Raw genomic sequence first — 904126 nt, 5'->3', positions numbered from 1 at the left:
TCTCCGAGTCCACTTCGGACTTTACCCTTGCCTTCCCTGAGCTCACTTCGAGCTCACTTCTTCTTTGCCGTTGAGTCCCCTTCGGACTCTAACATCATTTGAACGCTCCCTCTTGGCTTCCCGGCCTTTCTTCTTCTTTCGCCTCTCTTTCCCTCGTCGATCCGATGGCTGAGCCTGCTGCACCCCCTGCAGACCTCAACGCGTATCTGGCGCGCATGGAGGAGCGTATGAAACGCCCTCATGACCCAGAACGCTGCTCTCCATCGTCAGATCCAAGATCTGCAAGCTCCCGCCGCCGCTCCCCGCCAGGTTCTACCAGGTCAACAAGCCCAAGGAGTTCCTAGGTTCCCGCGATGAAACGACGGCCTTCCTCGCCCAGTGCCACCTGGTTTTCCTCGCGATCCTGCCTTCTTCGCGCCCGAGCGCCAGAAGGTCCTGTACGCCACCTCCTTCCTCCGCGGTGAAGCCTTCAAGTGGTACGAGGCCGCCTTCTACATGGCCAACCGCTTCCCGGCTTCCTTCGCGGATTTTGAAGTTGCCCTCAAGTCGACCTTCGGTGAGGACACGGCCTCCCTCGCAAGATAAGGCCTTGAACGACCTCAAGCGCTTGGTCCAGCTCAAGTCCTGCCAAGCCTTCGCCACCCGCTTCGTCCAGCTCGCCGCCCGCGTCCAGACTGATGAACCCACCAGATGCACTTCTTCAAGGAGGGTTTGAAGTCTGAGGTCAAGTTCCACCTCATCGGTCTCCGCCCCGCTCCCGCTTCCCTGCCTGAGTTGATCAAGGCAGCGGTCGAGTACGACGATGCCCTCCATCGTCTCAAGATCTCCTCCCGTTCCCAACCTCCTCCTCCTTCTTCTCGCTCTGCTCCCCATCACCACCATTCTCCCGCGCATGTTTCTTCTTCCTCCTCTTCTGCACCCACTCCCATGGACCTTGACTCTGTCTCGGTCCGCCCTGCTAAGCTCTCCGACGTCGAGAAAAAGCGACGTCGTGAGCAGGGTCTCTGCCTGTACTGCGGGGAAAAGTCTTGTCCCGGCAGTCGCGATGTTCAGCAGTGCCCGGTTCTGGTCAAACGGAACTCGGGAAATGCCCACAGCCGAGCAGCACCTCGCAAGTAAGCGAGGTGGTCTGTTCGGCGATACGAACATCTTCCCCCTCTGACTCGTCATTATCGGACGATAAGCTTCTTCTTCCGGCCACCCTTGTCGTCATGAGTCTTTCTGGCCCGGTCTCCATCTCCCTTTCTGTCTTTATTGATGATGGATGCACCGCTCTTGCCCTCATTGATCCTGCCTTTGCGGATCTCCATAAACTCTCTCTTATCCCTCTTTCTACTCCCTACTCCGTTTCCCTTGCTGATGGTTCTTCGGCCGGTTTCATTCGTTTCCAAACCGTTCCTGTGACGTTGACCATTGGTTCCCACACCGAGTCGATTTCTTTTCTTGTGACTCGACTCTCCACCACTCCCATCACTCTTGGTCTTCCCTGGATGCGCTTGCATAATCCAGTTGTCAATTGGAAGTCCCTCTCCCTTTCGTTCTCCGATCCCTCTTGCCTTGCTGATGGACACATCCTCGCGGATGTCTCTGCTTCCTCCTTGGACACTTCGTCCCCTTCCGGCTATTCGCCTCCCCCTTCGGGCACTTCGCCTTTGACTCCTCCCTCCGGTCCTTCCCTTACACCGGTTCCCTCCTTTGGCACTTCGCCTTCCCTTTCTTCCCGCCTTGACTCTGCTTCGCTTTCTGAAGAGCCAACGGCTTTATCTTCGCCCGACATTGAGCTCGTTAATGCGGCGAGTCTTCTCCGTCTTGCACGGGAAGACAAGCTCGACATTTTCGCTGCCCAAATGGATATCCGTCCTCCTTCGCCGGAGACGTATCCTACGGTGTCGATAAGGTCCGTGCTCACGACGAAGGTGTATGCCGAGTCTGGCACCCCTGTTGACTCTCGAGGTGTCCCGCTCAAATACAATGAGTTTGGCGACGTTTTCAGCCTCAAGTCTGACCCTCCTTCTTCCTTGCCTCCTCACCGTCCGTATGACTTGTCTATTGAGTTTGTACGGACCGAGGATGGAAAGGAACCTCGTTTGCCAAAGCCGGGGAAAGTCTATCCTTTGTCCCCGGCCGAGGAATCTGCTCTTTCGGAGTATCTGACCAACGCCCTCGCACGTGGTTGGATCTCCAAATCCTCTTCTCCCGTTGGTGCTCCCTGCTTCTTCGTGAAGAAGCCCAATGGTGGTCTTCGCCTTTGCGTCGACTACCGGGGCCTCAATGCCATCACGAAGAAGAACCGCTACCCTCTTCCCCTCTTCCAGGATCTTCTGGATAAACTTTCTTCTGCCCGCGTCTTCTCACACCTTGACCTTCCTGATGCTTACCACTTGGTTCGTGTCAAGAAGGGCGATGAGTGGAAGACTGCTTTTGTTTGCAAATCTGGCTCTTACGAGTACAATGTTATCCCCTTTGGTCTTTCGAATGCCCCCGCTGCTTTTCAGTTTTTTATGAACGACATCTTCTCGGACCTCCTTGGTGTCTGTGTTGTCATTTATCTTGACGACATCCTGATCTTCTCAAAAGATCCCCTTGTGATGATCATGCACGTTGGGAACACGTGTGGACTGCTGCGCGTGATGCACCGTGAGTCATGTTTGTTTGTCTTGGCGTGTATTCCCTGATTGGCTGGCGCCGATGACTCTTACTTCGCCTCCGACTGCGCTGTGCTTCGCCCCTCTCGCTGGATGCTCCGCCTCCCTCGCACCCCCTTCTCGTCCCTCGTTTGTCGCTCCACCCTTCTCGCCCACTTTCGCCCTTCGGTTTCCCTCTTGGCTATAAAGCCCCTCCTTTCTTGCACCCATTTTGTATCTTCAGTTCGAACAACACTTGTTGTTATCTGATAAGTCGTAATATAGCTTATCGTTGTTCGCCAAGCACCTGGTCGTCCAGTGTCGTTGCTTGTCGTGGTCCTCACATATTGTTCGAACTCCCTCTCTCTGTCTGACCACCTGCTTGGCTGAGGCTTCGTTGCTGCCCTCATCCTTCTATTCTCTGTTGTCTTCCCTGCACTCTCCCCCCCGCCCCCATATCCCACATGGACCAACTCCAGGCCCAAATCGTTGCCCTCCAGGAGGAACTGGTCCTCCTCCGGACCACACACTCTTCCGCCGCCCCGCAGCTCCCGCACATGCCGACCCCGGACAAGTTCGACGGCACCAGGTCAAAGTTCCGCCCCTTCGTCAACCAGTGCCGCCTGCTCATGATGCTCCAGGCATCCAGGTTCCCGTCCGAGCAAGTCAAGGTGGGTTACGTCTTGAGTTTGCTCACTGGTCCGGCCCTCCAGTGGGCGACTCCCTTGATCGAATCGAACGATCAAATCCTGCACTCGTTCGACTCGTTCATGGAACGCTTTCGCCAAGCGTTTGACGATCCCGACCGCACCCACACTGCCGAGCTGCTCCTTTCCTCCATGGCACAGGGCAACCGCTCGTGCATGGATTATGCCTCAGAGTTCCTCCGCGTTGCCGCCGACCTTCCCTGGAACGACGAAGCCAAGATCTCCGCCTTCCGCCGTGGCCTGTCGAGGGAGATCAAGCAGCGCCTCTCCTTCATCGACCCTCTCCCTCTCCGCTTGGTCCCGTTCGTCGAGCGTTGCCTCAAGATCGATGCACGCATCATCGAGCTCAACAACGAGCTCCGAAACACTGGCCCTGTTTCCTTCGGCACCCAGGCCTTCAACTCCCGCACCCCGTCCTTCCAGCCGCCCGCCCAGGAGCCTCCGGTTCTCTACTCCGAGCCGATGCAGATCGACGCCGCCGTCGTCAGCCGCCTGACCCCCGAGGAGAAGAACCGCCGCTTCCAGGAGCGCCTCTGCTTCCGCTGTGGCAAGCCCGGCCACGTCGCCAAGTCCTGCCCCCTCAAGTCCGGCTCCCGTGCTCCCGCCTCTGGTTCCCGCTTCCCCGGCTCCCGTCCTCAGGCTCCCGGCTCCCGTCCCCGTTCGAAGGTTGTCCGAACCATCGTCTACGATGATGGTGAGGAGGAACACTTCGAGTCGGGAAACGACCAGGCCCAGATCTAAGTGGAGGCTTAGATCTGGAGCCGTCTCCCCTTCCTCCAGAAGCAAGCGTCGATGGTAAGGAGCATGAGGTAAGTGTCGAACGCATGGCTATGTGTGGAATGATCAATGTAGTCGGTGGTGGATCGCACTCTGTCAAACCCGCCTCTTCTAAGGGCACATCTGGCTCCCAGATGTCTTTGACAGAGCTCCCGATCTCCACACCACCTGCGAACTTGGTCATCTGCTCGAACCATGCTGCCGACACTGATCTCTGCTCCGAGCCTTCTTCGTGCGTCTCGTCGATTTCTTCGTCTTCTCCCGTTTTTTCCGCTTCTCTTGTTCTCCCTTCTGGTCGCTCCCTCTCTTGCCAACTTCTCGTCGATTCTGGTGCCTCCGGCAACTTCATCGACGAGAGCTTTGTTGACCGCTTCTCGGTCCCCCTCGTTTCCAAATCCACTCCCCTCCCTGTCCAAGGTGTCGATGGCCAGCCACTTTCTTCCGGCCCCATCACTTTTGAGACGGAACCCCTCAAGATTGTTCTTGGGGACTACACTCAACACCTTTCCTTTGATGTCATTAAGTCTCCCCACCAACCTGTTATCCTTGGCTATCCCTGGCTGCAGTCCATCGAACCCAGGTTCCACTGGGCTCGTGGACTCCTTTGCCTTCCCCGTCCTGCAAACCACATCCTCAAGGTTGTGGATGCCTCTTCCCTCCCTTCCGTTTCTTCCGTTTCTCCTTCTCCCCTTCCTCTTGTTGGCGACACACCCAATGTTTTCCCTCGTGCCTCTACCGACACCACTGTGGTGCTCGCTTCTTCGCCTCGCACCGTTTGTACTCGCGAAGATGATCAGAATAAAGTGATCGCTCAACGTTATTCTGATTGTGTTCCGAGTGAGGTGCCCTGTTCCTGTGCTGCTCGTCCTGGTCCCTCCGGTCTCGTCTCCGTCCGTCCTGGTCTCCCCGGTCCCGTTGCTCCCAGCCCCGCTCCTGTCCGTGTCCAAGCGATCAGGTACAAGTCGTTGGAGCAGTCCGTCCTCGACACACAGTCTAGCCCCGACCCCCTGACTGTGTTCCAAGTCCTCGTCCTTCCTGCCACCGATCCGGATCCGACGCCCCTCTCGACGTCGATCCCAGAGGAGTACAAGTCGTTTGGCTCAGTCTTCTCGAAGCAGGAAGCCGACTCGTTGCCCCCGCACCGGACGTACGACTGCCCGATCGACCTGGAGCCCGGCAAGACCCCCAAGTTCGGACCACTCTACTCCCTGTCAGAGCCCGAACTCAAGGCCCTTCGTGAATACCTCGACGACAACCTCGTCAAAGGGTTCATCCGTCCTTCGTCCTCTCCCGCCGGTTCCCCGATCCTCTTCGTCAAGAAGAAGGACGGCTCTCTGCGTCTCTGCGTGGACTATCGCGCATTGAACACGATCACGGTCAAGAATCGTTATCCCTTACCGTTGATCAACGAGATGCTGGACCGAGTCCGGGACGCGAAGGTGTTCACGAAGCTGGACCTCCGCGGGGCCTACAACCTGCTGCGTATCCGCGCAGGCGACGAGTGGAAGACGGCCTTCCGCACTCGTTACGGCCAGTTCGAGTACTTGGTGATGCCCTTTGGACTCACCAATGCTCCGGCCACCTTCCAGCACTTCATCAACGATGTCCTTCGTGAGGAGCTGGACAACTTTGCGATTGCCTACCTTGACGACATCTTGATTTACAGCGCTGACCCCACTCAGCATGCAAATCACGTCAAGCAGGTCCTGGCCAAGCTCCAGGCTGCAAAGTTGTACTGCAAGCTGGAGAAGTGCGAGTTCTCCAAGGACAAGGTCTCGTTCCTCGGCTACGTCATCTCGCCCAAGGGTATCGAGATGGAACGAGCAAAGCTCTCCGCCATTGTCGACTGGCCCGTCCCCCGCAATGTCTCCGACCTTCGCTCCTTCATTGGGTTCTCGAACTTTTACCGTCGCTTCATTGACGGATATGCCAAGATCGCCGGTCCGCTCACGCTCCTGTTCAAGAAGTCCCAGGTCTTCCGCTGGTCCCCCGACGCCCACAAGGCTTTCCAGTCCCTCAAGGAAGCCTTCGTCTCCGAGCCCGTCCTTGCGCACCCCGACCCATCCAAGCCCTTTGTCGTGGAGTCTGATGCCTCAGACTTTGCGATCGGATGCGTCCTGTCCCAGCGCGGCTCCGATGGCCACCTGCACCCGTGCTCCTTTCACTCCCGCACGCTCATGGATGCTGAACGCAACTACAGCATCTATGAGAAGGAGCTCTTGGCCATCAAGGAGGCATTCGAGGTCTGGCGACACTACCTCGAAGGCGCCCAACACCCAGTCCAAGTCCTTACCGACCACAAGAACTTGGAATACCTGGCGTCGGCCCGCATCCTCAACCAGCGACACGCCCGGTGGTCGCAGTTCCTGTCTCGGTTCGACCTCCGGATTCAATACCTCCCCGGTCCAAAGAACGGCAAGGCCGACGCTCTCTCCCGCCGCCCGGACTACGTCCCTCCGTCCGCACCTGTGTCCAAGGAGCCTCCCCCGTTGCTGCCACCTTCGGCGTTCGCCTGTGCCGTCCGTCGCTCCTCGGATGCAAGTTCCACTCGCCCTGTGGACTTGCTCAAGCTCATTGCCGAGGAGCAACCAAAGGACCCGTCCCTGGACCAGCTCCGCAACGATCCCAAGTATGTCCTGAAGGATGATCTCCTCACCTTCATGGACAAGATCGTTGTGCCAGAGTCGTGTCGAGTCCCCGTCCTCAAGTCATGCCACGACCCTGTCGCTGTTGGACATCCTGGCATTCGGCGGACCCGAGCACTGATCTCGAGGCAGTTCTGGTGGCCCTCGATCCGCAAGGATGTCCAGGCTTATGTCTCGACGTGCGACACTTGTGCACGCTCGAAAGTCCCTCGACATAAGCCGTTTGGATACTTGCAGCCCCTCCCGACGGCATCGCGACCCTGGTCTCTGGTGACGATGGACTTTATCACCGACCTCCCCGAGTCCAACGGCAAGACTTGCATCTTTGTCGTCGTCGATAGCCTGACCAAGATGGCCCACTTCCTTCCCTGTCGGTCCCTCCCAAGTGCCGAGGAAACAGCGTCGCTGTTCCTCGACAACATCTTCCGCCTCCACGGTCTCCCGGACAACATCGTCTCGGACCGAGGAAGCCAGTTCACCTCGCGGTTCTGGCAGGCCCTGTGCTCGGAACTCGGCATCAAGACCAGTCTGTCCACGGCGTTCCATCCCCAAACCGATGGACAGACTGAGCGGGTCAACCAAGTCATCAACCAGCATCTCCGCTGCTACACCTCGTACCAGCAGGATGACTGGGCGATGCTGCTCCCGCTCGCCGAGTTCTCATACAACAACCTCGAGCACACCTCGACCAAGGCCTCCCCGTTCCTGGCGACTTACGGCTTCAACCCTCGATTCGAGTCTCCGGTCCTTCCTTCCAGTCTCGATGTCCCCTCCGCGACCGACCGAGTCGAACACCTTCAGCACAACTTGGCGTTGCTGAAGGAGAACCTCGAGAAGGCCAAGGCGGACTACAAGCGCTTTGCGGATGCCCACAAGTCCGACGCTCCCAAGTTCGCTCCTGGCGATCAAGTCTGGGTCCTAACACGCAACATCAAGACCACCCGTCCAAGCAAGAAGTTGGACTACCAGCGCATCGGACCCTACAAGATCGTCGAAGCCATCGGTTCCCTCGCCTTCCGCCTCGACCTTCCCAAGGATCTCAAGATCCATCCGGTGTTCCATGTCTCCCTCCTCGAGCCCCACAAGTCGAACACCCTCCCCGGCCGCATCCAAGACCCTCCTCCGCCAGTCCGCGTCGACGACCACTTGGAGTATGAAGTTCAGGAGATCCTCGACTCCAAGCTGGTCCGCGGTAAGTTGAGCTATTTCGTTGATTGGAAGGGCTACTCGACTGATCATCGCAGCTGGGAGCCCGCCAACTACGTTAACGCTCCCGACAAGATAGCCGACTTCCACCGCCGGTACCCCGACAAGCCTGGACTTATTGTTCGTAGGAGTGGCCGTAGTTTGGGGAGGGGATGATGTGATGATCATGCACGTTGGGAACACGTGTGGACTGCTGCGCGTGATGCACCGTGAGTCATGTTTGTTTGTCTTGGCGTGTATTCCCTGATTGGCTGGCGCCGATGACTCTTACTTCGCCTCCGACTGCGCTGTGCTTCGCCCCTCTCGCTGGATGCTCCGCCTCCCTCGCACCCCCTTCTCGTCCCTCGTTTGTCGCTCCACCCTTCTCGCCCACTTTCGCCCTTCGGTTTCCCTCTTGGCTATAAAGCCCCTCCTTTCTTGCACCCATTTTGTATCTTCAGTTCGAACAACACTTGTTGTTATCTGATAAGTCGTAATATAGCTTATCGTTGTTCGCCAAGCACCTGGTCGTCCAGTGTCGTTGCTTGTCGTGGTCCTCACACCCCTGGAGCATGAGGAGCATGTTAAGCTTGTTCTTTCTCGCCTTCGTGAACACTCTCTTAAGGTCAATCCGGCCAAGTGTTCTTTTGACCTTTCTGAAGTTGACTTTCTCGGCATGATCATTTCTGCCGATGGCATTAAAATGGACCCTGCCAAGGTCGAGGCCGTTTCCCTTTGGCCTGTTCCCTCTTCTGCTCGCGACATCCAAGTTTTTATTGGTTTCGCAAACTTTTACCGCCGCTTCGTCAAGGACTTTTCCGCACTTGCTCGTCCTTTGACTTCACTCACCACCAAATCCTCCACCTTCTCTTGGTCTCCCGAGGCCCAAGAGGCTTTTGATTCTCTTAAACGTTCATTCACTTCCGCACCTATTCTTCGTTACTTTGATTTCTCCAAACCCGCTGTCATCGAGCCCGATGCTTCTGACTTTGCTCTGGGTGCCGTCCTTTCCCAGTTTGACCCTGACGGCGCTCTTCACCCCGTTGCTTTTCACTCTCGGCAATTCCGTCCCGCCGAGGTGAATTATGACACCCACGACAAAGAGCTCCTTGCTATTGTCGATTCCTTTACTGCCTGGCGTCATTACTTGATGGCTGCCGACCCCGATCATCCCACTCTTGTTTTCTCTGATCACCAGAACCTCACCCGGTTCACTTCCGCTTCCCAACTTTCTCGCCGCCAGTTCCGGTGGGCCCAATTCCTTTCTGATTTTGCTTTTCGCATTTACCACCGCCCTGGTCGCCTCAACACCAAAGCCGATGCTCTCAGTCGCCGTTCTGACTTTGAGATAAAGCCTGGTGACTCCCTCCACTCCACCAACTTCCTTCAGCTGTTCGAGTCTATTTCTCTCGACAGCATCACCGTTATCGGCTCGAACCCCGATTTTCTTTCCGAGATTCGAGCTGCCACCCTTTCTTGTTCCCTTCTTTCTGACTTCAACGCCAAACGTCTTGATGGCGATTACTCCTTCCGTGACGGTCTCCTTTACTTTAAAGACCTGATCGTTGTCCCTTCCCCCGAGCTCCAGCTCAAAGTGTTTGAGCAACGTCACTGCTCCGCTGCCGCTGGTCACTTTGGTCTTGCCAAGACCGTTGAGCTCATCTCCCGGGACTTTCACTGGCCCCGGCTTCGTAAGTCTGTGCGTCGCTTCATTGCTAATTGTGAAGCGTGCCAGCGAGCCAAGCCGTCCCGTCACTCCCCTTATGGTTTACTTCACCCTCTCCCCGTTCCTTCCGAACGTTGGTGGGACCTGTCGATGGACTTCATCACGGATCTCCCACCTTCGAACGGCTTTGACTCCATCTTCGTGGTTAAGGACCGCCTGTCCAAACAAGCACACTTTGTGCCCACCACGAAGACGGTTACAGGCGAGCAAACCGCCGAACTCTTCCTCTCCCACATCTTCCGCTTGCATGGTTGTCCCCGGTCTATTGTTTCGGACCGAGGAACTCAGTTTACTTCGGCCTTCTGGAGGCGCTTCAATGAGCTTCTGAAGACGAAGATTTCCCTTTCTTCTGCCTTCCACCCCGAGACCGACGGTTCGACCGAGGTTCTCAACCAGGTCATCGAGCAGTATTTGCGTATCCATTGCAATTACCTGCAAGACGACTGGACCCTTCACCTTCCCCTTGCCGAGTTCACTTACAACAACTCGGAAAACACCTCCACTGGCATGACTCCCTTCTTTGCAGTCCATGGCCATCACCCCATTTTTGATCCCTCCATCATCCGTGATCCTTCTGTTGTGCCCTCTGCCGAAGAACGTGTCGACCGACTTCAGACCGTTCTCGAGGATCTCAAGGCCAACCTCCGGGTTGCCCAAGAGTCCTACACTTTGCAGGCCAACAAATCCCGTCTCCCCACTCCCGACATCTCCGTTGGCGACCTCGTTTTTCTTGATCGTCGCCACATCCGCACCCTTCGTCCCTCCAACAAGCTTGATCAGAAAAAGCTTGGCCCCTTTAAAGTTCTTCGCCGCATCAACCCCGTTGCCTTTGAACTTAAACTCCCTTCCACACTCAAAGTCCACCCCGTCTTTCATGTATCCCTCCTTGAACCCCGAACGAAGGACATTGTTCCCGAGTTCACCCAACCCGAACCTCCACCCATTCTTGTTGACTCCCAGGAAGAGTTTGAGGTCGAGACTGTTCTCGATTCTCGGCTCTTCCGTGGTCGCTTACAGTACTTGGTTCAGTGGAAGGACTATTCCGAGACTGACCGGTCTTGGGAGCCCGCTGCCAATGTTTCCCACGCCACTGATCTTGTTGCTGACTTCCACCTTCGCTATCCCTCAAAGCCGAAGGCGACGCCCGGAGTTCGTCGCTAAGGAAGGGGATGATGTTAGGGATAGCTTCTGCTTGTTCTCCACTTTGACTGCACACTTGGCTGTTCTTTTGCCTTTCTGTTTGTTTGTGTGTAGCTTTGCAGTTCCCCTCCAATTTTCCGCCTTTTGCCTGCCATTTCCGCTCCTTCCGCACTTCCGTTTCCCCGCGCTGCTCCGCTTCCTTTGTCTTCTTCGCACGCGCCGGTTTGTTTGTGCACGCGCCTTGCTGCGATTGGTTGCAATTCGGCTGCCGGTCATGTGTCCCACCACCGGTGACTCATGACCTGCCTGACCGCCCCGATCTCTTGTTCATCTCGCATGCATTTGCCCCAACCTTATACTTGACCAATCCGCTTCTTGGACGTTGAGTCACATTGCTTCGCCTTTGCACGTTTCTCCTGCCAGGTGCTTCGCTTTTGCTTGCGCCTCCCTCGCTTTGGTTCTCTGCCTGTCTCGGTGGTCCTTCTCGGCCCTCGTTCGTGCATCGCCCCCTTCGCCCTGCTCGATCGCCCACTTTTCCCTCCCTTGGCCGCCCTTCGCTGCCAAGTCCGGACTTGTCTATAAATAGCCTGACCCCCGCGATGTGTAGTCGAACCTCAGCGTTCAAAATAGGACTAAATAAAGTGCCTTCTACTTTATTCTCTGAGTGTTCCTCACGTCTCATTTCGAGACTAGTCTTATCTTGAACGGATCTTTGCTTCCCTCGCTCCCTCTCCGAGTCCACTTCGGACTTTACCCTTGCCTTCCCTGAGCTCACTTCGAGCTCACTTCTTCTTTTGCCGTTGAGTCCCCTTCGGACTCTAACAGCTACCCTCTTCCCCTCTTCCAGGATCTTCTGGATAAACTTTCTTCTGCCCGCGTCTTCTCACACCTTGACCTTCCTGATGCTTACCACTTGGTTCGTGTCAAGAAGGGCGATGAGTGGAAGACTGCTTTTGTTTGCAAATCTGGCTCTTACGAGTACAATGTTATCCCCTTTGGTCTTTCGAATGCCCCCGCTGCTTTTCAGTTTTTTATGAACGACATCTTCTCGGACCTCCTTGGTGTCTGTGTTGTCATTTATCTTGACGACATCCTGATCTTCTCAAAAGATCCCCTGGAGCATGAGGAGCATGTTAAGCTTGTTCTTTCTCGCCTTCGTGAACACTCTCTTAAGGTCAATCCGGCCAAGTGTTCTTTTGACCTTTCTGAAGTTGACTTTCTCGGCATGATCATTTCTGCCGATGGCATTAAAATGGACCCTGCCAAGGTCGAGGCCGTTTCCCTTTGGCCTGTTCCCTCTTCTGCTCGCGACATCCAAGTTTTTATTGGTTTCGCAAACTTTTACCGCCGCTTCGTCAAGGACTTTTCCGCACTTGCTCGTCCTTTGACTTCACTCACCACCAAATCCTCCACCTTCTCTTGGTCTCCCGAGGCCCAAGAGGCTTTTGATTCTCTTAAACGTTCATTCACTTCCGCACCTATTCTTCGTTACTTTGATTTCTCCAAACCCGCTGTCATCGAGCCCGATGCTTCTGACTTTGCTCTGGGTGCCGTCCTTTCCCAGTTTGACCCTGACGGCGCTCTTCACCCCGTTGCTTTTCACTCTCGGCAATTCCGTCCCGCCGAGGTGAATTATGACACCCACGACAAAGAGCTCCTTGCTATTGTCGATTCCTTTACTGCCTGGCGTCATTACTTGATGGCTGCCGACCCCGATCATCCCACTCTTGTTTTCTCTGATCACCAGAACCTCACCCGGTTCACTTCCGCTTCCCAACTTTCTCGCCGCCAGTTCCGGTGGGCCCAATTCCTTTCTGATTTTGCTTTTCGCATTTACCACCGCCCTGGTCGCCTCAACACCAAAGCCGATGCTCTCAGTCGCCGTTCTGACTTTGAGATAAAGCCTGGTGACTCCCTCCACTCCACCAACTTCCTTCAGCTGTTCGAGTCTATTTCTCTCGACAGCATCACCGTTATCGGCTCGAACCCCGATTTTCTTTCCGAGATTCGAGCTGCCACCCTTTCTTGTTCCCTTCTTTCTGACTTCAACGCCAAACGTCTTGATGGCGATTACTCCTTCCGTGACGGTCTCCTTTACTTTAAAGACCTGATCGTTGTCCCTTCCCCCGAGCTCCAGCTCAAAGTGTTTGAGCAACGTCACTGCTCCGCTGCCGCTGGTCACTTTGGTCTTGCCAAGACCGTTGAGCTCATCTCCCGGGACTTTCACTGGCCCCGGCTTCGTAAGTCTGTGCGTCGCTTCATTGCTAATTGTGAAGCGTGCCAGCGAGCCAAGCCGTCCCGTCACTCCCCTTATGGTTTACTTCACCCTCTCCCCGTTCCTTCCGAACGTTGGTGGGACCTGTCGATGGACTTCATCACGGATCTCCCACCTTCGAACGGCTTTGACTCCATCTTCGTGGTTAAGGACCGCCTGTCCAAACAAGCACACTTTGTGCCCACCACGAAGACGGTTACAGGCGAGCAAACCGCCGAACTCTTCCTCTCCCACATCTTCCGCTTGCATGGTTGTCCCCGGTCTATTGTTTCGGACCGAGGAACTCAGTTTACTTCGGCCTTCTGGAGGCGCTTCAATGAGCTTCTGAAGACGAAGATTTCCCTTTCTTCTGCCTTCCACCCCGAGACCGACGGTTCGACCGAGGTTCTCAACCAGGTCATCGAGCAGTATTTGCGTATCCATTGCAATTACCTGCAAGACGACTGGACCCTTCACCTTCCCCTTGCCGAGTTCACTTACAACAACTCGGAAAACACCTCCACTGGCATGACTCCCTTCTTTGCAGTCCATGGCCATCACCCCATTTTTGATCCCTCCATCATCCGTGATCCTTCTGTTGTGCCCTCTGCCGAAGAACGTGTCGACCGACTTCAGACCGTTCTCGAGGATCTCAAGGCCAACCTCCGGGTTGCCCAAGAGTCCTACACTTTGCAGGCCAACAAATCCCGTCTCCCCACTCCCGACATCTCCGTTGACGACCTCGTTTTTCTTGATCGTCGCCACATCCGCACCCTTCGTCCCTCCAACAAGCTTGATCAGAAAAAGCTTGGCCCCTTTAAAGTTCTTCGCCGCATCAACCCCGTTGCCTTTGAACTTAAACTCCCTTCCACACTCAAAGTCCACCCCGTCTTTCATGTATCCCTCCTTGAACCCCGAACGAAGGACATTGTTCCCGAGTTCACCCAACCCGAACCTCCACCCATTCTTGTTGACTCCCAGGAAGAGTTTGAGGTCGAGACTGTTCTCGATTCTCGGCTCTTCCGTGGTCGCTTACAGTACTTGGTTCAGTGGAAGGGCTATTCCGAGACTGACCGGTCTTGGGAGCCCGCTGCCAATGTGTTAGGGATAGCTCCTGCTTGTTCTCCACTTTGACTGCACACTTGGCTATTCTTTTGCCTTTCTGTTTGTTTGTGTGTAGCCTTGCAGTTCCCCTCCGATTTTCCGCCTTTTGCCTGTCTTTTCCGCTCCTTCCGCACTTCCGTTTTCCCGCGCTGCTCCGCTTCCTTTGTCTTCTTCGCACGCGCCGGTTTGTTTGTGCACGCGCCTTGCTGCGATTGGTTGCAATTCGGCTGCCGGTCATGTGTCCCCCCACCGGTGACTCATGACCTGCCTGACCGCCCCGATCTCTTGTTCATCTCGCATGCATTTGCCCCAACCTTATACTTGACCAATCCGCTTCTTGGACGTTGAGTCACATTGCTTCGCCTTTGCACGTTTCTCCTGCCAGGTGCTTCGCTTTTGCTTGCGCCTCTCTCGCTTTGGTTCTCTGCCTGTCTCGGTGGTCCTTCTCGGCCCTCGTTCGTGCATCGCCCCCTTCGCCCTGCTCGATCGCCCACTTTTCCCTCCCTTGGCCGCCCTTCGCTGCCAAGTCCGGACTTGTCTATAAATAGCCTGACCCCCGCGATGTGTAGTCGAACCTTAGCGTTCAAAATAGGACTAAATAAAGTGCCTTCTACTTTATTCTCTGAGTGTTCCTCACGTCTCATTTCGAGACAAGTCTTATCTTGAACGGATCTTTGCTTCCCTCGCTCCCTCTCCGAGTCCACTTCGGACTCTACCCTTGCTTTCCCTGAGCTCACTTCGAGCTCACTTCTTCTTTTGCCGTTGAGTCCCCTTTGGACTCTAACATCATTTTGAACGCTCCCTCTTGGCTTCCCGGCCTTTCTTCTTCTTTCGCCTCTCTTTCCCTCGTCGATCCGATGGCTGAGCCTGCTGCACCCCCTGCAGATCTCAATGCGTATCTGGCGCGCATGGAGGAGCGTATGAACGCCCTCATGACCCAGAACGCTGCTCTCCATCGTCAGATCCAAGATCTGCAAGCTCCCGCCGCCGCTCCCCGCCAGGTCTACCAGGTGAACAAGCCCAAGGAGTTCCTAGGTTCCCGCGACGAGACGACGGCCTTCCTCGCCCAGTGCCACCTCGTCTTCCTCGCCGATCCTGCCTTCTTCGCGCCCGAGCGCCAGAAGGTCCTTTATGCCACCTCCTTCCTCCGCGGTGAAGCTTTCAAGTGGTACGAGGCCGCCTTTATATGGCCAACCGCTTCCCGGCTTCCTTCGCGGATTTTGAAGTTGCCCTCAAGTCGACCTTCGGTGAGGACACGGCCTCCTCGCAAGATAAGGCCTTGAACGACCTCAAAGCGCTTGGTCCAGCTCAAGTCCTGCCAAGCCTTCGCCACCCGCTTCGTCCAGCTCGCCGCCCGCGTCCAGACTGACTGAACCCACCAAGATGCACTTCTTCAAGGAGGGTTTGAAGTCTGAGGTCAAGTTCCACCTCATCGGTCTCCGCCCCGCTCCCGCTTCCTTGCCCTGAGTTGATCAAGGCAGCGGTCGAGTACGACGATGCCCTCCATCGTCTCAAGGTCTCCTCCCGTTCCCAACCTCCTCCTCCTTCTTCTCGCTCTGCTCCCCATCACCACCATTCTCCCGCGCATGTTTCTTCTTCCTCCTCTTCTGCACCCACTCCCATGGACCTTGACTCTGTCTCGGTCCGCCCTGCTAAGCTCTCCGACGTCGAGAAAAAGCGACGTCGTGAGCAGGGTCTCTGCTTGTACTGCGGGGAAAAGTCTTGTCCCGGCAGTCGCGATGTTCAGCAGTGCCCGGTTCTGGTCAAACGGAACTCGGGAAATGCTCACAGCCGAGCAGCACCTCGCAAGTAAGCGAGGTGGTCTGTTCGGCGATACGAACATCTTCCCCCTCTGACTCGTCACTATCGGACGATAAGCTTCTTCTTCCGGCCACTCTTATCGTCATGAGTCTTTCTGGCCCGGTCTCCATCTCCCTTTCTGTTTTTATTGATGATGGATGTTCCGCTCTTGCCCTCATTGATCCTGCCTTTGCCGATCTCCATAAACTCTCTCTTATCCCTCTTTCTACTCCTTACTCCGTTTCCCTTGCTGATGGTTCTTCGGCCGGTTTCATTCGTTTCCAAACCGCGCCTTTGACTCTGACCATTGGTTCCCACACCGAGTCGATTTCTTTTCTTGTGACTCGACTCTCCACCACTCCCATCACTCTTGGTCTTCCCTGGATGCGCTTGCATAATCCAGTTGTTAATTGGAAGTCCCTCTCCCTTTCATTCTCCGATCCCTCTTGCCTTGCTGATGGACACATCCTCGCGGATGTCTCTGCTTCTTCCTTGGACACTCCGTCCGCTTCCGGCTCCTCGCCTCCCCCTTCGGGCACTTCGCCTTTGACTCCTCCTCCCTCCGGTCCTTCCCTTACACCGGTTCCCTCCTTTGGCACTTCGCCTTCCCTTTCTTCCCGCCTTGACTCTGCTTCGCTTTCTGAAGAGCCAACGGCTTTATCTTCACCCGACATTGAGCTCGTTAATGCGGCGAGTCTTCTCCGTCTTGCACGGGAAGACAAGCTCGACATTTTCGCTGCCCAAATGGATATCCGTCCTCCTTCGCCGGAGACGTATCCTACGGTGTCGATAAGGTCCGTGCTCACGACGAAGGTGTATGCCGAGTCTGGCACCCCTGTTGACTCTCGAGGCGTCCCACTCAAATACAATGAGTTTGGCGACGTTTTCAGCCTCAAGTCTGACCCTCCTTCTTCCTTGCCTCCTCATCGTCCGTATGACTTGTCCATTGAGTTTGTACGGACCGAGGATGGAAAGGAACCTCGTTTGCCAAAGCCGGGGAAAGTCTATCCTTTGTCCCCGGCCGAGGAATCTGCTCTTTCGGAGTATCTGACCAACGCCCTCGCACGTGGTTGGATCTCCAAATCCTCTTCTCCCGTTGGTGCTCCCTGCTTCTTCGTGAAGAAGCCCAATGGTGGTCTTCGCCTTTGCGTCGACTACCGAGGCCTCAATGCCATCACGAAGAAGAACCGTTACCCACTTCCCCTCTTCCAGGATCTTCTGGATAAACTTTCTTCTGCCCGCGTCTTCTCACACCTCGACCTTCCTGATGCTTACCACTTGGTTCGTGTCAAGAAGGGCGATGAGTGGAAGACTGCTTTTGTTTGCAAATCTGGCTCATTTGAGTACAATGTTATCCCCTTTGGTCTTTCGAATGCCCCCGCTGCTTTTCAGTTTTTTATGAACGACATCTTCTCGGACCTCCTTGGTGTCTGTGTTGTCATTTATCTTGACGACATCCTGATCTTCTCAAAAGATCCCCAGGAGCATGAGGAGCATGTTAAGCTTGTTCTCTCTCGCCTTCGTGAACACTCCCTTAAGGTCAATCCGGCCAAGTGTTCTTTTGACCTTTCTGAAGTTGACTTTCTCGGCATGATCATTTCTGCCGATGGCATCAAAATGGACCCTGCCAAGGTCGAGGCCGTTTCCCTTTGGCCTGTTCCCTCTTCTGCTCGCGATATCCAAGTCTTTATTGGTTTCGCAAACTTTTACCGCCGCTTCGTCAAGGACTTTTCCGCACTTGCTCGTCCTTTGACTTCCCTCACTACCAAATCCTCCACCTTCTCTTGGTCTCCCGAGGCCCAAGAGGCTTTTGATTCTCTTAAACTTTCCTTCACTTCCGCACCTATTCTTCGATACTTTGATTTCTCTAAACCCGCTGTCATCGAGCCCGATGCTTCTGACTTTGCTTTGGGTGCCGTCCTTTCTCAGTTTGACCCTGACGGCGCTCTTCACCCCGTTGCTTTTCACTCTCGGCAATTCCGTCCCGCCGAGGTGAATTATGACACTCACGACAAAGAGCTCCTCGCCATTGTCGATTCCTTTACCGCCTGGCGTCATTACTTGATGGCTGCCGACCCTGATATTCCCACTCTTGTTTTCTCTGATCATCAGAACCTTACCCGGTTCACTGCCGCTTCTCAACTTTCTCGCCGCCAGTTCCGGTGGGCCCAATTCCTTTCTGACTTTGCTTTTCGCATTTACCACCGCCCTGGTCGTCTCAACACCAAAGCCGATGCTCTCAGTCGCCGTTCTGACTTTGAGATAAAGCCTGGTGACTCCCTCCACTCCACCAACTTCCTTCAGCTGTTCGAGTCTATTTCTCTCGACAGCATCACTGTTATCGGCTCGAATCCCGACTTTCTTTCCGAGATTCGAGCTGCCACCCTTTCTTGTTCCCTCCTTTCTGACTTCAACGCCAAACGTCTTGATGGCGATTACTCCTTCCGTGACGGTCTCCTTTACTTTAAAGACCTGATCGTTGTCCCTTCCCCCGAGCTCCAGCTCAAAGTGTTTGAGCAACGTCACTGCTCCGCTGCCGCTGGTCACTTTGGTCTTGCCAAGACCGTTGAGCTCATCTCCCGGGACTTTCACTGGCCCCGGCTTCGTAAGTCTGTGCGTCGCTTCATTGCTAATTGTGAAGCGTGCCAGCGAGCCAAGCCGTCCCGTCACTCCCCTTATGGTTTACTTCATCCCTCTCCCCGTTCCTTCCGAACGTTGGTGGGACCTGTCGATGGACTTCATCACGGATCTCCCACCTTCGAACGGCTTTGACTCGATCTTCGTGGTTAAGGACCGCCTGTCCAAACAAGCACACTTTGTGCCCACCACGAAGACGGTTACAGGCGAGCAAACCGCCGAACTCTTCCTCTCCCACATCTTCCGCTTGCATGGTTGTCCCCGGTCTATTGTTTCGGACCGAGGAACTCAGTTTACTTCGGCCTTCTGGAGGCGCTTCAATGAGCTTCTGAAGACGAAGATTTCCCTTTCTTCTGCCTTCCACCCCGAGACCGACGGTTCGACCGAGGTTCTCAACCAGGTCATCGAGCAGTATTTGCGTATCCATTGCAATTACCTGCAAGACGACTGGACCCTTCACCTTCCCCTTGCCGAGTTCACTTACAACAACTCGGAAAACACCTCCACTGGCATGACTCCCTTCTTTGCAGTCCATGGCCATCACCCCATTTTTCGATCCCTCTATCATTCCGTGATCCCTCTGTTGTGCCCTCTGCCGAAGAACGTGTCGACCGACTTCAGACCGTTCTCGAGGATCTCAAGGCCAACCTCCGGGTTGCCCAAGAGTCCTACACTGTGCAGGCCAACAAATCCCGTCTCCCCACTCCCGACATCTCCGTTGGCGACCTCGTTTTTCTTGATCGTCGCCACATCCGCACCCTTCGTCCCTCCAACAAGCTTGATCAGAAAAAGCTTGGCCCCTTTAAAGTTCTTCGCCGCATCAACCCCGTTGCCTTTGAGCTTAAACTCCCTTCCACACTCAAAGTTCACCCCGTTTTCATGTATCCCTCCTTGAACCCCGAACGAAGGACATTGTTCCCGAGTTCACCCAACCCGAACCACCTCCCATTCTTGTTGACTCCCAGGAAGAGTTTGAGGTCGAGACTGTTCTCGATTCTCGGCTCTTCCGTGGTCGCTTACAGTACTTGGTTCAGTGGAAGGGCTATTCCGAGACTGACCGGTCTTGGGAGCCCGCTGCCAATGTTTCCCACGCCACTGATCTTGTTGCTGACTTCCACCTTCGCTATCCCTCAAAGCCGAAGGCGACGTCCGGAGTTCGTCGCTAAGGAAGGGGATGATGTTAGGGATAGCTCCTGCTTGTTCTCCACTTTGACTGCACACTTGGCTATTCTTTTGCCTTTCTGTTTGTTTGTGTGTAGCCTTGCAGTTCCCCTCCGATTTTCCGCCTTTTGCCTGTCTTTTCCGCTCCTTCCGCACTTCCGTTTTCCCGCGCTGCTCCGCTTCCTTTGTCTTCTTCGCACGCGCCGGTTTGTTTGTGCACGCGCCTTGCTGCGATTGGTTGCAATTCGGCTGCCGGTCATGTGTCCCCCCACCGGTGACTCATGACCTGCCTGACCGCCCCGATCTCTTGTTCATCTCGCATGCATTTGCCCCAACCTTATACTTGACCAATCCGCTTCTTGGACGTTGAGTCACATTGCTTCGCCTTTGCACGTTTCTCCTGCCAGGTGCTTCGCTTTTGCTTGTGTTAGAGTCCAAAGGGGACTCAACGGCAAAAGAAGAAGTGAGCTCGAAGTGAGCTCAGGGAAAGCAAGGGTAGAGTCCGAAGTGGACTCGGAGAGGGAGCGAGGGAAGCAAAGATCCGTTCAAGATAAGACTAGTCTCGAAATGAGACGTGAGGAACACTCAGAGAATAAAGTAGAAGGCACTTTATTTAGTCCTATTTTGAACGCTAAGGTTCGACTACACATCGCGGGGGTCAGGCTATTTATAGACAAGTCCGGACTTGGCAGCGAAGGGCGGCCAAGGGAGGGAAAAGTGGGCGATCGAGCAGGGCGAAGGGGGCGATGCACGAACGAGGGCCGAGAAGGACCACCGAGACAGGCAGAGAACCAAAGCGAGAGAGGCGCAAGCAAAAGCGAAGCACCTGGCAGGAGAAACGTGCAAAGGCGAAGCAATGTGACTCAACGTCCAAGAAGCGGATTGGTCAAGTATAAGGTTGGGGCAAATGCATGCGAGATGAACAAGAGATCGGGGCGGTCAGGCAGGTCATGAGTCACCGGTGGGGGGACACATGACCGGCAGCCGAATTGCAACCAATCGCAGCAAGGCGCGTGCACAAACAAACCGGCGCGTGCGAAGAAGACAAAGGAAGCGGAGCAGCGCGGGGAAAACGGAAGTGCGGAAGGAGCGGAAAAGACAGGCAAAAGGCGGAAAATCGGAGGGGAACTGCAAGGCTACACACAAACAAACAGAAAGGCAAAAGAATAGCCAAGTGTGCAGTCAAAGTGGAGAACAAGCAGGAGCTATCCCTAACATCATCCCCTTCCTTAGCGACGAACTCCGGACGTCGCCTTCGGCTTTGAGGGATAGCGAAGGTGGAAGTCAGCAACAAGATCAGTGGCGTGGGAAACATTGGCAGCGGGCTCCCAAGACCGGTCAGTCTCGGAATAGCCCTTCCACTGAACCAAGTACTGTAAGCGACCACGGAAGAGCCGAGAATCGAGAACAGTCTCGACCTCAAACTCTTCCTGGGAGTCAACAAGAATGGGTGGAGGTTCGGGTTGGGTGAACTCGGGAACAATGTCCTTCGTTCGGGGTTCAAGGAGGGATACATGAAAGACGGGGTGGACTTTGAGTGTGGAAGGGAGTTTAAGCTTCAAAGGCAACGGGGTTGATGCGGCGAAGAACTTTAAAGGGGCCAAGCTTTTTCTGGATCAAGCTTGTTGGAGGGACGAAGGGTGCGGAATGTGGCGACGATCCAGAAAAACGAGGTCGCCAACGGAGATGTCGGGAGTGGGGAGACGGGATTTGTTGGCCTGCACAGTGTAGGACTCTTGGGCAACCCGGAGGTTGGCCTTGAGATCCTCGAGAACGGTCTGAAGTCGGTCGACACGTTCTTCGGCAGAGGGCACAACAGAGGGATCACGAATGATAGAGGGATCGAAAATGGGGTGATGGCCATGGACTGCAAAGAAGGGAGTCATGCCAGTGGAGGTGTTTTCCGAGTTGTTGTAAGTGAACTCGGCAAGGGGAAGGTGAAGGGTCCAGTCGTCTTGCAGGTAATTGCAATGGATACGCAAATACTGCTCGATGACCTGGTTGAGAACCTCGGTCGAACCGTCGGTCTCGGGGTGGAAGGCAGAAGAAAGGGAAATCTTCGTCTTCAGAAGCTCATTGAAGCGCCTCCAGAAGGCCGAAGTAAACTGAGTTCCTCGGTCCGAAACAATAGACCGGGGACAACCATGCAAGCGGAAGATGTGGGAGAGGAAGAGTTCGGCGGTTTGCTCGCCTGTAACCGTCTTCGTGGTGGGCACAAAGTGTGCTTGTTTGGACAGGCGGTCCTTAACCACGAAGATCGAGTCAAAACCGTTCGAAGGTGGGAGATCCGTGATGAAGTCCATCGACAGGTCCCACCAACGTTCGGAAGGAACGGGGAGAGGATGAAGTAAACCATAAGGGGAGTGACGGGACGGCTTGGCTCGCTGGCACGCTTCACAATTAGCAATGAAGCGACGCACAGACTTACGAAGCCGGGGCCAGTGAAAGTCCCGGGAGACGAGCTCAACGGTCTTGGCAAGACCAAAGTGACCAGCGGCAGCGGAGCAGTGACGTTGCTCAAACACTTTGAGCTGGAGCTCGGGGGAAGGGACAACGATCAGGTCTTTAAAGTAAAGGAGACCGTCACGGAAGGAGTAATCGCCATCAAGACGTTTGGCGTTAAAGTCAGAAAGGAGGGAACAAGAAAGGGTGGCAGCTCGAATCTCGGAAAGAAAGTCGGGATTCGAGCCGATAACAGTGATGCTGTCGAGAGAAATAGACTCGAACAGCTGAAGGAAGTTGGTGGAGTGGAGGGAGTCACCAGGCTTTATCTCAAAGTCAGAACGGCGACTGAGAGCATCGGCTTTGGTGTTGAGACGACCAGGGCGGTGGTAAATGCGAAAAGCAAAGTCAGAAAGGAATTGGGCCCACCGGAACTGGCGGCGAGAAAGTTGAGAAGCGGCAGTGAACCGGGTAAGGTTCTGATGATCAGAGAAAACAAGAGTGGGAATATCAGGGTCGGCAGCCATCAAGTAATGACGCCAGGCGGTAAAGGAATCGACAATGGCGAGGAGCTCTTTGTCGTGAGTGTCATAATTCACCTCGGCGGGACGGAATTGCCGAGAGTGAAAAGCAACGGGGTGAAGAGCGCCGTCAGGGTCAAACTGAGAAAGGACGGCACCCAAAGCAAAGTCAGAAGCATCGGGCTCGATGACAGCGGGTTTAGAGAAATCAAAGTATCGAAGAATAGGTGCGGAAGTGAAGGAAAGTTTAAGAGAATCAAAAGCCTCTTGGGCCTCGGGAGACCAAGAGAAGGTGGAGGATTTGGTAGTGAGGGAAGTCAAAGGACGAGCAAGTGCGGAAAAGTCCTTGACGAAGCGGCGGTAAAAGTTTGCGAAACCAATAAAGACTTGGATATCGCGAGCAGAAGAGGGAACAGGCCAAAGGGAAACGGCCTCGACCTTGGCAGGGTCCATTTTGATGCCATCGGCAGAAATGATCATGCCGAGAAAGTCAACTTCAGAAAGGTCAAAAGAACACTTGGCCGGATTGACCTTAAGGGAGTGTTCACGAAGGCGAGAGAGAACAAGCTTAACATGCTCCTCATGCTCCTGGGGATCTTTTGAGAAGATCAGGATGTCGTCAAGATAAATGACAACACAGACACCAAGGAGGTCCGAGAAGATGTCGTTCATAAAAAACTGAAAAGCAGCGGGGGCATTCGAAAGACCAAAGGGGATAACATTGTACTCAAATGAGCCAGATTTGCAAACAAAAGCAGTCTTCCACTCATCGCCCTTCTTGACACGAACCAAGTGGTAAGCATCAGGAAGGTCGAGGTGTGAGAAGACGCGGGCAGAAGAAAGTTTATCCAGAAGATCCTGGAAGAGGGGAAGTGGGTAACGGTTCTTCTTCGTGATGGCATTGAGGCCTCGGTAGTCGACGCAAAGGCGAAGACCACCATTGGGCTTCTTCACGAAGAAGCAGGGAGCACCAACGGGAGAAGAGGATTTGGAGATCCAACCACGTGCGAGGGCGTTGGTCAGATACTCCGAAAGAGCAGATTCCTCGGCCGGGGACAAAGGATAGACTTTCCCCGGCTTTGGCAAACGAGGTTCCTTTCCATCCTCGGTCCGTACAAACTCAATGGACAAGTCATACGGACGATGAGGAGGCAAGGAAGAAGGAGGGTCAGACTTGAGGCTGAAAACGTCGCCAAACTCATTGTATTTGAGTGGGACGCCTCGAGAGTCAACAGGGGTGCCAGACTCGGCATACACCTTCGTCGTGAGCACGGACCTTATCGACACCGTAGGATACGTCTCCGGCGAAGGAGGACGGATATCCATTTGGGCAGCGAAAATGTCGAGCTTGTCTTCCCGTGCAAGACGGAGAAGACTCGCCGCATTAACGAGCTCAATGTCGGGTGAAGATAAAGCCGTTGGCTCTTCAGAAAGCGAAGCAGAGTCAAGGCGGGAAGAAAGGGAAGGCGAAGTGCCAAAGGAGGGAACCGGTGTAAGGGAAGGACCGGAGGGAGGAGGAGTCAAAGGCGAAGTGCCCGAAGGGGGAGGCGAGGAGCCGGAAGCGGACGGAGTGTCCAAGGAAGAAGCAGAGACATCCGCGAGGATGTGTCCATCAGCAAGGCAAGAGGGATCGGAGAATGAAAGGGAGAGGGACTTCCAATTAACAACTGGATTATGCAAGCGCATCCAGGGAAGACCAAGAGTGATGGGAGTGGTGGAGAGTCGAGTCACAAGAAAAGAAATCGACTCGGTGTGGGAACCAATGGTCAGAGTCAAAGGCGCGGTTTGGAAACGAATGAAACCGGCCGAAGAACCATCAGCAAGGGAAACGGAGTAAGGAGTAGAAAGAGGGATAAGAGAGAGTTTATGGAGATCGGCAAAGGCAGGATCAATGAGGGCAAGAGCGGAACATCCATCATCAATAAAAACAGAAAGGGAGATGGAGACCGGGCCAGAAAGACTCATGACGATAAGAGTGGCCGGAAGAAGAAGCTTATCGTCCGATAGTGACGAGTCAGAGGGGGAAGATGTTCGTATCGCCGAACAGACCACCTCGCTTACTTGCGAGGTGCTGCTCGGCTGTGAGCATTTCCCGAGTTCCGTTTGACCAGAACCGGGCACTGCTGAACATCGCGACTGCCGGGACAAGACTTTTCCCCGCAGTACAAGCAGAGACCCTGCTCACGACGTCGCTTTTTCTCGACGTCGGAGAGCTTAGCAGGGCGGACCGAGACAGAGTCAAGGTCCATGGGAGTGGGTGCAGAAGAGGAGGAAGAAGAAACATGCGCGGGAGAATGGTGGTGATGGGGAGCAGAGCGAGAAGAAGGAGGAGGAGGTTGGGAACGGGAGGAGACCTTGAGACGATGGAGGGCATCGTCGTACTCGACCGCTGCCTTGATCAACTCGGGCAAGGAAGCGGGAGCGGGGCGGAGACCGATGAGGTGGAACTTGACCTCAGACTTCAAACCCTCCTTGAAGAAGTGCATCTTGGTGGGTTCGTCAGTCTGGACGCGGGCGGCGAGCTGGACGAAGCGGGTGGCGAAGGCTTGGCAGGACTTGAGCTGGACCAAGCGTTTGAGGTCGTTCAAGGCCTTATCTTGCGAGGAGGCCGTGTCCTCACCGAAGGTCGACTTGAGGGCAACTTCAAAATCCGCGAAGGAAGCCGGGAAGCGGTTGGCCATATAAAAGGCGGCCTCGTACCATTTGAAAGCTTCGCCGCGGAGGAAGGAGGTGGCATAAAGGACCTTCTGGCGCTCGGGCGCAAAGAAGGCAGGATCGGCGAGGAAGACGAGGTGGCACTGGGCGAGGAAGGCCGTCGTCTCGTCGCGGGAACCTAGGAACTCCTTGGGCTTGTTCACCTGGTAGACCTGGCGGGGAGCGGCGGCGGGAGCTTGCAGATCTTGGATCTGACGATGGAGAGCAGCGTTCTGGGTCATGAGGGCGTTCATACGCTCCTCCATGCGCGCCAGGTACGCATTGAGATCTGCCGGGGGTGCAGCAGGCTCAGCCATCGGATCGACGAGGGAAAGAGAGGCGAAAGAAGAAGAAAGGCCGGGAAGCCAAGAGGGAGCGTTCAAAATGATGTTAGAGTCCAAAGGGGACTCAACGGCAAAAGAAGAAGTGAGCTCGAAGTGAGCTCAGGGAAAGCAAGGGTAGAGTCCGAAGTGGACTCGGAGAGGGAGCGAGGGAAGCAAAGATCCGTTCAAGATAAGACTTGTCTCGAAATGAGACGTGAGGAACACTCAGAGAATAAAGTAGAAGGCACTTTATTTAGTCCTATTTTGAACGCTAAGGTTCGACTACACATCGCGGGGGTCAGGCTATTTATAGACAAGTCCGGACTTGGCAGCGAAGGGCGGCCAAGGGAGGGAAAAGTGGGCGATCGAGCAGGGCGAAGGGGGCGATGCACGAACGAGGGCCGAGAAGGACCACCGAGACAGGCAGAGAACCAAAGCGAGAGAGGCGCAAGCAAAAGCGAAGCACCTGGCAGGAGAAACGTGCAAAGGCGAAGCAATGTGACTCAACGTCCAAGAAGCGGATTGGTCAAGTATAAGGTTGGGGCAAATGCATGCGAGATGAACAAGAGATCGGGGCGGTCAGGCAGGTCATGAGTCACCGGTGGGGGGACACATGACCGGCAGCCGAATTGCAACCAATCGCAGCAAGGCGCGTGCACAAACAAACCGGCGCGTGCGAAGAAGACAAAGGAAGCGGAGCAGCGCGGGAAAACGGAAGTGCGGAAGGAGCGGAAAAGACAGGCAAAAGGCGGAAAATCGGAGGGGAACTGCAAGGCTACACACAAACAAACAGAAAGGCAAAAGAATAGCCAAGTGTGCAGTCAAAGTGGAGAACAAGCAGGAGCTATCCCTAACAGCTTGCGCCTCTCTCGCTTTGGTTCTCTGCCTGTCTCGGTGGTCCTTCTCGGCCCTCGTTCGTGCATCGCCCCCTTCGCCCTGCTCGATCGCCCACTTTTCCCTCCCTTGGCCGCCCTTCGCTGCCAAGTCCGGACTTGTCTATAAATAGCCTGACCCCCGCGATGTGTAGTCGAACCTTAGCGTTCAAAATAGGACTAAATAAAGTGCCTTCTACTTTATTCTCTGAGTGTTCCTCACGTCTCATTTCGAGACAAGTCTTATCTTGAACGGATCTTTGCTTCCCTCGCTCCCTCTCCGAGTCCACTTCGGACTCTACCCTTGCTTTCCCTGAGCTCACTTCGAGCTCACTTCTTCTTTTGCCGTTGAGTCCCCTTTGGACTCTAACACAATGTTTCCCACGCCACTGATCTTGTTGCTGACTTCCACCTTCGCTATCCCTCAAAGCCGAAGGCGACGCCCGGAGTTCGTCGCTAAGGAAGGGGATGATGTTAGGGATAGCTTCTGCTTGTTCTCCACTTTGACTGCACACTTGGCTGTTCTTTTGCCTTTCTGTTTGTTTGTGTGTAGCTTTGCAGTTCCCCTCCAATTTTCCGCCTTTTGCCTGCCATTTCCGCTCCTTCCGCACTTCCGTTTCCCCGCGCTGCTCCGCTTCCTTTGTCTTCTTCGCACGCGCCGGTTTGTTTGTGCACGCGCCTTGCTGCGATTGGTTGCAATTCGGCTGCCGGTCATGTGTCCCACCACCGGTGACTCATGACCTGCCTGACCGCCCCGATCTCTTGTTCATCTCGCATGCATTTGCCCCAACCTTATACTTGACCAATCCGCTTCTTGGACGTTGAGTCACATTGCTTCGCCTTTGCACGTTTCTCCTGCCAGGTGCTTCGCTTTTGCTTGCGCCTCCCTCGCTTTGGTTCTCTGCCTGTCTCGGTGGTCCTTCTCGGCCCTCGTTCGTGCATCGCCCCCTTCGCCCTGCTCGATCGCCCACTTTTCCCTCCCTTGGCCGCCCTTCGCTGCCAAGTCCGGACTTGTCTATAAATAGCCTGACCCCCGCGATGTGTAGTCGAACCTCAGCGTTCAAAATAGGACTAAATAAAGTGCCTTCTACTTTATTCTCTGAGTGTTCCTCACGTCTCATTTCGAGACTAGTCTTATCTTGAACGGATCTTTGCTTCCCTCGCTCCCTCTCCGAGTCCACTTCGGACTTTACCCTTGCCTTCCCTGAGCTCACTTCGAGCTCACTTCTTCTTTTGCCGTTGAGTCCCCTTCGGACTCTAACAGGTTTCCTCCTCTTTTGCTCTTCACCCTCGGCCGCCAAGCAAACCTCCCTCTTCGGACCTCTTAGCTCCGCACTTTTACTTAGAATAGCCGACCAACAGGCGATTATCGACATGAACAATTTTCTTATTTTTGGCTTGGGATTTGGTTTTAACCAGCGCCGATGTTTTGCTGCGACCAAGAAATCTGATTTTATCGTCAGGTGCCGCAACCATAAGTTGCACGGGCACCGCCTTTTATGCTTTGTACATTTTTTATTTAGAATTGCACACCCGGAGGAGTTCACCCTCCACCCCTCCGTTTTCCAGGCTCGTCTCCCAATCTTGGAAAACCCCGATCCTGAGGCCCGTGTCGAAGCTACCGAGGATCCTGTCCCGGCTCCCATCCAGGTCCTGCTCACCCCCCCAGCCACTCCGCGCCGCCAAGCTGAGGACCAGGCTGTCGCCAGAGCCCCCGAACATCCAGACACCCCTTCCAACGCCCTGGTTCCCGCTCCCGTCGAGGCCCCGCCTACCCCTCCGGCAACTCCGCCCCACCAAGCCGAGGACCAGGCTGTCGCCAGAGCCCCCAAACCCGCTGTCCCCGAGCCGGCCATCCCAGAGCCCGACGAAGAAGGGGACGATATCTTGGAGCCTCTCCTTTAGCTCCCATCAACTTGTGGCCCAAGCAATATGCCTCCCCTCCCAAGGTCCTCTTGAGAAAGACCCTGGATGGCCACAATTTGGTTTGAAACTTCATCCTCTTCATTTTTGAACAGGAGTGATAAATTTAGGTTGATTTCTTTCAGGCTTGTGTTTTCTTGTCAATGCACTTCCACTGTAGAGGTTGTTTCGTCTGAATAAATTATACGCAGAGCCTGTGTCTTCAGTTTCACCCCTCCATGGTCTCACCCAATCAGAGAGCGAGAGAGAAAAAAATGCGCCACATGGCAGTTAAATTAATGAATTAATTGACGGTTCGGCCAGAGGGCCAAGGACACTCCATCTTGCCTCTCGGTGTTCCAGATCATTTCTGGATGGTATTCGCTTCGGAGGCGACGTCTATCGACTCAGTTTGCCTTAGCTCCCTCAACTTGTGATTCGACTTGGCATCCGTAGCCACCTTAGAATCGCCATGTCTCAGAACCAACGAATCAATCCTATCGCTCCTTGCCTTTTTGTGCTTGACAGCGGCCAAACTTGCCCAGGTCGTCGACTCGTCGACTCGCAATATTGCAACGTCCACTCCAAAGCCGGGAACTCTGATTGTCCCTATCCAACCACCAAATCCGGAGGAACTGCGACCTGCAGTAAGCCCTGTGTTCCTGGATATGACGGCTGTGTGTTCCACAGAGTCTATCCGCTCGACCCTCGCGATCCACGCTGCTGGGCCATGAAGAAAAACACCCAGTACAAGGAGCGCTGCCAAGTCATTCCTCGGATCGAAGGCAGTTATTTCTGCCAGCGTCATCACGATGCACTCAGCTACAAACTCCACCCAGATGCACCCCCTACGATTCCTGGACCCGATGGTCCTGTGCGCAAGCCCGCCGACAAGTTTCGCCCCTTCGGTGGACCTATCACTCCCGCTCGACCGTTGATGAGACCTACACCCTCAACCTATCCTAGAGTGTCAACCAGTGCACACAACACGCCTTCTCAGCGAAACGGCGCCGACCGGTTCCAAAGTCAAAATTCATACAGCAGTATTGCCGCCCAAGGCAATGTTAAAAAGGAGGAAACCAGTCTCGATGACGATGCTGCCGATGATGCCGATGCTGCTGATGATTCGGTCATGGACGAACTCATCTCTATTTTCAGGGATAGCATGAAATTGGCCAAGACCAAGGCACCATTCGATGCCGAGCGCTTTCAAACGGCCTTTGCGGTCACCATCCACGAGGAGACCCTCAAAGCCAATCTCCGCAAGAGCCGCAAGTCGCTCGGGAACTAAGCGAATATTCCAGACAGCATCTATAATCGAGTGTAGGTGTGATTCCATGGATTCAATAAACCAGATTGCTGCCCAAAGTCCAATTGTGGTGTCGACTCATGGATGGTGTGCTGTGTCAGCGCCAGACACCACCCAGACCTGCCCAGAGAGTGTCCATGCGCAGCAGCTGTACACCTGATGTGCACGTGTCGACCCATCCTCATGGTCAGCGCGCCCCGTGCTGGTGGCTCAACTCCGCCGGGTCCACAAGCCCACCTCCCGCCCGCCCAACAAGCCCGCCCACCTTCCACCGCTATCTCGGCCCTTTGTTCTTCTGCCTGCCTGCCTGTCCGTCAGCTCAAACGACCCTTTGTCTTCCACCTGTACAAGAAAATGACCTCTGGTACCGCCAGTCAGCACCGGCTCCTCGGAGCGGACACAAGCTTGCCCGTCCTGGACCCCAGGCAAAATCCCTTTCACCACGACTCAGACATCTTCACGATCGTTTGTTGGAACAATACCTTCCAGCTCTCCCTCGCCCTGGAGGACGTCGATGCCCTCCTCCTCGTTTGCAAGCAAGCCGAGCGTCTTGCCAGCTCCCGGATTCTCCGTGTCCGTCGGTGGTTCATGCGAAACGGGCTCACGTTCATGAGCCAATCGATCTTTGGCCACAACATCTGTGCAGACGTTTACGCTGTCGTCCGCCACTACTCCGATCAAGCTGCCGACGATCTTTCCTGGCTCAACGCTCAAGCAGACCAAGGAAACGCCTCCGCTTCCTACCTTCTGGCTCGCCTTTTCATCGAGACGATTGACCCAATGTCGCCTCCTGGATGGGGTAACAAAGTGGAGCGTGCAATCTTCCGAAGACTGGTGCAAGCGACCGATGCTGGCCATATTATGGCCCAATTCCACCTGGCCAAGTGCTACCAGGGGAACCATGGAGTCGGCCGGGACGACACCAAGGCCATCGCCATCTATAGGAAGCTTGCCGCAGCCGGTCTGGTTCAAGCTCAAGTTGCCCTCGGAAGCTGCTACGAGCAGGGTGAGGGTGTCGACTTCAATCTCGATACAGCGATCGACTGGTACTTCAAGGCGGATGTACCCATATATGGCTACCACAGCTACCGTCCTGTCTTCTTCCGTGGCTGGCTTTACTTCCTCGGCCAAAGGGTAGGGCAGAGTGACACCGACGCTTTTGGGTGCTGGGAGCAAGTTCGCCAGCATTCCAATCTTCGAGCCCATGTAGCCATCGCCACCTTCATGGTTGGATGGTTTCGCTACCTTGGTCGATCCGTTCCTCAGGACAAGCCCAGGGGCGTCAAGATGATCCGCGAAAGTGGCCTCGCTCTTGGCGAAGACGAATGCTTCGTGGATCCCTGTCGCTTTAACTATCAAGCACCCAACACAACACGTCGAACGCTCTACTGGCTCTGTGAAATGGGAGCAAGTCACGATTGGCTTTGTCTGCATCTCAAGGCCATATGTCTGCTCTATGGGTATGGTGTCACCACGGACCCTCAGAGAGCAGTGCAAATCTTGCAAGGGCTCGCTAATGATGGTCACAGTGACAGCCAGAACCTACTCGGCCGGTGCTACTCCTCCGGAACTGGTGTTGCTGCCAGCCAACAGCAAGCATTCGAGTGGTTCCTGAGGTCCGCTGCCCTGGGCAACTCCTACGCCGAGCACCAAGTCGGACTATGCTACCTATGGGGCAACTGGGCGGACCGAGACCATGTCGAAGCATTCCAATGGTTCCGTAAGTCAGCCTGGCAGGGAAATCGTTACGGTCAGTATCGTTTTGGCATCTGCTACTGGTATGGCCAAGGTGTCGCAAGAGATCAAGACGAAGCCACCAATTGGTTCCTCGAGTCCGCTGTGCAGGGACACGAAGAGGCCAGGAAGCGAATCAATTGAAGTCAGTGAACGAAGTATTCAGTATATCCCATCTCTGTGGTGCTCGTGGTTGGAGTCAGTCAAATGTATTCATGACTGTGCAAACAAAACAATACATCCACCCATTTAGCCACGCTCAGTCTTGACCTTGGTGCCCTTGGAGGCCTTGGGTGCGGGAGTGAAGGCGCGACGCTCTCTGGGGGACCGTTCACCCATGACACCAGCAATAATCTTTGGGGTGGAGAGAAGCCAGTTGAGAACATTGACGCGATTGAGAGCCAGAAAGACAGGACTGGGTGCTGCGGGTCCGAGGCTCACCTTGCTAACGGCATCCGTATCAATGGCCTCACCTCTGTCTGAGACAGACATGAGGGCACTCACGATCCTGGCGAGTTCCTCGGCCTTCTTGACATCGGCGGCCTTCTGCTCAGGGGAGACAAAGGCGGGTTCATCATGGTCCTCGGCATCCCAAAAGGCTTCGGGGGTGCGGGTAATGCGCTTCACGGGAGCGCGACGAGGAGTCGATGGTCCGGGCTCGTCGTCCGAGTCCGAGTCGTAATACGCAGGCTTGTGATCGACCTGCATTACATCCAAGTAGGAGCGAGTGGGATAACGATCATGCCACTCGCAAACGTCTCGGCCATGCAAAGACTTGCAGGAACAGCGGATCTTCAAGTCGGATTTCTTGGTCATGTGGGTGCAGCGACCCACATAGTCCGCTTCGGGGAAGCGGCGGTGATGGAAGCAACCATCGTACCCCTCCATACAGGATTTCGAACACTGTATGGTGTATCCCGACATGCCCGTGGCATAGGGACAGCGGTGATTGTAGCCGACCTTGGTGCAATGGACATTGCACTTGAGCCCGGTCTGGACAGCGCGGCCGGGGCAGCGAGTGCCATCAACGAGGACCTCGGTGCAGCGGAGGGAGCGCAGAGGGGCAGTGGGGGAGGCGGAAGGTGTAGACATGTCTATATCTGGATGAAAGGTGGGTGTGTCAGTAACTGTGAGCATTGAAGCATCCCGCAATGTGCGTGGGAGAGCACGAACCTGGTGTAAATCGTAGAGCGTAGTCGCTTGTAGAGAAGTAGGTCGTAGTCGAGTAGAGACTGGTGGGGGATGAGAACTTGGAGGTGGGAGACGATGGGCTATTTATCACCGCCAGCCAAATACCCCCATGCGCCTCGGAGCAAGTGGTCTCCACCCAAATCAAATCACATCAATGAGAAAACCCAACGACAAGGAAAAAAAGCAAGTACTCTCTCGAGTGGTGTGGTGGACGACAAGCCCGGGACACTCCAAGGAGCCGCATGCATCATGCGGGCTACCCCAAACGACATGGGATGTGTTTGTCGTCGCCAGAGAACAAGGTCCGCAGAAAATCATACTGCGCCGCATTCTCTCGATTGGTGCATTGGACGACAAGCCCGGGACACTCGAATGAGCCGCATGATGCATGTGGACTGCCCCAAACGACATGGGATGTGCTTGTCATCGCCAGAGAACAAGATCCGCAGATAATCATACTGCGCCGCATCCTCCCGAGTGGTGTGGTGGGTGTCAAGCCCGGGACACTCGAAGGAGTCGCATGCATCATGCTGACCACACCAAACGGATCAAATGAAGGTGATTGGCATTCAGGATGTCAAAGCCTATCTTTTTTTCGCATCATACGATCCTCGCTGGGGCGCCCATCAAGGAGAATGCCTTGCTATCGATTTTGAAACAAACCCCAGCTAATCGACATGTCCCATGTGCACGCAGGCAGCGGATGCACCCCCCGATGATAAAAGGGAGGCCGTTCCCTCCGTCTCCGACGCAACCACACCTCGCATCACCGCTCTATCCCACGATTTACACACTACTCCCTACTATTACTACACTATATATTCACTATGAAGCACACTCTCTCTTCCACCGCTCTCGCCTCCATGGTCGACACTCCCGAGATTTCCGGCAAGCGTCTCTGTCTCCCCCAAGACCACCAAGGCCACCAAGTCTCGCCTCTGGTCCAAGCCTCCATTGTGGTGTCCAACGATTCCTTCCTCTGGCGTCTGGATGTCTCTACCCTGCTCCGACTCAAGCAGACCTGCAAGACGATCGACTCATTCATTCGAGGCTCCAAGTTGGTCCAATTCCGACTTTGGCTCGACATGAATGGGATGGATATCTACCATAGCCACGGAGACTACCTCGCCAATCGATATGGTGAGTTTGACGTACAGAAAGCGATTCTGGACCAAGACGCCAAGCGCCTCTTCCGGAGCTACCCTTCCCCGTCCCCGAGCTTCTACGACGACCGCTGGCTCTTGAAGATTATGGACGCACCCGAGGACACCACGATGTACACCAAGGCCGAGCGAGCAACTGCCTCTGCCGTCTTTGCCCGCATTTTGATGAACCGCTGCATTGGATCGGAGGGTAAATATCGAATTACCCGCAACAAATTGAAGACTTATTACGATGCCGTCGAAAATGCCGCCAAACTCGGGGACACTGTCGCGGTGTATATGCTGGGCATCGGATATCTGAGTCGATACGGCCTCTCGGTTATATACTCGGACAATGTTGTCGAGGAGAAGGCGATTCCCAGACTCGAGAATGCGAGTGCCGCCGGGTATCCGTTTGCCACCGCCATTCTCGCTACGATCTACCGACGCAAGTGGCTCTACCATCGAGGCAATCGAAAGGAAATGAAGTTCTGGAGGCTCCTATTCAACGCCCAGTGGACACAGAGTGCTGAACACTGGGCGTCCGTCCGCAGGTTCTACAGAAGGGAGGTCGTCACTCACACATCCGTCATCAGCATTCCCCAAGCCATCGTCGACCTCATCGCCCACAACGTCAAGTGCTTCAGGGATCACCCGGATTTCAAGCCTCTGAGTGGCAGGGAGAGCCGACGTTTGTACAAATGGTACCGGGCGAACGACTTTTACGAGGCCGAATTTGAAAAAGACGAATACTCCATGTCGGATGATGAATTGGCGGATTTCTGCAGTGAATCGATGGACATTGACGATGATGGTGATGTTTTTGTGCTGGATGATTCTGTTTCCATTCCCTCCGAGCTCAATGGTGCGATCTTTGACTTGACTTCTGACTCTGAGGATGAATTGATTGAATAAAGACACTGCTTTGATCCGTGTACATGTACTCTGGGTGATGGGACATGGAGTCTTTGTGTTTGGCGGTCCTTGTGGGACGAGTGACAGGTCGAATCCTTGCCAGCAACCACGTGAACCGGCTGGATCCGATTCGATCCGCGGTTCGGACAGGCTCGGTGATCTTCGTCTCGGGTTGGATGCGGATTCCCCCCTGCCTCCCCAGCTCCAGCGACAATCTCCCATCTCCCATCCAGCCAATATGGCGAGCCCTCCTGAGCGCCGAGTGACCCGCTCGCAGACCCGTCGAGCCCTCGCCTTAGCCGGTGCGGGTACAAGCCCCGCGAACCTCAACCCTGTCCAGCCGGTTCATCGGGGCCTTGTCCCCGACATCTTCACCATCATATGCTGCAACGACTCTTTCCAGTTCTCCCTTCCACTCACAGTTATCGGGAATCTGCGACTGGTATGCAAGCAGGCAAACTTCATTTTGGACACCAAAGTGAACCGATTCCGGCTCTGGCTTGAGAAGCACCGCCCTGCTCGATCGCCCACTTTTCCATCCCTTGGCTGCCCATCGCTGCCTAGTCCGGGCTTGCCTGTAAATAGCCTGACCCCCGCGATGTGTAGTCGAACCTCAGCGTTCAAAATAGGACTAAATAAAGTGCCTTCTACGTTATTCTCTGAGTGTTCCTCACGTCTCATTTCGAGACAAGTCTTATCTTGAACGGATCTTTGCTTCCCTCGCTCCCTCTCCGAGCCCAAGTCGGCCTTTGATGCCCGGCCATTCTATCCAATCGGGTTCGCGCGCAGCTTGTGCCATGCCTGTGGCACCGCCTGTCAGCGCAGCAGGCTCGTGCTGTGCGGCTCGATAGCTTATCGCCATCCACAGACATTTACCGTTGTATCCGACTTGACGAGGTGTTTTACATTTTGCTTTGTCGATGGCGTCCGTCCTTCCCCTTTCGCATCGCGCGACTCTGGCCGAGTTTGGGGGCTCGGGTCCCCAATCCACCCGGGGATGGGGAGTATAAAGCATCCACCCAACCCCCGGTCCTCCCTTTTCCCCCATCGCCCTGATCTCATCCACGATGCTCCAAAGGATCATCGTCATATCAGCCCTCGTTGGACTGCTGTCCCTCTGGTGGTTGCACCAGAAGAAACAAGCACCAGGTCAGTGTCGTTGATTGCTGAATCGATTCTGAACAATAATGGTCGTGGATTGGAGATAAACCAGGACGACTTCTCGGTAAAATGGCGATGTCGGGAATCGAACCCCCGTCATCGGAGTGATCGTGGATCGAGCCACGGATCCAGTGTGGTTCGAATTGGATTGGTTTGTCATGTGATCTGACTTTCATTCATTCGATCCAAAGATGACACCCCCCAAGTTAACACCAAGGAACCCGGCGACATTCAATCCAAAACCGCTAGGACCTCTAATGAAGACGAAGAGACCGAATTGACAGAGGAGTCTAAAGAATTTGATGAATTCCTTAAGAAATATGGCCTCAATGAGCAAAGAGATTGCTTCATCGAAAACGGATTGAATTCTATCGAATTAGTAAGCTTGATCTCGGCTCCAATCCTCGGTACTTTGACCCGCATTGCTAACGTGTGCACCATAGCTCCTCACCTTAGATGGCAAAGAGATGAAGGATATTGGCTTGAAGATTGGTCATATCAAAACCCTCAAGAATGCGCAGGAAAGGCATCGTCAAGCTCTTGCCTCCCCCTCCAGTTCCAATCCGGCACCAGCATCCACTTCCACTATCCAGCAAACAAATGTTACTGAAGACAAAGAAGCCACTCCCCAACCCAAATCGGATATCAAAGTGGAGGGTGATGAAACGCCCCTGGACAACATTCTGACATCTCCACCACCAGATTACCAAACCAGTGTCAACGATATCATTCAGACAGAGCCTATCCAAGCAACTGCCTCAGACGAGGAGCCACTACGCAATACTTCGAATACGTTCCATAAATTCCTTGAGGACAACGGACTCACTAAATTCAAAGGCCGTTTTGAGGAACGCGATTACGACACCGTCGATGTGGTAGGTATCCTTTACCATCCATAGAATCAACCAAGTGCGTTACTGACCCTTGCACTCCACAGCTCCTTGCTCTCGATGATATCCAGATTGCCAAGGTCGGCCTGAATGATGGTGCCATCATGAAACTCAAAATTGCACAACAAAAGCATGGTTCACCCAGACTCGATAAACCAAAGGAGCCAACAAAACCTTCCAAACCCACTATTGTTCCGCCCAAACGTCTCCTGGATCCAAGCGAGTACACTCCGGCAGAACCGACCCAGAATTGGAAGTGCAAAACACACTATGTGAAGCACGACGTCTTCATCAGGTAAGCGGTGATTCGTTCGCAACCACGTCATTTCACCCAGCTAACATGTGCCCCCACAGTTACCGAGTCCGTAGTGACGCCAGCAATGCGACTGCCCTGCATGGAACCCTCGCTGTCACTCCGCGAGGCCAAATGGCACTTCATCCCTATCTCGACAGTCTCTGTCTCTGTGACGGCATGCCCTGGGAACAAGGTTTCATCAATGGTCTCTACCAATCGGACGTGATTGTCCTAGTTCTCTCCGAGGCTGGACTCGATCAAACCTACAACGCGCACAATGAGAAAGACAATCAATTTCTCGAGGTACGTATCTTCACTTCTCCCTCTTTACCCTCAAACTCGCAGTCTCACATCCATTGTGTCTATAGATCCAGCACGCTCTCAAGAGAATGAAGGATGGCGAGAAGAGTGGCAACCCCGTTACCATCCAGCCAATTTTCATGTGGTATTCAAAAGAGATCGATGGCGAGACATTCCAGAAGAAGTACTTCCCGCCCATCAAAGAGCTCCCTGACTACCCTCCGATCCACGAGAAGAGCCCGTTGTTCGATGGGAAGCCAATGTCGATCCGTGAAACTTTTGCCGAGCTGATGAAGCTACAGGCTCTTGATGCCTCGGACGGAAACGCACTGCGGAGGTAAGCGTATCACTGTTGTATATCATGTTATCGATACAATCTCACACTCTTGATATTCGACAGACTAGTGCCCAATATTCACGAGCTCATAACAAAGACTTCCACTGCCGCCAAGGAGGGCGACGTGTACACACAAGGCGGCAGTGTCGTCCTCACCGCCGAACAAGACTCGCTCCTGCGATCCCTCCTCGATCCCGTCGACTCGACCCAGGACCAGCACGACCTTGAGGATCTGTATGTCGAGGGTACCCGCCAGTGGCTGTTCGACCAAGTCACTCACTGGGTCAACGAAGACACCAAAGACACTGTCCTGTGGGTGAATGCCGTTGCTGGTGTGGGCAAGTCTGTTGCCGCAGCCAAGCTGGCCAGCTTCCTCCGGGGCAAGAACCAGCTGGTGTCGGCGCTGTTCCTCAAGTACAACGACACCCGCAAGAGCGATCCGCGGGCCGTGCTGAGCACGATCGCATACGGCCTGTGCCAGTGGTATGCCCCGATTGGCCGCAAGCTGCTCGATGCTGGCCACTCCAAGGACAGTCTCGACAAGATGCCCATCCCCGAGTTGTTCAAGGCTGTGATTGCCGATCCACTCGAGGCCATCGGCAAATACAGACCCAAGGGATCGGTGATGATCCTGGTGGATGCACTCGACGAGTGCTCTCCACGCGACCAGCTGCTCAGTCTGCTTGCCTGGCGGTTCGTCGAGCTGAACAAGACCCGTCCGTGGCTCAAGCTGCTGCTGACATCTCGTCCCGAGGACGACATCAAGGCAGCATTCCATGGAGTGAATGCCAAAACAATCGAGCCCTCGAGCGATGAGAATATCGCCGACTTGAGGGTATTCATCAGACACCGACTCACCAACGAGCACAAGGGACTCACCGAGGTCGATAGAGATCAGGCCATCGAGATCATCCTCCACAACCCGGCTCAGTCGAATGAACATGGAAAGCCAGCTGATACCAAGGATTCGGCTGACGATGACAAATCCAAGACATTCGTGTGGATCAACCTGATCCTTAACACGCTCAAGGAGCAGGCCAAGAGCGAAGCCATCACACTCACCAAGATCAGGGAGCTCAATGACAGTGCCACTGATGTCAAGCAGCTCTACGGGATCACATTCACCAAGATCCACTCCGGGTCGAGCCGTAAGGGCGAACTGATCACCGTGATCTCGGCTATCGCCACATCGCAGACCATCCTCACGCCCAATATGATTTCCGGGGTCTTCTTCCGCAACGTGGCCGAGGGATATGCACTCCGCATAGTTCACGAATGCCTGAGGAGTCTCAACTTGGTTCTCGCTCCTGGTGCCAACGGATCCACCGACGATGGCGAGGTCAAGTTCAACCACAAGTCGGTGGCGGACTATCTCCTCGGCGACGAGTCCAAGAATGAGCCATGGCATGTGTCGAGCTCGTTCCACACGGTGTTTGCCAAGGGATGTCTCGGTGTGATCCTCTCGCACGAGCCAGTGGTCAACATCTGCGAGATCTTCGACTTTCACGACAAGATCCCAGACCTCGAGGACAGGGTTAACAAAACCATCACACCGTCGCTGCGATACAGCGTCGCCCACTGGGTCACCCATCTGATTGAGGGTACCAAGGTCAATGGTGTTGAGTTGGATGGTCCCTTTGAGACACAATCCTTCGAAGAATTGGCCCCGTCTCTCACCCAATTCATGTCGACCCATGTGTTCCACTGGCTCGAGTGTGGGTCACTCACACATCGTATTCAGGAGATTGCCGAGCAACTGGCTGTGCTGCGAGGAGTGATCGCCAAGGCACCCAGCACCATCGTCGACGACACCACGAAGGAACTGGTCAAGGACACGTATCGATTCATCCGCGAATTTGCCGACCCGATCATCAAGAGTGCACCACAGGTGTACAACTCGGGATATGCATTCACACCGAAGGAGACGGCGATCTACAAGACATATGCTGACCAACTCGAGGACAAGATCCCGTTCCTGGTCACTTGCGGTCCAGCACCCACCTGGGATCCGTGTGTGATGACACTTACGGAGCATAGAGACTATGTGAACTCTGTGGCGATCTCGCCCGATGGCAAGTGGATCGCCTCTGGTTCTGGATCACATGATTCCAAAGACAACACCGTCAAGGTGTGGGATGCCACCACAGGCCAGCTGAAGCACACCCTCGAGGGACACACAAATACTGTGTTCTCCGTGGCGATCTCACCCGATGGCAAGTGGATTGTCTCTGGGTCCGGGTCAATTATTGGCTCTGGTGACAACAATACCATCAAGGTGTGGGATGCCACCACAGGCCAGGTGAAGCACACTCTCGAGGGACACACAAGAAGTGTGAACTCTGTGGCGATCTCACCCGATGGCAAGTGGATTGTCTCTGGCTCTGAGGACAAGACCATCAAGGTGTGGGATTCCACGACTGGCCAGTTGAAGCACACTCTCGAGGGACACACAAGAAGTGTGAACTCTGTGGCGATCTCACCCGATGGCAAGTGGATTGTCTCTGGCTCTGAGGACAAGACCATCAAGGTGTGGGATGCCACCACAGGCCAGGTGAAGCACACCCTCGAGGGGCACACAGGCAGTGTGAGATCCGTGGCGATCTCACCCGATGGCAAGTGGATTGTCTCTGGCTCTGAGGACACGACCATCAAGGTGTGGGATGCCACGACTGGCCAGTTGAAGCACACCCTCGAGGGGCACACAAGAAGTGTGAACTCTGTGGCGATCTCACCCGATAGCAAGTGGATCGTCTCTGGCTCTGGGGACGAGACCATCAAGGTGTGGGATGCCACCACAGGCCAGGTGAAGCACACCCTCGAGGGGCACACAGGCAGTGTGAGATCCGTGGCGATCTCACCCGATAGCAAGTGGATCGTCTCTGGCTCTGGGGACGAGACCATCAAGGTGTGGGATGCCACCACAGGCCAGGTGAAGCACACCCTCGAGGGGCACACAAGAAGTGTGAACTCTGTGGCGATCTCACCCGATAGCAAGTGGATTGTATCTGGTTCTATGGACAAGACCATCAAGGTGTGGGATGCCACCACCGGCCAGTTAAAGCACACCCTCGAGGGACACACACTCTATGTGTACTCTGTGGCGATCTCACCCGATGGCAAGTGGATTGCCTCTGGCTCTGAGGACAAGACCATCAAGGTGTGGGATGCCACCACAGGCCAGGTGAAGCACACCCTCGAGGGACACACAGACTATGTGTTCTCTGTGGCGATCTCGCCCGATGGCAACTCAATTCTGTCTCGCGACGTGGGTGGCAATCAAATCCTCTGGGTCCGTCGCGGTGACGAGTGGGTTCGCTCCGACGAAGATCCCTCCAACTTTACCGCCGCATCCAACCCACATGCATCGTCCCAGTGGACCGAAATCGACCGACGCAGCGCTCCCCAATGGATCCGCCATGGCATCCACATCACCAAGGTCCCACACTCCCTCTTTGATAATTGGAGGGAACGTGTCTTCACTCCATCCGACGGGGTTGCTATTTTGTCCCTTGAAACACCCTACCGTCCAGTCATCATCCTGGTAAGTCCAGCCACTTGTCACCACTCCTCCAGTCCCTCAACTAACACTCCTACCACCACAGCCAATCTACCTCAACACCCGAGAGATCCGAGCCGAGGTTGCCAGATACATCGAAGCTCGACCAGCCATCACTGCCGCTTTCGAAGTGGCAAGAACAGCAGTCGATGAGTAAGCTTGAGTCACCGAAGAACAAGCCAAACCGAAGGGTCTGTTCAAGTGGTTCCGCAAGTAGTGTGGGAAGAACGCAAGTGCAATTGGAATGTATTGCATGCGAAATATTGAATACATGGTGTCCGTATGCCGTGTGAATTTGGGCATAGGTCCGCCTCTGCCGCCGCCAAATTTGCGTTCAAACCCGACCACAATGGTCGTTGAAGCGAAGACCAATGAACCAGTCTCGCGTGTGGCCGGAGCCACGGTGGTTCCAGACAAAGCTGGAGGTCTCAACTGGCGAACCAGTTGGTGATGGGCGGCGGCAGAGGGCTTATCAAATCATATCAAATCAACAGAGTCATGTTCCAGGAGTGGTTCCCATTTGAGTCGGGAGAGTATCGAGCTTGGTGGTCTTGGTGTCGCGAGCGAGGCTCGAGTGGATCAATAGAGACAGGAATGGTCTCGGATGTGCCATGGATGGGCAGGAGTGTCTTGAGGCGTCGATGGTGACGTGCGACGCGTAGTAATCGCGGAATGCGATGGATAGGATGGTTTGTGCCGGAAGATAGCAGGCAATATAGGTAATATAGGCAATGTAGGCAATGATAGTATAGGCCGTAGAAGAGGCAGTATGAAGTAGGCAGTGGGCAATGGGCCAGAGGACGAAGGCCAGGAGGAGCATGATTGTGATTGTCATTTTTGGTTTCTGCGAATGGAACGTGCAGACTGGAGGTGCCGAGTCATGTTAGCCATCGCACAGCATGACACACGGACATGCATGGAGTATCATCACGGAAGGAAATGCACTTACGTTACGGTCTTGAGATTTGCTGCTGCCCAACTGCCTGGGGAGCAAACAGCACCATCAGAACGAGCCGAATTTATGGGCCAGGATTCCCGCCAAAACCCAGCCCGCCAAAACCCAGCCCGCCAAAGCCAACCCGCCAATACCCGCCAGCACGAATCACTCCTATAGGATGTGCTCATCCCGCCATGGGGCCAGGGCCAGCCCCCACATGACGTCGATACCCCGGACCATCATTTTACAGCCAATCCAATAAAAAACGGGACACCCAGGTTTTGACCATTGATCGATTATTTTGTTACCCAAAACCATCGCGCGCTGACCATGACCATTCGCCACACATCCGACTTTCGCACCGCCGCATTGCGATGCTACGCCCTCATCCATAGCCTGCGTAAGGTCGCCTCCATATTCAGTGTATCCAAGAGCACCATCCATCGATGGCACCGAGGATGCAAGCTGGATGACCCATCCCGGGTCCCGGCTCGCAGATCCACTTTCTTCGAGCAGGCATGTCCAGTCATTCGCACCCTGATTGAACAGGACCCGTTCCAGACTGGTCCTGTGTTGCGATGCAAGCTCGAGTCCATCCTCCAGAGGAAAGTGTCGCTCTCACTCTGCCACACTGCCATCCACCGAGCAGGTCTCTCACACAAGAGGGCAACACACCTCTACAAGTCCAAGCGACTGGATGAGCGAGTGGCACAGTTCAGGGACCAGGGTCCGCTCCATCGACCCCGACGGCGATTTGTTTTTGTCGACGAGACAGGGATCAGGAGATCCATTTTCCCTCTCTACGGATACTCACCGAAGGGTGCTTCCCAGACGACTCTGTGATTGTGATGGACAATGTCAGCATGCACAAGACAAGGGCTGTCCTGGACTGCATCGAGCACCGAGGATGGTCAGTGATCTTCACCCCACCTGCCTCGCCCGACTTCAATCCCATCGAGAACTTCTTTGGGATTGTGAAGCATCAGTACAGGAAGGCAGCAGCGCTGAATGCGTCCGAGGGGTTCAGAGTCGGGATGGTGACCCTGTTTGAGTCTGCCGTTCGGAGGGTGCTTCCAGATGTCTTCCCACGGCTGATTGAGCGCGCGATGTGTTTCTGGGCGTGAATCATACCATCGAAAAAGTGCGTCAAAATCACCCTTGGTTTTTTCTTGCCTATGGGTAGAACCAGCGGGGTGTCGAAATCGCGACAGATGGCTCCCCGCAAGAAAAAATCCCCGCCTGACCCAAATCCAGATCCTGGACAACCCAGTGACGCACCTGCTGCCAAAAAACCCGTCATCAAATCATGTCGTGCCTGTGGATTGACCAACCACGTCAAGCCATTCACCAAGAAATGCAAGGCCCGAACCGAGTTGGGCCCCCCTTCTGACTCGGCGTCTGCCTTTGGCGCCGTTTGCCAAGCACCCCCTCCAGACGAGTCCAGTGAAGACATCGCCGTTCCGGCCCTCGTGGTCGAGACGCCTGCACCAAAAGTCCCTGTATGTACCACATGTGGGGAAGAGGGTCATGCCAGAAGCAGCAGCTCGTTGTGTTCAAAAAAGAACCCCCTTTGGAGCTCTACCGAGCCCGACTGTGGTCCAAACGAGTATGCCAAGGCCGAGTACTCGATCATCAAGTGCACTCTTGACGCCATCATCAAGAACGGCGCCTTGCACGACAAGATCGAGGAGACTGTCCGGGCCATGACCCATGTGCAGTACGAAGCATCTCGGCTCCTGGAGCTGCATCTCAGGCGATGCTTGGACGAGGGCATCACCATCCCCACTGTGTCGTCGAGTGACCCTTCGTTCGTTCGAAAGTGTTTCAACATGGTGCATACCGGAGCTACAGATGTCAAGAATGGCACGATCCAAGAAGACAAGCACCTCCTCGACACCTATGAGCTGTATCGAAGTACATGGAGTGGATCGTGTGCCCTACCTCCTGTAATCCTCCCAAAGGGCACTGGTTCACAGGTCCTTGGTTTGGCTGACAAGGCCTATGCCGTCAACTGTGAGACCCATATTCTCGATCGGTATTGGTCCCTTCTACGCCGATTCTGCAATCTGGTCCTGGTTGCTCCCAAGGGTGTGAAACGGCACACACACGTCGACAACTGTGTCAAGTTGATGGAGAATCCCCTCTCCAAGACACTCCTCGGTGATCTGAGAAAATCCTTCGCCCACCATGCCGACCAGTTGTATGAGCTTCGGTACGAAAGCCAGCAGGACCTGTATCAAGTCGTACCAGTATTGGCCAGTGAAGTCTCTCGGCTGACCCACCGAAAGGAGACACTGTTCGTGGCGACCATTCGAAACAGAATCATCCCCAGGCTCGTGAGGGATACCGATGATCTGAAAGGAGAGCGCGGACGACTGAACGAGGAGATGTGTCGCGCTATCGAACGCAGGCAGTTGGATCAACACAACGCACTCCAGACCCAGCACGAGGAGGTGGACAAGAAGATCGCTGTGAACATGAAGCGGATCAAGCGCCTCACCGACCGGCTTGCCCAGACGAAGAAGCGACACAATGTCCCTCGAGCACAGTGCACCTTGGTCCCGCTCTGCGATGCCCGAGCCAAGTATGTCAAGCTCGACACCAAAGCACTGTGGGAAATCCTTGGATACCAGACTGGCACTGGACTCAAGTGGGACGACCTGAAGACCAAGGTCAATGGCACCACAAGGCAAGAGACCTTCTGGCAGACCAACTTCAAGCTGGATCCGAGACTCTTTGGTGCCAGGAAGGAGGGAAAGCAGCTCTTTGGTTGCGAGATCACCACCGATGGAGTCGGGTGCTCGATTACCACACTCAGGTACAAGATTCTGAAGAAGAAGGATCCTGATGCCAAACCAGAAACCACAGACAAGGACGATAAGACACCCAAGCTCACTCTCGAGAAGAAGATCCAGGCCAGAGTCGGTCCCATTGACGACTCTCGGACCACATGGATCGGGATCGACCCTGGTGTGGGATCGATCTTCACCGCTGTCATTCGAGCTCCCGGTCAACCATCCATCCAGGAGCAAGACGGTGTCAAGGTGACCAAGGCACAGCGCGCCAACGAGAAGATCGTGTCGTTCTCCAACAAGGAGTACCAGCATCGAACTGGCACCACCCAAGCGACCAAGTGGATCCAGAGCACCCACAAGATCCTTGGTCTGCAGCAATGGATGAGCACCACACCAAGTCCCAAGATCCCTGGGTTGGCTTCCTTCTTGCGATACATTCGCCATGTGTTCGATGGAGACATGCTGGACAAACAGCTGTACTTCAACCTGACCCGGCGACGGCGATTCAAGCGACTCGATCTCCACAGCAAGCGACAGCGCACCGTCCACGAGATGTGCAAGCGAGTCATTGACCAGGCACCAAGGGAGACCGAAGTGGTGATTGCCTTTGGGAATGCATCCTGGAAACAGGGGAAGGGATATGCTTCCAGTCCCAGGAGACTCAGGTTCGCCAAGTACTTTGAGCAGTTCCACCACCACCAGAGAGGCCCACCAGACCGATCCGTCTCCAAGATCCATGTGTGCTCGGTGAACGAGTTCAACACATCCCAGGTGTGCTCACATTGTCGGGAAGCCAAGCGACTCGAGAAGGTCGAGCATCTTGATGTCGAGAAACCACACTTTGTCCGGAGCTGTGCAAGCTGCCATACGCTGTGGGATCGAGACATCAATGCAGCCAGGAATATGATCTCGGTATGCCAGTCGATCATCGCCACAGGAGATCGACCGGGTGTATTCAAGACTGTGCTTCCGGACCCACCCAAAACAAAGAGATTGCCAACCAGGACGGGAAACAATCGCACGACCTGCCCACTGGGGTCTACGGATCAGCAGACCTGTGTCGCTGATGCCAGGAAGTGACTGTCCCGTTTCTTTCTGGTTTGACTGTACAGTACGACCAATATGCTATTCCTCAAGCGTCAACATGAACCCACAACGACCATGTAGACGCGACCTGAAAGCCTCACGCACCACCATGTTCGACCAAGCAGAAAGATCTGCCATCGACGAGTGCCCACGATGATAGCGCAGCACCAAACAACACCACGAACCACAATACCCACCATCCCAGAACATACACACCGATAACACCATTCTCACAACCCCAACGGACACCACACAAACAGACATGAAACACAACTGCGCACGGATACCACGGAACCATCAACAAACCACAATAACAACGATATATCAATATTCCACATTCGACGACATCCCACACCAAATTCCAACGAACCCAACAGATACGGTATCTACCACACTGTGCCCCCGATAACACAAGTCACACGGACCACACAAACCCAAGCCACACGCAAGCAGACGACAGAAATATAAAAGAGGACGAATTCCCCCCAAACCCGATGGACGTCCAAACCCAATGACTACCACGACTACCACGACGATCACAACTATCACGACTACCACTACTATCACGACTACCACTACTATCACAGCAACCACAGCAACCACAGCAACCACGACTACCACAACACCACAACTATCACGACTATCACGACTACCACGACTACCACGACAACCACAACCACACTTAACCTAAACCTAACCTAACCTAACCTAAACCCTCACAATAAAACACCATATACCACAAATATCACAACTACCACCACTAACACCACTACCACATCCACCCCAACTACCCCAACCCTACCGTCCTCCCCTACCACCACCCCCGCCAACCACATCATCTACCCCTACCCCGCCGTACCCCTACGACTACCCCGTCTTCCGTTAGGTTACGCTAACCCTACCGTCCTCCACAGCCCCCACCCCACGTCTACCCCTACCCTAACGCCTATACCGTTTTTCCCCATCTACATCATCTCTCAAAAACGGTATAGTCACCGATATACCCCTATACTACTTCACGGACTGCACCCTGCCATCCGAGAACAACCCGCTGATGATGTGGCGGCCCGGTGACGACATGAACCAGCGCCGCCCTGCAAAGGCCCTGTCGTCAACGAGGCAGTCGATGCCATTCTCAACAACTACCCAAACTGGGAGGATCTCTTGAGCGTTTCAAAACTAAATAGGACACTCGTTTTGAGACAGGACTGATGTTATTTCTGGAACCTGAATACCCACCCACTCATCGCTTGTCACGACCAAACGCAGTACCATCGATTTCCGCATCGCTGCACTGCGATGCTACTCGCTGCTCCGCAGAGTACCAAGGTCGCCACCATCTTCAATGTGTCCAAGAACAGCATGATCACTGTGTGCAGGTCGATTGTGGTGACCGGAGAGCGACTGGAGGTCTTCACTCGGAGGCTGCCAAAGTGATCTGTTCCGTTTCTTATGGCTGAGCTTTATGCATGCCATCGCATACTACGCTGGCATGTGGGATGGTGAGCGTGTCCCGTTTCCCCCTGAATACAGTAGCGGTTGGCTCATTCGAGCCACTTCAAGGCCACGGCATATTGATTCGAGATGTTGCCCAATGGGCTCAATCAAAGCATCTTGTGTATGATTGGAAGATCAACAACGACCCCAGCCGACCCAATCCTCCGAAACGCCCTGTGATGTTGCGTCATCCAAACGAGTATCCGCCCGTTTTCGCTCATCACTCCGAGAAAAGGGCTTTCTCCGACCCAAGCGAGCACCATCAAGTGGTATCGACATTCACCGTTGTCGCCTATCTCTTCTCACTTGAACTCGACGCTGTCCATCGTATCGCTCCAATATGGCAAGCCAAGCCTTCGTTCCCACGGACCCTGAAGTCCCTGTCCCTCCCCCTCTCTCCACCATCGAGGCCTCTTCGGTCGACCTTCATGCCAGCGACTCGGCCACTCTCAACAGGGACAGTTGCTCCTCGTCCAGGTCCAGTCGTTCTGCCAAGTTCAAGTTTGATGGCATCTACTCCTCAGCCACTCGCCTCCCTGACTCACTCGTCTCTCGCGCCAAGCAAGGTGATCCCTCTGCTTGTTTCGATGCTGCCAAGTTGGTCTCAGAGGGTCTCCCGATCGACCATAATGAGTGGAAGCTCGCCGCTCAGTTGTTCAAGGCCGCCGCCGAACGGGGCAACCTCGAAGCGTCCTTCCAGATGGCCTGGGTCGCATTCCTGGGCGAAGGAATGGTCAAGAACGACCGCCGCGCCCTTTGGTTCTGGCAGGAAGTCAGCAGCAAGTCCACCGACCCGGTTCTCAAGCCCATCGCCACCCACATGGTCGGGTGGATGCACTATCTTGGCCGGGGCACACCCCTCGACAAACAGAATGGAATCAAGACCATCCGCGACAACCAGTCGGATGACTTCAAGCTCGGGGAGGACGAGTGCCTTGTCAAGTGGTGGAACAATGTCAAGTCGGAATCACCCACAGCCCACAAGTTCTTCGAACTGTGCCAGTCGGGATCTGATCGAGACTGGCTCTGCAGCCACTTGATGGCTGTGTGTCTGTTTCATGGATTCGGAACCACCCAGGACCAGACGAGAGCAGCGAGAACCTTCGAGCAACTCGCCAACGACGGCCATAGTGACAGCCAGGTGTGGATCGGAATGAGTTACGATTACGGCGATGGAGTATCTCGGGACTTGGTGAGGGCGTTTGAGTGGTACAGCAAGTCGACCAAACAAGACAACTCATATGGACAGTGGAGGGTTGGTCGATGCTACTACTATGGGCGCGGGGTTGCCAAGGACAGAAGAAAGGCATTCGAGTGGTTCAGCAAGTCGGCTGAACAGGGAAATCGGTACGGACAGTGTTGGGTTGGTTGGTGTCGCAATGAAGGTGACGGCGTTCCCAAGGACATTGATTCTGCCATCTTTTGGTGGCAACAGTCCGCCGACCAGGGAAACAGAGATGCCATCACCACCCTCAAGTATCTCGGCAAGTGGCCCTGATTATCGATTGTCATTCCCAACTGCCATATCATCATCACCGAGCCTATGGCCAGAGCAGCCGAGCAAACTGCACCAACACCCACCCCAGACAGCGCGATACCAAAGAGTGAGCTCGCAAAGTGATTCCGATGTTGTGGCAATGGCCGAGTGATGTTGTATTTGGCAACCAATACACCCAATACATTCAATACATCCAATATACAAGAGTGCTGTCCCACATCCGTTGCTCATATTGATTTACAGAACCATCGAATGACTCGAAAACGCCATTATCAACATTCACTCATCGATACCCGCTCTGCAGCCATAGATGATGAGCACGACCCAGACCATCCCTCGCCTCATCGTTAGGAAGAAAGCAGGCAGCAAGCCACCAGCCACCAGCCTTCCCCGACACCAAGACCATCTTCCCTCGATCCGACATGACCCACGACCAGATCAGTTCCTCTCGGCACATAAACCTCCCCCCTTCCAACCACATACATGGCGCGGGCCGTCGCACCACATCGCATCGTATCGCCAGCAGGGCTTGACCACTCCATCATCGTCGACAGAGCCAACCAGTCTCTCGAATACTCTCTCGCATTGGCGAGCAATTGATCATTCACCCACCAGAGTCGCCGTGATCAGATGACCCTACCCTCCATCCATCCCGTGGCCAGCGCTGAAGATGTTCGATTATATTTGTTACTATAGTCAACTTTATTCAAGAAGACAAATCATCAGGTTCAACAGGTTGGTACCCCCGGCACGTTGAGTACACAGGCAAGCCTATTTACTCCTGTTGCAGCCTAGTGCTGCCTCAGCTGCCCACAAGGTCAGAGACCAAGCGGGTCAACACATTTTCAAGCAGTTCCCACAAGGGAACAGCAGGATCGAAGGGAGGTCAGGGTGGTGGAGTGGCAAATGCTGGCACTATACTACGCTGTGATGAGGGTGCAGGGGGAGACTGCAAGGGTGGGACTACACTGAGTGTGGGAGTGGGTGCTAGTGCAGGGTGTGCACCAAGTGCGAATGCTCGGAAGGCAGTGCGGGGAGCGGATACATGAGCAACAAGTGATCCAAGTGCGGGAGGGTTGCGACTGCGAGGGGGAGTGCGATCGAAACTGAGCAGGTCCAGCAGCTTGCCTACCTGCTGTGGTCCTCGATGGTCCCGAATCCATGAAATAGACACACAGCAATGAAATATCTGCACAACCAGTCTCGGTCCGATTCCAGCTGGCAGAGGTTGAAGAACTTGCGAGATGCGGGTGAATCAGAGCTGGCAGTCGTCCCGTATTCATTTGCCAGACACTCGTCTTCTCCAAACCTGATGTCATCCGCTCTGCTGTCTCGGATGAGGGGAGTCGAACGAAGCCTGGGCGAGCAGCAACGCTATCCACAACCCCAAACCACACCCCGAGTGCAAGATCATGGTGGCCCTCACCATCGTTCTGCAAGATGCGATTCATGAGATGGCAGGACGAGATGCAAGGCCAATGTCGGTATCGGCAGCTCCCACACTGCACTCCACAACGGTCCAGAAGCTTACCATCGCAATGCAGTTGATGGAGAAGCATGACTGCGGGTGCGTCGACCGACAGAGCATCGAGGTGGTTCGACAGAACAAGACACGATATCCACAATCAGAGCTGCTCACCAAAGAAACCACTCACCAACGGCCTGACGATGTCAGCTTGAGTGAACTGTCCAACAGCCGAGTGCTGGAACAGCAGGCTTGCCGAGCAGGGCAACAGCACAGCATCGAGGAGACAACCAGCCAGATCCACCGCCCAAGCACAGAGTCACATCGGCAGACTCAGCAGCCCAGTGAACACAACAGCACTCACGATGCAATCTGGCAGAACGGCCACACCAAGGCCGTCTCCTGGCTTGCCAACCCGACAGGGGGAAAGCGTCTGTCCTTTCCTTTCGGCTTTCCCTTCCCTCTGCTTTCGCCCTCTGGCTCTCCCTCACTCTCTGGACCTCATCTGCACGTCTTTGGAACCAAACGTCTCTTGACTCCCTCACCCAACCCCGCCATGCTCAGAGCAATCTCTTGTTGCTTTGGGGGACTCGCCGTCCCATCCAGCGACCGAGATGTCTCGTCGCAGACCCCTGTCTCCCAGCAGCCAACCTTCCCTTCTCCGCTCGATCCCTTTGGCCCCTGGCTCCATCCCGTCGAGTGTCTTGTCAACACTGCCCGCGACGAACCCGATTCCCTCCTGATCAACACCTACGAGAGCGGCGCCTCGGAGCGACTCAGCTATCTCCGTGTGTGGAAGCAGGCGTACTCGGTCGCCCAGGCTCTCAAGGCTCTTCCCGGCTGGGACGACGACGACCACGAGGTCATCGGCACCTTCTGCGAGGCCGAAGCCAGCTGGGTGATCGACTCGCTCGCCGTGTGGATGCTGGGCAAGTGAGTGTCGCTGGTCTGGTGGGATGTTGTGATGTTGTGGTGTTGTGATGTTGTGATGTTGTGATGTTGTGATGTTGTGATGTTGTGATGTTGTGATGTTGTGATGTTGTGATGTTGTGATGTTGTGATGTTGTGATGTTGTCGCTTGTTCGAGGCGATATTCACAACCCACATCACATGCCCAACCCTTGCTCCGTTCCATGACAAGGGTCGAGTCTCACCTGTCTCTTGTTGCCATCCAGGAAAACACTCAACTTTGCCCTCAACCTGCCTCCTGCAGCCCGCAAGGCCCTGTGCGAGAGGCATGTCCCTGTCCTGTTGTCGTGAGGATGAGCAGGCTGGTCCGAGGTTTGAATCGGGCCAGCTATGCCCGATCCCGATCTGACACTCGCTTCACCACCAACTGACAGACATGCGACCAAGTACATTCTCCACCACCACACCAAACCCGGCCGCACCGAGGGTGTGACGCTGATCGATGCCGCCACCTTCCCGGTGCTGGACAGCATTCCGTCCCCGTCTCTCGATGTCTGTGGGCCGCTTGATGAGTTTGTGACCATCCAATGCACCTCCGGAACAACAGGTACACCTGCCAGGCTGAGTGGATGTCACAGCAGGAAGGCTGAGGATGATGTTGTGTCGACGACGCATTTCCGATCCGTGACGCTGATCCATCTTGTCTCGGGGCCGATCCCACAGGCATCCCCAAGTCGTGAGTCTTCCTGAGACAGTTGATCACATATTGCAATGTTTGAACTCTCGCCTCTGGATCCCAGTGGAGGAGCCTCAGCACCCGACCTGATCCCATTTGGGTTTCGCATCCATCGATGCAGCTTCAAGTTCTCGCACACCGGAGGAATCGCAATTCGAAATTCCATCCGTCTTGCCGGAATCAGGACTGGGATCTGTCAGGTGAGATGGCCGACCTTTGCAGCCCAGATGGCTCGACACTCGGCCTTGTAACCAATGATATCGCTGTGGCCGTCAGACGCCATCGTTTGTGGCAACAATGACCTTGCTGCTCGGCACGCTCAATCTGAAGGGCTCGTTATGGATGCCTGAGCCAACACACAACACTGTCGACAAGGTCAAGAGTATCATACGGACACTGGATGATGGCGTGTGGTACCTCTACCTGGTAAGCTGTCAACCTGCCTCGGAGGAGTCGTTCACGATATGGATGCTGACGAACGATATTGTGCTGTCACTCTCATCGGTCAGACTCCCTCGTTCATGAAGATGATCATCAGCATGGCCCAGTCCGGTCGCTCGGATGTGGAGTGGGCGGCCGCCAAAATCATCGGCCTCGGCTCCGAGCTCGTTCCGTCAAGTGTTGTCCAGAGTGCGAGACAGGTTTTCCCCAATGCTGAACTTCAGCTTGCTTATGCATCCAGTGAGGTAAGTGCAGAGCCAAATCTGGGTTGACATGACTTTCCGGAACAAAGGCTGTTTCTCACTCCATCTCGATCATCAGTCGCTGCTTGTGGGTGGTCTCTCAGTGGCATTCCTTCCAGCCAACAGCGATGTTCCTGATAAGCTGGTCTACAAGCTCGTCAAACCCGGTGTGCGCTGTCTCCTCTTTGACGAGGAGGGCAACATTGTCGACCAGAAGGTCTCGAAGACTGGTGTGCTCGTCTTTGCCGTCGACAAGGACCATCCCATCAAGAACCACCCCAACTTTGTCAATGCCGATCCAAACAACAAACTCTCACCCTTCGGCTTCCTTGAGGATGGCTCGCCCCGTGTCTGCACCATGGACTGGGTCGAGATGGTTGGCGAGAACCAGTTCACTGTGGTTGGAAGGTGAGTCAATGGCTGGGTGTTGCATCTCTCATTGATGGCGAGTGCACATCCGGTACCCTGAGGACACATCCCACTCCTGTATCCCGGATACTCACGCCATCCACTCCCTCACTCCACACCATCACTCCAGATTCGACCAGAAGATCAAGGTCAACGGCGTCTATGTCGACCTCAACGCCCTCGAGGAGCTGGCCAACGAAAACATGTCCAAGGTCATCTCGGACTGTGCCTTCATCCAGACCTCCGAGAAGAAGATCGTGATGCTCTTTGTCCGCAGAAGCGGCTCTCAGGTCAACCCCACTCCTGCCGAGCTTCTGCAGCTGACCGAGGACATGTTTGCGCTGACGAACGTCGCCAAGTTCCCGATCCACAACTGCTTCGAGCTCGACGAGTTCCCCTTCAACGACTCGGGCAAGCGCGACCTCAAGAAGCTCAGGCGCATCGCCGAGAATGTCGATCAGTTCGGCAAGTCGGTCGAGTACCCTCGTTTGAAACTCGCCAACACTCCCCTGTCCCGCACTGCCGCCAAGATCTCCACACTTGGAAGCCAGATCATCGACAACCCCGCCCTCGACGGCCGCAACTACTACATCGGCGGCGTCGGCTTTGACTCGCTGAGTGTCGGCCGTCTGGCCCTCGCCATCAAGGACGAGTTCAATGTCGAGATCTCGCCGCTGATCTTGCTGTCGAACGGAATGACACCGACTGATGTCGCCCAGTTGGTTGTCGACATCCTCGACGACAGACCGATGATTCCGCCGACAGTTGATCTGGCTGCTGAGGCCGCCAAGCTCGACGATGCGAGTGTGACGGCCGAGGGTCTCCCTCCGTTTGTCTATCCCAAGGACCCTCGCGGCATCGTCCTGACCGGTGCCACTGGCTTCCTCGGTGCCTTCCTGGTCTTTGAGCTGGCACACAAGTTCCCTCGGGCCAAGATCAACTGCCTGGTCCGAGCCCCGACCGAGCAGGCCGCCATCGACCGCATCATCAACACGGCTCAGAAGTTGGTCCTCGATCCGAGCCAGAGAGCCTTCCTTGACCACAACCTCAAGTCTCGACTCGTTGGACTGTGCGGCAACCTGTCGCAGGACAAGTGGGGACTCTCGGACGAGCGATGGAAGGAGATCAGCGAGGAGACCGACATGATTGTCCACAATGGCGCCGAGGTCCACTGGCTGTTTGACTATGACAGACTCAGGGGACCCAACGTCCTCGGCACGGCGACGGCCCTGAGACTGGCCACAACCCACCACCTGAAGCCGCTGCACTACATCTCGACCATCGGCACGATCCCGATGGCCAAGAAGGCAGACAAGCCGCTCGAGGAGAAGATCTACTCGGCCTGGAACATCTCTGGCGGGTATGGCCAGACCAAGTGGGTCTCTGAGCAGCTGGTCAACAAGGCACGATCGAGGGGAGTACCTGCGACGATCATTCGCCCAGCCGTCATTGCCGGCGACAGCCAGTACGGAGGTGAGTCGAATGTGATGTGGTGTGGTGTGGTGTGGTGTGGTGTGGTGTGGTGTGGTGTGGTGTGGTGTGGTGCAGATGTCTCAATCGTCACATGGACTGGCCATGAATCGATGGTCTCGATTGTCAAGTGCCACTCATCCACCAACTGACATCAACTGACGCCTTCACACCCTCCATCGCTCCAGTGTCCAACTCTGATGACTACATCTGGCGATATGTCAAGGGATGCATTCAGCTCGGTGTTGCTCCCTCGCACGCCACTCTCGTCACGATGACCATGGATCCCGTCGACCATGTCGCCAAGGTGGTTGCCGAGATTGCCGGCTCGGAGGAGGCCCTGTCCAAGTTTGTGTTCCACATCAGCGACTCGGAGCACAGGTGAGGAGTGTGTGATGTGGTGTGAAGTGCGATGTGGTGTGCGATGTGGTGTGGATGGTGGATTCCGACTCTGATTACTCACTCACCCACTCACTCACTCACTCACTCACCACAGTGTCCTCTCCGAGACCCGGCTGTTTGAGATTGTCAGGAACCATGGCTGGCCGATCCTGTTCGAGACCCGCGAGCAGTTCAAAGAGGCATTCCACTCCCATCCCGCCGTCGAGAGCAACGCCCTGTTCCCGCTCATGCACATCATGATGGACATGTCCTTCACGATCGACAACGCCAACACCCGCTCGATCTACCCGACTCCCTGTCCCTCGCTGGAGGAGGTCGTCGAGAAGTGTCTCAGCTATCTGCACCACGTTCGCTTCTTGGGCGATCCCCTGGACCCGTCTTCGTCCTTCAAGATCAAGTATCCCGAGACCAGCGTGGTCACCCGCACTGGCCGCAACTGATGTCCGATGCGCCACGGCAATGTGCTGATCCCAGTGCCATCAAACAGCACCATGAAGTCGAGCGAGTGAGTCTCGAGGCTGTCGTGAGATTGCTGTCCCCCAACACGAGCGCCATCAGGCACATGTGTCTGTGGTGAGGATGAGATCCTGGATGCCTCATTGGGCGAGCGCGGGAGGCAGACACGGCCAAGCAGCCGCTCTGGGACGGAGCAGCATGTGTGTCCATAGGAACGGCGTTTATTACAGTTTCGGAGGCGATTACGGAGGAGGATTAGGGGGGGAGAGAAGCAGGGCCGGGGAGACAAGCAGGGCCATGAAGACGCTCATCGGCAGATCGCTGCCACGAGCCATGGCCACCAGCAGGTCGCTGCCACAGGCCATGCCCATCCACATGCCCATCTACATGCTCATATGCATGCTCATATGCATGCTCGTCAGTGGAACGGCACGGCGCCTGCTGCCGCTTGGTTTACTTGAGGGTCACGTTCCACTTGTGCTCAACACAAGAGACATACTGGTCGTCGATCAGGGCGTTGAAGGCCGTCTGGTAGTTGACCAGCTTGCAGGTGAAGGGCGAGTCGGCCTTGTCCCAGTAGATGAACAGCGCGGCCGAGCTCTGGCCGCTGAAGAGACCCATGCCGGCACACTTGAGGTTGTCGTGGCTGATGTCGATGCCGAGGTCGGCGGTAAAGTTGCGGTAGTAGTTGATGCGGTTCTGGGCGGCGGCCTTGGTGGGCGAGTCCTGGCACTCGCTGTTGATGATCTGGATGGTGGTGGGGAAGTCGTTGCCGAGCTGGCGCGAGATGTCGTCGGCGTTGGGCACCCAGGTGCCGTCAACGACAAACAGCATCGAGGGCTTGGGCGGCTGCGGGTAGACAAAGAAGAACACGGCCGAGGCCAGGTTGAGCCAGGAGGTGGCCACACGATCGGGGTCGTTGAGCAGCACGGTCGGGTCGCCGTTGAACATGATCTGGCTGAAGGGCGCATAGTTGAAGAAGTAGGTCAGCTGCTTGGCGCCGCGGCCAAAGTAGTTCATGAACGAGCCGTCGGGGTTCTTGCCGCAGGTCCAGATGTAGTTCCAGACAGGGTCGACGCAGCCGTTGTTGTAGCTGCAGCCGGGACTCTCGGGACAGCCGTTCTCGCGCACGGCGACGAGGGCCTGCAGCCACTCGGCGATGCCGTACTGCTGGACGCTGTGGCCGCCGGTCTCCTGGGCAAAGTGCGAGAACATGGCCGCCAGCGAGCGCTTGCAGATGGCGTTGGCGTCGCGGCCGTCCGAGTAGTCGCCGCAGAAGGCCGTGAACTTTGCGACGGCCTGGAGGAACCCGGTGTAGGTGTACAGCGGGTTGGCGACCGAGAAGTAGTAGTTCCACTTGCTCTGGGGGATGATCTGCTCGACGCGCTTGACGTTGGGCGGGTTGGAGGCCTTGCCGGGAGCGACCTGCTCGACGACCGAGTTGTCGAGGGTGGCGATCGAGCGCTTGATCTTCTGGAACAGGTCCGAGCTGGTCTGGGAGGCCTCGAAGGCGCGGGCCTGGGCGAGGGTGGGAACGCCGTCGCGGCCAGGGCCGTCGGGCATGCCGTTTGGATCGCACGGGCCGAGCGAGACCCAGTTGTTTGACTTTGTGGGCTCGTCGCCGGCGTTGGCATAGAAGCTGTTCTTGAAGTCGACGTTGTTGTAGCTGACGATGGAGCCGCCCTGGTAGGTCCAGACGGCAACCCAGGCCTGGTGGCAGGTCGGGAGGGTGCCGGTCGGGGCGGGGCCGGCCGAGCTCGTCGTCGTCGTTGTGCGAGCCGGGGTGGTCGTGGTCGTGGTGGTCGAGGTTGCGGCCTTGGTGGTGGTTGAAGTGCGAGCCGGAGTGGTGGTGGTGGTGGTCGTGGTTCGAGCGGGAGTGGTGGTGGTCGTTGTAGTGGTGGTGTGAGCAGGGGTGGTGGTAGTGGTGGTGGTTTTCTTCGTGGTGGTTGTCTTGGTTGTCTTGGTGGGCTTTGTCTTGGTGGTCTTGGTCTTCTTGGTCTTGGTCGTCTTGGTATTCTTGGTCTTGGTTGTCTTGGTCTTGGTTGTCTTGGTCGTTTTTGCAGCAGCGGCGACCAGATCCCCGCTGGATGCAAGCTCCCATCCGGTGCCATGGCTGTCGGGCGAAACAACGCAGTAGCTGGTGGCGCAGTGCCAGGAGCTGCCGGCATATTCGACGCAGTCGCCAGAGACATAGGAGCCGGCAGCGCTCCACTCCTGGCAAGTGGCCGAAGGAGAGGTGCGGGCAGCGACGCCGGCACAGGCCAGCGCGGAGAGGGCAAGCAAGCGGTGGGCCAAGGCGATTTTCATGGCGACAGCGGTTGCGAGGATGGCGAGAGGAAGCAACAGTGCTGCCCCTACGAATGTTGCGCTCGGGGGCAAGCCTTTATATCGCTGCACCAGCCGCCCTCGTGTGGGAAATCGGCCGTCCAGGAGCTGTCTTGTGTCGGGCCCACCCGCCCCCACCGCCAGGCACGCGGATCGCTCTTGCGTTTTCGCGGACGCACAGGACCTCACAGGGATATCCATGGCCGGCGATCGCTTGTTGCCCAGGCCGATCTGGAGTACAGACGAGTATGCCCTGCTGTGCGAGCGTGGGCACTTTGCTGTGCCTGCCTTGTACATCGCGGACTTCCCCTATTGGAGACGCGGCTCTTCTGGCCGGTGCTTGTCAACAGCCGCCCGCTGCTCCTTGCTCTCGACACGCACAGCGGCCTCCTGCGAGCAAGCCGGGTTCCATGAGCCCAAGAAGCACTCCACCGCCAACAAGCGCTTTCCTCTTGTGCCCAAACATAGCTGCACTTGTCCTGGCAAGCAAAGTGCGGGCCGCTCTCCTTGCAAGGAGTGCAAATTTGACCGGTGCCCCGCCAGCCAGACGAACGCTTTGGCTTGGACCTGCCCCAATGCTCCATGTCCCTCACTCGGCCAGTCTTCCGTTCAGCCAGCCCTTCCCGTCCTGGCACACATGGATGAATTGCTCGAAATAGATCGAGTTGCTTGAATCGCCGTCGCCGGGTCAGGCTGGAGTACAGCTGTTTATCCAGCATGTCTCCATCGGACACATGGCGAATGTATTGCAAGAAAGCCATCCCGGGAATCTTGGGACTTGGTCGCCTGGGTGTCGTCCTTGATTCAAATCACAGAATGGTCATGGCCAGCGCGCGATGGTCTAGGACAACAAATTTTTGATCAATGGTCAAATCAAGGGTTTCCCGTTTTTTATTGGATCGGATTTTTTCGACGTGGTTTACGGCCATTGTGGAATCTGGCACTGTCAACGGATCTCTCCTCTCGACAGCGTCGTCGCTCGTGCTGCCCCTCCGATCGGCAGTGATTATCGGTGGGATGGCCTTCATTTGCGTTCGTTACGGAACAGGCTCTCGGGAAGGTCGTCGACATCCAGCTGGTCGTGCCATGGCAGACGCAGATCCTTGAAGAGCTGCTCTGGGGTCAACTCGGGCCAAAGCGTCGCAATGCGGTCCTGGATGCCCGCGGCAAAAATGTCGTTGCCCTTGGCATTGAAGTGAAGCCCATCGTGCAAAACCGACTTGGCGACGACGGGGTCGTACCGGCCTTCGGGGCCAAAGAAGAGCTTCCAAGTGTCCAGCGTGGGCACACCCGTCGCTTGGCCAACCTGCAGACTGGCTGTGTGGTATTTGAAGGTTATGTCGGCAGTGCGGTCCAGTGGGCGGCCCTTCGCGACGCAGTTGACCTCCCAGTCGTCGGCAAAGACAGGCGGGGGCGTCACCAGCAGAATCCGGGCTTCGGGGTGGTGGGCCCGCACGATGCGGATCATGCTGGTGAGATTGTCGCTGTATTGCTGGAGAGGCACATGCTGGCGGTGGGTGGCAGGGAATGCTGCATCGTTGGCCCCGAGGAATAGCACAACCAGCAGGATCTTGTTTCTGCCCTGGCTGGGGAGGGTGGTTTCGAGGATCGAGGGCAGTATCGGGAGGCACCACTCGGTGTTGTAGCCTGGATGGCAGAAAGTAGGTTGTGTTGGTCGCCAGCAAGAGATACACCATCAGCCGGATCTCAAGATGCGTCGGATTGCGCAAGTGGGCGATGGGGAGAGTAGGATGTTGGAATCGTAGAGCAAGCGCACGCCTGCTCGTATTCTAGATGAACGAAGGATCCACAGGATCTTCCTGCGAGATTTGCCAGCGAGCCAAAGATAACGCAGTTAAGGACTCCCGGAATCCATACCCGAGAACCCGCGGTTGACGATATCGACCAGACGGATGTATTTGTGGGCCAAGGAGGCAACCCAGCCGTGGTTCGAGGGATCATAGTTCCACTGGGTGATCGAGTCTCCAAAGAGCAGGAACTGGTCGAGTCCGAGACCGCGGATGGCCGAGCCGTCAGGGTTGCTCATGGCGGCTGGGATGCGATGGACGAGATGAAGGCGAGATGGGAGGCCAAGCCTGGGCTTGCATTTGGAGGGGGCGGTATCTCGACAGCGACCACCAGACGCGACTCTGGTCAGCCTGGCGACGATTCCGATCCTGGAAGCTCTCGAGATATGTGTGTATTCAGGCTCCAGAAAATGGCGACGGGCCATTCCAAAACAGATTGTCACCAATTACATGGCATTACAAACCGAAACGAAGACGGCTGCGCCCTGTTGCTGGCTGCCAGGTCGTTCATGTGATGGCCAAGGGGGGGGGCAGGCCTCGGACAGGTCGAACAAGCGAAAGTGAATACATCAGGGGCACGTCGGCATCATCGTCGCGGGTCAAGGCCCAGAGCCAATTTGTGAAGGTTCCAAAAAAAAAAATCATGAGGAAGCAAGAAAAAATAGTGATAAAGAAAGCAGAGCCACCAAATTCTTCACGACGATCGATTTGAGGGGCCATCAACATCGAGAGGAGACTCGGCCACTGCATCTGTGGGGCCGACATTGTCGGCAGCACACCCTGACAGCGACGTCAGCACCGCCAGAGCCTCTTCTTCCTCCTTGGACGAGATATACGAGGTGAGCGTCGGTGCCGCCTGCAGCGTGCCAACACTTGCTCCGGATACTGGGGGACTCGGTGCCCAGACCGGCTTTGCTGGCAGAGACGAGTCTGATCTCGAAAGCACAACGGTGGATGCGGTGGATGCATCCGACTCAGTGTCCTCGCCAGAATCGTTTGCCACCGAGGACCTGGGTGCTCTGTCAAGGCCAGATGTCTTTGTTCGCTTCGCCTTGAACGACTCCATATCCGACAGATCCACAGAGTCACAGGAGCTGGCCGAGTCCAGGGCCAGGCCGGGCGGCCCGCGATCCGAGTCGTACGATGATGCAGCAGCGAGGGCAGATATCAAGCTCGGCGGCGAAGAGCTCGACGATGACGATGAAACGCACGAAAGCAGAGAGTCGGAAAGGGTGAGTTGGGGCACCAGGTTAGAGGGCTCGTGATGGTCGGATGGCAGGCCGCTTCGCTTTTCGGAGCTGCCAACGGGTACGGCACGACGGCTCTGTGGGGTCTTTGTGGCTCGAACACGGGGCCGGGTCGGCGAGTTGAAGAGTGACTGGGACAAATCGACGAGAGCAATCGCCGCCAGGTCGTCGTCTTGGACACTCGCCGGCATCTGGGCAGCGGGACGGGTCGGTGTCGATGGCGAAAGGTGAGAGTGAGCTCTGCGAGCTGACGGAGCCGGCGGCTTCAGAGGAGAGTGATGAGCCTGAGACATGGGGCGCCTGCTCGGGGACATGGCCGTGAGCTCTGCGGGCGAATCAGGGACGGCGATCTTTGATGCTGAGGAGGATGGGGAGCTGTAAGTGTGGAACTTGAACTTTTGGAACACGGGTGTCGCCTTGGTTCCCGAGCGCTTCTGGGGCGACTCGACTTCAGGTGAGCCGATCAAATAGGCCTGTAATGGATTTGATGGACTCGGCAGATTGGATGGATTGGACGGGCTGGACGCTATGCTGGCGGGAAGGGGCAGCGGATTCGACACCCGGATCGGCGAGCTGAGCTCCAAGGGCCTCGCGTGGTACGGCGGCGGGGAGACGGGCGGCTGGGAACATTGCTTCTTCTTCAAGCTTTGGCGCTTGTTCTGGAACCAAACTTGCACCGCACGGGTGGTCATGCCGGTCTCCTTGGCAAGCTTCTCGCGCATGGCGGCATTCGGAAGTTGATTGGATTCAAAGTACGACTCAAGAACATGCAGTTCGTCCTGGGTGGTACGTCTGCGGCGCTTCTTGCCGATGATGGAGGAGTCGTCAGGATTGAAATGGTGTGGCTGGGAGTTGATCCAGTTGAGTCTTTTGTAGGTGAACGACGGGGTTAGCGGTGGTCCAGACATGTGTGAAGACGAGCCCGAATTCTCAGGGGCAAACGACGATGCCAGGGGGACAGGGAGCAAGGGCGCAAGTGTCGGTGGTGATGTCGCCGCGGTGCCAGAGTGCGGGCTTGATGGTGGGTATCCGGGTGCTGATACCGCAGCAGAGTCGTTGGTTTCCATCTGGGCGGTCGGCGGTGGTTTGCTGGTTTCGGCAGGTGGTTGTGGCCTGCAGTGGTCGGAAACGAGGGGTGACAAGTCAGTACAGATTGAGCAGGTTGCTGCACGAGCCAGAGCAAAGAAACCCCGCGATCGGCGACCTCGAGAGACATTGCATTTGTCGCGTCCGACACGAGTCGGCAAGCGAGACCGCAGGCCACTTGCCTTGGTATCGGACAGGCGGAGAGATGATCTATAGGCTTCTAGTGCAGCTTTCAGTTGGCCCAGGTTGCGAGCCAAGGTCTATGCAATAGCTCCAGACACGCTTTGGTGAGCTGACAGAGCGACAGCGGACGGGGATCTGGATATGAACTTTGGGACGTGTCCAAGAAGGTCGAAGCGAATGCGTGCCAGAGGGCTGTCTTCCGAAGAAATGGGCGTGCCGGTATCTGGGCTCGATTGGGCTGTGGTGACGGCAACTAGAACGCCACGAGAATCCGGGCAACACGACAGATAATCACAAAGTGCGCAGATGTCGGTACACGCCGTTGACGCCGCCGAACGCTTGAGGGGCGAACAGAAACGAGCGGACAGAGTTATCCGCCTTTGGCGTGATTGTTTGGTGCTTTGTACTGCTCGAATGGTACAGCAGACCGGAGCAGTAGATGCGGCTGCAGTCGAGACAGACAGACACGACCTCGGAGCGAGAGAGACGGTCTCGAGTGCAACACTGTCGAGAGACGCACGCTGCAACGCAAAGGCGGCGTGGCGACCAAGCTGGGCTCTGGGAAGGAGCGAGGGCAATGGCGCTGATGGCAGTCCGAGCGACTGGGTGGGTCACCGGAGGATTCTGGAAGAGCTCTGGAAGGACTCTGAGGGCTCTGTGTCCTGGGAGCGAGACGCCCGAGGCAGGACGCAGGACGAGCGAGGGGAAGGGCCGGCAAAGACAAAAGCGAAGAGGTGCAATCGATTAGGCGATCTTTGGAAGGTGATTTTGCTGGATTGGGCGTGGTGGATCCCGCCGGGGGGAGGGAGAATCGATAATACCGCATTCGGACATCGCCGTCACACACGCCCACATTTGGATAGATGAATGAACGCGTGGCGCAAGGCGGGCCAGCCACACTGCGGTTTGCTGCTGCGCACATCCGTCCCGGCAGTATCTCAGCGGCTGCGCACATTGCGCGAGCTGAGAAATGCGCGGCGTCGTGCCAATGGAGCTCATTAGTCAGCAGCGCAGCTCTCTGCCGGCGCCGATTGGGCAGCGGGTGTCGCATTCGCCTTGTGCGATGCTGCCATTTGTGGGACACCCCAGCCGAGCCAACAGCCAGCCTATAGCCAGTCGATGGCTGGCCAGCAGTCGCGCCGCACCTGGTATATAAGGCTTCTTTCGCCCGTTTCCTGCATCGTCTCTGTGCCGTTCCAAGCCGCCGCCCATCAAACCGCCCATCAAACCGCAACATCTCCAGTCGCATCCTCTATCGCCATGGCTCCCAAGATCATCTCCTCCAAGGCCGAGTTCGACGCCACCATCAGCCTCCCCGTCGCCGTCGGTACGGTCTCTGCTGGCGTCTGCTTCTGCTTCTGCTTCTGCTTTTGCTCTGCTGCAGCGCTATCGATGCAGCCAGTCCATCCTCGCTGATACAATCCGCCTGGCGGCTCGCCGGTGGCAAGCACTGATCCGATATCGCATCTCATGGTCGCCTTGGCTTGTTCACTTCCCCCCCCCGGATGCATGTTTGCACCATCGTCGGTGGGCTCCGGGGTGCTTTGTTGCCACCACCCGGGATATGCTGCCTGCTCCCCAATCATGTCTGGTGATTCTCTCCCGGCTGGCTCCCCTGACATTTCCGTCTTGCCACCCCGGACGTTCTTGATGCAACAGTTGGTGAGTCATCTGGACCGTCATATCGGCCGAGAATCGTGGAAACATGCCTCGCCAGTGACTTGCACTGCCTTCGTTCACCGGAGCCGCTCTCGCTCGTCCGCTTGCTCATCACCGCTCTCTCGCCCAACGTGCAGACTTTTACGCCACCTGGTGCGGTCCCTGCAAGGTCATGTACGTATTATCTGGATTGGGGCCCCTCTGTCTCCTTGGAGTTCCAGCGCATTTCCGTCTCTGCTCTCCTCAGCGTGGTGTGTGGGATACTGACGCTGAAGGCAGCGGTTTGAGCCAGCTGGCCCCTCTGTGGGCTAGGCCATTTCCAACGAGTCCGACCTGACCACACTGTGCCCTCTCTCAATAGCGCCCCCTCGTTCGCCAAGTGGTCTGATATCTACACCAACGTCGTCTTTGCCAAGGTCGATGTCGATGAGCTCCCCGACGTTGCTGAGCAGGCCAAGATCCGTGCCATGCCCACCTTCCAGGTGTGTTTGCAAAGCGATCTGTTCACCGCCTGTGGCCAATTCCATCTGTGCGGGCAGGCTGGGACTCGCATCGCAGAGCGATGATGCTGAAGGATGAAGCGCAGCGCTTTGGCTATATATCTCCTCGCAATTCATCCGATCGTGCGCTGACCACGCCCCTGCCTCCCCTCCCTCCCAGATCTACAAGAACGGCCAGCTCGAGACCGAGATTGTTGGCGCCAAGGCTGCCGATCTCGAGACCGCCATCTCCAAGGCCAACCAGTAAATACCTCCCTTGGGTCGCTGCCCAAGTAGTCGTGTATTGAGAGAGATGACATCGACGGCCAGCGTTTCCACGCAGCTTGCTGGGCTACAAGTTCCTCGGTGTGTCTCTGATATTGTCCTGCATGTATAGTTACGTTGAATAAACCTCTCGTTCACGAGATTATCGGCATCGGTCTCCAGGAACTGGAACGGGCGATGTGCGGGGTGTTGTGGCTGACTGCTGGGCTTCAGCGCAGACCTGATGTCCGAGCGCATCACCGCCAGCACAGATCGCCACGGCAGAGCCCCCGCACATGTACATATTGGGCAGTCAGATTGAAAACTAATTTCCAGATCACCGGCCGGGCGTGCGTGCGAGCGGGCTCCGAGCAGGCATAGCGATGCCACCGGGCAACGGCTGGTTCAACCCCCGGAGCGCATCGAGGAGCTGTGGAGGAGTCAGCACAGCGGATGGCTTGTCAGTCTTGCATCGGCGCACTGCCAGTGCGGAAGAGTGGCGTCCTGGCCAAATAGAGCGGGGGATCGAGACCTACCTGCTTTCCAGCTGCTCGACTCTGACTGTTCTCTGGGGGGGAGTCGAGCCATGACCTTGGCGGATCGCAACCCGCGAGCCAGACGCTCGCCGCCGCGATAAATGGCCTCAACTGGGCTGGTTATCATCATCACGCTGCCATACGATCCGTGATCTCAGGATGGGAGCGAGAGCAGCAGGCCGTCGATTGCTTGATCAAGGCCAGGGGCTCAGATTTGGCTAAGGGTCTCCGTCCTCTCCCAAAGGCAGAGAGCGTCGCAATCTGTCTCTGGGATCAGGAGCCTGCTGTGGATCGATCTCGTCCCAACGAGCATTCCGAAGGACCAGGAAGGAGGCGAGGGTTTTGGGGCCTGGTCGGCTCTGGTCACGGGGACACACGCTGTCCACGTGTGTGGACGCGTCACACAGAGCAAACCAAGCACGGCCTGTCAACCAATCCCAAGACAGTGGTGCCGGGGCCGCGGGATCCCGACATTAACGCACGGCTGCGAGATGCAGGGTACAAAGGGGGGGGGGCATGGATACCCTCCGGTTGCACGCCTCTGGCCACGACACCAGGAAGATGCAATCCAAGCCAAGAAAGCGCGACGATGCCCCGATCTTGCTTGTGAAATGGATGACCCCGAAATGGGGGCGATACCTTTGGGCGGGCTCGGTTCCTTGACTCTCCACAGCTACCCTGGGCTCCAAATTTGTGACGGCGGCCCCTATTTGATTTACCATTTGCGATGATGTGGCGAAATTTACTGATACCCTTGCGGCTGGACCAATCGCTGCTGGAGCAACTCTGGCGGCGAAGGTCGGCTCCATCGACGCCACCACCGGTGGCAGACGTGCACTTCACATTTCTGTATCATCACATCCTATCCAGCACGCTTGCGTGTTCAGCATGCATTTCTTTTTTTGGAGCACCTGGGCTGAATATAGACAGGGCCTCACCAATCGCACCGAGGAGCTGACCGTGGGCCTTTCCTGGCTCACATCATGACTGAACTACCATTGACGATGCGCTTGCTAGCTTCCTGGCTGGGGCAATCCTCCCTCGCATTGTCCCGTCTTGATACCCTCGCCACCTTCGTAAACTTTGCCATTCCTTGATAAATACCCATCCCCTCCCGAGCTTGTATCAGGTCTGGCAGCGGCATTACCGAGCCGACATCGCATCGAACAACCAGCTGTGTGGCTGAATCTCTCCGCCCTCTTCGCATTGTCAAGCCAACACCGCTTACTCCAAAGTACTCAACTCTCCCGCCCCAAGTCACCTCCTTGACCGGAGTGATATCGTACCCTTGATCTCCTTGGACTTCCTGGCTCACCTCCGTTACCACTCCGCATCCTCAACTTGGATTCCTCAGACTTCATGAGTCAAAGAAAGAAAGACATCCCCATCCAGCCCAAGAGAGCCATTGTTGCTTTCGGTAATCCCGGAACGGGAAAGTCAGCAGTCCTCAATTCGATGGTTGGCAAAACCGTGTTTCAGTCTGGGGTTGCATACAACGGTACCAGTCTAACTCAGCATCGCCAGATTCATCAACATGGCGATGTCTTGGTTATCGATACTCCCGGACTCCAAGAGGCTGGAGAGAATAAATACAAGAAGAATCTCGATGAATTTTCGGCGGCAATCTCGACGGGACTTCCAACGAGACTGATAGGGTTTGTCAACACAATCTCCGGACGGGTTGTAGAGTCAGATTTAGCTGCCGTCTTGACGGTGTTTTCCGCTGTCAAGAAGAAATTCCCAAAGCGAGCAAACGAGGATTGGATCATCATAAATCGAGTCCCCGCTGGCAAGGATCATGTCCTGGAAAAGGTTATTAATATCGTCATGCAAGCCTGTTTCAATCAAAATCTTGGAGTTTATATTGGATTCATAAACCACTCGGCGCATGGATACGATCAAGACAATGTCCTCTTTGAACTCAACGAAAATCAAAAGAAACTTATGGATTTCGAAGAAAAATTGGAGCTTGTCATTCCTAAGGGAGTAAATCTGCAATTCGACGAAGGTGTTTATAAGAAGATTTTGTTATTGGTTGCTTGTCTTGTTGTTGCTGTGGTGTTACTTCCTGAGATAGGTGCATTTGCAGCCACAGCAGGAATGATCTCTGTTTTGAATTTATCATCCGGTTAAAGGCGAATCGTGCGAATCTCGGCCATCCATAGTGCCATTGGTGGCGTTATCAAAGGTTCACTGCGGTCACTGCCCTTGTTTCAATTTACGCTTTGGTGAAATTGCCACTGCGTTCTCAAAACTATTTTCCCCGTCGTCAATTTAACAACTCACTTGTCCATACGGTAGTGGCAATAAGGGGTGGAAGGGCAGCTCTTCAAAATACTAATGCCCGAGCGAGTATACTCGGCTCATATGCTTGCTGTGCTCGGATGAAGGGGAGCGGATCTTGTGAGTCGGGCATGAGCATGTGCGTTTCCATCACCCAGAACTCAGTACCCAATCAACTCTTCCCCAAACCAATATTCCTCCCTCCCACTTGGCGCACAGTGCTATAGGTCATCGGACTGACTGTATTCGGAGACTGATTGTCGCAATGTACACAGTCCAATTCTATTGGTGCCCTACGACTGAGCAAGTCCTGGGACACAATGCTGTTGGAGGTGTCCGCTAGATGTATCCATTCATGTGTTCCGGCAGATGAGCTCTATAGTCCAAGACTCGCGGAATACATTTGATGCCCACGGGATGGGAAAACGTGGGCTGCGAAGGGCGATGAGCTGAGGCGTGGCATGTGTTTCCGCGAGGCGAGTCGAGGACATGCGGATCCGGGAGACGAGACAGGTTTGCAAACGGCAGTTGGGGACCGGGCTCGGCCGCCTCGGACTTTGAGATGCGGCTAGGGTCGGTTTCGATGATGCAGTCAACCACGTTGATGCAGCAGTTGTGGTGGGTCAGGGTGCTCATGTAGTCGAGGTTTCGGAACATCAGCGACGACAGCAGGATCCGCAGGAGCCGTCCGTGCACTTAGTCAACGGGAGATCCGAAGCGGTAGACGTGGACGAGATCGGCGTCAGTATCAGGAGCGACCCAACGGTCGAGACTGGCTGCATCCTGGGCAGCGGGCGATCTGCTCTGTCCAGGCCACTCACCAACCACCACGATATTTTGTTCGGGCCTGTTCTTCAACAGGGCGTATACCGCAGGCATGCACCTCGCCTCAACCTGGATGGGTGATTCTCCGCCTGGGGCGCTTGCTACGTTTCGAGAGAGGGCGAGTGAGTGAGTGAGTGAGTGAGTGAGTGAGTGAGTGAGTGAGTGAGTGAAGTAAATTTCGGTCGTCGATATCCGGAACAAGGCAGCCAATCCAATCCAAAAAAAAAACACATCGTCGAAGCGACGTCCCTACCATTGTAGTCGCCCTGGTCCCAGCTCTTGACGAGCTCGTCCAGTTCCGAAGTGCGTGTGCCTTCCCAGACGCCCCAACTGATCTCCTTCAGAGCCGGCTCGATCTAGTGATGTGGGCAGCGACAAGAGCGACAAGAGCGTCAATGCCGAGCCAGAGTGGGCAGGGCCGGGGTCCCATCGGCGCTGCTATACACCGAGCGGCGCTTCAGAGTCAAATGCCACAATGTTTGTCTCTATCCGAGATAACGAGGTCATCTTCCACTGATCGATAGGGGAAGGGGTCGTTCATTCGTACCGTCAGCGGGATCTCCTTGGGATAGAGCTTCTGCGAAACCTCGGCCGTTTGAATGGCACGCTGCAGGCATGTACAGATCCATCAGCAACAAAAGCACAGAAACAGAGCCGACTCTTGCCGATGGAGATCCTGTATAATCCCGGCGACTGGGTCGCTGGCATTGCAGATCTCACCCATATGGCCTGCTCTCCAGCCTCGGGAGTCGTGCACTCACCTTCAGATCGCTGCTGACAAAATAGTCCACCTCGAGGTCCTTGAAGACCTGGGCCATGCAGCGGGCCTGTTCTCGCCCAGTGTCGTTCAGCTCGTAGTTGGAGCCCTGGCCTTGGAGCCCGCCCGCGGCGTTCATGGCGGTCTCGCCGTGCCGACAAAAGTAGAGTCGCTTCACGATGCTGGTTGGCGTTGGCGGCTCGGTCCGGGGCGGAAACGGAGACGCTGGGGCGGACGGAGGCGACGACATTGCAAGGAGGGCAGCTTTTGTGGTGGTGGTTGAGGTTGCGAGGTAAGATGCAGCGAAACGACCGGGGCGAGGGCTTCAGGCGAAAGGCGGACAGATACACGTTCCTGGTCGTTGGAGGCGACGATCAAGCTGATTCGAGATTCGATGGGCCAGTCCCAACGACGACTCCAGGAAGGAGAGCGGGAGCAGAGAGAAGGTGAAGCCGATATGGAAGGGGCAGGCTGCGACCTCGTGTGTTTGGCCAGGCAGAGGATTGCTGGCTCGGGTTTCGGCGATGGCTTGCGATCCAGGACCGGATTGCGGGGCCAGCGGTGCTGATCTTGAGCAATGAGCGGGGGCGCAACAAAGAAACGAGCGATAAGAGGCCAAGGGCCGCACGTTTCGGCCCTGGAATCTTGATCTGGATCTGGATCTGGCGGGCTTTGCGGGCTTTGCGGGCTCGGTTGATCTCGGCGAGCCGACGGTGCATAGACTCAGTGTGCTGTGCACTGCCGGTACTTGCCCATGCATACTTTGCGGCAGTCGATGGACATGCGGAAACCATGGACACTCCAACGGAAGCAAACTTGGCAACGGCGACGATATGATGATTCCACGAGACACGCCTCAATGAGATATCTCCCCTCCCCCACGATGAACGCTGCCCGCTCACCGCAGCTTCCCTCTCCAGATGTGCTATCTGGATGTCTGGTTGACCATTGACTAATTTGCCATGTTCTCGACATTCTCCATCCATCCGCCCGCCATATCAGAAACATGCAAGCCCACAAGTCAAGACAGCATCGAATCGGATCAGATCGGATCGGTTCGGCAAAACAGGGCGGGACAAAGGTGCCAGAGAGTCCAGCGGATCCAGTCGAGAGCGTGAGCGAGTGCCATAGACATTGGGGTGGCGAGCGCATGCAGGAGCCAACACGGCCGAGGGCCGCTGGACCCCGCTCGCTCTCGGCTGTTTCCTAGACGGGGCATTTTCCTCGGTTGCCAAACTCGCCATTCCGTCCGTCCGGGTAGGTCGGGCGGACCCAGAAGACGACCTCGGTGCCCGGCTCAAAGCCGCTGATGGCCACCAATGGGCCATATATAGCCATGTACTCGGTCTGCTTCTCCTCGACCATGACGGACCACCGGTCAACCTTGGCTCCGCTGAAGGGGTTGCCCCAGCGCGCCCAGAGCTCTCCGGGCTTGCGGCCGGGGCCGTCCAGGCAAACGGGCGTCTCGACAGTCGGAAGCTCGAGCATGTCGGGCTCCTCCCAGTTGCGCAGGTAGTTGTTGAAGCGCATCAGACGTGACTCCTTGACGGCATCGTCAATCAGGCCGATCACCTCGTTGATTTCGACAATGGTGTCGGCGTAGATGCGATAGAGCCACCGCGGGTTGGTGCAGCACTTGTGCGGCGGAATCGTCGTGCTCTCTTCGATCTCGCGCTGCTCTTCCTCGCTCAGGTGCTTGATGCCACCAAAGAGGGCGTGTCGGTCGGGATGGCTGATGGTGTTGTTCTTGTGTTTGTTCTGGTATCAAAGAAGCGTCAGCCGACTAGTCAGCCACGTCGACAAAGGTTCTGTCTGGCCAAAAACCAGAACTCGCTCATGCCACATATTCGGAAAACACCCACGCATGCCACATTCGCGCAACACTCGCCCGCACAGCACAGCATAACGCACGGCATAGCGTACACGCAGAGCCTTACCTCCCAAGCACGGTACGAAACGAGCATCCCCGGAAGATGAGCCATGGTGCGGTAGGGTGTGTAGTTCTCGGACGGAACTCCATACGGGAACAGCTCGATCATGATGGCGCCGCGCTTGCAGAACATGCCCATGATCAGCAGCGATCCGTGCATGCCCAGGACGACACGGGCGCGGCGCATGAACGCGACCTGCTCTTCAAAGCCGTGGTCTTCGTTGCGGACAAAGACCACCTCGAGGCCGTACCGCTCGTGGAGCCGCTCGGCAAGGTCGTCCTCGTTGACGATCAGGCGGTTGCCCCGTCGAGAGAGAATCACGATGATATCGGTGCTGATGGGGTCCATGTTGGGGTCCAAGGTCGGGTCGTAGTTCTCGGGAACGCCGGGAATGAGCGTGCCCGGGTGGAAGCTTGTGGGGACCGGTGGCAGCGCCGAGGACGTGGTGTCAGAGTCGGTGGCGTTGCCGCTGGCTTCGACGGAGAGGTTGGCGGCACGCCGCTGCTCCTCCAGCTCCTGCAGCCGCTTCTCTTCAATCTCGCGCTTCAGGGTGAGCTCCTGCCGCTTTTTCTCCTCGAGCTTCTCGCGAGCCTCGCTGATGGAAAGCATCTGCTGGTAGTCTTCCTCTGGGTCGAGGGGGAGCTTCATGCGGCGAGCGTACCATTCGGAAATCTCGCGGATGTGCATGCCGTTGACATGCTTGTCCTTGATCGGGCCCTGGGGCTCCGTGAAGCCGTACTGATACCAGTTGACGAGCTTACGGTTGCCAACGACAGCATCGCGGAAGCAAGTGATGACGTCGGGCTCCTGGTCGAGGTAGTTGCGATAGCGGATGGGTCGGCTCGAGAGATAGCGCAGAGGCTGCTCGGTGTTGGTGGCGAGGAAGCCGTCATCGACAAGGATACGGTGGGTGTCGAGTGAGAAGGGCATGTCCAGCGCGGCCGAGCCCTGGCCAACGTACTGCTTGATCAAAAAGTAGAGGCCCAAGGTGTCGTCGTGCAAGTTGTGCATGATGTTCTCGGGGTGCAGGCGCATCGTGATGAAATGGAGGTCTTCCTCGTAGCGGATGGGGATATTGCGGAACTTTGGAGAGAAGGGATTGACCTCTTCGTAGTTGAAGAAGATGGCGGTGTGGCTGGTGACGGTGGTCATCTCGAGGAGAGCCGTGGTGTGATGGTTCTCTGGGACGCCGTGCAGGACCGTGCGGTTGGTCTTGAAGATGAACCAGCGCTCGTATTGCGGAGCATAGCACAGATTGCGGAACTTGCACACGCTAGCAACCGGGCGTGAAAGAATAGGTACAGCGGCGACGGACCCCCGACATGCGGGCATGAAGTAGCGACAGTTGCGTCAGCGACAACATCTACCATGCGCGCACGGTGCTGAAGGGGAGACGTTGTGGTTCAGCAGACAGAGAAGCCAAGAGCGGTGGTGCTTACCGCTCAGCCCGATTGGAACCCTCGCACCAGACCGAGGACGACGGAACAGTTCGCCAGATGTAGATGGGGGTATTGTCCTTTTCGTCGATCTTGTAACGGTGAGCGCGCTTCTTGGGACGGCCGTTGTCTGAAGCACGGGCAAAACAGCAGCGAAACGGCGTCAGGCAACCAGAATAGCAGAGGACGATGCATTTTGATTCAAAATAGCATCAGATGGTGGAATCAGAGCAAGTAGTTGCAAAAGAACGAAATCGGATCCAAGGGAGACACGAGGGGGTGAGCCGTAACGAATGTGCTGCATGACGTTGCAGCGATATCATGACATGTCAAAGTCATGGGAGATGGGGGACTGGAAGCAAGTGAGTAGAGACTTTGGTCCATCACCTCAACCTTGCACACACGATTGCATGGCGGCAGCATACCAAGCAGCTCCTCGGAGGGCTCCTGTCGCGGATCGTACTCGGTGTCGGGACCGTTGGGCCTGGGACGTCTCGGGGGTTCGTCGTAGGAATGATCGACCTTGTTACCCTTTGTCTCAGTCTCGCTGGGGCTCGAGCTTGGGCTCGGGCTTGAGTCCGAGCTCGAGGGAAGCGATGCCGTTGCCACCTTGGGGTTGGAGGTGACGGGGGAGCCGGCATTGCCTTCGAGATGGGGCGGCTCCTCGTTGTCCTTGAGCCGCTCGATCTTGATGGCCTCTTTCTTGGGCTCGCCAATGTCGATGAACTCGGGATTGACTTGGGAGTGGTTCGAAAGCTCTGGGGGCTGCACAAAGCCATCCTCGCTCGCTGGCAGCTGGCCGCCGTGGTGCTCGAGGTAGTTGATGATTTCGCGCTGTTCGTAGAGCTTGCGCTTCATATCTGGGTCGCAAGGGACAGCAAGACAGGGCGATCCGACATGACAGTGATGCACAAGCGTTGGATATGGTGATGCAGGGGGGAGAGATTGGGGCAGGGGAGCGAGACAGGAAGGATTAGATACGTCGCGTTCGTTCCAGCCAGCCCGATCGTGCGTGCCGATGATGCCTCCCAATCGACAGGAACGGCACTCCGGTCCAATAACGAGGGTGCGATCCACGAGCGAGAGCCAGACATCGATGCAGAGCATCAGAAGCAGGGGCAGGGCGAGTAGGGGCAGGGGCAGGGGCAGAACGGGGGGGGATGGGGAGCCATTTGCTTCTTACCATTGAGCATTGTGGCAACTTCGGGCGAGAGATCCGACAGATTGAGCGCATGGAACTTTGCCTCGAGCTGATGCAGATCGACGGGCTTTTTGACGAATTCCGAGGGGGCCGTCGATTTGGAGTCGGACCAGCTGCCGACAAAGTAGGCCATGCCCAGCAGGTAGATGGCGAAAAAGAGCACGGCCGAGCCGACGAGGAATCGGACCAGGCTCCAGCGGAACGAGAACCCCAGCAGGCTGATGCGCTGCTGCGAGGCGTGCCGCTTGGAGGTGCCGGCGGTGACGGGTGTCGGCATGGGTCGTTGATCGCTGGTTCGACGGCGAATGGCGAATGGGACCTTGCGGGGCGAGCCGGAAGAGTCCATCTGGGCTTGAAACGGGATGCGGCAGAAATGCGACAGAGGACGAACGAGGAGGACGATCGCAGGGAGGAGGGAGGGAGGGACGGCTTGGCTTGGCCGACGACAGTACAGCCAGGGATGGCAACGGAGACGACGGGAGCGAGTGATGCAAGATGGGGCAGCACCGGCAGGGGGAGGCTGGGAGACGGGTACTGCAATCGACGAATGCAATCGACGAATGCGATCGACGGATGCGATCGACGGTGTGAAGGAAACCGCACCGACACGGCGACGACGACTATGGGAAGTTCTGCGGACGCGACGGGCAACGGAGGGTCGCACGGCGGCTGCACAGCGCGCGCGTGGATGTGGATGCATTTGGAGTGTGCACTTGGAGCTGTTGGAGTGTGTACTTGGAGTGTGTACTTGGAGTGTGTACTTGGGATGTGTACTTGGAGTGGATAGTTGGAGTGTGTACTTGGAATCTTCGCAGTAACGGCATGTTTATCGACTGACGACGCTCCCCAACTCTGCCCACAAACAGCATTCAAACAACCCACAACGCACAACCCAATGCAGCCCCGTTCTGATGGGCGTTCTGGCTGGAAGATCGTCACGTGACACGCTCCTCTGCACTGTCTGTGTGCGTCGCGTGCTGCTGCGGCCGTGTCCAAATCAGGCAGGCGCCGCGCGTCGGGCTGCCTTGTGCGAAACCGTGCATGGCTGGTGGGAAATCGTTCCAGCCAGACCAGGGTGGCACGACACCGAGGCCAACGGTCGATACGGGAAGGGCAGGAGGGCAGGAGGGCAGGAGGGCAGGTGGATGAATAGATGGATGGGTGGATGAATAGATGGATGAGTAGATGGATGGACGGGTGTGTATTCGCATCCAGAACAAAAGGTGCTGTAAAACTAGGATGTTCCAATTCATTAATTAACTATAGGCCGCATGCTTGCGGATGCGATTCTCATGGCAATTATTTGGTGCTTTTGGGATGCTCGTGAAGGTGTCGGGGAAGGAATCAAAAGGAGGGGAGGAGGGGGAGGGGAGAAGAAAGAACGGTGCGGGTATGTTGAGGAGGGCAGACAGATGGGCGGCGGGCGGATGGAGCCAACTTTGAGCAGGGAAGTAGAGCGGACTCGCACATTCTTCCATCCAGGCCTTCTTCTCGTCTCCCTTGGCTGCGTAATAATAGGTGGGGTCGCGACTCTATAGATGCTTGGTTGTCGCGCATTTTTCTTCGATATTCGGATAAGGCGGAGGGAGAGAGGAGAGGAGAGGGGAGGAGGGGAGGAGGGGAGCCGACTCGTGCCATGACTTGGGTTGTTGCAATGCGGGTCGCGGCTGGAAATGGCGCATCGTCCGAGTGAGGGGATCTGCCGGGCAGCTCCCTAACGCAGTCTGAAGATCTGGCCGCTTCCAAAGCAGTGCGGACAGAGGCGGCAATCGGGGCATCTGGATGGAGCAGGCGACGCAGTTAGAACCAACATCGCAACTCACCCGGCCCACCACAACCACTTGTCCGGCCCACATCCCAACGCACCCCCGCCCACGCCGCACGAGACACTGCTTGGCACACATACGCATTGTCGTGCTCGGTCGAGTGTTCGCCTGGACCAATGTGGTGGAATCCCAGGGCGCCACAGGTCACGCAGGGCACCGTCTGCGGGTTGAGTGAGAATCGCAGCGACGAGAAGGCGTTCTTGATCGGGTTCGAAATCTTGCTCTGCAGTGTCCGGAACTTGGACGCGCTGTTGACCCGCGGCGAGGAGCTCGACTGGGACCGGTGCACGCCGAGCTGGCCCTTGCGGCTGGTATGCGTGTGGTGGTGCTGTTGCTGCTGCTGTTGTTGTTGCTGCTGCTGCTGCTTGAAGGTCTCGTCAAAGTCGATGCTGGCCGTGGGCGACTTTGTCGACTCGGCATCCGAGTTGCTGCCGTTCATGCTCGACTGCTGGCTGGAGGGGTAGTGCGGCTTTACGATCCGGCGGATCATGTCGACGCTCGAGCGGATGCTGGTGTTGGAGAGCTGGTCGTGGCGGTCAAACTGGTCCGAAACCTTGGCATGCACCGACGGGGGAGGCGATAGCTTGGACAGCCTGGGCGACGGAGTCCAGGCCACCGAGATGTGCGAGCTGCCGCGATGGGGATCGCTTGCTCCAAACGGCTCCTGGGAGCAGCTGTCCTCGTGCTCGCCGGCCTCGTTGCTCGGGTAGTGGAAGTGCTGGAGCGGATGCGGCGAGTGCGGGATTGAGTGCGGGTGGCTGCCGGGGGTGCTGTGCGGTGTGTACCGGTACCGCTCGCTCGCGTGGCTCGAGATCGAGCTCCGGATGGTCGTCCGCTTGGGCGACACCCACACGGTATAGGTCTCATGGCCGGGATGTGCCTCGGCGTCCTCGGCGTCCTCGGACTGGATCGGGTCGTCGTGCTCCGCAGTCTCGGGCAGATTCTCGCGCAACACGCTGACGTTTGGGTGCGCACTGAGTTGCTCGCGGACAGCAGCAAAGTCGACAATGGCGGCGGGTCGCAGCTTTTGTTTGAGCAGGGTGCCGTTGGGCGTGGTAGTTCCGCTGCCACAGGGCGAGATCGAGTCGTCCTCGTGGGCTGGTACGGGCCAGTCGTGCTCGGCCAAGGCAGATCTGTGGCCGGCGCTCGGCGGCGGCGAGTCCAGCGGCAGACGTTCCGACAGGGCAGGCGAGTTGGGGACAGACACAAAGATGGCCTTGCCCTTGGAGAGATTGTAGGAGGACTTTGGTTTGGCCAGGGTGCGTGTTTGGGTTGGCGGGGGAGTGGGTGAGGGAGACTCGAATGGGCTTGAGATGGCTCGCGAACGGTTGAACAGGATGCCCTTGCCATGGCATTCTGCGATTGCGGCGGCAACAGAGAGTCGATGTGAGACCGAGCGTAAGTGGGTGAGGGATCGCCGTCGAGATGCAAATAGATGGGGGATACAGACAGACGAGAGATCGAGGATGAGGGAAACCAGCAGACGAGGGCGGACGCCTCCATGGGACAGGAGGCCCATATGGAATCAACAGGGACCAGTATCGTCGATGTGCGGGGGCTACCTGCACCTCCAGAATCCCCTCCCCCCGAGTCCACACTTACGTTCGCAGTTGGCACAGAATGTGCAGCGAATGGTTTTGGCGTTGCTGTCGTGCTTCATCTTGGAGGTGTGGACGAAGCCACGGCCCTCACAGCGGCCACAGGCGTTGGTTGGCAGAGGAGCAGCGGCCGAGGCATCGTGGACACCGGCGCCGGAGGCGACTTCGGTGCTGAGCTTGGACGGGGTTCGTCGATGGCCAAAGCCAAAGTCGCCAAAGCCTGTCATGGCGAGCAGAGCGGTTATAAGGCCGAGCACGCAGAGTTGGGCAAATCAGGACAGCTGAAAGCCGATGTGGTAGGAGCGAGCCAAACGCTGCGGGATAGCCGAGCAACGACGACAATCAAGGGCAGGATGCGGCGGAAAACAAAATGGGGCTGGGAAGCGGGGCACACTCGAGCAAAAACCCCAAGGGCGATGACGTCCTAAGCGAAACAGCAGGCACGGAAGGGCACAAGCGGAAACAAGTGGGAAGGCGCAACAGCAGGCCAAGTGGAGGGATGGGATGGATGCGGGTTGACGAGAGATGGCGCCGTCTGGCTGCGACCAACACGGCCGGACGTAGCGACTCAGGGGAGCGAGCAGGAGGATGAGAGAAAGCGGGCGGAAGGAGCCTTACCGTCGCGGTTGCGTCGAGAGGACGGATTCCTGCGGAGGAGATTCGAGAGGAACGAGGACGACTCCTGGTAGGAGGAGCCCAGGAAGGTGGAGTAGGCTCCGTCTTGCTCGTCTGGCGGTCGTTGGTGGATTCAGTCCGGCACAGGCGAGGGAAAAGCACAAGCAAGCGTGAGTGGAGGCAAAGTGGAATGGACTGGGATGGACTGGGATGGATTGGATTGGGATCGAGGAGAGTGGAGGGTGGGTAGGCAGCGATGCATGGGACCGAGCTGGCCGGTGCGGGACGATTGTGTGTCTGGGAGGATGAGGACAGTTTTTTGGGGGAAGCCATGGTGCGATATAGCGGGACCCACCTATGCTGTTCATTGCGAGCGATATCAGGGGAGTGGGTCGATGGACGAGGGGAGACACCAGCAGAGAGGGGGAGACAGACGACCAAGACAGACGACCAAGACCGACGACCAGGATGGGATCGACAAAAGCGACAGAGACGCAGAGGAGACGCAGAGGAGACGCAGAGGAGGGAAAAAAAAGTGGATGGGGACGGCGGTGCGAACGGGCGGCGAGGCCCAGGCGCACGACGACCACGGCCGTTGGACAGACGAGGAGCGCACAGGGAGCAAGGGTGGAGGAGTGGCTGCATTAGCGGGCGTGTGGGTTGGCAGAGTGTGTTGATGGTGCTGACATGATATAATTACATGATGTAATGACATGATGTAATGACATGATATAATGACATGATGTAATGACATGGTGTAATGCCATGGTGTATTCTCACGATGCAATGGTATGATGTAATGTCGTGCTGATGTATATCTCTGCGAACCATGCACTCGACCTGCTCAACACATCGCATTTGCCATTCAACGCCGCTCAATCGCACACAACTCAACTGCACAGCACAGCACAGTCCCACACGCCAGCACAGTCCCACACAGCACAGCACAGCACGTTACAGCGCGACGTCGCACAAGACCCGCGATCGCCGTCCCCGTGCGACCCCGAAGCAGGCCCACAAGGCCGCGGCCGCGACACGCACGCCGGCGCACAGGGCTGTGTCGGCCATGGGCGTGAGCGGCTGCCCCTGCCCGTGCCGATCCACATCCGCACAATCTGGGTCAGCGCCGCGTGCGTGCGCATCCACTTCCCTGGGGCGAGGAGCATGCCGGCCAGGGCCTCGCCGCAATCACAAATCTCTGTTGACCAACGCATCGCTCCATGCAACGCAGCCATGCAACGCAGCCATGCGGCCAGGCTCTAGATGTGGCCGTGCTCGCGGAGGTATGCTTCGCCCATCACCCAGGTCTGCACGCTGGGCAGCATCATGTCGCCGCGCATCACAATATCTCGCACTTCGTCCAAGGGGACGTCGTAGATCACTTGCATGAACTCTGCAGACCGAGAATGATCGGATCAGCAAACGACCTGGAGCCATGATGCTCCACACATGCATTCCCCGCACATGCATTCCCCGCACATGCATTCCCCACACACATGCATTCCCAGGCCCTGCGGCTCGATGCAATCTCCATCTATCGGTCCATCCGATTGATTCCTTCATTCACCCATCCCTGCAATCGCTCATACCTTCTGCGTCCCGCGGGCTGGGAGTGTCGTCGATCTGCGGGTTCAGCACGAGATAGGGAATGAATCGGTTCCGGCACCACTTGAGCTGCGAGCCGGATCGTCAACGAGTCAGTGCTCCGATTCTATCCATTCCCCAGCATGAATCTTTTGCAGGCGCTGCACCCGTTCGTTGCTTTGGACCCAGTTGGTCTGCGTCATGACCACATCGGTCAGTCTGCGGCTATTGTACCTCCGAGATACCTCCGTGGCCTTCGGGTAGCAGGGCGATCCACTCTCCGCCTTTCAGACGGGCTTCCTCCGAGAGCTCGGCCTGAGCCGTCTCTAGCAAGCTATCCGTGGCAGAGCAATCAGCAAGTGTATCCTTCAAAGCATCCATTCATTGCGGGTCAGCGGTCGATCGTAGCGGCCGCGCCAGTCTGCTCCAGCTTACTCTTTGTGCTTCTTGGGATCAAACCCACCGGCGGCAAAAGTGTATTTCTGCGATTCCCGTCCAGTTTACGGTAAAGAGCAGGCGTCAGCAGGGAGCATTCAAGCCGGTCCACAGCTTGATACAGCGATTGCATGCCGTACCAGTTGGTTGACGCCTTGGGCATACTCGATCACCAATGTCGTCGTTTTCTGAGTCAAATCGAGACAAGGGATGCACGGTTGTTCAGGATTCCATTGCAAGAGAGAGAGCATCGCCCCGTTCGCGGATATAGACGTCATGGAATAAGCGTCATGGAATATGGTCGCTGCCTCGGCGATGGCGTCCTGTGCTGCTTGTGTTCCAAGCCGACCGCTTACCTTCTCAGTGTTGAACGGAAAAGTCACCGAGAAACATGGCTGGATCTGGATGTTGTGGCCAGCAATGTCCCTATGTGCAAGAGACGGCGAGTGGCTCCAAATGTGAGCAGAAGACAAACCCGCGGGTCGGGCCGATCGACTGCTATGGCGAAGATGATGGATGCAGCTCTTGCATCGAGTGAGCCATCAACAGGCCCGGCAAACGAGCAGGACGGCGAATATCAGCCAAAGGGCAGGACCAGAATGTACCAGTCGATGATCCGGCCGTCGGGATATTCCACCTGGCGATTCCATATGCAGAGATACCGCTTGTAGACTCGCTCCTCGCCAACGACGGGCAGCTCCTCGCGTGCCTCGAGCATGGCTTTCTTGTCGATCATGGAGAGCAGCGACATGGCAGTGTTGGGGGGGGGTCGAGAGACGATAAGGGGAGCGGGATGAGGATTGCAGGGCGGCGGTGGCGGATCAATGCCGAGCAATGACCAGGGTTGCTCTGGATATCGGGGGTGCAAGCGAGGGGAAGGCGGGCAGCCGCTCCCGCCAAAGAGGACAGAGCCAGTCCGCCGGGGCTCTCAATCAGCGAAGAATCCACCAAATAACCCGTCGTTGCTGCCTCAAGCATATCGCCATCATGGGCCCCTCTCCAGGGCCGAGATCCAGCAGGAACGATCAGCACACACGGATATCGAGGGAACAGGTATGTGTCTGCCCACCGTCCCTGCATGCGACATCCATCGCACCATCATCACCCACTCCGCGTGGGATTCGTGATCTGCGACGAGTCCGGAATTACCTCCACGATGCCTCCCCATGCATCGACGATCAGGCGGGCCGGATCGCTTTGTGGCTGAACCCCCTGCACAACTTGACAAGTCGTCGCAGCAACAGCCAACCCAGACAATCACACGGCATGTCCGAACCTCGGGCGCTCCCACAGCGTTCTGCCATGTACACCCGCCAGTACTGTTGTCCCAGGATCGGCTGTCCACAAGATGATCGACGGCGCTTCCATTCCGACAGCCCGAGGCAGACACCACAAAAACCCTCTCCAAGGGCTCGCCGTTGCTTCCTCACACCACTCTTTCTCTCGCTCTCGGCATCGACCCTGGCTGCGTCTCGGGGCCACCCAAAGACCAAAGACCAAGCAGCGTCTGCCGAGTCGCATCCAAGTTATCAAAGGGTCTGATCTCCATTGACTTTCATTGAACTCCATCGAACTCCGTTGATCTCCATTGATCGGACAACAGCCGTGCTTGCTTTTGTCTTCCTGTCATCCAACAAAGCCAATATCTGCACTGAACAAACTGCTCCAGCCAGATTCGCATCCGCCCGAGCTTGCCTCTTCTCTCAAACGGACTGCCCAAGTCACTCTAGCCAGTAATGAACCCAGCCTGGGATCCTGCCTCCGCTATGGCGCCTCCGGATCTCTCAAGCTCTCTCCTCCTTCTCCCGACCGAGGTGATGTTCCGGATCCTCGGATACCTCCATCCGAGGGAACTCTGCCGGGCCGGTCGCTCTTCGCGACGACTCTACGACCTGGCATTCGACCATCGCATCTGGAGGGTAGCCACCGGATTTCAGAGGAGCGGCTATGACTTTTCAGCACCATCCTTCGCGATGCACACTTCTGCCTTGGGTCATCCAAAAGTCCAACCGTCCGCTCGGAGGCACAGTGCTCGAAGGGATATCACACTCACTCATGGAGATGCATCCGATCTCTCCGGACCCAAGCCTATAAGCAACATCTCCTCGCATCGGAGCTCGCTACCGGATTGCCGGTCTTGGACACCACCAAACTACCTTCGCATCTACCGCAACTGGACGATGGCCCAGCCGCGAATCACCGCCTCGTTTCTCACCCTCTCGGAGAGCGGAATCACCAGTCTTGCGCTCTCCCAGACGACGCTCGCTGTTGCATCCGAGTCGCCTTTCATCGAGATCTGGGACTTGGGCAGAGCCGGGGCCGACCCAGGCTCGCGCCAGCCCATTCCAACCCATCTCATACACAATGCTCACCTAGGCGGCGTCAATTCCATCGTTCACTTGAACTCGCAGAAGGGGCCATCAGACCTGCGCACCAAGAGCAGCGCCAGTCCGTACAGCGTTGTGTCTGCGGGCCGAGACAAGTGCATCAGACTGTGGGATATGCGTGCGTCGCTGCGGCAGCCAGTGTTCGAGGTTAGTGTGACATTATCGATTGAATTGCATCCATGAATGCGGAAGACATGTTTGATCGGCACTTGTGCATGGAGGCGACGGCCCCGCCATTCCTCCATTGACCCACCCGCCCCATTCCGTCGCTCAAAACGCTGATATTTGCACATCGATACTGTTACATGTTCATGCGCTGTGGCTCCGATCCGCTGTCCGACGATCAGATCTCGGAGGCGCACCAGGACGAAATCTTTGCTTTGCAGTCCACCGACAACTACCTCGTCAGCGCCGGGGCAGACGAGATTGTTCAAGTCTTTGATCTGAGGCGGCTCCACACTGGCATCAACGCCTCTTTCCCGCTGCACTCGCTCGAAGGCCATACCAACAGCATATACGATCTGCATTTCATCAACCACACCCTCGTCACGGTCGGCGGCGATGGCACTGCAATGCTCTGGGATCTTGTTCGCGGAGCGGCCGAGTGCTGGATCTGGGCCAGCAGCCACGAGCTCTACAGCGTCCAGCTCTCCGAGTCCATCCGCCACAAACCATCGGTCGTGCGGTTTCTCACTGGCTCGGAAAACGGAACTGTCCGGCACTGGACTGTCAATCGCCAGTCCCAGGCCAGCAGCCGCGGGTTGCAGTCAAATCCCTCATCAGCATTGGACTCGGTTGGGCCGTCGCTTGATGGGTCGCTCGAGTCGGTGCCCGTCGTTCCGACTCTGTCCTTGCCCTGGAGTATCCCAGACCTTCTCACGGGCGACGAGTTCGAGCAGGAGTGGGATCTCGAAACGATAAGCGCCATGGTCTGGGACGAAGATGCCCGCCGAGTGATTGCCGGTGGATGGGATGCCACTCTGCGGTTGCTCGACTTGGGAAATATGACCTCCAGCACCGCTTCAAGCCGACCGCAGACCCGCAACGAGTGGTCGAGCGAGTGTTCGGGCGACACCGTTTGGATTCGCTCGCCATCAAATGCTCTGAGCGAAGCCGACCTTGCGGCGGATGAAGGCGGGCAACAAGACTCGGAGGAGGCCAAGGCTGCGACCACGCCGCTGATTCCTTCAGCCCGCAGCTGCGTGCCGATCGAGAAGCGCCTCTTTCTCGATGGCTGTCGCAGCCGGGGCATCAAGATCCACCACGGGCCGATTTCGTGTCTGCAGACGGATGCCAGCCGAGTGGTCACAGGCTCGTTGGACTGCACCGTAAAGGTGTGGTCGTTCGACCACAGCGACTGAGCGCCAGAATGTGGCAGTCCTCTGGATCAGGCGGTCGGTTGGTGCTTGACACATCGGTTTGGTTTGGTTTGGTTTGCTACCTTGGACTGATCCTGGACAATACATGGCTCTGAGAGCGTGTGCAGAGGATCATGGCGAGATGCCCAAGAGCGGAGCGCCAAACACGAGTGGTCAAAATGGATTCCCCAAAAACATAGCGTCGATCGTTCCCGAGTTCAAGCGCTTCTTCAGGTGGTGCTGCCTGGGTTCCCCCTTCAACACTTTCTGTAAGCTCCTCCTGGCGCAGTGGTACCTCTCGGGTATGGGCACCAGTGTGGATGAGGTCTTGGCCGCTGGCATCAACCGAGTCCTCGTCGAGGAGGGCTGCGAGTGCGCCTTGGTACAGCTGGGCAACTGCTACTACTCGGGCCAAGGCGTCACCAGGAACTCCAAAGCCGCGTTCAAGCTCTACGAACGGGCCGCCAAGCTGGGCAATGCCGAGGGCCAGTATTCCCTCGGCTACTGCTTCCTGCACGGCACCGGCGTGTCGAGCGACCGGATGCTTGCTCTCTCCTGGGTCAAGAAGGCAGCGGCGCAGTCACATCCCGATGCCATGATCATGCTCCAGGAGATGCTCAATGACCGTCTTCTGGAGTAGTGACCCAGCCTGGTCCGCTCCCGGACCCGCGGCGCACCCAGATGCTGTCTTGGTTCCACGAGTTCTCTAGTATGCACACCGATAGCTTCTGTAAATGGCCACGGATATTTGATAGCGGCCGCGAGCATATCCATACGAAAGTTTCGACTGCTGGTGACAAATCCATCGTCTGCTTGTTCTACATCCACGCCATGCCCCTCCGCTACTTTGAGGTGTGTGAGATCAGTCGTGGCTATTGGATCAGGGGAGGGGCGCCGTGTATGAAAGCGTGTTCGCATCCACATCTGCATCCACATCCACATCCGCATCCACACGGCAAGCAGAGCATGTGAAATATCTTCCCGCATATACCAAGCGGCAGGTTTATGGCTCTGTGACTGTTCGTATCATTGGACGCTGCAACTGCGATTGTCTCGATGCTGGGTGACTGGTCCTGGTCTTGGTTCAGCTGCCGCTTCGGCACCACCAACTTTTGAGCGCTCATGGTCGCTCATCATCCCCAGAAACAGTCTGGCCTCTTCTTGGAAAGTTGGATCGCCGCCCTTGGCTGCCTTGTCAAACCACAGTCGTGCCTCATCCCAGTCGGGCTGGAGCGACTTTGTCGGGTCCTTCTGGTCGACGCTCCCTTCGAGATAGAGGCGTCCGAGGTTCATCTGGGACTGCTGGAAGCCCTGGGTAGCGGCCATCTTCCAATACTCCATCGCGCGCCAGAGATCTCGCTCGACTCCGATCTCGGGCTGGCCACTAAAGTAGATTGCTCCGAGATTATGCTGGCTCGCCGACAGACCTAGCGGTGCATCGCAGTGGTTCGATCAGAAAAATGGAGCCAGATTCGCGCAAGAGTAGCAGCATCTGTCGGCTCACCTGCGTGTGCTGCGGATTGGAAGCACTCGAAGGACTTTTGGGCATCGACTGCGGTTCCGAGTCCGCTCTGGTAGTGGATTCCGAGTAGATAGGTGGCCTCGACAACACCTTCAATTGCGGCCGTATGGTTCAGTTTGATTCGACTTGGTGAGTAACAGTACAACATTGACACCGAGCTTCCGGGGAGATCGAGAGTGGCACGGATCAAGAAAGAAGGAAAGAAAGAGTGCGTCTGGCGTAGACTCACCCAACTCGGATCCCTTCTTCAGACACTCGAATGCCTTGGACTGGTCGACCGGCACGGATCCGTGGCCGCTGCGATACAGATGACCTGCCGTCGCACATCAGTCACCATCGCCGGGATCCACCACTTCAGCGGACAGGTCGGATGTCGTGCCTGCATCTGAATCGCTGCTTACCAAGCTGCACGTAGGCCGTGGGATACCCGTTATCGGCCGATTTTTGGATCCATTCCAGTCCGCTGGCGCTGTCGCCGCGCTTGAAGGCCGACTCGCCCATCAGATACTGCGAGACGGCATGTCCTCGCTCCGCAAGGGATTGGATCTGCTCCATCGCCCTGGAGAGATCTCGCTTCTGGCCTTGGTATCCAGTCGACAGCAGCTGGGCACATCGGAACTCGCCTTCCATCTCACCCAGCTCTCCGATGCGCTGATACAGATGGAATCCTAACGGCTGGCCCTCTGGCACCGACCGATTGTGAATTGAGTTGAGTATCCAGCGCGGATAGTCGCAGAGGAATTCGGATAGACACTCGTCGGTCAGTTTGTTCTCATCCAAGTCGGCTCGGGTATGTAACTACTGGCAAAACGTCCCGGATCCTACCTTTCGAGTGGTTGGACAGCAGCTTGGCAAGAAACAGGGCATCCTTGATTTCTCCTGGGTGATCAGCGAGGATGAGCCGTCAGCAATCGAAGGCTCCCGACTGGCTGGCCCGGTATTTCCAGTTCGATATGTTGGACTGACGCACATTGCCATTCTCGCAGCTCAGTTGGCCGCATGGACGCACACCAAAGGCGGGAGGCGCACTTGGACCCAAGACTTGCCTTTGCTGACTGTCTCCACGAGGATCGACTGCGATGCTCCCTTGCCGGCGATCGAATCGACCAGATCGGCCTTGACTTGCGCGGCGATGGTGCGTTGCTGCTTGGCTGTCAGGGAAGTGTACTTTTCCGATCGCATGCGTTCCAGGAGTGAGTCCGACGGGAGAACAACTGTGCCCAGGAAAGGAAAGCATGAGTGTGATATCGAAAATGCGTGGCGATTCGCCCTGTTGCAGCATCATGGGACCAGAACGGGGAAAGCAGACAAGCGAGAGCAATGCAAGTCTGGGGACAGGACCAATCTGCCAGCGCTGGAATCATAGAGTCCATGTTTGGGCAAGGGGGTGGACATGGATCTGAATATAGATATGGATGATCGAGCATCTCGTTCGGTTTGGAGATACAATCCCCCCCCTCCCATTCGATTCGAGTGCATGTCCGCTCGAGTGCAGCCGGGATCGCACCTTTGAGGTTGATGGTCTGTGGGTTGAATGAGCTACGAACAACACGGCAGGGTCGGGATGGTCAGCCTCCGCAGCTCGATCGACGAAATGCACCACCAGGACGACGACGGCGTCGCAGCGTCCCGCTCAAATAGGTGTCCGTTGACACTTCCAGCACTGCTAAGGACGCAAGAGCGAGACTTACTCTGCGTCGTTGTCAATCGATTCGGCCTCGGGAGCCTCGCTGCTGGCAACAGGGATCTGGAACACGCCGCCCATCGACGAGTTTAAGTCGGCATGGCTTGCAGACTGATCCTTCTCGGGTGCACCGGTGCTCTGCGGTGATGCACTCGGGCCCGAGTACGGTCTCGCGGCGATCCTCCCGTCGATAGTGAGTCCGCCAAGGCGGTGTGCCGTTGCCAGGCTGAGTGGATCGTGGGCAGCGATGTGTCGGTCGAGAGCCACAGCCCTGGGGAAGCGGGACCCGCCAACCCTGGCTGCTACCCGGGATAGTTGCATTGTGCGAGAGAAGCAAGGGGAGTTGCGCCGTGAGTCGCTTGGAAGATAGTCGAAGCTGTGGTTGGGCAGCGATGAAGCCAGATGTGGGGAAGAACCAGAATCCGGGGCTCTGCTCGCTCCTGCGGGGTCTTTGGAGGCATGTCACCGAATCGTTGGCTTGGCACAACGGACGCTTCGACATTGCTGGGATTTGTTGCGGATGCACACACATGCATTCCTTGGCTGGCAACCGGGACCGAGCTGGCAAAGCTTTTTGGCACACACACCTCGAGGGGGGGGGAGTGATCAGAGCGCGAAGGACAACAATATGTTCTGCTTCAAAGATACATTATATTTCAGCTGACGGCGGTGCGATGCTTGTCAGAGTCTCTCGCGAGTCCATTTTGCTCATTAGAGGTTGGGAAGAAAAAGAGTGCCCGGCTATCTGAAGAGCGAGCGGATGGTCTGCCACGAGACGACGCCAATGTAGGAGACCAGGGCCGGCTTCAGCAGCACGATCCACCAGAAGATATTGAAAAAGGTCGACGGGCGGTGCTTGATCAACAGAGCCTCGACCTGGTGGCGGGTGTCGTCGAGCGAGCCCGAGTTGTCGATGACGATGCCGGCCCTTTCGCGCTTGATCTCGATCGACATTTGCGAGGCAATCCGTCGCTCGGCGGCCTCCGAGTCCAAGCTGTTGCGGGCCATGAGCCGTGTCTTCTGAGTCTGCACTGGGCTGGATAGAGCACAGGTCAGTCAGCTGCAGCTGTTGGTGGTTGACATTGGTGGCCGCAGACAATGGCTTCCAGTGAGAGCTTAACAGTCGATGATGGACTGAGGAGCCAGACGACAGTGATGTCTTGCCACACTTTGCCATGGCAGCCAAGCAAGACAGCCGACCAGCCAAGTGCAGGGCTCAAGGGCACAACATGCAGTCACAGAATGCAGCTGCATAATAGACCCGCAACATGCAGCCGCACAATAGACCCTCAGCAGTGCCCAGGACCGACGGTGTGATGCCCTACCAGTAGGCCACGATGACGCAGTGGACATATCGGTCCAGGTGGCTCTCAAACAGCAGCGGGGTATCCAGGATCGCGACCGACTTGAGACACAGGAACGACCACAGCGTCTGGCGAAGCATCTCGAGACGGATGTGTGGATGGGTGGCGCCGTTCAGGAGCTTGCGGGCGCTGTCGTTTCCAAAGATGATGGCCCCAAGCTTCTCGCGGTCAATCTCGCCCTCGGGGGTGAGGATGGAACTTCCAAAGATGCGGACAATCTCCCGGTACGCCGGCCGGCCCTTGACGACGACATCGCGGGCGATCTTGTCGGCGTCGATGATGGCCACGCCGCCTTGCGCAGTGAGGAAGCCCGAGACGGTCGACTTGCCCGATGCGATTCCGCCCGTCAGCCCGAGCAGCAGCATGGTTGCGATGCGGGTTGGATGAGCACAGGGCAGGGACGCCCCGGCGAGCCAAAGCCCCAGCGGGCCAACACGGGCCGGCCGAACACATGACTGTGGCTGCGCACATGACCCCGTGGCTGCGCACATCTACCCGCTTTTGGCATTTGCAATCCGTCGCGGCCGATATCTGGCTCGGCCTTGCCTCTCCTCTCTTCCCCCCGATCCACCGTCCCGTCGCCGTCTGATCCGCCGCCGCCGCCGCCTACGCCATGCTGACCTCCGAGCCCACCATGCGTCCTCTCCTTGTCAAGAAGCTCTCCAAGAACGCCCAGCTGCCCAAGCGCGGCTCGCCTGGCGCGGCCGGCTACGACCTCTACAGGTGCGCACATGTCCCGCCGGTCGTCGACGGGGCTGTCTCCCGATCCTGATCCGACCACGGTGCCAGCCTAGCTGTGTCGCCGTTGATCGTCGTCGCTGTTCGTTGCTGCCTCGATGGCTTCTCACCGCATCTGTGCCTGGCTTCGTCGCCCATCAGTGCTGCCTCGATGTCGATCCCTCCCCGCAGCCGTGCTGTTGTCCCGACCGACATTGCCATCGCCCTGCCTCCCGGCACCTATGGCCGTGTCGCTCCCCGTAGCGGCCTTGCCGTCAAGCACTTTATCGACGTTGGCGCTGGCGTCGTCGACTCGGACTACCGCGGCACCCTCGGCATCGTGCTCTTCAACTTTGGCGAGCAAGAGTTCAAAATCGAGCAAGGCGATCGCATTGCCCAGCTGATTCTGGAAAAGATCGAGATTGCTGATGTTCAGGAAGTCGAGGCAAGTATTCTGCAGCCAAAGCGCTGCACTTTCATTTCCTGCGCAAGTTCTGCAGTCGGCACAGATCGAGAGCGGTTCATTGGACGTCGGCGCGTTCCAGCCTCGACCCGCCAGTAGCGTCCCTGTGATCTAACACCCTGGCTGATTCGGGCTTCAGGAACTCGACGACACCGAGCGCGGCGAGGGTGGCTTTGGCTCAACCGGTGTCAAGAAGCTGAAGGAGAGCGACGTCTGAGCGCAGCAGCTTCAAACGGCTTCTGGGCAATGCTTGAGACCAGCCTGATTGTCTCTTGTCTCCTTTGGCTTCGCCCATGCTTCCATTACCCTTTCAACCCCTGGTTGCACTCTTCCATTCTCATCTTGCATATCTGCACATCTCCCCGCTCCAATAAAGTACCTCGCAGCTCACGGCTCACTTGGGCATGATTCCATGTCGCGTGTTTGTGGCATCGGCACAATGGGCTCCTCCTTCTCTTCCCTGAGACATTACAGGCACTCGCCCACAGACGGGCTCTCGCTTCTCAGCACCAGCAGAGGCGGACAGACGCATCCTCGCCAGGGTCGGCGAGGCGGGAGCGGTTTCATGAGTGCTCTGTCCGACATGGCAAGTCACGTGTCGCATTACCTAATCGCCCTGGGAAAAAAAAGCGAAAACGAAAATGCAGCCGCGACGAGCGCCAGACCAGCAGCATTTGCAGATCAGACAGGCAAACAGACACACGATCGGCCGGTGCGATCTGTAAGTAGTGCGCATCGGGACGCTCTGTCGGCTGTGCATGCTCTGCGGGCTCTGCATCAGAGCCACAGGATCGGCTCGATTGCGATGGCCGGATGTCGCCTTTGGTCGGACGCATGCGATACTAGCTCCTGCTGACACCCAAGTTCGCTCATGCCGCTGTCTGTCGTCGATATGCTGGTGTGTGCTCCAGAAGACACGTCTGTGCTCCACAAATCCATCGTCCAGTATGAGAGCGCCGCCGAAAACCGTCAAGCTCAATCCGCTACGCATCATCCACTTTGCCAACCGATCGCTGGCGGCAAAGGCACCCGGCTCGGCCGAGTCGGCCCAGCCCAAGTGGATGTCGGCTGTCAAAATGTTCCCGCCCTCGGCGTCGTTTGTGCTCAAGACCGTGATTCCGTCCGAGGTCGGCCAGTTTGTCGACCAAGAGGAGGTGCAGAGGACCAGACTGAGCCAGGTCAACTCGGTCAGCCTGGTGCATCGCAGCAAACCCAAGAAGCCACAGTATGCCGACAAGCCGCCCGTTATTGTATATCCGGAAGATCGTCTTCGCGAGGACTTTTACAAGCATCATCCCTTTGAGCTGTCAAAGCCCTTCAACCTGGTCGAGGACACCCAGGCACTTGGATTCGATCGCTGGGAGACCATCAATCCCGATGCCATCGAGTTTTCGGCCGACAAGTAGGTGCCCGATGCGCATGGATACCCGGACTCGGCGCCAAGATGTTTCTGGGCATGTGGGATAGCGCCGATCCCCGGGATCGATATGTCGGGACCGAGATGCTTTTGCCGGAATCGGGTTGCGAATCGCCGGCAAACGGCTCTGTTATTGAACTGCACGGCGATATCCACCTGTTTTCGGCCATATGCTGATTTCCGACTCTCAATCGCCACCGGCGAGCTCGCCCTTCTCCGCTGGGACTGACTTCTCCTGGCCCGGTCCTCTGTACTCGTCTAACCCTCGTCCAATCCTCGCATCCATCATCCCTCAGCATCTTCAAGCGTGCGCAATACCTGATGCAAAACCAAAAGCTCAAGGAGGAAGAGGCATATTTCACAGCAGTCAGCGAGTTCTACCGCGTTCGCCGCATGCAGGATACGGCCGAGGCCAGCGCACGCAAAGAAGAGATTGCCAAGCAGATTCAAAAGATCGAGGCGGAGGAGCGTGCCAAGGCAGAGGCAGAGGCCACCCGTGCTGCCGCAGAGAGCCCGAACGGCCTTCCGCCCAGCACTCCTGGCTCAACGGCGCAGCGATACAACCTGAGTCTGCGCAACAGCGACAGAAGCACAGCCAAGACCCTCAGCCACTACCGAAACTCCCGGGACTCGCTGAAGGCCCAAGTTCTGGAGCAGACCGAGTCCGATCTGGCCAAGCGCAAGATCACCCATCCCCACACAACCAAGTTTATGGAGTGGGAAGCCCAGCACGTCGCGCTGTCGGCCAAGTTTGCCGAGAAGCAAGCCGAGCTGTAAGTATAGCTTGTGTCATCGAGCGAGCACGAAGAGGGGAGGGAAATCGGTGGCTGGCTGGTTGGCTGGCTGGCTATCCGATCCGATATGTGCAGCATCGCCTGGCCGGGGCAAAGTGATCTGGATGTGTAGCCCTGTGCTGACTGCATGCAACCTTTCTTTCCAGGCGACGACTCCGCGAGGAAGCCAACCGACAGCTCTCCCAGTTTGACCAGAAGAACCAGACCAAGGCTCAGTGAGCCGAACTGGTTTGCACGCACAGGGGCCCAATACACATTTACATCACCTGCGTCGGATATCTAGAGCTGTGGTGGCGACGGGACGGCGGCTGGCTTGGTGCCATTGGCTGTGTATCCGACGCATCCGATGTATCTGATGCGACTGATATGGTTGATATGGCTGATGCGACTGATGTATCTGATGTATCCGATGTATCTGATGCGACTGATGTATCTGATGTAGTCGCCTGGTCGGTCTCCACTTGTCCCTCCACATCGCCAGTTTCCGTGGCTGTCGCTGGGGACGGTCAAAGTCCCACACGCCACATATCCAACGCCCACCAGCCAAGAGCTTGGCGTTTGTCCATGGCCTCCACCCGTTTGTCAATCCGATCGATCGACCAGATCTGCGCTCGTTCCGCCAACAACCACCTCCCTGCTCGCCCACCAACTGCAGCCACGACCGTCCCGCTTTCCAGATGCCGCACGCCCTCGGCTCTCAGCCACAGTCCTCGGAGCTCTCGGCTCTGGCAACACCCAAGCCGCTCCAACCCCAGGACATTGGTCGGTTCTCGATCGACATCTCGTCCAATCGCCTTCGTACCCTCGATGAGGACGAGCTCGACGACTCTCCCGTCTCGACCTCCAAGCCATCATCCGGTCCGGCCAGATACAAGGAGCTGCGGCTGGATGATGGTCCGTCAGCCAGCGCCAGCAACACCGGCAACAGCATCGCAGCGGTCTCGACAAGCACATCGATTACACCGGGTCCAACCATGGCATCGTCGTCCCAATACCAGCCTGTCGGTCGGTCGATGATCGATCGCAGCCCAGCCGAGGGCCATGACGACGGCACCACGACCGATTCGGCGATCGAGCAGGACTGGCCGACGAGCGCTGTTCTGGGGGGTCTCTGCGGGGCCTGCGTCGTGCAGTAGCTGCTGTTGCTGGATCGGACCAGCCAGCGAACTCGCCAGCCGCATTTCATGTTCATTGCATTTCACGCCTATCGCATCCCGTTGCTCCTGTCCAGAATCGGTCTGCAATAGCAGCCCCGATCTCATTGCTGCATTATTGTCATTTTCTTTGCATTTTGCATTTTTTGCATCGCAAATACAACACCAAGGTTTGGCCAAGGTTGCAATCCTCCTCCTGCGTCCCGCAGACCATTGCCCGCCACCCCGGGTCCCTCCGTCGCGGCCATCCGCCGTCGTTCTTGCCGCCGTTCCCCACCACCACCACCGACCGAGGCGTGCCTCTGTATGGATCGCGACCTATATAAACACGGCCTCTGCGCCAGGCCGCCCTGCATCCTCGTTCGTCTCGCTCTGCCTGTCCTGATCCGAGAATGAAAGTCAACCTGGAGCCTCTTCCCCACCACGGCCCGCACACCAAGAAAGTGTGCCAGGGCGTCATCTCGTTTGCCCTGTTCGTGGTCCTCTTCATCGTCCTGGGCTGTAAGTCGTCTGCCTCTGCCGCAATGTCGCTGCCAGTGCATGCCACTCGTTCCCCCACCGCCGAATCCTCCCACCGCCGAATCCTGCATCGAGGCATCTTGACAAACCGGAGCGCCAGCTCTCCAAGCCCGTACCTGGCTAACAACCGCTTCGGTGCCCATCTACAGATATCAAGTACTGGTACTTTGATCCCTACAGCCCCTTCGCTCCCCGCCGAGTCGAGTGCCCCAGCTCTCCCATCGTTCGTCAGATCAAGGGCCAGGCAAGTTCGCTGGTTCTGCCTGTGGCAGCTCTCGCCGCATATCTCTGGAGCTTTGTTTCCGCTCCCCCCCGGCCCCATCTCGACTTACCCTTCTCCTCGATTTCTCTTTTCACAGCAAACACTTGCCGTCCAGGAGTCTGACTGGGTCGCCGGACGAGAAACCGAGGTCCGCGATGCTTGGAGGGCTTACCTGCAGCGTGTTGGTCTCAAGGACTTTGACGTCGAAGCCTTCCTCGCTGCCAACGAGCGTCTACCCCGCATCGGCCTTGCCATGAGCGGCGGCGGCAACCGGTGAGCCGCAATCTGCATCTGTGCAATAAGGCATTCCTGGTCAGCCAAGCTCGACTCTCAGTGCCCACTGCGCTAACCCGTGCATACCCGCGACTTCTCCCCAGTGCTATGCTTGTCGGCGCTGGTGTCATCTCATCGCTGGATGAGCGTAACCCCGAGGCCGTCTCGTCAAAGACCGGCGGTATCCTTCAGATGTCGACCTATGTCTCGGCTCTTTCGGGTAGGTATCTGGCCCGTGCGTCTCGCCTTCGGCAGCGCCCACTGAGGTGGCTTTCGTTCTTCTGCCGCAGCGGCTCTCCTGTAACAGGCGCCGGTGCTTGCTTCGCGATCAGTACTCATGCGTCCCGGCTCTCCCGTTGCCAGGCGGCTCCTTCCTCGTCGGCTCCATGTTCACGACCAACTTCCCCACCGTCAGCTGGCTCTTCGATAACGTCTGGAAGATCGATGTTGATGTCGCCACCCCCGCCTCGATCGATGCCATCTCCGACATTGGCATCTACGCCGAGTTCATAAAGGATGTTGCTGACAAGACCCGCGCCGGCTTCAAGACCTCTATCACCGACTACTGGAGTCGCCTCGTTGCGTATGTATCGTCTCTTGGTGGCATCGTCGCTCTGTGGCGGCCACCTGTCCCTGTCTCTGTCTCTGTCATTGGACTGCCCCTGCCAGTGCGACTGACGCTTTCTTGTGCATTCTGTCGCCTATGCAGTGTTCACACCACCAACCACTCCAACTATGGTGTTTCGCAGACCTTCTCGGGCCTGGCCGATTCGTCGTCGTTCAAGAACCACCAGACCCCCTTCCCCATCGTGGTCTGGGACCAGCGCCGCTACTACGACAACGACGTGTCTGAGTACTCCAACATTGTACGTCCTGCTGCTTCAGCTCGGGTGTCTGTCGTCCGCCCGGTGGCCCTGCTTTGCCTTGGCCACTTCCAACGCCTCGGGTGGGCTGCCTCAGTCCAGGGCCGCTCTGGTGGCGCAACCCCTGTCAACCCAGACTAATCCAACTCTTCCTCGTCCCGTGTGGCATCTGGTTATGTCTTACCGACTGCTGTCCTCACCATATGGTCGCACACGTCCATGTCTCCAGTGGGAAACCAGCTTCTTCGAGACCGGCAGCTTCAGCCCCGCTGTCAACTCCTTCATCGATACCACCTACCTTGGCACCTCTATGGACAACGGCAAGCCCGTCTCGAACAAGCAGTGCGTCGTCGGCTTTGACCACTTTGCCTTCCATCTCGGCATTTCCTCGTCGATCTTCAACCAGGCTCTCAACGACATCAACAAGGCCTCCAACGGCTCGTTCCTCTCGCAGGTCATCACCTACCTCTCGGATGCCAACGTCGACAGTGCTCTGGTCCCTAACCCCTTCTACAAGCTCGCTGGCGTTGAGAACGAGACTTCCAGCATCCAAGAGGTTGAGCTGGTTGATGGTGGCGAGGACGGACAAAACGTGCCTCTGTGGCCCCTCATCCAGCCCGCTCGCGAGATCGATGTGGTCTTTGCGGTCGATAGCACCGTCAGCTACTACGAGGGCGGCTGGCCCAACGGCTCGTCCATCATCTCCACCGCCGAATACGCCAAGCGAAGCAACATTCCCTTCCCCCCGGTCCCGCTGCACGCCGAGGAGTACCAGGACCAGGGTCTGATCGACCGTACCACGTTCTTTGGCTGCTACCTCAACGAGGCGGACAAGCCCAAGACCGGCTCGCTCCCTCCTCTCCTGGTCTACGTCCCCAACCGCTTCGGCACCTTCCCCTCGAACGCCTCGACCTTCAAGCGTGCCTACGAGCGCGATCTTGCCAAGAGCTACATCGGCAACGGCTTCTCGCTCCTTGCCGATAAGGAGACCCAGGGCACCGTTGCCTCCGAGGTCGACGACTGGTCTGCCTGCCTTGCCTGTGCTCTCATTCACCGCGCCGGCAACTCTCAGCCGACCGAGCAGTGCCAGAGCTGCCTCAAGGCCGCCTGCTGGGAGCCCAGCAACCCCCCGGCCCCGGTTGCCCAGGACCGCCTCAAGCACGTCTCGGACTTTGCTCCCGAGCGCCAGACCAAGACCCCGGCTGCAGACCAGCCCGCCGAGGACAAGCCCAAGAGCCATTCTGCTCTCCCTTCCTTCTGGGCAACGGTGCTGCTCATCACTGTCTTTGTGATCACCATCACGGCCTTCAAGTACGGTCTCTGGATGAGAAGCGGCTCTGTCGAGGACCGCCAGCCTCTCCTGCGACGCAGCTAAACGGCTCTCCACCGACACGGCGTTGTAGCCGCGACGGATGGATGGATGGATGGATGGATGGATGGATGGATGTGCCTCCTGGTCTCTTGACACCCGTTGCTCACATTTCAAGTAATCAAGTTTGGGTGCGGGCCAGGCTCGGCCAAGTCTCTCGTTCGAGGCCGCAGCCAGCTTGCATTTTTCCGTCTCTCTGTCGGCTCTGCTCTACTCTGCTTTGTCATGTCCACTCAATCTCTCCGTTCGCTTGCTCATCGTATCCCTCCGTCCATTGATTGTCATGTCCTCTCCCTCTCCCTCCCAACAACCAACCCACTCACCCACAAGCGGGATACTACTGCGTTTGACTGGCCAGGCTTTTCCTTCCTCATTGTTCGTGGATTGCATGGTGCACCCGATTAGCCTTCCCCTGGCACCCGGCGGGATCTGTGTTTTCCCGTCGTCAGTCAAATACAATATCAAAGTGCCACATTGACTTTTCGACCCTGGATTTGGGCTGCATGACCAGACTGCCCGAGCATCGGAGGCAGATGCCGCTCGTCGTTTGGGGCTGGGCTGTGCACCGCGGGCAACTCAAGTCGATGCGGCTCCGAACCGGCTCTCTCCACCACTGCAGCAGTCGCTCATGACAGGCCCCAACAAGAGCCAGCCCCACCAGCAAGGCCATCGGCCTGGCGCCGATCCCACCCGGACTGGTGGGAGGGGCAAGGCGGCAAACCGGATGTTCTTTCGAGAGGGGTCAAAAGGGAGCTTGCAGCGCTTGCTTCCCGCCCGCAGCCCGCCCGCCGCTCTGCATCAGCATGCCCTTCACCGTCACCACCACCGTCCGCACCCAGCTCGGCCTCATCGAGGGCCTCGTCGAGAATGGCATGTACGTCTGGCGCGGCATTCGGTTCGGCAAACCCCCTGTCGGCCCCCTTCGCTTCCGAAACCCGGTGCCGGTGGATCCATGGCCCGGGGTGCTGAGGGCTCACTCGTTCGAGGCCGCTCCAGCCCAGCCCAAGCCGCCGTTCATGCCAGAGTGGCTCCCGGTGCCGCCCATTTCCAAGCCGCCGCCGCGGGAAGACTGCCTGTTCCTCAACATCTGGAATGCCTCCAATCCAGAGACGTCGCCGCTCAAGCCTGTGATGGTGTTCATCTACGGCGGCGCCTTTGTCATCGGCTGCGGCTCGCAGGACCTCTACCATGGCGAGCACCTGGCCACGAATGGCGACGTTGTCGTCGTGACGCTCAACTACCGGCTGGGTGCCCTGGGCTTCCTCTTCCTGGGCGACACGGCCGAGGGCTTCGACTCGAACCTGGGCCTCAAGGACCAGGTCCTGGCCCTGCAGTGGGTCCAGGCCAACATCCGAGCCTTTGGCGGCGACCCCGACAACGTCACGATCTTTGGGCAGTCGGCCGGAGGCATATCCGTGACGACGCTGCTTGCGGTGCCTGCCGCCCGAGGGCTCTTCCACAAGGCCATCGCCCAGAGCCCAGCCCCGACCGCCGTCCGCCAGTCCCGGAGCGATGCAGTTCAAGCATCGCGCGACTTTGTCAGGGAGCACCTTGGCCTGGAGCCCGAGCAATACGCCGAGCTGCGCGAGATTCCTGCCGAGAAGCTGGCGGCGCTTTCTGTCCCCAAGAACCACAAGTTCGGCTTCCTGCCCGTGGTCGACGGCGACTGGCTGCCGCACCATCCGCTCGATGCCATCCAGGCCGGCTTTGCCAAGGACATCCCGCTGCTCATCGGCTACAACCACAGCGAGGGTGAGTTTTTCCAGCTGCAGCGCAAGCCCATCATCCCGATCCACAAGGACGACCTCGATGCATTCTTCAGCTCGCAGATCCACATGCAAGAGTCCGAGCTCCTACTCTTTACCGAGCAGCTGACGCAGGACTACATCGAGCGCTTCCCCGCCAAGACGGCGCATGTCCGGCTCGGCGGCGACCTGATGTTCACCATCCCGACGATCCAGTTTGCCTCGGCCCAGGCCCAGCACGCCGCCGTCTTCATGTATCGCTGCGACCACCGATCCAAGCTCGTCGAGCTCCTCGGCGGCAACGCCACCCACACCACCGAGCTGCCTCTGGTCTTTGGGACGCTGCGCTCGGGGCTGGGCAAGATGCTCTTTTCGATGAACTGGTTCGACTCCCGGCTCGCCGAGCTGTCGCTTCGGATGCAGCGGGCCTGGACCAGCTTTGCTCGTTCGGGCAATCCTTGCGTCGAGGGATGGGTGCCTTACACCACCACCACCCGCGCGAGCTACATCTGGGACCAGACCGAGCGGGTCGAGAACGACGCCGACGCCGAAATCCGCCAGGCCTGGGGCGATTTCCGACCCGAGCTCTGAGAGGCTGCCAGCGCAGCGGCTGTAACTCGGACTGGAGCTGCAGGAATGCCAATGGGCGGCATGTTTGTGCTGTCGTGAGGTGCGGCGTGTAGAATACTCGTGCTGTATTGGTGTAGTACTCGTGGCAAAGCATCGCAGAGCAAAGTATATCATAGTGTTGCGTTGCGCAGGATAGTAAAACATGTCATAGGATGGCATTGTGTTGCATAGTACAACATGTCATAGGATGGCACCGGATGGCACTCTGGATGCCCTGGTTTTGGTTTGTCAACGCCGTCAAATGGACGCAGCGCCCAAGATACATTGGCCGCAAATGAAATGAAATGAGATAAAATGAAATCCAGCCCGATCGAATCAAAATAATAAAAAAGGTAAATCAAAAAAAAGAAACGAAAAAGATAGATTACTGACGAGTGTCGGTTCGTGGGCCCGGAGGATAGAACTATAGACCCGGAGGAGGGCGGCAGTGGTATGGGTCTCATCTAGGGCTGGAGATGGAAAGCAAAAGCCAGCGCGAGGGCCCGCGATAGCCAGGCCTGTCCGAGTGGATCTGCTTTCCCAGTCTTTGGATGCATTTGGGGGAGGGGATTCCGGAAAGCGGCGGTGGGGCTGGCGTGTCAGCACCACCCCGCCCAGAAGGCAGCTGGACGAGGATGCGCGTCGGGAATATGTGGTTCGGGTTGCTTCCCGCCTTCATCGGCTTATCCTCTTCGCTGCAGCTCGAGCTCTCTCATTCGGATGTTGAGGATCTTTTCTTCGTTCTCGAGCTCTTTGAGTCGCACGTATTGCTGGAATGTGATTCGGCCGCTGTTCCAGAGTTGATCCGGCGAGAGAACGACCGAGCTCGCTGCAACTTGCTGGGCCGAGTTGCCAGCGACCGGAGCCATTCTAGATTCCTCGGTGCCGAGCGCGAGCGCGCCTGAGGCAGCGAGGTCCGACAGTGTCGGCGTCAGCAGATTGGGGTTTCGCATGGCGTTGAAGATGTCGTCGGGGCCTTCAAGCTCATACCGCGCCTTGGTGTCGGTGCTGAGTTGGGAGGCCGGGAAGGCGCCGAGACGAGCTTGCTGCTGCTGCGACAGGGTTCTCATGAGCATCGCGAGCTTGTCGTCCGAGATCTGGACGAGCGACTGCAGAGGGAAGACGCCGATTCGGTTCGAGACCAAGTTCTTGCCCGATGCCCAGCCGTCATCGAAGCTCTCCCTGTGAAGCAAAAAAACATCAGAGAACCAGTCAGAACGATGGCGCTTGTTGCTTCGTGCCAGCGACGAGGTGTCTTTCCAAAGCATTTGGAGGGCCGTACTTACTCCAGAGAGATAATATCACCGGTGCTAAGATCGATTTCGTCCTCGCGAGTTGCCTGGAAGGCGACCATGGTGACAAAGTACTGCCCAGCCTGGGCGTGGGCAAAGCTCTCTTCGTAGGTCGGCGGGATATCTGCTCGGGTTGGGGAGACCACGGCGGGGGGCTGGAAGAGCCCGGTGGTGGGAAGCTGAGGCAGGGTTTGGTCCGAATGGGTGCGAATAATGTCGGATCCGCCAAGGAGAGCGCTCGGGGGAGTCGCCCGGATCGAGGGGGACGCTGCCGACGAGCTCGTTGGCTGGGAGTACATGTCGCCGCGAGAGCTGCCGGGAACGTTCGCGGCCTGGTAGACCTTGGTGGGAACAGCGATGGCGCTTTGAGAGGACGACAGGGCGCTGCTGTGGGACGGAAGACTCCGATTCACGCTCCGGTCCGATCCCGATCCCGACGGGGTTCGATCTGCCAGCTCGTAGTCCTCGGCCGGCTTGGGAGTGATGGCAGGCTCCGGGTTCGAGGTGGATGATCGAGGAATCGACGGTTGGATCCTGTCGCTTCCGGCCAATCCGCGGCCGAGCGACTGGTCCTGCAGCTGCTGGAAGGGATGAGTGGTGGTGTTCTGGATGCCCTTGCGTTTTCGCCGATATGCCCATAGCCCGACCACAAGGCCGATCAGAACCAGGGCCGTAAATGTGACCCCGAGAATCAGCGGGAGCATGCTACTTCCGGAGCTGGTCGAGTCGCTGGGGCTGGAGGCCGAGTTTGTGTTTGATGGCGAGGCACCAGAGCCACCTGCCAAGGTCTTGGACGGCGTTGCGGAAGCATCCAGTGAGCTGGTGCCGGCCAGAGTTGATGCCGAGGATGCTGCCGAAGTTGTGGCAGACACGGACAGGGAAGATGTGGTCGTAGGTGCAACAGTTGACTGCGATGTTTGAGGTGGATTCTGAGCCGAGGTCGATGCAGGCGGAGGAGGCGGGGGAGGAGGAGGCGGAGGCGGCGGCGGAGGAGGAGGAGGAGGAGGTGGTGGTGGTGGTGGTGGTGGTGGAGGAGGAGGAGGAGGAGGGGGATCAGGGACGACCTGGAGGAATATCAGGGGTAAGCGAGCTGTGCTTCGTAGCCTCGATGGAAAGGAGCAAGTGCAAGACGCCGTGGACAGGCCATGATGACATGGGCGTCCTGGCGGGACAACGGACGCACCTGATAGAAGCTGTGGGCATAGCCGTTGGTGCAGGAGCCGCACTGGAGGCCGTCGCCGCTGCAGGTCTGGTCGCAGCCCGAATACGACTGCGGCAGGGAGCTGATGCACATGCAGTACACACTAGTGTCGGACGACGGCTGCCCGTTGGAGCACGGCTTGACGGAGATGCCGAAATACGTTGTTTGCGAGGCACATACGTTGTAGCACGATTGGACGGTGTTGCCAGCGGAGGCCCAGCGGGAGTCGCTAGGAGTCCAATACCCGCACTCGACGTACTTGTAGGCCGCATCGACCGAGCCAAGCAGACTGAGGCAGACGCAGGCCAAGGCGGCGAGGCCCGATGCTTTCCTGGGTCCGGCGATCATGGAGACGGCTGGCGCGGCGCCGGGAAGCGACGATGCTGGAAGGGGCGAACCAAGGACGGGCACGACGACGCAGGAGCCGCGGCGGGAATGGGGACGAGCGGGAGCGGGAACGGGAGCGGCAAAGGGACTGGCAAGAGCCGAGGGGCCAAGGGCGGGGGGGCCAGTATCGAGCTTGGGCCCAGGAGAGCAGGCGGCAGCAGACGGGGGCACAGGACAGAAGGAGAGCAGGAGAAAGTGCAATGCTATAAATATTTCCCCCACGACAGGCGCGGATTGTGCCTCGAGTGTGCTGGAGGGCGGCTGGGGAGGGTGGGTTGCTGGGTGGGTGGTCGCGGGTCGCACGGCGCGGCGGGAGCAAGAACGCAAAGGCGATCCCAGTTTGGATTGCAATTGGAATTGGAATTGGAATTACAATAGGAGTTGCAATTGGAATTGCCATTGCAGTTGGAACTGGAATTACAATTGGAATTGGAGTATCGAGTCGATGTTGTCAATTCCACCGCCAGTCCAAATGCCGCACTCGGTGGATTGACGGGCGACAAGCGTGCACCCCAATTGGGTCTTTGAACTGCGACTTTGAACTGCCGTTTTGGATCGAGTCTCGGTGTTGCGACATGTCCCCGCCTTGGCTGTCGCGACGCGCCGGGTTGCACAAGAGCGCGCGCACTCTGTGTCACTGCAGCGGGTGTCACGGTCGTCGCACAAGCGTCGCCGCGCCCAGCGCCGATCCGTCCTGGCATGGCGCGCACGTGTCGCTGCGCACCCATGTCCCTCAGCCTCATGTCGTTGTTCCTGAAACCGTCCTTGGTCTCCCTGATCATATCGCCCTCGGATCTCCCTGTTTCTCCTGATATTCTCCCTCGATCAATGGCCCAGCAGCCAAGAATCGTCCTGCTCCTCCGCGGCATCAACGTCGGCGGCCACAACATGATCAAGATGGACGTCCTGCGCAGAGAGCTCGAGGGCATCGGCTGCCTTGGTGTCCAGACCTTTCTGCAGACCGGCAACATCCTGCTCGATGCCGGCGCGCTCGTCCCCAGCGGTGATCTCTCCGAGACGGCCATCCGCGAGCACATCCAAGTAAAGTTCCACACCAAAGGCCCGCCCATCGAGACCTTCTACCGGACCCAGCAGCAGTGGATAGCGATCGTCGATGCCAATCCGTTCCCCAAGGAGGCTGCCCGCGAGCCTAGCAAGTTCTTTGTCGCCTTTCTGCAGTCGCCCGTGCCTGCCGCCGACGTTGCCGCCCTCCAGCAAGCCTTTCCGGATAAGCGGGATGGACTCTTCTCTGTCCAAGGCACCGAGGTCTATCTGTATCTTCCGCAGGGCCTGTGGCGCTCCAAGTTGAAGAGCACCTCGCTCGAGCGCATCCTGAACCAGTACAACACCTGCCGCAACTGGAACACCGTCACCAGGATCGCCTCGCTCCTCTCGACCAATCCCGACGACAAGGACGAGGAGGACTCGTCGCCATCTGCATCCGATGATCGTGATCTTTCCGCCCAAGATGTGGATGCCTCTCCCGATATCGAAGATCCGAGCAGCAAGACCACCGATCCCGTCCGCCGAGGTCGATCCGCCTCAAGGCGCAAGACCAGCGCCTCCGGCTCGGGTTCTGCAGGCAGCCCAGCCGATGCAAAGCCCACCAGATCCACCAGATCCACCAAGCGCAAAACGACACCCGCAGTGGCCTCTCCAGACGATCCTCCGCCCCGTCCCAAGCGTACCCGGGCACGCTAGACGACCCATGTCATCGATGGAGCGTGTGGATGCCAGTGTATGGTGCAGGGAGATGACAAAGGCTGAGCGGCCGACAATGCTGTCGCAAGGTGCATCGCCTTTCTGCAGCAAGGTCTCAATCGTCCGACTCTTCTCCGCTTGATGCGGCGCTGTAGAACATACATCCGAACGGGTCAATACGATAGATACCCCGCACTCCCCGGCTCGCTTTGCGGAGGCGCTCGCTCGTGAACAGCTCTGTGACTCGAAAAAAAAAAAACGAATACACAGCAAGCAGGAACATACCGTCCAGCGTCCTTGTCGGAGCGCAGATCCCTGACGATATCCATCATTTCGTGTGCGTCCTCGGCATCGTTGTCGCGCTCCGTGGCGCTGGCTCCTGCAACTTCGATCTCGATAAGATGGGCCGTAAATCTGTGATTCATCCAAACCGGAAAGGCAGGGGCGAGGGATAAGTAACAAACGCTATGATGAGCAACAAGTACTCCTGTGAAGCCGCCAAAGAGCCCTCGCCACTCTGAGAAGGCGGGCGTACTTCTTGAGCGCATTCAGGGCCACGCTGTCCTTGACGATCTACAGAGTCCGGCCAGACACCGAGTGAATATTTGTGAGAAAAAGTCTGGTCTGGGTGGCACGCACGATCGTTGGCTGAAAGATGCGCAGGTCCTGGCGTTGCAACATCACTCACGCCACTCACCTCCTTGAGCTTCGCCACCTCGACGCGCAGGCGATTCAGCTTGACTTTCGAGATATCCGAGGGGATGTAAAACTTGCCGAGGATTTGGCAGTAGACCTTCAGCGCTGGAATACCACGGCGAGTCAGCAAGAGGGTGGGATCGAGAAGACGATCCGCGGCACACTGATGGCGCCACAGTACGTTGTTGCGCAAGCGAAAGAACATATCGCGCTGCTGTTGTCTGAATCCGAGGCAGAGACGATGCTGGTCCAGATAGATTCACGCACCCGAAGGCTCGACTTCCTCTTCGTAGCAGCCGTTTGTGATAACATCGAGTGCAATGTCGGCATGCAGCTCGCGGTTGACGTCCGGGGTTTGTCTGAGATTCAAGATGGATTCGATCGCCGCCAAGGAAGAAGCAGTCAAGGAAGGTGCATGTGCAACGATGTCAATAATCCACATGCGCCTCGGAATCGCGTGGCTCGGGAGATGTATTTGCTTGCTATGATGGCTGGTCTAATGGCATCGTGGGATAGTCAAATGCAGAGCGTTGGACTTACTTGGCGAGGTTGCGTACGTCGGTCCACTCGATCATTCGATGGGCAATCTGCAGCGGCGGGATCATCATGTCTTTGTTGCCCTGATGCACAGGGATCATGGTCTTGAGGATGGGGAAGAACGCCTGGATGAACAGCATGCGTGCACCGAGACACAGAAAGCATTGTCCAGTAAGTATTCCTCACGCGAGCGGCCGAGAGTCCGGCATCCGCGCTCGAGTTACGGCTGTGGCCACATGCCAGGCGCTTCGTAACAGTCGTTGCAATGTGACCGGCATACCTCCGAGACAATCTTTTGGTTGTCGTGATTCGAGTGCGAGAATACCGGGAAGAAATACGATAGGCACTGCTTGAGGCGATTCATGGACGCGGTGAGTGGATGGAAGTAGAGCACCACAAGAGCCTGGAGGAGCTGTCGATATAGAAGCAAGCACAGGAACCGGTGTCTCCAGTTAATGGCGTCTCCAGTCTACCGGCGAAGCAACCATCGCACCAGACGCAAGTCACATATGCCGATATCCGCCTCCGGTTCGTGTGACGGCTGGACAGCCAAAGAACCGTCACGACTCATGTGCGGCGACTGACTGCTTACTTCGGGGCTCTTTGTGCATTTGAGCATCATCAACTTGGCGACGCCTTCAACAGCAAGGGTCAAGACATCCGGGTCTTCAGACTCCATCGCATCCTGGAAGACTTGAAGAACCTGTTTGCGCTCGAGTATCAGTGGACATACATTCCTGTCTTGGAAGAGATAGGCATTCTGCAAGCGGCGGGCATTTTTGCAAGCACCGGGCATTTTGCAAACAAGCGACAACCGCTCTTACATCGCTCGTCAAGAACTTGGTGTGCCCGTGGCGGAGAATCAAGTCAAATAGAATCTAGACAGCCGGGGGCGGGGTGTTTTAAAAGTATTTTAGAATCGGAGGTGTCGAATCGACCGAATATGCGAGGCCATAGGCATATCGAGACTGTGAGTGCCCGAAGAGCAAACCAGGCACAACCCATACCTTCATGGCTGCGAGCTTGATGTCCTTGGATACGGTGTTGTAGGCGTGGATGAACAGCGCCACATTCTCTTGTGCCAGTGACTGCGGTGATAAAAGTGGCTGAATACTCACTGCAGCACACGCTGGCATACTTCAGGGCGATACAGCCTGGGCACAAAGCCTGCCACGGGGACCCACTGCACGCCGTGTAGACTCCTACCTCGTCAAAGATACAAAACAGACCAAGGCAGTAGAGCCCCGCTTCCCACAACGCAAAGTTGCCACTCTGGATGCCAGGCAAGACAAAGTTCTTGAGAAGGCCATTCATCGATTCTGTTTGCGGGAAGCCCTGCGTCATGCACGAGATGGTGAGTCTAAGCACCGGTGACTTTTGGACTGAAACCAGAAGCAGGCGACGGGCCGAGATCTGACTGTGACTTTGAAGGCGACAGCAGGCTGAGGCACGACTTACCGATTGGAGACACTCCATCATACATCTGATGATGTCGAGGCACTTGTGAATGATGACATAGTCTTCAAAGGTGTATGTGCGCCTTTTTCCATCCAGATCGCTAATCGAGCTGCCCGGCTCCTGGGATGAGTCCTGAGGTTCAGCGGGTGAGTGGCGGCACAGGCACATCCAGAGATGATAAATACAGATGAACGACACGGCGTCACGGTCGCTGTGAACGATTTGATTGGTGATGGCATCAACCATTCAACCATCTGACACCCCGCTCGTTCAGTTCGGTCGTTTACCTGAGAATCCTCATACTTTTCGTCAATTTGGTCATAGATTTGATAGAGCAGCTCGATGATTAGCCGGGTAAAATCGGTTTCATCGATAGAGAGGTGCTGGATGGTCTTGATGATGGTCAGGAAGCAATCTCGCTCGAGATCCGACATTGATATCAACTCGCCTGGGAGGAGGGTGGAACGAGTTCGTTCGTGTGAGGGGTGGAATCGCATTTGCCAGACATCCATGTACAGCCAGCGTATGCTCAATGTGGCGCGCACGACCGGCGAGGCCCGCTCGACTTGCAGCCGGATGCATACAGAAGCAGTTTTGGAGGTTCCGTCGACCGACTTCGTCGCTAAAGTCGTGATGCTCGGCAATGACGAGGAGCTGGGAGATGATAAACTCTTGCTCAGCACGGGATTCGTCGTCAGTATCTTGACTGACAGCCTTGAAGTGCTTCTTGATCATCTCCACCACCGCAGTCAGTGAAGGGCGAATGGTGTCGAGCTCGTTTTCGAGCTGGGAGGAAGGCACGGCGGTGAAAGGGTCAATCGTGTGCCACACGGGGCAGTTGCGGGTGCAGCAACAGCGGCATTTGATGGTGTACTCAAAGCCAAGATCCTTCGACAAGTCAGCAGTCTAGCAACTGCGACAAGCCAAAAGTCTATAGAACCTTCCGGTGCTGCTGCTTACATCGTTCTCTGTGCAGAAGGTAATGCAATGTCGCAAGAAAAACGCTCGCTCGACCGAGAGGTTGTCCCAAAGCGACTCTGGCGATCACCAAAAGAAATCAAAGCGAGGGAGGGCTGTCATGTTAGCACACGGACGAGTCTACCGTCTTGCGCTCCTGGTCTTTGACTGTGCTGTGCCTATTCGACTCCCCCCCCCATAACACCACAAGCACGCTCGACGGCGCTGATCGATCGATCGATCGAAACGGTACCTTGGTACGACTTGAGCCAATTGTCCTTGTGGACTTTGAAGAACGTCGTGAGCGCAGCGGGTGCGCTTGAATCGGGATCCATGACGTCTATTTGGGAGAGGAACTGGGCAGAAGGAGGACGAAAGGACGGATAGCCGATTGCAACGCGGCGGAATGGAGCGAATGCAAAGGTCAAAATGTCAGAATCACTGACCGCAAACAAAGGGCTACTCACTGGTGCCCACTCCTGGGTTACATGACATGGACATGCAGCGCTCGGTGCGGCGAAGTTGGCCTGAAAGACAGAGACATACCTCAAACAGGCGCTGTTCTTGGCCCTGGAGCCATACATTTGCAAACAGATTCTCGCAGTCTGCCTTGACACTCTCATCGCTGAGGATGTTCGAGGAACGTGCCATTGTGGGGTATACGAGGAATCGTCGTGAGGGACCCAGCGGTAACAACGACCAACAAAAAGAGTCAATGGCAAGGCGCCGACTGGTTGTTCACCGTGATCAAGAGCAAGTATCAAACAGCAAGAGCTGCTTCTGTGGCTGCGTGGGCCGTTCGCTTGCAGCTGCTCCTGAGGATCTTGCACTCACCGGTCAAACAGCCCCGAGGCAAGCAGGGTGTCCCATTGAGCATGCGTCAGCATCGCCAGGTGATCGGGATCCTCGGCAAGTCGCTGGAGCAAGGCCTTTCGAACCGTCGTCTCTTGATCGCGGATACGCTCGAGCAGATGCGACAATGTGGTCGTGTCCAGGTCGATTTTGATCAAGGCCGTCCGGCGCACGTCCCTGTTGTGATCGCAGTGTTGGTTGCATGAGCTGGCGATGCCTGGGTTCGCATGAGTCCCTCGACAATGAGACCCAGGTGTCCGACTGCGGCGTCCTCGCGATCGTTGCTGCTGAGGATGTCCATTATCGCACTCGATCTCATCCCATCCAATCGAGATCCATGACTTTCCTCTTCACTTCTTCTTCGACTCCCCTCTCCTCCTAAGAAACGAGCGAGATGCACGTACCCAGACGGATCGGAGGAGAGCACCTGCAAAAGCTGCTCTCGGATAAGCTGCTCCTCTTCTTCGTCCCCAGAGCCCTGGAGAAGGGAGACGGCATTGAGTGCTTGGATGCGAACGTTTGTATCGCGGTCCACAGTTCTCTGGAGCAGATTGTTTCTCATCGGAACATAGACATCGTCGCTGCAGGAAGGCATGGATTCAGAATGTCGACAAATGAGTGAGGTGGGAGAGGGGAGCGCTTGATGCGGACACAAAATGGAGCGCTGATGGGCTTGGAATCGACGAAACGGAGGTGGCTCTGCTAGCCACCAACGGCAATTCAGATGGATCTGCTCGCAGCTGTTAACTATGGAAGAGCGGGACAATGCAGCGCACTTACTCGAGCTCACTGAGGTGACCGAGCAGCACAGACAGGATCTGACAGACACGGAAGCGAACGACTCGGTCGCGGGCAATGAGGCCCGGGTACAGTTTGTTGATACAGAACTCGGCAACCTTTGATCGGATCTCGGCCATTTTTTCGTCTGGATGTCGGTCGTGATGAATCCGGGCGTTATTTGATCGAATGCGGATGAGAGCGAGTAGATGTGAGACAATGATTTGGGATCGACGATCCCAAACGGAAACTGGACGAGCTGTTTGCGTTGTATCCGGCGTCCCCGATGGCAGCATAGTCTCCATCGAAGCGGTTGTGGATGACTCTGCCAGTGCGATCGATCGATCGATGCCGGTTGGGAAGGGGAGAGGGAGAAAGGTCGCTCATACCGCTGTCGTCTCCTTCCTGCATAAAGGTCTCAAAGAACTTGACAAAGCGATCTCCCTGTGGATGGCCCTTCTTCATGAGCAGCACCAGGCGCATGGCGTTCCAGAGGGACTCGAGAGCAGCCGGCACCGACGTGGATGGCTTCAGCAGCAGCTTCTTGAGCCGAACGGCGTTCTTCCGATGCGTGGCCGTGGACGAGACCGAGTCCTGCAGGAGCACATTGATGCTCGAGGCTTCCCTTGAAGGCTCTGTCGCTGTGACCATGGCAGCAATAGATGGTTGATGGTCGATGGTCGATGGTTGATGGTCGATGGTTGATGGTCGATGGTTGATGGTCGATGGTTGATGGTCGATGGTTGATGGTCGATGGTTGATGGTCGATGGTCGATGTAGTGTTGCTGAGTTCGAGCCCCGGTGACTTGGCCTGGTCGATGGTCGATGTAGTGTTGCTGAGTTCGAGCCCCGGTGACTTGGCCTGGTCGTTGGCGGTGTTGGGATGGTGCTGGCGGGTGGGATGGGGATTGTGGGCGTGAGGGGTGCGAGTCTGGTCCAATTTTTCCCATTTCGAGCGAACACGTGACAAAGTCGATCTCAGGCCGCAGTTCCTCGCCATGGCCGCTCACACTATCAATTTTTTCCGGCCCCTCGCGGCTGCTCATCTCGAATATGAATACACGCTGGAGACCAAGATGCAGCAAAAGTTGGAATCCGGCCATGGTCGGTTGACGGCATTTGGTATCACCTTGAGCCGATTGACGGTGGTGGTGAGCAATTGGTGTGGAGGAATGACCAATTGTATCATTGTTGGAAGCTCCACTCCGATTGCGGACAAGAACCACCACCATCTGAATCTCTCTGGTTGGAAACCTAGTCAAGCGTGGCTGTGTGTCAGCGAGATGACATGATCGTTTGGCTATCAGGCAAGACTCACCTTGACAAGATGTCTTCCCACGATTGATTGAGCGAGCGATGCGTTTCTGGATCTGAATCGAGGACGCCACTGTGAGCATCTCTGCCAGCCCAAAATGCGCTGGTTTTGAGGAGATTCCTTCTTCCCCAAGGGCAGAGCTGTCACGAACCGCGTTCCCACGCCCGGTGGATGGTTTCATGGGCGCCCCAACCCGTGTCCTGTTTCTTTGATGTGCAATGTTGGGTAAGGCACTGACATGAAACCTCCCGGCGGGCGAGGGAAACGTTCGGATCTAATTTCCCCCCGTCGCAGATAACCAATCTCCCTTGTAGTGGAAGAAAAATCTGCGGCGAACAAGGACGGCGTTTAGAGATATAAACGAGGTGCTGTGGCCTCAGAACCAGCACCTCACCTTGCCTCTTGTATCCTGCCCTTAGCCTATTGAATACACTCCCCTTCGTCCTACGACCGTCCGTTCGACTACCATCAGCTGTCTGGTGCCAAAGTCCAGCTCCGTTCCTGACAAGAACCAACCATCGCTGCTATTTTCTCGCCAGATGGCTCCCAAGAGAAAGACACCCCCCGATCCCGACCCGGGATCACCCAATGACTCTCCTGTGGCCAAGAAGCCCACTATCAAATCGTGTCCCTCCTGTGGCCTGACCAACCATGTTAGGCCCTTCACCAAGAAGTGTGCAGCCAGAGTCGACAGCAGCCCTGCCTCGGTCGCTGAAATGGTCAGCCAAGCACCCAAGGTCCCTGTATGTGCCACGTGCAAGCAAGAGGGTCATGCCAGAAGCAACACCCCAAAGTGCCGTTTCTATAACCCACTCTGGAGCTCTACCTTGCCTGGCTGTGGCCCAAACGAGCAAGTCAAGGCCGAGTACTCGATCATCAAGTGCACTCTCGATGCCATCATCAAGAACGACACCTTGCACGACAAGATCGAGGAGACTGTCCGGGCCATGACACACGTGCAGTACGAAGCATCTCGTCTCCTGGAGCTGCATCTCAGGCGGTGCTTGGACGAGGGCATCACCCTCCCCACTGTGTCGTCGAGTGAACCCGCGTTCGTTCGAAAATGCTTCAACATGGTGCAGACAGGAACAGTGAGTGTCAGGACGAACACCCCAGAAGATGACAGGCACATCATCGACACCTATGAGATGTATCGAAGTACATGGAGCGAATCGTGTATCCTGCCTCCAGTGTCCCTCCCAAAGGGTACTGGGTCACAGGTCCTTGGTTTGGCTGTCAAGACCTATGCTGTCAACTGCGAGACACACGTTCTTGATCGGTATTGGTCTCTCCTCCGTCGATTCTGCAATTTGGTCCTGGTTGCTCCCAAGGGTGTGAAACGGCACACACACGTCGATGAGTGCATGAAGCTGATGGAGAATCCCCTCTCCAAGACACTCCTCGGTGATCTGAGAAAATCCTTCGCCCACCATGCCGACCAGTTGTATGAGTTTCGGTACGAAAGCCACCAGGACCTGTACAAAGTCGTACCAATTCTGGCCAGTGAGGTCTCTCGCCTGACCCACCTGAAGGAGGCCCTCTTCATGGTGGTCTTTCAGAAGATGATCATTCCCAGGCTCGCGAGGGTGACCGATGATCTGAAAGGAGAGCGTGGGCGACTGAACGAAGAAATGTGTCAACCCATCCACCACATCGGGGCTGACAGACTCAAAGATCTCCATACCCAGCACGAGGAGGTGTGCAAGCAGATCGCTGTCAACACGAAGCGGATCAAGCGCCTCACCGATCGACTTGCCCAGACGAAGAAACGACACAATGTCCCTCGAGCACAGTGCACCTTGGTCCCGCTCTGCGATGCCCGAGCCAAGTATGTCAAGCTCGACACCACAGCACTGTGGGAGATCCTTGGATACCAGACTGGCACTGGTCTCAAGTGGGACGACCTGAAGACCAAGGTCAATGGCACCACAAAGCAAGAGATCTTCTGGCAGACCAACTTCAAGCTGGATCCGAGACTCTTTGGTGCCAGGAAGGAGGGGAAGCAGCTCTTTGGTTGCGAGATCACCACCGATGGGGTCGGGTGCTCGATCACCACACTCAGATACAAGATCCTGAAGAAGGATCCTGATGCCAAGCCAGAATCCGTGGACAAGGACGATAAGACACCCAAGCTCACTCCCGAGAAGAAGACCCAGACCAGGGTCGGTCCCATCGACGACTCTCGGACCACTTGGATCGGGATCGACCCTGGTGTGGGATCGATCTTCACCGCTGTCATTCGGGCACCCGGTCAACCATCCATCCAGGAGCAAGACGGTGTCAAGGTGACCAAGGCACAGCGTGCCAACGAGAAGATCGTGTCGTTCTCCAACAAGGAGTACCAGCATCGATGTGGCACCACCCAGGCGACCAAGTGGATCCAGAGCACCCATAAGATCCTTGGTCTGCAGCAATGGATGAGCACCACACCGAGCCCCAAGATCCCTGGAGTGCCTTCTTTCTTGCGATACATTCGCCATGTGTTCGATGGAGACATGCTGGACAAACAGCTGTACTTCAGCCTGACCCGGCGACGGCGGTTCAAGCGACTCGATCTCCACAGCAAGCGACAGCGCACTGTCCACGAGATGTGCAAGCAAGTCATCGACCAGGCACCAAGGGAGACCGAAGTGGTGATTGCCTTTGGGAATGCATCCTGGAAACAGGGGAAGGGATACCCATCCAGTCCCAGGAGACTCAGGTTCGCCAAGTACTTTGAGCAATTCCACCACCACCAGAGACGACCACCAGACCCATCCGTCTCCAAGATCCGTGTGTGCTCGGTGAACGAGTTCAACACGTCCCAGGTGTGCTCACATTGCCGGGAATTCAAGCGACTTGAGTCACCCGAGTATCTTGATGTCGAGAAGTCACATTATGTACGGAGCTGTGCAAGCTGCCATACACTGTGGGATCGAGACATCAATGCCTCAAGGAACATGATCTCGGTATGCCAGTCGATCATCGCCACAGGAGATCGACCGGGTCTATTCAAGACTGTGCTCCCGAAACCAACCAAAACCACTCGATTGCCAACGAAGTCAGGAGTGCAATGCCATGGCCTACCCGCTGGGCCGACAGTCAGTCAGCGGGGTTCAGGCCTCTGAAGCCAGAAAGTGACTGTCCCGTTTCTTTCTGGATAGACTGTAAGTATCTCGCACTGTTCCTTGAGTATTTCGACAGTGGATGCCGGGTCGCCCATATTCTGGGCAGTCCACTTCGGGGTTGCCATCCCTCTTGGGATGGTCGATGGGAGGTGTTTGACTCTCTTGTGCAAAGTGTGTGTGTGTGTGTGTGTGTGTGTGTGTGTGTGCACTGTGTGTGTGTGTGACGGCGAGAGGCTTCTCGCCTTCCCTCGGGGGTCTCTCGCCAGAGACTGCTCTTCTCGCCGACCGAGGTGGCTCCGAGAGCGCGTTTTTTCGTTCTCGCTCATTTTTTTAACAAGAAATTTTTTCATAGTGTCACGAATGAAGCACCTCGATTCCAAAATACACCGCAAGCCAACAGTCCAACTCTGGCAGCTGCAGCATCCGCGGCCAGGATCTTGCTCATCGGAGACCGCGCCCGGGTTTGTTCATGGAATGGATATATTTTTGGGGAGGACTGGTAGGTTTCCTTTGATGTCGGGTGATTGTCTTTGGATGACGGCCGCGTCAAGTTCATACACATCATGAGGCCCCCCATTTGTAGGGGCTGGGCGAGCCATTCCGTCAGATGCACGACATCGAAACAAAACAGGAGCAAGACCGACTCGAGGGAGGAGACAAAAACGACAAACATGGACGAAACGGAAGACACACGACAAGAGAACAGAGCTTGAATAGAGCAGGACACAGAGCGTCGCCATGAGATGGCAGACGAGAGAAGCAAAGGCGAGCCTGTGTGTCTGGCCGGAGGGTCAGCGATCGCAGGTCGGGGAGTTGGTAAAACACAGTCAGCATCACAACGGAAACAATCAGCATCACAACTGACACACCAGTGCAGGACTGGCATGGGATGGATGTGCAAGGGTTGGATGGGCATAGTGGCAGGAGCACAAGAGGACGCATATGGAGAAACGAGGCGGGAGTGGAGCCGAAAAGGACTGAGAACAAGATGTAAAGAAAGAGGAAGAGGGGGGTAGCGGGCGCGACGGGAGGAGAAGGCAATCGCGAGAGCAGATGAAGAGTCTAATCGAGTCAGCCGATGCAAGTCAGGGGAAAATGTGACGCAAAAAACCAAGCAGCAGCACCAACGACAAGGGTGAAGGCGGGCCTGGGATGAGGAAAGGCGATCGCCGCAGTGGGCGGGTAGAGAACCGAGGCGGATGAGACCAAAAAGGTTTGTCAAATCAGCGGAGAGGCGGTGGAAAGCAATAGAATATAGCGAGGGTTGTGTCCATAGGAAGGCGTGGGGCGAGATGGCGGCGAAGAGAGTTGGAGGGAGTGGTTTCGAGGAGGATCGTTGTGTGAGAGGAGGACCAGGTCTGGCGTCAGGAAACGATGAAGGGAGGGGGGGAAGACTTTGGGCGAGCGAGGAGTGTGGGCTGGGGAGGACTGGTATTGTCGGCGAGGCCTGGGATCGTGGGGTTGGAGGGGAGGGGAGAAAGCCCCGGATTTGGCACGAGCATCTTGAAGAACCGACTCACGCTTGCATTGCGGCGCAAAAGCTGTTTTGGACATGGGCCAGCAGGGTTGTGGGCATCCAGGGGCCCATGCCGACTTGGAACGGAACATGGCTAAAGTACGCCTCCATGATTGCCGAGCAGAAGAATCGCAGCTCGAAAGGAATCTTGGCGAGATGGCGACCTTCCCACTGGGAAATGTCGATGCCCTGAGGATCTTGGACCAAGGTGGGCGACGGATGCCCCAATTCCTGGAGCGGGGTGCTGGGAGGCGAGAGAGGAACGATGTAGGGTGATGGAGCCCCACAGTCAAAGTAGTGGAATCGGTTGATGCGACTGATAACGTCAATGACCGGGGCATTGTCCTCAGTGATTTCGACATTGGGGAAAGGGTAGAGTCCCTGAGTGAACTCGACACGCTCGGCGACACGATTGCACAAAAGACGGGCCTGTGCATGAAAGAGGAAGTGTGGGGGCCACAGTTAGCGAAACGGTGGAATGGCGGGCTGCATTTGGGTCAGCCAACAGCCAACAGCCAACAGCCAACAGCCAACAGCCAACAGCCAACAGCCAACAGCCAACAGCCAACAGCCAACAGCCAACAGCCAACAGCCAACAGCCAACAGCCAACAGCCAACAGCCAACAGCCAACAGCCGGCGACTTACGCAGTGAACGTAGATCAAGAGGTACTTGATAGGGTCGCGATCGAGCAGCTTCGTATTTGCGTTGTGGTGATTGATCAGGAAAAACACATGGTAGAATTCGCTGACGGCAGCATGGCACTGCTTGTAGGCCGCAGACTCGGTCGAGCACTGGTCCGTCCACAGCTCTGCAAGGCACATGGGTTCATAGCGGGCTTAGTACTTGACGGGAGTGCACGGTTGCCGGTTGTTTGCTAGCAGTCGAGGCCGCCACTCCGTCTTTTCCTTCGAGAGGAGAGCGCGCACCTCCACGCCTGCTTTTCCCCTCCCAAGGCCCGACCTATCCATCTTCCGTGCATGCATATCTCGCGCCATCAGGGCAGTCAGAGCGGGCGTATCCACTTTGCCGCAGCCCGGCTCAGCCCAGCGCAGTCGGTCCAGCTAAAGGAGACTCACCAAAGATGATTCGAGGGAAGAGGGTAACAGCCACGGTGCCGTGATAAAACAGGGAGATTTGGACCGACTCGATCCAAGACATGTCACCAAACCTGTAGTCGTGGATCGTGCTTTCGTGAAACATGTGGAGCTCAGGAGGGAGCTGCTTCCACCAGGCAGTCAAGCTGTTGACATAGGGTTGATATTCGTTCATGTACTTTGCTGCCATAAGCGATTTGTAGTCATCCTGATAGTGTATTCCGGGAATGCCGTAGTTGAAGAGCCGCAGGTACTGCATGTTGTAGTGGTGGCGGCGGAAGAAGTAGAGGACATTGTCCGCAAAGCTGATGGCGCGAGGAACAGGATCGCTGGGGAGGGTGTAAACGACCTGTTCGTCGACAGATGCGTTGAGGGCGGGCTGGAAGTGGCTTTCGTTCCAAGCGGCTTCGCTTCGAGGCGGCTGAATCATCTGGCGCAGGGCCGACTGAACAACTTCGGCGCTCAAGGGTGAATACCCGCGCAGGGAGATCGAGTGCCCATCAAAGTTGATGATGGTGCACATCGAATGGTATACGATGCGCTGCATGGTTTCGGCGGCGAGTGGGTCGCCGCGGGCAATCGTCTGGGCCATATACTTTGTGTAGCGCAGGACGGTGTAGAGCAGGCGGATGGCCATGTTGCCTGTGGTCGGAGCGCATGGACGGGAGACAGGAGATGCGGCAGGGTAGAGCGAGGGAGGGCGGATTTAGTACGGCGAAGAGAACCAAGTACATCAATGGGGCAGCAGGGCGAACATGTCCAGACACAACCGGAAGACAGCATGTAGCACAACGAACTACATACCATCGCGATTGCCTGGAACCACACAAACCGAGGAGAGAAAGCATTGGACAGGGCTGTCAGCGGGTGCCAAAACATGTGCAAACGAGAGCTGTGCGCCGATGGACAACGAGAACAAGCAACGCGACGTGCACAAGAATGGCCAGCAGAGACAGATTGAACCGCAGAACACTCTGCACTGGGGGGAGGCTGAGAGCTTACGGAGGGAGGTGTGCACGCAGATGAGCATAGCTTGCAGCATATCGATCGAGACCTCGTCGATGCCTTCCATAATGAGCTCGCAGGCCCTTCGATAATAGGCCCTGGCATGCACGGGTGACAAGGCGGAAGTGTTGGGGCGATAAGTTTGCAGCGAGTGGCCGAGAATGGACATCTTGAGAACATCGGAGAGCCTGTTCCAGTTCATGAAGGTCGAGTTTCTATGGATGAACGAGCGGACGCCGCGGAAGCAAAAGTTCTGCGGATTGCAGGAGAGAAAAAGAAGCGCCACATCAGATCAGGGATACTGGTCAATGGTTCAGGGCGGTGTGGGCGTGCTCAGAGAGAGGAGCGGCAAGGCAAAGCCGCTGGTCCGCCACCGGCTCATGACAGATCCCGCCAAGGACCAAGCCGAGGAAAGGAGGCGACCAGAGCTTCAACAGCGAGGGGGGGGGAAAGCATGGTGTGCGTTCTTACATCAAAGTAGCTGCAAACTGTCTGCTGAATGACCTCGCCGGAGATCTGGAGGGGATGGCCGAACTGGAGGGGATACGGCATCACTGCGAGCTGACCGTTGCCAAGGTCGCCATGGTCGAGAGGCTGGTTGGGGTCGTTGTCGGCTGGGTCGGTGACGGGGAGCAAGTTGAGATCGCTGCCCAGGAGGTCATACGACTCGATCTGGCTCGAGTCTGCCGAGCTCGAATCTACCGAGCCGTTTCCAGAGAGGGGAGAGCCGCTGGGGGACGGGGTGGGGAATGCGACCGACCCAGCAGCAGCAACGGGAGTGCGAAGGGAGGCAGCAAACTCGGCAGCAGAGGTAGAAGCAGAAGCGAGAGTGGCAGGGGCCAGAGGGAGGGAATCAGAGGCAGAGGAGGCAGCAGAGGCAGCAGAAGTAGCGTCGGCATCAGGGAGGATAATGTCGGGAGAGGCAGCCCGCCTGGGAGAGCGCTTTCGGCGAACGGGCGGTTCCTGGATCGCAGAGACATGCTCGATGCAGCGTTTTTCGAGAAGGAAGGCAGTAAAGTCGCCCATCTCGAGCGGGAAAGTGGCATGGCGCCGAACGAGAGCCAGGACGAGGCCCACAAAGTCTCCCATGGTCAGGAAGGCGACCTGGGAGAGGCAGTAGTAGCGCACAAACTTGAGCTTGTTGTGGATCTCGTCGTTGACCATGACTCGCCACTTGGACAGCTCTCTGTCCTTCTTGGCGTCGTCGAGCATCTGGCAGGCCTCGGTGGTGAGCCTGTACCCGGCATGGTACAAGATCAGGGCAATGTCGAGCAGGTACTCGATGCGCTCAGGGAAGGTGTAAGCGTTTGCACGGAACTGGCGGGACATGATCCTGCGGCCGGCCTCATCGAAGCGGATAATGTTGGGACGGTGGTCAATCTCGGAGACCGAGAGGCTGAGATCCGTGAGCTTCTGGAGCTCATCCTTTTGGTAAATCAGAAAGTTGACAGCATGGGTCGTGGGGGAGGAGTGTCTGGATGGGGGAGCGAGGGTGGAGGGATTGGAGACGGATTCTTGAGACATCTCGCCGGTGGCAGAGGGCCAGGCGGGGTGAGTGGGGGAGGGAGGAAGTGCAGACAGGCCGAACAAGCAAGAGGAGAGAGAGGGAGTAGCCGCGGAGAAAGACGGATACGGCCGGGGGCTGGATGGACGGCGGTGGGACTTGGAGGTTGGGCGAGAGATGGATGGTGGTGGGATGGCGCTGGCTGACGGAGAGCAACGAAGGCGGCGATGGAACCAGAGGGAGGACGGCGGCGAGTCTTGCGGGGACCCGCGAGGGACCAGCGAGGCGCCAGGAGAGCAAGCGGGGGGCCGAGACCCTTCCCCTTGTTGCTGGCCGCGGGCTGGCGGTGGCTCGGTCCTGCCGACAAGGGCAGCGCAGCGCGGGCGGGTGGTTGGGCAAGGCCAGGGGGGAAAGGCCCACAGGCGACGGCTTGGTCGGCAGAACTCTGCGCGGGCGTGTTGCACACGGTGGGCTGCGCTTGTCTCTGTGCGCTGAATGGTTGCATTGGGGCGCTGAATGGTTGCGTTGGGGCGCTTCATCGGAGGCAAGGGCTTCATATGGACACAACACCTGAGGCGGGAGACAGGCCCAGCGCGGTGCAAGGACAAGCGAGTGGCAATTGCAAGGCAGCAACGCAAAAGTCAAATGTTTGGCAAATGGCCATGTCCACTATTCATCGTATGGAACAAAATGTGGTTCAGGAGACTGGGGTGTTCCGTTTTGCGTTGAAATCGCTGTATTTTCAGAGTGCCCGACGCTTGTGGGCCAAACACCGGTAGAGACGGGGGCGAGACGGGTTGGGGAGGAAAATTTGTACATATTCAACAAACGGTGGGGGGAAACAGGGCGCATGTCTGGCGGGCGCACAGGCCACAGAGCAGGGGAAGCAAGAGCGACCAAGCAGCCAACAACGGGTGGTGTTGAGCCGGGAGCCCATCGCCAGGACAGCGTTGCGCCGCAGGAACAGGGAGAGTCCAACCAAAAACAGGTGCGGTTCGCATGGAACAGAAGGGGGACTGCGGCACAGCAGGACCCAGCCCAGACCCAGACCCAGACCCAGGACCAGGACCAGCAGAGCCAGTGGGCGACAAGAGAACAGGAATAAAAGTAAAAAGATAAAGACAAGCGGGGCGCCGCGCGCCCGACAGCCGCGGCTATTCGTCGTCCTCGACCATGTCGATCGAAAACCACCATCCGTCCGACGACACCTTGCCGGTTCCTGCCCAGAAGAATGAGACTTCGTTGATGCCTTCGACCATCTTGAGGCTGCAAGGGACGTCGCGCCCGACCCACTCGGCCAGCTGTCCGGCCGATTCCGTCGGCTTCTGTGCTCGCGTGCCCAAGCTCACTCGCTCGCTGTTGACGATGATCTCGCGCAGCAGCACCGGCCAAGTGTGCGCCTGTGCCTCGTCCGACTCGTCCCAGCACCGGATACGGATCGTCCTTGACGGCGGCTGCTCTTTCTGCAGCACCTCGCGCGACACCGGGAACTGCACCGAGCTCGATGCCGTGAACGGCCCAAAGATCTTGTGCACGATTCGCATCGATCGCTGCATGGGCGCTGTAGGGACCTGGCCTTCTTCCTTGGGAGACGACCGGTTCGGCTGGCCCGCGCCGCGTCCTCCAGGGCCGGAGCTCTCGCCGCGTATCAACGGAATACACGGTCGTGGATGCGTTGGCCTCGAGATCAACGGAGGAATGAAGCGCGGAGGCCCCGGCTGGATCGGTGCTGTGGGGATGCTCTGGGAGTTGCGGCGTGGCCGGCCCGATGCCGGAGCCAACAACCCAGATTGGGATAGCGAGTTCCGCCGCGGCCGTATCGGTTCGTTGAGAGCGAGGTCGTTCTTGACGGCCTCGGCCAGAGCCGAGATTGAGATCGAGGGCACCGTGTCCTTTTCCTCATCGAGCTCGTCCGCGTCGGCTGAGTCGCCCAGGCTTGCAGCGCCCGTCGAGTTTGCCGAGCCCTTCGAATCGGCCGAGCCTGTCGAGTGGTTGGAGCCTGTGGAGCCCATGGAGCCCATGGAGCCCATGGAGCCCGTCGATCGAGCGTGCCGGCTCGGTCGAATAGGGTCGCTTGCGTAAGTCGTGCTAGCATCGTACCCTGGACCGGCAGCTCCTTTGGCATCGGAAAAGTACTGAATATCGCCAGAGTAGCCCGCTGCAGCCACGGCCTCACGGGGCTGGGTATCTTGGGTCGCAGCATAGCCCCACAGGTCATCGCGGCTAGCTTTCCGAGACTGAGGAGGATTCGGTTTGCGCCAGGGCACATCGGATTTTGGGAGGTGGTCTGGGGTGGCAGTGTCCGGAACAAAGGCATACCGGGGCATTGGTATCGGACCGAGCTGAGCATCCGGTGGGCTGGCCCATGCCACGGTCTGAGGGCCGCCCTCACCACCGGGTGGTAGCCGATCCCGAGACACATGCTCCGGCGGACGGAACAGCGGCGCATACGGCGACGGTGACCGGGCAGCCTCCCCCATCGTGGCGGAAGCGTAGTCGTACTTGGACGGCATGGGCGATTTTGAGGCCGGAGAGTAGTTGTGGCGAATCTGGGGCGACTGGACACGTTTGGGCGTCGGGAAGGTCGCTGTCGGGGAGGTCGGGTCCGAGTAGCCCTTCATAAATGGCGCCCCAGGACCAGCTCGCCTGCCTTGGAGCGGGTATACCGGCTCGGCCAGGGACTCGTACGAAGAGTAGTAGGGCGAGGGCACGGCAAGGGTCGGCGACTGAAGCGAGGCACTCAGAGTCTCAATATCTTGTGACGCTGTGTAGACATTGCACATAATCGATATGGAGCCGACAAAGCGGATGCAGAGTTCAGTCAGTACATCCACCGCGACTGGGCATCAAGTGGATTACCACGATCTACGAACGAGACGCCGGCCGAAGATACAACAAAACGACAACTCCTCTGTCGCAGAGCTGGATCTGGATCTGGATCTGGCATTAGCACAGCCGAGGCATCTACGTCTTGCTCCACATCCCGCTCTATGCCTGCTCTCTGGCATTACCGAGCATGTCCCACGGATCGTCGCCGTCCGAGTCGTCGTCGAAGGTATGGGTGGTTGGATTTGAGCTCCGAGAGTCGTATGAGACATCTGTACTTGGGGTCATGTAGCTCTGGAGGACCGGGCTCGGCAGGGTGGGGTTCTGAGGATAGACTTGGTGGGAAGTTTGGATGTGCAGATTGGGCCCGCCTTTGCGCTTGGGCGGCTGCGAATAGACGGTCGGCGATCGGGGCGAAAAGCCGGGTGAGTTTGGCGACGTGTGAATCGGGATGGGGCGGGGCGGATTTGGCCCCGGAGACGGGTATCCATTGTATGATTCCAGATGCTCAGCAGGCTTGTAGTACGAGCCTAGCCGGGGAGACGAAGCGAACGGCTTGACGGCCATGGTGGCAGGATGGAGGGCATCTTGCGGACGTTGCTTCTGCGTCAAATCGGGCCGACATACGGGAAGGGCCATGGATATGGGGGGTAAAGACACAGGGAGAGAATCGGGTGGTGGACGGTGATCAGATGAGCCAGATGAGCCAGATGAGCCAGATGAGCCAGATGAGCCAGATGAGCCAGATGAGCCAGATGAGCCAGATGAGCCAGATGAGCCAGATGAGCCAGATGAGCCAGATGAGCCAGATGAGCCAGATGAGCCAGATGAGCCAAATGAGCCGTTGGAGAAGCGTTGACAGGCATTTGATAACAAGTCGAATGGAAGGCGGCGTCAGTGATTACCGCACGTCAACACCGACAAATTGCACGAAAGCGGCGACCACGAGACCACAGAGATGCATCAGTCCAGGCCCAAGGCGAACAGATCAAGGGCATGATGGGCGGATGCTGCTGATTTACCAGCACGGACCGTCAATCCAGACGGGAGACACAGCCGCCAGAGTCGTCAGGATCGGGAATCGCCATGCAGTCTCGTGGGACAATAAGGTGGAGGGGGGGAGGGAGGGAGGGAGGGAGGACAGGAAGCACACCGCAGCGACGATCCGTATCGCCCTATCCATACATTGTATATCGCCCGTTGGTATGCTGCATGGAAGGCGTCTTGCTGGCTCTGATGCTTGGAGTACGGCGACATGCCCGAAAGCCCATTCTGCGGCTGTCCAAGGGCGTGGTCGCTGTGGAAGCTTGCATCGATACGCTGCTGGTAGCCGTGGATATGCTGGGACGGTGGCGACGGGTTTCGGATTGGGTAAGATGGTGGCTGCTGTTGCTGTTGCTGTTGTTGCTGAAGTTGCTGTTGCTGCTGCTGCTGCTGCTGCTGCTGCAGGCTCCGGGTCGCTGACAGAGCCGGTGGGGTCGGATAGGCCCACAGCGGCGACGAAGACATTGCGGGGCCGGGCTGCTTCGATGCGGAGAGACGAGCAGGTGGGGCAGCGAGGGAATACGAGTGCGATTCCCCGGCTGGCCGTTTCGATGTCGTTCTGGCCCCGAGGCGATGGTTTGGGAAGAATGAAAAGGAGGATCCGAGACCGAGCCCAGACCAAGGCCAGCGAGCACGGCCCAGCGAGAGCAGCCGAGAGTAGCCGAGAGCAGGCGAGGACGCGGGTGCGGTCTTGTCGCCCTCGTCTCGCCTGCTCTCGCCCTCGTTCTCGTCGCTCCCCAGATGGGCCTGCTGATCTCCTCGCTGGAGCGGCCGCGTGCCGCTCGCGGGCGTTCGCGTCAGCGCCAGGATCCGCGCAAGCGACGGCACTGTGCAACGCACACCTGGCGTTGGTGCGACGCGCCGGCCAGCCAGGTGATTGGCCCACTGGCGAACGTGCCTGGGCGCGTGGCGCACGTGACTTGGCCGGAGTGATGGCAGATGTTCCCTGTGCGGTGCTCCCTGTGCGGTGCTCCATGTGCGGTGCAAGCGGCATCTGCATATCGTGCATCGCCTGCATCGAGTGCCACGATCCCTTGGCCCCAACGCAGATGTATTGTCGCCTTTGTCGTCCGTGCTACTTCCACTCGGCATTGCGGCTGCAGCCGATGCCCCTTTACATTCCCAAATTGCCCTCGATATACAGACTCTCCGAGTAATAGCCCGCCACAACAGTGCGATCCGCAAATCGCCGGCCTGCCAGGGCGCTCACCGCAACTGCGGCCATTTCTTTCGTCACATAGTGGATGAATACCTGCGGGTGAACAAGAGTCGACGGGGGAGGGGATGAAAGCGCAAAGACGCCGTCAGCAGTCCAGACCCAGAGAACGGAATCCAGCGCCCCTCAGACACCGCCCACACCCCATAGACTCCACGCGACTTCTGCAATCGGTTTTACCTTTCCGAGTCCAGGCACCACCTGGCCTTGGACTGGTCTGGGAATCTTGATCGAGCTGATAACGCCAAACTTTGAGCACTCGCCACGGATGTCGTCAATGATATCTGTCATCGCGGAATCAAGTGGAATGCGGCTCAGTCTCGGTTCGCAGAAGCATGTACAGATACACAACTGCGATCGCAGAAAGGTTGGGGCAAACATGCGCCATTCCACACGACTGCATCCGTTCCGTGTGCCGTGGCTGCTGACCTTCGTATTCATTGTTATCGCGGAGCTCCTCCTCCGTCACCATGTTCATCAGCGCCACGACGTTGGTGGGGTCAACCTGACCGCCGCTGCTGAGCAGAAGGCTTGATGGGAGTAGCGACGAGGCGAACGATCCGCCCAGCGACCCCATGCCGGGGCCGCCGCCGGCGCCCTTGCTCGACCCGACACTGGCGCGCTGGACAACAAGCTTCTTGTCGTCCAGCTCCATGCCGTTCAATCCCTGACAGGCGATATCGGTGATGGTCGGATCGGCATACTCGCAAAACGCAAAACCCTGCGAAAGGAAGCGGGTCGCGGATGAGCACAGGTCGTAGCGACCGCGATGTGGGTCCGGGGTCGTACTGTCGAGCGCACATACCTTGGACATGCTGGTTGCGTTGTCCTTGACGAGATTGAAGGCTCGGAGCTCGCCAAACGACTTCAATAGCTCCATCACCTGCTCGTCGTTGAGGTAGATGGGCAGTCCGCCAATGAAGATCTTGTCGGCGCTGTCGGGTACGTTGGTCGACACGATGCCTGGAACGGAAAGGCACCGGTGAGAACAGGCCGCCGCAAAGCACAGCTGTAACAGCCCGCAAAGTACTGCTGTGATCGTCGGTCGAGCGCTCTGCGGTTGCCATCAGCACCTGAGCCTACCTGGCAAATGCATGGGGAGGCCGTTTTCGGAAGTTCCTGGGGGAGGCTGGTAGTCCTTCGGGCGGCGAATCTTGAGCGACTGGCCCGAGAAGGTGATGCCATCGAAAGACATGGCTGCAGTGGCCTCTTCGGGAGAGCGGAACTATCGAGAGAATCGGGTGGAGGAAGGGGGGGGATGAGCAAGTGACTCTGTTAACAAGCAGTCCTCACCGACATGGCGTTCGCAGCAGCTACAACGATACCCCATGGAGGTAGAATCGAGCTGTATGTCATATAGCCACCAGCTTCAACATCGAACCGGGACACAACATGACCGGCCAAACACACGAAACGGCGCGGCCGCCAAGGACAGATTGCGCCAAAGGATTGGAGATGCCAACGACACCGGGCCAATCAAAAACCTACCTCGACAAAGGCATAGTTCTTGTCGTGGTTGATTTGGGCAGCAATCACTGGGTTACCCGAAGACGTTGTCATGTTGAGCTGGGTCATGGTGGTGTTGAAAAATTCGACAAGCACGTGCTATGATCGGGTACGAAGCAGCATGCTGTGTTATACATCGTGCCGCAAGCAGTCTCTGTGCCTATTCCGAGGGAACTGGCCAACACGCTGGCTGGGCGACGGGGATGCCCGGCATGGTCCACGGATGGTACCTCACTGATGCCAAATGGAATGTTGCCGCAGTACAGGCGCCGCGATTGACGAGCCATTCCAGCGTTTTGCGCGGCTGGGCCAGCGCCACCCTGGCTGATTCTGCCGAGGGGCTGGCCGGGCTGCGAGGAGTCTGGGAAACTGTTGGAGTTGTAAGGCGAGAACGGCTCCTGTGCAGCGCCTCCGTAAGAGGCTGGTGCACTGCCGAGCTTGGAGCCCGTCTGGCCAGGCAATGGGAAGTGGCCTATAGGAGCACGGCATCGGTAGCGTCAGTACCATTCACAGACCAGGGCTCCTATCCCGGCCGTCACAGGGCGATCGTCCAAGCAGGCCGTCCCGTAGCTATGGGCAATGGGCAATGGGCAATGGGCAATGGGCTGCTTGCGCTCCGACAGCGTACCTGTGGCTTTGATCTGAGCAGCCGTCATGCCCTCATATCCAGGCGGGGGAATGTCCCAGTTGTTGAGCTTGCGGACCTTGAGATGCAAGGGCGTGAGAGAACGCTCGCGGCGGCTTCCGCGGGGACTTGCAGACGATCGTCTTGAGCGCCGTTCTCCGCTGCTGCGACGCTTTCGCTCCGGAGACCGACTGCGGGATCGAGAGCTTCGGCGCTCGCGACGCCGTTCACGGTCTCGCCTCTCAGGGCGATCTCGACTTTCATCGCCTTCTCGTCGTCGCTCTTCGCGATCGGAATCTCGGTGACGACGGTCCGATCGATCTCTGTCGCGATCCCGCTCACGGTCTCGATCACGATCACGATCACGGTCCCGATCGCGATCCCGTTCACGATCTCGATCCCGATCCCGTTCGCGGTCTCGGTCCCGCTCACGGTCACGGTCCGAGCGATGGGAACGCTCTCGGTCGTATTCCTTGCGTTCGTGTCGGTCATAGTCGCGCTCAAACTCTCCTTCGAATTCCTGGGGGCCTGCAAAAGCGGGATCAGAAAAGTCTGGTAAATGAAATGGCCGACGCTGCCATGCAAAACGATCGGCGTTGGCTCAGGCCAAAGCGAGTTGATTAGTACTGTCGGCACCAGCGGCTGAGGCACCAAAACCAAGGGAGTGAGGCGAAGATGGAGGGGGATGATGAGTGAAGGAGAATGACCGACTCGGGCTTGAGCTTGTGGGTCAATCAGCCTCGCCCATCGCTAGAACGGGGTATTAAAGAATGGGCTACCGTCGTCAAGGAGAGGCTCCCGACATTTTGAAACGTGACCCACTTGGGCGAGAAAAGTGCTGAGAGCCAAACAGAGAGGAAGGCAAGGAAGCAAGGGCAGCAGGAGAAGGTCGGTGCGCCATCGACGCAGAGACGGGAGAAAGGAGGTCCGATCATGATTTGCGATGATCAACATGAATCATCACCTCTCCGGAATCATGAGCGGAGGAATCAACGTGGAGCTTTGGGCGAAACGGTGGCAGAGCTTTAGAATGCTTTCCTTTTCAAAGCACGGGCCCGATGGAAAGCACGGGCAGGCAACCCAGCGGACACATCGAGGCAGCGCACGGCTAAGCAAGCGGACCAGGCCGATCACCCAAGCGAGGGCAGGGAGGTGTACACAGGTGGGTGGGGGAGTATCCAGACGAAATCTCACAGATGTACAAGAAGCGAATGGATTGGACGACGGATCGGTCACTTAAGCAAACAAGTAGCTGGATCTAACCTCCTCCTTCGCTTCGTCCGTTCTCGGCGGGGAATGCTTCTGAGGACTGCATGCGCACGTCGTCCATCATTTCCGGCTGTGGCTGGTCGTATGGAGCGTATGTCTCTTCTACATCCCCGATCGAACGCAGTTGCATCGCCGGTGGTTCGGCAGAATGCCGATATGGATGTGGGCGATGTGTTAGGAAGGATGCTGCTGGGCAGATCGGCAGCTGACGATCGGGCGGCGGGGTCGGGGTCAAGCACACAGGCCGTTTGCGGCGACTTGCCCGCATGCAGACATACCCATTTCGGCAGGGCGGCTTCTGGTGATCGGGGCTGCGGTTGATGCGGCGGTTGATCCAGTCGGCGGGCGATCCTGCGGCTGATCCTGCGGTATGCCGGGGCAGAGGACGAGGAGGCTCGATCAAAGCGAGTCGCGGCCCTGAAAGCGCAACCGAAAAACAAAACCAGGCCGGGGCGGATCGAGTGCGGCTCGGGCTGGATCGAGTGCGGCTCGGGCTGGATCGAGTGCATCCATGGCAGCCACAGCGTGGCTGGCTGCGGACGCCCTTGCTGGCCAGGGCGCCGTCGCACAAGCGCACTGCCGCAGGGCACGCCCCCGGGCGCGCCTGGGGCGGCTTGCGGTGGCGCGCGACAAGCAGCGACAAACAGCGACGCACAGCGACAGCAGTGCCCGGCGTCGTGCATGTGTCACCCCGGTGTTCCCCGGCGCCGTCCCAAAGCGTCTGTCTCGTTCTGCTTTGGGTTCCTGTGCGTCCTTTCGGTCCTTTGGCCATCCACCGCCTCGTCTGCAGCCTCCTCCTCGTTCCCGCTTCTGCCTGGATCTGACCCTGGCCAGGCCACACCTGGAGGAACGCTGCCACTGTCGCCATCTCCTCGGCTCCGTCCCTGCTGGATCTGCGGCTGCAACACACACCCCATCCCTCGATATCTCCCCCCACTCTATCCACCCCTCGCATCCGTATCCGAGCTGCTGTTCCCCACAGGATCCCAGCCTCCACACTCCCCGCTCCTCACCGCCGATCAAGCTGCCTGAGACCATGAGCATCTCGTCCTCGGCAGCCCAGCCCAGCTCGGCTTACTACGCCGCCCGGAGAAGGTCGATCGGAACACCCGTCATCCGTCCCCTCGAGCTTCCCCAGCGAAACACCCAGACACCCCCACCGGCACCGTCCTCGCCAACCTCCCAGACATCGACCTCGCTGCTCGACAGCACAAAGTCCGAGAGCAAGCTCCTCTCCGAAATCAATGTCAAGAATAAAATCATCCATGACCTCAAGGTCAAGGAGAACTGGCTCAGCACAGAGCTCACCACCTTCCGCAAGACCCAGCAGCACCGAAACGGCCCGGAACAGAGCCACGACGTGGACTACGACGAGGACCAGGCCATCGTCGTCAACGGCGAGCTGGACGCCGATCAGTCCAAGAACATCGAGGATCTTTTGTCCAAGAAGAGCCTGTCGAAGCGAGAGATCGACGAGGGCCGTGTTCTTCTCTTCCAGACGTTGCTCCACTTCAAGAAGGAGCTCGTCAAGGCCAAGCAAGCTGTTGAGCAGGTCAGTGTCTTCCTGGGGTTTCCGAGTTGGCCCTTCAACAGCCCCGGTGCCCCACTCTTTTCCATAAACCTGACTCGGCGCTGCCGTGAGTCCGGCGAGCAAGGAATCCCCGGGATTCATGGCGACGGGGTGCCAACGATTCCCCTCTGGCTGTTTGCGACAACAACGGACTGTGCTCGCGTGCAGTCAGAGTGCCGCGTGACTCTGCTGGCCTCCATGTTCTCAATATTAACGAACCGAACGTTGCTCTTCCGCTCGCCGTCTGGGATTCACTTTGCAATACCCTCCGACTGGACTCGTGGATCTACGAATCGGCGGGGGATGTCCCTGGATCCCTTGGATACAACCCGCAACCCGCAACATGCCTACAGAGCCAAGCCCTCCACCGCGAAGCCGAGCAACAGAAATCCATCGCCGAAGAGAGCGCAAAGTATCTCGCATCGCTCCTCGAGGCCCGTGATCAGGGCGAGGATGTCGTCATCTCCATCGAGCGTCGCCGTGTCTTGGAGCTCGAGCAAAAGTTTTCGCAGAGCCAGACCGACATATCGTCGCTGCAGTCCAAGATCGCCCTGTGGGTCCGTGCCTCGAAGCGCAACCAAGAAGCCCGAGTCCAGGCTGAGGCTTGCCATCGAACTCTGGAGATCGAGATAAGCGCCTTGCGCTCCGAACTGACCCGGCTAAAGGACTCGGAGGAGCGCGCCCAGCAGCGCATCGACGAGATGGTGGCCTCTGGATCCGTCAACTACGACGTCATGGACCTTCGCGCGCAGATCGCTGACCTCGAAGGCCAGCTGGCCGCCCGCGACGAGCGCATCAGCACCAACGAATCCATTCTTGAAAACGCCCAGAACCGCATCATCGAGTTTGAGCAAACCATGGAGGACGCTGTGCGAACCGTCGACGAGCTCGAGGCCGAAAACTCCAATCTCCGATCGGAGTTGCTCAACCGCGAGGCCCAGCTCGAGCTGCTCAACCTCCAACTCAACCGCATGCAGGAGGAGGCCCAGAATCTGGCCAACTCCCACGCCGAGATCGTCACTCGCTCGCGCTCGCGTGGCCCTGTTGATGACGACGCCGCTACCGCCTCCGGCATCGACAATCATCCCTTCACCTTTGCTCAGATCGAGGCTCTCGACAACGCCAGACAGGCGGCCGAGAAGCAGCTGAGCTTCGTCCAGAAAAAACTGGAGGACACCGAGATCGAGCTCTCTCGCCTCGCCGAAGACCACCGCCTCCTGCTGCTGCGCTCGCCCAACTCGGACACTGCGGCCGAAATCATCCATCTCCGCGAAAAGTCCGACCTGCTTGCCGCCGAGCTGCAGAATGTCAGCGCGCAGCACGAGTCGTACTTGCAGACGATCCAGGAAGAGACCGACAAGGCCGCTGCTGCCCGTGAGCGCGAAATCAAGGACCTCAAGCACGCCTACGACTCGGAGATTGCCGGCTTGACCGGTGAGCTGGAGGGCCGCAAGATTGTGCACGACAAGGACGTGCGCGAGCTGAGCCAGTCCATCAGCGAGCTCAAGGCCACGCATGAACAGCAGCTCGCCGAGCTGACGGAGCGCTACGAGGACCAGATTCGAACCCTGAAGGCCGATAGCGAGCAGCTCGCTCGGGTCAACCAGGAGCATGTCAGCAACATGGAGCAGCTTCAAAGTCTTCACCAGAGCGAGCTCGAGGCCCTGACCCGCAAATGCCAGGAGGGCATCAAGATTGCCAAGGATTCGGCGCTCGGCCAAGTCGACAGCATCAACGCGCGCAAGGAATTGGAGGCCCTCAAGATCCAGCACGCCAAGGAAATTGCCCAGCTGCGGGAAGACGTCAACAACTCGACCGGCGCCAGCGTCGATGCCATTGCCCATCTGTCGGCGACCCTCGAGGGTGTCATCGAGGAGCGAGACAACGAAATCATCCGCCTCAACGCCGAGCTGGAGAGCTTGGCCGCCGACCACGCCCGCCAGCTCCAAGACAGCAAGTTTGAGATCGAGGAGAACATCAAGCGCCACAACACCATCCTCACGGAGCTGACAAAGTCCCTCGAGGCCAGCGAGACGCAGCATGCTCTCGCCATCTCATCGCTCCACTCCGAGTATGGCACCAAGTGCAAAGAGTACGAGGAGCAGCTCGATGCTCTGCTCAAGAACCCGGACTCTGCTCGCTCGGTAAACAACATCGAAGACTCGCTCGTCGCGCGGATCGAGAGCTTGTCGCTTGTTCTGGAGTCGAAAGATGCCCAGATCAAGGCCCTTCAGTTCGAGATCGAGGCCCTCTCTTCTGGCAAAGCTGGAGACGGGGCCGCCGTCGCCGATTCGATCCAAAGCCAACTCCGCAACATCGAGAATCTGACCCAGATTGTCGAGAATGGCACGGGAAGCAAGGCGGACTCGGACGAGGGCTCGGCCCGGATTGCTTTGCTTACGACCCAGGCTCAGGAAGCCGGCGCCCGTGCCGCTGCCCTCGAGTCCGAGCTGGAAAAGGTCCGCAGCGCCAACCCCGAGGCGGCAGAGATTGCCAGCCTGGAAAAGACGCTGCTGGATCTCCAGCAAAAATACGAGCTTGCCGTGCTCGAACGCAACAACGCTCTCGACTCGGCCCAGACCGCAGCCCTGCAGATGGAGGAACTCCGCGACGATGTCAATATCCTCGAGAACAGCTTGAATGTTGCCAACGAGAAGACCAAGTTGCTCGAGAACACCGTCTCGGCGCGCACCAGGGAGCTCGAGGAGGCCCAGGGACAACTGCAGCGCCTCCGGTCTGACGGCCGCACAGACGAGCAGCCGCCCGAGCTTCTGAACCAGTTGCATGAGACCAAAGACATGCTTCAGTCGATCATCATCCAGCTACAAACCAAGAACGAAGAGCTGGAGACCAAGAACCAGCTGATTGAGCAGCTCAAGGAAGAGCTGGAGCAGCTCCAGAAAGCGGCTGGTGCTCATGGAGCGTCCAGCGCTGAAGAAGCCCTCAAGCTCACACAACAGCATCTGAATGACACCTTTGAGCAACTCGACAGGGTCCAGCAGGAGAGGGAGAGACTGCAGAGCGACAACGAACTGCTGCAGACCAAGATGATTCAGCTGCAGGTGGGCATCTGGACAGCGATGTGGAGACGGCAAGGCTGGGTGGGGCGCCCCGACGACGAGATCGGTAGCTGCCATCGGACGCATTGGTGCCCCCGATAGCCTCGTCAGCTGTGGTCGTGCTCTCACACACTCTCTCCCTTCTCTCCCGATTCCGCATACAGAACCAGCTGATGGATCTCAGCTCGACATGATCAGCTCGTACATAACCATCCTTCCCTTGGAGGCCTGGTCCAGTCCTCAAAGCCATGCTTGAGGCGGCGTTGCTGGGGCAAGCAAACTGCGTCAACGGGAACCAGACCAAACAAGACCAAGTCATAGGGAACTGGATATTCCGAATGCGTATTTATGAGCCTTGCGGCCTCGAGGACAATGATTATTCCTTCCTTCCTTCCTTCGTTCATTCATTCGTTCCTTCCTCCCTTCTATCTCTCCTTCTTTCTGGATCTTGAATAACACCTATGGTCATTCACATCGCGGAAACGGAGCAAGGGGATGCTTCCCCGAACACCTGGTCACCATCATGAATGGCCCCAATCGTTGCCCCAAGTCAATCGAGGGCCTCTGGAAGCGGTCTGCTCAGATACAGCTCGCTGTCGATTCGGCCCGGAGAGAGACTGAGATCGTGACCCTGTGATCCCAGTGCCCGGTCGGTGGTCATCACTTCACGAACAATATTTCTGAGCCTTTGGACGGACGGTTCTCACGAGCAGTCCAACCGGATGAACGTCCAAAACGAGCCTCGAGCTCGTCCACGCTTCCTGACACGCCGTTTCGCGATGTGTATAGCGCTGCGGACAGCAGGCTGTGAGAGTGCAGCCTCCGAGACGATCGGCCGATATCGTGACGGACCCAGATGACCCAGGGTGATCAGCAGCTGTGCTCGGATGTTCCGGAAGCCTGTGTGTGTGTATGAGGGGCTTTCGTTGAACAGCCAAAGCGATTGCTATTGCGCCCGTGCAACCAGCCACCAGGACACCTTGGCCCTGGCATTTAGAGGATTTGAAATGTGGGCTATCGCATTCACCAATCCGCTGCGATCCAGGGCCCGGCGGCGGGTCAATTCTGACCGCAACCAGAGACGACTCCAGATCAAGCTTTCCAGATCGCGGATGGGAACACTTCTGGCAAAGGTGATAGAGACGACAAACAAGCTGCGGAGAGCCTTCGCTATGGCCGTTGCGCAGATAAAGCGCATTCGCTCAATAGTACCCTCGAACTAGGTGGGCATCTTCGGAACATATGTGAAGACGGTGGTGTTGTCTAGCCATGGTGTATTCTCGCCGACATTGTGCTCACACAACCCATTTTGATGCAGAAGGCTATCCAGGACAAGAGGTTGATTCCACCTGAACAAAATCTGCAGCCGCATTTTCCAGTGGACATCCCATCTATGCAAGATACATACATTGATACCACAATACACATGATTGCCCTCATCTCGATGCCGAGTTGGTCAGGCGAGATGTGTGTCGGTTTCATTCGCCAAGCGAGCGGGCAGTCGCTGGAACTTGATCCAGAAATCCAGCCAATGCGTTCGCCATGGTATATTGGCGCGCAGAATCAGCTCCAGGCGCCATTCCATTGCACTCGATACCTCCTCAAATCGGCGCCTCGCTGTCTGCTCTCTACATCATCCGTCCGCTAGTCCCAGCATTATCTGCACAATCGCTGTCGTTGTGTCAATACCAAGATGGGATGCGTGCTCAGCCTGCCGTTTCTTTCGAGCTTGCTTCGACAGACTCCAAAGTACTCGTCCCCATCCAAGATCGTCACCACATCGAACCCAATTGCATCTAACGCGCCGTCCGCTCGGCCAAGATTTGATCCCAAAGAGTTCACCTTCTCCAAGATCACGGGGGGTCAGGTTCACATGAAGCTACCCGGAAGCATCCCGAGCGGAATGCCGTTCTCGATCGAGGATTGTGAGGTCTGTGCCGGCTTGGCCAGTACCTGCTTGCGGGCTGCCTGGGCTGGGAAGTGGCCCTGGTCTGCTTGCTCGTGTTGATTACTCCATGACATGTGATGATTCTGGCCTGTTTCTGCCCTTCGTGGCTTGCCAATATGCTGTGCTCAAGCCACTGGCTTTACTTTTTCTGCAGAACTCGAGCCTCTGCATCTTTGACTGCACGGCCCAAGTGACAGTCGATGCTTGCATCTCGTGCTTCATCTTCATCGGGCCGTGTGAGGGAAGCATCTTCATTCGCGAATGCAAGGACTGTGTCATTGTCGCTGCCGGACAGCAATTCAGGTATGCGACTTGTCCTCATGTTCAGGCCCTAACGTGTCGTGAGGTTCGCTGCCGCCGGTCGCCCTGATGCCATTTCGCTCCTGCTCGTTTGCCCCAGAATGCGGGACTGCGATGGCGTCTTTGTTTCTCTCTATGCCGCCACCCAGCCCATCATTGAAACATCCAGAGACATCCAAGTGTCCTGCTTTTGGTACTTTTATGAGGAGCTGGCGTCCCAGTTCGACAGAGCCGGCCTCAGCGTGTTGGCGAACGAGTGGTTCAACATATACGACTTCAACGATGCCAAGGGCGTCAACTGGACAGCGGTATCTGTGGTGAGTCGAGTCCCGAGTTTCGGGCCACACATTACTCATGGTACACTCTCTCCCAGCGCCGCGCCATAGAGAAGCAGCGCAAAATGCCTCTGGTCGATTCACCATTTCCTGTCGCGGCCGCCGCATGGCTTTCGGCAAATGCCTGACCCCTCGCCGTGTGCATAATACCTTTCCAGTACAACCATGCCGATGCAATCAAAACCTTCACGCATCCGCTTTGGGCTGGCTCCAAATTGGACAAGTGGCATGTCCCGTGCACACTGGGCCCGCTCCCTCGATCATCAGAGGAGGTATGCACTTGCGGCTCTGCTGTGATATCGCATGCTCAATCGTGATTGCTGGTCAGTCAACGGGGTCTCCACCAACATCTCGATCCGTCGTGGTTTCCCACTTGGGCTCGCTTTACCACTTGGGCTCACCCGGGTCTGCATCCAAATAGAGCTTCATCATTCTATCGTTTCTGTCTGTTCGCGAGCTCCTCGAGCTCATCCACAAAATCCCGGGATCGGTATATCCATCTGCGCTCCGGCTGCCCAGCACCGCATCGTCCAAGCTGCTTCCACTGCCGCGACACTGTCCTGATGTTCCTCTGCCCAATGCCACAGCTCCAGTTTGCCCAAATCAGGAAGCTCGAATACAATCCGAAGGAGGCCGAGCGCCTCTTTCTCACCCCCGAGATTCACCGAATCGCCAAGGCTCAAGGCAGGTGCATCTCTGTTGAGCAAACGGCTCAAAGCCTGCGTTGCTCGCATCCACATCCGCACTTTGAATAACTTGGGGCGATGCGTGGTCGAACTGACCGCAATACTGACCACAATTTAACATCAAACCACAGCGTCCGTCACCGCCATCGAAATCAACGGAAGCGGGGCATGCGATTGGCTGCTGCGAGAGTCGGGTATCTCGCAGTCGAACCCACTTGTGTTCTTTCGGATCACCGAAGAGGCTGTCAGGGGCGATCGTGTGCTATTCTTTGGCGACGGAGCTCAGTAACACCAGCGGAGAGCGTTCATTGATGCAGGATCCTCGTCGTGGGAAGCACTGCTGCATGTCGCTGCAAGCAAGTTTGTCTTGATTGGAATACACATGGACTCCACTGGTGATAGGACTGCTCAGAACGGCTGAGGAACCTCAGAAGACGGGGCTGGGTGCATGCCCTTGCCCTCCGTCTACAGAATCAATGGCAACTGCGGATGATGGATGTGCGTGTATTCCATTCAAAATGAAACCAGAGCGTCCAATATCATTTCGTCAGCGCGGCAATCACAACTGGCTTCGAAATACACACATCTCTGACAATGTGCAAGGATGGGGTGTAACAGAAACTAAGTGCACATGGAGGCCGCTTGGTGTCACGGCTCGGTTTTGTGCTTCTTGGCAGGGCTATCGACGTTCATGTCGTCTCGCCCTCGCTTCAGGTCGCTGTCTCCGGCTATCCGCGGCGCTGTTGAGGCAGTCTCTCGACCATGGACTCCGTTTTCCAACGCAGTGCCTTCCCTCGTATCCAGTGGCGTACTATCCATCGCTGCATCATTGGCGATGGCGATGGCGATGGCGCCGTCGCTCGCGGCAGTGGATGATCTCGATGCAAAGTGCTTTTCATAGACTCGTGTCTCTCTTGAATGGACGCGCGCCGCACCAAACATCGACAACGGAATCGGGGTGTCGAAATCGTAGGTCGGATGGGATGCAAAGGTTTTGCTCGGCGGCTCGGCGGCGCCCGACGTCGCATCGGAGCCGTGATAGCGATCGAGCCACTCCCAGGGCTTGAAGTGCTGGATGTGGTTGTGCAGTGAAAAGTACATGATCTGCTGCGGGGGCTGGGGGCATCGCGGATCGAGGTTGGTCAAGAAGATGTCGCCGAATTGCTTGCTGGAAACTTGGTACGGCAAGATGCGGCCGATGCGGTCCGAGAAGACGGGAGGGAACTGATACACTGACGGTATTTGCTGCAGGCAGTGTCGAGGGATTAGAACATGTTCGCTTGGGCCACCCAGCAGCTGCAGAACGCGGACAGGCGACTTGGCTGGATCGGAGGGCCTCAGTCGGAAACGGCTTACCTTCTGTATACTCTTCAGTGCGTCCATCACCTGGTTCTTGGCTTCTCTGGACTTGACATCATCGATCAGGCACGACATTACGTCCAAAGTGAAGCTGAAGAGATATTCGCTATGACCATGGTCATGAACGAACGGTGTTGCCATGATCTTGACCAGATATTCCACGAGGTCGGGGACCGATGTTTCTTTGGGAGCGTTGGCGAGGACCAAGGACAGCGCTTGCAGGAGCCGGAGCCGGAGCTGGAAGCTACTCAGGTCGATAGTGGAAAAGCAGTCCCGGAGTGAGCATCTCGCGGGGCTGATCAATCGACGCCGGGTCGGTGGACCAAACACATGAGAAAGTGGTACGGGTCGGGGGTCGCCTGAAAAGGAGTCCAGTGGACACATACCTCTTGCGCATGAACCCAAGTTCCACAGCATTACTTTCCGATGGTTGCGGCGCCATGGCGCTCTGTGGGACAGCAGCTTGCCCTATTGATGACTTTCAGCGCAGATCGAGGCAGTAAGCCTATGTAAGTGAAGCTGCACCGTGAGCCATTCGCTAAGCAGGGCATCGCCTACCTTGGCATAGTCGTAGAACCATCGTATCTGCGTATGGAGCGTGCTTGCGAGGGGTATCCATGGTTTGATAACGTCGACCGGTACGGGATTGGTTTTGGACGTGGAGGTGCTCGGAGTCGGCACCACACTTTGTGTGTCATGTTGCACCACGATTCGCACAAGTGATATGGCAGCTTGCAGCGCCGACAGTGACGACTGTGTCTTTGAGGAAACAAGCGCCTCGATCGAATTGCTTGCTTGTGCCAAAGTATCACTCCCCAAGGGCACCATCATTCCTGCGACGATCTTCTGCGACAGGGGCCGCACAAAGTCAAGGGGCATGCTCTGAAGCAAGCGGCGCACAAGGACTGGCGTTGTCGCATCAATGCTGAGGAAGAAGGCTTTGGCAAAGTTGGTGACGATAGAGTCGCCGAACTGCTCAGCGCTCAATCCACCCAGGAGTTGAGCGGCATCTTGATCACTCTCTGCCCAGGCAGCCTTCTGGCAGCCGTCAAGGAAGCAGAGCATTGCTAGGATCACCTGGCGCTCTTGGCCAAAGCTCCGTTGGCTGAGCTGCGCGATCGAAGCAGCAAAGATCGGTACCAGGTCGTCCAGAGTATGCGGGAGGCGCTGCTGGTCAAGGGCTGTCAGGCTGTTCATCTGGAGCAGCGACAGGTGGCGCCATAGCACACTCTTGCATGCAAGCAGGTGTGCCAGGCGCGGAACCTCGGCTGGCGCTGATGTGGGTGTGGCGACAGGCTTCTCCGAAGGCGGCGTAGGCGCCACAATCGATCCTTTCTTTTTGCGCTCCCCGGTCTTGGAATGGCCCTGTCCGGTCTTGGTGGGCACGGGCGTGCTTGGTCCTGCCGACGGTGTCTTGCCAGGGTTGCTTGGCTCCGGAGCGCTCGGCAGGAGATCCGTCTGAAGCAGGACCGCGATCATATTCTCATAGGACCACTCCAAGTTGCTGTGGATGGCACGCTTGAACCAGCACGAGTCGTTCGTCAGCATCTTGAGCGTGATCGAGATTTGTTCGATCACAGGCAGGCTTTCACTGGAGGGTGTGCGCTCGGACTCGAAGTGAGATGCGATCTTCGCGAGCAAATGGAAGATCTTGACGACGCAGCACAGACCCTCTGTCGAGCGGAGCTCGCAGTGTCGAATCGTGTGGAGAGCGTGGAGGTCCTGTCAGTGCAAGGATGCAGGCCAGACAAACCGTTGTCGTTAGATTCGCAGCCCTTGTGATCGCATGGATCCGAGTGCACGTTGGTCGACGCGGAATCGAAGAACATACCTGCTGCGTCAAAAAGAGTCGCTCGTTGACGTTTGCAACCGAATCAACAACCAGTATACATCGCGTCAACAGCACCACATTCGAGAGCAGGTTGAGATCCACAGCGATACCAAGCTATATACGAGCGAGCACCAGGACAGAGGATCAGCAACCGGGACATGCGCAACAGCCCACAAGCCGCCCGGTGAACCAAGCCGATGGCCCCGATGTCTGACTCTTACCAACAAGTGGCTTGATATGCATCGGAACAGCGGCTCGCAGAGTCTCTTGAGAAGAGACAGAGGCGAGCAGCACCGCCGGCACACAAGCAGCACAAGCAGCGTGATAAACCAGGAAGCAGGCCCGCCTCCGGCGTCCAGGAGCTCGCCGTGCTTGACACTGCCATGTGTGGCCGACCCCGCCGGTGGCTTGCGGAACTCGCCCGTGACCGGAGCGCTCGAAGTGCTCAAAAGAGGAGTGAGGTAATGCTCTTTCAAATAGTCGATGATGACATCATCGAGGAACAGCGATGTTTCGTTCAGCTGCCGGAGCACCTCGACGTGCACTTCGAGCTTGCGCCGAAAGTCGAAGACGCTGCCGGAGATCGAATATCGCTGATTAGCGAGGGCTCTGCAGCCGGCAGATGTACAGCAACAAATCATATCCCAGACAGCCCGTTCCATGTCGTCGCCCACACCTGCTGTCTCGCATGGATCTGGCAGATGGCTGTGTGCAAATCGCCACATGCCGATTGCTCCGTAAGGCCAAACTGTTTCTCTCAAATGGTCGCTCGGATATGCACACCTTCAGCAGCCACCGAGGCTCATGTCGCTGCCCGAACGTCAAGCCTAATGCACTCGCCAGTCCCGTCTCGAGCTTCATACCTCTTCTTGATCGGATAGGACTTTCGCAATAGATCCAGGTCATAGAGAAAGATGCGGCGCACGGCCTCAGGGTTGTTGTGGAAGCTGTGGTACAGCTCCGATGCCTTCTCGTGAATAGACGACGGGGTATCCACCAAGTCACGAACGGCCTTGAACTCCATAGGGATCTTCTCAGCATGGTGGGTGGTTCCAGGCAGCTCCAGAGCGGCCAGCTTAGATTGTGCCGGATCCAATCGCAGACCTGTGTAATCGGCCAGCTGCAGATAGTCGAGATAAAACTGCAGATACTGGCTCCCCTACAAAGCAAGAGACAGCCGAGGTGAGTTGGCTTGTACCGCATCTCCAAGACTGCCTTTGGTCTGGCACGGCTGGGCTCACAGATAGTGCCAAAGCAGGCATGTCTGAGGCGCCACAATATTGCTACCTTGTGGCTCTGGTATTTTTTCGTCAGCCCCTCGGTGATGTCGTCGATCCGGCCAAAGCACAGATACTCGAATTCGTGCCGCCGCAGGGCATCTATCACCAATGGGTACATGCCCTTGTCGGTGCTTTTCTGGAGCATCCACAGCGAGACCTATGGCAAAGCGATGGGGAACCAGCGACGCAATCGATAGTTCGTCAGTGCTACATGTCACCGGTGGGATACGAGGATCCTGTCACGAGCGGCCATTCCTCTGCCAAAGGGACAGAATGCTGCCCGTCGATAAATCCAGAGTAAAGTACCTCAAGAATTCCAAGCGGGTCAGAGAGAATCTCGAGCAAATTAACGACGGCGCAGAACTGGCGGACGTTGAGCAGTGAGCTCCCGGGTGTCGTCAAGTTCCGCCAGTTCGTCACATCGATTCTGTATACGGAAGCAAGTCAGTTGTACGGGATGGAAATCCACCATCACATGCGCATGTCGGAGACCTTGCACCCGACTGGTTCGCGGAAACAGTGCGCTTACTGGACATCCTTGACTTTGTAGTCCAAACACGATTCCACAATCCACCGTGCGAGTCGGGCTTTGTCGGACCAGGATAAATCCTGACCGAGCACGGCGGTAATCTTGGTAGTGTCGATCTTCCGAGACCGGATATACTCGTCGGTGGTATCCCAGCGCGGGTTCTCGCGACTGATATCCAGCGCTCTATTCTTGAACATGGGCTGGAGCAGATCCATTACCAAAGTCTGGGCTAGCTCGTATTGGCTTTGTGGCTGTGATAGATGGACGACAACACCAGTGAGTGTGCGTTACGGCATCACTTGCGACATGGCAACAACTGTCTCAGCTTACCGACTGGGCTTCGTTGTGTCTCACAAGGTTATCGCAAAGGATGCTGTAGTGCGGACTCAGGTCCAGCGGACAAAGTTCTTTGAGCAGCATCGCCCGCCAAAGGGAGCGAGACTGCGTGGTTCACGATGTTGGTAGGATCCGGCGCATGGAGCAGCAATAGAGACGCGATCGTGAGACAGTGCGGAGTGGCAGGAACCCTGGCTGTGAATCAGTGTAGAGGTCGAGCACGTACATCTCCAGCCTCACGGTACTCCAGATCTCCGCGGGCGACAAGGCGTTCCAAGAATTGTGTGTAGGAGAACAGGTTCGTGTGGACCAGCACAGAAAATAGCGACGCAATGCAGCGGGACACTGTGGTTTGGGAAGTACGAGCCATAGCGAGGTGAGCATCATATCCGGCCGCAATATGAACACACACCCCCGATCGCGAGTTCGTGACTGTGCGCAAGCATCGGCGATACTCGTTCATATATAGGTAGCATGAGACAAGAGCGCTCGCTCGCTCAGCGCTGCTTGTCGCTCAAGAGAGCATGCTTCAATGTAGTAGTGCCAGGGACGCCCCTTACCTGTTTTGTCCGGCACCTGAACTGCAGCTTTGTCGAGGTAGTTCAACAAAATATCTTGGAGGGTGCCCTTGGTGAGAGCGGCCATGTGTCCCTCCGCACTGGCCAGAGCTTTGGAGAGCATCCACATCACAAAATAACACTGCTGTCGCGTCGCCAACGGCCTTGGCTCCTCAGTAAGCAAAGATCCGGCGTCGATTTCAAAGCCCTTGTAAAAGGGCGTGTGCACAGCCCAGTCGCAGAGAGCGTGAACATGTCGGCAGAGCAATCGGAGCACGGCCGCAGGTTCGGACGGCGGCGATTCGGGTAAGAGCGACGCCGGTTGCTGTACGTTTGAGCTTGTCTCCCGACTCAACTCCAGTTCTATATACTTGTGCCACGTGCGATAGATGGATTCGTTGACCTGCAGCTCTAGTATCGGCGGAGCGAGATGGTTGTATTGAACCTGCAAGATCCAGGTGGGATCAGTTCACCCAGCCAGACAAAGTGCGCAGCTCGAAGCCTCGACTCGGCCGGGCAACAACACTCATCGTGCAAGCGCTCACCTGAACCTTTGAGAGATAGTCAGCAAAGTTTTCGCTGTCCCATGAGTCGAGCAGATCCCGATTGCGGCACTCGATGCTGAGCTGCTGCTGCCTCAGATGCTGCGCCATTCCCCTATTCTTATCCGAGCTCTGTGCCAATGTTGGCGCAAGTGCGTCAGTGCGTCACTGCGTCAGTGCGTAGGTTCTGAAAGCCGGAAACTCGGGATCCAATCAAAGGAAAAAGACCTGTGTGGCATCGAAATTGACACACACAAAACCGCCACGGCACCCACCAGCACCGATCGAACTTCGGCGCCCAGCGCGTGCTTGAATACCCTTTCGTGGGCAAGCCAGTGTTGCGGAGATATGACAGAATCAGGCGCCTTGAGAATTGTCGCGCAGAGGAGGTTGAGGACGGCGTTGCGCTGCTCCACTGCAAGGGCGGGCGACGCCGAGCTCAGACCAAGCTGGGAGCAGCACAGATGGGTCAGAACAAGACTCGTCTGGCGCAAGGGAGGATGCCAAAGATAGCAGATGGCTTACTCGGCCCAGTTTGTTGACACACGATTCAATCAAAATCCTTGTAAGCGTGCGTGTCCGGCAGATATCGTCGAGTAGCGCCTTGAGGATATCGACCAAAAAGTGGGTCTGCAAGCGACGCTGGGTGTTAGGGAGGCATTCTCGCCGCATGGGTGGGTAAAAAACAGTCCCGTTGTGCCCAGCCGGAGCAGCATCGCCGACCGTACCTGATCAGACTTGGGCTCCGCGAAGCTGCTGGTGAGTCTCAGAAGAAGCGTCTTTTGGTCGATCAGTCCCTCGTAGTTCTGATACAGCAGGAATCGCATGCTGTTTGGCGAAACGAAGGCGATGGTTATGAATATCGACACCGAGTCAGTAGAGGAATTAACACGCTCTCGCGATGCTGACCCCTACTCGTGCAGGCGCCGTATCGACTCAGGTCGGCTCTGGCAATGCATCCGGAGATGGAGAGTGCTCATCTGAAGAGCGACACAGCCGCGTGGGCTGTGCGGCGAGGGCCGTTGGCATTCACCTGTATCGCCATGTGGCGACGAGACTGCGGGCCGCGGTGGCGATCTGTGAGTTTCCTCGGGCAGAGCCTGACGAGCTGCTGATCTTGGCCAGCAGTCCGTCTTGATACTGCCACATCCGTCCGGTCCACCATCGGCAACCTTCTTCTCCTGAGCTTCCGGATGGAAGGCGACTCATCTGCGGATCGAATATAGAGTCAAGCAGACCTTGCGTGGGTCAGTATGGGGACACGCCAACCAAGAGAGCCATCGAGCCGGTCGACTTCGAAACCGTCCATCACAATCCGTGACCTCGAGGATGCCCAACCTAGCGAGTCGCCTCGGCGGCGGAGATACAAGCTCTGTGTAGGTACAGCCCCGACGAAAGCAGACCCACCTGCTCGACGAGACAGAATGCCTTGCAGTATAGAACTGCTCTGAGGATCGGAACCTGCTTCTGGATGACAAAGTCGATGAGGCGATCCGCTCGGACACTGTCCAGGACAGGGAGGGAGGGAGCCGTTAAGGAAATTAGCGTCCGTCCGACGCCGATCGCCAACTGTGTGGAGCCGCAAGGACCGTTTGCATGTTTCTCTGCGGCATTGGATCGAGGCGGCCGAGGCTTTCTTCGAGTCCAGATGAGCAAATAAGGACACATACTCCATATTTGGGTTCTTGACAATCTCCAGCAGCGTCTGGCCGTCGGATGCTTTGTGCAGGCTAGCATAGAGACTCCGCTTAACCTCTTCGATCTTGTATTTGAGGTTTCTGTCGGATGGCGTCGAGAGAGCTCCCGGTCAGGAATAGGCGAAGGACAGGATTGCGGCTCGCCTGGAAGACAGGGCCACGACACAACTGGCCCGCATCGCGAAGGCAAGGCCCAACGACTCGCTCGACTATGGAAAGGAGCCTTTGCGCATCCTGCCGCTCGACATCGCAGCGGCTCGCCCAAGAGCCAGTCCAGTCACCTTGGAATGAGCGACAGCTTTTGCTTGTGTGCCTGCACCTCAGCCACGAAGCCACTGAGGGTCTGCAGGATGCGCTTCTCATGGAACTTGTCGTATGTGAGATCTTGAAGCGAAAAGGTTTCCTTCTGCAGCAAAACAGGAGCACCGTCCACCGACGTGCCAAAAATGTGAGAGACATGCCAATGCCGCATAGGAGCGGAATGCCTGTGGCCAGCAGAGACGGGAGGATCTCGATGCCGATCGCACCGGGTATGGATGGCGATGCCGCTCACCTGGACGATGGCTCGGTCTTTGAATCCCTCCTTTGCGTTCGACTCGGTCAGCAGATCCTCGTCCTGGTGCGGCCGCTGGGGATAGACGTCGGCATAGCCTGGACGGTGTGGCAATGGCGTTTGGGAGAAAGGTCCGATGGTGAAACATGGTTATGACCGGGTCAGAGAACACAACAGATCGAGGCACACCGCCAAAGGCACTTCCGGATCGACGGAGAAGCAGGGCAGAGCAGACACGACGACCTTTACGCCCCACCGGCGGGCGTCCACGTCAAGAGGTCATGAGAAGCACTGGAGCAGTGCGCAAAACACAGCAAGAAGACCCAAGACTGACCCAGCGTTGGATTGAGCAACATGTCCTGAGGAGGGGCAAGGGCGTACTTGGCAAGGCCCGAGGACGCAGCAAAGGACGAGGGCTGCATGTCGAAGCGATCTTCCCGCAACGAAGGGATCGGGAGGGGGGCGCACTCTGCGGTGAGGGGGGGAGGGCAGGGACTGGCGATGGCCGGGGCGAGCCGATGGCGGTGCAGACAACCTGCTCTCGAGGTTGATCCAGAAGGACGTTGAGTGGTTGTCGGGCTCTGGCGAGGAGCAGCCAAAGCGACACGGCGAGGGCCGAGACGCTCCTCGGTCGCCTCGCTGGGATCTCGGTCGGCCGGTTCCCACATCACCACCACCGACATCACCACCACCGACATCACCACCACCGACATCACCACCACCGACATCACCACCACCGACATCACCAACATTCCAGGACCATTGGGGACCAGGCGCATCCGACCGGATCGACAGACTGAAGATCCAGCGACCGAGTCGACGTGGAAGCACGAGCTCGGCAGCCAAACGGCACTGCATTGCACGGGCCACGGGGTCGCATTGGCACAGATGTGTATTGGAATTCGACCGATCCGCTCCTCCCCTCTCAAGACCCAGCAGCACTCTCCCAAACGACCGGCACGCAGCACAACCAGGCAGTCTATTCGCCGTGCTTCAGTACCCGGGTCCATTCACGGTAGTTGAAGTTGCCCTTGGCATCCAGAGGGGCGCCCTTGAACATAATGTCGACCTGATGGCACGAAGAGCATCATCAGTCGGGACGTCCGTTTGTGTGGCCCGATGCCGTCGCTCGATGCCGTCGCTCGATGAGCCCTCCAGCGCGGCCCAGCGATGCTCGACACCCACCTCTTCGTCTGTGAATCGGTCGCCCATGGTTGTCATGTGCTCGCGGAGCGCTTCGGCGTTGATGAATCCCGTCTTCCCTTCGTCAAAGCACTCAAAGGCTTGCAGGATCTCATGCTCGGGATCGGTGCCGCTCATTTTCTCTCCCATGAGAGTCAGAAACATGGTGAAGTTGATGGTGCCAGGAGCCTCCGAGATCATGTCGTCGATATATTCGTCCGTGGGGGTTTGTCCTTGGCACCGCAAAGCATGGAGAGGAAACACCAGTCAGAGCGGCTGCTGGCGCTTGGATGCGGTGGTTGGCCGCTGCCTGTCGATGCCGTCCAGGACACATTCACATTCACATTGGTAGTCGCAGTCGCAGTCGCCATCCATGTGGAGTCGGGGCTCGTTTCTAATTCAGTGATCGGGAGCTCCCTGTCGACCCAATGACCAGGATGCTGGAAACCACCGACCTGCTCAGCTCGCCAACTGAGTGCAAACAACACCTCGCTTACCAAGCGACGCCAGCATATCCTTCAGATCCTCTTTGTCAACAAATCCATCCGAGTCGTGATCGAACATCGAGAAAGCCTCCTTGAACTCGCCGATCTGCTTCTGATCGAACATGGCAAAGACATTCGAGTTCTGTCGGACGGCACGCTTCTTCTTTTGTTTGCGGGCGGACTGGAGAGGGACACATGGGGAATCGGCGAGTGGGTCGGCGGGTGAGTGGAGAAACAAGGCCGATGGATCTGGAATCGCAGTTGCGCTATCGGCCATCCTGCCGTGCCAGCCATCAGCCGTCCGCACCCCATCTGCAACGATCCCATTTTCAGTTCACTCAAGGCAACAGAGGCGTGCGCTCGTGCCGAGAGCATCAAACTCGAGCATGGCCGGCGAGAATCACATTCCCGCCAGTGGTACTTACCATCTTGCTGTTACTTGCAGATAGAGTCGATGGCAGGGAAGGAAGGTAAGCGTGCGAGAAGGACGGCAAAGCGACAGAGGGACAACTACAATCTGCCTTCGGTCGACAGGCCCCTCCCTCGATGCGACGTTTCCCGCCCAAAGGTCAAGGAGAGGGGGAGCGGCAAACAATGGCCGCCCAATCGACAGCCCTTGCGGATCACACTGCCTGAACGTCTCCAATTCGATTGTCTCAAGTTGCAACCACTCTGCAGCTGCCGTGTGGCTGGCCAAACCGCCCGAATCAGCAGCCTGCTTTTCGTCGGAAGGAACAGTAATCGTCCTCGACGCTCAAAACCCAAGCATTTCGTTATCATTCTTCCCACTTTGCTGGGATATATTTTGGAAAGTCAAATCCGTATGTCGTTTGAAAGTATAGCGAAAATAATGATTATGATAAGGCCGCATCGTGTGTTGTATTCTGTGTACCCGTGGATTTGGTTACTTAGAGCTTGGCCTTGCCGCCAGCACCGAGTTTGAGGACACCCTCGAGTTTACTGGAAACAGAGAGAGAGAGAACACAGAGTCGGTCTCAGAATCATTGCTGCCGTCTCATGCCGAGACCTCCAGGATCTACACCACTCGCAGTCGCTGCAGGCACTTACGTTGCCAGACCCATGTTGCCCTTGACCTTGAGCTTGCCAGCCATGAACAACTTCTGCGGATTGGCTTTGCCGGCAGCCAGATCGACAAAGTCCTTGTCGCTGACGCTCACGGTCATGTCGATCTTGGCATTGTTGGGAGCTTGTTTGCCAGAGCCAACAGCACCGTCACCCTGCTTGAGGTCAATGAACCAGTTTGAGAGAGCGCCAGAGGCATCGGTGATGTCAAAGCCAAAGATGGCCTTGGTCTTGGACACCTGGGTCTTTCTCTCCTCAGCTGAGAGGGAGTTTAGGCCGGACTCGATCTGGGCAAAGATAGTGGCTGCCCCAGCGGTAGCGGGGGCGGTGACCTTGCTAGGGACAGGGACATCTGATATTGTGAGGAGGAGAGATTCGTCATTATTAGCACCCTTCCCGCATCCATAGGCTCGGAGTCGCGCCGCCCAAAACCATCAGAGTAGCCGATTCTCTCACCGTTGAGGATGACGGCGGCGTTGGAAATGACCACGACGTTCCGCTCAACCACCTTGACCTGGAAGATGACTTTGTTTCCCTCCTTCCACATGTGGGTCTCCAGAGTCTCGCCGGGGAACACATGCTTGACGAAGCGGGCCTTGATGGACTTGAATGAGGCCGGGTTTCCGTTTCCGTACTTTTGGAAGATGTGCTTGCCGGCGATGCCGAAGCTGCATAGTCCGTGCAAGATGGGGACGTCGAAGCCGCCCATGGCAGACATTTGAGGATCGATGTGGAGCGGGTTGAGATCGCCCGATTGTCTGGAGGAAAATACAGATGGGTTACAAGACAGACACATGGAAAACCGAGTCAGCAGCGAGCCTGGGATCGAGGTGGTCGCGCAGCCTGGCAACAGCAGTCTGGACAGCGGCTCGGACAGGAAGTGGTGCAAGCTGCTCGTAGCCGAAAGGGCTTTGACATATAAGAGCAGAACAGAGCCACCTCCCATACCCGCCACCCGAGCTCGTATGGCTGCACTATACACTACCTGTAGAGCGCAGCTTGGTCGGGTGTGGTCTTCTCTCTCATGACGGCGTCGGCAGGGCGCGAGGGAGCCTCGTTGGCTTCGGTGGCGGGACCCCGTTGGCTCTCCTTCTTGCCACCAAAGCCACCCGAGCCGCGAATAAAGTGGGTGAACTGGTTCTCGCAGATGACTTCGCCCTTCTCGTCGGTGGTGGTGACGCCAAGGATGAGAGCGGCGCCGCTGCCCTTGTCGAGGATGTCAATGACGCGGGCCTGGTTCACAACATTGCCGGCGACGGGCAGAGGCTTCTTGAACTCGAGGTACTGCTCGCCGTGGAGGAGCATCATCTGCGAGAGATACACACAACGGATATCAGTCAGCCGCCATCGCAGTATCAAAGGCACGCCACGGCTCGGCATTTGCTGTTGGTATTGCAAGACAGCGCCGCTCCAGTGCCTACCGGGTTGAAGTTGGGCATAAAGTCGCCAAAGGACACGGCCGATTGGGCAGCAAACGCAGGAACAACGCCGTAGGTTGGGAGGGCAACAAACTTGTCCGAGTTCTCGTAGACGAGGGGCAGGTCCGTGCGCCGAGCGCCGACACCAAGCGCGTAGATGATGACATCGCGCTGGCTGTAGGAGAAGGTCTGCGAGGGGAACTTGATGCTCTGGGCCTTGGCCACATCGACCTTGGAGGCGCCATCCTTGGGTGCACGCGCCGGAGCGGCAGCGCCAGAGGTGTGGCCAAAGTTGGCCTGGATCGCCGTGAACGACTCCTGGGTCGTAGCTGGCCAGTGGGCGCGACCGTCATCAAAGGTGGTGATGGCGTTCCAGTTCGAGGCAATGTGCTCGGGCAGGAGCTGGCCGTCGACCGGGAAGCCAACGCCGCCGCTGCGCTGCCAGCGGACCTTGGAGATCCAGCCGGAGCCAACTTCATAGCATCCGCGGGTTTCTGTGTTGGACTCATGGGCAAGGAAGGCCACCAGCGGCGCGACGTAGTCGGGCTTGAGAGCCTCGACAACCTCAGGCGGCAGGATGGTGGCCGTCATGGCCGTGCCGGCGTTGGGAGCAATGGTGTTGCAGATGATGTTGTGCTTCTGGCCCTCGAGCGCAAGGGTGTTGGTTAGGGCAAGGATACCGGCCTTGGCTGAAATGCAGGTGGGTGTCAGGGAGCGAATGGATGGGTCCGTCAGTATCAGTCGGTGTTAGCCACAAAGTTGGATGTGAGTTGGAGCATGAGGATCTTCACGTCGAGCAGGAGCCGTGTCCGATCGGACATCGGTGCGAACCCAATCACAGATCGATAGAGACACACTCCCAAGCAGATACAGACAGGAACACCAGTCCAATAAAATACTCACCAGCACTGTAGTTGGCTTGTCCAAAGTTGCCGTAGAGACCGACGGCCGAGCAGGTGTTGATGATGCGGCCGTACTTTTGCTTGAGCATGTGGCCCCAGGCAGCCCGAGTGACCTTGTAGGTGCCGCGGAGATGGATGTTGTAGACCAGGTCCCATTCGTTGTCGGTCATGCGAGCAAACGAGCGGTCTCGAAGGATGCCGGCATTGTTCACGACGACATCGATGCGGCCAAAGGCGTCGATCACGGCCTGGACAATCTGCTCGCCGTTCTCAACAGAGCCGGCAACGACCATGGCCTTGCCGCCCGCGGCGCGGATCTCCTGGGCAACCTTTTCGGCAGCGGGAGCACCGAGATCGTTGACGACAACGGAGGCACCAAGCTGGGTTGGAGGCAGACATGAAGGAGCCAGCCATGTTAGCGATCGGCGGCGCGGCGAAGATAACATTTTGCCAGCAGAGCCCCACAGCTCCGATGGAAAAAATACGACCACGGTTCACTGACTCACGACAGGGCCGGCAGTTGATGCGCCAAAAACAATCTCAGACAACCCAGCCAGTTACCTTGCCAAACAGAAGAGAGTAGGCGCGACCCAGACCAGCACCGGCGCCGGTGACGAGCACGACTCGATCATCGAATCTCAGGTCGCTGGCCGACTGCGCGTTGGTCTGCAGATGCTTGGCCTTGTCGAGCAGGGACATCCAATCGGTGTCGGTAATAGAGTTGGGGTATTCAGGCTGGTTAAAATCGCAGATCTCCTTCCATCGGGCGGCGACGGCTCCAGGAGTGAAGCTGGAGTCGGCCTTGAAGACGACACCGCGAGAGCGTTCGCGGCGGAGCTTGGAAACAAAGCCAGCCCCGAGCTCGAAGATGCCGCCGTTCTCGGCCGTGGACTCGTGGCAGAGATAGGCAACAAGAGGCACAATGTACTCGGGCTTGAGACTGTTGAGGATCTCGGGTGGCATCACCGTCTCGGTCATGCGCGAGGCGGCCAGGGGAGCAATGGTGTTGACATGGATGTTGTTTCTGGCGCCTTCGCGGGCAAGGGTCATGGTAAAGCCATGGAGAGCGAGCTTGGCTGGAAGGCGAGACGGGATTGTGCGATCAAGCACGGAATGCGTCAGCGATTGAGCTACCGGCCAAGCATAGAGGTGGCTCCCGACCCAGCAAACCGCAAGGCTGGTAGTGCACTACCACCATCTATCTGTCCAGGCGGTCGGCACAGGGCTGCACAGACGGTCGGCACAGGGCTGCACATGCGCATACCGGAGCTGTAGTTGGCCTGGCCAAAGTTGCCGTAGATGCCTGCCGCCGAAGCAGTGTTGATGACTCTGGAACCCGAGCATCCGCGACCGAGTTAGCCATCAGGGATACGCCGGACGATCCACGATTGCGTCTCTGCACCCACATTCGAAAGCAGCGCTGCTGTGGACTTACCGGCCGTATTTTTGCTTGACGAAATGGTCCCACGCAGCCTTGGTCACCTTGTAGGAGCCGCGGACATGGACGGCGTGGACGCTATCCCACTCCGCATCGGACATGCGAGAGAAGGACTTGTCGCGGAGGATACTGGATGATACAGTGTTGGTCAGCGACGACGTCGATGGCGGCCGCGACAACGGCGGCAGCAGAAGTTGCCAGACCCAGGCTTACCCAGCATTGTTGATGACGATATCGATGCGGCCAAAGGCCGCCAGAGCCGCCTGGACAATCTTGTCGCCATCTTCGACGCTGTGGTGGTCGGCAATGGCCTTTCCGCCAGCCTTGGTGATCTCGGCGACGACAGCATCGGCAGCCTTCAGAGAGCAAAGGGTACATGGAAGCAGCGTGAGTCACCACACGATCATTGATTCCGCACATGCGACGAGCAGGCCAGGGCGGATCGGCAATAGATGCTCTGAGAATTGTCCGGGCGACTGTACCCGATGGCGGTACTGTGACGACAGGGCTCTCAAGGGCCACAGAACCGAGTGGCAGGCTTACCTGTCCGAGATCGTTCACCACCACGGAAGCGCCTGTTCAACAGCAAGGCACGAGTCAGAGCTGTGGCATCCCTCCTTGCATATTTTGGCGATGCAGTGCGTGAGGCTGGGATCTAAAGGGCTGGGCCATCGACCCGAAGGTAGTAGCGGCTTGAAATAACTTACCACGAGAGGCAAAGAAGAGGGCGTAGACCTGGAGAGACGAAACAAGACAACGCCAAATGGCGATGCAGAAATGCAGAAGCAAGATGCCGCGTCAATGCCAGGGACTCGGTAGATTTTATGCCGTTGCCGACGAGCCCGTTCAAGCAGCCAAAGTGCAAGCGTTGGGAAGATACGGCCAAGACCAGACGAGCCGAGTCAAATGCGCCATGAACACCATACCTTTCCGAGACCTATACATCGTGGATGCGAGACGAGGGTCAGCAAATGGGTTGCATGAGCGCATCTCCAGACGGTGAGGGCCTTGCAGGCAGGCAGGTCTTCGGGCCAGTGACTCCTCCGGCCAGCCAGAACAACCACTCGCCCCAGCTTCCAGACGCAGGTCACTGAGGAATGCTCACCTCCTCCGGCGCCGGTGATGACGACAACTCGGTTATCGAAGCGAAGGGCACTGGACATGATACGTCGTGTGTATTTGAAGCGAGTTTAGGGAGCGAGCGAGCGGTTCTTGGAGCGCGCAAGGAACCGATCGGGTCGTGAGGGAGGATATAGGCGGGTGCAAAATGGTCAAGAATGGGTCGATGGTCGGGAGAATAAATAGGCCATCCTGGCCCTGGCCCTGGATCAACAGCGGCTCCCGCTTGGGCGAACCAGGCATGTGCAAACTTCACGTGAGGAGGCTGGCCAGACCGACAGAATGCGAGTCGGCGCGAGGAAAAACGGAAGTGCGGAGGGATGGTGGTCATGAGCAGCGAGGGCAGCCATGTGGTGGGCAGCAGACCCAGATGGCATGTGGAGGCAAGGTCTCGACTGCAAATAGGCCAGCGACTTGAACCAGAGCTGCAGGTGGATCGGCGACTTGGACCAGAGCCGCAGACCTCCTGCTGTTGCTGCGGCTGCTCGATCTGTTTGGTGCCAGAAGCCAGGCGTCACCGACGGTGCGAGCGATGCCATGGACTGGGAGGAGCGCTGAAGGAAGAGAGCTGGGCTCGGCAGACGACGCTGCAGCCAATCCAGACATGGACCTGGTCGTCCGCCGCAGATCCGGCAGGGTCGGTCGATTGTGCGAGCACAGCTGGCGTCTGTCCCTGGGCTGGATGCATCTCTGCAGGCGACAAGCTCCTTCTGGGTTGCACAGTGGGTTCCCCGAGCGGTACTGGGAAGACGAGAAGCCAGGATCAGGGGAGGGCCTGTCCCGACATGCAGCAACATATTGCATGGGGTCTGCTCTCCGCCGTCTTGCGATTCTGCGAGGATCCCACGAGGATCCCGCCCAGCACACATGCACCATCCTGCCCTGTGTGGGGGTGGGATCGCAGCACCCGACATCCCAGACCGCCCAGACCGCCTGGACATTGAAATGATCAGTTGTCCGTGCCCGCTGGTAGCAAATGGTTGGTCGCTTGTCGCAGATGCACCGCCGCTGGCGACGTCGACTTTCGTCTGAGCATCCCAGTCCCAAGACAGCCGCTGCAAATCTGCTCGTCAGCATCGCCGGGCGCACTGCTGACACCGGGATCCAGCGGAGGAACCCGCTTGGCGCCTTTGACTCCCGGACGGCGATGCCAGGCCGCCACGATGACCAAAGCAGCAGCGGAGCCGCTTCGCCATGGCGCTTTGCCATGGCGCCAAGCATCCGCAGAAACGCTGGGCGATGGTCCTGCGGATGCTGCCCACGACGGAAGTGCGTCGCATGGTCGCCATGAGGGGCAGCGATCGTCTCGAAGAACATGCCTCGAGCGTCTGCACTGGGATCTGCGGGCCGGTCTCATGAGCGAGGCCACGTTCTCGGCGGCGAGCTGGGTTGTGCCAAAGACCGGCGGGACTGTGACCAGCGGCCGCTGCCCGCGAACCAGGTGCACACGGTGGTACGACGCCGCTGTCCGTGCACGTCGGCGGCATGGAATGACACGGGCCAGGCATGTCGATATGGGTGTCGGAGGGATAGACAGAGGACAACGCTGTCGGCAGCAGCGGTGCGGCATCAACGTGGGCATCGGGCCGTATCAGCGACATCGATGAGGGGGATAACCACACATTCACCACCAGCATCGACGGCAGCAACAGCTACGGCGGCAGCAGCGGCGGAGGCGGTCCGCTCTCGGGATCCGCGCTCACCCGCACCAGGGCTAGCAAGCGGACCCGTGCCCCATTCACGCAGCGGCGCGCCATCGCAGGGCCGGCCCAATCCAGAGGGGCAAACCGCTCTGGCTCTGAGTGGCGGACGTGGATAAAAAGAGCCGAGCCTATTGGCTGGCCGCGGCAAAGGGCCCAGGCGGGCCAATCCCTCGCGGTTACACGCGGATGCTGGCGGGGCTTACCATTTTCCAGCCCACAGCTTTAGTGGATGCTGTCAGCGCCTGTCGATACTGTGCTAGCGCTGGTGCTTGTTGATTCCGTCGGTTCTGTCGGTTCTGTCGGTTCTGTCGGCTCTGTTTGCACCTTGGCGATGCTGATTCTGTCCATGCCGTTGCCTGTGTCGCCGATGGCTTGCCGCCCGGTGGGCCGATGCGCAATCGCCGCGTCTGTGGTGGGGAATTGCTGTTGGGGCCGCTCCCCAGGCGCCCTTCGACCTGTCGCTTGCGTGTCTGCACCTCCCGGCGTCCTGCTCTCCGCCCATCTGCAGCGCTATCGCCCTGTCGCCTTGCATCGTCGGGAACATCGTCTTGTGCTGAGCAGCATCTCTGCTGATCGCCGCCTTGTCGCATCGCCATCTCGTCCCTGTCGCTCCCGCCCAACCGCATCGCCTGCTCCTGGCCCACGCTTTTGGATCGCACCATCAAAGCCCTCGTCCGCCGTTCCTGTTCACCCGAGAGGTACGCTCGCTTCCTGCTCTCCAGCGTAAATATCCGGCACCGCTGCACACCTCAACCTCAGCTTCAGCTCGAGCCTCCATGGCTTTGGTTGCGCTGCCTTCGCTCGCTTGTTGGTATCCGGGGTGTTCTGCTGCAGCCTTGCGCGATGCCGCGGCACCACAGCGCCCGGTGCCATTAATACCCCCAATGGTATATAGAGGCTCGCTATTGGGCTCCCGACCCAGTCGTCCCAGATCTCTCGTCGGACTCAACTTTCGGCTCCTGCCCCACTAGCCTTACTACCCAACTTGCCTCTCGATTAGGCCTCCTCGATCGCTGCCGTCGTATCCTGTTCCTGGACAATCATATCCATGGTAAGTGTCCATATCCATCTGGCTCGGCAATATGCAGTCAGTGTCTACATATGATCGCTGTCGCGGCATTGTTCAATTGCCTCGTCTGTCCACTCCAACGGCGTTCTGCTTGCCTCCTCGCGGACAATCGCATATCGTTTTCGCCGGAATGTGGATCCCATGCGACCGCCTGCTGCCTGCTGCCTGCTGCTCCATCCTGACATTGGCGTTGGCCCTGGCGATCATGGAGTGTTGATGGTCTGAAGCGGTCGCGGCGATGAGGGGTGAGGCAGTACTAACGCCCGACCGTTGCATTTTGTTTTGCGACAATTGTCTATCCGATACAGTATAAGCTTAGAATTCTGGAGCAGCCAGAGCACGTTCGCACTTCCGGCTATGTTACCACAGTATCGGGCCGCCCGATAAATCCTGTCCCGGTGCTGCAGCTTTCGTACATTACCGGCGACGGTAAGGAGATCAAAGGGTAAATAGCTCTTGGGTCTGCTGCATCGATCCCTGGGTCGCTTCGATCGGTACCTGCCAAGATTTGACGCATAGCGTCGATGGGCCTTGGGTTGTGAGGAGAGACAGCATCAATTGATCGAAGACTGTCAATAAGCGGTCCGGAACTGGCTTGTTCTCTGATGCCAAACAACCAACACCGCGAGTACATTCTTGCGTCGACGGGCTTCTTGTCCTCTTACCTCCGATTTCCACGTCCACCATCTCCTATCATCGTTTACCATCCTCTAACATCATCCGTCCTCCAATCGTCAATCTTCTATCATCTGGCTTGTCTCGGCCCTGTGTCGCCCACAGAGGAGGCACAGATGCTCTCGCCGTCGCCAGCAGCTTCGTCGTCCATGCCAGGCTCTTCTCCGCCGACGGAACTCAAGATCTCACAACAATATTTTCGCCACCAAGGCCGGCTGACTCTGTGCCTGGCCTTTCTCAGTTTCGCATTGATTCTTCGATCCCGGCCATATCGTCCACTTCCAGTCCTGCCGCAAGATGGTCCTCTGCCTCTGCTTCGGCATCTCCAGACTCGTCCGAGTCGGCAAGCCCTCGGCCGTCACTTGAGCTGCAGGATCATCAAGGAGACCGTTCCGAATATCAACAGCGGATGCCAACTCCCGAGCACTCCAGCCAACTCAACCAGCCGCGCAATACCTCGAGACCAACATCCAATGCACTGAATCCTGCGCCGCTTGACCCGTCACCCCACGATCCTACCGCTCTCGAAGGCCCACCTTCTTCTGTTGCAGAGACCAACTCGGACGAACAGAGCCGCGGGAACCGGAGCCGCGATCGCAACGCTACCAGAGCCATCACAACGCTCTTTGGCAGTCTCGTGTCGCCCAGTTACTTTGCTCGAGGACTTGACCAGGCCATGGGCGTCTTCTTTGTCTTTGGAAACCTGTGCGTCCGCATGGAGGGGTCGTTCCGGCTGCAATTCACGCTTGTGGATCTGCATTTGTACGTTACGTTCCATGCTCGCCAGCTGACGGGTCGTTGTGTGAGAGTCGGGCTGTGCGGTCGAGACAAGGGGCATTGCTGGCTCAGGCCTCTGGTGGATGGAGGGCAGAAGTGCATTGGAGCGAGACTGTTCGTTTGTGTCTTCCGGAGGCAACTGCCGCTGCTCAACATCGATAGGAGGATCGGTCTGCAGTTCCAGGATTGCGAGTTGTGTGCAGCAGTCACGGCGCATGCCCGCTGGTCAGGCGAGCCGCGTTACGGGTGTCAGTATACTTTGCTCGTACAGCGGCTCATTGTGCTTGGTTTCTGACCCCGAACGTCTTCTCTCTCTCTCTCCACCTTCACCGCTGCTCACCTGTCCCTGGTGGCGATAACCGGTATCCCGCCATTTGATATCACAGGCACAGCTCTTGTCCATGTCCCGTCGTGCTCACCTCGATCCTGTCGGAGGTATTCACATCGCACAGCTGGAGAACCTTTCCGGGCATGGCAAGTACGTAACTTGGTTGGCTTGCGGGATTCAAGCTCTTGGCGCTGGTGGAGACGCAAGGGCAGTGCAGCAGGAGCATGCTGCTCGGCACGAGGGGAATGTGTGGGGTAGTGGCGAGAAGAGCGTCAAACAGAATGGAGCCGCTCGCCTGGATCGGTGGCCGCGGTTGGCGATGTTGCTGCTGGTTTGTCATAATGATGTCATATCGACGATCTGACGGACGTGTTTCTTACCATCGCACTTGCTCTGCTGCCTCTCACATCGCTGCTGCCTGCCAACTTCCTCGAAACCACCGGCTCCATCGTTGTCTTGACTCGGCAATGCCCCTCCACTTCCAGAGATCACGCCGCTGACTCGATACTTGGTCGATCAAGGCGTGGTCCGAATCGTCCGAAAGGTCCAACCGGTGAAGGAGGAGCGAATGCGGAGACGCAACGTCCCGCTCAAGCCCCTGCCAAGCGAGCCAAGATGAGCCCTTGTTCGGGCAAAGGTTAGTGCGTTGTCGATGCGGGTTGAAAGGGGGGGATGAGCGAGCTCCTTGGAGTCAAGTGGCGAGCGTCTGCTGCTTGGAGGGTCGGTAAAGTCGTTAGGCTCGCCAAGGGAAGGAAAAAAGCGTTCCACTCTCCAGCCGCTGTCGTCTCTCTGACGATTTGCGGCCGCCCACGTCGTCACCCAATCTCTCTGCTTTGCCCGCCGTATCGCTGCGGTTCGTTCGTTCGCTACTGTCCATTACTGCCGATGTTCTTCTTGGACGTTCTATACTCCTTTCGATCCACCCTACGTCCGTCGGACCAGGCCTCGCCCATTCACTCGGTCGCTCGTCACAATCGAGACGACTGATGCTAGAGTGGAGCAGACAGCAGCTGGAACAGACAGGCAGCTAACTCGCTGCACACATGCCCCTACAGATACCTCCCAGCTTCCGCAGCCTCGCGACCTATCAGCCAGTACGTCAGAGCAGTCGTGTAGAATTGCAGTACATTTGTCCGAGAAGGAGGATACTTCCAGGAGCCGAGATCATAGACGATCACAAGCACTGTCGAGTTGGCTGTCGGGGCACTTGGTGTCCAGAGCAAGCCCTGCTCACCCGATACCTATTCCAAGAGAAAGACAGAATCGAAAACAAAGCGCACATCAAGCCCATCTCATCAAGCCCTACTCCATCGTCGAGCCCAACATTTGCGGTCAGACTGTTGTTAGCGAAAGCATCGGCCGGCTTTGATGCAGCCGTGATCGACGCAGCAACAGAGAACTTGGGTGAGCCACCAGCAGCCACAACCCGCGATTTGCATTCCGCTTTTTTATGCATATTTGTTATCCGGCACCCAGCATCCTGTATCCAGCCCAATATAGAGGCTCGCATCGTTCGTGCCCAGGGGCAGCAAACAGGCTCCCCTCAACGACTCGGCATCCGACAGACACTCTGCCGCCCTCCCAAGAGCAGCTCAGAGCCATCGGATACCTGCCGCCTTGCTGGCGGTGCTCAGCAGCGCAGGCTGCGGCGATGCAACAATACGGCGATGCGACAATATGAAGATGGGATGGTGCGGCGCTGCAAGGATGTGGAGTAATGAGGCAGAGGCGATTGGACGTATAGTGGAGCACGGTTGCAAATGGAGACCCTCAACACGGCCGTTGCCGATCCAAGAAGAGAGACGGCGGCAGGACGAGCCCAAGCAAATCTGGGGCAACTTGACACGCCACGGCTGTATGAGGACCAGAACGGGCTGACCAGGCGCAGCATGTCGGAGCAGCCTTGCTCGATCGATCGAATCACAGCCCATAACCCAGGGGTCCTCGTGGTGTGGAGGCAGACGGCGATCAGGAGGGCTCGAGTGAGTTCATCTTGAGCGGGTTGCCAGGGCTGTCCAAGGGCACTATCTCGACTAGAGAGCCGTCGGGGGAGGAGCAAGAAGAGGAGCGCAGAGGGCGTTGCAGTGCTCGGCGAGCCGTGTCCATCAACGAGCCGCTGGGAACAAACCGCAGAATCGGCGGCCGGACCCCACCCAAGGGATAAATCCGTGCAACTCAATTGGTTCACATCACTATAACACCGACGGGCAAAACCGGGCTCGTCTCATTGGCCACCAGGTGATGCGTCATAGTGTATGTGGATCCCCCTTTCGTCCAACAAAAGGACCAGGTGACCGCTGTTCAGACAAAGCACACACGGGCCATATCACCAGCGTCGTCGGTCTAGTTCCCCCCCCCAAAAAAAAAGCGAATGTGGGCTCGATATTCACGCACTTACATGAGGTTGCGACTAGTTGAGGGTAGCAGTGGCATCGATGGTCAAGATCAAAATGTTGTTGGTGATAGCTGTCCATACCATGCGTCTGTTCCCGTGATGCCAATAACACTGGTTGGCAACATGCGGTCCACGCTGGACGGCTCAGGATATGTATTGCTTCGATAGGCGAAAGGGTTGGGGACCGAGGGAATCCGATGGCGCTGGCGTCGAGTACTCCCACGGATCTCTGCAGATTGGGATCCAGGCGGCCAAGCCAGCCAGCCAGCTAGCCAGTCCGTCAGCCAGCCAGTCAACCAGCCGCAGCTCCTCTGTGGCAGCACACGGCCACCAGCATCAAAGCCATAATGACCTGCATGGATCCGCCACAGGTTCAGGCTGTCCGGGGCAGAGGCGATCTGGTCGGTGTGTGGTATTGGGGAGACTGCTCACCAACGGCTGCGCCTCACGCCCCGTTTGCTGACTCGCTCGCTCGCTCGCTTGCAGTGCTCACACCCATCCCGACACCGTCCGACAGTATGCCAGCCTGGCTGGGAGCGGAAGATGTTCTACATGTCGATCTCCTGTAGCCCAAGATGAGTATGGCGATGCAGAACTGGCGTACATATGCTCGCTCGATCGGCTGGACTATCCGGTGCGCACGATCGCAGTGTCGAGCAAGCCACCGGAACGCTTCGGGACAGCGACAGCTTTTGTGGTCCTGGGATGTACACAGTGCTTAAAATAGTATTCGAGCACATTATTTGGTGCTGCCAGAGGCTATCTACAAGCACGCCAGCAGTGGGCCAAGGATGCACTCGCAACTGTGGGTGTCGGGAGGTCGGGAAGCGCCAAAGTGCTCCAGACGCTTCTAGCGCTCGCGGACAACAAAAATGGTCCCGGACAAGGGTTTCCGAATGATAAAGTGAGTCCAAGGTAACACTTAGTTGCCATGAATGTATTTAGACAGCAGCCAGGGCCGGGAGCCAGAGGGTAGAGGTGGAGGTGTTGATGGCTGGAGCACACGGAGCAGTCAGATAGGATGCATGTTTTCCCTCTCCTGCCCTCTCTGTCACTGGACAAGTTACAATCGGGCACTGCAAAAACAGAGTTCGGTCTATTTGAGCTGTCTGGAAGGAAGTGTGCAGAGCAGATTACTACGAATTGCTTGGCTTGTTGCTGCCGAGCCGCAACAGGAGACACGGCCGTCTCATCGATATGCTGACAAGCCGGCCATGGCTGCCTATCTGAGAGAGTACGATATGTGCCCCGCATTAGTAGATTCTGATTTGCGCTGCCGGAGATGACTCGGTGCTTGCAGAGGGCCCGGCTGGTTTGTCTGGTATCGGGATTGGGATTGGGATTGGGATCGATCGAAAGACGCGGACGAGAACAGGACGCGATGTTAGCCGAGTTTCAGAGTCTCCGCAAACTGCATCCGTCTCGACGGCCGAAAGACACAGCACCCCGCGTTCAGAGAGAATGCATCGGGACGGTGAGGCATCTGCAATATCGAATCGGTTCGTGGACATGGTGTCCTGGTGATGATATCCACACACAGTCCACTGGTTCTCCCTCGACCAGCATAGGCTAACCTTGCTCCCGTCTGGCCTGGCTCTGTCGGATCCGCTCCTGCAACTCTTGCTGCTTGATTAGCCGCTGCATCGCCTCTTGTTGGCGAGCGGCTTCGAGCGCATTTCGGTACTCGGGATCGCATTGTGCTCGGATCTCTGAGATTTCGGCCTGCAGCTTGCGCTCCTTCAGGTCGGCAAGCTCCTTTTCTTCATGCACATCCGCCCGGATCCAGCGAAGCTCCAGCGCCAGTGAGCCCGTGATCATCCAGAGCATGACTGTGAAGAGACTCGACCGGAACTTGTACACAAACTCGGCACCCTGCTTCGAACGATGGACGATCAGAGCCCAGCCGCGCAGGTTGGTGCCGTCTGGTGGGGCCATCTCAGTAGGCAGGGCATATCCACGCCGGGTCTGCAGCGTGGCGAGCCGAGCAGAGTGCCGAGACCGGGTTGTGGTGCGAGCGATGCTGCCGAGGAAGGTCGATCCGAGTCTTGAAGAGCTCATGGCTGACAAGAGCGGTATTTGAGTTTTCGGCTATAGGACAGAAGACGAAGGCCGCGACGGGACTGGAATGGCAGCTTCACGCCGAACTGAGTGTCTTGAACCAGGAAGCGGCTGGCGAGAATCGGATGGGTCTTGCGGGCGGCAGGCGGTGCTGTTGTTGTTGCTGCTGTTGCTGCTGCGATCGGTGTGGGTTTGGCGAGGGATTGTCTGATCGAGCCAGAGCCAAAGCCAAAGCCTGTGCGTCGGAACAGGCAGCCCAAAAGTCGCAGGCTCGACGCCGCGGCGGATCTGATCGAGTCTCCCCGATCTCTGATCGTCCTGGCCTGCGTCCCCAAGCATCCGTCCCTCCTCGACATCCAAGCCCAGCACACACCCATGTCTGCACATATCACCCGAGCCCTGCGACACGCCATTCCGGCACCTCGATCATCTATCCGGCGAACCATCTACACCCTGCCCGAGGAACAGCTGACGTTCTCGCAAAAGTACGGCCGCCCCCTCTCGCAGTTCCTGGCATACTCGTCCCTGACGCTGATCACCCTCAAGTACGTCTGGACCCGGCTGGAGAAGGCCGAGCACAAACTCGAAGCGGCAGAGAGACTGGGTGGACTGGAAGACGAGCTAGCGCACTGGAAGTCTCTGCTGCAGGAGCAGCAGAAGGCTGAAGCACACAACAAACCCGATCGGCCAGAAGCAGGACCAGGCAGCTGGTCGCTATCCTCGTGGATCCGCTGGAATTAGCCTCTTGCTTTCCCAAGCCAGCCCTCGCGAGCCCGCAGGCCGTCCGTCAAAGCAATCTCGCAGTCCATGCTATGCTTGAGGTCGTCGACGACATTGCCCACCCAGCGGGGCTTTTGGCCAGCCAAGCAGTCCTCTTCCAGCGTCCAATATATGGTCCTTCTCGCTCACGACCCTCCATCGCCGCCCGATGTCGAGACAACCGCAGCGGCATGGAATCGAGGCATCAGTGCGGCGCGCAACATGGCCATCGTGTGCAGGTCGATTGTGGAGACGGAGAGCGACCCGTGGTCTTCACTCAGAGGCTGCCGAGGCGCTCCCTTGGATTCTGTATAGCTGTCGGATGCAGATCATAACAGACTATGTTACCGAATGGAAGTGGGTCCCGTTTTCGCCCGAATATACTGTGCTTTCTGGAAGTCACCCGGTCAGTCTGGTTGTGAACGCCCGCACAAGCGTGGGCAGTCCGTTATGAACTCAGGTGCATATTGCATATTGCATATTGCATGCATCGCATCGCATAACAGAGAAGCACCCATATCCCTCGACCATCCAGATCCCCACAGGCACCTCGCGTTGCTGCGTCTCTCGGGCTCGGCTTGCTCTCCAGCACCCCAGCGCAATCCATGAGGCGGCTGGGTTGCTGTCCCGCCAGCGCCATCGGCGATCATGCATCACGTGGCGTTTTTCTTTTGCTCAGACACCCAACATCAAATCCATTCTTGATCCTGAGTCTGCGCCAGCGAGGGATCAAGTCGCATCCGCCCGAGGCCAGCAGACAGCCAGGTCAAGATCGTCCCCGCCAGCACCACACCGCACAACAGCCCGAGTCTATTCCCTCTCTGATACAACCCAAAATGGACGCCGCCCTGAACACCCTGCTGGATCTCGCCCTGGCATACATCGCCGACCTGCGGCAGCTGAATCCGGCGACCGGCTCGAGCCTCCAGTCTTTCAAGGAGCAAGATTTCAAGGCCGAAATCGGTACGGCCAGCTCTGGTGCCTGTTTTCCGCCCCGATACGACCATTTCTCAGAGTCGTGGCGTCGCATATGTATTGGCATCTGGCTACAGGCGCCGATCGCGATAACGACCCGTGATGGCTGATGGATACGATGTGAGCTGACTCGGCCCGCCTCTGCGAACACACAGAGAAATCTGCAACGCTTCTCTCTCACACCACCACGCGGCTGGCTCTCTCCGCCAACGGCAAATCTCGGGAGACTGCCTCGATATGCGAGACTGCAAAGCAGGCGCTGACCCATCTCGTTGCCACCGTCGAGTCGGTCCCGCTCGGCCTCGGAAGAAACGTCACCAAGCGTCTGCGGTCGGCCACCAGCACCGTCGTGGTCAGCTTTGCAACCCTTCTGAACACCTTTGTCGAGCATCCACGGGACCTCGAGGCGAATTTGCGGGCGGCCGGATACCTCACCTCGACTGGACGAGTCTGGGATAACTGCGAGCTCATCAAAGCCGTGCCGTTGTCGAATGCGATCTGCTGCAAACTGGCCATCGAGGCCGATATCAAGATCTTTGACGATGTGGCGGCCGAGATCCAGACGTCGCTGGACAACAGCGCCGACCAGGCCAAGCCCATTGACAACGATGCCGATGCCGATGTCGATGGCGGCACCAACGACGACGAAGGCGACGACGATGATTTTGATTTTGATTTTGACGAGCCCACCTTCATCGCTCCCGAGGACCGCGAGATTGTCCAACAGACCCTCAAGCTCTTCAACTCGTCCAAGATGCTGCTTAAAAAGTTCACCAAAATCCTGGCGCAGACGCCGCCCTCTGTGCCTGCGACCGATACCATCGAGTGGATGGACTCCCTCGTCGATAAAACCTCCGCCTTGGTCAGCCAACTGGACGAGATCTCAAGTGTGCTGCTCATCTCGCCCGTCGATCGGCCGGGTCTTGTGGAGTCACTCGAAGCCATCGTCGAGCTAGCAAGCGACATGATGACGGCCTCCAAGGCCCACGTTGATACTGCTGCGGCCACCTGGTTCGGTCTGTGCGGGACGCAATTGCACAAGGTCCTCGAATCGGTGCGGACGATGTAGTAGCCCATCTGCCTGCCAGTGATCCTGCCAGAGCGCCGACACTACCCCAGCCTGTCGAGCGCCCAAGCCTACTTTGAGCGGTAGATGGCAAACCACGCTCGAGTGCCTGAGAATCGGAGCTTGCTCAGGGCAACCAGAGCAACCAGGTATCCTTGCTAGTCTATATGCTTGCTTGGATACACATACTTGGTAATATCACCAGTGCCGCTGTCCCTTGGGGCCACAATCAAGTACCCGCTGAAACGGTCGATGAGCGCAGGGTCCAAAAACATGGCTGTATTTCATCCAATTCTGCGGCGGTTTCAACTGCACGCCGTAGATTCGCCCGTGCTGCTGCTCGTGACAGGCGTATTCGGCGCAGGCGTTGAGGGCATCATCGCTTTCAGTCCAGATCCATCTGAGGCCCCCGCACGGCATCACCATTGTCAACATCGTCGTCGAGCGAGCTCAAGAGTTCGTCGGCTTTGGCGAGCGGAACGACTTCTGTAATCATCGAGCTTATCGAGGTTGTCCGGGACTCGGTGCTGAGTTGCTCGGGAAGATGCGGCATGCTATGTTCGGGCGGACTGGTGGGTGCCAAGAGACCAGACAGTCCCGGCGCCCGGTAGAGCACAACTTGAGCCTGCTCTGGGTTCAGCTGCGGGGTGCGACCGGACCTGGGAAGAGGCGACACTTGATCAATTCAGCGGAAGGAATCCCGATATGGCTTGAGATGCGCCGCATATGAGTATCAGCCTGGCCATGAATTCCACTCGACGTATGTCGCATCGCAAACCTACCAGAGATACGACCCGGCCGGGGTGAGCAAGACACTCGGTATCCGCAGTGGCCGGTACGTCTTGGTCCAGAGGTGGACGGTGTCCCGATCGCCGCCGTGGTGATGATGGATGCGGTGAGGCAGCGTCGCGGGGCGACTCGGAGCCGACGAAATGGTCTTGTTGAGGGTCTTGCGTTCAAAGATGAGCTTTTCTTTGAGACCGGGCTTGGATCTGGGCTTGGATCGCTGAGGGGATGCTTCAGCAGCGATGGTACTCGCCGAGCGCTGGATCGGCGGCGACCCGATGGAACCGCGACGGCTGAATGTGGATGGTGGTGACATCGACGGGACTTGCAGACCCGAGGCGGGTGAGAGAAAGCTGAAGCCGGAGCTAGAGCCAGCGCTGGGACGAAACTCCACTGGCGACGAGCTTGGAGTTGCTACGGGACCTCTTGGCCCCAAGGATGTGTCGATCCGGAAGTTCCGCCGCTGGTCCGATGCGGCCCTTGCTACATGCAGCAACTGAGATCGGGGAGAGGTCGGAGAGACCGCCGGGAAAGCACCGAAGGCGTCTCGTTTGGTATCGGCTTTGGCACTAGTGCTGGCATTCTCATTGGTATCGGCATCCGATGGCGGCGGCGGCAGGCCGCTCCAATAGCCTGAGGGTGTCAGTTCATGAGAGATGCCCAGGCACCGGAGCATCGTCAGGGACTGCTCGAGTTGTCGGTCGACGGTTCGTGCTGGAAGCGCCGCTAGAGGATGCGGGGACCGAGGCAGGGCGGCTTGCAGCTCCTCCATGGAGGCAAGGGAGCTGGGCAGTGACGACGACGAGGACGGGCCGCTGCTGGTCATGGATATAGGTCTGGATGTCTCTGGATGCAGGAGGGCGGATGGCGAAGCGGGTGCAATGGATGCGCCGCTGGGGGAGATGAAGGGCAGCGCAGGCGAGACGGGCGATGGCGCTGTGAGGGCCGTCGCAGCAACGGTCCGAGAAGGCCTTGGCGGATTGCGCTCGCTGAGGTGACGAAGGCTTTCGGCAGATGATTCGGGCGCAACACCGACGGCCCCCGAGACCGTCCACGGCGATCCGGGCCGAAGCGGATGTTGGCCTGCAGCCGCCTGTGATGGAGCGAGATTCCACAGCGGATGCATCGACGGCCGCAACGGAGTCCGTTCGAGCAGCGCGATCTGCGAGAGCTTGCGCTCGACATCCTGGTCGGTCGCCGACCTCTTGGAGAGCGAGATGTCAGCCAGGTCGTGGGCGGTCTCGTCGACGACCTCGCCAGAAGCCACGGCCGGATGATGCGAGGAGGACGGCGCCTCGCGCTGTCGCTTCTGTCCGAACGGCATGGCTCGGTCGATCGATCGGTCGGCCCCCGGCTGCGGGGCGGGTGATGGAGATGCGACCAGACAAGTCGATGCTGGTTGAAGAAAAATCAAGCCCAGGTCATTCGCGAGCAGACCAGGGCGGATGGGGTGCCACCACAAGCCCACCAGCAATCTTCCAAATTGACAGGCGATGGTGTACAAATCAAGAATTGGACATGGCTGTGGAAATGTAAGGACTTTTGAGTTGTATTTTGATGACGAAAGCATAACAGTGTCCCGTTCGGGATCTCCGAGCACACCACATTTACTGTGTGCGCGGGACGTTCAGGACGGGAGTGATGGACGACCTCAGGAACCGGTATATGGGCCGCATTCCGCTGGCCATTGCGTGCTCGGGCAAGATTGTGGTCGCAGAGCCACGGCGGCCAAAGCGTGCTGCCCGACCCGCCATCTGCAGATAGCTGGAGGTGTTGCGCGGCACGGTCATGATGAAGATGTGAGTTGCATCGGGAATGTCGACACCACGGGCCTCGAACTCTGTTGCGACAATGATGCGGGTCTGTCGGCGACGGCGCTGGAGTGTCGCAGTCGTCGGTGTCCGGGCCGACGAAGGAGCCAGAGTCGGCTTTCGGACCGGCGATGGGGTGTCGATCGATGTCTCGGCTTGCGAAGCGACAGTCGTCGGTGGTGTCGTTTCCGTGGTCTGTGGCTCGCCCGATGCAAGCTCGACATCGGCAGGAGAGGCTTCGGCCACCACCTGGGTCGCTGCAACGTTGAGCGGAGCAGGGTTTCCATCCTCGCGAGAGGTCACAGTACTTGGGAGATATCGAACCGAATCAAGATAATCGGCTTGGTTCGAAAGCGGCTGGGCGTCCATACCAAGCGAGTTCAAAAAGCTAGTGATAACCTGCACTTTGGCTTGCGGCGATACAAACAGGAAGGCCTTCTCGATCTTTTGTGCGTGACAGATCGATGCAAGGGCCTCGAGGGCGTCCATCGTCGGCATAGTCGCAGGCACATCCCGGTCCCGGGGTGCCGGGCTGTCGTTGTTGTCGTCGGCAGGGTCCTGATACAACCGGTCCATGTCGAGATCGTGCGGCGTGCCGTGGGAATCAATCACAACGGCATGATGCCGGAGGGTCTCGGGGCCGACGACCTTGGTGGACGGGTTTGGGTCGAGCGGCAGGCGAATCGGGTTCATCATCCACATTCTCTCCTTGACAAGCTCCGTGCGCATCTCGGAGTTGGTCGAGGCCGACACAGCGACGAGCTGTAGTCGCTTCTTCCGGATCGATGGAGCCAGCTCGACGCGGCCAGCCGAGTCAACAACCGTCCGGCTCTGGAACATCTTGACGTCCAGAGCTTCGTCTTGTCGGCGTATCTTGAGGATGCCCTCGATCAGCAGTTCGCTCGCGAGCGGATGCGTCTTGCGGATGTTGTGGGAAGCGCGGAACTCTCGGCGCTTGGGCGGCCGCACCAGCTCGTCCACTTCGTCGAGTACCATGGTCTGCAGATGTGTCCAGTCGAATTGGATCGATGGCTCTTGCGTCAGCTGATAAAGCCGGTTTGCAGTGCCGACCAGGATCTTGGGAAAGCCAGTTGACTGCAGCAGCTTGATTTGATCGGCCATGTCAACGCCCGGAATGACGCACTGCATGGTCTTGTTCCATTCGGCGTCCGGTACGTGTGCGCACAGGGTCCTCGACCAATTGTAGATCTGGAAAGCCAGATCCCGGTTGGGCACGACGATCAGAGCGGCAATGTGCTGTTGATCCGAGCTGCCGCGGGTGGACCCAGGGCCCGATGGCGAGCGGCGAAGCACGCCGCTCCGGAAGAGGTCGAGCTGATACTTTTTCGAAAGGATGGCAAGAACGATGCCGAGAGTCTTGCCGGAGCCCGTTCCGTCGTCGATGATCATGTCCTTGTGAGCCAGGATGCCAGTGATGATGTCTCGCTGGCAGACCGTGGGAGCTTCGACAGCGAAATTGGCCATGAGCGAGTCGACGATCTGCGGATGGACACCAAGCGACAGGAACTGCTCTCGTCCCGAGACCTGTTGATCAAATAGTCGATATGATGTCGTTAGGCTCTGGGTTCTGTCAGTACGCTGTGGCTGCTGTCGAGCAGGACTGCGGATTAGGCTCGATGCGCAGAAGGACAGGTGGATTGGAGACCTGCTGCTCATGCTGCGACATGGTTATTTCAGAAGCCATCGCACCGAAAGCGTTCAGGGCCCTTGACAGAGATGCACGGCATGACAGCAGAGCCCGAGTGGATCGAGGTGCGATGAAAATCAAAGTTGCAGGCCGAAGGAGCACACACTGCAAACCACGATGCGCCATACATTCAGCTCGGATTGCACCGTCTCGCCGTTTTCCGGGACGGGTTCTGCTTGGGCTTGTGGTCTTGCGTACAGCATGGGCAGTCCATCGGGGGTTACCGGCCGTCTTGCGGACGCTGGGCTGCCGAGGTTGTTGAGATCGCGCGAGACCTGATCGTCGATGGACTTGGACTGCGGGCCGCTGCGCCGGTCCCGTCGGGTGACGCCGCGCTGCAGCAGAGACGGACATGCCGAGATCCATCTTGTCTGGGCGACGCTGGCCTGGAGACGGGCCTGGCGGTGGGCTTGGCGGATGCACCTGGAGATCATTGCTGGCTGCGGTGCAATGGTCATGGCGGGGGCAGTTCCCTCGCCTGAAAACGGATCAGGACCGACTGAAAACGCACACGTGACTGATCATGAGCCGCTGCTGCGCATGGTCCTGGGCTTCCTCGAAGGCGCCGCGCAGCTCTGGGTCGCCTCGGATGCCCACACGGAGACTCTGGGGGCAAGCAGGGTGTTGCGTTTCATTCTCGGAAATGCAAAACGGGAACAAAAAGGGTCCGTGCGGGCGATTTGCCTCGTGCGCGGTGATATCACAAAAATGGTCTAGGGATCGGTGTCGGCCTCGCGGGCCAAGATGCTGTCTATGGCGAGCTGGGGGTTGAGGGTCGGCGGATGGGCAGGCTCTTCCACAGCGAAAAGGCGATGGTCTGGGCACTGCCGAGCCAGCTGCGCTTCCGGCTCAGGCTCATCTGCGAGCCCTGCGGGCTGTTGGGGGCGCTTTGGCTGTAGTTGGACATGGCCGAGCCGGACCGAGCGAGAGCAGGGCTCTTGATCCGCTCCTCCTCGATTGTGCTGCCTTGCAGAGATGAGTAGAGGCTGGAGGCTCGCTGAAGCGACCGTCGGATAAACGACGAGCCGCGACTGAAACGCTTGCCGCTGATTGAAGCCATATCGGACTCTTGCAGCGGCTGCAGGCCGTGCGAGCCGTTCTCGGAGAGGAACTTGAGGCTCTGCATCCAGTGGTGGTAGTCGAACCAGTTGGTGGGCAGGATGCGCACTTCGTAGTTGTCCGAGGTCAGGATGCGGATGACGTGTTCTTGGGCAGGAGCGCTGTCGCGGACCGACGGCCCGGCAAGCGCCTCGTGGATGTTCTCAGGCAGACACACGCCCGAAATGTATGCTGCACAGGCACAGCAAAGGAAAGACGGCATCGCACCATTAGCATGAGCGTCAGTCCGTCGATACCAGGGCTCGGCCATCGCCGGATTGCAGCAGCGAAGCGAGGATAGCAACAGTACCGCCAGCCCCGTGTCTGCGATGCCAGAACGAACCTGTCTTGGTTGCGACGTGGTAGGTGCCCTGGTTGGGGGGTTTGTTGGCCCAGTTAAGGGTTCGTGCGAACGGGTTCACCCAGAAGTAGCGAAGCCGCGAGAGTCGGCCACGCCTGTTGTACTTTTGAAGCTAAAAGTTCAATCGAATTGGAGGGAGAGAGGGAGGGAGGGGAGGCGATCAGGCCCCGAGTCAGGCAGAGAACGCACCCTGCGAGATACCCTGAGATGCATGTCCATGTCCAAGGACCGAGTGAGGTCGTTGCATACTTACCCACGAACCAATCAGTGTGTAGGTTAGCGACTCAAGCACCAGATCCTCGGCCCGCGAGCTGCCTTCCTGAGGACGGCCGATTGACGGCTGCGTCTCTGGACTCATTGCTCGGAGACTCTCTGGGATCGCTTGGGTGATGATCTCACTGGGGCTCTTGGCCATCGGTGGAGCGGGCAGCAGGGTCAAGGTCGGAAGCGGCGGTGACTTGGAGGCTGGAGCCAGACCAGGGGTCAGAGCCGGGGCACTTGCGGACGGCGTCAGGGCTGGGAAGGAAGCATCCTTCTTGGCGGAGGCCTTGCGTGTGGTGGTGGTGGTCTTGGTGGTGGTGGTGGTGGTGGTCAGGAAGGTTTCGGTGTAGTAGATCTCGGTAATGGACGGCTGCATCGGCCGGTGGCGGGTGACGAGAGCGGCTGCCGGCTTCTCGACAACATCATCCCACTCGGACGGCGTCTGTGTATCCTTGTCCTCGCGCTGCACAAGTGCTTGGGAGGCAGCTGTCGACTCAGGGGCTGCTGCCGACAGACGAAACGTGCCGTGCGATAGCACCGACGCACGATGGGAGCGATCGCCAGATTCGCCTAGGCCACCGGACCGAAGCGGGTCACGGAAAAAGATATCACTATGACGGTTGCCCTTGACTCGCCACCGGTTGAGTTCATCGGAGAGAAGATTCTCGTGGACAGGGGCTTCCTCCAGGCTGCCCTCGGAGCGGTCGCTCAGCGAGGATGTGTCGCTGTCATCGGTCGTCATCGCCGAAGCGGCGTACTGCAGCGAGCTTGGAGGGACAAACAACGACGGCGGTACGCTGAGGAGCGAGGATTTGCGACGACCCTCGAGGGAAATGGACCCAAAGCTCAGGCGCTCGCCTCGCCGGTCTTCCGAGACAAGATTGGGGCTGTCGGATTGCAGATACTCGCGCGTGAAGCCCGTGACGAGGTTTTTCTTGAGAGCCTCGACGTTTGACACACTGGATTCGTACTTGCTGCGAGCGCCCGAGCTGCGTCGATGGCGGGTGTACGACAGCGAGGTAAGCGGGCTGACGTTCCCTCTCGAAGCCTTGCCAGAGTGCCGGCGACGAGACACATAGTGGACATCGGATGCCGAGGAGGCCGAGGTTGGGTTTGTGCCCACACCAAGCTCGCTGATTTCGCTGGCGCTCCGCTCGCGACCGGGGGACCGGGTCTGGCTCAAGAGAAGCTCGAACGAGGCCATGTTTTCTTTGAGCCGGGCAATTTCTTCATGCAGGGCCTTGATCTCATCGGCCTGGGAAGCCTTGACCGTCTCGAGGTCGCGGATCTCACCGCGGGCGTGTGCGAGCGCCGCCTTGAGGTTCTCCAGAAAGATGCCCTGGTCCTCAAGGGTCCTGGGCACGTCCGAGAAGATGGACTCGTCCATATCGAGCAGGCTCTGGACATGGCTCTCGTTCTGGGACTGGTACAGGTTGTAGCGCATCAGCGAGGTGCACACGGCCAAGAGACGCTCGGCTTCGCGGGTCTGCTCCTCCAGCTTCCGGGCCAGCTCGGCCTTTTCTCGGTTCAGGGCGGACATAGTAATCTGGGCCTTGCCGACCTGGGTCGACAGGCGGTTCTTGAGGTACTCCTGGGTTTCCATGATGCTCTCTTCTTTGGCGTGCATCTCCTCGACCTGGAGATTGAGTCGGGCATTTGTTTCTTTCAGAAGCGCGAGCTCGCTGGTTCGCTTCTCCAGGGTAGCCTCCAAGTCCTTGACCCGCTCCTCGTATTCTTGCTGCATCATCTCGAGGTTGTAGATCTCCTCGTCCATTTTCCCTGAAGCGCAACGAGTCGATCCGAGCAGTTAGGCTCCGAAACCGCCGCCACGGCCAAGATTTTTTTTGCTTCGGCAGAGCCGACGCGGTCGTGGCCAGGCAATGCGAGGGCGACTGGCTTGTCAAGATACATACTGAGGGTCTCGAAATCCTGCACACGCTTCTCCTTCAAGCCATCCACCTGTTCCTGCAGAAACTCGACCATGTCCAGGGTTTCGTTGAGATGCACATGGGCTTCGATAAGACTCTGCTGGAAGGAACGCGCGTACTCGAGTAGACTGACATCAAGCTTGCTCAAGCCGTTCTGCTGGTCCAGTTCCTTGGCGGTGCGGGCCGTCCCGTGGAGCGGAGGAAGATCGGTGTGTGTGCCTGTGCGCTTGTCGCCTTTCTGAGATAGCCCCTGGATGTTCACTCGGACCGACGGGGCTCTGTCAACGATGCTGCCGCGGCCCGTGGGAACCGCACCGCTCTCGGACACGGCCGACTGCTCATTCGCAAGGGGCGATTCGGTGCGAGGAGGAGTCTGGAGCGGCGAACTCGACCCGTCAAGCCCAAGAATGCTCTGGCCCAAGGAGCTCCGATCGTGGTCGCTTTGCTCTGACGGAGTACTTTTCTTTGCGCTGTGCTGTCGTGAGCTGGAGATGTCATCCTCCGAATCGTCGTCGTCGTCGTCGTCGTACTCATCGGCCTCGTCGTTATCGTCGTTATCGTCGTTATCGTCGTTATCGTCGTTGTCGTCGTTGTTGGCGTCTGAGTGACTGGCAAGCGGCGAGGATAGTCTGGGCTGGTCGGTTGCAATGCTCAGGGGCAGGTTCAGCAGAGCCAGCTGCAGATTAGGCGCGCTGCTCTTTCGGCGGCTTGTGTTTTGGTCGTTAGACTTTGTCAGCGTCTGCATCAAGTCGCGGAGCGAGGCCGAGAGCGTTGTGACCTCGCGGCTGATGGGCGACAATGGCGGTACGGGGCGGCTGCGATCGAGCGCTTCCGCCGACCCCTCACGAAGAGCGGTCACATATGACGACTCGAGTGCTCGGATGTTATCGGCAATCTAAGAGATTGAAGGATGACAGGAAGGGATACGATGGAAAGACGCGATGCCGATACGACTCGGATAAGCCTTTGAGGCATGCCGAAAGTGAAATACGTCGATCCACACAACAGATTGGGTGCGCATCCACACAAACGAAGGTCGTATGTCGCAGCTGAAGGAGATGAGTGACTTACTTCCTCCATCTCCGACAAGATGTTCTGGCACATCTTGACTGCTATGATACACTCTTCATCGCGATGGTCTAGTTCTCTCTGCGCCGAAATGTAGCCTCGCCGAAGCTGGGTGATGGGCGATTCGATAGCTGGGACGCCAAAGGGAGGCGCGTTGATGCTTGGGTGGTAGGCACTGGACTCCGAATCGGAGGTCCGAGGAAAGTCCATGTCAGCGAAGGCGGATGGTCGAGTGGGAGGGGTGGAATGAAGATCGGGCAGATGCGAGATAAGGGGCGAATGCGAGAGAAGGAGGGAGGGAAGAATGCAGCCCACGCCGACCGAACAGCGCAAAAGTTGCTGAGGGCCCAAGCAAGGGAAGGAGCCACGCAGGCTGGGAGGCTTGCGGTGACGGCAGGAAGGCCGACGCTTGGCGCAAAAGCAGCACGGGCCGCCAGACATACCTTCTCGGCGACGAGTCGATCGGTGAGGGCTTCTGGGAGAATGCCATTGGGTTGCTTTCGGAGGGTGCATGCGGACGAGTCCAGGCTCTCATTCCTCGTCGGGCTGGACAAGCAGCCGCAGATGGGTCCAGGACGGCTTGGCGGGCCTGGGTGCGATCGTCTTGGAGCTGATCCACGTTGCCAGAGCGGGAGCGACAGGGCCGGGACCGGGACCGGGACCGGAGTTGCTGGAGAGATGTGCTTGGCGAGGACCAGAACGAAGCTGCTGGCCAAGCGCGAGCCAAACGCGGGCCAGACGCGGGCCATGAGGCCGGGCAAACATGCGTGCGGGGCCGACGCGCTGGCTTGCCTGGAATGGAAAGCGCGCGCGGCGGTGTGACCGTGCACGCGGCGTGTGCGTGTGTTTGTGTGTCTGCTGTGCCGTTTGTGCGGCGCCATTGTCTGTGTGCGCCGGCGAGACACGTGAGGAGATGCGGAGAGGCGCTCTCGCTCCGGTCTCTGTGCTCCTCGCTGCCTCTCGCTGTCGCGTGGGAATGCTGTTCTGTGGGAACGCTTTCTGATCGAGCAAGCTCGTTACTCGATCGCCAGCGATGGCATCGCCTTGGCTGCAGTCGGTTCAATGTATTTCTCTTCGCTTTGCCTTTCTCTTCTCTAATGTTGCCTTTTCCTGCAGCACTCCAGTAGCGTCCCCAACAGCCCACCCGGCGAGCTCTGTTCGGCGGTTGTCCCCTTCGCTCAACACTCGTCCGAGAGGCGATGCACGTCGTCAAACATCAGGTCAATCGATTTCTCGATCGCGGAGCGGTCGGCCGTGGCGGCGCCTGGTCCAGAGCCATTTTCCTCGGCATAGGGCAGTGTCGCTGCTGTGGAGGTGTGCTGCGCGTGTCGACTGAGCTGGTTGGCCTCTTGAAGCAGCTGGCTCATGAGCTGGTCGCGCTCGGTCGTGGCCTGGAGACGGTCGGCCTCTCTTCTCGACTGGATCAGCTCAAATGTATCGTCGTCAGGCTCGATCGATCGAGTCGTCTTGGCCAAGCTTCGGTCCCCTGGCCGGTACAGGGTCCCGTGGTGGCTCGCCGATGGCGGAGGCGGAGGCGGCTTGGAGCGATGTTGTGCGCCGTAGTATGTGCCAGTGATGGAGTTGTGTCGGCTGCCGGGCTGGTTGGGGTTGGAGTTGGAGTTGCGTGGCAGGGTGCTGGCCCGCTGCATCAGGCTGTGCATATATATCTTGTGCGCAGGACTGACATGCTGCAGCACAGGAGCATCAGCCGAGACTTCCCCTCGGCCGCCCATCGGTGTGGCTTGTTCAGCACCAAATGACCACGCCTCGTGGGTGTCGACGAATGTTTCTGTCAAATGCAAGTTACCGCATCGGATGAGTTCCGACAAGCCAGAGGAGTAGTGGTTAATCATAGTAGCGCTGCGGCCCGGAAATTGTGTGACTCAGCACACGAGAGCATACCACTGCGACCACCCAGGACAAACGCATGGCATTGCAATCTCCCTCCTCCGCAAGCTCGTGGCCTCTTACCATCAGGTATGCCCTGTTCCGCGAAACCGTCGCGATGAGGGTGATCCTTGCCGTTGTTTGGCTGATGTTTGGGAGATTCTGGATCCAGAAACGGATTGTGTCTCGGAAAGGCAGCATCCAAGCTGATGTGTTGACTCTGGGGTGAAAATGAAGCTGCCGACGGCGAACGTAGCAGCACGTCAGTATTCGGCCTCGCTGGCATCCTGCAGTGGCCAGCCCGGACCTACTTTCGATCACTGGCAGTGGCAACGACTGTCCCCCAGTCTCGACAAAGGCAGTCGGTGCGACGGGCGCTGCATGTGGGTGCATGTAGTTACCAGACACATCTGCCACGGCAGCACACGAGGGGTCTGTATATAGGCCTTGCTGATTTCCTGGGATCGCTGCGTGGGAGTTCTGATCGTATCTTTGGGCCGAAGCAGTGTGCGGTGACGTCATGCAGGCCGAGATGCCAGCACTTTCGGTGGACGTCAAGTTGGTGGCGGATAAGCGGCGTCCCAAGTCGGCAAGGCTCTGGAGAGTCTGATCGGGTGAGATCTGGAGAGCGGAGGCGCTCTGCTGAGCGAGGGACTGGTCTGAGGTGCGCTCGCCGCTTCGCACAGCCCTCTGGGTCGAGGGAAGGTTGCTGTACAGCGACGCTGGGTGAAGCACAGTGACGGGAATATCGACCGAGAGCTTCTTCCTGCAAGTGCGCCAGCAAAGCAAACCAGAGCCCCATATCAGTCTCGAAAGGGCAACACAAAGATGGTTGCCATCAGGAATGCCCAAGGAATGTTTGAAGAGAGACTTGAATGCAAGCTCACATGCTCGCCACTTACCCGCCGTTAAGCAACACGACGACTTGAACGACATACGAAACATCGATCAGCATGCCGTATCGAATCGTCCGGACGTTGAACTGTTCCCGTGCGCGACATAAATGCACAGGATAGTGAGAATCGAGACAGGTGGAATACCATTTTAATCAGCGCACAGCAGCGACATGGTCCGTGTCGAAGTCGTCAATTAGCCTGTCGATCAGTCTCTGCTCAGCACAAGGAGCCTACCGGGACGCAGATGTCAACGATGACCTTGCGGCTATCGTTGGGCTCGACTCCGTTCCACCAGCCCCACTTTGGCGGGACATCCTCTCCATCTTCGGCCCATCCCTCGGCTGCATACTTGAGGCGAGAGACAAGGGCGCCCGAGGAGGAGGTTTGGCGCATGGCTTTGAACGACCGTTCGACAACGAGCTGGCGCGAGAAGCTCACGGGCAACAGTGACGCTTCTCTTTCATCTGCAACATCGTCGCCCTTGTCGGCTTTCGCGCCCGGAGCGCTTTGGGAGAAAGTCTTGAGGCGACGGATCAGGGCCACTTTGAGCTCCTTGACCTGCTCATACCGAAAGGCGACATCGCAGCCCAAGGGCCGTCCAATGGATTGAGTGATAATGGTCGTTTGGAGTCGCACAATGGCGCAAATTCAGTGCCAGTGCATTTGATATTGTCACGGAAGAGAGATGGAAGAAGTCACTCGGTTAAATCGAGAGCCGAATCAGAGTGACATTGTATTCGGCGCGCTGCAGCAATCACGAACCTTCTGGGGCGAAAAGTTTTTGATCTCGACACCGACAAACCCGATTCCGCCGGCGACCCATGTTCCCAGAGACAGATGCTCGTATGTCTCGCTCGGCTGGGGGACATGAAGCTCGGCTTTGAGCTGGACGTGTCCTTTTCGTCCAAACCCAAGCATGCCGCCAACAAGCTGGGTGTCTGTTGCACTGGTGGGTGAATTGGTCTGTCTGAATGCAGGGAAGGAAGCCGACAGCAGAGCGGGTGTGTGTTCGAGAACAAAGAGCTCGCGGTAGGCAGTAACGGGCGGGAGCGTGGGTGGATTGTGGCCGATTTTGATGAAGACCAAGCTGAGGGCATCGTTGAGAGAGCAAAGGAATGCGCAGTGAGCCAAGGCAGAACCGTAGCAGTGAGGCAAAGCAGAACCATCAGTGTTCGCAGGCATCAGACGCTGGACCGCTGCGCGACACAGCATGCATGCACTCGAGTCATCGGAATCGGCAATTCCGATCGAGGTCGTCAAGCAATCAGCCAGAGTCGCAGTCTGCGAGGAATGGGTGCACAGTTACTCACGCGGATAGGATGTACCGCACACCGCCAAACTGCCTGTTCCAGAACGAGCTCGGGAGGGGGGCATTCTCTTCCCCCGAGGATTGCGCGGCAGAGTTGCAGCCCGGGCCGATGGCGATCGAGAAGGGCAGCTTGGTCAGCCCTCCTCGGGCAGACCACATGCCGTGCTCGTCGGGCGTGCCCGGAACGATGGCGTCGGTGGGAGCTTTGTCTACACTCTGAAGACACTGCTTGGTGAAAAAGAACGCACGGCGAGAGAGGGCCAAAGGAGTGCCGGCAGAGGGAATGATAGCTGCCATTGGAGCGCGGAGGTGGGCAATTCACGGGTGGATCAGCTCATGGCCATGCCGATAGAAACAAGCCATCTGATACTCGAGTGGCTCTGGGTGGTCGTCCGTGTGCAAGCATCCATCCATGCGGAGGAAGAGGTGCCCAGAAACGCCAGAGAACATGCGATTTGGCGGCGCAATGGTACGTGCGATCCATGCGATGCGCGTGCCCAATGCTCAATGCTCAATGCTCAATGCTCAATGCTCAATGCTCAATGCTCAATGCTCAATGCTCAATGCTCAATGCTCAATGCTCACCTTCATATCCCACGAGCTGGAGCTCGATTCGCCCGATCTTGAGGCCCTTGGTGCTGCCACACTGAACGTGGAGGACCCCCGTAACTTCTCCTTGGGCCACGAAGGTGGTGCGGTCAGTGTAGAGGCGAATCTCCACGGGGCCGACCTTACTCCTGATGACCTTTGCGTCGTTTCCGATGGGTGGCAACACGGCAATGTTGGTCGCGGGCGTGGCCGCAGGGTTTCCCGAGACAGCAGCTTGTGGGCGTTCCAGCAGCGACGGAATCATAAGCGACGAGTACTGGTCAGCCATCTGCCGGAGCGAGCCGCGAAGCCCCTCGTCGCGCTCCACGATCGCCGAGAGGGCAAGCGACATCATTGTTGAGCTGTTGGGCAGCGTGTTGGCGCTGGTCTGGTTGGCGACCGCGTGCATGGATGTTCTCTGGAGGTCTGGCTGCGACTGGAGCAGAGGATTGGGCGTCCACATGCCCGTGCTTGAATCGAACACCATGGATGCTCAGCGGGAGTGGTCTGAATCGAAGGGCCGACGGATGGCGGGATGGCTGGGCTGGAGGGAAACGCGTGGTAAGGTGCAGGGGATGGCGAGTTAGTGCCGGGGCAGAGGCGTGGGAAAGCCGCAGGCGGGCAAGTGGGTGCAGAAGACAGAGGGCTCGGTGCCAGGGCAAGCGGAGGCTCGATGCCAACGCAGGTGGAGGGCGCCCAAGGCCAAGCCCTCTGGAGCGGTGAGCGGGTAACCAGAGCCGCCGACGGACACGGCGAGTGCAAGAAGTGTGCGCGGGCTCAGATCTGGCGCCAGGGCGGGACTGATTCATATCGATCGTGGACGAGTGGGCCGGTGGTATGCAGGCTGCTCGTGTGCCAGAGACATCGATTGTCAACAGTACTGCTTCTCGATAGCGTCTCTGCAGAGTGGGTGGTGGTGTGCACGATGGACATCCATGTCTATGGCTGCACAGCGCGCTGGAAACGCATCGAGACGCACCGTCCTTCTCTTGCATGGGCGAGAGCCGATCGAATTCATTCAGCCAGGCAACTGACCGATATACAGCGTTTCCAAAACGAAACAGGACATCCTGCTCTGATCCAGGGCTGTCGTTATGCTGGATTGCACCCCATCTGTCGTTCGTTTTGACCACCTGTGCATCCAAGGAGACTGGAGGCAGAGCGACCCATCCGACCCGACTATCTTGATATTGAGAGGACCGAATGCGCCACACTCACATCGAGTTACCAATGCCGGTCGACCGTTGCCACAGGAGATCAACCTGGTGCATTCAAGACCATGCTTCCCAACCCAACGAAAGCGGCTCTGTTCCCACGCTCCGGCTGAGGCGAGCCATACCGTGGCTGGCCGCACGACAGGGGAATCCGACCAGCGATTGGCTCGGCCTTGTGGCGCGCGAGTGGCGCTCTGTGCGACGCTGGTCAGGCGCGGCTTGTTGTGCTCCTGCACGGGCGCGGCGGCGACGCTTGTTGGCGCTGTGCCGAGGGCGGCGATTGGTTGTGCGGCGGGCGTGTGCCCTGTGCGCGGCTTGTCACGCGGTGCGCGCCTGTGTGCCCTGTGACGCCACAGAAACTGTGGAGTGCAGCAGACAGCGCAGCGGATGCGCCGTGCGACGGCAACACGCCCTGTGCGACACCGCCGCCGCGTGTGTGACATGCGTTCACAGTGACTGTGCGGCGCCGTGTCTCCTCAACTGGCCTGTCCTTTTCTGTCCTTTTCTGTCCTTTTCTGTCCTTTTCTGTCCTTTCCTTTCCTTTCCTTTCTTTTTGGTCGCCCATTTGGTCGCCGTTTCGGTCGCCGTTTCGGTTTCGGTCTCGTCCAAACTCGTCTCCCCTCGTCTCGTCCACGCTCTTCTTTCGCTCCGTCTCACTCTCGTCCAATTCCGCTTTCAGTCCCTTTCACCCTCTCGCCGTCCAAGCCAGAGGACTTCCCCGCCATCCTGTCTCCTCCCGATTGTCGCTGATGGGATCACCCCCTTCGCTCTGATCCCCTTGCCCTCCCACACTCTCCTTTCCTTCATCTCCCGCATCTCACCCTTATTGTTCGTCTGTGCAAATGAGAGCCTCCGTTACCTCGTCCAACTCCCACTCGACATGCTCGTCCGCCAAGACCTCAACCTCGCTCTCGACCCGTTCTTCCCAGAAACAGGCAAAGCCATGCAACAACCCCTTCATGGACCGCGAGCTCGTTGCCCTCTCGTTCATGGTAAGCCACTGTCGTTTCTGCTGCCGCTGGCCATCCTTGCCGCTGCAGTCGCTCGATGCATTCCGCATCCATGCTCGCATCAACATCGTCATGTACGCTCGCTCCTGCTCTCTGGCTGAACCCTCCAATTCTTCCGCCGTTTTCCAGGTCACTGATCCGATAAAGGAGCTTGGATGCGAGGGAACCCTGGACATCTGGCTCGTCAGCGACACCATCGAGGAGTTTGACTGCATGCTCGAACGCTACCCCAACGACCTGCAGTTCCACCGCGATGTTCTCTCTGTCGGTGCCGCTTTCCTGCGAAAGGCCATATGCCAGAAGGTCGGCTCTCAGGAGCGCTTCCAGGCCGCCACCGATGCCATCGATTTTTTCTCGGCCATCTGGGAGCTATACCCGAAAAACCCTACCGCCGCCCGCAAGGCCGTCGCCTCGCTCAAGGGCGGCTGGTGGAAGACCGGAGGCACCGTGCGGGACTACATTTCCGTTGCTGCCGATGCCTCCCGGGGCAAGCGCTCGTGGCTGCCGTGGAAGTCCTATGCGCCATCCCCCGAGCTCTGCAAGTCGCCGGCGCCTGCCCCCGTCACCATCTCGCCGGGTCTTGCGACGGTGTAATCCACTCTCCCCCATCCGAGCATGCCACAGCCCAGCTCGGTGCTGTCGTTCGTGCTCTCTTCCTATGGCACTGTCTCCGCACCCGTCTATGGGCTACATACTCCTCTGCCACTCCTAATCTCTGGCTTGATCGCGACCCCGACCCCGAGCAAGCATGTTCCTCTGGATCCTATCAAGGTCGACTCGCCTGCACCCTCGATACCGCCATCTATGCTCACTGTGCCTGGTGGGTCGATGGAATTCGATCCTCCTCGATGGTCCTTTACCCACTTTAACCGGCCCCCCCCCTCCCGACTCCTGCTCGATTGCCCCTACCTACTTCTCCGCCCACCGTCTACACATCTATATCAATCTACATATAGATAAGTCCCCCAGCATTGTGCTTCTCTTTCGGACCTTGCTACTTTGAGCCAGGTTGTTCGCTGCAGTGTCTATGTTCTTCTCCCACCCCCATCGCAAGTACATCCATTGCTTTCTTGTCCCTCCTAATGTCCCCCTTATTGTTGTTTGATGCAACCTCAGTATATGCCAAAAATTGCCGTCTCGCCGATCGTACCCATTGCTTGATTGCTGGCTTTTTGATCATTTGATGGCTGTCTCATCCCGCTGGATGTTGTCGGCCCTGTGTCTATTTGGAGCTCCGGGGCGGCTCCGCTGCATTGGCCGGCCCCAGCATGTAGCCGCACTTTGCAATGTCGCGGATGGTGACGTTGAGCTGGACCTTGACGGCGCCCTGGCTGCGTACCCTGGTCACTGCGAGATGATAGTGCCGTCGCGGAGCCGTTACGCCGATGACCAATGGCGTTGTTTCGTCGTCGTCCCAGCCGCGAGTTTCGTGCGTTGATTCGTTTCATGGTCCCAAGGCATTTGCAGATCAACGAAAATTGGATCCATCGAGTGAGTGTCGAATCCCACGGGATACGACTCGCTCACCGCACATGCAGTACATGCGGCGCATCTATTGCATAGCCCTTGGATGCTGCCTGCAACGCTGCCGTTTTGGCTTACCTTCGCGACCATCGCTTTGCGCCACAAACTTGGAATCCATGAACTCGGGCAGCTTGCCGACCACCCACGAAAGAAGTTGGTTGAGTGGGCTTGTCGCGATCGGCGCAAACATCTCGATGTACTTTTCAAACCTGAATGGCAACGGACAGCGCTGCTCTGTCAGAGGAGTGATGCTTCGGGTGCGGGCTGATCCCCTCTCAAGTCATCTTATCCACCGCCCGGTTATAAACTGGCGGACGGGGGGCAGATTCGGTTCTGCTCCTGAATGAGATGACGGCCGCCCAGAACAGCACCTACCGTCCAGAACTCCGCGGAAGCAGCATGGTTCCATATCCGCGAATGACATCCCGGCCAAATTCGTCTGTTCCATAGACGCTCACGACGATTCTTGGCCAGCCTGCGCGATGCCATCCACCCGCCAACACACATCGTCAGTCGCGGGGCATTGGTGTTGGTGGGTGTCTCGACCAGGTCCGTGGTCCGGGTGTGCTTCAAGAGCCATTGCTGCAATCCTACCATATATATTCGTGGATTTGAAGGCAAGCTCGATCGGAAAGTTCCACACGCAGGGCCGAACAAGCAGTCCGGTTGCGATAGCCGAAGTCGAGACAGTTGGCGAGCTGGATGCCAGCGACTGCTGAGTGATGCCCTCCTCCAGACCCTGTTCCGCACGTATCGTTGGTTAGGGCTGGCGTCCTGCACACAATAGACCCACCGATCGCCCAGCTGTCAACGTACGTGAAGAATGATCCAGTCCTGGCCATGCGCAAATGAAAACTTGCAGTAGAGGTTGTCGTGCTGGGGAAACTGCACCGACACGAGCGTGGGTGGTGGGAAACGTCAGCGACAGAGCCAAACAATTGCCGCATTAGATCTCCTCACAGTCGCGGACGAGGGCATGTAGAGCTGTCGCATGCGTTCAGTGGGCCTCCTCCGTCATTCTTCCTCGACTCATGTGTCTCGGCGCTCTCCTTGAAGTATGCCACCGACCCAGCATCGCGTCTGTTGCCATGCCGCCAACGGCTCTCTGCACCGATGCCCGGCAGAGATACCCACGTATGCAGACTCGATTTGGCCCGTGAGGAGCAGCGAAAAGAAGTTTGGCGAGGGCATGGCGCTGGCGTGCACACAAACGGGACTGGCTCGCCGTTTGGGCTGCTCCTTCCCTTCCTCGCTCGCTCGCTCCCTGCCCAGATCGCCCTGACGCCCGCGCTCCCCCGCCCAGCAGCGCGGCCATGAAGCGCCCAGGCAGGCGGTTGGATCCAACACGTGACCATGGTCTGTGCTTTTTTTCTCTCTCACCCAAAACGCAAAAGCGCAAGCTGATCTGGTTCGCCACAGCAACATCCAGCAGATCCGCCTGCGTGCCCGTGCGTCTGTCGCCGCGATCGACATTGCCCGAGCGCACCCGAGCCTCCATCCTTTTCGCTTCAGCTGTTTGTCAGCCCTCCCAAGCCAAATCGATCGATCAACGACTCGCTCTCGCTCGGCGCCTCCCTACACCACACGACTACTCAAGCCCACAAAGCGTAGCCACCACCATGTCTTCGAGAATGCTTGCGAGGCCGCTGCAATCTTCTGCGGGAATCATGATCCGCTCGTCCGTGATGCTGCCGCGGGCACTTTCGCTGCGACCGATGCTCTCCCTGGCCACTCGATCGCTGGCCACCGCCCCTTCTCCGGGAGCAAGATTCGGCAAGCGCGCAGGCATGTCTACATACCGAGATCATTCCAAAGCAGAGCCACGGCACCGGAGAACACGCCAGAGATCTTGGGAGCAAGCGAGACAGAGCTGCAGAGACCGAGAGGGAATGGTGGATTGAAGATCAGGAGACTCGAGGACAGAATATCCAAGATTGCCCTGACCGTTGATGTGTTGGCAATTGAGCAGCACTGGCACTTTGCATCTTGTCTGGGGAACAAAGCAACAGAGAAGCAATCCGCTGGTGCCTAATGGTTTGCCTTTCTTTCTGCGTGTGTTCATGACAACCACGATACCAACGATGTCAACGATGTCAACGATATGGCAATTTTGCGCGATACATTCATACTCCTGCAGAGCCCGAAGTGAAGGTGAACGTCGAGCCCAGTGCGAAATCGCAGGCCTTGAGGGGTTGAGCGAGCGCCGCAGAGCTGCACCGCCCGACTTGGTTCTCACTGTCGTTCATTTCGGCTGTCGACATCCAGCTGCAAGACCTGAAATTCGATGAGGAGCTGCGCATCGCTACCTACAAAACTGTAAGTCAGAAAGAGATGTCTCTCGTCTGGCGATTGACTCTTTGCCTGCTGACTTTTCAGCTCTGCCTGCTGTTATTGGCGGCTTGGTTTTGGTGCACGACCAGCAGCTTGATTTACTCGTGCCGCTTCCATGGCCGCTTCCAGGCTTCCGGCACCCGCGCAAACGTTGGCGACTTTTTCAAGGCACCACAGTCGTTTATCAAAGCCCTTCCGGATTCTCAGCTGCCGAATGGCATGCTCCGGCTGGTAAGCTCGGTGCATGTATCTCATGCAGGCAAACACCATCGAGCCGGGTTTCTCAGGGGCCCGCCTCGGCCAGTCTGACTCGTGCTGCGTCACTGTTCTCTCCAGAATCGGCTCAGCGACAAGGAGTCGTCGGCGATGCTCCGTCACTCTACCCTGGACCTGATCGAGATGGCGGAGGAGTCTGTAGAGAAGGGACTCGAGGGCAAGGCTCTGCTTGGTAAGCTGATCACCCAAGACTCTGCTCCATAGTCCTGCGCGATGCGCTGTGGACTGCATGAACTGACACGATCCCCACTCCAAGTCGGAAAGCAGGGCTCTGGAAAGACCTACACTCTGTTTCAGCTTGCGGTTCATTTCCAGAGCGCCAACTGGATCGTTATCTACCTTCCCAAGCGTAAGTGCGTGCTTGTCCAGCGGATCCTGGCCGACCCGCCGTTCGCCCAGCGCCCTCACCCTCTGCAATCGCTTCGTATTCTACTCCACACCATGCTACTTGATGCGGAATACCAGTTTCCCAGTGGACTTCGGCATCGAGCTTCTACTATTTCAACGAGAGCACCAACCAGTGGGACCAGCCCGAGCTTACGGCGACTGTGTTGGAGTCAATACTGTCGATGAACGCAAAGACGCTTGCCGAGGTGCGTCCGTCGCATGGATGCTTCCTTTCGTCCCTTTGCCTTGCCGACTTGGACACTGTGGCTTTCCACAGCCGTTGCTGCCTGTCCAGCCGATCGTCACACACGACCGTTGAGATCCTGGCCTTGCGGCCGAATCCACGATGCCGCTGTGGACAAACTTGCCGGCTTTCGAGCTGACGGTGGTGCTTACTTTGTTTTGGACTTTGTTCAATCGACATGATTCCATCCTCGTCCTTGTCGCGTCTGATGCCGCCGCCCCCGTATCCGCCTGTCAGGTTAAGCTCGCTGAGCCTGTGCAAGTGGGAAGCAAGAAAGTCGACGATAACCTCGCCAGCCTGGTCAAAGCTGGCATCAGCTCGCCGCAGCACTCGACTCTGGTGCTCCAGGCCCTGTTCAAGATCCTCAAGAGCCAGTCCCCCAAGTGAGTCGCTCGTGCTTGCAGGACTTTGTGCGGCTTTCATCGACGCTAATACGCCCAATGCCTTGACTGCGCTGCATGTACCGTCTTTGCTGCTATCCAGAGTCTTTGTGGCTCTGGATCAGGTCGGATCGCTGTTCTCAAGCACCGCATACCGCACCCCCAAGAGCGAGCCCATCATGGCCCACGAGCTGTCGCTCTGCCACGAGTTCCAGAAGTTGTTCCTGGAGTCCAGTTCCTCCAAGAACAGCTTTGTGATCGGCACCAACGACACCACCGTTGTGCGGATCCGATCACCCTACCTTCAGCACTACGCTCGCACCCACGTCCACCGCCCGCTGGGCCGCGACCCCATCCAGGCCCCAGCCCAGACCCACGAAGCCAAGTTCCACACCCTGGACTCGGCCGCGGACGCCATGCTCCCGTCGAGCCTGGCCCCGCATCACCGAGACGCTTTCACCATCTCGGTGGTGGATCTGAAGCCCAGCATCTTCACCGAGAACAAGGTCGTGGTTTGCGATCTCCCTGTCTACAGCCGAGAAGAGACAGCTGCGATGCTCAAGTTTTACAAGGAGTCCAGTGTCGCCCACTTTGGCTTTGGTACGGTGTGGCTGTTCAGCGTCTCCCTTGCACAGTCGAGTTCTGTATCGTAGCTGACCAGCGCCTCAATCTTCTCCGATTCTCTCATTGTTGTGGCCTGGGGATGGCCAAGCAGAGCTCAACGACCACTCGATCAAGCGCGCACACCTTCTCACCGGCGGAAACGGCCGCCAGCTGATGAACTACATCTTTTCTCACTGAGCGGCCGTCGCAGCCGGGATTCGAGGCGCGATGCAGCCAGTCCTGAGAAGGACCGAGGGTGGCAAGTGAGAGACAGCGAGGATGGGTAGCGCCATTTCTGGAGGCGGCGGGTCCTCTGCCACAGCCAGCGCTGTCGTGTCGATGAATAGAGCTGCCCGTCTGTCATCCAATTCCACCTGCTCGTCCACACCATCCACAGTCTTTCGCCACGGATCCCCCCTGAGAATTCCAATCGTCCCTTTCGATGGCAGATCCGATTTCCTGCGAGCGGACGAAAGCTTCTGGCCAGTCTCGACCCAAAGGTTTTTGGTTTATTTGCACTTGGAGCATGTACCTCACTGTGGCGGACTCTGTCTTTGGCGTGAACGGAGACGGCTTCCACTCCAGTACCGGCGCCGACGGAAGGGAACATGGGGCCAGAGACAACACACCGGACTGCCTAGACCTGGATGCCCTGAGCAGCCGCCGATGGATGGGCAAATGCAGTTTCGCGAATCACACCAATTCTACAAATCTTGAGGCAGAATCAAAGGAGAGCGGGATGGTGAGACGCTGCAAGGCACGATCAGGCGATGGGACAAACTGATTACACTGGCAAACCGATCCGAAAGGCGCACACATTCCCGAGTTGCAGCCTCACAGCATATAATGTCAGTCTGAAACGCACCGGCCTCGATCTCGGCGATATCCAGATTGTCGAGGAAGTCATCTGCGCTGGTCGCGATGGCATCAAGCTTGGACGCTCCAAAAGGATTCATGCTTGCCAGTTCATGCGACGCTGCGCCGTTTGCGCCATTCGCGGGCTTGGATCCATCGTCGAGTGCCTGGTCTTCGTTCCTGGCATAGCGGGCACGACAAGACCAATATATCGGGTAAATGCACGGCTAATGCTTTCAGAATAGCAACGATTTTGGCTTGCTCCTCGTCTCCGCCCTGTCTCGAAGCCGTGGAATCGCCATGATTACCCTACGACGTGGGACGGAGCCGTTTTTCGACGGGCAAACGGATCCAAAGAGTCCGCGCCTGATAGCCGTCGAGCCAAGATGGTGGGAGAGGAGGATCGAGTTGTAAGAAGACGAGGCCGATCGGTTGGCGAGTTGATAGCCGAGGCAAGGCCCGGTGCCGCGCACGACCTGGCTTCCTCTGTGCATCACGTCCACTTCCTGGGATCCAGCGAGCCTTACCGCCAAGCCGCTTCTCGCGCAGAGCCGCCAGCTCGGCCTGCAGACTCTCCTTTCTGTTCATGGATCGATTGCGCTCGTTGAGCTTTGCCAGCTCGTCGGTTCGCGTGCGATCGGACTCCTGGGTCAGGGCATTGAGTTCCTCCAGTCGCTCCATGAGCTTTTCGATCTTTTCAGCGTCGTTTCTGGCCCGGGCAATGTCAAGCTCGTGGTGCAGGTTGATCTTTTCGACAGCAACGTTCTTGGGCTTGCGCGAGAGGGACTTTTTGAGCTTGGTGAGGTTGGTGATTTCTTTCTGTGGGTCGATCCAATCCGATCCCATGTGGTCCAATCCGATCCGAGATAGAATGCGGTCAGCACAGCACTGGTTGCATCAGCGATACCATCGACGACGCAATATATGAGCTCGATAAGCCCCACGCGGCAATGACTTATCCACAGCGCGCCGCTTGCAACCACGACTATGTGGTATGCAGCACGCAAATCGATACGAAGCCAACCGGGGATCTGCCGCACCTCTGTGAAGATGTGGCTTTCGGCCTCCTGAATAGCCTTGGCCTTCTCGTCAACATCCTTGCGGCTCAATAACTCCGCTTTATCGTTGATGCAAGTGCCCTTGTATCGATTCCATTCAGACTACCGACCGGCAGGTGGCCGCCAAACAAACAACGCATTGAGTTGGTCATTGGTGCCAATGTTCGCACTGTGCAATCGCTACCGGGGTACATCACCCGCGACTGCGGCGGCCAGGCTTTCACAAACAAACCTCTGTCCATGGCTGGTTGGATATGGCATCGATGTTGAACTGCCGTTTTGAGTTGCCGTGGCTGAGGACAAGGGCCCTCAGTACCATGGTGTCGTTGTGCCGGAGCTTGACGGGGTTGGGTAGGTCGACGACCTCTGGTTCGCAAAGCATGTCCGGCGCACACAGTCAGCTGCGAGCGAATCAACCCGACAAGCGCCCTTCATTGCAGCCAGTGCTACGTTCGCGCCGATTCCATCCAACGCGTCGTTGCAGACACCCACCTTCAATCCGGCAGATACGATAGATAGGCTTGCCTTTGTCTTGTCCGATAGACACCCGTACAAACCCGTTGACGACAGCATGCTCGAAAAAGTCGGTGTGAATCCATTTTTCCATCTTCTCGCGGGTAATCTGAAGGGCGAGATAGTCTTCGCTCCGGATATCGTACGGATTCATCTTGTCGTCGCTGTCCTGGTTCCACAGCGGCAACGAGTGTCAGGAGGTTGCTGTACTGCCACGGTGACAGCGTAAATCCACTCCAATCAACCAAGCTGTGGTCGCCTTCCTTCTCGTGTGCCCAGTCTGCCAGAAAGAGCCGCTCAGGAGCGCTCCGTTGGAAGAATACCTGATCGATGTTGTGATCACTCTCGTCGTTGGAGTCGGTGTTGTACGAGGTGTGTGCCTTCTTTTTCGGATGCTCGTCATCCTGAGGCAGAGGGTGAGACGGAGGTGATGTCGCCGGTCAGGCGGGAGTAGTGCACCGTCAGCCAATCGACACAGGCTCCTGACACTGCGGTACAATCCTTGGTTTGGGCAGTGGACGCCTACATGCGAGGGCTTTTCTGTCTTTTTATCTCGCTTTTGAACGAGCACGGACAAGGTTCGAGATTTCTTCTCCTTATCGGACCCCTTGCGTGCGGACGATCCTGATCGAGAGGCAAGACAGGCAAAGTACTCGGTTAGTCCACAGCTTCGTCCTCGGGTTCGTCTTCGGGTTCGTCCTCGGCCGACACTGGTCTGGGCGCACTTACGGCTGGGCCCGTCCCGTCGGTCGCCTTCCTTCTTTTGAGTTGTTTGGAGCTTGAGCTGGACCTCGAGCGATTCTCGCATGATTTCTCTCTGGTTATTGGTTTTGAAAGAATGCATTGCGGTTGGAGGTTAATTGGGAAGCTGATGGTGCCAGTGCCATATCTTCGATCTCACAACGCGGGCGATGCTGGTCTCGAGCCAGCAAACCCGTACGATGATCAACACTTTGGCCATTGGCATTCGTTGAGCCACCAACCGAACCACCACGGCGACATGTACATCGCTTGCCCAACACACACAAGCAAGAGCAAGAAAATATCCAGCACCACCAACGGACCTTGGCTGCACGATCTGCCAGGGTGAGTTCTCGATCCATTTCCGTCAGGCTGTTCAGGCTATACATGGGTTCGTTCATCGCCCCGACGGAGGATGTTGTTGATACTAGTTAGAGAGGTGATTCCATTCTGACCAGCGATGGCTCGGCGCCAGTTTGCTCGATACGGCAGACAGCAGCGGCGCTGTCGGCCTCCCAGCCGCTTGAAGGGGATTCCAACAGACCGCCAGAGCCGAAAGGAGTCGCTTGGAGGAACTTACTATGCCCGGTCGGCCTCGTCACCCATCAGGTCATCGCCCCACTTCCTCACTTCAGCCCACGGGTCGTTCTCTTCATCTCTGTCGGAAAGGTCCGACTCATCTTCGGAGCTGGAGTCATTTCTAGGAGCAGGGGAGGGACCGGTGCAAGGGTCAAGATCAAGCCCAGAAGCAAGTGGATGATGAGAATGTGGGTGTCAGAGCCGGTAGCTAGCCCGGGGAAGGACAGCAGCATATATCAAGGCAACTCGGTGCCGAGACGAAGGGCCTGCATGTTGGCGCTGGGCGATCACTTTGGGCAGCTCAGCGATCCACATGGCGCACGTACGAGATGTTTCGCCGCTTCTTTGACCGGACCGAGGGCTCCTCGGCCAGGGCCAGAATTTCATCATCCAGATCTTTCGACATGGTCTCTGCAGTCTCAAGCACGACCGGCGGGCGGGTGGACTGGGCTTGGTTTGGCTGGGCTCGACGTTGCCAGCAGCGGTGGGCGATGTGGATGGTCCTCTGGAGAAGAGCAGGATCGAAGGGTCTTTGTTTGGCTTGGCTGGGCGGATCGAGTGGACGGATCGAGTGGACGGATCGAGTGGACGGATCGAGTGGACGGATCGAGTGGACGGATCGAGTGGACGGATCGAGTGGACGGATCGAGCCAAGGAATTGGGAAGCCACCAACACCAACACCAACACCAACACCAACACCAACACCAACACCAACACCAACACCAACACCAACACCAACACCAACACCAACACCAACACCAACACCAACACCAACACCAACACCAACACCAACACCAACACCAACACCAACACCAACACCAACACCAACACCAACACCAACACCAACACCAACACCAACACCAACACCAACACCAACACCAACACCAACACCAACACCAACACCAACACCAACACCAACACCAACACCAACACCAACACCAACACCAACACCAACACCAACACCAACACCAACACCAACACCAACAACTGTCCATTCGACTGTATTGAAGCTAGCGTCGCTATACCAGTCCTTGTGTACGAGAAGAGAGTTGCGTGGCTGCCAGATCAGAGTCCCGGCGCACATTTAGCGCACCTCGCCCTCCTCCTCGCTCTCGTCAGGGCCAATTCGCCGGCCCACGTCGCTGTCACGGCGGCGTCGCTTTCGATGGTCGTCTTCGGAGGATCGACGGTTGGGCTGGCTGCTGCTCTTGGGGTCGCGCTCTTCGACGGCTTCATCATCTCCATGACGCTAAGCACGCCACCGTCCATCGAGCAGAGAAGCCATGGTGGAACCCACGACAGGAAGCCACACAATATCAGAGGTATTTCTCGGGCCCCACCCGCTGCCACGCACAATCCAGTATACAGCGGGCTGATTCAGGCAGTGTCCGACACCGAGCGGGGGGTGGTCGTCAGCCTGGCTAGCACACAGACTCCTTACCTTTTTCTTTTGGCGACGGCGCTCGCGATCGTCTTCTTCGTCGCTGTATCTGCTACTTCGGTGTCTTCTGCGATCGCGGTCCCGGTCTCGATCCCGATCCCGATCCCGTTCACGATCACGATCACGATCACGGTCTCGGTCCCTGTCTCGGTCCCGGTTGTAGTCGTCATCGCGATCGCGTCGGCTCGATCGGCGACGCCGCTCGTCCTCGTCATCTTCGTCGCCATATTCATCAGCGGACCGATCGCTGGCAGTCTCCCGGTCACGATCGGCGGCTTTTTCCTGCGGGCGCGTTGGAGTGATAGAAAACATCGGCATCAGAAGATGTGACGCTCTGTTCGAGCTTTGCCACCCGGGAAGAGCAGCAGACGACTTTGGTCGTACCTTGAGGCGAGCAATGAACTTGTTGAAGACTTCGAGCCGCTGCTCTGCGTCCAAAGCCTCGTAGTCACTTGAATCGGCAACCAGGGGCTCGATCGCCTCCCACTGGCTCTCGACCGTAACTGCCGGCGTGAGCCGCTTCAGAGCATGCTTCAGCCCATCCATCTTTTTCTTGATTCTTCTTGCCTGGCGTCGGCGCTCCTCTTTTGCCTTCCATTCGAGCTTCTCTCGATGCTGCGTGCAATGACAGCGATCCGGGTTGGCAAGAGAAATATGTCAGGACTCTGACAGCGACTGTGATGAATCCGACATGGGATTGGCGGCGCAGCTGCTCATCACTCGCATAGCATCTCACCTCTTCAAACATATTCCACAGTGTGGCAGAATGCAGCCCCTGTGCGATATCGTGAGGGATGGTTGCCGCAAAGACATCAAAGCTCTCTGGCATCGAGTGTCCCTGAGACTATTGGGCCAGCCACATGGTTAATCGGGGGACCTGCATTTGCATGGGCAGGACGAGTATTTCTGGAGCAGATGCAAGAGGAAGCAGTGTGACGCAAGGCATCGTACCTTCATGTACTCCGAGACGGCTCGTCGTTCCTGGTGATAGCGGTCGTCCATCACACAGACTGCGTCCCAAAAAAGATCCATGGGGGTGCTTCCGTGCTGCCCGACCATGTCGGTATATCGGGGGTCTTGCCCAAAGTAGGGATAGAGGTCTTTCCACTTTGATCGCGAGTGAAGCATTCCGCTGGCCTGAAGCTCTTCCAGGAGGCTCTTGAACAACTCTCGTCGCTTTCGCTCCTCACGCCGGCGCGCAACCAGCTCGGCATTTTTGGTTGCCCAATAATCGCTTTCGGCCTGGTGGGAGTACTCCTCGAAAATCTGCAGGGAATCGATGGGGTCCATTTTTTGGAGCTGTTCATCGTCGAGATACTGCGGGAGAGCAGTGTAGTAGGCGTGCACTTGCTTCCAGGTTGTCGTCATCGTGAACGGAAGAAGCGCTTTGAGGATCTCGCGGAATTTTTGCAAGTTTTCTCTCCGGGTGACTCGGAGATTTTCCTGTGTTGCAGACACGGTAGACAGTATCCCCGACGATGGCGGGTTCAATCAAATCAGTATTGGCTCTCAAGAGTGGATGCAGCAGCTTCGCTGTTTTGCATACCTTCTCGGTGCTTCGCAGCTCTGTGAGGTGGGCCTCAATGATGCTATCTCGCTCCTCGGCTTTCAATATCTTGACACATTCCTCACTCGCAAGAAGCTCCAGCACCTTGGAGTAGCGTGTTTTGTGGTTGATTTCGGGATGCGTCTGAAGCGCTTTGACAAGCTGCGCTCGCGCAGTTGCTGCCTTTTCTTTGTACTCCTCCTATATGAAAGTAAGAAAGTCAGCCCTGAAGCATGTTGCTGCTCGGGGTACCGCTTCACAGCTTCCACCGATATCAAGTGCTAGCTCTGATGCACTAGGCCATGATGCGCCAAGAAACTCGCGTGTATATCAAATCGCTCGCCATGCTGCGACAGGAGAGCTTACTCTTTCTGTGCGTCGCTTCTCTTCAATGTATTTCTGGAAGAAGACCTTGCGTTCGTAGAGGGTCTTGATTGCCTTATACATGGGGTTGCTGATGGTGGTCCGCATGGTTTTTTCCCAGGTCCAGTGGCTCTCGACGCCTGCTTCGTCGAGCATCTTGCGGAAGGCTGCCTCGGCCTCTTCCTTTGAGCCGAATCTCAACTCGCCGTCGTTCAAAAGCGCAGTGACTGCAGTGGTTGGTGTAGCTGTGACAGCAGAAGATGGCGCCGATGAAGCCAAAGGTGTAGTCGCCAGAGCTAAGGCGCTATCATGCGCAGGAACAGCAACCGATGGCGGGGCAGCGGACTTGGCAGCATCCTCAGGGACCGACCTTGCGGAACAGAAAAGGTAAATCAGAGGGTTGCACTTTGATACGAGCATGCGCAAGCAGTGGTGACAGAGCCCCAGACACTGTCGTGAACAATGTGCGGGTTGTGCGTGAAAGAAACACATACTCGCTTTTATCGTGGGCATCCAGAATCGCTTTGTACTCGACAGGCATTTCCCAAACCGTCGCCTTGGTTCCTAGAAGAGCCATACAATCATAAAGAAGCAATAGGTGGGAGAGATAGATCGATTGGAGGTCGTCAGCACAGTCCTCTAAGCCCAGAAACAACTGCGGGCGCTGGAGTCTTGTCTCACCTGAGTGATAGTAGTACTTTTTGCCACTATCTGCAGCAGTGAATTCCTTCCACGGAGATTTGGAGAGCTCACGCTTTGGAAGGTGGGATCATACTGTTAATCTACTCATGCCTGCCGAGCCGCGGCAATCCATCGGAACGAGCCCGGTGGTCTCTGCATTGGCTGCCTACCTCCAAAGGCGTCATGAGTTCCTCTGGCTTCTCCCACGAGCTAGATTTTGTTACGGTGTTGAAGTAGTATGCTTTTCCATCCGGGAGCTTGTGCGTTGTCCAGACGCTCTGTAAAGGAGGTCGCATCCGCATCGACGACGGCAAGTGGACAACGTTAGAACGGCATGTGCCAATGCGCCGGAGCAGATCTACCGAGTGCGTGATCTGAATAAAACTCACTGCCGGTGAAGGAAATCCTGGCGGAGGCGGCCTGGGAGGAGCTTGGCCGATGGCTGGCGGATGGTGGGCACCGGGAAACGGAACAGGAGGACCGGGAGGGCCGGGAGGGCCAGGAAACGGCGCCGATCCGAGGCCTGGAGCAGGCCCGGGTCTCGGTGGTGGCCGGCCGAACGGTGGTGCCCCTGGAAACGGCATAAAAGGGGGCGGGCGACCACCTCCCGGAGCGTTCTAGATAGAGCCGCAATAATAGACAGGGCAGGTTGGTGAGCGGCTGCCTGAGGTGTTGCTTGAGATCGAGCCCGATGTCACCGCACACTTCAGCTCAGGCACTCATGATCGATATGAAAGCCCCAGACGGATATGGGATCGGTGCTTGTTTACAAACCTGCTGGGGATAAGATGGAGGAGGCTGCAGAGAGTGGGCATGTTAGTGCCTCGTTTGGATGCGATCAATGCCCCAAAACACGATCTGAGCAAAACCAAAGCCACAAAGGCCGATTCTGCCGGTTGAGACTATTGTGTGCACCCATATCAATTGAGCAAGGGCAACCGAGTCGGCGATCATCGCATCGTTGTACCTGCCACGACATTGCTGCAACCAAACAATCACACTCGACGATCTGACAGGGAAACAGTCGCTGGGTGGCGGAAGGGATCTCGGTCAAGGAGACGAAGGCGAGATTCCGGATATGGCTCGTTCGGTGGCTCGAACCGGGGAATGAAATCCGGGACGACTTTGTGTGTGTGTGTGTGTGGTGCACTCGATCCTGCCTTGACCTGCGACAGCGTCGTCTTTGATGGCCGGCGTCAAACAGGGCCATATCCAATGAAATCGCTCACTCAGACAGTCTTCGAGCGAAGACTCGAGTGAATACTCCCGATTAAAGACCTCCAGTCGCTCCCTGATTTCCACAATCGACCTGCACACGATGATCGTGCTGGGCATCGCATTGACGTCGCAAATCCACACGACACAACAGCTGCGACTGGAGCATCACAGCGACGGGCGGTTGTGTATTCAGAACTCAGAAAAACGACAGTCCTCACCCAGAACAGAGTACCCCCAAACGAAACGGGACACTGGTTCAAGTCTGTTTGCGACATGTGTGCTGTTACTGCATGAAATTGGCCTGGAGTTGCTCGTTCGAAACGTAATGGGAGCCGCCGGCACAGCGCCATCCACCGCCAACTTGGTACCAAGCGAATCCCATCGGACAAGAGCAGAGCCGTCGGATACGCTCTTGTGTGGCCTTTTGTTTCTCGAGCTCAAGGCGCAGCTTCTCGATTTCTCGCTCGCGACGGAGTCGTTCGAGCTCCTCGAAATATCGGCGTTTGATCGCTTCGAGCTCTTCCCAAACCTCATCGCTGACACCAGAGTCACGGGTTCCTCCAAGCAAATACGAAAAATCGGCATTGAGAAGGTCGTCATCGTCCTCATCTGCGTTTTCTTCATCGTGATTTCCTCCATTTTCGGCAGAGAGTTCCTCAGTATCGTGGGTAAGATCTTCGCCTGATATGGGGCTTTGTGGTCTGGTGACTTCTCTTTCCTCGTGCGATGAGGCGAATTGTTGCTGAGGAGGAGGTGCCGAGAGCTGACGGGGGTACGCTGACGATTGGTTTCGCCCTCCTCGGATGGCGGCCTCACCCTTGGCTGGAGTCCTCTCTCGAATCATTTCTTCAAGAGCACGATCGATTTCAGCGAGCTGGATCGTAGGAATCGATTCTGGGAACTGAACCACTCGTTCGGACCGAATGATTTGGAACTTCTTCCCAATTGCAAGCGCATCGCGGGCATTTGCCCACCCTGGCAAGGCTTGCAGCCTCTGGATCCGCTGAAGTATGATCAGCTCAATTTGGCGCTGATCCTCATCCCGAATTTCATATTTCGATTTAAGCTCTTGCATGAGGAAGTTCCGGGTGTCGGTCGCGGACCAGTCGTTGAAGTAAAAGCTATTTGAGAATCGACTCTTGAGGCCCGGGTTGCGGTCGAGCATTTCATCGATTTCATGCTCGTATCCGGCAATGATGATGACAATGCCACGATACTCGGGATCAGTCATTGCTGCCAAGAGTGTCGTCATGGCTTCTTCGCCGTAACTGCCTTTCCCAAGCTCATATGCTTCGTCGATGAAGAGAACGGCGCCTCGAGCTTGACCAAGCTTCTCGCTAACTTTGGTTTTGGTCTGACCGACGTATTCACCAGTGAGATCTGAGCCTGATGTCTCTACAATCTTTGGACTTGCGAGCATCTCCATTTCATACAGAATCCTGGACATTGCTCGAGCGACTGAATCAAGGGAGCACGATAATACGAGGGTAGCGGCATCAGTATCAGCACTAGTGGGCATCAGCACTCGACACAATTCAGCATAGAATATCCAACTCTCAGCTACCAACCAATGCAGCACCAATGGCATCACACAATCGGCTCCGCAGCGGACTGTGGAAAACTACTCGTCTGACCGCAATTCCCTGCAGCCGTGCTCGAACTTCCATCTACTATAGTACCAAAGCATGCCACTCCTCACCTGTCGTCTTTCCTGTGCCTGGAGAGCCCTTGAAAATGAAGTGACCGATATCCGGCTTCGGCTGGCCTTCATTTTTGGCCACCTTCAAATTGTTCTGGAGCTGGACCAGATGGGCTTTGATATTCGCCATATTGTAGACCCAAACGGGCGGCTGCGATACCCCCCAGACATGCAGCCGAGCAGAGTCGGGCTGAGCCGAGCTGGGCTGGATCGGGTCGGCAGACTCCGATGGTCACAGACATCAGTGACAGGCTGGCGCTCGATCCAAGAAGGCTGCTCACCCAGCTCTCTAATACAGGAAATGGTGTTGCTGTTGATGGCGTCCCTCCCTCTGAGTCAGATCTCAAGCTCCTCATTCGTCTCTGCTTCCCAGTGAGAGCGAAGCGAATAGCGACAGGCACGCAGCCGAAATGATTGGGTTCCTCCCAGTCCTCATTCCCCAAGGCAGTTCGTCTCCAAAGTCAGCCTTCGACCAAGCGCGGTGCTGGGATCCTCGGAGACAATGACAGGTTGCAATGGGGCCGAGCGGAGGACCCAATCAACGAACACCTCCGCCATTGAAGCGGTGGCTGGATCGGCCAGGCGAATGATTGGCGCTTGGTGACCTCATCGATGTTCTGCAGAGTCCCGGCTCGTGCCATCTCTCTCAGAACCCGTGATCGCCCTTTGGTGGTCATTCGGACAACATTCGAGCACGACCTCTCGCTTTCTCCCATGGTTCAACACGCTATATTCATCGACAGCCTCGACAACACAGGGAAAACGTACAGCCCGGTTCGCGAGACGGTCATCGTCATCGTTATCTCCGAAACCGGCTGCATTTTCGAGGATTGTGAGGGAGAGATCGAAAGAAGGGGTCAGGCGATGGAGGAGTTTGAGGGAGGAAACAGTAAGAGATTCGTCCTTGCGATGCCAAGTCAAAACTGGGTCCAATCGCGGCTGATGACCAGCAGCGACACTCGATCGGACCAGCTCGTTCAAAGAGCGCAAAGTCAAAATTGCCAACGACCAAGGAGGGGGGGGAGGAAGGTAGTAGTTCAAAAACAGGAAGTCGGCCAGCTGCTCTGATCGAGACAGATAAATGCTCATCGCAGGGATGTCGTCATCATTCGGGACATCAGGACGGCAAAGAAAGGCAAGGGTGGTCCAAAAAGAAAACTGGATAGCGTGAGGGAGGAGGAGAAGGGGAGGGCGAGGAGGTCCTTGAGCAGCACTTGGCGTTGTAGGGGTATCTGTGCGGTTCTCAGGCGTCCTCGTCGACGACCATCACACATCCTTTGGCGTTGCGGATGAGATGGTCGGCGACGCGGCCGAGCGAAGAGCACTGGCCAGCGCCCTGCTTGCCGATGACGATGGCGCGAGGATTAAAGACACCGATTTGCTCCGAGAGAATATGCTCGGGTCGTCCGGGCTTGTAGAGAATCAAAACCGGGATCTGATTTGATTTGATTTGATGCGATTGGATTCGATTTGAGCAAAGGCAGCGATGATTCGGTGGAGCAAGGATGAGTGACGAGTGCGAATCGACGCAACTTTGTGTCTCGGACGAGAAAGCGAGCACCGGACCCGACGCAGCCACCGCAGCGGCAATGACAATAGCAATAGCAATGGCAATGCTGGGGAGCAACTCACCCGACACTCAAACGAGAGCGTGAGGCCGCGAGCAATCGACTTCATCAGCTCGTCGGCCTCTTCGCGGGCCACAATCGGGTGGACGTAATCTGGGACAGAATAAACACCGGATGATCAGCCGGAAGCGACGGTGGCAACGGAACTCAAGTGATCGCGACTGCATAATACGGCGCGATAGATCGCTGACGAGGCCAGAGCGAGATGTGGATCGAGGTGGGGGTGTGGGAACGTGGGCGGACAGCGATCGTCCGGTCCAGCCCGACCAACAGACATACCTTCGGCCACCCTGATGATAACAAGGCCGTCGTAAAGCTTGCCGCACATGCCCACGGCGATGGACAGGGCTTTCCTTGAAGCCGCCGAGCTGTCATAGGCCACGAGGACCAGGTGCTCCTGCGGCGAACACAGCAGCGGCGAGTCGTACTCGCTGCTGAAGAGAATGGTGGGGGTCTCGGAGGACTGCAGCAGCTTGGAGCCAGCAGCAGGCAGGCCTGCGAGAAGCGAAAACTCGAGCGGGGACTTGCCCGACTTGAGGGTGTAGAGGTTCAGGGGCGAAGGGAACGGAATGGGGTACTGCACCGAGGAAAAGCGGCAGGGAGCCGGGCGGCAGGCAACCAGCTCGGGATAGACATGTGTGGAAGCGGGGCCGTGTGCGACGATGTGCATTGAGTCTATCATAGTCGAGGCCGTTGAGCCTGTATGGAATGGATGCTTGGAGGAGTGTTCCGGACCGGATCGGGATTGCTTGGGGGGGGGTTCAGAGGACGGAGTTCACCAAAATAGGGGAATTTGTTGGCAAGCACACTTGAGGATACTGGACTGAGGATCGCTGGGATCAGAGTCGACGGGGACTAAGCTTTGAAGAGATGGGTGGCAGACACCGAGATTGGTTACGGAAGCGACAGGCAGAAGAAGGGGACGCTTTGATGGATGGCCAGTTGGTCAGCCAGTTGGGCAGCCACGGAAAGGCACTAGTGAGCGATTGAGAGGTGAGGTGGGGTTGAGGACGAGTGCAGGTAGATCGTGGGGACGACGCAGTGCCCAGACCCGGACGGCCGAGGGGACTCGTATATATACGCTCAGGACGTTGGCGGGCGTGGCCGCGGGGACGGCTGAAGAACAGCAAGTGATTCGGCAGGATGTCGTGACTGGCGGTGTGGAGACAACAGATGACTTGGGGGGCGAACCACACAGGACAGGCCAAGGCGCCTCATTGGGGGGGGGCAGCCGGGCAGGCCGGGGCAGGCCGGGACGGGCGAATGGGCTCGCAGCATTCCGGGCAGAGCCTTCCGGCCCCGGTGGCCGCGGCGGGTGTTGATGGTGCTGCGAAGGGGTATTAGCGGCTGCTGGGGGTCTCGTGGGAGCAAAGGGCATTGGATGTTGGACACACACTGCGCCGATCACGAGCCGGTGCGGAGTGGTGTGGTGTGGTATATCGTGGCGTGGTGTGAGATATGTCGCCGCATGCGATGGGAGCAGATAGCCAGACAGCGTGGATGGCATCGTCCGCGATGGTATTTGCCTCGGTGGTTTTTGCCTCGGTGGTATTCGTCTGGTCGGGAGGATGAGCCGTGCAAGGACGGCCATCGCATGTTGCCCTGGCCCGCCGGCGGCGTGTTTGGGGTGACGGCCGATGTATGCATGCTGCATCGGCGGCAGCTGGCTCGGTGACGCCCTCTGATGCATCCGGGGCTGTTTGTGCGGCCAGGTGATGGTGTTGTCGTGATGCCGTTGCTGCCGGGGCTCTGATTGCTGTGGAGACATCGCGTGGCTGCCCGGTGTTGATTCGGCCGCCGATGCTCGATATCGTTGATGATACGCTGGCGATATGCTGGTGATGATCATGCGAGCGGCGGCATTCAGCCCAGTTCAGCCCAGTTGTTCCCCGGGGTTCGACTGATTCCATTCGGCCATCCAAACCCGCGTGTCGTGACGCACGGCGCCTCCTGGCCAGCGACTTGCGCTTCGACCGATCGCTTTCGGCATCGCTTTCGGCATCGCTTTCGGCATCGCTTTCGGCATCGCTTCTGCCTCCCATGCTGCTCTCCCGCTCCCCGGTCGCATCGATAGCGCTGCTGTCTGCCCTCGCACATGTGCTCTTTATTGCCTATGGCCTCTACCAGGACAAGCACGCCTCGCTTCCCTTCACCGACATCGACTATGCCGTCTTTAGCGACGCCGCCGCTCTCGTGCATGGCGGACGATCGCCCTACGAACGCCAGACCTATCGATACTCCCCCCTGTTGGCGCAAATCCTGACCCCGATCGTCTACTTTCCGTCCTTTGGCAAGGTCCTGTTTTCGGCGGCCTCCGTCCTGGTCGCGGCGCTGCTCGTTGCCCTCCATACCGCCGACCCATCTGCCGAACCATCTGTCGAACCGTCTGCCGAGCAGGCCAAGTCGCCCGCTCCCCGCAAGCCGGCCTCCTCAGCCATCACAACGCTCGTCTGCGTCGCATGGGCACTCAACCCCGTCGTCCTCGTCATTTCGGCCCGCGGCTCGTGTGAGGCCATCATGGCCGCACTGGTCCTTGCCACTCTCTATGCCTTCCAGACCCGCCGCCGGATCCTCTCGGCGGTGCTTCTCGGCCTGGCCGTCCACTTCAAGATCTACCCGTTCATCTACGGCTCGGCTTTCCTTAGCGCCATGGCGACCCCCTCAGCCCAAGTCGACACGGCTCCCATCTTCAGCGTCGCTGGCATCCGGCGCCGGATCCAGCCCTTTCTCTCGTGGCAGCATATCCAGTTCACCCTCGTCTCGATCCTGTCTTTCATGGTCCTCAACGTCGCTGCATATCTGCAGTACGGCCACAGCTTCTTGGCCGAGGCATTCACCTACCACTTCACCCGCACCGACCACCGGCACAACTTTTCCATCTACTTTTATCCGCTCTATCTCGCGAGCGCGCAGGCGTCGAAACAAGTCGTGCCTGAATCGGGGTTCGAGCGGCTGATGGAGCTTCTCTCCCTCTTTGCGTTTGTGCCGCAACTCGCCCTTGCCATCTGGATCGGATTTCGCCTGGGGCGCAGAAATCTGGTGCTGGCTTGCTGGGCGCAGACATTTGTGTTTGTCGCCTGGAACAAGGTCTGCACCTCGCAGGTATGGGCATCGCAGAATGGGGCAGAGATGCTCGCCAGCAGGCTGTGGCGAGGACAGAGCGGCCCACCCTTGTAGTCCCGTCGCTGTCTGGGAGCCAACCATGATGCTGACCGATTGGACTACCTTGCATCTTGGCATGCTCAGTACTTTGTGTGGTATCTGTGCTTCTTGCCTGTGTTGCTCGCCCGCAACCGACTCATCCGCGACCAGTGGAAGCTGGGTTTGGGGCTCCTTGTGATGTGGGTTCTTGGCCAGGTTCGTGGAAGCGCTTGATTGCATTCGGTTGCACTTGGTGGCATTCGGTTGCACTTGGTGGCATTCGGTTGCACTCGGTGGCATTCGGTTGCACTCTATTGCACTCGATCCATCAGACTCTGGATCCTCATTGCGTTACCCCCAACAATCACCCTCATCCGTTTTCTCGTCCTCTGCTTACTCGTCATCGTCGTCGGTCCAGGCTGCGTGGCTGCTGTTTGCCTTTCAGCTCGAGCACCTGGGAATCGAAACCTATCGGCAGCTCTGGGCGGCAAGTCTTGCATTTTTCCTCATCAACATCGCCATCACGGTCAGCGTTGTGTACTTTCACGACAATGTCAGGGCTTTTGCTGCTCCAGTGCCATCGGATTCGAAGCAAAAGCGTCTCTAGGCGGACGTGCTCTTGATCGTCGCCGTCGTTTCCGCAGGGCCGGCTCTCAGCGGCACGATGCGATCCGATGCGATCCGATGCGGTTTGATGGAGTGCCACGCGATCCGATCGATTCCAATCCAGTGACATCCCATCCAATGGCGTCCCATCCAATGGCATCCAATCCAATCCAATGGCATCCAATCCAATCCAACGGCATCCGGTCCGGTCCGATCCAGTCTGATTCGATGCGATGCGGTTGCATGTGCAAGGGTTCGCTGTCGGGCTTGCAAAAATGACGGCGAACTATTTATTGGGCGCTGCTTGACCGAGTCGTCGCACTCGTCCGAACCAGTTCCATGGCGATACCGCCGTCGTGCATCGCATCGCCTCGCCTATTCGCGGACCAGCAACCCAGCCAGCGAGCCAGCAAGCCAGCATCATGCCGTGGGCGGCCGGCGCTTCGTTGGCGTCGACACCAGTGTGAGGCGCTTGGAGTACCTTGCATATTTTGATGGAGGAATCGTTGCGCTCGGAAGCGGCAGCTCGTCGGGCTCGGAACAAAACTGAAGCGGCGTGGCCGAAAAGGCCGAGGGCCGCGGCCCCGACCGCCTCAGGAAGGGTGAGCGGCTGGGGGTGACCAGTCGTCGCTTGGTTCGTCGATGTGATTTTGGAGTTGGGCCGCCGCTGGCGCCGCTCTGATACGAGAGGATGGGCTCGTTCTCGTCGTCCTCGTCGCCGGCGCCCTCCTGAGCCTTCCGAAACAGTGGCGCCAGATCAACTGCCGGATAGGTCTCCGAGACAACGTCGGCAATAGGGTCGGCAGCAACAGGGACGCTCGCATGGGCTGCTGAGGCACACGAGGACTGAGTGCCCTCGACAATGTCGTCGCGGTGCGGCTCATGCCGCCGGCCGTAGAATTCTGGGGCCTTCCGCGACGTCCGCGAGGTCGGCGAGGCATGTGCAGGAACCGACCGGCGGGGATGGGCAAGGCTGGCAATTTTCCTAAAGGTCCTTTGAACGCTGGCGGTAATGGGCAGCGGGGATTTGGCGGCAGACGCAGAAGAGTCTGCAGCCGGGCGCGGGACAGTGGTCTGCGGGCACTTGAAGCGGCTCGAGAGAGAGCTCATAGACTTTGGAGCCCCGGGCACCCACTCGGGGAAGCGGCTGGGAGGAAGTGGTGGTGGAGGCGACAGCCAGGGATCGTGGAAGACTGGTGCTCGGGACGATAGCGTTATCGATGGCGCTGTGGATTTGCGCTTGCGGGAGGGCTTTGGCGAAGGCGAGTCCTCCAACGAAGGCGACGGCGATAGGCTGGCGACATCGAGGCCTCGGAGGCCCTTGTTCCGGGTTGGCGAGCTGAACATGTCGATAAGCAGGCCTTGGTCGGGCTGGAGAGCTGGGCCAGATCCGAGGGGAGTGGTGCAGATCCGAGGGAATGGAGCAGGCTGAGCTGAAGCGGATTCGGGATGGAGCAGTTGGACTGAAGCAGACGCTCAGCAGATCGAAGGATTGGGCAGGCAGCGAGGGCTCATGAACGCGCCAAACTGAAAGCCAGACCGAAAGCCAGACCGAAACCGGGAGGAGGTGCAAAGTCGCTCGCTCGGAGCCGGGGCGGATGCGCGGCCGTGGGTGCGGCCGCACGCTGATTGGGCGGATAAACCGGCGCGGCCGCGCAACAGGAACCAGTGCCCAAGGCACGGGGCCGGAAATAGCAAGCGCGGACCAATCGGCGGCGCCCCGCCGGCGGTCGCACAGCGCAGCGGACCCAGCCTGTGCAACGGCATGTCCGCACACACACAACGGCGCCGGCCGCGCACACACGCTCGGCGCGGTGTACACAGACAGCGCCGCGGGCCACACACACACGCACCCACCGGATACAGGCGCCGCAGCTTGCCCGCAGCTTGCCGCGCACACAGACAGTGTCCCCGCCTCGTCGAATCTTCTCGTCTGTACCGCGCCTCGCCTCTCGCTGGCTCTCGGCACTGCTCGTCTGTGCCTCGTCCGTCGGCACCCAGCGGCGTCCATCTGCTCGCCCAACCAACCCAGCCAGCCATCATACCCATCCCATCCCGTCTTATCCCATCCCACCGGCCTGGTCTCCGTCCCAGGTCGCCCCGAACGCCTGGCCCCACGGCCTCCGAGCTCACCCAGCGCCAATGCTGCACTCCCGATCATCCCCGTCGTCCGTGTCGTCGTTGTCGTCGCATTCCACAGCGTCGGCCGCCCTGGCCGATGCTCCAGCCGCCGACTCGCCGCGCATGGCCTCGCTGCCCTCTCCGGCCGACTCCTCCGAGGCCAGCGATCCTCTGCTGCCGTCGGACAACCCTCTTCTGAACAGACTGAGGTCGCAGTCGCACCATCATCGCGGGTGAGTGTCCCGGCTGCGATATCAGTGGCTGCGTCGCCCGTCTGTGCATGCTCAACTTGCGCCTGTCCATGTCGTCTCCCGATCCGCCCGTCATCCGGCTCCTCGGGATTCGAGGCCCGCCTTCCCGACGATCGTCGCCGAGTCATGGCACCCGGTGCGTGCTCACGCTCGAGCCCTTGTTCTCGCCACAGGTATCGGCGGCTGCTTTCGTCCCAAATCACCCGCCTGGAGTCCCAACTGCGAAGGATTGATGTCCAGCACCGGAGAGAGTCCCGCAAACGAAGGGCAGAGGCCAAGGCCGCCGCCAAAGCAAAAGCCGCTGCATCCTCTGGCCGTTCAAGTCAGCCGCCCCAGCGAGACGCCGCCTACATCTCCCTGTCGGCGTCATGGCCCATATGGCTCCCCGGCAGCTCACCGTACATCCTGGACCTCAAGAGCGAGTCGTTGCTGATAGACTGCTTTTTTGATGTACGCACGTTTGTCGGCCTCTCTTGCTGTTGCGATCCGAGTGGGTTCGGCAGACAGTCAACGGGTCCCTGAGTTGCTGGATGCCAGATCTTAGTTGCTGGCTGCTGGTTACCAATGCCGTCTGTCGCCCGTCTGTCGCCCGTCTCACGCTGGAACCCGGTTGACACGATATATTCTACAGTATACGACACATCGGTACATGCCATGCGGGCTCACCAAGAGGCGTCCTGTCGCGGACCTCCTCGCCCGGTTACCGGACCATCTCGTCGCCATCATGATTGCCTTTGGCATGTGGCATAGCGAGCACGCCTATATCTGGACGGCCAAGCCTGCCTTGGATTCGGCAACAGCCCTCTCGGTCAACTATCGGACGCACTATTATCAAAAGGCCCGCTCGCTCGTTTCCTTTGAGCTCGACCATCCCAGCATTGCAGCTCTACAGACCCTCGTCCTTCTGGCGCACTATACAAACCGCAAGTATCACCCGCTGTGTCGGACGCTATCGGACTCGCCGTCAAATCGACTCGCTCACCCGACTCTCTGCTTTCTCTGGCCCCTTCGCTCGCCCCATCAATGACATTCATTCCATCCATACCGCTTATCCCCGTCGACAACGTCCGATAGTGTCGGAAAGTGGTGAGTTCCACCCTGTCTGGCTCATCGATTGAGCGCTCGCTGCCAAACTGGATTGTTTCTGACTGTCCCGCCCACGTCTTGGCCTATGATGAACTCTCCCGTCAGTCGCCATTGCCTTGCGATTCCTGGATGCGGCGACACGCATGGCGGTGGCAATGAAGATCCCTATGCTTCTGCGGAAGGAGCAAGCCGACGACTTTTCGACCAACCCCACTCTCTGGGAGGAGGAAGAGAGCATGCGGCGGATATGGCACCACTGCGAGTTTCTCGAGTACAAAATCAAGGCGTTGCCGTACTTTCAGTACTCGCATGCGCGGACATTCCCCATATCGCTGTATCCCAGTCGGGAAGCATACTGGGTCTCCAGTCAAGACGCAACCCTGGTGTCCAACGGCCGATTCCAGCTGCTCCGTCTCACCGACGACATTGTCCCGATTGTGGCCAGAGGCCGGCTGTTTCTTACAAAAGTGTACCACCAAGCAGCAAAATTCCTGCCCGTCTACAACGATGGCCCGCTCACCAAACACGACGGGCCCGGCAGCTCCAGGTGGAATCTGGTCGCGGAGTATCAGAGCTGGAAGACCAGCGCCATCCGCAAGCTGTGGGTGTGGTACGGCAACCTGCCCATGTGGATGAAGGACTTGGTCTCGTTCTCGGCTGCGTGGCAGCCGACAGCGACGAAACAGCAGCCGATCCTGGGCGGAAGCAGCATCACCGACATCCTGTCGCTCCACGTCATCTTTTACGGCGTTCTCATGACGGTCTACTACCCGGCCATGATCATGGGTGGGTAGCTGTTTTTTTCACTGCCGCCATGCGACCTGTTATCGTGTTTCTATTCCAGCTGTGCTTCACGCCGAAATCCACGTGCGTCCTACTTGGAGCTGTCGTACCGTTGCCACGGGCTCTACGGTCCAGAACCACATGATGCACTTGATCTCTGCTCCTCATCCGGACTATCCTCCGCCCGCTGACTCCCATCCAATCCGCAATTGCTCCCCTCAACCGCAGACCTCTGGGACCACCCATCCAAGAAGCCCCAGACGCTCGAAGGATTCATTCGCTGTCAAGAAGCCCGGGAAAACTACGAGAGCGTGGTGCAGCTGATGTTTTTGACCGACCAAGCCTACGTCCGAGTCAATATCCTCACAGACGCCATGTGTTTCATGTTCATCTGGGCAAATGTAAGGCCCTTCGCTCGGCACACCGCCAAGCACGCGCACTGCATGCATCCCTTCCTGACGTATTCCGACTTTTTGCCGCGTCGTGGCTCACTCTGCACACGTGGCATCGCCCTTCCCTCAGGTCTGCTACGTCTCCATGTGGGCTGGCGTGCCAATCCAGCACAACATCACCGATACCCAGATGAGGCGGGTGCACCGCTACTATCACGATTCTACCAGCGACATCGATGAGGCCATCACGAGCTTTCTGAACCGATATGTGCTGCTGACGGTCACCATCGGCCCGTGCAAATCGTTCGTCCACCAATCCCTGTACATCAACTACGATTTCAGCACCGAAACCTTTTTCCGGCTCGAGGTCTCTGGAGACAGCGTTGTTCCCACCGAAGGCACCACCAAGATCTCGAGTGCCGACGATGGCGGCTGCGGCCACGATGCCCCTGAGCCGAGAGCCGGCAGCCACCACTCGGACTTGCGATGGGCCATCACGCACTACCGCAGCGCTTACAGCGGCACAAACGATTCTGCTCTCGGCCCGTTTTTGCCACGGCGCTATCTGAAGCTGACCGCCCCATCTGAGCCTTGAGTCGCGCGCCGCCCGATCTGTCCCTCCCTCCACCATCAACTCTTCACCACTCCACCCCTTTTGATACAAGGGACACGATTGCCGAGGTCTTGACACCCCCCCCTTCCGCCACTACTGTAACTGATCACTTGCCTCCAGGCGGTCTCCAAGCTTGTTTTTTTGACTCTATTTTCGGTTGCCAACATGCATGCCTTCCCTCCTCCCACTCCACATGTACACATATATTCATATCACTTTGTTTTGCATACTCTCTTTCTCTCCCCTTGGACTCTCGCCAAACCCATACTCCTCCTTCGCTGTGATCCTCTCGCCTCTCCAATATCCGCTATAGATCCAAAGAATACTTCTCATCGATATAGCACACGCGGCACCGCCGTCCCTCGTACAGCAAAGGGTTGGTCAGCTCGGCGAACAATGCGTAACTATGCCGTACCTTTCAACCTCAGCGTTCACGACATGAACATGTCCTTCCGTTTGAACACGACCGTGCTGCTATTCTCATGCGTCCAAGAGCAACGCCATCCACCAGTTCCGCGTCGGGAATTGATACAGCGATCGAATCGCCTGCCATTGCGCGACGGAGCTCCCTGGCGAGAGTGTGCACTCGCTTATCTATTTCCCCCCTCCCTACTTGAGTTGATTTCTATGTATTTATGTAACGCGACGGTGGTGGAGCGCAAGGGCCAAGTCGGATGCATTGAGTCTCGAATCTCGCTATTTGTCTCGAGCCGAGTCTGCCAAGAATCGCTATCGTTTGGAGGCCTGTGCACGGCCCGTCCTTCTCTGCCTCGCTCTCCTTCCCATCGCTCGACACCCGCCTTGCCGCCATTCTTCTATTTGCCGGGGGGCGGCGACGGTGGTGGTGGTGGTGGTGGTTCTGAATGCGGTCTCGCTCCCTTTTGCTCGGATGGAAAAAATTGAAGGACAGTCCGTTATGGTAGTTGAAATAAGAAATAGACACTGCTTTGTTGACGATGATGCATTTGGGGGGAGGAGAGGGGGGGGGAGGGGATGATGGTCGTATGCGTCAGTTTGCTCTTCCGTCCTGCTAACCCGTTGGCGGTTTACGATCTGGAGGTGGCCCAGATCCAGGTCGAATACTCGGGTCTTGCATCCTTCCTCGGTCGTGTACAAGCAGTGCTGGGGCTCAGACCACGGCATTGAACGATGGCATCTTGGCCCAGGTCATGTTCTGAGTCCTGTGCGCGCTTGAACTCCAGAGACCTTGAGCTCCAAGTTGCGCTCACGAGCCCGTTGCAGCAGGTCCTGTGCCAGGTGATAGGTTGTTGGCGGCTCGAACTTGGGAGTGAGGATGCGCCCCCGCCATCCGTCGGGCGTTGTTTCAGGTCGGGCGCTGGTCGGCTCATCTTCACTGACCGGATACTCGATCCTGATGTCCTCGAGCTGCATCTGGATCTCGTCCTTGCGGTACGGATAGTGCCGCTTGCCGTTGCTGAGAAAGTTCTTGTGGAGATCATCTCGGACAGTCCTGGGCACTTGGTAGGCCTGGTAGTTGGCCTGGCGCGGCCTGGCCGAATACTCGCCCTCACCGGGGCTTGGGGAGGGGCCGGCCGAGTCTGGCGACCGGCTGTCCCGAGCCACAAATCCCTCTGACGGATGCGTCAGCTCGAGCGGCGAGGCAAACGACACACTCTTGACTCCCTGGGCAACAGCCGGGCCGCTGGAGCGGCCGTGGGTAGACCCGCGTGCACCCCCCCGCTCGTTGGCCAGCTTTGCGTCCTCGGAGCCGTCGGTGAGAGATATGCCGCCAGAGAACGGCGACTTGAGCCCGGCCCGCGGCGTAACCATCGAGACAGGCGGCTCGTTCGCGTCGGGCAGGATGTCGCCGGGCTTCAGCTTGGTCTTGGGCCATATTGTGAACTCGCGCTGGTATTCGGTCTGGAATCGATTCTGAAGGATCTCGACAGTGTGCTTGGCCTCGGAGTACCGCTTGAGTGCATCGACGGCGCGCTGGTGGTACTGCTCCTGTGCACCCTGGCTGCTGTAGGGCTGGGTCATAGCAACCCGAGGGGAATGGACGGCGAGACTGTGCTGTGGGTTCACGGGCATTGTCGGCACTGGATGCTCTCGGGGTTCCGTTGAGGAGTGAGCGGTGCGTCTGGCCGACAGAGTCGTGCCTTCATCCTCCGGTATGCCCCAGGCATTGGCTGGTCTCAGAGGATGCGGCCTCGTTGGCGACCCAGGACGCTCGGCCGTCAGCGTTGTCTCGGTGCTTTCTTGCGGCCGCGGTCCCGCCGAGTGCGGCCGCAGATCGCCGGCTCGGATGTTCTGTCTCTGTGAGGATGTGACCCAGTTGCCTGGAAGTGAAAGTGGAGGTAGGAAGAAAGGGTGCGCCGTGCGAGTGAGTGCTTTCCGCCGGCTGCAGTCCAGCGGTCTGGTCTAGAAGCAGATCAGCCTCGATCCGGCTGGGCTGGATGCTCGGTTGGATCGCATCACATCCGTCAACACCAGCTGCCATGCGCTTACTTGGATCGCTTGGGTGCTTCGGCTGTGTCTGGGCCGAACTCGGTGGCTGTCGACGTCTCTCGGGATGGTCGGTCGGATGCGCCGAGCGACCTTTTCTCCCATTCGTGTATATGCTTGGATTGCCGTCAGTCTGAGTGTAGTCAGAGCGTGAGAACGGATGGCTGCTGTTGTTGCTGGTGTTGGGACCGAGGCTGGGATTGAGGCCGGGGCTGGCGGTGCTGCCGATTTCCCGGAGAAAGTTGGATTCGGCTCCGCCATCCAGGCGCATATTCCCCAGGTCGTCGCTCAGCTGGCCCAGATGTCTTTGGCTCTGCTGGGAAGAGTCAGAGACGGATGAGCTTTGGTGCGCCTCACAGCAGGACTCATCGGGCACCACCATGCCGAAGCGCTTGCAGCGAGAGGGCGGCAACACCTGCGACACTGCGACGGCCTCCCTGATGCCCGCAGACTGGCCCAAAGGGAGTCAAGTGAGGCATCTACGCAGCATCCCACCTCGTTGCCACGGAGGCCCTTGTCCATGAAGGTTGGCTGGGCGACCGCAGCTCCAGCTTCTTCGTCGCCATGTCGCCAATAGGACGTGTCGTCGTCGTGGATGGCTTGGGAGGCGGGTCTGCCAGCGAGCCCAGAGGAAAGCTCCCCGGCGGCCGCCAAAGACTGGCCGGTGGCTTCAGACGAGCCTGGAAATCCAGCCGATTCTAACGGAGAATAGGCAGCTCGTTCTCGGCCGGGCTCGTCGGGCCGGCTTGGAAGACTTGGGCCATGGCCGCCTCCGGACTTGAAAGCAGCAAGCGACGAGCCGCCCGGCGCCAGACCCTCGTCGACGGCAAACTCGACCGACTTGGGCTTCCGCGGCTGAAACGTGGGCGAAAGGCCCTCGAACTGGACAGTCTCGGGCTCGTCCAGACCGGCATTCGGCTGGCCAAAGACAGGCGCCGGACGGGCAAGCGCATCGGGCCGTCGCCAGGTAAACTCACGCTGATACTCTGACTGCCATGCTCGCTGGGTGGCTCCAGTGGCAGCCGGACGGGCAGCAGCAAAACCTCGGTTGCTCATCGCAGTGACCGGCACCGACCGGATGATGAATTGGGTGTGTGTGCAAAAGTAGCGGCAGCACCGGCGGCTTTGGCTTTCGTGCCGGGGAGAGGGGCTTGATGAGTCTCGTCAGACTGGGGTGAAGAAGCAGCTCGGCAAGCAGCTCGGCAAGCAGCTCGGCAGGTGGCCAGGATATGGGTCTCCGAGCAGCCGGATCGCGGATGTACGTGTCGTCGCTGGGACGGGGTGGCGATCAACGCGGGGATCGGTGCTCCAGGCCGCCGATCGGAAGAATCAGGGTTGGAAAGCGAAGCAGAGCTGAATCTCGGAGCCGGCTGGGGTGCGATAGACGAAGAGCGGGCGAGAGGACGAGGGGGAGGGGACGGCGACGCGGGTGTATCGGGCAAGCGAACGGATCACGGAGATGGGCAGCGAACAGGGCGGGTGCTGGCGGCTCGAGACAGCAACAATGGCGACGACGGCCCGCAGAGGATCGACGAGCGGGCGATGCAGGCAGGCAGATGCAGCGTCCGCGAGGATGCGGGCCGGACCAAGCAAGCGCAGGACCAAGCAGGCCGATGCCGAACGACCACGGCGGCTCTGAAACTTCCGATTCGACGGCATTCCCATGGGGCAGCCGGACTGCCTCCCTCCCCCCAATCACTGCCATCGTCAATCACATATCCTGGAGGGCCGATGCAGCGCGAGCAGACAGAGACTCCATGCACTCGGGTCCTACTTTGGTCTGAATGGGGGGAGAGTGGAGGTGGGCAAGGAGTTCCTGCTTGGCTTTCTTAACCAGATCGATCAGTATCAGGGCAATCGCACACCCATGGACAGATTCGCAGGCGTCTGCATATCCCACATCCCCCGACACTGCTGATATCCATGACGACCAATCGCTCGATCACGGCGAGGACCGCCTGCTGACCTGCCGTCGCTTACCACCCGCATTGCTGGATGACGTCCGCCGTGGGAATGACCCGACAGGACTCGAGACAGACGGCTTGGTTTCGGGGCGGCATCGGTGTCGGTACGGGTACTTCTTTCATCTCCAGCACTATTGCATAGTCCCGTCCCGCTGCGTTAAAGTAGCCATCCGACTTTTGCATCTCCATCACTGACCTGCCCGGTCCACCAACTCCCTTGCTCCAACCCGGTGCAGCTCCTCTAATGCCTCCCATCAACCCTGTTCCGCCGCCAAACCCACCGCCGGCCATCCGCCGCAAGTCCGGGGGCGGCGTTACCAAGATTCCCGTGAGCTCAAATATCAAGCGTCGGACGGTCGAATCGCCCAAGAGCAGCTCTCCCAGCAGCCGGGCCAGTACAGCGGCCGCCAAAGATCCTGCCAATCCCTCCGCCAACGACGCTGAGGAGCCTGAGCCCGCCAAGCTGGAGAAAGGCTCGACTGTCAGCAACAGCCTCCAGGCACTCTGGAGCGAGACCAAGACAGCCTCCAGGCAGCCAAAGTCGGTGTTTGAGTCGCAAATGATTGCCCCAGCTCCGGGCCAGACGTACTATCAGATTTCGGTCGAGCCACCCTGGGTCTATCTTCGGGACTGGCCCAGGGCCCGCCTGTCGCAGAAATGGACCCGGGACGGCGCCGTCAACCCGGGTATGGTCAAGGTTCCCCTGAGCGAGTACGTCCAGGGTGAACTGAAGCCCCAGATTGTCACGATTTTTGGAAGTGAAGTATATGAAAAGTCTGTCGCGGCTGCGGAGAAGTCGATGAGTCCGGCATAGCGTCTGTGAGCTGGCTTGGGCTGCCCTCCATCTCAACAGCACTCGCAAGCTCAATCGCCCAAGAATCGCAAAGGTTGGCCGATGGTGCCTGCGATCTCGGTGTCGGCTGCAGCAATACGGCAACAGGTCCCTTCGTTCTGTTGGGCAGACGATAGTGCGAATACAGTCAATGACTTTGTTACATACAATACACTTGGCACACCCTGTGCATGGGTCGTTGCTGCAGTCGATGGACTCTTCATCCATCGTTGTGGGTGGGCGGGGGCGAGACCATATCACGCCAGCGTCTTGACCTTGAGCAGCATGTCTTTGAGATCCCGCACAAACTGATCGCGGCCGCGCTGCTCCGAATCGGATATCCTCATCTTCTGATAGACCCCGAGGAACTCTGCGTCTGCGTCCTCGCATAGGATCTGAGCCTTGAGGCACATGTCCGGCTCGAGATGGCCCGCCTTTGCCAGCGCCAAGATGTACTGCATGACCTCGGTGCTTCGATAGGTGGGCGAGAGCATCGGGCTCTCGGTTGGAGAGGGAAGCGAATCGATCCCCGCCAAGCCCGCGTTTGAATATCCGTTCTTGGGCGACGTCGGTGATATGGGTGACATTGGCGAGACCGGAGATCTTGGCAGCTCCTTGGTGAGCTCTCGTTCAATGTGTGCCGTCGGAGGAAGGACCAGATCGGCTTTGAAGCGACTTGGGTCCTGGATCAATCAACTACTTGTCAGCCCCCCTCGTGATTCGGCCAGCAACCCGGTGAGGGCCGCAATCCCCAGTTCAGCACGCCGTCTTCCCACTTGCCTTGTTGACCAGCGACGCTTGCTCCGCTGGACCATCTGCACACTCGTGGTCCTTGATCTGGTCGAGGATCGCTGCTAGTTCCTCAACTGCTTTGGGCTGTGCCGCGCTTTTGAACGAGTCCGAAATGGCGAGCTTGGTCTCCTCGACAAAGGCGAATGCTGTTGCGCAGTAGCTCAGGAACTGAGACAGATTGATTGTCGAGCAACTGAGAATAACGCTCGAGTTTCGTTCCAGACTGGACGACGTTGTCCACAGATGCGACTTTTCCTCGGCCGTGGTCTTGGTCGTAAACAGCTGCGCCTGAATCAGGTTCAACCCCATGACTCCGATCTTGACCAGCGCCGGCGTCTTGAGCGGCGGTGTCTGGGATCCGGCACTCTCGGCGAGACCTTGCGCTGCGGGCAGGGACGGCGGCGGGGGATTGAAGCTCTCGAGGCAAACGAGCTTTGGCGCAAACGGAAAACAAATACTGCTCCGAGCCGAGGTCAGCAGCACCGAGTACTGATCAAGCATCCTGTGCACCTGCTCCGAGGAGAGTTCTGGGAGCTGTCGGCGGATGCGAGTTAGAATGGCGAGCAGACCGGACCGGATCCATGTTGCTTCTATAGATGAGAAGGTCCGAATGGCCACGTTGCTTACCAGGCGCACGAGCTCCAGCAGATAATTGATCGACGAGAGCTTGGACCTGGAGAGATTCTTGGTGAAGCTCTTTGGATCCAGTCGAGGCGTGTCCAAGAGCTTGACCTGCTTGTTGGATATCACAGGCTCCTACCGGAGGAACGGCCCCGTTAGCTATCCCCGAGAGCCCAGAGTCCCGAAAGCTCGTGTCATCCGGTTTCGTGGAAGTCTCGACCCACCTTGAGTGACGTAAGCCAATACAAGAGCAGCTCGACAAGGAAACCGGGATTGTCCTCATTGTCAATGACTTCCCAGTCGTCGGTATTGATTCTGGCCTGCACACGGCGTTTTATGGCCATGCATTCACGTTGTCATTGTTTGGGTCGACAGAGAGCAGTTGTGGACTTTAGCACGGCCTTTCTTCCGGTTTCGATTGGCGGAAGGTATGCACTTACAACCACAGAGCACTTAATTTGCTCGAGCAGCGTATCTTGTGTGGGGGCTTACCTGAACAAACGCCATCTTTTCAGAGAGCTCGGACATGCCTCCAAACTGCACAAACGAGTTGAACACGAGGGACGAGAACCACTCGACCGAGGCACGGTTGTCCTCACCCACACTCGATGGTGCATCGGCGGTTTGGCAGTAGATGCAGCGCAAGGTGCGTATGCGGTTGATGATCTTGTAGGCAATCTTGAGGTGGCATTGAAGCGAACAGCGAGAGGAGTGTGTCGGGAAAATGAGGCATGACTGGGTCGGGAGGGGCCAAGCATAGAGATGTGGAGGGAAGCCACCACCAAACGGCCGTGACATGATCGTGGGATATGTGGCGACAAGTTTGAGCCGGCACCTCATCCGACAAACCTTGGGTATGTGTTTGAGATTCCTCTGCTCATTGCCCCGCAGCACGCGCTGTTGGTTGGCCAGAATATCTTTCAGGGACAGCGTCTTGATGATCCGACTTGGAGCTGGACTCGGTGGAATCGATGCCGGTCCAGACGAGATCGGGGGCGACACAGGGCGATTGGGTGCTGCTGGCAATCCGAGCATCTCCCTGGTTTTCGCTATCGACGATCGCCGCTGCTCGGTCAGTTCTGGAAATATCGTGGGCAGACATGGAAATAACGGCCCGTAGGATTGGTTAACAAGCATGGGAGACTCCAGCAGGAAGACCAGTCGTGTATCGGAGTCAGATATACGCATGTGAGTCGTTGCCATCGTACCAGCACTCTCCGGACTCTTGATTGTTGTGGAACTCCGGTCCGTGCTGAAATTGGGGCTCTGTCCCGGACCAGGACTTGGAATGGCCGCCGATGACGATGATGATGACGCCGACACGGATACTGGCCTGGAAGCTGCTCTCAGGACTTCATGGCTGTGAGGGCCGATCTTCTGGCAGATGCCTGGGAACACCATCCGCAGCGGGTTCAGAAAGTCGCTGAACTGATGTACAAAGCTCTGCTGCTTCTTGGTCTGGATGGAAAGTGGCCTGAACAGTAGCCATGGATGAGATGCTGGCATGATGCGAGCTGTGTCGCTGGCAAGCAAGGCCGCAAGAGGCTTTGCCTTACCGGTTGGATCTCACGAGAACAATGGCCTGATGAAGCACATACAATCAAAGTCAGGATGTGCAGATGCGGCGGGACAGCTGCACACCGATTCGAGTAAAACAACCGCCTTATGGGCAGCACCGAATGAAGCCGTGACGGAGGCGACCGGACGACTCACATCTGCAGGCAGCATGTGGCCGCCGTAAACCAGATAGCAGGCGATTGCCAACCCCGTTCGACCTGGTGATGATGGAGATCCGCAAGGCGGACATTAACGATCCTATCGGACAGGACGATTGTGAGACATCCCAGCGAACTGCGGACCGCTTACCCAATCCTGCGTGGCAATGAACCGATATCTGGGAATTGAGCGAGGGGCCTGGGTTATTTGGATGCAAGTGCCTCCTATCCACGCCCATTCGCAGATCCAAGAACGTGATCCTCGGCTCCCGAACGACGCAGCCTCCTTTGGACGATGCCCCAGCACCCCCGGATCAGGGAATACCTTTTTGTCGTCTTCGAGGGCATGCGACATGACCTGGACGATGCTCAACATTGATTCAAAGTCCGGAGTGTCCATGTCCTTCCTGTCAACGAACACGGATCAGATGGAGCAAGACCGGGTTATGCGAACTGGGCCGAAACAGAGTCAGCAGTCCGGCATTGGCTTGGCCGCAGACTTGATTTGTATGCTCCGTCTCCCCCCCCCCGCCTCAATAGGCCGGCCATACGAACTCCTGCACAATTCTCACCATCCAAAGTTGTAGTACGAGACTGCAAATGCCGAAGGAAGCGGGTTAGCAGTTGGACAAGGTATCAACTGCGACTGGGATCTTTGCGTTTCTGTTCCCTCCATCTGCACATCAACACACATACACCTGCCAAACGCATGAGCCACCCACCACCGGCGTTCATCCAGGCTTCGGGGAGGTAGCTAAAGCCGCTCGCTTGTTCGTTGCCATCACCGCACGAGGCATGCTCTCCATTCTCCTGCAGATTGAAGATGCTCATGATGCCAAGGGACTTGAAGGTTTCGATGAGGTTGTATTCCTTCATCAGTCTTGTGCTTGGTCGCTGCATCGCCAAGATGTTTGGCGATATCCTTCAGCCGAGCAAAGAAGGTTGAATGCCACGACGACGACGACGACGACGACGACGACAATGCCCCGCGTCCAATGCGAACCAACCAGTTGTCCAGCATCCGAGCCAGATTCGCAAGTGCAGCGATAGTCAACGTGGTGGATGAGGAAGAAACCATCAAGGTGAAAAAAGACCCTGCTGATCAGAATTGGCATGACGGCTCCCGGACAAGGCTGCCTGGGACTTGACTGAAGCTGAAACGGAAGCGAGGGCCAGAGAGCGGGCAAGAACGGCGCGCTACAGAATCGCATCAACAGAACAGAGCCTACCAGTTGGAGAACAGGCCGTCGATGGCATTCGGATGCCGTGGATCCGATGTCCACTGTCTCCAGTTCTCGTATTTGCATTCCTTGCCGCCGCAGAAGAAACAGTGGATGGCGCTCATGTCGACGCGGAAAAGATAATGCGCTCCTCGTCTGTGCGGAGAAGACGGGCGGATGGACGGATGGAGATGCCGGCCAGGTGCAGCGGCGCTGGCTTGGGTTGTCCGCTCTCGTCAAACACCAAGCTCCAAGCAACCCAACCCAGCAATCATGGAAGCTTCTGACGGGCCAATCACGTGGATAGCCCCGGCAGCCCAACAACGGTCAAAGAAGGACGAGGCAAATGGCTCTGTCGCAACAAACTCAATATATTCAAATGCCTTGTGCTGCAGCGCTCGAGGCCAAGGCTGCGGTGGGGGTGATGTAGGCGTGATGAACGGCCCTGCGACCGAGGAGCCAGGGGCAAATGGACGGAAAGGGATGCAATCACTGCTTGTTGGAGGGGTAGTCGAAGGCAGTGATGGGAACAAAAGACTCCTTGATGGTCCGGGGCGAGATCCAGCGGTACAGGTTGCTGCAAGATCGAGATGCGGGGCGATGCAGTGTGAGCGAATCATATGAATGTGGATGATCACCCGGGCCATCTGGCACGAGCACATGCGAACGGGCGACTTCAGCCGGTATCACCAGAGAGCAAATCGGCAGATTCCAACAGCCCCAGCCGAGAGCGTCAATCGGGACTTACAGAGCAGAGCCAGCCTTGTCGTTGGTGCCCGAGGCACGGCTTCCACCAAAGGGCTGTTGGCCTGAAGCGTGGAATGTATGGTGGTGAGTTGCTGGGCGGGTTTCAAGCCCGACAAAGATCAGAGCGAGCAAACGGACGCCCCGTTATGGCGTGGCTGCGACATATACGAACCAACAATGGCGCCAGTGCACTTGTCGTTGAGGTAGAAGTTGCCGGCAGCGTTGCGGAGCTTGTTGGCACCAGCGATCAGCGCGTAGCGGTCGCTGGCAAAGATACCGGCCGTCAGGCCATAGGAGGTAGTCTTGTCTGCCAGCTCGAGCTGAGCAACAGTGGGGGAGAAAGTCAGAGCCAGCCACGACCGAAAGCGATATGATCAGCACCACTGCACCCTATGCACTTGATGGCGTTGCGATCGGCGGCTTACAGTCTCCTCGTATTTATCGGCGGGGTAGACGTAGACGGTGACGACGGGGCCAAAGAGTTCGTCGGTCATGGTCTTGGAGTGAGGGTCCTTGGTGACAACGACGGTGGGCTCGATGAAGTAGCCCTTGGCGTCCGAGACTGAGCGGTGCATGGTGAATCGGGAAGGCAGGATAAAGCGCTTTGCTGATCAGCATGCATCCAGTGAATTGGTGGTGGCCGGGGTAGGTGCATCGACCAGCGCATCGGATGAAACTCACAGTTGCCGCCAACAAGGATGGAGCTGACGCCATCGCCGTTCTTGATGTTCTTGAGGTAGCCGGTGATCTTGTCGTACGATGGCTTGTTGATGACCGCGCCGCAGAAGTTGGTAAAGTCTGGTCGATGAAGCAGAGTCGGAGAGGAGAGCAGCAGCGAGAGAGAAAGCCAGTCAGCGCACTGACTACGATCAGGCTGAAGAACAAATTGGCTTCGCGCAGATGGACATGTAAAGAGCTCGTCCTCACCATCGACAGGGCCCTGCTTGATCTTCTTGACTTCGGTGACGATGGTCTCACGGAACTCGTCCCACAGGTTATCGGGAACGTAGACGCTGCGAACAATAGTCGAGTTGCAGAATAAGAACAGGGGTAAGCGACAGGTTGGCGAACTGTCTGGCATCAGGGACCGCGGTAGCCCATCGACTGCTCCACAGCAGTCGCACCACCAAAGCGAAGCGAACTCAGAGAACAATGTGTCGTTGCCCGTCGATATGTACTCACCGCGAGCAAGCACTGCACTTCTGACCCTGGTACTCAAAGCCGGCGCGGATGGTCTGGAGCGCAGCGTGGCGGGCATCGGCAGACTTGTGCAGGAAATGCATGTTCTTGCCACCGGTTTCGCCGACTAAAGGCCACCAGTGCGAGTGGGGGGGGGTATTAGACTATCGCTCGGAATGCAATTAAGCTAAAGATGAAGGCACCCAGCAGCGGGCACAGGCAGACGCGAGGACGGAGGCCGTACCGATGCGGGGGTAGGACTTGTAGATGTCCAGGTTGTTGGAGATCTTCTGCCACAGCATCTTGAAAACATGAGTGCTGCCGGTGAAGTGGAGACCAGCAAAGTCGGGGTGGTTGAAGGTCTCGTTGGTGACGAGCTCGGCATCACCGGGGACGAACTGGACGACGCCGTCAGGAAGACCAGCCTCCTTGAGGATCTCCATGATGACGTAGTTGGAGTAGATCGAAGCGGGCGAGGGCTTCCAGATGACAACGTTGCCCATCAGAGCGGGGGCGGCGACGAGGTTGCCGCCAATGGCAGTGAAGTTGAAGGGCGAGTAGGCGGTAACAAAGCCTTCCAGAGGGCGGTACTCGAGTCTGTTCCAGTACAGCTCGGAGTTCTTGGTGGGCTGCTGAGCGTAGATGTCTGATGCCCAGGAAGCGCAGCATCGAGAGCCAATTGTCAGCCTCGCACGCGGCCTCGGTCAACATCCACCGATTTACCGACTCAAGATCAATTTGAAGGAAGGAGTGGTAAGACGCTGAATCCACATACCAGAGGCATACTGGCAGTTGAATCGCCAAAAGTCAGCAAGCTCGGCGGCAGCATCGATCTCAGCCTGCCAGACATTCTTGCCCTGGCCAAGCATGGTAGCAGCCAGCAGCTTGTAGCGGTACTTGACCGAGAGCAAGTCAGCAGCCTTGAGGAAGATGGCGGCACGATCGTTGAAAGGCATGGCCTCCCAGGCAGGCTTGGCGGCGAGAGCGGTATCGATGGCCTATCACAAGAAAGGTGAGGTGTTTAAATGGGTAGTGGTGATGCGCATGGGGATCAGAGCGGGTGCAAAGGCAGAGCCGATTGGCGCTACGGCACAGAATCTCTATTTGACGAACCTTGCGGATGGTGGCGGCGCTGGAATTGTGGTAAGTGCAGAGCTTGGTGCTGTGCTCGAAAGGCATAGACTGAGCCTGGGCGTCTCCTTCGAAGAACTGACAATGGTGGACAGGCCGGATCGAAGGGTACATCTAGTCAGGGCCAGCGAGCGACACAGATACCGCGAGACCATGGCGATTGCGGGACCGCTACGGTTGGCCAAAGCCCTCAAGTGACACACCTCTTCGCCGTTGACAATGGTGGGGACTCGGTAGGGGCCCTTCTCGGCCAGATCGCGTCTGATTTCCTTGATGGCCTGCTCAAGCTTGGCACGCTCGGGGCTGCCTGGAGCATAGTTCAACTAGCGAAGAGAGACGAACGATACTGCGTTATTCATCTGACAGGGTTTGCTGAGGAAGTCGCCGCCGCATGCAAGCGCGACAGGCCGAGACGCATGCAGCCGAGAGAATGCTGGGCCCGGTGTATCGTCCGGTGGCGGAGGTTGCGCAGGTGGGACCAATGTCGAGCAGGCTGGATGCGCCAGGGCGTACCATGGGCTCGTTGCGGACGTCAGGCAGCTTGAAATGGCCGAGCTGAGGGACAGCCGTGGCAGCACGCAGCGACGAGCTGAAGGATCGTGTGGCAAGCGAAAGCGGGGCACGCAGACGGGGGACGGCCAGACGGGCGGCGGCGATGGCACCTTGACGCAGCATGGTTGTGGGCCTGAAGATGGATACGATGCAAAGTGGGTGGGAGAACGAGCAGCGAGATCCGACGGCAGCGGCGGTGGCGACGGCAGAGCAGATCAGAGCAGAGCAGGATAGATCGCGGCTGGAGGCCGAACAGGAGCGATAAAAGCGGCGGCCTCGCCGGGGCGGACGGGGCAGGTCGGCACCCTCTGCGCCACATCGGAACTCGCCCACCCCCGGAACTCCGACGCCGTTCGTGCGCAGCCGGTGGCGCTGGCGTGGGGCGCACGGGCGGCGCCGGCTGTGTCTGTGTGAGTTGTGAGTTGTGGGTTGTGGGTTGTGGGCTGTGGGTTGTGGGTTGTGGGTTGTGGGGTGCGCACAAACCACAAACACAACACCATCACGCTCCACCCCGAGGTCGTCCACCCCCTTCCTCTCGCGTCGCCGGGGGTGGGCAGGTGTGGCCAGGCACCCAGAAACACGCTCCACGATGAGCCGACATGGAGGCCGAGTTCCCGCCGTCTGGTCTGCGAGGGTTTCCCTCAGCCTCGTCCATGGACCTAGTCGAATGGGGCAGCTGGTGCGTCACCGCCCCGTTGCCGCGGCCGTCGATCTGCATTGCAATCCGGTCGATCGGCATGACTCGCCCTGCTCGGCATCGGCGCAGCCAAGGCAGCATCCTCTCGCCGCTGTCCAAGGAAATCCATGTTCCATTCTTCTGCAGCAAGTCTATGCAACACGATGCAGCCCAAGGCCGCTTCAATCGCGCATGGGATGTGATCGTCCACGGCATCCATCACCCATGGGATACGATCACTTGCGGCATCGCCCAGCAGCGATACCCAACCGTTCGGGCCATGTAGCATACCCCCTCGGTTTCGATTCCGTCGTATCCGCCATCCTCCGAGTCCCAGTCGGTCCCGATCAAATGGAATGGCGGGAAGATCACCCCGGCCCGATGGACTTTGGCCTTGACATACAGAACCGTCCCGCCCTGGCGCAAGTGAAGAATCCACAGGCACTCGTCAGCTACAGCCGGCCTAGCCGATGCCATGCCTCTGCCACAAGGACTGCAGCAAGCCATGCGTACTTACCACCGAATCGAGCGGCGCTCTCTCGAGCCCATCGTCATACATATTGTTCACAAGGTGGGAGTTGCTGTGCCTTGGAACATAGTCCGTCGGCTCGCCGCTGTGGATCGCCCTGAGTTGCTCGGGGCTCGGCCGAGTCCTCTTGCCAGACCAAGCATTCACTGGGCAGCAGCGAGAAAGCGCCAGGGGTCAGCCATCGAGACGCACAGCAGCCAACTCTCAATCTGCAGACTCGAGTGGGTCGTTGTCCAGGCATCTCCATGCACATGAGCCAGCAGGCTGCTTACGGTCGTGGTTTCTCAGGCCGACTGTCCCCTTGCGGCAAAACGGCGTGATGATGTCCAAGCCCGAGACGACAAACTTCTTGAGCATATCGTGGGGGACATCGATAATGTCCGAGTCTATCCATAGGACTGCATCTTCGTTGTCAAGACTCCGGAAGAGAAGCTCGTTCCGCAGCTTCGCGATGTGGCTTCGGCGTTGGGTCTGGCCCGATCGTCCACGATGGTCCCGAATCGAGCCCGAACGGTCGGCCTCTCTGAGAAAGAGGCTCCCCCGCTGTAGTCCCTGTGTCTGCACAAACGAGGACACGATGGGCATGAGCCGGTCAAAGTCCCGCTGGCTCGAGATCAGGATGCCGAGGCTGAGGAGTTCCTTGGGATAGTCCAGGCTTTGGATCATGTCCAAGAAATCTGCAAGCGATCGATCGCCTCCGCCAAACGACAGGCGATTGAAGGCCAGGCTCAGGATCAGCACCCTGGGAAGGTCGCTGCTTGTTGGCCGAGACATGGCCGGATTCGCCTCGATCTGGAATGCCGCAAATTCCTCGACAGCATGGACCTTGCCGACGTAGGGGTTGTTTGAGTACTGCCATTGGTGCAGGTTGGGCAGCCGAACCTCGTTTCGGCGAACGGGCGGCGCTGCCCTTGGTGCCAGCGATCTTGACGGAAGGCGGTAGATGCGCACGATAAGCACCGTGCACATGCTGACCAACAGGATGCTCAGCATCTGGATCACCAGTCGGGCTCTCATGGGGGTCGATGGCGTCGGGACACGGCCGATCTAAAGGGTGAGGCGAGCTGTTCTTGGACGTGGATGCAAATTCGTCGCAGCAGCGATGATCGAGTTGACAGCGTCGCCGAGGGTGCTCGGTTCCGACCTGCAGGGCTCTGGGAAGCACCGACGGGTTGATATGGCCTCGGGCGGAATGCCGCTCATCTTCCGCCTGTGGTTTGCCGCTGCCATCGCCGTCGCCGTCGCGGGTTTGTCGCCCATCGACTTTCTTCTTGCTCCTCGATCGAGAGAGGGACTGTCGTTTCAGCAACAGCCAAGATATTGAGTGCAGAATGCTGCTGGATGCTTGATGCTGTTGAACGTCCCGCAGCGGGCTGGTCTTTCTCCTTGCGGTCCCCGATGTCGGTGTCTCCCAGAGCATCCGCATGTCCAGGGAACTGGACCCTGTCGTGCTGGGAACCCCAAAGTCAACGACCCCTCCCACGGCTCGCCAGGAGCAGCACCCGCCCCACCCTCCAACCTTTGATCCATGTACGAGTGTGCGCTGAGTCTGTATTGGCGACGGTCGGCCCGGCATGCACTCGCAACGCCACATCGCAGCGGGCTACTCTCGCTGTCCTATGGCTCTTGGTTGTATCGACTGAGCGTGGTTCGACGCACCATCTCCTTGTAGTCAGTGGTGTCGGTTTGCAGAGTGGCTCCGAGGGTCCCGATACCAGATCGGCCTGTGTTGCCCTCCGCCTGCGAGAGCGGGCTTGTCAGTCTCTATAAACTCCAGCCATCTCAGTGCCCAAGCTACCGCTGACGCCCAGGCAGAATTGGTTGTCGATAGTGGGAGAATAGGCTTACCTGCACGGGCTCGACGATTCCAGTGCCGCGGGCGCCGAGGCCCTCGCCCTCCTTCCAGCCCATCATCTTGAGCAGACGGTTGCCAATGTTGTCTGAGCCCAGGGGACTGGGCGCTGGCGGCTCTGCCGACGATGGCGGCTCTGCCGACGATGGCGGCGGCGGCGGCGGCGGCGCGGTTGTCTTGGACAGAAGGACGAATCTTGGTGGTTGTGCACAGCCAAAGCCGAAGCCGATGCCGATGCCGATGCCGATGCCGATGCCGATGCCGATGCCGATGCCGATGCCGATGCCGATGCCGATGCCGATGCCGATGCCGATGCCGATGCCGATGCCGATGTCGATGCCGATGCCGATGCCGATGCCGATGCCGATGCCGATGCCGATGCCGATGTCGATGCCGATGCCGATGCCGATGCCGATGCCGATGCCGATGCCGATGTCGATGCCGATGCCGATGCCGATGCCGATGCCGATGCCGATGCCGATGCCGATGCCGATGCCGATGCCGATGCCGATGTCGATGCCGATGCCGATGTAGGACAAGTTGTCGGTCAGTCCAACTTCTGGATCGGCCAACACGAGCCCAGCTTCTCTCCAGTTCTTTTGCATCCTCATTTGACGCTCCACTAAGCATTCGCTGCACTCTCGTTGGATCGGGAGGGAAGTGAGGGCGCTTACCCAGTGCTTTCGTGATTTCGTGCATGCGCCGTCGGCTTCTTGGGCGGGAACCGGGGCTCTAGCTTCGGGTGTTCCGGTTGGCCATACATCTGCCTCCGCTCAGCAGCGCGGTTGCGGTAGCTGGAGGCCATGTTTCGGTCATGCGCCAGCTCAGCCTTGATCTGCTCGCCAAGCTCCTTTCGCTTCTCTTCCATGTACTTTGCCATGTTTGCCTGCACAGCCCAAAATACACTACCGTTTAGATTCATTCGGTGGTGGGCCTAGCCATCCTCAGCTGCCTCGACAACCTACCTTGTGCAGAGCAGACTTGATCTGGTGCTTTGTGAGATCTTCCGGGCTCTTAAAGCCCCGCTCGCAGAGCATGCATGCAGTGATGCTCAAGTTGCTGTATTCTTCATTGACTTCGGCGTCCGTAGGCATGCGCTGCGCGAGAAAGGTGTCGGTGCAGGCAGGCCAGAAATCAACATCCAGTTCGCCGCTTCGGCCGTAGCTGTAACAGCTGCAACGGCCGTCATAGAATATCGCCAAAGTAGCATCTGGCGAACCGCTCGCGCGGACCCAATTGCAAGCGGTGGGCTCTAACCTGCTCCAGCTCCCGGTTGATCTCTTCGTCAGGAATGGCTTCTTGTGGCTCTTCTACAGGTTTCTCTTCGGAAAGAGGCTCCTCAGGCTCAGCCAGTTTCTCCTCCTGCCGATCGTGCCACCGCTGGAGGGTCGAGCGCATCTGGAGCGCCAGTGGGTGCAGATGGTGAATCTAGAATCAGCAGTGTTGTCACGACATTTGTGGGAACGATGCGGATGTTGGGATAGTCCCAGCACATCGCTGACACCTACTTTCTTGCTGGCGAGAGAAAGGTATCCCTTGGACTTGGAGTCATCGCCGCCGATCTCGCTCGAAAAGTCCTGGGATAATGGCCGTTTCCTGCGCATCGCAACCAGTCAGCCAGCTATCATCGTCATGAGGCATTCCAAAATGACAATGTTTGGCGGAGTGAAAAGGCCTACCTTTGACTGTCCGAGGCAGCTTGGTCGTCCCCCGATAGCCACGTTGGATGGAGCGCCTGGATCGATGTGCTGTCGCGAGTTGCCAGCTCTTCGGTCGCTCCGGGCTTGCCGCTGGCCTCGGCTGACGAGTGGAAGGCTGCAAGCTCATTGTCGATCGACTTGGCCAACACCGCCGGCTTCTCGACGGCTGGAGCGCACACAACCACAAGAATGATCTGAGGTGAGAAGAAGAGGAAGCAGACGATATGCTGCGCGAGGAATGGGTTTGTATTGGGCATACCCGACTTGGTTTGCTTGGCTTGTTTCGGTGCTTTGCTGCCGGCGACGCGAGGTGGTTCGCTGGCTGTTGCTGCAGGGCTGTATGACTTGGCATAGGCCTGCTGGTCCCAGTATCCAACGGACATGATGCTGCCGCCGGGTCCTTTGATTTGCTTGGTCACCCACTGCGGGTCACAGTAGACCGGGATGAAGCTCCCGGTGTGTGCGTAGGACAGGGTGGGCTGCCGACCGCCGATCTGCAGCGGACGCGGATCGAGGGGGTGGTTCACTTTCTGGAAGACCGCAGTGGCCGCCTGAGGTCGAGATGAGGATATGCACGACTGTTGGATCGGGTGCCACTCACAACCAAACAGCCAGTGTATCACAAACACAGATCGGCTCGTTACCTCAACCGAAGCGCACTCGATGAATGCGAATCCCCATGACCTGCGCGTCAGTCGGTCCTTGATCACTCGCACCGACACAATCGAGGCAACTTTGGAGACCAGGTCATAGAGCTGCATTGCACATGCATATTCATTGAGGCGAGGTCACAGCAAGGAGATCGGCAGTGAGTGGGGAGAGTCAGCGTCAGATAGCGCGACACATTCGTGTCCAATCCAAAGGCCTGCACTCGTATTGGAGCTCTCACCTCTTCCTCCGTAGTCAAGGGATCCAAGTCCCGAACGAGAAGCATCGACGACGGAGCAGTGCCGACGTCCCGGCTGCCATCATTGACGAAAGCCTCGGTCTTATCCTTCGTGGACTCTGCTCAGCAACGATCCACACGACAACGCATCAGGAAGCACTCATTGCGAAACAGGCAAAGTCTCGTCGCGAAGCAGGCAGACAAATCTCCTCAATGCTGAGCATCCGGCCAAAGTAAAACATGTGTTGCTTACCTGGCTGGGCGGCATTGCACCGGAAGCACTCTCGTCTGCGTTTAAAGTTTGAACTGCCACACTAGCAGGAAGATGCATACTTTGAGCCGCTGAATCGAAAGCCAGGCCGGAGCCTCAAGCCCAGACCAGAAGTCCAGGCCGTGGGCCGTTGCAGACACTGCATCGACAGTTACTTTTTTGCAAACCCAGTCGTCGCCAGCGTCGTTCGAGCCGGTGTTGCTGTACTCGATCCGGACCGAAGACTCTCCGATGTCAATCCGGGGCTCATGGCGGTCCATCCATCGCCGCGCGTGCTCGATGCTGATGAACCTGCAGAATGCAAATCCTCGGGAGGAGCCCGTGGCTTTGTCGCAAATCACTTTGGCATACTCGATGTCGGCTCCGAGTTTCTCGAGGTGCTTCTGGAGCTGTGGATTGGGTGATTAGTCGGTGGAAAGAGCCAAGTTTTGACGCCAGGACGCCGGAGGGTCTAGCTATCGATTGCTGACTGAATGGCGTTTCTGTCGACATACCTCAGTATCAGTCATCTCCAGCGGTAATCCCTTGAGACACACACTCTGGTTGGGCTCGGCGTTGGGCTATTTGGCGCGGAGGGAATACCCGAGGGATCGATGTCGTTGTTGTCGATGTCGATGTCTCGAATAAGTTAGATACGTTTGGTTCGTGGAAGAGAAGCGGCGCAACGCCGTAGATAGGTCGTCCTGAGGCAGGGGGAAATCTGCACCGTCGCTTCTCAGACGAGCCGTGGATTTCCCGAACCCCACGGACGCATCATCGGCAACAGGAGCATAGCCGCTGCTGCACGACGCTTGCAATCCGGCAGAGGGGGCGCGGAGAAGAAGCTCTGTTTTTTGCGCATGCCATACCTTCGAGCGGGCTTTGGATCGGTGATGTCGGTGGTCGGACGACTGGTCGCTAGAGTATCCGTCATGGTCCCAGCGTTGGCGATGCGAGCCTCGGCGGTCTGGCGACGGCGAGGCATTGCGACTGCCACGCTGACTTCGACCTGGGCTTTGACGTCGACGCTCGTACCGACGGTCATAGGGCGAGCGGGATCGAGATCGAGATCGGGATCGAGATCGGGATCGGGATCGTGAATAGGATTTCGAATAGGATCGCGAGCGGCTCCGAGAGCGAGATCGATGACGGTCCGCCCGCCGGCCAGCGCGGTAAGAAGGTGACCTCGAGCGAGGCCTTGTGAGGCGAGAAGGAGGAGGGTATTCGCTGGCGGATGGCGATGCTCGCCGCTTTCTGGAGCCGAGGTCAGTGGTGTCGGATGTTGGGCTGCGACAACGGCCCGCAGTCCCCCCGTTGGTGCTGCGACGGTCCATGAGTTCGCACGGGAGGCTTGTGCAGCGATCGCCGAGTTGTGTCGAAGCTGGACGGTTGGATCGAGATGGGCCAAGCCGAGATGCAGGCCGATGCGGGTAGATGCGGGTAGATGCGGGACGATGCTGGAAGATGCGGGTAGATGCTGGAAGATGCAGACGAAGGCTGATGGATTGCAAATGGCGAAATCGAACGAGACGAGACGCGCGACGAGATCGCTCTCGCCGGCTCTGCTTGCTGTCGCCGATCCGCTGTTCGCCAGCCATGTGCGAGCAGTATCCATCCGTTCGGTCTGGCGGGGACCGAGGCACACTAAACGTCGTCGTATTTGTGATATTCACAATCCCAGCAGTCATTACAGTCATTCGATTGTGTCGATTGTCGCAATCGACGCCCAGATCCGACACCGCCCCAATCCGCACCTTCTGCGTTTGCTCCATCATCGCAGTGATCCTGCTCTGCAGAGGCAGCATCTAGAAGGACAACAATGCAGGTGCGTGCGGTTGCGTTCGCTGTATCTGCTCATACTCGACCTATATTATCCGTGCCAGCGTTTGCGCTTGCGCGATATGGCCGCGATATGGCCGCGATATGGCCGCGATATGAACCGTTCCCACGCGAGCACTCTTGCAGTTCGAGAGAAGTGAGGCCGTCTGACTGCGGCGTGCTTTCTCGCCATTATTACTGATCATTCGCACGCCGAAACAACAGCCTCAGTCTCTTAAACGCAGGGGCTGGAGCACCGCTGTTCTCAGCATCCCGGCTCTGGGCATCTTCCGTGCCGTCGCGCATCTCATTCGCGCCATCCGGCAACTGTTGCTGAGGCACTCCCGACTCTCGATGCAAACGGAGGGATGGAAGGTGAGAGGCAACTGCGCGACCCGCGAATACATCTACGCTTTAACTTGATAGTTCCGGCATCAGTGTGCCCCAAGATCTGGAGAGATGTGCAGTGCGTCATTGCTGAGCCGCGCATCCTGCCAACGCAGATTTACTCGGCCCTCGTCGTCGTCGGCATTTGCGGAGCCCTTGCCACCAAAGTGCCGTCGGTACGGCGAGCATCGGGTCGCCGATCGCACGAGGGCAAGTCGATATCACAGAAAGAGCATCTCGCCCCTCTCTTGCTGAAAAAACAAGACCCAGCCGCAGATCAGGAAGAACAGCCACCGTCGCCACTCCCGCCGTTGTTGCTCGAGGAATACCCTCCTCTTGATACGGACGCAGCCTCATCCCCAGGATCCACAATCGAGGCAGCGACTTTGGAAACATCCAAAACCGCCTCCGACGTACACGGCCCACAAATACCCACCAGTCCTGCGACTGTCTGTGACCAAAGCGCCTCCGTGGCAGCTCTGAATGTCCCAGCAGCCGGTGATGCAAATTGCTCTGCTCCCATAACGTCGCCAGCAGCAGCAATCCCACCGCCATCAACGCCCGTCCCGCTCGTGCCCTCCAAAGACATTACAGCAGTCCCCCTCAACTCGGTTCCAGTCATGCCCATTACTCCGGACAGCTACAGCGACTGTGGGCGATACAGCGACACTGCAAGCAACAGCGATACCATCACAAACACAGACATGGGCGACGAAGTACCCAAGACCAACACACCTATGCCCCGCAGTTGCTCTGGATCGGTCTGTTCAGACTTGTCCGCGCTGGACGACAGCCCCACCAGCGGCATGCCGGCCCCCACGGCCGCATCCAAGCACATTCGGTCCAGCCGAGGCGGGCGTGTAATGCGGCACTGCGTATATCGAACCTGGAAAAAGCAAGACGACTCGGCCAGTATCAACGAGGTGCTTCTGCGGCTGGAGAATCTGTCGCTTTCGACAAGCCGCGTGCTTCCTCCGTCGTTCATCTCCCGAAGCAAGCCCTTTGATGAAGATGCGCCGTATATCGACACTGACGGAAGCCTTTCTCCTCGGTCGCAACTCTCGGGGCCGGCGCAGGACACCCTGAACCTGAACGAGCTCCTCGAGTCGTTGGGCAAGCTCAATCTCCAGAGCTAGCGTTCAACAACAAGTCTAACGAATGCTGGGAGTTGGAGCGCTTGCTTCTCATCTGGAACGAGTGATGATATATATAACCTACAAGGGTCATGTGTCGACATCCTCGGCTCGTCAGAGTCTCGGCGTGGAGAGTGAGCGCGGTCTGGGAAAAGCAAAAGTCAAATTGGGCGTTGGATGGTATGTGATTTTGGTGGATAGCGTGAGTACTGGAGAATGGGGTGATGGGTATTTGCTGTTTCGGTCTGGCACTTCCCTCGGAGACATGGTGGTATTTGCTTGGTTCCTCTGGCGACCGATGTGGTGTGGGATGGACTGGGTTCGTCGAAGACTGCGTGGTGGGAGACGCAGTTGGTTCCATCCGCAGGAATCGTCCCAACCACACCAACCCTGGCAGCAAACCACCTGTGCACATATCGAGCATTCACTAGGAGGGTGAATGAGCGAAATCAGATCCGTGGCCAGAGTGAGCAACTTCATACCCCGGCGTGCTGGCCTCCATCAATCCTCCACCATGCAACCACCTGCTTCAGACAGAGGGTCTTGGCCGCTGACACATTATCACACAACATGGCTCAAATCGACACCGTTTGTGGCAACACCATCAAGTTCACCGACAAATACCAGCAAATACCGCCGACTCAACTGGACACGGATACCTCGACGTTGTCCATAGTTAGCTTATCACCGTCGTCATAATCACTTGATCGCGAACGAACAGTCACCAGCGAACGGTCAGCCACACAATATCCCGACGATAAACTTGAACACGTTGCTGAACAACAGACCGCTACGCTCAACCAATATTGATGGTCACAGCACGCTGCGACCAGTTGCTCCACTGGATTGTTTTGGGCTCCAATTGATCTCAGCAGGATCGAGTCAGGGTGATGGAGGGGATTTCCCGGATAGCGGAATCCAAGATCAGCCACGATGAATCATCCTGACCAGCGCTTGTGAGCCAACCGCTGTGTGGATGGAGATTTGGCCAAGTCGGCACCTGTCAGTGGATCAGTGTCAACGACACCTGACCAGCGGTTCGCCGCTGCTTGTTCTTTGTTCCTTGTCAGCTCGATCGTTGCACCTCTCAGCCCTCAGAACGGCTCAAATCGAACAGGACAAGACTTCTCAAGCGATGGCAACAGGTCTCGTGCGGGAACGACTGGCATTATATAAGCTCGCCCAACTCCCACCGAGATTGGCAAGTAGCCTTCCGACAACATGTCTCGCGAAATCATCCAGTTTCATAATCCTTTGCCAACTTGGTCCGGGTCCTACTCCGACCTCTCCTTCGCTGCGGAGGAGAGTCAAACTGATGACCTTGGGCATTCAACTCTCGAGAGTTGGACAGATGAGGATAGCATCGAAGAAATTGATCGCCTCACATCCCAGCAGGTCAATTTGGCCGAGGCTCTCGAGTTGATTCGTGCTTCAAAGGCGCCTTCCGAGCTCGATACTCTTGAACTCCACACTGCATACAACACAATTCTCAACAGTGACCTGGTTCCTCGACCTCAAACAACTACTTCGATGGCGCCGTCGCCCGGCATGACGGCGCCTCACATTGGAATATACAAATCCCAGCCTTCTTTCCCGCCCTCGATCACCAAGACGGCCACGAGCACGGCTCCCCGCATGTGCGTCGTATCAGTGCCGAAACCCCGTAGCAACACTTCCCATATCCTGTCCTTCCGGGATGAGACTACCCACGATCATGACAAGAGATGGCTCCAGATCAACCGCACCAGATCATATCCAAGCGGACTGACAGCGAGCTCCATGAAGAAGGTGCTGGGTATGATCGGCAAGCTCATCTTGAGGAAATAGAACCATAGCCCGATGAAGCTATGTGATGTGACAAGTACACCGCCAGTAACTTGATAATAAATCAGTCCAATCTTTCCCGAACTAGCGGAGATGGTTCCTCGTCTAGGCCAATATCGGCACCGGCGCTGTGGTTAGCGTGATGGGCGATATGCACATGCTCCACACTGTCGCATTCCATCCAGGTCTTGGTGGAACTCAGGCATCTCGTTCTGCATTTGGAGTATTGGGTGGCTCAGATCTTCTATTCAAGTGTGCCGATGAGCCATACTTGTCGTGGACGGCCCTATCCCGGCCCAGACACCTTACATGTTGCTCATTCCTCGGTGTACAAGCTTGGTTCAGAGTCACTCGGGCCACAGCGAGTACACACGGCGAAACAGATGGCAGACAGAGGGTCAGCTCGTCGGAATGGAGAGGTTGGTCGCTGTGGCGGATTCAACAACTTTGGTATCACGGGCTCCATTCCTCTTGTTTCGCACGTTTCTAGTCGCCCTAACACCTCCTCGAACGAGGGTCTTGAGAACAGATGAAGGCTCTGGTGGTGTAGGGGAAGGAATGTAAACAGTGGTGTCAACCTTTGTGCGTCGGTGGGGCTTGATATCATTAAGGGACTAGGCAAGATTGCTCCTCACCTATCATTCCAGGAAAGGATTTCCATCCATGGGATACAAAGGGGTCGGATAGGACCGTGCTCACTGTCGAGCAGCCAGTGCCAAGGGAACTGGTGAAGGTTCGGCAATCCAGGATCAGTTGGACGGCATTGCGTTGGCACCCGCCGAATCGATAACGAAGTGTCGAGGCAAGGATCCGTCTTGGTGCTGGAGCCCAGATATCAGCCCTGCCAATATCATTGGCCGTGGCAGTCCCCCAGTTTGTCTCTGTCGCATATTGCTTCAACTTACCGAGGATCGCTCAAGTCGACTAGGGTGAACTTGAGACGATATGTTCCTTCAACTCGAATGTACACTTTGTCGAACGCAAAGAAGACACCAGCCTTGGAGCTGTCGGCGCTCTTGGAGAAAATACTTGAGGAAACCAAGTTCCCAAAGAGCGATGGCTGGGCAAATGGAAGCAACCGCTTCATGCTCTGGTCTTGAGAGCTCAAACCCAGATGCGAATATAGACCGACTGAATCTTCGCTGGCTCGGTGGCGGCTATGGCTCCGTTTACTGTCATGGAATTGATCCGTCGACACCGATGTTGACGACCAGGCTGGGTGAGGAGCTGACCGGGAAGTGATAGACAGGGAGGCTGCCCCATCGGTATTGAGGTCCTCTTGAGTAAATGCTTCGTTTCCTGCGAACCAAGCCTTCGGAATAGGGCTTGGTGGGAGGGAAACAGTCGCCTTGGCTTCGTTCTCAAGCATGTGGATGTCGGACGATTCCACATCTGGGGGTGGGGTCCAAGCGACACAGGGATCCGGGTTGGACCCTGCAGGTATGTCTTTGAGGAGAAGGGCTGGGGAAACTGGATTGACAGGAACTGCCTCCTTGAGACGTATCGGGTTGACAACAAGAGATAGATCTGCGGTGCCATCAGAAGAGTAGAGCTGGATATGGACAACAAAGCCTGAGGCTTCGATCATCGACGAGGGGCTAGAAGGGACAAATGATACTCATCAGTAACGAACGGCGATATCAGCAGTGTTGTAGATGCTCATCCAGTGGTAGTGGTGATGGGGTAAGACAGGAGGGACCGGATGGATCATGGACGACTCCAGGATGGGCCTATGTGGCGGCTCAAGCAGGTTTGGCTCTGTCTCCACGGCGACAACCAGAGATTCCAAGGCTCACAAGCATGGGTTGGCATAACACTTGCTCTGAAATCAGGGCTCCTCCAGGTCCCCGTCGGAAGAGTTGCAGGATCGGGGCCGGACTGATTGGACGCCCATACATCTGGGGGCCGAATCCAGAGCAACGAACTCGCTCAGGCTGGTCGACGATCTGCAGGACATAATGCGGGCGGTCGCCGGGCTGTGTGGACGAGTGGAGCGAAACCTGTGGGTCAGTGGTGGGAGCGGGCGAACTGGACGGGTTCGGTTTAGTGGTGATGGAGGACCTGAGGCGGGAACAGGCAGCCCGATGGTTTGAGATATGAAAGCCGAACAGGGGGCCGTGTCGAGATGTAGACGCCAATGATGGGACAGTAAGAGCGATATGATTGGTTTGATGGCCATACCATCATTAGAAGTGGCCAAGAGGTGCGGGTACCAAAGGAGGATTCAGGCTGGACCAGTCGGTCGCTCGAAATCGAGTCAAGATATGGACATTGGACTCGACGCACCGTGCTGGGTCCGGTTTATATGGCCATCCAAGGGAGCTAGAGGCGTTCAAGCCTCTCCAGACGGGGGTCATAGATCAGTATGGCTGATTCCGCCTCTCCTGGAGACAACAGGAGCAGCGCTGATACACACCACAGCCGTCACAGGAGTTCAGACGACCCGAAGTCTCCCAGGGCTTCTGATGCAAACACAATATCTCCATTTTCTCCGTGTGGATCAGGGTCAGCATCGTGACAGGGACAACAGCGATTTACGTCCGGAGCCGAGACCCAGCCGCACAAATCGGATCTCGCGAAAGTCCCAGATGATTCAGCGCGACATGTGCACACATCTATGCAAACAGCGCCCATGAGAGGGCCGCTGCTCGCCGGCTCGACTTGCGGCACATTTCCTGGCGGCTTTGCGCCTTTCGTTCCCCGGCATTTTTGCTGCACCAAACCCCCGCCCTGCCGCATTTCGGCTGCCAGACCTCCGTCTTGCGAGACCACAAAGTCCGCACACCGTCCGGGATGTGCGTCTTTCCACATTGCTCCAAGCGGACTGACCCAGCCGCCGCCTTGGCCGCTGTCAACGAGCCCAAGCAATCCACCCCGATGTCCGCCGATGCAAGGTTGGTCGAGGGACAGGATAAAACCAGCACCAATCGGAACGCACTGTAATTTGGATACAGCAGCAGTGACTCATACCAGGGCCTGGAGCCGTATGATGCACTCAGTTGCATTGTTTCTTGGATGCAGGCGGAGCGGCGGCCAGACAAGGGAAAACAGGCTGAGGCACACGCAGCCGAGGAATACGCGGCGAAGAGGAGCAGCCCCAAGGTCAGCGGGGCTCTGGGTCTTGCCAGTGTGTCGGTGATTTGCGGGAGTGGGCGGCTCATGTCCAATCACACAGTCCTTTTTGAATCATTTGCTGTCAAGGCCCGGACGTCCCGAGCAGTATATGAGAAAATAGGAATATATAGGGGAACAGTGTCGTTGGATAGCTTGGGAGAAACGGGTCGTCGCCCTCATGCCCACCACACAGTCCGACAGCAGATCGAGATAAACTGCCATGGGGACGTGCCCACAACACTCAGGCCCCGAGTCGTCTGTCCCCACCGCAGTGTCCCAACCCAGGATTGCCAAGCCATTGACAAGTGACGCCACCAACGGGAGTCGGCGAAACCTCATCCGCTTGGCCCATGCCCATGACCGCCGCCCTTCGTTTGTCGCCGTGACCCCCGACACTGAGTGTCTCTCTGGCCGATCCACTGATGCATCCGTACCTCGTTTCTCCTCCAAACCTCGCTATGGCGGGGGAATTGAGCGGGCTGTCCAAGAGAGATACTGGTCGGGCTCCGGACGGACTGGCGTTGGTCGCCTCGACATGCCGCCGAGACGCCCGGGCAAGGTGGGTCAAGTTCGGCGAGGGCTCAAATAGGATGCGCAGGAGAGGCTCTCGACAGGCCCCCAAAGTCTGGGCAGTGCCAGAGCCTCAATCGAAGGACCATCATCCTATCACATAGCGGCGCCTCCTTCGCTCGAACACCCCTTCCAAAACATTTCCACTGGCCTATCTCCGTAGGTCTCAAGGTTATTCTCGGTAAGTTTCAACCGAAGCGAAGCGGAACTAGGCTATCATCGTCCTCTCTCGATTGGACACTGCGGTCGTCCTGCACGCCTTGAGCCGGAGTCTCATTTTTGGTGCAGCACTGACTGATACCTGTTGCTGTTCAATTCTTTGGTCGACAGCACGTTCCCAATCCAATCATGAGAATCCGGGATCTCCTGAACGAGTCCGAGGAAGACCTCACACGGGGATCCACACAAGTATCCCCACAAGGCACCCCTGTATTTTCAGGACATCCACGGCTCCGTGTTGGGTCGCCGGCCATCCCTTTATCTGGTGTGCCAGTGTCCTCCATACTGCTCCGAAGTGGCTGTCCATGTGAGGCGCATAAAGGTGTTTCCATGTCCGGGGTATATCTGCATCCACTGGATCAGTATTGTTCCGCACTCTTGACTTCAGAAAGGGAAATGGCACTGCAGCCGACTCGTCCTCGATCCTTGGCGCCCAAGGATGCGGCCTCAAAGTTGGCTCGTTCCATCCGTACCCATGATTCACTCGTCAAAGGACCAGTTCTCAGTTCTGCAGCCCGGAAGTTGTTCATTTGCCCCCATTGTCTGATGGACTTTGGTCGGAAACAAGAGCTCGGTCGACACATCCGATGTGTGCATACAGTCGATATGCCATGGGTGTGCCCAGCCTGTCTCAAAGGATTTGGAAGGATTGATGCCTTGAGGTGCCATTTTTCCACCAAGAGGGCTCAAACCGAAGGTTGTCGATTCAAGCTCGGAGGGCTTCCCATTGCATCGTTGGTTTCACTTTCATCGGTCTCGTCTTGCCACAACGACTGATGTCCTGATGGTTCGACAAATACAGCACACCCAATACGAAACGGGCCACTGTGTGGGGCCAGAGTTGCCATTTTCCCGAATGCTGAATACACCCATCGCTCGATATTGCCGACGAGTGTCGGAGGGGACGGGCATGGTGTTTGCTTTTGGGGATGCCTCGTGGAAGCAAGGGAAGGAATACTTATCGAGTCCAATGAGACTCAGGCTCACCTCGTCACTTGAACGATTTCATCATCACCATAGCCGCCCAAGGCCAAGAGCACACGAGCGACTCGCTCGACCGACTGCTTTGATCTTGAGAAACGGTGCTTTGCACAGAGATGTCCAGAGGATCGAATGCAAGCGCCGTAGAGTTTACACTTTACCACTTGGAGATACGTGGGTCGCGGAGTGATCCAACTCATGAATACCCCATCACGTGAGCCAGCGGATGGAACCAGCGACAGAGCCAACGGATGGAGCCAACCGCGACTCCCACCAAGCACAAGTCCAGCCAAGGCGGGGTTGTCACTCCTCGCGACCGCATCTGGAATCGTGCTCTGCTCCCCCCCCCATCTCACCGATCCCGCCCGCCGCCCAACACGCCATGAGCACCAAGACCAAGGCTCCGACAAAGTCCAGCACCAAGATCAAGCTCAAAAACCTCAAGCGAGTCGAGGAAAAGGAGAAGGAACATGAGCCGCCGATCGAGGAGCATTTCATCCTGCGCATGGCGCCTGGTCCCGACAACGATGCGCTGCGAGAGGCCGTCAGGTCCCGCGAGCCCCTGGACGACCTATCGTTTCGGTTCCATGGTAGCGTCTAGATCCTGCTCTTGCGTCCTCGGGGTAGATCTACCGATTGTCGACAGCCCAGCTTCCACCTTGCTACTTTCGCTACGGCTGACTCCCGCCAATCCCGGTGATCGCCAGACAGTCGGCGGACGACGCTTCAATATCGAGGCAACCGATACAGCGCCAAGCTGGTCGATCTGCCATGCATCATCGAGTCGCAGAAGACGCTGGATAGCAAGCAGTTCTACAAAGTTGCAGACATCTGTCAGGTAACCGGCCCGCTCCGGCGATCCATGTCCGGTTTGTCCACGGATGCACCAGTGGTAGAGGGATGTCTCATGTTGATGATGCACTTGGCACCCGGGCTGATTTTCATTCAATATCGGCAATCTGCCACATAGATGCTTGTTGTTGACGGCCCCGAGAAGGCCGACCCAGTTACAATCCGAAACACACCCTTAAACCACGACGACTACATCTGGCCCGATGGCCTGACACCGCCGCTCAAGAACTGCCGAAAGCGACGTTTCCGGAAGCGCATATCCAAGCGAGTGAGTGTTGATCGGCTGTGGGCGCCTCGGAGGCGTCTCATCAAGACCTGGGGTGCTGGCGATCGAAGCTAACTCTCCCTAATGCTCCAGGCCATTGAAAAAGTCGAGAGAGAAGTTGAGCGGCTACTGCAGGCCGATGCCGATGCCGACGACGTGCATTATGGTGGGTATCGAGCTGCTGAGCTGGTCCCAGGCCAATTTGGCTGCTAACCATCAATACGGGACCGGACCCTCCAGAGATCTGCGATGCCACACCCGACATCTTTGAAAACCCCGAGGACGAGGCTGACGTCGGGTACGGCAGCGACATCGATCAGGACGAAGGCCACGAGCCTGCAGATCGAGATATGAGCGATGAGGATGTCGACGACATAATTGCCGAGGCACTGGATGCGGACGACGGCGACATGGAGCTGGACGAGCAGGAAAAGGAAGAAGACGATGACGATGAAAGCTCCCAGAGCGACAGCGACGGTGATAGCGACGAGTCCGACGACGGAGAGCCAGGTAATTGAACCCCAGAGGGGGTTGCTTTAGCCGCAGCATCGGTACAGGCGAGCGGAGGAGCGAGCAAGTGGAAACTGATCCTGCGAATTACCCACATCTCCAGACGAGGCATCACAACGCCGCCACCAAGTGATTCAGCTCCAGGAGGAGCTGTCGGATTTCAACGCCAAACTCTCGGAGAAGAAGCTCGAGATATCAAGGACGGTCAATCCAATCATGAAGGTACAGCACCTTGCAGTGAGGCGATCGGCTCGGCTGTTGCTGAATGTCTTGATATGATCCGGTGTCCTCTGCGCTCATGACAACGGCCAACACTCGCTCCTTGAATACCTGAATGCACAGAAACGTCTGGAAGAAATCGTGCGCAAGCTCGAGCAGGAGATACGTATCAAGAACGACCAGCTGGAGGGCGCCAGATCAAAATAGAGCTGGCATCGACTGCACGTCGTGAGCAATGTGGCTCCATCGACTGCACCATGACGCTTGATCGCCCAAGACGAGCTTGGCGGCGGTGCCTGGTGGAAACACTGCAGTTCGATGATCCAAACGAGATTACATCTCCCATTGATGACTGCTGCCCCCCCCCGACCACAGCCTGCATGCTCAATCCCGACAACTGGATGTCCCGTTTACTTCGGAGAGACGCTGTATTGCTTGTTGTGCATACACGTTCAGTTTGTTTGGCTGGGACGAGCCCTCCCTCAGCAGTACGGCAGGCATCGATGGCATCGGTGCGCCCTCGGCGGCGATCAGGCCAAAATACGACGCTGGTACATTTGCTTGATCTCCCGCCAGATTTGGGTGATTCGGGCATCAATGTGATCCGTAAACACGACGGCGTCCAGAGTGACAAGCATAGTATAGATGTCCTTCTCGAACTGGGAGTGACAGAGCCAGTGGAGGTCAGTAGATGGGGAGGGTGAAACTTGGTGTACATGCAAGTATCGACAAGTTGGCTAGCCGGAGTACCAGCGAGGTGACTTACATTGCGGCCAACCTCGCGGAAGTTGCCGACAACCCATCGCCACCAGATAGTGTTCTGAGGCACGATGCCCTGCGACTCCATGCTCTGGATGTATCGAGTGATGAGGTCGATGAAGCGCTGCAGAGAGGTGGTCGTGGTCAACGATTGCCATGTTTCGCGTGCTGTCATCGGAATGGCCGATAGGCAGTCGCCATGCGGACACCAAAGTGGCGCAAAATACCTGGAACACGAGAATGAATGCCTCCTTCTTCTCACGATTGGTTGTCGACAGCGAGTTCTCCAAGGTCTGGACCAGCTGAAGCGACTCCTCTACAAGATATCGAGGTGAGTCTGGTCAGCTGCGGCCACGGCAATAGGACGACCATGGATCCAGCTCGAGAAATAGCCAACTCTCCTACACAGCCCGTTGGCTCCAGACTGCCCTACCGTTGGTCGAGAATTCGTCGCGGTTGCGAGTAGCCGCGAGCTTGATCTGAATCTGCTCCGACTTGAGATTGATCTTGGACAGGATGTTCTTGAGGGTGGTCCAGATAAACCATCTGGTCGAGGGATAGATCGCAAACAGGACGTCAGGTATTTGTGGCAGCAGAATCTGCAGACAAGAGGGGCGTGTGCGAATTGCAGGCAGCCAGGCAGGCTCCATACCTCGAGTAGTGCTCGGCGAGCACCTCCTCGCTCAGGACCCACGAAATGATGCTGCTGGGATCAATCACGCGGTAGTTCATCATCTTGTCCAGCACGATCTCGAGGAACTGGGTGTTGTGTCTCCAAAAGTTGGCAATGATGGCAGTGCTGTGCAAGCGGGCCTCGGACGTTCTGTTGAGCTTCTGCAAAACTACGAGATATCTGCACGGATAGGGCGAGGCTTAATACGGCTCGTATTTGCTGCCACTGCTACTGCTGCTGCCACTGCCACTGCCACTGCTGCCACTGCTGCCACTGCTGCTACTGCTGCTACTGCTGCTACTACTGCTACTGCCACTCCTTTGCCCGGCCTACTGTCTGGCTGCGGTCGGGAATGTACCGTCACCGGTAGACGGCTCCAAACTCACCGCTCGATGATGTTGAGAATATGACTGAAGCTTTTGCATCCGTTTGAGAGCAGACACTGCAAAAACACGTCCCGGACGAGCTGGGCGCCATTGCCATCGGTGTAGGCGTCGTCGGTGCTCATGGCGTTCTCGTTATCGATCGACATGCCTGATCCGTGGCGCGAGATTCGCAGGAGAATCGCCTCCACTTCTTCGATCGGCTTCTTCTTGTTCATAGCTGCCAACAGCTCAGTTGCCAACGCAAACGTCTCGGCGTCTGGCCAACAGATATCCGTTAATGGCCCAGCCCTGAACGAGAGCTGCTGGCCAACGAAGCGGCAGCAACTCTCCCTCTGCAGAAGCGCAGTCGACAGAACATGCGACCGGGCCTACCTCCACATTGCTCGGCATCCTCATAGACAAAGACTGGAGCCGGCGCCTCCGAGGGGAAGATCGGAAACTCGCCGCTCTGGAAGCTCTCGGGGACGGCTTCCTTGACTCTCTCATAGTACGACAGACGGATGCAGCGCTCCAGGGTCTCGCGAATGAAGACAAACTGAGCAGAAGTAGGGTCTTGGATGGCCGGCTCCCTATAAGTGTGTCGACAGCCGGGTCAGTGCACGCACCCAGGGAGATGAGGCAGTGCCAGGTGGGGACCGTCTGGAGAGCCTGTTTCATCAAAAATCCAGACGGCGCGTGCTTACCAGTCGTGCCACTTCCAGATGAAGCCAAAGTTGCTGAGATGGTGGGCAAACCACTCGCCAAGGCGCTTGATGCTCTCGACATCGGTGCCAGCGTGCGCGCCTTCGCGGGAGTCGAGCCGGGCATAGAGGATCTTCAAGGCGCGTGCAAAAATCGAAGGCGCCTTGTCCTTGGCATTTCGACACAGGTTGCCGAGGAGCATCGCATAGTATACCGACTTTTCCTGGCTCCGAGGCAGCTTGACGAGCTCACAGTACAGACACTCGATCGTGGTCTCGAGCGGAATGTAGTTGTGCTCCTCGATGTACTGGGTGTTCAGGAAGTCTGGCAGCGCAAGCAGGTAGTTGGCGCACTCGCGGTGGTTGTGCGGGAAGAGATGAATAATGTCCGAGGTAATGTCGTCGAGGATGAAGCGTGCAATCGTGCCGGTCGCAGGGAGGTGCACCTTGCCCTCGGGGATCAGCGAATCGTCAAAGATCCAAAACTTGGGCTCTTGGTATGGGAAGCGACTGCTCTCGGAGTCGGGCGGCAGCGAAAACTCGCGGAGTTCATGCTTTGCCCGGCACGTCAAAGTGGGGGGCAAAGTCCGTGGCGAATGCAGCGAGAGCGATCGGTGACAAGAATCAGCATTTACGCTCTGGGCGATAGAGAAGCAAGGCGGATACGGCCGATGCGTTGCCTTGAAAGGCGTGCCATCGAATGGAACCCAGCCACGGCAGTGTAGACCCTGGATCGCATCCAAAGAGCGCAGAGTCGCAAGAGTGCTCGGGCTGCATTGATGATCGTCCCTCACCTGCAGCTCCTGGTTGAAGAGGTCCTCAAAATAGCTATATGGTTTCAGCAGGATACCTGTTTCCCAGTTATCTTTGCGTAGGTCAAGGATCTGGGCCCACAACAGGTCCAGGAACTGCAGAGGCGTCGGTAGTCAGATCAGATCAGATCAGATCAGGTCAGATGGGGTCAGATCAGGTCGGATCAGATGGGCCAGATTGAGTCAGGTCAGATGCGGTCGTTCGCGTAGCAGAGTCGCACGCACATCGAGCTGGGGGTAGGGGTCGTCGGCGACAGCGCCTCTGTTGATCTTGAGAGCTTCAAGCACGACTTGGCCGCCGGAAGCCTGAGCGATGGCAGGTCGCTGGGACACGTAGCCCTCGATGGTCTGGAGGACTCTGTCAAAGTCGTCCCTGGCGCGGTCGCTCAGCTGGGGAGCAACCTACAGTCCGAGCAGTCCAGTGTTAGCAGCTGTGGCATTCGGTCTTTGAAGGTTACCAAGCCAGAACATGGCGAGCTGCAGGATTCGATACAGACCCAGGGGATCGAGGCAAGGACAATGTACACAATCGCATCGACCCGCTCCATACGAGGGTTGGGCTCTGACATGACTCGAAGGAAGCCGTCGTAGAGGGCAATGAGGCTGCCGGGCAGAACGACGTTGGCATTGACGAGCTCGGCAAAGTAGCGCAGCTGAATACCAGGGCCCACAGGCGAGAGAAGGCAGAGTGATCGTCAGCGACGCTGCGCAAACAACACCTCGGTTGGTCCGAGATAAGGTCCATGTGCAAGTGTTCGATCCGCAGAGCGGTGGATGCTGCTTGCACCGAGCCAGGGCATATCCGAGCCCAGCCGCGGAAACCATACCAGCAACTTCACGGATCTCCAGTTGCCGCCGGCCAAGGCCTCGTCCATGGCATCGCTCAGGCAGGAGAGAATGTCGCCGCCAATATCAAAGTTCTTGGTGTTGACGATGCCCGTAAGCGTGGCATAGATGCTCGTTTTCATCGGAAGCTCGGTAATGCTGGATCCAGGCAGCCCGGATAGCCCACAGTTAGTGCGGATGCTCGGCGTGTTCGGCGAATGGGGATGCAGGCAGGGGCGGGGTCTGCCCAGTCGAGGGTCATTGGCACACACCAGTGCTTGAGGCCCTTTAGGATCGTCTCCTTGTTGTCATGGTACTCCTTCTCCAGGACGGTCACCAGCACCTCGAGGTTGCTCTTGGTCTGGGGGGCCTGTTGTCGTTGGCAGGCGAGACGCACAGCGGATGCAAGGTCAGCCCAGCGCAACAGCCCGACAAGAAGGACAGACGAGCAGATGCATGCGACGAAACGGTGCGCATCGACAGGCCCGACCTTGTCGCCAACTTTGACGAGTAGAGACGTCAGTCTCTCTTCCAGCTCCTCCTCCTTGGTCTTGGGAGGCGGCGTGTAGTAATGCGAGCGCCGGTTGCCCTTATAGGGACCAAAGCGATCTCGTCTCGAGCCTGAGTCGGGCATGAATGGATCAGCTGCCACCCACAAACGCCTGCGCATATTCTCGCTGTGGAGCGATGCACTCTGGAGAGCCGCGCGGCTCTGCCATCGGAGCCTCGTTCACCCAGAGACGTCCGAGCAGATATCCAGATCGAGATCTTGTCCAAGCAGCAGCAACAGAGCAGCAGGACTCGTCTGCGCGCCGCTCGACCGCACAAGCCGGCGACCCGCAATACCGACCATCGCCGTTGTTTGTCCTCTTGTAGTTCGAGTATCGTCCCCCGGGATAGTCCATGCTGCGGTGCGTCGATCGTCGAGGTTGCAGATGATGGATGGCGACGACGAGGGCGCCGCGGCGTTCTCCAGATCGGTTTTTTCGTGGTGCGGGCCTGGCCAATCGGCGCCGCGGCTGGGCTCGCAGCCAGCGAGAAGGCTCTCGGCCAGCGAGGCGCCTCTCGCTGCGGGGGCGGATACGGATCCATTGTCGCACAAGGGGTTGCTGATCGAAACCGGCGCCGAACAGAACCTGCCATGATCCCGCGACTCTGCGATGCGAGCGTGCAGTGCAGCTCCAATTCCAGCACTGAATGCCACAGATGCACTGATTCACTATCATCATTATCGGTGCGGCAGGGCAGAGGTGCGGAGGCGATGCCGGGACACGCGGGCAACCGGGCAGAATCCCCGATCCGCAAGGTTCGGAACGAGCCGATGGTTTTGGATTTTTGGCGGCCTCTGGGCGACATGGCTTCTCCGGCGGAAGTGGCGGGCTCTCATGAAGCCGCCGAGCAGCGCATGTGGGTCCGGAGGCCCGGCCGCCCATATCAAGCATGCCGCCACCAGTGCTCGCCCCATCCATCCAACCTCGCTGCTCATTGCCACTCGGCAACGCCAGAATGATTCGCCTGAGTCGCCTGGGCTTTGGTCTGCCATCATTCCCACGATACGACGGCCTGTTCTACGCGACAATCCTCGTCGCTTTGACGATGCTGCTGATCACCAGCCGAGCCCTCAGCCGGTCTCCTGCCCTCCTTCTGGTCGATTCGGATCTGCCAGGGGCGGGCGAACTGCCCGTCTGCCCGGGGTTGGACAGACCCATGGCTCCTATCAGCCATCTCCTCTCAAACGACCACGCCGAACAACGACTGAATCGCGCGCCGATCCCGCCGCTCTTTCACTTCATCCTCTACAACCGCAATCTGTCGCATCCGGCGTTCCTGTGCTCGCTCGAAGCTGCGATCCGAAGCAACCCCGATGTTCAAGTCGTCCTCTATACCGCAGACCCATTTGAGCTCCACGCCTCGGCCAACGCATCGACCTATTGGAGCTCGGCCATCTTTTCCAAGCGGCTGTGGATCAAGCGCCTGGATCACAAGCACATGTTCAAGGGAACGCCGCTCGAGGGTTGGTTCAACCAGCGATGGCACACCTTCTCGCACTGGATCGACCAGAACCTCAGCAACGCCTTCCGTCTGGCGGCCCTGTGGCGGCATGGCGGCATCTATCTCGACATGGATATCATCTCGGTGCGGCCCTTCCCGCTGGGTCATCGGCTGCTAGTGCTCGAAGACGAGTCTCTCATCAACAACGCTGTCATGGCGTTTCCGCCAAAAGACCCGTTCGTTGCCCACATGATTGAGGAGTTTATCAACCGGTTCAACGGCTGGAACTGGTGGGTTGTTGTTGGATCATATCGATGCAGCCGCAGATCGACGACTGAGTGCTGCCGTGTGCTGCCGTGTGCCATCTAGAGTCACAGAGTGTCTAGCGAGCAATTACAACACTGCTGCGGTCGCTGTCTGAGGCTGAGGCGGTCCGTAGTCGGTCTCGAATTCACACGATGCTGTTCACATGCCAGGGCCGAAAATGGGCCTTATGCCGTCACCCGAACTTTCCGCCAGCAGTGCCTCGCTGCCCAGAATGCCTCCGATCCGCTGACGACCTGGGACGGCCAGTATCCTCCCGGAGTCGATCCCAGCTGCCATGGCCTGGTCATCACCCGGAACCAGAGCTTCTATCCGGTGCACTGGTCCGACTCAAGGCTGTTCATCCAGCCCGCCGCACAGCACTGCCGCCACATGGAAGCCATTCACCACAACTCGATCGGCGTTCATTGGTGGCATAAGGGCTTCGAAAACGATACCCTTCTGCCGAGCGAGTCTGTCCTGGGCACGCTCTTCCACAACCACTGTCCGAGGCTCGTGGAGGTGTTTGGATGGGACGGAATACTGTAGCCGCCGGTGGCTCAGGGCAGGATCGCAATCTTGCCATAGATATTGTCAACGTTCCGCTACAAATGCATGTCCCTGCGTCGCTGACCGAGCGCTGTCTCCTGCGGATGCATTTGTTCACGGAAGAGTGACTGATACCGCCCTCGGGCTTGTCGCTGAGCCATGTTGCTCACGAACCCATTCAATACAAATGCAATTGTCCCGCACCAACCGCACACAGCAGAGCTTTCGTACTTCATTTGGAAGCGCTGCCGAATCCGCTTCCCAGGCACCCATACACTCTCACGCGCTGGATGCACGGTGCTCTGTCATTGCGTTTTGATTACCTATGATGTATTGAGTGCTCTCAAGGGCGCTTGGTTGTGAAGAGTTGGTGGGACACATGCCCTGGTCGGCTACAGGGAGAGTCTGTTGGAAGGCAGAGTGCCCCGATCGGCCCAGTGGAGGAGAGGCTTTCCACGGCTCCTGAAGCTCCCCTCCCCTTGTAGTTGGACGCGGTGCTTATTGCTCATTCTCGATGACGGCAGCGGCACCCATGCCAATGCCGACGCACATCGAGACCAGGCCGTACTTGGCCTTTTGTCTCTTGAGCTCGGGCATCAGCGTGGCGACCTGGCGAGCACCCGTAGCACCCATGGGGTGACCAAAGGCAATGGCACCGCCTTTGGGGTTGACCTTTTCGACAGGAATGCCGAGCTTCTTGACACAGTACACGGCCTGAGAGGCAAATGCTTCGTTGATCTCGTAGACGTCAATATCGCTGATCGAAAGTCCAACCTGCTTGAGGACGGCGGGGATGGCCTTCTCGGGTCCGATGCCCATGATCTTCACAGGGACACCGACAACAGAAAAGCCCAGCCAGCGACCGAGAATGGGCAGACCTAGGCGCTCAGCAGCACTGCGACGGGCGAGGAGAACTGATCCGCGGACAGACGAGGGAAACGACGGAAGAGTGCGATCAGCATGTGCGCTGGACTGTCCTTTCAGCGGCGTTGGCAGCCGCATCAAAGCAGCGAGCAAGCATCTAGTGCCTCCTTACCGGCAGCAGCACCATCGGTGACCTGGGACGAGTTTCCGGCGGTCGACGAGCCGTTGGGCTTGAAGGCAGGGCGGAGCTTGGCCAGGGTCTCGGCGGTGGTGGCACGGATGCCATCGTCCTTGGTGACGACAGTGCCGTCGGGCAGGGTAACGGGGACGATCTCGTCGTTGAAGAGGCCTTGCTTCTGGGCGTTGGCAGCCAAGGTGTGGGAGCGCAGAGCAAAGGCATCCTGCTCGACACGGGTGACCTTGAACTGCTCGGCGACGTTCTCCGAAGTGATACCCATCGGGGTCATGCTATCGGGCAGAGCGAGCAAGCGTCAGTAGCAATCGGGAATGCAACAGCCGCGACCAGCAGCAAACAGCGCAGCTCGAGATGCAACACCTACACGTCGGCAATCTCTTGCTTATCCGTCATGGTGGGCGAGAGATCCGAGGGCATCGCGCCAGGGCCATAATACATGGTCATGGACTCGACACCAGCGCCTGCGCGTGGGATCGAGACGAATGAATCAGCGAACAGATCAAAGGATATGATACCAAATCGCCGGCCGGGTGGGTGCTGGCCGCCGGATACATACCAATGCCGATGTCGATGTAGCCCGCCTTGATGGCAGCAGCGACGTTGGCGCAGGTCGTCAGGCCACTGGAGCACTGTCGGTTAACGGCAGCAATGGCGCACTTGTCGGGGAAGCTGGAGAGACGCTGCTGGTTAGACTCAAATGGGCCGAGTGACTCCTGTGGCGGAACCATCGGTGCACGGCGCAGTGCTCTCGAACTGCCGAGCGAATCGGATCGGCAAAGATAGCGTTGTGAACCATTACTGGGACTTGCAATCGCATGGCTCAGTACTCACCCCGCATAGAGAGCAGCCATTCGGGCGGTGGTGACGCCGGCACCGGGCATCAGGACATTGCCGATCTGGATATCCTCGACCAGAGAGGGGTCGATTTTGGACTTTTCCCGCAGGGCCTGGTGGACGACAGAGGAGCACAAGAACGGTTAGGAAGGTGAGTGGCGACTATGAATGCAGCCAGGACGGGGTTGGCCTGAACACCTTGAGCTCGGTGGGGCGTTGAGCTTTACCTTGAGGACACTGGCCATGATGTATTCGGGATGGGTTTCTCTGAAGGCACCCTTGCCGCCCTTGGTGAGGGCACTTCGGTATGCACTGGTGATGGCGACGATGCGGATGGCGACGATGCAGATGGCGACGATGCAGATGGCGACGATGCAGATGGCGGTCAGCGCGTTTATCGCTCAGGATGCCAGAGACAACTTGGCGCTGAAGCCACCAATATCATGCACATGAATCGAGGGGGCAGCGTTCATCGGGCGGGGATGGCAGGGCCAACAAATCCGAACGACATTGCAACCATCGCCCACTCACGCGCAGATTACGACGTCGTCAGGGCTCTTGGCGGCATGGGCTGGATGCCGATCGAGGAGGGAGGCGGTGTAAGAACAGAGGAATCAGCGATTGTTGTTGCAAAGCAGGACACGGACATCGGTGGCCCCAGGTTGTCGCTTGTCCGGGTGCAATGCTCTTGGCAGATGCAGGACATGAATTACCGGCAGGAACGGGCTTGCCGCCAGTGGACAGATGGCTGGCCAGGACGTTGGTGCGGCGGAAGGCAGAGTCGGCAGACATTGTGGGAGCAGATGGCGACGAAGAGGCAGACGGGCGAGTGCGATCGTTGGCAGAGGCTTTGGATGGAGGAGGTCTCTGGGCAGCGGGGGCCGGCGACGCTTTTATACCTGCCGACAACCAACGTGACGGCCGGGCGGTGTTTGCAGCCCCGGCCACTTGCATGTGCGGACAGCGTCGGAACAAAGGAAAAGCAGATTCTGCACTTCACGTGCGAGCCAACAACGATTGCCAACAACGATTGCCAACCACGGCTTCCAACCACGATGGTCAACAGCCGGTCCCATTGCGGATGGCCGAAAGCATTGTCAAAGTTTTCTTTGGTCGCCACAAGCCCCTCTGCTGGAATGCGTCTCGATCTCCCTCTCGGTCTCCCTCTCGATCTCGCCAATCATCCTCTGCCTCTCCCGATCGTCAGAGCCGGCCATCACCCACCAGCATCCGTGATCGGCATCGCCCTCCACCAACCCAGGCCAACGCCCTCGCTTTCACATTCCTCCCACGCTCCCCGCCGGTCATGCGGATGCCATGCCGGCGCTGGGCTCGCGGCCGTTTCACATTGGCTGCCCCTGTGATTCCGCCGCTTTCGCCCAGAGTTTGTGTGGCCGCGCTGTTCCCACACACCTCGTATTGCCCGGCTGTCGCCCGGGTGGGATTGCGCCTGTTCGCTCCAGGCCGTGCTCCGTAATCCGCTGCAGCCCGCTCACGCCCTTTCGGCAGGTCTGTCGCTTCTTCGGTCACCGCATCAGAGGCATTCAGAGCTTCCACTGGCTTTCAGGGCTACTTGAACTGCATCTCCTCCCAGCCCCACATGCACACTCGGCCCAGCATCCGCATCACCCCCCAGATCGTCCATTTCCCATGCCCGAGCCTCAACACAAGCCACCTGCAGACAATTACCATCCAGAATGTGTCAAAGTCCAAGCTGCGCGTTCTGATTTCGGTCGTGGCTTCGCCCGTGTTCAAGCTGCATCTCAAGAAGAAGGGCGATCTGATCCCCGGCGACTCGGAGGAGCTGGATGTGATCTTCAATCCTCCGGAATGGATATATTACCATGACGTCGTTACCATTTACTCCTCGGCTGGGGACGCTTACCAGGTACGCGTGTCTCAGGGACCGCTGCTGCTGCTGCTGGAGGAATGACCGACCCGCAACTAACCACAGCCGTATCGCGATGCTCGCAGGTTTCGCTGCACGGTTCGTAGCTGGTCTGCACTCAAGACTTCACTCAAGGCTTCACTCACCGAAGCGAGCGCCGCAGATCGTATGGATAGACTCGAGCTGAGGGAAGCCCCCAAGTATCTGATCTGTGCATGCATCTCTGCGGATGAGCAGGTTACCCAGCCATCCGCAACATCATTCCCAAGCAGATCCGGTTTGATCCTTGCCCCATTGGCGAAGCAGCGAAGCAGATCATCATGCTCCGGTCGCAAATCCCGGTCGAATTCGACTATGAGTTCTATTTTGAGGACGCTCCCGAGCCCAATCCCTTCACCGTTTGGCCGCGGAAAGGTACCAACTCTGTCCTGGCTCTCGGCACATGGGCATCAGTCGCACTTGTCCTTGAGCGGTTTCTGAGCCCTTTGGTACTTCCAGGAACCGTTCACGTTGGCTCCGAAACACCTGTTACTATCCAGTTCAGTCCAACAAACTTGCGCAAGACAACGGCTCGCCTGGGACTCATGACTTCTCAGCTGGCCGCACAACCACATTGCTGCCGGTTGATCGGCACGACCCAATTGCTGCTCCCGGACTTGCTGAAAGCGTCAGTATCGCCATACATCCGAGACTCAGGGCACAGCGTTTGAATCGGCGCAGTGTTCTTGACCGATTTCTCTTCATGGTATCTAAACAATTTCTTGGCGGCAACCTCACCTCACAATAGGCACGACACCGAGAGCGAGGAAACGCCGACCGCTCCCATGGAGGCAACACATTCCACTGCCTCCGAACGGAAGCATGGGCGAAGAAGGGGAGGCAAGCGGCGTCGTCCTTCAACTAAGACCAAGAAAACGGCCGAGTCCAGTCCAGGTTTGCCGCTTGAGCTGTGCTGCTGCTGCTGCTGCTGCTGCTCTTGTCCCGCCACTGCTGTCCAAACGGTCGGCAAACCCAATGCGACTCTGCGATGGTTGCTGGCACATAATGTCTTCGCTGCGTTGGCAATTCATGATCCGCTATACCTCGGGTCTCAGTCAAGGAGCGCGACCTGTTTGCCATGGATGTGCAGAACCGGGTATGGGCGACTGCTTGGAATTCTGTATCGTCAAGCACCACCAATTACAACACACAAGAATCGTTTCGGAACGCAGTTTCATATTACTTACATCCCAATCCATCCCTCCGCCCTGGTTCATTCCTTGCAGAAAGAGCTTGAAAAATCAAAGGAGCTGCGCCGCTTTGTGTGCCTTGGAGAAGGGGCCTCGAGCGTCTCGGTGCCGATTGTCGAAGGTAGCGATCGGCCTTGGCGCCTGATTGTGTCGCTCGCATGCACGGGCTGATGTCTGTTTGTGATTTGTTTGCGCAGACGACAACGTTGTCGTTGAGTGCCTCGAAGACAACCTCCGTGTCGTTCCGAGCGCCGCGACAGTGTTCAACAACACCCGGGTCGTCATCGTCAATGAACAGTCGCTATCGCTGCATCATCTCTCGCGGCGAGACGACGGGGAGTGGCAGAACCAGGTCCGTATCCAGCCCAGACATGTGCATGTGCATCGTATGTGTATGAACGGCGACAGAGCAGCGCCCATGTCATTCATCATCACGGTTCATTCCGGCATGTGCGATCCAGCAACGGGTCGAGAATTTATTCTACCAGGCGGTCTGCACCGTCATCATACGGAAACGGGCAGATAGACGCCTTGCCAAGTTGAAGCGCTTATTTGAGACTGGTAAGTGGCGGCCATCTGAGCTACACACAGCGATTTGAGCTGCATTCAGCGATCTAGGCTGCATACAGCGATCTGGGCTGCATACAAGGGCACCGCCGATTCAGGCGGAGCAAGTCGAGCGCACAGGCAATCTGACCGAGCGCCGATTCGAAAGATCTCGACGATCCCAAGAGCCTGACGACACGATCAAAGCCGCTCAATGTCGAGTGCGTGAGCCACATCCTCGACGAGTGTCTGGCCATGGGAGCAAGACCACGAACTGCGCCGCCAAAAGTATCCCGAAGACCTTGTTTCCTGGTAACATCCGTCGCTGCTTTGCTGTCTATGGGCTTTGGATAGCACTGACAAAAGGCCATTGCTGTGCTTGGAATGGGCTTGATTCTTGGTCGTCGCTGTTGTGACTGACTATGGATGGATGCTTGTTCTGGCGGCTCCGATTCAAGACCGAGTCGCCCATCAATGCCGTCGATGCGATCAAGCATGTAAATCTCCTGAGCCCGGCCAAACTTACGCCTGTGGTAGGCTGTCATGGCATCACCTCGCCTGGCTGGCACTGGCGTGAGACACTAGCGCATTGCCATCAACTGTATGAGCTCTGACAAACCGCCTTGCATTGGCAGACGATCCCGTATGAGATTCAGCACGGCTACAAGCCAATCGAGAGACCCAACCCCAACCTGTTCTCCGCTCCGATCCCAAGCCGCTCCCTGCGAGCCCTCGACACGACTGGTGCGCATCCATGTCGTGTCAGCCTTGGACTGATTGCGCTTACTCGATTATTTGCTGAGGCGGTGTTGCGTTTGTGCATGACAGAGAGGAGCTCTCCAAACCGGACGGATCTGTCGACCGAGACGATTCCCGAGCTCTTCAAGAAGCGCCCACCTGGGCCAATTTCGAGCTGGGTGAGTGCAACCTAAGCAAGACGTCGGCGATGATGTCTGGACAGAGATTCATCGTGCGCTATCCATCAGTCTGACACGTCCAATGCACGCCCCATAGAACCCATATGCAGATCTCAGCCAGTCGAGGACTCCATCAACAGGATACACAGAAACCGATCCAGAGTACTCGCTCTGCGCCAAAGGGCTGCTTTCGCTTGAAAGCATGTCGACGGTGCAGGACGCCACGGAGCGGCTGAGAAAGTGCTGCATCGAAATGTGTCTTGCCCTGAACTATCTTGAGGAAAGTGACAGCCGTCTCGGGTGAGTCTCGCTCGCCTCCAGTCCTGGTCCTGGTCCTGGTCCTGGGATGGGCCGACTCAGATACTGCTTGATCACCTGCGGCTGTTGTTAACGCCGCTTGCCTCGTCATCGATGTGCACCCAGAGCCACCAAGGAAGCCGGTAGGCCGTCCGAGGTCCCATGGAACTCAGTGGATTCCGGATTCAGGTACGAATACTTGGCCAACGGCGATTGCCGGGCTCTGTTGATTGTCGGGTGTCGTCGAATCTTGGGCTTTGCAGACGCCTGAGCATTGCGATAGACGCTCACGCCAAGACCCGATTGATTCTCGGTCGCCTCGTGCAGATACAATCCCAAGCCCATCGAGCACCTTCCATCCGTGCCTACATTCGACCTCATCTTCACCGAGTTCCCTGCGTTCCCAGATACATAGCCACCGGACTGAATGTTGGAGATTTCAAACAGTTTACTTCATACAGCTCTGCCGATAGTGAAGGGAAAAGTGACATGCAAGGGCAATAAATGGATAGGGGCGAGCAAATATGGCTCAAAGTAGGAAAGGAGGAGGAGAGGGGTGGGGAGGGCAGGTGCAACACAACCTTGGTTCTATCCTGGAAAAATCTGCCGCAGTGGTGAGGGCTGGAAGTTGAGCCCCAAAGGCCGCTGTCCTGCATCCACAGATGCCACAGCGCCTGCCCTTTAGTTTCATACATAGATAGCTGACCGCGCGGACAGCCCCTGCATCCAAGACGCGCATGCTGGAAAGCCCGTGCGGCTCCACGACATCACGCCTGGATGTTGTCCCGCTTCATTTGGAGTTCGGTCTGGCGCTGAAGTTCGATCATCTTGGAGCGGATGTACTCGGTGATGTTGGAGCGAGTCTCGGCAAGGTCCTTTCCTTGCAGCTTTGGAAGGAGATCCTTAAAGTCGATCGGCTCGCCATATGCCAGCACCAGGGTTTTGAACGGCCGCGGAAGGCGAATGCGACTGCTTTCTGGCATCACCTTGACCATGCCTGGCAGAATCAGATATGCGGCATACGAGGTCAACAGAGCATGGCGATACCGAGCTTGGATCTGTGTCTCGGAAACACCGTCGAGTCGCGCTGTTCCGCCGCTGTGCGCGTAGAGTGCTGCAGGCAACTCCATTCACCGGTTCGAGGCCGAGCAACAGCACACCCTGTCTGTCACGAGCACTACTCACCCTGAGACCAGATAAGAATGAGTTAGCTCTTCGGAATGTGGATGATTTGCCCGTCAATATACCTGCAAATGCGCAACTCGGCAGGGCGTAAAACTGCCGGATGCACGAGTGCAGGACAATAGGGGATACTCACCTTGTGCCAAAACGGGACTACAACCGGCGGCGTCTTGCTCTCCATGATCAGCCGGGCGACCCCCCACTTGAACCGGTCCATTTCATCTTCCTGGTTGATGCGCGCTGTCAAGGTAGATTTGGTTGTCGCTCCGTCAGAGCTAGACCTGGCTCCGTTCGATCGGGGTCACAGCAAGATGCGCAAATCCCTTCGCTCCAAATCGAAACCGCTCTACTCGGACTGATCGATGGCGCTCATCTGCGTTACCTTCCGAGAAGAGATGGACCTGCCATTCACAGCCAGCACGATTCAGTCAGACGGCTGCACAGAAGGCACCGACGCTCATGCACCCAAGATATGCAATTCAGAAAGGCAGCATACGCATCCAGTGAGGCCGCATACGCATCCAGTGAGACTCACCCATTGGTTGTTCTGGACCTTGTCGACCGCGATATCCATGGCGGGCTGGAAGATGCCGTTCCCGCGGACAATGGGGTAGACGTTCCCAGCAAAGAAGAACTTGCCTATCAGACTAAGTGCGGAAACGGACATCGGGTGAGTCGGCATGCATACAATCGCTGCAGATGCAGATACACGAACGGCCGTCACCATCCATGTGTGCATCTGTCCAACTGCCCATCTATCCGACTGGCGCCTTTGGACAGATCGAATGCCAAGCAGCTTGACAGCGACAGACAGCGCCCGATATTGAAAGAAAGCGCAGCACCCGATATTGGAAGATAGCACAGCGCCCGTAGATGCTTCGAGCGAGCGCATTCCGAGCGATCCCGATGATTCGCAGCATCGGTTTGCTGGCACCGGGACTGCCATGTTGCCACGATCATGTCCCATCCGCAGTCTCAGACCGAGGCCAAGTAAGTTGCTTGTGGTCCGGCATCCGCCCCTCTCCCTGCCGCATCGGGAAACGTACTCGTTGATAAAGACAACTTCCTTGGCTCCGAACGACCACCGCATCTTGTCCGGGTCGCCGAGCAGCACCGAGGTCGGCAGGATCGAAAACAGCATCGGGTCGTCCATGGTGGAGGAGTGGTTGGCGACGGTGATGAGGGGCCGCTCGCCGCGATTGCTGACCATATCAATGAGCCGCTCCTTGTGGAAGGTCTTGACGTTAAAGAAGAGCTTCAGCGACAGCTTGAAGAACATGCCCACCAGCCCTGTCGGTGCAGTCAGTTGCCAAAGTGAGTCGGAATCGCAGTGCGATCGGATAACTACGATCATCGCAAGTGTGGGAGACAGCTTTGCCGATAGAGAGGGCCGGGTGCTCGCTCGTACCGATAATGAAAATCCGAGCAGGCTTGGAGGGGCACTGGCGTTTCAGGTGCTCCACAAATGCATCGTGCTCGGCAGACTTGATGAGCGAGTGGCTGAACCGGCGATCCAGCTGCAAGGCGGTGTTGGGCGAGGACCACCGCACCGAGGCGCCCCACACGGGATGCAGGGTCGATCGTGGCGGCAGCACACACAGCGGAATGTGCCGATGCTGTCTCGCAGACCACCGGGCCGGGCAGGCAAGCGCTCTCATTGCGGCAGGCAAGCAAACAGGCAAACAGGCAGGCAGGCGGGCAGGCAGGCAGGCGGGCAGGCAGGCAGGCAGGCAGGTCGGTGTCGGTTGGAGACAAACTCGATCGGCTGCCCTTTGGGTTGTGTTTGTGCAGAAAAACCGGTTCCAGCCGCGCCGCATTCGAGCCAGCGCCTTCTGTCCGCTGCTCGCAGAATCTCCAGGATCTTTCGCCATCTCGCTGCTGGCCTGACCAGCCCCCGCCCTTCTTCCCTCGTCAGCACGGCCCTCATCCTGCCGGTCGACTCCAGCAAACCCGTCCCGTCGCCCCCCCCCACGCCCCGTCGCTGCACTTTGCCCAGCTCCGCGGCCTGTGACGTCTTCCCACCATGCTTGGTTTGTCGACTTCCTCGGGTACGTCCAGAGCTGTTACGGCGATGCCAACCAGCCCCCACCCCAGCAGATACTCGCTCGGGGCGTGTAGCCATCCGGCCTCGCCCATCCGATCGCACATCGCGTTGATAAGTTACTGCTGGGTACAACCGAGACCCACTACGCGGCGGTTGATTGCACTGTGCTCATGGATGTCGCCTAACCAACGGCTCAATCGTGCTCTCACCTCCTCCAGAGTCAGCATGGCTCCGCGTGGTCATTCTGGCCCTGATTGGCATCATGGCCTTCTCGACCCGTCTCTTCTCGATCATTCGATTTGGTGAGTCTCGATCATTATTCACAGATGCTACGACATCCGTTCCGCGGAGAGAAAGGCGGCAGCGCTTGTCCACCACCAACGACGATCGCCGCGGCTGACCCCCCAGATCATTCATTGGGCTGTTGTCCGCGCTCCGTGAACCAGAGAGTGTCATCCACGAGTTCGATCCCTGGTTCAACTACCGCACCACTCAGCAGCTCGTCGAGAATGGATTCTACGACTTTCTGAACTGGTAGGCGCCGCATGTCTGCTCATCGCCGTGGCAGCGATCGTGCTGGTTGGCCCCTCCAACGGCATCTGACAGCCCACATCGTTTCTGCTGCCAATGTGGCTGCCAATTTGGCTCGCCCCAGGTTTGATCAGCTCTCCTGGTATCCTCTGGGACGTGTTGTCGGCGGTACAGTGTACCCCGGCATCATGGTCACCTCGGGCCTGATCCACGGCATCCTCAACTTCTTCAACTTCCCGATCGATATCCGCAACGTTTGTGTGTTCCTGGCTCCCCTCTTCTCGGCCTTCACCGCCTTTGCCACCTACTGCCTCACCTCCGAGATCAAGGACACCTCGGCCGGCCTCCTTGCCGCGCTCTTTATCGGCATCGCCCCCGGCTACATCTCGCGCTCTGTTGCCGGCAGCTACGACAACGAAGGCATTGCCATCTTCCTGCTCATGTTCACCTTCTTCCTGTGGATCAAGGCCTTGAAGACCGGCTCGGCGCTCTACGGCACTCTGACGGCCCTGTTCTACTTTTACATGGTGTCCGCCTGGGGTGGCTACGTCTTCATCATCAACCTGATCCCTCTCCACGCCTTTGCTCTGATCTTGATGGGTCGTTTCTCCACCCGCCTGTATGTGGCCTACTCGACCTTCTATGTGATCGGCACGCTCTCGTCGATGCAGATTCCCTTTGTCGGCTTCCAGCCCACTCGCACCTCCGAGCATATGGCTGCTTTGGGTAAGAGTTTCTGCCGCTGCCGCTGGAGCTAGCGTTAGATCGCCGCGTCGCTTCGTGCTGGCTGTTGCTGGATCACAGATCATGACGCTGACTCAATGCTGCCCTCCGCCTCTGATCCTGCCCTCCGCCTCTGATCTTGCCCTCCACCTCTGATCTTGCCCTCCGCTTCTGATCTTGCCCGACTGCACACAAAGGCATCTTTGGTCTCTTGCAGCTCGTTGCCTTTGTGGAGTTGCTCCGTAGCCAGGTCTCGTCTGCACAGTTCAAGCGGCTCCTGTACATCTTTGTCGGCATCTGCTTCGTCGTTGGAGTCGCCGCCCTGGTTGCCCTGACCCTCAGCGGCTTCGTTGCCCCTTGGACCGGCCGCTTCTACTCTCTCTGGGACACGGGCTACGCCAAGATCCACATCCCCATCATCGCCTCCGTCTCGGAGCATCAGCCCACCGCCTGGACCTCCTTCTTCTTTGATCTCCACATTCTGATTGTTCTCTTCCCTGCCGGCATCTTCTTCTGCTTCAAGGAGCTGCGCGAGGAGCACGTCTTTGTGATCATTTACGCTCTGACGGCCTCGTACTTTGCCGGTGTCATGGTTCGTCTGATGCTCACGCTCACTCCCGTCGTCTGCATTGCTGCTGCCATCGCCGTGTCGACCCTGCTTGAAGGCCACTTGCGATTGAACGGCGATGAGCCGGCTGCCGCTGCCGCCACCCCCGCCGAGAAGAAGGACACCCAGGACAAGAAGGACACCAAGGACGCCAAGGACAAGAAAGAAAAGGAAAAGCGTTCCGCCACATCCTATCTGGCCTTTTCGAGCAACCTGCCCGTTGTCCTGGCCATCACTGGTCTTTTGATCCTCTTTGTCTGGCACTGCACCTGGGTTACCCAGAGTGCCTACTCGTCTCCGTCGATCGTGCTGGCCTCGCGCCGTGCCGATGGCTCGCAGCTTATCATCGATGATTTCCGTGAGGCCTATTACTGGCTTCGCGAGAACACCCCCGCCGATGCCAAGATCATGTCCTGGTGGGACTACGGCTACCAGATCACCGGCATGGCCAACCGCACCGTCCTGGTCGACAACAACACCTGGAACAATACCCACATTGCCACGGTCGGCAAGGCCATGTCGACGAGCGAGGATGTCGCCTACGACGTCATGCTGAAGCACGACGTGGACTACGTGCTGGTGATCTTTGGCGGTCTGCTGGGCTACTCTGGCGACGACATCAACAAGTTCCTGTGGATGATCCGCATCGGCGAGGGCGTCTACCCCAACGACATCACCGAGCGCAACTTCTTCACCGAGCGCGGCGAGTACCGTGTCGACGATAGCGCCACCCCCACCATGAAGAACAGCCTGATGTACAAGCTGTCGTACTATCGATTCCACGAGCTCTACGGCGGCCAGCAGCCCTACGATCGCGTCCGCAACCAGCCGGTCCCGCGCAAGCCCATCAAGCTGAACGTCGTGGACGAAGCCTACAGCTCCGAGAATCTGATTGTCCGGTAAGCAGCCGCTGTCCAACCGAGCTGGCGAGCACCATCACTGCCTCGACCGGGCTCCTTGCAAGCCGGCTCGATTCGGACTGTGTGCGGGACGTACTGCCCACTCGGGAGCCGTCTGTCGCTGACTCTGGTTGTCTCTGGTTGTCTCTCGTTGTCTGTGGTTGCGGCGATCAGTATCTATCAAGTCAAGAAGCCCGACAACATTGGCCGAACCATGTCGGCTGCCGGAAGGTATGGGTCACTGGGAGCACATGGCGACATGCAGGGAGAGCGCACGGATCACGCTTTAGCGGATCTGAATTGGCCCTTACTCTCCCGTTCATGCCCCCCTCATCGACAGCTTTGGCAAGAAGCGTCGCAGACGTGTCCGAAAGATCTCCAACAAGCCCGCTCGTGGTTGAGCTTGAGCGACCGGGTCTCGAGCAGACCAGAGAATAATCGTGCCTGCACAGCTCATGCCTGCGTGATCCCTGCGCTCCCGTCTCTTTTTGGCCCTCCGCTAATATATTCGAGACACCGCCAGACAAGGCCAGCAGTGTGAGGCGAGAGACGAGAGCCCTTCCCAAGCCCTGCGGTGGCGTGGCCCAGGGGGCGCCGCCCTGGCCAAAGCGAAAGCCAATCCATCCGCGGCTGGCTTCCCTCTCCTGTTCGCTGCTGCATCTCGCCCCTCAAGCCATCCAGCCATCCAGCCACCAACGATGACGTCCACAGACAGCTGCCCGTGCTCGGCGCCCCTGGCCTCGATGGACGATATTGCGAACTGGCATCCTACAGACAAGGACCTGCACAACGTCGCCGGCATCGCATGGCGCCCACGAGCCAGTGCCTCTGGCCAGGGAGACCACGAGTCGCCCGGGCAGATAATCTTTTGCCACGACATGGCCGGCGGTAAGATGCTGGTCTGGCCCAGCCTGGTGCGGCGTAGCGTCGCCGACTGCACCACGAGTCTCCCATATCCTGTCCGTCTGCAGCTTGGCCGGACATGGCGTCAGGCTCACCCAACAGCCACCTCCCTACCGATCACCCTTCTGCAGGCTACCGCGAGGACAAGTATATCCAGGGTCTCCAGAACCATGACAATCTCTACTCATTCCAGTACTGGCAGTTTGTAGACATCTTCATCTGTAAGCCGTCCGCTGTCTCCAATGTCTCATGCATTCCTGGAACGAGCAGACAGGAACGGCCGAGAGAGCGAGCGGGCCGGCCGATAGAGACGATGAAACGGCCGGCGACAACAAGTGGCGGAATCCTCGGCTGTGTAGGCCAACCACACCGAGCAGCACCATGCATGCGATGCCTGCTTCGTGATCCAGCGCAGGGACTAGGACCTTGCTGAAGAACGGGGCTCATCAGCCGACCCTTGCCAAACAGATTTTAGCCATGCCCGTGGCGCCGTCCCGCCTGTCAACTGGACCAATGCCGCCCATCGGAACGGCGTCAAGATGCTGGTGAGCAGAGCGTGCGTGGTATTGATATACGCATCCTCCCATTCAGCCGCTTACCCTCACCTATGCCGTGTCGTCTCCACCGACGGAACGGAACACAGGCAACGCTGATTACAGAGTGGGAGCCCGGAGTCTCTGAGAACCTCAAGCTCATCTATGGCCCGGATTACATCGAAGGCATCACTGACGAAGAAGCGTTTTCTCCGTTCTTTGCCGACAAACTTGGTAAGGCGACTTATGCGGCGGGGGGGGGGAGGAGGCAACGTCGTGCTGCTGAGCCGTTCGGGATATACTGACAGACGGTTGATCGGGCTGGCGGAGGCGTCGTCTGCATGCTTGCCCTGATCGATAAAAAATAACTAAAATGCATGTCCTCAGTCGAGATCGCCCAGTTCTACAAGTTTGATGGCTGGTTCATCAACATCGAGGCTCCTCTGGGCCATCCCAGACGGGCGTATGCCCTGGCCCACTTTCTGTCGTACCTGAAGATGCGACTCCACGAGACCATTCCTGGATCGCTGCTGATTTGGTAGGGTTGGCTCGAGAGAGCCCCTCGTGGACTTGGGCTGTGGTGTGCGATTGTGTGATTGTGTGATTGACTGTGTGATTGACTGTGTGATTTCTAGGATCGCCTAGTGTGCTGCGTTGGCACCTCGGGCGATGATGGCTCATCCACGAGCATAAGCCGGACTACATGTCCATGTCCTCCACCTCACTTTCTCCCACCGGCCTGGCTCAGGTACGACTCGCTGGTCCTAACGGGCGAGATTCGCTGGCAGGACCGCCTGAGCCCGGCCAACCAGATCTTTTTCGATGTCACCGACGGCATCTTCATCAACTACACCTGGCGGAGCAACTTCCCAAGCCTTAGTGCTGCGGCAGCCGGCAACCGCAAGCGCGATGTCTTTACGGGGATCGACGTCTGGGGACGCAACACCTTCGGAGGCGGCGGCCACAACAGCCACAAGGTCAGCTTTACGTCTCGAATGTTGTTCGGCGTGGCCTTTGATGCGTTTGGCCTCGTGCTGTCTCTCCGTGTCTTTATACGCTCGAGTGCCCTTCGATAAGACTGACATCCCTCCTCTCGCTGTTTTGCCCCTCTGGACTCCTTCGGCCTGTTGGACTCTGTCCAGGCTCTGCGCGTCATTTCCAAGGCCAAAACGTCAACGGCCCTGTTTGCTCCGGGCTGGACGTACGAGTTCTTTGGCAGCAAGCATCTCGAGCTGAGCGACCGACGATTTTGGGTCGACCCCCACTGCCCCGTTCCATTCCCGCCAACGGCACCTGGCGAAAAGCCCTCTTCTGGTCGTGAGGACCCAAGCGGTAACTAGAGGATGGCGTCTGCGAAATGCTCGGTTCGGCCGCCCGGAGGCGAGCCTTGGTCGACGCTGGATGTGCGCTGCCTTGGGACCTACGGCTTGAGCGCCATTCACGCGGACGCTCTTTTGCATGTACCGATCCATCGGTGTTACTGACACACCATCCATACGCACCATTCCATATGCACCACCGACACCTACCATTGCTGCGATCGACGGTGGCTGCCGTGTCGGTGACGAATCGCCCCCCAGATCTGGGATGCATTCGCTCCTATGTTCCCGAGCGACCTGCCGGCACCCAGACAATGTTCTACACCGACTTTGACCAGGGCCACGGCAACGCCTACCACATTCGTGGCAAGGTAACAAGACGCGAGTGGTTTCTTTGGCAATTAGATCCTAGTGTGGGGTTTTTGCTACTCCAAGGTCGTCTCGCATCCGGTCATTGACTCTGGCAACTTGCTCTCTTGCAGCCCATCCACCAGCGCTCGTGGTTCCACCTCTCCCGCCAGTCGATTCCGCCAACATATAGAACAATCGACCACATCCAGCTTCTCCAGCTCGATGCCGATGCCAAAACCTTTGAACACTCCACCAGCAGCGTCTTGCCCTATGTGATGCTCATCAAGGGCCTTGGAGTGGAGACCGGTGTGGCCTACAACGGCGGCTCGAGCTTGGCGATTCGACTCACGGATGCCGGTGTCCATCAGCTTGCCGAGAGCAACGCCACGGGCCCGGTTGGGTTTGTGGCCGAAACCTTCAAGGCCAGAGTCTGCGTGACCGAAGACACCCGAGTCGAAGGGCGCTTCCGAATCGACAGAACGCAGTCACAGCTGCAGTCGGCAACCCCCATCAGCGTCGGGATCCGAGTAACCCTCCACGTGAACGATGATCCCATTGCCTGGACTGTTTTTGGCAGCAATGCGGCCGACAGCGGATCCGGGCACGCCTCGGGTAGTGATGCCACTTGTACGGACGAGTACGGCTGGACGACGGTTGGCTTTGACCTGGGAAAGGAGCTGGCCTCGACAGACGACGAAGAAATATCGGTCTCTGGCATCGGATTTGTTGTTGCTGGCGGCCACGACGGCGAATCTCTGGACGGCAGCTTCTTTGGCCTTGGCGAGAACAGTGGCATTGCGCTCGCCAGCCCGGCTACTTGCGCTGCGCCAGCTGGCAACGGCCATGTCGCCGTCCACGTTGGCGAGGTGCGGGTCTGGAGAACCAGTGAATACGCTGCTTCAGATGCTCCGGCTGAGCAGTCGAGCTCGACAAGCATCCGCGTCATCAAGGCCGAACCTGCCAAGGATGGCGATGGTGGCGCCGTCCGAGAAGCCGTCACGATCGTGTGGGAACCCAAGAACCTTCCGAGCACCGACGCAGCCGTCGATCGATGGGAGGTGTATGTGAACGGACAGTGGACGGGCACGTCATTTTGTACGCGGTTCTGGTATGCGGCCAAGTCTGCAGCCGAGACGTTCGCCCAGCCGATGGACGTTGAAGTTGTGGGCTACAACCCGATTGGACAGATTGTTGAGCGTGTCGCCAAGAAGATACAACTGTGAACGAGACCAAACTAGAGGGGGCAAGCCGCCGCTTCTGTCGATCGCAGCTGCACTGGCTTTTATCCGTCCACCTCGATGATATTGGCTCTGTTCTGTTCGACCTGGCCGGCCTTCCTGTCGATGCTGTCATATCACAATTACCACCCCAATACCGCTCACTCTCCCCCCTCCTGAACAACTGGTTGCTTGTTAAGCCTCAGTTGCCGATTGTGATCCTGGCTGAAAACACATGTTCGTCCAATGCCACGATCGGCTGGACCCCGGCACTATTGGTACAGCTCCTGCGGCATCTGGGGAGATTGGGGTGTCCCCTGGTTTTGCATTTGTATTTTGAAAATGGTGAACAGAAACATATACACGTGCAGGAATCTGTCGGGTCTCTGGTGTTCTCAGCCGAGGCTGAAGATATCAGATGAGACAAAGCTTTGCACGGAGACGAGGTGGTCGAGTCCAGAGGACGATCTGCAAGGAGTGACTGGTATGGAGGGGTCGGTGTTGACGACAGGGGGATGTGCATTGCGTTTAGGCCTCCTTGGTGACCACGAAGCCGTCGTTGGGGTGGTCGTACTCGAGCTTGACGTCCTTGCGGGCCTCGGCAAGACGGAGCAGGTTGTCGTGCAGAGGGAGGGCAGTGGCAGGGAGGGTTTCGCGGAAGCGATCGGACTTGATCCAGTCGAGGCCGTGCTGGAAGATGTTCTGGGCGCGGGTGGGGCCACCGGTGGTGATGCCCATGCAGCCGTGAAGAGTAGCGCGCTTGACGCCTTTGGGGTAGTGAGCACGATGCAGGAGGTTGTTGTTGTAGAAGACGGTCTGGCCGGGCTTGAGGTGGAGGACAACCTCGCCGGGCATGTGGCCGTAGGGCTCCTCGATGTTGACACGGCGCTCCTCGGGGGTGCGGAGGCGGTTATGCGAGCCGGGGACAAAGATGAAGCACGAGTCGTCATAGAGGGCAGTGTTCCACTGGGTGCCATAGTGGGGGATCTTGAGGCGCTCCTGCTCGACTTCCTCGGAAACGTTGACCTCGATGCAGTCGCGGTGCCAAGTGAGGGCAAACTCGCTGTCGACGGGGTTGATCAGCAGGTTGAAGAGCTCTGTTGGGAGGCGAGCGAGCGAGCGAGCGAGGCGAGATGGGGATCAGCATGGAAATATGAAGATGCGAAACGCAGCACGGATGGCGACAGTACCAGCAGCCAGTTGCAGATGCGAAACATACCAAGCTGCAGCTGGTCGGGAGAGACCTCAAGGAGTTCGCTGATGGCCTTTAGCATGGGCTCGGAGGCGTAGTACTGGGCAAAGACGGGCTCGCCGAGATCGGGGTGCATGACGTGCTGCACGCCCCAGATATCGTGGATGGCCTCGTCCTTGGGCCAGGGGGGGAACTGCTTGCCGACGGTGCGTCTGTGGAGCGGGTGTGAGCACGGAAACTGTTACAAGACCGAAGGCAAGTTGGTTGTTCGAAGGCAGGAGCGCATGGTGATCCCGCTCGGGGATGACGGATCGTTGGGCTGCGTCAGCGGATGCAGGACGTACCTCTCGCGCCACTCAGAGTTGCGGCCCTTGGCGATGACACGATCGGCAGCCTCGACGAGGGAGTTGAAGAGGTCCTCGGGGATGAGGTTGTCGATGACAACGTAGCCCTTGGTCTCGAGTTGTTCGTGGGTGGAAGTCATGGCGGAGGGGTGCGTGTGTTGAGGAGCCTGCGATGGCGGTGCAGCGAGGACGGAGGCAGCCACCTCGTTTTATAGCGCCAGGGGCTGGGAGCAGCGATGCGGATGACGTGGCCTTGAGCGACGGCGACGAGCCAGATCAAATTTGTTCCACGACGACAAAGAGCGAGGGGGGGCAGCAGCTGGCCTCGCGCGGCTTGCAAGACCATGGACGGGAGAGTTGGCTGGCGGCGTGACGAGAGCGACAACGGACCGGGGCGGCGAACAGCAATGTTTGGGGACGCCGCGCGCCACAGGGGGCGAGTGACGGGCACAGAGCGTGCTGCAGCGCTGTTGTTCGTGTTGATACTGTTGACGCTGTTGTTCGTGTTGATGCTGTGGCGGTCGACGCGTCTCGCCCACTGTCAGGTGACGACTCTGCACTGCCACGGTCGCACCGATGCACGAGCCGGCCGTGCACGGGGTCTCCCTGCTGGCGGAACACGCCAGCACCAGGGTTTCTGCCCAAGGCAAACCATCCGGGAGAACCCAGATGATGTTGCCAGTGCTTGGTGCTGGTTGGCCGAGGGAATGGCTGAATACACGCGGGATCGATCGATCGGGCAGCAAGAGAGCCAGACACACAGGGAAGAGACAGTTCCCGCCGCGAGCGTCCGTCGCTGTGTCGGGCTGGGTGGCTCCAGCGCCAACGTCGGCTGCATTTGACCAGCCTCGCCCATGCGAGCCGGTATTCGCGGCCCAGCCGCGCTGCATGAGTCAAGCGCGATCGGGCCAGGGGATATCCCAGCCCACCAACGCCCGTCCTGCTTGCCTCTGCTGCCTCCGCGCCAGCCGATCGCCAGCAGCGCCGGCCCATCTCCAGCAGCCCACCGTCATTGCGCATCACGATCGCAGGCCATGGCCATGGGCTGCTCTGCTCGCCCCCCCCCCACGATGTGCAGCCATCACCGCAGTGGGCCCGCAACCGCCAGGCACCGGCCTTGGTCGCACCGCGGGCCGCAGCGCAAGTGGTCCAGCCGGAGCTGTGTTGATGTGGGCCCGCGATCAGCTGACGGGTGTGCGACGCGGACGACCTTGTGGCACAGGAGCCAGCAAGGGGTGTGGGCCACGCCCGACCCCACGCGCGCAGCTGCTGCTGCCGCCACCGGCCGCCCATTGGTCCGGGCTGTTGCCGCGGCTGGGTGCTGCCCACCCGCCCGCCCCGTGGCTCGGGTCTGGTGCAGCCCATATCCAGGGGCGCTTGGGACTTTTGACGCCGACAGCATCATCGTCCCCGCAGCATCCGCCGGCTCGACTCGATACCGCCCACCGCAGCCGCCACCACCACCACCACCACCGCACGCCATGTCTGCCGAGTCTGCTCTTCGCTGGGGTGTCATCGGCCCCGGAGGCATCGCCCACAAGGTCGTCCGATACGGCATCCACCGCGCTGGCCACCGGGTCGTCGCTGTCGCCAGCCGATCGCTCGAGAAGGCCCAGGCGTTTGCCGCCAAGCACGATATCCCCAACGTCTGCACCTCCTATGACGAGCTGATTTCCCGCACGGATATTGATGCGATCTACATCCCGCTGCCCAGCTTGCTGCACAAAGAATGGTGCATCAAGGCCGCCCAGGTCTGTGTGGGATTCTGGCGGTGCAAGCGATGATCCGGTTTTGCGAATCGAGTGTCTCTGACTCTGGGCTCCAATAGCGGAGGAGTAGTATCCGATCGTGCTGCCACTTGTCTCTGACCTCGTGCCATATGCCTCCCGTCCCACTGCCTTCCCTTCAGGCCAAGAAGCACATCCTGGTCGAGAAGCCAGTGGGCCGCGACACCGATGAGGTGCGCGAGATCATTGCTGCCTGCGAGGCCAACGGCGTCGTCTTCATGGACGGTACCTTCTGGGTGCACCATCCGCGCACTGCCGAGATCAAAAAGACGATCGAGTCGGGCGAGCTCGGCACCATCCGCTCTGTCGTCAGCCGCTTCTCGTACCCTGGCCACACCATGGACCCCAAGTCTGAGATTCGACTCAACACCAACCTCGAGGCCACGGGCGTCCTGGGCGATCTCGGATGGTACAACATCCGCTACTCGCTCTTTGTCTTTGGCTACGAGCTGCCCGTCGAGGTGAGTGTAGCTCGGGCGGCCATATGGGAGTCTGGTGCTCTACTTGATCTCGAAGCCACACGCCGTCTCTTGCCCTTGAGGACTCTGCCTTTGAGCGCATGTGCCTCAGCCTGGAGCAGCGGAGCCGGCGTTGCCTGCAGTCCACTGACATTCTGCCTCTGGTTCCAGGTCGTTGGACACATTGTCGAGCGCCACCCCGAGACCGGCGCGGCCCGCATCTTCGTGGGCATCATGAAGTGGACGGATGGCCGCACATCCACCTTCGAGGTCTCGTTCCTGGCCACAGATATCCAGCGCATCGACATCACCGGTCTCGACAAGAGCCTGTGGATGGACGACTTTGTGCTGCCGTTCGACGGCACGGTCAACTTTTTCCCGTCCCCCGAGGAGTTCCAGCCGGCAACGACGGCGACGTACTACGTCTCCGCTGGGATCGGCAAGGCCGAGGAGCGCAAGGCCTTTGTCGGCGATGTGATCCAGGAGCAGTGCATGATCCAGGACTTTGCCGACTGCGTTGCCGGCCGAAAGAGCGCCAAGACGTTCAGCGACGAGACCCTCAAGGTCCACCAGGTGATTGATGCCATCTGGACGAGCGCCCTCAACAACGGCACCCCAGTGCGCCTGTAGATTCCGGGAGTTGCGGCGGCCAGAAGCGGCGCCTGCATGTCCGGCGAGTCGGAGCGACCGACGCCAACGAATAAACCGTCGAAAGCCCAGCACATGCGAACCGCAGCGACGGAGCGGAGGGTGGAGCGCGGCGAGCGGAGCGTTGGGCGAGATCAACAAGTGTCCGCGGATCGATGGTCGGCGGCGATGTCAATATCGATGTCGATGTCGACGAAGGGTTGAGGTCGATGTCGATGTCGATGTCGATGTCGATGTCGAGGACGGGTTGAGGTCGACACATGGTGGACATGACCATGATTGCATGGCGGACGCGGTCAGTGTCATTCTAGGTGCAGCCCAACGGATCCACCATGCCGAAACAGCGGACAAGCACAGCACAGCGCAACACAGTTCAACACAGCGCAACACCGCACTGCCACAGGGGCGCAGGCGCAGGGACCAGCAACTCCGCTCGTGCGGGCGCGGCGTTGGCGTCGTTGGCGCTGCCGGAGACGCGTCGCCTCGACGCACACTCGGCCCGGCGCTTGTTTGGCGCCCCCCGCCCTGCGCCCGCGGACCGCTTGTGCCCGCGTCAGGGCTGCTGGGCGCGCCCGCAAACAACGCGGCGGCACCCCGCTGCGTCGCGTCGCCGCACACTGTCTCTGTGGCCGCTGTGGCCCGCGCGCGCGTTGCCGCAAAGGCCCGCCGGTCCCATGAGCGTTCATACACCGCCGCGGCAAGGACGCTCCTCTGCGTCTGCACTTGGCCACGCATGTCCTGCTGCCGTTGTCTGTCCGCCCGCTGGCTGGATCTTTCCCCCATCCTTCCTCCTGGATCTTCCCCATCCACAACTTGGATCTTCCCATCGGCATCCTGGACTACCCTGCCTGTGTCTTGGATCTCCCGCCCCATCGCATCGCGAACAACAGCAGTCTTTCTCGCCGCCGCCGCCGCCGCCGCCGCTTCCTGGTCGTCGTGTCTCTCGCATCGGTAAATATCCGTGTCCCGGGCCCGATTCATTCTCTCGAAGCCCATCTGTGCTGCTCCTTCTCCCTCCTGTCGGCGTCTCTGCTTTGGAGGCACTCTCTGGAGGCGCTCTCGTTCGCCCGTTTGCTCCTTCCCTCGTGAACACTGTCCTCGGTCTTGCTTGTCCAGTCTGCATCTGCATCTGCTCATGCTCTGCTCGCCTTCGCTCTCTGTCGCTCCATCCAGACGCATGCATACGCTCCTGTGTCCGGCCACCCAGCACCCTTTCGTTGAACAAATCCTTCCTGCCAGAGAGTATATCGCCCCGAACACGAACCTCCGGTCGGTCTCGGATCATCTGGCGCTGTCTCGACATTCGCACCTTGACTTGTAAACGGCACCAGCGACGGCATCCTCCCACGTTCACCGCCGCTCCTGTGTCCAGCCCAGTCTCCCGACCTCACCAACCGAGTCTCCGACAGACCCGGTCGCCCGTCCCCGCTCCCAACATCCGATATCCTCGCTGAGCCCGGGGCTCTCTGCAACAACGGGCGCCATCGACGTTTCCGCCAGCGGGATGATAGTGAGCCCAAAGGCGACTCACTATTCGGGTTCGCATATTTCCCACCCCCACCGCCTTCATCCGACATCATGGGATGCCTTCTCCCAGTCGTCCCTGAGGCACTCGCTTCCGCATCGACCAGCGATGCCGCCGCCCACTCCTTCGGAGCCCGTGGAGAACAATAGCATGCAAGTTGATGCCATGCAGCTCGATGCTCCATCCTCGACACAACAAGATCTCGCTGGGGCCGGCCCCACACCAGCGACAATGTCGTCTTTGGCACTGCACCCCGAGCAGTCCTCGCAGCGGCCTGTCCCTCCGCCACCTCCGCCGCTGCTATCGCAGCCTGCCTCGCACAAGACCGCACAATCACAGTCCATCCCACTTCCTCCGCCATCACAATCAACTTCGCGGTCATCCTCATCCAAACCGAGCAAGCCCTCGCGGGCCGCAGCGGCACTGTGCTCGCGCCAATTTGCCGTCTGCGTCACGGCGCTGGTTTACTACTCGCTTGGGATCCTGCCCGAGCATCTGACCAAGGAGGAGATCATGAACGACCCGAACTTTGCCCACTCAATCGCCGTCATCCACGGCGTGCTGTCGTCCCTCTCCAACTCGATCCCGCTGACCATCGTCTTCATCTCGATCACGCTGCTGCAAAAGCGGGTGCGCTCCGAACCCATCTACTTTTTGATGCCCGGACAAGAGAGCCACATGTTCATCACCGCCCTGATGCTCTCGCAGAAACTCCTGGACGATCGCTCCTTCAAGCCGGGAACCTGGAAGCGGATCACTCAGCTGGACTCGGCCTACCTCAACGCACTCGAGCGAGACTTTTGTCGGGTTCTGAGTTACCAGCTCAGCATCAGTCCCGAGGAGTACCAAGCCTGGTTAAGCGAAACCCGGCCGATAACGAGAGCCTGGGAAAGGTGATCGGCCATAGCGGCCCAATCACCCTCCCTCCCCCCCCTTCTTCGTTTTGGTCGACACATTGTTGCGCTGAGCCGAAGGGCCGACTGTCCGATCTAGCCCCGCTCCGTTTGCTAGTCTATGACTCGCATTCGGCAACTCCGCTTGTCTCGGCCGTCCCCGCTATCTTTTTGGGTCGTTCTCGCCTTTGCATGTTTCGTCCGCAACTCTTTGCCTGGCTCCGCTGCTGTGCGTGCTGACTGTGGCCGTTGTTGCTGCTGCCACTACCGCTGTCGTTGCTGCTGCTGCTGCTTCTCCATCGCCCAGTTGGCCGATGTGTGTCCCTAGTCTTTTGTGCTGCCCCCGTAGGATTGGGTTGGTCGATATTCTCCTCCTTTTTGGCCCTTCTGCCTCTCCGCCGCGATTTCCTCGTTTCCCTTATCTATCTGATTGTGCCCCGCCACGTTTTGGCTCCTTCCTATTGTTGACCTCTTCTGACCCACCCCTTCTTATAGAAAGACGACCCTGCTTGGGTGGCCCGAGTTCCCCACATACCGTGCTCGCCTCGGCTGTTTTTTATTCCCTCCGTGGCTTATGCTTACACCTCATAGTGACTGGTTTTGGTGCCGTCTCTCCCGTTTTTATATTTATTCGTTTGCGCGTGCCCCCTGCAGCAACCCGATGTGGCCATTCCCTCCTGCACCTTTGCCACGCCCGTTTTCACCATCCTGTTGGCTCCGGCTCCGGCTCTTGTGGCGTCTCGCCATGCACACAGTTCTGGCTGCTGTCCATTCCTCCTTGTCCCTCATTGAGACTCACCAATTCCACGCAACATGTCAGTCCTCCCTACTGCGCGTCCTGGGCGGCATTGTTGCCTCGTTGTCCGTTTTGTTCAGTTGTCGATGTTTTTGTTCTATGTCTGCCGCTCCGACTGCTCGTTCTCAGTTCTTTGATGCAATCAACTCGAAGGATTGGATTCGAAACAGTAAGTCGCAGTGACTCCTGGCTTGTTTGGCTTGCAAGGCCGCTTTTCTCCAGTACCACGAGCGTGCGCATACGATCATGCAAAGGACACGATGCGATATCCGCCTATTATTCGATCACCTCCACTTTATCCAACCTGTCGATTCTGCCTTCGTTCTAATATCTCTGAAATAAAACAAATACACTAATCTATCTACGCTATTTCTTCCCTCTCTCGCTCCGCATTGGGGATAACGCTGTGACGACTGTGTTCCCACAATGCTTCCATCGGCTCACTTCGGGACCCAAGTACCACGAGCGGCAAAGCAGAATGGCCGTCAATGTGTGCCTCTCCGGCTCCTGTGCACGCCTTTGTTGCTGCTTTCCTCATGTCACTTGATCTCATTTTCTGTATATAGATTGTGTTCTGGCAAAGACCGTTTCCACGTTGGTGGGAAATGACTTGGCGGGTTTGGTGCCAGGGGTAGGATCCATCGATGCCAGTCCAGATGGGCATCACTGCCTCGACAGCCCCAAGGCGAGACGAGAACTTCCACTCGGGCCGTCGTTGTGGGAAGTCGATTGGTATTTGACCAGACGAATGCCGATCCAGACAGGACGGCCTTGAAGAGAGCGACCCAGGGTTGATGGTGGTGGACTGGAGCCGTTGAATCCCAACTATTCACTTCGACAACAACGCTTGCATGCAATTGAGACTCGTTCAAACCATTTTGGGCCCTGTCAGCGTACTCTTGGATAACGATAAGGATGGTGGAGAGCGGTGCGTATACTGAGATTCCAGACAACGAGCAAATGTTGACTCCAAAAGGAAGGAATGCCATCCAACTCGCCTGCGACGTCGCTCATAATAATTCGAGGTTGCCGCGGTCAGCAGCGGCCTTGAGAAACTGAGGCGAGTTTCCCATCCGGATCGACTGGGCTGGAGCGATGGAGCGATGGAGTGATGGAGTGATGGAGCGATGGAGTGACAGCTGTGTGGGAATGTGAATGACAAGCATCGATTGACTGGCACTCGATCCGTGGATCCAGCCATGTTCTTGGTTTGGTGACTGTGCCACTCTCGTTCCATCCCACCCATCTCGTCTCGCCCCACCTCGTTTCGTCTCGTCGCCTGGATATCGCCATCGCAACTCTCATCACATCCCAACCCGCTGCACCGCATCATGGCTGCCAGTGTCCATCATTCGACCAGCATGGCTCGACTGGACATTGACGACCACAACCCTGACATCTTCACCATCATCTGCTTCAACGACAGCTTCCAGCTCGCCCTCGACCTGACCACCATCGCAACCCTCCTCCGAGTGTGCAAACAAGCCCGGCCTCTCCTGAGCTCCAAGGTGCCTCGCTTCCACACCTGGTGTCAGAATGCAGGCTTGTGCAATCCAGACGGACAGCTGCGGTTCGCACTCACACCGAGCGACCAGATTGCCCTCTCGCTGCACTGCGAGGATCAAGCCACAGCCGACCGATCCTGGCTGGAAGATCGGGCAGAGCAGGGCAATGCATCGGCCTCGTACTTCCTGGCACGGATCCTCCAAGTTGACCAAGAATCAGAAAACGACGATGAGCTTGAGGGGAGTGCCGAGCGCCAGCATATCTTCCGCCTTCTGGAGAAGGCAGCCAACACAAGTCATCCAATGGCACAGTTCCACCTGGCTGGCTGCTATCGCAACGGACTCGGGGTCGACCCAGATCACACCAAAGCCATCCAATTGTATCGCAGTCTTGCGGACAGAGGAATACCTCAAGCCCAAGTTGCCCTCGGTCGATGCTATGAGAGTGGTGAAGGTGTTGATCAAGACTACGACACAGCCATCGAGTGGTATTCCAAGGCAGCAGATCAAGGCAGCGAAGACGGCCGACTCCACATCTTGTTTCTCCGGGGATGGTTCTCGTTCATCGGCCATGGTGTCGAACAGAGCGATGTCGATGCCTTCAATCGCTGGCAGGAAGTCAGCACCCAATCCACCGATCCAGTCATCAAACCCATCGCCACCCACATGGTTGGCTGGATGCACTACCTTGGCCGGGGTACCATGCGCGACGAACAGAAGGGTGTCAAGATCATCCGGGAGAACAGATCGGATGAGTTCCCTTTCGGAGAGGACGAATGTCTGGCCAATTGGAACTCGTCCGACTCCGACTCACCCGCAGCCCGGAAGTTCTTCGATCTCTGTCAGATAGGGTCGGACCGAGACTGGATTTGCAGACATCTCGAGGCTGTGTGTGTGTTCCATGGATTCGGAACCACTCGGGACCTGGAGAAGGCGGCTGGCACCTTTGAACAACTCGCCGACGAGGGCCACAGCGACAGCCAGTTCTGGATCGGAGATTGCTACTGCTATGGCGGGGGAGTATCGACAGACTACACGAAGGCATTCGAGTGGTTTCGCAAGTCGGCTGGCCAAGACAACTCGTATGGGCAGTGGATGGTTGGTTTTTGCTACTACAATGGATGGGGAGTCACCAAGGATCGCACCAAGGCAGTCGAGTGGTATCGCAAGTCGGCCGGGCAGGACAATCGATACGGACAAGATTGGCTCGGTGAATGCTACTGGCTAGGCCGAGGTGTCCCCAAGAACGTCGGCACCGCCGTTTTCTGGTATCGCAAGGCTGCAGAACAGGGTTTCCAAGATTCCATCGACAGCCTCGAGCAACTCGGCAAATGGCCCTGATTCCCAAGTCCCACTCCCAAACCATGTCGCAACACTGAATATTCAATCAGAGCAACCAAGCAAACCGCACATCCCAGACAACACGACAGTAAAGTGAACTTGTAATGTGGTTCCGATGAAACGGCAGTGGCCGAGTGTTGTTGTATTAGGCATTCTATACATCCAATACATCCAATACATCCAATATACAATTGTGTTGTCCCATGACAATCGCTGATGTTGATTGACCGAGAGAAACATCCGATGACCCGACAACGACAACTCGACCACGACAATCGATACTCATTCTGCAACCATGGATGGTGGAAAGAGTCAGCACAACCAGACCATCCCTCGCCACAGGGTACCGGAGAAAGCAGGCAGCAAGCCACCAGCCTTCCCCGGCACCAAGACCATCCTCCCTCGATCCGACCCAGGGACACTGGAGCACGCCAGCGTATGTGGTCAGACCATGCGAGGATGAAACCAGTCCACTGCAGTGCAGCCTGAACTCATGGGGGCAATATCCGTTGACACGAGCGGCCTCTTCCGACGCAGCTCTGGGTGTGGGTCCGGCACATCGCGACGAACTCTCCTCGGCTCTTCGTGCAGGAGACACACAGCCGATAGTGGCCATACGGGTGTCCAGGAAAGGCACCGAGGGTCCATCTTACCATCATGTTGTGATAGTATCGATCTCTCTTGGGCCCTCGCTCGGCCCACAGTCCCGACATGGTCTTCGTCACGGTGCGGGCCAAAGTCAGCTCCTTTGCCTGTCGAAGCCTTGCGCGTCCTCGATGTGAATCTGCAGCTTGACTGGTGGCCCTGGGAGCTGGTAGTAGCCGTTCCTGAACAGCTTCCTCATCGGGTAGTCCGGCTGGCACTGCTCCTTCAGCACGATCAGCTGTCGCCAGTACTCGTCGAGGTAGAACTGGGAGCCGAGGGATGCGTCCATCAGGCTGGGCTGGATGCGGGAATATCTCAACACCATCGAGACCATCTTGTCGTTGTGGTCCAGACGGTCTTCCCAGACGGCTCGGTTCTGGAGGGCCAGCTGCTTGAGGCGGTTGGGCAGGGTGATGAGTCCGCATCCGAGGTGCATCGCTCCATAGCATGAGTTTCTTATGATCCAGCACAGCGACACCAACAATACACTTACACGTCTGAGTACCACGGCTTGCTGTTTCGTGAGCACTTCGAGGGTCAGTCCATACTCGAGCATGGGCCGGACGAAGGTCTTGAACACCCTCGTCACTGTCTTGCCCAATGGCACTTTCCTCAGCCACTTCAAGAACTTAACCGCCCCTCGAGTCTCAGGTCCTCCGAGGCAACCGACCCAAGCAGTTCGACGGCATCCCCGACGACATCCGTGCCCTCATTGAGCGCTGGTGGCACCAAGATCCCGCCATGCGACCCAAGTTTCCCGAGATTCTCGCCATCCTCCGCCAGCCTGCCGAGATCCATCCCGCTCAAAATGGAGACCAGAGACCCATTATCGTCACTCCAGTTCTCCACTCCGAAGCCTCCATCCTTGCACCTTTTAACCCGCAGGCTCATCCGACCGTTGCATCTGTGCCAACACCCGATCCAGCGCCTGTGGAGCAACGGGCAGACGCGCCTGAGTTGGAGACTTGCGATGCCAATGACGATTTCGATTCGGACGATGATTACGACGATGAGTTCCATCTCTGGTTCGCGGTCATGAATGGAAACGACAGTGCCAGCTACCAGCGGGCCTTCGCCAACGTCTATGCCCAGTCCCGCCACCAGCAGCAGCTCCCTCTGTTGATCTCGGCCATTGCCACATCGCAGTCTCCCCTGACCGTTCGTGCGATTGCTGAGCTCTTTGGCATCGACATCCGAGTCGTCCGTCGATGCGTCAAGGAACTTGGACCCGTTCTCGATCCCGGCAAACTGAACCGTGACAATCAAGGCAGCTCGATGGTCAAGGTTCGCAAGCACAAATCGATTGTCGCATATCTGCTCGGAGACGAGTCTGTCGGCGAGCCGTTCCATGTCCCCAAAAATTTCCATATCACGCTCACGTCATGGTGTCTCTCTGTGATCCTCTCATACGAGCCTGTGATCAACATTTGTGGCATTTACGACTTTCACGACAAGATCCCTTACCTCGAGGGCCGAGTCAGGGCCAAGATCACACCGGCTCTGCGATACAGCGTTGCCCACTGGATCACACACTTTGTGTGGTACACCAACGATGGTTCTTTCGATCGTCGAATCTGGAAGCAGTACCGTGATTCCGGGCTGGACAATCTGCTGAGCCGGTTCCTCGCCAGCCATGTATTCTTCTGGCTGGAGGCTGGTTCCCTCATTGGTGTGATTCCGGAGCTGACCACCCAGCTCCGCTCGTTGGAAGAAACGCTCGCCCTGGCTCCAAGCACAATCGCAGATGACATCACCAAGGAACTGGCCAAGGACACTCATCAATTCATCCGCGAGTTTGCCGATCCGATCATCAAGAGTGCACCGCAGGTGTACAACTCGGGCTATGTCTTCACACCGAAGGAGACGGCGATCTACAAGACATACGCTTCACATCTTGAAGACAAGATCCTGTTCCTGGTGACAATCGGATTCAGGAAGAACTGGAGCAACTTGGTGAAATCAACTGTGGGACACATAGGGGAAGTGCTCTCAGTCGCTGTTTCACCAAGCGGCAACTGGCTTGCCTCGTGGTCAAATGACAGCATCAAAGTGTGGGATACCGCGACCAGCAAGCTGAAGCACATTGTCATGGGACATGCAGATGTTGCAGCCACGACAATATCGGCCGACGGCAAAACGATCGTGCTTGTCGAGTCCAACTGCACAATCAAGCATCTGGATGCCAGCACAGGGAAGATCAAGAAAACATTCACGACTCATAAGAGATACGAGTTTTACTCTGTGCTATCGCCTGATGGCAAGATTGTGGCAGTTGTCGATCATGGAGACTTGAACAGAATCAAGGTTTGGGACACTTTCACCTGTGATCGGAGGGGCACGCTCACAGGACATACAAGCTATGTGAAATCTGTGAAACTCTCATCGGACGGCAACACAATTCTGTCTAATGAATTTTTCAATATCCCAATTGCCTGGGTCCGTGTTGGCGAGAGCTTTGTTCGCTCCTCCGACTCCCAAACCAATTTTGTAGCAGCATCCACCCGTCCTGCACCACTTACTTCGTCCGAATGGGTAAATATTGACAATCAGCCACTCTGGGTGCGTCACGGAGTCCACATGATCAAATTGCCCCCATCGAGCGGTCGCCGCGACTTTGCCCCCCGACTGTCTATCCTGTGGACACACGAGTCCCCATTCCAGCCCATGACTATCTTGATAAATCTCAACTGATAGCCACGCTGTGTTCGGAAAACAACAAGCCGCTATCCCGCTTGCGTTCGTATTTGTAATAAATGACCGCCTCGACAACGTTGGAGCAAGCGAAATGCCCGGCACACTACGGTCGTACTGGTCGCCGCATGGTGAATGGCTGTAACTCATCACCCGGATAATGAGACCCGCATGACCGGAATGCACGGTGTCCCGTTATGGATGGGCTGTATGCTGTTGTGGCACCGGGGCCGGGTCCCTGTTGCTGGCTTGCGGGCAGTCACGCATGCACACGTGCGCGTGACCGATTGCGCGATCGGAAGAGGAAAGGAAAAGCAAGGCGTGCAGGGTCCGGTCGCACCGGCCCGCGCGAGCCCCCTCTGTGCGAGCACAAGTGTTGGTCGTTGTTCTGGTGTGCGGTTGTTGTGAATTGCTCTGGGGGGCATTTGCTGCTGATTGCTCGTGTATCTGCTGCTGATTGCTCGTGTGTCTGCTGCTGATTGCTTGTGTGTCTGCTGCTGTCCATCCGCATGGGTTGTGGGTTGAGATCGCCATCGCTCCGCCTCGCATCTCGCACCTGTACAGCACTGTGCCTGCTGTGCGAGACCTGTGCAAGGCCTGTGCAAGGCCTGTGCGAGATCTTGCTCATCTGCTTGCTCTGCTTGCTCTGCTTGCTCTGCTTGCTCTGCTAGCTCTGTCTGCTGCTGCCCTGTGCGACGGCGCATCTCCCTTCGTGGCAGTCGCGTGTCCTTGATGCCCCTGTCGTCGCGTCGCCTGTCTCCTCTTGTCCCCTGTCTGCCTTGCTCCCCCATCTGCCATCTCTTCCCTCTTGCATCTTGCTGTGTCGCCTGCGTCGTGCTGCTCTTCCCCCCTTGTGCAGTGTGCTTGCACCAGAACTGCCTGAATGCCAGCGGCGCATCCCCTCTTGTGATCTCACGCCTTGCGCCGAGGTCGCATGTCCCCATCCACCCCTTCCTGGCTGTTCGCAAGAGGCACCGCTGCTCTCCATTGCATTCTGCTGCATTCTGTTGCTCACCATTGCATTCTGCTGCATTCTCTACCTTGCCACTGTTCGTCGATCGCCGTCGCCTGCCTCCATGCCGCACTCCACCAGTTCCCACAAGACCTTCCTCGGCTTGTCCCTTCCTTGCTGGCTGGGGCGTGCTTCCGTGTGCGCTCCCCCCGCCCTTGGCTGACCCTCCCCCCCGGGAATGTTCCTTCCACCCTCACCCACCCTTCCTCCTTTTGCTCTGCTGCCTTGGGGATGGCCCCGATCCTGTCTGCTGGACGATAAAAGCCTCGGCCCGGCCCGCTCCCTGTTGCGGCGGCGTCGTTTCCGCTGGTCCGCAAACACCTTTGCTCTCTGCCTGAACGTCGTCGGCCCGCTCCGTCCTTCCCTCATCTCTTGCCTGCCTGCCATGAAGCTGTCGCTTGCCACCCTCATCCTTGCTGCCGCCGCCGTCCAGTCGGTTGTTGCCCGCAACGGAGCCAACCACCACCCCAACTCGGTCTCGGCCGAGGTTGTGGCCACCTCCCAGGACCACCTCCAGGCCACCGTTGAGGCCGCCAAGAAGACCACCAAGGCCAAGAAGACCACCAAGCCCGTCAAGACCACCAAGACCAAAAAGACCAAGACCACCAAGCCCGCCAAGTCCTCTACCACCACTACTACCACCACCACCACTGTCCCCGCCAAGTCGAGCTCCACCAAGAAGATCACCTCGGCCGTCACCACTGCGACAGCATCTCCTCCTACCCCAACCGGTCAGGTGCCTGTCCCCACCATCAGCGGCCCTAAAATCATTGGATGTGAGTTTGAGGCGATCCCAGCATCTCTCTGGCATCGCTGCCTTGCGTGTCTGCGGCTTCCCTTGCCGCTCTTCCTCCTGCGCCTGCGTTTGCGTCGCTTTCGTTGCTCAATTCCCCCTCCTTCCTTCCCCTTGCCTGCCGATTTGCAGACGACGACAATACCAGCGGCAACTCGTCTCCTGCTGCTTTCTTCATCCCCGGATCTGTTCCTTCGTACCGGTACAACACATTCATCCTTGGCTTCTGGCTCTCGAGCGGTGCTTACGACTCAGCCTACACGTGGACCGTAAGTAGCCGCATATTCGATGGCCCTGATTTATGGCCTCAATTGGTCGAATCGGGCCGTGGAGTCCATTTTGGGGACTGTCTTTCAATCTCGTTTCCCACGCCCCATAGTTTGCAGGCAATCCTCAGTCTCTCTCACCTGATCGCCATCGAGCTGACCCATCTGCGCTTTGTTCCCTGGATCTGCACGTTTTGGCTATGCACAGGGACTGGATGCTTCTGTTCGCCAGGGCTACCTCGACAGCCTGCATGCCGCCGGCAAAGTTGTGCTTGTTGCGGGTATGTCGAGCATCTCTGCTGCAGTCAAGCAAGTTTGCCAGATCCGACGCTCTCACTCTGTTTCATGTGTCCGGGAATATCGCACTTTGTCCATGGACTCACATCGGCGTCTTTGCTGTCTCCTCTCTCTTCTGCGTGTGACTGTTGTTGGTTGCATCAGCCTTTGGTGCCGCCGAGTTCCCCACCCTCAGCAAGCTCGATCCTGTCAAGACCGCCCAGAACCTCGCCGCCTTTGTGAAGCAATATCAGCTCGACGGCGCCGATATTGACTGGGAGGACAATCCCTCGCTCGAGGCTGGCACGGGCGAGGCCTGGCTGATCTCATTCCAGACCGAGCTCCGCAACAACCTGCCGAGCCCCCGCTACATCATCACCCACGCTCCTCAGGCTCCCTGTGAGTGCTCGTGCCCCCCCCCGTGGTTCTTGGCTGTGTCGCCTCAGGGCCTTACTTGTTAAATACTGGCGCACCGGTCACTTACCCACCTTCCTTACACCTTCCCATCCAGACTTTGTCGGCAAGGATCTGCCCACTCAGTATCCCAATGGCGGCTACCTGACTGTTGATCAGAAGGTCGGCTCCACCATCGACTGGTACAATATCCAGTTCTACAACCAGGGATCCACCAACTGTGAGTGTTCTCCCGAGTTCCATCCAGAGTACAACACCGTGAGCCAGTAACGGCCCCGACATTGGGACAGCTCCCCAAGCCATCACTCTTGTGGTTCCGCTGACTTTACTGATGTTCATCTTTGTTTGATACTTCCCCTCCTTCCTACTTCTCTCTCACAGACCAGGACTGCACCTCGCTCCTCAACAAGTCCCAGGCCCCCTTTATCGGCACCTCCGTCTTTGAGATCATCGCAAAGGGCGTCCCCTCCGAAAAGGTCGTCATCGGCAAGCCCATCACCCAGGCCGATGTCGTCAACACCGGCTTCATGTCTGCCTCGACTCTGGCCTCGTGCATCAGCCAGGCCAAAGCCACTGGCAAATGGAACGCTGGCTTCTTTGGCTGGCAGATCACCCATGATACCAGCGGCTGGTCCAACACTGTCGCTGCCGGCCTTTGATAGTCCCTCCCCTGCTTGTCCCTCCCTCACTTCCCCATTCACCGTCTCTCACCGCCCTGACAATATCATGTCCTAATCGCGAATATGACGGTTGTTTGACACAGCCAGAGCAGATACACGTGGAACTGTGTCCATTTCTTCTGGCATCAGCGGCTCGATGCCTGTTGATCCAGGACCATCGCCTTGAATTACATCTGGTCGATTTCCATTGGCGACGATCGGCTGGCATCGACGGCGCGATGCGGGAGTGCGGTGCATGCTACTCAACTCTCTGGATAGATATCTCTGGCGATGGTGGTGCTTGCTCGACATACCAAGCGAACCTGAGTCTGTGGATTCAATTGGTCCTCCTCCCATGCTTCCACGAGGCATTCCACAATGTCGGTCCTCCTTGGGCACACTGTTTGGTCATGATGGGCGATGGGGGTGTGTGTAATTCAGGACCATGAAAAAAACAACTCTGGCTCAAAACAAGATGTGTCCCCCCGTTTCGTTCGGGGACACGCTGTAACAACAGAATATCTACATCAAAAAATCACGATGGACAACACCGATCTCGGACACAGCGCCCGAGACTCCATATCAAAGGTCGGATTGATGGCCGAGCCATTATTTAGGTCGGTTCACGGATCGACAGACCGCCCCAGCGAGCTCAGGGGGAACACGCTTGCGCGGTTCAGTAACGGCCCAGGTACGCCACGGCAAGCAGCAGGTTGGCACCGTGCGGGATCCACTGCTCGCCCCAACGCCAGTTCTGGGCCCAGTCTCCGCCATGGGGCTCGGGCTTGAAGGTAATGTCGTGCTCGTTGTCGAAGCCCGAGGTGATGCCGTTGCAGACACCGCCGGGGGCGTTGGCAAACGGACGCAGATACTCGGGGTTGCGTCGGCCGCGTCCCTGGAGCATGCACATGTCGAAGGGGTTGGCGCCGAGGATCCAGTCGATGTGGCGGGTGGCCGAGACTCGCAGCTCCTGGGCCAGCGAGCTGTCGGCGTCGGTGAGGTGCTTCAGGGCCTTGGAGAGGGCGGCCGAGAGCGAGCCCAGGCGGGCGTTCTCGCCCTGCCACCAGTAGCCCGACTCGTTGTTGTGGGGGAAGAAGAAGGCTATGCAGGAGCAGATCGGCACAGGCGCCACGAAGCCCGGTTAGTCATGTCGCCCACAACCACAACCACAGACCCGCAGGCAAGGCCATGTTGCCACCGAGACAAACCGGGTGGGTCCCGATGCCGCCAGGCAGACAGGAACTGTGGCGCAACCACGCGCGGCCATGGGACAGGAACACAGGGCCCTGTGATCCGCCACGCCAGCCCTGTATGGTGTGATGCGCCCCTTGCTGGCAGATCGGGGCTCGCGCGGCTGCGGCTGCGGCTCACGCGACCAGGCTGAGCATCCCGGTACGCCCAGGGCGGCAAGCTCGTCCCCGCTCCTCCCTGCTCGTCCGGACAGGCAGGCGCTCAGACTCACCAGTGTGGGCAGCAGCATCGACGGGCTTGACGTACTGGCGTGGGTAGTGGAAGGGGTTGTTGACCTCGGTGGTGATGGCCAGCTCAAACTCCACCGCCCGGCGGATGGTGGCACGGGCAGCGTCCTTGGCGGCCTCGTCGGTCTCGGCGTCGATGTAGCGGTCGAGGGCGGTCACGGGCAGACCAGCATCAGAGGCATGGAAGAAGGGACGGAAGCCTTCGCCGCCATCGAGCTGGTTGTTGGCGACCCAAAAGTTCTTGACGGTCTCGTTCGAGGCCTGGCGGCTTTGCAGCGACTGGGCGCGGCGACGGGCAGCTTCGAGATACTCCTCCTTGCGCGTGGCCAGGAACAGCTCCGAGGCAGCCAGCAGCGCGCAGTAGTCATCGATGATGTTTTCTTCGCCGTTGTCGAGGTACTCCTTGTTGTGGAGCTCGAGATGCTGGAAGCCAGTCTCGGCGGCAGCGAGGTACTTTTCGGGGGCGTAATCGCCACAGGCGGCAATGAACTCGGGCTTGAGGGTGCTGGTGCGAGCGAGGGCAGCGATGGTGAGACCACCGCCCTGGCGATAGCCAGCCTGCCAAGTATCAAACTTGAGGCCCTTTTGCGTGGCGTCTGTGACGATCGAGAAGGGCGAGAGCAGATATGGGCCAGACGGGTCAGATCGATCTTCTTGCAACACAACAACACAGCAACACAACAACAGAGCAACACAACACTTACACGAGCAGATCTCGCGCTGCTTAATGTCCTTGGACCACTTGTCAAAGACGGTCATGTAAAAGTAGCCCTCGGGGTCCTGCATGCGGACCAAAAAGTCGGCGCCGTAGATGGCCTCCTCGCGCAAGTGCGCAACCTGGGCGGTCAGACGGTCGTTGTCGGGCAGGGTGGCAAAGACGTCGGCGGCGTCGAGCAGGTTCCAGGCAACCAAGGGAGTCTGCTGGGGGTTCATGAAGTTGGCTTTTGGATATAACGACAAAGAGCGGTTATCAGCAAACGAATGTGGGGTTGCAGCCCGTGGCTGTCTGTCCTGAGCGAGACACTCACCATACGACAGGTGGCTGAGGTACTTGGAAACGTCGCCCGAGGCATCGTACCAGCCGCCGTGGACATCGACGGTTCCGGAGCGCTGGGTGCCGTCGGCAGCAGGTGCGAAGGGGACGGTGTGGTCGGCCTTGGCGAACTTGCCAGCGACACGCTGGGATCGGAAGTAGTGGATCAGGTCGGGGACGATGCTCTCGGCCAGGAGCTCGTCGCCAATGTCGAAGCGCTCGGAGAGCAGTTCAGGAGTCGAGTCGCCCGAGGGCACACGGATGCGGTAGCTCAGGCCAGGAGCGGCCTCAAAGCCGCTCAGATCACCAAGCCAGTGGTGGCCAACAGACCACTCGTCGGTGGTGCCGGCAGCGACCAGCGGGCCGGTGAAGACCTTGGCGCCGTCCGGGCCAAGGAGCTCAAAGGATGTCAGGCCAGCAGCAGCAGGAGCAGCGACGAGGAACTTTTTGGGGCTCTTGGTGTTGAACCCGACGTGGTTCAGGAGGACGGACGAGACCTGGGCGGGGCCGAGGGCGAGGATGTCGGGCAAGGGCTGGGACATGGTGGGGAGAGCAAAGATCGATTGGGAGAGGGAACTGCAGAGGAAGTTGGATGGGCGCAGAGGGAGCTGGGTGGGCGAGGGCAGATTTATATTCGTGCGAGCAGCCAGGAGCAGCGTCAGAATGATCGGGGCTGTGCACGCGAGGAACAGGGCGACAGCGGATTGGCTGGGCGGGCTGAAGGATCCCTCGCGGTGGCTCGGCCGATCGCGATCGCGGCCGTGGTGGCGAAATGGTCCAAGGTCGATGCGAGTGGATCATGTCGACAAGGACGGAGCGAATTGTTGTTTGGCATGGAGTTCGGGAACATGTCGCCGGGCTGGTGCTGGATGCGCTGCGTCGCCGGGCTGCAGGAGGGACGGCGATGGACTCCCTCGGCCAAGGCGATCGATCCGGTGATCCCGCCGTTCCGTATTGCGGGGTGGATCCCTGCGGTGGGTTTCCTGCTGTTGGTCTTGGTGGTGTTGTTCGGTGGTATTGTTCGGTGGTATTGTTCGGCGGTGGTATTCGCTGTTATTCGATGTTGTTCGGTGGTGGTGTTCGGCGTTATTCGGTGTTGCTGTTGCCTGGCGCTTTCTCTTTGCGCTTTCCACACGCCACAAGCACTCCAGCGATATCCAGGAGCATCGGGTCGCTGCCTGTCCTGGAACCCGCCTGGTTGTTCTCCGCCCTGTCCCCGATCCTGCTGCTCGTCCGGCTCCCGATGCGGGTGCAGCAATCGCACATCCAAGACGCACCCCGCACACAAGGCACAGAATCAGCGCAGCCGCCAGCAAGCCGCCAGCTCGGCTCGGCAATCCACTGCTGGACTGCACAGTAGACCATAGCACAACGCAGCACAATTCAACGCTCCGCAGTGGCACCCACCTCACGCGCTCCACGCACCCCCGCCCGCCGCGGCGGTCGCACGGCGCCCCCGCTCCGCGACTCGCCACTGTCGCACCCGCCCCTCCCTCGCCCCTCTCGCCCTCGTCTCGGCCGCTTCCGTCTCGCTTCGGCCTTTCGGCGCCGGCCTTTCATCATCCCAAACTGCCTTCCTTTCCTTCCGGCTCGGTCCTGCTCGGTCCTGCTCGCCTCTGCTCTGCTCTGCTCTGCTCTGCTCTGCTCGGTCCTGCTTGCAACGGAGCGCCGCATCTGTCCCTCTTCCATCCGCCATGTCGGCCCCGTCGGCTCCTCTGGCTCCCTCGGCCCCATCGGCTCCCTCAGAGAAGAGGCATCGGAACCAAAAGTACTGCAAGATATGCGCCAAGCCCATCGACGGCCAGTTCGTCCGTGCCTCCAGCGAAAACTACCATATCGACTGCTTCAAATGCGAGGTACCCTCTTCCTCCGTCTGCCTTCTCTGCCCAGCCGACCTCCCATTCGTCTCTGCTGGTGTACGGTCTGGATCGCCGCTGGTGGTGGCGCTGGGCTCCCGCTCCCGGCTCTCCCTCGGCTCCTCCCACCTGCATCTCTTGGTGTTGCTCGCCCTCAATCCGGCTCGGATCAGTGCTTGCATTCGGGCTCCGCTCATGCCTCGGCTGGCTGAACCGGCATGTCCCTGTCGCCGGATCGGGGTGCTGCACGTCTCGGTGCGGCCCGTCAATATCTACTCGTCCCAGTGGCATCGTCTTGTCATCGGGGCCTGGGAGCGTCCGGCCGGCTGCGTCGCTGGTTCTTGGATCGCTTTGGCCTTTGCGGCTTCCACCTCGCTTGTCCTTCTGTCGGCTCACCCCTCCCAATCCAACCCTCTCGTCGCCCCTGGCCGTCTGCTCTTGGACTGTCGATATAGAAGCTGACATTGTCTCTCCGCTGCTCCCTCACCCATTCCTCTTGCTCCCCAGGACTGCTCCCAGGTCGTGGCTGAAAAGTTCTTTGGCCTGAAGGGCTCGGACGGACGGATGCATGTATTCTGCGAACGAGACTACTTTCGGCGTCTGGACCTGCTCTGCGCAAAGTGTGGCGAGGCGATGCGTGGCCCCCATATCAGCGCCCTCAACAAAAAGTTCCACATGGAGCACTTTACATGCTCCGTGTGTCCAAAGATCTTCCGCCAGCGGGATTGCTACTACGAGCGGGACGGCCAGATCTATTGCCAGGAACACTACTCCAAGAGCTTTGCGGCGAGATGCGGCGGATGCCGGACCTTTGTTCTCAAGAACTTTGTCGAAATCACCAAGAACGAGATTACCGAGCACTGGCACCCGGACTGTTACATGATCTACAAGGTAAATGCTCCCTCCCTGCCTCCCTCCTCCAGCTCTGCGCTGCTGCAGGCCCTCTGCCATGCATCGGTCCCTGGCCGCCTTTGACCCGACAGGACCTGACCCGACTCGACCTGACTCGATCCAACTTGATCCGGCCTCCCTCTCCTCTCAGCTTTGGAATGTCAAGCTGGCGTCCATCACTGATTCGGAAGCTGACCCCGACAGCCAAGGTACATCCGTCCGTCCGTCCGTCCGTCCTCGCTTTCGTGCTCCCTGGCAGGAGGACGATCCGGGCCCCCCGCGGCCCGCTGCTCATCCAACAGGCCCAATCCACTAACGTTACACACCCTGTCCCGCAGTCGTCGACTCGGTGCAGCAGGAGGCCATCTTCGAAAAGGTTCGCAAGATTCTGACGGTGCTCTCGACCTTTGAGGACTCGGCAGCCGAGTGCATTACCGGGATCCTGCTGAACGTCACCAACGAAAACTACCGAAACGGTGTGATCCACGCCGGCAAGTTCATTTCCCACATCGACGCCCTCTTCGAGGGCCTGGATGAGATCGAAAACAAGCTGCAGGGCCACAGCGACTCGACGGGCCTGTCGCACGATGCCGAGCCCAAGCAGCTTGTCAAGCGCATTTCCTTTTTCCTCTCGCTCCTGAGCGTCGCGCCGTCGCAGCGTCGGCAGCAGGTTGCCCAGGAGATGGTCCGTCTCGTCACCAGTCTGGCACAGATGCTCAAGATCCTGATCCGCGCGGCCCTTGATGGCGCCCTCAGACTGGTAAGTCCAAGCATGCCATGGACCAACTGCGACATACCGACTGTGTAGGTTGCGTCGTCTAATCCCATTCGATTGTACCTGACCCAACCTCCCCTTCATGCATCTTCACCCGTCCCCCCAGGAGCGAAAGTACAACGAGCCCGTCACGGTCGATCGCTTTTTGGACCGCCTTATTGCCCTGGGCGACATCCAGGACGAAACCGAGGCCCAACGGCTGTACCAGCAGAGCCAGCAGCCTCGAATGGTCGATACCTGCACGCTGTGCTCCAGCACCGTCGAAGAGGCTTGTCCGCAGCGGAAAGGCACGATGCGATGGCATCCGATCTGCTTCCACTGCAGCGTCTGTCGGGTGTCGCTAACGGAGCAGCTTCGGGATGCAGCCTGTCAGCCCGAGACCGGTGCCCTGTTTTGCCTCACCCACGCTCCCAAGAACGTCGTGCGGGACATTACTTCCATCACCCAGCTCCAGCAGTTCAACTTTTCGCTGCGCTGTGCGCTTCAGCGACTGTGCGAGAGCCAAAGCATATCCTGTGAGTCCTGCCTGCCTGCCTGCTTTGTCGTGGCAAAGCTGCAGTGCGCGTGTGCATGATCCGTGTCGGTGTGCGGTGTGTTGCAGCGGTGCAAAACTGTTCTATCCTCGTCGATGCTGGTGCTGGTGTGCCGATCGCATTGTGCTTCGCTCCTTTTACTCATCCGCTGTCTCCCTATTCCATGGTGCACACGGGCTCCAACCCTTCGATATCGGCGACTGAACCCATAACCGCAACTTTCGTGGCCATATTTTACACCGTCTACCCACCCCGCACACCCACTCACCACACTGTCACAACCCACGCTTTCTCTTGCGATCAACCGATACCCCGCATCGATGCAGTCTACAAATCGCCATCGCTTGGTGAGCTATCTCACGATGAGCCACCAAAGATCCAGATCGTGCCGTCGGCGCCGCCCGTCGAGTATGAAGACGAGGAGTACATTCCCAACGACATGATGGGTGTGTCTACCCCCAAGGCCAAGGCTCTTACCAACGGCGAGGTCGATGATAGTGCTGCAATCTCGTCGTCCCAAGTCGGCGGGCTCCAGGTGGCCGCCGAGAACGGCACCCATCACTACCCCGATGTTCGGCCCGCAATCGGCCGCACGCTGTCGCAGTACCGACGATCTCACAACATCAACAACGGCAACATTTACATTTCGGAGCTGTCCGGTCTCGAGGCCCTGCAGCTCGAGACTCACGCGCTTGAGAGGCTGAAGGAGTTCCTGCCCGACGAGGTTGCTGCCTACCGCCAGTTTTTGGATTCCAAGAAGGGGGGTGGCGTCTGGTCCCGGATGACCTCGGCGCTCAAGCCCAAGCAAAAGCAGAAGGAAGTCAAGGGTAGGTCTGGGAGACTCACCTGGCTGCTCTGGGCTGAAAGCCACATTTGCTTGCATGTATTTCGCTATCACCAGGAGGATTCCACGATCTTGGACTCCCTGCTGTGCTGGACTCGTCCGTCACACTGCTCAGTCGTACTGACTCAGTTCCATCCCTGCCTCCTCCTTCTCTCCCCCCAGTCGACGGCACGTTCGGAGTCGCCCTCGACATTCTGGTCGAACGCAACGGTGTCGACACTGACCTTGGTGATCGCACCTCTATTCGCATTCCTATCATCATGGATGCTTGCATCAGGACCCTGCTGAACATGGGTATGGCCGAGCCTATGCACACTCGTGAAGCAGCCACATGTTGTCCACGATTCATTGCCGTCCGCTTTACTCATCGTCCTCCTCCCAACCTCCCTTTCCGCCATCTTCCTCTTGCCCCCCCCCCACCTTCGGCAAAACATACACGCATGTCTTGTTCAGATCTGCATGTCGAGGGCATCTTCAGAAAGAACGGCAACATCCGCCGGCTGACAACCCTCCACGAGAACCTCGATCGCGATCCGCGCAACATTGATCTCAGCCAGGACCATCAGATCCAGATCGCGGCGCTGATGAAGAAGTTCCTGCGCGAGTTGCCCGAGCCGTTATTGACCTACAAGCTCCACAACCTGTTTGTCGCGACACAGAGTAGGTCTTGTCGGCACAGCCATAGCGGGCACAGGGCAGAGCGGCGGCGCCCGCGCTCTGTGCTTGTGTCCATGTTTCCACTTGCCTGTGTGCTCATCTGCCCAGCCGCCCGATCGTCGTGCCGTCCTGCTCATGCCTCTGCCTCCATCTGCTCATCTGTCCATGTGCTCATCTGTCCATCTGTCTCTCCTCAGAGCTGCCGTCCGAGACCAACCGCTACAAGACGCTGCATTACGTGTGCTGTCTCCTTCCCAAGCCCAACCTGGACCTCCTTTCGGTTCTCGTGTGGTTCCTGGGCCACGTGGCCTCTCACTCCGAGGTGGCCGAGCCTCAGAATCCGGACGCCATTGCCCTCCAAGACATGAGCGTCTATGTCGAAAAGACTGGCGGCAACCGCATGAACATCAATAACCTGGCGACAATCATTGCCCCGAATCTGCTCAAGTCATCCAGCGGCAACCCCCTGGACGACGACCCGATATCGTCGGTGCAGTGCCTAAAGATGATGATCAAGCATCAGAAGCATCTCTGGGTGGTGAGTCGAGCGTTCGGCTGCTCGGTTGTTTTTTGGTTTATAGTTCGGCTGGAGTAGCCTGAGTGGTGTGCACAAAAGGGCGTGTCAAGCTGTTTAGATCGCTGACCCAGCCGGATCGGACCGGACAGGTTCCGAGCGATCTCAAGGCCATTATCGATCCCGAGGGAGCCAGCACGCTGAGCGACAAGCAGGTAAGGCCAGCCGATCGGCTTTTGGCGATGTGCAGTGCATGTGTTGAGCTCCCGGAGCACTCGCGCTCAGGAATGGTAGCTGGTCCAGTTGCTCACCCTTCCTTCTGTATCGTGAAATAGAGCGGAACCAGCATCTACCGACATACGAACCGAGGCTACGGCAAGGTCGAACCCTAAGCCTCTCCCGATCGATCCAGACAGTCTATGCATCCGACCAACATCTCCAACGCCGGACTTGGCGCATGGGCAAAGCGATGCAGCGAACTCGCAGGCTGTTCCCTCGGACTGTGCCCCTGCCCTGCTCCCCGTCTCTCGCGCCGTTCTTCGTCGCCGTTATGAATCCTGTCTCCTTTTGCTACAACTCCTCCCACTTGACTTCCAGCCCCGCTTTGCTTTTTCTCCCGCCATCTACATTCTCCTCGCTCGCTCTCTCGCTCGCTCTTCCTCTCGCCTCTCCTCACAGCCACCATCACCCTCACAAATCCATGGTGCCAACGATCTCTGCTTTTCCCTGAATGCTCGTTCAAATATGGCTCCCTACAGTCTATCCAGAGGGAAACGGGTCACTCACTCTCTGGCATCGGCGACTCAAGTCTGCTGATCCGTAGGCTCCAGTGAGCAAGCCATGCGATTGTTTCCCGTCCTGGTTGGCAACCTCTTTGTTTTCGTTGGTTTTGGAAGCATAGTCTTGAATACACTTGGTCGATCCCCTGTGGCGGCAATCGACTGGTATTCATGTATCGATGCGGGAGTGCGTGCATTCACTCGATGTGAGTGTGGTGCATTCACTCGACCCTCTGGGCTGCTCCATGACTTCCCGGCACTGTGAACACACCTGGGTGGTGCCTTTCGCTTGCGGGAAGCCATCTGTGCGAGAGAGCGTCCTTGATTCAGATCCAGAAACACATCACTGAGTGGTCATGGCCAGCGCGATGTGTTGGGAGACAACAATCAATCAATGCCCAACTCCGGGGTGTCCCGTTTCTTGATTGTCTGGAGTCACGACTACCGCCCGTCTACCGCTTGCCCTCGTTATCCCTCTCCCCCTCGCTTGCGCCTCACCTTCGTTCTGGATGTTTGCCCGTTTGGCTGTCTATAGCACTGCCGTTGCTCATACTGCGTGTTGAGATAGTAATGTGATGCACTATTTCTATCGGACAGAGCACGCCATCATGGGGAGAGGGACATATCCGTATCATATCCATACCATACTCATACCATACTCATATCATACTCATATCATACTCATATCATACTCATATCATATCATACACTCGACCAACAGCAGCGACAACCAGGCAATCGCCAATGGCAACATGAACCAGTGCTGCTTTGGCAGATGTACTGGAGTGTTTCTCCGCCCCGCTCTCCTCGAAACTTTCAACCCGCCGAGCCATCAGGGGAGCCCCGTTGTTCGCACTCGTTCCACAAACCGCAATCTCAAAGCAGATCCAAAGTCTCTGCCAAGACGTGACTCGATCTGCTCTCGATCTTGAGGGTCGCGAGAGGGTCGCCACGGGTCTCGCCGAGATTCAGGATGGTGATGGGCTTGTGGTCCTTGGCGGCTCGTTGGACCAGCCGGAAGGAGCTGTAGACCTGGAGCGAGGTGCCGATGGCCAGCAGAGCGTTGCCGTCATCGACCATCGAGAAGGATCGGTCGCGGTCATGTGCGGAGATGTTTTCGCCAAAGAAGATGACGCTGCCATCGTGGTGGTGTGCGAAAACCCAAGGATTAAGCGAGCGTTCACAAGACGGCTTCCAGGGACATGAATCGGGAGCCCGAATCTAACAAGCCGAGGACAGTTCTGATGCTGGCTTGCTTGCGACACCAACCTGGGCTTGTAAACCGATCCACACTTGACACACGACGGGTACACGAATTGGCTGTAGTCCCATTGATACTGGCGAGCAGCATTAGCATTAGCATTAGCATCGGCATCGACATCGGCATCGGCATTGAAAGAGAGCGATCCGGTATCAGAGATCAGTGTAAGAAACAGCCGTCCTCTTTACTTCCATGGTGGTGCCATCCACTCCAAGAAGGCAGGGAGACAGCGCAAGCGCCAATGTCCTCTGGGATCTACCTCGGTGTCTCCGTCGGGATTCATGGGTGTCGACGAAGCAACATCACCCTGGAGCTTCTCGGGATTGTGGGCAGCCCACATGCTCACGATCGGGTTCAGTCTTGCCAGTTCTTGCTGGAACTCCTCTCTTGGAACGGTGTGCTTGCACGAGGTGCAATGCACCTGATGCTGTCGGGGTGATATTGGCAGATGAGAGTCAGAAACAGGCTCAGAGACGGCGGGAGCGAGAGTGGATCTGGGGGCTCGACAATATCTCAATGCGGGCAGCTGATCCGTCCGGCCTGCTGGTTCATCCGCTTGTATCCTGGGCCCCGGACTCGGAGCAGCCCGCTGCCATTGGTGTGGCCTACCAGTGTCCCATGGAGCTCGAGTGTTTTGAAGTTTCGATGCAAGCCATCGACATTCTGGAGCCATCGGAGCGCTAGTGTAAGGGAACGGAACCTTGACCGCTCATCGCCGTGCCGGCCCTCCACTCTGTCATGAGCATCACTTTGACCAGATGCTATCGACTTCGAGAAGTGCTTGCAGCCCACTTTGCTCCCGCACCAGAGTGCCCCTCAAACATGCCTGCGTAATCAGCCCCGAGTCCATGAGCCCGCGCTTCTCGATCTCGGCAATGGCCAGGTGCGTCTCGTTGGGGGAAACCCTTGCGATCTTGGGCCAGCCCAGATACGATCGGGCCCAGTAACGTTGACGGGAATAGTGTCTGCCCATGAACTTGAGGTGGGAGGGGAGCAGAGGGTGTTCGCCGGTTCAAAGCCATACCATGCCGTGCCATGCCATATTATGCCGGAGTGATTGCGCGTTTGGGAGATGAAATAAAGCCAGCGAGAATTAAAGGTCGTGAGATGACAGCCGACTGAGATCCGGGGTGGTGCAAAATGGCATCTCGGAGTTGCGAGTGGCCTTGGGCGATTTGTCGGATCCTGTGTCTTGGAGAACGAAACTTTGGGCCAAGCTCCTCGTGCGCTCGAGACCATCCCGGTCGATTCGCTCGAGACGAAGCCACGATCTCACTCGACCATCGACAAGAGAGACCATCACCAGCGGTTGTTGCCACTCACTTCCTGATACTGAATCGGCTTGTAGTCTGCAGGTGAGCCAGGATCGCACGCCAAGATTAGCCTCGGGCACCGCGATTCAGCCGAGCCCGCATTCTACCGACAGGTGAGATCAGTGGGGTGAGTGGATGAGAGAGAGTGAGTGAGAGAAGGGAGGCTTGAGCGATGCCGCATACCTTTGTTCCGGACATAGACGCCGTTCGGTCCTCGGTAGTCAGGGATGTCGCTGTCGGTGCTGACCCCGGCACCTGATGCAGATGGTGAGGGCTTGGTGAGCACGATGGCGAGTTCCGCAGCCAGCATGCCACAGAAGCGGCGCTAAGAGAAGAGACATCTCAACAGGCATCTCAGCAAGCATCTCAACAGGCATGACAAGAGGAGCATCGCTGCCTTACCCGTTAGAACGGTGCACTTGCCCTCGGCACGCAAGATGAAATCAGCGAGCTTCCGGGCGTGCGCTCGGGTCGATGGGAGCGCCGCAGAGTACGACATGACGGCGACGACGGCGGCTGGTGATGGCGAGATCTTGCTCAAGTGGGGACCGGCGAGCAATCGACGGGATGCAAAGAGGGCTGGCCGCAACGCGAGATGGCGGCAGGGGGATTCTGCGCGATGAGACCGAGACTGCGATTGGCCGTCCAGCAATCCGCCGACCATGTGAACCGGATTGCCGATGGAGACGACGAGTGACACTGTGCGGAAAAATAGTAGTGTATTGGGGACGACATGGCCGTCGGAGGTTGCCGAAGCCCGAGGCTGGCAAGGAGAGTCGTTGGCACGCCGAGGTCCGACGAAGGGATGCAGCTACAGACCAGCTGCGAGTCCTGGCACAAGGAGGGAGAGGGTGCAAGCCGGCGGAGCAAGGGTCGATAATGTTCGCCGAGAGAGCCAGGCCCATCCCGTTCTATGCGATGAGCACCAGCTTCAAACCCTTCGGCGAGACAGGCAGATGAAAAGAAAATGGTGTGGGATATCACAGTAAGGCGCAGACAGAGAATGCAGTGGATTCAGCGGCCACGGGGAGCTGCAGTCAAGACGTGCTTGGACCGCTGGCCACGACCGCGACCAACAGCGGCAGTGCTGGTCGGCGCGAGTTCGAGAGGCAATGTGGCCGCCATGGCACGGGTGCCAGGATCCAGCAAGCGGGCTCGAGGGAGCAGTATCGAGTCTACGATGACAGGGTGGGGTTGAGAACAGTCACACCGGCCTTTTGTCGCAGCTGGAGGGCCGAAAAAGTGATCGACGCAAGCAGAACTGTTAGTGACTGGGATCGGGGTGTGCCATCGAGCGAGCGAGCTCGGGTAGCACGAATGATGTCGGTGAGGCAAGGGGACAAGAACAAGCAAATGTGTGGCGACCGACTTACCGCATAGAGCTTCTTCTTCTGCTTGGCAATGTTGACGAGGTTGACGACGGTCTTCTCGTCCCTGTTGCTACACGCTTCGACAATCTTGTCTTGAAGCTCACGCATGTCCGAGCACTTGGCCTTTGCCTGGGGAAAAGGTTCACGGATGAGCAGATGAGCAGATGAGCAGACGAGCAGATGAGCAGATGAGCAGATGAGCAGATGAGCAGATGAGCAGATGGGTCGGCGTCAAATGGGCAACACACACACAGCGCCGTGTCCATGGGGCCGAGAGTCACCCAGCAGAAGCCATGCCGATGGATACCTTGAAAATATCACACAGATCGTCCATGACCTGTTGGTCGTTGATCAGGGTCTTGGCCTCCTTCAGCTTGCCCAGCGCCTCGATGCATTCGCGCTGCTGGTTCGGGGACAGGCTGGTGTACAGCGCCGGGGTGTCGATGACTTGCTTGAGGGCAAAGTAGTCGTCGGTTGTGAGTTTGGGCTGAGGAGCAGGCAGGACATGGCCGTCGGTGGTGGGGGCAGGGGAAGGCAGAGTGATGGTCTCCAGGAACCGCGTAGTCGGAGTGGGCGGGGCAGCAGCCAGGGGGGCGGTGGTCACCGGGGTCTCGGTGATCAGCGACAGAATGTCGTGGTCGTAGTCGTCCTCGAAGAGCGGAAGGCTGGTGTCGATGCCGGCAACGGTGTCGACAGTGGGATTGAAGGTGTTGGTGGGCTCGCGGATGACCTGGAAGGCGGGTGCGTTGGTGTTGAGCAACAGCTGGGTCGAGAGCATGCTGAGTGCCTGCTGGCGCTGGCTAAGGAGCTGCTGCTGTTCCTGCAGCTGGTGGAGGTTCTTCATGATATCGTGGGCCATGAGGTTGAAGTCGGTAGAGGGCTGGGTCTGGGGAAGCACCGGGGCAGGCGCGGCGAAGGCCCCGACGGCCCCGACAGCCGGGATCTGGGGACGGAAGAGAGGGTTTGGGATGGCCGAGGGCAGCGAAAAGATCGACTGGTTGGTGGGCGCGGGCATAGCAAAGAGGCTGGGATCCAGGCCGACAATGGGCGAGATGTCGCCGTTGGGAAGCAGAGACGAGTCGATGTCGGAGAGGCTGAAGATGTCGTCGCCGGGTGCAGGGGTGCCCCAGTTCTGCGGGGTCGACAGCGACGAGGGTGTCGCCGGGTTCGAGACCGGAGCGGTGAGCGGGGAGGGCGTGGCCTGGGGCAGCTGCGGCGGCGGCGAGTCGGTCTTGAAGGGTGAGCTCAGCGGCATGGTTGTGGTGGGCGGGGCATACTTGAAGGTGAAGGTCATCTCGCGCAGGGTCGAGTTCTCGCGCTCGAGCTCCTCGACCTTCTGCTTGAGGATCTTGTTTTCAGACTCGAGGGTGACGTTGCTGGTGGGCTCGGTGGTGGTCTGCATGTTCTCGAGCTGGTGGACTCGAGCCTCGAGCTCCTTGACATACCGTTCCTTGCGCTCTCGGAAGGCGCGCTGGGCAGCCCGGTTCTGGGCCGTGCGCTTGTTGGGGGGCTCGGTCGAGGACGGCTTGCGACCAGGCTTTTTCTTGGTTGGGGCCGGTGCCAAGAACGGGTCCTCAGCCTCGGGGGTCGAGGCAGGAGAGGTGTTCTGAGCCTTGGGCTGACTCTCGACGTTGTCCGAGTCGGCGAGCCGCTTCTTGGAGATCGATGTGAGGTTCTCGATCGTCAGGAGATCAGGATAGAAGATTTGCTGCTGGGCGTTGAGGAAGCTAGAGTCGGAGAACGAGTCCATGGCGGCGGTGTGATTGGGATGGGGCGGGTGAGCGCTGGAGCTGGGAGGATGTGCTTATTATTATTACTCGAGCAAGAGGCGAGTGCAGGGGGCCGATGTGAACTGGACTGGTATTGTTGTTGAAGAGATGGAGAGCACAATGTCGATTGCGGAAAGACAAGTGATGCTGATGTGTCAGGCGAACGAACGAGCGGGAACGGAGCGAGTCGATTGGCAGTCGGGGTGGGATCAGCGAGTTGGGGATGCGGGTGATTCGGACGGCGATTCGGAGGGCGACGCGGAGGATGCGGATTGCGATGGTCGATGGAGTCGATGGGATGATCGATGGGATGATCGATGGGGATGGTCGATGGGGATGGGAGTGCGATGGAGGGAAGAGAGGGGGTTGCGGCGAATTGGAGGGCGAAAGAGCGGGCGGCGATGGGCTTTGAGGCCGCAGATTAGGCAATTCTAAAGCGCGCAAACAAGCGGATTAATAATAGCCACAGCGTGTGTGTGGCTCTGAACAGCGCGTGTGTGTGTGTGTGCCAAGAGAGCGAGAAGAGGCGAGGCGGGTTGGGCTGCAGCGAGAGTGCAGCGAGAGTGCAGCGAGACAGCAGCGAGATTATGACGACAGCGACACACACACAAGGCCACTGCGCGCTGGGACGCCGCAACGCGGTCGGCACAAGGCCTGGCCCTTGTCCCCTCGTGCCAACCCCACACGCTCCGCAGTTGTCGGTGTGCGCTCGCTGGTCACGCCGGGGATGACAAATGGCCGCCCACGCCCTGGCAACTGGCCGGTGCGAGGTTCCGCGTACAGACCAATCAGCGTGGCAGTGCGTCCTTGCTGCGCCTGTGCCTGGCGGCCCTCCCATTGGCCCACGTTGCCGGCGCCGCAGCACTTCAAGCCACGTGATACGCACGGGACAACACATCCCGGTTACGGTCGGCACCACCCCACACACACACACGCGCCAGTCCGCCGCCCACTCCCGTTCCTGGTTGGCTTTCCATCTGCCTCATCGAAGCCAGTCGAGGTCGATGGGCAAACGCAGCCGCAAGCACCAAAGCAACTGGAACCGTGTCTCAGCGCAGTATTCATCATCGTCGTCGTCGTCGGCATCCGCATCTTTGCTCTCGCCACTGGCTGGTGCATCCGCATCCTCGCTGTCCAACGAACCAGGCCCGACACCCTCCGTTCATGATCTGCTGAACCGCACCCGCCGGAGCCAGCCTCGCGCTGTGGCCGCAGAAACTGGTCTATCCTCTGCGTTCGTTCACTACAAGTACGTACGCAAGCGTCCGACTGGCGCATCCTCGAATGGCAGACTTGTGCGGCCCGGCTCTCTGGTCCAGCGGCTCCCTCCACAGCAACCCTCTCACCGCTGTTTGACTGTCTCGTAGTGAGCATCTTCAAAATATGGAGCGAAACCTGGTGCGGCACATGTCGCGGCTGAATGTCGCCGGCCCCGCTCCACCGCTCGGATGGGTCCAAGGCGGCCATGCCCAGACCAGGCAGGTGCAGCAAAACTGGATGGGTAAGTCGGGCTGTCGCACGGATCTTGTTTTCGCGACGATCCCGAATCGAAGTCGCTCAGGAAGGGACATTGGCACTGGATGCGGCATCTGCCAGGGTGTCCAGAGAAGATAGCCAGCTCTCTGCGCATTCGCTCACGCCAAGTCTCTCCGTGCTTGCATTTCGTATCGACAACAATGTCTCCATCGACGATGCAATTCCATGAATCTTCCTCCGTGTGCATACATGTGGATGCCCATCAACGTTCGCCGACGGCAGCACTGCATGTCGACGCCACGCCACCGTCCGACAGCGAGCTGCATGTGGCTCCGTCGCTGCAGTCGCTCTGTGTGGCCGTCATCGGCAAGCACATCCGCCACTACGCCCGCCCCGCCCAGAAGCTGCTCTTCTCATCGCTGCTGTTTTTCGAGAAGGAGCAAATCATGAAGCATTGCCGCGACCTGACCGTCACGCAACTGGAACTCTTCAAGGACCCGCTCATGCGGTCCTGCAGCCTCACCGGGTCCTCCAAGATCGGTCTCAAGGACCTGTGCGAGCTCCTGGCGCCGCATGTGCGGAGGCGCATCTGGAGCAGCGACAGCTCCGGGCTCGCCGACGACGAGAACATCCACACCCTCTTCTTAGGCCGAGCATCCGTGGCCGACCATTGCCAAGAGACCGTGCTCCGGGCCATCGCCGCAGGAAGCGACAGCGAGCACTTGAGCCCCAGCACCGATGAGCACGAGGCACTGCGCTGTGACGACGATCCGGTCGACGACTGGGAGGATCTCTGTGAGAGCGATGACGAAGCCATTGGCAACAGCAGCACCTCACAGCCGCTGTCACCCGAAGCCGAGCCTCGACTCCCAAGCCCGACTCTGCCGGCCGCGCCTGGACCCTGGACGGGCTACATCCGACTGGTGTCGCTGGACCTGTCGTACTCGACCAACCTGCCCGGCATCCAGCTTGCGCACATCCTGTGCCTCTCGTGCCCGCTGCTCACCGCGCTCGATCTTTCGGGCGTCCTGGGATTTGCCGAGGGCCCGCGCGCATTGCAGATGCTGTCGATCCATCTGATCAACCTTCGGTTCCTGGGCCTAAGCTCGACCCCGTGGCTGGAAACAACACACCTGCTCGATGTGCACTGGGACCGGTATTGGCGATATCTGCAAACCCTCGCAGTGGTGGGCTGTCCCTCGGTCGATCCAGAGTCGCTCACGCGTTCGCTGCGGGACCTTGGCCGCCACATCGCTGTTCGGGGCTCATCCAGGCCGTAGTCACCTGCCGGATTGCTCAAGTCGGACTGTGCTGCAACAGCGAGGAATATAGGCACAGCCAGGGTCGCGTCTCATCGACAGCATCTGGAGAGAATCTGTTTTTGTTGTTGGGAGGGCGGGCTCCACCATCGTGGAGAAAGGGATTGTATTGAGCGGGAGTATTGGTTGTACCGGAGCGAGGAGGGGAGGGGAGTTCCAAAAAAACTGGTCATAAGCAAACCAAAGCGAGGCAGTACACAACGGGCACGTTATAGGCAACAAAGCCACATTAAAAGGCAAGAGGACGGCAGCGGCGAGGGAGGGGGGCAGCGGCGAGGGAGAGGGGCAGGTGCGAGGCCAGCCAAGTTGGACAGCCAAGATTACAGGAGAGGCAAATAACCAAGCGCGAGCAGCCGCACCGGCCGGGCGAGACAAAGGGTAGGCCATGCTGCAAAAGTGAAGAAAATGGGTAGGTTTTTCTGCTGTTGCCTGTTCATCCAAGTTCACGCAAACGAGCCACCGTCGGGCTCCGCTTGCTCAAAAGACCCAATGTCGTTCACTTGCCAATGCTCATCACGTTGCTGTCTTCCTCAAACTTGAGATGCTCCATCTGGTTGCCAACACCGATTCTGAAGTAGGCGTCGGTGCCGTATCCGTACATGGTCTGCAGGTTGATGCTGCCGCCCCAGTAATTGGCGTAGACCCTGGACATGGGCAGACCCAGCCCCAGATGCAGCGTCACCGGCACGGGCTCGTCCATCTTGGCAGCCAGCTTGGGCATCATGTCAAAGTTCAGAAACTTGCGCTTCGAGGCATGGCTGTAGGACCACAGGTTCTCGTACACGTCCTTGTCAAAGCCGCCGCCCTCGTCCGAGATGCGGAAGACAATGTCGTGGTAGCTCTGGCCAACAGTGACGCGGATATCGGGCAGGGCGGGTGTCTGCAGCGGCCGTTGCGAGGCGTCGCCGTCGGCCAGGGCCTCCTGGAAGCCCGAGGGGATGGCCAACTCACGGGCGCGGGTCATGACCTCCTCGGCGGGGATGCCTGGGGTGGGCTTTGGGATGCTTCCGCGCGAGACAGGCTCGGGGAGGCCGCCGGGGGCGTGCTTGGCGATGGTGAACTGCATCGAGTTCTTGATGAGCTCGTAGATGACGTACTCGATGTGGTCCGGGATGTACGTGAAGGTGGCATCGACATGCCCATCCATGACAACCTTGGGCGGCTCGATGCCGTAGCCGTCGCGGAAAATGCGAGCAGCCAGCGCCGAGCAGCGCTCGACCGTCTCCTTGGCATTGCAGTTGGAGTTGATGATGCCGATCTGATGCGGCTCGATGGTGGCGCCATGCTCTTCAAAGGCCGAGCTCAGGGCAATGTGCTGCTCCGCGAGAACCCGTCGGCCGATGCGACTCCGCAGCATCTCATTCATGAAGCGGTCGGCTTCGGTGCGGGACATGTGGCCAGCGCTCTCGACGATGCCCAGGGCCAGCTGCGGGATGACGACCAGATGGGCGTCCAGCATGAACTGCAGCATCTCACAGAACCGGTGATTGTCTTCGATGGTCTGGATCTCCGGGTAGGTGCGGAAGCGCTCAAAGGCGTTCCAGTACATGTTGTAGATGAGCTCGATGTGCGGGTTGGTGCCGACAATGTAGGGCAGGGACTGGAAGTCGCGGATGCGGTGGGCCAGGCGGACGGAGAGCTCGTGCTTGACGTAGTTTGCGGAGCGGACGAGCTTTTCGTCGGTGAGGGTCTTGCCAAAGACGGCGAGCTGCCGCAGAGTCACGCGCTTGGTCTCGTAGGCAGCATACTTTTCAAGGATGCGGTTCTCGTAGAAATTTGGCGACGACAGCTGTGACGACATGGGCTGCGGCGCGCTCTCGAGATGGTAGTGCATCAGGTTGCTCCGGGCAGCGGATGAGGTCGACAGGGCTCTTGGCGACACAGGGACGACGGGACTCCGCGGCGATGGCGATGGAGGAGATGCGAGGGCGTAACTTGGACGAGCGATCTGGAGACGATGGCTTGCCGCCGCCGGGGAGAGACATTGCCGAGGACACGAGCACGATCGGGGTCTTGAGCACGTTCTTGACAGAAACATGGCTGGCGATGCAGGAATGGCGGAGAGGAACGCAGCAGAGACCAGGGAGACACGAGGCAGTGTCTCAGAAGCGACGACGGGGAATGTCCGGAGCGATCTGAGGGGACTGGACAGCGCCGAGATTCAGGCACTCTTGGCGGAGAAGGAGCAGAAGGAGGAGGTTGAGGCCTTCACAGTGCGAGATGACGGACACAGGTATCCGAATGGCAGCGAGTCAGATCCGGGACTGCAGCGATGGATACAAGGGCGGCTCGTTGGCGATGAGTGAAGATGTCCAGCCTGGTGGGAATACGGGGGGGAGCGGACGGACAGCACCAACAGGGAGCGATTCGGCCGGTGGATGCACGGGATGCGGCCGCGAGCAGAGGCTTGGATACAGATCGCCAGGCGGAAGGGAAGGGAAGGAGAGCGACGGATCGATCTCGAGGGCGAGACGGCGGATATAAGAGGCCAGAGAGCGGGGACGGCGATGAGGGCGATGGAGACCTGCGAGCCCCCTCCGCGACAGACTCTTATCGGCCATCGAGGGGAACACAGGCCAAGGACGAATGGGAGCGCTATCTGTCTCGCATGTGATCGGGTGCCTGCCTTGCCTCGGCGCGCGGCCGGCCACGCTCTGGCTGCCGTGCGGCCGTCTTGTGGCTGCCTTGTGGCTGTCTTGTGGCTGCCTTGTGGCTGTCTTGTGGCTGCCTTGTGGCTGCCCGCCACGCGGGAGCGGCTGCGATGAGTCCCACCACGCAGGTGACGCCGGCTGAGGTAAGCGCCCGCGGATTGGCTGCTGGGTGGCGCTGCGCAGCCCGCCAATCAGGACCCATCGAGCAGAGCCGGCAGAACTGGACTGAACTGGCAGAACTGGGCAGAAGGCATCGACGCTGCGATCCCCGCCAGCAACATCCACCGACCCATTGCCGTGGGGGTCATTTGTCCCGCCCGTCGGCCTCTGGCGCTGCGTTGCTGTCGCTGTACCGTCTGGACCCGCACAGCCGCCGCGGTTCATCTCCACCGTCCCGCATTTGCAAGTCGCGCTGTGCGCCGGCCGATACACCGATGCATCCCGCATTCCATTCTTGCCCAGGGCAAGGGCAAGGGCAAGGGCAAGGGCTGGGGTTGCATGTGTGGCAGTGCTATCGGCCCCGGTTTCGTCTAATTAATTCGCATTCTTTTTTGGCCCAGGCAGCGGGTCCTTTCCAGCCCAACCACGCCGCCTCTGCCCCGTCCAAGCGGATCGAGCCCGCCTGGTCTCCGTCGCATCTCGTCGCATCTCGTCGCATCCCGTCCAGTCCCATAGCCAGAACCGAGTCCGACCCCAAAGCCACTATCGAGTCCGACCCCCAAGCAACCCGCCCATTGCCGCTCTTGCACCAGGCTGCATCATATCCAGGCCGCCTGCCCAATCGATCTGTGGCCTCTCTTGGATCGATCTCCGCTGCCACTTCCCCTCGCTCGGCCGATTTAACCCCATCTATCCGTCACCATGAAGAAGCCCGTCGTGGACAATACCCCAAAGCGAATGTAACGATATCCGCCCTCTCCCGCATCAGCAGTCATGTCGCTCCGAGCGCAATCACCCAATGGCTTGCTTCATCCCGGCGTGGCGTCACACCCTCCCGATACAGGAGTCCAGACTAACCATGCCCGCATGCACCGGTCTGTCTTGCCTTGCATCAACAGCAAACAGCTCGAGTTTGGCGTCTTCTCGAGCCAAGCCGCCATGAACATGTCCGTGCTCGAGCTCTATGAGCGGAATCTGTATGACGTCAATGTCCAAGGTCCCGTTCGCGCCCCCGCCCCATATGGTGTTTTGGATAAGCGGCTGGTAAGATGCGGCCCCGGTCCGATCTGGACAAGGACCGGCGCGATCCGGCAGTTTCGGTGGCATTCGATGCAATCTGCCGCGATCGATGCAATCCGTCGCGATTATCGGCATTGCATCAATGTGTCATCCGCGGATCTGAGACGAATACGAAAGGAACATCGAAACACCCTGCTGCCCTGCGGCTGCATTCCAAGTCTGCGATTTTGCTTTCTGAACGCCGACGACGCTCAACACAGCTCCGAGCTGCGCTGATCTGCCCTAACCACCGTGGCTCGATCCTTGCAGGGAACTTCCGACAAGCAAAGCCGCTGCGAAACCTGTGGCGAGAATCTACAGGACTGCGTCGGCCACTTTGGCGTCATCCGGCTCGTCTTGCCTGTGTTCCACATCGGATACTTCAAGCAAATGATCAAGGTTTTGCAAAACATCTGCAAGGTAAAACTTCAGACCGGATGATCGCCCTCTCGTTGAATGCCTGGGCAGGTCTCGAGATATCCCGAATCGCGTCGGTGTCATTTCTCCATGGTCGTTGCTGAAGCTGAGTCGCCCTTCGTCTTCACGCAGACCTGCAGCAGGGTGCTGCTGGAGGAGCAGGTCCGCAGAGTCTTCCTCAAGCGGATTCGATCGACCACCGACGGCAACAGGCGGAACGACATTCTCAAGTCGCTCAACACGACGTGCAAGAAAGCGACCCGATGCCCGCACTGCAACAGCCTCAACGGTGGGTGTCGGAGCATGCAGTTCCTACAGCCTTTGCATCGTCAGGCTCTTGTTCGAGAGCTGCCCTAGGCTCGCAAATCAACCCAGTGGAGCGCCCAGGAACTCACCATCGAACTATGTGTCTAACGGGTCTCCAGGAACCGTAAAGAAGGTCGGCGCCATGAAGATCGTGCACGAAAAGTTCCGCAAGCGAACCGCCAACAACGTCGTCGAGGAGCGCGAGTTCCGTGAGAGATTCACCAATATCTCCCAGCTCGACCCCGCCCTCAAGCCCCACATTTCGAAGGCTATGGAAGACATGACGCCTCTCACGATCCTGCGACTGCTTGAGCGCATTAGCAACGAGGTATCAGTGTACATCGATGTTTCGGTCGAGTGGAAATGACCAGCAGGCTCAGTCACGGTCCGCTGCCTCAGAGGACCCATCGACACTGCCTGGGCGAAACCGGTTGCTGCACTCCGTGTTCTAACTGCACCTCTCTGCAGGACTGTGAGCTGATGGGACTCGATCCCAGCACCGGTCGCCCAGAACTCTTCCTTTGGACAGCGCTTCCGGTTCCACCTGTCTGTATCCGCCCCTCTGTCGGCGTGGACGCCTCGAGGTATTGTGTGATCCCCGTCTGCCCGCTTGTCTGCCTCCCAGTCTACTGAGATGGCTTGTCGGCGTCCGCTGGCGTGCCTGGGTGTATCCTGTCAGCCAGCCAGAGTCTCACCATCCAGCTTGCTTTCCCCTCCTCCATCAGCTCCGAGGACGATCTCACTGTCCTGCTCTCTGATATCATCGATATCAACAGCAAGATTCGGGCCGTTATTGCCCAGGGTCTGCCGACGGCAAGTTTGATGGTAATACCGGCGGACCAACGTCACGAGAGTCGCTGCAGTACGGCAACGCGGGCGGCAGCGGTGGCAAGCATCCAGTTCGCGCCATCTTCCAGCCATCTCACCACCGTGCAACGCCTCCATTGCCGAAACAGGAGCACTGGGACTACCTGCAGCTGCAGTGCGCAATGTATGTCACGAGCGATCTTCCTGGTGTGCCGCATCATCTCCAGAGTCTCTATGTAAGTCGACCGTCCGAATCCCCACTGGTCTCGCTGGGGGTGGTCCTATATTTGCCGGCACGACAGCTCTCTTGACACCCAAGGGCCGATCACACATCGTCAAGTACACACATATATCGCGCTTCTCACCACGCCGTGTGTCGTCTCGGCCGTGCCTCTTCACAGAACGTCCGCAAAATCAAGAAGGGTTTCTGTCAGCGACTCAAGGGCAAGCACGGCCGCTTCCGAGGCAATCTCTCTGGCAAGCGTGTCGATTTTTCCGGCAGAACGGTCATCTCCCCCGACCCCAACCTCCGCATCGACCAGGTCGCTGTCCCAGAGCGAATCTGCCGCATCCTGACCTATCCCGAGCGCGTCACGGCCTTCAATATCGAGCGCCTGCGCAAGAACGTCATGAACGGCGTCGATGTGCATCCGGGCGCTACCTACGTCACGTCGTCCGAGGGATACAAGAGGTGGGCGCGGGATGACTGCCGCACTGTGCTTGCGGAGCTGTATCGTCAGTTGCATCACATCGGACCCCTCCCTCGACTCACTCTCGCACTCATTCCGCTTGGCCCAACCATCGACCAGATTCCTCAAGTTTGGCGATCGAGCCAAGGTGGCCCAGAGCCTGCAGATCGGCGACATTGTCGATCGCCATCTGCAAGATGACGACATTGTGTTGTTCAACCGCCAGCCGTCGCTCCACAAGCTCAGTATTATGTCGCACATGGTACGTTCAGCCTCTCCCCTGACTCTTCTCCCTCGCTTGAACGCATCCGCGCTGTGCAGCTGTCATTGTCGTCAACATCCTGTTGCAGCCAATCTGCCGCTGACCATCGCCCCTCCCAAAAATAACAACCAGGTCAAGGTTCGGCCGTGGAGGACACTACGCTTCAACGAGTGTGTGTGCACGCCTTACAACGCCGATTTCGATGGCGATGAGATGAACATCCACGTCCCACAGACCGAAGAAGCCCGTGCGGAAGCCATCACCCTGATGGGCGTAAGTCGGAGATGGGATTTGTGTTGCTGAGCGCCGGGTGAGCAGCCTTCTTTGGAGGTGACGATCGTGCACATCGTAGCTCGTTCGTGGCCGTTGCTGACACATTCGCTCGGCCAACCCTCCACGCAACGCTGCTCCAATTTCCTCGGTGGCGCCCTTGAACTGGCAGGTCAAAAACAACCTAGTCACCCCCAGAAACGGCGAGCCCCTGATTGCCGCCACCCAGGATTTCATCACCGCGTCGTATTTGATCTCAAGCAAGGACACCTTCTACGACCGCTCGCAGTTCACCCAAGTCTGCTCGTATCTCAGCGACGCTACCTTTGACATCGACATTCCTCCCCCAGCCATCTGGAAGGTTCGTCATTTGGCTGCCGTCGATGCACTGGTGACTCTGTCTTGGTCAACAACCCCCACGCCATCCAAGGGCCGCTGACATGTGTTTCTCTCTCGCTGATTTGCTCCGCCTCCTCGCTACGCCATCAGCCGGTCAAGCTCTGGACTGGAAAGCAAATCTTTAGCGTGCTGCTGCGGCCCAACAAAAAGTCCAAGGTCATCCTGAACCTCGAGACCAAGTGTCGCACCTTCGAGAAGGACAAGTGCGTGGAGAGTACCATGTGTCCCAGCGACGGCTATCTCTTTATCTACAACAGCGAGCTCATGTGCGGTGTCGTCGACAAGGCCATCATCGGCGACGGCAGCAAAAAGTCCATGTTCTACACCGTCTTGAGAGACTACGGGCCAATCGAGGCCGCAGCTTGCATGAACCGCGTTGCCAAGCTCTCTGCTCGTTGGCTTGGTAAGTTCCTGTCTCGACCCGGCCGCACGGTGGGCTTGCCGCACTCAAGAAGCTGCTTGTGGGGAGAAGCCATCGAGTCAGCCACATTCTTTGCTCGCCATGGGCCACCTGTACACCTTGATGGTGTGCGGGGCTCACTTTGCTCACGAGTATTGTAGAGTGGCGATGTGGTTGTCAGGCTCGTTTTCTCATATCCTTGCCTCATCTTTGATCCAACACCAGCAAACAAGGGCTTCTCGATCGGCATTGACGATGTCCAGCCTGGCGAGATCCTGGCCAAGCAAAAGGATATCAAGGTCGTGGAAGCATATGCCCGCTGCGATGAGCTCATCGGCCAGGCCAAGGCCGGCAAGCTGAAGCTTATGGCGGGCTGTAACGAGGCCCAGACACTGGAGGTTCGTCTCGGGCTTCCCGCTGCATTCTTCGAGACGAGTGACAGTCGTGGCTCTGTCCGACTCGAGCACTGTGGCTTGATGATTGCCAGCTCTATTTCGAAACTGACTTCTCTCTGGCGCCCCAGTCCGAGATCTCTGGTGTACTCAGCAAGGTCCGTGACCAAGCCGCCGAAATCTGTCTCAAGGAACTCAGCAAGTACAATGCGCCGCTCATCATGTCCCTCTGCGGCTCCAAAGGTAACCATGGGATCCCAGTCGAGGAGCCATTCACACACGGTCTGAACCTCGCTACTTTGACCATGTGCTGCAATGTGCCGCGACGTGTGCTCGCGGAGGGCAACTTGGTGATGCTGATAACAACGCTCGTTGGTGCCCAGGCTCCAAGATCAACGTCTCGCAGATGGTCGCTTGTGTCGGCCAGCAGATCATCAGCGGCAACCGTATCCCAAACGGCTTTGGAGACCGCTCCTTGCCACACTTCCCCAAGCAATGTAAGACTCCAGTCCTGTGGTGGCAAACGATATTGCGCAGCTGCGATATTGCGCGCGCCTGCCTTGCCCGAGCCATCGCAGATGTTGATATGGCACATTATTGCGCACGCGGCTCATCGTGTGTCCAATCTCCCAGCCGTCGCCCCCGCCGCCAAGGGCTTCGTCCGCAACAGTTTTTACAGTGGCCTGACTCCGCCCGAGTTCATTTTCCACGCCGTGTCTGGCCGTGAGGGTCTCGTTGATACCGCTGTCAAGACTGCCGAGACTGGCTACATGTCTCGCCGCTTGATGAAGGTTCGTTTAGTGCAGCGCTCCTAAAGAGATGTGTGATGTACTGACTGTCGGCGACACAATTATCGGCAAGGCAGTGGATAGGATGCGCCTTGTGTTCCTTGAACTTCCATCAATGTCATACGTGATTATGTTGCGCTGCCTCATCCACTTTCTGACACGCTGTTTGCCTCCCCCACCCCTCGTGGTTAGGCTCTTGAGGATTTGACGGCCCACTACGACCGATCGGTTCGAAATGCCTCCGGAGGTGTCGTGCAGTTCGTCTATGGCGATGACGGACTGGATCCTGCCAGCATCGAGGGTGCCCAGCAACCTGTTGAGTTTGTTCGAAACCTCCAGCACTCTCGGGTACGCAACCATCTTTCACTTGTCGTGATTGCGCGGGTCTCTCTCCCTCATCCAGTCGCCACTCACGCTGCTGCTCTTGCGGCTGTTGCTGCAACTGCCGTTGCACCTTGTCCACAGTCCCTCTTCAACGACCCGCGCGACAAGGGTCTGCTGCCCTATGAGGTTGAGCAGCACGTCAACAAGGCCCTGGACGAGCCCCGTTTCAAGCAGATCTGCTCCGATGAGTACATCAAGACTCTCAGGGCGTTCATCAGCGACACAATGAATCATCTGGCTTCTGTCCGCGGCAAACACGGTCTTGGGACAGGCCTGGAATCCGGCAGCAAATCCAAGAAGCACGGTGGAGGTAAGACCCCGCTGAGCGGTTACTTGAGGCAGTCGAGATGTGCAAGTGTGGGCCGACACGATCCCGGTCAGAAGATGGCTTACCATCCACGTCGCGCTGTTGAAGACGCCAACCAGATCAAGACCCGCATCACCAAGAAGCAGCTCGAGTGCTTCCTAGATATCTGTGCCACCAAGTACGCCCGAGCTGTGATCGAGCCAGGTACCGTCAAGTTGCATGTGTGAAAACCCGGCGACGAGGCGACAGATTAACAGCAACCGCGCTCCCTGCACATACTCTTGCAAGATGCTGACTTACATTGTTCGCGCACAGGGACGGCTGTTGGTGCCGTCGGAGCCCAGAGTATCGGTGAGCCTGGCACCCAGATGACCCTCAAAACTTTCCACTTTGCCGGTGTCGCCAGTATGAACGTCACCCTCGGTGTGCCGCGAATCAAAGAAATCATCAACGCCGCCAAGACCATCTCAACGCCCATCATTACGGCCATTCTCAATCCCAAGACGGCGTGCAGCGAGAGTGCTGCTCGTGTCGTCAAGGGCCGTGTTGAAAAGACTCGCCTTGAAGATGTACATATGTCGTGCCCATCTTCGTTCATGAATCGTGTGCCGCTGAGCATATACAAGCGCTGCAGCGCACAGCCAACGCTTGCGTGCTGACCAGCTATCCCGATTTGCGCCTCCCCCTCCCCCACAGATCTCAGAGTACATCCAGGAGATTGTCTCGGCTCAGGAGTGCTACTTGCGCATCAAGCTGGACGAAGGCACCATCCATCGGCTTCAGGTGCGGCTCGCTTTGCTGTATGCGCTCGGGACGTCCGTCTTGCATGACATGCCGATGCGCCTCCCAAGCCCGATCAGTCGCTTCGGGTTACAAAGTGAAGAGCATAGTCACTTCGGGTTACAAAGTGAAGAGCATAGTCGCTTCGGGTTACAAAGTGAAGAGCATAGTCGCCCTTCTAACCAATATTTTCTCGGCCTTCTCAGCTGGATCTCGATGTCGCCTCCGTTTGCGACGCCATCGTTCGCGCCCCCAAGCTCAAGATCTCGTCCGCAGTAAGCAGCCTGAATCCATCCCTTGATGGCCTCATTCAGAGGCCCCGGCTCGATCCCGTAGATCCAGCGCGACTGACCGACTCGATGTCTGCATCTAGAACATCGCCTTTGATGGCGAGTGGGCACTCCGCGTCCGTGTCTCTGAGGGCAAGAACGAGGCATCCATCTTCCACGAGATGCAGGTTCTCAAGCGGGCCCTTCCCAAGGTGGTCGTGAAGGTAGGAATGTCAACCCTGTGCTCCACAGTCGCAGTCTGTCGGTGTGATCAGAGGAAGGGGTGATATCAGGCTTGCCATGCGTGATGCCAAACTGACAGACCCCTTCCCCCAATACCGATGCATGCCTGGCTGTACACCAGGGCATCCGGACGGTAAATCGCGCCATCATCAGCGAGGCGGAGGGCAAGAAACCCAAAGAGTATCAGCTCCTCGTTGAGGGATATGGACTTATGGAGGTCATGGGCACCGACGGTGTCGATGGCCTCAAGACCAAATCCAACCACACCCTTGAGGTGTTCAAAACCCTTGGTATCGAAGCTGCTCGGTAAGTCACGCACTAGCACCAACACCAACACCAACACCTGTATCGATCTCGGGACGACCTTGGCGGCACCACCCGACACGATGCTGATCGAAAGACGTACCTGCGACCGGCAACAGCCTGACAATCATCAAGGAAATCATGTTCACAATGTCGAGCCACGGCATGACCATCGATCCACGACACGTCATGCTTTTGAGCGATCTGATGACCTTCAAGGTAAGCACCAGCAGCTGGTGCGTTGCGCCGTGTTGGGCTGCCGTTTTATGGATTGATGGAGCTACAGCACAGCGACGGCGAGGCAAGCGAACGAGACGGCTGATACCCGACCGATTCTTTCCAGGGCGAAGTTCTGGGCATCACTCGATTCGGCATCGCCAAGATGCGCGACAGTGTGCTTATGCTGGCGTCGTTCGAAAAGACCACGGACCATCTGTTCGACGCATCTTTCTTTGGAAAGAAGGACGAAATCATGGGCGTATCCGAGTGCATCATCATGGGCCAGCCCATGGGAATCGGCACCGGGCTGTTCAAGGTGAGTCCAAGCCCTATGACTGGGAGATCCCGATAACGGCGTACTTCGGATTCAAAGCATAGCTCGAGGCGCCTCCGCATCTGTTCAAGGAACTAACACTGTCGATCGTCACTCTTATTGACGGTCGCGCTTGCAGCTCATCCAACGCACAGACGTAGCCCGCGACATGATCCCAAAGACCCGCTCGCTCCTCTTTGACGAGCAGCAGGGCAACCTCGCGATCACCCGCATCCACTCTCGAAAGTGACCGACGCTGTCCCAGCTGGATATGCGCAGAGAGACCGTGTCTGTCTTGAGCAGCCGCTGTCTACACCATAATGTTGCATTTGCTGCAATGGGGACCGACGGCTATCCATACAGCGTACCCGTTTGGAAACGGGACACCCTGTTGTTGTTTTCTGGGACCTGAATACATACACACACAAACCATCACAACCACGGCCAAACAGTGTGTCCAAGGAGACCGAGGTCGTCATCTCCTTTGGCAATCTGTCATGGCGTCAAGGCAAGGGTTGTCCATCCAATCCCCAAAGGCAGCGGCTTGCTTGATACTTTGAGCAGTGTAGGTCGATTGTGGAAACCGGAGAGCATCGGAGGTAAACGGTTATATCGCAAACGGCTCTGTTGGACTCATTCTCATCATAGACTACATGTTCATTTCAATCGGGATGGCGTCCCATTTGCTCATGTGTTGAGTGCATCCATCCAGCAACTCGTCCTCGCCATGGTGCTGGGTCACCTGAGCCACATCGGTCAGCCGGCCCACTGGTCAAATGGTCGGGTGGTCAAGTGGTCGCCTGGCCCGGCATCAATCCGCTTTCCCGTCTCAATCCCCATCTGCCCCGCACCCTCCAACATTTGCTGCTCTCTCTCTCGCAGCTAACCTGCCCGTCGGTGCCTTCTCCAGCACTGTCTCAATCCCAACAGCCCACCAAAGTGGACCGCCCAGCTCGCTTCTCAAACAAGGCAGGTCAAAACGTCGGGGCCGTGGAGATATGCCAACAGCGCCTGTGCTCCCGGGCTCGCACCATTCATTCGTGCTTGGCTTCGAGGAATGGAGTTGATGGGATACCCTGCAGGAGCATCCCATTACCAAGTTCCGATAATGTTCGCTCGGCATGTGAGCACCGTTGCTTGTCTGGTTACTCGGCTGACACCTTTGGCCCCCTTCCTCTTGACCAATGTTGGTTGCCTGGATGCGATGTGCAGAACCAGCAGTATCGCCCAGAGGCCGCCACAATGCAGCACGCATGCAAACATCTCTGCCATCTGCTGGTCAACCGATGTCCGCAGGATTCGGCCGTCGATGTGCTGGCATCGCAGCCGTCCTACCAACCCGGAGCAAAATCGTCAGCTCCAGCCGTCGCCGACTGCTTGTCCCGACAGGAGGACGACCCGCTGCATCGCTCGTTCTCGGCTCCGTCCCTGCTTTCTCTTGCCGAAGGCGCCAGCCGATCAATTACCGATGCCGCTTCGCAGCTGCTGTCGGAGCGCTTCCGATTCCAGAGAATCAGGAGCCGTCCGTCGTCACCGGCAATCCATCGTCTCGCGGCGCTGTCACCACCTTCGCCATCGCCATCTCTGGCGTCCCCACCGTCGCCTCTGTCGTCTCGGTCGCCGTCGCCGCTGAGACAGCAGCAGAGACAACAGCTAAAGCTCCCACATGGGCGACCAGTGATCGATATGGATGAATCCGATGAGGATGCGGAGGTCCCCGACGATATCAGCGAGACACTCGCTATGGAGCTGCAATCTCTCAACCCGACGCTGTCGCAAATCCAGCCCTCGTTCTTCCTGCACGACGATGACGCTTCTGAATGTGACTCGGAGCTGGGGCCGGCATCTTTGCCTGCGCTTCAGAGCTGCCCTGATGCGGCCGATCCCAACGCTCCCGCCACCTACGTTCCTGTTCAAGCATTTTTCTCCCAGTCTCACGGACGCTCATGGAAATCATCGGGGCTCAAAGCGAGTCATCCGTCGCCTGTGGATGCACGTCCAAGCGCAGAAACCATCGCTCCAACGGCCGTGTCCGCAGTGACCCGAGAGGCTGTGTCAGTCCACTTGCAGCACAGCCAATCGGTGCAGCGACATCCCTTCACAAGAAATGCGCCGCTCGAGACCTGCAGAGTCTGTCTTGGCGAGGACTGTGCAGAGTCATTGATAGCACCATGCAAATGCTCCGGCTCGGCCCGGTTCATCCACGCGGATTGTCTGCGACAATGGAGACTGGCGTGCGGAGCACCCACGGGTCGGCTCCGCTGTGAGGTTTGTCATACGAACTACTCGTGGATTACGACGTTCTACGACGACGTTACCTTTGGTGAGTGTGCAGTTGTGCTTGTCGACATTGGTGCGTGACCGCTTCGGCTGTCTGTGTAGCTGGCTGTTGGACTTGATGGATACGTTCTTGCCATCTCATGACGCAACACGTTGATGCCCAGATCAGCCACTCGCACCGACTTGAGCCTTGGACGACTACTTGCTTATCATTTGCCATCTTTCCTCGCTCCCCCCCCCTGACTCGGTCTGTATCTCCGGTCGGCCTCTGGTTGCTGTTCAACTCGCTCTTCAACTGCAACGATCAATCTAGGCTCTGCCCAGATCATCTGCTGGGTGGGATACATTGTCTATTACGTCACAGTCCTCAACGCCCTGGCTCATATTTCCATCAGCCTCACAAGTTACTTCCTGCCAGAAGAAGCTGCCCAAATGAAGGTTCCGCTGGAAAGTGCCTCTGGCGGTCCTGGATTATCCCAGATCGGCCTCACCATCGCCGAGCTCTACCAATCCGTCGCTGCGCTTGTTGCGTCACTCCCAGACCCCGAGTCGTTTGCCAACCGCGTCAGCAGCATGGTCTGGTCTGGCGACCTAACCGCTGTTGTGCGAGCCTGCCATCCGATCGCCAAGCAAATGCGCTTGTATCTGAGTCCGTACCATCTCGGCCTCTTTGTCCTCGGCGGCTACCAGTCGCTGGGGCGCCGGGTCTATGTCCTACCGGTCATCATGGCCATATTTTACTGGTCATCGACGCTCACTACCAGCGGCGCTATCCTGGAGGATCTAGTTTGGGTTGGCCTGGGATGCTACGGATTTGCTGTCCTTGGCCACTCAACAGCGCACCAGATCCGGTATCGCATGGCCCCCAAGATTGCGTCGCTGATCAGCTCAAGCGGCCCCAAAAACCAATGATCGACATGACTCAGCCGAGAAGTGCGTTCGACTCGACCTTCATTGATGTCCGGCCGGTATCAATGATTCCCTTTGTTGCATATTGTGTCAATCTTTCGTATTGCTGTGCCAGTCGTTTTCTTGCCGCCCGAGTCTGTCCGCTGATAGCCACGCAAAATCAAAGTTGGGAAATATACCGGGACCAACTTATGGGAGTGCAAAGGCCGTGCATGTACGCTGAAATCAAACACCACCCCAATCCCACATTGATGTTGCTCCGAGCTCGAGCGTCACAGCCCAGTCCGTTGATGGGCGTTTACTTGTCGGTTGCTGCGATAGTCTTGGTGAATCCCCTCGCCGGTGAGGTGGAAGCATGGCAAGGTTGAAGCACACTTTGAGGTTGCCGCGGTCAGCAGCGGCCTTGAGAAACTGAGGCGAGTTTCCCATCCGGATCGACTGGGCTGGAGCGATGGAGCGATGGAGTGATGGAGTGATGGAGCGATGGAGTGACAGCTGTGTGGGAATGTGAATGACAAGCATCGATTGACTGGCACTCGATCCGTGGATCCAGCCATGTTCTTGGTTTGGTGACTGTGCCACTCTCGTTCCATCCCACCCATCTCGTCTCGCCCCACCTCGTTTCGTCTCGTCGCCTGGATATCGCCATCGCAACTCTCATCACATCCCAACCCGCTGCATCGCATCATGGCTGCCAGTGTCCATCATTCGACCAGCATGGCTCGACTGGACATTGACGACCACAACCCTGACATCTTCACCATCATCTGCTTCAACGACAGCTTCCAGCTCGCCCTCGACCTGACCACCATCGCAACCCTCCTCCGAGTGTGCAAACAAGCCCGGCCTCTCCTGAGCTCCAAGGTGCCTCGCTTCCACACCTGGTGTCAGAATGCAGGCTTGTGCAATCCAGACGGACAGCTGCGGTTCGCACTCACACCGAGCGACCAGATTGCCCTCTCGCTGCACTGCGAGGATCAAGCCACAGCAGACCGATCCTGGCTGGAAGATCGGGCAGAGCAGGGCAATGCATCGGCCTCGTACTTCCTGGCACGGATCCTCCAAGTTGACCAAGAATCAGAAAACGACGATGAGCTTGAGGGGAGTGCCGAGCGCCAGCATATCTTCCGCCTTCTGGAGAAGGCAGCCAACACAAGCCATCCAATGGCACAGTTCCACCTGGCTGGCTGCTATCGCAACGGACTCGGGGTCGACCCAGATCACACCAAAGCCATCCAATTGTATCGCAGTCTTGCGGACCGTGGAGTGGCACAGGCCCAAGTTGCCCTCGGTGGATGCTTTGAGAATGGCAAGGGTGTCGACCAAGACTACGACACAGCCATCGAGTGGTATTCCAAGGCCGCCGACCAGGGCAGCGAAGACGGTCGACTCCACATCTTGTTTCTCCGGGGATGGTTCTCGTTCATCGGCCATGATGTCGAACAGAGCGACATCGATGCCTTTAACCACTGGCACGAAGTCAGCACCCAATCCACTGATCCAGTCATCAAACCCATCGCCACCCACATGGTTGGCTGGATGCACTACCTTGGCCGGGGAACCATGCGCGACGAACAGAAGGGTGTCAAGATCATCCGGGAGAACAGATCGGATGAGTTCCCTTTCGGAGAGGACGAATGTCTGGCCAATTGGAACTCGTCCGACTCCGACTCACCCGCAGCCCGGAAGTTCTTCGATCTCTGTCAGATAGGGTCGGACCGAGACTGGATTTGCAGACATCTCGAGGCTGTGTGTGTGTTCCATGGATTCGGAACCACTCGGGACCTGGAGAAGGCGGCTGGCACCTTTGAACAACTCGCCGACGAGGGCCACAGCGACAGCCAGTTCTGGATCGGAGATTGCTACTGCTATGGCGGGGGAGTATCGACAGACTACACGAAGGCATTCGAGTGGTTTCGCAAGTCGGCTGACCAAGGCAACTCTTACGGTCAATGTGGGATTGGAACGTGCTTCTTCTGGGGATACGGAGTCGCCAAGGACCAACCCAAGGCAATCGAGTGGTTTCGCAAGTCGGCCGGGCAGGACAATCGATACGGACAAGATTGGCTCGGTGAATGCTACTGGCTAGGCCGAGGTGTCCCCAAGAACGTCGGCACCGCCGTTTTCTGGTATCGCAAGGCTGCAGAACAGGGTTTCCAAGATTCCATCGACAGCCTCAAGTATCTCGGTCGAGAGCTGTGATCCCCTGAACTCCCAAATATCACTGTCCTTGGCCAACACCGAACAAGCAAGCGAAGCAGGCAAGCACATCTCATTGCAAACACATCCGGATGACGGAATCCCAACCTGGTCTTCTCTCAGAGTGGCTTTAATGCTGTGGATAACCGTATGATGCCGTGTACTGAATACACATCTTGACAATGCCCGAGCATCCCGGACCACTTGGATCTTTCGGTCACCCTGCTCAAGCAGCTCACCCTGACTGGCCGCGCTGTCATCTCCGGCATGGGTGGCATGGGCAAGTCCGTCCTCGCCGTCCAGATCCTGTTCTTCATGATGGACATTATGAATGCGAGCAACAAGGAAGACCTCCATGTCATCAAAGCCGAGACCATTGGCATCAAGCCACAGTACCCCCAGGTCTTCTGGGTCAACTGCTCGACCGAGTCGACTGCCATCGATGGGCTGTGCGAGATGTTCGATGGTGCCGATCCAGAGAAGGTCAAGGAGCATGCCTCGAGGTTCCTCGCCAACACCCACGGCTATCTCCTGATGCTCGACAATATCGATGACATCAGCGTGGCCGATTCTGTGTTTGAGCACTCCAAGTCGGTCGGGTTCAGCGGCGATGTGGTGGTGACGACTCGGCTGGCCTCGCTGCCTCCTGGTGTATTCACCAGTGCTCTTGAGACCAAGGCACCGAGCTTCCAGCACGATCTGCTCCGTCTCGGCAACTGGGACGACACCACCACACTCGAATATATCCTGTCGTCGTCGCCAATGATTGTCGAGAGACTTGTGTCGGACGAGACCAAGAAGTCCCTCGACAGCATCGTGGCCAAGATCAGCGGATATCCACTCGTCATCCAGACATTCATGACGTTTGCCGAGAACTACGACACTCCACTGTCGGAGCTCGAGGCCACGTTTGCAGGAGCATTGGAGTTGCAGGATGGCGAGGACGACACGTAGTCGTCGCTCAAGGTGATTGTGGATCTGTCGATGGACTCGATTATGAAGCGAGGAGTTGAAGGCATCGAGGCATCCAGGCTGTTCGGTGCCCTCAGTCTGGTGGCGCCGGCCAACATGCAGTTTGAGTTGATCAAGGAGATTGCAGAGCAGTTGGAGCTCAAGACCGAAGGTGAGTTGCGAGTGGATCGAAGTGCAGTTGATGGTGTTTATACATGGAACTGACCAGTCCATCTGTCCACAGTGGCCGATCTGATCAAGATGGTGGTCCAGAGCGGTCTCCTCCGAAGTGGAGCCGAGGGACAGTACTCGGCCCACTCGCTCACCCAGCAGGTGGCTCGAGAGTATGTCCAAGCACACGATGAACTGAATGTCGAAGGAATCGATGATGCAACTGGTGAAGTGTTGATCAAGCTGACTGACTCGATGGATCTCAAGGCACAACAATTTGCGGAGCATCTTGACCAATACGCCGAGAAGATAGTGCCAGAAGTTTACACCAAGCAACTGCATAGCCGAATCGAGTACCAAATTGCCAAATTGGCCCAAGAGAAGCCACTCTACACCTAGGCAATGGAGAAGTTCAGGAGGAACTTGAGGCGAAGTGTCGTGTTCTATGGGACCCGCGAGCATCCCGATGTTGCTTCAGTCCTCAACAACATGGGTGAGGTATCAATATCCCAAGGACACCTGGACGATGCACTTGCATTCTACCAAGAGTCGCCCGATATCAGTATTAATATCGGTGGCACTCTCGAACGAGGTGACATTGGACAGATCCTGAGCAGTATGTCCTATTGCTCACGACTTCTGGGTTGCACCTCACAGGCTCTCCGATACGCCGATCAGTGTCTATAAATATATCTCAAGCTATGTGGTACTCGTGAACACTCTTACGTGCCTAACATCCTAGATGAGTTTGGATGGATTCACTTTCTTCAATCTGACTTTCCCAAAGTACTCGAATACCACACAGAGGCCCTCGATATTGTTACTCGTATCTCAAACGACTCAACAGGAGCTCAAGAGGCCGAATCCCAAATTGGCTGCGGTGCAGACCTGATCCAACTCGGGCGACTCGACGATGCCCAATCCAAACTCGAGAAATCACTCGAGCTTCTCAGAACCATCCACTCCACGACCGATAATGCCTCGGTAGCCCATGCACTGTGTTGGTTGGGTGACCTTCGTCGACTCCAAGGAAACGGCGACGATGCCCTCATCCTCTACAGGGATGCCATGGATATGGTGAAGCGACTTCGACAGCCTTCAAACCCCATGATCATTCCTCAAGCTCTCCATGGCATTGCAACCATTCAAAGATCCAGGAAGCAGTTTGATGCTGCTCGGGATTCCACAACCAAAGCCATTGATATCCTTCTCGAGCGTGCTCCCGATCATCCATACCTTCAGCAAATGAAATACTTCTCTATCGAACTGGACAAGGGGATTGAATCAAGTGACAGCTTGAGCTAGTGTTAGTTGTTAGGAAGATGTGGATCGGCATAGCACGGTGACGATCGAGCAGTGTTGTCGCTCCACCGACTTGAATACATCAGTCGCCACTTCCTCCCATTCGTCGAGCATGCAATCACTATGGACAGAGAATCGCCGGGTCAGCCATAACTATGACTACTCCCAAGCGCCTCAAGTCCGTCGACCAGCTTCATCAATGGCGGTCAACATTCTCAAGTCTCGACGAGTGGGCTTGAAGTTTGAATCGTTGCTTCCTGCCCGTATCTCAACAGCGACCAAGTCACGACAGGGAATATGCAAGCTTGCAACATCAATGGATGGGAGTTGGTCGGCGACACTCTCTGGCATTCAAGACAACCGACTCAGCGGCTCGTCCGCCTCTTTGACCTAATACATCCGGCTCGTCCTGGTGAACACCAACATGAGTTCAGCCCCCCCCCATAGAAACGCTCAATCAAACATGAAATGTTCCCACACCTGAATCACCAATCCGTCAATCCCAGGAACATATGCCAAGATGGGGGGCTCCATCGACGAGATCAGAGCGAGTGTAGCCTTGTTCAAAGGTGATCGACGCAGCTGTGGAATCGATCTTCATATTACCAGCATGCACAGGATGACGCTGCTGGCGACGGCGATGGGCAACGGAGAATGCAGCACTGGTTTCTGTCGCCGAGCTATCCCAGCACGCCCGGACAGCGACATTTGCGCCGCCATCACAGCTCGTTCAGGGTCGAGTGCGAGTGCTGGGCAGCGACTTCCTGGAGCCTGAGCACGTTCGACGGACCCGTTGCATTGGCCATCTCAGCAAACAGACCGCCTTCCTTGGCGAGTAGTTCGTGCGGCGTGCCCATCTCGGCAATGTTGCCCGCATCGAGCACAATGATGCGGTCAAAGTCGGCGATGGTATTCACTGCTCCGAGTCCGCGGGGATGCATGCGAGTGAACCAGCGAGGCGTCAGCAGCTGTCCATCGATTCCGACCATCCCTCGGTCGCAACGGCAAGCCCCTGTCGCTTGCGACCCTGCCTTGTCTCGATGAGCAAGTGTGCCTGTACTTACGTCGGTGCGCGATGCTGATCACGGTCGAATCGGCAAAGTTGCTCTTGATGGCCTTCTGGATCAAGGTGTCTGACATGGCGTCGACGGCACTCGAGGCTTCGTCCATGACCAGGATCTTGGGCTTGCAGATGATGGCACGGGCCAGACAGAGCAGCTGTCTCTGGCCCACGGAGAGGTTCTGTCGTGACGAGGTGAGAATCAGTCAGTATGATTGGTCAGAGAGCAGACACACTTCCCCAGCACGAGCCATATATGCGGTGAGCGTGAGAAGGCAACTGCTCATGGTCCAACGGGAGGAGGCGGCCGCTTCTCCTGCCCGCTTTGTGCAGTCCACATCCCATCGACTCCCGGACCAGCGTTGCGTTCCCAGCGCTCATCAAGCACACCCACCTGGCCACCCGTCGTGACGGCAGAGTCGAGCTTCTCGGGCAGACTGGAGATGTAGTCGGTCAAGCCGACAAACTAAAGGCAACAGCCACGGTGGCGGTCGCATCGCTGGGTGAGTACGAGTTGCTCCGACACAATCAGTCCTGCGGGATGGCCATGCAGCACGGCACCAGCACCGCGCTCAGAAGTGTCACATACCCCAATCGACTCCCAGATCTCGGCATCGCCAAACTTGCCCTCGATGTCGATGTTGGAGCGGATGGTGCCCGAGAACAGGATGGGCTCTTGCGGAATGATCTGGAGGCGCTGGCGGAGCGTGTGCAGGCCAATGTTGCCCGTTTCTGGATGGCAAGGATGGCAGTGAGTATTTTGCATTCCCGATCGGCTGGTGTGGCGCGAGCGACGATTGCGCACCAAAGCACAGCCTCGAGTGCAAGGTGAGTCTCCATATGCAGAGGGTGACCAGAGGCGATCTGCAGTGTGCAGATTGCTCTCTAACGCGCAACCAGAGCTGGACAGTTGCGGGAGATGCGCAATTGCATATCGGCATGGTGCAGGGACGTACTGAATCCATCGATGGTGATCTCGCCGCCGACGGGATCCAGCAGACGGAACAGGACCGTCAGCAGGGTGCTCTTGCCACTGCCGGTGCGTCCAACGACGCCAATCTTCTCGCCTGCCTTGATCTCGAGGCTCAGGTTCTTCAGAACAAGCCGATCGGGATGGCTCGGGTAGGCCACGGCAAGGTCCTTGATCTGGATCTCGCCCTTGCTGGGCCACTCGGACGGGGGATCGACGGCCTCACACTTTCTTGGGGCCTCGCCGTCAATGTTCTCGATGTAGTGGACCAGGCGCTCGATGGTGTTCATGCCTTGTTCAAACAGACTGAAAGCCTGGCCAAAGTTCTGGCAAGTCGACCAAGATGGATCCAGTCACACTCGTGTCAAACGCAGACGCACCCAAGCAGCGATTTGCGCAGCGACGCGAGGCGGGACGGCGTCGCAAAATGGAGAAAGGAGGGACGCTTGCATAGTACAGCAATGTGGGAAGCGGCCTCAGTAGCAGGCACAGGACATCGTCAAACTCGAGTACTCACAATGAGCTGACTGGGAATATCCACAGCACACGACAAGGCGAGAGCCACGGTCGAAGGAGGAACTTTGGTTCCGATAGCAATCAGGATAGTTGCGAGCGTGATCAAAGACATGGATGACTGGCGTGGGATGAAACAGGCGTCAGTTGCCGGAGTGCAATGGATCGACCTATCGATGGACCTGCGCCAAACACACGCGACCCAGAGTGCACCATGCTCACCGCAATCCACACACGGAGCCAGATGGCGCACAGCTGGTTGAGATAGAATGGTGCATTCGAGTCGTCGATCAAGCGGTGCTGTCGCTCGATGAAGGTCTCTTGGGCCTGCGACAAAGGCAAAGAGAGTCAGCACTGGGCTGTGCTTGGCATGGTCTTGGGATGGACGCGATACAGGACAGACACGATCCATGACAAGCGCGATCCATGACAAGCACGATCCATGACAGGCAGAGCGGGCGATACATTTCGGCATGGACACATACATGGAAGGCACGGATGACCGAGACGCCGCTGAAGGACTCGGAGATGAACGCATAGAGCGGGCTCCTCTGTTGCAAGCAAGCCGAGACATGGGGGATTGGCGGACAGCATGGCGTATTGGCGAGAGATGAGTGGCATAGGCGAGTAGTGTGTGAGTTGCCACAGCGTATGTAGCCAGAATCACGAATGCAGCGAGTCGAGTGGGCTATGAACGACACCACAGAACAGCGCCAAACATGCGTGGCGATGTGGTGCTACTCACCATGTTGGAATCGAGGCGCTTGAGCTGGCGGACCGATGCACTGTTGGCCGGGGAGAAGCCAGGATTAGCACCGCACTGATATCACTCTGCCACAGCTATTCGAGACGCGCGAGTCGTACCGGTAGAACTTGAAGATGTAGTAGACAGCAACCACCAGGATCACAAGCTCGACTGGAGCACGGGATCAACAAGTGCGGAGTTAGAGCGCATGGGCAGACCACTCGAGCACAGATGCAATACATCGCGAGATGCTTACTGATGATCCATGGGGTGGCATAGGCGGTGATTACCGAACCTCTGAGAACAAGAATGCCCATGATACACACGCCCTGAACAATGTTCCAGAGTGCTGTGGAAAGCCTTGGAGTCAGTGTCGACTTTCAACTTCCGTACCCGAGTGCAACGGGCCAGATAACTCTACATCATACCGACTAACAGAGCAGATCAACCTACTTTGATCGAGCATCTCAATGTCCTTGCTGAGTCTGTTGAGGATTCTGCCGAGCGGCTGAGCGATGGGATAAAGTGGAGGGTGAGACCATGGGTCGGCTCGGGGATCGCAAAGCACTTGCCAGGTCTCACAGGGATCCAGTGGGCAGTGTCAAACGCACCTGGGTCTCGAAAAAGTGCATCGGAAAGTTGAGCAGCTTCTTGATGACCAGCTTGTGAATCTTGCGCGATCCAACGATGGAGCTGTGGGCGAGATGTCAGTGTCACGTTGCCGTCGGCGCCGCCGAATCATTCCCCGGAGCACCTCCTGTACAAGTCAAACCTACTTGAAGCCACCGACAAAGTAGTAAGAAACTGGAGCAATGCCAGGGGAGGACAAACTGTCAGCAACAAGTCAACCTCGATGTATGACGGGCATCATACATGCAAATCGCATCTTACTGCAGCTGAAAGTCTCAAGCAGCGACATAATGATGTAAAGGGTTCGGTAGATGCTATCGATGCCATTCGCTGAATCGAGGATCCACTGGCTGTGAGATGCGACAGGGCGGAGCAGATGGCTGTGTCAGCGTATCCTCCAAGAAACCCGATTGCAGTTTTCTACCCAGTGGTACCGCTGAGAGGACAAGAGCAGTCGCTTACTTGAGGTAGATCATTCCCGCCAATCCGAATCCAGTGAACATGGCTAACAGAAGTGCCATGAGTGAGACGGCCCAGTATCGGCCAGAGTATCTGAAAAAGTCCACCTGAGCGCGCCAGAGAGCGTTATTGGGCTGTGAGCAGATCGATGCGTTCAAAGTATTTGCTGGTCCAGTCAACTTACATAGGTCTTTCCACGGACGTCGCCCGTCTCGATCTCCTCCTCCTCGATCAGATCCTTGGCCTCTCCAGCCTCTGTCTTCTCCTTCGTCTCCTTTGACTGAGCGGCCTTGGTATCTTCTTGCTCCTGCTCGTCGTCAGAGTCAAACTGAGCAGCAGAGACAATCGTCAAGCAGCAGAGATAATCGTCAGCAACGGGCGGTAGTCTGTCGTACATGCCAAACATCATCATCGGGACCTGTTGCCTCGCCATCACCCACAGCAAGATCACAAAGCCCGGATGCAGATGCACACCTTGTGGTCTTGGACCATCTCTTTGAGGTGTCCCTCGGGCTTGGCAAGGAGCTCCGAGTATCTTCCAGACTCGACGATGCGGCCATTGTCAAAGACGATGATGCGATCGACCGAGGGCAGAACGTGGAGCTGGTGGGTGACGAGCACTCGTGTCTTGCTGGAGAGCATGCCCTTGGGGCCGATGCACTTGTCAAACACATGTTTGCCGACATGGGAGTCGAGTGCGGCTGGACGGATCGGTATCGATGCGGAGAGAGACATCGGGTCGATGAACAGTGATGATGAGTACGTGTGTGGGGGGTGGGCAGGAACCATGGCGATAGTGTGCAGGATGGTGTCGATGCAAGAGTGGGTGGACGCCATCGAGCCACATGGGCAGCGATGCGAACAACCACATGAGCAGCACAGACAGCAGCATGAGCTTGGGCAATCCACTGGCATCGTGTGGCGACTTACCGAGGGGATCGTCGAGCAGGTAGATGTCGGCGTCGCTGTACACGGCACGGGCCAGGGCAACTCGGGCATTCTGGCCACCAGAGAGATTGATGCCCTTTTCGCCGATCTGGGTGTCGATGCCGCCGGCAAGCTGGGCCATGTCGGCTTCGAGGCCACATGCGGTGATGACCTCGGCCATGCGCTTCTCGTCGTACTCGGGAGACACAAACTGGATGTTGGCGCGGATGCTGGCGGCCTGGATCCAGGGCTGCTGGCTGCAGTAGGCGAGCTTGCCGTTGACATGGACGGTGCCCTGGACCTTGGTCATCTGTCCAGAGACAGCCGTCAGGAGGGACGACTTGCCCGAGCCAACGCGGCCAACGATAGCGGTCAGAGATCCACGGGCGATTTCAACGTCAAGGCCCTCGAACGAGAACGCAGGCTTAGTCGCGGGTGCATCATCAGCCCCCTGGGTCAACGGAGAATCAAGGTTGCTGTCCTGCACAGACTCTTCTTTGGGGTCGCGCTTGCTCTTGTTGAACCCAAAACTCTTCTTTGCGTCGTCCTTCGTGCTGGGTTCTTCGCTGGTCTCCCAACGGAAGGTGCAGTCCTTGAGTGCGATGGCCGCGGATATGTTCGTGGAAACATCGGCAGCCAGCAGCGGAGCCGAGTCACCAGACGACTCCTCGGCATTGAAGAAAGCCACGAGTCGATTCCAGGAGACAAGGCCCTGGGCAAATTTACTGATCGTCGGAGAAGCAGCATCAGAGCGACGCAGGTGGATCGATTGCGGATCCAAGTCGGCATGGTCAGCACAATCCAGAATGAAGTCCGCATCGATAACGCGGAGAACACATCATGCAAGAACAGAGCTGCGACGCACGATTGCAGCGACATACCCATAGCTGAACGGGAGAATGTCGAGAGGGGCGATGAGCATGACAAAGAATGTCAAGGTCGGGAAGACAACTTCTGGAAGCATAGGATTGCCATTCATCTGCAGTGGAACAGGTGACTGTGAGTGGCTGATGGCTGACGGAGTGTATTGGCATAAACAATCGTCGCAGAAAGGCTCGCAGCAAGCACAATAAACACACTTACCGAGTAGACGATGAAAGTAATGACGGGCAAAAGAAGCGGAACTGCCTGAGAGCAACAAGGGAGTGAGCTGGTTAGAGGCGTGCAGCACCTTGAATGGGACTGGGACATTACCACACCGCAGCCAGCGATATCTGGGGTGAATGGCTCTGTGACTGCCAGCCGGAGACAGTCGAAAGCTCTTGTTTGACCTAACCCAGCACGGCTTCGCTTACAATAATGACAGCGATCAGAAGCAGAGTGCTGATCAAGTACGCGCTGATGCCTCGCATCATCTTCTCGCTGATCGATGGGAGGGGAATCGAGGGAGCACGCGCAGGTGGATCAGCGATGCGCATATTTGGGCACGGTGGAGAGAAACGAATGGTCAGAGCTGGGGCATACCGGATAACGTCGATCTTGGACTCGAAGATGAGCTCCCATCCGCGCAGCTTGATCATCTTGATGTTCATGAACACCTCGCGGATGAGATTGAGGCGGTCGTCGTTGTTGGCGAGCATCTTCTTCTGGCTTTGCGTCAGAAAGACGGTGCAAGCCGCAAGCAGGACTAGGGCGCCGAGCATCACATAGACGGAAATCAGGATGTAGTGTCCGATCAGGGTGTATATGAAGTAGATCACCAGGGCAATCTGCGTCGGGTGAGAGAGGGAGGGCATGATTGCGCCACATCAGCCGGCGAGTCAATCATGACGGTCATCGCTCCCGATTGCACGGCCAGCGAGCCAGCCGTGGACCTCATCCAGCCGTGGACCTCATCCATGGTGAGATGCAACTCTACCTGGACCGTAGTGTTGATGCACGAGTCAAAGTAAATGATGGTGTCGTATACGGCCTGGCTGTCGACATTGACAAAGACAAGTTGGGCACCCTGGAGAAACCGATGAGCGCGAGCGAGTCAGTTGCCGCGGGCGAGTCTGTGTGGACGAGTCTGTGTGCAGGCAGGCCGATAAAATCCAGTCGATGTGGGCGACCAGGACCGGGCAGCAGCCTTGACAGGACACAGACGGATGCGTTGGGGGTACATGCGGTGTAGTTGGATGTGGCGAGGCCGAATCATCCGATGCACAACACCAGAGAACGACGAGTATGGCACCTCATCAAACTTCTTGGATGCCTTGACCGAGAGCCGCAGCGCCTTCTGGTAGATCAAGCCAATGAGGCTGGTGCGGACATCGATGGCGATGCCCGTCATGATCTGGGTGCTGGTAGCGGCGCAGACTGCGGCAGCGAGCGTGCATCCGAACATGAGGAAGGCCAGTCCGTACGGGTTCTGGACAAAGGTGGGCTGTCCCGAGAGATTGAGGACGATCTGGCGCATGAGGAGCGGGATGGCGACTGTGGCGAGCATGCCGGTTGCCGAGAAGACAAAGCCCAGGAACCTTGGATGTCAAGCGACCGGAACCGGAACGAGGGGAAGGGGAAGGATAGGGAACAGACAAGGGTAAGTGGGTGAGTGAGTGGATGCATGAATGGCCGAGTGGATGAGTGAGTGGCAGCCGGCATTCAGCAATCCCCCCCCCGGAACAAGAGCATGCGAGGCAGTGGCATTCACCATCGGGGCAGGAACGACTTCATGAAGGCACGGGAGTAGGCCGTCTTGGAGGGAGGCTGCGATGCATCCGCGGCACCAGGGGCAGCCCGCAGAGAGGCCTCGAGGGCTTGGCTCAGCGACGAGGCCCGGCTCTTGGGCTTCATGGAATAGAGGTCCTCGAAGACGAGCGGGCGCGAGGCTCCGAGCCGCAGCAGCGGCAGCAGCCACGACAGGAACAGGAAGCCGAGAGGGTTGGGCGAGCGGGTGCCGATGGTGGTGGGATGGTATCCCATGGCGGCCTTGGTGCCCTTGGACTGGGGCTGCGACATGGCGAGCGGGGACAAGCTGGACGACGAGGATTGAAAGATAGCGCTTGTGTTCGAATGACCCGACGTGCAATATCGAGGGAGAGGGACGACCAAGCTTGCTATATATAGCCCGCGACCCACGGCGCTGTGACGGAGACTGCGGCAACAAAAACCCACGATTTGCCACACCCCTGTTTTCGCCGCTTCATGGGAGCCCCCGCTGGGTTGCAAAGGCCCTCTGTTGCAGGTTGGCTGTCTTGGCCCGTTGGCCACGTGGGTGATACAGACATCGCGCCTCCGGCGCCTGGGCTGGGTTTGGCTGGGGTTGGCCAAGACAAGGGGCCTGTCCCACCGATCAGCGCTGTGCATGGCGTGGGATTCACGGCCACCCAACCCGCCTCCGCAGAATAAGAACACCAGGTCAAATATCAGCACAACTTTCGATATATTGCAATCGGCAAACTCCACACTTGAACATTTTTTTGTCATCGATTGGCTGGTTGATTGATTGATGGGTTGGTTGGTTGCTTGGTTGATTGGTTGGTTAGTCTGGTCGGCTCAACACACATGCGATGAGTTGATGCCAAACCCGACTTGGAAAAGCGCAAAAAGCCCGGGGGAGAGGGAAGCCAGGCAAGGCAAACAAAAATAAAACAAATCACGTAAAGTATGTCACAAGCACATGATCGAAGAGGAAGCAAACGGACCAGAAACGGGAGCGCAACGGGAGCTACCATAAGACAAGAGAGAAAGGGAAGAACAGGACATGTGCTGACGCGGTTCTCGGTTTCTTTTTTCTGTATCTGGCTATGGTATGAGATAGGAGGTGAGAAGGGTCCATTCGAAACAAATCAAAGCAAAAAATGGGGGGGGGAGCAACACAGAAACAAGCAGAAAAGAGGGTGAGAGGCAACACTATGGGATCATTGTCATTTATGGTGCGTATATTGATCGGGCTCGGCTCGGTGAAAGGGGGGGGCGGGAGACGGTGAATGGGTGAAGGGGTGAGGGAGGACGATGGGAAAGAAAGAGTGGACGGTGCCGGCGGTGGTGCATAGTGGAGAGCCTGACAGGATCCGGACAGGCTGGTCGAGCGTTGGTAGGTTGATGCAGACGACTTGTCCAACAAGCCACAGGGGGGAGCGGCCAAGCACAGACCAGCGAAATGGCCAGGGCACCGTCTCAGAGGCGCATGGTACAGGCCATCATCGGGGTCTTGGTCGTGCTCGCGACCACAGACCCTTCGCTGAACTGGCTCAGACAGTCCGAGGACGAGGACAGGGTTCGGAACATGTACGAATGCAGGGTTTGGACGGCAGAGACGGCGGACGAGTAGATGCCGCTCAGACTCTCGTTGAGGGCACGAGCAGCCAGGGCAGCGCCGGTGGGCTTTGTGGCATCGACGCCAACCTTCTTGCTGGCCTTGTTGCGGTGGCGGTGGCGGCGGCGGCTCTTTCCGGGCGAGGAAGCGATGGGAGCCATGCTGGTCTCGGCAAAGACGTTGCGGGCCTTGGCAGCATCATAGACAGAGATCGACGCGGGGATCGGGACGGCAGCAGCAGTCGCGATCGAAATCGGCGTTGAGCCAGGAGCGGCAAGGACTTGGCGAGAAACGCCACTGCCGCTGTTGGATGAGATGCGGGCATCGGACTTGCTGCAGGTGCTGGCCGAGGCAGGGCTGCTGGAGACATCGTCGGGCTTGGAGACCGAGTCTTCGAAGACGGGCAGGGTGTCAAAGTCCATTTCGTCGCTCTCGGACCACCAGGACGAGTTGCTCGGGGCGCTGCAGAGGGTCGCGCCGGTGGCAGGCACGACGGAGGCAGGGGGCGACAGGGGGCGAGCCTTGGTCTCGGAGATGGTGTGCTGCTCAAAGGCAAACTGCAGCTCATCATAGTCATCATAGTTTTCCACAAATTGGTCCACCCGTCGGACCAAGGATCGCAGTGTGTACAAGGAGCAGCGCTTGGACTCGGATGTAAAAACTTGGCACAGAATGTCGGTGAACTGGTCGGTGAGACCAAACATCTCCTTGAGGGCACCGACGCCGTGCTCGAGCACGTACGCGAAGCTCGTGTCGGTCTGGCTGGGCTCGACCCAGGGATTGCGGCCGGTGGCCATGTTGAAGAGCAGGATGCCCATTCCCCAGACATCGTTGGCGGCCGAGGTGTAGCCGGTCGAGCCGTGCAGGCCGATGCACTCGGGAGACATATAGCGCAGCGAGCCGCAGCCAATGTCGGTCTGGTACTTTTCGGTGGCAGCCAGTCCAAAATCCGTGAGACGGACCGACATGTCGTCGTAGTGGTTTCGGACGGGGTCGACGACGAGGACGTTTTCGGGCTTGATGTCGCGGTGGTAGATGCCGCGCGAATGGCAGTAGAGCAGAGCGCTGGCGAGCTGCTCAAAGATGGACTTGACGACGGCAGGATCGAGCGGGCCAAAGTCCGAAATGACCTCGTAGAGATCGGTGGCGCAGTACTCGAGGACGAGGTAGAGGCAGTCGACATCGTCGATGGTGCGGATCATCTGGGCAATGCTGGGGTGGCGACCGACGGTTTGCATAAAGTCGATTTCTTGGCGCTGGAGAGAGAGCTGCTCCTTGGTCAGGCCCTCCTTGTAGAGGCACTTGACGGCATAGCGCTTGCGGGTCTCGGTGTCCTCGGCGAGGTAGACGATGGCGAAGGAGCCCGAGCCCAGAATGGAGAGGAGGCGCAATCGACCCTGGTCGATCACGGTTGAGAGCTTGAGGGTGGGATCAAAGTCCATGGCTGATGCGGCTGGAGATACGGGAGGAGGGGCTTCTGGAGGGATTACTGATGCGGCGGAAGGCGATATGAGCGAGAAAGGCGAGCGGGCGGTCGGTTTTTTGAAGAGAGTTGGTTCTTTTTTTTCAGAGATTTCGGAATTCAAAATTGCGGGGCCGTGTGATTCAGAACGGAGCCGAAGAGGGCGATGATGGCTATAGTGAAGAGAGATTGAAGGCGAAGGGAGATCCCTTGAGGCGAGGCTGGCGGTGGTGGTGAAGGCAGTATGGAGATGGACGGCAAGGACACGGCGTGGACAAGTGTGCGCAGCGCCAGGCGGATCACGAAGGACAGAGGGGCAGAAGAAAAGAGAAGCGGAGGGTTAGCGAGAGAACCAACAGGCACGGAGCCTGATCAGCAGCGACAGGCCACGCAGAGGAGCAGGACGTGCAGTTTATAAGGGCGACCGATGCGAAGCCGACGGTGAACAGAGGGCGGGTAGAAGTGATGCACAGTCGAACGGGCAGGCGCGATGGTGGTATCGGAGCAGGACAGCCAGGTGTCTGCAAGAATGGCACCCACAGTGACCCTCGATAGGGGACAGCAACACGAACCTCGGATGAGTGATGTATCGAAAAGATCACAGTCATATTCTGGTTGGCAAGAGTGATGCTTTCTCCGTTAGGAAAAAACGTGTGTACGGGGGATGAGGGGGGGTTTAGAGGGAGGCAGCCATGTTGGGCAGTGGATGATCTTTGGGCAAACAGACGTAAGGATATCAAGAAATCAAGGTCAAGAATAATTAGGGCTAAGCAGGTCAGATCGTGGCTTGGTTGAAAAGGTTGTTCGAAGTGACCTCGGGAGGATGCAAATCGAAAAACGAAATCAACAAGCGCCGGAGAAGCTTAGACGGGCGGAGGGATGGACTCGAGCGCGGCAGTAGCGAGCAGCTCGGGAGCAGCGGAGGAGGAGGAGGAGGCGGAGGAGCGTTGGACGACAGCGCCAGTCAGGAGAGACCGTGCTTGGGAGAACAGATCGTCCAAGAGGAGAAAGCGATGGGAGCCAGCCAATTAGCGGCCAGGGAGCGCAATAAATACAGAGGGAGAGAGGGAGAGAGGGTCTAACAGATAAAGACGGCGAGGAAGGGGGGGCTGAAGGGGAGAGTGTGAGGAGGAGTTGATGGTGTGGAAGAGGTGGATGGGGGTGGCGGTGGGAGTCTGGAGGGCCTGTGCCAGGCGACGGTCTTGAGGAGAAGCAGCCAGAGACAACAGGAGAGAAGGCGAAGCGCAGAGGCAGAGTCGAAGGCGGATGAGACGGGCGCGGCACAGAGCAGAGGGCGGCAGGCCAGAAATATAGGCAGAGTTTTCTGGGTGAGGCGAGAGCAGCAGGCCAGGAGCGAAGGGGAGTCAACGGAGGGTGCCGAACGAGAAGGCGCAAAGGAGGGCGGCCGCGGGCGACTTTTAACGGAGACGGACGGCTTGCGGGGACAGTGGCGACAATAGGGTCATCTGAGGGTCATCCGGCCAGTCCCACATGAACCAAACGAGGCGGAGGGGAGCGAATGGCGAGGCGGTTGGTCGGGCTCGCGCAAGCGTCAAGGCGGCCGGGTGCGGCAGAAGGCGGCCGCTGCCCCCAAAAGAGCCGGCGCAGGAGCGGGCCGGAGCCCCACGGAGCTTGGCGGCTGTGGGGGCCAGTGTTTGTGTGTGTCTGTGTGTGTGTGTGTGTGTGTGTGTGTGTGTGTGTGTGTGTGTGTGTGTGTGTGTGTGTGTGGGTGTGTGTGTCAGCGCGCGTTGCCGTCTGTCGCTGTGGTGCTGTGGGATACAACGCAAACTCAAACAACGGAGGCACATCCACACACTCGCGCACAGGCGCCTTGGCCGCCAAAACGGGCACCCACCGTGCTCGTGTGCGCTGTCACCCGACAGCCGTCTCCCTCGCCGCCCCAGGCACTCCGACAGTGCTGATGCTGCTGATGCTGCTGATGCGGATGCGTGGAGGCCCCAGCGCCACTCGCTGTCCGCGTGGTCGCGCTGCGCACCGAACCCAAACGAACCTTCGCGCAATCGCGGCCACCATTTGACACGTCGACGCGCATCGCATTGCGTGTTGCTTGGCGCACATTCGCCGCTGTTCTTCTTCGGTCGCACCCGCCAATCGCCTATCGCCGCGCACGCAATCGGTCGCTCCAGCACCGCGTCGCATCCGCCAGCACCCAACGCGCAGCACCGGTGGCTTCGGCCAGTCGTTCGCCTGCTCAATCACCAGCAGCCGGGCAGATCCGAGCAGGAGCCGGTGAGCAACGCCAGCGCATCATCCTGCGGATCGGGCAAGGCTCGGCACAGGTGGCTGCGTCATCGAGCTGGGTTCGGTCGGGTTCGGTCGGGTGCTGCGGCTTATCAGGCGAATCAGAGACCTCGGGCATGTCCCAGATACAGCGGGTTTCCGGATTCGCTGGGCGAATCGGCAATGGCGAGTTTGTCAGAGCGGCCCCAAGCACCTCCCCCCCCCAACGATCCGAGCTATCCCCAATGGCCCATGCACTCGATTGCGTGCGCATGCACTGATCGCAGCATCATTCAATCCACACGACCCGCATGCCGCCCGCCACCACGAAGTTGCGCGATCAAGGCGGAAACAGCGCATGAGAGAACGATCCGAGCAGCGCAGACACGATGCAATCCAGCAACCTCTGTTCATGATGAGCACGCAAGTGGCAGGTCAGACCCCGCTGACGTCATTCCACGTCACACGACTGCGCCACATCTGATTGAGCCCTAACTCTGCCCAACCCGCACCCTTGCCCTGCGCAGCCTGTCTATATATGGTCGTCAGCCCGGTGTAACGATGCCTTGTACAGGGCCGTCCGCCACGGGGCCACCCGCCTTGCGCGTGACCCTTCGTGCGCTCCCGAGGCGCCCTCAGCGCGATCGGAAGAGGAAAGGAAAAGCAAGGCGTGCAGGGTCCGGTCGCACCGGCCCGCGCGAGCCCCCTCTGTGCGAGCACAAGTGTTGGTCGTTGTTCTGGTGTGCGGTTGTTGTGAATTGCTCTGGGGGGCATTTGCTGCTGATTGCTCGTGTATCTGCTGCTGATTGCTCGTGTGTCTGCTGCTGATTGCTTGTGTGTCTGCTGCTGTCCATCCGCATGGGTTGTGGGTTGAGATCGCCATCGCTCCGCCTCGCATCTCGCACCTGTACAGCACTGTGCCTGCTGTGCGAGACCTGTGCAAGGCCTGTGCAAGGCCTGTGCGAGATCTTGCTCATCTGCTTGCTCTGCTTGCTCTGCTTGCTCTGCTTGCTCTGCTAGCTCTGTCTGCTGCTGCCCTGTGCGACGGCGCATCTCCCTTCGTGGCAGTCGCGTGTCCTTGATGCCCCTGTCGTCGCGTCGCCTGTCTCCTCTTGTCCCCTGTCTGCCTTGCTCCCCCATCTGCCATCTCTTCCCTCTTGCATCTTGCTGTGTCGCCTGCGTCGTGCTGCTCTTCCCCCCTTGTGCAGTGTGCTTGCACCAGAACTGCCTGAATGCCAGCGGCGCATCCCCTCTTGTGATCTCACGCCTTGCGCCGAGGTCGCATGTCCCCATCCACCCCTTCCTGGCTGTTCGCAAGAGGCACCGCTGCTCTCCATTGCATTCTGCTGCATTCTGTTGCTCACCATTGCATTCTGCTGCATTCTCTACCTTGCCACTGTTCGTCGATCGCCGTCGCCTGCCTCCATGCCGCACTCCACCAGTTCCCACAAGACCTTCCTCGGCTTGTCCCTTCCTTGCTGGCTGGGGCGTGCTTCCGTGTGCGCTCCCCCCGCCCTTGGCTGACCCTCCCCCCCCGGGAATGTTCCTTCCACCCTCACCCACCCTTCCTCCTTTTGCTCTGCTGCCTTGGGGATGGCCCCGATCCTGTCTGCTGGACGATAAAAGCCTCGGCCCGGCCCGCTCCCTGTTGCGGCGGCGTCGTTTCCGCTGGTCCGCAAACACCTTTGCTCTCTGCCTGAACGTCGTCGGCCCGCTCCGTCCTTCCCTCATCTCTTGCCTGCCTGCCATGAAGCTGTCGCTTGCCACCCTCATCCTTGCTGCCGCCGCCGTCCAGTCGGTTGTTGCCCGCAACGGAGCCAACCACCACCCCAACTCGGTCTCGGCCGAGGTTGTGGCCACCTCCCAGGACCACCTCCAGGCCACCGTTGAGGCCGCCAAGAAGACCACCAAGGCCAAGAAGACCACCAAGCCCGTCAAGACAACCAAGACCAAGAAGACCAAGACCACCAAGCCCGCCAAATCCTCCACCACCACCACTACGACCACCACCACTGTCCCCGCCAAGTCGAGCTCCACCAAGAAGTCTACCACCACTACCACCACCACTACCATCACCACCACCACCACTACTACTACTCCCTCCAAGACCACCCCTTCCAAGACTTCGGCCTCCGCTTCCCCCACCGGCACCCTCCAGCCCTGCACCACCCTCTGGGACTCCACCGTCGACTACACCCAGGGCTCCAAGGTCACCTACAACGGCCACCTCTACCAGGCCAACTACTACGTCAGCAAGGGCACCACTCCCGATGGCACCAGCGGTTCCTGGAAGGACCTTGGTGCTTGCGATGTCAACACCATTCCCACCTTCGTTCCCCGCCCCGCCCCCAACGCCAACGGTGGTAAAGTCGGTGTTGTTGGTTACTGGCCCGACTGGGGTATCTACACCCGCTCCCAGAACAACCCCAACGCCATCGACATCTCTAAGGTTAACGCCCTGAACTACGCCTTCTTCGGTGTCAAGTCCGATGGTACCCTCTACAGTTTCGACCCCTGGGCCGATTTCGGTGGAAGCAGCGCCACTGCCCCCTGGTCCATTGACCCCTACAGTGGCAAGACCAAGGGCATTGCCAACTTCATGGCTGCCCGCGCTGCCAACCCCAACCTCCGCACTGTCCTGACCGTCGGTGGCTGGTCGCTCTCGGGCACCTTCTCGGATGTTGCTGCCAGCGCCACTGCTACCAAGAACTTTGCCACCCAGGTCGTTGCCTTCCTCGACCAGTTCTGGATCGATGGTCTCGATCTCGACTGGGAGTACCCCGGAGGTGGCGGTCTTCCCTGCAACCACGTCAACGCCAACGACGCTGCCAACTTTGTCAACCTCCTGGCTGCCCTTCGCCAGGCTCTTGGCCCCAACCGCATCCTCTCGATTGCTGCCTCGGCCGAGACCGACCGCTACACCGTCAACGGCGTCAACTACCTGACCCAGTATGCCAAGTACCTCAGCTACATCTCCGTCATGACCTACGATTTCTACGGTTCCTGGGTTCCCTACACCGACTTCAACTCTCCCCTCAACCTCCCTGGTGCCAGCGACCCCCAGCGCCCTGCCGGCAACCTCCAGTTCGGCAACGTCCAGTTCTCGATTGCCACTGCCATGAACAACTTTGCCGCCGCCGGTGTTGCCAAGAACCAGCTCGTTGGTGGTGTTGCCTTCTACGGTCGCTCGTGGGGTATCACTGCTGCTGAGGCTGCTGTTAACGGCGGTCTCTTCCAGGCTTGCAACAAGGCCGGCCAGGACCCCAAGAACGCCACTGCCTGCCCCCCCATCACTGGTGATCAGCTCGATGCTCTCTGGACCGATCCTTGCGGCAGCTCCTATGTCTCTGGTGTCTGGATGTACACCAACCTCCGCTCCCAGGGTGTCCTCTCCACTCCCACCACCGCTGGCTCCGGCTGGACCCGCACCTGGTGGAACTTTGCCCAGAGCCCCACCATCACCGACGGCAGCCGTTTCATTGCCTACGATGACACTACCTCGATCTCTGCCAAGACTGCTTGGATCAAGTCCAACGGCTTCAGTGGCACCATGTTCTGGGAGCTCTCTGAGGACTACAAGGGCGAGCTTCTCTCCAGCCTTACTTCTGCCTGGGGTAACTAAGCTTGGGACCTCTCCGCTAAATCTCATCCACAACCTCCTCCCCCTCCCTTCTCTTCTGCTCGCGTCCTCCTCATTTATTACGCGCAGGATGTCGCTAGACGCCATAATACTTTTGAAATAGCCCAGAACACCGCTCGTGCGGAAAGAAATTTAAAGTCAATACAGAAAGAAACGGGATACCCTGTTTTTTTGACCATTGATCATATATTTTGTTGCCTCGACATCGCACGCTCCTGAATGTCGCCGATCGATCTCCTATAGTTGATGCATTTGGTCGCCTGAATGAGGTGGAGTGATGGAGTGATGGAGTGATGGAGTGACAGCTGTGTGGGAATGTGAATGACAAGCATCGATTGACTGGCACTCGATCCGTGGATCCAGCCATGTTCTTGGTTTGGTGACTGTGCCACTCTCGTTCCATCCCACCCATCTCGTCTCGCCCCACCTCGTTTCGTCTCGTCGCCTGGATATCGCCATCGCAACTCTCATCACATCCCAACCCGCTGCATCGCATCATGGCTGCCAGTGTCCATCATTCGACCAGCATGGCTCGACTGGACATTGACGACCACAACCCTGACATCTTCACCATCATCTGCTTCAACGACAGCTTCCAGCTCGCCCTCGACCTGACCACCATCGCAACCCTCCTCCGAGTGTGCAAACAAGCCCGGCCTCTCCTGAGCTCCAAGGTGCCTCGCTTCCACACCTGGTGTCAGAATGCAGGCTTGTGCAATCCAGACGGACAGCTGCGGTTCGCACTCACACCGAGCGACCAGATTGCCCTCTCGCTGCACTGCGAGGATCAAGCCACAGCAGACCGATCCTGGCTGGAAGATCGGGCAGAGCAGGGCAATGCATCGGCCTCGTACTTCCTGGCACGGATCCTCCAAGTTGACCAAGAATCAGAAAACGACGATGAGCTTGAAGGGAGTGCCGAGCGCCAGCACATCTTCCGCCTTCTGGAGAAGGCAGCCAACACAAGCCATCCAATGGCACAGTTCCACCTGGCTGGCTGCTATCGCAACGGACTCGGGGTCGACCCAGATCACACCAAAGCCATCCAATTGTATCGCAGTCTTGCGGACCGTGGAGTGGCACAGGCCCAAGTTGCCCTCGGTCGATGCTATGAGAGTGGTGAAGGTGTTGATCAAGACTACGACACAGCCATCGAGTGGTATTCCAAGGCCGCCGACCAGGGCAGCGAAGACGGCCGACTCCACATCTTGTTTCTCCGGGGATGGTTCTCGTTCATCGGCCATGGTGTCGAACAGAGCGATGTCGATGCCTTCAATCGCTGGCAGGAAGTCAGCACCCAATCTACCGATCCAGTCATCAAACCCATCGCCACCCACATGGTCGGCTGGATGCACTACCTTGGCCGGGGTACCATGCGCGACGAACAGAAGGGTGTCAAGATCATCCGCGACACCAAATCCGAAGATTTCCCACTTGGGGAAGAAGAATGTCTCGCTGCAATTTGGGGATCCCTCAGCTCCCCAGATACTCTCACGGTGCACAAGTTCTTTGAGCTGTGCCAGCTGGGATCGGACAGTGACTGGCTGTGCAAGCATCTGATCGCGGTGGGCCTCATCCAAGTGTCCGGAGAAGCACAGCATCAGACAGAGGCATCGAGAAGCTTCGAACAGCTTGCCAAAAATGGTCACAGCGACAGCCAGTTCTGGCTGGGACAGTGCCGCCGGTACTATCAACGGCTGCCCAGGGACTCCCTGTCGATCCGGTCTTCGAATGCATTCGAGTGCTACAGCAAGGCTGCCGCCCAAGGCCACTCGTATGCTCAATGGATGGTTGGTCGATGCTATGACAGCGGGACGGGAGTCGCCATGAGCCCCACCAAAGCAATCGAGTGGTTTCGCAAGTCGGCCAAGCAGGGCAGTCGATACGGGCAGAATGAGCTCGGCAACTGCTACCTTAAGAGCAGGGGTATCGCCCGGAACATCGACACCGCCGTTTTCTGGTACCGCAAGGCTGCAGAACAGGGTCTTGAAGAGGCCATTGACAGCCTCCAAGAACTCGGCCAGTGGCCATGATCTTTGGATCATCCCTTGATGATACCTTGATAGTAATGATGTAACAACACGGAATATGCCACCCTACAGCGCTGCTCAGCCAAGCACGTCTCGTTACAAACACCCACTTCCGTGGGTATCTGTTTCCATGCCTTCAGATAGAGTTGTGTCTCGTCGACCAAACTTGCCATCCGGCGTTCGATCAGTCTGTTCAATATTCGGTCTTTTCTACATATCAGTCAGCACCATGCTGACCACTTCCCCAGCAATCCCTTCTTCATTGTGTCGAGTCTTGATCCCCCGTTTCACTTCGTAGGGCCTACTATGGACCCCATCTTGATCAGATTGATCACTGTGGGCAAGCGGCTTGTCGGTTCCATGCACAGAGTACTTCGGCTGCATCTCGATCCACTCGGCACTCATTGGCCGCAGCGTCCCCACACCCAAATCCATGGCCAGGGCAGCACATTCACCACCAATGGTGGAGATCGTCGTCCCCAATTCAATCCACTTGATGTATTCTTTGCCTTATCCGTGGCTCCCTGTCGCTCGGAAGGCTTTAAAGCAGCGCGCACTTCTTGGATTTATGGGGCTCGGCTTGCGAGCGATTCCTTTGCAGCGCCGCACGGCTGGCACTCTCAAATACTTCGCGGACGCCTTCGAGGTTTTTGGCTGAGGTTTCACTGTAGCAATAAGCTCCGATTTTGGCTGCCACTGCTTGGCCCTGTCATCAGCGATGCGATGCAGTAAGTGAGATCGAGTGCATCGGAGCGGTGAACATGGGGTAGTGTCATTGGGGCAAATACGGGTGTGGCCCCGCAATGCAGTCCGTCGAGTGGCTGAGTTCGACAGAATGCACCCAATGCACGGGCACCGAGGATGCCGGCCGACAGCTGCCAGGAATGTACCTCTTCGGCAAGGACGGGATGCTCATTGCGAGCAGCCAGGGCCCGCAGAGTGTTTGGATCGTTTCGGAGATCCACCTTGCAGGCAACGAGGATGACGGGCACATCAGGGCAGAACTGGCGGACCTCACCGATCCACTGAGGATAGAGGTTGGAGGAGTTGGATGAGTCGGCCGTTCGCAGTTCAATCGATACAAGAACGGAAACGACGCACATGCATCAGTGCTTCGCCGCACGCTGATGGTGGCGGCGCGGCATACAACGGCGTCAGCGCCGGATTCGTAGTGCGACAGGCGGCCAAGACTCACCTGGGAAGTGATATTCTCGAGCGATTCGGGCGAGTCGACGGCATAGCAGATCAGGGCAACATCTGAATAGGGATACGAAAGAGGGCGGAGCCTATCATATTCCGGCTGGCCAGCAGTATCCCACAAGGCAAGCCCAATGTCCTGACCGTCGATGGAGAGCTCGGCAACATAGCTCTCGAAAGTCGTGGGGATGTAGTGCTGCAGAGCGAGCGAGAGGATGTCGATAGCAGGTAAGACTGAGGTTCAGAAAAATCTGGGCTGGCTGGATATTGTGGCCGCATTGATGGCTCTCAGCCGTCCTCTTGTGGGCAGGCGATGGACAGCGGCTTCTCCTCGAAACGAGATTCGAGCAGAGTGCGGCGCAAGGGCAAACGGAGCAGCAGACCAAAGACACCGACCTCAGGGAAGCGACCATAAGCAAAGACGGTGAGTAGCGTGGTTTTCCCGACGTTGCCGTCGCCGACAACGACAAGCTTTCTTGAGGTTACGCCCATGGCTGCAGGGCTCGAGGTTGGATGGAGGCGAAATGCGACGCGGGGACATGAGAGCAGAGACGCCGAGACGACACAAAGGTGGTGGCGATGCCTGTTGCCCGCAACCACAAGTGCCGTAATAGCGACGGCCGCATGGTCTGGATCTTGGATTCACATGCGAATGTGTCGAATAGCACCGCTATCAACACTGCATATGGCCGTCGCCATGCTCGATGGGTCCGTGAGCACCATTCATCTGGGTGACTGGTTTCTGTTTCGTTCAGTGCCCGCTGAAATACCGATAACACTCGCTGACAACCCAGCCAGGAAACCATCACTTCCCCAACCCCGCGGCGGAACAATGACCCACCTCCATCTGCACCAGCGGGACAAGTCGGTGCTGGAGTGTCCTGGCTCGCCCTGGCTCGCCCTGGCTCGCCCAATCGCCACCCGACACGGCCCTGGGGCCGCGACCATGACGTGGAATTGGGCTGTCGGCTTGCTTTTTCAGCACCCGCTGCTCTCTCTTCCCACCGGCCAGTGCGATCCGGCTCGATTTGATCTGCACCACACCGAGCACCGCCGATCGCCAGCATCGCTCCGTTGCTCCGAGCAGCTTCGTGCACAGCATCCTGCCTCAAACTTTACTCGTCTTGAATACTCACCGATGAGGACCCATTCCGCACTCGCTGTCTTGGCGATCTTGGCCTCGCTCGGGGTTTGGTCAGCGACTGCATCTGCATCTGTGCCCGAGGCTGCGGTTGCATCACAGAGCGACCTCATTTGCAAACCAGATGCGAGCGGCAATGAAATATGCTACCCAAGGCTGTTCCTCCCCACCCACGGTAAGGATCAGTGCCTACCAAGTGATGAATCGGATGCGGCCGTATTCCGGCAAACAGCTTCCGGCCTGCCACTGCCTCTGATTCGCAGTCAGAGTGATGCTCTCGTCAAGCCGGACTCCGTAGCCCCAAGACTCACCGCAGATCCTTCATTCAGAGTTTCAGCCAGTCCATGACGACCAAGAAGTGCCCAAAGGGCTCTACATTCGCATGAACTTCCAGACGGGCCTGAAAGAGGCCAAGATATACGTCCCCGAGACCGACGACCAGCCCAACGACCACGCCGCCGTCGCCGTCGCATCGATTGACCTTGATCAAGATGGCTCCATCCGGCGAGTGGATGAGGCCGTACCCGAGCGGCACCATCACCAACAATCGCCCCAGCCTCGGCCCGATCCGTCTGACCCAAGCTCCTCAACCTCGTCCAGATCCAAGCATGTACCTGGCCGCAACGCCTTCGAGGATCTGGTTGTGAAGCTGCAGGAGACAAAAGACACGACCAAGATCCTCGAAACCCTGGCATTCATCGAGGATGTGAGCGCACTTGATTTGCACATTCGGGAGCTGGGACATCGCGGACAGATATCCTGATTATTCATCCGACATCCCGGCTGCTCGCTTTTGGGCGAGGCCTCTCTGCCGTGGATCGATATTGATGGATCGATATTGATATTGATGGATGCCATATGCCAACTTTTGTCTCTGCCTCCGGTTATGAAACAGACCGTCCACCAGATCGACTGGGGTGAGTCATGGATCATGCGCTGACTGGAGAGCGTTGGATCGTACGCTTCCGCCATTACCAAGACAGGAATCGTCCGCAACCGCCGATACGAGCCCCGGGCACTAATTCGCTGTGTGGTGCGGTATTCAGCTTACGATTTTGCACGGACCGAGCACGGAATCCCTGCCATGATAGGATATCTTGAGAACCCCGATGCAAACGTCCGTGAGAAGGCCGCGCTCGTCCTGGGCTCGCTGACGCTGGTAAGCAACAACGGATCTCGATCCCGCGATCTCACCGCACATACAGTCTCCGTTGCCGCCCAGCCATCGCAGTGGACCCAAGCCGTTGGCCTGTGTATCATCGCTGGAAAGTCTGCCTCCCGCAGCTGGCTCGATATTTCTATTGAACCATCCGACTTTCTGCTGCAATCTGTAATGCAGAACAACCCCAAGGTCCAGGACTTTATTCGCGAGCATAGCCTCTACTCGAGCTTGAGCAACGCTCTGGCCACCGAACCATCCATCCGGGTGACCAGCCGCCTGTTGTTCGCATATGGATCGCTGGTGCGGTCCAACCGGGATGCCCTCCAGTCGTTCCACTCGTACGCCCACGGCCTCTCGGTCCTCTCGCGACTGTGGAAGACGATCGGCACTGATCCCAAGAGCTTGGCCCTGCGTGGCAAGATCCTGACTCTCTTGGCCGACTCCATGGACACCAACATGTGGGAGGAGTCTCCCGATCAACTCGACCTGCGCACCAAGTACGAGGCCATCGAGGATCTGCTGGTTGCCGGCCCGCTGCAGACCTGGTGCCAGATCCTGTACGAGTATGTGTCTACAAGCGAGCCACAGGCACATTTTGAGGATGCCGCAAAAACCCTCAGCCTCCTGCTGCAGGCTCAGCCGTCATCGTGCAACAGCAAGATAGTGCCGCCGCTTCGTCAGTGGGCCAAGCAGACTCGCAAGAACCTGGCCGCTGCTCGTTACCAAGACTATGATCAAGAAGCTCTCCGAAACTATCTGACCAACATCGACACCCAGCTGGCCAAGGCTTGACAGTGCTATGACGGATACTCCCAGTAGCACTTTGACCCTGGCTTGTTACCGACAGCAGACTCATGCGCGGCCTCACCGAGCCAGAAGTGCCAACCAAGAAGAACCGCAGTGCTGACTGTCTGGTTGCTCAGCACATGCTTTCGCCACACGCATCTACCTCCGTGCATCATCGAGCTTGAATGCCAGAAAATGGGCTGGTTGCGTAGTAGCCCAAACAAATCAAATGCTGGACGGGCTCTGGCCACCGCATGCTACACTTTATTCAGAAAAAACCGGGACAACACAGCCGTTTCCATGAACAGGTAGTATGTGATGTGCTCGCGTCAAGCAAAGCCATAAAAAATAAAACAGATCACTTTGGCAGCCTCCGAGTGAAGACCACCGGTCGCTCTCCGGTCTCCACAATCGACCTGCACACTAGTCTCGGAGTGCCAGCGATGGATGGTGCTCTTGGACACACTGAAGATGGAGGCAACCTTACACAGGCTATGGATGAGGGCGTAGCATCGCAATGCGGCGGTGCGAAAGTCGGATGTGTGGCGAATGGTCATGGCCAGCGCGCGATAACATTGGGTAATAAAATATTCGATGAATGGTCAAAAACACGGGCGTCCCGTTTTTTATTGGATTGCCTGTAATATAGCTCCTCAGACAGTCGCTGAACATCTCAAAGTGCCACCAGGCAACCACATGGGATTCGCGAGATCTTGTGGATGGCCACCGTAGCGGGTGGTTGCGGGTGGTTGCGGGTGTGTATTGCAGAGGTGGGAAATGGCAGCATGGACCGGCTTCAAAATCAGGTGTTGTTCCTTCTCGATTCGTACACGCCCCAGAGTATGTCTCGGAGGTCAAACGTGGCTTTCAGAGGGCGCCTTCCGGTATCCCCGGAGACCCCGGGCCAGTGAAGCCCGAGGCGACTCGTTGGTCCTTCTCGTACTCTGCAAAAATTCGCTGCTGGCGCTCCAGATCCAGCTGGTTCTCGAGCCGCTGCCGACGACGCTCTTCATCCTTCTCGATGTTCTGACGACGGGCCTGGGACGAAACACATTCGAGTAAGTATGGAGCGGGGGCCGCTCCGTCGAAAGTGGGCCGCCGTGTTGGTCATCGACACCGATCGCATGCAGGACGGGAACAGCACCCGCAGCCGGCTGTGCAGGCACCTCGATTGATCGACTTACGACAAACTCGACATCCTTCCAGTAATTGACGCCGATGATGGTGGCGGTCGTCAGCGCCAGGCTCGTGTAAAACGTAATCTTGGAGGCCCTCGACATACTGTGTGGCTGATTTCTCGGGCGGAGGATGGGTTGGCCGGGCTCGGGATTGGGATTGGGATTGGGATTGGGATTGGGATCAGAGGGCTGCAATCGAGGCGGGACCTGATGCGGGCTGGAGCAAGATCGGCAGACGCGGGTGGTCGAGAGCCGGCTGTGGCCCTGATTGGGTGTTGGTTCTGGCTGGAGCTGGTTGCGGAACAGCGTCGTACAGCCGCGCCAGAATGACTGCGAGCCACACACACACAGCTGCACAGAACCGCAGAGCCACAGAAGCGCCACGTGCCGGCTGTCTTGCCGGCTCGAGTGCGTTCGAGCCGGGGGCAAATGAAATTCATTAGCAATTAATGCCGTCCCTCGCGCGCTGTGGTTCCAGCACGGTGCAGGCGCCCTCACAGAGCACAGACACTTTTTTTTGCGTTTTGCTTGCGTGTGGCTCTCGCTCTGGTGTGCTCAAAGGCAAGGTCTCGGCGTCGCTTCTCCCCCTCGTCCCTCTCTTTCGTTTGCTCTTGCCTTCGACAGACCGCATATTCCAAGGTAACCCGGCTGGCCGCCCGTCCCTGTTCCCGCCCTCTCTGGCCCGCTCGATCGCTCCTGTTCGCCGTGTCGGCAGCAGCTATCCAGCCGTGGGCTGTCGTGGCCTCGCCCCAAGATATCCTCTGGATCCAGACAGTCCATCGCCCATCGCCTATCGCCAGCGATACTAGTCCATCAACGCCACGAGCCTCCATCAACACCGATATCCGATAACCGAGCTGTGCTGTGACTCGACTAGACTCGGGCTAGTGGTGGCCCATGTGTCACTTGAGCGCCCGACTGAGTCGAGCTCTGTCGATATGTTGGACTCGGTCGGCTGGTTGAAGGTCCGATGTATGCTGCCAGATCTCATGTCCCCGCGGCGGACGAGGCGGAGGCCTACCCCACAGATATCACTCGGCGTATGCACTCAGGACGCCATGGCGCTCTGTCGCGGATTTCTCGGGATCGACCACATGGACCTTGGAATGCTCACTACTCCCGACCGCGCTCGACTACCATCCGGATAGCTGCTCGATCCAATGCATGGTGGCTCGGGACACTCCCGATTTCAACTTGCGTCTGTCTCCTCTCTTCGTCCGAATTCTCTCTCATTCGACTCTAATCAATCGACTGCTCTGCCACCCATCAACGCTCATCCACAGGAACCATGTCTTTCCGCGCTGTTTTGGGTCGTAACGCTTCGGGTTGGTATCGCGCAATCCGCAGCCGTAGACCCATCTGATGCGCGGTGGTCGGGTCCCGTGTGTTGGTTTGAGTCTGACCAGCAATAGTCGGTGGGTGCGAGTTTGGCTTGGTCATGCCGCCGATACCAGCTGCTAATCCCTTGCTACGTTTGCAATACAGCCATGAAGCCTGCTTTCGCCAGACTCGCTGCTCCCAGCCAGACCGCTGGGTACGTTGTTGCTATGTAGTATCCATTGAGTCCTCGGGCCTTCGACATTCGAGCGGCCTCTCGACGACACGCTGGAATCAACACCTGATGATCTCGCTCACTCACCTGCGGCTCGCCATGATTGCAACCCATCTCTCCAATCCGCATCAGTGCCAGCGCTGCTCTGCGCGCTTACTCCACTGGTAAGGATCGCCAAGACGTCGCCCTGTCGACTCCATCATCGACGGCGTTCCGGGCGGCATGCGGCTGCTATCAAAGCCAAGCAATCGGTTGCATTCGATGACCCGGCAAAGCCCCATCGTTATCGTTGGTGCGCCTGCTCGCCCTGATGGCTGACTCGGCTGAACTGCTGCCTCAAACAGAGACCAAGCGCCCCGAGCCCAAGGAGGTTGCCAAGGCTATCCTCGACAAGTTCCCCGGCAACAACCCCGTCTCCAAGTCTGGCACCGTCCTCCTGACCGCCTCCGTCGCTGCTTGGCTGGTTTCCAAGGAGATCTACATCGTCGACCACGAGTTCTTTGAGATGCTCTGTATCTTCGGTGCCTACGGCCTCTGGTTCCAGGGTGGCAAGGACGGTGCCTTTGAGTACTTTGCCGACCGCAAGAACGTAATGTCGTGTCCAGTGACTTTTTGAACCCCGTGCACCCGGTTGCCTGAGCGGGTGCTTCCTCGCTAGAGTCCTGCAATCGATCGGAGCCGTGGCCGGGAGCCCTTTGCTCATTCTGGTTTTGTTTGGACCGTTTTGTCGATGATTGCAGACCATCCGCAAGGTCCTGAACGAGGCCCGTGAGGACCACAAGGCCGTTGTCCAGGAGCGCATCTCTCACATCAGCAAGCTTTCCGATGTCGTTGAGGTCACCAAGGGCCTGTACCAGATCTCGCGAGTGCGTATTCTCTCGTCCAACGCATTCCTTATGAAGCTTCCGCAGCCATCGAGCAATTCTCATTCTCATGGTAACCACTTCCCATATATGCATGCCATGTTCAGGAAATTGCCCAGCTCGAGGCTGAGGCTTATGAGCTCAAGCAGACCGTCACCTTCAACCACGAGGTCAAGAGCGTCCTTGACTCCTGGGTCCGACACGAGGCCAGCATCCGCGAGCGCGAGCAGAAGCAGCTTGCTGCCCATGTTATCAAGCAGATCGAGGCCTCTCTTGCCGATCCCAAAGTCGTACGTATTCCCACCCTCGTGCTGCCAGCTCTCTTTCCGTTCCTGTGGCATTTCCACGTCGCCCGGACCGGACACTGTCGCTGACTCTGTGTTGACCCTTCCTTCCAGCAAACCAACATCCTCAACGAGACTGTCCGTGAGATTGAGCGTAAGTTCCGTTGCCGGCCTGGCTTTTACTAGCCGGTTCTTGGCCCCTGCTCTATTTTGTGCTGTTGTTACTTAGTACCACTAACGCCGACTCCTGTCATCGCTTCTTGTAACAGAGCTTCTTACCAAGCGCGCTTAAGCTATTTGAGCTAGACATGAATCGCTCTGTCCAATAATAAACCGCACTGAAATGTCGCACGACAACATCTGGCCTTATCAATAATGAATACTCTCGCTTCACTGTATATGCTGGCCTTGCTGCCTGGGTTCTGGGATTTTGTGCCGTTCTCAACGAGGATGGGAATGTGGTTCTCCCGCAGAATATGCAAGAGTGCGTCAAGGTCGCCTGTGAACAACCAGACTTGTTACTTTGGGCTTCGCTCTCGAGCGGGAATCGGCCAGCCCGCCGAACGGCCGTTATCTCCAATCGCTCGGCGGTTGGTGGCCAGCAACACTGCCTTCCACATCCTGCCTCGTCGGCCTTGGCTCACTCCGATCTTGAATCCATCTCCGTCCTCATATTGTTGCTATTCTCCCTCACCCAAATCACTCGCGCGTATCGCATTCATCACAATGATGTCCACCAACCTCCCTCCTCTTCCGACGGGCTCGCGCCCAACAACCGTCGGTAAAAATGACACAGGCGTCTCTGTCGACGATCCCAAGCTCCGTGAGCAGACCATGATACCCGGCCAAAAGAGTCTGGCCTATATCGCGATTCTCGAAGATGCCATCGAGCAGCTCCGGATCCTCAGCGACATTGCGCCAGATCCAGGCAAAATCGACGGCAAGCCAGTTGAGTGCATTCGCTCTGCTGTCGCCTCGAGCCGGCACATCGGCCAGGAGCAATCGTTGCCGCGATGCGTGTCATCTCGACTGCTTTTGCTGCAAGGCGCTGTTTGGTTGACACATCATGCTCTCGGTCCCTTTGCTAGATCAGCGACGAAATTACCAAGATGCTCAAGGAGCAAAAGGTGCACGAGTGTCGCATCATCGAGATGCTGGATGAGCAGGAGCGCATCAAGAACTTGCCGGACTTTAAAACCCGTCTCAAAGACAACCAAGCAGCCATCGCCAACATCCAGAAAGACCTTCAACAGTCCGTGCAATGTACGAAACGGCTGCTTCCACACCGGTTCGCAGTTTCAAGAGCCGTGTCAAGCATCGCATTCCACCCCCCCCTCCCATCCCAACGCTGTCCCGCTGCCGCTCAAGTCCGACTGACCCCTCTATTATTCTTACGATCCAGCACTTTCAAAGTGTCTGCGCACCCACCCAAGCTACTCGCAGAATCTCTTCAAAATCCAGACGGAGCGCAACAGCCTCATTGTCCTGCTCATCAAAATCGCACGCGAGCTGCGCGACTGTCGCTTCACCAGCCTAATCGCCACCGTTGACGAGGAGCACAAGCGGAAGAATGCTCTCGAAAACACGATCAGCCGGTAAGCCCGAGTGCATCCACCGACCCATTCGGGTGCGAGGTTTGACATCGGGGATACCGCCGGGATGGTCCGGGGCGGCCGTAGGTGCACGTTGAGAGGGCTGACGATCCGGTTCCCACGCTTTGCCTCATCCCGTCCTCGACCCACCGGCGGCCCTGAAGGGAGAGCGAGGCCTCCGAGTTGCTTAAAGAGCTCCAAAAAGAGCTTGCTAACGAGAAGAAGCTCCTCGAGGAGGAAACCAACGAACGAAACCAGGTCATCCAGCAGCTCAAGGACACGATCCAGGAGATCAATGCCTTGACCAACAGCGAGCAAAAGTACATCAAGAAGGAGACCAAGGCCCGCGAGAGCAGCGTCAAGCAACGGTGCATCGCCAAGGAAACGGCCCTCGTCGAAGAAAAGGCGCTGCTCACCAAGCAGATCGACGAGGAGGTCAAGGCCAACAAGGCCATCTGCGACTTTCTCTGCCGCCAGCGCGAAGTGCTTGAGAAGCAGATCCAGGACTGGATGCAGCAGTACGAGGAGGATACCGAGGCCAAGACGAACGAGCTCGAGGCTCTCAAGCAGAAGCGGACTGCCGATCTCGATCGCTTCGAGGAGCTGGTCTCGGCCTATGAAGAGTTGGAGCGTGTCGTCGAGGAGGACAAGCTGGCCAAGGAGAAGGAGGCTGAAGAGCTTCGCATCAAGCAAATCCGCGAAGCTGCCGTCATGAGAATCCAGTCGTGGTGGAGGAAGATACTGGCCAAACGGGTGGGTGACTCGTGCTGGAGGTGATGCTGGAGGCGATGCTGGTGTTCCCCTGGCAGTGACTGACTGGCACAATGCCCTCCCACAGGCGGCAGCAAAGCCGCAAAAGAAAGCCAAGGGTGGTGGTGGAAAAAAGGGTGCCTCTGGAGCAGCTACACCAGGCAAGGCATCCAAGCCAGCGACCAAGGGCAAGAGCAAATGATCGCGTTTCTGGATGTGTGCTTTGGCCGAGCCGATTGTTCGTGTCCCGCCATGCGCTATATCTACCGAAGCGTATGGGCCACCCAAGTGCCGATTCGTGGGGTTTATTTTGTTGATTCATACGGCCCATGTGCGGCGGAGGCGGAGGCGGGTTATGCCATCCCATTCCACATGTCGGGCCATGAATTAAATGCCGATGCACACTTGAAGATAGTACTCGATGTCGTGGGTTCCTTGAGAGAGAAGCTGGAGGAGCTCTTGGCCTTCTCTCTTCAGGTCCATCTCAACCCAGCCCTTGACGTCTAGCGGTGCCCCCGCAAGGCGGTGCTCCTCAATCGCCGGCGTGCCCGAGGCTTTGAGGGAGCTCAGAAGGTTGGGGATGCTTGGATGCTCGGTGGCGAACGGCGATTCCTTGTCTGCGGAAGTGACAGTCGGCAGCGAACGGTGAGGAGGGACGCGGAGCAGCAACATCACAAGCGGCGTCGGTACAGAGTGGAGCAGATAGGGCTCGGCCGATTCATGCTTGGTGCTTTGCCTTGCCGATCGTATCACTCGCTTTGCCTACAGAATGGTTCTATGGGTGTATGGCGAGAGGTATGCACACACACTTGTACTTACACAGAGTGTTGAGCACATGGAAGATCGGTGTCGTCTGGAGCTCTTCTCGACACTCGCGATCCGATTGCAGCCAGGCTTGGTCCCACCTGGTGAAGTGCGCCAATCCGAAGCATAGCCAGCGAATGAGGCGCGGAACGAGCATGGTTCAGTTCCTTCGCTGACGACCAAAAGCGATAACACAGTCTGGTAACCAACAACGGCCCTCACCTGGTCTGCAACAGCGCTCGGCGAATGATAGTATTCATCCACTATTGACATGAGGCGGATGGCGGTACAAAGTCGAGGGATTGGGTTGCAATGCCGGCGAGTGAGCGCAGCGACCCAGCCCAACAAACAGACAGACAGAAGTCAGTAAAAACATAGGGCCGTTCATGCCCGCGTGACCCACGACGGTGCGATGGCTCCGGGTTGGTTGGGTGGAGAAAAGCGAAAGGGGATCCGCCATACCTGCTGCAAGTTGTTGATGAGCGGGCAAATGTCCAGCGCTAGTCTCCAGCGCATATTGTCCGGAGACTCCTCGAGATCAACCAACGTCAGGAGGTCGACAATGTCCTCTGGTGCGACCACAAGCCCACTGGCGATCTTGCGATGAGCTTGCTCGCAGCACCAGCTGAGCCCCGGTCGGTTGCGGAGCACAATCAGGATGTGCTCGCGGCACTTGGCGAACGCACGGGCTGCGTTTCCTTCGTCCACATAGCGGTTCATCCACGAGGTCGAGATGGCATCGATGCTCTCCAGGTGCAGAATGCGGTTCTGAACCTCTGCGGCGAGCCAACGCAGGGTCCGGACAGAGAGAGCATGAAGTTTGTCAGCAAACGGGTTCGGAAGTACCACAGCGCCAAAACTTTTGGGGAACATCCGCCGCGACCATGGTCACTTCCCCTGTAATCACCGATGTGTATCGGTCTTCATCACGCCCTCCTCCCGACTGAACTGGACCGACCGAGCTGGACAGACTGAATCTGAATGGCTTGCATCACCTACCAAGTCCCAGGGTCTCGTCTTGCAACTCGGAGGAGAGAAGCGACAGTCGAGCCAAGCTCGCGGCAGTCTGCACGTAATCGACAGCCAGCCAAGTTAAAATCAGGGACAATATCGAACACTGAGACAGGTGCAAGGCACAAAGATAGGTGGGACAGGACGCCAGAGGACCACCGACTCGTCCTCCACGCTCTTACCTTGGCTTTCTCCGTCAAGCTCTCGGTTTTGGAGATGGCCAACAGGGTTTCGGCAGCTTCCTGGAATCGGCCGACTCGGAAATCATGTACCCACGAAAGCATCGGAATTGGATGCTCCTGCAAGTACTGCAAGAGTAGGTGGTTGTAGCTGTCGGGCTGGCTCAGCAGGTCTGCGTATCGCTCTGTTCGGTGGAACACATCGCAGGGTCAGCAACGGAGCCGGTTGAGCAACTGTTGGCTGCAGTCGGTGATCGAGGAGCGCATAACGTACGCGTCTCGAACTGGAACTGGAACAGCTCCCTGGCGAAGAGGTAGCCATATTTGTTGACATATCCGTCGATGATACTGGCTTGGGTTTCGTCAATGCTGATCTGGCCCTGGTACCCCTTCTTGATCTCTGCGTTGTACCACGAGTTGTTGCGGCTGACATCTTCATAGCTGAGCTTGGCCAGAGTGCGGTAGTATCCAAACTGCTCGGAGAGCTTGAATGCCGCGGCATGGAGATTGGGAAAGCTGTCGCTATGGGCTGGGGCACCAATGCGGTCGTCGTATCGAATCAGATCAGCCCTCGATGTAGCTCCGCAGACACAGCCCCGCCCACCACCAGACTCATGTGAATGGGATCGCGACCACCACCGACGCCGGTATCATATTTGGCTCGACACATCCAGTTCTGAAAATGCTCGGCGCAGTGCTCACCTAAATACCCATCGACCGTGCATAGTCCGTTGATGACCATGGCATGGATATTGTCAAAGAGTGTCCGGTCGCTCTCGCGGCTTCAGTGTGCCAGTTCAATCGGGCAGCGTCCACGAAGGGTTTAGTTTGGGGGACAATAGGCGTAGTTGCGCAGGGGCTGATATGTTGGCGCACAGGCGTCTCTACTTACCGATGGGAGACCGCGGCCAAATCACGGCACACGCGGTGGAGAACGTCTCCGAGGGCGATCAGCTGTCCAACGAGAATCGCTTTCGCCGAAGAAGTGTCGAGATGCTCGGAGCCGTAGCCTGCATGGCCGTTATCCTTCAAAGCTGTACTCAGCCATCTCAGAGTCGATTCAAAGTGGGTGGAGACAAGGGTGTAGATGCTTTCGCTGGCTGTTTTGGCAGCCACAGTGAGTAAGCTGGTGAGACGTTGGACACAAAACCGATGTGGAATTCAAGGCGTCGCAGCAAACCTACCGCTCCAGGGTTCTGCTGGAAACTGTCTTGGCAAGGCGTATGCCTCTCGCTCGTCATTATATTCACGAAGTACATCTTCCGCGGGCTCATCAAAATCATCATAAAAGTTCTGTGCGTTGGGTAGTTGTGTCAGTGTCGGGTGTGGTATATCCATGGTGAAGAAGGAGGATGTGCTGGTTCCAGAGATTCCGTGGCTTACCAAGAGAATTCGATTGAGCTCGATGATGCGCTGCGGCGGGTCGTTGGCACCACATCGAAGACTCTGGATGATACTGTGAATGTCCGAGATCTAAGGGCCAGTTGTCTTAATAACCAAATTCCACTGCGCACGCAGCCATCCAGAGGCATATGCATCAGTCACACGCACGTTATAGCGGAAAAACTGGCGAATATCTTGATACTTCCAGAGGTTCTTGATAGCGGCGCTGAGGACATCCGTGGCTCTGTCGGCGCTTTGGCTGTGGTGTTGTCGTGTGGTCAGTCCCATGTAGCTGTTGTCGCAGCCCGGCGACCTTTTCCACGCCGTTGTTTCCGCGAAAACAATGGCCCACAGCAATGGCAGTAAGGGACCCTCGTGTTGGTTCACAGATATCCGGTATCCGACTCACCCGTAGCTGTTCTGATGGCGCCACAGACGATATGCAGCTGCAAGCTTTCTGGTGTTGAAATACAGCTGGAAGCGCGTGGTTTCCGAGAGCTTGAGGTAAAGGATAAAGCATGAGCCCAAGCGCCATCCGGTCCATCCAGTGTCTCAAGTGGTCGCCGACAGAGTTTGAGGTCAGGGTCAGGGCAACACTCACCCTGTTGTGGGGCCCTCCGTGAGCGTGGACAAATTTGATGATTCTTTTATGGCAGCACAGCTTGAGCTTCAGCTGCTCTTCGAGCTCCATGATGGCAGGGAACAGGCTGTTTCCCTCCTTGAGGATTGCCTCGCTCAAGTGGATGGCTGCCGAATCAAAATCACCCGACTGCGACGACACTTGTTACTGACGAGCTGTCTAGATGTGGACAGCGGCAATGCCGACCAGTTGTTTTGGTTGCTTGACGGTGTACTTACACCAGCGTATTCCTCCTGCTCCTCGTCGTAGAGAACATACTGTCCCATCTTGGAAATTAGCTGCTCCGTTTCCTTGGATCCAACTTCGGTAGTGTCCTAGACAAACCCGCTTGGATTAGCGGTGCTTGGTAGTCATACCAGCATATCGCGAATAGGCATTCAATTGGCGCACTCCATGCGAATTGCAACCATTCATACCTTTTTGGTGGCGTTACTAAGACAAGACAGTCGCCACGGTTTCAGGCCGCCGATGGTTGAGGGAGCAACATCCACGGATATGTAAGAATAGATCGCGCATCGCAGCAAAAGGATGTTGCGCCAACCACATTCTTGGACAGCTTTGTTTGCCGAGTCGATGCGTTTCTTTACCTGGCAAGGATGCTCTTCGTTTTCACCATCAGGCCCAGAATACCGGCCTCGGCAGAGAAAACCAGTGCGTAGTCGTCCGCATCAACGCTGCCGCGAGCTCGGGCGAGCTCCAGTCCAATAATGGCATCCGAGCCCGATTGCCTCAGAGAGATTTGCTCTTCAGAGAGAAGCTCGGGCACTGTCGATGTGAGGACAATCATCTCGGGAAACGTCACCATGGCAATCAGTCCACCGTTGGTGATTCCGAGGTGTGTCTGGGACTGAAGCTGAAGATGAACACATGGGTGTCAGTAAGCGCTTACACCTGCTTCACTGCTCATCAGCACGCCGATGCAGCAACGTACTTCTCGAGGCTTGCACTTGTGCTCCAGGATCTTGGCTTGCGCGGCGCTGCTGGCTCCAGACACCGGATCAAACGAGAGGGTGCACAGGGCGAAGCGAGCACTGCCGTTTGCTAGAAACGTTGCCAGAACCACCAAGCCACCCCTGTGGTTGTTCACACAAGCAAGATTGATGTGTGGTTAGTCGATCTCCTTATCGCCGTCGTGCTCAGCAACGAGCGAGGCCGTGGCTGCCGAAAGCGATTGTCCAGTAGCATACGCACTCGGAGTAGTCCATGTCGACAAATTTGGGCGTGAGGTCGTCGTGGGTAGAGAGGTACCGCGACTCAGGTCGGTTTTGGTATACTTGTGCAAGTAGCTGCGCAACATCTGCCTTGATATCTTGCTCTCCAATATACTTTCCAGCAACGGTCACTCGTCAGCCGGATCGTTGTCGTCAGATAGTCTCGATTCAGCCATGCAAGTGACGAACGAGTCGATGGCAGCATCGTGCCCGGCTGGGGCAGTTGCTTGCCCTCCATTCGCCTGCCTGGTCCGCGGTTGCTCCTCACCTGGTATCCCCGCGATGGAGAAATGTTCCACACGATCAGCGATCGGTCGGTCAGCACAAATATATCTCGCGAGTTGCCGCTGTCGTTCCTGGGGCCGGATATCACAGAAACCACTTTATGCTTGTCGCTCCGCTGCGAAAAGAGCTGGCCGAATGCGAACGATTGGGGCTTGACAAGCGACTCATACGAGAGGACCACCTGTCCACCCGAGTTTCTGATCACAATATGAAACAATGACCCGCCGCCCGTGGCCAGGATCCAGCCAAAGGGCTGCAGCATCGACAGAGATCCGGTCAGATTGAGCCATGGCAAGCGCGATAGAAGATTAGGTCAAGGACAGTGGGCTGCGTCCGATCAATCGCTTTGAGACCACTGTGGGAACAGGTGCTGATCAAAAGCTGAACTGCCGTCCATGACTTACCTCGCAGCTGATCAGGTACTTTGCATCCGCCGACTCGACCGGAAGCCGGATGTCGGTGAACGACGCCGACCCAAAGAGCATATTGTCATAATACCGGCATGAGCCCTCCTGATTGCAGATCAGCAGGCCGGTCTGCCGCGGGTCTTCGGTCAGCGAAGGGATGACTGCGACCATGTTGGGCTCAGGAGAGTCGTCGTTGATGAGGGTCGGGGCCGGAAACTCTTGGACGTTGTGTCCGAGGGCGAGTTTCTGGCGGCCGTCGGATGGTCGTCGGACGGATAAGAGACGCTGTTTTGAGAATCCAATGCACCCTCTGGGCCGTCTCGATCGGTGATGCAGATGGAAGCGATATGCGTCTGCCCACGCTCGCGGCCTACCTTCTGGAACTGCCAGACATAGAGGCTGGATTCGTTGGCAAGGTCCAAGATCGCCCACCCGGATATGCGATCCAGAGTAACCTTGGGCTTGTAGTACGCATAGTTGAACCGGGCTTTCTCGCCCTTGATGAAGGCAATCTCTCGCCTGAGCAGCTTCTGGACCTCTGGATGTACCACGCCAGCCGTGCGGACCGAGTAGGCGCGATGGTCGATCACCGTCGTGACATCGGGCTCGGCAGCCTTTCCAGCGGGCTTGGTCTTGCTGGGCGAGGTGCGGTGTGTCGGGGTATGACGGCTCGGGGTCTGCACCCGTTTCTTTGAGCTGGAGAACATGGCTGGCGCACAGTCGCTGCCCTGCTGTCGAGGAGGAGGGGGATGGAGGAGGATCGGGCGCTGCGATGAGGCAGAGCTGGAGCGAGAAGCCTGGTCGCGATCAGGGCAGCCAGGACTCGCTGGCTGGCTCGAGCCAGCGAATGGCGCATTACGTAAGAAATTTTTTTGTGCCGCCGACCAACGGGCTCGCGGCGATCTGGACGACCAAAATCGACCTCCAGATGCGGCCGCAGACCAAGGGGCACTTTCACCAACGGCACCGGCATCAGTGATAGCATCAGCGGCATCCCAGCAGCACAACGCCGCCGCCAAGATACAACAAGACAGATCCAGCTCCGCACAAGCAGCAGACCCGTCCGTCAACAGCATGGGAGAGCCAGACGAGGAGCCCAGCCAGCCCACCTTCGAGCAGTATACCACTGCCGACGGTCTGACGGCGATCAAGGAAGGTCTGTTGCCCGAATCCCAGTCTCCATCTTTGGCACGCTCTCGGCTCTGTCATCCGATCCTCCGCGGCAGCAAATAACACCATCGCAACGTCACCAGGCCAGGCCGAGATCCTGTTTTCGAATGCCAACGATGTCTTCTACAACCCGGTTCAGGTGGGTGCTCCGCAGTGCCGCTCGCTTGCTCGAGCGATGCTGCCGTCGGGACTTTTGATGCTGCATAGCTCGTCTAACACAAGCGGCCACATCTTTACCCACAGGAATTCAATCGTGACATGGTAATCTCGATTGCCACGACACTTGAACATCTACACAGCGCGGCGATGTCTGCCCAGCCGCAATCGTTCCCGTGAATTGTGACAATTGCATAGACTGACATACACGCGACGGATGTCACATGCAGTCGGTTGCGGCCATCAACGTCTGGAGTGAAATGTACCTGCAGGAAAAGCGGGAGGCAGCTACAGCCACTCGAAAGCGAAAGCAGGATCAGAACGGTAAGCCTGGAGCCGTCTGCGGACAGTGGACCTTTGTGTGAACGAGCGAGCTTATCGGCCAATATCGTTCCACCACGAAAACAGCCGTGCCGCTACCAGTGCCTGATGGAGTCGCGATTCTCGAGGGACTCTCGGCCACGGGCTTGCGATCGATCCGATATGCCAAGGAGATTCCCAATGCCAAGTCCATCACCGCGAACGACTTTGATGCGAACGCTGTCGAGACCATCAAGCGAAATGTCAACCACAACGGCTGCGAGGACAAGATCATTCCAAGTCTCGGTGATGCATGGTAGGAGCGCTCTTGATGCCAGCTCCCACCCCACGTGGAGCATGCCATCGGCAAATGTACAGCCCAAGAATCGTGTCCTCGTTCTCACGCATGTCTCGGACTGTTCGTGCGGCCAGTGCCGTCATGTACCAGAAGCTTTTTGCAAACGAAAAGTACGACATGATCGATCTGGTAGGTTCGATAGAGCGAACGACATATGAATTTGGGACAGCTGCTTCACTCTATTGGAAATGACAGTCGCCACTGGACAAAATCAAGCTGACGCAGCGAGTCCTGCTGTATGCCTTGCCATCTTCAGGACCCATATGGATCAGCCGCCCCGTTCATCGATGCCGCTGTCCAAGCTGTCGCCGACGGAGGTACGATGCGTCGAGTTGCTGGCAGTGCAACCTTATCGCTTCGATCCGAGCTAAACGCTGACATAGTTGCTCTTGTGGCCAGGCCTGCTGGCTGTGACCTGCACGGATATGGCGGTTCTTGCCGGAAGCCAGCCTGACTCGTGTTGGGCCAAATACGGAGGCATGCCCATTCCGAACGCCCCATACTGCCACGAAATGGTAAGTCGCTGGACGCAGCACGAAAATGCAACCGCATCCTTTTGCGAGCAGACTCGACGCAGTCCACTACCGATTGCATCAGTACACCCGGTAGCTCCGGCGAGACAAGCGGACTGGATTTGCCCCCCCCCTCCATTTGGGCTCCATGCGCTTGAATAACACAATCTGTCAACAGGGTCTGCGCATCGCACTGCACACCATCCAAACGTCAGCTGCCCGACACAAGCGATATATTGTGCCACTTGCCAGCTGTAGCATCGACTTTTACATTCGCATGTTTGTGCGAGTGTACACCTCTCCACAGGAGGTCAAGAAGCTTGCGAGGTACTGTCTCAGCATGCGCTGAAGTAGCCTCAACCGCATGGATCCACTCCCCTTGCAGAGAGAGGAATCCCTGGCGAGCTCGCTGAAGCCGGTGTCGTGATGCCGCTCGCTGGATGGATGTCGCAGGCCGAGAGCTCCGCTGTATGCAGGCCCCATGCTCATTCTACAATGGCCGATCCAGCAAAACTGCCATGGTATATCACTGCAATGGATGCCGATCGTTTGTCACCCAGCCGATTGGAAAGTATGTCGAAAACGGCAACAGTGTCAAAGGCGGCCCTGCCAACGGACCGCTGGCTGCGCAAGCATGCGGCTTCTGCGAAACAAAAACCAGGGTAGGTGACAGACGCTCCATCTGGTTGACAACATCAAACATCCCTCTCCGACTGCTCAACTCGAACCGACGACTCACAGCTGGGGGGGGGTGTTTTCAGATCGGTGGTCCATTCTGGGCTGGACCGCTCCACAACGACGTTTATCTCCAGAAAGTCATCCAGCACGTCAAGGACAATAAGGACAAGTACAAAACCAATGGTCGGATGCTGGGCATGCTCACCGTCATTTCGGAGGTAATGCAGCCAGCCTGGATTCCCTCTCCACAAGAGATGATCTGGACTTTGACGCCCTGTGCTCACGAGACACACCGCATCTTTGCCACCAGGAACTGGAGACTCCCTTTTATTACTCTCTGAGCTCGCTCAGCGGCTCCCTGCGATGCACATCGCCGCCCTTGCTCACCGTATTGTAAGTCCCATGGATGTTGTTGCTTACAGAGCTTGCCAAGCCAGTGATCCACTCCACTTCCCCTGTCAGCACGACCCTCGCTTGCCGTGCCGCTGCCATTGTCGCAAGCGAGTCCTTTGCAGTCTTGGCTATCATCCTTCTTTGCTGATCAACGTCATTGATCGGCCCCAGCTCGGCCCTCCTCCACAAGGGGTACAAAGTATCTGTCTCTCACGCCTGTAGTGGCTCGATCAAAACCAACGCCCCCACATCGGTGGTTTGGGATGTCATGCGCGGTTGGGTCAAGTTCCACCCGGTCAAGACCAAGTCGGGCGAGGAGCAGTCTGTCTCGGCTAAGCTTTTGGCGGTTGAGCCAAGGTGCGTATGCTGGGCAATCCTCCGTGGCCTTGTCGAGCTGCAGACCGCGGCGGCATCATGCGCTAACGCAATCCTGTTCTCGCCATTGTACCCAAACGTGTCAGCTTCGAGGCCAACTTCGAACCACACCCCGAAATGGAGGCACCCTCGCGCAAGATCAAGCTGGTGCGGTACCAGGTCAACCCGACCAAGAACTGGGGCCCCAAGGTACGTCACTTGATGCACTGATTTCCGGCTTGGGAATGCCTGCAAAGGGCTCGCACTGACCCACTGCTGCTCCTCGTCGGATCTTTAGGCCCGAGCAAAGAAGCGCGCGATCGACGAAGGCAAGAACGACGGCGATGCCGAGAGCGACCAGAAAAAGGTCAGGGTTGATGCTGAGGCTCAGTAGCAGACATGCAACGCATTTGCCCGCAGTGGCCGAATCGATTTCTGACGGACATCCAACCAACCGACTCGGCACACAAAGCAACCCTGATTCTGGATCGCTCCTCGCCACGCTTAAGCTGATAGGGCGGCTTGTTTGAAAGTGAAATGCCGCACGGATGAACCGAGAGCGCTTTGGGCGACATGGCGCTCCAATGCAAGCCAGACGGCTGTGGGGAACGGCTTGCACGGCAGCCAACGACCCGGCGACCGCTTCCCCCCGATGATAGTTTTGCAGTAGTCACAATCGTAACGGAACAGAGGGCTGCCAGGGATTGTTATCTCTTTTTGTCTGGTACCTGAATAGAGACACACATGTTGATATGTCATTCCGCCCGGTCTTTGATTTCTGCTTGCGGTGTCGCATGGCTGGACGGAACAGAGCTTCGTTGCGGAATCGTCAGGCGGCGATAGCGTGCGCAGTCGGATCTGTCGGCGCTCTTTGTGCTGGCGAAGTTGCCAGAGCCACCCATCCGCCTCTCACCTCGATCGGCCTCAGCTCTACCAATGCCGCAGGAAAGGAACATCACGGTTCTGTACGGTTCGCAAACAGGCTGCGCCCAGGAGGTGGCCGAGCGCATCGCAAGAGAGGCCCGTCGCCGCCACTTCCATGTTGTTCTCTCCGCCATGGACGATTACGAGCGGGTGAGTGGCATTCTGACCCTCGCTGGTTGGCCCCATCTTCTAATTGCATGGCCCTCCGGCCCGCTCATCGCAGCAGACTCGGCGGACCCACGGGTACGCTGCCGGTGACTTGCTTTGGTTGACATGGACACTGCTTCTTAATGTGTTTGGCAGGCCAGCTTGACGCAAGCAGGGCTGGCGATCTTTGTGTGCTCTGTCACCGGCCAGGGCGATGAGCCAGATAATATGAAGGTATGATTTCGATCGCCAGTTGGAATAGACTCGCCAGTTGGAATAGACTCGCCAGTTGGAATGGACTCGCCAGTTGGAATGGACTCGTCAGTTCGGTGTGTGAATCTCGGTCTGTCGACTCCAGCCATGAAGCTGACCCGCCGCTCTGCTGCCTCAGCGGTTCTGGAAGTTCCTGCTGCGGAAGAATCTACCTGCCGACTCGCTCGCAGGGCTCAAGTTTGCTGTATTTGGTCTTGGAGACAGCTCGTATCAGAGGTGCAGTGTTGTCCGGATCCTCGATCGCAGCCCGGTCGCAACAGGCGTTTGGGTTGCTGTCGCTGATATACCCTACGCAATCGTGGACAGGTTTAACTTTCCAGCCAAGAAACTTTACAAGCGACTTATTCAGCTCGGCGCAGAGGCGATACACCGAAGAGGCGACGGCGACGATCAGCACAAACTTGGGTGTGTTATTTTGGCAACACATCGCAGCAGGGCGGTCGCATTAAGCAGTCGCTAAGCAGTCGCTAAGCAGCATTCGTTTCTCGCCAGAGTGGACACTGAACTCGATCCGTGGCTGTCCGAGCTATGGGCCATCGTAATGGCGCTGTATCCGCTGCCACCCAACATGGAGATCATTTCGGAGACGGTTCTATATCCTTTCCACGCCGAGCCGGTTGTCGGCCTCCCTCGATCTCGCTTTGTGATTCGTACATGCCGAAAACGTGCCACCCTATCCTTAACTCGCACTGGTATCCTGGCTTCCTACGCCCCCTCCAAGCTTCGAGATCGAGTTTCTGTCCTTTGAAGACGCCGATCGCATCGAGCCATCTGCATCCTATGCCTTGCTTCCCAGAGCCACGTTGATTGCCAACGAGCGTCTTACCGCCGCCGATCATTTCCAGGACATCCGGCACCTTTCCTTCCGAATCGATGGACCGGCGCAGCTCGACAGCGCTGTTTATAATCCCGGTGATGTCATGGGCCTCTACCCCAAGAACGACCCAGATCTGGTTGAGGAAGCACTGGCCTTCTTTGGCTGGAAGGACATTGCAGACAAGCCTCTGCAGCTCAAGCCTGTCCGAGAGGGTGCGTCACTCTGCCTGCTTTGCTTCCGAATGGGCAGTGGACCCGCATTCCTGTTGGGCTGGGAGTTACTGTCGACTCACTTCCCCTTCCACCCTGGCTTCTAACGATCCAGATGCCAAGCGGCCGAAGCACTGGGGCACCATCATGACCCTCCGAATCCTGCTGGAGAGCCATCTGGATCTGTTTGGGCATCCGCGGCGGTACTTTTTCGAGCTTCTTTCCTTCTTTTCCACGGATCTGGACCATGCCGAGAAGCTGCGCGAGTTCGCCTCGAGCGAGGGACAGGTACAGACTCTGCATTGCGTCCCTGACGGCTCAACCGCTTGTCGACTCAACCGCGGTGAGCATGCTCCGTTGCCTCCATGTGCTCGTCGTTTCCTCATCGCTCTCCCAACACTGCGCATTTTCATTCTCTAGCCCGATCTCTACTCGTACTGCCATCGGATGAAGCGCACCACCTTTGAGGTCCTCCAGGACTTCCACTCTGCCAAAGTCCCCTTGAAATATCTGTTGGATCTGATTCCCGAACTCCGGCCGCGTCTCTTCTCCATCGCGTCGTCTCCGAATGTGGGCTGACCGATGTTATCTGCAACTCTGCGTGGCGTTTCCGAAGCTGGTTGAGGGGATTGACGATCTGACGGATCCCGTGGCCCGATAAGCAGCATTCGTTTGCTTTAGCACCACGATCCTGACCTCATCTCCGATTCCAACATGGACAGGTCGACCGCAGCCGAATCGACCTGACTGTCGGCATCATCAACTATACGACAAAGCTCAAGAAACCGAGAACCGGAGTTTGCACCAGCTGGCTCTCCAGCCTGCCGTGTGGAAGTAAGCGTGTGTGCGGTCGCCAGATGTGCCGCCCGCAGAGATCTTGATATTGTATCGTGACCCGTGCCAGGCATTAATGTCGATCCAGCCTCCGTCCCGTTCTACATATCTAGAGGCACCATGAAGCTCCCAGACGACGGCGTGCCCGCGATTTTCATTGGCCCAGGCAAGTCATGTCCCTTTCCGAACACTGATGCATGATGGGGACATTGATATACAGAGCCACATAATGCAGGCGGGCTTGGACCTTCTGGACAGTGCTCGTTAACAAAGCGGGAACTCGTTCATCTGGATTACAGGCACAGGCGTCGCTCCGATGCGATCGTTCATACAGGAGCGCATCAATCGCGGGCACCACGGTAGGCTTTTGGCAGACGTGTGAGGCCGACGACAGATACAATACGCCGCTCGGAGTGGTTCCTGACCATCACCAACCACTGCTTGCAGATAATGTCCTCTTTGTTGGTTGCCGCAATCAGTTCAAAGACTATGTATACGCCTCTGAATGGCAAGCGGCCTGCAACAGGGGGCAGCTCAAGGTGTTCACGGCGTTTTCTCGGGACCAGGTTTGTAGCTGAGACACCGACGCCACCAGCACCGCACCCATCTGGAGCCGTGGGATTGTTCCTCTCGACTGCGCCGTCTTCGACTCGCTCTGATACGTATACCCTCGTCCAACCCTCCAGGACGAGAAGATCTACGTCCAGCACCGCATTCAGGAGCAAGCCAAGCTCATGTGGGAGCTCATCGGAGTCAAGGGTGGCTTCGTCTTCCTCTCAGGGTAAGTGGTGACGGTGCTTGGGAAGCTTCGGCGCTACCGACGACCCAATCGCTGCCATCGTCGATCTGCCTGCCTTCCTGCATCCATGCGTCGCCACTGCCGGCTCGCTGAGCTGATCCGTGCCATGGCCACCTCTCACCCCAGTAATGCCAAGCGCATGCCGTACGATGTCGAGGACGCACTCAAGGAGATCTTCAAGATCGAAGGCAACATGACCGACGACGAGGCGCTTGCTTATCTGCGCGGGCTGGAGAAGCAGCGGCGGTTCCAGCAGGAGTGCTGGTCGTGAGCGACATGTGGAATACAGCATGAGTGTGGCCACCGCTGGCATCTCTCGCATCTGTCGTGCTGAGACCCTCGATGGTGGTGTGGGCCGAGTTGCTCCAAGAAACGGCCCATCCCATGCTCTTCGTGCATATGTCCATATCCATGTCCATGTCCATGTCCATGCAGCACCCAAGGACGAGCCGCAAAATCCCGATCCCCAATCCACAGCGACGGCCGCCACCAGGCAACGCCACCACCAAGCCGCCTGATCTCGGCACGTTTCGTGGTGCGTTGCCTGGCCTCCACCAGGGTGCGACGCGTGTGGGGTTGCAGATGGCAGGACGCAGGGTGGATGTGCGGTGGATGCAGGATATATATATATCGACTCGCCGGGCTCTCTGGGCGGCGTCGCTGCCCTGCAAGCCCTGCCTTCCCGTCTCGACTCCATGCTCGCCCAGCTCGCCGTCGCCGCAATCGGCGTGCTCTCTGCTACCTCCGTGCTCGCCAAGAGCCCTGCCCAGGACTCGTCCGTTGGCCTGCAATGGTCTTTTGCCGTGCCCGAGACCCAGCCCGTATCGAGGATCCACGGTATCGATCTGTCTGGCGTTTTTGTCGATGCGACGGACCGCCAGCGCTTCTTCCACGGTGTCAACGTCGTGTACAAAGGTAGGTGCGTCGATGGCCAGGGCCTCCAGTTTGTTTCCTCTCTCTTGGTCTGGCCGCTGCCGTTCGCCGGGGGCCTGGCTACCACAGCATACCGGCTCCCAGAGTACAGCTTTACAGCGCCGCTGACTTGAACTCATTTGCCGATGCCTGTTGTTTCATCCGCCTCCAGCCTTCCCTTACTTTCCCGAGACTCGCTTCTGGGACATTCAGTACTCTTTCAATGAGGACGATGCCCGGTTCTTGGAAGACCTCAACATGAACGTCATTCGCCTGGGTGAGCGCCAGCAGCCTCGAGCAGCACATTTGGCCGACTCCCGCGTGCTTGCAGCTTGACTAACTGCCTCTTCTGCTGCTGCGGTTGCCATTGCTGTTTCAGGCGTGATGTGGCCCGGCGCTGAGCCCGAGCGCGGCACATACAATCAGACCTACTTTGAGGTCCTCAAGGACATTGTCGAGGTGTGCCAACGCCATGTAAGGCCTATAAGGCGCAGCTCCGGTGTAGACAGCATGTCGATATGCGGGCTGGTCGAGCGCGGAGGAGGAGCACATTTGATGCGCTCGGCTGCATGCAGCGGTGGGCCAGCGATCCGCCTGTCTTCAGCCACCAACGTTTCCGGCCTCCATTGAATTATCGCAGGGCATTTACGTCCTGCTGGACATGCACCAAGACAATCTCTCTGAGCGATACTGTGGCGAAGGCATCCCGCTCTGGGCAGCTAATTCGACTGGTGCCTTCGGAGGCTTCCCACTGCCGCTTACTCGCGAGGCATGGAACCACAAGGGCGACCATACTCCAAGCCGCCAGCAGTGCGACGAGTTCAACTGGCCCGACTACCAGGGCTCGTTTGCGGCCGCCCGAGCGTACCAAAACCTATATGATAACCTCAATGGCTACGCAGACGACATGGCCGCTTTCTGGGCCAGGGTTGCTACCGAATTCAAGGACTATCCCAACGTCCTCGGCTACGAAATCATCAATGGTGAGTAGCTGTGTGTGTCCGTGGATACGCATCACTGGTTGTTTGCTCATGGGACCCGCGCGATCCGCATTCGCTGACAGCGGACCGATGGTGCATCTCTCCCCCGCCTTCGCACAGAGCCACTGGGTGGCGACGTTCTGAGCGACCCTCGGCTCATTCTCGAGGAAGGCTACGCCGCCACAAAGGTCCTCGAGCCCTTCTACGACATCATCCAGAAGGAGATTCGCAAGGTTGACCAGGACGGACTCATTTTCTTTGAGTCGGTCACCACCGACGACAACTACAACGGATTTACCAAGACTCCCGGTAAGTGAATGAGGGGCATGTGCTGGAGATAGCAGCTCGACGAGCCCGTCTTGCTACGGAAGAACGGATGTGTAAATCCGAAACATGCCTGAGAAACGACGCACAGGGTGCTGCTGACTGTTTCCGGTACCCGGGCCTGCAGGTGGCGAGCCCTATGTCAGCAAGTCGGTGCTCAGCTACCACTACTATTGGCTGGCACCCAACCGCCACTCGCTGGAAAGACACATCCAGCAGCGCATCAAGAATGCAAAGCGACTCGGCAACTGTGGACTCATGATGACCGAATTTGACATTGCCATTGGCCAGCCGGATCTCCTGCATCAGCTCAAGGTCGCTGACAAGTATCTGCAGAGCTGGATCGGGTAGGTTGCATTTGTCGGTGGAGAAGTGGATACGGCCACGGCCTCAAAATGCCAGGAAATAGTGCTGCGCAGGTCAGTGGGGGTCAACTTGCTCCGAGCTAACACTACCGCTGCCTGCCCACAGCTGGGAATACAAGCGCTACATCCCCATTACCGGCTACAACGACTCGCTCTTCATCATCGATACTGGAGAGGTGCACAAGCAGAACGCCCAGTTCCTGTCCCGGCCGTTTGCCGAGGCCGTTGCCGGGCGCGTGTCCCTCATGCAGTACAGCGACAACACCAAGACGTTCGATCTGGCGTACAACGTTGTGCCGTCGACGCTGGGCCAGAACACCGTGATCCGTGTGCAGAAAGAGTACGCATCTCCCTGCCGCCGGCGAACTTTCGATGGCTGTGGCTGTCTTCATATTGACCCATCTAGCGCCAGACTCACCAACTCCACCATCCAATATCTATTACTTCGTTCAGGCTGCACTACCCCGATGGGTTCCACATCGAGCTCAGCGGACCCGCCACCTACATCAACTGCGGCAATCAGTCCAACGTCGTTCTTATCCAGACCAGTGCCACGGCCGGAGACGGCGACGAGATTCACGTTCGTGTGCTCCCCGGAAACCAGACCGACTGCAGCAACATTCCTGTTGCCCCACCGGTCCAGAAGCCCGTTGAACGCAACCGCCCGGTGGACCTGATCGGCCTGTTCTTGTTTGTCCTGGTCGTTGTTCTGGCCATGGTCTACTTTGCCTGGAAGAACGCCAGACGAAGCTACATTTTCCTGGCTTGAGCCCCAACCGAACATGATCGCCGCCACACCTACTCCAACAAGACACGCACTTCGAGTATATGTGTTGTTTGGTAGGCGGAGAAGGAGGGACGGTGGAAGAACGCTCGCCGATATTGCTGTTCATTACTGTTGTTTCTTGTGTTTGTCTTTGATGTGAGCTGTATTACACTATATTCAGAATCGAGCTGGACACTGTCCCGCTCTCATTGCGATTGCGTAGCTTGTGACATACTGCTTCTTCGGTCTCCACAGCCGAGCAGCGGCGCGAAAGCCCAAGAGTGCGGCAGATGGTCATGTCAGCGGCCAACGAAGGCTGGCACCAGGTCATGAAACCGGGACGTATCGGCGAGTCACGCCGCGGTCACCTGCTTCCACGGGCAGCTCCCGAGACCGAGGCCGAGACCGAGGCCGAGAGTGGCTTCTCGGCCGCCTCCTCGGATTTCGGTCTCGGTGTGGGCTCATGCCCAAGAGAAACGAGACCCTTGCACTCCGAGGCGCGGAAGGAGGCAAAAACAGAGCGAACGTCCTGCCTCGGCGACCACCCCTCTCTCTCGCCACCCGCTCCCAGCCGGAGCCACCACCCGATTCTCTGCTCTGCACACTCCTCTCCCCCTACCTTCCCGCTTCCCTGAACCAAAAATCGGCGGCAATGTCGGACATGGACGATGATGACTTTATGGTGGGTTGGGAGATCGATCGGGGCCGCTGTCTCTGATGGTTCGGACAGGATCTTTGTCTTGCGTCACTTCGGGAGTGCCCGGCAGGCCATCACAGTGCGCACGAGATAAGGGGGGCGAAGGGGATGGGGAAAGGCAGCGTCGGTCAAGCCATTCGCCGAACAGAGCTGCATCCAGAACCCATGACAATGCCATCTAACCTGGAGTCCGTGGGCCGGTAGGTTGAGGACGACGAGGAGGACTTTGAGTTCGAGTACGACGAAGATGGAGATGAAGAGCCCGATGTCGATCTGGAGAACAAATACTATAATGCCAAAGGTACCCTTTCTTCCGAACAAGAGTACCTCCGGACGAGACATCTTGTGGCGAACCTCTGGCCGTGCCCATCGGTCGGGAGCCAGCCTGTGGATGTTTGGACGGATCGTTGGCGAGGGGCTTCTCCCGAGCCGATCTCGTCCCATCGCCGTCGCCTGACTGTAACAAATTCCCTGACTCAAGGAAGCGGCCCTGTCTGACGATGATGTGCGATTGCTTTTGTTGTGCAGCCAAAAAGGACGACGAGCCCGAGGCTGCACTCGAAGAGTTCCGAAGCGTCGTCGATACCGAGGCCGAGATGGAGCGTGGTGAATGGTAAGCCAGCATGCCAAGCGCTTTGGATAGAACCCGCACTCAAGAGCCAGGGCGAGGATCGTGTCAGGAGAAAGTGGATTGATGAGATGCCGGGGCTGGGCACGGTTGCTGCTGCTTTGCTGGAGGGAATGAGGCTCATCCGCTCATCTTGCGACAACCAGGGGATTCAAGGCGCTGAAGCAAATAATCAAGCTTACATACAAGATGCAGCGTTACCGCGAGGTGAGACTCGGGCGAGTTTGCTTGAGACCACAGGGCTTGAAGACGAGGAAGGGAGCTGTGCTGGCCACTTGTTCCAGGCAAACGGCCTTCTCATCCTGAAATCGTTGTCTATGCGGTGCTGTGCTGCCTGTGCTGCCTGTGCTGTACTGTGCTGTACTGTGCTCCTCTGTATCGCAGACCCTGGCCAGTTACCGAGAACTTCTCGGCTACATCAAGAGCGCCGTGACTCGGAACTACAGCGAAAAGAGCATCAACAACATCCTGGACAACGTCTCAAACTCCCAGGAGATGGCCTTCCTCGAGGAGTTCTATGCCGTGACTCTGAAGGCGCTCGAGGACGCCAAGAACGAGGTGAGTGCGGAGCCGCACAGGGGATCGGGAAATCCCTCCTTTTTTGTACGGCAGCGATGCGTCATACCAAGATTCTGGCCATCGTCGACAAACGCTACCTGGTCATATCTTTGGGGGATCGTTTCTCGGCGAACGCCGTGCTTGTCATTCTCGACATTGACACCGTGGCCATGAATGCTGCTCATAGCGACTGTGGACCAAGACCAACCTAAAGCTGGCTCGTGTATGGCTTGACCGGAAGGAGTACGGCCGTCTGACCAAGGTAAGCTGCCCTGAACGCAATCATTTAAGATGCCATTGTACACTACCGACCAGCAAGTCCATCATTGGCCAGTAAACTCACCAAGTCGTGCTTCGATCGACCATCAGATCCTGCGACAGCTGCACGCCTCATGCCAGAACACGGACGGCACCGATGACCAGAAGAAGGGCACGCTGCTCCTGGAGATCTTTGCTCTGGAGATCCAAATGTACACCGAGACCAAGAATAACAAAAAGCTCAAGGTAGGTGGCGGCCGACATCCGTCCCTCCGTTCATCGGGCACGAGGGGTCGTGTGTCTGCCCTTTGGATACGGGCTGATGACGCACTCATCCAAGACTGATGATGACGTACTGCAATGTCGCGATGTGCTGCCGACATCGCAATACACTGCCGATAATAGCTTTGCTGATCCCGCTCTCGATCAATAGGCGCTGTACCAGCAATGCCTCCATGTCAAGTCCGCCATTCCTCACCCCCGCATCATGGGTAGGCGCTACAGGCACACGGGGACGGCTTCCTATGACAATCGACTTTGTGTGGCTGCGTGGTCGTATGTGCCCCTCTGCTCACCATCTACCACTCACGCTTTGCAGGTGTAATCCGAGAATGCGGCGGCAAGATGCACATGGGTGAAAGTGAGTACCAGAGAAGGATAGGCTCGCACGGGAGAGCTCCATCCCGACTAACGATCAATCTCACTCGACAGACGAGTGGGAAAAGGCCCAGACCGACTTTTTCGAGGCATTCAAGAATTACGACGAGGCCGGCAGCCCGCAGCGCATGCAGTGCCTCAAGTACTTGGTACTCGCCAACATGCTCATGGACTCACAGATCAATCCGTTCGAGTCTCAGGAAACCAAACCGTGAGCATGCTTGCCGCCTGCCGCTAGCTCGCTTGCCTTTTGGAGGGAGGAGGAGGATTCCAGATCGGTAGATCCAGCGCGAGTCACTGCGGCCAACGACTGACGAAGATCAATGATCGTTCTCGACACTATCGGGGTTTGTCTCGGATTCGGCAGATACAAGAACGATCCCCAGATGATGGCCATGACCAACCTCGTCAACGCCTATCAGCGCAACGACATTCGCGAGTTTGAAAAGATTCTGAAAGGTGCCGTGTTCTGGATAGCGGCGTGGAGGGGAGGCTCTCCGTGGCAGGATTTGTGGCAGAACGGTCGATAGGACGACGGGCGGCGCATCCAGGCCCCACGCTGATGCACTGCGATCCATCTAGACAACCAGCAAAGCATTATGGGTGATCCCTTCATCCGGGCATACATCGACGATGTGCTCAGGAACATCCGCACCCAGGTCCTGCTCAAGCTCATCAAGCCGTACACCCGGATCGAGATTCCGTTTGCCTCCAAGGTAGGCCGACGCACCGCGGGATAGGCAGAGAAAAACAATGCAGGCCATACTACGGCGTAGCGCATCGTCGCTGCGTGGGTATCCAAGAGCTGTGCACCGAGATGACGACGCGACGACAATCTGCGGATCCTCATGCCGGCAATCCTCTTTCCGACTTGCAGCAACTCAACATATCTCCAGCCGATGTCGAGGAGATCCTGGTGGGCTTGATCCTGGACGGCAAGGTCAACGGCCAGATCGACCAAGTGAACCAGCGCCTGGAGCTGCACCAAGAGTATGTTGCGACATTGTGGCAACGGGATCGGCGGGGCGGCGGCGGGGGCAATGCAGGCCGGTGCGAACAGGGGGAGGAGGAGGAGAAAGACATGACAAGGGGCTGGGGCCTATTGGAGCTGCCGGATTTGCTGGGGTTGTGGGGCTGTGTGAAAGCGGGAAGCGCCAGGAGAAGCGGCTTCCTTTGGGCCTTGGCGATACCGCACGCGACCGGCATCCCTGTCGGACATGTTTCGCCTTTTGGATGGTGGAGTGGTGTCAAGTTGGTGCAGGCGCTGTGGGAGCGTGCTTGCAGCGCCGATGGAATTGCTCTGCTGACGACCCTCTCTCTCGGCCGACGACTGCGTGAGCAGGAGCACAGATGCGCTCCATTACAGCGCCTTGGACAAGTGGTCGGGCAACGTCGGCGACCTCTATCGCACCATCACAAACAAAATCGGGCAGGTCTGAGGCGCCGGCAGGACACGAGGGGCAGACGCAGCGCGAGGCAGATGGCGAGCAAGCGTCCCGCAAAACGCAAGCCCAGGCCCCTTCTGTGCTGGACCGGGGACGACCACGCGGCCGAACTGCACAGCTCCGGGCCTCGAGGCGGGGACGGCATCTGCAAGCGGCTTTCTTTTTTGTGTTTGGCGGTGGTGGCCAGCGACGGCCGAGCCAAGCAGAGGGCCAACAGCACCCAGAATACAGACCGACCGTTTTGGAGGGCCTGTGCGCGGTGCGGTGATACAGGAGTTGTGCTGCGCGGGGAGAGGCGTGGGGGGGTGCAAGGAGAATGGCCTCGCTGGCGTCTCGCTGGCGCCTCGCTGGTGCATTTGTGGTGCCCGATCAGACAGCCGCCCAACAAGCCCTCGGTCTCGCTCTCGGTCTCTCCTCTCTCCTGCTCTCTCTTCTCTGTCTCGCTCTCGCCCTCTGTCCCTCTCGCTCTCTCTTCTCTGCCGCTGCACAGAGTCGCCTCAGACAGTCGCCGCCCACAGTCTCTGTCGACAGCGTCTGTGTGCTCTCGCAGTGGCCAGCACCGCCGGCGTGCGCCCTTGGACAAGAAGAAAAAAACTCTTTGGCGGCCTTGGTCCTTCCAGCGAGCCCTCCAGCGAGCTCTGCAGCGAGCTCTGCACCGAGACCTCCAGCGAGTCCCTCGGCGAGTCTCTCCAACGACATCGAGCATCCCGGTCTACTCCACTCCCCACATAGCATCGCGACTGCCAGCGACCCTCCCCAGACCGAGGGCCATCCAGCCTGCCAGCGCACCAAGCCTGCACCAAGCCTGCACCGGCCTGCACCATCTCCAATAGAACCCCCCTCCCAGGTGACGTCTCCGTCCGCCTGCCTCGTCCTGCTCTCTGCCCACCCGCATCGACGACCGCATCCGCGCTGCTGTAGCCGCCCTTGTTTCCCCAGACTGCCCAAACCTGTGCTTTTTCGAGGTTGTTCGGCACCCGTCCTGATCGCTCTTCGCTCTGGTCGTCCTGCTGGCTTTCCCACCACTGCAGGCTACTTCCCTGCCGTCCTGACATCCGGCCACCCCGTCCTTGCAGCGTAAGTACCAAATGCAACCACCAAATCCCCCACGCCCATGCTTGCCAGCCCACCGATTGCTTTCGTCGTTGCCGTCGTCGCCACCGCCGGCTATCTCGACATTGACAGGCCTTGGGACGACCTGGCTGTCTGCCTCTCCGCATTTGCCCCCCATCCGCCTCCCCGCTCTCGTCGTCTTCTGCCGCCCGTTCCATGATTCGAGGCAAGGCGCCGCCGCCATCTGCCCCGCGATTCCACCAACCACCAAAGCCCCTCGTGCACGTCTGCATCGCTGGATCCTGATCCCCTGCTCTTGCGTTGGCCGCCACCCTAACGCTCCGCTCGCTCTCTGTCTCTCTGTCTCTCGTCCGCTCTAGCCTGCAATCTGGATGGCGGATTTCGAAACGGATTGAGCACCTCCAAAGCGTTTCGATCAAAAAGCAGCAGCAGCAGCAGCAGCAGCAGCCACCTCCCTTCCTCACAGCCGCACCTGTCGTCCACAGACGGCAGCCCTCATCACCTTTAACTTAAAGCCATCACACCCACCCAGCATGTCCCATTCGTCGTTGCCTCGGCCAAGCGGTGTAAAGAGCGATGCATATCCGCCCTCAAATCCCCGCTCGCCGGAGTACACCTCCACCTACGCAAGTTCCACAGGCTTGAGCTCCTCCGGCGATCACCCGCCTCCTCTGAATCTGGATTCGGTTTCCGAGAGAGTCATCGAGCTCAGTCCCAACAATCGCTATGCCAAGGCAAGCCAAAGGCCCCTCTCTCTTTCTCTTGACTGGATTCGCAATCAGCCCTTCCTCTGCCTCACATCATCTCGACGCACCTCGTCGTCTCCATCCTTCCTGATCTCCTCCTGATTGTTGTGCCGGCCGTCGCATAGCCATGCTCCGTCGATGGCTCGACCACCTTTCCACGCACCGATCTGTGATCCGACCGTTCCTACCGTCCGCCAATTAATGCTTGCTTTTGCTTTTGCTTTTGCTTTTGTTTCGCCTCTCCTTGTGTTATTCCCCCCCCATGCCCTTGCTCATGCTATCCTGCAACCCACCGTCCAATTCTGCAGCTGAATCATCTCCTCGGCACCGGCGCCTTCAAGGTTGTCCACAAAGCAATTGATCGCGAAGAAGGCATCGAGGTGGCGTGGAATGCTTGTCCGGTAAGCCACTCCTCAGATCAGCCCACAACCTCGAACCCAGGACACGGTCGTGCCTGCTATGGTGGCAACGGCTGTGGCGGCCCTCGGCGCCACACGTCTCGATCAACAGCTCGAGCCTCTGCCTCCCCCCCCCCACGGCTCTGCTCGTATCTACCATGCCTCTCTTTCGACCATCGTGAGAATCTCGACGGTGACTCATTTACCCCACCTTATGTTTGGGCTCATGCAACTTAATCCACTCACCACATTTGGCTCGCCGGCGCCTGCAGACCACCAAGGCCGAGTTCAACGAGCTCAGCGAGGAGATTGAGATCCTGAAGATGGTTCGACACCCAAACATCATCCAGTTCTACGACTGCTGGTACAACAACACCGAGTTTGTGTTTGTCACGGAACTGATGACCTCGGGAACCCTTCGAGAGTAAGCTCGGCTCTCACTTGCGCCACCGCCTGCGACCTCTGTTCGCGGCTCGATCTCAGTGCAGCGTCTATGCACCGAGGCTCATCCACGCTCGACCTACCATGCCGCCGCAGATATATCCGCCGGTTGTCCATTCCGAACGTGAGAGTGGTCAAGCGGTGGTGTCGGCAAATCTTGCGAGGTCTGCAATATCTGCACTCTCACAACCCACCAATCATCCACCGCGACATCAAGGTAAGATTCGTCTGCCGAGCTGTCTGTCGAGTTGTCTGTCGAGTTGTCTGTCGAGCTAAATGTCTCTGATGCCGCCCGCACGGTCGTTTGTCTTGCTCCAGTGCGACAACATCTTCATCAACGGATCACACGGCGAGGTCAAGATCGGAGACATGGGAACCGCCAAGATGAAGTGGGGCAAAAAGTACACCGTCATTGGCACTCCCGAGTTCATGGCCCCCGAGATGTACGACGAGGCCGGCTACAACGAAAGCGTGGATATCTATGCCTTTGGCATGGCCCTGCTTGAGATGGTGAGTCAACCAACTGGTTCTGATGCCACATCCCTCTGCTACCGCACACAGTGCACTGATGGCCCACTTCGTCCCTCTTCGGCTCAGGTCACGGGTGAGTACCCCTACCAGGAATGCACCAACCCCGCTCAGATTTTCAAAAAGGTCACGCAGGTACATGTCCAACATAACCTTCGTCGCCGCCATCGTGCCAGCGACACGGCCGCTGCTTCTGTCCTCCCTCGTTACTCACATTCAGCCGGCCGGCCCTCGTTTTCAGGGAGTCAAGCCCAACTGCCTGTCACGCGTTCGGGAAAAGGAAGTCCTCGACTTGATCAACCAGTGCATCGGCGATGAAAAGGACAGGTACAGCCCGGCGTGCCCAGCAAATGGACTGCGCAATGCACGATGAGGGCTGCGTCTATCGACACCACATCCGTGCCCTACGCAGCTGAACTGCTTGGCTGGCTATTGACTTGCCGTTCGTTTTGCAGGCCCACTGCTCAGCAGATCCTCGAGCATCCGTTCATGGCTATCGAGCCTGAAGTGTTGCTGCTGGAAGCCAACGAAACCAAAACCCAGCTCTCCATGCAAGTGGTGTTCAAGGATATGGACAAACTGTCGAGACTGAAGTTTGAGTTCAACGGTACGGATGCGAGCGCTAGCCCCTCCGCTGGCGTGGCCTCGTCTAGCTGTGACTGTGCGCGCGGGCTCGGCTTCTTGGACGAGTCGCCCATGCCACGCGGCCCTTGCTGTGATGGTGGATTTGCTCTGCGCCCAGAGACGATGCAAAGACATAAGCCATGATGCTGACTATGCTCTTTGTCGCCTCCAGCCGAGACCGATACGGCAGAACAGGTTGTGAGCGAAATGATCCACGAGCAGGTCCTCTCGTCTCGGTACCAGCATCTGATCACAACCGAAATCAATCGAATATTGAAGGAGCTACAACGTCCCATGCTGGAGGACGATCGCCATCGAGAGGAATCCCGTCTCAACCGCCGAAGCGCAAGTGCCCGCTCCCAGGGCGAGCGAGACGACGATATGCAGCGGACCCGCTCCGACTCGCGCCCTCCGGCCAGCTATCTGCCGGACGTCATCCCCATGCAGCGCGAGGGCTCGAGGCCGTCGTCAACGTCAAGTGAGCACAGCACCTTGACTCGAAAGCCCTCCCAAAACGAGATGGACAACGAGATGTACGAGCAGATTGCCAGAAAAGGTATGTCCGTGTGGAGCCAGCCCCGTGTCGGCCGCTTGATTGGGAGTAGCGCTCTGATGTAGTTCCGTCGGTCTGCCGCTTGACTATGCTTGCGAGCGACCAACATTAATGATGGCCCACGCCCCTTCCCCTCACACTCTCTCGTGTAGAATATGCCGATGACGTGTTGGTGAGCGAGCTTGTCAAGGACACTGCTGAAGGCGCCGGACGAGGTGTGGAGAAAGGAAACGAGTGGCTGCAGCGACTCCACAACCAGGATATCATGACGATCGGCGATCTGCGACAACTGACCGACCCCGACTGGGACAATTTGTACGTACACTGCACTACTTGGACCGATCATGCCGCCGCCCATACGCCGCCGTGTGCTAATTCGCTTTACTTGGCATGCATTGTCAGGGGACTGACCGTCTTTGCGGCAAGAGCCCTCAAAAATGCCCTCACCGGTAAACCCAGCCGACAAAACAGCGCCGCCGCGAAGCCGTTAGTCCGATCCTCGAGCTCTAACGGCGTTGCCCTCAGCAACGCCGCTGTTGTGCCCGCAAGAACAGACTCAGGTTCCCAGAACCCCCTGTCCTGAAGACCGCCTGCTCTCCTCGCCTCCTGCTGTTGTTTTTTCTTTCCTCGACCTATTTTAGACCGCCTTTATGCCGCCGCGCCGGTACCGCCTCGCCTCTCCCATATCCAACTCCCTCTCCCGGTTCCCTCCCCCTCGTTTGATTTTCTTTCAAGTCCCGCGACAAACCTTGTATGTGCTCCCAAAATGGCTCGGGTATATGCGGCGTCCCTGTCGCTGACTGCCATTCGCTGATACGGCGATAAGCCAGTCCGTGGACACTGCTGATGCCACTAGAGCCCAGCGTCCCTGTCTCCCTCGCCCCTTTGCTTGCTTGCTCCCCCTCTGGCCCGATCCTGACTGATAGCTGGTCAATTCTGCCCTTGCTTCGTCCCCCACTCCTTCTGTTTTTTTTTTTTACTTTTTATTTTTTATTTGCCGATTCATCCATTTATTCTTCAGTGCCATGCCACGATCCCTCCTTCTCTTGCTCCGGCCCCTCGCCCTTGCACAGCGCCATCATTCACCCCCCCCATCCAGCATATCCTCCCGGCTTCCTCGTCTGCGGTAACCGTGGAACAGCCCAGAATCGATCCTCCTCTTCCTTGACTTCCTGCATCAGGATTCCAAAGCGTGGATTCTAGTTCTAGTAAAGAAACAAACACAAAAAAAAAACTATTTCGAATGTGCTTCGTCGAATACGACCTTCTATGATCGTCCTGTTCCGCCGCTTGCCTCCGTACCACTTTGCGGCTGCCCCCTCCCTTTGGTTTGCTCCCCTTCCCTCCCCTCCTCACACCAACTTTCTGTTCCCTGCTTCCATTCTCCCCTCCCTTCCGACCAGTCTGATCCCAGGGCCTCGTAGAATTCGTTGAGCTCGGTGTTGCGGATTCTATGATGCCAAATCCATCATCCAAACAACCTCTTCCCACCCGCCATTCGCCCTCCCCCATTTCACTTCCTTGTTTTTTTTTTTTTGTTTCTGTGGTCACTTCCCTCAGCTGTTCAAAGTGATTTGATGTTGCCAATACAGATATGTTTGGTAGGATGGCCTCGGTTGGTCTCAGAGCGATTCTGCAATCAATCCGGTCAGAGGCGGAGATCTGCAAGCTCCGCCCCAACCCAGCCCCAACCCTTCCCCCCGCGTTGCTGATCCCGATCGAAGGCTCTTGAGAAGCAGCACGTCCCTCTTGGCTTCTTGGCCGGTATCTGGCTCCTGCAACAACAGCAACCACGACACTGTATTCAAAACCTCCGATCGACCTGCCACGATGGAGCAGTCCAAGGTCAGTGCCCTGCAACCCAGATGCATCGGACCCAGAATCAGGCCAGCGAGCCGCCCGAATGAGCAAACCCCGGCTTGACTTCCCCAGTACCCCTGTTGCAGTTGATTTCCATCTGGCCTCATTCGCTGTATTTTGGGATGACCCAAGCGGACCTGCTCGGAAAATCACATATCCTTTGGATCGTCCTAACGCCGCTACTCACAGGCCGCATTCCGGGAGCGCATGCAAGCCCAGCCGGTCATTCGGCACGAGCGGATCGCTCCGGCTTCGTCGTCAGCCATGCCGCCAAGCGTCAGCAAACCCAAACGACCCTCCTTTGTTAGCAGCAGTACGGATCGCTCCCCCCCCCATTCAGCTCGAGCACTGCATGTCCGAATGTGGATTCTGCGGGTTCTCCTTTAATCCACGTCAATGCTCCTCTGTCGCTCTAGCATACGCAAGTGCGCCACAAGCATCCGATCTCGTCGCGAAGCAACTCTTTCTCATCATCAACATTCTGAAGGTGAGGTCTCCACACCTCTCTCCTTGCCCACTCAACGCTATGCGCTCGCAGCTAAGCAGAGACACACCGCACCGTGCCGACAAACTGATATCAATATCCGATCTATGGCAACTTCATTCATACTCTGCTCTCCGTTTCCCTTCCACTCTTCATCCTGTCTCTGCGGCATCCATGGTCTCCAAATCCATCTCCCTGCGGGTCTGGATCGCTTCGATTCCATTCTCAGAGCAAAGACTCCCCCTTCTCGTTTGACGAAATTTACCAAGAGACTGGATATGACCTGACGAGCTCGACCAACGACGAGCTGATCGAGAGTATCCGGACCAACCTCAAGATCATCAGTGATTTTGAAGCACAGACACTCCAGTTCCGGGTATGCGCCTTGCCTCATCGCTCGGTTGGGAGGCGGCTCGCTGTATCGCAGATGGCAGTGGCAGTGGCAGTGGCAATGGCAATGGTACCATGGGTCGACGATGGTGTCGCTCGTGGCGCATTCTCTCGGCGACTCCGAGTTGATACAACCGAGATGCCGCTTTTCGAGTTGGAGAGGGAAGCAACTAAGTGGTCCTGGAAGACAGCAAGCTTTCTAATGAATCAATTCGATTCGTCGTTTCTTTGTCGGTGCACGTTTCGTGGCATGCTCGAATCGGGCAAATCATCATCCGTTGTCTGTGGCTTCGACACTATCGTGGTCCGCCCCATCGACGAATCGCAGCCCAAGTTTGATATCAAGTCCAAACACGATCTTCTCAGGCTGCTCGAGAGCCAGAAGCTTTCTCACGGTCTTGAGGTCGACGACGAGTTCAAAGAGTCCTTTCCGAACTGGCAGGCCGCGGTTCAGGTGCGCTCGCAATTCGATCGACTGGCTCTCTTGTCGTCCATGGGCGATGGGCCGTCATGTTTTGGACTGTAGGACGCCTCGCCTGCAAAACTCACATCGGAGCCGAACGGCCTGCAGGAGCTGGAAAAGTCCGAGGACATCATCGTGTTCATGAACAAGGAAGGTGCTGGGGCTGTTCCCAGGGTGCTCTTCTACAACGACTCCTCGCTCAATGTCCACATGTCCGAAGGTAAGGTCACTTGCTTCTCGATGCCATTGGGCGCTCCTCGAAACGCCGCGGGATGAGAATTCGGCTCTGACCATTGTACGATGCAGAGTTCAAGACCTACTGGCATCAAATCAAGTTGCCTCCTGAAGGCGACCTCGAGAAGGAGCTGGAGAAAGGTGAGAGCACTTGACATGATCCGACACCGTCCGGGATGACAAGAGCAGCTGTGCCAGAGCAGCACGATGTTGCAGTCACGAGAGCGAGTCGGCGGTTGGGCACGGCCCCGACTTCAATCTTGTGATATACCCAAGCCTGATCACATCCACACAACCAGCCGGACTCAAATCAATGGATACATTCAGCACCAAACCCAAGTCAGTGGTAAGTCGCCGGGCTTTGACCTTCGGGAAGTCTCGCGTCATGGCAAGGCTCCTGCTCGGCAAATAGAGAGTGCGGGCTGAGCCTGACCGGTACTGCGATAGCAATATGGTGGCTGGTAAATGTGCTGATGCAAGAACTGCCAATCCAGACCAAGGTTAAAGTCAAACCAAAGAAGACCAACAAGCGCATCAAGCTCACCAACACGCATCTGGAAGACATTGGCAAGTGCCGATGGGGCGAGTGAGATTGTACACCCAGCTGTGCAGCGAGCGAGCGAGGGGAGGATCGCTGGAAACAAGTTTGCGCTGCGTTGCTCCATGTACCGGACTGACCATGACGGACACATGCAGATCTCACGAAGGACTTTATGGGGTCGTAGTCCGCCAATGCTGGCGATGCCTCTTCCTGCTCATCGCAACACCGATCTGCGCTCGTCTGTATGAGTCCGGGCCACCACGCTACGCCCCTGCGACGCTCATCTCTGTAAACTCTCTGGACAGCAGCCCATGCTCATGGTCATGCCCATTCCCACGTCCACGTCCATGTCCATGTCCACCCACCGACCCTGCGCTCTCTCTGTGCTCTCTCTGTGCTCTCTCTGCGCTCTCTTCTCGTCTCGCCAGGCCACCCAGGCAGCAATACACGTGACACATGCGCCACAGAATGCGTGCGCCACATGCGTGGCGCAGTTTTTTCTGCCGACACAGAGCACGCAACACAGACCGGCGTGCCAGCAGCGTCCCAAAAGCATCGGCCCAACGGCAATACGTGCTCTTCCTCTTCCTCTTGACTCAACCGAGGCTATATAATTCCTATCCTTCACGGAGTTCAGCCAACACACAGCACTAAAGGTAACCCATCACCGCCCGCTCGATTCCCCCTTCATTTCTGGGAAATCGGCCGCCCTGTCGGTTGGGGGAGGAAGGAGCCGACCGTGGCACCCGCTGTTGCTGGCCAGAATCGACGAGACAGCCGACTCGCTCAAGAGCCATCGATTGGAAGACAGACAGGAAGGAAGCAAAGGAAAAAGTCGAACGGGCTCTGCTGGGCGAGACGGGACAGTCGCCGGCGCTCCTCCGATTCCGAGGCGTCGAAGCTGCAACCGCCAGCAGCGGAAGCGACACTCGCAGCCGAGGGCAACAAATGGGCAGGGTTTGTTTTCTGGCTTCGGCGAGCAAAACCAACCGGCGTCAGTTGCTGTCCTCGACTGGGGCATCATCCGAAGTAGCTGTGCGGCAGCACCCGACCCGTGGACGGGATGATCGATCGGTCGGCTGGATCAAGCAAGCGATTCGACGGGCCACGATTCCCCAGACGATCCTCGCCTCGATGCGCGAGAGGGGGCAGGAGGCGAGGTGCCTCTGCTCTGGCCAGCGCAAACAGAGTGTACCTTCCAGCCGACCGGTCGGATCGGCTTTGAGGCCTCACAAGCTCGTGCGAGACCCAGCGGATCCACTCCTGGCTCGCCGGATTATCGAACTCGGACAGCGGCAGCAACAAAGCTGTTTGGATTCTCTCTGGACAGACGTACACTTGCCCGATCCGAAAGCGAGCCGGTCGTTCGATCGACATGACCAGCCCCCAAACCTGGGTTGGGTGCCCGAGGATGCCCAAGTGATGTGCCGTTCTGACGATCCGTGTCTTTCTTTGACTGCTCCGACCCCACTGTCCTCCCTCCAGATGTCCAGCGGTGTCACTGTTAAAGACGTTAACGCCCACGCCTTCGTCAAGGCCTACGCTGCTTACCTCAAGCGTACCGGCAAGCTCGAGGTCCCCAAGTGGGTCGATCTTGTCAAGACCGGCACCCAGAAGGAGCTCGCTCCCTACGACCCCGACTGGTACTACGTCCGTGCCGGTAAGTCCCAGCCAGACCAGACCAGTGCTTCCACGCTGCCTTGTTTGATGATATCGCCGGCTGCCGGTGTTGCGGTGGCTCAATTGCGATCCCTCTTTTTGTTTCCTTCTAGCTTCCGTCGCCCGCCACATCTACCTCCGCCAGGGTGTTGGAGTTGGTGGCCTCAAGAAGAACTACGGTGGCCGTGTCAACCGTGGTACCCGCCCCCACCACACCGTCAAGGCCTCCGGCTCCGTTGCCCGCAAGGTCATGCAGTCCCTTGAGAAGATCAAGGTTCTTGAGAAGGGCGCCAACGGCGGTCGCCAAATCTCCCAGGATGGCCAGAAGGATCTGGATCGGTATGTTGAGCAAGCTGCATGGCTGTGTCTGCATGTGCATTTGCATCTGCATTTGGACGGGATCGGTCTATGTGCCTGTAGGCGTCGCTCTGATCTAATCATCTGGCACACCTGTTGCTGCTCCATTCCAGTATTGCTGCTCAGATCGCCCGTGCTCAGGACGCTTAAGCAGTTGTATCCATGAGTTGAATGTGAATACAAAATACACGTTGGGCATAGTTTTCGCTGTCGTTCACGTTGTCGCCTCAGCCGATCCGGACTGAGTGGGGACAGGGAAGATCGCCTCTGTGATAGGAATGGGATAGTGTGACTTGTCGACCCCCGCGATTCCAACCGCCGCGAGCCCAAAATGCTGGCTGTTGTGTGTCGATGGCCTCGGCGGCAAAGCTTTTGCTCCATGGTCGCAGAGTTTCTGGGGGCTGCAATGGATCCGCCGTTCTCATGGACGAGCTGTTCTGGGAGGTCGGTGGTGACGAAGGAGTTGTGGCTTCCCTCGAGGGTAATGGGCAGCATCTACCGCAGTCCTCAAATGCTGTATTGCAACGATTGCGTCCTCTCGAACATGATCCGCCTCGACCTGATGCATCGCCTCGATATGCGGCCTATTGGATCGGCGTGCCGTACTCCCAAAGCACACTGCTGGCGTCGGTCTGGGTCTGGATCTCAAGTGGTGTCTCGAGGGCAATACTTTCGACTTGGAAGGGATCTGACACAAGTCGCAGGTATCCGTCGTACATTTTGGCTCGAGCATGGCTCATCACAAAGGTCTCGCCAACAACGAGACGGTCGATCTGGTCTGGCACACACAAAGGTTTGCGATCGTTAGGCCCACATTCAACTCCCCCCCCTTCCCGACAAACGAAGCATGGGTAAGACCGCTCCGGTTCCAGCGTCACCGTCCAATGCCGTTCCATTCCTCACCATCTTTGGCTTGCACAATGGCGATGCCACTTTCATCGCCGACCAGGAACTCGGCGACTCGGTGCTGCTTGGGGGTGTGTGCTGAAAACATGCCGTCGGGAGAGTCAGGCCCTGGTCGAGCGGCGTCGGAAGGCGAGAGAACGGAGAGCATCCACAGCCATACCCGCCGCAAACCAGAGACCCATGGCGAGCCGGCTGCAACAGCGAGCAAGCAAAGGGAAGGCCAAAGCGAGGCCGGCTCTCACCTGGCAGCTTGACTTGGACAAGCAAATCGACGACCTTGAATCGCACCGAGATATCGGCAGAGTAGGGCGTGAGGAGCGACAGGGGCGTATGCTTCGTCTGCTCGGACATTACCAGGGCGGCGCACACGGACAAGACGATCTGCTGGAGCGCTGCGATGGGTGTTTGTGGTGGTGGTTTGCGGCAGGGCAAGGAGCAGCGGCCTCGAGGCCGGATGCTGGGGCCTGGATTGCTCCGCTCAAGCCAGGGCCAGGGCCACCGCACGCGCCTCATTGACCATATCGCATCGGCCATGCAGGATAATCCATGCCCCGGGCTGTTCCTGCATCCACAATAGTGTATTACAGCATCTTCGGAGCGAACCCGGTGCAAGCTCCTTATCCGTTGGCCCCGGACCGAGCCAAGATCGCCGTCGCCCCAGCGACAAGCCCTCCATACGCAAACCCAATGGAGCAAAAGTGCCTTGACACCGACATCCAGAAGGGCGAGTAGACGTAGCAATACCCCTGGCAGCCCAGTACCCGGTTGGTGAAGCGCACGCTGATGAACTCGGTCAAAATGGCGCTGAGGAGACTGGTTAGCGACAGGCCAATCCAGAACTGCCAAGAGATTTTGAAGTACGGACACAGCTCGTGGGACGGACCGCAGGCAAGGGACTTGAGGCATTCCCGACGCAATAGCAGAGGCGTCAGCACTGGTCCGATTGGGTCCATTGTCGATGCAGGATTCCTGTGAAATCGCTCAGCAAGCCATGTCCTATATCGATACGACAGCCTCGCATGTCGCTGTCGTGCTGCAGTATGCTCACCGAGAATACGCCGGCGTAGTTTGTCATGTTGAGCATTGCCAGGACAATCAGCGGATACACACTCGAAATCATGTCGGCACCCTGGTACCGACGAAAGTTGCTCATTCAGTGTCACAGGCACCTCAGCAACAGCAGAGTGGTGGCATATGGGCAGCTGGCTCATATCTTGATCTGGCATATGGAAGCCTCACAGAAGCCGCGCCGCAGCACTTGCACGCCTGACTGCTCGACTGCATCCAGACTCACAATGTAGATCGTCCTGACACTCGACTTTTCCAGAAAGGAGCTAAGCGAGAACTCGAGCCCGGTGTAGTGCATCAACTTGAGGCCGATGTTTGTCCGCGCCAGCACTGGTGTTGCAAGTCGGCAGCAGCAAGCGAGGCCAGTCAGCATGGGTTGGAGGGGGGAGGTTGAAAGGGCTCGGCTGAAACGCAAATGCCTGCTTCATGCGGCGCTGTCGTTTCTTTTCTCAGCCGAGGGCACTTGCTGGCTCTATGGTCGAAGAACCAAGTATCGATATCGAACCCGCTTGTGTCTTGCAAGTGCTCACGGTCATACGATGGCCTGCATACCCACCGTTCAATAGTACGGTAAACGTTAGATTGAGCACGTATGTACGAGGAGAGCTGTACATTGAGGAGAGTGTGAGGATCGTTTGAACACCCTAGAGGACTCGTTGCGGGTTAGCCGGACGTTCCGGATTGAATGGCGATTCATGCGATGCACCAGTGTGTAGCTGCCAGGGAGCGGCTCAACACTGGCCAAGTCCTTGCCATGCTTCTTGGGCGACCAAAGCACCCGAGACACTTACCGCAAAGGCAGATGTCACAAAGGCAGTCAGATGCACCCGCTGAACCGACGTCCAAACTTCCCGGCCCGTGGCCATGCGAGACTCGAGGAGGACTGGTCCTCGCCGCGACAGAGCCGAGCGGCAACCGCTGGGCCGACTGAGGTTCTTCGTATGAATGACCCGCAGGGTTGCGAAGCCCTTTGTGTTGACAGGGAGCGGATTCTTCTCGAGCGCAGCAAAGTGTCGATCGACCAGCAACAGCGACTTTTCAAGCACCCAGAGGGCCAAGATGCCGCATCCTCCCAGGGCCACTGGAGCCAGACTGTACTCGATATCGATGGCAACTGGGTTGGCGGCGATGCTTTCCGACCAAGCCATGAGTCTCCAGCAGGCCACTCCAAAGATTCCCACAAGAACGATGAAACACACAAAGTACCCTGCCATCAGCGGCTGGATCCAGATGAGGAAGGTCTTGAGGGGAACCTTGCGCGGAACGATCGTCAGTCCCACAACAAGGAAAATCGAATAGATCACCAACGACAGCGCCAGCTGTGTGATACTCCACAGCGAATCAAAGACGATCGGCGACAGACACGTTGAAAGCGATGCCACTCCAAAGACGACGGGTATGTGCCATGTATACTGGCTCTTGGGGCGGCGGAGCGTGGTAGTATTGCTGCAAGTTCAAAGCAGAGCTGATCAATGTCGACTCTACGAGTGTCGCGGACAGAGAGCACACAGTGGTCCGCAGACCGACTGACGCCGCATTCGAGAATCGACAGTCGGAGGAACAGACCTGGTCCAGATGCAAGCCGACAGAAGCGTGAACTGGGAGATATACAGCAGCTTTTGAGGAATGCTGCAGACAAAGCCATCTAGCTGGTTGACACACTCGGGGATCAAAGATCGAACGTATATCCAGGGTACTAGTAGAAGGGCATAGGTCACCGCAGCCACGAGAAAAGCTGATAGGCAAATTGCCAGCTGCCGCAAGTCTCCAGGCGTGGGACGAACATTCAGTATGCTGCTCCAGCGGTAGTTAGGGGAATGTGTAGTGGGAGGGCTTGTTTTGAGCGGCTCGTCGATGCTGTCCGGGACGGGTACCGGACTGTCGATGTCGACTACTGGTGAGTCCATAGTCACTTCAGTCCACACAGGCCGTTCTGGATATGTGATGCTCCGCGAACTCGAGTGGGTGTTGGTGGCAGGGGCGACTGCCGGCTTGCTCGAGTCCAGCATAGGCGATCCTGTCCTTTCGGGTTGCGATGCCATATCCTAAGCTGGTAAAGCTCTCGCAACGACCGCATCCAGAGGGTCCAGGGGACCAATTTCAAGGAGATGTGGACGAGCAACACCTCATTCCAATCAGGGATAGTCAACACGATCAGCAGCCTCTGTGCAGGATCAGAGCTGCGGGGGGCGAACACACATGCCCTGTGCTCCCTCAATATGTGCTGCCAATCGATCGGCTGATTCGCATCCATTGAGGGCTTGTCTGGGCCGCTGCCATTATCGATATTGGCCGAGATGTCTGATGAGACCCGCCGATTCGACAATGGCAGTGACGACGAGGCAGGATGGCGACATACGACGAAGAGGTACTGGGATGATTGAGCAGCACTGGTGATTGCTTGTTCGCTCGCTCTTTGCCGATACCGAGGCTGCGTGAGGCAGCAGCATCACGGCTCAGCATGCCCCGTAGATGTGGATCAACTTGGCATCCTGTGCGCTCCCGATCTGGGGTGGCCGACGACGACCCCAAGCCTGAACGCACTGGCGCGCCCTCAAAGCAGACCATGTGTCGCACCATGTCTTGACATGAACCGTCACATGGTGGACCACTTCCGGCATGGATCGGGAGGGCGCTGGCTGGTGCTGGGTATTGATGCGCAACTCACCCGAGTTTGCCGACTGCTTTGCGAGGCGAGACGGGCTGAAGGAACGGCCAAGCAGCCGGTCTTGAGTTCTGTGCAAACGACTTCCTTGGTCTCAGCCGGAGGTACTTCTTTGGGCTCGGTGGAAACTACTGCTCCGTCGTCGTCGTCGTCGTCCCATGCGCCCCCCACTCGCCCACCCCCAGCGAGGAGGCGCTTGCTCCACCCGAGCGAAACTGGGCGCCCGGGGTGGGCCGCTTGTTCGGGGCGGCGACCGGCCGCGAGGGGTGGGGCACTCTTCCTCCCGACTCCGACCGGGGGGCAAGGCGCTGCTTCTCGATGCGTTGGCTGCAGCCGCTCCGTGTCGGGGCCTCGCCTGTTTGTCCCCGTCGAGCATCTCGATCTGGTCTGTCGGCTCTTTCCGACTTTCGTGCTCGCCTGTTGCCAACACAGCCTCGAGCCCACATCGCCCGATCTTGGCAATCCCGGTCTCGTGCGTAACCGTGTTGGGGCATACCAACGCAGCTAACAGCCAGCAACGCCTTGGGCCACGAATCGCATTGTCATGGGCTGGATCGAACGGCTAGCGCATGGTTCAGGCTCGACAACTAATCTGCTGCCTCTGGATCTTCACAGCAGTTATCCAGTCGCATCGACGCCTCACCAAGCTTCCCTCGATCTGCCACAAGGAGCAGAAACAGACAGCATACGATCCATGTCTTCGTCATCGACTGAAGTGCCAAGCCAGAAGCACATCGCCATCGATTTCGGCGCTGGCGTGGTTGGAGGTAGTCTCGTTCGGTGGCCATTGCGATGCGGTCAACATGCCTACCCGTGTGCAGTTTGCTCGACCTGCCTCCGTTAACTCGACTCCCGCTCTGCGCTTGTCCATCTGCCGTGGTGCGCTCACAGGGTAAGTTCTGTCGCGCTACGATCCTCGTTCGGAGCGATCGCATCGTGCTTGTGAGAGCAGCCGGAGCCATGTATGAAGGTCACGGAGCTGCTCTCCTTTCCTCTGCCGGGCTCTGTCTAATTCACGGCGCCCGACCTCGTTTTGGCCGGGATTCCTCTTTCAGAACCTCTGGTGTCCTGGTGGGTATGTATCGTGCTGCTGCTCCTACTGCTTATGGAGGGGCCATGCCAGGGACCCTGTCGCTTCCGCGCTGACTTTTCTTGGACTACATACCTGAATCTTGCCAGGCCATCCTCTGGTGGGTTCCGGGTGCATGCTTTCATCAGGGCACGAGATCTATGAAAGTGCGGTTGGATTGGGCCTGGAACATGCTGCAATTCGTCAGAATTGCCGTTACTGACCCTGCAAGTCGCCATACAACGGCTGGTCGGTGGACCGAACTGAATAATGGCGCACAGGATACCATCAAGTAAGTTGCTTCAAGTTGACTCATTCCGGACCCAGGTCCTTACTATCCCGCCCGTCTGTCGCCATCACAGCGAGGATGATGACGCTCATGCGCCGTACCATCAACGATTCGTCCACACTCAGGGTTCGATTGCAATCGCAGGCCATATCCGGGCATCGGTACCGCAATCTGATGGACTGCTTTGCGACCATCATCAAGGAGGAGAAGGTAGACGGCGATCTGCGATGCAGAGACGTATGCTGTGCGTTCGGCCGTACAGATGATATCTATGGCGACATCCTGACGAATCTTGTTTGCACCTCGAAATTTCTCCGCCCTCTTTGCCAGATTTCAGGCCTGTACAAAGGTAGGCAAGCCGGTTCAGGGGTGGTCTTGTTTCTGTCGCTGCGGCTCTGTATCGGCCCACGATCCAGTGGTTGTATCTGTGGGTCGCGAACTCGCTCATTCATGCAAAGTACTACTTCCGGCCAGGCATGTCTTCGCCGCTGTTTGGAGTGGCAGTCATCAACAGGTTTGTGGGGAGGTCAAATTCCATTGCTGGGTGGGCTCGGGCAGCGTCGCATGGTCCGCTGAGTTGCATGGAACGAAAGCGAATATTGGCCCCGTTGGAGGATCCTGGCTTGGCTGAGTCTAGTTGGCTCGAGCATGCCGAGACATCTCGTATATATCGAGCAAAACTTCCTCGAAGGACCTATCTGTTCATTGCACGTATCTGACTACCGACGAACTCAATTACGGCGCCAACCGTCCCCCGACAGCTTGCTCTTTGGCGTCTACGGCTGGTTTCTGCGGCACCTCGATAATGGCCGAGAGAGCTCCATCGCAACAATCTTCTGGGCAGGAAACGGATCGGGCTTTGTCAATGCATTTTTCAGGTGGGCTCAGAGGCATCGTTTGGACGAGAAAAGATCGATTGAGTTCATGGTCTTGCGTAGCATCTGTCGACAGCTCGACGACGGCAGTGCGGTGGTGTGTCGCCCGATTGTGTGGCATGCATCTGGCCCGATTGATCGAATCTCCGCATGACGACAGGGTTTAAACGCTCGCTGAAACCCGCCGCCTTCGTTCATTTGCATGCGAAACGGAAATCCAGCTGCCCCATGGAGCTCGGTAAGTGTCATGCCAGGAACGCATCTAATCCATGAATGGACGTGCTGACTCTTTCTCTGTGCGGGGAGAGACGACTGCACTTGATTCACGATCGAACTAATCACGCTATCATCTCGGGGGCTGGTGTGGGTGTGGGTTTGGCTGGACGCCGCTCTTGTGCAGTGAAAATCCGGCTGCAGAATCAGTTCAGTACACCAAGCGGATCATCAGCACCGTACTATCGCGGTCCCCTCGACTGCTGCAGCAAGATATACCGAGCCGAGGGCATCCGCGGGTTCTATCGAGGATTTGGATGCACTCTCATTCGCGAAACCCCAAGCTACGGTGTCTATTTTGCATCCTATGAGCTGCTGTGCCGCTACTGTGTGCCCGAAGGAGCACCCCTGGACAAGCCGACTGCGGGGCTCTTGTTTGCCGGTGGGATGGCTGGAGTGGTAGGGAGCCAACTGCTTGAACCGATAATCCGACAGCCGGCCAGCGAGACGCTCTGCGACGGTGCCAGTGAGGATCCATGGGATAATCTGACATTTTGCTGCCTCTCCAGATGGCCTGGATGATCACCTATCCCTTCGATGTTGTCAAGACTCGGTTGCAGTCCGGTAGGATGGTCGCTCGGGGAGGTATCGAGCAAGCATGGAACCACAGGCGCGTGGTACTCCGCATGGGCGACGGAAGGCCGAAACATGCGCCCCTCCTCCTGAACTCTACACCACTGACCCCTCGCCTTGGTTGCAGTTCCCGATGCCTCGGTGCATGCCCCTGCTTATCGTGGAACGTTCGATTGCATGCGACAGATCATTGCCAAGGAAGGTATCCGGACGCTGTTTGCTGGCGCTGGCGCAACGGCGATCCGGGCCTTCCCGACGAACGCGGCGACATTCTATGCTGTGTGCTGGTTTCAGAGCCTATTCCAGTAAACCGACGGTTTGATATCTATCGATTCCCGAAACCCAATGTGCGCTCTCGTCTGGGGCTACCGCTTGTCTTTGTCCATAGATTTAATTCAGTCCGAGCCTCATGGGAACATGGATGCCAGCGAGTCAGTCTCGCAATCATGGTGGTCGCATCGCGGCGTCAGATCGCATGTCGCCATTGTGCATGATGCGACCGGGGAAAGTTGGACTTGTATCGGGTGTGGCCCGGTGAGTCGGCAAGCAAGATGGCTCTTGTTCGTGTTTTTAGTCAGACAAAAAACTAGGCAAGAGAGCGAAGGAGAGTGACCAAAACAATTGGATGTTCCGACAGACCAGGGTGCAGGCCGTGGATCTAACTGATGTCATGGGGGCGAGGCGGAGAAACAAGCACAGCAACCACAAGTACATGATTGAGAAGGGAATGGTCGTGTAAGGTGTAGACAGTGATGAGCACAGGCAAAGACGAGCGGCGTGAGATGGATTGAAGGAGATAAAAAACACAGCGGGGGAGGGGAATCTCGGATCTACTCCAAAACAATGTCGTCCGGAGCGGTGGACGGCTCCTCCTCTACTTCGGGGTTCCAAGGGTTGTAGAGGTACTGGCCCAGCTTGGATCCAAAGCTCTTGGAGAGGATGACACCGAAGGACATGGTGATCAGCGTCAACAGGAGCGACAGACCCGAGAAGAAGTAGAGGAAGATCCGCATGATGAAGAAGGCGTTCATGCCGTTGGCCTGAGTCTGGTAAGAGCTGGTCCTGATGATCACAAAGATGATGCCAGCAACCGTTCCGACACATCCGACGACAAAGATCCACAGGTAGAGCACACGGTCGGTGTGGACGGCGACGAAGCCCATGGTGATGGTGATCAGGACGAGCGGGATCGAGACGAGAAGCAGCTTGTATAGCAGCTGCTGGCTGGCGGCCGATTGAACGTAGCCCAGATTAACGGCAAGGGTCTGGTCGAGCACGAAGGCAGTGGTGACCTGGATGCCGTAGACAACAAGGAAGAAGGCGTTGAATTTGATGAGGGCCATGAAGATCTGGTAGTTGAGGAAGGCTCTACGCAAGTTCAATCGGGGACCGAGGCGCCTGGATAGGGGAAGCACGGCGGGTTCGTCCGAAAAGGCACAGTTGACACGATCGCAGCCAAGATTGTGTGAGTCACAGGAGTGGGATCGCATGTCCAGAATTAGTACACAGCATGAGGCATTGCGGAATGGTATGCTGCACGTCCACGACGGTAGGATGCCACAAAAGTGCAAGTGGATGCAAGCATATGTGTGGAACGGGGCTGCCGACCGAGAGTGTGCGATGGACAGGGACGTACTTGTACAGCAACCATCGGATCTCATTTGCGATTCCGTTGGACATGCCGAACAGGAAGAGGGTCAGGGCGACACTGGTGTACATGACAAAGCCCTAGAAAGGAGCGAGGGATGAGTCAGGGCCGGAGCGGACAGAATCATTGCTCGAACGTCCCAGGACCACGATGGCTAGAAACAAACCTCGGCAAACTTGGAGAAGCCAGAGTAGTGGAATCCATTGTCGAGAATATCGGCCAGGCTCACAGCGGCCGAATTGGGATCAAGCGAGGTGAATGTATACTGGCGAGACTGGACGTATTGGATGATGGCAAAGGCAGCAGCGCCAACGTAGTAGATGCCAACGGAGATGACCTGGACAATGTTCTTGGAGATCAGAGCGCTCCATGTCATGATGGAGCCGAAGATGCAGGCGATAAGGAAGCATGCTCGGTACCTAAAACGAGAAGCGGGTGTTTGCAGATGAGTCAGCCAGACAGAATCACATGGCAAGCGAGAAGACAGGATACGCCGCACGAATGGGCAAGCGGTTTCGGCCAGCAGGATATGCAGCAGCCGTACATGATGAAGCTGTTGATGATTGTCCTGAAAATCTCGGAAGTGACATCGCTATACGATAGGTCGAGGTCGTCGGGGTTGAGTCCAAAGTAGACGACGATGATGTAGATCTGGAAGGCGATAATGAACACCGAGACGAGGGCGCTAATGAAGAACGTCCATTTGCTGTACTTGTCCTGGTGGTGCAGAGCGACAGCGGGATATGAGAGCGTGATCGAAAAGACTAAGCACAGATCGGCTGAGCCAGCGCCAGTTGAGCCAGAGCCGGTTGAGCCGGTTGAGCCGGTTGAGCCAGAGCCGGCAAAACGCCCGCGGCAGGGTCTGCGGCGGAAAGACGGTACCTGGGGGACGTAGCGGGAAGGCGGAATGAACGGCAGAGGCTGCGAGTCCTGGGCAAGGGCCTTGGAGGAGGATTCGGCGCTGGCCATGGGGGGCAGCTATCGACAGACAGCGACGACGGGGGGGGAAGGCCAGAGGCAGCGAGGATGGTGCTTGGTCGAGGGTCGGTCGAGACGCAAGTCGGCAAACGGAGGAGCGAAGGATGGACGGAGCAGGCGAGAGCCGAGGAGAGCGAAAGGGAGCGAAAGGGAGTGAAAGGGAGCGAGAACAACAGGCGGCTGGGAGAAAATCAGGGAGGCCGTGTGTGTGTGTGGCTCCGCGGCTCGGGTCGTGTTGCGCCAAGAGAGGCGCACGACACAGCGACAGTGCGTGCGCAGAGAGCGTCTGCTGTCACACAAACACGGTCGGTGCACCGCCACACCGGACGGGCCTTGCGTCTTCGGGGCGTGTGCTCAGCCTCCGCGTCGCGGCTGCAAGGCGCTGTGGCGTGGGGCCTTGGCCTGGAGCAGCCAACTGGGCGGCCGAGGCCCATGGACCCATCGCGCTGGTGCGAGGACGTCCTTGTGGGCGGGGGCGTCTGCTTGCGACAACAGAGATCCGGTCGTCAGTCGCAGACGGGCTCATGGTTCCAAAATCGGCGGCGCTGTCCTTCATAGGCCAACGGCGCTCGTTCAACGCCCGGCGCCCCATGTCCAATGGTCAGTGTCCAATTTCAGATACTCTGTATTGATGGCCGGACGGTGGCATTTGGCCGGGCCGTGACCCGTGGTACTGCGTTTGGATGCAGAGCCGGCAGCGGCTCCCTCCAGACATATTTTTGTATCGGTGGTCAGCCCCGCAGCTTGTGGGTGTTGTTCGACCAGACCTGGGTCGTTCTGCGGCGACTGAGGTGTACCTTGATCCAGCAGCAGCAGCAGCAGCAGCAGCGGCGGCGGCGGCGGCGGCGGCGGCAGAGAGGCTCTACTGGGCTCGCAACTCGGATCCGTAGATCGAGATCGAGTTTGTTCCAGCCGCAGAAGCAGCAAACACAAGGCTGTGCGGGTGGAAGTCAATGTGGTTGATGGCGCCGGGCTTTTGTCCCAGGATGTACCCTTCGTGATACCGGATCTGGCTGAGGATCTGCCCTTCGATGTTCTGGACGCACATTGTATGCGAGGCACTTCCGCTGAGACACAGCGGGAGAGGGGGAGGCAGAGCGCTGTCAGGAACCAAGCAGACTCGAGCCTCGGGTGACCGAGGGGTTATATCCATTTCCTGGAACAAACCAACAGGTAGCCATGTTCAGACCCACTTACCGCACGATCAGGGGCGCCTGCTCATGCACGGCGAATGCCGACATGTCGCTGGCGCCTGCTCCTTCGAGAACGGCCGTGGCACCAGTGCTTCGTAGATCCCACAGCCTCACCTCACCCGAAGCCGAGGCCGATATCAGCTGCTCGCTGGGGTGGTGGAAGATGGTGGACAGAATGCGCTGTCGATGGTCGCTGATTGTATGAACCAGGCTAGAGCGACGATAGGAGGCTCTCGGTCAGCAGACGAGCCGTGTCCTGGCCATGCCCTGGCCATGCCCTGGCCATGCCCATCGGCTTGCGGAGTCTCACGTCCTGGCCAGCAACGACCTCATGGGATCACTTTGCCGACACACCGATGCCATCCGAATGAGTGCCGCGCCACCCTCGTCCATAGTTTGCAGTCGACTTACCAATCCGTGCCACTCTGACGTCGGTCGTAGAGACGGATGGCGCCGTCGTTGAATCCCGCAATGACCAGGAATGGGTTCTGTCGGTTGCTAGCGAGAGATGTCACCGGCTGGCCCGTTTGTGTTGAAATGTCCTGAGCACCCAAGCGACGTCGGTCAGTATCGGAGCTCCACATCAAGCACACCAGCTTCGTCGGCGACCGTCAGGCGTCCGTCTCTGCAGCTGCGAGATCGACAGCAAAACGTGCAGTCCATGCTTACCCGCACACAGGTTTCGCGGTAGGCATCCCAGATACGGATGAACTTGGATTCGCCCGAGATCGACAACAGTCCGGTGTGCTGCTGCCAGTCCGAGATGAGACCCGGTCCACTCGACTCGGGAAACAAGTCTGTCAGGGCGCGCCACGACGTTGCAAGCTCGTACTTGCGCTTCTCTTCGTAGTTTCGGTAGATTCGCACCACACCCTCGCCTGAAAACGCCGCATTTCCAGACCCAGCAAGGAGGCCACGTCGGAAGTGTTAGTTGCAAACCGCGCTCGGCTCCATCGTGCTGCATCATACTGCATCATGCTCCATACTGCATCATGCTCCATCGTGCACCACATCGCTGCTGTTCCTGTGGCATCACATACTTGATCCCACAAACAGCAGGCTGTAATCTTCCTCGTTGATGAAGCGCAGGGATGTGATCCGACTTCCAGCCGGATTCTTGTTTGAGAAGGATGACAACTTGACGTTCTCCTCCCAGTCGTACACACTGAACGAGCCACAATCCAGGCAGTTGGTCAGTGCGGAGCTCAGCATACAAGGCTAATGAAACAAGGGGGAACATGGCACAGGGCGGTGCTACAAGAGCTGCGGCAACATCGTCCGAGCGACGAAAACGCCCGCCAGCGACACAGCAGCAACTCACCTCACAATATTTCGCTCGTCTACATATGCCAGATGCTGCTCGAACTGGTGGAAGCGGAGCAGCGTGGGCGGCTGCTCTGTCGTTATCATCTTGATACACTCTTCAAACTTGCGCGTGCCTGCATTGCCATCGAGTAGCCGACAGGCACGCCCTCCAAAGTGTCAGAAACACCGTGGAGATCGCATTTGCCGGCGCATCGTCCTCTCATATTCACCGGTGCATCGTCCTCTTCGCAGCTAGAGCATCCCAGCTGGTTGTTTAACGTACCGCTCGTTTCATAGAAGGGAAGGTTGGCTGCAACAACCTTGTCGTTGCGCTGCTTGCGCCACTGACGCTCATTGAAACTATCGCTGCCGGCATCGTCTCGCTCCCGCATCTGTGGCAGCATCAGAAATGATGGAGCATGCCGCGTGAGTATCATCCCATCGGTCCGAGGCCACCACCATCTCTTCCAAGTCGATGCAGCTCGTCAAACCGCCGGCCGTCGCAGCGAACATGTCGCGACGCATAGAGCGAGCGGATACACATGGCGCCATGCTACAAGCTTTGCACCTCGATGTGGCTCGAGTTGATTTGACTAGACCCGACTCTACCTCCCATCGCACCCGACAGTACTTACGCGAATCTGCGGCTCGGCAAAGGACTCGCAGCTCCATTCAAAGAACTCGGACTCCAGAGACACCGTGTCGATTTCAAAGCTGGGGTTCTCCAGAAGGTTGCGCAGGGCATCAGCTCCGCTGCCGGGCACAGGCGAGGGTGCCCGAGATCCAGGCCGGCTGTGCGAGCTCGGTGGCGGCGTCTCTGCACCGGCTCGAGATCGGCGCTCGCCAGCAACAAGCAGGTTGCTCGCGGCCGTAAGCCAGGGACTGGGTGGAGGGTTAGTGCCACTGCTGGCCGGGCCCTGGGCAAGATTGGCGGAGCCGTTGAGCTCGCCGGGCAGGTTCTCGGAAGAGGCGCCTCGGCCGGTGAGATAGTGGACAAAGGAAGTGGAGCGCTTGAGCGTGGCTCGGGATTCTTTGGCGGCACTCGACTGGTAGATTGTCGACGATCTCGAGAGCGGCAGCGGAGACGGGGCTTGAAGTCCGTCCAAAACAGCACCCGGGCCGTGGAGGGGCAGTTCGAGCGAATGCGACCGGGCCAGCTTCAGGTGAATCTGGTCGACGATGCGTATGGCCTTGCGCGCGATGCCCTCGAAAGGGTCCACCGTAAGGGCCAGTAACACCTTCCAGATGCATCCGTAGATACTGTTGTGCGAAGGCGACTTGAACTGGGACTGGGTGGATCGCCAGTCGATGCCCGCCAGCGAGGCCGAGCGCCGGCCGTTTGGTTGACTCCGGACGTCCTCAGTGAACCTCTTGCGATCGTCTTCAATCATCTCGAGCGCACAGTTGACAAACTTGGAGTGGTAGTGCTGCACGTAGTGCGAGAGGGTCACCACGAGCTCGTTGCGGACCAAATGCGAGGCGTCCGAGGTCGCCACCAGGATCGAAATGCCAATGTTGGTGCCGACGTCGACGGTGATGACAGGGTCGCCGCCCTCGATCTCGTCCAGGAGTGTGCCAAAGGCAAAGAGCGCTGCTGCACGGACCTCGGCCACATGGTCGAGCAAAAGTGGAGCCAGCTTCTCGTGGACGTTCTCCGACACGGCCGTGCGCTTGGCCTCGGAATAGCCCTGCCACATCTTGCCGAGGCAAATGCACGACCACTGACGAAGGAGCGGGTCGGGGTCGACGAGGTACAGCGAGAGCGACGGGAGCAAGTCGCTGCGAAGACACGCCTGCTGGCCGCTGCGGAAGTTGTGGCAAAAGACCGAGAGAATAAAGGCGCACATGGCGCGGTGCTCTGAGATGTTTGGGATCAAGGGCATGCCTGTGTGGGAGACCAGGATGCTCAAAAAATAGGTGAAGCCGTTGTCCTTGAGCAGGTCGTTCTGACAGGAGCGGTCGACGGCGAGGATCTTGGCCCAGATGAAGACCAGCACCGACTTGAGATCGCCCGCGGGGCTCTGCAGCAGCTTCAGGACATATGGGAAGATGCCGACGGACAGGGCCAGGTTGACGGCCCAGGGACCGAGGTCAAGGAACTTGCTCAGGAGCATCAGGGCGCGCAAGCGATGCGCCTGGCTGAGAAGCACCTGCAGGACAATCGGCAGCTGCTCCGGGGGCTCGCGCGAGATGGCGCCCTTGGTGAGCCAGACCTCAAAGGCCGTCAGCTGGTCGGCAAAGAAGGTGCTGCTCTGGTACTCGACCGCCGTCCCGTTCTCCTCTTGGGCGAGCAGGTCAGGCAGCTGCGAGAGACACATGTCGGCAGCAAGATCCCAGGCCTCCCACATGGGGTGCTGGTGCGTCGGCGGCAGGCTGGGGCTCGACTGGGGCGTGCAGTGGTAGGATCGCATGATGCGATCGGCGAGCAAAAAGTTGCGGAACATGGCCGCGACCATCAAGTCCTGGCGGAACAGGGTCTTGAACAGATCGTGCGGCAGCACGATCCAGGCGATCGTGTCCGTGATGGCAGTGAAGATCCAGTTGAGCTCACCGAGGGGGGTGCGGCGGTCGTTGAGGCGGCCGGGGATCTTCATGATCATATCCGGGGTGATGTTGGTGAGGAGCGGGTTGTTGGAGACGAACCAGCGCAGGCCAATCTCGATGGGGGTCGTCAGACAGCAGGTGAAGATGTCGGCCGGCAACTCGGGATTCATCGGCAGGATCTCGTTGGGGCCACAGGCAGCCAGCTGGATACAGTCGCGCATCGGGACGTACGGGGTCGGGGGCGCACCGTTGTTGGAAGCGCCGTTGACCTCGGCCTGCCGCAGAGCCTCGGTATCGCGCTGCTCGGCAAACCGGTTGAAGGACTGCAGGATGTTTCCGGCATTGGAGCAGTCGTAGACATAGATGCACGGCGAGCCCAGCCAGGTCTGGATGTCGTATATGGATATGGGGATATACTGCGTGTAGTTGCGGTTGAAGACCCAGATTTCGCCGCCGGGGGTGGGCTTGGGCACACCGTGGCCGTTGTAGTGGAACAGGATGCGCTCCTCCCTTGCGTTGCGGCGGAGCGAGAGGCAGAGCCGCTTGGTCTCCTCGATAGACGGATCCAGAGAGAGACGGTAGCGCGACCGGGGCTGCCACACCTCATACTGCTGCTGCAGATTGCGGCCGATGCTCTCGAGGGCCCTGGGCGGCGGGAGCGAGAACGGGTCGACCCAGCACTCCATCTTGGCACATGGGTTGGTCTTGACGACGTCCGGCGGATCGACGCCGATGTTGAGGCAGATGACCAGAGCGACCGAGACGGTTTTTAGCCGCTCCTTCATTCTCCAGTCGGTGGGCGCCTGGGTGCGGCACGGGTGTGTTAGTGTTGGAGCGCCATGCGATTCGTGGCGCCGCTCGGTATAGTACGAATAAGTGAAGTAGGGCTGCTCCTCGGGTGAGTCGAGATAGGGCGACTCGGGAAGGGCGTCGCCGCTGATCGGAGAGTGCTCGGAGCTGCCAAGATCTGCAGTCTCGAGGTCGCTGAGGTTGGGCATGGAGAGGACGCTGGCGCTGTTTTGCTGTGCAGACGGGGTGTCGGCCATTGCTGCTGCTTGTGGTCGCTGTGATGCGCTGCTGGGACAGAGGGGCGAGAAAAAAGAGCGGATGGGGTGGATGGCCAGTGGGCGAGCGCAGAATAGGCTCAGCTAGTGCGGAGGGTAGAGTTTGGATGGAAGCGGCTTGATGGCCCAGCGATGGTCCAGTGATGGCCCAGTGATGGCCCAGTGATGGCCCAGTGATGGCCCAGTGATGGTCTGTGGCCAGATGAAGGGATGAGCTGAGTCGAGACGGCGGGCGGGTGAGCTGGCTGGCTGGCACGTCCGACGGTCGGGCTGGAGATGGCCAAGCCAGAAAGCGATGCTTTGATCGGAGCAGATCGACCGGGCTGGAGGCGAGCGACGGGGCTGCAGAAGACAGCGGGGGGGGGCAGCGAGCCTGGTAGACGCCGGTCCTGGCTGATGCGGATCCTGGCTGATGCGGTCCTGGACGTTTGCTCCTGCAGAGAGGGGCAGAGCAAGAAAAAGGTTGTCGGCCAGGGCAGCGCCTTGTCTGCGGGGCCGTGTGCGCGCGGTTCGAGCCGGCGACGGCGGTGTCCCGGCTGCGACGGAACAGGCCGCCGCCAGCGAGGGCGATAACGATAACGAGGGCCTATGGCTCTCATCTCCCCGGACTGCTCGATAGGATGGTCCCTGCTTTCCTCCTTCCCTTGTGTACTGCTAGGGCCCACAGGCCTCGAAAGCTTTCAATTGAAATATAAACAATAATACGAAGTATACTAGCAATAGTAAACGATAGCGACGACATGGGTATGGTATGCAGCCCAGGGTGCGTCTCTGGCGAGACAAGTCCGGCGCGCGGCAGTGGCTGTTTCGACAGGTGCATATATGTATTCAGGAGCCAGAGCGAGCACAGCCATCAACAGGTATCGAGGGTGTCCCAGCCCGACTCGGTCGCTCAAAATAACTTGGCCAGTCTGGGATGGGGACGGAGGAGCATTGTGAGGGATTCCGAAAACAAAATATCAGTCAGCCGAAAAGTGAAGCGTTGGCGACTGGACTTTCACGAGTGTCTCTGAATGCAGCCGTCCGTTGGCCTCGCATCACCAAGTCGCACATATCGCTGCGCTTGCCTACTTTTTCAGGTCTCTGATCTTCCACGGCGGCTGCCTTTGCAGTTCTTCCCTCGACATGCCAAAGTGTCGTTGGCAGTCTTCGTTGGACAGATATCGCTGCAGGGCAAAGACACACCAGTTACGCCGGCGGACTGGACTCAAATTACCGGCCGCACCGGCCGAGGCCGGGCCAGTGCAAAGCAGGGATCGGTGTGCCGCCACGAACATATGCACATACCTCAAGATTGGCCATGTCCAGGTCAGGGTCCCTGCGGCTGACCAGGTCTTCGTACGGGCGAATATCGTAGACATAGGTTTTTGCGATGGCGGCGGGCGCACCAACACCGGTTCCTGCCAGTCTGGCGGCGCTCGATTCACCACCGTCGCTGCCGATCTTCTTGAGTCGAGGTGACGGAACCGTGTTGGGTGAGTTGGGTCCGGACAGGTTGCCAGCCCGGTCTTCCTCGGCTTGGTTGCGTCGGCCGATCTTGGACTGGAGCTCCTTGTGGATGTCATTCGTCTTGCTGGACCAAATCCCACGCAGCGCCGGGTCGCCGCTATTGCCCTTGGACATGGGAACGCCGTCCACCTGCAAGCCAATCGAGTGGTCGCCATTACTAGCATCGGCGGGCACGGGGACGGTTCCACGCGAGCTGGCGCTGTAGCTGCGACCTTCGTCGAGACGTCCAAAGCTGTGCTGGTGCGAGAGCTTGGGAGCCGGAGCACCGCCAGCACCGAGAGGCTTGTTGGCTTGAGGCAGCTGCGACTCCGAGTACCCCATGTAACCTAGACTCGTGGGAGATGGTCCAGAGGAGTGCGCCTGACCCGTTTTTGCAGCGAAATAGGCGGCGGCGGACTGTGCCATGTCGCCATTGAGCCCAGAGGAAGGGCTGTAGCTGAAGCCGTCGTAGGCCGTGGGGGTCGCAAAGATTTCGGCGGCGTTGCTCGTCAACATGGCGAGAATCGACTCCAGCGCCTTGAAAATGTCGGATATCAAACCCGGCAGGAGCGTGGTGATCAGATCGGGGCTAATGTTGGGTGCGTGCAGAGACTCCAGCTTGGCCGTGCTGTCGTCCACGAGGGTCTGAAGCCTCTGGGCAATGCTGCTTTGGATCGAAAGAACCAGTCCCTTGCCACGGTTGGAGCCGACACTTTGCAGCAGAATGTTGCAGAAATCGAAGCAGTAGCCAAGGTTGTGCAGCGAGGACGCTCGGCTCGACTCGGCCGAGCCCCACAGTCTGTGCTCGGTCAGGAATGCGTGGCGCTCTTTCAGCCGATTCAGGATTGCCGTCATATCATCGACTGTGCTGGAGATCACCAGTGGCGCATCGAGGCCGATGTGGGACCGGCTGTCGTCGACTGCGGTCGAATAGGCGCTCGGTGCGTATCTCGATTTCGCGGAATCGGTTGCCACGCGGTTGGGGGCCGAAGAGTCGTCCCGGAAATCTGCCGGCAGCGACAGCGCCGGAGAGCCGTCCGACCGGGGTCCAGACGAGGCCGAGTCGGATCTGAACTCCATATTGCGGGACCGTACCATCGCCGACAATGGCTGTGGGTGGGCATGGGTTGCACAGTTGTTAGTACGTCAGTGATGGATTGGGGAGCCTGGACGACAGTTCTCAGCCGGCATGGACGACAGTTCTCAGCCGGCACATGCCTGACGGTGAAAAATGGCCCCGCATCGCAGGACCAGCCAAAATGTACACACGACCTCTGACTGAAGAGGAATATACTCCACTCGCCGGCCAGCACAGTGCATCCCACTCAGCCTGTCTTCCGCAACCAGCCCAAGTCCTGAAACGACACGACTCCCGCATCCAACTGCCATCTCTCCCACCCCCAAGCAGACCCACCGTGGTGGCGAGGGCACTCGCCAGCTTCCTCGGCGAAACTTCGTCATCTGGACAAACCGACGGAAGGCAATCAGGGGGTTAGCCAAACAAACGGATGAATGGTTGGAAACAAAGAGAAGACGTCCTCGTGGCAGACCAGGAGGTGCCTGCAAGACGGCTTCGGCTCGGCTGCAACACGATCGGGAATCAGGCCACATACTGCGCTCTCGCTCCTCCGGTGGAGTCGTGGATATGTACGAGCTGGGAACCCAGCCACTTTGCTCGCCGACGCTGACCAGGAGCCAGTGCTCGGCCTTGCGGTGGATCAGCAGCTTTGTGCCTTTAGAAACAGTCAGCTCGTTCTTGGAGACACGAAAGTAGTCGTAAAGTACCCATCCAGTCGTCGGCACGGCCTCTTCGTTCTTGGGCAGCCACAAGCATCCGCTTGGAGCCCAGAAAAGGCCGTTTGAGCGCTCCACCTGAGACCAGCCACCTTCAGTCGCAACAATCTTGAGCCTGTCACCGATGGCAATGTCGGTTTCATCTTCGCGTGTAGCAGAGTACTCGTAGATGCCGATGGCGATACACTCCAGCTCAGTCGAGGAAAGAGGCTCGGGTGTTCGACGCATCTGCGAGTTTTGCAGGGTCGAAGGAGCGCGCTGGAGCTGGGTCTTGTTCTGCTTGATGTGACGGAGGGTGAACTTTGGCGCATCTTTGCCCTGGTTGAGGAAATCCAGGTGGATCTGAAGCGGCGTGGCATTGAAGCTCAGACACTGCGTCGCACTGTCGCTGGATTCCATGCACAGAGCAAAATCCCGCCAATGGTCGTTGATTTTGCAATCGCGGAGAACGTGTGCGATGATAGAGGCGCAGGTGTGTGTCGGTCGAACCCGGCACACCTTGTAGGTTGAAGTTGTCAGGCCCAGTAGCCGGTCGATGTAGATGCGGATAACATTGAGATCCTCTTGCTTTTGCTGCAGAATCGAGTAAAGTGGAGCGTTAGACCAAGGAGCCGATACAGTTGCTCGGCTTATGTGTCAGACGCCGATGGTAAGGGGGAGGGAGGCCGGGATTGGGGGTCAAACCATGGCATTGCGGCAAGACCCACACGAAAGCAATGCAACCGAATCGCTCGCAGCGCGAACATATTTCCTATGACGGTTGGATGCGAACCTGGCCAGGTGAGATGACGCTCGGCACCGAGCTTTGTAGGCTCGGGGTGACCATTACGTTCGGCGAGCCGTGCCGGACGGATGTCGCGAGAAGACTGCTTTCATGAGGCTGGTTGAGCAGCGCCGTGTCGACATGCGGGATAGGCGTGGCTGTGGATTTCTTTTGGAATTTCTGCAGCCATGAGGTCAGGTTAGCACCAGTCATGGGTGTGCGAAGGGCACTTGAGACAAGCGCGCTTCCACATGGACGCCAAGAGATGCTGATTCAGGGATCGAGCATCATTCCAGGATCGGCTGAGCGGACTGCAGTACCGATAGAGTATCTCGAAACAAAGCCGGTGGTCGCCAGGAGAGTTACTTACTTTGTATCCCTTGACCAGAGTCCACACGGGCTGCAGATCTTCCTGCAGCGTCATCAGCTGGAAGCTCAGCTTGCCAACCGAGTCTGACAGCGACTGAATGGCGTGGTCTGTGCAGTTGGAATGCATAATTCAGCCGGGAGTGTTGTGCGAGGGACGCACAGCTCATTTGGCCCGAGCCGAAGAAGGACAAGCCACTCAAGTGCACGACGATCCGCGATGCCCCAGAGTCCATGGACTGGCTGAAAGGAGCTCGAAGCGACAACGAGCACACCCGGATTTATGGCTCGGGACAAAGGGGCCCAGCGAGCGCGACGAGCATAAGGATGCTGGCGACTGCTGGCAAGGCCAGTATCGGCAGGGTGGGAGTTGCGGGCGGGGAAGGGAGGGAAGGGAGGGAAGGGAGGGAAGGGAGGGGGCTGGCAAGCAATAACGCTGCAGCCGCGCAGATCGCATCAACAGCACTCGTACCCTTTTCCTCGATGATTCGCTCCAGGCGCTGGACGTCGAAAGCCAACTTTTCGGAGAACTCGGTGAAGCTTAATTCGGCGTACATTCTCTCTGGCAGAGGCTGCATGGCGGGAGCGAGAGCGAGAGTGATTGTGTCAGCCGTGTGCGAGAGGAATGCCCTCCTCCTCCCTTTGGCTTGCGGGAGACTGGTCCAAAGGGCTGTTTTCCGCCAAGTTCCGAGAGGGCGAGCGCGGCTGCGGTGGTAGCGCACGGGTTGGCCCACGAGTCCTCGAAGAGAATCGCAGGAATGCGGGGGCGAGATTCGGTTGGGAGGGTGCGAGGCCGGGACGGCCAGCCCGAGCTCACCTTCATGTGGCGAGCATCTGTAGAATCGGCGATATGGCCGGTGTGAACGATAGAGGCCGTCAGCCTAAGCTGTGGCAAGCCAAGGAGAGCAAGTATCCAATGCGGGAGCACGAATTCAATGGAGATTGGGCTCGATGGCGGGATGGAGGCAAAACGACGGGCAAGGAGCAGGCTTACGTTGCGGAATATAATCGTCCTCATCTATCGGGATGCCGCTGTTGATTTTTTCGTTGTAGATCTTGTTGAGGAGAACGATGCGATCGCCGACTGCGGTGATGCCCAGGGCCTTGAGCATTGCGTGGTCGGCGCGGACGAGGAGTTCGCCGGTAATCTCGTGCTTCAGGAAGTCTCTGGCGTGTTGAGGAAAGCCGTTCTGGCTTGCCCAAGAGGCCACATCGCTGGCGGACCACCGATCCATGGCGCTAGGTGGTTAGAGAAGAATACGGGGGGAGACTCGCAGACGCAGAAGGCGGAAGCAGAGGCAGCAGAGGCAGCAGGAGCAGCAGGAGAGGCAGCGGCAGCAGGAGCCAGGAGCAGGAACAGCACAGGCCGTCGAGGCAGGGCCAAAGAGCGGACGGCAGAAGCAAGCGAGCGGCCGAGGGCATGGTCACACGACGAGGGAGAGGACCAGCCCGGCCGCCACCGCGGGGGCAAAGGGGGAGCCGAGCCAGACACCGACATCGACATCGACAGGACAGATGGATGCGCTGGTGGGCCGACGACGGCGTGCCGCGGACGACGTCGCTCGGGATGGGACGGAGAGCTGCGAGCGAGCGAGCGAGTGCTGGCCGATGGGCGATGTGCGATGTGCGGGAGCAACAGCACCCAATGTCCGTAACGACAAGGTAACAGTGCCTGTCAAATAGCCATCAGAGCCGCCATCAACAGCGACGGCGACAGCAGTAGCGACACCCATTCACCAGGAGCCATGATCGTTCCAGGAGCCAAGCGGCTTTCCGGCAGCCGGTACCCCCCCCCCGAGCGGCCGCAGGGGTCAGCAGCGTGCGCTTGCCGGACGGCCGCTGCTCGTCCGGACTGCTGGAAACTTGGCAGACAGCGGCAGGCCGGAGGAGACAATGCACGGCACATCCTTGTCGGCAGAAACGTGCCTTCCTTGCGCATCCATGCATCTCGTTGGCCCGGTGCCAGAGATCGCAGCAAGATCGCAGCAAGATCGCCTCTGGCGACACCGGCCCCGAGTGGCACCAGCCAGACCAGGTTGGCATGGCCCGCAAGGCTTCCGACTTTTGTCACCTCGGCGCTATCACGGCTCGTGTGTGCTCTCCCCGCTCGTCCAGCAAAGCGACCGGCATCTTTGCATCCCAAGAGACCGTTGTGGCGAGCCGGGTGTATTTTGATCCAGAGCGGAAACCAGATGTCGGCCAAACAACAGGAGGCAGGGAGGCGGCACCAGGCACTCGAGCACAGTTGCTGGCTTGGCGCCTCGTCGCGCTGATATATTCTAGAAAGTGAGTCGGCCCTGCTGCTCCATCTGGGCAGCAACCCAGTCCGATGTCTCGCGTCCAGAGGCGTGGTCCTGGGACAGTCGTCTGATGGACAAGGCAAGGTCTTGCTTCAGCAGCTGGGGGGCAGGGCTAGATCCGGTGTGCATCTACCGGCACACTGCGCAGAGCCACACACGAAAGCCCGACCGAGGCTCACCTGTTGAACTCGATGGGGATCTGGAACTCGTCGCATGTCTGGAGGAAGAACTCGTATCTGCAAGTGCACCAGTGACTGTCAGCGCTAATTCAGAGAGCGATTCGTCTCCCATTACTCTCATTTCCCATGCGGGTTGGAGCGAGGAGCGCATGCAAACGAACCTGTCGCGCTGGTCTAGCAGAAGATCCCGAGCATAGTTGGAGTCCAGATAGACCTGTGAAGCCACATCCACCCGTTGCGAGCGGTCAGCGTATGGACTACGAGCATGGATGCATCCGGCAGGGCTCGATCCATGGACGTCCCGCGACAACTAAGACTTTCGCAAATCAGAGGCCCGCTGAAAGGAACAGAACAGGCTCCAACATTCTATCGTCCAGGGTCCAGCAGCTGAAATTGATTTTGAAGCGCTTTGAAACACTCCTGGGCTACCAGTAAGAGCGATATCCATGGACTCTGGTAATCCAGGCATGTCCAGACAGCAGTGCCCAGTCTGCTGGGTCTCCGAGCTGAGCCTTCCTTGATACGCATCCGTTCCGACGGCGATCCAATAAATCGAGAACGGAGCCAGCATCCAAACCATGGTCGATGGTGCATCCGGTGTCCTCCCCGTCCGCGGTTTGCTCGTGGTCGATCCGTGTGTATCCAGTATAGAGCACCGGCGAGCTCCCTGCTGCAGAGTACGCTTGATATCGATGTGGCCCATCGGACACACCCCACGAGACCCACCTGCTCCTCGGCAACCTTGGCGGCATCGCACAGAGAGTTCAGGATGGACTCATCGATGCCGCGCTTGGTCCAGTGTTTCGGGGGAGGCGGGGACTTGCGGTGGGAAAGACGAACAGGGACCATGGCGGGCATGGGCTGGCGAAGCGCCTGGGTTCGGGCGCGAGCGCATGCCGAGAGGACCGATTGTTTGAACAGCATGGCTGATGGCAGCAGAGGCACACGGCGTGAGGATCGGCCCAAGACCAGGATTGGGTCCGAGGAAGGGTCTCGACGCAGGCTCGAGTGATGCGGGAGTTGTGAATGCAGCGATCGACGCAGCCGGCAATGCGGCAGCGAATGTATGCAGACGAGCACGGTCGCCGTGGCGATAGATCCTACCGGCGGTATCGCTTGTTGCTGGATTGAGTCTCCACAGGAAGATGCTCTTGCCTGTCGAGCTGCCAGCAGGATATGTCGACTTGGGGCGGCGCGCTCGAAAACGCAAAATGAGTCCTTAATATGCGCGTGGCGCAGACGACATCCCTCCTGGCTGGGGATTGACCGCTTTGGTGCCAGGCAGCGCATGAACAACACCCACTCGCACCGCCGGCCCTGATGCATCGTGCGATGGCATCGGATCCAGGAGGAGAGGCCGCGCGGCTCACGCACATCGATGTGATGTGGACGCAGCTGCATCGCTCGCATCGCATCACGCACATCGCATCGCATCGCATCCAACGTGATACCCGGACACATTCTCAACGTCGACGCTGCCGCACATCTATCGCCGACGCCATCAGTATCAGCATCAGCTCCATGAAAAAAAGGCCCCAGCCCATGACTCTCATTCTCAATCAGACGACTGGCTCTCATCCGACTCGAGTGCTCGGAAATTCGGGGGTCCCGTGTTTTTCTTGGAAGTGTACAGGCAAAATGATAAATATGCAGCTCAGTCGCATTTCAGTCGGAACACTCTACATGGCATTCTTGTTGGCGTAGATCTACAGGCCGGTGGCGAGAGAAACACAGCAGCGCACGCATCAGTATGCGATCGGCAGCAGCAGAGATCTCGGCGCGTCAACAGAGTCACAGGAGGACAAGCAGCCCGGCCCCGCGGTGGATCCACCCTGGTCCAATCCAATCCGCAGTGCTCGGTGCTCGCACATGTCATCGAGAGCGGCGGTCGCTTGCTTGGCACACCACGCGCTTACCTTCTCCACGGCCTGGCGAACAGTGTAAATCTCCTCGGCATCGCGATCCGGGATCTCAATGTTGAACTCGTCCTCGAGGGCCATGGTGATCTCGACCTGGTCGAGCGAATCGAGTCCGAGGTCGTTCACAAAGTGAGCGTCCAGGTTGAGCTGAGGCAGAAATCCAAGCCAAGATGTGCAGTTGTCCAGGTTTCAGAAAGGAAAAGGATAACATACAGCGGTCAGAGATCGCAACAGACATGACCCGTGCACACAGGCAATGCTGAGCGAGATATCCAATCATCCGCCGCGGCCGAACGCTGATCGCGACAGTCGCCATCTGGAGCAGCTTGGCCCCATATGCCGAAACACAACATTCGAGCTAGGCGGCACAGCATTCCCCAGATCACATCGAGACTGATGCCGAGCCGCGCCGAGTATCCACGCTGTTCGGGTCCGTCGGCTGCCCGTCCGAAGCTGGAGCGCCCCGATCGCTTGACAGCGCGGCGATCAGGCCAGCCCCCAACCCCAAGCCCGGGGCTGCAAACCACTGACAGATCTCGCCCGAGACGCACATCTCACCCACCCTGCATCCCGCCCGATCAACCAACCTTCGAGCCATCGACCTTGTCAAAGTCCTTCAGGAGGAGGATCACTCGGTCCTCGATTTGCTGAACAGAGAGCGGAGCAGGGCCGGCCGAGTACAGTCTGGTCAAGACACTGGGGGTGAACTTGAATTGTTGCGCGAGGCTGACGGGGCCACGGACCGACGCAGCGGCAGGGCGGAAGAAAACGGGCTTGAAGGCCGCGGCGGCACGGAAGACTCGGGACATGGCTCTGGATATGTGGTGGGCGCTGGATGCTGGCTGGACCGGGCAAAGGCAGAGGCGGGGCAGCGCCGGCCTGCGTCAAGGCAAAAAAACGGACCGCCCTGGCGAGCAGGCCGCGCGAAATGAAATTAATAGAGCGCACGTGAGCCTGCGGGCCGGGACGGATGGGGAGCCGCCATGAGCGAGAGCAGGCGAGGGCGGGCGAGAGCGGGCGAGGGCAGACAGAGGACAAGCGTGGGAACGCCCGCCGATATCGTGGAGGACGCACCCCGGCAGCGGCACGGTCACTGCTTGGCTCCTGTTTCGCACCGCAAGGACGGCGATAGAGCCATGGAAGGAATCGGATCCGTGGGCATCTGGGGCTTCTCCAAATCCATTGATCTGCAAGATCGAGGTAGGCACACGCGCAGGCACTCGCCATCCGATGCGTCCGAGCAAACACCGTCGATGATCGCTGCTCACCTCGCGCTATCCCCAGATTCCATCAACGAAGAACATGTCTACCAGAGTATAAACGATGGGCGATCCGGGCGAGGTCTGTTCCCAGTCACGGCCCGAGAAATACAGGGAACCACGCGTCTGGTCTGCCGCTTGTTCCCAGGAGCACAGAGCCAAGTCCGCTGCCTCACTCCCACACACTTCTCCAAACAATGTAGACGATGAACTGCATCGAGATGGCAGTCACGACATTCTTCTGATTGGAAGCATCGATTCGAGGCACTTGATGAAGACCATTAGCCGGGCGCATCGCCACGAGCCCACAAAGCTCAATGTAACGAATCTGCACAGCGTTGGGAGATGTGAGCTGGCGCTCGCGATACACCCGTCTGACCCTTCCATTTTGTCCAGTTCTTCGTCATGGAGCCACACGTTTGTCAGCTGGCCCGACACATGGCGTTGCTGCTGCTCTTTCTCGACCATTCCAACGACCTTGGGCTCCAGGGTATGGATCCGAACTGTCGATGGCGCGGTGCTTGCATTGATGTGGAGCACCTGTGCTTTGCCATTCACGAGGGAGTCGGAGAGATAACACCGCCTGCTGTTCTCTTTGGCAGAGCGGTGCGAGCTCTTCATGGATATCTATGGCAACACTATGATGCGCGAAAAATCAGCGGACTGGGTCAAGCTCAAAACACCCGAAATGATCAGGTACTGTTGCTCGCCGCGGATATGGTGCTGGCATCATGGTCTTGCCCTGGACTTTGGATCGATTACTGAATGGATCGGTCGACGTGGCGATTTACTCTCAAAGGGCGCTCGGAGTCACTTTTGCGCCACAGGGATGCACCGGACACTAACAGCAAATGATTGCGCCGATATTTCTCCTCAGAGCGGTCACGGACGGCACCGGGTTTCTCGCCTCGATATTCACCTTCAACCACCTGAGATTTAGGGAGCGCGATGATCTTGAGTTTGTGTTCAAGTTTTGGCAGGATCCCAAGCGAAAATACGAGGCGAGCAAGCTTTGGTACGGATTGCTTGATCACGGGCGCCAGCGAACGGAATCAAACCGCAGCAAAGCGAGCCGCAACCGCTGCAGCTGTGCGCAGGACACCCAGCTGAAGCCTGTCACTATCATAGGGAATATCGGGTACGCAGGCATCTTGGCATCCGGTTCGACCACCGCGAGAATGCATTCGATTGGGACTATCACATGAAGATTCCAGAGAGCGGGGTAAGTTCGATCCAATGCTCGAGGCCGTGAGAGTAGCAGCGAGGGATGGGTTTGGGCGAAGGATGTGCTCAATCCGCTCGAAGTGGACACTGAGCACACAGACAGAGTCCGATACAGCCGCTCATTTCCTGTCGCGCACGCACCCATGCCGATACACTTCCACGACACCTCCAGAAATCGGTTCTGAGCAAGCACGAGTACCTAAAGTGGCGATCGCACGGAATTGGCTTTGAGATCCGCGAGAGTTCCCATGAGCACTCGAACCGCACGATGGCGACCGTCGATGGGATGAAAGAGGTAGATGCTACTCTCACAGCGGATCGTCGTACGAGCCATCTGCCTTCAGTCACCCGCACCGACAACTGCAAATGCAGGCAGTGAGATTCACGCGCATGCTCTGGACTAGGATGGATTGACGGTCAGCAAATGGGGCTACTTTAGCGACATTGTGATGGGTCCCTATGTGGCATTTGGACTCGACAGCGAAAACAAAGACCTGATCAAGACAAAGAACGGCGTCTTTACCAAGGTAGGACGTCCATCGGGCCCAGTTGTGAGAAATCGAGCGGTGTCCCAGCCCAAAACCAGCCACCATCGATTCCCAGGCTCACAGCGAACCTGCTCGATCCGGACAGACGGCGACCGATGTGACCGAGTTCAACATCAAGGGCATGATGTACGAGCTCGAAACGAATGCAGAATACAAGGAGGGACAGCCCATGCTGCTGAGTGATCCGGGTACGCAGCCCTCGGAGACGGCGCACGCCGCTGGTTGTCTCTGCCGGAGATGGCATGCGGCAAGGTGCTTCCATGAGCCGATGCAAAGGCACCAAAAGCGCCCCCGACTCATCTCAGTGTCTCTCAAACGGCTGAACGCCCGACCTGGCGACAGACGCCAAGATGTACAGGGCCCAGGACCACGTCCAGATCCATTTTCTGCCCTGTGACTTTGGATACCTCCTCAAGAAGAAGCAAAAGTTTGTGCGCAAGTTCAGGAGCATATTTTTAGGCGCGTTGATGGCTCATCGCCTGCCACATCTGGCAGAGCTTATGGACACAGACGGCCTCCTGATTGTCGAAAATGCGCAGTGAGTACATGTCTGGTCTGCAAGTACCGCAGCTGGTGGCATGGCCGGGTGCTCTCGGGCGTGCGCTAATGACTGGCTCTGGACACGATGACCCTACTTCAACATCGCACTTTCTCGATCCGGTGGCCGGCTTGGTTGGCGCAGATTCGTTCTCGACTTGAACAGCGATCAAAAAGAGGAATATGAAAGGAGAGTCGCAGGAATGGCCACGGAGGCGGGGCTGGAACAGACTCAGGTGTCGGGAGGCATCTCTCATCACTTTGTCTTCAAGCGTCGTGCGGCTGGAGCTCAATCGCCGCCTGAAAATGTCGTCTCTGTCCAAGCTGGAGTCGTGGAGGCAACTGCTGGTCTCGAGCAGCTCTCGACGAACAGTCTTGCTGATCAAGAAGTACTCGAACTCAGCAGCACTAGTACTTCTTGAGAGTGAAGAGCCAGACGCCTGGATCTGGTCGGTGGGAAGATACGTCTCGAGCAAGGAGTATCCAACGAAGTATCAAATCAGGTGGATAAAAGTAGAGGCGTTGACATCTGGCCATAGATACAGTTTGTTCAGAACGAAGCGGGGCAGTGTGCTCTCTGAGTGTCCCTCAGAGTGGTCCGTAGGTCCTGGTGGGCAGGCCATGCGATTGCGTCCAGTCTCGAGCTGTTCTTGGCTTTGGGAGCAGTCTCAAATACACTCGTCCATCTCCTGTGGCGGCGATCGACTCGCATTCTGAGATCATGTTTCTGGCTGCATTGACGTCGCGATGCGGGAGCGTGGTGCATTGATCCGACCGGCTGGACAGCTCCGAACATAGTGTGGTTCCTCGGCGCCAGGACGGACGATGGATAGGATGCATTCAGGATCCTGAAAGCGACGACTCTGACTCCAACCAGGGTGTCCCGCTTCATTTTGTGTGCACTGCATGACTGAGTCCGGCACCTTGCCAGCACTCTCGAGACGATCGGTCGGACAGCACCAAGCGGATTGTATTGCGTACACCTTGGAAAGATGGCCGAATGATGAGCAAATCTGGATGGAGTCACGATGTGGGTGAGGAGTGATCCGGGACGGTGAGGCGGGTTGGTCGTCACCACGCTGGATCGGGCTGGAACAGACAAAACACAGTCGAGTGCCCTCCGGCTCGATGTGGCTCGCCGCCACATCCAACTGCTCCTGGGTCATATAACAGGTATGAGCTATTCGTCGTCGTCATCTCGGGCAGGTGGTGGTCCGCTGACGACAGGGGAAGGGAGACGATACCAGAGTTAATGCCCGAGAGCCGACGGCACAGGAGATCCGAGCGCATCGACAAGTCAATTGATATAGCAAAGACGAGAGGAAATGACGGATGCCAAGAATTTCGGCAGGTTCTCACCAGGGTCTCAGCATTTTCTGGCAAGGCAAGTTGGATGCGGAGAAATCAGACGAGATCAGATACGTGCTCAATGTGCGTTTTGCAGGAAGGGACGGACGATCGCCAAGTCTCGGAGACAAACGATCCAGGGCATGACAACTCGGGCAGCAGCAGGATCGCCACGACGTGCCCGATTAGATCCACCCGCTCACCTCCAGCATGTTGAATCGTGCCCGTCCGATGCTCTCGTTTTCGGCGACGGAGATGTAGGCGATCAGCGAGTTGTGGCCGATGTATGCGGCGTAGGAATCGCGGTGTTGGTTGGTGAGCCATTCGCTGGAAGATGAGGCGGTTGATATGGCATGTCGATTGGGTGGTATCGCCGCAGAGACCGATGGGTTGTCCAGCAGCAGTGTTGAGATCGATATCGATGTCGAAGGATAGACGACAAGTCAGAAGAAGCCAAGAACAGATCCGATACTGGGGCGAATGCGACGGTCGGCTTGCTGTGGGCTGGGCGGATCACTCACTATCGGGTGGTGTCGGCATGGCCCGTTCCGACCTGCTTGGATTGCACTGCAGCGGGACGGAGTCGAATGGTCAGCGATCAGGCATACCAGATATGCCAGGCATTCCAGACATACCAAGCACACCACAAGCGCACTGCAGACATGCGAGGCACACCGGCTACATCGGGCGGTGCGGGGACTCACAGTGCTCGAGTTGAGCGTTGATGTTGTATGCAGCGCTTCCGCCCATTGCAGAAATCCGACCGAAGCGAGATGGAGAGGCAAGGAGCGACGACAGCAGGCGCCCGGCAAATCCAGCATTTGGCCATTCGCTCCCTCTGGACACCGCGTCTGAATCCGATCCGCCGCCCACACAGCACCAGCGCCAGCACCAGCCAAAGCCATGGGGTCTGGCAGCTGAGCACCCGCCCCGCGAGCGATGCTCCAGAATCACGCAGGAGGTGCACGGACACGAAGCGACTGTCGTCGATGATGCACAGGTGTGATATTGAAATGTACACAGATACGGGAAAGCCGTCAGCATGAATGTATTTCCCGAGTTACACGATATGTTTAATCATCATTCTCAACGACTTCCTCGTCACCCTGTGAATGTGGAGGGAGTCAGGGGATCAGTGTCTGCGTTTGGCCACGTCCGATCGATCATGCAACTGCCAGGGCCTCATCAAGTCAAGGGTTCAACTACTTACGCCAGCAGCAGCCTTAGAGCGCTTTCTCTTGACACGGCCAGCACGGCCACCACCATAGGGCGAGGTGAGGGCAAAGTCAATGTGCTTTTGGCTGCAGCGCGAGCAAAAAAAAAAAACCAAGTCAGCCAGTTGCGAGAGCAGTGATCCGGTCATTGCGTCGCACGATGTTAACCCTGCACATCCAGCACGACAGCGAAACCAACCTGTCGAGACGAACAACGAACGAGGGAACGTTGACGATCTGCTTGCCAACACTGCACAGCACAAGGGGAGGGGTAAAGGTTGAGGAATCGACATCAGTATCAAGTCGAAAGCCACATCCGGCGCTTGACCAGCATGCCACACCGACAGGGGGAGGGATTGAAGCCCCAACTTCAAAGTTTGCTCCGGGTTGTCGTCCGCTATCCTGCTGTACCCGGCGCATCACCGAAAGGGCACAACCGCACTCTAGGGGGGGGGCGGGGTTCCACGTCATCCTGTTGCAGATTGCTGTCGCTCAATCCGGGCGATTCGAGGAGAGAGAGGGAGCCAGGCCGTACCGAATGTGTCTCTGGCGGATCAGGACACGGGCGTGGTGGATGGACTTGGCAAGACCGAGCTTGAAGACCTGGGTCTGGAGACGGCGCTCCAAGAAATCCTCGATCTTGAGGGCAAGCACGTAATCAAGACGGGCCTTGGTCTCGTCGAGGACACCGATGCGGATGAGACGGCGGATCAGAGCGTTGCCCTCAAAGAGACGCTTGGGGTCCTTGGAGTCGAGGGTGAGAAGCTCACGAGCGGCACGGCGGATGTTGGAGAGCGAGAGACCAATGCGGTAGATCTCACGCTTGCTCTTGAGACCGTATTCACCGGCGAGCTTGATCTCCTGGTCGAGACGAGCGGCCTCGTAGGGACGCTTGGGGACCTTGGCGGTCTTGGAGTAGTTGTGGACCATGATGAATGTCGCCTCCTCTTTCTTGCAGCAAAAGAAATGGAATTAGGCAAAGGGAAAGGGAGGGAAAGCAGACGGATGCACCCAGGCCATCACTTTTACCCACTGCGACCGGCCTGGCTGCGTCTGCACTGACGGCCACGAAAAAAGAACGCATTACGTAAGGAGGCAGCAAATGCGCCACGCGCCGTGAGTGGCTGTCGGGAATATGTCCGATACAAGCCACGCGGGCCACCTGACTTGCACATGCCGTGGCTTGGGCGCGTGGCGTTTTTTTTCTCGCGGCGAGGGCGAGCCCGGCGAGAACGCTCTCGCGGCGGCGCCAGTGTGGCCGAGAGCGGCAGCGAGGCTGGCGAGGGCCGTGCGAGAGCGCAGCGAGGGGGCCTGGCGAGGACCGGCTTCTCGCTGCCTGCCGCCTCGGTCTCGCAGCACCAAAGTCTTTGGCCCGGCCATTGCGATGCTCCCTCTTTCCTCTTCCCTTTTTTGTTCCTCCCTGGCTTCCGCATAACCAACATCGCCTTGGTTCGGATCACCGTCAACGGTCACTCTATCTCCACCAGGTACGGCCCGTCTGCGAGGCAGCCGCAGGCCAGGATGAAGCCACCGATGCGCTGCGCCAGAGACCGAGCTCGAGCCCTGTGGCGATCGTACTGGAGGACGGATATCAGCGGACCCGCAGCGGACGAGATGCGTCGCCGTCGTCGTGGCAGCTTTCCCAGCACAGACATTGGCATTGGTGTCCTTTTTCGGGACCCAGCGCTGCCATATCCGCAGTCGATTCACAGGGCATCGTTTTCGGAGACTGCGACACTGCTGTGCAAGCGACAGAGCTGGTTCCTGACTGTTTCCGTTTCTGTATGTCGCATTTCAGTTTTTGAAGATGCCTCACTCCTTTGGTATGTATCCGGCCGCAGCCCTCGATCTTGGACCAAACCCCGTCAGCCGGATCCTGTGGCAGTCAAAGTAGTTTGTGGACACGGAGAGGCCGGCCGCCTTCGATCGAACCTCGGATGGCTGGATCAGTGGCGGCTCGACGCAAGACACGGATCTCGGCACAACCAGCGGCTGACCAAGAGCTGCAGCCGCATCCGACAATACACACATCGCGGCACTGCATAATATAGTGGCATCGATCGTATTGATCCCGGATCCGCCAGCACCTCCGCAACACTCGACATCGACTCGATCCTCGACTGGCCTCTCTTAGTCCACTACCGAGGTGGAACCGCAAACGCCCAGGCACCCGGCGTCCTCTAACGTCTCCGTCGTCCACCGATGTCCGCAGGTCTCCGCGCTCGCACCCGTCACTTGTTCAAGCGTGACTTCCGCACTGGCGGCCCTATCAAGCTGTCCACCTACCTTATCACCTACAAGGTCGGCGACATTGTTGATATCAAGGCCAACGGTGCTGTCCAGAAGGGCATGCCCCACAAGTACTACCAGGGGTACGTTTGCCCGCCATGGCGCTAGAAGCGCTCTGCTGTGCTTTTGGCTCCGGAACTGTTGCTGACCATCCCGTCGGTATTCTCTGTCGATTTGCCGCCAACAGCAAGACTGGTGTCATCTACAACGTCACCAAGAGCTCCGTCGGTGTCATCATCCACAAGCAGGTCGGCAACCGCTACATGGAGAAGCGCGTTAACCTCCGCATCGAGCACATCAAGCACTCGAACTGCCGCCTCGACTTCCTGAAGCGTGTCAAGGAGAACGCTGCCAAGAAGGTCGCTGCTCGCCAGAACGGCAGTAAGTAGTCGCTTGCGCTTCGATCTATACCGGGAAACCCGCTTCACAGCAGCGATTGCGGGCATGTGTCTGACCAGTAGGTTCTCTCCGTCTCCTCCACTCAGCCACTGCTGTCGTCAAGCGCTCTCCTGTCCAGCCCCGCGCCGCTCACCACGTCTCGACCGTTGGCAACTTCCCCGAGACCCTCTCTCCCGTTCCCTACGAGACCCTTGTGTAAACATGCATGATCATGTGCGCCGCAATAAAAACTGGTTTGAAGAACACGCTTCGTGAATCCACCTATTTTTTACTTTTTTCTCCATCAGATGGGTCTGTTCATTGGGCTTTTGCCTTAGCGTCCCGTTCGGGGTGAACTCACCCATATCCCTGTGTGGTGCGGTTTGGGATGCGGGCTCTCGGTGTGCCTCGAGAGCGTTGTGGGAGTGGAAGAGCTGTCCTTTGACCACCAGCATGCGCTCACAGGTGACCAATACTCCCGAGCAAGACCATGCCGGTCAAGTCCCGGGTCGCATTCGCGCAATCCATCTTCGTTCACGATCTCGCCGCGGCCTCGGTTGCCCTCCCCCGATCCGCCTCCCTTGCATCTCGCGCCATCGGGAATCGTGATGCCCCTCGAGGACTCGATTCGGACCCATCTGCTTGCCCGAATCGCTGCCTGCGTCCGCCTGCAAGAGCTTCCACCGGGCGTCCTGGAGCGTCTCCGGCTCAAGGGATCTGCTCAACTCGCCATCAATCTCTGCAGACTTCATGACCACCTCTCCAAGCAGCCCAGCCAGTGCCCGGCGCAAACGGTCGACGGTCTTGCCTCTGCACTGGTGCAGGTAGTGAGTAGACACTCTGTTCGTCAGTAACAGATCCATTTGCATCTTTGGTGCCCCACCATGCTAATGCCAGACCGATGTGCAACGGCTCTCCCGTCCCTGGCACAGCTTGTTCCAGACGGCCTCATCCTTTCGGCAGAGCGACGGCATGATCTTGTGGTCGTTTTTCTCAGCCCTGCCCGACTGATCGACATGGTCCTGAACGAAATCCGATTGTTTTGCGATCCTTCCACCGCATACTTGGTCACTCCACCGTCGCTGCGATTCCCGACGCTGCCTGCTGGTACATCCTTTCTCGTTTCATACAGTGTACCCTTTGGCCGCAAACCAACCGGCACCGATCTGAGGGGATGGATTACGGCCAACTACTGTGCCCGCGCCCTCCGAGCCATGGGATACAGTGTCGTCTGCGAACCAAGATGTGAGATCTGGAGCGCCGATACGGAAGTGCTCTTGGCTGAACTGGATCAGCCCATGGCCTCAGCTCCCTCAACGACAGACCCATCGACGGAATCCTCGACGGCGCTCCATAACGTGGTCATCCCGAGTGCCTCTGTCGAGCCGACGCAGCGCCCCGCTGGGAAGTATCTCCGTCGCCTCTTCCACGGCGATGTACAAACCCGTATGCACTGGGAACATCTCTGGAGCAGATGGAAGGACGAGACACAAGCCATATTCTGTGCATACAACCTCTCGCTCTCGATCGAAGCCGATGCTCTCGCTCACAGCCACGCGACAGTCCAGTCCAGGCTCGAGCAATTGCCCGATGTGTTCCAGCACGAGTCCAAGTTGATCTTGGATATGACAACGCACGGGCTCGGTAGGATGGTATTGCGCGATAGTGCCAACGATATCGACGATGCGGCATCCTTTCAGTTCGCGGCCGATGTCGCCCAACTGCTCGATCAGCAGAGCAAGGCCAGCCGTCGGGTTCATCTCTGTGAACACAGTAAGGAGTACTACTGGAAGCAATGCGCCAAGGCTGCGGACTTGTTCAGCAAGTACCATAAATCAACAACTCTGGCGCCGCTTGCTCGAACATTGAATGACGCCGTCGCAGCAGCTCCATCGACGCCTCGCGCGCTTCCATCGCATGTTGCGTTCGCATCTCTGGCGCAGTTTGACCACCCAACGACCGCGGCCGATGGGTTGTTCGGCTGCCTCGAGCGAGCAAGCAAGCACATGTTCGGCATTTGCATGGACCGGACATACGACGACATTGATGCAACCAACAGTGGCCGAGAGTCTGATTCTGTCCGCGACGCCGTCGGTGGACTCTCACAGATCTCACGGCTTTCGGAGTCGCTTGGACTCTCGGTCATCGTCATGCAAATCCTATCATTCAAACGCTCCAGGAGCGTCAAGTTTGAGTGGACAGAGCTCCTGGACCACGACGGTAGCTCTGGTGTCTATTGCCAGTATACTCATGCAAGGCTCTGCGGGTAAGTGCAGTCTGGAGCCGGTGGTGTCGCTGTCGAGCGGAAGAGAACTTTGCTCAACCAACTGGTCAGAGGGTCGAACAAACGCATAGTAACGTTGGCGGACAATCTACTCTCCCAGAATTGAACGGTACTGCGGCGTGGCTGTGGACCTTGACGCCGATCTGGAGCCCCTCGCCCAGTCGCCTGAAGCCCTGGCGTTGGCGCTTTTGCTGGCGCAGTATCCCAAGATATTCATCCAGGGTATCTTCAATATGGAGGCATCGTCGCTGGCTGCATTCCTCGTCAACGTTGCAAGCCAAGTCTCGTCATGCAACTATGGCATGCGAATCAAGGGGCAGACCCAGGCGGTTGCCCAGGCCCGGCTGAGAGTGTTGGGTGCTGCCAAGGCAGTGTTGCGGCATGGCCTGGAGGTGCTGGGCCTGGATGCCGTTGTCGAAATGTAAGCGGCCGAATAGAACAGCAGACGTCACTCCAGGTATGCAACAAAACGATCAGAGTGCGAACTTGTTGCATAGCGCATAAAGTACGGCCAAACTGTCGTCGCTATCTGCAGCTGAGTCGACGACAGTTGCAGCTTGTTCAGAACGAGACAGGACTGTGCCCGTTTGCGTCCTTTCACGATTCAGCACTGCTTGTTGGTCTGGGAAGTACACGTTATTCAGAAAAAAACGGGACAACACAGCCGTTTCCATGAACATGTAGTATGTGATGTGCTTGCATCAAGCAAAGCCATAAGAAATAAACAGATCACTTTGGCAGCCTCCAAGTGAATACCACCGGTCGCTCTCCGGTCTCCACAATCGACCTGCACACTGGTCTCGGAGTGTCAGCGCGCGATAACATTGGGGAACAAAATATTCGATGAATGGTCAAAAACACGGGTGTCCCGTTTTTTATTGGATTTGCTGCAACAGCCTCGATAGAATATGCATCTGACCATCTGACCATCTGACCATCTGACCATCTGACCATCTGACCATCTGACCATATGGACAGTCGGAGTCTGCGTGAACTTGGTACAGCATATCCCTTCTCCTTCCCTCCTCCGCCCACTTCCCCTTCCGTTGCTTCCCCGAGACATTCCCAAAGGCAGCCACATTGGTGGATCTCCTTGAGCATACTGTTTGGTCATGGCGGATGGGTATGTATTCAAGACCCAGAAAAGGTCAGCATCCATCTTCAGAAACGGATATCCCGTTTCGTTTTGTGGGGCAATTGAAACTGAGGCGAAAAAATGACGCCAAGCACGCTCGATGCCTGGCGCTCTAGGAGGTATTACGGATATAACCCGGACATAAACATCATATGGAAATGCAGAACAGAATTCAGAAGCGAGTTTGACTCGAGGAATGCCGCCCATTGGCTGGCTGATTTCACGGCAGGGAGGAATGGCCTCAGGCCGGACAGGGGCACTGAAATTGATAAAGCTGGTCTGGGCTGGAATCGGACTGTGTCGGATGGCAGACCAGCACACTGGTTTGCGGATGGGCTTACACCCAGTCGCGAGGGTTCTTGAGGACCTGCAAGGTTGCATCCTCGCGGGAGCCAGGAACAGGGCTGTGCATATACTCCCACTTGCAGCTGCCGGGGAGGGAAGCCAGAATGCTCTCGACGCGGGCCTGAGGAACGACCAGTCCGAACTTGACGCCCTTGTCGATAACCTGTGGAAGGAGGAGTTGGGCCGGTCAGTCACTTCTGCATTTGCAAGCGGAGCCTTCCAGCCACTCCGTGCTGCAACACCGAGAGTCTGAGTCGCTCTCAGTGCTGTTTGGCGACCGAGCTTACCAGGTTGAACTCGGCATACCGGCCGCGGCGAAGCATCTGCCATTCCTTCTCGGCTTCCGTGAAGGGGGTATCCTTGCGCTTGGCGACAATGTCTTGGTACATGGGGACAAATGCGCTGCCGCAGCTGCGGACAAACGCAAAGGCATGCTCGGGGTTCTTGCCGCGGAAGTCATCGAAGAAGATACCGCCGACGCCACGGGTCTCTTGGCGGTGAGGGATCCAGAAGTACTTGTCAGCCTCGACCTTGAACTTTTGATAGTAGCTTGGGTCAAACGGATCAGAGGCGTCCTTCAGCAGGCGATGGAAGTGAACAGCGTCCTCTTCGATAACGTAGGTCGGGGTCTGCAGACACACGAGAGTCGAGATTGTCAGCGAGCGCTTCTACACCGAGACAGGGCAACGGTCTGGGGTGCAACTGCACTATCCTCTGCTACACTATCCTCTGCTGCGATTCAACCGAGTGCCATGCTCTAGGGTATGGCAACTTACCAGATCGCTGCCACCGCCAAACCACGAATCAATGACGCTGCCTTGGTCGTCGACGACCTCGATATACCTATAGTTACAGTGCGAGGTCGGGGCCATGGGGTTGAGTGGGTGGATGACGAGACTCATGCCCGTGGCATACATCTTCAGGGGGCCCTTGATCTTTGCCCGCTTGGCTTCGGGGATGCGGCTGAGGATCTGAGGAGGAGCCCTGCCGTGGATGGCCGAGACGAGAACAGCGGCCTTCTCAAAGGTCTTGCCGTGGTTCAGGACGCAGGAGATACCACCACCCTCCTCCTTGTTGGGACGCTCCCAAGTATCGCGGAGGAACTTTGCGCCAGTGGGGCCTTCGAGCGACTCCATGGCCTCAACAATCTCGAGCTGGAGATTGCGGATGAAGGCCTCCATGCGAGTACGCATTGGGAGCGATGTGTCTTCGATCTGAGCAAAGCATGGCGGGAGGGAAGTGGATGCCGGACCATTAGCAACACATGGCAGCCACAGGCGAGAATGGGTCACCGGCTGCGATTGAGCACACCGATCGAGATCCAACTGCGCGTCCGGGCTGCTCACCATTGGCTTCATTGACACGGCCGCATCCTTGACCTTGGCGGCAGACTCGAGCTGCTCCTTGGTGGGAGCGGGGATGGCACTCTGTGTGGCATTCTTGGAGAAGACACTGATGACATCAAGAGCAAGCGGGTTCTGTGGCCGGAGACAAGTGGATCCGGGTTAGAAACCAACGCGACCACCGCTCGACCAGGAGTGCACAGGCGTGCTTGGGCAACCGGATCCCGACAGCGACGACACCAACGGCGACGAGTGCCTACCTCCTTGCTACCAAACCAAACAAGGCCGCCTGCCAAAGCCGCTCCGGAGAGGAAGGCAAAGGTGCTGGAGAACCCGCCAGAGCGGGCACCTGTGATCGTGCTGGCGAAGCGGGACAGACGGGGCGCGGATCTGGCAAGACCATGGCACGGTCAGGGGACGGAGACGAGAGACCGGGGTCAGTGTGCAAGTTCATGCTGGCATGCCCAAACGGACCAAGCCGCAGCCGGATGCAGATGGGTCCGAGCAGGCTCTGTCGTGTGCCAGCGCCGCACTGAAATGGCTTGCTCACCTTTGGACGGTCTTGCGTCCTGATGGGCGTCGGGAACAGATAAACAGGGTCGGGTTAACAAAGTCGGCCCGGCCCGGCCCGGCAAGACGCAGCCAGCGTCGACAGGACCAATCCAGAGCAAGTGCAAGTGCGAGTGCAGGTGTCAGCTCCAGCATATTCGCTCCCAAGCGCCGTTGCTCTCCTCCCCTGGCGGGAGGCCTGCAGATACACAGTCACGAACCGAAGGCAGAGGCGAGCGACAATCTCAGCATTAGTGCAGATGAGGCAGGAGAGGGGAGTGCAGTGAGGAGGGGGATATGAGGTCGAGGCACTCCGTTTTAAAGCAGCGGCGGGGCCGGTCGAGATGAACAGGGAAGAGTCAGGAGTGCCGCAGGCCGGCGATCTGCCCTGCCTTTCTTTCCCTGCCTTTCTTGCCGTGGCCCCTCTTGCCCTCCCTTTGCCGTGGCCCACCGCGCTCTGCCCCTGGCTGCTTGATCCACAATGGGCACACTGTGCTACACTGCGCACAGTACGTCGACCCTGCGCGTGCCCATTGGCCGCCACTCTGTAATACCTGCCATCTATGGACAATCGAGTCACCGCGCGTCCCCTGCCAACCCCCCCCAAGCCAGCATCCGAGCCCGAGCCCAGCCAAGCATCTGACCCAGCATGACAGGCCGGTTGTTGGAAAAGATCTCGCACGTCCAACAACCGGCCGTTGGAAAAAAGATCCAGCACGTCGCATCCACAGCACAGCAGGGCTCGTTCGGGCTGGGTATGCCGCCTGGTCGTTGGAGAGGCCCGTGTGCGGCACTGGCCTGTACTCACCCACCCACCCGCTCGCCCACTTGCTCGCTCACCCGCCCACCGCAGATCCGATTCAGCGCGGCTCGTTTGCGCCAGATTCGTCATTTGTTGGCTCCGCTCCGGCCGGACGATGAGTCGTTTGCGTGCAGACGATGCGTCATCGTCCGCCCAACCTCCGCAGCCAGCCACAGTGTGGCCGGCCAGGTTGATATCGCCAAGTGTGGATCGAGTGTGGATCGAGTGTGATCACGCTTTCTTGCCACATCCCGCCTGGCTGTTTTTGAGCATCCACTTTGATCATCGCTCTGATCCGATGTCTTCATTCCGACGCTGTCCGCAATGACCTCGATTTTGGCCCAATGCGTCCCATCTGCAAGGCCATCTGCAGGGCTTTTGCGATTAATCCTGCCGGCCCTCCGGCCAATACGAGCAAAGAGCTCCGACGCATCCCCCATTCCTCCTGATTTTGCAAACACCTTCAAGCTCGACATGATTCCAAAACGTAGGATAGCCTTAGCCAGCGGATATGGGATGCTACATAACCATCGCATTGCCGACATGGTGCAGCGCATGGGTCTTCGGGTTGGACGTGCGGCAAGACATTGCAGCGTGCTTCAGACTGCTGCTGGCTTTGTTGGCTGTTGTTGGACTCGGGCTGGCTGGCTAACACCCCGTTGCTGTCACTTCTAGACAAGCTCTACATTTCATTCGTCAAGGCCAGCGGGCCCGGTGGACAGAACGTCAACAAAAGTGAGATCTCGAGGCATGCTCCGAAACCCCAAGAGAAATACTCTGTGAACTTGCCTCACTCTCGGAGGCGTCGATGCCGTCGATCGCACAGCTCGTCCGCATTGCCATGGGTCTCTTTGGCCCCGCTCGCTGACCCTGTTTTCGAACGCATGTTTGCACCCGCAGTCAGCTCCAAGGCAGACCTGCGCATCGACCTCGAGGAAATCGACTGGCTTCCCCCTGGAGTCGTAGCCAAGCTCAAGGAACAGGTGCGGTCCTCTACCATCTGCTCACATCCGCAGGACCAAACCCGATTGCGGGCATACGGCTAGTGGGAACTGACAACGCAAGGGCTTTCGTCGGTGTTCAATGCTCTGTCTTCCTCCGGACAGAACATCAACCGCCTCAACAAAAGCGGGCAGATGATATTCACCTCCGACCGGCACCGCACCCAAATGGCCAACATGAACGACTGCATCGAGAAGCTTTACGAAACGATCATCAAGGCCGGGCATGTGGCCCTCGGTCCGACTGAGGAGAAGATGGCCCGGGTCAAGGAGCTGTAAGTCACAGCCGAGCAGCGTGCTAGCCTCTCGATCCTGTCGACGGCGATGATGAGGGAGGACGGCTGAATTGGACGACAGCTCATTGACACTCACATAACTTGGTCGACCAAACCGCGGACAATATCGTGGTCATCGGCGTCCTTGGCGATATCCAAACCGCCAGTCAAGATCTCGAGAAAGAGAAGCGTCGCGAGCGGAAAGAAAAAGAGTCGAGGGCGCGGATAAACAAAAAGCCCCGAGACAGCTGGTAGGATCCAACAGTGGTTCCAGAAAGAAACGGGACAGTCCTCTTTCAATCGCACATGTAGTAATAGGATCGCTTGGATCCAACGAGGCCGTTTGCAGCAAAACCTCATCGCTTTGGAGCTTCCAAATGAAGGCTGTGGATCGCCGTCCAGTCTCCATAGTCGCCTGCCCACAGCAATCATGTTGCATCCTATCTGCTCCAGTGAGAAATAGCGCTCTTGGACACACGAAAGATGGCCGAGTCCAGCGCACGATGGTTTGAGCCACATTCACAGAGAGTAAATATTGCCATGCGAGTATATTCCCAGCGGAATGCAGTGTTACTTCTTGGATTTGTTGTGCAGCTTGATACCGGCCTTCTGCAGCTTGCGCAGGTTCTTTCGGCTGTATCGCTCGTGGGGCTCGGTGGGTGGGGTTTTTGGATCAAGCAGGCGCCACAGCCACTCGGGATACTCCGAGTCGTCCTTGGCCACGGGATCCTTGCCGTCCTTGAGGATATTCAATCCCTTCATCACTGTTCCTTTCGCACAGCTGGATGCTATAGGCCGTGAGGCGAAACATGGGTCGCCATGGCATCAGGCCGCAGAGCCGAGCAGGAGTCGCAGATGCATGTCGGCCCGGTGACGATATGCCCGGCAAATGAGGATGGAGCCATCGCCGTGTCCCATAGATATGCCCGGTTCCCAGCGTGATAGATTGATTGTTTGCATTCCGCGAGTCGAGCATATGTTATGTAAGGATTTGAGGATGGGTCCAGCGCGGAATGTCAAAGTCGATGCGACGAAAAGTGGCCAGAGAACGCAAGTGTCGCACGACATGGAAGAAGGATCAAGATTGTTCATGGTGTCAGTCAAGCGTGCGTACGCAAGATCTCCATCCTGCAATCGATGGCTCGTCCACCAGATTATATCGTCGCGGTGTCAGACGCCTTGAGCTTGGCGACGGGGGAAGGCCAGAGAGCATACCGGGAAGTGGCGGCACCGACGAATCTTCTTGCCGCAGGATACGTGCGCAAGACAGCTGACGAGCAGGTGCCAGATACGATGATTTGTGGGCCAGGATCGGCGATCGCAGCGACAGCAGTGATCGGAACATGGTGCTGTTGGCTCGGGTGGTCGGAATGCGTCGGGAGAGCAGAGGGGATGCCGGTGTTGGGTTGAGGCGAGCCGGGATGTCTCGATGCTTGCTTGTGGATCCTCCGGGAGCGTAGCTGGCGGCGCGGACTGGGACAGTGGCGATCGTCGCAGGCGATGCGGATGCTGGCAGAGCAGGACAGGTGCAGGACTGGTCCGCTGCTGGGATGGCCAAAAGCGCAGAGCAAAAAAACACAGAAGCGGCTCCAAGCCACAGTCATGCCCGGCTCGATCCGGCTGCAGCCGCCACACACACACGCGCACACGCACACACACACGCACAGGAAATCTGTTCATTTTTTTTCCTCGCACTTGGCCTGTCGCCAACAACCAACACCCACGACCCAACGGCCATCGCCCTGCCGGCTGCCTTCGCTCCTCGATCGCACCGATCTGTCGCCCAGACATCCCGCCGCTCGCCACCAGTCTGACCCTCGCTATCGCCTGCCACCATGCCGATTATGAAGTTCAGAGGAGCAAACCTGCTCAAGCCCACCAAGCCCAAGGTCCACCCCAAAGATCGTCTCAAGCAGTGGCCCATCTACGTTGGCGACACGGTAAATAGTTGCTCAGGCCAGAGGCGGTGCCTCAGAAGCACGCACGATAGCTGCGATGCGTTTGGTGGCAGTCGCAGGAGCCACCATCGGCATCATGGATGTCTGTGCAGCGATATATGGTCCGGCTCTGGACTCTGCTCGATTGGGATCGGATTCGACTCTGCGACGACGCTCATGATCCTGGTGTCAGCACCCGACCGAGCGGATAACATCGATCCCGCGGCTGACTCACGCCGACACCGATGATTGCATCGCCAAAGTCTCGCCGCCTACTGCGTTGTCTTGGCCATCGTGATATTTGACTCCTGGGCCAACTTTGCGCTCCAATATCAATCTATCTATCTATCCTCTGCCCACCGCTCACTTTGCGAACCGGGCGAAATCCAGGTCGAAGTCATTGGCGGAATGAAAGACCTGGGCAAGCAAGGCAAGATCATCAAGGTTCTCGAGAGAGACAATGCCGTCCTGGTGGAAGGCTGCAAGCTGGTAACGATCGTCCTTGGTTGTTCGTTCTTCTAGCCACACTTCCGATGCCACTGGATTGCCCGTCTGGAAATTGCATGGGGCGATCCACCATTACCACTAAACAGCAGCATCGATGTTATGGTTATGTCGAAGCACAAGTGTGGGCACCGCACTCACCACTTTCATGGGAACTGGCTCGATCGCCTCTGCCCGCGGTCTCACCATTCCTCAGGTCATCAAGCACGTCAAGCCCAACCCCGGATATCCCGAGGGTGGCCGAGTGCAGATGGAGTCGCCCATCTCGTACAAGGACGTTGCCCTGCTTGATCCCATCCTGAAGTAAGTCTGCCTTCGCAGCCACGCGTCCGAGAGAGCGCACATCAGGCAGCTGCAGCATGAGCCTGGCCACTTGAATCATTTGGATCAGGTGGATCACTCGAGCCGTTGTGATGAATGATGCCCGTCGGAATCATCCGGATGAAGAAAAACAGAGGCATTTCGCCGACGCTGTCACGGCTCGACTCCATCGATGAGCTGACACGATGCGGTTCCGTCGCTAGCAAACCCACGGACGTCAAAATGGTTCTGATTCACAACCCCGCCAAGGGCCGCACTGAGTGGCAGCGCGAGACCCTGGCCTCCCAGAGTCTGATTCCCATCCCCGACAAGAACCCTTGGGATGGTCAGAAAGGTAGGCCGTGCAAGCCAGCACTGTGCTGTGGCTTATGGGCATCCTCAAGCCATCTTGTCTCGAGCCGCATCGATCCACACCGAGTGGCCCCTGTCTGCAAGTGCTTGAATATGGCCCCCTTTCCCTGCGGCTCTGCAAGCCCCTTCTCTGTCCTCTAATGGCCCACATCGCCCTTTCGAAACAGACGGCTCGCTAGATTCGCTGCAGGAAATCACCAACAAAGTCACATGGATGCCTACTATCGCCGGCCCGCCCTTCCCGACCTCGCTCATGAACCAGCTCTACAGACTCAAGCGACAAAACAAGGAGAACCATGGTCTATAGTGGACCATGTGTTGTCAAGCCGTGAACTGTGAAGAATCGATTTGCATGAATACATTTGTTGGCAGCGCCCTCCACCCAACTTACTGAGATGTATGCATCGACATCCAAACGGGCCGCCGATGATCGGACTGATCGTCCCAGGCCGCTCCCATCGGGGCGAGACATCCAACAGACTGTTCACTGGGACATCGGGCTTCTGCCCTCCCTCTCCCCGCCACGGGCGCTCACACCAGCCGCCCCAAATACTCGGCCTTCCAGTATTTTTCCCGCAGCGGATACCACTGGACGATGAAGCGGTCCGCGATCCAGTACATGATCTTGCCGGTGAACGAAAGCGTCGACACCCTTGCGTAGGACTCGACATAGACGATGCGGACACGCCGGATAAAGAGGATGCGCAGGGCATAGGCAATCAAGCAGATCGGAAGGCATGTGCCGGGCCCATTGCAGATAATCTTGCGTTTCGTTTTGGATTGTGCAGAGGGGGGGGGGTGGAGGGATGGAGGGGATTCAGCAGACACCAGGATCGTCAGTGGCATGCATATCCATTATTCAGACATGTCTCCACGCAGTCCGATCCGCAAACGCTGCAGGGAGGTGCCGTGGGAGCTTACCAGTTCAGGATCGTGTTTCCAAAAGATGGCGAACGAAGCATATACCGCTCTGAGGAAGCTCGGGAGCACCGTGGAGAAGGGCTGACCCACTTCCCTGGCTCGAGGGATGCGAACGCACTCGGCCTTTCCTGTGCGGATGCCCTAGATTATCCCAGTGCGAAGGGGGGGGGAGAGAGGCAAACGTGAGTTCGAGGGGGGGGGGAAGATGCTCATGTTGCATGTCGGTATATATGCTGGATGTGGATCGACAGCCGCTTTTGCGTTGTCCATGGCGTGGGGGCAATAGCCATGTTGCATCTTGGCTCTGGCCTGGATCGGCATTCATCTCCTCCCCCACCCCCATCGGCCATCTCAATTGACTTTGGCCAGCTATGAGCCAACCGGACAGGGAAAAAAAAGTAACCTTACATTCGGCACGCGGCGCAGCCTCTCTTCCTCAAACTCTTTCATCTTGGCGTCGCTGATATGGTCGCTCTGGGCCATCACGTAGATCCGGGGGTCAAACTGGCCCGTCGGTAGGGCTTTGAGCAGCCGGAACATTTCTGAGGTATGCCCGCCTGAGTAAACAGTGGTCAAGCGAATCAGACGGAAGCGAGGCAGAGTCGGGAACATGTCAGTGCGCTGATGGTTTGCTCAAGACAGCAGAAGGACCAAGGGAGTTGAGCAGAGCAATGTGAGCGCGATCGACAGCGGGTTGGACATGGCATGAGGATGACGACGGGAAGAGCTCGCTGTCGATAGGCTGCCAAAGGCCAGCTGCGTACAAGAGGTGCGGCGCTGCAAGCGAAACGGAGTGAGGGGAGGGGAGGGGAGCACCTCGAACCTGATCCAAGGATAATGCAGGTTGCGCATGGGCTGGTTCGGCCCTTCTCGCTCCGGAGAGTCTTGGAGAACCGGAAGAGCAGCGAGATGACCCGGACGAGCAACAGGGTCAAGCAGCTCACGGCGATTTTAGCTGCAGAAATCAGCATGGCTTCGTGGGCTCAAGAGGGATGGTGCGGGGGCGAATGATGATAGAGACAGGGCAAGGCAAGGGCCGAGGAAACAACAGGCTTGGTTTGGCTGCAGCCTTTCGACCGCCCCATCGCTGCCATCAATCTCCGACGATGCACTCGAGGCGGATGTCCCGCCGCGGCTCTGGGACAGGCAAAGCCCGCCATTTTGGTTTTGATTTTCGTTCTCATTTTTCAGCAAGATATATTTTTATCCCTTGAGCGCAACGGAGCCGAGGGCGAAACCAGATACATGAGATACTTGGTCGGGGAAGCAAGCATTGAGGCGGAATTGGGCTGTGCAGCGCACGAATGAAGATCACAACATAAAAATCGAAGAATGAAACACTGGCGGACTCGACAAGAGGGCTGGCCCAGTTGGACGACAGCTGTGGACAGCGAGCCGGTTGGAGGAGTCGGCTCTGGGTCCAAGCTCATGTTATCGGTCAAAGGCCCGATGATGGACTGAGCAAGAGGAAGGTCCGGTTGCTGCAAAAAATCATCGACCCACCCCGACGACTCGGCTGCGAGAACTGTTGGGACGGCCGTCGGAGCATAACATGCAAACAAAGTATATCAAGTATGTCAAAAAGAGAGAAAGAAAAGAGAATGGCAGAACAACCGGCACAGGCAAGACATGGGAAGAGCGAGGGCCGACCAAAGTAATCGGAAACTAAAGCACAGGACAAAACGTGTCAAATCAAAACAGGGAAGGCCAGGGATCAACATGGTGGGAGTCGGCATCCAGGGGCCCAAGGGCAGCCGATCTGTTCCCAATGACCGCCGAAAGGCCAGAGGTCAAAGGTCGCTCGTTGTCCACAGGTAGAGGGTGCTGAGGAAGCTGGAGCCTTTATTTGCAGCCTGAGCAGGTCGACAGAAAGCCGGCTCGCTGCAAACTTAGTTGCTCGTCTTCTTAGCGCCGGCCTTGGCGTGCTTGATCAGCCAATTTAGTGTGATGTCGATATTGACGTGGTTCTTGGACGAGATCGAGTAGCACGAGACCTCGCGGTTGGTGATGGATTTGAGGCCCCTGTCAGGAGAAGAGGCAGTCGGCACGCGTGAGCTCCCACCGGCGAATGTGCTTGCCGCTCCGCATAGACGCAGATTCGTGTGGTTGAGCGGGTATTCAGCCACCGCAACACCTAGCAGCATGCAACTCTCAGCCACTCAGAGCCCCATCTAGTCGCCGGCCAGGCACAATCGCATGCATCAACGTACAGCCGGTCGATAACTTGGTCGACGTTGAGGGCCTCAGGGAGATCGTTCTTGTTGCCAAGCACAAGCACGGGAATATCAGCCAGCTGGGGCTTGCTCAAGAGTCCGTGCAGCTCGGTCCTGGCTGCCTCGATCTTGGCATGGTCAGCAGCGTCGAGGACGAAGCTGGGTCGTGTGGGGCGCGCATAGAAAAGAGCAGTTAGCCTTTCGTTGCGGAATACCAGTAATTCACACGCTAGTGCGCCGCACCACAGTGCAAGCCGACATCGCCGCAAAGCACTCGCAACAGCATAAATCAACGGCTGGGGTACATCACAGCCCAGACGGGTGCTTTCAGACCGAACCACGCAGATGATGTTCACAATGTCACTAGCCCATATGGTCCGAAGCCCCCAGCCCGTTCACAATGCGCCGTGACACTTACACGATGGCATTGACTCCTCGGCAGTATCGCTCCCACATGCTTCTGAATCGGGCCTGTCCACCCAAGTCCCACAGCTTCATCACGACCTATCAGAGATTGGGGAGGCTCTACGTGAGCAAGCGGTGCAAGGCAGCCTTCGCTCCCCATGAAAGTTGCTGCAGCCACCAAGATATTCGTCGTCGACAACGGTGGCAGCGGGGACACAACGCTGGCGCTGGCATTGGAACAATTCTTACAGAGCCCTTGGTGACCTTCCTGTTGACAAGAATATGTGGAACCAAGGATCAAAAGAGCAAGTGGCATCAGGATAAATGAGACGCGGTGGCAGCAGCCAGGATGAATGAAGCAAAGTAGCGAGACAGTTCGAACAAGACTTGCGACACACTTTGGATGCCCGAGACGACGGCCCGGGCAAGTGGGGATCATGCGCTGCGGACAACGGGACGGACTGGAAGCACGCACCTCATGTTGAACCCAACGGTGGGAATCATATCTTCGGTGAATTGGCCGTTCTGCAGAGATATCGACAGAGCGCAGATCAGGGCACAGCCAACGGGAGCAGAGCTACGGGCTGCAGAAAGACCGGCAGGCTTTGGAACAGATATCCAGATAGGCACAGCGCTGGCCTCTCGAGAGCCGGGCCTGGAATGACGGCTCGGCCACGATGCCGCATCTGCCGGCTGGAACACAAGCCATAGATCCACAGCGGGCAGCGACGACAACTGTGGCAGCAGCGGCGATCAAGCGACTCACGGCGATGACGTTCACGAGGGTTGTCTTGCCCGAGTTTTGGAGACCGACCAGGGTCAGCTCCATCTCTGTCGATCAGGCAGCGCCATGTTCAAGCAGCGGTGACCGGAACCAAGAATAAGGCCGCAGTTAGTAAGGATAGATCTGAGATATGGTATCAGCTCCGTCTCACATGACTCCAGGCTCGCCACAGATGCGGATACTGTCTATGAGAAGAGACCGCAAGAGGGCCGCGCTGTCTCCTGGCTGGATATTTCGTTGGGCGACGGCCGGCTCCTGTCTCGAGCCAGCAAAGCCTCACTGCCCGACAAGTGGCCAGTTGGGAAGGGGGGGGAGACGAGCCAAGCCAAGCCAGGATATGCTTTGCCGAGAGGGCCCGAATGATGCTGGTGGGCATGGGCGGCAGTGACAAGATCGGTTCAGGTCCGGACTTGCCTTGCTTGAAGAAGAGCGACCTGAGCCAGTCGAGGATGTATTGAATGTAGCTGTACATATTTGCTGGGCAAGGCAGTCGGCCGTTTAGGTGTGGATGGAGGGCTGAGCCGGAGCGAGGATTCGACGAGAGGCGATAGCAGCGCCGAGGTCACTATGGGATCGACAGGGACCGCCGAACGAGAGCAGACGACGAGCAGGGACTTGCAGCCGCGGGGGGGATGGGCGCTGGATGCGGGGTCGATGCAGCGATGAGAGCAGAGATGGATGAGCAAACGGCCTGGGCTTTCTGTCGAGAAAGAGCGGCGCAGGGCGGCGAGCGAGGCGCGTGCTCTCGCAGCGAGGACACACAGGCTGTGCGTCTGCAGCACAGCGGCCACCCACCGAGAGGCCAGCGAGACCGCACGAGATCCGGCGAGCCACACACACACACACGCCTGGCTCCGCGAATCGCACCATCGTCTGCAAGTGCCTGCAGGCCTGCAGGCCTGGTCCAAACCCGCATCCGCGCAGGCCTGGCTCGCAGCATGCCGGCAACGAGGGCGCCACCCTACGTCGACGGCCGGCAAGAAACTGCTCCTTCGGGACATGCTGTATTTGCTGCCTCGGACAGAGCACTTGCTCCGTCCAACCCATGCGGACAACGCGCGGATGCTGCCACCCCATCGGTTTGGCGTCCGACAGATACATCCCCGGGCCCGTCCCCTTACTCGTCCTCGGGTGAGGCGCTTCGCTCGCGGAATCGGGGATTCTGAGGTGGTTTCCGGGGGTGCGATCGAGGTTGCTGTTAGCCTTTGTGTTTGCGACCAACATTGCGACCAGATTTGCGACGACCACACTCGGCGCTGGATTGCGCCAGCAATCCGCAGGGACCGCTTTCGCAGAGACCGAAGTGGTCATATCCACCAATGGTTTTGCGGGACAGTCACGATGCCGTGCATGCAGGGGTCGAGTGATTCCGATGCCGCCCTCACAAGCCACAGGGATCGCCAATAGTACCCGGCGCATGCATGAACCGAGAGTCGACACACCTTGGCGCTGATGTCGATGTCGGCCTCTTCGTTGTCGTCACGACCTCTCTTGGACTTGAAGTCACCGCCAAAGCCGGCGCCGATGCTTGGAGCTGTGACAATTGGACCATTGCCGCCGATCGAGGGCCAATTGAGTTCGTCACTTTGGTGGCGGGATGATGACCTCTCGCTTTACAGACAGTCTTGGAGCAACAAGAGCGCCTAACCGACACTAACACCGATGCCACATGGGGAACCTGCGCCGATTACGCTGTTACTTTGGCGTCGAAAGAGCCGTGCTGTCACCTACCAGATGGCTTGGCATAAAAGTCGGATTGAGCGCCTGTCGGCACCGTACTGAAGGACTCGTATGTGCTTCGCTGCTGCTCTTCGCGCTGGCGGGCATGACCCCATCCGCCTCGCCCTTCATCGTATTCCTCGCGGTATTCGTCACGGACCTGGACGTTGGCGGTGGGCGATACGGAGCTGTCAGCAGAGCGAGTCGGTTTGGGGGCAATCACCAGATTGCGATCCCACTTGCGACGGACATGGACAGCAAATATCCTCGCCATGATGGCCACATCACTCGCATGGACATCGGATGAGCTTCCATGCATCAGCGTCGTGCGTGCTAATGAGGGTTTGTGGATCGGAAATATCGGATGGACGGCCTCTCAACCCTCACCTGACCACCGCTCTTGCCTCGTCCATACTGCCGTCCGTCTCGGAATCCTGGATCAATGTCTGTTCGAACGATTCGCTCGTCGAGCTTGGTTCCGTTGATAAACTTCATACAATCCAGCGCATCGCCGCGATGGTAGTATCTGTGCATGGTCGACCAAGATGAGAGATGCGATCGGGTTGACGGTGAGCCCGTCCGTTCCAGAGCGATCGGGCCCCAATACTTGCAGCAGAGACACATACTCCACGAAGCAGAAGCCACACGGTGTTTTCAGATTGCGGTCAAGCCCCATGATGATGCGCTTGATTTCTCCGGCCTTGGAAAAGAGCTCGTGGATCTGCTCCTCGGTGGTGTAGAACGACAGGTTGCCAACATAGAGCGTCGCGGACTCGGCCAACTCCCGGGCCAGATCATCGGCAGTGCCCTTGGAGACGGCGGGAGGCGAGGTGGATCGAGAGGCAGAAGCGGTTACCATCCACACCCACTCCGTCCTGCATCAGTTTCGAGGCGACGGGCCAGGCGGTCCGTCCGATGCCAGACACCGAGCCGGGGTGCCCGCGGGCTGCACTGGACAGAGGATCGAGCAGGCGAGACCAAAGGATGCAGAGCACGTTGCGCCTACGAGGTATTTCTGGTCGCGGTAGCTGGACGGCACTCCCAGTGAGGTTGCGATGTGGGCCATTTGATCGAGTTGCAGCAGACATTGCCCACGGCCAGAGGAGACGAACAACAAAATAGATCGCGCGGCTCGAGCCTGGCTCCAGCCGGCATGCCAGGAGCGCTCTCGCCGCCATCCTGGTTTTGTGTGTCGCCGGCTTCCACTGCCACCAACAGACCGGCGACTCGCACGGCAACCAGTGGCGATTGCCGTGGCGGGGCGGCACACAAGTGATCGGCCTATGAAGATCGAGGCGGCGCAGAGGACAGTTCGTCACAGCTCCAAGTCAGCACGCCGACGGGCGCCTGGGAACAGCGTCGCTGGGCCACAAAGCCTATCCTTTCACGAGACAGGGAAATGGGACACCTGCCCACAACCCATTTGTCGGCGTAGTATGCGATGGCATGCGTCTAACTATGCCATAAGAAATAGAACAGATCACTTTGGCAGCCTCCGAGTGAAGACCACCCTCCGAGTGAAGACCACCGGTCGCAGTGCAGCGATGCGGAAATCGAGGGTGCTGTGCTTGGCCATGACTGCAATGAGTGGGTGGGTGTATTCAGGTTCCAGAACCAAAATATATGTCATGGCTCAAAACGGGGGTGTCCCATTTCATTTTGGAAACGCTGTAAAACGACAGCTCGCTCGGATGCGCTGCTTTCGGGGCTCGAGAGGAGTGGCGGCCCTGAGGTCTACATCGGCACAAGGCCAGTTTCCTGTTTCTCGGCCTGCGATCGACAGCGCAATGATGTGTTAGACCCGGCCGCTTCGCTCGCGTTCAAATACGCCGCCGCCGCTCAGACCACACGGACATGCTCGCTGTCACCGAGCCTTCGCCACTCGACCCACTGCGTTCGTTCGGGTGGATAAAATGGCTTACCTCTTCCATTCGCTTGAGCGAGTTGATGACCGATCGTTTACTCGAGTCTTGCAGCTCTCCTGCGAGCAAGAGTCGCATTGTGAGCCAACGGAGGCATCCATGCGCACTTATACCCACACCGCTGCCATGCACTCGATACACAGACATGCTGCTCACCTCCGATCAAGATCTCGTCTGTCGCGGATTTGAAGTTGTCAGACAGTAGCAGGTCGGCTGTCAGATGAGCATCGCAGATATTTCTTCCACTGGTCTCGATCCGGATCAGCATTTGCACCATCATCAGCCTTAGGCACAGGCGCACCCACCCATGATCATGTAAGCTTGCTGGAAGTTGAAGATGATGTCGAGCTCGCACACATTCAGGAACCACTTGTCCAGAACCTCGACGTATCGGTGGATGACCTCCAGAACAATCAGCTCGTTGTCGTCGACATCGATCCCTGCAACAAAGAACAGGCTTGCGTATCTGTGGTGCAGTTGCAGCCGCCCGTGTGGGTGGGTGACGGGGACCCGCAACATCAGAAACGATATCCGGGCAAAGAATGAGGTGAGCTCCTCTCCGCACCCGCAGCTCGCGATCCAGACCATACCTTCGATACACGACCTTGTAGTCTAATCATAGCGACAAGACGTGCCCAGAGTTGTTGGGTCAGAGCAGCCGTTAGCACCAGATCCAATTGAACCGAGCTCAATCCATCTGAACCTAGCGCTCGACCCGAACGATAGAGCTCCTTCGATGCTCCATACGACATGCAGGCGAGGATTGCCCAAGGAGCCGGCCGGCAGCACGAATCATCGCCTTGGAGAGCGTTCACAGCGCGCCCAGCAGCGGGCTCGGTCGCAGAAGACATCCGGAAGTTATGGTGCAGCGCCAGTCTCCAACTTAAAACAGAAGCCGCCGTCATCGTCACCTTTATACTCCAGGACGTTGCACATCTTGGTTCGTCTGGCCAGGACCGTCGCGCTGACTTCCTTGACGGTCTTGGTTTTTTCCTTGAGACCCCAGTCGGAGGTGAACCACTTGGTCAGTCGGATCTTTCCTGAGAAGCAGAGGGTGTGGTTCCGGAGGATTCGATGTGGGTTCGTTGGCGCAGAATGAAGGTATCGTCATCGATGTGTTGGTCGCAGAGCCGACGGCCATTGGCGAACGCATTCCACCGCCCAGATCCAAACAGCAGGTGCAGCCATATTGCACGATAAAGCGTTGGCCACACAAATAGTGAGCGTTGATTGATAAGAGAGGTCAGCTTGGTTGCAGCCTGGTCTCGGCCAAGCAGGACAGCGTTTTGTCCATATGCCCTTCCGAGCGGCAGTATGGCTGCGCCCGCTCTTGTGAAGCGATATCTGGGCAGGCAGCAGCGACCGACCAACCGACACGCCAGTTACCCTGTCGGGACACCAGGAGGATAAATTTGATGGACATGGCTCTGCGGTATCGGCGAGTCCGGTGCGTGGAGCAGCGGCAATGATCGGAGGGGAGATGAGAAGAAGGACAGGCCGGCTTCGAGCGACGAGGGCGCGGGGAGCCAATTGCGCTCAAGCACACCGCCCTTCGTGCCAGGCTCCCTTGCACCCAATCTGCCATCACTCCATCACTCCATCACTCCATCACTCCATCACTCCATCACTCCACCTCTCCACCTCTCCATCTCTCCCATCTCTCCCATCTGCTGGCGCCGTGCTCTGAGTTTAGCCTGATGCCATGTCGCAGACACTCGGTCACAGAAAGGACTCGCACATCCGCGAGTACTATGGCTTTGTGCTTTATCTGACCTCCTTCATTGTGCTCGGTAAGCAGGCCAAGCCGATAGAATGTACCTCGGGGCACCTGGCAGATGATATCTCGTTCCGGATGTATCGCAACGCAGCCGTACTGACCGTCCTTTCGAACCTGTCGCTCTCTCTCGAACGTTGCCCCTACCCCCTGTGCGTCTGTCCAGCTCTGTATCTGCTGTGGATGTTCATCCCAGATCCGATATGGGAGTCTATGGGGATCTACTATTATCCAAACAAGTATTGGGGCCTGGCTGTGCCTCTTTGGATCTTGATGCTCATCCCTTTCACCCTTGCAGCCTATACGGGCATCAATCTCGTCCGCACAGACCCACTTGACTCGTTCAACACCGTTTCTGACGAGCACCAGAACCTGTTCGAACTCTCATCTGAACCCGATCGCCGGAAGGTTCTCGACTTTTTGGATCCGTCAGCGGCTCAGTCGCTGGGTGTGCCTCGTCTGCAGGACATACCCGTGAGTCTTGTCAATAAGACGCTGTACGATTAGCCGACTGGATGGCACAGCCTTGACAATGCTCGCTCGGAGGGCTGGCTGGACATCGCCCGCTACCTCAACCAGTCACCACAATCGATTACATCCGAGGCTATCAGATGCATTCATTCCGTTTGTATGGGTCAATCGGTCTGTTGAAGCACCATCAGAAAACTGCAGTCCACGTTCTGCTCCGCAACTCCCAACCTTTATCAACCTTTCACCGATATTGTCAATCAAATCAAGTCAATCAACTAATCAAATCAAATCAAATCAAATCAAATGGCCAGCCTCTGTTGCGTCAACACACGGCAGACGCAGCGCATCTGACCAGACTATCTGACCAGACCACTTGGTTGTCTGAAATGATGTATTCGAGGCCTCAATCGAGCACAAATGGACACAGTGTGGGCGCGGCGGCCATGCGCACATTAGGCCTTTGCCAATTCCTTGGCTGCCGTCCAGGTCTTCTCACGCTGCTTCAGCGCCTCGAAGCGAGCGCTGTCAGTGATTCTCTTCCGAATAAAATAGGGCAGCACACGAGGAGCAACCTTGGAGTCCCGGTTGAGGCGGACGACACGAGTGCGGATCGGGAGCGACTGCGAGGCAATGCGGAAAGCCTCAAGGGCCGAGGTCTCCGGCAGACCCCGGATCTCAAACAGGATACGTCCCTCCGAGACCCAGGTGGCATAGTAGTCGACGGTGCCTTTGCCCTTGCCCATACGGGTTTCGGCGCCCTTGGCCGTGACGGGGCGATCCGGGAAGGCTCTGAGAATCAGCTTGGCACCCTTTTCGGACTTCATCACCAGTCTGACACAGGCCTTGACGTTGTCGAGCTGCTTGTCTCGGATACGGCCACCCTCTGCGGCCTGCAGGCCATATTCGCCGTAGTAGACACGGGTTCCTCTGAGCGAGCCGCCGGACTTTGTCTTGAAGTAGCCCTTATGGGCCTTGCGGTACTTGGTTCGGCGCGGACGCAGCTGCGAGGCTGCAAAACGTCGGCTGACAAAGACGGATGCGTTGAGTTGGGGCTGGTAGCTGGGTTGTAGAGGGTTGGGCTGGGAAGTGCTGCGGATCACAGGCTTGGATGTCAGCGACAGGTTGTTGAACAGAGTCGACAAGGATGCACGCTGCTGGAAGCCGGCTGTGGCGAGTACGCTGCTGCGGAAGGCCACCACAGGCCGGGCTCGGGACAGGACAGAGGTGAACATGTTGGTGGGTTGGCGAATGAATCGACTGTTGGAGGCGGATGAACTGGTTTGTAGCCGATGGTTGCTGGAGATGAGAACGCGGTTCCAGGACGATCGGAGGGCGACAAGAGCCTGGATGCTGCTGATGGGAAGTCGATGGGACCCAAAAAGAAGTTTCGGGTGTCCTCAAGACCGCAGCGGCAGTTGGAGACAGACCGAGATGCGTTCTGGATCGCTGGGGCGACGGAGCGACGGATACGTCGGGACGATTGCGTTGCGGTGGTGACAGAGCCTGCAAGCGATCGCGGTTTTCTTTTGCGCTCAGGACAGAAAACATGCATTCGAACCACACACGTGACCATGAGGATGTTGCCGGCGAATGCACAAGCAGCGAGCACGGCCGAGGGCCGGCATGAGCAGAGAAGCGAGCGGATGCAGGCGGCCCGCTTGCTGGCTCTGGATAGCATACACGCAATCGAATCGATCCTCGGCACAGATGGAGCGGCGCTGGCTGCCTGGGTCGCTCCGATACGGACGACCGGCTCTCGATACCAGAGCCGGAGAGAGCAAGTCCTTGGCTGATGGAGAGAGCAGTGGTTTATTACTCAAGAGCACAGGATGGCAAGTCAGACGCTCTATCTGTTTACTTTCTCGAGGATTGCCTGATGTAATGCAGGACGGATGGCGGTCAAGTTGCGACTTCAACCGCCTTATTCCGATACAGGCTTGCTCCAGAACGACTCTCCTCGTCGGACTCCGCGGGGCTTGAAGTTTCCCTGCAGACAAGATACCGAGAGCATCTGCGGTGAGTAGAGCGCATACGATGCATGTGGTGATGCATGTGGTGATGCATGTGGTGATGCATGTGGTGATGCATGTGGTGCACGACAGGCAGTGCGTTGCAAGGTGTTCCGGCGGATTCTTGCACAACGTTGGCATCGTCCAAATCGAGAGTGCTTCGAGCCAGCTTCAAGATCACTCAAACTACTCGGTCCCGTCCGTCACAGAGATCCGTGCTGGGATGCAGGCCGTTGTGTGCCTGGGGTCGACCAAAGTGCAGGAGTCATAGCCTCCTACAGCCCGGATCCTTGATCAAGTCTGGTGTTCCGGCAAGACATCGGTCACCCCGAGATGGCTTGGTGCCACTTGTGCAGCACGAATGGCATCACAATATTGGAAACCATCTTTGCATCCGTGCTGCTGCTCCAGATCGCTTGGCCACTAGCCCCGATCCCGGTGGGCTTTCGAGTCCTTAAGCCAGGGTCTGCTCGCGACACCGACCGTTGACGCTGTGGGAGCTTCCAGAGAGGCGTGCAGATTGATCCGTCAGACACATAGACGCTTACCATGTTCCAGACGGAGCCGACATAGAGGACGGCAGGGAAAAGAACGGTCAGAGCAAGCGTGATTTTGATGGTGCGTCGGTCAAACTTGAAGTACGCATGGGTGCTTTCCTTCATATGATACCATTTTTCAATGGCGGGATCTGCAAAATCCAGGATGGAGCGTCACCTGTCTGCGGCGAGCGACATGCGGGCCATCACCGGGCGTTCTATGACCAGAATCGAGCCACAACACGGCGCATCTGCGTCGAGAGTTCTCCCTCGCCATCCCCTACTTCATCGGCGGGGTCTGCGGTTTGTCAGACGGGCACGAGGGGCTTACCGATCAGGACAGGGGGGTATTTATCTCCGTGGCCACCCATTTCGTTGTGTTTGACGGCGTCGTCCGGTGCAGCAGGGTCCCAGGAATCGTCGAGTGTTCAACAACGAGCCAACATCTGCCAAAGGCCGCACTCTCCCGTTTGGCCTGAAAAAACAAAAACCTGGCTGGCTGGCTGGCTGGCTGGCGGGTGCATCACGTGCGCTTAGGTAATGCGCGCCAACCGGGATGAGTCGAGCCGATGGCACACGTGACCAGGGCGAGGTGGCTCAGTCGTTTCCATGAGGCACCAGACCTCAAGCCCGCAAGCATGCATCTCTATAGAATCCGCACTGATGCAGCCTCTCGTGTGAGCGAGTCTGTATTGAGCATGAGAGCAGCCATCATCGATGCGATGCAATTGGGCTGGCGAGACAAGAAAATGACCGAGTCGCAGCCAGACCCTGGGCGGAGGGGACCGGCTCTTAGGCCGAAAAGACGAGCGAGGTGCCGTCTTCCGAGGCCGACACGACCGTCTTGCCGTCCTTGGAAATGGCAATGGCATGAATCACATCCTGGTGGCCGTTAAATACCCGCTCACAGTTCCCAGTGCGAGCGTCCCAGACCCGAATGGTTCGATCGACGGAGGCGGTGGTGATGAGGGGTTGGTCCGAGTGCCATTTGAGCGACGTGATGACGTCCTGGATGTGCCATTCCAACAGAGGTGTGCGGAGGGGTGAATGAAGTGTGGAGTCTGCGTTAGTGGAGGCCAGCAGCTGGGTTCAATTGCACTGCATTGCGTTGCACATCACGGCGCATATCACGAACATCGTGCTTGACAGTTTGCCGCAGCTTGGTGGTCGTGACATCCCAGATAGCCATGCTGCCATCGATCGATCCCGTGGCGGCGAAAGGGAGGCTGGGGTTATACCAGTAGAGAGGGAATAAGTCGATGAATGCGGCTGGATCTGGGGAGATCAACACGTTTCACTCTCCTGGACATCAAGATCATCACGAGATGCCATGGCGATCGGGAGGCAAGATCTACATACACATTCGAGAATCCCACAGCTTGTACCGAGTCCTGGTGGCTCTCAAACGACGCAACAATCTTGAAGTGATGCAGCGATGAGCGGGGCATAGTCGTTGATAGCCGTCGTGGGAATGTGAGAGAAAAGCCAGCGGTCGTTTTAGACAATCCGTCAGTGCGGCTCCTTTCGTGCTGCTGACCAAACACAGTGAACCAGAGGCGAATCGCCCCAGCCCCTGCATCGCAGATACCGCACGGTAGCCACACAATCTCTGGCTGTCGCTCGATACACGATCAAGAGCATTATGCATTTCGGATTCCTAGACATCATGCTCCCTCCAATCTGAGTGCCTCGACTTCCGAGGGGCTGACATGCTGTAACGTTCAAGTTGAATGGCAAACACAGGGTGGGCGTACCTTGCCGTTGCCGATGTGAATGAGCTTGGCAGTGCTGTCGGCCGATCCGGTCAGAGCGAGGTTGTTGTCCTTGTTGATGGCCAGCGTAGTGATTGCGTCGCTATGGAAGCGAGCGTCTTCGCTCGTCAGCTTGAGCTGTGCCGCCGCGGTTTTCGGGTCCCAGATGATGACAGAGCCGTCGTCGGATCCAGACACAATGGCCTTGCCATCGGGTGTGAACTGGCCGCAAGAAACCATATCGACGTGGCCAGAGAAGACGTTCATGCATGTTCCCGATGGAATCTGCCACATCCAGATGGTGCCATCGGCGGAGCCGGCCAGGAGCACGGGCCCTCTGGGATGCCAGTCCAGCCACTGGCAATCCAGTCAAGCAGCCAAGACCATGCCCGATTCGGTTGACAGCCCATATCAGTTAGCACAACGAAACAGCCAGTCGCAGCGGCACCGCCAGCGCAAGTATAGTAATACTGCCAAAGCGGCCGCTCTTCAGGCGGTCTCGTGGATCCATGCACTGCAGCGGACCAAGGCTTACCGAAACTTCGGTGGGTCCATCTAGAGTCACCACCAACTCGCCCGTGGACACCTTGAAGACAAACACTTTGCCGTCCATGCCACCGCTTGCAATGAAGGCGCCGTCAAAGCTGAACGCTACGGCGGCAACGGTATCGCTGTGAACTGAAGCCGATTATCGGATGCGGCATACGGAAGAGTGGTCAGTTCCCACAGCACTTTGAAGGGTCGATCCCATGCGCCTGCTTGCCATTTGGATAACTCGTCGGCGCTCGAGTGCCCTCGATATAGCCAGCGGCTGGTTGCGATTCGGTGCCGCCACGGCGAGCCAAGGCTGCATACCTCCGAGATCAAACATCTTCTCGCCGTTGTCGAGACGCCACAGATAGCTCTTGTCGTCGCCACCACCAGTTGCAACGATGTGTTCCTGGGTGGGATGGAGAGCGACAGTATAGACGGGCTCTGCTCCGTCGGGACAACCGGGGTCAGCTCGTGTGCATTCGTCCCAGGAGCAACGATAGCGGCAGGTTGCTTGGCCAGGGCACAATATCCATATGAACGAGTGTGCTCCTACCTTTATGGTCAAAGAAGCCCTGGATGGAATCGTCGACCAAAACGAAATCCCCGCCCTCCATCTCGTCTGGGATGTTGTCATGCAGAGAGCGGTCAGCTCGGCTCTCTGAACGAATTCTCCAATGGACTCTCCAATGGACTCTCCAATGGATTCTCTGATCTCTCCAGCGGGGCATACAGACAGCTCAGACCCCAGAGAGGATCTCCTGCCTACCTCCTTCCTGGCCATCCTCGTCATCAAAATCTGCATCATCGTCGTAGTGCTCGGCATCGTCGTCGTTAAGCATGTCGTTGTCCATTTCGTCATGATCTACGGCCTCTTCATCCTCGCTCATGGGCTCTGCTTCTTCATTGCCCAGCTCGATGACTTGCTCAATGTCATTTGCATCGATGAATTCATCGTCGGCTGCTTGGCGCTGTGTTACAGGTGGATCACTGTTAATGCAGAGTGCCAGAGCAGCAGCTGAACGAGGTGCCGGGCGGTGTCGACGGACGTCCAGAGGCACTGCCTGGGGGGACATACCTTGGGGTTTCTCGGTGCCATGGCGTGCTTCGTTACTGGTATCGTCGGTGGTTGCTGTTCTGTCGGCGGATGCGATCCAATGTCGCCAGCGGGGTGTTGAAAAGGCCGCCAAAAAAAAGTGGATGTGAAATGAAACACGTGGCCATTCCAAATGCCGCGACACCAGACACAACTGCGGCATCCGACGCAGCGCTCGCAGCGGCCATCATCCGATACACCTAATTCAGAAAAAGCGGGACACCGCCCATAACCCATATGTCAGCGTAGTATGTGATGGCATGCATCCAGATAAGCCATAAGGGCGATGTGGGCGGCGACGGTGCTTGAACTGCTCAAAGTACTTGGCAAACCGCTGCCTCCTGGGACTGGATGCGCGCCCTTGACGCCATGATGCATTGCCAGCGGTGAATGGTGCTCTTGGACACACTGAATACGGAGGCAACTTTTCTCAGGCTATAGATGACAGTGTAGCACGCATCACAGAATGGTCGTGGCCAGCGCACGATGTTTGGAGGCAACGAATTATTCGGTCAATGACCAAAAACCAAGGTGTCCCGTTCTTTCTGGATTGACTGCAATGGCCGTCGTTCATGGTAGACAATTCATGATGCCATCCCCCGCACCGCGTCCCTGCAATGTCGTGGCCTGCCGATTACTTTGAGCGACCATCCACCTGTCCCGTTTCGTGACCGAGTAAAATGTATTGCCTGACATGGGCATGCACAAATGCGTGTGTTCCGATTTGGAAATGAGTAAGCTCTTTAAGATGCAGAGGTTTCGGTGCGCCAGGCGACGGCAATGTCGATGCTCCAGACGGCGCTTGCTGGAACACCACCCTCCCTCCCCCCACAATCTTCATATTTTCAGGGCTGTGATTGAAATCATTGGGCGGCTCGTCAGTGGTGTCTTATCGACCCATCGCTGTAGCGATTGCTGTCGTCGTTTGTCGCTGACAACAGCCAAAGGCCAACAACCGGTTGAAAGAAGAGGAGGCGCGGCTCAGCCGCTGCAGTTTGCCATGTTGTCCTGGATCCGGAGCTGCGTGTCCTGGGCTGCCTCTGTTGTCGCAGAGGGATCGTCGGGCGAATCGGGTCAGAAAGGGCAGAGCGGGCTATGATCAACTCGACTCGACCCAGCCCGACTTGGCTCTCGACACCACGACACACAGGGCTGGATTATGCGGCAGGAGCTTACCACAGGTGATGCTGACGCCAAAGCGGTTCGTGAGTGGCAGCACTTGGCACTCGGTGCCTCCGGGGCAGGCCACTCGCACCAGCTGGCCGTTGTTGCATAGACCCAACGACCCGTCGCCGAGACAGGCACTTTCCTGGCAGGTCTGACCAGCAATGTTGTTTTGCGTCTGGATGCCCTTCAGCGTCTGGGCTGCCTTGGCGTTCTCGCACAGCATCTCACTGCGGGTCGACGGATCGGTGATCTGGATGGGGATGGCAGCGACGGCCGAAACCAGCGCAACGAGCGCGGACACTTGATAGAATCGCATTTCGGTATGACTGGCGGGATGCTCGATGTGATGCTCGATGGGATATGCTCGACAGGATATGCTCGATGGGATATGCTCGATGGGATATGCTGGATGGGACGGCCATGGCCGGCATTTCAATGCGGATCCGTCCATCCAAGCCCGCAATCGTCTCGCTGCTCCTGTGCGCCCTAACGCGTCGCGCCTGAGCGCCGCCGTCTCGTGGCGGTGGGCGCCCCCTGTGCCTCGGCAGAATCCGTCTTGCGGTTTGCATCCAAGACACGATCGTGCTGTGCGCCGCGCCGACGTTGCGATCGCATACTGCGCGGCCAACTGGGACTGTAGAATCACAGGGCGGGATGGAGGGGGTGTATTCAGAACCCAGAAAGTGACACACCCGGCTTAAAAGCAGGGCGTCTGCTTCGGATCCATGTGATGTGTCCTGGCCCTGGGCTGTGCCAATGGCAACACAGTCTCAGTCGCCAGCGCGAAGAGAAAACAGATGCGCGGCAGGCACAATCAGACCGTCTTGGTGATCGAGTACACCATCTCCTCCTTGGCGATCAGGTGGCCGCATTTGTCGATCAGCTCGAGGAGCTGGTTGATGTTGTTGGACCAGTCGTTCAGCACCGCGTTGGGGTCCTTTCGGGCCACAAAGCTGATGACACCGGCCGAGCGGTCGATGCGTGCGTAGATTGTCTTCGAGACCACCATTTTGGAAAGAAATTCCTCCACATCCTGAACACAGCGACAGAGTGTCAGTCCCCGTCCGGGGCACAAGATCTCTGTCAATACTGCTGTTGCTGCTGCTGCTGCTACTACTACTCCTGCTGCTACAGCTGTCATCTGAACCAAATCCAGCTCATTGTGCGTACCTTGACGGGCAGATCCAGCAGCTCGGTTGCACGCTTCGTGCTGATGCGAGTGTAGTACTTTGAGATCACACGAATGTTCTGGGATGTTTGCGGGCAAAGAGTGAGCTCCCATGTCGCCTGTCTGTCCATCAGTCCAAGTAGCGCAGCCCACCAACCAACAACACACTTCTATGGCGGTCTGACCGTATACATACGTGCTCAACGACACGGTCGTGCAGCAACTTCCATCGTCGCTCGCCGTCCTCGGTGCTGGCCTGGAAGATGTAGGCGTTTCGGAGCAGGGTACCATAGATCTCTGTGATCTTGGACCATCGCATCAACTCATCCGTCGTGAAGCACTTGATGAGCTCCTTGTATGGAGCAAGCTTTGCCAGGTTCTTGTCCTCGTTGATGCGATGAATCAAGTCCGATTGCTCGTTGTCGTAGGGCGACAGGATGATGAACAAAACAACAAAGCGCAGAGCCTGTTGCCAATCGGATCTGGGTGTGAGTCCACATCCGTGCACGTCACTCGCTCGGCTTCCTCTCGAGGAATCTGAATCGGCATCAAGCGTTGCTACAACTGCAAATGTCTGCGAGCACTCTTTTCACAGAATGTCGCCCCCCCCCCTGACGCTCTTCTCCAGCGTCTCGCACCTCTGTCCATTTCTGTTCGTCCTCCTGCACCGATGGCGTGTCGTAGATGCGGCGGTAGTACTTGCAAGCGTTGAGCGACTGGTCCGAGTGGACAGCGTGCTGGATCATCAGCTCGTAGTAGCGAAGTTTCAGATCCTGTATCCGAGAGGTACTGAGGTTAGCTGGCTCTCCAGCGCGCTGGCCACAGAAATACATCGTGCCTAAAGCCTCGGGCTGGGCGTACCTGGTTTTCAGGGAGATCAAAGAACTTTTGGCTGACTTTCTTGCTGATCAGCTGAACTTTGTTGTAGTCCTTCTTGGCAAGACACAGACGCATCTGCTCCAGGATAAAATCGGTCTTCTCCCGCCGCTCCATCGAGCCAAAGGTCTCGACCTGCAGCTCGTGCAGAATATCGGCGGCATCGCTGATGTTGCCAGCATCTTCCTTGATCTTGACCAGCAGACGAGTAACGCGCGCACGCTCAACTTCGACATAAATCTGCCAGCGATTGCAAACCAGTCAGTGCTGATCTCGCGGTATAAGGGCAGCCGGGCCACGATGCCGGAGGAATATTGGATCGTCTGCCGGCTCTCTCCCCAGCATTACCTTGCCTTCCGTCACAACCCGCAGGGTGTCAATCAGCTCGAGTTTGGTTTTTTCGTCGGGAGTCTTGTCGATGAACGTCATGGCCTCTTGGGTCATTTTTGTGATGGCCTGCAGCCAGGGTGCAATCGAGACAGGATTGCAAGCAACCACCCATCAGTCGCGAGCCCAGTGTCACTGCATATGTGGACACACATTCAGCCCATGCTTCTCTCTCGAATAGCTTCTGCGCATCCAGCCCAGCAGGCAGACCCACTTGTTTCAAAAGACCATGCTTTTTGGAAAGCAGGACAATGTGCTCATTGAGTCCCTTCCAATCCTTGGCATTGAACAGGATGCGCAGGATTTGGATGAGCACTCGGGTGTTCGAGGCCAGATCGGCGCCCTGTGCGAATCAATCAACGGCACCAGCCAGGTTGGTGAAGAACGATGGTTGGGTCGGCAGTGTTAGGCCGGCTGGGGTCAATCCCGTGCACGACGCCTGGGGTATCGGCTGCAACAAGGCTCGACGGCACCATGCGGACAAGCCTGCAGAGCGACCCTACCGAGCGAGTCTGCTTCTCGAGAACCAGCAGGATTTCCAGGGCTTCAGAAACCTTTCCTTTCTGCTCGTGTCATAACCGGAGTAACAAGCAACACCCATGTACAGATCGAAACAGAGTGTCAGTCGCCACGCATGGTGGAGCCTCTAACTGCGAACACGACCAGATCGGCAGCTCGCAAACGTCCCAGCTCAGGAATGTGGGACTGCTCGTGCCAGTGAGATCAAGCAGAGCCGACCGAGGGCGTCCAGGCGATCCTACTTGCGCCAAGGCTTCGGATTCGGGGATCTGGACGTCGGCGACAGCCGACAGATCCTTCTCCATCTTCACAGGCTGAGAGTCGGTCATGGCGTAGGATGCAGCGACGCAGGTGGAGGAATGTTGAAGCCCAGCGACGGCAGCGGCAGCACGATACAAATCGATGCGGGCCGATGGGGATCGTCGTCCTGGCTGGATCGGCAGCAGGAGCAGCGGAACCGCCAGGGTCAGGCACACGTGACGAGCATCGACACGTGATCGAGTGCCGGGGGTGGCGAGCTTCGGTGTGGCGGTGACATCCAGGGGTCTGATACTCCCGATTTGCTCGGCAGAGTGCAGAAAGTGACGCAGACGGGGATGCAAGCGGCCCTGCCACTCGAAAGTGGCATCCTGGGGACTGACCAAGGCACTTGATAGACCCGAGCCAACAGCGTCTCGGTGCGTGTCCGTGTCCTGCTTCGGCGGTGCGAACGGCGTGAATGTATTTAGGGTCCAAAGAGGAACCGCCGGCACTCTGCAACCAAGAACACGATTCGGCTTGGAAATTTCAACCTCAAAACGGCCAGTGAAATCAAGGACCAGCCCAGGCGATGGCCGTCCGGTCTAGCAGACTGATATCCGCTGCTAAACTGGGATCCTTCTGTCCTTGGCGTACTATTGTCGCAGATTGACGAGATTGTGAGCGGAAGAGTCATCGGTCCTGGCCATAGGTCCTGGCCATCGGTCCTGGCCATCGGTCCTGGCCAGGCTCCGCAAACCGCCATATCATCATTCTTGCCAGAGGCAGCATGCTGCAACATGTCTCGTCATCCGTCGCTATGTACATGCCTTCTTCATCACCCGGATGATGTATTCCACTTGCGGGTTGGACGTGTTCCGGAGCATGCTGATGACTTCTCGAAAGGACTCCTTGGACTCTTGGCCGGCGATGATCTGCTGGAAAACGCCGATGCAGGCGCCTCGCTTGCCCTCCCAATACTCGGGGCTCGGATCCAAGCGCTCGAGAACGTCAAACGCTTTGGCCGAGTAAAAGTACTGTCCCATCTGTTGGTCGAGCGCAGTTGATAGTGCGGATGGGCAGGTGAGCAAGCACAGCCTTTTGATGCACACCCATCAAGACTCACTGCACGCTTGTCCGGCACTTTCTTGAGCAACAACCAGATGAGGCATACACACCTTGTAGCAGTCATTCGCAATCAGCTGCAGCAGACTGAAAGATTCGCTGGAGGTCTCCATTTTCAGATAGAGCTCCCAAGCCAAACGCGCCTTCTTGTTCATGATATCTGCCGGAGGCCAGTGACTGTCAGAATCCCACCAAAGAGGCTCCACAGTCAGCATCGATTGGCAGTCAAATCGCAGCGTCTTACAGCAACGGGCCAAGTGGCTGAGATAGGCATATTCATTTTTGAACTTTTCGTTTTGCACCATCAGCAGAATCTCCTCGGCTTCCTCATAGGCGCCTGTGGCAACTTTGGCTTGCCCATAGTTATAGTTGAACGTGTCATCGTTGTAAAAGTAACCCTGGGAAACGAGTGATGCAGACCGTTCAGCCCTCAGGAGAAGCTCGAGAATCTCTTTCCATCACACTGCGTGGATACGATCACAGCTTTGGAGGCATCGGCAGAAAGCGCCCGACCATCACAGCCCAGAATCGAGCTGCGGCATATCCCGTGTCTCCGATGCCTCATCTCTAATGCAGCTGCACATCGAGACGCCGCACGAGAACAGCATCGGCTCAACTTCGACTTGGCTCCCACCTTGATCGAATTGAGGTAGATCAGGACATCCTCAAACTGCTTGAGTAGGAAAAAGCAGGATGCCATGCACTGTCGGCCAGGAATCGTGTCGCATTCGCTGGCCGAACCGCCGACCAGCTGAAAATACTGCTGTGCAATCTTCAGATGCTCCCTGGACTCTTGCTCCTGGCCGAGGCACGCATTAACGATGCCCTTGAGAATATACTCCTGTGCAACATCATCCAACTCGGTCAGTACGATGCCAGCCGGGCTGCAGCTGAATCAGGAGCGCAACGGTAGCCTGCCTGGGGTGTGGACGGCTCGACATCCTTCATCAGATTGAAGGCTGAGATGATGTCGTCGTTACGGAGGTGATAGATGACCAAGTTGAGGCGCGCTTCTGGAATCACATCCAGAAGCTGTGGAAAGACTTGGAGGGCACCCTCGCCATTCCGGAAGACAACCTAGGATGGAAGAGCTCTCGTCAAGATACTGTCGATCAACTTGGGAGTCACACCGCATATTTATAGCCGTACTCAAGGTCTTCCGCAGCAGCGAGTGGGCTGGTTGTGCCGACGAAATATGGGCGAGGAGTTGCCCTGCAATGAGGCGGAGCAACTCTGGGCACTACCCACCAAGTTGTGCTTGACAATATCTTCGGCAAACTTGAAGTGAGCCGAGGTCTTGTCCGTAAGGGCCTTGAGTTCAGCCTCGGCGGCCTTGCCGTTGTATAGACGGAAGTGGTTGCAGGCCTTAAGATTGACCGTGATCACACTGTCTGGGAAGTGCTGAAGATAGACGGACAGGACCTCCTGGGAGACATCGTAGTAATCGAGCTTGTAGTAACACATAGCGACATAAACGTTGATTGCAAGGTAGTCTCTAGATCATGGTATTTGTAGCGCACACCATGTGAATCAGTTTGATCATCATCCCTTGGTCCAGCCGGACTGTAGGGGATGGGGCCGGGGAGAGAGCGAGTGTGTGGATGCGGATGGTCCATGTGACGGACTGGCCATGCGGTCCTTCCAAAACATGCGGCTCACCTGTTCTCCAACAGAATGCGCTTGTATATATCAATGGCTTCCTGGTAGTGACTCCGGAGATAATGGATCGACGCCAAGCTGAGCTGAAGAGGTGGGATACAGAGCAACGTTAATCATTCACCCGGTTGGTCGAGTCCTTCCGGCCATATTTCCGATCCTAAGGAACAGGATAGACCAGTTCCCAGTGCCTTGGCGCCGAAAAACTTGCGCCATATGAAATCACATCGACTCAGCTCGATACAGGTTTCGGACAGGTTTTTGGCATTACCTGGTCCTCGATCACATCCTGCAGGTTCTGGTGATAGCCCATCAGCCGCTTCTCGTCGTTGAACTTGTGAGACAAGTGGAACAACAGACGGTTCTGCAGCTTGCACGTTGGTCCTGATTCCAAATATCCGGTTATGAGCACTGCAGCCTCGGTGGTGGCTCCTCAACGCAGGATCCCGCACTTCAACCCGCGACTTCCTTGCGCTCGAAATCCCGCCCAGAAGCATACCCTTTTGTGCCTCTTCGTCGGCTTCTTTGTACATGCCCAGGAAAAAGTAGCAGCAAGCCAGATACAGGTGCACCAGCGGATCACACGACGATTCCTGAGTGAGCGCCAGATATGTCTTTTGATTCGATTTCAGCCGATATACGGCACAGTCGCGAGGAGTCACAGTTTCAGCCATGGCAACAAGAGAATTGGGGTGGTTAAAACCAACGACAGCGCAATGCGAGTCGATTTTCCTTCGACTTTATCAGCGACGCACAAAGCGTCGTCTGTTTCCGTATTGGAGAACCGCCTGCACATATCCAGCAGGACACGCTCGCAATCAGAATTCCGAGCTGCAACGGCAAGTCATTACGACTCTGTGCTCCTCGTTGGTGCGGTATCGGAGCTCTGGCGCCCACAGAGTGGAGGACACCAACCTCCATCGCCTTCTTATATTCGCCCTGGTGGAATGCCGCGTAGCCGAGCCAGAGGAGCGTTTCGGTGGTGTATTTGCCTGTGGCTTTTTGAAACTAGATATTGCATGTCGATGCGAGCAGGAAGCGGCCTCTCATTAGGATTTTGAGCATGGGAACTGGAACTCGCGTCATCGGTATCGGCAGCGATATGGATGCAAGTGGCAGCTTGATCACCATAGGCTCATACAACCAGTCGACGTTCCGGCGGTATGCATTCGGCCTCATCGCGTTCAAGCAGCAGGATACCGCACCTCCAAAATGGTGATCGCGCCCGTGTAGTCTCGATTAGCAATAAAGGTTTCGAGCTTTGGGATCTTCTTTTTGTTGTCCCCGGATGCAGACGACGGCGCTGAGCTCGAGCTCACGGCCGGCTTGGCTCTGGAGAGCATCTGAGCGAAGGGCAGCGTCAAGTGGACGAGGGGTAGTTGGGAATGAGTGATCTTCGGAGCCTTCGTATCTTTGGCAGAAATGGACGCACTCTCGCCATCGCCCTCACACAGGATGTACCATCTTGGCAGAATTTATCCAGTTGATAAGCGCAGGCGGTATCGGAGGTGTCTTCGAAGCCGAGTCTCGAGGCAGGCGATGTGGATGGCCGCAACGAGGCGATGTGAACAGGACAGCCCGAAGAAACGATGGTCGGCGCGCCGAGTTTCCAATCCCACACAGGGCTCGGACTGAGGGAGGGGCCGCTGGGTGATTGGGAGCGACACTGATGGATATCCAAGAGTATCAAAGGATCGTCAGAAACTCGCACATCCACCTCTCCCGTGGAGCCATTCCCACAGAGCCATTCCCACGCTCGTCAGCCAGCGGACATGCCGTTTTTCAGAGATCCCATCAATAGCCCAACGGACCCATTCCACCCGGAGCCCTCGGTAGTGCAGATGCTACCGCCCAGGGTTCCAAAACATATCCGCTGGGGCAGTCGGGTACCCTGTCGATCGGCCCGAAGCACAGATGGACAGCATCGCGGCGAGGGAGAACACCCCGATCGACCTAAGCCCGACAGTCCTGTATGTGACGGAAGGAGGCCCAGCGGGTCTGCCCTGTCGCGGAGAGCGAAAGACCTGCCTCAGGGGAATTCTCAGGCCCAAGATCCGGTGCGGCAGCCTCGACAGCCTGGGATTTACTCGACGATATTCAGGAACACTGCGATTCCAGGCCTCGTCAAGCACCACAAGGACGCTGTCCAAGAAATATCGATGCATCGGCCGATCCGTCGTCCGCTCGAGCCCAACAGCAGCAGGGCATGTATCTGCAGCATACACTACGGTCGAGTAGCAAAGGAAGTCATTCTCGAGCTTGCTCCAGTCGGGCTGCTGTCGACTGCATGTTCGTGCTCGACTGCATGGTTCCTGACCATCTGAATCTCGCTTGCTGGCGGCCAGGTTCGGATCCGGCCGGTGCTCCCGGACATTGATATCCTGGAACATGCCCTCAAGACGGTTCGCATGGACGACCCTCCCGTGATGCAGGTGAACGAAGGCAGCGAATACTGCATCAAGAGCTATCTAAACACACTGCCGTTGCCGTCGTATCTGCACAAGTCGATGCTGCCGCCGGATTATGATCAGCTCCGGAGCCCGTTCTCCGCCCAAATTGTGGAGAGCCACAAGACGTACTGGAAGACGCACCCGCCTGTTTCGAAGCGTCGAGGTTCGATTGGACGCGGGATATCGGGACGGAGAAAGTGTCGGATGGGATTATGCTGGAAATGCGCTCGGTATCGAGAGCACGCATATCGCTCTGGCGACATCGACATACTCACCCTGGTCCAATATGGCAGATACTACGACCCCTGAATATGAGCGCTTCCCAACCGTGGAGGCCAACGAAGTCAACGCTCTGCTGAAGCAGAATCCTGTGGCCATCGTCCAGCGGACGATTGTCCGCTCAAAACATGAGATTGGCTGGGAGCTGGTCCGCAGACGCAAGCGACGGCATCGCAAATGAATGCACCTCGCAACAGCCATCAGCATAAGGATGCAGCCAGCTCCGGATACAGTGTTTTCCCAGCCCCTGCGAAATGCTTCTCCCGGGCCCTATTCTTGCTCCGATCACACTGCGTCTATCTGTCGCCCCGCCGGCCCGCTCTCCGCTTCTGGGCCGCTCGCAATACCGACTTTTTTTTCTTTCTGTCAGCTGTCGCCTGAACAAATTACACTTTATTCAGAAAAAAACGGGACAATATAGCCGTTTCCATGAACATGTAGTATGTGCTGTGCTTGCGTCAAGCAAAGCCACAAGAAATAAAACAGATCACTTTGGCAGCCTCCGAGTGAAGACCACCGGTCGCTCTCCGGTCTCCACAATCGACCTGCATACTGTGATCATGTTGCGCGCCGCATTGACGTCGCGATTCCACACTGTCCGGCAGCTGGGATTCTTGCAGCTCCTGACAAAGTGGGAATTCGCAACACTGGGCGCATCGAGTCCTTCCAACCGAACTGGCTCCAGGCACTTGGAGCACACTTGCGAGGTGTTGAACTCGTTCGTCGAGGCCACCTTGACGCTTCCATGATGGTGATTGGGACGGCGACGGTGGTGCTCGAATTGCTCAAAGTACCGAGCAAACCGCTGCCTCCGAGGGCTGGATGCATAGCCCTTGCCTTGACGCCATGACGCATTGCCAAAGGCGATCACCACATCGGTCCGTATCGGGGCGTGCTTCAGGACGGCCTTGCACATCCTGTCGACGGCCACTTGGCGTCTCTTGTGGCCCGTGAAGCGATGGTGACGGGCCTTCTTGCCAAGGTGGAAGTCGAGCTGCACTCGCAGCTCCGGTCGCAGGACATGGGTGAGATGGACCTTGAAAGCCTCCGAGGACTGCACTTTGGGCGAGGGGGTGGTCGACATCCAGGTCTCGATGCTGAGTCGATACTTCATGGTGTTGTGCCACTTGGTGTTGGACGTATGGCCACACATTTGCTGGTAGTGGCCATTGGAGAATGAGACCACCTCGTCTTGGTGGCCCGGTGCTTGGATGACCGCCGTGAAGATGGAGCCGACTCCAGGATCGATGCCAATCCAAGTGGTGCGGTTGGGGTCTGGGTCACCGATGTGGGTCTGGATGCGCTGCTCGGCAGTCGGAGGAGGCTCGGAGGTCTCGGTGTGATCGGTTCGACGCACAAACTTGACGAGACCGATGGTGCATCCAATGCCATCGGTGCTGATCTCGTAGTTGAACAGCTTCTTGTCCACGTCCCGCTCTTGGAAGAGGGAACTACGCAGCTTGAAGCAACTGCGCCAGAGACGATCCTGGTTGTTGATGCCGTCATCACCTTCTTCCTTGAGCTTGTCCCTGGTGAGTCTAAGACGATGTTCGGTGTCAAGGAGTTGCCAGAGAGTGACGGTGTTGATCTTGACATACTTGGCCTTGGTGGTGCATAGAGGAACCATCGTGCACACGGCCGGAGGAGTGTCCAGAGCGAGCTGCTTGAGTGCCCAGTTGATCCTGGCGGCCAGCTTGTTGATCTTGGCCTTGGTGGTGCCGAGCTCAGACTTGGCCTTGGTGAACCTCTTGTCGTCGGAGGGAATGCCTCGGGCAGTGAGCTTGTCCAGCTTGGCCTGGCGCTGCAGCTCGGTGACTCGGAGGGCGGGCATGTCACAGTCGATCCACTTGTGGACATTGTCGACCATCTTGTCTCGGGCGAGGATTCTCACATGGTGTGAGAGGCGATGGAGGGCCCGGAAGCGGTCCTGGTCGTTGCTGTACCGAAACTCGTCCAGGATGTGGCCAAAGTCTGGATAGAGGAACTCGAGATCGGCCTTGGGTGGAGTCTGCCCTGGTTTCTCGAAGAGCTCGAGACAGGCCTCGATGGCTTCGTGCTTGTGCTTGTTGGCTGGGAAGACGGCAGCGCAGAAGCGGCGAAGGAGTCGCCAGTAGGCCAGGTCGAGATGGGTGGTGCAGTTGGTGGCATAGGCATTGACAGCCAGTGTGAGAAGCTGACTGTGAGCACCATCAGGCAGACGAGGGGCCGGAGGCAGGTCTGCATGTCGAGTGGTCTGATAGTCGCGAAAGGAAGCGACCAGATGCTCGTATTTTTCATTGTCCCTGGCTGTCAAGAGAGCACCAGCCTGGACGATCGTGAAGCATTGGCGAACGAAAGCAGGGGTGGACTTGGAGATGACGGGGACGGGAAGATCCTGCTCGATGCACCTCAGGATGTGCAGGTTGAGCAGCCTGGATGCCTCGAACTGGATCTGGGTCATGGCCTCGACGGTGGCCTGGATCTTGTCGCGGAGAGCGGGATTGAGACAACAGCCATCCATCGTCTGCTTGAAGCAGCTGAACTGAGGGGCGGATGACCTTCCATCCACGAGTGGGACGACAGAGCTCTTGAGGGGCCGGTATTTGGGACACCTGTTGGTGTTGCAGCGTTCGTGATCGGTGCCATCGCACTGGCGACATCGCTTGCCAGTACTCGAGGAAGTAGATGGACCAGGCTCGGTGGGATCGACATCCATTGGATCTGCAGAAGCAGTGGTGGTGAGCGACGGAGCAACAGACGACCAAGCATGCGTGGGATCAGAATACGAACCAGAGACAGGCTCCGACTGTGACTTGGCTTTCTTGGGCCTGGGTGGCCGAGGCTGGCCATCACCGGCACCCTTGCGCTTCGGAGGCATGGGGCGGAGGATGCTGGATGCCTGCCAGTGGTACTGGTCAGAGCAGAGACTTTTTTTTATCGTACAATGGCGCGATGATCAGATCAAGGTGAGATGAGGGAAGAAAGCAGCAGAGACGAAGGTGTGGCATTTATACCCGAGAGCAGGAGCCCGTCTTTGCGGGTTGGTTGGGGAAGCGACCTGTTCAAAAATCGCCGAGAGGTTCAAGCCAGGGATGTGAACGCGAAAACGGCGGCTTGATTGGAGGGAACTCAACCCCAGAAGCGCATCGCACGTTCAATCAGCCGTGGGAAGACATCTGGAAGCACCCTCCGCACGGCGGACTCGAACAGGGTCACCATCCCGACCTTGAACCCCTCGGACGCATTCACCGCTGCCGCCTTCCTGTACTGATGCTTCACAATCCCAAAGAAGTTCTCGATGGGATTGAAGTCGGGCGAGGCAGGTGGGGTGAAGATCACTGACCATCCTCGGCGCTCGATGCAGTCCAGGACAGCCATTGTCTTGTGCATGCTGACATTGTCCATCACAATCACAGAGTCGTCTGGGAAGGCCGCTCGCTCAAAGAACTCGACCATCGAGTGTGTCTTGAATGATGTGGGGATGTACATGCGATGCAGCACACCAGAGTGGTTGATGGCAAATGCAGCCGAGACAGACTTGTGCTTCATGTGATTGCGCTGGCGAAGCGGAGCACCCTTCGGCGAGTATCCGTAGAGAGGGAAAATGGATCTCCTGATCCCTGTCTCATCGACAAAAACGAATCGTCACGTGGGTCAATGGAGCGGGCCTGGTCCCTGAACTGTGCCACTCGCTCATCCAGTCGCTTGGACTTGTAGAGGTGTGTTGCCCTCTTGTGTGAGAGACCTGCTCGGTGGATGGCAGTGTGGCAGAGTGAGAGTGATACTTTCCTCTGGAGGATGGACTCGAGCTTGCACCGCAGCACAGGACCAGTCTGGAACGGGTCCTGTTCAATCAGGGTGCGAATGACTGGACATGCCTGCTCGAAGAAAGTGGATCTGCGAGCTGGGACTCGGGGTGGCTCGGATGGCTTGCATCCTCGGTGCCATCGATGGATGGTGCTCTTGGACACACTGAATATGGTGGCAACCTTGCGCAGGCTATGGATGAGATCGTAGCATCGCAATGCGGCGGTGCGAAAGTCGGATGTGTGGCGAATGGTCATGGCCAGCGCGCGATGGTTTTGGGTAACAAAATATTCGATGAATGGTCAAAATCCGGGTGTCCCGTTTTTTATTGGATTGCCTGTAATCTATACCGGAGGCTGCGCCGAGTGCATCACCAGGTCAGGCCGACGCTTCTCCAGCCGCCGGCAGCAGCCACGGGGTTCAGCGTCGATCCGAGTGCATCCGAGCCCCCGGACCGCCCTGGGTGCAGCTGCGAGCCGCCCAGCATCCTCCTCATTCATTCCCTTTGCGCGGTCTCGCAATTCGTCCACCAACCACCATTGCAAACACATCGCTGCTTGCGCCCATGGAAAGCATCCCGTCCGACGTTTCCATCCATATATTCGCATTCATCTCGAGACCTTCAGACTCGCTGAGGTTGCTGTCGGCAAGCAAGCGGCTCTATCGAGAGCTCCGGCAGGATGTGCATCGGCTGCTCTGTCGCTCACTGCTTGCCACTCGGGGTCTGCTGGCCTCGCTCAAGCTCCTGACATCCAGGGCGGCTCCCCAGCATCTGCTCGAGACGATCATTCAGCTGCACTCATCTCGGCCCTCGACCACCTCCGACTCGCCGATGCTGCCGGTCATGCTCTGGGCCACGACTTCGGGCAATTCTCACGTCCTCGAGATGATCCTCAGGCACAACTCTGTCAGTGCTTCGAGTTGCACCGGGGTGCTGCACAGTGCCTGCTTCCTCGGCGATCTACTTGCCTGCAGGTCGCTTATTGCCGCCGGGGCTGATGTGCACTCCAACGACGACCTCTCGCTCCACTATGCCGCCATCAACGGGCACTTTGCCATTGTCGATTTCCTGCTGGGCAACTCACAGACCTCCTTTGACCGACACCGCCTGTCTGCCATCGCGATTGCGGCTGCCGGAAAGAACCATCTGCATGTCGTGAAGGCCCTCGAGGCCTTTGGCGCCGACATGAGCATCAACAATCTGGCTATCTTGCGTATGGGCTGCTGTCTGGGCTACCACGACCTGGTCGTCTTTGTACTTCAAGTCTATCGCGACCGTCATCCGCACTGGGCCGACGGCGCCTCCAATGTCCTTCTACAAGCCGTGCGCCAGGGCCACGAGCAAATCGTCCGGCTCTTGATCGAAAGCGGCGTTGATTTCCGAGCCGGCGACGACGCTCCCTTCCGACTGGCCTGCGAGAACGGACACGTCGAGCTGGTACGTCTTCTCATCGGACTGGGATGCGACGTTCAAGCCGCCGGCAATCAGGCCCTGCGTGTAGCCGCTGCCAAGGGACGGGATCAGATCCTCAGACTGCTGCTCGAGAGTGGAGCCGATATCAACGCAGCGCACGGGGAGGCTCTGCGAACGGCAGCCAAGATGGGCCATGTGGCGGTTGTGCAAATGTTACTGGAATTCGATGCCGATGTGCATGCCAACGCTGACGAGGCCCTCAAGAATGCGTGCGAACATGGCCATGATCAAGTGGTCGGGCTCCTTCTCCAGCACGGCGCAGATACGATATCCCATGGCGGCTTGCTGCTCAAATTGGCCATGACCAACGGCCACGTCAAGGTCGTTCAGCGATTGCTGAGCTACGGCCTTGATATGAACGCCTATCCCTTTGAGAACGTGTGGACCTAACTGCCTCCCTCCCCCTCGTGGTGGTTGCAATGAGATGACGATGTGGGTCTGCTGCTGGCTCGTTGCTGTCCGGACAGGAAGTTCTAGTCGAGTCGAAACGACAGAGCCGTCACGGTTCAAGTCGAAGAAAGTTTTGTAATGGGACACCCTGATGCCAAAGAAAATTAGGGAGTGCTCCGTTTTCATCTGTGTTATCTGTAGCCACAATATGTACTGCAGTGCTTGGGACATCGTGACTTGATTCGGAGTGGGAATACACCCACCCGCCATTCCCTACGGCCATCCACACCGTAGATGTGATATGTGCCCAGCCCACGTCGACCAGGGCTCTTCAATACCTTGAGCAGTTGCATCACCAAGGGTTGCTCATGCTGCAATATATGCAGCTTGTGATCCATCATCCATCGATGCGATGCGCCACAATTCACGATCGAGGCATAGAGACCCCGTCGATAAATGCTGCTCACCGCTCGCAGCTATTTCCCGCAGCCATGAGATCTGGGTGTCACAGTCACTTTGGAAGAACTGTATTGTTGCTATGGTGAATTCTCTGCAGGCTCTAACTCGTCTTCCGATGCACTCTTGAAAATAGGCCGCATCATCAAAAATGGCGTCCACCGCAGCTTTTCTTCAGTTGCCAGAGTGTGTCGCTTGGACGCCAGCCGCTCGGCCAGGTCTGATATGAGATCCTCAGGGAAGAGCAGCGTACATTCTCCATCATCGGGAGAGGGTGGCGTCCATAGCTTCATGCACTCTAGGGTTGCGACAATATCATTCGGGGTCATTCCCGTTTCGTTGCTGAGACCTGTGAGCGAGAATGGTATTTGGAGAGGAACGCTGAGATCAGTGGAGGCAGCAGACATCAAGACCGCACTTCTCACAACCATCCGATGCGGACGATGATCGCGATCAATTTGCCGCAACCTCATTCCCACCTTCCAGCGACAAATTGAGGGATTTTGCATGCTTGTTCAGCACCCGTATGATGGTGTTCCGCCAGTAGTTCCGGTAACTCAGCGCACCCAAATCCGAGAGGGGCTTTTCTGGCGTCCCAGGCTTTCCCTCTTTCCGCGACAAGAGGTAGCCTGGAGGAAGTGCGGGCCAGTGTCAGAGAGGTTCGGTTCGGCCAGTCCAACCAACTAAGGCGATCGCTCAACCGTCATATCCAAGTTGATGTGGACCAATTCAACTAACAGATAACCCCGCTGGCGTTGCCGATTCAGGACACTCACTAAAGTCAATAAGGAGATTCCCGTATCCTTTTCTTTGATGGATTGGCAGCGTGACGATGCACGACAGATTGTAGTTGCTTGACGAGCGTTTTTCCTGAGGGAGAAGATATGTTGGCGATTGTTCGATAAGCTGGAAAGCGAGCGTGGGACTGGGCGCGATCTCGTTAGACACTTGCCTTGGAAAAGTATCCCACAAAGTGGTGCCCTTTCTCGTCCGATTCGGTAAGGACATAGAACAGAAAAGGCTCGACGTCATAATACAGCGTTTTGTGGTCCAGGAACAGCTTGGCAAGAAGACAGAGGTTTTGGCAGTAAATCTGGGACAGCAACAACAAAGGGCTCAGCAAACGCCCCCACGCGGTCTCGAGAACGCAAATTGTCAAAAGAGTCAAAGAACTCTTTCACCCAAAAGCCCAGCGGATGGATATGGCATTGCGCAAAGACGGACCAGGTTTCCGAGCGCTCCATGCCCTCGAATGTCATGGGATACCCCATCACTTTGCAGCGTTCAAAGCTCACCTTATTCTTCCGTCCGTCGACCTCAAAGATCGACACGTTTTCGTCGCGATAGACTTCATCGCCAGGGGGGTGTCTCATGGGACACTTTACCTGCATTGCATAACAGCGCCGTGAGCGATTTTGGACACTCGGCGGATCAACCACAATCCCACCACCATCTGGCATGCCGTGGCCGCGCTGCTGGATTGCTCGCCCTTGGGTCGGGTCACTCGGCCGCGCTATCCCATCGGGGCCAACATACCATATGCCGCTCGTATGTAAACGTGCATTTCATGTACTTGAGACAATACTCGCAAATGTAGAGGATTGATTTCTGGCTGTACTCCTCCGGATACGGCGCCGAGTACCACGTGTTGATTTCGTAAGAGCCGAAACGAATGCTTTTGATTGCGGGCAGCCGGCTGCGGTAATTGTGCAGAGACGAGGTACCCGACTCCACGGACCCGCGACAATCGTCACTGTGCTCCAGTTCGTCGAACGACTCGGACTTTAGCGGTTGGTGTTTGAATTCGAATTCGGCGCTCTGTCGAGGGGCACGAAACCTCAGTCAGCACTGGTCGCGAGCATCACGAAGCGCAATGCCATGATCCAAGGGCAGGCATACCTGCACGCGCACAATCTCTCGGGCGGCATGGAATCTCTGTCGATCGCTTTGCTCGGGCGTGGTTTTGGAAATGTCGACTTCGGCCTCGGTCAAGCGCCCTCCAAAAACCTCTACAAGCGACTCGGGTGACTCGTCGGTCCGGTCGGAACCAGCAGGACCGCCAAGGTCCAGAGGCTTGCCCTGGAACAGAATCCTCAGCTTCATAGGCTTAGAAAGCCCAGGCGAGCTGTTGCCGATGCTGTCCAACGGCGGATCCGGATGGACCGAAGCGGAAGAAGCTGCCTGAGGGGTCTGTCCCTGGTGCTTCGAGCCGTGTCCTGTCGAGCGCCGATTCTTGGTGCTCGCTGGCGTCGGTGTTGACGGAACTGGCTTCTGGTCGGTCTCTTCGTCGTCAGATACAGCCACGCTGTGCTTTCGCTTTTTGAGGGTCGGCCACAACTCGGCGAGCTTCCGGCTGGAGTCCGAGCCAGTTCGCTTGCCCGTGCTGCCGTTGGATTTGTGTGTCCGGGGGGTATGCGAGGATGACTTGGGCGTGCTCGTTGGAGGAGGTGCCTCTTGCTTTGGGGCCGGCTTGCAGTGTGGGCACAGCCAATGTCCTGGGGCGAAAAGGAGTTTTGGATATTAGCGGCTGAGCAGTTGGCTTGGGGCCGAATGCCCTCGGAAATGGATATGGAACAGTCTCAAGAACGACGCCAATCGATCCATAGCACCATACTCTCATGCCGGACGGGAGATACCTTCTGGAATCGATTTCAGCGGTGGGTTGAGACAGTGCGTGTGATAGCCGGCATCGCACAGGTCGCAGCAGAGCAGATTGTCCTGGGGGACAGAGGTCGAAAGGCAGTCAGCGCCGGGGCGGATGAAGCGAGTTGGTCCTCTGGGCCCGCCGACGGTGCCAGCAGCAAGCCAGGGGGATTTTCAAACCTCCGGATCGGGTCGTTCGCATATTCTGCATGTCTTGCAGTTCGGGCACTCCCATTTGGTCTGGGCCTTGATTGCTTTGAGAGCGAGTGGGGGGATGCCCATGCACGATGGATGACCTGGAGAAGGATGCAGCCGGTGAGTCTCCTATCGTCGCCCCCCTGCCTCCACCACAGGGAGGCCGAGCTTTGCGGGGAGAGCGATCCCGAACAGATCGCCGTCCAAACTGGCAGCCGGGAAGGAGACAATGTCGGTTGGTCTGACGGCTCCCCGGTGGCCTTGCCATCCAAGCTGGCAGAGCCCCAGCAAGAGCAGACAACGGTACCAGATCCGCGGCAGATTTTGCATCCCAGGAGATCCTCCGGCTGGCCTTCCCTGTTGGCTTCGGCTGTTCCAGCGCAAATCATGCAAAAATGCTTGTGGACCGGGGTGCTAGTGGCCAGGAAGAGTCGATCACCGTCACTTTCGAGAGCAGATTCGATGGAGGGGGAAGCAAGGCGGCGCTAGTAGATAGGAGTGGATGCGCAACCGACGGCGGCGAGGCGATAAAGTCGAAGGCAATGCGGGCTGCAGGAAGCTCGATCGGTCGCCAGCCGAGGCATCTGCCACTTACGGCATCTTTTTGTTGCAGTCCACATGATTTGACTCGTCGATCTCGATTGGTATCGGAGTGTAATACTGGCCAGCGAGGAAGGCGAGGAGGCCACGATGGCCGAGCAAGTTGCAGAAGCAATGGCAGGGTAGAGACGGGAGAGTGAGGAAGAGGGATTTAGGGCCGATGGGTTGTGGGCCGTCCAGCCTCAGATGCAAGATGTGATGCGAGCTGCGAGCTGCGAGACGCAGAGACGATTCTCGGCAGCCGGCCGTATCCCGATAAGCAGGTGTGTTGGGAGCTCGCTGGCCAGGATATCCGGAGATCGGCGTGCTGGCCGGCGATGCCATACATTTTTGATGTTCTTGGCCTCCCGAGGCAGCCGCGGGGTGGGGAGCTCTTCTCTGTGGGTCATGGTTGGCGACGGCAAGAGGAGCTTGCGGTCCCCAGGAGCAGCCGATCGCAGAAGGCCGTGCCCGGCGGAGCGTCGATGAGTCCAGGATGAGGCCCGGAAGGGGCCGGGTGCTCAGATGGAGCCCGTTCAAAACGAAACAGCGCACCCTGTTTTGAGCCGATACTGCTGATTTTCTCTGGTGCAAATACACCCATCCGTCGTCTGCCATGGCCAAAGAGTGTGTCCAGGCAGTATGACGTTGAGGCTGCCTCTGGGAATGCCTCGTGGAAGCAGGGGAAGGCACTGTCCATCGAGCCCGCGGAGCCCCCCGACGATGGTTCAATGCACACCATATCTCAAGACTGTGCTCCTCCAGACCAATAACAGTCAGAGGCTGAACTGCGAAAGAACGCAAATCGGCACTATCTTGTTTCGTTCCGAGCGTGCTGCATAGGGCTGCTGCTCCAAACCATGAAATGTGGCTATTGATTGTGGAAATGCTGTGTTCTCTCTGTTGTTCCCGACACACTCTCTGCCCTGACTCGGATAGCCGGGCGACATGCAGCAGTGCCAGGTTTCTGCCAATGTCACCGATCCGCCCGTGGGTACTGCTCGAGAATAAAGACATCGCTGATCTTCTTGGAGAGCGCTTTGCCAATGGCCTGCCTCCCGATTCCACCGAGTCCGCTGAGCAACTCGGCCGGCTGTTGGCTTTGGACCAGCGCCGCTCTCAGACTGGAAAATATCGAAATAGTCAGTGCACGTCCGAGCTGCTGCAGAGCGAATGGCCGAGTCGCTGAAGAGTTCACATCCGAGCTGCCGCAGAGTGCTCAGCCAAGATGCTTACAGTGCCGGCGTCGGGTAGTGGTTGGCAATGTGGACGGCCTTCTCGGCGCTGACGCCGTTGATGCACAGCAGCTGCTTGATCCACAGATCCCTCAGTGTATCGCGGGCATTTTTCTGGTTGATCTCCTGGAAGCTACTGAAGGATAAATGGTAGACAATGCGGTCGCGACTGCCGAGTTGTCGACGAAGCCTTTCGACAGTGGACGGATAGACATCCCGAGGCGCAATCGCGACCAAATCGGTTTCCTGTACGGATTGACCATATCGGGTCAGTCGCCGCTGTGCCCCAATCCGATCAACGAGTCTGCTGCCCAGAATAATGCAGCGATGGCGGCTCAAGTCCGATAGGGCCGGGGTACTTGGGAGACCGACTGCAGGAATGGATATTGTTGCGGTCGACGATCCTGGTTTGGACAACAGCTCGCCGACCCCCCCCCCACGCAGACAAATGCATCACCTTGAGTGCTTACCAAGTACATGCGCTCGATCATTCGGGTCATGTTGGTTAGATACACGATCGTGTCGTCGTTATTGGCTGTTTTCTTGAGGAAGAATCCGTCCTGGATCTGCGTCGACGCCAGCGCCGTGAAGATCGAGTCTTCTCCAAAACTCTTGGCCTCGTGCGAGTTGACATCCTCGATCAAGTACGTGACATGGTCGATACAGCATGAGTGCAGTCGGAACTGAGTCAGCGAATATTGGGGGGCATCAGTCATTACGGTATTCTATGGACGGTAGAGCATCGATGCGTGCATTCCCATCTCGCCGCTTGGATATCGACGCCCTGGGAGATACTGGCTCCGTCTTGCTCGAGCTCCCCTCCCATCAGTATGCTGCTTGCATACGGCACAGCCATCTCTCCACTACATAGGGCTGGCTTGTCCAGTCAGCGGCACATTCAAAGGCCGGGTCAGGCTCGCCGTTGCTCAGCTGCGAGAAGCAAACCTTTTGTTCGCTATATCTGCTATCGATGATGCTCGAGACAAGATCGCTCATGGTTTTGCGTTCAACAATGTAGTTCAGGACAATCTCTTCATCGTGCGGCTCGTCTGCAACGGATATGCCCGAGATAAGCATGTGTCTGTGCTGTCCCCGGAATCAATGTTCTGGCACTCACCTTTGGGGTTGGGCACATTCGAGTGCGATTTGCGTCTGGCGATCCACAGCACATCGCCCAAAACGAGAGCGCGACGGCAGACTTGGACACCATTGCGTTTCAGAGCCAGCTCCATGCCGTCCCGATCGTATTTCAGCCCCATCTCGCGCGAATCCAGGACTAGGTGGATATCGAACGTCCCGCCTCGGAATCTAATTGGGGCGCTACGGTAGTCCGAGAGCAGGTCGAGAATACCGAGCTGACTTGTTGGCAGCATAGCCGGAAAGCGGTCCGAGAACGAACTGGTGGTCTCGAAGGGCTGATCCCGACTTCCATTTTTCGATGCAGGGTCTGCTCTTTGTTTCTTGCCTTGATATTCCGCTGCCGTAGTGGCCCCGAGTCGATCGATATCGTCGCCCGAGTCGTGCGGCCGCTTCGCTTTGGTCGGATGGATCGTCTCAAGCACTGAGTCCATTTGTCCCATACAGCGCCCCTCCACATCTGGCGAGTCCAACAAGTCAGAGCGTCGGGATGACAAAACCCTGCGCCGTGCCGATGGCGAGTTGAACGGCTCGGCAGCATCTCCATCCCTCGACCGGACTGCGATTTCCCAACGCTCGTGCGATCGCGCGATGCTAGTGCGCCGTCGAACCGGAGATCCGATCGCTTCGTCATCTGATTCCGGCACAATAGTCGAGTCCGAGTTCTTGGGAGTGACTTTCCAGACTGAAGGAGGTCGCTGACGAGGTGACGGTCGTGTTCGGATCGGTGATTTGGATGGCGACCGGAGCAAGAGCGTGCTGGAGCGCGAGGCCAACCGAACACATTGATACGAGACATATCTCCGCGATCGCTCTATCGAATTCGAGAAGGCTCGAATATCCGGCGACGGTTCGTGCCGTGCCGGAGCGCCTTCCGGGTCTTTTTGGAGACGATCTGTCGGGCAGCCTGGCCGCTGCATGTCATTCGGCGAGCGTGGAGATGCTGGGCGACCAGTCGGGACATTGATGCCATCAGCGCTTTGTGGGTTTCCATGGGCGCTGCCGAGCCGCTGGGCCAGATCCCGGCCTGACTCCGAGAGAACAAAGACTGGAGGATTCGACTGCACTACTACCAAGCCCTTGCGCTTGAGCGTCGACATGCTGCTCCATCCACTGTAAGCGCTCGAGTCGGACGAGGCTGCCCGCATTGGGGTATCGGTGTGCTCGGCGGCCTTTGCGATGATTTCATTCTTGCCGAGGCCTCCGTTCGGATGCTGGTAGAGCACCATAAGGATAGCGTATGCGGCTCCCCGGTGTTTTGGGACGTATCCGTTTGCTTTCGTTTTCGCTTGCTGGGGGTCAGTCGTTTCAGCACGGCCAGGCTCGATCAGCTCCAGCTCGACACGGCCGCATACAGCAGCCGGGACGCTTGAGGAGCTTGTTGCCACCCGTATCGACGCCGAAGATGCAGCTGGGGTTGATCATGGGCCATAGTGAAGTTAGGGGCGTGGTTCTGTCGCAGCTACCCATCGCTGCCATGAGGCTCAGGAGCCGGCGATCGGACAGTCTCCACCACTGGATCAGTTAGCAGCTTCGAGCCCAGACAGTCTCACCAACCTGGCGGAGATGGACGAGGAAGAATGGTACCTCTGCTGTTTGCCGATGTATCGACGAAGCTGCCGATGTCGTGATCTCGATCGTGGCTGTCGAGGCCAGCGGCGGGGCCTCGATCAGCTCGACCAGAGCACGTTCCAGAGGATTTGGCAGCCGATACCCCTGTCTTGGGCATGTTCTCGGATGGATCTCCGCCATTCTCAAGGAATTCGGTCCACCTGGCTGTGATCTTGTCCGCAATATGCTTTCCGATGTGTGCCAGCTTGATGCAGTCTCCAGGGCGGTCGTTGAGATTGACAGGATAGGACTGCATCGAATTGGCGGCCTGCGTCGGCAAAATAAAAAGAGACTTGAGAAAGCAGCAGACGGATCACAGAGACTTGAGCACTCGATTATCCATTCGGAAAGTGGTGCCAGTCGTTCCTTGGGGCGTCTCGTCGGCAACCACCATCGCAACGGCGATCGGCTGGATTGCGAATGCATCGAGCACCGCAGTTCTGGTCTGGCTCACCTTGCGATAGACAAAGACTAGCTTGGAGCCCGCATTCGTCCTGCCCACCTCCTCCTGGAGCTCTCTGATCCACCTGAGAAACAGCGGGTTGCCGCACTGGGCATTGGCCGTCTTGTTCGCCGGCATGGCGTCGCTCGGCAACCCCCAGCAGCACGAAGAGCCGGTTTCTGGCAGCAGATCGGCTGCGACCCGAGAACGAAGCCGACTGCGCAGCCCATGTCGTGTGCTCCCCATTCGCACACCACTGCATATATATCTCGGCCTCCTCTGCATATCTCGGCCTCTTCTGCATCTCTTGGCCTCTTCTGCATCTCTCTGCATGCCCGTGGATCTTGGCAGATTAGCCCAAGCTCATCGCCATGAAGAAGGTGTGCCATCCACAACCAGCGACGCAGTTGTCTCAACGCAACCGCTGACCCCTGCTCCCGTCGTCGCTGTTCCCCCCCCGCACAGATCCTGTGTGTTGCCGAGAAGCCGTCGATCTCCAAGTCCGTTGCCTCCGCCCTATCATCGGGTCAATCGCAAACCGTACGATCCCATCGGCCGCTGCCGCTTTTGCTTTGGCTTTCGGTTTTGGTTCTGTTTCCAGCACATGATGGATTGCTGATTCGCCGACTCATTCATTCATGGCCTGTGTCGACCAACGCCGCTTGGATCATGCGTAGAGGAATACCGGAGACACCTATACCAAGAACTATGACTTTGAGCAGCACTACGAAGGCGAGCTGTGCACGGTGACCATGACAGCGGTCCGAGGGCACTTGTACGAAATCGACTTTGGGCCCGAGTATCGCAGCTGGAAGAGCGTTGACATGACTCGGCTCTTTGATCTCCCAGTCAACAAAACCATCCGTCCGGTAAGATCGATGATCTCCCCGCGGTCCGATACATATCTGCTCGATGTGCTCGAGCGCCGTCGATTCTCCAGCTGACCATTGAGCATGGTCGATCTCCTGTCGCGGGCTCTGCAGGATCTCAAAAAAGTCGCCCAGAACATCCAGGCCGAGGCAAAGCGGGCCCATGCCGTCGTAATCTGGACAGACTGTGATCTTGAGGGAGAAAACATTGGTGCCGAGATCGCCATGATCTGCTGCGAGTCCAACCCAAGGATTCAAGTGAAGCGAGCGCGCTTCTCTGTGGTTCAGCCAAGGTGGGCCCTGTTTCATTTTCTGATTTTGCGGCGACAAAGCCTCATATGTCCAAGGAGTGAATCCGCTACCACGCATTGCCGCTCGCTGGCGCTGTTGGTCAGGCGAGCAGCAACCTCACCGAGCCCCTGTCTCGCTACAGAGAAATCCGCGAAGCCTGGGGCAACCTCACCATCCTGGATCCGAATCAAGTGGATGCAGTCGATGCCCGCCAGGAACTTGATCTGCGTATTGGTGCCGTCTTCACGCGATTCCAGACACTGCTGCTGCGGCCCCGTTTTGAAGAGCTGAATGAAAAGAGCGATCCGATCAGCTATGGTAGGGCGTAGATGATCGAGCGACTGTCGCGAGGGTTGAGTACTCTACCAGTACTCTACCGATGCTAATCGTGGAGCCTGCTCTCGGGCTATCCGGAACTCAGGTGGCTGCCAGTTTCCAACCCTTGGGTTTGTGGTCGATCAGTTTCTCAAGGCTAAAAGCTTTGTCCATGAGGCGTTCTGGAAGATCGAAGTGACCCTGGCCAAGGATGGCCAGACAGCCAACTTTTCGTGGGAGCGCAATCGTCTGTTTGACCAGCGAGCAACCTTTGTCATCTACGAACTCTGCATGGACCAACCGGTGGCAACGGTAACATCGGTGCAGTCCAAGCCCAAAGACAAGTGGTGAGTATTCACAGCAGCAAACCCATCGCTTGCGCAAGCGTCTCGCTCGCATCGCTCGCGAAGGGAGCCAATGGTACTGACGACACTATCGACGTCTGCAGGCGGCCTCTCCCTCTGACCACCGTCGAGTTCCAGAAGAGTGCCTCAAAGCATCTGCGCATTTCCTCCGACAGACTTATGAAGGTCCGACACGATTTGAATCGCAGTTGCTTGGGGCCAGGCCTTTCTCGGTACCATGGCCTTGCTGACCACTTTTTGCCTGTGCACAGATTGCCGAGGACCTCTACAACCGCGGTTTCCTGAGTTATCCCAGGACAGAGACGGATGTGTTCGAGGACAACTTTGAGCTCCGTCCCTTGATCGAGAAACAAACATCCAATCCAAATTGGGGGGAATACGCCCAGAGGTGAGTCCTCGGGGTGTGGTGGCATCGACGCCCAAAACAGTGCAAGACCATTGACGGAAACTCCTCAGACTCTTGGCAGGGGGATTCAAGAGACCACGCAAAGGCAAAAACAACGACAAAGCCCACCCGCCTATCCATCCCACACAAGAGGCCAGAAACCTTACTGAGGACGAGACTCGGGTCTACGATTTTGCCGCTCGTCGCTTTCTCGCGTGTTGTTCCGACGATGCAAAGGGTCATGAAACAGTCGTCGAAATCGACATTGCCGGCGAGAAATTTACCGCCAAAGGTAGATCGATCGCCCGCATGCCAACTTACTGCCGCAACTGAGTGCTGATTCATCCCGGTGGCATGTCACAGGCTTGGCAATTCTCGAGAAGAACTATCTCGAAGTGTACATCTACGATAACTGGAGCAGCACATCGATACCCCACTTCGAGCTGCATGAACAAATCGAACCGTCGCGTCTAGAGATGGTTGATGGAAAGACATCGCGGCCGTCGTTGCTGACGGAGGCGGAGTTGATCACCCTCATGAACAACAGCGGCATAGGTAGGAGAGTCAGCAATAGAGCGGTCCTTGATGTTACTGAGCCGAGCCGAGCCGAGTTGGCATTGGGATATTTGCAGACTTGGGGCTCGACAGGTTTTCGCAGGAACCGCAATGTCCTCACTCCGATATCTGCGCTGCCAGGGACGGATGCCACCATCCACGAACACATCAAGAAGATTCTTGATCGCGAGTACGCCACCAAGGAGCGAGGCTACTTCAGCCCGACGACACTGGGCATGGGTTTGGTCCAGGGATACGACGCGATGTCAATCGAGATTGCAATGTCCAAGCCATATTTGCGGAGCCAGGTGAGGCGCTCACGGCTTTGCTCGCGCTGGCGACCCATGCGGCGTACGTCTTCCGCTTTTGATTTTGATATACGATGCATACGCCTATCTGTTTGTGGGAATTCGGGCGCTCTGTTGCCGAGGTGCATTGTTCGCATCCTTGGACTCCGCACTAGTTTGGAAATCCGTCATTTCATTGACCAATCCAAACGGTAGCTCGAAGACAATATCAACAAGATTTGTCGAGGAGAAAAGACCAAGGAGCAAGTTGTGCAGGAGGGCGTTGAGATGTACAAGCAGGCGTTTTTGAATGCAAAGAACGAACAAAACAAACTCATTGAGGTCGGTCGCAGTGTCCAGACTGACTCGTGGTTGTTCATCCGCAACACGCTGTCTCACGCTGAGAGCAGGACGGAGGCTGAGGAGCGTAACCGAGCGCCATATCTAACTTTCTTGTGTCTGCAGTCGCTTGCGGCTCACTTTGGCCACGATCCAACAGAGCCAGAGGTAGGGTGTGTCGGCAACCACACGGCATCTGAATCACCGTCCATGATAGTCAGCCCGTGTATCGAGCACGAGTCAAGGTCAGCTAACACTCCACCCGTGCCTAGCCTTCGCAAGGGATGTCGATGGCTCAGATCGTGCGGAAATGCCCAAAGTGCGACAAGAGCATGTCACTAAAGCGGACACAGGCAGGATTCTTGATGATTGGTATGTGCGTCAATGTGTGGCCACGTATTGGTGTCTGGGCCGCATTGCACCATTTGCTGGAAGCGCCTTGTTCAGACTAACTTCTTTCGGCAACCATACCGCATTGGCAGGCTGTATAGGCTATCCGGAGTGCAAGGAAGCCGTTTTCTTCCCCAGCATCCTCATCAGCGCCGAGCTTTCGCATAAGATCTGCCCTCGATGCAGGTATGTCTAGCTCGCGTGCTACTGACTTGTAAGCGCATCAGGTACTGCGATTTCTGATATTGTTCTGAACGCCACCAACCTGAACGGCAGCTCAGCAGACAGTCCTGTATATATGCTTGATATGCAGTTCCCAGCGAACAAAGTGCCGCCGTCCATTTCGTCTGAGGTTGGTCCGGGTTCGGCCGCATGCCGCTGTTGCTCCCGCATCCTTTCGCTGGCCTCCGCTCGTTTGCATCCAATGTTACAGTCCACTCGCTGACATTGATATCGCCCGGGTGGATCTCAAAGTACACTAGCTGTGCGTTATGCGATGAAGATTTGAAAGAGCTGTTTTCGCTCTACCGCGGCTCCGGAAGGCCCACCACCGCGGCTCGTCCGACGCCTCAACCCTCTACTCCTCCTCCATCGAATCGAAGTGCAAAGCAGGGATTCGGTAGCAAACCGGTAAGGCGATCAGAGACTCTGCTGGCATCCCGGTGTTGCCAGAGCGGACCGATGTAATATCGCGAGGTCCCTTCTCTGGTGGACTCCTGAAGAGCGAGTGCGACCTTTGCCCGGAACATTGGCGGCACTGTCTACAGAGTGATGTGCCTTTGGAAGAAATAGGTAACAAGTACACTCATGCCAACGGTCTGTCTTCTGCGGCCTGTGTGGCAAAGTCCGTGCGTCTGACACCATACAGGACTCTAGCAAGTGGGCCTGAGGACAATGATAAGCCCAAGTGCCAGTGTCAGCTCTATGCAGTTCACAAAATGAGCAAGAACCACGGGCGAGGATTATGGACATGCCCAAAGTCAGAGTCGCAAAAATGCAAGTTTTTCCAATGGGATGATCAAGATCCGTCCGCCGTGAACGCCAAGGAGAACTTTTCCTGCTATGTCTGTGGCCAGGTACGTCGCCGCTGCTGCTGGTTCGAGACTGCGCATCAACATGATCCGGAGCCTGGGCATGTTTCAATGTGCCAAAGGCCTGCTCGCACGCAGTCGTGCATTTTGTGAGAGAATGGTTCATTCACTGGCTCGGTCTCTCCAGGCCGGTCACTTTGCAAACGCATGCCCATCCAAGTCAGGAGGCAGCGGCGGATCAGGTGCAGCGCAGTCCACCTGCTATGCCTGTAACCAGGTAAGCACATCGCATTGCTGGCAGAGCCGAGTTTCGACTACTCCAGCTAACCGAGCGTCATTCCTGTTGATATCAGCCGGGCCACTTTGCGTCGGCATGTCCAAATCGCAATGACGGCGGAACTTCATCCCGTGGTGGTGCAACTCGCGGACGAGGGCGTGGTCGTGGTCGTGGTGCGAAAGCTGCTGGCGAGGGCACCACCCGGTCGAGAGCACGCACCACAGCGAAGGAGGGTGGGCGTGGCCGAGGACGGGGACGGGGAAGGGGCCGAGGACGATCCAAGAACATGGACGACGACGGCGAGATGCTCTGAATATCCAAGAACAGCCTTCGATGCAACCTCTCGTCTTTGTGTCGCACTGTTCCCACACAATACAATCACAATCCACAGCGACTTTGCCCTCGTCTTCCATCAACCCGGTGCATTGCTGGATTGCTAGCTGTCAAGACAGTCCCCTGGATGCATCCATAGAAGGACTTTCGAGGCAATCCGCCTTTATTGTGACTGTGATCGCATCCACTAAAAGTATTCGCTGAATGTGGGCTGCGTTCTGGGACACGGCAGCTGGGCCCTTGATTCCAGGGGGCGATCAACTTGGGGGATTCAGCGCCACGAAAGCCCTGGCCCTGGGTCGTCGTGGACGTTAGCATGGGTTAGCATGGGCGTGAGCATGGGCGTGAGCATGGGCCACCGCTCTCGCCGTCGGTGTAGAAACAGAGCACGAGGCGACGGACGCCATCGCTTGTTACTGATCCTGCTTGTTTCGGCTGAGCAACCGGATGGAGTACGCAGATCGCGGCGGTTTGGCACGCAGAAGTGCACTGCATCATTCACCCACCTGGGTATGTTTTGTGCATACTCTGCCTCGCGCCTGAGCAACTCTCGGAACTTTTCCTCAGCATCCTATCGGGTGGGTGCACGGTAGTGCGGCGGGGTCACTTTACCGATTCGCTGGCATGCCTATGGGGCCATGGCTATCTGACCAAGGCACATTGCACCCTTGATTGCACATCTGCCGTTGCAGCTATACCCACCCGGTCAACAGCAGCCTCCATCTCAAGTTGCTTCCGTTCGTCTTGGCGCTGTACACGAACTTCGCGCATCTGCTCCATTAGTGCGCTTGTGTACTGCTTCATCGCCTGGCGGTGCTTCTCTTGTGCGATTTCTTCTGCTCGCTTTGCGACTTCAAGTTGGTGCAAAATCCGCTCGCGGTCCAGTTTGGTCTGCTCTTGCTTTCTTCTGTTGATCTCGACTAAGTCGAGCAGTCCGGGCAATCGTTGTGGAAATGAAGGTGAGTCTGGATGCTGTGCAGCTGAATCGCACGATACAGCGACAGGCAACCACTCATACCAGCGTTCTTCAGCTGCTCCTTTCGACATTCGAGAACCTCCTTCATCAGGCGATCGCGAGCACGTTGCTCTCGCTGCCATTTCTCCGCGCGGGTTTGCCATACCTGTCGTTGCCCATCGAACAGCAGCTCGGTCAGAGCGAGTATCGACGCTCTCCAAGCAAAAGCGAGCAAAAGACATGCACAAGAATGAGAGCCAAAGCTGGACTCGTTGCTACCTTCTCTTCTTCATCCTTGTGCATTCGCTCGATCTCTCTCTGCACAGCCTCCTGCTCCTGCTTCTGAGTCATCAAGTTCTCGCGATATAGCTGCATCTCCTTGCGCATCTCCTCCTTCTTCCTGCTCTTGAACTCCCGGTCTCGTTCGTCCATCCTGAAGAACTGGTCGACGATCTTGACATCCATATTAACAGCCTCCTGTGCTTCTTCGAGCTTCTGCCTGACCTTGAGCTTGTTGAAGTTGTCAAGCTCGAGCTGAATTTGACGCTGCTCCTGCTGCTTTCTCAGGCGGTTTCGCTCTTCTTCCAGCTGACGGGTCTCGTATTCTTGCCGCTGTGAATACGTGTCGACAGAGCAGCCGTGTTGCCATCGAGAGTGAGACCGCGCAGCTCGAACAACGCAACCGAAGCACCACCCAGAGGGAATCAGGAGCAAGCCGCCAGGCGACGCATTCCTTCCTTCGCTAGCCTGTCGAGCCAGTGTGTCCGCCTACTGACCATCAGCGCTGCCTCCTCGCGCTTCAAGCGGTCCTCTTCAATGGCCTGCAAGCGCAGCGACTCCATTTGTTCTTTGAGCATCGTGACAGCGGCCTCATCCTGCTGTTTGCGCTTCTGGCGCTCGGTTTCCTCCCGCTGGATCTTTCGTTGGCGATCCTGCTCCCACAGATAATCAAAGTACTTCTTCTCTAGAGGACGGCATCACGGCAAAGTGGTACAGCGGAGAGCAGCGCATCATAGCATCGTTAGTGCGGGAGGGGGGGGCTCTCTCTGGCCTGATCGCCCATGACGGGACCAAGCACATGCAAAGATGACCCGGATTACAGCCGGATGGAGGTGTGCCGTTGCAAGCTCACCTTCGGCAGCATAGCGCTTGCGCTCCTCGAGCTCGGCCACTTGTTCGGCTCGAGCGTCGGCCACCTCGAGCTCGAGAACTTGCGATTCGATCTGTCGGAGTTCATCGCATTCATTCCTGGATGTAGATAGTGGTAGCAGAGCGAGCTGTGGTGGGCTGAGTGGCATCGACCAACTGCCCCTCCTGGCAACGTTCCCAGCCCCCAGTCCCCAGTCATCACTGGCCTTGGACTCGCGGCCACGGAGGTCCAGACAGTAGTCCCGCATCCTGGATGAATGCCGCTGGATACCAGGTAGCAATCAACCAATGTGGACAGGGTCGCTGACCTCCATCGTTGTCGGAGCTTTTCATCAACGACCATCTTTCGCTCGGTCTCGCGCTTGGTCTTGAGTTCCTGCATTCTGAGTTTCATGGCCGCCAGGCGACTCTCTTTGGTTTCTTCTTTGGCCAGCAGCTCCTGTCGATACAGCTCCTCGTCTTCTGCCAGCAGGGCGCGGAGTCTGGGGGTTTGAGAGTTTGGGAGGCGACCGACCCCCATCGATTCCAAGAGATGAGCAAGTAGAATCGCGAGGAGTGCAAAAAGCAACCCAAACCAGCGCCTGTGCAGTCAGGGCGAGTGTCGCTGGATGAGTGTACACCATCGCTAACCTGGCTCGACGCTCCTCCAGAGTGGCTTCCTCTTGTGTCTTCAGCTCCTCGTATCGTTTGAAGAGATGGTTTCTTCGGATCGCGGTCCCCGATGACTCTTCAAACTCGGACTATGCGGCGGCGAGGGTGCCACATTTCCCCGACGGTCGAGGAAGAAGGGTCGAGGAAGGGGTGAATATCTCTCTCGTAGCCCGCTCCGGGTCCGCATGTTTTAGGTCTATTACCTGGAGCCGAGTCTGCGCGTAGTAGTTGGTCCTCTCCTTCATCTGGTTGCGGTTCGCTTCATCGCGTCGCCGGTTGGTGATCAAAAAATCGGTGGGTCGATTGCGACCCGCCTGGTGGGCCCGGAGAAAATGGCATCCGATAGTCAATTACCGCTGCCCAAGCAAATGCCATCGCCGTCTATCGCGAATAGCCGGGTCGACGTGGACGGGAGTGTTCAAAGGCTCTTCACGACGATAGTGTGCGGCAGTCTACGCTGGCGATGAAGAGCGATCCTACATGGACGGTGGCCATTGTGTATGCAGGTCGATGCGAAACGGGTTGGTTGATGGGACAAGATACAGGATGTAGTGAAGGTGGTGGAGCCTAAGATTGCTCAGTGACCCTGGCTGAATATCGCTGATCGAGGGAGAAGCGGGCGAGGCGAGCGGGGAGTCTCGGGCGAGGCGGGGACGGCGGGGTGACGATGTCAATCACATATGAGTGGTTCAGCAACACGATCCAAGCGAGCAATGCACCGTATTCAGAGGAAAAGCGAACGGCGGTGCCGTTGAATGTCCTCCACAGCAACCATTGCGGGTTGGTGGTTTGCAGGACAGTCTCGAATACGCTCGGTCCGCAAGACAGTCAGATCGAACGAGTCGCCCGGCTTTCAGTATTCCTGGCGTGCTGATGGGCAAGGCGAATTGGTGTATTCGGGATCTAGTTACGGCGTGTTGAAAAAATGGGACGCATCGTCTCATTCAGATCAACACGGCGTAGTTGGATCATATCACACACCCGGCCAAGTGAGTCAAGTCGTTTCTCTGGGTGTCCCTGTGTGAGGAAGACGCAGACGACGCAACTCACAGGCCAAGCGACAGATCTCACGACAGCAGCACCGAACGGCTTTGTGGTGAATGGGTGTGTGTATTCAACAGCCAGGAAAAAAAAACATGGCCACTGGCCTCAGAATCGGGTGCCCCGTTCGCGCAGACTGGAATGTAGTTCAATAAGGGTCATATCAAATGCAAGAGAACGAGGATCAATTTCTCAGCCAAAGAAAATTAACTGGGAAAGCAGTTAGAAGCTAAGCTCATCGGCATAAGGGAGCTTGACGGTGTTTCCGTGGGCAACAATACTCGGGCGGGCAGCGAGGGCAGCGCGGGCGATCTGCAAGAGGGTGCGCAAAGAGTTAGATGGCCGTTCTGAGAGCCGGGTGGCTAGGCGGGAACAGTGCCCTCGGGGACATGCTCTGTTTGTCGACCAAGTCGGCCACCCCAACGCTTTATGCAGCACAAGCACAATATCAACACATACCTTGCTGAGATCGGCAGCGGTGACCTTCTGTACTTGCTGGGCAAAGTCGGTGGGGGCGGCGAAGCTGCCGGTGGTGAGGGTCTCGGCAGCGATTTCCTTGACGGAGGTCTCACGGCTGCCCCAGACGCCAGCCTCGGCGTCGATGATGGTGGCCTTCTTGGCAGCAGCAACGTCGGCCTCGGAGACACTGCCGTTGGCAATCTTCTTGAGAGCATCAATGGATCGCTGGGCAACCGACTTGACGTCGGCGGTCTGGCCCTGGACAACAAAGCCGAGGAGACCGGCGTCCGAGTAAGAGGCGTTGAAGGCAGAGGAGCTGGTGTTGGCGGTGGAGGCCTCACCGAGGAGAGCCGAAGAAGCACCCCACTTGATGCGCTGGGATCCGCCGAGGAGGGAGCTCAGGACAAGAGCGGCGGCATAGTCGTTCGAGCCACGGGCAACCGAGGGGAAGGCAACGACGTAGGTGGCGGTGGACTGAGGGCCGGCCTCGATGCGGTGCTCACCACCAAAGTACTTGGTGGCGGTGGTCTCGGCCTTCTTGGCGTTGACCTGGACACTCTCGAGAGCCTTGTCGACGAGCTCGACGAGGTCCTGGTGGGCAACACCATTGCCGACGATGGTGATGTTATCGGCAGTGAAGTAGTTGTTGGCAAACTCGTGGAGCTTGGCACGGTTGAGGGCCTTGACGGAGGCCTCGGAGGCAAAGAGCGAGTTGCCGAGGCCGTTGCGGAAGGCAACGCGGTGAACGGCCTCAAACGAGCTGGCCACGGGGTCGGCAAGGGTGACCGAGGACTCGGCGGCGGTCTTGGGGCCGATGCGGTAGAACTCGTAGGGGTGGAACTGCTTGTTGAAGACATGGCTCAGGAGAAGGGGGACGGCATCGACGCTGAGGGAAAGGATCGCAGATAACCGGGTTAGTCTGGCGGACTTTGGAGAGCCGAGATCCGACGGGATCGTGGTCATGCGGGATGAGCGTTGGTGCCTGCCACACCCGACAGAGTGCCTGCTCGCAGTGTCGATCCCGCACGGCCACACATCATAGAAATGAATGGCCGGATGACGAGCCAGGCAATACCCACAGGTTATCACGGAGGAAGTCGGAGCCAAGGACGATGCTCTCGCGGGTATGAGAGGCGTAGAAGCTGTCGCCACGGAGCTCGGTCTCACGGATAGTTCGGACGATGGTGTCATCGGGGAGGTTCTAGATAACCGTGCCATGGCAGACATTGAAGGGGGGGGAGATGAAATACAGACAAGCCAAAGGGGCGTTAGCCGACTGGGGATGTGCTATCTCGTTCACGACCAAGCCGCTCTGTCTCCAAGAGCGTCGGCAGCCTCAATCCCGTGTGAACATCCATGAGATCCGGTCGAGAGGCTACGAAAGTTGATGCCGTGTGTCGTATCCGATATGGCAGAGATGAAAACCGATCCTAGAGATCCTCGTATCCTCAGTGCAGCTTTCCACGCAATGTGCCCATCGCTGGCGAGGACGGGAGGCGAGAATGGCAGATAGGGCTCGGATGGGTGCCCCGAAACCGCGGCGAAGGCATTCCGCATCGAGTCGCGAGGGGTTGCTCCCGGACCAGTCCCGAAACGTTGATCCAGTCGCAGAACTGTGGCCACACAGGCTCTCGCGCCCCAGTTCGAGCCGTGGGCGGCAGCATACGAGGCAGCAGATGCTTGGAAGTAGAGACGTGATCTGTCGCGACGAGACATACTCTGATGAGGGAGGACTTGAGCAGGTGGGCGACACCGGGGGCGGACTCGTGTCGGCTTCCAGCACCAATAACGACGGCAAGAGAGCTAGCGGGGCCCTTGCTGTCGTAGGTAGCGACGGTGATGCCGGACTTTGACTTCGAGACGACCTTGTTGGCCTGGGGAGCCGAAGCAACCTGGTCACCCTTGCGCACAAAGGTGGTAGCGCTGTACTGGGTGCTCAGGACCGAGTAGGCGCGAGCCGACTGGGCCGAGCGGGCGGCGGCAGATCGAACGACTTTGGGCAGCATTGTCACAAAAGAGCAATCGTGCTATCGGTCAGCCAACAGGGCGCGGAGAGACGAAGACGAAAGGGTACGAACGGAATCGCAGGCCCGACGTCGCCAATGGGGGCAAAAAAAGACGAGTCAAGGCCCGCGAAAAACGCAAATTGCGCCGGCTCGATCCGGATTGTTTGTCATCAATCCAGGCGCCAGCCCGTGTGGCTTGGGCGCGGGCCGAATCGCGTGGTCGACACAGCACAATCCCAGCCGCGCAAGACCAGATGCGTCATGGCTGTGCGCTGGAGGGCTGTATGCCGATGCCGATCGACGATCTGGATGGATGGGTTGTTCGACGATCTGGATGGATGGGTTGATCGCGGGACAGGTACTCAGGGAAAGGGTTTCATCCACTTGGTCGTTCTCAGCATTGTGTATTGGATCCAGCCCAAAGTTCTGCGAGCACATCCCCGCTCAAAACATGGCTATTCCAATACATTAAGATGCAACGAGCATGGTGGTGACGTCGAGGCCGCTGCGCTGATCTACGGCTCAAGCGCCAGCGGCACTGCCCGGGCATGGCCTCGGATGCTCCGCGGCCTTGTCTTGCTGGCCAGCGCCTCATGCTTGGCAATGTACTCGTCCATGTACGCCTTGAGGAGCTCCTCTCGCTTCTCGAGCCGTTCGTGCAGCTCGGCCTGGTGCTTTTCCCACATGGACGAGAAGCGCCTGGCCGACAACGACTCTTTGTTGTTCCGCAGATAGTTGATCGCAACCAGCATCAACAGGACAATCATCAAGAGCCCCAGGAATCCTCCAAGAGTGATGAGCACCCTGGCAGGAGGCAAGGCCGGCTCTGTTAGCTCCAGCTGGTCGCCCAGCCGACCAGTTACTCTGTGCCCCGACGCTACTTCCTCTAGCGCCCTGCTTTCCACACACATTCTGGAGTTGGACTCACCATTTGATGATGTTGTGATAGACGTCAAAGGTGCTGTTGGGCGATGGCGAGGGCAGTGCCGCCTGCGTTGTTCCCGTCTGCGCCAGCATCAGTAAGGCAAGCACAGCGGATGCAGCGTTGGTGGAAGAGATCATCGTGGGCTGCTTGACGAGCTGGAACGGCTTGGGCCACCGGCTGGCTTCAAGTACCCTGTCGCCGTCGGGTGCTGAGGTCGGCTGGGAAGCCATCGCCCGCCCTGCCGCGCGACCTCGAGCCTGGTTCGTTCACCGTTCTGCATCGCCCCGAATCGCCCCGAATCGCCCCGCATCGCCGGGGATCTGCCTGTATCCCATCAGCCGCCGCTCGCTATTTGTCGTCTGCAAGTCGACCCCGATCGCTCGACCATGACCCTCTCGTCGCTGGCGCAAGCCGCCGTCTTCCTGCTCAACTTTGCCCTGGCGTTCTACGCTTCCCTCGCCTTGATGCGGATTCTACTCTCTCCAAGCTCCGTCTCTCTGTTCACCCTTCATCCCCTCCTGGCGATCGGTGCGCTGACGCTGACCATCCGAGCTACGCTGTCGTTCCCGCGCTACCAGTCGTTGGGCCCAGCGCCTACGCTGGCCAGACACATCGATAGCCACGGCAACTTTCAGTTTTTGTCCGGCCTGGCGCTCTCGACATCGGTCTACGTCATATACAGCATGAAGGATCAACACTGGCAGACCAGCCATGGCAAGCTCGGCATCACAACATGGGCCGTCATGACCCTGGGCCAACTGCTGCCGGCCTGCATCTGGAGCGGCAAGAGATACCGTGCGATCCACACAGTCGTGGGCACCGTCGCGTCGGTGCTGCTCTTTGCCACCCATGGCCTTGGGCTCTACAAGAAGACGATGAACGTGGAGAAGGAGCGGGATTTTGTGTGGTGGGGCATGGCTGCGTCGCTGCTCATCGGGGCCGGCTCGGTCGCTGTGCTCGGAGCCGCTGCGCTGCTGCGTTCGCATCAAGGCCAAACGAGCAAGTCCAGCAAGGAGTGAGTGCCTATCCCGCGATGGTGGTGGATACGGACTTGTCGCTCGTAGGGACCAGCCCCCAAGGCAGATCGTCTCGCCTCCCCTCGTTTCTGCTAAATATAAGTCGAGCTCGGGACATCTCCATGGCAATCGGCATTCGGCGTCCAAGTCCGATTCTGTCACCGGCGACGCGCCTGGCTGAAAAAAAAAAGTGCCAGCCAACCAGGGCGCGGCTGTGGTTAATTAATTTGGACATCCTTTTTTTTGGGACCGATTGGCTGGCTGGCAGAAGAAAAAAAGTGTCTGATGCACACCCAGAGAAACGCGAGCCAACGACTTGCAGTCGCCATCGGGTCTGCCGCATCTGCCCATCTCCCTGGCCAGCCTGCCCGAGATCCCGCCTGTCTTGTGGCCATCCACAGTCCGATCGTGCTGAACCGTCACCATGGCGCCAAAGGATGCGAAATCCCCGTCGGCAAAGTCGTCCAAAGCCGGCGCCGAAGTCACTCCAACCCATCCCCGAGTCAAGGCGCTATCGTCGACCTTCCGAACGCTCGAGCGCCAAGCCGAGGCCATTAACCCCTCCAACGATGGCCCGCACTATCCCAAGCTGGCTGAGCTGAGTGCTCCCCACGTCAAGTCCTTCGATTCGATATTCGAGTCGTCCACTGGCGACAAGTCGCTGATGGAGATGGCCATCGAGAACATTGGAAAAACTACCATCTTCAACCTGGGCTCGGGCCAGAAGCTCGAGCGGTCGACCCCAAAGCTCGAGAGTATGTGTCCATGTCGCTCCCTCCTGTCTCGGATCTCGGCTTCGGGACTCGGACTCGGCCTCGGTGCTGAAACGCGCCGCCACCAATGTCCCCGATTCAGCCGCTGCCGCTGGGATCGTCTGGATCGTACACATCCCTGCTCTTCTCTCTGCCACATGATCATGAAAATGCTCCTGGTTCATATGCTAACATTGGTCTCGGTGCTGATGTCTATCTGATCTAGTCTGGATCGAGAGCGTCTCGGTCGGCAAGCCCGTGATCGAGGGCACCAAGGCCGACTCCTTCGTCGTTTTTCCTGCCGAGTGCCGTGAGCGCGGCACCAGCTACAAAGGAAAGATGCAGGGCAAGCTGTGCTGGCGGGTCAATGGTGGTCCCGTCCAGTCTCACGTCCGGCATCTCGGCAATCTCCCTATTCTCGTCCGGGTAAATATCATGCTCGCACGCTTGCGCATCATTCGGCTGAGTCTCGGAGCGCCCGCGCTGTTATGCTTGCCAGTCTGGCACGTAATTCCACCACGAGTGGGCTCCATGACTGATGCGCTTTCCTTTCCAGTCGGTCAAGTGTAATCTGAACGGAAAGTCGCCCAAGGAGCTCGTGCGCCTCAAGGAGGATCCCGACGAGTTTGGAGGATATTTCATTACCAACGGCATCGAGCGCCTCATTCGTCTGCTGATCGTGCCTCGACGCAACATCGCCATCGCTCTGGTCCGTGGCTCGTTCCAAAACAGAGGCCCGACCTACACTCCATACGGTGTCCAGATCCGCTGCACCCGCAACGACCAGTCTTCGCAGACCTGCACGGTGCACTACTGCAGCGACGGCGCCGTTACTTTCCGCTTTGCCTATCGCAAACAAGAGTACATGGTGCCTGTGATGCTGATTCTGCGCTCGCTGATCGATGCCACCGACCGCGACATCTTTGAGCGCATCACCATGGGCCAGACCGACAACACGTTCTTGACAGACCGTGTCGAGCTGCTTCTGCGCTCGGCCAAGCGCTACGGCGTCTACACTCGCAAGCAGTGTCTCGACTATCTCGGATCAAAGTTCCATGTCATGCTCAACTCGCCCGAAGACTCGACCAAGGAAGATGTCGGTGTCGCCTTCCTGAAAACCATCTGCTTGGTTCATCTTGGCAGCAACCAGGCCAAGTTTGACTTGCTGATGTAAGTCGCTGCCCGTGATTCGCATGTGGCCCTCTGGCGCATGTGTTGGTGCGTCACTGGTTGGTCGATCAGTGGTCCTTGGCCGCTCTCGACTAAGCTCGGCGACTTACTCGTGACCGTTTGCAATTATGCTGGACATTCTTCAGCTTCATGATCCAGAAGCTGTACAGCCTGGTTGCCGGAGAATGCGCCTCGGACAACCCAGATTCGCCCCAGTTCCAGGAGATCCTGCTCGGCGGACATCTCTACATGAACTACATGAAGGAAAAGCTTGACGACTGGCTGACGGGCATCAAGACACAGATCCAGATCGATATTCGACGATCCCCTGCCTCGGTCGACTTCCAAGACAGTGAGTATGCTCCACTCGATCCCATTCATATCTATGACAAGTTCTCTCCCTCAGCGGCTGTGCTTGGACATGATTGCAGAGCATGATCGCAGCGCATGCCCATGCACTCTTTGCGAGCGAACAACGCATGACATTGCTGCTCCGCCATGGTGCGACCCCTTGCCTGCATGTTCCTCACGCTGGCTCTTTGACTCCAATATCAGACAAGTACATGCAGAAGGTGATCCAGAAAGTCAACTGCGATGTTGGTCGCAAGATGGAATATTTCCTGGCCACCGGCAATCTTGTCAGCAACACCGGCTTGGACTTGCAGCAGGTATGCTTGGTTACTTTCATTACCGACCTTGGTCCTGTACCTGCACCTGAAGCTGAGCCTGAACCTGAACCTGAACCTGCCTTCGGCTTTTCTCTCCCGTCCGTGCACCATCTAGGTCTCCGGATACACAATTGTTGCCGAAAAGCTCAACTTTTTCCGTTACATTGCCCACTTCCGATCGGTCCACCGTGGTTCCTTCTTCGCCGAGCTGAAAACCACCACCGTCCGCAAGCTCTTGCCCGAGGCTTGGGGATTCCTCTGCCCTGTGCACACTCCAGATGGCTCGCCGTGTGGTCTGCTCAACCATCTCAGTCACACCTGCAAGATCATGGTCGAGCCGTCAGACGCAAGTCGCGTGCCTGCCCTGGTTGCGTCCTTGGGCGTATCGCAGATGAACGCCGGTGGACCCCGCATGGTCAAGGCCGCTGGCGACACCGAAATGACTGACGCCACCGAGGCCGACGACGGCTTTGAGGACGTCGAGCTTGACCCGGCACACATTCGCAGTGTCCAACAGAACACTGTGATCTGTGTTCAGCTGGACGGCGAGATCATTGGCTATTGCACCGCCAAGCTCGCAAGAAAGGTTGCCGACACCCTCCGGTACTGGAAGGTCGCGGGGCAGAAGGGCGTAAGTACTGTACCATGAGTGGCAAGACTCTCGGCACTGTTGCACGCATCGGTGTGCTTAACATCTGCAATCGCATCCGACGACAGGTGCCCTTGGATCTCGAGATTGGTCTCGTGCCCCCCTCCCGTGGTGGACAGTACCCCGGCCTCTTCCTGTTCTCGGGAGCAGCTCGCATGTACCGACCCGTCCGTTACCTGGCCACCGGCGAGGTGGACATGGTTGGCCCGTTCGAGCAGGTCTTTATGGATATTGCTTGCATGAACGAGGACATCATCCCCGGAGTCACCACCCACCAGGAGCTGTCGCCGACTAGCATGCTCAGTGTCATTGCCAGCAACACACCGTTCTCGGACTTTAACCAGAGTCCTCGTAATATGTACCAGTGCCAGGTAAGCATCGAGTGTGTAGCGTGCTGCGGATTGCATGATCTCACTTTGGCAATCGGGCACAGCGGCCTCTACCACTGCGATTGCAAAGCGGTTCAGCAAATCGGCGCCATTAACGCCAAACTCTCGGATGCGTCTGTGATTCCAGATGGGTAAACAGTCCATGGGAACCCCGGCGATTGCGCTGCCGCACCGCACCGACAACAAGCTGTACCGCCTGCAGACTGGCCAGTCGCCCATCGTGCGTCCCCGCGCTTTCAATGACTATGGCATGGATGGCTACCCCAACGGCATGAACGCTGTCGTCGCCGTTATTTCGTACACGGGCTACGATATGGAGGATGCCTCCATCATCAACAAGTCTTCGCACGAGCGAGGCTACGGCTACGGCACTGTCTACAAGAGCGAGTTTATCGATCTGTCCGAGAAGCGCGTTGCGGGCGAAGGCATCACACACCACTTTGGCCTCGTCCCGCCAGAGGGCGGCGCCAAGATGAGCAACAAGATGCTCGAGATGCTGACCAACTTTGTGGACTACGACGGTCTCCCCCATGTCGGCGTCAAGCTCAAGAATGGCGATCCCCTGTACACCTACATCAACGACACCACTGGGCGAGTTATGGTCGAAAAGTACAAGAGTATGGAAGATGCCTATGTCGACGAGGTCCGACTGATTGGTAAGTCCGCGGCTGCGAATGCCGGGCAGCTGGTGCTGGGCAGGCAGCCTCGCGTGGCAGCAAATGCAAGCGCCTGAGATCGCCGGGCCGAAGCGAACCGGAGAGATGCCACCGGAATGGAATGGAGACTAAACCCTATGGCTGCTCTGTGCGAACAGGATCCGACATGGGAGACCAGGAGCTGCAAAAGATCCACATCAAGTACCGCATCCCCCGTCCACCGCATATCGGTGATAAGTTCTCGTCGCGGCACGGCCAGAAGGGTGTCATCTCGCAAAAATGGCCCTCGATCGACATGCCGTTCACGGAGACGGGTATTCAGCCCGACGTCATCATCAACCCGCACGCGTTCCCTTCGCGTATGACCATCGGCATGTTTGTCGAGTCGCTCGCAGGCAAGGCCGGCGCCTTGCACGGGCATTCCCAGGACGCCACTCCCTTTGAGTTCACGGAGAACTTCTCGGCCGCCGACTACTTTGGCGAGGAGCTGAAGCAGGCTGGCTACAACTACCACGGCAACGAGCCACTCTATTCTGGCATCACTGGCCGCGAGTTCAAGGCTGATATCTACATCGGAGTAAGTGTCACGGCGGTGCCTGTCCGCCGCTGCGCCGTTTTCTGGCTGGTGGATGCAGGCGACCTGTGTCGGCAACGGAGAGCATGGGCGGGGCAGAGCGCTGCGGCGGTGCGCTGACGATTCTGCTTTGCAATCCAGGTTGTTTTCTATCAGCGTCTGCGTCACATGGTATCGGATAAGTACCAGGTGCGCACCACCGGCCCCGTCCACAACCTCACGCAGCAGCCCGTCAAGGGACGAAAGCGAGCCGGCGGTATCCGTTTCGGTGAGATGGAGCGCGACTCGCTGCTGGCGCACGGTGTCTCGTTCCTGCTGCAGGATCGGCTCTTCAACTGCTCGGACTACTCGCAAAGCTACGTCTGTCGGTTGTGCGGCTCGATCCTCAGTCCCCTGTCGAGCTCCACAGAGAGCGAGACGATCCGCGGCCAGAAGCGGCATGTGGAGTGCATGAACTGTGCCACGAGCTCGGGCATCGAGATTGTGCCGATCCCGTATGTGTTTAGATATTTGTGCACCGAGCTGGTGGCCATGAACGTCAAGTTGAAGCTCGATGTTGCCTAGAGCACCAGCTTGGTGCCATTCATGGCCCACAGCTCTTCCACCAGAATACACGACAGCATGTTCGGAACGAAATGGGAGAGAGTGTCCCTGAGTGTGTGCCCCTGAGCGATCTGTGAGTCCCGGTGGGCAGGCCATGGGATGAGCCCATCTGGACAGCTCTGCGCCTGGCCATGACGGGCGATGGACTGGGTGTATGCAGATCCGGAACAGAGTGCGGCATTCCAGCTTGTCCATCGTCCGTCTCCACCGCATGTCTCTTGTCCCTCCGTCGGCTCCCCACCCGTCGCCCCCCGTTATGGCCGCGTCCGCTTCCGACGGGTTTCGGAATTGGCCCTACCTCGAGGCAGGCGCCGACAGAACACCCCCTTTCGACCAGGCCCTCCAGCGCTTCCCGTCCATCCGCTTGCTCTCCGCCGATCTGGTGCGCTCGATCGACCCCACACCCCACTCGCCCCCCCCCACATCCAGCGTGCCTCCAGAATGAGCTCTGCCTCTCTCCGATCTGCCGGGGCTGTCCGCATGCTTTGCGCCGCTCGCTGGGCCGTCCGCCCGACGTTGCTGGCGACTCCCACGATCGCCCAGGCTGCCTCCAGCGCCGTGCGTCTGTACTCGTCCCTCGGCGCTGCCTTCGATCCCAACCCGGTGATCCAGTCCGCCATTGACACCTCCTCGGACGAGTTCAAAGTATGTGCTTCACGATCCGTTCCTCCAGCGGGCGTCGTCTGGGTCCAACAGCCACAGCAGCTTTAAGCTCCCGGACCTCCATGGTGCATCGACTAGCTCGTCCGGCAGTATCGATGGTCCACGATCGCGAGTATCCAAGCCATTGGAATCGCAGTGCTCTGGGTGGCATCTGTGTGTGATCCGCCTCACTAACAAGCACGCATGCCAACCGCCACGGTCCTCGCACGCAGGAAAATGCCAAGCGCATGGATGTTCTGACCCAAAAGCTCCGTGCTGATGTCGACAAGATCAAGCTGGGTACGCGAATTGGGAGTCGCTCCTGTCCTCTTGCAATGCTCGTCGCGCTGTCTGTGCTTGGTGCAGCTGCAGGAGAGCCCTGCAGATCATCGTCAGACTGCCGCCATCGCCGTCTCGGCATCATGATCGTCTTCGCCGCCACGGGTATCATGATCATGATCATCGCCACGGGTGTCTCTGTCGGGAAGTATATGCCGCGCTCTGCTCACATTATTCCCAACAACACCGCTCGCCTCGTCGGATGTGTATGCAACGTTCTGCAGGCGGCGGTGAGGAGGCCAGGAAGCGACATCTCTCGCGCAAGAAGCTACTCCCCCGCGATCGCATCGACGCTCTTCTGGATCCTGGGTATGTGCCGCCTCTCGCACCCACAGAATTCTGGATGGCTCGCTTGCTGTGCGAGCCGCATTCAGCAGTGTACAGAACGCTTGCTCAGATGTGGAAGCTCCCGGCGCCCGATGCTAATCTCCTTTCGCCTTTCTGGTCTGTTGCAACGAATGCCTTTGTCCAGATCCCCGTTCCTTGAGCTCTCTCAGTTTGCCGGTAAGTGTGCTATCCCAGTTCTGTATATCTATGGCAGACCGTCCAGCGAAACCTCCATGTCGCTTTGCTGTCGACTGACCCGCCCAACAATTGCTCGATATCAGGCTACAATCTCTACGACGACCACGTTCCCGCCGGCGCCATCATCACTGGCATTGGCCGGGTTAGCGGGTAATGCTTGCTTTCGTAGCCGTCGCGATGCAATCGGGGCAGCCAGCGCAGACCCGTTCGAAGAGATTGGGTTCAATGATGCAGAGTCGCTTACGAACTGTTTCTGTCAGGGTGGAATGCATGATCGTCGCCAACGGTGAGGACCCCTGACCATCCAAAGCTCTGAATTGAGCGATCAGTGTCTCACCATCATTCGGAAGCACTGGCCCTGCGCCGGTGCACTCGGCCTCGCATGCTGACGCCTATCGTTTTGCAGACTCGACCGTCAAAGGCGGAACCTATTATCCCGTAAGATCATATCCGATCGACACCGGAGAGCCCGAGATGTCCCAAACAAGCTATCAAACTCTGACCTGAATGCATACATACCCCCCCGTGCTCGCTCACTCATAGATTACGGTCAAGAAGCATCTCCGCGCACAGGAAATCGCAAAGGAGAATCGACTTCCTTGCATCTATCTTGGTATGCGCTGAATCAACCCCCCCAGTAGCTGCTACTGCTGTCGAGTTGAGATGAATCGAATCGACTGCGTGCCATGTGCAGTTCGGCCCAAGTGGGCACTTGTTGCGGTATGCACGTACTCATGCTATTCTTCCATCCTGACCATCCTTTTGCTGACGCTGCATTGCTGCAGTCGACAGCGGTGGTGCCAACCTGCCCAACCAGGCCGATGTCTTCCCTGACAAGGAGCATTTTGGACGTATGTAGCTGTTGTAAATCGGGGCGGGAAGCACTGCGATTCGATCATGTCTGAATCTTGATGACTTCCGCCGGCACACAACCTGTTCAGGCGCCGAGATTGTGCGGAGGCAATTTCGCACGCTCGCTTGGCAATAGACACTCGGCTGCTCCGGTCGATTGATTTGGTTATGCTACTGGCTCAATCGAGCTGTTGAAGCAATTTCTCCGACGTACTAACTCATCTCGGGCCTTCGTTCGCAGGTATCTTCTTCAACCAAGCCAACCTCTCTGCAGGTGAGCTCACTTGGGCCGCATGAGCGGCAGCACATTGCAACTTGCTGACCGGTCGTGTTTGTCTTGGCACCGACAGCCGGCATTCCACAGGTCGCTATAGTTATGGGCTCCTGCACGGCTGGTGGTGCCTACGTTCCCGCCATGGCCGGTAAGTATCGTTCTCGTTTCCAGCGGTCTTTGATCGTGGGCAAGAGCTCGCAGATTGCGTGTGTCCAGCCGACTTTGATCGCTAATCCGGCTGCTGCCATGGCGGCAAATCACTCTTCAGACGAGAGTGTCATTGTCAAGCGACAGGGCACCATTTTCCTGGCCGGCCCTCCGGTGCGTTGGCGTTCTCTCTCAGTGCTTGAGACTTTGCCGCTGCATCGCATGTTCGGAGCTACGAAACGATGTGCAACAGTGATGGCCGGCTACCAATTTGATGCCCCGACTAACAGAATTGCGGCTGCCGGTTGATCCACCCCAGCTTGTCAAGGCCGCCACGGGCGAGGACGTTTCCGCCGAGGAGCTTGGTGGTGCGGATCTCCACTGCAAGGTAAGTTTGGGTTCCGAGGGCGTGAGGAACTGCAGGTGTATGGGTATCCTGCCGATACAGCGAGGGTCTTTCTCATCAACATAACACTCATACGAATTCACCACAGACTTCCGGTGTCACCGACTACTATGCGCACTCGGATGAGCACGCGCTTGCGCTTGGCCGCCAGATCATCTCCAACCTCAACTTCAAGAAGGACATCCAGGTATGCGATGCGTCACTCGGCTCCACGCACGCGGATGGTGGAGAGTCGCTATTAGAAGCGCAATCCTGCAAGCGCCAGGCTCATTTGCATTCCTGCTGCCTGCGCCGGAGCTGTGCCTGGTGAAGGTTACTCGGGCTGGCCTGTTGCTGCCCCGCCTGACTAAATGCGCACAACACATCCAAGACGACGATCTACCCACCAGAGGAGCCGATCTACAGCCCCTCTGAGATTGGCGGCATCGTTGGCGACAACTTGAGGAAACCCTACGATATCAAGGAGGTCATTGCGCGTATTGTTGACGGCAGTCGCTTCAGCGAGTTCAAGCAGTACTACGGTCGCCAGCTCGTCACCGGTAAGGCTATTGAGTCCACTGGAAGGAGGCAGCGCTGATTGACTGGCCAAGAACGGAGCCTGGCTTTTTGGTCTGCTCGCGAGAGTGCACTCCCACACATGCACGCTCATATGCCATCTGCCATTGTCCAAATCACCTGCTTGCAGGATTCGCTCATATCCACGGTTATCCCGTTGGCATTGTGGCCAACAATGGCATTCTCTTCTCCGAGTCTGCCCTCAAGGGTGCCCACTTTGTCGAGCTTTGTAGCCAGCGCAAGATTCCCCTGGTCTTCCTCCAGAACATCACCGGCTTCATGGTCGGCAAGAGTGCCGAAGCAGGTGGGCCTCTCGATCTTGTGTCCGGCGAAGAGATGATCGATCGGTTGCTGGCCATGCAACACCACAGCCACAGCGATTGTCCCGCGGAGACCTTGCCGTTGGCCATTACAAGCGTCGCTAACCTATGTTTCACTTGGTGCGGATGCCGTGTGCTCAGGCGGAATCGCCAAGAACGGCGCCAAGATGGTTACGGCTGTTGCCTGCGCCAATGTCCCCAAGTTCACGGTGAGTGTGCCTGACGGTGGCTCGGTGGGCTTGGGGGCTGTATTGCAGAGTTTGCTGTCCTCGCCCGAGAACGATAGATGGATTGAAGCCCACGACCGAAGGGCTCAGCTCCACGATGGAAATGCTAATGTCGAGATTGGCCCATCACCACCGCAGGTCCTGTGCGGCGGTTCATTCGGTGCTGGTAGGTCCTGCATTTTGGATTCTGCCGAGCGTCGTTGCTCACTAGTGGCGAGTTGCAGCCTTGAGACCGACTGATCTCCTTGTCCCTGTCAGGCAACTATGGCATGTGCGGTCGCGCCTACAGTCCCCGCTTCCTGTGGATGTGGCCGAATGGTAAGCCGTTTGGGACGGCCAGATGGCCGGTCGCGCAGAGCGAAGGCTCGAAGTTCCGGTGAATTGCTAGAGTCGTGCGTGTGGATAGCTGCTGGATGGTTTTGGACTGAATCGCGACTCTATCTCGTGCGTGATAACAGCCCGGATCAGTGTCATGGGCGGTGAACAGGCAGCCGGAGTTTTGTCTCAGAGTAAGTGCATCCATCATCCCTCAAGGAGGGAGCCACAGCAGTCATTGCGATTGTGGTATCGTTGCGACCGCTGCTACAACATGACGAAACCGAGGCGTACTCCAGCCAGCAGACGGCCACGCAGCCGACGTCTAAACTCGCCGTTACTCCGTAATAGTCACCCGCGACGCCAAGGCAAAGAAGGGCCAGCAGTGGAGCGCTGAGGCCGAGGCCGAGTTCAAGAAGCCGATCCAGGAGCGTTACGAGGCCGAGGGCCACCCCTACTTTGCCAGCGCCAGGCTCTGGGACGACGGCATCATCGATCCGGCCGATACCCGCAATGTTCTGGGCCTGGCCCTTAGCGCGGCTCTCAACGCCCCTGTCCAAGACACCAAGTTTGGTGTCTTCCGCATGTAATATAACGACCGCGGTCGTGGGCACGATGTGGATCGAGACCGCCGAGCAGGCAGCAACGACACCAGCGAGAAGGATCTTCGGCGAGTCCTCGTTGGCTCTGCGTCCTCAAGCGCAAGAGCCAGTTTGCTCGTGTGTAGAATGTATTGAGTGAGAAGAAACGAAGACAGGACGGAGGGGTGGGGAGGCACCGATTGGCCTCCACCGAGCGAAACAGATCATGCCGAGAGGATAAGGACTCTCGAGAGAACAGGGCCCGCAAATGCAGAGGGAATGATATGCACCACAGGCGCTACCAAGAGCAGAGGGAGCTGTGCCGTGTGAGCAAGAATGTCGCTGCTTGAGCGCCGTGACATTGTCGTTAGTGCTGTCGAAGCAGAGTTGACGAGCCACAGCAGTTTGATCTAAGATGCCTAAACATACACGTGAGCTTGTGCATGAGTTTGTGGCGGCACTTGCACTGGTGCTGGTGCTTGTACTTGTGGATGCTCACGGTCGTCTTCCTCGAGGATGGTGCTGATGCCCTCGGTTATGGTATCGCCGACCCAGGCAAACCATTCGGATATTGAGCGAGTGCGCTTCAAGGCGCGTTGGGGCAGCGGCGACCGCGACTCGAGCAGATCGTGCTGTCGCAGTGACGATGGGAGGCTTGAGACCCTGGGCAAGGTGTGGCGAGCGGGCTGGGGCGACTCTGGCGGTGAGGGCGGCCCATCCAAGGCGAGCCGAGAAGCCCGGGGAGCGTGAAAGGCCGCGTTGGGCAGCGACGCAGAGCGATGATGGGAAGCGGTGCTGGCGGGCTCGGTCGCTGCCGAGGACGACGGGAGCGACGTGAACGACAGCACCGGGGACGGTTGTGGCGAAGGTGTTGACGAGGACGAAGGCGTTGGGGAGATGGACGAGACCGAGAGGGCCGAGCCCAGGCCAGCGACCAAGGTGCCAAAGTCCAAAAAGGAGGTGCGCTTGCGAGAGGTTGGAGACCAGCCGGCGTGAGGCTCGATAGGCTGCTGCTGGAGCTGCTGCTGGAGCTGCTGCTGGAGTTGCTGCTGCTGGAACCGACGCTCCTTGACGAGTGCGTGGTAAATGTCGGTCAAGAGGACGTTGAAGGCCAGATCGATGTTGGTGCCATCGAGGCCGCTGACTTCCATGAACAGGTGGCCGTGCTCGAGGGCAAAGGTCTGGGCGACCGAGGTCTCGACCTGGCGGTCAGCCTCGGCACGGTCGCACTTGGTGCCGACGATCATGATGTTGGAGCGGGACTCGCGGCCGAGCGATTGCGTTTGGCTGTGGGGCGAGGATCGACACCGGCTAAAGTCGTGGATCCAGCGCTGGACGTTCTCGAAGGATTCGCGGTTGGTGACGTCGTAGATGGCCATGGCTCCGTGCGCCAGTTTCCAGTATTGTGCAAGGATGGAGCGGTATCGGTCATGGCCAGGAGAATCGACGATCTGGGCCTTGAGCCGGCCTCCGTGTGGGGCGATTCTGAGGATTGTTGTGGCAAAGTCAAGGCCCGAGACACCGACCGCGGCAGGTGGGGCCGAGGCAGGAGGGAGGGTTTCCTTGAATCTGGAGGGTAAGGGAAGAAGATGAGCATCTAAGCGGCAGGCGAGGCGCTGAATGCGTGCAGAAGTGGGAGAGAGGGGAGTGTCGAGTTCCGATGTAAATGGGGACAGGGGATGCCGGCGAATAAGCAAGACCAAAGGAGGTGGGTGAGGGGACAGAGAAGAAACTGCGATGGAAAGAAAGTCCTGTGGGTGGGACCGCAGACTCACTTTGAGAAGATGGCAGACTTGCCGACGGCCGGATCGCCGAGGAGCATGATTTTAACGATAACGTCGAGCGAAGGATCGAGGTCGGGGAAGACCGATGGGAGCTGTGTCTCGGCCATGGCGGTGGAGATGGGAGATGGGAGATGGGATTCGAGATGGGTCGACAGAGTCCCGAGATGGACGGATGGGGAGAGAGGGTTGAAGCTGAAGTCGTTGATGGGGAGTGATGGGGGTTGAGGAAGTCGATGGTGAAAAACGAAGCAGCAGAAGCAAAAGTTGAAGTGGGAGACGGCCTTGTGTCCATGTTGGATACAACGGCACAACACGGACACAAACGCAGCACAAGAATGCGGGCGCAGCGCCGACGCCCATGGGGCGGGGCTGTCCTGGCGGGCTGTCCTGGCGGGCTGTCCTGGCGGAAGGATGTCTTGGCGGACAGACCCAGGGGCGATGCAGGGCTGTGCGATGCGATTACAGGACGATCGTCGTTGGCAAAGGGCAAGAGTTCGTCGGGGAGTGGGCAATGTGATTGCCGGACTGATGCCGTCGGCCGACTTGGATGCTGTCGTCCGACTTGGATGCTGTCGTCCGAAACCACACTCTGCATTCACATTCACACTCTGCATTCACATTCACATAGGCCGAGTGCTCTCGGGATCAACATTGTTGGGACCGGACGACACTTGGCCTCCAAGCATTGCGAGCGCACTTGGCCATGTTGGCAAGGGTGTGTATTCAGGACCCAGAATTAAATAGCAACCCCGACTCAAGCACGGGGTGCCCCGTTTCGTTTTTGGTGCGCTATATATGCCTGATCGCCATGGGTTATGAAGTTCTGGGAGTGGGATGGCATTACTCTGCTATAGAGACTCGGACCCAGCAAAGTCGGGAGCGGAGGGGGGGGGCTTGGCTCTTGGTCGCAAGGGCTTGGCTCTTGGTCGCAAGGGCTTGACTCTTGGTCGCAAGGGCTTTTCGCACACCCACTGCGACCAAGGGGATGCTGGTCGTTGCGAACGTCTGCGTCTCCCTCGTTGGGGTGCGAATGCGCTCATCGACAGAGATCGATCCCGTTGGGGTCTAATGCCAGGGGAGGCCTGGTGAGCAATGCTGGATACATGATGAGGAGTAGTTGGGGGGGGGCTGATGACAGCAGCGTCACCCCGGAGGACGGCGGGGCGGAGTGCTGCCCGGCCCAGAGCCGGGACCCAGACCGATCGGGATGTGAGGGGGGGGGCAAATTGCCGCTGGGAAGGCAGCGGCATTCCTTGATCCTCTCCGATACGCTTCGTAGCAAGCGGAGCACGCTTCGATGCTATCTAGTCCGTATTGATGCACTTTTGTGTGTTTCGGTGTTGTTCAGTGCGCCTTGAAGCGACTTGATGCGCTTCGATGTGACTTTGGTGCAGATTGATGCACTTCAATGCGATTAAATAGAGTTTGTCCCAAAAAATTTCCATCGCCGACGACGACGGCGGCGGCGACGGGGGGAATGGCGGGTGTTCTCTACGGTTTCGAAAAGAGTTTCGAGAGGATCGGCGACTTGGCCAGCCAGGCTTTGAGCGGCGGTGCCGGAGTGCTCAGGGGCGCCAGTATGGGCTTTGGCCGGGCCGGGCGGATGTACAGACCCGAGTCGGAGGCCTGCTTCTGACCGAGCCGATGCTGACGCTTGTCCTTGGAGACGTGGCGGGCTCGCATCAGCTGGAAAGTGCGCTTACTTGAGCCTGCAGGCACAGCGACGACGTCGGCGGCAATGTTGGCGATGTCGCTGCTGGCATGCGGGTTGCTGTCGATGCTGTTGTCCCAGAAGGATATGGTCCTTTGCTGGTCGATCATGCTGTGATGCCGGCTGTGGCGGGTGCCTTGGCGAGCAAGATGGACTTCGTTCTTGAGTGCACTGGGGTGGGCAGGGGCACCGTTGCTGGCGGCGACAGCGGCGGCCATCTCGAGGGTCTGCAGCATCGCTTGTTCGTACCGGGGGATCTCGGAGACGAACGAGTCCGAGTACCGGAAGAAGCTGGCCGCGGATCTCGGCGGCGGCGAGAGCGAGCTCTGCTCGCGGCGATCCATAGACGGATGGCAGTCTGTGCTTTGGGTAGCGACAGGAGCATTGTCGACAGAGTACATGCAGTGGTAGCGCTCGCTGACGTAGCTGTATCGATCACTGTCGTCGACGTCGTCGTCGCTGTGGTGGTCGCCGAGATGGCTGCCGAGATGGCTGCCGAGATGGCTGCCGAGATGGCTGCCGAGATGGCTGCCGAGATGGCTGCCGAGATGGCTGCCGAGATGGCTGCCGAGATGGCTGCCGAGATGGTCATCGTCGCTCATGGGGTCGAGATGCAGTTGGATGTGACTGTCGCCGCCGTCTTCGATGTCGCTGTCTTCGTCGCCATTGAGAAAGGCGCAGTACTGAGGCGCAAAGTTGACCTCGACGTCGACAATGACCTCGACAACGGAGCGAACGTCGAGGACGGATTTGATGGACCGATGCGGTATCCCCAGACGCTCGCAAGTCGACGGGTGCCGCGACACCCAAACAGAGCAGCCGGGGACGCTGGATCGCTGCGGGACGGCGACGGCAACGGTGTTGGTGTTGGTGGTGGTGTTGGCGGTGGTGGTGGTGTTAGTGATGGTGACGGATGGGATGCCCTCAGGGGCAGAGACCACGGCTGACATGGCGAGGCGGATGGGCTTTGATTGGAAGGAAGAACGGATGAGCAGCGATGAGAATGGAGCTGAGCCAGCAAGCCAGAGGGGAAACCGAGAGGGGGTCCCGATGCAGAGGAGAGGTTGGCTGGAAGGATGGTTGGAGAGAGCGGCTCAAGCAGGGGGGAAGGGTGTCTATTATGAACCGACCTGGCCGGGCAGCGGAGCGTCAGCGGGTCAAGAGGAGTCAGCCGGCCCCATGCGAGCCGCGAGACAGGGTGAGCAGCAAGGATGGGGGGGCGGGCAGCAGGGACAGACACAAGGGCCGCATGGCAAGGGGCCGCCACACGAATCGACAAGGGGCTGGATGCATGTGGTGCATCTCCGTGGGCTGCCTTGATCGTTGGTGGTGCTGGCCTTGATGATATTCGGTTGAATGGCATGCGGCTCATAGCACATCTGGTTGCACATCTGGTTGCACGTCTGGTTGCACGTCTGGTTGCACGTCTGGTTGCGCATCTGCTGCTCCGTGTTCATTCATGCATGCGGCCAGGCACTTGCTGCTGGGCCTTGGGCGTTATCGGCTGGTATCGCCAAGATGCTGCCCAGGTGCTTGGCGCGGGTACAGTTCATTCGGTGCGCGAGATGAGCGCGGACGCGGATATGAAGGCTCTCTGGGGAGGGATTCAGCATGAGTGTTCCGGTGGACTGATGCGCAATATGGACCAGCCTCTGCCGGCAGCGAGCCCGCGGTGCAATCCGCAGCCACGAGAGAGCAGGTAGGATTTGGAGCACCGCTTCCCCGTCGCACGATGCAGAATGGATATCGGGGGGCGTCGAGGCCGGGGAAGCGAGTTGGATAATTACGGGGAGGCAATCCGAGGCGATTTGGAGCACAGGCAAGCCAGCGCAATTTGGAGCACACAAGCAACCCTCCTCGGTCGGGCACACGCGCAATCAGGCGGCCACAGGGCCCGTTGCCACACGGACCCGGCCGGCTGCGCAGCTCCAGTCTGGCCTGTGGCGAGGCAGCGAGCAGGGCGGCGTACAGCCGATCCGACCAACCAGCGTGCGGATGGCGGAGCATCCAGTCGCACGGCGCCCGCTCTGTGCAACCGGGTCCCGGACCTGGCCGGGCTGGCGGGGTGGCGTGACTCACGGGGGCACACAAGGCCCCATTGGCGCTGGACCAATCAGCGACGTTCGCCGTTTAGCCGGCAGCACGGGTCGACAGCCAGGGGCAGCGTGGCCACAAGCTGGCCGGCACCGCCACGTGCGATCCGCACTGGATCCGCACTCGACCCGCACTGGATCCGCACTGGATCGGGCGGGCGGACACGTGCGTCCTGGCTTTGTTTGTGCGTCGGACCAACGCCTGAGCTTTGTTTTTTGGCGATCGGGCTGTGCGGTGCGCGCCGGCTGTGGTTGCTGGATGTGGTTGTTATCTGCTTGATTCGCTGCATGGTATTATGCTCGATATTATGCTCGATATTATGCTCGATATTATGCTCGATATTATGCTCGATATTATGCTCGATATGCCCGATATTATGCCCGATATTATGCTCGATCCGATGCTCGACACTTGGCGGGGTCCTGCAGACAGACCACTCGCGCCCGCATTCGGCAAGCAGGCTCCGTGGGTGGTGCGAGTGACCGGCAGCAACGGCAGCCACCGTGATGCCATGGATGCAGCATTATCGGTCTGGTGCGGACACCATCGCGATGGGTGCTGTTCTGCGGCGCGATTGCAAGCCAGAGCTTGCACTGTCCCCGCTGCAGCAACCATTCACAGCCCTTAATTTCTTCCGTTGCGCTGTGAAACAGGCCCGCCGCGCTTGTTCTTCCGGGAGCGGGTGTTGCTGTCCGCAAGGGCGCAACCCCATACAAGCCTGGTTCGTGCGAGAGCGACTGCCAAAGTTGGATGTGCTTGGCCCCACCAGCACCGGCCCAGGTGAGCCTGGTGATTTCTGTTCGTTCTGTCCAGCCCGGTCCGCCGGTTATAAAGCCCGTCGGTGCGGGTCAGAGCGCTCTATCTGCCTGCTGCTGCCTTGGGCTTTCTGGGCCATCTCCCATCCGGCGCTGCCTGTCCCTCGGTCGGTCCCCCTGTTTCCGCGCGGACGCTGCTGCTCAATCGCTGGACCCCTCCGGTCAAGCTCGCTGCTGCTTCTGTCTCTTTCTGCCGCTCTATCTGCCACTCCCTCGGTCGTGCTTCACCTGCCTCTGCCTCTGCCTCTGCCTCGGCTGTATATCAGTCTCCCAAAGCCCCACGCACGTCGCTGCTCTGTTGCCATCCGCATCCGTCGCTCCTGTCTCAACATGTCAACACCCCAACCGCCCGGTCCCAGCCCGTCCGCTCCCCTGCCCATGACCCCCGATCTCAACCGCATCCTTCCCAACGCCGACCGCAGCTCACTCGATCAGCTCTTTTCCCTGGGCGAGTACTATCTCAAGAACAAGCAGTACAGCGATGCTACCAAGGTTCTGACCCTCGCTGCCAAGAATAACCACCTGCCCGCCCAGATGGCCCTGGCTCGGATCTACTCCAAGGGCCTTGGCACCGCCCAGTCCTACTCCAATGCCTTGGAATGGTACAAACGCGCCGCCGAGTCCGATGACCCCGTCGCCGAGTTTAATGTCGGGTAAGGCAGATCTTGCTCCGGCGCGGTTGGATGTATCGGGGCCGGGCAAGAGATGAGACCAGGCGGACAGGATCGCAGATGGATACGAGGAAGACTGGACTGGTGCGCATCGATTTGTCAACCTGGGCAGCCAGTTGCCCAAGGAGTTGGTACATCGAAAGGATATTGCTGCGAGAGTAAAACCGATATCGGTAACCGGCGTAAAGCTGGAGTGGGCATAGTGGACTTGCCAGCCTCTGGACTGGCAACCGTTAGCTGCGTCGGTGTGGCCCCGCTTTCGCCGATCGAATCTGACAATGCGTGGTTCGAAGCGGGAGGCATCGTGTCCTGCGACTGACCCCATATCCTCTGCATTTCCATCACCGCCGCCCTCATCGTTTGCGGTTGATGACAACGTCGGTGTCTGGTTGCTTACTTGTACCTCCTCCTCCTCTCTTTGTCATCGTTTGGCCCGCTCTTGCTGCCCTCCCCCAACATTCGCGTGCACCTACAGATACTTTTATGCCAACGGCTATGGTATCGAAAAGGATATGGCCAAAGCCATCCTGTGGTACCGCCTCTCGATCCGACACGGGTTCGCCAACGCTCAGTTCCATCTTGCGATGGCCCTCCAGATCGATACGTCCGATTCCAAGGCCCTCGAAGAGTCGTTTTCCTTGATGGCCCAGGCAGCAGCAGCTGGGTGAGTGTGCTTGTCGAACGCAGCTGCCTCATGCGGTTGGTTTTGTTGTGCAACACCGACAAGAACTGGTTTGGAGCCTTGGCAGCACTTTTTTTGCCTTCTTCGTCTCATCGGACCTGTCCGCGACTCTGCCCTTTTCTCACCAAACATAGATTCCCGGACGCACAGTACCAACTCGCGCGCATGTACGCCAAGGGCATGGGCTGCGCTCGAAGCAGCACCAAGGCTCTGGCGATCCTGAAGCGTCTCCCCGAGTCCTCGAAAATTCTGTTCTTGACCGGATACATCTATTTTACGACTCCGGCACTCAAGAAGCAGACCGAGGCCCTGAAGCTGTGGTCTCGGGCTGCAGCCGAGGGAGACGGAATGTCTGCACACAACGTCGGGCATTGCTACCAGTGGGGACTCGCTGGTCTTGAGCTCGACTACAACGAGGCCATGTACTGGTAAGTATGCAACAGCGCGATACGGGCGTGGCATTGCAAGCTAAAGGTGGCTGGGTGGCTGGGTGCCAAAGCAAGGCCAAAAAGAGGCAAGAAGCAAAAAAAGCAAGCTTGTTTCCCTCTGCCTCGTAACAGCTGGCTAGCGATAGCTGCATATACTCGTCATCACTTTGCAACTGACCGTGTTTCGTCTCCAACCAATCTACACTCGGCACTCGGCACTCGGCACCCGACACTCGGTGCAGGTACACCCGTGCCGAAAACATGGGCTTCAAGGAGTCCCAGATTGGAATCTACGAGTGCTGGTACTGGCTGGAAGAGTACGACAAGGTCTACGAGAAGCTCGAGCAGGCGCTGAAGGATGGATTCACCAGCGCCCATGCGTATCTGGGCCATTGCTTCTTCTTTGGGCATGGCGTCAAGCAAGACTATGACCAAGCTGTGCTCCACTATGTGCAGGTTCCAGAGGAGTATCGCGATGTATCCATTCATCTCCAGCTCGGCCGCTGTTACCTGGAAGGGCTGGGTGGGATCGAAAGAAACCTTGATGCGGCATACATACTGATTCAAATGGGCACGCTGGAGACCTATCCCACCAGCCTCTACTATCGGGGCTACTGCCTCGAGAACGGCTTTGGATGCACCAAGAACCTCGAAGAGGCCATTGAGTGGTACATCAAGGGCTTCAAGGCCAAGGACAAAGACTCGCAGGAAGCGCTGCTCCGTCTCGGTCGGCTGCACGATCCAACAACCTACGTGGCATACCATATGTCGATCGACCCCGGCTTGATCAACGACGAGCTCTGCTTCGACGACTGAAACCCAATCTCCCCTGCACCCTACCCCCATCGTATATACACATCACTGGGCAGCCGCTCTTCTCCCAAGCGACCCGCCGTCGCATCTATGCAAGTAACGCGTGAGCACGAACAATTGCAAGTGCGCAACAGGGCTTGCAATGGCGGACGCTGAATTGCTCACGGCGCCCGCGACGGACGCTTGTCTGCCTCTGTATACCAAAATGAAAGGCCCACAATCCAAGACCAATGCGCTGCCAGAGATGCTGGGGATACTGGAATGTTGGGATGTTGGGGATGCTGGGATGTTGGGGATGCTCCTGTGTTTGGCACCCCGCCGATTGCGAATCGCACTGCGTCCCATGTCGCCGCGTGGTGTCGGTGCCACATGCCATTTGCAACCCGTGCCTTGCTGCAGCCAGCGCCCAGGGTCACGCGGCCCTGGGTATTGCGTGCCGTGTGTACCACAGCGACTCTTGTGCCACGGCGCGCGGCTGAGCAGGTGGACACACATTTGCGCGGGTGCCGACGCGCCAGCCAGTCGGACGCGTCGGCTGCGGATGCGCAGCACAGAGAGAGAGAGTGTGTGTGTGTCGCCAGCCATGTGCGACACGGGACAGCAAGACACCCGCGGCAGCGACACGCGTGCTCCGTCGCACGGCGTGGGATTGTGCGACGCGCTCTCCAGCCGCGCAGCACAAGTGGCGAACCCCACAGCGTCTGTGCCAGGTCGCGCCCACAGACACTGTGGCGGCGCGGACCCGGCGCTCAGTCCCGGCCGGCCATGGTCCGTGTCCACCCCCGCCGTGCTCGGCCAACATGCTTCGGCTTTCATCGTCCTGCCGTCCTCCCTTGGCTGCCCTGGCCGTGCTTGTCCTGCTGGGCTGCTCTCTTTCATCCCCATCTGCCTTGAACCTCTTCTGCTGATCTCGACACAGCACCATCCGGCCTTGCCTCATCGCTCTCTTCCTCGTCCGGCTTCACCAGCCCACTGCGTCCCCTCTGCTTCGGTCCCCCCCGTTCCGCTGACACAGCCGACCCACCATCTCGCCTCATATCCACAGCCCACTTGTGTCCGGGACATTGCTCTTCCTCTCCCTCGCGCTCTCTCTCTCTCTCTCGACGCTGATCTTGTGCTCCATCGCCCAGTCCCTGCAGCCATCGATTTTCAGTCCTCTCTGGACCAATCTCTCTGGACCTACCATCGCTGATTCCTTAGACGATATCACGAGCATACGATATCGAACTACCACAAGCGCAATCTCAAGCATTCAGGCAACAGTCGCCATCGCTCTGCCCGCAACCTCCACTTTCTACACTCTGCCTCCCCTTCTCTCCTATTTGCTCTGAAATATGGAGCCGCATTTCCGATCCCTCGTCGAACAAGCCCAGACAGGCAACGTCGATGCCCAACTTGCCGCCGCTAACGCCTTTTTGGAGGCTAAGATCTATCCCGAAGCCATCTCGTGGTTCCAGGCCGCAATCGAGTCGTCCGACTCGGTTCCGGCCATGCTCGCGCTGGCCAACCTGCACTTTCAAGGGGCACCGCCGGACGTCAAGAAAAACTACGAGGCGGCGCTCATGTGGTACCTGAAGGCCGCCCGTCTGGGCGACCCATGCGCTCAGTTCAACGTCGGGTAAGGAGCGAGTGTGATCTGGGTGGATCAAGCGAACGAGTCAATGAATGGGTGGCTGGGATGGGAATAGCAAGGGAAGAGATGGCTCATCCCCAGCAAAGGCAAGGCTGGGCGAGTTGGTGGCTGTCCAGCAAAACGGCGCTGGCTGTTCGGGAAAACGGCGCTGGCTGTTCAGGAAAACGGCGCTGGCTGTTCAGGAAAACAGCGGTGGAGGGCATCGCAGGCTTGGGGCGACGAAGCTGATCTGCCCACTTCCATCCTGGCGGCTGTCGCGGCGGATCTATATCTCTGGTGGCGATCTATCATGGATACACTCAATCGTCGGCGGATGTTGCGCTCGACTATCGATGACTACCACCCGACTCTCGCCGTATATCCACGAACCAACGGACGAACCAATGAATGAATGAATGAATGAATGAACGGACGGACCGGGGATACAACCCTTGCTACAACCCTGGCTGGAAAACGCCATTGTCGACAGCACCTTTTACGAAAACGGCTTCTCTGTCGAGACCGACAAGACCGCCGCCCTCAAATGGTATCAACTGGCTGCCGACTCTGGGCTTGCTGCCGGTCAGCACGGCATGGCCATGTTGCTGATGTACTCGTATCCGGAACTCGAGACGGAGCTCACCGAGGAACAAGCCACAAGGACCGCCTTTGAGCTCTTTCAGAGCGCCAGTAATCAAGCGTAAGTGGACCGTGACGAAAGGGGAGGAGAGGAGAGGAGAGGAGGGACCCGAGAGAGCGCGGGGGCCTTTCGGAGCGGAAAGCCACAAGTACATGGAACCAATCTGGATGCGACGAGCAGGGGGGACAGTTTGGAGACATCAGTACCAACGCCTCGGAGTCGCCGATCATGACGAGAACTGGTCTGGTCCTGCCCTGCCCTGCCCTGCCCTGCCTTGTCCTCTCATGCTCCGTATATTGCAGTCACTTTCCCTCCTACTACGAGCTCGGTCGCTGTTTCGACAAAGGCAAGGGCACCGAACACAACGTCGAGCGCGCATACAACTACCTCCGACTAGCCGCCGATTATCAGGACCCGATGGGCGTCTTTGCCCTGGGCTGCCTCCATTGCTTCCCGCCGTATCTCGACGGCGTTGCTGCAATGGAGCTCTTTCAGCAGTCCAGCGTCTTTGGAAACTCCAAGGGCACCAACAATGTGGGATACATCCTGGAGCATGGCATCGTCGGCGTCGAGCGTGATATACCAAAGGCGTTGGAATGGTAAGTGATGCGCCGTTGGGGACTGGCCAGACTCTGCTGGGAATCAGAGTGGCTGGACCTCACATTCCCATCAACACTGCGCATGCAGGTATCGAAAAGCATACGACGATGGGCTGGACTATGCACTGCACGGGATAGCCGACTGCAGCTACGCCCTCGGCGACTACAAGCACGCCTTCCAGTCCTACAGCGAGCTGGTTGCCAAAGGCGACATCAACGGATACATTGGCCTCGGCAACTGCTACTTTAACGGCCGGGGCGTCGAGCGCAGCGAGAAACTTGCCGTCCAGGCGTACATGCAGCTGCCCGAGGCCGAGCTTGGCAGCTATGCCCAGACCAACCTGGCGCGCTGTTATCTGTACGGACTCGGGGGGCTCGAACAGAACGTTGCCAAGGCCGTCGATATGCTCCGACAAGGCCGCGAGGCGAACCACCCGGATGCCGTCTACTGGCTGGGGCGAGCATACGAAGCGGGCTTTGTGTCGATGGTCGAGGGCGGAGGCAACCCTGTTGCCGAGTCCAAGGCGCTATCCGGCGGTCGCTCGATCTCGCCACGGACCCACATCCAGCTCACATCCTCGACAGCGCCGTCGCTGACCGAAGTTAGCTCCAAGCTCGGCCAGATGACACTCGAGCCGCCGGCAGACCGCAGCTTCCTGATGGCGGTGCTGCTATACCAGGACGCGGCCCTGCGATTCGACCACGAGCTCTCCAAGAGCCGACTCCGCGAGCTGGGCCAGTACGACCCTTTGCTGTTTGGCGAGTCGGACGACGACGACGACGGCGATGAGGACGGTAACGGCAACGACGGAGACGACGAAGGCACCGAGAGCCGCTTCAACACCAGCGAAACGACGAGCACGCTGCACTCGGAGAGCGGTGACCAGTAGCAACTGCGCCCCTACAAGATGGACCCGGCCTGCTGACGACCCAGGGCCGGCAGACCACGAACAACCGACCATGAGGCCCACGGACAAAAAAAAAAAAACAACCAACAACCATCCAGCCAACCAATCTCTTCCCATCGTTTCCTTCCCTGCCGCCCGATCGCTGCTCATCATGTTCGTCAGAGTTGCCTTATTCTTCTTTTTACCACGGCAATATTGTGCAGTCGAGGGCAAAGGACCCGAGACACCCCGCTCTGCGCTGAGAACATTGACCTCCTGAATACACTCGTTTTGCTCTTCCATCCAACCACTCATGCTGTGGAGTCAATAATCACGATCGCGGGGGATGAGCAGAGGGCAAGCAGGTTCAGCCCCTCGTTCCAGCTTCGCACAGCCCTGACAACATCCGCACACATGCACCATGGGATTGGAACGGGACCGGCGACGCTCGTGATTGCTTTTGGTAAAGTCATTGTTTTATCATTATGTACAATGGACAACATCTCTTGGACTATCACTCAAAGCAATGCCCGTTCGTGTGGAATAGCAGAATGAAAGGGGGAGGGGGCGCACATGGGTAAGACGGCAGAAGGGTGATGGATGCGGGGGAACAGAGCCGTTTAGTCGACCTCCTCAACGGTGGGGCCAGAGTGGCCGGGGCCCTCGGCGGGGAAGCCACCGGGAGCAGCACCGCCGGGGGCGGCACCACCGTAGAGCTTGCTCATGATGGGGTTGGCAACCTTCTCGAGGTCCTTCTGCTTGTGCTCGTACTCCTCCTTGGAGGCCTCCTGGTTGTGGTCGAGCCAGTTGATGACCTCCTGGACGGCAGACTCGAGCTTGGCCTTGTCTCCGGGCTTGAAGGCAGCAGAGAGCTTCTCGTCGTTGATCGAGTTGCGGAGGTTGTATGCGTAGGTCTCGAGACCGTTCTTGGACTGGATGCGGTCGGCAGCGGCGGCATCCTCAGCCTTGTACTTCTCGGCATCGGCAACCATGCGCTCGATCTCCTCCTTGGACAGACGGCCCTTGTCGTTGGTGATGGTGATCTTGTTGGAGCGACCGGTGGTCTTGTCGACGGCAGAGACGTTCAGGATACCGTTGGCATCGACATCGAAGGTGACCTCGATCTGGGGGACACCGCGGGGGGCGGGGGGAATGCCGGTGAGCTCGAACTTGCCGAGGAGGTTGTTGTCCTTGGTGCGGGCGCGTTCACCTTCGTAGACCTGGATGAGAACACCGGGCTGGTTGTCGGCGTAGGTCGAGAAGATCTCGGACTTCTTGGTGGGAACGGTGGTGTTGCGCTTGATGAGGGCAGTCATGACACCGCCAGCAGTCTCGATACCGAGAGAGAGGGGAGCGACATCGAGCAGGAGGAGATCCTGGGTCTTCTCGGAGGTGTCGCCAGTGAGGATGGCAGCCTGGACGGCGGCACCGTAGGCAACGGCCTCATCGGGGTTGATGGACTTGTTGGGCTCCTTGCCGTTGAAGAAGTCCGAGACGAGCTTCTGGATCTTGGGGATACGGGTGGAGCCACCGACGAGGACAATCTCGTGGACGGAGGCCTTGTCCATCTTGGCGTCACGGAGGACCTTCTCGACGGGGTCGATGGTGGAGCGGAAGAGGTCGGCGCAGAGCTCCTCGAAGCGGGCACGGGTGATGGAGGTGTAGAAGTCGATACCCTCGAAGAGAGAGTCAATCTCGATGGTGGTCTGGGCAGCAGACGAGAGGGTGCGCTTGGCACGCTCGCAAGCGGTGCGGAGACGGCGGAGGGCACGGGCGTTGGAGGTCAGGTCCTTCTTGTGCTTGCGCTTGAACTCCTCGGTGAAGTGCGAGACGAGGCGGTTGTCAAAGTCCTCACCACCAAGATGGGTGTCACCGGCGGTGGCCTTGACCTCGAAGATACCGTCCTCGATGGTCAGGAGGGAGACATCGAAGGTACCACCTCCGAGATCGAAGATGAGGACGTTGCGCTCGCCGGAAATCTTCTTGTCAAGACCGTAGGCGATGGCGGCAGCGGTGGGCTCGTTGATGATACGGAGGACGTTGAGGCCCGAGATGACACCGGCGTCCTTGGTGGCCTGGCGCTGCGAGTCGTTGAAGTAGGCGGGGACGGTGACGACGGCGTCCTTGACGGTGGTGCCGAGGTAGGCCTCAGCAGTCTCCTTCATCTTCAGGAGAACCATGGAGGAGACTTCCTCAGGGGTGAAAGTCTTGGTCTCGCCCTTGAACTCAACCTGGATGAGGGGCTTGGTGTCGACGTTGACGACCTTGAAGGGCCAGTGCTTCATGTCAGACTGGACCTCGGCGTCGTTGAAGCGGCGGCCGATGAGACGCTTGGCATCGAAGACGGTGTTGAAGGGCTGGAAGCAGATGGCAGAGAGCGGGAGGAGGCGTCAGCGCTGTTGCCCTGATAGCCTCGAGGAGACAGTGGCAGGCGACTTGCACACAACACGTCACAGCCGACGCGACAGAGGACTTACGTTCATGGCGACCTGGTTCTTGGCAGCATCACCAATGAGACGCTCAGAGTCGGAGAAGGCGACATACGAGGGGGTAGTGCGGTTACCCTGGTCGTTGGCAATGATTTCGACACGGTCGTTCTGCCAAACGCCGACACAGCTGCGGGAGAGAGCAGAGGAAGCCGATGGTCAGATCTGGGAGCGAGGCCGCGGGACTGGGGCGATCAAGGGGCGGAGACGCAGGCAGCACAAAACACGCTGGCGTGTGATGTTCTCAGGAGCCACACGCACGAGGAGATCGATCTGCACGAGCGGGCCGATCTGCACGAGAGGGCTGCTCCCGACGACTCGCTCTCTCTCCCTCGAGGCGACGCGGGCAGGCGCTGATCAAGCACCAGATCGCTCCCGCCCCGCCGATCAGGAGGATCGCAGAGGCTGCAGCGACACCGCAGGGCACGCCAGGCAACGACAGGGCGACACTTACGAGTAGGTAGTACCCAGATCAATACCAACAGCCTTGGACATGGTGGTTGTGAGATGAAAGTAGAGAGACGACTTCCGTACGGGACAGAGCAGCGCTGGGCGAGCGGAGAGCTTTTAAACGCATGCGGGTGTGGCTTTGCAGAGAACCCAATGGACGAAATTTCGGGTTCCATCCGCGCGGCGCCTGTGAAAAATTTTTAATGAATTTTTAATACTGCGGGCAGGCGCCGGCGCTGTTGTGGTCTGTGTGGGGCAGGCGGTTGCTGCGGGCTTCCGAGGGCTCGCCTGTCGATCTTTTTTTTCGTCGTGAGACACGGGCGCGCCGGCGCAAGGAAGCGCGCATGCCATGCGTCGCACCGCCCGCGTCACCCACAGAAGCCCGCCGAAGAGAAAAGAACACCGCGGAGCCGGCTCGAACCGCCTGGAAGCTCACGTGACTCTGCGCCACAGCGGAGCGGCCATGCGCGAAGGCATGGGGGCGATCAAGGGATTCGACTCGCGCCGCCAGCTGATGATCCAGCGTCGATCGCACTGCCGAGCAAGCCGCCGATCACATCGCCAGCGCATCATCAGCACATCATCAGCATAGCGTCAACGCATCGTCAACGCATCGCCGAGAGCATCCTCGAGTCCCGATCGCACGTATCCTGGTGAGCTATTGGCTGCGGGCCTGTCGCTGCTGCTGCTGCTGCTGGACACGACTCGGACGATCTGTGCTGCCCCTGGTGATTTGTCCGCGGTCGTTCGCGGCGTCAATCGCATCTTCTCGCATTCTCCGGACCATGCTCCCGTCTGCGGTGGCCCAGCCAGCAGCCTTCCAGAAGGGACTGGATGTGCCTCTGGGTTTGTTCGCGCCGCATCGGGCCGATTCCGTCGCACCATGGGTATCGACGGATACCCTGTGGCGGGGCCCAGCGATGATACCGCTGGCATCCACCCTCTCGGGCAATCAGAGCTCATGGTATCCCAGTCCGGTCCGCTTTGCATCTTGGATGTCTCTCTGACCCGCACTGCTCTTCCCGCCCCCGCCTCGGCTGACTGAAAGCAGAGGTCAATCCACAATCCGCTCAGCGACCATCTCCTGAAACCGTCTCACTTCCGCACCCGCAGTCATGGCCGAACTCGCCTTTCTAGCCCAGGCCAACTCGGCCTTTGTCGATGAGGACTACGAGACAGCCCTCTCGTTCTACTCTCAAGCCATCAGCGCCAACCCCTCCAACCCCGAGTGCTATCTCAAGCGCGCCAGCACCTACACGAAGCTCGGCCTGCACTCGCAGGCCTTGAGCGATGCCCAGATGGCCGCCGCTCTCTCCCAGGGCGACCAGGGTATCTTTGTCAAGGCCCAGTTGCGACGTGGTGCCACATCGGCCACACTGAAGCAATGGGCCCAAGCCCGCGAGGCCTTTGGCGAAGTTCTCAAGGTCCAGCCCGACGATGCTGCTGCCAAGCAGGGCTTTGACAATGCAACAGAAGAATTCGTCAGAGCAGGTATGTGGCGAGCCAAGCCCCACTCTTCCCCAGACACACGCGCATGTCAAAAGCAGCAACGTCATGTGCATATACACGACTGAGCCATGCCCACCATCCTATTTGGATGCATGGATTGACGATGGATCGGTGGATTCCTCCCGCTATTCCTGACGCCGACACTCTTGCAGGTGGCAAGCTCGCTCCTGTCGATCCCGTCGCCCCGGCCGCCGACGGCACCGCTTCCTCGGACAGCACCACGGCGCCTGCCAGCATCCCCACGACCGCCAGCTTCCTTCCTCCGTCCAAGATCCGCCACGAGTGGTTCCAGAACGACAACTTTGTCACCATCTCAGTCTTTGTCAAGCATGCCAAGCCCGAGAATGTCGAGATCATCTTCACCGAGCGAGCCACATCCGTCACCATCAAGCTGCCATCGACAGGATCCGACTACTCCCTTGAGCTCGATCCCCTATCGCATGAGATTGTCCCCTCCGAATCAAAGTACTCGGTGCTCTCCACAAAGATTGAAATCAAGCTCAAGAAGGCCAACGAGGGCCTGAAGTGGGGTGCTCTGGAAGGCGAGGATAGCTCTCTCGCTCAGACGATGGCCAAGGCACCGACATATCCCACCTCCTCCAAGAAGGTGAGTGTCGCGGGCACCCGTTGGCTATTTGGCTCACACCTCCGCACCGCCCGCTTCGCTGTTTGTCTTGCACACTATATGTATCCGATCCGATCCGCTCGCTCCATGCGCTCCAACTGGGCTGTCGGTGCACTCGAGTCTGGTGCGGACGGCTGATTCCTTGCTGCCTTCAACTCAGAACTGGGATGCGATTGCCAAGAATATCGAAGGCGACAAGGGCCAGGGCGAGGAGGCCCTGAACGATCTGTTCCGGACCATTTATAAGGACGCCTCCGATGAGACACGTCGCGCCATGATCAAAAGCTATGTCGAAAGCAATGGCACCTGCCTCTCGACCAACTGGGACGAGGTCGGCAAGAAGCGGGTCGAGGTGACTCCGCCAGAGGGCATGGTGGCCAAGAAGTACGAGTAGCGTCTCGAGGCTGTCGCATGGACGGGCGGGCTGCCCCCTAGACAGGCGGGCTGTTGTCTGCGCATATTTTACTGCTGTTTTGTGCTTTTGGAGGATTATCTCTGGACGAATATCTCCGGAAGCGGTTTTGAATGAGTCTCGGTTGGCTGTATCACAATAGCACAAGCTTCACCGATCTCGACAGTGTTTGTTTCGATACCCAATCCATCTCCAACCTTTGCATCTGCTGGCCTGTGCTGCATCCCAAAGCGGGCGATTGCGTGAACAGTGTCTCGATTGGCGGCACCCTGGTCCAACCCGTGGGACACTGCTTTTGCCCGCCCCAGCAAACCTAGTTTGCCCTGGCTCCAAGTTGACTCGTCCACGTTGATAGATTCCATGGCTCGCTCTGTCGGTCCTGCGACAGGCCCCCCATTTGCAGCCCAAATCTCCCCAGAAATGCACATCGACTGGTGTCTCCGCATCGCATCTCTCCCCAACTTGAGTCCGCCGCCCCCAACTGCCAAGCAAACCTGGGGAGTACCAGAGGCGATTCGGGGGTTCTGGCGCCGCCGACATTGTTGGGGAGGAGGTGGCCGCTCCGTTGACAAATCGAAGGTCGCTCTTGACCCTGTTGATTGTGATGGCCGCGCGTTGATCCTGTCGTCGACAACAGCCAACCCCAAGCGGCTGCGATTGCCGCGCCGTTCTGTGAAGCAGAAGCGGCCGATGAGAGCACCAGCAGCGCGCATGGACGGGGGGGGAATGCATGAACGAGAGAACCCATCTTGGGCCATGAAACGCGGCGACCCAGATCATGGCCGGCCGCGCTTGGCTGTGGCAGGGCGCTTCGAGTCACCGCGAGTGCCCCTGTCTCTGGCTTGTTGTGGTTTTTGGGGCAGGACGCGTGGCGTCGTCGGCCGGAAAAGGAAAGCAGGCCTGCGTGCCCATTGGTGCGTGTGCGGGGGGACGCGCCCACACTTGCCCCCCAACACAGCCGAAAAAAAAAACCGGCAGAGGGCTCGATAACGAATACATTCCACATCACCGAGACGCCGGCTGGCCTGCCGTTCGCCGGTCTGCAGGGCCAGATGCTCGCCGCGGCGACACACACAGGCACGATGGTGAGAAGCAGCGACAGCAACAGCAACAACAGCAGCAGCACTGGCGAGACGCAGAGGAGAGGCATTGCAGGATGCACCCAGCGAGGGCCCGATCAGGCGTCGGTGCCCTGGATCGGTCGTCGAGAGAGGCGGCCTGGTGTCGAATCGGTGGCGGCAACAGAGACGAAACAAGCGAGAGGCGCCTTATTGTCCTCGACGAGAGCGCCCTCGCTCCTTCTCGGAGTGGTGTGTGTACGTGTGCCTTAGGTGTCGGAGCATCGGCCAACGCATCTTCTCTGGCGGCCATGTCCAAGCATCCACCATGTCCAAGCATCCACCATGTCCGAGTGCGATCCACATCCAGTGCATATGCCCGGCATTCCAATCAGCTCCCGTCTCGGCCCTGTCCTAGGTGCTCTCGCCCCTCGTCGTGGAGTTTGGGGGTGTCGTCGGCTTGGCCCCCCCCCCGAGGCGGCCTCTTCGCACCAGCCAACAAAGTCGTTATCGCCATTCCCAACCACGGCCCTCTCTCCCGCCCGCGACGCGACGCACTCATGTCGCACCCGTGCGACGGTCGCGCTGCGCACACTCCCCAAGCCGCCCGCCGTTGTCGCGCGCCGCTCCCGTCGCCCCAAAAAAAGCGCAACAAAAAGTTGCCCTGTTTGGGCCATCGCGATCGCCCTGGCAGCATCCCAAGCCGTTCGACTGGTCCTATAACTACGCTGCCGTCGCCGCCGCCCTGCGTTCTTCCCGCCCGTCATCGTATCTCTCCCCCCCCCAGCCTCAGTCTCGCCGTCTGCCCTTTTCGTCCATCTAGTCAGAACCCTGTCAATCTGACTCTTTGAAGCGAAGAGAGCAACTCCCACCAAACCCACTCTCACCTCCCCCCCCTGCGATTGCCGCCCAGGTTTCCTTCTGTCAAAGGAAATCCCACGATCGCTCTTCGTCTGACGACCGATACGATAAAGCCCTGCTTGCACCGCAAATCCAGCGTTTGCCAGCTCCTACTTTGCTCCATCTCAGCTCCCCGGACTCACCACCAACTCACCGATCCGCCATGGCTTCCACCGCCCAAGCTACTACCCGTCCTCTGAACCTCAAGCAGAACGGCCTCGAGCTCAGCATCCCCGTGCCGTTCTCGCTCTGGCCCGTTGCCGAACACATCAAGGACGCTCTCCCCGTCTCGGACGAGGAGACCACTGCGATCGAGCTGACCGCCAACCTCCTCAAGATCTCGCTCGACCATGCGGCTACCGACGCCGCTGCTCTGCCTTTTGTTGCCCTGGTTCTCTCGTACTTCCATCGCTCGGTCCTGAAGAACCAGAACATCCACGCCGTCACCCGCAGTCTGGCCGCCGCTGCTCGTGCCAGCGTCATCAAGAACTACTACCAGGCCCTCGTTGCCGTCAGAAAGCAGAGCCTCGTCACCCGCGATGAGTTCCTCCCCCACGAATCGGCCCTCTTTGCCCAGGTCGCCAGCGAGCAGGCCAGCATCTTTGCCGTCTTTGGTGGCCAGGGCAACGTCGAGGAGTACTTTGACGAGCTCGTCTTTGCCTACGAGACCTACAGTGCCTTCTCCATCGCTTTCGTTCGCCAGGCTGCCCTTACCCTGGCCCAGCACTCCGAGTCGGAGCGTGCCCAGAACGCACAGGCCTCCAAGATCGATGTCATCAGCTGGCTCGAGCGCCCCGAGACCCGGCCCAGCACCAACACCCTTCTTGACACCCACCTGAGTCTGCCCCTCATCGGTCTCACCCAGCTCCTCAACTACTGGATCATGCTCAAGATCGTGGATAAAACCCCCGCAGAGGTTCGAACACTCTTTACTGGTAGGAACTGCCCCCGCTGTGCTCTTGCCCGCTGTGTTCCTGTCGCCGGTTGGGCTCCGTGAAGCCATTTTGGCACCGCCGGCCAGAAACCCTTTTGCCCACGTAAATCCCGATGGCACTCTTTTGCTGCGGGCTGCCCGCTCCAGCCTTCGTTCTGGCGCCCCCACTTGCACAATTGCACAATTGCACCATTGCATCGTCGTCTGCGTGGTGCCCTTCTGCACACCCCATTCCATGATCTGCACCGATCCCGCTTCTCTCTTGGCCTGCATCTCGTCCTCCTATTCCTGCGCTCTCGCCCGGTCCGCCCGTCCTTGTCGCCGCTCCGTGTGGGTGCACAGCGTCGGGCAGATTTTCCTTTTGCAGTCCCCTCCGCCCCCCCGTCCCTCGGTCCGCTGGTGCCGCCGTCTTTTGTCTTGTTGGCCGGGCAAGATCGCCGCCTCAGCCCCTCTTGTTTTGCGTGGGCCGACAAGCCTCGTGGCGCTGTGCTTCTCCCCCAATTTCTCCCTCCCCCCTTGCGACACCCGCTTCTCGCTCAAAGGGCCACTGGGTTTCCGATCTTGTCCTCGACTTTGCTCCTCGTTCCTCGCTCGTGCTGTCTCGCTCTCTGTCGGCTGCTTCTCGCTCACGAGCCCAACTGCTCGCCCTGCCGACCCGCTTACTCTGCTCGCTCCACCAGGTACTACCGGTCATAGCCAGGGTATTATCTCCTCGGTCGTCATTGCTTCGTCCGAAACCGACAAGGAGTTCCTCGAGAACACCCAGAAGGCCCTTGGTCTGCTCTTCTGGCTGGGTCTCCGCTCCCAGAATGCTGTCCCTCGCACCACCATCAACCCCAACATCCTCCAGGACTCGCTCAGCAACAACGAGGGTATCCCCACCCCGATGTTGGCCGTCACCGGTTAGTACAGGCGAGATTTGTTGCGCGGCTTGGTTTCTGGCGTGCGCTACTATATGTGCAATCAAGCCGGGGCTGCGCCTGACTTGTCCGCTTCCTGTCCCCGCCTCCAGGCCTTCGTTCTGCCGAGGTCGTCAAGCACGTCGAGGCCACCAACAAGCATCTGCCTGCCGACCGCCGCGTCCATCTCTCTCTCATCAACGGCCCCCGCTCCACCATCTGCACCGGTCCCCCTCAGTCCCTCTACGGTCTGAACGTCGCCCTGCGCAAGATCAAGGCCCCCACCGGCCTGGACCAGTCCCGTGTCCCCCACTCGGAGCGCAAGATCCGCTTCTCCTCGCGCTTCCTGCCCGTCGCCGTGCCCTTCCACAGCGAGTACCTGGTCAATGTTCCTGCGCAGCTTGAGCAGGACATCAGTGAGCTGAACCTCGACTTTGATGCCGCCAAGATCGCCATCCCTGTCTACCACACCAACACTGGCGAGGACCTCCGCAACAGCTCGCGCCTGACCATCTCGCTGGTCGAGCAGATTTGCACCCAGGCCGTCCATTGGGAGATTGCCACCAAGGTCGACAACGTCACCCACATCCTCGACTTTGGCCCCGGCGGCTCCTCCGGCATCGGCGGTCTGACCCAGCGCAACAAGGAGGGCACCGGTGTCCAGGTCGTCCTCGCCAGCACTCTGGATGCCCAGAGCTCGCTCCCCGACCAGTCCGCTGTCTTTGACTACGACGTCAAGAGCGTCAAGCGCGCCATCAACTGGGCCGATAAGTACAAGCCCCGCCTCATCCAGGTCGCCGGCTCCGGCAAGATCCACCTCGACACCCCCTTCAGCCGCCTGCTCGGCAAGCCCCCGCTGATGGTCGCCGGTATGACCCCCTGTACCGTCGAGGAGCCCTTTGTTGCTGCCGTCATCAACGCCGGTTTCCACGTCGAGCTCGCTGGCGGTGGCCAGCACACCGAGCAGTACCTGCGTCGCCGTGTCAACAACATCCTCCAGATGGTTCCTGCCGGCGAGGCCATCACCCTCAACTGCCTCTTCCTGAACCCCAGACTCTGGGGCTTCCAGTACCCCCTGGTCCGCGCCATGCGCAAGGAGGGCGTCCCCATGGAAGGTATCACCGTTGCCGCCGGTGTCCCCTCGATCGATGTTGCTGACGACATTGTCATCAACCTCAAGGCTTCTGGTCTGAAGCACGTCGCCTTCAAGCCCGGCAGTGTCGACACCATCCTCCGCGTCGTCAACATTGCCAGGAAGCACCCTGACTTCCCCATCATTCTGCAGTGGACCGGTGGTCGTGGTGGTGGTCACCACTCGTTCGAGGACTTCCACGCTCCCATGCTCGAGACCTACGGCCAGATCCGCCGCTGCGAGAACATCATCCTGGTCGTCGGCAGTGGCTTTGGTGGCCACGAAGACACTCTGCCCTACCTCTCGGGTGAGTGGTCGACCAAGTTTGACTATGCCCCCATGCCCTTCGATGGTATCCTCCTTGGCTCGCGTGTCATGGTCGCCGAGGAGAACAAGGCCTCGATCTCGGTCAAGCAGCTCATTGTCGACGCCCCCGGTATCACCGACGAGTCGCAGTGGGAGAAGACCTACAAGGGCCCCATTGGCAACATCGTCACGGTCAAGTCCGAGCTCGGCGAGCCCATCCACAAGATTGCCAACCGCGGCATTCTCTTCTGGAAGGAGATGGACGACACCATCTTCTCGCTCCCCAAGGAGAAGCGTGTCGCCGCCCTGCTCCAGCGCAAGGACTACATCATCGATCGCCTCAACAAGGACTTCCAGAAGCCCTGGTTCGGCCGCAAGGCTGACGGCCGCTCGTGCGAGCTCCATGAGATGACCTACAAGGAGGTTGCCGATCGCCTGCTGGACACCACCTACATCAAGCACCAGACCCGCTGGATCGACTTCACCCTCAAGGAGACCTTTGGCGACTTCCTTCGCCGTGTCGAGGAGCGCTTCTCCAAGAAGCCTTCTCCCTCGCTGATCCAGTCCTACAGCGTCCTTGACTCTGAGCCCATCGTCTTCTCCGAGGGCTTCTTTGACGCCTTCCCTGAGGCCCGTGTCCAGACCCTGACGCAGGAGGACGTCTTCCACTTCCTGGCCATCACCACCATCCCCTGGCGCAAGCCCGGTCCTTTCATTCCCGTCCTCGACGACAAGTTTGAGTTCTGGTTCAAGAAGGACTCGCTGTGGCAGTCCGAGGACGTCGACGCTGTCCCCGACCAAGATGTCGGCCGTGTTGCCATTCTCCAGGGCCCTGTCGCCGTCGCCCACAGCAAGGTCGTGAACGAGCCCGTCAAGGACATTCTCGGCAACATCTACAATGCCCAGATCGAGTTCATCAAGGAGAAGTACTACAACGGCGACGAGGCCAGCATCCCTGTTGCCGAGTACCTCGGCGCCAGCCCTGCCCGCATTGCCGCCGCCAACCTCCCCGGCGTCAAGGTCACCCACCTTGACGATGGCGAGATCATGTACGAGCTCTCGGGCAAGGAGTCCGAGCTTCCCTCGGGCCCCGAGTTCTTTGAGATTCTGGCTGGCCCCAAGCTCCACTGGCTCCGTGCCCTCCTGACCGAGAGCTCGATCTTCCAGGGCAAGCAGATCAGCTCCAACCCCGTCCACGCCATCCTGCGCCCCCGCCCCAACCAGACGCTCTTTGCCAAGTTCGACGCCGAGGGCAACCCCGTTGTCTTGACCGTCTACAGCCAGCGCTCGCCGGCCAGCAGCAAGCTTCCCGACCGCCACCCTGCTGTCGTCATTACCCGCGAGGGCGAGGCCATTGCCGTCACCGTGTACGAGAAGCGCGACGCTGACCACGTTCCTCTGCAGTTCTTCTTCAAGTACGTCCCCTCGATGGGCTATGCCCTGATCCACGAGGTCATGGAGGGCCGCAACCAGCGCATCAAGGACTTTTATGCCGCCCTTTGGTACATCAGCCCCTCCGAGTCTGCCCTCACCCCCACGGACGTGTTCCGCTCGACCTTTGTCGTCGACAAGAAGCGCCTGCAGGACTTTACCCAGATCATCGGAAACCACGCCGAGCTGTACTCCACAAACACGGACAACGTCCCTGCTCCCATGGACTTTGCCATCGTCGCCGGCTGGAAGTCGCTTGTCGGCGCCATTCTGCCCAAGGAGATCGACGGCGACCTCCTGCGCCTCGTCCATCTCTCGAACGAGTTCCGCCAGATCGACTCCAAGGAGATCATCCGCGCCGGCGACGAGATCTCGACCGAGGCCATCATCAACTCGGTGATCATCTCCGAGGCCGGCAAGACCGTCGAGGTCAAGGCGGTCCTCAGCAAGAACGGCTCTGCTGTGATCGAGATCATCAGCCGTTTCCTGTACCGCGGCAAGTTCAGCGACTACGAGAACACCTTCCGCCGCACGGCCGAGAAGCCCATGCAGGTCGAGCTCAAGACCAAGAAGGACGTTGCCGTGCTCAAGTCCAAGAAGTGGATCCAGTGGAACGAGACCGCCCCCGAGATCACGCCCTCGTCGGTGCTGATCTTCCGTCTCGAGAGCTTTGCCAAGTTCAAGAACGCCACGGTCTTCTCGCACATTGCCACCAACGGCTCTGTCTTCCTCAAGACCACCCGCGAGACGGTCGAGATTGGCAAGGTCGTCTACGAGGCCGACGTTGCCCACGGCAACGTGGTGATGGAGTACCTCAACCGCCACGGCAAGCCCATCGAGCAGGCCATCCACTTCAAGAACGGTGGCTACTCGATCCTCCCCGGCTCGAAGGTCTTCCCTGCCGTTGCCTCTGTCCCCGGCAACAACGAAACCTACGCCAAGAGCTCGGGCGATCTCAACCCCATCCACGTGAACCCCTACATTGCCGACCTCGCTGGCCTGCCTGGCACCATCACCCACGGCATGTGGACCAGCGCCTCGACCCGCAAGTTTGTCGAGATCTTTGCGGCCAACAACCAGCCCCAGCGCGTCAAGGCCTACCAGGTTACCTTCATGGACATGGTTCTTCCCGGCGACCAGCTCGAGACCAAGCTCTCGCACGTCGGCATGCTCAACGGCAAGAAGCTGATCCAGATCGAGACCTTCAACCAGCGCGGAGCCAAGGTCCTCGTCGGCTCGGCCGAGGTCGAGCAGCCCACCACCAGCTACGTCTTCACCGGCCAGGGCTCGCAGGAGGTCGGCATGGGTATGGACCTGTACGCCTCGTCGCCCGTTGCCAAGGAGATCTGGGACCGCGCCGACCAGCACATGCTCAACACCTACGGTGTCTCGATCCTCGAGATTGTCCGCAGCAACCCCAAGTCCAAGACGGTGCACTTTGGCGGCATCAAGGGTGCTGCCGTCCGCCGCCACTACCAGGGCATGACCTACGATGTCCTCGAGGACGGCCAGCTCAAGAGCCTGCCCCTCTTCCCCGGCATCAACGACAACACCCTGTCGTTCACCTTCACCCACCCCACCGGCCTGCTCTCGGCCACGCAGTTCACCCAGCCCGCCCTGACCCTGATGGAGATTGCCTCCTTCCAGGACATGAAGGCCAACGGCTTTGTCCAGAGCGACTGTGCCTTTGCCGGCCACAGTCTCGGTGAGTACGCCGGTCTCTCGGCCGTCGGTGGCGTCCTCTCGATCGAGTCCCTCGTCGATGTCGTCTTCTACCGTGGCATGACCATGCAGACGGCCGTTCCTCGCGACAGCGAGGGCCGCTCGGACTACGGCATGTGCGCCATCAACCCCATCCGCGTTGGCCCCACCCTCGGCGAGCAGGCCCTCCGCTTCATCATCGACGGCATCGCCCGCCGCTCCAACAACCTGCTGGAGATTGTCAACTTCAACGTCGAGAACTTCCAGTACGTCGCTGCCGGTGAGCTCACCAACCTGGAGACCCTCCGCCTCGTCCTCGACAAGATCAAGGCCCTCAAGGTCAACTTTATCGAGCTCACCAAGACCAAGACCCTGGAGGAGATCGAGGAGCTGCTCAACGGCATCTGCGACGAGTCCCTCGAGGTGGCCCGCAAGAAGAAGGCTGCCAACAAGGGCCTCGTCATCCCCGAGCGCGGTGTGGCCACCATCCCCCTGCCCGGCATCGACGTGCCCTTCCACTCGAGCTTCCTGCTCAACGGTGTCGTTCCTTTCCGAGAGGTCCTCCGCCGCAAGCTCGAGGCTCGATTCGTCAACGTCTCGCTGCTTGTTGGCAAGTACATCCCCAACTTGACTGCCGAGCCCTTCAGCATCAGCAAGGACTACTTTGAGCGCGTCCACAAGCAGACCGGCTCGGCCTGGCTCACTGAAATCCTGGCCAACTGGGACGAGGAGACCAACGCCACCTCGGCCGGCCAGCAGCACCTTGCCTATGTGCTCTTGATTGAGCTGCTTGCCCATCAGTTTGCCAGCCCCGTCCGCTGGATCGAGACCCAGGACCGCTTCTTCCGCGAGTACGATGTCGAGCGCTTCATCGAGGTCGGTCCCAGCCCCGTCCTCTGTGGCATGGCCGGCCGCACCCTCAAGATCAAGTACGAGGCCTACGACGACGCCGTCACCGCCCGCCGTGTGACCCTCTGCACCACCAAGGACCGCAAGGACATCTACTACCAGTATGAAGATGCCGCTCCCGCCGAGCCCGAGGCCGCCCCTGCTGCCCCCGCTGCTGCTGCTGCTGCTGCTCCCGCGCCTGCCCCTGTTGCCGTGGCTGCTCCTGCCCCCGTCGCCGTGGCTGCTGGCAGTGTTTCTGACGAGCCCGTGTCTGCCAAGGAGATTTTGCTTGTCCTTGTCGCCCACAAGCTCAAGAAGCCTCTTGCCGAGATCCCTCTCAACAAGAGCATCAAGGACCTCGTTGGTGGCAAGTCGACTCTGCAGAACGAGATCCTCGGTGATCTCGGAGCCGAGTTCGGCAACGTCCTCGCCGACAAGGCCGAGGAGAACGCCCTTGGTGAGATCGCCAACGCTCTGCAGAACGGCCACTCTGGTGCCCTCGGCAAGACCTCGAGCGGTCTGATCAACAAGCTCGTCAGTGGCAAGATGCCTGCCGGCTTTGGTATGGGTCAGGTCAAGGCCCACCTCAAGGCTGCCCACGGCCTCGGCCCCAAGCGCACTGAGGGTGCCTTGCTGCACGGTCTGCTCTCCGAGCCTGCCTCCCGTCTCAGCAGCGAGGCCGATGCCAAGGCCTGGCTCGATGCCACCGCCAGCTCGTACGCCGCCAAGGTCGGCATTTCGCTCGGCGGCGGTGCCCCTGCCGCTGCTGCTGGCCCCATCTTTGCCGCCGCCGCCCCTGCCGCCGCTGCTGCTGGACCCATCCCCGATGAGCCCCTCACTGCCAAGGAGGTCCTTGTCGTTCTCGTCGCCCAGAAGCTCAAGAAGCCCATTGCCGAGATCCCTCTCAACAAGAGCATCAAGGACCTCGTTGGCGGCAAGTCGACTCTGCAGAACGAGATCCTCGGTGATCTCGGAGCCGAGTTTGGCAACGTCCTCGCCGATAAGGCCGAGGAGAACGCCCTTGGTGAGATCGCCAACGCTCTGCAGAACGGCCACTCTGGTGCCCTCGGCAAGACCTCGAGCGGTCTGATCAACAAGCTCGTCAGTGGCAAGATGCCTGCCGGCTTTGGTATGGGCCAGGTCAAGGCCCATCTGTCGTCCAAGGGCCTCGGCCCCAAGCGCACCGACGGTGTCCTGCTCCACGGTCTCGTGAGCGAGCCCGCCTCCCGTCTCGGCAGCGAGGCTGAGGCCAAGGCCTGGCTCGATGCCACCGCCAGCTCGTACGCCGCCAAGGTCGGCGTCTCGCTCGGCGGCGGTGCTGCCGGTGGAGTCGCCGTTGGCGGCGCCGTCGTTGCCATGAACAGCGAAGAGTTCAACCTGCACAAGATGAAGACCGATCTGATGATCCGCGAGCAGCTCGAGCTGTTTGCCAAGTACCTCGATGTCGACCTCCTCGAGGGCGCCCATGCCGCCGAGGCCGAGCGCGGCAGCTCCAAGACTCTGCAGAAGGAGATTGATCTGTGGAACACCGAGCACGGCGAGTTCTACGCCGACGGCATCAAGCCCCTGTTCACCATCCTCAAGGCTCGCAAGTTCGACTCGCACTGGAACTGGGCCCGCCAGGACGCCATCCAGCTCTACTACGACTTCATCTTTGGCCGCCTCACCAGCGTCGACCGCGAGCTCATGGACCGCTGCCTGCACATCATGAACCGCGCCGACGACTTTGAGGGTCTGGTGCAGATGATCGAGTACTACATCAGCACTTGCCCCGAGGAGAATGGCGAGAACTACTCGCGCGCCAAGACCCTCGGCAAGGTCCTGCTGGACAACGTCAAGGAGTCGCTCAAGGCCGATCCCGTGTATAAGAGCATCGCCTACCGCCCCACCCAGCCCAAGACCACCATCTCGGCCGACGGCAAGCTCGTCTACAAGGAGGAGCGCCGCGCTGCCAGCAACATGAAGGACTACGTCAAGGAGATGCGTGCCGGCAGCCAGCTCACCAAGCTGCCCAACACCGACTCGGTCAAGCGCAAGTTTGAGGAGCTCCAGGCCCTCGTCCGCGGCGCCACCGAGCTCGACGCCTCTGTCAAGACCAGCATCGACTCGATCTTTGCGGAGCTCAAGGACAGCCTGCCCGACAGCTTTGGCGCCGAGAACCTGCCCTTCATCTTCCTCAAGAAGCGCGACGCCGCCGACCCCAGCCACTGGAACCCCGACTGCTCGTACACCGAAAAGTACCTCGACATTCTCTCGCAGATTGCCGCCGAGGGTCTGTCCTTCAAGGGCCGCCACGCCCTCCTGACGGGCTGCGGCCGCGATTCGATCGGTGTCGAGATCCTGAAGGCCCTGCTCCAGGGCGGTGCCTCTGTGATCGTGACCACCTCGCGCTTCTCAAAGAGCGTCACTGAGTACTACCGCTCGATCTACGAGCAGTACGGCTCCAAGGGCTCGCGCCTCGTCGTCGTGCCCTTCAACGGCGGCTCTCTCCAGGACACCAAGGCTCTCGTCGACTACATCTACGACAAGGACCTCAAGAACGGCCTCGGCTGGGATCTCGACTTTGTCGTGCCCTTCGCCGCCATCCCCGAGCAGGGCCGCGAGCTCGACGGCATCGACTCCCGCTCCGAGCTTGCCCACAGAATCATGCTCACCAACCTCCTCCGCCTCCTTGGCGAGATCAAGATCAAGAAGCAACAGAACGGCTACGACACCCGTCCCGCCGCGGTCATGCTGCCTCTCTCGCCCAACCACGGCACCTTTGGTGGCGACGGTCTCTACGGCGAGTCCAAGATTGCCCTTGAGACCCTGATGAACCGCTTCCATGCCGAAAAGTGGAGCAGCTACCTCACCATCATTGGCGCCGTCATCGGCTGGACCCGTGGCACCGGCCTGATGTCTGGCAACAACATGGTTGCCGAGGGCATCGAGTCGCTCGGCGCCCGCACCTTCTCGACCCACGAGATGGCTTTCAACCTGGTTGGTCTGCTGCACCCCGACATTGTCAAGCTCTCTGGCATCGAGCCCATCTGGGCCGATCTCAACGGCGGCCTGCACTTTGTCGCCGACCTCAACACCGTGTCGTCCAACCTGCGCCGCGAGCTCATGGAGACCTCGGAGATCCGCCGCGCCATCGCCCAGGAGGAGATCCTCGACAACAAGACCCTGAAGGGCCCCGCCAAGCAGGACACTGTCGTCGTGACCCCCCGGGCCAACATGAAGTTCCAGTTCCCCGAGCTGCGCGCCCAGAAGCTCAAGCACCTCGAGGGCGTGCTCGATCTCGAGAAGGTCATTGTCGTGACCGGCTTTGGCGAGGTCGGACCCTTCGGTGGCTCGCGCACCCGCTGGGAGATGGAGGCCTTTGGCGAGCTCTCGCTCGAGGGCTGCATTGAAATGGCCTGGATCATGGGCTTCATCAAGTTCCACAACGGCCCGCTCGGCAAGATCCCCAACTACTCGGGCTGGATCGACGTCGCCACCAAGGAGCCCGTCCAGGACTTCAACGTCAAGTCCAAGTACGAGGAGAAGATCCTCGAGCACACCGGTATCCGTCTGATCGAGTCGGAGCTCTTCCAGGGCTACAACCCCAACAAGAAGCTCTTCCTCCAGGAGGTTGCCATCACCACCGACATGGCCCCCATCGAGGTCAGCAAGGAGGAGGCCGATGCCTTCAAGCTGCAGCACGGCGATGCCGCCGTCATTGAGAACCGCGGCGACCAGCTCTTCCTGCGCATGAAGAAGGGCTCGACCCTGTACGTCCCCAAGGCCCTCAAGTTCAGCCGCCTCGTCGCTGGCCAGATCCCCACCGGCTGGGACGCGGCCCGCTACGGTGTCCCTGCTGACATTGTCTCCCAGGTCGACCCCATCACCCTGTATGCCCTCGTTGCCACCGTCGAGGCCCTCGTGACTTCGGGTGTCACCGACCCCTACGAGTTCTACCAGTACATCCACGTTTCCGAGCTCGGCAACACCTCGGGCGGTGGCATGGGCGGCATGCGCGCCCTCCAGAAGCTCTTCAAGGAGCGTCTGCTTGAGAAGCCCGTCCAGAACGACATTCTCCAGGAGTCCTTCATCAACACCATGCCCGCCTGGGTCAACATGCTTCTGCTGTCGTCCTCGGGCCCCATCAAGACCCCTGTTGGCGCCTGCGCCACCGCCGCCGAGTCCGTCGACATTGCCGTCGACACCCTGCTCAGCGGCCGCGCCAAGGTCGTCATCTGTGGTGGCTACGATGACTTCCAGGAGGAAGGCTCGTACGAGTTTGCCAACATGAAGGCCACCTCCGACTCGCTCGACGAGTTTGCCCGCGGCCGCGAGCCCCGCGACATGTGCCGGCCGGCTTCCGACACCCGCGGCGGCTTCATGGAGTCCCAGGGCGCGGGTATCCACGTCCTGATGACCGCCGACCTGGCTGTCAAGATGGGCGTCCCCATCCGCGCCATCGTCGCCTGCACCAACACTGCCACCGACAAGAACAGCCGCTCCGTCCCTGCTCCCGGTCAGGGTATCCTCACCACCGCCCGCGAGACCCAGCAGAAGCACAAGTCTCCCCTGCTCAACTTTGAGTACCGCGCCAAGCAGCTCAAGCGCGAGCGCGAATACATCAAGACCTGGGTTGCCAACGAGTACGAGGCTCTTGCCGATGAGGTCTCTGCCCTGAAGGCCGCTGGCGAGGAGGCTGACGAGACCTTCATCAAGGAGCGCACCGCCTTTATTGAGAAGGAGGGCAAGCGCAGAGTAAGTAGCGCTGCCGATGATCCTGGCCCGATCGACGACGGACACGCACCGAGGAGCGCGGGTGCGGCAGGACTGTATTGTGTGTCCTTGGGCTGCGACGATGCAATGTTCAGAGGCACCGCCGCTGCTCCGATCGTCGCATCTTGTTCGCTGCTGACCCCGCGGTATCTATGTCATCTGCTGCACTTCCACAGGAAAAGGCTGCCCTTGCCACCTGGAGCCACGAGTTTGCCAAGCAGGACCCCACCATCTCGCCCATCCGAGCCGCCCTTGCCACCTATGGCCTTAGCATCGACGACATCGGCGTTGCCTCGTTCCACGGCACCGGCACCAAGGCCAACGACTACAACGAGTCGTCTGCCGTCAACCAGCAGCTCGCCCATCTCGGCCGCACCAAGGGCAACGTGCTCCCGTCCATCTTCCAGAAGTACCTCACCGGCCACCCCAAGGGTGCTGCTGCCGCCTGGATGCTCAACGGTGTCATCCAGGTTCTCGAGACCGGCATCATCCCCGGCAACCGCAACCTGGACAACGCGGAGGACCGACTCTCCAAGTTCAAATACATCCTGTACCCGTCGCGCTCGATCCAGACCGACGGCATCAAGGCTGGTCTGCTCAAGTCGTTCGGTTTCGGCCAGGCCGGCGGTGAGATTCTCGTTATCCACCCCGACTATGCCCTCGCTGCTCTCGAGACCAAGGCCTACAACGAGTACCTCCTGAAGCGTGAGAAGCGCCAGGCCGCTTCCTACCGCTACTTCCACGAGACCCTCACTGGCGTCGGCGCCTTTGTCCGTGTCAAGTCGGCCGCTCCCTACACCGATGCCCAGCAGTCGTCCGTGTACCTCAACCCGCTGGCCCGTGCCACCTTTGACAAGAAGGCCGGCTCCTGGAACTTCAACTCCAACACCTCGGACGTCCCCAAGCCCGACGTCGACGTCACCAAGGCCCTGCTGAGCGCCAGCGCCGAGATCGACCAGACCTCTGGCCGCGGCGTCGGCCTCGACGTCCAGCTCATCTCCGAGATCAACGCCGAGAACCCCGTCTTTGTCGAGCGCAACTTTACCGAGCAGGAGCAGGCCTACTGCACCTCCTCGTCGTGCCCCGTCTCGAGCTATGCCGGACGATGGGCCGCCAAGGAGGCCGTTGTCAAGGCCGTCAGCAGCGCCGCCGGCACCGTTGTCTGGGACCAGGGCTCCGCCGCCCCGCTCAAGGACATTGAGATCACCCGCGAAGAAGGCAAGGCCCCCGTCGTGACCTTCCATGGCGATGCCAAGGCCGCTGTCGAGAAGGCCGGCATCACCGAGGTCAAGATCACCATCAGCCACAGCGGCTCGTACGCCGTTGCCATGGCCGTTGCCAAGTAATCCCTGCAGCATGCGACACCATCCGCGAGCCTGCGCTCTCCCTTCCTTTACATGCCCTTTCAACCCTCTTGCCACTTGATTTTTCCCGTTCCTCTTACCTGAACTGATTTGGTTAGTGCTCTCTGATTTGGACCGATGTATCCTACTCGCCACCATTCTCCCACCGACGTATTTTCTCGATGGGCCTCTGGGCTGGCTGCTTCTTTGACAGGGGAAGCGCCTTCTGGATGCGCCCGCCAGCCGTCCCAAGCAGCAGTCATGTTGACAGGCTGACATGCTGCCTGCGGCTACTGTTCATTTCGTTGTACCATGTGTTTGCTTGCCTCCTATTTGCGTCGAGATACCTCAGTCGGTCAATACAACCATCTCAAAAATAGTCTCGGTTCCGGCTTCACCGAGCGCATGGCGGGGGATCGTTATGAGTGATGGATGTGTGTATTTGATTCAAAAACAAAAGCGCTTCATTTGGCGAGCACTGTTGATACCGCAGCTGATCCAAAAGAAAGATGGCCAGCAAAGCGGATCAGAGACAGACGAAATGTAGCGGAACAGCAGAAGTGGTGATGATTGCTCAACGGTAAATGGACGGGAGGGATGACACGACTAACAAAACGAAACGAAACGAAACGAAAGAAACAAGCACGACAGACTGGCGGCTATGAGATGCGTGGATACCGAGTAGGGTGCTCTGTGCTGGACGGGCTTTGTATGAGACAGGAAGGAGTGTTCGTGAACCCACGTCAGCCGCACAAATGGTGATAGGCAAATGCCGCTGACGAGCCGCCGCGACGACCGCATGATGGCCTTCAGCGCGGCTGCGATGGATCATCGGGTGGGCCAGACCGACCCGTGGACAGGTCCTTGGGTGACGACGCCGTCTTGGTTCGCTCCAGGGTCATGAATCCCCTCTTGGGACCCAGGCCAACGGACGATCGCGGCTCAGGCTGGCTTTCCTCCGGGATCGCAGCCTCGAGATCCGCCACGCCGTGCGACGAAGAGCCCGATGCCGTGAACCGGCCTTTGGAGACGGACGAGCGGATGCCCGAAATCGGAGCCGGCGCTGCAGATGAGGACTTGCGGCCTTCTGTGACCTGGCCGGTGCTGACCGAGTGCTTCCTCGACAGCGATCCGTGATGAGAGTCGCCTTCGAGGCGACCAATGCTTCCCAGGTTCTCGCTGAGCTGATGATTTGATCGGGTTTTGGCATCCATCACCATAAAGCCGGAAGTGGCCATGCTTTGCTTGCGGGTTCCGTATTCACCAAAGACTGAGGCGCTGCTCTTCCGCCGGCCGGTATCGTGTCCTCGCCCGGTAGTCAAATGATCGGGTGCTGGCGTGAGCACCGTCTCGGGAAGGAGTGGACCGTCTTCCTCTTCTTCCTCGGCCTCTTCTTGGTGCTGGCGCGACTTTTTGGTACTGAGGTGACTCTTGTAGCGACCCTGGGTAATCTCGTAGACGCTCTCGCGGTCGGCTGGAAAGGCTACGAAGGCCTCCTCGAGATGCTCCTTGGTGAGCACAAAGATATCGGTGTTGCAGACGGCCCGAGCCGAATATTCATGGCGATGGCCAAGGATCACGGCGTATTCGCCTGCCAGGGCCAGGAAGGCAACAAGGGTAGCATCGATGTCAGTGCGAGTGCGAGTACTATCTCGGATAGACTGCTGGAAACGGGAGAGCGGGGACACCACATGGCTGTCCACAGCTGCTGCAAGGGCATGCTCGACGGTCATAGCCACTGTGGAGTGCATATCGCAGCCATCCCTGCTTCCGACAGACGATGCGTCGACGATCGCACAGGTCGAATCCATTGCTTCCTGATTCCTCCCGATTCCTCCCGATTCGCATATCCCGGCTAGCACCCGCCGCACCGAAACTGCACGCATACTCACCGAAATGAGCTCCCTCTATTAGCGACGAGGTTGGGCGCTTGTCGGTTGGTGAAAAGATGTCGATCCGTCCCTGCGAGATAAAGTAGAGTTCGGTGCCAAACTCGCCCACATGTGCCACATACTCGTTGGCAGTAATCAAATGCAGGGTCATGTGTATGGCAATGTGTCTGCGGAACCCGATGGAACATTGCTTGAAGATTGCCGTCTGTGAAAGCGCCAGCAGCGGACGAGATGAATACCGTGTGGCCAGCCCATGCCCGCGAATCGCAAGTCGGATGCACAGACAGACTCCCAGACATTCGTCGTCGCACACCGACCGACATTACCCTCGGATGTGGACAGCCCAACACGACCGAGCGCGACAGACGGCGCCGGAGCACTTACGCTATCGATTATCTGGTTATTCAGATTCAGGGCCACTTCGCGTCTAAAGGCACTCGGCATATCCTCAAACATGTTCTTGAGAGCAAGGCCCTTGTTTCTGTCCCAGACATAGTCATAGTAGTCGAGAACGCGGTGCTGCATGTCAACGTCCATTTTGCGGTCGGCCATGTACTGCTTGACGGCATCTAGCTTTTGCCTGTACGCGACACGGGACGAGTCCATGTTCGAGAGGGTAGAGGCAATCGTTCCTGAGGCAGGCCAGGGCAGGTACGCAGCGAGTAAGCGACACGGGATCGACAGGGAATGGCCGGAGAATCAGTGTCCTGTATAAGCTCCTGTTGCGTCTCTGAGAATCCAGCATGTTGGCTCCACCATCTATCGCACGGAAGTGATGAGGCGGATGGGCGAGATCAACCTACCGGACACGTATCCGTAAAAGAACGTTCCCAAGATCATACATACGAGAGCGTACACTCGCTCGCCGAGGTTGTTTGGGTGGATGTCGCCATATCCAGTCGTGGTCATAGTTGTCACTGCGAAGAAGCAAAGTCAGTCATGCAATTGAGCTCGTTGTCTCAGCTTTATGGTGTCGAACGATCACCGCGACACCTATCTGCTTCACTTTCGTTCGGCACAAGGTGGGGACAATTGCACTGACACCACCGGTCTCTCGGCCAAAGTGAAAAGTTGAGCATTCTTCGCCAATCCCTGACACAACCGACACAACCGACACAACCGACACAACCGACACAGCCGGCGCGGTCATGTTCTCGAGCATTCGGCCGTTACCTGTCCAGTAGATGCTCGCGACATACATAGCCGTCGTGCTGTTATAGTCGATCTCGACCAGGGTTCCGCCGTTGCTCAGAAAGCCGGACGTTGGCTTCACCCACGAACCATCGTTGCAATCGCCAATGCCGTTCGGGCAGCCAATCGCAAACCAAATGCAGGCGACCGTGTGGTTGATGACGATCACAAAGGTGATGAACTTGACAACCTGAAGCGCAAAGGACGAATGCAACTTCTTCTCTTGCTTTCTAAAGTAGCGGAACAGGTATTCCGATCGAACAACCTTGGTGAGTCGGATGATGGACACGTAGTATTGTGTGTTCGGATAGTTGTAGAAGATGAAGCCAAACAGGTCGACCGGGAAATTGGAGATAATGTCGAAGCGGAACTCCCACGAGGTCACATAGTTCATCAGCATTTCCTTGGGGAACACAACCCAGAATCCGTTCTGGAGGTACGCAACGTGGCACTTTTGGTACATATCGATGAGGTAGAGCAGGTCGATCAAGTAGCAGATGAACCACGATGCAATGTCGTGGTACTGGAACGCCGCCATGAAGGTGAGGAGAATGACATTGATGATGGATATCAGAACAATCATGATGTTCCAATACTTGAGAAACGGAGCCTCGGGGATCAAGTAATACTTCAAAATCCGGTCCATCCAGCTGCTCGAAAGTGTGGGCAGCAGATTTCCGTGTTTGGCCTGAGATGGTTCTCCCTTGTCGAGGTTCATGGCACTCCCAAGCGCCATTTTCGTTTTTGGCACCTCCATGGTCAATATCTTTGCCTCCGAGTGGATCCGCGATCGCGATTGCAGTGGAGTAGTACCAGACTGCGCGATACAATAGTCTTTATCGAGAAGGAAGCCCTCTAGACGGCTGCCGAGCCAACGCGGCGCCAGGCGGATATGCGCGCGAACCGCCGCTCTTGCCTTTTGACTGCTTCGGACGTCTCCAGATCGCTCTCGTAGCTAGCGTGAGAGACTCTGGGGCAAAGTCCGTTTGTGCTGGGAGGGCCTATATAAGATGTTTCTATCGCCGAGGCTTCGACCCGATGTCGGGGGTGGGAAACTACTGAGTGTTGGTGTGCGCTTGTGCGTTCGGCACGCAGACTCGATGGTGCACGGCTTGATTCGAGTTCAGATTTATCAGAATGTGCTTGGGGATCAATGGTCGTCGTTCAACTGCAGCAAGATGCCGCCGCGCGGAGCTACTGGGTACGAAACAGTCGTGTCAGCGCCGTGCACACTCTGTGGATGCGTGCTGGTCCGATGGGGCAGCAGTGTTCCTTGAGCCTCGCGTGCATTCCGCCTTTCGATCATGCGGGTGAAGGCAGCTGGGGAACATCTTTGCTCGTACACACAACCCGAGCTGGGGTTCGCGTTCCCACGGTCTGGGGCTTCGTCGGCGCCAGTCCCACACGACCCCTCCCCACAACGAGGAGGATATCCATTCAATACTCCGCTGCGTGCAAACCAACTCGACCAAGCAACCCGCCCAAGTTCAAGGTCTGCCTTGATGCAGGCTATCTGCACAGGCCGGCGACACTGGGACCTCTCCAGCCAAACGCGCATTCCCGATGCGTTGGTTCGTCGGTGACCCAGTGCCTCCGCCCAACCCCGGACTTTTGCTCCACGACACTCCACTGCTTCTCGGTCCTCCGCTCCACAATTCCATCTGTCTATGCACTCACACGGATGCACCAACCTGTAGTGGAGAGGGCTTTTGTCACGGCAGCACCGGAAAGCAGCCAATTCGGGGGCTATTGATGCACTTTCTTGGGACTTGAGAGGCTGTCGGCGATCGAAACTCGCCGCAGCGGCTTAGATTCTGAAGTGGGTGTCAACCAGCGTATTCTGATGATTCTTCGCGCTTCTCGCGGTGGCCGCCACTTACCCCCACTCGGTTTGGGTATGTGGGTCGAGCTTCGGATATATTTAACGATAGGGAGGGGAGGGAGGAAGGTACAGGCGAGAGCGTCCAGACTCTGACTTGCAAATGCCTTCGCCTGCCTCCTTGAATCACCCACGTCAGGACATGACGTTGCGATTGTACGAGAATCACTTCTCTCCAATCACCACACATGATGGCCACTGTGCACTAACCGGACCAAGCTGCGATGATGCAGAGGGTGCACCAAAGCGGGCGCTTGCAGCCACGCCAGCTCCGGGGCATAAGCGCGAGCACACCAGATCTTGTCGCCAATGCGGCCGCTCCCTATCGAAATCGCTTGAGAGGTCTGTTCTCCAGCTCCCATCGGACATAGTATGGGCATTCAGCGCGGGATGATTCAGTAGCAGCATCGGCAATCGAACGGACAGTCCTCCGTATCTGTGAATCAGGCAGATCAACGTCCGTCGAGCCAACACGGAATCGGCGGCAGGTGCGCGGAGGTGTTAGCAACACTTGGAGCCTGCCCAAGCCGGAACAGCCCGCAGAGAATGCTCGCTCCGTTTGTCCCAAAAGTCACCCGGCGACTTGTCGATCCTCACCTCCTCCTGTCGAAGAGAACAGTTCGTCCTCTCCGTAGATTTTGTATCCTTCTTCTGTGTATCCTGCACACCGCGAACAGTCAGCAGCTGATCAGCGATTGCAGGGCATATCCTCGCCAGCGATTGCAGGGCATATCTTCGCCAGCCGTCCCAATCCCCTCGGTATCAGCCACTGTGCGGCGCAAAGGCCAGCAACCATCCCCCAGGCCCGACTCCTCGTATCCGATGTCGGTACCTCGCACTTTTAGACCACGGCTGTTGGCAAATCCATCCGTGTCGTCGGGAAGCTCAGTCTTCTCAACCTTGCCGGCCTGCGAGAGATCGACGGTAACGACCACTGGCGTCGCCGTCGCCTTGGCCTCGGCTGAAGGAGTGGGCTTGGAATCTGCCTGACTTTCGCTCTGGGAGCTGGACTTGGACTTGCCCTTCTTCTTCTTTGCGGGCTCTGGCCCGGCGGCGACAGGCTCGGGGGCCTTGCGCTTTTCGGATTCGCCGGCGGCGCTCCCTTTATCCTTTGAGTAGTTGCCGCTGAAGATGTCGTCGATTTCGTTCGTTTTGGTCTTGGGCGGGGCCGAAGCGACTGCTCCGTCCGGCTTGGACGAAACGGCCACTCCCTTGGATCCTGCTTTGGGGTCAGCCTTTTTGGAGATCGCCGGGCCGGTGGCCGTACCACTGCCGGTGCCCGTGCTGGTGGTCTTTTTGCTCTTTCCGGCCGTACTCTTGGACATGGTCGCTGCAAGCCGCTATGCACCTCTGATCCTGATGGCGGTGGTGCTGGGTCGCCGTTGCGCCTGATCCCCTCGACCAACAAAAATTCTGCTCGCTGCTGCGCGCCGCCCTGCTGCGCGCCACCTGCCCATGTCTCCAGGGGCTGCTGCGGCTGGCTGTCCCTCATCCAGCCGTCGCCGATACATATGTTCTCCCTGACGACAGACCATCCCGGCCCCATCCAGCACGACCCGCAAGCAAGCACACACCACCAAGCGACACCATGGGCCTGCTGACGATCCTGAAAAAGAACCGGCAAAAGGAGAAGGAGATGCGACTCCTGATGCTGTAAGCAGCCGCTCCGTTTGCTGCTCGTTTGCTTTGATCCTTGGGCCGTTGGTCGTCTCCCCACCACATGTACAGCGCACAGGGCATGGCTGGGGCTCATGATCGTCGTCTCGACACCACTCCCTGCTGCCGATGCGTGCTCCCCGGTCGATCCCTTTCGATGTGTCCTGACCAAATCGTTCCATTGCCCAGCGGCCTTGACAATGCCGGCAAAACCACCATTCTCAAGAAACTCAACGGCGAGGACATCACCACCATCTCGCCGACCCTGGGCTTCAACATCAAAACCCTGGAGCACAAAGAGTATGCGATCCGCCACACGAACCGCACCCCCGGCTCTGGCGGATGCTAGCTGCTCATCCTCGCTGCTCGCTGTCCTTCCTTACCATTCCACCGGTCTCTGCCGCACCACAACACATAGCTACAAACTGAACATCTGGGACATTGGTGGCCAAAAATCCATCCGATCCTACTGGAGAAATTACTTTGAGCAAACGGACGGCCTCGTCTGGGTTGTGGACAGTGCCGATAGAGCCGATCGCTTGGAAGACTGCAAGCGCGAACTTCAGAGCCTTCTCCAGGAAGAGGTACGTCGCAGCTTGCCTGCTTGGGCTGGGCCAAGCGTCTATCCAAACGGCTGCATTGAACCGGACTCAACTGAACCGAGTCAAATCCCCCGTCCATGGATGGTGCGGGTCCCTGAGACCGCTGGAACTGCATAGCCGCCCAGACCGCTTGGTCCGTCCTATCTGATCGTGCTTTACTGCCTTCTTCCAGAGACTCGCGGGCGCCTCGCTGCTGATCTTTGCCAACAAGGCCGATCTTCCCTCCGCCCTTGGTGCCCAGGAAATCCGTGAGGTGGGTGGCTGCTGGTGTCAAGCCAGAGACGACGGATATTCGTCCCGACCAGCCTCGGCGCTGTGGCGACCACATGGGATTCCTGCTAACGTCAGGTGTTTTCTGCCTGAAACAGATCCTGAGCCTCGATGAAATCCAAACGCACCATTGGCACATCGAGGGCTGCAGTGCCGTCACCGGAAAGAACCTCGTCAACGGACTGGATTGGATTGTCAACGACATTGCCTCCAGAATTTACATGCTTGAGTAAAGCGACCCCGGTGGACACCAGGGACAGACAGACAGACAGACAGACAGACAGACAGACAGTCCGCCCTTGCATCGCACGCTGTGCTCATGCCAATATATGGCTGATCCATGATCGCCGATTATACACTGGACACATAGCAAATGGGACAACACAGCCGTTTCCATGAACATGTAGTATGTGATGTGCTTGCGTCCAGCAAAGCCACAAGAAATAAATCAAATCACTTTGGCAGCCTCCGAGTAAAGACCGCCGGTCGCTCTCCGGTCTCCACAATCGACCTGCACACTGGTCTCGGAGTGCCAGCGATGGATGGTGCTCTTGGACACACTGGCGAATGGTCATGGCCAGCGCGCGATAACATTGGGTAACAAAATATTCGTTCAATGGTCAAAAACACAGATGTCCCGTTTTTAATTGGATACACTGTAACCCAGGAATATCGGAATCATTGCTTTGGGCGGCAAAAGTATCGCGGGGAGCACTTCTTGATCATACCAAAGAATAACATGCGGCGACACTCCTCGTACGGCTACTCTTGCCCAAGTCCTGTGAGTTGCTATGGATGGGACCGTGTCGTTCACACAGCTATGCCTTCTTCTTGTCTTTGACCACCAAGACCGGGCATTTCAGAGTCTGGACCAGATATTCGCCCGTAGAGCCTGTCCACAGCCTGCAACAAACACGGGTTAGGGACGGCAACGAGGCCGCTCTGGCGTCCATGTACCAGTCCCGCGGCGTGAGGCTTACTTCTGAAGCGAGACCGCTCCCTTCGAGCCCACAACCACAAGATCAACGTCCATCTGGTCCACAAAATTGGCGATGGTGTCTCGCGGGTCCTCTGTTTTTAACGATATCAGTTCGTACGAGATATCGACACCCTGCTAGACCGTGGAGACAGCGCCGATGAGTATGGGTGCAGTCGATTCTCTGGACAATGCGGCGGTGTAGTTTCCTTGCATAATGCGGCTCCCTCTGGGCAATAGCACCGCTGGTCAACCCATCATGGCCACACGTCGGATACTCACCGAGCCGGCATAGTGGCTTAGGAGAAGCTGTTCTGCTGCCCCGACGGCGGTGTTTGCTGCCTGGGACGCCTGTGGGCCGACAAAGACGTCATGATCTGTCCGAAAATGCTCAGACACAGCATCGGCTGGATGGAATTCGCAATGCCTCCGCGCTGTCTTTGGTCCTGAAAACGAGCATTCGCGCCGTCCATCCAGGCACGCGACTGGGTGTGCTCGGTCGCTGGATGTCCTACCCGTTTCTCGGATCTGGACGGTCGCTCGTCGGGACGCCCGTTACTGGCGAGCTGATCAAGACTGTGATCAAAGAGGTCGCCCAGGTCGTCCTCGATCACACCCGCGGAAAGCAAGACAATGTGGTCAGATGCAGGCTGGACAATGTTGCCCAAGCCCCAGCTCAGGGCGAACCGGGAGGCCTCGGTGCCATCCAGAGCTGAGCGGTGAAAGAACAGAATGCGCCGAGACGCGTGGATCGATAGTCGAGGAGCGAACGATCAGCGTCGGTGCAAAATGATACGAAAGTCGCCGCGGAGCGAGGCGAGAACCGATGAGAGCGGGGAGCGGGATGTCGTGGCAGTGGCAGAGGGGACGAAGACGACTGTAGTCGCGCTGGGCAGAACGAGGTCCAGCAACAGCAACGGCAACGGCAACAGCAACAGCAGGTCAGCCGGCCGATGGCTTGCAGACGCATGACCCCCCAGCCGGATGCTGAAGAAGCAGCAGCACATGAAAACGACATGGGCGCAAGCGAGAGGGCGGCAGATACGGACCAAACGCAATCGTTCTTCGCTTGTCGCCCATCGATAGCAGCAGCGCACGCCGCCAGAGAAAACCATGAGAATGCAGCGGATTGCCAGGGCGGCGCTTGTTCCTGGCTGCCCGAGCGCTGGCGGCAAGAACACGCGGGCGGCTCCCTTGCTTGCGGGTGTGATCGGAGATGAGGAGAATGGGACGGCGGCACCTGGGCAAGGGGCGGTGGCTCCGGGCAAAGGACGACGGTGGTGCGGGCCGGAGCAGGAGCTTGCCGCGGATCTGCGGCAGCGATGGGATAGCGATGGGTCGATGGGAAAGCGATTGCAATTGCATTTGGAACTGCGATACGTTAATGGAATGTGAATACGTTAATGGGATGCGAATACGTTGATGGGATCGCAATTTCAACTGCAATCCAATGCACACCCCTCAAGTTCGTCTCATGGCACCGCAGCCTTGCCCCCCGCCAAGTGCTCGAGTCCATGCTCGAGTCCACGCCGCATGCTTGCAATCAGAGGGCGCCGCTGGCTGGCTGGTTGTCAGCCGAGTCGTCTCCGGTTCCCCTCTCCTCCTCGCTTCAACCGTTCCCGCATCTGCAATTCCCGCAGCGCCCACTCCTCGTTCTGCAGCGGCACATGTCCTTGCGCTTCTCAGACCCACCCTTCCTCCAGTTGCGCAAGCTTGTTCGCACGGCGGCCCATGCATCCCCTCGAGGACGGCCGTGCATCTCCCAGGCGTGCCCACTCCCTGCCTCGTCCTTCGCCCTGGGCAGCAGCACAGCCCACCCCCGCCCGCCTTTCTTTTTGAGAGCCCAGCCAGGCGGCACGTGAGGCTTTCTTGCTGGCGGCAGCGCAAGTGGGAGACGGTCGGCGAGCGGCATGGCCCCGTCGCCGCCATTGCCGCCACCGCCCCGCATCTCTGCGCTCCAAGGGTGGTTCCCTCGACTGCGACGATGACCTTGTCTTTGTCAGGTCCACTGGCGCAGGGCACGCACTGTGGGGTCGACCGTGGAAGTTGGGGGTGGGGGCGCTTCGGGAAAGCAAGGCCATGGCGAAGAAGCACTCGTGCGGGCATGCGCCGGTAACGAGTGTGGAGTGCGGTACTCTATGGCGTTGTGTCGATGTGTGGAGATATGTGATTATGCATCGGGGTGTCGTGCGGTGTGTTGGTGCTGGTGCTGGTGCGGGATGTGGGTCCATTTGCCGCTGTCCAACCCCAGCAGGACCACTCCAGCAGGACCACTCCAGCAGGACGGAGCACATTCGGCGTCGAGAGGTCCGTTCTGGACTGAGGCACTGGGGCTGTGAGATCCACTCGGCAGTGTGGAGTTGGGACCGTGAGATCCATTCGGCAATGTGGAGCCGGGCCGAGGCGCAGAGCGGGGAGACACCCGATTCCGACCGCACGCTGCGTGGGCGCAGATGCATGGAGTTGGTCTCGACATGGCCGCAGGGATGGTGCTATCCCGCACGATGCGTCCATGAGGTCGTCCATGGAGTCGCCCATGAAACTGCACATGAAGTCGTCCATGAAACTGCCCATGATGCCCTCCACACTTTCCCTCCCCCGTGGCTTTCTCCATGTTACCCTCTGCCATACCGCCCGGCGATGTGCCAGAAACAAGGCCCTCGGTTCAATTTTAATTGCATTGCGCGCCTCGGTCTTTCAGAGCCCCGGGGCACTGGGGGCGGACGGGGGTGGGCATGCGGGGTTGGTGGACATGGCTTCCTTGCAGCTTAATTCTGCCCCTTGCAGTTGATTTGCATGTTCTTGTTGGCCGATTTGAGTGCTCTTGTTGGCCGATTTGCCCGTCTTTGCTGGAGCAATTCACCCCTCGCCACAGCGCGCCTCCCCTCTTGGCCGCCCATCAACATTCGCCGGCTGACCGTCGCCCCGCTGATCCACACGCCCAGCGCCCGGATCCGTCGCCCTTGCCGCCAGTACAGCGGCCTTGAATGGCGTTCTCCTTTGGCCAGCCCTCCTTGCCGCTCAATGAAATGTGGCGGCCGCGAACCTTGCGTCGGGACGGCCAGTGCTGTGTGGGGTCGGCTTGCGCTGGTAATCGCATCTTCCGCCAACTGCACTCGTTTGTAGTCCCATTTCATGCTGGATCCACTCTGTTTCTCTGTAAGCGACCATGTACCTCTGTTTGCACCGCATCATGCGTATCAGTTCGCTTGGGCCTTCCTTGGGCCTTCCTTGGGCATCGCTGCGAGGGACGGCTCCACGCGGCCATGTTTACGTCTCCACAGAGAGCCCATCGCGTTATGTCGGCGGTGTCGTCGCAAGTGCTCCGCCGCCCTGTGGATTCCTCCCCGCCCACTCCCTCCCTATGCCTCCCTTATCCCCCCCGCCGGCGCTCGGTCAGCCCTCCACCATCTGCCGCCGCCTCCCGCTGCATGCTGTCGTCGCCAACCTTCCCGCCGCGGCCTTCATAAGCAAGAGAAAAGGCGATGCCGACGACGCCCAGGGTTTGATCAGTCTTCGTTTGTCCCTGGCTCGTGCCGTCTCAGTAACACTTCCTCTCAACCACCACACCACCACCACCACCACCTCGTTCGCTCACCTTTTCCCCTTCCCTTCACATCCCTGCCTTCCACCTCCCTGTCCTGTCCTGTCCTGTCCTGCCCTACCCTGCCCCAACACTGTCTCGGGCATAAGACTCGCCTCCAGAACCGCAATCGTTGCCCATTGCCGTCGCTCTCCTTTCCTGCCTCCCTCCTCCCTGGCCGTGGCGCTTCTTCCTTCCCTCTCGCCTTCATCTGCCCCCCCCCTCTTCCCTCTCGCATCAATCTTATCCCATCTTCCGTCTTTGTTTGTCGGTAAGTCACCTCCACCATCACACACTCGGCTAGATAGGGCATGTGTTCGTGTTGCCGATCGTTTTGATGCCTCGTTCTCCAAAGTACTTGTCTCCGTCCTCTCTTGTTACTCCGATGCATCCATTTCTGGTCGACTTTGCTTTGGTACCGCCATTCGTCTCTATTTCATTACATTCTTGGATCCGGCGTTACTACCTGTTTCCCAAGAACACTCTTCCCATTTACTTTGTGTCTCATTCAACGGACTGCCCACCTCTCTGGCCTTGCTTGAACTTTGCCACTCGCTCGACTACCTGGTCGTCGCGGGTTGTCTCTCACCCGACCCTCTCGGCCACCATGACTTGTTGGTGCGGGCTATATTCGTGCTTTGCCTCTGATAGCCTCAGTGCCGTACTCGGCTGTACAGTCACCCCTTGCCTGTTCCTCAGCAGCTTCTTTGCGCATCATTTCATCTCTTGTGTCGACTGGCTCCGATGTGAGGTATTCTCACCAAACTCTCAACTGACGCCCGTCTGCTGCATCCACCTTGGTGTCTCCCCCCGCCTCCCATCTCTAGATACACAGGCTCACACCCAGTTTACGCCATGTCCGAGTTCCATCCATCGACCAACCCCTCCGCCCTCGAAGCCTACCCGGCCCTCATTCTACCTCAGGAGCACTACGATCTGACCCACGGCCGCGAACCCATAGCAGCAGGCTCGCTTATCGACTCGCTCGCTACCCAAAACTACATGACTTACTCGTTCTCGATTCCAAAGTCTCACCCGACCGACTTCACCATCTCGGAGCTCTACTACTGCCCCGAGCCCACCTATATCGAGGGCATTCACGGCCATCCGCCCCCACATCTCCAACCACCGCAATTCCAGTCGCTGCACACCCAGCCTGCCCCATACACTGCCCAGGACTTGACTTACACCATCGACGACATCAACTCGCCCCTGGCTCCGCTCAGCGTGCTTACCAGCGATCTCGCCGCCCAGCACGGCGATGTGTACCAGCCTCCTATCGACAGCTCGGAGCTGTGTGGCTGCTGCTCCTGCTATTGCTCGACCGACACATATGGCCAGAACGAGTACTATCTCGCCAACCCTTGCCACAGTCACAGTCACAGTCACAGTCACAACCACAGCCACGTCGCGCCGATCCATCATGATGCATCCATCATGGGCCCTGTCCTGTGCGAACATCTTTCGACCGATTCCACCCAGCTGCAGGACGGCTATCTCTCTGCCTCGATCCATTCAGCGTCAGTGAACGCACCGCTTTACTTCACTCCGCCGCCCTCGGTCATCAGCTCGCCACTCAACTCCAGCCACATGCAGCCGGCCTACGAGCTCGCCGTGGTCAAGCCCTCATCAGTAGCAGCCGGCTCTGCGGCCTTTTCTGCTTCGTACGACGCCGCACTGCCGTCCACTTCGTTCTCGACGACACAAGCCCATTCTATAAAGTCCTTCCAAGCCTTTGCCCCGTCATACGAGCCCACCATTGATGAGCTGCAGCGTCTCGGCACCATGAGCGATCCACTCTCAAAGCGACGCCTGCGATCCGGCGCCCGAAAGCTCTCTATGGACAATCACTTCCAGAACTCGCCGCAGATTGCCAACAAACGCTCGAGCAGCTTTGACGGGTCGCACTCTGACCACGACTCGGCCCTGGGCCATGCCGAGAGTCCTGCCGACGACACTTGGAGATGCCACTTCAAAGGCTGCGACAAGAGCTACAGCACCTCGGCGGGCCTGCGATATCACCTTAAGGCCACCCACAGCGCCATCACCGACCGCGCCCAGAAGCTGAAGAATCGTGAGATGAAGTTCTGTTGTCGGGTGTGCGACAAGTGGTTCGGCACCGCTGCTGGCTTGCGATACCACAACAAGACCGTCCGGCACGGCTCATCCCCGCACCGCAGCAGCGAGTCTGTTTCGCCTCGAGCCTAATGTTCTGCTGCTGGTTGCTGGTTGCTGGCTGCTGCCGTTGTCTGGCCTGTCTGGCACTGCCGTCGGCCCCGACCGCGGTGCTGGTGCCAACGTCCCTGCCGGTGCTGGCTCCGATGCGACTGCTTCATCATCCCGACCGCTGAAGTCGCAGCCGCTCGATCCATCTCGTCTATTGGTCGCTTTCTCCGCCGGTGACTGAACCACTCGGGCACGGCGCTCACGACAGCCTCGGTTTCGTTACTCTCCCTTCCTCTGTTGCAACCGTCTCCCCCTTCTATTCACCGCCCTCGATCATGAGCTTTCATCCCTGAGTCCCTCGATGCGACATCCCCCCCGTGCCACTTCCGACTGCTTCATGCCTGAACTTCCTTTGCTCCTGAATCTGCAAAACCGCTCCTCTGATCCAGTCGGTCCAGACGCCATCCTCTCTGCCGTGCCTCTGGCTCTTTGGCAGGGCGTCTCCAGGCTGCCGCCTTTGGTCGTGTACGCACCAGCTCTCCTTTGGTTCCCACGCCACCAACTTTCCTGATCATGCTATAATTTTGGCATCTATTACATACTCTCAGTTGCGCCGCTTATTCGGCACCGTACTTTGAACAGTAACAACTACTACAACTACGACAATCGCTATAACAGCCATAGCAATAACAAAATATAAAAATCACTCATACAATCAGCAGTGCCATTCGCTCTGGCAAAGGTCCACCTGGATCTGGATCCAAGCTAACGCATCCATCCATCGATCCATTCGCCGTTTGCCCGTCACTCGTCGTAGTACCCAGGTGCGGCCTCAACAGGTGTGGGCGACATGTGTCGAGACAGTATATTGGAGCAGCCAACAGTGATAGTGAGGGGCATTTGATACGGTCTCGCACAGTGCCAGGAGTGAGAGAAGGATTCGGCCATTCTGATAGTGCCTTCTGATAGTACCTTCTGATAGTACCTTCTGATAGTACCTTCTGATAGTACCTTCTGATAGTACCTCCACTCCCCGTCTCCAGTTCAGTTGTCTCACCGGCCCATCGCTGGCCATCCACCAGCCAGGTAGCGACCGCTCACTTGCCAAGAGATGGAACAATAGCTCAATTGGCATCGTCCAGCGGCCTTGCATGGGTATCAGAGGAGTGTGCGTGGGGAGCGGCTTGGATGCACTTTCGCTCGACGCTTGGCATTTGGCATTTGGCATTTGGCATTTGGCATTTGACTGAGGCGAGGAGGCGAGGGGGCGAGGAGGCCACGAAACGGCAGCGGGCTACTGCGTGTTCCCGATGAGGTGCCGAGCAGATTCCGAGTGTCTCGCAGCTGCCGTCCATTAAGTCAAGAAAGGAGCCGGTCCTCGGTGGCGATTCGTGCGGCTTCACTTATCCAACGGAAGAGGGAAGCGAGTGGGGCGGGCGATTGGACGGAGGGGACTTATTTGCGATCGGGGTGAGAATGATGGTGGTGGAGGTGCTGAGCGACCTTGTTGTGGTATCGCAAGCCAGCAGCGGTGCCGAACCACTTGTCGCAGATGTGGCAGCAGTACTTCATCTCACGATTCTTCAGCTTCTGGGCGCGGTCGGTGATGGCGCTGTGGGTGGCCTTGAGGTGATATCGCAGGCCCGCCGTGGTGTTGTAGCTCTTGTCGCAGCCCACGATATGACACCGAAACTGGCCGCCGTGGCCGTGGCTGTGGTCGTGGTCTTGGTCTTGGTGATGATCCTGACCGTGGTCCTGTTCCTGGTCCTGTTCTTGGTCTTGGTCTTGGTCATTGTCCGGATCCTGGTCAGCCTCAGGATTATGCTCAGAGCCAGCGTCAGGACAAAGGTCGACATCGATATCGGTCTCCATGTGCCCGTCAAACCCAGCCCGGACTGCTGCCTCGAGCTCGGCGTCGTCATCGAGATGGGCGGCCATATCCAAGCTATCGGAGCCGGTGTGGGATGCCGATCCATCATCTGTCGAGGCTGCGACACCACCGGCACTGGCACCAGCACTAGCACCAGCACCAGCACTAGCACCAGCACTAGCACCAGCACCATCCTGGTCCAGTCCAATCATAAAGTCCCTCGGCACCGATGCGGGTACAGGCACAGGCACAGATACAGACACAGATACAGGCGCGGCCATGCCCTCGGGCTGCAGGGTGGACCTCGAGATGCCCGCTGTCTTGTGCAGGCTTGGATGCAGCTGGAGCCCTGGATGCACATGAGACCGACCGACGGTGCGATAGCGACGATCGGGAGTCGATGCCGGAGAGCCGTGCAGTGAGGGGCCGTCCTTTGCGTGGTTGTGTGATCCGGGCACGCCCGAGTGTTTCTTGCCGCATCCGCGGTAGTGGCACACCCATTGCTGCTGCTGTTGCTGTTGCGAGCCCGTGGGCCTGGGCGATTTGCTCGATCCAACAGAGTCTTTGGATGCATTCGGGGAGTCGATCTTGGGGCGCTTACTTTGGCTGGTGGGACGGGCCGCGGAGAGTAAGGCCCGAGAATGCTGCAGGTGATGCAGGATCTGGCCGACGGGATAGGCAGCAGCCAGGGCAGACAGCTGCATGCCAGGGACAGCGGATGGGATGGGGAAGAGGGCAGATGCGTGGGAAAGGTCGAGGTCGGGTGCTGGCGGGTGGGAGGCCTTGCGCTTGAGAGCATCGAGCTCGACCGAGAGAGAGGCGGCTGCGGCATGAGAGCTGAGCAAGAGCGAGGCGGCGATGTTGCTGGGTGGCGTGAACTTGAGGGCCTTGATGATGATATGACCGATAGGCTCGTCGTCCCGAAGCTGGGGGCCCGGGATATCCGGTATGGACGAGAGTGGTGCCGACAGCGACGAAGAGCCCGCGGCGTCCGGTGGCGCCGACCACCCAAGGTCTGTCAGGAGCAGCGGATGCAGCCGCAGGGCCTTGAGGAGGTTCTGGACGTCGACGGGCGAGAACAGCATTGCGACGATGCGGGTCAGCACCGATCGGGGGAGCTTGTATACAGGGATCTGGCCGAGGTACTGCGGAAGACAGTTGCGGAGCATGGACGACACTGCGGGCTCGACAAAGACGAGCTGCTGCTCCGACTGGGCGGCCTTTTCGAGCTCTCGGTGCTGGCGGATCAGCTCCTGGACGGTGCTGCTGAGGCCACTGTCGTCGTCGGCTTCGTTGCCGTCATCGGGGCAGTTGGCATCATCGGCATCCACATTATCGTCGTCATCTTCACATTCAATCGATGCGGAAAGGTCCTGGTCTTCCAGTGGCGCTGCCTGGACCGAGTGGCTGATTTGAGAATACGGCAACAATGGATGTGGCTGCTGTTGCTGCTGCTGTTGCTGTTGATGATGGTGGTGGCCATGGTGGTGGTTGTGGGAGCGGTGTTCAGCGGATTTGTGGTGCGAACGAGCCGTGGTGGTTTCCGGCAATAGGTCTTGTGGGACTGAGACGGAACCGGACGCATGCACGCCGCCGTATCGCAGCACGATCGAGTCGATGCGATGGCAGAATTCCTTCTTGAGATCGAGCAGCTCTCTGCAGAGTTGTTGGATCGACAGGGCCTCAGGGCTGGCGCGTTGGCGGTCCTGCATTTGCGATGCCAGAGCTTGTGAGTGCAATTCGGTGGGATTCGGTGCAATTCGGCTGAACAAAGAGTGGCTGCGAACTGATGGGCAGCGGCTGCTCTGGGGGCTGCTGATGGCTGCAGAGGAGCTTGGAGGATTGACTCGGGCCAGGATCGAGCCGCGGGATGGGTACCGGATGGAGACGTGGGGGCGGCGTTGATTCCCAGGCTGGGCGCGATCAAGACAAAGGACTCGGAACAAATCAGACACCAAAAGGTGCCAGCAGAGCAAGCCTCCCCGCCCAGAAAGCCGGAGGATGCTGCGGCCGAGGTTCCTGGACCAGGGTCGACGGAGAAAGAGGATCGAGCTGCGACAGCGACGGTGCAGCACCTAGGATCGCTGCACGCACGGACGGGCGCTGGAGCAGGCGCAAAGTGCAAGTAATGCCTCGAGGATGATCAGCCCGAACGGGAGGCAGGAAGAAGAAAGCGCAAAGGGGCGAGAGGAAAGAGGGAAGCCGGCGGGCCGGAAGGAGCAAGATTGGCGCATCACGTGCGCAACGTGACCTGCCCCAAAGACATGGCAATGCAGACACAGACCCATGGGAGGCGGACGAAATGGCGAGTGCTAGGTTCTGGACTGGACTGCCTCCTCCATTCTGCTCCATGTCGTTCTCCTCTCGCCAGCACAGGCTTCGTTGGATGGAGGGGGGGGGTTCAAATCATACTGTATGAGGATTGTGCCATACATCCCTCCTCTCGCTGATATACAAACAAAACTGGTGTCGAGCATTGGGGAGCAAGACAGAACAACAGGAGAGACGAGAGCGAGAGAGGAAAACGAGGAGAGCAGGTAGAGCGGGACAGGGGGGGCTTGACGAAATGCTGCGGGGCGGCACAAACACGGTGGGAACGAACGACAGGGAGAGAGAAGGGGAAGGAAAATATATCCCGATCGCGAGAAGGGGGGGGTGATATCCAAAGACAGAAAAAAAAAGAAGCGGCTCGTGTCCTGCACATCCAGTGGAGTGGGGTGGCAGCGGACGGCGAGCGGAAGGGGAGATATTCAGGTCCAGCACAGGGGCTCATAGAAGATACACGGTCGAGATTGAGACTGAGGTTGAGGTCAATTGAGGAAAACTTGGCGGGTAAATGAGGCGAAGGAGAGAGGCGGGAGGTCGAGGGCACATTGCGTGCAAATATCAAAGAGGTCATGGTCTTCGTCAACAGGATCCAGAAAGCATCGCATACAGTAAAAAAGATTAGCGGGATGGAGGGCGGTGTCGGTCATCTCCAAAGGATCCTAAGAGCCCTGTAAAAAAAAAGTCTGCTGCTTCCAGTGGATGGCCCGCGGAGGAAGAGGGCGGCGGCTCGTCGCTGCTGCGTTCTATGTTGTCGAGGAGAGGAGAGGAGAGGAGAGGAGAGGAGAGGACATCTTTCTTCTGTCGGGTTCCAGTGGCTCCGAACCGGGGAGACCACGCGCAACTTTTGGGACTCGAGACGGCAAAATCGGATCTATGAATCGGTCAGGTGCTCCGAAGGGGGACTCGAGACTGGCGGCGATGCCAGAGGCCGCAGGCGTGGAGACGAGGCGTCGTCGTTGTGGTGGTGCGTAAGGTGATAGCGAAGACCAGCTCGCGTTTTGAAGGTTTTACTGCATCCAGAGAGTTGACATCCGTACTGCCCGACGTTTCTTCTTGTCACGATCCGGCAGGTGACTTTGTGGGTGGTATGCAGATGGTACCGCAGGCCGGCCCGAGTGTTGAACTGCTTGTCACAGCCCGGGAAGGGCGTGCACCGCCAAATCTGGGGTCCGTCGGGGGGCGGCCGCTCGATCGTGACGACTTCGGGGTCCTCGGGAGACTGGGAGGGGCGCGAGCGACACTCTGTTTCTTCGCCAGGGCTGGTGAGCTCGTACTCGCCATCGTCGTTGTCGACCTCGCACGCGTCCGACGGGGGCAGCTCGACAGGCTCTGTCGGCACGGGCTCGGCAGAGGCGGTGAGGTCCTCGATGGCCTCGGATTGGTCAAAGCGGAAGCTGCATTCAAGAGGGGCGATGGCCGAGGTGGGATAGGCCGAGGACGAGAAGCCGGTGACAAAGTAGGGCGGCTGCGGGTTGTCGCTGCCGTTGAAGAATTGGGGCATGGCCGACGGGGTGATGGGATCGTGGGCAAAGGGCAGGGGCGACTGGGAGATCTGGGCGGGCGACGCGCTGCTGACGGACGGGGTCTGGTTGGAGATGCTCTGGAGACCGAGCAACACGGGCGAGGTGAAGTTTGGCGGCTGGCCATAGGCGGTGCCCGGGGTCAGGACATGCGAGGGCGGACTGTACATGATCTGCGACTGGGGGGTCGGGAAAGACGAGGCAGTGAGAGCCGTGGTGGCCGGGCTTGCGGCGACCGAGAGCGTTGGGGTCGACAGGGTGCTCGGGGGGAGCGAACTTGAGCCCTTGGAGAGGGTGGTGCGTCGACGAGGCTGGAAGGGCGACGGGGCCGAGGCAGCGCCGTGGTGGTCCAGATGGGCTCCGAAGATGTGCTTGGTCGGGAGGTGGGGCGCCGAGCCGTAGGCAGCCGGGGTTGGCTGGCTCGAGAGATGATGGTCAGGGGCGGCAGCCTTGCCATAGCCGGGGTAGGGGCAGGATTCGGGAAAGACGGAGACCGGGCCGTGGACGGTGCCGACAAGGCCGGCTTGGGACAGGTGGCCGGAGGCGGGATCGGCATTGTCCGAATGCCTCATGCGCTCGAGAGACTCATGCCGCGCGGGGGCAACGTAGGTGGTGCCGTCAGGGGCAGCGACCGGGGCCGACTGAGTGGTGGGGACGTACGAGCCGTAGGCCGATCCAGAGGTGCCCAGCGACTGATGGCGAGGAGGGAAGTGCGACGAGGCAAAGTCGGGTGGATAGACGTGCTGGGTCGCGGCGGGTTCGTAATAGCCATATGAGGACTGGGGAGTCGATGGCGAGAGCTCGGACGGGACGACATACGAGTAGGGCCGAATGTTGGAGGTGAACGACGTGCTGGGACGACAGGCCCTCGAAGTGGCCAAAGGAGTCGGCCGGCGACAGGGTCGAGATGGTGCCGGAGGTGGTGACGATGTATCCGTTGTCGTTGCAGGCGACATAGCCGCCGGTGGGGTATCCGCCCGAGGTCCAGAAGGAGGGCTGCTGCTGGAACTGCGAGTTGGGATGGCTGTCGTCGATGGGCAGATACTCGTCGCTATAGACCACCTCCTCGGCCCAGCGGGTGTGCGCCGAGTTCAAGAGGGGCTGTTGCGAGGGCTGCTGCATATGCAGGTTGTGGGGCTGCTGGGAGGCATGCAGATGCTGCGACTGGGACAGCAGTGATGGGTGGGATTGCTGCATCGGCAGGTGCTGTTGGGGCTGGGTTTGTGACGGCGACGGCAGCTGCTGGTGCTGGCTCTGGGATTGGATGTGCTGATAGGGGTGGTGCTGCATCGGCGAGGACGGCAGACTCGAAGACATGTGTTTGTGGGAAATCCACGAGGCATCGGGAGGTTGATAAAATTGATTGTCCATCATGACCATGCTGTGTTCGTGATCCGGAACAACCATGGAGCGGGCTCGAGGCAAGGGGAGCGAATGTGCAAGGACGGAGAGACTCGAGGAGGAGGACTGGAGAGGCTCGAATGGGGGTTTCCTAGAGGACAACTCGAGATTCGAGAATCAAAGGGATCGGGGAAGGAGATGCCAAAACAGGGGAGTCGAAAGGGCTTGGAGGAGGAAGGCGAGCTAGCAACAGTTCCACCAGGGAAAGTATGCGAGATCGGGGGGGGGATCGAGACAGGCGAATGGCTGTGTCGAGCACAGGTTGTGGGTGGAGAGGGGTAGTCGGCAGAGATGAGGAGAGAGACAACGAGCTCCAAGGGAAAAAACGGCCCGAGGATCAAGCGGGACGGCCACTTGTCTTTATGCTGGTTGACCAAGGTTGGCAGGAGATGTGCCTGGACAGGGCAAGGCTGGGCGGGGCGGGGTGGCGGTTGGGCGATGAGATTGTTGCAATAGCGCGATTCGTGGCGAGCCGCGGGTACTGCCCATGCCACAGCGACTGTGTGGGGGGAGGAGGAACAGCCACAGCGAGGTTGCAGTTGGACACAGTGGCTGCGGGAATATCGCGCGGCTGAAGCGAGATGCTGAGCAGCACCACGGCGCACCACGGCGCACCCACGAAGCGCTCTGGAGCACTGAGAGCACTGCGAGCACTGCGAGGCACTTGCGACAACAACGAGGCGACACAGCGGGCCTTGCGGGTCGCACAGCTGCAGGGCCAGTGCGCCGCCCGGCCACTGCTCCCGTTACAGGACATGCTGCGTCCGGCCAGTGATTGTGGATTAGCCGTTGCGTCTGCGCTGCTCAGCACCGGCCGTCACACCAACGTGTGCGAGCCAAGTGCCTTGCCGCGGCCTGTGCTCGGCGGGACGAGTGGTGCGCCTGAGCGGGTGAAAGTGCTTCTGTCCTGGACAAAGGCACCGCGTCACAGCCACAGCCGCCGGGTGTCCGAGATAACCGCGGCGACAAGGCCCCTGTTACTTGCGCAGCGCGGCTCACGAGCGCAGGCCTTGTCTGGGCCGTGTCTGGCCACGCGCCGGCCGCGTGCCCCTGCGCAGCCGCGCTGCGCTCGCTGCACTCTCTGTGCGCCCGCAACAAGCTCATTTGTCAGCGACGGCAGCAAGCCACTGGCCAGCCACTGGCCGGGCACTGGCCGGGCACTGTCCCCACTCGACAGAAATAGCGGTGTGTCTCGTGACAGTGGCTGCGCGCGCCAGTGTACATGGGGGAGTGCGGCAAGGCGGAGTGGCCGCGCAGTCTGTGCGACGCAGGGCGCGTGAGCGTTGCTGTTCCAGCAGCAGCTACATTGAATGCGCTGATTGCATTGGCTTTGTTGTCTGCTTTCATTGCATTGGCTTTGTTGTCTGCGTTCATTGCACTGACTGCGTTGATTGCAATTGCATGACAGCCCTCCTCGCGTGGCCGCCTTGTCTCGGCACCATCCGCCATGTCCCTGTTGCCCCCCCGCCTCGGCAGTCACCCTTGCACTCGCGCCACCCGCGCGGCACCACCACCAACCAGCGCGTCTCGCAGCGAGCGTTGGCTTGGTCCCCACCCTATTGTGACCGCGTCACCGTTTCTCCTCCCCACGCGGCAGCGCGGCCCCCGGCCCTGGCCGTCGCTGGGGGTGCTTGTGGCCAGGCAGTGGGGGGAGAGTGACGAGGGGGAGATGTGCACAGCGACAGTCCAGACAGACTCGCTGACAAGCAAGGGGCTGGGGTGCTGGGTGCTGCAATGGGCCACCACCACCCGGCCAGCAGCACCGCTGATCCGAGCGTGTCCGCTGATCCAACGGCGGGGCAGGCGGACGGATCTCGGGTCGTTCGTTTGTTGGTCGGCTTGGCGCCGCATGCTGGTCCATCTGGCGCTGCCCAAGCAAATGCACTGGCTGTGCGGTCGCTGTGTCAGCACGGGTTCGGCAGCGAGTGTGCGCCGGATCTGCGCGGCATAGCCCCGTGTCGGCAGCACATGCCATCTCGCCACATCCAGCGCCAGTGTCTCGATGGCGTCGGGGGGCTTCGGGGGCGGCGCCTGTCACGAGGACCAGCCGGGATGCACACCGGGAGGCGTGGACGTCGCAGCCAGTGCAAGTGCAAGTGTAAGTGCAAGTGTAAGCGCAAGTGCAAGTGCAAGTGCAAGTGCGGCTTGAGCCGCCCTGCGCGTCTCGCCGCGGGTACGGGAGCCAGTTGCGTGCAGCCGTTCCCGGCGGGCGGCTGGAGGATTGTTGCTTTGTGGGCTTGCCTGCGCTGAGCCCCACCGGGCTCATGTCCTGTCAGAATGCATCGCTCGGCAGACCCATTCATCCATCGGTCCCCCAGCGATACCCACCCCGGACGCACCCACACATCCTTCCCGGATGCACGCTGGTCGGCAAACGTGCTCCTGGCAAGGACAGCATCACCAGCCCTGGCGCTGCTGCGGGAGGGGGCCCTCGTTCCATGTCCGACGCACGCACAGCCGCGCGACGCATGCCCACGGCAGGTTGCCAGGGACAGCGCCCCAGTCCCCTGGCATCCATCCCAGCCCGGCCATGTTCGCCCGAGCCACACAAGCGCGGCTGCTCAGTCCCTTGTGGCGTCGGCGGGTGTGCGCAGTAGCCCGAGGGCACGCCGCGATTGGCCCGAGCCGAGCAAGGGCGGCGGGTGGGCCTGGCAGCAGGGTGACTCAGAGCGGACGGCATCGCACAAGGAGCGGCATGTGGTGCTCAGGCGGCGTGTGCGACGAGGGCCTTGTGCGCGCCCACCGCGTATCGGGACGCGCTGGCGGTGCACCATGGGGAAGTGCAAGGGTGCGCACCGCGACCACCCAGACACATTAAAATCTGCTCGCGGCCGTTGTTGCGCTTGTGTCCGAGACAAGGCAGTGCAGAACAACGCAGAACAGCACGAGCAGCGCGAACCAGAACAATCGCACACAGCACTGTGCCTGCACCCGGATCCTGCCTGTTCCGGTCTGCCGGGATCGGTGCTGCGTCCTTGCCGTTGCCTGTCCTTCTGTGTTTCTTCGGAAGCATGCTCTCTGGGCCGGATCTCGACAAGAGGCAGCCGCCTGCATCGCCGCCTGGTGACTTGGACGGCCCCATCTGACCGCACATTGTCCAGCACGGCCTCGGTGTGTCCGTGGGCAGCCCGCCCTGCCCTGCCCTGCCCCGCCCTGCTCGGCCCTGGACGTCCGAGGCCGTGGCCAGGACCAAGGCCAGGCCAGGCCAGGCCAGGCCAGGACCGAGACTGCCCTCTCCACCCGCCTGCCTGGCAGACGCTGTCCTCCCTCGCCACCCCTGGCAGGCCGCCATCTGTTGCTCGAGCTCGGTCTGTACAGAACACGGCTCCTTCGGCCCTCCTCCCTTGCCGCGCTGGCCGCGCAGCACCTGGCTTGTGTGGTCGGCTGTGCTGGGGCCTTGCGCCTGGCACACAGACAGCGGAATCCTGGCACAGACACTGTGGCGTTCCAGCTGCTCGCTCCACGCAGCAAGCTGCAGCTTGCCGCAGCCCACTGTCCAGTCACCCTGAGCCGTCTCCGGCCAATCACGCACCCGCGGCGGCACCGCGCTGCGCACTCCACCGCACACACACACACAGTAGCCGCCAGCCACACAGACTGTGTCCCCATGGCGCCCATACATCCGCACGCACCACCCGCCGCCGGCCAAACCGCCCATGCCCCAGGGTGCCTGAGCAGCGTCCTTGTTGCCGCGACAAATTTGGCTGTTCGCGCGACTGTCCCTTGTTGTGCTGTTGCCATTTTGGCTGCTGGCTCCGCTGCCTTGTCGCCCCCCCCGCCATACGCTCATCCCCCGCTGTCCCAGTCGCTGTCCCGGTCGTCTGCCGTCTTTGGCCTGCGGCTGCTATATATGCCTTTCGCCCCTCGCCCGTCTTTGCCCGTTTGCACAACTCTTGCCCAAATCCTCCCCGAGACCTGTCTATCTGCCTCACGCCGACCACCTCTCTCCCCAAGGACGCTGGACGCCTTCCCCTCCCACCGCGAGCTGTTCTCTAGATTCTCTGACCTGGTGTCGTTCTACAGCCCCCAACTCTCCCCCCCCCGCTAGTCGGTACCTTCTCCTCATCGACCCACCTGCATCTCATAGGCATATAAACTCTCTCGCTCGTGCTACTATCATTCGAAATGATGAGCTCCCTGTCGCCTGTCTCCGCTATGCCTCCGAGGTGAGTCTCGTCGAGAGTCTGTGTTGTTGGGTGCGATTGCTCGCCAGTGGTTGGCTGCATTTCCTTCCACAACAGAGAGTCGGCACGGTGGCTTCGTTCCCCGCCGCTCGGCATCCATTCCCTGTCGCTTGCTGTTCTCGTCGCCCATCCACTCACCTCCTGGCATCCTCCCCCATCTGTCCACAGCCAACCTCCTCTGAACCTCAACGAACTGGAGAGCTTCTTAGCTGAGCTCAAGTCCTCTTCAGTCGTTGACCGTCCTCTGATCGAGTTCTCGGACGCCCCCTCGCTTTGTGATGGTTACAGCTACTATCAGCCTCAGCACCACCCCCACTATCAGCACCACCGCCCTGCTGCCATCAGCACCCACCCCTACAACCCCTCAATCGGCGGCTATGCCCACCCCGGCCTCCAGGCCCAACCCATCTCTCCCATCCACCAAGTCGCCCCGTACCCCGCCAACGTCTCGCCCGTGTATCCCGGCTCGATTCACCCCTCGGCTCCCATGGAGGCCCAGATGCCAGCTGGAATGGCTCTGTCCCTCATGGCTGCCGGTGTGCATCCCCACATGCCCTCGCGCTACACGCCACCTCCCAGCCCCCCCGCCGGCGAGATCTATGCCTCGGGTGTCCCCCATCCTGCCGCCCTCAAGCCCGTCCCCATCGCTTTGTCCAGTGCCTCGTATCCGCCCGCGCAGCCTGTCTTCCCCGTCGAGCAGTACAGCTACCCCTACCCCGCTGTCCCCCCTGTCCCCATGCAGTACTCGCCTGCTCCTCAGGGCTTTGCTGCCCCCTACGCCACCGCCATTCCCTCCAAGTCTCCCTTTTTGGAAGAGCCGGTTCTCTCCAAAGAAGCCCCGAAGCGCGTCTGGAGGTGCACCCTTCCAGACTGCGAAAAGGTCTACAAGACGGGAGCGGGTCTGCGCTGGCATATGAAGCACTTCCACAAGCGCCCCGGTGTTCGGTCGCTCAACAAAAAGCCCACCCCGTACACCTGCCAACTGTGTTGCAAGTCGTACTCTACTCTAGCTGGCCTAAAGTACCACCAAAAAACCAATCCTCATATCGACGCTGTGTCGTCTTCGTCGTCCTCGTCCTCGTCCTCGTCGCCCTCGACCTCGCCGACCCCCGAGTCGGCGCCCTCGCCTTCTCTGCTCGAGGAGGACGGGCTCATCTCCGCGGCCGACTACGAGCTGTTTTTCCAAGATCTTTTCCAAGTTAAACCGAATCCGAATATTTAACTTGCGCCTCTGTCCGTGTTGCTCTTGCACGCCCTCCTCCATCCACACGGTCTTGTTTGTCTTTTTTTGTTACCTCATCAATTTTGTGTAATCCTCGCGGGACCTCAATAATATCTAGAAAAGACATGGTACTGAATCTGCCGCCGGTTCATGTGCGCGTGGATGGTGCATGGTGGATGGTGCATGGTGCATGGTGGATGGTGCATGGTGCATGGTGAATGGTGAATGGTGAATGGTGAATGGTGAATGGTGAATGGTGAATGGTGAATGGTGAATGGTGCATGAGGGATCCATCGTCGCCTTGCTCTCCGTGCCCCATCCACACAACAATATTATCCACACTACACTATTATCCACACAACACAATTCCCAGTCGCACCCCGTGGTGCTGCGCCCGCCTCGTTCTTCGTCTCGCCCAACGGATACGCCTCCATGCTCCCTCGCATGGATCTGCCCAGCCCGTTCTGCGACTGTTTCTGGCTGTCGCATCTCCCTTGGCTCGTGCTACTCCGTGGTCTGTCGTCGTCCGTGGGCTCAAGCACCGCCAGCCAATGCACACTTGTTGTTGTAGGTCGAGCCTCCTCCGCCAATCGCTCGGATGCCGCTGCCTCTGCTCGCCCTGGCGATCGCTGCGACCTCTGCCACCGTGTGATTGGCCGGGGTGCGTACGTCTGCTGTCCTAATCAGGGATGAGGTATCGCTCTGATTTCACCCACCTATCCTTCCTTCATCTAACGTCATTTGTTCAGCTGCCTCCTCGAAACAAAAAGGTGCGGATGCCCTGCAGCCGCTGCCGGCGAGCACTCTTCCCTCTTTGGCCGCGCCTGCTCCGCGAGCTCTCTCTCTCTCTCTGTTCTTTCTGCCCGAGTGCTACTGTTAGGCTCCCCCCTCCCGAGTTACTTGCCGTTGATATTCTGCGAGAAGGCGCTGCCTCCTGATGTAAGTCTCTCCTGTACCTTCTGGGCTCGGCGTGAGTGGTACTCTGAGCCCGCAAAGCCAAGACTGGAAACCACATTGTTGGTGTATGATCCCGAGCTGCTCGTGGGAATGGTTCGCACATCCACAAGACGAGTTACCGCCAACAGTGCCCCCCCCCCTCCTTGGCCGTCCTGGCGGGCCTGGATGGACACTCCGCCGGCAGGACTCGGCGTTCGTCTCCCCAGAAACGAGCGGGTCTTGTGGATTGTCGGCCGTTGTCCGGAACAGCCATCCAGCTGTCGTTTTGGCTGGTGCATGCGTCCGCTTGCTTCTGCTGTCTTCTCTTCGCTCTCTCTAACTTGTCCTGCCACTGCACCGTCTCGATGCTCTGCACTTGCTCTCGACCTTGGCGATCTTTGCCTCCATCTCTGATTCTCCCTCGATACCACCATCCCAACGTCACTGACCCGACACTTACTGCCAACCCGATCCAACCACATGTGACTGTCGCCGTTCCCTTCTCTCAGATATCCTCCCTTCCCCACGATCCTAGTTCTGCGAGATGTTCCGCTCTTATTCGGACGACCATATCGACGACTTTTCGACAGAAAAGTTTGTGCCCAAGAAGCCGACTTACTATCATGACGACTACCAGCTGCACAGCCAGGACATGGGTATGTCTTGACTGCTGATAGTCCGCTTGGTTGTGCCATGGTTGTGCCTTGGGTGTGCCTCGGATGTGCCTTGGGTGTGCCTCGGATGTGCCATGGTTTCCCCTCCATCATAATTATCATCATCATCGTCATCATCGTTGCCATGTCGAGACCGTTGCTTGGAGCACGGCTCCTCCATAAACTCGCTACTTCACAACCCTCGTCGCTGTTGTGTCTTGCACAATCGCTCAACGTACATCCTTCGCCCCGTTCGCTGTTCCATCCATCTTTTGCCTTCATCCACGGCATGGCGCATCTGTTGTCTGATGCTTTCCCACGCCCAATCGCTGCATCTCCGATACTCTGGCTACCTTCGCGCGTGCTCACCTCGACACTCTCATTTCACCCGGGCGGCCTGGCCCTTTCTCTGATGCAGAAACCGAGGACCAGGTCAGGCACCTCGAGTCGGCTTTCCTGAACTTCAGCGGCTCTGTCAACCCGCGCCCACAGCCCGTGCCTCTCTACTACAACAATGCCACCACCGGTGCGTTCTACCCCGGCGACGGCGAGCATCTGATGCTCTACTCTCCAACGTATCCAGAGGCTCTGGACTCCAGCGGCTCGGTCCGGGTCATGTCGCCCGTCGAGCTCAACGTCTTGATCTATCCGCCTTCGGGAATCTGGGGGAATCTCGCAGATGATCCCATGTTTGCGCCCGAGCCTCAACCGCCTTCTGCTGCATCCTATCCGTACCTCGATCGATCTGTCTCCTCGCCCACAAGTCTGGGACCGGCTCTGGCCTCGCCTCTCGCCAAGGGTGCCACTCAATTCCCAGCCAAGCACATGCACCACCACCAGCAGTCGACTCAGTCTTCGCAGACGCAGCCCTTATCCCACCACCCCTCCCCGCAGCTTGCCCACCTCCATCATCACCATCACCATCACCACCACCAACAGCAGCAGCAGCAGCAGCAACCGCAACAGCAGCAGCCACAACAACTACAACAGCCGCTGACTCCCGCCTTTGTCTACAATGCCCAAAAGTCTTGGATGGCATCAGACGTTTGCGGCAGCCCGGCTATGGCTGCAGGCCTGGGGGGTGCTGCTGCCGTCGGCGCTACACTGGAGGTGCAGGTAACTCCGGCATCGTCCTTTGACCATGCCTCCTCCAACAACAGCTGCGGCACACCCAGTATCGGCACAATTCAACAGCCTTCCATCGTCTCGGTGGGATCTGTGCGTGCGGACAGCGATAGCGGCTCCACGGCCACAGCCATCGGCAGCATGGCCACGGCGGTTGGCATCAACAGCATCAACAGCATCAACAGCACAGCATCAACAGCATCAACAGCATCGGTAGCATTAACAGCACATGCAATGCCGCCAGCGGCAGCAAGAAGAAACCCCACGCAGTCCTTGGCCTGCTCCACCACCAGCACCAGTTCCAGCACCAGCACCAGCGCAGGGCAGCCCACCGGCGGGCAAGACATGACCCCCGGCAAGAGACGGCGGCTCTCCAACTACACCCACAAACTCGCCGTCTTCCTGAAGCGAAAGTACGACCCGACCTCGTCGTCCGAGAAGCTCAAGAAACTCGGCCACATCGCGAGCCAGCTGCATCTGCGAAACATCTCCGTCCTGGACCGCGACCTGCTCATCTACCACAAATCGCTCTTTGCCTCCAACTACGGGCCCGACTGGTTCGAAGCCGTGTACTATCTCGGTGGCCAGCCTCCGATCCTGGACGACGCCCAGTACGCCCTTGTCAAGGCCAAGATGTGCAAGATTGCCACGGAGCTGCCCGAGACCCGCTCGGCAGATGTTCTCTTCATCATGTACGACATCCTCCAGGAGCTCGGCATCCAGCCCTATTACAAGCTGCAGCAGAAAATCACCGGCACTCGACTAAAGTACATTCACCGCTCCGGAGAGGAGGCCTCCCCGGTGTCCAAGGGGGAAGACTCCGCCAGGAGCGTCTCGGGCCTCTAGATGCAGTCTTCTGGATACTGTCGATCGTCGCCAGCAAGAAAGAGTTGTAGACACGAGATTCGAAGCGAAATAGAGGAATTGGGACTAGCTGAGGGGCCGGGGCACACTCGCTGATCGCCGCCTCGGGGTTAGTTCTGCGGCGAGCACACCATTCATCGGTCTGGGGCTCTAATATCGCCAGATGCAGATCTGCACTGCACGCTGGCTTGGTGTATGTTGGTCATGAAGCAGCGCACATACAGATCTCGCTCGCCACTGTCGCTGCCACCGTCCATGGCGGATAGAGCTCTAGTGCCGCCTTGGAATGATGGCCGATGAATGTGGGCGAGCCACACTGAAATTTCTATGAATACGAAATCCATGCCCAATACTGCCATGTCGGATATCGTCGCGGACTGCTTCGTCGATCCACAGCATCTCTTGGCTATCTCTTGGTGTATCTCTTGGCCGTGCGATTGTCTCATTCGGATGGGGCAACCTCCCCCGTCGATGGCCATCCCTCGGTTCTACCCAGGGTACATCCCGATCAGAAGCACTGCCCTTTGATCCATCGGCACCGAGGGCTTTCCCGAGCGGCGCTCTGTCGTTCTTCCCAAGGAACCCTGTCTCGGTCGCCCAGCCGATCACATCGGGCCCAGGCCCGTCCTGCTTTCCCAAGCCCCCCCCCGCGCCGTCCCCTCTCGTGCCCGTTCCGCAAATGCCTTTGACGAGGCGCCCAAAATCCAGCCTCAGCCGCAAGCTCAGCTGGCTCGGTCTTCAGCAGCCATCTGCCCAACAACCCGCCCCAGCAGTCCGTCCAAGTCCCCCGCTGCCCGAGCCCGCAAGCGTCCTCTCCAAGCATGCCCGACCCCGAGAGCCAGCGGCTGTTCAACCCGGCCAGAACCTCCACCGAGTCGGCCGATGACCTCGAAGACGAAGAATCGGTCGTCTGCTGCTCCAGCGTCCTGACCTACCGAAAGCGGGACCAGCGCACGCTGTGTGCCTACTTTGCGGGCGTCCTGGTGCTCATCATCTTTGCTTTCTCGATTGCTCGTGTGCTCTATCCCATGACAGGTGCGCTGCCCGTCGAAGCCTGCTCTCTGCTGCAGCTGTCCGACAATCGGCTGTGGCTTCTTCCTCCGTGCTCGCGAGGCCCGGGTTGGCTTGCTGGGCATCGCTGGGCATCGCTGGGCATCGCTGGGCATCGCTGGGCATCGCTGGGCATCGCTGGGCATCGCTGGGCATCGCTGGGCATCGCTAGGCATCGCCTGCGGCTCTTTGCCATTCTTACTCCTCCGCTGCTCCGGACCCGCTCAGGCCGATATCTTGTCCATGGCTAAGCCGATTCCATTTCTCCCACTTCTGCAGAGAAGCCTCTCCGGCGCAATGTCATCATGATGGTGTCCGATGGTGGGTATTGTCCTTTCTGGCAGCCGATATCGGCCCACTACAGACCTTGGTCCACCTTGGTACCATGCATACGGCTCGGTGCTGCAGTGCTCCCGGGCTGTTCGGCAGGCATTCACCAACCAAGATCTGCGTTACTGCCCCAGGCTTCGGACCAGCTTCCGAAACCTTTGCCCGCAACTACCACACCTACATCAACGACCTGCCATACGACTCCCAGCTTCCCCTCGATACCATTCTCGGTAAGCAAGCCCGAAATGACTAGCAGCCCAGCGCCTCGGCTCCGCCCTCGCCTGTTCTATGGGATCGGAGCTCGACGGCCTCGTCCGCAATCTCAATTGCACGCCGCTGACCCAGCCTGTTGTCCAATGCTTCGTTCAGTCGGCAGCTCGCGCACCCGCAGCTCCAGCAGCTTGGTGACCGACTCGGCCGCCGGTGCCACGGCCTTTTCTTGCGGCCTGAAGAGCTACAACGGAGCCATCGGTGTGGTATGTGTCGTCCGTGGCCCATGAAGAACCAGACGTTCCTGAGCAAACCCCCCATCGCCAGCTATGTGCGCGCCGAGCGGACGCCTGCTAACTCGGCGGGCCCCTGGCAACATCCACAGGATCCTTCCGGAAAGCCCTGCGGAACTGTTCTCGAGGCTGCAAAGCTCGCCGGATACACCACCGGCTTGGTCGTGACCTCCCGCATCACCCACGGTACGAAACGGCCTGGTCTGAATATCTTGGGGATGTGCCGCCCCGCATTCGCTCGACTGACTGGCGGCCTCCCTGTTTCTCCCTCTCATCCACTGCTCAGCCACCCCGGCCTCGTTTGCCTCTCACGCCATCCACCGCGATCAGGAGGTAATTGTTCTTTCCGATTCCGGAAGCTTGAACTGAATGCATCATTCTCCAGAGCCATCAATGAACACTCTCCGACTTGGCGATAATTTCGGCTCACCCCCCCCCCGCTCTCTACAGAACGAAATCGCCCTGCAGGAGATTGGCAACTACACCCTCGGTCGCATGACCGACCTGATGTTTGGCGGAGGGCAGTGCCATTTCTTGCCCAACACCGACGCCAACAGCTGCCGCCAGGACAGCATCGACGTTTTTGAACGAGCAAAGGACTTTGGCTGGCACGTTGGAACGACCCGCCAGGACTTTGACAACCTCAACGCCTCAAATGCCAAGTAAGTCACTCCTCAACCGAGTTGCATTCGCGCTCTGCGGATGCAGTGCTGATCAGTGTACGACCCCTCGCATATCGAATGCGGCTCTTTCTCGCCCCCCCCCGCTGCGGGTCCTGGCCGTGCCCAGGTTGCCCCTGATGCTGCTGTTCACCCGCGACCACATGTCCTACGAAATTGATCGCGATCCCGCCAAGGAACCCTCGATCAAAGAGTCCGTTCTCAAAGCCCTCAGCATCCTGACCTCATCCACTGAGAACTCGGACAAGGGATTCTTCCTGTTGATCGAGGGAAGCAGGATCGACATGGCTGCTCACAGGTGAGCAAACTGGCCACTCGGCAACTAGGCTGCAGGGTATTTGACGGGAGCACACCGACGGCGAGAAGCGGCCGGTTCTGTCGACTGTATGAGGAGCTAACATACCCTGTGTTCTACACAGCAACGACGCTGCCACCCATGTCCACGAAATTTTGGCTTACAACGAAATGGTCCAGGAGGTCATTGGCTACGTCAACGCTCACCCCGGCACCGTGATGATATCGGTATGCTGCCGCTGGCTCCGTTGCTTGGCCTCTGGGGGCGCTCTTGCTGACTCTTGCTCGACACTGCGTCGCGCACCAGATACCGGAGCAATAACCATGGTGGATGAAGGACTGCCGGGACCTTGCTTGCTGACTCTGAGCCCTTGTTTTTCTGGCCAACACTGTGCCCCGTCAGGTTTCGGACCACGAGACCGGTGGCTTCTCCGTCGCGAAGCAGGTCGACAGTGCCAGCTACCCCGAGTATCTGTGGAAGCCCGAGGCTCTTGTCAACGTCACCCGCTCCAGCGAGAAGATCAGCGCCGACCTGGCTGCCTACAACGGCCAAAACCGCACCGAGTTTGTCAAGACGGTCGTGCTTGAGCAATGGCTGGGTGTCCATGATTACACGGAGCAGGAGGTCCAGAAGCTCGCCCAGCCCGGGCTCCTGCCCTCGCAAATCGAAAACATCCTCAGCCCCATCATCAGCGACCGCGCTCAGTTGGGCTGGGCCACTCACGGCGTACGTTGAACTGCGACGACACACATCAGTTCCGTGCAGCAGATCCCGAGCAGATCTCCCGATATGGCGCCGTGCTGACATATAGCAGAGCTTGCCTTGCCATGTGCGGCGAGCTCTTCTGCCAGGCTGGAATCCCAGAGGGCACGACATGATTGCGCCATTGATATCGCCGTGATGCATCGGACTGACTGCCTTTCTTGTATTCGCTGTTTCGCGCGGTGTGTGCCTGGTCTTTGATCACTGCCGCATCGCAGCACTCGGCCGTTGATGTCAACTTGGTGAGCTTCAAGCCCGTGCTCAGCAGATATGCAGCGTCGCGCGCCGACATACTGTCGCAAGCACGTCAAGGTGCTTCCGGGTCGCTGCTCGGTGATGAGGACTAACCACGATGCTTCTCCTCTGCCACTAGTACGCCCACGGTGCCAACTCGGATGCCCTCCGCGGCAACCACGAGAATATTGAAATCGGCCACTTTATCACCAACTTCCTTTCACTGGATCTGGCGAGTGTGACCAAGACCCTTTCGAGGTTGGTGGTTGCTTGGCTACGATCGTGCTAAATAGCTTTGGGTCAGACACCACCGAACCTTGAATGTAACAAATGCGCATTTCTGCAGCATGGTACTCCCTCCCTTCAACCGCACCAACATGGCCACCACCGCTGTGCCCTTTGAGCCTATCCACCACCATCATCAGTCGCTCATCAAGCAGCACTGAGTCACCCCTGTCATATCGCGTGACATGTCGCTCGGTAGGCCGTGGCTTGACCACGGCATTGCTGATCCGCTTCGCACCATCAAAAACCGATATCTGTGAGCTTGCCGCCCTTTGCTGCGGCATCTTTTGCGCAATCGCCCGTTTTCCAGGTGACCACCGAGAGTCGCGGCCTGTGGTTGGTTCGTTCGATGGCAGAGTTGATTCAATATCAGTGATCTGCATGGAACCAAGACCACGAAGAGGCCCAAATTTGAGGGGAGGTGTCAATGTCCGCCCGGACGACTGCGTTACGAGAGACCGCGGGCGCGCAGGATGCGACCTAGGGCCCTCCACACCAGGGGCAAAACAAAATGTGCCGTCCTGATGGAGCCTCCAGTCGCTGTGTGTTGCAGCCGGATGCATGTGCCCTCATCCAGCACGCCAAACGGTGGCGCACATTGGTGCAAGGTGTTTATCGCCCGTGGAGATCGGTCTCATATATTCACGAGCGATGAATACGGTAGTGACGGTGGTGACGGTGGTAGTGATCGTGGTAGTGGTAGTGGTGGTGGTGAAGGTGGTCGGGTGGTGGCGATGAACCAACAGGGAATCATTTGGTAGAAACCATGCGGTAACGACGGCTCTCTGGGTTGTCTTTCTCTGCTCCATACACAAATCTGATGAGATCGCGGCTGCCTCCCCGTTCATGTCGTGAAGAGCTGCCGCCAACCCTGCTGTCGAAAATGCTGCTCGGCCTCTGTCTTCCTGTTTTTGTACTCGTCCTTGGCTGCCGCGTCAGGGCACTTTGCCATGAGCAACTCGATGAGTTGGTCAACGGCGATGGCTCGGTTGGGAGGGCGGTTGTTGTGCTGCTGGTCGCGGCAGCAGGGGCATCGCTTGGAAGGTGTGCTCTTCCATAGATTGTAGAGGCAGATGTAGCAAAACATGTGGCCTGGTGAGGGAAGGTGAATGAAATGTGAGCGGAGGTGTTTCTGCTGTTGCTGTTGCTGTTGCTTTTGCTGTTGCTGTTGCTGTTGCTGTTGCTGTTGCTGTTGCTGTTGCTGTTGCTGTTGCTGTTGCTGTTGCTGTTGCTGTTGCTGTTGCTGTTGCTGTTGCTGTTGCTGTTGCTGTTGCTGTTGCCTGCGGTCCGCTCCCCCATGACCTGGTCGTATACCGTATCCCCAACCCTCGTTCCGTCTCCTGCTCTCCATGACACTTACCACAGCTGATGGTCTGTGCCTGGACTGGCAGCTCCAGGCACACCGAGCACGCCAGCGCTTGGGACCGCCACCAACACAAAGCACAAATATGGTCATGTCAGCCAGCCACGCCAATAACAAGGGCATGCCCACCGCGCCACAGCCATGTTTGGAACGATGAAACTTGAGCAACCAGCACGAAAAAAAGGCCTCTCGCCAATGGCCTTCCAGAGCAATGAGGGCAGGGCTATTGTTAAGCACCTACCGGACTCGATTTCGTCGGTGCTGAGACCGTTAATAGCTCGCGGAGGGGCTACGACTTTGGTGCCAGCCGGTGGCTCGGTCGAGTGAAAATTGGATGTCGATACCTCCCTCGGAGCGCCAGCGACATGGGGTGAGCAGAGATCGAAGGGGTGGTCGTCGCCGTGGAATGCCTTGTCGGTATCGAGGTGGAATTTGTAGCAGTCGTGGCAGAGATTGAACGAGTCGCATCGCTGGCACCTCCACCGGCCGCCGGTGATGGGCTCGATTCCACAGCGATCGCAGCCGACGTTGCCCCAGGCTTGGTTGTAGCCAACGAGCTCAAAGTAGCCGTTGTAGCCGTGGACATCTCGTTCGATAAAGCAGCCGGCACAGAGGTTGATTCTGGGTTCGTACTGGTCCCTCCAACGCTCGTTGACGATAGGCCGCATGCAGCAATCGCAGTGCACGTTGCTCCAGATGTGCGGGGTTTCCCACTGGAAGAATTTGTGGTTTGGGTGCCTGCTGTGGTATTGGCTTGACATGGGCATGCATTCGGCACAGAGATTGAAGTCGGGACACTCGAGGCATCGGAACCGCACCCCCTTCAGCGGTATTTCGAAGCATCCTTGGCATTGGAAGTCGCCCCAGAAGACTGTGTGTCCGTCTGCAGTGTCGGGCACGATGCAAGTGACTCTGGGTCAGTTGAGGCTCTTGCTGTTGGCTCTCGTCTGGCCATGAGCCCAGCGCAATGCGGCCCAGCCCGGTCGTTTGCAAGGATGCTCTGCATCAGCCGGCTTGTCTGCTGGATGAACCTGCTGAGATGGGCGCTCGGGCGGGCTGCCGGTGCAAGCACCTCATCTTGATGCTCGGCCACAGTGCGCTCACCTGTCCACGTCCCGGCGTTCATATTTTTTGTTTGCAGCGAAGCCGATCGAGAGGCAGATTCGGGTATCAGCCCGGGTTTCATTGGCCCGGGTTGTACCACACGGTTCGAGCCGGGTGGCTGTGTCATCGAGATTTCGTGGCGCGGTGGTGTTTTGCCGGCAGCCAGCCAGTCGATCGATCGATTGATGAATCGGCCAGAGCCAGGCCTGGCTATGCCAGGCTTTGCCATGGCCGCAGCCCCGATGGAAGGCAGGCCGGTTGCGAGTCGGACAACCGGCGCTGTTGCAGAGCCGGATCGGGAGAGACGGCGTGGTCGGGACCAGGTGGAGCCCGAATTCACCCACCTCCAGCCTCGCACAACGCCGGCTTGGGCCAGGGCGTCGTCGCCAGGGCCATCCGGCAGCTCCCTCGACCAGCCCCTGTCTGGTCTTTTGGACCACAGCCTCGTCGCCCATCGCCCATCGCCCATCGCCCATCGCCCATCGCCCGATTGCTGCTAGAGAATGATATCTCTCTTCAAGACGATTGGCGCCAAGGTACCGCTGTGGGCCAAGAGCACCCCGCTGGACTTGAAGCGCTGGCGAGCGAGCATCTCAGATCTGCACGAAACCATTGCAAGCGAGTCCCAGGACGCCAGCCAGAGCCCGCACACCACGACCGAAGCTGTCGTCAGGTTGGTCTCAACGGGTCGACTTCCCTGCAGCTGCATTTCGATGCCAATGGGCCCGCACTCAAGAAGCTTTGACCCCCTTGTCCATCATAACAGGACCGACAACGCCATCGGGGAGGACGAGCTTGTCTTTCAGCAGAGCCGACTCAGGGCCATCAAGGACAGCTTCTGCCGCTATCTGGATATTCCTGTGAGCGAGGTGGAGCTCGAAGACATACCGGTCATTGCCGCCTCGGTCAGCGGTGGAGGATTCCGGTCTGTCGTGGCCACAGCAGGTGCGATGCATTGTCCTGGTGCTTCGAACGGAACAGGGGATACGACCAGGCATGCGCATATTTCCGTCCATCGCTCGGTTTGCCGGCTGTACTGATGACTTCCGCGTTTGACTTCTCACCCTGTGCCATCCAGCCTTCATCGAAACCCTCAATGCAGAGGGACTGTACGACTCCCTGATGTATCTGGCAGGCAAGACCTGAACTGCCCATCCTCTGGTGCCCTGCTATGACCGAGCCTCGCTTACACTCTGTGGCTCTGTATCCGTGCAGGAGTCAGCGGCGGATGCTGGGGTCTCAGCTTCCTCTACGTGGCCGACTGTTCGCCGAGCAATATCAACGAAGCAGTCCAAAAGGTGCTGACGCGCTGGCTTACACCGCTGGTCTGCTTTGGGGCGTCCGGCGAGGCCATACCGCCGTTTGTCTATGATTTCTACGGTGCGCTCGAGATCAAGAGGCTCTCGGGACAGAAGCTGGACGCCGTCGACTTTTACTCGGTCCTGCTGGACTGCATCCTGTTTGGCACCGTCAAGACCCCGGAATGGGACCGTCGGCGGCTCAAGTTCAGCTACTATGCCGAGCTCTGTCGGAGCGGACAGATGCCGCTTCCGTTGTTCTATGCCATCCACATCGATCGGCCTTGGGAGCCCGGGTTCTCCGACGACTGGACCAAAGCCGACCGCGCGGCCTACATTACCATCGTCGAAGAGAGCGGCCAAGCCGCGCGATACAACTGGATGGAGTTCTCGCCTTTTGAGATCGGGGCTGTGGATTTCTCAGGTACACGGGGCTTCGCTCGTCCGAGGCGCTTTTGTGCGTTGCGTCCGAGAGGATCTGAATGAGAGTATATCCGATGATTCCCTTGGGTGCATTGGTAGAAAGCAGAGTGCTGGGTCAGTCCACCATGCTCACGACGTCTTTCTTTCGCCAAACCCGATGTATTGCTATGGACGTTCCAGCCTGGATCCCAACTTGGTCCTTTGGGCGCCGATTCATTGATGGACGCTCTGTTCCGGCCCTGGGATCTGCTAACGTCATGGAGCAGAATCTGTCGTTGATTCTTGGGTGCGTACCGGTTCAGCCCCACGCATCTCGCAGCACCTTTGGAACATACTTCGGGCACTGATGTGTTATCCCTTCTTCCAGCATCGTTGGGAGCGCCTTGAGCACTACCTGGGGCAAAACTCTGAAGCAGCTTCTCGGAAAGCTAAGCTTTCTGCCAGAAAGCTATCGAAGCGAACTCCGTGCGGTGTGTATTTACCATCGCCGGGTGCATGGTTGACTCTCACGATATGTGCCTTGCTTTGTTTTGGAGCCCTGACGCCATATGATTGCGAGCTCAGTCCATCGAGCGTGCCGAAAGCACCAAGGCCGGAGAGGTGCTCTATGATGCGACGCTGCCTCCGGGGAAAATATGTAGGTATCGTCGTTGCCGCCAGGGATGGCCATATTTTCCAGCGCTCAGTCGAGCTTACACGACCGTCGATACGGGCTGCTCCAGGGAATATGGCATACCAGTCGCAGGCAAACACTCCCAAGCCGCAGCCAGGAGTGCAATTTGATGCCACGATTGAGCTACTCGATGCAGGCAAGTACTTCACGACATCCATGCGCTGTTGCTGTCGTGCCGAGCGTCCAAATCGTATCGTCTGCGGAGCCGTTCCTGTCAGCTTGATTGACTTGCTCCGATTCGAGCACAGGCACCGACCGAAACCTCCCCTTGGATGTCCTGACTCGGGCCGGTCGTAATGTCGACATATTCCTGGCGCTCGACACAAGCTCCTACGTCATCAGCAACGGGTGAGCGCTTACGTTTATTGCTGGTACATTCATTACCGCCAGCATCACTGCCGTTGCCTGGTTGCCTCCTTAATGCGCTGTATTCTGACTATTGATCGCCCTTGTCCCTTTGGGCATTTGTTTTCGCCTCCCAGCTTCCCTGGCTCCCTCCATAGCTTTGCACAGCAGCACGGATATCTTCCCCCACCCACCAAGCAGAGGCAGGGTCGCCCCGATTTTGAAATCACTCAGCTCGTGCCTGCCTCGGCTGATACAGCTGCAGCACAATCGCCAGTCAGTATTGTCTACATTCCAGTCGCCAAGTTTGATGATAACCCGTTCGACCCGATGACCGTCGGCGATGGCGAGTACTCCATGTCCAAGCAAAAGGTAAGGACATCGAGGCTGTGCGACCACTTGACCGCTGTGGAGACTGATTGTGCCGCGATGAGCTCACACGTTTGCCTTGGATTAGTACGATGCGCTCGCCCAGAACGTCTCGCGACGGCTCAGCTCCAACGCTTCGGCAATCAAGCAAAGCATCCGCGAGTGCTACGAACGAAAGAAGCAGGCTCGTCTGGCTCGGGTTGGCGGCTAAGCTCTTGGGCCGCATAGCAGCTTGCTGAAAGTGGGCGCATGCATCGCCAAACGAAACAGTGGCTATGGTGCAGCAATATTATAAAGCAACTATGATATATGACATGGGTGGCCAAGAGTCGTGGGCTGACCGCAAGTTGGCGCATAGTCACAGTCTCTGATGCACAAGCCAATCCCTGTCCAGCACATGTCCAAGAGATACGGGACTGTGTCGAAGATCAGAAAATAAAGGCTGCGGCCAGTGGATGAATGTGCTTGTCGGACGCCGAAAGTGGCTCTCCGAGAGGCTTGATTACTGGCATACGTCGGCAATATCAAGACCTCATCGTTGCTGTCCATGGTCTGGGTTGGTTTCGTGCCTGGGTCGCAACACGCGCAGCACAAAGCCATTCCGCCGGCTCGAAGCTTGATCGCGGCGGTGCCTTTGATCGTCGTCCCGCATCTGGCGCCGGATTCTCCCTCCCTCCGACAGCCATCGGTATTGATGATCCGCTCGGCTGTGGCGAACTTGCATCTGCTTGGCCGTCCCGGGCGGCGGCTGTTCGCATCGTCTGCAGGCTGTCTGAAGCACAGCGTCTTGTTCTTTGGATCAGACCGCTTCTCGGTTGCCTCCCTGCGTCGCATCCTGCATGACAAAGGTATGCATTTCCTGGCCCCCGGCCAGAGCGCCCTTCTTGACTGTGTGAAATGCAGCAATTCGAGAGATCCTCACACCCGAATTCAAGGCAGTAGCTGCACGCTTTGCAAAACTGGTTGCATTCTGATGCTGATGGGGTTTGTATGCCTTTGACAGAGTGCCTTTCGCATGTCGAAGTTGTCGTCCCTCGAGGAGCCGACTACAAAGCCAGCAACCCACACGACAAAGACGGTGAGTCGACCTTCTTGTCCTGGGATCCCGATAGGCATCGTGAGTCCCAAAGTGCGTTGGCATGGTTGTCGGTCGGTCGGGTCGGACTCACCCTGCACCGGCTTCATCGCAGTCCCTCTCAAACGATTTGCGCTGGAAAACGGAATCAAGGTCCATGTTGCCCCGCCGATCTCACTCAAAGGATGGGAGGTATTTCTGAAAGCCGTAACCCGATGGAGCCGACCAGATCGCTTTCCAAGTTGCTCACCGCGCTTTTGATGTGGATCAGATGCCAGAGTCGTCGGGATCCCGGTTCGATCTGGGCATCGTCGTTTCGTTTGGATACTTCATCCCAGCGCGGCTGATCCAATGTTTCTCGGCCGGTACCCTCAATGTTCATCCATCGCTACTTCCAAGGTTGGCTTCGTTCTCGTTGGTGTCGCATCAGCCACAGCGAGAGCCGTTGATCGGCCAACGATGTGACTCTGCACATCAAACGCTAATGGTGGTCATTCACCGATATCAGATACCGAGGCGCCTCCCCGATCGATTATGCTCTCTTGAACAACGATCAGTCCACGGGCGTCTCGATCATCGAGCTCCATCCCTCTCGCTTTGACGCTGGCAAGATCTTGAGACAGGCATCGATTGTAAGTTGGGAGTGAACATCTAGCTCACAGTTGAACAAGCTGCTTGTACAATCCGATACTGTCGTATCCTCTGAATCGACGAAGGGTTTGGTCGATGCTCGTCAGGATAAACCCCAGCTCAATTATTGCGCGAATGCATCAATCGCTAACAGAAGCGTCACGAAATCAGGATATCCCCGATAACTGCTACTACCACGAGCTACATGACAGACTGGCGGAGCTCGGTGCATCTCAGTTAGCTGAGGTGCTCAGATCCCTAGAGGCTCACAAGGTCGGCAAAAATCGTCCACACGGCACCGACGACAGTTCCGATAATATGACGCTGGAACTAATTGAGTTTGGATTAATCAGGCCCAAGCCCAGGTGCAGGACTCATCCATGGTGACCAAGGCCCCGAAGATTGTCAAATCCCAGGCGGCGATCGACTGGAGTGGCGACACTGCCGAGAAGATCTATCGGACCCACCGCGCAATCGGTCACAGGGTGGGTGTTCGACTTGTTTCGGATCAAAGCCCCTGCCTCGAACGCAATGGTGGCGAGGCTGAGAGCTATCGACGATGGGTGGATAGCTGGCTGACATTGGTTCCTCTGTGCAAGTTTGCCCTCATGGCCACATATCGAAACAAGATGATCAAGTTCATGGATCTGCATCCGCCAAATGCCCCCCTGAAATCGCCGTTTTCCCCACCGTGCCCTGGAGCTTCCCCGGGGACGTTCTGTTTCGATCGTGACAATGATCTGACCTGGGTCAAATGCGCGGATGAATGGTTGGGCATCCGCACCATCATGGTCGATGGGAAAAACAGACCGCTTGGGGGACTGGATTTCAAAAACGGATACCAGTACAAGGATTGCCAAGAAGCGTTTCAAGCATATGTGATGCCTCAATAAATCGGAAATGTAGTCGACCCCACAGCTCAGTCACAAGTGGAGCTCGGATTGCACAAGCACACACTCACTACCGTGTAGGCCACAAGCGTATGAGTTTATCAACCAATCCAATAATAACTGGACACACCGGGGTTTGAGAATTGGTGAATGTTATCACTCAACTCGCGCGCTGGCCATGAACATTCGGTGATGGAATTCTGGATCTGAATCAAGGACGCTTTCTCGCTCAGATGGCTCACCGCAAGCGAAAGACACCTCCCAGGGGTGCTCACAGTGCTGGGAAGCCAGGCGACTTGAGAAGGTCGAGTATCTTGATATCGATACACCATGGAGCAGTCCAGAGGGTCGAGTGAATGCACCACACAAAGAGATTGCCAACCAGGACAGGAAACAATCTCATGGCTTGCTCACTGGAGCCTACGGATCAGCAGACTTGTGTCCCTGGTGCCAGAAAGTGACCGTCCCGTTTCTTGCTGGATGGACTGTATTTGAAGCGGACTTTTGCTGGTCTGCGTATTGTGCAAAGTGGCGATCCTGGCCACCAATCATAAAGTGCCGAAATGCAAGTTGCCAAGCTCGATAACATCGCTTTCGAGCTCCAAAAAGAAACGGGCAATCCATCATTGAGTCGCACCAGCATACATATCATGCCGAGCACAGTCGAGAAGAGATGATAAACGGAGAAGAACTCGAAGAGTGATAAGGGAGAAACTGCGATCAAACGCCGAGTAATTCAAAGTGCGTTTGATGCAGCGCAGACGAGAGACATGTAATTTATCACACGGTGCCGCTTCCAGGAGTTGGCTTTTGGGTTCCAAGGAGCGACGTGAACTTGGATGCAATGTCCCCGTTCTCGGTCTGGAATGTGTACTTGGACCCGTCGAGAGTAGCCACAAAGGAGTCGGTCTCGACCATGTGCATGTCCACTCCGGAGATCTTGCTGAGAGGGACATGGAATCCACATCCCTGCAATATGGGTGGATTAATACATGAATCCAGCACCGAGTGGTCAAGGGAGTCTGTGCATGACCAGAGCGGGCACACAAGGACTGAGCGGACCCTCACCTTGTCGCCCTCGTCCGTAACCTTAAGGAAGGGCTTGTAGTATTTGCAAAATTGGATGCTGGCCTGGCTCCATTGGCCAAAAATACCTTTCTTGCACCAAATGACGTCTGCGCTGGTGAAGAGCTGATGATGATAACAAGTCAGAATGAATCATCAGCAAATAGATCAGTTGATCAATGAGCGACTTACATCAACATTGCTAACACTTTGTGTGTTCTGCGGGCGCAACAGAGGCTTCTTGGTTGTCGTTCCCCCGCGGGTCGTGCTGATACTATGGGTGTCTGATCCTTTCTCGCTGCGAACAGCATGGAGAAGGTCGAGGGTGACGAGGAGGTTCTGGGTGGCAAAGAGGCCAATCCACTGGATGATCAGCCGGAGGAGCGATCTCATCCGCACAGGCATGTTGGTGTTGGTGACCTGCCATAGCTCGAGACCCATGCACAGCCCCATGTTGAGCAGCGCCATCACCACATATGTGGCCTCCCTGTCCTCCCTGTTGTAGATTCAGCAAGTAGAAGCGTGGTCACAGTCAGAATCGCAGCCAGAATTGCAGCCAGAATCGCAGCCAGAATTGCAGCCAGAGCCACAGAAAAGCCGAGACGCGGCCACGACCAGAGTCACAGGCAAGCAGAGCACAGACAGGGCCAGAGGCCGCATCGGTACCGCCAGCAACAAGGATTGATGCCGCCAGCAGCAAGGATTGATATCGTCAGCATGGATCGTGGCGGAGGACTTACTCGGGAGGAACCTGTTTGCGGCAGAATCCGATAACCAGGCTACCCAAAACCAAGAGCCCGATGTAAATGTACAGCACAATAGTGATGCCCGTGGGATTGCCGAGAGTGTTGACACACTGGTAGCTGTAGGTGGTGTCGGTGTAGGTGGTTGTCATGGCTGAAGACTGGGTGGCGGCCCAGACGATGAGGAGGATCTACCAAACAACAAATGCGATGGCAATTTGAAACGGAGCGATATGGCGCGAAGTGATGTGGGTCGGAAAATTGACATGGGTTGGTGTGGGGGATGTGGGTCAAAGACGGAAAGACAGCGTATGCACACCGAGTCCAAAGAAGTGAGGTTAGCCGCAATCGGCAGAAGGAATACAATCGGGAGGGAGTGTAGCGGATGTGCCAGGTTGTGCACAGGCGGAGATGATGTGGTAGAGACACCAGAGCGCCAGGGTGACAGTCCCGAATAGTATGGATGAATGAGGCGAATGGTATGGATGAATGAGGCGAATGGTATGGATGAATGAGGCGAATGGTATGGATGAATGAGGCGAATGGTATGGATGAATGAGGCGAGTATTATAGGTAGTCGAGCAGTCGAGCAGTCGAGAAACCAAGCCAAGTAGTTCGAGCAGAGTAAAGCAAAGCAAAGGGAGGTGTGTGAGTACAATGCACCGAATTGCGCTGCAATCTCGGGTCCTCCGCTGCAATCTCGGGCTGCACCATCACAACACCCCAACCATAGTGCGATCACCAAAGTACACTGCCTATACTCGCACCTAACCTCACTCGCCACCCATGCCACGATCACTGCCTGGTTGAATACCCTCAACAATTCCAGCGCTCTGCTGATCCCGCCAATACCACTGGCCCGGTGCACTCCGTCGCATTGCATCGCTTCGTACAATTTGGATCGTCCATGTGACGGCAAACGAGATCAGGAAGTGCGCGTTCTTGTACTGTCGCTCCATCAACTTCTTGTTTCCTGTGTTCGGCCACGACTTGGATCAGAATCTATCGCTGCTTTGCATCATGTCCGCCGTATCATTGTCTGTACCGTATCCGCTGCACCATAACGGCTGCACCATAACATCTGCACTATAGCGTCTGTGCCGTGTCCGCTGCACCAGATTCGTTGCGCCACACCCTCGCTCTATTCAACGGTGTGGGGGCCACTCAGCATCATGGAAAGCACTGCCAGAGTATATCCGAGGATACAGGTGAAGCTGTGGCGCAGATCAGCGGACACTTACGTCCCATCCGGAACACTCGGCCGATCTTGACCATGACCATGCTCTGATCGTGGACGAGCGATGGGAGAGCAGTTGAGGTCGAGAAGACACGATTTGGCATGCGGTTTGGCATGCGGTTTGATGAGTGGTTTGGTGTGTGATTCCAGTGTTCGAGTGTCTCGTCAGCGAGGCTGTGATGAGGCCACTCCCAATTCCGCCGCTTGTCGACCGGCCGACCTATCGACCAACTCACTTGCACATCTGTACATCTTCACATCTGCACATCTGCACATCCGCTTACCAAGACAGCCGTGATTCCAAGGCCAAGAAGCCAGGCGTCGAGCTCGCACACCACAGAGGATCCCGACAGGTCAAACAGACCCTCGATGGCAACGAGCAGTGTTCCAAACTGTAGGTTGACCCCAATAGCCACAGAGCGTATTGAATGAGCATATTCTTGGTCAATGTGAGCTGATTTGACGCTTTGTATCGCAGGCTCGTTGACCACGACCACTGACCACCAACCACTCTCATCGGGTATGCATTCGCTCCGCCTGTATCTCATGCACCAATATACTCGGCGAACTCAATTGCATTTGCACACAGCCACTCTCTTGGCGTGCTGCCGTGCTGCCGTGTTGTCGTGCTGTCTCGGTCTCGACCGCACGCTTTCCCTCCAAATCAACTCGACAAGTTCTTACCGTCACCACCATGTAGTAGACCAGTCCGGTCCGGGAAATCTCAGACTTGTTTCGATTGACGATCACCATGAAGAACGAAGCAAAGGCCGCGAGGACGTGGATGCCATAGAGGACGCCAAAGATGATGGCAACGCTGTCGGTTCCGCTATCCGCGTTCCAGAACATGAACAGATCCGGGGCATACTGTGGGTGGTCCAAGGGTGGGAGTCCATTGCTTGTCGTCCAGTCTGGGGTCATGGTGAGATTGATTCCAGTCGCGGTGTAGGTTCCAATTGCCACCATGTTATATGCGGGCGCATAGATTGTTGGGCCGTAATTCTGGAGGATAACGCCCGTACTGTCATCATCATTGTTGTATTAGTGATCGGATTTCATCAAAGTAGGGGCGAGTTGTATCCAAGGCGATACTCACAATATTTCACTTCCGGTGTTATCAAACCTATGTTTATGAAATCAGTAAATATGCTGCCCTCAGTTCATCGCAAGCCAAATGATTGCCCCACACTTCCAAAAGCAGCTCAGTTTCTTACGAGACGGGGAGTGTTCCAATTCCCAGATACTGGGTGTTCGTGACTTCAGCGGGTGTAAAGACGCCCTGCTTTGTCAGTTGCGGAATGTAGCTCGCATCGAGGCCCAGCTGGTTCAAGATCTGAAACATAATATTGTCAATACTCCCCAAATCAAAATTTATGAATAGCGAGAGCTCTGCTTTGCCACATACCCTGTCCCATGTGTGGATAATTGCCAAGGTGGCATCGTAAACGCGCCTGAAATCGAAGCTCGTATTTTAGCCGTGTGTCGTCATCATGAGAAGGTCGCTACTACCAAACACTCGGCTCTGGTAAATGGAGTACGAAATCACACTGTAGACTTACACAGCTGTATCGAAGGGAACCGAACCGTCAGCCGAGAGCCACGAAGTGATCGAAGCGGCCGAGCCAGGATATCTGTTTGGTGAATCGAGTCAGATACGAATGAAGTTGGAATCACGCAAAATACCTTGCCGGCACCCACCTGTAAGCAACCTCGGAGCGGTATGTTGTGTTGAAAGTTCGGAAGATTGAGGTGTTGTAGTTGTAGTACTTTCAAGATGAAGGTAGAGGCAGTATTCGCGTTAGCCATGCGCCATATGTTCTTCCTTGGCTCGCGACCGACATACCATGTAGAAGTTTGGAACAAGGACACTTCTTGAGAACACATGGGTTCCGTTTCCATAGGCACTGTCGATTTGGGTGCTGTTCATTCCAGAGCTACCCATCGGCTGTGTGCTGCACCATGCCTGAAACATTGAATTGTATCAGCTTGCTGAAGGCGGCCGTATCAGATCGAGCTTGCAACCAGAAACTCACATATTGGGATCCCTTGAACCCATACGATCTGGTCGTTCGGGCAGAGTGTTTGAGTACGTTATTCCAAAAACACTGCGGGTATACGTTACTTACACTGCACCGTAGAATACCCAGTCTATGATATCGGCGCTTGTTCTATATGGGTGGCGATAAATGTGTTAATTCGAACTTTGATGCTCCATGAGCGATGCTCAAAGTGTTTCTAGACTGCGATAGCAAGCACCGCCCGCTGATATGTGCTCGCTTTACATAAGGACAATGATCCTGGCATTCGAAGCCTTGATGGATTGATAGATAGGAATCATTTCTTGTTGCATGGCAGTAGTGTTGCCATATGCGCTGCCGCTGATTTGAAAGGCTGCCACAGGCCAACACGTATTAATCAAAAGAGCATCTCCTCAATCATTCGGCCCATTGGCTGTCCGAGATTCACACGAACCTTGGATCGTGAGAATCTCAATATTGTAGGCTGCGGCGTCGTTGACAATCCACTGGGCCACGCTACTGGAGAGCACATCAAGCGAGTATGCAATCGCAATCTTGCCCCAGCCGAACCCACGGACGACAGACACGACGCCTCCCACAAAACCCCTGCGTGTCATCGGTAGATTAAATGCAGTCGAATCGCGTCAGCAACAACTGCCGCCGCTCGCGAATCGCCCGCTGGACTTGCGTTGGACCACGACTGAGCACAGCCTCAAAGCGAGCAGCCGAGCTCAGGGTGTTGACGGGACTCCCAGGCATACACAAACACAAGGCCATGCAGTGCGAACAACAACATACATGTAAAAGGTTCGGAAGAAGTATGGATAGATGGGTGGGTTGGACAAGACTGGACTACCGCAGTTGCCGCAGATTTGGGGAACCTGTGATCAAAGCACGAGTTGGCTCATAGTGGTTGGACAGGAATTGCATTCGATATTGAAGCGTGCATCTGACCCAGAGTGCGTGCAAACGAATCGTACCTTCTCGTAGCCACTCATGACCGCCGATTGAATGTTTGATCCACTGGACGGGTCGCCGATGATGATTGTGCAATTGTGAGCAGCCATGGTGTAGCTAGCCAGTGTCTGAAGTGCCAGAAGGAAAGTTGGATGTGCAGTCAGGAATCTGTGCCAAAGTTGCCGTGCAATCTGCAATTTGCAATCCGGAATCAAACACTTACACCGAGACCAGGGACGCCGTACGAGACCACTTCAAATGGGACCAATGTAGCATCCGGCAGAATAGTCGAGTCATTGTTGACAACATCGATGGCGGTATATGCAGCCATATTGGCCGTGAGGCCAAGCTGGGCTGCAAAGCCGCTCGGGTATCTCGGCATGGTCGTGATTCCGATGCATATCTAAACAGACAGGCGATACGGGATGTGTCAGCCGGTGGTCTCTTGCGCCAGCGCGATCGAATTGTGCGGGACACTATTCGATGAGGGTGCGCGTCGCGTCGATATGGCTCTCGGGATTATTGCGCACGTCGAGTCGGCAATTTACGCCGGCTCCTCCCGTCATTGTACTCTCGATAGGATATGAACTTACCGTATTGCGAGTCTTGTTGTGGACGCGAACAGCGCTAACGAGTGAGATCCCGATAAGCGCGACCAAGAGGACCACAATGGATCTACGGGGGGCCATTGCCTTGAGAGCCGGAAGGGATCAAAAAGTACCAGGAATCAAACCGCAGAATTGAGGGCTCGAGGGGGGTGGAGGGCTTATGAGCCGCTAATTTTCCGAGAAATGCGAAGGGGCGATGTGGCAGAAGTCAGAGACCATCACGGTCAGACAAATCAGCGATAAGGCTTACCAGCAGATGCCATGGCGATTCAGACTCTCCTGAGTGACTCGTAGTTGCGTCTACGAAGATTGGACAGGTGACTGGACGACTGATTGAAGAATGAGGTGTCTGGGCGACAACCCTTGGAGACACCCCTTGGGCGACAACTCCCTGGAGGAAGTGAACTGACGCAATATGGGCCCCAACTTGCCACAGAAGGACCTGCTTGATGAAGATTCGTTCGAACCTTTTGACGCAACTCATCCAAGCCGGAGCATTTGCGGTTTGAATGTGCTAGACATGCATTGGGACAGGTTTGAGTTGTGTGCTGTGGGTGGATATCATTTGAGCATCAGGGCCAGTCACTTGGACTGCCTACTGAGCAAGTAACCAGTCGAACAGCCAGATGCTGGTCAGTTGGCTCGCCGCCCCAGAGTCTGTCGGATCACAAAAAAAGACCCCAAAGTGAACCCCAAGATGGATCTCATCGTTCGAGAGGCAGGCAGAGGAGGCTTCGCATGATTGGGCCAGAACCCCTCAGTTGACTATCGAGTCTGCCCGCTGAAAAGCACGGCATGGCCTGAAATATCTCCGCGTCCGTCATCTGAGCGTCAGCTCCGAGCTCTACACCATCGTCGGAAGCGCATGCGCAACAGTTTCCACGATGCGCTCGATTGTGCTCTTGCGGGTGTTGCTCTATGCTGCTCTTCTCCGACCTACGACCTCGACGAGGGTGCAAAACAAGACGCGCAACAGAGTCGGTATTTCAGATCTCCGAAAGGATCGGGTCGTATCTCCGAGTCCCGAAAGGCCGAATCGCATCGATCGGGGCTCATGATGTGTCCTCCGCTGGAAACTGCCGGAGTGCGTTATGAGGGCCATATCTCGCCCAAGCTCACACTCAGCTTATCGCTCTGCTCCTAGATATGCATTGGAATCTCCACGGACTCTCAGTACCCAAATACGCTCCTTCAAGTCGGCGCGACGGTGGAGATGATCGTTTACACAGCCATCGCCATGATCAATAACAGTACCAATATCATGCCCGATGCAACACTTTACCCTGTTCCCATTGATGTGCAGAACAACTACGGGTTGGCAGTTGAGTCACCTTTCCTTTCTATAGTCGCTCGTGGCGCTGAATGCCGCTGCCGTATCACGAGTTTCGACTCTCCTGTGTCAATCTCGTGTTCATTATGCGTCCAAGGAAAAGAGCCACCGGCTTATGCAATGTTACATGATCTCATTGATTCGACTAGGCGGTGGCGGCATACCAAATGGCTCAAGCCAACTGCACCTTGATCGTCGCTGGACCAAGCAGCGGCGAGAACATCCAGTCCGGGATCGTCAGCGGATACCAAATGGTGAGTGGCATCATCGCGGCCCAGGAGATTTCACTGCCACTTTGGCTGACACGGCTACCGAATATGATCCATCAGATTCCACAAATCTGCTCGGATTGCGGAAGCCCGACACTCGCCAACTCGAAGCTTTATCCATATTTCTTCCGTGCATACTACATGTACGTGGGCGAGTCTGGTCGGCGAGTGAAATGAGATTGAACAGAAAAACTCGTTCGCATGCTGTTTGACCCAACTGTGGCGGCGTGGCAAGAGCAAATCGCAAATGGGTATGCAATACCTGGCTCAGCCAAGGCTATCTCCTCAACCCTGACCCTTTCAAATATGACATAGGGGCGGCATCACCGGATTCATCAATCTCGCAAACTCCTTTGGCTGGACTCAAGTGGCTCTGGTCTACTCACTTGCAACGTTGGAGAGAACCCTCGCTGGCCAGTTCGTTGATGCAGCAACTGCCGCTGGTCTCAAGTTGCTCTCAATTCAAGGTAGTGTGCTTTCCAGCATCAGAAACTACCTTGGCTGAAAGATGTGTGTAGGAAAGCGCCACGATATTCTCGCTACCACTGTCCATACCCTCATGGCTCCAGCGGCTCCGCAGCCCGGAATACTCGCTCAGTGTTTTCGTCTGATCTGACGAGTGTCTATCTTGCAACCGCAAACACGCTGGATTGCAACCACCAGGATTTCAGGTTCCGGCTGCTGCTTACAACAACGGCACTTATATGATGGAGATTCTCTATCCTCTGTACCAAGCTCTCGACAACTCTAATGCCCGAATATTCTACATGATGTAGGCTTTCTGTGACCGCCGTGTGCATAAGGGTATCTGGAAATGCTGGTGTCTGAAACCAGACGCCCAGTAGACCAGTGTTTTATACAACGTAGCGCCAATACTGATCATGAGCCTCCCGTGTTTCCAGAGTGGAGCCGGACTTGGTCGACTGGTTTTACTACGGCGCTATGTAAGTGCGACTGTGCAGCACGGAAAGTACTGGGCTGGATCCGCAAGCTGTTTCTAACAGAATAATCCCAATCCATGTAGAGAATACGGATTTCGCGGACCAGAATACGTAATGCACAATCATTCTGCGTGGCGGTAGCGTTCTCAGAGGGATTGGAGACTTGCCAATAAGCTCCGAACTAACAGATTGCGTATGCAGGCGTGGTGCTCGTACCAAACCCTCGGATACTACGGCGCAAACAACACACAAATTGACAATTCGTTTGGTGCCGGGGCACACAGCTACTCGAGAAGCTTCCTTATCCCTAGCTTTGATATGGTGAGATATAGAACTTCATGCAAGCGCACGACCAATTCTGATTGATTCTGACGAGACCGATCCACTCGTGCGTGGTTCATCTGGCAGGGAGTCAACCTCACCTCACCGATGACTCAGTGGCTCAACGCTAGCTATCAGGCCGAGATCATCGCGAGGTACAAGCTCGAGTCGAGTCCAATGACACATGGTGTGATGGGCTTGTGTGGGCGGCAAAGTATCAATGCGCTGAAATAAGAGAGTAAACTCATGCAGGCTATCTCTTCCCTTGTTGCAGATTTGGAGCAGCCGAAGCCCAAGATCCAGGGTGGTACGGCGTGAGCTTGCTGCCATACGAGCCAGCGAGGTAAGACGAATGAAATGGTGTCCTGATACCACCGAGAGCAATTCGTAACACTTTTCGCTTCACAGGCGAACCTTCGATGTCATAATGGCGATCGTGACGACCTGGGACCGAGTAAGGGAGACGTTTTGATTTCCAGATTCTGTCAAGATGATGCGCGAATACCGATACAATGTATTTCTTTTGTGCAGGTATTGAACGAGCGAGGGCTTGACGCAAGCTATCTAGTCAACCTGACGCACCAAGGTGTTTTCACTCCGGCCGAGGTCACCAAAACCAACTTCGTGGGAACTGCTACGGCCCCTATAACGTACGTCACATCGACAAATGAGCTGAGCTGTCGAACAAGAGCGTCCGCAATACTAACATCATCTCGGGTTCACAGGTTCGACAGCACCGGAAGTCAAAACTTGTGAGTCGATTTGCTGGAGAACACCGAGACAGCAGTGGAGAGAGAGTTGACTGCACTTGAGGGGATGCAAAAATCCAAGACAACGATGTAGTGCGCCACAGCTGTTCGAGTGGATTACTCATATTGAAATACCATCCCATGCCGCACAGCCCCGGGATTATATTGCAGATCTACGGTTCAAATCAACAGGCTCCGTATTATAACTGGACAAAAATTGGGACCTTCAACAGCAGTGGCATCACCTGGCTCATGACCCCAGACTGGACGACAAGCAATGGACTCCCACCCTTGGACCACCCACAGTATGCCCCGGATCTGTTCATGTTCTGGAACGCGGATAGCGGAACCGACAGCGTTGCCATCATCTTTGGCGTCCTCTATGGCATCCACGTCCTCGCGGCCTTTGCTTCGTTCTTCATGGTGATCGTCAATCGAAACAAGTCTGAGATTTCCCGGACCGGACTGGTCTACTACATGGTGGTGACGGTAAGAACTTGTCGAGTTGATTTGGAGGGAAAGCGTGCGGTCGAGACCGAGACAGCACGACAACACGGCAGCACGGCAGCACGCCAAGAGAGTGGCTGTGTGCAAATGCAATTGAGTTCGCCGAGTATATTGGTGCATGAGATACAGGCGGAGCGAATGCATACCCGATGAGAGTGGTTGGTGGTCAGTGGTCGTGGTCAACGAGCCTGCGATACAAAGCGTCAAATCAGCTCACATTGACCAAGAATATGCTCATTCAATACGCTCTGTGGCTATTGGGGTCAACCTACAGTTTGGAACACTGCTCGTTGCCATCGAGGGTCTGTTTGACCTGTCGGGATCCTCTGTGGTGTGCGAGCTCGACGCCTGGCTTCTTGGCCTTGGAATCACGGCTGTCTTGGTAAGCGGATGTGCAGATGTGCAGATGTGAAGATGTACAGATGTGCAAGTGAGTTGGTCGATAGGTCGGCCGGTCGACAAGCGGCGGAATTGGGAGTGGCCTCATCACAGCCTCGCTGACGAGACACTCGAACACTGGAATCACACACCAAACCACTCATCAAACCGCATGCCAAACCGCATGCCAAATCGTGTCTTCTCGACCTCAACTGCTCTCCCATCGCTCGTCCACGATCAGAGCATGGTCATGGTCAAGATCGGCCGAGTGTTCCGGATGGGACGTAAGTGTCCGCTGATCTGCGCCACAGCTTCACCTGTATCCTCGGATATACTCTGGCAGTGCTTTCCATGATGCTGAGTGGCCCCCACACCGTTGAATAGAGCGAGGGTGTGGCGCAACGAATCTGGTGCAGCGGACACGGCACAGACGCTATAGTGCAGATGTTATGGTGCAGCCGTTATGGTGCAGCGGATACGGTACAGACAATGATACGGCGGACATGATGCAAAGCAGCGATAGATTCTGATCCAAGTCGTGGCCGAACACAGGAAACAAGAAGTTGATGGAGCGACAGTACAAGAACGCGCACTTCCTGATCTCGTTTGCCGTCACATGGACGATCCAAATTGTACGAAGCGATGCAATGCGACGGAGTGCACCGGGCCAGTGGTATTGGCGGGATCAGCAGAGCGCTGGAATTGTTGAGGGTATTCAACCAGGCAGTGATCGTGGCATGGGTGGCGAGTGAGGTTAGGTGCGAGTATAGGCAGTGTACTTTGGTGATCGCACTATGGTTGGGGTGTTGTGATGGTGCAGCCCGAGATTGCAGCGGAGGACCCGAGATTGCAGCGCAATTCGGTGCATTGTACTCACACACCTCCCTTTGCTTTGCTTTACTCTGCTCGAACTACTTGGCTTGGTTTCTCGACTGCTCGACTGCTCGACTACCTATAATACTCGCCTCATTCATCCATACCATTCGCCTCATTCATCCATACCATTCGCCTCATTCATCCATACCATTCGCCTCATTCATCCATACCATTCGCCTCATTCATCCATACTATTCGGGACTGTCACCCTGGCGCTCTGGTGTCTCTACCACATCATCTCCGCCTGTGCACAACCTGGCACATCCGCTACACTCCCTCCCGATTGTATTCCTTCTGCCGATTGCGGCTAACCTCACTTCTTTGGACTCGGTGTGCATACGCTGTCTTTCCGTCTTTGACCCACATCCCCCACACCAACCCATGTCAATTTTCCGACCCACATCACTTCGCGCCATATCGCTCCGTTTCAAATTGCCATCGCATTTGTTGTTTGGTAGATCCTCCTCATCGTCTGGGCCGCCACCCAGTCTTCAGCCATGACAACCACCTACACCGACACCACCTACAGCTACCAGTGTGTCAACACTCTCGGCAATCCCACGGGCATCACTATTGTGCTGTACATTTACATCGGGCTCTTGGTTTTGGGTAGCCTGGTTATCGGATTCTGCCGCAAACAGGTTCCTCCCGAGTAAGTCCTCCGCCACGATCCATGCTGACGATATCAATCCTTGCTGCTGGCGGCATCAATCCTTGTTGCTGGCGGTACCGATGCGGCCTCTGGCCCTGTCTGTGCTCTGCTTGCCTGTGACTCTGGTCGTGGCCGCGTCTCGGCTTTTCTGTGGCTCTGGCTGCAATTCTGGCTGCGATTCTGGCTGCAATTCTGGCTGCGATTCTGACTGTGACCACGCTTCTACTTGCTGAATCTACAACAGGGAGGACAGGGAGGCCACATATGTGGTGATGGCGCTGCTCAACATGGGGCTGTGCATGGGTCTCGAGCTATGGCAGGTCACCAACACCAACATGCCTGTGCGGATGAGATCGCTCCTCCGGCTGATCATCCAGTGGATTGGCCTCTTTGCCACCCAGAACCTCCCCGTCACCCTCGACATATTCCGCTTTGTCTATTTCCCGCAAACTGACGAGGACATGTCCACTTCCTCGATGATGCTCTCCACCCCTCTGCACAAGAAGACCCTGGCTCGAAAACCAACCACGAGCGACGCAGAGGATGAAAATGTCCGTTCGTGATGCTGGTCTTGCTCCGCACCGGATGTCCAGTCAAAAATGAAGAGTATGCAACCGATCCCGACGTGACCCCGTTTTAATCCGTGGCCATCTTGTGTCTGTAGAACTTCATCAACTCTGAAATGCAATGGCGTCGTGCAAGCATATTTGGACAATGGAGCCACGTATCTGTGCAGCTTTGCAAGCACACCGATCCATTCTTCAGGATGACGGATGAGGATGAATCGGTACGTGTGTCGAGGATGGCTTTTGTGGTTCATTCTTGGTTTTATGCTCTTCTTAGTGATATGTCGATTTTGGGTTCACACGCCCGCATTCTCCCAAAGGCCGGCACCCACTTCTATCTGAGCCAGATCAAGAACGTCAAACTCGATACCTCCGAGAAGGACAAGTTCTGGGCCACCCTCAACGGCACGCCCTATTATTTCCACACAGAAAGCAGCAAGATCTCAAAGGCGTTTGTGGAGCTGCTCAATAGCAGTGGCAGCAGCAGCAGCACAGTGGCGCTTTGATGACCCCTTCGGCAACACAGAAACACTCATCGATCACGTCTCGCCGACAATGTGGATGCTATTACGGGCTCGGAGATAGGAGGGAATTAAAAGTGTATTAGGTCTGGAGATTCAAGAAAAGGGCCCATTTTGGTACGGGAAAGCTGTATTTGAGATTCTCAGCCAATTGCATAGACAAAAGTGAGATTTATGGCGAGCGCATGGCCAGATGCGCCGTGGTTGAGCCGAGGGATTGAAGCGGACTGCATCGGCAAAAGGGCGTCCGTTTACTTGGTCTTGGGAGGCTTGGTGGTCTTCTTAGACTTGGGAGGCTTGGTGGTCTTCTTGGACTTGGGGGGCTTGGTGGTCTTCTTGGACTTGGTGGTCTTGGTCTTAGTGGTTTTAGTGGTCTTGACGGGCTTGGTGGTAGTGGTAGTGGTGGTGGTGGTGGTGGTGGTGGTGGTAGTGGTAGTGGTCTTGGTGCTCTTGGTGGTCGGAGAAGGAGCCTTAGTGGTGGCGGCGCTGGTCGACGAGGGCTTGGGAGGGGGCACGGTGTTGGAAGCGTTGGGTCTCAGGTAGTCGGGCCACAGGATCTCAATGTCAACCTTGGGACCGACGGTGGGGAACGGGCCGCCGAGCAAATCCCAGGTGGCGCTGCCGTAGATATCGACGTTGTAGCCGAGATCTTCTTCGGCCCAGGTGCAGCCGCTGTATGGGCAAAAGTCGACGATGGTGGCCTCGACCATCTGGGTGTGGTTGTTGGCGTTGCGGATCCAGATGGTCTTGATGCCCGAGATCAGGCATGGGCAGGCGCAAGCACAAAGTTCAAAGCAATCAAGAGCAGAGCCATGAGGGCAAACGGTCAACACCACAGCATGCGCAGGAGCCGAGTCGGAGCCGAGTCGGAGCGAAATAGCACTGGCGATCCACGCGAATCACATTAACGCCCATGCATCTGTCTGTGGCCATATGCAGCATACCTGGTAGCAAATGGGAGCCTTGTAGGCGATGCCGGCAAGGGCATACTGGGCAGCCCAGTACTTGGCCGAGACAGCAACAGTGGCGCGCTTGGGCCAGACGGTCTGGGTGCCAGCAGGAGGAGGGTAGACACCACCAGCAAGAACCAGATTCCAGTTGGGATCACCGCCGGGCTGGCCGTTCGAGCAGCCGACGCCGACATCGTTGGGGTAGTATCCGAGCTCAGAAGCTGCGGGGTAGGCAGGGAAGGGGCCTGAATCCCGGCGGCAAGTGTCGAATGCGAGCAGTGAGCATCCAGGGGGATTGATGGACATCCAGCGCAACAGACCAGCATCCCAATGCAGCAAACAAGCGCCCAATGCAACAGAGAGGCGCCTAGTGCCAATGGCTGAACATCCAGCTGCCAAGAGTGTCCCGGGAGACAGCAGCGGTATCTGGACTCATCTCGAGGCGAGGCTGGCCGTCCTCCGACATGTCTCGAACAATGCCTACCATAGTGCGTGCCCTGGCCGGGAGTCCAGTTGCCGGACTGGGCGGTGGCCAAGGCAGGAGCCAGCGCCAGCACAAACGCGGCAGCCGAAGCGACAGTCGAGGAGAGCATGGCGAGATGAACGAGTAAGCGAGAGAGTCGATGAGCAGCGATGAGGCTCTCGTGCAGGAGACGCTGACGGCGAACAACGGGCCGATCCGAAACGAGCGCCCAGGCCAGGCTTTATAGGAGCGATCGAGGGCGACACATCGATGTGCTTGGCTGAAGGGGGACAGCAGCACAAAGGACCAAGTACGCACGGCCGCGCGTGTCCTTGGAGCGACAAGGGCAGGAAGGAACCAACAGCACAAGGCCTCGCGAATCTGTGTGCGGGAGGCGGCTGGAAATAGGGGGAATCGGTCGTTCTTGGAGGACATTGGGGGAACGGTCTCGGGCTGTTCCCGTGCGATGGTGGTCGGCGATGGTCGGGAATGGTCCGCTGCAGACCTGACCGGCTGCGCGCAGGACCTTCAGCTTTGACTTTGGCTCTGACTTCCACTGCGGCTCTGGCTTCGACTTCGACCCAGTCCCTGCCGAAAGACGCAAGTCCATCCACCCTGTGCCGCGCCCTGCCGTGGCCGCTGTCAAGGCACCTTTCCTCTTGCGGGCGCACAAACGGACCTCCGCACAGGCTCGCATGAGCACACGCGATCGGCTGGCTGCCCATGGGCTCAGCAATCGCAAATTTGAGTCCCCCTCCCTCTCGTTTCCGCGCGGACTTTGGTCCCTGGGAGGCTGGGCCATGTGCCCCTGTCGGGGACATGCCATGGAACAAGTGCGCACATGGCGTGCGACATGTCGGAAGTGTCGGTGCAACGGGACTGTATTCAGGACAGAAAGCAGTCGCTCGTCCCTCAGAGGAGGGCAAAGTGTTAGCAATCAGGTGGTGGCAGATCGGCCGCGTCGGACGAGTGAGACATAGCATGCAGACGGTGTGCGGGGCACGATGGCCCAATGTCATCCGTGGTGAGAAGTGAACCCATCGACGTTTCAGAGGCAGTGTTACGACCCGGTCGTTACTGGCCGTGGCTGCTTTCGTTTTCGTGGTCACGGTCATCGTCATGGTCGTGGTCATGGTCATCGTCGTGCTCGTCATTGCAGCCGCGATCAGAACGGTCGCGGTCGCGGTCGCGGTCGCCGGCGCCGAGCTGGCCCAGGCCCCGGTCGGTTGCCTCGAACGCAGCTTCGATCACGGCATCCGAAAGCACGATTGCATTGTCGTCATCTTCGGCGTCGTCGGCGTCGTCGTCGTCGTCGTCCTCATTGCCGTCCGCGGCTCTGCGCTTCTTGCCCGCCGATAGCGAGCCGAAAATGGCCTCGAGCTCCGACATGCGCTGGTTGTCGATGACGATGGGCTCGGCCGTCGATGTGATCTCGCGCGGCCGCCAGAACTCCTCGTCGATTTGGTCCTCGCTTGAGTTGTCAACCATCGACGGCGTTGCCGCTATCGACGACTGCGACGAGCCAGGCGACGCTGCTTGCGACGATGGCGATGATGCCGATGGCGGGCCCGCAGCCGTGGCGCTCTTTCGGCCGCCCCAGAACCATGACGACTTTTCGGGCTTGTTCTTGCCGCTCATGATCCGCTGGGCCTCGATGGCGGCCTGCGTCGCAATCTCCAGCTTTTTGCGTTCCTGGCGCTCGAGCTCCTTCTCGCGCTTCTTGCGCTCGTACTCCTCCAGCTTCTTCTGGAGCAGTGCTTCGCGCTCGAGCCGCTTGGCCTCGGCCTGGCGCTTCCGATCTTCTGCAAACATATTCTTCTGGGCTTCTTCTTCAGCCTCAATGTCGACAAAGTGATCACTGGTCACCTGGAAGCCGACCCGGGCGAGGATCTTGGGCATGCCGACCCTATATTCGAGGTGCCCGCTGATGATGTCGTTGAGCTGGTAGTTCTCGATGCCGGCCACGCCTTGGACGGGGCGCAGTCCCGCAACGTCGGTCCAGTAGGCCGAGGATGCCCGATAGAGCACACCGAGGACCCAATCGTTGGAGAGGTATCCGTTGACGATACGGCCGGACACTACCGAGGCGATCTGCTCCCACTCGAGCTTGGTGGCCATCACAGGGCAGCCGAACATGTACGCCTCTTCCACGATTCCAAAGGCGCCTTTCTCGGCGAGCTCCAGCAGGCAGTAGTAAATCACGCGGGCGCCAAGCGAGAACCCAACGAGAGTGACGGGCCGATTCTCCTGGGCACCTTGCAGTAGCGTGTCGGCCAAGACCTGCAGCGTGAGGAATTGAAACCGAGTCGCACGGTGAGCAGAGGCGAGCAGTCAGGCAAGCAAGCAAGCACACGTTTTCACCTGACAGTCTGCACCCTCGACGGTCGATACGTCTCTCCTCGGGATCGCGGGTGCATCCTGCTTCCGCTCATGTCCCCACAGAGTCCAGAGCCTCCGCCGTTGCACTCAAAACATACCCTGCCAGCCCATTTGGCTTTGCCCAGGGCGTTGCCCCACGGGTTATCGAGCAGATACGTCAGCTTGAGCATCCACAGCGGTCCGGTCAGGCCCATCATCAGAATAGGCAGCACCGTCACCTCCAAGCCTTTCTGGAACAAAAACGAAGCCACTTCCATGCCCAAGAGCTTCAGCGCCGAGCCGAGCTCTTCAAGGGTCTTGGTCTCCCACACGAGTGTGTACTGGTCGCCGTAGATGTTGGGCTCGAGTGTCGAGAACGGCAGCGTGTGGTCGTCGACGCCGTAGGTGACCCAGCCAGCAATTGTGATCAACACATTCGTTTGCTTGATCTGCGGGGCAGTTTTGCCGCCGTCCGCCGGCTGCCGCATCTGGCGTCGGATCGATGGAGGCAGGAGCTTGTGGGTATCTTGCGGGATCACGGTCTCGGCCCGCTGGGGCTTCTTCTTGGCGGTGCCGTCTGGGTGGGCCGACGGGAGCGTTTCGGACTCAGTATAGGCCATCTCCGAGGGCGCTCGTGATGGCTCCTGCGTTACCACCCGAAGCGATGGTGGAGAGACGTCGGCAGACACTTCGAATCCCACGCTCTTGCCGAGACTCGAAGATGTGCTGAGTGACGATGGATTGGCTCCGGTGACAGGCCGCTGTTCGGACAGCTGCGCGCTGACAGATACGTCCATGGGTTGAGCTGCCGATTCGAGTTCCGAGTTGGCCTTGGGTGGGAAGGCAATGTCGCTCTGCGAGTCAGGGGCAACAAAGAGGTCGATGGTGCGTGGTTCCCTGTCTGCATTCAGCTCGCGGTCAATCTGCTCGTCCGAGTCGTAACGCCGCTGGATAAAAGTGTCCAGAGTTGCGGGTGTGGCACCAAGGGCAAGGACGGACAGGTCGTCGGCGAGGATCGGCAGATCGTCCACTGGTGCGATGGCGTCTTCGATGGCGCGGGATTCACTGAGGGGCTCGGAGAGCGCCGACACGTCGAACGGGGCAGAGGGGCTTCCGTTGACAGCGGGGTACGAAGATGCTGAGGCGATGCGATGTGAGTTGGCACCGATGCTGGCATTTGCGCTGGGGTTGGCATTGGCCGAGTCCTTGAATTGCGACCAAGTGATCACGGCAGCCGAGTCCTGGGTTACGTCTGTCGTGAGGCTATCGAGTGATGACGAGCCGACCGAGCTGTAGTTGGCGAGGCCCTCGTTCAGCTGCAGCCGCTTCTCGACCGACTTTGAGTGGCTGAGGCTGCTGGGCTCGGAGGACTCCTGCTCGCTCTGGGACTTGAGCTTCTGCTGCAGCGCCAGCTGCTCCTCTTGCTTCTTGAGGTAAGCAAGCCGGGCAGCCTTTCGGTCGCGCCGTCGTCGCTCGGCATCGCGCTTCTCTCGATTCTCTTCGATCGCAAATATGGCGTCATCAATCGCGACGAACTCAAAGTCCTTGATGCCGCGCATGCGCTTGAGCATCTTGAATCCAGACATGCCTGAGCCGGGGCAGAGACCAGCAGAGTGTGAGGAGCCGCCGTGGACGCAAGCGATTGCATGGGGCTACATCGACACAGACGAGGATCGCCTTGCGATGAGCCACCAGCAGAATCCAAGGAACCGAGGATGGACAGCCGATGGACGGAAGCCAGAGAGTGGTTGCCACATGTGAACACCCTTCCTTGCAACGTCGGTCACGCAGTGGGCCCTTACCTCCTCCGGTCACGGCACCACCCGTGGCGATGATGGCAGTGGACGCTACGGTTGACGTGGTGATGGTAGCAGCCGCCCCTGCAACACCAAGGTGAGCCAGAGCCGCTCCGACGCCTGTTGCAATCATTGGGGCGGCCAGGCCCGCAGTTAGGCCGACAACAGCACCGCCAGCTGCAAAGAAATGGATGTCAGCGCTAGTGGTAGAGGAACAGCTCGCTTCCTTGGAGTAATTGGGCAGGGACAAGCCGTGGAGGTCGAAAAGAAAGGAGCGCAAGTATAGCACCCGATGCATGTCGCCAAGGCACTCCAGCAGCGCCCGTACGCCCAAGCGATACCGTACCTAGCGTAGCCAGCCCCATGAACAGCCAGGCTTTCGAGTTCTCCAGCTTGTTGCGCTGGCCGACGACGGAGCCATCCTCGCGGATCTCGGAGACCAAGTCGTAGATCCGGAGCTGGTCCGCGATCGTTGTTTCGAGTTTGATGACATCAAGCCAGGGCACTTGCAGCTCCTGCGACAGCGCGCGGAGAAGCGTGCGACACCGCGAGTCATATGTGTTATCGTTGATCGACAGGATGAAGCAGTGCGACAGGATGGTGTAGCGGATGTCCGAGGGCAGGTCGTCGTCGTCCAGGTCCAAAGAGCTGCGGCCGGCTTCGTCCAAGGCGGGTGGAAGATGCTGGTCGAGGAGCTCCTGCTCGGACTTTTGTTTGGCCTCCTCGAGCTCCTTTTGGCGCTCCGCTGCCTTCTTGGCATCGCTGATGAGGGTGCTGGAAAGGTCGGATGGGATGACGCCGTGCTCGGCCAGACGGCGGATCATTTTCCGGTCTGAGAAGTTTGAGCGACGGCGACGAGCAGCACGATAGAGCCGAGACATGGGAGAGAAGAGCACAGCGCATCAGAAAAAGGCCCCACCAGCCTCACCTACAGCAAAGCGCAATCGCAATCGACATGAACGGAGCCAGCCGATTCGCACCACACCGAACGAGCCCAGCGGAACTGCGACCCCCCTGCAAGCAGAGCCGATGCCCCCGACACAGGCCTGGGTGCGAACACTGAAACTGGCTTGCTCATCACGGCAGGCTTGCGCATGGTCCGTGATGCTGCTGCTGCGTTTGTTTCGACAGCTGCTGGACAATTCGGCCGTGCTCGCGCTCTACTCGAGCTCTCTCAGGAGCCTGCACGAGAGCCTACCTGCCGGCGGAATGTCGAGATAGATGTAGAGCTTCTCCATGACGCTCTCGAACCAACGATAGTACGCATTGGTGGAGTTGGCCAGGTACGGCTTGACACTGCGCTCGGCAAACCTCAGGATCAGGAGGTAGCAGAGACCGGCGTAGGCGATTTTCTGAGACTCGCTAAAGATCTGCTGCAGGTGGCCAATCTTCTCGGACTGGGTGTAGACGACACGGCCGCTGCCCGAGGCGGTGTTGTTGAAGTCGCCGGCCGACGACGATGGGGCCGAGGCCGCCGAGGACGATGACGACGAAGCAGTCGTGCTGGCAGCATGGTGTGTGGAGGAGACGGCGACATCGGTTTTGGGGTCCAACAGGGCGTTGGACTTGGACTTGAAATCGGTGCCGGCGACACCTGCAGATAGAGGGCCGTTGGCATGGCCGGCAAGCCCGGCGGATCTGGGGCCGGAGGATGTGGTGTCGATGGAGGAAAGCGACATGCTTGCCGGGGATTTGCTGGCCGAGGATCCAAGGGTGCTGATAGGCGCCGGCGGCAGCGGAGGTGAGAATGCCGAGACGCTGGGGCGGCTGGGAAGATACGAGTGAATTGCCCGGGCCGGGGACGGGGGAGTAATCGAAGGCGAGAGCTGCAGCGATGGTCGTTCCATGGATGAAGGAAACGGAGGGGCGACTTTCGGCGGCGAGGGTTTCGCTCCGTATCGGAGGGCGGATTGGGGAACCTAGATTTGGGGCTGGGCGGCGGAAGGGGATGTGCGAGTGGAGTGGGGTTAGTGCGAGGCGGGAGCAGGAGCTCGACCGATGCGGCCGTGCCGTTGGCGGTGCCGAGATGCCCGCAGAGGAGATGTGGTGTGCTGGGCAGGGTCGTCTGGGGGGGGGGCTATTTCCGGAACAGAAGCCACGAAGGGACGGGTGGATGTCGAATCGAAGGATCGTGGAGGCCAATCGAGGCGGTGGAATGAAGCCGATGTAGCCGATGCAGCCGATGCAGTAGAGATGGAAGGTCCCCCCTCGGTGCTCGCGATGGATGCTTCGAAAGAGTACTCGAGCAAGCGAGCGAGTGGGGTGAATGTTCGGCACAGGGTCTGAGGACGATCCGGCCAAGGCCCAGCGGCAACGAAGCGCTGTCGTCAGGGCGGCTGATTCGCAATGTATTCGACAGAGGCTTCTGCGAAGACTGCAGATGATTGGCCCACCGACAGCGATGCTCTGCGCGGAACGCCCGAGGGCTCTGGCATGGGTCTGCAGAAGGAGCATCGGAGGTGCAACGGGGTTGGGCAAGGGGACTGGCGGTCTGTTGGGCGAGGAATACTCACAGGCAAGGCCGATGGCGGCGAGAACCAGAGGGACGGGAGGGACAGGATGGACAGGAGGGACAGGGAGATATGGGAAGCCACTCGGGAATTCAGGGGACGGCGATGCAGAAGACCAACGAGACCAGCGACGACGAAAGACGACCAACGCCGACTCGGAAGACTCGCGACCAAGCCCAAAGACCACTCCGAGAGCATTCAAAGGCCGCTCAAAGACCGTTCAAAGACCGTCCAAAGACAAAGTCCAATCGCGACGGGGCGTGCTTTGGGATGCAACAGCACTGTGGCGGAACTGTGCTGCCCTTGTGGCGCCGCGCCGTGCAACCCTCTGTGGGACAGGATCGCCGTCGCGTGTTGTCGCCGCCACACAGACAGTTGCTGACCAGCACAGGCGCGCCGATTCCCAGCGTGGCCACAAGCACGCACGCTTGCCCATGGCACCATCGTCGGTGGGCCAAACGCGGCGCGTCGCAGGACAGGAAACGGCATGGGGTGGCATGGTATTGGATAGCATGGTATTGGATAGCATGGTATTGGATAGCATGGTATTGGCATTGGCAACTGTTTCCGATCGCCCATGCCTGGTCCGTCACTTGACCTCCACAAACCCGTCTCCCGCTCAGGACGACGAGGCAAGGTGGTGGTCGTCCGTGACGAGGTCAGGCGAGACGCTGGTGTGTCCCGCACGCGGCAGGCAGGAGAAATGCAATAGGCAGAGGGTGAGCTGCTTGTGATAAGCTGTCCAGGGCGATGTGCGCAACCACGACAGCCATGCTGCCGGGACCAAGATCCTGGCTACTTCCCCTTGCTCGACAGGACCCTCTCTCTCTCTCGGGGTGCGGCGCTCACCATTCCCAGTCGTCCAGGACGCAGACCAGACCCTGGCTGCCGCAGTCGGCAACAACGAGCCAGTCCAGCTGGCCGTCTTGGTCGTATGCGCACCGCTGTACGAGCGAGTAGTCGTCGCAGCAGCGCCAGTCGCCGAGTGTGCAGCCGTCGTCATCACAGTCGGTGCAGGCAAAGACGCCGAACATCATCGCCAGCAGCACGAGGGCTTGAAGGAGCAAACGGTCGAGCGACTGCATTCTGGGTGTTGCTAGAGCCGGACATGGCCCCCGAGAAGGGAATCCGAGGCGTTGAGCAGCAGAGGCAAGAGTCCATCAGCCGCGGTGCTGAACAACAGAGGCACCGGCAGCCATGCCCAGCGGCTTGATCGCCAACGCAGCATCGCCAACGCAGCATCGCCAACGCAGCATCGCCAACCTGAAATCGATCTGTGTCGAGTGTTGTGCTTGAGTGGCGATGGCTTGTGCAAGGCGGTCCGGATGCGTCGGAGAATCCACTTGATTTTGCGATGGGAATGTCGATCCCGTCGGCCGGCTGCTTCCCCTGGCCTGATATACCCGGCCCGATCTACTCCACTGAAGATCACTCGCCCGCCCGCCCCGCCTCCCCGCCTGCCCGCCAAAACGGGTGCATGTATCAACCACACCCTGGATTGGATGTGTGGGGTGAAAGGGATAGAGATGCCTGGAGCCACGCTGAAAGCTATCCCTGGCTGTTGTTTGGATGGCGCGGTCTTTGCCGCACATGGGACGGCAACCAGAGCGGCTTCATGAGTTTGGAGCGACGCATCGCTCACCCACGCGCGCAGACGAGATCAAGCCATCCGGAAGTGGATGGCGAGCTGCTCTTCCAGATATCAACGATCCAATGGATAAAAACGGTCTGCCTCCTACCCGCCCAACAGCCACTTCCCCCGCCGTTGCGTCGGAAGACAGTGCATTTCGTCGCTCACGAAACGGAGTAGGACAACTTGCGTCTATGGCTTTCATTTTCGGACACAAACACACAGACATCAATCATCCTCGGCTTCGGATATACGGCCGCTATAGCCCGTTCTGGACCTTGAACTCATCCCATGCCTTGTTGAGGGTGCTGAACACCGAGTTGGCAATCAGCTGATGCTCGAGTGTGCAGTCCTTGCTCAGCTGGGAGTGGGCGGAGCAAGAGTCAGCATCCCACGGGGGCCAAGACGGGTGTCAGTTCTCCCACTCGATACAGATCCCCTGACGGCTTGACGACATGGTGACCTGGCAGGAGCCACGCCAAGGGATCGGTGGAACATGGGAGGCCGATCCGCAAACAAGCCCCCGCCGGTCCCGATGCCGCCGTCCGTATTGGGCTTTCCCATAACGCCTCACCTTGTCTGGGTGGACTTTTGCGACGGCCCGCATGTACTTGATCTTGACTTGCTGAGGCTGAATCAGCTCGGCAAGGCTGATGGGCTTCCACTCCAACTCAGGCCACAGCACCGACTCGAGCGATGACAACAGGGCGCGCAGATTCTTCTCCTTGCCCGAGCGCCACTGTTCAATCTGGAAGGGGCAATCGTCCGGAATGCGCTTATAAGAGGCGATTCATCATCATTGACGCTCCAGCACCCCTCTCGCTCGTCCAGCCAATTTGCCTCAAGCAACCCAGCCGCCAGACATCATCTCCAGCCAGAACACAGGGCCATGCTCTGGTTCCTCCTGTGCACAGGAATGGTTGAGCCACCACGGTACCTTCATGTCAACTTGATCCTTGAGCTGCAGCTTGAGAGCATCCTCCTGCTCACTCTGGATGTTCTGCGCTCGCAGTTTCTCCACCGCCTTGTCGACTGCTTCCCGGACCTGGGGGTTCGAGGATCTAGAGCAACGACGTATACAGAGAGCCAGAAATCTCAGTGTCCGTGTGAAACCACAGCAGTGCTCCATCGAACATCATGACAAATGCATCCCGCCGTGTCTCCCCTCCTCCACACACACATAGCCTGACCGATCAGCGGCGCAGTGCGATACTTACGGGACGTGTTCGCGGGCAATCTCGACAGAAGCACCGGCAGCGCCAGGTACCGCCGTCGGCGACTCAAAGAACGCAAGATCGTTTTGTGCGCTGGCTGCGACTGAGACGCCAGCAGAGCCGCCCAAACCGCTCGGGGCGGGCTGCTCCAGTGCGTGTCCGCCGCTCTCGCTCATGGAGACTGCCTTGGCGCAGCGCAAAAGACCCTGGGAGGCAGCCTTGACCGACGGGTCGGTCGCCACAACCCGGCTGTAGTCGTCTCGGGCCTCGCGGTACTTTTCTTGGGCCTCGTACGCCGTTGCACGTCGTAGCAGCGACTTGACCTCGCCGGGCTCGACGTTTTGCACATAGTTGCAGTCCTCGATGGCGCCGCCGTAGTGGCCAGTCTTCAGCCGAGAAGCAGCGCGGTTGTTGAAGAGGGCGACGAGGTTGGCATGGCCCGCGGGCAGGGCCACGATCGACTTGGTGTAGGACTCTTCCGCATCGCCGTACTGGCCCTTTTTGAAATAGTCCGTGCCCTCGTCCTTGTACTTGAGCGACTCTTCGAGCTGGGCGGGTGTGGCGACAATCTCGGGAGCAGTGTTCTTAGGAGATAGCTTGGGTGTCGAGGCCGCTGGCCGGACCGGCGCTGGCTGAGACGGCGATACCCGTGCCGGGCCCGCGGAGGGCGAGTCCGAGGTAAAGTCAAACAGGTCCACAGCCTTGACACTTGGCTTGGGCTGCTCCGAGACGACTGGGCTTGCGACCGACGGATACGAAACGCCTGAGGGCGATGGCCGACCGGGGCTGCCGCGAGCCGGACTCTGGCTCTGGCTCTGGCTCTGGCTCTGGCTCTGGCTCTGCTGGGCCGAGGCGGCGAGCACCTTCTGGTTGTACGCCTCGCGCGACTTTCTCAGCGCCTCTTGGGCCGCTCGGTCATCCTCGCCCTCGTCATCGTCATCGCCGTCGCCGTCATTGTCGGCAAATGGGGCGAATGCATAGCCAGTCGCACCCCTGTCATCATCCCGGAAATCGGTATAGTTCTGATAGCCTCGGTATCGGTTGTCCGGACCGTCAGAGTACTCGTCTGGGCTATCGTCCGAGGGCCGCCGCCCTTTGAGCTGTGACGAGGCCGTGCTGAGACCGCTCTTGATGGTGGACGCAAACGTTGACATGCCGCTCGATCCACCGCGTCCAGCCGAGCCGTCGTCGATGCGCGCAGAGGCTTTCTCAAGAGCCTCCGAGATCTTGTTTTTGGAAAAGGACAGCAGGTTCTTTGCGTTGTTCAAGGCCGATATGCCTAAGGCGCTGGCGCTGTTGAGCAGTTGGTTCGAGGTCTGGCTCAGGCCGGCGGAGCCGGACGGGCCCGCCGCATACCGGCCGGGCATGGCATCACCACCATCGTCCGCTTCGTAGTCGTCGGCGTAGCGTGCAACCTTCTGAGAAGGATCGGGCCGGGGCTTTGCTGGCGGCTTGGGATGGGGGTCGCTGTTTGGAGCGGGGGACTCGGAGCCCACCAGCAGGTCCAGCGCTTTCTGGATATCATAGCCGGCAGCCTCCAGCGCATTCTTGGCCCTCAGGTCGTCAAAGCCAAAGTCCATGAGCTGCGCAATCTTGAAGTCGATGTCGCCGCTATCGGGCTTGGCTGGACGAGGCGGGCGTGGTGGAGGGGCGGCATCAATGGAGCGAGGCTGCGAGCTTGACGGAGACGGCTGCATGCCAGGCGAGGCTGCCGAGCGGGTTGCCGGGGAGGTCGTTGCCGAGCCCGGTGCGGAGCCTGATGCAACCGGGGTCGCTGCCGAGAAGGCACTCACAGGCTGAGCCAAAAGACCAAGCGGATGCTGGTCGTCGGTAGAGTTGGAGGCCGGCTGCTTCTCGGCGTTGGATGGAGATGACGCCACGGGATTCTGCGACCCGAGGAACTTGATATCGAAGATGTCGTCGCCCACAACGCTGCTTTGGGCAGGTGCACCGGGAGCCTGCGATGCCAAGGGCTTGGGCTGTTCAAGTAGATCGAGGTTCCATGCGTCGTTGACGAAGGGCTGGGGCTGCTGGATGCTGGCGCCCGATGCACTGCCTGGAGAGCGTCCAAAGGGATCGGCGGGGTTGACCAGTCCGCCTGCCGACATAAACAGGAGGAACAGGTGGGTCAGCAGAACCGAGCATGTCAGCAGATGCATTGTGCAGTATGCGGTATGTAGTAGTATGCAGTATGTAGTAGTATGTAGTATGTAGTATGTAGTATGCAGTATGGACGCTCACCATTCAGCTGCGAGCTCGACCGCACCGCCATCGGCGAGCTAAAACCATTTTGCAGATTGGGCAGGAGCGGCGCATTCGACAGCGACTGCGACAGAGGCTGGGGTGTCTGGCTCTTGGACAGGGGAGAAAACTGGCCTTGCAGGAACTGCTGTTGTTGTCGTTGCTGTTGGAGTTGCTGGAGTTGCTGCTGTTGTTGTTGAAGTTGCTGGAGTTGCTGGAGCTGTTGCTGCTGTTGTTGGAGTTGCTGCTGCTGAAGTTGCTGTTGTTGGCGCTGTACTTCTGCCATTGGAAGCGACGACCCCGATGCCGAGGCCGAGGTCGAGGCCGGCTTGGGCGCCGAGCCAAAGGACACCAGGTTGCCAAAGGGATCATCTCCGTGGGTCGGCGTCCCAGTGCGCTGGATCGAGTGGACGCCGGCCATGCTGGGAGCTGTTGGGTTGAAGCTCACAAAGTTTGGCGACGAGCTCAGGTTGCGCTGATGCGGCGCCGCAGAGGCATGGCTGCCGTACTGCTGGGAAGGGTTGCGCTGCATCCCTGGCGACGGAGCCACGACCGAAGCGTTCAAGGAGGGCGAGATGCGCGGGGCCGTTGCAGGAGAGTGTGGATGCGACGGGTTGGGCGAGAGCGTTCGCGGGGTCGAGCCGGCCATCGGCGAGCCCGAAAGACCGGTGGCTCGGTTGGGGTTGCCGGCGGTGGTGCTGGCATGGGATGAGAGAGCGCTGAGGGTGGCAGCAGGCTGGGTGGGTTTTCCGCCGGCCTGCTTCCAAACCAAGTCGGTCAGGTCGTCCATGTCTAAAGGGAGCTGGGCGTCGCGAAGTTGGGTGTGGAAGAGCCAGGAAGCTGATGAGCTGGACGTTGAGGGGCTGGACGTTGAGGGGCTGGATGGGCAACGACAGAGGAACAACGACCGGACGTTAGCAGGCGAGATGGGGGGCAAGACAGGGCTCAGTGCGTGAATGGCGGGACAGACGCACAGGCGAGCCAAAGGCAGCGGACCAAGAGAGCAACGGCCTCCAAGGGGTGGGGGCGGCAAGCGGACAGAGAGAGGGGCACAGGAAGCAAAAGCGGGAGCGAAGACAAGTGGCCAGGAACCTGCAAGCGACGCACAAGAATGGACGGGCGAGCGAATGTGGGCAAGATTGTGGGCAAGATTGTGGGCAAGATTGTGGGCAAGATTGTGGGCAAGAATGAGGTGCAGAGACAAAGGACGGCCCGAGGGCAGAATCAAGCAACCAGGGTCAATCAGAACACAACCGACGGCGATATCAACCTTGCAGACGAGAGGAGAGCGCGTATTGCTTGAGATGCGGCGATGGCAGACGAGAGGGGGGGGGCAGAGTGATACTTAAGGGGGCAGAGCGAATGGGCGGTATCAGATCCACAGCCCAAGATACACAAGATACCCGACGATGTCCGAGATGCCCCCCATCGTGGATCTCACACGATCGCCAAGGGAACGCAGCTCGCCTGCCAAGGATCTCCGATCTGCTCCCCGTTGTCTTGGTGGGCCGGTTCGCCTGGGAAGATGTGGAATGGCAATGTGTGTATTCATGCAGGGTTTGCATCATTCAAGTCATCCTGGACGCCCGGGGCGAGATACAGCATGAACAAACAGAGAGAAAAAGTCGCTGGAAAGCCACAGATGGGATCGTGGTGCTGTCCCGGTGGAAGAAGTGGGCAGATGAGTGAAGCAAAACCGTGCAAAGTGCGATGGGCTCGTCAAAAAAGGAAGAGAAGAAAGAAAGAAAGGAAAGGAAGTGGAGGAGAGGGCAAGGATCTACACTTTATTCAGAAAAAAACGGGATAATATAGCCGTTTCCATGAACATGTAGTATGTGCTGTGCTTGCGTCTAGCAAAGCCACAAGAAATAAACAGATCACTTTGGCAGCCTCCGAGTGAAGACCACCGGTCGCTCTCCGATCTCCACAATCGACCTGCACACTGTGATCATGTTGCGCGCCGCATTGACGTCGCGATTCCACACTGTCCGGCAGCTGGGATTCTTGCAGCTCCTGACAAAGTGGGAATTCGCAATGCTGGGCGCATCGAGTCCTTCCAACCGAACTGGCTCCAGGCACTTGGAGCACACTTGCGAGGTGTTGAACTCGTTCGTCGAGACTACCTTGACGCTTCCGTGAGGGTGAGTGGGACGGCGTCGGTGGTGCTCGAATTGCTCAAAGTACCGAGCAAACCGCTGCCTCCTGGGGCTGGATGCATGGCCCTTGCCTTGACGCCATGATGCATTGCCAAAGGCGATCACCACATCGGTCCGTATCGGGGCGTGCTTCAGGACGGCCTTGCACATCTTGTCAACGGCCACTTGGCGCCTCCTGTGGCCCGTGAAGCGATGGTGACGGGCCTTCTTGCCAAGGTGGAAGTCGAGCTGCACTCGCAGCTCCGGTCGCAGGACATGGGTGAGATGGACCTTGAAGGCCTCCGAGGACGACACCTTGGGCGAGGGGGTGGTCGACATCCAAGTCTCGATGCTGAGTCGCTTCTTCATGGTGTTGTGCCACTTGGTGTTGGACGTATGGCCACACATGTGCTGGTAGTGGCCATTCGAGAATGAGACCACCTCGTCTTGGTGGCCCGGTGCTTGGATGACCGCAGTGAAGACGGAGCCGACTCCAGGATCGATGCCAATCCAAGTGGTGCGACCGGGGTCTGGGTTGCCGATGTGGGCCTGGATGCGCTGCTCGGCAGTCGGAGGAGGCTCGATGGTCTCGGTGCGATCGGTTCGAGGCAGAAACTTGACGAGACCGATGGTGCATCCAATGCCATTGGTACTGATCTCGTAGTTGAACAGCTTCCTGTCCCTGACTTGCTCTTGGAAGAGGGAACTACGCAGCTTGAAGCAACTGCGCCAGAGACGATCCTGGTTGTTGATGCCGTCCTCACCTTCTTCCTTGAGCTTGTCCCGGGTGAGTCCAAGGCGTTTCTTTGGACCAAGGAGTTGCCAGAGAGTGACGGTGTCGATCTTGACATACTTGGCCGTGGCAGTGCACAGAGGGACCATCGTGCACACGGCCGGAGGAGTGTCGAGAGCGAGCTGCTTGAGTGCCCAGTTGATCCTGGATGCCAGCTTGTTGATCTTGGACTTGGTGGTGCCGAGCTCAGACTTGGCCGTGGTGAACCTCTTGTCGCCGGAGGGGATGCCTCTGGCAGTGAGCTCGTCCAGCTTGGCCTGGCGCTGCAGCTCGGTGACTCGGAGGGCGGGCATGTCACAGTCGATCCACTTGTGGACATTGTCGACCATCTTGTCTCGGGCGAGGATTCCCACATGGTGTGAGAGGCGATGGAGGGCCCGGAAGCGGTCCTGGTCGTTGCTGTACCGAAACTCGTCCAGGATGTGGCCAAACTCGGGATAGAGGAACTCGAGATCGGCCTTGGGTGGAGTCGAGTCCGGTTTCTCGAAGAGCTCGAGACAGGCCTCGATGGCTTCGTGCTTGTGCTTGTTGGCTGGGAAGACGGCAGCGCAGAAGCGGCGAAGGAGTCGCCAGTAGGCCAGGTCGAGGTGGGTGGTGCAGTTGGTGGCATAGGCATTGACAGCCAGTGTGAGAAGCTGACTGTGAGCACCATCAGGCAGACGAGGGGCCGGAGGCAGGTCTGCGTGCCGAGTGGTCTGGTAGTCGCGAAAGGAATCGATCAGATGGTTGTCGTATTTTTCATTGTCCCTGGCTGTCAAGAGAGGACCAGCCTGGACGATCCTGAAGCATTGGCGAACGAAAGCAGGTGTGGACTTGGAGATGACGGGGACGGGAAGATCCTGCTCGATGCACCGGAGGATGTGCAGGTTGAGCAGCCTGGATGCCTCGAACTGGATCTGGGTCATGGCCTCGACGGTGGCCTGGATCTTGTCGCGGAGAGCGGGATTGAGACAACAGCCATCCATCGTCTGCTTGAAGCAGCCGAACTGAGGGGCGGATGACCTTCCATCCACGAGAGGGACGACAGAACTCTTGAGGGGGTGATATTCGGGACATTTGCTGGTGTTGCAACGTTCGTGATCGGTGCCATCGCACTGGCGACATCGCTTGCCAGTACTCGAGGAAGTAGATGGACCAGGCTCGGTGGGATCGACATCCATTGGATCTGCAGAAGCAGTGGTGGTGAGCGACGGAGCAACAGAGGAACAAGCATGCGTGGGGTCAGAAGACGAACCAGAGACAGGCTCCGACTGTGACTTGGCTTTCTTGGGCCTGGGTGGCCGAGGCTGGCCATCACCGGTACCCTTACGCTTCGGAGGCATGGGGCAGAGGATGCTGGATGCCTGCCAGTGGTACTGGTCAGAACAGAGACTTCTCTTTATCGTACAATAGCGCGATGATCCGATCAAGGCGAGATGAGGGAAGAAAGCAGCAGGACGAAGGTGTGGCATTTATACCCGAGAGCAGGAACCCGTCTGCGCGGGCTGGTTGGGGAAGTGACCCTGTTCAAAAATCGCCGAGAGGTTCAAGCCAGGGATGTGAGCGTGAGAATGGCGGCTTGATTGGAGGGAACTCAACCCCAAATCGGTGGGGACTCAACCCCAAAGAAGTTCTCGATGGGATTGAAGTCGGGTGAAGCAGGTGGGGTGAAGATCACTGACCATCCTCGGCGCTCGATGCAGTCCAGGACAGTCCTTGTCTTGTGCATGCTGACATTGTCCATCACAATCACAGAGTCGTCTGGGAAGGTCGCTCGCTCAAAGAACTCGACCATCGAGTGTGTCTTGAATGATGTGGGGATGTACATGCGATGCAGCACACCAGAGTGGTTGATGGCAAATGCAGCCGAGACAGACTTGTGTTTCATGTGATTGCGCTGGCGAAGCGGAGCACCCTTCGGCGAGTATCCGTAAAGAGGGAAAATGGATCTCCTGATCCCTGTCTCGTCGACAAAAACGAATCGTCGTGGGTCGATGGAACGGACCTGGTCCCTGAACTGTGCCACTCGTTCATCCAGTCGCTTGGACTGTAGAGGTTCTGTGCCCTCTTGTGTGAGAGACCTGCTCGGTGGATGGCAGTGTGGCAGAGTGAGAGTGATGCTTTCCTCTGGAGGATGGACTCGAGCTTGCATCGCAACACAGGACCAGTCTGGAACGGGTCCTGTTCAATCAGGGTGCGAATGACTGGACATGCCTGCTCGAAGAAAGTGGATCTGCGAGCTGGGACCCGGGATGGGTCATCCAGCTTGCATCCTCGGTGCCATCGATGGATGGTGCTCTTGGATACACTGAATATGGAGGCAACCTTACGCAGGCTATGGATGAGGGCGTAGCATCGCAATGCGGCGGTGCGAAAGTCGGATGTGTGGCGAATGGTCATGGCCAGCGCGCGATAACATTGGGTAACAAAATATTCGATGAATGGTCAAAAACCCGGGTGTCCCGTTTTTTATTGGATTGCCTGTAAAAGAGAACTGATGAGGCGACGAAACGGCATGGGATCGAAAATGGATCAACAGAGCCGCTGCTCTTGGCGCAGGGGACTCGACTTCAAGCAGGCTGCCGCTCGGTAGGTTGGAGAACATCCGCGGCCTGATTCTAATGCAGGAGCGGGCCAGGCCGGACAACCGAAACGTGCCGGACGCAGGTTCGTGGCTCTCATGACGCTGCACCGTGGTCAGGTTCGCCAAGGTCGGCCGAGTGTGATGGTGAGGGGATGCGTGGAGTGTTGATCGTGGGTGTGGGCAGTGCCGAGGTTGCTCGGAGTTCGGGTGTGACGGGCGTCCCTGGGCTGATTGCAGCAGCGGCACGAGGGTCGGCCCTCGGAAGGTTGCCTGCAGAGGCTTGAGACGACAGGGGAGAGGACAGTGACGTGACAATGCTTGGGTGGATGTCGGACGCAAAGCGTGAAAGTGGTATATCGCCCATGGTGATCTGGGCTTCTCGGCTCAGGGACGAGGCCGAATGCGTTCGTCGGGCACGCTGGCCAAACATGTTAGCGGACGTGCCCTGATTTGGCGATTGCGCTGTGGGAATCAGAGCCAGCGATCTCAGCGACCGGTGTGAGCCGTGGCCTTGCAGGCTATGGACAGAAGACCGGGGGCTGGGGTACGGTTGGCTCTCGATGTCGCTTTGGTACGGCGGTGGCGGGGATGCGGAGCGTAGATCCATGTTGAGGGCAAGGTTGCGGATACTCGAGGCACGGAGACTTGGAGTGCGGCGGTAGGGTGGTACGTATTCGGGCAGGGGCTCGATCGAGGATGCAACCGTCGAGACGTCATCGTCGTTGGGATAGTAGGCTTCGGGCTCACGGACGATGCTCTGGATGGAAAACGGTCGGGATTCAGCCAGAGGACACGGCTGAGCGATGTAACCACCCGGCTAAGCTGACTCGGCCAGGTCGACCCGTGCAACAGAATCGATCCAGCAGCACGCAGTAGAGCTGCTCCTGACAGCGATCCAGCACCGCGGGGGGCGATGCCTCGCCGAAGAGGTACTTACAAACCATAGAGAGTACATGAACAAGCCAAAGTAAAGCTGTGGACCAGCAGAGTCGTTAGCATCATCGACACGGCCCTTCCCACATCCCAACAGCAAGGAGTCACAAAATGACCAGACCACTACCGACCTTGACAAGGAAAATGACCAGCTTTTCGAACGAGTTGATGTTTGAGTTGCCGAGCTCGACAAACAATTGCGCAAAGAGCCCGTTTTGAATCTCGAGAGCGATCTGGACGATGGCGAATGCTGGAGGCAGGCTGTTGTCAGATGCTGGCCAGCGACTGTGCTGCCGGCGAAGAAACATCAAAGCCCTCCATCATTAACGATGGGGAGCAACGCCACGCCACTGCAGGTCTTACCCGTGTAGATGGTGCACCACAGCACCTGAAAACCGATAAGGGCAAACAGCTACGCGGCCAGAAATGCATCAAGGATATGTCAAAGCCCTATCAAGCAAGCATTCGTGTCGGCCTGATGGCCACATCAACACAGCTGAGGATATTGGCGAAAGCACCAACCGCACACCCAGAGTATTTGGGAGCGGGCAGCTTTGCCGTGCTGGCAATGGCATCTCCCAAGTGCCCCAGTGTTACGGATCCTGAGCGACAAAAGAACGGCCTCACCCAGTACCCACCTCGATTCTTGAGACACAAGACACGAAAATGAAGAGCGCAAAGACGTTGATGCTGTCAAAGACCAGCAATGCGGGCTTGCTCGGGAGCAGCACATCCGTAGACTTGCTAAAGTTGATGATTTCTGCAGAGGGAGCGACGTGCAAGACCAGCAGAGAGAGCTATGCGCGTGAGTCGATGGATCCTGGCGGCAGTCCATGGTTCGCCAAAGAAAGCCGCGGATCGAACATGACATTACCGAGAATATTCAGGCCAATGACCACAAACGACAGGGTGAAGACACCGACGAGCAAATCTGTGGAGTCCATGGAGGGGAACGCAGTGTCAGTGGATCCATATGCACCGTGCTCTGGATGCAAAAAAGGGCGGGAAATGTTGGGTGTATAGACCCGGGGATCGCTGCCGATGAATTGGCGTTCGTACCAGAGCCACAGGTGCACCGTTGGGTGAGACACGGCGGCACAATGGTCAGAAACTTGAGGATGGGGGATAGTTCATCCCGGATTGCCGAGGACGCTGTGACTTCCCGGCCGTCTTCGGTCGAATACGTGGTTGCGGTCATTTGTCGAGCGAGCGGCGGATGCGCCGAAGTGGACTGCGGGCTCAGGTTATCGGCCATGCTCAGGGTCGAGGCTCGGTGGCCAAGGGACGAGACCGATCCTTCGCGGACAAATGGGCGGAAGATGGCCTCGCGGAAAGCGCTGTCGGTGTCGATGGGCCGAGCATACCAGAGCGGCGACGAGGTGACGGGGATCTGAGAGGACGTCACGGATGCCGTCTCAGTCGTCAACGACAACGACGAGGATGCGTGGGCCAGGTTTGGGATCGGCGTCGCTGCCCGCCTGGAGGTATTGGGCCGGGGAGGCTCGGTGTAGAAGCTGGCTTCGGAGGACTGCAGCGACAAATTCGAGGGCAGATCTCTAGTCATGAGATTGGACGGCACATGCTGGCCGGGAGGCGTCTGCTGGCTGGAAAGCGTGGACGGGCTCGTCAGAACTGGTCGACTGGAGTGAGTTTGCTGGGTCGACGGGGTGAGATGGCTGGAGGGAGTTTGCTGGGTCGAGGGAGTCGACAGATGCGTAGGAGCCGTTCTTGTGGACGGGGTCGAGCCAACATCGGGAGTCGACGGCGACTGGAGCTGCGGGGTCTTTGGGGTTGGAGGAGCAGTAGGGAGCTGGGTAGCCTGCTGGGCGTCCTGCTGGGCGTCTTGCCGGGCATCCTGCTGGGCCAGAGTGGTAGCAGGCTCGGCCGCTTCGGGTGCATGAATAGGGGTCTTGAGCTCGGCAACTGGGCTTGCGCGGGCCGGGTCAGGGGCCTGGGGCTGAAGCATGGACGCAGGAGTGGAGACGATGGCGGGGCGGTCGGTTCGACAGGGCGAGGGAAAGCAGGACGACGGATGGGCCGAGAGGACAGCACGCAGGCAAATGGGATCGGCGACCTGGATCGAGGAGATGAGTGACGCAGCCGGCGATGGAGGATTTGGGGGCAAGCAAAGGAGGCGGCCTGGAAACGGAGGAGGAACGGCGGGGCGGCACAAAAGGCCGGCGCGGCGCCGTGCTGCGCGCGGTTGTCTGTGTGGGGCGCATGTGCGACGTGTGCGACGTGTGCGACCGGGCACCGCTCTGGGACAGCGGTGCTTGTTGATGCACACAGCGACTGAGCACAGCGACTGAGCACAGAGACTGCCGTGTGACCGCTGCCCAAATCAGGCAGCCCAGCAAATCCTCGGGTGGCGGTGCTTGGCCCACTCGCGTTTTGCAGAAACTCAATCGACACAACGCACACTGACAGCCAAGCCAAGCCAAGTCAAGCCAAGCCAAGTCGACTCAAGCCGCACCCGGAACACAGAGACTGTGGCGGCACACCCGCTGCGCTGCCACCACCGTGCCCACGCGCCAACCACAGCCGGGTCCTTGGCGCGGGGGTTGTGGCTTGGCTGTACGATCTGTCGGTCGTGGTGGCGCGATGTTGCTCCAACACCGTCATCCTCATCAGCGCATCGTCCAATTGCACGCACTATCATCACACCATCCGGTTGCACCCATCTATCCCACCCAGCCGTCGGCGCGCAATCCGGAGATCCCGGCCCAACGGCATGTTCGGACAACGCCCCCCCCGTCATGTCCATGCACAGCGGCGACGGCGGCGGCGGAGGAGAAAGCAGAGCCGTCTCCCTGCCCCACGAGTTCCAACAAACAAGCAACAGGGTGTATTTTTCTGCGATAGCCTCTACGCGCTCCCTGCTAAACTCGGCGAGTGCAGAGCAGCGCTCCAATGTCAGAGACCGAGGCCTCGACATTCGCAAACAGTGCACCAAGCGATTGCACCGTGCTCTCGTCGATCTGGAGACCGACCACTTGCTGTGCGTATTCTTGCACAAGCCGCTGGTGTTCCCGAGCGAGCCTGTCCAGCTCCTGTGCAGCAGCGGCTCCGTGGACCTGCTGGTGGAAGGCAACCAGGCTGCCGAGCTTGAAGTCGCGTCCCTCGAACAGCGGCAGGCGGTACAGCTGGGCACCGATGAACGAGGCTTGGCACGACACCAAAAAGTCCAGCCCAATCGGATATCGCGAGGTACCCGGGGCTGCCTCGGAAAAGAGAATCAGCGGGATCTGGGCCACCTGCTCGAGGTACTCGGACATGGGGACGGTCGTTTGTCTCAGCAGCTCATCGAGGATCTTCCGGATATGGTGCCGATCCAACTTGAGCGACGGACTGAAGGGCATGTGCGAGACCCGGATCGGAGTCGGAATGTGCTCCAATGGGATGCCCTCCCTCTCAAATATCTCCACGAGTGCGTCGTGCATGACTCCGTTGATGAAGGTGTCGGTTGCGTCGCGGTTGGAGATCTGCGACGTGTAAAAGATAAAGATCTGGTGGTTGGACGAGACAATGAACCGGCAGTCGGAGATGTACGCCGCCAGATCGGAGCGCAGACTCGTTTCGACAGGATGCGGGTCGAAAAAGGCGTCGCCGCACTGGATATGACGATCCAGCCTGCCAAACAAAGCACAAACGAAAGAAGGTCAACATCGGCCGAGTTAGGCAGGAAGATTCCCTGGAATCATCTGCTCGCTCCATCCATCCGTCCATCCATCCGTCCATCCGTCCATCCATCCGCTCGCTCCACCCGCCTGCCTCCACAAAGGCGATCCTTGCACACACACTTACTTTCCGTGGATGACGAACGAAAGTCCATCGACCATCTCGGCTTCGTCAAGGCAACGCGCACGCGGCCGTCCGTCGGGCAGGAAACCAAACGGCGAGTACTTGTGCGGCGACAAAAAGTACGGAGTATTCACGATCGGCAGATCCTTGGGGATCAAGAAGCACAGGGCGCCGCGCTTATGACGGCTTCCCTCCATGAGCTCCATGCTGAACATGTCCATGACCTTGGGCTGGCAAGTCGGGTTGAGGTTGGTGTAGATCAGGCGGTTCGGGATAGGATCCTTCGGAGTAAGTAGGCATCTGGCCGAGGCACCGACGACACCTGCCTGTGGTCGTCAGATAAGGACACGCCAGTGAGTTATGATGGCGCCGCCAACCGAGGTCAAACCATGGCAATGTCCTCTTGGCAAACACGAGGCCGCTGTCCAGTCGATCGCAGCAGTTTATCGGGCAAGACTTACCACGGATGAGCTGTACGCGCAAACGATTATCACTTGAGGCATGAGCTCGCGGATAGCGCGCAAGAGCGGGAGATCGACAACCTCGCTGCCGATAATGAGATACTTGAGGCGCGACCAGCTTGCGGCCCGGCCCTTGATGCTGAGCAGGAACCGCATTGTGATGGGGGTCTGGCAGTCATACAAAGTTGCAAGCATCGGATGTCCAAAGATGAGCGATACTGGACAGCCATCCACACGGGACCCGCCCTCATCGTGACCTAGGTGCCGCACTTTGGCGACACTTCCAGGCCAGGAATACACTGCGAAACGTACCAACGTGATTTGCTCGACTCCGCTGTCGAGCATCATGAAGAGTGTAAATGCCTTCTCAAACATGTTCTCTGCCAAGCGAGCGACCCACAGCGAGCAACGGGCGTTGCTTTGGGCAAGGAGGGGAAACACCGAGAGGGCAAACGTCGGTCCCTGTCCAGACGAAGGGGGTACGGTAGTCAGGTCAGCGGTCTTGCCGGTCTACTAAACAATCAGCCGCCGCTACGAGCAATCGATTAGCCCTTTGGAGGCGAGACTGGACGAACCATAGAAATACAGGTTTTGACATGGGGGGCGAACCAGTTGCTTGTGCGAAAGCCACGAGCGGAGCTGCCGGGAAGAATAGAGCTATTGCCAAGCGGGTTAAGCGTGGGCGACGGAGGTAGTACTGCTGGAAAGTCAAGAGCCGAGACCGAACTTACAACTGAGTGGAGCCTTTGAGATGGACAACGCCAAGATGGTGTTCGGGGAAGGCAATTGAGCATGAGGGTCTCTCTGTGTATGTGTGTGACTCTGCGACTTGCATCCCAACAACCACTCGATGCATGCAGCCGGCAAGAACATACCGGTACTGTCGACGGACTGGTAGTAGATCAAAAAATAGCTGACTGGAGAGCAGAAGGTGATATCGGGCGGAGGGACCTCGATGGGTTTGCGGAAGTCGTTGATATTGAGGCGAACTGTCATCCCGATATCCGGCATCTTCTCGTTATACAGAATATAGTTGATCTGGAGGCTGGTGGGAGAGACCCGAGTCAGCCAGGCGAGGTTCAAGCACGGCATCCACAAACGGGTGCCATCGAAACATTTGTCGAGTGGATCAGACCTGGCCAGGGTTTGATCATGCAAATCGAGCAGAGGGACAAGACACCCACCGAGCCACTGCAGTATTGAGAACTTCGACCGGGCTGTTGATGTAGAGCGGACAGGCAATCCTGAGCAGGAGAGAAATGCGGTACAGGAGCGATGTGAATGGGGTGGTCAGGAGCGATGTGAATGGGGTGGTCACGAGCCAGACGACATTTCATGACGAGTGTACAAGTTGCCCCCGTTGGCATGCAACTGCGATATCACAAGTGCATCCACAGTGCCAGATCAGGTGCCGAAAGCAGGCCCAGTCCAGCGCACAATACGCACTTGCCCAGGATCCATATCGCGTAGATGGCTATGATCCAGTCCGGGCCTGTGTCGACAAAGATCCCGACGGTCTCGGTCTGCTGAAAGAACCTGCGTCCGGACGAATCCGAATGGCTCGAGTTCTTGGAGGAGTTGATTGTGCCGGCGGCGACAGCAGAGTCGAGGCGCTGGTCCGGGTCGTTGGAGGGCTCGGTGGCCGGAAGGACGGCCTTGAGATTCTCGGCCAGAGTGAAGGCAGCACGCCACAGCTCCAAGTAGGTGATGCGCACAGGCCGAGCCATCAAACCGCCCGAGCCGAAGGACCAGATGGCCAGACGATCCGGCTCTCGGACGGCCACCGATACCAGGGCCAGCATGGGGTGAATCCACGGCATGGATTCCCAGAAGGGCGGCATTTTCGGCAGTGGAGGGACGCCGGTGGTGCTCGTCGGGGTGGGCGGCTGGAGAGTCGATTTGGAGTCGGATGATGTCCGTGGCGACGAGGCCAGGGCTGAGGCCGATCGGGTCATAGCAGGCAGTGATGTCGATATGAGATTGCTGCCTGCGCGATGGCCAGATGTCTCGGAATGGGGTTTGGGAGACGGCAGGGGAAACAGGGGAGGCGAGTCGCCTCCATGTGACCTGGAGGACGACGGAAAGCATAAGCAGCTAAAGAAGGACATGCTGGCTGGAGGCGGGGATGGCCGCGGGGTCTTGGCGACTGTGAATGGTGCGGAAGAGCTGCTGGAGCGGGATAGGAGACAGATCTATGCGACGCTGCGGTAGCAGTCGAGGGACGACAGGTTGTGTGTGAGATGGAAACGGAAGCAAGGGCGATGGGGTTGGCGGGCTGACGGGCTGGCGAGAAGCCAGAGGAGCGGTCTTGGGAACAGAAAGCCAGGCAGAGCAACGACGCTTGATGGAGAGAGGGAAGCAGCGAGATGTACTCAGCCAGGGCCCAGAGTCAGGGCAGATGCGACGGCCAACAGAGCGGGAGGGTGGACGGGGAGTTGGTCTAAATACTTGCTGGGCGGCCGCGATAAGGCGCTGGACAACCTGCTGTGGGGATGCGCCAAGGAGAGCCAGCAAGGCTGTGGGAGGGGGCATCAAGGGAATACTGCCAGAACAGCGCTCTGTGCCCGGCTGGTGGAGGGCGATCTCGCGATGGCGAATGGACAAGAGGGCGACATGACAAGACCCGCCGTGGATCAAGGCGCGAGGCCGGGACGGGATATATTGTGGATGCACCTGGAGAAACAGGCTAGGTGTGCGAATGCATTGGAATCTGCAAGCCAGCTGCGTTTGTGCGTGAAACTCTATGGCCAGACCAAGAGGGTTGCGGTGGTGGTTGTGCTGTGGATGTGCTGTGGATGTGCTGTGGATGTCGTTGTGGTGGATGGGTGGGGGCAGCCAACCACTCGAGGCACAGGCCCACGGCGGTTGGGCAGGCACTGTCCATGGGGAGGGCACAGGCAAGGACCAGACGGCCTTGCAATCATTTTGTGCCAGGGACCAGCAGGCCCGAGGACAGGCGACCCCGGTGTTGCAAGGACGGCCGCCGTCGCCGCAGACCCACCGACCCCGAGGTTGTCGGACCCTGATGGGCTGTTTCGCCATGTCCGCTTGGTCATACTGCAAGCCCATCGAGAGTTGATCGTCGGACAGGACTACTGGCCAAGCTCCTCGAGGGAATCGAGGGCCTCTCGGAGACCCGACTCGGCAGACTTGCGGTACCAGAAGAGGGCAGTGTCAATGTCCCGGGTGACTCCATAGCCATTCTTGAAACATGCTCCGAGCCCGAGCTGCCCGTGCCGATTGCCTTGCTCGGCCGACAGGCGGAAGCATTCGAATGCTTTGGCGTGGTCCTCGGCAGCCCCGTCGCCAAAGTAGCAGTATTCGCCGACTCCCAACTGTCCGTACGAGTTGCCCTGGTCGGCCGATTTGCTGAACCACTCGAGTGCCTTCTTGTGATCTTCCACCACTCCCCAGCCAAAGTAGTAGCATCTTCCGATCCAGTACTGGCTATCGCTATGGCCGTCGTGTGCGAGCTGCTCGGCAATCTCGACTCCTCTTGATTTGTCTCGCCGGGTGCCAAAGCCCTCGATCAGACACACGGCCGTCAGATGCCTGCACAACCAGTCTCGGTCCGATCCAGACTGGCACAATCCAAAGAACTTGCGGGATGCTGGAGGACCACAAGCGGTCCACAGCCGTGCAGCCAGGCACTCGTTTTCGCCGAACGGAAACCCAATCGATCGACTGTCTTGAATCGCCTTGACGCCCTTCAGTTGGTCCCGCACAGTGCCGCGGCCGAGATAGTGCATCCATCCGAGCATGTGGGTGGCGATGGGTTTGATGATCGGATCGTCGGATTGGGTGCTGACTTCCTGCCAATGGCTAAAGGCAATTTGATCGCTCTGTTCGACACCGTGTCCAGTGAGCGAGAACCATCCTCGGAGAAACTCGATGTGGAGACGGCCGTCGTCGCTGCCCTGGTCTGCAGCCTTGGAGTACCATTCGATGGCAATGCCATAGTCTTGATCGACACCTTCACCGCTCTCGAAGCATCGACCGAGACCGATCTGAGCCTGGGCGAGTCCACGGTCCGCAAGGCTGCGATACAGAGCGACAGCCTTGGCGTCATCTCGGTCGACCCCAACACCTTGATGATAGCACTCGGCCAGATAGCACTGCGCCAGCAGATGGCTTGCGTTGGCGGCCTTCTCCAGATGATAAAAGACCTGTTGCTGAGTTGTCTTGCGCACGGATCGTCTCATTTCACATCTGTCGAGATCGACTTGGAGGATGCGAGCCAGGATAAACGAGGCAACAGTGTTGCCCCGGTAGGCCAGGGCAACGAGCCAGGATCGATCGGTTGCAGCTTGATCCTTGTAGTGCATCGAGAGGGCGATCCGGTCGCTCGGTGTGATGCCGATTCGCAGCTGTCCATCGGAACGACACAGTCCTGCATTCTGGCACCAGGTGTGGAAGCGAGTCAGCTTGGAACTGAGGAGAGGCTGGGCTCGTTTGCACACTTGGAGGAGGGCTTTGATGGTGTTGTGGTCGAGGGCAAGCTGGAAGCTGTCGTTGCAGCAGATGATGGTGAAGATGTCAGGGTTGTGTTCGTCGATGGCAAGGCGAGCCATGTCGGTTGTGGGATGGGCACTGGCCATGATGTGCGATGCAGGAGACTGATGTGATGGGAGCGGCAATGATGATATCCAAGCGATCAGATGGAGGACGAGATGGGCAAAATGGAACGGGAGTGGCACAGCCACCAAACCATGAACATGGCTGGATCCATGGATCGAGTGCTTGCCATCCACATTCCCACTCATCCATCACTCCATCAAATCGTCGCTCCATTGTTCCGTCATCCCACCGCTCGATTGTTCCGTCATCCCATCGCGCCATTGTTCCATTATTGCATCCTCCAACTCATCTCTTCCAGCATCCATCCCTCGCAACATGGCCAGCGAGCCCTTCGTTCGCCCCTCTCCCGAGCGGCTGTCCTGGTACATCGCGCCCAGCGACATCACCGACCGCTCGGCCAACCCCATCGGTCGTGGTGGCCTTGACTCGGTCTTCACCGGCACATACCTTGGCTCCAAGGTCGCCATCAAGCAGCTCCTCGACACATGCAGCACCCATCAGCTCAATGAATATCATCACGATATCGATCTTTGGCAGAAGCTCAGCCATCCCAACGTCCTGTCCCTGCTCGGTGCCTGCGACCGGGATGACGACGGCAATCCGATTCCTCCCTTCATGGTCTCGCCCTTCATGCCAAACGGCACCCTCCGCGACCATGTGTCGGACCCAGCCACCCCTGTCTCCCTCGGGGAGAAGCTCCGTTTGCTCCGCCAAGTGGCTGCGGGGATGGTGTATCTCCATGAACACAATGTCGCTCATGGCGACCTCAAGGCTGCGAATGTCCTCCTCGACGGTGGCGTCAATGCTGTCATCAGTGACTTTGGGCTGTCTCGTATCAAGCATACATCCGTCTCGATAGACTCGCATGCAGCCAAGAGTCAGACCGACGGCAGTCTCGACAACCGAACGCCAAAGACCCTCGCCGACGAGCGACCAGCTGAGTCATCGAGAGCCGCAGATATCCATGCATTTGGCATCTTGATGTACGAAGTCCTGAACGACGGCAAGCCGGTCTGGGCCACTGGCGACGCGCAAGCCCGGCATGTTCAAGCTACCGAGCCTGCTATCCGTGATGGCCAAAGCCTCAGCCGAGTCGACGGTGTCCCTGACGGCATCTGGGCTCTCGTCAAGCGCTGTTGCGTCTGCATTCCATCGGATCAGCTTGCGTTCCCTCAGATCCTTGCAATTCTCGATGCAGCAACACCTCTCCCCGAGTCTGAATCGGATGGACCGGTCGGTGAGCGGGCAGATGCTGTCAAGGCCATCTCTGGTCGCTCTCCTGCTGACAACCCTGGCCGGGAGCCAGTCGCTCAGCTCCTTGATATCGGCACCGATACCAGCAACCTGGAGACGCGCCACCGAATGGCCTGGTTTGCGCTGATCGGCCATGGCGTCGAGCAGAGCGATCAAGTTGCCTTCAACCATTGGCAGGAAGTCAGCACCCAATCCGACGATCCGATCATCAAACCCATCGCCACCCACATGCTCGGATGGATGCACTATCTCGGCCGCGGCACTGTGCGGGACCAACTGAAGGGCGTCAAGACGATCCGCGACAGCAGGTCGGACTTGTTCCCGCTTGGAGAAAGCGAATGTCTGGCCTTCAGCGATAACACCTTCTCCGATTCCTCTGTGGCTTGTCGGTTCTTTGAGCTGTGCCAGCTGGGATCAGAGCGAGATTGGTTGTGCAAGCATCTGATGGCCGTGTGTGTGTTCTTTGGGTTCGGAACCTCGCGGGACCAGAAGAAAGCCGTGGGCATCTTTGAGCGGCTCGCCAGCAACGGAAACTGCATCAATCAAGTCTGGCTGGGACGCTGCTACTACTGGGGGTTGGGAGTATCCATCGACCATGCTGCGGCGATACAGTGGTACACCCTGGCTGCAAACCAGGGCGATCCGTATGGCCAGTGGGAACTTGGTCGATGCTACTACTGGGGACGCACGATTGCCAATGATTTCGTCAAGGCAGCCGAGACCTTCCGCAAGTCCGCCGAACAGGGCAATCGGTACGCACAGTGGTACCTCGGCCGCTGCTACGAGACCGGCGAGGGTGTCTCCAAGGACATCGGAATCGCTCTCGACTGGTACCGCAAGGCGGCCGACCAGGATCTGCTGTGGGCTATCCACAGCGTCAAAGAGCTCCAGTCCAAGCCAAGGTCCATTTGCCCAACCCAGTGACCCGGCCGAGGAGTGCCCGCACTGTACTCAAACAATACACCCGATGAAGTGAAGCGGCATCCCTGGTTGCTCTGGGCCTGAGTGTTCCGTCAGCCGCTGTGCCCACAGAGCCAGGGCGGATGGGCACGCCAGTGGCGCGGCAGCCGCTGCGCTTGGCCTCGCCAGCCCCCGCTTTGTGGCTGTTTTTGCTTCATCGTCCCGCTCCATCGTCGTTGTCATCTTCCGATCTGCAGCGCTGCCTCCCTTCCCCTCTCTCTGCACTCCCGAGTCACAGATATGGGCCCGATCAGACCCTACGGTAGGAAAGGCCCTTGTCTCTGGAGCAGGATGCACTGCTGTCTCGGCGCTTCACCGCAGACCCGAATATCCACCGGCAGCCCAGACCGTCGCAGACATACTCTCTCCTTGCGCTGCTTGGAGTGGCCGATTCTTGTGCCGGTTGCGCCCGTCAGTCGCAGACGCAGCGGCGCAAGCTGTATCGAGGGTCCCTTATTTGTGCACCCCTGGAGCCTCGCCAGCATATCCCACATCAACCGATCAACTCGGGTCCTGCGAAAGCGCTGACATGATTCCTTCTCGGCGCCATGATTATGTTGTTGCCACCGCTGACCATCGCTCGCCTCTGTCCCTACCGTCCAGCCTCCTTCTCCAACAACGATTTCCGGGAGCAGGTCAGAACGAGCGATGTCGGCGCCGATGTTCAACAGCGGCAGCGCAGAGGAGCTCTCTTGGCTCGTCGCTGTTGTGCCTTTACCCTTTCCGCCATCCATACACTCTTCAACCGCTATCCATGGCGGCCAGGCACACCGCTCTGCTCTCCCTCGCTCGCTCGCTCCCTGTCTGCCACTGACTGCATTCGCCTCATGCACTCGTACTGAATATCGTGGATATAGACTGCCGAGGAGCGCTACGGCATCCCGGAAAACTACCTTGAGATTGAAGTTCGAAACCCGCAGTTCCAGGGCTCGGGTCGCAACAAATACGTCGATTACGAGATCGTTTGCAGCGTAGGTGCCAGGAGCCGACTTGGCGAGACGATTGTTTCGGCGCCTTTCTGCACCAGCAGCCCACATGTGTCGCCTCGGTTTCTACGTGCCTGGTGCATGTTCTCGGCTGTGGAGCCCAGAAAAGTCCGCCAGGCAACTGATCGATCTGGCCTCGATTTTCGACACAGACCAACATCCCGGCTTTCAAGCTGAAGAGCTCGGTCGTGCGTCGCAGATACAGCGACTTTGAGTGGTTCCGAGATGCTCTGGAACGCGAAAGCACCAGGTCGGTTTCAGCAACGATGCACACAGACTGTGGAGGGTGCAGCTCGAGGGCGGATTCGAGTTGAGGGCTGGAGGGGGGGAGACCGCCAAGAAGCGGCAGCCCAAGAGGAGGACCCACCTCGCCTCGTCACCCATCCAGCTGCACCAGCGCCACCGCACCCCGATGGATTGCGGTCGATGCCGCGGTGCCAATTGCATCGGGAGCAGCACCATTCGTCACCTCTGACTCGCTTCCGCATGTCGGCCTGCACACAGGGTCAACATCCCAAGCCTGCCGGGCAAGGTGTTCTCAAACCGATTCAGCGACGAACTCATCGAGCTCCGTCGGTCCAGTCTCGAACGATTCCTGCAAATGTGAGTAGTGTGCCTTTGGAATCAGGCGAGTCTCCCCGACCCGGATTCTTGGCGCAGCCATCGTGTGCTCGTGATGCCGGTGATCGTTCGCGCTGACAACCGACCTGCCCGTTCATTTTTTGGCACTATCATTCCAATTTCGCCTCTACTTAGTGTTGCTGGTAAGATAGCACCATAGCCTGCTTGGATTTGAGCTTGACTGATAGACAACTCCTGTCGCGGACGAGCATTCGTACGCAGTAGTTGCACCATTGCAACGGCTGGCAATCGGTGTTGACCAGTCTTGGTTGCCGCTGTTTTCAGGCCATCCTCTGCTTCAGACTGGATCCAAGGTAATGTATTGCTCGCACACATTCCTGGCTGAACAGTGGTGCCGCAGCCACCGCACGTAATGTCACGCCCAACCTCTGCCCACAAGCGGAGCGCTGGTACTTGCGCTATCCAGACCAGTGCTCCGGCCCTGGCTGGGCCATGCTGTCTCCCGGAGCAAGTCGCTGCTGTGCTGACGGCGATGCTCTCGCATGAACGTCTGGCACTGTGCCTGCATTCCGTCTCCTCCCTCCCCCCTCTCCAACACCAAATGCTTGGATCAACAGGTTCTTGTGCCTTTTATTCAAGGTCTGTGTCCTCGGTGGTGGGCAAAATGAGCTTGCGTTGCGGCCCGCTTCTTCATGGACACCCAGCGCCAGCATAACGGATAGCGGACCGGTCAATAGTAGACCAAGGGGAATCGCAGTCTCGGTTGCAGTGGGCTCCTCACCATTGTCCGCCTCGAGCCGCCCGAATGCTAACTGACCCACCACCCCGCTTCCTCAGACCCAAACTTCTCGCGTGACCACTATTAGTTGCGATCTTCTCCACGACCCAACGCCTCCTCTGAGGATTTGGCAGTAGCGCGACTCCCGCCGCCTGAACACATCACGTCTATCGACCTGCGGACACCAACACCATTCTCCTGAACCAACAGGATCTTGGGCCACGCCGAGTTTACCTGTGCCTTCACCTCCTGCGTCCTGCCTCTCACACCTCTTGGAGGCAGACGCCCTTTGTGCTTTCGCTTTATTACTTTTCTGATTTTCTCCTTTCCTCCATTCCCTCCTCTTTTCTTCAAGGGAAGAGAGCATCCACGAAACGCATCATTTTTGCTGCCAGAATAAAACCTAAGGATAAAAAGCATCAAGGTTCTCTCCAGAATGCTGCCTTTGTCTCAGCTGCGAGAGTTTTGCGAAACGCAGGGGGGGGGAGAGAGGAGGGAGAAAATAGCCGCAGCGACGAAGCAGCGCTGCTAGGACAGCAGCACCGCGTAACACCATGCACCGCCGCTATGGCACGACTGAAGCGGATTCCGTAAGCCCGTGCGCTTCGCGTTGATTCGAATTCGGGTAATGTGTTTATTGCTCACATGTAGGAGGTGAGAGATCGCTCAAGGGAGTAGTAGCAAACCGCTGCAGAGCTTCCCATGCACGCACGCATTAGATGGATGGGATAAGACGGAAGGGAGAGCCGGCAAAGCTTAGATGGTCTCGGTCAAGAGGCGGTTGAGCTTGGTGATCTTGGAGGAGATGGACAGATCGATGGTGTTGTCGCCAAACTCGATGATGAGACCGCCGAGGATCTGGGGGTTGACCTTGTTGACGATGTTGGCGTTCTGGCCGGCCTTCAAGATCGAGCTCTTCTGGAGGTGGCCCTTGATGGTGTTGGTGACCCTGGCATCCAGCTCCTGCAAATCAGCGAGCGGGGCAATCATATGCACATGTACATAAAATGATGCATCAAATGCATTAGCCACTGCAAGCACAGTGCGATCTACTTGGCCCAGCACCAGCCTGTTCGTCCTGCGCTTTACCGCCACCGGAACTTACCTTGGCAGAGGTGATGGTGATGGTGACCTGGCCGCGGTGGGCAGTCATGAGCTGCTCGTAGCCATCAATGATCTTGGAGGTGTGGTCGAGGCGGCCGTTCTCGGCAAGCAGGTCCAGGAGGTTGGCAACGGTCTCGGAGAACTTGGACTGGGAAACGAGCTGCTTGATACCCTCGCGCTTGGTGGTGTTGTTGGCAATGGGGGTCTCGAGGAAGCTCTTCAGCTTGGCATCCTTGTCCAAGATAGCGCGGAGACGGTTGAGATCGGCCTCAACAGTGTCCAGGTTCTTCTTCTTGGCGGCAGCGGTGTAGAGAGCAGTGGCGTAGCGACCCTCAATGCCGTAGAGAGCAACGGGGACCTGCGACACGATCGAAACGGGGGAGGGAACAAGAATGACACAGAGGGCTTCTTAGCAAACGAGGCTTGGCGAACATGTAATCATCCTGGGAGGCACCATCGTGTCGGCATCGTTTCAGCTTTGCTGGCCGCAAGTCGGCGTTGTGATTTGAAGGCTCCCAAAAGTGTGTATGATGCCAGGCGGGAGTACCGTGGCGAAGTGGAAATGTGGTATTGTTTTCCGGGGTTGGCAGCAAACAGCGGTCGGCAACGCTCCAAGACAGAGCCCACTTCCCAGTCGATTGCTGCCGATAGAGTCTGCATGGACATGCACAGGGATGGACCACAGCCTCCATATCGCATCCGTTGACCGAAGGCGTGGTCGGTTGGGCTGCCACCAAGCTTTTCGGATCAAAAACTGTGTATCTCGATGATCCGATCCGTGTTGAACAAAGCGCCACGGTTGCAGCCAATTCCATGGTCCCGTCTGCCGCTGATACATGCACGTCGCAATCGATCGGCATGAACATTGTCTGACCGACGAGCAGATGTTGTTGTCGTCGTGTCGAGTGATTGTTGAAAGCGGGGATCGGATGGCGTGGGCCGCAAGCAAACACGACATGGCAGACCACAGCAGGAAGCAAGTGCGGTTTGTACCTGAACGGAAGCAGAGGCGGTCGCGTACGAGCGAGAGGCCTGGACGCATGGATGGACGGAAGACATCGAAAGAGAGGGAGGCGTCAGCACAAGTGCCCATGTTCCGCCCAAAGAGTCGAGCACCGGTCAAGAATGAGATCGGAAGGGTGTTCTGGTACAGCCGTCAGCGACCATGAACGATTCGCAGAGACAGTTGGCTGTCTTGCCGAGAACCCAGGGCGCTCTTCCTCAGCAGATCCGTCTGTGGTGCAAAGCAGGGTCCCATCCATGCCAGCAGAGGAACCGGCTTGCTCCAGGAATCACAGCCGATGCACAAGCCACACGCAATGGACGACGGTGCATAGATACGACGACGCTGCACACCACAGTGCTTGGCCGCCGGCCGACGTGCTTGCTCAGGGAAGACACAGCTCCGGACAACGCGCATGCTGGTGGCATCCGAGCGGACCGAGGTCGCTGCAGATGATGGCCGGGCCTGGAAAGAGGACCAGAGGACACCACAAGTCGCGCAGGCCATCGCTCGCCTCCGATCGAGAGGGAATACGTACAACACGGATGGCTTGGCGGGCGAGCATGGCGGTCAGGCAAAGGTCGTGTGCGTTGGCGACGGGAGGGAGGATCTCTGCTGACTTGCGACGAAGAAAGCCAAACGGACGGAGAAAGAGACAGACCGAAACGACCTCGATGTGCGTCTCGGGGGGAAGGCTGCCGACTCCGAGAAAAAAAGACAAACGAAAAACGGCGTGTCTGCGCCTGGCCGCTCCTCGGCGTGCTCTCGGTGCGCTCCCGGTGTGCTCTCGGTGTGCTCTCGTCGGCGTCTCGCGGTGCCTTCGCTGTCTCGGTCAGCGTCTCGCTCTCGCCCTCGCTCTCGCCCTCGCTGTTTCGCGATCTGGGCTGGCTCGAGGGCGGATCGAGGGCGGGCGAGGGCGGATCGAGTGTGGATCGCCACAATGCGCAGCCAGCTCATTCATTTGCTGCAGCCTCATTCATTTGCATTCGCGAAATGAAGCGCCATGAGATAGCCATGAACAATCAAGGCCGCGGACGCCCTGCCGTCTATTCTCCGCCCACGGACACAGCCGATACGCCCTTCTTTTGCTTCGCCTGCGATGCAATCGACTGGTGCATCTTCTCGACGAGCTCGTCCGCGGTTTCCTTGACCTGCGTCCCGCAAGCGGGAGTGAGCGAGTGAGCACACATTAGATTGACCGGCTTGCCTCGCCCAGTATTGTTCGGTAGATCTGGATATCAAACCCAGCAACTCACTGGATTTGCAACAGTCGGCGCGGCGCATCGCCGACCATGCAGTCTCCCAGATTCGCTCCGCGGTACTCACCAGCTGGGGCCGATTCAGAAGCCTCCACGCGGTTCGCTGGTCCTTGCTCAGCTGCTGGTTCAGCTCCTGCAGCATGCGGTTCCGTTCCTTCTGGGCCTCCTCCTGGCTATGCAAGTACTGGCGGTAGATACGCTTCGAGTTGCGAGCCGACTCCATGATGATCTGTCGGTAGGTCGGTGCGTCCTCTGTAGCAGCACCACAAGAAACAGCCAACCCAAATCGCGCGTGCGAGTTAAGGATCGTTTGTCAGGATGCCCCGCCGAAAGCGGCACCGCGAGAATACCCAGCAGGCCTGCAGACGATATTGCATATCGGCCGACGCCGGGAGCGCATCATACACCCAAGCGGTACCCAACAGAGCGGCGTCAGGCCATGCGTCGGCAAAAGGATATGAAACCGAGTTGCGCACGACCTCGGATCGATGGACATGGATCCGCTTCTTTTCGACGCTGCCGAATCCATATACCTCGAGATACTTGGCGATGATCGGACTGTTGCCATGGGTGTCAAACCAGAGCCGCCGTATCTGGGGACCCGGCCCGGCGATGCATGATGGGGGTGCCTGTGGCCAGAAGCGGAGAGACAGCGAACGACAGTGGCGTTCCGTGCCCCGAGAGCAAGTCGGATCACTGTTCCGTACACTTTCATCGAGCCCGGCGCTGCTCGGAGTGTCGACATCAGAGCAGCCCAGCCCAACCACGCAGCCGTATGCGCTGTCCCTTGGCCGGCTTACCGACCATCTTTTCTCTCCTGATTCCGTCGCCCAAGCGATCGATGCCGTATCCAGAAGTGTCGCTGATATCGAGAGCTGTTGGGAACAGAATCAGAAATCATGTCTCAGCGTGCTGTGGGTTGAAGGGAAGCTTATCGAATGCAGCAGGTATGCCATCTGAGGCAGGCGTGAGGCACGAGCATTGCAAACGAAGCCGCACCGCTTTCGTGAGACTTGGCAGCGTCCGAATCGGCAGCCATTCGCCCCTGGATCTTCTGGGAAGTGATGATGTAAGGCTTCCAGCTGACGCAAGACGGAATATAGGGCTTGATGCCTGTAGCACGGGATCGAATGGTCAGTACGGGCCTCTTCCAACCGGGCCATACAAGCCAACGACGGACAGACCTGAAATCCACTCTGTGATCAAATCACAGATCTTGATTTGAAAATCGCGATTGAACTGGTGCGTCGATCGCGGGAAGCATTCACAGAAGCACCGGTACACTGTCTGAGCGAGAAGATCGGGGAATATCTGGAATCGCCCACCATCGATGAGTTTGGATCATGTCCGGTGCATATCGGAGACGCCGGGTCTGCACCGCTGCATGTGCTAGCTCTATATCGCATGGGACACGATGGCCGCTGTTCCTGGTCTATTGTGCCTCTAACCACTCTGTGGGCATCTGCGCCGCCGCCTTGGAGCCTCTTTGCACAGATTCGAACGGCACACCAAGGTTCCATACTGTACTGATGCATCAAACATCCATGGCGGCACTCGTTCTCCTGCTCACCTCAAGAAACTCATCGTTGTCGACACCTTTGAGCTCCGAGAAGATCGCGACATAGTTTTGCGAGATCCGCAGGAACATCTTGTTGGCGCTCTCGTTCTCGGCTTCAGCCTTCCAGATCCTGAGAAACACCACCCAAAAGGTATCATACACGATCTCCATGCATTTCTTGGACACAATCCGGCGGCGCCACTTTCGAAATTGCTTGTCCTGGATGTATGGATTCGTGGATTCAGGTGGCGGTTGGTGAGGTGTTGTTGTTCAGACGGAAGGAAAGCATACGCACAGAGCACTTGCTCGTGCGACACTTCAGCCTTTGAGGGCGATGGTCCATGACACTCGTCGCCGGTGCGATGCGCACGATCGAGCCTCAGTGCACGTTACCGTCCTGGTCTTTTCAGATAGCACCGCTACGATAATGGGCTTGGCAAGTATTTCGTTCGGAAGCGGGCTCATGCGGTCTGGGGTATAGCCCGGAAAGTGATTGAACTGAGGGCCGTGTGTGTTTACAGCCGGGAACGAAGATTCGAGCGGAGTTGTTCGGTGTCGTTTGATGTTGTTCGGTGTCATCGTCCGGCGTGGTGCGATGTATTAACAGTGGATAGATGTGCACTAGAGTCAATCGCGGTTTGAACGAGCAGGACATTGGAGCAACGTCCCTCGAGAGAATCCACCCTCAACCATGGGAAATGCGACATGTCCACCGTGGGGTGCCCTGAGAGTCACCCCGGACGACTCTCCGCAGGCCATACTATCCCGTACTTCAATCAGCTGGTAGCCACCACTGGCCTTCAATTTGGCTTCCTGCTCAGCCTTGAGATCCGGCGGTTTGTCCAGAATCTGTGGGACTTCGTAGGAATCTGCAAGTTGCGTGATAAAAGTACTCGATGCTGAGGTGCAAGGAGAGAAATTAGCTTCAAGAATACAATGGAGCGATATCTATATACCGACACGAAACCTATTGGCGAGACAATGACAGCAGCACCACACAGTACTATCGGCGACTTCACAGGCAACCCGATTTTATCAAGCCAAGCCACCCGCCAGGCGAGTGCGCATACCATGTTCCAGCCGTTCCTTGGATATGCCACAGATTTCAAGCACCTTCGGGAAGCCCTCTTCCGCCGAGGCTGCTTCTCTCTGGGGTGGTTCGGCCTGGACTGGTGATGTCTGGCTCGTGGGGGACTCTGTCCCATCAGAGATCAGCTGGATGCTATCCTCGGGGTAGTTGAGTTGGAGCTTTTCGGTCAGGATGGCGATGTGGTCGTTCAGTTCGTCCAGGTGCTTCAGCGCTTTTGGCCGAGAGTGTGATGTGGGGTCAAATTGATGCCCTTGCCAACACTCTGCCTTGCAATGTCGGCCACTCGTCGACAGCCACTTTGGAGCAGGAAATCACTCACATGGAATCGCTCGCTTGAGTTTGAGATGAATGCTGTCCAAAGCACGTTCCGGGGGCGGTGGTCCCGAAGTGAGGGCATTGACAATACTTTTCCTTTCGATACTCCGTCCTGTCCATGTGCGTCATGGCAGAGCAGGCGGCGTTGGCTCGCTGGCATGCAAACCCGCACGTTGTGGACAGAGAGGCAGAGGGAACGGATGGGACAACAACAGTTCCCACAATTTTCCGACTCGACCATCCTACCTTGGCTTTCCCAGTGCTTCAGTGCCTTGGCATCAATGGATTTTGGCCCGTCATTGGCCTCTCCTGCCAGCTCGACTCGGGGCCATTCTTTTCGAGGGAGTCCCCACCCGGAGCCGTCTGAGCGAAGCCCCAGCTCGTCCTGGCGCATGATCTTCTCGCGGGTGTCTTCCGAGTCGTCGATGAACTCATCGGGCCACTGGCGCTCCTCCTTGGACTCGCCGCTGGATCCTCCACGGTACTCGGCGAGCGCTCGCTCGGCCGAAAGCTGGGCGAGGAACTCATCGAACGTTTGGGCTGGAGGGGTCACGGGCCGCTCGGAAGGCTCGCTCGAGCCAGAACGCAGGGCCGCAAGAGTTTCGGCGGTGGTGCCCCTTGCGCTGGCGCTGTTTGCGAGGCCGCCCGCGGTTCCAGGCTTGGAGCCATAGAATGTCCCGGCGAGTGTAATGTTGGATGCTCGGGTTGGGTCGGATCGATCCCGAGGAGTGGTCAGGTTGGACCGCAAAGGCGGCAGTGAGGTTGTGCCCAGAGACGACATGGTCAGGGTTAGTGGACCGGGATGGCGGGAGGTGGAATAGCTGCTCTGGCTGGGTGTGGATGCTGGCCAGTAATTAATAAAAGTCCGGTGCGTGGGAACGATGAAGGGAATATGCGGGGATGTGTAGGGGGATGTGCAGCTTGCGGACAGAGGATCGAGAGGATCGAGAGGCTCGGAGAGTTGTCGCCGAGTTGCCTTGCGAATCAGCCCAGCCGGCAGTGCCATCGGATGTTGGCAATGGCATATGTAATGACACAGAGGTGCACTCGAAGATGTGATGCTTGGAGATGTGCCTGAATGCTCATGTCCTCCGAGACCAAAGCCAGGGGCAGCATCCAAGTGTCTGCACAAGTGGCAGGCCGTCGGATTATCTGGGTGGTGGCCGCTATTCGCCCATTGTCGCACGGTCGGCAGTCCACCCACATCCACCCAGCGGTGCTGTTGCGAACATCAGTTCCGTATTCTTCTTTGTTGCTCAGCAGCTCTCCAGACATGAAGATATGAGGGGGAAGAAGGGAGGGCAAACAAGACTGTGCCTGTGAAAGGGAAAAGTTTGGAGGATTTTTTTTTTCTTTTGTTTCGAATGCCTTTCTTTCATCCAGTTCCGTTCTTTCGAAAAGAGTCCGAGAGTCTAGTGGTCGTGATGTATATGCTAGCTGTCAAAAGGCAGGAACGGACACCGAAAGGGGAGGAGGAGGAGGAGGAGGAGGAGGAGAGGAGGGAAGGGACAATAGATGGGGGCAATCGCCGAGCGATCTAGTGAAGTACAAAAAAGGCCAGAGAGATAACATATGACAGAAGTACAATCTCATTACCGGTTAAGAGGAGCAAAGCAACAAGGAGATCGGAGAGGGGAAAAAACTACAAAGGACGAACATGGAGGCAACGGTCGGATGATGTGAGGATAGAAGGCGGGCGCTTAGAGGAGCTGGCAGGCCTTTCCCCGTTTTGAGGAGCTAGCAACTTGAGGGGGGAAGAGCGCAGCGCGGATGGCCTCGTCAAAGACGTTCTTGAGACCCTTCTGAGTCAGCGCAGAGCACTCGAGGTACTTGACGGCGTTGACCTCCTTGGCGACCTGCAGGCCCTGCGGGTACGAGATGGGGGCCATTCGCTTGTCGCGGAGCTTCTCGATGGTGTCGCGGTCCTCGCGCAGATCGAGCTTGGTGCCCACCAAGATGATGGGGGTGTTGGGGGCGTGATGGCTGATCTCAGGGTACCACTGGGGTAAGCCGCGCATTGCCGCATAGGAGGCCACAGGGAAGCATCGTGTTAGCACCGGAGAACTCGAGGGTCGTGGTTGGCATAGGCCCTATGCGCCCGAATGGCTGTCGCGCAACGTGTGCGGCTCCTCCTGCCGGCCGAGAGGCTCGAGATTCGACCGTTACCTTTGTTCGAACGTTCTCAAAGGACGGCGGGCTGACCAGCGAGAAGCAGATCAGGAAAACATCGGTCTGGGGGTAGGACAGAGGGCGGAGGCGATCGTAATCCTCCTGACCGGCGGTATCCCAGAGACCCAGGTTGATGGGTCTGCCGTCAACCATGACGTTGGCAGAGTAGTTGTCGAAGCTATACATACGTACAGAAGAGCGGAGCACCGGGAGCAAATCGGGATGGCTCGGGTTAGCGTATGGCAAGGGGTAACGAGCATGTTCTCGGCCGACATCCAGGGCTCGACAGGCTTGCCACAGATGCGTGAGAGGCACGATGCATTACACAGTGGGGATGTATTCGCCGGGGAAGGCATTGGTGGTGTAAGAGATGAGGACTGTTGCGGCGGTGGTTGTGTTGGATCGCGATTGGAGGCGCAGGATGGCGGCGTTTGAGGCGCAGCACCGGGTCGAGTTGAGCCAGTATCGGTTGCAACGCAGCGCACAAACACCGAGCCGAGCCGAAACGAGGAGGAGCAAGGTTCGTCAGCACAGGCTCAGGAGTGGCAAGCAGCTCGCCCGTGAGAGGCAGCGGTCCGTAGCCGGAGGTGATAGCGCGACTTACGGCAGGTCTTTCCGACGGCACTGAGGGCCACAAGGATGCGCGATAAAGCGAGGCGATGGTGCCGCAGGATGAGTCGAGTGGTGAGTTGCAAGTCGACAGGAATCGGACGCAGGGCAGAAACAAACACCGGCGGGTTAGTTCCGAGTTGATGGAATGCGGTCGAGCGAGACACCCCCACCCAACCGGGCCTTGTCCTCTCGAGTTGCAGGTGTCCTCAAAAGCCAGGGGGGGGGAGACAGGGGTTCCGTGACGTCTGCTGAACGCCCAGGTGCATGCATGTTCCAGCAGGCACTCGCTCGAGGCAACTCCACAACCACGGGCTGCGGGCGATATGAGCTGTGGCGGCGCGGGCTCCGGGTTGACGCAGCTGCCAAGAGAAAAGCCACAGCTTGGCCGGGCTGGCGAGTCTGGCAGCTCGGCCACTCGGGCAAAGCCCGAGGCGTGCTCCGGCGGCAGCTTGAGATTCGTCGCCAGGCCTGATGGACGAGCGGCAGCGTGGGGGTACAGCGAGACGGAGCAGGCCGAGCGAGCCAGGGCCACAGCGCCGGTACGGCTCGGTGGCCAAGCATGCAAACAGGCCGAGTCGGTGGAGTGCCGGGCGCTGGGGACAAACAGGACACTCAAGAGCATCGGGTCGGAGACAGACAGGCGCCGACGGAGCAGCCCATTGCCTGCGCTGCAGTTGCGGATGGTTGCAGACAGGAACGTCTCGGCGCTGGTCGTTGAGCAGCGGGAGGCCTCGGCGAAGCAAACGAAGCCGCGGCCCGACTCGCCCGAGGAACAGGGCCGAAGACCCCCGCCCTTTGCAGACAGAGGCCCGCCCCCCTCCAAGCGACAGGCCAGCGCTCCTGGCGACGCAAGCGGACGGCAGGCGGTACGCACCCATCACCGACGACAACGCATTTGATGGCTTGCATGGCGAGGCAGACGAGACGGGCAGATGGGAGGATGGGGGGAGAGAGGCAACAAAGGGAAAATGGGAGGATCGAAAGGGGGAGAGGAAAGAAGAGGCCGAGGACGCCAAGGGATATTAAATTCATTTAGCGGCGCGGCGAGAAGCGCACGGGCACAGCGAGAGCGCGCCGAGGGCCTGGCGAGGGCCTGGCGAGAGCACAGCGAGGACGCGCGTGTGTGTGTGGCGGCCATCGTCCTCCGGCTTTTGGCCAACAAACACGCACAGCGCCAACGCACTTGCCTGGTGCCGATGGGGTCGCTGTCGATGCATCTGCTCGGAGGAAGCATCTGCCCTGCCGTATCGGCCCACCGTCCGGCTGCTGCTGCTGCTGTACCAGGCCACCAGGCCACCGCAGCCCACCAGCACCTCGGCCATCGCAACCTTGGGCGGCGAACAATGCCGGCGGGGCGACAGCAACGCGACAAACAAACCAGGCGTTGCCTATTCGGGAAATCGCAGCTTTCCTTTCTGGTCGGCGAGGCCTGCCTTTTTGGGCCGCGCGTTCCTTTGCGGCTTCCACCAGCCGTCGGCCCCAGCACACCCGACAGACCCGCACTCGCTCGCGGAGCCCACTGGTTTGCCAGCGATGCGAGAACAGGGCTGCGGAGAGACGGCGCAGGTGTACACCGGGCATGAGCGGCGGGAGGCAGCGACGTCCTCTGCATGGCATCCGGTCCCGCTCGCATCCATCAGACCCCGACTGTGCCAGGGTGCCAGCATCCGGCCTTGTGCGAGCCCGGCACCGCGGGTGGGGGAGTGTGGCTCGCCGATATGTTCGCGGCCGTCGGGCTGTATGCGCACGGCGCTCGGCCGGTACTCGCTGGGCGTCGGGCTGGCGCGGCCAGACAACACAGAGCCTGGCGCGCGAGGCACGGACATGTTCGGCAGATCGCGGATGCTTGTATTCATGACCTGGGCTCGCAGACACATGGATGGCGCCAAGGCCAAGCGCACGCTGTCTTGCATTTGCGGCCCCGCCTGCCTTCCCGTGCGCCGAATCAACTGCCCTTTGCAAACTGGACAAGACAGAGAGCATAGTGCAGCTGCGACTCCAGCACGCCCCAGGTTCGCTGGTGCTCCTCTTTCACAAGCTGCAGCTCCAACTGCAGGCTTTCGTTGTCGCTCTGGGACACCATGACGTCGCCGTGGATCTGAAAAACAGACATACACTTGTCAGCACCGCCGATGAGAAGCAGCCTTGATGCAGCCGCCGCGAGTCCACCAGGCAAGCAAGCAAGCAGCTCCCATAGACGCCCTACAGCGACTCACAGCACCACTACGCATGTCGCATCGGCCCGCACATACCTTCAAGAAGGCGCCCAGGTACGCCTCGATCAGCTCAAAGTCCCGGCGCTTCTCGAGATGTTGCCGCAAGGCCCGCAGGAGATATACAAACTGGGCGTGGTCGTCCTCGGGACTCAGCGTGCGGAGCTCAAAGTCGATGCTCGACGGCGACAGCGTTTTGACGAAATCGATGAATTGAGAGTCTGGCGACGATTGTGGCGCGGCGTTGCGGCAAGCAATCAGTATGGTTGATGGTCGATGGTCTCTTCACCATATACCCTCTCTTTCAAGCTACCAAGCATCACATGTGCGACTGCAGTGCATCCTTCCGTGCAACCCCATCGCTTACAATCATTCGACAGGTGGCCGGCCTTGAGTGCTTCTGCAAAGTGCGAGGTGGGATTGATGTCCTTCAGCTTGAGCACATGGCTCCGAGTCTCCGTGTCGTCGGCACGATCCTTGGTGGCGCTTTCAAAGTCAAACTTTGTTGTCACGCCAGGCAGCGTCGGCAGGAAGAACGGCGCTTTCTCGGGCTGCTTTGGCGCCTCGGCGGGCTTGTTGCGCTTCTTGATGGCTTCCAGATTGAGGAGGTTCTGCCACCGAGACTTTGGAAGTGTCGAGAGCATAATCATTTTGTCGGTAATGGCCTCGAGCGAAAGGAGCTCGTCGTCGGTCTGGCCCTCATCTTGCTCATCGTTCTTGGCTGGGAGTCAATAGGAGTGAAGGACGGAGGTGAGTGACAAGACTGCGCGGTAGTGGGCGTCGAATCTGTCGAACCTTGCACATAGCACATAGCACATAGCACATAGCACATCCACAACGTACCAGGCTCGCCCGCATCTTCGTCGTCGTGGATGGTGTCGTCCAGCTTGGCCGCGGTCGGCAGGGCCACCAGCACTTGGTCCACGTCCTCCTCGTTGAGGTTGCGCAGCGAGATGTTTGAAAACATCATGCGATTCGACCACAAAAACACGCCAACGTGGTCGACATGGGTGGTCGACAGAAAGTCGCCCTTGGGCGAAAACGACACGCTCGTGGCGACGTTGGCAACCTTGAAGCAGTCGATCAAATATCCCGTCGGCAGATCCCATGTTCGAATGGTGCCGTCGAGGGAGGTCGACACCAGCCATCGTGCGTCGGGGCTGAAGGTCTGGTATGGCGGTCGCATGGTAAGAACCCTACCAATCCGACGTCTAGCAAACGCAGACGACCACACAAGTCTTGCCGACAGGACTCGGCGTCTTCCCGTGCTGAGAGCCGCCAAAGTAGCGTACTCGTCCTTACCAGGTCGGTTACTCGATTGCGGTGTCCCCAGAACTCACGGACAATCTTGCGCGTTTCAATGTCCATGACTCGGATGCACAGATCGTCGCACGACACAGCAACCAGGCCGCTTTCCTTGTGGATCGTCAAGAGTGAAACCGGTGTCTCCAGCTGCACCGTGCCGATCAAGTGGCCCTTAGGAACGCTCCAGATCTGGATCGGTGGTGTTTGTTGGAGTGTATCTGGTCAATACGTGAGCCTCAATTCCAGCCCGAGCAACCTGACCCTACTTGGACCGCTCGCCATCCTCCTTGCCTCATGCCCAATACTCCATGCCAGACCTCGTGGTCGACACCTTACCTTGACTGTTCCGTCAAGCGAGCCAGTAATCAGGACTTGATTGACATTATCTGTCAAGATCCCAACGACAGCTCTTGTGTGTCCTATGGCCAAGAAGTTGAACACGCGGGTCAGCACACGGGAGGTGCAGATTCATCGGACGAAGCATCGATCGGTGCAGGGTCACTCCTTGCTTGGAGCGCTGCTATCGCCAATGGCTCCGAATCACAGCGATGCGACCCCTGAGACGAGCCGGCTGCAAATCCCACCTTGGGAGCCTCCAAAGGTCCTTCGGTGCAGACCCGACTGCAGGTTGTACATATCGACCAAGCCCTTGGTTGAGCCGACGTATCCAAAGTTACCGCAACTGCTGATCGCGACAGACTGATGGCAAAACGGTTGTTCAGTGTCGGTAGCTTTTGAGGACGAGCAGCAACCGAACAGACCCTGCCTTGTCCCCCACCCAGCATGACGGCTCGGTGTCCGTGGCGGGCCGTGGCCCTCCACCATCCACTCCCGGCCTGGCGCTGGTTCTACCTTGACAAACGATCCATCAGTGGTGGCGAGCAGATGCTTTCCGATTGCCTTGCGCTGAAACTCCCACGTCCGGGCCTGATACTCGCCCGAGTGTGCGGTTATGATATTGTCCCATTCTTTTTCCTTGGCCTCGGCTGGCGTTCAACCGAAATATCAGGTAGTGTGGAGGCAGTTAGCAAGTGCCTTGATCGTCAGGTTTACAATGGTATTGGCGGAAATTACAGAACAGAGCAGTGGTTGGCATACATGCAGCAATCTGGATGATCTGCGGAAGCTTCAGCTCGTCAATCTTCATAGCAACGAGCTTGGACTTTTTCTCGAGCGATCCTGTTGATGCCCACCCCAAGGAGAGCGCAAATGCAATGTGGTAAGCAAAGACATGTCGGCTGAGTAAAGAATCGACGCCGCTTGTTTTGCAACGCAGGGGCTTCGCACAAGACGGCCGGCAGTGTCGATGCGGCCAGATAATCCATGGCAGCGCCCAGCTCACGGCAACACGGAGTGCATACCTTGCGAAAGCTCGCAGTTTTGAGCATCGCGGATGATCGAGTACATGCGCAGAGACCGGTCCCGTCCGGCAGTGAGGAGAATGTGTCCGTCAGGACCGTAGTGGCGAACGAGGGTTGGGGGCTGGTGGTGTCCGCTGCGCGATCGAAGAACTCGCGGCTGTCCATCGAGATTATCAAAGATCCACTGCTTGATCGAGTTGTCCGTTCCGGCCGTGACGAGCACGGGCTGCCCGTTGAGATACTGAATCGTGGTGACGTTACCGTCGTGGGCGCCTTTCATAGTGTGCGCTAGCTTGCGTTGGTCCAGGTCCCAGAGCGCAATGTCGCCGCTCATGTTTGCGGTTGCCATGATGTGCTTATCGTCTGAGTGTGCGGAGTTGCGGAGTTGTGGAGTTGGGGAGTTGTGGATACATGGATGTTTGAGTGAGTTCAATACGTGTCCGCTGACATCATGGACGAATCTTGTTCTCCATGACAGAGTGGTACCGGCACTGCATGCCTCTTACACGTCCAGACAGATAGGCGGACTCATTGACGCTCTGACCAGACTTGTAAAATCCCCCATTGCCATCATTCAAAGACCCTGACCTGTGCGGAAAGAAATTGCAGTGACTTTGCCGTCCTGCTTGAACCGCATGATTTCCTCGTCGTATCGGATGTTGTGGATCACCGTTGTGCCATCCAGGAGGCCAATTGCAACGACGTCGACAACCGGAGACTGTGCAAGGTAGGTGATGCTCGATTCGAACGTCGGGAACTCGTAAATCAGTTTCCTAGTGAGGGCACCACATGGTCAGCAATCTCATATCGAACCCATGACCAAGGCGAGTTGCAGATATTGCCGAGTCGATTGAGGTGGCGGCCAACCTCGTAGCAGGCACGATGGCTCGCTGCTACTTGTCCTATAACCCACATTGTTCGAATGTTCCAGAGCTGCAGCTCGCCCTGCTGGCTTCCGACAAGAATCTTGTTTAGATAGGTGCTCGGGTGAATGATCGAGGTGGCGCGGAATCCAGGCCCGAACGAGAGCTCGTTGTAGTATTCTGTGGGAACAGAGTCGTCGCAAGTCACAGTATCGTCAGTCAGAGGAGCGGCGACCGGCACAGACCGCTGAAGACAAGCGGGAGCACCGACTGAGCCGCTCACCTCGGCCGGCGTGGTTCCAGATCCGGAGCACATTGTCGTCGCAGATGGCCAGAAGCAAATCGCCAAAGATGCACAGCTGCACAATCTCAGCTGTGCTGTTGGGAGATGTCCATCGGTCGATCTCCTTCGCGCGCTCGTAGACAATGATCTCGCCGGACCCGCATGCCGCAAAGGTCAAGTCGCCATGCGACAGAATCGCCGTTATCGGGGCTGGAGTCTGGGGGCCTGGTGTACAGATCGAGTCCTGTGGTGAGCAAATGGCAAGCAAGCGGCGACAGAACAACAGTGCAAACAGCGCTCAGGCATTGTCGATGAGATTCACAACTTACCAACGAACAAAAGACCCATCTTGGCCATCTGGTATGGGGACCAAGCAAACACCGTCATGGGACAAAATGTCCGATGGATGGCCAGGTCGGGGCCAGCATATCCAAGATCGAAGCCAGCATATCCAAGATCGGAGCCAGCATATCCAAGATCGGAGCCAGCATATCCAAGTTCGAGGCATCACGGGAGTGGATTCAGTCGCGCGAGATGAGAGAGAGCGAAAGAACAGGATGGTCAATCCAGGCGGCTGTCGGTCCTGGCCATACAGCAGCAGCCACAGTTGGTCCGAGCTGCTCAAAACGATCGATGCTCAAGCCCGTGATGCATCCATTGGCGAAAGAGCTTGGCGTTGGCTTGATGCTTCTGTCTCATTTATGAGCACGCTGTCCTGCTCGCCTTCCCAGATGCTTACATCGTATATCTGGAACGAATTGCCAATCGAGGTCGTCAAGAAATACGACTGCCCGCGAGCCTGGATCGAGACGGGAACATCGCTGGTGACATAGCCGATGGCGCGGAACGGAGTGAACAGGCCTGGGAGAGAGTCAACCAAAGTGAGATGGAGAAAGCCGACGTGCCCTTGCAGCCCGATTAATATCGCCGCTGTCGGGAGCCAGCGTGCGGGGCGGGTCTGTCGAACCAACATTCCGCACCATCGATCCTTGGCTGCGTTAGGCTGCTGCTCACACCTCGCGCGAGAACAGATCGAGCACCGGGCACCGCTGATTTCTACCGATTGCCCTTCGGTGTGCGTTGTCCTGCTGGCTCCCCTTTCTCTCTTCCTCCAGCCTTACCCATGGTGTGGCGAGCGTTGGATGCAGTGCGATCGACAACAGCAGCAGCAGCAGCAGACGATCGATCGGCCAGCGCGAAACAAAAAACAAAAAAACGGTTGCCAATTAAAATGCGCAGCGCCTGGAAGCCGGGCGGGCTGACGCTGCGGCTGGCCACGTACTGGCTGCATTTGGAACAACGAGCTGCATTTACAGGCAATCCAATAAAAAACGGGACACCCGGGATTTTGACCATTCATCGAATATTTTGTTACCCAATGTTATCGCGCGCTGGCCATGACCATTCGCCACACATCCGACTTTCGCACCGCCGCATTGCGATGCTACGCCCTCATCCATAGCCTGCGTAAGGTCGCCTCCATATTCAGTGTATCCAAGAGCACCATCCATCGATGACACCGAGGATGCAAGCTGGATGACCCATCCCGGGTCCCAGCTCGCAGATCCACTTTCTTCGAGCAGGCATGTCCAGTCATTCGCACCCTGATTGAACAGGACCCGTTCCAGACTGGTCCTGTGCTGCGGTGCAAGCTCGAGTCCATCCTCCAGAGGAAAGTATCACTCTCACTCTGCCACACTGCCATCCACCGAGCAGGTCTCTCACACAAGAGGGCAACACACCTCTACAAGTCCAAGCGACTGGATGAGCGAGTGGCACAGTTCAGGGACCAGGCCCACTCCATCGACCCGCGGCGATTCGTTTTTGTCGATGAGACGGGGATCAGGAAATCCATTTTTCCTCTTTACGGATACTCACCGAAGGGTGCTCCGCTTCGCCAGCGCAATCACATGAAGCACAAGTCTGTCTCGGCTGCATTTGCCATCAACTACTCTGGTGTGCTGCATCGCATGTACATCCCCACATCATTCAAGACACACTCGATGGTCGAGTTCTTTGAGCGAGCGACCTTCCCAGACGACTCTGTGATTGTGATGGACAATGTCAGCATGCACAAGACAATGGCTGTCCTGGACTGCATCGAGCGCCGAGGATGGTCAGTGATCTTCACCCCACCTGCCTCACTCGACTTCAATCCCATCGAGAACTTCTTTGGGGTTGAGTCCCCACCGATTTGGGGTTGAGTTCCCTCCAATCACTCCGCCATTTTCGCGTTCACATCCCTGGCTTGAACCTCTCGGCGATTTTTGAACAGGGTCACTTCCCCAACCAGCCCGCAAAGACGGGCTCCTGCTCTCGGGTATAAATGCCACACCTTCGTCCTGCTGCTTTCTTCCCTCATCTCGCCTTGATCTGATCATCGCGCTATTGTACGATAAAGAGAAGTCTCTGCTCTGACCAGTACCACTGGCAGACATCCAGCACCCTCTGTCCCCATGCCTCCGAAGCGCAAGGGTGCTGGCGATGGCCAGCCTCGGCCACCCAGGCCCAAGAAAGCCAAGTCACAGTCGGAGCCTGTCTCTGGTTCGTATTCTGACCCCACGTATGCTTGGTCGTCTGTTGCTCCGTCGCTCACCACCACTGCTTCTGCAGATCCAATGGATGTCGATCCCACCGAGCCTGGTCCCTCATCTGGTCCCTCATCTGGTCCCATCAAGCGATGTCGCCAGTGCGATGGCACCGATCACGAACGCTGCAACACCAGCAAGTGTCCCAAATACCGGCCCCTCAAGAGTTCTGTCGTCCCACTCGTGGATGGAAGGTCATCCGCCCCTCAGTTCAGCTGCTTCAAGCAGACGATGGATGGCTGTTGTCTCAATCCCGCTCTCCGCGACAAGATCCAGGCCACCGTCGAGGCCATGACCCAGATCCAGTTCTCGAGGCATCCAGGCTGCTCAACCTGCACATCCTCCGGTGCATCGAGCAGGATCTTCCCATCCCCGTCATCTCCAAGACCACCCCTGCTTTCATCCGCCAATGCTTCACGATTGTCGAGGCCGGTGCCCTCTCGCCGACCGGGGACAATGAGAAATACGACAACCATCTGATCGATTCCTTTCGCGACTACCAGACCACTCGGCACGCAGACCTGCCTCCGGCCCCTCGTCTGCCTGATGGTGCTCACAGTCAGCTTCTCACTCTCGCTGTCAATGCCTATGCCACCAACTGCACCACCCACCTCGACCTGGCCTACTGGAGACTCCTTCGTCGCTTCTGTGCTGCCGTCTTCCCAGCCAACAAGCACAAGCACGAAGCCATCGAGGCCTGTCTTAAGCTCTTCGAGAAACCAGGGCAGACTCCACCCAAGGCCTATCCCGAGTTTGGTCACATCCTGGACGAGTTTCGGTACAGCAACGACCAGGACCGCTTCCGGGCCCTCCATCGCCTCTCACACCATGTGAGAATCCTCGCCCGGGACAAGATGGTCGACAATGTCCACAAGTGGATCGACTGTGACATGCCCGCCCTCCGAGTCACCGAGCTGCAGCGCCAGGCCAAGCTGGACGAGCTCACTGCCAGAGGCATTCCCTCCGACGACAAGAGGTTCACCAAGGCCAAGTCGGAGCTCGGCACCACCAAGGCCAAGATCAACAAGCTGGCCGCCAGGATCAAGTGGGCACTCAAGCAGCTCGCTCTTGACACTCCTCCGGCCGTGTGCACGATGGTCCCTCTATGCACTGCCACGGCCAAGTATGTCAAGATCGACACCGTCGCACTCTGGGAGCTCCTGGGTCCAAAGAAGCGCCTTGGACTCACCAGGGACAAGCTCAAGGAAGAAGGTGAGGACGGCATCAACAACCAGGATCGTCTCTGGCGCAGTTGCTTCAAGCTGCGTAGTTCCCTCTTCCAAGAGCGGGTCGTGGACAAGAAGCTGTTCAACTACGAGATCAGCACCGATGGCATTGGATGCACCATCGGCCTCGTCAAGTTTGTGCCTCGAACCGATCACACCGAGACCATCGAGCCTCCTCCGACTGCCGAGCAGCGCATCCAGGCCCACATCGGCAACCCAGACCCCGGTCGCACCACTTGGATTGGCATCGATCCTGGAGTCGGCTCCATCTTCACGGCGGTCATCCAAGCACCGGGCCACCAAGACGAGGTGGTCTCATTCTCCAATGGCCACTACCAGCAAATGTGTGGCCATACGTCCAACACCAAGTGGCACAATATCATGAAGTATCGACTCAGCATCGAGACCTGGATGTCGACCACCCCCTCGCCCAAGGTGTCGTCCTCGGAAGCCTTCAAGGTCCATCTCACCCATGTCCTGCGACCAGAGCTGCGAGTGCAGCTCGACTTCCACCTTGGCAAGAAGGCCCGTCACCATCGATTCACGGGCCACAAGAGGCGCCAAGTGGCCGTCGACAGGATGTGCAAGGCCGTCCTGAAGCACGCCCCGATACGGACTGATGTGGTGATCGCCTTTGGCAATGCGTCATGGCGTCAAGGCAAGGGCCATGCATCCAGCCCTCGGAGGCAGCGGTTCGCTCGGTACTTTGAGCAGTTCGAGCACCACCGTCGCCGTCCCAATCACCATCATGGAAGTGTCAAGGTGGCCTCGACGAACGAGTTCAACACCTCGCAGGTGTGCTCCAAGTGCCTGGAGCCAGTTCGGTTGGAAGGACTCGATGCGCCCAGTGTTGCGAATTCCCACTTTGTCAGGAGCTGCAAGAATCCCAGCTGCCGGACAGTGTGGAATCGCGACGTCAATGCGGCGCGCAACATGATCACAGTATGCAGGTCGATTGTGGAGACCGGAGAGCGACCGGTGGTCTTCACTCGGAGGCTGCCAAAGTGATCTGTTTTATTTCTTGTGGCTTTGCTTGACGCAAGCACAGCACATACTACATGTTCATGGAAACGGCTATATTGTCCCGTTTTTTTTTCTGAATAAAGTGTATAACCTCGGCTGCCAACGCAACACCGGTCTTACGAACATCGATCGTGCTCTGCTTCGAGCGGGCTATGACGCCAGCACACTGTCCGCTGCGACTGTTGGTGCTGTCGACTCGCATATTCGGCATCCACCGCCGAGACTGCGCTGATCCATCTGACACAATAGCCACGACCACATCGACTCGTCTGCTGCCCGGCGTCGGCGACATCACCAGCAACATCGTCTGCAGCATGCATGGCGATATCACCGGCGGCATCGCCGGCATCATGTTGCCCTCTCGATCGTGTGAGTCGTCAGAGGCAAAGCCACGCCACCTGCTGGAAAAAAGAAAACGGTTACACGAGCCTGTCCTATTTTTTGGCCGTGTCGGCGCATCCTCGTCCTGCCCGACATTTCCGCGATCCAGCCCCGTCTGAAGGCCCTGCCTGCGTCTGATCCAGATCCAGATCCATGTCAAGGAACGGCGGCAAGTACTCTCGCACAGCTGCATTGTCGGCGGCGGTCTGCATCGGATCGCCGTCATGGCGGTGGCGTCGCTGACCTTTCTCGCTCGAAACAGCCCCTTGGTTCGATATTGAATACTCCTCGGTTCAGACCCTCGTCGTCGACAGACCCGCCCAGCCCGCGCCTGCTCCTGTAGCCGCTGCCCCAGTCCCCGTCCCCGTCCCGCAAACCGAGAAGCCGGTGCAAAAGAACAAACCCGCCATGGATAACCAAGTCGTTCCCCAGGATGCCGAAGTCGTGCTCGGCGAAGATGGCAAGCCCCTCTCCAAGGGTGCCCTGAAGAAACTGCAGAAGCAGAAGGAGAAGGAGCAGAAGAAGAAGGAGCTCGAGGCCAAGCAGGTGCGCTCGAGGCACACCGAGTTGTGTATTGGAGGGGCCGACTACTGCCGGTGCGGGTGCCAGTTGGCGTGGACAGCACAGATCTCCATGAGTGCGCGGCATATCGACCCGCCGTCGGTCTTACTCTAATCCACCACGCCGAGCGATTTGGGATCGCAGCCGTCGACTAAATCCCTGACTCCATTCTCAATCGTGTCTTTGCATCACTTTCCAGGCCGCTGAGAAGGCTGCGCGTGAAGCCGCCTCGCCCGTAAGATTCTCGCTGATCTCCAGAGCCCAAAGCCGTCGGCTCGATGCAGATCCAGCGATCCTCTCTGCAATGTGTTGACCAGGAACCATGCTTTGCCTGGCTATTTGACCGTCTCTTGCAGGACTACTCTGTTGGATCCTATGGAAAGCTCCCCCTGATGCAGTCCACTGAGCGCCCCGGTAGGTGGACCGGTCTCGTCCAAACATCCGCAGTGTTGTGCTGGGGCTGGCTCGCTGTTTCGTATCCATCCAGCCCATCTGTCACTGGCATCTTTTGTGCACCGGCCGGCTCCCGAGCATGAGTTCCTTGACTCATTACGGCCATTCACGCTCTCCAGGAAACGCTCGCACCAAGCTGGCTTCGCTGAATCCCGACATGGTCGGAGAGACTGTGCTGTTCAGTGCCCGAGTCCACACTTCCCGAGCCGCCGGTATGTCCTGTTCCAGCGCTGCAGGCGGGTGTGTCCAGCCGCATTCGGATCTCGAACAGCGGATGATCGGCGTGCGGCATCCTCACTGTACCGTTCCATGCCGGCGACAGGCTCCAAGGTCGCCTTTTTCGTCTTCCGCGAAAGAATGGTCACCATTCAGGGCGTGCTTGCTCTCGACGCCGATAAAGTGAGCAAGCAGATGCTCAAGTTTGCCCAGGGGTAAGTTCGGGCCCTCATGCACCATGCCGCGCGCATTCGCTCATCCCGGCGTTCGTGGTGCTTACCGGCACGGCTTACCGGCACGGCTTGGACTCGCAGTATTACCCTTGAGTCGATCGTCCAGGTCGAGGCCGAGATTGTCAAGCCCAATGAACTGGTCAAGAGCTGTGTGATCCAGGACGTTGAGCTGAAGATTTTGAAGGTAGGAGGTGCGATGCCTGGCAAGTGCCTGTCGCCCTGGTTTGAGTCGGTCGGCCAACCTGTTGTCGATTGCCGCCCAGATTCACGTCGTCAGCGAGGCCGCTCGCCTGCCCATCTCCGTCGAGGACGCATCGCGTCCCGAGCCCACCGAGGAGGAGGAAGCCAACCCCGATGTAAGTGACTGCGGTGGCGTGCCACTCTCCGTTGATTCATGTGTCAGCCGCAGATCCCACCAGCACCGTTGCTGCTGTGGCCCTTGGCTGTGTGCTGACGGTGTGTTGGTATCCAGAGCCGCTTCAACCGTGTCAACCTCGACACCAAGCTCGACAACAGAGTGATTGATCTCCGCGTAAGTCGTCGCTCCCGTCAGTCGTTCGTCTCGCGCCGCACTTTCGCTCGGCAGCGCTGACTCGGATCTCTCTGCCAGACCACCACCAACCAAGCCATCTTCCGCATCCAAGCCGGAGTCGGCCAGCTCTTCCGTGAGTTCCTCGAGAACAAGGGCTTTATCGAGATCCACTCTCCCAAGCTCATTGGAGCTGCCAGCGAGGGCGGCGCCAACGTCTTCAAGATCCCGTACTTCAAGACCTTTGCCTACCTTGCGCAGTCGCCGCAGTTCTACAAGCAGATGATGATCTGCTCCGACTACGAGCGTGTCTACGAAATCGCCCCTGTCTTCCGTGCCGAAAACTCGTTCACGCACCGACACATGACTGAGTTCATGGGCCTCGATCTCGAGATGACCATCGAGGAGCACTACCACGAGGCACTCGATCTGTTTGACGGTCTGTTTGTGCACATCTTCAAGGGTCTGGAGACCCGATTTGCGGACGAGATTGCGCAGGTCAAGAAGCAGTACCCCTTCGAGGACTTCAAGTATCGCGAAAAGACCCTGGTTCTCGAGTTCCCGGAGGCCGTGCGCATGCTGCGTGAGGCCGGCGCCGAGATGGGCGACTTTGATGATCTCACGTAAGGATCGCTGCAGATGCTGTCCCCGCACACGAGACTAGTTTGCAACTGCGTGCAGACAGAACCTTGATGAGACACATGGCAGCTGCTCACCGACGCTACTCGCATCCCCCACGACAGCACTGCCAACGAGCGCCTCCTTGGCCGCCTTGTCCGCGAAAAGTACGACACCGACTTTTTCTTCTTGGACAAGTTCCCGCTGGCCGTGCGTCCCTTCTACACCATGCCCGATCCGGCCCGCCCTGTAAGTCGCTGCACACCAGCCCAATACCAGCGTCCTTGCCAGTGCCAGCCACCATTGTGCCGATTCTAACCGTCCGCCACGCTCCAGGGCTACTCCAACTCGTACGACTTTTTCATCCGCGGAGAAGAGATCCTCTCCGGTGCCCAGCGTATCCACGACTACGACCTGCTCGTCGAGCGCATCAAGGAGCATGAAGTCGATCCCGCCACGGTTGAAGACTACATCAACGCCTTCAAGTACGGCGCTCCTCCGCACGCCGGCGGTGGCATTGGTGAGTGCACCCACATGCAGTATCACGCTCGCTTGTGTGCGATGACAACCCAAGTTGTTGTCGTGCTGGGTGTCTGCGAGAGGGCCGACGCCGAAGCTGCCGCGAACGGGTCCATCGCCACCTGCTCACCACCACGTTCAACCATCACTTCTACAACAGGTCTGGAGCGTGTTATCATGCTCTACCTCAACCTCGGCAACATCCGCAAGACCTCGCTGTTCCCTCGTGACCCCAAGCGCCTCTTCCCTTGAGCTTGTTCTGATGATGATTCTGGCAATCGTGCATGGTGCTGCCGATGCCCTCGCAGCGCTGAGCACATGATGGTGCTTTCGGATGAGCCGGGTGCACGTCTATTCCGGACCAGCCACAATATATTCCGCAACTCCATGGTCAATCGTGCTCAGGGCTCTGGATGCAGGCAGACTGTTGTTTGCAGCGTTAACGACCTGCACATGCATTGAGTCGGCATCATGATTGTACTGGCAACTTGTGGCCAAGTCATACTGCAGCTACTTCACTTCCAAGCTCTGAAGTGGAGCCCGGACACAGCCGCCCTGTGCGGCCTTGGCAAAGAGCTCGGTTGCTCTGGTCTGGCATTCCGGGTCGTCCGAACTGCTGAGGAACCTTGCCATCACAAAGTGGGTCTCTGGTGCGTCCTGGTATATGGGCTTTGAGCGGTGCAGATATTAGACGTGCGGCCATGAAGGCTGGCCAGGACTATGGGGCAACTTACATATAGGATGTACTTCAAAGCCTGAGGGGTTGATGTCGATGTGAACAAGCCGCTGTAAGGGTTGTTGTAACGACACCAAATGGGATCGACATTCTTGACCCAGACCAAATGCGGCCCGTGTTTGAACCACTTGGATGAAGCTGCCGTTTGGACCAGGCTCCAGCCTCCGTGCTTGATGCAAGTGTCGCCATTCTCGTATGTTAGAGGCTGCACCGCACTTGATTCGACGAATATACCATTTTCCAATTTCCAGGCGACTGTTTTATCATATCCTCTCGCTGTGATGATGCTCTCATCGGCTGATATGGTAAATTCGTGTATACTGCCGGTGTGACCAGAGAGAGATTGCATTGGTGCCCTCTTCTCAACATCCCATACTTTGATTGTGCTGTCAACATTTCGGAATACGGCCAACTTTCCACTTGGAGAAATGCCCACCACTGATGCACCCGAATGAAACAAAGTGATTCTGGTGAGTAATGCGCGAGCACTTGGTCTCTTTGATATCATGAACCTCAATTGGAGCGAGCAAATGTTGTCAACACACTGATGTATACATTACATCGTCCCTTTGGTCTTGGCAATGTGAGCCCGGATTCCCTTTCACCAGTGGCAACATCCCAAATATCGACAGTATCACCATATCCAGACACTATCTTGGTATCATCATCCGTTATTGCGAATGATTGAACTCCGCCGGATGTGGGGGTCAGAGTGTGCCTCAGACTGTAATTATTCGCATCACATATGATGAGCCTGCTCCTTGTCGATGCCACAAAGAACGAGCGGTCGTTCGATAGTCGAGCCGTTTTGAAATTGGCTCCATATGGCAACGAGCCGTAGTATTGACCGGTGAAAGCATCCCAAACAGAACTATCTCCGTTTTTCCAATCAGAGTCGCTTCCCAATATATACTCTCCTTGTGGGGTCACAATGGCTCCACTGATTAAACAGTTAGAAACCCGGCTTGGCTCCCATGCCGAGTCCCAGGTTCTTGGCAGTCCAGCCGTGACCAGGAACGGCATCTTGTCCTCGAGGGCGGAGGCATAGGTCTTGTAGATCAAGCTGTCCTTGGGTGTGAAGACATATCCCGAATTGTACACTTGCGGTGCGCTTGCGGCGATCGGCTCGGAGAACTCTTGCAGGAACCTTCTGATGTTCCAGACGAGCGCATTGGTCTTGTTGTCGATGATATCGTTGGGTGCCCGAGCGATGGCTTCCCAGAGAATATCGAGCTGATCGATGATGGGCTTGATGGATTTGATGAGCGATCCGCACTCGAGCCAGAAGAACGCATGGCTCGACACGAACCGGGAAAGCAGCTCGATCAATCCAGCGTCTTTGTACTGCCTCCAAGTTTGTCTAGTGATCCAGTCCGGGCTCAGACACCACACAAAGTGGGAAATCCATGAGGCAACGCTGTACCGGAGCGTCGGCGAGATCTTGGACTTGACTTTGTCCTCAAAGTCGGGCACTTTGTCGTGCAAGTCGTAGACATCGCAAATATTGATCGTGGGCTCGTGCGAGAGAATCACTTGCAGACACCTGGATGCAAGTACCACATGGAGCCTGCCCGGTACATGGAAGCGCTCGCCGAGCGACTGCTCGCTGAGCAAGAATGATGATACCGATTTGTGAGTTTTGAGTCGCGAAATGGTACTGTCGTAGCGTCCATTGTGCTGAGCATCGATGACATGGCCCAATTCCTGTATGCTTGCTCTGACTGTTCCAATATCGAGTCCTAAGAGATTGGAGATGATCACAGGGGTCAGGCGAGCTTGGGTCAGGGCGATTGCTGAAACGACGGCGTGCAACTCTTTCGGATGCTTGGATTGCTTATAGATGCTGGAGAATGCATTTCGGTATTGCTTGATGACATTAGAGTCGCTCTCGAGCGTGCGGATCATCGAGAACGACAGCTCCAGGTTGTCGTCGACGCTGTCGCTGTCATCTGATGCAAAGTCGATCGTATCGATAATGTCCAGTATATCCGTGATGCTGCTTGATCGAATCTTGCCAACCCAGGACTTGGGTGCAGGCTCCTGCTCGACAGACTGAGGAATCTCGTTGTGCGTAGGGCCCAGCTTCGTTGGCAACACGGGTTGATCCACGACACTGCCTGGTGCGTTGTCTTGAGTCGTCGCTTGATCGCCTGGAGCCTTGACATTGTCGTCGCTTTGTCTCCCATCGCTGGGCTGATCTGTGGCATTCAACGGCACAGGTTTGTCCTCACTCAGGGTCGATACGTCGGGTCCTGTCACTGAGCGGGCTGTTGTAATCTGACGGGAACAAGCCAGGGTATCCATGTGCGGGTGCAGCAACAGAGTAATCTCTTCAAAGCCCGGTCTCTGAGCGGGATCCTGGTGCCAGCACTGCTCGATCAGGGCCCATACATCGTCGGGGATGCTGTCCAGACGCCTTGGCCGGCCTCCTTTGCAGACCTGGCGCTCGATCGCATGGGGCCTCATGGGTCTGCCATCCTTGGCCAGCCAACCTGTCCTGCCGCCATTCAGGGTCCGGTAGAGGACGACGGCAAAGGCGTAGACGTCAGCTTTCGTCGTGGCCTCGGACGAGTCCTCGTCATCCAGCATCTCGGGTGCCCGGTACTCGACAAAGCTGTCGTCGTCGGCAGCAGCGGCTGACCAGATGTGGTGAGCGGCAAGGTTGGCAACAACGGCACGCAGGGAGTCGTCGAGGAGGATGCTCTCCAGGTCCAGGTTCCCATGGACAATGCCGTTCTTGTGGAGATAGGCCATCCCAGCAGCCACCTGGTTCATCAACCTGAGCCTCTCGCCGAGGGTGGGAGAGTTGGCAGGGTTCGAGACGTGCTCGCGGAGGGTGCCGTTTGGCATGAGTTGAGTGACAATGAAGAGCTCCTCGGCAGTATCGCAGGCGCCATAGAGCGGGAGGATGTTTGGATGGGTGAGTCCGTGCCAGATGCCGAGTCTGCGCCGAAACATGGACATCTCGGATATGTCGTAGCTGAGGAGCAACAGCTTGGCAGCAACATCGAATCCAACATACGAGGCGATGTGGGTCTCTGCATACTCCTCGCGGACGATGGGGTGGGGCGAGCGGTTGGTGATGGCCGAGCGTGGGATGCGCCAGCACTCCTTGACGATCGAGCGGGCGACTGCAGACTGCGACTGGAGCATCTGGAGGAGCGGAGCGACGATGCTGTTGAGCAGTGCCCTGGGAGTCGACTCGTCATCGGCAAGTCTGACCAGGGCATCGGCTGCTTGACAGAGCTGCCAGTCCGGCATGTCGGTAGCAATGTCCACCTCGCCAAGTGCCGAAAGATCGTCGGCCTGGAGCTGTTGGGCAATCTGGGCGATGTGAGCCTGGGTCTGGGCGGTGTCGGCATCAATGGCTTGGCGGAGATGGGGCTCGGCCAGGATGCCATCACAGTTGACGGAGAGAGCAAGAACGTCGCTTGAGGCAATCGAAGAAAGCTCTGTGATGAGCTGCTGGACCATACGAAGCCATATGTGGCATTTGACGAGCCTCTCGACTCTGGTGCGGGTCTGGAGGTCAGTGGTGAGCTGGAGTGCCCGGGTGAGCAGCAAATGGAGGCGACCAACAGACTCGGCAAAGTCAGAGCTGTCGATCCGAGGCTGGGCGAGGGCATGAAGGACGTTATGCAAGGCACTGGCAAAGAGTATCCAGGAGTGGTGGTTCTCTTGGATCTTGTCAAGGACGGAGAACAGAGTAGCAGCAACCTGGAGCACATCCGCGAGGGGTGCGGCAGCGACAGACGACAGGAGGGACAAGGTGTCGGCCGAGATGCGAGAAAGATCTGGTGCTGTCATGGAAGTGATGGCTGCGATGGCGGTGCAGTGCTGGAAGAAGGGCGAGGTGTCGGCGGGAGTACTTATACTCGCGAGCAAGCAAGGTGTCGGCGGCGCTGGAGAGCGGCGGCCGCGCTGGACTCCAAAGCGGGGCGAGCCCGAGCACTGCATGAATCCTAACGGAGGGCGTCGGAATCCCGGAGTGGGTGGTGTGGGGATCAGCGGTGTTGGCGAGATTGGTGCGTGGGAATATGAGCACTGGTCATGCCGCTCGCGATCGGATTCATGCAGCGACAGACATGGCGGAAGGTGGAGATTGCGCCAGGTGGTGGGAGATGACGAGATCCGCCAGATGACGGGACTGTTAAATGATACTATGAGACGATGGGGCATGTCGGGCTGTGGGAGATGGTAAAGACCGCCGAGTGGGATCGAGAAGCGAACGGATTGCCACGCCAGTGATCGGATGAGCAAGTCCCGCAAGACTCTGGTGCATGTGCTACTGGACAGCCACTGCAAGTCCATTCAGTGTCGATCACGGCGGCGATATTCCACTCCTTCGCAGAGCATCTGCATCATTGCCCACACGCCACGCAGCATGGTCGTGATTGCCGATGTGGAAGCTGTCGGCACCATCGTTGGGTCACAAGCAAGTGTATATTGAATGGCCATACCCTCAGTCCACGCCGGGCCACTGGCTGCTCTGCTGAAATATATAGAGGTCATCGCATTGCGCTTCCATTCATCGGTGCAGTGTCCAGCGATTTTCAGTGTTGTCATATCTTCGGCGCCCAGTCGAAACTCACACCACCACGACATCGACATCATCCCCAGCAGCAGCTATCTCGAGCTTCAGTTTGTCAATGATCGAGCAGCTTCCGCCAAGCTCGTTCACGTATCCCATCTCGGCGACCCTTTCGAAGAAGCTGGATACCGCCGGACCGACGTCTTGGTCAAGCTCCTTGTCGTAAATGTTGCCCCGTCCATGCTGACTGAGGTGCTTGAGCACGGCTTGGTGGAACTCTGGATGCTTGTCAGGAGTAGAGAGCAGTTCGTCACGCTCGGGTTGGGACAGGGCGTGGAAACAGCGAGTAATGGTCTTGCTGAGGTTGTTGGAGATGCTGTTGGGGGCCTGGTCCTGGCCGTTCACTTGGATGACCCGTTGGGGCAGGCCGGCGGGGTCCTGGCATCGGTAAACCTCTCGGAAGTGTGCTGCGCGGTTCTTGCGCAACAGGGCCGACATCTTGTCCAGCGAGCCCCGGTAGCCTGCAGGCAGGAACCGGTATCCACATGCGCAACGGATCACTGAGGGGCCGTAGGGAGTGGCGAAGGGGATGTGGGAGTGGTCCTGGTCGGCGACCGCATTCTCGGGAACGAACATCTCGTGCAGGGTATCGAGGGCATCGCGCTCGGTGACGATCTCGGGGCGCTCGAAAGCGTGAACAATCGAGGTGTATCTGCTTCGCAGATCCGTTAAAGTGCCGGTGATCGAGTTGTGTGCCTTGATTTCGATCAGGCGGCGGAGCAGAACGGTTGTGGCCGCGGGGAAGGGGAGCTGGTCCGCGGGAAGACCAATGCACCGGAGCATCGTCCGGATCTGCTCGACCTCGTAGTTGGGAAGTGTCGAGTCGGCCAGGTTCACGAGCAGTCGGCCGGTGCCCTCGATCGGCGCCGAGTAGCGGTAGCGGTAGAGCTTTCTCTTGACCTGATCTGCAGTGGTCTCCCACGAGGAACGCAGCACCGAGCGCATGTAGTTGTCGATCAGCAGCAGCATGATGCGGCGGTGGGCAATGATCTTGCCGTTGGCCCATTCCTGGGGGTAGTGGATCTTCTTGGCAAGATCAAAGAGTACAACAAAGCCGCTCATCGGGTAGCGGTAGCCGAACGCCTGGTAGCCGGTCTTGACGCAGTCGTCAAACATCCACTCGATGGCCTCGGGGAACGGGACGTACTTGCCACTCTCCTGAAAGTTGTGCTTTGTGTGGTAGGTGTGCACCAGCATGTTCAGGGCCCACTCGAACATTCGGCGACGGACAGCGTTGTCAGACTGCTGGTCGTCGGCGCCGGCTTGCAGCCATCCCTTGGAGCCGAGGGCATGGTACAGGATCGAGATGAACAGGGGCACGACGGTGCCGACCTTGAGGCCGTTGGTGAGGCCGACAGACAGGCAGTTCTTCCAGATGACGGCAGTGTTGTTATTGTGCATGCGGATCAGGGGGCTGGAGGTCAAAGGGAGACGAATGAGCTCGAGTTTCAAGGTGCACCAGAAGCAATCGCTTTCGGAGGTCCATTTCCCTATCCACTTGCATATGCAACTCCATGTCCATCTCCACCTCTGTCTCCATCACTTACATGCTAACCGTGGCGTTCTCACGCACAGTTGTGGTTCCGTGGCTTTGCAGGCAGTACGAGGCACAGCGGATGCATGCCATCTGGCTCGACAGCACATCGTTGTGCTCACGATTGCCCACCGCGAACGGGAAGTCGAGGCAAAAGTCGTTTGTGTTGAGCTCGACGTGCTCGGCGGCAACCTGGGTCAGCGTAATGGACATGATGGCGTCCTCGTCGAAGCAGATGGGGCACTCGGCGCGGAAGGCTCCCTCGGTGTCGGCCTTGTCGAGGGATGCGCTGATTTCCAGGAGACTGCTCTGGGCAGACTCTGACACCTTCTCGGCCCGCATCGCGCGGTTGGAGAGTCGGCCAAGCACCTGCGATGAGAAGCCGAGGCGCTCGATCTCGGCAAGCTCACCGAGAACGATCTGGACGGACCGGACCTTCTCGCGCAAAAGTCCATTCTCGGCGCGGCTCTGACGGACGTTCTCTCGGTAGGTGGCCTCGTTCTCGAGGTTGCCGCGGGCGATGCGCTTCTTCAGGTCGACGACGTACTCCTGGTCGTAGCTGCCGGATGCGAGCAACTCTTGCAGCTCCTGGACCATCTTGCCGACGCCAGCCTCGTCGGTCAGTCTCACATCGGGCACTGTGACTTGGTTGCGGTTGATCAGGTCGCGGAGCTTGGGGATGCATCCGCGGGTCTTGCAGGTGAGAAGAAGACTCTGTGGGAACATGCCATAGTGTGCGAGGGGGTGAGCATTCATGTGGCGAGTGCAAGTGAGAGCAAGTGAGTGCAGGTGAGTGCAAGTGAGTGCAAGTGAGAGCAGGTGAGTGCAGGTGAGTGCCTCACCTTGCGCGCCTCATCGTTGTCAAAGATCATGCTCCAGTCGGCCGAATCCAGGGTTTTCTGCGCGAGCAGAGCCTCGAGATTGATGCTCAGGCCGGGAGTCAGGGTGATCACTCCTTGGGGCTTCTTGGCCGTGACGGGGATGAGATGGTTCTTGAGGGTTTCCATGGCGATGACAGGGAGCTCGGACCATGTGGTGGTTGGGGTGATTGCGATCGACTCCTTTAAGGTCGAAAAGCATCCCTTGGACTGGAAAAGATAGGCCGATTGGTCCGCCTGGAAATTGGTGTAGTCGACGTACAAGAAGAGGCTGTGGTCGCAAACGGCAAAGAGGGGCAGGCCGACACTGACGTTGGCGTTGGCGGGGCGACTGTTGTTGTAGCTGGGGCTCCCGCCGACCATGATGATGACGATAGGGATGTGTGTGATCGACTCGGATTCGATGAGCTGGGCAAACAGCTGCACGCTGGACTGTATACCAGACAAGAGATGGGGGTCAGTAGCGGCTCACGCTGGATCCTGCACTGCGCTGACCTGCATGCGGTGGGGAATGGGGCTTACGCTGGAAATCTCGCCGTCGGTGATCAGGACCCAGGCGCCAGAGTCCTGGATGACCTTGCGGACCCGCTCGTTCTGCAGGAGTGTAGCGGGCTCGGTGCCTCCCGAGGCCGATAGGAAAGTTGCAGTGTCGACCACGGTTCCGGCGCTATGGGACCACGGCACCACGCTCAGCCGCCGCTCCTTGGTCGACAAGGCCAAGGAGATTTTCTTTTCGATCTCGAGGATCTTTCCAGAAGTCGAGCCCGAGACATCGATGGCGTGGGTGAGCTTGGTCATGACAAAAGGCACCGGAGGGCGGTTGCTCTTGGCCTCGGTGTTGCCCGTGAGATCAACAAACCAGGCAGGGCGGGAGCGTTCGGAAGCAAGCATGGCGGCGAAGGTTAATGTGTCTCTGTTGAGGAAGCAACCAGATCTGGTGCGATGGGACGCCGAGAGCAGTGCGTGCCGGAAGCAGAATATATAGGGCCAGGGGTCGTCGAGGGGCAAAGCGGTGGTCAAGCTGGCAGGCCTGGCCGCATGACACGAGCCCGCTGGTCATTCGGGCGTGGGCACTTGGCCACCCGACGGCCATGCTCCGCCGTTCATGTTTGTTGCTGTGGCTTGTGCTTGGCCTCTGGCTCTTGTTTTGGCTTTCTGCAGGAAAAAAGCAGGCCAGTGTCTATTTCAACTGAACATGTGGTTGCAAGAGGTGCGCTCGACAGAGGCTCGATGGATTGTATTCGCGCTGGCACAAATAATTCGATAGCAAGAGGCCAAAAATACACAATGAAAGACTCGGGTGCGCCCCGTCAACTTGGTCATTTGCTCAGCAGCAATCGAGCAGCCCAAGCTTGAACAGCAAGATGGAGGGGGGGGGCTTTTGGAGTGCTATGAACGGGCTGGCGGCTCCTGTGAGTCGGGCCGGGCCGGTTCTGACGCTGACTGTGTGTCTGTCTGGGACGCAGAGCCAGCAGCGTCTGTGTTGGTGTCGGGTGCAGGCGCCCCTGCTTGTGAGGTCGAGGGTACCGGCGGAATGCTGTCAGCCGGAGGCGGCGGAACGGAGGTTTCGTGGGTCGTCGACGTGCTCTGCGCTGTGCTCTGGTTTCTGCGAGCCATGCTCTCGGTGCTCCGGGCTCCTCGCCGCAGGGTGCGGCTTGGTGCGATGGAGTCGGCGGTGTGTGGGGTCTCGCTGTAGCCGGGCGGACGAGGCTGATAGACAGGCAGATCCTCATCATCCTGCGGATCCCACGGCGAGCGCGAGTGCAGTTCAAGATCAATGTCTTCGAGGCTCTGGGGGTTCAGGTGCAGGTACTGCCGGGCAAGGAGGACGGGATGAGCTGTAGGTTCGCGGGTGCCGGCGGCAAGTCGACGATATCAACTCGACTGTCGGCGGTCGATGCTGTAGAAAGGCACCCAACTGCACTTACCATTGTGTACGAATAGATGACGAGCGAGAAGTAAATCTGCACAAGACAAGACAAACAGGTCAGCAGCCATTGCCCTCAGGGTTTGGGGATAGATCGGGGCAGTTCTGGCGAACTGCAGTGCCGACGCATTCGATTGCATATTCACCTTGCAAACTTGGATGGCAAACATCAGAATGAGGAGGATAAGGGGGGTGGCTGAGGCGCTGTCGGTGCTGGGGATCTGGCCAGCCGCTGTCAACGAATAGGCTATGAGACCATAGACTGCCAAAAGAATGACAGGGTTGTAAGTAAGGTCTGCAACGAAACCGACCAAGCGCAGACAGCAGACGGGTTTGGATGCACCACTAACCATCATAGATGAATGACCAGATGGTCACGACGGTCATGATGGACTTTCGTTGCTGGATTCGGCAATGGCCAAGCGCAGGAACGAGGCAAGGGCGGAGAGTGAGCTTATCGAGAATACTGCATCATGAGACTGAGTCGACGATGCCCGAGGGCTCCCAACCACGGCAAGCTCGGGCTGGACCGAAGCCAAAGCCGAGGCCGATGCAGTTGTGGACAGAGGAAACTCACTGCCGAGAGACCAACGAGCACAGAGACAAGGGCCACGAAGTTGAGCAAGATCATGCTGCAGTCGACCAGAGAGTAGATGTTCTGTAGAAGCTGCTGGGGGTCTCGAACGCTCGAGTCGAGCTCTGTTGAACAGCCCACCAAGCCCAATCGAACATCGGTTAGCTGGGCGCAGCATAGATATGCGAGCACAGATCCGCGAGCACAGATCCGCGAGCACAGATCCGTCAACAGGCTCTTCGGCGAGAATGCGGCAGGCAGACTACATACGCAGGAAGCTGACGACGATGTAGAGGTAGGTCAGGACATATAGGCCCGACCGCAAGTCTGGCGGAGCAGGAGAACGCACAACGTCAGCAAGGCTGGTACGGAGACGAAGTGAGCATCGGCGTCTCGATGATGCCGGCTGACGAATCGACAAGCGACGGAGATTTGACAACGATGCTTCGGACCATCAGAGTGCAGGACTCGCTATCTCGGAGCAGCGCAGTCTCTTGCGAGCGCCCCCTGTCCCAGCAGCCCTCGATTCAGGCCAAAATAGCACCTACTTGACGAAGGAACAAAGCGCTCGTTTATGCACGACCGAGGTAGTTGCTTGAGCAACCGGTTGGGCAACGAGCTCCAGAACCGGCTTCGGGCCGGTGGCGAGGCGAGGCTCTCTGGGTCTGGGCGAGGCAGATCGGCCGAGCTGATGCGGCTGACATACGAAGGCGGACGAGAGGGCAGCCGGTCCATGACAGGGCCAACGGCCGCAGACTCGTTGGAGGCTGGCGCTGGAGGCGGGTTCATGATGTGGGGAGGTATGGCGTGAGCGGGTTCGAGCCTGTGGAAAAGACCGGAGGGACCGGGGATCGTCAGCGACAGGGGCAGCAGGGCGTAGATATATCCGCTGGACAGCAAGCCCGGCTCTTGGGGGGTGCTGGCAACGAACCTGCGTCTGGATGATGATGGCACAAGAGCGACTGGCGTGGGGTCGGGACAGAAAACATGCAGCCACGAAATCGCAGGCGGCCGCGGATGGCTGCGCAGAGCGCCGTGCGACGGGCGCGCTGGGTCGGCGCGGGTGCGTCGCACGGCGCCGCTGGCTGGCGCTCTTGTGCTGTGGCTGCCGTTGTTTGTGTGGGCTCTATTGAATCCAACATCACCAACATCACCAGCAGCACTCGCAAGCAGCGTCACAGAGTCACTCGGCCTGATTGTGGGGTCACCGCCCCCACTCTGCACCGCATGATGAGGTGGCATGACGCGGGACCATGAGGGCGATTCGTCTTGGCGATGGCACCAGCGGGTCATGGCTGGCGCATGGGGGGAACCGGCATTCGCCAACGCCGCCAGCACAGACGGGGCAAAGAGAGCGCAGCCCCTGGCGAGGCCTCTGCGCTCTGGTGCGATTTTGTCGGCCCGGTAGCGATTCGGGTTGCAAGCAGGCCAGATGGGATGAGTGCCAAGGCGACGTTTTGGGACAGAGGGGTGCCAGCAGAGACAGCGCAGCCGGACAGGGCTCACCTGGCTGCTCCAGCAAGCCCACGCCAAAGCGAGAAAGTGAGCCTGGAGGACCCCGCACAGACCAATACCCACAGCGTCAGTGCAAGGGTGATAACACTCGCGGACATGACTCCCCGTGTCGGCGGGCTCGCGGTTCCTCGATCTGCCTTCTCGCCAGACTCACCCGGATCATCACGATGACAAGAAGCAGGACGATCTCGCTCTCGAGCAGCGGGCTGTGTCCGAGCTGCCACCGGCGGATCTGCTGCGCGACAGCCTCGACGGCGTAGAGCGTGAATGCGAGATGGAAGGCTGTCATGCAAACAACGGAGCTCAGCCAGGGAAAGGTTCCAGCAGACGCTTGTCCTTGTAAGCACATCAGCTCGTATCGGAGGAGGTTGAATGCTTGCAATCGAGGGAGGGCGGAGTATGCTTGCAATCGAAGGAGGGTGGGATATGCTCGCAATCGACCCGTGCTCTTCGTTACCTGACGTGAGCGACAGAAGGATGCATGCCGCAAGAAGGAGCCCGGGCGTCTGCAGCAGAACACAGCGAGCTCAGCTTGGCATGAGATGGTGCAGCATGGATCGACAGAGCGCCATGATTCGTGTCCAGCGGATGCCGTGCTCGCAGATCCGACCATACCGAGCCGTGCGTTTGCGACTATAGCCGCACCACAGTCCTCTCTGCTGGTCTTACCCTCGCCTGAGTCGACATGATGTTCATAGCTGCTGCTGTTTCGGCCAGCAGCACAGCGCCTTCGAGCCAGTTCATGGCATCCCACTCGGTCAGCGGCTTGGCAATGCACAATGCGAGCGCTGGGTCAAAGTGGCAGGGTTATCCAAAGTCGCAGACTCGACCCACAGGCAGGCACTTGGTGGTTTCTCCGTCACCGCATCGGCCAGACCGGTCGTACCAGCAAGATCAATCATCCCGAGTCCGGTGCAAACCGACTCGATCCTCGGCGTGGCGGCGACGGCCTCGTTCATGTCGCAGCCGTCGTCATGGATGCTCAAGCGAGTTGGCTCGGACGGACTTGGCACCGGCTCCATCGGTCCCAGAGAAGTCATCCGCAACGGAATCTTGCGATATTTGCTTGAGATTTGCGATAGCCGTGTCTGAGGCGGCGGTGGGAAGTCGAGGAGCTCGATCCGGTCGCTCCGGGCACGGCCCTGATCCAGAAACGATATTCGGGACCTCGGAGCAGCTGCAATAGGAGCTACTAGCTCGCAGTCTTCGATTTCGATCAGCAGACCAACGCTCTCTTCGACGATCGGGACGTCGAAGCAGGTGTCGGGCGACGCAGTTCGTTCGCGATTCTCGCTTCCGCCGGCTGGGTCTGCAAGTTCGAGCATGGATGAGAGCGATCTAGTGCCATGCGAGTGTACGCTGCTGGCAGCTGAGAGCCTCTCGGTTGTTTGAACTGACATCGTCGATTCGACAATCGACATTCGTGCGAGGATGAGAAAGGCTTGCAGATGGTGGTGGTTTCTGGTGGTGTGCGCCTTGATCTGGGGTCGGCTCGCTGCGGCTAATGGCCAAGGACGGCTTTCCTCTTGCTCGCCGATCAGTCACATTCGACCCTCGTTCGCTCCCTGAGCAACCCGTTTGTCCATCGGGGCTCAGCGGGTGTGGCTGCACGATCGCTGAGGAGGGGGACAGTCTCGCTTGCTTCGAGTTTCCGGCCACCCGATCGTCGATATTCGTCGGTCCATTGGAGAGCGGAGCGGGCGGACGTTGGCTCTTCGGATGGGCGACGTCGCATGGCCAGCCCGCGGGCAGCACGGAGGAGCGAGCGGGGGTCAAGCGAAGATCAGGCGAGGATCGAGCAAAGTGAACTGGCCAGGGTCTGGCATGTCGGTGCTATTGGGAGCGGGTCGTGGGAACAGGGTCCACAGCAAGCCGATCCCTGCGATGGCCAGGATGCCCGCTGTCCTCTCAGAGAAAAGACCCTCTGCCAAACAGCCCTGCGTCGCCCCAACGTGGACGGCGGGCCGAGCCTCTCATTGATGTCGACATCCCCGCACCGATCCCTTTCTTCTGAGCCCTGCCATGCACGGACCGCCCATGCACAGAGAGACAGTTGCATGCAGTTCCATCCGATCGCAGATGCGGCACTGCCCCCCCCCAGCAGGCCTCGGCTCGACCCGCATCAGCCCACCTCACGTCATCGCGCTTGGAGCCGTCGCAGACATGGCCTCCATTTGAATGGCCGCGCACGATCGCAGGAGGGCTGTCTCCAGGCGAAACAGAGAGTGGAGCAATGTGTCCAGCCAGGTTGGACCGCCCGTGGCGCAGCACATACCCTCACATGACCTGGATGTGCAGCTTCCGCGTGCTGCCTCAAACACGCCCGTTCTCCCAGGAGCGCAGGTTCGGCTTGGGAATCCGCAGAATCAGCAGCGATGGCGTCCAAGTCGGCATTCACCCTCAAAAAATCGACGGTGACCTTGAGGCAGCCGGAGAAGCGCTCGCGAGTCTTCCTCGATGACGACGACGATGACAACAATGACGACGGCCGCAGCAGCAACAGCACGCATGCCAGCGCCAAGGCAAGTGCCAATGCCAAAGCAAGTGCCAGTGCCAAGATCCCGTCCGCACCTTTGGCATCGCCGGCCGTTGGGCATCCAAACAAACGACCAAAGCCCTCTGGTGGCGATCAGGCATCCGTGAGCGACAGCTCGGATGTCCCGACCGAGAGCGAGCGGGCGGTGATCGACAAGGTGGCGGCATTCATCGCCAAGAACGGCGAGGAGATGGAGGCGTTCATGCTCGAGCAGAATCCAGACAATCCGCTGTTCAAGTAAGCATAAGGACCGGTCGTGAGCAGACGGGGTACCATCCATCCTCACGCGGCCAGCCCAAGATCCCCGAGCTGTCCGCTGGCCGCTGCGTCCCCATGTCTGGGAGGTGTGTTCATTGGCGCTGTCTGGCTGTTGTCTGATGGATCGCCGAACCCATAGCTTCCTCAAGCCCGAGAGCAAATCAGCCGCCACACGATACTATCGATCCAAGCTGCGGGAGCTCGGAGGCCAGGCCAGCCTCAAGCAGACCCAGCAGCGACCTGCCCAGGCCTCGTCGCCCGTGTCCTCCAGAGCGTCCGCTACATCATCCGATGCCGCCACGGCCTCCCAACCACCAAGCGACTCCTCCTCTGGCGCGGCTGACAAGCGACGCAGCCGCTGGGGGACTGGGCCGTCTGGCCACTCGGATGCTGGTCCTCACTCCAGCGTCGGTTCGTCGCCAGCTCTGCCGGCTCCGCCGCGTGCGAACCGGCCCGCCAACCCGCCGCGCCCATCGCCAGACATGCAAAAAGACGGACCAAAGTACTCCAAGACCTCGAAGGAGCGACTTCCGGGCATGATCTACGTTGGACACGGCAACTGGGCCTTTCCCGAGGACGAAATCCTCACCAGAGATGGCACCTTTGAGCATAAGGTAGGCGCAGGCGGCTCTCGCTTGACTGGCTGAACCGCAGCGAACTGTGTGGAATGAGCCTTGCCTGTCTCGGAGGAAGACCTGCTGCCGAATTCGCAGGACAGAGCCTGTGGGCTGCGGGGCGAGAGAAGCAGCGCTGCGGTGCAAATGCATCTGTTTGAGCTGCTGTGTAGATGTGCATTTTCGATATCCATAAGCCACTCGGCAAGCGATGTAACCGCGGCGCTTTGCCGCCGTCTCCTCTATCACGCCGCCCCTCTCACAGAAACGACTGCAGGAGATGCAAGAGACCGAGGACGCTGCCCGGAGTCTCACAGACGCGGCCGAGCGATCGAATGGCCATCATCTGCAGGACTTTATTCCCAAGGAAGTGCTCGATCGGTTCCAGCGAGAGGTCCAAGCTGCTCGACAGGGCAAGAGCAAGAAGGACATTGTGTACGAAGACTACGAGAGTGCCAAGCTGAATGAGTCCAACTTGGGCTTCAAGATGCTCCAGAAGCAAGGATGGTCCGGTGCTGGTCTGGGCAAGAACGAAGAGGGCATCACGGCGCCGATCAACCAGTAAGTGGCCCCATGGCATCATCACCCTCAACAACATCGGTAGTGTCGGCCATAGCGTCGAAACGCTGTCCGCCCATCTGTGTTTTTGGCAGTCTCGACTGCATCCGAGGCAGAGCGGCAGCCCCGCCGGGATTGCTACGACGATACTGACCAAGACCTCGTCGTCTCTGCCCCCACACGCCACAGAACCAAGGTCGGGCCTAGCAACAGCGGCGTTGGATCCACCGCGGATGTGGACGTATCCGCTGCCGATGACGAGTTTGCGCTCTACCGCAAGCGCATGATGCTGGCGTACAAATACAGGTATTTGACAGATGCCGTCCTTCTGCTTCGCGAAGCAAGTGGAGCACCAGGGCTCCTGCGACGTCGCCGCGGCATCACCATGCCGTCATGACTGTCGTATTCATGAGCGGCCGCGCGTGGCAACTGGCAGCACTTGTCGCTCTTGAGCAGCGTGCTCTGGGCTTCACAAAGCCGCTATCGCGGAGGTCTCCGACCTGTTGATGCGAGAAACGAACAGCTGCTTGGTGGTCTGGACGGCGGGGACGTTGACGTGGTGATCGTACTGGATATCATCAGCGGTGCTGCCAATGGTGGTATCTGCGACGACGATGCCCTGCGACGACGATACTGACTGCTGCCTGTGAAGGCCAAACCCGCTGAATAACCCCCGACGCCCGTACTGAGGACCGGGCTGTGCTCGCCCAAGAACAAAAGAAAGCTGACGTTGCGGATCAGCGTCGCCCGGCCGTGGTAAGTTTGAGCTGCAAGATGTGCGATGTCGCCTTCGCGGTCAACACATGGCGAGCTGCAAGGCAGGAGACAAACGAGGAAGACAACCAGCACCGATCTGACTTTACCTGAGAACGGCCGCTCCTCTCTCGAACCCGCCTCCCCATCCCTTCCAACTTGCCTCCCCCTTGTTTGTGACTGCGATCATGACCACTCTCCTTCTGGAGCTGGCGCCTCCCCCCCCCCAGTCAATTGCCATCTGTGCCGCCACTGGCCCGGCTCAAGATCACGGCCGAATCTGAGACATTGTCATGATTAAAGCTTTCACAAATAGGGCATTAGGCGACAAATTGTATCCTGTGTATTTACAGAGGTGCTGGCAACAGTCTTGCGTTCCATGCGGCGTTCATTGGCTGCATACAGTCGGTCCAGAAAGAAACGGGACAGTTCCTTCCTGGCTTCATATGTCTGAACCCCGCTGACTGACTGTAGGCTCCAGTGAGCAAGACGTGAGATTGTTTCCCGTCCTGGTTGGCAATCTCTTTGTTTTGGTTGGTTTGGGAAGCATGGTCTTGAATACACCCGGTCGATCCCCTGTGGCGATGATCGACTGGCATACCGAGATCATGTTCCTTGAGGCATTGATGTCTCGATCCCACAGCATATGGCAGCTTGTACAGCTCCGGACAAAGTGTGGTTTCTCGATATCAAGATGCTCGACCTTCTCGAGTCGCTTGGCTTCCCGACAATGTGAGCACACCTGGGACGTGTTGAACTCGTTCACCGAGCACACATGGATCTTGGAGACGGATCGGTCTGGTGGTCGTCTCTGGTGGTGTATGAACTGCTCAAAGTACTTGGCAAACCTGAGTCTCCGTGGGCTGGATGCATATCCCTTCCCCTGTTTCCAGGATGCATTCCCAAAGGCAATCACCACTTCGGTCTCCTTGGACATACTTGCTTGGCCATGAATGCGATGAGTGGGTGGGTGTATTCAGGTTCCAGAAAACCACACAGTCATAGCTCAAAACGGGGGTGTCCCATTTCATATTGGAAACGCTGTAAGGACGAGGGCGAATCTGGCCATATCCATGTTTACAGCTGGGCGATGGCGAGTCGGAGCGGCAAATGGACAGCCATACTTGCCCGTGGACAGCTTGAGGAATGCAGTCGGCTTCTGGTGGAAGCATTGTCCCAGCCGCCGTGTCAATGGGAGGGCATCCTATGCCGTGATTGGGGGAGATCAGACAGCAAGAGAACCGATGAGGGAGAGATGAGACGAGCGGGCCTGCATTCAGCCCCTTGGATGGCGTGGCAGGCCGAACAGGAAAGTTCTTTGCTGGAACGGCTAATGGAACTCCCGATCATGATTATCGCCGATGCCGAAGCGCACTTGGCCGGCGAGCGGACGAGCCCCCAGCCGCTGTTCAAAAGGACCAGCCGGGATGGTCGGGCACGATGGATGACTCTCCAACCTTGCTTCCACCAAACCTTGCACCCTCGCCCTTTGCTCGACAAGCACACACCTTTCCTGTGATATTCGTCCCCGAGTCTGGAACGCCAAAGTTTATCGACTCGGAAGGCGCTTCGTTCCTGACTATTGCTCGGTCTAACCGACTGTTGAAACCATCTGCCACGCGTTCCCTGCTGCAGGCTCTTCGGTGCAGACTAGTTGCATCGAGCCGAGCAAAAGTGCAAGCCGGCTCCTGAGCACACCCGGCTGTCGATCGAGAGTATCTGGCACACAGACCAACAGCTCTTGCACATTGTGCGGCGGGCTTGCTTGCGTGCCGCGCAGAATCGGTCTGCAGTCCAAATCCAACTTTGCGCCGTCTGCCAAGTCCCCGGCCTTCGACTCAGTCGCAAACAATCTGAGGGCCCCTTGATCAGTCCCGCATCACAGCCGCAATGGCCAACACCAACATTGTCACGACCACCGGCACGGGCAGCAGCAGCACCGACTTTCTGGCGGGTCCATTCTGGTGGATTGTGCCGGCCATCCTCTGTATTCTTTTCTTTAGCTGCATCCTCTGGATCTATCGGCGGTCCCTCAAGATCGAAGACATTCCGCTGCCGGACATTGTGCCGACCCAGACCATGACCGTTGTCACGGAAATCCCGCTCCCGGTCTACAAGGCCGAATACGACAAGACTCCCCTGACGCCGTTCATGCCCCAGTTGGACGACTTGCCAGGGTACAGCTCGCCGTGCCGGCCGTCGCCGCCGGTTGCAGTACCTCCACCGCCTGGGGTCGTGGCAAAGCAGTACAATACGTCGGCAGCGACGCTATAGCTGCACACTGGCGCTGGCTGGAGCGCCGAGTCGATCGGTTGCTCTGGAGCCGGGCAGCTCCAGCCGGATGGGTGTTGGCTACCAACCAACTCGGTTGGAAGCGACGGCGCGGTGACCACATTTATTCTTTCCTTGTAATATCACAGCACCGCCGGGGGGTTGCCAATATACAACGATGTAATGCATGCGCTGCAGGCTGCTTTGAGTGTGTTTGAGCGCACAGACGGGCTGGAGAGGGCTGCGTCCAGCCAGGGGCAGGCATCGGCCGCAGGAGGCAAGGTTGCACCACAGGGGTCGCTGCGGCCACAGGCCGTCGTTGGGCGGGCATGATTGGCATGCTGCTCCCCTGTCAAGGTTGGTCCGGCTGGAATTCGTCCACGCGGACACTGGTCTCTACGCAGGACTATTCGCCAGCGGACTGTTTCTGCGAGCGGCCGCGACGGCGCTGCTGGATTTTCTTGCAGCTGGGCTGGCAAGCGCATATCTCGCCTCGGTCTTGCACATCGACACCAAGAAAGCCACAAGCGCACCGAGGAGCCACCATATCGAGCCGCAAGATAATCGACATCGACACCGCTGGCCCCCGCCATCTGTACCCAAAGCACCCCCCGTCTGGCTCGTTCCCACGCCAGCAGCAACAAAGTGCATTCCCGGCCAGGCCCTGACGCACAACAGCCTCACAAACATCGTCGACGTCCGAGACACCTCCCGTCCTGCGCTTCTCTGGCTCAGTCGACTGTCCCGCCATCGATATCACTGCCTCCCTCAATTCTGAACACACGACACAATGGTTGAAGTGGCCCAGAGCATCGTGTCGTTCTGGTGGGTGATCCCGCTGGTTTGCTGCATCGCCGTGTGTGGCTGCCAGTTCTACCTGTATTTCAAGGCCCGCGCTGGGCCCGAGGAAATGGACTGGCTTGAAAACATCGAGGAAGCCGGCCGCGAAGCCCGACGGCACAACCGACGCGCAGGCCCACGAGTCCGCAACATGGTCAGCGTGGAGGTCGACCGGAGTCCGGCCGAGGTCCAGCCGTATCTTCCGCCATACGAATCCCCGGCCGCAAACGGCGATCCCCCGGCGTTCTCGACGCTGCCCCGATACACACCCAACCCGGTCGGAGCAGATGCAGGAGCCGGAGCCCCAGTCGGAAGAGCAGCAGCAGCAGCATCAACAGACAGCAGCGCACCAGCCCCGCAAGCATACCCAGCACCACGGTCGTGACCGAGAAGCACAGAGCACGGATGCGGAAAGCTGTGGCGGTGCGCTGTTTGCTTCGGCTCCGCTCTGGCGCAGCGCGTATCTGTGTCGGGTGGGAGACGGCGATGCAGGTGGCACGGGTTGTACAGGTGCGACCACGGAGTCAGTGGCTGCGCCAGAGGGTGTGACCAAAGCGCGAAATGTATACTGCGGGCTGTGATGCGGCGTCGTTGTATTGGCTGTGTCTCTGTACTGCTGTGTCTCTGTTCCTGTTGTGCAGAATGCAATGCAATGTGCTGTGTTGTCGCAAATGCACCGCCTCTCCACCATTGTGCATTGCCTCTTGGCCAGACTGGCTTGTTGCTGGCCGAGTCCAAGTCTGCACTCCCAACAGTCGTTGTTGTCCAAGAAGGAGAGTCGCTTTCACAGTCGCTTTCACAGTCGCTTTCACAGTCGCTTTCACAGTCGCTTTCACAGTCGCTTTCACAGTCGCTTTCACAGTCGCTTTCACAGTCGCTTTCACAGACGATTTCCCGACCGGCTTTGTCGCCCGCCTTATTTTGTGCGGGCTCGTGTCCGGCGGCGGCCGTGTCGTTTCCGCCGATCGCCATCGCAGCCCGGCCGCCATAAAATCGTGCTCGTTTTCCCTCAGGCGACCAAGTGCTCCTCGTTTTCGTTGGCATCTTGGTCCTCCTCCTTGGTTTTCTCGCTCGCTCTGCCCACAATGAAGTTCCTGGCCTCCGCCGCTACTGCCGCCGTCTTCGTGGGCGCCTGTGTGTCCCAGGTCTCGGCCCTCGCTCCGCTTGAGCCCGACACCGGTATCTACTTGTAAGCGCCAGCGTTGCTTCCTCCTCCGCCGACACCGCCTGCCGGAGACCAACATCAACACTTGCCGCTAACACCGCTGCCCCGCCGTGCTTTACTCCTGTCTCTGCAGCGGAACGTGGTACGATCGCCTCGGCGGCGACACTCCCACCGCCATCAACTCTCGCTTGAACTACAAGCCCCTGACTCTTTTCCAGTCCGACCTCAACATCTCCTCGACCCTGCAAGACCCGACCCAGATCTTCCAGCAGATGCAGACAGTGCCCGGGGCGGTTCTGCTGCTTACCCTGTTCATGTACGACAGTCTCGACGGTGTGTCGGATGCGGCCCTCAGCGATCTCGGCAACAAGCTCGCCCAGTACAACTCACAGGGTGGAAAGGTCATCCTGCGCTATGCCAGCGAAATGAACGGTATGCTTGCGAATGCACTCGCCGTCTCTGCCGCGCATAAAGTGAAGCTCGTCGGTACCGACACGGCCACCAACACGGCCCCGCCGTGTACACTTGGACAGCGCACACGTCCATGGCATTGCCTGTGACATCGCCCATGGCATCGTCCACGGCATTGGTCCTCTCCTGGCTCTGTCGTGTTGTTCGCGGTCCCCCCCCCTCTCGGTGCTGATTCGTCTCCCGCTCGCTGCAGGCAACTGGTTCAAGTATGGACAGCGCCCCAGCTTCTACAAGCAGCAGTATATCCGTGCCTACAACATTGTCCATCCGCTTGCCCCCCAGGTCGCTTGGGTGTGGTCTCCCAACGCCGCCAACGGCTATCCCTTCGGAAATAGCACCCAGACCCCCCTGAAGGGCACCCAGGACTTTACCGACATGGACACCAACAACGACGGCCAGCTCACCGACGACGACGACCCGTACACCCCCTTCTATCCCGGAGACCAGTATGTTGACTGGGTCGGCATTTCGGTATGTTGGCGCTGTTGCAGCATTGTCCTTCTGCAGCCATCGCATCGGCCACGCAGACATCTTCGAACGGCCCAACTGTGCAGTGGCTCGGCTTCGTTGGTACCTTTGCTTGTCCGGCGCTGTATATCCGACGCTACTCTCTCCAACCATACATTGTGCTCGCTCATCGATACCCCATACACTCTTGTCTCACAACCTCCCCCCAATGCAACACATCCACGCCATCCTTCGTTCCGACAGCTGTACCACTACGGCTACAAGTGGCCCTGGGTCACCAACGACATCCCCGTCCCCGGCAAGTTCGAGGGCATTCTCAGCGGCGGCGCCTCGGGCAAGGCTCCCGGCGACTCTGCTCCCTACGCAAAGTTCAACTTTTACGAGATGTTTTCCGGAAGCGGTGCTGGCGCTGTGCCCAAGCCCGCCACGGCCGGTGGCAAGCCCCTCATGATCAGCGAGACCGCTGCCACCTACCACGTCTATCTCAACAACTCTGGTGACCTGACCCAGAAGCTCCCGCTGGCCCCCGGCGTCGGCAGCGTTGCCGATATCAAGCGGGGCTGGTGGAACCAGATCCTCAATGACACCATCAAGGCCAAGTACCCTAAGCTCAAGTCCGTCTGCTTCTTTGACTTCAAGAAGTGGGAGGAGACCACCTATCGTGACTTTACCTCTTTCTCGACCGACTATGGCGTCGTGGCGGCTCTCAACCAGGACGTCCAAAACGTCAAGCTGATTCGGTGGGCTGACGGCTCCTCCACCAACAACAACACCAACCCCAATAACAAGTCTGCTGCGTCGACCCTTGGCAGGCTCGTTCCCTTTGGCACCGTTCTCGTTGCCGCTGCCCTTGGTGCTCTGAGCCTCTACTAGATTCGTCGAGCAATACGACCGACCCTGCGGGGGGCGTAGTTTACGGCCCATCCTTTTGGCTTCCGATTCCTAGACCCTCGTTACCCACCTGCTTGCGCTGCACCCGTTGCTGTCCTCTATATGGCATATCGCCTCAAATTTCTATCGCTCCCGGCCGCGCTCCCCCTCCCCACAGCATTTACAGAAATGAAACAGGCCCACCCTGATTTTCAAATCCAATGACCATGGATCCTAAATACATCCGTCCGTCACCTTCGATGACATTGGTAGCCACAGGCTCGGAGGGACGATATGGAGCCGCCCGCCGTGCCCTCAATGTGCAGGCGCCAGCACCCCTCCCCTTTCCGCGATGACGCTCCCAGAGGCAGTCCCCGCCAAACGGGAGAGTATCAGTGAACGCGGTCCATTGTGAGTACGTGGAATAGCTCGCTATATTGTTGAAACAAAGCAATAGCTCAGGGCCGGATTTCTTTCTTGTTGACGATGGCGAAACGTCCCTTCTCACGTGGGAAAACGACGGCATCGGCGTCCCACGGCCAGCCACCAAATTCGGTCCTGCGGTACTCGTCAAAGGCTTCCTGGATCTCGGCGTGGGTGTTCATCACGAACGGGCCGTACTTTGCAATGGGCTCGTTGATGGGCTCGCCCTGGAGCAGGAGGAGCTCAACGGGCTGGCCGGACTCGGAGGGATTCTTGAAGACCAGGGGCTGCAGCGGATCGACCTGGACACAGTGGTTGTTCTGAATGTCCTTGACTTCGGTGCCGCTCACGGCCAGCTGCACCAGCGGACCCTCCGAGACATAAAAGGTGCGATTCAGAGTGGCCGAGCTCGAGGCCGGGAAGGTGAACGACCCGCCCGGCTGCAGCTGGATGAAGAAAACGCCGACGTGGTGGGCTGGGTCGGCCGCCCACGAGTCCTTGGTGGGCGGCAAGGCTTTCTTGCCAAAGAGCTCGCCAGCCCAGATTGTGACCCTGGCCTTGCCGTCATCCTCGACATGAACCGGGATCTTCTCACCCCAGTGCATCACTGCGCGGTGGCGAAATGCGCGGCGATGTCATCCCGTTCCAACCGTGCGAGGTTGGCGAAGGTACCCACAGCAGTGAAGGCAACGACAGCGGTCGGATTAGCAAAGATTGAACCTGGCAGGAAAGCAACGATGCAAGACCGAGTGGAATGGCCGCCTATGCGCTGAAGCGAGACGATTGCACGCACCGGACGCGCCGCTGGTGGTCATTTGGAAATGCCAGCGAGGGCAATCGCTCACGCACTCACGCATTCACGCATTCACGCATTCACACATTAACGCATTCACGCATTCACGCATTCACGCACTCACGTACCATATGACGGCTCCACCATCTTGGATTTGGCCGGAAGGTTCAGCCAGATCTGGAAGAAGCGGTTGACATTGGGCTTGTCCTGGTTCACGAGCGGAAAGTTCTCGCCGTGGACGATGCCTCGGCCGGCCGTCATCCACTGCAGGTCGCCGTTGCCGAACCGGCCGGCGCCGCCCTTCGAGTCGCTGTGGTCGATGACGCCCTCCATCACACCGGTGATGGTCTCGAAGCCGCGATGGGGGTGCTGCGGGAAGCCGGGAATGCGTCGGCCGTGGTACATCCGGTAGTCCTGGTTGGGGTCAAAGTCGCTACCGTTGCCGCGTCGGGGTGGCTCCATCTGCTCGTTGCCGGGCGGATACAGGTCCTTGTGGTAGACGCAGAACAGGAATGGGTCGAGGGTTTTGTACGGGATCGAGAGCTTCTCGATGAGCTTGATGGGGTTCTTGACGAGGCCGGTCATGGTATTGGTGTGCTGGTTCGGTATGGAGGTCGGTGGGCTCAATGTGCGGTTGGCTCGATACGGGGGCTGAGAGCGAGCAGGTCGCAGAGACGGGCTGGATTGTGCAGGCGGTGCTTGCTTTGATGCGGAATCGATCTGGCCAAGTCGGGCCGACCGGCCCTTAAATAGCGTCATGCGCGCCAGACCCAGGGAGCGGTGCGGCTTGGCTGACAAACCGCTGACAAATGAGCGGCGGCGCACCGGATGACAAACGCCGCTGGTGCGACACCGAAATCCGACATTGAAATCCGACATTGAAATCCGACATTGAAATACGATATTGAAATACGATATTGAAATCCGACGCTGAAATCCGACGCTGAAATCCGACATCGAGACTGAGGCTGCTCGACAAGGCCGTCGAGCAGGTTCTACGGCGCCCAGGATCCGAGCGCAGCACAGCGGATTGCAAGGGCGTCGAGGCCGAGGTCGATGCGACGAGAACGCTGGCGGTTTGTGGACGGCGCACCGTCACCGCCACTGTGTCCCCAGAGCACCACCCCGCATGGCAATCATCGCTCCTGGAAGCCATATCGTATATTGGGCACCGGCAGCACTGTCGACGATGTGTCAATCAGCGTCACGCCGAGACGGCAACGAGAGGCCAGTCGGTCCGTCGCACTTTCACTCCCGTTGCGCCCTCTGCGTCGGCGGAACCGGCAGGTAACCGGCCTCGACGAGATAGGCAAGGCTCCGGCGGATCGCTTTGAACATGGGCGGGCCCGCCGACGCAAAAACCGATCGTGTGTGCGCATTGTCACCGACGAATGTTCTCCGGGGGATATAGTGGAGAAGCGGAAGAAGCGAATGCGATTCAAGACAGTCTGGGCTTGACGTTAGTTGCTCAAAGGTCTCGCGGGTATCGAAGCGAATGGGCCAGCCCATATCCAGCACAATCTGGAACAGATCCTCCTCCGTGAATCTGGGTGCAGCGGTGGTTGTGTTGGCAATCGAGATGGATGGGCGCATGAGTGGGCGCAGGAACGATGACTCGGTAAAGTGCTCAGGCTCCTCTGCGGCCTTGCCGCTCCGCCAGAGCACGACAGTCAAAGCAACGGCTCACCTTCTCATCGGATCGTTGATGTGGAATATGTACTGGTCTAGGGCTGCCTGCGAGCCGGCAATCGCAACGACGGCCTTGGCCACATAGTCAACCGGATCCAGATTCAAATTGACGTTGCTGTCGGCGACAGGAACCACGCCCAGCTGGATGCATCCCTTGACGTACTTCCAGATATACTCGTCTTTGTTGCAAACTGGATATGCACACAGAGTCGTGAGCAAGCGGTTGCTGCGAATCGACGCGCGCTTGTGCCGTTGCAATGACAGGACGCATGCGCCATTGAGACTGCAGGACGAGTACGCTCCATGGGACTGTCCATTCTTTCAGCTGGCCATGCCAAATACCTCGACACTTACCACCAAAGATAGTGTCGCCCACGATTCCGCTGGGCCGAATGATCGTCGCCGGTACGCCCCGGGCGTGGGCTCGGTCGACGAGATGCTCGGCCACCCACTTGGTCTGGGCGTATCCGCCCGAGACGCTCCAGTCCGAATACATTTTCTCTTGGAAGATCTCTTGCGACGCCTTGGTGGACCACGGAAGAGCATCCATCGTCGAGATGTAGTGCACGGCCTTCAAGCGGCAAGTGGTGGCCAGTCGCAGGGCTGTGAGCGTTCCGAGAACATTGGTTTTGACGAGCTTGTCGTATGAGCATGCGCGATAGACCTCTGCTCCCAGATGAATGATCAATTCCACGCTTTCGGCGAGATGCCTCCACTTCTCTGGACTCAGGCCCCAGTGCTCGGAGCTGAGATTGCCGGCGTAAGCCTCGATGCGCTCGCTGTACTCCGAACCGCTGTTTTCTCGCGGCGATGCGGACATTGTCGCAATCTTGACATCCTTCCAGAGTCTCTGTGTTGCCTCGGTGTCGTCAGCGGCTCGCACGAGGCATGCGATCTTGGACCTTGGAAACGACGCCATCAGCTCGGACAGGATAAAAGACCCAAGGAACCCCGTCGCACCTGTCAGGAGGATCTTGTTTGGGGCGGCTGAGAATCGGAATGGCTGAAGCGATGCTCCCGAGACCGTCTTGTCGTCGTACTTTGCAACTTCCTTGGCCAGGTCGAGCGTAGGAAGCCTGGGTGCCATTTTCCCATGGGCAGTGGCCTCGACGATCATGTCGGCAATCTGGAGAGGGGTGACTCCAGGCGACAGCAGCACAAACGGGTTGACATCGACGCCGTACTCGTCCTTGAGCGTCAGCGACAGGCGCGCCGTTAAGATGGAATCAAAACCGACGCTGCAGATGTCGTAGTCGCGTCCATCGAGCAGGGCAATCTCGAGGATGCAGCATCCCAGGTGCGACACTTTGCGCGCAATCTGCGTTCGGAGCGATATGTCCGATGGCAGCAACGGAAACGATGTTGCCAGCTCGTAGACATCGGCCCGGGCGACAATGTTCTTGAGAATCTGCATGTCGCGTTTACCGGACTCGCTGAACGGCAGCTCTTCCAGCTCGAGACAGCGACTGATAGAAAACTTTGGCAGGTTCTGGTACTTGAAGATGGTCTCGACCATGTCCAAGATCTGTTTTGAGGTGAGCGGGGTGCCGGACACCTTCTTTGGGGCGTACAGGAGCACGATTTGGGAGTCTGGCGCCAGCACAAAGCTGCAGTCGATGGCGATGGTTCCGATCTGTTTGAGGAGCTGGTCCTCGAGCATCTGCAGGTCCAGTACTGTATCATTGACTCTGACTTTTCTTCCATATCTGCGTCCATGATGGGATGGTGCATGAGTATTTGTACCAAACTGGATTTGGCGATGGGCCCCACAGCATGCCAGAGATATGACCACGAACATGGTGGGGGCACATATCCCTGCAGATCACTTGCCGTGATCCAGACATTTCCATGCCGAATCGAGCTGATCGCATCAACTCCAATGGAACGCACCTGCCGATCACGGTAAACTTGTTCTCGCCGAGGAGCTCGACTTCATCCATAGTGCAGACCCGGGGCGATCCGTCATCGAGGAATCCAAAGGCCGTTAGTGGGTGTGCGTTGTCCGAATCTTGGAAGTTTGGGTGTCGCTGAATGGGGTCGTCCTTGGGCAAGGCAAAGCCTAGAATCCCGCGTTTGCGCTCGACGGTGTTGATCAAGCGGCCCTGCTCATCCAGAAGGATGCACCGGTGCTTTGGATTGTTGGCAGTGTAGACGATCGTCTCAGGAGTGGGATCCTGGGGCTCGATCGTCGAAAAGACAAACAGCTGAATGATGGAGGTCTGGACCGCCAAAGAGGACGTGAGCACACAGCTCGGACCCGAGGACGAAACTTGCACACGACCCCAGCACCCTGCACATTCTTTCGGTTCACTTTGCTGATCGATTACCACGGTCACCGCGGTCACCGATCGACTCACTGACTCACTGACTCACTGACTCACTGACTCACTGACTCACTGACCTCGGCTGAGCCATAGACGCAGCGTATGCTGGCATTCGGCATGTGCCTCTTCACCAGGTCAACGACGCTTGTCTGAATGACTTCACCGCCCATGATGATCCGTGTTACGAACGGCCACTGGGCGCTTTGTCTGTCGGAAATGACAATCTTGAAGAAGAATTTGACGAACGAAGGCGTCTGCAGAGCGAGCCACACAACCGACGGGATCGGAGTGATGTGTTAGCTACTTCCCAGGGCTCCATCGACCGCGATAGACACCGGTGCTTGGCTGGCGGTACTCGTGGGCGATAGACTCGTCTCCAGCGCATGATCATGTGCAAGAGATTCGGTGTGCACATTCGAATGGGGCGGTTTCTTGGACAGGCTGAGCGGTATTGGGGGGGGGCGGACTTACCATGAACGCAATCTCGAGTCCAGCATCAAAGAGTCTCATCAACTCGCGCGCACGCTCAGTAACGCTCTGTGTAGGCTTTGGAAACCAGAGCGAGCCTTTGAGGTACGGGGTCGGTACGATGGTACCGAGCCCCGAGCCGCCAAAGGAAGGAGCCTGTGCCGATGCGAGGGAGTATCGATGCGAGATCTGGTCAGTCCAAGCAATAACAAATCAGGCATGGCGGCCGATTGCTGCACCACCACCAACACCAGTCTACCTGAGTCACTCCCATCGATCCGTAGAGTCGGGGCCAATTGTCAACGACGCTGATGGCGGCGCGATGAGGAATCGGGTATCTGCGCGAACACAGGAATCACACCGAGTCAACGGCTGCCTCCGAAACAGTGGCATTGACATCGACGGATGTGCATCGAGCACAGCGCGCCTGCAGTAACAATGAGTCGCCTTACGTTCTGGGCACGCCTGCATCCGAGATGGTTTGGGTCAGCAGATGTCGTGAGTCTTCTGGATCAGACGGCTTCGATAGCGGACATGCTGTCGGGGATGCTGTCGGGCGTGGTGGCAGTCGACCGTACCTGTGGTTCCAGATGTCGCTGCATAAGCGATGCATTCCTGCACCGGAGCACAGATCTCCAACGATGGGAATGGGACTCTGTTCAGCAGCGGAAACTGGGTCCCGTCGATGGCTTGAACGCCGTCGATGCGGCCAGGCTTGGTGCAGGCATAGAGGATGACCCTGACGCGCAGCCTTGATAGCCAAGGGCAGATGGACAGATGGGCAGGCCTTTCAGCGACGACGAGGCTGAAGTGGCATCGAGACCGAAGTGGCAGCGGCAGCACTCCAGCGGTCCAGCAGCAGGTACCTGTCGCTCACGATCTTGCGGACAGAGGCAGACCAGTTGAGGGCAAAGTAGATCGGCTTCCTGCCAAGGCAGAAACGGACGAGCCGAGACGGTGAGCGAGCTGGATCGCTTTGGCAGCGCAAGTGAATGCCGTGGTGGTGGATATCAGAGCAAACGGCTGCAATGGCACGTACTTCCCCAGGATCCAGAGTGCCAGAGTGAAGAACACCCAGTGCGCCTCGGGCTCGCAGTGCAGGCCCACAACGTCAAGTCCCGGAGACCAGACCTCCAGCTCCTTCAGACCCTGGGCGATCGAGTATGCCCGATCCCAGACTTGGCGATAGGTGTACTGCTGCAGCTCGCCGCTCTCCAGCGTCGAGACCATGAGGCAGTCGGGCTCGTGCGCTGCCATATTGACAAAGGTCTCAAGGGGGTGGTGCCAGGGGCCGAATTTGGTCGAAGGCGACGACGGGCGGATGGAGTGCTCCTGCGACGAGAGCGGCGGCCGGATGAAATCGCTCTCCCGCACGAGAATGGTTCGCTGGTCGGGTCGCCGGAGAGGGAGGCAGGCAAAGCACTTGGCAAGCATGGGTCCTGGGCAGCAGCAGCAGTAGAGGCAGAGGCAGAGACAAGCGACCCGGGGGAGGGCAGTGCGGCCGGACGATATATGGATGGGTCACTCGGCGAGCAGGACCGATGGCGGTGCTTGGCTCGGCTCGACTCGGCTGCCAGCCTTATCTTCTCAGGTCCACGTTCGGGGTGCTGGTCGATGTCTCGAAGAGTGCCTCAAGGCGAGCAAACCGACCACTCGACCAGTCCCTGGAGAGCCGGACATCCTGTCTGCCCAGATGGACGCTGCCGATACGGGCCGGGGTGGGCAGATGCATGCAGATGCATGCAGATGCACCGATGCAGCGCCGGCAGATGCGACCCATTGCAGGACGGACAGATGGGCGACATGGACAGCCTGGATGCTCTGGCAATGGCCCCCTGGCACGTTGGATCACTTTCCCCTTGCAGACACGACCAAAGGCGCAGCCAAGGCGCTCGGGGCCGTGCGGTGTGCTGTGTTCGGGGGCGCCAGACAGAGCCGGCTGTTGCTATTCAATGGTGCTATTCAATGGTGCTATTCAATGGTGCTATTCAATGGTGCTATTCAATGGTATGATTCAATGGTATTATCCCATGATTACTCTCCATGCGCAGCTTGGACTGGCTGTGGCGCTCATCAGGCTGATACTCACATGACCAGAAGCAGGAAGAAAATGCAGCCCGGCATCGGCCTGATTGGCATCGGCTTGATAGTGCTATCCGCCGATCGTTGCATCGACCTGCTTGGCGATCTGCTTGGCGACCTGCTTGGCGACCGTACCCTGTCGCCATCGGCATCATCCCAGCCCGTGCTCCAGACATGTCAAGGAGAATAGTTCTCGCGATCGATCCGCCGAAGCGACGGCGTCCGTTGCCTGCACCCAAGCCGGAGCCTGCACCGGTGTCCAAGAGCATCAACCCTCTGCTTAGTCTGAGCATGTACTCGGACGACGACGACGACAGCGATAATAGTGGCAATGAAGCCGTCGCCAGCGACAGCCATAACGCCAACAGCCCTCTGCTGCAAACACAAGGCTTCCTGTCGGCCGACGGTGCGGGCCGGGTCTCCGTATCCACAGGTCAGTTGAAGGACCCCCGTTTTGCGGCCGATATTTCGAGTCACCAAGTGAGGCACTGAGCAAGCATAGGCATCCCGCTTCCACTTGCCGTTGTCTGCAGAAGATCGCTGTCCTGCGACTCTCCGATTTCGATGGCGGGAGTTACAGCTTTCGTGAATGCGTCAGCCGAGCCCATCAGGCAGTCCGCCCAAGCAGTGGACCGCCAGTATCCTCCTCAACCAGCCCAGCCACACGATCTATATAGGCTCTCTGTCATGCAACGGAATATGCGCAACCGAGTCTGAGCCGAGGAATCTGAGCAGCAAAGCCTGATAAGACTCAAGCTACGCTTCTCCAACGCCACTCACGTCCTTTTGCAGTTTGCAGCGTTCTGCGACAGCGTCCTCTGACAGCCAAAGGACTTGATATGTCCAGTTGTTGCCTTTGGCATCCCGAGTGCGTTTGGCTCCCCGCCCCAGCAGCATCTCTGATCGACTGGCAATCCTGCGGGTCGCTCGTCCAGGCTCAATCTCAACGGGTCCGAGCTAACAGAGCCCAAATGCCGTCGTTTCTTTCCTTTGCCCTTGCACCAGAGCCAAGCGATGTTCCGTTCAAAGACGAGGCTGCCGCTGCCGTCGCTCTCGACCATACCCGGCCCGACCCTTCCATCGGCACCAGCACAGCAATGGACAGTAATCTATTGTTTGGAATCCAGTCAGGCGCTGTCGGCCACGGAAGCTCTGCCCCTCTCATGCCATTTGCTGAAACCCAGTCGGCCTCGGCGACCGAGTGCATCCAAGCCCCGACCGAGGCCAACCCGCACGGCCAGTGGGAGCCATTCTGGGACGAGAACTCGGAAACGTGGATCTACTGGAACTGGACCACCGGCTCGACCTTGTGGGCATCTCCCTTTCCTGAATCCCCGAGTGCTCTCCTCCACCCGCGTCCCGGGGCATCGATATTTTTCAGACCCACGCCTTACTCCTTCCAAACTCCGATGCAGCCTCCACCAGCCAACTCACATCTCGAGCATACCTCGGGAGCAGTCCTCGCCAAGCTCGATGCTCTCGTACTGATGCCGGGCGCGTTTACAAACGACGAAAAGGAAAAAATCCGAGTCTGCAAGAAAGAGTACGCCGTCCGGCGCTGGGATTGGGGCAAGGGCGCCCTGAAGGACGGATACTTTGCCGAGATCACGACGCATTGGGAAGCTGTTGTTGCTTCGCTCGAAGGTATGCATCTGTCTTTCTTTGGCTGCGGGTGCTATCTTTGGCTGCGGAAACTGGCATTGGCTGTGGACGCTGTCGTTGATCATCGGGACATGGCAGCCGCTGCTTTTGCTCTGTTTATCAAAGTCTGCTCAAGCTGCTGTGCTTTGCTGTGCTTTACTTTGCTTTGGTCTTCTTGGGTCGTTCAGCCTCAAGAAAGCGGGAGCTTGTCGATCGACAGTATCCATCGCGTCTCATACTCATGATTTCGTTCTACAGCGTATGCTGCCCCAGCAACCTGGAGAGCCATCTGGGACGCAAGCAGCATGACGTACTACTACATCCAAGAGTCCACGGTAAGCATCGAATAGCCAGCCCGTTGCTGTGCTGCCGTGCCGTGACAGCACATTAGCAGCTGCTGTGCGGTGCTCTGTTCTTGTGTGTCCACAGCGATAGCTTCTTGGATCGATGGTGGGCCGGCATCTATGTGGCGATCGTCGAAGCGATCACAGTTCGCGACTCACCGGCTTTGTCTTGGCCATAACACAGGGCTTGACCTCTTGGACTCTACCTGAGCAGGGACTCCCCTCCACCGCCGAGCCGCCGCCGCCGCCGCCCCCAGACGATCACATTGCCCCTCCTCCGCCTCCGCCACCCCCGTCGACGGACGCTCAGGGAGCAGGCGAGGACATGGACATGTCGGATGGTGAGGCGCCGTCACCAGGCGGGAGCCAGCATGTCGGTGCTGCCGCATCGCCACCCATCAAAAGGCTGGTCAAGAAGGTCAAGCGAGCACATGTCAAATCCTCGACGGTAAACTACTGTCACTGCATCGCTCCTCTCCGCCGTCATCCTATCTGTCATCCAACACAAAGTGGCGTGGGTTGCAATCGAGACTGATCTTTGAGCCCGTGTTTGTTTCCACCTCCCCATTCATCCACTCCCCATTCATCCGCCTCCCCATTCATCCGCCTCCCCATTCATCCGCCTCCCCGATTCCAAAAATGGTCCGTTTTAGGCCATGTTGCTGGATAAATGGAAGCAAGTCAGCGAAGAACTCAATCGCCCCGAAGACGAGAGCGAGGACGAGCCCCAGCTTGATCTGCAGGAATGGGCTGAGCAGCAGCAGCAGAGGTATGTACTTTGCAAACCAGCCCAGGGAGAAGACTTGCTGTATGCAAGTGTGATGTACGACACAGTCTCTCAATGCTCCTGAATCGGATGAAGCTTGTTGGGTGTGACTCTTCATGTGCTGTGACCTGATGGTGTACATTTGGCCACGTAGCACGAGCGTTGCAAAGCACAACCCTAATTTTGCCCCGCTGGGCGAGCGAAAGAAGCGCAAGGAGCCCGAAGAAGCTGAGGGAGCCGAAGGGTCTGAGAAGCCGCCTGAGGGAGAAGCACCAACACCGCCTGCATGATGGCTGTGGCAGGATACCCAATCCAGTCGCCAAATAGAGGCATCTCGGTGCTGAATGACAGCTGAAGCGACCTGCAATCGATGCTTGTTTTACTGTCGAGTAACGGATCCACGAAGCACAGGCACGAGCAAATTGGCAGTGTGGCAGTGCCAGCATATCACCAGGGCTCAAGCAGCGCTCATGAATGGACGACCATCGACTGTTCGCCTGCTCCGCCGATGCCGTCAATTATCGACGCCGTATCCGTCTTTGGAGGCACGGCCTTGAATAAACGGTACTGATGGAGAATTGCATGCATTCGCAAACAAGGACGAAGGCAGCGACGGGCTACAGAATGCGGCAGCCCGATGGCTTGCAGTGTGATGGCGACCACATTGGCCCAGACGCAGCACATCCGAACTACCGCTAGCAAGGGAGCATTTGACCTTTGTTCTGAATACCCTGCATGGGTGCCAGCATGGACTGCACAGCGCACCCACGTTGAAACGGAACACCCTGTTTTGAGTCCGGGGTTGCTGCCAATATCTGGCCCTGAATACAGACCCACCCTTATCGCAGCCATGACCAGATGGTGTGCTCACAGCGCCCGCAAGCCAAGCGACTAGAGAAGGCCGACTATTTTGAGACCGGTACGCCAGTCGATCGTCGCCACAAGAGATCGACCGGGTGCATTCAAGACCATGCTTCCCAAACCAACATAACCCAAGGGATTGCCAACCAGAACCAGAAACAGTCGCTGCCCCGCTGAGGCCCGCACAAGTTCAGCGGGCTTCAGGCTTCTGATGCCAGAAAAGGATGATACTGCCGGGGGTTTTCTGGAATGGCTGTTGCCAGAAATATCGGCCAAGATGCAGAAGGACAAGGGCCTGTGTGGAGAGCCGGTGCGTGATATCGAGGCGGACGTCATTAACCCTGGCTGAATCGTCGAGTATTGATGAAGCGGAACGAACCAGTGTCCAGAAACAGGTGCTTTTGGCGAGGACACACAGGTGATGGTGCAAATATAGTACAGTTCTGCAAAGAGGCAGGTGGGGAAGGGGCAAAACATGGATGTGTACATGGGCGCTGGGGATACAGAGACGATTCAACATGGGCGCTGGGGATACAGAGACGATTAACATGGACCTGGGCAGAGACATCGTCGTGGACATCGTCACGGATATCGTCATGGATATCGTCATACCCACGGCCTCGGGCGCTTTCCTCTTGCCAGGTTCCGAGATGGACACCAGGAAGACGATCGCCACTTGCACCAAACACCGCCGATCCGCATCGTCGCATTGGGCTGCTGACAAGGTCGTAGGAGCTCCTCCGCTGTCGTCCAGCTCATCATGGGGGCAGAGACGCTTCGACCTTATTGCGATTTTGACGGATTTCCTTGGGGCCGCGGAGGCTCAAAGAGGGCCATGGCCCAGCTGAACGAAGACCGCCGCGTGGCGGTTTTCGATCGAGTGCTTGTGGAGGCGCTGGCCAGCGCGGTTGATGCGAATGAGACGGCAGGCGAGGTGGGCGAGACTGGGGTGATGGGAGAGCCTGGCATAATGTGAGCTGTGGGAGTTGTGGGAGTTGTCGGGGAGGCTGGCGCCAGAGGAGCTGTGTGAACCAAAGCGCTGGTCGTAGCGATCGAAAAGGTGGCGACTGAGAGCGCATTGTCGTTGGTCTGCTTTGAGTTGCGCCTCTCAAAGTTGACCAGGTAGTTGATCATGTCATAGTCCCGCTTCATCGTGGCCATGCGCATGGCCAAATCGTTGCCGACGTGGGCGTCGGCTCCGGCCTCGAGCAAGATCTTTGCAATGTCAAAGTGAAATGTCGAGACGGCCAGGCGCAAGGCAAAGCTCCGGTCTGCATGGGCATCGGCGCCGTGCTTGAGCAGGAGCCGGACAATATCAATGTGCCCGTTGCAGCTCGCCATGGCCAGGGAGTGGTCGCGCCCGGCATGGACGTTGGCGCCCTTCTGCAGCAGGAACGAGACGACGGCAAAGTGGCCGTACCAAGCCGCCATCTTCAGCGGATAGTCATCTTGGGCATGGATATCGGCGCCGTAGCCGACGAGGATGCGGAGGGTGTCGAGGCGGCCGTACCGTGCAGCGAGGCAGATCGGATTGCCGTTCTCATGGTTGACGTCGAAGCGGCCGTCCTGGACCAGGGCTTTGACGATCATGGGATGGCCCACCTGCGCAAAGTAGCTCACCGGGCTCCTGAGGAACAGCTTCCTCATCGCCGGCAAGTCGCTAAAGGCATATGGATTGTGGTTGAAGACGAGGTGGCCGTAGATGGGATCGGGCTTTGGCGGCCGCCCGGACTGATACACGAACTCGGCAAAGGATCGCTGGAACTCGGGCATCAGCAGCAGATGCCGCGACCGGCGACAGAGCGACGAAAAAATGAGATGCGAATGGATTGTGGATAGGCACTTGAGGATCCGTATCAGGATTTCCAAAGGGAGCGTGCTGAAGATGTCATTCGAGCATATGAGATTCGACATGAGTGCGAGCGCCAAATGGATGATGGACAGCAGATGAATGGACGGACGGTAGACGAACGAGTCGCCTTTTGCTTGCAGCGGCCGGCTTGAGAGGGCAGACCAAAAGGTGCCTGGAAAGGTCGGCGGTCGACAGAGGGATTGGTGTCGGATGGTCCGAGAATGAGGCGGCGGATTACTCCTGGGCCAGGGTCGGCAGTCGGATGTCGACCGAGGCAAGGCGAGCGTCGGTGGGCTTTCCCGCCTTTTTCGTCGGAATGGACACCCTCAATAGGGTGCAAGCGTTGGCGGAAGGCGGTTCTGTTCGAGTCCCGCATCCCTGGCGGGGCCGGCAGTCGGCGATATATGTGGCGGGGGGGGGAGGAAGGGGAGGAGCCGAGCCGAGGGAGGGTTGCGGACGAGAGTGCTGTCCTGGACACCCAGAGAAAGAATGTGATCGCCTGAGCATGCCCGGCGATATTACGGCAATGCACCAGCGCATAGCCCGGCAGTCAAGTGCAGCCGTCGCGCTGTTTGATCCTGACACCATTCGCAACAGAGCAGCACTCGCATGGGCATGGCGCCACCGGCCATAACCCCAACGGCCAGGGTTGTTGTCGGCATCGCGGCCCGCGATTCTCCATCGCTCCGGGCTCGGACGCTGGCTGCAGACGATGTGAGCATTGCCTGGCTGGGGCTCGTTGGATTGTTTGTTCTCGGCAAGAGCGACCAAGAGGACAGCAGCCGCCTTCCACAGCCAACACCCCCGACTCCAGCTCCATGGTGCATGAGACCGGTCACATGGCGGAACGGATGATGCCGATTCAGGCTGTCTTGGGATCTCGTGGGAGTCGGCCGGGAGTGCAGCGGCCGCTATTGTGATCCGGTGGCCCCCACCTCATTTGGTCCGGGAACAGCATGTTCAGGTTGCGTGAGCTGCGAGAGTCGCTGTCTCGGCAGCAGCGGCAGGACCTTGGCCAAGCAACCAGTCACGACCAGGCACACGCCTGCTGGTGCCATCGGGCTGAATCCTCCACCATCGACGCAACGTGCGGCGACGGCGACGGCGACGACGGTGGCGACGACGGTGGGGATATGGTCCTACTTGCCCGAGTATCTGCGCAGGATGGCCTCGAGCCTCCGCTGCAGGCGGCCGCGGCCGGGATCAATCGAACAGGGCTGTTGGTATTTGATGGCCGCGTCGAATAGCCGCCATGCTTCGGATCATCGCGACAGCACCGAGATCCGCCTCCTCCCAACCAGCGCCGTCCCTCCAGCCCCCACAGCCCCACAGCCGGAGCACTTACCTCAGTTAGGGTGTCCTCGGTGGCTTCAGAGACAAACGACTCGTACTCGATTCGAGGCATCGCTATTCGAGGCCCTGTGGCTTGCAGATGCGATAAGAATAGGCTGTCGATCTCCCTTGGCATGGACACAGGCGGGGTGGCCGCCTGGAGGCCAGGCTGGTTCGAGGGCCCAAGCGGAGGCCGCTGCCTTGCTGGAGCAGCAGGCGGCTGGCTCAGGGTCGAAGAGCGTGGAGGCTTGGCTGCAAGGCGGGGCTGAGGGTCGGGGGCATTCGACGGAAGCACTGGAGGAGGGTCGTTTTCGATCGCCTGTTTGATCGTTTCAAGCAGCGAAGCTATAGCCGAACGGGATGACGGCAACGACGGGGCGGCTGCCTCCAAATCAATTTTGATGCTGCTGCTCGAGCCATCAGGACTGTGCTGCCCGGCTGACAGGCTTGAAGGATGCGGTGTCGCTGCGAGCCCATCTGACACTTGCCAGTTGCTGTGGGATGTGGGTGCTGCTGGACTTGGGATCGAAGGACCGAGGGCGGTGTGGATCTTGGTCAGAAGATCGTGGTAGACATGCGCATCTTGCCGATGGCGAGCGATGGGCGAAACCCCGGCCGAGGTTGGAGCAGGATGTAGGCAAGATGGAGAGCTCAGCCGACAGGACTGCTCGTCGTCGCTGCCGCTGGGGTCGACAGCATAAGTGCTTGGAGGCCGGTTCCGTGATTCGGAGGAGCTTCGCTCCGAGCGCACGATCGGCGGAGAGAGATCAAGGGCCAGAAAGGGATGTGACATGGACAGTGCGGATGCAGCGGCAGATACGGCGGCAAATGCAACGGCAGATGCGATTCCAGACACGGTGGCCGATGCCTGGATATGCGATCGGGTCAGAGAAAAGTCGCCGCTGCACTCGACTGGGGCGTGACATTCATTACCACCTCATCGACTGGAATGATGATATACAAAGCATGTCTGCTGGCCCAGCCAATCCTCCCAAAGCAACACGTCAGGGATGCCTTCATTGCGGGATGCGAGAGTGCCATCTGCATGGTTGTGTTGGCCAGCTCGGTACACTGTATTCAGGGGGGAATGGGACACCTGCCCACAACCCATCTGCCGGCGTAGTATGTAATGTGCTGGCGTCAAGCAAAGCTATAAGAAATAGAACAGATCACTTTGGCAGTCTCCGAATGAAGACCACCGGTCGCTCTCCGGTCTCCACAATCGACCTGCGCACTGTGATCATGTTGCGCGCCGCATTGACGTCGCGATTCTATACTGTCCGGCAGCTGGTCTTGGATCCAGCGCATTTACGACAATGTCAGGGGGCGTTTGAATGAGTATTGGGGCTGCATGGTGATGGATCTCTGCATGAAGCCCACGGGTGATGAAAGCTGCTCAATTGGCGGGAGGGCCAAATGTAACAACGGAATAACCAATCGCGATTTCATACTCGCAACACCTCCGAAGCGAAACGGAACACTCTCTGCTCGAGGTCAGAATTGCCGTTGTTATTCCGGGTCCTGAACACGCCATGACCAAATAGTGTGTCCAAGGGGACGAGAATCCGAGGGATCCCGATTTCCATGGACATCAAGAATATACAGCTGTTCAGAGGGCCGAATGCATTCGGGGGACTCTCGAATCGCAACATGAACGCCAGTTAATCATCGCCACAGGAAATTAACTGAGTATTTCCAAGATTCTGCTTCTCAAACCAACCAAATCAAAACGATTGCCAACCGGGACGAGAAACATTCTCACAGCTGCATGCCCACTCCCGTCTACGGAAGTTCAGCAGGCTTCAAGCCTCTGATACCAGAGTAAGGTACAGTGCCCCCTCTGCTTTGATTCTGGAACATCCGTTTTGCACAAGTGGGAAAGGGTCTTGAGAGAATGAGCATGCTTCTACATAATGAGGCAGTCCTGATTACTTCGACTATGTGCAGTCCCCTTCATGTGAGAGAAATCCTGATACGATGATGTGACAATATGAGATTGTTGGCGAATCTTGTTGTCAGTATCAGCTATGCTGAATGTAACTTCCTTGATATCTTTGTGCTCGGGATTCTTGATGGTCTGGCTCCAAATGTCCAGAGCCTCCTGGTACAAGTTGAGTGCACTTGCATATTCCCCTTGAGCATTGGACACGTCACCCAGGGTTTTCAGTGTCGCTGCGATCTCAGGATGCCTTTGTGTTTTGTAGACAGATATGAGAATGTCCAAGGCTTCCTGGAGCATGATCTGCGCCTCGGAAAGATGGCCTTGGAGATACTTGAGCTTGCCGTGAGCATCGAGGGTCCAAGCAACCTGTTCATGCTGTCGAGTATTGAAGGTCTCGACAAAGATATTCAATGCCTCGAGGTAGAGAGCTTCGGCCAGTTCGTAATTGCCTTGGGAGTCGGCGACATTGCCCATACAGTGGATCGTTGTGGCGACTGAGGGGTGCTCTCGTGTGCCATATATCTCGGTATAGATATCGAGTGTCTCCTGGTAGTGCTTGAGGGCGACCTCGTAGCTGCCTTGGGAGGAGGCGACGTCACCGAGGCAATTGATCGTGGTGGCGACATTGGGGTGATCTTGTGTACCGTAAAACGCAATACACTTGACAAGATGTTGTTCATACAGTTCCTTGGCGCGAATGTAATAACCACGGCTATCGGCCATCCGGGCAATGCGATATTCGGTTTCTTGGTGGACGTCCTTGGTATAGCCTTTCTCTGCCACCACAGATGCGAACGCTTCGAGATGCTCCGTAAACGGATAAGCATCAACCAACAGCGACTCAGTCAACGCGAGCAGTGTTTCACCAGTTGCATCTTCGATTCCTTCGACATTCAGTTCATCGTGTGCCTGGACATACTCCCGAGCCACTTGCTGGGTGAGCGAGTGTGTCGAGTACTGTCCCTCGGCTCCACTTCGGAGGAGACCACTCTGGACCACCATCTTGATCAGATCGGCCACTGTGGACAGGCGACTGATCAGTTCCATGCACTGACATCAATTGCACTCCGATCCACTCGCAACTCACCCTCGGTCTTGAGCTCCAACTGCTCTGCAATCTCATTGATCAACTCGAACTGGATGTTGGCCGGCGCCACCAGACTGACTGCACCGAACAGCCTGGCTGCCTCGATACCTTCATTCCCTCGCTTCATCAGCGAGTCCAGCGATAGATCCACAATCACCTTGAGCGACGATCGCGTGTCGTCCTCGCCATCCTGCTCCTCGAGGACCTTGGAGAACAGCCGCTCGATATCGGACAGCGGCACCTCGTTGTTCTCGTAGAACGTCATGAATGTCTGGATGACGAGTGGATATCCACTGATCTTGGCCACGATGCTGTCGAGGGACTTCTTGGCTTCGTCCGACACAAGTCTCTGGACAATCATTGGCGACGACGACATGATGTAGTCGAGTGTGGTGGAGTCGTCCCAGTTGACGAGACGGAGTGGGTCATGTTTGTAGCCAGGGATCTTGGCTTTGAGTGCACTGGCGAATGCACCAGGAGGCAGCGAGGCCAGCCGGGTCGTCACCACCACATCGCCGCTGAACCCGACCGACTTGGAGTGCTCAAACACAGAATCGACCACGTTGATGTCATCGACATTGTCGAGCACCAGGAGATAGCCGTGAGTGTTGGCGAGGAACTTGGCGGCGTGCTTCTTGACTTTCTCTGGTTCAACCGCGCCATCGAACACTTCGCACAACCCATCGATGGCAGTCGACTCGGTCGAGCAGTTGAGCCAGAAGACCTGGCGGTACTGCGGGGCGACACCGATGGTCTCGTCTTTGATGGCGAGGAGGTCGCTCTTGTTGCTGACGTCGAGGGTGCCCATCATGAAGAACAGAATCTGGATGGCGAGGACAGACTTGCCCATGCCACCCATGCCGGAGATGACAGCGCGGCCAGTCAGGGTGAGTTGCTTGAGCAGAGTGTCGAGGTGGACGGGATCGACCCGGAACTTGGAGTCACAAAAGAGTGAGTCGAGGACCTGGCGAGTGCTATCATCCACTTGGACTGGATGGATGAGATTGAGGAGGCGGTAGACTCGCTTGTGCATCTGGTCGGGACGGAAGCCAAAGGATTGGATCTGGTTAATTCTACCGAGGGTCTGCTTGAGCGAGGCAAAGGCAGGGTCGTCGGGGAGGGACACCATGTACGGCAGGAAGGGAGTGAAGACATCGACGCCGTCCTTGGTTTTTTTGGTGGCGATACCGAGGGGAAGGACAGGCAGGGAGCGTTTGGCATCCTTGAGATCGAGGGCGGTCTTGATTTCGAGGACGACATTGTCCTCTTGGCCGGAGAGTGCCTTGTCCTTCATCAGGTCCATCGAGGCTTTGCTGAGGAGGAGGAAGACGGCCTTGCTGGTGGGGAGGGCGCCGAGAAAGCCGTCTCGCCAGTCATTGGCGTCGACCAGGCAGCGTTTGTCGTGAAAGATGGCAATGTCTTGGCCATATCGACGCTTGGCAACAGCCACCAGCACCTCCTTGAGGGACTGGACGGTGGCAGCATCGGTGGCGACTCTGTATGAGAGGAACAGGTCGTGGTCGGGGCCGTGGATGCGGCAGTGGTAGAGTTGGCTGCGAATGTCAGCGAGCATTCTTGTTGATGGAAGGCAGAGCACGGGCCGACAAGCGCGGTGCACTTCCATCGAGAAAAGCCACTCGTTGGGGGATGGGATCCCGTGATGACTGAGGCCGAAGAACAGCGATTCCCATTTCTTGCCAAGACCCGTGTGCCCGATCCGTGGTGCTTCCAATCAAATGCACCTCACACCTCCCGCGTTCACCCCGATGTCAGCCAGTGCGGAATACAGTTGCAAACTTACCATATAAACAGCCCTTCATTTCCGCCCAGCAGCTCTTCCTGACGGTTACTGGTTTATCGAGGCGTCGAGATCTGGCTTGATTCGAATTCCTTGGTATATCGGTATCCTGACAACAGCATCACATGGCTGATGCTGACTTGTCGGTATGGGTATACCGACATACCGTCTGGAGACCCATTTCTGGGCGATAAATAGGTTGCCATTCCGCCATTCCTCTTCAAACTTGTCCCCTCGTCACGTCTGTATTCACCCGCATCTGTCCTCATCCCGTCTCTCACTTCCACCAATGGCTGACAGGCCCTGGTACATTCCCGTTGATGCCATCACCGACCGGTCTGCCAATCCACTCGCAGCCGGTGGGTTCGGTGAGGTTTTTACTGCCTCATACTATGACGCCCCTGTCGCCGTCAAACAGCTCTATCGAGGCTACAACCAGAACGAGCTCGCCGACTTTGGCCGTGAGATTGGCATCTGGCACAGACTCAGTCACCCCCATGTCCTTCCACTACTTGGTGCCTGCGACACCGCGACCAAGCCCTTCATGGTCTCTCCGTTCATGCCCAACGGCACCCTCCACAACCACTTTACCACCGCCCCTGAACCTCGTCCCATAAGTGAGAAGGTCCGGCTCCTCTACCAAGTCGCCTCTGGCATGGCCTATCTCCACGGCAACAACATTGTCCACGGCGACCTCAAGTCCCTCAACGTGCTGCTGGATGGGACATTCAGTGCCGTTGTGACTGACTTTGGCATGTCCCGCACCAAGCACACCTCGGCCACGGCCAACCGCACTCGCCGCGACCAGCCAGCCGGCGGCACCCTTGACTACATGGCTCCGGAGATGCTCGATTATGACGATCCAGTTGGATCGTCAAAGGCTACCGATGTCTATGCCTTTGGCATCACCATGTACGAGGTCCTCAACAACTGCAGGCCCATCTGGGTCACCGCCGACGGTCAGCCAATGAGGGAGAGGGTCATTGAGTCTCAAGTCCTCCGAGGCAACCGACCCAAGCAGTTCGACGACATCCCCAGCGGCATTCATGCCCTCATCGAGCGCTGTTGGCACCAGGATCCCGCCATGCGACCCAAGTTTCCCGAGATTCTCGCCATCCTCCGCCAGCCTGCTGAGATCCATCCCGTTCAAGACGGAGAACAGAGACCCATTATCGTCACCCATCGTCACTTGGAGTCGTTCCAGCCAACACAAGAAGTATCCGCTCCCAGGGTGTCCTTTCCCGAACCATTGACTCCCCGGACACCTCCGGCTGCTGCAGTGCTCACGTCCAAGCCAGTCCCCGTCAAGAATCTGGCAGACGCACTGCAGCTGCTCAACTTTGGTGGCGATGCCGATTTCGATTCCGACGAGGAGGATGACGACCAGTTTGATCTCTGGTTCGCCGTCGCCAACGAGAACGATAGTGCCAGCTACCAACGAGCCTTCACCAATATCTATGCCCAGTCCCGCCACCAGCAGCAGCTCACTTTGTTCATCTCGGCCATTGCCACATCGCAGTCTCCTCTGACCATCCGAATGATTGCTGACCTCTTTGGCATCGACATCCGAATCGTCCGTCGGCGCATCAAGGAACTTGGCCCCGTTCTCGACCCCGGCAAACTGAGCCGCGATAAGCAAGGCAGCTCAATGGCCAAGGCCCAGAAACACAAGTCGATCGTCGCATATCTTCTCGGAGATGAGTCTGGCAGCGAACCGTTCCATGTCTCCCCCAAGTTTCACATGGCGTTCGCCTCCCAGTGCCTGCTGGAAATCCTCTCGCACGAGCCAGTGATCAATCTCTGCGAGATCTACGACTTTCACGACAATATCCCTGACCTCGAGAACAAGGTCGCAGCCAAGATCACACCATCACTGCGATACAGCGTTGCCCACTGGATCACCCATTATGTCTGGTGCCTGATGGATGAATCACTTGACCGATACACCTGGCGACAGTACCAGCCATCCGGCTTGGTGGATTCCCTGGTCATCTTCCTTTCAAGCCATGTGTTCTACTGGCTTGAATGCGGCTCGCTCATCGGTGTGATCCCGGATCTGGTCAATCAGATTGGCTTGCTTGAGGAAATTGTCTTGCATACTCCCGCCCAAACATTCGACAAAGCTTCCAAGGAGATAGTCACGGATGTACATAAGTTCGTGTTGGAGTTTGCCGACCCGATCATTGCGAGTGCGCCTCAGGTGTACAACTCGGGTTATGCATTCACACCAAAGCAGACGGCGATTTACAAGACCTATTCATCCTTACTCGAGACCAAGATTCCGTTCCTGATAACGATGGGTGTCAAGAACCATTGGAACAGCCCAGTGGAATCGATCGAGGGACACACGGGAGATGTGTGCCTGGTTGCCATTTCACCAGACATCACCTGGTTTGCTTCGGTTGCAAGCGACGGAGAAATCAAGGTGTGGGACGTCGCTGCTGGCAAGTTGAAAGCGGCCTTTTCAGGACACTCGAATGTTGCAGCCATTACAATCGCTCCCGACAACAACACAATTGTGATTATTGAGTCGGATTGTACGATCAAACATCTGGATGCTAACACTGGTGCGATCAAAAGAACCTTCACGGATTTCAATGGAGCGGTACTGCGCTCTGCAATCTCGCCTGATGGCACCTTTGTGGCGGTTGTTGAGAGGAAAGGAATCATTCTGTCGTCAGACATCAAAATTTGGGACTCGATCACTTGCAGTCTGAGTCAAATTCTCGAAGGGCACACAAGCATCGTAAGCGACTTGGTCATCCGCCCCGATAGCAAGTCGATACTGTCTTGTCAATATGGTGGTAGCGAAATCCTCTGGATTCGGCAAAGCGGCAATTTTGTTCGCTCCTCACAGTACCCAGACAAAGTGGCGACACCCAACAGCCATATTCCACTGGCATCGTCCGAATGGGCCGAAATCAAAAACCAGCTTCAATGGATCCGCCACGGCAACCAAAATATCAAATTAACCCGTCCATTCGGTCGATGCGACTTTTCTCTCCACTTGTCCATTGTGTGGACAGCCAAAGCTCCCTACCACCCCACTGTCATCTTGGTAAGAATAGCTACTCGCATTCCACGCCACATATTCCCAACTAACTCCCCACCAGCCTTCCCACCACCACAGTCCCGAAAAGCAGTTTATCATTGCTCTGTACTTCAGAAGCTCGCCTTATCCCGAGGATCAAGTTCGCGCAGCAGAAATCTTTGAGAGTCCATCTCTGATGGCGTATATCGAAAATCAAGTGCGAATCGGTGAGGAGCATGACCTGAGGGTCGAGGAAGCCAAAATGGCCGATGAAGCGAGGAGGCTCGAGGCAGAGTCAAGGAGAATTAAAGCCACCGCCAGAGCAGCAGAAGAAAGGAGACGGGCCGAGGAAGAAGCAAGAAAAGCCGAGCAAGCAAGAAGAGCCGAAGAAGTGAGAAAGGCTGAGGACGCCAACAAATCGTGGGGATGGTTTGGTCTATGGGGCTAAAGCAAGTGTGTGCATTGCAGTCGAGTGATTCGATCATCTGAAAACAGTGTCTATATACCATGTGAAATCGGGTACAGGCTTGTCCTTGCTGCCGCCATCTGCTGCCGCCATCTGCTGCCGCCATTTGCTGTCGAATCCGATCACGGAGATCGTTGCAGCGACACCAATGAGCCTGTCTCGCCTGTGGTCGTGGTCGCGGTATGCAACGCATGAAGATCGCCCGGAGCCAGCAGACTATGAGAATGGGTGCCATGAATGCAGTGCGTTGAAGAATAAAGTAGTGGGCCAGAGGACGTGGGCCATGAGGAGCATGATCGCATTTGCGATAAATACTGTCATTGTCGGTTTCTGCGAATGGAATGTGCAGACTGGAGATGCAGATCCAATTCAACCATCGCACAGCCATCCTCAGCACAGGCATCAAGAAGCCACGGGCCGCGGAACACTGGCATCTGCCCTCTTGTCACCTTCTCGTCATCGAAAGGATCCAAATTCATGTCCAACGCTCGTGACAGTGCATCGCATAACAACCGAATCAACATGAAGCATTTCGAACTATCGACTCGGCTGGATCCAATTCAGATCCGCTCAACATCTTCCCAGTTTCAGAATTGATAGTCCACACCACACTACTCAGCGGCACACAATCGCTGCTCGCGGATCCGCTGTCAACAGATCATGCCATCCAGATGGTCACGATATGAGTCCTTCGGCCGCGGCCGCGCTCAATCTGCTCGCACGGCGGGTCTTGTCTGCATGTCGATTGTGTGTATCTACGTGTCGGTGCAGCCACAGACTACCCAGGACGACGGCGACGCTCGAGCTCCTCGCGCACACATTCGTATCTGCTCTTCATTGGCGTGATGCTGATCAATTGCTGGTTGACCGCCCTGGAGAGCAGAAGCGACATATCAGCCAAGGATAGTACTGAGTGCACCCTTGAGCGAGGGGGGGGGGCGGCCCCCATCGTAGCCGCAGACGAGCCCGAGAATAGAGCCGGGTTCTTACCAAGTATCCGAGCCTTGCGAGACTCCGTTCTGACCCGGCAAGTCTGGCGCAAACTCAAAGCACAGCGATGGGCCAGCAACACGCTTGTACATCGGGAATGCCTCGGCGTGAAAGTCGGTGTAGTGGATACGGGGAATCGTCATGCCGGGCTGGGACGGCACAATCAACGGGATGTTGACGTTGTACACCTCTACCGAGTCGGCCCAGGTTGCCCACAGATGCTCGATGATCTGGATCGACCATGCACAGGCATTCTCGATCGATGATTTGGTGATCTCGGCCGGCGGCGAGTAGTATGAGAAGCTGGGATGCGAGCAGAAGGGCGTGAGCCTTCACTCAAGCCTCGAATGCCATTCTTGAACATTTGGCTGTAGGACTGCCCTGCACTTCAAACGGCAATAAAATAGCCACGCCGCTCGACAAGCGCCGCTGCTGTACATGATCGTCGGCTGAGCCAAGCGAAACGGAGCAATGCTGCTCACCTGAGTGCAATCGCTCGTTTCCCAAAGCCAGCGCCGTCGAGGGCAGCGCCGATTGTACCAGAGGCCAAGGTCGAGCCCACCGAGGCGTTGCGGCCAAAGTTTGGACCTGGTGGATGAGAGTCCGGTTGCTCGTTGGTGGCCAGCATAAGACACGGGTTGGTTCGTTGCAAGGACAGCAGCAGAGGTCAAGGCTCCGTTGCGGCTACGAACCAGATATCACCAGATCGATGTCGTTGCTGTCGACCAGATGCGTCAGGGCAATGTTGACGCATGCAGACGGCGTCGCTGAGGCGGGCAGCACATAAAGCATTGCTTGGGTATCAGTTTTGTGCCCGCCGAGCCGAATCGGTGGGCCAACTTGCACCGACAGGTTGCGCTATTGCAGCGCGGCAGAGGCATGCGGGCGAATGACACCGATGCGCTCCATACCATTCAGCAGGGTCCACATATCGGATTCGGATGGCTCTGCGGCTTCCGAGACCGCGGCCTCGGTTACAGGATCGTAATAGGATCCGGTGACGGTGCACTGTTGCACATCGATGCCCTTGCCGACCCACGAGCGCTGGCGATCCGGAATGCATACGCTTCACATCCGACGACGATGAGAGAAGAGACCGGCGTCCAGAGAATCGAGATTGGAAGAGCAACAGGAGTCAGAATCAGCAAGCGTGCCTGGGACAGAAGCCCCCTTGGAAGGCATGAATCCGACCCTCGATGTGTGGTGGCCCTCCAGATGCAAGGGTTCCATGAAACGCCGACGCCTACGTTATCTTGCATCCGAAATGCTCCGCAAAAGCCAAGACGAACGGCTTGATGTATGGCGAGCGGCTCGGGTCCGGCGGTCCATCGTCGTTGGACAGGAGCACATGGCGGATTGGCGGCGGCATCGATGTGGGTGGTGTGGGATCAAGCAAAGCTGCAGAACGGATGGGAGGACGGCGCCAGGAACAAGCTGGCTGGACTGGCTCGAGTGTGCTGGACTGGCTCGAGTGCGCCGGACTGGCTCGAGTGCGCTGGACTGGCTCGAGTGCGCCGGACTGGCTCGAGTGTGCTGGACTGGCTCGAGTGCGCTGGACTGGCTCGAGTGCGCTGGACTGGCTCGAGTGTGCTGGACTGGCTCGAGTGCGCCGGACTGGCTCGAGTGTGCTGGACTGGCTCGAGTGCGCCGGACTGGCTCGAGTGTGCTGGACTGGCTCGAGTGCGCTGGACTGGCTCGAGTGTGCTGGTTCTTTTGCTCGCGGTCGCATTGATCGTCACCCAAACACAACTCCCCGATCGGCATCTGAGCATCCCTTCCTCCGTCGCAACCGAGCATGATTTCTCTCCGTCTGGCGACGCTTGCGGTCCACGGCCGGGCTGCCTCTGCGGCCATATCGCTCCGTCCCGCTCAATTCTATGCGCGCTGTGAGCGGGCGTCCCTGGTTCGCCAACGGCTGTTTTCCTCGAGTCCAGCGAGGCTCGCGGCTGCTCAAGGTTAGCAAATCCGATCCCAGCCGACTATCATCCGCCGCAACATGTTGTCAAAGATAACCTGAGTCGGAGGATCTTCTTCGAACACCTCTCCCAGCGATCGCAGTCGTGCCTGCCTGGTAACCAATAGAGGGTCTCGTTCACCAGGTCAAAGCACCAAGCCCGGCACCACCTGGAAGCCCATTTCGATCGGCGCTGGTGTCGCAATCTTGGCTCTCTTCCATCTCATCCACAAGGAAAAGAGCGAGAAGCGTCGCGTCGCCCAGCAGACCGGCGTATCTGTCGAGGGATCACTGTTGGTATGCCTTCGCTCAAGTGCCGTGACCGAGTCTGTGGCAATTCGAGCGGGCCGGCTGTTGCCACCTTTCCTCGACGATAGCTACTTTGCGACCGAGCGGCCTCTTGCTGTGCGTGGCTTTGCTGGCTCCCGCTGTCAACTTATCGATATCGGATTCACCGTGCAGATCCACGCCTATTCGCTGTTGCCTCTGCGACTGATCTCGCGGGCATGGGGATGGCTCAACGGCCTGACGGTCCCCATGATTCTTCGAGAGCCACTCTACGGACTCTACTCCAAGGCCTTTGGCTGCCACCTGGACGAGATGGCGGATCCCGATCTCAAGCACTACGACAATCTCGGGGCCTTCTTTTATCGCGAGCTCAAGGCCGGCGCTCGGCCCATTGACGAGACCTCCAAGCTGGTGAGCCATCGATGGCAGATGCATCCAGGGTTCGGTGGAAGCATCCAGATCTGTGGAGGGTGTGGGCATGCTGGGTGTTTGCAACACATCGTCTTTTGCCAAACTCATGTGGTGTTCCATGCCCTTGTTTCTTGCAGGTCAGTCCTGCAGACGGACGGGTGCTGCATTTTGGCCGAGTTGTGAATGACCAAGTCGAGCAAATCAAAGGCGTGACCTACTCGTTGGATGCTCTGTTGGGCCAGCGCTCGTCCAGTGCGGAGCAGACCAAAGATGAGGCCGTATCGCTCCGGCCTGAGCACGACTGGACCAAGATTCGGCCTGGAAACGATCTGTTCTTCTGCGTGATTTATCTGGCGCCTGGCGACTACCATCGCTTCCATTCCCCCGCCGACTGGATAGTTGATACCCGCCGTCACTTTGTTGGTACGTATCGCTTGTAGGTGAAAGAACGGGACCCGCCTTGGGCGGAGGGCAGCGCATGACTTGCGGGGTGCGTCTGACAGCTGTGGGATAAGTGTGCCCACCCAGCGGCTGTCTAGCTCCAAGGAACAGACAACTCATGTGTCGGACTGGACGAAACACAGCATGGACCAGTGCGCAGGCGCTGTTGGCAATCGATACGGTCTTTAGTCGATCGCTGTGGATGATGCACTGATTTCGGATATGCGCTTTCTTTGTTTCGTATGCAGGCGAGCTCTATTCGGTGTCGCCATGGATGGTTGAGCACCTCAAGAACCTGTTTGTGCTGAACGAGCGAATCACCTTGCTCGGTAGCTGGAGCCACGGCTTCTTCTCGATGGTCCCTGTTGGCGCCACCAACGTTGGATCGATTTGCATCAACTACGAAAAGGTGAGACCCACAGCCTGGCGGTTGCGAGGCCGGGACCTGTGTATGCCGCGGGTGGTTTGCTGACCCCACTGCATCCACGCTGCCCATCCAACAGGGGTTGCAAACGAACCAGTTCAGCACGCCTCTGGGCACCTACGCCGAGCGTCTGTACGAACCTCAACATGTGGCAAAGAAGGGCGAAGAATTGGGTGGATTCCGACTCGGATCAACCGTGGTGTTGGTGTTTGAAGCCCCCAAGCAGTTTGAGTTTGCTGTGAGCAACGACGAGAAGGTCCGTGTTGGCCAGAGCCTGGGTCGATTCTAGATCAGATCGGTTGAAGCGGGGTGCCCTGCATCTGCTTTTGGTTGTGACTGCGTTTTGGATGGAAATACACAATCCACAGCGACCATCCACTCTGCAGAGGCGGGTGAAGAGAAATGCATCCAATCCCATCACCCGATCCTCCTTTGCCATTCCAAACTGCTGCGGATGCCGTTGGTGAACCTCATCTGTCCATTTGATGCCATCGCCAGACGCACCGAGTCCGGACCAGTCCGCCTCGTCTCGGTCGTCTCTCCGTGAGTACCATCAGCGCCCCCCCCCCATGTCCCCCGGCTTGCGCTTGCCGCTGCATGCCTGTCTCCCGCCAACCGCCGTATCTCGGCCGGCCTGATCCTTGCAATTCGAAAGGCCATGAGCAAACCCCATCCGCGAGGAGCTCCTCGTTCGCGCCGCCGTCGTCTCGGCCGCCTCGGTCGGTGTCGTCTTGGCAGCCCGCGCCACGCTGTCGGAGTTTCCGCCACCTTCCGCGCCGTCCCGACGTTGCCACGAGGCTGCCATGAACGCCAAGCTTTTTCTGGGCAGCGTCCTTGGCGAGCCAAGGAGCGCCAAGGAACGGACATATAAACCCTGGTCGCACGCCCGCCACCGGTTTGTCTCCAGCGCCTCTGTTCTCTCAGACACCCGCCTTTGAGCCGACCCTCGTCGTCCTCCACACCCACGTTCTCAGTCTCCAAATCCTCTCCACCTCATTCGCGATGGGCGTCCACTCCATTCCCGTGACCTCCTCGGATTCCAAGCCCGACGACTCGCAGCACCAGCCTGCTGCTGAGGATGTGTCCATGCCTCAGGCCGAGGAGAGCCCCCAGGACATCTGGGAGTCCTCGGGCTCCAGTTCGAGCTCGGACTCAGACCCGGACTCCAACCTGCGCGGATACGACTTGCAGCGCAAGATCGAGTCCAAGCGTGCCAAGATCGAAAGAAAGCGTGTCAAGCTCAACGCCAAGCTTGAGAAGCTTCGCGCTATCGAAGAGTCTCTCGGCTCCTCTGCTCCCAAGAGCGCTGCCGACTCCGACAAGCCCCGCGAGTCGCCCAGCCTGATTGACGCTGGTGAGCGTCTCGGCAACGAGCTGGACCGACTGGTCCGCGGTCTCTACGAAGCCGTCGCCGCCCGCCCTGAGCTCGGCGAGCAGTTCACCAAGGTTCTCAGCCAGGTAAGCACCGGTCCGTGCTTCCCCGCCAGTGTGGACCCGCATGGCTGGTCCCGGCGCCCCTTCCCGTTCTCTGGAGGCAGGGGGTGGCGCCACGGTCTTGGCACCGCTGGCCGCCGCTGCTCGCCATATCACCGCCCCTGGCTCCTGACCGCCCCCTGGCCATCGATGGCCATGGATTTGGAAGAAAACGGACCAGCAGGACTGACGCAACTTCTGGTCTCTCCTCCTCTCCCTCCCTCCCAGTTTGGTGAGACCATCCGCGTGGGCTTTGAGCACATCCAGAACCACATCCACGAATACACCGATGCTCGCGGCGAAGGATGCACTCGCGGCCGAGGAGGACACCAGCACGGCTGCCGGGGCCGTGGTGGTCGCGGCGGCCGAGGAGGACTCCACCACGGATTCCCTGGTCACTTTGATCCCAGCAGCGACCCCCGATGCGCCTTTGGTCAAGATCCCCGCGGTCCCTTTGGTCCCCAAGATCCTCGAGGTCCGTTTGGTCCCCAAGATCCTCGCGGTCCCTTTGGTCCTCAAGACCCCCGTGGCTCCTTCGGCCCTCGCGGTCCTCATGGCCCTCATGGCCCTCATGGCCACCACGATCCCTTTGGCCATCGCGGCCACCACGGTCCCTTTGGCCACCACGCCCATCATGGCCATCATGGTCATCATGGTCACCACGGGGCCGGCTGGGACAGCGACGACTGGCGCAGCATCCAGCGCGAGACTCGTGCCGCCTTCAAAGAGTTCAAGCGATCCTTCAAAGAAGCCCAGCGTGACTATCGCCGTGCCGCCAAGCAAGGCGAGGACGGCCAGCAAATTCCGCCCGAAACTCAGCAGGAATTCGAAAAGCTTACCCGTGAGGTCGAGCAGGACCTGAATGGCCTCGAGAATGACCTCAGGCAGGTGGAGCGCGACCTCGAGCATATCGGCGGCCAGCCCACCGTTGTTTCCTTTGCCGACCAGACCCAGAGCCCCGTCTCTGCTCAGGAGACCTATCAAGAGGCTCTTCGTCTGCAGCGCCTCCGATTCGAACAGCTCTATCAGAAATCGTCTGAGCCTCATGCCGTGGCCACCCCACCCCTCCAAGATCCCGTCGAGACCCGTCCCCGTCCCGCCAGCGGCATTGCCATCCAAATCATCTCCAGCCCCAGCCCTGCAATCGATTTGGAGTCGCTGACCATCCCCGAGATTCCCGCCGTGCCTGCCGTGCCTGCCGTGCCCACCATTCCCGCGGCCCCGGTCGTGCCCCCTGTTTCGGGCGTTCCTGTTGTGCCAGCTGTTCCAGCTGTTCCGGCCGTTTCTGCTGTTCCGGCCCCGCCCGCCGTCCACTTCCAAGTTGCCGAGCCTAATTTCAAGGCTGGCTTGATCGATATTCCGACCATCCCCAGCGTGCCTGCTGTGCCTGCTATTCCTGCTGTGCCCGACAAGGCCCAGATTTTCTACGCTACGGATGCTACCTCGGACATCAGCAACGAAGACACCGTCCTTGTCAACCGAGCCGAGGTGGTCTTTGAGCAGCAGGCGCAGGCTCTGCTTGCCATGGGCTTCCAGGACGACGAGTTCAATCGCAAGCTGCTCACTCTCCTCGCCGGCGATATCAACCGCTGCATCGAGATTCTCTCCCAGCCTTGATTGCGCTTGAACATTATCCAGCCTCATCCAAATCACTGTTTTGATTTGTGGGAGGGTGGGAGCCTGTGTGTTTCATTGGTCTATCCGGCACACCGGTTTATTCGAACAACCTGAAGGTGTTTCTGAAATATTGTGAGAAAGCAAGGCAGTTGTGTTTGTTCGATCAAAAAGCCATTCTGTACATAGAGCTGTTCTAGCATCCGGCCGACTTTCAAAAGCTCGTCTAATGTAATAATGAATACAATGTGTGCAGCCAAACATCCCGAGCAGCAGCATGTCCAATCCAGCGCTTCAGAGACGAGAGTGAGAGAGAGAGTTGTATGGGAGTGTATTCAGAGTCCAGAAGTGGGTGACTTGCATCTGCGTGCGGGATGGTATGGTCATTTGCGAAAGACGTACGCAGGCCAATTTCTGTCAAGCTTGCCGAAGCCAAGTCTATTTATTGTAGACAATCCAGTTGATGACGTTGTCAAAGATGTCGCTGTCGTTGTACAAATACTGCATCGAGTCTTGCAGCGAGCCTTGGAGGGTCTCCCGGTGATGACGGAAAAGCCACATCACACAGCCTGGATGCGGACAGTGGCAAGGAGGTTGTCAGTGGTCCAATGTCTATATCAGCGGTTCCTTCTGTACATCTGCATCACACGTCCTCACGACAACCGACAGTCCGCTCACTGTTTGCCCGCAGCAGACACCAACTGCTCCACCGCAACCGAACCTACCCCAAGTCACCACGGCGAATATACGGAACGACTGGCTCGGGGCCGTGATCCACTTTTTCTTGACGGTTATCAACTTGGCGAATCCGAGAACCACCCGCGAGAACACATACAAATTGATCTGCCGGAGTATTGCAGAGATGTGCCAATGAGTGCGGTTGCATCCAGGGCCATGGTTTGCAGTGTGATGAGTGCACTCCCACACAACCCTCAAGTGCCGCCGCATGAAGATATCGCTCCATAGCGGCGAGACTGTCCCGAATGCATCTGCTGCGAAGCTTCAGCACCGACTCATAGCCCCAGTCCGCTAACTCTCTCGCTCTCTCTGCCTCAGTATACCTGTTGATTAATCGGATTGTCCTCGCCAAAGATGAACATGGATCCAAACAAGCCGGCGACGAACGAATCCAGGTGATGCTCTTGGCCGCCCCGGACCTTGCGGAGAACAAGCATCAGGGATTTGTAGATAGCCACGAAGAAGGCCAGGTTTCGGCTGTGCTGGTATGTTGCACGGAGAATAAACTTGGCCTTTTCCGACAAGCTGCCGACATGGGCGATGCAAGCGGGAGGGGTTATTCCATCCAGCCGTTGACACGGTGGCGCCGATGCGACCCACCAGCGTCGTATGGGTTATCGTGGTGACGACGCTGCCAGATTCGCCATTCACAAAGCCATGCCATGGCCACGGGGAGACCCAAGCGGAGCCGTATCTGTGTTCCGGGCCCTGGTGTCAATCGCAGCAGAGGGTATCCAACTCACCTTCCCTTCCTGAAGAGCAAGGTCATCACCAGCGCATGCGGAAATCTGATTTTGGCGCCTTTGCAGAGAGAACGGGTGACATCAATAACTGCTCCAAGGCAACCAGGGGGAAATGTGGCGATGCGAGCTCTTGGGAACAAGCCGAGGCGGCCTTCAGCCCAGAGAGCAGTGGGGGAACTGCACCATGCCTGGGCCGACATGGCCTTTGGCTGTGTTCCGCCGTCATGCTGACCAGCCACAGACACACGCTCGACACCCGCGGCCGGTATAAAGCACAAGAGAATCACCGTAGACTGCGCCGTTTCGGAAGCCTGGATCGATGTGGACGTGCAGAAAACGATAGCCCCAGCGGCCCCGATCGGTGCGTCAACCAGAACCAGGGTGCCGATATGGGGGAGGGAGTGGGCGCAAGCGGTTGGTTAGCAAATCCGCACACACAACGCGGTGCTATCGCCAGGACGGGCGAGAGGCGACATGCACATCGAAGCACATCTGTCCGACAGCTGCCCAAACGGGAGCAGGATGCACTCGCGGGCGATTGCATATCCGAGCCTGGGATCCGCTTTTGCTCTGGAACCAGCCGCCCTCTATTCGACCTGCCGACAGAAGCAGACGGTGTCCCTTGCCTTTCACAATCGACAAAAGATCCTGGTATTGCTGCGATGCGATGACGCCGTCCGCATGGCTGACGAGATGCTGGAGGCCCTCCATTGTTCAGGGGCGGTAGATGCAGGATGGAGGGGGAGAGCGGGCCTGCCTTGGCCAACCAAGGTCCCCTCATGCCCCATGTGAAATGGCCGGGCTCGATCCGGCTCGGTCCGGCTCCAGGGCGCATCGGCAGTCCACGCCAGCACCCGCCAGATCAGCATCGGACCAACATCAGCACCGCTGGCCTCAGATCGGCCCTCTCTCCCGCACTCCCAGGCTTCCCTGCGCTCACCCTGCCGGCCACCGATGGGTATCCAGGGGTTGCTGCCGTTCCTCAAGGAGATCCGGAGAGAGATCCATCTGAGCGAGCTCAGAGGCCTCCGAATCGCGGTCGACGGATACGTTTGGCTGCATCGGGCCGCATTCGGGTGTGCCCTCGAGCTGATGCAGAGCCATGAGACTTCCAAGTGAGTTGGCCGACGGATGGGCTCCTGCCGTCTGCTCTGCTTTACGATGCTGTGGATTGCTTGCTTGCTCGCGTGGACCACCTTTCGGAATCGGCCCGATCCAGTCTCCATCCTGACCTCGGGACTCGGCCGCCATCGCTTGGGCCTAGATACGTGGACTTTTTCATGAGACAGGTCTACATCCTGAAAGAGCACGAGATTGAGCCCGTGATTGTCTTTGATGGAGGTGAGAGCATGTACTTCGAAGGCATGGGTAGCAGTCGGCCCGTTTCCGCACAGCTCCCCCTGCCATGTTGGCTCCTTGGCCCACTCCGCTCATCCGTGGTTCAATGCGAATGCAGCACCGCTCCCAATGAAGCGCTCGACCGAGATAGAGCGTCGTCAGTGAGTACTGCTTGTCTCTGGAAAGCACAGCGTCGATCATTGAGCCCATTCAGGCCGCAGCACATGCCTTGCACCTGCACCGTTCCAGCGACTAACGCCTGGGCCGCTGCGACCGCACCGAACCACCAAGACGCCGCGACCAACAACGAGCAAAGGGCATGCAGCTTCTCCGGGCCGGAAAGAAGCTGGAGGCAATCGAGTGCTTCCAAAGGTCGGTCAACATTACGCCGGTCATGGCCTACCATGTCATCAAGGTGAGAGAACTCCGGCACTGCTTTGGACACCGGATGCTGCAGCCGCGCCAAACCATGACGGGCCGACGGCCTCTGATTCTGGATTTCTGGTGCGAAGCTGGACAGCCTCGTCTGGATGCTCACGCTGGCCGCCCCTCTCTCCGTGCACTCGACAGGCACTCAAGCACCGAGAGATCAATTTTGTGGTTGCCCCGTACGAGGCGGATGCGCAAATGGCGTACCTCGAGCGCACTGGATATGTCGACGCTGTGCTCTCCGAAGACTCGGACTTGCTCGTCTTTGGTGTCAAGCGGGTATGTGGCGCCCATGCTCCTCGGGCTGGTCAATTCCTATCGACCCCAACACGGACTCAGTGTCCATCCACTGCCGAAGCGGTGGCGCTGGCTGGATCATGTCGCCGAGCGTGCGATGATGGCGATGATGGCGATGATGGCGATGATGGCGATGATGGCGATGATGGCGATGATGGCGATGATGGCGATGATGGCGATGATGGCGATGATGATGCAACCGCTCGATGCAAGCCGGCATCGGGCATATGTCAGGCAATGTCTCACCGCAAGAACCCTTGTCGCTCAACACCCAGCTCATCACCAAGCTTGATCGAGGCGGAAATGCCATCGAGATTTGCGGAGACAACATCATGAGGGTCTCCGCGCTGGCAGCCCAATCGTGGAACTTTTCCAAGTTCCGCCAAATGTGCATCATGTCGGGATGCGACTATCTCGCGTCTCCGCACGGAATCGGTCTTCAGAAGGCGGCAAAGTTCCTGGAGAACAAGCGCGATGCTTACCAAGTGATCCAGAGCTGGATCAACTGGGGCAAAGCCGTCAAAGCGCCTGATCTGCCACCAAACTACGAGGAATCCTTCCGTCGAGCCGAGTGGACGTTTCTGCACCAGCGGGTGTTTGACCCCGAAAGCCGCTCGCTGGCATATCTGACACCTCTGTCGTTAGCACTGACGGCGGAAGAGGAGCGGGGCCTGGATTTTCTTGGACCGTGAGTATCGTCGCTGTGCATTGGACCCTGTCCATTAGCCATTGTCTATTGACCGCCACCGGCGATTGCCCTGGCATGGACATTGCCTTGTCTGACCCTCCGCCTCCCTTCTATAAAATCAATGGTGGTTGCGCGCTGCCAGCATGGTTCAAGCCGACATTGCTCGAGGGATTGCTCTGGGCGAGCTGGATCCCGAAACACATCAGCCGTTTGAAGACATTGTCGCCAAAGAAAACCGCCCGTTAACCCACAGTAAGTTCAGCATGCGTGCCATCGAGCGAATCGCACCCAGGCCACCTATCTGGATCAAAACTCTCTGTCGATCGCACACCGAGATGGCTTTGGTGTCATGGGTGTCTGTCATGGGTGGCTGCTGTCATGAATGTCTGCTGCAGTTTGTAACTCGACTCTGCTTTGATCTGCGCAACAGGTCACCAGACCAGTCCTGTATCTGGGGCCGCTTTGTCTTCGAATTCCGTTGAAATCTCACTCAAAAGTGTGTACCAGAGCCTGGATAGACCTAACGCCCAAAGCAAATCGCCTACAACATCAACAACAACACCTCCGGTACGCACCACTGCCTCGGTTCAGCTTTTAGCTCTACATCGCACAGCGCAACTGTCCGACTCGCCTGGTGATGGCGACCGCTTCATCTCCCACCGCCGCATTGTTCCAAGATCTCTTGTCTGACCATTCTTGATCTCTATCGGATGATCTCATCGTGGACTCCATTATATCCATGCGTGGCGCCCTATGCAATCCCACACCGCCCTGCCCACAGCAACAGCGCACTCCGCTCAAAGTCCTAAACTTGAAAAACGCCACCAATATCAATGCTTCACCACAGCACAAGAGCACCGACCTCACCCCGGCCAAACAAACGCCGCAGCAGAGTCGCTTCTTTTCCTCAGCGACCAAGCACACTGCCCCGATATGTCCGACATCGCCCTCCCAGGCCAACACCAAGATCTTTATTCCACTTTCACCAATCCGACCTGCGAGGATCGTGGCGCCGCTGGTCCACGTCCAGCCGATTCCAATCAACCTCCCCAAATGTGGATCGGACAGCCCACCGGAGCCGTCGTCAGAGTTGGCATCAGCTCCAAGCTCGAAATCCGCACCCAGGCAGTCAGAGGCGATATCAGAGGCAAAGTCAGGGACAGAGTCCGACCCTGCAATCGTCGATCTCGACGAAGAACTCGTTCCCAGCACCAATCCAGAATCTGTTCAATTCTCGCCTCAGATCGCGAGTGTGCGGGAGGAGAATACGGGCCCGAGTCATCCCAGCTCATCTGCAACACAAGTGGACGACCCGAGCAGCGACCCGGATCCCGTGTACATCCCTCAATCTCCCGTTCCGCCGGCGAGTCCCGCACCTGCCGGTTCAGAGGGCTGTCGGACGGCCACGGTCGGGACTGCGTCCAAGTACTTCAAAGCCGCGGTGCAACAGCCCGAGTCGCTGCCATCGGCGGCGCCGATCAGCACCATGCCCGCGAGTACTGAGTCTCAGCGCCGGTCGCTGGCGGGGCTCTACAAACCCGTGTCGTTGTCACGCATCGTGTCGATAAATGGTACGTTCTTCTTTGATGCGTTGGCAATCCACCCACCCGTTCAGAATGCAGCGCGGTTGGGCGATGCCGCTCCTCGTCCGTCTTGCTCTCCTTGGTTGTCCGCATTCGGCACTCGCTTGATCACGGAGAGTCGAACCTGGGCTGCGATCGTCTGCATCGCACTCATTCGTGGTTAATGGATTGGCTTACTAGGTCCCTCAGTAGCGGCCAAAGTGGCTGGTCGGTCGACATCGCCACGGAAGAATCTGGCTGTGGGATTGCGACGAAAGGGGCTCTGATCGAGAGAACAGCTTGCCTGTGGTCACGGAGCAGCCGGCCAAGGCTCGAGTATCAGCCGCGCGTGCTCAGAAGTCGCCTGTTGCTTACAGAGCAGCTTTGGGCTTCCGTAACCAGAGTGGCTATAGCCGCTGCATCCGATGCCCATGGAAGGATTACGGATCACAGCGATGCGTCACGAGACCGCTCTCACGCCGATGCTACAGCATCGAATGAAAATGCGCAATTGACGACTTGGTGTTGCTGAAGAGATTCAATCTTAACGCGGACACATGCACTCCCTCTCGTGTCTCCCTCAAGCCCACAAGGATATTCGTCGATGAACAAGCATTCAGAAGGGGTGGATGAAGGACGTCAGACGTCGACAAATACATCTATTCAAGGCGCCTGTAGCCCCGACGACGCATACAATAAGGGCTGTGCTCAACCACCGTCATGTTGGTGTTGGGCAGGGAGGGGGAATGCCCAGAGGAAGGAGAGCATGTTGGAGTCATGAAGTTGAAGCCAACACGGCTGCGACTGTGCTTACGATTGCGACTCGTAGAATGGGCTCGGACGGCCCCATGAGGCATGTGAAGAACGCGGGCGAGCGATGCATCAATCTACTCGTGCCCGTTGACAAAAGAATCGCTGTCGCCGCTTGGTCGGATGGGGGTAATGCTATCGCCGCTCAGACGTGCACCGTCGTTTGCAGTGCGCAGGAATGTAAACCCGGCCTCCAACTCCTAAGGAGCAGTTTCGAAACAGCGCAGCAGCCAGGGTGCGCCGCATTTGGTCAGTGTCATGTCCAAGATCAGCCGACCGCAACCAAAGCGAGCTTGGCCAGGCACTAACCTCGTCGTCGTCGTCGTCAAAGTTGTCCAGCTCGATGCCCTTGGGATTCAAAAGCTCCTGGTATTCGGACTTTCCAAATCCTCCAAACCGCCTCACCAGGAAGATCGAGAGTCCTGCAATTGTGCCGCCAATAACGACGACAAGCACAACGATCAGACCAATAGACACACCGCCGGTCTTTCCGGTCTGCAGGGCGTTTGTGATGATTTCGAAGCTGGTGCCCTTGGTGGGCTTGGGTGCCGGGACAACTGCGGACCAGTTGAAAGTGACTTCGGACGACTGGATGAACAGGGTCTGGGACCGCCCGAATGCACATGGAGACGCAGTTAGCCCGCTGATCTTGTGCGCCTGGCTCAAGGGCACCTGGCCCAAGGGCACCTGCGACAGTATGGCCTACCTCGATCGAAACCATGTCTCCGGGAGCGGCTGCGGCCCCGGCAGTATACTCCCACCGAGCGGTCTGCGACTTGCCCTTGGTCAGGGGAACGCCGTATCCGATGACGCTGGACTGATTGTTCACATAGCTCATCTCGACGGCGTCATCCAATTTGAAGACCAGACCAGACTGGCCGCCGCTGGATGCAATGCTCTTGAACGCATAGATGATCGCTGGGGAATCCGAGCTACCAAGCTAAAGCAGCATACAAGACCACTGGTAAGGATGCCGTTCTCGTGCCCAGTTTGCAGTGCCGAAGCTGCATGTCGCTCCTTTGCTGTTGCATTCAGGCCAGCAGTGTCAAGACTCACATCGGCCTTGAAAGCAACCGACAGCCAGGCAACGACGTCAGGGTGCGTGCTTTTGTATTGCACGTTGTCATTGGTAAATGTCCATCTATGCAAACACGTATCAGTCAGTGCATAGGCTTGGCAATTCAGCAAGGCGACCAGCCCACAGCTCCATTCGGCTCACAACCCAGTCAGTCATGCGATCGAGATGTGCGCGCTGTATACCCGCAGTCAGGAACAGCGGTTCCGTTTCGGAAGTTGCAGCCGGTGGAGAACATTCGCTCCCGCTGCTCGTCGGGAAAGTCAAAGTTGCGGATGACCGTGCCGGCGGGCAAGTGGGACGAAGGGTATACTGACCATATACGAAATAGACAAAGCGATGAGTTCTCGCGAAACGTAGAAACCGGGCCACAACCAGACAAAAATCGGGCGCTATCTACGATGACAGCTCACTACGATGACAGCTCACTACGAGATGAAGCACGGCATATCCATCGATACTCACGGCAGGGGGTCTTGGTGAACTGCGGGACGCTCAGAGTGCGATCACAGGCCTCCAGCGGGGCGCTTTCGTTGGCAGGGGGGAGATAGTAAAACACCTTCTCGGCAGTGTTTGCTTCGTTGCATCCAGTCTCGACACTCCTCAAGTTGGCGAGCGGACAGCGCGATGTGCCAGGGGCAGGATTCGACTCGGGAATATGAGGAACGCCAAAGTCCCACTCGATCTCGGCAAAACTAAAGGCCATGACCTGTTGGGCGATTTGTTGCGCCCGTGGGGCAGTGACATCAATACCATGCGATCAGGAGAGGCCGTCGAGTGGCCCCAGGCGATCAAATGGAATACAGCTTGGACGATTTGATTTTGCCAGCTCGACGAACAGCCAGCCACTTGACGAGACGGATCGTCCACCTATCCATCGTGCGACGCGGCATTTGCAGCTCCACCGATGTGGCGGCATGTTCTCACCTCGATGGCGGCCTTATCGCCAGTAAAGGCGGTGTTGCGGGAGCGATACTCCCATCGGGCGGTTTGGATCTTGCCAGGAGTAAGCGGAATCGCATACCCCAGCTGGGAGGACTGATTGAAGACATAATCCAGCTGGAGCATACCGTCAAGCCTGAAGCGCAAGCCGGACTCGGGGCCGCTCTTGGAAATGCTCGAGAACGAGAAGATGGCGGCGGGATTCTTTGCAGACACGGACTGAATGCGGACAGGGGGATAGCAATCACAGCCCAAAGTCAGCAAATGCGCGATAAACGTGCGAGTCGATGCGTGGGCCAACATAAAGCTCGGCCCGCGGAGCTGCGGCAAGCTGCCATGAGTGGAAACGAGCGTCGCCGGACATCACACTTACATTGACACGGAAATCAACAGAGAGCCAAGCCACGACGTGAGGAATACGGCTGACGTAGATGACCGAGTCATCTGTGAACTCCCATCTGCAGCAAACAGGATGTGAATGCGTCAGAAAAGCGACGAATAAAAGTGCGGCTGTGTAAGACAGCCACTTGGCAACATGGACCAGGTTCCGGTGGACGACGGACCCGGCGTTGTTGGGCGCTGGGAAGACTCACCCGCAGTTTGGAATCTCTCTGCCGTGCTCGGAAGTGCATCCGGTCTTGAACATCATATGCAGTTGATCATCAGGGAAAGTGAACGATCTGATGATGGTGCCGACATATTCGTTGGGTGACGGATATTCTATGTTGGGCAAAAGTCGTAACCGGGGCTGAGACGATGTGCCAGTGGAAAACAGCCGACCACCGGACAAACGGCAGAGGCAGAGAATCCGGCAACGCCGGCGATGCAGATGCAGATGCGGATGATTGCCCAGTCGGCCCAGCCGAACCTACTGGCTCAGTAGCCGCACCCGACTCTGTGCATTTCACAGAGGGACCCAGACACTTACTGCATTTGACCAGCTGGGACGGTGGGACGTTCTTGAGGCGGCTGCATTCTTCCGGGTTCGGAACTGCGGCCGAGCCGTCGATGCCTTTGGACCACGCAACCTCGGGCATGTAATAGTGGACTTGCTTGGCCGTTTCGCTGGTGTCGCACCGGGTGGTGAGGCTCTGGAGGATTTGTGGAGGACACAGGGGAAGAGTGGCGGGGTTGGCGTATTCATAAGGAGCCAAGTCTTCGGAGTAGGGCGAGCAGGTTGCGTTGTCCGCGGAAAACAGCTCTAGATCAAAATTGTAGTTGAGTATGGAGGGATCCAGATACATGTTGGGTGGATAGCATTCCTTCAGCATTCGCTGTCTATACGCCATACCGAAATCGTCAGTTCGAGGAACAGGCCGAGTCGGATGCCGCATTCACGGACTCTCCGTGCCACCAGGGAGACATATCAGAGCAAGACACTGCAAGCCGCACCTGAAGGTGTCGCATGGTCGAAAGACGAACTTGGTGATGTCATCACAGCGGGGGAAGTAGATCACACAGGCGACATCGATGAGAGACTTGTAGCACGCCGTCTTTTCGGCACCGGGAAAGTTCAAGCCCACGTCCGCGATCACATCTGTCGAGGGCGAAGCAAGCCGATGCACGGACATATTCGAGAGATATGGGGATTCCACCAAGGACGGGGTACCAGTAGATTGAAAGCAGCGAGCAGTAGGATGGTCGGGAAAGAGCATGAGCACATCCGTGGGTGAACAGCACGGGACAGACAGACACAGCTGTTCAGCCTGCAGCCGGACAGCGCTCTGTCGGTAGCTGTGATGCCGCCCTCGTGCGCAGGATTGAGACATCACCTGCAATATACTTGTCGACGGCCAGGACGTTGGTTGAGATGGTGGGTCGATACGGGCAGTATCGGGACCTTTCCGCAGGTACTTCGCAGTAAAACTTTGCCTCTGCAGAAACCAGCGGCAGGAGAGCGACCAGCGAGGTCAACGAAAGGGAGACGGCGGACTTCATCGTCGGGGGGCTCAAGGTTGCAGCGGCGATTTTATGGGAAGGGCCGATGAGGATCTGCCTGGTTGCGGAGCAGTCTGGAGGTGCCAGGTTGAAGCAAAGAGTGAAGATGGTCAGTCATAACGAGAGCCGAGGCCGGACGACGCACCCGCGAGCCAGACCGACTGACAGTTCAGCGACCGGGCCGATTGACGGCGCAGCGGACCAGCAGAGACCAAGCGTGGACATCGCCAGGAAGCTGAGTCGATGCAGAGAGCGAGCCTCGGCCGAGGTTACGCACACAGACCAGCAGAGAGGAGTAGCGGGGCTTCTGATGAGCTAAAGCGAAAGCCAACAGGCTGCCGGAGAAGTCAGCGACAGAGTGCAGGAAGCGACGCCGAGGCGGGCCAGGAGAGCAGCTATATCTTTCGGCGGATGACAGCGAAAGCAGATTGAGTCATCGACAGGAAAGTTGAGACGGACAAAGGGCGAGTGTGGCGTTGTGTGTGTGTGCGTGTGGCGATCCAGTGGGAGACGCGCGGATCGAACCGGGGCTGTGTCTCGGGAGTGGCGGTGCTGCTTGTGTGTGTGTCATTCGATCCTCATTCGATCCGCACTCGATCCGCACTCGATCCGAGATGCGCAGTCCTCGTCCACTCGCAATCGGTCCAGTTCGGTTGACTTGCACCATCAATTTCATCCGGCATGTCTCCGCAATGAGCTTCCAGAAGCCCAGCCAGCAGCCCACGCCGCAGACGCAGCAGGCCCCGGCCAAGCCGCCTCAGCTGCCCGAGATCGAGGACGACGACGAATTTGAAGAGTTTGAGACCGATGGTGGGTGCCCTGTCTTGGCTGCCCCGATTCTGCTGCCCACGCCCGCTGCCTCGCACACACACGAGATGGAGCTTCGGGCGATTGACACTCCCTGTTCGATGTGCAGACTGGACTGTCGCCCACGAGGACCGCGACGACCCCGCTCTCTGGAGAGACAACTGGGACTCGGATCATGTCGACGATGCATTCTCCAAGCAGCTGAGGTATGCATCCGTTCACGCATTCACTCTGCCCGATACACGAGCATAGGACAAGTGGAGGGGCCGGACTTGCTAGAACAGCAGCAAACCTGCAGCAACGCATCTGCTGGCCGCTGCGATCGGCGTGGATGCAGAATCATGCCGCCTTTCTCGCCGACTGAGTGTCTTGTTCCGACCTAGGGCCGAGCTCGCGAAGCTTTCCAACCCCAACGAGGCCGGGTCAAAGTGACGAGGTCGTCCGGAGCTGCGCGCGATCGCCCGGATCTGCATTTGATGCATTGGCGACTGCCGCTTTTCGATGTCTATATATTTCTTCACAACCACCCGCCTTGGCCCGCTGATCTTGCCTGTCTGGGTGGCCAACGGTCGGCCTTCGCCTCTCTCGTCGCTGCTGCCGTTTCCAATACATTCCCTTTCACAAGCGTCGGCTCTAAACTGCCCTGCCCCGCACTCGTCCAAGGTTCAAGATCGGCCAAGCTCGCCGCGATCGCAGCATCCGCACCATCTATCCGCTCTTGCCTGCATCTGCCACGCACTCACCACAGACCTGCAGCACCGACCGCATACTCGCTGCATGCGCACGATATCGATTGCACACTCTCGACACATTCGTTCAGAGATCACACACCCGCCGTGCCAATGACCACCCGGTTGCTGCAGTGGCTCTCCAAGCATCTCGTCCGGAGCCAAACACCCGTCATCGAGCTGTTTGCGACCCAAAAGCCCAAGATCCAGAGATCCGACAGAGAGTGGCTCCAGTATGCTCGCACCCAGCCACTTATCTATGTTCAGGGATCAGCGTCGCCTGTCGCCGTTCATCTGCTCGGCCTGTCGAAATATTCCATCTTTAGCGACAGATCTGCCATCCAAGACTGCGTCAGGAGCATTGCTCCGTCGATCGTCATCTTCGCTCCGGAATACAAGCAACGGCAGACTGCCGAAGGGCTCAAGACCCAGCTTGCTTTGCTCTCGCGCCTGCCTGAGCGTCCTGCGGATGTGATCCAGCACACGAACACCGGGCCTGGCCAGTCGCTCAAGACTCGCCTGGACTCGAATACCTTCCGAATGCTCTCTGTGCATGGAATCAGACTGGGAATGGACTCTATGATTGCCGTCAACGAAGCCCTCACGCAGAATGCAGTCTATCGGCAAGTGGCGATCGAGCCACTGATGTGCTCTGTTCCGGCAGAAGCAGGCGCCCTCCGCAAGGTCTCTCGCTCGTTGATCCAGAAGGCAGCCAGCGAAGGCGGGCCGGCCTTCTTCCTCAAGTTCGCTGCCAACTTGCGGCTGGGCGACGAAGCCTCGAAAAAGCTGCAGCTGTCGCTCCTCGATCAAATCTTTGCCCCGAGGGTCACGTTTGACCAGATGCAGCTGGTCCAGCGCTGGTGTCCGATCTACTACCAAGGCTTGGTCGGCGACGGGACCCTGGCTGTCGTCGATGCAGTTACAAAAGCTGCCAAGGAGCTGCAGACCAGCCTCCGACAGCAGCCCACGCCGAACCCTCGCATTCTTGTGGTGACCTTCCGCAACAACGTCTATGGCATCCAGAAGGTATGGAACAGTCAGCACAGCAAATAGATTGGATGCATCTGCGTCCACGGATATCACCGCATGCACGTCATCAGCGACGCTGGACAGCCCAGGGCTGTGCGGGTGCAGAATCCAGTCAGAGACAGTGAGTTGGTGGCGTGGTGGGCAGCTATGGGGCTCATGAAGCACAGTACACAAAGTATCCATGAGAACCATGAGTCTCGTAGATCCCATGGATCCGCAGCGGCCCCTCGGACAATATCGGCACGCATCTTGCCTGTTCATATCAAGCAACACCGGGACGATGCACCAAAAGTCCATTCAACTATCAACGGAATCTATTGTTACAATCCAACACCATGTGTCGCATGCACACAGGATCCCTCCTCCTTCCAAATTGACGACTGAACCTGTGGCGCTCGAGACGATAAGGTCTGGTTAGTCGAGCCACCGTGAGATCAACTGGCACTTGAGTGGCAGCACCGGAGGGTGCATTTCTGGCCGCTACAGCTTCAGACGGTAGCCCAGGCCCTTGATCTTGCTCCCGGTCATGGCCACTGTATCCAGGGCACTCTGTAGGATGCCGCCTTTCGCCGATCCGGCGCGGTCTCCGGAGGCGAGTGCAGCCAGGCTTCGTTTCGAGCCCGGCCAGCTTTGGTTCAGGATATCCGAGTCTTCATCCTCAACGTCAGCACCACGCAAGGTGTCGCTTTCGGCGTCGTCAGTAACCTCGTGCCTCTCCAGACCTCGGCAGTGCGTACCGACGATGTCTGGAGTGATGTAAAGATCGAGAATCGAGTGGTCGTCTTGATGACCCTTGGCCACAGGTGCGCCGAATCGGTGCAAGGTCGCTTCAGAGTCCGTCGTGGGGGGCCCAGATGGGTTTTGTGCAGCCAACCGCTGGAATCCAGTCCCAGAAGCCAGGCCCAGACGCTTGGTAATCTTGCTGTGCTTGAACCTATTGTCGTTGGCCCACTTGTCGAGCATCTGTGTATCGACGCTGTCATACAGCCAGCAGGAGTATGGAACCGCCAACACAGCCGCCACAATGAGGGGCTCGGGGATGTGGAAGTGGGTGAACTTGGGATGGAGGTGGAGTGAGAGACGAGACCAGCGGCGGCCCGTCCAGACACCAAGGGCCTCGAAGAAGCTGTCTTGAACAAGGAGATACCGAGCATTCTCGATCAAGCCAAAGTACAGCACGAGAGAGTCCGAGTCGGCGTCCCCATCGAGCGCTTGGTGAATGGCTTCATCGTCTTGGTGGTAGAGCCAGTGGAGGAGCGCATCAAAATGCATGGGCATCGGAAGCGAGATGCGTATGGTGGGCGCCAGGTCATTTGGAGACAAATGCGCTTCTGCTGGACGCCTTGCACATCCATCCTGGCGCTGTATCTGCTCGAAAAAGTGCGAGAAGAGCGACAGCTGCTGGGCCTGATAGTGCGTGACTCTGTAGTTGGCCTCGTAGGCGTTGAGTATGGCGTTGGGGCCGTGGGAAGAGAGCGCGGTGACAGAGAGATAGCATTTGGTGGCTCCGGAGCCGGTGTTGGGACACATGGTTGCGGTTGTTCCTCAATCTGTCTGGGTTCTCGAGCGCTTGCTGCAGCTGGATGGTGCTGTCAGCGAGGTATATGTAGTTCCTGCGAAGAGACGAGCCTACCAGGAGAGCATCCATTCCACTGTGGCTGCAGCATCCAGCAGCTCTTGGTCCTCCATGGCCTTTCGCATCTCCTTGGCCCTTCACATCTCCGTGGTCCCCTTGCCCCTTCACACCGCGCCCTGACCCTGTGCAGCCCTAACCAAAGCCCTAGCCAGCACACACACACACGCTCACACACACACACACACACCGCCGCGCAACCCCAGCCGAGATTCTGAAATCTGCGCTCTGGATCCTGTCGGCCTCGTTTTCTCAGCCATCTCGAGGAGCGCCCTGCTATCCAGGCTCGCCTCCCCACCGGACCCGTCCAACGAGCCGCCATGGGTGTCCCAAGCCGTATCTCTGTCCTGCTGTGCATCGTCCTGGCAGCGCTCGTCGCTCTTGCCTCTGCCAAAGTCCATGTCTCGGAAGTGGCGATTCGTGTCGCCAGCGCCAGCGGCCCAAAACTCACACAAACGTAGGTGTGCGCCGGCGATCGTCATGCTGATCTGGTGCAAGCGGAGAAACACAGCGCCGTGGATGGCTGCCGGGGGGGGGGCGCTGGTTGTTCTCCGTCGCGGGTGGCTTCTTCTTCGCGACTGTCGAGCATGGCCTTTATTCGGCCTGGTTGGCGATAGGACGCCGTTCCATGCTTGCTCGCGCATGCTCGACTCGTGTGCGTCTTGATCAACCATCGACCGATCCCGCTGACACACCGATCCGCTCGGCGACCCGTCCCGGCACCCTCCAGCCTCAAATACCCGAAGCAGCTCGATGACATTGTCGCCGTCGAGGTCGACGAGCAGCTCTCGATCTCTGCCCTGACCAAGGACGACAACGGCAAGGGCCTCGACTCTCGGGCCACCTTTGTCACCTTTGTCCACGCCGGCAGCCAGCTGCCTACGACCTTGGTTCTGGAAAGCCCCAGCGGCGCTGCTGGGCTCCGCAAAATCGACCTGGTGAGTGACGACGATGTCGCGGCCTGAGGCACCTGCGGCCGATCCTGGCTTCCTGCAATGTCTCGTCGTGCTGACAGTTTTGATCTGCGGCGGTGCCGCGCAGACCCTGGGCAGCAAGGCCATCCAGGAGACCTTCAAGGGCCAGCCCGGCGTCTATGCCGTCGCCATCAGTGTCGGCCGCTTTGACCAAGCTGGCGTGGTCTATCCCATCGGCAACGTCAACCTCAGCTTCCCCGCCGACCCCGAGTTCTTTGTCAAGCACAGCTACGGCGAGCACTACGGCCCTCTCCCCGAAATCCACCACGTCTTCCGACCTGACGAGAAGCAGCCCCTTCCTCTCATTTCCCAGGTCTTTGCCCTGCTTTCGATCGCTCCTTGGGTGCTTCTGCTCGGCGCATGGAGCTTCCTGGGTGCCAACGTACGAGAGCTCTTTGCCTCGGTCGGCCACTCGGTCTTTGGCGTGGCCTTTATCGGCACCTTTGTCTCGTGGTTTACGCTGTTCTACTTTTACTGGGTGCGCCTGAACCTGTTCCAGTTCCTTGGCTACGGCAGTGTGCTCGCCGTGGCCACACTCATCATCGGACGACAGGCGCTCGTTCTTCGCCACAACAGACGCATTGCTGGCAACAAATAAAGCGGGTGTCTGTCGATCGCCACAGAAGTCGATTCCTGATCATCGCTGGACGCATGGCGCTAGCACGGCGACAAAATGCCTGCTTGCGAGGCTGCTGCGGGACTGTTGCAAGGAATTATACGAGAGCCGAGACTCCAGCGGCCGACAGCAGCAGTGCGATGCCGTGCGCCATGAGCCTCGGCCGTGTGGGTTCATGGTGCTGGATTTGACTCGCCGTCGGCCTGCAAACAGTGCGATGCGGCACAGTCCGGGCGGCGTTGCTGTCCTCGTGGCCGGACATGCCCGAACGCTCCGCACTCCAAGCCAGGGTCGTTGCCCCATCCTGCTTGCCTGTCGCTCTTCCTCCATCTGCCCTGCTGGGAAGCCCTTCCTCATCAGCCTCGGCTCTCTCTGCATTCGATTCCCGCCCCCGTTCCAAACCCAGTTCTCAACTCGACTCCCGGTTCGATTCGGCATCCAATTCCCAGCTCGTCTCAGTGTCCAATACCCACACTGCTGCATCCCTCGCCTGCATTTCGCGCAGTTTGGTTCTATTCCCGAGTCCCACCCAGCCATCCCGCCCATCTCACCACCAGCGCCGCTGATAATGGATCCTCACTCCAAGACGCCCCCATCGAGCAGCCCCCTTTCCAAGTTCCCGGCATCACCAAATCCGCTCTCGGCGCTTCCGCCCTTCAATGTCGCTCCGGCTTTCCCACAATCCGACCGCTCGCCAAGAAACAGCATCTTGGACGACGATGACGATGACGACGACGACGGCCCGCCCCCGTCGCTTCTCTTGGACAACCAAGGCTCAGACTTTCCGTTGCTGTCCTTCCAAGAGGACCAGACCGCCACCGCCCCTGACCCGACACAATTTGCCGACACTCGCGCAGGTCCCCTTTCCGGTCCTCTTGCCGGCCCTGTATCGAGGCCGACACCACCCCCGCCTCCAAGTTTCCAGGGCCAAGCAGGCATCCTCTTTCCGCAGTATGACTCTGCCTCTCGCCCACCATTTGGCCCGTCAGCGGGCCTGTCGATGTCGCCACCAAGCCGCGACAGTGGCGCCTATACCCACTTTGGTCCCCTCATGGGGCCTGTCGAAAGCGAAGTGCCACTGGGTGCCGTCGACCCGAGGCAATCATTTGGCCAGCCCGTTGGTATGTCGTCGATGCAGGGCGTTCTGCACCCAGTCGCTGCACGCTTGGCTGCTCCAAGGAAGAGCAGGGTCCCTCTTGTGCTCGTCTCCGGTGGCTCCGGTGGTGTTACTGCATCCACAGCGGTGCTCGACTAATCACGGACTCTTGGTGCTCGGCCGCTGTAGGCATTCTAAGCCGTGGAGCCGCTGGCAGCCATGCAATCCCGCAGACATCCGGAGGACCTCCCCCGGCCCGAATATCGATTGTCGTTCCCCAGTCGGACCCAAGCGCCGTGCCGCATCCGTCGGCGCCGTACCGATTCTCCAACGTCGTTACCCACCACTATTCCGACGAAGATGACGAGGATGACGACCGTAGCGATAACTATGACGACGATGATGATTCGGACAGCGGCGAAGCTTCTCAGTCGCTCATGATCGAAATGGACCCAGTTCGCCCGCGAGCCATCCGGTCAGGTCTCGAGGCTCGAGGCGAGCGTCCGTCCCCGATGTATCGGTCGCTGCTGGGCTCGCACCTTCGCAAAACAGCAAAGCTCCTGCGGCGGGGACTGGGGCTGCCGTATCCTCGGCCCCGTGCCCGTCGAGGTGCCCACGGTGACGGAGGGGCGCCGACGTCTCCATCAGCAGCATCCACCCAACATCCTCGGGTCACCCGGGCAACCCTTGAGGCCCGGGAGCGCGCATATCGCATCTGGGTTGAAGTTCGAGATCTGGACCAGTTTCTGTCTAGGGTAAGCATCACATATGCCTCTTGTGACGAGGAGCAAGGAGAGGCAGAAGGACTCTAACGTCAACTCGGAGGGACCCGAGTATTGATCCAAGGAAACGTGCTCGTCCTGGTCAGCAGTATACTGCGACGCTTCGTCGCTATGATGGGTGATATCAGAGATGGATCTGATACGTGGGTGTAGTGCTGTCCGATTGCGCCAATCTCACTATGTGATGTACCGACTCATTCATGGCCAGGTCTACTATCACTACACCGGCAAGGGTGTCTATGCGATTATCTTGGCCCGCTTCACGAACTTGTTGTAAGTCGTCGATCTGCACCCTGCAGGCGGTATGAGTCGAGGAGCATCCTATGGTCCGTTTGCATGAGGTTGAGCTGCCATCGTCCAGGGTTGCCGGTGTTGGCTCAGGCGCAAGTCACGAGCAGATAGGTGACCTCCAGAGATTCTCACGATGTTTTTTCCGTACCTATGACCATTTCCACGCCGGCCCCACAGCATCCTGGCGTTTATCGTCGTGTTCTCCACGTTTCTGTTCTACTGCATCGACTATCCGTTGATTCACGACAAAAAATACCTCTACGAGGTCGTGCACCAAAACTGCGTCAGCAGGTAGGGGGCGATATAGTGCAAGGCAAAGAGTCGATAGGCAGCGAAATGGTTCACAGGGGCTGTTGGATCCGCGGCGAAGGCATATTGATTGCGGGAAGCAGCAACAGCAGTAGTGGTGGTAGCAGCAGCAGTAGCGGTGGTAGTGGTAGTAACGAGCAAGCATGCGAACCGGCTTCTAACTCGTCTTCATGGACGCGATGCTGATGATTGCGCAGGATCCATGGCATTCCTTACACCACAATGATCATCTTTATCATCTGGTGGGTCTATCAAATGGCGAGGCTCATTATGGACATTCCCAAGTTGTTCGAGGTCAACGCCTTCTATGTGGATCTGCTCGGAATCGGAAACGTGAGTCCTGTGCTTTCTGCCTTTTGACACCTCGACCCTAGCGATAATGTGGCTGCCCAGAGCACAGTGAGGGTTCACCACAGCACGAGCTCCCCGTCCTGCGAAAGCCCCATCCCGGCTCTGACATTTGTGATGCTCACCCTGCTGTTCAGTCTGAGCTGCAGACCATCAAATGGCGGGATGTCGTCGCCCGGATCCTGGAAATCAACAACACCAGCGCAGACACTCGACACGGCAACTTGGACTCGTACATCATCGCCAACCGAATCATGCGATACGACAACTATATGATTGCGCTCTTCAACAAGGATCTTCTTGATCTGAAGGTGCCATTCCTGCCGTTCTTTGGCAGCCGCATGTTCCTGACAAAGATCATTGAGTGGAACCTGCAGTTTTGCATCTTCTACTATATCTTTGACGAGAAAGGAAGGATGCGCAAGCACTTCCTGAAGGACAGGAACAGGTACGGGAACGTCCTTTGACTTTTGATTGTTTGAGCCTGTTCGATTGCACGCACACACACACAGATAGGCACTACTTTGTTCTGTCTGGCATTCTCTGTCTGGTGCTGATGCCGATTGCACCGCTATCGCATACTGCGTTCAATTTGCCTTGGAACTGACACTGACGTGTGTGCTCCTTCTGGCTTTCGAACGATCTTCCGGACGGCCTTACCAGGGAGGCGCTGATCAATGGGTACGTATCTCCCGGGGCTCGGCCAAAGTTAATGCGACAGAAATGGGGATATCAACTAGGTTGTGGCTTCGGGTAGCATTGCATATGGCACTCATGGAGTGCTGTTGGCGGGTGACCTCAGTGCTTTGGATACCACTGTGAAGAGGGAAGGAAAGCAGCAGTCAATCAACACTCCTTGCACTTCCCTGCAGGCTCCGACAGCGTTTCATCACGATGGGCATCATCAACCTGGTTGTCTCGCCCTTCCTTGTCATTTTGCTGGTCATGTACTTTTTCTTCCGATATGCCGAGGTAGGTGAATATGACAAGCCAGCGTCATCCGCCGCCAAAGATGCTGCTGCCGGTTTGGGTGGAGGGATAAACCCGTCGCGGTGCTCGGTACCCTGATCACTGGCAATGTCCCCCGACCGAAACAGGAGTTCCAAAAAAACCCCGGAAAGATCAGCGCTCGGCAGTACACGCCCGAGGCGGCTTGGCGATTCCGCGAGTTCAACGAGCTTCCTCATCTGCTGCAAGAGCGGATGAACCGAAGCTACGAGAACGCGGTCAAGTATCTCGAGCAGTTTCCCAAGGAGTGGATGATCATTCTGGCCAGGTGAGTCGATTGCTGTGATCACGGAACGTCTGTGTCGCTGTGCCTCGCCCACAATCATGGCGTGGGCGCGGAACTGGCCGATGGACACACGGAGCAGCGAGGCACCACCATGCTCACAGACACAACAACTCTCCAGATTTGTGTCGTTCATAGCAGGATCGTTTGCTGCGGTGTTGACGGTGATCACACTCGTAGATCAAGACATTCTGCTCGGCTTTGAGCTCCACCCTGGTGGCTCCGTCCTGTTCTACATCGGCATCTTCGGATCGATCCTGGCCGTGAGTCGCGGCATGGTCCCCGCCGAGTACACGCTCTTCGAGCCCGAGCGGCTGATCCGGACGGTTGCAAACGATACCCACTATCTCCCGCCGGAGTGGAAAAAGAGGCTCCACACCGAGGAGGTGAGCGCAGCCGAGAGTCGACAGCAAAGTCGTCTGCGGTTTGGCTGCGCCTCGCATTTGTCAAGCTGGCCAGCATGAGTGTGCTGCTGCTGCTACTGCTGGAAAGGATTGTCGCTGCTGGGATAGATTTCTGTCCTTGCGGGGATGCACTTGATGGGCATGTAGTACATCAAGAGGTTGACCGACACATTGTCGATATCTCACGCTGTCATTGTTCGTAGGTCAAAACCGAGTTCTCGTCGCTGTTTGACATCAAGGTCGCGACCTTCCTCAAAGAGATCCTGAGCATCTTCCTGGTGCCGCTGATCTTTTGCTTCTCGCTGCCCAAGAGTTGCGAGGCGATCATTGACTTTTTCCGGAACTTTACGGTCCATGAGGAGTCGCTTGGCCACGTCTGCTCGTTTGCGGTGTTTGACTTCAAGAAGCACGGCAACTCCATGGTAGGTGCATTGAGCCCTGTGATGACATTCGGTCCGGGTCCAGTCTCATGGTTGGAGGTGCTTGTCGAGTCACGACACTGCTCATCCGACTGACCCTGTTCCCCCCCTGTGACCCGGTGTTGGGCAACGACATTTGCCATTCTTTGTGAACCGCATCTCTCCAGTACGGCGCCCCCACCGGAACCCAAGACGATTATTTCATGTCCAAAGGCGGCAAGATGGAGCAGTCGTTTTTGAACTTCAAGGTGAGGATCTGAGACTCTACTGGCACGATTTCCGGGCAGCACCGAGACGCACTCGGAGCCCCGATCTCTGGACTGCTTGATTGCACAGGGGAGGGGCTATTGTGGGCTTGAGCCGACTTTGACAACTGCCACACCACGGTTTGCTGCAGCTGCACAACCCCGACTGGGAGCCCAACAACATGGAGGGATCCATGTACCTGTCGAACATCATGTCCAGAACCGCCGACAGCAGGCTCATGTTCTTCCCGACCGACAAGCTCGATGCCGGCAAGGTAGGAAGTGCAAATCGATATTGGCGATGCTGGCGATGCTGGTGGTGCTGGCGATGCCTCGAGGCCGGCTCGGATTGTCTCGCGTTTCACTGACTCGATTCTACATGATCTTGTGCGGTCCATGTCTTGCGGCCATGTGCTCTGTGACCATGTCCCTTGCAGCGAGCCGCTCTGGATGAATCGCGTCTCAATCCAAACGCAGCCTCTGGCTCGGGACGAAGCGACGGGCCCGCGGATTCGACCTTGCGCATGCGATATGGCGCCGAGTCCCAGCTGGGGGCATCGGAGCTGCTCGACAACGGCCACGTCCCACAGCTCACCGATGGACTCTTTGCGCTCCTGGACGCAATCTACGAGAACAACCGCACGGTGTACTGAGGCCGATGCGGTGCCTGCGGCTATTTTTTGGGAGGCGAACGAGGTAGTGGGAGGAGACATGCGCTGACTTGGCTGGCTTGGTCGTCCTTCTGCACATGCCCGGAGTCATGACGAGCCGCTGTGGCGCCAGAGCATGCTGTGCAGAAGCGAGCCGGCAAGAACATTGGGGAGCCCGCGCCGAGCAGGTGTGCGGCATGTTGAAACGACAATAGGACACACCGTTCGTTCGTGTTCCGATCACATCGTATACCACGATGTCATCTCGCCAACACCAACCAAGTGGGTCAAATCCTTTTCTCGGCTGTCCGTCCCATCGAGTTGGTCCGAGACTCCAGTATCTCATCGGCCGAGTCCCTCCCATCAGTGCGAGCGCCGATCGGAGTCATTCGGCCAGATCGATCGGCCTCGCCCATCCCACACAAGCAAGGGCGCACGAACGGAGGCGTGTGGGAAGCATCTTGTGCGACGCTCTCCGGCGGGCGATTGGCCGGTTGAGCGATCCACAGGCAGCGGACGCTGTGCGAAGGTGGAGGTGGTCGCGCGGCGTGCATGTGAAGAGCCACGGCGATTTGCACATCGGATGCGCCGGGACTGAGGCGGTGGAGCTCTTCAGCGATGTGCAGACGACAGGAGCCGCAGCCCGAGCAGCGAGGGCCGACGCAGGCAGGCAGAAGCAGGAGTCGGCGCTCCCTCGGCAGTGCGATCTGTCCCCCTGCTGTGGCGGGGTCCTGTCTGGGCCCAAAGGCGAGTGGACAGGATGCGCACAGCAAGACGCCTGTGCGCGGGCGGGCCGGGGCAGCGGTGGCACAGGGCTGGTCTGGAGACCCGTTGTGCAAGGTCTGCAGGCTGGCGGGAGCGGTCTGGAGACCAGCCGCATTTGGTCTGCAGGCCGGTGGGAGAGGTCTCCAGACCAAGGCCGGCGGGCCTGCAGACCATGCCGCCACGGACACCTTGCTGCCTGCGACGGCGATAACGACACGGCGATGGCGGTGGATGGATGTTCGTGGCGGCTGCATTGGAGCACTTGGCGCGGACGCTCAACGATTGATGTTCACACATTGGTGTTCAACGATTGACATTCGCCATTTGATACTCGGCAATTGACATTCGCTAACTGATACGCGGCAATCGACGTTCACCAATCGACGGCGTCTCTCTCGCTCGCTCTCGTCGCTCTCTCGCCGCTCTCGCCGCCCCGCCCCCTCGCCGCCACATGCGCAGCAGCCGCCCCGCCCGCCAATCAGGCCGCCCCACCGCCCGAAATCACATTCGCCGCCGCGCCTGCGAGGTCTCCAGACCAAACAACGGCCTTGCTCGCGCCCACAGGCACGCCCACAGGCACGCCTGCTTATCGTTTCATTTTTTTTTTCTCTCTCTTTTCTGCCGCGCTCTGTGCTGCAAAATGAATTGCCTCGCCGGTTCCAGCCACCCCGTGGCCGCATAAATATCAAACCTCCGATCGCCACACCCCCATCTTATCGGTGTCGACTTTTTTTTTGCCTCTTCGCGAGTCCTCCCTTCTCCCATACCCGACCTACTTCCTTCTGAGGAAAGATGCTTCTGACCCAGCAACTGAAGGTAGCTACGCCTCTGGGCTGCCTTGCTTTGCTCCACGCTCCATTCTCCTCCATTTCCCTCCATCTGCATCACGCGTCGCTGCCAGGGGAGGTCGATATGCGGATAGATATGCACCACCACCATCACCCTGCCTCTCGCCTCCCTCAATCACCCGGCACTGCCGTTTGCTGAAACCGGCCAGTGCTCGGTGGATGGAGTGCGCTCGTGCAGTACCAGTCTCCGGGTGTTGTTAGAGCTCGTCTTGGTTATGGGATGCGATCGTGGCCGGCTGGTGGGCCAAGATCCTGGCGACTCGATGGCCATCCCGCTCCTTCCTGGACTGGGCTCATCCCACGCTGACTGTCAACGAACCGACCTGGTGCGCAGTCGCCGTATTGTCCTGCCAAACAACATGTCTCTAACGGCCGCCCGTCTGCTCTCCCATCGCTTTGCTACCGACGCCCTCAGTCTGCCCACCGCGGCGCTTCTCGCATCATCTCCACCAGAGCCTTTGCCTCTGCTGCTGCCCAGGTTCCCATCTCGAACCTCGAGAAGGGCCAGTACATCAACTACCAGCGCATTGAGAACAACCTCAAGATCGTCAAGGACAGGTGAGCCATCTGCCAGAACACCCCCAGACCCCCAGAGCCCTTTGGGCAAGCGCAGCGGCAGGCGGATAGATGCGCGGGCGGGGTTGGCGCCAATGGGCGGCGAGCCCGTTTTCTTGCACCCATCTCGGCTTCTGTTTTCTTTGCCGTGGCTCTGTCGCCATCAAGGTCTAACCGCCACTTGCTCTCCCAGACTCCAGCACCCTCTGACCCTTGCCGAGAAGATCGTCTATGGTCACTTGGACGATGCTGTTAACCAGGATATTGCCCGTGGCTCTTCCTACCTCAAGCTCCGCCCCGATCGTGTTGCCTGCCAGGATGCCACTGCCCAGGTTCGTCTTGCTGCTGTGACCACTGCTGCTGTCGGCCAAACGCGGCTGCACAAGCCATCGAGGGCCTTCCCATCTCGGTCTTGTTTGGGCTCGAGTACGATACGGCATCCTCGGCGAAATGGCATTGTACGTGTTACTGATGCTGTATGCATTTTCCAGATGGCTCTCCTGCAGTTCATGTCTGCCGGCCTCCCCAGCGTCGCCGTTCCCACCACTGTCCACTGCGACCACTTGATTGAGGCCCAACTCGGTGGTCCCAAGGATCTCTCTCGTGCCAACGAGCTCAACAAGGAGGTCTACGACTTCCTGTCCACCTGCTCGGCCAAGTACAACATTGGCTTCTGGCGCCCCGGCTCCGGCATCATCCACCAGATCATCCTCGAAAACTATGCCTTCCCTGGCGGTCTCATGATTGGTACTGACTCTCACACCCCCAACGCTGGTGGTCTTGGCATGGTTGCCATCGGTGTCGGTGGTGCCGATGCCGTCGATGTCATGGCCAACATCCCCTGGGAGCTCAAGTGCCCCAAGGTCATCGGTGTCAAGCTCACCGGCAAGCTCAGCGGCTGGACCTCCCCCAAGGGTGTGTATTGTGCTCTCTGTTGCCATGATGGGTGTGCTTGCGCATTCAGCAGTGCACCGCGTCGATTCGTCGTGTACACATGTCATGCACCTGCAATGTCGATTGTGTGTACTTTGAAGCGACCCTCTGATTCCCTTGACTGACAATCACGCACGCTGGGCCGACGCTACAGACATCATCCTGAAGCTCGCTGGCATCCTGACCGTCAAGGGTGGAACCGGCTCCATCGTCGAGTACTTTGGCCCTGGTCTTGACTCGATCTCCTGCACTGGCATGGCCACCATCTGCAACATGGGTGCCGAGATTGGTGCCACCACCTCTCTGTTCCCCTACAGCAAACGCATGGCCGACTACCTCCGTGCTACCACCCGCCCTTACATTGCCGACTGGGCCGATGCGTTCCAGCACAACCTCACTGCCGATGCCGGTGCCAAGTATGTATCCTGTATGCTGTACCGATGGAGCCTGATCCGTCCGTCCGTCGGTCCGTCGCTTTCTACCTCTCGGATCCGCCCCCGCCCCTCGAGCGTTGCCAGGCCACTGTTGCTGACCACTTTGTTTCTCGGCCCTGCCATTCAATTTAATCCAATTCTAGGTACGACCAGGTCATCGAGATCGACCTCAGCACCCTCGAGCCCCATATCAACGGCCCCTTCACCCCCGATCTTGCCACTCCCATCAGCAAGTTCGCCGATGCCGTCCAGAAGAACGGCTGGCCCGCCGAGATGAAGGTCGGCCTGATCGGCTCGTGCACCAACTCCTCGTACGAGGACATGGCCCGCGCCGCCTCGCTCGCCCAGCAGGCCATCGATGCCGGTGTCCCCGCCAAGGCCAAGTTCATCATCACCCCTGGCTCTGAGCAGATCCGCGCCACCATCCAGCGCGACGGCCAGTCTGATGTCTTTGACCAGATCGGCGGTGTTGTCCTTGCCAACGCCTGCGGCCCTTGCATTGGCCAGTGGGATCGCCAGGACATCAAGAAGGGCGACAAGAACTCGATCGTCACCTCCTACAACCGCAACTTCACCGGCCGCAACGACTCCAACCCCCAGACCCACGCCTTTGTTGCCAGCCCCGAGCTCGTCACCGCCTTTGTCTTCTCGGGCGACCTCACCTTCAACCCCCTCACCGACTCGCTCAAGACCAAGGACGGCAAGGACTTCAAGTTCCAGGCTCCCCAGGGCCCCGAGCTCCCTCCCCGCGGCTACGACGCCGGCGAGAACACCTACCAGGCCCCTCCCGCCGACCGCTCCTCGGTCTCTGTCTCGGTCAGCCCCGAGTCCAACCGCCTCCAGCTCCTGACTCCCTTCAGCAAGTGGAACGGCAAGGACTACAAGGATCTTCCCATCCTCATCAAGGTCAAGGGAAAGTGTACCACCGACCACATCTCCATGGCTGGCCCCTGGCTCAAGTACCGTGGTCACCTCGACAACATCTCCAACAACATGCTGATCGGTGCCATCAACATTGAGAACGGCCTGGCCAACTCTGTCCTCAACCCCATCACGGGCGAGTACGAGGCTGTCCCCAAGACCGCCCGCGACCTCAAGGCCAAGGGCATCAACTGGGTCGTCATCGGTGACGAGAACTACGGCGAGGGCTCTTCCCGTGAGCACGCCGCCCTCGAGGTCCGCCACCTCGGTGGTGTTGCCGTCATTGTCAAGAGCTTTGCCCGCATCCACGGTGCGTAAGATGAGACCGCCTGTTGCCCACTGACCCGATCGTTGATCCGACTCGCCGGCATGCGTGCGGGTCTGTGCTTGCTGATTGCATCATGGCGATCACATCATGCCGATCGCATCATGTCGTCCGCTCGCCCGACTTGTCTGCGATGTCCTGACCCCCTCATCTCGGCGTTTCCTTCAACAGAGACCAACCTCAAGAAGCAGGGCATGCTCCCTCTCACCTTTGCCAACGCCGCTGACTACGAGAAGGTCGAGTCTACCGACAAGGTCTCGATCATTGGTCTTGAGAGCAACTTTGTTCCCGGCAAGCCCCTTACCCTCCGCCTCACCAAGAAGGACGGCCGTGTCGTCGACCTCACCGTCAACCACACCTTCAACGAGAACCAGATCGAGTGGTTCCAGTGGGGTAGCGCCCTCAACAAGATGGCCGCCTCTGCCTAAAGAGAGGGAGGCTGTCTCTCGCTCTCCGAGGCTGCAACGGTGATCTAGAGTGGTGGAGGTGGAGTGGTGGAGCTTCCGGGTGTATGATGTTGCGTTGGCCCGATACACTCGCTCCCAGACTCCTTTTTGGTGGCTGCACATTTTTATTGATTTCTATCTGTTGTTCCGACAAAAAGCGCATCCGTTCCATCTCGTCTCTGGCAATGGGTGGTGCACGGCGCCTTTTTGTTTCGCTAATCGGGGGTCTCGCTCGTGCAGCGGCTCCTTCTGTTCGCAATCGCTTCCTCTGGAAGCTCGGTCTTGAATACAATCTGGTGGCTGATCGTCGTTACAGGCAATCCAATAAAAAACGGGACACCCGGGTATTTGACCATTCATCGAATATTTTGTTACCCAATGTTATCGCGCGCTGGCCATGACCATTCGCCACACATCCGACTTTCGCACCGCCGCATTGCGATGCTACGCCCTCATCCATAGCCTGCGTAAGGTCGCCTCCATATTCAGTGTATCCAAGAGCACCATCCATCGATGGCACCGAGGATGCAAGCTGGATGACCCATCCCGGGTCCCAGCTCGCAGATCCACTTTCTTCGAGCAGGCATGTCCAGTCATTCGCACCCTGATTGAACAGGACCCGTTCCAGACTGGTCCTGTGTTGCGGTGCAAGCTCGAGTCCATCCTCCAGAGGAAAGTATCACTCTCACTCTGCTACACTGCCATCCACCGAGCAGGTCTCTCACACAAGAGGGCAACACACCTCTACAAGTCCAAGCGACTGGATGAGCGAGTGGCACAGTTCAGGGACCAGGCCCGCTCCATTGACCTGCGGCGATTCGTTTTTGTCGACGAGACAGGGATCAGGAGATCCATTTTCTCTCTCTACGGATACTCGCCGAAGGGTGCTCCTCTTCGCCAGCGCAATCACATGAAACACAAGTCTGTCTCGGCTGCATTTGCCATCAACCACTCTGGTGTGCTGCATCGCATGTACATCCCCACATCATTCAAGACACACTCGATGGTCGAGTTCTTTGAGCGAGCGACCTTCCCAGACGACTCTGTGGTTGTGATGGACAATGTCAGCATGCACAAGACAAGGGCTGTCCTGGACTGCATCGAGCGCCGAGGATGGTCAGTGATCTTCACCCCACCTGCTTCACCCGACTACAATCCCATCGAGAACTTCTTTGGGGTTGAGTCACCATCATTTTGGGTTGAGTTCCTCCAATTTGGAGTTGAGCTCCCCAATCACGCCGCCATTTTCACGCTCAAATCCCTGGCTTGAACCTCTCGGCGATTTTTGAACAGGGTCACTTCCCCAACCAGCCCGCAAAGACGGGCTCCTGCTCTCGGGTATAAATGCCACACCTTCGTCCTGCTGCTTTCTTCCCTCATCTCGCCTTGATCTGATCATCGCGCCATTGCACGATAAAAAAGTCTCTGCTCTGACCAGTACCACTGGCAGGCATCCAGCATCCTGTGCCCCCATGCCTCCGAAGCGCAAGGGTGCCGGTGATGGCCAGCCTCGGCCACCCAGGCCCAAGAAAGCCAAGTCACAGTCGGAGCCTGTCTCTGGTTCGTATTCTGATCCCACGCATGCTTGTTCGTCTGTTGCTCCGTCGCTCACCACCACTGCTTCTGCAGATCCAATGGATGTCGATCCCACCGAGCCTGGTCCATCTACTTCCTCGAGTACTGGCAAGCGATGTCGCCAGTGCGATGGCACCGATCACGAACGTTGCAACACCAACAAGTGTCCCAAATACCGGCCCCTCAAGAGTTCTGTCGTCCCACTCGTGGATGGAAGGTCATCCGCCCCTCAGTTCAGCTGCTTCAAGCAGACGATGGATGGCTGTTGTCTCAATCCCGCTCTCCGCGACAAGATCCAGGCCACCGTCGAGGCCATGACCCAGATCGAGTTCGAGGCATCCAGGCTGCTCAACCTGCACATCCTCCGGTGCATCGAGCAGGATCTTCCCGTCCCCGTCATCTCCAAGTCCACCCCTGCTTTCATTCGCCAATGCTTCAAGATCGTCCAGGCCGGTGCCCTCTCCCCGACCGGGGACAATGAGAAATACAACGAGCATCTGGTCGCTTCCTTTCGCGACTACCAGACCACTCGGCACGCAGACCTGCCTCCGGCCCCTCGTCTGCCTGATGGTGCTCACAGTCAGCTTCTCACACTGGCTGTCAATGCCTATGCCACCAACTGCACCACCCACCTCGACCTGGCTTATTGGAGACTCCTTCGCCGCTTCTGCGCTGCCGTCTTCCCAGCCAACAAGCATAAGCACGAAGCCATCGAGGCCTGTCTCGAGCTCTTCGAGAAACCAGGGCAGACTCCACCCAAGGCCGATCTCGAGTTCCTCTACCCGGACTTTGGCCACATCCTGGACGAGTTTCAGTACAGCAGCGACCAGGACCGCTTCCGGGCCCTCCATCGCCTCTCACACCATGTGAGAATCCTCGCCCGAGACAAGATGGTCGACAATGTCCACAAGTGGATCGACTGTGACATGCCCGCCCTCCGAGTCACCGAGCTGCAGCGCCAGGCCAAGCTGGACGAGCTCACTACCCAAGGCATTCCCTCCGACGACAAGAGGTTCACCACGGCCAAGTCGGAGCTCGGCACCACCAAGTCCAAGATCAACAAGCTGGCATCCAGGATCAACTGGGCACTCAAGCAGCTCGCCGTCGACACTCCTCCGGCCGTGTGCACGATGGTCCCTCTATGCACTACAAAGGCCAAGTATGTCAAGATCGACACGGTCACTCTCTGGCAACTCCTGGGTCCAAAGAAGCGCCTTGGCCTCACCAGGGACATGCTCAAGGAAGAAGGTGAGGACGATGTCAACAACCAGGATCGTCTCTGGCGCAGTTGCTTCAAGCTGCGTAGTTCCCTCTTCCAAGAGCGGGACGTGGACAAGAAGCTGTTCAACTACGAGATCAGCACCGATGGCATTGGATGCACCATCGGCCTCGTCAAGTTTCTGCCTCGAACCGATCACACCGAGACCATCGAGCCTCCTCCGACTGCCGAGCAACGCATCCAGGCCCACATCGGCAACCCAGACCCCAACCGTACCACTTGGATTGGCATCGATCCTGGAGTCGGCTCCATCTTCACGGCGGTCATCCAAGCACCGGGCCACCAAGACGAGGTGGTCTCGTTCTCCAATGGCCACTACCAGCAAATGTGTGGCCATACGTCCAACACCAAGTGGCACAACACCATGAAGTATCGACTCAGCATCGAGACCTGGATGGCGACCACTCCCTCGCCCAAGGTGTCGTCCTCGGAGGCCTTCAAGGTCCATCTCACCCATGTCCTGCGACCGGAGCTGCGAGTGCAGCTCGACTTCCACCTTGGCAAGAAGGCCCGTCACCATCGCTTCACGGGCCACAAGAGGCGCCAAGTGGCCGTCGACAGGATGTGCAAGGCCGTCCTGAAGCACGCCCCGATACGGACCGATGTGGTGATCGCCTTTGGCAATGCGTCATGGCGACAGGGCAAGGGCTATGCATCCAGCCCTCGGAGGCAGCGGTTTGCTCGGTACTTTGAGCAGTTCGAGCACCACCGTCGCCGTCCCAATCACCATCATGGAAGCGTCAAGGTAGTCTCGACGAACGAGTTCAACACCTCGCAAGTGTGCTCCAAGTGCCTGGAGCCAGTTCGGTTGGAAGGACTCGATGCGCCCAGTGTTGCGAATTCCCACTTTGTCAGGAGCTGCAAGAATCCCAGCTGCCGGACAGTGTGGAATCGCGACGTCAATGCGGCGCGCAACATGATCGCAGTGTGCAGGTCGATTGTGGAGACCGGAGAGCGACCAGCGGTCTTCACTCGGAGGCTGCCAAAGTGATCTGTTTTATTTCTTGTGGCTTTGCTTGACGCAAGCACAGCACATACTACATGTTCATGGAAACGGCTATATTGTCCCGTTTTTTCTGAATAAAGTGTAGCGAGGCCTATCATAATCTCATCACAATCGACGATGCACTCGCCCACGGGAACGATCCCACAGGAACGATAACAACGCAGCGCCGTCCGTCTCCTTTTCGTTCGTGCGTCGCCCTCTGTCAACCCCAGAGCGCTCTTGCAGCCAAGACCGCCGCCAGACCAAATCACACCAGACCAAGGCGGCCCATGTCCGGGCGCACCGCACCATCCATACACAGGACCAAACTCTGTCTCCACCAGCCCCTGCCTGCCAGCCGCAAGCACATCCACAGCACCGTCGCCGTCGCCGTCGCCTCCCTGGCAGCCGCCGTCAAATACCCCACCGTCTCTGCCAGGATTGTCGGATCTGCTTCTGCTCCCGATCCAAAAGCAGCGCATCCTCGGCTCTCGCTCTCGCTCTGCCACATCCACACCCACCGGCGCCAAACCAAACCGTCTCCCGCACCCATGGATGCACCCATGGACGCATCCATGCAGACCCTCCTGGGGCTCGTCTCCGAGCGTCTGAGAGAGGACACCCTCTTCGTCGTCTGGAAGGATCGTCGGCGGGTCAGCGTCGTGACCGGCACCAAGGACCCTGGCAAGGGCCGCGGCAACTATACCTACGAATTTGTCCACGTCGACAAGACCGTCATCCTTGGGCTCTATCGCTCCTACTCGTGCGTGAGCGAAACCCATGCCCGCGACCAGGGCTTCAAGTTTCTGTCGTCGGCATCGTCGAGCTCGCACCGACGCCGCTACTTTGTCTTTGACGGACATCATCTGCACGAGCTGCTCTACGACACTGCGGCCTGCGACGATGCGGCGGCTTCTGGTATCCTCGGGTTTTTGGGACTCTCGACCTTCCTGGGTCCGATTTGGAGCTCGCTCTTCTCGCCCGAGCCACCCAGTCCGCCACCAAGCACCCTCGATGCCGACCCGAGCGACCGCCATGCCAGCGGCCCCAAGCGCAAGAAGGCCAAGACGTCGCCCACATCGTCGCCCACCGACTCCCACTCGCACCCACACTCGCACTCGCACTCGCACTCGCACTCGCGGCCGCCCAGCACCCACGGGAAACCTACCGCTCCCGCCTCGCTCAAGGTTGCCCCAAGTTTCTCGTACAAGCGAGCAAAGTACATCGAGCAGATTCTGACGTCCGTCAAGGACCCCGCCTTCATGGCCTCGTGGCTGCAGGACACCCAGGTCCGCGGCAAGCTGGCCTACCAGGTGCTCAAGTTCCTCATCCGCGCCAATCTCGATCCAGACCGGCCCAACGACGCCCACATCCAGAGCCTCGACCGCCCCCCGGTCTTTCCCGAGTCGGTCAAGAAGACCATCGTTGAGCACTGGAAGACCCGCCCCGGCCATCTCATCCAGTGCTCCAATGGCATTGAGCTCATTCTAGATGTGCTCGGGCTGTGGACCGTCTCTGCGACCGATGCCAAGCATGCACCCTTTTCGTCACCCGATTGCTGCGTGCACGCCTTTGACATCGAGCACATTGTCTCCAATTCGTTCGGAACCGACAACCGGGACACCGAGAACGGCGTCATTCTCGACAGCAAGGTCAACCGGAGCAAGGGCAACCGCATGCTTTTCCTCCTGACAGATTCCGAGATTGACAAGATCAAGGACCTGGCCAAGAAGCAGCGCGTCTTTCTGAAAAGCTACCTGAACTCGATTGGCGATCGCCAGGCCGCACGTCGGCTGTAGGAGGGCTCTCCGCGATGTGCACCCAAGGGAACGGCATCCCAATGCGAGTCCCAGAGTCGTCACTCGTTCTCGTATGATTCAAATACATGTTTTGACCGTTCGTGGCACAGTCCTGCTTCTGCGAGAGAGTCCGCATGCTGTTACCTGGGTCGAAACTCATCCCCTCCAGTGTCCCGAACACAATCCGCCTCGCCGGCTGGACAACAGAGTGTGTCGCTGTCGTCGATTACAGCGGGTAGGGATCGCAGACACTGTATTCAGAAGGTCGGGGGGGGGCCAAGAGCCTCCTCTCCCTCTCCTTCTTGTGTCTTGCGCGGACTGTCCTGCACAGAGGCTTACTTGGCCAATTGCATGTAGTCGTAGCATCTCAGCAGATTCCTTTGAAGCATGGCAATCGTGACCTTGCCGACAGAGGGCACAAAGATCGACGCCTTTTCTTGGATGTCCTGATCGTAGTTCTTGAAGGTCGAAAAGTTGATGGCAATGACGCCGTCCTTGAGGGAAGCGGTCTTCATCTTGTAGTTTGGAGAGGGCACACCCGTGATCACGACGTCCGAAATAGATAGAGCTTCCTCGAGCTTCACGCTGGACTCCTTGATCTAGCGGGTTTTATCACCAGCAGCAGTATTCCGCGGGGTATGTCCACCAATACAGTTCAGCAACATTTCTTGGCAGCGCTGCGGCGTTGGAGCCGCGCCGACCGCCAACGGACACTCCCCCATCCATTCCATGCAGGCAGCGATCGCTTGGGGAGAGTGGGGACTGCACGATCCAAACACAAGCCGATAAACGGCACGGACGACGACCAACCTCGTGCTTGTTGAGCTTGATACCTTGGCCTCGAGTGAATTCGAGGATTCCAAACTCGTCCACCGAGAATACCCTCGCGCCATCGTTGGCCATCAGTGCGGCCAGCGGCCGTCCAACGACTTCACTGCGGTTGATGACGGTGATGGTTTTTCCAAACAGTCGGTTGCCGTATGGGATGATGGGGTTGTACGCCCCGACGTACTCCAGAATCTGTGTGGTTGGCCAAAGGGCATTCGGTGAGGAGACTTCGCTGGACCCGAGAGTACAGCCTTAGCAGCTTGGGAGCTCCATCGATCTCTCCACACATCATCACAAGGAGCCCGCATCGCACGAGAACCAGGAAACAAGTACCAACACCTACCTTGATCACCGCCAGAGGAGTACAGGGAATGATGCACTTGACTTTCTCCTCTTTGTCAAGGTAGCGGATGTTGTGGTACATGTTGTATCGGTAGGTGTGGGAAAGGCCCTGGGAGATTGGTGTTTCGGGTGGGTGAGCATGCCGGCCTTTAAGCACCGGCAGCGACGTCGGCGACGACAGCGGAGCCTCACCTCAACATCCTTCTGGACGCTGACAATGTTTTGAATGTACTGGTCCTGCATGGTGCACAGCCGTTGCTGTTAGATCGGCGTCTATCTCGATCGGATGAATCATACGGCGAGCGCTGAATCCCCGTGGCAAGATGGAAATGGCTGGACTGCCGGGGGGGGGGAGTCGACAGCATTTGAATGCTTGGTGGCCAGGCGTTACCTGGGAGCCGCCAAAGACGGGGTAGTAGACCATGATGCCATGGACGTTATCGTCGACGTTGGCATCGACGACCTTGTCTTCCAGCTCGGTGCGCGAGCAGACACGCAGCTCAAATCGGAGGCCAAGAGCCTCGCAAGCCTTCTGGGTCCATTGCGCGTAGGTATGGGCCGCAGGATCCTCATTGGCAAGGAATCCCACCAGCAGCGGGGAGACCTGCTTTTCGGATATGCCCGCCTTGATTTCTTGGCTGCGTTTATCGAGAGGAGCAGCCGCATTCGTCAGACCGTGCGAATCCAGCGTCGGTACCGGCGCACTGCGGCTGTCACAGGCCCGCACCGATCCGGTCTGATGGCAGCCCATGGCCGTTCGACTGCCAACGTCGTCCGCAGCACCCGGATGGCCCTGCGCCCGATGTCACTCTCCTATTCGGATCCAGGCCACGCGCAATCTGGGCATCGGCCCTTTCACCAAGAATATGCTGCGTGTGGCAATCGTCTGCATATTGGGTCGGGCTATGCCAGTGCTCAACGTGGATGCCGCTCAATGCGAACGCATCCCTGCAGTCGGCTGGCATTACCTGAAGCGGGCAGCGACCTCGGATGCCTGGACGACTCGGCAGGTAGATGACATGGCGGGAGGTGGTTTTGGCTTGGGTAATCTTGCGGCCGTTGATATGGCGGGTTGATCTCGTCGGTGGGCGATCCCGCGGGACTTGGGTGGTTTTGGCTTGGGTTGGCTTGGCTTGGCTTGGTTGGGTTGTGGGAGACTCAGCCAACAGCGACCTTTGCAGGAACAGAGACGAGCGGGCCAAGTCGCACGCCTGGCTGTTATGCCGTTCGGGTGCAGCCGATCGTCCTTCCGAACAGAAACTCCGGTGGGCCGACAGAAAACAGCGCAGCGCAGTTATTAAATCCATATGGGCGGCTGCGCAGCCGCCGCTTATCGATGTCGGATGACAAACGGCGGTCCTGTTGATCGATCGATCGCATCCCTGTCATTCGTTCTGGGCGACTGCACCGACGGCGACACCGCATCCGAGCTGCCGTCGACCCATACAAGCATCCATCAGCACGCCAAATCCATCGCACAGCCCACGGCAACAGAAATGCAGACAGAGATCGATGCCTCGTTGAAGGCCACCGCGGACTCGTCCGCCCACCGCCATGCGCTCGAATCCATCGCCGCCCGCATCGATGCGTCTTCCGGCGAGTTATTTGTCCTGGTCGAGCTGCTGGGGCCCACGCTGACCAACTCGGATCCATTTGTGCGCTCCAGAGGGGTCGGGCTGCTCTCCGACACTCTGGCTCGGCTCAAGCCCGAGTCCGTCGGCACCAAGGCTGGTACGATCAAGCGGCGCTCCACTATTGCTTCTGAGCAGAGCCAGCCTCGCTGTATATGCGGACACGATTCATGGCGGGCGTTTCCTAACTGCCCCCGTGTGTCTGGTTTGCTCCCATCAGCGTCCGTTCTTCTGAGCTTCTTCTTGGACCGCCTGCACGATACTCCAAGCGTCGGCGATGCCCTCAAGGGTATCTTTCAGCTGCTCTCGCTCGAGTGCCTTCCAAAGCTCGATGTCCTCGAAATCCCCAAGCGGTGCGTCTGCAAGCAAGCGCTTGCTGTGCTCGCAAGTTGCAAAACCCGAACGTCCTGGGCGGATCCCTTGTCTGACCCGGCTCTTGACCTTATCCAACAGGATCTTTGACGAGCTGTCGGTCCAGGATTTCCAGCAAACCGTTCGCCATTCCGTCCTCCGCATATTTGATTATCTCCTCAGCAACCACGCCGACGGTATGGTGTGTCCGGCATCGATCGAGTGGGTCAGTGGGTCGATAAGTATCGACTCCTTGGCGAAGGACTTCCCCCAGTGCACTCACATCCATCGCACACACAGGTCTGAGTAAGGCCCACAAAGACTTTGTTGGTGGCTTTATCCAGTGTATCGATGGCGAAAAGGATCCCCGAAACCTCATGCTGTCATTCAGGTCGATCAAGAGCATTTTGCGCCATATGGACATTGCCGGACACACCGAGGTAACCGCAGAGTCCTCGGGGATTCTAAGGTCGTCGCTTGTGATATCACGGCTGTGAGAGCATGCAACGCAGCTGTATCTCACCCTGTCGCCGCGGCCCCTTGGTTTGGAACAGGATCTATTCGAAGTCGTGTCCTGCTACTTCCCAATCACTTTCAGACCGCCTCCGGATGACATCTATGGAATCACCGCCGATGATCTCCGGCTGGGCCTAAGGTAGGATCGACGCCGACACCCGCTCCATACCTCACCCGACCACGCACGGAGGATCTCACCCGCCCCTCTCTCTCTCTGCTAGGGAATGTATCACCGGATCGTTCCTCTTCGGCCCCCTTGCTGTCCCGTTCTTGCTTGAGAAGCTGTCGTCGAGTTCGATCAGTGCAAAGCGTGACTCGATGGAGGCTTTGGTCAGCGGTGCAGCGACATATGGATCCGAGTGCCTAGTTCCCCACACCGATCGGCTATGGCAGCTCCTGAGCGAAGAAGTCTTCCATGCCTCGAACGACGAGCTCCAGACGGCTGCTTTGGATGCTCTCAAAGCCATTTCCCAAACACTCTCGCTTGCGGCCACTACAAACAAGCAAGATGCATTTGGCGGCCTGCTCAAAGAGGCTACAGACAAGTGCCTTGGATATTTGAAGGACCCTGACCACAAATTCGCCAAGGGCAGCGGCAGAATCATCGCTTGCATTTCGGCAACCTCTGGTGAGAGTCGGCTGGTGCTGTTGCAATGAAGTATGCCAGAGCGAAGCCAATTGCAGCCACTGATGCATCGCCGTTCTCCAGATCCCGCCAACCAGTTCATCGTATCGCAGGCTATGCCTGTCCTGCTCGAGTGGCTCAAGACCGAAGAGCGGCCGGTTTGCCGAAAGGTGCTCATGGACGTGCTCCTTCAGCTGCTGGTGGCAAGTCGTGAGCTTTACGGCACATCCGGATCAACTCGGCAGGGTAGGCACGATAGCATCAAAGATTGGGGTAGTCTGCGACATTGGCGACACTCACTGGGCTGACGGAGCTGCTGTCCTTTGCTTCACAGTTGACGGGGAGGTAGAATTCCCTGTTCTGGCCTACAAAGATCGACTCTTGGAAGTGTTCCGGGTGTCTGCCATCTTGGCATCAGAGTACGCCCCTGTTCGACTGGTGTCGATCAAGGCCCTTCTTGAGTTGGCCCTTCACCTTGGTTGCCTTGCCGAAATTGAGGTAGGTGTCTTGTGCTTACAGTCCAGCCGACGCCAACAACACTTCGAGTGGAGTATCAACTAAACAGCCACTATGCTCTCAAGATACGGGCCGTAGTTCAGCTTTGGAACAGCTTGATAACGGGCGATGTGGATGTCGAGATATACAATGAAGCCGTCCAAGCCATCGTGGCCGTTTCGGACAGCCGGGCTGATATCGTTTTGGAGCTTTCTGTGTCCCCGCTCCTGGCACTCCTGCGGGGTATGGCGTTCATGTCTGCTGCCACTCGCTGCCCTATCTGGCGAATGGCCAGAGCTGATGAAATATGCTGCTATTTTCAGACACCCATCCACAAAATTACACACACAACACCAAGCTGTACCTCGAGGCCCTGACAAAGGAGAGCATCCGTCCCGATATCTTTGATGTCATCGTTCCTGGACTGATTCGAATCTTGAACGGTAAGGCCACCACCCGGGATGTTGATCACAGCCATCCGCGTTGCGATTGCTAGACTTGGTACCCTACTTTGTGCTGTCAAGTGAGCCACAATCACTCAAACACGCAGAGATCAGCACAGCCGAACATGCAGTGCTCTGTGGTGGTTCTTTGACATTTTGTCTTTGGAAACGCGCCGCCCTATAGAGCATTTGGAGCTGGAAAGCGGTCTCCCGTTCACAGAGGATGTGATCGATGCCATCGCTGCAGTTCTGCGGACCCACGCCGAAGACGAGACGGCAGACAATAAGGCCGATGTGCTGAAGCAATGCGTCGACAGCGTCGTCAAACCCATGTTCCGGATGCTCGTTGTGAACAGCCTCGTGTCCAAGCAGACCCTCGCAGCAAGCCTGGTGCACAAGCTGTCCAGCATTCTTGGTCTCGTTGTGCGCGAGCTTCCTCTCACGTAGGTCACATCTCTTCATGCTTGACCACTTGCCATGGCCGCAGTCATCCCGCACGAGCCATGTTTGTTGCTGACCCGCAGTCTCTGTGTCTCCAGCGAGCAGTCTGAAGTCGCCAGCTTTGTTTATCGGATTTTCATCGAGAGCGACATCGAGGCCGTCGTTTCTGACCAAGCCCTTCGTGCCACCTGGAGGCCGCTCTCGGTGGGTTGAATGGGCGGCATATTGCTCCGTACGATGTGTCTCTTTGGCTATGCTCAGCTGCTCATTCATCCTTCTCGACACTCGCAGCCTCTCGCATCGCCCTCGCAGCGTGTGCTCGTCCAGCCTCTTGCCTCGGTTGCCTGCTGCCTTCGCTCCACAGTGCCTCTGCCAGGCGGATCAGAGGTCCAGTTTGTCAAGACCCTCGTGCAACCAATGCTAGATGCGTCGGAGGCGACAGTAGATGAAGCCACGGCAATCTGGTTTGGTTCGCTGGCCCAGATTGCAGCAACGATCATTAACAAAGGGGCCGATGGTATGCCGAAGCCACCCAGCAGTTCATCGTGGAAGGAAGCATCCAAAAGCCCACTGACCCTTCTCCTTTGGCCCACCGCACAGAGAAAGCCTCGGAGACACTTTGCGCTGACGTCAAACAGCAGCTGTGGGCCCTCATCTCCGCCGGGACGGGCAGCATGCCCCAGAGGCAGCATTTGATTCTCGTTTATGGATGGGTAGGAAACGCAAGCAGCCAGCTTGAGTATACTGACTCGGACAGAGTTTTGACACGACCGAACGCACCACAAGAGTACGGCTGTTAACCCCCCCTTTTCCTGCGTTTGCAGCTCACCAAAGGCCTGGTGATTAAATCCAGCAAGCTTGGCTACGAGATGGCCCGCGATCTGCTCGCTCTCATCGAAAACCAGACTCTGGGCCTCGATGCTGCTCGGGCCTTGAGCATCGTCGTAAAGGAGTCTGACGATTCGATCCTGACCAAGAAGGCATTTTGCACAGTCAAGGTATGTGTCTCAGCACCGCACAGTGACTGCAGCGGACGGTCGTGCTGATTTCCATCGTTCGTTCATTGTCTCGCTCGACAGCCTTTGTACAAGCAGCGTCTGTTCGCTGAAGCTGTCCCCAAGATTTCGTCTGGATTCAATGCGTCCGGCCCGGGTGCCAAATCGAACTACCTTGTGGCTCTGTCGTACTTCCTCAGCAACGCGCCGAAACAAGTCCTGTTGGGCGCTCTGCCTTCGGTGTGTATCACTGGTCCTTGGGTATCGATGCCATAGATACGGCTTGCTCCACCAGCGACTCGCCCGTCATCCGGCTGCCTTGACTCACGCTATCGTGGCATTGTTTTCTCGGCGGCCTGTCGCTCCTATGTAGCTGGTTCCGTTGATCATACCGTCGTTGGAATCGGCTGATTCAACGCTCAAGCTCAGCACGCTGGCCACGCTGCAGTCTATGCTCAAGGATGTGCCAGACCTGGTGACGACACACCTGTCGACCTTCGTGCCCCTCCTCTTGAAGCTCACGCAAGTGGATGCCGAGCAGACAAACAAAATCGTGAGTTGATACGTCATTGGGCTACTCGCGATGGCGCTTAGCAGCGAAGAGATCCTGGGCAGAGCCATGGAAAGCGGCGCCAGTGCTGACCAATGTGCTTCCGTTCCGTGAACCCCATTAGCCCGTCCGAGTTGGCGCCATACGTTGTATTGGCATGCTTCCCTCTGCGCTGGCCTACTCTGATCTCCATCCCTTCAAGCCCGTCGTTCTGAGCGGCCTTGCCCCCGCCTTGGACGACACTAAGCGAGCCGTTCGCAAGGAGGCTGCCAACAGCCGGAACAAGTGGTATTTGCTCACCGGTCCCAAGAAGAGCAACTAGCTGTGCGTGTGGGTGCATTGCCACCGACCATGGATGCTGTGCCATCGCCGATATATCGCGGCCAAGACACACGGCCTGGCCCCAGCTGCTTCCCGCAGACCACAGCCATCGACGGGGTCTTCTGATGAATACACATGGAGCTGGCATGCTCGGAGCCATCCCAGGGCCATCGATTCGGGTTGCAAACGGGTCTGATGCGTGTCGTGGGGCGTGTCTCGCGGTCCTTGCTGTGCGCAGCGCTGGCGTGACCGGCACGGCCGCTGGGCCAATCGCGACGGCGGCTATTTTTCGATGGCGTTTTTGTGTGCGACCGGCTGAGCTGTCAGGCACAACCCAGAGCAAATGCGTCCGCTGCCCCCACCACCACCACCACCACCACCATCATCATCATCATCACGGCCTCTGCTCCTCTGGATCGGTCGGGCTGAAGGAGGCTGATCGTCTGCGGGCTGCATTCCAAGATTGGGTGCACATCATCTGCATTTCTACATTTCTGCACAGTGTCTGCACAGCGTTGCCAGCCAAGATGTCCTCCGATAACGTCACCTTCCTCGGCCATGCCCGAGGATTCGCTATGGCCTCCATCGCCGCATGTGGTAATGTCTATTTGCGACTCTGGCCCCGATCGTCCGCCCCTAGCACCGATGACATGCTGAATTCCACACAAGACCCACTGGCTGGGCCTCTGGCGCTTCCGTCTCTGAGCGCTCGATATCCGGCTCGTCGCTATCGTGGATCAGCGTGATGCAGCTCCATTCGGGTGGCCGCCCACGGCATTCGCCATCACTTTCACCGGTTGATTCTGCAAGCTTAACATGTGCAGGGCTCTCACCACATCTGTCTATTCACGGAACCCAGCCTCAGCCACCCTCACCAATCCAATGGAAGTGATCAAGACCCGGCTGCAGCTCCAGGGCGAGCTCTCAAAGACCTCCAACGGTGGCAAGCTCTATGGAAATGCCTTCTCTGCGCTGATCACCATCGGGAGGAACGAGGGAATCCGCGGCCTCCAGAAGGGTCTGATTCCTGCCTATGGCTACCAGTTATTCAATAACGGCTGTCGTATCGGCCTGTACGAGCCCATCAAGCAGTTCTACCAGCAAGTCATTGGCCAGCTGTGGTCGTCAAACAGCCAGCACAATTCGCTTCCAGTGATGCTGGCTGCCGGCGCAACGAGCGGCATTCTTGGTGCCCTGACAGCCAGTCCGCTGTTCCTCGTCAAAACGGTGAGCACCTGACGGCGCGGCCTGGACCGACCGGGAATGCCCGGCCAACGAAGCGGAGGCCACTTGGTGTTGGAGCCTGTGCTGGTGGCATTTCCAGTGTTGAAGCCCTCTGACATCGTCTCCATCCGTACCGCTTCAATCGATCCCACATCGCTCGGTTTATAGCGAATGCAGTCCTATTCTCCTGAGCTGTCGTCGGTCGGACACCAGCATGCCTACGTCACGCAAGGCACCCTCCGGTCACTGCAGATCATCTACCGAAACGAAGGCCTCCGCGGATTGTGGAGAGGTGTGGATGCCGCCATGTTCCGGTCCGGTGTTGCCTCGGCTGTCCAGCTGGCGAGCTACGACAAGTCCAAGCAGCTCTTGAAGGGCACAGGATGGTTCCATCTCGGCCCGTATGGCGATGGCAACCTCGACCTGCATCTGGCCGCAAGCAGTATCACGGGCTTGTTGATGTGCATAGCCATGAATCCTTTTGACGTGACCATGACAAGAATGGTGGGTGACAAGTTTAACCAAGTGTGCGGCGAGCTCGCTGCTTGCTGTACGCTTGATCGGCCGCAATGTAACGGGAGCCAACCGCCGATGGGCTCGATGCTGTGGCTGCACTTGCTTGTGCTGTCGCTGATCGTCGACGTGACGGCGGTGCCCCTAGTATAATCGATTCGTTCTTGAGTTTGGAGAGAGAGAAATGTCCGAAAGTGCACCTTCTCACCGATTCCCCATGCCGACGACATCTAGTACAACCAAAAAGCAACTGGCGGACATGGAGTCCTGTATTCGGGCACACTCGACTGCATCATGAAGACTGTTCGGGCCGAGGGCGTGGCTGCGCTCTACAAAGGCTTCACGGCACATTACATGCGCATCGGGTAAGTGTAGTGTGCTGAGTGTGGCCCTCGGAACACTCACAAGTCTATTGACACAACTGCGCTTCTCGATGCCCAGGCCGCACATAGTCTTCACATTCGTGTTTCTGGAGCAGCTCAAAAAACTATCGCGGATGTGGGATCAGTCGCAGTTGCAGGTTGCGGCGCTCACAAAGTGATCCAACGGATACAATGCCCAAGTGCACTGCTCGCTTCTGTCTTTGAGAAGCACACGCATGACCATCATTCCTCCTTTACGATAAACTGAACTGCATCTGTTTCCAAATACATCGCACGCATCTTTGTGGTCGCCGCCTTGGATCCACCCAGTCGGTCAGGTGTGCAGCGACGATAAATCTCGTCGTGGGCAGACGATTCCACACGGCTTGTACATCTTGATGATAAAGTGGCAGTTTTTCATGGCCCGCTGCACCGCATTCAGGAACACGGACTCGCCATAGCTGAAGCGCAGATGGATATCTGAGACAACAAGATATATCTCGGTGAGAGGCACAACGCAGACATGTGCAAGTCAATATACACCTTCGCTGCCGCCCAAACCGCCGGCATGATCAGCGACATACGCGAGCGAACCCAGTAGCCCTTCCAGAAAGCCTGGATGCGTGCGGCGGCCCTATTTCTTGTTTTGATCTTATCGGAGCGGACGCGTTTGACGAGGAAAGCTCTCCAAGCGTTCTGCAAGATGTATGCACCACGGATGCGGAAAAGCTCTTCCCTGGTGAGGACCGAGTATCAGCGAATGCTGAGTTAGTGTCCCGGAAACAGTATCGATGTCTGCTTCTCGCATCACATCCCCATCACCGCCTCGCTGTGTCGGAGTGCCAGCATGTGGCATTGCCATCGGCACCGTGACAGCCGGTCCAAAACCCACCGATGGGATGCCACGGATTCACCAAGTCTGCGCAGCCTTTCTCGCAAATCTGGGCGAAGGAGCTGCCGCAAGTAGTATCCTGTAGGTCAACAGCATGGTTAGACCCAACGGACCCCGCAAAACTCGTCGGCCAATGAACCTTGCGTAGTTCCACACCTCGGTACACTCTTTGAATATCCGTGGCGGCCTTGTGTCTCTGTTGGCTCAAAGCGCCGCTGTCAGCATCGCCTCGCTTACGAAATTCGTGCCCACATTCACAACTGTACGCCATCGATCTGTCGGCGCTGCAGAGGACACGCACCTCTCGTATCTTCTTCGTTTCGTTGATTTTCTTGAAAAGCGGTCGCCACCAATTGATAATTTTGTTTGCAGCAACATTGAGAACTATGGTTTTCGAACGAGCACAGCGTGAGCACGGCATGAGCACGGCGTGAGCACGGCATGAGCACGGCGTGAGCACGGCATGAGTACGAGAATATGAAGCTCGCAATATAGCAGAAACGAGCCGCCAAACGAGCGAGATGGTCTCCTCCAGAGTGACCGATGCTGGATCTCACCCTCGATCCGAGCATTGTATCTCGTCGCAATGGGCGAGTTGCGGAACATGAACCAATGCCTCCATTTTCTTTGTATGACTTCGGCACATCGGTGCAGCTCAGGAATGGGCTGCTGGTATATGCACCCTGCGGCAACAAAAAAAGTCAACGTACAGAATCACCGTCGGGGCCTATGGAAGCATGTTGTGGCGACTGATACATACGGAGAAGGGCCAGCCGGATGTACATGAGCTTTCTCCAGTTTCGCTGAATTATCGCAGCAGCCTCGTTCTTCCGCGCTCGGAGCTTCTTGAGCTTGTTTCGTGCCATGCGCTGGATGATCGTAGCTGCGGCGTATTGCTCCTCACGAATACGCTTGCGCTCCATTCTACCTCTGTGGCGTCTCCATACTAATATGCAAAGACGACAGTAAGTCCGACGGAGAGACTCACTGTCTCGCAGGTTTTACGCACCAACACAACGGACGCATACCTCGTTGAATCCTCATACAAGCCAGCGACCGCCGATAGATCGAAGGCGGGAACTGCGAAAAGCTCTTGAGCGTGTCCGCAAGCATCGACGCCTTGAATTGTGTTTTCTCCAGAGTCTGTAAAACCACATCTTGTCAGTGAGACCACTGTTACAGAGAGCCGTCCACCAATGTTGCTTATGGGTGCCGCATCTAACTTGTGAGGTAACAGAGACTATACCAATTGCAGGCGCTCCTCCTCTTCCTGGCTTGCTCTATGGTGCTCGACAGAGGCAGGATCAAATATCCCGTCCGAGTCAAAGTCTTCAATCAGGAGGGACGAGAAAGATGTGAGATCATGTCGGGCAAGTGTTGCACAGGATGAAAGAGTGATTGCACATGAACCCCAGCTTTACTTCCTGAGCTCTACAGCGCAGATGTGCCGGCAAATCGCCGTCGCGTCAGATACCAATTTAGGCAACAGCACGCACGCTTTGCTGGGCGATGAGCCAAAATGCTGTCGAAGGAACGACCCAGGACGCTGAAAGAAAATGGAGCGCTGCCAAAGTTGGCCTTCAATTGCGGCGGGTCGGCGTATGCCGAGGATAAGTTGGCTGCGTTTGACCGATGCAAGGATCGAGCGAGTGAGTGAGGGTGAGTAAGGGAGAACACTAGTGAGTGCGCAAAGTACTCTGCAAACGAAATCACACCTATCGAGCCCGCTCGGTGCAATTCTGCAAGCATCGACCCTCAGGAGTTTCGTCAAAGTAACGATCGACAATGGCACAGCAATGCTTCCGGGCTACGAGACGTACCACTCAATGACAGCATTGGAGTCAATTGGCAAGTAGATATCAACTCGCTGCATCCAAGCGAATATTGTTAGCCTCATGGAAGTTCGTAGGAATCCATGTTCTGGCTACGGTGCTGCATAGCCACCACGATCGAGAGCGGGTTCGTGGCTTTGATTCCTCACCTCTGCTCGATCTGCTCCTCTAAGGAATATTCCGCCGCGTCGGTCCCAAATCCGGGAGGTAAGATCTTGTTATCAACCACCAGGCATATTTGATTCTTGCCCAGATCAACCAGAATCCCGTACGTGCGTATTGCTGCAAAGACCATCATGTCCTTGATTTCAGCGAAGGAGTCAAACCTGTGCACTGGACGTTAGCCTCTGCCCGATAATTCAAATGGCAAGCTTATGCAGCTCGATTTGGGTCCACTGCCATCATATTTGATCCATTCACTTGCGACTTACGGTCGTGCTTCTCCGTTGTAATATACACTTCCGTCCGAGGAGAACCCGAGGCTTTGCGGGTCTTTCCCCGGAAATGTGAGGTGGTTTCTTGGGCTGATGTGCTTGCCACAGATGAAGCCTGAGGTATGTCCATCAGTGTTGATAAACTCAGTACCCTTGAATACTGACTCGACAACCCCCCCCCGAAGGCTTGTGAAGGTCCCTGAGGACAAGATGCATGATACTCACCGCATCTCCAGTCGCTCTTGTCAAGGACGGTGAACTCGAAATAGAACCGGTGATCTTCATCAAGCCTTTTGTTGAGCTGTCTCAGCGTCGTCAAGCAGTCCATCTGACTAATGTTGGATATCTCGTCGCTAGGATTAGGCGGCGCGTAGCCAAGAAAGGATAGCCGCTTCTTGATCAAGCTCGGTGCTGACATCGGATAGGCCAATGTCGAGGCTAGCAGCCGGTGAGATGGGTGCACTGCGTCGAGAACGCGGGCAATGGCCTGATTGTACGAGTTGCTGCCAGAAGCCCCGGGGTTCTGCCGAATCTTCTCAGTTATGTCTTGGACCAACCTCTTGATGGACGGCTGGGCCAGTAGTCTGTGTTTCCAGATGCCATTCGTCGCATAGATGCATATCCACTCTCGTGCCTTGGAATGATCTGGGGCTTCGAGGTTGAACGGGTTCGGGGTTACTTGAAAAAAGAGACGATCTTGGCTCATAGATCCAAGAGTCGGATCTCTGGGTGCCTCCAGAAAAAACTGAGGGTCGTCCTACAGTTACTAAACTGGAGTGACTCGAATCAACTGCGATCGCGGCGATGCCCACCGCCAAGGTTGAGCCGCATAGATATGCCGATACTACGGCCTGCATTGCAATCACTGCGATACCTGCCTTGCGCTGAAGGTATCCACCAACGTCGTCGGCATCACAGATTCCTGTGGATATGGCGTTCTTGCACAGGCGCGACAAGTTAGTTTTTTCAAATCCTTGGATGGCCTCGATGGTGGCATTGGATATCATATCACCGAACCGCCCAATGACTTCAGGACTACGCGGCGAGAAACAAAGCGCATCATCAGCAAGCGTGAGGGAGGCCGCAACTCGGAAGAAAGGAAATCGAATTCACAGTGCCACTGATCAACGTCTCTGCCAGGGATATGCAACCGACATCCCCGCCCACCTTCGCCGGCACTCAGTCATCCGCAGCGCCTCACTCTGGGAAGTCTCGGTGAGTTCGCCATGACACCAAATTGGCTCAACTGACCCAGTTCGGAAGAGACCCCGAAGTTCTTTACGTGCCACCATCCGTCGCTTCCAAATAAACTGGGAAAACTCATCGCGATGGTTCTGTAGCGAGTTTGCCAGCTCTGACCACAAGATACTGCGTGAGCCATCGATAGATCGAGCATTATAACGATGTGTGTGGCAAGGGCTGCCGAGTCGGACTTGCCTCGCTCGTCAGTGATTCTTGACATCAGTCGCTCGTGCAGCAGCTCCTTTCGCTTCGCAATGTTGGGAACGGCAATGATGCATTCCATTGTAACAAGCGAGAGCTCGTCTTCGCGCTTGGAGGACTCTGTCATCTCCTGCAATAGAGAAACAATCAAGTCGGAGTCAAAGCACAATCGACATGGTGATAAATCTCTCGAAAAAGAGAGAATGGTTACATTGGAGTTCTCCGCAGCGGCACGCTAACCGGCGAGACGATAACGAAGACGATCCAAGGACGATGCGATTGCCCCTCGGTCCTCGACCCGTTGTTCAGTCGCTGCCCTTTCTTTGCCTCGGTCATACCTGCAAGTTCAATAAATCCCGGTAGCCTTTCATCGCGCTCTCTCGCTTCTGCAGCATCGAAAATTGCTGAATGTGCGCGCAAATGTCGCTCATGATTTGAACATCGCGTGGATTTGCAAGATTCGGCATCCTCTGCCGCTTGTCCATGGGTCTGCGAGCGTGTGATGAACCCACATTAGGGCCTCGGAGCGGCGCCGATGCCACGGCGAGAAGCTGCTCGATCGATAGAGATCCTCGATCGTGTTCAGGGCTTACTTGGGCTTTCTTCCGTGAGCATCTGCCCCGGCCAGGACCGAATCCACAACTGTCTCCATTGCGCCCAATGCGGCTTATGCCAATTGCTCTCAATCGTGTGGCCAACGGGCGAGATCAAGGCCAAGAAGCCGCCAAGGAGGATGCTTTGCTCGGATGAGCGAGCCTGGGCATCAATCACGGCTGCTTGCTGCACTCAGCACATGGGAAAACGGAGCGCTGGCCTCATTCGAAATGAACGCGTTGAATGAGATAGATTGTGTACATAATGCCATATGCAGTGGAAGTTGATCACTTCGGCGGCCTCTGAGTGGGTGTCACAGCCAGGGCACGATGTTTTGGGGCAACAAAAGATGTGGTTGTTGGTCGAAACTCTGGATGCATTGCATTTACTGCGCGATACAACGCGGGCCGCTCATGATGATGCGAGCCAGGCGGGCGTTTGCCGAGAATCGGCGACTGATCTTCAAAGCAGTGCTTATCGACTCGAGAGCAGAGCCACCACAGCATTCGCTGTCGATAATGCTGCGCCTCGCAATCGCACTAGCCGTAATCGAGATGGATCCACAATGAGCACCCGAGCGCGCCCACAGCGATCGCTAAACGCTTGATGATTTCGTAGTGTCCCGCTTCATACTATGAGTGCTGGCACGGTTGTCGCGGATAAATGGCTGTTTATTGGATGTATTTGGCCGTCAAGGGTACCGGGCTTAGACGGGTTAACACAAGACCGAGTGGCCCGATTCTCCTTATCAGCCCCTTTAGCTTGTATCCATGGCATCGGCCTCAGCGACGGTGACGAATTGACGGATATCGGTCGAGCGAATGGCTGGAGAGAAGGAGTACAGCCATGGATGAGCAAGATAGTCGGTTAACACAGATTCATGACCGGACGGGGTATGCGCTACGCCTCCTGTGGTGGGCATGGGTCGATAAGTGCGATGGATGGATGTTGGTGCTTGTCAACGAACCTGTTGTTCCCGGGGGAAGCAGTCGTGCGTAGCTTTGCTCCTTTGCACCGCGCTCGTTGGGCCGATTGTAGTTTCGCAGATACTCCACGTTTCCTTTGGTGATCACACATACATCCACATTACTGCCGGATCCAAGGTCATTGAAAATACCGGCCTCAATAGCGTCGTTGACCAGCTGGATTCCTTCTTCGCGCTGTGTTGGGAAACCAGAGGTGAGACTCTGGACACGACCGGCTCTGGCTCTGATGGATAATGGACTCATCGGCGGCAGGGTGAGGAGGATATCTTGGGAGCCAGATTCCACACCGACTCACCGTCATGTCTCTTCTCCATCTGGCTTCAAAAATGGCCATGGCCGCGAGTGATCCACTACCCATGGTGACGTATGGAAGCTTATCGGTACTGCCATGGGGCGCGATGGTGTACAGCTGCGGGCCACTGATGTCGTAGCCGCCCAGGACAAGAGCTGCACCGATATGTCCTTGGTACCTTTGGTGTGAGGTTCGGGCCCGCATTAATTTAGGCCGGTGTGTGATGGAGAGAGCTCCGTATGCTTTCTCACTCGGCAGCAGTGCCACCCAGGCGAGCGTCGAGTGGCAAGTGGGAATGCGCTTACTTGAAGAGCATCTGCTTCAGCATGGTCATGGCCGTCACAACCCGAGCTTCACGACCAGTCGACAAGGCATGCAGCTCAAGCTTGGAGGAAATCAAGTTGGTCGTCATCTCGGTGTCGGCAGCGGTACCAGCGCCACAGCAGTACATGTTTGGCGCAAGATAGTGAATCTTCTCGCAGTTCTTGTCGGCGACAATCGGGCCCTCTGTGGCTCGAGTATCGGCGCCCAGAACGACACCGTCCTTCGTATCGATGAGTAGCGACGAGAAAAACGAGCATGGGTGTGAATCACTCCGGCCTGGGTCCGATGGGAAGCCATGGACAGAGCCGCTTCCATCGAGACGGTGAGGCAGGGACCAGACCAAACACGTCGCTTTGGCACGGAGAAAGTACCTTGAAGATCAGTCCCACAATTGTGGTGCCGGTCTTGGTGGCCTTGGGGATGGCTGTTCCATTGTTGAGCATCATTGCATTTCTGGATCGATGTGCCAAGAGCAAGCGAGCGGATCTCAGAATCCGGAACGCACACACTGCCTTCGAGAGCCAATCCCTGGACTGACGGCCCAGCGAGCGGCGGAGGCCCCAGAGAGATTTCTGAAACCTCTTTCGCTTTATCAGGCGAGTCATCGGCCTAGGCTCCGGCTTGGGTGATTCAACCAGAGACAAGAGCGAGCGCATCGACAGCACCCAGTGCCAAAGCGAACAGGCATCGGGGGCCGTTTCGATGAGCAGTGGGAGCGATCCTCACAGGCAGCTTACCTGGTGAAGTTTTCAAAGTTGAAGCCCCCACTGGGGACGGCTGTCGTCGAGACCATATCGGCTGCGATGCTCTGCGGCTGCTTTTCCTTCTGGTGGGCTGGCGGGCTGGATGCTGGAGCGATGAGACGAGACGAGACGACGGCCAGCAGCGGGGATGCGGTTGCGCCCCCGATCGCTGGCTGCCGTCGCCATGGCAAGGGTACAGGTCACGTGGATCCATGTGCCTCGGTGTGTGTGTGAGAGCATCTCTGGTGTCTTGATGGCTTTTGCAGATTGGCAGCGTTTGCTTGATGCATCGCCATCGCCCGCCATGTTCGAACGGCTCGGAGCCCCATGGTTCGAGCAGCCCAAGGGCCCCGTTGCTCGCACTGTAACGGCGTGCGCTGCACCAAAGCTCGAATCTCCAGCCAAAGCCGCTGTGGATCGCTCTGCCGAATGGGCGTCGCTGAATGACCAGATATCCGGCTTGATCTCGCAAGTTTCGGAGCTCTATGCCGATCCTGCTCTCGAAGCTCGCTTCTGGAATTGGTGGAGAAGAACGGCAGAGGCCGAGGAGCTGTGCTCGGAGGCACCCAGCGGCGTCAAGAAGGTAACTCCTTTTAGAGCCATACTTGGTCGGCGGGAATCAAACAACGTTCCCGTGGCTGTCAGCGGGATTGTGTCTGTAGAAACAGAGATGTTCTGCAGGGCTGCACCTTGGTGCGTCATTGGTCCGGATGAGAGTGGTCTGGAATGGCACTGTATGGCGGCACCGATGCTGACCTGCTCCCTTGTCAAGGTTCTGGAGGGACTCAGGCGTCTGAATCTCGATCGACTTGGTCGCTTCTACTCAGTTGAATCCGGTAAGAATCCCCTCGGTGCTGACTTGGATCTTCTGTGTACTGACCCAATCCTCATCTGTAAACAGACTATTACGACTGGCCTCTCCAGAAACGGGCGTAAGTTTCTTGAAGAGTATCACCGCCCGTCGCAGTAATCCCAGCACCGCCCGCAACAGGAATCCCAGCACCACTGTCCAGGAAGCCGTCTCATTTTTATCGCTTTCTCGGGGCCACAGACTCCGCTTGGCTGCTCCCAGCCAGGCGCATCTCTGCAAATCGATTGTGTTTGAAAACACCCGGCACTTGCCAACCGGAGACTTGCTGGGTCAGTCATCTGTCATGCTGCGGTTGCACGTAGCCCTCTCGCCGCCTCGACGCACCGGATAGTAACGCTTCTTTGTTGCACGCAGACCCGTCCAACTCCAAGTACTACTGTGTTATTGTCCAGGTGGGCATCGAGCAGATAGCAGAATATACCTTGAAGGGCAGTTGCCTAACTCTCTTGCCGTTTTGAGCAGTATGTCGATAAACTCAACACCCAGAAGCTCATGAACTTTGTGCGCGATCTCAAGCAAAAGACAGTCAGCAAGAAGAACTACAATCTCCGGGTGGCTCCGGAAGACATTTCGCTTGAGCTTACCGGGTATGAAAACAACGCCGTCAGTCCCTTTGGTAGGTTATCGTTTGTGGTGCGACTGCTGGCTCCATCAGGCCCATGTCCTTGCAGCAAGCGAGCGTCGGACTCATTGAACGGTATACCTCCAACTCACAGGAATGCAAGCCAATCTGCCCATCATTGTCACCGAGAGCATCCTATCCCTGGAAGTAAGTGTGGGGATTGAAGCGGTCATCGACTCTGGTGTAGTGGTGAAATAGAGCGTAGACTTCCGAGGCAGGCCGTTGCTGTGGCTTGTCCTGGAGTCCTTTGGACAGTAAAGCGATGCTCTGACATTGCTGACTCCTCATCTATCCAGCCTGCTTTGATGTATTTGGGCGCTGGCCACATCGACTGGAAAGTGGCCATTCCCGTCCAGTCGTTCATCCAAGCCACGTCGGCATTGATTGCAGACATTTCAACCTGATCGCCGGCCGTGTCTCTGATGTGCTCAAGTTTACCAGATGCTCATCGTGGACTGCGGCCTGAACCAGGCATGTGTTGTTGCACATCACTCGCAAATGTAGTATCCTGTCTCCAAGACGATTGTTTGTCCGACGCTGGTTCCTTCAATACACTGTGCTTGCCGTTTCAAGAGCACCATCCGCATACCATTTGTGCCCCTGACCAATATTCGTGAGCAACAGTCAACTAGCACGCCGTAGCCACACTTCTGCCTGTGCTGATACAGCGATTCCAAAATGAAATGGGACACCCCGTTTTGAGTCATGACAGGGGTTTTTCTCTGGAACCTGAATACACCCACCCACTCATCGTAATCATGGCCAAACACAGCACCCTCGATTTCCGCATCGCTGCAGTGCGACCGGTGGTGTTGACTCGGAGGCTGCCAAAGTGATCTGTTATATTTCTTATGGCTTAGCTAGACACATGCCATCGCATACTACGCTGACAAATGGGTTGTGGGCAGGTGTCCCATTTTCCCCTGAATACAGTGTACAAGCACACCGAGCGGGTCACACATTTACAAGGAGTGCCTCGTGATGCAAGTACATCACGAACTACAGTCACATCGACCGGGCCATCTAGCGCAAGCGCTAGTGCTGACCTTCAAGACGAAGCTGATGCTCATTGGCTGCCAACGCTGTGAGGAGCGTTTGGTTTTTCAATCGACGCGAGCGTTGGGCAAAACCTTGTGAACCTGGATCATGATCACATCCTGGAAATGCATGACCGCCTTGGTCTCCAGGGTAGTGTGCGCCTGGGAGACGAGGCCGCGGACGTGCTGGTGAAGACCGTTTTCCAGCTTCTGCACCTCCTCCTCAAAGACTTGCTCGATCTCTTCGATGATGCCGCGGTCGTTCGGGATGCCGCGCTGGCCGTTGTTGCCGAAAATGGCGGAAAGCGGGCGGCGAATACCGTCGGGGAGGAGAGACCAGAGGTGGTCTTCGATTTGAAGGACGATCTGGTGGAGCGAAAGGCGAACCTTGTCGCGGATGTGGTGAACACCTTCGCTCACCTTGCGGTTGAACATCTCGAACAGACCACCGTGGTGCTCATCCGACTCGACATCGCGAGAGGCAGCCTGATGCTGGCCACCGAAAATGTTGGAGGCAAAGCCGCCAAGATCGCGGGCCGAGGCTTGGGCGACCTCATGGGTGGTGATGTTGCCATGGAGATACAGCTTGATATGGTTGATCGATGCTTCGGTGAACTGGGTGGCGAGCGTCTGGTGGCCGCTGGCGAGCATTTGGCCAATCTCGTTCTTGAGGAGAGGAAGCATCTGATCGGCGATATCTCTGGCGTTGTCTCGGTTGAAGCGACCCTTGGTGGCGGAGCCAATGAAGCCACCGACAGCGGCACTGCCAATGACTTCCGAAGCAACCTGTCCGATTTCCTGCAAGATGCCGCGGTCGCCGCCGATTCCACGCTCACCAGCAACAGCCCTGGAGCCCTGATATTGCTGGTACTGCTGGTTCTGCTGGCCCTGGTACTGCTGGTACTGTTGGCCCTGGTTCTGCTGGTACTGTTGACCTTGGTTCTGCTGGTACTGTTGACCTTGGTTCTGCTGATACTGTTGGCCTTGGTTCTGGCCGGCGTTGTAAGGCTTCTCACCTTCTCCGATCAAGTCGAGAGCGGCCTCCTTGAAATCCCCATTGGCAATCTATCAAGCACAGTGAGCGGCGACACATGTTGGTATGGCAGCAGTGGATGCAAGCTGTGTGGGCCTGTTGAGCTACAGCAGCCTCGCCCGAGAGAGCCTCTGCCCCTCCAACTTACATCCTGGAAGACTTCACGGCATTTATCCTCAAAGGTCTGCAGGACCCAGTCTTGGGCAACTTGAATCTCGGTAACCACCCTGGGGTGAAGGTCGGGCTTGAGTCCTGCATAACGATCAGTGGCAAGCGTTAGCGCCTGGTGCACACAGAATCCAAGACTGGCCCAGAGATTGCAGAGCATTGCCACCGCGAGTCTCGAGAAGGCTAAACTTGTCGAGTTCTCTGTTCTGAGAGATTCCCTGCTCGAGTCGCTGCCCCGCACTGCTGGGAGACATACCGTCCAAAAACTTGTCAATGGCCGAAGTGATGAAGTGGGGCAGCTGGAGGTTCAGCCCGTCAGGGTTCTGCGAGCCGTCTCGTGTGCCACCTTCCTGGCGGTGGTGCACTTGCGACTCGACAGCGGCTTGAGCTGTTGACAACAGAGAGCAGGACGGTCAGCAACAGAGCGACTTGCTGCAAGAGGGAGAGAGACGCACCCAGCCGCCCGTCGCCGGTGAGCGCTCCGCTCTGTCGCCACCGCTCTGGACTGGGAGGCAGGAAGTGCCCTGCACTCATCGGCGACAGCCCGCAACCTACCAAAGTTAACAAAGTCCATCCTGAGTGAGCGAACAGCGGAGAACGACGGCGGGGAGGTGGTCGCAATGCGGTGCTGGCTGGCTGGCTGGCCGAGATGTGGGATGGCGATGGCGATGTGGGATGGATGGCATATATGGGCGCGGGTGGCGGCGCGGTGGCGGCGGCGGCGGCGTGCTGCGCATCCACTCTCCATGGCCCCGGCCCGGCGAGAAGCCCTCGTCCTCGCCGAGAAGCGCTCCTCTTCTCGCCGAGCAACGTGCCGGTGTCCTCATCGACCGCTCCTCCGTGACCGCTGCGGGCGCCAGCATCCCCCGCAAATCCAATCCCTCTGGCGCGCACCAATGCCCCAACTGCAGAACGCCAACTTCCCCGTCTATGAGGACGGCAGGACTTATCATCTCGGCACAAAGCCAGGAGACAGTACGTTTCGTCGTCTCCGTTCGGTGGCCGGCGAACCACCACCACCACCACCACCACCGACACATCTGCGCACTGGTTCGGCCCGGCGCCGTCCTCCACTCCATACCGCTCCATACCACTCCATTCCACTCAATCCCATTCCGCTCAATCCCATTCCACTGACAGCGCACCGGCCGGGATTGTGACCCTAACCAACATCTCTGTCTCTGCAGTCGCTAATCGCATCATAACAGTCGGGGACCTCGAGCGCGCCCGCAGAATCTCGGCGCTCCTCGATGCTGCCCCAGAGTTTGAGTACTGCTCCTCCCGTGGGTTCTTGACCATCACGGGCTCGTTCAAGTCGGTCCCGGTCAGCATCGTCGCCATCGGGATGGGCACGTCCATGATGGACTTTTTCGTGCGTGAGGCTCGCTTCGTCGTCCGGGGACCCATGGCGATTGTACGCTTCGGGAGCTGCGGCGGCATCCGCGGCATCAGCGCCGGGCAAATCGCAGTCGCCACCAAGGGCTCGGTGCTCATCCAGCGCGACGTCGATGCTTTCTCCGGAGCCCAAGCCGATGTCCCCTATCGCATCTCCAAGCCCGTCCCTGCGGACCCCTTACTGTCGCAGCTGGTGGGTGCAATGTTGCACGGGCGTCCCAGGAAGTTGCATGTGCTGCCCATGAGCGCGCTGGCTGTCCTCCGCCAACGAACCACAGCCCGTGGACGGTGGCATTTGCATTTGGCATCTGCGCATGTTGCCGATTGGTGTCCGGCACCGCATCAGCTAATCTGCTTGGCACGCCCTCACCCCTCCACGCGGCAGGTCGCCAATAGCATGAGGAAGCGGATCGGCAGCCAAAACGTGGTCGAGTGCATGAACGCAACCGCCGACTCGTTCTACTCGTCGCAGGGGCGCATCGATCCACAATTTACCGACCGGAACGAGGATCTGATCCCGCATATCCTTCAGAAGCAGCCCGACGTGCAGACCCTGGAGATGGAGAGCTTCACCCTCCTTCATCTGGCCCACTGCTCTCGCTCGGCTCCCTCAAGCCCGGCGACGATCCGGGCCTCGGCCTGCACAATGGTTTTCATGAACCGTATGGACAACTCGGTCATCCCAGCGCCCAGAATCGAGGTTCTTGAGCGCGAGGGCGGCCTCGCTCTCTTGGAGGCCTTGGTGGCGTATCCATTGGAATCTGCCCGTCTGTAGCTGCAAGGCATGCAGCGGCTCATATATGACGACATGGGTCACCTCGCTTGATTCGGAATATATCGCACATACTTGAGCGGTTCACTGATGAGACGCAATTGGCTCGTCACTGCCGCTGTTGCCGTCAGCCGATGTTGGGAGGGCCGTCCTGGGAAACATATCTCTGGTGGTGAGGCTCAAGGTAGCTGGGGAACCTCACGACAGGGACGGGAGACATCCCTTTGCCCCGTCCCAGCGGGACGAATGACAGTAGCGGTGTTCGTTCTCGGACAAATCACGAGCCTGTGTGTATTTCGCATCCAAAACAAATGGACAATCAACCCAGAAACGACAGCATGTCCGTTCTGTTTTGGGCAGGTGCTAAATATCCATGCCCAGGCGAGTTTCTTTGATTTGCTGGGGAAGCAGCCGGCACATTTCCTCGATGATCTGCATTTCGATATCAAATCCAGGAATCTTGTGTCGACTGTTGTACGACTTGATGCGCTCGTACTGAGTCAGGCTTGAGGGCCAGCAATTACATCCTGAATCAGACCAAGCACCTTCCTGGAGCCATCCGCCGATTGCACGCCATCCGCGGCCGGCACCCAAAGCACCACGGTTCTCCTACCTTCTCTGCAGCCACTCGACTTTTTGTTCGCGCAGCTGGACATGATCAAAGACGGCCTTGTTACTCGGAACAGGTATCATTCGGGACCACAGACGGGCGATTTTCCAGCGGGCCATCATAACCGATTTCTGAAACACAACCGCGGTGTCAGTTGCTATGTTCCGCAATCCACGAATCCTGGCCGGCAGACGCGGGCAATCCTTCAAATCCGGGATATGTACCAGGTTGTCCTCATCCGGAATAGGATCAGGAAGCTGCCGAGTCTGGGCATCCGCAAAGCTCGTGATAAAGTCGCTGTAGAGTCGGACGGATGCCAGCGCCCTGAGACAATCCAGCCAAGCCAAGGACATCGAAGCCCGATCGAGTTAGTCCACAGTGTGGGTCGACGATGATGGAAGCCCTTGTATCGCCTCGTAAGCACCAGGTTGCACCGGCTACGTCTGGGATTGAGCTGTACGCTAATGCACCAGCAAGCATATGTGTGCGCTTACAGTTCGTTAATCAGGTCGGCCGCCACTGCGCGATCGGCAGGAACCATAGACTTGTGCTCAGCTTCCCACATGACCAAACGACAGTCGACCATGGCTTCATTGGCTGCAGCCAATTCAAACTGAAGCTGCTGAGTCTGAGGGAGGTAGTGAACCGGGCTGACTTCCACAAGAACTGGAGCGACCAGCTCGGCCCGGCGCTTGTGGAGCTTCCTGAAGGTGCAGGTTGAGGCATAGTTCCGGCAAGGCAATGTGCATGTGAGCCATAGGGTCGAGTCTGCGCAAACAACAAGTATCCCAGAGTCTTTCTTGACTCCAATCCAGGCGCATCGACGTCCGCACTCACAATCGCCGTGCCGGATCTTCCTCAAAGACGGACAAGGCTTTGTACAGCTGGCTCATATCCTGGGTGGGGCACAGCGCTTAGTCAGATGCAGCACACGACTTCACGATCGACCACTGAACGAGTAGGCAGAGGTACGCTGTACTGCTGTCGGTGCAGCGAGCTGCCGTGATTGTGCATCAACTCTCAAGATGTAGCGGCTGGGCATTTCAAAGACAGGGGAAGAGCTTGCTGCCTGTGATGCCATTTGGCCGTATCACGGAGCACCGAGACAGACAAGCCATACCTGCACCAGGGACACATAGTCTGTGACGTGGCCGTCGAACGCAAAGAACTTTTGCGCATCGGAGACACACTTGAGTCCCTCCAAGAAGGGGTCGCGCGCCTGCAGAGGCCATTGACGGACAGGTGTTAGTGATAGCTCAGTATTTGGGAGCCAATGAACGAACGGCCTATGCCCGGAAGCTTAACACTGACCTGCTGATATGTAAGAATGTTGGACGAGGGAATCTTGGGACGCTTGTACGAGACCTCAAAGTCCTTGAAGAGAGACACGCCGGCTTGATCGCTATGGATGATGTGATGCGTACGAGCGCTGCATCAATATACCAACTGATGAACCGGAAATCGACTTGCATGCACTTACTATGCCTCGGGCGAATCTAAAGTCGATGCAGCGACGGTTCGATCGAAATCACTCTCTTGTTTCATTTGACTGATGGAAAGGTGAAAAGGCGCTGACTCGGTCAGAGCTCCCGCGGCTCTAACCACTTGCAACACTGGATGTGGCCCTGGGGATGTTGGCTCGACTCATACCCGCCAAAGTCCAAAGCGGCCAGATAAAACTTTCCCCAAATCCAGGACAAATCGGCTTTTGCTCGCTCAATAGGATTCTCGTCGTCGTCGTCGCCGTCGCCAGAATATTGCTTCGGGTCGACAGCCCCCAGCATTTGCTCAGAAGCCGCTGTGAAACAAACGTATGAAGGCCGAGCCGGGCTGGGTGAATCAAGGGTGGGATCATCCGGTGGCACGCCCCTGGTCCTCGGAGGCTCTGGAAGCTATCGGCACTGTCCCGTTATGTCCAGATAGGAGGCAGGGGATCGCCAGCTTACCCAGACAGTGGTAGGCCATTGGATAGGCATTGATATCGGTGTAGTAGTTCGAGAGTGTCATGCAGTCGAGGGCCCATGTCTTGGAGGTAGAGATATGCTCAATATCAGCTCAACCCTCGCCCGACCTGCAGCACCTGGCGTTCTTTGAGGCCGTGGACTTGCACGATAGCGCCCACTGTCACTTTACCAGCTTGTTCAAGTCGGATCTCTTGAGCTGCCGATCCAGGGTTCGGCGACAGTATTCGGCCGATTTGTCCGTCAGCTGGCGGGCCCCGTATATTTGGGCAAGATAGTAAATGGTGTAGGTGTGTGCATCCTCCAGACTGGTGACTGCATCTTCATGGGCGACCACAGGGAAGACCAAAGGGCTGGGTCGTTGCAGAAAGATATGACAGCGTAGCAATGTGAGCCGCAACGCAGGGACTCGGTCAATCCACGGTACGTTGGTCCCGCTCTCGAATGGTCGCTTACTCTTGGGGCAGCTGCCGTTCACCAGAGGTGAATTGCGTATAGAGCTGCTCGGCTTCCTCGAGCAAGGCCGACGCCTTCTTGTCCTGGTCCCAGCCAGCCCAAAGTGTTCCAAGCTGGTTAAGGGCGTCGATGACGATGACGACGAATGAGGGCTGTGATGCCAAAGGCCGCAGCACTTCCAGACTGGCAAGAAACATGACTCGTTAATCATGTTGCCGCTCGAGTACGGGTTCCGGGACGGCGGCGGCTGTTCGTGCTCGACATCTGTTGGACCAAAATAGCACAACCAACCTCTTCGTCAAGAGCTTTTCGCCCTGGGAGCCCTCCTCGGTGTTTGCATAGTTGCATCCGAGATGATAGTCCAGGACAGCCAGGATCTAGATATCATGTTGTCCGGCGTTAATCGCGGCAAAGGATGTGCTTCTCGAGCAACTCATCCGGTCACTGCGCTGCCTGGGCGAACGGTGGAGCTCCGAATCAACCTGGTGCTTCTCAGCCCCGGAGAAGTCTTCGACAATGGATTTCAGTTCAAGCTGCAGATCGTCGCCAAGAGACAACAGCCACAAACGGAATGGATATGGTTCGGGAGGACGTCAGCATTGATACGGGGGTGCGGACGACCATAGGAATGCACGAAGCCAGCTCGCTGGCTGCCGCAGCAACACGGGCTGCTCACCAGGTGCTGTCGGGCCTCATACAGATGCTCGAAGGGGCTGTTGGCGCTGTGGTGCTTCTGATGGAGGAGCTTGGCGTCGACATACTTTTGGTATGTCGAGGCGAATGCGGGCGATGCGAGCAGGTCGTTCATGTCGGTCGTCGGGCTGTGCGAGACGTCGTTGCTGAATGAGGAGGCAGCACACCGGGCAGCTGGCAGAGCGATCGGCAGAGCGATTGGCAGAGTGATCGGCTGGATGGTCGGTTGGGCGATTGGTTGTTGTTTGGCGATCCGCCAGGCAGCGCGGCGGGCTTGCACCCAGCACCAAATATAGCCACGCCCTTGCCCTTCCCCCTGATGCCGCGCCGATCGGTGCTCGTTGGGCAGATGAAGCCGCTGGGCTGCTCGGCGTCAGAGCAGAGCCCTGGCCAGAGTGCAGCGGGATCAGCAGCGTTTGCCGTTCGAACGAGCGGTGCCAGTATCGGGACCTGAGCCATGAGCATCGCCATTTCGCTGAAGCGGAAAGACATCTCGGCTAGCAGCCCTGTGCCGTCGGATGCGCTCGACCAGAGCCAGTCGGCGATCTCGTCCTTCGACTACGACAACAACCCGAACCCAGCAGCCTCCGAGCATGCCCTGCTGCTGCCCAAGAAGGCCTCGCTGCGGGTCGATGACCAGGACGATCTCTATCGGAACAGCGAACGCATCCTCGTCGATACCGTGACCCCGCTCTTTGCCCCGCCAAAGTCCGACTACACCTACCTTACCCTCAAACCCGACCACCAAGCCCGGCCCATCTGGGTCTGCGACGATGGCAAGATCATCCTCGAGGCCTTTTCGTCGCTCTCTTCGCAGGCGCAGGACTTTCTGACCACCATATCCGAGCCGGTCACTCGTCCTTCGCGAGTCCACGAATACAAGCTCACGGCCTACTCTCTGTATGCGGCCGTCTCGGTGGGCATGGAAACCTCCACCATCATCGAGGTCCTCGAGCGATTCTCCAAGGTGAAGGTGCCGGATCGGGTTGTCCGATTCATCAAAGACTGCACGGTGTCCTATGGAAAGGTCAAGCTTGTCCTCAAGCACAACAGGTAGCGAATCCGTGTCCGTGATCGAGTCGGGATTGCCTCACCGAGTGTGCAAGAGGACCATATGCGCTGGCTGTTCTGACGGAGGCCGACCAGGGGCCGAATTAACCCAGCCGATCGCATCCCAAGGTATTTTATCGAGTCAAGTTACCCAGAAACCCTGCGGCTGCTTCTGCGGGATGAAACGATCAAGAGGGCTCGGGTGGTACGCGACGAGGGCGACGAAGACGATCTCAACAGCCTCCTCAAGAAGACCCACAAAGGAGTCGGCGAGTCAAAGCTCAATTCCGGGGCCGGAAAGATGGGCGACGGCTCCGCGCGACAGGACTCGGACGACTTTGGCGCTGTTATCACCCTTGATCGGGAAGACGATCAGGAAGACGATGGCATGGAGGAGTCGGATTTTTCGCACAGCTTCGAGATCGCCAAGGAGGCAGTCGAGGACGTCAAGAAACAGTGCCGTGACCTGGACTATCCCTTGATGGAGGAATACGACTTTCGCAACGACGATGTCAACCCCAATCTGGACATGGATCTGAGTCCAAAAACCATCATCCGAGACTATCAGGAGAAGAGTCTGAGCAAGATGTTTGGTGGCGGCGGCGGACGGGCGCGAAGCGGTATCATTGTCCTGCCCACTGGCGCCGGCAAAACCCTCGTAGGCATCACTGCTGCCTGCACAGTCAAGAAGAGTACCTTGGTTCTCTGTACGAATGCGTAAGTTAGCTTTGTTCAGTGGCAGGCCGTACTGATACAAGGGTTCAGCACACGACCAATCGCAGCCACGACGCAGTCTGGGGAAAGATGAAGTGCATATGGATGAGAGTCCAAGGTTCCGATGAGTTTGATTCCAAATCTTGGAGCAAATGAGTCGAGTGTCTCCGGGTCGACGATGGCGGCGTATCGATGGACGGCGTATCGACTGGCGGCATATTGACTGGCGGCATATTGACGGGCTCTGCACATCCATCCAGCATCTCAGTCGAGCAGTGGTCAAACGAATTCAAGAATTGGACCACGATCCAAGAGGGGAAGATTGCTAAATTTACTGCAGATCAGAAAGCCAAGGTATCGTGCCCCCTATGCTTGTGTGACTGGTATTGCTCCGCCTATCCATCCGTAGAGCCACCCCATCCATATACACACATATCACAGCACCCAAATCGATGCCTGCCCTGATCCTGTCTGTGCTCTAGTTTGCAGGAGATGCCGGCATCGTTATCTCGACATACACCATGATCTCGCACTCGGGCAAGCGAGCCTGGGATACCCAGCGCATGTTGGAATTCATCAACTCCCGCGAGTGGGGTCTGCTCATCCTCGACGAAGTGCACGTCGTGCCCGCCAACGTTTTCCGTAGAGTCCTGACAACGGTGGCAGCCCACACCAAGCTTGGCTTGACGGCGACGCTGGTCCGTGAAGACGATAAGATCGAAGACCTGAACTTTCTGATTGGCCCAAAGCTCTTTGAAGCGAATTGGATGGATCTTGCTGGCAGGGGTCACATTGCCAAGGTCGAGGTAGGGTCATAGATGTCGGCGGGCGCGGCAGGATTGATCCTGATTACTCTTCAGCCAGCGATGACGTTGTGGCGAGGGAGTGCATTCCACCGATCGGGCGCCGATAGCTCCCGCAGACTCGGGAAGCTCACTCAATCCCTCCATTGCCGGAGCCAATTCCAGGCCACCGAAATATGGTGTGGAATGGATGGCAAGTTTTACAAGCATTATCTTGAATCTACACCTGGGTATGTTTGCAACAACACAGCTGGATCCCTGTCTGGACGGCCTGAAACGGGCAGGTAGCTCGGCGGCCTTGTATACAGCAGGGCAGGTGCTAAAGTTCGCCTTGTATTCCCGATCGATCCTTCAGCAAGAGAAGACTACTTTGTGCAATGAATCCAACAAAGTTCCGAGCCTGCGAATACTTGATTCGATGGCGGGAGCGCGAAGGCGACAAGATCATTGTGTTCTCAGACAATGTCTGCGCCCTCAAGGCAAGTTGTGAGAATCGAGCGGACACGGATGATTGTGCTACGAGTTGATCGTTCTTGGAGTGTTTCGTGACTGCGGTGATCGCCTCGCTCACCCCACGACCGATCTTTTTTTCTTTCTCTCTCTCGTCCGACTCGCTTCCCTTTCTCTTGTCCTAAATCGGATCGCTGTCGGCCCCTCCAACAGCACTACGCAACCAAACTCGGCAGGCCATATATCTTTGGCGAGACTCATATCGAGGAGCGAAAGTCGATCCTCAACCGATTCCGGCAAAACGACCCGCGGTTTCGCACGATCTTTTTGTCCAAGGTCGGCGACACATCGCTGGACTTACCCGAAGCCACGTGCTTGATACAGATATCGTCGCAGTTCGGCAGTCGGCGTCAAGAAGCCCAGCGCATGGGTCGTATTCTCCGAGCAAAGCGCAGAAATGAAGAGGGCTTCAAAAGTCGGTTCTACACGCTCGTTTGCAAAGACACAGACGAAGTGGCATTCAGCGCAAAACGTAGAAGGTTTCTGGTTGACCAAGGCTACGAATTTCATGTAATGCTAACTTGCACCATGTCGCGAGGAGTGTGCTGCCGGTGCGGCGGATCAGCTGCCCCAGCTTCGAATGACAACGGAGCTTGTCATGGACGCAAAGCCGATGCATCGACTATTCCCGCACCTCACATGTCCACCATAGGGATGTCGCCAGATGCGCCATACCACTAAGTCCGGATGCTTCGTGTTTGGTTGTGTAGATCATTCCAAGCGCCGATCAACTTATTCCGCCCAACCTCGACCCGCCGCTCCACTACTCGGTCCAGCGAGAGTCGGACGAGCTGCTGTGCTATGTACAGGATGCTGGCGACGCCGATGGCGACGATGAGTTTGTGCGCGACATCAAGGAGGATGACTTGGCCGGCGTTTTCCAGCATCAGCAGATACAACGCAAGCGCATGTGGGGAAGTAGCGCACGCGCCAAGAGCACTGCCTTGGCCCAAGCCGAAGAACGGAAGCGTCTGAAACGAGAGGCAGATGAACGGGAGAAGCGCCAAAATCCTCTTTTCCGGGCCTGGCGGCGCAGTGGGGTGTAGTCTGCCTGATACAATCCGCCGCTGCGATAGCAGACGAGTAAAGCTTTACTGAAACAGCTCGCCCAAGCCAAAGAACATGCGCCTGGACCCTCAACATCGACGCTGTCATCGACGCTGTCGCCAGTGATCGGGACGAGCTGTTCGGGGCGATCAGGTCTTGACAATACACGACGATGACGATGGCTGATTTGCACAGCGATCACACTCCGCTGCGTTGATTTGATGCTGCGACGGCGGACTGTGATCCATCGAGCACAGGGTTGGACATGGGATCAATGGGCAGGGGCGATCACGAGTACATCGACGGTGATGGCCCTCTTGTGGTGGGTGTGAATCGGCACTCTGCAGTGCGCCGATCCATGAGGCGAGGGTATTGCATGGGGAGCATTTGGATTTCCGCTCGCACTGGCACTCGCTGGACGAACAGGGGAAGATGACTGTGTCTTCTCTCACACAACGGCCCGTTCCGCTTTGTGGGCGTTGTAGTGCATGCAAAGTATATTGAGTTGGATGGGAGCCTGTGTGATGGTGGTGCACTCCAGACAGAGATTGATGAATCTAGCCAAGATCATGGGATTGGGCGGTGTGAGTATGCGGCCAGCAAAACGGTAGCCCTGATTGAAAACAATTGTTGGCTGTGCGGCGATAAGGAGGAATCGAACCCCTGCCGCTTTCGCGACCAGTGGATTTGAAGTCCACTCCCGGGGCCACCCGGGCTCAAATCACCACCGATTCCTGGTGCTGTTGCGTATTTTTAGTCGCCAGCGAAACGGGACACTGCTTCCCGAGCCCGCACGTCCGTCGGGGTTCTGAATACATTGATTCATGTGTCGCTGCACTGCGATGCTGCAATCACGGCTGTCATCCTGGACAGAGCCCCAACATCAATGCAGCACACAGCACGACCGCCGTGTGCAGGGTGATTGTGGGGACTGCAGGGCCGCCTACGATCTTCACCCGGAGATGGTCAAAGTTGTTCTTTCGATTGTAAATGGACGCAGTCGATTGGAGACTCCTCTTTGACAGCGGAAGCGAGTGTGTCCCGCATTTGTAATTGCCCCCCCCCGACGCAGGATCGTTGAGATCGACCTCGGGCAGCATCGTGCTTGGGGTTGCGATTGCTGCAATGTTTGGGCCGCTTGTGCTGTGCGCCGGCTCGGCCGCAGGCGTTACGGATGCCCGCGAACCGCTGGAGCAGCGCACTGATGCTCCCGAATACCCGGAGGTTGTTCGCTGCCAAGCCCGGCATCCCGCCCAACGAGCGAATCGGCGTCGAGGCCCGCCAGCCGATTTTCCAGACTCGCCTGCCCCATATAACGCAGTCCGCGCGGCCCTTTCCATCTCGCAGCCACGATCTGCTTCTCACCATGGACTCCAGCCTCGCCAGGATACAGGCCATCAGCGGCGCCACGCTCTCCGGCGTCCTTCTTGCCCATCTTAGCGGGCATGCCTTGTCGATTGTCTCCTACGAGTGGGCCAACAGAGCTCTTTTGCTCGTCCGGCCCATCTACCAGCATCCTTTGCTCGAGCCAATCTTTGCCGTGACTCTGGCCACTCACGGCTTGGCCAGTCTGGCACGAGTTTGGCTCCGCAAGAGCAAGAGCAAGTCCAAGGACAAGTCGGCCTCTCAGGGACAGTCCGCCGTCAAGGGAACGCCTGCAATCGTTGCTGCACAGCGGGAGATCGACTGGCATCGAAAAGCAGGCTACACTCTGGCGTTTTTCATTAGCGGCCACATCTTTGCCGTTAGACTGTTTCCTCTCTATCGTAAGTTTGACCCCGGTCTGGCTGGAGAATCTACAGAAGATGATCTGGGCATGCTCGGTGGCCTGTGAATGAACACGTTGCTTGGCCCTTTGGCTTGGCAGATGCGAAGGCTAAATCTGGATTATTGAACCACAGATCTCGTCGATCCGTCTGTGATGGACCTGTCCATGGTCACCTATTCGGCCATGACCTACCCCTACTTTTTCCCTATCTACTATGCCGTCCTTGGCACCGCCGGCCTCTATCACGCACTCTATGGAACAGCTAGGGTCTTGAAGCTGAAAACGAAGCGGGGAGTCATGACGTGGGTTGGCTATGGCTCGCTTGCCGTCATGACCCTCACGAGCCTTGCCCTCTCTGGATTTTTGTATCCTATTGATATGACGAAGGCTCCAATCTGGAAGGAAATGCAGGAGGATATGGTTCACAGTGCTGGCATGGGCTTACTGGGCTGATCGGGTCACCTTTCCTCATATACTTTCCAAAACAAAATACAAAGATCGCCTGGCATCCATTCCGAGGCGCTGCTCTTCTTCCTGGACGATAGACGATGGACACCGGGTCTGGGACTGGGTCTGGGCACTGAGACTCGATGCACATCTGTTCACCAGCGAGTGCCGCCAGTGCGAGCGGAAATCCAAATGCTCCACATGCAATACCTTCGCCTCATGGATCGGCGCACTGCAAAGTGCCGATTCACACCCACTACAAGAGGGCCATCACTGTCGATGCACTCGTGATCGCCCCTGCCCATCGATCCCATGTCCAGCCCGGTGCTCGATGGATCACAGTCCGCCGTCGCAGCATCAAATCAACGCAGCGGAGTGTGATCACTGTGCAAATCAGCCATCGTCATCGTCGTGTATTGTCAAGACCTGATCGCCCCGAACAACTCGTCCCGATCACCGGCGACAGCGTCGATGACAGCGTCGATGTTGAGGGTCCAGGCGCATGTTCTTTGGCTTGGGCGAGCTGTGGATACTTGTAAGCAACCCATTTCCTCACGGGTGTTGGTATGTTACTCGTCTTCCTCGTTCTCTTCGCTTTCTTCCTCGTCGCTCTCATCGTCCCCATCCATGTTGATGGAGGGAAAGTCGTACTCATCTTCATCATTACCATCACCTTCGGCCTCGATCGTACGGCTGCTTGTGAAATGGCTGCCCTCAGTGCTGGCGGCCCCTCCGAGCGGAGAGGGATCAGCAGATGGCTGCGGGGGAGCAGAGTTGTGGATAGCGACTTGCGGTCTATCAACTGACTGGGCAGGTACGGGTTCTTTGGCCTCCAGGGGCAATGCCGGGCTGTAAGTCACCTTCGACTGCATTGATGCGGATGGAAGCGACGGATGCGTAAATAGAGCGAGAACCGACTGTGTCGATCATGTGGAGGAGGTCTCAGTGCTGCAGCTGCGCTTACCTCCGAATGAGCTGCGATTTGAGTGCGCATCGACTCCGTGAAGGATGGCTAGAAAACATACAGCTGTTCAATATGGGATTCAGAGTCAGCACGGCTTGCCATTTTATGATGTACACACCTTGATTTTCTTGGGCTCGTGTACAGAGATCAAGCTCTCATTGGGTCGCTTCGATGGCGCTTCAAAGCGGCCCTCGGGACCCGAGCTCGCGAGCGGAGCCGAGGTGCCAGCTTTATTCGTGGACTGCTCCAGATGCAGCGCATCTTTGGCGCTTTCGTCGAGTGGGAGGTGCGCATCTTTGGCATGAGTCTGTCGTTGGATGGGGGGCAGACGCGCGTGCTGAATCAAGTCGGTGATATTCAAGGCACGAATGCAGAGCTCCCGGATCTGTAGAAGCAGTTTGGAAAGGTAAGCGTTTTGCTGATCAAATACGCGCGATCGGGAGAGGGCTTTTACCTCAGGATTGATGTCGGACAGTCCGAGCGAGAACAGCTGGATGGCCGGAGCCAGGGCGACGGAGTGTGTAGCAGAGCTGCTGAGCAGCGTATCCAGCAGACACGTATACAACGATAGCTTGAAGGTGTCGTAGGAATCGCAGTGATAGGTAGGGACACTCGAGGTCATGAGCGTCGAAAGTAGAGCGCGAGTTATACGATACTGGAACTTTGGCTCGACGGTACGCGATGAGCTGACAATCGCATCGATGGCTGTATGGATTACGAATACGGATAAGGATCGACACGATTCAAATATAGTGGCTCTAACAGGCTCGCACTCGTACCCTGGACAGCAGCGGTCTTTAGTTCCCACGGCCTATTGTCGCTTGGGAGGCCGTGGTTTTGAGAGTCGTGGCCCTTGGACTTTTTGGACTGGTAATTGAACAGGGTATCAATATCGGCACAAAGGCACAGCAATCCAAACAGCGACGCACGTATCGACCCAGCAAGCTCAATCGAACAGAGGGCGGCCAGGGACCTGCTGAACTTCAAGATTGACTGTTTGCGATGCACCACGTTGCTCAAGAGACTTCAATGCTTCAACTATAGTGTGATCGATACTCAGCGACACAAAATGGGGCCCGAGGATCTGGGCACACCTTCGAACCGCGTGGAAGGCTCGAATGCGGAGCGTGCTAAGAGTTGGGAGACAAACGTTGGTTGCATGTTTACGATCGACATACCCTGGCACTCGGATTACTGGGACAGTGACAGAAACGCTCGCATAAAGCACAGCCAACTACATACGTCGAGTGCTCGGAAATTGAGAGGCACTTGGCACAGGCCGACCAGATCGAGGCTGCATCGCGCAGCAAGTGAGCACGGAACCTGCAGCGAGTTATGGAGATTTTGACAAGCATAAATAAGCACATCCGAGAACACAGACGAGACGATGCTGGTCCAAGATGGGGGTCAACCGGATGCGATTCCATATCGTGAACTTGAATGCATCTGCTCTAATGCCAGTCACCTCGTCACGAGATTCACGAGTAGATCCATGGTGACCTCATGAATTGAAGCCATAGCCATGAGAAGTGACTCAAACTCGATGGTCAAACTGCCCTGCGATGGCTGTGGCAGGCAATCATATCAGTGCCGCATATTCATAGCCAGCAAGCCTCCACGGTGTGGCAGTGGTCGCTCGATTGAGCACTTGCTGAGCTTACCAAAGCGCCGCGCGACACATTCATGATTCGCGAAATGAGATTCAGATACGGGCGGGACTGAAGCGACTGGACACCAGACCGTGCCATGCTGGAGATGGAATACGACAGGTGCGCTTTTAGCGCCGCAGACCAGCAGCATTGTCATGGCCAAGGCAGGGGAACAGCATATCCAGTGCATATCGGACCAGAGCGATGCCGGAAACAGACAACTCGAGCCGCATGCTCGTCAGGAGGCACTACCATAGGCTTCTGGATAGACATTCCAGAATCGTGCGGACCCATGCGGTCAAAATGAGCAGTCGAGATTCATCCCGTGCTGTCTCGAGTGCGGGGATATGGAAGGATGGATACGAAATCTTGGCGTATTCCTCTGAAGGAGCCATTCACATGGTCACAAACATCCCAGCCAGTCAGATTGATGCTTCGCGGGCAGATTAGGGATGTTTGCGCTGCATCAAGCTTACCTTCGTCGATGCAGCTAAAGGCGCGGTCCAACAGGGAATGCGTCGTGCCGATGAGTTTCATTTGCAAGCGCATGTGTGCATCTTCGTGGTCACCCTTCTGTAACCCGAGCGATCCAACAGCGAGCAGAATATTCGATGCGGCCTCGACAAAATCGCTCGGCAGCGTCACTTGTTCTGTAGGAAGCAGCACTCGAAGGCAAGCCGACTCGAGCTTTTCAATGTGTCCGCGGAATGCCGTTGGAAAGGCATCGATTGCGCGGGTGAGATTCTTGGAAATCGCAGTCTAACGGGGCGTTGGCAGGTCAGCAAGCGACAATAGCACAATACAACCGCCCAGCGGCTCGGTGGGACGAGAGTCCTCCCCAAGCATGTGCGGCAATAGGATAATCGAGCATCTCTGGGTGCCCGGGTCAGCGACGGTCGTGATGCGACACTCGATGGCCAGATCACTTACGAAGCACTCGCTACTCTTGTCCAAATTCGCAATGACGACCGGGATGAGTTTGTGAAGATATGGCGCTGAGGTGTCGCGGACCAGATCGGGGAATCTCCAGGTTCGCTCCACAAGATCAAGCAGCAGGGCGAGCGACTCAAATAGTATGACATCCTTTTGAGGTCTCTGAAACACGGACGATCGCGAAGTTGATGAACAGCTCCACTGACAGGCGAAAGGCAAACACATCCAAGCACAGTGGCACTTACAGAGATATGGGACATGATGATATTGCACCACGACGCGACCGACTGCTTGAAGAGCGAAGGGGACTGGGCAATCGAAAGCCGGATCAAGCCGATGGCGACCCATCGCACCGCCTCGTCCTTGCTTTGCAGGAGGGAGCTAATTCTCGTTGCCCATTTTTGGAGAGCACTGCTCAAGGCCGGGACACTGCCAGAATATTCGGGACGAGCGATGGCCTGGTCGACAACTTCGATGTATCGATTGCTCCGGAGGATATCGGAGATGAATGCCAGATGCGACGGCGCCTCGGAGTCGTCCAAAAGGAACTTGGAGATGAGCGTTGAGAGAGCCTTTGCGGCATCCATGGTAAAATGAAGGAGAGGCGCGACTGGGGTGGCTAGCGTTGCGTACTTGAGCTTGTCGAGTGGACTTTTCAGCGTCCAGAAGCGCTCTCGTCTGTCGATCGTCGCTTTCGCCTGTCGATCGTCGCTCTCGTCTGTCGATCGTCGCTGTTTTGCAGATCGCCTGGCAAACAAAATTTGGCTTGGGCTCACGTGGCACGGCCCTGCCTGCGCCACGTCGGAGTTTGGAGTGTTGGAGCCAGCGAGTCCTGCACACCGCTCCAAGACGATACCGCTGATGGGCCATCCGCAGCCAAGACCCGGTGAGAGAATAGCGCAAGCTCACCAACATCGCCGGCAGGTCAATCTCGTGGGACGTATCGCTCATTATGAATATCGTTTATTGCGTTTTGCACTCAGGGACATTCTCTTCTTTGGAATCGGTCTTGGGCTTGGCGCCCACACGTCCTCTGGCAAATTTCTGTAGATTGAGACGCAGCGTGGTGAGCAGCCAGTCGGCCAGCCAGTCAGGGACACTGAATGCACTGAGGATAGTCAGCGATCCTTACCCGTGATCCGGCGGAGCTCGCATTACTTGGATTGGGTGGCGCATTCTCGCATGCCACCGTCGCTGCTGCAGCAGTCTTTTCTGCCTCGGCCAGCTGTGCCCGTTGTTGCTGGCGAGTGCGCCGCATCGGAAGCTCGCGCATTGGGGGAGCATCGCTCGCAGGCTCTGGTGGGACTTGGCTTTCGCTTGGGGCAGATGAATCCAAGGTGCCAGACTCCTTGGGCTGGAGGAGAGTCACCGACTGTCAGCCCAGCATCGATCAGCACATGGAGCAAAGTGGACACGCGAAACAAACCTGAGACAAAAGCGCCGCTTCAAGCTTGATGATACGACTTTCGGCCTTCACGAGCTTGCTTTCAGCTGTGGGAACGAGTACGTCTCAGCCATCCCATTGTGATTGCTGAGCAGAGCCGCGATGCAGTACTGCGCTGCCAGACTCACTCTCTTTGAATGCCAAGGATGCTTGCTTGCGCTCGCGCTTAAGAATCTCGACTTCGTCTCGGAGACGCTGTGACTCATCGCCAAACTTGTCGATGTTGATGGTCTGTCCAGGAGAGTTTATGGCATGAATACACACGGGCCAGTCATCCAGCACTCAGCCACAGAGGCTGGCGCCATATTTGTACAGACCAGCACGTGAACGGGAATAGTGGGGCTTACCTGATCATCGCTCGCCTATGCAGTGGGACAATAATAAACATCAGCCGGAATGTTGTCAGTGGCGTGGCTGTCTCTCCGCCTCGGCTCAGTAGCACATGACGAAACTTACCGTTGCGGCGCTTTCGTGGGCCGCGGACCTGTGTTTGGTGGGCAAGGGGACGCGCGTGTATGGGCGAGAGGATAGGTTGATGAGCATAGTGTACGAGTTACGGAGCCGAACGACGAGCAGAGCACCACCGAAGTCAGAAGGTAGATCTCGTCCGGCTTGGCTTACTGGAGCAGCCGAATCCGCTCGTCTTGCTCTTCGATAAGTTTTCGGAAATGCTGGCACTCTTTCTCATGCGTCGTCTGGAGTTTGGTGTACTTTTCCTGGAGAGAGAGGGAGAGAGAGAGAGAGAGAGAGCGAGAGAGAGAGAGAGAGAACGCATCAGTATTGCAGTTGCACCATCGCTTCGAGCCGGCAGCGCCCAGCCAGTTACAATAGTACCTTGAGTGCTTGGATGTCCAGAGAATATTTTGCGGTCTGTGTTTGCATGAGCTTCGCATACTTTTCATCGTTCGACAGCTGCACGCCTTTGGTGGCCTCATTGATGAGCTCTTGAAGCGATCTCCGTTCCTTTTCTATGGCCCGTATTTTTTCGGCGTGGGACTGCTCCAGCTTGGCCTGCAGCTCTTCTTCGCGGCACCGCATGGCACTATGCAGCTCTTTTTCCTTGGCGGAGATCTTGGATTCCTGTGTGTCCACAGTGTTTTGATTTGATGGCGTCGATTAGCAATATTAGTACGCGAGCGCGCTTGCAGCTGTGAAGCAATGCTAGCTACGGTATTCGAAATCGCTGTCGAGCTTACCACATCATGCAGTTCGGTGCCAAGACGCTCGATTTCTTCAGACTGTTGCTGGAGTTGCTTCTCCTGTCCGATCGATCGTTGCTCCAAAATCTCATATTCGTTGGATTTTTGTTGCATGTTCTGGATGGCCAATTGGTTTTAGCTCGGGTCCAACTGCAAAACCAATTACCAGTCACGACTAACCTCAAGAAGCTGACTTTGGCGAGCCTTTATCTCATCGAGCGACTGCTGCTTGTGCTTCAGCTCCTCAGATAGATCCTGGACTTGTATCAGCAGCCCCTGGTGGAATGACTGTGGTTATTATATAGCGCTGCACATACAATGTCGCCGATGCTCTACTGCGCCATTCCAAGGGAAACAAATGGAGACTCACTTCGTTTCTGGTCGAAAGCTCTTCGATTTGCGATCGGGCAGCCTGGACTTGGACAGAGAGCTCATTCTTGGCCGTCAGGACAGACTTTTTCTCCAACGAGAGGTCTACAGCGGGTCAGGCGCAATGTTAGCAAAGAAACAAACAAATGATTTTGTCCAGCTACATCCTTTGGAAAAGATACTGACCGTGACGAGCGGCATTGAGATCATTCAGGCAGGACTCGAGCTGAGCTTGGAGATCTTCTCGATGAGCGCACAGCTCCTGGTGCCATTGATTGATGGTAAGGATAGCCACAGTGAGCCCCTGAGCCACAGCCCGTGTCATTGCAATCGATCACGCTCAGCGCTACCTGGTGTGCTCGGTGCATGTTTTCGGTGCGCTCCTCAAGTTCGCTCTGTAGACTTTGAATGCGGTCATCGCGGGTCTGTGACATGCCACAGTGTTAGTCTCCATCCGGTCGCTCCGATAGACACAGCAAGAGCATACCTTGATGACTGTAGTCATATTTTCCAGTCGCAGCTCAAGATCTTGGATAGATTTGGCGTGGGCCTCTTTTTCTGGAGATCGCATGTTGTGGGCATGATGGATGCGTGTTATGATTCGGGATGAGACACCGCTTGAGCTTTGCAAACGCGAGCGACAGCTTACCCGAACGGACGCTATTTAGTTGCTGTTCAAGGGTATCGGAGGCTTCTTTGACACTCTTGTGCATCTCGGATAAGGTTTGCAAGTCCTTGTGGGTCGAAATAACCTCGTGCTCCATTTTTTGGCACCGCTCCTGCATGTTGCTATACTGACGTTGGTGCTCTTGTGTCTGGGCGTCCCTCTCTTGTTGTCTGTCTTGGAGCTCAGCAATTCGCGTATTCTGGATCTACAATCAATCATGCAAATGAACCGATCATCAGATTCCTCGAAGCATCAAGTACCCCATGCCGCTTCGAGCGCGACCGACTGAGTTAGGGTCGTACCAGATGTTCAGCCTCGGCCTGCTCCAGCTGCAGTGACAGCTTGCGGTATTCTTCCGAAGCGCGTGCAGCCTCCACAGCAGCAGTGGTCTTCTGGGTCTCCAGGTGCTCTTCAAGCCGCCTCACTACTTGGGAGCATTCCTCTTTCTCAGCTGCCACCAAGGCAAGCTGTTGTGCTTGCATCTAGTACATCACCAAGACCATGTTAGCGCGCCTGATGATGAGTGTGCACGTTCTCAGCAGGGTGAAATACATCGCTTACCCGCAAGTCCTCTTGAACCGATTGCAGCTGACTACGTAGACTTTCGGAAGCGCATTTTTGATTCGCCAGATCGGCTTCAAATTGCTCAGCGAGCGAACGTGAGCTGCAGAGCTGAGCCTCCAATTCGTTTCGAGCTACTGTGACTTGCTCGATCTCGACGAGTAGCTCCTCAGCTTTGCATCTCTCAGCCTATCAAAAATGTTCGCATCGGGAATAAGAGGCGCATTTTGGGACCCACTCGAAGGCTGCTTTCGAACCCTAGAGCCTTACCTCTAGATCCACCTCGAGACGCTTCACCTTCTCTTGCAGGTCTTGGTTTCGCGACTCTGCCACAACACCATTCTCTGCGCAAGTCTTTTGTGCTTCGAAGGCTCGGTTGAGCTCGTCCAGCTGGCGTTGTAGCGACTCGGACTCGGTGGCTTTGGAGGTCAAGTTTTCCGAGGCAACATCGACGGCGGCTTGCAGCTCCTAACGCATACCAAAGGCCATATCAGACACTCGCCTCGAAGCAGCCACTACGCCACGCACCCGCAGTGTTGGGCCTCCGTGCTATGGCTATCGCACCTGGACCCGTGCTTCAAGAGCGCAAATCTTCTTCAAACAGGCATCGGACGCATCCGAGTGATCCCGCAGCATGCTCTCGCGCTCTTCGCTTTGGCGGTCGAGATTCTTGCAAAGTTCGCTTATCTGAGTTTCAAGCTGCTGGTTTCGTGTCGAGTCGGCTTCCAACTGATCTCGCTGTGTCTGTTGCCGCAAAATATCAGCTGTCGAGCTGCCATGTACGCAAATTTACTTTTGCGCCGTCACGGCCTTACCTGAATCTTGGCCTCGAGCTGGGCGATAACCAACTCAAAATCGCCATTTTTGGCCTGGGCGGTCCCGAGAGCAGCCAAGCTGCTCACGTTCTCATCGAGCTGTCGCTGCAGATCGGCAACTTGCCCTTCCAACAGCATGCTCTGAGCGGCCGTTTTGGAAAGCGCATCTTTCAGAGAGTGGTTTTCGACTTTTTGCGCCTGTGGGACGTTCGATGTGGTATAGTACCGAAATTTGGGAATCAGCAGGTGGCACGCGCGACAAGAGCCGTCGGTACTCGGCGTTCCAAAGGAGATGCTATCGGTATCTACCTCGTAGGCTTGGTTCGTGGCTTCTACTTGACCGGAGAGGACCACGATGCTGTCACTCTGAGATCGGTTGACAGAAACGCATGAATCAGCATCCTCAAAGTTCGCTCAGGCGTGGAATTGTGCCTAGACCTACATGTTCTTGGAGGCTTTCCTGGGCACTTTGCATTTCCGATTGCGCATTCAGGTATCTGAACCAAGTTGATACACTTTCAGTCAGCACTCCTTCACAGCTGTTCATCAATACTCAACATAGAGGTATCATCTCCTGCATATTTGCACTCCGCTGGACGCAAAACATCTTACCTCTGCTCGAACGATTGCAGCTCCGACACACGCAGCGAAAGTTGAGCTCGCTCTGCCTTGATCTGAAAACAGTGTCCATTGAGAAGCGCAGAGATAGTAGTCAGAGCAAGTGAGCCACCTGTATCGATCCAAGGGATCAACAGCAGCCCCTCCCACAGATATGATATATGCAGTCCGCAAAGTGGAGAGGACAGTGGAGGCGTAAACAAAGTTCGAGCACCGACCTCCTCAAGGCTCAGGTTACTTTGCGCCAGCGCTTCAGTCTGGGATTGGTGTTGACTCTCCAGCTCCACGAGCCTCTGGGAAAGAGTCTGAATACGCTGTTCGAGCTGAAAGTGGTGTGGAAATGAGTACAGATCCAATGGACAGCACTACTGGAGCAAAAATCGTGCACCGACGCACCTGGGCGTTCTCGCGCTGAAGCTCTTGAGTCGATTCGGCACTGGCCTTGATCTCACTCAGCATTTTTGTGTTCTGGGCTTTCAGTTCTGAGTTTTGGGCATTGGACTGCAGGCGCCGCCAGTCCAGGTTAGTAGTGCCTCGTGCCTTGAAGGCTGCAGGTCTTCAAACTGTCGTGTATCGATCGCTAGACAGCGCCGAGGGCCTGTTGCCAGCGAAAATGCCCCAAATATCACTTACTTCAGCGAGATTCGACTTTGCTTGTGCCAGCCGCTGCTCCACGGTTCTCAGGCCTGCCTCAACAGCCTCGAAGCTCTCAGTCAGTCCCTTTGCTACAGCAACCTCGGCTTCCTGTAGAGCAGAGTCGATGAGTGGATGTTGCTGCTATAAAGTCACCCACGGGCTCCATCGTCGCTTACCCGCTCGTTGATGAGTTGATCGCGCTCGTTTGTGCAGTTTCTCAGCTCTGTTTCGAGGTCCACAAGCCTGCGCTCTAGAGTAGTATGGGCTTGGCGTAAGGCCTCGAGAGGCTCAAGCTCCCTCAGTCTGGCAGTCTGCAAAGCGAATTGGTTAGTTGTGTGGTCTTGAGTCAGAGAGTCGAGCAACGCAGATGAAAGTGAGGTGTAGCTCGAACCTTCTCATGAAGCTCGGCTTTGAGGGCCGCAACCTGGGCCTCGGATGAGCTCAGCATGCTCTTTTGCTCAGCTATTTCGGTTCGATGCAAATCTTTCTCTTGCTTTTGCTCATCTTCCATCTGTACGTTCCAGCCAAGCATTGACCATCAGTTGGGACGAAGCCGAAGCAAGCACCTCCGTCACCAAACACAAGTATATCCGGCTACTGGGACGGTGGCTTGCTCACCTTTACAAGCAGCTCTCCGCTGGTAGCCTCCTGCTGGTCATAATGTGCTTGGAGTTGGTGCAATTTGGTGCTTTGGCTCTCGAGTTCCGACTGGGAGCGGCTCAACTTGTCAACCACGCTCTCAAGCTCAGCCTTTACTTGAGTCAGCTCACTTGCTAGTTGCATCTCAGAAAGCTCTGACTTTGACTTATCCACAGAAGCACGGCGGATGTTTGCATCGAGGAGTCCCAGCATCCGACCCATCTCGGCAGCAAGGTCGCCTGGGGCCAGAGTCTGATTCAGCAGGACACGGATGTGTTCGAGCCCGTCGTCAGAGCCACCAGTCGTGGAGATGGATTTCGAATCAGCCAACGTCCCCACGTGCTGGAGGATGCTGTCCTTGAGGGCTCTATAGAAGCTGGAGAACGACTGTGACTCAGTTTGCTGAGAGTCCAGCAGCGTCCGGGCGTGTGCAACTTCGGCAGCCCAGCGCTCGTTCGCGACTCTAAGCTCGGATGACTCTTGTCGGCTCTGCTTCAGCGCCTCCTGTTGCTGTAGGATCTCGGCATTTTGGCTCTCCACGGTCTGGGTCATTGCCGTGATTTGATGCGTGTAGTCGGAGCACTGAACTTCAAGCGCTTTGATCTGCCGCCCTTGGTCGGCAGCGGCCTTGGATGAGCTTTCCGCCAGTGCCGCTAGTTCGTTTACGGCATTGGAACGCTGGGAGCGGAGCTGTTCAAGCTCATTTTGTGACCCCTGTACAGCAAATTCAAGGCGAGAAACGCTCTCCATTGAAACCCGCAACTGCTCCTCCAGAGATATCGAGGTTAGCTGAGTCTCGAGTATTTGTGCTTTGTATCGCTCAACCTCGGCTTCAAGCTGCCGTATGACCTAAATACACCGTTGAAAAATGGAGGCGGTAACGGTGTTAGTACTTGCTGTAACAGCTTCGTGCATGCCTGAGTTTGTCAGAGCCCACGATCGCCTCGCAAGTATTCAAACACTACGATGGTGAGTCTGCATGAGTACCTTTTGGGCGTTCTCGGCTCGTTCGAGGAGTACAGCGCTATTGCATGTCGCTTCAAGCTCCAAAAACTCGATTGATGCATGTTCGGATTGCAGCCTCCGGCTGTGACGTTGGTGAATCTTGGCCAACTCGAAATTTGAATCGCGAAGATTCTCCACATAGTCGACCAGGCTCTGCAAATCGCATCGGGTCAACCAAATAACACAGGTACTCGTCGCTCTCCAGGCACCATACAAGCGCGTAGCCTCGAAATAGTTGGGCAGCATACTTTGAGCTCAGACGGAGGATCGGGACAATCGACTTCGTTGACAAGATGGTCGACAACTTGCAGTGTTTTAGCTTTCCAAGCACTCTAGATGTGGCACAGATTCGGAACTCAAAGGGTGAATATGGGGTTGATCCAAGACAACGCTCTTCCGGAATCGGAGCCGACGACGCAATCTTTCCTTACCTTGGACAGCTCGGCAAACTCGACGTAGGATGGGGCCACAAGGCTTTGCTCACCCTTCGTACTTGTTCCAAACGAAACCTTGGATTGAGTTCATGGCGGTTAGCGACAAGGCATCATCGAGGAGTATGCGGCGGCATGAAACGAACGCCATCGATCATGGCGTACACGATCGAACAACCTACATGTCGTTTTTTGCGCACAGGCTCTCCGTCGATTTCACCGACGTTGCCTTCGGCAGTGCCGCCGTTTTCATCATCAGCTGTATCCTCAAGCTATAACCCGTGTTAACCCATAATCTATCGAGCATATTCGATCATATCTTTCCTTCCTTCCTTCCTTCCTTCCTTCCTTCCTTCCTTCCTTCCTTCCTTCCTTCCTTCCTTCCTTCCTTCCTTCCTTCCTTCCTTCCTTCCTTCCTTCCTTCCTTCCTTCCTTCCTTCCTTCCTTCCTTCCTTCCTTCCTTCCTTCCTTCCTTCCTTCCTTCCTTCCTTCCTTCCTCGCTTGCTCCCATATATTCTCACCAGAAATTCACTCGGCTTGAAAAACGCAATCGTCTGTCGGCGCGGGCCATCGCGACTGCGCTATATCAGAGAAATCAAGCGTGCCGGTGAGTCAGCGCAAGATAAGCGAACGCCCCTGCGCTTCAGATACAAGGCGCCACTTACCTTGGACGGAATGCGGGATGCGCTCGCTTGAATCGACGAAGCGTGGATGATTTTAAGCTGCTTCATCTGCATTTCTATCCGTTTCTTGAACTCAGCCTCGATTTTGTCACTGGCCCGCGTGGCCTAGCAGTACGTAATCCGAGAGCTTGGATGAGCTCGTTGTCGACTGTACACGCAAAATATCTCCTTGCAAAGATGGAGACGAGCCACGGCTTTGGCCCAAATCAACAATATAGGCCTGACCTCGGCCTTGGCTTTCGCTGTGCTCACCTCTTCAAGCTGCTTGGTGAGCTCCGCGATGTGGTTTTGCTGCTTTTTGATAAGCGTGTTCTGAATGTCATGCTTTGTGATGATCTGTCACGACACAGAAAGAAGAGGCGTCGGCATTAGGGGAAAGGGCTCGCCGGTAGGGAGCGCCAAGAAACCATTCGACGGCGACACCACAGCAACCGGCTTGCGTTCATAGGCTGTGCAGATTACCGTACCTCATTTACTTCAGGCTTATTCTTGACTTGTTTGGCCTTTCCCGCAAACTTCAGAGTGCTGTGGGTTTCGTCGATATATGCCGCCGCAGGCGTTACCGTGCAGATGATGCTGGTTCGGGCATTTCCACCCAGAGACGACTGCAGGATCCGAGTCAGCTTGGAGTCTCGGTAAGGAACATGCGAAGCACTGCAGATTCATCGTGTGTTAGACGGGCCGACCGACAGGTCTTTTGTGTTAGCCTTGGCCAAATGCTGGGCAGGTGCAGATTGGGTGGGTAGGCGATCGTATTTTCTTACGCGGAGCCCTCTTCGGTTAGCTTCTTGATGACGTTTCCAAGCGCCAGCAAACTCTTGTTGATGTGACCGCCCTCTTTGAGGCGAACTCCCTCAGCGCCTGTGTGGCCGACTCTTTCGGAGCCAGCAAGATCAACAAGATTCTATCGACTCGAGTTAGCAGTAAGCCAACTGGGGCTCGAGAAACTGAGCAGTACCCAGGTCGGCGAGACAAACCCCACGAACTGACGCCAACTGATATCGAAACTCCAATATTGCCAAGCCTACCAGGGTGGAGACCTTCACTGCCGCTGAAGGCACGTCTTCAAGCGAGGCACCAGACTGGTTCGGCGCGCTCTCGATTGTCTGGTGAATAGAGCCATACAGTGTTAGTCCCACACCTACAGCAGCCCTCGACTGTCGCCGTTTTTTGAACGCAAGATGTACACTTACAATCCGAAATATAGTATGTGAGCGACTGCTGAACTCGTTGATGTTGGTTTCACCCACATGTCGGTTCGCTAATGTCGAATGCAGGAATGTTATCTCAGTAGGGCGCAATCAACAGACCGCAACACTCCGATGCCACTCACTGCCCAGGGAAGGAAACATTCACGCGGCTCGTTGTACCAAAGTCCAAAGCGGTTATGTGTGCCAAACTGACTGGGACTTACCTTCGCCAATTCTCAGACACTGATCGATTTCATCGAGTGATCCCACGGACAGCTCCGTCAGCCCTTTGATGAACATCTCACGGCTCTATGTGCGAGAGAAACGTGACAAGTAGCAGGCTGTGTTATTCATACCGATCTGGGTGAAGCAGTCGCTGCGAGATGAAGTGTCAATGCCGCACCTGCGGGTTTTCTTGGATCTTGAGATTGACGCTGTTTTCTGGATTGAGCAAGTCCTTGATGACCTCGTTGTAAATCTCCAAGTAGCTCACACGAAGCAAAAAATCGCGATTGGACGACTGTCGACATGATTTCCATGGTCAGGGTCGATTGCGGCCGTTGCCGCTTTTATGGGGCACGGGGAAAGGCGACATCCCATCGACCACCTGTCCAGCTACAGGTGTGTGATCCCCTGGTCCAGCTGCATTGAGTGCGACGCAAGTCAGAGAGCGTACCGCAATGACAGTCTGGAAAATCTGCATGATCGCCATCGAAATGATTCCGTCGCTGTTTTCAGAGCCCTTCATCGTGTAGGTCTTGCCAGATGACGTTTGTCCATATGCGAAAATAGTGCCTGCAGTGCACCCAGGCGTCCGTGCAAGGAGACCGATACGAGAGTGTGTATGCATGTGAGCAACATATGCCATCGGATCAAACGGGGGAGCCCCTATGCGACTTTCATGGACGATCGGGCTCGTTGGCTAGGAGACTTGACCGGATCGCCGATCCTGCTTAAGCGATAGCCGATAGTCGACGGCCAATCCCAATTCGCCAATGCTTCATGCGATCGATATTCACCATTGACACCGTTCATGCAGGCTGCCACGACTTCCTGGGCACAGCCCCGGTACAGATCTTCGGTGGACGAAGACATGCCGTAGACAGCATCTAAAGCCAACACGAAGGATGAGTGGGCACGATGAGAGCCATAATGGACACACAAACGACTGCTGTCGCTTTCTTGAAGAGCATTGCCACTGCAGGACGACCTACCGAAGGCATATGCTCCACCAAGGCGATCGACTCCCGGCGGGAACGTCTGGGTGATGGTGTTGCCGTTGACGTCCCAGGCCGGCTGCGAGCCCAGCGACCTTTCCTTCTCCGATAGTGGGCGGACTCGGATGACCACTTTTACTCCAACCTCGGACTCATCGCCTTTCGACATCTTGTGGGTGCAGCTTGGTGCTCGATTCCAGCGGCTGCGTGGTTGAGACAGGACGATGCTCAGGACGACGCCCAGGACGACGCTCAGGACCAGGCAGCAGCGAATGGTGCTGGGCTCCGTGCTCAGGGCACCTGCCGAATTCGGCCGATATTGATTTGCCACGTGACTGGACAGCGGTCATGTGCGGCGTTGCGGGCTGGACCATGGATGGGGTGCGGCACTTGGTCGTGGACGAGAAGGCCTGGCCCGACGATCTCGAGTCCAGGGTTGGCCATTCCCGGTGGCAGCTGGGTGTGTATTCAGTATACCAGATTCAGAGCAGATTCGCCGTTCGGCATTGAAGGCTAGCGGACGGTTTCATTTCACAATCGCCGCATCCGTTTCACTCATGCATGTTGTATATCTGGTCCACCCCAAAGCTCTGGATCATCAGCTCCTCAAACTCCTCGGGATCGAGTCTGTTGGTTCGATTCCATGAAGGAAATTCGTCTGTGACACGGACGAGCGACTTGATCAAGCTGCCTCCTCGGTACCCAAGCAGAATCGGCAGGGTGATCTCATCAAAATGGGTCTGCGCCACGGTCGAGACCATCCTCATGAACTTTGCATATGGATATTTCTTGGCAAGCTCGTCGAGCAGCCCATTGACAAGACGACACGCCGTGTTCGCTGCTTGATAGAGATGAATCACAACGACGGTGTCGGGCTCGCTCTGCTCGACTTGCGCAACGAATTCATCGTCGGTTTGAATCTCGCGAACGGAGCCGTAGCGCGTCTTGGTCGAGAGCAGCTTCATTTCGACCAGTCTCTTGGATCGATACTGCTGGACGTAGGGGTCGTCTTCGAAATCCTCCAGTAACTCGTCCAGCTCGCGATCGTCTTCACGGCGGTCATTTTCATCCAGTTGGGTTTCGCCTATGGCTGCAACTCCGGACTCGCTTGCGATTTGTCTTTGGAGCCAGCCAGAGGACAGACTACCGCCGGCAATTTTCTGCTCCAGTCTCTGTCGCTCCTCGAGTCGACGCGAGCGCTCCTGCGCCTGGAAGAATCGGTGGTCGGCGACCACGCCTTTTGGTCCAGTGAACGAGCCACCAACACCGAGTGCCTGTCGACGGTCGTTGCTTTGAACGATCCGAGCCATATCTGGAGGTAGAGCTGCCGAGAGAGCCGACGCAGCGGACTCATCGGAAGGGCCCGTGTTCTCGCTCTCGCTGTCGGCGTCGCCATCCTCTCCGGGGCGATAGGGCTCTGCGTCTGGATCAGAGATGGCTTGCAGCGCGCGAATGATGGCTTGATCCTGCTGGGACAGGGACATGGTGGATGGGCTTGATGGCTTTGGAGCAGAGCAGCAGGAGCGACGGCGACGGTGATGAACAATCGAGACAGCAACTCGCGGATGACGGAGCGATGCGACCGAAGCCAGGAGGGTGTCTGGTTGTCCGGCCCCATGACGACACGTGACGACGGGCTGTTGTGGGCCACACTGCAACAACGGCTGGGGCAGCAAGATGATGATGGCGATCGATATGACGATGGCGATCGATATGACGATGGCGAATCAAAAAGGGACTATCAACGAGCGCTGTTCAGGAGCTGCGGCCATGATCAGCCCTAGCCGTCACGGCAGGCCACGTTTCATCAGGGCCCAGTGTGCGGACTAGGGCATTCCTTTGTCTCGACATGTTCCCCGGCACTTGCCGTACGGGGCCTCGCAAACGTAGCAGAATTCGCTGAAGCACATTGTACAGGTCATATGTGGGCAGCCCTCTGTCCTTTGAATCCGGGCTCCACAGCCCGGGCACTGCCGACTTGACGCCAACACAATCGTCATCGACAGCCTGTCCTCCATAACTTCGCGAATCTTCGCTCGGAGATCAATGAAACGCTGTTGCTTCATCAGCCCGACCTTTTCTTTCTCTGAAGCAGCGTTCCAGGGTTCCAAAAGCTCTCGAACCTCGGCAATTCGGACATCGGCATCATCTGGATCGGGATTCGGGTTACTTTCGCTTGCTGGTTTCGGACCCCGCGACGCAGGTTTGAATTTGCGGGCCTGCTCCAGAAACTCGAGGTACTCTTCGGCGCTCTTGCCAAGGTCTCTCACGGCGGCCTTGAGCTCGACAGCTTCCTGCACTTGGCTCATATGTAACAGATACTCGGGATCCGAAGGGCAGTAGTTGGCGATGCCGTGATAGGTCAGTCCGCAGTATCCACAAAACGGAAATCTGCAGCGGCTGCACTCAACGAGCTTGGTTGTTTTGGCCTGGTAGTTGACGGTCCCGCATCCTCGTCGAGGACATGCTCTCGGAACCAGTCCGGTCTTGATGGCGGTCTCCTTCTCGCGAATGGTCTTGAGCCACCGTAGTCGAATCGGACCAACGACAGCCCCGATCGTTTCGTAGTCCTCGGGCTCGTCGCGGGACCTTGATTTGAAGCAGTCAGGATCCGGGCAGTTGATGCGCTGGCAAGTTTCGGCAGACTGCTTCATAATCGCCATCATGTAGCCATGCAGGCACTCGATGCAAAAAACGTGCTGGCAGGCTCGAAACTGTTGACAGCTTGACCCAGAGAAGTAGTCGAGGCATATGCCGCATTTGAAGGTGGTGTTATCGAAAACACGCCGCCTTTCGATGAGATCAAACTGCATCAGCTCCCCGAGCATGTCGCGATCCAGCTGGTCGGCCGCGGGCTGGCTGATATCGACTCGAGTCCTATCGACGCTGGCGTCGTTGGAGTTAGCAGGGTCGTCCTGGTGGTCGCTCAATCGAGAGCGAGCACCTTGACTTTGCTGCAGAGGAAGAAACAGCCTGGCCGGGTTTGACTCTGGATCGAACGCAACAAAAGAGAGAGCATTGAACCGAATATACTCGACGATCGTGTATATGATCTTGGTGAGGCGGTGCGGAAGTAGATCGGCGAAAGGAATCAGACAGAGTCCTGGGGATGCTTCGGGTGTCAGAGCACAGCACGACCAGCAGGCGATGCCAGGGCCATCGCGGCAGACTTACCGAGTCTCGCTCATGGCTCCAGAGCTCCAGCAGAGATTTTTTCAAGCCATCAATTTGCGACTCTGTCATCCAAAAGCAGGAGATCTTCAGCTCTGGCGGGTCACTCTCTGGATATCCATGCGGGAAGCTAAACTGGAGGCGGATGGGCGGCAGATGCGCGACCGTGGGGCCAACGCTGACGTCGGGGCTGGGGGAGGATTCGGGAGCCGGACAGAGCAGCACGGACTCGGGCAAGTCAGGGCGGACAATGACGGTGAAGATTTCCTTGGTGCCATCCAGTGATCGCTTGAGGTCCTGGTCATATATGGCCTTTATCGCCCAAGAGCTGTGTCAATGTCCGAGCAGATACGCAGGAGCCGACGGCATTGCTGCACGATGCCATCAAGGAGACAAGTTGCAGGACACACTTTGGGTGTGCGAAGATGTACATGGCAGGGACGAACGAAGCCATGGCCAAGCATGCAGTCACAGGCATGCGGCGAAGGACGGGCAATTGCGGAATTCAAGGACGGCCACAGCGAAGGCATCAGCGATAGACGCCGGTGCCGACCCAATGCACCCACCTCCAGGGCCAGGATTTCGTTCTGCTGGGACTCGCTGCGATCCTCAAAGTTCATCGAGGCTGCGAAAGAGGCTGCCGGATCGGAGTGCGGCTGTGGATAGGCTGGCGGATCGGCCGGCGGCTGCGATGGGCAAAGAGAGGACCTTTCGGCGAACAACGCCCCAAGCCAGCCGCATGCCCGACCTGTCTCGTCTCGGGGCTGCGCTTGGCCTTGGACGACATTGTCGCTCTGGCCTGCCTCTGGGACCGCAACTGCCACATCGCATCGTATCGCATCGCAGCCACCGCACCCACCATCGCTGCGTCTCGGCTGCATTTCGCATCTAACCGCTTCGGCCGTCGCTCGGTTCTCCGTCCGAGTCTCGTCGCATCAAGATCTCCGGCTGCCCCTCCGCGACGTCCCTGCATCACGCCCAACAACCCCCGAGATACCAGCATGGACATCCCTGCCGATGCCCTCTTCGTATTTGGCCAAGACACAGCGTCTCGGTCGTTCACATTCGCTGCATCGGCTCCCCAGCATCCGCCACGCCGCAAGCTTGTCTTTCAAGACACCCTGCCCCAGCAAAGTCTTGCAAGCGGCCCAGGGGACCTGGGGCTGTTGGCCGAGCACACCGACTTGGCTTTTGGGCCTTCAAACTCTCCGTTCTCGTCGCTTCTTGAAGGTCCCATTGTCCCATCTGGGTCGCTGTTTGCCTTTCGCCAGGGACCGGCCGTGCCACCGCCCGAACCCCAAGCGACCCGCTCACCGTTGCCAACCCGCCCAGGGTCATTATGGGACTCGCCCAGCAGCGACTCTGTCGCCCAGCGAGCATCGGCTTTTCTCGAAAGCAGCGGAGCCTGTGGCTCGCCTATTCGATACGATACCCATGACCCGGTGCGGATCATCCAGAGCCATCAGGCTTTTTCGGGCCTCTTTGAGAGCTTCAACTCGGACCTGACCCAGCTGTTCAGTGAGTCGGTCGATGTGCCAATCCTCTTTGTCGGTGGCTTCCTGGACTGGCTCCGGCTTGTCTCCAACATCGAACTCCCGCTGGCTCTCCTGAACCACCCGGACCCTGTCCGCCGCGACTCGGTTGTGCTGACGATCCTGCTCGCCGAATGGCTGGTCCTCGTATTTGTCCCGGCTCGACCAAGCGAGTGCGCCTCCATCCTCCAACGTGCATCGGTTGCTTGCCAGAGAGAGCTGGCTCGGATCAATGCCTCTGACTCCTTCGGGGCCCTTGCCCAGAACATCCGGTCGTGGCTGACAACCAAATTGCGGGTGGCACCCGGCCAGAGCATGATTGCGGCGCTCGCAACATGAACTTGGCTCTCTACATTTGCGATTAGGACCGGCTTGCTCTGGATCATGAATACCGGCGCTCGCATGCCACCCCCTCCCATTTTGGAAGCGGGCAAAGATATGCATCGACCCTGTATTCAAGACTATGGTTTCCAAGACGAGCTTGTCATCAACGCCTGGAGCGGGTGGCTCGGGATTCAGAATCCTGAAGGGGAGGGCGGAGTGAAGAGTCAGTCCGGGAGTGATTTCGATGAAAATAGAGCGGCTATACCACTCCATAAGCTCATTTTGGCCTCCCTCGCAGTGCCGGGTGATTGCGGATCCCTTAGTGTACCGGCGCAGCGGTAGAAAGCGATCGGGGGGTCTTACCATACTTTGCCTGGGTGAGTTTGCGGGTGGCCTTGGCCGTCGCATACTGCTCCTGCAGAGCCTGCTCTCGCTGCTTGGCTTCGAACGCAAGCGACATGATGCCGTGCTTGGATTTAACTCGCTTTGAGACCGATTGGATGCCCTATGGGTTGGTGACAGTGGAAGGGTTTCATTCAGCGCTACTGCGAAGAAGGGTCGAGCGAAACACAGCTCTCTCGCTGCGAGGGCACGCAGAAGCACGGATACTCAACGGCAAAGGCGGTGGATCCAGCTGCGGGTAGTGACATGGTTTTCTGGATTTCGCGCTCGTAACCTTCTCCGATAATATCTTGCTGGCGGATTTCTTTGATTTCCATTGGCGGTCCCCGAGCATGCCGCCCGCCAAGTCGCATGATCTGTGAGCAGCGGACATTCATCATGGTTATCATTCGCGGCTGGGGTCGTGAAGGAGGACGACCGGTAACAGCACCAAGCATAAGCGGCACTGAGCATCCGATGCATCTGGATTCGGAGCCAATATTCGCTGCGTCGAGCGAGACCGCGGCCATGCAACGCAGAAACGAATCAATGCCTCATCAAAACCACGCACCATCTTGTCATCGTCGATTCCAGATAACTCGGACTGTCCTTGTGACATGCTTCCTCCAACAGCTCCAGAGAAACCCGTATCCTCGGCCGGTTGGTACGTATTTGCGTGCATCTGTGTACTGGACGGATAGGCATACATTGACGCTGCCGAGGCGTACGCTGGCTTTGGTGCAGGATCGGGCTCATGATACACGAACGACGGAGCCTTGACCATTGGCGATACATTTAGATCCGCGTCAGGTTTGGGCTCTGCTGATTCTGCGAAATAGGTGTTGTTCGTCCAGAAAGAGATCAGTACTTGATGCAGCGCATCACGATCCGCTGTGGCCAAAACCAGCCCCGAACATATGGCGACTGTCGCCGACCGTCGTCGACGTACACAGAATGTCTATCGCCCAAAGTTCGACCACGGATGCACACTGCATCGAAGCGAACGGAAGCCGTCATACCGAGAGTAAAGAATGATAAGGGGCCTGACGGATCTTTGGACGGCGCGGTTTTCGGGGCTTTGGATGAACCAGCCGTCTGGGCAACTTGCCCTGTTGCCTTCTTGACGGAGCCAGGAACCAGCAATGAACTCGATCCCAACAGAGATGTATCGTTGCCTCCAGCACGCTTCGGCAGGCTTGCGCTGGACTGCTTCGGGGGCGGAAGCAGCGCAAACAACCCAGACCCAGACCCAGATCCCGACCCTGCTCCTGCGGATTTGGGCTTCTTTTCTGCAGCAGCTCCGGGAATCTCGTCGCCGTCCTCGTTTAGATCCTGAGGCACATCCAGAAAGATCTGAACTCGCTTTCTCTTTTGGGCTCCAGATGCATCCGCTCCAGTCGGCTGGATCAAGGCCGGGGTAGGTGTGTGCTTGGGCGGAGGGAGCGCCAATGCAAGACCGCCGAGGGACTTTGTCGATGGTGGCGACGGCAATATGCGCTGGTTGGCGGAGGCCACCGGGCTGGTCTGATCGACTGCCTCGTCGTCTGACGACGATCCGTATCCGGCAAGATTGTCCATATCGCTCGGGCGGTGGTTCTGAGCTTGAATGTGAGATTGTCGCCAGGAACAGTTCGCTTGGACCAGAAGGTGCCGAACACCCCAATCATGTGAACTCACCCAGTCTGCGCCACAGCCAGTCCAGGGCCATCACCAGTCGTTGCCCATGAACTTTGACCCAGACCTCTCGCCCGCAAGCGATCCTTCGATGGCCGATCACCGACCGCAGCGATGGCCGACCCAAATGGAGACCGCAGACAGAACTCTGGGCCCCGACAGAACTCGCCCTCGAGCAGCCGAGACAGCGCTTTTGTTTGCTGGACGGATGCCCTACATTGTGGACCAAGTTTATTTCTGGCGCTTCGGGTATGCTTCCTCGTCGTCCTTTCGTGAGCGGCTTGGTAGCAGGACGGGACACGGCGGTACAAACACGGCACATCCAGCACGTTTAATACCGTCGAAACGAGGAGTATCCCAGAGAGCACGGTTAAGGTTAGTGTCAGTACCGTATTCGTGCCACATCGAAAGAAGCTCATATCGAGATCAAGATGACCGCAACCAATCATCTCCTCTGGCAATGGCTCGCATGCGGTGCGGTTAGTGAGCTGGTGCCCTTGGCATTATGGAGGAAACTCACCTGCCGCTGTCACGGCGCGGCTCGCGCTGAAGGCCGGAATATCACAATACGAAGATCAAAGTGCTGTGTGAGCAAGGGAGGACACGGATCGTGTGGCGCATACCCAAGTTGAACCGGCGGACGAGCGAAATACATCGTCCTTCTAACTTACTGTCTCCGAGTGTCGCTCGCGGTCTCGATCCCGGTCTCGGTCCCGGTCCCTGTCGCGTTCGCGATCCCGGTCTCGTTCTCGATCTCGATCACGGTCTCTATCTCGGTCTCGATCGTGAAAGCGGCCTGCCGAACCATAGCTATCATGGCTGACCCGGTCGGCCTCGTCTCGGCCAGGATATGGTCCATGGTAGCCGCCATCTCGGTGTGGCTGGAACTGGCCTCGTGAGTCGGGGAATCGGGGTTGTCCTGCGTCCCAAAGCGCTGGTGAGAATCCGTGGGTTGCGAAGCAAAACCAAACGCAGGCCATTCGAGCAGATGAAGCCGCGTCGCTCGGCGGCCTGCGGCTTGTAAGCCATATTTTCGAGTCACTGTTTATGGCCAGGGTCTGGGCCGGACCTAGTTGTCGATCGACATATCTCGGCTGCAGCTCTGCATCGGATGACTCTTACCAGTGCCGTGGTCCTCTCCAGGGAATATCATTCTGGATACATATGCAGCACACCAAAGTCAATATCGATCCGAGACAGTAGTCTTGGTCGGAACAAGCAATTTCGGCTCCTTAAGAGCGGAGCCAGCATGTAGTCCAGCATGTTGCCGCAACGCACCTATCTCTCGGAAGTACAGCAGGGGCCTGAGGATGCAGAGGCTGTGGAATGGGTCCTCGCATGCCACGAGGAGGAACAGGCATCGGCGGCCCGCTCATGGGTCCGACTGGCATTGGCCCTCGGCGGAACGGGTCGCCTGGACCGCCTCCCATCTCGTTGAATCCGGGTGGGAAAGGCGCGAACGGCTCCTGCAGGCGATGCCAGGTGGAGAGTTAATGAATGGTCTTACGCAGCTGCCGCAGTATCGCGGGAGTATTGTCAAGACTGAAGGCGATATCGACGGTTTGCCACGAGCACGTTGAGCCGATCTGTGCTTCACCAGCACCCAGTCGCCGACACTTGGTTCCAATATCACTCACCCTGTTTTGGAACATATGTAAGGGCGGACCTATCCATAACGGCATGTTGCAATTCAAGACGTAAGTTCTTTGCTTGAACATCGCTATTGCAGCGATTTTGGTGTGGCGGTCTCGCTTTGGGCTTACCGGACTCATCTGGCCGCAGGTGGAACTCATCATTCGCATCAGGCCCCTTGGACGCGCTGTTGGGTATCGAGAGCAGTCGCCGAGCCAATACTGTCAGTTAAGGAAGACACACAGCAGATTTCCTTTGTCAACCCGTGCGATAGCCCAATTTTTACCGGCCGGAATCATCATCAGCTGAGGAGAGAATTTGAATAACGGACTCGTCTTGCTCTCGTGCTCGCTTTCCTGGGAAACGTAGATCAAAAGTCAATACTTGGATAATTGTGATGATACTGGGCATATTTCAATACACCATGGGCTTCATTCAGCTACAGCTCGTTGGTTACTGACCAAGGAAGGAAGGCGGGAAATCGTCCCGCGGCATCGGTCGCGGCATCATGGGTGGCCGTGTAAACTGGCCCATGCCCATGGGATCGATGATGTGGGGTCCACCAAAGCGGTCGCCGTCAAAAGACATCATTTCCATGCCGGACTCATAGGTCACAATCGGCCTGTTGATGTGTTTTGGGTGAATGCGATCCTCGCGGAGCTGCTTTTGCTTGGCGCAGTACGCCTTCCAGGTTGCCTCGTTGAACCCAAAGTTGAAGTAATCGGTAATGTCTGCGCCAGGCTTCCGCCAGGGCTTATCCTCGAATGACTCGAGATCGGCATCAAAGACATCTTGGCCATCGATCTGTCCAACGGCATCGAGATCGACCGCAGACTTGGTGACTACTGCAACTGCCTTCGATGCGGTGTCTGGCCAAAGAAGTTCGGTGCGGGTCGTCAGGGCAGGGCATTTTCTGTGGGTCACCTTGCTCCTGTTTCGATCAGCCACATGCAATTCTGTTGACTGCTCGATGTCGTTTGGTATGCATCACGATCAGCAATCGACCCATTGTACCTGCAGCCTTGGTTCCGCCTACGACTTTGATTGCCGAAGTTGATCCGGATGCAGCCTGGCTGGCTGCCAAGGCGGGAACCGCTGCACTGACGATAGACCCTCGACGTCCAGGCGAGCCTCCTTCAGCATCGCCATCGGTTGGCTCCAGCAGAATCTCGACATCCTACACAAATGGCAGTGAATGACAAAGTGTCGCGGTGAGTTTCACTGGCGATAACTCGTTCGATTCTTCCCGCGTTAACTACAGCCGATGATGGCATGTGCGTCATATAGAGCAGAACAGGAACCAATTGTCTTACATCCTCATCCTCATCGGCATCGGCGTCGTCGCTGCCATCGTCATCGTCGTGCTCGTGGGCTGCTCGGGCGTCCGATATCGGCCCAGCCCTGTTGCAAATGCACATCCAGGGGGGGGAGATCAATGGAGCCAGGGAAACAAATTAAATCTTTGGATATGCGGTAACAGATATGCGCATGAGCGCAGCCAGCCGGGCCGGGTATGAAGCAATATGCGAATGGCGGTCGAAGATATCGGCAGCCTGAGCTGGATCACAAACCACTTACCCTGTCCCACTGGAGAGACCCGCCAGGAAGTCGGAGTCGGATTCAAGGGCAGCGAGGCCTGGATCTCTGTCGGGCACGAGGGCGAGTCGGATGGTGTCAGAGAGAGGTGAAATCGGTCGGCCCGAAGGCACGCTCTGGATCGTGTGGGAGATCCGAGATCGCCGACGACATCGTCGCAGAGCCAGCACGGCCCGAGTCAGCAGTGCCACCGAATAGTCCTGTTGTTTCCGCGCAAGTGCTTGTCGTGACGCTTTTACCTCAGGGCTGGCGATGCGATCGTCGGATTGCACGGATGTCGGCAGGGAGCCAGGAGGAGGTAGATCAGCCCACAGCATCAAGATCGCAGATATCCGTCCATCCCTTGCGGCAGCGCAGACGCGGGCAGCGAGCCCAGCTTACACTGCAGGTCGCTTGTCGTGGCGGGTCCGTAGAGAAACTCGTCGTCGTTGTCGATGTCGTCCATCCTCGATCGTCGCGCCGCCTGCCTGGGTGCTGGTGTTGCTGGGTGTTGGTGTTGCTGGGTGTTGGGTGCTGGCTGTGGGATGCCCGCAGCCGCGAACGCAAGTGCAGCTGGACGCAGCCAGGCCAGCCAGGCGCCTGGATCGAGCCGCTGCTGCCGGATCGAGCCGCCCTCCGCCTTTGGGCAAATGCATGCCGCGGGTGGTTGGGACCGGCCTCGCCAGGCATTCCTGTCGATCAGCCGCGACTCTCTGTCGGTTTCTGCTCAAGCCTCTCTGACCCCCCCCCTCATCGTCCCAATAGCACCCAGCCTCCCGGTGGCATCATGGACAGCAAGCGGTACCAGCCCCGGCCAGATCGATATTTTGAGCCGAATGTCGGCAGGTGTGCAGACATGTCACGCAGCACCCCGTTCGCTCGCGGGCGGACCGGCTGTGAGCAGGCCCGGCCAACAGTCGCCGGCTCTTCATGGCATCGCCAGTGGCTGACGCACCGCTCTGCAATCGCTCTGCAATCGCTCTGCAATCGCTCCGCTACGGCTCCGGCCGATCGATCAGAAAAACGGGCCTCCGCACTGTCGAGCCAATCAAGACCGATGCCAGAGGCGTAATGGACTTTGTTGACTTCAAGGCCAAAGTCGTCATGCCCAACACGCTTGCATCGACGCATGCAACCCCTCTGGTTGATGACTCGGGTCAGTTGCACCAGCCGCTCCTAGAGGCATGGCGCCGAACGCTTGCTTATACAACCAGCTTTGGCACGATTCAAGGGCAATCCAAGCCACGGCGGCCTTTGACTCCCATGTTGGTTCCCTGGCGGGCAAACGTTACTGATTCGTCATTGCATTTGCTTCGAACCCCGTCCTCCCCCCAATGGCAGACTACGACTCGGAAACGGACCTACCGGACCGAGGTTGGTTGTTGTGTCAGGACGCCTTCCATCGCAACAACCAGACGGACGCAAGCGTGTGCGGCAGTTTGAGAACAGCTTGCGGCAATCTGCTGATCCGATCCCGCCCATCCAGTGTCCGACGACGATACGGGCCACAATCCACTGCCAACAAGCTCAACGATCAAATCCAAGACTCCAGCGTCCGCAAAACCCTCTCATGGACCCAAATCGCCCGAGTTTCCGTTCTCCACATCGACTAGGAGGCGTACCTTACGCTCCACAACACCCGTGGCATCGGCCCATGCTCCTGAGCGCTCGCGGGCTGAGCAGCTGCCTGAGCAGGAGAACCGAATCCCGACGCCAATGGCAAAACGGTCAGCACCTCTTCAAAACAAGCAACCCTCGACAGCCATATCCGTCTCTGAACCTCGCGATGACTGCGTTGATGGCAGCAGAAACGATCCAGACGATGGCGACAGTGACGAAGATCAGGACAGCTCCTCGATCCCGATCGGTTCTGGAAGCCTGAGGCCAAAGTCCCTGATATGTATGTTCTGTAGATGTCTAGTCATGGGCATTGCCGTTGCCGCCTTCCTCGACAAGCTGGCCCTCAAATCATCACATCCAACTGTGGCAGGGGAGAGACTCTGCACAGGGCAGTTCGTGCAGATCTCGTGCTGTAGGATAGCCTCTCGACACTAAACGTATCCCCAACGATCACTTCTCACTGGCGTGGACTCTGTACCAAGCCGACTTCGCCATCACGCCACGGAAGCGATCGGAGCGGCTTGAAATACTTCTCGATCTCAAGCCCTCTGATCCCGTACATCCACAGCCCCTCATTCCTAAAGTGAGTCGCTCGCTGTCGAAAGAGATCCGTTGCTACGGCTGGCTCAGAGGGCGGAGCCTAATGTGCTTTCACGCATGGGTAGTCGGCCCGTGGTCTGAGTTTGCCTATCCAACCACTGCATGATTGATGCGCTTTCGTCCACTAACCTGCTGATTCACTGTTTTGCACTGCTTACTCGCATGCACGCGCACAACCAAATCACACGAACATATATCGAACTAACTCATATTTCAGCATCCCTCCAGACGGCGCTCCGCGTTTTTGAGCAACTCGAAAGCGCCGACGGCTCAATCGAGTGAGTTTGTCCCAGCATCATCGGACCAAGACGACGAATCCGAACTTGATAGCGCGGTAATCGATCGTGAAAATGTGCGTTATTTGATCGAGTTCTCTATCCTCGTTCGATGATGGATATCCTCAGCGATGGCCACCAGCGTGTTTTGTAACTGAACCAGTAATGTACCTTCGTTGCGATTGCAGGGCGATCTCAGTCGTCAGGAGAGTTTGAGCGACCATGAGAACTCTGCAGATGGCGCAGACCCCACAGACGAGGACCACCAGGGCGGAAGTCGGCATAATTTTGCCGAAGAGGACAGACGCATCGACGGCGATGGTCGGGATGAGAGCCCTGATGAGGAAGAAGGCAGTCGACCGACAAAGTCGAGGACGCAGCCGGCAAAGCCCAAAGCCAGGCGTCGACCCAAGTCTATTTGCTACAATCCGCGTCGAAAGGTAAGCTGATCGCTTCAGAGCTGCCATCAACCGACTCACGAATGCCGTTGCCCACCCCTCCTAACTTCATCCTCACTGACCACCGCCGACATTCAGCACAACGGCACACGAAGCGCAAAGGCTCCGCCTCAGGCACACGCTGAATCCCTCGCACCAGGTACCGTGATTTGTCGGCAGGATGTCTGCTGCCTGGGAGTTGGTTCGTGTGCTGATTGGCGATACATTTTGCTTTGATTATAGCCGATGATCCCAGAGGACCCCGCTCTGCGAAGACTGGTGAAATCAGCGAGTCAGAACACGAGACAAATTCATCCTCTCGTAGGCGCCGTGGACTCGAGCCGCCGCCCAAGAATGATACGAGTAGAGGTAAATTAGTCACCACGAAATGGGCATCTACGAGACCCAAAACGAGTTGTTACGCAGCTGAGAGTGAACGCTGTTGTCTCATCCATCTTTCGCCTTATTGAATGCATACTCTAGATTCCAGACGCTCAATGAAGGGCCAGGCCACAAAAGGTGTCTCCGAAGACAGAACAGAAAGGGCACCAGGGTTTGGTCATGATGATATGCCAGCGTCCCGACGAGGATCAGATAGGCTCGCCAGCAAACAAAGGCAAACCGCCACACCCTCCAACGAGTCTATGTCGTACTATACGACGCCTCCACGCACCGCTCAGGCCAAGGTGCGTCATCCCATTCAAACACATCATCTGCCTTGGCGTGATGCCGCTGAATATTTGTCGGCGCAATAAGACTGTCTACGCTGGCGTATACTACTTTCCCTGTCGATCGTTTGCCCCTCCCCTGGTAGTATCGACGCTTCATATCTGACGGAATCTCGCTGTTTTGGGCCTCTTCGATGACAGCGTGGCACAAATGCGAATGCCTCGAACGAGACTTCGAGTTCATCCGACGACAGCCGCGGAAATCAGGTATCATTATCACACTATACACACTTGCTCGACAAGGATCGTAGTGTTAGCTCGGCGAGAAGCTTTTTCGGTGACAAGGAAGTAAGACTTATCCATTAGACGTCGTGTGATCGTGGACGGAGAGGTACCGAAATACCGGGCTGATCGGACTCCATCGAAACAGACTGGCGAAGACTCTGTAGAACTGCGGCGCGAACTCCGATCCAGAAAGGACCTGAGCGCCATCACTCCGACATCAGACGCTTCAACGACGCGCCCGCATCGAGAACCTCGTGAGTCGGCAGGGCGGATAGTCTTTGCAGCGTGACTGCTTTCGTGTGGCCTGTCTCCGGCGCTACTCACCCGGCGTTCGTTCAAAGGACTGAATGCGGCATCAAAGAAGCCTGGGATGCGAGCTTCCGAGCGAATCTCGAAACCAAATCTCCCCAAATATGTGAGTGAGCAGCTTCACGGATACAATCTTGATCTTTATCGAGCAGCCACCGGCCAGATCGGCTATGAAGGCTCTCCAGACCGTAATTCACCTTGCTGAACACACCGGCACTTGTGGCGCGCTCCTCCAGGCGGACGGAAAGGACCCAAGCGAGCAATCAGAGACAAACACTGGTAAGCACTCACCAAAGACCATGTTGCCGCAAATATCATAGCTACTGTGAGGTGGCGAGCCGCGATAGAGGCGATGGCTGACTCTGGATGACCACAATACGGCAGGCGGCGTTGAAGAAGCTGCAGAGCCGGTTCGACGAAGTGGTCGCTCGCGGGTCGCGCCTGCGGCCATCGAGCCTCGAGTGCGGAGTACGAGCGATCGCCGCCGAAAGACACGGATGTCAGGTATGGCCCACTTGCACCTTGGCGCTGTGGTCTCCCCAAAGATCAAAGATCAGCCAGCTTTCCAAATGAACCGCTGACGGGCAGGATCGCGGCGTTTGCCATCAGACCAACCCTCGAGTCATGAGACTACCGATGAAGGCGATGACAAAGACGGCAATATGGACTCGGCTCTTAATGGAGGGCCCCGAAAGAAGCAAAAGCACGAACTTCCGCCAGCGGTCGAGGTTCTTGATCCTCGAAGCGGGGAAAGCGACTTTCTGCGTGAGTCTCTTCATTTGCTTCAGTTGAGGCTGCTCACAGCGGAGATTCCTCGTAGAAGAGCACACGAAAGCAGGACGGGCTACAGCTCACTCACACCGTCACGTTTTGTCGGGTTCTATCCGTCAGGTCTGTTCATTACCTCTCCGATGGTCGCCCCCGAGATTTCGGGAGAAGGAGGATATGCATTCGAGAAGATGTTTCGCTATGGCGACTCTGCTGCTGCGGGTGTGCTCGTGTTCCCCCCTGGCTCGGAGAAACCTGCTAAAGCTTCGCGGAACAATGCCATGGTAAGCACATGTACTGGAAGCGCAGCTGAGATACCTCCAGCCGCTCCTCAGCTTGACGCTTTGTCCGAGTTTCATGCAGCGATGTGCCGCCCTAACCATCGACATCATTACAATGCCCGCAGACCTTTGGTGTGATGAGGGGGCAAGTGCGCGTCACGATCAACGAAGTTACCTCGGACCTCGGGCCAGGAGATATCTTTGTAGTACCCGCAGGTAAGCCAGCGACGCCCCCATGAGCTTCAAATGCAGCCACCCATTTCCGCTGTCGACTGATGACTCTGCTCCGATCGATTTGAAATCCAGGTCAGCAGTATCGGATTGTAGCTCTTTCCAAAGCCGACGCACGAATCATCTTTTTCAGCACGGCGGCCCCAGTCGAAATTCGGAAGTAGCGCCACAATGCGGGCTGACGCCGAATGCAACGTCTGTTACGTGCACTTGCGATGGGTGGTCGGGCGATTTCAAGTATCCACAGCTCGCCCAAGCCAGAGAACATGCGCCTGGACCCTCAACATCGACGCTGTCATCGACGCTGTCGCCGGTGATCGGGGCGAGCTGTTCGGGGCGATCAGGTCTTGACAATACACGACGATGACGATGGCTGATTTGCACAGTGATCACACTCCGCTGCGTTGATTTGATGCTGCGACGGCGGACTGTGATCCATCGAGCACAGGGTTGGACATGGGATCAATGGGCAGGGGCGATCACGAGTACATCGACGGTGATGGCCCTCTTGTGGTGGGTGTGAATCGGCACTCTGCAGTGCGCCGATCCATGAGGCGAAGGTATTGCATGTGGAGCATTTGGATTTCCGCTCGCACTGGCACTCGCTGGACGAACAGGGGAAGATGACTGTGTCTTCTCTCACACAACGGCCCGTTCCGCTTTGTGGGCGTTGTAGTGCATGCAAAGTATATTGAGTTGGATGGAAGCCTGTGTGATGGTGGTACACTCCAGACAGGGACTGATGAATCGGACCAAGATCGTCCACGTTACTTTTTCTACACGTTCCGAGCCATGCGAAGCCCCAGAGTCGAGTCGTTTGCGAGAGATTGAATGTCGACCAAATGACAACACAAAAATATAATCAGCCAATCATTGAGCGACGGAGGCAGAGGACAATGGCGACGACGCGATGATAATCAGTCCGGTGTGCATGTCTCGGCTGTCGGTCTCCTCGCAGCCTACCTTCTTCTTGTCCATCGCTTCTTGGCATTGCGGGCAAAACCATTTCTCAGGCATGGCGTTTTCAAAATCAACATCCGGAATGCATCCGATATGAAACCACTCGATCGGGCACTGCAGTTGTGCAGAGAACGAGCGCGTGTTTGCAGTTAGTCTGACGAATCAGAGGCGGCTGCTGAGGAGCGGGAAGGCGGCAACCCGATGCTGGCCTCGTCCGGCTGCTTTCCTGCGAGTGCAAGTCGTCGCTTACCGATGGATTGTCGCACTTGGGTGCACAGCAGCCAAGCAAAACAAAAGCAAGAGCCCGAGTACATAGAGTCAGCGCAGGAAACATGTGCAAAGCCTTGGTGTTGCTCTGTATCAGCCAGCTGCGAGACGATGGTGACAACGGCCTGGATTTCGGAGGGTATCAAATGCACAATACTCACGCCTGTAATCAAACGGGATCGCACACGTCAGCTATCCGATTCACACAGTCGAGAAACGGCGGCAAGATTCACCAGACAGACGCCTATGCCGGACCACGCTTGCAACAGATATTGACTCGGCGACTTACCTATCATTCGACCGTAGCTGACTTCGCCGCAGATGCAGTACCTGTTTTCGTCCTCGACAGCCTCGCCCGCTGGCGGTCGCTCAGACTCGTTCACTTGAGGCCGTTCAGCAACCTTGGCATCCTTGCCCTTTACAGGCCCGTGGGGCTTGACGGACTGGGCCGGCTTTGGTGCCGGGGCAGCTGCGTTGCGGTTGCCATTGTACTGGGAGGTCACTTTGGAGCTGTCGACAAGAGGCGGGGTTGCAATGTCCTTCTTGATATCGACGGCTCTCTGCACCTTGAGAGTGGCCTCTACAAAGATCAGCCCCAACCAAGCACAGTCAGAATGGGATATCCGAAACGCTGACTCGGCGGGCGCACGCGAGGTGTCTTCCAAATGGACGTCGAAGCATGGCATGGACGCAAAGCGTTGCGTAGTCGCAATCTGGTCTGGCTTCGAGGTCAATACCCACTCTTCGCTTGAGGCTCGCCGATCGGAAGATTATCCGCTAGAGTTGGCATGCGTCGGTCAATTCCGATGGAGGGTTGGTAAGCATTAGCGTTATCGAGGCATAGGCACGAGGATGTCATGGGGCACTTTCGGCTGCTGTCAGCCGCTCGAGCTCAGGATCGTTCGTTCTCAGCAACAACGGGGCCCTCTGGTACGGGAGCGGGCACGAAGCTCACCTGGATGCTTTGGTGGCCTCTGGAGGCTTGCAGTGGATCGATCTCGATGCACACCTGGGAGCAACTCGCTGACCGACTCTGAGTACTTGGAAGGCCCGATAGGACGCCGGAAGGCGGAATCGTTCTTGAACTTCAGACAGTCGTCTGCCATGCGGCCTCCATGGGCATTTGTCTTTCGAGGATAGGCACGATCGTCAGCGATGCTGGGCATCAGTTCCGGCTCCGGTTGCAGGCATGAGCACCCGTGGCTGACCGAGAGAGCACATTGCCGCCAGTCAGACCGGCCTGCAGGCCGGGACAATCCTACCACTTCGTCAATGTCGATCGCGATCCGGACGTTTTCGTTCGTGAGCTCCAGCAGCGCCTCGAGTCGCTCGGCGATCTGCTTTGCCGATTCAGCACACTGATCGGAGGTACCGGTTTGCAGACAAGACAGTAGGGCGTTGAAATCATTTCGCAGATGTCCTGTTGGCGCTGTGACAACCAAAACGTGGGATAAGCGGCGGACAGGCGACAATGGTTGCCAAAGAATGCCCTCGGAGCTCATCATGAGGGCCAGATATACACCCCAAGGAAGTCCAACCCAGGCATGCTCTATCACGGTGGAGGATGAAAGCCTGTAGATAGCCGAGGCGTACCAACAGATCGAGCAAAGTTCTCGTGCAACTCTGTAAACCGGCGGCTCAGCTCGGTGGCCAGAGACTCGGAGGCTATTCGTGTCGGTCCGGATCGACGGTGGGGCAAATGAGGAAACGACATGCACGATGGAATGACTGACGATAAGTATACGTGCGCTATGGAATAACATCAACCGAACTGAGGCCACGGCCGAGGCTACAGTCGAAATCAGGGCCAAGCCGGAATCGAAATCGAAATCGAAGTCGGAACCAAGCCGGAATCGGCTCGGAGGCAGAGGGGCAGATTGCTGTTCGCAAGCGCGGAGGAGATACGCCTCTGCCACAAAAGCGAGACGCCAGAGGACGCAGATGCATACTATCGAGATAATCGTCCAGGTACAGCACGGAGGACATGGTGGAGGCTTCCGCTGGTGCTGGCAGATGGGCGGCAATGCAGAGGGAGCCGCTTGGGCCTGGAACGGGGACCTGACGACGGCCTGCGACGGAGTGGTTCGATCCACCGAAGCGAGGACCCGCAACACCCATGCCAGCAGGCAATCCCGCCGTCATGCTCCTCTGCGGCTGGCTCGCCATGCCATGCCATGCCATGCCATGCCATGGGCGAATGGTGCGCTCGGATACTGAAGAAGCGACTGCCTTGTGCAGGCCGGCCTACGGAAGCGCAGTGCGGCTGTGGACGACCGTTGGGCCGGCAATCCGTTCGTCTGCCGACATCGACAAGTTCCCGCCCAAACCATGACTCTGGTGTGCTGCCTGGATGGCGCCTTGATTCAGCGTCGACGCATGTGGCTCGATGGTTCGGCCGCCGGGCGGCTCGACCCTCGCCAGCGGACCGAGTCCTCTTTGCTGGAAGCCATAGAGTCATCGCTCACTCCCGAGAGGAGCCAGGCCTGTCTGGTCCGAATTGCCCGTTTCGCGCACCCACTCTTGCGAGTCGCCCATCGTTCGTCGCCCGATATGCGGTCTGCCTCGCTCAGCCGGAGAAAGACGTCGCCCAAGCCGGCCGCAGGTGTCCGGTTAGATCGATACCAGCTGGGGGATTGTGTGGGAAAAGGTGCCTTTGGCGTCGTCCATAGCGCACTCAATGTTGAGACCGGCGAGGTCGTCGCCATCAAGCAACTGAAGCTCAATGCTCTCTCAAAGCACGAGCTGGCTTTGATCATGGTAGGGCCAGCACGTATACCACCTCTGCAATTCCTCGGCTGCCACCCCACCACTTTCGGGCCCTGTCACTGATACAGTTTGTATTGCGTACTCTGGGCAGATGGAAATTGATCTTCTCAAAGAGCTGCAAGTAAGTAGCGAGGACCACCGCCGCGGAATCGTCCATCCCCGGCTGTCGCAGAGTTTCGGGGTCGCATTACCGGCATCATTCCTCAATCATAAGCGTCGGCTGCTCTTCTTGAGCGCTTTGCACTCACACCATCAAATCGACGATATCAATCGGCAGCATCCAAAAATCGTGCGATATATCGGATTCTTCAAAACAAAAGAACATCTCAACATCATCATGGAGTACGTGGGGGCAGGCCCATACTCGGCTGGAGGCGGCGAGGTCGATACGGGCTCGGGCCGCAGAGTCGACCGTGCGTTCGGAGGCGTTGATGGCTTGTGGCAGATACCCACCCGGCTTACCAACGCTTCGCTGGATCCATTACCAAGGTACTGCGAAAATGGCTCACTCCAACACATCGGCAAGACTTTTGGAGAGTTCCCAGAGCCATTGGTTGCGATCTATGTCGCCCAGGTGCTGGAGGGCTTGATCTATCTGCACGATCAAGGCGTCATTCATCGAGACATCAAAGGAGCGGTACGAATGCCTCCAACGCCGTGCGAGCATCGTTCGCGATCGGGGGTCAGTGCTGCGTTGGCCCGTTGACGAATCGCTGACCCTTTCGACTCTGACCCCTTCGCTCTTGCAACACACAGAACATCTTGACAACCAAGGACGGTTTCGTCAAGTTGGCTGATTTTGGCGTGGCCACAAAACTCTCTGACATCAACGACAAGCACGTTGTGGGATCTCCTTATTGGAGTAAGTCGGCCATGTCGGCATGTGGGCAGCATTGAGCGGTCGACTCATCGCTGTGACAGTCTGGAGCATTGGCTGCTACACGAACAGGGCGAACCATGGACTCTGAAGAGGGCCTATAATATGCCTTGGACATCATTCGCGCATACTGAAATTCACTGAGCGTTGGTCTCGAACTGTATTCCATATCCACAGTGGCGCCAGAGGTGATCGAACTCTCTGGAGCGACAACAGCATCGGACATTTGGTGAGCCGCTGGAATGAATTGGGTGCATGGTACCTTGGGAACCTTGGTATCATGTCAAGTTGTGCATCGCTGACCTCCCCCCCCCTCAATTCATCAATGTTGTATTCGTGAACTCCGAAGGAGCGTTGGGTGCACAACCATCGAACTGCTGCAGGGCAAGCCGCCGTACCATGAGCTCGCACCAATGTCTGCGCTGTTTCGAATTGTGCAAGACGAACATCCGCCGCTGCCTGAAAATGCTTCGCCGGTGGGTCAGACCACGCCTGCCCCTCAAGCGAAAGGAGGCGATGCGATATATCCCAAAATATCCAACTCACGCACACTCTATCTTGACAGCTTGCCAAGGATTTTTTGCTCCACTGTTTCCAGAAGGACTGTAACCTGCGTGTGACAGCCAAGAAGCTCTCCAAGCACCCATGGGTGCAAGCAGTCAAGCAGAAGGTGGGTCACTCTTTCTCCAGTGGCATAGTCTATGCTAGGCGCACGGGCCTGCACCAAGGCAGAGGAGATCCTGACAACATTTCACACCCCCAGAAAGTCAGCTCGCCATCAAGAGGTGCCCCGACTGGCACTCTACTGACACCGATCGTCGCCTCGCTTGAAAATCTTGTGCCTGAGTCGGTTGGCGCCGAGGCATCCTTGCCAGTCCAGATCATTGAAGCCAATCCACAGGACATCCAGCCAATCGATTCCAAGTCTCCTGAACGGCTCGCGAGAGCACAAGCTGTACCGAAAATCGATCTGTCGCAAAAATCGACAACATCCCCGCCTTCGTCGCGGTCAACACCTCTTGCAGAGTCTCAAGGAAAGCTCCTTCATCGCCCTAGCACCGCTTCTGCACAGTTTACAACACTTCCAGCCGAATCTCCGAAATCAGAGAAGCCGGGCTCCTGCTCGACGAGTGTGGCGGCAGCAAGTGCCAAGAAGATGGTCAAAGAGGAAACTGGTGAGACACTTGGTGCGAGACTACATCCAGATGTGAATGACAGGGCCAAGCTCGACTCGGCAGCATCAACAGTAACGGCATGCAGTGGTGCGACGGCGCGGCAAACAATAATTGTATTGCACATTGAGGTTGCATCTTCCTGCCCGCCCGCCCTCATGAACATGCACATTCTGTCGCTAAGTTTGGTGATTCATTGCGTCCGCCGTTGCAGAGAGCTGGGACGATGATTTTGATTTTGAAGAAGCCAAGAAGGTTTCCGAGTTGCAGGATAAGGACCATTCGCTTCCGAGGCGGCTCCAAGCCCAAACAAAATCGAAAAAGTCAACTGGAGGACAAATCCATAAAGCGTCGCTATCAGCTCCGCCGCTTGCGTCTCCCCTCTTGCCTGGTGCCAAACCCGTTCCAAAGGCATTGGATATATCGTTTGAGAGCTGGGACGACGACTTTGAGTTCCAGGATCTGAAGCTTGCCCCGAAATCCGAGTCACCAGTCCAGCGTAAGAGACTCTGTCGTTGAAGATAATGCCGCCGCACTGGAATCCACGCCATGGCTGGGTGCAAGCTGCTTCGAGGCCATATTCTGTCTACAGCTCGGCTCTACGAGCCTTGAATGCCCCTCTCGGTACATAAACTTTGCTGATCAGCGCTTTGCTATCTCGGAACATGCCAGCCACAGACAAAATGCAGAATGCCAAACCTCTGGCCACCACCAGTGATCCGGTAAGTACTTCTGCAGTGCGATGTCAGCGTCCTCTTTCAGCACAACGTGGCTATTTCGAAGCCTGAGGCGCTTGCTTCTGTATTGGATGGCCCATGTGCCTGAAACTAGAAGACAGTCAAGGACGCCCAGCGCGCCATAAATACGTCCGTCGAGAAATACGCCGAGAACGCCTTGTTCGAAGATTATGGTGATTTTCTCCACGACTCAGGTGGGTGTCATCCAGAACCGTGAACAGAGAACATGCTTGGGTACCTACGGACGAACTAGCGCCGTTGCCCAGGGACAGACCCAGTTGCGCCGAGCCACGAGCACTTGTCGCAAGCAGCTGCCTGATCCCGCCATGCTATGCAGACATGGAGCTTTCCAAGAAAATCCAAAGCCACAAGCTCGACTTCGAGTCAAATAATGATGATAAAAACGTACGACTCGGTTTGCGCTCCTATAAGTACTCTTACCCCTGTGCTCAAGCTGCTGCTGCTGACCGATTCAATCAATTCCGTCAATCAGGATGACAGCGGAAACGAGTCGGATCCATTCTCAGAGATTGAGGAGTGTAAGTGGATAAATCAGCAAGGCTGTTGGTCAGAGTTGAGGGAACTTGCGAGCAGGTTCTGCTTGATCCTCTTCGACTTGCTCGGTGATCCGAACCCTCATTTGAAGAGCACTGGAAGGCTAACCTGATGGACCAACGCACTCCAATGAAGCATCGTTTTACAACGAGCATCATACCAAGATATCAGTGTCTATCATGGAGGAGTTTTCAAGAATCCGCTTTGGGATCCCTGAGTCCGTGCTCATACAGCACTGTGATAACCTGGTAAAGCTGGAAGGGCCTGATGGGCATATCGGAGTCGACGGCCAGCCAGCCAGTGCTTCGACTTGTTCTCCTTGGGAACGCATCATGAGCATGACTCTAACTGCGATCCTTCCAATGCAGCTGAATATGCTTATAGCGGCCGGACCAGTCGCTGTGTCGCGGATCGTCACATACCACTGTGTTATACCGTTGATCGAGCTGCTGGAAACGCAAATATCATCCCCGTTGGCATGTCGACTGCTCAGCCTCATCAACACGGTGAGAGGCCAAAATGACCTCCCCCCGCAGCGTTTGCACGATTGAAGGAGCAGAGAAATACCAGGACTGTATGCTTACCAATGTGGATATCAACCACCAAACAATATCAAGGTCGTCGTTGCAAACATGCAAGTCCAGGAAAACATCTGCCTCTTGGGGAGCCTGTCAGTCATCTTCCAGTACACGCTCAACAAACATCCATCCAAAGTGCGCCTTGAGGCGGGCCTGTTTGTCTTGAAGCTCTGCCGGACGAGTCCCTTGACTCTTCAGATGTTCATTTCCTGTCGAGGACTGCCAATCCTGACTCAGCTTCTCGAAGACAACTATCAAGCCGAGCACGAGCTTGTTTGGATTGCAATCGACGCCATGGAAGGCGTGTTTGAGCTCCAGGTAGCGCTGCCGGCGCTATCCTCACAGATACAGATATATGGAGCGTTTTGAATGCATGCACTGGCATCGTTGCTCGACCTTGACGAGCTTGAGCAGCACAAACAAGCCTCGATGCCAATTGGGCGCATGCGGTGCCTCTTGGCGTGCTCAGTTGCTGTGTGTCAACAGCTGAGACAGTGACATCGATGCCTCCATCCCTTTCCAAACTCCTTCCGCACAGGGATCGACGCCCAAGAACTACTTTTGCGAAATCCTCTCCAAAAATGGCGTTCTCAAAAAGCTGACTACGTCGTTGCTATGGATCATGGCAGATCCTGATGTCCGTGCTTCGTCGTTTATCAAGAAAGTGGCGGGGCTCCTGCTACTCTTTTCGCAAGCGGACTCGACGATCAAGGAGAAGCTTGGGCGACGCGAGTGTCTGAAAGGTGATGATCTTGAGCCAGTTGGGGATGTGTGGAGCTGTTTGCTCGGCCGCGCAGCTCTAGCGACTCTGTGCACGTTGTCGAGACAACACACAGGTAGCTTGTACACACATGGAGTGATGCACCACCAGATGGGATTGATGATCGGTTGATTCAATTGCATTCGATTCGATCTGAGGCGCCTTATATCGCCTCGTTCCGAACTCCTTGGATCTGTCATGCTGATTTGCGCAACCTCCAACCATTCGGCACCCTCCTCCAATTGCCGCGGAAATGCCTGCCACGACCACAAGACCTCGCTCGGGCGCTGCCGCACCTGTCTCCCAGCCTTCAGGTGGTTGTGCTCAAATGCATCAAGAATGTGTCGATGCAATCGAGCACCCTCGATGCGCTCCAGAGCGTCGAAATGATCCAGCTCATCAGCTCGATGCTGTCTCAGAAGGGCTCTCCATGCTATATGGTATGTAAGGAGAAAACAAGTGCTTGTGGCCGAGGCGGCTCGAGTCCGGATATAACCGTGGAAACGCTGTCACTGCTTGTGTCCGCCACATATGAGCGGATTTGTCGAGCTCGGTGATGATACGAATGTGCAAAATCGCAGGAGGTCTGCCCACAGAGCACCCAAGCAATCGAGTCCACCAGCCTCATCACATGAATCAGTACTGCCCCGGATAGCATCACTCATTCATCCCCGCAACCCCCTAAATTTGACCCGCAGGAAGTGCAAAACCAGGCGGTGACGATCCTCTTCAATCTCTGTCGCCTGAGCAAGGAGCGGCAGGAGCTTACGGCACTCGCGGGTCTAATCCCGCAGCTACAGAGCTTTGTGGCGAGCAAGAGCCCACTCCGCCAGTTTGCGCTACCAATTCTCTGTGATCTCACGCACGGCGCCAACGTCGTCGTTCGGAACATCCTGTGGGAATCCAGCGGAGTCTACTCGTACATGGAGCTCCTTACGGACCCGTACTGGAGTGCCAACAGCCTCGAAGCCCTGGGCGCTTGGTGAGTGGCACCGACTTGGCTGGGATAGACAGAGGATCGAGTGTTTTCGGGGCTGGGTGATTGACAGATGATCGAGACGATGTTAATCTGGCCGCTTCGGTATCGTGAATCGGGATGAAACCGGCACCCGTCGCTGTAGATGCGATTACCGCTCCCTAACATTTTTCTGTTCCGCTAGGATATGCGACGACCTGACAAGGATCGAGGATGTTCTGGTCGCCCCCAGCGGGGTGAGCGCATTGGCGACAGGGTTCGTGCTAGCTTCGAAGAACAGCACCACCCAGTTTTCAAACTTCCTCGGGCCTTTCCAAAAGCTGTTGATGGTATCACGCCGGATATGTCAAGAGATCCTGTTGAGCTCGCCGTTCAGGGACAAGATGCTGGACAGGCTTGAGCATCCGAAGGTCATGATCCGACTCTCAGTTCTGAAGATTGTATCGACCCTCGTAGAGAATCTACTGTCGGCGCCTCTGACCGAAGGAGGCGCTGCAGCCGAAGCCCGTCCCAGCGGCGTAAGGTCCAGGCCGGAGACTTCCTTTGGAGCAGGACAGCCGCAAGCGAGGATTGTGGATGGCCTATGGACACCTCTGGCACTGCTACTGACGACGGACGAGTGGAAGTCGCGACTCAAGCGCCTGGGACAGCATGACCCCGCGGTGCTTGTGAGAGAACTGGCCAAGAAAGTGCTTGTGATGCTCAGGATCGACAGCGAGTAGGGCGGACTCCGGGATGACAGGAGATCCGAATAAAATAGCTCCTGCGGAACGAGACATCCGGAATGCCTGCCGCTCGAACTCCAAATCGAGTCAGCCAGTATGGGTCCTGTTGTGGATCTTCCTCCTCCTCTTGGGTGTGGAATGAGAAGTCGATCCAGCTGGCCACCGAACTACAACCCATTTTGCAGCGCTGCAGAGTCGTTGACTCTTGGGCTTGGTGCATTGACAACGATCGCAGGAAGAGCGAATGAATGTGTGTATTCAGGACCCAGAAGAGAGCGAACCAATGTGCTCGAAGCAGGACGATCCCGTCGTTCACTGCGAACGCTCTATATGCTCAGCATATGGTTTACTGGAGGAGCCGACCACAAAACAAATGTGTACACTAAGAAAAAAAAGTGGGAAGAATGGGACGCTCGAGTGGAAGAATAAAAAATTAACCGTAGTGCATTATGGAAGAAAGAGCGGGAGGAGCCGTGGAGGGGGGGGGCTTAGTTCACAAAGTAAATGTAGTCGGAACCATCACCAAAGTTGGCGCTTGCCTCGAAGCCAGAGGACTGCGATGAGGGGTCAGAGAACGAGTTGGCATTGAAATCACCGCTGAAATCACCGTTGGCATTGCCATTGAAGCTGCCGCTAAAGTCGCCAGAGAAGCTGCCAGAGTTGTCAGCAGAGTTGCCTTGGTTGGATTGGGCAAAGTTGCTGGTGAACTGATCTTGGCCGTTCTGACTAAATCTCTGGCCGTTGTTCTGGCCATTCTGGCCGTTTTGACCGTTGCGACCGTTGTTCTGACCGTTCTGACCGTTCTGACCGTTCTGACCGTTCTGACCGTTCTGACCGTTCTGACCGTTCTGACCGTTCTGACCGTTGTTCTGACCATTCTGGCCGTTTTGACCGTTGCGACCGTTGTTCTGGCCGTTCTGACCGTTCTGACCGTTCTGGCCGTTGTTCTGGCCATTGCGACCATTGTTTTGACCGTTCTGACCGTTGCGGCCATTGTTCTGGCCATTCTGGCCGTTGTTCTGACCATTCTGGCCGTTTTGACCGTTGCGACCGTTGTTCTGGCCGTTCTGACCGTTCTGGCCGTTGCGACCGTTGTTCTGGCCATTGCGACCATTGTTCTGGCCGTTCTGACCCTTCTGGCCGTTCTGGCCGTTGCGACCGTTGTTCTGGCCATTGCGACCATTGTTTTGACCGTTCTGACCGTTCTGACCGTTGTTCTGACCATTCTGGCCGTTGTTCTGACCATTCTGGCCGTTGTTCTGACCATTCTGGCCGTTTTGACCGTTGCGACCGTTGTTCTGGCCGTTCTGACCGTTCTGACCGTTCTGGCCGTTGTTCTGGCCATTGCGACCATTGTTTTGACCGTTCTGACCGTTGCGGCCATTGTTCTGGCCATTCTGGCCGTTGTTCTGACCATTCTGGCCGTTTTGACCGTTGCGACCGTTGTTCTGGCCGTTGCGACCGTTGTTCTGGCCATTGCGACCATTGTTTTGACCGTTCTGACCGTTCTGGCCGTTGTTCTGGCCGTTGCGGCCATTGTTCTGGCCATTCTGGCCATTGTTCTGGCCGTTGCCACGACCTCGTCCTCCGTTGCGGCCGTTGTTGCCATTCTTGCCATTGTTACCGTTGTTGCCATTGTTACCGTTGTTGCCATTGTTACCGTTGTTGCCATTGTTACCGTTGTTGCCATTGTTACCGTTGTTGCCATTGTTACCGTTGTTGTTGTTGTTGCCATTGTTGTTGTTGTTACCGTTGTTGTTGCCGGTGTTGCCTCCAGCATTTTTAACAATGATACGAATACAGTCATCCTATTTGCGAAAGGAATATATCAGCACCAGTGACAGTCCAGCCGCTGTACATGGCACTTTTTACGCTGTGTGAATGCAGACGGGAGGCACATTGGGCAATGGGGCTCACCTGGGCACCACGCTGAGCGACGGGCATAACCACAGGTTGATGAGAGAAGGTACCCGCCAGAGAGCAGATTCGGTGGACACCGTTGACCTTGAAGGTACCGGCCGGGACGGTCACGGAGAGAGTACGACCATCGGGCGAGGCTTGGTTCAGACCCTTGAAGAAGACAAAGGCACGCGGATCAGGGGCGGCGTTGACGGCAAGGGTCTGGATGGTGATGTGGTTGTGTCCCTGAATGTTGCCCTGGTTGTTAAGGGACTGGGGGAAGATGTAGTACTGCTGCTGGGGATCTGCGCAAGTGAACGGGGCGGGGGCATGGGGAGCAGTTGGCGGAGATGAGTACATGGACACACTGGAAGAGGCGCAGCTGATGCGCGACGCGAAGTTGCAATCACCAGGCAGTGGCTCGATGATGCTGTCATGGTGCCAGGGCCGGGTGCAATCAACTCGACACAGCCCTGGCTCCAGCACCAGCAAACACATCAGGGGGATACGGACCATCGAAGAAACCAGTGGCCATGTTGAGGAGATCGATGGTGACGGTGTTGTCGACGGCAGCGTTGAGGGTCGCACCGGCAACGGGGTTGGTGATCAGAGTGGAGACCATGTTGTTGAAGGTGGGGATCTGTCCCATGGGCGTGGATGAGCAGGCGCCCGTCTTGATCTGGGAGCCATTGGAGGCCTGGACGGCACGGTTTTCCTGGAAGATCTGGCGGCAGAACTGAGAGTTGGAGACGGGGAACTGGTTGAGGTTGAAGTTGGGAATGGCGGTTCCGGCGGCGGCGGTACTGGCTTGGAGGACAGCCAGCTGATTGACGGCGGTAACCGAGGGGGCGACGGCGGCAAGAAGCACGGCAGAGGTCCACAGGTAAGTGTGCATGGCGGACGGGAGGGATGAGCGGGTGAGTGGAAGGTAGTTGGATAGAGACTGAGCAAACAGAGAGTAGTGGCTGGTTGTAAGAGGATTCCCAAAGACACAGGCGACGTTCAGAAGCGAGGGCCCAGACGACAGCAGAGGGTAAGTTGAGACGACGGAGCTGAGCCTTGGGAAGGAACGAAGACAGCGGGGAGGAGCAGGCCTGGGGTCGGCTTATATGGAAGTGCGGGCAGTGGGAAGGCCGTGCAGGACAATGGGGGTAGCCAGCGGGAACACGGCAGCGGCGCCGACGCAGCGCCAACAACGGCGAGCAGCAGCGACAGCCATCAAGGCGCCGAGTGCCGACTGCGAACGCGAGCCGAGAGCGCCGCGGGCGGTGTCGCAGGGCGAGACAGGACGGGATGGGACGGGATGGGATCGGTGGATGGGATCGGCTCGATGGACTGATGCGCGATGGAGGATTGTTCTCCAGCACTTGTACCGGCCTTGGGCTGCGATATCGCCCGGATTGTAATATCACCGCGGGGGGGGGTTATCAATATCATTGACATTGGCATTGCTGTTGTCGTTGTTGCTGCTGCTGCTGCTGCTGCTGCTGCTGCTGCTGCTGCTGCTGCCGTTGTCGTTGCTGTTGCCAATTGCGTCTCGCCATGGCAGATCGGCGCTGGGCCAGGAGGCGCCGTGGCAGATGTCCTTTGTGGCCCACAGCCGACGCGAGGCCGCCGAAGCCGCGCCGGCTGGGAGACGCCCGCCCACAGCGCCCAGACGCCCTCGCGGCGCCCGCACTGAGCCGCCGCGGGCGTGGGCGGCGGGCGAGGCCCTCGGGAATTTTGCGACTGGCCGGGCGCGCCGCTGGCCGAGGAGCGCGCGGCCATGAAAGCGGTGGTCGGCCCGTGGGACATCACGACAACTGGATGGATTGGTGAATCGGATTGTCTGCTGGAGTGTCTGCTGGATTGTTTGCTGATTGCTTGTCAGCTGGCCGCACCAACGGCGTACAGGTGCATCGAAGGACCATCGCTTCCATTCGCTTGTCTCGGGCCGTCGTGGCCGTTGCCGTTGCCGTTGCCGAATGCGCTTCCGTGTCCCGCCGGTCTGCGCCAGCACTTGGCGGCCGGCTGCCTCTGCGCCCGCTGACCCAGGCGCAGAGGCGCTCGCTGTCTATCCAAAAGCCTGGTCGGGCTGGTGCACCGGTGACGGGGGGGGAGTGGGTCTCAGCGCTTGTGGACGGGCGGCGCATGATGGATTGTCGCCAGAAGCATTGCCGCCTGGGAATGCTCTTTCCGCGCTGGCTGGGGGGGGGACGTTCTTTCCTACTGGTTGGAGGTACGCTCCATGTGCTCATGTTGGTGAGGGGGAGAAAGTTGCTTGTGTTCGCTGGGTGTGTTCTCCTTCCATTGCTCCATGTGTTCTCCTTCCACTGTTCCATGTGTTTTCCTGTCATCGTTCCATGTACCCTCCTGCCATCGTTCCATCCGATCTGATGATGTATTGTCCTCATATCGAGCTCCCAACTCGGCAGCGGTCTGAATCTCTCGTCGTATCAGCGGCAGCATGAACGATGCACTCTCCGAGCGGGTGACGAGACTGCAGCGCCACCTCCGACCCAGCATCATGGCCGCTGGCACGCCACGCGACCCAGAGCAGCGTTCCCTGGCTTTGCGCATTCGCAACGCAGCAGGACGGAAGCTCATCCCCGGTCTCCTAAGAGCGGTGGAAGTGCTGCAGAATGCGCGAGAAGCTCTCAACGGGACGAAACGATGACCTTCGGCCTCGGCGGGCCGCGCGGCTCCGATTTGAGCATGACCGCCGCGCAATGCCATCGGCGACATGCAAGCCGGGATCCGACTCGATCTCCCTTGATCCAACTCCGTCTGCCTTGATCTGCCGCCGCCGAGACTGCACCGTCGGCCTTCCTGTCGTTCGCACTAATTCTCCATGAAGCAAGTCATCCCTGGAAACTTTGGCCTCGCTGCCGACCCCGACCCCGGCAAGCTGGTCTTCAGCAACCCCGAAGGCAGCGTCGTGACCGTCCAGGTTCTCGACCACCACCTCGTGCGGGTCACCCACTTCCCCCCAACCAGCCGTGCCGACTCGTCCAGCCCGACCTTTGTCGTCAACGGATTGCCTGTTCCCCAAGCCGGGGCATCCGTCAAGTCCTCTCGAACCGCCCCTGGCCTTCCGCGCACCCAGCTTGGCGATCTGTTTCCCTGCCCAAAGCCAACTCGCCATGAGGCCGCCATCGTATCCGGCAGGACTGCAAGCCTCTCGACCGATCTCATTCGCGTCGAATGCACCCTCCACCACGGCGATCTGACTCTTCGATGGTTCGATCTGTCTCGCTCGGGCGGCGACACCCCATTCCTCGAAGATCTGGCCTTCCGCGGCTATCCGTTCGAACGCAGCCTGGATGGAGGCGTCTATCACTACACCAAGCGCAACCCGATCCACCGCTATTTCGGCCTCGGCGAGCATTCCGGCCCGCTGGCCCTCAACGGCAAGCGCTTCCGCCTCGAGGACATGGACGCCTTGGGCTACAATGCCGAGTCTACCGACCCGCTCTACAAGGTCTGTCCCTTCTACATCACCATGCTCCTCGATCACGACCAGCAAGCCCGCACCCCACACCAGGATCCCTTTGCCTTTGGCCTCTACTACGACAACCTGAGTGCCGGCGCCATCGACTTTGGCAGCGAGATCGACGCCTTTTGGGGCTCCTACAATGTGTATCGGTCCGACTACGGACCGCTCGACTACTACGTCATTTCTGGCGCTGCCCACAGCGCCGCACCGACCCAGCCAGCCCTCCAAAACGTTGTCGAGCGATACGCCCAGCTGGTTGGGAGACCGGCCCTGATCCCTCGCTTTGCCTTGGGCTATCTCGCCAGCTCGATGGGATACGCCGATGCCGAGAACGCCCAAGCTCTCCTGGAGGACTTTCCGCGCAAATGCCAGGAGCACGACATTCCTTGCGATCTGATGCACCTATCATCTGGATACACCGGTGCGTTTCCATGTGCTTTGGCCGACCAGAACGACTGTGAATAGAACGACTCAGACTCATGCATTGCCACGCTCCGTCTGCCGCCTGTCATGTTGCGCTGGCCCACTGGCTAGTTCTGACCGCTCTCGTCTGCGTATGTTCAACCGCAACATACTTGCCATGAACCCTGTCCTGAATCCCGCCTCGGCGCTCCATCAACTGGCAATGACGACACCCAACACCCCTGGAACCACCCTCGATCCAGTGAGCCCATCGGATGGATGTCGGAATGTCTTTACCTGGAACAAGTAAGTCCTGCCCCGGCTCCTGTCTCGATTGACAGCATTGGCATTCTGGATGCGACTGTGCCTTTCATCCAGAATGAGAATTCTTGTCCAATCGACTCAAATGCCACTCATCACACACAGTCGTCGCTTCCCGGGCCCTAGAGGAATGGTGCAAACCATGCTGAAGCACGGTATCCGTATCGCTGCCAACGTCAAGCCATGGTTTCTGAAGAACCATCCTGATTATCAGTCGGGCAAGGAGAGCGGGGCCTATATCACGCATCACTCGGTAAGCCGTGGCCTCCGGCCGCCATTCCACCAGCGATACCGTGTGTTCGGAATGTTCAGAGTGTTCAGAGTGTTCGGAGTGTTCGGAGTGTTCAGAGTGTTCGGAGTGTTCGTCTCAAACTCATTTGCAATCGAGGCGTTGGCGACCTGGCACCGACTGCATGGCATCGACTGCGTCAATGTGGACCAACTTGGCGTCGCGGATGCCGCTGAGTGTCGCTGATCGGTTGCAATTCACAGGGCAGTGGCCCGGCCGAAACACGACTCTGGAGCTCCGGAGCAGGCGACTCGGGCCTCGGAAGCTACTTTGACTTCACCAGCAAAGGCGCTCTCGACATCTGGAAAGCCGGTGTGCGCAGCTTGCTCGATCTGGGTATCGTCGGCATCTGGAATGACAACAACGAGTTTGCCCTCCCAGACGATGGCGATTATGTCGCTCTGCGCGCCGGCGGCTCCGCTGACCGACGCCTCACTGTGGGCGAGACCGGCCGGCCCCTGCAGACTCTGCTCATGGCGGCGGCATCATTCGAAGCCATGGTCGAGCACGCTCCGTCTCGAAGACCCTTTCTCATCACCCGCTCGAGCTGTCCTGGCGTCCAGCGCTACGCCGTCCAAACCTGGTCCGGCGACAATGCCACAAGCTGGCACACGCTCAAGCACAACATCCCCATGGGACTGAGCTGCGGGCTCTCGGCTCTGCCGATGGGGTATGGTCACGATGTCGGAGGATTCTGCGGGCCCCAGCCTGGGCCAGAGCTGCTGGTTCGCTGGGTCCAGAATGGCATCTTCCATCCTCGCTTCTGCATCCATTCGTGGAAACAAGAAGGCGTGACGGAGCCGTGGATGTACCCCGAGGTAAGACATGCTGGATTTGCATGTTATTGGATGCACAGCGCTTGGCGTGGGGAAATACGGTGCGCATGCTGTATCTGGGTGCCGCGGTCGCTGCTGTCCTCTCCAAAGTAGTGCCCCACGATGCCACTGGTCGCCCTGATATGCCTCGCCAGCTGGTCCCTGTATCCCATCTGAATTCCACAATGCTCGAGTCCTGGTCTCCTTGAGCATCGCATTCCCGAATTAACCACTCTGGTGCGTCTGACTCCCCCAGGTCACTCACATCATCCGCGACGCCATACGCTTCCGCTACCGCCTGATTCCTTACCTCTACTCGCTCCATGTCGAGACCCACAAGACCGGCCGCCCTGTGATCCGTCCACTGATCTTCGACTTTGCCCAGGACCCCAGCTGCTGGGACGAGTCGTTCAACTTTATGCTCGGGCCGGCTCTGTTGGTGTCGTCGGTCTGCACCGAGGGACAGCGGGAATCATCGGTGTACTTGCCTCGACTGGAGCACGGCCAGGTCTGGTTCGATGTCTGGAGTGGCAAGACCTACGCCAGCGGTACGAATGCTGTTGTCCAGGTCCCTCTGGAGCAGCACGGGGCCTTGTTTGCTCGCTCTGGGTCGCTAGTTCCCCTTGGCCGAGTGACCCGCCCCATTCAAGTCGAGCAAGACACCGAACGAACCGTCTGGATCTTCCCGTCACCCGAGGCCGACACGTCCTTTGGCGAGTTTACACTGGTAGAGGACGACGGCGAATCGATCGACGCCCCATCGACAGTGCTGAAACTGTGGTTCAAGGCCCAAGGCACTGTCGTGGAGGTCGGCTGGGACGTTGTCGAGAGCAAGTTTAAAGTGGCATTCGATACCATTTGGTTTGTGCTGCCCGCTGGCGACACACGCACGCTCGTTGCGCACAAGTCACTGGAGACGATTGGCCGCAAGACCGACGACCAGCATCGGGCTGCAATCGGGCTCGCTCTGAAGATGTAGAGCGTACCCAAAACTGAAACGGGACACTCTGTTTCGGGGTCCGAGTTGTCGCTGTTTTTCTGGATCCTGAATACACCCCCCCCGTCATGAACAAATGGCATGCCCAAGCAGAATGCAGGTGGATTGAGTCACTCGACTCGGCTATCTTGATGTCGAGATATTACAGGAAATCGACCGAGTGCATTCAAATGATGCTCACAACCCAAAGAAGCTAACCGATTGCCTGCCAGGACGGGAAGCAGTCGCAAGGCTGCAAGGCCCACAGCAGTCTGCAGATGATCAGCAGGATCCAGGCCTCTGATACCAAAGAAAAGGCGACATTGTCCCTGAGGGGTTTTTTCCGGAACGCCACTGGAAGTACAGCTCCTCTCTTCCCTGATGGCGTGGGAGCGAGCTGGATACAGATTCACTGGTTGCCGCTCGAACGAATACACCATGGAAATCAGATGCGGCACAGCCAAATGCACCAGTGCTGACTCTGTGCTCGTCGGTGGCTTGTTATTCAGCCTGCGTCTGTCGATCTGCATCTCTCCCACACACTTTGCCATGAGTTTGCTGGGCTCGAAGCCGCCGCATGAGGCCATGAAGCAGCGGGTTGCCGAGACCAGACCACAACGCGCGAGACGAGGGGACGCCCTCGTTCAAGCGAGGACCTTCTCGCAGGGGGCCTCGTCCGTTCTGTGTCGCCCGGCAAACACATGACCGATCCATCTTTTTTTTTCTCTCTCTCTGTTTTGCGTTTTCCTGGGGACAGCCAAGTGAACCAGCACCAATCCGTCCTGTGGAATCACTTGCTCTTGAGGGTGCCCCGCTTACTGCTCATAGAGGACATCTGCATCCACGCGATCGAGCAATCCAGCAATCCAGCAATCCAGCAATCGAGCAATCTAACAGTCGAGCAAGCACACACAAATACACAACACCAGATCATCGGGTCGATCCTCCACACATACACCATGCGCTTTGCACCGCTAAAGTACATTGAGCGACTGGCCGAGGCCGGTCTCAAGAAAAATCTTATTCCCGAGAAGGTACGCCAATGAACCCAAGGCACATCGCCTTTACCAATCTCAGCCCGGTGGAAGGGAGTGGATGGGGGGGGGAAGGGAATGAGTGAAACGGCGGGAGTATGAGAGCGAGAGAAACCGACACAAGACGGAGACCCACATCCGAGGACGACGCAGCCAAATACAACACAGCACAACGTCGAAGAGGACCTGGCAGCATCAAAATTGGATGGAGGGATCAGCATATGGGCGATCGAGATCGGTCGTCGCTGGCGTATATTGCGACGGCAGCCGACTCCGCCATGATCGCGAGCATTGCGAACGGTGCAATCGCAGTAGTGCCCCAGCGATCGACGCTCAATCCTTGCCTGCTATGACCGATCTCGTCGCCAATGCCACAGCCTAATGGCGCGGATCGCCTACCGATGCCCAATGCCCAATTGCCACTTCTCCTTTCTCAGTCCTAATCTCAATCCCAACCCTAATCCCAATCCTAATCTCATTCTCAACCACTACCAGGATCTGGGCTCGCGAACCCGCAACGGCTCTGGAGCCTTTGTTCCGCAACTGCTCAAGCTGCACATCTATTACGATCATCCGCGCATGGGCTACGGCGGCGACTCCAAGGGCACCGTCGAGTTCATCAAGACACGGCTCACATCGCTGGCACAGAAATACAAGTACGTCGAGTTTGCCGTCCAGCCCCGGGTCAGCAACCCGCCCGAGGTCGTGGCCGTCTACGCCAACGGCATCGAGAAGCGCTTCCCGCTGAAGCGCTTCCCCGCCAGTGCCGTTTATGAAAAGATCTCGACGCTGCTGGGAACCTCGAGCCGCGGCCCCACCAAGAGCCGATCAGGCCGCCCCGTCATCAGCAACGAGGATCCGGTCGTCCACAGCTGGAACCCGTTCGACTCGGAGCACCGATTCAAGCCTTGAGGTGGCGGGCCTCGTGGATCCACCTCCCACTTCCGCTGCGTCACTCTCCGACCTCCATTTCTTCTCAGCTGGCGGAGGGGTGGGCAGAATGGATCGAGCTTGACTCGCCTTCCCTCCTTTTGCCCCCTCCGCCCCTCTCGCCCTCACCACCATCCACAACTTGCATTCCGCATATGTTGGCTTCATCCGCCCCCCCCTCCTCTTTATGCCCATTACGAAGCCGGACGCCCTGTTTTGAGTCGGGGCTGTCGTTGTTTTCTGGGACCCAAATACACACCCATGACCAACGCATGTCCACGGAGACCGACCTATTGCCGGTTGCCTTTGAGAATGCCTCGTGGCAACCAGGAATCGGATACTCGTCGAGCCCACGGCGACTCAGGCCTGCCCAGCGCCTCGAGCAGATTCGCAGCGGACAGCAACACACACCACCCTCCCTTTCAGTGGATAGATCCATATGGCTCGCAGGACGGTCGGCTGCAGTGGGAAATATGTATATTCAAGAAACAGGTGGGGGGAGCAATGGCAGTGACATGACCCGCCGACTGTGGAATCCCGCTGGATAAGCCACGGGGGGTGGTGCTGCATCAAAGTGTCAGCACTCTGGGAGCGCCGCGCATGGGACATTAGTTGCTGTACTTCTTGACAAAGCTGTTGTGGAAGTGGGCAACACTGTCGATGAAGCTATCCAGCTGGTTCTCGGGGGGCAGGAAAGTCGAACGGAAGTGCCAGGTACCTTCCCTCTGGCAGAATCCGGATCCGGGAACCATGCACTGGAGGATGGATGATGCGGCATACGAGTCAGCGACAGATACGACTGGAGAGGCAGCATCACGGACCAGCACCGACCACCGACCACCGACCACCGACCACCGACCACCGACCACCGACCACCAACACGTCTCAAACTTACCACGCCGGTGGCGTTCAGCATCTCCATGCAGTACAGCGCATCAGGCTGCTTGCCGGCTTTCTGGGCAGCATCGATGGCGCCCTGGGGGAGAACGATGCGGGGGAACAGGTACATGGCGCCCTGGGCAGGAGGGCAAATGACACCCTCGAGCGAGTTGAAGGCAGCAGCAAGCTTGGTGGCTCTTCGCTTCAACGACTCTGCATTCCGAATACACATGGAAACATCAGTCCGCATCATGCGCTGTAGATATCGGCTGTCCGTGCCGCACGCGACACAACCGACAGAACCATGGTGTCGTTGGCAATCCCAAATCGAGAGACCCAGTATGACCGAGACATACCATAGATGGCATCGATTTCAGCACGGTATTCAGGGTACGACGGATCGCCCTTCTTGGGAGGCCTCACGGTGAGATCGACCTAGGCGACAAGTTGATTTAGCCGAGAGTCAGCAAGGACGATGCCGCGAAACCCATAGCCGCGAGAGTCGGGTCGGCACAGGCATATGCTGCGACTATGCACCATCATCGCGAGATATGTCCACGCCAGTGATCGACCGGCGTAGCAGTCAGTCGTGCCGGCACAGAACCGACCTACACCAAACCACCGCCACGCTCTCTGCTCGACACCTACCATGACCTGTCCCTGCACAGGAGGACACAGCGAGACCGAGGCAACCTTGTAGAACATGTCGATGATGTCATCGCTGACGCCTGTGACGGGCACGGACCGTGGAGTAGACTGCGTGAGCAAGGTGCCAGTGTGCATCGTGCAGGTCGCAAAATGGTGCCGCTCCATCGCAGATCGATTCGCAATTCGACACAGCAGGCCATACTGCCATCTTGCCAAACGCTCGCATACGCACCGGTGCACTCAAAGTATCCACCACGGCGGCCGCATTCGCCAACCATGCCTTTGGAAACACTGTTGAACGAGATGAGCTCAAGCCCCTCGTAAGCGGGGCCGAGGCTGGTGGGGAGGGCACAAGGGAAAGGTCAAGGGGTCAGGAACCAATGGTCGGCAACTCCAAAGGGCCAGGCTCCATCAGGACCACAACGCTCGATGGCATGCATACACGCAGGCAGTCGAGGGAATGTTACCTCTTCAGGACCTTCTTGAACGAGTGGAAGGGGAGGGTGGAGAGGTAGATGTTGGTCTGGTACACCTCGTCGGCGAGGAGCACAAGCTTTTCTTCGTGGCAGAAACGAATGATCTGTGACAAGAGGGACGTAAGGATCCAAAGCGCCAAGAGACCGCCGTTGCTCAAGATGGCAGTGCTGAGTAAACGGGATTGGCCGGAAGCAGCAGATATAGTTGGTGGATACCCACATCCTTCATGCTCTCCTCAGTCAGGACTTGGCCAGTGGGGTTGCCGGGGTTGATGACACAGAGAGCACGGACATCGACGCCGCTGTTGCGGGCCTCCTGGATGGATCTCTTGAGCTCGACAATCTGCAGGCGCAGTCGGGTTAGCATGGCGGGCGAGATCCATGATATTATGCAGTGCACTTTGGGCCCAGTTGGACAACGTACATCCAGACCAAAGGTCTCGGCAGACTCGTCGAGGTAGTATGGGACAGCCTTGCCGTTGAAGAGGGCGATGGAGGCAGTGTAAAGTGGGTACTGGGGAATCGGGATCATGATCTGAAGTCGAGTTTTGGATTAGTGTCTTTGGCCACATCCAAGGGGCATGAAAGCCAAAGCAGCAGAGGCAAAGGCGGTGGGGATGCGGTGGTGCTCGGCATGCGAACGGGACGAATCGACCCGCGACACTCACGCCAACGTTGCTGTTCTGGATCAGGGTCTGGAGAACGAGCTGGACACCAGGACTGGCGCCGGCGGTCAGGAAAATGTGCTCGGGGTTGGCGGGGTATCCATCTCGCTCCTCGATAAAGTCGGCAACATGCTTGCGGATGAGCGGGATGCCCTTGGAGTGAGAATAGGCGCCAGAGGAGCCGCCCATGGCAGCGAGCAGAGTGCGGGCTCTGTCGACGGCATCGGGCTTGAAGAGCTGCGAGGTGATCTGGGCGTTTTCGGGCTTGAGCAGATCCGGGTAGTCGACCAGGGAAGCAACCTGCACGTCGGTGGGGGATGGGTGGGGGAGAGGGCAGAAGACGCAAGCCATGGACAGGATCAGAGAACGCGTGCGGCAATGTCCATCGGACACCGGATCGCCTCTGGCAGATTGGCGATAATGCAGCCCCGTCGCCAACAACGCCCCCCATACAATAGCAACAGCAACGGAACCCCGATCTCAGCCAGCACACGGACGAGGAGCGATGCTGTGGTTGGCATCGTCTGGCGCAAAGAGGATGGCGTAACAGGCTGGCTGGGCAAAGAAGCCGCAGCGACAACGATGGACACACCTGCCGGAAGAAGGTGATGGGCTTCTGCTCGAGCTGCTGGGGGTTGCCGATGTTGCAGTTGGTGATGGTCTTGAAGGGCAGCGAACCGGGGGTGCTGGCGAGTTGCTGGAGGCAGGTCAAAGGGACACCGCGATGCATGGCAAAGAAGAGAGCGAGAGAGAGCTGCTGGTGAGCTGACACAGTCCAGCACTTGGAGAGATTGGCCACAGGAAATGCAAGCGGGGCAAACGACTTACCTCCTTCAGCTGCTCGGCACGGATAGCGAGCTCACCGCGGACAGCGTACTCAACATTGACCACGTTGGGGTTGAGCTTGGAAACCTGAAGAACCTTGTCTGTTCGTTGGATGGTCATTGTTGGGAGCGGGTTGGCGACGAACAGAGAGAGCGGGACCTGGGATCAGAAACACACGAAACAGGGGCAGCTGCTGCCGGGTGCGGGAAGAGGAAGACGAGGGTGGCGCCGAGAGAGCCAGGGTGTGATAGCAAAGTCGATGGTCGGCAGCGAAGAGGGCTCTATATAGACGAGCGAGCCGGCTGACGATTGCTGTGGGGCCCAACCAGGGTGCAGTCGCTTGTGCGAGCGAGCCCGGACCAAACCCCCACATGACGGCCAGCCAGCAGCACGAGCTGACCCAACCGACATCATCGGGTGGCTCGGGGTATCGGATGCAGGCTGTGCGCCAGGACGGGATGGACACTGGCGGAGACTGCGGCCGCAACAGAGACCAGCTGCAGGCAACTGGTCGCGGCTGGCAAGCCCGATCGACAGCAGCGCAGGACAGGGGACGAATCAGCGCAGCGAGCAGGCTAATCTGGAGAGATAGCGAGCGGGATGGCGGACAGGATTACGCACTGGAGGTCATCGTTGCGACGGAGCGAGCGAGCAGCAGGTTGGATCGCGGGAGAGATCGCAGGGTCGGCACTCGGAGCATCTTTTCGGCCTGTGGGACGGATGGCAACGATCCATTTATAGGACACGCAGCGGCAAAGAAGCGAGATGAGATCACCGGACGGGGCAGGAACTCTGTCGCCCGCCGAGCCGCCGGGACAGGCGGAAGGGAGGGGCGGCATGCAGATTGAAACAAGAAGCCCCGGATGAAGCATAAAAGAAAGGGATGTGCACCAGCAGCTGCATCGGGCCAAAAGAAATAACACTCGTGCCGTACAGTATCGGTCCCAAGCAGCTCACAGCGACATCGACAGCACCAACATCGGCAGCAACATCGGCAACATCGACAGCAGCATCGGCACCATCGGCAACTCCAGCGACATAGCATAACACGATAGCGACATCGGCCGCCGCCAGCCACGAGGGCCCCCCAAAGGGCCCCAGACTGCTTACTTTGGGCTTGGGGGAGGGGGCTTGGGCAAGGCAGATCGAGATGGGGAGGTTCCGTCGGCAGGCCTGGGCTCGGAGCAGACGACAAAAGGCCGGCCCTGAGGGACAGTGCTTTTGACCGGCGACGATCCCGGCGCGGCCGTCGGCCAGGACGAGCGCAGCCGCGCTGGTGCGACTGACGTCGGAAGGGGCAGCGAGAGTGACGGCGGTGACTGCGAGCAAGCCGATCGGGGAGAGCGGCGAGCGACAAAGGATCGTCCAGAGGAGTGCCCAAAGGACTCGCAACGGCGATACGCAACGGTGCGGCACTCCGAGACAGCAACTCGGAGCATCGACTGCCATCTCAAACTAGACCACCTCAAACGAGACCACCTCAAACGAGACCATCGCAAACGAGACCATCGCGAACGAGACCACCTCAAACGAGACCACCTCAAACGAGACCAGCGCATGTTTCAGGGACAACCACAAGCCAACAGAGCGGGGGGTTGGTGCGGCTTGTCGAGACAAAGCAGGCAAGGAGCTGCGCTCTCTTCGGCACACCAGCCCAGAGGTATCGACCGACGCCAGCCGAGCACCGCCGAGATGATCCAGAGTGTCCAGCATGTCCGGCATGTCTACGGCTCCAGCTCCAACAACGTCCACCACCACGAGCCCACCGCGAGTCCACAGATTCAATCTCGGTAGTATTCGCTTTGGGTCCATGGGCTCACGGCAAACCCACGGATGCACATGGACGTGGCCCCACCTGGCATCGGGCAACCCGGGCCACAGGCACCGCTGCCTTCAGAATGGCTGGATCTCCGGCGTGCTGTTGATCTTGGGTGGAGCCTGCATGGCCTCGGACGAGGCTTCTGGTGGCTGCTGCCGGATCTCGCTGAGGAGTATGATGTTCTGGGCTGGGAATGGAGCATGGGTCCGTCGTGGGAACTGTTAGATGAGGGCGGTGAGAGGGAGATCATTGTGGGAGGGATATCATTGTGGGAGGGAGATCATTGTGGCCAGCTGGCCAGAGCAGTACCCACTCTGCCTTGATTCTCTCTTACGATGCTACTCTGCACACGCTGCACACGCCGCGCACTCTGGACATCCCGCACACTACTCTGCCTGCCCTTACCCAGCGCCAGGAGTATACTTGCGTATCCACCGAGATCGCTCTGGGTCGCCAAGTCGGCAAACACCAGCGCATAGACGAGCACACTGAGGGCACAGGCCCCAAACAGTTGCATATGCTCGCGCTTGGTCTCAACGGTCGAGTGCTCGGGTGTGAGGGCCGAGTGGCTTTCGGCATGTCCAAACGGACTCGTCCCTTCGACGAACAACCCCATGGTTTCTGTGGGCGCCTCCACCTTTGCTTGTGGGTAGATGCGACCCGTCATGATCAACAGCAGGACGACTCCAGCCGTGGACCAAACAAGCAGCCAGTAGACCTGCAGCGTATACATCGACGGCACAATCGCATCGGCAAGGGTGCATGTGCCTATACGTTCGCCGTGTAGATAATCGACAGTCAGGCAATAGACCAGACGATAATCCTGACGGCGCGAGCGGGGACGTCCCAGAGGGGCAAGGAAATCCAAGCGTTCGCGGCGACTCAGGCTGGTGGAGAAGCCAGCACGCAAATGAGGTCGGAATGGTCCTCCGCGCCGCTTACTTGAGAGATCGTAAATAGTGCTGATGAGGTACTGCTGGATTGCATATGAGGTCGCGCCGCACATCAGATAGCCCGTGCACTGCATCTGGAGACTCCACCTAGTGGTTAGGACCAGGATTTTCCGAGCAATGAAGGCCGTTCGGAAGCAGTCCTGTGCAGATGGGGTCGGCAGATGGGTCGGCAGAGTAGCTGTCAGGAACGGCGTGCTGGCCTCTGCTTGGATCAGTAGCTCAAGTGAGGTGGATGTCTTGAGCGAGTCGGGCGAGTAGACGAATGACTCGGGTGGGGTGGACTGATAACTTGCACGGACGTGTTCTATCATGGGGGTCTACTGCATTCGTTCGTGCAAATCGGCATCGAGTTCCCGAAGCCACATCATCTCAGCAACCCCCGCTCCCTCTCGTTCACATCGCCAAGGAAGAGACCCAGACGCACCTTGAGGCTCCACAGCACATCCGACATCCAGTTGAGCCAAACGAGCGTGCAGCCGTACGAGTCACTGGGCGAGAGCGTCGAGTAGTAGAGGGACAGATAGAAGGGCACAAACGCCAAGCAGTCGAGATAGACCATGAGCTGGACGAGATTGCGGGCGTCGTGTTGGAGCCGCCATTGGTTCGTCGCAAGCATGGTGAGGAGCGTGGCGAACGAAACCAGCCCTTGGCTCGTCCCAACCAGCTCTGCAACCGAGTAGTCGATGAGCATGTGGCCCGAAAGGTGGTCATGAAATCTGGATGTGTGTGGGGAGTTGATGCAGCGAGAACAGGGGAAATAGGGGACAGCGAACCTGGCGAGGAAACTGGATAGGAGGCGGGACACCCTGGTTTGAGCCAGGGCCGGTGCTTTTGTGGCATCTGAACTCACACTTGTCGCATTTGAATACACACTTGTCGCATCTGAATACACACTTGTGGCATCTGAACTCACACTTGTCGCATTTGAATACACACTTGTGGCATCTGAATACACACTTGTCGCATCTGAATACTCACACCCACTCCTTACATTCGTGAACAAGCACAGCGCTCTCGATATCTGCATCGCTGCACTGCGACGCTACCGTCATCCACGGCCTGGGCAAAGTCGTATCTTTGATCTACTCAAGAGTACCATGACCTTCGTATCCACGGTGACTGTGGCGACCAGAGAGCGACTCACGGCCTTCACTTGGATGCTACCGAACTGCTCTGTTGGAAAGTATTCGGCTTTGCTCGCCACAGGCTTTGGCACTGAGGGTGCTCTTACACTTTATTCAGAAAAAAACGGGACAATATAGCCGTTTCCATGAACATGTAGTATGTGCTGTGCTTGCGTCAAGCAAAGCCACAAGAAATAAAACAGATCACTTTGGCAGCCTCCGAGTGAAGACCGCCGGTCGCTCTCCGATCTCCACAATCGACCTGCATACTGTGATCATGTTGCGCGCCGTATTGACGTCGCGATTCCACACTGTCCGGCAGCTGGGATTCTTGCAGCTCCTGACAAAGTGGGAATTCGCAACACTGGGCGCATCGAGTCCTTCCAACCGAACTGGCTCCAGGCACTTGGTGCACACCTGTGAGGTGTTGAACTCGTTCGTCGAGGCCACCTTGACGCTTCCATGATGGTGATTGGGACGGCGTCGGTGGTGCTCGAACTGCTCAAAGTACCGAGCAAACCGCTGCCTCCGAGGGCTGGATGCATAGCCCTTGCCCTGTCGCCATGATGCATTGCCAAAGGCGATCACCACATCAGTCCGTATCGGGGCGTGCTTCAGGACGGCCTTGCACATCTTGTCGACGGCCACTTGGCGCCTCTTGTGGCCTGTGAAGCGATGGTGACGGGCCTTCTTGCCAAGGTGGAAGTCGAGCTGCACTCGCAGCTCCGGTCGCAGGACATGGGTGAGATGGACCTTGAAAGCTTCCGAGGACGACACCTTGGGCGAGGGAGTGGTCGACATCCAGGTCTCGATGCTGAGTCGATACTTCATGGTGTTGTGCCACTTGGTGTTGGACGTATGGCCACACATTTGCTGGTAGTGGCCATTGGAGAATGAGACCACCTCGTCTTGGTGGCCCGGTGCTTGGATGACCGCCGTGAAGATGGAGCCGACTCCAGGATCGATGCCAATCCAAGTGGTGCGGTTGGGGTCTGGGTCGCCGATGTGGGCCTGGATACGCTGCTCGGCAGTCGGAGGAGGCTCGATGGTCTCGGTGCGATCGGTTCGAGGCACAAACTTGACGAGACCGATGGTGCATCCAATGCCATCGGTGCTGATCTCGTAGTTGAACAGCTTCTTGTTCACGTCCCGCTCTTGGAAGAGGGAACTACGCAGCTTGAAGCAACTGCGCCAGAGACGATCCTGGTTGTTGACACCGTCCTCACCTTCTTCCTTGAGCATGTCCCTGGTGAGTCCAAGACGATGTTCGGTGTCAAGGAGTTGCCAGAGAGTGACGGTGTCAATCTTGATGTACTTGGCCCTTGCAGTGCATAGAGGAACTATCGTGCACACGGCCGGAGGAGTGTCGAGAGCGAGCTGCTTGAGTGCCCAGTTGAGTCGAGCGGCCAGCTTGTTGATCTTGGACTTGGTGGTGCCGAGCTCCGACTTGGCCGTGGTGAACCTCTTGTCGTCGGAGGGAATGCCTCTGGCAGTGAGCTCGTCCAGCTTGGCCTGGCGCTGCAGCTCGGTGACTCGGAGGGCGGGCATGTCACAGTCGATCCACTTGTGGACATTGTCGACCATCTTGTCTCGGGCGAGGATTCCCACATGGTGTGAGAGGCGATGGAGGGCCCGGAAGCGGTCCTGGTCGCTGCTGTACCGAAACTCGTCCAGGACGTGGCCAAAGTCGGGATAGAGGAACTCGAGATCGGCCTTGGGTGGAGTCTGCCCTGGTTTCTCGAAGAGCTCAAGACAGGCCTCGATGGCTTCGTGCTTGTGCTTGTTGGCTGGGAAGACGGCAGCGCAGAAGCGGCGAAGGAGTCGCCAGTAGGCCAGGTCGAGGTGGGTGGTGCAGTTGGTGGCATAGGCATTGACAGCCAGTGTGAGAAGCTGACTGTGAGCACCATCAGGCAGACGAGGGGCCGGAGGCAGGTCTGCGTGCCGAGTGGTCTGGTAGTCGCGAAAGGAAGCGACCAGATGCTCGTTGTATTTCTTGGTGTCCCCGGTCGGGGAGAGGGCACCGTCCTGGACGATCTTGAAGCATTGACGGATGAATGCAGGGGTGGACTTGGAGATGACGGGGACGGGAAGATCCTGCTCGATGCACCGGAGGATGTGCAGGTTGAGCAGCCTGGATGCCTCGAACTGGATCTGGGTCATGGCTGCGACGGTGGCCTGGATCTTGTCGCGGAGAGCGGGATTGAGACAACAGCCATCCATCGTCTGCTTGAAGCAGCTGAACTGAAGGGCGGATGACCTTCCATCCACGAGTGGGACGACAGAACTCTTGAGGGGCCGGTATTTGGGACATTTGCTGGTGTTGCAACGTTCGTGATCGGTGCCATCGCACTTGGGACATCGCTTGCCGGTACTCGAGGAAGTAGATGGACCAGGCTCGGTGGGATCGACATCCATTGGATCTGCAGAAGCAGTGGTGGTGAGCGATGGAGCAACAGACGACCAAGCATGCGTGGGGTCAGAATACGAACCAGAGACAGGCTCCGACTGTGACTTGGCTTTCTTGGGCCTGGGTGGCCGAGGCTGGCCATCACCGGCACCCTTGCGCTTCGGAGGCATGGGGCAGAGGATGCTGGATGCCTGCCAGTGGTACTGGTCAGAGCAGAGACTTTTTTTTTATCGTACAATAGCGCGATGATCCGATCAAGGCGAGATGAGGGAAGAAAGCAGCAGGACGAAGGTGGGACATTTATACCCGAGAGCAGGAGCCCGTCTTTGCGGGCTGGTTGGGAAGTGACCCTGTTCAAAAATCGCCGAGAGGTTCAAGCCAGGGATGTGAACGCGAAAACGGCGGCTTGATTGGAGGGAACTCAACCCCAGAAGCGCATCGCTCGCTCAATCAGCCGTGGGAAGACATCTGGAAGCACCCTCCGAACGGCAGACTCAAACAGGGTCACCATCCCGATCTTGAACCCCTCGGACGCATTCAGCGCTGCCACCTTCCTGTACTGATGCTTCACAATCCCAAAGAAGTTCTCGATGGGATTGAAGTCGGGCGAGGCAGGTGGGGTGAAGATCACTGACCATCCTCGGCGCTCGATGCAGTCCAGGACAGCCCTTGTCTTGTGCATGCTGACATTGTCCATCACAATCACAGAGTCGTCTGGGAAGGTCGCTCGATCAAAGAACTCGACCATCGAGTGTGTCTTGAATGATGTGGGGATGTACATGCGATGCAGCACACCAGAGTGGTTGATGGCAAATGCAGCCGAGACAGACTTGTGTTTCATGTGATTGCGCTGGCGAAGCGGAGCACCCTTCGGTGAGTATCCGTAGAGAGGGAAAATGGATTTCCTGATCCCCGTCTCATCGACAAAAACGAATCGCCGCGGGTCGATGGAGCGGACCTGGTCCCTGAACTGTGCCACTCGCTCATCCAGTCGCTTGGACTTGTAGAGGTGTGTTGCCCTCTTGTGTGAGAGACCTGCTCGGTGGATGGCAGTGTGGCAGAGTGAGAGTGATACTTTCCTCTGGAGGATGGACTCGAGCTTGCATCGCAACACAGGACCAGTCTGGAACGGGTCCTGTTCAATCAGGGTGCGAATGACTGGACATGCCTGCTCGAAGAAAGTGGATCTGCGAGCTGGGACCCGGGATGGGTCATCCAGCTTGCATCCTCGGTGCCATCGATGGATGGTGCTCTTGGATACACTGAATATGGAGGCGACCTTACGCAGGCTATGGATGAGGGCGTAGCATCGCAATGCGGCGGTGCGAAAGTCGGATGTGTGGCGAATGGTCATGGCCAGCGCGCGATGGTTTTGGGTAACAAAATATTCGATGAATGGTCAAAAACCTGGGTGTCCCGTTTTTTATTGGATCGCTCTTAATGAGGGCCTGACACCAGCAAGATTACTGGCATACTTGGCGGGGAGGAACGGTCTGAAGCACGGGCCATGCGCCTTCCAGCAGCAGCGGGATATCTCGGTAGATGTACTACATGGTTGTTGGAGTTGGACAGAGTCCGTGTTGGTTGTGCAGGTGAGTCGACAGAGGTCTGGTGGAGATCGAGTGAGAATGGAGGTGGTCCCTGGATGCTGGTGAGTTGGGGGAGAGGATCAGTCAGACTCTGCTGGTGGTGTGATGATCTGCACCATGAAGGTCAAGATGGACCTGGAGGAGCCGGGCCATGAAATAGGATGCAGAGGCGTTTCCCTGCTCGGCCTGTTCTTCAAGCCAAGACTGCTCCCTGCACTGTCACATACTCTGCCATATGCATCGACCCTCCCACTTCACAGGTCTGCCACAATACTTTGACAAGCAATATTGAAGGAATGTTGTTTTTTTCCAGCGTGGTATGGAGAAGATGTGGGAGGAGGGAAGGGCCAAGGAGAGGAAGACGGGGTCACCTCTAAGTTTACGACAGATCGTATGATTCGTTCGTGGTGGTAGTGGTGATGGTGGTGGTGATGGTGGTGAAAGGCATCAAATACATTCGATCCAGAGAGAAACGGGACAGTCGCTTGGGAGAAAGCGTCCTTGATTCAGTTCCAGAAACGTATCACTGAATGGTCATGGCCAGCGCGATGTGTTGAGGCAACAACACATTTGTTCAATGACCAAAACCTGCTTTTTATTGGATTGGCTGTAACTTAACGCGGCGAGGGTGTGGAAGTGGAAGTGGAAGTGGAAGTGGAAGTGGAAGTGGAAGTGGAAGTGGAAGTGGAAGTGGAAGTGGAAGTGGAAGTGGAAGTGGAAGTGGGAGTGGGCGAGCCGCCGGGTAGAGAGGGGATGCCGAGGGAGCCTTGGGCAGCCATATAGAAGTAGACATGGACGCTGGGGATCGGAGGGGATAAGGGAGGGCCGGAAGGGTCAAGGGCGGAATCTGGAGATCACAGGACGGAGGGACAAGGGATAACTGCTCACGGCTCCGATCAAATCCAGCAGAGAGAGGCACTCCAAAATGTATAAATTATAGTAGCAAAGTGGGGGAAGGAGTGGTGGGGGGGGGCGAGAACCGAGGCGGGAGGGTTCCAAAATATTCGATTTGCGGATGGGGGGGGGGCGGGAGAGAGCGGGCCCGAAAAGACACAAGTAGGAGCAGGCGATCTGGGCAGCATTGGCGACCCGAGACAGCAGCCAAACTCGCGGCAGCAGTCTCGGATGTTGACGGATGGAGATTGAGCTCAGCTCGGTGTCAGCATTCGTTCTCGGCCAGGTTGCTGACGACTTGCAGATAGAACTCGATCGAATTGAAGGCCGTGCCACGCTTGATACCAAAACTGGATGACAGACCGCGGATCTAGTACGAGCGTGGGAGAGGAAACGATGGGCAGTCTTTAGTGCATGCACCAACGATTCCTCGCAACAAGGACATGGCAACAATACGAGCGATACACCGCGAACATAGAACAATAGAGAAGCCTGTGCAGCGTCATCTCCTTTCGTTCGCGCAGCTCTACTAGTATCGAGCCTTACGGATCCAGGTAGCGAAAGCCTCGACGCATACCTTGGGCGGGATAAGCTCCCAGTGGTCGCAGTCGACCGCACCCATAAACTCGCCCCACTTTGCGCTATCGAGGCTGACGAGGCCATCGTTGACGCCCTCCATCTTGTTGAGGATCTGGTGCGAGAAATAAAGCGGGGCCAGCTTGCTGACGTTCGTGACGGCCGCATAAGAAAAGTATCGCACCGAATCGCGATCGGGTGTGGCGAGATTGAAGATGCGGCAGTAGTCCCGAGTCAGGTTCCCAAAGGCGGGGGCGTCAAGCGGCGACATGATGTACTTGATGACGGGATGTGTGGTTGCCGAGACCACTAACTTGGCATCTACGAGTGAGTGGTTGGGCTGCAGCGTGTCTTGGCAGAGGGCGTCAGGAGATGTGTAGCTGGAAGAGACGTCGCCGGGCAGCTTGACTCCAAAGAGCGCCTCCGAGACGGCGCAGTCGGGTGGGATGGGATCGTGGGCACCGACGCCGAACGAGTCCCGACACCAGTCCATGAATGCAGAGCCGCGGTGTGGTGTAGCGATGGTCGTCAGGGACTCGACCGAATATTGGGTCGAGGGCAGATGGGTGATCAGATAGCGACAGTCGAGCCCGCCCTGAAGTGTTCGTCATGGAAGAAGAGCAGCGACCGGTGAGACGAAGCCACGCATGCGATGCGAGAGGTGGTTTGTGGTGGGGCCGGCGGTACCAGCGCAAACCAACAACGAGGAGCAAGGCCCTTTCCAGAGCGAGCTGCGATGCAGCAAGCGAATGCACTCGAATCGACGTGGATATGGGCGTACCATCGAGTGGGCGATCAGATTGACGCGCCTGCCATTCATGTTAGTCTCCAGGAACCGTTTCAGCTCGTGGGCACGGTTTCGGATGGCACCGACGGTTGGGACCCGTGTGATGTGGACCTCGCAGCCCAAGTCGTGCAAGGCATCGGCTATGCCTCGCCAATATCGGATCTGCAGGAACGGAATTGACTCGGGGCCGAGCTTGTCAAAGCCAAAGAGACCTAGCGACAGAAAACACAGGCCGTGAGTGACTTGGCTGGTGGATCTGGGCAGCGGCAAAGTACGAAGCGCAGATCGCAAGGCAATCTAGCAGCACAGGAAAAAGATCAAACAGAGGGAGGTGGATCCCGAGGATGTTGTCAGGAAGAAATGGCCGGTAAAAAGGGCACTCCGAACGCACGGCGGAAATCGGCTGAGGAACAGACAGGATCGAAAAACAAGTAGGGTCGGAAAGCAAGTAGGATCGGAGGGATCCCGGGGCGAGGACGAATCGAGGGCAGCGTCGAGATCGCATCGGCACGAAGGCAGTCTTGGCCCAAACAGGTTCTTGGCCGATTTATCCTGAACCCTGCATTCGGAGTAGGGACGGCACTGAAGCACCGCTCGGGCCAGACGGATGCACGGACAGGCTGGTAACGACCAGAGCGGGCCGGTGATTTACCGAGGCATCCTTCTGCTCCATGGCGCGATTGCTGCTAACGACGCTTCGAGCCCTGATTCGGAGCCCCGCGGCGGGAGGGAAGGCGCTGTGATCGATGTAGGCTATTAAATAGTGGAGAAGTGGTAATGGAGTGGTGCCATTGGAGCGGTGCCACTGGAGTGTAGCAGCAGCAGTAAACAGGGATCAAGATGCGGCGGTGTGGCCCTCGCAGCGAATGCGTCTGTCCGAGCAGGACAGTGGCACGCAGAAACGCAAGCTCATCGAGCCAGAGACGAGGGAGGGGTGTGGTGCGCTCATGGATGAGAGTCATGAAGCAGCGAGGACGGGCGAACGGACCTCGCTATGGAGCGAATGGCGTGCATGAGAGCACCCATTGCAGCAAAGCAAAGAACAGGTGCGCCAAGCAAGCGAGCAATGCAGTGCAATTCAATGCGATTCAATGCGATTCCGCCCAATGTAGGCCAACGCAGATTCGGTCTCGGCGAGCACCGGCTGCGATCCATACCGTGGCACAGTACAATCGGGTACTTGGGCACCCGGTAATGGGCGTGAGAAATGAATCCTTCGTGGGCCCAGGGATATTTTGCCGATGGCGGCGGGGTGCGGGACGGAGGCGACGGAGCCGATGGCGCCGACGACGGCGGAGGAGACGAAGGGATCTGCGATGCCAGGGTCTGGTCGAGCTGGCGATCCGGGTTGTCCTCGGGCGATGCAGCAGCGGCAAGGGCAGGGTCTGGGTTTGGACTCGGGCCTGGCTTTGGGTCTGGCTTTGGGCCTGGCTTTGGGTCTGGCGAACTCGACGAGGATTTTGCTAACGGGCGCGGCGGGAGGACATGGGCGGCGATCGAGGGCGATGCCGAGAGGGCAGTCGACCAAGAGGAACGCAGCGAGGCCAGGGCCAGGGCCAGAGTCGACGGCAATGAGGTCATGGAGAGCCGAGAGGGTTCAGCCAGACGGGGATGGTGTAAAGGAATGCGGCCACGATGGAGTCGAGGGCGAGAATAACGCTGGGGGTTTGGATCACAGGCTTGACGGAGGGCAGCAGAGGGGCAGGGAGGGCAGATGCGTGCGATGCCTCCGAAGAGCAGGCAGGGGAGCAGACAGGGAGGCCACAGGATGATGCCCGCAGGATTGAGCCCGCTGGATGATGCCCGCTGGATGGCGTCTGCAGAAGAGCAATGCGATGATCACGGCCGACGAGGTTTTCTTTTTTCGCGGGTGGGATTGCCACTCCTCGCTGAGACCTGCGGGCGTGGGGGCGCACAAGATCCCGAAACAGGAAGCCGTGCCGAACAGGCTTTGCCGAGCGTGCGGGCGGCACAATGGCGGCGATCCCCAAAAAACGTGGTGGGGGGCAGGGGATGGAATTGGGGGGCGATATTATCATATTGCAAACGGGAATGCGATATTGCAAACGGGAATGTGAAATTGCATATGAGAATGCGATATTGCATATGAGAATGCGATATTGCATATGAGAATGTGATATTGCATATGAGAATGTGATATCGCTGATAGAATCGTTGGCGCTGAGAATCGCCGTCGGCACCCAGACACAATATCGCCCATCGGCCATCGGCGCTTCCCACGGCGATTGATCCGTCGACACCGCCGACGACCATGCACATCTGATGAGCCCTGCTGGACTCTGGTGGGATTGTGCTTGGGCTCGCTCGGGCACTTCCCTGGAGACACACTCACGTCGTTACTTGAAAACACACCCAAATCGTTACTTGAAAACACACAAGTTGTTATTTGAGATCATTCCCGGGCAATTTCCGACAGTCGTATCGCTCTTCGTTTGCATCTGGCTGGGGTCCGCCGATCAGCGGACTCCCACCCGGCCTGATTCTGTCGCCACCATCGTTCCCTCTGCACTCCCTCTGCATTCCCTCGGCATTCCCTCGGCATTCCCTCGGCATTCCGCCCCCCCCCCGATATCGACTCGGGTCGTTCGTCTGCGATCTCGGTCCGATCTGGTCCAATCTGGTCCAATCTGGTCCCGCGGGCTCGCCTTGGGATCTCTGCTTCCCACACCGCAGATCTTCCTTTCCCCGCCCCCTCCCCGCCGCCGTCTCCCTTGCATCTGCCTCCCGTTCACTGCTTGTCTGCCAGTGTTTACCTCAGCTGCCTCGGCCATTTGAGCACTCCTTTCGCTGTCTTGCTTGGATCAACCCTCTCGCATCGCCTCTGGTATTTACTCGCAGCGGGGTATCCCTCTGGCCGACATCTGCTCTCCCACAAGCACACTTCCTCTCGCAAGCACCTGCCCTCTCATCGGCTTGTTTGCCTTTCTTCTTTCATTCGTTTCCTCCCTCCACTACTTTTTGCATCTGCTGCTGTCCGCCTTTGCCCCCATCGAGTCCGCTCGATCGGTTCTGTTGATTGCTTTCGTCGTCAGGTCAGCAACGCCATGCACCCTTCGCTCCGGATCAATACCAGTGCAGACTGGATCGACGCTAGCACACAACCGTCAGCATCAGCATCAGCATCAGCATCAGCATCGGCCTCGGCCTCGCCACGGGGCCCCCTCAGCACCGACGACCTCCAGCGAGAGATCCCGCTCGGAGAGATGCTGCTGCAATGGTCCGTCCAGCAGGTCGAGAACTGGATCAGCGACGTCGGGCTGGCTTCTCCGTTTGTGCCCATTTTGCTCGAGTATGACATTGACGGCCGGGTGCTCGTTGATCTGTCGTACTCGGATGTCAAGGAGCTCTGCGAGGGCAGGGTCTCGACCGCCGACATTGTGCGCTTCATGAAGGCTGTGCGCAACCTGAAGCAGGACTACGGGTTGGAGATGGCCCCTGATGTTCGCCCGACAAGGACCTTCGTCGTCGACCAGCCAGGGCCTGCTCTCGGCAAGCATGCTGATGCGCCCGGACTGGCGGAATACCCCCCGGTCGCCCATGCCAAAGAGCTCCAGCGGCCTCGCTCGGCGCAACCACTCACCCCAATCGCCGACGGCTTCCAGATCCCAGCTGCCGTTCGCCCCAGCGCCGGGGGAGCACGCCGACCAAGCTTGCCTTTCGATCCTCCCACACCTGTCGGCTCGACCAGCGGATTTGCCTCGCTGCTAGTCCCGCGACGACCCAGCCATCCAAACGTCAGTCTCCTGGCGAGCTACCCGAATGCCAACCCCTCCCTAAGCCATCATAATGCTGCCGGCTTCACCACGACCCACGCCGGCGTCAATCTTTCTGCGAGCCACTCGGCCCCATTCCTTTGCTCGGCATCCTCGCCAGCGATCTATACCGGCGCCTCGCCCTCGGTCTACTCTGCACCCTCAATCTACTCGGGGCCGCCATCGATCTCTCCCTCGACATCGCTTGCCACCGAAGGCCAGCTCGACGCTCTCCGGCCAACGGACGGGCCGATCTATGCCCCTCCATCGGTGCGGCCGATCCAGCTGGGCCGTCATAATCGCAATCCCCTGCCCCGCTTGGCGATCCATCGACGAGGGGCCACCGCCCCCGGAGCGATCCCGTCGCCTGCCGCTGCCGAAGAAATCTCCAAGGCCGGCCCTGCTCCAGCACCAGATGCTGCTCCGGCGTCATACGCCTTTAGCAGGTCGGGACGATCCATCGATCTCGCCGGGAGCGGGCCCGGCGTCAGTCCCCTGGCCGGCATCATGCCGCGATCGTCGTCGGCCAAGCGCAACGACGGCATGTCTTTCACCAGGACCAGCAAGAAGACGTCGCCGTCCTCCAAGAGCCCCGATATCTTTGACTTTTTCGGATACGAAGGCACAATGGCATCAACGACCCCAACAAGCGCGTGCAGCGCAGCGACCCCAGGACCAGATCCTGTCGAGGCGGCATCAGCGCCGTCCTTTCTCGAGCGGTTCACCCACAAGCTTATGCACAACAAGAGCCGAGTCTGCTCCCAGGTAAGGTTTTGGATCGGGTGGTGTTGGGGGAGGGAGGGAGAAGCTGCGGTGTATACGGGGATGAAGAAGGCAGGGCGTTAGGCGGGGGGGATCCGGGCTGAAGGTATTCGATGGCATCGGCATGGCATCGACATCGGCATCAACATTTGCATTGATATCGAGATCAGAATGCGGCTGCTTCCCTCGTCGGCTGGTCCGCCACAGTCCCAAGCTGCATTTGGGGATTTGTGTTCCAGCACACTTCCGAGCACTCACACTTCCGAGCACTCACACATTCTAACACTCACACCTCCGACCGGGAACCGTCACGGCGCTGCAGGACGACCGTCTTGGAGAGGTGAGTACCCGAGCCGGGCAGACAGCATTATGTCGCCACAGAGATATGGCCAGGACCTGGTGGGATTAAGGGGGCCCTGATCCCAGAACACAGCAACAACAACAACAACAGCCCTGACGAAAGAGCTTAACAATAGTCCCGACACTAACACACGGCCTCTGCTTCTGCCCTGGTGGGGATGGTGATGGATTTGGCTGGGCGGCCAGGACGAAGTCCGGGTAACTGGTCCGAACCAGCGCACGCTGGCAATCAATCTGCGCGACTGCGGCCACGCCAGCGAGATCCGCATCCGCATCCTCAACGAGTTTAACATCTCCAGGAGCGAGGAAGAGTACTTTGGGGTCTATCTGACGGATCCGTCGGGCAAGCTCAGCGAAGGTGAGCAGCAGCAGGCAGAGCGAGCCGTCCTCCTGTGTGGACTGAGCGGCCTGTGGGGCCTGTGGGGGCCTGTGGCATTTTCATGGCGGCTGCCTGGACAGCGGCGTTGTGCTACCGCGCCGCTGCGGCGCCGGCTGCGCTCGCCGTTGGGCGGACAGCCCGACAGTGCGCTGTTGCCGTCTGTTTTTCTGTCTTGGTGATCGTCAGGGCATTCGATTCGCTCGGCCTGCATCCATCCCCGGCTGCATCGAGCCTGTCGTGCCTGTTGCATCCGTCGCATCCGTCTAACCTGTCGCATCGCATTGCATTGCATCCTCCCGCTCGAATCCCCGTCGGCGCACCCTGTCCTGCACCCCCTCCCTCCCGGGTCCTGTTCCAGTGCGCTATCTCGACGACTCGGAGCTCGTCGCCCGCTGCAAGTCCCACAAAAAGGCCGCATCGCTGATCCTCCGAAAGAATATCCATCCCATCACCACCGAGCCCGGCTCGCCCACAAAGCCGTCGCTGCCTGCCAACGCCCTCGTCGACCCTCTTCAAGCCTCGGCTGCACGACCCAGAAAGGTCTCCCACAACGCATCCAAATCGCTCGCCGACTTTTTCGGAACGGATGCGCTTGTACCCAAGGCCGTACCTCAGAAGGCAATCACCGTCCCCATCAGACCGCAAAAGTCAGAGATCCGCCAGGCCGTCGTTCCAGTTCGGTTCCAGATCAAGGACCCGTCGCTTCCGATGAGCTCGTCTGTCCCAAACCATCCTGCCGGCGCTCCGCCTGTGCCCTCGAAGGACGACTCCCAGCCGGCTTCCGCCGCCCAGCCACCGTCCGTTGGCCCAAGAAACGGAGCTCAAAGCCCGCCGGTCTCTGAATTCTCTGCTGCACTCACACATCCAGGCCCTGTTGCAAATCCAGAGTCGCTGCCCGCCTCCGTCTCGGCTGCAACGAGGCTGCGCCCACATCCGTTCGACGCTACTCTGGATGAGTCGGGCACCATTGCCTCTCCAGCCGCCAAAGCCCTTTCCAGGACCAAAATCTCTCGTCACTTTAGCATCAAATCGCCCGGTGCCTCTGTGAATGCGACGGCCGCCAGCATCCGCTCGCCTCTCCGGCGATCAAATCTGCGCACGGATGTGTCGAGTCCGCCCGATTCGGCCCAAGCGCCGGTCCACCGGGCCTTCACTGCACCATCTCGCAAATACGAAGAGCCGGCCTACTTTGGCGAGCGGCCGCCTAGTGAACACATTCTGCATCAGCTGGAGATCTACTTCCCATCCCTCAAGCGCGAAGGCGATGTGTCGCAAGGCGTCGAGTCCAGTCAAAGCCCCGAGGGACGCCCTCCTCAGTCACCGACTCACAGCCATGAGAGCACACTCCTAGAGCGCCCCAAAGACATGATCGAGGATACCGTGGTCAACAAGTACCACACCCGCACGACCCAGGAGCAGCTTGTCATGCGGCTGTCTCGCCTCAGCCGCATCTCTCACAACGATGAGCCGGCACCGTCCGGCTTGGCTTCGCCGCTTCCTCCAATCGGCCGAAAGAGTTCTCAAAGAAGACAGCCGCCCAAGACAGCCGTCGCGCCGGACTCGGGCTTGGTCGACAGCAAACTCACGGATGCGACGCCTTTGTCGGAGCCTCGCCCACGATCGCCTTACACATCTCCCTCGGTCGATTTGCCGCATGTTTTGGCAGTACCCTCATCCATGGAAACCCTCCAGCCAGCACCTAGATCTCTCCAGGCTCCTGCGCCCGCACCTACAACCACACTTGCGCCCGCTCAGTCTGTTTCGCTCTCCACCGAGGTGCAGTTGCTTCCGTCGGAGCCATCTCCACCACTACTATCTGCACATGACCTCGTGTCAGTCAACTCACTGCCGCACTCGCAAGAGACACCAAGCACCCAAACAACCTCCGATGCAGTGCAGCTCACTGTCAGCGCTCCTCGCACCACGGCTTGGCGATACTCTCGAACCGTTCTCTCTCCCGTCAAGCGCGCATCCCAGCAGCCACAGCAGTTCGCTACTCACCCATCCAGCGCCCCAGCTGCCACAAACCTTGAGCCTTCCAAGGGTCTACTCCATCAACGATCGAGCCCCCAGCTCTCGCCACGGTACTCCAGCTCCCGGCTGCGAGAGGCAAATTCTGTGCACAATCCACCTGCGCGCGAGCGCAATCCGAGCACCGAGAGCTGGGCCACATCGTCTAGTGCCACATCGGTCTGCCTTGCATCACCACTGACGTCCGAGCCTGACTCATTCGACGAAGGGCTCGAAGCAGGGCGCATGAGCCCAGCGCGGCCGCCGCCATCCCAACACACCCTTGTCAGCTCGGCAGCAACGTCGGGTATTGTCGCATCGCTGAAGGGCAGCGACCATGCTGTGGCGGCGTCGACCTCGGTAGCTCGCCTGTCGGCACCGCATTGTCAGATTACCTACACACTCGGTGTGCTGCTTGGGAAGGGCTCGTTTGGGTCCGTCTACTTGGGTGTCAACTCCAAAACCGGCGAGTTGCTGGCTGTGAAGCAGGTCGAGCTCGGTGTCGGTTTTGGCGAAGCCAAGCCCGGGCATCGCATGGAGGAGCAGCGCCTCAAGGTCCAGCAGAAGATGGTGGACGCCCTGCACAAGGAAATCAATATTCTGAAGGAACTGAGCCATGTCAACATCGTTCGATATCTTGGTGAGTCCAGATGACCAATGTCGTGGCATAGATCTGTGCGGGGGTCTCGACGCGGGGGCCAATATCATGCTGCAAATCCTACACTGTCGCGGTTGTGGGGCCGCTACATGCATCACTGTATCGGATTGCGCCCGATGCGAGATGCATCGACTTGGCGGCATTAGAATGCAGCGGGTCGAGGTCGAGGTCGAGGTCGAGGTCGAGCCCCTTCCTTTTCCTCGAGTTTGCCAAGCGAACACAAATGGCCTCCCCCCCCCTCAGACAATTCCGTCGCTGACCAAGTCAATATCGCGCTAGACTTTGAAATCAGGGACAACAAAATGAATGTCTTGCTCGAGTACGTCTCGGGCGGCTCGATCGCCAGTTTGCTCACGAAAATCGGCAAATTCAGCGTCCCATTGGTTCAGTTCTTGACGTGCCAGATTCTGCGTGGCATCGAGTATCTCCACGACCAGCGCATCATCCATCGAGATATCAAGGGAGCAAATGGTTAGTATGGCACAGGCGAATGTATTGGACAATACCATGGGCACAGACACTCGAAAGCGTCCTTTGCTGCGTGTGTGCAGCTTGAGCGGGCTCGAGAAGATGACCGGTGCCAGTGGCGGCACCGAGGGGAGCCGGAACCGTGCCTAGTCACCTCTCCGAGTGTCGCGTATTGACGGTGTGCCTCTGCAAATTTACAACAGTGCTTGTTGTCGACGACGGAACGGTCAAGATCAGCGATTTCGGCACCTCCAAGAAGGACAAGTACGAGAGTGCGATTGCCTACCGCTACAACTCGCACATGTCTGTGCAGGGCTCTGTTTTCTGGATGGCTCCGGAGGTGGTCAAGGTCTCGGGCAGCCAAGGGTACTCGGCCAAGGTCGATATCTGGAGTCTGGGGTGCGTGTGCCTCGAGATGCTGACGGGCCACCACCCTTGGGGCCGGCTTGACGAAATGCAAACAATGTGGCGACTCGGCAAGGGCAACAGCCCCGAGGTTCCGGACGACTTGACACCAGAGGCCAAAGACTTTTTGGAGAAGTGTTTCACTCTGTAAGTGATCAGACATCCGTTGCCACTTTTGACGAGAATCGGTCTTCTCCAAAACCCTGCGTGCGGCTTTCGCATTGCACCGCTTGTCGGGTCCGCTCGCACCCATCGACTCCTTGGTACATCCTTGGACTGACTCGCTGTCCATGTGGCGACTGTTTGCTCATGCTTATTTTCTCGGCAATCAAATTGGACACCACAGTGACCACGAACAACGGCCGACTGCATCCCAACTTTTGCTACACCCGCTTGTCAATGACAAAGAGCTGATGAGCACTTTCAACTTTCGCGCGCACTATCAGGATGCGTTGGCGCGGTACACCGAGGAGTGCGAGTACGAAGCGTCGACTTTCATGGACTCGGAGATTGGAAGCATGACCGAGTTCGATGAGGAGGCCATGTCCCAGGATGGGTTTTCTGATGATGATGGCGAGCTCGACGACCTGTACTCAGATGACGGCTCGATAAGGCCGTCGATGCAGGTCGAACTGGACTTTGGGCCGCCGCTGTCGCAGCAGACTCCACCAGCCCATCGCTTGCTGTCTGCCGATGACAAATCACGGACGCTACAGATCAACACCGCAGTTCCTGGAAGGATAGAGCGAACGACCTCGGCCTCGATGCTCGCGACTTCGGCAACGACTGCATCAGACACAAGCACGTTGGTCGCGACAGCGGTCCTGCAGGAAAGCGCTCCTCCATCGCCATCACCTGCAGGAGGCCAGCCGACCTCGACCTCGACCTCGGCCCAAGCCACAACCGTGACCCCAACCCCAACCACGACGACAACCACGATTGTCCGCATCAAGAGGCGCTCGAAGAATGAGTCGATTCATGGAAGCCCGTTGACCGAGTCCTTTGCGGCCCCCACGACAGAGGCGCCAACGTGGAAGCAAGATGTGTGCCTCATAGACAAGGAAGCATAGCAGATCGTGGGCGATGGTAGCACATTCTATCTGCCGATCGGATTGCGATCGCATCACACCACACACAACGCCTGATCACCACGTCACCTATCTCCCTCAACCGCTTGTGCAATTTTTGTTTCTTCTTCATCGCGCCAGCTCGTTCCAGCCCGCCTAAATCGAAGCGGGACAATACATGCATGTGGACTGAATAGCGCTGATTCTGTCCGAAGAGCGGCGTGCCATCGTTTCCATCCGGTCGTTTCCATCCGGTCGTTTGTGGTGCTTTTGGGATATCTACACGGCGCTCGCAGTACAATCAAGGCATTGTCACAGTGCTCGGGTTTCGTGGTGTAGTTGGTTATCACGTGAGTCTAACACACTCAAGGTCTCCGGTTCGATCCCGGACGAAACCATTTTTGCCCGCCGCGCTTTTCTCGATCTCGAATCCGACACTCTCACACCAGCAATCTCGACTTGCAGCCGCACCCGCATGTGCGCCCTGTCCTCCAGCCAAGGGTCTGCGGTCCGATCTGATCCAAACCCGCACTGAATTTATTCGCCGGTTAAGCCCGGGACTGGACGTCGCTCAATCGGCCTCAGCGTCACAAAAACAGCATCGATGGTCTTGCGCACAGCATCGAACTCGTCATCGATCACAGAGTATGAGAACGTGTTCTGAGTCTCGCCCTTGAGGAACCGCTGCTTCCTCAAGATACCTTCGAATGTGAACCCGGCTGCGGCGGCGGTCCTTTGACTCGGTACATTTTTGTGGTGGGTCTGCAGCCCGCATCGCAGAGGTGAGTGTCCGTGAGTATGGGGAGCTGGAGCCAGCTGTGTGCTTTGGCAGCAACGAGAAAGAAAGTTGCAGAGCAAAGAAGAAGAAGAAGAAGAAGAAGAAGAAGAAGAAGAAGAAGAAGAAGAAGAAGAAGAAGAAAAAGCCAGGCCAACGAGCGACACTTACTCGCCATTCGATGCGCACAAAGCCAAGGTCCATCGCATATCGCATGAGGAGCTGCGTGGACTCCAGGGCCACCTTTTGACCCTGGAAGGGGCCGGCCGTCCAGATATGCCCGATCTCGATGGTTTTGTCGTTGCCGTTGATGCTCATAAAGCTGTTGATGCCCACAATCTCGTTGGTGTGCTTGTCGCGAGCGATGAAAGGAAGGCGATCGGCACTCCGGGTCCATCGCCCAATCAGGTGCTGGTTGCGGTAGACATCGTAGCCGGAGCGAGGGTCAAATCGCATCCATCGATAGAGATCCTGGTCAACACACGAATACTGATACAGAGTCCTGGATTCCTCCTCCGTGATCGACTCGTCGAAGGGCGTCAACAGCAGCCGTGGTCCCTCGATCGCAACTGCGGGAATGGCTTTGCATGCGCCCGAGAAGGATGGGCAAGGGTGGACACAATAATCTGGCATAGGGAGCTTGGGTCAACTCGCGGCTGGTGACTGTAGAGGCGGAAGGACCGACGGACGGCCTCTTTGTCTGGCAGGAGAGAAGCTGCGCCTCCTGCTGCGACAGCCATGGCGGCGATGGTCGATGTGGGCATGACTGCGAATCTCATGGGCCAAGAGGCGATGGCCAACAATCAATCGAAGCCGACTGCTTTTGATAGGGGATATATACAAATTGGAATCAATCAACCATCGCATGGTTGGTCCAGTCAATAGGTGGGTCTTTATTAAAGACTTTGCCTTAGCGTCCCTTTTGGGCTCTGGCACTGGGTGTTGGCTTTGCCAACCGGGACATTTGGGTCGTCGGTGTACAGCTCTCTATCCCATGGGGCCTGTTTGCGGAGGGACGGCGATGTCAAGTTTTGCCGAACTCATCCATTCAGTGACAGTTTGGGACTCCAGCTCCGGCTTCCCTGTCCAAGTGTCTGCTCATGCGTCTGGGAGGGTTTCTTTCTCAGGTACTTGTTTGCTGCGATTGGTCAGCCCGAGGGGCCGCTGTCCACGACAGACATTTGGTTGCGATGTCATCCAGCACCGCCACGACATCCAGCCAGATCGCTGGTCTGTTGTTCAGTACTCGGCTGCGCTTGGCACGCCATCTTCTCTGTTTTTCAGGATCGGTGGTGAGTGGTCTTGTTGGCACTCGAGCCAACTTGGGGAGTGCGTCGATTGCAAGGTCGATGTAGGTGATGCCTTCGGGGATCGATGTGGGGTGAACATATTTCTCGAGTCGGTCCTTGGCTCGGACACATTCTGCTGCATGTTTTCTGTTGACATACACCTTGGGGCCGTTGGGTCCGGTCTTTTTGCACTCCTTGTCGGGTTTAGGTGGGAAACACCCGACTCGCCACAGGAGCATTCTCCTTGCTTGGGCAACTGTTGCTACTGGCATCCGCGCTGTCAGGATGGGGTCGCCTTCCCACTTGTAGGTGCCTGCGATCGACATTACTTTCTCGGGCTTCCGCTCTTTTTCAAAACTGTGAACGATCACCGCCTTCTTGATGGGTGTGCCGGTGCCAGTTCCAGATTCAAACAGGTCCAGTCTTGTTCTGTCTGGGGAGTCTCGGTGCTGTCTCTCGAGCTCCTTCCATGCGGCGCTTCCGGTCAGCTTGGAGAGTATCTTCTTGTTTGGGTTTCTTGGGGGCAACTCGGTGATGTACTTGAGCACGTGGGATCCAAGATATCCTGGGTCGTCTTTCCTGTCGAACCACCGTCCGAAGCACTTGATCATCAGTATCTGTTTTCTGGTCGCCATGGTGTAGATTCCTGTGGCTGTCATGACAGCCGGACCAGACGCGTTCTGGCGGATGTTGAGTGCCGATCGCAGTGTGTCCAGCATGCACCCCTGTAGAGTGTTCATTATCGGGCCCTTCATGTTGACGATGGCAAGGCCGTACTCCAGACGGGGCCGGATGAAAGCCTTGTAGATTTTGACGATCAGTCCAGGGTAGACTGACTTGCTGAAGATGCCGTGTTCCTTGAGCTCTTTGGTTCGGAACTGGGCTTTGTGCTTTAGTTGAGTGACGTGGGCCTCTGCGTCGATGCCATCAGGGCCGAACTGCACCCCGAGGTACTTGTAGGTGCTGGTGACGAAGCTAAGAGGTGTTCCCTTGAGTGTGATTGGGGTCGGGTTTGCTTCCGCGGTAAGCACTTCGCATTTGGTCGGAGAGAAAGCGTAATTGTTTTCGTCTGCGTGTGCTTCGGAGATGTCAACAAGTCTTTGGAGGTCTTCTTGGTTTTTTGCTACCAACGCCATGTCGTCCGCGTACATGACATTGTTGATGATGAGGTTCCCTATTCTGGGTGATGTGACTGCTCGTAGGTTCTGTGCGAGGTCATCCATGAAGAGGCTGTGGAGGGTGGGTGAAAGAACCGACCCTTGCAGCAGCCCGATCTCCAGCCAGTACGGCCGGGATTTGGTGCCGCTCACGAGAACAGCGGTGGTCACGTTGTCGAAGAGCGCGCGTAGGATGCGGATGGTATGCGGGGGGATGTCTCGTTGCTCGAGTTTGTGCCAGAGCCGATCCCGGTCAACTGAGTCGTACGCGGCTTTGATGTCCATGAACGCGATCCACGGGGTGTGGCCGTCGTTCTGTAGGAACTTGACGATTGAATCGAGTGCGAATACCTGGTCCAGGGTTCCCCTGTTGCTGCGGAAGCCTCCTTGGGAGATGTCGATGGGGCCCATCTCCTGGAGGAGTCGGCTATGTAAGATCCTTTCGAATACCTTTCGGACAACTTGTAGCAGAGAGATCGGGCGATAGTTCTTGATGTCCTCTTCTTCGCCCTTCTTCTTCCAGATGGGGTGGTTGATGGCGACATTCCATTCTTGAGGGACGATGCCGGTCCACATGCACCAGTTGAAGAGCTGACGCAGCCAATCCGAGACTTGGTCGGTTACTGGGTGTAGGAGCTCGGCACTGATCCCGTCGGACCCAGGGGCCTTGTGTTTCCCCATGCGTCGGATGGCTGTTTTTACTTCTTCTGCTGTGATTTCGCGGCCCAAGAGGCGACTGAATAGTATTTCCTGAGGACGCGGTGTATCGTTGGCTTCTTGAACACCGAGACGACTTGAGATGTTCCCAAAGTGGGCCCGGTACTGGTCCATGCTGTCTTGGTCGTTCGGAAGAATCGACCGGTTGAAGAAGCCGCTTTTGACCTTGTCTCGCTTGCTGATTTCCTTGAGGAGCTCAGAGTCCGATTTGGTGGAGAGAGACTGGGCCCAGGTGTTGTAGAAGGCGCGTTTCTGTCGTCGTATGAGGTCCTTGAGTTTGTTGTTCATGTTTTCGTAGTCGGCCATGGCCTGCAGTTGGATTCTCGAGCCTTGTGGGGACTGGTTCACGATTCGATAAGCCGTGTTTCGTCGTTTCTTGATGTCAGCCATTTCCGGGGTCCAAAAGCCGTTGCGGGGAGCCGGGCCATCCTTCTTTCGCTTCCCAATGACGATTTGTGCCACCGCTGTGACGTGGTTCTTGATGATATTCCACCCAGATTCAACGAGGGCTTCGGCGTCTTCGCGTGCCATAGGTCCGTCCTCTTGTGGTAGCCGGGTTCCCAGCTGTGTGATCTGCTCTACGACTACTGGGTGGTGGACTCTAAAGGCTTCCGTGTATTGCTGGAGGGTTTCGGGATCTTCGAGCTTGTTGGTTCGCCACACGAGGATTGGTGGGCGGGCAGGCTCTCTGGCGGCGTTCCATTCAAGTTCCATCGACACCATGCGGTGGTCTGAGTTACAGGTGTCGTTGGAGTGGACCGTCACCGTCTTGGCGTTGTGTCTCAGTGCCGTCGAGACAAAGAAGAGGTCCAGTACTGAGTGTTGTGGTTTCTTCCCGTTGACGACGTGGGTCCAGTGTTGCCCCGTGGGGTTGGTCGAATCCACGAATTCCAGGAAGCCACCCGCTACAGCTGTCCGCAGTGGTTGCAAACGGTTGGCGGTTTCATGGGTGTCTCTGCTTGTCTGGCCCATGCGGGTGTTGAAGTCGCCCATGATCACAGATGGGATAGGATTGTTCATTTCTGTGGTGTTGGTCTTGATGGCCGACAGGGCTTCTCGGAACTTTTGCAGGGCTGCCGCATTGGCTGATAGAGCAGGCTTGAGGTAGAAAGATCCAAAGACGATGCCTCGGAACTTGAACCAGATGCTCGTGTGATGAGGTCCAACGCGGAAGTTGCTAAAGTCTTCGAGGTTGGTGGTTTTCGGGTTCCGAATGAGGGCGATTCCTCCGGTGCCTCTTGCGAGGCCGTCGACAGAGACATATGGCTCTCGGGTTTCGAAAACTATGAGGTTCTTGTAAGGTCCGATGGATTGCTGTGGTTTGAGCCACGTTTCTTGGACTGTTATAAAGTCGAGGTCTTTTGCTTTTACCATTTCGATAACCTCGTGTATAGAGGTTTCAAGTCCGCAGACATTCAGGGTCGCGAACCTAATAGTGGGCGTAGGTTGGGGCTGCATCATTTGCGGGGAGGAGTGGTTCCTTCGCGTCCGCCTTTTTCTTGGCGGCCTGGTTTGTTGCGAGCCAGTTCCTTCGCCTTAGCAGTGATCTGCTCGGCGACGGCTGGGTCGTTCATCTTCCGTTGGTACAAGGTCGCCGTGAGGAGGTCATTGGATTCCGCACATATCCTGGCAGCGCGTTCAATGAAGCTCTTGATTTGGAGCTTCTTGGACTCCTTCTCGGCCTCGGTGAAGTTTGACACGTCTATTTGTGCGACTTCAGTGAATTTCATGTCCGTAATGTGCTTCAAGAATTCTTCTCTCGAGCTCTTGTCTCTGAGAACAAACTCACAGACGCTGTTGTTGACAAAGCTGATATTGAGAATCTGGTTGGTGGCAAAGCCCTTCTCCTTGAAAGCTTGTCTGATCGTGCGGTAGCTACCCCGAGGGATACCCTTTACGTAAACCCAAGCGGCGTTGTCCATCCTATCCTTTAAGGGTCCTTCCTCGACAGGGACCGAGGATCTGATCATCCTGAATGGCGTGGCAGTCTTGGGCACCAGCCACTTGCCGTCGGTGGGGTCACGGCCGCGGAGGATGGCGCCGATGGCCTCGTTCTTCTTGCCGGCATCGGCCTCCTGGTGGACTTTTTCGAGGGCCGCCAGCTTGCGCGCGTCGATTGTCTTGTTGTCGGGCTGCTTCTTGGCACCCCGCTGGGCGGCTGCTGCGTAGGATGTCGGAGCTGGGCGTTCCGAGATGGCCCGGGACGCATGCTCCAGCTCGGAGGCGAGCGTCTGCATGCACTCGGTGGCGCTCTGGGTCAGGGCCTTGAGTCTAGCAACTTCCTCGGGTTTGCTGAGGTCCAGCTTGGCGAGTTCTTCGTTAATCTTCTGAGCTTTCTTGAGAAGCTCACTCTGGATGTGCTGAAGCTGCTGTTGTGGACTCTGCTTCTTGCGCATGTCGGTGGCGCAGACGCGCTTCCCGACAGCCCTGGCATCGGCGAGGGAGGCCCGTTGTTCGAAAAGCTTCCATCCGGCTTCGTCATGGCGGGTCATCAGGCCCCAGAATACGAGGATGGAAAAATGCTTCCCGCATTCTTCCACCTTGGTGGCGGCGTCCGGGCTCATCAGCATGTTCTTGCAGACGACCGAGTGCTGGGCGTCGTCGATACGCCAGGCGGGGGGCTTGCTCCCTCTGCAACGGGAGCATTGAACTTGGTCTGCCTTCAGAGCGAAGACAAACCTAAAGCGGCGGTAGGTGATGTCTTTGAAATCGACCGGGATGAAGTCCTGGTCGGTGAGAGTGTTGTTCTTGGCCTTCTCGAGGATCGAGAGGGCCCACTTCTTTTCTTCAACCACGTCGGGCGGGTTGGGAAAGATTGCCGAATCTGCATAGAGCTCTTCGATAATTTCTTCGACGGTCTTCTTGCGACCGACGTGCAGCTGGATGGGCTCACCATCCCTGCGGTGCTTTTTGGTGGGTGCTGATTCGGTGGCCTCGGTGATATTGGCGCTACTGACCTGATGGCCGTTGCTTTCTAGGCTGCGATTTTCGTCCGGTTGGCCTGGTTCTTGGGCAGCAGAGCTGCCCGAGGTGTCTATGGCCATCTCGTTGATGGCCGTTTGGGTCGGGGGCATGTGGAGGGGGTCGTTGGTTGAGAGTGTTGAGCGGTTTGTTGATAAAAGTGCGACGGAGAGCCTGTGCCTGTGGATCCAAAAGTTGAGATCAAGGTCAAGCTCGCATGGTTGGTCCAGTGGTAGAATTGCCGCCTGCCACGCGGCAGACCCGGGTTCGATTCCCGGACCATGCACTTTTGCATCCCGGTTGTTTTCAGCACACTCTCCAAGCAGCTGGTGTATTTCAGCTCAATAAAAAGCGTCCTCCACTTCACTTTTTGGACACTTTCACCTTGCCGATCCAGTCTGGGACATCCACCAGACTGTGGCTCGACCGTGGCAGCGTGAGCCTTTGGAGCTTTGGGAGCGGAGTCATGTCTTTCAGAGACGTGAGACGAGTGCAAGCGCCAAGATCGAGTGTCTTGAGGGAGGTCAGATTGTCATCAGCACCTGCGAAGCTTCGGAATGTGTCCGGAAGTACCAAGCACTCCAATCTGGGTGTAAACGGCATGCTCTTGAGATTCTCGATCGGACGTCCCATCGACGTCCTAACGATGGTGAGAGACTTTAGAGCATTCAAGGCCTGCGGCCAACCCGAAAGGGATTCGAAGGAGCAGTCGATGAGGGTCAGCTTGGTGACTTGGCTCCTTTCGAACCGGAGGTATTCGTGTGGAAGAAGTTGGGACATGTGCTCAGGAATGTGGAGAGGGTGGTTTTCGAAGCGAGCAATAATGCAGGCTCCGCGCAACTGATGTTGCCGTATGTTCCGAATGCATGTCGGACAGGATTTTGTTCGCAGGATCTGCAGGCAGTCAAAGAGTCGAAACTGATCCTGGAGATTCAGTGCGCTGATCTTGTCTGGTCTTGTATCAACGTTGTCGAGGCAGTGATGGGGGCTTCCCTTGGTGACTGCATCGTCGATAAGGCTTCCAAAGTCGCTCTCCAGATCTGGCGACAGTGCATAGGCCCACCAAAGCAAGATCTCCTTCTGATAGGCCGCACGGCTTTGAGGATAGCCACCGCTGCGTGTGCGAAGGGCGCATATCCCTTCCATAACAACCCTGCTGTTTGTGCTGGCAATCTGATATACAGCAGGGTCGGTGATTTCCAGGTGGTGGTAAAGTCGATCCATCCAATGGTCGTTGGCAACGAGGGACAGAATGTCCGCAAACTGCCGGGCAAGCCGGGGGAGTCTGTTGAGCGACGGGAGGCCGAGAGTCCTCACAAAGGCGTGGTTGCGAATGAGGATGATGAGGAGATCGTACCCCGAGCATGAAGGCAGCGAGTGGCCCTGAATGGAATCGGCATTCAAGGACTTGGCACAATTCTGGCCAGGTTGACGCAGGTCTGCGATGGATATCGAGTCTGCGGTGGGTACCAGGTCTGCGATGGATATCGAGTCTGTGGTGGGTGCCGGGTCGGCTCTCATCGCTTTCGCTCGAGGGTCGTCGGAGGTCGACTCTGGTTCATTCGAACGCTTGAATCCCTTCGATCGCATGTTGATGCTTGGAGACGAGGGTTGTGAGAGCGGGTGGCGAAGGCGTGTGGAGGAAACCAGGGGTCGTTTCTGGGCCACGCTGGATCGGGCTCTTCGCCGAGTACGGTGTGGTTCCCTCAGCACCGTATTTTGGCCGAGACAAACGGTGTGCCCCACTTGTCGTTCAACAATTTGTAAACCAACAAGACTGCTTTTTCTCGACCATGAGAATCTGGGTGTCTCATTCACATTTCGAACAGCTATTCGGTGAAGCACATTCCCAGACTCCCAGCCGTGATGCCAGTGACAGAGAGCACTTTATTGGCGAACTTCACTCGACCATGCTGTGATCGCGGCGATTTCATCGCGAGTACCGGACACAATTAAAGTGGCTTCTTGAAGATTCCCATGACTTCGGAATAGAGCCCATCCTCAGCAGGGGCGTAGTGCTTCTCACTTGTGGTGTAGCTATCGACGTCGAAACCCATGATGGTTGCAACCGTTGTTCCAAGATTTCCATATGGTCTCGCCAAAAGGCACTCGAATCCAGCGTCCATGAAGATCGACTTCAGACCATTGACTGTATATCGATAAAAGTCGTCCGGCACACCGTGGAAGACGGAAATGTGCGGCGCAGTTACATATACAAGACCTCCCGGCTTCAGAATGCGAAAGAGTTCCTTGTTTGCCTTCATGGGATTCCAGAGGTGCTCGTGGACTTGGGTGATGATCAGGATGTCAAAGGTGTTGCTCATCTCCTCGGGCAGGCTATGGACGTCTCCGTAAAAGGTAGTACCGGTTGCGTGCGTGACAGGGCTTCTGGGTCCGCCGTATTCAAGTGCATCGCGGATCTGACAGACTTGGCCGAAAAACTCCTCGGTGTAATGGATTCCCCATTCCAGGCATCGCGATCCCGGTTTCGTATGGGTCATGGCGTACTCTCGGAAGAAATCCTCGATCCAGACTCGGTCAAAGTTTTTCTCGGGATGTCCACTCCAGGGTGCGGCAACCGGAAGCACACCCGACTTTGTCAGAAACCAAAAAATGTTCTGAAACGCCTTACGACCGCATGCCACATCGCTCTGGCACTCGGTATTGACGGTCGGTTGATTGGGGGGCTGGGAGGCTTCAAAGTGCTGCAGCAGCATCTTGAGTTCTCCTGCGGACAGGCCCATTTTAGTTTGAAGAACATTGAGCATTCTCGAGTGCTCAACAAGCTCTTGATCGGGCGATGGCACTGGAGGCGGTGCCAAAATATCGGTGTGCTCGATCACAGCCGGCACATCATGAGAGGGAGGAGGGGTCTGGTTCAGCAGTCCATTGGGGTTGCCAATAAGGCCAACAAGAAGGAAGATGACGCACGAGATCAAAAGGAAGATCAAGACGGGCTTTTTGGAGGGGGCTTTGGGGTTGCTCATTGGCAATGTCGGCAATGTCGGCAATGCGGGAAAGGAGACACCAAGGAAGGCCATGGCTCGAAATAGCTTGGACGGACTCGCTCGCGAGATGCCAACTTTATGAACATCGGGCCCATCGATTTTGGAGGGAAAATCGGCTGCGGTTTGCCGCTCATTTGCGCCATTGCGCGGCAAATGCCCTTGCACGGCAAATGCAGTGTTCACAATGCGAGATGGCACACCTGCTGCTTCGCTTGGACGAGAATAGATACATGACCGTCCGTCACTCCCATCGATTCCCACCCAGCCGCGCTGCCCCATGTAGTCCACAACGTGCGAGCGGCTGCGAGATCCCATGTTGCCAAGGGCTGCAAGAGTCTCGGCTGCCATAGACTATATCGCATCGTCGACGCAGCCGAGCATGGATACGGTGTGCATCGATTGTGGAGACGCGAGGGCTGGCGTGTTCGCCGAATGGATTCTCGAGTAGATTCGCACTGTCTTCCGGACTCGCAACCGGCGGGAGGTGCCGTCGGACACAACCCAGATACAGCAAGTTATTCGAGCCCGCCCTGGCTTTCGCTGCCGGCTTCCTCTGTCTGCTGGCTTCTTGGCAACGATACCCTGCTCGTGGTGCCGGGGCTGCTGGTGGCCTCGGGTTCACGGCCCTTGGCAAAAACCGCGCCTCCTGGCCATCCCAGCAAACCCGCTTCGACTCGCATCTCGCCAAAGACATCCCCTGCATCGCCGAGCGTCAGCGGTGAATATTCTGCAGACATCGACACATCACCGACCCATCGGCCCGCTTGCGTTCCATTGCCTATTTTCCTTTTGTACTCCCCCCTTTGCTGTAATTCGAGCACACTCTCCACCATGTCCTCCCACTTGGATTTCTCTCGCTTCGCGGCCGACATCAATGCCTCTTACTCGGCCGTCTTGAGCGAGGCTGACCGTACCAACTGGGCCCTGTACTCTGTCATCGGCGCCAACGTCTCCGAGATCAAATACATCGGCTCTGGCGGTGAGTCCTCAAAGCGATAGCCTGGCTGAGTATGCGGCTGGTCGCTTGGCGAAGGCGTCGTACCGGATTGCTCTTCTAGAAGCAAAATCAAGCTCGCAAGTGCGCCGAGTCTCCCCCTCATATATTCATCCAACCGACACAACTGCTTATCCATCACAACACTGTCCGTGCAGAGGGTGGCCTCGAGGAGCTCCAAGAGGAGTTCGAGGAGGGCAAGGTCATGTTTGCCTTCTGCCAAGTCAAGGAGCCAATCTCAAACCTCAACAAATTTGTGCTGATCTCGTGGGTATGTATCTCGGTCCCCGGTGTGGTCTTGTTGGAGCCCTGAGCTTGCGTCTTGCGGTGGCCGTCTGCCAACTTTGCCCTGGAGGCTGCTCGTCATCGACGGGCGGGCAAATCACTGCATGTCAGCGGCTCAGTGCTTGCCGTTCTACCGCGAGCTGACACATCCTTCCCCATCAACGACCGCAGCTCGGAGACGGCGTTCCAGTGTCCAAGAAAGGCCTTTTCAATGTCTGGGTTAATGATGCCATCTCTTTCTTCAGGGTGCGTATCGCCGCTCGGCCGAGCATGTCACGTCGTTGCGTCTGTGCATCTTGGTTGCTGGCCCTCAAGAACTGCTCTGGCCTGACGCTCCTGGGCTGATGTCTCGCCTTGCACCAGGGCCACCATGTCCACATTAACGCTCGTACAGAGTCCGACGTCGATCCCAACTACATCATGAAGCGGGTCAAAGATAGCTCCGGCGCAAAATACTCGATCCACAACGAGGCCGGCAATGCCGCACGAGATGCCGAGCCGGAGCCAGTGGTTAGCATCACCTTTGGTTGCTGGTTGCCCGGCTGCTGAGCGGCTTGGGGGACTCGTATACGATTGATGGATGATCGTGCTTGTGCTTTGTGCTTTCTCGGTACTATTCTGGATGGCTTTGCTGGTTGTTTTGCTTCTCATCGAGATGAGATTGCTCACATCTGTGGTATACCATCAGGGCGCTTCCTACAAACCGATCGTCACAAACCCGCAGCCCCTCAGTTCCGGACGACTCAGCTCCACGCAACAGCCCGAGACCAAGCCTGCAATTCCCTCGGCATACACCGCCCCACAAGCTGCCCCAGTCCCCAGCCCTACACCCAAGTGGGTCCCACCTCGTCCTGGCACCCAAGCCAAGGTCACAGTCGCAGCAGCAGCAGCGCCATCCCCAGCCGTCTCTCAACGCGATCGGGAGTACGCCGAGCGGGTTGCTCGTCAAAAGGCGGAGCGAGAGCAATGGGAGCGAGACCAGCTCGAGGCCGAAAAAGAAAAGGAGTTGCAGAAGAAGGCGACTGCAGATCGAGAACGACAAGAGCTCGAAGAGCGCGAGCGTGAACTTCATGAACGCAATCGGCAGCTTCACGAGCGCGAAGAGCAACAGCGCCAGAAGGAACGCGAGGAACAGAAGCGTCTTGAGCAAGAACAGGAGGAGCAAGAGCGTCTTGGCCGCCTGCGGGAAGAGCGGGAGCGTCTCGAGCAGCTCGAGCGAGAGCGAGCGCTTGAACAGGCTGCAGCCGCGGCCGCTTTAACCCAGGCTCCAGGTATGTTTGTCCTTTTGCCGTTGCCGCACGTTGTTTATGGGGGAGAGCAATGGGTTCTAATCGGCTCATACTATGTCTTTCCCCGCTGTATCCAGTTCCCGCTCGTCCCAAGGCCGCTGCCACATCGCTCGCTGCCGTGTCGCTCTATGCATATCAGCCTGGTATGTTAGCTCCGCTTGCTGGCTCGTGGGAGTAACGACGGACCCCTGTTGACGGATGGCGCTCCGTCGGTTTATGTGGGTCTCGTTCGTAACCTCCGTATTTGTCTCCTGCTGCAGAGGAATCAAACGAAATCGGCTTCGATGAGAACGAGCTCATCACTGATATTGTGCAGGTCGATGAAGGCTGGTGGGAGGGCGCCAATCTCCGTGGTGAGCGTGGATTGTTCCCGGCCAACTATGTCGAGCTGCAGCCCGCTCGCGAAGCGTCGCCTGAGGTAATTTGTGCACGATGCTGTCATCTTGGCGCAAAAACCGAAACCCCGGCCCGAGCGTCTCACGTTCTATCATCTTCTTGTCAGCCCATCCGACCTGTCCCAGCCCCTCCTGTCCCGACATCCGCTCCCCTTCGGAGATGTGCTACAGCTCTGGTATGCTGCCGTGCATGTTCTGGGAGGCTCTGGCTGCATTCAAACAGAACTCTTTGGCTTCAGATGCTGCTGGCTTTGTCGACAGGCTGTTCGACGATACTGACGCGGACGAGTCTGCGTGCTTGATCGCATGCAGTATGACTACGAAGCTCAGGAAGAGAATGAACTCAATTTCAATGCTGGCGACAACATCCTGGATATCGAGTTTGTCTCGGAGGACTGGTGGCAAGGCTCTGTCCATGGTCGCGTCGGACTATGTAGGTTGCGCGTGGACGTCCCTGCTTCCAGCCATGCTTCAGTCGACTCGTTTTTGTGCTAACCAACCAATCCCTGTGGCTGATTTTTGTTGATGCATATCGCACATCGCACATCGGATCCACTCGCTGATCCCTCTGTCGGCGTCACCATTCCGCGCTTGGCATTCCACATCTCTCCGCCATCTGTATCACGACAGTCCCCGGCAACTATGTGGAGCTGCTTTAAACACGGAGCATCACGGGGGGCCCCTGTCTGCTCCCGAGCCGGTGTGGACCGACTCCTCCGGCGCAACATGCCAGAGATTTCATGTGCGCCCAGGTTCCTGGCTCTGTTGCTCTTGGAGTATCATGGCCGAGATAAATACAGCCGGCGTGTCCGCTAAATATGTAGGATCATGGCGACGGTCGTCGCTGTGCATATCGAGCACTCGATTGCCGTGGTCTTCTACCGCCCACTAGTTCCGTGAGCTCTTGGAGGGGGTGGGAGTGGTGGTGGTTCACCAGAATACATCGCGGACATGCACGTGGGCGACACGTGGTTGCGCAGCACGATAAATGAATTCCATTTGGCCCCGTTTTTCTTCTTGAACGCGGGTTGAATATCGCCCGGCGATCATCGGCAATCCAGCAAGCAATCCGGCAAGCAAGCAAGTTAACGACCAACACGAGCGGCCTGCTTGAGTACACCACACGGCAGCATCGTTCTCACATCCACTGCGGCACCCATGGCACCCACGGACAAAGATATGGATCTGATCCGGTCGCGAGTCATCATCGAGAAATCTCGGGTCGACCACGTAAATACCCACCAACGGCCCTGCCCCTGCTGCTGCTTGCTGTTCTAGCATTCTCTTCGCTCCCACACCCGACAGACTACACGGTCCATACGGTGTCTCTCTCTTGTCGAGCGACATGCTCATTTGTCTGACTTGGAGGAGGAGGAGGGATACGAGTCCGTTGGCCCGCTGCTGGTCCGGCGTGTCGTCGTAGACTCTATCGCGCTCATCGTCGACATACACATGAGCAAGGCCACCGATACGGTCGCATGCCGAAGTCGACTCACCGATCCAACTCGACTGACTGTCTGATATCTGAATAAGGTCTCGTCGATGGAGTTTCCCCACAACTTCCCTGGCGAAGATCTGTCATGGGACCTGGAAAAGTTCAAGAAGGTACTGCTGGACTGACGACGAGCAGTTTCGCCCCGACATGAATGGATTGCGATCTGTGTTGCAATACCGCGAGCGCTCTCTGATATCGAGAATCTTCGGCCGAATCCTGTTGCCAGAGCTTCAAGGTCGTTGTCACCAACATGGCCAAGGACGATATGGAGTTTGATCTGATCGGAGTCGATGCGGCTATCGCGAATGCCTTCCGAAGAATCATGATCGGCGAGGTTCGAGCTTTCCTTCCGTTTCGCTGGTCGTATGCGCGGTCTTTGGCACCGAAGCCTTTGGAATAGCTCCGGTAGCCAGAGGCTCGGGTACAGTGGCTATGGTAGAGCTGCTGGGCCGCATCGCGCTGATCCCAGACGGCGCTTTTGTATCCGAACATCGCAGGTTCCGACCATGGCAATCGAGAAGGTCTATATTTTCAAGAACGACACAATCATGCACGACGAAATCCTGGCCCACCGACTGGGTCTCATTCCTATCCTGGCCGATCCTCGATTCTTTGACTTCAAAATGGGCGGTATGCAAGTTTCAGTGCCTGTCTTTGGCTGGGGAGCAGTGCCTGTCCGCTACTGTTGGGCTGGCATCTGTCTCCGGGACCCTGACCAATATGGGACCCTGGGCTCTGGGACCCGTAGACTTACGGATTATCCTTTCTGTTGACAGACGCGGATCCGCCCACGGATATGAACACCATCGTGTTTGATTTCAACATTGCCTGTCAGGTCAATCCGAAATCGCCGCCTAACGCCGTTAATCCCGAGGACAAGTACATCGACTCGAGTGGTTAGTGGTCAAAGGCCTGCCTCGGATTTCAACGGACAAATGCGATAGGGGCTGTGACGAGTCGGTGTTGATGGGCAGCAGACGACGGGTGATTGCCAGTCGTCGACAGGACTAGTCAAGCCCCGGTATGCCAGGGCGACAGATTCGGGCAAATGGGAGCTCCATGCAGTATCTAAATCGGTCGATCCCTGGTTACTGCACAGCACTCAGTCGGCATTTGATCTGGGCACCACAAGGAGAGCAGGATGTCCGATTTGCCGAAACTCCCATCGCGCCCGTGCACACCGACATTCTTTTGACCAAGCTACGACCGGGACAGGAGATCAGCCTCCAAGCGCATTGCCAGAAGGGCATTGGCAAGGAGCACGCCAAGTGGTCTCCAGTGGGTAGGTTGATTTTCTGTGACGAATATCATGCCGGCAGATGTCGATGGGTGGGAAGCATCACCGGACTCGCACGCTGGTGCCAGTATAATCGCAGTCGAGCCAGAGGTGTCAGTACAGTACGGCACCTCACCTTGGCTGAGGCTACAGCCGCCTTGAACGACGCCGGCTGAACTTTCGCTGTGTATGACACTGCGCTGACTTCAATATCTCTTGCTGTTTGTCGCCATGGTTTCGGACACGATTGCGTCGCTCAGCGACTGCGTCGTATCGGTTGCTTCCTGAGATCACCATCTTGAGCCCTATTTTGAATGATGATGCCGACAAGTTCCGGGACTGCTTCCCTTCTGGTGTCATCGGGATCAAGAAGAACGCCGACGGCGTGCGCGAGGCATTTGTCAAGAATCCACGCAAGGACACCGTCAGCCGCGAGGTGCTGCGACATAAGGAGTTTGAAAACAAAGTCCGGCTTGCCCGTGTGCGAGACCACTTCATCTGTACGTATGGCTGCTTCGAGCATGCTCTCACAGATCGCCGCAGCAATGTGCACTGCGATTTAACCGAGAATCGCAAGCCCGCTTCTTGGGCTCTCGCTGAACGAGGATGTTCAGAGCAGCGCCGGGACCCAATTCATAACGAGGACTCGGCCTGTGGGGCCATGGGATCAAGTCGACTGCGATGCCGTGCTTTGATGCAGACACTAACGGATATCTGGCACTTACTGCGGCACACAGTCAGCGTCGAGTCCACGGGCGTGCTGAAGCCAAACGTCATCTTCATAGAAGCCGTGCAGATCCTGATAGACAAGTGCAAGAAGGTCAAGGAGAGCGTTGCTGCACTACAGTCCCACCAGATGTCTGCCTGAGGGCAATGCTCTGTGTCCGAGCAAGTCCGTCGACCGGCCACTATGCTGGCTCGATGGCTTTATGGAACGAGCAAGGCCTTGGAGATGGTGTCGATTTGGAACTTGCGTCGCTATCGCAAAATATAGGCCCGTATTACAGCCAGTCCAATAAAAAACGGGACACCATGGTTTTTTGACCATCGATCGCTTTTTTTGTCACCCAATACCATGGCGCGCTGGCCATGACCATTCGCCGCACACTCGACTTTCGCATAGCTGCCTTGCGATGCTACGCCCTCATACATTGCCTGCCAAAGGTTGCCTCCATATTCAGCGTGTCCAAGAGCCCCATTGATGCCTCGATCTATCATCAACTCACTCCCTGCAATGATACACCTTGGCTGCCTTGCGGTGGAGATCGTTGACAAGGCATCGGGTGCGCTCGAGGATGCGGAGGGCTGCTCGACGCATCCTGTTCTTGGTGTCTCTGCCACCATTGGTCGAGCGAGGCTTGGAGGCATCCCAGGCGGTAACGAGGCCGGAAGGGACAAGTCCATTGCGCACAGGAGTGACCGCGACCTGCTGGGAGAATCGTGGGACCGGGCCAGACGCTGCCCTCGTCACGATGGTGCGATCTCGGCCCGGTCTTCTTTCGCCGGCTGCCGTCCGGAGATGGCGCCATGGGCTTTGTATGCGCATGCCGCTCGCTCGCTGTTGCTCTTGGGATCCCTCGCCGCTGCCCATTGGTTCCGAATGGACAAACGCCGGATGCGACTTGGTGCTCGGGCAGCGCGAGGACTGCACGACCCGCTCGGCCGCTCGTTTTGAGAAGGAAAGTGCCGCTGAGGTGCTTGTTGCCACCGGGCTGTGTGATTGCGGCTGGGGAACTGTGCTCTTCCTGTCCATTCCGCCTCTCGTCCGGCCGTGTCCTCGGTGGATGGCGGACGGTGGATGGCCTTTGCTCAGTTTCTGCAAGGCGGACAGCACCACGGGCGGTGGAGGGACGCAGTAACGGTGGGGCAGCCTTTTTCTTGCTCTTTCTGTCTCGCGGGCCTGGCTGGTTTTCTGTGCGTTTCGTTCGCTCTCCTGCACACACCCCCCCTTGGACCGGCCGACACCGTTCGTCTTGCTCCATCACCTCCCCGGCACCCGTCCAACAACCCTCGCTCCCGTTCATCTGATGTGGTCCAGAATGGTCTGGGACGACGACCAAGCGGAGCTCACTCCTATCCTCTATCAAGGCATTCTCATCGAGAGGCGCCTCGGCGGTGTCAAGAAACACTACCGCAACGCCCTGCTCTGCAACCCCAAAACCACCCAGGACATCAAGTTTATCCACGAGGCCCTGCTCAAGCTCGACAAGGTCAAGCATCTTGCGCCCTCCAACACCAACTCGGTCGAGGTCCTTGGCCACATCAGCTATGCCGCCATGTCGGGTATGTGTGTCTGCGCTCCCCGTCTTGCCATCGCTCGCCAGGACTTTGGTTAGCCAAGAGCCCCACCCCATATTGCAGCACCCGGCCTGTCCTTTCTGCTCTTGTCTGCGATCGCCCCTGCCCAAGTCGAGGCAAGCCAAGCCAGGCCTGAATCGCCCGGTCCGAGCGTATCTGCGTCTCGCCCTGGCCACCATGTCGACCTTGTCCGTCTCCCACTCACAAACCTTGCCTTGATCGCTCTGCCCAAACACCCCCTGGTCTTGGCCGCCTGGAGATACACCTGGCTGACAGATTTCTCACCTTGAAACGTCTCAGGTTCGCCCGTGCTGATTGTCGGCACCAACGAGCGCATCTTCATCCCCCTGACCTCGGTCAAGGCCATAAAGGACGAGGAGGAGGTCGGCTCGGCCTGTCAGATCGCTCTCAAGACTGGCTTGGCCGAGTTCCGCTATGGCGTTCGGACATCCAAGGAGTACCAGCGTTGGATTGAGGCACTCCAGCACGCTTTCCAGTACGCAAAGTCCCTCCCTCCCTGGGCCTCAGAGTCCAAGCCTTCGGAGCAGGAGGCCCTGAGCGCCAAGCGCTCCAAGAGTGTCTCTCGTCTTGCGTTTACCGAGCGAAAGGACTCGCCTCGTCCTGGCTCGGCCCTGGACTCGCGGGTGCTGCCGCCCATTCCGTCGACCTCGGCGACCAGCCTCGAGCTCCAGACTACCCTCCCGTCGACATCGACTACCAGCCTCGAACTTGGCGCAACATCGTCGTCGTCGCCCAAAGGCATCCTGGTTCGAGACCAACTGGAGACGACTTTCCCGACTCTGTCCATGACTGAGTCAACCATGTCTCGAGTACGTTTCTCCGAGGCCCGAGCCACCAACCTGGCCGAAGAAACCATACTTGAGGACCACAGCGGTTCCGACAGCCGCTCCGACAGCCGCACCAGCACCCCGCCGACCCTTGCAGCGTTCAACCCCGAGCCCCCTGCAGCGGCGCCACTCCCAAGCGCTGCTGTTGGCAAAGCCCGGGACTCGGATGGGTACGTCAGCCAGACTCTCCCCCAGCAGCAGCCCCAGCAGCAGCAGGAGCGGCAGGAACGGCAGCAGGAGCGGCAGCAGGAGCAAAAGGGCCAGAAGCCATGGCCATCGGACGTTGTCAATAACCCTGTTTTGCAATCCGATATCTCGGCCCTCCAGGCCAAAGTAGCCGAGATCGTGCAGCCTGAGGAGCGTGGTCGCTCGCCCCGCAAGTTTTCGTTGGCCGCCTTCCGCGAACGGTCTCGCAGCCGTGGTCCCTTCAGGGTCTTCTAAGAGCCTTTCCTGAGCACCTCGGCCAGCGTCTCGCCCGATGCCGTCGACGTTCTTTCGTTCTCGCGCTCATTGCCAAACCCGGTTTCGCAAGCTTTCTGTCTCGTCCGCCCACCAAGCTGTCGATGTTTGCCTCACAGGCACATCGTATCGGTTTATTCCTTCCCTCTCGACTTCAACTCCTTTCCTTCTCATTCTCTCAGATGTGACTCTGTATCGTCAGGCCGTCGCTAGGAGCACCCAGTGCCCCCACCCTCCAATTCATGTCATTTCCCCCGCTCCTATCCATCCGTCGGAGTCTATAGCACTCCTGCGGTGCTTTCAGTCAACTGGATTAGATTTCCATCGGCCTTCAAATCGATTTCTCCTTGGATTTGCCTCGCTCATTACCTTTTGTGCTCTGATGGACGTTTCCCCGCTGTCGGGCAGGCGAGACCTGCCCGTGCACACACCGATGCGCCCATCGCCAATCTTTCTCCCATTCCTATGATTCAACCTCTTTGCATTCAATAAACTCAATGTCGAATTTGTCATGTTGGACCCGCTCTCCGTGCAAACGAGCGACAGGAAGATTGGACTGGGAAGTTCTGAGTGCCGACGAGCGAGATCGCCGTTTGGAATGTCTTGGCCGGATCTCTAGCCTCTCGCTTCTTGTTCCTGGCTTGATGACCGACCTCGTTTGGCCACCCACATCCATATCGCCAGGATGAACTTTGTTTCAGACGAGAGCTGTATGCTATTACTCAACCAAATATGGAGCTCGAGTAGCGACCAGGCAGAAGCCAAAAACAGGAGGGAGACAAGGCAAGACGGGCGGAAGTAGCCGAAACCCGGGGGAGAAGTGCGTGGTGCATTGGCCTCGCAATCCAGGCCCACCGCAAAATGCAGATCAAGACTTGATACAAGAGCCAACAACGACCTCGGGGGCTTTCTCAGCGGCCCCGGCAGCAGCAGAGCCGTTTGAGCTTGAGACAGGGGCAGCCGGTTTGGCGGCCTGTTGTGCTCCGCCGGCGCGGTTGTGAACCATATGGCTCTGGACCAAGGTTCCTGTTACCAGAGCCGCCATCAAGCTCAGCTCACCAGCGAGAACACCCGCGGCGATGATGCGAGCAAGTCGCTGGGCGTTGGCGCCCGGCGTTTCTTGGTTAGCACCCGCAACCCCGAGCATCTTCAAGCACGACTCCTGCGCATCGAGCTTGGTGCCGCCGCCTACGGTGCCGACCTCGATGCATGGCATGGTGCACGAGACATAGAGGTCTTGATTGTCGTTGACTGCCTCCATGAAGGTCAGACACTGCGACGACTCGACGTTTTGGGCCGGGTCTTGGCCCGTGGCCAGGTAGATGGCCGTCAGGTTGTTGGCCGCATGGGCGTTGAATCCGCCGACGGATCCGGCCATGGCCGATCCGACCAGGTTCTTGGCAATGTTGGTTTGGACCAGGTCATTGACGGTCGTCTTGAAAACCTTTTGGATGACCGAGCCAGGGATGGTGACATCGGCGACAACCGATTTGCCTCGGCCCTCGATCCAGTTGATGGCAGCGGGCTTCTTGTCGGTGCAATAGTTTCCAGAGACAGCGACGACGCGCATGGCCGGGAAACGCTCCTTGAGCTCTGCATGAAGGGGAAGTGGGCGTAAGTAGCAGGAAGGGGGTGGGTGTCGATGGATACGGATCAGGGCCAGGTCGCGGAGGCTGCCAGCACAGTCGGATGCACTTTGCTTGAGCCCAGCACATATGCTCGACACGCATGCTCGAGGTAAGGCCGAGTTTAACACATGCGTCTTTCTGTACGCAGTGTCCAGGCATGCACACACGCAGAGATGGGAAGATGCCAAGAGACAGAGGCACGAACATATGGTCATGTCACCGTGCAGATCGACAAATCACTCACCAGTGAGGGCCTTTTCGACGCCCTTGGAGATCATATTCATGCCCATAGCATCGCCCGTCACAGCAGAGAATCGAATGAACATGAGGCGTCCGGCCAAGGCAACCTTGATGCTGTTGAGACGGGCAAAGCGAGAGGTGGAGTTGAAGGCCTTCTCGAGCAGGTCGCCGCCGGGACCCTGTTCAATCCAGACCCGGCATTCGTTGGCGTCGCCGGCCGTCGGGAATTGGATCACCGGGCCGCGGGTCATACCGTCTCCTGTTAGCACGGTGTGGACACCGCCGGCCATGTTCAAAACCTTGCAGCCACGAGAGGTGGATGCGATCAGGCAGCCCTCGGTCGTAGCCATGGGAATCTGCGTCGAGACCCCATCGATGAGCACGGGGCCCGCAACGCCGATGGGAATAGGCACGTATCCGATAACGTTCTCGCAGCACTGGCCAAGAACCTTGCCGTAGTCGTAGTGTTCGAAAGGCAGTTTGCTCGAGACAATGTCAAAGTTGATGGATTCGCCAATGAGCATGCGGCGGATGTGGACGGCGCGAATGTAGTCGGTGTTCTTCTCATCGGTAGGATATCGATCCGACAGGACCTTCTCGAGATTGTAGGGGGCAATTTTGCCGGCCTTGACAAGGGCAAGAACCTCGATGTCGTTCAGGGCGCGCGAGCCTTCGCTCTTCAGCACCTCCTGGCACTCGTCAATTGTCCGCACATCGTTGCTGGTTGTGTAGACGAGCTTGAGAGGCTCGACGGCAGCGACGGCTTCCTTCTTAGAGACCGGCTCGACGGTGGTTTTGGCAGCGCCGTCCTGAGACTTTGGGCTCTCGGGGGCAGCCTCCGGAGCGGTACCAGGGGTGATGGTCAGTTGCTCCTCAGGTCGAGCGATCGAAAAGACAGCAATCAGCACACAAATGCCCAGAGCAACGGTTCCAAAGATTCGTCCTTCCTGGAAGCCCGATGACAGCTGCTCAAAGATCGAAGCCTGGGTTCCATCAAGCTCCTCGGTGCTGTATCGCAACGGATACGCGACCGTGGGGGCAGCCACCTTGATCATCGTGGAGACTTGATCCTGAATCAGCTCTGTCGAGATGGTGTTGAGAACCGAGGCAGTCGCAGGGTTGGCCAAATCCGCTACGGCGGGGGCAGTGAGCGCATCCGTCTGGACGGAGGAGGCGTTGAGGGTATGGCCCACCAGGACAGCCAGAATCTAGAGAGTGCGGAATGAAGGAACAGATTGGCCATGTCAGAATGGATATGTGCAACCCTGGCAGCCACTGAGAGGCACTGGGAGCCACTGGGAGCCGCTGGGAGCCACTGGGAGCGCAAAGGTAATCGACACTATAGCGAGCGAGGCGAGACGGTCTTGGGCGACGCTGCTACCACATTGGTAGCGATATGATCCATGCACAGTGGTCGGTATCAACGGAAATACTCACGCAGATGAGCTTGAACCGCGAAAGGAAGCTGTCGTTGCCCTTTGCCTTCTTGGGCGGAGCGGCCGGGTCCGATGAGGAGGAAAACTCAAAGGCGTCGGCGACAAGGCTGCCAAACGACAGCCCCTTGGCACTATCACCTCCGTTGCCGCTGGCACGGATCCGATTGAGCTACAGACAGACGCGATTATGAAGTCAATGACGAGGTGATCGGAAGCAGACCCTCGCGATTCTAGGAACGGACATGAAGGCAGTGGCCAAAGCACCAACGCCAGCAGCGCACATGTTGAGAAAGAGCACAGTCGCGCCTACCTCGAGCTTGAGAATCAGAACGGCAACAAAGGCCGTCATCATGAACATGCCATCGAAGAAGATAATCCAGCAGGCCACCAAGCAAAACTCGGACATGCCACCGCCGATTCCAGAAACACTGCCAAGGGCGAGAACCCCGATCTCCATGGCGTAATCGGTGAGGAGCGAAGGAGCCACCTTGGCAATGCCGTTCCAAACGCGGTCACCAATAGGAGCGCTGGGGTCGAGGGCAGACGACTCCATAATGGCCTTGGCGAGGGTGTAGGGCTTCTCAAATCCAATGCTAATGACGAGGAAGGGAAGCGCCTCAAGGAGTTGGACCATGCCAAGGTTGATGCCAACGGCACGAGTAACGACCAGTGCCAGGAGCAGAGCAAAGGTGCCGTTGAGGAGAACGGAGAAGCCCAGGGAGAAGGTCGAGCCGAGCTTGCGCATGTTCATGAACATCGTGACAAAGGTGGCGTGCATGAGCAGGAAGCTGATGAACAGGATCAGATGGTCGCTATTGGTCGAGGTCTGTAGGGCAATAGGCGAACAGGTTCGTTAGGCGCGCACACGAGAGCTGCTGTGCAAGTAAAGCGCTAGCGTATCGCCAAGTCGAATCAGCATTCGGCTTGCTCAAGCTGGAGAGGGGCTGAGGCAAGTGCAAATCAGATGATCGCATGATAATGCGGCGATTTGGCTCAGAGGAGGTGTGGGAGGTGTGGTGCTTGTGTTCGCCCCATGTCGAGACAGGAGCCATCAGTCCGGACTGCAGCTGTCAGCGAGGCTGCAGCAGCTCAACTCAAGGACAGCAGAGCGATTGGGAGGGGCCCTACCTCGAAATACTCGGTGAATTTGGCGACGGCATCGGACCACGCCCAAGACTGGACCTTGGTGTGGATGTAGAGACCAGCGGGGCGCAGCTGGGCCGCCTTCTGCTCCCAGAGACGGACAAGCTGGGAGCTCTGGTGATCGGTAACGTCGAATAGGAGCGAGATGGTGAGGGACGACGACGAGAGCGAGACCTTGGGCAGCGACGAGGCCGACGAATCCTCAGCGAGGACAAGGTTGGCCAGGGTGGCGTGAACCGACGCTGTCGAGTCCAACGACTTGACATAGTTATAGATCGAAGCTGCAACGTCGTTATCAGCCTCGAGGAGGGTGGCATTGTTCTTCCAGATCGACAAGGGCGAAGACACGAAGCACGCAGACTTTGCGCTGGCGCGGAAGCACAGATCACCCCAAGTATATCGAGTGCCATGCAGGTTCAGAACGGCCAGAGACTCGAGTGCCTGCTGGAACTTGAGGGCCGAGTGGAGCACCGACTTTGCCAAGACGCCCTGGGGCGGCGACTGGGTGTGTGGGGGGAGGGTGATGGCGAAGTGCTTCAGCAGCAGCACACGCTCGGGCTGGAAGGGTGCAGCGGGATCGACGGGTAGATAGTGGCCGGCCGAGATCGAGACCCGAGGCTCAACAAGGGAGGCGAGCTCCGGAGTCTGGAAGGAGGCGTGGACGAGGGCAAAGTAGCATGAAGAGGCGATGAGGACTGCAATGGCAAGGATTTCGAGGGGATGGGAAGCAAGACGCTTGACGACCCGCGAAATGGCCGACACTGGAGAGAAGCGGCCTGCGGAACGGTCCATGGCGACGGTAGCGGGGAGAGACGTTTGGGCTATCGGGTGGGAGGATGAGGGTTGCCCGATGCACAACGGCAGAGTTAGTGATCGTCGACAAGGAATTGGATTTGGGGAGCAGGTGCCGCAGCCCAGATGGACAGAAAGGTGCCCAAGAAGCACACCGACACGCAAGGAAGATATTGATTGAAAAAAGAACGAAATGGGCTGGGCTGAGCTGAATTGGATCGAGCTCGATCGAAACAGAGGCGATTGGGCTGCACTGGACTGGACTGGGATGCAGGGCGGGGCGGCTGGGGGCAGCCAAGACTTACCGGCGGACTCAGACGCAGGGGAGGAGACGACGGGACAGACAGACGAGGGCAAGGCCGAAAGCGCATTTGGGCTCGCAGGGGCGAAAAAAGACGATGGGCGGCAGACGAGGGCGCCGGCTGGGCAGCCACAGTCTGTGTGTGCGCGGCTGTGCTGCGTGTGTGTGTGCGGTGCCAGTTGTCTCGCGGGCCAATCACGCGCGGGTGTGTCTGTGTGTCCGCGTTGCTGTTGCACTGTTGCATCAATGTGCCGGCGTGCCAGTGTGTCTGTAGGCTGCACGCTCTCTGTGCTGTTCTGACACTGTGTGAGCACGCGTGTGCGCACTCGCGGATTTTCCCATTGGCTGCCGCCCTGCCTGTTGCGGCACCGGCCATCAAGGTGACTCGCCCCCAGCCAATCCGCGCCGAGCCAGAGATTGTGCCATGGGCCGGCTCCAGCCAGCCGCGGCCACGTGTCCAGCCGGCTCCAGCCAGTGTTGCAACCGCCCACTCACGTGATTTAGAACTCGCCCTGGTTTGTGCGATCGGGCCGGGGTCTGTTGGTTCCATGATCATGAACCGCACTGGCAGGCAGCTGCGGGTGCTGCTGGTGCTGGTGCTGCTGCTGCTGGTGCTGGTGCTGCTGAAAAACATCACACCATGCTCAAAGCGTTCCAAATTTCCACTGGGCTCAATGCGACACATTTTATGCCATTGCAATATGCAATAGGCCCGCAACAGTGTGGTCGACAGGAGCAGGCTATCGGGCCCAGGCAGGCACGCCGTCGCTGGGTCATATCATTCATACATATCATGCCATTTGCTCAGTCGAAGACGACCAGGCGTCATCCTTTCCTTGGGTATCAGTTCCATGATCTTCCATCAGTCGAGGCCGTCCCAACAGCGAGGAGCTGCTTCTCGCTCAGCGTTCTCGGCATGTGCAAGGCGCGCATTTCGCTCTTGCTCCGGCGCAAGCCCCCCTCCTTGGTGCGGCTTCGTCAATCCGCCACTCTTTGATCTGCAGTATGTCGATTCACGGAGCTCTCTTTTCCAGACCCGTCCTATATGGCTTGGGGCTCAGCGCTGCCCGGGCCTGCGTTCTTCCGCGACAGCTCACCACCGCGGCCGGACTTGACCTCAATTCGATCCGAGCCACCTTCGGAGGAATCGGGAACGGCCGAGTCACTCTCCACGTCGCACCGGAGCACCCAGAGATTGCAATCATAGAGCTGTCCAACAAAGGCAGAAAGAATGCGTTCTCGCCGTCGATGATGGTGCAGCTTTCAGACATCGTGGACCAGCTCGAGCATGCGGTCAATCATGGGCGGTCTCCAAAGCCCGCCCAGAATGCATCCGAGGGCTTGAACAAGCTCATAGGCGTCATCGTTAAGGGCGAAAGCGACAGCTTCTGCTCTGGGTTTGGTAAGGACACTTGAAGGGCGAGCTGAATGCATGCATATTATCGATCACTACCGTCGATGCTTTCGGCTCCTGGCTATTCGTGTCTCACTTTTACTGATTTACCTCGTCCATATGACCGGCGATTGACCTTGTCCATACGACCGGCGAATCCCGTCTGTGTCCCAGATCTGTCGTGCTCAACTGAGCTGGTCGATCCGCTCCAACCCGAGTTTGGCAAGCAAATGTCGACGCTAATGCATGATACCTTGCAGCGATTCCAGAAGCTTCCACTCATCAGCATCGCCGCTGTCGAAGGTCGGGTTTGTACTGAAAACCTCCCCTTTCTGCCGACATGGTGCTTGTTGGCTCACCTTTCGCTTGGCCACATGCAACAGGATATGCGATTGGTGGCGGCGCAGAGCTCACCACCGCCTGCGACCACCGAGTTGTCGCCAAGAATGCGATTGTGCGATTCGTCCAGGTCAAAATGGGAGTCGTGCCAGGATGGGGAGGTGGGTTCCCATTCGTTCCCAGCCTTGGCGGTTGTCCAGCAGAGCTATTTGACCGTTGGAGAGGGTGCCGCTTATCTCACGACCGTGTGAATCGGTACTCTGCCCACCAGAGATTCTCTCGAGCGGGAACCAGTGTCTCATCATCCTCGCACGCTCTCTTGACTTGCCTATCTTCCCAACATCGCGCACATCTTCCCCCTGTCACAAGGCGCCACTCGGCTGACCAAGATCCTCGGCAAATCCAAGGCACTTCAGGTCCTCTCGAGCTCTCCCAAGCTTAGCAGCGACGACTGCATGGCCATCGGCCTTGCAGATGCCGTTGCCGATCCTGGCGATGCTGTTGAAAAGTCCAAGCGCATCCTAAACTCATATCTGGGCGATGCTGGAGATGGCACGCAACACTCACCGCAGATCATCCGGAACATGAAGAGGGTCGTACAGTACGCCGACGACTGCCATTCCATCTCCGAGTCCTTGACCTACGAGCGCAGTATCTTCCAGAGTCTGTGGGCTGCAGAAATCAATCTGACGGCCATCAAAAACGCAACCAAGAAGCGCGAAAAGACAAAGCTCTGAGATGCGCCCCTGGAGCAAGCATACAGGCCCCAGCGATGATTTGCAGGAAGGCACACAGTGCAGTGGGAATAAAAGGACCTTGAAACTGAAAGCGGGCTCCTGGCAAGCTGCAGTTGGTGCACTTGCTCGGTTGCAAGATATGAGTGGGTGTGTGGGGCCCACGATTCAAACATGGAGCGGTGAGAACACTCACTGGAGATACATTATGAGCCACCTGGTCAACAGGCGTCCATGATACGGCGAGGCTCCGTTGTGGTTGATTTTGAGTATGGATTCTGCGCATTGCACACTGCACACTGCACATTGCACATTGCACATTGCACATTGCATTTGTCAGTGTCATATATTCCACACCATGCTCATCCGCGCACACTGCGGCGCCAACCGGTCCTCAGATCTTGACCGTGGTGCCACTGTATCGCCAGTACGTAGCGATCACAATATCTACGCCTGTCTTGTAACTTGCGTGCGCTCTCGTCTCTGTTTCAGCAGCGGCATTCGGTTAGCAATATGAGCAGATGCATCCATTTGACCTTCATCCCATCTGCTTCCTCTCGGGGCCCGGGATACAAGAGTCTCAAAGTCGGCCAAAAGTCACTCACCAGCGCCTGGGCGTTTGCTTGCTTGGATGCATCGTGTGCTTTGGTTGCCTTGGGCTTGATTCCCGGCATCGGACAATTGGGTATATCGTCCAGAGGATGGCATTCTATCATATGATAGACAGAATCGTGCTTGGCGTTGATGTTCAACCGGCCGTGTCGGTGTCGCCTTCCCGAGTCAAATTTGAAGAACGATTGCTGAATCCGCCACCGTGAAGAAAATGGTGAGCTTCGGCTTTGTGTCGAGTGCCTGATGCCAATGGCGCCACTTGGCGTCTCTCAATCCAGCAAAGTCCACCTCGCACAAGCCAAGGCCATCTGCGACACTTCTGCTGATAATATACTGGCAGGACAAAGGTGCAAGTTGTCGAGACACGCCCACCTTCAGGTATTGCACATCGCGGAGGTCGTCGGTGATCATCCAGTCTTGCGCATTCCGTCGCCGTATGCAATACTCTGGAGCCAGCCATTGGCATGATGAGGGTCAATTCGATGTCCTCCAAGTCCGCGCAAATAACTATGGCATCTTCACCGCTTGTGCACCATCGACAGTGTACACACATACGCCTGGCAACCACCGCTCGAGATTCTGGTGTCACACCAGCCCCGCTCTACCGATCCTGTGTGATAGACCTGGCCATCCAACCAACCTTTCCATTTCTTGGTGACATGAGTTTGTATGGCTTTTGACCGGAGTCGCTTAAGTCGCTCCAGGAACAGCTTGTCCTCTTCATCCGAGGTGAACTCTCTGTGAGCCAGCTCTGCAAACAAAACGAAGCCAGCGATTCTCAGCGACATCCCTCCTGTTGAATGCAAATGCGCTTTGGTGGCCTGGCTACCACTCTTTGTCCAAGGGAGGCCGTATTTGATCGTACCGTCATTCTCGGCGTGCTGAAAGTCTTTAGACAGTCCTGTTTTTTGTCGAAAATTGCGTGGCCGTTAACATCAACCCTCCAAAACAGCGTCCCGTGACGACGATATCAGGAGACTCTGCTTCATCTGGCGGGACTATATCAACAGCACCAGATTTGGTGTATGTTTGTCTGTGCTACGAGATCTTTCGATGCGCTCATGCCTCGGGCGATCTCAGAGGTGCAGTATCCATTCAGCGGATTATTCTGCGACAGTTGCCTTTGCTTGGCGTATCCGAGATATCGAGCAGCGCAGTGTCCCAGTGCCTCACCTCGCCACGTTTCGATTACATTCTTCTTCAGCAACTCCTTTTGTCTGCTCATCATCTCCTTGCGCTGTTCTTCCAGCTGAGTCTCGTGAGTCGTATCGGTGGGTGCGCTCATGTAGGTTGCGGGGTCCGATAGATCCCAAGGCTGATCCTGGCCGAAAATGCCGATATGTACCCCTGGAGCCAACACCAGCACAGATATCAGCATTTGCATTGAGAACTTCACTGCTCCGTGGGCATTCACAATTAACGTCTCGGAGACTCGCGGGAGCTATCGATCGATCGAACGGCAATTCGGACCTTGCAAGGTCCAGGCCCGGATGGTGCAATCCTTGGACGACGTCAGTACAACATCCTGGGTGTTGACATAGTTGACGCTGGATTTGGACGGGAAGGTCAGTCATCATACCGACCCATTCCACACATTTGGTTCCAGGCCACACAGTACTCTCATAGGTGTAGTCCTTCATGGAGTTCATGCTGCTAGTCATGCCATTATCCAAAGCTGCCAAACACAGTACAATTGAATCTGCATCACGAACAGATACGGCTGGTCGGATCGCAATGTGCGTCCTTGTCACCGATAGCCTACCCCGTTATTGTCTGCACATGTGCTCGCCATTCCTTTCGGAGTACGCATCCGCTGCTATGGCTACGTTTTGCTTCAAAGTGAGCCAGTTTGATATCAAAGATCTGGCTCGAGCATCAAGTCAGATGTCAGGGTGTCCAGATCTGTTCGTACGCAGGGCATAGCAATACCAACCCGTAAAGCTGGGCAGCAGGCGAACACGATCTTACTTACCCGGACATGTCCAAATGACCCACCAACGAAGAGGATTGTCACTTCGGGGTTGAGAGCCATGGACGTCAATCCTTCGTTCTCGTACGATTGGCAATTCATCTAGTATGCATCCGAGCCACAGCCGTGTCAAACCGCATGCAATGCAATCTCGCATTCTCGCACAACCAAAATCATGATGTCACATTCGCTCACATTATCAATGCGACCTGTCATGGGCGAAACTACGCCGCAAAATCCGTGCTGTGAGCAATCGGGTATGTAACTTACTTCGCAAATCATTTTACCCTCCAGTGCATCCCAGAATCTGAGACAGCCATCAGAGTGGCACGAGACTAAGGGCGCCTTGGACTTTTCCGATTCGTCGTCGAGATTGACGAGAAACATGATCTATAACTCGCGAGTGTGTATAAAGATAATCGATCAATCCCGGTATTCAAGCAAATGATGTTGCAATGACCACTGCGCAAACAGTGTATAGCAACACAGGTTCATGGCAGCGAGGAGACAAAGTTGTGCGAGCCACACCGAGTGAAGCATGACTCTGTTTAGTCAGCTTCACACCCAGCTTCTCCGCATTCTCTCCCAACCCGAGACCGGCGAGCTGCCCGGTTGCGATCCGGGCACAGTACTCTCGTACCTTTTCGACAGCCCTCTCCTCTGTGCTCCGCAGCTCGAGGAACGGCTCACGCATCACAACCTTGATATAGCCCGACTCCAGATTCCAGACGACAATGACGCCGTCCATGCTTCCAGTTGCTAAACTGTTGGGTGGACAAAACGCAACCGAGGAGATGTCGTCCTCGTGTCTACATAGCCATGTTTGAGAGATGTAGTCAGTCGGAGAAGATAGCGTCCTGACACAAGGACGACGGATGCAGAGCAGGTATCTCTTCCGCAACCGCCAGTCTCATATAAACCAGGAATCGAACCCAAAATCGCGCTAGGACGCACCCTCTTTGTGCGCCAGATCCAATGCCGTTCAGCACTCGGACTGGACGGGCTTCGAAATGGCTTGAGTCGTCGAGAAAGATGGTGATCTTACGATCCCAGCCTACGGTAATGATGTACTTGTTTGCCCCCTGGGTAGAGAGTTCAGGCAACAAACACATTAGACATCCCATTTTGAGGAGAATTGCAGTGCACCACACACGTATATGCATGTATGCCGGGCACCTGGGTGTGTTGCGCTGTGCCGCCAATGCACGTGCGAGTGAAAGACGCTTTATACTCACTACTTCGACAAAGGTTACATCTGTTGCCTCCATGGTATTATCCTTGACCATTTTCCTTAAGATCTGGCCGTTGTTGAAGTTCCACATCTTTCGGATATCAAGCCAAAGTCACGATGAGGCCATTTTTGGGCAATGAGCACGAGCAGACGGGCGGAGGGGCTTTCCACCAACGCAAACCAGCAACCAAATCGTCCGGCTATCGCCGAACTGACAAGACCATGAAGCACACAGCTTTCCTGTGCAGCGACAGTATGATCGACCGCAAGAGCTCCGGCAAGCTATAAGCATGTTCACGAAACCGGGTTTCTGACAACGTGCTGTACCTTGATGATCCCATCTCGGCTACCGGTGATGAGTCGACGACGACTTCGATCAAAGCACATACAAGTAATCTCTAGTTTCTAGGTGATGGTGGGAGTGGATCAGAATGGCTTTTCGAGCCAGCCTATCACTGGCAGCAGCGCTCTATGAATCCCAAGCTGCTTGATCCAACAGTCTGTCGCTACATTTAGTGCCGCACTCACGGGCTTACCCCATGGGCATTATTGAATTGGAAGATTTTCTCTCCTGTCCCGAGATCCCAGATGCTCACAGTTCCAAGCTGACAGGCGCTCACAACCTGGTGAAAATTTTCGTTGAACATGCCACCCACAACAGGTGCATCGTGACTCCGAGCGGCGGATTGTTTGAGGTTTTTGTATAGTTGCTTATGGATAGTGAGGTAATGTGATTGTTGTTGAAATTTTGGTATGGATCAGTGTGCGTGCATCAACGCGCCCAGTTTGTGTTGGTGCGATTGTCATTCATTCGGCAGATCCTATTTCTGTCAGTCGTGAACTCTCATGGCACAAGCACCGCCGAAGGGTATCGATCCTCAAACACCGAAGCAGCAGACTCACTGGCCAAATTTCGAGTCGATTGCTCCCTGTCAAGAGTTGGTGATTGTGTTGGTCAAAGTAAATTGCAGAGATGATGTTCTCAGGCCGGTGCCAAAGCTTGTCCGTCAGAGTTTGGAGACAGTTAAGGTTGCGTGCGTTCCATATTTTGACGACCTAGAGTCCTCGAGGCTTAGTTTGATCGAGCTATACTGTACATAGATTCTCCCACCAAATCGTGGAGATCACGCCTGTAGTGAGAATGCTCGTGGCTATACGAATTCTCACTTTATCCTCAGAAAGGCTCAAAACATGGCTGTTCTCGTGATTGACGATGATGTTGACGATTGCTGCATTGTGTCCATAGAGACTTCCAGCGGGCTTGGACAGAACATATGGATTCCATAGTCGACTAGAGCAAATATACAAACAGGAGGACATTTCCGGACACCATCAGCGCGCATGAAGTGAATCCATGTGGTTACAAATCAAGGGCAATGACTCTGATCGCTCATCTATCACCGAAGCCTATGCGTATGCATTGATCTGTGAAAGATGATACCGACACAATCTTGTCTCGACCACCGGTGACCAGAAAGCTTGGACGTCGACAAAAGTCAAAGCACTTGATTCCTTTGGGTACATGAATGTATCTCGCTGTTTTGCGCTCGAGGTCACCGATGACGAGAGATTTTGTCGGCTCTGATGTGCAAGAAACGAAGGCATTCATTTCTTGATAGTACTGCACCTTGAGGACCCAATCATTATGAACTTTTCGCTAATAAGATGATAGATAGATAGATAGATAGATAGATAGATAGATAGATAGATAGATAGATAGATAGATAGATAGATAGATAGATAGATAGATAGATAGATAGATAGATAGATAGATAGATAGATAGGGAAAGGGGCGCGCTTAGAGTTTGGTCGTCTCGTCACCAGCGTCCACTTGCTGATAAGCGTGACCAGCTTACATGGAAAAACGACACGTTGTTTCGCTTGAGGCTGTCCTTCTTGGAGAGTTTGGACAAGGTCCACGGCTCACTTAGCTCGCCATCACTGGCACAGTCAACCAGAAAGCGTCGTGTGATGGTCAAGATGTTGACGTATCCGCCGTCATCTCCAAACAGAATCAGATCAGTGTCCTCATCGTAGTGACCTGAGACACGGAGGTACGTATTTGAGTCAGTTCTCTTCGGTACTCCTGGCCACAAATGGACTTTTCTTGCTCTTGGTTGGGTATGGATCCCGCCCAAGAGTGCGTATCAATTGGCCCATGTTCGACAGTTCGACTGCGGGTCGACACATTTCATCCCACGCGATCCATCGCACTACGGACCCGCATAAGAAATGCATAGCGGATTGTACTCGAGTTGCGATATGGTCACGACGATTCGGGGTTTGATCGAAAGCACCTCGTAGATATAGAGCCTGCCATATTCGATAAACAGTTCATTTCGATCCTTACTTTGCCTCGACGGCTACCACAACACCGTGGTAGCAGCTGGTTCAGAACGACTCCGCGCTGGGGTTTGGAGCCAGTCCCATCGTTGCGTCTTACTTACTGCCTATCATCGGTGATAATAACCAACTTGTTGTGATCTTGCATATACACGGCATCAGCGATCCACGACATGCCCGGAGTGAAGTCCTTGATGTAAATCGTTTTCTGCAGCTTGAGTTTTGGTGACCACAAACATATAGCCCCGTCTCGGCTGGGATTGAGCCAATGGAGGTGAGATGGTGTTTTGTGGTCCAAGGTCGATATTGTATGCACAGCCACTGGACAACTTTTAAAAGCGTAAAAATGCGCTCCCTCTCAGAGATTTTACTTTCCCGACTCTCGGCAATTGACACAAAGAGCACCATTTGGATCAACCGATCAGCCTACCTAACAGTGATATACTTTCTTTCCTTCGCAATGTAGTCGATCCTCTTGATCATGTCTTTGTTTGGAGTGTTGATTTGCCTTCGGGTACGGTCGTCGAAAATGCCAGCATTCTCATCGATCCCGAGGGCACCCTGGCCGGCACTCATCATATAGGTCGAGAATTCGTCCCAATCGACAGTACCATCGGAATTGGCGTCGATTTTCATAAAGAGCATCGTCATTTGATCATGACTCAAATTGCCGCCAAGTACCTTGCCGAACACCTCTCGAAACTGCGGAAGTGAGTACGAAGGATCAGCCCATTGGCTTAAGTAATCGGGGGCAGGTTCGCGGGAAGGAAGCGAGCATACAAAGAAAGATGATGACATATGAGGGCGAGCATCCGTTCGAGCTGTGCATGTCCATAGTTTTGGAATCCAGCGCCCATGCCTGCTTAATATCGAAACCACTTTCTCCATCTTCCATCTCGGCCTCTCGAAAAGTGATCATAAGTTGCTCAAAGTGATGGATGTTCATATACTGCTGAACATCGCTGTTGAAGCTGCAAGGCGGAGGATCAAGGCCAGAGTCAGAGTGCGTGGTTGCCGGATCCTGTGGGTATTCAGCGTCTCTTCCACGAGGGCAGTTATCAGCCACTGCAAAGGTCATGAAAACGGTGGAGATCTCCGGGTGGCATGAATCTAAGCGGTGCTCGGTCGGACGACTCTGACCGCTGACACCACATTAGCTAGCCTTCTCCCCTGAGGGTCTGATTGTTCTTGCAATGAGAGGGGGGGGAGAACGCTTACTTTGCAGTCCGGCCCTTGCGAGACGAGTCTAGAACCCGTGCGTGCGGGCCGTGGAAAAACAGTGAAAATCATGGTTCAGTTAGTCCTCGAAGGAGTCACGCTAACAGGATGCCAGAGCCGATGAGGATCCCAGAATTGATTTGTTGATACGAGTCGACGACAAACGCGTCTCACCCGCTGACGGCTGGGTGCTTTCGCCAGCGTCCCCGTCCTTATCAACGCCGCTCTTCATGAGTATGGTATGCGCGCCTGCGTCTTTGGGTGGCGAAAGCAAGACAATCGCCCAGTCAGATGGTTGCGGCTGAGCGAAAAATAATAATAATAATAATCAAAATGCGAGATACCATACCCGCTTCAAGAAAATAACGGAGTGTCTGGGTGGCTCATGTGCGATGCTGACGTGTTTCTGATTCGCTCCGGAGGCGGATCTCCCCACCTATTTCGGAGTTGGCGCTGCAATTCGGCCGCTACTCCTTGCTTGCGTTCTTGCATTTGAGCCGAGGTGGCTGCGACAAGATGCCTGGGAGAGTAAACGCAAGAGTGCCGTAGTGATAGCGAGCGTGCTCCAGTGACTCTGCTATGGGACAGCTGAAATCGATGCATTATATTCAGAACCGGGACATCTCCCATTTCCATAGTGCATCGTCATTGAGAGCCCTGGTCACTTGGCCAGGTTCGCTTCTCGTCGGGTGGTTGGTCTCGGTTTTGGCGAGCGACGCCACATTTCCCCCGCCTCGGGTCATCCGTTTTCGGCGATCTGGCCAGCCGGAATCTGCGCTCTCCCTTTGATCTTCCGTCTGGCAAGAGCCACATCTCCAATGTCCAAAGCGTATGTTCCTGTCTCTAGCCGCAGATCCATCGTAGCCCCAATTCCAACGCAGCCCCCAACTCGGCCTTTCCTCGCCGTGTGCTCCGCCACTGCGCTGTGCTAACCTTCGGCGGCGAACGGAATACACTTTGCTACAGTTTCGATAATGACGACGACGAGCTCTTCAAGGAGCTCGAGCGTGACGAAGACATTGACTACTCCAATATCCGCGAAAAGCGGATGGAGGAGCTCAAGCGAGAGTAAGCTCTTACCATTGTTGCTTGAGCCTCTCGCCTCCAGGCGTCCGGAGCCAAATGCAGTCGCCGATGGTTCTCATTCGGCACCATGCGCATCTGAGCCGGCTGAATGAAGATCCCGTCCTAAAGCCATGCAACCCTCTGTCGCTGTCCTGCCCCGACAATACAAGGGTCGAGAGGCTGCAGGAAATGAAGAACAATGCCCACGGAACCTACGAAAACATTACCTCGGAGAAAGAGGTCCTTGAAACATGCACCAAAACCAAACATGTGATTGTCCATTTCTATCACAAGGAGTTTCGCCGCTGCCAGATCGTAGATAAGCACCTCGAGGTTGGAACCCCCAAGAAAGACCTGCATCGCTCGAACCAAATGCTTCGGCCGTCGTCGATGCTGTGGTATCGTGGTGGCTCTCTGATCCAGGCGCTAACTTGGCACTCTCGGCGACCTGCTGGCTCCTAGATTCTCTCGCGGAAGCATTTCAAAACCAAATTCGCCAAGGTTGACGTCGAAAGCGTCCCTTTTTTAGTGGAGAGGCTCAAGATCCAAGTGCTTCCCTGTATCATATCGTTTGTGGACGGCATCTCTGTGGATCGGTAGGGAAATCTCGGATTCGTTCGCTACTCCGGAATCTGCTGTGGTTGATGGTACGGACACGCACATTCATGTCTGGATCTGATACTGGTCTCTTGGCCTGCTCCGAACGCTGCACGGAGCCAGTCTGGTGGGCTTTGAAGAATTGGGAAGCACAGACAATTTTACCACTGCTGCGATCGAAAAGCGATTGAGCCAGTCCAGTAAGTGTTCCTTGAGCAATTGCCGAGAGTCTGCTCTGGAAAGCTGCGTTCATCTCCATCTCCTTCCTTGGGCGGCACCAAGGCAGCCGTTCGGTCTCTGAGGCAGGCTGTTGGCCCGTGCATATATTAATGCGGATTGCCCTCCCCTTGCTCGCCCTGCTCGCATTCCGTGCCTTGCATTCCATACCCTGCATTCCCACGCCCATTTCACCTCTCGGCGGCCCTGACCGACTCTTCCCGTGCTGCAGAGGTCATCACAAGCGAAGGACAAACAACTGAGGCAGCCGTGCGAAGTACAATCTTTGGTTTTCAGGAAAAGATCGAGGAGAACGACGACTGGGAATAGAGCCACCGTTGCGAGTGAGCGTGGTAGGAGGAGGGTCGGCAACCTGCTCTGTACATCATTGGTCGTTCGTGAATGAGTGGTTGTCGACCTGCGCACCTCGACCATATCCTTGGCTACATTGATCTCGCGATATTGGATCGTGATGTACCGAGCCGATAAATCATTCTGTACCAACTATATCCGCTGCGACATGGATATGCCTGCGAGATATCCACCTTTGGGTGCAGAGGATGGCAGCAGGAAGCGCAATAATCAACTGCTGCCGTTGGGATTCAAGAATATGTATTCAAAGTCCAAGATCTTCGCCGCTCCGCCTGAAATAGCGTCGAGGTCAGGCCGGTCTGTGACCTCGAGACTTTTGTCAGCCAGGACCATATGCACTTTCGATCCCGGTCGGAGGCTCGATGACGTGTGCTTGGTCGCATCGGGCTATGTCAAGCGATATCTGCGGTCGTTGGAGGCGGTGCGTCAACGTGAACTGTTTCATGGCAGTCCGACTGGGCGGCGGTGCCATCTGTGGTTGAGAAGCTGCCTCTGCTGTCCACCTCGCAGACCATATTCGTCATTATCTTCTAGTTCTTGCTCCTCTTGCCGCGGGGCTCGTCACCATCGGCCCCGGTCCCGACATCGGCGTCATCCTCATCTGCTCCTGTGCGCTTCAGTCCCTTCATCTTGCGGGTTTGCAATTTTGCCAAATCCTGCTTGCCAACATGAACACGGCCAAGCTTGTCACCGATAGGGTCGTATTCAACATTCTTGACCTTCTTGACTTTGGTCTCTTTGGGAACCTTCATGGCTTCCTTTCTGATATCGTCTGGTGCGAAGCGAGTTCGACGCACAACAAAGTCGAACGACGGACCCATCTCGTGCAGCTCGACTCGCGGCAACTTGGTTCCGCTCTTTCTCAAATCGATCATGTAAACCCGAAAGTAGAGCAACCCATCGGGCGCAGCAGTGACCACAATCGTATGCTCGATGCCCTTGAGATCGATCTGCTCCGATACTTCGCCCCGGAAAATGTCCAGTAGCATCGATCGGATTTGCTGATAGCTTGGATCGGTCTCAAACAACTCTCCTTGGAAGACCATCAGCGGACGGTTGCCGATCGAGGCTTTTGGACCCTGCGTGGCAAGAGTGTGTGGCAACGAGGGCTCAGCGATCCGAGAGAGCGTGAGGAGCTCGGTGCAAAACATCGGACACACAGGCTCGTCAGAAGACTCACGGGTATTTCGAACATGGGCTCAAAGCCCTGCAAACCAAGCTCGATCATGTCCAGGACTTGGTAATTAAAGGTGCGGACCAGCGTCAGGTTGTGCGGGCGCTTTTTGGTGTGAGCGCCAATGACGAAGAGCGATGCATCGTTCTTTTGGGCAAAGAACTCGATCTTTTGGGGGTCGTCGAACGGATGGATATCGTTTTTCCGGGAAAACATGACTCCATGGGGCTTTTTCAGCGCGAGCTACAAATGATACGCAAACGGTCAGTATATGCCTTCTCAATAGTGCGGCAAGGCAGCGCCTGAGGCCCAAACGCATCAAGCACCCGAGGCTGCGGGCTAGCGGGCCTACCAGCTCATGCAGCGCAATGTTGGTGATTTCGTTGGTTGTGCTTCCACGGATGAAGACGGCGGATTTGACATCCTCGACAACCTTGGGTGCCTTGTCTTTGAGGGCTCTCTTGCCCGCGGCGGTTCTAGGCTTTCTGTAGTCGCAGCACCAGCCAGCAATCAGTGACCATCGGCGACCGCAGCTTTATCTCTCGCCTGACCGCCCAGCTTGTGCCCTGTACGGCGAGGCGACACTTACGCTGTTCGCAGCATAGTTCTGATGGTTATTTGTGTGTGCACTGGGCGACCTGCTCCGGTTGCTATTGTTGTTGTGAGGGGGCTCCTGTTCGCACAAAATACAGGCCGACGCTGTCGATTTGGTCGATTTGGTCGTCGGTTTGGTCGATTTGGTCGATTTGGTCGATGCCAAACAAAAAAAAATGGCTCGCTGCGCATCGAATTGCTGCGCACATCCGGATGTGCTGCGCATTGTGTCGCCGCATTTTCGGTGTCTCTGTGCGGCGTGGGGCCGGAGCGCAGCCGCAGCCGGCCCGAGGCAGCCGCCGATTTCCTCCGCACCCATCCCGCAAGCACCACAGCGGGTCCGCTCTTGGCCTGCTGGACTGCTTTGCATCGATCTGCATCGCCCTCGCGCAAAATGTCTCTGCTTATGCGTCGGTGGAGCTTGCTCGGCACGGTTTCCCAAAGATGTATTTCTTCGTCAGCTGTTGCTCTCCGGCCCAAGTCGTCGTCGGCGTTTTCTGAGAAGCTCGAGAAAGGCCCTTCGTTGGGAGAGTTCATCAAGGCTTCATCCCAGTTCACGGTCGAAGAGGCTCTTGAACTCAAGTCGCAGGATTCATCGAAGCCTTTCAACAAAAAGTACAGCCGGCAGTCCCTTGCGATACTGTAGCCCACTGTGCTGGGACAGTCTGCCCCTACTCTCGTGTGCTTCTGGAGCACGCTAGCTCGTGAGAAGCAGAGAGCACACCCAGCATTCACTGACTGTCAACCCTTTTCTGTGCCCTGACCCGACGTTTCTGTACGAAACAAAACTCACCACTCAGGCACGTCCGCCTGCCCGAATGGCTCAAGACCGACATTCCTGTCGGCACCGATTTCAATCGGATCAAGCAGGATCTCCGAGGCCTCAAGCTTCACACTGTCTGCGAGGAGGCCCGCTGCCCCAACATCGGCGATTGCTGGGGTGGTGGTGAAGAAAAGACGGCAACGGCAACAATAATGGTAAGCCCGTAGGTCGATCAAACCCAAGATGCTTGACGTTCAGTTGATTATCCTGCCGATCCTTTGCATTGCCGATCAATCGCACTGATGCCACCTCTTCGTGCAATGCAGCTCATGGGCGACGAGTGCACTCGTGGCTGCCGCTTCTGCTCTGTCAAGACCAACCGAAATCCCTCTCCGCTGGACCCAACCGAGCCCGAAAGTACAGCCGAAGCCATCTCGCGCTGGGGCTTGGATTACGTTGTTCTCACATCGGTGGATCGCGATGGTGAGTCGTCGCTGCAGTACCAGATGACCCTGGCGAGGCTGCATCAGTTATTGCGCTATTGCGCTATTGTGCTATTGTGTTCATGTGGATTTCTGACCGTGATCGCACAGATCTGCCTGACGGAGGTGCCAATCATTTCGGCACGACCGTGGAGCTCATCAAGCAAAAGTAAGTCGTTGGCCCTGGTCCCCGCCGCTTGGCGGGCGAGTGTTGCATGCAAAAGACCGCGATGGGCATGTGCAACGGAGTGGTCAGGCCCGGGATCCTTACGGATTATCGACACTCAATCTTCCGTTTCAGGGCGCCACAAATACTCGTCGAGTGCCTTACTGGCGACTTTCGTGGCAACCTAAATGACGTCGAGCGAGTTGCCCGCTCGGGGTTGGATGTCTATGCCCACAATATCGAGACCGTCGAGAACCTCCAAAAATACGTCCGCGACCGCCGTGCCAACTTCCGACAGTCCCTCAGTGTGCTGGAAAAGGCAAAGTCGGTTCGCCCCGACCTTGTCACGAAAACATCCATGATGCTGGGACTCGGCGAGACAGACGACGAAGTGCTGCAAGCAATGAAGGGTAGGGCTCTCTTCACATCGTCACCGTCGTGGCAGAACTGTATCCAATGCTCTCGGCATAGAATACTGCTAGCACACAGCAATTGGTGGCGCGATCTCACCCAAGTGATTGAACTTGCACTGGCTCATCGACAGACCTCCGTGCAATCGATGTCGATGTCATCACCTTCGGCCAGTATATGCGGCCCACCAAGAAGCACATGAAGGTAGGTCTCTCGGGAGCCGTTTTAACATCAAGGCTACTCGTGTTTGTGAGTTGCTGATCAAAGTTGCCCCCAGGTTGAGGAATACGTTCATCCCGACAAGTTTGCCCATTGGGAAGCCGTCGCCAAATCGCTTGGATTCCGATACGTCGCTAGTGGGCCTCTTGTGCGTTCCAGCTATAAGGCCGGCGAGTTCTATATCAAAAACATCATTCGCGGCCAAGGTTCCGGTGCCAAGGCTTCTTAGAAACGTAGCGCGATCGCAAAGCGGTCCGCCGCCGCGCTTTTGCGGTGCATACTGCAAGACGTGAGTCTAGTAACCCACCACTCAGTCACCGGGCGGTTTTTCATCCGACCATCCAGCCCCGTCTTTGTCCAACTTTTCCACAGCTCGCATGGCAACCTCTGGGGGGGGGATTCTGCCTGGCCACGTACCAGGCTAACCAGTGCCAGCCCGCCCATGACGCCGCCGGACAATGCGGATCATCGTGGACGCAGAGTACTGAGCTCGATCCCTGACATGAATACATATGCGCCATGCCGGAACTGCCCTCGCTGGTCGCTGAGGTTCTGGTGTGATGGATGGATCGTGGCGCAGCGCCAACGTGGATCCCACATGACCTGGTGACATCCGTCTCCACTGGACCCATTGTCGCGCTGTGCTGGGGTGCCGCGGCCCCTTCCCTCGCCAGTCGCCCACCAGCGCCGTCGCTGCCCCCCTGTCCTGACCACCGCCAGCCAGCCCATCGGCTTCCTCGCTCTGTCCATCTTCTGCTCCCTGCTATCGCCCTGCCGCCCGAGCAGCGCTGCATTCTTTTCTTGGTAGCGATTGACCATATCCCGACCCCGTGCTCTCCGACAAGGCCCAAACCTACCCCAAGCCTCCTGCTTTCAAGCCCCTGCCCGCCCTACCACTCGAATTTCTTTTGAACGGCGCAGCTCCGTTCAAAACACCTAACCTCCACTCGGCGCGATGAACTGCAAATGGGTTGGAAGGGCTGAATACGACTACGACGCTCGAACAGAGGAGGAGCTCACCATCCGCGAGGGTGACCTATTGCTTGTCCTGGATGACTCGGATCCGGACTGGACGTCCGTCAAGGAGCTGCCCTTGGATGCCTTCAAAGAGCCTCTGACGGGCTTAGTGCCCACGAGCTACATCCAGGCGGCACCCGTCGTCGCCCAAGCAACAGCACTCTACGACTACACCGCCCTAACCGATGATGAACTGACCTTTGCCGAGAACGCTCGCCTGGACATCATCTGGAAGCTGGACGAAGACTGGTGGCTGGCCAAGTCGGCTGATGGCATCGGCTTGGTGCCCTTTTCCTACGTCCATGAGGTATATGTACACATACATCGGCATTCATTGACCTCAATGCGATGGAGACTTCGCTTTCTTCGTTTCTATTCCAGGTTGTCTAATGCTACTTATCGCCATTCCTCTTTCGTCCACAGGACGGAGTCGAGATGGTGCAAGATGAGGCTCCCCACGAAGAAATGTCTGCCCCGGAACAAGACGATACCACCCACGCACCGGCTGCCCTTGATCAAAAGAATCAGCTCCTGAGTGCCTTGGACGGACTCGGCTTCTCAAGCGCCGCAAAGCCCAGGCCCGCCAAGCCCGCCAGCGAATATGCGCCCGCAGGTGTCAAACTGTTCTCCGTAACGGTACGATATATCGCTCGTTCCGGGTGCACATATGGAGGCGACGGCAACAGCCGGCAGCCTATCGCTGTTCAGTGGGCCGCTACGCACGTTGGGAGCCATTGCAACCTTCTCGTTCAACACAGGCAGCTAAGGTTGCTCTCGGTTTTAACATCAGGAAATTGACAAGAAGAAGAAGAAGAACAGCCGAAAGGGGCGCATGGGCATCAGCGACGACTATGTTGTATACTTCACATCCGAGACTGAGGTACAGCCTACTCCCGTGAACCGCCTGCATGCTCACCCCGGCTGCAGCATAGGTCTCAGGCCATCCTTCTATTTTTTATTTTTAGACCGTTATCGCCAAGTGGGAATTCAGCCAGGTTCGCAAGTTTACCGATAAGAAGAAAAAAGTCATCATCGAGTTCAGCGACGGCGTTCGCGAGTACGAGGGCGAAAAGCCTGATATCCAGAGTCTTGTGGCGAGATTGGAGGAGATCAAAACTCGGGTAGGTTGTTCCTCTTGGTGGCTGGCTTGACCGCTATGCTCGCTCATTCGCGACTAATGATTACTTTTGCCCTTGGCCTTTCCAAGAGCAAGATCTCGGCTCCGATTCTTTCTGGCCCTCCTCCAACGTTCTCAGGAGCCCCAGTACCACAAGCCGCACCCAGTCCTGTTGTGGCAGCACCAGTGCCTCCGCCTATAGCCCCGGGGCCATCGCCCGCCTCTCGACCGACTGCACCAGTCATTACGCCCTCTCCGGCTGCGTTGCAAAAGTCATCTGCTCCTCCAAAGATTGCCGTTGCTCTATACGACTACGATGCCCAGACGGACGAAGAGCTCTCGATTCGAGAAAACGATAATTTGATGGTCTCCGACGACTCGGACTCTGACTGGTGGAAGGTTCGGCTCGTGGCCAAGGGCCGAAGCGGCGAGGGCCTCGTGCCTGCAACATACGTGCAGCTCAAACAGCGTCTGGATGAGGAGCAAGCATCGGCCACGGCTTCTCCATCTCCCGCAATAGTTTCAGCTGCCGCTCCGGTGGCCCTTCCTCCCCGGATCTCTGTGCCTGAGCGCCCGGCTTACCGGCCGAGCCTGGACCAAGAACCCGAGCGCTTGGACAGCATGCGGCGCCAAGACCAAGCCAACGAGCCAATTTCTCTGCCGCAGCGCGTCCCTATCTTGCCTTCGAGGCCTCCTCCAGCGGCCCCGTTGGTGCCCCAGCGCCCGAACATTGATCTTCCTCCGACAATCCCTTCGCGTCCTTCCCTGAACGAACCCCCAGCCCTTCCCGGCCGACCGTCGCTGGAGGAGCGAGCACCACCGATCCCGGGCCGTCCTGCCTTGGACTCAACCAAACGCGTCGCCTTTAACGAAGCCCCTCCTATGCCCCGCCGCCCCGCCGAAGCCGCCACCGCCCACGGCGACAGTCCGCGCTCCAGCCAAACCAAGAACAAAATCGCTCGCACCTGGACCGACCGAACAGGCTCCTTCCAGGTTGAGGCTGAGTACCTTGGAGTTGTCGATGGCAAAGTACACTTGCTCAAATCAAATGGCGTCACGATTGCTGTTGCTCTGGATAAGCTCTCGGCCGACGATTCCGAGTTTATCCGCACTTTACCTGGAAACGAATTCATTCCGGCTCCCGCTCGAGCCACGGCCAGACCCACCGCTGGCCAGTACATGGTCAACGGTTTTGACTGGAAGGATTTCTTGATCAAGGCCCATTGTACTATTCCAGACTCGGAAAAGTATGCGCGCATCTTTGTTGAGCAGAAGATGGACAAATCGGTCCTTCCTGATCTCGACACCGAGGTTCTTCGGGCACTGGGTGTTTCCGAGCCCGATATTATCCGCATCAAGAAGGCCTCAAAGCCTTCTGGAGGCTCTCATGACCAGATACCAGTTTCAGACCGCGAGCGCATGGAAAAGGAGGCCGAGACGCGGAACTTGCAGCTTCTGGATGCCATTCGCAAGGTATGTTGGGGCGGCTGCTTTGCGATCTACCTTTTGCCGTGCTTTCGAGCTGTGCAGCTCATTGAGTGCCTTGTCGTTTGGAGGCTGTTTGCCGAGTGTGTGAATTGCTGTGGAATCTGCACTGTCGGCTGCGCGGCGTTGTTGCTCTTCGGTTGCATGCTGACTGGGTACATCGATTCTTCGGTCCGGTTCGACCTGGTTCGGTGCGCAACGCCATCCGCACTGGGAATGTCAAAACTTTGCTTTCCGGGACCGTTCCGTATTCGTCGTTGCCGGTGTGGGTGCGCAGAAAGAGACGCTCAAGTCAGACGAGGAGTTTGCACGAACTTTGCAGGGCCTGGAAGCACCTTTATCTGCAAGCCGCCGTCGTGAGTAGTCTCCCTGACATGCCGCTCCCGGCCCATGACATGATCCGTCGGTGCTAACTCTCCTGCCGCTCTTCCATTCAGCCACTCGGCCGCCTGGATCCACCATTAACCCTGATACATTGAGCCAAGCCAAGGATACGCTCTTAACCGCCCAAAAACAGGCGTCGCCAAAGTCATCGCCTCATCCATCTCGATCCAACTCCACCGCCAGCGGGCTTGCCACCCTGGCCGCTGCCTCTTCAATCAAAAACGATCCCTGGGATGTTCCAAAATCCACGACCTCAAAGCCTTTGGCTCAGGCTGTGGCCGCCAAAGATACAGCGTCTGCCCGCGACCTGGCTGCGCAAAGCGTGACTGTCTCCCGTACCCAACAGATGGCTGCCGAGGCTGAAAAAGTGAAGGCTCAGGCCATGGCGGCCGAGGCCGAAAAGCTCAAGGCTCAAACCGAGAGCCTCGAGAAGGCGCAGCAGACCCTCCAGGCGCTTCAAAAACAGAATTTGCAGCTTCTTGCTCAGCAACAGCAACAGCAGCAGCAGCTCCAACAGCAGCAACAGCAATTCCAACAACAGCAACAACAGCAACAGCTTCAGCAGCAGCAGCAGCAGCAGCTGAAGCAGCAGATGGCCGCCCTATCCGCTCCGCCACCGATGCCGTCCCTGGCCACCAAACCCATGGTGCCTCTGACAACGCCGCTGATCCCCGCACCGCGACTCGGACAGGCACCAATCAGTGGATTCGTTCCAACTGGTCCTCCAAAGCCCGTGGTCGCTCCCACAACGCTGGTGGGCAATCTTGCCCCGGCACTTCCCCTCGGAAACGCTTCGACGGCCGGTCTGGCCATGAACACATCCGCACCTGTTTCAATCCTTCAGCCTCAGCACACGGGTAGCAGCACCATCTCCATGCCGAACAGCGCTATCGGCATCCCTAACTCGCTCAGCATGGGCCAGCTTCCGTCTCTGCAGCCCCAAACAACAGGTATGTGCGTTTGATCGATGCAGCCTGGCAATGGCCAATCTTGGCTGGACTGACCACAAAATCTCTAGGTGATCGATATTCGGTTTTCAAGGACATCAACGTCAATGCACCGTCGGTTTTCAACCAGCCAGCGGCTCAGCGTAAGTGTATTGACATCTTGCTGCCTCGCGACTTTTTCCACCGCATGCTAACTGCATGTATCCCATTTCTCCCATCATGCGTCCTGAAGTTAATGCTGCCCTTGCACAACAAGCACCTGTCGTATCCTCCCTTGGCCCAACTCGTCCTGGTGGGTTGGATTACGGTGGTTGCACGCGCAAAGTCTTCCATCTGTTGCATCTCTCAGATTTTGGCCCATAGCCACCGGTGTCCTCCGGGCATCCCCTGAGCGGAGCAATGGGCCCGTCTACCCGCGGAAATCGCTCAAAGAAGCTTGACTTTTTCTGACGAGCCGATTGTCATCTGTTTTGATATCGTTGCTAGGCGGCCTTCAACCCAGCACCTCCTTCAACTCCTTCGGAGGCCTGGCAAACAGTACCAGCTCGGGCAACCTAAGCTCGCTAACGGGACCATCAGGAACGTTTGGTGGTAATATGCCTAGCCAGGCACTTGGTCCGAATTTCGGTGGCATGAATCCCTCCATGGTCCCCCTCAATCCAATCGCTCCGGGACTGAATCGCCCTATGACATCAGTCGCTGGAGGCATCAACCCCGTCGCGGTTGGAGGGATGAACCTTGGTGTGCCAATGGGCTCCATCAACACAATGCCGGGCACGAGCTCGGGCCTGCCTGCGATGAATCCGATGATGGGGGTTGTGCCTGGTACTGGTGCCATCAATCCGATGATGGGCGGATTAAACCGAGGCTCGCTCCCGGCTCAGCCAACCATCGGCCAGTCTGCTGGCATGGCCGGTATGATGCCAAACAGCGGCCTGGCCAATCCCGGACTGGTTGGTATGAACCCGCGAGCACCGGGGCTCACCCCCGGTATCGGCGTCGTGAATCCCCAGCTCGGCGGCTTTAACCCAGCAGCCGCCGGTTTCAACCCAGCAGCCGCCGGTTTCAACCCAGCAACCGCCGGCATGAACCCCATGGCCCTTGGAGTCAACCCTGCCAACCCTGCCATGATGGGCATGGCTCAGAATCCCAATGCCTTCAATCCTGCCATGATGCAGAGCGGCGCAAACATGCATCCTGGATTCGGCAACAACCAGTTCGGTCGCTGATGCAGCCCATCTAACGGTACACGACAACTCTTACCTGTAGTCATCTTTGGACACGCTCACGACACGCTTGCTCCTCCCATCATGGCTATGCTGTTGTTGATATGATCAATCGCTCAATTTCACAGTTTGTTCGAAACGAGAAGAGACCGTTGGTCCTGAATGTACTTCATGTCGACCACTGGCTGTGTTTGGTTTGGAAAACACCGCCCCGAATACACCCGGTCGATCCTCCTGTGGCGAGACCATGTTCCTGGCTGCATCGATGTCTCGACTTGGGAGTTTGGTGCATCCATTCGACCCTTTGGACAGCCCCGCTCAAAGTGTGGCTGCTCAGCATCAAGATACTCGCTACTCGGGTCGCTTGGCCTCCGTGCTTGACCTGGATGGCGCCCGTTGTGTTCTGGGCCATGTGCATTCAGGAATCAGAGAGGGGCATCCCATCGGCCGAGTCGATTGCAACAGCGCCGACCGACATCGCTCATCCAGGAGATCGATCGACTTGCTCGATCCACGCATATACTCCACTCCCGCTTCGGTATCGACGGGCCGTATTCTGAGGCTGGTGGCTCAGGAGTCGCTTCTGATTTCTGACCACGCAGATCGCGCGCTCCGATCGTGGATCCTGCAATGCGCCCTCCACCTCTCTGCGGGTTTGGCTGCTGGCGGCCTGCCCTCAATCTGCCTGTGTTCGGCCTGTCCTTGCTCTGTCTGCACTCGGCGATCCCCGGCGTCTCGTAATGCCAGGCGACGACTGGATCTCGTTCGTTGTTATTGGACTTCCCCTACTCATCCCTCCTCCTTTGGAACCAAGCCCGGAGCTGCTGCAAGCCGCTGCTGGATGGGCCTTTGCAACCCGGCTGGCGTTCTCGTTCGTCCCGGCCTGGATTGGCAAATCTACTCATGTAATGTTCAGCATCCGGACGTGAGCCCGGCTGCAAACTTGCGCTGGATGGCCCACGGCGTTTCTCCTTCCTTCTATGAGATCTGCTCGGCTTACTGAACTTGCTGCGATCTTGGCTGGCTTGGATGCTCGGGTTGAATGGTCAAAGCTCACTCCCGGCGCTCCGCCACCCCATCCATCGTCTGCGATCGGTATTTGGACTCTCGCTCTCAATGCATGACGACGTTAGAGTCCCTATGGGCTTGTCAAGAAGGCAGTGAGTTCGCTGCTCTTCGGACTCGTAGCGACCCTGCTGGGCACCGCCCTCTTGTTGGTGGTGTTTGTCCTGTTTGGCTCTCCGTTGGCAAGGTCAGCAACCCATCCCGAATCAATTGGGATAGCATGGCCTGCGGCAAACTCGGGTCATCCGCAAATCTGCATCCCGTTGCCTGCGATTGAGTGGGAGGGACGATTGAAAGCCGGAGGAGGGACAGACAGACAGACTCGGAACCCCAACTCACTCGCCTTCTTGGTTGTTATGTGCTGCAATGGGCTCGCCTTGCCCGTGAATACATCAACCTCACCATCCAGCTATGGAGTCGAGACTGCGATTGCGGCGTTCTATGTCTCGACTATCTTGTTCTTTCCTATCGGCAGTCTGTGGAGACTCGACTGGAGGAGTATGATCGATGCTGAGCACCGGTATGTCAGTATGCCTTACAAGCTTGAACCGATCGAAGCAGCACTCTGCGTTCGTCCGTTTCACACGTCTCTGCTTCTCTGTCAAATTCGATTGCCTATCAAATGATATCGCATGTTTATTGTCACCATTGTGCTCGATATCCTTCGGATACAACGGCAGAGGCCAGTGCAGCCACCTCTGGCTGCTGCTCGGCGATGTCCTTGTGCTGGCGACCCTTGCAATCTGGGCAAGTACCTTCTGTCTGCCTCTGGATTGGCAGTGGACTTGGCAGGTAATGAGTAAGGAGCAGTCAAGTATGCAGTCGCCGAGAACGAACTGTCTTGCTTTCGCCGTTGCCGTCATGGTCGATTGCTCAACTGGTCCGCCATCATCAAATTGTTGGGGAACCGTCGCCCAACCGCTGATAACGACCTTCATGGTGGACCGATCAGCTAATCTGTGGCTTCGTCCTTCTCCCTGTGCTGGCACCCGGCTGCACCCTCGAAACGTCCCTGCGGCAACCCCCTCACGCTGCATATCGGCATTTTCGACCAAGAAATGGCCGATTCCATGTCTGTGGGCCGCCTATCTCGCTTCACTTGCCCTGACGCTCGTCTACGGAGCTACAGCTGCTCTCTTTGAGCGGGGCTGAAGGTACTCGTTGTGGGCCCTACAAGAAGAGAGCGAAAGAGCTCATACACATCAAATGCTGCCAGTACCCACGCATGGAGCAAAGCGACTCGTTTGACTCGGCTTCCGGATTTTCAGAAATCACACCTTGCATGGAGCTCTCCAGAGGCCGAATACGTGTTGTATCTCAAGGCAATCCTCCCAAACCAACAAATATGACCCAGAATGAAACACCTTGTTGAGCCCAGATGGCGATTTTTTTCTGGATGTGAATACACACCCCATCCATCGCCCACCATGGCCAAACAGTGTGCCCAAGAAGACCAACATTGTGATCGCCTGGGAAACGCTTCGTGGGAGCAAAGGAAGAGATACGCTTCCAACCCACGGGGAGTCAGGTTGACTTGATATTCGAGCGATTCCACCCCCAAATCGAGCCATCGATGCAGCCAGGAACATGGTCCCGGCATGCCAGCAGATCGTTGCCACAGGAGATCGTCGCCACAGGAGATCGACCGGGTGGATTCGGGGCGGTGTTTTCCAAACCAAACACAACCAGTGGTCGACATGAAGTACATTCAGGACCAACGGTCTCTTCTCGTTTCAAACAAACTCCATTTCCGAAAGGCAGGATTGATGCCTCGCATTTACTTTCACAGACTACTTCGAGATGCGTAGACAAACACTACCGCCCCCACGCCGCACAACAGATTATCACCGATACTTGTCGACCGAGCCAGCCAGTGCAAATGTATCGACTCGAGCTAGCCTGCGCGCTCACGATCGAGGCGTCGCCATCAGCGAGTTGGTTCGCTGTTGGACGGGGCTCGCCCGCGCCTCCTGCGGAGCCGACGACAACGGAGCCACACATGCCATTGGGAAAGCGCCCGACCCGCCGTTGGTTTCGTTCTGGCCGATTGCCCAGCCTATTGTCGAAGAAACACGAAACGGTTGTACCCGAGTGGTTAGACATGGATCTGGAGCGTATACGCACACATTTGCGCAACACCCAACAGGTTCACATATGGCTGGAGAATCATTGTTCCCACAGTTCCAAACGGATTGAGCAAGCCCGGATAGTGTGTTGCTTCAATGTCGCATTACCATCGTCGTACATCTCTTCGACCAAGATGATGTCATTCAGACGTAGCGCTACTTCATCCGTCATCATAGGCGTGTACGATTCGATAACTTTCATGCGCATGTTGGTGCGCTGGGATGTTGAAGGCAGGCTGGGGACAGGCGGGACAAACATGGGCACCGGAAGGGCTTCCATGTCCGGCCGAGAAAAGTCCGATGCAACGTTGATCTTGGACTTGCGGCTGAAAACGCTGATCCGGCCGTTTGGATTGCTACGAAGGCCGTTGAACAAACTACGGCGGCCATCCGAGTTGAACAGACTCTTGCGTTGGGTGGAAGCGCTGCCGAGCATCGATCCAGAACCACTCATGCCTGCTGGCGAAGTCTCTTCGGGGAGCGGGACAAAGGCCTGGGCTCGTTTTTTCTTCCATCGGCCGGTCCGGATACACACAAGATAGAAGACCACGCCCAGGATCATTACGCCAAGCACCGAAGCGGAGATGATCCAGACTTTTGGATCGATGGGTAGCAGGATCTTGGACTCGGATTGCAGAGTTTGGTTGACGAACGGAGGACAGCACGGATCATTGCTGCCACTCGCCGAGCTGCAATACGCCTGAGCGTCGGTCGTGTTGAAAAATCCTGCATCAGAAAATCATTGACAAGATTAGTCCTGACGACAGATGAAGCGCAGCACAATCGTCCGGCGAAGAGAGATTGCCCAAGGACATCCAAGGCGAAAATGTGCAAAGAAATGCTCGAGCAGCCAGTGGCCCACGAAATACACATCTCGTTGTCCATGATCCGGCAACTGCGCCGACAACTCACCACACTGCGTGGCTTCAAACTTCATGCCCGTCGTGCAGGCTGCACCAGTGCTGTTCTTTGGGAGTGTTGTGCAGTACTGAGCATAGGCACTTGTTTGCAAATCGCTCTGGATGCCCCGGCGTTGCGAGAATTGGGATGTGGTGTTTTGGTTGCAGCTCGCTGGATTCGCAAAGACGGCATTGAGCGAGCTCAAATACAGATTACATGACTCTTGACACAATGGCGTCCACGGCGCGGGCTGCTGGCACTGCGACTGAGCAACCAACTGAAACCATAGAGGTGTACGAGTAAAAGCCACATCAGCAACCGCAACGTGCATGACTATGGGCCTCGAAAGTGCGTTCAAGGCAAGCTTCTCATGGCGCCACGGCAAAGGACTTACAAAGGTGCATACGACAGAGATGTGGAAGCGCTCGCCGGATCCCTTCCAGTTCGGGCAGTCGAAAAAGGACTGAAACTGGCTCTGGTACGCGGTGTTGTTGTCGAAAGACGCAAACACAAAGTTGTCAAAGTCTTGAACGGACTTGAATTGATCAATGGCCTTGACCGCTGTCGGTGTGCAGCAGAAGCACGCCGCAAGGTTGTAGATCCGATACGTAAACGACGAGGATTCGGATAAGTGTTTGGCTTCCTGGAGACGGAGCAAGTTCCGTAACAGCAAAGCGATCCACGCCTGCTAGAGAATACAAAACTTGCACGTTGGTCGTGCCAACGATTCGTACCGTATTGCTGGTAGTCGGGACAAGCCTTGGAGCCCGTGAGGACGAGGCAGCCGGACGATTGCTGGGCTTGCACGAGCGTTGCTGATACCGCTAGGAGCGCAACGAGCGATGTGGTGCGCGACGGCAACATCATGAGAAAAAAGTGTAGATTGATGGCGTTCCTGCTATGACTGTTGATGTTGGTGTTGGTGTTGGTGTTGGTGGTGTTGGTGTTGGTGGTGTTGGTGGCGATTGCTGGTTGCCTTGCGATCGTGGCTGCTACTGCCTATGTCGATGCCTATGTCGATGCCGATGCTGTCGATGAAGGTCCGGCGATGGTACGAGCGGGATGCAAACGAAAGCAGCACCGACGACTGGAGGCGCCCGCTGGGGGGTTTTGAGGCAGGGGGACAGGCGACGGCGATACCGAGGCGTCGTCTCCCTCCCGGTTTGTGCCTTGTGACTCATGGCCATGGCGCGGCGGTGTCGCGACGGCGCAGAGGAGCGGCGTGCGTGGCTGGGCGCCTGGCGTGGGCGCCTGCGGGGGTGGCCGACGCCGAGACGGCGGGCTGGGCGGTGCCTGGGTGCCCAAGGCGACGGGGGAGGGCGCCTGAATCCCTGGATGGACGTCTGGGGGTGTTTGTTTGCCGTGGAGGCCCAGCGATACGCATGTCTGCTCTTCAAGATGACAACCCGATCGCATCGCACAATCGTCGGCCCATCCGGTCATGGGAAACGACGAACGGCACGCCGAACGGCATGACGAAATGCTCGCAAAGCGAAAGGGGGCACCCGGGCTCGGGCTATCGTCGATGACATGTGCGATTGAACCGGACAATGCCTCGAATTCCCATGAGTCAAATGCATGAAACTGCAGGTCTGATTGAAGCAAGCATGTGCTACAGTCGATCCAGAAAAAAACGGGACAGTACCCGTTTTCACTGGCATCAGAGGCCTGAAGCCTGCTGAACTTTCGTGCAATTGTTTCCAGTCCTGGTTGGCAATCTCTTTGGTTTGGTTGGCTTCAGGACCATCGTCCCGTTGCTTGTGAATGTGTGGGTGTCTCTTTAATTCGACCTTATTCCCAAAAGAAACATACTGGTGTCTGCCTGTCGGTGCTGTAGGTGCCCCAGCCCATCGAAAGAATTCACTCGACTATCGCTCGTCCTCCAGATGAATAGTCGCGAAGATCCCAATCACTCATGTTGCCAGACTTGGCCGAGTCAGCATCGTCGTGTCGGGCTTTGGCGCTCGGCTTAACTGCCTTGGGCTTTGAGATGAATCCCTGGAACAGCAGTCCCTTGGCTGGACCAGAGGGTAGTCCTCTCTCTGAATTCGAGAGAGAGTCTGTTGGGCTCATTTCCCATATATCATCTGCCGCAGTGATCAGATGTCCTTGGTCTTGCTGTCCTGATCGATATCTCGTCCAAAGTACTCCTCCAAGAGCGAGGGCTTGTGCTGCCAGAGTGGTTCCATAACCGATCGAGAGCTGGTCAGCAGTGACTCTAGCCTTGTAGGTGCCGTCGGCCCCTAGACACAAGGGCACCACGATTCCGCCGCCCACATAGCCCATCGCAATTAGGATAGAAATCGTCGATGCTCGATGAGTCGTTCCGCGGGAGTCTTCGAGCGAGAATGCCATGAGGATCGCTTGTGCCGATGCGCTTCCCACGGTCGCTGCCACCAGAAAGATGTAGTGCACAGGAGCTATCTCTGGCATCCACACCAGTGCAAGCAGCGACCCGACTGAAATTCCCACAGAAAGACCGAGAGCATAGCTGCGACTCTGACTACTGTCGCTCCACTCTGCAAGCTTCAGTGCAAGCGGGATGGTAACAACAAACGGCAGCGTCGTCAAAAGCTGTCCGTATACGTTGAAGGCCGAAATTGGGATGTTGGATGAGTGTCCCGAACCGTGCTCTGTCGAGGGCAAATACGTGTGCACAATCTCCAAGGAAAACTGCTCTATCAGGATCGTCGTATAGTCGAGCGAGCTTCGGAGAGCCATGAATAGAATCGCTTGCATCCAGAGCTGGTAGCTCTGGATGCAGTTGGTGAGTTGGTAGTAATGAAACGTACGAGTTGGGAGGCTCTTGACGTTGTCTGCAATCGGATTGAACTCGGAGGCCGCTTCATTCTGGGACTCCTGGTCTTGCAGTCGAGATGAACCAAGCACCCGGTCTGCCACAGTAAGATACGATGCGGTTGAAGGATAGTCTGCCAGACACTTGCTGTGAATTCAATATGTACATATTCCGTTAGAACTGGTTCGGTTCTACCCCTCCTGGATCACTGTTTCACCGGACGCCGATCATCACCTCAACTGCCGAGTCTGATCACAGTCCCAGCGCTGACAGCTATACTCGCCAAACACTTCTGCGTCGTGTTGTTCCAACTCCTCCCCCACCCCGCCTCCTCAGAATCGGCACCGGCTCAAAAGTGCTGCACTTACAAACTCAAAAGTCCAATGATAAGGCATCCCAAGCCTTCGCCAAGGAAGAGCCTAGCAAAACATCAATAGCGTTGAGGAGGTGAGCCGCAATCGTAGCCACAGTCACGGTCACAGTCACAGTCACAGCTCCAGACGCGAGATCGAATGATAGAGCTCGGCCCCGGAGCTTACCACCAACACTACATACCAGCGCCATCCCGAAAGGCCAAAGATCCCATCGATTTCTTCCAGAACCAGGGCGAGGAACGGAGAGCAAGCTTCGATGAGCCCGACAAAGGCCAGAATCAACGCAAAGCGCCTTCCGCGCTCTTGCTGGGTGTAAAAGAATGTCATGTACAGCATCACGGCTGGGAGATATCTAGGTACAGCAATCGATTCACAAAATAAGTTAGCTTGTCTCCGAGCTTTACACGACGTTGGCGCCTGCAATCGACTCTGTCGACACTTTGAATTGGTTCCACAAGGGCGACAGACAACCGAGTCAAATCCGACTTACCCTCCTCCTGTGATGCCCAGAAATACCTTGATGGCCACAAAGCCACCAACGTCTTGGAGGGCCGCCATAGCCGACCCTATGATTCCCCACAACACCATCATGCTAGAGAGTCGCCATTTTGCACCCGGCCGCGTGATACAGAGACTGTTACTGATGGGCCTGAGTACTCCGCAGCAGCGGATGTCATTTGGCCTGACCCCATCGAACAGGGGTCGTAGACACAAGCAACGGCTCTCCGATTCGCCAGCAACTGCGATGCTTTCGAAAAGATACAGGCAGCAGTGGCAACTGCACTGTAGCATCTACAGAGCAGCCGCTCCTCGACGCAAGACAGCTATCACGAATTAGCTTACTTGGCTACACAGCCGATTCGTTCAGCGCAGCCAGTTATGTCGAGGCGGCAAGGGCAGACGGTCAGTAAGTTGTTCTCCTTCGGAGCGCTGCAGGTGCATTTGGGAGCACATTTGAGAGCTGGAACATACCGAGCCACCTAGATGGTCGAAATATCCCGATTGCCAGATTTGATGGGAGTGCAAATAGTGCCGAGGCTGCGGCGAAGACCTGAAGGTGAGCGGACTGATGGGCATTGGATATCGAAGCAAGCCGGCCAAAATACAGGTTCTAGGGCATTGACGAGCATCTCCATGAACCGGCGGCAAGCCAGAGGCCGTACCGATATAAAACGACAGCGATATCCACTGGAGCTCGGGCGGCGACAGGTTGAGTTCTCGCGCCATTGCGCTCTCGCTGTCAATGTTCATGAGTGATCCCGGAGAAAGATTCGTGCGAACCTGGGCAGGCAGAACGGACCTGGCCGAGTCAGCGGATGCCTATGATAGTTGCCATCCCAAAGAACAAACGGGTGCCGGGATACTTCCTACCAATGTGTGCCACACGCACATCGCCATCAGCATCGGGAGGATCTTGAGATCAAGACGCTTGACTAGCTGTTGCTCCTGGAGATCGTATTCAGGCATCATGGACCGGCTTCAGGACTGGCAGCGGTGGAGCTGATGGGGATGTGCAGACCAAATGCAGGATGAGACACAGGCCCTTTCGGGGTCGGGAGAGAGGACTGGGTCTGGGAGTCTCAACCAGTGGTCCGCGACGGACGTCAGCCTTGCTGGCCCGGCCCGGCATACGTCAGTCATCGGATGCGACGTCGATCCTGCTGCAGCCCAGGGATCCAATGGCATCGATCCTTATAAGAGTTCTCGACGGCTCCTGCCCAGTCGCAGCCCCAGGGGCATCCTCGCGGTTCCCTTTGGACGCGAAGGCCCCGCCAGCCCCCGATCTCTCTCAATCGATCTGCTTACGATCGGCGCTTCACTCGACGGACCAGGAGCGGCCGACAGCGAACAGCCTCCTGGATCACTCCGACAAGCAGATCGTGGTCAAAGCGCTACTCCGCAGGAAGCCTATCCCCTTGCCTGCAACTCCTCGAGATCTTGCTGTTCTGAGAGCGTCGTCCCGATCAGAACCTGCGAGCACAAGTTACATCATGCTCCTTTCCTCCAATGCCCAAGTCATCCGTGTTGTTCCCCTTGGCGCCGGCCAAGACGTCGGTCGGAGCTGCGTTTTGGTGTCGATCGGGACCAAAAACATCATGTTCGACTGCGGCATGCATATGGGCTATTCGGAAGGCGATCCGAGACGATATCCCGATTTTTCCTATATATCCAGGACCAACCGAGCGGCGGACTACACGGCGCTGATCGACTGCGTCATTGTATCGCATTTCCACCTGGATCATTGCGGTGCTCTTCCGTTCTTCACCGAGACGTGCGGATACGATGGTCCTGTTTACATGACCCATCCCACCAAGGCCGTTTGCCCGGTGTTGCTCGAGGATATGCGGAAGATTGCAGTGGAGCGGAAGGGCGAGAAAAACTTTTTTTCTGCACAAGACATCAAGAATTGTATGAAGAGAGTCACCCCCATCAATCTGCATGAAACCATCCAGGTAGTTGACGATACGGTTGCTGATGCTGATGCTGATGCTGATGCTGATGCTGATGCTGATGCTGATGCTGATGCTGATGCTGATGCTGATGCTGACATCAAAGTGGTTATGTACCCCCCCCTATTTTGCTTTACCTTACTTCTACTTTACATTTACCTTCAACTCTTGCTCCAGGTCAACGACGACATCGAAATCAAGGCCTACTATGCAGGCCATGTTCTGGGAGCCGCCATGTTTCATGTGCGGGTTGGCAGCCAATCGGTCGTATACACTGGGGACTACAATATGACTCCCGATCGGCATCTCGGCGCCGCCTGGATCGATCGATGTCGGCCTGACGTGCTCATTACCGAAACAACCTATGCCACCACGATCCGAGATTCGAAGCGCGAGCGAGAGCAGTATTTTCTCCAGAGCCTCCACGACTGCGTGCTCCGAGGAGGGAAGGTGCTCATTCCGGTGTTTGCCTTGGGCCGGGCTCAAGAGCTTTGCATCCTGGTTGAAGGATACTGGGAGCAAATGGGGCTTAAGGCGCCCGTCTACTTTTCTGGCGGCCTGACCGAGCGAGCCAACGAATATTACAAGCTCTTCATCGGCTGGACCAATCAAAAGATTAAGCAGACCTTTGTCGATCACAACATGTTCGATTTCAAGCACATCAAGCCCTTTTCCATGCATCTCGCGGAGGAGCCCACTCCAATGGTCGTATTCACTACTCCGGGCATGCTCCACGCTGGCACGTCGCTCGAGCTATTCAAGAAATGGTGCAGCAACCCTCTCAACATGGTTATCTTGCCGGGTTACTGTGTCGCCGGAACCGTCGGTGCAAAGGTTCTTGCGGGGGAGAAGCAGATAAAGGTCGACAACTGGACCACGGTAGAGGTCAAGATGGAGGTCAAGAATCTGTCCTTTTCGGCCCATGCCGATGCAAAAGGGATTCTGCAGCTCATTAACATGTGTGAAGCTCGAAACGTCCTTATGGTTCACGGCGAGCGATCCAAGATGGAGGTTTTGAAGAAGCAGATTCAGCAAGAGATTCCGCATGTGGGCTGCTTCAATCCGGCAAATGGTCAGAGCATCATCATTCCGTCCAACAAGTTTGTGCCGGTCGATTTATCCAAAGGGCTGGCTGATCGTTCACAATTGGAGGCCGTCCCTGATCTCGACAGCTTGCTGGGAGGACAGGGTCAGCCGAACTTGAAAGCCATTCGACCCCGTGACAAGGGTACTCCTTTCCAAGGAATCTTGTCGTGTATTCCCGGCTCGGTCATGAAGATTGTGGACTTTTCAGAGGCCGAAAGCTCCTTAGGGCTCCGCAGCCTGAAGCTGGAATGCGTCCTTAGGAAGGCATTCGACCCACGCGCGATACTTGCTGCCGAATCCGAATCCGAATCCGAATCCGAATCCACCTCACTTGACATCACCAAGATAGTCCTGGGTCGCCTCTACGAGCGAATCCGAGCTGATTTAGCATCAAAAGCCGCTCGGATCGAGTGGGCAAAGGATCATATCGTCGTTGGCAAGTCCATTAGAGTGGCTGTCACTGGCCCGCCCTCAGCCGTCCTGCTGAGCTGGCTGCATGGCGACGAGGTACTGGCATCACGGCTGTGGAATCTGATCACGGCTGGTATCAGCGAACTTGAATGCCCGGCGTGATTCTCTCCTGGTCCGATTAGCTCTGGCGAACCTTGGAAACCGTCATGATCGACTCGCATACCGGGACCATGTTCCTGGTCACATTGGTGTTGTGGTGGTGAAGTTCCGGATCATTGTGCATTAACCCAAAGCACTGCAACACAAGCACACCTCGATGGATCTGTGCAGGCCACTCTCCCTTTGTGGCGATCGACGCTAACTCCACATGTGTGTTCTTGACCACATCGCCGCTCTCCCAAAACGAAACGAGACACCTTGTTGAGCCCAGATGGCGATTTTTTTCTGGATGTGAATACACACCCCATCCATCGCCCACCATGGCCAAACAGTGTGCCCAAGAAGACCAACATTGTGATCGCCTGGGAAACGCTTCGTGGGAGCAAAGGAAGAGATACGCTTCCAACCCACGGGGAGTCAGGTTGACTTGATATTCGAGCGATTCCACCCCCAAATCGAGCCATCGATGCAGCCAGGAACATGGTCCCGGCATGCCAGCAGATCGTTGCCACAGGAGATCGTCGCCACAGGAGATCGTCGCCACAGGAGATCGACCGGGTGGATTCGGGGCGGTGTTTTCCAACCAGAAACGAAGCAATCACACGGCTTGCTCACCAGGGCCTACTAAAGTTCACCAGGCTCCAGGCCTCTGATGCCAGAGAAAGGGGCAAAGTCCCGTTTTCTGGAACAACTGTAGAATACTGGATTTGTGCATTTGGGGTCCAGAAAACAGAGGGGCAATTGGCAAGCAAAATGATGCCTCTCCCGGGTCTCGCACGACCCTGCTACGTCTTCAGGTGCTATTCCCCGTCTTCTTCCGCTCCATGAATTTCTGCAGGGCGTGACGTGTTAACAAACGGACTGGCGAACAAAAGGAGCTGAGGATCTGTCATGTCATGCTCACCTGGAACAGGCTGTCTTGGTTGCTGCTGCCTTCGTCATCGCTGTCCATGTCCAGGATAACGCCTCTGGAAACATCGGTCGATTCCGTCGTCGCCTTGGGCCCCGGGGCGATGGGCTTGGTGCGCACCGTTTGGCCAGTGATAGGATCAAAGCCCATGCGACTCACAAAGTCGTTGCTCACGAGTCTAAGTTTCGGATCTGCTCCGGCTGTGTGCAAATATTGGAGATCAGTGAGTGAAGGAGTTAATGAAACACAGTGTATGTTGGTGTTGATGAAGAATCGTGACCACCGGAATCGAGGAATGTAGCTCCGTTGGGAAGCGCGCTCAGAATCGAGCCACATTAGGATGGGCTATTGGGGGCCATTAGTGCGAGTTGTGATGTGGTGGGACTGGTGAGGCCCAGGCACATACGGGATACCATCTTACTTTCTTCGACTTCAATTCCGCGCGCCCGTTTAAGTGCTCGTGCTCCGGCGGATGAATCGAATTGGATGATTTGCCTGTAGATTATCAGCAGCGAGGATTCCGGTCAGGTTGAATATTGCTTCGGCTCATGAAATGGATCGAGCTCCTTGGCCGTCCTTGTCTGCAGCACATGCTACTTACATCATCTGCTCCTCGATCACTACTGATTCACGCTTTCCGCCTTGGCCCTTCTGCCTGTGGGCACATCCGCTGTCTGAGATCGAAAGCACCTCGCCACTTTTCATAACGTACGATGAATCCATTGCCATATGGTTCCTTGCGTGCATTCGCTTTGAGAGCTCCTTATGAGAAGGAGTGACCGAGTCACTACAAACGATGTTGGGATATTTTGTTGGATTCGTCCATTAGATCGAACAGATGGAAATCAGTTGCAGCGCTTTATCGAAGCAGACATCGACCAATTATGTGTGGATACCAACCTCAGCGAAAGCTCTGGGCGATTCGACTTTGCTTGTCGATAGGCGTGTGTTGCATGGAACTTGCAATACTCCCCGTGGCGGCTTGGACAGCCAGCAAAGTGAGTAATGAGTTATCGTGGCCAAATGGGATTCCCACGCATATTTTTTGCCAATGCCGCTCATCCGATGCGCTATGCAACCAACTCAACCCAAACTTACAGATCAATAATTTCTTGACACAGTGATCCCACTCGCTTGAGTCCTTGGCAGTAAGCAAAGTACTTGCTTGTGCCAATCTCCATGAGCTGGTTTGAATCATCAAGATTCAACCCGAGGACCCCGGTAGTCTGTGTTGAAAAGTGGCCGAAAGGATGCCGTCACAGGATAGGCGGGGGAGTCAATAAGGCCAGCCCTCTGAGGCAAGCTTAATCGAATGGCTCAAAAATGATGTATAATTCAAGCTAGGAAGTCCCAACAGGGTTTTTGGATTGCTAGGTGTGACCGCTGGCCGGTCGAGTCTGTTTCCGCAAGCATCTGCTTCATTGGCCGCAGGATTCCAGCAAGGTCATGCACGCAAGGTTACCTGAGTTGGCAGTTTGATCCGGGGATTCAGCATCGCCACGACCGTCCCAGGCAATATTTTCCAATGCTTTTCGAAGGCCGACTTCCACAAGAACAGATTCAGAGCCGTTCCCTTCAGATCAGTCAAGGTCACGACAATGTACTTTGATTGAATCTTGCTGGTTCTGGGCTCAGATTTGTTGCCGATTATGCCCACGGTGACCCAGTCACCTGCAATACTTTCCGTGCCTTTGCTTTCAACGGTGACATTTCCCAGTCGAATCAGTCGTCGGCCAGCCATTCTGCTAGTGAAAATGGCGGCCGAAGTCACTCGATTCCTACGAAGAGCCAGAGGTTCGTGGCGCATAAGCACAAACGATAGATCCTGTTGCCCAAGTCGGCATAGTAGTGTGTCGAATCTCGTCTCACCGCAAAGCAATGCCTGAGAGCGGTTCGATGTCGTCGGGTCCAGAGGCGAGTTCAGCCTCATGATCTGGCAAGAGGAGATGCCGAAATATCAGATTAGTGCATTCGTCGTCGGATAGTAGCTGTACAATAGCCTTTGCCGCAGTGCATAGATGCTCTCAGACACGATCATGACATCGCACCTGCCCGGGTTTGCTGCGGCTCCGCTGCTGACTTGGGGTCTGCCGGCAACATTTCCAACACCGCCGTTGCAGGCCTCGGCGACTGAGAAGATGGGTGGGGCTTGTCTTGGCTCTTGGATGCTCTGGGGACGGCCACGACCGTCTCCGAATTGTGGGCGAGCCTGCAAGGACCTCGGCCGGAAGCTGGATCATTCTTGATATTTGTCTGCTCCTTCATTGATCTTTGATTCTGATTCTGACTGTCGCAAACTTTAGAGATGCTTCCATCACCCTGCGGTTTAGCTAGTTTTCCCTCAAGAAAACCAATCTTCTGGAGCAGTGCGGCGTTCTCGATTGTGAGCTCGTCCACCTGGCTCTTGAGTTCATACGCCTTGATCTGCTCCATGATCTGAATAGACTCTTGGCAGGCTGCAAGAATCTGACGTCGGATCTTGTTTCTCCTCTGGATTCCTTCAAGCTTGTTTAGAAGAGCTTCTTCTGGTAGCGGAAACAGATCAGTTTGTGCACAGTCCATGTGTATATGCTAAAGGTAGGTTACGAGCGATCGCTGGGGGGGGGGAGGTGAACAAGACAGCAACCTGTTTCTTCTGCCTCCATCGAGCTGGTCAGATCAAGGGGGCTGCCGTGAGCAGCATCATTGGTCAATGTTTCATGCGGCAGATCTTTGTATGGATCCATATCAAAGGATGGTATATTGGTTTGTATCGAGGCAAGCAAGCCAGAGGAACGAGCCCGGCCGACAGCTTTCTGCTTGGCGCCTTGCATTCGCACTGCGCTTTGGGCCCTGGCCGACATCTTCAGAACAGCACACAGTTCCACTGACTGGGCGATCACTTCCGCGGCTGGCAGACCTATTGTGGCTGCAGGTCCTCAGGACCAAAGCTGTTTGGGAGAAGCTCGTCCAGCCGCTGGAGTCTCCAGGTCCCGTTGATGCTGGTTTGGTAGACCTGGCTCGCCAAAGCAAGAGGAGGACGGTTTGAGATAGATAAGGATGGAGGATGATCTTTAGGCGATGGGGCTCAACAACGGTCACCCAGCGGGCAGCCGAAAGTTACTCTGTTCACCAGAGCCGGTCTGAAGCACAGGGTAATGGCAGGAGAAGCAGCTACCTTGAGGCCCTTTCCGAATTCGACCATGAACTGGCGACACATGCCGCACGGAGAGATGAAATCTTCGAGATCGCTGTGGTGACAGAACTCGCCAAGGTCAGGATTTGCACACTTGTCGACGGATTGTGGACGGGGATAAGAAGCGTCGGTTCATTTCCAGCGAGCGATGGCCAAATGCCTACCTGGAAATGAAGATTGCGACAAACTCGCGCTCTCCTTCGCTCTGTGAAAATCACAGCTGCGTTATTGGATGAAGCGAGGGACTGGGCAGAGCGTTGTCTCGAAGCCCAAGCGTCCCCCGAATCAGAATGACTTGTGATTGATATCAAGATTCTTACCACAGCCTTGACGAACGCTGTTCGCTCTGCACAGATACAGCCTCCATAGGAGGCGTTCTCGACATTGCAGCCTGTGACGAAGATGTCCGATCAGAAGATAGCTCAGCGGCAAACCAGAAAAAGCCCCCCCCCCCAGTATGCTGCAGTCCCAATCGCACACAGACCGGAATAGATTCTGCCAGACTTGGCGAGCAAAGCGGCGCCAACACGAAATTTGCTGTAAGGTGAGTAGGAGTGTGCTTTTGCTTGTTGGGCTTGGCCAGCGAGATGACGCTCAATCTCGGGCGTAAGCTCGCCTATCAGACAAGTCCGGTTATGTGAGTCATCCGCTGTAGATCGATCGAATGAGCAGCAGATCGAACACGAGGACGCGAATACTCATCCGAGAACTAACCAGCGGTGTGTGATTCGCTCATCAGGAAGATGGGGAAGAGACGCGACGAACGAGGGTGGGAAAGCCAGGGTGCGTTTGCAACCCCGCGAACGAGGGAGTGGGTCGTCGCGGCGGTCTGGAGGGACGGCAGAGAGAAGCAGCAGCCCGTCCGCATCCGTCACTTCACCGCTCTAGTTGATCGAGAATGCGAGTGACGAGAGACGCCATATGGCAAGAGAAAACGATTCGATTCACCATCTGACGCAAGTTTCACGGGTGACGTGAGGCGTAGATCCTCTCGCTACACGGCTATAAAGCCTGCTCCTCCCAGCCGAGTCTTCGGCGGTACCACCACCCACAATTACCTGACGCAAACCTTTGGATATGAGCAAGTCGGTCGATCAAGAAATCGGAAAGAGGAGCGTCCGCTCGGCTCTAGCTGTGCCTGAAGATATGAGCTCGCCGAGAGCTGATGTCCCACCACAGAAGGTGTCGCTCTTCCGGCGGGTCATCAACTACTACCTTCGACACTATTCCATCTTTGTTTTGATAACAAGCTTGATGCTTTCGATCCCAATTGCAATCTACAAGTGGCAGATTGCCTTTCAAGATGAGGTTTCGATCGCCGAGGATCATTTCCTATTCACGGCCCAGACGATGGCAACGGCAGGTCGGTATCATGATGGCTTTGGTGTTACGAAGAAATTGAGACCAACAAGGAAAATGAAGAATCTAAATGTACGGCTCTGTGACCCCGGCCCGTTAGTCGAATCTAAACTCAATAGCTCGATATTCTACACAAAGGTGAGCGGCCACGCTCCTTATTGCTCATGAATCCTTCGCACACAATATGTACATTGTTGGTAAATGCCGTTGACCCCAATATCAACCTCGACATTGCGCTGTCAAGATGATGGCAAACTACTTCATTGCTGAGAACGGGACTGTATCAAGAAAGAATTTCCATACCGCGACATCAACGTCTATTTGGAGCAATCCTTTCCTGCAGGCTGTCGAGTTCGCCCCCTACGTTACTTCATACCAACAGAGGCTCAGCTGGGAAGCTGAGGGTCAACAAAACTACCTTCCAACCTTTACTTACACCGAGAAACTGGCAAACGGAACCCTCATCGTTGCTCCCAATGAGACTGTATACTACGCTGTGCAGGTGGGTCGGGCGGGAACATGAAATGATGGCCATTGCTGAACTAGTCCGTGGTAGTACCATATGACAGCCACAACTGCTTCACCAATCCGAATGATTAATGGTGTCACATTGGGCTCAGTACGCTGAACCAGTGGCCGGGAATACGGCAGCATTTGGATACGATCTGTATTCGGAACCGATTCGCCGAGCCGCTATCGATCAAGCGATACAGACAGGGGGGATTGCCTCCACCGCGCGTGTCAGACTCGTCCAGTCGGTTATTCCGGAATACGGGGCATTGATTATGATGCCACTGTATGTTAGCAACGGCTCGGTGGTCACCGGCCTTTCAGGCACGACAAACCAGGCCTTTGGGATCGTGATCGGAGTGACCAAGATAAGCATGTACGTGAAATCTGACCATATCGGCAATGTAAGCTGGCATCCACGAGCTAACGACGTTCATTTCCAGGGTGATCAATGCTGCGCTTTCTGAACTGGCACTACCCGGGAACATCGACTTGTTCCTGTTTGACATGAGCAATACCCCAGGAAATCAGTATCTTGGGCATTACTCCATCACTCCATCGGCTCAGTATGACAATTTTACGTATGCAAGTGCAATGCTTCCATCCAGCATCTCGGGAGATATTTCATACGCCTATAGCATCAACTCTGTCGATAGGTGCGTAGTCTTTGTCATGATCGGAGAATTGAGGTTTGGCAGGGATGCGGAATAATGCGAATGGGGAATGGAAGAAGTAGAGTGGGGTTGCGGGGTCATATCAGTTGAAGGGCTGACAAACAACTCCATATTCGTTATTGCACAGGAGCTGGGCAGTCGTGATCTCCGCTCGTACAGGATTCATCGATTCACAGCATACATTCGTTCCAACCAAACTCTTACTACTTGGACTTCTGGAGCCTGCCCTCACACTCATATTCCATTTGAGCCTGTTGCTGCTCCAGAAAATCAAGAAAGGGTCTGATGGTCGATCTCGATTTGAATTATCATTCCGAGAGATATGAGATGATAATAAGGCACAATTAGATCATAGAGCCACACAAATTGCCCATTTGGTCACAGTTTGCAAGAAACAGCGCTGCCTGGAATAAAATGGAGAGGAATCATTGAATATCGTCCTATTTTGCTTTACAGTCCCAAAGAATCTCGAAAAAGATATGACCTTCATAAATTCGAAAAATATATTGTGTTTTGCCGTCTGGACATTGAGGGCGTGGGCAGCTGGGGTGAGAGCATACTAAATTGAGGACAGAGCAGGTGACAATATATTGAATGGACTGACTTGCAAGCATCGTCGAGGCTATTATGGGTGACAGATCATGGACACGAAAGCCAAAGGAAAACGACGGTAATGTATGAGTTGGATGATCGGAAACCCAAGAATGAAGAGCTGAGGAACATATGATCGATGTTGATAACGAAGGGATCTGGAAATACACCACAAGTATCAGGAGGGAGCAAAACGACCAGTTTAATGACTCACAGATCCGGCCATAAAAATTGATTTTTCAGGATACACCAGCCCACTAAGCATCTGCTGTCGTCATTAGCCGTGCCTCTCTTGTTTTCTGGCCTGTACCCCACCCATGTTGGGCCAGGTTATATGACAACTCGACCCGGTCGCTACATATCGCAATGGCCGGGTCGTGCAGTCGAGTGTGGAGACTCTCCACCACGACCCCCACAGCTTCATGCTGAGTTACAACGATATATATGGGGTAATGCCAAGTACTGGACTGGGACTGGGATTGGACTGGGACTGGGATTGGACTGGGACTGGAACCGGGACTGGTTTTACTGGTGATGTCTACCTGGAGTTTATTGTTAAGCTCAAGAGTGTTATGGACGCGTGACATGATAAGGGGTGTGGCGCGGCAGTTGGTCATGGTCCCCATGGACATGGTGGTGGAAAGTGATCGAGCCCTCTTGCATCATTCACGAGATTAGTACATTCATTTTCATTATTTGATCACAGCGTGGAATATCCCGTGGCTGATCTCGATGATATGATAGATTGGATGGTCGAAGTATAAATAGAGGAGCTCATGGCCCAGAGGGAATGCACACCCAGTAAATTGTAATATCACCTTTCTGAATAAGAGATCAACACTGGTGCCTTCCCCTTTGCTCCCTACCCCTGCTTCTTGTTCCTTCCTTCGTCCCGATTCCCACGCCCTAAGTCAGGGGACGGATCGTAAGACATGTCGAGGGGGAATGAGAAGAATAGGGAGAAGAGTTTATTGCTATTCAAGTAGGAAGGAGATCGAAGTTCAAAGCTTTCTCTCCAAAAGAAAGGTAGGGATCGGAGAGGATTTTAGAGGAATGCCTGGCTCGATCGAGTGAGCTCCGTTGTAAGAAACAGGAACAAAGCCGGACTGGGCAGGGAAGAGGGGCGTGAGAACCGGTCGGGGTTAATGGGAGGAACGGGGCTGGCTGTCACGGACAGGCAGGGCTGGAGAGGACGGAACGGCGGGCGAGGCTCGAGCGAAGGCAGGACGGAAGCGAGGCGACGGCAGGGCGGAAGCAGGACGGGATCGGGGGACGGGGACTGGAGACGGTCGTTTATTTGGCGAACGACGCAGGGCAAGGCAGGAGAATACAGGTGATTCCTCTTGCTGGGCCTCTCGGGCGACGGGGATGGCGCCTTTATATAGTTTGGGCCCAGCAAGAGTCGGTGCGGGGAACCGGGTCGAGGTTCTCACGCTGCGTCGCTCAGTCTGCGTGCACGCGCTATGTGACGAACACGCCGGTTCGTCACAGAGGTCGCTGGAACTGGAGCTCGCGGAAGGGTTGGTCGTGGAACGGAGCGCGAGCTGGCTGCTGGATCAGTGGTTGAGATTGACCCATGATGACCTCGTATCGCTCGGCGAGGGCCATGGCATCTTCGAGGGTGGCTGTGTTGGAGTCAAGCTTCCATTCGACTTCGATGCGCACCCTTGTGCTTGAGCTTGGTGAGGTAGCGCTGCAGGTTCTGGCGGTTGTTGCTGAGGTGGGGCAGCTCGAGGAGGAGATCGCGGAAGCGGGAGTTGAACTGCTCGACGGAGCCGGTGTGGCGCAGTGCTTCGAACTCATCCTCGGTGGTGCGCAGCGAGGTGGACGGAAGGAAGGTGTCGCGGACGAGGGACAGGACGGCGGCCGGGGTCAGGTTGTCGAGTTTATGCCCTGTGTCACAGATCTCTCTGCCCGTCAGGCTGCACCGTCGCACTTGTGTCACTGTTTGCGTTGCACACTTTCTTTTTCCTTTGTCCTGCGACGCCTTTCCTTTTTCCTTGCTCTCATGTTGCACACGCCGCTCTGTGTTCCCTGCATCTGTCATCGACCATGCATTAGTCAGACGCCGTGTCACCCGCATTTGTCAGCCACCGAGCATTTGTCAGACTTTCACATGTTTCTCCGGTTAGCCGCTGCTGCCTGGCTGCTGTCCCGCCGCCTCCGCTGCTTCGCCCCCGCTGCGGCAGGCTTCGCCTCCGGGACCGCCAGACAGATAAATAGCCCGCCTTCGCCCGCTCATGTTTCTGGTCATCACCTTCGACCCCAAGACACTTGACCCTAGATCCTAGCCTCGCTAAGATCAATAAAAGCACCTTCTCTATCTTCTTCTTTTGACTTCCTCTTGATCCCGTGATCTGACATGGTAGCATCGGACGATCCCGCCGTCAATGCCTGCCTCCAAGGCCCTCGAACAACTCTCGCTCGAGGACCGCGCCCTTGGTCCTCTCCGCCCTGACCGCCCAGCCGAATCTCCCCACGGTCCCTCCCGGTTTCAAGCGTCCCAAGATCCCGCTCCCCGACGCCTTCACTGGCGAGCGTAAGGCTGCTGTCGTTGACGAGTTTGTCTTCTCAATGACCGAGTACATTGCCTTCCACAGTCTCGATGACGCCACCGCCGTCGCCACCGTCGCCATGAACCTCAAGGGCAAGGCCAAGACCTGGTGGCGCCTCTGGTCCCAGGGCAAGCAACTCGACAACCTGACCCCGGCCGCCGTCCTGTCCCTCGTCCGCGACACCTTCCTTCCGTCCACCTCGCTGCGCACCACCGAGGATGAGTTCGAAGCACTGCGCCACACCGGCTCCGTCGAGCAGTTCAACTCCCGCTTTCCGCGATCTCCTCCTCGAGCTGCCCCACCTTCAGCAACAACCGCCAGAACCTGCAGCGCTACCTCACCAAGCTCAAGCACAGGGTGCGCATCGAAGTCGAATGGAAGCTTGACTCCAACACAGCCACCCTCGAAGATGCCATGGCCCTCGCCGAGCGATACGAGGTCATCATGGGTCAATCTCAACCACTGATCCAGCAGCCAGCTCGCACTCCGTTCCGTGACCAACCCTTCCGCGAGCTCCAGTTCCAGCGTCCTCCTCTCTTCCGCGCTCCGCCTGGTCCAGCCGCAGTTCCGCCCCATGGTCCGTCCTCCTCGTCCCGCCTTCCAGCCAACCCAGCCTCCCGCACGTGACCCCAACGCCATGGACCTCGACAACGTCGACATGCGCCCGATCAAGAAGCTCACCGACCGCGAGAAGGAGTATCTTCGCCGCTAACGGAGGCTGCTTCCGCTTGCCGCAAGTTCGGCCACATCGCCTCGCAGTGTCCCTTGAACCAGCCCCGCATCAACGCCTATCGTCGAGACCGCCGACCAGGCCACCTTCTACGAAGATCAGGGAAACGACGAGGCGGCAACCCCTGGATCCTACGACCTCTGAAGGACCCGGCGAGTTGCCGCCATCCGACTCCGACCCCCGACGCTGAACTATTGACTCTCGCCACCGGACCTCACCTGATCAACTCCTCTCATCGACGAACCCCACCGCATTGCCGCCAACCACGGCAAGGGACTGCTTGTGATCGACGCCACCCTCAACGGCTCCCCGATCACCGTCCTCATCGACCCTGGTGCGACCAACTCGCACATCTCCGAGACCCTCGCCTCGACCCTCGACCTTCGAACCAAGACCACCGCCAACGCCGTCACGATGCCCAACGGCAAGTCCTTCCCGTCCTCCGTCACCGATCCCGTCGACCTCACCATCCACGACTACCACGCCCGCATCAACCTCTTCACCGCGCCACTCACCTGGGACGTCATCCTCGGCAAGAACTGGCTCGACCAGACCAACCCCGAGATCGACTGGCCCTCCAACCGAATCAAGTTCTCGATCGACGGGAAGCACCACACTTGGACGGCATCGCGACCCGACTCCGGAATGCCACTCACGACCCTCGAACTCCGATCCCAGTACCACATGTCGACCCAGCAGATCAACGCACTCGCCTCGACTCCCGGCGCCGTGTATGTTTGTACTCTGAGCAGTGACTTGAATACAGTTGCTGTTGAACCCTACGACCCCGTTGCCCAACTCGCCCGTGTCCTCGAACCACTGACCCCCGAACACCGATCCATCGTCGCAAAGTACCGCGATGCCTTCAACGAACTCAAGGAACTCCCGCCTCACCGACCCGGCATCGACATGAACATCCGACTCGACGACTCTGCCAAGCCAACTTGGTCGTCGCTCTACCAAATGTCGGCCGAAGAACTCGCTCGACTCAAAGACGAACTCGACCGATTGCTCCGGATCGGCCACATCCGCAAGTCCGTCTCGCCCTTCGGCGCACCGATCTTCTGGGTCAAGCAGGGCGACAAGTTCCGACTCGTCTTTGACTTCCGCGCCCTCAACAAGATCACCGTCAAGGACCGCACCGCGCTGCCCAACATGCGCGAGATCATCGACCGCCTGTCCAAGTGCCGTGTCTTCTCCAAGCTCGACTTGCAACGCGGATTCCACCAGATCCGCATCGCCGACGCCGACACCCCCAAGACGGCCTTCAGGACCAAGTACGGCCACTTTGAGTGGCTTGTGATGCCCTTCGGCCTCGCCAACAGTCCCTCCGTGTTCCAAGCCGCGATGAACGACATCTTCCGTGAGTACATCGACGACTTTGTCTTTGTCTACATCGACGACATCCTGATCGCATCCGAGAACGAGGACCAGCACATCCGCCACATCGAACTGGTCCTCGACAAGATCCACCGACACGGCTTCAAGATCCGACCCGAGAAGTGTTCGTTCTTCAACTCGACCGTCACCTATCTCGGCTTCATCATCGGCGAAGGACGCATCCAAGTGCATCCCTCGCGCATCGACGCCATCAAGAACTACCCGCGACCAACAACCGAACACGAACTCCGCAGCTTCCTCGGCTTGACCAACACCATCATGAGCTTTGTCCCTGGCTACGCTGCCCTCGCCGGTCCGCTCTCGACGCTGATCACCACCCGCTCTGCCAACTCGACCAAGTCCGTCGTCTGGGACGACAACGCCATCGCCGCCTTCGAGCAGCTCAAGTTGCTCTCGCCTCAGTCGCTGCACATGGTCAACCCGGACAAGGACATTCACCTCTTCACCGACTGGTCCGAGTCAAGCGCATCGATTGGTGGATGGATCGGCCAGGACATGGACGGATCCGGCACAGTGCGCCCTATCGCCTTCAACTCGCAGAAACTGCACGGATCCGAGCTCAACTACTCGCCCTACAACGGCGAGCTGCTATCGATCACCCGCCACCTCGACAAGTTCAAGAACTACCTCGTCGGCCGCAAAGTCTTCCTCCACACCGACCAGAAGGCGCTCAAGCACATCCTCGACTCCAAGACCCTCAACAAGCGCCAACAGCGAGCCATCGACACGATGCTGGACTTTGACCTCGAGATCCAGTGGATCCCCGGCTCGTGGAACAAGGTCGCCGACGTGCTCTCGCGCACACCGACAGCCATCTCCAAGGCCGTCCAAGTCTCGATCATCAACGCGATTGTCAACCTCGGACCCTCGCCCGACGATCTCTTGGACACCATCCGCACTCAGTACAGCTCCGACCCGATCCTGTCAGCACTGATCTCGGCCCTCCGCGACAACTCGACCGACGGACTCAAGCCGTGGATGAAGGCACAGCTGCACCGCTTCTCACTTCGACACGGGATTCTCTACTTCGACTCGACCCGCATCTGCATCCCCGGCAAGGACCTCCGCATCTCGATCATCAAGGACCACCACGACTCTGTCTGTGCAGCTCACCCCGGCACCAACACGCTCTACAAGGCCATCTCAACCCACTACTACTGGCCCGCCATGTCCAAGGACATTGCCGAGTGGGTCTCGCACTGCGACATCTGCCAGCGAGCCAAGATCCGACGACAACAAGCGTACGGCCACTTCTCCCGGATCCCTGTGGCCACCCGCAAGATGGACACTGTCGCCCTCGACTTCATCCTCGGACTCCCGCCTGTCACGGACTCACTCTCGGGCCGCACCTTCAACTCGATCACGATCTTTGTCGACTCCCTCACCAAGTACGTCGTCCTGGTCCCCGGCAACAAGACCGACTCGGCCGAAGACGTCGCCCGCCAGTACTTCCGCGATGTCTTTGTGCACTTTGGACTCGCCGGCACTTTCATCTCCGATCACGACACACGCTTCCGGTCGGCCTTCTGGACAGAACTTAACGTTCTGCTCAAGACCGAACTCCGGATCGCCTTTGCCCACCACCACGAGGCCGCCGGACAAGTCGAACGCTTTGTGGCGACCGTCGCCGAGGCCATCCGCTGTTCGACTCTGGCCCTCGGCTCCCGCTGGATCGATCAAGTGCCATACATCCAGTTCGCGCTCAACTCACACAACTCAGCATCGACTGGACATTCGCCCTTCTTCCTGATGCACGGTCAGCATCCTCGCACCCCTGCCAACACCGACATCATCGCCGAGTCCAACCCCGCAGCACAGTCGATCGAGGAGATGCAAGCGACTCTGGACTTGGTCTCGGACAACATCGGCAAGGCCCAGGACCGGGCCCTGTACTACGCCAACCGACATCGACGCGATATCAGCTACGACATTGGCGACCAAGTCCTGATCGACACGACCGCGTACCACTTCAGCACGGACGACGTCACACCCTCCAAGATGCGGATGCCGTACTTGGGACCCTTCAAGATCGTCGAGAAGATCGGGACGACTGGATATCGACTTCGACTCCCGAGGACCCTTCGATTCACAACCGAACTCCCAGCTTCCGCCCTCGTCCCGTACAACACACCATCGACCGACCAACTTGTGTTTGACGAACCCGGACCCAATCGCAACGACGAATCAGTGTTCGAAGCGATCATTGGACACAGGATCAACCGACGACGTCGACTTCCTGGATATCGACACGAGTTCCTGCTCCGCTGGCAGGGATACGACCCATCGTACGACTCGTGGGCACCACTGGCCGAACTCTTGGATGGAGGACTCGCAGACATCCACGACTTTCTCAGCCGCAACCGCAACCTTCCTGAAATCGACTCACTGATCGACCTTTGCCAAGCACAAGTGCAACGCAACTCGGGATCGAAGAATTGATGGTTTGACTTGAGCACAATTTTTCTGGGGGGGATGTCACAGATCCCTCTGCCCGCTTGGCTGCACCGTCGCACTTGTGTCACTGTTTGCGTTGCACACTTTCTTTTTCCTTTGTCCTGCGACGCGTTTCCTTTTTCCTTGCTCTCATGTTGCACACGCCGCTCTGTGTTCCCTGCATCTGTCATCGACCATGCATTAGTCAGACGCCGTGTCACCCGCATTTGTCAGCCACCGAGCATTTGTCAGACTTTCACATGTTTCTCCGGTTAGCCGCTGCTGCCTGGCTGCTGTCCCGCCGCCTCCGCTGCTTCGCCCCCGCTGCGGCAGGCTTCGCCTCCGGGACCGCCAGACAGATAAATAGCCCGCCTTCGCCCGCTCATGTTTCTGGTCATCACCTTCGACCCCAGACACACTTGACTCTAGATCCTAGCTGTCACGGACGGGCAGGCTGGAGAGGACGGAACGGCGGGCGAGGCTCGAGCGAAGGCAGGACGGAAGCGAGGCGACGGCAGGGCGGAAGCAGGACGGGATCGGGGGGACGGGGACTGGAGACGGTCGTTTATTTGGCGAACGACGCAGGGCAAGGCGGAGAATACAGGTGATTCCTCTTGCTGGGCCTCTCGGGCGACGGGGATGGCGCCTTTTATAGTTTGGGCCCAGCAAGAGTCGGTGCGGGGAACCGGGTCGAGGTTCCCACGCTGCGTCGCTCAGTCTGCGTGCACGCGCTATGTGACGAACACGCCGGTTCGTCACATCACACCCTTCTCAACCCTTGCGCTTGCTTGTTGGGGGGAACTGGCTTCTCTGGGAAGCGCTGGTGGAACTCCTTGACAATCAGTGGTGCGTGGGCAAGATTCGAAGCGGGTTCCCAAGTGGCTTCGGTGATGTGATAGCCTCTCCAGGCGACCAAGTATTGGATTCCCCTCCCTTGCCTTCTCGAGTCCAGAATCTCTTCAACTTCGTATTCGAGTTGGTCTTCCACCTCGATTGGAGGTGGAGGAGGGATATCCCGGTTGGGGATCGTTGACTTGTGGTACGGCTCCAGGAGTGCGGTGTGGAAACCGGGTGCACTCGGAAGTGTGCTGGGAGGTCCAGCTCGAACGCTACCTCGTTCACCTTCCTCTTGATCTTGTAAGGGCCAATTCGCCTATAATCGAGCTTCTCCGACGGGCGTGTGGTCTTGATGTTGACCCGCCGGAGCCACACCTTGTCGCCCGGTGCATACGGCGGTGGTTCTGCCCGGTGATGGTCGGCAAATCGTTTGTGTCGTTCTTGCGCCTCTGTCAAGACCTTTGTCAGACGCTGACGAACATCTTCAAGGAGCTTTGCGTGCCCCTGCGCGGCGGGATTGACCGTTGCTTGTGGCTGGAGGACTGAGAAACGAGGGTGCAAGCCATAATTAGCGTAGAATGGGGACACTCCTGTCGACTCGTGAGTTGCGTTGTTGTACGCAAACTCTGCAAGTGGCAGGAGTTCCAACCAGTCATCCTGCTGGTATGACATAACAGCGGAGATACTGTTCCAGGATCTGGTTCACCCGCTCGGTTTGCCCGTTGGTCTGCGGGTGAAACGCAGATGAGAGATTGACCGTGGCACCGAGCAGTTCCATGAGTCGCCTCCAGAAGCGGGAGACAAATTGTGGGCCCCGGTCGGACACGATCGTGTCTGGCATCCCATGCAGTCGAGCAACCTCACGGATGAACAGCGAGGCGGCCTGTGGAGCAGTGGTTGTTTTGGTACATGGTACGAAGTGAGCCATCTTGGTCAGGCGACACACGACGACCATGACCGAGTCCATTCCCTTTGCTGGCGGTAGGTCCGTTATGAAGTCGACTGATGTTGAGCCCCAAGGCCGATTTGGGACTGGGAGTGGTACCAGGAGGCCACTTGGAGGGTGTCTTGGAGTCTTGGCCCGTGCACACGTATCACATGTGCGCACGTAATCGGCAACATCACGCTTCATTCCGGGCCATCTGTGGTCACGACTGAGCAGCTTGTACGTCTTGGAGATCCCGAAATGTCCTGCGAGCGGACTGTCGTGATACTGACGCAGTAACTCAAGCTGGCGTTCCGGGCTTGGGGGGTGGTGCTGGTCGTCCTGACTTGGGAGAGGGTCGGCCTCTTCTGTACCATCCGGATGCGTATCGTCCAGGTCATTTGGGCAAGCGTGCGCATCCTCCTTGTCGAGGTCGCTCTCGTCGTCGTCGGCCTCGTCTTGATGGATGGCGCTGGCTAGGACTTGTTCGGGTCGTATGAGCGGCTGTTCGACCCGGGCGGAGCCTTCTCCCTCCTCAAAGCCATGCTCCGCCCTGCGAGACAAGGCGTCGGCCTTGGTGTGGAGCTTGCCAGGTCGGAAAGTAATGACAAAGTCAAAGTTTGCCAGGGTCATGGCCCATCGTGCTTGGCGTCCGTTGAGCGCCCGTGCGGTCATGAAATACTGCAGATTTCTGTGGTCGGTGTGGACCGTGACTCGATGTGCCGATCCGACCAGGAAGTGCCGCCATCTCTTGAATGCATCCACGATGGCGAGCAACTCCTTGTCATGCACATCGTAGCGACTCTCGTTGGGCAGCAGCTTTCGGGAGTGGAAGGCTACGGGGCGTAGCACATCCTCCCCGTCCGGCTGCGAGAGTACTGCTCCGATGGCAAAGTCGGACGCATCAGTCTCGACCACAAATGGGGCATCCATCCTGGGATGTGCAAGGACGGGTGCGGACGTAAAGGCTTGTTTGAGTGAGTCGAATGCATGCTGTGCCTTGGGTGTCCACGCAAAGGGGATGTCCTTGCGAGTAAGTTCGTTGAGCGGGATTGCCACGGAGGAGTATGCGTTGATGAATTGTCTGTAGAAATTGCAAATCCCAGGAACCGTTGCACCCCTTGACCGAGTGGGGAGGCTTCCATTCGATAACAGACTGGACTTTGGCCGGGTCCATGCTGATACAGCCTGTAGATACGACCTAACCAAGGAATTCGACCTCTTGGCAATCGAAGAGACACTTTCGAGCTTGCCGAAGAGCCCGTGGCTTCTGAGGCGAGAGAGGACTTCCCGGACGTGTTGATCGTGTCTCCTGTGATGGCGAGAACACCAAAATGTCATCCAAATAGACGACCACATAGGTGTCTAGGAGGTCACGGAACACATCGTTAAGGAAATGCTGAAACACGGCGGGTGCATTCGTGAGCCCAAAGGGCATCACTAAGTACTCGAAGAGGCCGAACGGGGTGCGGAAGGCTGTTTTCCATTCGTCGCCTGCACGGATGCGTACAAGGTTGTACGCACCGCGCAGGTCGATTTTCGAAAACACCTTTGCCCCGCTCAGGCGCTCGAGCAGTGCGGGAATCAGTGGAAGCGGATACCGGTTCCGAACTGTGATCTTGTTCAGGCTTCTGTAGTCAACACACAAGCGCAGTGTGCTGTCTTTCTTCCGAACGAATAGGACAGGGGAGGCCGCGGGAGACTTGGACGGGCGAATGAATCCCTTCGCAAGATTCTCGTCCAAGTACTCCCGTAGTGCTTTCGTTTCTTCCACCGACAGATTGTAAATGGGACCGAAAGGGGGGGACTTGTCGGGGACGAGGTCGATGCTGCAATCGTATGGGCGGTGGTCGGGCAGTCGGTCTGCCTTTCCCTTACTGAACACATCGGCAAAGTCACCGTACTTCTCCGGCAATGTAGCTGGAGGATTGCTTCCTCCAGTTGGGTGAGAGGCGGCAACAACGATGGGAGTCGTCGGGATATCGACGGTCCCGGCCGCCCAGTCGGCTGTGGGATTGTGCTGGTGAAGCCAAGGCAAGCCAAGCACAACTGGCGCGTGCGGGCTGGGCATGAGATCGAGCACGAGGGGCTGCTCGTGGCCGCCGACCGCAATCGTCAGCGGTTCGGTCTCTTCGGTGATCGTGGGAAGGGCGTGTCCGTCGATGCCTTCCGCAGCCAGTGGCTTGTCTTTGGTGTGGATGGCAAGTCCCACTTCCTTGGCAAACGTGGGATCGATCAAGCATGCGGAGCATCCGCTGTCGACCATGGCGAGCGTTGGGGCCACGAGGTCACCTTGTTGGAGCTGGATGGGGATAAGGAACAGCTTGGAGTCTTGGCGGCGTGCAATCATTGACAAAGCGGCAACCATATGCACGCAGTCGGGGTCGGGCGTGTCGCCACCACCATGCGGGGGGCATGTGGTGGGGGGGCGGTGTTGGCTGTGAGGGGCGTGCTGCCAGGTGGGGGAGCATGTGGGGGGACTGGGGCATGGGAAGTCTGCTTTGGGAAGTGGATGGGCAGGTTGCTGGACTCGAGGATGGGTGGGTGCATGAGGTAACGGAGGTCCACCTTGGCCCGAGGGCAAGTGGTAGCGGCGGTGGTCGAGGGTTTGAGAGCGGCGCATGCTCTTGGACGGGTCGAATGGTCTGGGGCTGGGGGGCGGCCTGGAAGAACGAGGCGGGGCTGGGTTGCGGGATGGGTACGGGTCGGGGAGTTAGGGCAGGTTGGGCCTTGGGATGGGCGGTAGCAATTGGTCTTTGAGGTTTGGAAAAGACTTTATTGCTGACATTGTCGGTCAGCGCCAGAGCAGCGGCCCTTAGAGGCTCTGGCGCATGTCGTTTCCCGACTCGGTGTTGGTTCGGCGGTTGGGGCAGGCCTTGACAAAGTGTCCGGCCTCCCCGCAGTACAGGCAGAGATTATTGGCTCTGCGATGTCTGCGTTCGGCTTCGCGGGAGGCTGAACCGGAGCCGGGGACTTGAGCCACCAAGGGGTCGTCTTGGGCTTCCTTGAATCCTGCGGGTGGAGGCAGCTCGAGGTTGGGACGGCGAGGGCGGCGGTCCTCCTCGAGACGGCGCTGGTAGATGCGGGCGTCGAGGCGAGTCGCCACTTCGATGAGCTCGTCAAGCGTGGCAGGCAGTCGCCTCGAATCGCGAGCATGTCTTTGACGTCGGTGTTGAGCCCGCGGTAATACTGGGCGATCAGAGCCTGTTCGTCCCAGTGGATCTCCGCTTGGAGGAGCTGGAACTCGGAGGCGAAGATCGCAACAGACCGCTTGCCTTGGGTGAGGCGCATGATAGCGCCTTCAGACCGGACGACGGAGTGCGGGTCGCCAAAACGAGCTTCGAGCTGGCGAACGAAGGTGGCAAAATCTTGGATGCGGGGCTCTCCGTTGCAACGAGGCTGGCGAACCAGTCTGCGGGTAGTCCGGCGAGCAATGTGCCCACAAGGCCCACCCGGTGACGGTCCGTGGGGTAGCGGGCCTCGTGGATGGACAGGATGATCTTGACTTGGGTCAGGAAGGAACGGAAGCGACGACGGTTGCCGTCAAATGGGTCAGGGAGGCGGAGAGGAGCGTCGGCCATGGCAGGCAAGGAGAAGAAGAGGAATCAAATGTCACGGACGGGCAGGGCTGGAGAGGACGGAACGGCGGGCGAGGCTCGAGCGAAGGCAGGACGGAAGCGAGGCGACGGCAGGGCGGAAGCAGGACGGGATCGGGGGACGGGGACTGGAGACGGTCGTTTATTTGGCGAACGACGCAGGGCAAGGCGGAGAATACAGGTGATTCCTCTTGCTGGGCCTCTCGGGCGACGGGGATGGCGCCTTTTATAGTTTGGGCCCAGCAAGAGTCGGTGCGGGGAACCGGGTCGAGGTTCCCACGCTGCGTCGCTCAGTCTGCGTGCACGCGCTATGTGACGAACACGCCGGTTCGTCACACTAGCCTCGCTAAGATCAATAAAACATATTCTCTATTCTTTTCTTTTGACTTCCTCTTGATCCCGTGATCTGACAGGTTTTCCTCCCCCCCCCCCGCTCGGCACATGTCCCCGGGCTGTGCCAAGCCTCTCTCGCTTGCACACCAGCCACTCTCGCACCCCCTTCTCGCTTCTCTGTAATGCTCCACCCTTCTCGCCCACTTTTGCCCCTCGACCTTCTCCCGGTCTATAAATAGCTCTGCATGTCTGAGCCTATGTTGAACACCAGTTCGAACAAAACTTGTTCTTTGGTGTTCGGGGCTAAAAGCTAATAAAGCTCATACCAAGCACTTGGTCTTCGTCCTTGCGCTTGTTCACTCCTCACATGGGCCTCGGGAGACCAAGAGAAGGTGGAGGATTTTGTCACGTCCTGCGCAGCCAAGGGCAAGGCTCCTTTCCTTTCTTGGCCTATAAAGGGCCTGAACCCCCTCCATACGTGCTTGCACCCTCGTCTCTCGTTATCTTGTCCAGTTGCACCACT

At 57.6% G+C, this 904126-nt stretch overlaps 257 protein-coding genes and 2 non-coding genes across 259 annotated transcripts; 124 read left to right on the top strand and 135 right to left on the bottom strand.

Annotated features, from left to right (window-relative positions):
- The first annotated feature begins 28784 nt into the window (after window positions 1-28784).
- On the top strand, window positions 28785-29887 carry BJ171DRAFT_503323 (uncharacterized protein). The gene has a single exon (XM_053110863.1). It carries the CDS (start codon window positions 28987-28989, stop codon window positions 29803-29805), a length of 819 nt encoding a protein of 272 aa, XP_052967299.1. The 5' UTR covers window positions 28785-28986; the 3' UTR covers window positions 29806-29887.
- Window positions 29888-30108: 221 nt separating this feature from the next.
- Window positions 30109-31762, top strand: BJ171DRAFT_441962 (uncharacterized protein). Its single transcript, XM_053108085.1, has 2 exons — window positions 30109-30837; window positions 31309-31762. Exons 1-2 carry the CDS (start codon window positions 30178-30180, stop codon window positions 31699-31701), a joined length of 1053 nt encoding a protein of 350 aa, XP_052967298.1. The 5' UTR covers window positions 30109-30177; the 3' UTR covers window positions 31702-31762.
- Window positions 31763-33469: 1707 nt separating this feature from the next.
- BJ171DRAFT_85616 (uncharacterized protein) lies at window positions 33470-34978 on the top strand. The gene has a single exon (XM_053115950.1). The coding sequence runs from the start codon at window positions 33576-33578 to the stop codon at window positions 34803-34805; it is 1230 nt and encodes a 409-aa protein (XP_052967297.1). The 5' UTR covers window positions 33470-33575; the 3' UTR covers window positions 34806-34978.
- A 6849-nt stretch (window positions 34979-41827) lies between these two features.
- BJ171DRAFT_503289 (uncharacterized protein) lies at window positions 41828-42502 on the top strand (the record flags this gene model as incomplete). Its single annotated transcript, XM_053110861.1, has 2 exons — window positions 41828-42201; window positions 42308-42502. Exons 1-2 carry the CDS (start codon window positions 42133-42135, stop codon window positions 42500-42502), a joined length of 264 nt encoding a protein of 87 aa, XP_052967296.1. The 5' UTR covers window positions 41828-42132.
- Window positions 42503-47999: 5497 nt separating this feature from the next.
- On the top strand, window positions 48000-49157 carry BJ171DRAFT_598779 (uncharacterized protein; the record flags this gene model as incomplete). Its single annotated transcript, XM_053114870.1, has 1 exon — window positions 48000-49157. The coding sequence occupies one exon, from the start codon at window positions 48000-48002 to the stop codon at window positions 49155-49157; it is 1158 nt and encodes a 385-aa protein (XP_052967295.1).
- A 1967-nt stretch (window positions 49158-51124) lies between these two features.
- Window positions 51125-55670, top strand: BJ171DRAFT_598778 (male sterility protein-domain-containing protein; the record flags this gene model as incomplete). Its single annotated transcript, XM_053114869.1, has 11 exons — window positions 51125-51555; window positions 51798-51857; window positions 51966-52138; window positions 52255-52267; window positions 52389-52467; window positions 52544-52693; window positions 52777-52953; window positions 53030-53358; window positions 53489-54831; window positions 55017-55209; window positions 55325-55670. Exons 1-11 carry the CDS (start codon window positions 51179-51181, stop codon window positions 55668-55670), a joined length of 3240 nt encoding a protein of 1079 aa, XP_052967294.1. The 5' UTR covers window positions 51125-51178.
- A 469-nt stretch (window positions 55671-56139) lies between these two features.
- Window positions 56140-57573, bottom strand: BJ171DRAFT_503247 (endochitinase; the record flags this gene model as incomplete). Its single annotated transcript, XM_053110860.1, has 1 exon — window positions 56140-57573. A coding segment is annotated over one exon (1434 nt), but the record flags the coding sequence as incomplete, so codon positions are not given.
- Window positions 57574-58865: 1292 nt separating this feature from the next.
- On the bottom strand, window positions 58866-60100 carry BJ171DRAFT_598776 (SGNH hydrolase). Its single transcript, XM_053114868.1, has 2 exons — window positions 59890-60100; window positions 58866-59658 (listed from the first exon to the last, which is right to left on the bottom strand). Exons 1-2 carry the CDS (start codon window positions 60056-60058, stop codon window positions 59036-59038), a joined length of 792 nt encoding a protein of 263 aa, XP_052967292.1. The 5' UTR covers window positions 60059-60100; the 3' UTR covers window positions 58866-59035.
- Window positions 60101-60378: 278 nt separating this feature from the next.
- Window positions 60379-62457, bottom strand: BJ171DRAFT_84824 (uncharacterized protein). Its single transcript, XM_053115949.1, has 2 exons — window positions 62335-62457; window positions 60379-62179 (listed from the first exon to the last, which is right to left on the bottom strand). The coding sequence occupies exon 2, from the start codon at window positions 62131-62133 to the stop codon at window positions 60514-60516; it is 1620 nt and encodes a 539-aa protein (XP_052967291.1). The 5' UTR covers window positions 62134-62179; window positions 62335-62457; the 3' UTR covers window positions 60379-60513.
- A 1138-nt stretch (window positions 62458-63595) lies between these two features.
- BJ171DRAFT_474596 (thioredoxin-like protein) lies at window positions 63596-64741 on the top strand (the record flags this gene model as incomplete). The annotated part of the gene is made up of 5 exons (XM_053108747.1): window positions 63596-63662; window positions 63995-63997; window positions 64132-64168; window positions 64356-64476; window positions 64655-64741. 5 exons carry the CDS (start codon window positions 63596-63598, stop codon window positions 64739-64741), a joined length of 315 nt encoding a protein of 104 aa, XP_052967290.1.
- A 1418-nt stretch (window positions 64742-66159) lies between these two features.
- Window positions 66160-67406, top strand: BJ171DRAFT_617201 (uncharacterized protein; the record flags this gene model as incomplete). Its single annotated transcript, XM_053115369.1, has 1 exon — window positions 66160-67406. The coding sequence occupies exon 1, from the start codon at window positions 66633-66635 to the stop codon at window positions 67404-67406; it is 774 nt and encodes a 257-aa protein (XP_052967289.1). The 5' UTR covers window positions 66160-66632.
- A 372-nt stretch (window positions 67407-67778) lies between these two features.
- BJ171DRAFT_503237 (histidine phosphatase superfamily) lies at window positions 67779-69584 on the bottom strand. The gene is made up of 5 exons (XM_053110859.1): window positions 69143-69584; window positions 68929-68988; window positions 68635-68737; window positions 68378-68482; window positions 67779-68251 (listed from the first exon to the last, which is right to left on the bottom strand). The coding sequence occupies exons 1-5, from the start codon at window positions 69386-69388 to the stop codon at window positions 67896-67898; spliced, it is 870 nt and encodes a 289-aa protein (XP_052967288.1). The 5' UTR covers window positions 69389-69584; the 3' UTR covers window positions 67779-67895.
- A 760-nt stretch (window positions 69585-70344) lies between these two features.
- On the bottom strand, window positions 70345-72585 carry BJ171DRAFT_423562 (uncharacterized protein; the record flags this gene model as incomplete). Its single annotated transcript, XM_053107606.1, has 4 exons — window positions 70345-70896; window positions 71076-71538; window positions 71731-72342; window positions 72509-72585. Coding segments are annotated over 4 exons (1704 nt in total), but the record flags the coding sequence as incomplete, so codon positions are not given.
- Window positions 72586-75040: 2455 nt separating this feature from the next.
- BJ171DRAFT_503232 (uncharacterized protein) lies at window positions 75041-78351 on the bottom strand. The gene is given in 6 exon segments (XM_053110858.1): window positions 75041-75484; window positions 75613-76888; window positions 77135-77350; window positions 77749-77859; window positions 78101-78259; window positions 78271-78351. The coding sequence occupies 5 exon segments, from the start codon at window positions 78111-78113 to the stop codon at window positions 75421-75423; spliced, it is 1680 nt and encodes a 559-aa protein (XP_052967286.1). The 5' UTR covers window positions 78114-78259; window positions 78271-78351; the 3' UTR covers window positions 75041-75420.
- Window positions 78352-79004: 653 nt separating this feature from the next.
- On the bottom strand, window positions 79005-80500 carry BJ171DRAFT_423593 (uncharacterized protein; the record flags this gene model as incomplete). Its single annotated transcript, XM_053107608.1, has 7 exons — window positions 79005-79138; window positions 79335-79419; window positions 79564-79663; window positions 79765-79811; window positions 79905-79952; window positions 80121-80190; window positions 80370-80500. 7 exons carry the CDS (start codon window positions 80498-80500, stop codon window positions 79005-79007), a joined length of 615 nt encoding a protein of 204 aa, XP_052967285.1.
- Window positions 80381-81403, top strand: BJ171DRAFT_84709 (uncharacterized protein). The gene has a single exon (XM_053115947.1). The coding sequence runs from the start codon at window positions 80599-80601 to the stop codon at window positions 81304-81306; it is 708 nt and encodes a 235-aa protein (XP_052967284.1). The 5' UTR covers window positions 80381-80598; the 3' UTR covers window positions 81307-81403.
- Window positions 81404-81408: 5 nt separating this feature from the next.
- Window positions 81409-83550, top strand: BJ171DRAFT_84729 (WD40-repeat-containing domain protein). Its single transcript, XM_053115948.1, has 2 exons — window positions 81409-82298; window positions 82499-83550. The coding sequence occupies exons 1-2, from the start codon at window positions 81501-81503 to the stop codon at window positions 83510-83512; spliced, it is 1812 nt and encodes a 603-aa protein (XP_052967283.1). The 5' UTR covers window positions 81409-81500; the 3' UTR covers window positions 83513-83550.
- A 101-nt stretch (window positions 83551-83651) lies between these two features.
- Window positions 83652-84149, top strand: BJ171DRAFT_581406 (uncharacterized protein; the record flags this gene model as incomplete). The annotated part of the gene is made up of 1 exon (XM_053114103.1): window positions 83652-84149. One exon carries the CDS (start codon window positions 83652-83654, stop codon window positions 84147-84149), a length of 498 nt encoding a protein of 165 aa, XP_052967282.1.
- A 117-nt stretch (window positions 84150-84266) lies between these two features.
- BJ171DRAFT_503229 (uncharacterized protein) lies at window positions 84267-87124 on the bottom strand. The gene is made up of 8 exons (XM_053110857.1): window positions 86723-87124; window positions 86539-86570; window positions 86078-86245; window positions 85857-85910; window positions 85433-85714; window positions 85261-85344; window positions 85014-85121; window positions 84267-84936 (listed from the first exon to the last, which is right to left on the bottom strand). The coding sequence occupies exons 1-8, from the start codon at window positions 87034-87036 to the stop codon at window positions 84536-84538; spliced, it is 1443 nt and encodes a 480-aa protein (XP_052967281.1). The 5' UTR covers window positions 87037-87124; the 3' UTR covers window positions 84267-84535.
- A 222-nt stretch (window positions 87125-87346) lies between these two features.
- BJ171DRAFT_503226 (dephospho-CoA kinase domain-containing protein-like protein) lies at window positions 87347-88467 on the bottom strand. Its single transcript, XM_053110856.1, has 2 exons — window positions 88041-88467; window positions 87347-87751 (listed from the first exon to the last, which is right to left on the bottom strand). Exons 1-2 carry the CDS (start codon window positions 88442-88444, stop codon window positions 87457-87459), a joined length of 699 nt encoding a protein of 232 aa, XP_052967280.1. The 5' UTR covers window positions 88445-88467; the 3' UTR covers window positions 87347-87456.
- A 182-nt stretch (window positions 88468-88649) lies between these two features.
- Window positions 88650-89667, top strand: BJ171DRAFT_503224 (dUTPase-like protein). Its single transcript, XM_053110855.1, has 3 exons — window positions 88650-88802; window positions 88959-89241; window positions 89399-89667. The coding sequence occupies exons 1-3, from the start codon at window positions 88693-88695 to the stop codon at window positions 89474-89476; spliced, it is 471 nt and encodes a 156-aa protein (XP_052967279.1). The 5' UTR covers window positions 88650-88692; the 3' UTR covers window positions 89477-89667.
- A 264-nt stretch (window positions 89668-89931) lies between these two features.
- On the top strand, window positions 89932-91746 carry BJ171DRAFT_503223 (mitochondrial ribosomal protein S25-domain-containing protein). Its single transcript, XM_053110854.1, has 4 exons — window positions 89932-89980; window positions 90171-90661; window positions 90973-91449; window positions 91617-91746. The coding sequence occupies exons 2-4, from the start codon at window positions 90207-90209 to the stop codon at window positions 91687-91689; spliced, it is 1005 nt and encodes a 334-aa protein (XP_052967278.1). The 5' UTR covers window positions 89932-89980; window positions 90171-90206; the 3' UTR covers window positions 91690-91746.
- A 1186-nt stretch (window positions 91747-92932) lies between these two features.
- On the top strand, window positions 92933-96388 carry BJ171DRAFT_503221 (lysophospholipase catalytic domain-containing protein). The gene is made up of 7 exons (XM_053110853.1): window positions 92933-93125; window positions 93293-93387; window positions 93503-93678; window positions 93783-93898; window positions 94042-94261; window positions 94388-94544; window positions 94771-96388. Exons 1-7 carry the CDS (start codon window positions 93017-93019, stop codon window positions 95914-95916), a joined length of 2019 nt encoding a protein of 672 aa, XP_052967277.1. The 5' UTR covers window positions 92933-93016; the 3' UTR covers window positions 95917-96388.
- Window positions 96389-96487: 99 nt separating this feature from the next.
- BJ171DRAFT_84616 (carboxylesterase type B) lies at window positions 96488-98320 on the top strand. The gene has a single exon (XM_053115945.1). The coding sequence runs from the start codon at window positions 96714-96716 to the stop codon at window positions 98244-98246; it is 1533 nt and encodes a 510-aa protein (XP_052967276.1). The 5' UTR covers window positions 96488-96713; the 3' UTR covers window positions 98247-98320.
- Window positions 98321-98837: 517 nt separating this feature from the next.
- BJ171DRAFT_84614 (uncharacterized protein) lies at window positions 98838-101303 on the bottom strand. The gene is made up of 3 exons (XM_053115944.1): window positions 100740-101303; window positions 99551-100620; window positions 98838-99446 (listed from the first exon to the last, which is right to left on the bottom strand). Exons 1-3 carry the CDS (start codon window positions 101103-101105, stop codon window positions 98948-98950), a joined length of 1935 nt encoding a protein of 644 aa, XP_052967275.1. The 5' UTR covers window positions 101106-101303; the 3' UTR covers window positions 98838-98947.
- A 628-nt stretch (window positions 101304-101931) lies between these two features.
- On the top strand, window positions 101932-103140 carry BJ171DRAFT_503218 (uncharacterized protein). Its single transcript, XM_053110852.1, has one exon. The coding sequence runs from the start codon at window positions 101973-101975 to the stop codon at window positions 102843-102845; it is 873 nt and encodes a 290-aa protein (XP_052967274.1). The 5' UTR covers window positions 101932-101972; the 3' UTR covers window positions 102846-103140.
- BJ171DRAFT_84598 (nuclear condensing complex subunit) lies at window positions 102903-109033 on the bottom strand. The gene is made up of 21 exons (XM_053115943.1): window positions 108512-109033; window positions 108126-108270; window positions 107750-107926; window positions 107328-107522; window positions 107040-107118; window positions 106747-106849; window positions 106497-106573; window positions 106121-106322; window positions 105824-105984; window positions 105537-105668; window positions 105285-105413; window positions 105086-105166; window positions 104903-104956; window positions 104671-104781; window positions 104359-104490; window positions 104082-104203; window positions 103809-103900; window positions 103543-103646; window positions 103381-103418; window positions 103131-103259; window positions 102903-102994 (listed from the first exon to the last, which is right to left on the bottom strand). The coding sequence occupies exons 1-21, from the start codon at window positions 108771-108773 to the stop codon at window positions 102961-102963; spliced, it is 2559 nt and encodes an 852-aa protein (XP_052967273.1). The 5' UTR covers window positions 108774-109033; the 3' UTR covers window positions 102903-102960.
- A 1741-nt stretch (window positions 109034-110774) lies between these two features.
- BJ171DRAFT_503206 (uncharacterized protein) lies at window positions 110775-111928 on the bottom strand. The gene is made up of 2 exons (XM_053110851.1): window positions 111087-111928; window positions 110775-111056 (listed from the first exon to the last, which is right to left on the bottom strand). Exons 1-2 carry the CDS (start codon window positions 111674-111676, stop codon window positions 110993-110995), a joined length of 654 nt encoding a protein of 217 aa, XP_052967272.1. The 5' UTR covers window positions 111677-111928; the 3' UTR covers window positions 110775-110992.
- A 1832-nt stretch (window positions 111929-113760) lies between these two features.
- On the bottom strand, window positions 113761-117888 carry BJ171DRAFT_84583 (uncharacterized protein). The gene is made up of 6 exons (XM_053115942.1): window positions 116633-117888; window positions 116159-116414; window positions 115961-115972; window positions 115139-115798; window positions 114707-114870; window positions 113761-114489 (listed from the first exon to the last, which is right to left on the bottom strand). Exons 1-6 carry the CDS (start codon window positions 117683-117685, stop codon window positions 114061-114063), a joined length of 2574 nt encoding a protein of 857 aa, XP_052967271.1. The 5' UTR covers window positions 117686-117888; the 3' UTR covers window positions 113761-114060.
- Window positions 117889-118395: 507 nt separating this feature from the next.
- On the bottom strand, window positions 118396-122110 carry BJ171DRAFT_503197 (uncharacterized protein). Its single transcript, XM_053110850.1, has 3 exons — window positions 121677-122110; window positions 120677-121094; window positions 118396-120429 (listed from the first exon to the last, which is right to left on the bottom strand). The coding sequence occupies exons 1-3, from the start codon at window positions 121998-122000 to the stop codon at window positions 118820-118822; spliced, it is 2352 nt and encodes a 783-aa protein (XP_052967270.1). The 5' UTR covers window positions 122001-122110; the 3' UTR covers window positions 118396-118819.
- A 539-nt stretch (window positions 122111-122649) lies between these two features.
- On the bottom strand, window positions 122650-124544 carry BJ171DRAFT_558570 (uncharacterized protein; the record flags this gene model as incomplete). Its single annotated transcript, XM_053113158.1, has 7 exons — window positions 122650-122787; window positions 122953-123035; window positions 123181-123472; window positions 123557-123714; window positions 123835-123976; window positions 124240-124356; window positions 124488-124544. The coding sequence occupies 7 exons, from the start codon at window positions 124542-124544 to the stop codon at window positions 122650-122652; spliced, it is 987 nt and encodes a 328-aa protein (XP_052967269.1).
- A 2375-nt stretch (window positions 124545-126919) lies between these two features.
- On the top strand, window positions 126920-130928 carry BJ171DRAFT_84519 (uncharacterized protein). Its single transcript, XM_053115941.1, has 2 exons — window positions 126920-127703; window positions 128075-130928. Exons 1-2 carry the CDS (start codon window positions 127188-127190, stop codon window positions 130880-130882), a joined length of 3324 nt encoding a protein of 1107 aa, XP_052967268.1. The 5' UTR covers window positions 126920-127187; the 3' UTR covers window positions 130883-130928.
- Window positions 130929-132473: 1545 nt separating this feature from the next.
- BJ171DRAFT_598756 (tubulin binding cofactor C-domain-containing protein) lies at window positions 132474-134338 on the top strand (the record flags this gene model as incomplete). Its single annotated transcript, XM_053114867.1, has 7 exons — window positions 132474-132710; window positions 132883-133031; window positions 133129-133345; window positions 133522-133635; window positions 133785-133853; window positions 133951-134086; window positions 134181-134338. 7 exons carry the CDS (start codon window positions 132474-132476, stop codon window positions 134336-134338), a joined length of 1080 nt encoding a protein of 359 aa, XP_052967267.1.
- Window positions 134339-135793: 1455 nt separating this feature from the next.
- BJ171DRAFT_84486 (uncharacterized protein) lies at window positions 135794-143187 on the bottom strand. Its single transcript, XM_053115940.1, has 20 exons — window positions 143068-143187; window positions 142734-142831; window positions 142462-142586; window positions 142154-142261; window positions 141891-141987; window positions 141517-141692; window positions 141212-141311; window positions 141009-141113; window positions 140759-140932; window positions 140487-140615; window positions 139945-140386; window positions 139611-139729; window positions 139379-139489; window positions 139049-139299; window positions 138826-138946; window positions 138527-138676; window positions 138103-138398; window positions 137461-137812; window positions 137240-137353; window positions 135794-137130 (listed from the first exon to the last, which is right to left on the bottom strand). The coding sequence occupies exons 1-20, from the start codon at window positions 143153-143155 to the stop codon at window positions 135877-135879; spliced, it is 4410 nt and encodes a 1469-aa protein (XP_052967266.1). The 5' UTR covers window positions 143156-143187; the 3' UTR covers window positions 135794-135876.
- Window positions 143188-143607: 420 nt separating this feature from the next.
- BJ171DRAFT_503190 (uncharacterized protein) lies at window positions 143608-145129 on the bottom strand. Its single transcript, XM_053110849.1, has 4 exons — window positions 144826-145129; window positions 144413-144581; window positions 143919-144148; window positions 143608-143802 (listed from the first exon to the last, which is right to left on the bottom strand). Exons 1-4 carry the CDS (start codon window positions 144826-144828, stop codon window positions 143713-143715), a joined length of 492 nt encoding a protein of 163 aa, XP_052967265.1. The 5' UTR covers window positions 144829-145129; the 3' UTR covers window positions 143608-143712.
- Window positions 145130-145168: 39 nt separating this feature from the next.
- On the bottom strand, window positions 145169-150486 carry BJ171DRAFT_84467 (uncharacterized protein). The gene is made up of 14 exons (XM_053115939.1): window positions 150347-150486; window positions 150168-150178; window positions 149949-149976; window positions 149785-149816; window positions 149455-149597; window positions 149239-149370; window positions 149068-149132; window positions 148365-148879; window positions 147805-148183; window positions 146905-147590; window positions 146469-146791; window positions 145940-146241; window positions 145469-145835; window positions 145169-145360 (listed from the first exon to the last, which is right to left on the bottom strand). The coding sequence occupies exons 1-14, from the start codon at window positions 150402-150404 to the stop codon at window positions 145309-145311; spliced, it is 3093 nt and encodes a 1030-aa protein (XP_052967264.1). The 5' UTR covers window positions 150405-150486; the 3' UTR covers window positions 145169-145308.
- A 2353-nt stretch (window positions 150487-152839) lies between these two features.
- Window positions 152840-156028, top strand: BJ171DRAFT_581387 (velvet factor; the record flags this gene model as incomplete). Its single annotated transcript, XM_053114102.1, has 5 exons — window positions 152840-152848; window positions 153064-153114; window positions 153441-153561; window positions 154137-154569; window positions 155968-156028. The coding sequence occupies 5 exons, from the start codon at window positions 152840-152842 to the stop codon at window positions 156026-156028; spliced, it is 675 nt and encodes a 224-aa protein (XP_052967263.1).
- A 2220-nt stretch (window positions 156029-158248) lies between these two features.
- Window positions 158249-159365, bottom strand: BJ171DRAFT_474574 (uncharacterized protein; the record flags this gene model as incomplete). Its single annotated transcript, XM_053108746.1, has 2 exons — window positions 158249-158301; window positions 158882-159365. The coding sequence occupies 2 exons, from the start codon at window positions 159363-159365 to the stop codon at window positions 158249-158251; spliced, it is 537 nt and encodes a 178-aa protein (XP_052967262.1).
- On the top strand, window positions 159247-160161 carry BJ171DRAFT_84383 (uncharacterized protein). The gene has a single exon (XM_053115938.1). The coding sequence runs from the start codon at window positions 159491-159493 to the stop codon at window positions 160028-160030; it is 540 nt and encodes a 179-aa protein (XP_052967261.1). The 5' UTR covers window positions 159247-159490; the 3' UTR covers window positions 160031-160161.
- A 669-nt stretch (window positions 160162-160830) lies between these two features.
- Window positions 160831-162447, top strand: BJ171DRAFT_567775 (Grap2 and cyclin-D-interacting-domain-containing protein). The gene is made up of 2 exons (XM_053113486.1): window positions 160831-161087; window positions 161255-162447. The coding sequence occupies exons 1-2, from the start codon at window positions 160961-160963 to the stop codon at window positions 162166-162168; spliced, it is 1041 nt and encodes a 346-aa protein (XP_052967260.1). The 5' UTR covers window positions 160831-160960; the 3' UTR covers window positions 162169-162447.
- Window positions 162423-164436, bottom strand: BJ171DRAFT_598748 (uncharacterized protein). Its single transcript, XM_053114866.1, has 2 exons — window positions 162948-164436; window positions 162423-162824 (listed from the first exon to the last, which is right to left on the bottom strand). Exons 1-2 carry the CDS (start codon window positions 164273-164275, stop codon window positions 162551-162553), a joined length of 1602 nt encoding a protein of 533 aa, XP_052967259.1. The 5' UTR covers window positions 164276-164436; the 3' UTR covers window positions 162423-162550.
- A 42-nt stretch (window positions 164437-164478) lies between these two features.
- On the bottom strand, window positions 164479-166910 carry BJ171DRAFT_503178 (P-loop containing nucleoside triphosphate hydrolase protein). Its single transcript, XM_053110848.1, has 2 exons — window positions 166599-166910; window positions 164479-166307 (listed from the first exon to the last, which is right to left on the bottom strand). Exons 1-2 carry the CDS (start codon window positions 166902-166904, stop codon window positions 164559-164561), a joined length of 2055 nt encoding a protein of 684 aa, XP_052967258.1. The 5' UTR covers window positions 166905-166910; the 3' UTR covers window positions 164479-164558.
- A 6-nt stretch (window positions 166911-166916) lies between these two features.
- On the bottom strand, window positions 166917-171892 carry BJ171DRAFT_503176 (uncharacterized protein). The gene is made up of 6 exons (XM_053110847.1): window positions 171630-171892; window positions 171190-171361; window positions 170104-171013; window positions 168183-169969; window positions 167912-168041; window positions 166917-167760 (listed from the first exon to the last, which is right to left on the bottom strand). The coding sequence occupies exons 1-6, from the start codon at window positions 171719-171721 to the stop codon at window positions 167222-167224; spliced, it is 3630 nt and encodes a 1209-aa protein (XP_052967257.1). The 5' UTR covers window positions 171722-171892; the 3' UTR covers window positions 166917-167221.
- Window positions 171893-172232: 340 nt separating this feature from the next.
- Window positions 172233-176353, bottom strand: BJ171DRAFT_617151 (uncharacterized protein; the record flags this gene model as incomplete). Its single annotated transcript, XM_053115367.1, has 8 exons — window positions 172233-172975; window positions 173158-173310; window positions 173385-173839; window positions 173976-174055; window positions 174204-174527; window positions 174732-175056; window positions 175280-175568; window positions 175864-176353. 8 exons carry the CDS (start codon window positions 176351-176353, stop codon window positions 172365-172367), a joined length of 2727 nt encoding a protein of 908 aa, XP_052967256.1. The 3' UTR covers window positions 172233-172364.
- A 1265-nt stretch (window positions 176354-177618) lies between these two features.
- On the top strand, window positions 177619-178943 carry BJ171DRAFT_84322 (uncharacterized protein). The gene is made up of 2 exons (XM_053115937.1): window positions 177619-178072; window positions 178220-178943. The coding sequence occupies exons 1-2, from the start codon at window positions 177923-177925 to the stop codon at window positions 178682-178684; spliced, it is 615 nt and encodes a 204-aa protein (XP_052967255.1). The 5' UTR covers window positions 177619-177922; the 3' UTR covers window positions 178685-178943.
- A 282-nt stretch (window positions 178944-179225) lies between these two features.
- Window positions 179226-180888, bottom strand: BJ171DRAFT_503171 (B9 domain-containing protein). The gene is made up of 6 exons (XM_053110846.1): window positions 180749-180888; window positions 180431-180499; window positions 180209-180353; window positions 179990-180089; window positions 179693-179823; window positions 179226-179437 (listed from the first exon to the last, which is right to left on the bottom strand). Exons 1-6 carry the CDS (start codon window positions 180803-180805, stop codon window positions 179313-179315), a joined length of 627 nt encoding a protein of 208 aa, XP_052967254.1. The 5' UTR covers window positions 180806-180888; the 3' UTR covers window positions 179226-179312.
- A 68-nt stretch (window positions 180889-180956) lies between these two features.
- On the top strand, window positions 180957-184203 carry BJ171DRAFT_503168 (mitochondrial ribosomal death-associated protein 3-domain-containing protein). The gene is made up of 10 exons (XM_053110845.1): window positions 180957-181399; window positions 181752-181765; window positions 181880-181930; window positions 182075-182176; window positions 182282-182393; window positions 182478-182570; window positions 182687-182814; window positions 183090-183235; window positions 183336-183832; window positions 183948-184203. The coding sequence occupies exons 1-10, from the start codon at window positions 181234-181236 to the stop codon at window positions 184031-184033; spliced, it is 1395 nt and encodes a 464-aa protein (XP_052967253.1). The 5' UTR covers window positions 180957-181233; the 3' UTR covers window positions 184034-184203.
- Window positions 184204-184285: 82 nt separating this feature from the next.
- Window positions 184286-188085, bottom strand: BJ171DRAFT_503166 (uncharacterized protein). Its single transcript, XM_053110844.1, has 13 exons — window positions 187908-188085; window positions 187583-187702; window positions 187326-187383; window positions 186991-187078; window positions 186788-186885; window positions 186585-186665; window positions 186241-186430; window positions 185981-186114; window positions 185731-185850; window positions 185218-185509; window positions 184999-185056; window positions 184701-184870; window positions 184286-184547 (listed from the first exon to the last, which is right to left on the bottom strand). The coding sequence occupies exons 1-13, from the start codon at window positions 187985-187987 to the stop codon at window positions 184540-184542; spliced, it is 1497 nt and encodes a 498-aa protein (XP_052967252.1). The 5' UTR covers window positions 187988-188085; the 3' UTR covers window positions 184286-184539.
- A 482-nt stretch (window positions 188086-188567) lies between these two features.
- Window positions 188568-192654, bottom strand: BJ171DRAFT_503165 (uncharacterized protein). Its single transcript, XM_053110843.1, has 13 exons — window positions 192581-192654; window positions 192388-192411; window positions 192003-192230; window positions 191784-191891; window positions 191614-191686; window positions 191427-191496; window positions 190936-191302; window positions 190570-190770; window positions 189975-190466; window positions 189760-189867; window positions 189408-189638; window positions 189024-189305; window positions 188568-188831 (listed from the first exon to the last, which is right to left on the bottom strand). The coding sequence occupies exons 1-13, from the start codon at window positions 192590-192592 to the stop codon at window positions 188667-188669; spliced, it is 2361 nt and encodes a 786-aa protein (XP_052967251.1). The 5' UTR covers window positions 192593-192654; the 3' UTR covers window positions 188568-188666.
- Window positions 192655-192794: 140 nt separating this feature from the next.
- Window positions 192795-194689, bottom strand: BJ171DRAFT_84247 (P-loop containing nucleoside triphosphate hydrolase protein). The gene is made up of 2 exons (XM_053115936.1): window positions 194531-194689; window positions 192795-194289 (listed from the first exon to the last, which is right to left on the bottom strand). The coding sequence occupies exons 1-2, from the start codon at window positions 194658-194660 to the stop codon at window positions 193115-193117; spliced, it is 1305 nt and encodes a 434-aa protein (XP_052967250.1). The 5' UTR covers window positions 194661-194689; the 3' UTR covers window positions 192795-193114.
- Window positions 194690-195685: 996 nt separating this feature from the next.
- On the bottom strand, window positions 195686-197040 carry BJ171DRAFT_84238 (uncharacterized protein). Its single transcript, XM_053115935.1, has 3 exons — window positions 196438-197040; window positions 196163-196251; window positions 195686-195965 (listed from the first exon to the last, which is right to left on the bottom strand). Exons 1-3 carry the CDS (start codon window positions 196838-196840, stop codon window positions 195774-195776), a joined length of 684 nt encoding a protein of 227 aa, XP_052967249.1. The 5' UTR covers window positions 196841-197040; the 3' UTR covers window positions 195686-195773.
- Window positions 197041-198103: 1063 nt separating this feature from the next.
- BJ171DRAFT_84216 (putative mannosyltransferase) lies at window positions 198104-199929 on the top strand. Its single transcript, XM_053115934.1, has 3 exons — window positions 198104-199260; window positions 199405-199515; window positions 199718-199929. The coding sequence occupies exons 1-3, from the start codon at window positions 198199-198201 to the stop codon at window positions 199904-199906; spliced, it is 1362 nt and encodes a 453-aa protein (XP_052967248.1). The 5' UTR covers window positions 198104-198198; the 3' UTR covers window positions 199907-199929.
- Window positions 199930-200325: 396 nt separating this feature from the next.
- On the bottom strand, window positions 200326-201252 carry BJ171DRAFT_581371 (uncharacterized protein; the record flags this gene model as incomplete). The annotated part of the gene is made up of 1 exon (XM_053114101.1): window positions 200326-201252. The coding sequence occupies one exon, from the start codon at window positions 201250-201252 to the stop codon at window positions 200326-200328; it is 927 nt and encodes a 308-aa protein (XP_052967247.1).
- Window positions 201253-201939: 687 nt separating this feature from the next.
- On the top strand, window positions 201940-203430 carry BJ171DRAFT_84190 (uncharacterized protein). Its single transcript, XM_053115930.1, has 4 exons — window positions 201940-202259; window positions 202451-202727; window positions 202909-203200; window positions 203352-203430. The coding sequence occupies exons 1-4, from the start codon at window positions 202048-202050 to the stop codon at window positions 203393-203395; spliced, it is 825 nt and encodes a 274-aa protein (XP_052967246.1). The 5' UTR covers window positions 201940-202047; the 3' UTR covers window positions 203396-203430.
- BJ171DRAFT_84191 (uncharacterized protein) lies at window positions 203431-205473 on the top strand. The gene is made up of 3 exons (XM_053115931.1): window positions 203431-204149; window positions 204375-204547; window positions 204669-205473. The coding sequence occupies exons 1-3, from the start codon at window positions 203507-203509 to the stop codon at window positions 205131-205133; spliced, it is 1281 nt and encodes a 426-aa protein (XP_052967245.1). The 5' UTR covers window positions 203431-203506; the 3' UTR covers window positions 205134-205473.
- Window positions 205225-206186, top strand: BJ171DRAFT_84201 (uncharacterized protein). The gene has a single exon (XM_053115933.1). The coding sequence runs from the start codon at window positions 205317-205319 to the stop codon at window positions 206052-206054; it is 738 nt and encodes a 245-aa protein (XP_052967244.1). The 5' UTR covers window positions 205225-205316; the 3' UTR covers window positions 206055-206186.
- BJ171DRAFT_503153 (uncharacterized protein) lies at window positions 206060-209170 on the bottom strand. The gene is given in 4 exon segments (XM_053110842.1): window positions 206060-207451; window positions 207621-207933; window positions 208113-208809; window positions 208822-209170. 3 exon segments carry the CDS (start codon window positions 208671-208673, stop codon window positions 206319-206321), a joined length of 2007 nt encoding a protein of 668 aa, XP_052967243.1. The 5' UTR covers window positions 208674-208809; window positions 208822-209170; the 3' UTR covers window positions 206060-206318.
- A 655-nt stretch (window positions 209171-209825) lies between these two features.
- BJ171DRAFT_581368 (uncharacterized protein) lies at window positions 209826-210395 on the top strand (the record flags this gene model as incomplete). Its single annotated transcript, XM_053114100.1, has 1 exon — window positions 209826-210395. One exon carries the CDS (start codon window positions 209826-209828, stop codon window positions 210393-210395), a length of 570 nt encoding a protein of 189 aa, XP_052967242.1.
- Window positions 210396-210670: 275 nt separating this feature from the next.
- Window positions 210671-214886, bottom strand: BJ171DRAFT_581367 (uncharacterized protein; the record flags this gene model as incomplete). The annotated part of the gene is made up of 13 exons (XM_053114099.1): window positions 210671-211096; window positions 211203-211739; window positions 211833-211961; window positions 212051-212146; window positions 212319-212504; window positions 212676-212779; window positions 213035-213300; window positions 213383-213408; window positions 213693-213740; window positions 213867-213948; window positions 214114-214135; window positions 214264-214463; window positions 214771-214886. 13 exons carry the CDS (start codon window positions 214884-214886, stop codon window positions 210671-210673), a joined length of 2238 nt encoding a protein of 745 aa, XP_052967241.1.
- Window positions 214887-215112: 226 nt separating this feature from the next.
- BJ171DRAFT_441928 (Aldehyde/histidinol dehydrogenase) lies at window positions 215113-218683 on the bottom strand. The gene is made up of 12 exons (XM_053108084.1): window positions 218332-218683; window positions 218022-218141; window positions 217801-217896; window positions 217463-217685; window positions 216932-217333; window positions 216691-216814; window positions 216436-216521; window positions 216190-216306; window positions 215934-216070; window positions 215681-215828; window positions 215510-215570; window positions 215113-215338 (listed from the first exon to the last, which is right to left on the bottom strand). The coding sequence occupies exons 1-12, from the start codon at window positions 218491-218493 to the stop codon at window positions 215251-215253; spliced, it is 1764 nt and encodes a 587-aa protein (XP_052967240.1). The 5' UTR covers window positions 218494-218683; the 3' UTR covers window positions 215113-215250.
- A 297-nt stretch (window positions 218684-218980) lies between these two features.
- BJ171DRAFT_84046 (Anp1-domain-containing protein) lies at window positions 218981-220757 on the bottom strand. Its single transcript, XM_053115929.1, has 3 exons — window positions 219848-220757; window positions 219564-219721; window positions 218981-219463 (listed from the first exon to the last, which is right to left on the bottom strand). The coding sequence occupies exons 1-3, from the start codon at window positions 220590-220592 to the stop codon at window positions 219266-219268; spliced, it is 1101 nt and encodes a 366-aa protein (XP_052967239.1). The 5' UTR covers window positions 220593-220757; the 3' UTR covers window positions 218981-219265.
- A 539-nt stretch (window positions 220758-221296) lies between these two features.
- On the bottom strand, window positions 221297-225747 carry BJ171DRAFT_503143 (uncharacterized protein). The gene is made up of 13 exons (XM_053110841.1): window positions 225133-225747; window positions 224779-224844; window positions 224440-224673; window positions 224267-224327; window positions 224017-224132; window positions 223772-223882; window positions 223387-223678; window positions 223107-223293; window positions 222936-223023; window positions 222685-222825; window positions 222393-222524; window positions 222102-222313; window positions 221297-221622 (listed from the first exon to the last, which is right to left on the bottom strand). The coding sequence occupies exons 1-13, from the start codon at window positions 225595-225597 to the stop codon at window positions 221370-221372; spliced, it is 2358 nt and encodes a 785-aa protein (XP_052967238.1). The 5' UTR covers window positions 225598-225747; the 3' UTR covers window positions 221297-221369.
- Window positions 225748-226164: 417 nt separating this feature from the next.
- On the top strand, window positions 226165-227604 carry BJ171DRAFT_474559 (uncharacterized protein; the record flags this gene model as incomplete). Its single annotated transcript, XM_053108745.1, has 3 exons — window positions 226165-226238; window positions 226351-226456; window positions 226549-227604. 3 exons carry the CDS (start codon window positions 226165-226167, stop codon window positions 227602-227604), a joined length of 1236 nt encoding a protein of 411 aa, XP_052967237.1.
- A 1172-nt stretch (window positions 227605-228776) lies between these two features.
- On the top strand, window positions 228777-229641 carry BJ171DRAFT_84024 (uncharacterized protein). Its single transcript, XM_053115927.1, has one exon. The coding sequence runs from the start codon at window positions 228823-228825 to the stop codon at window positions 229426-229428; it is 606 nt and encodes a 201-aa protein (XP_052967236.1). The 5' UTR covers window positions 228777-228822; the 3' UTR covers window positions 229429-229641.
- Window position 229642: 1 nt separating this feature from the next.
- BJ171DRAFT_84030 (velvet factor) lies at window positions 229643-231963 on the bottom strand. Its single transcript, XM_053115928.1, has 5 exons — window positions 231607-231963; window positions 231247-231401; window positions 230331-231023; window positions 230061-230149; window positions 229643-229963 (listed from the first exon to the last, which is right to left on the bottom strand). The coding sequence occupies exons 1-5, from the start codon at window positions 231610-231612 to the stop codon at window positions 229824-229826; spliced, it is 1083 nt and encodes a 360-aa protein (XP_052967235.1). The 5' UTR covers window positions 231613-231963; the 3' UTR covers window positions 229643-229823.
- A 68-nt stretch (window positions 231964-232031) lies between these two features.
- BJ171DRAFT_503131 (uncharacterized protein) lies at window positions 232032-233045 on the bottom strand. The gene is made up of 2 exons (XM_053110840.1): window positions 232974-233045; window positions 232032-232618 (listed from the first exon to the last, which is right to left on the bottom strand). Exon 2 carries the CDS (start codon window positions 232584-232586, stop codon window positions 232041-232043), a length of 546 nt encoding a protein of 181 aa, XP_052967234.1. The 5' UTR covers window positions 232587-232618; window positions 232974-233045; the 3' UTR covers window positions 232032-232040.
- Window positions 233046-233103: 58 nt separating this feature from the next.
- On the top strand, window positions 233104-234209 carry BJ171DRAFT_84003 (uncharacterized protein). Its single transcript, XM_053115926.1, has 2 exons — window positions 233104-233290; window positions 233440-234209. Exon 2 carries the CDS (start codon window positions 233458-233460, stop codon window positions 234103-234105), a length of 648 nt encoding a protein of 215 aa, XP_052967233.1. The 5' UTR covers window positions 233104-233290; window positions 233440-233457; the 3' UTR covers window positions 234106-234209.
- Window positions 234210-234629: 420 nt separating this feature from the next.
- Window positions 234630-236524, top strand: BJ171DRAFT_83959 (TAFII55 protein conserved region-domain-containing protein). The gene is made up of 7 exons (XM_053115924.1): window positions 234630-234899; window positions 235017-235147; window positions 235280-235429; window positions 235520-235592; window positions 235667-235936; window positions 236040-236158; window positions 236279-236524. Exons 1-7 carry the CDS (start codon window positions 234692-234694, stop codon window positions 236360-236362), a joined length of 1035 nt encoding a protein of 344 aa, XP_052967232.1. The 5' UTR covers window positions 234630-234691; the 3' UTR covers window positions 236363-236524.
- On the bottom strand, window positions 236461-241240 carry BJ171DRAFT_83962 (armadillo-type protein). Its single transcript, XM_053115925.1, has 15 exons — window positions 241141-241240; window positions 240781-240911; window positions 240563-240660; window positions 240293-240449; window positions 239963-240118; window positions 239691-239867; window positions 239448-239561; window positions 238657-239207; window positions 238346-238542; window positions 237974-238229; window positions 237567-237767; window positions 237348-237460; window positions 237142-237230; window positions 236922-237038; window positions 236461-236814 (listed from the first exon to the last, which is right to left on the bottom strand). The coding sequence occupies exons 1-15, from the start codon at window positions 241193-241195 to the stop codon at window positions 236686-236688; spliced, it is 2541 nt and encodes an 846-aa protein (XP_052967231.1). The 5' UTR covers window positions 241196-241240; the 3' UTR covers window positions 236461-236685.
- A 757-nt stretch (window positions 241241-241997) lies between these two features.
- Window positions 241998-243134, top strand: BJ171DRAFT_581358 (nucleotide-diphospho-sugar transferase; the record flags this gene model as incomplete). The annotated part of the gene is made up of 2 exons (XM_053114098.1): window positions 241998-242572; window positions 242759-243134. The coding sequence occupies 2 exons, from the start codon at window positions 241998-242000 to the stop codon at window positions 243132-243134; spliced, it is 951 nt and encodes a 316-aa protein (XP_052967230.1).
- Window positions 243135-243416: 282 nt separating this feature from the next.
- BJ171DRAFT_458851 (Thiolase, N-terminal domain-containing protein) lies at window positions 243417-245877 on the bottom strand. Its single transcript, XM_053108391.1, has 8 exons — window positions 245742-245877; window positions 245560-245599; window positions 245256-245340; window positions 245026-245141; window positions 244751-244863; window positions 244559-244655; window positions 244171-244466; window positions 243417-244048 (listed from the first exon to the last, which is right to left on the bottom strand). Exons 1-8 carry the CDS (start codon window positions 245818-245820, stop codon window positions 243633-243635), a joined length of 1242 nt encoding a protein of 413 aa, XP_052967229.1. The 5' UTR covers window positions 245821-245877; the 3' UTR covers window positions 243417-243632.
- Window positions 245878-246627: 750 nt separating this feature from the next.
- Window positions 246628-250330, top strand: BJ171DRAFT_567759 (uncharacterized protein; the record flags this gene model as incomplete). Its single annotated transcript, XM_053113485.1, has 15 exons — window positions 246628-246916; window positions 247003-247015; window positions 247154-247583; window positions 247704-247849; window positions 248011-248051; window positions 248182-248266; window positions 248343-248497; window positions 248607-248706; window positions 248861-249003; window positions 249150-249224; window positions 249327-249435; window positions 249520-249608; window positions 249706-249908; window positions 250032-250094; window positions 250233-250330. Coding segments are annotated over 15 exons (2029 nt in total), but the record flags the coding sequence as incomplete, so codon positions are not given.
- On the bottom strand, window positions 250331-252822 carry BJ171DRAFT_503117 (uncharacterized protein). The gene is made up of 6 exons (XM_053110839.1): window positions 252496-252822; window positions 252134-252377; window positions 251623-251734; window positions 251470-251488; window positions 251224-251327; window positions 250331-250903 (listed from the first exon to the last, which is right to left on the bottom strand). Exons 1-6 carry the CDS (start codon window positions 252743-252745, stop codon window positions 250673-250675), a joined length of 960 nt encoding a protein of 319 aa, XP_052967227.1. The 5' UTR covers window positions 252746-252822; the 3' UTR covers window positions 250331-250672.
- Window positions 252823-252969: 147 nt separating this feature from the next.
- Window positions 252970-256413, top strand: BJ171DRAFT_458849 (Oligosaccharyl transferase STT3 subunit-domain-containing protein). The gene is made up of 7 exons (XM_053108390.1): window positions 252970-253135; window positions 253350-253433; window positions 253578-253665; window positions 253787-254388; window positions 254583-255891; window positions 256066-256122; window positions 256232-256413. The coding sequence occupies exons 1-7, from the start codon at window positions 253111-253113 to the stop codon at window positions 256290-256292; spliced, it is 2226 nt and encodes a 741-aa protein (XP_052967226.1). The 5' UTR covers window positions 252970-253110; the 3' UTR covers window positions 256293-256413.
- BJ171DRAFT_503113 (glycosyl hydrolase family 85-domain-containing protein) lies at window positions 256414-260543 on the top strand. The gene is made up of 9 exons (XM_053110838.1): window positions 256414-256779; window positions 256926-257015; window positions 257263-257339; window positions 257438-257561; window positions 257715-257865; window positions 258076-258304; window positions 258470-258659; window positions 258908-259017; window positions 259129-260543. The coding sequence occupies exons 1-9, from the start codon at window positions 256590-256592 to the stop codon at window positions 260218-260220; spliced, it is 2253 nt and encodes a 750-aa protein (XP_052967225.1). The 5' UTR covers window positions 256414-256589; the 3' UTR covers window positions 260221-260543.
- BJ171DRAFT_561932 (uncharacterized protein) lies at window positions 260544-262142 on the bottom strand. Its single transcript, XM_053113247.1, has 3 exons — window positions 261751-262142; window positions 261434-261618; window positions 260544-261311 (listed from the first exon to the last, which is right to left on the bottom strand). The coding sequence occupies exons 1-3, from the start codon at window positions 261888-261890 to the stop codon at window positions 260743-260745; spliced, it is 894 nt and encodes a 297-aa protein (XP_052967224.1). The 5' UTR covers window positions 261891-262142; the 3' UTR covers window positions 260544-260742.
- A 1018-nt stretch (window positions 262143-263160) lies between these two features.
- BJ171DRAFT_503106 (putative AX110P protein) lies at window positions 263161-264717 on the top strand. Its single transcript, XM_053110837.1, has 3 exons — window positions 263161-263501; window positions 263660-263998; window positions 264167-264717. Exons 1-3 carry the CDS (start codon window positions 263232-263234, stop codon window positions 264623-264625), a joined length of 1068 nt encoding a protein of 355 aa, XP_052967223.1. The 5' UTR covers window positions 263161-263231; the 3' UTR covers window positions 264626-264717.
- A 1559-nt stretch (window positions 264718-266276) lies between these two features.
- On the top strand, window positions 266277-267065 carry BJ171DRAFT_581350 (uncharacterized protein; the record flags this gene model as incomplete). Its single annotated transcript, XM_053114097.1, has 1 exon — window positions 266277-267065. The coding sequence occupies one exon, from the start codon at window positions 266277-266279 to the stop codon at window positions 267063-267065; it is 789 nt and encodes a 262-aa protein (XP_052967222.1).
- A 2153-nt stretch (window positions 267066-269218) lies between these two features.
- BJ171DRAFT_423639 (uncharacterized protein) lies at window positions 269219-270703 on the top strand (the record flags this gene model as incomplete). The annotated part of the gene is made up of 2 exons (XM_053107611.1): window positions 269219-269901; window positions 270238-270703. The coding sequence occupies 2 exons, from the start codon at window positions 269219-269221 to the stop codon at window positions 270701-270703; spliced, it is 1149 nt and encodes a 382-aa protein (XP_052967221.1).
- Window positions 270704-276047: 5344 nt separating this feature from the next.
- Window positions 276048-277459, top strand: BJ171DRAFT_423469 (glycoside hydrolase superfamily; the record flags this gene model as incomplete). Its single annotated transcript, XM_053107600.1, has 5 exons — window positions 276048-276113; window positions 276319-276391; window positions 276552-276785; window positions 276898-277020; window positions 277182-277459. Coding segments are annotated over 5 exons (774 nt in total), but the record flags the coding sequence as incomplete, so codon positions are not given.
- A 403-nt stretch (window positions 277460-277862) lies between these two features.
- On the bottom strand, window positions 277863-280553 carry BJ171DRAFT_598718 (glucosamine-link cellobiase). The gene is made up of 4 exons (XM_053114865.1): window positions 279966-280553; window positions 279642-279878; window positions 278922-279533; window positions 277863-278560 (listed from the first exon to the last, which is right to left on the bottom strand). The coding sequence occupies exons 1-4, from the start codon at window positions 280510-280512 to the stop codon at window positions 278136-278138; spliced, it is 1821 nt and encodes a 606-aa protein (XP_052967219.1). The 5' UTR covers window positions 280513-280553; the 3' UTR covers window positions 277863-278135.
- A 1111-nt stretch (window positions 280554-281664) lies between these two features.
- On the top strand, window positions 281665-286432 carry BJ171DRAFT_581345 (uncharacterized protein; the record flags this gene model as incomplete). The annotated part of the gene is made up of 11 exons (XM_053114096.1): window positions 281665-281826; window positions 282334-282717; window positions 282869-282926; window positions 283056-283477; window positions 283599-284007; window positions 284352-284852; window positions 285032-285163; window positions 285323-285529; window positions 285724-286064; window positions 286193-286255; window positions 286376-286432. 11 exons carry the CDS (start codon window positions 281665-281667, stop codon window positions 286430-286432), a joined length of 2736 nt encoding a protein of 911 aa, XP_052967218.1.
- Window positions 286433-287577: 1145 nt separating this feature from the next.
- BJ171DRAFT_83723 (DHS-like NAD/FAD-binding domain-containing protein) lies at window positions 287578-289989 on the bottom strand. Its single transcript, XM_053115922.1, has 8 exons — window positions 289796-289989; window positions 289577-289648; window positions 289404-289429; window positions 288907-289056; window positions 288690-288743; window positions 288340-288507; window positions 288089-288156; window positions 287578-287954 (listed from the first exon to the last, which is right to left on the bottom strand). Exons 1-8 carry the CDS (start codon window positions 289890-289892, stop codon window positions 287696-287698), a joined length of 894 nt encoding a protein of 297 aa, XP_052967217.1. The 5' UTR covers window positions 289893-289989; the 3' UTR covers window positions 287578-287695.
- A 106-nt stretch (window positions 289990-290095) lies between these two features.
- BJ171DRAFT_598715 (uncharacterized protein) lies at window positions 290096-292936 on the bottom strand. The gene is made up of 3 exons (XM_053114864.1): window positions 291071-292936; window positions 290767-290892; window positions 290096-290619 (listed from the first exon to the last, which is right to left on the bottom strand). The coding sequence occupies exons 1-3, from the start codon at window positions 292511-292513 to the stop codon at window positions 290569-290571; spliced, it is 1620 nt and encodes a 539-aa protein (XP_052967216.1). The 5' UTR covers window positions 292514-292936; the 3' UTR covers window positions 290096-290568.
- A 570-nt stretch (window positions 292937-293506) lies between these two features.
- Window positions 293507-295386, top strand: BJ171DRAFT_503087 (uncharacterized protein). Its single transcript, XM_053110836.1, has 3 exons — window positions 293507-293781; window positions 293900-294033; window positions 294291-295386. The coding sequence occupies exons 1-3, from the start codon at window positions 293537-293539 to the stop codon at window positions 295286-295288; spliced, it is 1377 nt and encodes a 458-aa protein (XP_052967215.1). The 5' UTR covers window positions 293507-293536; the 3' UTR covers window positions 295289-295386.
- A 437-nt stretch (window positions 295387-295823) lies between these two features.
- On the bottom strand, window positions 295824-297128 carry BJ171DRAFT_423608 (branched-chain alpha-ketoacid dehydrogenase; the record flags this gene model as incomplete). Its single annotated transcript, XM_053107609.1, has 2 exons — window positions 295824-296207; window positions 296346-297128. The coding sequence occupies 2 exons, from the start codon at window positions 297126-297128 to the stop codon at window positions 295824-295826; spliced, it is 1167 nt and encodes a 388-aa protein (XP_052967214.1).
- A 1297-nt stretch (window positions 297129-298425) lies between these two features.
- BJ171DRAFT_441903 (uncharacterized protein) lies at window positions 298426-307206 on the top strand. Its single transcript, XM_053108083.1, has 29 exons — window positions 298426-298459; window positions 298539-298877; window positions 299037-299181; window positions 299467-299616; window positions 299746-299902; window positions 300039-300247; window positions 300388-300503; window positions 300645-300744; window positions 300876-300962; window positions 301128-301417; window positions 301536-301677; window positions 301810-301950; window positions 302120-302308; window positions 302437-302749; window positions 302972-303144; window positions 303270-303381; window positions 303522-303635; window positions 303772-303929; window positions 304119-304274; window positions 304392-304620; window positions 304726-304821; window positions 304933-305186; window positions 305314-305400; window positions 305604-305672; window positions 305771-305890; window positions 306031-306215; window positions 306332-306431; window positions 306556-306747; window positions 306884-307206. The coding sequence occupies exons 2-29, from the start codon at window positions 298840-298842 to the stop codon at window positions 306992-306994; spliced, it is 4233 nt and encodes a 1410-aa protein (XP_052967213.1). The 5' UTR covers window positions 298426-298459; window positions 298539-298839; the 3' UTR covers window positions 306995-307206.
- Window positions 307207-307580: 374 nt separating this feature from the next.
- BJ171DRAFT_598711 (uncharacterized protein) lies at window positions 307581-310213 on the top strand. The gene is made up of 3 exons (XM_053114863.1): window positions 307581-307713; window positions 307957-309067; window positions 309338-310213. The coding sequence occupies exons 2-3, from the start codon at window positions 307987-307989 to the stop codon at window positions 309934-309936; spliced, it is 1680 nt and encodes a 559-aa protein (XP_052967212.1). The 5' UTR covers window positions 307581-307713; window positions 307957-307986; the 3' UTR covers window positions 309937-310213.
- Window positions 310214-310603: 390 nt separating this feature from the next.
- Window positions 310604-312135, top strand: BJ171DRAFT_458826 (uncharacterized protein; the record flags this gene model as incomplete). The annotated part of the gene is made up of 2 exons (XM_053108389.1): window positions 310604-311333; window positions 311670-312135. Exons 1-2 carry the CDS (start codon window positions 310621-310623, stop codon window positions 312133-312135), a joined length of 1179 nt encoding a protein of 392 aa, XP_052967211.1. The 5' UTR covers window positions 310604-310620.
- A 1608-nt stretch (window positions 312136-313743) lies between these two features.
- BJ171DRAFT_617070 (uncharacterized protein) lies at window positions 313744-315054 on the top strand (the record flags this gene model as incomplete). The annotated part of the gene is made up of 2 exons (XM_053115366.1): window positions 313744-313870; window positions 313997-315054. The coding sequence occupies 2 exons, from the start codon at window positions 313744-313746 to the stop codon at window positions 314557-314559; spliced, it is 690 nt and encodes a 229-aa protein (XP_052967210.1). The 3' UTR covers window positions 314560-315054.
- Window positions 315055-315112: 58 nt separating this feature from the next.
- Window positions 315113-322396, bottom strand: BJ171DRAFT_83511 (P-loop containing nucleoside triphosphate hydrolase protein). Its single transcript, XM_053115921.1, has 25 exons — window positions 322034-322396; window positions 321719-321808; window positions 321325-321569; window positions 321156-321222; window positions 320944-320988; window positions 320742-320839; window positions 319864-320585; window positions 319408-319634; window positions 319118-319261; window positions 318937-319040; window positions 318736-318824; window positions 318621-318648; window positions 318456-318537; window positions 318298-318352; window positions 318101-318193; window positions 317964-318015; window positions 317845-317884; window positions 317585-317650; window positions 317322-317426; window positions 317104-317220; window positions 316573-316912; window positions 316206-316348; window positions 316011-316082; window positions 315621-315798; window positions 315113-315472 (listed from the first exon to the last, which is right to left on the bottom strand). The coding sequence occupies exons 1-25, from the start codon at window positions 322286-322288 to the stop codon at window positions 315276-315278; spliced, it is 3654 nt and encodes a 1217-aa protein (XP_052967209.1). The 5' UTR covers window positions 322289-322396; the 3' UTR covers window positions 315113-315275.
- A 2611-nt stretch (window positions 322397-325007) lies between these two features.
- Window positions 325008-325667, bottom strand: BJ171DRAFT_503060 (kinase-like domain-containing protein; the record flags this gene model as incomplete). The annotated part of the gene is made up of 1 exon (XM_053110835.1): window positions 325008-325667. A coding segment is annotated over exon 1 (535 nt), but the record flags the coding sequence as incomplete, so codon positions are not given.
- Window positions 325668-330334: 4667 nt separating this feature from the next.
- On the top strand, window positions 330335-331425 carry BJ171DRAFT_458818 (glycoside hydrolase; the record flags this gene model as incomplete). The annotated part of the gene is made up of 1 exon (XM_053108388.1): window positions 330335-331425. Exon 1 carries the CDS (start codon window positions 330403-330405, stop codon window positions 331423-331425), a length of 1023 nt encoding a protein of 340 aa, XP_052967207.1. The 5' UTR covers window positions 330335-330402.
- Window positions 331426-331923: 498 nt separating this feature from the next.
- On the top strand, window positions 331924-333476 carry BJ171DRAFT_458814 (uncharacterized protein; the record flags this gene model as incomplete). Its single annotated transcript, XM_053108387.1, has 2 exons — window positions 331924-332668; window positions 333254-333476. The coding sequence occupies exons 1-2, from the start codon at window positions 331941-331943 to the stop codon at window positions 333474-333476; spliced, it is 951 nt and encodes a 316-aa protein (XP_052967206.1). The 5' UTR covers window positions 331924-331940.
- A 354-nt stretch (window positions 333477-333830) lies between these two features.
- On the bottom strand, window positions 333831-335528 carry BJ171DRAFT_83461 (transforming protein RhoA). Its single transcript, XM_053115920.1, has 4 exons — window positions 335067-335528; window positions 334669-334866; window positions 334364-334498; window positions 333831-334179 (listed from the first exon to the last, which is right to left on the bottom strand). Exons 1-4 carry the CDS (start codon window positions 335160-335162, stop codon window positions 334015-334017), a joined length of 594 nt encoding a protein of 197 aa, XP_052967205.1. The 5' UTR covers window positions 335163-335528; the 3' UTR covers window positions 333831-334014.
- Window positions 335529-335584: 56 nt separating this feature from the next.
- Window positions 335585-338160, top strand: BJ171DRAFT_503049 (uncharacterized protein). The gene is made up of 5 exons (XM_053110834.1): window positions 335585-335986; window positions 336141-336517; window positions 336707-336728; window positions 336858-336970; window positions 337151-338160. The coding sequence occupies exons 1-5, from the start codon at window positions 335617-335619 to the stop codon at window positions 337763-337765; spliced, it is 1497 nt and encodes a 498-aa protein (XP_052967204.1). The 5' UTR covers window positions 335585-335616; the 3' UTR covers window positions 337766-338160.
- A 194-nt stretch (window positions 338161-338354) lies between these two features.
- BJ171DRAFT_598702 (uncharacterized protein) lies at window positions 338355-339119 on the bottom strand. Its single transcript, XM_053114862.1, has 2 exons — window positions 338944-339119; window positions 338355-338797 (listed from the first exon to the last, which is right to left on the bottom strand). The coding sequence occupies exons 1-2, from the start codon at window positions 339037-339039 to the stop codon at window positions 338627-338629; spliced, it is 267 nt and encodes an 88-aa protein (XP_052967203.1). The 5' UTR covers window positions 339040-339119; the 3' UTR covers window positions 338355-338626.
- A 1305-nt stretch (window positions 339120-340424) lies between these two features.
- BJ171DRAFT_581329 (uncharacterized protein) lies at window positions 340425-341928 on the top strand (the record flags this gene model as incomplete). Its single annotated transcript, XM_053114095.1, has 7 exons — window positions 340425-340471; window positions 340622-340653; window positions 340834-341078; window positions 341230-341355; window positions 341460-341642; window positions 341751-341790; window positions 341906-341928. The coding sequence occupies 7 exons, from the start codon at window positions 340425-340427 to the stop codon at window positions 341926-341928; spliced, it is 696 nt and encodes a 231-aa protein (XP_052967202.1).
- A 197-nt stretch (window positions 341929-342125) lies between these two features.
- BJ171DRAFT_598700 (uncharacterized protein) lies at window positions 342126-344251 on the top strand. Its single transcript, XM_053114861.1, has 5 exons — window positions 342126-342584; window positions 342725-342899; window positions 343039-343231; window positions 343393-343981; window positions 344067-344251. The coding sequence occupies exons 1-5, from the start codon at window positions 342363-342365 to the stop codon at window positions 344178-344180; spliced, it is 1293 nt and encodes a 430-aa protein (XP_052967201.1). The 5' UTR covers window positions 342126-342362; the 3' UTR covers window positions 344181-344251.
- Window positions 344252-350670, bottom strand: BJ171DRAFT_567739 (Non-repetitive/WGA-negative nucleoporin C-terminal-domain-containing protein). Its single transcript, XM_053113484.1, has 22 exons — window positions 350273-350670; window positions 349896-350144; window positions 349475-349744; window positions 349187-349320; window positions 348927-349068; window positions 348583-348848; window positions 348412-348427; window positions 348214-348309; window positions 347957-348124; window positions 347765-347853; window positions 347524-347614; window positions 347356-347445; window positions 347157-347265; window positions 346865-347072; window positions 346675-346754; window positions 346247-346501; window positions 345976-346157; window positions 345782-345848; window positions 345245-345558; window positions 345005-345045; window positions 344798-344883; window positions 344252-344595 (listed from the first exon to the last, which is right to left on the bottom strand). Exons 1-22 carry the CDS (start codon window positions 350603-350605, stop codon window positions 344366-344368), a joined length of 3516 nt encoding a protein of 1171 aa, XP_052967200.1. The 5' UTR covers window positions 350606-350670; the 3' UTR covers window positions 344252-344365.
- Window positions 350671-350794: 124 nt separating this feature from the next.
- BJ171DRAFT_503042 (N2,N2-dimethylguanosine tRNA methyltransferase) lies at window positions 350795-354577 on the top strand. The gene is made up of 16 exons (XM_053110833.1): window positions 350795-351054; window positions 351152-351207; window positions 351312-351329; window positions 351455-351548; window positions 351633-351840; window positions 351957-352011; window positions 352139-352199; window positions 352282-352397; window positions 352573-352721; window positions 352903-353056; window positions 353156-353290; window positions 353383-353465; window positions 353637-353822; window positions 353927-354029; window positions 354118-354186; window positions 354292-354577. Exons 1-16 carry the CDS (start codon window positions 350973-350975, stop codon window positions 354298-354300), a joined length of 1578 nt encoding a protein of 525 aa, XP_052967199.1. The 5' UTR covers window positions 350795-350972; the 3' UTR covers window positions 354301-354577.
- A 154-nt stretch (window positions 354578-354731) lies between these two features.
- Window positions 354732-358200, top strand: BJ171DRAFT_503040 (uncharacterized protein). The gene is made up of 14 exons (XM_053110832.1): window positions 354732-354893; window positions 355047-355124; window positions 355282-355379; window positions 355470-355568; window positions 355656-355757; window positions 355873-356192; window positions 356305-356477; window positions 356610-356759; window positions 356912-357023; window positions 357112-357189; window positions 357323-357382; window positions 357471-357589; window positions 357710-357804; window positions 357949-358200. The coding sequence occupies exons 1-14, from the start codon at window positions 354756-354758 to the stop codon at window positions 358091-358093; spliced, it is 1767 nt and encodes a 588-aa protein (XP_052967198.1). The 5' UTR covers window positions 354732-354755; the 3' UTR covers window positions 358094-358200.
- A 196-nt stretch (window positions 358201-358396) lies between these two features.
- BJ171DRAFT_598697 (glycoside hydrolase superfamily) lies at window positions 358397-361384 on the top strand. The gene is made up of 8 exons (XM_053114860.1): window positions 358397-358737; window positions 358907-359011; window positions 359114-359208; window positions 359375-359717; window positions 359835-360023; window positions 360166-360385; window positions 360510-360743; window positions 360857-361384. The coding sequence occupies exons 1-8, from the start codon at window positions 358518-358520 to the stop codon at window positions 361170-361172; spliced, it is 1722 nt and encodes a 573-aa protein (XP_052967197.1). The 5' UTR covers window positions 358397-358517; the 3' UTR covers window positions 361173-361384.
- Window positions 361385-361652: 268 nt separating this feature from the next.
- BJ171DRAFT_503035 (PCI domain-containing protein) lies at window positions 361653-365663 on the top strand. Its single transcript, XM_053110831.1, has 14 exons — window positions 361653-361851; window positions 362071-362167; window positions 362395-362479; window positions 362641-362701; window positions 362879-363052; window positions 363240-363314; window positions 363422-363556; window positions 363744-363801; window positions 363909-363950; window positions 364022-364178; window positions 364335-364426; window positions 364550-364683; window positions 364845-364957; window positions 365310-365663. Exons 1-14 carry the CDS (start codon window positions 361822-361824, stop codon window positions 365404-365406), a joined length of 1350 nt encoding a protein of 449 aa, XP_052967196.1. The 5' UTR covers window positions 361653-361821; the 3' UTR covers window positions 365407-365663.
- A 1257-nt stretch (window positions 365664-366920) lies between these two features.
- BJ171DRAFT_83280 (kinase-like domain-containing protein) lies at window positions 366921-370576 on the top strand. Its single transcript, XM_053115919.1, has 11 exons — window positions 366921-367220; window positions 367541-367633; window positions 367903-368054; window positions 368168-368288; window positions 368390-368581; window positions 368669-368734; window positions 368841-368926; window positions 369055-369206; window positions 369396-369779; window positions 369929-370091; window positions 370179-370576. Exons 1-11 carry the CDS (start codon window positions 367020-367022, stop codon window positions 370357-370359), a joined length of 1791 nt encoding a protein of 596 aa, XP_052967195.1. The 5' UTR covers window positions 366921-367019; the 3' UTR covers window positions 370360-370576.
- Window positions 370577-371526: 950 nt separating this feature from the next.
- On the top strand, window positions 371527-374217 carry BJ171DRAFT_503032 (uncharacterized protein). The gene is made up of 10 exons (XM_053110830.1): window positions 371527-371621; window positions 371826-371949; window positions 372053-372123; window positions 372350-372496; window positions 372839-372964; window positions 373082-373193; window positions 373280-373348; window positions 373507-373553; window positions 373702-373774; window positions 373904-374217. Exons 1-10 carry the CDS (start codon window positions 371607-371609, stop codon window positions 373930-373932), a joined length of 813 nt encoding a protein of 270 aa, XP_052967194.1. The 5' UTR covers window positions 371527-371606; the 3' UTR covers window positions 373933-374217.
- A 1016-nt stretch (window positions 374218-375233) lies between these two features.
- Window positions 375234-375914, top strand: BJ171DRAFT_581322 (40S ribosomal protein S19-A; the record flags this gene model as incomplete). The annotated part of the gene is made up of 3 exons (XM_053114094.1): window positions 375234-375408; window positions 375521-375746; window positions 375878-375914. 3 exons carry the CDS (start codon window positions 375234-375236, stop codon window positions 375912-375914), a joined length of 438 nt encoding a protein of 145 aa, XP_052967193.1.
- A 346-nt stretch (window positions 375915-376260) lies between these two features.
- Window positions 376261-377127, bottom strand: BJ171DRAFT_503027 (uncharacterized protein). The gene is made up of 3 exons (XM_053110829.1): window positions 376913-377127; window positions 376668-376748; window positions 376261-376542 (listed from the first exon to the last, which is right to left on the bottom strand). The coding sequence occupies exons 1-3, from the start codon at window positions 377019-377021 to the stop codon at window positions 376349-376351; spliced, it is 384 nt and encodes a 127-aa protein (XP_052967192.1). The 5' UTR covers window positions 377022-377127; the 3' UTR covers window positions 376261-376348.
- Window positions 377128-378294: 1167 nt separating this feature from the next.
- On the bottom strand, window positions 378295-380213 carry BJ171DRAFT_598693 (uncharacterized protein; the record flags this gene model as incomplete). Its single annotated transcript, XM_053114859.1, has 3 exons — window positions 379305-380213; window positions 378530-379184; window positions 378295-378382 (listed from the first exon to the last, which is right to left on the bottom strand). Coding segments are annotated over exons 1-3 (1218 nt in total), but the record flags the coding sequence as incomplete, so codon positions are not given.
- A 283-nt stretch (window positions 380214-380496) lies between these two features.
- BJ171DRAFT_503018 (mitochondrial carrier domain-containing protein) lies at window positions 380497-383860 on the top strand. The gene is made up of 13 exons (XM_053110828.1): window positions 380497-380788; window positions 381019-381170; window positions 381458-381478; window positions 381583-381593; window positions 381754-381764; window positions 381887-381971; window positions 382092-382110; window positions 382236-382275; window positions 382523-382639; window positions 382858-382874; window positions 383037-383308; window positions 383419-383473; window positions 383610-383860. The coding sequence occupies exons 1-13, from the start codon at window positions 380562-380564 to the stop codon at window positions 383789-383791; spliced, it is 1209 nt and encodes a 402-aa protein (XP_052967190.1). The 5' UTR covers window positions 380497-380561; the 3' UTR covers window positions 383792-383860.
- Window positions 383861-386250, bottom strand: BJ171DRAFT_598691 (uncharacterized protein). The gene is made up of 5 exons (XM_053114858.1): window positions 386013-386250; window positions 385675-385847; window positions 385297-385549; window positions 385119-385210; window positions 383861-384880 (listed from the first exon to the last, which is right to left on the bottom strand). The coding sequence occupies exons 1-5, from the start codon at window positions 386097-386099 to the stop codon at window positions 384313-384315; spliced, it is 1173 nt and encodes a 390-aa protein (XP_052967189.1). The 5' UTR covers window positions 386100-386250; the 3' UTR covers window positions 383861-384312.
- Window positions 386251-386715: 465 nt separating this feature from the next.
- On the bottom strand, window positions 386716-392654 carry BJ171DRAFT_441859 (raptor N-terminal caspase like domain-containing protein). Its single transcript, XM_053108082.1, has 8 exons — window positions 389242-392654; window positions 388890-388998; window positions 388623-388740; window positions 388342-388466; window positions 387971-388179; window positions 387713-387843; window positions 387306-387512; window positions 386716-387175 (listed from the first exon to the last, which is right to left on the bottom strand). The coding sequence occupies exons 1-8, from the start codon at window positions 392194-392196 to the stop codon at window positions 386971-386973; spliced, it is 4059 nt and encodes a 1352-aa protein (XP_052967188.1). The 5' UTR covers window positions 392197-392654; the 3' UTR covers window positions 386716-386970.
- Window positions 392655-393281: 627 nt separating this feature from the next.
- On the bottom strand, window positions 393282-397860 carry BJ171DRAFT_474520 (uncharacterized protein; the record flags this gene model as incomplete). The annotated part of the gene is made up of 10 exons (XM_053108744.1): window positions 393282-393380; window positions 393502-394812; window positions 395117-395163; window positions 395316-396069; window positions 396269-396439; window positions 396630-396736; window positions 396789-396878; window positions 397098-397197; window positions 397443-397459; window positions 397620-397860. The coding sequence occupies 10 exons, from the start codon at window positions 397858-397860 to the stop codon at window positions 393282-393284; spliced, it is 2937 nt and encodes a 978-aa protein (XP_052967187.1).
- Window positions 397861-398775: 915 nt separating this feature from the next.
- Window positions 398776-400241, bottom strand: BJ171DRAFT_503012 (uncharacterized protein). Its single transcript, XM_053110827.1, has 4 exons — window positions 399831-400241; window positions 399266-399318; window positions 399105-399161; window positions 398776-398992 (listed from the first exon to the last, which is right to left on the bottom strand). Exons 1-4 carry the CDS (start codon window positions 400026-400028, stop codon window positions 398905-398907), a joined length of 396 nt encoding a protein of 131 aa, XP_052967186.1. The 5' UTR covers window positions 400029-400241; the 3' UTR covers window positions 398776-398904.
- A 451-nt stretch (window positions 400242-400692) lies between these two features.
- BJ171DRAFT_503008 (acyl carrier protein-like protein) lies at window positions 400693-401874 on the bottom strand. Its single transcript, XM_053110826.1, has 3 exons — window positions 401611-401874; window positions 401021-401170; window positions 400693-400810 (listed from the first exon to the last, which is right to left on the bottom strand). Exons 1-3 carry the CDS (start codon window positions 401830-401832, stop codon window positions 400784-400786), a joined length of 399 nt encoding a protein of 132 aa, XP_052967185.1. The 5' UTR covers window positions 401833-401874; the 3' UTR covers window positions 400693-400783.
- A 253-nt stretch (window positions 401875-402127) lies between these two features.
- BJ171DRAFT_458782 (uncharacterized protein) lies at window positions 402128-405228 on the top strand. Its single transcript, XM_053108386.1, has 12 exons — window positions 402128-402223; window positions 402308-402364; window positions 402486-402601; window positions 402679-402772; window positions 402885-402978; window positions 403160-403297; window positions 403411-403504; window positions 403679-403801; window positions 403911-404033; window positions 404140-404242; window positions 404397-404592; window positions 404737-405228. Exons 1-12 carry the CDS (start codon window positions 402160-402162, stop codon window positions 405011-405013), a joined length of 1479 nt encoding a protein of 492 aa, XP_052967184.1. The 5' UTR covers window positions 402128-402159; the 3' UTR covers window positions 405014-405228.
- A 289-nt stretch (window positions 405229-405517) lies between these two features.
- Window positions 405518-406712, bottom strand: BJ171DRAFT_503004 (splicing factor 3B subunit 5/RDS3 complex subunit 10). Its single transcript, XM_053110825.1, has 5 exons — window positions 406643-406712; window positions 406460-406505; window positions 406142-406265; window positions 405951-405967; window positions 405518-405808 (listed from the first exon to the last, which is right to left on the bottom strand). Exons 1-5 carry the CDS (start codon window positions 406686-406688, stop codon window positions 405772-405774), a joined length of 270 nt encoding a protein of 89 aa, XP_052967183.1. The 5' UTR covers window positions 406689-406712; the 3' UTR covers window positions 405518-405771.
- Window positions 406713-406919: 207 nt separating this feature from the next.
- BJ171DRAFT_503001 (uncharacterized protein) lies at window positions 406920-408134 on the bottom strand. Its single transcript, XM_053110824.1, has 4 exons — window positions 407688-408134; window positions 407352-407402; window positions 407149-407239; window positions 406920-407044 (listed from the first exon to the last, which is right to left on the bottom strand). The coding sequence occupies exons 1-4, from the start codon at window positions 408080-408082 to the stop codon at window positions 407012-407014; spliced, it is 570 nt and encodes a 189-aa protein (XP_052967182.1). The 5' UTR covers window positions 408083-408134; the 3' UTR covers window positions 406920-407011.
- A 421-nt stretch (window positions 408135-408555) lies between these two features.
- BJ171DRAFT_502997 (ribosomal protein L21e-domain-containing protein) lies at window positions 408556-410103 on the top strand. Its single transcript, XM_053110823.1, has 5 exons — window positions 408556-408639; window positions 408951-408975; window positions 409365-409524; window positions 409629-409822; window positions 409927-410103. Exons 2-5 carry the CDS (start codon window positions 408960-408962, stop codon window positions 410037-410039), a joined length of 483 nt encoding a protein of 160 aa, XP_052967181.1. The 5' UTR covers window positions 408556-408639; window positions 408951-408959; the 3' UTR covers window positions 410040-410103.
- Window positions 410104-410356: 253 nt separating this feature from the next.
- BJ171DRAFT_502996 (uncharacterized protein) lies at window positions 410357-412861 on the top strand. Its single transcript, XM_053110822.1, has 3 exons — window positions 410357-410643; window positions 410952-412085; window positions 412204-412861. The coding sequence occupies exons 1-3, from the start codon at window positions 410570-410572 to the stop codon at window positions 412526-412528; spliced, it is 1533 nt and encodes a 510-aa protein (XP_052967180.1). The 5' UTR covers window positions 410357-410569; the 3' UTR covers window positions 412529-412861.
- A 714-nt stretch (window positions 412862-413575) lies between these two features.
- BJ171DRAFT_423694 (Coproporphyrinogen III oxidase) lies at window positions 413576-414776 on the bottom strand (the record flags this gene model as incomplete). The annotated part of the gene is made up of 3 exons (XM_053107614.1): window positions 413576-413746; window positions 413871-414212; window positions 414360-414776. 3 exons carry the CDS (start codon window positions 414774-414776, stop codon window positions 413576-413578), a joined length of 930 nt encoding a protein of 309 aa, XP_052967179.1.
- Window positions 414777-416601: 1825 nt separating this feature from the next.
- Window positions 416602-418100, top strand: BJ171DRAFT_567722 (uncharacterized protein; the record flags this gene model as incomplete). Its single annotated transcript, XM_053113483.1, has 5 exons — window positions 416602-416851; window positions 416953-417012; window positions 417178-417260; window positions 417384-417553; window positions 417721-418100. The coding sequence occupies 5 exons, from the start codon at window positions 416602-416604 to the stop codon at window positions 417806-417808; spliced, it is 651 nt and encodes a 216-aa protein (XP_052967178.1). The 3' UTR covers window positions 417809-418100.
- BJ171DRAFT_502990 (mitochondrial ribosomal protein L37-domain-containing protein) lies at window positions 418082-419082 on the bottom strand. Its single transcript, XM_053110821.1, has 2 exons — window positions 418769-419082; window positions 418082-418341 (listed from the first exon to the last, which is right to left on the bottom strand). Exons 1-2 carry the CDS (start codon window positions 418896-418898, stop codon window positions 418124-418126), a joined length of 348 nt encoding a protein of 115 aa, XP_052967177.1. The 5' UTR covers window positions 418899-419082; the 3' UTR covers window positions 418082-418123.
- Window positions 419083-419252: 170 nt separating this feature from the next.
- BJ171DRAFT_502989 (translation protein SH3-like domain-containing protein) lies at window positions 419253-420976 on the top strand (the record flags this gene model as incomplete). The annotated part of the gene is made up of 5 exons (XM_053110820.1): window positions 419253-419493; window positions 419881-419979; window positions 420191-420297; window positions 420519-420649; window positions 420834-420976. Exons 1-5 carry the CDS (start codon window positions 419389-419391, stop codon window positions 420971-420973), a joined length of 582 nt encoding a protein of 193 aa, XP_052967176.1. The 5' UTR covers window positions 419253-419388.
- Window positions 420977-422612, bottom strand: BJ171DRAFT_502986 (oligosaccharide biosynthesis protein Alg14-like protein). Its single transcript, XM_053110819.1, has 4 exons — window positions 422411-422612; window positions 421996-422144; window positions 421588-421728; window positions 420977-421428 (listed from the first exon to the last, which is right to left on the bottom strand). Exons 1-4 carry the CDS (start codon window positions 422556-422558, stop codon window positions 421198-421200), a joined length of 669 nt encoding a protein of 222 aa, XP_052967175.1. The 5' UTR covers window positions 422559-422612; the 3' UTR covers window positions 420977-421197.
- An 828-nt stretch (window positions 422613-423440) lies between these two features.
- On the bottom strand, window positions 423441-425656 carry BJ171DRAFT_82928 (P-loop containing nucleoside triphosphate hydrolase protein). Its single transcript, XM_053115918.1, has 7 exons — window positions 425404-425656; window positions 424972-425036; window positions 424681-424730; window positions 424455-424473; window positions 424219-424304; window positions 423798-423959; window positions 423441-423609 (listed from the first exon to the last, which is right to left on the bottom strand). Exons 1-7 carry the CDS (start codon window positions 425459-425461, stop codon window positions 423477-423479), a joined length of 573 nt encoding a protein of 190 aa, XP_052967174.1. The 5' UTR covers window positions 425462-425656; the 3' UTR covers window positions 423441-423476.
- Window positions 425657-425977: 321 nt separating this feature from the next.
- Window positions 425978-427790, bottom strand: BJ171DRAFT_502982 (putative nuclear cap binding protein subunit 2). The gene is made up of 6 exons (XM_053110818.1): window positions 427715-427790; window positions 427335-427516; window positions 427096-427234; window positions 426721-426868; window positions 426432-426523; window positions 425978-426151 (listed from the first exon to the last, which is right to left on the bottom strand). Exons 1-6 carry the CDS (start codon window positions 427772-427774, stop codon window positions 426107-426109), a joined length of 666 nt encoding a protein of 221 aa, XP_052967173.1. The 5' UTR covers window positions 427775-427790; the 3' UTR covers window positions 425978-426106.
- Window positions 427791-428276: 486 nt separating this feature from the next.
- Window positions 428277-430127, bottom strand: BJ171DRAFT_502980 (AP complex, mu/sigma subunit). Its single transcript, XM_053110817.1, has 7 exons — window positions 430017-430127; window positions 429542-429670; window positions 429221-429242; window positions 428936-429096; window positions 428787-428804; window positions 428631-428689; window positions 428277-428478 (listed from the first exon to the last, which is right to left on the bottom strand). The coding sequence occupies exons 1-7, from the start codon at window positions 430051-430053 to the stop codon at window positions 428443-428445; spliced, it is 462 nt and encodes a 153-aa protein (XP_052967172.1). The 5' UTR covers window positions 430054-430127; the 3' UTR covers window positions 428277-428442.
- A 205-nt stretch (window positions 430128-430332) lies between these two features.
- On the top strand, window positions 430333-430911 carry BJ171DRAFT_423534 (PIG-P; the record flags this gene model as incomplete). Its single annotated transcript, XM_053107604.1, has 2 exons — window positions 430333-430420; window positions 430571-430911. The coding sequence occupies 2 exons, from the start codon at window positions 430333-430335 to the stop codon at window positions 430909-430911; spliced, it is 429 nt and encodes a 142-aa protein (XP_052967171.1).
- Window positions 430912-431468: 557 nt separating this feature from the next.
- Window positions 431469-431876, bottom strand: BJ171DRAFT_404748 (ribosomal protein L10e/L16; the record flags this gene model as incomplete). The annotated part of the gene is made up of 1 exon (XM_053107227.1): window positions 431469-431876. A coding segment is annotated over one exon (408 nt), but the record flags the coding sequence as incomplete, so codon positions are not given.
- Window positions 431877-432665: 789 nt separating this feature from the next.
- Window positions 432666-433864, bottom strand: BJ171DRAFT_502976 (uncharacterized protein). The gene is made up of 3 exons (XM_053110816.1): window positions 433752-433864; window positions 433433-433572; window positions 432666-432862 (listed from the first exon to the last, which is right to left on the bottom strand). Exons 1-3 carry the CDS (start codon window positions 433789-433791, stop codon window positions 432797-432799), a joined length of 246 nt encoding a protein of 81 aa, XP_052967169.1. The 5' UTR covers window positions 433792-433864; the 3' UTR covers window positions 432666-432796.
- Window positions 433865-434078: 214 nt separating this feature from the next.
- On the bottom strand, window positions 434079-436902 carry BJ171DRAFT_502974 (WD40-repeat-containing domain protein). Its single transcript, XM_053110815.1, has 9 exons — window positions 436781-436902; window positions 436472-436673; window positions 436259-436324; window positions 436027-436146; window positions 435707-435849; window positions 435175-435528; window positions 434780-434838; window positions 434556-434646; window positions 434079-434428 (listed from the first exon to the last, which is right to left on the bottom strand). Exons 1-9 carry the CDS (start codon window positions 436799-436801, stop codon window positions 434213-434215), a joined length of 1272 nt encoding a protein of 423 aa, XP_052967168.1. The 5' UTR covers window positions 436802-436902; the 3' UTR covers window positions 434079-434212.
- A 560-nt stretch (window positions 436903-437462) lies between these two features.
- Window positions 437463-438376, bottom strand: BJ171DRAFT_598670 (uncharacterized protein). The gene is made up of 2 exons (XM_053114857.1): window positions 437975-438376; window positions 437463-437838 (listed from the first exon to the last, which is right to left on the bottom strand). Exons 1-2 carry the CDS (start codon window positions 438279-438281, stop codon window positions 437780-437782), a joined length of 366 nt encoding a protein of 121 aa, XP_052967167.1. The 5' UTR covers window positions 438282-438376; the 3' UTR covers window positions 437463-437779.
- Window positions 438377-438607: 231 nt separating this feature from the next.
- On the bottom strand, window positions 438608-441340 carry BJ171DRAFT_502972 (PCI domain-containing protein). Its single transcript, XM_053110814.1, has 9 exons — window positions 441158-441340; window positions 440900-440959; window positions 440611-440739; window positions 440358-440465; window positions 439995-440249; window positions 439772-439906; window positions 439330-439599; window positions 439136-439213; window positions 438608-438998 (listed from the first exon to the last, which is right to left on the bottom strand). Exons 1-9 carry the CDS (start codon window positions 441242-441244, stop codon window positions 438780-438782), a joined length of 1341 nt encoding a protein of 446 aa, XP_052967166.1. The 5' UTR covers window positions 441245-441340; the 3' UTR covers window positions 438608-438779.
- Window positions 441341-441492: 152 nt separating this feature from the next.
- Window positions 441493-445858, bottom strand: BJ171DRAFT_617025 (uncharacterized protein; the record flags this gene model as incomplete). The annotated part of the gene is made up of 12 exons (XM_053115365.1): window positions 441493-442198; window positions 442331-442437; window positions 442522-442675; window positions 442912-443118; window positions 443196-443354; window positions 443526-443772; window positions 443937-444019; window positions 444205-444317; window positions 444433-444526; window positions 444849-444941; window positions 445139-445263; window positions 445846-445858. The coding sequence occupies 12 exons, from the start codon at window positions 445856-445858 to the stop codon at window positions 441971-441973; spliced, it is 1623 nt and encodes a 540-aa protein (XP_052967165.1). The 3' UTR covers window positions 441493-441970.
- Window positions 445859-450805: 4947 nt separating this feature from the next.
- BJ171DRAFT_502924 (ankyrin repeat-containing domain protein) lies at window positions 450806-452712 on the top strand. Its single transcript, XM_053110813.1, has one exon. The coding sequence runs from the start codon at window positions 451014-451016 to the stop codon at window positions 452310-452312; it is 1299 nt and encodes a 432-aa protein (XP_052967164.1). The 5' UTR covers window positions 450806-451013; the 3' UTR covers window positions 452313-452712.
- Window positions 452713-452823: 111 nt separating this feature from the next.
- On the bottom strand, window positions 452824-456792 carry BJ171DRAFT_502921 (acyl-CoA N-acyltransferase). The gene is made up of 12 exons (XM_053110812.1): window positions 456533-456792; window positions 456202-456266; window positions 455914-456020; window positions 455592-455707; window positions 455405-455486; window positions 454668-455263; window positions 454305-454586; window positions 454064-454153; window positions 453721-453861; window positions 453545-453638; window positions 453248-453397; window positions 452824-453117 (listed from the first exon to the last, which is right to left on the bottom strand). The coding sequence occupies exons 1-12, from the start codon at window positions 456593-456595 to the stop codon at window positions 452849-452851; spliced, it is 2055 nt and encodes a 684-aa protein (XP_052967163.1). The 5' UTR covers window positions 456596-456792; the 3' UTR covers window positions 452824-452848.
- A 369-nt stretch (window positions 456793-457161) lies between these two features.
- BJ171DRAFT_581290 (ERCC4 domain-containing protein) lies at window positions 457162-460748 on the bottom strand (the record flags this gene model as incomplete). Its single annotated transcript, XM_053114093.1, has 9 exons — window positions 457162-457309; window positions 457422-457666; window positions 457891-458103; window positions 458288-458469; window positions 458538-458981; window positions 459205-459316; window positions 459631-459968; window positions 460145-460436; window positions 460623-460748. 9 exons carry the CDS (start codon window positions 460746-460748, stop codon window positions 457162-457164), a joined length of 2100 nt encoding a protein of 699 aa, XP_052967162.1.
- Window positions 460749-460922: 174 nt separating this feature from the next.
- Window positions 460923-464909, top strand: BJ171DRAFT_82762 (DNA topoisomerase). The gene is made up of 17 exons (XM_053115917.1): window positions 460923-460990; window positions 461076-461150; window positions 461288-461479; window positions 461594-461772; window positions 461913-462088; window positions 462192-462432; window positions 462534-462615; window positions 462702-462838; window positions 462907-463127; window positions 463199-463390; window positions 463532-463698; window positions 463894-464019; window positions 464143-464184; window positions 464289-464388; window positions 464499-464592; window positions 464688-464758; window positions 464881-464909. The coding sequence occupies exons 1-16, from the start codon at window positions 460982-460984 to the stop codon at window positions 464710-464712; spliced, it is 2058 nt and encodes a 685-aa protein (XP_052967161.1). The 5' UTR covers window positions 460923-460981; the 3' UTR covers window positions 464713-464758; window positions 464881-464909.
- Window positions 464910-469892: 4983 nt separating this feature from the next.
- On the bottom strand, window positions 469893-472383 carry BJ171DRAFT_502911 (Metalloenzyme, LuxS/M16 peptidase-like protein). Its single transcript, XM_053110811.1, has 4 exons — window positions 472021-472383; window positions 471382-471503; window positions 470303-471188; window positions 469893-470155 (listed from the first exon to the last, which is right to left on the bottom strand). Exons 1-4 carry the CDS (start codon window positions 472306-472308, stop codon window positions 470066-470068), a joined length of 1386 nt encoding a protein of 461 aa, XP_052967160.1. The 5' UTR covers window positions 472309-472383; the 3' UTR covers window positions 469893-470065.
- Window positions 472384-472692: 309 nt separating this feature from the next.
- Window positions 472693-473475, bottom strand: BJ171DRAFT_82725 (uncharacterized protein). The gene is made up of 2 exons (XM_053115916.1): window positions 473237-473475; window positions 472693-473112 (listed from the first exon to the last, which is right to left on the bottom strand). Exons 1-2 carry the CDS (start codon window positions 473461-473463, stop codon window positions 472824-472826), a joined length of 516 nt encoding a protein of 171 aa, XP_052967159.1. The 5' UTR covers window positions 473464-473475; the 3' UTR covers window positions 472693-472823.
- Window positions 473446-474378, top strand: BJ171DRAFT_502909 (uncharacterized protein). Its single transcript, XM_053110810.1, has one exon. The coding sequence runs from the start codon at window positions 473620-473622 to the stop codon at window positions 474250-474252; it is 633 nt and encodes a 210-aa protein (XP_052967158.1). The 5' UTR covers window positions 473446-473619; the 3' UTR covers window positions 474253-474378.
- Window positions 474379-474543: 165 nt separating this feature from the next.
- On the top strand, window positions 474544-479743 carry BJ171DRAFT_82715 (uncharacterized protein). The gene is made up of 10 exons (XM_053115915.1): window positions 474544-475004; window positions 475228-475427; window positions 475558-476171; window positions 476318-476523; window positions 476727-476839; window positions 476955-477470; window positions 477557-477859; window positions 478005-478533; window positions 478692-479110; window positions 479249-479743. The coding sequence occupies exons 1-10, from the start codon at window positions 474674-474676 to the stop codon at window positions 479669-479671; spliced, it is 3654 nt and encodes a 1217-aa protein (XP_052967157.1). The 5' UTR covers window positions 474544-474673; the 3' UTR covers window positions 479672-479743.
- Window positions 479744-480072: 329 nt separating this feature from the next.
- On the top strand, window positions 480073-485107 carry BJ171DRAFT_82684 (carboxyl transferase). The gene is made up of 21 exons (XM_053115913.1): window positions 480073-480355; window positions 480586-480652; window positions 480916-481000; window positions 481164-481195; window positions 481300-481366; window positions 481477-481502; window positions 481623-481654; window positions 481760-481829; window positions 482002-482067; window positions 482310-482342; window positions 482419-482490; window positions 482611-482663; window positions 482809-482877; window positions 482984-483082; window positions 483266-483434; window positions 483581-483754; window positions 483912-483979; window positions 484136-484163; window positions 484256-484315; window positions 484456-484506; window positions 484664-485107. Exons 1-21 carry the CDS (start codon window positions 480152-480154, stop codon window positions 484900-484902), a joined length of 1764 nt encoding a protein of 587 aa, XP_052967156.1. The 5' UTR covers window positions 480073-480151; the 3' UTR covers window positions 484903-485107.
- A 75-nt stretch (window positions 485108-485182) lies between these two features.
- Window positions 485183-486973, bottom strand: BJ171DRAFT_82709 (P-loop containing nucleoside triphosphate hydrolase protein). The gene is made up of 2 exons (XM_053115914.1): window positions 486669-486973; window positions 485183-486462 (listed from the first exon to the last, which is right to left on the bottom strand). Exons 1-2 carry the CDS (start codon window positions 486782-486784, stop codon window positions 485313-485315), a joined length of 1266 nt encoding a protein of 421 aa, XP_052967155.1. The 5' UTR covers window positions 486785-486973; the 3' UTR covers window positions 485183-485312.
- A 1074-nt stretch (window positions 486974-488047) lies between these two features.
- On the bottom strand, window positions 488048-489680 carry BJ171DRAFT_82677 (uncharacterized protein). Its single transcript, XM_053115912.1, has 2 exons — window positions 489519-489680; window positions 488048-489353 (listed from the first exon to the last, which is right to left on the bottom strand). The coding sequence occupies exon 2, from the start codon at window positions 489336-489338 to the stop codon at window positions 488169-488171; it is 1170 nt and encodes a 389-aa protein (XP_052967154.1). The 5' UTR covers window positions 489339-489353; window positions 489519-489680; the 3' UTR covers window positions 488048-488168.
- A 1845-nt stretch (window positions 489681-491525) lies between these two features.
- Window positions 491526-494131, top strand: BJ171DRAFT_502902 (uncharacterized protein). Its single transcript, XM_053110809.1, has 4 exons — window positions 491526-491950; window positions 492444-492632; window positions 492785-493078; window positions 493321-494131. Exons 1-4 carry the CDS (start codon window positions 491628-491630, stop codon window positions 493892-493894), a joined length of 1380 nt encoding a protein of 459 aa, XP_052967153.1. The 5' UTR covers window positions 491526-491627; the 3' UTR covers window positions 493895-494131.
- Window positions 494132-495130: 999 nt separating this feature from the next.
- BJ171DRAFT_82654 (uncharacterized protein) lies at window positions 495131-497720 on the top strand. Its single transcript, XM_053115911.1, has 4 exons — window positions 495131-495509; window positions 495994-496203; window positions 496446-496742; window positions 496831-497720. Exons 1-4 carry the CDS (start codon window positions 495226-495228, stop codon window positions 497630-497632), a joined length of 1593 nt encoding a protein of 530 aa, XP_052967152.1. The 5' UTR covers window positions 495131-495225; the 3' UTR covers window positions 497633-497720.
- A 363-nt stretch (window positions 497721-498083) lies between these two features.
- BJ171DRAFT_502900 (hsp71-like protein) lies at window positions 498084-500745 on the bottom strand. The gene is made up of 3 exons (XM_053110808.1): window positions 500570-500745; window positions 500107-500245; window positions 498084-499986 (listed from the first exon to the last, which is right to left on the bottom strand). The coding sequence occupies exons 1-3, from the start codon at window positions 500608-500610 to the stop codon at window positions 498250-498252; spliced, it is 1917 nt and encodes a 638-aa protein (XP_052967151.1). The 5' UTR covers window positions 500611-500745; the 3' UTR covers window positions 498084-498249.
- A 450-nt stretch (window positions 500746-501195) lies between these two features.
- Window positions 501196-503462, top strand: BJ171DRAFT_502896 (SGS-domain-containing protein). The gene is made up of 4 exons (XM_053110807.1): window positions 501196-501218; window positions 501614-502056; window positions 502227-502681; window positions 502860-503462. Exons 2-4 carry the CDS (start codon window positions 501681-501683, stop codon window positions 503091-503093), a joined length of 1065 nt encoding a protein of 354 aa, XP_052967150.1. The 5' UTR covers window positions 501196-501218; window positions 501614-501680; the 3' UTR covers window positions 503094-503462.
- A 1664-nt stretch (window positions 503463-505126) lies between these two features.
- BJ171DRAFT_82549 (fatty acid synthase) lies at window positions 505127-518598 on the top strand. Its single transcript, XM_053115910.1, has 4 exons — window positions 505127-506004; window positions 506684-506905; window positions 507016-517097; window positions 517292-518598. Exons 1-4 carry the CDS (start codon window positions 505233-505235, stop codon window positions 518459-518461), a joined length of 12246 nt encoding a protein of 4081 aa, XP_052967149.1. The 5' UTR covers window positions 505127-505232; the 3' UTR covers window positions 518462-518598.
- Window positions 518599-519070: 472 nt separating this feature from the next.
- Window positions 519071-522259, bottom strand: BJ171DRAFT_598652 (uncharacterized protein; the record flags this gene model as incomplete). The annotated part of the gene is made up of 5 exons (XM_053114856.1): window positions 519071-520049; window positions 520351-520555; window positions 520735-520982; window positions 521154-521267; window positions 521524-522259. 5 exons carry the CDS (start codon window positions 522257-522259, stop codon window positions 519268-519270), a joined length of 2085 nt encoding a protein of 694 aa, XP_052967148.1. The 3' UTR covers window positions 519071-519267.
- Window positions 522260-523439: 1180 nt separating this feature from the next.
- BJ171DRAFT_82542 (uncharacterized protein) lies at window positions 523440-524794 on the bottom strand. Its single transcript, XM_053115909.1, has 3 exons — window positions 524253-524794; window positions 524018-524080; window positions 523440-523856 (listed from the first exon to the last, which is right to left on the bottom strand). Exons 1-3 carry the CDS (start codon window positions 524743-524745, stop codon window positions 523816-523818), a joined length of 597 nt encoding a protein of 198 aa, XP_052967147.1. The 5' UTR covers window positions 524746-524794; the 3' UTR covers window positions 523440-523815.
- A 128-nt stretch (window positions 524795-524922) lies between these two features.
- On the top strand, window positions 524923-526427 carry BJ171DRAFT_82537 (ADP-ribosylation factor family-domain-containing protein). The gene is made up of 5 exons (XM_053115908.1): window positions 524923-525073; window positions 525266-525376; window positions 525495-525660; window positions 525851-525931; window positions 526047-526427. Exons 1-5 carry the CDS (start codon window positions 525009-525011, stop codon window positions 526179-526181), a joined length of 558 nt encoding a protein of 185 aa, XP_052967146.1. The 5' UTR covers window positions 524923-525008; the 3' UTR covers window positions 526182-526427.
- A 68-nt stretch (window positions 526428-526495) lies between these two features.
- BJ171DRAFT_502887 (uncharacterized protein) lies at window positions 526496-528149 on the bottom strand. The gene is made up of 5 exons (XM_053110806.1): window positions 527974-528149; window positions 527440-527636; window positions 527207-527275; window positions 526929-527059; window positions 526496-526851 (listed from the first exon to the last, which is right to left on the bottom strand). The coding sequence occupies exons 1-5, from the start codon at window positions 528002-528004 to the stop codon at window positions 526767-526769; spliced, it is 513 nt and encodes a 170-aa protein (XP_052967145.1). The 5' UTR covers window positions 528005-528149; the 3' UTR covers window positions 526496-526766.
- Window positions 528150-531114: 2965 nt separating this feature from the next.
- On the top strand, window positions 531115-532715 carry BJ171DRAFT_581271 (uncharacterized protein; the record flags this gene model as incomplete). The annotated part of the gene is made up of 2 exons (XM_053114092.1): window positions 531115-531178; window positions 531343-532715. The coding sequence occupies 2 exons, from the start codon at window positions 531115-531117 to the stop codon at window positions 532713-532715; spliced, it is 1437 nt and encodes a 478-aa protein (XP_052967144.1).
- Window positions 532716-534128: 1413 nt separating this feature from the next.
- Window positions 534129-536255, bottom strand: BJ171DRAFT_474484 (uncharacterized protein; the record flags this gene model as incomplete). Its single annotated transcript, XM_053108743.1, has 1 exon — window positions 534129-536255. One exon carries the CDS (start codon window positions 536253-536255, stop codon window positions 534129-534131), a length of 2127 nt encoding a protein of 708 aa, XP_052967143.1.
- Window positions 536256-537742: 1487 nt separating this feature from the next.
- On the bottom strand, window positions 537743-539825 carry BJ171DRAFT_616990 (uncharacterized protein; the record flags this gene model as incomplete). The annotated part of the gene is made up of 2 exons (XM_053115364.1): window positions 539211-539825; window positions 537743-539134 (listed from the first exon to the last, which is right to left on the bottom strand). The coding sequence occupies exons 1-2, from the start codon at window positions 539796-539798 to the stop codon at window positions 537743-537745; spliced, it is 1980 nt and encodes a 659-aa protein (XP_052967142.1). The 5' UTR covers window positions 539799-539825.
- Window positions 539826-542496: 2671 nt separating this feature from the next.
- BJ171DRAFT_474482 (uncharacterized protein) lies at window positions 542497-543533 on the bottom strand (the record flags this gene model as incomplete). Its single annotated transcript, XM_053108742.1, has 2 exons — window positions 542497-543347; window positions 543425-543533. 2 exons carry the CDS (start codon window positions 543531-543533, stop codon window positions 542497-542499), a joined length of 960 nt encoding a protein of 319 aa, XP_052967141.1.
- A 156-nt stretch (window positions 543534-543689) lies between these two features.
- BJ171DRAFT_598647 (uncharacterized protein) lies at window positions 543690-545329 on the top strand. Its single transcript, XM_053114855.1, has 2 exons — window positions 543690-543958; window positions 544145-545329. Exons 1-2 carry the CDS (start codon window positions 543918-543920, stop codon window positions 545196-545198), a joined length of 1095 nt encoding a protein of 364 aa, XP_052967140.1. The 5' UTR covers window positions 543690-543917; the 3' UTR covers window positions 545199-545329.
- A 4144-nt stretch (window positions 545330-549473) lies between these two features.
- BJ171DRAFT_502880 (alkaline-phosphatase-like protein) lies at window positions 549474-553306 on the top strand. The gene is made up of 13 exons (XM_053110805.1): window positions 549474-549811; window positions 550106-550147; window positions 550291-550386; window positions 550526-550632; window positions 550752-550845; window positions 550946-550992; window positions 551110-551321; window positions 551449-551637; window positions 551759-551861; window positions 552037-552360; window positions 552615-552638; window positions 552770-552888; window positions 552977-553306. The coding sequence occupies exons 1-13, from the start codon at window positions 549598-549600 to the stop codon at window positions 553074-553076; spliced, it is 1671 nt and encodes a 556-aa protein (XP_052967139.1). The 5' UTR covers window positions 549474-549597; the 3' UTR covers window positions 553077-553306.
- A 266-nt stretch (window positions 553307-553572) lies between these two features.
- BJ171DRAFT_598644 (uncharacterized protein) lies at window positions 553573-555464 on the bottom strand (the record flags this gene model as incomplete). The annotated part of the gene is made up of 4 exons (XM_053114854.1): window positions 553573-554007; window positions 554276-554332; window positions 554520-555161; window positions 555383-555464. 4 exons carry the CDS (start codon window positions 555462-555464, stop codon window positions 553760-553762), a joined length of 1029 nt encoding a protein of 342 aa, XP_052967138.1. The 3' UTR covers window positions 553573-553759.
- Window positions 555465-555550: 86 nt separating this feature from the next.
- Window positions 555551-558952, top strand: BJ171DRAFT_502877 (acyl transferase/acyl hydrolase/lysophospholipase). Its single transcript, XM_053110804.1, has 11 exons — window positions 555551-556055; window positions 556149-556327; window positions 556461-556517; window positions 556598-557104; window positions 557284-557389; window positions 557471-557573; window positions 557668-557740; window positions 557826-557912; window positions 558025-558124; window positions 558259-558493; window positions 558579-558952. Exons 1-11 carry the CDS (start codon window positions 555886-555888, stop codon window positions 558699-558701), a joined length of 1740 nt encoding a protein of 579 aa, XP_052967137.1. The 5' UTR covers window positions 555551-555885; the 3' UTR covers window positions 558702-558952.
- Window positions 558953-559122: 170 nt separating this feature from the next.
- Window positions 559123-561395, top strand: BJ171DRAFT_502872 (formyl transferase). The gene is made up of 8 exons (XM_053110803.1): window positions 559123-559338; window positions 559494-559568; window positions 559681-559757; window positions 559837-559964; window positions 560074-560197; window positions 560367-560468; window positions 560549-560680; window positions 560795-561395. The coding sequence occupies exons 1-8, from the start codon at window positions 559185-559187 to the stop codon at window positions 561086-561088; spliced, it is 1086 nt and encodes a 361-aa protein (XP_052967136.1). The 5' UTR covers window positions 559123-559184; the 3' UTR covers window positions 561089-561395.
- A 142-nt stretch (window positions 561396-561537) lies between these two features.
- BJ171DRAFT_567690 (periplasmic binding protein-like I) lies at window positions 561538-567794 on the bottom strand (the record flags this gene model as incomplete). Its single annotated transcript, XM_053113482.1, has 22 exons — window positions 561538-562054; window positions 562154-562276; window positions 562343-562646; window positions 562891-563084; window positions 563787-563866; window positions 564135-564177; window positions 564415-564522; window positions 564815-565151; window positions 565227-565253; window positions 565345-565463; window positions 565536-565581; window positions 565690-565761; window positions 565829-565896; window positions 565974-566093; window positions 566164-566191; window positions 566257-566298; window positions 566413-566521; window positions 566603-566754; window positions 566947-567029; window positions 567129-567233; window positions 567329-567508; window positions 567699-567794. 22 exons carry the CDS (start codon window positions 567792-567794, stop codon window positions 561866-561868), a joined length of 2625 nt encoding a protein of 874 aa, XP_052967135.1. The 3' UTR covers window positions 561538-561865.
- Window positions 567795-569210: 1416 nt separating this feature from the next.
- Window positions 569211-574930, top strand: BJ171DRAFT_616959 (periplasmic binding protein-like I; the record flags this gene model as incomplete). Its single annotated transcript, XM_053115363.1, has 20 exons — window positions 569211-569297; window positions 569373-569455; window positions 569628-569779; window positions 569976-570084; window positions 570215-570256; window positions 570337-570364; window positions 570455-570574; window positions 570662-570729; window positions 570849-570917; window positions 570983-571028; window positions 571106-571224; window positions 571300-571326; window positions 571476-571812; window positions 572105-572212; window positions 572450-572492; window positions 572761-572840; window positions 573543-573736; window positions 573981-574287; window positions 574401-574523; window positions 574623-574930. The coding sequence occupies 20 exons, from the start codon at window positions 569211-569213 to the stop codon at window positions 574806-574808; spliced, it is 2328 nt and encodes a 775-aa protein (XP_052967134.1). The 3' UTR covers window positions 574809-574930.
- Window positions 574931-575074: 144 nt separating this feature from the next.
- Window positions 575075-576366, bottom strand: BJ171DRAFT_458716 (uncharacterized protein; the record flags this gene model as incomplete). Its single annotated transcript, XM_053108385.1, has 3 exons — window positions 575075-575569; window positions 575768-576018; window positions 576258-576366. The coding sequence occupies 3 exons, from the start codon at window positions 576364-576366 to the stop codon at window positions 575075-575077; spliced, it is 855 nt and encodes a 284-aa protein (XP_052967133.1).
- A 1775-nt stretch (window positions 576367-578141) lies between these two features.
- On the bottom strand, window positions 578142-579082 carry BJ171DRAFT_423515 (uncharacterized protein; the record flags this gene model as incomplete). The annotated part of the gene is made up of 2 exons (XM_053107602.1): window positions 578142-578516; window positions 578714-579082. Coding segments are annotated over 2 exons (744 nt in total), but the record flags the coding sequence as incomplete, so codon positions are not given.
- Window positions 579083-583429: 4347 nt separating this feature from the next.
- On the bottom strand, window positions 583430-584243 carry BJ171DRAFT_598638 (uncharacterized protein; the record flags this gene model as incomplete). Its single annotated transcript, XM_053114853.1, has 3 exons — window positions 584164-584243; window positions 583750-583996; window positions 583430-583571 (listed from the first exon to the last, which is right to left on the bottom strand). Coding segments are annotated over exons 2-3 (294 nt in total), but the record flags the coding sequence as incomplete, so codon positions are not given.
- Window positions 584244-584438: 195 nt separating this feature from the next.
- BJ171DRAFT_502860 (uncharacterized protein) lies at window positions 584439-588955 on the bottom strand. Its single transcript, XM_053110802.1, has 5 exons — window positions 587986-588955; window positions 585748-587842; window positions 585468-585591; window positions 585105-585278; window positions 584439-584891 (listed from the first exon to the last, which is right to left on the bottom strand). The coding sequence occupies exons 1-5, from the start codon at window positions 588773-588775 to the stop codon at window positions 584790-584792; spliced, it is 3285 nt and encodes a 1094-aa protein (XP_052967130.1). The 5' UTR covers window positions 588776-588955; the 3' UTR covers window positions 584439-584789.
- Window positions 588956-593325: 4370 nt separating this feature from the next.
- On the bottom strand, window positions 593326-596535 carry BJ171DRAFT_502817 (uncharacterized protein). Its single transcript, XM_053110801.1, has 7 exons — window positions 595469-596535; window positions 595284-595340; window positions 595048-595169; window positions 594773-594821; window positions 594541-594659; window positions 594414-594449; window positions 593326-594233 (listed from the first exon to the last, which is right to left on the bottom strand). Exons 1-7 carry the CDS (start codon window positions 596373-596375, stop codon window positions 593571-593573), a joined length of 1953 nt encoding a protein of 650 aa, XP_052967129.1. The 5' UTR covers window positions 596376-596535; the 3' UTR covers window positions 593326-593570.
- A 696-nt stretch (window positions 596536-597231) lies between these two features.
- BJ171DRAFT_502816 (uncharacterized protein) lies at window positions 597232-601162 on the bottom strand. Its single transcript, XM_053110800.1, has 9 exons — window positions 600118-601162; window positions 599856-599915; window positions 599547-599716; window positions 599403-599415; window positions 599247-599328; window positions 598984-599133; window positions 598672-598839; window positions 598214-598536; window positions 597232-598039 (listed from the first exon to the last, which is right to left on the bottom strand). Exons 1-9 carry the CDS (start codon window positions 600777-600779, stop codon window positions 597289-597291), a joined length of 2379 nt encoding a protein of 792 aa, XP_052967128.1. The 5' UTR covers window positions 600780-601162; the 3' UTR covers window positions 597232-597288.
- A 122-nt stretch (window positions 601163-601284) lies between these two features.
- BJ171DRAFT_502815 (uncharacterized protein) lies at window positions 601285-602516 on the bottom strand. The gene has a single exon (XM_053110799.1). The coding sequence runs from the start codon at window positions 602430-602432 to the stop codon at window positions 601764-601766; it is 669 nt and encodes a 222-aa protein (XP_052967127.1). The 5' UTR covers window positions 602433-602516; the 3' UTR covers window positions 601285-601763.
- A 1048-nt stretch (window positions 602517-603564) lies between these two features.
- On the top strand, window positions 603565-604296 carry BJ171DRAFT_423471 (kinase-like domain-containing protein; the record flags this gene model as incomplete). Its single annotated transcript, XM_053107601.1, has 1 exon — window positions 603565-604296. A coding segment is annotated over one exon (732 nt), but the record flags the coding sequence as incomplete, so codon positions are not given.
- A 350-nt stretch (window positions 604297-604646) lies between these two features.
- Window positions 604647-605481, top strand: BJ171DRAFT_502810 (uncharacterized protein). Its single transcript, XM_053110798.1, has one exon. It carries the CDS (start codon window positions 604732-604734, stop codon window positions 605425-605427), a length of 696 nt encoding a protein of 231 aa, XP_052967125.1. The 5' UTR covers window positions 604647-604731; the 3' UTR covers window positions 605428-605481.
- On the top strand, window positions 605482-608228 carry BJ171DRAFT_502809 (PX domain-containing protein). Its single transcript, XM_053110797.1, has 9 exons — window positions 605482-605725; window positions 606067-606098; window positions 606321-606434; window positions 606602-606699; window positions 606954-607052; window positions 607206-607213; window positions 607356-607384; window positions 607649-607670; window positions 607869-608228. Exons 1-9 carry the CDS (start codon window positions 605704-605706, stop codon window positions 607895-607897), a joined length of 453 nt encoding a protein of 150 aa, XP_052967124.1. The 5' UTR covers window positions 605482-605703; the 3' UTR covers window positions 607898-608228.
- Window positions 608229-608423: 195 nt separating this feature from the next.
- BJ171DRAFT_502805 (OSCP/delta subunit of ATPase) lies at window positions 608424-610615 on the bottom strand. Its single transcript, XM_053110796.1, has 4 exons — window positions 610455-610615; window positions 609907-609945; window positions 608915-609271; window positions 608424-608772 (listed from the first exon to the last, which is right to left on the bottom strand). Exons 1-4 carry the CDS (start codon window positions 610479-610481, stop codon window positions 608566-608568), a joined length of 630 nt encoding a protein of 209 aa, XP_052967123.1. The 5' UTR covers window positions 610482-610615; the 3' UTR covers window positions 608424-608565.
- A 228-nt stretch (window positions 610616-610843) lies between these two features.
- On the bottom strand, window positions 610844-613020 carry BJ171DRAFT_502804 (uncharacterized protein). Its single transcript, XM_053110795.1, has 7 exons — window positions 612746-613020; window positions 612360-612486; window positions 612175-612288; window positions 611980-612050; window positions 611636-611804; window positions 611243-611430; window positions 610844-611067 (listed from the first exon to the last, which is right to left on the bottom strand). The coding sequence occupies exons 1-7, from the start codon at window positions 612902-612904 to the stop codon at window positions 610963-610965; spliced, it is 933 nt and encodes a 310-aa protein (XP_052967122.1). The 5' UTR covers window positions 612905-613020; the 3' UTR covers window positions 610844-610962.
- A 24-nt stretch (window positions 613021-613044) lies between these two features.
- BJ171DRAFT_567681 (uncharacterized protein) lies at window positions 613045-614919 on the bottom strand (the record flags this gene model as incomplete). Its single annotated transcript, XM_053113481.1, has 5 exons — window positions 613045-613231; window positions 613505-613632; window positions 613804-614034; window positions 614143-614250; window positions 614385-614919. The coding sequence occupies 5 exons, from the start codon at window positions 614917-614919 to the stop codon at window positions 613052-613054; spliced, it is 1182 nt and encodes a 393-aa protein (XP_052967121.1). The 3' UTR covers window positions 613045-613051.
- Window positions 614920-615369: 450 nt separating this feature from the next.
- On the bottom strand, window positions 615370-617869 carry BJ171DRAFT_502800 (P-loop containing nucleoside triphosphate hydrolase protein). The gene is made up of 5 exons (XM_053110794.1): window positions 617794-617869; window positions 616912-616931; window positions 616633-616684; window positions 616305-616485; window positions 615370-616138 (listed from the first exon to the last, which is right to left on the bottom strand). Exons 1-5 carry the CDS (start codon window positions 617826-617828, stop codon window positions 615839-615841), a joined length of 588 nt encoding a protein of 195 aa, XP_052967120.1. The 5' UTR covers window positions 617829-617869; the 3' UTR covers window positions 615370-615838.
- An 876-nt stretch (window positions 617870-618745) lies between these two features.
- Window positions 618746-624129, bottom strand: BJ171DRAFT_458693 (Utp21 specific WD40 associated putative domain-containing protein). The gene is made up of 16 exons (XM_053108384.1): window positions 624066-624129; window positions 623684-623805; window positions 623274-623301; window positions 622945-623169; window positions 622712-622841; window positions 622387-622571; window positions 621799-622161; window positions 621536-621616; window positions 621290-621423; window positions 621022-621136; window positions 620774-620856; window positions 620435-620626; window positions 619976-620300; window positions 619500-619853; window positions 619172-619353; window positions 618746-619017 (listed from the first exon to the last, which is right to left on the bottom strand). The coding sequence occupies exons 1-16, from the start codon at window positions 624067-624069 to the stop codon at window positions 618865-618867; spliced, it is 2676 nt and encodes an 891-aa protein (XP_052967119.1). The 5' UTR covers window positions 624070-624129; the 3' UTR covers window positions 618746-618864.
- A 4441-nt stretch (window positions 624130-628570) lies between these two features.
- Window positions 628571-631543, top strand: BJ171DRAFT_423444 (uncharacterized protein; the record flags this gene model as incomplete). The annotated part of the gene is made up of 12 exons (XM_053107599.1): window positions 628571-628708; window positions 628923-628958; window positions 629080-629137; window positions 629296-629388; window positions 629499-629607; window positions 629707-629809; window positions 629889-629981; window positions 630098-630157; window positions 630236-630777; window positions 630898-631021; window positions 631109-631292; window positions 631452-631543. 12 exons carry the CDS (start codon window positions 628571-628573, stop codon window positions 631541-631543), a joined length of 1632 nt encoding a protein of 543 aa, XP_052967118.1.
- A 997-nt stretch (window positions 631544-632540) lies between these two features.
- BJ171DRAFT_423626 (uncharacterized protein) lies at window positions 632541-633932 on the bottom strand (the record flags this gene model as incomplete). Its single annotated transcript, XM_053107610.1, has 2 exons — window positions 632541-633375; window positions 633418-633932. 2 exons carry the CDS (start codon window positions 633930-633932, stop codon window positions 632541-632543), a joined length of 1350 nt encoding a protein of 449 aa, XP_052967117.1.
- Window positions 633933-636451: 2519 nt separating this feature from the next.
- Window positions 636452-639966, bottom strand: BJ171DRAFT_502755 (uncharacterized protein). Its single transcript, XM_053110793.1, has 4 exons — window positions 639553-639966; window positions 638995-639462; window positions 638166-638866; window positions 636452-638032 (listed from the first exon to the last, which is right to left on the bottom strand). The coding sequence occupies exons 1-4, from the start codon at window positions 639919-639921 to the stop codon at window positions 636616-636618; spliced, it is 2955 nt and encodes a 984-aa protein (XP_052967116.1). The 5' UTR covers window positions 639922-639966; the 3' UTR covers window positions 636452-636615.
- Window positions 639967-640133: 167 nt separating this feature from the next.
- BJ171DRAFT_502754 (uncharacterized protein) lies at window positions 640134-642446 on the bottom strand. Its single transcript, XM_053110792.1, has 7 exons — window positions 642080-642446; window positions 641802-641858; window positions 641535-641656; window positions 641308-641359; window positions 641104-641219; window positions 640959-640994; window positions 640134-640842 (listed from the first exon to the last, which is right to left on the bottom strand). Exons 1-7 carry the CDS (start codon window positions 642318-642320, stop codon window positions 640420-640422), a joined length of 1047 nt encoding a protein of 348 aa, XP_052967115.1. The 5' UTR covers window positions 642321-642446; the 3' UTR covers window positions 640134-640419.
- A 192-nt stretch (window positions 642447-642638) lies between these two features.
- On the bottom strand, window positions 642639-644710 carry BJ171DRAFT_82156 (uncharacterized protein). The gene is made up of 4 exons (XM_053115907.1): window positions 643933-644710; window positions 643716-643834; window positions 643201-643552; window positions 642639-643079 (listed from the first exon to the last, which is right to left on the bottom strand). The coding sequence occupies exons 1-4, from the start codon at window positions 644465-644467 to the stop codon at window positions 642736-642738; spliced, it is 1350 nt and encodes a 449-aa protein (XP_052967114.1). The 5' UTR covers window positions 644468-644710; the 3' UTR covers window positions 642639-642735.
- A 685-nt stretch (window positions 644711-645395) lies between these two features.
- Window positions 645396-647649, top strand: BJ171DRAFT_598626 (uncharacterized protein; the record flags this gene model as incomplete). Its single annotated transcript, XM_053114852.1, has 5 exons — window positions 645396-645819; window positions 645980-646454; window positions 646720-647015; window positions 647202-647318; window positions 647490-647649. Exons 1-5 carry the CDS (start codon window positions 645422-645424, stop codon window positions 647647-647649), a joined length of 1446 nt encoding a protein of 481 aa, XP_052967113.1. The 5' UTR covers window positions 645396-645421.
- A 2006-nt stretch (window positions 647650-649655) lies between these two features.
- Window positions 649656-650039, top strand: BJ171DRAFT_581243 (uncharacterized protein; the record flags this gene model as incomplete). The annotated part of the gene is made up of 1 exon (XM_053114091.1): window positions 649656-650039. One exon carries the CDS (start codon window positions 649656-649658, stop codon window positions 650037-650039), a length of 384 nt encoding a protein of 127 aa, XP_052967112.1.
- A 380-nt stretch (window positions 650040-650419) lies between these two features.
- Window positions 650420-651479, top strand: BJ171DRAFT_502740 (uncharacterized protein). Its single transcript, XM_053110791.1, has one exon. It carries the CDS (start codon window positions 650827-650829, stop codon window positions 651259-651261), a length of 435 nt encoding a protein of 144 aa, XP_052967111.1. The 5' UTR covers window positions 650420-650826; the 3' UTR covers window positions 651262-651479.
- A 329-nt stretch (window positions 651480-651808) lies between these two features.
- On the top strand, window positions 651809-654111 carry BJ171DRAFT_502739 (glycoside hydrolase superfamily). Its single transcript, XM_053110790.1, has 4 exons — window positions 651809-652065; window positions 652175-652473; window positions 652706-652983; window positions 653224-654111. The coding sequence occupies exons 1-4, from the start codon at window positions 651962-651964 to the stop codon at window positions 653851-653853; spliced, it is 1311 nt and encodes a 436-aa protein (XP_052967110.1). The 5' UTR covers window positions 651809-651961; the 3' UTR covers window positions 653854-654111.
- A 155-nt stretch (window positions 654112-654266) lies between these two features.
- Window positions 654267-655773, bottom strand: BJ171DRAFT_458688 (RmlC-like cupin domain-containing protein). Its single transcript, XM_053108383.1, has 2 exons — window positions 655195-655773; window positions 654267-654880 (listed from the first exon to the last, which is right to left on the bottom strand). Exons 1-2 carry the CDS (start codon window positions 655649-655651, stop codon window positions 654309-654311), a joined length of 1029 nt encoding a protein of 342 aa, XP_052967109.1. The 5' UTR covers window positions 655652-655773; the 3' UTR covers window positions 654267-654308.
- Window positions 655774-656212: 439 nt separating this feature from the next.
- BJ171DRAFT_502736 (male sterility protein-domain-containing protein) lies at window positions 656213-661332 on the bottom strand. The gene is made up of 11 exons (XM_053110789.1): window positions 660587-661332; window positions 660414-660473; window positions 660126-660298; window positions 660000-660012; window positions 659807-659885; window positions 659551-659703; window positions 659157-659333; window positions 658646-658974; window positions 657110-658461; window positions 656754-656946; window positions 656213-656612 (listed from the first exon to the last, which is right to left on the bottom strand). The coding sequence occupies exons 1-11, from the start codon at window positions 660979-660981 to the stop codon at window positions 656315-656317; spliced, it is 3222 nt and encodes a 1073-aa protein (XP_052967108.1). The 5' UTR covers window positions 660982-661332; the 3' UTR covers window positions 656213-656314.
- A 471-nt stretch (window positions 661333-661803) lies between these two features.
- BJ171DRAFT_581239 (uncharacterized protein) lies at window positions 661804-664670 on the top strand (the record flags this gene model as incomplete). The annotated part of the gene is made up of 6 exons (XM_053114090.1): window positions 661804-662062; window positions 662635-663273; window positions 663529-663605; window positions 663799-664062; window positions 664268-664383; window positions 664535-664670. 6 exons carry the CDS (start codon window positions 661804-661806, stop codon window positions 664668-664670), a joined length of 1491 nt encoding a protein of 496 aa, XP_052967107.1.
- A 1756-nt stretch (window positions 664671-666426) lies between these two features.
- On the bottom strand, window positions 666427-666840 carry BJ171DRAFT_402230 (ankyrin repeat-containing protein; the record flags this gene model as incomplete). The annotated part of the gene is made up of 1 exon (XM_053107216.1): window positions 666427-666840. A coding segment is annotated over one exon (414 nt), but the record flags the coding sequence as incomplete, so codon positions are not given.
- A 1116-nt stretch (window positions 666841-667956) lies between these two features.
- On the bottom strand, window positions 667957-669302 carry BJ171DRAFT_82014 (uncharacterized protein). The gene is made up of 2 exons (XM_053115906.1): window positions 668439-669302; window positions 667957-668274 (listed from the first exon to the last, which is right to left on the bottom strand). The coding sequence occupies exons 1-2, from the start codon at window positions 669216-669218 to the stop codon at window positions 668233-668235; spliced, it is 822 nt and encodes a 273-aa protein (XP_052967105.1). The 5' UTR covers window positions 669219-669302; the 3' UTR covers window positions 667957-668232.
- Window positions 669303-669913: 611 nt separating this feature from the next.
- Window positions 669914-671353, bottom strand: BJ171DRAFT_502724 (uncharacterized protein). The gene has a single exon (XM_053110788.1). The coding sequence runs from the start codon at window positions 671088-671090 to the stop codon at window positions 670332-670334; it is 759 nt and encodes a 252-aa protein (XP_052967104.1). The 5' UTR covers window positions 671091-671353; the 3' UTR covers window positions 669914-670331.
- A 2188-nt stretch (window positions 671354-673541) lies between these two features.
- On the top strand, window positions 673542-674381 carry BJ171DRAFT_423527 (kinase-like domain-containing protein; the record flags this gene model as incomplete). The annotated part of the gene is made up of 1 exon (XM_053107603.1): window positions 673542-674381. A coding segment is annotated over one exon (840 nt), but the record flags the coding sequence as incomplete, so codon positions are not given.
- Window positions 674382-677436: 3055 nt separating this feature from the next.
- Window positions 677437-679129, bottom strand: BJ171DRAFT_81952 (survival protein sure-like phosphatase/nucleotidase). The gene is made up of 6 exons (XM_053115905.1): window positions 678987-679129; window positions 678651-678805; window positions 678432-678506; window positions 678222-678327; window positions 677740-678042; window positions 677437-677621 (listed from the first exon to the last, which is right to left on the bottom strand). The coding sequence occupies exons 1-6, from the start codon at window positions 679106-679108 to the stop codon at window positions 677528-677530; spliced, it is 855 nt and encodes a 284-aa protein (XP_052967102.1). The 5' UTR covers window positions 679109-679129; the 3' UTR covers window positions 677437-677527.
- Window positions 679130-679525: 396 nt separating this feature from the next.
- BJ171DRAFT_598615 (phosphatidylserine decarboxylase-domain-containing protein) lies at window positions 679526-684347 on the top strand (the record flags this gene model as incomplete). Its single annotated transcript, XM_053114851.1, has 9 exons — window positions 679526-679694; window positions 679839-679990; window positions 680156-680392; window positions 680530-680815; window positions 681082-681242; window positions 681337-681513; window positions 682182-682715; window positions 683035-683385; window positions 683433-684347. Exons 1-9 carry the CDS (start codon window positions 679535-679537, stop codon window positions 684345-684347), a joined length of 2973 nt encoding a protein of 990 aa, XP_052967101.1. The 5' UTR covers window positions 679526-679534.
- Window positions 684348-684477: 130 nt separating this feature from the next.
- On the bottom strand, window positions 684478-686559 carry BJ171DRAFT_81901 (Tim17/Tim22/Tim23/Pmp24 family-domain-containing protein). The gene is made up of 6 exons (XM_053115904.1): window positions 686452-686559; window positions 686113-686136; window positions 685826-685883; window positions 685406-685607; window positions 685070-685187; window positions 684478-684913 (listed from the first exon to the last, which is right to left on the bottom strand). The coding sequence occupies exons 1-6, from the start codon at window positions 686534-686536 to the stop codon at window positions 684783-684785; spliced, it is 618 nt and encodes a 205-aa protein (XP_052967100.1). The 5' UTR covers window positions 686537-686559; the 3' UTR covers window positions 684478-684782.
- A 220-nt stretch (window positions 686560-686779) lies between these two features.
- Window positions 686780-688581, top strand: BJ171DRAFT_423550 (PIN domain-like protein; the record flags this gene model as incomplete). Its single annotated transcript, XM_053107605.1, has 6 exons — window positions 686780-686940; window positions 687090-687166; window positions 687282-687324; window positions 687455-687578; window positions 687734-687871; window positions 688165-688581. 6 exons carry the CDS (start codon window positions 686780-686782, stop codon window positions 688579-688581), a joined length of 960 nt encoding a protein of 319 aa, XP_052967099.1.
- A 782-nt stretch (window positions 688582-689363) lies between these two features.
- On the top strand, window positions 689364-690585 carry BJ171DRAFT_81887 (uncharacterized protein). The gene is made up of 3 exons (XM_053115903.1): window positions 689364-689729; window positions 689821-690148; window positions 690341-690585. The coding sequence occupies exons 1-3, from the start codon at window positions 689511-689513 to the stop codon at window positions 690424-690426; spliced, it is 633 nt and encodes a 210-aa protein (XP_052967098.1). The 5' UTR covers window positions 689364-689510; the 3' UTR covers window positions 690427-690585.
- Window positions 690586-690912: 327 nt separating this feature from the next.
- Window positions 690913-695318, bottom strand: BJ171DRAFT_81858 (uncharacterized protein). Its single transcript, XM_053115902.1, has 13 exons — window positions 695188-695318; window positions 694739-694978; window positions 694359-694503; window positions 693895-694244; window positions 693560-693686; window positions 693340-693424; window positions 692952-693185; window positions 692490-692733; window positions 692210-692336; window positions 692006-692090; window positions 691656-691889; window positions 691259-691552; window positions 690913-691149 (listed from the first exon to the last, which is right to left on the bottom strand). The coding sequence occupies exons 2-13, from the start codon at window positions 694902-694904 to the stop codon at window positions 691027-691029; spliced, it is 2214 nt and encodes a 737-aa protein (XP_052967097.1). The 5' UTR covers window positions 694905-694978; window positions 695188-695318; the 3' UTR covers window positions 690913-691026.
- Window positions 695319-695596: 278 nt separating this feature from the next.
- BJ171DRAFT_581229 (DSS1/SEM1 family-domain-containing protein) lies at window positions 695597-696143 on the top strand (the record flags this gene model as incomplete). Its single annotated transcript, XM_053114089.1, has 3 exons — window positions 695597-695714; window positions 695821-695917; window positions 696095-696143. 3 exons carry the CDS (start codon window positions 695597-695599, stop codon window positions 696141-696143), a joined length of 264 nt encoding a protein of 87 aa, XP_052967096.1.
- Window positions 696144-696553: 410 nt separating this feature from the next.
- On the top strand, window positions 696554-697852 carry BJ171DRAFT_581228 (uncharacterized protein; the record flags this gene model as incomplete). The annotated part of the gene is made up of 2 exons (XM_053114088.1): window positions 696554-697465; window positions 697823-697852. The coding sequence occupies 2 exons, from the start codon at window positions 696554-696556 to the stop codon at window positions 697850-697852; spliced, it is 942 nt and encodes a 313-aa protein (XP_052967095.1).
- A 96-nt stretch (window positions 697853-697948) lies between these two features.
- BJ171DRAFT_474440 (uncharacterized protein) lies at window positions 697949-698998 on the bottom strand (the record flags this gene model as incomplete). The annotated part of the gene is made up of 1 exon (XM_053108741.1): window positions 697949-698998. One exon carries the CDS (start codon window positions 698996-698998, stop codon window positions 697949-697951), a length of 1050 nt encoding a protein of 349 aa, XP_052967094.1.
- Window positions 698999-699338: 340 nt separating this feature from the next.
- On the top strand, window positions 699339-700711 carry BJ171DRAFT_502696 (Dolichyl-diphosphooligosaccharide--protein glycosyltransferase subunit Swp1). Its single transcript, XM_053110787.1, has 3 exons — window positions 699339-699558; window positions 699832-700039; window positions 700143-700711. The coding sequence occupies exons 1-3, from the start codon at window positions 699422-699424 to the stop codon at window positions 700671-700673; spliced, it is 876 nt and encodes a 291-aa protein (XP_052967093.1). The 5' UTR covers window positions 699339-699421; the 3' UTR covers window positions 700674-700711.
- A 1588-nt stretch (window positions 700712-702299) lies between these two features.
- On the top strand, window positions 702300-705891 carry BJ171DRAFT_423683 (APG9-domain-containing protein; the record flags this gene model as incomplete). The annotated part of the gene is made up of 10 exons (XM_053107613.1): window positions 702300-702542; window positions 702778-702842; window positions 703038-703151; window positions 703367-703502; window positions 703655-703965; window positions 704360-704489; window positions 704615-704793; window positions 704930-705194; window positions 705416-705634; window positions 705799-705891. 10 exons carry the CDS (start codon window positions 702300-702302, stop codon window positions 705889-705891), a joined length of 1755 nt encoding a protein of 584 aa, XP_052967092.1.
- A 2035-nt stretch (window positions 705892-707926) lies between these two features.
- Window positions 707927-712117, top strand: BJ171DRAFT_458665 (aconitase family-domain-containing protein). The gene is made up of 7 exons (XM_053108382.1): window positions 707927-708107; window positions 708555-708697; window positions 708888-709026; window positions 709186-709609; window positions 709782-710043; window positions 710205-711292; window positions 711479-712117. Exons 1-7 carry the CDS (start codon window positions 708084-708086, stop codon window positions 711733-711735), a joined length of 2337 nt encoding a protein of 778 aa, XP_052967091.1. The 5' UTR covers window positions 707927-708083; the 3' UTR covers window positions 711736-712117.
- Window positions 712118-715809: 3692 nt separating this feature from the next.
- BJ171DRAFT_502649 (uncharacterized protein) lies at window positions 715810-717500 on the top strand. The gene has a single exon (XM_053110786.1). The coding sequence runs from the start codon at window positions 715883-715885 to the stop codon at window positions 717389-717391; it is 1509 nt and encodes a 502-aa protein (XP_052967090.1). The 5' UTR covers window positions 715810-715882; the 3' UTR covers window positions 717392-717500.
- Window positions 717501-719820, bottom strand: BJ171DRAFT_502647 (uncharacterized protein). The gene is made up of 6 exons (XM_053110785.1): window positions 719530-719820; window positions 718953-719199; window positions 718754-718798; window positions 718563-718670; window positions 718202-718411; window positions 717501-717990 (listed from the first exon to the last, which is right to left on the bottom strand). The coding sequence occupies exons 1-6, from the start codon at window positions 719580-719582 to the stop codon at window positions 717727-717729; spliced, it is 927 nt and encodes a 308-aa protein (XP_052967089.1). The 5' UTR covers window positions 719583-719820; the 3' UTR covers window positions 717501-717726.
- A 122-nt stretch (window positions 719821-719942) lies between these two features.
- On the top strand, window positions 719943-725109 carry BJ171DRAFT_502646 (Dos2-interacting transcription regulator of RNA-Pol-II-domain-containing protein). Its single transcript, XM_053110784.1, has 18 exons — window positions 719943-720292; window positions 720413-720545; window positions 720646-720740; window positions 720844-720983; window positions 721098-721198; window positions 721281-721687; window positions 721769-721930; window positions 722019-722182; window positions 722266-722422; window positions 722503-722622; window positions 722807-723065; window positions 723162-723267; window positions 723355-723580; window positions 723664-723776; window positions 723888-724061; window positions 724143-724298; window positions 724432-724611; window positions 724733-725109. The coding sequence occupies exons 1-18, from the start codon at window positions 720058-720060 to the stop codon at window positions 724928-724930; spliced, it is 3126 nt and encodes a 1041-aa protein (XP_052967088.1). The 5' UTR covers window positions 719943-720057; the 3' UTR covers window positions 724931-725109.
- Window positions 725110-725308: 199 nt separating this feature from the next.
- Window positions 725309-727355, top strand: BJ171DRAFT_502644 (mitochondrial carrier domain-containing protein). Its single transcript, XM_053110783.1, has 5 exons — window positions 725309-725526; window positions 725789-726156; window positions 726322-726657; window positions 726901-727031; window positions 727108-727355. Exons 1-5 carry the CDS (start codon window positions 725457-725459, stop codon window positions 727205-727207), a joined length of 1005 nt encoding a protein of 334 aa, XP_052967087.1. The 5' UTR covers window positions 725309-725456; the 3' UTR covers window positions 727208-727355.
- BJ171DRAFT_458658 (uncharacterized protein) lies at window positions 727354-731526 on the bottom strand. Its single transcript, XM_053108381.1, has 16 exons — window positions 731438-731526; window positions 731053-731221; window positions 730412-730919; window positions 730184-730301; window positions 729902-730078; window positions 729705-729727; window positions 729417-729539; window positions 729167-729249; window positions 728949-729063; window positions 728681-728866; window positions 728478-728603; window positions 728222-728304; window positions 728060-728116; window positions 727921-727982; window positions 727613-727764; window positions 727354-727508 (listed from the first exon to the last, which is right to left on the bottom strand). The coding sequence occupies exons 1-16, from the start codon at window positions 731476-731478 to the stop codon at window positions 727363-727365; spliced, it is 2169 nt and encodes a 722-aa protein (XP_052967086.1). The 5' UTR covers window positions 731479-731526; the 3' UTR covers window positions 727354-727362.
- A 1289-nt stretch (window positions 731527-732815) lies between these two features.
- On the bottom strand, window positions 732816-734705 carry BJ171DRAFT_502641 (proteasome subunit beta type-7). The gene is made up of 6 exons (XM_053110782.1): window positions 734563-734705; window positions 734197-734278; window positions 733807-734045; window positions 733505-733679; window positions 733191-733383; window positions 732816-733048 (listed from the first exon to the last, which is right to left on the bottom strand). The coding sequence occupies exons 1-6, from the start codon at window positions 734616-734618 to the stop codon at window positions 732981-732983; spliced, it is 813 nt and encodes a 270-aa protein (XP_052967085.1). The 5' UTR covers window positions 734619-734705; the 3' UTR covers window positions 732816-732980.
- Window positions 734629-736725, top strand: BJ171DRAFT_567649 (YbaK/aminoacyl-tRNA synthetase-associated domain-containing protein; the record flags this gene model as incomplete). Its single annotated transcript, XM_053113480.1, has 9 exons — window positions 734629-734794; window positions 734835-735151; window positions 735341-735404; window positions 735470-735500; window positions 735620-735708; window positions 735794-735831; window positions 735902-736055; window positions 736156-736208; window positions 736358-736725. The coding sequence occupies 9 exons, from the start codon at window positions 734629-734631 to the stop codon at window positions 736463-736465; spliced, it is 1020 nt and encodes a 339-aa protein (XP_052967084.1). The 3' UTR covers window positions 736466-736725.
- Window positions 736726-736876: 151 nt separating this feature from the next.
- BJ171DRAFT_567648 (uncharacterized protein) lies at window positions 736877-738946 on the bottom strand. Its single transcript, XM_053113479.1, has 4 exons — window positions 738855-738946; window positions 738556-738687; window positions 738280-738383; window positions 736877-738163 (listed from the first exon to the last, which is right to left on the bottom strand). Exons 1-4 carry the CDS (start codon window positions 738871-738873, stop codon window positions 737165-737167), a joined length of 1254 nt encoding a protein of 417 aa, XP_052967083.1. The 5' UTR covers window positions 738874-738946; the 3' UTR covers window positions 736877-737164.
- Window positions 738947-739155: 209 nt separating this feature from the next.
- Window positions 739156-740553, top strand: BJ171DRAFT_502636 (nucleoside phosphorylase domain-containing protein). Its single transcript, XM_053110781.1, has 3 exons — window positions 739156-739274; window positions 739487-739887; window positions 740080-740553. Exons 1-3 carry the CDS (start codon window positions 739196-739198, stop codon window positions 740467-740469), a joined length of 870 nt encoding a protein of 289 aa, XP_052967082.1. The 5' UTR covers window positions 739156-739195; the 3' UTR covers window positions 740470-740553.
- Window positions 740554-740727: 174 nt separating this feature from the next.
- On the bottom strand, window positions 740728-744423 carry BJ171DRAFT_502632 (KIF-1 binding protein C terminal-domain-containing protein). Its single transcript, XM_053110780.1, has 15 exons — window positions 744170-744423; window positions 743976-744026; window positions 743785-743870; window positions 743494-743676; window positions 743210-743390; window positions 743023-743101; window positions 742727-742874; window positions 742557-742625; window positions 742388-742478; window positions 742197-742295; window positions 741914-741972; window positions 741571-741780; window positions 741301-741400; window positions 741080-741207; window positions 740728-740971 (listed from the first exon to the last, which is right to left on the bottom strand). The coding sequence occupies exons 1-15, from the start codon at window positions 744299-744301 to the stop codon at window positions 740830-740832; spliced, it is 1758 nt and encodes a 585-aa protein (XP_052967081.1). The 5' UTR covers window positions 744302-744423; the 3' UTR covers window positions 740728-740829.
- Window positions 744424-744562: 139 nt separating this feature from the next.
- BJ171DRAFT_502629 (P-loop containing nucleoside triphosphate hydrolase protein) lies at window positions 744563-748496 on the top strand. Its single transcript, XM_053110779.1, has 8 exons — window positions 744563-745239; window positions 745366-745953; window positions 746211-746304; window positions 746433-746756; window positions 746919-746983; window positions 747109-747232; window positions 747417-747773; window positions 747974-748496. Exons 1-8 carry the CDS (start codon window positions 744644-744646, stop codon window positions 748307-748309), a joined length of 2484 nt encoding a protein of 827 aa, XP_052967080.1. The 5' UTR covers window positions 744563-744643; the 3' UTR covers window positions 748310-748496.
- A 1180-nt stretch (window positions 748497-749676) lies between these two features.
- On the top strand, window positions 749677-750531 carry BJ171DRAFT_474425 (uncharacterized protein; the record flags this gene model as incomplete). Its single annotated transcript, XM_053108740.1, has 2 exons — window positions 749677-750076; window positions 750212-750531. 2 exons carry the CDS (start codon window positions 749677-749679, stop codon window positions 750529-750531), a joined length of 720 nt encoding a protein of 239 aa, XP_052967079.1.
- A 387-nt stretch (window positions 750532-750918) lies between these two features.
- Window positions 750919-754789, bottom strand: BJ171DRAFT_502626 (rRNA processing/ribosome biogenesis-domain-containing protein). The gene is made up of 13 exons (XM_053110778.1): window positions 754317-754789; window positions 754069-754233; window positions 753615-753897; window positions 753391-753520; window positions 753151-753238; window positions 752955-753055; window positions 752732-752812; window positions 752463-752619; window positions 752269-752356; window positions 751944-752194; window positions 751608-751874; window positions 751490-751537; window positions 750919-751391 (listed from the first exon to the last, which is right to left on the bottom strand). Exons 1-13 carry the CDS (start codon window positions 754656-754658, stop codon window positions 751095-751097), a joined length of 2298 nt encoding a protein of 765 aa, XP_052967078.1. The 5' UTR covers window positions 754659-754789; the 3' UTR covers window positions 750919-751094.
- An 8807-nt stretch (window positions 754790-763596) lies between these two features.
- On the bottom strand, window positions 763597-765178 carry BJ171DRAFT_423408 (kinesin motor domain-containing protein; the record flags this gene model as incomplete). Its single annotated transcript, XM_053107598.1, has 7 exons — window positions 763597-763792; window positions 763903-764042; window positions 764167-764220; window positions 764326-764399; window positions 764553-764637; window positions 764732-764848; window positions 764987-765178. 7 exons carry the CDS (start codon window positions 765176-765178, stop codon window positions 763597-763599), a joined length of 858 nt encoding a protein of 285 aa, XP_052967077.1.
- Window positions 765179-766079: 901 nt separating this feature from the next.
- BJ171DRAFT_81485 (thioredoxin-like protein) lies at window positions 766080-767200 on the bottom strand. Its single transcript, XM_053115900.1, has one exon. It carries the CDS (start codon window positions 767027-767029, stop codon window positions 766097-766099), a length of 933 nt encoding a protein of 310 aa, XP_052967076.1. The 5' UTR covers window positions 767030-767200; the 3' UTR covers window positions 766080-766096.
- On the bottom strand, window positions 767201-769825 carry BJ171DRAFT_81509 (RWD domain-containing protein). The gene is made up of 3 exons (XM_053115901.1): window positions 769283-769825; window positions 768720-769028; window positions 767201-768598 (listed from the first exon to the last, which is right to left on the bottom strand). The coding sequence occupies exons 1-3, from the start codon at window positions 769595-769597 to the stop codon at window positions 767372-767374; spliced, it is 1851 nt and encodes a 616-aa protein (XP_052967075.1). The 5' UTR covers window positions 769598-769825; the 3' UTR covers window positions 767201-767371.
- BJ171DRAFT_502620 (uncharacterized protein) lies at window positions 769494-770682 on the top strand. Its single transcript, XM_053110777.1, has one exon. It carries the CDS (start codon window positions 769718-769720, stop codon window positions 770585-770587), a length of 870 nt encoding a protein of 289 aa, XP_052967074.1. The 5' UTR covers window positions 769494-769717; the 3' UTR covers window positions 770588-770682.
- Window positions 770683-772575, bottom strand: BJ171DRAFT_502619 (mitotic checkpoint regulator, MAD2B-interacting-domain-containing protein). Its single transcript, XM_053110776.1, has 5 exons — window positions 771973-772575; window positions 771525-771781; window positions 771187-771330; window positions 770936-771077; window positions 770683-770771 (listed from the first exon to the last, which is right to left on the bottom strand). Exons 1-5 carry the CDS (start codon window positions 772529-772531, stop codon window positions 770764-770766), a joined length of 1110 nt encoding a protein of 369 aa, XP_052967073.1. The 5' UTR covers window positions 772532-772575; the 3' UTR covers window positions 770683-770763.
- A 243-nt stretch (window positions 772576-772818) lies between these two features.
- BJ171DRAFT_502616 (uncharacterized protein) lies at window positions 772819-776366 on the bottom strand. The gene is made up of 14 exons (XM_053110775.1): window positions 776238-776366; window positions 776137-776142; window positions 775838-775905; window positions 775573-775660; window positions 775274-775436; window positions 774721-775128; window positions 774546-774615; window positions 774391-774446; window positions 774265-774293; window positions 773906-774093; window positions 773750-773781; window positions 773299-773546; window positions 773148-773173; window positions 772819-772907 (listed from the first exon to the last, which is right to left on the bottom strand). Exons 1-14 carry the CDS (start codon window positions 776298-776300, stop codon window positions 772859-772861), a joined length of 1494 nt encoding a protein of 497 aa, XP_052967072.1. The 5' UTR covers window positions 776301-776366; the 3' UTR covers window positions 772819-772858.
- Window positions 776367-779678: 3312 nt separating this feature from the next.
- Window positions 779679-781685, top strand: BJ171DRAFT_502611 (Mif2/CENP-C like-domain-containing protein). Its single transcript, XM_053110774.1, has 8 exons — window positions 779679-779973; window positions 780061-780134; window positions 780265-780307; window positions 780413-780532; window positions 780638-780793; window positions 780920-781080; window positions 781203-781293; window positions 781384-781685. The coding sequence occupies exons 2-8, from the start codon at window positions 780090-780092 to the stop codon at window positions 781470-781472; spliced, it is 705 nt and encodes a 234-aa protein (XP_052967071.1). The 5' UTR covers window positions 779679-779973; window positions 780061-780089; the 3' UTR covers window positions 781473-781685.
- A 390-nt stretch (window positions 781686-782075) lies between these two features.
- BJ171DRAFT_581203 (uncharacterized protein) lies at window positions 782076-784521 on the bottom strand (the record flags this gene model as incomplete). The annotated part of the gene is made up of 9 exons (XM_053114087.1): window positions 782076-782084; window positions 782272-782382; window positions 782601-782698; window positions 782825-783115; window positions 783273-783312; window positions 783564-783662; window positions 783798-783964; window positions 784129-784200; window positions 784485-784521. 9 exons carry the CDS (start codon window positions 784519-784521, stop codon window positions 782076-782078), a joined length of 924 nt encoding a protein of 307 aa, XP_052967070.1.
- Window positions 784522-784701: 180 nt separating this feature from the next.
- Window positions 784702-791678, top strand: BJ171DRAFT_598587 (uncharacterized protein; the record flags this gene model as incomplete). Its single annotated transcript, XM_053114850.1, has 22 exons — window positions 784702-785292; window positions 785393-785422; window positions 785579-785643; window positions 785791-785938; window positions 786058-786163; window positions 786356-786407; window positions 786528-786654; window positions 786744-786848; window positions 786942-787353; window positions 787565-787849; window positions 788023-788072; window positions 788182-788281; window positions 788425-788492; window positions 788581-788626; window positions 788778-788890; window positions 789011-789148; window positions 789260-789538; window positions 789759-789963; window positions 790254-790420; window positions 790679-790962; window positions 791141-791474; window positions 791583-791678. Exons 1-22 carry the CDS (start codon window positions 784864-784866, stop codon window positions 791676-791678), a joined length of 3639 nt encoding a protein of 1212 aa, XP_052967069.1. The 5' UTR covers window positions 784702-784863.
- Window positions 791679-793465: 1787 nt separating this feature from the next.
- BJ171DRAFT_423587 (uncharacterized protein) lies at window positions 793466-794475 on the bottom strand (the record flags this gene model as incomplete). Its single annotated transcript, XM_053107607.1, has 3 exons — window positions 793466-793489; window positions 793599-793885; window positions 794094-794475. Coding segments are annotated over 3 exons (693 nt in total), but the record flags the coding sequence as incomplete, so codon positions are not given.
- A 1848-nt stretch (window positions 794476-796323) lies between these two features.
- On the top strand, window positions 796324-799925 carry BJ171DRAFT_81090 (glycosyl hydrolases family 31-domain-containing protein). The gene is made up of 5 exons (XM_053115899.1): window positions 796324-797476; window positions 797721-797763; window positions 797884-798031; window positions 798271-798885; window positions 799139-799925. Exons 1-5 carry the CDS (start codon window positions 796411-796413, stop codon window positions 799859-799861), a joined length of 2595 nt encoding a protein of 864 aa, XP_052967067.1. The 5' UTR covers window positions 796324-796410; the 3' UTR covers window positions 799862-799925.
- Window positions 799926-800606: 681 nt separating this feature from the next.
- BJ171DRAFT_502600 (uncharacterized protein) lies at window positions 800607-802095 on the top strand. Its single transcript, XM_053110773.1, has 2 exons — window positions 800607-800892; window positions 801388-802095. Exons 1-2 carry the CDS (start codon window positions 800818-800820, stop codon window positions 801802-801804), a joined length of 492 nt encoding a protein of 163 aa, XP_052967066.1. The 5' UTR covers window positions 800607-800817; the 3' UTR covers window positions 801805-802095.
- Window positions 802096-802282: 187 nt separating this feature from the next.
- On the bottom strand, window positions 802283-805912 carry BJ171DRAFT_502597 (pyridoxal phosphate-dependent transferase). Its single transcript, XM_053110772.1, has 11 exons — window positions 805319-805912; window positions 805083-805187; window positions 804494-804790; window positions 804250-804360; window positions 804046-804168; window positions 803817-803929; window positions 803582-803685; window positions 803350-803429; window positions 803058-803136; window positions 802718-802914; window positions 802283-802577 (listed from the first exon to the last, which is right to left on the bottom strand). The coding sequence occupies exons 1-11, from the start codon at window positions 805433-805435 to the stop codon at window positions 802431-802433; spliced, it is 1473 nt and encodes a 490-aa protein (XP_052967065.1). The 5' UTR covers window positions 805436-805912; the 3' UTR covers window positions 802283-802430.
- A 916-nt stretch (window positions 805913-806828) lies between these two features.
- On the bottom strand, window positions 806829-808822 carry BJ171DRAFT_81067 (uncharacterized protein). The gene is made up of 4 exons (XM_053115898.1): window positions 808512-808822; window positions 808077-808227; window positions 807540-807902; window positions 806829-807321 (listed from the first exon to the last, which is right to left on the bottom strand). The coding sequence occupies exons 1-4, from the start codon at window positions 808776-808778 to the stop codon at window positions 807209-807211; spliced, it is 894 nt and encodes a 297-aa protein (XP_052967064.1). The 5' UTR covers window positions 808779-808822; the 3' UTR covers window positions 806829-807208.
- Window positions 808823-813907: 5085 nt separating this feature from the next.
- On the bottom strand, window positions 813908-817331 carry BJ171DRAFT_567636 (Alpha/Beta hydrolase protein). Its single transcript, XM_053113478.1, has 5 exons — window positions 816622-817331; window positions 816056-816217; window positions 815459-815676; window positions 814679-815272; window positions 813908-814471 (listed from the first exon to the last, which is right to left on the bottom strand). Exons 1-5 carry the CDS (start codon window positions 817043-817045, stop codon window positions 814367-814369), a joined length of 1503 nt encoding a protein of 500 aa, XP_052967063.1. The 5' UTR covers window positions 817046-817331; the 3' UTR covers window positions 813908-814366.
- A 5663-nt stretch (window positions 817332-822994) lies between these two features.
- BJ171DRAFT_423649 (kinase-like domain-containing protein) lies at window positions 822995-824677 on the top strand (the record flags this gene model as incomplete). The annotated part of the gene is made up of 4 exons (XM_053107612.1): window positions 822995-823388; window positions 823686-823877; window positions 824078-824426; window positions 824626-824677. Coding segments are annotated over 4 exons (987 nt in total), but the record flags the coding sequence as incomplete, so codon positions are not given.
- A 993-nt stretch (window positions 824678-825670) lies between these two features.
- On the top strand, window positions 825671-825744 carry BJ171DRAFT_t123. Its single transcript has one exon. It is a non-coding gene; the product is annotated as a tRNA-Val (tRNA).
- Window positions 825745-825780: 36 nt separating this feature from the next.
- BJ171DRAFT_502541 (acyl-CoA N-acyltransferase) lies at window positions 825781-826786 on the bottom strand. The gene is made up of 2 exons (XM_053110771.1): window positions 826293-826786; window positions 825781-826108 (listed from the first exon to the last, which is right to left on the bottom strand). Exons 1-2 carry the CDS (start codon window positions 826752-826754, stop codon window positions 825884-825886), a joined length of 687 nt encoding a protein of 228 aa, XP_052967061.1. The 5' UTR covers window positions 826755-826786; the 3' UTR covers window positions 825781-825883.
- A 5674-nt stretch (window positions 826787-832460) lies between these two features.
- BJ171DRAFT_t124 lies at window positions 832461-832531 on the top strand. Its single transcript has one exon. It is a non-coding gene; the product is annotated as a tRNA-Gly (tRNA).
- Window positions 832532-834117: 1586 nt separating this feature from the next.
- On the bottom strand, window positions 834118-835363 carry BJ171DRAFT_502535 (uncharacterized protein). Its single transcript, XM_053110770.1, has 2 exons — window positions 835177-835363; window positions 834118-834973 (listed from the first exon to the last, which is right to left on the bottom strand). Exon 2 carries the CDS (start codon window positions 834960-834962, stop codon window positions 834198-834200), a length of 765 nt encoding a protein of 254 aa, XP_052967060.1. The 5' UTR covers window positions 834963-834973; window positions 835177-835363; the 3' UTR covers window positions 834118-834197.
- A 370-nt stretch (window positions 835364-835733) lies between these two features.
- On the top strand, window positions 835734-839033 carry BJ171DRAFT_502534 (uncharacterized protein). Its single transcript, XM_053110769.1, has 10 exons — window positions 835734-836232; window positions 836406-836518; window positions 836704-836778; window positions 836896-837042; window positions 837221-837803; window positions 837899-837964; window positions 838082-838239; window positions 838324-838392; window positions 838529-838649; window positions 838847-839033. Exons 1-10 carry the CDS (start codon window positions 836085-836087, stop codon window positions 838873-838875), a joined length of 1509 nt encoding a protein of 502 aa, XP_052967059.1. The 5' UTR covers window positions 835734-836084; the 3' UTR covers window positions 838876-839033.
- A 189-nt stretch (window positions 839034-839222) lies between these two features.
- BJ171DRAFT_502532 (DNA-directed RNA polymerase) lies at window positions 839223-842132 on the top strand. The gene is made up of 8 exons (XM_053110768.1): window positions 839223-839446; window positions 839750-839821; window positions 839938-840045; window positions 840209-840341; window positions 840488-840607; window positions 840811-840993; window positions 841248-841487; window positions 841725-842132. Exons 1-8 carry the CDS (start codon window positions 839375-839377, stop codon window positions 841853-841855), a joined length of 1059 nt encoding a protein of 352 aa, XP_052967058.1. The 5' UTR covers window positions 839223-839374; the 3' UTR covers window positions 841856-842132.
- An 894-nt stretch (window positions 842133-843026) lies between these two features.
- On the top strand, window positions 843027-844733 carry BJ171DRAFT_616833 (uncharacterized protein; the record flags this gene model as incomplete). The annotated part of the gene is made up of 2 exons (XM_053115361.1): window positions 843027-843270; window positions 843586-844733. The coding sequence occupies 2 exons, from the start codon at window positions 843027-843029 to the stop codon at window positions 844572-844574; spliced, it is 1233 nt and encodes a 410-aa protein (XP_052967057.1). The 3' UTR covers window positions 844575-844733.
- A 538-nt stretch (window positions 844734-845271) lies between these two features.
- Window positions 845272-850186, bottom strand: BJ171DRAFT_502525 (hydroxymethylglutaryl-coenzyme A reductase-domain-containing protein). The gene is made up of 6 exons (XM_053110767.1): window positions 850137-850186; window positions 849025-849860; window positions 848207-848722; window positions 847898-848065; window positions 846465-847668; window positions 845272-846185 (listed from the first exon to the last, which is right to left on the bottom strand). Exons 2-6 carry the CDS (start codon window positions 849829-849831, stop codon window positions 845461-845463), a joined length of 3420 nt encoding a protein of 1139 aa, XP_052967056.1. The 5' UTR covers window positions 849832-849860; window positions 850137-850186; the 3' UTR covers window positions 845272-845460.
- Window positions 850187-851092: 906 nt separating this feature from the next.
- Window positions 851093-852678, top strand: BJ171DRAFT_502523 (ClpP/crotonase-like domain-containing protein). Its single transcript, XM_053110766.1, has 4 exons — window positions 851093-851534; window positions 851700-851828; window positions 851909-852025; window positions 852234-852678. The coding sequence occupies exons 1-4, from the start codon at window positions 851138-851140 to the stop codon at window positions 852599-852601; spliced, it is 1011 nt and encodes a 336-aa protein (XP_052967055.1). The 5' UTR covers window positions 851093-851137; the 3' UTR covers window positions 852602-852678.
- A 249-nt stretch (window positions 852679-852927) lies between these two features.
- On the bottom strand, window positions 852928-859711 carry BJ171DRAFT_441685 (WD40-repeat-containing domain protein). Its single transcript, XM_053108081.1, has 22 exons — window positions 859550-859711; window positions 859184-859455; window positions 858858-859007; window positions 858632-858723; window positions 858267-858451; window positions 857856-858067; window positions 857578-857701; window positions 857314-857466; window positions 856947-857120; window positions 856738-856815; window positions 856433-856501; window positions 856134-856261; window positions 855820-855988; window positions 855450-855569; window positions 855183-855281; window positions 854973-855073; window positions 854681-854757; window positions 854384-854557; window positions 853851-853961; window positions 853583-853656; window positions 853204-853398; window positions 852928-853081 (listed from the first exon to the last, which is right to left on the bottom strand). The coding sequence occupies exons 1-22, from the start codon at window positions 859697-859699 to the stop codon at window positions 853046-853048; spliced, it is 2943 nt and encodes a 980-aa protein (XP_052967054.1). The 5' UTR covers window positions 859700-859711; the 3' UTR covers window positions 852928-853045.
- A 1078-nt stretch (window positions 859712-860789) lies between these two features.
- BJ171DRAFT_616822 (thioredoxin-like protein) lies at window positions 860790-862205 on the top strand (the record flags this gene model as incomplete). The annotated part of the gene is made up of 6 exons (XM_053115360.1): window positions 860790-860800; window positions 860938-861039; window positions 861207-861369; window positions 861499-861632; window positions 861757-861833; window positions 862082-862205. 6 exons carry the CDS (start codon window positions 860790-860792, stop codon window positions 862177-862179), a joined length of 585 nt encoding a protein of 194 aa, XP_052967053.1. The 3' UTR covers window positions 862180-862205.
- Window positions 862206-862433: 228 nt separating this feature from the next.
- BJ171DRAFT_80937 (Brix domain-containing protein) lies at window positions 862434-864116 on the bottom strand. The gene is made up of 4 exons (XM_053115897.1): window positions 863985-864116; window positions 863748-863880; window positions 863402-863638; window positions 862434-863300 (listed from the first exon to the last, which is right to left on the bottom strand). The coding sequence occupies exons 1-4, from the start codon at window positions 863996-863998 to the stop codon at window positions 862752-862754; spliced, it is 933 nt and encodes a 310-aa protein (XP_052967052.1). The 5' UTR covers window positions 863999-864116; the 3' UTR covers window positions 862434-862751.
- Window positions 864117-864286: 170 nt separating this feature from the next.
- On the top strand, window positions 864287-866563 carry BJ171DRAFT_502518 (uncharacterized protein). Its single transcript, XM_053110765.1, has 7 exons — window positions 864287-864604; window positions 864790-864967; window positions 865079-865235; window positions 865346-865403; window positions 865536-865810; window positions 865945-866015; window positions 866089-866563. Exons 1-7 carry the CDS (start codon window positions 864384-864386, stop codon window positions 866257-866259), a joined length of 1131 nt encoding a protein of 376 aa, XP_052967051.1. The 5' UTR covers window positions 864287-864383; the 3' UTR covers window positions 866260-866563.
- Window positions 866564-866690: 127 nt separating this feature from the next.
- On the top strand, window positions 866691-872468 carry BJ171DRAFT_80895 (uncharacterized protein). The gene is made up of 10 exons (XM_053115896.1): window positions 866691-867354; window positions 867471-867683; window positions 867838-867927; window positions 868013-868168; window positions 868255-869637; window positions 869927-870005; window positions 870087-870983; window positions 871052-871123; window positions 871213-871272; window positions 871467-872468. The coding sequence occupies exons 1-10, from the start codon at window positions 866986-866988 to the stop codon at window positions 872207-872209; spliced, it is 4062 nt and encodes a 1353-aa protein (XP_052967050.1). The 5' UTR covers window positions 866691-866985; the 3' UTR covers window positions 872210-872468.
- A 381-nt stretch (window positions 872469-872849) lies between these two features.
- On the top strand, window positions 872850-874699 carry BJ171DRAFT_502513 (GPI biosynthesis protein family Pig-F-domain-containing protein). Its single transcript, XM_053110764.1, has 5 exons — window positions 872850-873111; window positions 873340-873458; window positions 873681-873791; window positions 873952-874063; window positions 874328-874699. Exons 1-5 carry the CDS (start codon window positions 872947-872949, stop codon window positions 874421-874423), a joined length of 603 nt encoding a protein of 200 aa, XP_052967049.1. The 5' UTR covers window positions 872850-872946; the 3' UTR covers window positions 874424-874699.
- Window positions 874700-874845: 146 nt separating this feature from the next.
- Window positions 874846-877258, bottom strand: BJ171DRAFT_502508 (uncharacterized protein). Its single transcript, XM_053110763.1, is given in 7 exon segments — window positions 874846-874867; window positions 874887-874895; window positions 874911-875327; window positions 875506-876123; window positions 876310-876574; window positions 876692-876858; window positions 877032-877258. The coding sequence occupies 5 exon segments, from the start codon at window positions 877162-877164 to the stop codon at window positions 875179-875181; spliced, it is 1332 nt and encodes a 443-aa protein (XP_052967048.1). The 5' UTR covers window positions 877165-877258; the 3' UTR covers window positions 874846-874867; window positions 874887-874895; window positions 874911-875178.
- Window positions 877259-878396: 1138 nt separating this feature from the next.
- Window positions 878397-881179, bottom strand: BJ171DRAFT_567622 (major facilitator superfamily domain-containing protein; the record flags this gene model as incomplete). Its single annotated transcript, XM_053113477.1, has 10 exons — window positions 881101-881179; window positions 880840-880968; window positions 880632-880749; window positions 880441-880506; window positions 880411-880414; window positions 879959-880060; window positions 879650-879820; window positions 879463-879513; window positions 878515-879241; window positions 878397-878468 (listed from the first exon to the last, which is right to left on the bottom strand). The coding sequence occupies exons 2-10, from the start codon at window positions 880936-880938 to the stop codon at window positions 878397-878399; spliced, it is 1410 nt and encodes a 469-aa protein (XP_052967047.1). The 5' UTR covers window positions 880939-880968; window positions 881101-881179.
- BJ171DRAFT_502505 (integrator complex subunit 11) lies at window positions 881180-883895 on the top strand. The gene is made up of 2 exons (XM_053110762.1): window positions 881180-881921; window positions 882096-883895. The coding sequence occupies exons 1-2, from the start codon at window positions 881460-881462 to the stop codon at window positions 883575-883577; spliced, it is 1944 nt and encodes a 647-aa protein (XP_052967046.1). The 5' UTR covers window positions 881180-881459; the 3' UTR covers window positions 883578-883895.
- Window positions 883896-887224, bottom strand: BJ171DRAFT_502502 (uncharacterized protein). Its single transcript, XM_053110761.1, is given in 10 exon segments — window positions 883896-884081; window positions 884098-884406; window positions 884479-884684; window positions 884906-884979; window positions 885086-885271; window positions 885385-885465; window positions 885583-885710; window positions 885947-886262; window positions 886354-886417; window positions 886533-887224. The coding sequence occupies 9 exon segments, from the start codon at window positions 887044-887046 to the stop codon at window positions 884368-884370; spliced, it is 1608 nt and encodes a 535-aa protein (XP_052967045.1). The 5' UTR covers window positions 887047-887224; the 3' UTR covers window positions 883896-884081; window positions 884098-884367.
- A 74-nt stretch (window positions 887225-887298) lies between these two features.
- BJ171DRAFT_80432 (cytidine deaminase-like protein) lies at window positions 887299-888631 on the bottom strand. The gene is made up of 5 exons (XM_053115894.1): window positions 888374-888631; window positions 888144-888275; window positions 887980-888050; window positions 887824-887864; window positions 887299-887714 (listed from the first exon to the last, which is right to left on the bottom strand). The coding sequence occupies exons 1-5, from the start codon at window positions 888525-888527 to the stop codon at window positions 887552-887554; spliced, it is 561 nt and encodes a 186-aa protein (XP_052967044.1). The 5' UTR covers window positions 888528-888631; the 3' UTR covers window positions 887299-887551.
- A 21-nt stretch (window positions 888632-888652) lies between these two features.
- BJ171DRAFT_80459 (chase domain-containing protein) lies at window positions 888653-890698 on the top strand. Its single transcript, XM_053115895.1, has 6 exons — window positions 888653-889022; window positions 889119-889156; window positions 889263-889520; window positions 889639-889904; window positions 889972-890184; window positions 890330-890698. Exons 1-6 carry the CDS (start codon window positions 888737-888739, stop codon window positions 890526-890528), a joined length of 1260 nt encoding a protein of 419 aa, XP_052967043.1. The 5' UTR covers window positions 888653-888736; the 3' UTR covers window positions 890529-890698.
- Window positions 890699-904126: the final 13428 nt, after the last annotated feature.

The sequence above is a fragment of the Polychytrium aggregatum genome (genome assembly GCF_025602895.1).
Source record: "Polychytrium aggregatum strain JEL109 chromosome Unknown BJ171scaffold_16, whole genome shotgun sequence".
In the NCBI taxonomy this organism is placed as follows: Eukaryota; Fungi; Chytridiomycota; class Chytridiomycetes; order Polychytriales; genus Polychytrium; species Polychytrium aggregatum.
Note: the sequence above shows the minus strand (reverse complement) of the source record. Positions and strands in the feature narration are given on the sequence as shown.

What these genes read in the sequence shown, in the direction of transcription:
- BJ171DRAFT_83962 (XM_053115925.1), bottom strand. Translation starts at nt 241,195, where the DNA reads ATGGACTATCCCGGGGGACGATACTCGAACTACAAGAGGACAAACAAC. An exon ending in TCGTCAAAGTTGGCGACAAG is followed by an intron (nt 240,661 to 240,780) that starts GTCGGGCCTGTC and finishes CAACGACAACAG; the next exon opens with GCCCCCCAGACCAAGAGCAA. An exon ending in CATTCATTCTCGTGTTCCAG is followed by an intron (nt 237,039 to 237,141) that starts GTATTTTGCGCC and finishes ACCTCTCTGCAG; the next exon opens with CGCTTCATCGACCTCATCAC.
- BJ171DRAFT_84467 (XM_053115939.1), bottom strand. Translation starts at nt 150,404, where the DNA reads ATGTCCAGTGCCCTTCGCTTCGATAACCGAGTTGTCGTCATCACCGGC. An exon ending in GTCAAGCAAAAATACGGCCG is followed by an intron (nt 149,133 to 149,238) that starts GTAAGTCCACAG and finishes CTCGGGTTCCAG; the next exon opens with AGTCATCAACACTGCTTCGG. An exon ending in GACCAAGCTGCGCTCTACAG is followed by an intron (nt 146,242 to 146,468) that starts GTAGTGTATAGT and finishes ATTTTCCTCCAG; the next exon opens with ACAATCGGGCGATCTCAACC.
- BJ171DRAFT_502649 (XM_053110786.1), top strand. Translation starts at nt 715,883, where the DNA reads ATGTCCGGGCGCACCGCACCATCCATACACAGGACCAAACTCTGTCTC.
- BJ171DRAFT_502924 (XM_053110813.1), top strand. Translation starts at nt 451,014, where the DNA reads ATGGAAAGCATCCCGTCCGACGTTTCCATCCATATATTCGCATTCATC.
- BJ171DRAFT_502980 (XM_053110817.1), bottom strand. Translation starts at nt 430,053, where the DNA reads ATGTCCATCAAATTTATCCTCCTGGTGTCCCGACAGG. An exon ending in CCTCCTGGTGTCCCGACAGG is followed by an intron (nt 429,671 to 430,016) that starts GTAACTGGCGTG and finishes TCTGCTTCTCAG; the next exon opens with GAAAGATCCGACTGACCAAG. An exon ending in CAACGTCCTGGAGTATAAAG is followed by an intron (nt 429,243 to 429,541) that starts GTGACGATGACG and finishes CGCTATGATTAG; the next exon opens with ACTACAAGGTCGTGTATCGA.
- BJ171DRAFT_502872 (XM_053110803.1), top strand. Translation starts at nt 559,185, where the DNA reads ATGATCCGCTCGGCTGTGGCGAACTTGCATCTGCTTGGCCGTCCCGGG. An exon ending in GATCCCTAGAGGCTCACAAG is followed by an intron (nt 560,469 to 560,548) that starts GTCGGCAAAAAT and finishes TGGATTAATCAG; the next exon opens with GCCCAAGCCCAGGTGCAGGA. An exon ending in ACCGCGCAATCGGTCACAGG is followed by an intron (nt 560,681 to 560,794) that starts GTGGGTGTTCGA and finishes CCTCTGTGCAAG; the next exon opens with TTTGCCCTCATGGCCACATA.
- BJ171DRAFT_84024 (XM_053115927.1), top strand. Translation starts at nt 228,823, where the DNA reads ATGTCTCGCGAAATCATCCAGTTTCATAATCCTTTGCCAACTTGGTCC.
- BJ171DRAFT_503178 (XM_053110848.1), bottom strand. Translation starts at nt 166,904, where the DNA reads ATGATCTCCAGGTGCATCCGCCAAGCCCACCGCCAGGCCCGTCTCCAG. An exon ending in CGGTGCAATCCGAGCTGAAT is followed by an intron (nt 166,308 to 166,598) that starts GTATGGCGCATC and finishes TTTGATCAACAG; the next exon opens with GTCTCGGGACGAGAGCAGTT.
- BJ171DRAFT_458851 (XM_053108391.1), bottom strand. Translation starts at nt 245,820, where the DNA reads ATGTCTGCCGACTCTGCCTTCCGCCGCACCAACGTCCTGGCCAGCCAT. An exon ending in CGGCAAGCCCGTTCCTGCCG is followed by an intron (nt 245,600 to 245,741) that starts GTAATTCATGTC and finishes ATCGGCATCCAG; the next exon opens with CCCATGCCGCCAAGAGCCCT. An exon ending in ATGGCTGCTCTCTATGCGGG is followed by an intron (nt 244,864 to 245,025) that starts GTGAGTACTGAG and finishes GCGTCTCTCCAG; the next exon opens with CTTCCCCGACAAGTGCGCCA.
- BJ171DRAFT_80895 (XM_053115896.1), top strand. Translation starts at nt 866,986, where the DNA reads ATGAACTGCAAATGGGTTGGAAGGGCTGAATACGACTACGACGCTCGA. An exon ending in CCTTTTCCTACGTCCATGAG is followed by an intron (nt 867,355 to 867,470) that starts GTATATGTACAC and finishes TTTCGTCCACAG; the next exon opens with GACGGAGTCGAGATGGTGCA. An exon ending in TCAAACTGTTCTCCGTAACG is followed by an intron (nt 867,684 to 867,837) that starts GTACGATATATC and finishes TTTTAACATCAG; the next exon opens with GAAATTGACAAGAAGAAGAA.
- BJ171DRAFT_502641 (XM_053110782.1), bottom strand. Translation starts at nt 734,618, where the DNA reads ATGGTCTCGACGACAGCCGTCCCCAGTGGGGGCTTCAACTTTGAAAAC. An exon ending in TTGTGGGACTGATCTTCAAG is followed by an intron (nt 734,046 to 734,196) that starts GTACTTTCTCCG and finishes ATCGATACGAAG; the next exon opens with GACGGTGTCGTTCTGGGCGC. An exon ending in CTGAAGCAGATGCTCTTCAA is followed by an intron (nt 733,680 to 733,806) that starts GTAAGCGCATTC and finishes CTCACACCAAAG; the next exon opens with GTACCAAGGACATATCGGTG.
- BJ171DRAFT_80432 (XM_053115894.1), bottom strand. Translation starts at nt 888,527, where the DNA reads ATGCGGACGGGCTGCTGCTTCTCTCTGCCGTCCCTCCAGACCGCCGCG. An exon ending in GAGCGAATCACACACCGCTG is followed by an intron (nt 888,276 to 888,373) that starts GTTAGTTCTCGG and finishes CTTGTCTGATAG; the next exon opens with GCGAGCTTACGCCCGAGATT. An exon ending in GTCTGGCAGAATCTATTCCG is followed by an intron (nt 888,051 to 888,143) that starts GTCTGTGTGCGA and finishes TCTTCGTCACAG; the next exon opens with GCTGCAATGTCGAGAACGCC.
- BJ171DRAFT_84322 (XM_053115937.1), top strand. Translation starts at nt 177,923, where the DNA reads ATGAGAGCCTCCGTTACCTCGTCCAACTCCCACTCGACATGCTCGTCC. An exon ending in TCGTTGCCCTCTCGTTCATG is followed by an intron (nt 178,073 to 178,219) that starts GTAAGCCACTGT and finishes GCCGTTTTCCAG; the next exon opens with GTCACTGATCCGATAAAGGA.
- BJ171DRAFT_81901 (XM_053115904.1), bottom strand. Translation starts at nt 686,536, where the DNA reads ATGGAGGGCCTCCAGCATCTCGTCAGCCATGCGGACGGCGTCATCGCA. An exon ending in TCTTTTGTCGATTGTGAAAG is followed by an intron (nt 686,137 to 686,451) that starts GCAAGGGACACC and finishes ACATCGATCCAG; the next exon opens with GCTTCCGAAACGGCGCAGTC. An exon ending in TTGCTCTTCAGGAAGGGAAG is followed by an intron (nt 685,608 to 685,825) that starts GTGAGTTGGATA and finishes CCATGTCGGCAG; the next exon opens with CTTGTCGGAAAAGGCCAAGT.
- BJ171DRAFT_502860 (XM_053110802.1), bottom strand. Translation starts at nt 588,775, where the DNA reads ATGGACGACCTGACCGACTTGGTTTGGAAGCAGGCCGGCGGAAAACCC. An exon ending in AGGATCAAGTTGACATGAAG is followed by an intron (nt 585,279 to 585,467) that starts GTACCGTGGTGG and finishes TGCCCCTTCCAG; the next exon opens with ATTGAACAGTGGCGCTCGGG. An exon ending in CAAAAGTCCACCCAGACAAG is followed by an intron (nt 584,892 to 585,104) that starts GTGAGGCGTTAT and finishes GCCCACTCCCAG; the next exon opens with CTGAGCAAGGACTGCACACT.
- BJ171DRAFT_503190 (XM_053110849.1), bottom strand. An exon ending in GGATATGCTGGCGTCGCTTG is followed by an intron (nt 144,149 to 144,412) that starts GTAAGCGAGGTG and finishes TGCGGTGCCAAG; the next exon opens with GACAAACCCCCACGGACGAA. An exon ending in ACCGATTCACAGACGAAGAG is followed by an intron (nt 143,803 to 143,918) that starts GTGGGTGTCGAG and finishes TCGTGCCATCAG; the next exon opens with GTCGACATTATGTTCAAGGG.
- BJ171DRAFT_458849 (XM_053108390.1), top strand. Translation starts at nt 253,111, where the DNA reads ATGCTTGGTTTGTCGACTTCCTCGG. An exon ending in TTCTACGACTTTCTGAACTG is followed by an intron (nt 253,666 to 253,786) that starts GTAGGCGCCGCA and finishes GGCTCGCCCCAG; the next exon opens with GTTTGATCAGCTCTCCTGGT. An exon ending in TCCGAGAATCTGATTGTCCG is followed by an intron (nt 255,892 to 256,065) that starts GTAAGCAGCCGC and finishes TGCGGCGATCAG; the next exon opens with TATCTATCAAGTCAAGAAGC.
- BJ171DRAFT_502887 (XM_053110806.1), bottom strand. Translation starts at nt 528,004, where the DNA reads ATGGGCGACAAGCGAAGAACGATTGCGTTTG. An exon ending in GCGAAGAACGATTGCGTTTG is followed by an intron (nt 527,637 to 527,973) that starts GTCCGTATCTGC and finishes TTCACCGCTCAG; the next exon opens with CTCTGGATGGCACCGAGGCC. An exon ending in GGAGCGGTCTCGCTTCAGAA is followed by an intron (nt 526,852 to 526,928) that starts GTAAGCCTCACG and finishes TGTTTGTTGCAG; the next exon opens with GCTGTGGACAGGCTCTACGG.
- BJ171DRAFT_82542 (XM_053115909.1), bottom strand. Translation starts at nt 524,745, where the DNA reads ATGTCCAAGAGTACGGCCGGAAAGAGCAAAAAGACCACCAGCACGGGC. An exon ending in CCGTGGTCTAAAAGTGCGAG is followed by an intron (nt 524,081 to 524,252) that starts GTACCGACATCG and finishes CGCGGTGTGCAG; the next exon opens with GATACACAGAAGAAGGATAC. An exon ending in GTTCTCTTCGACAGGAGGAG is followed by an intron (nt 523,857 to 524,017) that starts GTGAGGATCGAC and finishes CCTGATTCACAG; the next exon opens with ATACGGAGGACTGTCCGTTC.
- BJ171DRAFT_502921 (XM_053110812.1), bottom strand. Translation starts at nt 456,595, where the DNA reads ATGACCCACAGAGAAGAGCTCCCCACCCCGCGGCTGCCTCGGGAGGCC. An exon ending in AGGCCAAGAACATCAAAAAT is followed by an intron (nt 456,267 to 456,532) that starts GTATGGCATCGC and finishes CTCGCTGGCCAG; the next exon opens with TATTACACTCCGATACCAAT. An exon ending in GAATCTCCTTATTGACTTTA is followed by an intron (nt 453,398 to 453,544) that starts GTGAGTGTCCTG and finishes CACTTCCTCCAG; the next exon opens with GCTACCTCTTGTCGCGGAAA.
- BJ171DRAFT_502626 (XM_053110778.1), bottom strand. Translation starts at nt 754,658, where the DNA reads ATGGATGCCGCAAAGGCTCTCTCAACGCTCATCTCCAAGTTCCTTTTG. An exon ending in ATGTGTCGCGCGGCGCTTTG is followed by an intron (nt 753,056 to 753,150) that starts GTAAGCTCAGCA and finishes TGCCTGCCACAG; the next exon opens with CCATCGCAGGGCAGTTTGAC. An exon ending in AAATCGCAGCTCATTCGGAG is followed by an intron (nt 751,392 to 751,489) that starts GTAAGCGCAGCT and finishes GCATCAATGCAG; the next exon opens with TCGAAGGTGACTTACAGCCC.
- BJ171DRAFT_503042 (XM_053110833.1), top strand. Translation starts at nt 350,973, where the DNA reads ATGGGAGAGCCAGACGAGGAGCCCAGCCAGCCCACCTTCGAGCAGTAT. An exon ending in CCCCATACTGCCACGAAATG is followed by an intron (nt 352,398 to 352,572) that starts GTAAGTCGCTGG and finishes ATCTGTCAACAG; the next exon opens with GGTCTGCGCATCGCACTGCA. An exon ending in CTTTTGGCGGTTGAGCCAAG is followed by an intron (nt 353,823 to 353,926) that starts GTGCGTATGCTG and finishes CAAACGTGTCAG; the next exon opens with CTTCGAGGCCAACTTCGAAC.
- BJ171DRAFT_598700 (XM_053114861.1), top strand. Translation starts at nt 342,363, where the DNA reads ATGATGTCCACCAACCTCCCTCCTCTTCCGACGGGCTCGCGCCCAACA. An exon ending in CTCGAAAACACGATCAGCCG is followed by an intron (nt 343,232 to 343,392) that starts GTAAGCCCGAGT and finishes GCGGCCCTGAAG; the next exon opens with GGAGAGCGAGGCCTCCGAGT. An exon ending in GGAAGATACTGGCCAAACGG is followed by an intron (nt 343,982 to 344,066) that starts GTGGGTGACTCG and finishes GCCCTCCCACAG; the next exon opens with GCGGCAGCAAAGCCGCAAAA.
- BJ171DRAFT_567648 (XM_053113479.1), bottom strand. An exon ending in CATTGACAAGTTTTTGGACG is followed by an intron (nt 738,384 to 738,555) that starts GTATGTCTCCCA and finishes ATCGTTATGCAG; the next exon opens with GACTCAAGCCCGACCTTCAC. An exon ending in GCCGTGAAGTCTTCCAGGAT is followed by an intron (nt 738,164 to 738,279) that starts GTAAGTTGGAGG and finishes TGTGCTTGATAG; the next exon opens with ATTGCCAATGGGGATTTCAA.
- BJ171DRAFT_82654 (XM_053115911.1), top strand. Translation starts at nt 495,226, where the DNA reads ATGGAGCCGCATTTCCGATCCCTCGTCGAACAAGCCCAGACAGGCAAC. An exon ending in TGCGCTCAGTTCAACGTCGG is followed by an intron (nt 495,510 to 495,993) that starts GTAAGGAGCGAG and finishes CATTGTCGACAG; the next exon opens with CACCTTTTACGAAAACGGCT. An exon ending in CAGAGCGCCAGTAATCAAGC is followed by an intron (nt 496,204 to 496,445) that starts GTAAGTGGACCG and finishes CGTATATTGCAG; the next exon opens with TCACTTTCCCTCCTACTACG.
- BJ171DRAFT_441928 (XM_053108084.1), bottom strand. Translation starts at nt 218,493, where the DNA reads ATGCTGCGTCAAGGTGCCATCGCCGCCGCCCGTCTGGCCGTCCCCCGT. An exon ending in CAACTGCCAGTATGCCTCTG is followed by an intron (nt 217,334 to 217,462) that starts GTATGTGGATTC and finishes CCTGGGCATCAG; the next exon opens with ACATCTACGCTCAGCAGCCC. An exon ending in AAGTGCAGTGCTTGCTCGCG is followed by an intron (nt 216,522 to 216,690) that starts GTGAGTACATAT and finishes TATTGTTCGCAG; the next exon opens with CGTCTACGTTCCCGATAACC.
- BJ171DRAFT_82156 (XM_053115907.1), bottom strand. Translation starts at nt 644,467, where the DNA reads ATGTCGATTGTCGAATCGACGATGTCAGTTCAAACAACCGAGAGGCTC. An exon ending in CGGGATGATTGATCTTGCTG is followed by an intron (nt 643,835 to 643,932) that starts GTACGACCGGTC and finishes ACTTTGACCCAG; the next exon opens with CGCTCGCATTGTGCATTGCC. An exon ending in TTGTCATCGTGATGATCCGG is followed by an intron (nt 643,080 to 643,200) that starts GTGAGTCTGGCG and finishes GGGGTCCTCCAG; the next exon opens with GCTCACTTTCTCGCTTTGGC.
- BJ171DRAFT_80937 (XM_053115897.1), bottom strand. An exon ending in ACATTGCGCTGCATGAGCTG is followed by an intron (nt 863,639 to 863,747) that starts GTAGGCCCGCTA and finishes TATCATTTGTAG; the next exon opens with CTCGCGCTGAAAAAGCCCCA. An exon ending in AGCCCATGTTCGAAATACCC is followed by an intron (nt 863,301 to 863,401) that starts GTGAGTCTTCTG and finishes CTTGCCACGCAG; the next exon opens with GGTCCAAAAGCCTCGATCGG.
- BJ171DRAFT_502986 (XM_053110819.1), bottom strand. Translation starts at nt 422,558, where the DNA reads ATGCTGATTTCTGCAGCTAAAATCGCCGTGAGCTGCTTGACCCTGTTG. An exon ending in CTGCATTATCCTTGGATCAG is followed by an intron (nt 422,145 to 422,410) that starts GTTCGAGGTGCT and finishes CTGTTTACTCAG; the next exon opens with GCGGGCATACCTCAGAAATG. An exon ending in GGCTGCGCCGCGTGCCGAAT is followed by an intron (nt 421,729 to 421,995) that starts GTAAGGTTACTT and finishes GGGATAATCTAG; the next exon opens with GGCATCCGCACAGGAAAGGC.
- BJ171DRAFT_84598 (XM_053115943.1), bottom strand. Translation starts at nt 108,773, where the DNA reads ATGGTCACAGCGACAGAGCCTTCAAGGGAAGCCTCGAGCATCAATGTG. An exon ending in AAAAGTATGAGGATTCTCAG is followed by an intron (nt 105,669 to 105,823) that starts GTAAACGACCGA and finishes GCTGAACCTCAG; the next exon opens with GACTCATCCCAGGAGCCGGG. An exon ending in CCAAGTTCTTGACGAGCGAT is followed by an intron (nt 104,782 to 104,902) that starts GTAAGAGCGGTT and finishes GAGCGCAAACAG; the next exon opens with GTTCTTCAAGTCTTCCAGGA.
- BJ171DRAFT_502911 (XM_053110811.1), bottom strand. Translation starts at nt 472,308, where the DNA reads ATGCTGCCCAAAGTCGTTCGATCTGCCGCCGCCCGCTCGGCCCAGTCG. An exon ending in TCAAGTCCTCCCTCATCAGA is followed by an intron (nt 471,504 to 472,020) that starts GTATGTCTCGTC and finishes ACGGTTATCTAG; the next exon opens with AACCTCCCCGATGACACCAT. An exon ending in CCGCTGCCGATCTCAGCAAG is followed by an intron (nt 470,156 to 470,302) that starts GTATGTGTTGAT and finishes ACCCTCTTGCAG; the next exon opens with ATCGCCCGCGCTGCCCTCGC.
- BJ171DRAFT_458693 (XM_053108384.1), bottom strand. An exon ending in GACCTTTGGAGGCTCCCAAG is followed by an intron (nt 620,857 to 621,021) that starts GTGGGATTTGCA and finishes TCTTGGCCATAG; the next exon opens with GACACACAAGAGCTGTCGTT. An exon ending in GCAATCGAGTAACCGACCTG is followed by an intron (nt 620,301 to 620,434) that starts GTAAGGACGAGT and finishes CCGCCATACCAG; the next exon opens with ACCTTCAGCCCCGACGCACG.
- BJ171DRAFT_598670 (XM_053114857.1), bottom strand. Translation starts at nt 438,281, where the DNA reads ATGCGATTCTATCAAGTGTCCGCGCTCGTTGCGCTGGTTTCGGCCGTC. An exon ending in TGGCGTCAGCATCACCTGTG is followed by an intron (nt 437,839 to 437,974) that starts GTAAGCTCCTGC and finishes CTGCGACAACAG; the next exon opens with AGGCAGCCCAGGACACGCAG.
- BJ171DRAFT_503166 (XM_053110844.1), bottom strand. Translation starts at nt 187,987, where the DNA reads ATGTCGAAAGATCTGGATGATGAAATTCTGGCCCTGGCCGAGGAGCCC. An exon ending in AAGAAGCGGCGAAACATCTC is followed by an intron (nt 187,703 to 187,907) that starts GTACGTGCGCCA and finishes CCCTGCTCCTAG; the next exon opens with AAATGACTCCAGCTCCGAAG. An exon ending in GCTCCGTCCCACGTCGTAGG is followed by an intron (nt 184,871 to 184,998) that starts GTAATCATGGCG and finishes CCGCTATGCCAG; the next exon opens with GAACGAAGACCAGGCACTCG.
- BJ171DRAFT_567636 (XM_053113478.1), bottom strand. Translation starts at nt 817,045, where the DNA reads ATGACCTCATTGCCGTCGACTCTGGCCCTGGCCCTGGCCTCGCTGCGT. An exon ending in CCCGATTGTACTGTGCCACG is followed by an intron (nt 816,218 to 816,621) that starts GTATGGATCGCA and finishes ACTATTTAATAG; the next exon opens with CCTACATCGATCACAGCGCC. An exon ending in ATCTGATCGCCCACTCGATG is followed by an intron (nt 815,273 to 815,458) that starts GTACGCCCATAT and finishes CGAACACTTCAG; the next exon opens with GGCGGGCTCGACTGTCGCTA.
- BJ171DRAFT_561932 (XM_053113247.1), bottom strand. Translation starts at nt 261,890, where the DNA reads ATGACTTCCACCCACGAACAACTCGAGACCAAGGGCTACGTTGTCATC. An exon ending in AACTCTGAGTGGCGCGAGAG is followed by an intron (nt 261,619 to 261,750) that starts GTACGTCCTGCA and finishes CCCGCTCCACAG; the next exon opens with ACGCACCGTCGGCAAGCAGT. An exon ending in TCCCGACCAGCTGCAGCTTG is followed by an intron (nt 261,312 to 261,433) that starts GTATGTTTCGCA and finishes GCCTCCCAACAG; the next exon opens with AGCTCTTCAACCTGCTGATC.
- BJ171DRAFT_502804 (XM_053110795.1), bottom strand. Translation starts at nt 612,904, where the DNA reads ATGGAGATCGTGTATGATACCTTTTGGGTGGTGTTTCTCAGGATCTGG. An exon ending in GATCACAGAGTGGATTTCAG is followed by an intron (nt 612,289 to 612,359) that starts GTCTGTCCGTCG and finishes CCCGTGCTACAG; the next exon opens with GCATCAAGCCCTATATTCCG. An exon ending in GAATCAGGAGAGAAAAGATG is followed by an intron (nt 611,805 to 611,979) that starts GTCGGTAAGCCG and finishes TTCTGGCCACAG; the next exon opens with GCACCCCCATCATGCATCGC.
- BJ171DRAFT_441962 (XM_053108085.1), top strand. Translation starts at nt 30,178, where the DNA reads ATGACCTCTGGTACCGCCAGTCAGCACCGGCTCCTCGGAGCGGACACA. An exon ending in GCTACGAGCAGGGTGAGGGT is followed by an intron (nt 30,838 to 31,308) that starts GTCGACTTCAAT and finishes ACGGACCCTCAG; the next exon opens with AGAGCAGTGCAAATCTTGCA.
- BJ171DRAFT_502896 (XM_053110807.1), top strand. Translation starts at nt 501,681, where the DNA reads ATGGCCGAACTCGCCTTTCTAGCCCAGGCCAACTCGGCCTTTGTCGAT. An exon ending in AGAAGAATTCGTCAGAGCAG is followed by an intron (nt 502,057 to 502,226) that starts GTATGTGGCGAG and finishes ACACTCTTGCAG; the next exon opens with GTGGCAAGCTCGCTCCTGTC. An exon ending in ATCCCACCTCCTCCAAGAAG is followed by an intron (nt 502,682 to 502,859) that starts GTGAGTGTCGCG and finishes CCTTCAACTCAG; the next exon opens with AACTGGGATGCGATTGCCAA.
- BJ171DRAFT_502647 (XM_053110785.1), bottom strand. Translation starts at nt 719,582, where the DNA reads ATGTCATCTACCTGCCGAGTCGTCCAGGCATCCGAGGTCGCTGCCCGC. An exon ending in GCGTCCAGAAGGATGTTGAG is followed by an intron (nt 718,671 to 718,753) that starts GTGAGGCTCCGC and finishes CCAATCTCCCAG; the next exon opens with GGCCTTTCCCACACCTACCG. An exon ending in TCAAGCTCAACAAGCACGAG is followed by an intron (nt 717,991 to 718,201) that starts GTTGGTCGTCGT and finishes AAAACCCGCTAG; the next exon opens with ATCAAGGAGTCCAGCGTGAA.
- BJ171DRAFT_503232 (XM_053110858.1), bottom strand. An exon ending in ATTCTGTGCCAACTGCGAAC is followed by an intron (nt 76,889 to 77,134) that starts GTAAGTGTGGAC and finishes CCGCAATCGCAG; the next exon opens with AATGCCATGGCAAGGGCATC. An exon ending in TCGACCGAGCACGACAATGC is followed by an intron (nt 75,485 to 75,612) that starts GTATGTGTGCCA and finishes TGCTCCATCCAG; the next exon opens with ATGCCCCGATTGCCGCCTCT.
- BJ171DRAFT_598711 (XM_053114863.1), top strand. Translation starts at nt 307,987, where the DNA reads ATGCAGCACGCATGCAAACATCTCTGCCATCTGCTGGTCAACCGATGT. An exon ending in CTACGACGACGTTACCTTTG is followed by an intron (nt 309,068 to 309,337) that starts GTGAGTGTGCAG and finishes CGATCAATCTAG; the next exon opens with GCTCTGCCCAGATCATCTGC.
- BJ171DRAFT_80459 (XM_053115895.1), top strand. Translation starts at nt 888,737, where the DNA reads ATGAGCAAGTCGGTCGATCAAGAAATCGGAAAGAGGAGCGTCCGCTCG. An exon ending in GCTCGATATTCTACACAAAG is followed by an intron (nt 889,157 to 889,262) that starts GTGAGCGGCCAC and finishes TGCGCTGTCAAG; the next exon opens with ATGATGGCAAACTACTTCAT. An exon ending in CTGTATACTACGCTGTGCAG is followed by an intron (nt 889,521 to 889,638) that starts GTGGGTCGGGCG and finishes CATTGGGCTCAG; the next exon opens with TACGCTGAACCAGTGGCCGG.
- BJ171DRAFT_502976 (XM_053110816.1), bottom strand. Translation starts at nt 433,791, where the DNA reads ATGGGTGGCCACGGAGATAAATACCCCCCTGTCCTGATCG. An exon ending in ATACCCCCCTGTCCTGATCG is followed by an intron (nt 433,573 to 433,751) that starts GTAAGCCCCTCG and finishes TGGATTTTGCAG; the next exon opens with ATCCCGCCATTGAAAAATGG. An exon ending in TCGGCTCCGTCTGGAACATG is followed by an intron (nt 432,863 to 433,432) that starts GTAAGCGTCTAT and finishes TCTTGTCTGCAG; the next exon opens with GGAAACTTCAAGCCCCGCGG.
- BJ171DRAFT_598702 (XM_053114862.1), bottom strand. Translation starts at nt 339,039, where the DNA reads ATGTCGAGGGCCTCCAAGATTACGTTTTACACGAGCCTGGCGCTGACG. An exon ending in GGAAGGATGTCGAGTTTGTC is followed by an intron (nt 338,798 to 338,943) that starts GTAAGTCGATCA and finishes GTTTCGTCCCAG; the next exon opens with GCCCGTCGTCAGAACATCGA.
- BJ171DRAFT_83723 (XM_053115922.1), bottom strand. Translation starts at nt 289,892, where the DNA reads ATGTCGTACTCTGCGGCGCTCCCATCGACCCGAGCGCACGCCCGGAAG. An exon ending in CGTCTATGTCCGGAACAAAG is followed by an intron (nt 289,430 to 289,576) that starts GTATGCGGCATC and finishes GCTCACCTGCAG; the next exon opens with ACTACAAGCCGATTCAGTAT. An exon ending in GGATCGGTTTACAAGCCCAG is followed by an intron (nt 287,955 to 288,088) that starts GTTGGTGTCGCA and finishes CCACGATGGCAG; the next exon opens with CGTCATCTTCTTTGGCGAAA.
- BJ171DRAFT_503032 (XM_053110830.1), top strand. An exon ending in ACCCTCCTTTGTTAGCAGCA is followed by an intron (nt 371,950 to 372,052) that starts GTACGGATCGCT and finishes CTGTCGCTCTAG; the next exon opens with CATACGCAAGTGCGCCACAA. An exon ending in CAATGTCCACATGTCCGAAG is followed by an intron (nt 373,194 to 373,279) that starts GTAAGGTCACTT and finishes TGTACGATGCAG; the next exon opens with AGTTCAAGACCTACTGGCAT.
- BJ171DRAFT_502900 (XM_053110808.1), bottom strand. Translation starts at nt 500,610, where the DNA reads ATGTCCAAGGCTGTTGGTATTGATCTGGGTACTACCTACTC. An exon ending in GATCTGGGTACTACCTACTC is followed by an intron (nt 500,246 to 500,569) that starts GTAAGTGTCGCC and finishes TCTCTCCCGCAG; the next exon opens with CTGTGTCGGCGTTTGGCAGA. An exon ending in AGAACCAGGTCGCCATGAAC is followed by an intron (nt 499,987 to 500,106) that starts GTAAGTCCTCTG and finishes ATCTGCTTCCAG; the next exon opens with CCCTTCAACACCGTCTTCGA.
- BJ171DRAFT_502877 (XM_053110804.1), top strand. Translation starts at nt 555,886, where the DNA reads ATGATATCTCTCTTCAAGACGATTGGCGCCAAGGTACCGCTGTGGGCC. An exon ending in GTCTGTCGTGGCCACAGCAG is followed by an intron (nt 556,328 to 556,460) that starts GTGCGATGCATT and finishes TGTGCCATCCAG; the next exon opens with CCTTCATCGAAACCCTCAAT. An exon ending in CTCCCTGATGTATCTGGCAG is followed by an intron (nt 556,518 to 556,597) that starts GCAAGACCTGAA and finishes GTATCCGTGCAG; the next exon opens with GAGTCAGCGGCGGATGCTGG.
- BJ171DRAFT_503012 (XM_053110827.1), bottom strand. Translation starts at nt 400,028, where the DNA reads ATGCTGTTCAAACAATCGGTCCTCTCGGCATGCGCTCGCGCCCGAACC. An exon ending in CTGCTAGACCAGCGCGACAG is followed by an intron (nt 399,162 to 399,265) that starts GTTCGTTTGCAT and finishes GTGCACTTGCAG; the next exon opens with ATACGAGTTCTTCCTCCAGA. An exon ending in ATCCCCATCGAGTTCAACAG is followed by an intron (nt 398,993 to 399,104) that starts GTGAGCCTCGGT and finishes CTTGTCCATCAG; the next exon opens with ACGACTGTCCCAGGACCACG.
- BJ171DRAFT_82928 (XM_053115918.1), bottom strand. Translation starts at nt 425,461, where the DNA reads ATGTACAGCTACATTCAATACATCCTCGACTGGCTCAGGTCGCTCTTC. An exon ending in GTCGCTCTTCTTCAAGCAAG is followed by an intron (nt 425,037 to 425,403) that starts GCAAGTCCGGAC and finishes CCTGATCGACAG; the next exon opens with AGATGGAGCTGACCCTGGTC. An exon ending in CCCTCGTGAACGTCATCGCC is followed by an intron (nt 424,731 to 424,971) that starts GTGAGTCGCTTG and finishes ATATCTCTGCAG; the next exon opens with AACGGCCAATTCACCGAAGA.
- BJ171DRAFT_503153 (XM_053110842.1), bottom strand. Translation starts at nt 208,673, where the DNA reads ATGAGCAACCGAGGTTTTGCTGCTGCCCGTCCGGCTGCCACTGGAGCC. An exon ending in AGGGCCTCCGTGGCAACGAG is followed by an intron (nt 207,934 to 208,112) that starts GTGGGATGCTGC and finishes GACTCTTCCCAG; the next exon opens with CAGAGCCAAAGACATCTGGG. An exon ending in GAAGCACCCAAGCGATCCAA is followed by an intron (nt 207,452 to 207,620) that starts GTAAGCGCATGG and finishes TTTCACTTCCAG; the next exon opens with GCAACTGGGTCACATCCTCA.
- BJ171DRAFT_84583 (XM_053115942.1), bottom strand. Translation starts at nt 117,685, where the DNA reads ATGTCTCAAGAATCCGTCTCCAATCCCTCCACCCTCGCTCCCCCATCC. An exon ending in CAGTTTGCAGCTACTTTGAT is followed by an intron (nt 116,415 to 116,632) that starts GTAAGAACGCAC and finishes TGCAATCCGCAG; the next exon opens with AACTTTTGCTTCCGCGGCGT. An exon ending in CTTCCCTCGAATCATCTTTG is followed by an intron (nt 114,871 to 115,138) that starts GTGAGTCTCCTT and finishes TGTGCCTTGCAG; the next exon opens with AGCTGTGGACGGACCAGTGC.
- BJ171DRAFT_81067 (XM_053115898.1), bottom strand. Translation starts at nt 808,778, where the DNA reads ATGCTCATCGACTACTCGGTTGCAGAGCTGGTTGGGACGAGCCAAGGG. An exon ending in ATGTGCTGTGGAGCCTCAAG is followed by an intron (nt 808,228 to 808,511) that starts GTGCGTCTGGGT and finishes CCATCTGCACAG; the next exon opens with GACTGCTTCCGAACGGCCTT. An exon ending in AAGTATACTCCTGGCGCTGG is followed by an intron (nt 807,322 to 807,539) that starts GTAAGGGCAGGC and finishes CTCCATTCCCAG; the next exon opens with CCCAGAACATCATACTCCTC.
- BJ171DRAFT_84616 (XM_053115945.1), top strand. Translation starts at nt 96,714, where the DNA reads ATGCCCTTCACCGTCACCACCACCGTCCGCACCCAGCTCGGCCTCATC.
- BJ171DRAFT_81858 (XM_053115902.1), bottom strand. Translation starts at nt 694,904, where the DNA reads ATGAAGTCCGCCGTCTCCCTTTCGTTGACCTCGCTGGTCGCTCTCCTG. An exon ending in CGTCGACAAGTATATTGCAG is followed by an intron (nt 694,504 to 694,738) that starts GTGATGTCTCAA and finishes CGCCCTCGACAG; the next exon opens with ATGTGATCGCGGACGTGGGC. An exon ending in CTGTTGATTTCCGTGTCAAT is followed by an intron (nt 693,186 to 693,339) that starts GTAAGTGTGATG and finishes GTCCGCATTCAG; the next exon opens with TCCGTGTCTGCAAAGAATCC.
- BJ171DRAFT_502754 (XM_053110792.1), bottom strand. Translation starts at nt 642,320, where the DNA reads ATGAACCCGCCTCCAGCGCCAGCCTCCAACGAGTCTGCGGCCGTTGGC. An exon ending in CATCGTCGTCAGCTTCCTGC is followed by an intron (nt 641,657 to 641,801) that starts GTATGTAGTCTG and finishes GCTGTTCAACAG; the next exon opens with AGCTCGACTCGAGCGTTCGA. An exon ending in TCATCTATTCGTACACAATG is followed by an intron (nt 640,843 to 640,958) that starts GTAAGTGCAGTT and finishes CTTGCCCGGCAG; the next exon opens with TACCTGCACCTGAACCCCCA.
- BJ171DRAFT_502611 (XM_053110774.1), top strand. Translation starts at nt 780,090, where the DNA reads ATGCGAGCTTCCGAGCGAATCTCGAAACCAAATCTCCCCAAATAT. An exon ending in GCAATCAGAGACAAACACTG is followed by an intron (nt 780,308 to 780,412) that starts GTAAGCACTCAC and finishes ACAATACGGCAG; the next exon opens with GCGGCGTTGAAGAAGCTGCA. An exon ending in CGGGGAAAGCGACTTTCTGC is followed by an intron (nt 780,794 to 780,919) that starts GTGAGTCTCTTC and finishes TCTATCCGTCAG; the next exon opens with GTCTGTTCATTACCTCTCCG.
- BJ171DRAFT_502646 (XM_053110784.1), top strand. Translation starts at nt 720,058, where the DNA reads ATGCAGACAGAGATCGATGCCTCGTTGAAGGCCACCGCGGACTCGTCC. An exon ending in GATCTCCGGCTGGGCCTAAG is followed by an intron (nt 721,199 to 721,280) that starts GTAGGATCGACG and finishes TCTCTCTGCTAG; the next exon opens with GGAATGTATCACCGGATCGT. An exon ending in CCGAGCAGACAAACAAAATC is followed by an intron (nt 724,612 to 724,732) that starts GTGAGTTGATAC and finishes GAACCCCATTAG; the next exon opens with CCCGTCCGAGTTGGCGCCAT.
- BJ171DRAFT_503087 (XM_053110836.1), top strand. Translation starts at nt 293,537, where the DNA reads ATGGGCAAACGCAGCCGCAAGCACCAAAGCAACTGGAACCGTGTCTCA. An exon ending in TCTGCGTTCGTTCACTACAA is followed by an intron (nt 293,782 to 293,899) that starts GTACGTACGCAA and finishes ACTGTCTCGTAG; the next exon opens with TGAGCATCTTCAAAATATGG. An exon ending in GGTGCAGCAAAACTGGATGG is followed by an intron (nt 294,034 to 294,290) that starts GTAAGTCGGGCT and finishes CGCCGACGGCAG; the next exon opens with CACTGCATGTCGACGCCACG.
- BJ171DRAFT_502997 (XM_053110823.1), top strand. An exon ending in CCCCACAAGTACTACCAGGG is followed by an intron (nt 409,525 to 409,628) that starts GTACGTTTGCCC and finishes TGCCGCCAACAG; the next exon opens with CAAGACTGGTGTCATCTACA. An exon ending in CGCTGCTCGCCAGAACGGCA is followed by an intron (nt 409,823 to 409,926) that starts GTAAGTAGTCGC and finishes TCCTCCACTCAG; the next exon opens with CCACTGCTGTCGTCAAGCGC.
- BJ171DRAFT_502990 (XM_053110821.1), bottom strand. Translation starts at nt 418,898, where the DNA reads ATGTTCCGATCACTGCTGTCGCTGCGATCGCCGATCCTGGCCCACAAA. An exon ending in GTCGGTGCCGCCACTTCCCG is followed by an intron (nt 418,342 to 418,768) that starts GTATGCTCTCTG and finishes CACGGCCTATAG; the next exon opens with CATCCAGCTGTGCGAAAGGA.
- BJ171DRAFT_502619 (XM_053110776.1), bottom strand. Translation starts at nt 772,531, where the DNA reads ATGGACAATCTTGCCGGATACGGATCGTCGTCAGACGACGAGGCAGTC. An exon ending in CTTATCATTCTTTACTCTCG is followed by an intron (nt 771,782 to 771,972) that starts GTATGACGGCTT and finishes CCTATTTCGCAG; the next exon opens with AATCAGCAGAGCCCAAACCT. An exon ending in CTGGATCCACCGCCTTTGCC is followed by an intron (nt 771,078 to 771,186) that starts GTTGAGTATCCG and finishes ACCAACCCATAG; the next exon opens with GGCATCCAATCGGTCTCAAA.
- BJ171DRAFT_503001 (XM_053110824.1), bottom strand. Translation starts at nt 408,082, where the DNA reads ATGGTCCACAACTACTCCAAGACCGCCAAGGTCCCCAAGCGTCCCTAC. An exon ending in ATCCGCCAGAGACACATTCG is followed by an intron (nt 407,403 to 407,687) that starts GTACGGCCTGGC and finishes TGTGCTGTGCAG; the next exon opens with TGTTGGCAAGCAGATCGTCA. An exon ending in TTCGTTGTTCGTCTCGACAG is followed by an intron (nt 407,240 to 407,351) that starts GTTGGTTTCGCT and finishes CTCGCGCTGCAG; the next exon opens with CCAAAAGCACATTGACTTTG.
- BJ171DRAFT_84824 (XM_053115949.1), bottom strand. Translation starts at nt 62,133, where the DNA reads ATGGAAACCAACGACTCTGCTGCGGTATCAGCACCCGGATACCCACCA.
- BJ171DRAFT_503008 (XM_053110826.1), bottom strand. Translation starts at nt 401,832, where the DNA reads ATGTCCCGAGTCTTCCGTGCCGCCGCGGCCTTCAAGCCCGTTTTCTTC. An exon ending in ACAAGGTCGATGGCTCGAAG is followed by an intron (nt 401,171 to 401,610) that starts GTTGGTTGATCG and finishes TTTCTGCCTCAG; the next exon opens with CTCAACCTGGACGCTCACTT. An exon ending in TTCGCCAGGCCGTGGAGAAG is followed by an intron (nt 400,811 to 401,020) that starts GTAAGCGCGTGG and finishes ACCGGCCTGTAG; the next exon opens with ATCTACGCCAACAAGAATGC.
- BJ171DRAFT_85616 (XM_053115950.1), top strand. Translation starts at nt 33,576, where the DNA reads ATGAAGCACACTCTCTCTTCCACCGCTCTCGCCTCCATGGTCGACACT.
- BJ171DRAFT_502816 (XM_053110800.1), bottom strand. Translation starts at nt 600,779, where the DNA reads ATGTCCTTCTTTAGCTGCTTATGCTTTCCGTCGTCCTCCAGGTCACAT. An exon ending in GCGATATGGATCCTGGGCAA is followed by an intron (nt 599,916 to 600,117) that starts GTGCGTATTGTG and finishes TCTCCTGCTCAG; the next exon opens with GATTGCCTGTCCGCTCTACA. An exon ending in GAGTCGAGCAAATCACGTTG is followed by an intron (nt 598,840 to 598,983) that starts GTACGTTTCGCA and finishes TATGACTGCCAG; the next exon opens with ACCCCCATCACAATGCGGTT.
- BJ171DRAFT_503229 (XM_053110857.1), bottom strand. Translation starts at nt 87,036, where the DNA reads ATGCAACTATCCCGGGTAGCAGCCAGGGTTGGCGGGTCCCGCTTCCCC. An exon ending in TCGATTGACAACGACGCAGA is followed by an intron (nt 86,571 to 86,722) that starts GTAAGTCTCGCT and finishes TGTTGTTCGTAG; the next exon opens with CTCATTCAACCCACAGACCA. An exon ending in GCTGTCCAACCACTCGAAAG is followed by an intron (nt 85,715 to 85,856) that starts GTAGGATCCGGG and finishes GGTCGGTGCCAG; the next exon opens with AGGGCCAGCCGTTAGGATTC.
- BJ171DRAFT_441685 (XM_053108081.1), bottom strand. Translation starts at nt 859,699, where the DNA reads ATGAACATCCATCACTTTGAGCAACTTATGATCACTTTTCGAGAGGCC. An exon ending in ACGGATGCTCGCCCTCATAT is followed by an intron (nt 859,456 to 859,549) that starts GTCATCATCTTT and finishes TCACTTCCGCAG; the next exon opens with TTTCGAGAGGTGTTCGGCAA. An exon ending in AAGCAAACGCCCAGGCGCTG is followed by an intron (nt 853,082 to 853,203) that starts GTGAGTGACTTT and finishes CTGCTGAAACAG; the next exon opens with AGACGAGAGCGCACGCAAGT.
- BJ171DRAFT_503018 (XM_053110828.1), top strand. Translation starts at nt 380,562, where the DNA reads ATGCGCCCCCCACTCGCCCACCCCCAGCGAGGAGGCGCTTGCTCCACC. An exon ending in CCGTCGAGCATCTCGATCTG is followed by an intron (nt 380,789 to 381,018) that starts GTCTGTCGGCTC and finishes GGATCTTCACAG; the next exon opens with CAGTTATCCAGTCGCATCGA. An exon ending in CAAGACTCGGTTGCAGTCCG is followed by an intron (nt 383,474 to 383,609) that starts GTAGGATGGTCG and finishes CCTTGGTTGCAG; the next exon opens with TTCCCGATGCCTCGGTGCAT.
- BJ171DRAFT_83461 (XM_053115920.1), bottom strand. Translation starts at nt 335,162, where the DNA reads ATGGGCGTAACCTCAAGAAAGCTTGTCGTTGTCGGCGACGGCAACGTC. An exon ending in CTTATGGTCGCTTCCCTGAG is followed by an intron (nt 334,867 to 335,066) that starts GTCGGTGTCTTT and finishes CTCGCTCTGCAG; the next exon opens with CACTACATCCCCACGACTTT. An exon ending in TCGAGAATATCACTTCCCAG is followed by an intron (nt 334,499 to 334,668) that starts GTGAGTCTTGGC and finishes CTCTATCCTCAG; the next exon opens with TGGATCGGTGAGGTCCGCCA.
- BJ171DRAFT_502616 (XM_053110775.1), bottom strand. Translation starts at nt 776,300, where the DNA reads ATGGACGACATCGACAACGACGACGAGTTTCTCTACGGACCCGCCACG. An exon ending in TTTCCCGCCTTCCTTCCTTG is followed by an intron (nt 774,616 to 774,720) that starts GTCAGTAACCAA and finishes TACGTTTCCCAG; the next exon opens with GAAAGCGAGCACGAGAGCAA. An exon ending in CCTGCGGCCAGATGAGTCCG is followed by an intron (nt 774,294 to 774,390) that starts GTAAGCCCAAAG and finishes CGTTATGGATAG; the next exon opens with GTCCGCCCTTACATATGTTC.
- BJ171DRAFT_441859 (XM_053108082.1), bottom strand. Translation starts at nt 392,196, where the DNA reads ATGGCCGACACCCCGTCTGCACAGCAAAACAGCGCCAGCGTCCTCTCC. An exon ending in ACCGCGAAACCTGTGTGCGG is followed by an intron (nt 387,844 to 387,970) that starts GTAAGCATGGAC and finishes TTGGGTGCTCAG; the next exon opens with GACATTTCAACACAAACGGG. An exon ending in CGTCAGAGTGGCACGGATTG is followed by an intron (nt 387,513 to 387,712) that starts GTAAGTCGACTG and finishes TCGTCGCTCTAG; the next exon opens with CCTGGTTCATACAATCAGCG.
- BJ171DRAFT_503035 (XM_053110831.1), top strand. Translation starts at nt 361,822, where the DNA reads ATGTCGGACATGGACGATGATGACTTTATG. An exon ending in TGGACGATGATGACTTTATG is followed by an intron (nt 361,852 to 362,070) that starts GTGGGTTGGGAG and finishes GTGGGCCGGTAG; the next exon opens with GTTGAGGACGACGAGGAGGA. An exon ending in AGAATAACAAAAAGCTCAAG is followed by an intron (nt 363,557 to 363,743) that starts GTAGGTGGCGGC and finishes CTCGATCAATAG; the next exon opens with GCGCTGTACCAGCAATGCCT.
- BJ171DRAFT_503117 (XM_053110839.1), bottom strand. Translation starts at nt 252,745, where the DNA reads ATGAGAGCGCTTGCCTGCCCGGCCCGGTGGTCTGCGAGACAGCATCGG. An exon ending in TGCTCGGATTTTCATTATCG is followed by an intron (nt 252,378 to 252,495) that starts GTACGAGCGAGC and finishes CTGCACCGACAG; the next exon opens with GGCTGGTGGGCATGTTCTTC. An exon ending in GAAGTTGTCTTTATCAACGA is followed by an intron (nt 251,735 to 252,133) that starts GTACGTTTCCCG and finishes TTCCGCACTTAG; the next exon opens with TCTGATAGGCAAGTTCTTCT.
- BJ171DRAFT_598697 (XM_053114860.1), top strand. Translation starts at nt 358,518, where the DNA reads ATGCTCGCCCAGCTCGCCGTCGCCGCAATCGGCGTGCTCTCTGCTACC. An exon ending in CATGAACGTCATTCGCCTGG is followed by an intron (nt 359,012 to 359,113) that starts GTGAGCGCCAGC and finishes TTGCTGTTTCAG; the next exon opens with GCGTGATGTGGCCCGGCGCT. An exon ending in TATCTGCAGAGCTGGATCGG is followed by an intron (nt 360,386 to 360,509) that starts GTAGGTTGCATT and finishes GCCTGCCCACAG; the next exon opens with CTGGGAATACAAGCGCTACA.
- BJ171DRAFT_84614 (XM_053115944.1), bottom strand. Translation starts at nt 101,105, where the DNA reads ATGATCGCCGGACCCAGGAAAGCATCGGGCCTCGCCGCCTTGGCCTGC. An exon ending in ATGCCCACAGCTTCTATCAG is followed by an intron (nt 100,621 to 100,739) that starts GTGCGTCCGTTG and finishes ATATTCCTCCAG; the next exon opens with GTCGTCCCTGATCCCCCTCC. An exon ending in GGTGATATTATCTCTCTGGA is followed by an intron (nt 99,447 to 99,550) that starts GTAAGTACGGCC and finishes TTTGCTTCACAG; the next exon opens with GGAGAGCTTCGATGACGGCT.
- BJ171DRAFT_502880 (XM_053110805.1), top strand. Translation starts at nt 549,598, where the DNA reads ATGCCCGACCCCGAGAGCCAGCGGCTGTTCAACCCGGCCAGAACCTCC. An exon ending in CATCATGATGGTGTCCGATG is followed by an intron (nt 550,148 to 550,290) that starts GTGGGTATTGTC and finishes TTACTGCCCCAG; the next exon opens with GCTTCGGACCAGCTTCCGAA. An exon ending in ATCGACATGGCTGCTCACAG is followed by an intron (nt 551,638 to 551,758) that starts GTGAGCAAACTG and finishes TGTTCTACACAG; the next exon opens with CAACGACGCTGCCACCCATG.
- BJ171DRAFT_502632 (XM_053110780.1), bottom strand. Translation starts at nt 744,301, where the DNA reads ATGAACGACCTGCTCGCATCGCCCGCATTCGCCTCGACATACCAAAAG. An exon ending in GAACGGCAGCTGCCCCAAGA is followed by an intron (nt 743,391 to 743,493) that starts GTAAGCGACCAT and finishes GCAACGACCCAG; the next exon opens with CCCTTTGGTCTTCCCTGTGG. An exon ending in GAAGATCCGGCACGGCGATT is followed by an intron (nt 741,781 to 741,913) that starts GTGAGTGCGGAC and finishes CTGCACCTTCAG; the next exon opens with GAAGCTCCACAAGCGCCGGG.
- BJ171DRAFT_503206 (XM_053110851.1), bottom strand. Translation starts at nt 111,676, where the DNA reads ATGACAGCGGTGAAGATCGATCCCACACCAGGGTCGATCCCGATCCAA. An exon ending in AGTCTGTCAGCCCCGATGTG is followed by an intron (nt 111,057 to 111,086) that starts GTGGATGGGTTG and finishes TTCTTCGTTCAG; the next exon opens with TCGCCCACGCTCTCCTTTCA.
- BJ171DRAFT_567739 (XM_053113484.1), bottom strand. Translation starts at nt 350,605, where the DNA reads ATGTTCTCCAGCTCAAAGAAACGGGTGCAGACCCCGAGCCGTCATACC. An exon ending in GCTTGACGGAGAAAGCCAAG is followed by an intron (nt 345,849 to 345,975) that starts GTAAGAGCGTGG and finishes GATTACGTGCAG; the next exon opens with ACTGCCGCGAGCTTGGCTCG. An exon ending in CGAGCGCTGTTGCAGACCAG is followed by an intron (nt 344,884 to 345,004) that starts GTGAGGGCCGTT and finishes GCACTTCACCAG; the next exon opens with GTGGGACCAAGCCTGGCTGC.
- BJ171DRAFT_83959 (XM_053115924.1), top strand. Translation starts at nt 234,692, where the DNA reads ATGAGCACCAAGACCAAGGCTCCGACAAAGTCCAGCACCAAGATCAAG. An exon ending in CCTATCGTTTCGGTTCCATG is followed by an intron (nt 234,900 to 235,016) that starts GTAGCGTCTAGA and finishes GGTGATCGCCAG; the next exon opens with ACAGTCGGCGGACGACGCTT. An exon ending in TGCCGACGACGTGCATTATG is followed by an intron (nt 235,593 to 235,666) that starts GTGGGTATCGAG and finishes CGGACCCTCCAG; the next exon opens with AGATCTGCGATGCCACACCC.
- BJ171DRAFT_458665 (XM_053108382.1), top strand. Translation starts at nt 708,084, where the DNA reads ATGCTTCTGACCCAGCAACTGAAG. An exon ending in TTCTGACCCAGCAACTGAAG is followed by an intron (nt 708,108 to 708,554) that starts GTAGCTACGCCT and finishes CGACGCCCTCAG; the next exon opens with TCTGCCCACCGCGGCGCTTC. An exon ending in GAGCTTTGCCCGCATCCACG is followed by an intron (nt 711,293 to 711,478) that starts GTGCGTAAGATG and finishes TTCCTTCAACAG; the next exon opens with AGACCAACCTCAAGAAGCAG.
- BJ171DRAFT_81485 (XM_053115900.1), bottom strand. Translation starts at nt 767,029, where the DNA reads ATGTCCCTGTCCCAGCAGGATCAAGCCATCATTCGCGCGCTGCAAGCC.
- BJ171DRAFT_503323 (XM_053110863.1), top strand. Translation starts at nt 28,987, where the DNA reads ATGTCTCAGAACCAACGAATCAATCCTATCGCTCCTTGCCTTTTTGTG.
- BJ171DRAFT_84247 (XM_053115936.1), bottom strand. Translation starts at nt 194,660, where the DNA reads ATGGCGAATATCAAAGCCCATCTGGTCCAGCTCCAGAACAATTTGAAG. An exon ending in AGGCACAGGAAAGACGACAG is followed by an intron (nt 194,290 to 194,530) that starts GTGAGGAGTGGC and finishes CCCTTGATTCAG; the next exon opens with TCGCTCGAGCAATGTCCAGG.
- BJ171DRAFT_598691 (XM_053114858.1), bottom strand. Translation starts at nt 386,099, where the DNA reads ATGGCCAGCGCCGAATCCTCCTCCAAGGCCCTTGCCCAGGACTCGCAG. An exon ending in CTTCCCGCTACGTCCCCCAG is followed by an intron (nt 385,848 to 386,012) that starts GTACCGTCTTTC and finishes CTGCACCACCAG; the next exon opens with GACAAGTACAGCAAATGGAC. An exon ending in GCTTCTCCAAGTTTGCCGAG is followed by an intron (nt 385,211 to 385,296) that starts GTTTGTTTCTAG and finishes GCTCCTTTCTAG; the next exon opens with GGCTTTGTCATGTACACCAG.
- BJ171DRAFT_82684 (XM_053115913.1), top strand. Translation starts at nt 480,152, where the DNA reads ATGAGCTCTGCCTCTCTCCGATCTGCCGGGGCTGTCCGCATGCTTTGC. An exon ending in ATGCATGATCGTCGCCAACG is followed by an intron (nt 481,503 to 481,622) that starts GTGAGGACCCCT and finishes ATCGTTTTGCAG; the next exon opens with ACTCGACCGTCAAAGGCGGA. An exon ending in TGACAAGGAGCATTTTGGAC is followed by an intron (nt 482,068 to 482,309) that starts GTATGTAGCTGT and finishes CTTCGTTCGCAG; the next exon opens with GTATCTTCTTCAACCAAGCC.
- BJ171DRAFT_502600 (XM_053110773.1), top strand. Translation starts at nt 800,818, where the DNA reads ATGCGCTTTGCACCGCTAAAGTACATTGAGCGACTGGCCGAGGCCGGT. An exon ending in AAAATCTTATTCCCGAGAAG is followed by an intron (nt 800,893 to 801,387) that starts GTACGCCAATGA and finishes AACCACTACCAG; the next exon opens with GATCTGGGCTCGCGAACCCG.
- BJ171DRAFT_81887 (XM_053115903.1), top strand. Translation starts at nt 689,511, where the DNA reads ATGTCCGACATCGCCCTCCCAGGCCAACACCAAGATCTTTATTCCACT. An exon ending in GAGGCGATATCAGAGGCAAA is followed by an intron (nt 689,730 to 689,820) that starts GTCAGGGACAGA and finishes TTCTCGCCTCAG; the next exon opens with ATCGCGAGTGTGCGGGAGGA. An exon ending in ACGCATCGTGTCGATAAATG is followed by an intron (nt 690,149 to 690,340) that starts GTACGTTCTTCT and finishes TTGGCTTACTAG; the next exon opens with GTCCCTCAGTAGCGGCCAAA.
- BJ171DRAFT_84709 (XM_053115947.1), top strand. Translation starts at nt 80,599, where the DNA reads ATGACCAGGGTTGCTCTGGATATCGGGGGTGCAAGCGAGGGGAAGGCG.
- BJ171DRAFT_502902 (XM_053110809.1), top strand. Translation starts at nt 491,628, where the DNA reads ATGTCAACACCCCAACCGCCCGGTCCCAGCCCGTCCGCTCCCCTGCCC. An exon ending in GTCGCCGAGTTTAATGTCGG is followed by an intron (nt 491,951 to 492,443) that starts GTAAGGCAGATC and finishes GTGCACCTACAG; the next exon opens with ATACTTTTATGCCAACGGCT. An exon ending in GCCCAGGCAGCAGCAGCTGG is followed by an intron (nt 492,633 to 492,784) that starts GTGAGTGTGCTT and finishes CACCAAACATAG; the next exon opens with ATTCCCGGACGCACAGTACC.
- BJ171DRAFT_81952 (XM_053115905.1), bottom strand. Translation starts at nt 679,108, where the DNA reads ATGCCGCCGCCAATCCGCCATGTGCTCCTGTCCAACGACGATGGACCG. An exon ending in AAACGAGCGATTGCACTCAG is followed by an intron (nt 678,043 to 678,221) that starts GTGAGCAGCATT and finishes CTCGCATCCCAG; the next exon opens with CTTCTCATACTACTCGCCGC. An exon ending in TCGCAAGGCTCGGATACTTG is followed by an intron (nt 677,622 to 677,739) that starts GTAAGAACCCGG and finishes TCTGCTCTCCAG; the next exon opens with GGCGGTCAACCAGCAATTGA.
- BJ171DRAFT_503131 (XM_053110840.1), bottom strand. Translation starts at nt 232,586, where the DNA reads ATGAGCCGCCCACTCCCGCAAATCACCGACACACTGGCAAGACCCAGA.
- BJ171DRAFT_458658 (XM_053108381.1), bottom strand. Translation starts at nt 731,478, where the DNA reads ATGGTGGCACGTAAAGAACTTCGGGGTCTCTTCCGAACTGG. An exon ending in CGGGGTCTCTTCCGAACTGG is followed by an intron (nt 731,222 to 731,437) that starts GTCAGTTGAGCC and finishes CTCGCCGCGTAG; the next exon opens with TCCTGAAGTCATTGGGCGGT. An exon ending in GAATCCGTGGCATCCCATCG is followed by an intron (nt 727,765 to 727,920) that starts GTGGGTTTTGGA and finishes GGTCCTCACCAG; the next exon opens with GGAAGAGCTTTTCCGCATCC.
- BJ171DRAFT_502815 (XM_053110799.1), bottom strand. Translation starts at nt 602,432, where the DNA reads ATGCTCGGATGGATGCACTATCTCGGCCGCGGCACTGTGCGGGACCAA.
- BJ171DRAFT_81090 (XM_053115899.1), top strand. Translation starts at nt 796,411, where the DNA reads ATGAAGCAAGTCATCCCTGGAAACTTTGGCCTCGCTGCCGACCCCGAC. An exon ending in AATGTCTTTACCTGGAACAA is followed by an intron (nt 797,764 to 797,883) that starts GTAAGTCCTGCC and finishes CATCACACACAG; the next exon opens with TCGTCGCTTCCCGGGCCCTA. An exon ending in CCTATATCACGCATCACTCG is followed by an intron (nt 798,032 to 798,270) that starts GTAAGCCGTGGC and finishes TGCAATTCACAG; the next exon opens with GGCAGTGGCCCGGCCGAAAC.
- BJ171DRAFT_598647 (XM_053114855.1), top strand. Translation starts at nt 543,918, where the DNA reads ATGATGAGCTCCCTGTCGCCTGTCTCCGCTATGCCTCCGAG. An exon ending in GTCTCCGCTATGCCTCCGAG is followed by an intron (nt 543,959 to 544,144) that starts GTGAGTCTCGTC and finishes ATCTGTCCACAG; the next exon opens with CCAACCTCCTCTGAACCTCA.
- BJ171DRAFT_503226 (XM_053110856.1), bottom strand. Translation starts at nt 88,444, where the DNA reads ATGCTGCTGCTCGGGCTGACGGGCGGAATCGCATCGGGCAAGTCGACC. An exon ending in TGCGTCATCGTGGCCTACTG is followed by an intron (nt 87,752 to 88,040) that starts GTAGGGCATCAC and finishes TGCTCTATCCAG; the next exon opens with CCCAGTGCAGACTCAGAAGA.
- BJ171DRAFT_84729 (XM_053115948.1), top strand. Translation starts at nt 81,501, where the DNA reads ATGAACCCAGCCTGGGATCCTGCCTCCGCTATGGCGCCTCCGGATCTC. An exon ending in TGCGGCAGCCAGTGTTCGAG is followed by an intron (nt 82,299 to 82,498) that starts GTTAGTGTGACA and finishes TCCGACGATCAG; the next exon opens with ATCTCGGAGGCGCACCAGGA.
- BJ171DRAFT_441903 (XM_053108083.1), top strand. Translation starts at nt 298,840, where the DNA reads ATGAAGAAGCCCGTCGTGGACAATACCCCAAAGCGAAT. An exon ending in ATCATCTCCAGAGTCTCTAT is followed by an intron (nt 300,963 to 301,127) that starts GTAAGTCGACCG and finishes GCCTCTTCACAG; the next exon opens with AACGTCCGCAAAATCAAGAA. An exon ending in TCGTCCGAGGGATACAAGAG is followed by an intron (nt 301,418 to 301,535) that starts GTGGGCGCGGGA and finishes ACCATCGACCAG; the next exon opens with ATTCCTCAAGTTTGGCGATC.
- BJ171DRAFT_503168 (XM_053110845.1), top strand. Translation starts at nt 181,234, where the DNA reads ATGTCTTCGAGAATGCTTGCGAGGCCGCTGCAATCTTCTGCGGGAATC. An exon ending in CGTTATCTACCTTCCCAAGC is followed by an intron (nt 182,571 to 182,686) that starts GTAAGTGCGTGC and finishes GCGGAATACCAG; the next exon opens with TTTCCCAGTGGACTTCGGCA. An exon ending in CTCAAGAGCCAGTCCCCCAA is followed by an intron (nt 183,236 to 183,335) that starts GTGAGTCGCTCG and finishes GCTGCTATCCAG; the next exon opens with AGTCTTTGTGGCTCTGGATC.
- BJ171DRAFT_502724 (XM_053110788.1), bottom strand. Translation starts at nt 671,090, where the DNA reads ATGGCCGATAGCCGTGGTTATTACATTCGCGCCAAGGAACTGTATGAA.
- BJ171DRAFT_84191 (XM_053115931.1), top strand. Translation starts at nt 203,507, where the DNA reads ATGGCGGTGGCAATGAAGATCCCTATGCTTCTGCGGAAGGAGCAAGCC. An exon ending in CTACCCGGCCATGATCATGG is followed by an intron (nt 204,150 to 204,374) that starts GTGGGTAGCTGT and finishes CCTCAACCGCAG; the next exon opens with ACCTCTGGGACCACCCATCC. An exon ending in TCATGTTCATCTGGGCAAAT is followed by an intron (nt 204,548 to 204,668) that starts GTAAGGCCCTTC and finishes CCCTTCCCTCAG; the next exon opens with GTCTGCTACGTCTCCATGTG.
- BJ171DRAFT_502541 (XM_053110771.1), bottom strand. Translation starts at nt 826,754, where the DNA reads ATGCCAGATTATTGTGTCCACCCTTGCCCATCCTTCTCGGGCGCATGC. An exon ending in TTGTGCGCATCGAATGGCGA is followed by an intron (nt 826,109 to 826,292) that starts GTAAGTGTCGCT and finishes TGCGGGCTGCAG; the next exon opens with ACCCACCACAAAAATGTACC.
- BJ171DRAFT_502597 (XM_053110772.1), bottom strand. Translation starts at nt 805,435, where the DNA reads ATGACCATCCAACGAACAGACAAGGTTCTTCAGGTTTCCAAGCTCAAC. An exon ending in CCATCACCTTCTTCCGGCAG is followed by an intron (nt 804,791 to 805,082) that starts GTGTGTCCATCG and finishes ACCGACGTGCAG; the next exon opens with GTTGCTTCCCTGGTCGACTA. An exon ending in CTGTGCAGGGACAGGTCATG is followed by an intron (nt 803,137 to 803,349) that starts GTAGGTGTCGAG and finishes CTTGTCGCCTAG; the next exon opens with GTCGATCTCACCGTGAGGCC.
- BJ171DRAFT_84046 (XM_053115929.1), bottom strand. Translation starts at nt 220,592, where the DNA reads ATGAGAGCCCGACTGGTGATCCAGATGCTGAGCATCCTGTTGGTCAGC. An exon ending in CGGCCTGAGAAACCACGACC is followed by an intron (nt 219,722 to 219,847) that starts GTAAGCAGCCTG and finishes GCTGCTGCCCAG; the next exon opens with TGAATGCTTGGTCTGGCAAG. An exon ending in GAGCGCCGCTCGATTCGGTG is followed by an intron (nt 219,464 to 219,563) that starts GTAAGTACGCAT and finishes CACTTGCGCCAG; the next exon opens with GGCGGGACGGTTCTGTATGT.
- BJ171DRAFT_83511 (XM_053115921.1), bottom strand. Translation starts at nt 322,288, where the DNA reads ATGCTCGCCACAGTCGCCATCCCGCTCCTCATGCGCCAGATCGTCCTC. An exon ending in ACGTCCGTGGAAAGACCTAT is followed by an intron (nt 319,041 to 319,117) that starts GTAAGTTGACTG and finishes TGGCGCGCTCAG; the next exon opens with GTGGACTTTTTCAGATACTC. An exon ending in CATTGAGATGCTCGATCAAA is followed by an intron (nt 318,194 to 318,297) that starts GTAGGTTGATCT and finishes GGCTTTCCACAG; the next exon opens with CACTCTGGAACATTGTTCAG.
- BJ171DRAFT_502636 (XM_053110781.1), top strand. Translation starts at nt 739,196, where the DNA reads ATGCCCCAACTGCAGAACGCCAACTTCCCCGTCTATGAGGACGGCAGG. An exon ending in CGGCACAAAGCCAGGAGACA is followed by an intron (nt 739,275 to 739,486) that starts GTACGTTTCGTC and finishes CTGTCTCTGCAG; the next exon opens with TCGCTAATCGCATCATAACA. An exon ending in ACCCCTTACTGTCGCAGCTG is followed by an intron (nt 739,888 to 740,079) that starts GTGGGTGCAATG and finishes TCCACGCGGCAG; the next exon opens with GTCGCCAATAGCATGAGGAA.
- BJ171DRAFT_84519 (XM_053115941.1), top strand. Translation starts at nt 127,188, where the DNA reads ATGAGCATCTCGTCCTCGGCAGCCCAGCCCAGCTCGGCTTACTACGCC. An exon ending in CCAAGCAAGCTGTTGAGCAG is followed by an intron (nt 127,704 to 128,074) that starts GTCAGTGTCTTC and finishes ACATGCCTACAG; the next exon opens with AGCCAAGCCCTCCACCGCGA.
- BJ171DRAFT_502532 (XM_053110768.1), top strand. Translation starts at nt 839,375, where the DNA reads ATGGCACCCACGGACAAAGATATGGATCTGATCCGGTCGCGAGTCATC. An exon ending in CAAGTACATCGACTCGAGTG is followed by an intron (nt 840,608 to 840,810) that starts GTTAGTGGTCAA and finishes GTTACTGCACAG; the next exon opens with CACTCAGTCGGCATTTGATC. An exon ending in TGTGCGAGACCACTTCATCT is followed by an intron (nt 841,488 to 841,724) that starts GTACGTATGGCT and finishes TGCGGCACACAG; the next exon opens with TCAGCGTCGAGTCCACGGGC.
- BJ171DRAFT_82549 (XM_053115910.1), top strand. Translation starts at nt 505,233, where the DNA reads ATGGCTTCCACCGCCCAAGCTACTACCCGTCCTCTGAACCTCAAGCAG. An exon ending in GGTTCGAACACTCTTTACTG is followed by an intron (nt 506,005 to 506,683) that starts GTAGGAACTGCC and finishes TCGCTCCACCAG; the next exon opens with GTACTACCGGTCATAGCCAG. An exon ending in CCCGATGTTGGCCGTCACCG is followed by an intron (nt 506,906 to 507,015) that starts GTTAGTACAGGC and finishes CCCCGCCTCCAG; the next exon opens with GCCTTCGTTCTGCCGAGGTC.
- BJ171DRAFT_502996 (XM_053110822.1), top strand. Translation starts at nt 410,570, where the DNA reads ATGACCACCTCTCCAAGCAGCCCAGCCAGTGCCCGGCGCAAACGGTCG. An exon ending in TTGCCTCTGCACTGGTGCAG is followed by an intron (nt 410,644 to 410,951) that starts GTAGTGAGTAGA and finishes CGTTTCATACAG; the next exon opens with TGTACCCTTTGGCCGCAAAC. An exon ending in ACTCATGCAAGGCTCTGCGG is followed by an intron (nt 412,086 to 412,203) that starts GTAAGTGCAGTC and finishes CTACTCTCCCAG; the next exon opens with AATTGAACGGTACTGCGGCG.
- BJ171DRAFT_84190 (XM_053115930.1), top strand. Translation starts at nt 202,048, where the DNA reads ATGCTGCACTCCCGATCATCCCCGTCGTCCGTGTCGTCGTTGTCGTCG. An exon ending in CAGTCGCACCATCATCGCGG is followed by an intron (nt 202,260 to 202,450) that starts GTGAGTGTCCCG and finishes TTCTCGCCACAG; the next exon opens with GTATCGGCGGCTGCTTTCGT. An exon ending in TCTGGCGCACTATACAAACC is followed by an intron (nt 203,201 to 203,351) that starts GCAAGTATCACC and finishes AACGTCCGATAG; the next exon opens with TGTCGGAAAGTGGTGAGTTC.
- BJ171DRAFT_502644 (XM_053110783.1), top strand. Translation starts at nt 725,457, where the DNA reads ATGTCCTCCGATAACGTCACCTTCCTCGGCCATGCCCGAGGATTCGCT. An exon ending in GGCCTCCATCGCCGCATGTG is followed by an intron (nt 725,527 to 725,788) that starts GTAATGTCTATT and finishes CACGGAACCCAG; the next exon opens with CCTCAGCCACCCTCACCAAT. An exon ending in CGCTGTTCCTCGTCAAAACG is followed by an intron (nt 726,157 to 726,321) that starts GTGAGCACCTGA and finishes CTCGGTTTATAG; the next exon opens with CGAATGCAGTCCTATTCTCC.
- BJ171DRAFT_503004 (XM_053110825.1), bottom strand. Translation starts at nt 406,688, where the DNA reads ATGGGCGGAAGCGCTGCATACAACATCAACGCTCAACTCGAGCACT. An exon ending in CAACGCTCAACTCGAGCACT is followed by an intron (nt 406,506 to 406,642) that starts GTGAGTCCCCGC and finishes GTCCCGCTGCAG; the next exon opens with TGCAATCCAAGCAGGTCGGA. An exon ending in CATGCCGACACCACCCGATA is followed by an intron (nt 406,266 to 406,459) that starts GTGAGTGATCCG and finishes CTCATCTTCCAG; the next exon opens with CGAATGGCTCACCAACCAAC.
- BJ171DRAFT_84486 (XM_053115940.1), bottom strand. Translation starts at nt 143,155, where the DNA reads ATGCAGCCCTCGTCCTTTGCTGCGTCCTCGGGCCTTGCCAAGTACGCC. An exon ending in AAGACCGAGCCATCGTCCAG is followed by an intron (nt 142,587 to 142,733) that starts GTGAGCGGCATC and finishes GTTTTGCTGCAG; the next exon opens with AAGGAAACCTTTTCGCTTCA. An exon ending in GCATATCAAGCCACTTGTTG is followed by an intron (nt 137,354 to 137,460) that starts GTAAGAGTCAGA and finishes GCTCGTATATAG; the next exon opens with CTTGGTATCGCTGTGGATCT.
- BJ171DRAFT_502739 (XM_053110790.1), top strand. Translation starts at nt 651,962, where the DNA reads ATGAAGTTCCTGGCCTCCGCCGCTACTGCCGCCGTCTTCGTGGGCGCC. An exon ending in CCCGACACCGGTATCTACTT is followed by an intron (nt 652,066 to 652,174) that starts GTAAGCGCCAGC and finishes CTGTCTCTGCAG; the next exon opens with CGGAACGTGGTACGATCGCC. An exon ending in TTGACTGGGTCGGCATTTCG is followed by an intron (nt 652,984 to 653,223) that starts GTATGTTGGCGC and finishes TCGTTCCGACAG; the next exon opens with CTGTACCACTACGGCTACAA.
- BJ171DRAFT_84216 (XM_053115934.1), top strand. Translation starts at nt 198,199, where the DNA reads ATGCTGCTCTCCCGCTCCCCGGTCGCATCGATAGCGCTGCTGTCTGCC. An exon ending in ACAAGGTCTGCACCTCGCAG is followed by an intron (nt 199,261 to 199,404) that starts GTATGGGCATCG and finishes TGGCATGCTCAG; the next exon opens with TACTTTGTGTGGTATCTGTG. An exon ending in TGATGTGGGTTCTTGGCCAG is followed by an intron (nt 199,516 to 199,717) that starts GTTCGTGGAAGC and finishes TCGTCGGTCCAG; the next exon opens with GCTGCGTGGCTGCTGTTTGC.
- BJ171DRAFT_502817 (XM_053110801.1), bottom strand. Translation starts at nt 596,375, where the DNA reads ATGCTTCAGCCCCAGGCCCCTGACCCGGCCCGCGCAAGCCCAGTTGCC. An exon ending in TGGTCATTTTCCTTGTCAAG is followed by an intron (nt 594,450 to 594,540) that starts GTCGGTAGTGGT and finishes GCTGGTCCACAG; the next exon opens with CTTTACTTTGGCTTGTTCAT. An exon ending in TCATGTACTCTCTATGGTTT is followed by an intron (nt 594,234 to 594,413) that starts GTAAGTACCTCT and finishes TTTTCCATCCAG; the next exon opens with AGCATCGTCCGTGAGCCCGA.
- BJ171DRAFT_503197 (XM_053110850.1), bottom strand. Translation starts at nt 122,000, where the DNA reads ATGTCTTCGTCGCCGCTGTGGGCCTATCCGACCCCACCGGCTCTGTCA. An exon ending in ACCAACGGGCGATATACAAT is followed by an intron (nt 121,095 to 121,676) that starts GTATGGATAGGG and finishes GATTTGACGCAG; the next exon opens with AAGCAACGTCCGCAAGATGC. An exon ending in CGATCCGTGGGACATGCTCG is followed by an intron (nt 120,430 to 120,676) that starts GTAATGCCAGAG and finishes ATGTCTACACAG; the next exon opens with CGTCACAAGATATTGAGACT.
- BJ171DRAFT_502974 (XM_053110815.1), bottom strand. Translation starts at nt 436,801, where the DNA reads ATGGCACCGAGAAACCCCAAG. An exon ending in GGGCTTCTTTGACCATAAAG is followed by an intron (nt 436,147 to 436,258) that starts GTAGGAGCACAC and finishes CCGACGGAGCAG; the next exon opens with AGCCCGTCTATACTGTCGCT. An exon ending in GAAGATGTTTGATCTCGGAG is followed by an intron (nt 435,850 to 436,026) that starts GTATGCAGCCTT and finishes AATCGGCTTCAG; the next exon opens with TTCACAGCGATACCGTTGCC.
- BJ171DRAFT_502525 (XM_053110767.1), bottom strand. Translation starts at nt 849,831, where the DNA reads ATGGACCGTTCCGCAGGCCGCTTCTCTCCAGTGTCGGCCATTTCGCGG. An exon ending in TTCTGATTCTCAAGCTCGAG is followed by an intron (nt 848,066 to 848,206) that starts GTAGGCGCGACT and finishes GTCTGTCTGTAG; the next exon opens with CTCAATCGGATCCGTGCCAG. An exon ending in CGTCGAAAAGGCCCTCACTG is followed by an intron (nt 846,186 to 846,464) that starts GTGAGTGATTTG and finishes CCCTTCATGCAG; the next exon opens with AGCTCAAGGAGCGTTTCCCG.
- BJ171DRAFT_82709 (XM_053115914.1), bottom strand. Translation starts at nt 486,784, where the DNA reads ATGGCCGAGACACAGCTCCCATCGGTCTTCCCCGACCTCGATCCTTCG. An exon ending in AAGTCTGCCATCTTCTCAAA is followed by an intron (nt 486,463 to 486,668) that starts GTGAGTCTGCGG and finishes CTTACCCTCCAG; the next exon opens with ATTCAAGGAAACCCTCCCTC.
- BJ171DRAFT_82725 (XM_053115916.1), bottom strand. Translation starts at nt 473,463, where the DNA reads ATGGCTTCCCAGCCGACCTCAGCACCCGACGGCGACAGGGTACTTGAA. An exon ending in TATCACAACATCATCAAATG is followed by an intron (nt 473,113 to 473,236) that starts GTGAGTCCAACT and finishes GCCTCCTGCCAG; the next exon opens with GGTGCTCATCACTCTTGGAG.
- BJ171DRAFT_502508 (XM_053110763.1), bottom strand. Translation starts at nt 877,164, where the DNA reads ATGATGTTGCCGTCGCGCACCACATCGCTCGTTGCGCTCCTAGCGGTA. An exon ending in TCCCGACTACCAGCAATACG is followed by an intron (nt 876,859 to 877,031) that starts GTACGAATCGTT and finishes GCACACCGACAG; the next exon opens with CGGTCAAGGCCATTGATCAA. An exon ending in GTTTGAAGCCACGCAGTGTG is followed by an intron (nt 876,124 to 876,309) that starts GTGAGTTGTCGG and finishes TTTCTGATGCAG; the next exon opens with GATTTTTCAACACGACCGAC.
- BJ171DRAFT_458688 (XM_053108383.1), bottom strand. Translation starts at nt 655,651, where the DNA reads ATGACCGGCCTCGTCAAGAACCCCATCAAGCTCATCGAGAAGCTCTCG. An exon ending in GATGGTGGAGCCGTCATATG is followed by an intron (nt 654,881 to 655,194) that starts GTACGTGAGTGC and finishes GCCACCGCGCAG; the next exon opens with TGATGCACTGGGGTGAGAAG.
- BJ171DRAFT_502535 (XM_053110770.1), bottom strand. Translation starts at nt 834,962, where the DNA reads ATGCTGCTGCAGCACTTTGAAGCCTCCCAGCCCCCCAATCAACCGACC.
- BJ171DRAFT_83280 (XM_053115919.1), top strand. Translation starts at nt 367,020, where the DNA reads ATGTCCCATTCGTCGTTGCCTCGGCCAAGCGGTGTAAAGAGCGATGCA. An exon ending in CCAACAATCGCTATGCCAAG is followed by an intron (nt 367,221 to 367,540) that starts GCAAGCCAAAGG and finishes CCAATTCTGCAG; the next exon opens with CTGAATCATCTCCTCGGCAC. An exon ending in GACCCCGACTGGGACAATTT is followed by an intron (nt 370,092 to 370,178) that starts GTACGTACACTG and finishes ATGCATTGTCAG; the next exon opens with GGGACTGACCGTCTTTGCGG.
- BJ171DRAFT_502620 (XM_053110777.1), top strand. Translation starts at nt 769,718, where the DNA reads ATGGACATCCCTGCCGATGCCCTCTTCGTATTTGGCCAAGACACAGCG.
- BJ171DRAFT_502502 (XM_053110761.1), bottom strand. Translation starts at nt 887,046, where the DNA reads ATGGACTGTGCACAAACTGATCTGTTTCCGCTACCAGAAGAAGCTCTT. An exon ending in GTGATCGAGGAGCAGATGAT is followed by an intron (nt 884,980 to 885,085) that starts GTAAGTAGCATG and finishes GATAATCTACAG; the next exon opens with GCAAATCATCCAATTCGATT. An exon ending in CGGAATTGAAGTCGAAGAAA is followed by an intron (nt 884,685 to 884,905) that starts GTAAGATGGTAT and finishes ATTTGCACACAG; the next exon opens with CCGGAGCAGATCCGAAACTT.
- BJ171DRAFT_503113 (XM_053110838.1), top strand. Translation starts at nt 256,590, where the DNA reads ATGACGTCCACAGACAGCTGCCCGTGCTCGGCGCCCCTGGCCTCGATG. An exon ending in TGGTCGTGAGGACCCAAGCG is followed by an intron (nt 258,660 to 258,907) that starts GTAACTAGAGGA and finishes ATCGCCCCCCAG; the next exon opens with ATCTGGGATGCATTCGCTCC. An exon ending in CCTACCACATTCGTGGCAAG is followed by an intron (nt 259,018 to 259,128) that starts GTAACAAGACGC and finishes GCTCTCTTGCAG; the next exon opens with CCCATCCACCAGCGCTCGTG.
- BJ171DRAFT_502736 (XM_053110789.1), bottom strand. Translation starts at nt 660,981, where the DNA reads ATGCTTGCCAAGTGCTTTGCCTGCCTCCCTCTCCGGCGACCCGACCAG. An exon ending in GATCGATGGGAGTGACTCAG is followed by an intron (nt 659,704 to 659,806) that starts GTAGACTGGTGT and finishes GCATCGGCACAG; the next exon opens with GCTCCTTCCTTTGGCGGCTC. An exon ending in GCGTCTATGGCTCAGCCGAG is followed by an intron (nt 658,975 to 659,156) that starts GTCAGTGAGTCA and finishes TTGGCGGTCCAG; the next exon opens with ACCTCCATCATTCAGCTGTT.
- BJ171DRAFT_503040 (XM_053110832.1), top strand. Translation starts at nt 354,756, where the DNA reads ATGCCGCAGGAAAGGAACATCACGGTTCTGTACGGTTCGCAAACAGGC. An exon ending in CTCCAGCCTGCCGTGTGGAA is followed by an intron (nt 357,024 to 357,111) that starts GTAAGCGTGTGT and finishes ATGTCGATCCAG; the next exon opens with CCTCCGTCCCGTTCTACATA. An exon ending in CGCGATTTTCATTGGCCCAG is followed by an intron (nt 357,190 to 357,322) that starts GCAAGTCATGTC and finishes TCTGGATTACAG; the next exon opens with GCACAGGCGTCGCTCCGATG.
- BJ171DRAFT_598715 (XM_053114864.1), bottom strand. Translation starts at nt 292,513, where the DNA reads ATGGACTCGTTCTCCGACTCTAGCTTCCTCAACGCCCAGCAGCAAATC. An exon ending in ATCTGTGTGATATTTTCAAG is followed by an intron (nt 290,893 to 291,070) that starts GTATCCATCGGC and finishes CCTTTTCCCCAG; the next exon opens with GCAAAGGCCAAGTGCTCGGA. An exon ending in AGAAGAAGAAGCTCTATGCG is followed by an intron (nt 290,620 to 290,766) that starts GTAAGTCGGTCG and finishes TCGGCCCTCCAG; the next exon opens with CTGCGACAAAAGGCCGGTGT.
- BJ171DRAFT_598776 (XM_053114868.1), bottom strand. Translation starts at nt 60,058, where the DNA reads ATGAGCAACCCTGACGGCTCGGCCATCCGCGGTCTCGGACTCGACCAG. An exon ending in CGTCAACCGCGGGTTCTCGG is followed by an intron (nt 59,659 to 59,889) that starts GTATGGATTCCG and finishes TCTGCCATCCAG; the next exon opens with GCTACAACACCGAGTGGTGC.
- BJ171DRAFT_503237 (XM_053110859.1), bottom strand. Translation starts at nt 69,388, where the DNA reads ATGTCGTCGCCTCCGTCCGCCCCAGCGTCTCCGTTTCCGCCCCGGACC. An exon ending in TTGTCAGCAGCGATCTGAAG is followed by an intron (nt 68,989 to 69,142) that starts GTGAGTGCACGA and finishes ACATGCCTGCAG; the next exon opens with CGTGCCATTCAAACGGCCGA. An exon ending in GGACCAGGGCGACTACAATG is followed by an intron (nt 68,483 to 68,634) that starts GTAGGGACGTCG and finishes CTCGAAACGTAG; the next exon opens with CAAGCGCCCCAGGCGGAGAA.
- BJ171DRAFT_503223 (XM_053110854.1), top strand. Translation starts at nt 90,207, where the DNA reads ATGAGAGCGCCGCCGAAAACCGTCAAGCTCAATCCGCTACGCATCATC. An exon ending in ATCGAGTTTTCGGCCGACAA is followed by an intron (nt 90,662 to 90,972) that starts GTAGGTGCCCGA and finishes ATCATCCCTCAG; the next exon opens with CATCTTCAAGCGTGCGCAAT. An exon ending in GCCGAGAAGCAAGCCGAGCT is followed by an intron (nt 91,450 to 91,616) that starts GTAAGTATAGCT and finishes CTTTCTTTCCAG; the next exon opens with GCGACGACTCCGCGAGGAAG.
- BJ171DRAFT_84238 (XM_053115935.1), bottom strand. Translation starts at nt 196,840, where the DNA reads ATGATAGACTCAATGCACATCGTCGCACACGGCCCCGCTTCCACACAT. An exon ending in TATCATCAGGGTGGCCGAAG is followed by an intron (nt 196,252 to 196,437) that starts GTATGTCTGTTG and finishes ATTCTGTCCCAG; the next exon opens with ATTACGTCCACCCGATTGTG. An exon ending in CGCTCTCGTTTGAGTGTCGG is followed by an intron (nt 195,966 to 196,162) that starts GTGAGTTGCTCC and finishes AAATCAAATCAG; the next exon opens with ATCCCGGTTTTGATTCTCTA.
- BJ171DRAFT_502972 (XM_053110814.1), bottom strand. Translation starts at nt 441,244, where the DNA reads ATGACCGACTCTCAGCCTGTGAAGATGGAGAAGGATCTGTCGGCTGTC. An exon ending in TCGAGAAGCAGACTCGCTCG is followed by an intron (nt 440,740 to 440,899) that starts GTAGGGTCGCTC and finishes TGATTCGCACAG; the next exon opens with GGCGCCGATCTGGCCTCGAA. An exon ending in TGCTGGATCTGCCCGTCAAG is followed by an intron (nt 438,999 to 439,135) that starts GTACGCACAATG and finishes CGCTGTGTTCAG; the next exon opens with GATGTGGAGGAATTTCTTTC.
- BJ171DRAFT_502505 (XM_053110762.1), top strand. Translation starts at nt 881,460, where the DNA reads ATGCTCCTTTCCTCCAATGCCCAAGTCATCCGTGTTGTTCCCCTTGGC. An exon ending in ATCTGCATGAAACCATCCAG is followed by an intron (nt 881,922 to 882,095) that starts GTAGTTGACGAT and finishes CTCTTGCTCCAG; the next exon opens with GTCAACGACGACATCGAAAT.
- BJ171DRAFT_503171 (XM_053110846.1), bottom strand. Translation starts at nt 180,805, where the DNA reads ATGCCCTCGCCAAACTTCTTTTCGCTGCTCCTCACGGGCCAAATCGAG. An exon ending in GCCAAATCGAGTCTGCATAC is followed by an intron (nt 180,500 to 180,748) that starts GTGGGTATCTCT and finishes GTGTCGGTGCAG; the next exon opens with TTTCCCCAGCACGACAACCT. An exon ending in CTTCCGCGGAGTTCTGGACG is followed by an intron (nt 179,824 to 179,989) that starts GTAGGTGCTGTT and finishes GTTGCCATTCAG; the next exon opens with GTTTGAAAAGTACATCGAGA.
- BJ171DRAFT_84383 (XM_053115938.1), top strand. Translation starts at nt 159,491, where the DNA reads ATGGGTCTTGCGGGCGGCAGGCGGTGCTGTTGTTGTTGCTGCTGTTGC.
- BJ171DRAFT_82537 (XM_053115908.1), top strand. Translation starts at nt 525,009, where the DNA reads ATGGGCCTGCTGACGATCCTGAAAAAGAACCGGCAAAAGGAGAAGGAG. An exon ending in AAAACCCTGGAGCACAAAGA is followed by an intron (nt 525,377 to 525,494) that starts GTATGCGATCCG and finishes CACAACACATAG; the next exon opens with CTACAAACTGAACATCTGGG. An exon ending in GTGCCCAGGAAATCCGTGAG is followed by an intron (nt 525,932 to 526,046) that starts GTGGGTGGCTGC and finishes TGCCTGAAACAG; the next exon opens with ATCCTGAGCCTCGATGAAAT.
- BJ171DRAFT_502810 (XM_053110798.1), top strand. Translation starts at nt 604,732, where the DNA reads ATGCTCGGATGGATGCACTATCTCGGCCGCGGCACTGTGCGGGACCAA.
- BJ171DRAFT_502809 (XM_053110797.1), top strand. Translation starts at nt 605,704, where the DNA reads ATGGGCCCGATCAGACCCTACG. An exon ending in ACAACGATTTCCGGGAGCAG is followed by an intron (nt 606,099 to 606,320) that starts GTCAGAACGAGC and finishes TCGTGGATATAG; the next exon opens with ACTGCCGAGGAGCGCTACGG. An exon ending in TGCTTCAGACTGGATCCAAG is followed by an intron (nt 607,385 to 607,648) that starts GTAATGTATTGC and finishes TTGGATCAACAG; the next exon opens with GTTCTTGTGCCTTTTATTCA.
- BJ171DRAFT_502909 (XM_053110810.1), top strand. Translation starts at nt 473,620, where the DNA reads ATGACCCTCTCGTCGCTGGCGCAAGCCGCCGTCTTCCTGCTCAACTTT.
- BJ171DRAFT_502513 (XM_053110764.1), top strand. Translation starts at nt 872,947, where the DNA reads ATGCCAGGCGACGACTGGATCTCGTTCGTTGTTATTGGACTTCCCCTA. An exon ending in GGATTGGCAAATCTACTCAT is followed by an intron (nt 873,112 to 873,339) that starts GTAATGTTCAGC and finishes TGACGACGTTAG; the next exon opens with AGTCCCTATGGGCTTGTCAA. An exon ending in ATTGGCAGTGGACTTGGCAG is followed by an intron (nt 874,064 to 874,327) that starts GTAATGAGTAAG and finishes TTTTCGACCAAG; the next exon opens with AAATGGCCGATTCCATGTCT.
- BJ171DRAFT_82677 (XM_053115912.1), bottom strand. Translation starts at nt 489,338, where the DNA reads ATGTCAGCCGTGGTCTCTGCCCCTGAGGGCATCCCATCCGTCACCATC.
- BJ171DRAFT_81509 (XM_053115901.1), bottom strand. Translation starts at nt 769,597, where the DNA reads ATGCAGCCGAGACGCAGCGATGGTGGGTGCGGTGGCTGCGATGCGATA. An exon ending in ACGAAATCCTGGCCCTGGAG is followed by an intron (nt 769,029 to 769,282) that starts GTGGGTGCATTG and finishes TGGGCGATAAAG; the next exon opens with GCCATATATGACCAGGACCT. An exon ending in GGAGCCATGAGCGAGACTCG is followed by an intron (nt 768,599 to 768,719) that starts GTAAGTCTGCCG and finishes CGCCTCACCAAG; the next exon opens with ATCATATACACGATCGTCGA.
- BJ171DRAFT_502740 (XM_053110791.1), top strand. Translation starts at nt 650,827, where the DNA reads ATGGTTGAAGTGGCCCAGAGCATCGTGTCGTTCTGGTGGGTGATCCCG.
- BJ171DRAFT_503224 (XM_053110855.1), top strand. Translation starts at nt 88,693, where the DNA reads ATGCTGACCTCCGAGCCCACCATGCGTCCTCTCCTTGTCAAGAAGCTC. An exon ending in GCCGGCTACGACCTCTACAG is followed by an intron (nt 88,803 to 88,958) that starts GTGCGCACATGT and finishes GTCGCCCATCAG; the next exon opens with TGCTGCCTCGATGTCGATCC. An exon ending in CTGATGTTCAGGAAGTCGAG is followed by an intron (nt 89,242 to 89,398) that starts GCAAGTATTCTG and finishes TTCGGGCTTCAG; the next exon opens with GAACTCGACGACACCGAGCG.
- BJ171DRAFT_458782 (XM_053108386.1), top strand. Translation starts at nt 402,160, where the DNA reads ATGGAAGGAATCGGATCCGTGGGCATCTGGGGCTTCTCCAAATCCATT. An exon ending in CGATGGGCGATCCGGGCGAG is followed by an intron (nt 402,365 to 402,485) that starts GTCTGTTCCCAG and finishes CAAACAATGTAG; the next exon opens with ACGATGAACTGCATCGAGAT. An exon ending in CATGCTGCTGAGTGATCCGG is followed by an intron (nt 404,243 to 404,396) that starts GTACGCAGCCCT and finishes ACCTGGCGACAG; the next exon opens with ACGCCAAGATGTACAGGGCC.
- BJ171DRAFT_84003 (XM_053115926.1), top strand. Translation starts at nt 233,458, where the DNA reads ATGAGAATCCGGGATCTCCTGAACGAGTCCGAGGAAGACCTCACACGG.
- BJ171DRAFT_502534 (XM_053110769.1), top strand. Translation starts at nt 836,085, where the DNA reads ATGTCCTCCCACTTGGATTTCTCTCGCTTCGCGGCCGACATCAATGCC. An exon ending in ATGCCGAGCCGGAGCCAGTG is followed by an intron (nt 837,043 to 837,220) that starts GTTAGCATCACC and finishes GTATACCATCAG; the next exon opens with GGCGCTTCCTACAAACCGAT. An exon ending in GCTCTATGCATATCAGCCTG is followed by an intron (nt 837,965 to 838,081) that starts GTATGTTAGCTC and finishes CTCCTGCTGCAG; the next exon opens with AGGAATCAAACGAAATCGGC.
- BJ171DRAFT_502805 (XM_053110796.1), bottom strand. Translation starts at nt 610,481, where the DNA reads ATGCTCGCCCGCCAAGCCATCCGTGTT. An exon ending in CCCGCCAAGCCATCCGTGTT is followed by an intron (nt 609,946 to 610,454) that starts GTACGTATTCCC and finishes CCATGCGTCCAG; the next exon opens with GCCTCTCGCTCGTACGCGAC. An exon ending in TCACCATCACCTCTGCCAAG is followed by an intron (nt 608,773 to 608,914) that starts GTAAGTTCCGGT and finishes GCTGATTTGCAG; the next exon opens with GAGCTGGATGCCAGGGTCAC.
- BJ171DRAFT_567775 (XM_053113486.1), top strand. Translation starts at nt 160,961, where the DNA reads ATGGACGCCGCCCTGAACACCCTGCTGGATCTCGCCCTGGCATACATC. An exon ending in AGATTTCAAGGCCGAAATCG is followed by an intron (nt 161,088 to 161,254) that starts GTACGGCCAGCT and finishes GCGAACACACAG; the next exon opens with AGAAATCTGCAACGCTTCTC.
- BJ171DRAFT_82014 (XM_053115906.1), bottom strand. Translation starts at nt 669,218, where the DNA reads ATGTCACATCCCTTTCTGGCCCTTGATCTCTCTCCGCCGATCGTGCGC. An exon ending in CCGAGGACACCCTAACTGAG is followed by an intron (nt 668,275 to 668,438) that starts GTAAGTGCTCCG and finishes GGCCGCCTGCAG; the next exon opens with CGGAGGCTCGAGGCCATCCT.
- BJ171DRAFT_502800 (XM_053110794.1), bottom strand. Translation starts at nt 617,828, where the DNA reads ATGCAAGCCATCAAATGCGTTGTCGTCGGTGATGG. An exon ending in TGCGTTGTCGTCGGTGATGG is followed by an intron (nt 616,932 to 617,793) that starts GTGCGTACCGCC and finishes TGTGGCCCTCAG; the next exon opens with TGCCGTCGGAAAGACCTGCC. An exon ending in GGCGAATACATCCCCACTGT is followed by an intron (nt 616,486 to 616,632) that starts GTAATGCATCGT and finishes ACGTATGTATAG; the next exon opens with CTTCGACAACTACTCTGCCA.
- BJ171DRAFT_598718 (XM_053114865.1), bottom strand. Translation starts at nt 280,512, where the DNA reads ATGTCCCAGCCCTTGCCCGACATCCTCGCCCTCGGCCCCGCCCAGGTC. An exon ending in CCTCAGCCACCTGTCGTATG is followed by an intron (nt 279,879 to 279,965) that starts GTGAGTGTCTCG and finishes TATATCCAAAAG; the next exon opens with CCAACTTCATGAACCCCCAG. An exon ending in CGATGCTGCTGCCCACACTG is followed by an intron (nt 278,561 to 278,921) that starts GTGAGTCTGAGC and finishes GCTCCTGCATAG; the next exon opens with CCTTCTTCTTCCCCCACAAC.
- BJ171DRAFT_502696 (XM_053110787.1), top strand. Translation starts at nt 699,422, where the DNA reads ATGGGTGTCCCAAGCCGTATCTCTGTCCTGCTGTGCATCGTCCTGGCA. An exon ending in GGCCCAAAACTCACACAAAC is followed by an intron (nt 699,559 to 699,831) that starts GTAGGTGTGCGC and finishes GGCACCCTCCAG; the next exon opens with CCTCAAATACCCGAAGCAGC. An exon ending in GGCTCCGCAAAATCGACCTG is followed by an intron (nt 700,040 to 700,142) that starts GTGAGTGACGAC and finishes GGTGCCGCGCAG; the next exon opens with ACCCTGGGCAGCAAGGCCAT.
- BJ171DRAFT_503165 (XM_053110843.1), bottom strand. An exon ending in AAAGTACTACTATCACTCAG is followed by an intron (nt 191,497 to 191,613) that starts GTGAGACAAGAC and finishes TGGCTCTTCTAG; the next exon opens with GAACCAAGGCGACGGTTTGG. An exon ending in AGTTCATTGCTCGCCTCAAG is followed by an intron (nt 189,306 to 189,407) that starts GTACGACCAAAG and finishes ACGCGCCCGCAG; the next exon opens with GAAAAAGCCGCCGATCGTGA.
- BJ171DRAFT_502982 (XM_053110818.1), bottom strand. Translation starts at nt 427,774, where the DNA reads ATGGCCCACATCGCAACCTCACTGGGAGTGCCGTCCAGCTACCGCGAC. An exon ending in GAGGCAAGAGCGGTGGTCAG is followed by an intron (nt 426,869 to 427,095) that starts GTGAGGGTTGAG and finishes GCCAACGTCCAG; the next exon opens with GTCCGTGACGAATACCGCGA. An exon ending in CTTTTATGCCAAGCCATCTG is followed by an intron (nt 426,524 to 426,720) that starts GTAGGTGACAGC and finishes CAATTGTCACAG; the next exon opens with CTCCAAGCATCGGCGCCGGC.
- BJ171DRAFT_502755 (XM_053110793.1), bottom strand. Translation starts at nt 639,921, where the DNA reads ATGCTTGCTTCCGAACGCTCCCGCCCTGCCTGGTTTGTTGATCTCACG. An exon ending in CCGACGGCGAGATTTCCAGC is followed by an intron (nt 639,463 to 639,552) that starts GTAAGCCCCATT and finishes TCTGGTATACAG; the next exon opens with TCCAGCGTGCAGCTGTTTGC. An exon ending in ACAACGATGAGGCGCGCAAG is followed by an intron (nt 638,867 to 638,994) that starts GTGAGGCACTCA and finishes ATGTTCCCACAG; the next exon opens with AGTCTTCTTCTCACCTGCAA.
- BJ171DRAFT_502523 (XM_053110766.1), top strand. Translation starts at nt 851,138, where the DNA reads ATGTCGATTCACGGAGCTCTCTTTTCCAGACCCGTCCTATATGGCTTG. An exon ending in CAGCTTCTGCTCTGGGTTTG is followed by an intron (nt 851,535 to 851,699) that starts GTAAGGACACTT and finishes TCTGTGTCCCAG; the next exon opens with ATCTGTCGTGCTCAACTGAG. An exon ending in CAGCATCGCCGCTGTCGAAG is followed by an intron (nt 851,829 to 851,908) that starts GTCGGGTTTGTA and finishes CACATGCAACAG; the next exon opens with GATATGCGATTGGTGGCGGC.
- BJ171DRAFT_502518 (XM_053110765.1), top strand. Translation starts at nt 864,384, where the DNA reads ATGTCTCTGCTTATGCGTCGGTGGAGCTTGCTCGGCACGGTTTCCCAA. An exon ending in CGGCAACGGCAACAATAATG is followed by an intron (nt 864,968 to 865,078) that starts GTAAGCCCGTAG and finishes CGTGCAATGCAG; the next exon opens with CTCATGGGCGACGAGTGCAC. An exon ending in CACATCGGTGGATCGCGATG is followed by an intron (nt 865,236 to 865,345) that starts GTGAGTCGTCGC and finishes GTGATCGCACAG; the next exon opens with ATCTGCCTGACGGAGGTGCC.
- BJ171DRAFT_82715 (XM_053115915.1), top strand. Translation starts at nt 474,674, where the DNA reads ATGGCGCCAAAGGATGCGAAATCCCCGTCGGCAAAGTCGTCCAAAGCC. An exon ending in CTCGGTCGACTTCCAAGACA is followed by an intron (nt 476,524 to 476,726) that starts GTGAGTATGCTC and finishes CTCCAATATCAG; the next exon opens with ACAAGTACATGCAGAAGGTG. An exon ending in GTAATATGTACCAGTGCCAG is followed by an intron (nt 477,860 to 478,004) that starts GTAAGCATCGAG and finishes CTGTGATTCCAG; the next exon opens with ATGGGTAAACAGTCCATGGG.
- BJ171DRAFT_598748 (XM_053114866.1), bottom strand. Translation starts at nt 164,275, where the DNA reads ATGCCGTTCGGACAGAAGCGACAGCGCGAGGCGCCGTCCTCCTCGCAT. An exon ending in CCGGCCGGGTCGTATCTCTG is followed by an intron (nt 162,825 to 162,947) that starts GTAGGTTTGCGA and finishes GCCTCTTCCCAG; the next exon opens with GTCCGGTCGCACCCCGCAGC.
- BJ171DRAFT_503176 (XM_053110847.1), bottom strand. Translation starts at nt 171,721, where the DNA reads ATGAGAGCCTGGACTCGTCCGCATGCACCCTCCGAAAGCAACCCAATG. An exon ending in ACACACTGATTGGTTCGTGG is followed by an intron (nt 168,042 to 168,182) that starts GTAAGTATGCAA and finishes TTGAACTTTTAG; the next exon opens with CTTCAAAAGTACAACAGGCG. An exon ending in CCACGTCGCAACCAAGACAG is followed by an intron (nt 167,761 to 167,911) that starts GTTCGTTCTGGC and finishes GTGCCTGTGCAG; the next exon opens with CATACATTTCGGGCGTGTGT.
- BJ171DRAFT_82762 (XM_053115917.1), top strand. An exon ending in CCTCCGACAGACTTATGAAG is followed by an intron (nt 462,616 to 462,701) that starts GTCCGACACGAT and finishes GCCTGTGCACAG; the next exon opens with ATTGCCGAGGACCTCTACAA. An exon ending in AACAAAACAAACTCATTGAG is followed by an intron (nt 464,020 to 464,142) that starts GTCGGTCGCAGT and finishes TTGTGTCTGCAG; the next exon opens with TCGCTTGCGGCTCACTTTGG.
- BJ171DRAFT_84201 (XM_053115933.1), top strand. Translation starts at nt 205,317, where the DNA reads ATGCATGCCTTCCCTCCTCCCACTCCACATGTACACATATATTCATAT.
- BJ171DRAFT_503106 (XM_053110837.1), top strand. Translation starts at nt 263,232, where the DNA reads ATGTCTGCCGAGTCTGCTCTTCGCTGGGGTGTCATCGGCCCCGGAGGC. An exon ending in GGTGCATCAAGGCCGCCCAG is followed by an intron (nt 263,502 to 263,659) that starts GTCTGTGTGGGA and finishes CCTTCCCTTCAG; the next exon opens with GCCAAGAAGCACATCCTGGT. An exon ending in GCTACGAGCTGCCCGTCGAG is followed by an intron (nt 263,999 to 264,166) that starts GTGAGTGTAGCT and finishes CTCTGGTTCCAG; the next exon opens with GTCGTTGGACACATTGTCGA.
- BJ171DRAFT_84030 (XM_053115928.1), bottom strand. An exon ending in GGAGGAGCCCTGATTTCAGA is followed by an intron (nt 231,024 to 231,246) that starts GCAAGTGTTATG and finishes TGTCCCTTCTAG; the next exon opens with CCCCTCGTCGATGATCGAAG. An exon ending in ATCCTTTCCTGGAATGATAG is followed by an intron (nt 229,964 to 230,060) that starts GTGAGGAGCAAT and finishes CTACACCACCAG; the next exon opens with AGCCTTCATCTGTTCTCAAG.
- BJ171DRAFT_503027 (XM_053110829.1), bottom strand. Translation starts at nt 377,021, where the DNA reads ATGTCCGAGCAGACGAAGCATACGCCCCTGTCGCTCCTCACGCCCTAC. An exon ending in TGTCCAAGTCAAGCTGCCAG is followed by an intron (nt 376,749 to 376,912) that starts GTGAGAGCCGGC and finishes GCATGTTTTCAG; the next exon opens with CACACACCCCCAAGCAGCAC. An exon ending in CATTGTGCAAGCCAAAGATG is followed by an intron (nt 376,543 to 376,667) that starts GTGAGGAATGGA and finishes TGTGTGTGCCAG; the next exon opens with ACCAGATCGACCGTCTCGTT.
- BJ171DRAFT_503049 (XM_053110834.1), top strand. Translation starts at nt 335,617, where the DNA reads ATGACGTGGAATTGGGCTGTCGGCTTGCTTTTTCAGCACCCGCTGCTC. An exon ending in CGTCCACCAGATCGACTGGG is followed by an intron (nt 336,729 to 336,857) that starts GTGAGTCATGGA and finishes TGCGGTATTCAG; the next exon opens with CTTACGATTTTGCACGGACC. An exon ending in TCCTGGGCTCGCTGACGCTG is followed by an intron (nt 336,971 to 337,150) that starts GTAAGCAACAAC and finishes TCTGTAATGCAG; the next exon opens with AACAACCCCAAGGTCCAGGA.
- BJ171DRAFT_502629 (XM_053110779.1), top strand. Translation starts at nt 744,644, where the DNA reads ATGAGCATCGCCATTTCGCTGAAGCGGAAAGACATCTCGGCTAGCAGC. An exon ending in TATCTTGAATCTACACCTGG is followed by an intron (nt 746,984 to 747,108) that starts GTATGTTTGCAA and finishes TCGATCCTTCAG; the next exon opens with CAAGAGAAGACTACTTTGTG. An exon ending in ACAATGTCTGCGCCCTCAAG is followed by an intron (nt 747,233 to 747,416) that starts GCAAGTTGTGAG and finishes CCCCTCCAACAG; the next exon opens with CACTACGCAACCAAACTCGG.
- BJ171DRAFT_503221 (XM_053110853.1), top strand. Translation starts at nt 93,017, where the DNA reads ATGAAAGTCAACCTGGAGCCTCTTCCCCACCACGGCCCGCACACCAAG. An exon ending in TTCGTCAGATCAAGGGCCAG is followed by an intron (nt 93,388 to 93,502) that starts GCAAGTTCGCTG and finishes CTCTTTTCACAG; the next exon opens with CAAACACTTGCCGTCCAGGA. An exon ending in TACTGGAGTCGCCTCGTTGC is followed by an intron (nt 94,262 to 94,387) that starts GTATGTATCGTC and finishes TCGCCTATGCAG; the next exon opens with TGTTCACACCACCAACCACT.
- BJ171DRAFT_503143 (XM_053110841.1), bottom strand. Translation starts at nt 225,597, where the DNA reads ATGGACCGTCGCAGCACCAACGGGGGGACTGCGGGCCGTTGTCGCAGC. An exon ending in CCTTGACTACGGAGGAAGAG is followed by an intron (nt 223,883 to 224,016) that starts GTGAGAGCTCCA and finishes TGTGCAATGCAG; the next exon opens with CTCTATGACCTGGTCTCCAA. An exon ending in GCTGCCTCGGACAGTCAAAG is followed by an intron (nt 223,024 to 223,106) that starts GTAGGCCTTTTC and finishes TGCGATGCGCAG; the next exon opens with GAAACGGCCATTATCCCAGG.
- BJ171DRAFT_503218 (XM_053110852.1), top strand. Translation starts at nt 101,973, where the DNA reads ATGGCCCAGCAGCCAAGAATCGTCCTGCTCCTCCGCGGCATCAACGTC.